Raw genomic sequence first — 1,153,433 nt, forward strand, 5'->3', positions numbered from 1 at the left:
AAGCACCTAGAGTGCTAACATTCTGCATTTATGGCAAATGTGTTACACATTTGAATGCCTTCTTGATGGAATCAAAGTAAAAAACTGAAAGTATTTCCTACTGAGGAGACTGTGGTAAATAAGGAAATTAGGAAACTTCATAACAATATCACCCAGATGTAGCCCAAGTATAGCCCAATGACAGAATGTCCCAGAGTGTTCTATAGAACAACTAGAGCGCTAACAGTCTTACTTATGACAAAAGTATGGAACACCTGAAGCCAACTTGATTGGAATAAAGTGGCAACACTTAAAATATTTAATTTGCAAAGGAACAAAATGAGGGGCTTCATTTTGCCATAGAAATCATGATTAGTGCTGCAGAAAGAAACATTAGGGCACATTTTGACTTCTCAAATCCTCTTCTATTTCAGAAAAAATTCTAACATGCAGACTGGAACATGCACTTTGAATACCAGCAGCAGACTTCCCTAGCTTTACTACAGTGATCTAATGAGCAACTAGAGTGCTAAGATTCAGAATTTATGGCAAATCTGTGACACATGTGAATGCCCTCTTGATGGAACCAAAGTAAACAAGCATTGCGAATGCAAAAGGTCTCGCCCTCGTTTAAGTTAAAGCAATTCTGTTTGTACTTAGGTGGCTTTTTAGCTTTGCTTTTATTAGTGTTTTTCAAACTTTCATGTACATAACATGCATATGTATGCATATATGTATATGTATATGTATGCATGCATTTATATTTGTATTTATAAAGATATGCAGATTATATATATGTATGTATATATATTCACTGAAAAAATCATAGATTTCAGCCATGTTATAGTTAAAAATTAGCATTTAAAAAATCTTAGAAAATCAATGAAAAAACATAGGTTTCAGCCATGTTATAGTTCAAAATTAGCATTTAAAAAACCTTTGAAATTCACTGAAAAAACCATAGGTTTCACACATGTTATAGTTAGGAATTAGCATTTAAAAAACCTTAAATATTCACTGAAAAAACCATAGGTTTCACACGTTATAGTAAGCTGGACATTTCACTCAGACAAAACCATTGAAATTCCCCCGTTTTAGATCATTCAGCTAACTATAACTGGAGCACCCGCAATGCACTGCTGATGACGTCACATATTACATCACTCATGACATGGTCAGTGACATCACTCATGACATCACTGATGACATCTCAAATGACGTCACTGATGACATCATCCAGTGAATGTGTGTCTTTCTGAAAAAATAACATTGTTTATATATGTATATATATATATGTATATCTAAAAGTCGAAGGAAGAATAAATGGGTAAATAAGTGTCTAAATTTTTTTTATTTGTAAAATTGATTTTATAACTGATTTATTAAGTATATCTTAGTGAATACATGTATTAGCGAGTAATGTTTAAATATGTAAATATCTGTATCAGTGTCTTGATTTGTGTATAAGTGGCTACATGGGTTTGTGAGTAGCTACATGAGTGTCTATATGGGCATTAGTTGTTTTTTTGAGTATCAGAATACGTGCCTGTATGGTTTGATGGGGGTATTACTTAGTGCATAAATGCATGAATGACTGACTCACTGTTTGTATGTGTTTTGAAGACAGCATGTGTGCAGTACTGTATGGGTGGATGAGTGTGTGTATGGGTGTGTTAGTGAGTGAATGACTGCCACAATAGTGTCTTTATGAGTAAGTACATATGTTTTAAACAAGTATATGTGAGTATTGATGTATATAAGTAAGGACATATGACAGTGACAGATTAGTGAGAGTGACTGTATTAGAGAGTGAGTAGTAGAGAGCGAGTAGTACAGCACAGTAGATTAGTAGAGAGTGAGTAGTAGAGAGTGAGTAGTAGAGAGTGAATAGTAGAGAGTGAGTAGTAGAGAGAGAGTAGTAGAGAGTGAGTAGTAGAGTAGTAAAGAGTGAGTGGTAAAGAGTAGTAGGGAGTAGTAGAGTGAGTAGTAGAGAGTACTAGAGAGTGAGTAGTAGAGAGTGAGTAGTAGAGAGTAATGGATAGTGCAGTAGAGAGTAGTAGCGAGTGAGTAGTAGCAGAGAGTGTGTATTAGAGAGTAGAAGGGAAGTAGAGAGTGAGTAGTAGTGAGTGAGTAGTATAGAGTAGTAAAGTAGTAGAGAGTGAGTAGTAGAGAGTAGTAGAGAGTGAGTAATAGAGAGAGAGTAGTAGAGAGTAGTCATTCAGTGTCAGTCAGTTTCAGTCAGTCAGTGACAGTCAGTCAGTGTCAATGTCAGTCAGTCAATGTCAGTCAGTCAGTCAGTGTCAATCAATCAGTGTCAGTCAGTGTCAGTCAATCAATGTCAGTCAGTGTCAGTCAGTGTAAGTCAATCATTGTCCATCAATGTCAGTCAGTCGGTCAGTGTCAGTCAATCAGTTTCAGTCAGTGTCAGTCAGTCAGTGCCATTCAATCAGTGTCAGTCAGTGTCAGTCAGTCAGTGTCAGCCAATCAATATCAGTCAGTGTCAATCAGTCAGTGTCAGTCAGTCAGTGTCAGTCAGTCAGTGTCAGCTAGAGAAGCTCTGCTGACCTGGTTCTAAAGCAGCTCTGCTGACCTGTTTCTCTACCTCTAAAGCAGCTCTGCTGACCTGGTTTCTCTGGCTTTTGAGCAGCAGTGCTGACCTGGTTCTCTCTCTCTAAATCAGCTCTGCTGACCTGGATCACTGTCTCTATAGCAGCTCTGCTGACCTGGTTCTCTGGCTCTAAGGCAGAGTGAGTAGTAGAGTGAGTAGTAGAGAGTAGTGGATAGTGAGTAGTAGAGAGTGAGTTTTAGAGAGTGAGTAGTAGAGAGTGAGTAGTACGGCATAGTAGATAAGTAGAGAGTGAGTAGCCCAGCTCCTGCTCTCGCTCTGGCTTGCTGGTGAGACTGCAGATTTGGATGTGAATCATTTTATGCAAAGAACCTCGCGCTGTTGTATATTTATTTAGCCTGACTTGCGCTGTGCATTAATTAATTATTTTGACTCGCGCTGAGAATTCATTAATTATTTCGAGTCGCGCTGGGATTTAATTATTTAATTATTCATCTAAAGTTGCGCTGGGATTTATTTAATTAATTTAACCTAACGCTGGAAACTGATCTGTGCCCCCGGTGCCGTGGTGCTTCTGCTGCCCCTGCCTTAGTCTCCCTTTGACCCTCCATCTTGTTTACTCGCTCCCTAGCCCGCCCCTCCCCCCTGCTACCGCCTCCCAGCTGCTGCCCCTCCCACCCACGAACAGAGGGCTCCCTACCTCCTCTGACGCGCTGTGACTACCTGGACCTGATCCAGCACGGTCGCTTCCTGACCCCAGCTCCTGCTCTCGCTCTGGCTTGCTGGTGAGACTGCAGATTTGGATGTGAATCATTTTATGCAAAGAACCTCGCGCTGTTGTATATTTATTTAGCCTGACTTGCGCTGTGCATTAATTAATTATTTCGACTCGCGCTGAGAATTCATTAATTATTTCGAGTCGCGCTGGGATTTAATTATTTAATTATTCATCTACAGTTGCGCTGGGATTTATTTAATTAATTTAACCTAACGCTGGAAACTGATCTGTGCCCCCGGTGCCGTGGTGCTTCTGCTGCCCCTGCCTTAGTCTCCCTTTGACCCTCCATCTTGTTTACTCACTCCCTAGCCCGCCCCTCCCCCCTGCTACCGCCTCCCAGCTGCTGCCCCTCCCACGCTCCGCCCCCTTCCACCATCCATTTATGGCCAATGCCCCCACGCGCAGCGTCCACGCGCTACGGCCTCGCCGAAGGTGCGCCAAAGGTAAGCCCGTCTACGCCCGTCCGCGCCTGGACCGCGCCCAGCGCCAGACCCCCTGTCCCTCGCGTTCCCCAGCCCCCCCGCATTACCTATGATGCCGCCTCCCTCCTAGCCCTTGACCCCGGTCGCGCCCCCTCCTGCGTCCAAGCCGCTCCTGGACACACCCATGGACCTTTCTCCTGCTACTCCTGCAGATTCAGCGGCACCGACAACATCTCCGCCACGACCACACCACAGAATCCCGATCCCAACCACCTACAATGCATCCTTCTCAACACTCGATCGGTGCACAGGCACGCCATTGACCTATGGAACCTACTAGACACCTTCTCTCCAGACGTCGCCTTCCTTACGGAAACATGGATGAATGCCTCCTCAGCACCAGACATTACCATTGCCATCCCTGAAGACTACAAAATCACCCGCAAAGACCGTACCAGCCACACAGGAGGAGGAATCGCTATCGTCCATAAGAAATCAATCCGCATCTCAACCAGCTCTGACGCCAACCTCGCCAACTCCGAACACCTTCACTTCCAGATCCACATCGACCCCAACACCACACTCAGAGGCACCCTCCTCTACAGACCACCAGGACCCCGCGCAAAATTCAGTGAAGACATTGCGGACTTCGTCACTCCACACGCACTCCCCTCCAAAGACTACATCCTTCTGGGAGACCTCAACTTTCACCTTGAAAAGATCAACGACCGCAACACCACCACCCTCTTGGACAACGTCGCCAACCTAGGACTTAAACAACTAGTCACTTCCCCCACCCACATCGCAGGTCACACACTAGACCCCATCTTCACATCCAGCAATCATGTCTCCTTCAGCCACACTACGGATCTCCTATGGACTGACCACAGCTGCGTTCACTTCACCTACAACAAGCCGAAACCCATCAACCACTCTCAACCTATCCTGCAAAGAAACTGGAAGAAAATCACCACGGACCAAATCTCCGCATCGCTCCTTCGAAACTCCCCAGCCCTCCCTTCTAACGCCAACGAAGCCGCCGCCAACCTCACCCTATGGTTATCCAACACCGCCGACACCTTAGCTCCACTGAAAAAACGTCAAAGCAAACCTGGTAGCAAGAAGGCCTCATGGTTCAACGACGATCTCAAGAAGTCCAAGAAACTCTGCCGCTCCCTCGAAAAGGCCTGGAAAAAAGACCCAACCACCAGCACCAAGGACGCCTTCAAAAGCGCCACCCGCACTCACCACCAACTGATCCGAAAAGCCAAGAAAACAGCATTCAAGGATCGACTTGACAACAACGCCCACAACAGCAAGGAACTTTTCAACATCGTCAAGGAATTTTCCAATCCCTCAGCCAACTCCAACGACATCACCCCCTCTCAAACCCTCTGCGACTCCCTAGCCTCTTTTTTCCACAACAAGATTGCAGACATCCACAACAGCTTTGACAACCAACCCGGAAACCAACCCACCCCACCATCTGCCAACCCTCTTCCCCCCGCGAACACCCTTAACGCTTGGAACCCAATCTCCACTGAGGACACCATCCGCCTGATGAACTCCATCCACTCAGGATCCCCCACAGACCCATGCCCTCACCACATCTTCAACAAAGAAGACTCCGTCATAGCACCGCACCTCCGAGACGTCATCAACTGCTCCTTCAACTCCGCTACCTTCCCTGAAGACTGGAAACACGCTGAACTCACCGCCCTTCTGAAAAAACCAACAGCGGACCCCACCGAACTCAAAAATTACCGCCCCATCTCGCTTCTTCCATTCCCGGCCAAAGTCACCGAGAAAGCCGTCAACAACCAGCTCGCCGCCTTCCTCGAAACCAACAAATCCCTCGACCCCTCACAATCTGGCTTCCGAGCAAAACACAGCACTGAGACCGCCCTCATCGCAGCAACAGACGACATTCGAACTCTACTGGACAATGGAGACACAGTCGCCCTCATCCTCCTCGACCTCTCGGCAGCATTCGATACAGTCTGCCACAACACCCTTCTACAACGCCTCAATAACATCGGAATTCAAGGAAAAGCACTTAAATGGATCACCTTGTTCCTCACCGGAAGAACCCAGAGAGTCCGCCTTCCTCCATTCAAGTCCGAGGCCTCTGAAGTCATTTGCGGCGTACCCCAAGGATCCTCACTCAGTCCCACCCTCTTCAACGTATACATGAGCCCCCTCGCAGCCATCGCACGCCAACACAACCTCAACATCATCTCTTACGAGGAAGACACCCAACTGATCCTTTCTCTCACCAATGACCCCAGCACCGCCAAAATTGACCTACACGAAGGAATGAAAGAAGTTGCTGAATGGATGAAACAAAGCCGTCTGAAACTGAACTCAGACAAAACAGAAGTCCTCATCTTAGGTACATCCCCCTCTGCATGGGACGACTCTTGGTGGCCGGAAGCCCTTGGAAAAGCACCCATCCCGACAGACCACGCACGGAACCTTGGCGTCATCCTGGACTCCTCACTCTCAATGAACAGACAAGTCAGCGCCGTATCCTCTTCCTGCTTCAACATTCTTCGCATGCTCAAAAAAACATTTCGCTGGATCCCCTCCGAAACAAGGAAAACAGTCACCCACGCTCTGGTCACGAGCCGACTGGACTACGGAAACACCCTCTACGCAGGCACCACCGCTAAACTCCAGAAGAAACTCCAACGAATCCAAAACGCCTCAGCCAGGCTCATATTAGACATCCCACGCAACGAACACATCTCTGGTCACCTTAAAGACCTCCACTGGCTACCCGTCAATAAGAGGATCACTTTCCGTCTGCTTACCCACGCACACAAATCACTCTACGACATCGGACCAGATTGCCTCAACTCTCGACTGTCCTTCTACACCCCCTCCCGCCAACTACGTTCTTCCGGCCAAGCCCTCGCCACGGTACCTCGCATTAACAAGGCCACCATGGGAGGCAGATCCTTTTCATACCTGGCTGCTAAGACATGGAACACACTCCCCGCTTACCTTCGCCTCACCCAGAACCACCTAGCGTTCAGAAAGCAGCTTAAAACGTGGATATTTGACAAATAATCCACCTCCCCTCCTAAGCGCCTTGAAACCCTCTGGGTATGTAGTGCGCTATACAAATTTTATGACTTGACTTGACTAGAGAGTGAGTAGTAGAGAGTGAATAGTAGAGAGTGAGTAGTAGTGAGAGTAGTCGAGAGTGAGTAGTAGAGAGTAGTAGAGTTAGTAGTAGAGATTGAGTAGTAGAGAGAGAGTAGTAGAGAATGAATAGTAGAGTAGTAGAGAGTGAGTGGTAAAGAGTAGTAGAGAGTAGTAGAGTGAGTAGTAGAGAGTACTAGAGAGTGAGTAGTAGAGAGTGAGTAGTAGAGAGTAGTAGTAGAGAGTAGTAGAGAGTGAGCAGTAGAGAGTGAATAGTAGAGAGTAGAAGCAAGTGAGTAGTAGCGAGTGAGTAGTAACAAGTATTAGTAGAGAGTATGTAGTAGAGAGTAGTAGGGAAGTAGAGAGTGAGTAGTAGTGAGTAAGTAGTAGAGAGTAGTAGAGTAGTAGAGAGTGGGCAGTAGAGAGTAGTAGAGAGTAGTCAGTCAGTGTCAGTCAGTTTCAGTCAGTCAGTGTCAGTCAGTCAGTGTCAGTGTCAGTCAGTCAGTCAGTGTCAATCAATCAGTGTCAGTCAATCAGTGTTAGTCAGTGTCAGTCAATGAGTGTCCGTCAGTGTCAGTCAGTCAGTGTCAGTCAATCAGTTTCAGTCAATGTCAGTCAGTCAGTGTCATACAATCAGTGTCAGTCAGTGTCAGTCAGTCAGTGTCAGTCAATCAATGTCAATCAGTCAGTCAGTGTCAGTCAGACAGTGTCAGTCAGTCAGTGTCAGCTAGAGAAGCTCTTCTGACCTGGTTCTCTGGCTCTAAAGCAGCTCTGCTGACACTGTTCTCTCACTCTAAAGCAGCTCTGCTGACCTGGTTTCTCTGGCACTACAGCAGGTCTGCTGGCCTGGTTCTTTCCCTTTAAAGCAGCTCTGCTGACCTGGTTCTCTCACTCTAAAGCAGTTCTACTGACCTGGTTCTCTGGCTTTAGAGTAGCTCTGCTGACCTGGTTCTATGGCTCTAAAGCAGCTCTGCTGGCCTGGTTCTCTGGCTCTAGATTAGCTCTGCTGACCTGGTTCTCTGGCTCTAAAGCAACTCTGCTGACCTGGTTCACTCTGCTGAAATATGAGCACTTATACACTTATCCTGCCGTCAACTACTAGCACTCTAGGAACCCAGTACCTGTCTATGCACTTGCAGAATGACTCAGGCATTGAGACATCAGTGTTACATTCAAATGTGCACAATATATGCAGTCCCTTAACTCCTTGCAGACTACTGAATCAGTCCTGCAAAAGTCCAGGTAATAGTCATGCTTGTCTTTAATCACACTGTGAGTCTGTGAGTAGTAGAGAGTAGTAGAGAGTGAGTAGTAGAGAGTGAGTAGTAGAGAGAGTAGCAGAGAGTGAGTAGTAGAGAGAGTAGTAGAGAGTGAGTAGTAGAGGGTGAGTAGTGGAGAGTAGTAGAGAGTAGTAAAGTGAGTAGTATAGAGTGAGTAGTGGATAGTAGTAGAGAGTGAGTAGTAGAGAGTGAGTAGTAGAGAGAGTATCAGAGAGTGAGTAGTACAGAGAGTAGTAGAGAGTGAGTAGTAGAGGGTGAGTAGTGGAGAGTGTGTAGTAGAGAGTAGAAGAGAGCCAGTAGTAGAGAATGAGTAGTAGAGAGTGAGTAGTATAGAGTAGTAGAGAGTGAGTAGTATAGAGTACAAGAGTGAGTAGTAGAGAGTAGTAGAGAGTGAGTAGTAGAGAGAGAGTAGGAGAGAGTGAGTAGTAGGGAGAGAGAAGAGAGTGAGTAGTATAGAGTAGAGAGTGAGTAGTAGAGAGTAGTAGAGTGAGTAGTAGAGAGGGAGTAGTAGAGAGTAGTAGAGAGTGAGTAGTAGAGTGATTAGTAGAGAGTAGTACAGAGTGAGTTGTAGAGTGCAAGTAATAAAGCATGAGTAGTAGAGAGCGAGTAGTAGAGTGTAACATAGAGTGAGTAGTAGAGAGAGTAGCAGAGAGTCAGTAGTAGAGAGAGTAGTAGAGAGTAGTAGAGTAGTAGACAGTGAGTAGTAGAGTGAGTAGTAGAGAGTAAATGAGTGAGTAGTAGAGAGTGAGTAGGGGAGAGTGTGTAGGAGAGAGTAGAAGAGAGGGAGTAGTAAAGAGGGAGTAGTAGAGAGTGAGTAGTAGAGATTGAGTAGTAGAGAGAGAGTAGGAGAGAGTGAGTAGTAGAGAGTAGAAGAGTGAGTAGTAGAGAGTGAGTAGTAGAGTAGTAGAGAGTGGGTAGTAGAGAGAGTAGTAGAGAGTAGTAGATTAGTAGAGAGATAGTAGAGAGTGAGTAGTATAGAGAGATAGTAGTAGAGAGTGAGTAGTAGAGTGAGTAGTAGAGAGTGAGTAGTAGAGAGTAGTAGAGAGTTAGTAGTAGAGTGAGTAGTAGAGAGTAGTAGGGAGTGAGTAGTAGACAGCAAGTAGTAGAAAGTGTGTAGTAGAGAGTGAGTAGTAGAGTGTAATATAGAGTGAGTAGTAGAGAGAGTAGCAGAGAGTGAAAAGTAGAGAGAGTAGTAGAGAGTAGTAGAGTAGTAGACAGTGAGTAGTAGAGTGAGTAGTAGAGAATTGTAGAGAGTGAGTAGTAGAGAGCAAGTAATGGAGAGTGTGTAGTAGAGAGTAGAAGAGAGCGAGTAGTAGAGAGTGAGTAGTAGAGAGTGAGTAGTAGAGAGTAGTAGAGCATGAGTTTTAAAGAGAGAGTAGTAGAAAGTGAGTAGTATAGAGTAGATGAGTGAGTAGTAGAGAGTGAGTAGTAGAGAGAGTAGTACAGAGTAGTAGAGAGTGAGTAGTAGAGTAGTAGAGAATAAGTAGTAGAGTAGTAGAGAGTGAGTAGTAGAGTAGTAGAGAGTAAAGGGTAGAGAGTAGTAGAGAGTAGCAGAGTGTGTAGTAGAGTAGTAGAGAGTGAGTAGTAGAGACAGTAGTAGAAAAGTTGAGAGTGAGTATTAGAGAGTGAGTATTAGAGAGTGAGTATTAGAGAGTGAGTAGTAAAGACAGAGTAGTACAGCATAGTAGATTAGTAGAGAGTGAGTAGTTGAGAGTGAGTAGTAGAGAGTGAATTGTAGAGAGTGAGTAGTAGAGAGAGAGTAGTAGAGAGTTAGTAGAGAGTAGTAAAGTGAGTAGTAGAGAGTGAGTAGTAGAGAGAGAGAGTAGTAGAGAGTGAGTAGTAGAGTTGTAGAGAGTGAGTGGTAAAGAGTAGTAGAGTGAGCACTAGAGAGTACTAGAGAGTGAGTAACAGAGGGTAGTAGTAGAGAGTAGTAGAGAGTGAGCAGTAGAGAGTGAGTAGTAGAGAGTAGTAGCGAGTGAGTAGTAGCGAGTGAGTAGTAGCGAGTAGTAGTAATGAGTGTGTAGTAGAGAGTAATAGGGAAATAGAGAGTGAGTAGTAGTGAGTGAGTAGTATAGAAGTAGAGAGTGAGTAGTAGAGAGTAGTAGAGAGTGAGTAATAGAGAGAGAGCAGTAGAGAGAGAGTAGTAGAGAATAGTAGAGAGTGAGTAGTCAGTCAGTGTCAGTCAGTCAGTGTCAGTCAGTCATTGTCAGTCAGTCAGTTAGTGCCAATCAATCAGTGTCAGTCAGTGTCAGTCAACCAGTGTCAGTCAGTGTCAGTAAATGTAAATGTAGATGTAAATGTAAATGTAGTATACTTGTAAAGAACTGAAGAAAGCACTAGCACTGGGATGTGCTAGTGTCACAAAGGGCACTGATTTCAAGCGTGCTGGATACACCAGCAAATTTTAGTCAATAAAGTTTTCCAAAAAAACTTGAAGTTGTTTTTCACTGAAGTATTTTATTCATACTTATGAAGACATATTCAAGGAAGTATTCAGTGGTTATACTGTGTATTCATTTCCTTTTACAACAATCCATATGTTCCAATGCATTTCGGCCCACTGGCCTTCATCTGGGAAATCTATGAAACAAGGAGTGGTATCTGTCACTAATAATACTTCAAAACAAACAATGTAAAACACTAAATCTTATTCACACATTGTCTGGCATCAGTGAATATTATACATGTTTTGTTAAAATAAAGAATTAAATAAAGAATTAAAGAAACAGCCTTTACATTTATGCGTGTGAAAACTAGCAATCTGATAATTGAACCGTTTACCCTCATATGCTGTCCGATGTATAATGCAGCTATGTAACAATGCTAGTACATTTCGCTGTCAGTGAGCTTCACGTAGCGCATTAGCAAGCAAGCGTTCTTTGGTGTTTTTTAGGCATACTCGTGTATCGAGAGATGAGTGGATTCGCGCTGCCTCGAAGAGGTTACTACCGTTTAAGCGTAACTCCTTCATGCCGGATGTACTAGGAATCGGGTTCTGTCAGCATGACAGTTTAGCTAACGTAGCGCGTTAATAAGCAAGCGTTCTTTAGCGTGTTGGGAAATACTCGTGGTTCGGGGGTTATGCGGATTCAAGCTGCTTCAAAGAGGACACAAATTGTAAAGGGTAGCTCCTTCTTACCGGATATGCTAGGAATCGGGTTCTATCGGCGTTGTGAAGCGGGACGCTCTCAACGCAGTGCAGGTTGGCGTGTGACGCGTGTGGGCTGTGCTGCAATCTTTTAAAGGCGTGCGTACATAAATTAAAGGGCCAGAGTGTGAAAATGTTTCGTGGTGAAGATTGTTGTTACAATGTATCGTACCATGGTAACAGTGTGTCATTATATACAACTAGCGGAATGATGTGTAACAGAATCATAAATAGCAACTAAATTCAGTTCTTTCATTTATACCCTGGGGGCGCAGAGTTTGTAAATGGAATATCCAATGGTTTTCACGTTTCAGTAAAGTCTTTCTGTTATCTCTTTCTTCATTTTTTTCCACAATCTCCAATATGCATGCTCTGATCTGATTGATCTGATGGTTTTGTTCAATGAAGTGGTTAGCAACCGCTGATTTGGGTACCTTTGTTCTTATATTACTTTTGTGTTCAGTCAATCTTGTTTTAAGTTTACGTTCTGTTTGTCCCACGTAGGCTTTGCCACATGGGCATTTTAACATGTAAATGATGTTTTTTGTGTCGCAGGTACCGTTAACCTGTAGTTTGATTTTGTTACCCCGCATGGGGTGGGTGATGGTGTTACCCTCCATGATATTGTTGCAGTTGCTGCAGTTTCTGCATGGGGTAGTACCTTGGAAAGTTGTTTGTGGTTTTATGGGTGCAGGTTTCTTTATAATTTCACCTAGGTTCCTGGCTCTAGTGAATGCGAACGTGGGTTCATCCTGAAAAATGTTGTTAAAGTCCAGTTCAGTTTTGAGCATGCACCAATGTCTTTTGATGATTTTCTTAAATTGAGGGGTAATAGTGGAATATTTACTCACACATGTGATTTTGGTTGTTTTTTGACTTTTTTGGGAGGAAAGTAGCGTTTGCCTGTTCTTTGCTGTGGCTCTTTTGTGGGCATCTTGTAGTACCTCATTAGGGTATCCTCGTTTCTTAAATTTATCAATCATGATTAGTGCTTGTGTCTTGGATTCCTTCGGGTCTGAGACAATCCTTTGTACACAAAGTAATTGTGAATATGGCAAGTGTTGTTTGAGAGGGGTAGGGTGGAAACTTTGGTAGGCAAGCAGATTGTTTCGATCAGTTGTCTTAGTGTATAGGGTAGTTTCAAACTTATCACCTGTTTTGAGGATGGTTACGTCCAGGTAGTTAATTTGGTTCTCGTGTACTACATGGGTGAATTGTATCCTTTGGTCAATCAGGTTTAGTTGTTGGATGTTGTTGATCAGTAGGTCTTCGGTGTCTTTCCACAAGATGAAAATATGGTCTATATATCGCAGATATAGACGTAACCCTTGTTGCCACTGAGCATTTTGTAGTATGTATTTATTTTCATACTGGTGCATGAAAATATTCGCATATGCTGGGGCTGCTGGATTTCCCATGGCGGTGGCAGACTTTTGTAGAAACCATTTATCTTCCCACTTGAAGAAACTGTGCATCAATGTAAAATTGAGTAGTTCCAGTAGGAATATTTTCATATTTTCGTCATATTCCATCTGAAGTAGAGCTGTTTCTACGGCCTCTATCCCTAGTGTATGGGGTATAGAGGTGTACAATGCTTGTACATCAATTGTACACATGAGTATCTTTTCATTAGGGTCCAGTTTCACATTGTCCAATTTATTTAAAAAATCTGTAGTATCTTTCACGAAAGAGTTCATATTGATGACATAAGGTTGAAGGTATTTGTCAATTAGTTTGCCAATGGGTTCCTGGATGCTACCACAAGTTGATACTATAGGGCGACAAGGTGGTTGTAAGGGGTCCTTGTGAATTTTAGGTGTTAAATAAAACTTGGGTGTTTTAGGGTGATCCATAGTGAGGTATTGTTTCATCTTGTCATCCACGCATCCTTTGTTGATGCCCTCTGTAATTATGGTTTGTAGTACCATTTGTATTTCCTTGGTAGGGTTTGTGTTAAGTTCCATGTAGGTATTTTCATCCCGGAGGTGAATTTGAGCTTGTGAAATGTAGTAATCTTTATTCATGATGACCAGAGCACCACCCTTGTCCGCTCTCTGACAAATGATATTAGGGTTGGCTGCTATGTTGTTAAGAATTGCTAGTTCTTTCTGGGTGAGGTTTTTACATTTGGTTTTTTTGCGGTAGTTGATCTTACCTAAGTCTTGTTTAACCAATTGTTCAAACAAATCCAAAGTCTTGTGGCTAATGGGGGCCATGTAGGTGCTGGTAGTGGTGAGACCTTTAAGGGAATCTTCCTTACTCTGCTGTTGATCCTGTTGTTCACCTACAATGTTAGCGAAAAAATGACGCAATCTAAGTTTTCTCATCAGTTTGTAGAAACTTATGTTGACTTCTAAGTGGTTGGTGTGAGCCGTGGGTACAAATGATGTGCCTTTTTGGAGGGTTTTCATTTGTAATTTGTTAAGAGGAATATCAGAGATATTAATGACTAGGTTGTCTTGGTTTTCTTCTTGTCTTTCTTGGACATCATGTGTCTGGTTTGTGGAGGGTCTTTCTCCTTCACTTGTTCTGGGCTTTCGTCTTGACCTCCTCGGTCGTCCCCTTCGTTGGGGCCTTCTCCTAAAAAAGGCTGAGCTGAAGTGCTTGCTGTGGCTGTAGATGTTAATCTAGTGGGTCTTTTTCCAGAAGCATCAGACGTGCCGTCTGTGTCAGAGGAAGAGGTGTCAGTTTGTTGTGTATATGGACGGTTTTGTCTTTTTCTAGCATATACCTCTGCCCAGTTGTATACTTCGTTTAATTTATAGTCGATGGTATCGCGACGATATTTACGTAGTTTTCTTTCATTGACCTCCTCTGTGTGTTTTGCCAATTGAATCTTAGTTTCCTCTAGTATTTTATTGAGTTCCTCGGTTGTCATCATTTTACCTAACTCTTCTCACCCTCAGCTGTGCACGGCTATCATCTAAATCAGTATACTTGTAAAGAGAGAGTAGTAGAGAATAGTAGAGAGTGAGTAGTCAGTCAGTGTCAGTCAGTCAGTGTCAGTCAGTCATTGTCAGTCAGTCAGTTAGTGCCAATCAATCAGTGTCAGTCAGTGTCAGTCAACCAGTGTCAGTCAGTGTCAGTAAATGTAAATGTAGATGTAAATGTAAATGTAGTATACTTGTAAAGCGCACAGCTGCCCCAGCAATGGGGCGTTCCGGCGCTGTATAACACTGTGGAACCCTTCCTGGCTCTCCCTGTGAGATGCCCCTCCTGGGCACCCCCAATGTAAGGCCAGGCATCCCAGTGGTGTTGGGGCCGTTGTGGTGATTAAGCAAGCTATTGCCAAGAGTTGCAGCGTGGGACCCATGATTAGAGTAGGCGCCGAGGCGAGAATTTTCGAGTCCGCGGACATTGAGCCCAAGACCCTGCCGCGTCGGGACTTGAACCCTGGTCCCGGGCCTGATCTCTGCTTCAGAGTCTGCCGCTCTAACCAGTGAACCACACTTCTCCACGCCAGTCAGTGTCAGTCAATCATTGTCCGTCAGTGTCAGTCAGTCAGTCAGTGTCATTCAATCAGTTTCAGTCAGTGTCAGTCAGTCAGTGTCATTCAATCAGTGTCAGTCAGTGTCAGTCAGTCAGTGTCAGTCAATCAGTGTCAATCAGTGTCAATCAGTCAGTGTCAGTCAGTCAGTGTCAGTCAGTCAGTGTCACCTAGAGAAGCTCTGCTGACCTGGTTCTCTGGCTCTAAAGCAGCTCTGCTGACCTGGTTGTCTCCCTCTAAAGCAGCTCTGCTGACATGGTTTCTCTGGCACTACAGCAGGTGTGCTGACCTAGTTCTTTCCCTTTAACCCTTTCGATGCTCATGACGAGCTGAGCTCGTCATGATGCACAGTTGAGCTGTGCTGATGACGAGCTGAGCTCGTCATAAATAAAGTAATAAAGCAATTTCCAGCACAGGGGGGGGGGGGGGGGAACGCCTAGCAGCCAAGGTGTTAAAGTAGTTCTGCTGACCTGGCTCTCTCACTCTAAATCATTTCTACTGACCTGGTTTCTCTGGCTCTACAGCAGCTCTGCTGACCTGGTTCACTGGCTCTGGAGCAGCTCTGCTGACCTGGTTCTATGACTCTAAAGCAGCTCTGCTGTCCTGGTTCTCTGGCTCTAGAGTAGCTCTGCTGACCTGTTTCTCTGGCTCTAAAACAGCTCTGCTGACCTGGTTCTCCCCCCTCTAAATAAGCTCTGCTTACCTGGTTCTCTGCATCTAGAGCAGCTCTGCTGACCTAGTTCTATGGATCTAAAGCAGCTCTGCTGACCTGGTTCTCTGGCTCTAGAGCAGCTCTGCTGAACTGGTTCTTTGGTTTTAAAGCAGCTCTGCTGATGTGGTTCTCTACCTCTAAAGCAGCTCTGCTGACCTGATTTCTCTGGCTTTAGAGCAGCAGTGCTGACCTGGTTCTCTCACTCAGGTACGCATTTGCCCACTGGACCAGAGAGGGGCAGTTCAGGACAGGGGAGCTCCTCTAATTGCAACGCCAGTGTCACACCTTTCGCTAGCAAAATTTGCTACCCCGACTGGGTAATCGATAATTTCCCTAAACACCTCGATTCTTCTGACAGAGTGCTCCGCCAGCACCTCTGCTCACGATCTCCTTTAGCATGCGTTGGGTCAGTGACAGTTCAGCTACTCGGACAAGTTGGACAATTTCTCTAACTAAACCTACCTTAGTTGTACCACTTTCAGGACAATTTATCACCCCTAAATGTTGCAAATCTATGTGTTCCCTTTCAGTGATTGGTCAGAAAGATGAGGAGAGGTCATCACACCATACTAAGATGAGGCAATTTCATTATTGGTTTCAGTTGATTCCGGTTACCGCCCACAATTCATTTTCCCATGCACTTTTATTCCACCCAGCAATATTGGCATACAAATAGATATACACTGTATTTGTTTTTAGTCTTCTTGCTTCCTCTTTAGAGGTCAGTTGAGCAGGTTCCCAGGAACATCGTGGGTAAGAAGGGTGTTGGCAGCCATTCAATGACAATGACTGATGACTTTCAGGGATTCATTGCGCAGGAGCAGCTTTTCAATATGGAGTTTTCGTCTCATTTAAGGCCCAAGGTACCAGCTAGTAACAAAGTCGAAGAAAGACACATTAGAATACAAAAATAAATGAATGGACTGTATACCACCTATCTCTACTCTAATCCCATTACTTTATTTTAACTTTTGCATTAATAGTTAAGCACAACAAACAAGCTTAGTACAAGCAGCAGCATAAGCATTAGCAGGTGAGATTTAAAGTGGCCATTTCTGGCACCAGTGCGCAGAAGCGAGTAGTTACCACTAAAAGCAGAAGTACGTTACACCACGTAGATGTGGCGGACGCATGCGTAGTACAGTTCCCGCGTTTTCGGCGGCCATATTAAAACACTTTGGTTAATGTTAGAAAAAGCACATAGACATGCTTCCCCTGGATACTAGTAATGTTGTGTAATGCATATATTAGTAAACAAAACATGTTGATTAATTAATTACAGGTTATTTCGAGAGTGTTGAATCCATGCAAGTTTCTGTACGTGTGAAACCTCGTTCCATCAGGGGATCCCCCTTCCCAATACAATGTTGAAAACAAATTGCAGGTATGGTGCCTTTCACAATTTACAACACATTTTTCATTATAGAACCTCGTCCACTCTTTAAATGGATGGATTGAAGACAAGGTTGCATTGATTGATTAATGAATTAATAGTTGGATAGGTGAGGAGTGATTGGATGAATTAGCTCAAGAAAGGATGATAATGAATAAACTTTTTTAGCCACGCAGAGCAAAATAGTCTCAATGCACTGACCAAGGGTGGGTGCCCTGGTTTTCATTCTAGTTTCTTTCTTAAAATATCACCCTCCCTAAATGCTACTATCACCAATTCTTGTGAAAGATGCATTGTCCAGATGTATTTAACGCATCGCACTAACTTGGCAATTCAAGGAAATACACATGAAGTATTAGTAATTGATCTAAAACAGGAGAGAGAAAGAAATAACTATGCAGTGGCTGAGCTGCACAATGTGAACCAAGGGAGCCTTGCACCAATCTCGACTTCCGCTTGACCACATTGTGTGATACTAGGCGATTACTTTTTTCACAGTACCTATTTTTCTTTCATCATCACATGAGAGCACATTAAAATACATCAGTTCGGATATGCAGTGCACAAAAATAAAAAACTATAATGGTACTCCATTTAGAGTAACACCTAGGCCAAAAACAGGGGGCAAAAGGAAACTGACGTTTCTCTTTGTTCCTGAAAGCATCGACATGTTGGGGCATAAATGACTCAATACTCATGATAAGAATCATTTCTACCATTTGTCATACAATGCACTAGTATCATTTAATACATTAAACTGAAGTGTGTTTCCATGGGCACATGACAATGAAATACACTGTGTTGTGATATTGATCAGTGTTTATCGCATATGAACTAGACTCTAGACTGATTATAGAGAGATTCTAGTGACATATTAAAGAGGATTGGGCTGGAATCAAGACTAGACTGCCTTGGTATTTGGCAGCCTGACCTTCAATACTGGGGCTTGGGGTTTCTGATCAAAACATTGGGCCCCAAATCTTAAGGCCCAATTACGGGTCTTACTGCCAGACCGCAGCGGCAACTGAGGTTCCGTGACGATTTGAACCCGTGTTTTCAATATTGTCGGAAATACATAATATTGGTATCAGCGAACCGCAAATGATCCATTTAGCATATCCTGGTGTTTTCGCTACGCTACGAGCAAGAGTACTCCTGTAACCAACACATTTCTGATCTACCCATGGCATCCATCTTAGATCATGTCAGCCATTTTGTGTTTCTTGCCCTCACATACGCAATAACCTCTGATCACTTCATTTCAATTAAGGACACGTAGCCTTAGCCGGAGATTCACCTCTCTAGTGACACGTGCACCTTAGACCAGATCACGCTGTAGCTGCATGACTCGACAAAGGCTGCCTCCTCTGCCCGAGGCCAGCCCTGCTGAACTGGTTCTCGTGTCCGTTGGCCTGATCACGATTAGGCGGCCGAAGCTGGTAGCCTTGCCCATTTACAACCCACAAACATCTCTTATCCTGCTTTTCTATCTTTTGCACCTGGCTCTGCTCCTTTCCTTCTGGGCCTTTATTAGGGGGAGGTAACGAAATTTACGATGAGGCGGTCCGGGTCCTGAATGAAAAGTTGACATGAGATTATGATGGAAAAGTGGGAACCTCTCATTCGTAATGTTGTGTCATCAGATATTGTCGACGATTCCTGTGCAACGCCAAATATTTATTGTTTAGGACACAAAGGTTTGGGAATGTACTAACATGTGAAGAATTTGCCCGAAGCCCAATTTTCAGTATATAAGGAGCAACCCTCTTTGTACAAATCGAACAGGCTCCTAGATACTGCCCATGCGTAGTTTCTGTGACTTCTGTGTCCCTGCAGTAATAAACCTTTGGTCTTTGACGCCACCATCGAGAAGCCCGTGTTTCTGTTTATTTGTGCACCAAGACAGGTGGAACTCCGGGGTCTTCGGGTGTTGTTCCCGGTCCAAAAGCCTGAAGAGTTCGAGAAGCTTCGTGTGAAGATTCCTGAGGGAGGCGCCCCACTTCATCAATCCCGGCATATCGCAAAAGTGGCCCGAAGTTCTCTTCCACGAGGGTTCCCGTTCAGGACGGCTGCAGTGGGCCGTTGCCTTGACCGTCGCCCTGTCTTGGACCCGAGGTGCAGTCCTTAGTACGGCGAAACGTGACAGGTTTCTCCTTGGTGACGTCTTCAGTGCCTCAGTTAAGTATTTAGTGGTTGCTAGTTGGTTACTTCGTGAGGGTTGTTAAAATCCTTTTTGGTTCTTGGTTTGGTTTGGTTTCGTAAGATTATCACTGGTTGTTCTGGTCACGATAATCTAATTGGTTTAGTTTGGGTATCGATACATCAGTTCGTTCTTGGTAGGCCTAAGTTCTTGGTTCAGGTGCACATATCTGTTTCGTGTTTTGTTTGTTCTGTGTTCCGGATTGCAAAATGGTAAGTCGGAGAAATTGTATGTTGTCTTGTTTTGGTTGCAACAGTGATTCATGATTGGAGGACTCATGTCTGGTTCCTCCGATTGGGACTCCCTTATATGATCTGTACTGTAAGCATGGTGTGGGTCCTATATCTTATAATGAGGTATGGGTCCGCTATACGGAAAAGGATGGTGTCCTTAGTTGGCCACTACATGGTAGTTTTGAACCCGAAATCCTCGATAATTTAGAAGCGAAATTGTTTAGGAAGAAAGCCCGGCCGGCAATGTTTGATTCTTTCCGTTACTGGTGAAAAGAATCTAAACAGAGAGAAATTAAAAGGTTGAAGAAAGAACAGAAAGAGCAAGAAGAGTTGACTTTAGAACAAGCGGCTAAACAGCTGCAAGTTAACGAGTCTGAGAAGGCCATAGAGGTGGCCATTAGAGAGCATAATTTAGCGATTGACAAGTGCTATCCTGCCTTGCCATCGAAAACAGCTAAGATACTGGAGGACCCCGAAAACGATCCTCTGTTGTCCTATTTGTTACGGTCACCTCCACCGTATGCACAAGGTGCTACGGCTCCACCTGTACCGAATGTTCAATTGCCGGTTGCTGGACAACCTGGTATTCCTGCTCCTGCCCCTCAGAATCAAGCTCCTGTACCTCCTGTGGTCAATGTGAATGTTCCTACGGCACCTCCTCTACCTGGGTTGCCGACTTCTATACCTGTACCTGTATCGCTTACACCTACTGTTCCACAAGCTATCTTCCTCGATACTCCTACTGTTCCGCTATCTATTCCAACTGCTACTGTGTTCTCTGCATCTGCCAGTATGTTGACTCCGCTTTCTGTTCGTCGAAGAATCACTGATTCTGTCTCTAGCATCCTGTCTCCTCTCTATAAAACTTTAATTAAGACTCCTATTTCTGACTCTGTACAAAGACGTAGTCAGCTTCCGAGTACTGAGGAACGGGGAATATTAGATTCCACGGCTCTCAGATGGATATCGAAGAGTAGGAGATATAGCACGAGAGATGTACTAGATACATTTATGCAGTGGAATGAACCAACGCAACGATATGTCTTTGACGAGATGTGCTCTCTTTTACGTGATGAGTTAGAAGAAGATGACTCTGAATCTAATTTAGAAGACTTAATTAAAGTTCAGAAAGAGTTTGCTGCAGGAATGATAGTAGGTCAAAATATAAAAGAAGCAATGGAACTGATTTTAAGTTATAGAAATGATCCATCACTTCGTTCACCGAGAGACTTAGAGAAAGGTAGTACGAAGCAGACTCGCCAATATCCAATGAGGGAGGTTCCTCCAATTTGGCGCGAAGCTGTGCAAGCTGATGTACCGAATGGTATTCTTGCTGCTCCGGCCCAATTCCAAAGAGTGTGGATACACATTCCGTGGAAGCGAGCTGAAGTGTTAGCAGTGAAGCAGGCCTTGCCAGATCCGCGTAAGAATCCTGCTGGGTACTATAAGGAACTAGCGCAAACAGTTGAGGCTTGTGTAATGAACTTAGCGGACATCGACATGTTATTTGGGAATGTAGTTCCACAACCAATTTGGGCTAAAATTCGTAAAGAGAATCATCCAGTTGCCCTAGGTGGTGATTGGGCAGCTATCATTGCAGCGGATGGTCAGCAAATAGGTGGTTCCAAACCCGAACCTCTAATTGCTAATCTTCCAGGTAGGATAATCGACTTAATGAAGACTCTGATGCCCGCATTGCGCGTTAATTGGGACAAGTTGTCCGCATGCAGGCAGAAGAAAGACGAAAGTGTCTCCGACCTTTTCACGAGGTTCGAAGAGACTTTTGTAGATCATAGTGGTCAGGATATGAGCACAGAAGGAGGACAGAGACTGTTTGTCGATAAATTCGTACATAATTTGTTACCTGAGTTATGCAATAAATTAAAAGATTCTGAGAGTGCGTGGGCTGTCTCTACAACTGCGCAAATACTTGCAACTGCACAGTATTATGAAAATAGGGATAAAGAGGAGAAAGAGAAATCAGATAAGAAAACGAAAGACTTAAAGACTAAAGTTCTCTTGCAACAGGCATATCCGCCTCGCATGAATCAGACTAATACGCAACAAGGGTCATATCAAAGGACAGATTATAGTTCACCGAGACCTCAATATCAGTGGAACCAGTGTGCGTACTGTAAGAAAGAGGGTCACTACAAGAATGAGTGTCCAGTCTTAGCGCAAAATAACGCAGCAGCAGCTCAGAGAGGTCGTGGTGGTTTTGTGCAGAATTCTAGAGGTCGAGGACGAGGTGCTATGCCTCCACAGACGAATGATCGCCCTTCCAATCACTTTGATCAACGAAATGGACAGTCTGCCCAGCAAAATAGATCTCAACAGTATCTTGTTGAAGACTATTGTGAAGTGGATGAGGGATTTCAGCAAAATGGGTACTAGGACAGCCATGGACAGAGAGAGGGAGTAGTATCAGTTCCAGTGGATCAGAGTGGGCCTTATGTCGCAGTAGCAACATCAGGTGTAGTCGAACCGTTTCTGTTGGATACTGGTGCAGCAAAAAGTTCTATCATTCATGCGAAACTCCCTGGCGCACCTTTGTCCGGCTCAACAAATGTTTCTGTAGGTTTTTCAGGCGCCCCTGTTTACAACCCCATATCTGGTCCTTTGTCTATTTCTGTTGGACCGTGTCAATTGAAAGCACCCCTGATTTTGACGACAGGTTGTAATGAAAATCTGCTTGGTTTAGACTTGTTAAAACGCCTATATGCGACATTGTACTGTTCTCCGGAAGGAGTACAGCTTACATTGGGCAAAAGAATCACCTCTCCGATGTACTTGTCAATAGATGCACTCCCGCCAGAGCTGCGTTCACTCCCTGATACTGTTTGGGCGACTGGTCCTAACGATGTAGGCCTTTTGGAAATAGCACCATATGTAGTCACTTTGAAAGCAAATGTAAAATTTCCACGAATTCCTCAATACAAAATATCTAGTGAAGGTGAACGAGCACTTTTATTGATTGTACAAGATTTGATTAAGAAAGGTGTGGTTGAAGAAACTAGAGGAAATGTCTGTAACAGTCCTGTATTACCGATTTTGAAACGAACTGATCCTACAAAGCCTCCAGTGTATAGGTTTGTCATTGACCTCTGAGAAGTTAATAAGATTGTGGTTCCGCAGTTTCCTGTAGTTCCAGACATTACTGCCTTGTTAACATTGATTCCTGCTACAGCCACATGGTTTTCAGTCATCGACTTGAAAAATGCCTTTTTCAGCATTCCGATAGCCGAAGAAAGCAGAGATATTTTCGGCTTCTGTCTAGGAGGTCGAAGCTTCAGGTTTAAACGCGCTCCACAAGGCTATTGTGAGAGCCCATCCATTTACAGTCAGGCATTAAAAAGTCAGTTAGATTCTTTTGTACTTCCTCAAGGTTCGGCTCTAGTGCAGTATGTAGACGATCTTCTAGTGGCTGCCGATGACAAGGAAACTTGCAAAGCAGCTACGATTTCGTTATTGCATCATTTGTCCAATTTGAATCATAAGGTATCACCTTCGAAAATGCAATACTGCTGCCAAGAAGTGACCTACCTAGGTCATCTCTTGTCAAAGGAGGGAAGGAAGTTGACCCCAGAGAGAATAAAAGCAATTACGCAGATGAGTGTTCCTCGCACGCAGAGAGAAGTGCGTGCCTTTATAGGTATCACCTCTTACTGTAGGCAGTGGATCCCAAATTTTTCTCTTTTAGCAAAACCATTGGTAGCTTTGACTGGGAAAAATGTTCCGAGTCCGGTGCCATGGTCTGATGAATGTCAGGAGAGTTTTTCTGAGTTACGAAAAGCATTGTGTTCAGCTCCTGTATTGGGTACACCTGATTACAGCAAGCCATTCACGCTCTATGTTCACGAGAGAGAAGGTTGCGCGTTGAGTGTTCTGACACAGAAATTTGGTGATAAACAACGCCCTTGTGCGTATTTTTCATCAACATTAGATCCGGTAGCCAGAGCGTTACCTAGTTGTTTGAGAGCTACAGCGGCAGCTGCGGCTTCCATTCGACAATCTGCTGGTTTGGTGATGAACAACATGCTAGTGGTCATGGTTCCTCATGCAGTGGATACACTCATGAACCGAACCAAGACGCAACACCTTACCAGTGCGTGATTATCTGGCTACGAGCTGACACTGCTAGCAAGTCATATTCAGATTAAAAGATGCAATGTATTGAATCCAGCAACATTGTTGCCGACTAATCAAGAGTCGAGTGATTCCGAGCCCCATGATTGCTGTTTTAGAACCGAGGAAGAGACAAAAGGACGAATTGATTTAAAAGACACTCCGTTGTCAGATCCAGATGGCACGTTGTATGTTGATGGGTCATGCTTTAAATTGGAGAATGGTGATGTGACTGCTGCCTATGCGGTAACGACTCTAAGAACGATTGTGGAGACTGCAAGAGTGAGTCAGAATTCTGCCCAAGCTGCAGAATTGATAGCTCTAACAAGAGCATGTGTTTTAGCTAAGGGAAAGAGAGTGAATGTGTTTACAGATAGTTAGTACGCGTTTGGTGTGGCCCATAGTTTTGGCCGTTTGTGGAAAGAAAGAGGTTTCATTACGTCCCATGGGACTAAGATTCAACATGGTCAGCTAGTTAACGACCTGTTGGAATCTCTAACCTTGCCGACTGAAGTTGCGATTGTAAAGTGCAGTGCTCATAAAGCAATCACGGATGATGTTGGTCGTGGGAATGCTTTTGCTGATGAGACCGCTAAACAAACAGCTAGAGATATGATGAGTAGAATGTATGTTGCTACGTCTGCAAGATGGATTGCCGAGTCTGGAATGTGTGAGGATACAGTGGAAAGTGTGAAAGAGATTCAGAAAGAGGCAACTGAGGAGGAAAAACGTGCATGGAAAGAAAGTTCGGGCAAGTTGGATTCGAGTGGGTGTTGGATTGATTTGTCAGAACAACAGCGTTGGATGTTGCCTGATGCGTATGTACTTGCAGTGGTGACAATGGCGCATGGAGTAGCGCATATAAGTTCTAAAGGAATCTGTAAGATGTTGGCTCCGGTCTGGAAGAATGATGGGATCAGTAAATGTGCAGAGAGAGTGGTGAAAAATTGTATGGTATGCCTGATGCATAATCCTGGCAAGGGAACCCCAACTCCTGCTGGTCACTTCGCTCCTCCTTCTTGCCCCTTTGAAGTGATTCAGCTAGATTTCATACACATGGATCGCTGTAATAATTTAAAATACGTCCTGGTGGTAGTCTGTGCATTTTCTAGATGGATCGAAGTATATCCACTAAAGGACAATACTGCCCTATCAACTGCCAAAATTCTTCTCAAAGAATATTTCCCTAGGTATGGAATGCCACGGATTATATGGTCAGATAACGGAAGTGAGTTTATAGGGAAAGTTATGCAGAGTGTGTGTGCCGGTTTGGGCATTAAACAGAAATTTCATAGTGCAAACCATCCCCAGTCTGCTGGTTTAGTTGAGGGTTACAATGGCACCCTCAAATTAAAACTAGCTAAAATACAGGCATCCACGGGTTTATCCTGGCCAGACGCACTACCCTTGGCTTTGTTATCAACGAGAGCAACTGTACATTCTAGAGTAGGGCTTAGTCCCTACGAAATTGTTTTTGGCCGTCCGGCAAATGTGTGGGGTGTGCCTAGGCCAAAGGAGTTTTGTTCTCTAGAATATCCTATGTTGATCGATTACCTTCACGACTTGACTGCTAAATTGAGTCTTATTCACCAACAGGTTTTCGATGCATTGCCAAAGCCTCCGGAGAGTCCAGGGCATCAGCTGAAACCCGGCGACCACGTTGTGGTCAGAAACTTCGCGAGGACGAAGAACCTTCAACCAAGATTCGTTGGCCCCTTCCAAGTGTTGCTTGCGATAAGAACCGCTGTTCGTGTAGCTGGTCGCAAGCACTGGGTACATGCGTCCCATGTCAAACGTGTGCCTCTACCACTTCCTTACGACGACTGGGTGAAGAAGGGAATTGGTGCCTCCGAATTTGAACAAACGCCAAAGTTCATCCCTTTCAGCGATGCCGAATTGATTACCGACACTCTGAACTCTGACTCTCCTCCTGAAAAGACTCCTCTGAACTCTGAACATTTGTCCTCTGCATCAGAAAAAACTCTGTCATCTGCGAACCTGAACACTGCAACAGCTACTGGTGATACGTTATTTGCCGATCAAACAGTTCCTGCAAAACAAAGATACAACCTACGACCTCGTAATATGGACAAATAAAGCAGGCAACTGCCTATTGTGATATTTTTAAATTTTGAACTTTTGCCTTCAGCCAGGAAGTTTGCTATTGTTTTATTGTTTTTAAAATTGCCTTGCCGTCTGGGTAGCCGTAGGGTCGTGGCTGTGTGCATAGTTGAATCTGCGGGGGTCTGACACAAGGTCGATCTTTCTGTTGGTTCTGAGAACTCCCAGGGCTGATAGAGGCATTTTCATCTACGTACACATCATCAGTGGTCGCGAGTGGATTGTAGAAGATGGAGCTTCCTGCGCTGCAACGAGAAAATGTGATTTATGTTCGCAGAAACAGACTTTACAGAATTCTTCACAGCAAATGCTTTTTGATACAATGTGCCATTACATTTTTGATTGTTTTGATAACGTTGGTGGGTGGAATCGTCTTTGGTATGGGTTTGATTTTTGTACCAGTAACTACAGTACCTCCCCTTGATCCTGCTACTTCTACTGTTTCTTCCATACACTCTTTTCACTCGTTTCCTGAACATGAGCAAGCTCGACGCTCTGAATTCATCAATAACACTTTTGTACAGCTCTTGCACCAACACCAACTGGTAGTTAACACTACAGACTGCTGGGTGTGTGGCTTGATACCCCACACTATGGATAAAGGCATTCCCTATCTGGTTTTGCCTTTTAGCTATAATGGATCATTTCAGGCCCTTCAAACCATCTTTGCTTATGCCCTTGAAACCTATCCTCCACGTCCACCACGTTCCACTAAATATAACTCTGCCAACAAAGCCTTAGTCCAGGGAATTATTGACATGATCAAGGACGTCAATAATACTCCATCTTACCCTAGAGACGAATTACGAGTATATTTGAGTTGGAATTCTTCAGAGTATCGCCTTAGTTTGGGAGAAAGCAAGCGTAAAAGCTCAACTCCAATCTGGGTCGTACCTCACCGAGGTCAAGTCTGTTGCAAGGTAATGGGAGAAATCCGAGAGCTCAGCTAGGGAGGAGTGAATGCGTAGAGACTTACGTGTTTCCGTCTAACTCTTCCCCTGCTTTTCTTACTGCTAGGGGTACTTACTTCATCTGTCGAGACAGAGCGTATACATGGTTGCCTGCCGACTATTCAGGATCATGTTATATTGCTCGATTATTGCCTCCAACATACACTGCATCATCTGACTACCACAAGACCAGAGTAGCAAGAGGTGTCTTCAGCAAGGAAGATACCGCTGGTCAGGAAGCTGGAGACTTCTTCAAAGGTTTCCTTCCGTTCTGGGGGCCTATGGCCAATAGTAGAAACATACGTCAGCTAACACGGGTAGTTGAATCTACTATTACCGAAACTGCTGGTGCCCTTAGCAATTTGACAGCTGAGCTTCAGGCGGATAGACTCATGACGTTGCAGAACCGTATGGTTCTAGACGTAATACTTGCAGATCGAGGTGGGGTATGCAGAATGATCCAATCGAGCTGCTGTGTCTTTATTCCCAATAATGCTCCAACAGTCTATGAGGCGATCTCTAAGCTACACAAGATTTCCGACTCTATACACGTAGACAAGGGAAACTGGTCCTTCATGGAGTGGTTTTGGACTCTGATCTCAGCGTGGGGATGGAAGGTTCTGATGGTCATTGGTGTCATCTTAGTATTCCTATTCTCATGCTGCCTGATTATCCAGTGTGGTCCTGCTTTGTGTAGTCTCTGTGCTGCAACCTGTTTTAGAAAACCACCTGCGTTTGGAGAAAAGGCACGAGAAAGGATGATGATACAACAACATGTCACTGACCTGATGAGCATAGAAGTAGACTCTGACATAGACTGAGTAATTGCCTATGTAAGGGCAAAAGGAGGGTCTGAGGTTCCGTGACGATTTGAACCCGTGTTTTCAATATTGTCGGAAATACATAATATTGGTATCGGCGAACCGCAAATGATCCATTTAGCATATAGGCAAGTACTAAATGTGAATATCAGAAAATGCATATGTATGTTTTGTAATGTATATGTAGGTTATGGTACTGTCAGGTAAAATACAATGAGAAAGTAACTGTCAACATACACCACATACGAGAAGTGACAGAGAAGCCTACCTTCAGTTCTGGCAACAGCGGGGTTTTATGTTCTGCAGGCAGCAGCACAGGAAGGACTCGGCTACAGGAACCTGGACAATAGCGTCGGACACATATTCTAAGGTGGGACCCTCGAAAAAAGGTGAGTGATTTCCTCTTTTACTACCTTTCCGCTGAGTCGCGCATGGCAGTGTTCCCACCATGAAAAGCTCAGCTGAAAGGCTGCTAGTAATCTGGATGGGTGAAGCTTGGGAGGACGCCTTCAAAGACCCGCCTCTGGCTCTCCTGCCATCGATGCAGCCCAGCAACGGTCCTGTAGCCGAGTCCCCACCAGGATCATATTTACCAAGGCAACGGACAAGCAATGAACATTATCATGCCCTTAATCTTTTACACATGAAGAACTGCCCACCAGTAAAACACCAGTGTCAGGTAGGACCAGTCCAGGCTTGGCTTTACTATATCATTTCCAGCGGTTGAATGTGATACTTTAACAGTTATCATGAGTCTAAAGTAAGTCTGTTCACCCCTTACGCCTGATAGTTCCCCATCTGAGCACAAAACCTGTCCCTCACAACATTTTGCAAGTAGAGAATCTTTGTATGTCGTACCACAGTTTTCCACACCTGCAGATTACATATAATTTAGGATGCATCCGTTGCTGGTAAGAGACAAATGAGAAAAAACGCAATGTCTAAATAATTGAAGAGGTTACAATAATCCCTTCTGTTTAATTGCTGACTTTTTTTTAATAATGTTAGCTGCTAAATATGTATTGCTTCACTTTCGAGGTACCCCTATGACATGAATTGCCAGAAAAAATATACAACTTTTATGACAGTGATTAATATTTGTGCTACAAAAAAGGAATTATGCACTCAAGAATGCACTACATCTACTCCTCTTCAATAGTCATATTCCTTTTCGATTATCATCTGTTTTTAAATTATTTTGAAAGGCCTGATTCAGAGGCAAAGATTAAAGTTATTGCTTTTGCGGACAAAATGTAGAATGAGTTGCTTACTGTGTTTTAAAATGTCAGTGGCATGTACAAATAGCACACTGCACTGGGTAAAGGTATGCATCCCAAATATTAGAACAATGGTAGAAGTAATCCAAACAGTTTTTTATCTGGTACAGTGTTTGATGCATTGAATGGGCCGACTCACGAAACTTTTTTCTGCCTTCCTTGCGAAAATAGCCTTTTTCACACTTTTACCAGTATTTACTCACACAGTGGACGAGAATGCATCTTCGTTTGTGAAAACCCTTAAACTTGCACATCTGTGTTATTCATAAACTATGTCCCCGATCCATTACTAAGATAGAAGAGTCTGGTGATGTACTTCTGATAAGAACAGGAGTAAACCTATTGTCAGAATGGAAGGTGGAAGGAACCCCCAGCCCCCTCAAAAAAAAATCCACCCTGAAACATCCACCCACTACTGACATGCTTCCCACTCAGTGATTAGCTAACCCCTCACACAAAAACGTTGTGTTAGTAAATTCTTTTTGGAGTCTAAAACCAAGTTTTAAACATTCTAAAAGTGGTTTTAAACAGGCTACTTGTGCATGTAAGCTAAACATACAAACTGAAATGTGATGTTGCACTCTAGTATTAGTGCATCATGTCACTTCCGGCAGAGGCTGGCAGAAATAGTGTGACGTGTACAGGTACGCGTTTGCAAGGCGGGCTGAGACAAAGTATGTGCAGGCTCTCCATCTCTATAATAAGGGAGTCAAAAATCACCTTGTCTCCGGTGGTTAATTATGGACACTAACAGATCCTACAACTGGCAAAGAGTCTGACGCATCCCTGCGTACAGCCAGCAACGCACCGAGAACCTGTGACTGACACCGCGCAGGCAGAGCTTCCAGAACGCAGTTGCAGCCCCGCTCGCCACCACCTAGGTCAGTGAGAGAGGGAGAGCAGCGGCAATGCTGCACACAGTGTGAGTTTTTATGCAACGACTCCTCCGATGCGCTGCACCACGTTTGAGGACATTAACCTCGGAGAATTGATCAAGACTATAGTCGTGGACAAATTCCCGCTACCAAGAATAAACGAACTGCTGGGCCAGACCAAGGGAATCAAATGGTTTTCTATGATAGACCTCAAAGTGGCGTATCATCAAATATTGCTTCACCCATCCTGAAGGAAGCTGACCTCTTTCATCACCCCATTCGGCTGCTACAGATTTCGACGTATGCCATTTGGCCTAGCGTCCACCGTTGCCGTATTAAAAAAACTGATGCATAGATTGTTCAAGGATCTCAGCGGTGTCTTCCCCAGGACGACCTACTCGTCATTGGGAAGACCAAAGTGGAGCACGGCGACAAACTGAGAACAGTGCTACGGAAATTGGCAGCGAATGGTCTCACAGTGGAACTGGAGAAGTGCAGATTTGGCCTCCACACAGTCACATAGTTAGGGCACGAGATCAGTGACAAAGGGATCTGTCCCAAGAACGTGAACATTGACACCATCCTGTCTGCACCCACGCCACATAACAAGGATGAGGTCCGCTCCTTTCTAGGGTTAGCTGAATTTTATAGCAAGTTTGTCAGGAACTTCGCGACGAAAATAGTGCCAACTATTGAAGGAGAAAAACAGTTCAGTCGAACGTCAGAGTCTGATATGGAATTCAAGAGCATCAAGATAGACATTTGCTGTGCCATTCCCCTGCACGGCTTTGACAACTTAGCTCCCAGCATCTTGACAACTGATGCCAGCGACAAAGGCTTAGGGGTGGTCCTGTCCCAACATTCCTCGGCTGGCACAGAAACCACCATAGGTTTTGGCTCTTGTTCCCTCGACCCTAATGAGAAGAAATTTGGTGTTATCGAAAAAAAGAAATGCTGGTGTCAATCTGGGCCATAGAAAAATGTTGGCAATACCTGATGGGTTCCCGTTTCACACTAAGGACGGACCATAAACCATTGATCAAGGTTCTCATGTCCAGGGGAAACACCACGGCTACTCCATACATCCCCAAGATGACACTCAGACTCTTGGATTTTGTCTATGACGTAGAATACCTGCCAGGACATAAGAACAAAGTGGCACATTACCTTAGCCATTCTGCTGCCTGGGAGGAGGCACAACTCCACAGCGAGTGGGATGAATACATTGTGGCCTTCATGACCGACCAAGAGGACTTCATCAGCGCTCAGGATTGGGAGTCAGCCTACGACAAGGACCCAGTGCTATCACATGTGAAAATGTGTGTTACACGTCGATGGCCCGAAAATAAGCACATGAGAGACGATCTCCGGAAGTATTGGGAGGTCCGTGATGAACTGTCCATCAGCGATGACACCATCTTTTTGTTAAGAGGAGACAAAGTATTTCCCCTACGTCAGTTAGTGGACCGCACTCTCAGCGTAACGCACAAAGGACACCTGGGGATCGTGAAATTGATTGGTTCTGCGTTCGTGGGGGATACCCAAATAAGTGTTTGTCCTGGTTGACAGATACTCCAAGTGGCCAGAGGTAGAAGTCTGTGAGACGGTGGACACAGATGCGGTTATTTCCTTTCTCACAAACGCGTTCTTAAAGGAAGGCATTCCGAGAGTGATTACATGCAATAATGTTTCCCAGTTTCACTTTGGAGAAGTAGTCGGCCTTCCTCAGGAGGAACGGGATCACGAAACACATGCCAGTGTATCACCCCGCAGGAATTGTATTTGCGGAACGATTCAACAGAGTAATAATGGGTTCCGTTAGAGCGACCATAAGTGCAGCCAAGAACTTGGAAAAGGAAATCAAGAACAAGGTGTGGGCATATCGCAGAACACCCACCCTCACAGGATATAGCCCGTTCAAAATCCTCAGAGGAAGGGAACCGTTCACCAGAGACAACCACGTTTGGATGAATCTGCAACTACAAAGCAAATGCTCACCAGCGGTGGTCAGAAACAACTTGGAGAAGGCACAGAAGACTTAAAAAGCCAACTGTGATAGGATGCATCGAATACAAGAATTCTCCTTAGCAACGGGAGATTGGGTCCGAGTGAAACTGGGCAACCTGGTGAAGAAAGGCGACAGCAAGTTCAGCAAGCCTCTCCAAATCAGAGAACTGTACTCAAGCTCTGCCTTACTGAGCGATGGAAAAGTGTGTTCACAAAGCAGAATGGCCAAATGAAGCAAAGTCATCAGATAGAACAAGGACAACACAGCCACTTGCCCTGGATATAGTGGAGGGGAATCAGACACACTTAGGAATTGCACAATGAGGGGAACAGGGGGTGATGCAGGTACCATGACAGAAAGGAACAATTCTGATTCCACACAGCACATTCCACCTCAGGCAACTAATGACACGGGCAACCCAGACATCACACAAGGGGCTACCTCCTCACATGACAAGAGCTCAGCCGGGAACACAAAAGAAAGAAATTCCAACTCTGGTGAAAAACAAGAAACACAGGTCCCTCTCATGCTCACACTGGTAGGACAGTGGAGTGACCTTGGAAATACAGCGAGTATGATATGTAATTCTCCTCTTCTCACTGTTTCCTCCTCATCTTCGCTGTCACTCATCTCTCTTTTCCCCCTCACCGCATCACCTGCTCTCCGCCCTGCTTTCAGCCTGGTGTATAAACAGCCACTTGTTGTTCTCAGGTGACCCGAAAGGATTACGCATCCAGCACTAAGATGCTTTGTTCTGTTAATGTGTGTATTGCTGTTAAGGGGGAGATGTGTGGCGTCGCACTCCAGTGTTTGTGCATCACATCACTTCCAGTGGAGGCTGGCGGAAATAGTGTGAAGTGTACAGGGACGCGTTTGCAAGGTGGGCTGAGACAACGTATGTGCCGGCTCTCTATAGTAAAGGAGTCATAAATCACCTTGTCTCCGGTGGTTCATTACGGGTGCAAATAGATCCTACATGAAACATAAGATAGCTGATTCCACCATTAAAGGAGCAGAAGGAATTTCCTTGAACTTTGACCTCATAGGTATCACAACATTTTTATTTGAAATGTTTTCACCTTTATAAAATGAGAGTAAGTTGTGACTAAACAGTCAGGGGCAAATTCACAAAACACAGTTGAAATCTACAGTGTGTTGCAGTTTTGCATGTGATCAAAGATCGTGAAACAGCCGAAAGCGTGGACTTTTATCAACTTTAGAAAGTGAAGGTAAAGAGGTTTCATCAGCAGGACAAATATCATCATTGTAATAATATAAATAAATGTGCTTTACTACCAAAATAATGTCTTAAGTGAGAATCAGGGATCTTAGGTATAGGATTAAAATGTTTTTTCAAACTCTGAGGCATAATTACAAGCCGTTTCTCCACTGCAACATCACTTCTCTCGACATTTTGGTGGAGATAGGGGCTTTGCCTTATTCACAAGGTAATGTTAAGCCACTTAACATGGCTTACCGCCGCCTTGTGAATAAGGCACCTTTTCACGCTATACTTAGCAGGAAAGGGCAGGCAATGGGTGTTGTGATGGGCGTTCCACTGCAAAACCCACTGATTTTGACACTGCCCCATATTTACAAGGATGGCTTAAATATGGGGCAGTGGCAAAATTATGACCAGGGAAAACCTGGTCTTACCCTGGGGCAAAGAGGAGAAGTGTTAAAATTCTCATTGGTGTTGCTGTTTCCATGTGTGCTGCACAAGGCAGCACATTAAGAAACAGCAAAACGCCATTGATTGTTTATGTGCAGGAAGGGACACTTTCCTGCACATAAACAAATAATATAAAAAATTATGTTTTGCAATTCCTATGGGTGCTGCATTAGGCGGCACACATGGAAGTATCAACATGTAATTACAGATTGTTAATGTACAGGAAGGGACACCTTCCTGCACATAAACAATCATTCCCTTCAACGCAGGCACCCTTGCACTATGGTGCAAGGGTGCTTGCATTGGCACAAAGGTGCTAAATTAGCGCCAACGTGGGGGGAATTGCAAGGCTGCACCATATTCTTGTAAATACAGTGCAGTCCTGCGTTTCAGAACTGGCGAAGCACAGTGTTAAGCCAAGGAGGCTAAAGCTGTGCTTTAATTTTTAATTTAATTTTAATTTTAATTTCTTATATCGCGCTGGACTCAATCCCGTAAGGGTATCTCCGCACTTTGCCAGCCAGAACATTAACAGAGTCAATAAGATAGATTAATGGGACTGAGATGCTTCCTGGAAGAGGAGAGTTTTTAATGCCTTTCTAAAGGACAGATGGTTGGTGGTCATTCTCACATCTGTTGGAAGTTTATTCCATAAAGCAGGGCCAACTGAGAATGCTCGGTCTCCCTGTCTGGATTTCGTTGTTGCAGGGGGTTTTAGAAGAGCATGGTTACTTGAGCGGAGTGAACGGCTGTGTTGATACAGCTCAAGTGATTGAGAAAGGGATTTAGGACTATCCCCATATAAGCATTTGTGGACCGTACAGCATATCTTGAAACTGATGCGCTGCCGTATAGGGAGCCAATGCAGCTCATCCAACAAGGGCACTTCCTTGTATATATGCCCCTCTGTGTCAGTTTCTTTTCTCCCAGTGCTAATATTTTGTCATTAGATCACAGATCTCTTGCAGGCTGACACATCTGCCACCTTTTTTAATTCAATCCGTCCCAGTTCCATGAATTGCTGTATGTGCCAGGGTGAATGATTTTAACTGAGGTTCAGATGTATTTCACACAACTCAATGCAGCACGGCAATGTGCTGAATTGCATTGCATGGAAACGAGAGAGCCAAAATGTGCCATATCTATTAAGACATAGTGAGGAAAAAGCAGTCCAGAGTACAACCGATGCCCAGGCTGCTGGCGAAAGACGCCTCTTAGTTCCCATTCTGAATAGTTACCAAATAAAGAGACGGGCGCTGGAAGCAGGAACACAAGAACAGAGTTTTATTTTTCATGAGGAGAGCCTGTCATTTCGGACACGAAACACAGTGTCTTTCAGGAGGTGCTCTAACAAGTTCTCTGAGACATCGCCTTTTATACATCACAAACATTCCTTATTACAATAATGACATTGTGAAGCAAGGAAAAGACATCCCCGACCCCTCCCCGCTCTGGCGCAATCCAACACGTGGCTACAGTAGAGGTCCTCACCCCATACAATGGGAGGGGGCTATCACCCAGCTGAGTGTTCCGCTGATTCCTTTGGAATGTGTGCGCCTGATTGATTCTCGGAGCGGTGGGGGGGTCATGATCAATAGTAGCTCTTTTGAAGAGGGGCGAGTGCATACAGTGGTGGGCAACAAACTGTATCCTCAGGCGAAGGAGATGACCAGTGGTCCGTGCGGACAATCGGGCTCAGTGGAGGGGTCATCAAGGGAGGGGTATTCATGGGAAGAAGGGAGGTGATGGTCAGGCACGGGGTGTGATTCCCAGGGACAGAGTCGCACAGAGAGAGAGGTCTTATGACCCGTACATGAGAGAGCAGGGACAGTCAGGTACAGCTGGGGGGGGTTATGTCAGCTGAGGCGAAGGGTGCTTCTTCAAGAGGAAATGGGAGGGGGGTGCGTGGGTCAAGCAGGAGGGTTACTTTTCAGAGCAGGGTCACGCAGAGGGAGAGGGTTTTATGGTCTATGCATGTGGGAGTGGGGGGGTGTTCAAATGCGCGCAGGAGGGAAGCCGGGGATTCCAATGAGCGGGCAAAAAGGTCATGGTGCCTAAAATGGCTGTCATGTACATATGGGCGCGGGCTTTTACTGGCGGAATGATGCGGTCAACGTTTCACGGTATTCATGGTGCCTACAGGGAGAGGGATGGAAGAAGGCAAATGAACGCCGCTTATGTACATTAATATTGCTAATTTCCACAGTCGCCGCTTTTAACATAAGTGAGTTCATTTCCTAACTAATGGGCGTACATATAATACATGTGTGGTCGATGAGATAGCATTTGTCAAATACCAGCGAATTGCTTATAACCATGGCACAATCAATGCGGTTGGTGGAATGCAGCACATATGAATTCACAGTTGCTGGGTTACTTATACAAGCCTAGAGTTTAGCATACTACACAGTACAAATGTTCCGACTTTCTCTTCGGTGGCATCAATGTACAGCCTTCAAAAGTGACCGAAAAACATTTTGAAAGCAATACAAAGTGGTTGAGGGCGGAATTCAGTTCGACACAAGTAATTTAGTCAAATTGATGGGTGTCTTCGTCACAGTGTCTTTTTAGCGGTGAGCCATCACTGGTAGGCTCTAGTCCGTTTTCTTTCGTTGGCGCTGTTGAGCACCGGCGGTGGAGCTATAGGTCCAGCTCGGATCTAACCTTACGCGTTGCAGGGTGCGGTCAGTCCTCTGCTGTTAGACCACAGTCCTGTTCCCTAACCAATTCTTTAAAGGCGCCTTATGCTCGGCACCTGTATTTCCTTTTTCCTTCTGTGGCAAACCCCATTTCCATCTGAATGCTGTTCTTCTTGTCTGAGTCAAAAAGTCATGTGGAAAAGAGGAGGTGTTGGATAGTCGAGGGAAGAGAGGGCGGAGTGGGGTCAGGTCTTTTCTTGGACACATCAAGGGACCAAGGGAGCAGAGGAAAACGAGCAGGCAGGCCCATCAATCGGGCCCAGAAAGGGGGCGAAGACTTCAGGCACACGTGGGTTAGCAGACAGAGGGCTTCAGGGCAGCCCTTCAACCTTTCATTTTCCACGTTTGAGATTGCTGTCTCGTCCCGAATCTTGTTGCTCTGCAGCTCCACCTGTGTCTCAAGATCTGCAGCCAGGCTGTACGTCACGTCCGACCCTTCTCCTCCGATGATCGTATATCTTGGAATGGGTACAAAACAAGTTTTAGAGAACTGGCAGGAGAAGACATTTATGCATTTGAATTCCGCCCTCAATCCTACGCACTTGGGGGTTTACGTTCATCGGTCACAGTCAAAACCCTACCACCATGAAGTATATATGTCGGCATTCCTACTGTGTCTGTGCCAAGTCTATTTATCGTTCATTCCGGCTAACCCTTTCAAAAACAGGGCAGGGGTGCTATCATCGAGAGAGGGGGAGGGAAAAACAGGCTTTCATCGAGGAGCGACAGTTAATCAAGGTCATCAGTTATACTTTGAGGACAGCTGATATGAAGCAGGGGTCAGGGAGAGGCGGGGACGCTTTGGACATTCGCGCTTGAGTGCAGAGGGGTGGGGCAATCTGGGCATTGGGGATCAATCTGGACATTGGGGCTCGTATCTCTAACGAACTGGAAAATAGGATGCCATTGACATATAGTCCCCCTATAAAAAGGGCCAGATTAGGGGACATCAGCCGTCTTACCTGTCCCTTCCTCTTTAGCCAATTCAAGTTTCTTTCATTTTGCAGAAAGGAGAGGTAGTAATATGGCGAGTTACAATCATTTTAGTTTCTGTCAATTTTGCTGAACACCTTCGCGTTCAATAAGTATCCAATTGGGCTGGTGCCGGCAGGGCACAATTCTACCACAAAAGGGAAGAGGCAATGGGGGAGGGGGCTCTTATAGAGAGTGAAAGTCGTCCGCATTCTAAACGAGCCATTCGGTACACGTATGACATGTAGAAAGGTAGAGAGAGAGAGAGAGAGATAGAGAGGGAGAGAGAAAGAGAGAGAGACGTGTACGGTAACAGGTCATTTAGTGCGCTCACAACACAGAACGGCAGGGGTCAGGTAACACGGAAACGCAAACAGAGGGAAGACATAAACCCATACATTACATACACACAAACTCAGACAAGGGAAGACAGTACGTGTGTTACATACAAATAATTCACGACAAAATATAGAACAGTTATTGGCCAAAAGATCTCTTTCTGCATGCTGCGCATCTTTAGTATCCTATTTATCTACGTTCTGAGCTCTTTTTACCTTTTTTTCTCCTTTTCCTCTCGTTTGCCATCTTTGCGAGTGTTCTCGGTTACTAATACTTACACCTCGGTCAGTTGGTCCGGAATTAACCTGGCCGGGTTACTGCTCACGGTGGGATCTTTAAATCATTTTTCCTTTTCTCCCTTTTGGCGAAAAGGTTCTCCAGGCTGAGGCAACGGAGGGCATTAATCGGGAGAACAGTCGGACAGCTTAGCTATATCTATAAGGGTGCGAGAAGGAGGTGGTACATTAACAACATTCCTAGTCTTCCAGACGGGCGGTGCTTAGGTACCCCTTACCCCGGAACTTTCCTTGTCCTTTCCCTATCTAGTTAAACGTCATAGTTGTATTATCTGGCGTGCTGGTTCGAGTCATAGTCTGTCATATCGTACTAACCCGTCGAGTATCTACGTCAGTCCATCCTCTCAATCACTAGGTTCTGAGGGAGGAACAGTCATGTCTAAGTAAGGGGGGGTGCTACATCTTACAAAGCTCATCATGTATAAGCACTATGCTCAAATTCCCTACTTCCCCTTCCGTCGGTCGTTCGGTCATCACTCCCCCAAACTTCAGCCGATGTTCCGACGTGACCTGCAGATGGGAGGAGAAAGAAGGGGGGGGGGGGCAACATTCAAAACACATCAGCGCGCACAAATCCGAAAATGTTTTTACTTACCACATACTCGACCTATCTCCACACGGTGCATTCTCTACCATCTCGGTGTTTAAGCCCAGAGGGACTAGTAGTGTTAGAAACATAATCATTGGTGTTCTGCCTATCCGCATGAATCACTCGAGCGTGGTCTTTTAGATCATGTGCGAGGGTGGTGGTCAGGTGGCGTTTCTTCAGTATTGCTTAAGGGCATCTAAAACGTTTTTCCTGCTGCCTGTGGCATACAATGTAACGGCTTAAGTATTGGGCTTTTTAAACCTTCAACCTTAATAAAGCTGCTTACCTTTCGCTTATATCGGAGACAGTAGTAACACATTCGAAACTCATTAATGCAATCGCTACAGTTGTACTTGCCTTTTCAAAAACCTTTAATAAAAAATATTGGCGCACAAATACGAGCCTACAACCCAGTGGGCCGGCCACAGAGCAGACTGGAGCCGGGCGTGAGGGGAACAAAGTCGGTGGCCATTTATTTCATAATATAAAGTGCGGCAAGTGCAATAACATCGTATCGAAATTCATTGGGAGTAAGCGTCATAAATGTCGAAAAGTCAAAATTTCAATAACCATGGTGCGCTAAAACTTAATATCAATTCATTGTCCGAATGCTCAATTAGTACCTATTTCATATCAATTCATTGCTTCAACACATAATTGGTACCCACCTTATACCAGTTCATTGTCCCAACACATAATCAATATCCATCTTATATCACTTCCTTTTCTGAACACATTATCAATATCCATCTTATCCACTTTTATTGTCCACAAAATACATACGTATCTCAGAACATCAAGGCTTGAGCAATCAGGGTACAACAAAGAGCTGAAAGTTTCATTTGTATCGGCGCCATTTTGGGCGAGGTCAGGCAGGCCCCAGTACAGTCAGATTGTCTACACTGACTCGTAGTTGGACCAGAACCTCTTTTGGCAGTTCAAAGAGTTTTTCGCAATAGGGTAACAGACTGGCAATATGAACCATCAGTCAAAAGTGGGGAGGGAGGCAACAATCTCTCCTACCGGGTCACTCTGGTGTTCCACCGGAACTGAACAAATCTGTATTTTTGCAGGATTTTAGTAATTTCAAAACTGAGGCTGGCGCCGGCTGGAGTGTGCCGACGTCTCGTGGTTTCCATCGGGGGACGGGGGCGGGGGCGCCCGTGGAGGGGTCGCCCCCCCCCGGCTCTTCTAGAATCTTCAAGGTCGCGGAGAAGAGTACAGGACGTGCACCAGTCCTGGGCCAAAAGCCGTTTTTCGATTGGGATCCTGTTGATCGAAGCGTTGGGGTGTCGCTGGAAGCCTCCACCTGGGGAGGTGGGGGGGCTCGTTCGCGCCGCATCCCCCTTCCAGCGACCCCACGCCGTTTCTCGGCTCCAGCACTTTGGGATGGCCGTACCAGGCAATGAAGAGAGGGGGGGGGTCGGAGGCAGCAAGACATCCCCCCCGCGGCCTGCAGGGCACCGTTTTCTCTGGACTTTTCGTAGTGGCCAGACCAGGCGATGCGAGGGGGAGGGGGGTCGGTGGCATTGTGCAAGACATCCCCCCCCCTCCGTTGTCAGGGCCATCATAAAAGAAAGAAGTAGTGCCGCCGTGTGCAACCCTCCAGTGTTGTCGAAGCAGGGCGCTGCCTGTCAACCCTCCAGTGTGGTCGCAGAAGGGCGCTGCCTGTCAACCCTCCAGTGTTGTCGCAGAAGGGCGCTGCTGACCTCGGCTCCGGTTTTGTTTTTCTGATGGCCGGAGCAGGCGATAGAGAGAGGGGGGGGGGTCAGTGGCAAAGGCAAGACATCCCCCCCGTGGCCCGCAGGGCAGCCAAAACAAGAGAAAGGGGAGACCATTACAACTTTCGGGCCGTCCGCCCCACAGCCTCCCCTTCCGATGGTGGCCAGCCGGGCCCTGCTCTGCACGTGTTGAGGCCTCGCCTTCCGGATGGGCGTAACCGCGGACCTGTTGCACTTCGGGAGCTTCCGGAATGGGGGTAGGTATCTGCTGATTTGTATCTATTTCATGTTACCGTTATTTGTGCATGGCGGGCGGTAGGACAGACATGCTTTGGATACCGAGGGGGCGGCGGGGCCTAGCTACCTCGTGGCTGTCTTGGCGTCAAGCTTGGCTTTTTTTGCCATTTTATATTTCTTATTACGGACTATTTCTAATGTTTCTTATTTTTAGTGCAGTCGGAAACTCATCAGTGGGCTACTGACTTAGCTCGACTTCTTTTTCCTTCCTTTTCTAGTGTGTGTTTCATGCTAAAGTTTCTGTTAACAGGATTCGGTGATCACTTCATATTTTATGTGTCCTTTTATCAGGGATACCCTCCAGTTGAGCCGGATGATCTACCTCCAATAAATGGTCCGGGTGGAACTAGATTATCAATCAGTGGGGAGTGGGTAGGCATGACGGATTACAACGGGGACAAAAGTCTGCATTACCTACCCTTTACTACTTGCAAAGACTAGACAGAATATCTTTATTCCACGTTATTTGCAAACAGAAAATACCTCAAACAAACTATTCCTTGAACAATAAATGTCCAGTCAATCAATCAATCAGTGGGGAAAAAAACAGGCATGACGGATTACAACGGGGACAAAAGTCTGCATTACCTACCCTTCTCTATCTGCAAAGAGAGACGAACGTTCCTATTCGCCGCTGTTTGCAAACAGAGAATGTCTCGTCTCAAGAAGAGAACCAATATTTCAAGTAGCAACCAAAGCTAAATGAACCAATAAGCGAACAATATCAGTATTTAAGTACCGATTCCAATACAATCAATCAATCAGATGGGTAAAGCCATCCTACCAATCAGGCGTGAAGAACGCCCTACTTAATCTTAACCGGACCGGACCATGTGGATAGTTCTTCGTCTTCCCTTTCCAGCGCCCGATCGTTCTCTACTCCATGCAGCATTCCTGTGGGCTTCCAGCCAGGACAATAGGTCACTCGAGAGAGGTCCGTTCAGAATCGGTGAAGTTCATTCAATCGGCAGCCGGACGAGGGCCCTCTCAAGGCAGGTATACTCCAATTTTTTAGATGTTCACCCCATCGTCTGGACCTCTCTTACTGGACCCTATGTCACTGGTGGCCCCCGCGTTGGGACGCCAATTGAGGAAAAAGCAGTCCAGAGTACAACCGATGCCCAGGCTGCTGGCGCAAGACGCCTCTTAGTTCCCATTCTGAATAGTTACCAAATAAAGAGACGGGCGCTGGAAGCAGGAACACAAGAACAGAGTTTTTTTTCTCATGAGGAGAGGCTGTCATTTCGGACACGAAACACAGTGTCTTTCGGGAGGTGCTCTAACAAGTTCTCTGAGACATCGCCTTTTATACATCACAAACATTCCTTATTACAATAATGACATTGTGAAGCAAGGAAAAGACATCCCCGACCCCTCCCCGCTCTGGCGCAATCCAACACGTGGCTACAGTAGAGGTCCTCACCCCATACAATGGGAGGGGGCTATCACCCAGCTGAGTGTTCCGCTGATTCCTTTGGAATGTGTGCGCCTGATCGATTCTCGGAGGGGTGGGGAGGTCATGATCAATAGTAGCTCTTTTGAAGAGGGGCGAGTGCATACAGTGGTGGGCAACAAACTGTATCCTCAGGCGAAGGAGATGACCAGTGGTCCGTGCGGACAATCGGGCTCAGTGGAGGGGTCATCAAGGGAGGGGTATTCATGGGAAGAAGGGAGGTGATGGTCAGGCACGGGGTGTGATTCCCAGGGACAGAGTCGCACAGAGAGAGAGGTCTTATGACCCGTACATGAGAGAGCGGGGACAGTCAGGTACAGCTGGGGGGGTTATGTCAGCTGAGGCGAAGGATGCTTCTTCAAGAGGAAATGGGAGGGGGGTGCGTGGGTCAAGCAGGAGGGTTACTTTTCAGAGCAGGGTCGCGCAGAGGGAGAGGGTTTTATAGTCTATGCATGTGGGAGTGGGGGGGGTGTTCAAATTCGCGCAGGAGGGAAGCCGGGGATTCCAATGAGCGGGCAAAAAGGCCATGGTGCCTAAAATGGCTGTCATGTACATATGGGCGCGGGCTTTTACTGGCGGAATGATGCGGTCAACGTTTCACGGTATTCATGGTGCCTACAGGGAGGGGGATGGAAGAAGGCAAATGAACGCCACTTATGTACATTAATATTGCTAATTTCCACAATAGCACACTTCTGCTCTTGCCTGGCACTGGCGCACTGTGTGCTGCCTAGCACCAACAAAGGCAACTTTGCACCATGTTGCAAGGAAGCCTTTGTTAGGGGAAGGACTATTTTTGTGCAGGAAGGGATGCCTTCCTGCACAAAACAATCCTTAGAAGCATATTCTTCTTTGTATATGTTCTGCAGAATGCAGGACACATAGAAAGAGGAAGAAAAGAGGGTAAATGAAGATATTTCTCCTTGTTACACCTCTGTACGATAGGTGCACTATTGTGGCATAGACCCAGGTTTTCAAGTGTTTGTAAATTTGAGTTTTAAACAAAATACATGGGTGGATGTAAGGGAAAGCCCATGCTCCACCCATGTAACGCCTACCGCTTTCATTACTTTGTATTTACTAACCCACACAAATTGACTTTGCATGTCTAAGAAAATACCGAAATGGATTTTGAATCGAGACTGTCCGACAAAAGTGACACAACTCCAACGCAAAATTTTAGTAAATCTATGCCTGGATTCTTTCAGTTACAGAAAGCCTGCATCAATCTTTTCTCTCAATAGTTATATAGTCGTGGCGGAATGTACTTTATCACTGCTTAATTTGGGAAAGAATAACTGCCAGGACCCAAAGTTTTCTTCAGAAGATCACAGCATACACTGTGGAAAGTTGGGTACCAAATACCAAGGCTGAAAAGTCTTGGTTCAACCTCATGCCTCTTAAATCCACCACCAGACACCTCCTGCATCTTTATCTCACTCTTGCAGGCTCTTTTTCATCCCTGTGTTCGCCCATTGTTATTGTTTTTTTGTCTTTCTCTTCATCCTTCGTTCGACCTTTTGTACTTTTTTTTCTTGCTCTCAATCAAAATCTTTTGAGTAAAAATAAAGGCCAGTCTCTAAAAATGGGTGCTGTTGTGCTCTACTTGCAACAACTGTAACCTTTGCTGCTGTGACTGCAAGACCGGCAGTTTCAGAATAGTAGCCTTAGATGCTCTCACATACACATCATTGTAATCGTTTATCTTGGAGCTCACAATGGCACTATCAGTGGTAGCTCTATATTACAGCATCTTACCATTTGAAGATGGTTGCTTTTGGATGAAATTACCAGGTTGATTTGAAAAATCCTGTGGAGACAAAAATATTAAACGATTTTATAGTAGAGTTTCACTAATATATTTTGTTTACAAATAAGTCAATGTTCATCATGAACATTTACGTATGAATGAATGTTAAGCATATAAGTAGAATCAAATTCATAAAGAGATTCCAGTTACAGCTTATACATCACAGTTTCTAAAGTGGAAACCTGCAAACTATCCAAGACAGGTGGGAACTGCTTCAAAAGAAGGAGAAAATCAATTAGATGAAATCCCTAACTACTTTTTGTACATTAAAATGGTACACAGACAAAATATCGAGTTTTAAATTTCGATATTCAATTATATCGAAGTTTAAATATCGATGGGACATAATATAGAAGGTAAGTAATATCGACAGTCTTAATATCGATATTAGTATGATATTAGTAACATCGAAGTTTTAAATATCGATGTCAATAATATCGAAATAAATAATTTCGATGTTACTAATATCAATTTTTAAATAAATTTTGTGTATATTATATTGTATTTACTATGTTTTATTATTTATTTTTAATGTAATTTAATTAAATATTGTCTTTTAGTACTGTAGCGGGTTGTGGGTTTATAGGGGTATAGGGTGGGAAGTAATTTAATTATGTTAAATTAATTATTAATTAGTAGGAATTATTAATTAATTAATTGAGAATTAATTTTTAATTAATTTTAATTAATTGATTAATTGATAAATATGTTCTGTAGCGGGTTATGGGTTTATAGGGGAATAGGGTGGGAAGTAATTTAATAATAATTAATTAATTATTATATGTTTGTACATATTTTTAATTAATAATTAATTGGTAGTTAATTAATAATAATTAGTTAATTTATTAATATAATTTTGTACATATTTTTATTAATAATTAGTTGGTAATTAATTAATATTAATTAGTTAATTACATTAATTAGAGTAATTTTCTTTATATATCATTTTTTGTTATTCTTAATTAATTAATTGGGAAAAAATAATATTAATTATTACATTAAATTAATTACAGCTAATGTGCTAATATATTTACTTTATTGTTATTGTTAATTAATAATTAATTGGTAATTAAATAATATTAATTAATTTTGGGTAAAGGAGTATTTTTAGGGTTCAGGGTCAGTTTTGGGTTTTTGAGTAAAGGGGTATTTTTAGGGTTCAGGGTCAGTTTTGGGTTTTTAGGGTAAAGGGGTATTTTTAGGGTTCAGGGTCAGTTTTCAGTTCTTGGGTAAAGGGGTATTTTTAGGGTTCAGGGTCAGTTTTCAGTTTTTGGGTAAAGGGGTATTTTTAGGGTTCAGGGTCAGTTTTCAGTTCTTGGGTAAAGGGGTATTTTTTGGGTTCAGGGTCAGTTTTCAGTTCTTGGGTAAAGGGGTATTTTTTGGGTTCAGGGTCAGTTTTCAGTTTTTGGGTAAAGGGGTATTTTTAGGGTTCAGGGTCAGTTTTGGGTTTTTGGGGTACAGGGATATTTTTAGGGTTCAGGGTCAGTTTTGGGTTTTTGGGGTACAGGCGTACAGGGTAAAAATAAAATAAATGTAAATTAAATCAATTAAATGAAATAAAAAAAAAACATTAAATTATTAAGTGTTTAATTTATTTTAAATGTATATGTATTAGTTTAAATTTTTTAATTATGTTTTAATATTTTTATTTAATATTTGTAAAATTATATGTATTTTAAAATTATTTTTACATTATTATTAATACATTTAAAAAAACGATATTTTTAATTTCGATATTTTTGTACTACGATATTAATTTTTCGATATTTTTGTACTTACCTTTATGAAGATATGACTCCGATATTTTTGATTTCAATATTTTTGTGCCGATATTTTTGTATGTAGAAATTATGTCTGTCGATATTATGTCAGACATTCCATTAAAATAGCCTGTGTAACGTTGCAATTTTGAATAAATAAATTCTCACCTTCGGTTGATTCGTAATAGTATCACTCCCTTATTCATGTCAAAATAATATCAGAATTACACTGAAATGCAATGAAGAACGTTCATTGGAATCACAATTTTCTTTTACATATTGAACAAAATGTGGTTCATACATTCTCGCATTAGACAGTATTTCCATCCTCTGTTAAATCAATGCCTCTGCTGTTGTCCGTACTTGGACACATGATGCAATCTTCCCGCACACAAGTGATATAATGTGAGGCTTTTGTATGCGCACATGTTCAAAGTTTGCAATGTTATTTGGTATGTTGTTTTATTTTATTTTCTAAAGCGCATATACGTGAAAGCTTTTTTGTCCTGGAGAAACACACACCAGGACTCAATGCAAGGGAGTTTATTTGTAGAAAATGTGGAGGCGTGGTTGGAAGCCGCGCAAGTTGGCCACAGCTCCATAGAGCTCTGTGCGGCTTCAGCGCTTCCCACACGAGAGGTGAGGTTCAGGCCTGACTTCTTTGACTCCACAGATAGCTCTACATGTGATGTCGATACATGGTGGCTACCAGACTATGCCTGCATTTTGCCATGTCAGGCGGCAGGGAGATTGCTATCTCGTGAAGAACTTACAAATGTTATGAGGCAGCCATTTTACTGCTGAGCACTTGTCCTGAGGTAAATTGTTTTACCACGCATCAAGTATTCAGTATGCTTTATTGCTCTCAGGCTTTCCACTTCCAGCTCTATAAGGCACATGCTTCATTTCCATATGTTAAGGGAAGCATTATTTGCAAAAACAATACTTCATATGTTCCTTCTATTTTATTTTATTTTTCTTTGTGTTTCATTCCTGGCTTAAGGTCTATTTCCAGCAACATTCATTTTAAGTGAAACAGCAATTGTTTTTTTGTATCTGGCATTGCAACTATTGTGCTGGCTCCTTCATTCAACATACATTTAATAGATTTTTCAGTGTTACTCCTGCCTCATTTTTTTTTCTTTTTCCTGCTTCATCAGGGGAGTACGCATAAGCTTCGGAGCAGCATCCAGTCATCTTCTTCTAAGTCTGCAATTTCCCATCGTGTTTTTCAAACCCATTCAACAAAACCCTTTCTGCCACCTGCTGTCAACAATAGAAAGCACCTTGGAATTTTTAAAAGACAGCTCCTCTTCCTCCTATGTTGCCGGAACTATTGTTAAAAAAATTGTCCAACACCACTTCAGCGAAATGGTCAAAAAAGACCTTGACTCCCCCTCAAAATCACCTACACATCTGACCTTGGATGACGTCATGGAGAAACTACAAGCCTTGAAACCTTTTATGATGCATTTCAATGCTTCATTACAATGTACTGAGGAGAAATGGTCCTTGCACGAACAACATATCTCAACTTTGGAACAAAGAGTTAGCAACCTTGAAGACTCTTCTCCTGTCAACTCTCAAATCTCCACAGACATAGCACAACTTAAAAGATTTACAAAAAATATGGAACAGCACAGGCGAAATAACCTTTGCCTTTTTGGGATTCCAGAGGGCTCAGGAGCTCTAACATGAATGCCTTCCTGCAAATCGCGATACCTTCAATTCTATGTTTGCCTTCTGCTTCTCTCTCTATTCAGCTTGCACACTGCCTAGGACTACGGACTTCAACTGGCCCTCGCTCTGGGCCCAGAAGCATTATTATTCTTTTTCTTCAAATCATTGATCTGATACAGATATTATCTGAGGATAAAAATTGGGACCCTCTTTAATGATTTGGTCATAAACTGTTTTTTACATAAGACTTTTCGCCAGCTACAGCAGCTCATTGGAAACAATTTTTGTATCTGTGGCCACAATTCAAATCCTTAAATATTAGATATGGACTACTCCATTTAGGCTCTTTAAAATCACATTCAAGTATAAATCCTACTTCGTTCCAGAAACCTGCAGACCTACAAACTTTCATTAACTTACATAAAACTGAAGCAATGGGCCTAGGGGCTTCACCAATGACTTGATGAAGCCCTGACTGGTTGAATGTGGCTCTAATATAAATGTTTCTATCTAAGTTTAAACGTTTATAGGTATTTGTTGTACATAAAGGAAGTCCATGAGTAAGGAATATATTCAAGTTGCTTTATTCAATATAAGTTACAGGTCCAGATGTTAAGATAGTAATAAAGGACCCCACCAGGAGTGACCTCCCTGTCACTCAGCCTGCCTGCACCAACTGCCAGTAAATTACAGGCAAAGCCCCCAACATTATATGATGTCATCAGGTATTCTCACAGTGACATCATGTGAGCCACAGGGAGACAAAGATCACATATAACATATCTCCTTTCTTTAGGGAAGTAACAAAAGATAAATAAGAGAAAGCAACACCAACATCAAAGAACGGAAGCCAACGTCAAAGTAGAGCATGCCCAGTCAAAACATAACTTCCATATGACTAAAGAAAGTAATAACATACATACTCAAATCATTTGAACATATGCAAATAAATGACACATACACCATCCCCATTCCTCATGAAGGGAGGCAAAAAATGAAATAAGGGTAACGCATTCTCATAATGGGATTGCAAAAAAAAAAAGAAATTAGCGTTACACATGTGTAACATAAGTAAACCTGACCTCTTAGGCTCCCTTATGCAGCATAGATCCAATCAACAACAAAGATAACAGGAGCCGCAGAGTTGACAGCAAACCGGCACAGAAGAACAACAAACAGACAAAATCATAACAAGAAGGAAGAAACATGCGTAAAGAAATTATACGCTCACCCCACAAGAATATCAAGAGATACACTCACCCTACAAGAATACCAAGGGATACACTCACCCTTCAAAATAGCAAGGGATACACTCACCCTTCTAGAATACCATGGGATACACTCACCCTTCAAAATACCAAGGGATACACTCACCCTTCTAGAATACCAAGGGATACACTCACCCTTAATACTTAAATAATGCAAAGGAACTGGGACACACTCACTAGTGCACATTACAGGATTTACCTTACCCAAATACTTTAATAATGCAAATGAACTAGGACACACATAAGTGCACATTACAAGATTTACCTCACCCAAATATTTAAATAATCAACAATAAAGTGGGAAACACACTCACACGAGTGAGCCACAGGGAGACAAAGATCACATATAACAGTATTGAAGTGTCATGTATTGAGTGCATTGCCATATATCCACGTATGCAATTTTCAAAGGTCATTGTCCTCCACTTCGTTTCTGACAGTATTTTCTTTCTTTCTTTTTTTTCGTTTCCACTGTCTTGATATGCCTTTTGTTATCATTGGTACAGCAGCTGTACATTAATTCTTATTGTGATGCAACTTAGAACGGTTACATGAAATGTCAAGGGGCTTAAAAACCCCATAAATTTCAGCGTACTCCATCTGACCTAGCTCAATTGCATTGTAACACAGCTCTGTTGCAAGCAACATATCTTAATGATTTGGCGCCTGCTAAGCTCAAGAAACAATGGGTTGGAGACATTTCATTTTCTCCTTCTACCACAAACAAAAATAAGTTATTCTTCTTTGCCATAAATCTCTTAAACTCACTACACTCTCACAATTTCAAGCAACAGAGGGTTGGTGGGTACTCAACACCCTCACAATTGATAACACTACTATCACTATCATAAATCTGATTGGCCCAACCCATCCAGATTAAAACTTTTGGTGGAACCTATCACTCATTATCTCTGAGCATGACTCAGATAATTTAATACAGGGAGTTGGTTGTAATCAGATCTTGACCTTCTTTTTAGACAGACATTCCAATTCAAGATTTGTTCTCCATGCCTCCAATAAAGCCTTCAAAAACCGAATTTCGCAGCACTCTCTCTCAGATTCCTGAAGGCAATTCAATCCTAACCTTTTGGAATATTTCTTTGAATCACCCACTCACCACTCTCAATTTAGACTTGATTACACGTTTCTTAGTAAGGCTGTATTTCAACACATGGTTAACTAAGAAATTGGCTCTATCCAGATATCAGGACATGCACCAGTGAAAACTGACTTAGACATCCTTGCTAATAAACTTAAGACGTCCTGGCATCAGATAACTATTTCATTACTTCATTTACTGCTTTCATTGAGGAGCAGTTCCAAATTAACGAGACTCACCAAGTAATAATAATAATAATAAAGGACATTTATAAAGCCCCTGGTTACGCGCACCGGCGTGTCCCCTCGCTATGGTAAGTGGTGGTGGCAGGGTTACCCCAACCGTTAGTGGTCACTTCTTACCGGGTGTACAGATATGTTTTGAGTTTCTTCCTGAATCTGGGCTCAGAGAGCTACAGGCGCAGTTCCTTTGGCAGAGCATTCCAGCTCTTGGCAGCCAAGTACCTGAAGGACCCACCCCCCATACGCACTTTTTTTACTTTGGGGACCTTCAGTAGCCCTGAGCCAGAAGATCGCAGGGAGCGCGCAGGCTCATATCGTGTAACCAGGTCCTGTAGCGGTGCAGGTGCCTTCCCGCACAAAATGCGGTGGCATGTGCAAAGGGCCTTAAAGTCAACCCTGCTTTTTACTGGAAGCCAGTGGAGTGCTTGGATAGCTGTCTTTGAGGGCGATCTCTTCGGAAGCCTCAAGACCAGATGGGCCGCTGCGTTTTGCAGCACTTGAAGACGGCTGATGAGTACTGTTTCATTCTGTCTGGGATGCTTTTTAGGCTGCTACAAGGAGATTCATTATTGGTTATGCTCATTCGAAAAGGAATTCTGCCGAACTATTCTCGCAATCCCTTAGCATGATTAAACACTCATAAAGCTAGCTTACAGCACTTTGTGGCTTTGGATACAACCAAGTTTGAATTTCATAAATATACAACTGAGCTAGCCTGTGGTACGCTTCTCAAAGACAGTGCTAGTTACTACAGAGGTAACAACACAGAGGGATCTCTTTAAGCTCAATTTTTAAAACACAGAAAGGAAAAAACTGCCTTAAAACATAACGGACCCAACTTGCTGCTACTATCAGTGGCATCGGGACCCTGACGTGACGCTTCCCCGTGCCGGGACATTTGCCTGCAATCACTCTGCCCTGTTGCCGTTCCCCCCCGCAGCCGGAGCCGCAGGTCATCAGGCGCAGCCGCAGAGCGGGGGGAACAGAGCACCACAACATCCAGTAGCCTTCACTCACTCCACGCCCCTAAACACACCCGGAGGTGCTTAAAAGAGGCGTGTCATCATTTGGCGAGCAGGCTGCCTTAAAACATAACGGACCCTACCTTGCTGTTGCTGCTATTAGTGGCATCGGGACCCTGACCTGACGCTTCCCTGTGCCGGGACATTTGCCTGCAATCACTCTGCCCTGTTGCCGTTCCTTCCCCGCTGCCAGCACCGCAGGTCATCAGGCGCAGCCGCAGAGTGGGGGGAACAGAGCACCACAACATCCAGGAGCCTTCACTCACTCCACACCCCTAAACACGCCCGGAGGCGCTTAAAAGAGGTGTGTCATCTCCCGCCTCGCGGGACGTGCGCGGGCGGCGCCCGGCTCAGCAGAGGGCGGGCCATCTGTGGCCATCCGGGGCTGGCCAAGGCTGGGCTGGGCCATACCCTTGGCACCGTCAAAACAACCCTGTATCGTGACTCTAAAGGTACTCTATTACATTTCAATATTTACCATCGCCTGAATTACGGGGAAAAACACTCCTGTTCAAACAAGATCTAGTTCCAGACTTAAAAAGAGTGCTACAACCCCATTGCCTAGTCTGACCACGATAGATAGGATGCTGCAGAAGACAATTGGGGTGGTTGTCACTGCCATTGAAAGCCCTCTAAATATGTGTTAGCAGCAATTACAAACTAATACTACTCTGGCACAGGCAAACAATTCAATTTCAATACTTGTGGATTCATACATAGATCTCCCTAGGGTTGAGAATAATCCCAACCTCTCATCTACACAAAATACTTCTTTGGGGTTACACTATATTGATAGTAGCCTCTCACAAAGACCAATTCTGCAGTTCGAAGATCTAAGTGCAGAGTCCCCCCTTTTATTGGACACCTCTTTGTCGGGGCTTGTGCTCCAGGCTGATCTCCAAAATGTACCGGTGGGACCAACGGTGTCATTTAATAGCGAGGGCCCCCGCCTGTCAGGTACTGCTGAACAAACAAGGGTACAGGAGACCCTCCTAAATGATGATACTGTTGTGCCCAAACCGGTTAGCAGACAAGCTCAAAATCGAGCGATTACTAGAGGTACCACAAAAAGAAAAAGGATTGGAAATATACAGAAAGGGAGGCAACCAAAAGTATCGAAAATGGTGGATCCTGCTATTTTCGAACCAGGTTTACAAGTAGATAGTATGTTAGTAAGGCCTGATGCTATCCAAAGGGGACCCACTCATAACGCTAGAGATAATTATGTAGGGAAGCCCTCTTTTGCTCCTATAGAGGAAGTTGAAGTGTCAATGGTACAGATAGAAAAGGTTGTTAAATCATTGATCCTCCCTCTCCTTGAAAGGATAAAACTGGTAAATAATAGACAGGAGAAACTTGAACAGCTAACCCTAGATGATTTCACCTTGTTACAAAATCTGGTAAAACTTGAAGTTAGAGGGCGAATGGAGAATATGGGACCTCCTCCAAGGGAACCTACTACAGACACCACAGGATTTATAGTGGGTGCAACCACTAGTAAATCTATAGAGGTAGGAATCCCAAAGGGCCCTAGCACTAATAAACAGGCAAATAAGCAGACTAAAAAGTCCCCTGAAAAGACTGCACAGCACACCACAGCCACTATAGGTAGCGATGCATCCAAAAATGCTGCGTGCCCAAAAGGTACTGGAAATATAAAAGAAAACAACGACAGCAGTATAAGAGCTACCTTGGCCATGGTTGATCTACCACCCGAATCATTACCATATGTCATCGTACTCACGGGTGTCCCTGAATTAAAAAATGGGAAAACAGAATCTAACCAAGAATTAAAAAATAAGGTGACATTCTGGTTGAATAATAACAGGCCGATCCCCAGACATTTGAATGGTGAGGTACTGTTCGTGAGAAGAGTCAACTGGATAGGTAGAAGATCGAAAGACATTCAGGGAGATGCAATCATTGTTAACTTTAGAGAGAGTAAAGTAGTGAACCTAATCTGTAAGGAATACCATTATATGGACAGGGGCTCAAATTGTATAAAAGACCTTACTTGTTTCTATAGCCCAAGGGCCATGCAACTATATGGGAGCCAGCAAATCGCCACCCACAAAGATATGTTAGATGGCTTTACTACCTTTTCCTGGGTGCCTACAAATAACCGATTTGCACCACTTTACATGAAGTTTATTGACCGGGAGATATACACGAAACAGGGAAAAGTATAATAACAACAGATTATACCTATGAAAATAACTACAGGTGCAACACAAGGGAAGCAGCTATTCGAGTTAAATATCCCGTCCCAACGAACCAGGGCGGAAACCCAAAATTGTTAAACCCAAAAACCAAAGAGAATATAAGTGTGGCTAACAAATTAACAGCTACATTCATTAAGGACAAGGTCAAGGTGACAATAATTTCTTGGAACATTGCTGACATAGGGAAAAATATGCCTGATCCTGCATGGCATGACTACATCAACAGGGGGGATTTTATTATTTTCCAAGAAACATGGGGAGTAGAAAATTATTTTAAAGTAGGGTATAGATCATTCTATACTCCGGCCAGTAATCTGAATAAAGGTAGACCCTATGGTGGCCTGATAATCTGGGCGAGAATAACATTAGGTATTGATGTCAAACAGATAGACTTCAACAGCCCCGATATCTTGGCTATAAAATTCCAGGATGCAAAAGGGAGGGTGGTCTGTATTATTAATATCTGTAACAGATCCCAATCGCCCAACAAAGAATCGGAAACAATAGCCCAGTTAGATAAGTTTATTTCTAGCCTAGACAACAAAATCATGCTGATCATTGGAGGAGGCTCCAATAGGAAGTTTGAGCCAGTTGTGGGGCTAGAAGAAATTTATGGGGAGGAAGATAGTGCTAACAATATTCCCCACATTGATGCAAGTGATACTGTCGCTTGCTCTAAAGGGGCTCTGCAACTACTAAAATTAACAATGGAATATGGTTTGCGTGCCTGTAATGAGCGGTTTTTGTCAGATTGTCCAAGTAACCCTACTTTTAAAAGAGGCCGTTGTGCCAGCCATTTAGACTAAATATTGGTCTCTATGTGCCTAAGGCCAATGCTTCTGGTTTTGAAGGTGGATAATCGTATAGAAAGTGACCACCTCCTCTTAACTTTGATTATCTGTAGCACGCTACTTGCCCCCCTAACGGAGCTGAATCCTTGTGGAGGCACTCGATCTGAGAACCCTTTAGAGTCCAATAATCGCAGGTCCCTAAAATGGCCTGCTGTTATGAGTAACACGAGTACCATTAAGAAAATGTATGATTCTTATGTAACTTTAATGTCTCCATTAGTTGATAACAATGTAGAGGGCATTTCCCTAGCAGAGGTGCATGAGAACTTGCTGCCACAACTTAGAGAGATTCTCTCAAAAGGGACCAAGCGAACCCAGAAAAAAACGTATTTGAAGGAAGGCCGCTGGTACAGCAGAGCCTGCCACCATGCCAAATCTGAATTAATACAAGCTGTAAAAGAGAACCAGAATAATATCATTAGAGACAAAAGGATGCAGTACAGAAAAACACTTGACCTTGCAAAAAAGGAATGGGATGGAAGAGTCTGGTCGCACTTGCTTTCAGCATGTAAATTGAGTGACCAATCCTCCTTCTGGAAGTTGATTGCGAGTGGTACCAAAGATGGTAATCCATCGAGGGACAGGTTCCATGAAGAAAGTGTCTGGGTCAAGCACTTCTCATCCCTGTACTCATGCGGCGGGGATGAATACGATGAGTGGACACATGGGAATATAGAACTAGACCTGTGTATCACACGGTAACTAGTCAAAATATTGAGTTTTTAATTTCGACCAGACATAATATTGAGTCAAAAATATAGAATAGACATAATATCAACTAGACATAATATACACTACAAAAATATCGACTAGAAAAAATTAATATCGACTAGAATACCAAAAATTTCGATTCAAAAATATAGAATGGACATAATATCGACAAGACATAATATAGACAACAAAAATATCGAATTTAAGGTAAGTTAATATTAATATAACATTTTTGAGTAATATAATTCTGTAGCGGGTTGTAGGTTTATAGGGGAATAGGGTGGGAAGTAACTTAATTATAATTAATTAAATGTGTTATTTTATTTATTGGTATTTATTTAGAATTAATTGTTACATTATTATTAATAGTTAATTAATTAAAAAATAATTGCTAATTAATTTTAATTGATTAATTGATAAATATTTTATTTTTAGTAATTTATTTGTTGTAGCGGGTTGTGGGTTCATAGTGGAATAGGGTGGGAAGTAATTTATTTATAATTAACTAAATATGTTATTTTATTTATTGGTATTTATTTACAATTAATTGATAAATTATTAATAATTGGTAATTAATTAAACTATAATTTCAAATTAATTATAATTGATTAATTGATAAATGTTTAGTTTTTAGTAATGTATTGTTTGCAGTGGGTTGTGGGTTTATAGGGGAATATGGTGGGCAGTAATTTAATTATAATAAATTAAATATGTTATTTTAGTTATTGGTATTTATTTAGAATTATACCTTAATTCATACAAAAATGTCCAATTAATCAAAATATAATTGTTAATTAATTTTAATTGATTAATTGATGAATATGTTAATGTTATTAATTTTTTTCTGTAGCGGGTTGTGGGTTTATAGGGGAATAGGGTGGGAAGTAATTTTATTATAATTAATTAAATATGTAATTTAATTTGTGGGTATTTATTTAGACTTAATTGATAATTAATAATTGATCAGCAATTAATTTAAAAATAATTGGTAATTAAATTTAATTGAATACTTGATAAATATGTTAATTTTAGTAATTTATTTTCTGCAGCGGGTTGTGGGTTTATAGGGGAATAGGGTGGTAAGTAATTTAATTATAATTAATTAAATATGTTATTTTAATTATTGGTATTTATTTAGAATTAATTGTAAATTAATTATTATTATTATTATTATCATTATTATTATTATTTATTATAGTGGGTTGTGTCTTTTTAGGGGACTAGCTTGTGAAGTAATTTAATTGTAAGTAATTACATTTTTTAATAAAAAATGTATTGAGTTAATTTTTCAAAATACTTATAAATTGTGAAATATTTTATTATTAATAGGTAAATAATTAGTATTAGTAGGCAATTTTTAATATTAAAAATTTTTTATTTGTATTTTGAATTGATTATTTAATATATTTAACACAATTGTAAAATATTTTAATTAATTAGTAATTGGTGTTACTATTTATATTATTTATATTTAAATAAGAAGTATTTACTTGCACTACTATTGCACTCACTGTAGCTGGAATAGTAAATGTTACCCCTACGCTATCCAACGCTTTCCCTACTGTTGCACTCACTGTAGTTGGAATAGTAATTTTTACCCCTACACTATCCAACACTTTCCCTACTGTTGCACTCACTGGTGTTAGAATAGTAATTTTTACCCCTACGCTATCCAACGCTTTCCTTTTTTTTGCACTCACTGGAGTGGTAATGGTAATTTTTACCCCTACGCTATCCAATGTTTTCCCTACTGTTGCACTCTCTGGAGTTGGAATAGTAATTTAAACCCTACGCTATCCAATGTTTTACCTACTGTTGCACTCGCTGGAGTGGGAATAGTAATTTTTACCCCTACGCTATCCAATGTTTTCCCTACTGTTGCACTCTCTGGAGTTGGAATAGTAATTTTTATTTCTACGCTATCCAGCGCTTACCCTACTGTTACACTCACTGGAGTTTGAATAGTAATTTAAACCCCTACGCTATCCAACGTTTTCCCGACTGTTGCACTCTTCGGAGTATGAATAGTAAATTTTACCCCTACGCTATCCAACGCTTTCCCTACTGTTGCACTCTCTGGAGTGGGAATATAATTTCACCCCTACGCTATCCAATGCTTTCCCTACAGTTGCAGTCTCTGGAGTGGGAATAGTAATTTTTACCCCTACGCTATCCAACGCTTTCCCTACTGTTGCACTCACTGTAGTTGGAATAGTAATTTTTACCCCTACACTATCCAACACTTTCCCTACTGTTGCACTCACTGGAGTGGGATTAGTACATTTTTACCCCTACGCTGTCCAATGCTTTCCCTACTGTTGCACTCTCTAGAGTTGTTACAGTAAATGTAACCCTTTCGCTATCCTACGGTAAAAATATTGTATATGTTTTGTAAATAATATGTATATATATTGATTGGCGAATTAAATTATGCAGTAAGGCTATGGAAATGCACCTTATACCGTTGTACATAAATGAATTTGAATTGAATACGTTGGGCACTTGCCCTCAATTATGTATTATCAAAATCTTTATTATTGCCGCTTTTTGTATTAAGTTTTGCGGCATTAGGAAATTTATTTGAATGCACATATCACTTTAAGCGCAATGACGCTCCTACTTTTTGGTGTATATAAGACCCTTGTTTGTTTCAACTAACGTCATGTGATCAAGCCTCGTTTGGGAGGTGAAACGCGTTATGGCGGATGGCTGGTGTGATTAATAAATAAATCACCGAGAAATTGGCACAAATTCTGGGCTCACTCTCGTTATTCTTTGGACAAACCGTGGAGAAAGAATGGCGTTTTCCGAATATATATATATATATATATATATATATATATATATATATATATATATATATATATATATATATATATATATATATATATATATATATGTATATATATATATATATATATATATATATATATATATATATATATATATATATATATACATATATATATATATATATATATATGTGTATTTAAAATACATATATTTTTTTAGTTACATTAATTATTTCTCAATTTTACATTTATTTAAGTATTTTAAATATGTTTAAATTAATTTAATTTAATATTATATTACTTTTCATTTACTTTTAAGACATTTAAAAAAAATCGATAATTTGCCAGTCTATATTTTTTACACTCGATATTTTGGAGTTGATATTTTTGTACTTACCTGTTTGATGATAGGAAGTCGATATTTTTCCAGTCGATATCTTTGCTTCTATATTTTGTCCTCTCGATATTTTGACTGTCGATGTTGTGTCAGTGATCCGTATCACACCCTTAACATTCAGTTTGTCTGAAACTATACTAGCCATCAATGCAGTCAAACAGGGTAAAGCTCCAGGCCCAGACAGAATACCTGGCGATCTCTGGAAACACGAAAACCTTTTGTGGGCTCCGTATATTAATTTACTTAGCAATGACATCTTAAGAGGGGCCCCCATTCCGGAGACGTGGCGGAGTGCCGAAATCGTAACCATCTTCAAGAAGGGAGATAGACTCAACCCATCCCATTACAGACCAATTAGTCTGATAGATGTACTCCAAAAGATGTTTGCTTGTCAACTTTTGGATAAACTAAATATTTGGATCGAGGATAACTCTATTTTAACAAAATATCAGGCGGGGTTTAGAGTTAAAATTAGTACAGTGGATCATGTTTTTAGATTTTTATGCTTAGTACGGAAATACATTAACATAAGGAACTCGCACTTATATGTAGCTTTTGTGGACCTCAGGGGCCGCCTTTGGTTTGGTCCCGAGAGGGAAATTATGAAAATCATTAAGAGACACAGGAATCCCCGGGGACATATTACAACAATTAGTCAGGCTGCATGAGAGGAACCACGCAAAAGTGAGGTAGGGACCTAATGAAGAGCTGACGGAAAGAATTGACATAAAGAGAGGGGTAAGGCAAGGCTGCGTTATGGCGCCAACCCTCTTCTCTCTTTACGTTAATGACATCCCAGACACCCTCTTGGGCTGCAAGCATGACTCTCTCAAGTTGTGTGGTCAAGCCGTTCCGGCACTACTATTTGCGGATGATACGATTTTGATCTCCCAGACACCCAAAGGACTACAGAACTTCTTTTACAAATGTTGCTCATACTGTTTGGACAAAAGCCTTGAAATTAATTCCTCTAAAACTAATATTATGTTCATCAGTCCACATAAGGGTTTTAACAAAGGTTTTAGTATAAATAGTGAGAACATTGAACAGGTCCAAAATGTTAAATATTTGGGTATTAGTCTCGATTCTAAAATGAATTGGAAATTGCAAATAGAAAAATCGAGGATAACGTTAATACAAAACCAAGCTCCTATAATAAGGAGGCATAAAAACAGCTTCTTTAAGTCAGTATCACCAGCAATTGAATTATATAAGTACAAAGTTCAATCGGCCACCTTGTACGTGGCAGAACTGTGGGGCCATGTAGTCAGAGACTCGTTTTTAGTGCAGGAAAACAGCTTTTCTAGACAAAATTTAACTGTGCCATGTTGTACACCTTTAATTCCATTATTTGGGGATTTAAATATACGACGCTCTGATGATCACGCTTCCCTACGCCCGCTGCTTTATTGGGTTCGTCTGTGGTCCACTGACGAGTTAGTGGACTATAGAGCAGCGCTAAAGGAAATCATATAGATAAAGAATATTACTAGAGTGAGCTGGTTATTGCACATTGAAAAATGTTTTTTAAAACTAGGCCTATATAGTTTTTGGACTGATCCAGATTCACTTACCTATTGTTCAAAAAAGTTACTGAAGATACGGTACTTGGAATATATTCACAGTCGCCCCCTTCAAAACTCAAAAATCGGGAAATTGACACTTAAATTCTTTGATGTTAAAACCGAATGTAAATTTGATTGTTTTATGGACGAAATGTTACCTTTAATGGCAAAGTCACTGTATCTGAAGTACCGTTATGGCATTTTACAATTAAAAATTAGTACTTCAAAGTGGGCGTGTAGTATAGATCATATGAGTAGATGTGATTCTGATCTTTGTGAACTATGTATAATGGGCGTCAAGGAGGACGAGGCACATGTCTTATTTATATGCCCTGCAAACCTGCAAGCAAAGAGGAAGTGGATTAAGCCTATTTGCCTTCTTCTGGGCTTGCGGAAAATCAAAGAAGGGGAAAGAGTATTTAAAGGGGACACCTCACAGACCATACTATTTAGTCTGAGTCGGTTCCTTTTTGCAGTGGCAATGGTTAGCAAGATAAGGCCTAAAAATGTAGTAGTACTAATAGGATCTGTACCAAATCACAGTGCTAAACAAAATGTATTGGTACTGCAGTTACTTTTATAAACTCAAGTCCTAATTGTCCCTTGTAAAATGGTTCTAGACCTTTTTAGACCCAAACTTTTACTAACTGTACTTTATAATGTCATCTCTTGGTATCCGCCAAAACACTTTTTTCTTAAAAATATTCATTGTATTAATTTATTTTTTAATTATGCATTACCTCAATGGATGGATTTATACTGTAAGAATTCTTAATTCTCCCAGAAATCAGGTCCTTTTATTAGTTAACTCCTTTATATATACAAATGTCTAAGTATGTATGTATGTCCTAAACAGATTCTCTTCGGAATACCAGCATATGATGTATATGATGATGTTTTAATATTGTATTGTACTCTTTTATGGTTACTTAACTGAAATAAAGAATTAGTGAATGAATGAATGAACTTTAAAGTCCATTACTGACAACAATGGCGTAAAGCGTTCCAGAGATGAAAATATTTCAACATGTTTTGTCTCTCATTGTAAGGATCTATACACTCTAGAACACATACCATCAGGAGACTTCCTCAATAGTTATTTCTCCAACCTTAAACCCAGAAAACTACCACTGGTTAATCTATCATGATTGGACCAACTGCTTCAACTCGCAGAACATATTACGGACTTACAGTAACTCCACAAGGGCACAGCACCAAGTCCAGATGGCTTCATTGTTGAATTTTATCTTTATTCTGCTAAGCTCCTCTTCCCCAGACTTTTTAAGCTACCTAATTATTTCACAACTTGAAACTCTGCCTCAGGCTCCTTTGCAAAAGCCATTATATGCCTAATTCCTAAAACAGATAGGGACCTAACCCAATGTAAAAACTACAGACCGATTTCCTTAATCAACGCAAACTGTAAAATATTTACCTAAGTGTTAGCTTTACGCCTGCTTGCTTATATGTCCAATCTGACAGACATACACCAATCTGGATTTTTTCCCAACAGAAATGATGCAGGTAACTCTTGTACCTTTCTAAACATCATTACCAAAGCTACTAATAAGATTAAGGTTCCCTTGAAAGCCTCCTCATTGGATGCAGAAAAGACCTTCAATAGGGTTAATTGGTATTTCTTAATAAAGGCCTTAGAAGGGCATGGTCTTGGCCCTAATTTCCATCATCTTATATCCATACTTTACTCCTCATCACGTTGCTCTATATAACAAATGGCATTTGGTCTTCTTACGCTTCTCTTAAAAGGGGTACTCTCCAGGGTTGCCTAATATCTCTCCTTCTGTTCGTCTTAGCTCTCGAACCTGTCCTTTATCAATTAAGTATTTTCTGATGAATTTACAGGTTTTGAAATTAACAACACGCACATTAAATTCACAGCTTATGCTGATTATATTCTTTTATTAATGTCAAATGCAGAACGCTCTCTTCCTGCTTTTTTCATGAACTCTGTTTATATTCTGCGGTATCAGGCTATAAGCTCAATGTAGGTAAAAGTTCTACCACTTAATACACACTCTACTGGCTCGGTCATTGGGTGGAGTTAATGTTCTTGACTGTTTAAACAACAACAGGGCTTTGGCATTAAGCAATTATACTCTACATGTTTGCACTGACTAATGTTTCTCACAAGTGTTGTTCCTCTATGGAGAAAAAAGAATTCTCTTCATTGTCTCATACAGACATTATTTTTATGTACAAACGCCCACACTTTTTGTTACCTAATACAGTCTCTCATGCTTGTCCTATACTGAAACCATATGTTACCTCGCACCTCACCCCCATTACCTACTTTTTCAACAGTCCTATCTGGCATAACAATTTACTTAAGAAACATGGTAGCACTTTATGTTGGAAGGTTTGGATGAACAAAGGTATGCTTCTCATTTCTCAATTATATCACTCGGACTCCCTCATCCTTTTCTCTACTTTTTCATCAACATACAATCTCCGCCCTCGTATGCTACTTCAGTTTCATGTAATTTCCACTTTGGGTCAAGGCGCTCTTAAACAGTTTACATCCCCTGTTACCCCATATCCTATATCCTTTCCCCACCCGATTGCAACTTCCACCCATCCTAAAGCAGCATGTATATAGAAACTTCTGGTTCAACTTACTGAGACAATGTGGGAATTGGATCGCAGTGTTGTATGGCCAACCTCTTTATGGGATATGATTTCGAATAAGATACATTACACTGATGTGCAGCCAGTCTCGCTCAGACCTTGTATGTTTTTTACAATAGACTTTTTTAAGCTCAAACTCATACAACATGACATTTGCTGGTGATGCCATACTGAACAGGGCACTGTTTTTTTCAAGTTTTTTTCCTGCTAAACTCTGCCCATGTTATGGTACTTAATATGCTGTCACATTGGAGCTATCGTCCAAATTTCCCTGCTTCTTTTATATGATTTACTGGTTTTGAGTGGTTTGCACGAAATCAGGAGTTCACACAGATTGCTTGGGAAACTGGTAGATCTCTTACTTTCTATACATTCTATAGTGATTTTTGTTATTACATCTAATTTGAAATCTTCAGACAACCCTTGACCCTACCAGGTAGGTTGCTCCCCCTCCGCATAGCACCGCCTGTGTCTCCCTGCCTCAGCTGCCGCTGCTGAGGACGTTCGAGGCCCTCCACCACCCGCAGGCTACCACCTGCGCCTCATCCCTGGTGGCCTGTGGTAGGCTGCAGGTAGGTTTGTTCATCCTCTGCTTTATTGCTTTTATTGAATTGCCTGTATTTTCATTGCTGTGTCTGTGACTGCTGTTGTCTGTCTTCCCCCGCTGCCTGTACGTGGTCCGTGCCCCCTTTTCTTCCCTCTGTTCCCATCGCTGTCCCTCTGCTCTCTCTGCCCGGCCTTTCCTTCTGTACCCCTCGCTGCCCCCGTGTCCCTGCCCGGTTTTCTCTTCTGTTCCCCTCGCTGCCCCTGTGCCTCTCTGCCTATTCTGCCTTCTGTTCTTAGCTGCCCCTGTATTTCTATATTCTGTATTTAGCCTCTGTGTCACTAGTTTTTCTGGTATTTCTGTGCCCTTTATGCCTTCTGTGCCACTCGTTTTTCCCTCGTTTTTGTGCCGCTTTTGCCTTCTCTTCCACTCATTTTTTGTGCCCTTCTGCCCTCTGTTCCACTCGTTTTTTTGTGCCCTTCTGCCCTCTGTGCCACTCGTTTTTCCCTAATTTTTTGTGCCCTTCTGCTTTCTGTTCCACTCGCTTTCTGTGCCCTTGTGCCCTCTGTTCCACTCGCTTATTTGTGCCCTTCTGCCCTCTGTGCCACTCGTTTTTCCCTAGTTTTTGGTGCCCTTCTGCCTTCTGTTCCACTCATTTTCGGTGCCCCTCTGCCCTCTGTTCCACTCATTTTTCCCTTGTTTTTGTTCCCCTTTTGCCTTCTGTTCCACTCGTTTTTTGTGCCTTTCTTCTTTCTGTGCCACTCGTTTCCCTCGTTTTTTCTGGCCTTTTACCTTCTGTTCCACTAGTTTTTGTGCCCTTCTGCCCTCTGTTCCACTTGTTTTTTTGTGCCCTTCTGCCCTCAGTTCCACTCGTTGTTCCCTCGTTTTTGTGCCCCTTTTTCCTTCTGTTCCACTTGTTTTTTTGTGCCCCTATGCCCTCTTGTCACTCGTTATTCCCTCATTTCTGTGCCGCAATTTCATTCTGTTACCTTTGTTGTCCCTCACCGCCCTAGCCACTGCGTCCCCTGCAGCCCCGCCCCCCTGCCTGCCCACTGCGCATTCGCTGCCAATGCCTCCCGCCTCTCAGCTGCTCCTCCCTCCCACCTCCCCATATATGCCGGCTGCTGCACAGCCGCGCAGTGGGCGCGCCGCTGGCACGCCAAAGGCATGCCTAAGGTGAGCTCGTCTGCGCCTGGCCCGCGCCCAGTGCCAGAACCCCTGGTCCCCGAGCGACGCCAGCACTCTGCATGCTCTCAACTCCGGATGGAGCATAACCTGCTTGAAGGCGGCGCCAAATTGCACACACGGCCCCTTCACCTGCCGGAACTGCAGCTACACCAGCCTCAGAGACGACGAACCACCCACCAAAAAGACCCCAACCACCTCCGATGCATACTGCTGAACACCCGTTCCACATGCAAGCATGCCGTCAAGCTCTGAGACCTGCTCGACACAACATCCCCGGACGTCGCCTTCCTTTAACGACTCCTTCGCATCCAATATCGCCATAGCCATCCCAGACGGCTACAAAATCACCTGCAGGGACCACACCAACGGAGTCGGAGGAGGAATCGCCATCGTCCACAAGAACAGCATCAGGGTCTCGACTAGCACCGACGGCGCGCTCAGCACCCCCGAACACATGCATTTTTAGATCCACACAGACCCTAACTCCACCCTCAGAGGAATACTCGTCTCCCAACCCCCCCGGACCCCTCTCCCAGTTCAGGGACTCCATCGCCAACTTGATCAGCACGCACGCCCTGACCTCCACCAACTACATCCTCCTCGGAGACCTGAGAACCACAACGACAACAGCTTCACAAACCTGATCGGCAACCTTGCCAACCTCGGACTGAAGCAACTCGTCACAACACCCACCCACTCCACCGGCCAAACCTCGACCCCGTCTTCTCCTCAAGCCTGCACGTCTCCGTCAGCCACATCACCAAACTCCTCTGGAACAACCACAGATGCATCCACTCCACATTCCAGAAAACCCACCACACACCACCGCATCCAACAGATCCCCCGCCGCTGCTGGAGCAAAATCACCGAAGACCAACTACACGCAAACCTTGCTCTCAGCCCACCCACGGAACCTGACGACGCTACCCACAGCCTCAGATGCTGGATCGAGGACTGTACTCACACCCTCGCCCTGCTGAAGAAACCCTCCCACAGAGACACCAGCAAGAGGGCCAGCTGGTTCACCCCAGAACTCCTAGCCTTCAAGCAAGCCTGTCGGAAACTAGAAAAGAAATGGCACAGTGAACAAACTCCGGACAGCCATGCAGCACACAAGGACGCCATCCGCAACCACCACCACCTCATTAGGGCGGCAAAGAGGACCTCCTTCAAAGCCCGCCTCGACAACAACACACACAATAGCAAGGAGCTCTTTAACATCGTGAAGGAACTTTCCAACCCCAGCTCCAACGCCAACAACATCCCGCTGCCAGAAGCCCTGTGCGACTCCCTCGCCACCTTCTTCCACCGCAAGATAGCAGACATCCACAACAGCTTCAACACCCAGACAGCCCCAACAGACAGCAATAAAACAGACTCTCCACACACCATCCACCACGGCCCCATGCTAGCCTGGGCCAGCGTGAGCATCGATGATACCATCAAAACCATGCGCACAATCCATTCCGGCTCTCTGTTAGACCCATTCCCGCACCATGTCTTCAACAGAGCTCCATCGCACCCCACCTGCGCAAGGTCATCAATCTCTCCCTCGAGACCGCGACCTGCCCAGAAGTCTGGAAACATGCCGAGATCAACGCCCTACTCAAAAAACCTAAGGCAGACCCAAGAGACCTCAAGAACCTCCCGTCCATCTCTCTGCTCCGCTTCCTGGCCAAGGTAATGAGGGAAAACCATCAACAGACACCTAACCCGATACCTTGAAGAAAACAGAATCCTGGACCCTTCCCAATGAGGGTTCCGCAGCAACCACAGCACCGAGACTGCCCTCATTGCCGCTACCGACCCTACTAGACAACGGAGAGACTGAAGCACTCATCCTCCTAGACGTCTCTGCTGCCTTCGACACCGTCTGCCACCGCACACTATGCGCACGCCTCCACACCGCAGGGATCCAAGACAAGAATCTAGATTGGACCACCTCCTTCCTCTCCGGCAGAACCCAGAGTGTCCGCCTCCCCCACTCCGTTCCAAGTCTCCGAGATCATCTGCGGTGTACCCGAGGGATCCTCCCTCAGCCCGACACTGTTCATTTACATGGCCCAGCTCGCAGCCCGACAGCACAACCTTAACATAATCTCCTATGCCGACGACACTCAGTTGATCCTCTCCCTCACCAAGGACCTCATCACCACCAAAGCAAACCTCCATGAAGGAATGAAGGCCGTCGCCGACTGAATGAAGACCAGCCGTCTGAAGCTAAACTCAGACAAGACAGAGGTCCTCATCCTTGGCTCCAACCCTTCAGCCTGGGATGACTTCTGTTGGCTGACGGCATAGGGGGCAGCCCGACACCCACCGACCACGCACGCAACCTGGGAATCATCCTCGACTCAATGCTCTCAATGACCAAGCAAGCCAAAGCCGTCTCCTCCTCCTGCTTCAACACCCTCCGCATGCTCCGCAATATCTACAGATGGATCCCGACAGATACAAGAAAGACAGTCACATAGGCCCTCGTCAGCAGCAGACTTGAATACGGAAACGCCCTTTACGCGGGAGGCCCGACCAAGCTCATCAAACGACTACAACGCATCCAAAACGCCTCGGTATGACTGATCCTCGATGTACCACACCACAGCCAAATCACCCCCCACCTGAGAAACCTGCACTGGCTCCCCGTCAACAAGAGGATATCCTTAAAGCTTCTCACCCACGCACACAAGGCACTCCACAAGACCGGCTCAGCCTACCTAAACAGATGGCTCTCCTTCTACATCCCCAACCGCCAGCTACGTTCCGCCGACCTCTCACTCACCACCGTCCCGCCCATCCGAAGAATAACCACCGGTGGGAGATCCTTCTCGCACCTCGCCGCCAAGACATGGAACACCCTCCCACTGAGCCTACGACAGACCCAAGACCTGCTGACCTTCAGGAGGATAATCAAGACCTGGCTGTTCGATCAGTAGCGCACCCACAACCCCAGTGCCTTGAGACCCTCGCAGGTATGTAGTGAGCTTTTACAAATGATTGATTGATTGAGAAAATATTACTCTTCTTAGGTGGTGGTATTCAGTCTGTTATCATCATAGAATTCACAGTTAAAAACCTGATTTGATGAAATTCTCCTTCAAGCATCATCAGTTATGGATGCCACTCAGTAATTATCTGTCATGCAATGCAAAAGAAATAGATTTTTCCTCTCCCTCTTAACACTATACAGTACTACCTGCTGAGCTTATTGTGGTATATGTTTATTTTTTTCTCATGTATACTGAAAATCTTTATTTTCACCTTCCTTTTCTTTTAATCTTCAACTATTTTCTCATTTTTTCTATATTTTTCGCAATTGCAAACTCATGAATTCACCTTTCATGGCCATCCCTGTTCAACTCCTCTTTTTCCAAATGTGAATACAAATATGATATTACTTAATTTTACGGTGTTACAATTTCACATCTTTTCATATGCAATAAACTAATGTATTTTGTTTTTTTGCTCAATAAAATGTCTTTAAAACATTTTTTTTGTTTAAGAAGACAGCGGATTGCTTTTCTCTTAAAATGGAATCTATTTGGTAGTGCTACAGAATTGGGACAGATTCGGTATTGCGACAGAAAAAGAACAGTCCACAAAGGTGATTCATGAATTTGTTCTAGGCGAACATGAATAAAAAGAGACTATGGGATCGTAGACTACGTGCAGGCAGTGGAAAATGAATTTAGTTGCGAAGAAAGTGGGTTGTTTCTCACATAACGTTTCATGTAAAATTGTTAGAGCTTTTAAGTCAATCTGACACTTAATTGGCAACCAGTTTTGTGATCTGAGCTTGAGGGAGATGTGCTTTCTTTGGCGCTTCTGTCACCACGCAGGCAGCTGTGTTTTGAATGATCTGAAAAAAAGTAGGACTTTGTCTGCAGAATTGACATAGTGCAGCCTCGACTGGATAAGAGAATGTATAATGAGGAAATCATTTAAGAATAAGAAACTGTGCTAAGCTAGTTTGAGTCGCGTAGTATGCTTCCAGCGGTATCATCCAATAGACACTGACGTTCTGTGACGAGGACCTCAGCAAAATCTCAAGTATGAAGGGGTTAACTGCAGGAAGTTGTTGGACGTTCACCGGTACACAATATAATGGGTTCTGCCAGGGGACTAAAATCTTGATTTACTGGGTTTTGGGCTTTAACACCAGAAAGGCCACATTAAAGCTGGTTGTCTTAGGCACACATTATAGAGGCATGTCACATCCTGATAAAGTCATTGAGTAATGGTGAGCATGTACAAATTTAAAAAAAACAGAAAGGCGAAAGTTTTTAACTTTGAAGGACAGGACAGCTTGCGATTTTTCCATTGGAGAAAAAAGGTGGCAGTACCACAATGACTGAGAGCTCCCCTAGATGAAGGATTTCATCCACCTCATGGCTGCCTGCACCTGTAAATCAGCTGCTTCCAGGGAGCTACCTATGATGTCATGACTGATGCCATCGAAGGCAGCAGACAGCTCTGGGAGAATGAGATTTCCGACTTCACCTCCATCGATACTTGGACATCAAGTGGCAACAGATTCCCAAGCAGCATGCTCTGCATGGAATGAAAAAGCCCATTTCTTTAAAGTTCTAGATCTGTGACTTTACTAGTTGTGTAGCAGCATTCCCATCGAACTAGGTTGAAAGCTTTGTCAGATGAGACTGAGAGATGCCTTATTCAGTAGTGATTTGATCATTGCTGCTTTCAAAACATCTGGATAGGTCTGATGTGCTAAAGAGCTGCTAAAGAGAGTGAGCAAAATTTACTTTCTGAATGAAAGTAGTGTGTTTACGAGTTAAGTCAGACATATGAGATTCAGAAATGCTGATGGTATTTAACACCGACAATACCTGCACCAACACCCACTGACCACACACGCAACCTGGGGTTCATCCTAGACTCATCGCTATCAATGACCCAGCAAGTCAACGTGTTTCCTCCTCGTGCTTCAACACACTCTGCATGCTCCGCAAGATCTACAGATGGATCCCCACTGGAACCAGAAGGACGTTCACCCAGGCACTTGTCAGCCGCAGACTGGACTATGGCAACACCCTCTACATGGGAACCCCGGCCAAACTCCACAAATGTCTACAACGCATACAGAACACCTCTTCACGCCTCAAACTCGACATCCTCTGCTACAGCCACGTCACAGCACATGTGAGAGACCTGAAGTGACTTCCCGTCAACAAGAGGTTCACCTTCAAGCTCCTCACCCATGCTCACAAGGCACTCCACAAAACCAGACCAGCATACCTCAACAAACGACTCACCTGCTCCACCCCAAACCACCAGCTCCACTCCGTGGACCTTGCCACGATTCCACGCATCCACAGAATGACTGCCGGCTGCAGATCATTCTCCCACCTCACCGCCAAGACATGGAACAACCTCCCTGTCCACCGGTTTGAGACCCAGGACCTGCTGACCTTCAGAAGACATCACAAGACCTGGCTATTCGAGCAGTAGCAGCACCCCCAGCGCCTTGAGACCTTCACGGGTGATTAGTGCGCTCTATAAAAGTGTGGAGAATTGTGGCTCAATGGTTAGAGTGGCAGACCCTGATGCAGAGGTCTAGCCCGGGACCAGGGTTCAATTCCCTGCCTCGGCAGGTCTTGGGCTCAAAAATTCCACGGACCTGATAATTCTTGCCTCGGTGCCTATTCCAATCATGGAGTGCAACTCTGGGCAATAGCTTGCTTAATCTCCACAACGGCCCTCACAACACTAAGGATGCCTGGCCTCCACCTTGGGGGTGCCCAGGACTGGACGCCTCACAGGGAAAGCCAGGATGGGTTCCACAGTGGTATTCGTACAAGTGCCTTGAGACCCTTGTGGGTGAGTAATGCACTATACAAGTATCAATTTACAATTTTATACATGATTGATTGATTGATTGACTGTTGTGTGCAAGGGGCGCAAACAAGTCTTGGAATGCACCTGGTGGGATCGAGTGACTGAAGTTTGCAAAGAAAGCTGATGTGAGAAATCTGGAAACAAAAGACGGCGTCCCAGATTTGGGGAACTGTATCTGCGATTAAGCCGGCAATTGCCCTCAGTTTTTGACAATATGAAATAGCTCTTTTGATAAATAATGAACATTTCTAATTTAAGCAGAATGGAAAGCAGTTTCAGGTACGTTAATTTTAGAAACAGAGGCAATAGAGTAATAATTAATCTCACATGAACTGACATAACTGTTCTCCATCATGTCTCTCCTTGGCGAACCGCCAGTTTAAGACTTTTGAGTCTGGTGTAAACCAAGAGTTGTGTCTTACTGTGGGCTTGGGAGCTTCCATTCTTGTACCACCAGAGCATTATTTAAGATCTCAGTAAGCATCAAGCTGAATTGCTCTAACAGCAATTGGGAATCTTATTCAGTCAGGGGAAGAAGAGGCTGAGTCCAGCCAGAGCTTAACCTTGACAGGATCAGATCCAATTTAATCTCTTAGATAATATTGTGGGTCCCTGCCTAAATGGATGATGATGTAATCTTATCTGGAACAGGACTCCAAAGTTGTTTCTCCAGAACAGTGGAGGGGGCTTTTCTACAGAAATCAGATCACAGACAGAGAACAATAGATCAAGTAAATGTCCTGCTAAATGAGCGGGTTCATTATTCATTTGTTTCATGCTCAGGAAGATTGTCTTATATTAGGGTGACAACCGTCCATAAATTTCACAGACCGTCCGTAATTTGGATCTCACGTCCATTGTCCATGATGATCCCTTTTACGGATGCCTTTTGTCTGTAATTTTGGGCATTGAGGAACTGCACTGTTACCCTGGATGACGCCTCAGCTCCCTGATGAGGCCACCTCGCACTGTTCCTGGGAGCATAAGAGCAGCCGCACCCCGACCATTGTCTTTCTGGATGCAGCTGATTTCGACATATAGAATGAAAATGGGCCAGTCTGGGCTCTTCAAAGCATGTGGTGGGCCTCTTCCAGCCTTGGCTAGGGCATTCTGTCAGATGGAAGAAATGTGCAAAAACAAACACCTATGCTGCTACGTGAGAATCCAGTTCATTCAAAGAAGGTGGTGAAACAAGTTAAAAAGAAGGGGCTAGGGTTCTTTCAGTCTCATCATTTTAGAACTGGTGCATTTTCAATTTTGTATTCAATGACGCCATGTTTGCTGCATTTTTATTGTATGTAACTAACAACCACTGACAAAGTCAATAGTTCTGGCTTGTTGTCAGGGCTTTAAATGAGATGAAAAAACTGGGGGGATCGCTCAAAGGTGCGTGGCCAATGTAATTTAGGTCGTGGCTTAAAAACACCTTAGCTAAAAATCTGTGCTTAGCATAGTGTGCCGCCAAACTTGTATTTTGATGTTTCTGTCACTGCATCCAGATATATGATACAACAAGTAACATCATGCCTACAAGAAGTCAGGATTTTTGCCTTTGTCAATGATTGTTAGTTGCATAAAATAAATAAGCAGCAACTATGGCTTGTTATATATAATATTGAAACATTTCCACTTAAGGCCCTAGTGACACCACAACAATGTTGCTGCTCCTGAGTTTCAAAATGAAATTGCCCTCTTTAACCCCTTCGATGCGGATGACAAAGCCAGCTCGTCGTGGATGTTACCTGCGCTGCGCCCATGACGAGCTGGCTTTGTCATGTAACCCGCGATTTTTAAATTTCAGCGTGCAGCGGGAAAACCCGCTAGCGCGCATGCGGTTAAAGGATTTCCCTTCCCCTACAATGCTCACCTAGCATGACGTCATGCCGTCACTTTGCCACTATTGTGAAGTGAGCAGTGTGAGCACAAGCACATCCATATGCCAGCTGTGACTGCAGCCCGGAAAAAAAACGGAGCACCTGTTCCAGGGCATAGAGACCTTTTTTGAGGCACCCTGTAAAAAACTGATGGTGCTTAGCACAAGTAAGACCCGGCCCTCTTAAAGTCCTGCTTGTTGTAGGTGTAATGTTATTTGTTGTGTTATATATCTGGATACAATGACCAAAGAGGCAAAATACCAGCCCAGCAGCACACTATGCTAAGCACATATTTTTAGCTTAGATGTTTTATGCCACACACTTAATTACCTCAAACACCCCCTTTGGAGAGCACTCCCCATTTTCTGCATCCCACTTGAAGCCCTGGAAACAAGCAACACCATGTAACAGTCACCTCATGGCCTGGCACTGTGCATCATGCATTACTTATGACTATCACTTTTGCAGATTGCCTTTGTGCAGGGGCCTAGTGAAACCAACCTCCACCCCACCTCTTGCTTTAGGAACTACAGCAAGGTTGTAAATCTTGTAGGGGCCTCTTCTGTCTGAAACTCTGTAGACAAAGGCTAATCTCATAAATAATATGAAAAGGTGGACGAGTGAATAAGTGAAGGAATGCGTGGATGGCTGGATGGATTAGTGAAAGGGTGAATGGGTGGATAATGAGAGAAAGGATGGATGAGAGAAAAGGTAAATTGATGTATGGGTGGAGGGGTAGATGGATGGGTAAATGGGTGGATGGATGAGTGAAAGGATGGATGGATGAGTGAAATGAGTGGATTGATAGGCAATAGGCAAGTGACTGGGTGGATGGATAAGTGAAATGAGTGGATTGGTGAATTGAAAAGTGAAAGGGTGAATGGATGGACAGATGAGTGAAACGGTGGATGTAAGGATGGATGAGTGAGTGAAAGTGAAGGTAGAGGGACAAAAGTATTGATAGATGAGTGAAGGAGTAAAACGGTGGATGGATGAGAGAAAGCATGGATGAATGTGTGAAAGGGTGGATGAGTGATAGGGTCAATGGATGGATTAATGAGTGAATGAGTAGATGGATGGGTGGATGGATGGAAGGAAGGATGACTAAGTGAAAGGGCCAATGGAGAGAGAGTAAGGGAGGATGGATGGATGACTGACAAGGTGAATGGCTGGAAGGATAAGTGACTGGGTGGATGGATGTGTGAGTGAAAGGATGGCTGGATTGGTGAAAGGTTAAATGTCTGGCTGGATGAGTGGAAGAGTGGATGGATGAGTGTACTGATGGATAAGTTGAAAGGGTGGATGTATGGATGAATGAAATGATGGATGGAAGTATACATAATGGATATGTTTGCAAATAGAATAATATGTTTGGATATGGATGGTCTACTTTTATACTATTGTGCGCCCTCCTCTGATGTGTCTATAAAACGTACCTTTTGTCCCGAAGTTTTGCCCTGAATTTTGACCTCCTGTCCTCAATTTTTGTCCTGAATTTTGACCCTTTGTCCCGAATTTTTACACTCATCATCCTGAATCTGCACCCATGCCAGCTAGTCACCCTATCTTATATGAACCTGAGAAAGGAGCTCATTGATTTCACTAACCATAGATTTAGGTTTGAAAGGAGGATCAAATTCTCTCTGTCAACGGGCAGAGCAACATGTTCTTCTGGAAGTGCTACAAGTTTGTCTATATGTATTCCATATTTGTTTTCCTAAGGGCACAGGAAGAGAGCTATTGAAGGGAAATAGAGTGACATGATTAGTCTGCTGTGAGAGGTGCAATAATGTCCAGGTTCAATTTAACAATAGTGAAGATCATGGAATGTAAGAATGTAAATGTTTGTATTCTACTATAGGGCTCATCTGGGATAGAGAGATAGAGTGTTAAGGGGTAGGCAGCATGGCAGGTTTGGATGGTAGGCATGGTCGCAGACCTTTGGTGAGCCAGCTGTACACTCTCTTCATGTGCCCATTGCAAAGGCATGGAGCCCATGTACTTGAATTGGGTCCAGCAGACCTGTACATTGCCATGAAGAATGCCTTGATGTGAGGGAGGATCCCATAAGCCATTCAGGAATTGTTTGCCTACAATTTCTATGTTAGCCTTTTTCGGCTTTGGCATCTGAGTTCATGTAGTCAAAACCAAAAACATTCGCAGACAAAGGCTTAGGATCAGCCTCCTTCTGTCATTCTTTTGCTTAAATTAGCTTCAACCATTGTTTTCAGAAAGTCTCATTCATATTGTGGCAATCGCGGGTTGCATGACTTGCGGGTGGGGTGGCAGAGGGTCGTGCTAGGAGGGGATCGCATAGGGGGGGGAGTCATGTTGGGGGTTTAATTCAAAATAAAAATAAATAAAAAGTTAACTTACGTTCACCGGCCCAGTGCCGCGTCGTCGGTCCCACGTCGTCTTCTCTGGACAAGGAAGCAGGCAGCCTCCCTCCCCTCCCCTGAGCCAATCATAACGCTGCAATGGCAGCTTTGTGATTGGTCAGGATGGCCCTCAGCCAGGCATCTATGGGGAGGCCATTTTCCCCATATAGGATGCATGCAGCCTAAATGGAGAAAAGGCAGAGTGCACAAGACTGGTTTGGTTGGCCCCAGAGGGCCGACGAAACAGTCAACACCCTCAGCAGAGGAAAAGCCACTCCTCCCCTGCCCTAGAGCAGGACCACCCACCTGCTCACCCCCAACCAAACACTGGGTAAGACTGAAGACTTATTTCAATCTCAATGTAAATTATTGACTATAGGTGTGTTAGTTCACCTGCCCAAAGATTGCTTCTTATTGCAGTGCAACATTAACGGTGAAGCAAACCATCAATGCACTACAAAGAAAACACACTTGTGGTCTTCAAAGTATTTCACAGTACAACTGATGTTGCACCGATCGTGATTTTACAGCTTCATTTTTTTCCCTCAAATTTGGTGCAACAATACTGTTTACTTTACAATAGAGATGATGTTGTACCTAAAAGTTCTTTGCAAGGGTGGGCGGAGTTGCATAAAAATTCGGGGGAATTCCATGGAGTTCAGCTCCACCTTACCGGGAAAGTCCATCAAACAAACCCCTGCATGCTACTTTCAGCCCGTGTTTGATTGCGGCCCGGCCAGCGATGCATGAAGCATGAAGCTGCCCTGTTCCTTTCCTTGGGTCTTTCACTAACTTCCGGTGTGACTGTCCTGAGGAGGAGCACCTTGCGGTTTAACAATCCAGAGACTTTCCCTCCTGTTTGAGGTTTCTCAACCAACTCGTGCTCTGGGAGTCTGTGAAGCCACTGCTGGGTTATCAAAGACCTCTTGGTGATACTGGCAGTCTTGTAGATAGCTCTACCCTCGATGGGAAGCCAGCGGAGGGTGTATTTGGTTCAACAAATCCCTCTATGAAGAAAGGAAGCAGCTAAGATTCCTGGAGAAACAATGGAGGCAAGCGCCCTCCACCGATAATTTGGCCACGCTTCGTTCAGCAAGATCCAAGTACCACAAGCGCATCTTCTTTGGGAAAGCGTCGCACTTCAGAACCCTCCTTGACTCAGCCAAAAAAGCTATTTGATCTCATCAAGATTCCCAACTGCTCTCCCCCAACCTCCAAGTTGGAGGATTCTACAAAGAAAGCAGCGGATTTCGCTATATTCTTTGACGAAAAAGTGAAATCCCTTGTGGATCAGGTCTCTCATCCTACCCCTCCAGAGGAGAGCAAATCCTTAGCCATTTGGTAGAACTTTGACCCCATCTCTGAAGATGCCCTTCTCAATTTCATTCTCGAAACAAAGCCCTCCAACCATTCTCTGGACCCCATCCTCAGTGCTATTGCCATTGACTTCTATACCCATTCTCTTTCCTATTGGACCACTCTGGTCAACCTCTCCCTCTGTCAAGGCTCCCTTCCTGTCTCCTTCAAAACTGGGCAGGTCACCCCTCTGCTTAAAAAATCCACTGCTGATGCGAATGACCTCAACAACTTCCGCCCCATCACTAACCTACTCTTTCTTGCGAAGATCACAGAAAGATGTGTAGCAAAACAACTCTCTCGTCATATCAAGGACAATGATCTTCTTGACAATTGTCAGTTCGGCTTCATCTTAAACTGCAGCACTGAAACAGCCCTACTGCAAGTGGTTGGTGACTCGCTGAGGATACTCGATTCTGGGGGGGTCCTGTCTTCTAATTCTCCTTGACCTTTCTGCAGCCTTTGACACTGTCAATAACAACACTCTCCTCAACACTCAGCAACAGAGAATGGGCATGGAGGGCCCTGTGCTTAAATGGTTTGCTTCCTTCCACTCCGATAGATCCTAAATTATCAAAATAGCTAACAGTCTTTCATCTCCTTTGGCGGTAGGTCAAGGTGTTCCTCAAGGATCTATACTTGCACCCACATTGTTCAATCTCTATTTAGAAACACTGGGAAATCTCCCAAGTAAATCCGGGATCCACTATCATCTCTATAGAGATGACACTCAAATCTACCTCAAGGTTGCCTCCACTCACAATCTCGCCATCCTAAGCTCTACTCTCGGCTCCATTTAAAACTGGATGTCAACTCATCAACTGATTCTGAATCCCTCGAAAAACTGAATTCCTCCTCCTCTCCTCATCACTTTGTCCTCCCCGGGTTAAATCATGGATGGATCAGATGAGTCTACTTAACAATAAACCCATCATTGTGGACAGCGCAAAATCCTTTAGTGTCATACTCGACAAAAAACTCAATCTTATCTCCCACATCAATTTCATTGCAAAGTCTGCTCGATACCAACTGCTCCTTCTTTGGGGAATTTGTCGCTTTTTCCCGGAGCAAGACCTTAAAACCCTGGTGCAAGCCCTGGTCCTCTCCAGACTGGACTACTGCAATTCTCTTCTTACTGGCCTCCCCAAATCCCACCTGTCCCCCCTTAAATTTGTTCTCCAGTCAGCAGCTTGTTTCATTTATGGAGCCAAAAGAAGCGACCAAATCACACAGACGTTATCCACCCTCTGCTGGCTTCCCATCGAGGATAGAGCTAGCTACAAGACAGCCTGCATCACCCACAACGCCTTGCACTCCTCCTCTCCTTGCTACCTGGCGAATAAACTGAAACTCTCTGGAGGCTCTAGACCACCTCGTAACGCAGAAAATGTACTGCTTGAACCTCCCACTTTCAAGAAGGAAAGATCGATTGCCTAATCCTTTTCAGGCAACGCAGTCAGAATCTGGAACTCACTTCTGCCTCAGCTCCGGACCACCACCTCCTCCCAGGCCTTTTAAACGGACCTCAAAGTTCTCCTCCTCCAAAGACACCTCCACATTTAATTCACACCCTCTCTATTATCTGAAGGAAGACCTCCCATTATTGAAAATTCTATTCTCCATGACAATGGAAGTGCCTTCCCAGTGTGTTCTTGTGATTGGAGTGTTTGCAATTTATTGCAGTATTATCCTTGTACCTGTGTTTGGTATTTTTTTGTAACATGCACGCGCCACTTTCTCTTGTAACACACTGTTAGCTACCTCTCACATTTTGTTTGCTTTAGATACTTGCCTCCATTGCCTCCGTAACGTTTGTTCTTGTGCTTGAGTGTCTGTCATATATTGCAGTATTATACCTCTAATTGTACTTTGTTTTCTTTTGAAACCTGCACACATGTCAATTTTACCTCCTGTATTGCACCGTTTGCTCACAATTGTCACTTTTGCCTCATGTAACCTAATGTTCGCTTTTGTAATTTGCTCACTTGTAATTTTCTCCTCATGTATCATTACTGTTTCTATTGTGAAGCGCTCTGACTCCTTCCGGTAAAGTCTGCGCTATATAAAAACGCATAAATAAAATAAAATAAATTAAATAGGTGTTGCTAAGGGGGTCTTTATAACTCGAGGTCGAGGAGCTAGGAGATTACAAAAACGTCACCAGAACTATGATTACCTTTTCTACACTTCCTACAATAGTGTACAATCATACATATAGTAATGCACCAAAATATATTCAAAAGTATCTGTTGGCATACAGGTGCCGACCACAGTGCGATTGAAATGCAGGCAGTAAAACGTATTTTAAGCAAAACAAAGTGAATGTAAATGAATTCATTGCCCATTTGTCAGTGCTCGTGCCTCCCTATGTGAGGCTCTCACACGCACCCAGCCTCTGCTCTCTAGAGCCCGACCCCTCACATGCAGACTGTTCTCTAACCCCATGTCTACTAGCAGTCTCTTCTGACCACTTACCTCCAATCTATCTATCCTGCGCCTGTCTCTGCTGCCTCAGGTGTCTTCACCGTAACATCTCGCTATCTCTGCTGATTGGTGCATCGGGCCTTGGCTACCTTCCTCTCACTGCTGACAGCCTTGGCCTGTTCTAAACTTTTTCTAACTCACACTCAGTGATGTCATCATCACGTATGGAGAAAATTACAAAAAACAATTTGATGGACAGAATGTAGATCAATGTCTTACATTCACCCCAGTACAAGGATCTGGGCCCAAATCCATCGTTTTTTGCACTCCACACCACCCTGGGTTAGATAATGGCTTTTTGCAAATCAGCTCTGACCCTGCGCCCCATGGGAACAGTCCAGTCCGAACTACACAGCCATATCTTTCCCAGATCGGAATCAAGCATCCGAGGACCGGACCGGTTTCGAGGTAACACCTCTCATCAGCCCGGCTACCTTGACTCCAGTGGTTTGGAGGCTCTGGGACCAACGTCTAAGCTACCCCAGTACACTCAGGGAGAAAATTACAAAAAACAATTTGATGGACAGAATGTAGATCAATGTCTTACATTCACCCCAGTACAAGGATCTGGGCCCAAATCCATCGTTTTTTGCACTCCACACCACCCTGGGTTAGATAATGGCTTTATGCAAATCAGCTCTGACCCTGCGCCCCATGGGAACAGTCCAGTCCGAACTACACAGCCATATCTTTCCCAGATCGGAATCAAGCATCCGAGGACCGGACCGGTTTCGAGGTAACACCTCTCATCAGCCCGGCTAGCTTGACTCCAGTGGTGTGGAGGCTCTGGGACCCACGTCTGAGCTACCCCAGTACACTCAGGGAGAAAATTACTAAAAACAATTTCATGGACAGAATGTAGATCAATGTCTTACATTCACCCCAGTACAAGGATCTGGGCCCAAATCCATCGTTTTTTGCACTCCACACCACCCTGGGTTAGATAATGGCTTTATGCAAATCAGCTCTGACCCTGCGCCCCATGGGAACAGTCCAGTCCGAACTACGCAGCCATATCTTTCCCAGATCGGAATCAAGCATCCGAGGACCGGAACGGTTTCGAGGTAACACCTCTCATCAGCCCGGCTAGCTTGACTCCAGTGGGGTGGAGGCTCTGGGACCCACGTCTGAGCTACCCCAGTACACTCAGGGAGAAAATTACAAAAAACAATTTGATGGACGGAATGTAGATCAATGTCTTACATTCACCCCAGTACAAGGATCTGGGCCCAAATCCATCGTTTTTGCACTCCATACTACCCTGGGTTAGATAATGGCTTTATGCAAATCAGCTCTGACCCTGCGCCCCATGGGAACAGTCCAGTCCGAACTACACAGCCATATCTTTCCCAGATCGGAATCAAGCATCCGAGGACCGGACCGGTTTCGAGGTAACACCTCTCATCAGCCCGGCTAGCTTGACTCCAGTGGTGTGGAGGCTCTGGGACCCACGTCTGAGCTACCCCAGTACACTCAGGGAGAAAATTACAAAAAACAATTTGATGGACAGAATGTAGATCAATGTCTTACATTCACCCCAGTACAAGGATCTGGGCCCAAATCCATCGTTTTTTGCACTCCACACCACCCTGGGTTAGATAATGGCTTTATGCAAATCAGCTCTGACCCTGCGCCCCATGGGAACAGTCCAGTCCGAACTACACAGCCATATCTTTCCCAGATCGGAATCAAGCATCCGAGGACCGGACCGGTTTCGAGGTAACACCTCTCATCATCCCGGCTAGCTTGACTCCAGTGGTGTGGAGGCTCTGGGACCCACGTCTGAGCTACCCCAGTACACTCAGGGAGAAAATTACAAAAAACAATTTGATGGACAGAATGTAGATCAATGTCTTACATTCACCCCAGTACAAGGATCTGGGCCCAAATCCATCGTTTTTTGCACTCCACACCACCCTGGGTTAGATAATGGCTTTATGCAAATCAGCTCTGACCCTGCGCCCCATGGGAAGAGTCCAGTCCGAACTACACAGCCATATCTTTCCCAGATCGGAATCAAGCATCCGAGGACCGGACCGGTTTCGAGGTAACACCTCTCATCAGCCCGGCTAGCTTGACTCCAGTGGTGTGGAGGCTCTGGGACCCACGTCTGAGCTACCCCAGTACACTCAGGGAGAAAATTACAAAAAACAATTTGATGGACAGAATGTAGATCAATGTCTTACATTCACCCCAGTACAAGGATCTGGGCCCAAATCCATCGTTTTTTGCACTCCACACCACCCTGGGTTAGATAATGGCTTTATGCAAATCAGCTCTGACCCTGCGCCCCATGGGAACAGTCCAGTCCGAACTACACAGCCATATCTTTCCCAGATCGGAATCAAGCATCCGAGGACCGGACCGGTTTCGAGGTAACACCTCTCATCATCCCGGCTAGCTTGACTCCAGTGGTGTGGAGGCTCTGGGACCCACGTCTGAGCTACGCCAGTACACTCAGGGAGAAAATTACAAAAAACAATTTGATGGACAGAATGTACATCAATGTCTTACATTCACCCCAGTACAAGGATCTGGGCCCAAATCCATTGTTTTTTGCACTCCACACCACCCTGGGTTAGATAATGGCTTTATGCAAATCAGCTCTGACCCTGCGCCCCATGGGAAGAGTCCAGTCCGAACTACACAGCCATATCTTTCCCAGATCGGAATCAAGCATCCGAGGACCGGACCGGTTTCGAGGTAACACCTCTCATCAGCCCGGCTAGCTTGACTCCAGTGGTGTGGAGGCTCTGGGACCCACGTCTGAGCTACCCCAGTACACTCAGGGAGAAAATTACAAAAAACACATTCTGTCCATCACCTGTTTTGTTTGCAAATTCCGCCCTATGTGCGCTGGGGATGCTCAGACGTGGGTCCCAGGCACTCCACACCACTGGAGTCAAGCTAGCCGGGCTGATGAGAGGTGTTACCTCGAAACCGGTCCGGTCCTCGGATGCTTGATTCTGTTCTGGGAAGGACATGGCTTTTGTAGTTCGGACTGGACTGTTCCCATGGGGTACAGGGTCAGAGCTGATTTGCATATCGCCATTGTCTAACCCAGGGTGGTGTGGAGTGCAAAAAAACGATGGATTTGGGCCCAGATCCTTGGACTGGGGTGAATGTGTGACATTGATCCACATTCTGTCCATCACCTGTTTTGTTTGCAAATTCCGCCCTATGTGCGCTGGGGATGCTCAGACGTGGGTCCCAGGCACGCCACACCACTGGAGTCAAGCTAGCCGGGCTGATGAGAGGTGTTACCTCGAAACCGGTCCGGTCCTCGGATGCTTGATTCTGTTCTGGGAAGGACATGGCTTTTGTAGTTCGGACTGGACTGTTCCCATGGGGTACAGGGTCAGAGCTGATTTGCATATCGCCATTGTCTAACCCAGGGTGGTGTGGAGTGCAAAATAACGATGGATTTGGGCCCAGATCCTTGGACTGGGGTGAATGTGTGACATTGATCCACATTCTGTCCATCACCTGTTTTGTTTGCAAAATCCGCCCTATGTGCGCTGGGGATGCTCAGACGTGGGTCCCAGGCACTCCACACCACTGGAGTCAAGCTAGCCGGGCTGATGAGAGGTGTTACCTCGAAACCGGTCCGGTCCTCGGATGCTTGATTCTGTTCTGGGAAGGACATGGCTTTTGTAGTTCGGACTGGACTGTTCCCATGGGGTACAGGGTCAGAGCTGATTTGCATATCGCCATTGTCTAACCCAGGGTGGTGTGGAGTGCAAAAAAACGATGGATTTGGGCCCAGATCCTTGGACTGGGGTGAATGTGTGACATTGATCCACATTCTGTCCATCACCTGTTTTGTTTGCAAATTCCGCCCTATGTGCGCTGGGGATGCTCAGACGTGGGTCCCAGGCACTCCACACCACTGGAGTCAAGCTAGCCGGGCTGATGAGAGGTGTTACCTCGAAACCGGTCCGGTCCTCGGATGCTTGATTCTGTTCTGGGAAGGACATGGCTTTTGTAGTTCGGACTGGACTGTTCCCATGGGGTACAGGGTCAGAGCTGATTTGCATATCGCCATTGTCTAACCCAGGGTGGTGTGGAGTGCAAAAAAACGATGGATTTGGGCCCAGATCCTTGGACTGGGGTGAATGTGTGACATTGATCCACATTCTGTCCATCACCTGTTTTGTTTGCAAATTCCGTCCTATGTGCGCTGGGGATGCTCAGACGTGGGTCCCAGGCACTCCACACCACTGGAGTCAAGCTAGCCGGGCTGATGAGAGGTGTTACCTCGAAACCGGTCCGGTCCTCGGATGCTTGATTCTGTTCTGGGAAGGACATGGCTTTTGTAGTTTGGACTGGACTGTTCCCATGGGGTACAGGGTCAGAGCTGATTTGCATATCGCCATTGTCTAACCCAGGGTGGTGTGGAGTGCAAAAAAACGATGGATTTGGGCCCAGATCCTTGGACTGGGGTGAATTTGTGACATTGATCCACATTCTGTCCATCACCTGTTTTGTTTGCAAAATCCGCCCTATGTGCGCTGGGGATGCTCAGACGTGGGTCCCAGGCACTCCACACCACTGGAGTCAAGCTAGCCGGGCTGATGAGAGGTGTTACCTCGAAACCGGTCCGGTCCTCGGATGCTTGATTCTGTTCTGGGAAGGACATGGCTTTTGTAGTTCGGACTGGACTGTTCCCATGGGGTACAGGGTCAGAGCTGATTTGCATATCGCCATTGTCTAACCCAGGGTGGTGTGGAGTGCAAAAAAACGATGGATTTGGGCCCAGATCCTTGGACTGGGGTGAATGTGTGACATTGATCCACATTCTGTCCATCACCTGTTTTGTTTGCAAATTCCGCCCTATGTGCGCTGGGGATGCTCAGTCGTGGGTCCCAGGCACTCCACACCACTGAAGTCAAGCTAGCCGGGCTGATGAGAGGTGTTACCTCGAAACCGATCCGGTCCTCGGATGCTTGATTCTGTTCTGGGAAGGACATGGCTTTTGTAGTTCGGACTGGACTGTTCCCATGGGGTACAGGGTCAGAGCTGATTTGCATATCACCATTGTCTAACCCAGGGTGGTGTGGAGTGCAAAAAAACGATGGATTTGGGCCCAGATCCTTGGACTGGGGTGAATGTGTGACATTGATCCACATTCTGTCCATCACCTGTTTTGTTTGCAAATTCCGCCCTATGTGCGCTGGGGATGCTCAGACGTGGGTCCCAGGCACTCCACACCACTGGAGTCAAGCTAGCCGGGCTGATGAGAGGTGTTACCTCGAAACCGGTCCGGTCCTCGGATGCTTGATTCTGTTCGGGGAAGGACATGGCTTTTGTAGTTCGGACTGGACTGTTCCCATGGGGTACAGGGTCAGAGCTGATTTGCATATCGCCATTGTCTAACCCAGGGTGGTGTGGAGTGCAAAAAAACGATGGATTTGGGCCCAGATCCTTGGACTGGGGTGAATGTGTGACATTGATCCACATTCTGTCCATCACCTGTTTTGTTTGCAAATTCCGCCCTATGTGCGCTGGGGATGCTCAGATGTGGGTCCCAGGCACTCCACACCACTGGAGTCAAGCTAGCCGGGCTGATGAGAGGTGTTACCTCGAAACCGGTCCGGTCCTCGGATGGTTGATTCTGTTCTGGGAAGGACATGGCTTTTGTAGTTCGGACTGGACTGTTCCCATGGGGTACAGGGTCAGAGCTGATTTGCATATCGCCATTGTCTAACCCAGGGTGGTGTGGAGTGCAAAAAAACGATGGATTTGGGCCCAGATCCTTGGACTGGGGTGAATGTGTGACATTGATCCACATTCTGTCCATCACCTGTTTTGTTTGCAAATTCCGCCCTATGTGCGCTGGGGATGCTCAGACGTGGGTCCCAGGCACTCCACACCACTGGAGTCAAGCTAGCCGGGCTGATGAGAGGTGTTACCTCGAAACCGGTCCGGTCCTCGGATGCTTGATTCTGTTCTGGGAAGGACATGGCTTTTGTAGTTCGGACTGGACTGTTTCCATGGGGTACAGGGTCAGAGCTGATTTACATATCGCCATTGTCTAACCCAGGGTGGTGTGGAGTGCAAAAAAACGATGGATTTGGGCCCAGATCCTTGGACTGGGGTGAATGTGTGACATTGATCCACATTCTGTCCATCACCTGTTTTGTTTGCAAATTCCGCCCTATGTGCGCTGGGGATGCTCAGACGTGGGTCCCAGGCACTCCACACCACTGGAGTCAAGCTAGCCGGGCTGATGAGAGGTGTTACCTCGAAACCGGTCCGGTCCTCGGATGCTTGATTCTGTTCTGGGAAGGACATGGCTTTTGTAGTTCGGACTGGACTGTTCCCATGCGGTACAGGGTCAGAGCTGATTTGCATATCGCCATTGTCTAACCCAGGGTGGTGTGGAGTGCAAAAAAACGATGGATTTAGGCCCAGATCCTTGGATTGGGGTGAATGTGTGACATTGATCCACATTCTGTCCATCACCTGTTTTGTTTGCAAATTCCGCCCTATGTGCGCTGGGGATGCTCAGACGTGGGTCCCAGGCACTCCACACCACTGGAGTCAAGCTAGCCGGGCTGATGAGAGGTGTTACCTCGAAACCGGTCCGGTCCTCGGATGCTTGATTCTGTTCTGGGAAGGACATGGCTTTTGTAGTTTGGACTGGACTGTTCCCATGGGGTACAGGGTCAGAGCTGATTTGCATATCGCCATTGTCTAACCCAGGGTGGTGTGGAGTGCAAAAAAACAATGGATTTGGGCCCAGATCCTTGGACTGGGGTGAATGTGTGACATTGATCCACATTCTGTCCATCACCTGTTTTGTTTGCAAATTCCGCCCTATGTGCGCTGGGGATGCTCAGACGTGGGTCCCAGGCACTCCACACCACTGGAGTCAAGCTAGCCGGGCTGATGAGAGGTGTTACCTCGAAACCGGTCCGGTCCTCGGATGCTTGATTCTGTTCTGGGAAGGACATGGCTTTTGTAGTTCGGACTGGACTGTTCCCATGGGGTACAGGGTCAGAGCTGATTTGCATATCGCCATTGTCTAACCCAGGGTGGTGTGGAGTGCAAAAAAACGATGGATTTGGGCCCAGATCCTTGGACTGGGGTGAATGTGTGACATTGATCCACATTCTGTCCATCACCTGTTTTGTTTGCAAATTCCGCCCTATGTGCGCTGGGGATGCTCAGACGTGGGTCCCAGGCACTCCACACCACTGGAGTCAAGCTAGCCGGGCTGATGAGAGGTGTTACCTCGAAACCGATCCGGTCCTCGGATGCTTTATTCTGTTCTGGGAAGGACATGGCTTTTGTAGTTCGGACTGGACTGTTCCCATGGGGTACAGGGTCAGAGCTGATTTGCATATCACCATTGTCTAACCCAGGGTGGTGTGGAGTGCAAAAAAACAATGGATTTGGGCCCAGATCCTTGGACTGGGGTGAATGTGTGACATTGATCCACATTCTGTCCATCACCTGTTTTGTTTGCAAATTCCGCCCTATGTGCGCTGGGGATGCTCAGACGTGGGTCCCAGGCACTCCACACCACTGGAGTCAAGCTAGCCGGGCTGATGAGAGGTGTTACCTCGAAACCGGTCCGGTCCTCGGATGCTTGATTCTGTTCTGGGAAGGACATGGCTTTTGTAGTTCGGACTGGACTGTTCCCATGGGGTACAGGGTCAGAGCTGATTTGCATATCGCCATTGTCTAACCCAGGGTGGTGTGGAGTGCAAAAAAACGATGGATTTGGGCCCAGATCCTTGGACTGGGGTGAATGTGTGACATTGATCCACATTCTGTCCATCACCTGTTTTGTTTGCAAATTCCGCCCTATGTGCGCTGGGGATGCTCAGACGTGGGTCCCAGGCACTCCACACCACTGGAGTCAAGCTAGCCGGGCTGATGAGAGATGTTACCTCGAAACCGGTCCGGTCCTCGGATGCTTGATTCTGTTCTGGGAAGGACATGGCTTTTGTAGTTTGGACTGGACTGTTCCCATGGGGTACAGGGTCAGAGCTGATATGCATATCGCCATTGTCTAACCCAGGGTGGTGTGGAGTGCAAAAAAACAATGGATTTGGGCCCAGATCCTTGGACTGGGGTGAATGTGTGACATTGATCCACATTCTGTCCATCACCTGTTTTGTTTGCAAATTCCGCCCTATGTGCGCTGGGGATGCTCAGACGTGGGTCCCAGGCACTCCACACCACTGGAGTCAAGCTAGCCGGGCTGATGAGAGGTGTTACCTCGAAACCGGTCCGGTCCTCGGATGCTTGATTCTGTTCTGGGAAGGACATGGCTTTTGTAGTTCGGACTGGACTGTTCCCATGGGGTACAGGGTCAGAGCTGATTTGCATATCGCCATTGTCTAACCCAGGGTGGTGTGGAGTGCAAATAAACGATGGATTTGGGCCCAGATCCTTGGACTGGGGTGAATGTGTGACATTGATCCACATTCTGTCCATCACCTGTTTTGTTTGCAAATTCCGCCCTATGTGCGCTGGGGATGCTCAGACGTGGGTCCCAGGCACTCCACACCACTGGAGTCAAGCTAGCCGGGCTGATGAGAGGTGTTACCTCGAAACCGATCCGGTCCTCGGATGCTTGATTCTGTTCTGGGAAGGACATGGCTTTTGTAGTTCGGACTGGACTGTTCCCATGGGGTACAGGGTCAGAGCTGATTTGCATATCACCATTGTCTAACCCAGGGTGGTGTGGAGTGCAAAAAAACGATGGATTTGGGCCCAGATCCTTGGACTGGGGTGAATGTGTGACATTGATCCACATTCTGTCCATCACCTGTTTTGTTTGCAAATTCCGCCCTATGTGCGCTGGGGATGCTCAGACATGGGTCCCAGGCACTCCACACCACTGGAGTCAAGCTAGCCGGGCTGATGAGAGGTGTTACCTCGAAACCGGTCCGGTCCTCGGATGCTTGATTCTGTTCTGGGAAGGACATGGCTTTTGTAGTTCGGACTGGACTGTTCCCATGGGGTACAGGGTCAGAGCTGATTTGCATATCGCCATTGTCTAACCCAGGGTGGTGTGGAGTGCAAAAAAACTATGGATTTGGGCCCAGATCCTTGGACTGGGGTGAATGTGTGACATTGATCCACATTCTGTCCATCACCTGTTTTGTTTGCAAATTCCGCCCTATGTGCGCTGGGGATGCTCAGATGTGGGTCCCAGGCACTCCACACCACTGGAGTCAAGCTAGCCGGGCTGATGAGAGGTGTTACCTCGAAACCGGTCCGGTCCTCGGATGGTTGATTCTGTTCTGGGAAGGACATGGCTTTTGTAGTTCGGACTGGACTGTTCCCATGGGGTACAGGGTCAGAGCTGATTTGCATATCGCCATTGTCTAACTCAGGGTGGTGTGGAGTGCAAAAAAACTATGGATTTGGGCCCAGATCCTTGGTCTGGGGTGAATGTGTGACATTGATCCACATTCTGTCCATCACCTGTTTTGTTTGCAAATTCCGCCCTATGTGCGCTGGGGATGCTCAGACGTGGGTCCCAGGCACTCCACACCACTGGAGTCAAGCTAGCCGGGCTGATGAGAGGTGTTACCTCGAAACCGGTCCGGTCCTCGGATGCTTGATTCTGTTCTGGGAAGGACATGGCTTTTGTAGTTCGGACTGGACTGTTCCCATGGGGTACAGGGTCAGAGCTGATTTGCATATCGCCATTGTCTAACCCAGGGTGGTGTGGAGTGCAAAAAAACGATGGATTTGGGCCCAGATCCTTGGACTGGGGTGAATGTGTGACATTGATCCACATTCTGTCCATCACCTGTTTTGTTTGCAAATTCCGCCCTATGTGCGCTGGGGATGCTCAGACGTGGGTCCCAGGCACTCCACACCACTGGAGTCAAGCTAGCCGGGCTGATGAGAGGTGTTACCTCGAAACCGGTCCGGTCCTCGGATGCTTGATTCTGTTCTGGGAAGGACATGGCTTTTGTAGTTCGGACTGGACTGTTCCCATGGGGTACAGGGTCAGAGCTGATTTGCATATCGCCATTGTCTAACCCAGGGTGGTGTGGAGTGCAAAAAAACGATGGATTTGGGCCCAGATCCTTGGACTGGGGTGAATGTTCGACATTGATCCACATTCTGTCCATCACCTGTTTTGTTTGCAAATTCCGCCCTATGTGCGCTGGGGATGCTCAGACGTGGGTCCCAGGCACTCCACACCACTGGAGTCAAGCTAGCCGGGCTGATGAGAGGTGTTACCTCGAAACCGATTTACAAAAGGGGGTGGTGATGAACAGAGTGTCTGAATTGAGCAGACCACTCTTACCCAGTCCAAAGATCAGGGCTTGATCCATCACCGTTATTTATCTCACTGCCCCATCCCAGCTCAGAACCTGGCTATATGCAAATCAGTCTGTCCCTGGCCCAGTGCATCATGGGAACAGGGCAGACTAAACTACCAAGCCAATTCTTTACCAGAAAGGAGACAAGCTACCGGGGACCGGTTTCTGGCATTTCAGCCTCTTCGGCCCGGCTTGCTTGAATCCTGATGGAGCAGTGAGAAAGGGACTCATGTCTGAGTATACCCTGCCACACCTATAGTGGCCAAAATCGATTTACAAAAGGGGGTGGTGATGAACAGAGTGTCTGAATTGAGCAGACCACTCTTACCCAGTCCAAAGATCAGGGCTTGATCCATCACCGTTATTTATCTCACTGCCCCATCCCAGCTCAGAACCTGGCTATATGCAAATCAGTCTGTCCCTGGCCCAGTGCATCATGGGAACAGGGCAGACTAAACTACCAAGCCAATTCTTTACCAGAAAGGAGACAAGCTACCGGGGACCGGTTTCTGGCATTTCAGCCTCTTCGGCCCGGCTTGCTTGAATCCTGATGGAGCAGTGAGAAAGGGACTCATGTCTGAGTATACCCTGCCACACCTATAGTGGCCAAAATCGATTTACAAAAGGGGGTGGTGATGAACAGAGTGTCTGAATTGAGCAGACCACTCTTACCCAGTCCAAAGATCAGGGCTTGATCCATCACCGTTATTTATCTCACTGCCCCATCCCAGCTCAGAACCTGGCTATATGCAAATCAGTCTGTCCCTGGCCCAGTGCATCATGGGAACAGGGCAGACTAAACTACCAAGCCAATTCTTTACCAGAAAGGAGACAAGCTACCGGGGCTGATGAGAGGTGTTACCTCGAAACCGGTCCGGTCCTCGGATGCTTGATTCTGTTCTGGGAAGGACATGGCTTTTGTAGTTCGAACTGGACTGTTCCCATGGGGTACAGGGTCAGAGCTGATTTGCATATCGCCATTGTCTAACCCAGGGTGGTGTGGAGTGCAAAAAAACGATGGATTTGGGCCCAGATCCTTGGACTGGGGTGAATGTGTGACATTGATCCACATTCTGTCCATCACCTGTTTTGTTTGCAAATTCCGCCCTATGTGCGCTGGGGATGCTCAGACGTGGGTCCCAGGCACTCCACACCACTGGAGTCAAGCTAGCCGGGCTGATGAGAGGTGTTACCTCGAAACCGGTCCGGTCCTCGGATGCTTGATTCTGTTCTGGGAAGGACATGGCTTTTGTAGTTCGGACTGGACTGTTCCCATGGGGTACAGGGTCAGAGCTGATTTGCATATCGCCATTGTCTAACCCAGGGTGGTGTGGAGTGCAAAAAAACGATGGATTTGGGCCCAGATCCTTGGACTGGGGTGGATGTGTGACATTGATCCACATTCTGTCCATCACTTGTTTTGTTTGCAAATTCCGTCCTATGTGCGCTGGGGATGCTCAGACGTGGGTCCCAGGCACTCCACAACACTGGAGTCAAGCTAGCCGGACTGATGAGAGGTGTTACCTCGAAGCCGGTCCGGTCCTCGGATGCTTGATTCTGTTCTGGGAAGGACATGGCTTTTGTAGTTCGGACTGGACTGTTCCCATGGGGTACAGGGTCAGAGCTGATTTGCATATCGCCATTGTCTAACCCAGGGTGGTGTGGAGTGCAAAAAAACTATGGATTTGGGCCCAGATCCTTGGACTGGGGTGAATGTGTGACATTGATCCACATTCTGTCCATCACCTGTTTTGTTTGCAAATTCCGCCCTATGTGCGCTGGGGATGCTCAGATGTGGGTCCCAGGCACTCCACACCACTGGAGTCAAGCTAGCCGGGCTGATGAGAGGTGTTACCTCGAAACCGGTCCGGTCCTCGGATGGTTGATTCTGTTCTGGGAAGGACATGGCTTTTGTAGTTCGGACTGGACTGTTCCCATGGGGTACAGGGTCAGAGCTGATTTGCATATCGCCATTGTCTAACTCAGGGTGGTGTGGAGTGCAAAAAAACTATGGATTTGGGCCCAGATCCTTGGTCTGGGGTGAATGTGTGACATTGATCCACATTCTGTCCATCACCTGTTTTGTTTGCAAATTCCGCCCTATGTGCGCTGGGGATGCTCAGACGTGGGTCCCAGGCACTCCACACCACTGGAGTCAAGCTAGCCGGGCTGATGAGAGGTGTTACCTCGAAACCGGTCCGGTCCTCGGATGCTTGATTCTGTTCTGGGAAGGACATGGCTTTTGTAGTTCGGACTGGACTGTTCCCATGGGGTACAGGGTCAGAGCTGATTTGCATATCGCCATTGTCTAACCCAGGGTGGTGTGGAGTGCAAAAAAACGATGGATTTGGGCCCAGATCCTTGGACTGGGGTGAATGTGTGACATTGATCCACATTCTGTCCATCACCTGTTTTGTTTGCAAATTCCGCCCTATGTGCGCTGGGGATGCTCAGACGTGGGTCCCAGGCACTCCACACCACTGGAGTCAAGCTAGCCGGGCTGATGAGAGGTGTTACCTCGAAACCGGTCCGGTCCTCGGATGCTTGATTCTGTTCTGGGAAGGACATGGCTTTTGTAGTTCGGACTGGACTGTTCCCATGGGGTACAGGGTCAGAGCTGATTTGCATATCGCCATTGTCTAACCCAGGGTGGTGTGGAGTGCAAAAAAACGATGGATTTGGGCCCAGATCCTTGGACTGGGGTGAATGTTCGACATTGATCCACATTCTGTCCATCACCTGTTTTGTTTGCAAATTCCGCCCTATGTGCGCTGGGGATGCTCAGACGTGGGTCCCAGGCACTCCACACCACTGGAGTCAAGCTAGCCGGGCTGATGAGAGGTGTTACCTCGAAACCGGTCCGGTCCTCGGATGCTTGATTCTGTTCTGGGAAGGACATGGCTTTTGTAGTTCGGACTGGACTGTTCCCATGGGGTACAGGGTCAGAGCTGATTTGCATATCGCCATTGTCTAACCCAGGGTGGTGTGGAGTGCAAAAAAACGATGGATTTGGGCCCAGATCCTTGGACTGGGGTGAATGTGTGACATTGATCCACATTCTGTCCATCATCTGTTTTGTTTGCAAATTCCGCCCTATGTGCGCTGGGGATGCTCAGACGTAGGTCCCAGGCACTCCACACCACTGGAGTCAAGCTAGCCGGGCTGATGAGAGGTGTTACCTCGAAATCGGACCGGTCCTCGGATGCTTGATTCTGTTCTGGGAAGGACATGGCTTTTGTAGTTCGGACTGGACTGTTCCCATGGGGTACAGGGTCAGAGCTGATTTGCATATCACCATTGTCTAACCCAGGGTGGTGTGGAGTGCAAAAAAACAATGGATTTGGGCCCAGATCCTTGGACTGGGGTGAATGTGTGACATTGATCCACATTCTGTCCATCACCTGTTTTGTTTGCAAATTCCGCCCTATGTGCGCTGGGGATGCTCAGACGTGGGTCCCAGGCACTCCACACCACTGGAGTCAAGCTAGCCGGGCTGATGAGAGGTGTTACCTCGAAACCGGTCCGGTCCTCGGATGCTTGATTCTGTTCTGGGAAGGACATGGCTTTTGTAGTTCGGACTGGACTGTTCCCATGGGGTACAGGGTCAGAGCTGATTTGCATATCGCCATTGTCTAACCCAGGGTGGTGTGGAGTGCAAAAAAACGATGGATTTGGGCCCAGATCCTTGGACTGGGGTGAATGTGTGACATTGATCCACATTCTGTCCATCACCTGTTTTGTTTGCAAATTCCGCCCTATGTGCGCTGGGGATGCTCAGACGTGGGTCCCAGGCACTCCACACCACTGGAGTCAAGCTAGCCGGGCTGATGAGAGATGTTACCTCGAAACCGGTCCGGTCCTCGGATGCTTGATTCTGTTCTGGGAAGGACATGGCTTTTGTAGTTTGGACTGGACTGTTCCCATGGGGTACAGGGTCAGAGCTGATATGCATATCGCCATTGTCTAACCCAGGGTGGTGTGGAGTGCAAAAAAACAATGGATTTGGGCCCAGATCCTTGGACTGGGGTGAATGTGTGACATTGATCCACATTCTGTCCATCACCTGTTTTGTTTGCAAATTCCGCCCTATGTGCGCTGGGGATGCTCAGACGTGGGTCCCAGGCACTCCACACCACTGGAGTCAAGCTAGCCGGGCTGATGAGAGGTGTTACCTCGAAACCGGTCCGGTCCTCGGATGCTTGATTCTGTTCTGGGAAGGACATGGCTTTTGTAGTTCGGACTGGACTGTTCCCATGGGGTACAGGGTCAGAGCTGATTTGCATATCGCCATTGTCTAACCCAGGGTGGTGTGGAGTGCAAATAAACGATGGATTTGGGCCCAGATCCTTGGACTGGGGTGAATGTGTGACATTGATCCACATTCTGTCCATCACCTGTTTTGTTTGCAAATTCCGCCCTATGTGCGCTGGGGATGCTCAGACGTGGGTCCCAGGCACTCCACACCACTGGAGTCAAGCTAGCCGGGCTGATGAGAGGTGTTACCTCGAAACCGATCCGGTCCTCGGATGCTTGATTCTGTTCTGGGAAGGACATGGCTTTTGTAGTTCGGACTGGACTGTTCCCATGGGGTACAGGGTCAGAGCTGATTTGCATATCACCATTGTCTAACCCAGGGTGGTGTGGAGTGCAAAAAAACGATGGATTTGGGCCCAGATCCTTGGACTGGGGTGAATGTGTGACATTGATCCACATTCTGTCCATCACCTGTTTTGTTTGCAAATTCCGCCCTATGTGCGCTGGGGATGCTCAGACGTGGGTCCCAGGCACTCCACACCACTGGAGTCAAGCTAGCCGGGCTGATGAGAGGTGTTACCTCGAAACCGGTCCGGTCCTCGGATGCTTGATTCTGTTCTGGGAAGGACATGGCTTTTGTAGTTCGGACTGGACTGTTCCCATGGGGTACAGGGTCAGAGCTGATTTGCATATCGCCATTGTCTAACCCAGGGTGGTGTGGAGTGCAAAAAAACTATGGATTTGGGCCCAGATCCTTGGACTGGGGTGAATGTGTGACATTGATCCACATTCTGTCCATCACCTGTTTTGTTTGCAAATTCCGCCCTATGTGCGCTGGGGATGCTCAGATGTGGGTCCCAGGCACTCCACACCACTGGAGTCAAGCTAGCCGGGCTGATGAGAGGTGTTACCTCGAAACCGGTCCGGTCCTCGGATGGTTGATTCTGTTCTGGGAAGGACATGGCTTTTGTAGTTCGGACTGGACTGTTCCCATGGGGTACAGGGTCAGAGCTGATTTGCATATCGCCATTGTCTAACTCAGGGTGGTGTGGAGTGCAAAAAAACTATGGATTTGGGCCCAGATCCTTGGTCTGGGGTGAATGTGTGACATTGATCCACATTCTGTCCATCACCTGTTTTGTTTGCAAATTCCGCCCTATGTGCGCTGGGGATGCTCAGACGTGGGTCCCAGGCACTCCACACCACTGGAGTCAAGCTAGCCGGGCTGATGAGAGGTGTTACCTCGAAACCGGTCCGGTCCTCGGATGCTTGATTCTGTTCTGGGAAGGACATGGCTTTTGTAGTTCGGACTGGACTGTTCCCATGGGGTACAGGGTCAGAGCTGATTTGCATATCGCCATTGTCTAACCCAGGGTGGTGTGGAGTGCAAAAAAACGATGGATTTGGGCCCAGATCCTTGGACTGGGGTGAATGTGTGACATTGATCCACATTCTGTCCATCACCTGTTTTGTTTGCAAATTCCGCCCTATGTGCGCTGGGGATGCTCAGACGTGGGTCCCAGGCACTCCACACCACTGGAGTCAAGCTAGCCGGGCTGATGAGAGGTGTTACCTCGAAACCGGTCCGGTCCTCGGATGCTTGATTCTGTTCTGGGAAGGACATGGCTTTTGTAGTTCGGACTGGACTGTTCCCATGGGGTACAGGGTCAGAGCTGATTTGCATATCGCCATTGTCTAACCCAGGGTGGTGTGGAGTGCAAAAAAACGATGGATTTGGGCCCAGATCCTTGGACTGGGGTGAATGTTCGACATTGATCCACATTCTGTCCATCACCTGTTTTGTTTGCAAATTCCGCCCTATGTGCGCTGGGGATGCTCAGACGTGGGTCCCAGGCACTCCACACCACTGGAGTCAAGCTAGCCGGGCTGATGAGAGGTGTTACCTCGAAACCGATTTACAAAAGGGGGTGGTGATGAACAGAGTGTCTGAATTGAGCAGACCACTCTTACCCAGTCCAAAGATCAGGGCTTGATCCATCACCGTTATTTATCTCACTGCCCCATCCCAGCTCAGAACCTGGCTATATGCAAATCAGTCTGTCCCTGGCCCAGTGCATCATGGGAACAGGGCAGACTAAACTACCAAGCCAATTCTTTACCAGAAAGGAGACAAGCTACCGGGGACCGGTTTCTGGCATTTCAGCCTCTTCGGCCCGGCTTGCTTGAATCCTGATGGAGCAGTGAGAAAGGGACTCATGTCTGAGTATACCCTGCCACACCTATAGTGGCCAAAATCGATTTACAAAAGGGGGTGGTGATGAACAGAGTGTCTGAATTGAGCAGACCACTCTTACCCAGTCCAAAGATCAGGGCTTGATCCATCACCGTTATTTATCTCACTGCCCCATCCCAGCTCAGAACCTGGCTATATGCAAATCAGTCTGTCCCTGGCCCAGTGCATCATGGGAACAGGGCAGACTAAACTACCAAGCCAATTCTTTACCAGAAAGGAGACAAGCTACCGGGGACCGGTTTCTGGCATTTCAGCCTCTTCGGCCCGGCTTGCTTGAATCCTGATGGAGCAGTGAGAAAGGGACTCATGTCTGAGTATACCCTGCCACACCTATAGTGGCCAAAATCGATTTACAAAAGGGGGTGGTGATGAACAGAGTGTCTGAATTGAGCAGACCACTCTTACCCAGTCCAAAGATCAGGGCTTGATCCATCACCGTTATTTATCTCACTGCCCCATCCCAGCTCAGAACCTGGCTATATGCAAATCAGTCTGTCCCTGGCCCAGTGCATCATGGGAACAGGGCAGACTAAACTACCAAGCCAATTCTTTACCAGAAAGGAGACAAGCTACCGGGGACCGATTTCTGGCATTTCAGCCTCTTCGGCCCGGCTTGCTTGAATCCTGATGGAGCAGTGAGAAAGGGACTCATGTCTGAGTATACCCTGCCACACCTATAGTGGCCAAAATCGATTTACAAAAGGGGGTGGTGATGAACAGAGTGTCTGAATTGAGCAGACCACTCTTACCCAGTCCAAAGATCAGGGCTTGATCCATCACCGTTATTTATCTCACTGCCCCATCCCAGCTCAGAACCTGGCTATATGCAAATCAGTCTGTCCCTGGCCCAGTGCATCATGGGAACAGGGCAGACTAAACTACCAAGCCAATTCTTTACCAGAAAGGAGACAAGCTACCGGGGACCGGTTTCTGGCATTTCAGCCTCTTCGGCCCGGCTTGCTTGAATCCTGATGGAGCAGTGAGAAAGGGACTCATGTCTGAGTATACCCTGCCACACCTATAGTGGCCAAAATCGATTTACAAAAGGGGGTGGTGATGAACAGAGTGTCTGAATTGAGCAGACCACTCTTACCCAGTCCAAAGATCAGGGCTTGATCCATCACCGTTATTTATCTCACTGCCCCATCCCAGCTCAGAACCTGGCTATATGCAAATCAGTCTGTCCCTGGCCCAGTGCATCATGGGAACAGGGCAGACTAAACTACCAAGCCAATTCTTTACCAGAAAGGAGACAAGCTACCGGGGACCGGTTTCTGGCATTTCAGCCTCTTCGGCCCGGCTTGCTTGAATCCTGATGGAGCAGTGAGAAAGGGACTCATGTCTGAGTATACCCTGCCACACCTATAGTGGCCAAAATCGATTTACAAAAGGGGGTGGTGATGAACAGAGTGTCTGAATTGAGCAGACCACTCTTACCCAGTCCAAAGATCAGGGCTTGATCCATCACCGTTATTTATCTCACTGCCCCATCCCAGCTCAGAACCTGGCTATATGCAAATCAGTCTGTCCCTGGCCCAGTGCATCATGGGAACAGGGCAGACTAAACTACCAAGCCAATTCTTTACCAGAAAGGAGACAAGCTACCGGGGACCGGTTTCTGGCATTTCAGCCTCTTCGGCCCGGCTTGCTTGAATCCTGATGGAGCAGTGAGAAAGGGACTCATGTCTGAGTATACCCTGCCACACCTATAGTGGCCAAAATCGATTTACAAAAGGGGGTGGTGATGAACAGAGTGTCTGAATTGAGCAGACCACTCTTACCCAGTCCAAAGATCAGGGCTTGATCCATCACCGTTATTTATCTCACTGCCCCATCCCAGCTCAGAACCTGGCTATATGCAAATCAGTCTGTCCCTGGCCCAGTGCATCATGGGAACAGGGCAGACTAAACTACCAAGCCAATTCTTTACCAGAAAGGAGACAAGCTACCGGGGACCGGTTTCTGGCATTTCAGCCTCTTCGGCCCGGCTTGCTTGAATCCTGATGGAGCAGTGAGAAAGGGACTCATGTCTGAGTATACCCTGCCACACCTATAGTGGCCAAAATCGATTTACAAAAGGGGGTGGTGATGAACAGAGTGTCTGAATTGAGCAGACCACTCTTACCCAATCCAAAGATCAGGGCTTGATCCATCACCGTTATTTATCTCACTGCCCCATCCCAGCTCAGAACCTGGCTATATGCAAATCAGTCTGTCCCTGGCCCAGTGCATCATGGGAACAGGGCAGACTAAACTACCAAGCCAATTCTTTACCAGAAAGGAGACAAGCTACCGGGGACCGGTTTCTGGCATTTCAGCCTCTTCGGCCCGGCTTGCTTGAATCCTGATGGAGCAGTGAGAAAGGGACTCATGTCTGAGTATACCCTGCCACACCTATAGTGGCCAAAATCGATTTACAAAAGGGGGTGGTGATGAACAGAGTGTCTGAATTGAGCAGACCACTCTTACCCAGTCCAAAGATCAGGGCTTGATCCATCACCGTTATTTATCTCACTGCCCCATCCCAGCTCAGAACCTGGCTATATGCAAATCAGTCTGTCCCTGGCCCAGTGCATCATGGGAACAGGGCAGACTAAACTACCAAGCCAATTCTTTACCAGAAAGGAGACAAGCTACCGGGGGCCGGTTTCTGGCATTTCAGCCTCTTCGGCCCGGCTTGCTTGAATCCTGATGGAGCAGTGAGAAAGGGACTCATGTCTGAGTATACCCTGCCACACCTATAGTGGCCAAAATCGATTTACAAAAGGGGGTGGTGATGAACAGAGTGTCTGAATTGAGCAGACCACTCTTACCCAGTCCAAAGATCAGGGCTTGATCCATCACCGTTATTTATCTCACTGCCCCATCCCAGCTCAGAACCTGGCTATATGCAAATCAGTCTGTCCCTGGCACAGTGCATCATGGGAACAGGGCAGACTAAACTACCAAGCCAATTCTTTACCAGAAAGGAGACAAGCTACCGGGGACCGGTTTCTGGCATTTCAGCCTCTTCGGCCCGGCTTGCTTGAATCCTGATGGAGCAGTGAGAAAGGGACTCATGTCTGAGTATACCCTGCCACACCTATAGTGGCCAAAATCGATTTACAAAAGGGGGTGGTGATGAACAGAGTGTCTGAATTGAGCAGACCACTCTTACCCAGTCCAAAGATCAGGGCTTGATCCATCACCGTTATTTATCTCACTGCCCCATCCCAGCTCAGAACCTGGCTATATGCAAATCAGTCTGTCCCTGGCCCAGTGCATCATGGGAACAGGGCAGACTAAACTACCAAGCCAATTCTTTACCAGAAAGGAGACAAGCTACCGGGGACCGGTTTCTGGCATTTCAGCCTCTTCGGCCCGGCTTGCTTGAATCCTGATGGAGCAGTGAGAAAGGGACTCATGTCTGAGTATACCCTGCCACACCTATAGTGGCCAAAATCGATTTACAAAAGGGGGTGGTGATGAACAGAGTGTCTGAATTGAGCAGACCACTCTTACCCAGTCCAAAGATCAGGGCTTGATCCATCACCGTTATTTATCTCACTGCCCCATCCCAGCTCAGAACCTGGCTATATGCAAATCAGTCTGTCCCTGGCCCAGTGCATCATGGGAACAGGGCAGACTAAACTACCAAGCCAATTCTTTACCAGAAAGGAGACAAGCTACCGGGGACCGGTTTCTGGCATTTCAGCCTCTTCGGCCCGGCTTGCTTGAATCCTGATGGAGCAGTGAGAAAGGGACTCATGTCTGAGTATACCCTGCCACACCTATAGTGGCCAAAATCGATTTACAAAAGGGGGTGGTGATGAACAGAGTGTCTGAATTGAGCAGACCACTCTTACCCAGTCCAAAGATCAGGGCTTGATCCATCACCGTTATTTATCTCACTGCCCCATCCCAGCTCAGAACCTGGCTATATGCAAATCAGTCTGTCCCTGGCCCAGTGCATCATGGGAACAGGGCAGACTAAACTACCAAGCCAATTCTTTACCAGAAAGGAGACAAGCTACCGGGGACCGGTTTCTGGCATTTCAGCCTCTTCGGCCCGGCTTGCTTGAATCCTGATGGAGCAGTGAGAAAGGGACTCATGTCTGAGTATACCCTGCCACACCTATAGTGGCCAAAATCGATTTACAAAAGGGGGTGGTGATGAACAGAGTGTCTGAATTGAGCAGACCACTCTTACCCAGTCCAAAGATCAGGGCTTGATCCATCACCGTTATTTATCTCACTGCCCCATCCCAGCTCAGAACCTGGCTATATGCAAATCAGTCTGTCCCTGGCCCAGTGCATCATGGGAACAGGGCAGACTAAACTACCAAGCCAATTCTTTACCAGAAAGGAGACAAGCTACCGGGGACCGGTTTCTGGCATTTCAGCCTCTTCGGCCCGGCTTGCTTGAATCCTGATGGAGCAGTGAGAAAGGGACTCATGTCTGAGTATACCCTGCCACACCTATAGTGGCCAAAATCGATTTACAAAAGGGGGTGGTGATGAACAGAGTGTCTGAATTGAGCAGACCACTCTTACCCAATCCAAAGATCAGGGCTTGATCCATCACCGTTATTTATCTCACTGCCCCATCCCAGCTCAGAACCTGGCTATATGCAAATCAGTCTGTCCCTGGCCCAGTGCATCATGGGAACAGGGCAGACTAAACTACCAAGCCAATTCTTTACCAGAAAGGAGACAAGCTACCGGGGACCGGTTTCTGGCATTTCAGCCTCTTCGGCCCGGCTTGCTTGAATCCTGATGGAGCAGTGAGAAAGGGACTCATGTCTGAGTATACCCTGCCACACCTATAGTGGCCAAAATCGATTTACAAAAGGGGGTGGTGATGAACAGAGTGTCTGAATTGAGCAGACCACTCTTACCCAGTCCAAAGATCAGGGCTTGATCCATCACCGTTATTTATCTCACTGCCCCATCCCAGCTCAGAACCTGGCTATATGCAAATCAGTCTGTCCCTGGCCCAGTGCATCATGGGAACAGGGCAGACTAAACTACCAAGCCAATTCTTTACCAGAAAGGAGACAAGCTACCGGGGGCCGGTTTCTGGCATTTCAGCCTCTTCGGCCCGGCTTGCTTGAATCCTGATGGAGCAGTGAGAAAGGGACTCATGTCTGAGTATACCCTGCCACACCTATAGTGGCCAAAATCGATTTACAAAAGGGGGTGGTGATGAACAGAGTGTCTGAATTGAGCAGACCACTCTTACCCAGTCCAAAGATCAGGGCTTGATCCATCACCGTTATTTATCTCACTGCCCCATCCCAGCTCAGAACCTGGCTATATGCAAATCAGTCTGTCCCTGGCACAGTGCATCATGGGAACAGGGCAGACTAAACTACCAAGCCAATTCTTTACCAGAAAGGAGACAAGCTACCGGGGACCGGTTTCTGGCATTTCAGCCTCTTCGGCCCGGCTTGCTTGAATCCTGATGGAGCAGTGAGAAAGGGACTCATGTCTGAGTATACCCTGCCACACCTATAGTGGCCAAAATCGATTTACAAAAGGGGGTGGTGATGAACAGAGTGTCTGAATTGAGCAGACCACTCTTACCCAGTCCAAAGATCAGGGCTTGATCCATCACCGTTATTTATCTCACTGCCCCATCCCAGCTCAGAACCTGGCTATATGCAAATCAGTCTGTCCCTGGCCCAGTGCATCATGGGAACAGGGCAGACTAAACTACCAAGCCAATTCTTTACCAGAAAGGAGACAAGCTACCGGGGACCGGTTTCTGGCATTTCAGCCTCTTCGGCCCGGCTTGCTTGAATCCTGATGGAGCAGTGAGAAAGGGACTCATGTCTGAGTATACCCTGCCACACCTATAGTGGCCAAAATCGATTTACAAAAGGGGGTGGTGATGAACAGAGTGTCTGAATTGAGCAGACCACTCTTACCCAGTCCAAAGATCAGGGCTTGATCCATCACCGTTATTTATCTCACTGCCCCATCCCAGCTCAGAACCTGGCTATATGCAAATCAGTCTGTCCCTGGCCCAGTGCATCATGGGAACAGGGCAGACTAAACTACCAAGCCAATTCTTTACCAGAAAGGAGACAAGCTACCGGGGACCGGTTTCTGGCATTTCAGCCTCTTCGGCCCGGCTTGCTTGAATCCTGATGGAGCAGTGAGAAAGGGACTCATGTCTGAGTATACCCTGCCACACCTATAGTGGCCAAAATCGATTTACAAAAGGGGGTGGTGATGAACAGAGTGTCTGAATTGAGCAGACCACTCTTACCCAGTCCAAAGATCAGGGCTTGATCCATCACCGTTATTTATCTCACTGCCCCATCCCAGCTCAGAACCTGGCTATATGCAAATCAGTCTGTCCCTGGCCCAGTGCATCATGGGAACAGGGCAGACTAAACTACCAAGCCAATTCTTTACCAGAAAGGAGACAAGCTACCGGGGACCGGTTTCTGGCATTTCAGCCTCTTCGGCCCGGCTTGCTTGAATCCTGATGGAGCAGTGAGAAAGGGACTCATGTCTGAGTATACCCTGCCACACCTATAGTGGCCAAAATCGATTTACAAAAGGGGGTGGTGATGAACAGAGTGTCTGAATTGAGCAGACCACTCTTACCCAGTCCAAAGATCAGGGCTTGATCCATCACCGTTATTTATCTCACTGCCCCATCCCAGCTCAGAACCTGGCTATATGCAAATCAGTCTGTCCCTGGCCCAGTGCATCATGGGAACAGGGCAGACTAAACTACCAAGCCAATTCTTTACCAGAAAGGAGACAAGCTACCGGGGACCGGTTTCTGGCATTTCAGCCTCTTCGGCCCGGCTTGCTTGAATCCTGATGGAGCAGTGAGAAAGGGACTCATGTCTGAGTATACCCTGCCACACCTATAGTGGCCAAAATTGATTTACAAAAGGGGGTGGTGATGAACAGAGTGTCTGAATTGAGCAGACCACTCTTACCCAGTCCAAAGATCAGGGCTTGATCCATCACCGTTATTTATCTCACTGCCCCATCCCAGCTCAGAACCTGGCTATATGCAAATCAGTCTGTCCCTGGCCCAGTGCATCATGGGAACAGGGCAGACTAAACTACCAAGCCAATTCTTTACCAGAAAGGAGACAAGCTACCGGGGCTGATGAGAGGTGTTACCTCGAAACCGGTCCGGTCCTCGGATGCTTGATTCTGTTCTGGGAAGGACATGGCTTTTGTAGTTCGGACTGGACTGTTCCCATGGGGTACAGGGTCAGAGCTGATTTGCATATCGCCATTGTCTAACCCAGGGTGGTGTGGAGTGCAAAAAAACGATGGATTTGGGCCCAGATCCTTGGACTGGGGTGAATGTGTGACATTGATCCACATTCTGTCCATCACCTGTTTTGTTTGCAAATTCCGCCCTATGTGCGCTGGGGATGCTCAGACGTGGGTCCCAGGCACTCCACACCACTGGAGTCAAGCTAGCCGGGCTGATGAGAGGTGTTACCTCGAAACCGGTCCGGTCCTCGGATGCTTGATTCTGTTCTGGGAAGGACATGGCTTTTGTAGTTCGGACTGGACTGTTCCCATGGGGTACAGGGTCAGAGCTGATTTGCATATCGCCATTGTCTAACCCAGGGTGGTGTGGAGTGCAAAAAAACGATGGATTTGGGCCCAGATCCTTGGACTGGGGTGGATGTGTGACATTGATCCACATTCTGTCCATCACTTGTTTTGTTTGCAAATTCCGTCCTATGTGCGCTGGGGATGCTCAGACGTGGGTCCCAGGCACTCCACACCACTGGAGTCAAGCTAGCCGGACTGATGAGAGGTGTTACCTCGAAGCCGGTCCGGTCCTCGGATGCTTGATTCTGTTCTGGGAAGGACATGGCTTTTGTAGTTCGGACTGGACTGTTCCCATGGGGTACAGGGTCAGAGCTGATTTGCATATCGCCATTGTCTAACCCAGGGTGGTGTGGAGTGCAAAAAAACGATGGATTTGGGCCCAGATCCTTGGACTGGGGTGAATGTGTGACATTGATCCACATTCTGTCCATCACCTGTTTTGTTTGCAAATTCCGCCCTATGTGCGCTGGGGATGCTCAGATGTGGGTCCCAGGCACTCCACACCACTGGAGTCAAGCTAGCCGGGCTGATGAGAGGTGTTACCTCGAAACCGGTCCGGTCCTCGGATGGTTGATTCTGTTCTGGGAAGGACATGGCTTTTGTAGTTCGGACTGGACTGTTCCCATGGGGTACAGGGTCAGAGCTGATTTGCATATCGCCATTGTCTAACTCAGGGTGGTGTGGAGTGCAAAAAAACTATGGATTTGGGCCCAGATCCTTGGTCTGGGGTGAATGTGTGACATTGATCCACATTCTGTCCATCACCTGTTTTGTTTGCAAATTCCGCCCTATGTGCGCTGGGGATGCTCAGACGTGGGTCCCAGGCACTCCACACCACTGGAGTCAAGCTAGCCGGGCTGATGAGAGGTGTTACCTCGAAACCGGTCCGGTCCTCGGATGCTTGATTCTGTTCTGGGAAGGACATGGCTTTTGTAGTTCGGACTGGACTGTTCCCATGGGGTACAGGGTCAGAGCTGATTTGCATATCGCCATTGTCTAACCCAGGGTGGTGTGGAGTGCAAAAAAACGATGGATTTGGGCCCAGATCCTTGGACTGGGGTGAATGTGTGACATTGATCCACATTCTGTCCATCACTTGTTTTGTTTGCAAATTCCGCCCTATGTGCGCTGGGGATGCTCAGACGTGGGTCCCAGGCACTCCACACCACTGGAGTCAAGCTAGCCGGACTGATGAGAGGTGTTACCTCGAAACCGGTCCGGTCCTCGGATGCTTGATTCTGTTCTGGGAAGGACATGGCTTTTGTAGTTCGGACTGGACTGTTCCCATGGGGTACAGGGTCAGAGCTGATTTGCATATCGCCATTGTCTAACCCAGGGTGGTGTGGAGTGCAAAAAAACGATGGATTTGGGCCCAGAACCTTGGACTGGGGTGAATGTGTGACATTGATCCACATTCTGTCCATCACCTGTTTTGTTTGCAAATTCCGCCCTATGTGCGCTGGGGATGCTCAGACGTGGGTCCCAGGCACTCCACACCACTGGAGTCAAGCTAGCCGGGCTGATGAGAGGTGTTACCTCGAAACCGGTCCGGTCCTCGGATGCTTGATTCTGTTCTGGGAAGGACATGGCTTTTGTAGTTCGGACTGGACTGTTCCCATGGGGTACAGGGTCAGAGCTGATTTGCATATCGCCATTGTCTAACCCAGGGTGGTGTGGAGTGCAAAAAAACGATGGATTTGGGCCCAGATCCTTGGACTGGGGTGAATGTGTGACATTGATCCACATTCTGTCCATCACTTGTTTTGTTTGCAAATTCCGCCCTATGTGCGCTGGGGATGCTCAGACGTGGGTCCCAGGCACTCCACACCACTGGAGTCAAGCTAGCCGGGCTGATGAGAGGTGTTACCTCGAAACCGGTCCGGTCCTCGGATGCTTGATTCTGTTCTGGGAAGGACATGGCTTTTGTAGTTCGGACTGGACTGTTCCCATGGGGTACAGGGTCAGAGCTGATTTGCATATCGCCATTGTCTAACCCAGGGTGGTGTGGAGTGCAAAAAAACGATGGATTTGGGCCCAGAACCTTGGACTGGGGTGAATGTGTGACATTGATCCACATTCTGTCCATCACCTGTTTTGTTTGCAAATTCCGCCCTATGTGCGCTGGGGATGCTCAGACGTGGGTCCCAGGCACTCCACACCACTGGAGTCAAGCTAGCCGGGCTGATGAGAGGTGTTACCTCGAAACCGGTCCGGTCCTCGGATGCTTGATTCTGTTCTGGGAAGGACATGGCTTTTGTAGTTCGGACTGGACTGTTCCCATGGGGTACAGGGTCAGAGCTGATTTGCATATCGCCATTGTCTAACCCAGGGTGGTGTGGAGTGCAAAAAAACGATGGATTTGGGCCCAGATCCTTGGACTGGGGTGAATGTGTGACATTGATCCACATTCTGTCCATCACCTGTTTTGTTTGCAAATTCCGCCCTATGTGCGCTGGGGATGCTCAGACGTGGGTCCCAGGCACTCCACACCACTGGAGTCAAGCTAGCCGGGCTGATGAGAGGTGTTACCTCGAAACCGGTCCGGTCCTCGGATGCTTGATTCTGTTCTGGGAAGGACATGGCTTTTGTAGTTCGGACTGGACTGTTTCCATGGGGTACAGGGTCAGAGCTGATTTGCATATCGCCATTGTCTAACCCAGGGTGGTGTGGAGTGCAAAAAAACGATGGATTTGGGCCCAGATCCTTGGACTGGGGTGAATGTGTGACATTGATCCACATTCTGTCCATCACCTGTTTGGTTTGCAAATTCCGCCCTATGTGCGCTGGGGATGCTCAGACGTGGGTCCCAGGCACTCCACACCACTGGAGTCAAGCTATCCGGGCAGATGAGAGGTGTTACCTCGAAACCGGTCCGGTCCTCTGATGCTTGATTCTGTTCTGGGAAGGACATGGCTTTTGTAGTTCGGACTGGACTGTTCCCATGGGGTACAGGGTCAGAGCTGATTTGCATATCGCCATTGTCTAACCCAGGGTGGTGTGGAGTGCAAAAAAACGATGGATTTGGGCCCAGATCCTTGGACTGGGGTGAATGTTCGACATTGATCCACATTCTGTCCATCACCTGTTTTGTTTGCAAATTCCGCCCTATGTGCGCTGGGGATGCTCAGACGTGGGTCCCAGGCACTCCACACCACTGGAGTCAAGCTAGCCGGGCTGATGAGAGGTGTTACCTCGAAACCGGTCCGGTTCTCGGATGCTTGATTCTGTTCTGGGAAGGACATGGCTTTTGTAGTTCGGACTGGACTGTTCCCATGGGGTACAGGGTCAGAGCTGATTTGCATATCGCCATTGTCTAACCCAGGGTGGTGTGGAGTGAAAAAAAACAATGGATTTGGGCCCAGATCCTTGGACTGGGGTGAATGTGTGACATTGATCCACATTCTGTCCATCACTTGTTTTGTTTGCAAATTCCGCCCTATGTGCGCTGGGGATGCTCAGACGTGGGTACCAGGCACTCCACACCACTGGAGTCAAGCTAGCCGGACTGATGAGAGGTGTTACCTCGAAACCGGTCCGGTCCTCGGATGCTTGATTCTGTTCTGGGAAGGACATGGCTTTTGTAGTTCGGACTGGACTGTTCCCATGGGGTACAGGGTCAGAGCTGATTTGCATATCGCCATTGTCTAACCCAGGGTGGTGTGGAGTGCAAAAAAACGATGGATTTGGGCCCAGATCCTTGGACTGGGGTGAATGTGTGACATTGATCCACATTCTGTCCATCACCTGTTTTGTTTGCAAATTCCGCCCTATGTGCGCTGGGGATGCTCAGACGTGGGTCCCAGGCACTCCACACCACTGGAGTCAAGCTAGCCGGGCTGATGAGAGGTGTTACCTCGAAACCGGTCCGGTCCTCGGATGCTTGATTCTGTTCTGGGAAGGACATGGCTTTTGTAGTTCGGACTGGACTGTTCCCATGGGGTACAGGGTCAGAGCTGATTTGCATATCGCCATTGTCTAACCCAGGGTGGTGTGGAGTGCAAAAAAACGATGGATTTGGGCCCAGATCCTTGGACTGGGGTGAATGTGTGACATTGATCCACATTCTGTCCATCACCTGTTTTGTTTGCAAATTCCGCCCTATGTGCGCTGGGGATGCTCAGACGTGGGTCCCAGGCACTCCACACCACTGGAGTCAAGCTAGCCGGGCTGATGAGAGGTGTTACCTCGAAACCGGTCCGGTCCTCGGATGCTTGATTCTGTTCTGGGAAGGACATGGCTTTTGTAGTTCGGACTGGACTATTCCCATGGGGTACAGGGTCAGAGCTGATTTGCATATCGCCATTGTCTAACCCAGGGTGGTGTGGAGTGCAAAAAAACGATGGATTTGGGCCCAGATCCTTGGACTGGGGTGAATGTGTGACATTGATCCACATTCTGTCCATCACCTGTTTTGTTTGCAAATTCCGCCCTATGTGCGCTGGGGATGCTCAGACGTGGGTCCCAGGCACACCACACCACTGGAGTCAAGTTAGCCGGGCTGATGAGAGGTGTTACCTCGAAACCGGTCCGGTCCTCGGATGCTTGATTCTGTTCTGGGAAGGACATGGCTTTTGTAGTTCGGACTGGACTGTTCCCATGGGGTACAGGGTCAGAGCTGATTTGCATATCGCCATTGTCTAACCCAGGGTGGTGTGGAGTGCAAAAAAACGATGGATTTGGGCCCAGATCCTTGGACTGTGGTGAATGTGTGACATTGATCCACATTCTGTCCATCACCTGTTTTGTTTGCAAATTCCGCCCTATGTGCGCTGGGGATGCTCAGACGTGGGTCCCAGGCACTCCACACCACTGGAGTCAAGCTAGCTGGGCTGATGAGAGGTGTTACCTCGAAACTGGTCCGGTCCTCGGATGCTTGATTCTGTTCTGGGAAGGACATGGCTTTTGTAGTTCGGAATGGACTGTTCCCATGGGGTACAGGGTCAGAGCTGATTTGCATATCGCCATTGTCTAACCCAGGGTGGTGTGGAGTGCAAACAAACAATGGATTTGGGCCCAGATCCTTGGACTGGGGTGAATGTGTGACATTGATCCACATTCTGTCCATCATCTGTTTTGTTTGCAAATTCCGCCCTATGTGCGCTGGGGATGCTCAGACGTAGGTCCCAGGCACTCCACACCACTGGAGTCAAGCTAGCCGGGCTGATGAGAGGTGTTACCTCGAAATCGGACCGGTCCTCGGATGCTTGATTCTGTTCTGGGAAGGACATGGCTTTTGTAGTTCGGACTGGACTGTTCCCATGGGGTACAGGGTCAGAGCTGATTTGCATATCGCCATTGTCTAACCCAGGGTGGTGTGGAGTGCAAAAAAACGATGGATTTGGGCCCAGATCCTCGGACTGGGGTGAATGTGTGACATTGATCCAAATTCTGTCCATCACCTGTTTTGTTTGCAAATTCCGCCCTATGTGCGCTGGGGATGCTCAGACGTGGGTCCCAGGCACTCCACACCACTGGAGTCAAGCTAGCCGGGCTGATGAGAGGTGTTACCTCGAAACCGGTCCGGTCCTCGGATGCTTGATTCTGTTCTGGGAAGGACATGGCTTTTGTAGTTCGGACTGGACTGTTTCCATGGGGTACAGGGTCAGAGCTGATTTGCATATCGCCATTGTCTAACCCAGGGTGGTGTGGAGTGCAAAAAAACAATGGATTTGGGCCCAGATCCTTGGACTGGGGTGAATGTGTGACATTGATCCACATTCTTTCCATCACCTGTTTTATTTGCAAATTCCGCCCTATGTGCGCTGGGGATGCTCAGACGTGGGTCCCAGGCACTCCACACCACTGGAGTCAAGCTAGCCGGGCTGATGAGAGGTGTTACCTCGAAACCGGTCGGGTCCTCGGATGCTTGATTCTGTTCTGGGAAGGACATGGCTTTTGTAGTTCGGACTGGACTGTTCGGATGGGGTACAGGGTCAGAGCTGATTTGCATATCGCCATTGTCTATCCCAGGGTGGTGTGGAGTGCAAAAAAACGATGGATTTGGGCCCAGATCCTTGGACTGGGGTGAATGTGTGACATTGATCCACATTCTGTCCATCACCTGTTTTGTTTGCAAATTCCGCCCTATGTGCGCTGGGGATGCTCAGACGTGGGTCCCAGGCACTCCAAACCACTGGAGTCAAGCTAGCCGGGCTGATGAGAGGTGTTACCTCGAAACCGGTCCGGTCCTCGGATGCTTGATTCTGTTCTGGGAAGGACATGGCTTTTGTAGTTCGGACTGGACTGTTCCCATGGGGTACAGGGTCAGAGCTGATTTGCATATCGCCATTGTCTAACCCAGGGTGGTGTGGAGTGCAAAAAAACGATGGATTTAGGCCCAGATCCTTGGACTGGGGTGAATGTGTGACATTGATCCACATTCTGTCCATCACCTGTTTTGTTTGCAAATTCCGCCCTATGTGCGCTGGGGATGCTCAGACGTGGGTCCCAGGCACTCCACACCACTGGAGTCAAGCTAGCCGGGCTGATGAGAGGTGTTACCTCGAAACCGGTCCGGTCCTCGGATGCTTGATTCTGTTCTGGGAAGGACATGGCTTTTGTAGTTCGGACTGGACTGTTCCCATGGGGTACAGGGTCAGAGCTGATTTGCATATCGCCATTGTCTAACGCAGGGTGGTGTGGAGTGCAAAAAAACGATGGATTTGGGCCCAGATCCTTGGACTGGGGTGAATGTGTGGCATTGATCCACATTCTGTCCATCTCCTGTTTTGTTTGCAAATTCCGCCCTATGTTCGCTGGGGATGCTCAGACGTGGGTCCCAGGCACTCCACACCACTGGAGTCAAGCTAGCCGGGCTGATGAGAGGTGTTACTTCGAAACCGGTCCGGTCCTCGGATGCTTGATTCTGTTCTGGGAAGGACATGGCTTTTGTAGTTCGGACTGGACTGTTCCCATGGGGTAAAGGGTCAAGGCTGATTTGCATATCGCCATTGTCTAACCCAGGGTGGTGTGGAGTGCAAAAAAACGATGGATTTGGGCCCAGATCCTTGGACTGGGGTGAATGTGTGACATTGATCCACATTCTGTCCATCACCTGTTTTGTTTGCAAATTCCGCCCTATGTGCGCTGGGGATGCTCAGACGTGGGTCCCAGGCACTCCACACCACTGGAGTCAAGCTAGCCGGGCTGATGAGAGGTGTTACCTCGAAACCGGTACGGTCCTCGGATGCTTGATTCTGTTCTGGGAAGGACATGGCTTTTGTAGTTCGGACTGGACTGTTCCCATGGGGTACAGGGTCAGAGCTGATTTGCATATCGCCATTGTCTAACCCAGGGTGGTGTGGAGTGCAAAAAAATGATGGATTTGGGCCCAGATCCTCGGACTGGGGTGAATGTTCGACATTGATCCACATTCTGTCCATCACCTGTTTTGTTTGCAAATTCCGCCCTATGTGCGCTGGGGATGCTCAGACGTGGGTCCCAGGCACTCCACACCACTGGCGTCAAGCTAGCCGGGCTGATGAGAGGTGTTACCTCGAAACCGGTCCGGTCCTCGGATGCTTGATTCTGTTCTGGGAAGGACATGGCTTTTGTAGTTCGGACTGGACTGTTCCCATGGGGTACAGGGTCAGAGCTGATTTGCATATCGCCATTGTCTAACCCAGGGTGGTGTGGAGTGCAAAAAAACGATGGATTTGGGCCCAGATCCTTGGACTGGGGTGAATGTGTGACATTGATCCACATTCTGTCCATCACCTGTTTTGTTTGCAAATTCCGCCCTATGTGCGCTGGGGATGCTCAGACGTGGGTCCCAGGCACTACACACCACTGGAGTCAAGCTAGCCGGGCTGATGAGAGGTGTTACCTCGAAACCGGTCCGGTCCTCGGATGCTTGATTCTGTTCTGGGAAGGACATGGCTTTTGTAGTTCGGACTGGACTGTTCCCATGGGGTAAAGGGTCAGAGCTGATTTGCATATCGCCATTGTCTAACCCAGGGTGGTGTGGAGTGCAAAAAAACGATGGATTTGGGCCCAGATCCTTGGACTGGGGTGAATGTGTGACATTGATCCACATTCTGTCCATCACCTGTTTTGTTTGCAAATTCCGCCCTATGTGCGCTGGGGATGCTCAGACGTGGGTCCCAGGCACTCCACACCACTGGAGTCAAGCTAGCCGGGCTGATGAGAGGTGTTACCTCGAAACCGGTACGGTCCTCGGATGCTTGATTCTGTTCTGGGAAGGACATGGCTTTTGTAGTTCGGACTGGACTGTTCCCATGGGGTACAGGGTCAGAGCTGATTTGCATATCGCCATTGTCTAACCCAGGGTGGTGTGGAGTGCAAAAAAACGATGGATTTGGGCCCAGATCCTCGGACTGGGGTGAATGTTCGACATTGATCCACATTCTGTCCATCACCTGTTTTGTTTGCAAATTCCGCCCTATGTGCCCTGGGGATGCTCAGACGTGGGTCCCAGGCACTCCACACCACTGGCGTCAAGCTAGCCGGGCTGATGAGAGGTGTTACCTCGAAACCGGTCCGGTCCTCGGATGCTTGATTCTGTTCTGGGAAGGACATGGCTTTTGTAGTTCGGACTGGACTGTTCCCATGGGGTACAGGGTCAGAGCTGATTTGCATATCGCCATTGTCTAACCCAGGGTGGTGTGGAGTGCAAAAAAACGATGGATTTGGGCCCAGATCCTTGGACTGGGGTGAATGTGTGACATTGATCCACATTCTGTCCATCACCTGTTTTGTTTGCAAATTCCGCCCTATGTGCGCTGGGGATGCTCAGACGTGGGTCCCAGGCACTCCACACCACTGGAGTCAAGCTAGCCGGGCTGATGAGAGGTGTTACCTCGAAACCGGTCCGGTCCTCGGATGCTTGATTCTGTTCTGGGAAGGACATGGCTTTTGTAGTTTGGACTGGACTGTTCCCATGGGGTACAGGGTCAGAGCTGATTTGCATATCGCCATTGTCTAACACAGGGTGGTGTGGAGTGCAAAAAAACGATGGATTTGGGCCCAGATCCTTGGACTGGGGTGAATGTGTGACATTGATCCACATTCTGTCCATCACCTGTTTTGTTTGCAAATTCCGCCCTATGTGCGCTGGGGATGCTCAGACGTGGGTCCCAGGCACTCCACACCACTGGAGTCAAGCTAGCCGGGCTGATGAGAGGTGTTACCTCGAAACCGGTCCGGTCCCCGGATGCTTGATTCTGTTCTGGGAAGGACATGGCTTTTGTAGTTCGGACTGGACTGTTCCCATGGGGTACAGGGTCAGAGCTGATTTGCATATCGCCATTGTCTAACCCAGGGTGGTGTGGAGTGCAAAAAAACGATGGATTTGGGCCCAGATCCTTGGACTGGGGTGAATGTGTGACATTGATCCACATTCTGTCCATCACCTGTTTTGTTTGCAAATTCCGCCCTATGTGCGCTGGGGATGCTCAGACGTGGGTCCCAGGCACTCCACACCACTGGAGTCAAGCTAGCCGGGCTGATGAGAGGTGTTACCTCGAAACCGGTCCGGTCCTCGGATGCTTGATTCTGTTCTGGGAAGGACATGGCTTTTGTAGTTCGGACTGGACTGTTCCCATGGGGTACAGGGTCAGAGCTGATTTGCATATCGCCATTGTCTAACCCTGGGTGGTGTGGAGTGCAAAAAAACGATGGATTTGGGCCCAGATCCTTGGACTGGGGTGAATGTGTGACATTGATCCACATTCTGTCCATCACCTGTTTTGTTTGCAAATTCCGCCCTATGTGCGCTGGGGATGCTCAGACGTGGGTCCCAGGCACTCCACACCACTGGAGTCAAGCTAGCCGGGCTGATGAGAGGTGTTACTTCGAAACCGGTCCGGTCCTCGGATGCTTGATTCTGTTCTGGGAAGGACATGGCTTTTGTAGTTCGGACTGGACTGTTCCCATGGGGTAAAGGGTCAGAGCTGATTTGCATATCGCCATTGTCTAACCCAGGGTGGTGTGGAGTGCAAAAAAACGATGGATTTGGGCCCAGATCCTTGGACTGGGGTGAATGTGTGACATTGATCCACATTCTGTCCATCACCTGTTTTGTTTGCAAATTCCGCCCTATGTGCGCTGGGGATGCTCAGACGTGGGTCCCAGGCACTCCACACCACTGGAGTCAAGCTAGCCGGGCTGATGAGAGGTGTTACCTCGAAACCGGTCCGGTCCTCGGATGCTTGATTCTGTTCTGGGAAGGACATGGCTTTTGCAGTTCGGACTGGACTGTTCCCATGGGGTACAGGGTCAGAGCTGATTTGCATATCGCCATTGTCTAACCCAGGGTGGTGTGGAGTGCAAAAAAACGATGGATTTGGGCCCAGAACCTAGGACTGGGGTGAATGTGTGACATTGATCCACATTCTTTTTTTTTTTTTTAAACCTTTATTTGGAGACAAGCAAGGAAAAGAGAAGTGCATTCATGGAACATACAGTCGTAAATGGCTAGTACAATACAGCGAAGCAATCAATGAGTCCAGAAGTCAGGGTAACATATTGATCAGTACAGGCAATAATGGATGAAGTTATACATCATTCAGAAATGGACGGCACAGGTTACACAATAAACGGATGAGACGTTACAGCACGGGCAGGCTCTGTCAATGCAAACTCCAAATAGGTCCCCTTGTCTGTTCGCCAACTGAAAGCAGACAGGCGTTGGATCTCCACTGTCACCACATGAGTGACACAGAAGGGAGTACAGCCCCCTCAACCACGCAGGAAAAGGATACAGTCCACCCCCCACCCAATGCCTGAGGACCAGCAAATGCAGTATCATATCACAGCCATTATGCAGGTGTTAACCAACCCCAACACGGTCCTCATGTTCAGAGTCAAAGTCCTGCACAGCACTAGTGAGAAGGTACACCTGTAGCGGACTCCAAAAGTCCTTGGGCCTACACCTCACGGGCATCAGTTCAGAGTAGACATTATATTGGTCCTGACAGTATATGAGATCACTCAGCCAATCCTTAAAGCGCGGTACCCTGCCACGACCCCAACAACAGGCCACCCTGCGCTTGGCCAACAGCAAGGCCACGTCAGCAAATCTACGGTGGGGGGCAGGCACGGCCCTAGAATAACCCAGCAACATTACTAAGGGGTCAAACGCCACTCCATCCTCCGTCATAACCTGCAGGGCCGCATGGACTTGAGTCCAGTATTCCAGAACCCCCGCACAACCCCAAGCCAAATGCAAAAAGTCGGCACCCTCTGCTCGGCACCTAGCGCATTTGTCATCCTCCGCTAAATGAAACCGAAGTTTCCTCGCCGGGGTGTAATAATACCTCTGGACAAATTTGTAATGTATGATTTTCAGGCGGCAACTAGAAGAAACATTGGCAGTAAGCCCACAACAGTACTTCCATTGCTCGTCAGTAATAGGGACGCCCAGCTCAACAACCCACTGCTCGGGCACCCGACTGGACGGGACAGAGCGCTGTCGGCGAATAGCTCCGTACAACTTCGAAACTAGGTGACGACCATCTGAAACCAGCAGCACGTGGAGAGGGAGGGTTACCTCCGGCTCCGAAGGAAAATCCGGTAGCAAGGCGCACATGCCCTGCCTCAAACAAACATAATAAAACAGCTCCAAAGGGGAGCAGGCAGCAGTTCCAAAAAAATGAGCCTGGGCACGAAAGGCACCTTCATGAAACACGTCACCCCACGTAAGAACACCTAGCCGCTTACACAACCGTTGAAACCCCGTTTCCAGCAACAGAGTCAAATCAGGATGATAGGATAGAGGTAGTGCCGGCGAATAGAGAAAGGAAACGCCCAACAACCGCGCCACCCTTTTCCAGGCATCCACCGTGCAAGTCACCGTCGTTTGATGCGTGTCTACATCTGACACATTGCCCAATACCATCCCCTCCAGTGGGAGCGGATGGGCAACCCAATGTTCAGCCGCAACCTGGGGCATAAACGGCGTTGGGCGCATCCAATGGTAAGCGTAATGCGTTTGAGCGCTAAGATAGTAAAGTTCAAATTCAGGGACATCAAATCCTCCATCAGTGTAGGGCAGCGTAAGGGTAGCCCAGGCCACCCGCGGCTGTTTGGCCCCCCAAAACAATCGAATGAGCTCAGAACGAAGCCTGCGAAAAAAGTAAGCCCCAGGGTGATACGGAAGGTTTTGAAATAGGTACAGAAACCGGGGCAGGACAACCATCTTGATAAGGGACGCCCGACCGGCCATGGAAAGAGGCAAGGACATCCATCTAGTGACGTCATCTGCCAGTTTAGTAATCGCTACACCATAATTAAGCCTGACCGTTTCCTCCCTGTCCAATGACACAACAATGCCGAGGTACCGCAGCTCCGAATCGCACCACTCCAAAGGGTAGTCAAGAGGAAATCTACTCACAGCCGCAGTAAGCGGGAAGAGTTGGGATTTCCGCCAGTTATGTGGATACCGGAGACACCCCCGAAAGCGATCAACTCTCGCAAGAGCGCATTAAGGTTGTTCTGAGGATCCTTTACATAGAGCGTGACATCGTCCGCATACAAAGAGATCCCGACCTGGCGCTGAAGACAATTGAAGGCGCTCTGCTGGTGTAACTGGCGAATTCTGCAGGCCAAAGGCTCAATAGCAATGGCAAACAGGAGGGGCGAGAGGGGACATCCCTGACGAGTCCCCCTAGTAAGAGGGAACGGGGGGGATAGCACCCCATTCACCACCACCCTCGCCATCGGATCAGTATATAAGAGCTTGACCCATGAAATAAAGATCCGAGGAAATCCCATCCGGCATAGTACATCAATAAGGTAGCCCCATTCAACGGAGTGAAACGCCTTAGTGGCATCAAGGAAGATGGCGGCTACCGGGATATCAGGAGCAATGGTCGAAATAAGGGAAAACAAATTACGAAGATTGTGGGCAGTAGCACGACCAGGCACAAACCCCGACTGATCGGGCAAAACAATAACAGGCATGAGCTCAGAAAGTCTCATCGCAAGGACCTTCGCGAGTATTTTGACATCGCAATTAAGCAATGAGAGGGGCCTATAGGAACCCACATCCAGGGGATCCTTACCCGGTTTGAGCAGCGATGTAATAGCGACCTCCCGCATGGAGCACGGCAGACGTCCCTCCTCCAGGGATTCCTCAAAAACCTCGCGGAGAACGGGGGCCATAATGTCCACATAACACTTATAGAATTCAGCAGGAAGGCCATCCAGACCAGTGGCCTTCCCATTATTCAGAGACATGATGGCATTCCTGACCTCCTCCATCTCTAGAGGTCTACCCAAGAACGCCCGATGATCGTCCGACAACCAACAGAGCGCCAACTCATCCAGGAAACCGCCATAACGTGTCTCCCAAGACTGCTGTGTCGTGTACAGTTGGGTGTAATGGTCAATGAAAGTACGTTGAATCTCCGCAGTGTCCCGACAGCGAGTGCCATCTGGCAAAACCAATTCCAGCACGTCCGAACGATGCCTTTGATGTCTAGTAAGTGCAGCAAGGACCTTACCGGGCCTCTCCCCCTCACAGTACCTCCTCGCCGTCCAGTATTTCCCCCTATGTTTAGCTTCCCTGGCAGCTTCCTCCTCATACTCGGAGAGCTTGGAGCGGAACTGGCTAAACAGATCGGGATCAGAGTCAGCCTGCATCCTGCGTTCCAAGTTACGCAAATCTCCCTCCAAGCCCTCGAGAGTTCGAACAATCAATTTAAGCATTCCACAACTTTTGGAGATAGTGATTCCTCGGATCGTAACCTTGAATGCCTCCCATATGACCTCGACACTGTCAACAGAGCCCTTGTTTCTAGGGAAGAACGCCTCCACCTCCTCGCCAAGCTCCGCCCTGAACACAGGGTCAAGCAAGGCAGTTGGAAAAAGGCGCCAAGGTGGACGCGGCCTGTGCAGCCCGGGAACAGATAGCACAACTTTCACCGGGCAGTGATCCGAATACGTACGAGCAAGATGCACCACCTCCCGCAGACCAGCCACCAGCCCCCTGGAGAGAAAGACATAGTCCAGCCTCGCCCATGAGCGCGCATGTGCAGTGTAATGAGTGCCCTCCCTAGTGGCAGGGTGAGAATACCTCCAGCTGTCGATCAGCCCAGCCTCCTCCACAACCCCACGCAAAACATCTCTAAACCGGTCCTGTCCTCGGATGCTTGATTCTGTTCTGGGAAGGACATGGCTTTTGTAGTTCGGACTGGACTGTTCCCATGGGGTACAGGGTCAGAGCTGATTTGCATATCGCCATTGTCTAACCCAGGGTGGTGTGGAGTGCAAAAAAACAATGGATTTGGGCCCAGATCCTTGGACTGGGGTGAATGTGTGACATTGATCCACATTCTGTCCATCACCTGTTTTGTTTGCGATCATCACGTATGGAGCAGGTAAGTTTGAGTAGGGGGACGTGGTGTTAATGAGGGAGTGAACCGAAGAATCCTAGGCTGGTGGCCTCATGTTATGTGGGCTGGTGCAGGTTAACTCTGCAGCGCGGAGTTTTACTCTTTACCGAACTCTGCGTTCCAAGTGAAGCACAGAGTCTAAAGAACTTTACAAGCTCCACCAGCTGAGCTGAGCATAGTTTAGTGCCTGCACTTAGGGGCAGATTTACAAGTCCCTTGCTCCACTTTTGCGTCACTTTTTCCATGTTAAAAGTGACCTAAAAGTGGAGCAATGGGCTTGTAAATCAGCTCCTTAGTGCGTTTGCACCTGAAAGGGATTTTTCATATAAATGTGATTTGCTCAAAAATGTTTTCAACACTTTTACTAATGTTGCCTAAAGGATGGCTTTGCACATCAGAATGCTGTCAAATGACTCATGTCAAACTGCTGCCTAACTTTTGTATTTAATATGACATAAGATTGCCTGACACAATGTTGTATCAAGATAAGTATTTGTAGGGAAATAAAGATTTACTATTCTTAACTCCACATCTCTTTACCTTGTTGATATATTGTGGACTAATATCATGGATGTGATAATTTAGTAGGGCGATATTAAAACCACTTTTCTATAGAATAACTTTATAACGTATTACTCTTTCTGTATTGAGTGATAGTGTTCCCAAATGTGATGGAATCCTCTTAACAAACTTTGCTCCAAGAGAGATTTTGCACCTTGTTGTGTTTGTGCACCTAAATATGAGCCTTACTACCAAATTTGTTCTGGACATAAACATGTCTGTGTACTCATGTTGCTTGACCATTGGTGATTTTGCATCAGATATGATTTCACATCTAAATGATTTTTTACAGCCACATGTGTTTCCACACTCCTGATTTTGAACCAAGTGTTGTTTTGAACCTAAATGTGATTTTGCATCTTAAAGTGAACCTGCATTGAAATTTGGCTGACCATTGGTGATTTTGCATCAGATATGATTTCACAACTAAATGATTTTTTACAGCCACATGTGTTTCCACACTCCTGATTTTGAACCAAGTGTTGTTTTGAACCTAAATGTGATTTTGCATCTTAAAGTGAACCTGCATTGAAATTTGGCTGACCATTGGTGATTTTGCATCAGATATGATTTCACATCTAAATGATTTTTTACAGCCACATGTGTTTCCACACTCCTGATTTTGAACCAAGTGTTATTTTGAACCTAAATGTGATTTTGCATCTTAAAGTGAACCTGCATTGAAATTTGGCTCAGCTTACAGTGATTTATGCTGCTGAAATATTTACACACTAATGGTGATGTGGCCCAAATGCTGATGTTGCCCTCAATGTGCTGCCAACCAAAGGTGATGTCATACTGATGCACTTTAAAGTGACATCTTAATACAATTATTTGTTTCTCTATTGAATGGTTTTGCTTTTAAACATGAGGGCTTGACATTGCTGTCTTAGCTAAAAGATCAATTTTCTCTAAATATGTTTTTTTCTTCTAAATGTGTTGTGCAACTAAAGTGCTGCCACGCTCCTGATTATTTTGCAACGAGAATGATGTTTCAATTAAATGTGATTGTGAAAGCAATGCAGTAGCAAAAAATGCCGCACTGAGCTGTGTGATAGGAAGGGAGCAGGAGAGCGCCATGTCTACACTATGGTGCAAAAGTGATAGTGTCGCGCTAGGCAGCAACATTCTGTGCTGGTGCTAGAGAGAGAAGTGAAGAAAGCCATAGCTCTGTAGATATGGTGCTAACCTGCGCTCTTCTACTCTTTCAAAACAGCTAAGCATCTGTGGCTGCTGTGCTATGTTGTGTGGACATTCTGTAAATCTGGCTCTTCTTCCTTTAACTCCTTCTATCAAGTTGCTGCAAAACATGGCCTACGACTGTTAGCAGATAGGTTTGTGCATCAAAAAGCATAGGTGGTTGCATGGGACCGCCCATGTAATGCCCCATTGAGACTCTGTAACGCAAAGCACAGCTTCACACTGCTTTGTATTACTTTAAAGCAACTTTCCAGTGCAAAACTAATTTTGTGCTGAAAAATAAATCACATAAAAACCATAATGTTTTAGATCTAATTATCGAACAACACAGGAATTTACATAGCTTGACACTTTTTAACACAGTAATATTATTAATAAGGTTTGACACTTTTACTGCAAATACCAAGGAAGAGCATGCATAAAAAAATTAAGAAAATGAACCAACTAAAATACATGCGAAATTGTTACTTGTTCTTTTATCTTGAATTATAAAACATTTTCAAAAGAGGTTCACATTCGAGGTTTACTCATACACATTGGTTTAACCAATTTTGCATATTGAGTGAATTATATTAAGAAAAAAAGGCAGGTTTTTATACATCTGTTGACTACAAAAAGTAATATTCACATTCTCATATATACATTCTCCTATTAATTTCATGACACACGTAATGATTCTTGACCCATTTTTTTAATGCCTAAAATCAAATTTCATTCTTTTCATAACCAAGAAAAGCTCACAATTAGCTTTTTAACTAAACCGTGCAATGCTCAGACGTCTAAAGTATCATTTTCTAAAGCTTGTCTGGACAAAATAGCAAAATTTCGCTTCAATAGGACCTTATCTCATAAAACAGTAAGAGTCTATAATTTTAACATCCAACAGTTTTATCTTTTGCCAACACATCTGTCAATACTAAAAATGTAATTCGCTATGAAGAACCATCATAAATACTTTATGTTTTATGTTGAAGACAAAGGATTCCTTCCTTAACATTCCACATATCAAATTTATCATCATTTTGTGAAAGGCAACATATTTTTGTCTTCTTGATCTTTTCTACTCTTGAAAGGGAATACATATTTTTTGTAAATTAATGTTTTATGATGAATATAGTCCTAACCGTGAATTAATGATGTTTCACTTATAACAATGTAATCATAATATTTACAAATGTGCTTATCAAGGTAGTTTAGTTGTGCCACATTTATGTAGAGATAGCATTTCAATATGATGGATGCAGTTTCTAGTGTTAAACTCATCTTCCTCCTGCTCATTCACCTCCTAATCAATGTCCTCTGTTAGACTTGACAGTCTTAGGGTGGTCTTCGCCCAAACGTTTTGCCTGCTTGCCTCCCATTTTGCTGATCTAATGTTTGTTAGCTTTACTACTTCTAGCACTTTACCACTGCTAACCAGTGCTAATGTGCATATGCTCCCTCCCTAAACATGTTTTGATTGAATAATCCACAATTAGCAGATTTAATCTACCTATAAGACAGTAGGAAAGTGTACTACATGTGCCCAGGGCCTGTAAATTAAATGCTACTAGGGGGTCTACAGCACTGATTGCGGCACCCACTTAGGCAGCCCTTCAAAACATGTCTCAGTCCTGCCACTGCAGAGCCTGTGTGTGCAGGTTACACTGCCATTCAAATTGGTATTTAAAACCTCTTGCCAAACCTTAGAATCCCTTTTTATTACATTTAAGTTACCCCAAGGCAGGCTCTAGGTAGCCCAAAGGGCAGGGTGCTGAGTAATTGAAAACGTATGACAATGACGTTTAAGCTTTACATGTCCTGGTAGTGAAAAACTCCTAACTTCATTTTTCATACAGTGAGGCCTTACCCTCCAATTGATTAACATTGGAGATTTCTTGCTATAACTAATAAGCTGTAATTCCTAATTGGAGAGAGGAAGATGTGTCATGTTTAATACCTATGGAATTGTAATGATAAATCCTCTTTAATCATAAAGTCAAATTTATCATTAACATTTTAAAAAATGCCACATTTAGAAAGGTAGACACAATTCACAGACAACCTGTGTTATGGGAAGCACTATTCACTATCTCACTCCACGTGATAATTTATTCTTCCTTCTTCATATATCAATAATCATATCTCAACATGTAAAATGTGTCACAAAACAATTTCATGCGAAGTTTTTATCAGCAGTCTTACAAATCAGATTGCTGATGTACCCATCATGCAAAATATACAGAGCAAAATGTAAATGAAATATGAATAACTCTCATCAAACCGATGGGTGTATTTCTGTCCTTCAAAATTGTTTTTATTCTTCTTAAATATCAGAAGAAGTGTAAATCAAAATTCTTCAATCAACTTTCCATCTTTACACAAGTGAAGTCATATCCCAATGCATTTCGGTATGCACCTTCGTCAGGGGAATGCACTACAAATAACAAAGAATTCATCAAATTATACCCCCAGAGTACATTACTATTTACATTCACAATTGTATTTGATTAGAGTGATAAGCAGAAACCAAAGAATCTTCGTTATATAAACCACAATCTGTGCGTGATTGCACCTCATGCTCGCAAAAGTTCATCAAATACTCTCCATTAACCTTATAATCCAAATTAAACTAAAAATAAAAATAAAATAAACCTCCATGTGACCTCCACCTTTAGCCAGGTGCCTACATGCAAACCCACATCATTAAAATGTGCCTAATCTCCCTCATATCAAGAGTTATCAAACTCATGTCCGCTTACCTTCATAAACCACAATAGAAGCAGCTTTAAACAAGATTCGTGATCTCCTATTCTGTAACCACAAGTGAAACAAACACTAAACTTCCTGTTGTATTAAAAACCTTGTTGCAACAGTATATATCTCTCAACGTGACTTCACTTACTTATTTTTATGTCCTGGTTCCCCTTTACGTGAAACCTCTATCACGTTGTTACTGATCTGTGAAACGAGGGAGGAAACTCTCTTCCCCACGAAGTTCCTTTATACCTTGTAGATCTATCTGTAAGACGAAAGAGGAAACCCCCTCAGTCTTCTAGTACTAGAAAATGCCAACTCTTATACTATGCAGCAACAATTCTTTCTTACCTTACTCGCGCTTGCTAAATGATTTCCCTCTCGCGTCTCGCTCTCTTGCTCTATCGTTCTATCGCTACACCGGCTCGTATCGATGAGCAGACAAGCAGGTATTTGACCACAGAATATCCCAGCAGACCACATATATATATATATATGTTGCCTAAGATGCATAAAGATCCAAAAGACCCACCATTCCGACCCATTGTGGCGGGATGTGGGTCGTTGCATGAACCATTAGGTAGATATTTAGATCACTTTTTGCAACCCATGGTACAACAATGGTCGACTTTTGTACAAGATACCACAGACTGTCTAAGGAAATTACAAAATGTGCCAATTAATGAGAATGAGGAATTATGGTTGTGCACGGTTGATGTTTCAGCCCTGTACACCTCGATCCCACATATGGAAGGTCTTGAAGCAGCAGAGTGGATGTTATTGAAACATGATTATGAGGAGAGTCATAATATTTTTCTGCTTGAACTTCTACAATTTTGTTTGTATCATGGTTATTTTCAATGGCAGGACTGTTTTTTCCTACAAAAGACGGGTACCTCTATGGGATTCACTGGGGCACCTACCTACGCTAATATGTTCATGTCCAGATTTGAAGACCAACACATATTACAAAAAGAAATATGGAAAACACACTTGGCGTTATACATGAGGTATATCGATGATATACTAATGGTGTGGAGAGGGCCAGAAGAAATGTTACGTAAACAACTGCATGAGTTGAATAATTGTCACGCCTCAATCAAATTCACATACACTATGAGTACAGCACAAATAAACTACCTTGACATTTTGATTGTTAAAGACAGGAATACACTAGTGACAAGTGTCTTTAAAAAGGAAACAGACAGAAATAATGCCTTACATTTTGATAGTTTTCATGCAGACTCTTTAAAAAGACATCTGCCATTGTCACAGTTCATCAGGGCAAGGAGAATATGTTCAGATGAAGCCAAAGGGTTTGAGACTATGGAGAGAATGCGAAAAGATTACAAGGTGAGGGGGTACCCGGACACAGTGCTAGACGAAGCAGAGAACAGAGCAAAAGTCATGCCCAGACAATCTTTGTTGGAAAAGAGAGTAAGGAGCGAAAACAGGAGGGAGGTTTTTGTACTGAAATTTTCTACAGCCGCATCGGCTATAAAAAAATGTATAAAGAAAAGATGGGAGATTATTGAGCAGGAACCTGACTTCCAACAGGTATTTGTGGGAAAACCTCTATTTGCTCATTCAAGATCAAGAAACATTAAGGAGATATTGAAAGGTCGGAGACACGAGAACATAGATTTGGGCAAGAAAGGGATGATGAAGTGCCAAAATTGTGGTCACTGTGGTAACGTATTAGTGGGTAATTCATTTGCCCATCCCCAGACAGGTAAACACATAACCTTAAGACACACATCAGACTGTAATTCAAGTTTCCTAATTTATGCAATAAAATGTCCTTGCGGACTTGTATATGTTGGACGCACTACAAGAAAGGTAAAGGTTCGCATGACCGAACACAAAAGTATGATTCGAACTAAGAACATGAAATCTTGTTTGGCTGTACACTGGCATGAAAGAGGGCATACAATACCTCAACTGAAATTCACTGTGCTAGAAAGATTGGTGGAAAGATCACATGTTGATACAACTAGATTACTAGCGCAAAGGGAAACTTACTGGATAAAGTCCCTCAGGACACTGACCCCCTATGGTCTTAATGATAAGATTGAAATGATGTGCTTCCTATAAGAGACTGGTCAAATTGATACTACTGGTATTGTATTGTAATGTTTTTAGCATGTAAGTGCTGTGATATCCATGCTCCCAAAATCTCATGAAATAATCTTGTAATTTACATTAGTTAGAATTCATTGCATTTTATTTCCAACACTTTATGTATATATCACATTTATTAGGATAAATGAGTTATTATTTCCCCCTTTTTTTAATTGGGCAAGCTTGATTAATGTGAACTATATGGCACATTCGGTGAGTTATCGGTACATTTGCGCCCGCCATTTTAGATAGGGACGCACGGGATAGAGGTCCGTTTTCGTTGTCGTTGAACAACTGCTGACGTCAGACGCCTTATACCGGCATCGTGTACACGAGCCGGTGTAGCGATAGAACGATAGAGCAAGAGAGCGAGACGCGAGAGGGAAATCATTTAGCAAGCGCGAGTAAGGTAAGAAAGAATTGTTGCTGCATAGTATAAGAGTTGGCATTTTCTAGTACTAGAAGACTGAGGGGGTTTCCTCTTTCGTCTTACAGATAGATCTACAAGGTATAAAGGAACTTCGTGGGGAAGAGAGTTTCCTCCCTCGTTTCACAGATCAGTAACAACGTGATAGAGGTTTCACGTAAAGGGGAACCAGGACATAAAAATAAGTAAGTGAAGTCACGTTGAGAGATATATACTGTTGCAACAAGGTTTTTAATACAACAGGAAGTTTAGTGTTTGTTTCACTTGTGGTTACAGAATAGGAGATCACGAATCTTGTTTAAAGCTGCTTCTATTGTGGTTTATGAAGGTAAGCGGACATGAGTTTGATAACTCTTGATATGAGGGAGATTAGGCACATTTTAATGATGTGGGTTTGCATGTAGGCACCTGGCTAAAGGTGGAGGTCACATGGAGGTTTATTTTATTTTTATTTTTAGTTTAATTTGGATTATAAGGTTAATGGAGAGTATTTGATGAACTTTTGCGAGCATGAGGTGCAATCACGCACAGATTGTGGTTTATATAACGAAGATTCTTTGGTTTCTGCTTATCACTCTAATCAAATACAATTGTGAATGTAAATAGTAATGTACTCTGGGGGTATAATTTGATGAATTCTTTGTTATTTGTAGTGCATTCCCCTGACGAAGGTGCATACCGAAATGCATTGGGATATGACTTCACTTGTGTAAAGATGGAAAGTTGATTGAAGAATTTTGATTTACACTTCTTCTGATATTTAAGAAGAATAAAAACAATTTTGAAGGACAGAAATACACCCATCGGTTTGATGAGAGTTATTCATATTTCATTTACATTTTGCTCTGTATATTTTGCATGATGGGTACATCAGCAATCTGATTTGTAAGACTGCTGATAAAAACTTCGCATGAAATTGTTTTGTGACACATTTTACATGTTGAGATATGATTATTGATATATGAAGAAGGAAGAATAAATTATCACGTGGAGTGAGATAGTGAATAGTGCTTCCCATAACACAGGTTGTCTGTGAATTGTGTCTATTTTGTACGAACTTGACTGGGGCTAGTCAAGATATGGGTAAGCACCAGTTGTAAATATTGTAAAGAAGGGACAAAAATTTGTTTAAGTAAGGAGTGCATATTACGCATCATTGTTTACATTTAGAAAGGTGCCATTTTTCTGCTGGTAACTCTGCATGTCTGCAGTCTGTCTCCAATACACATGTCATGTGGGTGACAGCTGGAAATTGTGCATTCCCTCTAGACAACCACACACAAATGGAGCTTAGGTGTGACTTGATATGCCATCCAAATCTTGATGGGCCATTCTGGGCAGGATGGGATGGAGAAGCTGCGCAGAGCCTTGTACTTACACAGGAGTGTCTTGTTCTCACACAAAAGACTGATTCACCCCCAGTAGTGAGTCTGGAGCCAGGGCAAGAAGCAGGACCTCTGTGAACTTCAAAGCCCATCTTTGAACTTCCCCGCTTCAAAAGAACCACTGGCTATAAGAAACTGGGCTTCGTATCGTACCCCTTCAGTACTCTTCAAAACTAGTGGATAATCTGCCAGGAAGAAGGACTGCTGTGCTGCTGAAGGACTGACACTTTACTGGGCTGCTGCTCTGGAAGAACTGCTTTCTTGTTGTGCTGACCTGCTGCCTGTTTCCCTCCTTGCCTGGGTGAGAAGTACTGGGCCTACTTCACTTGAACCCAGAACCAAATTCACTCAAAGGCCTTGCTGAATTGCCTCCTGTTCTGAAGTCTCAAGGACATCAAAGAATCCCAACTCACCTGCCTCAACACTGGAACTCTGCCATCTGTGAGTCTGCTCTGCCAAGTGGTGCCAGTTCAGTCCTGGGCCCTTAAAAGTGATTTAAAGTGCTGCTCCAGCAGAATGCTTACAATATTTGTCGATGCAGCAGCTCGGAACCGGCGCATCTCTTCATCTGCGAATACATTGTTTTCGTTGCGAGGATCAACTCCAATGCATCGCCGACTGATTGGGGCAGCAACACCATTCCCAAAGCATCTTCGACTTAATGCAGCTCAGATCTGATGCATCGCTTTCATTCTATGGATAGATGACGATGCATCGCCTCCTCTGCATCTCGCATCTCATCTTCGACGATGACGCATTGCAGCCTCTGCACCTTGCATCTTGTGTTCAATGATGACACATCAAAGGTACTTTCAGCAGGCCAAGGCTGGTCCCTGTATCCAACCAGTGCTCCATCGTGTTAGGGTCGGAACCTTTGGATTTGACCCTGTCTAGTATGACCCGACAGCCTTGGTTAATGATTTATGATTTAAAGCACTACCGGGCACATGCATCACAGTCTGAATTTGCAATTCCTTATTTGCGAATTTTAAGGAATCGCAAATAAGGAATTGCAATTTGCTATGAATCAATTTTTTCGCAATTTTTTAAAATCGCAATTTTTACCGAATCGCAAGATTTTTGCGAATTCTTATATGCGAATTCGCAGTTTGGGAATTCGCAAATTGCGAGAAAGCACACATGATGAATATAATTAAGTTAACAGCCTGGAAGCCAGTAGAGTAATTACAGACAGCTGCTCCTTCGTTTCAGTTGGAGGTTTGGCAGGTGGTGTTTGGAGCTTTGCCTGGAGGAGGTGCTACAGTCTGGGTGTGGAGAAATGGCTCAAGAAAATGCAGTTGAAGAGTGGCAAGCCAGGAAAAGAAAAATTAAATTCAGTGACCAGGAGCTGGAAATTCATATTGAGGGGGTCACTGAGAGGCAGGAACAACTTTCTGGCAAACAATCTTTGAAGGTTCCTGAAGCAGTGAAAAGGAATCTCTGGCTTGCTATCCAAGCAAAGGTGAATGCTGTGGGTGTTGCACATCGTGACATAAGCAACTTACAAAAACGCTGGTATGACCTGCGCAGTCGTGCTAAAGAGAAGATTGCAACAAGGATTAAAACAGCAAAAAGAACTGGTGGTGGCCCCCCCAGGGATAGGCCCAATACCGCCCTGGAAGACATGGTGGAAGGCACACTTTTAACTGAGGCTGTTGTTGGAGTGATTGACATTGATACGTCAGAGCTTCCTACCCCTTCTGAAGGTAAGATTATTTTTTTTTCATTCTTAAATGTGCACTAAGAGTACATGTGGGCTATCAAAGTTGTTGAACATGCTGAAATATCATTTCAGTATTGTACTAGTTCATTTTCGTTTTTTAAATCTGGTTATTTACAGTTGTAAGTCAGAAAGTAGTGCATCATGGGAGATGTAGTTTACTCATATGAAAAGTAGTAAATACCAAAGCTAGTGACTTTAAATTAATGGTAGTCATTACAGAGACCAAAGTACACAGGCAACATGTGATTTTATTTAAACAAAACCTTTTTGTAGAGACATTTTACAACAGTGCAAATTTTAAAGTAACATACTGTTTGCACTTTCTTACTCATAGAAAGACTTCAAGAAATTATAGAACATGACTTGAGAGATTACAACAATCAAGATGATCAACACTCAGAAGAGGCAAATGTTGCTACAACATCAACATCCCTTTTTCTAAGAAGGCAAAAACACAGAGTGCGCCAACTGCAGCACTCTTATTCAGATGTAGATCAAAATCAAAATGTCTCTGAAATGCAGACTGTTCAAACTGCAGCAACCACTAACACAAGGCAGAGTAGGCGAAGGAGACTTCAGCACTTTTATAGGGCTGGTCACAACCATTAGATGTTGGCAGAGCTGCAGAGGGTAGCAGCACCGGCAGTGTTGTGAAAGATAAAATCCTCAAAGTTCATCGCCTACAAGGCAAAGACATTAGAATTATTAAGGGAAAACTTGGACATATCAGTAAAGAGATTGGTGCCATGCACAACAGTAAAAAAAAATTGCAAATGTCATTGAGAAAGGGCATAAAACAACCTCAGAAAAGCTAGACCGTATTGCAACTTCTTTGGAGACATTGTGCACAGTGGTACAGACCCAGCAAGTGAGAAGTGGTGAAAGGCACCTTAGAGCAATGACCTGCATGCAGGGTCATACCAGGGGAATGTATCGCCTGTCCAACTGTACTGCGCAACTCTGCAAGCAGACAGTTTCCATGCAATTTGATATGAAGCAAATTTGTACAGAGATTGCCAGGGGGATGGGAACACTACATGATGCTGTTGATAAAATACATAGTAATGCTGCACCTCATATGCAGACAGAAAAGGAGGGAGGTGAATTTGGCAGTAGTGTCAGTGGCATACTTGACCATGGCTTACCTGGGGCACGGCGTAGCAACAGGAAACAAAATAATTCCTGCAACATGACCATGGGCAATTTCATTAATACGGGGAAGGTGACCCCTGTGCCCTCGCAGGCGGTCGCTCCCTCCACGCTGCTCTGCCGCTCGCCTGCCTGCTGACTTAGCTGCTGCCTGGCCGCTCCCTGTTTGCTGCAGACCTCCGCTCACCTCCTCTACGCTGCTGCCCTCCGCATCTCCTCAGGCTCGCCTTCTGCCCGCAGCCTGCCGCCTCTGCCCCCGCTCCTCACCGGCCCCGCTGCCCCGGTCACCTCCGTGCTTCCCGCCCTTTCCCGCCGCCGCTGACCCATAGCTCCGCCTCCCCTCCTCTCCCATTGGTCCTCCCGCCTCCCGGCTGACCCTCCCTCCCGGCACCTACTTATGACGCCCCCTCAGCGACCGCGCAGCGGACGTGCGCAGCGGGAGCGCCGACTGAGCGCCGAAGGTGCGCCAAAGGTAAGCCCGTCCGCGCCTGGACCGCGCCCAGTGCCAGGACCCCTGGCCCCCGCCGTCACCAGCCCACCCGCCGGACCTACGACGCCACCGAACTCAACGCCCTCAACGCCGGCCGACTCCCGGGCTGCTACCAAGCCAACCCGAGACGCACTCACAGACCCTTCTGCTGCAACGCCTGCAAGTTCACCTGCATCCGGACCTGCACCACTCCAGCAGTGATCAAGACCTCGACGAGCAACAGCAGCAACCACCTGAAGTGCATCCTGCTCAACACCCGCTCCGTCCACAGACACGCCGTCAAGCTCTGGAACCTGCTCGACACAACGTCACCAGACGTCGCCTTCCTCACGGAAACCTGGATGAACGCCTCTTCAGCGCCCGACATAGCCATCACCATCCCAGACGGCTACAAGATCATCCGAAGGGACCGCATCAACCACACCGGAGGAGGCATCGCCATCGTCCACAGGAACACCATCCGCATCACGACCAACACCGACGACACCCTCGCAACCGCCGAGCACCTGCACTTTCAGATCCACATCGACCCCAAGACCAACCTCAGAGGCACCCTCATCTACAGACCCCCGGGACAACGCACACAATTCAGCGAAGACATCGCCGACTTCATCAGCCCGCACGCCCTCTGCTCCGCTGACTACATCCTCCTCGGCGACCTCAACTTCCACGTGGAGAACAACAACGACCGCAACACCACCACCTTGCTGGACAACCTCGCCAACCTGGGACTCAAGAAGCTGGTGACCACCCCCACCCACTACGCCGGACACACACTCGACCCCGTCTTCTCATCCAGCAAGGACATCGCCTTCAGCCACGCCACCGGACTCCACTGGACGGACCACAGCTGCGTCCACTTCAGCTTCGCAAGGACCACGATCCACCACCACCAGCAACAGGCTGCACGCAGGAGCTGGAACAAGATCACAGCTGACCAGCTCGCGCCCTCCCTGAGCATGAACCCTCCCACCAGCACAACGAACCCTAGCCAGGCGGCCACCAACCTCACGAAGTGGATCAGCGACTGCGCAGACGAGCTCGCCCCCCTGAGGATCCCGCCCAGCAGACCCGGTAGCAAGAAAGCCCCATGGTTCAGCGACGAACTCAAGAGCTCCAAGAAGAACTGCCGAGCCCTCGAGAGAACCTGGTGCAGAGACCCAACACCAGACAACATGACTGCCCTCAAGCTCGCCACCCGAAAACACCACCAACTCATCCGCGCCACCAAGAAAACTGCATTCAAGGAACGACTGGACAACAACGCACACAACAACAAAGAACTCTTCAACATCGTCAAAGAGCTCTCCAACCCCAACGCCGGAAACAATGACATCACCCCTTCGCAAGACCTCTGCAACTCCCTCGCCTCCTACTTCCACAACAAGATCGCGGACATACACAACAGCTTCAGCACTCAACCAACGAACACCACGACCGAACCACCGCCCCCCACCGCCACCCTCCGCGCCTGGACTCCGATCAGCACCGAAGACACCGTCCGCACGATGAACTCCATCCACTCCGGATCTCCGACCGACCCCTGCCCTCACCACGTCATCAACAAGGCCGACGCTGTCATCGCACCCCACCTGCGGGACATCATCAACACCTCCTTCGACACCGCTACCTTCCCGGAGAGCTGGAAGCACGCCGAACTCAGCGCTCTACTCAAGAAGCCATCGGCTGACCCCACCAACCTCAAAAACTACAGCCCCATCTCGCTGCTCCCGTTTCCTGCAAAAGTCATCGAGAAGACCGTCAACAAGCAGCTGGCCGCCTTCCTCGAGACGAACGGATCCCTCGACCCCTCGCAGTCTGGCTTCCGGGCCAACCACAGCACCGAGACCGCCCTGATCGCAGTCACCGATGACATCCGAGCGCTGCTCGACAACGGAGAAACAGCGGCCCTCATCCTCCTCGACCTCTCTGCGGCCTTCGACACTGTCTGCCATCGTACCCTAGTACAACGCCTCAGCAACGTCGGAGTCCAGGAGAAGGCACTGGAGTGGATCATCTCCTTCCTCGCCGGAAGGACACAGAGAGTCCGCCTCCCTCCGTTCAGATCTGAAGCCACCGAAGTCATCTGCGGCGTCCCTCAAGGCTCCTCGCTCAGTCCAACCCTCTTCAACATCTACATGAGCCCCCTCGCAGACATCGCACGCCAGCACAACCTCAACATCATCTCCTACGCCGACGACACCCAGCTGATCCTCTCCCTTACCAACGACCCCGCCACCGCCAGAGCCAACCTTCACGAAGGGATGAAAGAGGTAGCCGAATGGATGAAGAACAGCCGCCTGAAACTGAACTCAGATAAGACGGAAGTCCTCATCCTGGGATCCTCACCCGCCGCTTGGGATGACTCCTTGTGGCCCCCCGCCCTAGGCAGCGCACCCAAACCAACAGACCACGCATGCAACCTGGGCTTCATCCTGGACTCCCTCTCCATGACCCGACAAGTCAACACCGTCTCCTCGTCGTGCTTCAACATCCTGCGCATGCTACGTAAGATCTTCCGGTGGATCCCCACTGAGACCAGGAAGACGGTCACCCAGGCCCTCGTCACCAGCCGCCTGGACTACGGCAACACCCTCTACGCCGGAACCACCGCCAAACTCCAGAAGAGACTCCAGCGGATCCAGAACGCCTCAGCACGACTCATCCTGGACATCCCCCGTCGCAGCCACATCTCCGGACACCTGAGAGACCTGCACTGGCTCCTGGTCAACAAGAGAATCACCTTCCGTCTCCTCACCCACGCACACAAAGCCCTACACAGCCAAGGCCCAGGATACCTCAACAGCCGCCTCAACTTCTACGCTCCCAAACGCCAGCTTCGATCGACCAGCCACGCCCTCGCCGCCGTCCCCCGCATACGAAGAGCCACCACAGGGGGACGGTCCTTCTCCTACCTCGCCGCCAAGACATGGAACACCCTCCCCACCCACCTCCGCCTGACCCAGGACCACCTCGCCTTCAGGAAGCAACTCAAGACCTGGTTGTTCGAGCAGTAGCAGATCCCACTTCCCCAGCGCCTTGAGACCCTCTGGGTAAGTAGTGCGCTATACAAATGCGATGATTGATTGATTGATTGAAGGCATTAGGTGTGCGTGGGCGTAAGAAATAGTATGTTTTCTGTAATGTTACATTTTTGTTACATTTTTGGCTAAATCATTTCATTATCATTAAATGTATTGCTAACATGAATGCAAAAACATTTACAAGTATATCAAAAAACATTTAAATTGCATGATTTCAATGCATTTAAGTTTACTTAATGAAATAAATAATTTCCAGTCAAGCAGCATGTGTAATTCCTACCTTTTTCAGAAATAATGTTGTGTTATCTCTGCCCTTCTCCTTCTTCCCTCTGCTGCTTCTGGTCCATGCATTCTTGGTTAGGGTTGTTGAGGCTGATTGTCATTTTGAGGTAGTACATCTTCTTCATCCTGTTCTATGCCTCTCTCAGTTGCTAAGTTGTGCAATATTGCTCATGCAGCTACTATTTTGAACAACTTTCAGGACAATGTTGCAATGCTCCACCAGTCTTATGAAGTATGTAAAAACGGGATTTCATCACACCAAAGGTTCTCTCTATCACATTGCGGGTTGTTATGTGAGCATGGTTATACTGCTGCTCTTTCCTGGTTGTTGGATTGAGATATGGTGTTAATATATAAGACCTCACTGCATAGGCACTATCACCTAGAAGAAATGATAATGACAGATAAAATGCATAAATGACATGTGTTTACATTAAAGTAGGATGTCTTTTGAATTAAAAATGTAAGTTTACCTAGCAAATATCCATCTCCAAATTCACCAGCAAGCAGTCGTGCATGGATGGCACTGTGTCTAAAAATGTAGGAGTCATGGGCACTTCCAGGGTAACTTGCCACTAAGTCTGTGATGATAGTTTTAGCATTACAAATTGCTTGAATGTTAAGGGAATGGAAGCATTTCCTGTTGCGAAAAATGTATTCATTTTCAGAGTGTGGGCAAATGGGAACATGTGTGCAATCTACACAGCCAATGACATGTGGGAGATGAGCCATGTTATAGAAATCTAACTTGGTTTTCAACAAATCCTGCTGTGTACTAGGAAACTTAATGTGATGCCTTATTCTTTGTAACATGGCATTTAGAAAGGCATTACAAAATCTGGAAAGTGAACTCTGGGAGACACCACCAGCAACAGTTATTATACCCTGAAATGACCCAGAAGCAAGGAGGTGCAGTGAACACAATACCTGAACATGGGTTGGTATAGCTTGTGTCCTGCGTGTTTACCTCTGCAATATTGGGTCCAATTCTTCAATTAAATCTAAAATTAAGTCAGCATTGAGCCTATATCTATCATGGATTTCTGCTTCAGTCTGCCCTAGTAAGGTAATGGGCACTCTGAATATTCTCTCCTGTATCAACCTTCTCCTCCATCCTGCTGCTGCTCTCAACCTCTGCCTGCGTGCCAAAAAGTAGAGTGATGCCATTCTGAAAAAGATTTGGATGCTTTCTGAGGCCCCTTATATGCAGTCCTGATGAATGTCACCTGTTGTGAACAAAGTTAGGAAAATTACCACCAGGTTTGACTTCTTCTAATTTTAAGAATTCCAATTTGCGATTTCTTAAAAAATCGCAATTTGCGAATTTTCATGCATAGCATTTTTTCGCAAAAATATGCGAATCGCAACTTTAGCGAAATATTTAAGGAATCGCAAATGCTATTGCGATTCATAAAATTGCGAAAGTGCACTTCTCAATTGATGCATCCCAAATCAATGAATTGCATTCGCAAACGGACGAATTTTGTGATTCGCACCGTTTGCGAATGCAATTCAGTTTGATGCATGTGGGCATAGATTTCAAAAGATTCATAACTCCGTTCTACCAATTGGTTGTTTATCACTTTCATCTTGTTTTAATCATTACATTAAATTCTATTGTCCTAACCAGGTGCAATATCTTTTTGTGTGGTGCTTTCAGTGTTTTATTGTTTAAAGTGTTGCACACATACTTTACACATTGCCTCTTAAGTTCAGCCTGACTGCTCTGTGCCAAGCTACCAGGGAGTGATCACAGGCTAATTGAGGATGTGTTTGATACTTACTATGACTATTATTGTGGTTCCTGCTTGAACAGGGTGCATACCTCTGCCAACAAGAAACCCAATTTCTAACATTGGTGATCAGTATTGAGGATAGGAATTGTGTTTGTGAAGTGCCATACAGCGACTTGGTGTACACATATGTTTCACATCTAAAAATCATTACAAGTTTTTAATTCTTCCTTATTTTTTTAATTTGGCTTTTGCCCCTTTTCCAAATTTAAGTGCCCTAAAACTCTTTTTTGCACTATGGATGCCTGCACTTTTGATAACTTCAGCAGTCCTGAGCTGATAAAACTTTGCACTCAGAAGGAATTGGGAGAAGACAATAAGGCTACGAAACTGTGTCTGCAGGTAGCCCTCAAGGCTTTTGAGGAGGTGCAAAGATGGCAGGCAGTCTCAGAGGAGGTTGAGATAGTGGACAATGAGGAGAAAGGAACACTATCAGATATGGAGGACGAGAACTCAGACCAGGGCCATGTCCTCCCAGGAGAGCCCAACTTGACCCCAGCAGAGGACATTGAGGCCCCTGATGCTCAGTATGTAGTTGGACTGTGTTGTCAGAGGCCTGTCCACACGGGAGCTGGAGGACAGGAGGGAGGAGAGGAAGATCAAGTTGGAGCTAGCCAAATTAAAACTAGTAGAGAAAAGAATAGCACATGAGCTTAAATTTACGGAGGTGGACATCCAACCCTTACAGGTGGAGTCTACCAGCAATGGTGGTGACATACCTGCAGTGTCCCATGGAGAAGGAAGTGTCTCATAATAAGAATGTTGCACAATTATGTGGTGGCAGACTATTGGCAAAGTGACAAATGGGTCTCAGTTTATGAAGAGGCTCTAAGGGTGCACTGGGTTCCTGAGTAGTACAGGGGGGAAACTTGTAGATGTACAGGCCCATGATGGAGAGGGACATTTGCCTTACAGTGTAGGATATTTCTTTTTGGAGTCATCAGCATTGACCAACATTCTTAGGGGCTTGTGTTGCATTATGCATTATAATATTTATTCATATACAAATACATAAATATACTGTTTTGGTTAATGCTTTGTTTCATAAGTATTCTTGTTATGCTTTGAGTATGTTGTTACTGTTGCTTGGGACTGTTTAGAATGTGGAATATTTCCACTGCCATGCGTTGAGTCAAGACATGTGATGCTGTGCTGCTCATTAAAGAAATTTCAACAAGAACCCACAGATTATGAATTTAAATTATGAGTCTATCCCTTCTTTTTGGTTATGGAGATATCAAAACTGTGCAAGTAAGAAGAGTCTACGTGGTGTGAAAATTATGTGTGCAGCGATCACGTAATTTGACATTATAGCGGTGACGTTTGCTGTTGATGTCACATGAGGTTGTCGGCACTTACATATGCTGCAGTCTTTTCTGCATTTGCTGCGTTCCAGTGTGCGCTCTCACCAGCAACGTTGTCAGCATCTATGGACCGGGAGCACTTTCGTGAGAGGACTCGCCTGTGAATCCTGACATGCGACGCCCCTTTGGTATTTGTTTCAGGAACATTTTGCAATTTGCTATCAAATCCTTTTCTCATACTTCGATACAAGGTTCATTCCAATTGGCTGTCTCTGCAAATTTATTGGAGCATTGAGGTGACTTCCTGAACTCATCGATTTAGATACTTTAGTAAAGAAGGTGATAATTTAATGTGTGAGTAGCAGTTTACAACAAAGGGAGAATGCAAAGAGGTTCAGAACTTTCAACAGTAGTGACAAAACAATGTCCAAACAGTGAGCACACAAGAAGATGTTCAGATCCCAGATGTTGGTTTCTTAACAGGATTTTTCTTTATTGAGTTTTTTTTATTCAAAGGACCATAACCGATGCGTTTCATCTCACACCAAGACTTTTTCAGGGCTTATTTAAGTCAAAGAAAAAATGTATTCAGAGATGTTGAATGTTCTAGCAAATTGTCATAGTTTCCATATTGAGTTGAATTTTATACAGTATAAACTGTATAAAAGCCTTCTCAACAAGGAAACTATGACAAGTTGTTGGAACATTCAACATCTCTGAATACATTTTTTCTGTGACTTAAATAAGCCCTGAAGAAGTCTTGGTTTGAGACGAAACATGTTTCCATGTTGAGAAGGACCAACATGGGGGTGGTGTGCAAGAGGTTGGAGGATCATGCATTAACATTGAAGAAAGCTAAATGTAAGTTATTTCGCACCTCTGTTAAATATTTGGGTCACACTTTGTCTGGTAGAGGAGTAATTCCTAAAAAATATGTGGTGGATGACATAGTGAAGGCTTCGATACCAGACACCAAAGAAAATTTACTATCATTTGCAGGAATGTGTGAATATTATAGTAAATTCATTAAGAACTTTTCAACAAAGATGGAGCCTTTACATGCTTTGACAAGAAAAGGTGTTAAAATATTAATGGTCTGATAAGCACCAATGTACATTTCAATAAGTAAAAAATTATATTTTGTAGGTTTCTACCCTTAAAAACTTTTATATGAGTAAAACGTGCATATTTACTGTGGATGCCAGCATATATTGTTTAGGAGAAGTGTTTTGTTCCACAGGTGTGGAAAAGAGGAATGGAATGCGGCATTTGCATCTAGAACGTTGAGTGAAGCTGAAGGAAGGTATGTTGTTATAGAGAAAGAACTATTGGGTCATTGAACACTTTCACATTTATGTGTGTGGAGGCATGTTTTACTAAGAACATATCACAAGCCTCTTGTTCATATTTTGTCACCTGGGTTGGTGGAAATGCCACTGCCCGCATTGCTAGGTTAATATCCAGGCTGCAAGAATATAGCTTTAAAGTGGAACATGTACCAGGGAAGAGGAATGTCTTTCCAAGTTGCCATGTAGTGATGATGAGAAGCGAGTGAAACAAGAAGAAGATATGATTGCCACCATTAAGGATGTTGTGGAAAAGGATTTTGAGGGCATTGATGAAAAAGCGTGGACAAAGATGAACAAGGAGGATGAATTGTGGAAAAAAATTTGTCGACAGAAATATTACCTTTTTGGAAGGTTGCAGATAGATTAGAGCTAGAAAGGGAATTATTGTTTAAGATTGGTAAATGTATCCCCCCCCGGTGGGGATGCAAGATGTTATTATTTAGTTGCCACATAGGCAGCATTTGGGAATATACTCCAAGAAACGGCTGGTTAGGTCTTGTTTTTTGAGGCCGGGTTTAGACAGAATGGTGGATCATGTTGTTAGAGAATGTGAGGATTGTGTGAATAGTAATAGAGGTCTTAGAGGTGTTCCAGTACCTTTGAAGCCAGTAGAGTGGCCAGAGATTCCTTGGCAGAAAGTCGCCATGGATATTTCGGGACCTTTTCATTCTTTGCCGCAAGAATAAAAGTTTGCCCTTGTTGTTATTGATTACCATGCGAAATGGCCAGAAGTCAAATGTGTCACTCATATTACTACCCATGTAGTTACTGAATTTCTCAAGGAGATATTCACCAGAGAGGGGTATCCCGAAGTGGTGATCATGGACAATGGAGTCCAATTCAAGTCTAAAGAAATGGAGGAATTTCTTGAGCATTGTAGCATTTGCCATATTACCATTGCGTTATGTGAACCTCAAGGGAATGGTTAGGTGGAAAGAATCAACCATGTTCCGAAGGAATGGATTACAGGAGCACACAAGTGTGGAGGTGAATAGAAGAATTAGTTAAGGGAAAATATTTGGTGTATCGTACTATGCCCCACACGGTCAAAGAGATGAGTCCATTCAGATTGCTCAAAGGGAGAAATCCAACCACAAAATTGTGTCTGCAGTGGTTCAAGAAGAAGTGGGAAAAGAAATGTGAATGTGTGAATGTAGAACACGTTGGCAGAATGGTAGGAAATAAGCAGAATAAAATTAAGGATTGTAGGATAACAAATGGAAAGTTAAAAGGCCCAATTTTCATATTGGTGATTGGGTCAAGATTCGCTTGCCAGCTATCATATCAAAAAGTATGCTTAGATTCAGCAAAGCTCTCAAAATTGTAAAGGTGAATTAACAGTGTGGTCACACTGGGTGGTAAAGTATGGAATGTCAGACGTGTGGCAAGATGCAAAGACATTGAAGTTGGAAAATTGGTTGAAGATTGTGGTCATGATGTGGAAGAAGAACATGGGAGTGGATATTATGGGTTGGACTGTAGAATGGTAACTGTACCATGTGAGTCAGTGGCATCTAGAGTTGAAGAGACCTGCAGAATGGGATGTGCAACTTGCAAGTCTACAGATATCACAGTTTGTTTGCTGTTTTAGCAAGAGGGAGATGTGTTGCATTCTGCACTGTTTTATGTATTCATATAAATATACATATAGATAATGTTTTGGTTCATGTTTCGTTTCATAAGCAGTCTTGGTATGCTTTGAATGTGTGATTACTGTTGCTAGGGACTGTTTAGAAGGAGAAATGTTCTTAGATGATAGTTCTGCTGCAATGCTTTGAGTCAAGACATGCAATGCTGTGCTGCTCATTAATGACATATGCTTTTTAGATCTTGAGTCTAAAGAGTGAATTTAACTCCTTACTGCTAGGCCTCCCCCCCCCCACATACTAAGCTTTTTTTGGCCAATTGGGGTAGTTCAGGCTTAGGCCCCTGTAACGTTTTGACCACAAAAGGTATCCACACCACATTTGCATCCTTTTCTTCTAACATCATGGGAATTTTAAAGGTACCCAAGATTTGTGGATTCCCCAGGAGGGGACCCAGAAATTAGCCAAAATACAGAATTCATTTTTTTGTTGAAAAATGGGAAAAAGGGCTACAGATAAAAGCGCCTGTTTTTTCCCTGCAAATGCTATCAACAAAGGGGTTGTGGTCCTGAAATCACCATCTTCCCAGCTTTGAGGGACTAGCAGACATTTGTCAGAAAACCAACATTTGGTACACAGTTTTGCCATTTTACTGGGACACACCTATTTTTGCTATTTCTGTTGTGCTTTCAACTTCCTTCCAGATAATGGTAAAAATGGGCATGATGGATCCTGGAAAGCTACACATTTTTTAAAAGGAGACACCATTTTGAATTTAGCAACGGGTCATTTGTGTAGATCCTTCAAGGTTTTCTTATAGAAACTAACAGTTGAAAATAGGAAAAATTAAAAATGAGCTAAAAAACTAGCCATTTATGCCACCGTTTTCACCTGTAACTTCTACTAAGTATGTCAGATGTTGATCTGCTGGATCCTTCTGGTTGTGGGGGTATACTGGACCTGTAGGTTTACCAAGAACCCGAGGAACCCAGAGCCAAAACCTAAACAGCATCTTCAATGGTTTTTAGGTCTCGGCTAGCGTAGGCTGCGCTTGCGCAGTCTCGCTCACGAGATTTTATGTCTCTAGTAGTGGGGCTTGAACCCGGCCCTCTTCTCTATTGGCTGCCCTCCTAAACGGCGGCCAGCCATTGGAGAAGAGGTCGCTTTGACGTTGTGTTTTCACTGTAAGTCCGGTTCTTTTTGGATTGAGGAACATGTTTTTTTTCGTTTCTTTCTTCCTCTAGAAAAACACGCCCCCCAGTCTGAAAAGGACGGGGCTTACAGCCAAAACACAACGTCATGGCGAGTGCTTGCTCCATTCTTCCCGCAGCCCCGTCCCTTAGAGAGCGTCCCTAGCAACCAGACATGCCCAGATGCACTGGAGGGATTTGGCGCGCGGAGGTGACATCATCAACACCCAGCTAATACCGCCCCAAAACGTATTTGAGTGCACCGGCAGTAGGATCTGGGACGCCGGCATTCACCACAAGTACATTCTTCAACTCGCGGATCATTCATGGCACTGACCGAACTGCGGCGACGGCCATCGAGCCTTCCCCGCCCAATTTTCTCCCCATTCGGAATAATAACTGTTTAAGGATCTGCTCCATGCCGCCCACGGGTCCTGCACACGGCACAAAACGAAGCCGTGCAAGTCCTGTTTTGAAGTAACTAACGGGCAACCAACCACTTAGCCCAAGGCGGTCATAACCCAGGCAAAACTTTTTACTTAAGTCCTGAAGATGATCCCCTTTATTAATTGAGCGAGGGATCGAAACGTCGACACCCATGAGTGGCCATACATGAAAATAATTTGTATTTGAACTTGTATGTACTACTCCAGGCGATACTGTCGAAACTTTTGATTCACAACAGTACCCTGCCTGCTCTTTACCTTTGCCTGAAACACCCCTTTCACTCTTTTCTACTTCTCCTTTCCTCCCGGTACGGCACAGGAGTGTGTCTTACTGCAAAGTACTACTGTTGTAGAAATGTATTGTAATTAATTATCTATTATCTGTTGTTAAATAAATTCCTTGGCCGGCTGGACAAGGAAGGTAAGTATATAGCAGCCTATTGTGTTCTATATAATAATCACTCCATTTTCACAAAAGCTAAGAACCTTTGTCCTCTAAAACGTAACTGACACCCATGGTTCATAGCTACCCGCGGGGTCCCCCTTGTTTCCTAAAAATCGGCTGATTCACCATCAGCACAGCCCCCTTCTCCCCGCGGTGCTCGTCTGTACGACTCCGGGGAGCAGCATAAGCTTGCAGTGGCAGTCGGCGTAGGTCCGCTCATGCTACCGCCAGGGTCTCGTGCCACCACTGCCGGGGGGCCCGGGCTGAGAGTCACATTGTGTGCGTTCTCCCCCCAGCGCAACAGGTACACCATGAAGTCTCTAAAGCCTGGGCTAGTCGGGGCTTCAGCCGGCCGCTTGGGCTTGATGGGTGAGGTGGCGGCTGCGCTCCGGATGACAGACACCAAGACCCACTTAGGGGAATCGTGGCAGAATACGACCGGTTGTTGGAGAGGAGTGGGTGGCAACTCAGCCATCATTCTCCGGTGTGGGCATGCAGGACCCCGTGTGCTGTGCTTGTAAGGCGGACAGCGGTCGATCCGCCGTGAAGTGCGAAGTCAAAATGATTGTCCTTTTACCTGCGACTCTAGGGCGATCGAATGCCCCAGTTTTCCATCAAGCGCTTCCCTTGTGCTTTGCCCTTAGGTCCTCTGCTGTGTGCTGACAGGTGGCTGGTGGCTGCGGGCGAGCCAGGCGGTCATAGGCAGCTCTGACAGGTCAAGCGGGCTGGCAGCACCGAGCTCCCTTCACCCTTACGTTTTCCCACGCTACATTTCGCGCCCGGCAAGAACGAATCACCTTTGGCGTTAAGTCACGGGCTTGGCCTGTCAAGTGACTGACAACAGCCGTAAGCCAATCCGCGTGGGTATGGATGGTGTGGGCGTGTCTAGAAGCGAGTTGTCTTGCGGTACATGTGTGAGGAGGCCGGGTTGTGCGCCCTGGATCTGAAGGGGGCTGGCCGCTGCTGGTGTTCAAAAGTAAAAACCACAGTTGATGGACAGAATGCAGAACAATGCCATACATTCACCCCAGTACAGAGATCTGGGCCTAAATCCATCTTCTTTTTGCACTCCACACCACCCCAGTTCAGACAAGGCCATATGCAAATCAGTCTGACCCTGTGCCTCATGGGAACAGTCCAGCCCGAACTGCCAAGCCATGCCTTCCCTGGACCGGATACAAGCTTCCGAGGACCGGTTTCTGGCATTTCAGCCGTCTTCAGCCCGGCTTGCTTGAATCCAGTGGTGTGGAGAGCATGGGGCTCACGTCTGAGCATACAAAGTATGTTCAAAAGTAGGCAGGCCGGGATGGGTTATGCTGTGTATAGTGGAGCGTCGGGAGGGCAGACACAAGAGAGGTGGTCGCATGCTAGTGACCATCGACGGGGGCGTGAGAAGTAGTGGAGTTTCTGAGAAGGGCAGTTTATCTCAAGAATAGGTTTCCCATGCGCCCTGTCATAAACGTCTTTTTTCTTCTTCCGGTAACATGTGACGTTATATGAAAGATCACTGCTGAAAAAATCTTAAAAACTTCAGTCGGCCACAAAACAGAAAAACTAGAACCTTCTTGCTGAAGTTAAAATGAAAGAGGCTCAATTATTACTTAGGATAATATTTATTATAGTGTGAAACATCTCACGCGGGCTAGGTTTCCTACGTTGGCTCAGCTCTTAGGATTTTTTAATGTGTTGTTTGAAAAAACTTTTAGATTGCGATGTTTGGTGTTTTTATTTTGTAAACAAGATTGTTCAATTCACTTAGAAAATGTGCCCTACCGGCAGAAAGTGCAGGGGGGTGTAGGGGCGCTTCAGTACCTGCTATAGGGTCCGGGGCTCCCTGTAGCGCTGCGATGGGCATCGACAGCTACGCTAGCGGCTCCTCTCCATGCATAGAGGCCAGCAGCAGGGAGTGCGGGTCTCGGGTACGACTGAACTCGCAGCCCATGAGCATCGGGAGACTTGTGGGGCACCGCCTGTCCCCCCTCTTGGCACATGCCCTGGGTCTCCCTGCTTCGCGCCGAGGACAGAGTCTTTTTGTCCGGAGTCCGGAGCTCATAGGTCGGCCACACAAAGTATGTCAGGGAGGTGGGGACAGGAGGGGAAAGCTCCCCTCAGATGCCCACCCCCCTATGTCCTAAATATGATTCGCAGAAATATCGTCCCATTGGGTGTAGCTGTTCATTATTAACTCTGTTGGGGAGATATTTGTGTAAACGATCTTTAGGACACTAGGCACCAGGACACCCTCTGGGATGAGTTGCGCTTTACAAATACACATAAGATAACACAAGAATGCCGGACGACATTCTGCCAACAATAACCTGGTACCATGCACCTCTTGTTAGTGTGAGGTGTTGCTGTTGCTTGCATGGCATGGGCGTCAATTAAAGCTGAAGGCTGGAAAAGGGGGCATATAACGAGTGGACTGGCATAAGGCCCTGTCAGTACATGGGCAATAATTACAGATGCAGGTGGAGAGGCGAGAGCTAAAATAAAATGTGCGGTGCTCCTCACCCTGTGCAGGAGGGTACTTCGTTGTGCGTCATGGGGCAGCTGGGGTGAAGGGAGCCACGGCAGTAAGACAAAAGTGGATATCGAAGTGTCCTTCTGTATGTCTGAAGGCGCTACAGCCCTCTAACTACGAAAGTATCACTCAGCATTTATAAACATTTGTTTTCAGGCCCTTCCCGGCATAGACCAATGGAGAGAAAGATAGCTCACCTTGTGTTACTTGACCATGGAAAGCCAACTGAAACAGTTAAAGAAGAATGCTTACTTTACAATCTTTTTCTCAAAACACGAGTGTGGTTTCATGGCTGCTAACTTGCAAGGGAAGAAATGCTAAAGTCAGTAAGCCAGCTCCACGGAGTCGAGCACTTACTTACGACTCCGTAATTTTAAGTGCAAGGACTGGAACCACTGCGCGTGGACTCGGTTTATCATCTTTTTTATGACCTATATAGTAAGGGCACTGAGTTGAGTAAAAGAAGCATCTATGATCCTGACAGTTCACTTTGCAATGTGTTGTCTAAAGTGGCCGACACTGTAAGTGCCCCTGTGTCAGCAGTAGGTTCTGAGAGGTTTATGGCCTTTACTCTCTAGCAACATTCATGGCATCTTGTGGGGAAATACCTTTAGGGCATGTACTGTTTTACAACTTCCTTGTGTCTCTGAAGGAGTTCTCAACCCCCCTCACCCTCACACACTCTCATACACCCTCACCCTCACACACCCTCACACACCCTCAGCCTCACACACCCTTTTACCCTCACCCTCACACCCCCTTACCCTCTCATCCTCACTAACCCGCTCACCCTCACTCACCCTCTCACCCTCACTCACCTGCTCACCCTCACTCACACTCTCAACCTCACCCAAACACCATCACCCACCCTCACACTCATACACCCTCACACCCCGCTCTGTGTGTGTGTGGTGCTGTGTGTTAGTGTGTGTGGCTCTGTGTGTGTGTTTGTGTGTGTGGCTCTGTGTGTGTGGCTTTGTGTATGTGTGTGGCTCTGTGTGTGTGGCTCTGTGCGTGTGTGTGGCTCTATGTCTGCGTGGATCTGTGTGTGTGTGTGTGTGGCTATGTGTGTGTGGGGCTCTGTGTGTGGGGCTCTGTGTGTGTGGGGCTCTGTGTGTGTGGGGCTCTGTGTGTGTGTGTGGCTCTGTGTGTGTGGCTCTGTGTGTATATGGCTCTGTGTCTGTGTGTGGGGCTCTGTGTGTGTGTGGTGCTCTGTGTGTGTGTGGGGCTCTGTGTGTGTGGGGGGCTGTGTGTGTGTGTGGGGCTCTGTGTGTGTGGGGGGCTCTGTGTGTGTGTGGGGCTCTGTGTGTGCTTCCCAAGATGGCCACGGAGCCCAGGGCCAAAAACCCTAGGTGACCCCCCTTGCAAAACCAGGTTGATTTGTGATAGGTAATTGTGATGTCTCCTCAATACATTTTGGGCTCTTGCCTGTCGCAGGTACTTGACCCACCCACATGCGTGAGATACCATTTTTACTAGGAGACCTGGGGGAACCCTGGGTGTTAGGAAATGTGTGGATCTGTGCAGATTCCAGAGCTTTCTCACACAGAAAATATAAGTAAAATTTTATTTTTCAGCTAAATTTTAGGTTTGCAGGGGATTCTGGGTATGAAAACGTTGGGAGGTCCACCCTAAGGTCCCTCTGCAAACACTATCTGAAAATGCAGATGTTGCTAGAGTTTTATGACTTGGATGTCCTAGTGGTGACGGAGACTTTGACTCATCCGGACTTTGATCTAGAATTGGGCTTAGCCTGCCCTCAGGGCTATAAAGCCTTTCATAAGCCACGTCCCTGTGGTAGAGGTGGAGGGGTTAGGGTTTTCTTTAAGGAGGTCTGGAACTTCTCACCCGTGGATATCGACATGGTCGAAGGGGTCGAGCTACTCAGCTTTGCTCTAAATGACCTTGGGCACCAGGTGCTGACATGTATTTTCTGCTACAGGCCACAGGTAGTGACCAGCCTGCTTCAACAGAAAAATCTGATTGATGTGTTCAGTAATGTGGCTCTCTCACATGCCAGACTCCTTATACTAGGGTATTATAATCTTTGGGCTAATGGGAGTATGGGCCCAGGGTATAATAATCTCCTACAATCATGTTTAGATTTGTACCCTAGTCAATGGGTGTAGAGCCTGCACACACAGGGGTACATAACTTGGACATGATATTCACCAAGGAAAACTCACTGGAACTTGTGGAGGTGTCTCCGGTTGGCTGATTGATATTAAACGAAATGATACTGCTGGGAAGGAGACAAGATGCTTCCTTAGCAGGGACTGGAAAGGTCTGCTCAGGAAAGCCAGCTCTTTCCCAGTATTCCATCTTGAAGGCTTGTTTGATCCAGGGGAACAGGTGGAGGATAACTATGCCGCGTTTTGTTCACACATTAATGAGCATCTTGATCAGATCCCCCCTCAAAAAATGATAAAAAGAGATGGTAAACTCTCAGCGCCTTGGTATAATACTGCTTTAAAAAATGTAAAACTTGGCTGTAGACAAGCAGAGCGGAAAGGGAGGAAGGGGTATTCTGGCATAGACAAATATATTTGGAAAGAGAACATTTCTAGCTACAAGAAAAGTACTGTCTCTACCAAAGCTGAGTACTTTGCAGATGTCATTTTGGAGGCCCCCAATAGCTCCAATAGTGTTTTTAAGGTATTGAACGAAATTGCCAACCTGGCTTGTAATAAAAATAAGGTTCCCCCTGCGCTGGAACTTTGTGACAGTCTGGCTGCCTTCTTTGATAATAAAATTTATAAAATTATTGAAGGGCAAGAGGAGAACAGCATGGTTGGTAAGACCATTGACCCCTTACAGGATAGGCAGGAGGACTTGAGAGTGATGAGGGAGACCTCGGCTCAGATGCCTCATTTGGATCATTTTGATATTCCTTGCATTGAGGTGTTTGAGCGAATTGAGCTTGGGGTTTCTTCTGGCTCACCTTTAGACCCTTTTCCACACAGGGTCTGGAAAGCATTAGGTGCCGAACTGTTTCCCCCTCTTAGACAGCTGTGTAATCAATCTTTGCACAGTGGGGTGGTTCCCTCCTGCTGGAAGCAAGCATTTGTCTCCCCCTTATTGAAGAAGCCCTCGCTGCACCCAGCCTGTCTTAAAAACTACAGGCCTATTTCACTTCTTCCATATCCAGTGAAGATCATTGAGCGCCTTGTAAGCAGGGCACTCTCTCACTTTCTGGAGGCAAACAGTCTACTGGATGATGTTCAGTTTGGATTTCGCCCGGGGCATGGAACAGAGACTGCCCTGCTGACTGTGTTGGATGATCTTTGTTTGTGTGCAGACAAGGGTCAACATGCCATCTTGATCCTATTAGACCTGTCTGCCGCATTTGACAAGGTCAATCACAAGGTCCTTCTGGAATGGTTGGAAGGAGTTGGGGTAGTCGGTCAGGCACTGAAATGGTTCCATTCTTATCTATCTGATAGATGTCAGGCTGTGGCTCTTTTCCCTTTTCAGGCTAAGTTTACCAAGATCCACCATGGTGTGTCGCAGGGCTCTGCAATAAGCCCCATTCTTTTTAACGGATATATATGCGTCCCCTGGTGGATATTATTAAATTGTATGGCATAGGCGCAGTAAACTATGCAGATGACACTTATTTGATCTTATCACTGGAGGGAGAAGTGTCATCCCCATTGGATGATTTCGATGTCTGCATGCAGAACGTGGTCCAGTGGTTAAGAAACAACTCTCTGCAATTTAATGCAGATAAAACTGAAATTTTCTGCACTAAGGGTGGGAGAGTACCTTATTCCTTCCGGCCTAAGTCAGTTCGCAATCTGGGAGTCTCATTTAATGAGAAGCTGACCTTGGAGACACATGGTAATAAAACCGTGGTGAACTGTTTTTCCCTCATCAGGGTCCTGATAAAAATTCTCCCTCTGCTCCCTGCTCAAACATGCTCCTTGGCAGTTAGGAGCGTGATTTGGAGCAGGTTAGGTTACTGTTATTCTTTATTGTTAGAGTCTCCCAAGTTTTTACCTGAGAGACTGCAGAGAATTCAGAATATGGCAGCCAACCTGGCTTTGACACGTCCCCATCATTCATCCTCTTCTCAGGTCCCTTCGGAGCTGCACTGGCTCCCCATAGTGCAGAGGATTCATTTTAAATCCCTCTGCGTTGTGTTTAAAGCACTGCATGGATTGGGTCCCTTACCGCTGCAGAGTAAATTCTGCTGGTATGCCCCCCGCTTTCAGTGTTGCTGCTGCAAGTTTTTGGAATAAGCTACCCCTGGAGCTGGGACAGATGAAAGATATTTTGCCTTTTCGTAAACAAATAAAAACTTGGCTGTTTCCTAGAACTTAACCTCTAGCTGTTTCAGGTCAAAGTTGTCTATTGTTGTTTTTCCCTCTTTAGCACCAGGATGCCCGATGGGTTGCAGTGCGCTCTAAAAATATCTTTTATATTGCATCACATTACGCTAGCCATACCTCGCTGGACTTCCCCAGATGTCTAGTTTTCAGAAATGTGTGGCTTTGGTAGGTTTTACAAGATGGCCACCGATCCCGGGGCCGAAACCCAGTTGACCCTCCTTGCAAATCCAGCTTGTTTTGTGATAGGTAATTTTGATGTCTCCTTAATACATTTTTGTCCCTTGCCTGATGCGGGTACTTGACCCACCCATGCGAGTGAGTTAACATTTTTATCAGCAGAGCTGGGGGAACACTGGGTGGTAGGAAATTTGTGTCAGCCCAGTGATTCAACATCTTTTCAACACAGGATTTTTGCAATTTTTTTTATTTTTTTCAGCTAAATTTGAGGTTTTCAGGGGATTCTGTGCAGGAAAACGTTGGGGGGCACAAAACAAGCCATCCCTCACTGCACTCCCCCGAGTGACTAGTTCTCATAACTGTGTGGGTTTGGTAGGTTTCCCATGATGGCCACCAAGCCCGCGAACTAAAACTCATGTGACCTCCCTTGCAAAACCAGGTCGTTTTCGGATACATAGGGGGCATCTGTGTTTTTGGTCCCGGGGTTGGCGGCCATCTAGGAAACCTACCATACCCACACACTTCTGAAAACTAGTGAGGTACCTTTTTTCTCGGAAGACTTTGGGGAATGTGGGGTGGGTGGAAGTTTGTCGATCCATGCAGATTCCAGAACTTTCCATCACAGAAATGTGAGGAAAATGTGTTTTTTTGGGACAACGTTTGAGGTTTGCAAGTGATTCGGGGCAAGAGAACGAGGTGAGAGCGACACAAGGCACCCCATCCTTGAATCCCCTGGGTGTCTAGTTTTAAAAATGTATAGGTCTGCTAGGTTTCCCTCGGTGCCGGCAGAGCTATGGTTCAAAATTTACAGCTAGGCACTTTTCCAAGGAAGGGTCAGTTTTCACTGTAAAAATGTGGTGTGTCCACGTTGTGTTTGGATTTATTTCCTGTAGCGGGCTCTATGCCTACCCACACAATTGAGGTATCACTTTTATCAAAAGTCTAGGGAATGCAGTGTGGGATGAATTTTGTGGACCCACGCAGATGCCAGATCTTTCCATCACAGAAATATGAGGATTTTTTTTTTTTTTTACAAAGTTTGAGGGTTTGCAAGGGATTCTGGGTAACAGAACCCCATCTTGCAATTCCCTGAGTGTATAATTTTTTTAAATGTATAGGTTTGCTAGGTTTCCCTCAATGCCGGCACAGCTATTGTTCAAAATCTACAGCTAGGCACTTTGCAAAAAAATGGTCAGTTTTCACTGTAAAAGTGTGGTGTGTCCACATTGCGGTTTGGGCCATTTCCTGACGCGGGCACTAGGCCTACCCACACAAGTGAGGTATCATTTTTATTGGAAGACTTTGGGGAATGTGGGGTGGCTGAAAGTTTGTGGATTTGCACACATTCTAGAGCTTTCCATCAAGAAATGAGAGGAAGATTTGTTGTTTTTTTACAAAGTATGAGGTTTGCAAGGGATTCTGGGTAACAGAACTAAGTGAGAGCCACACAAATAACCAAATCCTAGATTCCCCTGGGTGTCTAGTTTTAAGATATGTATAGGTTTGCTATGTTTCCATGGGTGCAAGCTGCACTAAGACCCAAAATCCACAGGTAGTCACATTCCCCAAAAAAGTCTGTACCTAGTGGGCTTTGTGCCGCTTTGGGGAGGGAGGAAATTTGGGGCTATTGCCCGATATGCCCCGAAGTGGGACAGAAAGACGGTGGCTATTATGTTGGGTGGGTGGGGACATTGGGATGCTCATTCTGGGCTGGGGAACCCAACCCCTACGTATAAAAAAGTGAGCATAATCACTGGTGCCTCGTGGGCTCTCTGTCTCCAGCCCTGAATTTCGAAAACAATTGTGGGCTTTCTACCACCCCAAGGGGGCAGATAAGGGGCTATTGCCCCCATCTGCCAGGGGTAGGCAGAAATACTGTAGAATATTTTTGAGGGTGGGGGCATTGGCATGCCCCACCCCTACGTAGAAACAAAAAACAAAGCCCTGGTGCCTAGTGGGCTTTCTGCCCCCGGTGGCAGATGAGGGGCTATCACCCCTATCTGCCTCCTGAGGGGACAGAAAGAATGTGGCATTTTTGGGAGCGAAGAGGCAGCCCCCACCCCAAACTTTGAAAATATATAAATCCCTGGTGCCTAGGGGCTTTCTGCCCCCTGGGGGCCAGATAAGGGGCTATTGCCGCATCTGCCTCCAGGAGGGTGGAAATATCATAGCATTTGTTTGGGGGTGGGGGCATTGGAATGCCAATTCTATGCAGCCCCCACCCCGAACTTAGGAGAAAAAAATCCCTGGTGCCTTGTGGGCTTTCTGTCCCCCGGGAGCAGCTCGGGGTTTACTGCCCCATCTGCCTCCTGGGGGGGGGGCAGAAAGACTGTGGCATTTTTTTTGGAGGAGGCGGCATTCGCATGCCTATTCTGGGCAGCCCCACCCCAAAGTTAGGAGAAAAAAACTGGTGCCCAGTGGGCTTTGCCCCCCCAGGGAGGTGGAGATAAGGGGCTATTGCCCCATCTGCCTTCCAGGGGGCAGAAAGAATGTAGCATTTGTTTTTGTGTGGGGGCGTTGGCATGCCCATTCTGGGCATCCCCCACCCCTATGTATATATAACAAAGAATCCCTGGGGCCTAGTGGGCTTTCTGCCCCTCTGGATGGCAGATAAGGGGTTATTGCCCCATCTGCCTCGGGCAGAAATTCGTATGTCTTCTTAGGGGGTAGGGTGTGGGCATTGGCCAGTCCATTCTTGGCAGCCCCCACTCCTTGCCTATCAAAAAAATTCTGGCATCTGGGGGGGGGCTTTCTGCACTCCCCCGGGCATATTGGGGGCTACTGCCCCCATCTAACCCCGAAGGGGGGTCAGAAAGTTTCTCTGGCAAAATCTTATGGGGGGAGTAAAGGCCCTTGCTCAAGGGGCCGCTACCACCTCCATGGCAGATAGTGGGTGGATCCCTGCTTGGAGATCGCCATCCTAGGGTACCAGTGGAAATGAGAACATTCTCTCCTTTCCAATGATACCTCTCCTATGTTTATCAGTGCTAGGGGGGCTGAGATAGCCCCACAAGCACGAAACTTTGAAACTGAAACGAATTTTAAGTTTTGTTTACATTGTAATGACGACAGCATGCCATACTTCCCCTACCAGCTTCAAAGATTCTGATTCAATCCGTCATTCTATCTAAGCTAGAATATAGCAACGTGTTATATTTCGGTATTGATAAGGCTTTGATTCGATGACTACAGCTTGTCCAGAATTTGGCCCCAGACTCCTGTTTCGGCTGCCAAAACAAGCTAACTAATAAATGCACTAGAGGTAGGAGACCCAACACTCCAATGAAGGTCATACTTATCAATAAATTTGGGTTGGCCCCTGAGAGATATAGGCAGAAGTTCAGGGACAGCCGCAAACTCCCTAGAGAGATCTGGGTCGGTTTCTTGTACTACCCCAGCAAGTCACTTAAGGGCTAGGTAAGGGGCAGAAAGGTAGATGATTTTATTGGGCTGTACAACCTCATTCTTAGGGAACACATTTGATATTTGTTTTTCAGTGCTGTGCCAACACCTAGTTGATAGCAAGCTGTCTACAGCAGAGTGTCCAAGAAGGCATCTGGGGGGACTCCCTAAAGGGTGGTCAGGTTTCCCACCAAAAGAAGGAGGGGAGGGGATAAAAAAGAGTTCACTGAAGGCCCCCAAAACAGTTCTCAGGGAAAGGGTCCCATTCCCTATGGGCACCAGAAAAAGAGCTTCCCTAATAAGAATCAGAACAAGACTCCTAAGTGCTATAAGTGCTATGGGGATGGGAATTACAAGGGGGTTCCATACTGTCATAAAAAAGGCACAAACTTCAACTGGAGATAGGACACCAGGGTTGTCAGGTATAGTGCTTGTTAAGGAGTTTGTTCCAGTTAGTGATTTTGGTTACTCTGCTGTCCCTGGGTGACATGGAGATGATGTCTAAAGCCCATATGCCGCTCAATATTGCAAGGTGTATTCAGTGGGTCACCATTAATGGGCAAAGTGGTGTGGCTCTGTGAGACACAGGAGACAGCATGACTAAGGTAAGGGGTCGTGAGTTTACAATGGGGTATACCCTAAGAACTCGCTGACCTGGGTCAGTTAACATAGGTACGTGTATGGAGGTCAGGGTCTATAGATTCTAGTCACGAATTAATCATGGAAAGAATTTTTCACACTGTTTAGCAAAAATTACCAACATGTAGTACACAGAAACATTTATTTCAGCATTATTCTGATAATGTGATTCACAACTATAAAAATAGAAACCACAAGCATTGAAAAGAAAAACCAATTACTTCATTGGATTTAACTGAGGACTGAAAGGCATAGGTCTCAAAATACTTTCTCATATACCAACGCTCTTGTGGAGACAGTTCTTAGAAATTCGCTACATGTTACATATTTACATATGCGCTCGGTGACAAAGAAAGGGAGACAGTTAGGTGGGATAGGTGTGGTTGGGTATAGGTGAGGACTGGGTAAAGGGTGTTGTGACTTGATTACAATCACAGTGATTAGAATTGCAACCTTTACAGACTAATTAAGTTCATTAGTTCCGTTATGTTCTTTAACATAGGATCTGTATTATTCAATGGGTTGCCTCCTATGTTAAGAAAGTTAGATGCAATCCGGTCTACGTTTCGACCCCTGGATTAAGGGTTGATTGATGCCTCAAGCTGGGGTCTTCTTCAGGACATGGAGGTACAGGAGCGCCTAAAGATAACATAATTATAGTGAGGACTGTGTCAAAACTGTAGTTTAAGGAAGTACTGTGTTACTACCGTTGGCCTATATCGCAAAGTGGGCTTCTTACTTATTATAGGGCCGTCCAGTGGCCTATTTGGGTCGGACCATCACTGGTTCCATAGTGGTATGTAGAAGCCTAAAAGAGTTTAAATTGAAGGTGTAAGTACTGAATAACTCCTGGTTAATTACTGAGCATAAGCGCTCTGAGAGATAGCAGAGGGGGGCACTTACTGGGACTTCCGTGGTTTTCCACTCGGATCTTATAAAGAAATCCGATCTTGGTACATCCGGAAATATTAGGTCAATCTGAAGGGTAAAGAGAAAAATTGTGTTGGATTTAGTACATGGACAGGTAGTCTAATATTAAAAGACAAAGACATGCATAGGCAGTCCAAGTCGGTTCATTCTGACATCTTAATGTAAGTTTCAGATGTCATTATATTGTTGAAAATGCATATTCTAGTTATTCCACGTCAATCACAATAGAGTTGAGTCATAGCGTGTCAAATAACTAAGTTAATTTAGAGAGACATCGTCTGGTGGATTGGTGATGTCATTTTGTTTAAAAGGCTGTTCCAGATTATACCCCATGTCGGAACGAGTCATGGCGAGTCAAATACCTTGTAAACTAGTATTCAATACGTGTCCTCAGGACTGAATCAGGTACGATGCTAGCTTCAGCGCTGCCCGGTCGCGAATGAACCGCGAGGTGCAGGCGCTGAATACTTGCTGGGGGCTCGCCGAGGTCCACCAATCGGGTGGCGGCGTGCACCTCAGCTGTAGGGAATGTCTCAAAAGTACGGAGAAGGAACGTACTAAGGGATCGTCATGATTTCGGAGCACCCTCGAGGATTGAAAGCATGATTAAGCACATTATTACTGAAAGGAGGAAACAATTTCAAAAGTTTAACGCGTGCAGAGGCGGTATTTTCAAGATGACTACTCAAAAAGATTGAACACCCATTTGAGGTCTAAATACACTCGTGGCATATTTACAAGTTTTACTCTCTTTATGCGTGTAGCAGTCATGGAAAAAAACCAATTATACACAGTATTTAACGCGTGTAAAAGCGTTATTGTAAGGATGGCTACTAACCAAAGGTGAAGTACCAGTTTGAAGTCCAAATAACCAAACACGCGGCATATTAATACATACTAAGCTCTGTGTGCGTCTAGCCGTCATATATCATGGAATAGTAGAAAGAATCATAAAACACATACAATGGCCTTTACAGAGGGATATTCTTACATAAGTGCTGGATAGTTGTATTGTCAGCTGGGCACCAATAAAGTATGTTAATGTTACAACCACATTCGGCCATTAAGTATACGCAATATAACAGTGTGCATATAGTTCGCACTTAGAGTTAAGGTCATTGGATTAATCCCAATTAATCAGTGCCATTTGGGAAAACGTTACATCTATTTCATTTAGTCCGTTTTGTACGGAATCAAATCGCTGCATCCATTTACACTCACGTGTATTCAAAACCGAGTCTAAATCCCCGCCCCTGGCTCCCATTGTGATTTTTTCAATGACCACCCATTTGAGGGATTCTGGTGTGTGATTCTTGGCTAGGAAGTGTTCCACTAGAGGCGCTCCCGGGGTTTGGCATCTTATTCTGCTACAGTGTTGTAGTATTCTGTTTTTTGGTTTCTGTTTCGTTTGGCCAATGTAGATAAGGCCACATGGGCACAGAATAGCATATATCACACAGTTGGTATTGCAGTTCGTCAATGATTTTAAATCAATGGTGATGTTATTATGTGTGAAAGTCTTGGTTTCTATGCATAGTGCACAGGCCTTACAGTTAGCGCATTTATAATTCCCAATGATATCAGGGAGATTCCACATTGTTTGTATAGTTGGTGCTGGTGGGGTATCTAACATAGATCGAACCACCACATCTCGGATACTTTTTGCTTTTTTGAAAGCATGCATGGGAAGTTCTGGGACTTCAATCTCATCTGATATAATACTCCAGTGGTTATTGATTATCTTACGGATCTGATTGCTCTTGCTGCAGAAGGTTGTGACACAGATCATTCTGTTGGATGGGTCTTGACGATTTCTTGGTACAAGCAGTGTTTCCCTATCGTTAAACCAAGCTCTTTTGCGCGCTCTTTTGACCAGTCTCCTGGGATATCCTCTTTCCAGCAATCTGCTGATAAGTACGTCTGATTCAGCAAAATAATCATCTTTCATAGTGCAGTTCCTCCGAATGCGGAGGAACTGCCCAAACGGCAGGTTGTCTCTAAGGGCCCTGGTGTGGTGGCTCGTGTATCTTAGTAGAGTGTTCCTTTCGCTGGGTTTCCGGTATAAGGTGGTGATTAACGCACCCTCTCGTTCTTTGATGGTGATATCTAAAAAGTCAATCGATTCCTTACTGTACTTTGAAGTGAATTTGATGTCTTCCGATTGGGTATTGAGCCATTGAGTGAAAGCATCAAGGTCTTGGTCCCGTCCCGTCCAAATCATAAAGATATCGTCTATATATCTGTAGTACTCTGATATACTGTTGACAAATGGATTGTTCGATGACAAGATGTTATGCTGTTCAAAGTCACTCATGTACAGGTAAGGGGTCAGCTTGTGGTCATAGAATAGATGTTACCCATTACATTTCACTAGGCTGTAGTACCTGGCAACCATCAGGTCACTGTCCAGTGGCCCTTGTTCCATTTGAATGGCGAATTCTCAGGGCATATGACTTTTGCAGTAAACTCTGCCATTCCTGTGGATTGTTTGTTATGGAATGACCTTGAGCACACTTCCTAGAAGGAAGCAGAGCTCAGGTCACACCTGGAAATGTTAGAATTGCCGGAGTGGATTTGTGCAACCACCAGATCCATGGCTGCCCAGGAAAGGATTCGGGACAGTCTGGAGCCTAGGACAATGGCCTAGACGTCTGGTAAAAGAGGGAAGGACAAGGGGCATGGAAACCAGCTACTGAATGTCTCTGAGCTGATGTGGATTGGGCACTAGAGGAGGTTGACCTAGAGCCCACTAAGGAGGACATTGCCTCCCATGGTAACCTACCTGACCATGCTGGGTGGAAAGTAGAGGGGGGCACACCAGACAGGAGTTCTACAAGGCACTTAGAAAGAGCCAAACCCTGGAGGGGATGAGGCAACAGACCGAAGCCCAGGCAGCTGGTGATGCCTCCGGTAATCCCAGTGTTTACTCAGTGCTTAATTTATAAAAAGAAATAAGTGTTGGGGCCTTCGTCAGGAGACCATCGTAGTTTGTATCACACATTGCTACTGTACTTACACAACTAGTAACCATCAGACTGCTGCAAGTGTGACAATTAAAACTGTTGAAGGCCGCCAAACTTTAAGAATGGCTTGGGTATTAGGTGTTTTAAATGTATATTGAATTAGCAAACAACTGTTTTTCTGCTCATGTTTAAATTACACAAACAGCATCACCGTGTGGCAGCTGTCATAAGTGCAGCTACCGGCAAGTAAGTCTGGATTATTACTGTTGCTGTAAAATCTAATTAAAGATTTCTGACTACTTCAGAAATGGGTTAAATAACAATCTTGCTTTTGATTTGTCCAATATGTGCTAACTATAGTGAGATCATGCTGAATCTGCAGTTTTTCTCATCGTTTATCCATACGATGTGCATAAAAACCCCTGGTTTTGGTGGTGAGTCATGAGACTTTCAATTTTCTTATGAGCGCTCTGTGTTATTATCGATTATGTTTTTGTTCCCTAGAGATGCTGGCAGAAATCCTTATGAGTCTGACCTTTAAACTGTACATTTTACTGCTTATTTGGGCTCTTATATTGGTTTTTGACTATGTACTCTGTATCTGAGCTTGATGGCATCTACTGTATTTTGCATTTTTCTGCACCGTCTTTTCAAGATTTTTGTCATGAAACTCTTTAACTTTTTATCGATCTAGAGCTCAGGTCCAAATCGCTATTTATTTTATTCTGCTAATTTATTGTGCCTGATGTTGTGGAGGGTGGTGACTCTTATCACAAGATAAAGGGAGCTAGCTGGAGCCCCAAAAAAATGTTGGGGTGTTCACATTATTGGAGTTTAGTTTATTGCTGGTGTTTATGTTTATGTATAGTTTAGAGTAAAACGCTCAATCGGTCCTCAATCATAATGGTACAGGGAAAATAAAGTAAATTAAAGAGGAAGTTTTGACTATTTTTCAAAGGGTAATGGGTTGTGCTGTACCAAGATTATCCAATGCTCTCCCAGGGTTGTATATTGTAAAATGAGAGGCAGTTTAGTCTGACAGAGCTCCAGAGTGGCCATAATATGACCAAAATTTCAAAAACCAAAATAATAGAGAGGTGCATGCATTTAGGTAAGTATAGATTTACTATTCTTAACTGTACATTTATATATCTTGAAGATATAGATTGTCAAAGGAGGAGCTGGGGGCATGGCCGAAAGTGCATCATGGCAAAATTTATTTTTAACTCTGCTCCCATCTGCAGCTCGCTTATTCTGGCTCTATCCCACCTCAATGATTCTCTTTTCTTAATATTTGGAGGGTGTGCTTGCCAGGAAACACAACTGGACTGAGGGCAATCAAGTAAGAGCAGATTTGAGGGTGTAGGTGGCTCTGGGAGTAGTGCAGTCTGTGGGCGCTCAGATCCGTCTTGTGGGCCTCTGAAGTCCATGCCCTGAATGCAGCATGATCCAGAGGCTTTGTGGGCCACGGTTGGGTGCCTGGTGACCCTTGGTGGAACTGTTTTGGCCCCCTTACCCACATTATGGGGAAAGGATTTCCTGTGTAGGCCCTTACAGACTCATTGCCATAGGCCGAGAATTGTCCAGATCCTCAATGGAGGGAGTAGTGCCCCAATCACCTGATTTCACTGAAGGACAGCTCATGGGGCCTTCTAGCATTAAAGGAAAGTTACTATCACAGTTTTCTTTAAGTAGTGTCAGCGGGAGACAACTTTCCTGTATGTTTAGTAGGGTCTGGAGGGGGTTGGTGACCATGGGGGAACTAACCTTCGAGGGCAAGGGAGAAAGGGTCCTGGCTCCTGGTGACCTTCGGGGACCGACTGGAAGACTTCTGCCTCCAACAGCCTTTCTCTGACTGTTGAGACAGTGGTCAAAGAAAAACAGCAGATATAGAGCTGTGCAGTGAGTTCTGACCGCCGTATGGATAATGATGTGCATTTCCGACGAGCCAACCGAGGAGGTCCGACCGGCTTCCTTGACTCATTGGAAACAAAGGATTTGGGGTGCATTTTCACCCAAATCAGCTTCTCCCTGACAGTCTCTGGTGTGGATCCCTTTCTCCAGGGCACCCCTACACCGTGGCAGCTGAGCATCAAAGACTATGACCCTTTAGGTGCTGGAATGAAGGTAAGTCTGTAGGTGGTATGTATCCCTCATTGAGTGGACTCTGAGAAGACTGCCACACTCCAGCAATGGGGTACATGCCGCACAAAGCATATCCCCACATATGCCATGCAGTGTGTACATATCAAATAATTCCTGTGCGTTTGTATGCCCTTGTAGCAACATATTTGGGGCTATGTTCACCTCCGTACATGAGAACGCCGTAGTGGCAGTGGTTGCATCGTTAAACGACAGGTGAAATGTTCACATCTTAGGCGATTGGAATCAGATTGCGGCTGTGGTGATTGGACAGTCGTTTCGATTGGAATCGTAGGGGAGACCTTCTTGCACAATAACAATTCCAAGAGGTATTTTCTTCTCTCTATGTGGAAAGAGGAATAGATATTGAGAAATAAAATATTTCTCCTTTTTATGCCTGGTCTGGATAGGCGTACGTTTTTGGCTCTTCCCCAGGTTTATGTGATTAAGTAACCCTGGGGCAGCGTCAAAACCCATGGCTTTTGCATGTGAAAACCCACCGCAGTGCCCATGGAATGCCTCCCTGGCCCAGAGTAAGACAACAAAGCTACTTGTGCTGCTTTGCCTCACTTCATATATATAAGGCCATACAAAGCATTGCAAAGTGTCTTTGCATGGCTTAATAGATAAGGCTAAGAGGTTTGGAAAAAATCAACTCACAGCTGCTCGTTTCTAGAAAATGCACCTATCTTTCTGAATGTTCCTGCATTCCCACATTATATTACCAACTTCAGTCCCCACAAACCATAAGGCACTTAAAGCAAACTTACTGTAGAGGCGCCTGCGCATTGTTGGCTGGCTATCCTTTTATCTTCTTTGCATCTGCTGACTTACTAAATTAAGCTAATATTAATTAAACAATTCTGTAAAATACTTTCAAATTCTACAGTTGTTGATGAATGTGTCCTCTTCTCCTTTGTTTTTTTGTTTCTTTGAACTGCTCCATAAATATAAGAATCTCCAATGTCCCTTAGGACCTGACTGACGCTTTTACAAATCATCCCTAAAGTAAATATATGAACTGCTTGCATAGAACCATATTTTAAAAATATATAATACGAACGCATGTGAGAATAATGGTGACAATCTTCTACGAATATATCTGGAAGTTTCTCCATTTTATGCTGACTTTAAATGAAGTATTTTTGGACCGTGAATAACAGTGTTTCCATTTGGAGCTGTCAGAGGCAGCAGATGAGTAAAAGTCTGTTCATGCCACAGCCACTTCAGGAAGATTCCATCTTAAGTGTCTAGCCAGATGGTCAATTAGGACCATATGTTGTGGAGAGAGAAAGAAAGCCTCAGGATTAGGATGTCGGCCCATCCAGAAGGGGGTCTGAGCTCTTCTCTTCTCAAAACTATGTGCAAACGTCGTGGGTAATCCACTGCTCACTGTTTTTTGTTCTGCTTTTTGGAAACCTTAGGAATTAGATGTTTCATTTTGTCACGTAGTGGGGTGGTATATGTGTGAGGGAAAGTCATTATTATATGAAACGATCCATTCAAGGGCAGATATCGGGACTGGTCCAGAAGCTGAACTCGAAGAAGTTAACATAACGTATTTTTTAAGTATTCTTTATTTAACAAAGAGATATACAAATGCATAACAACATATTTATATAGTGTTTGATGTTAACTATCTCTTATGAAACTGTCATATACTTGCCGGTCATTTATTATTGAAGCTGATCTGATGATGTTTACTTCACTAATACCTACATATACAAATAAAAGAATGACTATTAACCTATGGGCTTTGGATGCAAATCACTATGTACAGCGAATTGTAGACAGTGATTTGCTCTCAAACCCTGTGCCTCCCCGAGGGAGGTGTAGCCTGGAGAAATGTTTCATTCCTCCTGTTTTTTTTTCCTTCTTTGCATGAGTGCAGTATGGTACATCACACTACAAAGTGGGAAACACCTTAAAGCATCGTTTTTGTAATGGAAGTTACCAGTTCTTGCATAAAACTATCTATGCTTGACACAAAGCAGACACCCTTGCACTATGGCACGAGGTGCCTGAGTTGAAGCACAACAGTCAAAGGGGCACCAGGCAGGGAAAGAGGGGAGCATTCTCACATCTTAGTAGATAAGATGCTATTCTGTTCTCTCTCGGTCTCACAACTAAGCGCAGCAACTTTACTTACACAGCTGCTTTCGGTGAATTGTACTTAAATCTGGGCAGTAACGTTTATCTATTGGCTTTGATACATCTTTCAGTTTAAAACAGGATAAAATATCATAACATTATTATGATAAATATTGACACAATCTAGCAACATTTTTAGAAAGTAAGTTACTAGTGAACTGCAAAATATAATTGCATTATTGAAGCAATATGCACTACAGCATATAAAAACACAACACACTTCTGACAAAAGTGCTGTACATATACCTCATGGACCCGCACGTTCGACGACTTCCAGCAGGCAAACTGTTAAATGTAAGTTTACTGAATTCAGAATATGCACAGGTACAAGGACACAATGACGAGAGAGAATTAAGGAAGAGGGATAAAAAAACGCAAGTTTAAACTACTTGTTTAGCTGAGGTGAACAACTTTATTGTAATCTGTTATACATCTTGCAGAGTGCTCTAGAAATTCAATTTTGGGGAGTCTTCTCTCACGGTTAGGTAGAACATGAGGTTGACCTGCATGCTCTGTCATTTCGTTTTAAAGTAAAGATAACTAACCATAGCTGATAATTGTGATTCCAAAATAATAGTTCGAACATCTTTAATAACTATTTTCAAATGGGATTATATCCTTTTTTCCATAAAGCAATACCTTTTTAACATTGTTATGTTTAAATCATTTGAATGCATACATAAAAATGTGTCCTTGCAGCAAAATGAAAAAGAAACTCTTCATTAAATAATTTCAATGCCTAACGGAATTTTCTTACACATGTGAGCCCTCCTCTTCCCTATTTTTCCCAGCCCAGCCTGCCTTCTCAGCTGCCCATTGTTAGTGTCCTGATGCCATAGTCTCCCAGTATAACTCATGGCACACAGCTCGGGGCAACGTGAGCTCATGATTCTGAATGACATAATTAGGCACTGACTGCCTCCTGGCTGTCCCCTCTTTCAAACGCTGCAGAATCGGAGGTCGGAGATTTGCACATTTGGCCCCCAAATTCTGGAACTTTCTTCCACCCTCGCTTAAAACCTCCAATTCGCTCATCCAATTTCGCAGATCTTTGAAAACATGGCTCTTCCCACATTCTGACTAATCTCCCCTGCCCCACTCAGCACCAGATCAGCGCCAGGAAACCCACGGTGACAGAGCGCTCTATAAGCTCACCTTAACATAACATAACATAACATAACATGGGATCTAAGGCCCTAATTCTTGCCCATTTATTCTTACATTGTTAAAGATAGCTTCCAATGCTTTGAGTTCATTGGAGAGGTACAATGTGCACACTGATTCTCCTTTAAAATGCCTAACAGTTCAATGAATCAAGCATACCCCAGTGCATTACTGATCAACGGCCTGGTTAAGAGTTTGGTGTTTAACTGCCGTCCCGCCACGGCGGCGGGACCAAGCACTCCGACGAGCAGCCGTGCTCCCCGGCCACTATTTTAGGAGATTCTCGCTGGGATGCCGGTTGGAAGGCGGTGGATTCAAGTCAGATTCCTATGCTGCCAACATTGCTGAGTGCTGGGCACAACCCAGACCATAATCCCAGCTGGTCGGGGTGTGTCTGTGTCTTTATTTTTTAGCAGTTTGTTGTAGCACTAACCCGACCCTAAGGTATTGTAACATTTTCTATGTTCATCACTGAAAAGACATTAGGGCACAATCACTCTCAGATCAAAATTTGGCCAATTTAGCTGCCTTTCCGCTGACTCTCGCATGGCGGGGTCCTTGCCATCAAAAGTCAGCGGAAAGGCAAGGCATAAACAAGGCATCTCTATAGGCCACCTCTGACTCTGCCACCGTGGTAGCAGACATGTTGGCGGTGGCAGAGGTCTTGAGGGGTCTCCCTGCCGTGCTTATAATCCAGTGGTCGGACCACCAGGAAATCAGCGGGTCAGACTGCTAAAAAGCATTAGCAGTTCCTAAACCTCCAAACTCGTAATCAGTCCCCGAGTTACCAACCTTGACAGTGCTGGAAATATTTATTGCTCTTAGCATACGTCGTGGCCAATTTATGAGGGGAACTTTTTCCATTTTTGTCCGTTCTGGCTTTGCTCTTCTAACAGTTTAATGACAGTAGAGATTATGCGAATGCATCAAGACCTTGAAAAAGTGCATTGCTAATATCTACCTTCAGGAATTAGCATACCAAGAGGATGAGAATGGATTTGTCTCACCCCAGAACAAGAATAAGACACACTGAGCACTCTTCAGAGGCCCACTGCTGCTAAGGATGAGATGCTGATGTCAAATAACTTAGACAATTGCACAATATTCTTACTGTGTTTTTCTCTTTTTACAGTGACAGCTGTTTGGCCATGGTTAGTCTATTGCATAAATAACCTGGACGATTCGCTGTGTGTGTTGACCCTGATTCATGAAGACAGCCCTTGCTCCTTTTCCTCTTTTTCTTTTGTTCCTCTTTTTCTTTTATTTATTTCTATTTATTGCAATATTCTTTTAATTATTTCCTTTAATTTAGACATTTTCTACTGTTATTCTTGATTTGTATTGTCAGTGCTAAAAGCATATGGGAGCTCATGGTGCCCAGGTTGTACAGTACAACCAGAAAATGGCAATTTTCCACAGAATTGGTAGTGAGTGATAAAGGCTGAAAGAAGAGGGAACGATATGGTAAGAACCGAAGACAGTGTTTAGACAACAGTCTGGATGAATCTTAAGTGAAAAATCATTGCAGCAACACTTCAGAATGTACAGGGTAAAATAAATGGAACACAGAAGGTATGCTTTAAGTAAATATTAACTTTCAGCAAGCAGGTAAAGCATGCCTTCAAGAAACAAGAATTGCCAGTAAGAACGGGAAAACAATTAATCATATAAGTTATTCTGTTTTCTTTGCAACAACCAAGGTACTTTCCATTGAAGATACTACAATATCCCCACCATGATTAGCCATCACTCAAAATGTTGGCAGTGGAGGTCCCTGGGTGTTCGCAAGTCTTTCTTATCATTGAAGCATCTCAATGGTCCTAATGTATGCCAATCCCTGGGAAACAAAGAACTGACAATTGGTTTTCCCATCCCTTGATAAAAGTCAGGAACAGAAATTGAGCACTTAGGGGCAGATTTACAAGCCCCTTGTGCCTCTTTTACGCTGCAGTTGCATCACTTTTGTGATGCAGCGGCGGCGCAAAAAATGCGCCATGCGGCGGGGTATTTACAACGTGACGCATCTGGGAGATGCGTCACGTTGTAAAGCCCTGCACCAGAAGGAGGCGTTCCTACGCAGGCGGGGGCGTTCTGGCGCTGGAACGCCCCCTAAAAGTGGCTGAGTGAAATCTACAAGATTTCACTCAGTCACTTTTGAGCCCATGCTGCGTCAAAATCCTGCGCCTGCTAGAAACAGGCATAAGGATTGACGCAGCCTTGCAAAAATAGGCCCCCCAGGGAACTGCTGGGGCTGCGTTACGCTTGCGACGCAACTCCAGCAATGCGCCGCCTTTACGGCACAGATGCGTCACGCTTTTGTGCTGTTTTTGCCCCATGGTGCAGCGCATCCCTGGTGGCGGAGGCATGGTGCACAATAACTGCGCATCCCTGCTGATATGCAGGGATTCCCAGTTATTGTAAATTTGCCCCTTAATTCTTAAGGCAGCAATGCTAACTGAAGATCACATAAAAGAATGTGACATTTTGAACGCGATCCACTGGAAATCCAGATAGCTCAGATTTGTGGTCATTTAAGTATCTCAGAGAGAGTGGACCAGTTTTCAAATATTGTCTGATTTATAGTTTCCCATCAGCTTCCCGAGGCAAACAACAATCAGATACTTTGTATATTTTAACCAGATCATGCAGCTATTTAAATTCTGTATACGTTTTGAGAAGGCATTATTATTATAAGTATTGACTTCAGCTTGTGTTGTTGCAAAATTTTCGATGTAAGACATTGATACAAAAGGAGATAAATATATTTTATTCAGACCAAGTGAGTTCCCATACGCCATTAGGTCAGGCACATTCTGAAGCCCAGCTTGCCTGGACCGACTACTAATTAACGCCTGTAAAAAAAAAATCAGTCCCAAGCTGAAAAGAAAATACTTCTAACATGTACCAACCTCTAGGTGGTTGCACTGCACTGGCAATACCGACACCCTGATGAAAGAAACGCTACATGCACATTCCAGGCGAGTTTACCGCACCTGTACAGAAGCTGGTAATCAAGAATGTTAATGCAGCAAGGTATAAAGTCCATGAATTGTACCGCATAATAGGGCCTGTACTTTTAGCTGTCAGCTGATACAATTCATCAGCCTGCAGAATGTGCAAGATGGTCTTTTCTTTTCCGTCTCTCATGTTGTGGGGGTAGTTTCGGTTTTTAAAGGCTACTATGCCCGTTCTTGTGCATCTCATTTTGATCAGTCACCATCCCATGGGAGGTGAGATTTCAAAAGAAATGACGTGCCCAAGCGTTTCCTGGGGTGTCGGGATTACTTACCGAGAGCTCCTGGAATAAATGTACTTCACTATTAATGGTAAAGTCACATTACCTGCCAATACACCAGAAGAGATAAATTAAAACTGAGCCGGGTCTTGCTTCCCGTACTGGTTGGTGTGGTCAACAATACTGAGCAAAGGGCTTGCGTTCATCTCTCATGAAAACTAATCAAGCGCATAGTTTTGTATAGCAGCATAAAAAGCCATTTGATCAAAAGTCAATTTTTTACATTCACTTTAACTCGTACAAAAATAAAAAAAACAGGTGCAAAGAGCCTAATTATATTGGCAATTGCCCAGCAACTAGAATACATTTTTGTTACAAGCACATCAATTAAACGTTTCAAAGTAACTTGTGCAAAGTTGTAAATGTCCTTCTCATTGACTGTTATCCCAGCTGCATCTTTCATCGTGCTAAAACCACAAATCTAAGTGCAGCAATATCATTTAGTTTTTGGAAGCACTCTATGCTCCCGCGCAACCCTAGTGGGCCCAGGACATCTCAGAGGTCTATTACATTAAGAAATATTTGGCTCAGGCACGTTTTGATAGTATGGGCCGGGATAGGCATTGTATTTGCAGTCAAAACTAATGTATACATTCCGTAAGCCGTATTATTACAACTGCTTACTAATCAACTTATTTTTGGGCAACACTATGATTTTGTACAGATTTTGCTGTGAAATGTGTTTTTTATTGAGTATTTTTTTTTATATCTGCACTGTTCGTATGGCCGGGATGCCCGCCACCCCCTCCCAACACCCATTCCCCATGGGAGGAGACAGACACACGTTTGAGCTTTTGGAAGGCGGGGGGGAGTTACCCCCCGGCCGTATTTATTAAAATATGAAACAAAATGTAAAACTTTAAATTAAAACGTTTCATAAATTATGTACAATATTTCTTTCATTACATTTTGATGAAGACATGTTCTTTGGCTAACCTTAACAGATCTCGAATACAAAGGTTTCCTAGCCGAGTCTAGCATCCTGAAAATGCATGACATTCTAAAATAAAATTGTACATCCTAGCATTAAGAGCCAACGGCAAGGTCTTAACCGGTGTCAGATCCCTACTACCAAATTCCTGCCATCATGGTGTGAGTGGCGCATGCGCAGAGGACTTTACCCTCGTTGCCAACTGTAACTTCCCTTGTCGTGGGGGCCCCCCTTCACTCGACGCCATCTTAAAGGTCGTCCGAGTTCCCGTGTGAGGCATCTGTAAGAAGGACATATTTACAACAAGGGGTGGTGAGGGACAGAGTCTCTGAATTAAGCAGAAAGCTCTCACCCAGTCAAGAGATCAGGGCTAGATCCAACACCGTTTTTTAGCTCACTGCACCATCCCAGTTTCAGAACCTGGCTGTATGCAAATTAGTCTGTTCCTGTCCCAGTGCATGATGGGAACAGGGCAAACCAAACTACAAAAGCCAATTCTTACACTGGGAAGGAAACAAGCTCCCGGGGACCGGTTTCTGGCATTACAGCCGTCTTCGGCCCGGTTTGCTTGAATCCTGATGGTGCAATGAGCAAGGGTCTCACATCTGAGAATACCCTTCCACGCTTAGGGTGGACAAAAATATTTACAACAAGGGGTGGTGAGGGACAGATTCTCTGAACTAAGCAGAAAGCTCTCACCCAGTCAAGAGATTAGGGCTAGATCCAACACCGTTTTTTAGCTCACTGCACCATCCCAGTTTCAGAACCTGGCTGTATGCAAATTAGTCTGTTCCTGTCCCAGTGCATGATGGGAACAGGGCAAACCAAACTACAAAAGCCAATTCTTACACTGGGAAGGAAACAAGCTCCCGGGGACCGGTTTCTGGCATTACAGCCGTCTTCGGCCCGGTTTGCTTGAATCCTGATGGTGCAATGAGCAAGGGTCTCACATCTGAGAATACCCTTCCACGCTTAAGGTGGACAAAAATATTTACAACAAGGGGTGGTGAGGGACAGAGTCTCTGAATTAAGCAGAAAGCTCTCACCCAGTCAAGAGATCAGGGCTAGATCCAACACCGTTTTTTAGCTCACTGCACCATCCCAGTTTCAGAACCTGGCTGTATGCAAATTAGTCTGTTCCTGTCCCAGTGCATGATGGGAACAGGGCAAACCAAACTACAAAAGCCATTTCTTACACTGGGAAGGAAACAAGCTCCCGGGGACCGGTTTCTGGCATTACAGCCGTCTTCGGCCCGGTTTGCTTGAATCCTGATGGTGCAATGAGCAATGGTCTCACATCTGAGAATACCCTTCCACGCTTAGGGTGGACAAAAATATTTACAACAAGGGGTGGTGAGGGACAGAGTCTCTGAATTAAGCAGAAAGCTCTCACCCAGTCAAGAGATCAGGGCTAGATCCAACACCGTTTTTTAGCTCACTGCACCATCCCAGTTTCAGAACCTGGCTGTATGCAAATTAGTCTGTTCCTGTCCCAGTGCATGATGGGAACAGGGCAAACCAAACTACAAAAGCCAATTCTTACACTGGGAAGGAAACAAGCTCCCGGGGACCGGTTTCTGGCATTACAGCCGTCTTCGGCCCGGTTTGCTTGAATCCTGATGGTGCAATGAGCAAGGGTCTCACATCTGAGAATACCCTTCCACGCTTAGGGTGGACAAAAATATTTACAACAAGGGGTGGTGAGGGACAGAGTCTCTGAATTAAGCAGAAAGCTCTCACCCAGTCAAGAGATCAGGGCTAGATCCAACACCGTTTTTTAGCTCACTGCACCATCCCAGTTTCAGAACCTGGCTGTATGCAAATTAGTCTGTTCCTGTCCCAGTGCATGATGGTAACAGGGCAAACCAAACTACAAAAGCCAATTCTTACACTGGGAAGGAAACAAGCTCCCGGGGACCGGTTTCTGGCATTACAGCCGTCTTCGGCCCGGTTTGCTTGAATCCTGATGGTGCAATGAGCAAGGGTCTCACATCTGAGAATACCCTTCCACGCTTAGGGTGGACAAAAATATTTACAACAAGGGGTGGTGATGGACAGAGTCTCTGAATTAAGCAGAAAGCTCTCACCCAGTCAAGAGATCAGGGCTAGATCCAACACCGTTTTTTAGCTCACTGCACCATCCCAGTTTCAGAACCTGGCTGTATGCAAATTAGTCTGTTCCTGTCCCAGTGCATGATGGGAACAGGGCAAACCAAACTACAAAAGCCAATTCTTACACTGGGAAGGAAACAAGCTCCCGGGGACTGGTTTCTGGTATTACAGCCGTCTTCGGCCCGGTTTGCTTGAATCCTGATGGTGCAATGAGCAAGGGTCTCACATCTGAGAATACCCTTCCACGCTTAGGGTGGACAAAAATATTTACAACAAGGGGTGGTGAGGGACAGAGTCTCTGAATTAAGCAGAAAGCTCTCACCCAGTCAAGAGATCAGGGCTAGATCCAACACCGTTTTTTAGCTCACTGCACCATCCCAGTTTCAGAACCTGGCTGTATGCAAATTAGTCTGTTCCTGTCCCAGTGCATGATGGTAACAGGGCAAACCAAACTACAAAAGCCAATTCTTACACTGGGAAGGAAACAAGCTCCCGGGGACCGGTTTCTGGCATTACAGCCGTCTTCGACCCGGTTTGCTTGAATCCTGATGGTGCAATGAGCAAGGGTCTCACATCTGAGAATACCCTTCCACGCTTAGGGTGGACAAAAATATTTACAACAAGGGGTGGTGAGGGACAGAGTCTCTGAATTAAGCAGAAAGCTCTCACCCAGTCAAGAGATCAGGGCTAGATCCAACACCGTTTTTTAGCTCACTGCACCATCCCAGTTTCAGAACCTGGCTGTATGCAAATTAGTCTGTTCCTGTCCCAGTGCATGATGGGAACAGGGCAAACCAAACTACAAAAGCCAATTCTTACACTGGGAAGGAAACAAGCTCCCGGGGACCGGTTTCTGGCATTACAGCCGTCTTCGGCCCGGTTTGCTTGAATCCTGATGGTGCAATGAGCAAGGGTCTCACATCTGAGAATACACTTCCACGCTTAGGGTGCACAAAAATATTTACAACAAGGGGTGGTGAGGGACAGAGTCTCTGAATTAAGCAGAAAGCTCTCACCCAGTCAAGAGATCAGGGCTAGATCCAACACCGTTTTTTAGCTCACTGCACCATCCCAGTTTCAGAACCTGGCTGTATGCAAATTAGTCTGTTCCTGTCCCAGTGCATGATGGGAACAGGGCAAACCAAACTACAAAAGCCAATTCTTACACTGGGAAGGAAACAAGCTCCCGGGGACCGGTTTCTGGCATTACAGCCGTCTTCGGCCCGGTTTGCTTGAATCCTGATGGTGCAATGAGCAAGGGTCTCACATCTGAGAATACCCTTCCACGCTTAGGGTGGACAAAAATATTTACAACAAGGGGTGGTGAGGGACAGAGTCTCTGAATTAAGCAGAAAGCTCTCACCCAGTCAAGAGATCAGGGCTAGATCCAACACCGTTTTTTAGCTCACTGCACCATCCCAGTTTCAGAACCTGGCTGTATGCAAATTAGTCTGTTCCTGTCCCAGTGCATGATGGTAACAGGGCAAACCAAACTACAAAAGCCAATTCTTACACTGGGAAGGAAACAAGCTCCCGGGGACCGGTTTCTGGCATTACAGCCGTCTTCGGCCCGGTTTGCTTGAATCCTGATGGTGCAATGAGCAAGGGTCTCACATCTGAGAATACCCTTCCACGCTTAGGGTGGACAAAAATATTTACAACAAGGGGTGGTGAGGGACAGAGTCTCTGAATTAAGCAGAAAGCTCTCACCCAGTCAAGAGATCAGGGCTAGATCCAACACCGTTTTTTAGCTCACTGCACCATCCCAGTTTCAGAACCTGGCTGTATGCAAATTAGTCTGTTCCTGTCCCAGTGCATGATGGGAACAGGGCAAACCAAACTACAAAAGCCAATTCTTACACTGGGAAGGAAACAAGCTCCCGGGGACCGGTTTCTGGCATTACAGCCGTCTTCGGCCCGGTTTGCTTGAATCCTGATGGTGCAATGAGCAAGGGTCTCACATCTGAGAATACCCTTCCACGCTTAGGGTGGACAAAAATATTTACAACAAGGGGTGGTGAGGGACAGAGTCTCTGAATTAAGCAGAAAGCTCTCACCCAGTCAAGAGATCAGGGCTAGATCCAACACCGTTTTTTAGCTCACTGCACCATCCCAGTTTCAGAACCTGGCTGTATGCAAATTAGTCTGTTCCTGTCCCAGTGCATGATGGGAACAGGGCAAACCAAACTACAAAAGCCAATTCTTACACTGGGAAGGAAACAAGCTCCCGGGGACCGGTTTCTGGCATTACAGCCGTCTTCGGCCCGGTTTGCTTGAATCCTGATGGTGCAATGAGCAAGGGTCTCACATCTGAGAATACCCTTCCACGCTTAGGGTGGACAAAAATATTTACAACAAGGGGTGGTGAGGGACAGAGTCTCTGAATTAAGCAGAAAGCTCTCACCCAGTCAAGAGATCAGGGCTAGATCCAACACCGTTTTTTAGCTCACTGCACCATCCCAGTTTCAGAACCTGGCTGTATGCACATTAGTCTGTTCCTGTCCCAGTGCATGATGGGAACAGGGCAAACCAAACTACAAAAGCCAATTCTTTCACTGGGAAGGAAACAAGCTCCCGGGGACCGGTTTCTGGCAATACAGCCGTCTTCGGCCCGGTTTGCTTGAATCCTGATGGTGCAATGAGCAAGGGTCTCACATCTGAGAATACCCTTCCACGCTTAGGGTGGACAAAAATATTTACAACAAGGGGTGGTGAGGGACAGAGTCTCTGAATTAAGCAGAAAGCTCTCACCCAGTCAAGAGATCAGGGCTAGATCCAACACCGTTTTTTAGCTCACTGCACCATCCCAGTTTCAGAACCTGGCTGTATGCAAATTAGTCTGTTCCTGTCCCAGTGCATGATGGGAACAGGGCAAACCAAACTACAAAAGCCAATTCTTACACTGGGAAGGAAACAAGCTCCCGGGGACCGGTTTCTGGCATTACAGCCGTCTTCGGCCCGGTTTGCTTGAATCCTGATGATGCAATGAGCAAGGGTCTCACATCTGAGAATACCCTTCCACGCTTAGGGTGGACAAAAATATTTACAACAAGGGGTGGTGAGGGACAGAGTCTCTGAATTAAGCAGAAAGCTCTCACCCAGTCAAGAGATCAGGGCTAGATCCAACACCGTTTTTTAGCTCACTGCACCATCCCAGTTTCAGAACCTGGCTGTATGCAAATTAGTCTGTTCCTGTCCCAGTGCATGATGGGAACAGGGCAAACCAAACTACAAAAGCCAATTCTTACACTGGGAAGGAAACAAGCTCCCGGGGACCGGTTTCTGGCATTACAGCCGTCTTCGGCCCGGTTTGCTTGAATCCTGATGGTGCAATGAGCAAGGGTCTCACATCTGAGAATACCCTTCCACGCTTAGGGTGGACAAAAATATTTACAACAAGGGGTGGTGAGGGACAGAGTCTCTGAATTAAGCAGAAAGCTCTCACCCAGTCAAGAGATCAGGGCTAGATCCAACACCGTTTTTTAGCTCACTGCACCATCCCAGTTTCAGAACCTGGCTGTATGCAAATTAGTCTGTTCCTGTCCCAGTGCATGATGGGAACAGGGCAAACCAAACTACAAAAGCCAATTCTTACACTGGGAAGGAAACAAGCTCCCGGGGACCGGTTTCTGGCATTACAGCCGTCTTCGGCCCGGTTTGCTTGAATCCTGATGGTGCAATGAGCAAGGGTCTCACATCTGAGAATACCCTTCCACGCTTAGGGTGGACAAAAATATTTACAACAAGGGGTGGTGAGGGACAGAGTCTCTGAATTAAGCAGAAAGCTCTCACCCAGTCAAGAGATCAGGGCTAGATCCAACACCGTTTTTTAGCTCACTGCACCATCCCAGTTTCAGAACCTGGCTGTATGCACATTAGTCTGTTCCTGTCCCAGTGCATGATGGGAACAGGGCAAACCAAACTACAAAACCAATTCTTACACTGGGAAGGAAACAAGCTCCCGGGGACCGGTTTCTGGCATTACAGCCGTCTTCGGCCCGGTTTGCTTGAATCCTGATGGTGCAATGAGCAAGGGTCTCACATCTGAGAATACCCTTCCACGCTTAGGGTGGACAAAAATATTTACAACAAGGGGTGGTGAGGGACAGAGTCTCTGAATTAAGCAGAAAGCTCTCACCCAGTCAAGAGATCAGGGCTAGATCCAACACCGTTTTTTAGCTCACTGCACCATCCCAGTTTCAGAACCTGGCTGTATGCACATTAGTCTGTTCCTGTCCCAGTGCATGATGGGAACAGGGCAAACCAAACTACAAAAGCCAATTCTTACACTGGGAAGGAAACAAGCTCCCGGGGACCGGTTTCTGGCATTACAGCCGTCTTCGGCCCGGTTTGCTTGAATCCTGATGGTGCAATGAGCAAGGGTCTCACATCTGAGAATACCCTTGCACGCTTAGGGTGGACAAAAATATTTACAACAAGGGGTGGTGAGGGACAGAGTCTCTGAATTAAGCAGAAAGCTCTCACCCAGTCAAGAGATCAGGGCTAGATCCAACACCGTTTTTTAGCTCACTGCACCATCCCAGTTTCAGAACCTGGCTGTATGCAAATTAGTCTGTTCCTGTCCCAGTGCATGATGGGAACAGGGCAAACCAAACTACAAAAGCCAATTCTTACACTGGGAAGGAAACAAGCTCCCGGGGACCGGTTTCTGGCATTACAGCCGTCTTCGGCCCGGTTTGCTTGAATCCTGATGGTGCAATGAGCAAGGGTCTCACATCTGAGAATACCCTTCCACGCTTAGGGAGGACAAAAATATTTACAACAAGGGGTGGTGAGGGACAGAGTCTCTGAATTAAGCAGAAAGCTCTCACCCAGTCAAGAGATCAGGGCTAGATCCAACACCGTTTTTTAGCTCACTGCACCATCCCAGTTTCAGAACCTGGCTGTATGCAAATTAGTCTGTTCCTGTCCCAGTGCATGATGGGAACAGGGCAAACCAAACTACAAAAGCCAATTCTTACACTGGGAAGGAAACAAGCTCCCGGGGACCGGTTTCTGGCATTACAGCCGTCTTCGGCCCGGTTTGCTTGAATCCTGATGGTGCAATGAGCAAGGGTCTCACATCTGAGAATACCCTTCCACGCTTAGGGTGGACAAAAATATTTACAACAAGGGGTGGTGAGGGACAGAGTCTCTGAATTAAGCAGAAAGCTGTCACCCAGTCAGGAGATCAGGGCTAGACCCAACACCGTTTTTTAGCTCACTGCACCATCCCAGTTTCAGAACCTGGCTGTATGCAAATTAGTCTGTTCCTGTCCCAGTGCATGATGGGAACAGGGCAAACCAAACTACAAAAGCCAATTCTTACACTGGGAAGGAAACAAGCTCCCGGGGACCGGTTTCTGGCATTACAGCCGTCTTCGGCCCAGTTTGCTTGAATCTTGATGGTGCAATGAGCAAGGGTCTCACATCTGAGAATACCCTTCCACGCTTAGGGTGGACAAAAATATTTACAACAAGGGGTGGTGAGGGACAGAGTCTCTGAATTAGGCAGAAAGCTCTCACCCAGTCAAGAGATCAGGGCTAGATCCAACATGATTCCCATGATGCACTGGGTCAGGGACAGACTGATTTGCATATAGCCAGGTTCTTAGCTGGGATGGGGCAGTGAGATAAATAACCGTGATGGATCAAGCCCTGATCTTTGGACTGGGTAAGAGTGGTCTGTTTAACTCAGACACTCTGTTCATCACCACCCCCTTTTTGTAAATCTGTAAGAAGGACAGCGTGGACTCCCCCCTTCCCCACACTCTCTTCCGCCGGAGCGGATATCCGGCCCCTGGGAAATTCATAGGAGGGGCATATAGCCGTCTCCCCCCTGGGAGGGGCCTATGGCCGTCTCCCCCTAGGCAACCCATCCGTAGTGGGTGCCGCCTCCCTGTGGGAGGGGCCAATGGCCGCCTCCCCCCGGGCGCTCCCATCCATACTGGGTGGCGCCCCCCCTAGGGACCTTGAAATCACTGCTCACCGATCATGACCTTACCGCCCGACCAAAATAAATACGACAGTTGTTTACCTACTAAGGAAAGAAAAAACGCCTAATCTGCCACAGCTTGATGATTCATCAACCTTCTCATTTCTACAAAGGAAAAGTCCTAAAGCACAAGACAATTTATTATTTGATACACTCCTTCACTTCTCTACAAGGGAAAAAAGGCCTACACACATCTATTCAATCAAAGGCATACATCAATGCTGTAAAAATTGTGACCGTATCTCTTTAATACATTCGAATATCACCAAAAATTACTTTATTCAAACAAACATTGCAAAAAGGGGCTTGTGGGTGGGTCAAAATTGCTGCTTGTTCCGTCGAGGGCTCACGAGCAACGGGTGGTGCAGCCTTCCGAGCACTGGAACAAGAGGACGCTTCATTGGATTCCCGCTCTATTTATCCGTCTGCGGAAGGGCGGGGGCCCTCCTCGGGTACGCCCACCTGGGCGCGGTCTTCCGGGCGGGTGTCTAGGACAACCCCTTCTGGGCAGGAAGGGCGTGCTCCGGCTATGCCGCTTTGGGCATACCAGCCGAACCACGCCCCCTGCCCAAAATGGTTTCCCGGGGGGATCGGGGCACCCATCCATACGTTCGGGGGGACCGAGTGGTCTTCCCCCTCCATATGGCCGGGATGCCCGCCACCCCCTCCCAACACCCATTCCCCATGGGAGGAGACAGACACAAGTTTGAGCTTTTGGAAGGCGGGGGGGAGTTACCCCCCCGGACGTATTTATTAAAATATGAAACAAAATTTAAAACTTTAAATTAAAACGTTTCATAAATTATGTACAATTTTTCTTTCATAAAATTTTGATGAAGACATGTTCTTTGGCTAACCTTAACAGATCTCTAATACAAAGGTTTCCTAGCCGAGTCTAGCATCCTGAAAATGCATGACATTCTAAAATAAAATTGTACATCCTAGCATTAAGGGCCAACGGCAAGGTCTTAACCGGTGTCAGATCCCTACTACCAAATTCCCGCCATCACGGTGTGAGTGGCGCATGCGCAGAGGACTTTACCCTCGTTGCCAACTGTAACTTCCCTTGTCGTGGGGGCCCCCCTTCACTCGACGCCATCTTAAAGGTCGTCCGAGTTCCTGTGTGAGGTATCTGTAAGAAGGACAGCGTGGACTCCCCCCCTTCCCCACACTCTCTTCCGCCGGAGCGGATATCCCTCCCCCGGGAAATTCGTAGGAGGGGCATATAGCCGTCTCCTCCCTGGGAGGGGCCTATGGCCCTCTCCCCCTAGGCGACCCATCCGTAGTGGGTGCCGCCTCCCTGTGGGAGGGGCCAATGGCCGCCTCCCCTCGGGCGCTCCCATCCATACTGGGTGGCGCCCCCCCTAGGGACCTTGAAATCACTGCTCACCGATCATGACCTTACCCCCACAGGCCGGATAGTTGACCGACTATCCGTCCCCCCCCTCACCTCCTAAAGGTCATGCCTCCTCAATCCCCTTAGCCATGCTATGAAGCCTCCTATGAGTAAATCATTCCCCGCCCTGGACAGGTGAACCCCATCATTTAAGTAATAGTGAACACCCCGAATACACCCATGGGGAATGCTTTGCAAATGTGCGGAACAAAACAATTTCCCAATTTTATTGTTGACCCTTTTTACCGAGTGGTTCAATGCTGTTACAGAGAAACCCCCCTGCCAAACTCTCCTGGGGATCATGTGGGACCAGGCAATTGTGCACCCCGGGAGCCTCCTAGCCAACCAGCTGACTGCCGACAATATGTGTTCCACTAACACCTGTCTTCCCAGTCTTACCAAGTCATTGCCCCCCAAGTGCACTATGATTACAGATGGCGGTGACCTTTGCCGCCCTAAGAGACCCTCCACAAATGATTGCAATTGGTCAAAACAGAGGCCTCCCTTTCCATGGAAGGTCACTCTGAACCCGTATTCCCCAGATGCGTGAGTCGCGTCACCTGCCATGAATACTTCCCCGGCGCGCCTCACGTATGAGTGGCCCACGACCCATACCACTTGCTCTCCAGTCGGTGATCCTTGACCGCTGGTCCTTTGGTGATGGGTTGATTCCAAATTCCGCCCCGCGTCACAGGCTTGGCTTGCCAAACTGTAATTCAAACAAGACAACAAGCGTGAGTGCATTTCATCAGTCTTTTACAACATGTGCAGTCGCACATACCTCTTGAAACAGTTCGAGGACCAACGGCCTAACTGTTTCACTTCTTCCGCACCCAGACCCCGAGCCGTAGCCTCAGTAGCGCCCCCTATTCTAAATTAGTGAGTCCCAAAATCGCACAGGTTCATGCCCGCCGCAGCAATTGTAAGTGCCAGCACCCTCTGAAACTGAAATTTCGTCAACGGGGTGCCATCCTTGTGTCTAAGCAGGCTCCCTCCCCATGTTGCCGGCCTCTGAGCCAGGTAGTCCTCTAAATACCTTATCGGGCAACTGGGGCTCCCTCGGGCACGCTGCACAATAACACTACTCCCCAGAGCTTCCTGGTCTGTCTTGGACCTGGCTATCGAGATTAGCATCGAATCACCCCGTATTTGAACGTGATCCCTGCATAGGCCTCCCTCCATATCCTTCTTGTTCCTCGCCGCAAGTTCACTTACCCGCATGGCCCCATGGAATGTCAATGCGAAAGCCGCTCGGAACAGAACTACCTCGGAAGGGGAGGAGCATGTCTCATCAAGTTTTGCTAGTAGCAGAGACAATCTCTCTAAACCAATCGGGTGCCTTGTATCTTGTCTGCAACCCTCCAGGCGTTGCCAACCGCGGAGCGCCTTCCTGACTAAGAAGGAACCCGTCGGGTCCCGTATGCCATGGAGCTGTGCCATGAATGATATGGCCGCCCTATGTCTGTTGGCAGTTGCGGCTGATCGGCCTTCTTTATGAAGCGCCACTAAGAACCCCAGGAAGGATTACTCCTGCCCCCAGCTATGTCTCCCTGCCGGCCCTAAAAAGGCGCAGTATGAACGAAACGCTCCCTCATAGGCTTTCCTCGTCCTGGGCGCTAAGCTGGCTGCCACGAGGTCCTGTAATCCGGGGCACCGATCAGCCATAGTGCTTCGGGGTACGGTGCCGCCACTAGGTCCGCTGTAGGTAGATAGCCCCTGAAAGCCTGCATGTGTGAACAAGAGAGTGCATCAGCTGCATTATTCAGTACACCCGGCACATGTTTTGCCCTGAACTGTACATTCAATCTCATGCAACGTAATACAATCTCTTTCAACAGCCTCAAGATCCACTTGCAGCGTGCTGCCTGCTGATTAATGCACTCGACCACTGTCATGTTGTCAGACCAAAACACTACTGAGCAGTCCCTAAAATCTTGTGGCCATGCCAACAGAGCCACCCAAATGGGAAATAGCTCCAAGAACCCAATGTTACCTGTTAGGCCACTGGAGTGCCACCACGTCGGCCACAATTGCGCCGACCATCGGTTACCAAAGATTGCGCCAAATCCCACGCTCCCAGCTGAGTCGGTCCATAAACCCAGTTCATCAGACGATGCTGGGGGTTTGTTCCACGCCACCCGACCGTTGAAGTCCGCCAGAAATGCCAACCAAATGCGCATATCCTGGCGAACCTCTGCCGACAGTCTCGTGCGGTGGTGTCCCTCCTTAAGGCCGGCCATAGCCTGTGCAATGGAACGTGAGAAGGGGCGAGCCATCGGTATTACTCTTAATGCAAAGTTAAGCTGGCCCACTGTTTGTTGTAACTGGTGGAGGGTCACCTTCTCTTTACCCAGGCATTGTATTAAGGAAGCCCTGAACTTGGCCACCTTCTCCATTGGCAGACGGAAGCATCCCTCCACAGAATCGAGCTCAATTCCCAGAAACTTCAGTGAAGCAGATGGCCCCACTGTCTTACCTGGTGCCAATGGGACCCCAAACTCCTGCATGAGAATGCAGAAGTCCTGCAGTGCTTGTGCACATTTCGTAGTGCCTGCCGGCCCTAAGAACAGGAAGTCGTCTAAATAGTGCATCACCTGCCTATGCCCTGTGGCCTCGGTGAACGACCATTCCAAAAAACAGCTGAACATTTCAAAATAAGCACAAGAAATCGAGCAGCCCATGGGCATGCATTTGTCCATGTAATACTTCCCTTGAAACGTAAATCTCAGCAAGCGCTGGTCCCGCGGGTGTACCATGATAGAGCATGATAGATCGGGCAACACTTCAGGTTTACGTTCCCCATTACTGCTGTAAATAAAGAAAAGGCCTTCACCCAGTTCGCTATGGTCTCGTCGACCCTAAATTCCGCCATCTTGGCCCGCCATACGCTGGGGTGACATAAATCTTTCTGGGTCTTTGCGTACTCTATCTCACGATGATCGGTCAACAGTGAAAACATATTGATATATTTGTCCCCCCATATCATTTCCTTCGTGGCCGCCGGGATGTGCTGGGCCAACCTCTCCCGCCTCGAAGGCACTGAACTCCACCCCACCATTGGTAATGGGTTCTTACCGGGTTCAACCGCCGTGTCCACTGCCTTTTCACGACCATCTGCCGACACTACCGGTGTCACCTGTGGGGGAATATAAGGTACATTCGCCGTCCCGGCTTCCCTTGACTGCCGTAACTGCTCAATTATTATTCTGGCTTCTTCGGCCGGATCCCCCGCAGCCGCTGCCCCCCTGTTTTCTTCTTTAGCCAGGGTAACACTGCCGCTAACTGAAGGGCCAGTTCTGGGGGCATCTGATCATCCTTAACCGGGGTTATCACAATGGGGATTGGTAAACCCACATCCAGACCTGGTACCGGGGAGTCCACCGGTGCTACTGGGCCAGCTGGGGGCACCTACGGGACTGGGCCCTCTTCAGAACCCGCCCTCTTCTTACTACGCTTCCCCCTACCCTCTGGGCGACATCAAGCAAGGCCGGTCCTATCACTTTCTTAGGCCGCCCCGCGAGGTTGTTCTGGGCTGCTATATGTTTCTTAACCTCTGCCAAGCCCCGACCGATCGAATCCACTTTACCCAGTTTTCGGTCCATTACCGCCATTCGGTTCACCAGGGTGCGTAGCAACTTCTCCATCTCGGAGCTCTTTCCCGCTTTTTTGCCAGACATGCCTTCGGTTACTCCGTCCGACTTGATCGACAAGGTCCTAGATCCTTCACACGCCTGACACTGAAAAAGCAACAACAAAGATTACAAGTTCTCAAAATTGCTGCTTGTTCCGTCGAGGGCTCACGAGCAACGGGTGGTGCAGCCTTCCGAGCACTGGAACAAGAGGACGCTTCATTGGATTCCCACTCTATTTATCCATCTGCGGGAGGGCGGGGGCCCTCCTCGGGTACGCCCACCTGGGCGCGGTCTTCCGGGCGGGTGTTTAGGACAACCCCTTCTGGGCGGGAAGGGCGTGCTCCGGCTACGCCGCTTTGGGCATACCAGCCGAACCACGCCACCCGCCCAAAATGGTTTCCCGGGGGGATCAGGGCATCTATCCATACGTTCGGGGGGACCGAGTGGTCTTCCCTTTCCATTATTCCTGCTGCCTACAAATATTAGACACATATTGAAGGGAGACAGCTATGTAGGGTACATCATACCTGGCAGCTATAGTGTCTCTTTTCCAGTCATCCAGATTACCATCTAGTTATTGGAGAAATCTGTATATGCCTGTGTCGGTGACTTCTCACACATGGTAAGAATGTAGATCGGAAATTGCAACCCACTATGATTGGCTACAGTCGCATGCATGGTAGCCTGCTGGGGTCAGCAGCCCACCATATCTGTGATTACTTCAAAATAAGAAAATCATTTTTTTCCATTACTTGAAAACATGATGCTTTTTTTGAAGAAAATAAAATTTGCAAACCTTTTTTAGCAGTAGACAGTGGACCCATGGATCATTGCCTACTGCTAAAATGTTTTGTAAATATTCAAAAAAGGGAAGGCTCTATTGGGGAGCACTTCTGTTTCAAAATGACTTACCATCCCCTTGGAGGAGGTGGTAAAATACTAATGTTTTGCGACTGGATTTTGGTTGCAAAACATCAATACAAACCTTAGTGAATAGGTATGTGGAAAGAATGCCCTTAACACACCCCTTCCAAATTCTTATTAAATATGTATTTTCAGGCCCAAATTGTGATTCAGTAACATATTAGCGAATTAGAATGTGGGTTTTGTAAATCAAGAACTGCCGTTTTATGAATCGGAGACTTGCTAACCTGAAATTGCTTTGTGCATGAGGGCCCATTTTCCAAAATGAGTAACAGACAGTAAATACAATGAAATAAAACTTCTGTGGCTTTTTTCATAAATGTGGCATTTGCCAGGCAAATATATGGACCCTGTCTGATAACATACCTGGAGGGTTTAACCCCAGCCCTGCTCTGATTTGCGACCTTGATCTGTCTCTGGGGAGGGGACTTTAATGGAGTGCCCAATGCAGACATGAGCCAATCAACCTCCCACTCCCTTAGGGGACTCATATGTAATTGCAGCCTCAAGATCATGAAACAATGGGCCATAAATTCTCACGTAGTCGAGGCAAGGCATGCAAACTACCCTCAGACTAGAGACTTCTCCTTCTACTCTAGACTACATGCCCTGCATGATTGAATTGGACTGTTATATTGTGACGCTGAAGCAGGTTAGAGGGTGATGGATGAGAAATATGTAGGGTGAGAATAAACAACGTTGAAGTAGGGTCCTAGGGCTAGATTAACGACCCAACAGACACATGCCCAGTTAACACTTATACAAACGAAAGAAGTATCTGAGGGTCAGAGTGAAACTACAATCCTATTGTGAAAACATCAATTGGTGTACCGACGGGAAGGTAGGAGCCGGGTGATGTTATTTGACCAAGTGGTGCGCAATGCAATAACAAATTTTGGGTTTCCGGCCGGGAACCCGAGCGAATGCGTACATACAATCTGCAAGGGTGAAATGTGTGCTCGTTTAATGAAATCAAAATCGAGCACGTAGTTTACTACAGTTGAGCTCCGACTGGGTAATCATACATATGCGCTATAACGATTTTCATGTCCCGCGTACCGTAATTTTATGAAGCTGAATGCGGATATGAATATACAAGAAATTATGAGTCGCTGATTGAGAAATATGTGTTTGGTGATTATACTTCACTGAGTAGTTCAAAAAGTCGATGCCTATCTGTACTTTTTACTAAAAAGCGTCGCCATGACATATCTCTACAGTTGAACCAACAATATTAGAGGCTAATTATGAGCCAATTGATATCCTTTTGTTCACTCTAATACGCCTTAAGTGAACAAAATATTGATGCAAAACTGAGTCTGTGAAAGATGTGTGGCCTAATGGTGTGAGTTTAAGTGTCTTGTTTTGTGTTTTTTACTAGAGCGGTGCTCCTCATACCTGAGCAGCAGCCAGGTGGGGTGATGCTATTCCTCCTACTAATTAGGTAAGGTGGCTAAAAAAACGTAGTTTTGAGAAAATGGTGATATCGTGACCATTTCGATATAACCAAATATCCAAAATGTATGGCTAAACAAAATGTGTATGCCTTTCTACGACCCTACTGTGTTCTCATTTGTTTTTGGGTGTGTTTATTTTCCCTTCACTAACTACTGGGGAGAAGATTGAACGAATTTGAGAAAAATATGCAGGTGATATTTTTCCTTTTCTTGCACAGTAGTCATTAACATCTAGGTCCTGAGGAAAGCAGTGACATATTTAGAGTCACAAATGCTGAAACATGTTGACCCTACTGACCGGCAGATATTATGTTAAATCTGCTTGTTTTGTCACTTTTTAATATTAGGAGTATTGAGGGAACCCAATAAAATTTTCTCTAATCCACTCAATAATTACCTAATTTTAATATTGCACCTTTTTCACAAATTTATTTTTGGCTGTGTAATTCAGCTACCCACAACAAATAATTCTCTGGTCCTCTTAGTACAACTTTGGATTCCTCTGAAGTTGTTTTTCTATCAATACGACACTGATAGACATACTGCACCCTCTCCTGGGTAAGGAGAGCCCAAATGATGTAGGGCGGTACCGGGCGGGAGCTGATGGGCACTTTTTTCAAATTTGAGAATTTGAGTGCAGCATGACACATAGTCACATTAAATTGTTTATCTCATAGCACACCAAATGATGTTTTCACAATAGGATTGTAGTTTCACTCTGACCCTCGGATACTTCTTTCGTTTGTATAAAAATATGTAGGGTGCCCATTGTCGGACCATTATCCACTGACATTCTCTCTCTGTTCGGGTCCGCTGAGCTCATGAATACCTATATGACGCCACACCGTGGAGGCGCTAAGATATCCTGGCTTCTAGGGCACAGTTTGAGATCACATAGATTACTATTTTACTGAGAAAGATGGTACCAATCTGTCCCCAAATTAGAATGGGACACTCTTAAAGTGGTTATAAGAGATTTGTGCCTCAAAAACACATACAGGGTATACAAGGTATTGGTGAGAGAATTGGGAGGCGTGGAAGACAGTATTAGAGACCTTGAACTAGAGGTGGCTCATAACTAAGGGCTCACATAAAAGTTGCATTATTGTAGGAGGGAACACAGGGAGAACCTGGACAAATTAGGTTATAATGGTCACAGGAAATGTATGGCCTGCCAACATGGAAAATTGACAAGGAGGGACGATTGATAGTCTTCAGAGAAGGGTGTGTCCTAGTCTTCAGAGCAGGGTGTGTCACCATAGGCGCCATATGTACGAAATGGGGACATTGATTGCACCCAAGAGAGCATCAAAGCCACAATTATGGAGTACTATAGTGCTCTGTTTACTGCCCCAGAGGTGAATGGGGAATCACTAGTGAGAGGCCACCTAGATGAGATCACATTGGCTCACCTTACTCAAATACGAGGGCTTCATTTGGAAGAGCCAATTTCGCCTGAGGAAATCAATTTGGTGTTAAAACAAATCACTATGGGTGAGACACCAGGCAATAATGACTTGCCCACTGAATATTACCCTGTCTATGTCTCAAGTCTGGGTCTGTATCTATTATCGGTGCTAGAGGTGGCCAAAACTAAAGGCTTACTACCAACTGTCATTAGAGAGGGCTCACTGGCTGTCCTTTGCAAAGTGGGTCGGGCCCCTTAGAGGTCAGATTATTCCGTCCTTTGTCCTTGATCAACCCGACTGCAATGTACTGGGGAATACCAAATTAATTGATGCCCAGTATGTATTGGTGCAAAGTGATCAGGATGATTTTATACTGGCGTGCAACGCTTTCCTCAATCTATGGAGGCTATTCATTATCATGGAGTTTTCCAGAGCAGAAGGGAAGGATCACTGGGTAGCCTCTTTTGATATAGAAAATGATTTAGACACGTTAAGCTGGCCATTTCTGTTGGAGGTGTTACACAGAATGGGACTGGGCCCAGACCTACTATGAGTAACAACATATATACGGCAGCCCTACTGGGTTTGTCAGTCACACATCATGACTCAATCTTGCTTCACTATCTGAATGAATGCTAATAGTCATAGGCATACATTATATTGGCAAACATTCATTGCTCAATTAATTAATTAATTAATTGTGGGTTTATATAGCGCTAGGATAGACTCCCGGAGGAGTATCTCCGCGCTTCGACCGCTGCGAAACCCTTCCTGGCTTCCCTGAGAGATGGTCCCTTAATGGGTATCTCCAGGGTGAGACCAGGCATCCCCGGCGGTCTGGTGGGGCCGTTAGTGCAGATGAGGCAAGCTTATGCCCAGAGTTGCCGAGTGTGATCGCTGATCAGAGTGGGCACCGAGGCGAGAGAATTATCGAGTCCGCTGACCCTGGTCCAGAAACCTGCCGCGTCGGGAATCGAACCCTGGTCCCGGGCCGTCCTCTGCTCTCGGGTCTGCCGCCTCTAACCGGTGAGCCACACTACTGCACAGCCACACTACTCAATCACCATATTTTCAATAAAGCATATTGAATTCAAAATAGCATGCATGTGTGAGTCTTTCTTTACAAACTACAGGCCACAAATTGTAGCAATAGGACCAACCACAAGGGGTTACCATGGCCTGAGCCATAAGTCCTTTAGTTAATGAAAAACCTCTCATGGGTCCATGAATTCAATGCTCACTGAAAATTAGAGCAAAATCATAAGGCATTTCAGGGGCTGCTAAACTTTTTGCAGTCACCCACAACACTGATAACAAATATGGCCACCATGGGGCATTATGGAGAGCTCATCAGTTCTTGCTTGGTTAATATATGATGAGTGTCCCCCGGCGGAGGTAAAGTGGCTTTGAGATGATTTCTTTTTGTATTCTCTTCTTGGTTTATGAGTGCCCCAGTCCAGCCTTGAGAACCCACAAACTCCTCCTTTAGATGTGGGGGTTGGGAGGAGTCCAATGTCCCCGCAACTGAAGCCGGCTCTCTCCACACACCTTACTCTTGTGGGCCACTTAGGAGGAGCCTGTATTTTTTCTTCTTCTTTAGTGCAGGGAAGTAAGCCTTTCTTGTTCTTCTGCCCCCAACTGTAGCTTAGTAATTCCTCGACAGGCAGGGAATTGATTGGCAGGACCCACACACTCCAAAAACAAGGGTAAGGGGGGAAAATATGCCTGACCACATGACTCTGCTGTCTCAGGTGAATGGGGTACCCTGGGATTCCACATTGGGTTGGGCCAGGTGGATGTGATCCCTGGGGTGTTAAAGTGGCTCAGGGTGGGGACAGCACTTATGCCCCATTCCTAGGTAAAATTACAGCTGTGCCATCCCCCAGGACCTGGCCTACACTGGCAGCATTTTCAGACATCCAGCAATGCCCCGAGCTCTTCCTTTGTCTTTTATTCAAATATTTAAAATGGCATATCTCCGGCCCCAGTGGACACATTTTCTTTCTCAGCTTGTTTCACTCCTGCTGCCCAGGCCTAGCCACCAGCAGCATTTTCACCAGACCTTCTATCCAATTAAGAAGGTATTTTGCAGGGGGCTATGTCTCCTGGCTCCCTGTGCCAGCCTACATGTCTGCCTACCGACAGTTGTTCCTCTCTGACTATTTGGGACATTCTATGCAGCCCCTCCACAACCAGCCTGCAGGACACCAGGCTTGCCACTCCCTAGGCACCAGAGCCTCCTTGCCACTAGATGGAAACCTAAGGATGTGGTGGAGTCCAGATCCTTTCCCCGACTGGTCGTTACGAGGCATAGGGAGGGCAGCACAACTGTCCCTTGAGAGACCAATTCTAGTCCTCGGAGTCAGATGGAGTGAAAATGTTTAGTCCATTCTTGCAGGACATCAGATATCTTCTCCCTCCTGCTGGGCAAAAATTTGCGATCATCGCTTCCTGGGGCCAGGATCTTCTGAACTGTCTCTCTCTTGTGCAGCAGTGATTAAAAGGGGGGAACTGTTCTAGCGACTGTGCAGCCCTGGCCAATCCTAAGATGTCACATCCTCCCTCGATCTCTGTCCCAACCCTCCAGCTCAACCTTTTTCTGGTAAGGGCTCCTCTGAGGGACTTAGCTCCAACCATAGCTGTCACCACTTCCTGATCACTTCTCACCAAACCTTTAAAGGTGAGCCCCTCCTGTCATAGCTCCAGAGGTGTTGCAGTTCTTGAGGTTTAGGGTCCCTACTTTCTTCGAGTGCCTGGGATGTTCTACCTTAGGGGCAGTTTGACAAGCTAATTATCGGATGCAGATTTTCTCCCTACACATTTATTACCCAGAAACTGAGTAAATCACTGTTCAATAGACCTTTTGTTTGGGGAGGCCTTTGTTACCCCTCCTGGGTAACAGTGTAATTAATGGCTTAGTAGGAGTTTGACAAAAGATTGAAATGTGATTATGAACTGGGCCATAGAAATATGTCTAACTTTGATTTAACATAATATTTGCTGTAGTGTGTTGGGGACTGCACTGTGCATGTTTATCCACAGTTTAGAATCTTGTTGGACCCTGTAGGCCTGTGAAGAGTGAAACTGTACTTTAGAGCAGTGTTTGCCTATTTGTATAATGCTGTGAAAACACAACACATTCTCCATGAAGCACTATAGACCTACACTATAATTTCTAACTCATAATATAGGACCTATCCCTGGTTGGTACTAATCCTTGTGATGGAGCAAGGATTGGCATGTTTAGCGTCTTGCTTGTATCATGAACCTCAAATAATGTTAATAAAAGTAATAAACATGTTTCGTCTTACTAATTTTGCAAATTTTTTCATTATACGGGGTGTTAGAAACGGGATCCTGGCTGGCCAAGACTCGCGTCAAGGTCAGTCAGGGATCACCATTCCCAAGGTCAGGGCAAGGGAGTTACACGCCAAGATAACCCCTACTCGCCCTCTAGGTAACGTGGCGCGAGCAGCAAGGCTAAACTTGGAGGCGATGTAAGTTAAGTATTTGCGCACGCACCCCAGCAACAACACCCAAGGCCCACCACAAAGGAAACTCCACACAAGGTTATATAAAAAATAGCCTTTGTATTACACCAAAATACATTAGATAAAACACACACTTTACAATGTGCCAGAGGCACGGGCAGAATTTACAGGGGATATTTACAAGACAGGGCCACCTGGACCACTGTCAGGAATCAGCACTTTCAGAAGTAACACTTTTTAGAAATAGCACTTAGAATTATCACTGTAGCGCAAAAATAACATACAACCAGTCACTACTGGTACCAGGCGAGCACCACCTATGCAACCCTCACTATCTTAGGAGATTACACTAGGGAACCTGGGCTCTGCTAGCACCACCTGTACTAGCAAGGAAACAACCACCTACATATCACACTACCTGTAGGGGTGTAAGAACATAACACATGATGCAATGCATAACATTCATTCAGAGGTGTAAGGAGGGAAAACACATGACGCATAAACAATACATTCAGAGGTGCAGAGAAAGTACAATTGCGCCAAACTCACGTAAGTCACCACCTGTGACTGTCCCTAGGCCCTCTGGCCTTGTTGGGGCTAGGACGCCCTGTGTCCAATGTCAGGGGGCCTAAACGTTGCAGTTGCCCACAAAGTGCTGGGCAACTGTGTAGCAATTGATGGGGCAAAACACACGTGGGAGCCTCGCAGGCTCTGTGCCCTAGAGCAAAGATGTGCCCCCTAGAGCCTCGCTGGGCTCTTAACACAAATGTGGCGCTGTGGAGCCTCTCTGGGCTCTTAAACAACAATGGGGGGCTCAAGAGCCTCTCTGGGCTCTTCAAAACAACTTTGGCGCCTGGAGCCTCTCTCCGGGCCCTAAGAAATAAATGTGGCCCTCCAGAGCCTCACTGGGCTCTACACAAGTGTGCCGCCTTGGTGGAGTCTCCCACGGGGGACTCTGAGCGTGCAATTGCCCCCTTGAGCCTCGCAGGCTCTATGCCCAGCTGTCGCCTTTTGGAGCCTTCTGCAGGCTCGACACACCAAAGGGGAGGGGCGCGGGCACCAGCAATGTACCCCGACGGCCCCCCCTTTCCCAGTTGCTCACTCACCGGCTGTCGGTAGCTGCTGCGGCGGCTGTCGGCAGAGAGCTCCCGCTCCTCGGGACTCTCCTCACAGGCTGCAGCTGGAAGGCTCCCGCCTCTCCCACGAGACGGGCCAGAAGTCCGGGGCTCTCCTCTCACTCGGGAGCCTCGGCAGGACGTGCAGGCTGCTTCCTGCTTCTCCGCCTGGCCCCGTCACGCTGCAACTTGCCTGGCTTACTGCCTCGGGTGTCCGCCAATGGCAGCGCGGCCCCGAGCAGGGAGGCGGGCACTTCCGGGTCGCACTTGGCAGCGGCCCGGCAACGTTTTTAAACACCCCGGGCTGCAGCGGTGAGTCTCCCAGGCACGAAGTCGAGGTGGGCACTCGCTATAATGGGCACGAAAATAGCGGCACGGTCCCTGGCGAGGTGGGCACTCGCCAGGGTCTTCAAAAATCGGCAAATTAGACGGCAAATGCCGGGTGGGCACCGGCTCGGGACAATAAAGCGCCCTGAGGCGCTGGCAGGAAATCGAGCGCGCTCTCGGCGCTAGAGGGGTGACCACAGCGCTCCCAAGCGCTGCAAGCAAAATAAAGCGCTCTTAAGCGCTAAAAGGCAATCAAAAGCGCTCCCAGGCGCTAGGGGCCAACAAGCCCAGCAAAAGTCCTTTCAAGGGCAGGGGGCAAGGCTGGGCCCAGAGCCAGCACACTGGGTCTCCAGGCAGGGAGACACCCCAAGTGGCGGTCCTCTGGCCCAGCAGCAGCAACAGCAGCCCCCTCAGGATCCTGGAACAAGAACAAGTTCAGTGGGGACACAGCCCCATTTTTATACAGTGCATTCCTTTGTCCAAGGGTGCAGAGTGGGGGCGGAACCAGTCGCAGCTGGTTCTTGAGTACTCTGTTTACCTCAACCACCCTCTCTATTCACTGGCAGGGCTTGGGTCATTAGACGCACCACAGGGGGGCGGAGCCAGCATTGTGTGGGGAAAACCCAGCCCCTCCAGGACACAGGTACACTCCTCCCACACATCACTCATGCTAATCTCCCACTCACCACCGGGGCAGACCCATCCAGACTTCCTGGAGCCTGGCATGCCAGCCAGCTCCAGCCAATCACACGCCAGCACCCTCACAGCACACGTACAGCCATGTCTAGAAATGGCGCTCCCCTACTAGACACATACATGCTGCATACACCATCTCGCAGCATTCACTCTCACGAGTTCACACATACCAGACTCAAGCCTGTACACCCCACGCATCAGGAACTACCAGGGACACATACATTCCCCATGCATTCCTATGGACGGGCAGGCCTAGCTCAGCACATGCACTCAGAGTGCGCACGCACTTTCCACTGGGACACAGTGAAAGTGCGCAGAATCCCTAAAATCATCATTGCCAGGTCACCATTTCACGCAAAAAGTCTAGGGGTGAACCTGCCCTAAGGGCCAAAGTCCAACACAACCCCCCTCCAGCCAAAACGCAGGGTAGAACAATCACCACCGTGATGGACTTCCCTGCTTGGGGCGATAGAACACGGACGCGGGCCCGCAACTGCAGGGACACCCTCCTGTTCTATGCCACGGTGAACCCATGGGATTCCTTCTCAACACATTGTCTGGACCAACTGGGCTACCCCACTGGTACTCCCAAGCTGTCCGCGGCCAGGACCAGGCCCTGGGCCACCCAGGTGCCACCGGTCCTTGCCTATTCACAGAGTGGGGGGTAGTAACCCCTGGTACGTAGTAGCCATTCTCCACTCTTCCTGTCTGCAAGACAGGACTAGACTGCCACTGGTTCACCAGCCTTTGGTCTACAACCTCAGGCGGACCAGGAGTCTCAGGGAAGGCTCTCCTCCCCCTACCTCTTCTTCTAGGGTTCCTCCTCCTCCGGCGAGGGGTACACCTAGCACGCCATTCCAACCCAGGGTTTAACCCCTCAGGTTGCACCGGGGTCAGAGGTGGGCTCTCCCACCCTCTGCACCCCCTTCCAGAGGTCTGCCCTCTCCCAACTGGAGAAGTTCCTCTGGAAGAACCGGTCAGGACACTGGTTACAGTCGTCCTACCCTTCAGGTCAGGCTGAACCTGAACCTGGCCTCCCAACCTCCGGTCTAAAACCTTTGGCGGAATAATTGCCTGGCACTCCAGGACTTCTGGGGACTCACACGCAATCCCCCTGAGGCTGACACATGACCCATGTGTCGTGTGACTGTCTGCCTGGCGCAGATCTCCCGCCTCCTGTCCACCTGACAGTGCGCAAAGATCCCTCAGCACAGAAGTGGCGCCACCCGGGTCCCCCCAAGAAGATCTAGCCCAACTGGCTAGTCTCTGGTCCACTGGTGCATCCACTGGGAAACTCATCCCCCAATCACTCCTCACTTCGGACTTCTGTGCACTCCCTCCTGGAGTAGCACTGCCGGACACTGGAACCACTGGAGCTCTAGTTACAGATGCTCCAGGTTCCCTAGACACTAGGAGATCATCCTCAAATGGACTAACAGGACAGCCTAGGTCCCGAACCTGGTGTTCCCTTAAGAAACCATCCAAGTCCTGAGGCAGGGCTTTGGGCGTCTGGGGACCCTCGGTCTCCCCCTCACTCCTGCTCCACTGAGCCAGGCAGTGAGCCCCTACACCCTCCTCGCTATCCTGGGACCTAGCTGGACTACACTGAGCCTCCTCCACCACGCTGGGCTGGAGGATACCTGAACCACTACTTTTGGAGTCACTCCCTAATGACTCTAGAGAACCTCTAGCACTCTCCCAGCGGTCTGCTTCATCTGCAAGCTCACATGCGTCAGACAATCCACACCCCAACAGGTGTGTGCGCAACCCTGGAGAACAACAACTGAGCAACTGCTCTCTGAGAAACATATCAAACAATAGGTCCCAATCACATTTCGTGGGCTCCCGTACCCAATCACACAGGGCTCCACAACAGTCATCCTCAAAATCTACCCAAGACTGGTGAGACGGTTTCCTAAGGTTCCTAAACCTCAACCTATTCTCCTCCTCTGGGGAAACAGGAACCATACTCGGGGGACTGGGAGTGGGATTTCCTACACTGAAATCTATGTAGCTGCCACCACTGGACTCAACCCTCCCTGGAGAATCCAGACAAGCAACACTGCGCGCAGGGGATAGTCCACCCTCCAGAGCTACTTTGCCTCTGGTGGAGGCCCTCTCAGCCTCCTCCTGCGCTAAGACCCTCTCAGTCTCTAGCTGTTGCTTCTTAACCTCCAGCTGTTGCTTTCTAACACCCAGCTGTGCCATAGCCTGGGCATGCTCCAACCTGAGCTTTTCTAAAGCCAGCTGGTGCTCCCTTTCTCTCCTCCTATCTTCCAGCTCCTCTGGGGACAGGGAAAGGGATGAGGCGCTGCCTCCTACACTGGACCCAGCAAGGGACTCCCTATCTATGGGGTCCTCACTATCTGCTGGCATCCCTGTGCTATCATCTTCTTCCTCCTCTTCTGAATCTTCAGGGCTCCCCACAGACCCACCACCCTCCTGGTGTGAGGCCCGGGCCCTTTCCTCACTGCGCTCAAGATCCCATTGATCCTCTTGCCATTTGACCATGCATCTCCTAAGTGCATACCAGCCTGACTGATCCGCCCCTATGCCTCTCTCTTCACAGAACTTTCTCAGCTCCCACACACCGTATGTGGCTAGATCATTGAAATCAAAAACAAGCTCCATTCTGGCAGACGTTCTGGTGAAAAGATTACACAGGGAACCTAGGGGTCTGAGCTAACACAGGAGTACACAATTCACAAAGGTTCAGCAAGTTCCCTCTCCCAGAGAACTCACACTCACTTGCCTAGTGCCACACACCATTCATTCACACACAACCCCCCCCTCGGACTGGTAAGGCAGTTTCTACCACCCCTGATACCTCAACCTGACCACACGTGACACAGGTACCAAACTCTGGGCGCGGGGCAGGGGAACAAATGTACTGGACACAATTAAACAATGATACCTTCAGGAGAAGAAAATAATGGAACTTCAAAAACAATAATCCCCTAAAATGTGGTCATCTAAAATGAAGAGTTTTGTAATGTGGCCTGTCGCCACTGTGGTACAACGCAAACACAAATTCTCATCCTCACCGCTTGCCGCCAATGTTAGAAACGGGACCCTGGCTGGCCAAGACTCGCGTCGAGGTCAGTCAGGGATCACCACTCCTAAAGTCAGGGCAAGGGAGTTACACGCCAAGATAACCCCTACTCGCCCTCTAGGTAACGTGGCGCGAGCAGTCAAGGCTAAACTTGGAGGCGATGTAAGTTAAGTATTTGCGCACGCACCCCAGCAACAACACCCAAGGCCCACCACAAAGGAAACTCCACACAAGGTTATATAAAAAATAGCCTTTGTATTACACCAAAATACATTAGATAAAACACACACTTTACAATGTGCCAGGGGCACGGGCAGAATTTACAGGGGATATTGTACAAGACAGGGCCACCTGGACCACTGTCAGGAATCAGAAGTAGCACTTTCAAAAATAGCACTTAGAATGTAAAATCTTTAGCACCAACATAGCACACAATATAAAAATAGAGCGCACAACCAGTAATCACTGGTAACCAGGATCTCACTAGCACCACCTGCACTAGGGAGAAAACAACCACCTAAGTATCACAATACCTGTAGGGGTGTAAGAACATACACATGATGCAATGCATGACATTCATTCAGAGGTGTAAAGGCACATGACGCATAAACAATACATTCAGAGGTGCAGAGAAAGTACAATTGCGCCAAACTCACGTAAGTCACCACCTGTGACTGTCCCTAGGCCCTCTGGCCTTGTTGGGGCTAGGACGCCCTGTGTCCAATGTCAGGGGGCCTAAACGTTGCAGTTGCCCACAAAGTGCTGGGCAACTGTGTAGCAATTGATGGGGCAAAACACACGTGGGAGCCTCGCAGGCTCTGTGCCCTAGAGCAAAGATGTGCCCCCTAGAGCCTCGCTGGGCTCTTAACACAAATGTGGCGCTGTGGAGCCTCTCTGGGCTCTTAAACAACAATGGGGGGCTCAAGAGCCTCTCTGGGCTCTTCAAAACAACTTTGGCGCCTGGAGCCTCTCTCCGGGCCCTAAGAAATAAATGTGGCCCTCCAGAGCCTCACTGGGCTCTACACAAGTGTGCCGCCTTGGTGGAGTCTCCCACGGGGGACTCTGAGCGTGCAATTGCCCCCTTGAGCCTCGCAGGCTCTATGCCCAGCTGTCGCCTTTTGGAGCCTTCTGCAGGCTCGACACACCAAAGGGGAGGGGCGCGGGCACCAGCAATGTACCCCGACGGCCCCCCCTTTCCCAGTTGCTCACTCACCGGCTGTCGGTAGCTGCTGCGGCGGCTGTCGGCAGAGAGCTCCCGCTCCTCGGGACTCTCCTCACAGGCTGCAGCTGGAAGGCTCCCGCCTCTCCCACGAGACGGGCCAGAAGTCCGGGGCTCTCCTCTCACTCGGGAGCCTCGGCAGGACGTGCAGGCTGCTTCCTGCTTCTCCGCCTGGCCCCGTCACGCTGCAACTTGCCTGGCTTACTGCCTCGGGTGTCCGCCAATGGCAGCGCGGCCCCGAGCAGGGAGGCGGGCACTTCCGGGTCGCACTTGGCAGCGGCCCGGCAACGTTTTTAAACACCCCGGGCTGCAGCGGTGAGTCTCCCAGGCACGAAGTCGAGGTGGGCACTCGCTATAATGGGCACGAAAATAGCGGCACGGTCCCTGGCGAGGTGGGCACTCGCCAGGGTCTTCAAAAATCGGCAAATTAGACGGCAAATGCCGGGTGGGCACCGGCTCGGGACAATAAAGCGCCCTGAGGCGCTGGCAGGAAATCGAGCGCGCTCTCGGCGCTAGAGGGGTGACCACAGCGCTCCCAAGCGCTGCAAGCAAAATAAAGCGCTCTTAAGCGCTAAAAGGCAATCAAAAGCGCTCCCAGGCGCTAGGGGCCAACAAGCCCAGCAAAAGTCCTTTCAAGGGCAGGGGGCAAGGCTGGGCCCAGAGCCAGCACACTGGGTCTCCAGGCAGGGAGACACCCCAAGTGGCGGTCCTCTGGCCCAGCAGCAGCAACAGCAGCCCCCTCAGGATCCTGGAACAAGAACAAGTTCAGTGGGGACACAGCCCCATTTTTATACAGTGCATTCCTTTGTCCAAGGGTGCAGAGTGGGGGCGGAACCAGTCGCAGCTGGTTCTTGAGTACTCTGTTTACCTCAACCACCCTCTCTATTCACTGGCAGGGCTTGGGTCATTAGACGCACCACAGGGGGGCGGAGCCAGCATTGTGTGGGGAAAACCCAGCCCCTCCAGGACACAGGTACACTCCTCCCACACATCACTCATGCTAATCTCCCACTCACCACCGGGGCAGACCCATCCAGACTTCCTGGAGCCTGGCATGCCAGCCAGCTCCAGCCAATCACACGCCAGCACCCTCACAGCACACGTACAGCCATGTCTAGAAATGGCGCTCCCCTACTAGACACATACATGCTGCATACACCATCTCGCAGCATTCACTCTCACGAGTTCACACATACCAGACTCAAGCCTGTACACCCCACGCATCAGGAACTACCAGGGACACATACATTCCCCATGCATTCCTATGGACGGGCAGGCCTAGCTCAGCACATGCACTCAGAGTGCGCACGCACTTTCCACTGGGACACAGTGAAAGTGCGCAGAATCCCTAAAATCATCATTGCCAGGTCACCATTTCACGCAAAAAGTCTAGGGGTGAACCTGCCCTAAGGGCCAAAGTCCAACACGGGGTGTCCAAGAGACGCTTGCTTATGTGTTTATTAATCCTCATACGCTTGCACTACAAAATGGTTGCTGCTATGCAGGAATTTAAGACTGCGCATGCGTCGGTCATACCCATGTGACGTGACGTACTCGCAGTTCTGGTGGGAAAGTGTTTTCTCATGCGCAATACAGCTAACATGGCCGCTCTGTGTTCTCACATGCTTTAAGCTTGCATTGCCGCTTTCGCAAAGCTGTCTGTTCTGCATAACCAATAATGCTATCGTTATTATGAAGTAATGGGTGCTTCATGGTATACAGTGTAATCATTTATTACTGTGTTCTAAATTGTTTTCTCTTGCTTTTCATGTATCGTATCCTTTTGGGCCTGGGAGGTGCTTATTACTCTATGTTGGAAGTCCCTACTGCGCAGGTCTTGATGCGGAGAGAGAAAAACTCTGCAGCAGTGAAACCCAGCCAGCTGGCAGCCACAGCCAAGATGCTCCTGGGAACCTGACCTGTGACCTAGCTGAACGAAGCTGAACTGTACTAAACTTGCAACAAATGTATGAAAAATTTGTATTCACTATTGTTATACGAAAAAAATGTCATGAGAAGTTGGAAGTTAAGGGGTGGGTACGGAAATCGAATGTTAAGCCTGAGAAAGTCTAAATTTTAGGTGGTGTGATGACCTAACCTCCTCCTTTGTCCAATCAAAATTGGGGATCCTTACACTTGCAACATTAGGGGGTGGTACACTGACCCGTAAAACAGTATAACTAGTGTAGGTTTAGCTAGAGAATTTGTCCGACTTGTCCGAATAGCTGACCTGTCACTGACCCAACGCACTCTATAGGTGACTGATACAGAGAGCTGCGGAGCACTCTGTTGGGAGGTTCGAGAAACCCATTCCGGGGTTTTGGTAATTGAAAGTGCTGGCGAAGCACTTAGCTTGGAGGCTCGAGAACCCAATAGGGGTTACTGGCAGACTCCTTGCAGAGAGGGAGTAGCGCAGGCGTTGCAACCAAAGCTGCGGGTGTTGGTCGTACCCTTTGGTGAACCAGGTCCTGATCCAAATTCTGGAGTTATCCTGTCCTGACTGTCCATGAGCTGTTCCTGCTCGACTACTGGCACCTAAGTCCTTGAGTGTTCCTTCCTGTCTTTCCATTCAGACCCGTGACCAGGGTTGGTCTTCACTCTATCCTAGGTAAATATAAAGTCTGTGTGGGTGATTGCTTATCTATATTTGCATTTCTATTTCTTGAATATTGCAAAGCGCAATTGCATATGTTCCCTTTTTCCCTTGTCCCTTTATAAATGAGATTTTCATGCACTACTTGTCTATTAGCATGTTCCATTTTTTTATCTACCTTTAGTTAATGCTAAATCATTTCTATTTAGTATATGTTTCTTATCTTTCCCTCCCTCTAGGAGATAAGCTGAATTGAATAATATGTTCCAATTTTACCTATCCTTTAGTATTTGAGCTAAAATTCAATCTCGAATTGCAATAAGTTTCTTTAACTGCTCTAAAGACTCTTAAATATAGCATGTTCCCTTTCTTTACCCTCATATAATCAATGTTGTGAAAGATTGTTATCTGAAAATAGCATGATCCCTGTTCTTACCTTCCTTTTATTCAAAGGTTATTAAATGCTTAGCAAAATCTATCTCTTGCATAGTTATACGCATTCAATGATTTTGATGATAGATAGTCTTATAATTTTCTGCTCATGACATATGATGATGATGATGATTAGATAAAGTTTTGAACCTACCCAGAGTCTGTGGTTATTTCATATTTCTCAAATGTTTATAAATGTTCTTGACTACCTAATATTTTGACTCAACTCCCTGATCCTAGGTGATTAGGTTCCTAATATCTACATTGCTAGGTTATGGATATAGGAATCAAAAATAGTAGAATAATCTCAAGATATACTGATAGTAGAGCGTGAGTTACCCAAGGTGAATGTTAAGGTTATAGCAAATATTATGGGCCCAGGTGAGAATTTAGTAAAATTATACTAGCCGGGTGACCTGGGCGTTCTATAACTTGCACAGTCCTTAATGTGACAGGCTGCCTGTGTAAAGATCCCTGGATTCACACAATGGCAGTCTCACACATTCAGCCTGCACATGTGGGCATATGCGTGTGCTCACATGTTCCTATACTCCTAGACCAGTACCTCTTACCTTATCTGCACAGCAGTGGAATTATCTTAAAAGGTGGACACTAGAAATTAATACACTCAGTCCAATTACAGTTAGTTTACCAGGAATAAGACTCAGGAAGTCAGTTCTGCTCACAGTAAAAGCTAAAAAAATGGGCAGTCAATAGTGAAGAATCCCAGTGGACTGAATAGGCATAACACATTTTCTACACAAATTTAGGCTTGTTTGAGCCCCTCTTTTAACTTTGTTCCCCTGTTTATTGTACTAAGTGGATGCTGAATTTCATGCAGTTTTTTTCAACTGGTGCTCAGTTTAAAAAAGACAAACATGCATTAAACTTTCGAGATATCTTCAAGTTCAATCTTTTGGAGTCCACCAATCATCTTTTTTTGATGCAAAGTTTCTAGAAAACGTATTAGTATTCTTATATTCAGAATAACTCTTCCTTGTGCAGTTCCAAATTTCCGCATCTCCTATTTGGAATGCCCGTCCGACATCCTCAACTGTGGCTGCATGGGTATACTTAGCAAGAAATACTTTAGCGCCCCTAGTTTGGAAAAACCTTTTATTTAATTTCCAGTTTCCTTCTAGTTCAACCACACAAGATGCCAAAAATACTGCCTCTGAGGATCTTCTGTCGTTGCGGTCTGATCCTTCTCTCGAGCCAACAGCAGTCTACATTTGGGTGGCGTCTTGACTGCCATCAATGCCCGTCACCTCCAACCATTCTTCAGCGTCCGAGGGGCTCTCAAAAAAATGTGTCTTCCGCCTGTGTATCACCTTCAAGCGAGCAAGGAAAAGTAGTGCGTACTTCAGCTGGGGTTTCTGGAGTTTTTTCTTTACCTCCAGGTATGACGCTCACTGCTTCTGCACTATGGTCGTATAGTCTGGGTACAAGGACACTCGTTGGTTCTCATATTGGATGAGAGACTTCTCCCTGGCCCATTGTAAGAGGACATCTTTATCCCGGTAGTTTAGGATTCGAGCTATCAAAGGGCGTGGTGGGCAGCCTAGGTTGACCAGTTTGGACCCTGTGTGCATGTTCCATGCAGAAGTGCGCGGACAGACCCTCCATTGCGACCTGGTCGCGGAACCATTGTTACATGAAGTCTGCAGCTCGCGTCCCCTCGCATCTTTCCGGCAGGCCAATAACTCTAATGTTGTTGCGGCAATTACGCACTTCCGCATCCTACACCCTGCCCATTAGTGAGGCAACCTGTTGCTGTAGTTCCTGGATGGAGGTAGAGTTGCTCGCCACCGTTGGTGTGAGGTCCGTGACGGCAAGTCCCTGATCCCTAACCTTCTCCGCCAGCTTGGCATGGTCGGCCTTTAGAAGAGAGAAATTTGTGGTGAGGGACCACAGTTGCTGCTCCATCGCCGATCTAGATTCTCTGATCTCCTTGAGGATGATATCAAGTTTGTCCATTTGTGTGCTCCTGATGGGGCAGTCTCTACAGTCCCTGATCGGGCTCTGTCATCTCCAGCCCCACCAGCTGCTGGGGTTCATCTGGTTCTCCCTGCCCCTCAGTGGGTTTCGTGCCTCTCCGCACCATGTTGCCCCTAACCCAGGGTCACCTACTCCCGTAGCGAGGCAATAGCACGGTTTGCACACCTATGGAGAGGGTGCTCCCTCGCATAAAACATTGGCGGTCAGCTCCCCCAAGCATCCCCAGTCATATTGTTCAGAGGGGGAGAGTTGGTGTGTCTCATATGGGGCCGAGCAAGGGGTGGTGCGCCCGTCCAGTATATGCCGCTGCACATGGAGTCCCTCCGGTTGTTATGCAGGTTGTGAGCGTATCGTTCAGGCACAAAAATTAAGGTGGCTGTTGTCAGGCGTCGCCTTGTGGAAACCAGTCCCGAATTCACCTATGTTTAGTCTGCGCACAAAACAGCAGTGGCCTCCTGCTATGGCACTGCACCTGTCCCGCAGTGAAGGTGTTACTCCGCCCTCGTGGGGCACTGGCTCCTATGCATGCCTGGTTGTGCCTGTCCTCCTTCAGCCTCTCTTGATACCCTCATGTTCACTCCAGGGAGGGGCCGCCAGCCACATACATCCGTATTGGCCCGGTGCAGCATTCAACACAGTCTCACATCGCACGCTACCCACCAGGCTCCACAATGCAGGAATACAGGGGTCCGCCCTCAACTGGATTCAATCCTTCCTCTCCGGCAGAACGCAGAGGATCAAACTCCCTCCTTCCTCTTCGACCCCACTGACATCATCTGCAGAGTACCTCAGGGATCTTCACTAAGCTTGACGCTCTTCAATATCTACATGGCCCCCATTGCCGCCATCGTCAGACAACACGGGCTCAGCATCGTATCCTATGCCGACAACACTAAGCTCATCCTCTCCCTCACCGAAAACACAGAAATCACCAGATTCAGCTTCCAAGGAGGAATTAGAAACGTAGCCACCTGAATGAAGGGCATCTGCCTAAAGCTCAACCCTGAGAAGTCCGAAGTCCTCATCATCGGACCCTGCACCTCCACCTCCACCTGGGACAACACCAGGTGGCTCTCTGCCCTCGGGAGCCCACCCAACCCTACAGACCATGCTTGTTACCTCTGCATAAAGCTTGACTCCTCCCTCTCAATGAACCACCAAATCAACACCGTTGCATCCACCAGCATCAACTGCCTGCGCATCCTCCGCAAGACCTTCAAATGGATCCCACCCGGCTGCAGAAAGACCGTCACCCATGCTCTCATAACCAGAAGACGAGACTATGGCAAGGCCCTCTATGCCGGAATCAACAAAACTCTTCTACACAAACTCCAAACCATTCAGAACGCTACTGCCAGGCTCATCCTAGGGACTCCACGCCATGAACATATGACCCAACACCTCTGAAGCCTCCACTGGCTACCGTCGAGAAGATAATCACTTTCAAACTTGTCACCCATGCCAACAAATCCCTCAACATCGGACCCAAATACCTCAATGACCGAGTTTGTTTCCATGCACCCAAGAGGAACCTCCGCCCTGCTGACCTCGCCCTGGCAGAGGTCCCTGACATCCGCAGAAACCGAACCGGTGGGATAGTTTTTTTTCTACATAGCTGCCAAATCCTGAAATGAGCTCCCGGTCAAAATCAGACGCTCCCCAACCCTCCACACGTTCAGGAAGGACCTCAAGACCTGGCTCTTCGACTGACCCGGATCTGCTCCCCCACCAGCACCTTGAGACCCTCACAGGTGAGTAGCGCACTCTATAAAATTACTGATTGATTGATTTTTGACGCAGATCCTCACAATGCCCGACAAACCTGGATTGAAGGTACTTTGTTCAGTGGTCCTAATTGGGTCTCCCTGAAACTGTGATTTTCCCCTGTTGGGAGCGACCAGATATCCATAGTTCGTGCTTTATATCTTTTGGTACTGTTTTTACTAAAATGTTTAAAATTGAATATCTCTGGTTTTACTTAATGGATTTTTCTAGTTTTTATATTGTTTTCTTTATAAAAAAATATTTTACTACTTTTGTTGTGGGCTGCTTTTGTGGTGTGTTTTCACTGTCTTGCTGCATGAAGAGTTGCGCACATACTTTTCACATTGCCTCTGAGTTAAGCCTGACTGGTTAATTTAGGATTTGCTTGTGACTTAACCCTTAGGAGAATTGTGGTCGCTGCTTCAGTAGAGTTTCACTCCCCTCAACCAGTAAACCAATTTCAGGGGAAGCATAATTTATAATATAGTCGGAACCACGCATGCCTTCACAATGAAATAATCAAATATGATTTGTTGTTTCCACGTGTGGTAAAGGCATTTGTGTCATAATGTATGCTTTGTTAAAGGCATGCATGGTAATTCCATGTGTCGTTCCATTGTACATCCTCGTCACCTTTCCCTGTATATCCAGTTCATCGTAACAAAGTAAAATTCTCCATTTATTGTGTGCATGAATGTTTTTGGGAGAACACCCTCCTTGTGTGAATCAACTCTTGAATGTTTTCAGGCTACACTATGAACTTGATTTCTCTGTTGCTCCTTCTTTGTTGATATGATACCATATGTTATACTTTCCAATTTTTAGCTACTGCTCTGGTGGTTCATTCCATTTATTCGGAAAGAAATCTTTAAACAACAATAATGAGATCACATATTTATCTAACGAGTAGCTGACCAACAATGGTATAAACATCCCATTAAATGGCTTTCCTCCTAAAATAGATTACATATACAATGTCCCATCTGGTGCTTCTTGAATTACACAGCATCTTGTGTCTGTAACATGAGAATCCAGCTAGTTTATAAGCCAGTTCTGTAGTTTCAGTCAAGAATGATGTCAGTGATTTGCAGTTAAAAGGGAAAGACCACTTAGCCATGTATTAGGCAAATGAATACTTGTTTGTGTTTATACAAAAGGAATTTGTCTGCATATGTAGGTTATTAATTCCTAAGCCAAGATAAACTGTAGTTTGTTATCACATGTGGTGGAATTTAAATTCACATACAAATGAATGTTTTTTTGCATTGAAAGTTGGGTATACCCCAATCAATCTCGGGACTATCAAGAAAATTAGATGACAGATGCCAGTAAGTTCCTTATTTTTAGGTCTCACTTACATGCAGCTTTAGCTGTCTGTTGTTAACAGACCTATTCTGTATACTACTAACAATTAAAGTGACATTTTTGGGCCAGCTTCTTCCTTATCATTAATTGTTTTTCTTGTCAATCTTATATGTTGGTTTTTATTTGATGGCTTCCCTCCTCTTCTAGAGTTTGTCCCTCCCTGGAGCAATTATCTTCAAAATACTTTTGATTAGATGACCTGTATCATTCGCTTGCTTGCATTCAGTTAACTACTTTAATTGTTTGCTCTCGGTTCTCTTAGCTGGTGCCTGATGTTTCTTGTTCGCTAATATGTCTGAGCTTTTTCTGCTGCACTGCTTTAAGTGTGGATGTGAAGTAGGTTTCTGTTATTCAGTGCCCCCTTCCACAACAACCATTGCTTTCACTGGGATTTAAATGTAACTTGATTAATTGTCACTAGTACCATCATTTGGCTTATAAGGTTTCCTCCATCTTTATACGTGTAGTCTGGCTTGATCTTACTGATTGCACTTCCAGTGAAAAACACCTGTTTGCTGTTAGGTTTCATAAATTCATTTATCCATAAGGTTTTCTCTCACTATACCGTAGAGTGATCATCTATGACCTCCCTCATCTTCAGTGCCATTTCTTTTTTGGACTGCTGAAGATTTTATTTTGACATTATAGTTGCAGGTTTAATTACAGGTGGCATTGCTTTCTGCTGAACTAAGGGTGGGTGATACATTCCACTCTGCCGGCTGAGTTTTGCCCACATTTCATCAACTGCTGGCTGGCAGATTTTTTTATCATGCCAGGCTTGCCAACAGTAAGTTGGTGAGTGCAAGTGAGATTTGCTGTCCCCTAGTGCAAATTGTAGTCAGTAGAAAAGCACCTGGAGAGATTCCCTCAATGCTGCCAGATGGTTGTGACAGTTCGTGGTCAGAAAGCTGCTGTTCAAGTAGAAAATCTACTTTAGTGGCAGCATGATTAGCTAGAGAAGAGCCATCCGTTGGTGCTCCACGTGGTGCAGTTTGCAATGTTTTTTCAGGGTGGAATGAGCTTTCCATTCAAAGTGATCAGAGCAAGCAGCGCACTGTGTCCATTTCCACCCATTCCTGGAACTCTGTGGAAGCTCGTTGAGTTTTCATATAATACTTCTGAGTTCCACAGAGTAAAACTGCACACGTTCTGCCCACCTCTATTTTGAACTTGAGAAAATAATGTCTTTCGTGGTTGCAAAAATATATGGAATCTAATTTCATTCATTGATCATTGTCTAGTTCCCCTAATTTTTTATGACGAAAGCTTCCCCAATTTAATTGCAAACAATATGTAAGTTTGAAATTGCCTTTAGCTCCTCATATGAGCAAAGATGAGTGTCATGAGAAGATGTTAGCACAGTCTCAGAGGTTGTTTCGGTCTTCTCTGTGCTATCAATGTAGTAAGTAAACACCCCAGAACAAGCAAAAGAAATGCATCCTAGGCGTCATCTCTTTACCCACAGTCACTAAGTGTTGATCCATGTCCCCAAGTACTGCTACATGAGCAACGGTACCTAAGAGTGGCCCATATAGTTCAATTGTTTACCTGAAAGTCAAGCAGGATTTCAACTTTAGGACCTCCATTCAAGTACCAATATGGCTTGTAGTGATACAAATTGAGTATGTTTTTATGATTTATGTGGTGTACAAGTAGGCATGTCAATTTGTTGCGGAACCTAGAACTAATTGCAATACAATTTCTGTGAGTGGATTCTTATTGATATTTTTCCATAGAAAACGATGGTGAAAAGTCTACCACTCTATCATGACGCATTAATCCAATATGGTGGATTTTTCAAAATGGCTACCCATTATTTGAGATATAGGGTATAACTGTTTATATGCCCATGTGTGGTATCATATTATATGCTTTTAGGGACGGGAAAGTCAAAAATAACTTCAAGAATTGTTTCTGATAACCATAATATCAAATAATCGTTTTCTACAGAAAATGTTCATAAAGAATCCACTCACAGAAATTGTATTGCAATTAGTTGTAGGTTAGCCCATTTTTGAGCTAATTTGACAAGACTAAAGTGATATAGTTATCAGTCTCAGTGCAGTTCCTAATTGGTCAAGTTAGACTATTGGTTTAGAACATTTTGTGGTTCTGACTGTATACAGATCTATCTGTCTTTGATCAAATGCCAGGAACATTCAATATGCACAGAGAAGAACAAAATGCCAGTTCCCTTCAGACAATGCTTGCTGAAAGTGTCATTCTCATTTTTGAACAAAGCATGTTACTGTCATTTGATGTTGAAGCAGTCAACATTGAGATATGTTGTTTTGATATTATTGAAAGGATTCACAAGGCAAAAATGCAGCATTGAAAATGGTCCAATGCAGTCAGTCACAAATGCCCATAGGAGCACACTTATTGAAGCTTTGGCAAGTGGCATATACACTGACAAAGACAAATGTGCCAATTAGTTGATAATGTGACAGTCAACTTGTCTCTTTTGTCTCTTGCCCAGACCCTCCCCTTCACCTCCTCAACAGTTCCCTTTCTCAAGGCATAGTCCCCAACTCCTTGAAATCCGCGGTCATTGTGCCCATTCTGAAGAAACCTGGGGCAGATCCTTCTGTCCCGGCCAATTTCCGCCCCATTTCCCTTCTGCCATTTCTGGCTAAGGTGCTCAAGCGCCATGTCACCTGCGCTCTGAGCTCCTTTGTGGAGAAGCATGGAGCTCTTGCCCCCCGTCAAGCCGGTTTTCGCCCCGCACACTCCACGGAGTCCGTTGTTATGTCGGTTCTTGACACCCTCAGGGAGGGTATGGACTCCAATCAGTACCAGGCTCTTGTGCTCCTAGATCTCTCAGCCGCCTTCGATACGGTGGACCATAACATCTTACTTTCCCGTATCGCGGCGGCGGGGATCGGGGGGAGTGCCCTGGTCTGGTTATCCTCCTTCCTGAGCGACCGCACCCAGGCTGTCCGCCTGGGTGATTTCACAGCGGACATCCGAAAAGTTCAGTGCGGGGTCCCCCAAGGTTCCTCTCTTTCTCCCCTCTTGTTCAATCTGTATATTGCCCCTCTGATTTTCTCTCTTCAACAGATGGAGGTCACCGTATTTAATTATGTGGATGACCTCCAGCTGGTCTTTAATCTCTCCTCTCCTTCTGCTGTTCTTAATTTTCAAACTGTCATGCTTCATATCAGGGACTGGATGAACCACAACCACCTTAAACTCAACCCTGATAAAACCGAACTGGTGTTGACGGGTGGTTCATCCAGCCCCTGGTCCCCTCTTTTTTGGCCCCCCTCTCTTGGTTCTTCTCCTGTTCCCTCTTCCTCAGTTAAAACTTTAGGCATAAAACTTAACTCTCAACTCACCCTTCACTCCCAGGTTAGCTCTGTGGTATCTTCTTCCTTTCTTTCACTGCGTACTATACGCAGGGTGTCCCGCTTCTTCACTTTCTCTGCCCTCAAACTTATCATCCTGGCCATGGTGGTGTCCCGCCTGGACTATGGGAACGCCCTGTATGCCGGTATTCCTGCATACAGCCTGCGTCGCCTACAACAAATACAAAACCAGGCGGCCCGCCTAGCCTTCAATCTCCCTAAATTCCACCACTCTACCCCTCTCCTGAAATCACTTCATTGGCTCCCCGTGCGAGCTAGAATCCAATTCAAGCTCGCATCCATCACCTTCCTGGCCCGAACGGGTTCGGCGCCAGCCTTCATCTCCTCTGAGATTGTCTCTTACGTCCCTACCAGGGCTCTACGTTCCTCCTCCCAGTCCCTCCTTACCATCCCACGCTTCCGGAGAAAGAAGTGGGGTGGATCTAAATTTGCTATCCTTGCCCCTACCCTCTGGAATTCCCTTCCCCTCGAACTCCGCTCCATCCCCCTCTACTCACAATTCCGCAAATGCCTTAAAACCCATCTATTCACAAAATCCTTTGATTAAATGTTCCCTCTGACCTCCCTGCCTCCAACCTCAGTCCCCGTTAGCTATAGCGCCAAGAAGCCGCTGGTATACGTGCGCTTTACAAGAACTTTCAAACTCAAACTCAAACTCAAACTTAGAAAAGTAATATAAGGAGACACTGGGGGCATTACTTTCAATATAGCTGCCACTTTTAGCATTGTTTCCTGGATTAGTATTTGACAGTTGCTATGAGAACCACCAAAGACTAAGCAAGTGCAGTACCAAGCATAGCTGGTTCTTTTGGTCAGCACATGCAGCCAACCCTGATAATCCTGGCAGTTTTCAGTATTTGGTTAATGTAGATGAAGGGAGGAATGTAGTGTGCTGCATGTGCACAGTGTGCGAGGTGTGGTGACTGACTCTGAAATCTGGGGATCATGGTTCGATTAGCCCAGCACCATGTGACTCTGGGCAATAGCTTGCTTAATCTTCCCGATGCCCCCGAGCGCCTAGAGACCCTAACGGGTGATGGTTCGCGCTTTACAAATGTGGATTATTATTCTGACAGACGTGCAAGTTTTAGTCTTCTTCAAATAATGCAGCTACTGGCTGTGCAGGTTGTTACAGGAAGTGATTTAGGTCAATTTCTTTGGCCTTTAATATTGTCTTCTCCTGTACTCATGCGAATAAGTTCTCTGAGGTTAACCAAATTGTAACCAAATGCTGAAAATATTTGCCAAATGTTAGTTCTCTTTTGTGCAGTCAAGGAGCCAGTGACGCCGAAGTGGGGACAAACGGTTTGCCAGGGTTGCTTAGTTCTGTGTTTCTACAGCAGGAAACAGACCTTCTCTTTCCTTAAGCATAGAGCCCCAGTCTGATCAGGAGCTTCTGATAATTGTGGATTTCTTTATTGGATTTTAATTCTTAGTGGTATAGTTTTAGCCCCAGAATGTGTTACCCCTATTGTCCCATTGCAGTTTGCCATTCAGCTGGGCTATTTATCCCATGTGCCTTTGTAGTTGTAGCTGTTCCTAGATTTTGGTTCAGAGGCTACTCACATTTTGATTGTAGAATGCAGAACATTTTCTTTGGTGGGATACAACTTCAAGGTATCTAATTATAATTTCTGGATTAGCAAATTGACTATGAGCATTTGCTTCTGAGAAGCGGTTGTTACTCAAATAAAAATCACATTTGGCCATGGTGTGCTTCCCTCAATGTACCTGTATGAGGGATACAATGTATCGAGGTTATCAGATGTGAAATGGACACTTGTAACAAATCTCAACTTTTGGATAGATTTGTGGTATTCTCAAAAACACAATGTTTTAGTGGAAATAGCGGTATATATCTTTCCTCCGGCCCTACATTGTAGTTGTGGCAGTTATCATTGAATACCATAAGACGTGCTGGGTGCCTGCCTCATCCAGAGGCTCCTCTGGTTTCGATTTGCAGTGTCCAGAGATAGATTGAGGTGTGGGTTACAATTATAGGGACCCCAAAAAAAGAGAAAAGAAAAAATAAGGATTAAAAATTAGGTCAACACCCAGATTTTTATTGAAGGTGTGGAACCAATGATTAAAAATTGTGGTACTTTTATTAGACCGTGTAACTGGGTCTAAAAGTGTAGCTTCAAGAATGTGTCGACATGTTTCAGCCCCCTATGGCTCAACGGAGTCTACGGGGCTTTCGTCAGGACTAAACAGACAAACAAACATAGAGTAATTACTTACACATTTTGTGCAGTATACTTAGATGGCTAACTGGAAAAATTTTCAGTGGCCATTCCAACTCTTTTTAAATCTAAGAGACAAATAAAAAACAGTGCATTTAATGTCATCAAATCACGTTTACTTAAGGCACCAGAGTACGTATTAATCTCTAAATAGAGTATTAAAAGTAATTCTGTTGTGGAGTTATAGGAAGGAACAATGTGTGGCAATGAAGGACTGAGACGTAGAGAGAATAAACTTAATAGTTATTATGAATCCAGCTTTAACTAAGCGGGCGGTTAATACAAAAAGGAGGCATGTGGAAGTAGCTGTTATGACAATGCCCCAATGTGAGGAAGATTACTTCTAAAGAAGCATATGCTGGCCATTAGTATATATATAAAACTGGCAATTCAAAATAGCGCTGTTGTAGCAGAGCCGAGGTATTAATGTATCCCTAGAGTTATGGGAAACAGTGCACTAATAAGATGTCACTTCTCATTACACGGGGTCGTCATATTGATGGTAGGACAATACGAACAGTGTAGCAACAGTATGTAAAATAGAAGTGCTAATTTTTGATGCAGAGTAAATTAGAAAAACTTGGCAAGGATCTCAAGAAGTTCAGCCAAGAGAAAATGCATCCATACTCAAAAGAATCTTCCTCATCAAATTTTTCCAGTTAGCCATCTAAGTATACTGCACAAAATGTGTAAGTAATTACTCTATGTTTGTTTGTCTGTTTAGTCCTGACGAAAGCCCCGTAGACTCCGTTGAGCCATAGGGGGCTGAAACATGTCGACACATTCTTGAAGCTACACTTTTAGACCCAGTTACACGGTCTAATAAAAGTACCACAATTTTTAATCATTGGTTCCACACCTTCAATAAAAATCTGGGTGTTGACCTAATTTTTAATCCTTATTTTTTCTTTTCTCTTTTTTTGGGGTCCCTATAATTGTAACCCACACCTCAATCTATCTATGGACACTGCAAATCGAAACCAGAGGAGCCTCTGGATGAGGCAGGCACCCAGCACGTCTTATGGTATTCAATGATAACTGCCACAACTACAATGTAGGGGCGGAGGAAAGATATATACCGCTATTTCCACTAAAACATTGTGTTTTTGAGAATACCATAAATCTATCCAAAAGTTGAGATTTGTTACAAGTGTCCATTTCACATCTGATAACCTCCATACTTACCCAGGGGAAGCAAGTGGACACTTATTCCTCCTCCCTACCTTGATTTCTTATCATATTAAGCAGCGTGCAGCTGCGAGAGATTATTATAATCTAAAAAGAAGACATTGATCTTCAATCACAGCGGAGTAGGACAATGGAAGGCAACACTGGACTGAGTTTCGATGAGAATGACATAGAAGAAATACTATCAGCACAGCCACTTCTACAGAATTCAGAACTCACAGAAGCATTGGCCCAAACAGATAACTGGGATTCACTCTCAGAAAAGAAAAGGGAACAAATACGAACTGCCATCCATGGCATTATTATGACAGAATATTTGCGACACAAGACTGCACCAAGGGGTCTTTGGGTTAACAACGCACCAAGAATTTTCCTACATGACCTGGCATTTCGCAGAGATTGGTCTTCCATTTCATGGAAGTGCACCTTAGATTATCTTGTGCTGATCATCAAAACAGCTAAAAGACTGTCAGAAGCACTACTACAAGAAATTCAAATATTGGAAACTGAACTTAAAAAAGGCATCAACCCGCAAACACACAAGAAGAAATTAGAAGAACTAAATAAAGAGATGGATGAAACAAAGGAATTTTAGATGCAGAGTAAATTAGAAAAACTGGGCAAGGATCTCAAGAAGTTCAGCCAAGAGAAAATGCATCCATACTCAAAAGAAGAGTACAACACCAATGATGTAGGTTCAGATAACGAATCTCTAGGCAGAACATCTTCAAATAATTCAGTCAGCAGTTCTGAAGACTATAATCCCAAAAGAGGAAGGTTTTCTAATCGACACTATCGCCCCAGACGGGGAAATAGGTGGCAAAGACCATATTACCCCAATATGAATATACCCTTCTTCCCACCTTACATGCCACAATATGGCGGCTGGATGACACCATACAACTACGGAATGCAACAAATGCAACAAATGCCCCCAATGGAAAATCAGCTACCAATGGAACATCAAAACCAGCTACAACAACCACAGCCTTTTTTAGGCCGGGCCAGAACCAACAAAGAGGAAGAAAAAAGACTCTGGCATGGCAAGATCAACAAGGAAACATATTGACCCGGAGTATGGCAACAGCTCAACCGAGCACCAGCAAGAACAACAAACACTAATAGTTAACCTTGCCGAGATTGAACTGACAGACGACCAAACTAGAGTTCTTAACAAAGGCCTAGGGTTCGTTCCGACCCCTTCTTTTGATCCATTTAAACTTAAATGTGAATTAGCAGAATTCTGCCGTGTCCTAAAACTGAAAGCTTTCTTTGCAGGTACTCCACCACCACCTTCTGAAGGAGACACTAACTTAAAAAGGAAATCCACCTTCAACCCACCCTCTGGGAGTGTCCCGCCTGAAATTCTCACTTTCGAGCAAGCAATACTTAAAGGCATAGATGCCATGGAACAAAAGATGAAGACCCCCTTCCAAAATTTGAGCAACAACGAACGAAAAGCACTCAAAAGTTTGGAAGAAAACGAGGACATAGTGATCAAACCCGCAGATAAGGGGGGAGGTCTTGTTATCCTTAGCAAAGAAGGGTATAATCAACAATGTTTAACCCTCCTCTCAGATACAAAATTCTATACCAAGATTACAGAAGACCCCACTGAGAGACTCCACAATACCATCTCTATGATGGTGTTTGAAGCTGAAACCAATGGATGGATATCTGGAAAAGAGGCTGACTATCTTGTGGCAAAAGATGCAAAGACACCGTATTTTTATTCCCTTCCTAAAATACATAAGAACAAAAACCCTCCACCAGGAAGACCAATTGTGGCTGGTATAGGTTCCTTATTGGAACCTTTGTCAAAATTTGCCGACGAATATTTGAAGCCTCTAGTTCAAAAAACACCCACCTACTTAAAAGATACAAGAGACTTGCTTCTACAGATTTCTGATATTCAATTTGACCCGAGTTCCATGTTGATGGTGGGCCTTGACGTGGAAGCATTATATACAAGTCTCCCGCAAGACGACACTCTTCAGATGCTGGAAGATGTACTATTTCAAGAAAATTGGAGTTTCCAAACCCCTAGATAACAAATCTCTAGGCAGAACATCTTCAAATAATTCAGTCAGCAGTTCTGAAGACTATAATCCCAAAAGAGGAGGGTTTTCTAATCGACACTATCGCCCCAGACGGGGAAATAGGTGGCAAAGACCATATTACCCCAATATGAATATACCCTTCTTCCCACCTTACATGCCACAATATGGCGGCTGGATGACACCATACAACTACGGAATGCAACATATGCTACAAATGCCCCCAATGGAAAATCAGCAACCAATGGAGCATCAAAACCAGCTACAACAACCACAGCCTTTTTTAGGCCGGGGCCAGAACCAACAAAGAGGAAGAAAAAAGACTCTGGCATGGCAAGATCAACAAAGAAACATATTGACCAGGAGTATGGCAACAGCTCAACCGAGCACCAGCAAGAACAACAAACACTAATAGTTAACCTTGCCGAGATTGAATTGACAGACGACCAAACTAGAGTTCTTAACAAAGGCCTAGGGTTCGTTCCGACCCCCTCTTTTGATCCATTTAAACTTAAATGTGAATTAGCAGAATTCTGCCGTGTACTAAAACTGAAAGCTTTCTTTGCAGGTACTCCACCACCACCTTCTGAAGGAGACACTAACTTAAAAAGGAAATCCACCTTCAACGCACCCTCTGGGAGTGTCCCGCCTGAAATTCTCACTTTCGAGCAAGCAATAATTAAAGGCATAGATGCCATGGAACAAAAGATGAAGAACCCCTTCCAAAATTTGAGCAACAACAAACGAAAAGCACTCAAAAGTTTGGAAGAAAACAAGGACATAGTGATCAAACCCGCAGATAAGGGGGGAGGTCTTGTTATCCTTAGCAAAGAAGGGTATAATCAACAATGTTTAACCCTCCTCTCAGATACAAAATTCTATACCAAGATTACAGAAGACCCACTGAGAGACTCCACAATACCATCTCTATGATGGTGTTTGAAGCTGAAACCAATGGATGGATATCTGGAAAAGAGGCTGACAATCTTGTGGCAAAAGATGCAAAGACACCGTATTTTTATTCACTTCCTAAAATACATAAGAACAAAAACCCTCCACCAGGAAGACCAATTGTGGCTGGTATAGGTTCATTATTGGAACCTTTGTCAACATTTGCTGACGAATATTTGAAGCCTCTAGTTCAAAAAACACCCACCTACTTAAAAGATACAAGAGACTTGCTTCTACAGATTTCTGATATTCAATTTGACCCGAGTTCCATGTTGATGGTGGGCCTTGACGTGGAAGCATTATATACAAGTCTCCCGCAAGACGACACTCTTCAGATGCTGGAAGATGTACTATTTCAAGAAAATTGGAGTTTCCAAACCCCTAGACACTTCATCTTACAATGCTGCCAATTAGCGCTCAAAGAATTTATTTTTGAATATGATGGAGTGCTTTTTTTACAGAACCATGGCACTTCCATGGGCAGTGCGTTTGCCCCTTCGGTGGCGGGATTATATGTGAGTCAATTTGAGAATCAACATGTACTCAACAATTCCAACCCATACTCTTCCAGTATATTATACTGGAAGAGATATATAGATGATATTTTTCTCATATGGGACATTAAAAATGACCTCAAACTCTTCATCGAATGGCTAAATGAACGTGATCCGTGGCTGAAATTCACTTACACAGCAAATGACTCTACCATTGACTTTCTGGATCTAACGATTTTTGTGGAGAACAATACCCTTCAAACAAAAACGTACACCAAACCCACTGCAAAAACAGTTTACTTTCCTACAAGAGTTTTTACCCCAAACCTTTAAAAGACAACTTACCATACAGTCAATTCCTAAGAATCAAACGAAACTGTACAAAAAAAGAGGATTACAAAGAGCAGGCTCTGGCACTCAGTCAGAAACTTAAAGCACGTGACTACACCCAGACCACCATCCACAAATGTATGAAACGCGCCAACAACCAACCTAGAGCGTGTTTATTGCAGATTCATCCTAAGGAACCCCCGACAGATCTAGTCACTTGTGTAACAACCTTTGGTCCAGCTACCTACGAAATGCAGAAATTGGTAAATAAAAACTGGAAAGTCCTGATGACTGGCAAATTCAATTGGCCTAAACCCCGATATGCAAATAAAAGAACTAAAAATCTGCGGGATACTTTGGTACATACGCGACCAAAGAAAAAACAACAAGAGAATCCAACAAGAGACATCACGATGGCCCCAGTTACAGGTCACTATCCATGTGGAAACTGTGCAGCTTGCAAGTACACAACCCATTCAAAACAACTACAACTTTCAGAAAATTTCACATGGACTCAGCGTCAACACACGAACTGCAATTCTACCCACGTGATTTACATGGCAAATTGTCCGTGTAATACAACCTACATTGGGATGACATGCCGTAAAATTAAAACCCGTATTGGCGAACACAGAAGCAACATCAGGCTCAAAAAATCGACCACGAAACTCTGTGCCCATTTCATTGAAGCAGGACACACTTGTGATGACATACGCTGGACTGTGATCGAAATGCTCACAGACAAAACAAATAATGCTGAGAAAAAACTGTACCAAAAGGAACAGCGGTGGGTAAACCGCCTCAGCACTCATGTCTGGGGACTGAATGACAATATACCCTGGCACCATTTCGCCACATAAACACAGTCCACCAAGTGAACCTGTAATTTTAACCCTTGACTCAGAAGTCCGGCAATTTACGTTAGCACGGAGGAGTGCACTACCTTTCTCTCTCAAGGGCCATGTCTCAGATTGAGATGTGTCACTCTCCAATACTTAGATATTGTTAATTTTCATCCTACCTGGGTTAACATAAAAGCATATTATTAACAGCTATTCAGGTATCTTTTTTGTCCTGTTTCTAAACAAAACACATTTAAAATCGCCCTGGTCAATTTCAATATGTTATATCCAACCTAGCGCAGACACATTCGTGTTGATAAAGTTTTATCATTTCAATTGACTAGCGCCAAATGTTTTTTCAATTCAGCCACTTTTACTTTGCACAATATGATTTCCACAATAACATAACAATTATTATCTTTTGATACATACTGACGCATTAGTAAAATTTCTTCACAACATCATATACGAGCGTTTAGTGTTTCTTCGCTCTTCATTGCCACGTGTTCGCTTCAAATACGCTTCTCTAACTCTGACCCCACGTCCAGGGGCAGAGTCAGCACAAGAGGCGGAAGCTTTCCCCAATGCGGGTAATGGCGGCAGACGAGCGCTTTCCTTTTCCTTTTTCTTCCGAGAATCAACTGCGGTAAGGTGATTAGTATTTAATCTGTATCCCTATTACCCTTCACAGCTCTGAGGCGGTAACTTAGCCTGTACCCCTGACGGAGCCTCTTCTTATCCACAATATAGGTAAGAGCGCCAGCGCACTAGGCTACTCTTTTCTATTGAGCGCATTACAAGCAAAACGTTCGAGTTTCCACACACTTAAAAGGAACTAGCACTTCTATTTTACATACTGTTGCTACACTGTTCGTATTGTCCTACCATCAATATGAGGACCCCGTGTAATGAGAAGTGACATCTTATTAGTGCACTGTTTCCCATAACTCTAGGGATACATTAATACCTCGGCTCTGCTACAACAGCGGTATTTTGAATTGCCAGTTTTATATATATACTAATGGCCAGCATATGCTTCTTTAGAAGTAATCTTCCTCACATTGGGGCATTGTCATAACAGCTACCTCCACATGCCTCCTTTTTGTATTAACCGCCCGCTTAGTTAAAGCTGGATTCATAATAACTATTTAGTTTATTCTCTCTACGTCTCAGTCCTTCATTGCCACACATTGTTCCTTCCTATAACTCCACAACAGAATTACTTTTAATACTCTATTTAGAGATTAATACGTACTCTGGTGCCTTTAGTAAACATGATTTGATGACATTAAATGCACTGTTTTTTATTTGTCTCTTAGATTTAAAAAGAGTTGGAATGGCCACTGAAAATTTTTCCAGTTAGCCATCTAAGTATACTGCACAAAATGTGTAAGTAATTACTCTATGTTTGTTTGTCTGTTTAGTCCTGACGAAAGCCCCGTAGACTCCGTTGAGCCATAGGGGGCTGAAACATGTCAACACATTCTTGAAGCTACACTTTTAGACCCAGTTACACGGTCTAATAAAAGTACCACAATTTTTAATCATTGGTTCCACACCTTCAATAAAAATCTGGGTGTTGACCTAATTTTTAATCCTTATTTTTTCTTTTCTCTTTTTTTGGGGTCCCTATAATTGTAACCCACACCTCAATCTATCTCTGGACACTGCAAATCGAAACCAGAGGAGCCTCTGGATGAGGCAGGCACCCAGCACGTCTTATGGTATTCAATGATAACTGCCACAACTACAATGTAGGGGCGGAGGAAAGATATATACCGCTATTTCCACTAAAACATTGTGTTTTTGAGAATACCATAAATCTATCCAAAAGTTGAGATTTGTTACAAGTGTCCATTTCACATCTGATAACCTCCATACTTACCCAGGGGAAGCAAGTGGACACTTATTCCTCCTCCCTACCTTGATTTCTTATCAGGATACAATGTATCATCATGGTTTCAGATGCACTTGGTGGGTTGTCGTCTATCACTTGGGTGCAAAGTTGGAGTTTTGGACACTCCATCATGCACCTGCATTAACTGATAATTAGAATAGAATTCTGTGCACTGGATGGTAATCCATATCATTGTAATTTTTTCTATAGTTGATATCCAGTCTGTCCATCTATATATTTAGACATTGACAAATTTGTCTGAGTGTTTGTTTATTGCTCATTAACATATTTATGGCAATATAGTCCATTGAGTGTGTGATCCTTTCTTCAAATGCACATCCAAATGATTTTCCATCATCATCATCCTCAAAGCACAGACCATGTAAGTGGCATGGCAGTGCAGAGGCGCAGCTGGAGAAACGGATATGCTTTGTGTATATATATATATTCACTGAAAGACCCATAGGTTTCAGGGACATTATAGTTAATTGGACATTCCATTCGTATAAAACCAGAGAAATTTGGCTGTTATAGTTAGTAGAGATAACTATAACTTGCGCCCCCAGAATGCATTGCTGATGATGTCACATATTACATCACTCATTACATGCTCAGTGGCATCACTTATGACATCGCTGATAAGGTTTTTTAAATGCATTGTATTATATTGTATTGACACTTATAAAGCGCAATGTAACCCAATGGGCATCCCGGCACTGAGATACACATACATTGCCTACAGAATGTGCTGCAGAAAAAGTTGGACTATATTATAGATATGTATACTCTAGGAAATAGCCAGGTTTTTATTTTTTTGCTGGAACAGCATCAAGTCTTTTAACTGTCTCAGTTCAGTGGGAAGACCATTCCATAGGCGATCAGCTGCAAAGTCGAACGCTCTTACTCCCGTTTTTGCTCTTTTTATCCTCGGTATATCTACTAGGTTGGCGGATGAAGAACAGATGCTAAAAGTAGGAGCATACCTGTAAAAAGACGTTCCTGACACTGGAACCCTCTACTCGACAGTACCTGAGCTGTTATCCCTCTGTTATTCTAACCTGATCTATACTTGCTGGGGTCTGTGTGCACACTGGATCCCACCCACTGTCACAATGCAAGTACCAAAAGGGACCTAACAATTAAAAACATAAGCACAGGTGCACCACAAATCAATGTCAGGGAAGAACAATTATAATGTTCTTCCAAATTTACTTTTATTCTAAAATCAATAACTTTTAAAACAAGGTCATGAGCATCACTGTTCACAACGGCACAGCCGAAGCGTTTCATCCTTGAAGCGGACTTCTTCATGCTGTTAGATTCAAACACATAAATATACACATGAATACATAAGACTAGACATATATATGGCACATCACATACTGTACAGACATTTAGATACATTTTTTAAAAGGCTGTTCTTTCCAGACAGATTTCTACATTAATAAAACATTTATACAAAACAATCCAAAGTAAATAAACACAAAGACAAACCAACATTATTATACTTAATAACACTGTGATTTTCCAAACCTACAGAATGCTCCTATCAGTATAATACTTCAAAGTGACCAAAAACAACAAGTCCTCCTTGGCTCATACAAACAATCAATTATGAGCAAATAACGAAGGATTCCCAGAGGTAGAGAGAACATCAGAAGCAGGATGATTCAAGAAATAATACAAGCAGAGAGAGTCACAAGCCAACCGCCTGAAAACCTTGTGATTGAGGGATGCAAGAAAAGATTATATCAAACATATATGCCATGAAAGGCATGTTGGTACCATGGAATGAGCATGGTGTCCTGCCAACTGTTTGTTGATTGTATAATCAGTTCAACAGAACAACAACCTTTGTTCCCCCTTAAGAGGTGATAAAATGTCCAGCGTGCGGGCTCTTATTAAGTGCTCTGTAGCACACTCCCCAAACAAAATTATTATGCGGGATTATTATTAAGCACCACAGAGCTGGATTGCAGAGAGGTGGTCCAAGGTCATGCCCTTTTTTACATCACTCTGCAAACGTGCCTCCTGGCGCACTGCTGGTGGGGTGATGAGGTCGTTTTGTGTCTTGAGGACCTCAGTACACAAGTGGACTTTATCCTCCAAGCAGCAGTGCACCTGGACTCGTGTTTGCAGAGTGGTGTAAAAAGGGGCATGGCCTCTGACCATATCTCTGCAATTCAGCCCTGTGACGCTTACTGGAGGTACCTGGTGGGCTAGTTGTCCCCCAGGGACCCTAAGTATTCAAGGGGAATTAATTCCCCAAATTATAACGTGCCGGGGGGCGCATATGTAGAGCGGTGTGCACGGTGGGGGTGGGGCCTCCGGCGAGTTGCCGGTTAATTTCTTCTTTATTCTTTTCTTTTCTTTTATGGGAGGTGGGCTGCATCGCCCCCCCTTCCCTGGGCCACTTTTGGCACAGGGGAACCCAGCCACCAGGACCTGGTGTCACTGACCATGTCATGAATGATGTAATATGTGACATCATTAGCAGTGGATTGCGGGTGCGCGATATATAGTTAGTGGAACTAACTATATATGCGAATTTCAATGGTTTTGTGCGAGTAAAATAAGGTTTTGTAAATGCTAATCCCTAACTATATATGGTCTATAACCTATGGTTTTTTCAGTGAATTTTTAAGGTTTTGTAAATGCTAATTCCTAACTATATATGGTCTATAACCTATGGTTTTTTCAGTGAATTTCAATGTTTTTTTAATAGTAAATATCAAAAGCTGTAAAACGTATTTTTATTTTAATGCAAAAATATATTTTATATGTTTTAAATAAAAAAAATTATGCCTCTGCCAAACCCTGACCTCTTAATAGTGCACTGTGGTGGAAATGATTTGGGCACTATGACTGGGGTTGGTCTGGAAATGCTTTTAAAGAACACCTTTCTTCATTTGATGACACTTTTTCCCCAAACTGCCTTGGTATATTCCAATATATGTCAAAGACAGAAATGTAAGTGGTCCAACCAATTTTTTCCACAATTTGAGAAAGTACGGAAACATGTGAATACATCTGTTTCTGCTTACATGAGAGACTATGGAATGGGTTTAATATACAACAATAAGTTGCGTTACAACATTCAAGACATCTACAGAAGAGATGGTGTGTACTTCTCCGATGAAGGGAATAGAATATTCGTCCTTTATTTAAAAGTGTGCATTGGAACCTACTTGTAGGTACCTAAATTAGCCACAGAACCCAATAGCTCTTTTCAGAGCTACCCTACCTCTGATCATTCAAAACGTTTATCTATTTCTAACTTTTTTTTTTTCACCAAAGTACGCTCCCCGGTTCGCTTACCGGTGCGCGTACCGGGCGCTCCCCCGCGAAATTTTCAAAAATTTTATTTTTTTATTTTTGAATATATCAGCGTCTTAATCCCCCCTCAGAAAACCTAGAGGGCCACAAAGTGTCTACCATGCCCCCTTCTACCCATTCCAAACATTGTTTGTCCTCCATCCACTGTCTCAATTCTACCGATACACAAAATGGAGGACTCCCGTAACGCTGCCGGTTCGCGTACCGGGGAGCGCACCGGTAAGCGCTCGATAAAAAAAGGTGGGAAAGTAATTTACAGGAAAACCACTACAGACACTTTCATCAAATATAGAATAGGCCCTACTACATAGCAGTCCATACCATTTACCCAAATTTGATGGAATTCCATTGAGAAAATTATGCTGTAAGACTGACTAAATATCCTGAGGTAAATTACCTAACAAAAACCCTTATAAAGTGTTAGAATTGACAACCAATCAAAATACTACTTTCAATATCTTCTATTATTTCATGACATTTGATTGGTTATGTACCTGAATATATATAAAGAAAGAGAGAGAAACACAGCCATTGTGACTACTACTTCCTGAAGTACATATCAAGTGCATTTCAACTGAGAACTTAAACTTCTTTTTGAAAGGTAAGATGTTATTTAAAAAACTGAAGTATGTTCTGCATTTTAAGTTAATTAGGAAAACATTTTCTGATAGTTATATACTATCCCTCTGTAATACTTATAGAATAAGATAGACTTCTCTGTTTTAGTTATGGATGGAGTTAGGCTTGTCTTGTATAATTAAGAATTAACTTAGGCTTTATCACATACATTTTTTTATATTTCTACTTCGAGTCTGATACCATACACTGCCCAAAGATAAAATCACTGTTAAAAAAATCAAACTACCTGTCTGTACTTAAACCCAACAGTGCCCTATCTGTACTGATATATTTTTTAAAAATTCATTTTACAGCACAAAAATGGAAGGAGAGAAAAAAAATAACTTCGAAATTGTTGCAGAAAGCAATAAAGATACAGAAATTGACTCTGAATTCTTTGATGAATCACGGGACTTTGAACTTCTGCAATGTGTAGAATCAGTAGATTATCTAATTGAAAATGAGAAAAATTCTGACAATGAATTATTAGAAGTTCTTTTTAATTTTGAAACCGGAGCGCTGTTACAGATATATCTGTTTGTTGAAACGTTAATTTCTCAAAATCCACTGGAGCACATATATTGAGACATAGCAAAGGCACGTCGGGCAAATCATATCTACAATTTTGCCAAGTTTCGTGTAAATCCATTCAGCCGTTCGAGCTAAAAGTGATTCCAACCGCCCTATGGAAAAATGAATGGGAAAAACGTGTTTTGGGACTTCAGCCAATTCCGCCCACAAACGCCAAAGTTATTCGACATAGAATTTTCAGAAATCCCATAGGAAAAAAATCATAACTATATATACCTACTGGCGACCGCCAGTAGGTAATATATATATATATATTGGTTTTATGTCATATTATATATATTATATATATATAATATGACATAAAACCATTGAAATTCCCACGTTACAGTTAGTTGGACTCACTATAACTTGCGCGCCTGCAATGCACTGCTGATGACGTCATATATTACATCCAGTGAATGTGTGTCTTTCTGAAAAATAAATATGTTTTATTTATGTATATGCAAAGGTCGATGGAAGAATAAATGTTTAAATAAGTGTCTAAATGGATTTTTTTTTAATTGATTCGTGAACTGGCTTATTAAGTGTATCTTAGTGAATACATATATTAGCGAATAATGTTTAAATATTTAAATATATGTATCAGTGTTTCACTTTGTGTATAAGTGGCTGCATGGGTTGGTGAGTAGCTACTTGTGTGTGTATATGGGTTATTGGATGTATTTTTTAGTATCAGCATGAGTGTCTGTATGGTTTGGTGGGGGTATTACTTAGCTCATAGATGCATTAATGACTGACTCACTGTTTGTATGTGTTTTGAAGACAGCATATGTGCAGGACTGTATGGGTGGATGAGTGTGTATATGTGTGTGTTAGTGAGTGAATGACTGTCTCACTAGTGTCTTTATCAGTAACTACATATGTTTTAATCTAGTATATGTGAGTATTGATGTATATAAGTGAGTATATGTGAGAGTGAGAGATTGTAAGAGTTCCTGTTTAAATAAGTATGTGTTTCTATAAGTGATTGTTTAAGAGAGTAAGTATGTGTTAGTTTCCTTAGAAGTAAGTTGGTAGTGTGTGTATAGCTGTAAATGCAAATAAATGGATGTTCAATAGTTTATTTGCATGTGTGAGTATGTGTGTGAGAGGATGTATAGGTGTTTCACTATATATGATGAGTGAATAGATGCATGAGTGACTATATAGAACTGTTGGTGAATGAGTGGATGAGTATATAGATGGTGGAATTACTGAATTGGTTGTTGTAACTGGTATGGGTATCTTCATTTTTTTGAAAATGTTAGTTTCTATTTTTGAATGTGTGTTTCAAGGGTTACATTACACTGAAAGGAGGTCTGTCACTCTGTCACAAGGATGGTGTCATCAGTGATGTCATGAGTGATGTCACTGACCATGTCATGAGTGATGTTATATGTGACGGCATCAGCAATGCATTGCAGGCGCGCAAGTTATAGTGAGTCCAACTAACTATAACGTGGGAATTTCAATGGTTTTATGTCAGTAAAAATTCCAGCTAACTATAACTGGTGTCAAACCTATGGTTTTTTCAGTGAATTTAATAGGTTTTTTAAATGCTAATTCCTAACTATAATTGGTGTGAAACCTATGGTTTTTTCAGTGAATTTCATAGGTTTTGTAAATGCTAATTCCTAGCTATATATAGGGCCTGAAACCTATGTGTCTACTTTTAGAATGCTGTTGGAAATTCTCACACCAGAAACTGAAAACCAAAAACTCCTCAAAAATCTACCTCAGACACTGCAATCACAAAATGGCATCATTCCCTCTCATTCTTCACACTTATACCCGTCCCTAACCAATCAAATTTCTTCACACACAAATACTAAACCAAACTAACATTTTAATTGGTTATACAGATCAACACTTTCAAACTCACATAATCTTCAACCTACCCAAAAGGGGCAGGGTAGAGACCCCCTGACCCCATAGGTATTCTTAGGGGGGCCTAGGAGGACCCTGGAGGGCAAAAACACTAATATTTGTTTGTTGAAAATTTCGCTGATTAAGCTCAGGGTGCGCTTACACAGCTGTTTACAGGTACGCGTACCCTGAGTGCACCACGTGGAAAAACAGTGAAAAAAATTAGAGTAAAATAATAATTTAGAGTGCTTAGAGTTAGGGTAGCTCTGAAAAGAGCTGTCGTGTTATGTGGGTGATTTAAGTACCTACAAGTAGGTACCGATGCAGAGTCTAAAAATCAGGAGGAAGACTCTGTTCCCCTCATCTGAGAAATGTACACCATGTCTCCTATAGATACCTTGAATGCTGTAACGCAAGTTATTGTGGTATATGGAACCCATACCGTAGTCTCTCAGGAAAGCAGAAACAGATTTATTCACATGTTTCCTTGCTTTCTCAATCTGTGGACAAAATTGATTAGACCAGTTCCATTTTTGCCTTTGGCATATATTAGAATATACCAATGCAGTTTTTGGAAAAAGTGACATCAATTGCCCAAAGGTGTCCTTTAAAAGCATTTCCAGACCTACCCCAGTCAAAGTGCCCAGGTCATTGCCACCACAGTGCACAATTATGAGGTCAGGGTGTGGTAGATGCATAAAGGATTTTACCAATCCTCTCTGGTCAATCCACATAATATCCACATCTGGTAAATCAAGGTTGAGAATACCTCTGTTTGCTGCATACTTTTTACTCCAGTGAACATAGCTATGTCTGAAAAAAAAGTGGTTGAGATTCAGTGTACTTGAAAAGGAAGGATTGATTGGTGGTTTCTCAAAAAAATCATCACTGAAAATTAGGGTACATGCTTCTGTTTTTTGAAAGAAGTAATTCAAATGGTTGAGAAAAAGTCATTTAAAGAAACATTGTACAGGATAAGCTGGTGTATTGAGAGGTTAAACACCCTTGCTGGGTTGATTTGCAACATAGTATGATGAACTTTTCACCTGTGTGCTTAGTTAGGTGGGAGTTACCATGGTAACAGGCTGAATGAGCACTGGGAGGATGGGTGAATATTATGTGAGTTTGAAAGTGTTGAAATGTAGAACCAATTAAAATGTTAGTTTGGTTTTGAAATAGTGTGGGAAGAAGTTTGATTGGTTAAGTCCAGGGATATGTGTGAAGAATTACAGGAAATCTGGGCCATTTGCGGTTGCAGTGTCTGAGGTGCATTTCAGAGATTCTGCTTAAGAAAATCTGACACTGTTCTAAATCTTCAAAAGCCTTTTTAAAGGTGAGTAATGATTCATTTAATATAGAAAGAGTGCTGTATGCACTATGGGGAAGATTAAGAAGCATATTGGGCTTCTTTATTCTTGCATTGTGTGTCATGTTTTTTTCTAATGCTTGTAAAAAATGTAATGGTGCATATTGGAAATGTATTTTGGAAATGAGTGAAGTTTGTGCACTGTAATCTAGTGATCATTTAAATGGGCTGCGCTCTGTGTCTAAAACGATTTACTATGCTAAATGTTTTTGGTAAAATGTAAGGGTTTAACATTTTTGACAAGGATCACACTGAGTGTCTGTGTGAAATAAGGCATTATATTTTCACATTTTTCTATAATGTCACCTGTGTCTCCTCACAGTTTGCATCTCTTAGCTTATAGGGTACTGTTTCTTTTTGCATTGTGTCTCATGATAGTATGTAATGCTGGCAAAAAATGATTGGTGCATATTGGAAATGTATTTTGGAAATCAGGCAGGTTTCTGCCTTGTAATGTAGTGGTCATTTAAATGGGCTGTGCTCTGTGTCTAAAACAATTTACTATGATAAATGTTTTTTGGTAAAATGTAAGGGTTTAACATTTTTGACAAGGATCACACTGAGTGTCTGTGTGAAATAAGGAATTATATTTTCAAATGTTTCTATAATGTCACCTGTGTCTCCTCACAGTTAGCATCTCTTAGCTTATAGGGTACTGTTTCGTTTTGCATTGTGTCTTATGATAGAACATAATGCTGGCAAAAACATTATTAGTGCATATTGGAAATGTATTTTGGAAAGGAGTTGGGTTTCTGCCTTGTAATGTAGTCGTCATTTAAATGGGCTGTGCTCTGTGTCTAAAACGATTTACTGTGCTAAATGTTTCTTGGTAAAATGTATGTCTTTAACATTTTTGACAAGGATCACACTGAGTGTCTGTGTGAAATAAGGAATTATATTTTCACATTTTTCTATAATGTCACCTGTGTCTCTTCACAGTTTCTATAATGTCACCTGTGTCTCTTCACAGTTTGCATCTCTTAGCTTCTAGGGTACTGTTTTAATATTTAACATTTTTGACAAGGATCACACCGAGTGTCTGTGTGAAATAAGGAATTACATTTTCACATTTTTCCATTATGACACCTGTGTCTGCTCACAGTTTGCATATCTTAGCTAATAGGGTACTGTTTTAATGTTTAACATTTTTGACAAAGATCACACTGAGTGTCTGTGTGAAATAAGGAATTATATTTTCACATTTTTCTATAATGTCACCTGTGTGTCCTCACAGTTTGCATCTCTTAGCTTATAGGGTACTGTTTTAATGTTTAACATTTTTGACAAGGATCACACTGAGTGTCTGTGTGAAATAAGAAATTATATTTTCACATTTTTCTATAATGTCACCTGTGTCTCCTCACAGTTTGCATCTCTTAGCTTATAGGGTACTGTTTTAACGTTTAACATTTTTGACAAGGATCACACTGAGTGTCTGTGTGAAATGAGAAATTATATTTTCACCTTTTTCTATAATGTTACCTGTATCTCCTCACAGTTTGCATCTCTTAGCTTATAGGGTACTGTTTTAATGTTTAACATTTTTGACAAGGATCACACTGAGTGTCTGTGTGAAATAAGGAATTATATTTTCACCTTTTTCTATAATGTCAACTGTGTCTCCTCACAGAATGCATCTCTTAGCTTATAGGGTACTGTTTAATGTTTAACATTTTTGACAAGGATCACACCGAGTGTCTGTGTGAAATAAGGAATTATATTTTCACATTTTTCTATAATTTCACCTGTGTCTCCTCACAGTTTGCATCTCTTAGCTTATAGGGTACTGGTTTAATGTTTAACATTTTTGACAAGGATCACACTGAGGGGCCCATATGGATGACGGGCGGACTTTGTCCGCCCGTCATCCTACCGGTGATTGGGACCACCCACCATAAGGGCGGGGGTCCTGTGGGAGCTATTAGGATGTGCCCGCCACAGTGGCGGGCACATCCTGTAGTTGTAGCATTGTGGCGGGCGGTGCACTCTGCACCGCCCGCCACAATGCAAAAAATGCATTTTCACATTTGCATATGCAAAGCGGCAGGCACTGCGCGGTGCCTGCCGCTTTGTATATGCAAATGAAGCCCCCTGTGCACCCCCACCTCAGCCTTCAACATGGGGGCCCGCAGGGGCCCCCAATGGCAACGACCGCCTGCCTTTCCGTGGCGGGATCGCCGCCGCGGAAAGGCACCTATGGCCACACATGCAAATATGGCTGGTGGTGTCTGAAAGAAACACCGCCACCATATGAAACCTTTTCTGCACCGGCCGCAAGGCGACCGGGGCGGAAAAGTGGTGGGCGGTGTTTGCCAACGCTGCGGTCCCCCCCGCCATTGTAATGTGGCGGGGGGGAAAAGGGTGGCGGGCGGGCATTTCTATCGGGCGGATCGCCACCGCCACCATGGCGGTGGCGATCCGCCCGACATCATAATGGAGCCCTGAGTGTCTGTGTGAAATAAGGAATTATATTTTCACCTTTTTCTATAATGTCACCTGTGTCTCCTCACAGTTTGCATCTCTTAGCTTATAGGGTACTGTTTTAATGTTTAACATTTTTGACAAGGATCACACTGAGTGTCTGTGTGAAATAAGGAATTATATTTTCACATTTTTCTATAATGTCCCCTGTGTGTCCTCACAGTTTGCATCTCTCAGCTTATAGGGTACTGTTTTAATGTTTAACATTTTTGACAAGGATCACACTGAGTGTCTGTGTGAAATAAGGAATTATATTTTCACATTTAACTATAATGTCACCTGTGTCTCCTCACAGTTTGCATATCTTAGCTTATAGGGTACTATTATCATGTTTAACATTTTTGACAAGGATCACACTGACTGTCTGTGTGAAATAAGGAATTATATTTCACCTTTTTCAATAATGTCACCTATGTCTCCTCACAGTTTGCATCTCTTAGCTTATAGGGTACTGTTTTAATGTTTACCATTTTTGACAAGGATCACACTGAGTGTCTGTGTGAAATAAGGAATTATATTTTCACATTTTTCTATAATGTCACCTGTGTCTCCTCACAGTTTGCATCTCTTAGGTTAATGGGTACTGTTTTAATGTTTAACATTTTTGACAAGGATCACATTGAGTGTCTGTGCGAAATATGGAATTATATTTTCACATTTTTCTATAATGTCCCCTGTGTGTCCTTACAGTTTGCATCTATCAGCTTATAGGGTACTGTTTTAATGTTTAACATTTTTGACAAGGATCACACTGAGTGTCTGTGTGAAATAAGGAATTATATTTTCACATTTAACTATAATGTCACCTGTGTCTCCTCACAGTTTGCATCTCTTAGCTTATAGGGTACTGTTTCTTTTTGCATTGTGTCTCATGATAGTATGTAATGCTGGCATAAAATGATTGGTGCATATTGGAAATGTATTTTGGAAATCAGGCAGGTTTCTGCCTTGTAATGTAGTGGTCATTTAAATGGGCTGCGCTCTGTGTCTAAAACAATTTACTATGATAAATGTTTTTCTGTAAAATTTAAGGGTTTAACATTTTTGACAAGGATCACACTGAGTGTCTGTGTGAAATAAGGAATTATATTTTCAAATGTTTCTATAATGTCACCTGTGTCTCCTCACAGTTAGCATCTCTTAGCTTATAGGGTACTGTTTTGTTTTGCATTGTGTCTTATGATAGAATATAATGCTGGCAAAAACATTATTGGTGCATATTGGAAATGTATTTTGGAAATGAGTTGGGTTTATGCCTTGTAATGTAGTGGTCATTTAAATGGGATGTGCTCTGTGTCTAAAACGATTTACTATGCTAAATGTTTTTTGGTAAAATGTATGTCTTTAACATTTTTGACAAGGATCACACTGAGTGTCTGTGTGAAATAAGGAATTATATTTTCACATTTTTCTATAATGTCACCTGTGTCTCTTCACAGTTTGCATCTCTTAGCTTATAGGCTACTGTTTTAATGTTTAACATTTTTTACAAGGATCACACCGAGTGTCTGTGTGAAATAAGGACTTATATTTTCACATTTTTCTATTATGACACCTGTGTCTCCTCACAGTTTGCATCTCTTAGCTTATAGGGTACTGTTTTAATGATTAACATTTTGACAAGGATCACACTGAGTGTCTGTGTGAAATGAGGAATTATATTTTCACCTTTTTCTATAATGTCACCTGTATCTCCTCACAGTTTGCATCTCTTAGCTTATAGGGTACTGTTTTAATGTTTAACGTTTTTGACAAGGATCACACTGAGTGTCTGTGTGAAATAAGGAATTATATTTTCACCTTTTTCTATAATGTCAACTGTGTCTCCTCACAGTTTGCATCTCTTAGCTTATAGGGTACTGTTTTAATGTTTAACATTTTTGACAAGGATCACACCGAGTGTCTGTGTGAAATAAGGAATTAAATTTTCACATTTCTCTATAATGTCACCTGTGTCTCCTCACAGTTTGCATCTCTTCGCTTATAGGGTACTGTTTAACATTTTTGACAAGGAACACACTGAGTGTCTGTGTGAAATAAGGAATTATATTTTCACATTTTTCTATAATGTCACCTGTGTCTCCTCACAGTTTGCATCTCTCAGCTTATAGGGTACTGTTTTAATGTTTATCATTTTTGACAAGGATCACACTGAGTGTCTGTGTGAAATAAGGAATTATATTTTCACATTTAACTATAATGTCACCTGTGTCTCCTCACAGTTTGCATCTCTTAGCTTATAGGGTACTGTTTTCATGTTTAACATTTTTGACAAGGATCACCCTGAGTGTCTGTGTGAAATAAGGAATTATATTTCACCTTTTTCAATAATGTCACCTATGTCTCCTCACAGTTTGCATCTCTTAGCTTATAGGGTACTGTTTTAATGTTTAACATTTTTTACAAGGATCACACTGAGTGTCTGTGTGAAATAAGGAATTATATTTTCACATTTTTCTATAATGTCACCTGTGTCTCCTCACAGTTTGCATCTGTTAGCTTATAGGGTACTGTTTTAATGTTTAACATTTTTTACAAGGATCACACTGAGTGTCTGTGTGAAATAAGGAATTGTATTTTCACATTTTTCTATAATGTCACCTGTGTCTTCTCACAGTTTGCATCTCTTAGCTATCAGGCAGAGAGTGAGATGACACAGGCAGAGAGAGAGATGACACACACAGAGAGTCCGATGGTACACGGAAAGAGAGAGACAGCGCAGACAGAGAGTCAGATGACACACGCAAAGAGAGAGATGGCGCAGTGAGAGAGTGAGATGGCACACGGAAAGAGAGAGATAGCGCAGACAGAGAGTGAGATGACACACGCAAAGAGAGAGATACCGCAGGCAGAGAGTGAGATGACACAGGCAGAGATTGAGATGACACACACAAAGAGAGAGATGGGGCAGAAACAGAGCGAGATGACACACGCAAAGAGAGAGGTGGCGCAGGGAGAGAGTGAGATGGCACACGGAAAGAGAGAGAGAGAGCAGACAGAGACTGAGATGGCACACGGAAAGAGAGAGATAGCGCAGACAGAGAGTGAGATGACACAGACAGAGAGAGAGATGACACACGCAAAGAGAGAGATGACACCCAGAAAGATAGAGATGGCGCAGGCACACAGTGAGATGACACAGGCAGAGAGTGAGGTGACACAGGCAGAGAGAGAGATGACACATGCAAAGAGAGAGATGGGGCAGAAACAGAGCGAGATGACACACGCAAGGAGAGAGATGGCGCAAGGAGAGAGTGAGATGACACAGGCAGAGATTGAGATGATACACACAAACAGAGAGATGACACACACAAAGAGAGAGATGGGGCAGAAACAGAGTGAGATGACACACGTAAAGAGAGAGATGGTGCAGGGAGAGAGTGAGATGGCACACGGAAAGAGAGAGATAGTGCAGGCAGAGAGTGAGATGACACACGCAAGGAGAAAGATGGCGCAGGCAGAGAGTGAGATGACACACGCAAAGAGAGATGGCACAGGCAGAGAGAGAGATGACACACGCAAAGAGAGAGATGACACACACAAAGAGAGAGATGGTACAGGTAGAGAGTGAGATGACACACGCAAAGAGTGAGATGGTGGAGGCAGAGAGTGAGATTAATAATGGAAAGGGGCGACCACTCGGTCCCCCCTAACGTATGGTAGGGGGCCCGGATCCCCCCGGGAAACCATTTTGGGCGGGGGGCGTGTCACGGCTGGTATGCCCGAAGCGGCGTAGCCGGGGCGCGCCTTTTCCCGCCCAAGAAGGGTTGTCCTAGACACCTACACCGTTGGCCACGCCCCGTAGGCGTACCGGAGGAGGGTACACGCCCTCTCGAAGAGGAATAAAAAGAGCAGCAATCCGAAGAAGCATCCTCTTGTTCCTGTGCTTGGAAGCTGCACCCTCTCGTTGCACGTGAGCCCTCGACGGAACAAGGAGCAATTTTGAGAACTTGTAATTTTTGTCTTTCTCTTTCAGGACTTCGAGCCTAAGGGTCCAGGACCGTGTTGAGCAACGGGGATTGAATATCCATTAACAATGCCTGGCAAGAAGGCGGGAAAGAAGTCCGGGACTGATCAGATGCTTCGCATGCTGATAAAAGATATGGCGAGTATGAAGAAGCAGATGGCTGCGATGAACAAAACGGGTAAACCGAAGAAAGTTATAGGCCCGGCATTGCCGGGAGTTGTCTCCGTGGGGAGGGGGAAAAGGGTCAGGAATAAGACGGCGGGGGAGGAGGTCCCGGTTCCCGAGTTACCCCCGGCAAGCCCGGTCATTCCAGTCGAGGCTCCAGTACCGATCCCTGACGCGGGTCAACCGATTCCGGTTGTTGTTACGCCCGCCAGCGAGGAGGACATGCCTCCCGAATTAGCCGACCAGTTAGCCGCATGGCTTGGCAGAAAAACGGGGGGTGCTACGGCACCGGGAGACACGGCCGAAGAGGCCAAGTTAGTAATGCAGCAGTTGCGGCAGTCGCGAGATGCTGTGAAGGCGAATCTCCCTCTTCTCCCCCCACAGGTGACCTCGGAAGGACCGGCAGCTGGTGTCGAAAAAACAGCGGGAACAGCAATGGAGCCGGGTAAGCAAGCATTGCCAATGGCAAGCGAGGGGTCTTTGCCCTCAAGACGGGAAAAGGTGGTCCAGCATATACCGTTGGCCACGAAAGAATTGATATGGGCTGATAAGTACGTGAATATGTTTTCCCTGCTAACTGACCATCGGGAGATGGAGTATGTTAAGACACAGAAGGATTTGTGGCACCCGAGTGTATGGCGAGCAAAAATGGCGGGATTCAGGGTTGACGAGACAATCTCAAATTGGGCCAAGGCCTTTGCGATGTTTTCTGCAATTATTGGGGAACGTAAGCCCGAGGTTTTGACCGAATTGTCCTGCTATCAGGCACGAATAATGGATTTTTATGAAACGTATGAGGGCGATGAGTGGATGGGTTACGATATGAAGTTTCGTAAGGCCAAGGAGTACGATTCATCTCTGACGTAGGATTGTCTCGACTCGATCTCTTGGCAGAAGCAGCTCCTGCCGGGCGCGACGAAGTCGTCCTCGCTTGGCGGGAATAGGTCGGGGCCTTCCCGCCATCAGCCTGCGGTGCCCTTTCGAGCAGGCCCCGCTGGTGACCACCAACCAAGGAATGGTGGGAATGGGGGTAAGAAAAGGGTCTGTTGGAATTTTAACAGGGGCAAGTGCACAAGGCCACAAGGGACATGTAAGTTCAGACATGAGTGTGCAGGTTGCGGAAATTCGTCACACCCCGAGAGTTCGTGCAGAGCCAAGAATGGTGATACAGGGGGTAGAGGAGGGGCCAAACAGGTCTGAGGGGGTCCATTGTGTACCGCTACCCACCCCCGTAGATATCATGGCAATGATCCCCTGGCTAAACGAATACCCTGATCATGTCTCCGCTGAGGTGTTGAGGAACGGCTTCTTATATGGTTTCCACATCCCGGCGGGGGATTTTCGTGGGGAACCACTTTGTAGAAACCAACTGTCAGCTCAGCATAATGCAGCGGTGTTAGAGAGGAAGATTGCAAAGGAGGTTGCCCTTGGCCGGATTGCTGGCCCATATAGGCACCCGCCAGTGACTAATTTCATCTGTTCCCCGTTGGGAGTGTTTCCCAAAAAGGACCCGGGGGAATTTAGGCTGATCCATAACTTGTCATCTCCGAGGGGTCTTTCGGTGAACGATGCGATTGACCCGGGAGTTTGTTTGGTGCGGTACGCATCCTTCGATGATGCCGTCGCCATGTTGAATCGCCTGGGGCCCGGAGCGCTGATGGCGAAGTCGGATATCGAGTCAGCGTTCCGGCTGCTCCCGGTACACCCACTGGATCAGCGTCTGTTAGGTTTTGTGTTCCAAGGTCGTTACTACATGGATAGATGTATGCCAATGGGTTGCTCCATCTCTTGTGCTTATTTTGAGAAATTCAGTTGTTTTCTTCAATGGGCGTTCACCAAAGCCACTGGCCATGCTCAGGTTATGCATTACCTAGATGATTTTTTGTTCTTGGAGGCAGCCGGCGACACACAATGTGCACAGGCGTTACAGGGATTTTGCACTCTCATGCAGGGGTTCGGGGTGCCATTGGCACCAGGTAAGACGGTTGGGCCATCTACATCGCTCGAGTTTCTTGGAATTGAGCTCGATTCTGTGGAGGTATGTTTCCGTTTGCCAGTGGGGAAAGTAGCGAAGTTCAGGGCTTCCCTGGAACTGTGCATTAGCAAAGAGAAAGTTACTCTCCATCAGTTGCAACAAGCAGTGGGCCAGCTTAACTTTGCCCTAAGAGTGATACCAATGGCCCGCCCCTTTTCCCGCTCAATTGCACAAGCCATGGTTGGTCTCAAGGAAGGACACCATCGCACGAGACTGTCTGCAGAGGTTCGCCAGGACATGCGCATATGGTTGGCATTTCTGGCGGATTTCAACGGTCGAGTGGTGTGGAACGAGCCGCCAGCGTCCTCGGACGAGCTGGGTTTGTGGACCGACTCGGCTGGGAGCGTGGGATTTGGCGCCATCTTTGGTAATCGATGGTCGGCGCAAACATGGCCGACGTGGTGGCACACCAGCGGTCTCACAGGTAACATAGGGTTTCTCGAGTTGTTCCCCATTTTTGTGGCTCTGAAGGCATGGCCGGATCAGTTCCGAGATCGATCTGTGGTATGTTGGTCCGATAATATGACTGTAGTTGAATGCATAAATAATCAGGCAGCACGCTGCAAGTGGATATTGAGATTACTGAAGGAAATTGTACTACTTTGCATGAGACTGAATGTACAATTCAGGGCGAAGCATGTGCCAGGTGTACTGAACCAGGCGGCTGATGCACTCTCTCGTTCACACATGCAGGCTTTCAGGGGTTATCTACCTTCCGCGGACCTAGCGGCGGAACCATTTCCCGAAGCACTCTGGCTACTCGGTGCCCCGGATTACAAGACCTCGTGGCAGCAAGCCTAGCCCCTAGGACAAGGAAGGCATACGAAGGAGCGTTTTGTTCCTATTGTGCATTTTTGGGTCCGGCAGGAGGGGACAATTGGGGTCAGGAGGAATATGTCCTGAAGTTTCTAGTAGCACTGCACAGTGCAGGCCGATCAGCGGCAACGGCCAACAGGCACCGGGCCGCCATTTCATTCATGACGCAGGCGCATGGCATCAAGGACCCCACATCGTCCTTTTTGGTGAAAAAGGCCCTTCGTGGTTGGCAACGCCTTGAGGGTCATAGAGTAGACGAAAGGCGCCCGATTGGGTTAGAGAGGTTGTCCCTGCTGATGTCGATACTCCCCACAACATGTTCCTCCCAGTTCGAGGCAGTGCTGTTCCGGGCCGCTTTCGCATTAGCGTTCCATGGGGCTATGCGGGTGAGTGAGCTGGTTGCAAGAAATAAAAACGATGTGGAGGGGGGTCTGTGTCGGGATCACATTCTGATCAAGGGTGATTCAATGGTGGTCACAATAGCCAGGTCCAAGACCAACCAGGGTGCTATGGGAGACAGTATTGTTGTCCAGCGCATGCGAGGGTCCCCCATGTGCCCGGTGGAGTGCGTTGAGGAATATTTGGCGAGAAGGGTGGCTGCATGGGGGGGAAGCCTGCTGAGACAAATCGACGCCACCCCACTGACAAGGTTTCAGTTTCAGAGGGTGCTAACAATGGCAATCACAGCGGCGGGCTTGGACCCGGGTGATTTCGGGACCCATTCCTTTAGGATAGGGGCTGCTACAGAGGCTACAGCCAGGGGTCAGAGTGTGGAACAGGTGAAACAACTGGGACGATGGTCCTCGAACTGTTATAAAAGGTATGTGCGGTTGCACATGTTGTGAAGTCAATGTCATGCACTCACGCTTCTTGTCTTCTGTTTGGTTTACAGTTTCGCGAGCATGCTTTGCGGGGCGGACTGTGCAGTCGACCCGACACCTGGGGACCAGCGGTCAGAGATCACCGGCTGAGGAAAGAGTGGTGTGGGTCCTGAGCCACTCATACGTGATGTGGGCAGGTGACGTATTCAAAGCAGGTGACGTGACTCACGCAGCTGGGGAATACGGGTACAGGGTGACCTTCCACGGAAGGGGCGGGCTCTGTATTGACCAGTTTCAATGTTTTGTCGAGGAACTGTTAGGGCGGCGAGGTCACCGCCGTCTGTAATCATAGTACACCTGGGGGGCAATGACGTGGTGACACTCAGTCGGCGAGTACTACTCGAGCGAGTTCTATCTACTGTTAGCTGGCTGGCGAGAAGATTCCCGGGGTGCACGATAGCATGGTCCCACATGATTCCCAGGAAGGTGTGGCGGGGGGGCCTCTCTGTGTCAGCACTGAACCATTCGGTGAAGAAGGTCAATAACAAACTTGGTAGGTTGTTTCGCTCGGCGCAGTTGCACTGTATTCCGCATGGATGTATTCGGGGGGACCACATGTATCTCGAGGATGGGGTCCATTTGTCCCGGGAGGGGAATGTCTTACTCATAGGAGACTTCATAGCTTGGTTAAGGGGTTTGTAAAAGCATGACCTTTAGTAGGAGTTTGTGGGGGGGCCGGATAGCCGGTCAACTATCCGGCCTGTGGCGGTAAGGTCATGATCGGTGAGCAGTAATTTCAAGGTCCCTAGAGGGGGGGCGCCACCCATTATGGATGGGAGCGCCCGGGGGGAGGCGGCCATTGGCCCCTCACACGGGGAGGCGGCACCCACTAAGTATGGGGCCGCCTAAGGGAAGGCGGTCATAGGCCCCTTCCAGGGGAGGAGGCGGCTGGATGCCCCTCCTATGAATTTCCCGGGGCCCGGATATCCGCGACGGTGGATGTGATAAACAGTGTGGGGTGGGAGGGGGGTCCACGCTACCTTCTAGACACCTCACACGAGTCCTCGGACGACCATTAAGATGGCGTCGAGTTAAATAAGGGGCCCCTGCAAAGACAAGGGAAATTGGAGTTGGCACAGAGGTACAGTCCTCTGCGCGCCTGCCCTCACACCGTGAGGGGGGAGTTCTGGTAGTAGGGATCTGACACCGGTTGCGACCTTGCCGTTGGCCCGTAATGCTAGGATGTACAATTTTAATTTAGAAAGTATGCATTTGCAGGATGTTAGACTCGGCTAGGTAAACCTTTGTACTAGAGATTTGTTAAGGTTAGCCAATGAACGTGTCTTCATCATAATGTAATAAATAAAAATTGTACATGATATGAAACTGTTAATTTAATGTTTTAATTTTGTTTCATATTTTAATAAATACGGCCGGGAGGGTAACTCCCTCCCGCCTTCCAAAAGTTCAGAACTGCGTCCGTCTTCCCATCCTTGGGGATTGTGTTGGGAGTGGGTGACAGGCATCCCGGCCATATGGAAAGGGGCGACCACTCGGTCCCCCCGAACGTATGGTAGGGGCCCGGATCCCCCCGGGAAAGGATTTTGGGCGGGGGGCGTGTCACGGCTGGTATGCCCGAAGCGGCGTAGCCGGGGCTCGCCTTTTCCCGCCCAAGAAGGGTTGTCCTAGACACCTACACCGTTGGCCACGCCCCGTAGGCGTACCGGAGGAGGGTACACGCCCTCCCGAAGAGGAATACAAAGAGCAGCAATCCGAAGAAGCATCCTCTTGTTCCTGTGCTTGGAAGCTGCACCCTCTCGTTGCACGTGAGCCCTCGACGGAACAAGGAGCAATTTTGACCCGCCCACCAGCCCCTTATGGCAACATTAGTACGGCAATAAAATGATTTGCTTTGATAACATCTTTTCTCTCCTGGTTTAAGTGGTTAATAAAATGTCAATGTTGGTACTGCAATAAAGTGATTTGCTTCATAACATCTTCTTCCTTGGTTGAGCGGAGTATAACAGTCTAGTTTAATGATGTGATGAATGTATAAGTAATAGGATAAATATTGCAATGGACAGTTGATTTTCTCTTTAGTAGGTAAACAAACGTCGTATTTATTTTTGGTCGGGCGGTAAGGTCATGATCGGTGAGCAGTAATTTCAAGGTCCCTAGAGGGGGGCGCCACCCATTATGGATGGGAGCGCCCGGGGGGAGGCGGCCATTGGCCCCTCACACGGGGAGGCGGCACCCACTAAGTATGGGGTCGCCTAAGGGAAGGCGGTCATAGGCCCCTTCCAGGGGAGGAGGCGGCTGGATGCCCCTCCTACGAATTTCCCGGGGCCCGGATATCCTCGACGGCGGATGTGATAAACAGTGTGGGGTGGGAGGGGGGTCCACGCTACCTTCTAGACACCTCACACGAGTCCTCGGACGACCATTAAGATGGCGTCGAGTTAAATAGGGGGCCCCCGCAAAGACAAGGGAAATTGGAGTTGGCACAGAGGTACAGTCCTCTGCGCGCCCGCCCTCACACCGTGAGGGGGGAGTTCTGGTAGTAGGGATCTGACACCGGTTGCGACCTTGCCGTTGGCCCGTAATGCTAGGATGTACAATTTTAATTTAGAAAGTATGCATTTGCAGGATGTTAGACTCGGCTAGGTAAACCTTTGTACTAGAGATTTGTTAAGGTTAGCCAATGAACGTGTCTTCATCGTAATGTAATAAATGAAAATTGTACATGATATGAAACTGTTATTTTAATGTTTTAATTTTGTTTCATATTTTAATAAATACGGCCGGGAGGGTAACTCCCTCCCGCCTTCCAAAAGTTCAGAACTGCGTCCGTCTTCCCATCCTTGGGGATTGTGTTGGGAGGGGGTGACAGGCATCCCGGCCATATGAAACTGTATTGCACTGCCATAAACTGAGAAACAACACTTACTGCATGATTTCCAATTCTGGTAAGACACAGCTGCTGTGCTATCAACTTAGTTATGTTCTATACTAGTGTTTATATCATTTACTTATTGTCATTGCTATGTAGTATGTTAGTAGTGGTCTATAATATGTTATTTTTTCTTTACCACAGATTGTAATCATCTATAGAAAGATAAAAGAATATGCCAATGAAGGAAAGAAGAAGAAAAAGTTATAAACATGCTTTATTGTCCAAGAAACCACAATTAGAAGATTCATCCAAAACACAATCTTCAGTGAAAAAAAAGAATGCTCCTGGTAAGCAAACTAAGGACTTTTTAAGTAAATTAACGCAATGTAAAAAACATCTGGATATTGTTTCAAAGAAAAAAAACATCTGTAAATACAAAAAAAAGCAGAGCTCCACAAAAAATGTTAGACCTGTACAAGGAGATAATATTGTCTATAGTAATAGACGGAGAAATCCATTTATTGACATTCGTAGAGAAATGTTTTATAACAGAATTATTTTAAATGTATTTAAAAAATTTAAGAAATATAAAAAGAAAACTGTTATTTATAAGAAAAAGAAAAGTATAGTGAAGATTGTGGATCGGGCTTTTGAAGTGAAAAAAAATGTATATATTTTAGTAATCAATAGAATTCGTACACTAGATAACGTAATCAATGTTTTGAAATCTAAATGTAAGTGGAAAAAAGTAATTAATCGGACTAAATTTTTGTGATTTTTTCTGGAGAATGGAAGCATAGTTCAAGTTGTGAGCCATTTTGTAATGAAGAGAGTTACTTTCAGGATAATGATTTGGTGAATGCAGTTGACACCAGTGGTCGAGCATATGAGGTGAAGGACCATTGTCCGGTTGAAAAAGAAAAAATTGAGCATAGAAATGCAGAAGAGGTGTTAACTGATGAAGTTTTAGGGAGATGTCCTAAGGCTCCAGTGTATATTTGGAATTGTAGTATTATTTGTAGAGTGCGACAGGATTTCGTAATTTCTTATGTACATATACTAAGAAAAGTCACAAAAAAATGAAGATGTTGCAAGAGTTAGATCCTTGCAGAGTGAGAGAAAAACAGTTCTGCAGGGGTATTCACCAGTTGTCCTTCAAGAAAAGTATGTCAGAGTGTTTTTCACCATTTTAGGATGTTAGCAGTGCATCATAATAAAGTGAGGAAATTAGTAAGAAGGTTGTATTATGCAAAAAGTCCAGCACTTAAGCTAAAACAGTTAAACAGTGCACTTTTGCATGGCTCTGAGTTAGATGTGAAGAACATTTGGGAAGAAATTGAATTTTGTTATTTTGGTGTAAAGGAGGACAGTGCAGAAACTGATACAGTAATAGAAGGTAATGTGGAAGTGAATGTACAGATTTAAAGTACAGAAAAATTTGACCATGAAATTACAAAGTTTAAGGTCAATTCAAGTGAAAGGCCTAATTTGTCTTGTGTGTGTTGTCGGTAAACTCATTATAAGAATCAGACTAGGTTAGTTGATTTATATGTAAAAAGTGAAATGGAAAATAATAATGAGTGGAAGGATTTTGCAACTTATTTGTTGGCAGAAAATTGTTTTGATTTGGGTTCTGATCAACGTATTTGTAAATATTGTTATAATAAATTAAATGAAAACAGAAAGCCGGCTAGAGCTGTTCATAATAATCTGGAGTTGGTAGACATTCCTTCTGAATTGATGGATTTAAATACCTATGAGTCTATTCTGGTTCAATGTGTGCATCCTTTTCAGGCTATTGTTTGCATGGAGCCTAAGACAGGGAAATTGCCTCCTTCAGATTTACAGAGAGGATTAAAAGGAACAGTTGTTTATTTACCTCTAGATTTTAAGAAAAATATTGATACAATTGGTGTAGAAAAAGTCGAAGAGGAACCTCTGGTTATTCTAGTTAATGGTGTTCCGACACAGAGTAAGAAAATCTGGCAAGAATTAGTGGATGTTAGGAAAGTCAAAAAGGCAACGTTGTATTTGGTAAAAAACAATCACTACTACAAAAATGCATATGTTGGAGAAGAGGAAACTACTGTAGAAGAGGACAGTGATTTCTCAGCTGGTCAAATGGAAAAAGTTGATGTCTCTAGAAGTGAAGGTATGTATGAACATTATAGTGTCCATCCTTTGCATTCCAAAGAAGTAATGGGGACTGCTATTGACTTGTTTCAAATGAAAGAAGCAAAAGGAAGTCCCATTAGTGTATGGGAAGAAAGTTTGGAAGCTCGTTGTTTTCCTCAGTAATTTCCAACAGGTGGACGATATGATGACCAACCTGTTCATATTCCTGCATCTGAATACCGGACTTTAAGATTATATGCAGAAGTTCCAAGGTTTCGTCAATGCATTTCATATTTGTTTCATCTACTGTTTGAGAGTGACTTGTCTGGACTTTCTTATGCAGTGAACCATATACTGAAAAGTGGAGTATATCTGCAAAATGTTTCGGCAAGGGACTTGTTGGATAAAGTCAAACTGCAAGATAGTATTTTGGAATCTCACCTAATTAATCTCATGGCATGTCAGCGTGGTACTAACGAGTATTGGTACCATGGTCATGGGGAATTGAAATGTATGCTAAGAAACTTAGGAACTTCTACATGGTTCCTCACTCTTAGCTGTGCTGAGTATGCTTGGGAAGTCTTACTTCAATTTCTAAGAGAGGCAAATGCAAACATTGAAAATATAGAATACAAGACACCTGGAGAACTGTGCTCTTTGGATCCAGTTAATGTATGCAGGTATTTCAATCATAGATTTGAAGCTATGATGTCTTTTATCAGAAACAAAAATAATCCTCTGCTTGGAGAGGTTTTGGATTTCTTTTTGAGAAAGGAGTATCAAGCAAGAGGTGCTCCTCACATACATATGCTGCTATGGATCAAAGATGCACCCAAATTTGGAACAGATTTGGATGACACAGTGATGAGTTTCATTGCTCAGTGTTCTACATGTGCTGTTCCGAAAAGTACAGAAGAAAACAATTTAAGACATCAAGTTTTACGCTTTCAAACCCATCGTTGTGGAAAATATTGTTGTCGAAAGTTCAAATCCAAGGACAAGTTCTACACAAAATGTCATTTTGGATTTCCACAACCAGTAATATCTAAAGGAAGAGTGAACAATTTTATGTCTTCTCTGCGACATACTGTGACAAGAAAATCACCGAAAAATACATACAACTTAAAAAGAAATGAAGAGTCCAACTACATAAATAACTACAACCCAGTCATTTTGTCCATGTGGAATGCTAACATGGATATTCAATATGTTGCTGACAACTCTATTGCTGTGGCTCGATATGTGATGTCTTACATCACAAAATCAGAAAAGACGGAACTGAAGGAAATGTGGGAGGAAATTTCACATGAAAAGAGTCTAAGTAAGAAATTGTACAGTTACATTCTAAAGATGTTGTCGCATCGAGAAATTGAAGCATATGAATGTTCTGATATGCCAAATCTAGAACAATCATTTGGGTGAGTCTAGGTCTTGCTGCAACACGAAACCGAGTTTTGAAATCTGTACAAGAAATTGAGTATTTGGCGGAGAAAGAACCAAACAGTACAGATATTTTGAAGACAAACATGTTGGATACATACTATCCAAATTGAAGTAGTCATCTTGAGAACGTTTGTCTCTATGAAGTTCTGCAAAGCTATACTTTTAAGAGAAACATCAAAGAAGATATCAATAAAGGAGTATATGCTGTAATTGGATGTGAAGGATGTCTGGTGAAAGAAAGAAAAGGCCATTTGATTAATCATCGAAAATTGAGTTGCGAATCTCCTGACAAAAGGGAATTTTACTATTTAGCTCTTTTGCAACTCTTTAAGCCATGGCGTACAGAAAAGGAACTACTTGGAGATTTTCTCAGTTATGAAGATTCTTTCAATGCAACCAAGGATACCATAGAATGTCCTGTTTTTGCAAATTATCTGCAAATGTTGAATGAGGAAATGCAGCAAGAAGCTGCAATTGCTGCAGAGATTGCTAGAGACAGTTCTTAAGACAGTCAGAGTTCTGCTTCATTGAGTCAGGATCCACTAGGAGGACCAACTATCCAAAATGAAGCTGCCACTGCCATGGATGGAGTGGAAAGAGCCATGGAACAAGCTCAGGAGGATGTAGTTAACTTAGAAGATTTGGAAAAAGAACTAAACATTGAGCAGAAACAAATATATGACTAAGTCACAGAACAGATTGAGCAGGGTTTATGTCATGAGAAAAAAGGGTGCTCATGTACGTCATTTATGCCGGTCCGACTGTACGTGAGTGGAGAAGCATGGAACTGAAAAAAGTTTTCTGATTAAAGCAATTGCAACTTATCTACAGAAAACTGAGTCATCTATCTCTTTTGTTTTTACCGCTCCAACTGGGTTGGCAGCACATAACATTAAAGGGATTACTTTACATCATTAATTGATGCTGCCAGTAGAGCATGATAATAAATTACATTACTACAAGCTATTTGGAGAAGCTTGTTGTGAAGTTTTCAGAGTCCTGAAGAAAATTAAACTTCTTATCTTTGATGAGGTAAGCATGGTGTCAAATGTAATGCTTGTTTTTGTGCATGTAAGAATGCAAGAAATTCTTAAAACAGAGTATGATGTGTTATTTAGAGGAAAACACATCATTGTTTTTGGAGATCTACTGCAGGTAACTCCAGTGAAAGGACAGCCAGTGTTTAAAATGCTTACGCATGAAGATACCAGGAAGATACCAGGAAGTGCCTAGGAAGCATTGGAAATGTTAATATATGGTTAATGCGACAGGCAAAGGATGAAGATTATAAAAATATTCTGCAAGATGTAAGAATTGGAAAAGTCATTGAGAATGGCAAAGAAGCTTTACTGTCACGATTATTTTCAAATTTATTTCCAAACGAAAATATTCTCCCAGAGAGTATTTTTAAGAAAATTGCTGAAAACAAATCTTTGTTATGCTTGAAGCCAACTCTGCAAGAATGTTCAATCTTCAACAACAAAATGTTAAGGTTAGAAAATCAAGAGATTGTGAAACTGGAAGCTATTGATAAAATAGAGCATGAAGGAACAACTATTATTTTGTCAGAAAAGTTGAAATCAAAATTGGATTCTAAAACTGCTGGTTTGGAAAAGACTCTGTATGCATGTTTAAATTGTCGTATAATTTTACGACGGAATTTACATGTGGAAAGAGGTTTAGTAAATGGAGCAATGGGTCATGTTGTTGATTTTGTGAATTACCGAAATAGAGATGGAATTGAATTTTTTAAAATTAAATTTGATGGAATTGAAGAAGGACAATAATTCAGTCATAGTTCTGCTTGATTTTTACTTGTGAAAGGTTTATATGTCCGCCGAAAACAGTTTCCTGTTTCTTTGGCATATGCGCTGACTATACATAAATCTCAAGGTTTAAGTGTAAATAGTGCTTTGGTGAATATTGGAAGTTCGGTGCTCAAGGAGGGTATGGCATATGTTGCTTTTTCTCGAGTCAGAACTTTATCTGGATTGTACTTGATTGATTTTGATGAGACAAAGATTAGTGCAGATCTAAATCGTGTAAAAGAATATAATAGGTTAAGAAGAGATTATGATCCAAATTTACCTCAATATCCTCTATTTGAAAAGCGTGTGGTAGACAGAAAAAGAAGAAATGAGAAAAATTGTAGTGAAGTTGTAGCAAAAAGAAAAAAAGTAGATGAACCAGTAATTGTAAGCAGAAAGGAAAAGGATTCAGTTAAATATGTTGTTGGATTTCAGTTTAAAAACAGTTCTGGTGTCAACTACTATGCTAATGTATTGGTTAATGTTTGTTTTTTTCTCCAAACTTTACAAGAACAGATTGTTGAAAATCGGGATCAAAGATTTTGTTGTTTGTTGAATTCTGTGTTTGAGAAATGTAGCAGTGATAGAACAAAAATAGAAAGTGTTTCTGAAATTCGAAAAGTTTTAGACATATGTTCTGGTCTAAATCAATTTTCACAGAATATTCAGCAAGATTTTCAGGAATTTCTAATGTATATGCTTGTTGTATTGCAAGATGAAGGTATAGATGTAGAAAATCTTTTTGGCCTTTCTTATAAATGGCAGCATAACTGCAACAATTGTTCCTTTTCAAGTACTACTACAATAGACACTGAAAGATTTATATATTTGACTTTACCAGACTGCAAATCAGTGTCTTTTAATAATCTAGTTAGAGAAGCAAATCAAAACATGGTCTGTACTCAATGTAAATCTGCAATGCTATCAACATTATTTATACAACGATATGGACAGTATGTAATTTTAATGTTCCAACGATGTAGACCTGATGGAACTAAATTGACAACTTTAATTAAAAATGTTGTAGCTTCTCAATTATCAATTTCAGGAAAAACCTTTCTAACTTCAGCAATTATTTTCCATGATGGTCCTTCAACAACATCAGGACATTACACAGCTTATTTAAAATGTCAAAAAGGCTGGACTAATTGTAATGATACTCAATTGACTTTTAAACAACGTTTGCCTTCTGACTTACGAAATTCTTACCTAGTGTTTTTACAACCGAAATTTTAGGAAAGGTAATTGGCCTATGAAGATTGGAGCAGTTAATAAAGCTTAGTCTGCTGTTCAAAATTACTTTGTGAGTGAGAGTGATCAAGATAGGTATCATTGAGGTAGTGTAAGTGTATCACATAGTGAGTGATATCAGTATTATAGGAAATGTTGATCATTAGTGAGCCAGAGGTGAAAATATAACTATTGTTACTTGATCAAAAAGAAGTTGGAGCTTTTCTTTCAGAAAGTCGGGTAAATGGAAGTTTAAGAGTACTAATGAGTAATTTCCAAAGAAAAGGACTTTCCATATACTATTTGGCCTCGTGAAAAAGTAAGTGTATAAAAAATTAGTTAAGATATGTTTTTACATTATTTATTGAAACGTTGCATGGGTTTTTTAAACACAATCTTTTTGATTGTGTTTTTTTTCTCCCCGCTGTCATATGATGAGTAGTATTGAACTCACTGTTTTTAATGAAATTCAATATATTCTGAGAACAGCAAAAATAAACCATATAACATGTTGGACAAGTTATTTTGTATTTTGCATTGTGAAATATATATTATACTCCCCTTGTCTCAGCCTCACTCACCTTTTTCCACCCTCTATCACCCCTCTTTACTCCCCCTCACTGCCCTTCTCTCTCTCCTTCACCCAGTTCCCTTTCTCCACTTCCCTCACTACCCCTCATTCCCCATTCCTTCACTCCTCTTCCCCTCTCTCCCCTCTACCACTTTCCAGCTCTCAATTCGTCTGCTTCACTCCCCTTCTCCTTCTTTCCTTCCTTTGCTCCCTCAGTTATTCCCCTTCCCTCCCTCCCTCTCTCTTACCCTCACTCCCTCCATCCACTCACTTTGTCACTCCCCCTTCCCTCACACTTACTTCCTTTAACTCACCAACACTCATTTACCTTTCTATGCTCCTCACTTAGTCCCCTTCTCTCACTCCTTCCTTCAGTACCTCTATGTCCTCACTCCCTCACTCCCCTCGTCTTATGCTCACTCGCCTTTATCCACCCTCTATCACCCCTCTTTTGTCAACCTTACTGCCCTTCTCTTACCCTCCCTTCACCCCGTTCCCTTACTCCACTTCCCTCACTTATCTCATTCCTCATCCTTAACTCCCCTTCCCCTCACTCCTCCCGCACTCACCTTTTCCCAGTCCCTCTTCTTCACTCCCCTTCCCCTTCATTTGCTCCATTAGTAATTCCCCTTCCCTCACTCACCTTACTCCACTTTACTCACTCCTTCTCTCACTACCTCTGCCCTCTCACTTCCTTACTCCTCTTCCCTAACTCATTCTCTGTTACCCTCACTCACTCTGTCCCCTCACTCTCACACGCCCCTTTACTCACCCTCACTCACCTTCCATCCCTCATTGTCATGAATGCACCCTCACTCACTCCCCCTTCCCTCTCACTCACTCCCCTTTCCTTACTCCCCTTTCCTCATTTAGTTTTGATAACTAACATTCCTTTATTATATTACTCACCTTCAGTTCATTTCTCTCTCCCTCTTTTCCTCTCTGTTACTGAATCTATACGCCTCATTATCCTCTTAGTAATTTGCTCTCCCTCTATTTATTTTTCCCTCTCTATGTCCTTCACCATTACTTTATTTCCCTTTCTGTGTCCTTCACCCCTACTTTATCTCTTAGTACCTTTTTCTGACTTTAAATCTCCTGCCTTGTCTCTTGTATTTTGAAATATATGTGATAAAAATTATAACTTATTGTTTTTTTTCTCTTCCACAGATATTACATTTAGTAAAAATATGTAATTAAGTTTACATTACTTATAAGGTAAGTTTGACAAACAAAATGTTGTTTTTCATCGGTCTTTTACTTAACCTCACTACTGTTCTCTCACCCTCCTCACCCCTGTTCCCTTTCTCCGCTTCTGTCACTTATTCTCGTTCCCCATGTTTACTCCTCTTTCCCTCACTCCCCTCTCACACTCAACTTCTTTGAGTCCCCCTGCTTTACTTCCCTTCCCCTCCCCTCTCTTCCCTTCCTTCACTTCATCACTCATTCTCCTTCCCTCACTCACCTTACTCCACTTCACTCACTCCTTCTCTCACTCCCTCTGTCCTCTCACTTCCTCACTCCCCCTCCCTCACTCCCTCTCTCTTAGCCTCACTCTCTCCGTCTCCTCACTCTCTCACTCGTCTTCTGTCACGCTCACTTCCTATAACTCACTCACACTCCCTCACTTACCTTTCTTTGGTCCCTCTCTGAGTCCCCTTCTGTCACTCCTTCTTTCACTCCCTCTGTCCCCTCACTCCCTGACTCCCCTTGTCTTACCCTTACTTGCTTTTATCCACCCTCTTTCACTCCTCTTTACTCACGCTCACTGCCCTTCTGTCACCGTTCCTCACCCCTGTTCCCTTACTCTACTTCCCTCACTTATCCTCATTCCCCATGTTCACTCCTTTTCCTCTCACTCCACTCCCATACTCACCTTCTTTCAGTCCCCCTGTTTTACTTCCCTTCCCCTCTCTTCCCTTCATTCGCTCCCTCAGTAATTCCCCTTCTCTCTCACCTTACTCCACTTCACTCACTCCTTCCCTCATTCCCTCTGTCCTCTCACTTCCTCACTCCTCTTCCCTCATTCCTTCTGTCTCACCCTCACTCCCTCCATCCTCTCACTCTGTCACTCCCCCTTCACTCACACTCACTCACCTTGCATTCCTTACTGTCATCAACTCACCTTTACTCACTCCCTTTCTGTCATTTGTTCCATCAGTCACTTTCTCCCCTTCATTCAGTCATTTCATCCAAACAGTTATGCAGTACACATTCATTGAAAAAAAGAACAACACAATATGTAAGGAATATAGCTCTTTTTGGAGAATTGGAGGTAGTTCTAAAAAATTTGTTTTTACTTTTTCCGAACGTTTAAAAAAAAAAAAAATTTCAGAACAAAAACAAAACTAGGGAATGCAAAACTGCTCAATAGGAGCAAAAAAAGGGGAAAAATTAGGGCTGAGGGTCGCAGCTGTGTTCCTCCATCTTTCTAACAATCAGTTCAATGCTCTGCTCCCCATAACAGAGCAGTTGGTCACATTGCTTACATTTGAAATGTCATCAGTGATGTCATCAGTGATGTCACTGACCATGTTATGAATGATGTAATATGCAACATCATCAGCAGTGGATTGCGGGCGCGTGAGTTATAGTGAGTCCAACTAATTATAACATGGGAATTTCAATGGTTTTGTATAAGTAAAATGTTCAGCTAACTATAACTGGTGTGAAACCTATGGTTTTTTCAGTGAATTTCGAAGGTTTTTTAAATGCTAATTCCTAACTATAACGAGTGTCAAACCTATGGTTTTTTCAGTGAATATATATACATATATATAAAACATATTTAAACTTTACAGAAACACACAGTTACTGGATGATATCATCAGTGATGTCATCAGTAATGTCACTGACCATGTCATGAATGATGTAATATGTGATGTCATCAGCAGTGCATTGCGCGGGGGCGTGAGTTATAATTAGCGGAAATAACCATAACAATCGAATTTCTATGGTTTTGTACGAGTGAAATGTCCAATTAACTATAACGTCCCTGAAACCTATGGTTTTTCAGTGAATTTCTAGGGTTTTTAAATACTTATTTCTAACTATAACGTCCCTGAAACCTATGTTTTTTTCAGTGAATTTCAATTGTTTTTAAATGCAAAATTTTCAAAGTTCATATCTATAAAAACCTTTTTTCTGTACATTACAAGTTTTCTTTTAAAAGATATTTTGTACCTCTAATATCTTATTTTTTTCATTTTAATTTAAATATGTAATGTCCTATGTGTTTTAAAATATATGTATATATATATTTTTTTTAAATACTGGAGTCGCGTTCCCATCGTGTACCTATCACGGTGAGTGCACAAATTCAAGCCACCACATTGGTAGAGTAGAGAAGTAGCCGTGTTTGTTTTGCAACCACTGCGCAGTGCGTGGCCCCGCGTAATGTTATATAATATGGGATCGCAACATGTGCGCGATTAGTAAGCGAAGGGTGTGCGGTTCATGGCCCCATGTAGCATCATATACGTATGGGTTCATGTTATGTGCGTGTTTCGTATGTGACGTGTGCTCCGTGCTGGGACTCGTGTGACGTCATATACGTGCCGGGTCATGCGGGGTGCATGACTCCCATAAAAAATGTATGTTTTAAATCTATATATATATATATATATATATATATATATATATATATATTACCTACTGGCGGTCGCCAGTAGGTATATATAGTTAGGATTTTTTCCCTATGGCATTTTTGAAAATTCTGTGTCTAATAACTTTGGCGTTTGTGGACGGAATTGGCTGAAATTTTCAGGAAAATGGCACATTTTGTTTCTGAGCAGCTCCTGGAAATTTGGGGGGGGGTCGTCAAGGGGGGCCGAGAAAAAAGGGGGGTCCCAAAACGCGTTTTTCCCATGTTAATTTCCATAGGGCGGTTGGACTCACTTTTAGCCCGAACGGCTGAATGGATTTTCACGAAACTTGGCAAAATTGTAGGGACTGTTAGCCCGATGTGCCTTTGCTAGGTCTCAATATATGTGCTTCAGTGGATTTTGAGAAATTAACGTTTAAATCAAGATATATATCTGTAACAGCGCTCCGGGCAGCGATCCGGTTAGCGAACTTTTCGCGTATCGGAACTTTGCGAAGCGAAGCTGATTGGCTCTTCGGTGTCTGTCAACATTCTAAACAGTCCGGAGCGGCCGCCATCTTGTCTCTCGGTAGGATCGAGAGACAAGAGGAGGCCAAAACAAAGGGGGAAATTACCATAAGGGGGCATAGTAGATCCTCGTTGACCCCCTAAGTTTTATGTGGAGGTTTTAAAAGGGCCTAGGAGGGTCCAAAAAAAAAATATTTTTTTTTTTGCGGGGTAAGCGCCAAGTTCGCGAACCGGAAAGCGTTCTGGGCAGCGTACTTTAAGGATAAAAGAATGATAGACTTTTCTAATACTGTATGTTAATTATTTGTTGTTTTTGTTCGTTTTTTTTTTTTTATTTATTTATTTTGATTTAAAAAAAATGTATTTATTATTTTCATAGTTCATTAAAACTTCCAGCATTATATCATCTGGTATCTCGTCAAACATGGATGTTTCTGTCTCTTGTAAGGTTTGAATAAATTGTTCGTCAAAAGATTGATCCATAAAATCTTCATCCACATTTTCTTCAGTTACAATGTCTTCGGATGTAATCTCGAAGGAAACATTAGTTTTTTCTTGCTCCCCTTCCATTTTTTTGCTGTAAATTGCATAAAAAATATAATTATATTAGAAGAGTTAGGGCACTGTTGGGTTTAAGTTCAGACATGTAGTTCTGTTTTTTTAACAGTGAAGTTAAAGTAAGTAAATTCATAATTATAGCAGAGAAGTGTAAGTCAATCAATAAATGTAACAGAGGAGGTTATCTGTATCTATAACTATAGCAGGGGGACAGTAAATAATTATCAATAAACGTTTTTACAAATTAATTTAAAGTGCCACTTACAAATTATCAAATAACTTTACAGGGAGGTGAAAAGGCTCTTGAAATGTAGTTCAGGAAGTAGCAGTGAAAATGGCTGTGTTTCCTTCTCTTCCTTTATATATATTCAGGTATATAACCAATCAAATGTCAGGTAATAAAAATTGTAAATGAAAGTAAAGTTTTCATTGGTTGTCAATGCCAATATTTTAGATGTGTTTTGTGAAGTAATTTACCTCAGGGTATTTAGATAGGTCTACAGGCTAAATGGCTAAATGAAATTTCAATCAAATTTGTGAGAATGAAAGGGATTGTTATGTAGTATGAGCTAATCTATATTTGGTGAGAGTGTCTCTAGTCGTTTTTCTGCTAAATACTTTCCCACCTTTTTTTAGGACCGCTTTCTGGAAAGCGGCCCGGTTAGCGAACCTTAAGCGTCACGGGAGTCCACCATTTTGTGTTTCGGTCGCATTAAGATACAAGATGGAGGGCAAATAATGTTCAGAATGTGTAGAAGGGGGCACGGTAGACTTATCTTGACCCCCTAGGTTTTCTGAGGGTGGCTGAGGAGGCTTAAATGTGCGGAAAAAAAACATTTTTTTTAAAAATTCCGCGAGGTTAGCTTTCGGTTAGCGAACCGGGGAGCGTATTTTGTGGAAAATTAGTGAAAAAAGTTAGAAAAAAATAATAATTGTGAGTGATTAGATGAAGGGTAGCTCTGAGAAGAGCTTTTGGGTTTATGGTACATTTAGGTACTTATAAGTAGGTACCAATGCACATTCTTAAATTCAGAATGAAAATTCTGTTGCCCTCATCTGAGAAGTGAACTCCATCTCCTCTGTAGATATCTTGCATGTTGTAACGCAAGTTATTGTTGTACAGGGAGCCCATTCCATGGTCTCTCATGAAAGCTGAAACAGATTTGTTTACATGCTTCCTCGACTTCTCAATTTGTGGACAAAATTGGTTGGACCACCTCCATTTCTGTCTTTGGCATATATTGGAATATACCAAGGCAGTTTGAGGAAAAAGTGCCATTAATTGCTCAAAGGTGTCCTTTAAAAGCATTTCCAGACCTACCCCTGTCAAAGTGCCCAAATCATTACCTCCACAGTGCACTATTAACAGGTCAGGTTTTGGCAAATGCATAAAGGTTTTCACCAATGGTATCAATTGGTGACATTTTAATCCTCTTTGGCCCAACCACTTAATTTCCACATCTTGTAAATTGAGGTTGGGTAAATTTCTGCTCTCAGCATACCTTTGAGCCCAGTGGATGTAACTATGTCCAACAATCCAGACGTTAAACATGGTGGTAGAAGATTGTGCTGCAGTCAGATGAAGTGTGGTAATGAAAGGGCAGTTGAAACAGTAGGAGTTTGTAAAGAAAAAAAACTGTGGATTTCCAATGCTAATGATTCATTAGCAGTGATTGGTGCATTTCCATTTCTGAAAACAGAAAGTTAGGGTGCATGGATGTGTTCTTTGAAAGATGTAATTTGAATGGTCAAGGAAGAAACTTTTAATGAAAGATTGCACTGGATACGCAGGTGCACTGAGAGTTCAGAGTTCAATTGAAACATTGTTGTGTGAATTTGCAAACATGAGAGGTCTTCCAGGAGGTCGTTGCTATGGAAAAAAGGCAGAGAGGGCAGAGGGGGGAAGGGTTTTGATTTGAAAAAAGTGAGGGAAGAGTTATGATTGGCTAATATGAGAGATATGTGAAATGAATATCTGTATTTCTGTGCTTTCAATAGCTGCAGACTCTGGAGTGCATCCTTTTTCTTCTGCTGAAGACAATTTGGTGTATTTCTGAGACTGTTTTCAAAACTCAAAAAGTATTTGCTAAGGTGAGAAAAGATTTATTTATTTTAGATAGAGAATAGTATGAATTAAGGAGAAAATGATGAAGAAAGCTGTGTTTTTAAACTGTGGCTTTGTCTGTAGTGATATAGAAATAGATTTTGTTACTTTGAGAAATTGTAATTGCATATTCGGTGTAGCATTCTGGAATGCAGTTATACAAGTTATTGTTGTATATGAAGCCCATTCCATGGTCTCTTATGTAAGCTGAAACAGATATGTTGTTTATAAAAATAATTTTTGAAATCAATTACATTTCTGCATATGTACTGCTAGAGCTTCATAGGTTGTTTTGGGTCATATTTATAAGGCATTTGAGTGTCTTTGATGTTATTTTTCCTTTTTAAATTGAAAGCATTCCTCATGGGGCAAGTGTCTTGTAAATACGCTCCCACCTGCGCTTGGCAAATTTAGATTTTGATTATGGGAGTTACATAGCCATGTTAATAATGTCGAAAAAATGGTGCTAGGGCATTCCAGAAAACGCTTTCATGTGTCTCAAGGATATTTTCAGTTATTTCCTCTTGAATGCAGGTATACAATTGATTTATATGTTGTGTTTAAAAACGATTCTTTTCTATAATGTTATTTTTTCCTTTTTAAATCGAAAGCGTTCCTCATGGGGCCATGAGCAGTTCTTAGCCATGTTATCCAATGGGAGGTGGATAACATGGCTAAAAGCATATGCTGGATAATGCATGAATATCGCTGACTTTTCAGCAATATTGATGCATTGCGGCCGCTTCTTATCGCATTTGCGAGCAGTTCTTAGCCATGTTATCCAATGAGAGGTGGATAACATGGCTAAGAGCATTTGCTGGATAATGCATGAATATTGCTGACTTTTCAGCGATATTCATGCATTGCGGCCGTTTTTTATCGCATTTGCGATAAACCTTGCTAATAGCAAGGTTTATCTGCGATAAAAATCGCCGATGTGCGGCGATAATTTTTGTTTCTAAAGAAGTTATCGCTAGTGGTTGGTAATATACCCCCGCGTTTTTGGTTGCAGGATTCGGGAGGCGGGAGAGTAGCACTGAAATCAGTAGTCTGACGCCTGAATCGGGAGGGTTGGTATGTGTGGATTCTCTACAGCTGGGGCTAGGTGATAGCCTGGGACCGGCCTGGCATCTAAAATGGCTACTGTGCACGACAAAATTGTAGCATTGTAAAAAAGACAAGATGGCGCAGACAATGTTTATCAATAAGGATTCATTTATAACGAAATATTTTATCGCACTGACAAATTGGTTGTCAACACTTCTTGATTTCCTTCGAATCGAACGTTAACAGACGTGACGCAGCAAAGAAAAAAAAAAAGCTCACGCACAGCCGCTGGAACACATGTATCAACATATATGAGCCTTCTCAGCCACCCTCAGAAAATATAAGGGATTAGGATACATCTCCCGCACCCCCTTATACTTAGTAATTTGATTAAAACGAAGCACAAAATGGTCTCCCGCACCCCCTTATACCTATTCCCGTTTCGTTAGCAGTTTGCGGCCCAGTTCGGTGTTCGGAAAGCGCTTCTACCGTGAAAAGTATATTTTTTTTATTTTCCCCACGGGACCCTTTAAAAACCCCAACAACATTCCTAGGGGGTCAAGAGGGGTATACCTTGCCCCCTTTCATTAAATTCCCCCTTCGTTTTTCACCTCTTCTTCTCTCTCGATCCTACCGAGAGATAAGATGGCGGCCGCTCCGGTCTGTTTAGAATGTTGACAGACACCGGGGAGGCAATCAGCTTCGCATCGCAAAGTTCCGTTTCGCAGGTGGGAGCGTATTTATAAGAAACTTGCACCATGAAGAGCGCTTTCCATTTAAAAAGGAAAAATAACATTATAGACACTCATATGCCTTATAAATATGACCCAAAGCAACCTATAAAGCTCTAGCAGTACATATCCAGAAATGTAATTGATTTCAAAAAATCGTTTTTAAACACAGCACATAAATCAATTGTATACCTGCATTCAAGAGAAAATGACTGAAAATGTCCTTGTGATGCAGTGCTGGTGCAAAAGATTTTCTATGTTAAATAATAAGTAGGGCGTTAAGTTTTTGATGACTGTTATTCATTTACTGTTTGGTAATAGTGGTTAATAACATTTTTTATTATATTTTTCCACAGATTCAACTGCAGATCTTTTTTAAATTTGAAAAATGCCTACGAAAAATAGAATTAGAAAGGCTAGAAAACGTCAAAGACAGCAGGATGATGTTTTATTGCAGCAGTCCTCTTCCCCAAATACTTATCAAAACACCAAGAAAGCTCCGGGTAAGAGCACAAAATCATTCTTAAAAAATATTTTTTGTAAAAAAAGTATTTTTCGCCAAAATGTTTCAGTTCAGAAAAAGAAGAGTAATTTAAATGGAAAGGAAAGACCCATCGAAAATGTTATTGGTAGAGGAAGAGATAACTCTGTGCATGATAGTAGAAGGAAACAACAGTTTAGGGACATTCGAAAACGAATGTTCCGTAACAGGATAATAGTTAATTTATTAAGAAATATTAAAAAAGGCCAACAGAAAGCGGCATTTTATAAGAGGAAGAAAAATGTAGAGAAAATTATTGATCATGCTTTTGAAATTAAGCGAAAGTTGTTTATTTTGGTAATCAATAGAATTAGGAAACTAAGCAAGGTAATTTCTGATTTCAAAACAAACAGTAGATGGAAGAGAGTAGTAAATCGTACTAACTTTTGTGAAGTTTTTTCCGGAGAATGGATGCATAGTTCAAGTTCTGAGGCATTTTTTAATGAGGAGAGTTATTTTCAGGATAATGATTTGATGTTTGCAGTTGACACCAGTGGTCGAGCTTATGAAGTGAAGGATGGTTGTCCAGTTGAAAAAGAAAAACTTGTGACAACAGAGACAGAAGAGGTGCTAAGTGATGAGGTTTTAGGAAGACGTCCTAAGGGTCCTGTGTACATTTGGAAGTGTAGTTCTATTTGCAGTGTGCGACAGGTTTCCATCAATTTGCTTTGTGATTGTATACGGACATTTAATAAGAAAAGTTTGAAGCAGAAAATGAAGTTGTTGCAAGATTTAGATCCTTGCAGAGTGAGACAAATGACAGGTTTGCGTGGTCATTCACTGGCTTGTCTTTCCAGGAGAGTATGCCAGAGTGTTTTTCATTATTTCAGGATGCTAGCAGTGCATCATATTAAAGTGAGAAAATTAGTGAGAATGTTGTATTATGCTAAGAGTCCAGCAATTATGCTTAAACAATTATGTGCTGCTCTTTTGCATGGTTCTGAAATAGATGTGAAGAATATTTGTGAAGAAATTGAGTTTTGTTACTTTAGTAGTAAAGATGAGAATGTTCAAATTGACCCTGAAGTAGAGGGTAATGTTTAAGATAATGTACAGGTTTCCAGTACAGATAATTTTCAGAAGGAAATTGCCACTTTTCAGATGAAATCAAGTGAGAGGCCTAATTTCACTTGTGTATGTTGTCGACGCACTTATTATAAGAATCAGACTAAGGTAGTGGATTTATATACAAAAAGTGAAAGGGAAAATAATAGTGAATGGAAGGATTTTGCCACATACTTGATGGTAGAAAATTATTTTGATTTAGGATCGGATCAACGTGTGTGTACTTATTGTTGTAATAAATTAAACCAAAACCAGATGCCTGCTAGGGCAGTTCATAATAATCTGGAATTGGTTGAGATTCCTTCTGAATTGAAGGATTTAAATACTTATGAATGTATTTTGATTCAAAGTATCCATCCCTTTCAGGCTATTGTAAGAATGGAGCCAAAGACAGGGAAGTTGCCTCCAGCAGATTTACAGAGAGGATTAAAGGGAAGAGTTGTTTATTTGCCTCTAGATTTGAACAAAAACATTAACACAATTGGAATAGAAAAAGTGGAAGAGGAACCTCTGGTTATCTTAGTTAATGGGGTTCCGACAAAGAATAAGAAAATATGGCAAGATTTAGTGGATGTTAGGAAAGTCAAAAAGGCAACAGTGTATTTGAAGACAAATAATAAGTACTATAAGAATGTATATGTTGCAGAAGAGGAAGTAAGTGATGAAGAGGATAGCGATTTGTGTGCTGGCCAAATTGAGAAAGTAGAAGCCTCTAAAAGTGAAGAAATATATGAACATTATAGTGTTCATCCTTTGCATTCCAAGGAAGTCATGGGGAATGCTATTGAGTTGTTTCAAATGAAACAAGCTAAAGGGAGTCCCATTAGTGTTTGGGAGGAAAGTTTGGAAGCTCGGTGTTTCCCACAGCTATTTCCCACAGGTCGAGGAGGAAGATATGATGAGCGACCTCATCAAATTCCTGCGTCTGAATACCGGACTTTACGATTGTATGCAGACGATCCTAGGTTTCGTCAATGCATTCCCTATTTGTTTCATCTCCTGTTTGAAAGCGATCTGTCTAGACTGTCATATGCAGTGAACCACATCTTAAAAAGTGGTATACAGATGCGAAATATCTCGGCAAGGGACTTTATGCATAAAGTCAATGTCCAATACAGTATTTTGGATTCTCACTTAATTAATCTCATGGCGTGTCAGCGTGGTACTAATGAGTACTGGTACCGTCGTCATGGTGATTTAAAATGTATGCTGAGGAACTTAGGAACTCCGACATGGTTCCTCACTCTGAGCTGTGCCGAGTATGGCTGGGAATACTTACTTGAATTTCTACGAGAGGCAAATGGAAATATTGAAAACATTGAATTCAAGACACCTGGAGAACTGTGTTCTTTGGATCCTGTGAATGTATGCAGGTACTTCAATCATAGATTTGAAGCTATGATGTCTTTCATCACAAATAAGAAGAATCCACCTCTTGGAGAGGTGTTGGATTTCTTCTGGAGAAAGGAGTACCAAGCAAGAGGTGCTCCTCATATACATATGTTGTTGTGGATCAAGGATGCACCTAAATTTGGAACAGATCCGGATGACTTAGTGATGAATTTCATAGAACAGTATTCTACGTGTGCTGTTCCAAACGCAACGGAGAAGAAAAGCCTAAGAGAACAAGTTCTACGTTTCCAAAGCCATCGTTGTGGAAAGTACTGTCGTCGTAAATTCAGAAACAAGGACAAGTTCTACACCAAATGTCGTTTCAACTTCCCACGACCGGTGATTTCTAAAGGAAAAGTGAACAGTTTGATGTCTTCACTGCGACATAATGTGACGAGGAAATCACCCAAAAATACATACAATTTGAAAAGGAACGAAGAGTCCAAGTACATCAACGACTACAACCCAGTGATTTTGTCCATGTGGAATGCTAACATGGATATACAGTTTGTGGGTGACAACTGTATGGCTGTGGCTCGGTATGTGACATCTTACATCACCAAAAAAGAAAAGACAGAACTGAAGGATATGTGGGAGGACATTTCCCATGAAAAGAGCCTCAGCAAGAAGTTGTACAGTTTCAGTCTGAAGATGTTGTCGCATCGAGAAATCGGAGCTTACGAATGTTCAGATCGATTGTCTTCAGCAAGTCTCTATGCCAAATCCAGGAGTATTGTTTGGGCGAGTCTTGGTCTTGCTGCAACGCGAAATCGGGTTCTAAAACCTGTCCGGGAAATTGAATATTTGGCAGAAAAGGAACCAAACAGTACCGACATTTTGAAGACCAACATGTTGGATACATATTATCCAAATCGAAGCAGTCACCTTGAGAATGTTTGTCTATATGAGGTTCTCCAAAATTATATATTCAAGAGGAACATCAAAGAAGATATTGAGAAAGGAGTGTATGCTGTAATTGGAAGTGAGGGATGCCTGGTCAAGCAAAGAAAATGCCAATTAGTAAACCATCGAAAATTGAGTGGCGAATCTTCAGAAAAAAAGGAGTTTTTTTATTTAGCACTTTTGCAACTTTTCAAGCCTTGGCGTGCAGAAGAGGAACTGCTTGGAGATTTCCTCTGTTACGAAGACTCTTTTACTGCTGCTAAGGATAGCATAGAATGTCCTGCTTTTCCCAAATATCAAGAAATGCTAACTTTGGAAATTGAGCAGGAAGCAACGATTGCAGCCGAGATTGCCAGAGAAAGTTCTCAGGACAGTCAGAGTTCTGTTTCATTGAGTCAAGATCCACTTGGAGGACCTATTATCGAAAATGAAGCTGCCACTGCTATGAATGAAGTGGAAAGAGCCATGGCACATGCTCAGGAGGATTCAGTTAACTTAGAAGACTTGGAAAAACAACTCAACGTTGAGCAGAGGAAAATATATGATGAAGTTACCAAGCAAATTGAGCATGGATTAAGTCATGAGAAGAAAGAGTGCTCATGTACATCGTTGAAGCCTGTCCTACTGTATGTGAGTGGAGAAGCGGGACCTGGAAAAAGTTTCCTCATTAAAGCAATTTCATGCTATCTGCAGGAAAGGACTGAGTCATCGCTGTCTTGTGTTGTCACCGCTCCTACTGGACTTGCAGCACATAACATTAAAGGTATTACTTTGCATCGTCTACTGATGCTGCCGGTGGAGCATGACAACAAATTACAATATCACAAGTTATCTGGGGATGCTTGCTGTGAAGTTTCAAGAGTCTTGAGGAAAATGAAACTACTTATCATTGACGAAGTAAGCATGGTTTCCAATGTCATGCTTGCCTTTGTGCATTTGAGAATGCAAGAAGTACTTAAAACTGAATATGATGTGTTATTTGGTGGCAAACACATCATTGTTTTCGGAGATCTTCTGCAGCTGACACCAGTAAAAGGAGAACCTGTGTTCAAAATACTCACGCATGAAGATACCAGGAAGTGCCTAGGGAGCATTGGCAATGTCAATATATGGTTAAACTTCAATTATGCTGAACTGCATGAAAATATGCGTCAGGCAAAAGATGAAGATTACAAGAATATTCTACAAGATATTAGAATTGGAAAAGTGACCGAGCATGAAAAAGAAGCTTTGAATGCACGATTACTTTCAAATTTATATCCCGAACAAGAGATTGTGGCTGAGAATATTTTTCAGAAAATTACTGAGAAGAAATCCGGAATATGTTTGATGCCAACTCTTGCAGAATGTGCCATCTTCAACAACAAAATGTTGAATTTAGAAAAGCAAGAGATTGTTAAACTTGAAGCTATTGACAAAATAGAGCACATGGGATCAACAATTATTTTGTCAGAAAATTTGAAATCAAAATTGGATTCATTAGAGAAGACTATATCTAAAACAGCGGGTTTTGAAAAGACTTTGAATGTGTGTTTAAATTGCCGAATCATTTTGAGAAGAAATTTACATGTTGAAAGAGGTCTGGTAAATGGATCAATGGGTAATGTTGTTGATTTTGAGAAGTACAGAAATAGAGATGGAATAGAATTTTTAAAAATTAAATTTGATGGCATTGAGGAAGTACAGCTAATTGGTCGTTGTTCAGCTAGGTTTTTGCTTGTTAAAGACTTATATGTTCGCCGTAAACAGTTTTCTGTTTGCTTGGCATATGCGGTAACAATTCATAAATCGCAAGGTTTAAGTGTAGACAGTGCATTGGTGAATATTGGCAGTTCTGTGTTCAAGGAGGGTATGGCATATGTGGCATTGTCACGAGTTAGAACTTTATCAGGATTGTACTTGATTGACTGTGATGTCACAAACATTTGTGCGGATCTAGATTGTGTTAAGGAATACAATAGGTTAAGAAGAGAGTATGCGCCACATTTGCCTCAATATCCTTTGTTTGAGAAACGTGTGGTAGGCCGCAAACGTAGAAATATCTGTAATAGTAGGGAGGTTGTTGCAAAAAGACTAAAAGTCAATGAACCGAAAATTGTTAGCAGAAACAAAGTGGATTCTGTTGAAGATGTTGTCGGTTTTCAATTTGAAAACAGTTCTGGTGTCAACTGCTATGCAAATGTAGTGGTTAATGTTCGCTTTTCACTAGAGAGTTTAAAAGAACAGATTCTGTTGAATTCAGAACAAATTTTATGCTGTTTATTGAATTCTGTTTTCGAGAAATGTAGCACTGATCGAACAAAAGTAGAAAGTGTGTCTGAAGTTCGTTATCTGTTAGATGAATGTTCAGGGCAAACAGACTTCTCTGAAAATAATCAGCAAGATTGTCAGGAGTTTTTAATGTATATGCTTGATGTATTGCAAGATGAGGGTGTAGATGTAGATCACCTGTTTGGGCTTTCTTATCAATGGCAGCATGACTGCGAGAATTGTAGGGTATCAAGTACTACTAGTGTAGACTCAGAAAGATTTATATATTTAACTTTGCCAGACAGTAAATCAGTCTCCTTTAATAAGCTAGTAAATGCAGCGGATCACAACATGGAGTGTAGCCAATGTAAATCTGAAATGATGTCAACATTATTTATACGTAGATATGGACAGTATGTCATTTTAATGATTCAACGATGTAGGCCTGATGGATCAAAATTGTCAACTTTAATAAAAAAAATTGTGGCTTCTCAGCTTTCAATATCAGGAAGGACTTTTGTAACTGTAGCAATTATCTATCACGATGGTCCTTCAACAACATCAGGACATTATACAGCTTATTTAAAGTCTCGAAACGGCTGGTCATTCTGCAATGATTCCGTTGTAACTTTCAAAAAAAAATTGCCGTTTGACCTTAAAAATTCTTACCTGGTGTTTTTAAAACCAACATTTTAATGAAAGAATCTCGGGATTTCCTGTGAAGAATTGCAAAAGGTTCATGAAGTAGAGGGAATGTAAGTCTGCAATGCTGTCTAGATTATTGGTCCAAAACTTTTAATTATAATGTCAATTTAAAATCCAACTATATAAACCTGATGCAAGTAAGTCTGCTTCATAGTAAGCAGTATCAGTGTCATAGGAAAAGGAGAACATGAGTGACAAAGAAGGGTAAGATATTAGTAGTCCAGGATTGTGAAAATAATCTTAAATGTATTCTTTTTGAAAGTTGCGAAAATAGAAAATGTCGGGATTTGATTGGAAGAATTACAAGAGTAGCGAATCGCGGCAACATGATTTGGCCTAGTGGAAACATGTGATAGAATGAGAGAAGTCTTTTCTTCTATGTAACATATTTTTCGTATCGATGGAGGTTTTCTTTCAGAAAGTGGCGGGCTGAAAATATTTATAGCACAACAGAGTGAATGCTGTTCATAGGAGATCCTTCGACGTCATTGAAAGTAAGTTAATTTTAAGGAGTTTTGAAATCAGATTTCTTAGGTTGTATGGATTTTTTAAACACAGTCATTTTGATTGTGTTTTTTTTTCCCCGCTGTTACATGATGAATACGTTCAAGTCACTGATTTAAGTGAAATTTGATACATTCTGAGAACAGCAAAAATAAACCATATAACATGTATAATTAATGTTCTTCTGTTTGTACTTATGATATACATTTAGAAATGTGAGGTAGATATGGAGAAAGTGAGTCTTCTGTAAGTGTCAATTTTAATGCTTACAGTGCTGTATTTCCGGGTACTGTTTTTTTTAAAAAAAGGAATAGGCCTCACCTCAAAGAAAGCTCTTCAAAGCACACATCTTATTTGCATCCTGAAACTATCATTTAAAATATTAGAGACAATTTTATGATGGCTTTACATCTTTTTTGCGCTGCTATTGCATCACTATTGTGAGACATCAGCAGTGCAAAAGAAGTACCATGTTCCAAAATAGGTCTCAGTTCATCAGCATGAAGATACTGTTTATTTAAAATATATATTTTTAGGATTGTGTAGGGGACGTAGAGAAGCAGAGGCTTCTGTAAATGTCAAAATTGTTGAAAAAGTGTTTCTTCTTGAACCTTTTCCCTTTTCTTTTGTAATTTTTAAATACATGTAGTAATATTTTTGGAAATGTTTGTTTTCTCTTTTACAGATTGAAAGTATGAAAAAATATTTTAAAAAGGTAACAAGAATTATAAGGTAAATGTTTTCTACTCTTTTTACCCGCAATGCACTGCTGATGATGTCACTGACCATGTCATGAATGATGTAATAAGAGGACATGATTTACTTCATTGGTAGGCCTTCACATGCTTTATCTGCTCTGTATTCTTCAACAAGTGTAAAATTGATCTGTAACCCTGAGTAGGTCTCACCTTAAACAAACCTCACGAGACATCACACCTTATCGTCATCCTGAATTAATAAATAGATCTATTAAACACTATCTCTGATTTACTCTCTATAGCTGTCTTTCTTTTTACATTACTCTCTGTTTACTTCCCTTATACTAACTCTTCTTTTTTTTTAAAAAATATTTTTTTGGTTCGCTTCAAGTTCGCGAACCGGGCAGCGAACTTGAAGCGAACCAAAAGAAATAGAGCTTGTCAGAGTGCTAAACATTCTAGCAATTTTATTTGAAAGGGGAGGTAGTTCTGAAAAGAACTTTTTTTTAATGTTTTTGTTGTTTTATTTTTTTTTTATTTTCTGAACATTTTTTGTTTTTTTTGTATTTTTAGAACAGTTTTATGTTTTTTTTGTGTTTTTCATGGAGGGGAAACAACAAAAAAACAGGCATCGAAAAGGGCTCAACAGGAGCAAAGAAAAAATTACTGCTTGGGTGGGTTAGGGCAGTTATGGTTATCAAACACCAAGTTTATTAAGTTTACGCTCATGTTGCCACATGAGAGCATAGCACCACAATGTATGCACGTTAACTTCATGTGCTTGAAGTTTGGCTGTATGTTTGGCACAGTTTCCTGTGCCTCTCTTACAGTCAAATTTATATTAGAAGTTGATTTGGCCACAGGAGTTGTCGGGGGATTATCTTGCAGATCCCTTAACTCTGCCCGGCTGTAATTTAATGGATGCCACCTGACCATATGGCGATGCATAGTATAGTTGCCCATACTATACTTTTTCTCTGTGCCTCGAGATAATCTTTTTTTGCAAATTAGGCAGGTGGCATATTTGGCATTAACCTTCTTCTCCCCTCGAGGAATTGAGAAAAATTGCCAAATGAAACTTGTTTTCCTTCCGGAAACACGGGGCAACTCCTGAATAAAATCAGGTTCATCAGTGTCCTCTTCTTCTAAGTCGTCTTCTTCCTCCTCTCTGTTTGAGATGAATTGAGATGGTGGTCCTCTCTTGTCATGAGGAGGTTGAGGTGGTGGTGGGGGTCCACCAGCTGAAGCAAAGATAGAAGCCATTGCAATCAAAATTGGAAATGGTCTTTCTCTCACCAAGATGAAAGTCAGAGTGAGGAAAGAAGAAGGGGTTTACGTGATTTTGGAAAAGCAAAAGTTCGGAACCAATGAAAAGTGTTATTTTTAGGTCACATGACCTAGTCATACATCATTTGGAAACCAAAAGTGAAATGAACCAATGAAAACTTTGATAAACAAATCACATGACTTGTTCCGCTCACGTTACGCGGTGCGCGCCGCGTACCGCATCGTTTCCGGTTCGCGGACCCGAGCACTTTCGGGAGCGCTAAAGCGGCGCGTCATAAGACGCATTACGCGACAATGATACGTCGCGCTTCCGCGACGCGTCACAATTCCGCTAACGTAACGTTTACCGGTTCGCGTACTAGATCGCGGCATCAAGATGAGCTAACGGAAAGCTTCCCGGTTCGCTTACCGGAAGCAAAGAAAAAAATATTTCAATTAAAATTATCAATAAACATCTAAAATATATTTTGGGTTTTAAAGTAGAATACATTTTACAGCTACAGATGTTAGCTTTTAAAAAACCAATGAAATTCACAGAAAAAACCATAGGTTATAGTCCATATATAGTTAGGAATTTGCATTTACAAAACCTTGAAAATTCAATGAAAAAACCATTGGTTATAGAACATATATAGTTAGGAATTTGCATTTACAAAACCTTATTTTACTCGCATAAAACCATTGAAATTCCATATATAGTTAGATGCGCTAACTATATATCGCGGACCCGCAATCCACTGCTAATGATGTCACATATTACATCATTCATGACATGGTCAGTGACATCACTGATGACATCACTGATGACATCTCAAATGACATCACTGATGACATCACTGATGACATCACTGATGACAACACCCAGTGACTGTATGTTTCTGTAAAGTTAAAATATGTCTTACATATTGAAGAATGAGTGGATGTATAAGTGTCTGGATGAAGGATTTAGTAGGTGCATGACTGACTGTATGAGAGAATGATTAAATGTGTCTCACTGAGTGTATGGGTTAGTGATTAAAGTGTCTTAATTTGGCAATCATTATTTATGTTGTTCTGTAAACTGCTGCATGTTTAAATCAGTAGCTATATCAGTAACTATATGGGTTATTGAATGGTTGCCCAAGTATTTGTATGGGGGACTGAGTATGTGTGTGGGTGGCTGGGAGGTGTATAACTCTGTGCATAGATGTGTGAGCAGTTGATTCCCTAGGTGTATGGGTTCAAAAGTGCATGTAGAAACAGCTGTATGGACAGTTGACTGTGTGCATGAGTATATTGGTGAGTGAATGGATATCTCAGTGCTACATGTCAAAGTAAGTACATATGTAAAACACACTCCATGTGAGAGTTGACATATATAAATAACTGAACATAAGAGCCAGTGAATGTGTGAGTGGCTGTATGAATCATTGTGAACTTGTATCAAGGATTGTATAAGAGAGTAAATATGTGTTACTATATGTTTGAATAAGTAAGGTGTGTATAACTGTATAGTTGAGGAAATGGAGATGTGATTGATTCTTTGCATGACTGACTAGGTGTGTGAGTAACTCCATGGATGTGTGACAGTCTGTGAGTGCCTGTTTACACTGAGTGTATCTAAGGTTATATTAGAGTCTGAAGATGTATTATCACATAAATGATATCATCAGTGATGTAATCAGTAATGTCAAATGAGATGTCAGTGATGTCATCAGTGATGTCATTTGAGATGTCATCAGTGATGTCATCAGTGATGTCATTTGAGATGTCATCAGTGATGTCATCAGTGATGTCACTGACCATGTCATGAATGATGTAATATGTGACATCATTAGCAGTGGATTGCGGGTCCGCGATATATAGTTAGCGCATCTAACTATATATGGAATTTCAATGGTTTTATGCGAGTAAAATAAGGTTTTGTAAATGCAAATTCCTAACTATATATGTTCTATAACCAATGGTTTTTTCATTGAATTTTCAAGGTTTTGTAAATGCAAATTCCTAACTATATATGGACTATAACCTATGGTTTTTTCTGTGAATATATATATATATAACTTTAATGCACATACCAGGGCAAGAGATTATCTAAACTATTTATAAAAATAATATATTTGTACTTATAATAAAGTTATATTATTCTTAAATGTATTTTCAAAAAGTTGTGTTGGGTGTGCGCTGGTTGCGCGCTGGGTGTGCGACTCCTATGTGACTTTAAAAGAAATCACTTCATTCGTTGACAAGGTTTTTCATTTTAGAACTTGAAGGACCCCACCCTTTTTAGTCATTCTCTCTGCTGCATCACAGTAGAGACACCTGTTGTGTTTTTGGGAGCAACATTGTGATTTTTTTGGTGTATACTTGAAAACCTTCTACAATGGCTTCTTCAAATCCAACAATAAACCTTCCATCTGATGATGAAGATTTTCGACCACCTTAAAAAAAAAACAGTCTATTGTTTGGACATTTTTGACACTCCCTGAGGGTGAAAGAAAAATGTTTCTGTTGGAATGACAATATTTTCCAAATGATTAAAGTTTTGTCTGTTTGTTTTTTTGTTTTTCAAAAAACACCAAATAAATTCACAAAATTGTTTAAAACACACAAAAAAATAAAAAAACAAAAAAGAAGAAAAGACTGTTCTTTTCAGAACTACCTTATTTGGATAAAAAAAGAGAAATAACTGCATGCTAATATCTGGGTGATTGAGTACATGTGTAGCGTATGATTCATTCTAAGAGTGCATGGCTAGTGACAGGGAGATGGCTGCACAGCATGAGTAATACACAGGTTATTGGAGGTCTGCATGTGTTAATGCCCGGGTCATGTGTACTGAGTGGATGATTAGACAACTGCAAGGAGAGAGCATGGTGAATATATAGGTGCTTGGGTTTTGGCGGAGTGATTGGATTACTATATGGTGCTAGCTTTGTGATTGGAGGAGTGCACTGGGAGTAACAGTGTGATTGATGGACTGCATGGGTACTAACTGGGTAATTGGAGGAGTGAATCAGTAGTGTGTAGGTGGTTAGAGGAGAGTGCATGGAGAGTGCATGGTGAATTTATAAGTAATTGGGTTTTGGCAGAATGATTGGATTAGTACATGGGACTGGATGGGTAATTGGAGGAGTGATAGGTAATACCAGGGAGATTACTAAATTGTATAGGTAGCAGTCAAAGGATTGTAGAAGTGCATTAGTTAGTGTCTGTGTAATTGTATGAGTACATTGGTACTGCCTGGATGATTAGAGTACTACAAGGAGAATGCATGGTGAATTTATGAATGCTCGGGTATTGGCGGTGTGATTGGATTAGTACATAGTACTGTCTGGGTAATTGGAGGAGTGCATAGATAGTAAAAGAGAGATTACTAAACTGTATAGATAGCAATCAAAGGATTGTTGAAGAGCATGAGTTAGTGTATGGGTTATTTCATGAGTGATTTGGGTACTGAATGGATGATTAGAGTACTGCAAGGTGAGTGCATGGTGACTTTGTAAGTGCCTGGGTATTGGCAGAGTGATTGGATTAGTACATGGTACTGGCTGGGTGATTGGAGGAGTGCACGGGGATTGACAGTGTGATTGCTGGACATCATGGGTACTAGCTGGTTATTGGAGGAGTGAATCAGTAGTGTGTAGGTGGTTAGAGGACTGCATGGATAGTACACATGTGATTGTAGCATTACATGTGTTAGTGCCTGGATACTTAGAGTGCTGCAAGGAGAGTGCATGGTAAATTTATAAGTGATTGACTTTTGGTAGAGTGATTGGACAAGGACATAGGAGTGACTGGGTAATTGGAGGAGTGCATAGGTAGTAACAGGGAGATTTCTAAACTGTATAGGTAGCACTCAAAGGAATGTAAAAGTGCATGAGTTAGTGTCTGGGTAATCACTCAAAGGATTGTAGAAGTGCATGAGTTAGTGCCTGGGTAATTGCATGAGTACATGGGTACTAACTGGAAGATTAAAGTACTGCAAGGCGAATACATGGTGAATTTATAGTTGCTTGGGTATTGGCAGAGTGATTGGATTAGTACATGGTAGTGGCTGAGTGACTGGAGGAATGCATGGGGAATGACAGGGTGATTGCTGGACTGCGTGGATAATACCTAGGGAATTTAAGATTTGAATGAGCAGTGTTTAGGTGGTTAGAGAACTGTATGGATAGTGCAGAGGTGAATGTAGTAGTTCATGGATAGTGTTTGGGTTACTTAATCTTACCTTTACACTTAGATATGAAAGTCTTTGAAACAAAATGTTGCAGTTGTTTTTTTATAATTTAAATTTTACAAACTGTAGAATTTTGGTCTTTTTGGTCTGTAAAAGAAACAAAACAGCTATAACATGAACTATTATAGTTTAAACTACTACACAATATAATTTTACCATTCAATATTGCTCATCATGTAACAGAGGGCAAAAAAATATAATCAATAAGATTGTTAAAAAAAATCTGTGTCCAAAATATTTACAGCCATGTCAACTATGTGTTCACATTTCCTAAAATAAACATCCTCAATAACATTGCATATAATACAAATATCAAATATATGAAATTCTTCTTTCTAAGTCACATTACTAAATTCAATATCTATGAACAGAAACAATAATTGAATCAGCAATTCTTCATATCTTCCCTATAGCCTAAATGATGCTCTTTAAAACATTTGCAGTGAGAATATCCAAAATACACTTGATAATTCACATTGATATATTCCCACTAGGCAGAATGATATTCCTGAAATATGTTGTATTGAAATTATCCAAAATAATGTCATTAATTCATATTGACATCTTCCCAATAGGCTGAATAATATTCTCAGAACTTTGGCATTAAAAATATTAGGTATAAATTTGGTAATTCATTAGGCAACCGATATTTGAAAACCAAATGGGCATCATTACAATGTATCCATCCTTTATTGCACTTTAAATAGACAGTGTAGTGTCCAGATGTTGTAGAAGGTCCATCATGGAAAATAATTGCTACTGCTATGAAAAGTTCTTCCTGATATTGATAGTTGACTTGCTACAATTTTTTTAATTAAAGTGTCCAATGTTCTTCCATCTGCTCTACAACATTGTATCATTAAAATAATATATTGTCCGAATCATTCAAAAATTGAATGCAACAAAGAACAAAACCATTTTTCATGAATCTCCATCATTTGCTGTTGGAGATTTTCTAGAAAAAAAAATAACATTTACCACTACATTAGCATAGCAGTTGATACCCAAACTATTTTCTAACTGATATCTTACAATGTCTTCAACAGTGTCCTTTTTCTTTTTGTTTGGAATCTCAACATTGTCCTGATTTTTTCTTCTTTCCAACTTCACTACAGAGATTCTCATATCTTCGTTTTCGACCAACTATACGCTTTTCATATATAGGATATTCACCTAAATTCGGAGCATACAGTCTTCTTAACCGATTATACTCTCTTACTCAGTTTGCATCTGCACCAATCTTTCTGTCATCAAAATCAATCAAATACAACCCAGATAAAGTTCTGACACGGGACTATGCGACATATGCCATACCCTCTTTAAACACGGTATTTCCAATGTTTACCAAACACTTAAACCTTGAGATTTATGAATGGTCAAGCATATGCTAAAGAAAGAGGAAACGGTTTTCTACAAACATACAAATCTTTAACAAGCAAAAAACGAACAGACCTATGTCCAATCTGTTTTACTTCTTCAATCTGATCAAATGTAATCATTAAAATTTCTATTCCATCTCTATTTTGACAATTAACAAAATCAACAACTTTTCCCATTGCTCCATTTACTAAACCTTTTTCCACATCCAAATTACGCCATGAAATGACCCAACAGTTTTCACATACATATACATTTTTTTCTAAACCAGCAGTCTTAGATATAGATTTTACCAATTAATCCAATTTTGTTTTAAATTTTTCTGTCAAAATAAAAGTAATAGCTTCATGCTCTATTTTCTCAATGGCTTCCATTTTTATTATTTGTTATTTTTCCAGCCTTAAAAGTTCTTCATTGAATGTAGAACACTCTCACAGTGTTGGCATTAGGCAGATTATAGATTTATTTTCTCAGATTTTTTTGTATATTAATTCCGGAGCAACATCTTCATTTGGAAAGTAGTTTGTAAGTAGCCGACTTTGCAAAGCTTCTTTACTATGTTCTGTCGATACACAAATTTTAATATCTTGAAGAATACTTCCATAGTCTTCATCACTTGCCTGTCACATATTTTTAATAAGTTCTTTGTATTCAAAATATGACCAAATGTTCGAATTTCCAATACTTCCCAAACACTTTCTGGTGTCTTCATGCACAAGTGTTTTAAATACTGGCTGCCCTTTTACAGGAGTATGATGCAGTAGATCGCTAAAAACTATCACATGTTTTCCTCCAAATAAGGAATCGTATTCTGTTTTTAAAATGTGTTGCATTCTTAAATGCACAATGGAAAGAATTAAGTTTGAGACCATGCTCACCTCATCAATAATCAGAAGTTTAATTTTCTTTAGTACTCTTAAAACTTCATAACAAGCTTCTCCAGATAGCTTGTGATATTCCAATGTCTTTTCATGTTCATCAGGTAGCATTAGTAAGGGATGTAATGTAATTCTTTTAATGTTGTGTGCTGCTAACCCGGTTGGAGCGGTTACAACACTAAATAAATGTGATTCAGTGGTTTTCTGTAGATAACTGGTCAAAACTTTAATTAGGAAACTTTTTCCTGTACCAGCTTGACCACTGATATACATTCGGATAGGTTAAAATGATGTGCATGTGCATCTGTTGTCTCACTTGCTGATATATTTCTATCTGTTCAATATTTAGTTGTTCTTCCAAGTTTCCTAAGTCCATAACATCATGTTGAGCGTGATGCATTACTGTTTCCACTTCACTCATGGCGATTGCTGCTTCATTTTCAAGAATGTGTTGTCCTAGTGGATCTTGACTCAGCGGGGGAGAACTTTGACTGTCTTGAGAACTGTCTCTAGCAATCTCAGCTGCAATAGTAGCTTCATGGTCAATTTTTCATTCAACATTTTGAGATAATTTGGAAAAACTGTGCATTTAATGCACTCTTTACATGCATTAAAAGAATCTCCTTAGCACTGAAATTCTCCAAGTAATTCCAGTTCCGTACGCCAAAGGCTTGAAGAGTTGCATAAGTGCTTAATAGTAAAATTCTCTTTTATGAGGAGTATCGCAACTCAGTTTCCTATGATTAATCAGATTTCCTTTACTATGTTCCACCAAACATCCTTCTGAACCAATAACTGCATGTTTTTCTTCATTTATGTTCTCTGTAATATTTCTCTTAAAACTGTAATATTGCAGTAGTTCATAGAGACATATGTTTTCAAGTTGAGAATGCTATGTGAATAGTACGTATCCAACATTTTTGTTTTAACAATAGCTTTCCTTTCCGGTTCATGTAATGCTAAATATTTGATTTCTTGTATAGATTTAAGTACCCGATTTCGCGTTGCAGCAAGACCTAGACTAACCCAAATGATTCCTCTTGACTTTGAATCTAAACTTGCAGAGGAAAAGTGATCAGAACAATTGTAAGATCTAATCTCTCGAAGGGGCAGCATCTTCAAACTGAAGCTGTACAGTTTCTTACTAAGACTTTTCTTGTAGTGAATTTCTTCCTTCATTTCTTTCAACTGTCTTTTCAGATTTAGTTATGTATGACATTACATACCGATCAACAGCAATGGAATTATCTGCAACATACTGGATATCCATGTTAGCATTCCACATCAACAAAATAACTAGATTGTAATCATTAACATACTTTGATTCTTCACTTCTTTTTAAATTGTAAGTATTTTTAGGACAATTTATAGTAATGGTATGTCTCACTGCTGACATGAAACTATTCACTCTTCCTTTGGATATTACTGGACGTGGAAATCCAAAATGAGATTTGGTATAAAACGTTTCATTAAACTAGTATTTCCTTTGACAGTATTTGCCACATCCATGAGTTTGACACCGTAAAACTTGTTGCCTTAAGGTGTTTTCTTTTCTTGTTTTTGGTATAGCACATGTAACATAGTCTTCAATAAAAGATAAAACATTTTCATCCGAATCAGTTCCAAGTTTGAGTGCATCCTTGATCCATAAAAGAATATGTATATGAGGAGCACCTCTAGCTTGATACTCTTTTCTACAAAAGAAATCAATAAGTTCTCCAAGAAGAGGATTGTTTTCATCGCAGATAAAATACATCATAGCTTAACACCTATGATTAAAATATCTGCACACATTTACAGGATCCAAGAAACACAGTTCTCCAGGTGGCTTGAATTCAATGTTTTTAATATTTGAATTTCCTTCTCGAAGAAATTCAAGTAAATCGTCTTAGCGTAACAAACCACATAGGAGGTATTAAGTTCCTTAAAGATGCATTTAAGTTCTCCATGATGACGATACCAATACTCATTACTACCATGCTGAAACGCAATCAAATTAATCAATTGAGATTCTAAATGATCATCTCTCTCATGTACGTTGTCCATTAGTTCCTTTGCAGAAACATTTTGAAGATGAACTCATGTTTTTAATATGTGGTTGACTGCAAATGAAAGTCCAGACAAGTCACTTTCAAACAAAAGATTAAATGTATATGGGATACATTGTCAAAATCTTGGATTGTCTGAGTACAATCTTGATGTGATGCGGGAATCTGTATTGGTCGTTCATCATATTGTCCACCTTTTCCAGTGGGGAAGAGCTGTGGAAAACAACGAGCTTCCAAGTTTTTTTCCCCAAACACACATGGGAGTCCCCTTCGCTTTCTTCATTTGGAATAATTCAATAGTATTTCCCATCACTTATTTGGAATGTAAAGGATGTACACTATAGTGTTCATAAATGTCTTCACTTTTGCACATGTCCATTTTTTCAATTTGCCCACTTGACATTTTGCTATCATCTCCTAAAACTATTTATTCTTCTTCCACATACACATTTTGTAGTAATCATTGTTTTTTATGAGATATAAGGTTGCCTTTTGCATTTTGCTGACATCTACTAGTTCTTGCCATATTTTCTGACTCTTTGTAGGAACACCATTAACTAGAATAACTACTGGTTCAGTTTCCTCTTTCTCTACACCAATAGGTTCAATATTTTTCTATAAATCTAAAGATCAACATATAACTCTTCCTTTTAACCATCTTCATAAATCTGTGGGAGGCAACTTACCTGTTGTAGGCTCCATACGAACAATAGCCTGAAACGGGTGCACAGATTGAATCAGAATAGACTCAAAAGTGTTTAAATCTACCAGTTCTGGAGGAATGGCTACCAACTCTAGGTTATTATATACAGCTCTAACTGGCAATTTGTTGTCATCCAATGTGTATAACAATATTTACAATATACATTCATCAGTACTCAAATCAAAGTAATCTCCTACCAACAAATAAGTTGCAAATTCCTTCCGCTTTTCATTGTTTTATATATTCACTTTTTAAATACAGATCAACATTCCTAGTCTGATTTTTATAGTGAGTTCGTCAACAACAAATACAAACATTATTTGGTCTTTCACAACAAATTACCTTAAACTTTGTAATTTCTTCTTTAAACTTCTCAGTACTGCTATGTTCCACTTCTTTTTCAACACCTACTTCTATCAATGTCTCACTTTGTCTACACTCTTCTTCAGGACCAAAGTAATAAAACTCTATTTCATCACACATTTTAGTCACATCTGATACTGACCCATGCAAAAGTCCACTGTTTAAGTGACTTAAAATTATTGCAGGACTTTTTGCGCAATACAATTTTCAGATTAACTTCCGCATTTGAGAGTGATGTACTGCTAACATTCTGAAATTATGAAACTTTGACTTACATTTCTAGAAAGACAAGCCACACAATTACCTTGCAAACCAGTATTTTTTCTCACTTTGCAAGGATCTAGTCCTTGGAGCACCTTATTATTTTGTTTAACACTTTTGTTACTGTATGCTCATAAGAGAGTTAGTAAAATATCTTATGGTTGGGATACCCGTCACCCCCTCCCAACACACTCCCCAAGAATGGGAAGACGGAAACGGTTCTTGAACTTTTGGAAGGCGGGAGGGAGTTACCCTCCCGGCCGTATTTATTAAAATATGAAACAAAATTAAAACATTAAAATACCAGTTTCATATCATGTACAATTTCATTTACACATTACGATGTTTCTTGGCTAACCTTAACACATCTCTAATACAAAGGTTCTTAATCTTACCTTTACACTTAGATATGAAAGTCTTTGAAACAAAATGTTGCAGTTGTTTTTTTTATAATTTAAATTTTACAAACTGTAGAATTTTGGTCTGTAAAAGAAACAAAACAGCTATAACATGAACTATTATAGTTTAAACTACTACACAATATAATTTTACCATTCAATATTGCTCATCATGTAACAGAGGGCAAAAAAATATAATCAATAAGATTGTTAAAAAAAATCTGTGTCCAAAATATTTACAGCCATGTCAACTATGTGTTCACATTTCCTAAAATAAACATCCTCAATAACATTGCATATAATACAAATATCAAATATATGAAATTCTTCTTTCTAAGTCACATTACTAAATTCAATATCTATGAACAGAAACAATAATTGAATCAGCAATTCTTCATATCTTCCCTATAGCCTAAATGATGCTCTTTAAAACATTTGCAGTGAGAATATCCAAAATACACTTGATAATTCACATTGATATATTCCCACTAGGCGGAATGATATTCCTGAAATATGTTGTATTGAAATTATCCAAAATAATGTCATTAATTCATATTGACATCTTCCCAATAGGCTGAATAATATTCTCAGAACTTTGGCATTAAAAATATTAGGTATAAATTTGGTAATTCATTAGGCAACCGATATTTGAAAACCAAATGGGCATCATTACAATGTATCCATCCTTTATTGCACTTTAAATAGACAGTGTAGTGTCCAGATGTTGTAGAAGGTCCATCATGGAAAATAATTGCTACTGCTATGAAAAGTTCTTCCTGATATTGATAGTTGACTTGCTACAATTTTTTTAATTAAAGTGTCCAATGTTCTTCCATCTGCTCTACAACATTGTATCATTAAAATAATATATTGTCCGAATCATTCAAAAATTGAATGCAACAAAGAACAAAACCATTTTTCATGAATCTCCATCATTTGCTGTTGGAGATTTTCTAGAAAAAAAAATAACATTTACCACTACATTAGCATAGCAGTTGATACCCAAACTATTTTCTAACTGATATCTTACAATGTCTTCAACAGTGTCCTTTTTCTTTTTGTTTGGAATCTCAACATTGTCCTGATTTTTTCTTCTTTCCAACTTCACTACAGAGATTCTCATATCTTCGTTTTCGACCAACTATACGCTTTTCATATATAGGATATTCACCTAAATTCGGAGCATACAGTCTTCTTAACCGATTATACTCTCTTACTCAGTTTGCATCTGCACCAATCTTTCTGTCATCAAAATCAATCAAATACAACCCAGATAAAGTTCTGACACGGGACTATGCGACATATGCCATACCCTCTTTAAACACGGTATTTCCAATGTTTACCAAACACTTAAACCTTGAGATTTATGAATGGTCAAGCATATGCTAAAGAAAGAGGAAACGGTTTTCTACAAACATACAAATCTTTAACAAGCAAAAAACGAACAGACCTATGTCCAATCTGTTTTACTTCTTCAATCTGATCAAATGTAATCATTAAAATTTCTATTCCATCTCTATTTTGACAATTAACAAAATCAACAACTTTTCCCATTGCTCCATTTACTAAACCTTTTTCCACATCCAAATTACGCCATGAAATGACCCAACAGTTTTCACATACATATACATTTTTTTCTAAACCAGCAGTCTTAGATATAGATTTTACCAATTAATCCAATTTTGTTTTAAATTTTTCTGTCAAAATAAAAGTAATAGCTTCATGCTCTATTTTCTCAATGGCTTCCATTTTTATTATTTGTTATTTTTCCAGCCTTAAAAGTTCTTCATTGAATGTAGAACACTCTCACAGTGTTGGCATTAGGCAGATTATAGATTTATTTTCTCAGATTTTTTTGTATATTAATTCCGGAGCAACATCTTCATTTGGAAAGTAGTTTGTAAGTAGCCGACTTTGCAAAGCTTCTTTACTATGTTCTGTCGATACACAAATTTTAATATCTTGAAGAATACTTCCATAGTCTTCATCACTTGCCTGTCACATATTTTTAATAAGTTCTTTGTATTCAAAATATGACCAAATGTTCACATTTCCAATACTTCCCAAACACTTTCTGGTGTCTTCATGCACAAGTGTTTTAAATACTGGCTGCCCTTTTACAGGAGTATGATGCAGTAGATCGCTAAAAACTATCACATGTTTTCCTCCAAATAAGGAATCGTATTCTGTTTTTAAAATGTGTTGCATTCTTAAATGCACAATGGAAAGAATTAAGTTTGAGACCATGCTCACCTCATCAATAATCAGAAGTTTAATTTTCTTTAGTACTCTTGAAACTTCATAACAAGCTTCTCCAGATAGCTTGTGATATTCCAATGTCTTTTCATGTTCATCAGGTAGCATTAGTAAGGGATGTAATGTAATTCTTTTAATGTTGTGTGCTGCTAACCCGGTTGGAGCGGTTACAACACTAAATAAATGTGATTCAGTGGTTTTCTGTAGATAACTGGTCAAAACTTTAATTAGGAAACTTTTTCCTGTACCAGCTTGACCACTGATATACATTCGGATAGGTTAAAATGATGTGCATGTGCATCTGTTGTCTCACTTGCTGATATATTTCTATCTGTTCAATATTTAGTTGTTCTTCCAAGTTTCCTAAGTCCATAACATCATGTTGAGCGTGATGCATTACTGTTTCCACTTCACTCATGGCGATTGCTGCTTCATTTTCAAGAATGTGTTGTCCTAGTGGATCTTGACTCAGCGGGGGAGAACTTTGACTGTCTTGAGAACTGTCTCTAGCAATCTCAGCTGCAATAGTAGCTTCATGGTCAATTTTTCATTCAACATTTTGAGATAATTTGGAAAAACTGTGCATTTAATGCACTCTTTACATGCATTAAAAGAATCTCCTTAGCACTGAAAATCTCCAAGTAATTCCAGTTCCGTACGCCAAAGGCTTGAAGAGTTGCAGAAGTGCTTAATAGTAAAATTCTCTTTTATGAGGAGTATTGCAACTCAGTTTCCTATGATTAATCAGATTTCTTTTACTATGTTCCACCAAACATCCTTCTGAACCAATAACTGCATGTTTTTCTTCATTTATGTTCTCTGTAATATTTCTCTTAAAACTGTAATATTGCAGTAGTTCATAGAGACATATGTTTTCAAGTTGAGAACGCTATGTGAATAGTACGTATCCAACATTTTTGTTTTAACAATAGCTTTCCTTTCCGGTTCAGGTAATGCTAAATATTTGATTTCTTGTATAGATTTAACACCTTGGCTGCTAGGCGTTTTCCCCCTCCTGTGCTGGACATTGATATTTTACTTTATTCATGACGAGCTCAGCTCGTCATCAGCACAGCTCAACTGTGCATCATGACGAGCTGAGCTCGTCATCAGCATCGAAAGGGTTAAGTACCCGATTTCGCGTTGCAGCAAGACCTAGACTAACTCAAATGATTCCTCTTGACTTTGAATCTAAACTTGCAGAGGAAAAGCGATCAGAACAATTGTAAGATCTAATCTCTCGAAGGGGCAGCATCTTCAAACTGAAGCTGTACAGTTTCTTACTAAGACTTTTCTTGTAGTGAATTTCTTCCTTCATTTCTTTCAACTGTCTTTTCAGATTCAGTTATGTATGACATTACATACCGATCAACAGCAATGGAATTATCTGCAACATACTGGATATCCATGTTAGCATTCCACATGAATAAAATAACTAGATTGTAATCATTAACATACTTTGATTCTTCACTTCTTTTTAAATTGTAAGTATTTTTAGGACAATTTATAGTAATGGTATGTCTCACTGCTGACATGAAACTATTCACTCTTCCTTTGGATATTACTGGACGTGGAAATCCAAAATGAGATTTGGTATAAAACGTTTCATTAAACTAGTATTTCCTTTGACAGTATTTGCCACATCCATGAGTTTGACACCGTAAAACTTGTTGCCTTAAGGTGTTTTCTTTTCTTGTTTTTGGTATAGCACATGTAACATAGTCTTCAATAAAAGATAAAACATTTTCATCCGAATCAGTTCCAAGTTTGAGTGCATCCTTGATCCATAAAAGAATATGTATATGAGGAGCACCTCTAGCTTGATACTCTTTTCTACAAAAGAAATCAATAAGTTCTCCAAGAAGAGGATTGTTTTCATCGCAGATAAAATACATCATAGCTTAACACCTATGATTAAAATATCTGCACACATTTACAGGATCCAAGAAACACAGTTCTCCAGGTGGCTTGAATTCAATGTTTTTAATATTTGAATTTCCTTCTCGAAGAAATTCAAGTAAATCGTCTTAGCGTAACAAACCACATAGGAGGTATTAAGTTCCTTAAAGATGCATTTAAGTTCTCCATGATGACGATACCAATACTCATTACTACCATGCTGAAACTCAATCAAATTAATCAATTGAGATTCTAAATGATCATATCTCTCATGTACGTTGTCCATTAGTTCCTTTGCAGAAACATTTTGAAGATGAACTCATGTTTTTAATATGTGGTTGACTGCAAATGAAAGTCCAGACAAGTCACTTTCAAACAAAAGATTAAATGTATATGGGATACATTGTCAAAATCTTGGATTGTCTGAGTACAATCTTGATGTGATGCGAGAATCTGTATTGGTCGTTCATCATATTGTCCACCTTTTCCAGTGGGGAAGAGCTGTGGAAAACAACGAGCTTCCAAGTTTTTTTCCCCAAACACACATGGGAGTCCCCTTCGCTTTCTTCATTTGGAATAATTCAATAGTATTTCCCATCACTTATTTGGAATGTAAAGGATGTACACTATAGTGTTCATAAATGTCTTCACTTTTGCACATGTCCATTTTTTCAATTTGCCCACTTGACATTTTGCTATCATCTCCTAAAACTATTTATTCTTCTTCCACATACACATTTTGTAGTAATCATTGTTTTTTATGAGATATAAGGTTGCCTTTTGCATTTTGCTGACATCTACTAGTTCTTGCCATATTTTCTGACTCTTTGTAGGAACACCATTAACTAGAATAACTACTGGTTCAGTTTCCTCTTTCTCTACACCAATAGGTTCAATATTTTTCTATAAATCTAAAGATCAACATATAACTCTTCCTTTTAACCATCTTCATAAATCTGTGGGAGGCAACTTACCTGTTGTAGGCTCCATACGAACAATAGCCTGAAACGGGTGCACAGATTGAATCAGCATAGACTCAAAAGTGTTTAAATCTACCAGTTCTGGAGGAATGGCTACCAACTCTAGGTTATTATATACAGCTCTAACTGGCAATTTGTTGTCATCCAATGTGTATAACAATATTTACAAAATACATTCATCAGTACTCAAATCAAAGCAATCTCCTACCAACAAATAAGTTGCAAATTCCTTCCGCTTTTCATTGTTTTATATTTTCACTTTTTAAATACAGATCAACATTCCTAGTCTGATTTTTATAGTGAGTTCGTCAACAACAAATACAAACATTATTTGGTCTTTCTCAACAAATTACCTTAAACTTTGTAATTTCTTCTTTAAACTTCTCAGTACTGCTATGTTCCACTTCTTTTTCAACACCTACTTCTATCAATGTCTCACTTTGTCTACACTCTTCTTCAGGACCAAAGTAATAAAACTCTATTTCATCACACATTTTAGTCACATCTGATACTGACCCATGCAAAAGTCCACTGTTTAAGTGACTTAAAATTATTGCAGGACTTTTTGCGCAATACAATTTTCTGATTAACTTCCGCATTTGAGAGTGATGTACTGCTAACATTTTGAAATTATGAAACTTTGACTTACATTTCTAGAAAGACAAGCCACACAATTACCTTGCAAACCAGTATTTTTTCTCACTTTGCAAGGATCTAGTCCTTGGAGCACCTTATTATTTTGTTTAACACTTTTGTTACTGTATGCTCATAAGAGAGTTAGTAAAATATCATATGGTTGGGATACCCGTCACCCCCTCCCAACACACTCCCCAAGAATGGGAAGACGGAAACGGTTCTTGGACTTTTGGAAGGCGGGAGGGAGTTACCCTCCCGGCCGTATTTATTAAAATATGAAACAAAATTAAAACATTAAAATACCAGTTTCATATCATGTACAATTTCATTTACACATTACGATGTTTCTTGGCTAACCTTAACACATCTCTAATACAAAGGTTCTCCTAGCCGGTTCTAAAACATCCTGTAAATGCATTTCTCAAAAATTCAAATTGTACATCCTAACATTACGGGCCAACGGCAAGGTCGTAACCGGTGTCAGATCCCTAAACCAGAACTCCCCCCTCACTTGTGTGGGGCGGGCGCACAGAGGACTGTCCCTCTGTGCCAACTTCCAATTTCCCTTGTCTTAACGGGGGCCCCATATTTACTCGACGCCATCTTTAGTGGTAGTCCGAGGACTCGTGTGAGGTGTCTAGAAGGTAGCGTAGACCCCCCTCCCACCCCACACTGCTTACCACTTCTGCCGTCGCAGATGTCCTGGCACTGGGAAATTCCCAGGAGGGGCCCGTAGCCCCTCCTCCCCAGGGAGGGGCCTATGACAGCCTTCCCTTTCGGCGGCCCCATCCTTAGAGGGGACCGCCTCCCTGTTTGAGGGGCCAATGGCCGCCTCCCCCCGGGCGCTCCCATCCATAATGGGTGACGCCCCCACCTCTAGGGATCTTCCAATTACTGCTCACCGATCATGACCTTACCGCCCGACCAAAATAAATACGACATTTTTTTAAACTAAAGAGGATGGAAAAAGACAGTCATACTGAGCGATTCAAAGTATAAACTCCTACCAAGCTTTGACGACATACATGCTGAAAGAGCAACCACTTTATTTACATACCAAAAATTACCAACTTTATTCGAAAACAACCTAAAAAAGAAACAGTATTGTGTCACTCGACTTTATTCCAAAACAAATCGCTGTCATCAGGGGCTGGTGGGTGGGTCAAAATTGGCTCCTTGTTCCGTCTCGAGCTCACGTGCAACGGGGAGGTGCAGCTTCTGAGCACAGGAACAAGAGGATGCTTCCTTGGATTGTCGCTCCTCTTATCCTCCTTCGGGCGGGCGTGGACCCTCCTCCAATCCGCCTACAGGGCGTGGTCAACGGTGTAGGTGTCTAGGACAACCCCTCTTTGGGCGGGAAAAGGCGCGCCCCGGCTACGCCGCTTCGGGCATACCAGCCGAGACTCGCCTCCCGCCCCAAAATGGCTTCCCGGGGGGATCGGGGTACTCCACCATACGTTCGGGGGGACCGAGCGGTCGCCCCTTTCCATATGGTTGGGATACCCGTCACCCCCTCCCAACACACTCCCCAAGAATGGGAAGACGGAAATGGTTCTTGGACTTTTGGAAGGCGGGAGGGAGTTACCCTCCCGGCCGTATTTATTAAAATATGAAACAAAATTAAAACATTAAAATACCAGTTTCATATCATGTACAATTTCATTTACACATTACGATGTTTCTTGGCTAACCTTAACACATCTCTAATACAAAGGTTCTCCTAGCCGGTTCTAAAACATCCTGTAAATGCATTTCTCAAAAATTCAAATTGTACATCCTAACATTACGGGCCAACGGCAAGGTCGTAACCGGTGTCAGATCCCTAAACCAGAACTCCCCCCTCACTTGTGAGGGGCGGGCGCACAGAGGACTGTCCCTCTGTGCCAACTTCCAATTTCCCTTGTCTTAACGGGGGCCCCATATTTACTCGACGCCATCTTTAGTGGTCGTCCGAGGACTCGTGTGAGGTGTCTAGAAGGTAGCGTAGACCCCCCTCCCAACCCACACTGCTTACCACATCTGCAGTCGCAGATGTCCTGGCCCCGGGAAATTCCCAGGAGGGGCCCGTAGCCCCTCCTCCCCAGGGAGGGGCCTATGACCGCCTTCCCTTTCGGCGGCCCCATCCTTAGAGGGGACCGCCTCCCCGTTTGAGGGGCCAATGGCCGCCTCCCCCCGGGCGCTCCCATCCATAATGGGTGACGCCCCCACCTCTAGGGATCTTCCAATTACTGCTCACCGATCATGACCTTACCGCCACAGGCCGGATAGTTGACCGGCTGTCCGGACTCCCCTACAAAACTCCTACTTAAAGGTCATGGCTGCACAAAATCCTTAACCAAGCTACAAAGTCTCCTATGAGTAAAGCATTCCCCTCCCGGGACAAATGGACCCCATCCTCCAGATACATATGGTCCCCCCGAATACATCCATGAGGAATACAATGCAATGTACCTGTACGAAACAACCTACCAAGTTTGTTATTTACTTTCTTCACCGACTGATTTAAAGCTGACACAGAAATAGCCCCCCGCCACACCTTCCGCGGAATCATGTGTAACCATGCAATCGTGCACCCCGGAACCCTTCTCGCCAACCAACTTACTGTGGATAAGATTAATTTGAGAAGTACTCGTCGACCAGTGGTCACCAAATCATTGTCCCCAAGATGCACTATGATTACAGATGGCGGTGACCTTGTCCGCCCTAACAAACCCTCCATAAAATTTTGAAACTGGTCAATACAGAGCCTGCCCCTTCCGTAGAAGGTCACCCTGTACCCGTATTCCCCAGCCATGTGAATCATGTCACCTGCTTTGAATACGTCTGCGGCATGCCTCACGTATGAGTGGCCGACGACCCACACCACTCTTCCCTCAGCCGGTGATCTTTGACCGCTGGTCCCCAGGTGTCGGGTCAACTGCACAGTCCGCCCCGCAAAGCCTGCTCGCGAAACTGAAAACCAAACAGAAAACAAGAAGCGTGAGTGCATGACATTAGCTTCACAACATGTGCAACCGCACATACCTCTTATAACAATTCGAGGACCAACGCCCCAACTGTTTCACTTTATCCACACTCAACCCCCTGGCTGTAGCCTCTGTAGCAGCACCTATCCGGAATGAGTGGGTCCCAAAATCGCCCGGGTTCAAGCCCGCTGCCGCGATTGCCATTGTTAACACCCGCTGAAACTGAAACCTGGTCAGTGGGGTAGCGTCGGTATGTCTCAGCAAGCTCCCCCCCCATGATGCCACCCTTTGCGCTAAGTACTCCTCTACGCATTTCACTGGGCACATGTGGGACCCTAGCATGCGCTGAACAACCACACTGTCTCCGATCGCTCCCTGATCGGTTTTGGACTTGGCTATAGTGACTACCATCGTGTCACCTTTAATCTGGATGTGTTCTCGACACAGACCTCCCCCCGTATCCTGCTTGTTCCTTGCTACCAGTTCGCTTAGCCGCATAGCCCCATGGAACGCTAATGCAAAGGCGGCCCGGAACAGCACTGTCTCTGACTGAGATGAACAAGTCGCAGGGAGTACGGACATTAACTGGGACAACCTTGCTAGCCCTATGGGCGCCTCTTGTCCTCTCTACGACCCTCAAGGCGTTGCCACCCGCGCAACGCCTTCTTTACTAGAAAGGACGCTGTGGGGTCCTCAATGCCATGAGCCTGCGCCATGAACGCAATGGCGGCTCGGTGTCTATTGGCTGTTGCCACTGATCGGCCTACCTGATGCAATGATACTAGAAATTTCAGGACATACTCTTCCTGCCCCCAATGCTCCCCCCTAGCTGGACCCAAAAATGCCCAATAGGAACGGAACGCTCCTTCATATGCCTTCCTTGTCCTGGGGGCTAGACTCTCTCCCACGAGGTTTTGTAATCCGGGGCACCGAGAGACCAGAGAACTTCGGGAAATGGTGCCGCCACCAAGTCCGCAGAGGGCAGATGGCCCCGGAAGGCCTGCATGTGGGAACGAGAGAGTGCATCAGCCGCCTGGTTCAGTACCCCAGGCACATGTTTTGCTCTAAAGTGGACGTTTAATTTCATACATAGCAGGACAATTTGCAGCGTGCTGCCTGATTATTGACACATTCTACCACGGTCATATTATCCGACCAGAACACCACAGTGCGATCACGAAACCCCTCCGGCCATGTCTTCAAGGCCACTAGAATAGGGAACAGCTCAAGAAACCCAATGTTATCTGTGAGCCCACTCTCGTGCAACCATGCCGGCCATGTTTGTGCCGACCAATGATTACCAAAGATGGCGCCAAAGACCCACACTCCGTGGCGAGTCGGTCCACAAACCCAGCTCCTCGGAGGAAACCGCTGGTTTGTTCCACAGGACACGACCGTTGAAATCCGCCAGGAATGCCAACCATATGCGCATGTCCTGGCGAACCTCTGCTGAGAGTCTTGTGCGGTGATGCCCTTCCTTAAGGCCAACCATGGCTTGAGCAATAGAGCGAGAAAAGGGGCGAGCCATTGGTATCACTCTAAGGGCAAAATTAAGCTGACCCACTGCCTGCTGCAACTGATGCAATGTTACTTTCGTCTCGTCAATACATGTCTCGAGTGAGGCCATAAATTTCAATACCTTCTCCTTAGGCAAACGGAAGCACCCCTCTTCAGAATCGAGCTCAATTCCTAGAAACTCGAGTGAAGTAGACGGCCCCACTGTTTTGCCCGGTGCCAGTGGCACGCCAAATATTCTCATGAGATCACAAAATTTACTCAAAGCCTGCGCACATTCTGTGTCCCCAGCTGCCCCCAGAAACAGAAAATCATCAATGTAATGCATAACCTGCGTAAAGCCTGTGGCTCTGGTGAACGCCCATTGTAAAAAACTACTGAATTTTTCAAAATACGCACAAGAGATGGAGCAACCCATTGGCATACATTTATCCATGTAATAGCGTCCCTGGAACACAAAACCTACCAGACGCTGATCCTGTGGGTGTACCGGGAGCAACCGGAACGCTGACTCGATATCCGATTTTGCCATCAGCGCTCCTGGCCCCAGGCGATTCAACATGGCGACAGCCTCATCAAAGGAAGCATACCGCACCGAACAAACTCCCGGGTCAATCGCATCATTCACGGAAAGACCCTTAGGAGCGGACAAATTATGTATTAACCGAAACTCACCTGGGTCCTTCTTGGGGACTACTCCCAACGGTGAACAAACAAAATTATGAACAGGCGGGTTCGCATACGGACCCGCAACCCGACCTCGGGCCACCTCCTTTGCAATCTTTGCCTGTACTACAACCGCATTCTGTCGAACCGACAGTTGGTTTTCACACAGTGCTTCCCCCCGAAAATCCCCCGCCGGGATGCGGAAACCACATGAGAAACCGTCCCTCAACACCCCAGCGGAGACATGATCAGGGTATTCGTTCAGCCAGGGGATCATTGCCATGATGTCGATGGGAGTAGGTAGCAGCGCCCCTCGGCCGTCATTAGATCTGTTTGGCGCCGCCTCTGCCCCCTGTATCGCCATTCTTGGCTCTGCATGAACTCTCGGCGTGTGAAGACTGTCCGCACCCTACACACTCATGCCTGAACTTGCACGTCCCCTGTGGTCTAGTGCACTTGCCCCTGTTGAAGCTCCAACAGACCCCTTTCTTGCCAGAGTCCCCATTACTCTTTGTGTGCTGATCACTACCGGCGCCCGCTCGAAAGGGCACCGCCGGGGAATGGCGGGAAGGCTCTGCCCCATTCCCGCCAAACGAAGACGGCTTTGTCGGGTTTGACCTGACCTGTTTCTGCCAGGAAATGGAGTCGAAACAATCCCACGTCAGGGATGAGTCGTGCTCCTTGGCCTTACGAAATTTGTTATCATAACCCAACCATTGATCACCATCGTACGAATCATAAAACTCCATTATTCGTGTCTGGTAACAAACTCAGTCAATACCTCGGGCCTACATTCCCCCATGATTGCAGTGAACATCCCAAAAGCCCTGGCCCAATTAGCGATTGTCTCATCAACTCTGAAACCCGCCATCTTTGCTCGCCATACACTTGGATGCAACAATTCCTTCTGATTTTTAACGTGTTCTATTTCATAATGATCAGTCAATAGCGAAAATATGTTCACGTATTTATCCGCCCATATCATTTCCTTTGTGGCCAACGGTATATGTTGTACCACCTTTTCCCTTCTTGAGGGTACCGACCCCTCCCCAGCCATTGGCAACGGCTTCTTACCCGAACCAGTAGCTGAACTCGCTGCTGCCGCTGTTCCAATGCCTGAAGACGGTTGTTCCGCGGGAACCTGAGGGGGAACAAAAGGACAAGGTGCCTTCGCAGCATCTCGCGACTGTCGCAACTGCTTCATTATTAGTTTGGCCTCTTCGGCCGTATCCCCTGGAGCTATGGCACCCTCATTATTCTTGCCCAACCACGCCGCCAACTGGGCGGCCAACTCGGGTGGCATATCCCCCTCGTTCACAGGTGTAACTACGACAGGGATTGGCTGTCCTGCATCCGGAATCGGAACTGGGGCCTCTACTGGCCTGACCGGGCTCGCCGGAGGTGACTCGGGAACCGGAGCCTCACCCCCTGCCGCCCTGTTCCTGGCCCTTTTACCTCTCCCGGCAGGGACTACCCCCGGCAATGCTGGTCCGATGACTTTCTTAGGCCGGCCCGTACCGTTCATGGCCGCCATCTGCTTCTTCATGTTCGCCATGTCCTTCACCAGCATACGAAGCATTTGGTCGGTGCTAACCTTCTTTCCGACCCTTTTGCCCGGCATTTTCTTACGATAGTCGACCGAAAGATCCTGGAACCAAAGTTCGAAGCGCTAGAAGAGAAAACACAAGAATTACAAATTCTCAAAATTGGCTCCTTGTTCCGTCTCGAGCTCACGTGCAACGGGGAGGTGCAGCTTCTGAGCACAGGAACAAGAGGATGCTTCCTTGGATTGTCGCTCCTCTTATCCTCCTTCGGGCGGGCGTGGACCCTCCTTCAATCCGCCTACAGGGCGTGGTCAACGGTGTAGGTGTCTAGGACAACCCCTTTTTGGGCGGGAAAAGGCGCCCCGGCTACGCCGCTTCGGGCATACCAGCCGAGACTCGCCTCCCGCCCCAAAATGGCTTCCCGGGGGGATCGGGGTACTCCACCATACGTTCGGGGGGACCGAGCGGTCGCCCCTTTCCAATAGATTCCTGTTGTATACTACAAATACTTCTACAATCCCAAGTATACACTGGGGATTTCCTACATCTCCCTAGAACTTCATCAACTATTACTTCTTCGACGTTTCTAGGAACAATCTTTTCTTTTTCAATTGGACAACCATTCTTCACTTCATAAGCATGACCACTGGTTTCTACTGCATACACTAATGTATTGGTTTGAAAATATCTCTCTTCCTTAAAGAAAGGCTCTGAACTTGAACTGTGTTTCTATTCACCCCAAAGAATATTACAAACATTAGTTCTGGGAATTTCTCTCTTCTTTTTACGTTTGGCCTTCATAAAATGTATTGGTTTATCTAATCATCGAATTCTGTTTAAAATTAAAATTAATAATTTCCTTTTTAATTCAAAAGCTTTTTTAATATTAGTTTCAATGTATTTCTTCTTTTTATAAAATGCTGTTCTTTTTTTTATATTTCTTGGCATCTTTTAATAAATTAAATACTACTCTATTGTGAAACATTATTTTCCTTATTTCATCAAATTGATTCTTTCTCCTTTTACCATAGATTGTTTTTTGAAAACGTAATATCCCATTAATTTCTCCTTTTTTCTTTTTATTCTTCCATTGTTCTTGAGGTATTCTTTCTACTTTCCACATTGTGCAAACTGTTTCTAGCCTTTGAAAGTCTTTTAAGAAATAATTTTGTTCTCTTGCCGCAATACTTTTTCTTTTTTCCACATGTTGTTGTTCATCTAATTCCTGCTGTTGTCTTTTCTTTATATAATACTCTTTCTTTTGTTGTTTCCTCTTTACTATTTTTTTAGTCATCATAAGTCTTTTTTAATGATGGTGAAGAATATCTGTTAAAATATAAGAAAAATGATTAGTATAAATCCATAAAATATACAATTCTATTACTAAACAAACACTTTCTACATAAAAACCATTTAAACGCTTTGTTTTGAAATCGCAATGCATTTACTGCAGTACACTGGTACTAACTGGATAATTGTAAGAGTGAATGAGCAGTGTGTAGGTGGTTGCTGGACTGCAGGGATAGGGCACATGTGATTGCAGCACTGCATGTATTAGTGCCTAGGTCATTGCATGATTACATGGATAGCGATCGGATACTTACAGTGCTCCAAGGATAGTGTATGGTGAATTTATAAATTCTTGGATTGTGGGAGAGTGATTGGATAAGGACATGTGGCTGGCTGAGTAATTGGGGGAGTGCATAGGTAGTAACAGGGACATTACTAAACTGTATAGGTAGCAATCAAAGGATTGAAGAAGTGCATGAACTGGTACCTGGGTAATTGCATGAGTACATTGGTACTGACTGGAGGATTAGAGAACTGCAAGGAGAGTGAATGGTGAATTCATCATTGCTTATGTTTTGGTGAAGTGATTGGATTAATACATGGTACTGGTTTAGTGATTGGAGGAGTGCATTCAGAGTGACAGTGTGATTTCTGGACTGCATGGGTACTTCTTGGAAAATTGGAGGAGTGAATCAGTAGCGTGTAGGTGGTTATAGGACTTCATGGATAGTGCACATGTGATGGTAGCACTGCATGTATAAGTGCCTGAGTCATTGCATGAGTACATGGATAGTGACAGGATGACTAGATAAGCTGGAAGCTGGTAAAAGCAGCAGCCAATCATCCCGTTGGGGCAATAAACTGCTTTGTTGACGAGGTAGCTTGGGAGAAGTACCTGAAGGAGCTGTATGGCCCCCGAAGGGAATTAGTACTCGCAGAGCCCCAGCCATTGCAAGATCTAATGGAAGAACTAAAATCAGACTTCACAGAACAGAATGTAGAAAACACAATAATTATATTGAAATTAACATGAGCAGCAGGACCAGATAATCTCCCAGCAATAATACTAAAGACACAAATAAAGTGGTGGCGAGATTCTATTCCCAATTGTTCCAGGTAATATTAGCTGCTCGGAAAATCCCAAAGAATTGGAAGGGGGCAGTAATAAGGCCAATCTATTAAAAAGGCAGTATGAATGCACCACAAAATTACAGGTTGATGAATCTGCTAGACATAGGAGAAAACGTCTACTCAAAAATATTTTTGAATAGACTAAAAGATTGGGTGGAGGCGGGCTCAATTGTTCCCGTCGAACAGGGGGGCTTTAAAGAAGGGCACTGCACGGTCGATCACTGTTTTGCTTTGTAGGCAATAGCACGCAAGTAAACAGAACAAAACAGTAAGTTATGCTGCTGTTTTGTCGATTATCGAGCAGCGTTCGACTCAGTAGACCGGAACTACCTTTTGGAAACTCTTGCAAATAAAAATATTCCGGAAGGCTTGCTGGCTATAATAAAAGAGCTACATAGTGGAAACTGGGCACAAGTAATTAAAGATACAGAAGGGTCACTGACGCCAAAAATACCATTTGAAAATGGTCTTAGACAGGGCTGCGTATTGGCCCCTCTGTTATTTGCCATATTTTTACCAGATCTACCAGCATCCCTAGAGGTTAAAAGAAGTGCAAGCCCAAGAATGGATGGTAATAAAGTGTCCTGTCTACTGCACGCAGATGACTTGGTAATCCTAGACCGGACTGAATTGGGCCTCCAAAGAAAGCTAAATTCTTTTACACAATATTGTGAAAGGAAATTCTTAATTGTAAATTTGGAAAAGACCATAAATGTTATGTTCTGGAAAAAAAGATATTAAGTTTAATTGATTTTTAGGAGACCTGAAATTGAAAACAGTGAATGAATATCGCTACCTTGGGATGTGGTTTGATAGGTCTCTAAAGTGGCACGCATATCTAGAGGCTCAGAAAGCGAAAGCCTTTACATCGTTCTGTGGACTGAAATTATTTAACGGTGATTATGGAGATATGCCTCGCAGACCGCTGTTAAAGGCGTTCAGTGCAATGATACCCTCACAAGTACTATATGGAGCAGAAGTCCTTTATTTAAGCGGTTAAAGTGACTGGGACTTGGAGGAAGGGAAATGCCTGAAAACCCTATTGACTCTGCCATGTTCATCAATGATCCAAGCAATAAGAACCAAGATAGGAACAACAGCTTGGGGTGTTCAGTCACAAATAGCTTTAACTAGATTTTGGAAATGCTTGAACATAGAGAAATGTCAGAAGGTGTCCCAATGGTGCAGAAAAGAGCTCCAATCTAGCAACCTAAAATGGGCAAAAGTGATTAGGAAGAAAATCTTATTGGCCAGTGAGAATCTAAAGGTTGAAATTTGTCATGAATCCATACATGTTGAATGCTCTAAAAGTGACCTGAAGACTCATAGACAAGAAGTCTCTAAAAGTACAGACATGGAATATCTGGCTAAGAATTTTTTTTTTACAGTTTATGAGGGAGTCATGATCAAATGAAAATTGGTTTCCCTATCTGGATACTTTACCAAACTATTGGTACAGACAGGAGATCTTAAGATTGCGAATCTGTATAATTCCTTGGCTGGTAAATGAAGAATTAAAAACAAAAATGTTGGATCATGAAGGTTATTGTAAATGCATGTTGCGACCAAAAGGCAATATATTGCACATCTTGTTAGACTGTGCAACAATATTAGAGCAGCATAAATTTTACCTTTGACAAATACTTTTAAAATACGATATAAGGCTACTGGAACAGGCGTTAAACTTACTCACAGAAATGCCTACTATTGAGATCGCAATAGCATTAGGGAACTATATGAAGGTAATCCAAAGTTTCCTTAGATCATATGAGCCGTCATTTTTAGAGTTTTTATAAAGCTGTACTTTTAAAAGAAAACGAAAGTTAATATAAAATTTCCTCCTAAAGTAGATGAACTGTTTAGCTTTTAAATTTGGTTTTAATTTATATATAACTTTTATAAGAGCAATGCGCCCAATGAAGATTTGTCTCTATTGTTACTCCATTTTAACTAATTTTTTCTAATGTTAAGATTGTATAAATTGTGCTGTGGAATGTTTTAACTGTATTTGGTTTTACTATTCTTTAAAGACCAAGGTCAAAATAAACATTGCTCTGACTGACTGACTGACTGACTAGATAAGGACATGGAACTGGCTAAGTAATTGGAGTAGTGCATAGGTAGTAACAGGGAGATTAGTAAACTGTATATGCAGCACTCAAAGGATTGTAGAAGTGCATGAGTTAGTGCCTATGTAATTGCACGAGTACCTGGGTACTGACTGGATGATTAGAGTACCGCAAGGAGCGTGCATGGTGAATTTCTAACTGCTTGTGTTTTGGCGGAGTGATTGGATTAGTATATGGTAGTGGCTGGAGGATTGGAGGAGTACACAGGGAGTGACAGTGTGAGTACTGGACTGCATGGGTACTACCTGGCTAATTGGAGGAGTGAATAAATAGCTAGTTACAAGACTGCATGAATAGTGCACATATGATTGTAGCACTGCAGGTGTCAATGCCTGGGTCATTGCATGAGTACAAGGATAGCAACAGAATACTTACAGTTCTACAAGGAGAGTACATGGTGAATTTATCACTGCTTGGGTTGTGGCAGAGTGATTGGATCAGGACATGGGACTGGCTAATTAATTGGAGGAGTGCATTGGTAGTAACAGGTAGATTACTAAACAGTATAGGTAGCACTTAAAGGATTGTAGAAGTGCATGAGTTAGTGCCTGGGTAACTGCACGAGTACATGGGTCCTGACTAGATGATGAGAGTACTGCAAGGAGAGTGCATGGTAAATTTCGAACTGCTTGTGTTTTGGCAGGGTAATAGGATTCGTACATGGTAGTGGCTGGCAATTTTGAGGAGTGCACAGGGAGTGACAGTGTGATTGCTGAAAGGATTGTAGAAGTGCATGAGTTAGTGCCTGGGTAATTGTATGAGTACATGGGTACTGACTGGGTGATTTGATTACTGCAAGGAGAGTGCATTGTGAATTTATAAGTGCGTGTGTTTTGTCAGAGTAGTAGGATGAGTACATGGTACTGGCTAAGTGATTGGAGGAGTGCATTGAGAGTGACTGTGTGATTGTTGGACTGTATGGGTAGTCACTGGGTAATTGGAGGAGTGAATCAGTAGTTGGTTAGAGGACTGCATGGATAGTGCACATGTGATTGTAGCATTGCTTGTGTTAATGCCTGGGTCATTGCAAGAGTACAAGGATAGCGAAAGAATACTTAGAGTGCTGCAAAGAGAGTGTATGGTGATATTTATAAGTACTTACATTTTGGCAGCGTGATTGGATAAGGACATGGGACTGCTAGTAATTGGAGTAGAGCATAACAAGTAACAAGGAGATTACTAAACTGTATAGGTAACACTTAACGCATTATAGAAGGGCATGAGTTAGTGCCTGTGTAAATGCACGAGTACTGACTGGATCATTAGTGTAGTACAAGGAGAGTGCATGGGAATTCCTAACTGCTTGTGTTTTGATGGATTGATTGGATTAGTACATGGTAGTGACTGAGGGATTAAAGAGTGCACAGGGTGTGACAGTGTGATTGCTGTACTTAATGGATACTATCTGGGTAATTGGACGAGTGGATCAATAGTTGGTTACAGGACTGCATGGATAGTACACATGTGATTGTAGCACCTCATGTGTAAGTGCCTGGGTCATTGCGTGAGTACATGGATAGCAACAGGACACTTGGAGTGCTGTGAGGAGAGTGAATGGTGAATTTATAAGTGGTTCGGTTTTGGTAGAGTGATTGGATAAAGACTGGCACTGGCTGGGTGATTGGAAGAGTGCATACCTAATAACAGGGAGATTACTAAACTGTATAGGTAGCATGCAAGGATTGTAGAAGTGGATGAGTTAGTGATTCGATAATTGCATGAGTACATGGGTACTGTCTGCATGATTAGAGTGCTGCAAGAAGAGTGCATAGTGAATTTATAAGTGCTTGTATTTTGGCGGAGTCATTGAATTAGTATATGGTACTGGCTCCGTGATTGGAGGAGTGCAATGAGAGTGACAGTGTAATTGCTGGACTGCATGGGTACTACCTGGGTAATTGGAGGAGTGAATCAGTGGTATGTAGCTGGTTACAAGACTGCATGGATATGCTCATGTGATTGTAGCACTGCATATCTAAGTGTCTGAGTCATTGCATGAGTACATGGATAGCGACAGGATACTCAGAGTGCTGCAAGGACAGTGCATAGTGAATTTATAAATACTCAGATTTAGGCAGAGTGATTGGATAAGGACATGGAACTGGCTGGGTAATTGGAGGAGTGCATAGCTAGTAACAGGGAGATTACTAAACTGTATTGGTAGCACTTAAAGGATTGTAGAAGTGCATGAGTTAGTGCCTGGGTAATTGCATGAGTACATGGGTAGGGACTGGTTGATTAGAGTGCTGCAAGGAGAGTGCAAGATGAATTTATAGGTGCTTCTGTTTTGGCACAGATATTAGATAAGGACATGGCAGACTGATTAAAAGAATTCACAGGGAGTGACAGGAGGATTGCTGGACTGCACGTGTAGTGCTTTGGTTATTTTACCAGTGCCTTAGTTAGTGCATGAGTCATTGCATGAATGCATGGGTAGTGCTTGCATACTAAATGAGGGACTGCACAATATATAATCAGTAAATCATTTCTCGTGTGCTTATAAAATCACATATTCACTACCTTTGCACTCTTGTAATCAGTCAGGCACCTCTCAATAATTCGGTAAATATACATACAACTATATAAATACAATCTGAACACATACATGAGTCATTACATACTATTTAGTTAAATAGATAAGTACAACATACCGGAAAGAGTAATATGTGGTTGTTTACTTTTGAGCTACATCTTCACCATTAAGTTAGAATTAAGCGCCATCATTAAACTATACGTTTCCTCAGACTACAAAAAGAAGCATAATAAACACCTTATTTCACCATTCTACCTTAAAACATATGGCATCATTTAACTTTACCTTATGTACAAACTAATAACAGAAACTTAATTATAAACACCTTATATGATCATCTTTCAAACAGCACAGCTGTGCTGCATTTTACCAATCTGTCTATATTAATGCAGTATCATTAAACTATACCCCTGTAGAGAGAAGAAAAAATAAACATAATAAACTACACCTTATATGAACATCTTTCAAAAAACAGATTTGTGCTGCATCTTCAACCAAATATCAAAAAATATGAGGCATCTATACATTTGAACAGACTATACATTGGAACAGACTTAAAAATATACATATTACTGTACAGACAGTTTTTTTAATAAACTTCAAGTACAATGAAACTTATTCCAATATACATCTCTACATTTAAAACAAAACAGTTTTAGAATAATGTCAAAGCTTTTTTAAATAAACCTCAGAAACGTATAACTCACTTTGCAAATAAATCACCAGACTCTGCAAGGTGAAACCAGTAATGGCAAGGTTTTTCTCTGTTTTTCCATAGAAATACGCATAAGCAACAAATGACATTGCTTCCTAGAGATTTTCAAATTGTAAAACGCATTTCCATTGGTCATAGATAATAACCCGTTTCAACTAACTTCTTCACCCCTTCTGCTTAATGGCAGTTTCCATAGCAACAGGTCATGCAACATTCAACTTAACTGACAGGTTACAAGTTCACCATATTTTCAAGTTCACCACACAATGTTGCAAATGCAAACAGCAGATGTGGTTGTATTTGCAAACACATTAACCTTTCCTTTCTGCTGTACCTTTCAAACATTTTTTACTAACCAATAAGAGACTTGCTTTTTAAACAAAGTAAAATGCACCCTATTTTGAATGTACAATGTTCTTAAACAGCCAATCAAATCTCTACTTTCTTTAAAACAGAATCTTGTCCACCATTTTAGATATATCTTGTTCTACCAACTGGCTACCTCAGCTACATACATCTTTTCATTACCTTCAGTCATCACTTCAAGATGCTTTCAGTGTGGATTGTTGGGCACAGCTATATTTTCTGGTGCAAAAGGTATGCTGAACACAGAGGTATTGACAAAGACCTAGCTTTGCAAAATGTAGACATTAAATGGATTGGACATAGAGAATTAAAGTGGGATCAATTGATGCCTTTGGTTAAAACCTTTTTGCATCTCCAACTCCCTGACCTCATGATTGCGCACTCTGGTGGCAATGACTTAGGCACATTGAATGGGGTAGGTCTGGAATTGCTAATTGAGGACACCTTCGCAGAATTGATGTTGCTTTTCCCCCAAACTGCCTTTGTATACTCTAACATATGCCAAATACAGAAATGGAAGTGGTCCAATCAAATTTGTCCTCAGAATGAGAAAGCTAGAAAAAATGTCACTGAAGCTGTTTCTGTTTAGCTCAGAGACCATAGAATGGGCTCCATATATAACAACAATCTACATTTCTATATGGAGGGATCTACAGGAGTGATGGAGTGCACTTCACTGATGAAGGGAACAGAGTGCTTCTCAACAACCTAAAGCTCTGCATCCACACTTACATGTAGCTGCAAGAAACTCATAATATACACAAGGGCTATTTTTAGATCCACCCAATAACCCAGCATAGAACATAGTTTGATATAAAAAAATCGTAATTATTTTAGCTTGGAGTCACGCACCCAGTGTGACTTAGAGCCACGCACCCATCACGTTCACACTAAGGGCTGCTCTTAGCGTCATGCACCCCTCGAGTTCACACCAAAGGCTATGCTGGGAGCCACGTACCCCTCACGTTCACAACAGGGGGCCACACTGAGCACCGTACACTTTCATTCATTTACTGTTGCCCCGGGGACCCCATCCTCGGGGCATGCCCAAACATATATATATTTTTTTTTAACTGATGAGGGGGACTACCACCCCCCTCTGTGGCCATTTTGGGACACGGGGACCCCATCCCCGGGACCTGGACTCAGGGTTGGGGACTGTAGGGGGAGCCCCAAAGCCCCCATGCTCCAGCCAGCTCCCCGCCTCCTGCAGGAGCCGGCATTGCTTTTCCACACAGGGAGCTGCTGACATGCCCCTTGTGGAAAAGCAATCTGCTTTGGATTTTGGAAGCAAGGGCAGGAAACCTGCTCTCCCTTCCAAAATCCAAAGCAGTGTTTGCTATGACAGCTCCCTCCCTGCATTAGCAAACAGCAGTGTCCTGGGGTGGGCATCCCGGGACACTGGAGGACCTATACCTGGGGGGTGGTGGTCCCCAGGACCATCAAGAGCTCCAGGAGGAGGCTGTGTGGCGCTACTCCCAATGTGAGTGAGTCCCCTGTAAGGTGGTGGTCCCTGGGGCTTGGGGGGCCATAACGAGCCCCCGCATTTGCATTTTAGTGCCCCGGGGAGGTTGTGGTCCCCAGGACATGTGGGGGGGCTCGAGCCCTACCACACAGGTCTATTTTGTTTAAAAGCCCTGGGGATGGCGGTCCCTGGGGCAGTGGAGGGGCCATGTGCCCCGTGTGGATTTAAGAGAAGCCCCAAGGGGTGGGGGTTCATGGGGCTTGGGTGGACCTTGGAGGCCTCCCACACATTAAAACAAAGCCCCAGGGGTGGCAGTCCCCAGGGCTACGGGAGGGCTGTGACCCACTGCTCAATAAAAAAATATAAAGGGAAGGATTGCAGGCCCCTCTACTGAGGCCGATTGGGGCCCCGGGGACCCCACTCCCGAGGGCTAGCCTTTTTGCTTATGTAATTAGTGGAGAGGTGTGGCTTACTGATAAGAGGCGGCAGACCTGTAAGCAAAGAACGGCCCGGGACCAGGGTTCAATTCCCGATGGGGCAGGGTCGTGGACCAGTGGTCAACGGACTCGATAATTCTCGCCTCAGTGCCTACTCTAACCAGGGGGGACACTCGGTAACTCTGGGCATTAAGCTTTCCTCATCTCTACAACAGCCCCCACGGACGCCGGGGATGACTGGTTTCACCCTGGAGATACCCAGAAAGGGACCATCTCACAGGGAAAACCAGGACGGGTTCCCCAGCGGTCTGCAGCGCCAGGACACTCGGTTAGAGTAACAGTGCGCTGTACAAATACCCCACATTTACATTTACATTTAATGTTTTTAAAGGGGAGGGGAGCCCCATCCAACCAACCTGCCAATTAAAATGATAATATTTTTTGTATTAAGGGAGAGAGGTGAACGGTTACCCTACCAGGCCTTTTTTGGCCCCAGGAACCCTATCCCCCGGGGCTTGGTCATTAAAAAAAAAACATTTTCAGGGGGGAGGCCACATGCCCCCCCTCCCCTGGCCGATTGCGGCCCCAGGGACCTCATTCCCAGGGTCTTTGCCTCTTTTTTCAAAACGTAATTTTTTATTTCAGGGAAGGGGGGGCCAATTGGCTCCCTCCCAGGCCATTTTAGGTCCCGGGGTACCCATCCTCTGGGACATGGCCATCTTCGAAGGGACCAAAGGGAACCTGAAGGCCCCCATCGTCCCAGCTGGCTCCCGCCTCCGGTGGGGCCTGCATTGCTTTTTACCCCCATGGGAGCTGCTAACATGCAGCTCCCTGGGGGTAATAAGCAAAGTGTACTTGCTTTGAACAAGCGAGGGCAAAGTGTTTAAGCGAGTACACTATTTGCATCCCATAGCAATCTGCAATGTCCTGGGTGTCTGTACCCCCGGACATTACCGGAGCTGGCCCTGGGGGCTGGCGGTCAATCAATCACAGACATTTATAGAGCGCACTACTTACCCGGAGGGTCTGAAGGCGCTTGGGGGGGGGGGGTTTGCTGCTACTGCTCGAATAGCCAGGTCTTGAGCTTCTTCCTGAAGGAGAGGTGGTCTTGGGTCAGGCGCAGGTCGGTCGGGAGGGAGTTCCAGGTCTTGGCGGCCAGGTAGGAGAAGGACCTTCCTCCTGTTGTTGTTCTTCGGATGCGGGGGACGGCGGCGAGGGCGTGGCTGGCTGATCGGAGATGACGTTTGGAAGCGTAGAAGTTGATGCGGTTGTTGAGGTAGCTCGGGCCTTGATCGTGTAGGGCTTTGTGTGCGTGGGTGAGGAGACAGAAGGTGAATCTTTTGTTGACGGGGAGCCAATGCAGGTCTTTCAGATGTCCGGAGATGTGGCTGTGTCGTGGGATGTCGAGGATGAGTCTGGCTGAGGCGTTCTGGATCTGCTGGAGTCTCTTCTGGAGCTTGGCGGTGGTTCCGAGTTATAAACAACAGGGTAAGATTTGTTTCCATGAATTCCTTGGAGGAATTAGAGTTGTCATGTTCTGAGGTTGCAAACACTATCCGATACCTTGCCAGGTTTAGCGGTCCAGATGGCACACTGTAAGCTAGTCAGGGAACCAAGTCAACATATTCTATTGGTATGTATGGACTTAGTCCCACATAGTTTTGATGCGTATGCTGCGCAAACACACAGTCTTACTAAGAAATTAAGAGCCAAACGACACCACTAGTTTATCCAGGGAAGGCAAGTAGATATTAAAAAGAGTCTAGCACAGGAGAGAGCCCTGTGCATTACGCATTACAGTGGTTTTGGCAGAGGAAGTGTAGGAGGGCGAAAGACCATTTGGGATCTGCCCTCTAGATAGGACTTGAGCTAGGTTTAGGTCAAGCCTTGACACCCACACTTTTTTTTTAAACAGATTTTATTAATTTTTCTCATTTCCCACAAGTACAAATTGGACACCCACACTTCATAGCTTTTCCAGGAGAATGGAGTGGGAGACAGTATCAAAGACCACTGACAAATCAAGATGGACAACCATGGCAACTGTCCTATGATCAAGAATGTCCTTTAGGAATTCAGTGACCTCCTGGAGGGCAAATTCTGTGCTGTATCCTGCGCAAAAGTCTGACTGAGTGTCGTGAAGCAGATTCCTATGTTCCACAAAATGGGATCGTTGTCAGTTGACCAACTCCGCCAACATTTTGACAGCAACAGGCAGCAGATAAATAGGTCTGGAGTTTCCATGCACCTTGGGGTCGCCATTAGCTTTCCTCAGTAGGGGTAGAGGACTGCGTCCAACTCTGTGGCACTGTAACTGCCCCAAGAGAGGTGTTCATCAAATTATTAAAGATGGGATGGATCGTCGGCGCAGCAAGTTTAAGAATAGCTGCAGGGCATGGGCCAAGAGGTTGCCAGTAGAATAGAAGAGTCCTCTAGGGAAACAGGTTTGATATTGGTCAGCAACAGGCCTAGAGAATTATTCCTATGCATGATGGGGGGTGGGTTACTCTTGAGGGGAAGATCTGTAATAAATCACTTGAATTTTATAAAAAAAAGAATTAGAAAGTAGAAATATATCAGCGAATATTGCAGTTTGGATTGAAAAATGAAGTGTTCCAACAGTTTAGACTTGTAAAAAAAGAGGCCATGTTCCTCAAATTATAAAAAAAAGAATGTGGAATGTGTTAATACAAGTCCTAGTGTTTCTATTAACATTGCTGTACATATACTTAGCCCTATAAGAGTTTGAGTGGTTATGTTGCCGTTTCTGAAGTTAACTACTGTGCTCAGTGTTAGCAAAGGTGTCTCAAGAGGAATGTGTCACTTAATGAACTTTCAGTAAATCAGGTTTGATGGCATGTTATAGTTTATTAGTGAAAAAAAATCAATGAGTGAGGATGTGGAATTTTTTTCGGAGAAAGAAATACCATGCTAGTGGTACACTAGATATAAATATGTGATTGTAAGTGAAAAACTTCACAGAATACAGTAATGAATGACTGTTATGATGTATTGACTAGAATGTAACTCTACATTTTTGTGGGAGGAAAATGTGAAATTGAAGTTGTGAACAAATAAACTACCATGTGAGATAATATGTGGAGGAGATAAAGAAGTCTTGTGCACTTTTGAAAAAAGCAAGGAATAATTATTCTGCAGAAAGCGAGGAAAAAACTATTAAATGGAGAAATGATAATGTTTGTGTTGTATAAGGAGGCATTTTAAAAAACTCTATGCATGAGACACTTTGCTGAGACTTTTTTTGCTAGCTGGCCTAAAAAAAACTTCCATACCAAAGACTCTTTGCCAGGCTGAGATGGTGCAGTTACACCTGGCTGCTCATTGTAATGTGATGAACACACTATAAATGTGCAAAGTTGATTGTTACATAATTGTTGCTATAGTTTGTTAACCTCTTAAGTGCTTCGAACGTTCGGCGGCCGACGGCACCACTACCTCAGGAGTGCTGCCATCGGCCATTGAACGTTCGAACCTCATAGCTGCAATGGAACGTCCAGCACTGGAGCTGGACATTCCATAGCTGTTATGAGGTTAATGTAGATGGTATTTTAGTTTTGTAATATTGTTTTTGTAATAAAAAAGTTTAACATTTTCAGCACCTGCATACCCTCACAGGTGACAAGAAAGGCTGTACAAATCTACTGACTTCTTTGCTTAATAGTTGTTATAGATTTGAATATTATTACAGTATTGTAATGTTGACTAAAATTGGCAGTTCCATCTTCCAGGCAGGAGTGCGGTTCTTTTGCACATGTTACAAATATATTCAAGTGACTCTGGAAAGAAGTCCCAGCAGAAAAGTGTGTCCCTGTGCACACCCTACTACACCTCCTTGTCCCCAAAACAGAGCGGTCTGAAGGAGAGGTAAGTGTGTCCCCACATTCAACTATCCACACCAATCAACCAAGATGCAGTTCTCATCAAAGAGGATACTCCATTTCTGTACTCTATTAACCACAGCCAACCTTTCATACATAATAAATTATAATCTGGGGAGATGTCTCAGCTGACAGGGTAGTGTATTTGCATATCATAGTCTCTATAGTTGTTCTTAGCATAGAGGTAATTTCATGTCACACTTTACTTGTACATCAGTCATCCTGGGGAGTGCTGGAACCAGAGAGGTAAGCTCGTTTTTACAGCCTAATTTACACACCCATCATTCAAGACACAGGTCACAGGAGAATGGACAGTCTCCCCCACAATGTACTATGGAAGCTTATCACGCAAGAAGGATGTGACAGCTAAAATGGCACTTCCTCCACAGTCTGCTATGCAAGCATGGGAAGAGGTATGAGCAGAGAGATAAATGTTTCCTTAAAATCTACTCCATATACCTCTCAGCCTAGTACGATGTGTTAGTGGACAGCTCACTCCATTCCCTGACAGTACTACATATCGCTGTGTTTCTGTAGGGGAAGATGTAAGCACAGAGGCCATTTCTTTCCCACATCATACTTCACATCCATGTTGTCCTGGAGATAGGTGTTAGAGGAGAAGACGATGTTTCCTTACACATTAAAGTACATGTCTGGCATGATGGAGAATGCTGTCACTGGACATTGAAATCAATTTCCATAGCCTAATACATATGTTTGTTTTCCTGGGAGAGGACTCAGTGACAAGGCTAGTACTTGTTAGACTAACTATGGAATAGTAAGGTCTTACAAGTGAGGTATGTACATTTCCCACCTTACCATGCATACTGCTGAACCTGAGGGAAAGATGTGAGTGTCGAGCTGTGTCTCTTTACAGCCTACTCTACACACTGGTTACCTTCATGCTGTGTCTCACTGGAGAGGTTGGTCCCTCCCCATGGTGGATTATACACAGTTGTTAGGTTACAGAGAGGTATGAGTGGGATTCCAGTGTCTTCATACACCCTTATGTGAACTGTTGTTATAATGGACCAACAGAGGGTTACAGATACTTATCTCTAATAACCTACCATTAATCAGTAAAAAGCTATCTTTGGTAGGCATACATTCCCAACTATTGTGGTTATATATCAAGGAGGGTCTTGATTTGTATTTGGACGATGTCTATAACACTGTTTTCGATTCCACACATGGCAAGGTAGTCTATGCACATAAAAATGGTCTGAATGTTTTTCTACGCTCTATTCATGCTAGTTTTGTACTACTATGGGAAGGCGATTTTAATATCCAGTCCTGCCCTCGTCCAGCTAAATATGTATGTGGCTATACCAACTTGGATGGGCTCTAAATATTTCTGCCATAATGAGTATGGGTACACACTAAACTCAATTATTTTTATGTACAACTTACTGTTGCTGAAGTGCAAATGTGCTGTTATAGGGAACAAGTCCCATCCTTCACAGGTAGAAATATATCATCTGTTATTGACCATGTGCTGGTGTCTGCCTCTGCTAACCGTTTATGTGATACCACTATGGTTGTACAGTCGGCAATAATTCATCATGACCCAATCATGTTGCCTATTTTTCTGGGGCAAGAAATGTATAGCATTCCCCCAATAGAGCCTAATAGAATACTCCAAGAATTAGAAATCAGAAACGTTCCCGATATTAGTAGCTGTTTAAAGGACGTGGTGACTCCCAACATGACGCTGTCTTGTTTTAAACATATTACCTGTTCCATCAATACACGTTTGACACTGAATTTGACTTCCTCCTGAGTCAGGAACAGGGGATGATGGTTTGATCATTCATGCACACTGGCATTCCAGTGACTGAAAGTGGCTTTTCATCACTCTACCCAGGATAATACCTTAATTAAGCTTCTTCACCTCAAAAGCAGGCCCTTGCTGTAAGGAAGAAGATATTGCAGGAGAAGACATGGACTAGATGAACTCTAGCATAGGAATCTAAAGACCACAAGTTATTTTGGGATAGGGTCAATGCACCTTTCCTAAAATATGATACTATCTCTAGGCTTAACTCCTCTATCTCTTGTAAAGCGTGAATGGCACATTTCTCTGCAATCTTTATACAGAGCAGTGAGACTAGTGGTCCAGAAGCATGTGTAGTGAGGGGCAGATGTGGCTATCTCCCATTAGATATCACTTTGAATGAAGACACAGAGGCATTGCTTGCTAGCGCCAGTGTAAAGGTTTTGGGACCAGATGAGGTGCCCATTGATGCCTTTCAATCAGCTGAAGTATAATAGGGCCCCATCTTGACAAGGGTGTTCCATGCGGCCGCTGTTAGTACGATTCCAACTTCTTGGGATATCTTAGCAGACATGCCTATTTTTAAGCAGGGCAATAAATCAGACCCTAAAAACTATCATTCAATCTTACTTTTAGACTCTTCATTTAAAGTGATGAGTAGGATTTTACTTAGGAGATTGAAAAAGTGGGAGTAGGAATTTTCTTTTTTAAGTACAGCCCAGTATGACTTTAGAAAAGGCATAGGTACTATTTAACAGTATGTTAATCTAGACCTCTTGATCTTGAAGTACACCAGAGTTAACCAGAATCCTCATACCTCTGCTTTGCTGTTTTAAGCTGCTTCTTTGATCCCATTCTTCCAGAGAGCCCTCCTTGACTTTCTGTCTCTAGTCATAGCAGGAGGGAAAGTATGTGGCCCTCAAAGATGAAGGAGACCTATCTCAATAAAGAAGTGGTGTAGGGAGAGTCAAAGCCTTTTCAGATAGATGAAGGGGCTATTCATTTTGAATGTAGGCGTTCTGCAAATTTTGCACTAAAGCAAGGAGGAAGTGCTTCAAATGAGATGGGCATAGGGTGAAAATGCTTCAATCACAGGTTAGTGCATAGGATAAGAATAGCATTTCACTACCTCCGAACACTCCTAGACCTGGGAAGACTTGTCTTGAAAAAATACAACTGTATTGGGCAAAAAAAAGGCAGAAGGACTTATGAAACTTGCTGGTACCCAGGGAGGGGAACTACTCTGAAAGTTCAAGTGACTAAACTCCTATTCGCTTGTTGTAGGAGCACAAAAAGCAGACAGACTTATAACCTCAAAACGGCCCATCGGTCCAGGGAGGACTGGATCCGACAAATCACTGGTTCAAGTGATACTGTGTGTCTTGAAACGTTCCCAATGAAGTTGGGCACTGCAGAAAAGACCAGACATAACTTTCCCAGCACCTGGATAGAAGTGTAGTTTAGTCATTCTCTCCACCTCAACAGGACGGGACAAGTGCTGATTATAGCCCAGAGAGGTCACAGCTAAGACGGGCAAAACATAAAACTGGTTTGTCCCACTCTGAGCCTGTTTGCACACTGAAAAACGGTTCAGCAGGACAACTTGTTAAAATGTTTCTGGCCTTGTCAAGACCTAACCGGCTACAGATTCCAGCCTGGTCCCAGTTGAAGATTCTGAGAGCAAAAAAGTGACTAGATGGACCTGGGCAAGGCAACAAACCTATCCCATTAGTGAAGCAGCCTTGGTGGCTTAAAAAACCATATTTAGCTTTTAACACCACAACCAACAGTGTCTGCAGAGTCTCAATTGTGATATCTGCCTTTGGGGTGCCCTCACTGGCTTAAGCCTTGGACCTTACCCCACTAATGATTTGATCTTCAAAAAAGTGAATACGCCCGAGGTAAAGAATGTTGACCATGTTGGCCTACTTAGTGTACTTGTCATTTAAGGTGAGCTTGAAATTGCACTTTGGCCCCCATCGACAGCAAACCAATAATTTCTCAGCAGCACTTCACTTTCTCTAGACGCCTCTTGCTTTATACATGTAAAATGTCACGGCGCTGGTTTCAGTAATTCGATTTTAATCATGTTGGTGTGTTTTCCTTTGTTAAAATTGTCTCTGTTTTTCTAAATTCAAATTGTATTTGATTGTTTTCCAGACTTTGCCATGGGTGGAACTGTTGGAAATTAGCACACATTTCTCTGGGGAACTTTCTAATGCTCATGCCTTAGCTACCAGGGATTTAGCGGAGATTCGCTGGCACTTGCTTTGAGGCCAAGCCAGAGCATATTTATTAAATTGCTACGGGTAGCCCTTTCCACTAATCCACTATCGGATACTATTTATACATCTACAAACTGAAGGGCAACAGGTACCTTATCAATGATCATTTGCACAATATCTGAATCTGTTATTATTCCATAACATTTAGTTTTAAGTGTATGTACTTATTTCTTTGTCCTAAAAAGGCTTGTTTTTATTTTTGTCAAGGTTTATCTTAGGACTTTTATGATCCCGAAATTATTTAAATTGTAGATATCTTGCTGTATCTTTGTATAAATTATCAAAATCTGTTGCAGTACATACTAAATACTTTGTCATATACATTTCAAGATTCTCAGGGTTGCATAACCCTGAATATTAAATGAGAACATACATGTTTCATTCTTATTTACAACACTTATATTGCCCCTGTGGCCTTATGTGTTAAATTCTATATTTGCAGACAAACTATTTCTTCAATTAATTTTTTATATATATCTGATGGTAAAGAGACCAATTTTCATGATGGGCATACAAAGTGCTTTGTTTAAAAAATAAACAAGTATCGGTCCCCTCCACATTTTTCAAGAGGCTGCCAGTGCTGTGCATGTTACCACTGGTAGGTAATTCAGTATGTGGAGGCATGTGGGTGATTACAATTTCATTTTTAGAAATTATGGCTAGTTTGCAATACGTTAAACCCATAGCTGCCATATTTAATATTAGGGTAACAAGTGGGTCCATTGACATGTGCTACACCACCAGCCGGGTCTGGCAGCTCATTGGCTGCATTGGCGGAATGGATGAAGCTCAGCCACCTGAAACTGTACTCAGACAAAACGGAAGTCCTCATCCTCAGCCCATACATCTCCACCTGGGACGACTCTTGGTGGCCCCCGGCTCTGGGCACCCCCCCAAACCCACAGACCATGCACGCAACCTGGGCTTCATCCTTGACTCCTCCCTCACGATGACCAGGCAAGTCAACGCCGTTACATCCTCCTGCTTCAACACCCTCCGCATGCTCCGTAGGATTTTCTGCTGGATCCCCACTGGAACCAGGAAGACGGTCACCCAGGCCCTTGTCACCAGCCGCCTGGACTACAGGAACGCCCTCTACGCTGGGACCATGATCAAACTACAGAAAAGACTCCAGCGCATACAGAATGCATCTGCACGTCTCGTCCTGGACATCCCACGACACAGTCACATCTCCGCCCACCTGAAGGACCTGCACTGGCTCCCTGTCAGCAAGAGAATCACGTTCAGACTCCTCACCCACGCTCACAAAGCTCTCCATGACCTGGGGCCCCGAATACCTCAACAACCGCCTCACGTTCTACACGCCTACCCGCCAGCTCCGCTCCACCAGCCTCGCCCTTGCCACCGTCCCACGGATCCACAGAACCACCACCGGAGGAAGATCCTTCACCTACCTAGCGGCCAGGACTTGGAACATCCTCTCCACCCACCTACGACTAACCCAGGACCATCTTTCCTTCAGAAAGCACCTCAAGACCTGGCTGTTCGAGCAGTAACGCCCCCCCCCCCAGCACCTTGGGACCCTCACAGGTGAGTAGCGCTCTCTATAAATGTTCTGATTGATTTATTGATTGATTGATTGATTGGCTGGGTCTGGTGGCTCAGTGGACTAATGCATCCATTACTGGGGCCTCTGTTTGATATCATGGTCACAGGTTCGAATTCCGGCAGGTCCACTCAACCTTTCTTCCATCTGAGGTCGATAAAATGAGTACCATTGAGTTGGGTAACAATAAACATCTGTTACTCAGCACCAAGATGCCTCTGGGTGAACGTTTGCTTTACAAATACACATGTTATGTTATTTGCTTTTTATCGTAAAAACCCTCAGTACAATGGTAAAAGTAAAACTACAAGTTTAGCCACCAGGAACCTGATAAAGTTGTTATGCATGACACAGTGCCCTTGGTAGAAATGGTTGCCCATTCTTTCTCTGAGTTTTTCTTTTAACTGCTGCATCTGATGTACCTTCCTTGAGAGGCAGACTTTTTATGCTGCTGCTAGTACTTAATCTGCTTATGTAAACCATTTTACTGATGCTTCCTGTGTTGTACGTGTTTTCAGAAGGATCTCACAGCAGCTGCATTAGGAAAACTAATTCTGCTGTTAAATGTATTACAGGGAGCTTGAACAACAGCTGCCTGTATTAGGACTGCTCTGTAGCAGGAAAGGCTCCATTACTATTCCGCGTGCTGCTGCTGTGTTTTTTGGGGAGGATTGTGTTTCTGCCTCTCGCACTATACACATCTTGTGTGATGATGACTTACTCAGCTGCTTGCTACTGAAGCTATATTTACAATCTTATCTCCAGGCTGTTATTTGTTTATTTAATTTTACCACCACAACATCACCATCAACGTCTCCCTGGCAACCACACCTTTGATTCCTTTAAACTCAATGTGCAAAGAAGCTAGAGCCCCTGCCTAAAAGGTTCAGTTTCTGCACTACCAATTCTGGCAGCCCCATGCGCGATGTACCATAAAATCCAGGTTGCCATTCATTGAGGAAGCTGAACAAGACTGGAGCAAAACAGAGACTGAATTTTATGCGGCATGCATGATTGCCAGCTGCCTAACCTTTTGCAAGAAGTTTACAGCACCTCTTATAATTTGTGGCATCTGTTTGTGAACGCTAAAGAAACTTAAAAAGCGTAACAATGCTCTCTATCTCTGGATAAAGAGAGATATAGAAAACATTTATTTATATTCACTGAAACAACCAAAGTTTACAGGAATGTTATAGTTAGGCTGATAGTTCATTCATACAAAACCAGAGAAATTCAGCAGTTATAGTTAGCTGAGCTTACTATAACTTGCGCCTCTGCAATTGACTGCCTCTAATCTAAGCATGGGCGGAAAATCCGTTTCGCTCGCGGATTTTGCGGATTTTCGGTAAATTCGCAATCCGCGAGATTCGCGAATCTCCCGCAAAATCTGCAAATCCGCGAGCAGCGGATTTTATGGCTTGCTCGCACTGTTCGCGTGAGTTCGCGGCTTCCCAGTACAACTTCGCGCCCCGCGAATAAGCGCAAAATTGCAGAAATACGATTTTAGCAAAACTGAAACTACTTACCAGGTTCAAAAGTTCGGGCTCATCATTAGTAGCCATTTCCTGTAGTGCTTCCTGAGGGGCCCCTCCAGAGTTCAGTTGCCAGTTGCAACTATTATGTGACCCTGCTCTGAACCTCAGAATAGTTACACATATGCCACAAAGGTCCTGAATTACAGCTAAGGGAGACAAGCAGGAGCCAGGCTGGAAGTTCAAATCCATTAATCAGCCCCTAATTCATTATTGTCAGTTGGGGCAGGGCAGGTGTTGTAACTAATTTTGCAACAATGAAAGCACTTAGCAAGTGCAAAAGATCACTAATCAGGAAGCACTAAGGAAGCAGGTGCCAGCTAAAAAAATATTCTGTGACACATTAATCAGCCCCAAATTAATTCAGGTCACCTGAGGCAGGGAAGGTGTGCTTGCTTTGCCACAATAATGTACACTGACTGGACAACCAGAGGGTGCTGTGATGAAACAGAGGGTGGCATGGGTGGGCCAGAGGGTGGCATGAGTAGTCAGAGAGTGGCAGTGGTGACAGAGAGTGGCAGTGATGAAGAAGAGTGTCCCAAACAGGCTGGACACGTAGAAACAACAAGTTCGCGAAACTTGCGACCCGACAGGTAAGTTCGCGTTTTGCGAAATTGTACAAAACCCTCGCAAACTGGCAGAAACCCGCGCGAACACAAAAAAAAAAAATCCGGAATTTGCGAGAATTCGCGGATTTTGCGGATTGCGAGTTCGCAAATCCTCAAAATTCGCGAACGCGAGATTCGCAAAATTCGCCCATGCTTACTCTAATCACATATATTACATCACCCATAACATGGTCAGTGACATCACTGATAACATCTCAAATTACACCTTCCACAAAAACACTAACGCACCCATACACACCCCCATATAAACTTTCATACACTAACTCCAACTTACACACTACCATTCTCAAAGCCATTGCCACAAACATACCAGTACTTACACACCCACTCTCTGATTCATAGGTCCACACCCACCAAGTCACCGTTACAGCCACTTATACACCAACTAGCTCACTAATATGGCCACTGATATATTCACTCATAAACCCACTTGCACACTGTTGGTCACTCATAGAGCCACTCACACACCTGTTCACGCACCCAGAGAGTCACTCACACAGCCATTTACTCGCCTTTACAGTTGTACACACTCAATAACTTATTCATGCAGATACTACATATGCTCATTCTCCTATACAGTCATTGGCACAAGCACACACTCACCCATACAGCCACTATCATGATCCCTCACTCACACATACAGTCACTCATATAATCCAACTGTCGTGATTGTAAGCAGCGCAAGAACTAACGCGCGCCACTAACCTTATGCAAATGACCAGCAGAGACGATTGGACGAAAGTCCCCGCGACTTGTCCCAACACAACACCCAGCAGTGATGTACTAGCCACTTTCTGAGCGTGTATTGCGAGAAGCCGGGAGGTGGTAAGGTGTAGAAGATTTGAGGTTTGCTGCACTCTCTTCTGGGTCTGGTCTGAGTTATCCGCGAAATCTTGGTCGAGGAACGTACTGCAGCGTGGAGAGACAGAGAGCAGGAGTGAGTACCTCACCTGACTAATGTCAATCCCCCCTGCCCCTGGCTTACTACACTTACCAGAGGTAACACTGTAAGGTTCGTACAGCGTAATCGTGCAGTGCCTGAATCCGAGATAACCGGATACTTCGAGAGGAAAGTTATAATCACTTCCCTCAATAGAGTACTTTGGTTCCAGAGAGACTCTTCTAACCTCCGGCTCTGAAAGGTGTTTTTTGTTATGGGCGTTTATTGCCCGTCTCGTTTCGCCCTCAATAATTCTTGGGATCAAATAAGATGGCCAAAGTATCAAAGGAAAGTATACAAAATAAGGACTAATACTTTTCAAGTTGGGAAACTCTGGTGCGATAAAGAAACATAGGATGCGCACCGCGCGGTTTAGAATCAAGAAAGTAAAAGGTTTAGAAAGAAGAACGAGCCCGTTCTTCTTTAAGATACTTGCGACTTGCAGCAGGAAAACAGCTTCTCCTCTGACCATGCAGGCTCTTCGTCGGCGCTGGGCTTGAACACTCTGACCTCGCAGGCTCTTCATCGGCACTGGGCTTGAACACTCTGACCTTGCAGGCTCTTCGTCGGCGCTGGGCTTCTAGGTCATACATCCGGCGGGGACAACACCTTCCGCCATCACCAAAACTGCAAAAACAATTGTCAAGCAACTTCCTGTTGCAGGTGAGGAGCTTATATAGGCTCAGCCCGTTTACCTGCCTCCCAAAGCCGCATAGCCTTCTGGGACATGTAGTCTATCCAACGTCTCCTTCTTCTGGATGTGGCGGTGAGAGAGATCGCGACACCAACACTCACCTATGCTGCCTTTCACATATCAAGTTACTCACCCGGATGCACACCACAATGCTATGAAGCTGTCCCAGGACGTACCCACGGTCCCTTCACCTGCCACTCCTGCAAGTTTGCCTGCATCAAGACCCACACCAAATCCACTAACTCCAAACACAGCTCCGACTCTAACCACCTGAAGTGCATCCTGCTGAACACCCGCTCGGTCCACAGACACGCCACTGAGCTCTGGGACCTACTCGACATTGCTTCACCGGACATCGCCTTCCTTACAGAAACCTGGATGAACGCATCATCAACACCCGACATCACCATAGCCATCCCGGACGCTTATAAGATCATTCGAAAAGACCGCACCAACCAAACAGGAGGAGGCATCGCCATCGTCCATAAGAACACCATCAGAATCACGACCAGCTTTGACGATAACCTTACAACCGCCGAACACCTCCACTTCCAGATCCACACCGGCCCCAGGACCACACTTAGAGGCACCCTCATCTACAGGCCACCAGGAACCCGTAAACAATTCAGCGAAGACATCATTGACTTCATCAGCCCACATGCCCTCGCCTCCGTGAACTACATTCTACTGGGAGACCTCAACTCCCACCTGGAAAAGAAAAACGACAGCAACACCACCACCCTTCTGGACAACCTGGCCAATCTCGGACTCAAACAACTTCTTGACACCGCCACCCATGTAGCCGGACATACGCTCGACCCAATCTTCTCCTCCAGCAAACACATCTCCTTCGATCGCACCACAGCTCTCCATTGGACGGACCATAGTTGTGTTCACTTCAGCTACAAAACTACCTTGACCCAAAACCCCCCACAACCTATTCCGGTAAGAAACTGGAACAAAATCACCACCGACCAACTCCTCACATCGCTCAACCAAAACCCTCCCGCCCTCTCATCGGACCCAAACCAAGCTGCCACCAAATTCTAACAATGGATCGCTCACAGTGTTGAAGAATTAGCACCCTTGAAAAACCACCAAACCAAACAGGGTAGCAAAAAGGCCCCCTGGTTCAACAATGACCTTAAGAAATCCAAGAAACTATGCCGTACTCTCGAGAAAACATGGAGAAAAAACCCAGCCACTGACAACCTGACCTCCTTTAAGACAGCCACCCGCAAACACCACCAATTGATCAGATCCACCAAGAAATCAGCATTCAAGGATTGACTCAACAACAACGCCCATAACAGCAAGGAACTATTCAACATCGTCAAAGAATTTACCAACGCCACCGCAGCCTCAAACAACATTACTCCTTCCCAAGACCTCTGCGATTCGCTATCCTCCTTCTTCTACAACAAAATCGCCGACAAACATAATAGCTTTGAGAACATTTCCAAAGAACAGTCCACTCCACCCACCTCCGAACCTAAACCGCCCTCTAACAACCTTAGCGCCTGGAACCCAATCACCACTGAAGACACCATCCGCCTAATGAACTCCATCCATTCAGGTTCGCCAACCGACCCCTGTCCCCACCACATCTTCAACAAAGCAGACTCCATCATCGCACCCATTATCCGTGATGTCATCAACTGCTCCTTCAACTCCGCTACCTTCCCAGAAAGCTGGAAACACGCTGAACTCAGCGCCCTCCTGAAGAAACCCACAGCAGACCCCTCTGAACTTAAGAACTACCGCCCCATCTCCCTCCTTCCATTCCCTTCCAAAGTCATTGAGAAAGCCGTCAATAGCCATCTCGCCGCCTTCCTTGAATCCAACAACTCCCTCAACACCTCACAGTCCGGCTTTCGAGCCAAACACAGCACCGAAACCGCCCTAATTGCAGCGACAGACGACATCTGAACACTACTGGACAACGGAGAAACAGTTACCCTCATCCTACTCGACCTCTCCGCCGCCTTCGACACAGTCTGTCATAGCACCCTCATACAACGCCTCAGCAACATCGGCATACAAGGAAAAACCTTGGACTGGATCATCTCGTTCCTCGCCGGGAGAACCCAGAGAGTCCGACTTCCCCCATTCAAATCAGAGACAACCAAAGTCATCTGCAGAGTACCACAAGGATCATCACTCAGTCCCACCCTCTTCAACGTTTACATGAGCCCACTCGCATCCATCGCGCGACATCACAACCTCAACATCATCTCTTACGCTGACGACACCCAGCTGATCCTTTCCCTCACCAAAGACCCTAACACCGCCAAAACCGATCTTCACGAAGGCATGAAAGAAGTAGCCGAATGGATGAAAAACAGCCGCCTAAAACTTAACTCAGACAAAACGGAAGTCCTCATCCTAGGATCATCCCCCTCCGCCTGGGACGACTCATGGTGGCCATCGGCCCTGGGCACAGCACCCATTCCCACAGACCACGCACGTAACCTAGGCTTCATCCTAGACTCCTCCCTCTCGATGACCAGACAAGCCAACGCCGTCTCTTCCTCTTACTTCAACGTACTTCGTATGCTCAAACAAATCTTCCGTTGGATCCCCTCCGAGACAAGAAAGACTGTCACCCACGCACTGGTCACTAGCCGACTGGTCTATGGAAACACCCTCTACGCCGGAATCACAGCCAAATTACAGAAAAAACTCCAACGCATCCAAAACGCATCAGGCAGACTCATACTGGACATCCCTCGCCAAGATCACATTACTGGTCACCTGAAAGACCTCCACTGGCTTCCCGTCAACAAGAGAATAACGTTCCGTCTCCTCACCCACGCACACCAGGCCCTCTACAAACTAGGACCCGAATGCCTCAACACACGACTGTCCTTCTACACACCCACCCGCCAACTAAGATCCTCCAATCAAGCCCTCGCCGCAGTTCCGCGCATCCATAGATCCACCATGGGAGGAAGATCCTTCTCCTACTTGGCGGCCAAGACCTGGAATTCTCTCCCCACTCACCTCCGCCTTACACAGAACCACATTTCCTTCAGAAAGGAACTTAAAACCTGGCTATTCCATAAGTAATGCACCCCCTCCCCCAAGTGCCTTGAGACCCTCTGGGTGAGTAGTGCGCTATACAAATTCCTGAACTTGAACTTGAACTTGAACCCATTTACTATTGACACTTTTATTCACTCACCGACACACACATACACACACTCAGTCACCTATACAGACCCTCACTTACACACTCACTAACCCATACAGACACTCACTCACTCACTTACTCACTCATCCATGCAGTCAGTCATTCACCCTCTCACTCAACCACACAGGCACTCATACACTCATATAGGTACTCAGACACCCATTCTATCACCCATACAGCCACTCACATATTGTTGTATAGCCTTTTAGGACCCTAGTGTAATTTTCCCGATTTATTCCCCTAATATAGGTATACAATATAACTCACCAACCCACACAGTCACTTGGACATCTAGTCTCTCACCCACACATTCACTGAGACACCTTATCACTCACCTATGCAGTCAGTCATGCACCAACTCGATCATCGATACAGGCACTAATGCATGCGCTGTGCCATCACTAGACCTTGGTATATATATTTAACTCATACAAATTTAAGAAAGCACTCAAATTTCCTGTATGAAGTCATCACTGATGTCATTTGAGATGTCATCAGTGATGTCACTGACCATGTCATCAGTGATGTAATATGTGAGGTCTTTACTCTTATGCAGTGACTATAACTGCTGAATTTCTTTGTTTTGTACGAGTGAAATGTCAGCCTAACTATAACACCCCTGTAACCTTTGTTTTTTTCAGTGATTTTCCAAGGTTTTAAAAAGTTATATTTCCTAATTATAGTGTCCCTTTAATCTTTGTTCTTTTCATTGAATATATATAGGAGGATCGTGTCCATGCCTGTGGCGCTTGTGTATTAACAGCTGTGAACCGCACAGCAGGTGCAATTTCAACGAAAGCGCAACTTTGTTTCCTCAATGTTTAATGGTCTGCCCGGGCCACGAGATTGCACCGCTAAGTTACCCGAGTAGGTCTACAGCGTCTTGCGGAGCAGGTTGGTATAGTAGTACTGACAAGCGCGATTGTGGGGGACACTTCATGGTGCCTTTGTAAACTTTGTCTAAAAATATATTTGATGGCAGCGATCCGCGTGTGTAATAAAATGACTACCAGTCCCAGGAATCAATGCGAAATACCCACCTGAGTGTAATTAATCATTAAATATAAAGGAAATGTACTTGTGGTCTCTGTTTGCCATTCTTTGTTGAAACTGCCAAGCAAGACGGGCATGAAGCCTGAAATGTGTTGGCAGAATATTAAGGAGGATCGTGTCTATGCCAGAGGTGCTTGTGTGTTAACAGTTGTGAACCGCCCTGCTGGTGCGATCTCAACGAAAGGGCAACTTTGTTTCCTCAATGTTTAGTGGTCTGCTCCTGCCACGAAATTGCACCGCCACGTTACCCGAGTAGGTCTGCCGCTGCCTATAGGGGCAGCTTCTTGCGGAGCAGGTCGGTGCTGGAGTACTGACAAGTGCGACTGTGCGGAACACTTCATGGTGCCTTTGTGAAGTTTGTTAAAAAAACACACATTTGATGGCAGCAACCTACGTGGGTAGTAAAATGACTACCAGTCCCAGGAATCAATGCGAAATACTCCCCTGAGTGAAGTTAACCATTAAATATAAAGTGTAGTGTAGTTCCTATATTCCCAACAGGCTCTGCACATTGGAATAATATATCCTATAGATGTGACATAGGACTGAGGTCAGTATGTCTCTATCGAATACACCAAACTTAATTTTGAGTGCCAGTTAGCTCAGAGGTCACTAGAAACTTTCTTGAATACACAAGAAGGGATTAGTTTCTGACAACAGCATAAAAACAACAACTTTGTTTCTCTAGCACTGAAACAAATATCTTCAGAGTCTGGAAACAATAGATAACTATTATACTCAGTCAATCATGCATGCTTCATTTCTACAGAGTTGCAGAGAAATAGTGAGATGGGCGTTTTCAATAAAAGTATTTATTGAACAGTCTTCTTTCTCATGCAAGAGAGGTGAACTGCTACAATCGTTAGACAGAATGCAAAGTATAATGCGTACAGCGGGAATAGTATTATAAAATAATACTGTGATATCATTGTCTAGTGCTATGACATAAACAAATACATACATAAATAACACAGGCTAAAATACTCAACTGGTGCTTCTAAAATACGCCTACCCCAATATACCTAACCTCCGTCTAGTACGAGGGAATAAGTAAGTATGGTCTTTAGCATAGGTTTAGTTTTTGCCAAGAACTGCCAAAAGGTTTCTCTAAGTTCTAATCAGCTCCATACCTTAGAATGAAGGAGGTTGGTATCTCTGGCTCGGACTCGATTTCCCAACACCCCGCAAGGGGAGTCAGAAACACTGGAGCTGGATTCTCTGCAGAAGAGGACAGCTTCTTGTCAGTGCGTCAGCTGGAGAGTCGGCTTCCCCCAGCACTTGCTGTAGTGAGCTGCTTCGGCAAGTAGGTAGAACTGCACCGAACCACACCGTGCTCTGCTATAGCAAGTGAAGGTATATTTATACCTTTAAGGGCTTTAGGGATGCCAGCTTTGACGTAAAGTCGGGCATATGAACGTCATGGATGAATCCTTAAAGAATAGTTGCTCATGCATAATAATGAGTTTCTTGTAGAAATCAATATCCAGACTAGGGGAAGTCCCTTCTGCTTAAGAGTCTGGTTTTCCCAAAAATCGTTGTTGAAGGGATGGAAATTTCCATGCCTGTACTTGAGTAACATGGGCTATGCCTAAATAAGGGCTTGATTTCTATGCATATATAAGGGTAATGCAAATTGTACCTATATATTTGCATGAATTGGGAAAATTCATTTGGAATCTAAAACGCCATACAACACCCACGCCACATTCTTATGTATGAAAATACTAAGTTCTAAACACGGTAAACATATCTAAACATGATGTGTTACCCTCTTCCGTGCTCGTGATGGAACCACTCTGTCATGAGCCACGGACACGCTGTGCTGGTAACGGAGTGGTTCCGCCACAGCGCGGCCGCCCCGCCCACGCTGCAGGAATTCCGCGCCTGCACGGACGTTCTATTTAGCGGGCGGGCCGTGACGGACCCACTCCCTCACAAGCATGGCGGCGTTCAGGTAATGAAAAAGGTCTGTTGCAACAGACCTTTTTCATTACCTGGAAAAGACTTATCTGGTTTCACCATGGAATGAACTTTGGGTTTTGTTGAGTGTGTTTTTTCTTCTAATTTAGTTGACTCTGGTAATAACTTTGGGAATGCTGATAAATAGAAGATATGTCAACATGGGCACAGCAAGTAAGAACATCAACTTACTCCTCAAACCACACAAATCATCACATTGTGAACAAAGAGACTTGTCATCAGTGAACATCACAGCCGTTCCTATACCTGGAGGTGTAGCTTGGGACAGAACTGAATATGACATTTTTGGCCAGTCGGAGCTGTTGAAGATTCCACACTTATTCAAGATTTCATTAAGTGACTTTGTTTCATCTACTACCTTTTTCTGATGATTGGGACTTTGAGACTGTTTTTTACTGGTGTCGTTTCAGGTTCACTGGAATCCTCGGAAAACATATCAAAGTTAATGAAATAGTCAGAGGCAGTTCTGTCAGTGGTGGGGGTTGCTGCCGGATTTGTCAAAATCACTGGAACCACTTGATCACTTGTTACTTCGTTGCAGACAGGTGTTTCTTGACGAACTGTTATTTGGGTTTCAAGAGGTACAATTTCCATTGCTTTGTTGCATAGTCCTTCATTTCGCACTGCAGATTCCTCAAAAGTGATGAGTCTCTCAGTTTGAACCTCTTGGATAGTTGCCATATTAGGGAGTCTGCTACTTGGTCAGAGTCCACTTGGCCTACTGCTTAGTATGGGGATCATGGGTACACAGTCAAAATATCGAGTCAGAAATATCGAAGTACCAAAATATCGTGTCTATAATATCGAAGGTGCAGAATATCGAAGACAAGAATATCGTTGGACAGAATATCGACTCTAAGGTAAGTAATATCGAAATACTTAATATCGATGTAAGTAATATCTAAGTTAGTAATATCGATAGCATATATATCGATGTTACTAATTTCGATTACACTAATATCGATATTTGTATTATTTCTGTTGTTTTTTATTATGTATGTGTTATATATTTTACTTAAGTAATTACAATAAGTACTATTATATGTGTATTACATATATATATATATTAATACATTTATTTATAAGTTAATTATATGTTTTAGTACTGGAGCGGGTTGTGGGTTTATTGGGGAATAAGGTGGGAAGTAATTTATTATGTTAAATTGAATAATAATTAGTAGTAAATATTAATTAATTATAAATAATTGGTAATTAAAGTTAATTAATTAGTTAATCATTTTAAGTAATTAATTAATTGATAAATATGTTTTATAGAGGGTTGTGGGTTTATAGGGGAATAGGGTGGGAAGTAATTTAACTAAGTTAAATTGAGTAATAATTAGTAGTTAATATTAAATAATTATAAATACTTGGTAATTAAATTTAATTAATTGGTTAATCATTTTATTAAATTGATTAATTGATAAATATGTTTTATAGTGGGTTGTGGGTTTATAGGGGAATATGGTGGCAAGTTATTTAATTATGTATAAATAATTAAGCATTAGTAGGAAGTATAAAATATATTTAAATAATTGGTAATTATTTTTAATTAATTGGTAAATAATTTTAAATGATTGGTAAATAATTTTTATTAAATCATAAATAGATAAATGTGTTTTGTTGTGTGTAGTGGGTTTACAGGGGAATATGGTGGAAGTAATGTAAATGTAATGAAGTAATATTTTTTTTTTATTATTGTTTTGTAAATAATATAATAGTTAAATAATTAGGAATTGGTAATTAAATATTATAAAAAGCTATTTTTTAATATTTATTTTTGTTTAAATATATTTAGGTAATCATGTGTGTTACAATAATGTATATGTATTGTATATGGTTTACATTATTTAAATACTTTATATCATTATTTAAATAAAAAGATAGTATTTATAAGTATGTTTTTTTAACCCCTACGCTATCCAACGCTTTCCCTACTGTTGCACTCTCTGGTTTGGGAATAGTAATTTTTACTCCTACGCTATCCAACGCTTTCTTTACTGATGCACTCTCTGGAGTGGGAATAGTATTTTTTACTCCTACGCTATCCAACTCTTTCTATACTGTTGCACTCTCTGGAGTGGGAATAGTAATTTTTTTCTCTACCCTATCCAACGCTTTCTTTACTGTTGCATTCTCTGTAGTGGGAATAGTTATTTTTACCTTTACGCTATCCACTGCTTTCCCTACTGTTGCACTTTCTGGAGTGGGAATAGTAATTTTTACCCCTACGCTATCCAACGATTTCCCTACTGTTGCACTCTCTGGAGTGGGAATAGTAATTTATACTCCTATGCTATCCAACGCTTTCCCTACTGTTGCACTCTCTGGAGTTGGAATAGTAATTGTTACCCCTACGCTATCCAACGCTTTCCCTACTGTTGTACTCTCTGGAGTGGGAATAGTGATTTTTACCCCTATGCTATCCAACGCTTTCCCTACTGTTTGCGCTCTCTGGAGTGGGAATAGTAATTTTTACTCCTACGCTATCCAACGCTTTTCCTACTGATGCACTGTCTGGAGTGGGAATAGTAATTTTTACTTCTACGCTATCCAACGCTTTCCTACTGTTGCACTCTCTGGAGTGGGAATAGTAATTTTAACCTCTACCCTATCCAACGCTTTCCCTACTGTTGCACTCTCTGGAGTGGGAATAGTAATTTCTACTCCTACGCTATCCAATGCTTTCCTTACTGTTGCACTTTCTGGAGTGGGAATAGTAATTTTTACCCCTGCGCTATCCAATGCTTTCCCTACTGGTGCACTCTCTAGAGTGGGAATAGTAATTTTTACCCCTACGCTATCCATCGCTTTCCCTACTGTTGCACTCTCTGGAGTGGGAATAGTAAGTTTTACCCCTACGCTATCCAACGCTTTCCCTACTGTTGCACTCTCTGGAGTTGGAATAGTAATTGTTACCCCTACGCTATCCAACGCTTTCCCTACTGTTGTACTCTCTGGAGTGGGAATAGTAATTTTTACCCCTACGCTATCCAACGCTTTCCCCACTGTTGCACTCTCTGGAGTGCGAATAGTAATTTTTACTCCTACGCTATCCAACGCTTTCCCTACTCATGCACTCTCTGGAGTGGGAATAGTAATTTTTACTCCTACGCTATCGAATGCTTTTCCTACTGTTGCACTCTCTGGAGTGGGAATAAGAATTTTTACCCCTACGCTATCCAACGCTTTCCCTACTGTTGCACTCTCTGGAGTGGGAATAGTAAGTTTTACCCCTATGCTATCCAACGCTTTCTCTACTGTTGCACTCTCTGGAGTGGGAATAGTAATTTTTACTCCTACGCTATCCAATGCTTTCCCTACTGTTGCACTCTTTGGAGTTGGAATAGTAATTTTTACCCCTACGCTATCCAATGCTTTCCCTACTGTTGCACTCTCTGGAGTTGGAATAGTAATTTTTACCCTTATGCTATCCAATGCTTTCCGTACTTTTGCACTCTCTGGAGTGGGAATAGTAATTTTTACTCCTACGCTATCCAACGCTTTCCCTACTGTTGCACTCTCTGGAGTGGGAATAGTAATTTATATTGTTACGCTATCCAACGCTTTCCCTACTGTTGCATTATCTGGAGTGGGAATAGTAATTTTTACCTCTACGCTATCCAAAGCTTTCCCTATTGTTGTACTCTCTGGAGTGGGAATAGTAATTTTTACCCCTACGCTATCCAACATGTTATATAATTATTTGTAAAAATATTAAAAGTATATTTAATTTTTTATGTTTTGTACATTTTATTTATGGTATTGTTTTATGTTTGTAAATGTATTAGTAAATTATAATGTATTTTAATAAATTATAAGTTAGTAAAATAATTATTAGAACATATTGTTCAGAACATATATATTATATATTTACAGTATATATTTAATTAATATATTATTATTATATATGTATTATTTATTAAGTTTAAATATTATTAGATATTTATAACTATGTATATTATATTTATTAGTGTTATTTAATTTATTTTACAATTATATTTTAAAAGAAAAAAATCGATATTTTGAACATCGATATTTTTAACATCTATATTATTTTTTCGATATTTTTGTACTTACCATGTTGTAGATGGGATGTCGATATTCTTGCCCTCGATATTTTGGACTCGATATTTCTGTAGGTCGATATTTTGGTGGTCGAAATTTTGTCAGTGATCCGGGGATCATGATGTGGTTTGACCAGATCGATATACACAAGCCTGTTCTTCTTTTTACCAGCAAGGGATGGAAGTAATACTGTTCTTGATCCGTGGATTGCTAGGACAGGTACTGTTTGTCTGTAAGAAGGCCCAAGTTCGTTTTTGTCTGCTATCTTTTCTCTGACTAGATCCCCAAGCTTAGGAATCCGGACAGGCCTTGCTGGGACGGTTGTTTTTTTTTCAGTAGTGGTTGGCGTCAGGAACACATTGCATTGTTTCGTTCTTATTTAATTTAAGTCCTGTAAAACAGCCAAACGGTCTTTGATATCAAATGGTTTTTGGTCTACCACTGAAGTCTGACAATCGAGGTCTGCTACTAACATTCTGGTCCAAAAAAGGACTTCATTTGGAGTTATACCTCCTAGAGAACTTCTTGGCAGATAGTTAAGACTATGTTGGACACTTATTAGATGTTTGACCCACCCGTCACCCGAGCCTAATACCCTAACTGTTATAGATTGCTTTATGTCCCGTTTTTTTCTCTCCACAACCAAATTTCCCTCAGGATGGAATGGACTAGAGTACCGCAATACAAAGCCCAAACTGGCCATTGCCTCCTTGTAAGCTCGAGAGCTAAATGCAGGACCCTGGTCAGAATGTAGCGTGCCAACTGCGTATGTGCCGATAAAGACTCTCAAATCTTTTATAACAGTTCAAGCATCAGCCGAGCGCTGAGGCCACATTCAAATGAGCATGAATCCACTGCGACCATGATATATTTATAGTTACCATCCCTCGGCAAGGGACCACAGTGAGCCAGGTAAACGCAAGCTAATGGTTTATCGGAAATTAACAGGGGCGTCTGCACAGGACGTTTCTGGTCTGTTTCTTCATGTGTGGCCACCAGTATCTCTGTTTTAATAATGACACTGTGGCGGAAACACCTGCATGTGCAGAGCCAAGCCCTTCATGTGCTGCTAGGATTAGGCCTAATCTATGTTCCATGTTTGGAATTAACCTATCCCCCACTCCAGGGATTTGAGCGAACAGAACATTGTTTGCATCAGTTATATATGAGTATTTCAGTGGAAACCCCTTTAGGTATCGCTTTTCCACTGTCTTTGCTTGAAGCATTGACAGCTAGCATTATTTCGATGTCTATTTTCGTTTTTGAACGAGTGATTGCAGCTATGGAAGCCGTTTGCACAGCTGCCTTCGCGGCTTCATCAGCCAATGAATTCCCTTCAACGTGAACACCATCACGTTGATGACTCAGTGTATGTATCACATGGAAAGGGGCGACCACTCGGTCCCCCCGAACGTATGGTTGGGGGCCCGGATCCCCCCCGGGAAACCATTTTGGGCGGGGGGCGTGTCACGGCTGGTATGCCCGAAGCGGCGTAGGCGGGGCGCGCCTTTTCCCGCCCAAGAGGGGTTGTCCTAGACACCTACACCGTTGGCCACGCCCAGTAGGCGCACCGGAGGAGGGTACACGCCCTCCCGAAGAGGAATAAAGAGAGCAGGAATCCGTAGAAGCATCCTCTTGTTCTTGTGCTTGGAAGCTGCACCCACTCGTTGCACGTGAGCCCTCAACGGAACAAGGAGCAATTTTGAGAACTTGTAATTCTTGAGTTTCTCTTTCAGCGACTTCGAGCCTACGGATCCAGGACCGCGTTGAGCAACGGGGATCGAATATCCGATAACAATGCCTGGCAAGAAGGCGAGAAAGAAGTCCGGGACTGACCAGATGCTTCGCATGCTGATAAAAGATATGGCGAGCATGAAGAAGCAGATGGCAGCGATGAACAATACTGTTAAACCGAATGAAAGTTATAGGCCCGGCATTGCCGGGAGTTGTCCCCGCAGGGAGGGGTAAAAGGGTCAGGAATAGGATGGCAGGGGGGAGGTCCCGGTTCCCGAGTTACCCCCGGCAAGCCCGGTCATTCCAGTCGAGGCCCCAGTACCGATCCCGGACGCGGGCCAACCGATTCCGGTTGTTGTTACGCCCGCCAACGAGGAGGACATGCCTCCGGAATTAGCTACCCAGTTGGCCGCATGGCTTGGCAGAAAAACAGGGGGTGCCACGGCACCGGGAGACACGGCCGAAGAGGCCAAGTTACTAATACAGCAGTTGCGGCAGTCGCGAGATGCCGCGAAGGCGAATCTCCCTCTTGTCCCCCCACAGGTGACCTCGGAAGGACCGGCAGCTGGCGTCGAAAAAACAGCGGGAGCAGCAATGGAGCCATGAATTTTGCACTCTCATGAAGGAATTCGGGGTGCCATTGGCACCAGGTAAGACGGTTGGACCATCTACTTCACTCGAGTTTCTGGGAATTGAGCTCGATTCTGTGGAGGGATGTTTCCGTTTGCCAGTGGGGAAAGTAGCGAAATTCAGGGCTTCCCTGGAACTGTGCATTAGCAAAGAGAAAGTTACTCTCCATCAGTTACAACAAGCAGTGGGTCAGCTTAACTTTGCCCTAAGAGTGATACCAATGGCCCGCCCCTTTTCCCGCTCCATTGCACAAGCCATGGTTGGTCTCAAGGAAGGGCACCACCGCACGAGACTGTCGGCAGAGGTTCGCCAGGACATGCGCATATGGTTGGCGATTCTGGCGGACTTCAACGGTCGAGTGGTGTGGAACAAGCCGCCAGCGTCTTCGGACGAGCTGGGTTTGTGGACCGACTCTGCGGGGAGCGTGGGATTTGGCGCCATCTTTGGTAATCGATGGTCGGCACAGACATGGCCGACGTGGTGGCACACCAGCGGTCTCACAGGTAACATTGGGTTTCTCGAGTTGTTCCCCATTTTTGTGGCTCTGAAGGCATGGCAGGATGAGTTCAGAGATCGCTCTGTGGTGTTTTGGTCCGATAACATGACTGTGGTTGAATGTATAAATAATCAGGCAGCACGCTGCAAGTGGATATTAAGATTACTGAAAGAAATTGTACTACTTTGCATGAGACTGAATGTGCAATTCAGGGCGAAGCATGTGCCAGGTGTACTGAACCAGGCGGCTGATGCACTCTCTTGTTCACACATGCAGGCTTTCAGGGGTTATCTACCTTCCGCGGACCTAGCGGCGGCACCACTTCCCGAAGCACTCTGGCTACTCGGTGCCCCGGATTACAAGACCTCGTGGCAGCAAGCTTAGCCCCCAGGACAAGGAAGGCATACGAAGGAGCGTTTCGTTCCTATTGTGCATTTTTGGGTCCGGCAGGGGGGGGACAATTGGGGCCAGGAAGATTATGTCCTGAAGTTTCTAGTAGCACTGCACAGAGAAGGCCGATCAGCGGCAACGGCCAATAGGCACCGTGCCGCCATTACATTCATGGCGCAGGTGCATGGCATCAAGGACCCGACATCGTCCTTTTTGGTAAAGAAAGCCCTTCGTGGTGGCAACGCCTTGAGGGTCGTAGAGTAGACGAGAGGCGCCCGATTGGGTTAGACAGGTTGTCCCTGCTGATGTCGATACTCCCCACAACATGTTCCTCCCAGTTCGAGGCAGTGCTGTTCCGGGCCGCTTTCGCATTAGCGTTCCATGGGGCTATGCGGGTGAGCGAGCTGGTGACAAGAAATAAGAAAGATGTGGAGGGAGGTCTGTGGCGGGATCACATTCTGATTAAGGGTGATTCAATGATGGTCACAATAGCCAGGTCCAAGACTGACCAGAGTGCTATGGGAGACAGTATTGTTGTCCAGCGCATACGAGGGTCCCCCATGTGCCCGGTGAAGTGCATTGAGGAATATTTGGCGCGAAGGGCGGACACATGGGGGGGAAGCCTGCTGAGACACATCAACCTCACCCCACTGACGAGGTTTCAGTTTCAGAGGGTGCTAACAATGGCAATCGCAGCAGCGGGCTTGGACCCGGGCGATTTTGGGACCCATTCCTTTAGGATAGGGGCTGCTACAGAGGTTACAGCCAGGGGTCAGAGCGTTGAGAAGGTGAAACAACTGGGACGATGGTCCTCGAACTGTTATAAAAGGTATGTGCGGTTGCACATGTTGTGAAGTCAATGTCATGCACTCACGCTTCTTGTCTTCTGTTTGGTTTACAGTTTCGCGAGCATGCTATGCGGGGCGGACTGTGCAGTCGACCCGGCACCTGGGGACCAGTGGTCAGAGATCACCGGCTGAGGAGAGAGTGGTGTGGGTCGTGGGCCACTCATAAGTGAGGCGGGCCGGGGACGTATTCAAAGCAGGTGACGTGACTCACGCAGCTGGGGAATACGGGTACAGAGGGACCTTCCACGGAAGGGGCGGGCTCTGTATTGACCAGTTTCAAGGTTTTGTCGAGGAACTGTTAGGGCGGCAGAGGTCACCGCCATCTGTTGTCATAGTACATCTGGGGGGCAATGACTTGGTGACACTCGGTCGGCGAGTACTACTCGAGCGAGTTTTATCTACTGTTAGCTGGCTGGCGAGAAGGATCCCGGGGTGCACGATAGCATGGTCCCACATGATTCCCAGGAAGGTGTGGCTGGGAAGCCTCTCGGTGTCAGCACTGAACCATTCAGTGAAAAAGGTCAATAACAAACTTGGTAGGTTGTTTCGCTCGGCGCAGTTGCACTGTATTCCGCATGGATGTATTCGGGGGGATCACATGTATCTCGATGATGGGGTCCATTTGTCCCGGGAGGGAAATGTCTTACTCATAGGAGACTTCATAGCATGGCTAAGGGGTTTGTAAAAGCATGACCTTTAGTAGGAGTTTGTGGGGGGGCCGGATAGCCGGTCAACTATCCGGCCTGTGGCGGTAAGGTCATGATCGGTGAACAGTAATTTCAAGGTCCCTAGAGGGGGGGCGCCACCCACTATGGATGGGAGCGCCCGGGGGGGAGGCGGCCATTGGCCCCTCCCACGGGGAGGCGGCACCCACTAAGTATGGGTCGCCTAAGGGAAGACGGCCATAGGCCCCTTCCAGGGGAGGAGGCGGCTAGATGCCCCTCCTACGAATTTCCCGGGGCCCGGATATCCGTGACGGCGGATGTGATAGACAGTGTGGGGTGGGAGGGGGGTCCACGCTGCCTTCTTACAGACACCCCACACGGGTCCTCGGACGACCTTTAAGATGGCGTCGAGTTAAAATGGGGGCCCTCGCAAGACAAGGGAAATTGGAGTTGGCACAGAAGGTACAGTCCTCTGCGCGGCCGCCCTCACACTGTGAGTGGGAGAGTTCTGGTAGTAGGGATCTGACACCGGTTGGGACCTTGCCGTTGGCCCGTAATGCTAGGATGTACAATTTTAATTTAGAAAGTATGCATTTGCAGGATGTTAGACTCGGCTAGGAAAACCTTTGTACTAGAGAGTTGTTAAGGTTAGCCAAAGAACATGTCTTCATCAAAATGTAATAAATGAAAATTGTACATGATATGAAACTGTTATTTTAATGTTTTAATTTTGTTTCATATTTTAATAAATACGGCCGGGAGGGTAACTCCCTCCCGCCTTCCAAAAGTTCAGAACTGTGTCCGTCTTCCCCTCCTTGGGGATTGTGTTGGGAGGGGGTGACAGGCATCCCGGCCATATGGAAAGGGGCGACCACTCGGTCCCCCCGAACGTATGGTTGGGGGCCCGGATCCCCCCCGGGAAACCATTTTGGGCGGGGGGCGTGTCACGGCTGGTATGCCCGAAGCGGCGTAGCCGGGGCGCGCCTTTTCCCGCCCAAGAGGGGTTGTCCTAGACACCTACAGCGTTGGCCACGCCCAGTAGGCGTACCGGAGGAGGGTACACGCCATCCCGAAGAGGAATAAAGAGAGCAGCAATCTGTAGAAGCATCCTCTTGTTCTTGTGCTTGGAAGCTGCACCCACTCGTTGCACGTGAGCCCTCGACGGAACAAGGAGCAATTTTGACCCACCCACCAGCCCCTGATGGCAACATTAGTACTGCAATAAAGTGATTTGCTTTGATAACATCTTTTTTCCCTTTGTTTAGCGGTTAATAACATGGCAATGTTAGTACTACAATAAAGTGATTTGCTTGATAACATCTTCTTCCCTTGGGTTAGCGGATGATAACGGTCTAGTTTAATGATGTGATGAATGTCTAGTAGTATAGACAAATATTGCAATGTACAGTATAATTTTCTTCCTTAGTAGGTAAACAATTGTCGTATTTATTTTTTGGTCGGGCGGTAAGGTTATGATCGGTGAGCAGTAATTTCAAGGTCCCCAGAGGGGGGGCGCCACCCACTATGGATTGGAGTGCCCGGGGGGGAGGCGGCCATTGGCCCCTCCCACAGGGAGGCGGCACCCACTAAGTATGGGTCGCCTAAGGGAAGACGGCCATAGGCCCCTTCCAGAGGAGGAGGCGGCTAGATGCCCCTCCTACGAATTTCCCGAGGCCCGGATATCCGCGACGGCAGATGTGATAGACAGTGTGGGGTGGGAGGGGGGTCCACGCTGCCTTCTTACAGACACCCCACACGGGTCCTCGGACGACCTTTAAGATGGCGTCGAGTTAAAATGGGGGCCCCCGCAAGACAAGGGAAATTGGAGTTGGCACAGAAGATACAGTCCTCTGCGCGGCCGCCCTCACACCGTGAGGGGGAGAGTTCTGGTAGTAGGGATCTGACACCGGTTGCGACCTTGCCATTGGCCCGTAATGCTAGGATGTACAATTTTAATTTAGAAAGTATGCATTTGCAGGATGTTAGACTCGGCTAGGAAAACCTTTGTACTAGAGAGTTGTTAAGGTTAGCCAAAGAACAAGTCTTCATCAAAATGTAATAAATGAAAATTGTACATGATATGAAACTGTTATTTTAATGTTTTAATTTTGTTTCATATTTTAATAAATACGGCCGGGAGGGTAACTCCCTCCCGCCTTCCAAAAGTTCAGAACTGTGTCCGTCTTCCCATCCTTGGGGATTGTGTTGGGAGGGGGTGACAGGCATCCCGGCCATATGAGTGTTTTGTAGTCCTTGTCTAACTAAACTACTTGTTTCCAAAGCAGTTTATGCTTGATTGTGCCACCTTTTGCATCTTTGTAACCGTTTTAAAGCCAGTTTTGCAAGTATTCATTGTAAGATTGAACACAATAATATGAATCGCACACTATGAGTGTGGGGAATTCATGATCTGTATTTTCAAGTGCCATCTTGAATGCTTGTAGTTCAGCTCGCTTGAGCTGTACAATCTCTTAGGGATTGAGTTTTTGTGAGCATTGGTCGGAATTTGCCATCGTGCCAGCGACCTTTAACGATTGTGCTTGCCGCACCATAGGCTTGTTTACCCCCTGTAGCGGGTTGAGCTGGTCCGTCAGTATAAATTATACATTCATACTGCTCAAAGGCAGAATTTCAGTAGGCAGAGGACATTCTTGTTCATATTGTAGAAATGCTTGTGTTTTCAAATATGGGTCAAAAACGTATTCAACGTCTGTTGAAGCAAGAGAATTAACCCATTGTATCCATCTCGGATATAAAGCTTTAGCATTTGGAATGATCGATTTTGTTACTGCCTCCAAGGCAGGTACAGGTGTAACAACCATGATGCGCTTACTTGTGCGAGGGCTCTCTCTTTTGCTACTGCAGTTTGTACAGCTGTCAGAATTTTTTCTGTTGAAGTGAATTTCATTTCTGCTTATGTGTACAAGTGTGATATGTAAGCTATTGATTCTTTTTCACCTTCGTTAAAAGTTAAGTACGTTTATCCGCATTGTCCTGGAATGATTCGGATCACTAAGTTGCGTACGTTTACGCGTGTTTGCAAATGGTTAGTTGCTAACATGTCTGTTTGCAGTGAACGCAAAAGTTCTGCGTGTTTTTGTGTCCAATTTACGGTTTTAAAATCAGGTTTGATTAATTCGTAGAGAGGTTTAACCCTTTCTGCGTAGTTTAGTATGTAAGTTCTTCCAAAATTCAGGAAACCTAGAATCAACTGTAAGTTTTTCAGCGTTTTTGGAGGTTGGAGCAGCGCACATTTCTCTAGAAAGTTGGCTGCCAGGTTTTTGCCTTCACATGATATTTTGTATCCTAAGAACAGGATGTTTAAATGAGCAATTCTAGATTTTTTTTAATTAAATTAGTAACCCTCAGAGGCGAATCAAAGTATAATGGTATTCACCCTATTCAAGTGCCTATCCAAGTCATTGTCTGTCAGATAGATGTCATTCACATATTATAATGCTTCATCATCATAAGTTTGTAGTAATTCTGTTACTCTTGCTGAGACTAACCCAGGACTAATCTTTAATCCCTGTGGGAGATGACAGAAGTGACGGTGTGTCCCCATAATTGAGAAAGCGGTCAAATACCTACTTTCTGGTGCAATGTTTTGACAGAAGAAACCGTTAGAAATATCTAATGTGGTTTTGTACTTTTTACTTACAATGTTATTCATTAATGCTGTACTGTGTGTATTTTGCACTGCAAATGTCTTGCAACAAGAATTTAGATGACTAAACAAAAGACAGAAGCAATCAGCAGCTGACCAGGGTTTCGCACATCCACTTCGTCTGTTTCAAAATTATTAGGCGGTGCGGCTACTCTCACCATCCGCTGCCAAGGATGTATATCAGACCAATGGTTGTATAAGAGCAGAGAGGCGCACACAGTGAAGTCAATAATGTAAGAGAGTCCAAAAAGTAATTGTAGATCTTCAGTTCTTATTTATAAAAGTATTCTTTATTTTCATGTACAGCGGCACAGCCAACGCGTTTCATTCCCTATTCGTGCCTTGGGAATTTCATCAGGGCATGTATAGACAGTTAATCACGGTCGTACTTCTTCAAGAACAGTGTGTAAGACGGTCACGGTAGGTCACAATGTGTGCCTGCAAGCTGTTTTGTGCTTCTTTCCAAGTAGAGTGCTGATCCAAGTCCCCCCGGAGTTTCTGGTCACTGTCACTCATACAAGTCAAACGAAGAAGAATGTTCCGGACCCCTCGAGGGAAATCCGAAAGAAAGAAAGGGGGGGTTTTCTGACTGCCCGGTGAAGTATCCGGCTGCAGTGGAGTTTTGGGAAGCGAGTTAACGCAAACGGAGCCTTTGATAAGGCCTCCGGTTGTATTCCACGAGGAGGAGCGGAGGAAACCGGAGGCCTTATCAAAGGCTCCGTTTGCGTTAACTCGCTTCCCAAAACTCCACTGCAGCCGGATACTTCACCGGGCAGTCAGAAACCCCCCCCTTTCTTTCTTTCGGATTTCCCTCGAGGGGTCCGGAACATTCTTCTTCGTTTGACTTGTATGAGTGACAGTGACCAGAAACTCCGGGGGGACTTGGATCAGCACTCTACTTGGAAAGAAGCACAAAACAGCTTGCAGGCACACATTGTGACCTACCGTGACCGTCTTACACACTGTTCTTGAAGAAGTACGACCGTGATTAACTGTCTATACATGCCCTGATGAAATTCCCAAGGCACGAATAGGGAATGAAACGCGTTGGCTGTGCCGCTGTACATGAAAATAAAGAATACTTTTATAAATAAGAACTGAAGATCTACAATTACTTTTTGGACTCTCTTACATTATTGACTTCACTGTGTGCGCCTCTCTGCTCTTATACAACAAGAATTTAGATGTCTGTAATTCAATACTAGACGATATGTATTGTCTGGTTTGGAGACAGGAAACAAAGGATTGTTCATTGAGGAGGTGCATGTTTCAATCACCTGCTGGTATTCAAGTTGATCTAAGATCTCCTTGACCTGCTTTTTATCTTCTTGCTTAACTGGGAATAGCCTTTGCGCAGTTGGTTGATTTTTTAGTTGGATTTTATGGTGAAGCGAGTCCTCATCCCATCCTACATGATTTTTGTATAAAGCGGAGTCTGGGCACCTGCCCATTTCCTGGAATTCATATATTTTAAATTAATTGGGATGTGATTAGAGAAGGCTGGCATAATGATGTCTTCACCATGTGGGCAGTCGCTGACAAATGTTGGTGGCCAATCTTTTTCAGCTAGAAGAAAGTCATAACCCTTAGAGAGTCACTCCCATAAAAGTGCTCTTATCTTTTTTGGTATGTCTCCCTCCAATGCAGTGTTATTTCATATAACTTATGTGGAGGACTAACCCTGGCATCTGCAGTTTCAACTGAATGAATTCATTCAAATTCACTGACGCCAGATGATCCTTCGAGTTCTTGCGAGCTATGTGGACTTCTGATGCTCTGTCCAAGATTGTCTGAGCCCATTCTCCGTTCTTGAGTTGTGTCCTCAAGATCCTCAGCATGTCTGATTTTTTGACCTGCTACCTTCTTTTTGGTGATTTGAGGTTTCTTGCTTTTCTGAACGTATTGTTCGTCTTTGGACTTCACACGTTCTTCTGTGTTTTCTGATCGTCCTCTTCTTTCGGATTTCTGTGACGAAGTCTAAAAGGTACGAGAGGAACGTGTATCAGTATTTTGATATCTATCAGGTTTTCTCAAATTATCCCCATTCCTGAGGTTACAACTCCTTTCAGAGGGCTCCTTTCGATGAGACCTACCTCTGGATTGAGATGCTTCTCTTTCGAAGTTTGTTTGCTAGTTTCCCACTTCTTTTTAGAAGGAGTAGTAGTGTTTTTAATAAAGATCTTATCAGGACTTTCAGACAGTTGGACATTAACTGTATAATTCTACTAATCTTTGCATATTATTAAGTAATTCATAATCTGACATTGTTTCAATGTCAGGGTCAGGTGTGTAGCTGGCTAGAGCCGACCATGTTGCTCCTGGTCTACCTAGTGGACCGAGCCTGGTAATGTGATTGAAATGTTTTAGGGCGCCTTTAAACCAGAGCTCATGCTCCTGGTATGTGAGTGGAATTTCTATATCCTCAAAAGGAATATACTCATCCGGTGGTTCATCTTCTTTGTAGAAGTGAAACATCTGTGTTACTGGATTTGTTTCGGGGAAGATTATCGATAAATAGAATACCTCTGGCGATATTCATGTGCCTCTATCACAAAAAATATCCTACCAACTCTCGATGTTAGGCCATTTTTTATAAGTTTTATAGTGATGGCTTTCCTTAAATTCATAGGAATGCTTATGGCATCCTTTTCGGTTTCATTAAATCCTGTTGTGTTAAAAGCTGCTGGATCAGCTGCAGCTCCACTATTCTCGGTGTTGTTGTCTTTAATCGACATTGTTTAATGAAAATTGCAAAGCAAGTTTCAAGGAGACAAAGATAAGGTGCACAATATTTTGGAACACTGTATTCTTCAACGTTGAACAAACCAAAAACGAATACATAGGATTTTCGTCCTACTCAGCTATGGCGGACATTATACTTTTACCCACTCCAGACATCTATTGATGTATTTACGGGAAAAAAGGGATCTCTGAGAAAAGCACGACTGAGTTACTTTAGTATCTAGCTTTAAATCAGTGCCTTACCAAATGTTGGGCGCCATGTAGTGTAGTTCCTATATTCCCAATAGGATCTGCGCATTGGAATATTATATCCTATAGATGTGACATAGGACTGAGGTCAGTATGTCTCTAATAAATATACTAAACTTAATTGTGAGTACCAGCTAGCTCAAAGGTCACTAGAAACTTTCTCGAATACACAAGTAGAGATTATATTCTGACAACTTCATAAACATGACAACTTTGTTTCCCTAGGACTGGAACAAATATCTTCAGAGTTGTGGAAACAATAGATAACTATGTTACCTAGTCAATCATGCATGCTTCGTTTCTACAGAGTTGCAGAGAAATAGTGAGACGGGCGTTTTCAATAAAAGGATTTATTGAACAGTCTTCTTTCTCATGCAAGAGAGGTAAACTGCTACAATCGTTAGACAGAATGCAAAGTATAATGCGTACAGCGAGAATAGTATTATAAAATAATACTGTAATAGCTTTGTCTGGTGCTATGACATATAAAAATACATACATAAATGACACAGGCAAAAATACTCAACTGGTGCTTCTAAAATATGCCTACCCCAATGTACCTAACCTAGGTACGAGGGAAGAAGTAAGTATGGTCTTTAGCATAGGTTTAGTTTTTGCCAAGAACTGCCAAAGGTTTCTCTAGGTTCTAATTAGCTCCATACCTTAGAATGAAGGAGGTTGGTATCTCTGTCTCGGACTCAATTTCCCAACACCCGGGAAGGGGAGTCCGAAACACTGGAGCTGATTTCTAGGCAGGAGAGGTCAGCTTCTTGTCAGTGCATCAGAGCTGGAGAGCCAACTTCTTCCGGCTTTTGCTGTAACGAGTTGCGTCTGGGAGGTAGGTATTCGAACTGCACCAAACCACACTGTGCTTTGCTATAGCAAGTGAAGGTATAGATATACCTTGACCCTGACCACAGTTCAGCGACTCCATCGCCGACTACGTCAGCGCACACGCCCTCACCTCCACAGACTACTTCCACCTCGAGAACAACATTAACACCAACTCCACCACCATGATAGACAACCTATCCAACCTCGGACACAGACAACTCGTCACAACACCCGCCCACTCTGCCGGCCACACGCTTGACCCCATCTTCTCCGCAAGCCCCCAAGTCGTCTTCAACTACACCACTGAACTCCACGGGACCGACCATCACTGCATCTACTTCACCTTCAAGAAACCCACCACGCACCACCGCACCCAACAGATGCCTCGCCGCTGCTGGAGCAAAGTCACCGAAGACCAGCTAACCACCACCCTCGCCCAGAGTCCACCCGCCGACCCCGACATGGCTTCCTGCAACCTCACACAGTGGAGCCACGACTGCGCCAACACCCTCGCCCCGCTCAAGAAACCCTCCAACAGCCGTACCAGCAAGAAAGCCAGCTGGTTCACTGAAGACCTCCAGGCCTCCAAGCAAACCTGCCAAAAACTGAAGAAGAACTGGCTCCTTGAACAAACACCGGACAGCTACGCAGCCCACAAGAATGCAACCCGCAGACACCATCACCTCATTAAGCATGAGCGAATTTTGCGGATCTCGCGTTCGCGAATTTTGCGGATTTGCGGATTCGCAATCCGCAAAATCCGCGAATTCCCGCGAATTTGCGGATTTTTTTTTTTTTGTGTTCGCCCGTGTTTCTGCCAGTTCGCGAGGGTTTTGTACACTTTCGCAAATTGCGAACTTACCTGTCGGGTCGCAAGTTTCGCGAACTTGTTGTTTCTACGTGTCCAGCCTGTTTGGGACACTCTTCTTCATCACTGCCACTCTCTGTCACCACTGCCACTCTCTGACTACTCATGCCACCCTCTGGCCCACCCATGCCACCCTCTGTTTCATCACCACACCCTCTGGTTGTCCAGTGTACATTATTTTCGGCAAAGCAAAGCACACCTTCCCTGCCTCAAGTGACCTGAATTAATTTGGGGCTGATTAATGTGTCACAGAATATTTTTTTAGCTGGCACCTGCTTCCTTAGTGCGCCCTGATTAGTGATCTTTTGCACTTGCTAAGTGCTTTCATTGTTGCAAAATTAGTTACAACACCTGCCCTGCCCCAACTGACAATAATGAATTAGGGGCTGATTAATGGATTTTAACTTCCAGCCTGGCTCCTGCTTGTCTCCCTTAGCTGTAATTCAGGACCTTTGTGGCATATGTGTAACTATTCTGAGGTTCAGAGCAGGGTCACATAATAGTTTCAACTGGCAACTGAACTCTGGAGGGGCCCCTCAGGAAGCACTACAGGAAATGGCTACTAATGATGAGCCTGAACTTTTGAACCTGGTAAGTAGTTACTTTCAGTTTTGCTAAGATCGTATTTCTGCAATTTTGCACTTATTCGCGGGGCGCGAACTCACGCGAACTCACGCGAACAGTGCGAGCAGTGCGAGCAAAATCCGCTGCTCGCGGATTTGCGGATTTTGCGGGAGATTCGCAAATCTCGCGGATTGCGGATTTCCCGAAAATCCGCAAAATCCGCGAGCGGAACGGATTTTCCGCCCATGCCTACACCTCATCAGATTCGCCAAAAGGGTCTCCTTCAAAAACCACCTACACAACAACGCACACAACAGCAAAGAGCTCTTTAACATCGTGAAGGAACTCTCCATCCCTAGCTCCAACACCAACAATATCCCACACTCGCAAGACCTGTGCATCTCGCTGGTAACCTTCCTCCACCGCAAGATTGCAGACATCCATGACAGCTTCAACACCATGACTGCCCCGACAACGAGTGAGACCTCTGCCCCACACGACCACCATCCTCACCAACTGCCTCCTCATCTGGAACAACATCAACAATGACGATACCATCGATATCATGAACACCATCAACTCCAGATCTGCATCAGACCCATGACCGCACCATATCTTCAACAAAGCCAGCACAGCCATTGCACCCCATCTCCGGAAATTCATCAACATCTCCTTCAAGACAGCAACCTTCCTGGAGACCTTGATGCATGCCGATATCAACGCCTTACTCGAGAAACCCAAGGCGGACCCCAAGGACCTCAAGAACTTCGGGCCCATCTCGCTGCTCACCTTCCTGGTGAAGGTCATCGAGAAGACGGTCAACAAACAACTGAGCCGCTACCTCGAGGAAAACAGCATCCTGGACCCTTCCCAGTCCGGGTTCCGCAGCAAACACAGCACCGAAATTGCCCTCAACGCCCCCACTGATGACATTAGGACCCTGCTAAACAAGGGAGAAACAGCGGCCCTCATCCTCCTGGACCTGTCCGCCGCCTTCGACACGGTCTGCCACCGCACACTTCGAACATGCCTCCACGATGCCGGGATCCAAGAGCAGGCCCTGGACTGGACCACCTCCCTACTCTCCGGCAGAACACAGAACGTCTGCCTTCCCTCTTCTGCTCTGAAGCCACTGAGATCATCTGCGGTGTACCCCAAGGCTCATCCCTCAGCCCAACGCTGTTCAATATCTACATGGCACCACTAGCCCACATCGCCCGACTGTATGACCTCAACATCATCTCTTATGCCGACGACACCCAGTTGATCCTCTCCCTCACCAAAGAACCCCACAGTGCCAAAGCCAACCTCCATGAAGGAATGAAGGCCATCACCGAATGGATGAGGAACAGCCGACTGAAGCTGAACTCGGACAAGAGGGAGCTCCTCATCCTCGAATCCACCCCTTTGGCCTGGGATGACTCCTGGTGGCCGACTGTACTGGTAACAGCTCCAACACCCACCGATCACACACGCAACCTAGGGGTCATCCTTGACTCCACCCTTTCCATGACGAAGCAAGTCAACGCGTCTCTTCCTCCTGCTTCAACACCCTCCACATGCTTCATAGGATCTACAAGTGGATCCCCCCAAAACGAGAAGAACGGTCACCCAGGCCCTTGTCAGCAGCAGGTTGGACTATAGAAATGCCCTCTACACAGGAGCCTCGGCAGGGCCGGACTGGCATTGCCGGGCATAGGGCAATCCCCCGGTAGGCTGGATGGGGTGGGGGCCATTTTTTTGGCAGGGGGCCGGTTTTGTTTCTGGGTCCGATTTTTGGTCCGGCGCAGATTAGTCAGAAAAAAAATCCGAGCAGTAAGTTCAGGATTACACACTCTGACACTCACTCTCTGCATGCATCTCTCCTCGCTCTGTGCACAGGGAAAAAAAAGCACAACTCTATAATCTCGCTGAGTCTGGAATGGATTCTCTCTGCAATCTGCATAAAAAATGGCATGCGAGCACTGTGCACCATTTAATAGGGCGGGTGGGTCGCGCCCGGCGCGCAGATGTCTCTGCCACTGCATCTGCGCGGTCTCTTTAGGCAGCTGGTGTTGATCAGGCGCAATAAAAAGTGCCTGTGACCGGTGACTGAGGCCAGGTCGAGGAGAATTCCATACGTATGCCAGAGCAGAGACTGAGATGACTACACCTGGTGAGAGAGGCACCCCTTAATTTAATTATTTCTAGCCCCCTCAGGCACCCCATGATTGAAGTTTTTTCTAGCCCCTGCTGCCTGCCTGTCCCAGTCTCACTGACTGGCCTGCTGACGACTGCCGCCCGGCCCTGCCTGTCCGTGTCCGGACTCCGGCGTCCAGTCGTTTGCATTTTTGCCAATTGCAAGATTCTGGGACGGGATTAAACAAAAGGTATAGCCCCCACCCACCCCACCCCTGAGCCTCGTCTTTAGACTAACTATACGATCCCCTTTTCAGGCATCTTACCAATTGAGCACTGTCCACTTTAACAACTTGGGTACAAGTATCGCGTCCACTACCCCCCTTTCAAGCTTATTTACAGCCCTGTGTGTGACATTCGACATGGAAATAAGAGAAAGCTGTTCACATGTCATTTACAAACTCATTTCCCGGCCAAGCATGGTGTACTTTAATATCTATTGCCGCCTTAAGATTTCTGGGCTGTCTGAATTAACAAACAAATGATTACACCGACCTAATATGTTAATAATCAATTTAGCACTCTGCGTTTTAACATTCTTGAGAACAGGCACCTTGCCTTGTATGAAATTAGGACATGGGCGCCCACCAGATTTTTAACATGAACGCTTACTAGTTAGAGAAAGGTCATATGCTTATTGAGTCTGTTGTAGCTTAGCACTGTGCATTGTAACGGAAGGGCCTTGGCCTATACCTTTTTGTTTAATCCCCGGCCCGGTTATGCGCAGGCCAGGTGCAGCACACGAGCACCTGGCCCCTGAGTGTGGATTTATTGTGAGCAGGGCAGCCGGCCGGCTGAGCCTGTTGGTGACTGTGAGCAGGGGTCAGGCGGACGAGTCACGACCCGGCGGAGGCCGAGCCGGGTGCCTGAGCGAGGTGGTGGTGGCTGCCTGCGGCCTGCCTGGCTTGAGTAGTTGAGTCAAGTTGTTCAGGCCTGGTTGATTTGCGCTCCTGGTCTCAGCTCGGGTGGCGGCTGCGGTGCCTGCGGGCCTGGCTGACCCTGACTCTCGAGCCAAGACACACTGGTGAGTCCTCTCTGGGTACATCATGGAGTGATCTGGAATTCCTGTGGGTTACTATTAAAGAGATACAGACTCTGAATAGCAGTGCTACTTGAACACGCGTACATCAGATATACCAGGGATCGAATGGGCACGGTGAGGTTTGTTGCATACAGGTGATAATTGCAGGGTGATTGAGCCATGGAAGGGCACATAGACCGAAGCATTCCATTTCCCTGTAGAAGTATGTTCACCAGTGACTATACAAAGAGCGAATGGGAGTTGAAAATCTACTCTTTTCTCCACCTTGAATTCCATTTTCCATCATCCCTGCAATGTTGCATACATCCATTGAGCTGTCCATTCATGTTTCCATCTGTGGTATCGCTCTTTGTATTCCATCACACCACCCATGGGTGCCTGTATGTGGGCCTTTATTAGTGCTTTATGTGAGCGAAAGTGTATCTTTGTGTTTTCTATCTAAGGATGTTGTGTTGCCACTATATTTCGTTCTCCAGGGCTTTAAGTGGGATGAGAAAACTGGGGTCTCTCAAAGGGGCATAGCCAATGTAAATATTGGTGTGTCTTAAAAACACGTAAGTGAAAAAGTCTTTGCTTAGCATAGTGTGCTGCCCAACTTGTATTTTGCTGTATCTGTCATTGCATCCTTATATTTGATACAACAAGTAACATCATACCTACAAGTCAGGACTATTGGCTTTGTCAATAGTTGTTAGTTGCATAAGATAAATAAGCGGCAACTATGACTTGTATATAATATTAGAAAAGCTTCAATGTAAATGGTGACACCATGACAATGTTGCTGCTCCAAGTTTCAAAAAGAAGGAAAATCCAGAGAGAAAATGACTCTCTAAAGGATTGCCCTACAATGCTCACCTGGCATGCCTTAATGCCTTAACTTCTCCACTAGTGAGAAGTAAGCAGTGTGAGCAGAGCACATGGATGTGCTGCTGTTACTGCAGTCCGCCTGTGCCAGGGGACACAACAGAGCCCAATAGAGACCCGTTTCGAGGCCCCCTTAAATAACTGTGTGTAGGTCCATGTACTGTTTGTGGGAATAAGTACCCATACGTCATGAATGGAGGTCTTCTTGATTATCTGTTGGATTTTGTGTGTGGTTGAGCTCCTGTATGATTGCCTCTGCACATAGGTACTTTTCTGTTGTTTGGTCTTTGCTCACTGGTATACATTTGTACATGTATGCTTGTGTGTCCAGGTGCCTCTCTAACTGTGCTTGTTGGTCTGTGTGCAGTGGTATCTCTAGGCAGGTTTATCTACATGTGTGCATAAGGTACCTGAAGATGTGTTATTATCATCAACCCCCTCTCTGTTTGTTCAACTGTCAATCCATGTATGCTTTAATATTGTGTTTGTGATTAGATGCGCATTGTATTTTGTAATGTGTCTCCGTATGTGTATTTTTCTGTCAGTAACAAAGTACGTCTTTGTCTGTAGTGTGTGCACAGGTTCTGTCTGTTTGCTGATAAAATGCACAAATGCCTGTGTGCCCATTTATAAAGGTATGCCTGCTAAGCTGTGTATGATGTTGCGGCTATGTCTTTTAGCACTCAATAGAAGCTATTTTTTCAAGATGTGGAAAAGACAGTGGGAATAGACACACCATTCCTTTATCTACCTAAAATACTACTTCCTCTGCAGGGGGTCTAACAATTAAGCCAACTTCTCGGCGCCTATTGTGTATCCCGCCACGCCCCAATCCATCTATCTATTTGCCCATCCAACCATCCATGCATCTATACGTGCATTGTATATGAATGTATATTTTTAAGTTTAAGCTGACTGTTCACTGAAATCCTGAATCGATGTGCTCGGTGCTCGAGCACCTCATGTAATGTCTTAGATCGTTGCCCCTAAAACCCAGAATGTGTGACATTTTAGGTATGAAGACTTGTAGCCCTCCACTCAGTACTGCCTAAAACGTTGGTAATTGAAGTATTGACAAAATTGATTTTGCAACTCATCCTTAGAGGAAAACTGCCGGCAAAACGTGTTTCACGCTGGCATTTATCACAGAGCTTTTGCCAGGCTGTGAAAGAGCAATCACAAGACATTTGAAGGCATAAACCATTCTTTCTGCATAACAACCTTCACCATCACCCATTAGCGACTACCTTGTAATTGAAAATAGGGAAACCCCTCAGTTATATCACCAAATAGAAATGTGCAAATGATAAATTAACAGTGGAGTTATACAAGAGTGCAATGTGCACATTTTATCAGTAGTGATAGACCACACTTCGTTGTTCATAAACCAGGGGTGAGGTTGTTAGTGTGATGCTGTTGTAAGTAACTGGAGCGAAGGTTGGGGTCAGCAAGTCTGCTTAAAATATATTTTTCAGCACAAGCCCAAGTTGAAGCTGGCTCAGTTCGTGTTGTGACCTATATTTATTTTTACTGTCCGGATTTTCATTCCGGCTTTATTTCACAAGGAAGCTACTTACTAAGAAAGGAGTTTGCGCTGTTAAAATTCTACCCTTGGGAAGCGGCGTGGCTTCATGGCTTGTTGACAACAAGAGGTGGGGACATGGCTGGTTTTGCGGCTGGTTGACGATTCCTGTATTTGGCTAACGTGGGCAGCCCATCTAACCCCCTCAATTCCCCTAAAATACAACTTAACAACAAGCATTGGCATAGCCAATAGGTCTCTCTTTTGGGACCTTATAAGTATTTAGTTATGCAGCACAATGTCGAACAACATTAACTGTTGCGTGGCAAAACACTTACAAGGTCCCAAAGGCTATGTCAATGCTTGTTTTATATAGTGCTTCCTACCACACTTTTCTCTTTCTTAGTGTTTTCAGTAGCAGTTATTGCTTTTACCCCATTCGCTGTTATTAAGTTTACAAATCTTGGAATCATGGGACACTTAGTTAGTCTTCGTTGACTTACATGCGGGCATTGCCTGAATCAAAGTACAAGTGCTGAGAGGACCTGTGTGGACAGAGTGAGTCCCCTCACTAATTATTGGAAATGTAATTCTTTTTATAAGAAGCTGGAACTTGTGGTGTCCCCTTACTTGTACCCAATCTCTACAACTGTTATATTATAGCCAGGGCCAATGAAAATATACGTAGGGGAGGACCAACTTATGCAGTAGGTTGACTAAATTATGTAGCAGCAAAAAGCAAATAATGCTGCACATGTTGTTTCAGCATAAGCTTATTCATTTCGCTTTTTAACACATGTAAAAATGTTGTACCTTATCATTACCAGTTTAATACTCCAAATACAGAAATAAGGAACATAAAGGGGACCAGTCAAACTTTAGGAAGGACCCTCCACTGTGCTGCAATGCGTTTCTGCATTTGTAGGGCTGGATGTAGGTAAATCAGATTTACTGACTCTTAAATACCGACTCATACCGATTCGGTATTTAAGAGTCGGTAAAATGGAAGGAGGCAGATGTAGGTAAAAAATTACCAAATCTGTAAGAGTCGGTATTTACCGATTCTGTAAATACCGAATCTGTATTTCCCATTGATTCCTATGGGCCTTGAATACCGAATCCTGCAAGGGTGCAGGGGGTGTCACTTTGACACCCTCTAGCACCCCAATTCCGGACTTGTGTGCCATGTGACACACAGACATGCCCTAAGGGCATGTCTGTGTGTCACATTGCACAGGTGTGCATGCATAGATGTGCATGCACACTTGAATTCGGTATTTAACCACCCAATAGGATTGGGTGGTAAAATACCGATTTTTAAGGGCCTGTGGCACTCTTAGGAGTGCCACCTACATGTGGTTTTTCCAAATCAGTAAATATACTGATTCGGTATTTTACCGATTCGGTAACTTTACAGAATCTGTAAAATATAGGCCCCCTACATCCGGAAACCCTAATACCGGTCGGTAACGGCCGAATTCGGCCGTTACCGACCGGTATTAGGGCTCCTACATCTGGCCCTTAGTAACTTAGTTGTTCTTAAAATCTGCACTTGATGGGTCATTTGTGAAATGCAGCAAATCCATATTCCACGATTCCACAGTGTCTTTTAGGTCATAATCCACTATTTACTGTGCTTTGAAAGTTGATACAATTGAATATGTAATGAAAAATGTGCTGGAAAATTCACCATTTTGGTCTGTCGTTTTCCAAAATGTTCTTGGGGGGGGGGGACCCCCCAAACCCCCCTAGTGGGACTCGCTCGCTCACTACGTGCTGGACGGGGGCTGGTCTGGCAATATTTGCCAAGGTTGCTTTCAGTTTCCAGTCCGGCCCTGAGCCCCAGCCAAACTCCTGAGACGGCTGCAACATGTCCATAATGCCTCTGCACGCCTGACTCTCGACACCCCCCCCCAGCCACGCCACACCCCACCTGAGAGACCTGCACTGGCTCCCCGCCAACAAGAGGATAACCTTCAAGTTCCACACACACACAAGGCACTCCACATCACCGGACCAGCGTACCTCAACAGATGACTCAGTTTCTGATGGTGGCCTAACGAGCTGGGACACCCCCCTAAACCGGTCTCCGAACTTAAAAATCTTGGCGTGTGGCTGGACTCCAAACTAACCTTCTCGTGTCATACTAAGAAGGTGGCATCTACATGCTTCGGCATTCTTCGTGGTTTGAGGCCTATCCTCAAATTCTTTGATGCCTCCACTCGCCAGATGGTGATTCAAGCTAGCGTATCCTCAAGGCTTGACTACGCGAGTTCACTGTTTTTGGGTGCCAATCAGGCGGAGGTCCTGCGACTCCAACGGGTGCAGAACGCTGCTGCCAGGGCCCTGGTAGGCCTGCCAAGCTTCTGTTCAGCCCGCAGTACAATCTCTAAACTGCACTGGCTGCCTGTAATCAGACGCATAGAGTTTAAGACTCTGTGTTTCGCGTTTAAAATTCTTAAAACCGACACCCCTACCATCCTCCAGCACCTCCTGACCCTGTACACTGCTCCACGTAGCCTTCGCTCTGCAGGTCAAAATCTAGCACTTGTTCCACGCTTCCAAAAATGCAGACTAGGCGGCCGATCCTTCACTGTGTTGGCCTCCAAGCTCTGGAACGCGCTCCCTGTGCATATTCAATCTTTAGAAGATCTCATTGCTTTCAGGAAAGCTGTTAAAAAGTATCTTTTCCCCCTGCCTTATTAAAATTTCCCTACTTTGTCTATTTTTGTTAGTTATGTTACCTTCTCAGATATAGCGCCGGGACGCCCCTTCGCTGGGGCAGCTGTGCGCTCAAAAAATCAATTAACATAACATAACATAACATTCTACACCCTCACGCGCCAGCTCCGCTCCGCCGGCCTCCCCCTCGCCACAGTCCCCACGGATCCAAAGAGCGAACTCCAGTGGCAGATCGTTCTCCCACCTCGCCACCAAGACTTGGATCACCCTCCCCACCTACTTACGACAGAGTCAAGACCTGCTGACCTTCAGAAGACACCTCAAGACCTGGCTCTTCGAGCAGTAGCAGCCTTCCCCTCCCCCCAGCGATTTGAGACCCCCACGGGTGAGTAGTGCGCTTTACAAATGATATGATTGATTGATTGATATATATATATATTTATATTTGTATGTATTACCTACTGGCGATAGCCAGTAGGTATATATAGTTAGGATTTTTTCTCTATGGAACTTTTGAAAATTCTATGTCTAATAACTTTGGCGTTTGTCGACGGAATCGACTGAAATTTTCAGGAAAATGGCACATTTTGTTTCTGAGCAGCCCCTGAAAATTTGGGGGGTTCCGTCAAGGGGGGGCCGAGACAAAAGGGGGGTCCCAAAACGCGTTTTTCCCATTCATTTTTCCATAGGGCCTTTGGCCTCACTTTTAGCTCGAACGGCTGAATGGATTTGCACGAAATTTGGCAAAATTGTAGGGACTGTTAGCCCGATGTGCCTTTGCTGGGTCTCAATATATGTGCTCCAGTGGATTTTGAGAAATTACCATTTAAAAAAACAGATATATCTGTGACAGCGTACCGGATAGCGCACCAGTTCGCGTACTTTTCGAGTAACGGAGCTTTGCGAAGCGAAGCTGATTGGCTCTCCGGTGTCTGTCAACATTCTAAACAGTCCGGAGCAGCCGCCATCTTGTCTCTCGGTAGGATCGAGAGACAAGAGGAGGCCAAAACGAAGGGGGAAATGAAGGAAAGGGGGCAAGGTAGACCTCTTCTGACCCCCTAGGATTGATGAGGGGGATATTAAAGTGGCCCGCGGGGCAAAAAAAAAAAAAAAAAAATTGCGATTTTTCGCCGTAGAGGCGCAAATCGGTACGTGAACCGGGCAGCTAACCGGCAGCATAACGGGAGTCTGAGGAGAAGCTGATTGGCTGTCAACATTGTAAACAGTCTGGAGCGGCCGCCATCTTGTCTCTCGGTAGGATGGAGAGACAAGAGGTGGTGAAAAACGAAGGGGGAAATTAAGGAAAGGGGGCAAAGTAGACCCCTCCTGACCCCCTAGGATTGATGAGGGGGATATTAAAGTGGCCCGCGGGGCAAAAAATAAAAAAATAAATAATTGCGATTTTTCACCGTAGAGGCGCGTCCCGGTACGCGAACCGGGCAGCTAACTGGGCAGCTAACCGGCAGCGTAACGGGAGTTTGAGGAGAAGCTGATTGGCTGTCAACATTGTAAACAGTCCGGAGCGGCCGCCATCTTGTCTTTCGGTAGGATCGAGAGACAAGAGGTGGTGAAAAACGAAGGGGGAAATGAAGGAAAGGGGGCAAGGTAGACCCCTCCTGACCCCCTAGGATTGATGAGGGGGATATTAAAGTGCCCCGCGGGGCAAAAGAAAAAAAAAGAAAATTGCGATTTTTCGCTGTAGAGGCGCTTCCCGGTACGCCAACCGGGCAGCTAACCGGCAGCGTAACGGGAGTCCGACATCTTGTGTTTTTGGACCGTCCGGTTTGCGTACCGGGTAGCGTTCCGGTAAGCGTAACAAGGGGAAAACCAAGAGAAACAGTAAAATATAATTTAAAGGAATAGATTTCCACCAAACTTGGCAAAATTGTAGGGACTGTTTGTTTGATGTGCCTTTGCAAGGCCTCAAGATATGTGCATGTGTGGATTTTGTCTAATTAAGGTTAAAAAAATATATATATATCTGTAAGCGTGCTCTGGCGCGCTTACGTTACAGGTTTTGTTTGCGCTGCAGAGACGATACGTCACGTTTATGCGACGCGTCATGAGGCGTCTCACGTGGCTATGTGATACGTCACATAATAAAGAATATATTTTACAGCTATAGATATTAGCTTTTAAAAAACCAATGAAATTCACTGAAAAAACCATAGGTTATAGACCATATATAGTTAGGAATTTGCATTTACAAAACCATGAAAATTCACTGAAAAAAACCATTGGTTATAGACCATATATAGTTAGGGATTAGCATTTACAAAACCTTAATTTACTCGCACAAAACCATAGAAATTCGCATATATAGTTAGTTGCAATAACTATATATCGCGCACCCGCAATCCACTGCTGATGATGTCACATATTACATCATTCATGACATGGTCAGTGACATCACTGATGACATCACTGATGACATCTCAAATGACATCACTGATGACATCTCAAATGACATCACTGATGACATCACTGATGACATCTCAAATGACATCACCGATGAAATCACTGATAACATCTCATTTGACAATACTGATCACATCACTGATGATATCATTCATGTGATAATACGATTAACCTCTTCAGACTCTAATATAACCTTAGATACAATCAGTGTAAACAGACACTCACAGACTGTCACTCATCCATGGAGTTACTCACACACCTAGTCAGTCATGCAAAGAATCAATCACACCTCCATTTCCTCAACTATACAGTTATACACACCTTACTTAATCAAACATATACTAACACATATTTACTCTCTTATACAATCACTGATACAAGTTCACAATGATCCATACAGCCACTCACACATTCACTGGCTCTTATGCACAGTTATTTATATATGTCAAATCTTACATGTACTGTGTTTTACATATGTACTTACTTTGACATGTAGCACTGAGAAATCCAATCACTCACCAATACACTCATGCAGACAGTCAACCGCCCATACAGCTGTTTCCACATGCACTTTTGAACCCATACATCTACTGAATCAACTGCTCACACATCTATGCACAGAGTCACATACCTCCCAGCCACCCCCACCCCCACACTCACTCTCCCATACAAATATTTGGGCAACCAATCAATAACCCATATAGTTACTCATATAGCTACTGATCAACACATGCAGCAGTTTACAGAACTACAGAAATAATGATGCACAAATTAAGACAGTTTAGTCACTAACCCATGCACTCAGTGAGACACATTTAATCATTCTCTCATACAGTCAGTGATGCACCTACTAAATCCTTCATCCAAACACTTATACATCCACTCATTCTTCAATATGTAAGACATATTTTAACTTTACAGAAACATACAGTCACTGGATGTTGTCATCAGTGATGTCATCAGTGATGTCATTTGAGATGTCATCAGTGATGTCATTTGAGATGTCATCAGTGATGTCATCAGTGATGTCACTGACCATGTCATGAATGATGTAATATGTGACATCATCAGCAGTGGATTGCGGGTGCGCGATATATAGTTATTGCAACTAACTATATATGCGAATTTCTATGGTTTTGTGCGAGTAAATTAAGAAATTAAGGTTTTGTAAATGCTAATCCCTAACTATATATGGTCTATAACCAATGTTTTTTTCAGTGAATATATAAATATATATATATATATATATATATATATATATATATATATATATATATATATATATATATATATATATATATATATATATATATATATATATATTCACAGAAAAAACCATAGGTTATAGTCGATATATAGTTAGGAATTTGCATTTACAAAACCTTGAAAATTCAATGAAAAAACCATTGGTTTTAGGCCATATATAGTTAGGGATTTGCATTTAGAAAACCTTATTTTACTCGCATAAAACCATTGAAATTCCATATATAGTTAGATGCGCTAACTATATATCGCGCACCCGCAATCCACTGCTGATGATGTCACATATTACATCATTCATGACATGGTTAGTGACATCACTGATGACATCACTGATGACATCTCAAATGACATCACTGATAAAATCACTGATTACAACATCCAGTGACTGTATGTTTCTGTAAAGTTAAAATATGTTTTACATATTGAAGAATGAGTGGATATATAAGTGTCTGGATGAAGGATTTACTAGGTGCATGACTGACTGATTGAGTGAGTGATTAAATGTGTCTCACTGAGTGCATGGGTTAGTGACTAAACTGTTTTAATTTGTGCATCATTATATCTGTTGTTCTACAAACTGCTGCATATGTTGATCAGTAGCTATATGAGTAACTGTATGGGTTATTGATTGGTTGTCCAAGTATTTGTATGGGAAACTGAGTGTGTGTGTATGGGTGTCTGGGAGGTGTGTGACTCTGTACATAGATGTGTGAGTAGTTGATTCACTATATGTATGGATTCAAAAGTGCATGTAGAAACAGCTGTATGGGCGGTTGACTGTGCATGAGTGTATTAGTGAGTGAATGGATATCTCAGTGCTACATGTCAAAGTAAGTACATATGTAAAACACAGTACATGTGAGAGATGACATCTATAAATAACTGTGCATAAGAGCCAGTGAATGTGTGAGTGGCTGTATGGATCATTGTGAACATGTATCAGGGATTGTATAAGAGAGTAAAGTAAATATGTGTTAGTATATGTTTGAATAAGTAAGGTGTGTATAACTGTATAGTTGAGAAAATGGAGGTGTGATTGATTTTTGGCATAACTGACTAGGTGTGTGAGTAACTCCATGGATGAGTGACAGTCTGTGAATGTCTGTTTACACTGATTGTATCTAAGGTTATATTAGAGTCTGAAGAGGTTCATGGTATTATCACATGAATGATATCATCAGTGATGTGATCAGTCATGTCAAATGAGATGTTATCAGTGATTTTATCAGTGATGTCATTTGAGATGTCATCAGTGATGTCATCAGTGATGTCACTAACCATGTCATGAATGATGTAATATGTGACATCATCAGCAGTGGATTGCGGGTGCGCGATATATAGTTAGCGCATCTAACTATATATGGAATTTCAATGGTTTTATGCGAGTAAAATAAGGTTTTCTAAATGCAAATCCCTAACTATATATGGCCTAAAACCAATGGTTTTTTCATTGAATTTTCAAGGTTTTGTAAATGCAAATTCCTAACTATATATCGACTATAACCTATGGTTTTTTCTGTGAATTTCAATGGTTTTTTAATAGCAAATATCAAAAGCTGTCAAATGTCAAGTACGTGATAGGTAAAAACGTTTTCGTGTTTATGCACGCTGATGTGCTTTGAACGCTGCCCCCCCCACTCCCCTCTTTTCTCTTAGTAGTACTCTCTCTTTGCAGATAGTGAACGGTAGTTAACGCAGACCTTTACCCCTGTTGTAATCCGTCGTACCTGCTTGTCTCTCCATTTGATTGATTATTATCCAAGCATTTACTGTTTTAGAATTGGTTCTCTTTGGATCATTCTCTATTTACAAACAAGCACAAAGTCGCAATACTCTGTTTAGTCTTTGCAGATAGTGAAAAATCATGTAAAAAAATAAAAGTAATCGAGCAAAATCAGTAGACCACTAATTCGATCTCTTTTTGACCTCGGTAAAATACAAACATTAGGAACAACCCTTCATGAGAAATACGAAAATAGTGAAATGAACTGAGCTCCACACCATGAGGGCTGCAAGACAGCTCGACTCCGCCACCCACCCCGCCCAAAATAACGACAAACCCTATGCAAATATTATAAATATACACAACACACCAGCAAAGAAACAGGGTAAAACATTTTATTAAATAACTATTTACATAACTATTTTATACTTTTTATTGCCCGATCCGGCTAGCTCAATCGATCGAGCATGAAACTCATGCACTGATAGCAAGCGTTGAGAGTTTGTAGAACGATGGCTTCAGATTTTCCACATACGGTGTAGTGGCGCGAACTGGCACGGGGCGTTTGGATTCTACCCCTTCCCCAAATAAGATTTTCATACGTGAATGTTCGTTCATGCTTTTTGTCCCTGAGTTGCTTCCATGTCACTGCCTTACACAAATGGCATAAGTCCTGGTTGTTGAGTGCCATACTTCAGAGTTCTAAGCAGCTCTTGTAACACTGTTTAAACCTTATTTGCACCTGCTGCAGCTTCACTATTCAAAGTAAGTGGGGTCCATTTGTGGACCTGACTGCATTGGAAAACAATGTGATACGGTGCCTCCCTAAACCGCTTGACGGAGGCCCCCGAGGGGCGGTGAGATGGCGCGGACTGAGAGGGGGCGCTTGGCTCCTGCCCCCTCCCCAAGTCGTGTTGCCCTGGTGTGGCCTGAGATCGCCCCCGGCATAGGCGGCCGGCTCCCGGGGTCCGGCGGAATTTTTTCCCTTTTGATGACTCTTCCATTCTGGACCTTGTCCCACAATCCGTTTGACCTGAAGACACGCTGTCGTGGGGCGCCCCTTTACCGTTTTAGTTGCCATTCCGCCCGCTTTTGGTACTCTGTGCCTCTTCCGCCATTCAGCTGTTTACCGCCCGCTCTTGCGACTACAACGTCTCGCTCACCATGTAGTTGAGTTGCTCCCGCTCTTAAGATTTAACCGAACATTTTGGACTGCTGAAAGCGGTTGTATTCCGACCGCTGGTTGGTGGAGACATTTTGACTATATTCTGGACCTGCATTGTCGCGTAATGCGTCATATGACGCGACGCGTTAGCGCACCCGGAAGTGCTCCGGTGCGCAAGGCGCAGCTTCCCGGAAACGATCCAGAGCGCGCCGCGCAGCGCGTAACGTAAGCATAACAGGTCATGTGACTTGTTAATAAAACTTTTCATTGGTTCATTTTACTTTTCTTTTCCTAATGATGTAAGACTAGGTCATGTGACCTAAAAATAACACTTTTCATTGGATTAAAACATTTTTTTTCCCAAATGATGAAAGCCCCACCTTGTTTCTGGATGTTTCAGACTGAAGCTGGCGTCACCATGAGAGCACCATCATCTCGTAGCTCCGTCGTGGCCATTCCGCAAGCAATCATGGCAGCCGCTCCCCACCGGAAGCCTGCGGGAGTCGACGGCCCCCAAGACTTTTGTACAATCTTCAAGGCTGAGGGGACGCTTTAGAGAATGGAACCCAAGCCCTGGCAGACAAGCGTCCGAGTTCCAAGGTGTCCCAGGGCCATTTTACTGGACCAGGCCCAAATCCGAAGAGCCGGCCGCCATTTTAAGAGTCCTGTGGAAGCCGCCTATCGCTGCACCGCAAGAGTGGGAGCAACTCAACTACATGGTGAGCGAGACGCTGTAGCCGTAAGAGCGGGCGCTAAACAGCTGAATGGCGGAAAAGGCACAGTGTAGCAAAAGCGGGCGGAATGGCGACTGAAACGATAAAGGGGCGCCCCACTACAGCAGACGAGCCTCCGCCATGTGCTTCAAAACTGCATATGTATCTCGTGATATCAAGGTTGGGCAACCAGTACACAACAAGCAGTTACGAGTCCCATTTACACCGGCACCATTTTGGGCGCGGCCGGGCAGGTCCAGGATCTACTGAAACATAACAAATGAAGCTGACGTCTCTGAAGCAGTTGACAAACAGCAGAACATAGCAAATAAACATGAACTCTCTAAAGCTGTTAACTCACTGCAGGACAAAACAAGTAAACCTGAAACCTCTGGAATAATTGTCGCTCAAAAGAACAACACACAAAACTCTGTAGAGCCTTAAGAAAAAAAAACAGAAGGGCACTGTAGTTTCAGACACACTTAACACTAATGACTAAACAAAGATATCGTCTGTTTATGAAGCAGTTATCATCTTCACAGAATTGACAAAGAAGTGTGCAGACACCAATGCTATTAAGAAACACAAGGAAATCCTAACGCATCAGCATTCTCGGAAGAGGTTGACACAGATAACATCTTAAGGAACAAAGAAAGACCTGTTCACTCTTGACACCCCAGGTGCTGTGTATGTTGCACTATAGTGTTGCATCGAGAAAACGGACAACCCTATTGATGTGGATTTTTCATTATTGATTATTGTAAAGAAATGGCGACTCCCCCCTTTAGCAGATTAGCTAAATGTTTGCGTAATTTAGGTATAAAAGTTATATTATTGTTGTTGTTGTTGTTATCGTTATAGTTCTGGTTAATTTCAAAAAATGGTTAAATATATTTACAGTTTTTGTTGCGTTCGTTATATTTAAAAGTTAATAAAGTTTTAAAATCTAACTTTGTTGGAGTGCTATATATGTTTAAAAAATCGGGTGAATGGGGCCTTGAATTGGGTTATTGTCATGTGTGGGCTTTGCAAGTGTACTGCTACAAGATCGGACATTTCAAACTCAAATGCACGTTCTTTTTCTTACCTTTCCGAAGCATGGAGCGCAATAGCAGGCAGAGAAAGGGTGATGCACGTGTTGAACACTGCCTGGCCTGGCAAGTTGCTGGCAGTGCCCCCCCGCCCGCTCCTGAAAGAGGGCACACACACACCGCCGCCCCGAGTACTTCACAAATCTTTAAAAGACCATGCGCTTGTTCATGAGGCTTAAATGGTTTATCACCCCTTCTAGAACCCCTGCATCGACCCTCTGACGTTTCCTGGAAGAATTAGCACGTAACACAATACCAAGCCCTGTCAGCTGAAACCCCCGAGAAATCATGGGGCATATTATCAAGGGGGTTTATTTCCGCTTTTTTGGCTTTAAAAGCCAAAAAAAAAGAGATAAAATTATCTCCCTATTACCAAGCTGTCGCTAACACCAGTTAGTGACAGCTAAAAGGAGATAGCGACCATCTTGGGCCCCGCTTTGCATATCAGTGATATTTATCACTAATGACATGCAAAGTGGGCGTGCCAAGATTTTAGCGACTGAAAACAGTCCCTAACCATCGCTATCTCCTATTACCAACTTTTGGAGATATTCGCGCTAAGCGCGAATATCTCCAAAACCTAACACCTGCCCTGAGCAGTTTTTAGCCATGTTATCCAATGGGAAGTGGATAACATGGCTAAGAGCATTTGCTGGATAATGCATGAATATCGCTGACTTTTCAACGATATTCATGCATTGCGGCCGTTTTTTATCGCATTTGCGATAAACCTTGCTAATAGCAAGGTTTATGTGCGATAAAATTTGCCGATGTGCGGCGATAATTTTTGTCTCTAAACAAGTTAGAGACAAAAATTATCGCTAGTTGTTGGTAATATGCCCCCGGATTTTTCCTTGCAGGAATCGGGAAGCGAAAGACTAGCACTGAAATCAGTAGTCTCACGCCTGAATCGGGAGGGTTGGCATGTCTGGATACTCTACAGCTGGGGCCATAAACTACATCCGCAAGGCTAGGTGATAGCCTAGGTCCGGCCTGGACAATCGGACACAGAGGAAGAGGAGTGTCAGAGGGTGCGTTAGTGAATAGGGTTAAAGGGAGGTGTCGGGCGGGCACAGGGTGTGATTCTCAGAGAAGAGCAGCGCAGATGGGGGGAAGTATATGGCCCATGCATGAGAGAGAGAGCGGGGGTGACCAGTGCGTGGGGGAGATGCTTGCGAGGGTGGGGAGCCATGCTGAGGATCGGCGGCATGCAGAGAGTGGGCCTGGTCAAGACATCTAAAATGGCTGCCGTGCACGACAAAATTGTGGCATTGGACAAAAACGCAAGATGGCGCAGACAATGTTTATCAATAAGGATTCATTTATAACAAAATATTTACTCGCAGTGACAAAATGGTGGTCAACACTTCCTGATTTCCATCGAATCGAACGTTAACAAACGTCACGCAGCAAAAAAAAAAAAAAAAGCTCACGCACAGAGCAGTTTTTAGACATGTTATCCAATGGAAGGTGGATAACATGGCTAAGAGCATTTGCTGGATAATGCATGAATATCGCTGACTTTTCAGCGATATTCATGCATTGTGGCCGATGTGCGGCGATAATTTTTGTCTCTAAACAATTAAAACGAAGCACAAAATGGCGAATTCCCGTTTCGCTACCAGTTTGCGGCCCAGTTCGCGGCCCGTGAAGCGCTTCTACCGTGAAAAATCATTTTTTTTTTATTTTCCCCACGGGACCCTTTAATAACCCCAACAACATTCCTAGGGGGTCAAGAGGGGTATACCTTGCCCCCTTTCAATAAATTCCCCCTACGTTTTTCACCTCTTCTTCTCTCTCGATCCTACCGAGAGAGAAGATGGCGGCCGCTCCGGACTGTTTAGAATGTTGACAGACACCGGAGAGCCAATCAGCTTTCTGCGCGCAAAGTTCCGTTTCGCGAAAAGTAAGCGAACCGGACCGCAGCCCGGAGCGCTGTTACAGATATATATCTTGTTTTGAACGTTAATTTCTCAAAAACTACTGGAGCACATATCTTGAGACCTAGCAAAGGCACATCGGGCTAACAGTCCCTACAATTTTGCCAAGTTTCGTGCAAATCCATTCAGCCGTTCGAGCTAAAAGTGAGTCCAACCGCCCTATGGAAATTAACATGGGAAAAACGCGTTTTGGGACCCCCCTTTTTTCTCGGCCCCCCCTCGACGAAACCCCCCCAAATTTTCAAGGGCTGCTCAGAAACAAAATGTGCCATTTTCCTGAAAATTTCAGCCGATTCCGTCCACAAACGCCACAAACGCCAAAGTTATTAGACATAGAATTTTCAAAAATCCCATAGGGAATAAATTCTAACTATATATACCTACTGGCGAGACGCCAGTAGGTAATATATATATATATATTAGTTACTAACACGTTAATAGAATGTTTATGAATGTTCAGTTTATTTATTTTCATTGCTTGAAAATGAGAAAATGTGAAATGCGAATTGTAAATAGCGCGATTTCATCGTTACAAGATGGCGCTTTCATTTGACCTTTTGAACCTTTCTTTGTTTCAATGAATTTTGCCTTATCTATTGCTGCACTGCCGACGCCAGCTGACACTGACGAAGGCAAGTGCTGAAACGCGTCTGATCCTATTCTTTTTGCGCTAATAAACCGGACTTGGTTTATACCTGCTGCGAGTGCCGTCTTGTTGCTTTCTGCTGCCGGTCCCCGGTAGCAGAGTTGCGGAGCTCTAAATATATATATATATATAGACAATAACCTTTCAAGCATTGAGTGCTACATTAATTATGCAAAAGACGAACCAAGGAACTCTGGTTCAGAGGTGCAGCTAGACCGTTAATTGCCCATGGCGGTCCCTGCGTTTGCCACCCGCAGTGGCCGCATATGAGAGCAGTGGGGGGTGCTGGAGATTCCTGCTTTTTCCACCACGCAGCAGCTGCAGGTAAGAGAGGGAAGAGGCCACCTCCCCCCATTTGCTAAGCCACTGCTCTGGTTAGTTGCCAAGTTTAGGTGGAAAGCAGCTTATTTATCTGGAGCATCCTACAACACTAGCAACAATCTGAATCTGCTCACCTCAAATGTCTGTTTTTCTAGCAGAGTTTTTAACCATTAGGTTTAGCACCGTGCTACAGTAGTGAATTGAAAGACTTTCTTTATTATGCATGTTTACATCATTCATATAATTGTTATGACCTCCCTTTGTATTCTTATATAAAAAAGAGTGATACCCATTATCTCCGTTTCCATTTGGAAACTGATCATGGTGTATGTTGAACTGGCTCATAATAACTGTAATTGAATAATGTCTCTTAGAGAGTAAATAACCATTTAAAGTGACAGCAAAACGATGAATCAAGTGTACCAGTATTGCACTTTTGTAATGAGGTGGTTTAGAAGGTGGTGTCCTTCACCAAACTCTGCTGTCTGAAATGCACTACGATTTGTTCACAGTCAAATGAAACCAGCTGAATAATAAAAACAAAGAAAGAAAGATGCAAAAGTAACACTGCCTGGGTTTTTTCTTGTTTGAGATGGAAAAATGTGGTGAAATTGGCGGGCAAAAGACTTTCATCAAGTACATTAAACACATGTTCCATTTTGATCCAGTTGATTCCTTTCATTAGGCCTTAGATATATTGCAATGCGCTCCTATTTTACTCGAGCACAGGGAAATCTTGTCCCTCTGAATTGCAAGCTGCAAAACATTCGCAGATGTGTAACTGAAAGATGATCATCACTTGGAGAACTACAGAAATTGAATGATCAGAAATGAATTATGTCAATGAACGAATCATAAACAACCTAAACCAATCAAGAGCGTGACGAACACATTTATTTTATTTCCCTTGTGTGATAACATCCATCATTTTAATGGACCTCAGCTACTGGGGGGCTTCTTTATGAGAGCCCTGCATCACTTTTGCACCACGTAAAGTGGTACATGCATGACGCAGGACTGTCATAAAGATTTATGAAGCCACGCAAAGCCATCCTGCGTGACTTTGAGAGGCCTCATAAATCATGAGTAAGACGACTCACGCCAATCGTGCATTTCCTTACTCTGCACCCGGGAGGCGTTCATGGGCATCGAGGTGGGTTTTCCTACGAAACACCCATGGAATGTGCTGCCTTGCTCCGCTACCTTACGCCAAATTGTCATTATGAGGCCCAAAGTATATATTGCAGCTTCTTATTTTTCCCAAATGATCTTTCTCCCTTTAAAGCTGTTTTAATTAGAATTGTGCATGTTTATGTTCTCCTTTTATCTATTATATATACTATGCTATCTATGCTTTACAAAAAGAGCCAGGATACATGCTGGACCACACCACGCACTCGTTAAAATGAGGAATGTTTTATTTACACATGGTTCTCGCACAGCTGTCACTCACTCTTTGCAATCTGTCATGGAATTTAAAAAATTAGACCTGCTTCAACTTAGTCTTTTTCCGCTCATACGTTTTATACTTTTATAGGAAGGTAAATATATTGCTGGTTTGTGCAGAGTGAGTAGGTTAACGTTGAAATCTTCAATTGGCAGCATATCAGAGAAAGCTGTGAAGCATCCATCTCTACAAAAAACGTTCACAAGAGAATGCACTGACATAAGAGGCCAGTCTGGAGTTGAACATTGCCGATCTCCAAGAAAAAAAAACAGGCCTTGTTAACTCATCCAAATATTCCTGAAAATCTCTGCCATCTTTTGCTGCACGAAATTCGGGACCCACTGCAACAATCTGTGACGCCAAGTACTTCTCACTATAAGCCTCAGTACCTCGACGTTTTCATATTACTGATGTTGTAATGGAGCTTATGCCTGTCCTTTTTTGTTGCTCAGCTTGTGAGTTCAAGCAAAATCGCAAAGTATGCCATAACTGCACACAATTCAGCGAGGACATCGCCGACTTCGTCAGCCCGCACGCCCTCCCCTCCGCTGACTACATCCTCCTCGGGGACCTCAACTTCCACCTTGAGAAATACAACGACCGCAACACCACCACCCTACTGGACAACCTCGCCAACCTCGGACTCAAGCAACACTGTGACCACCCCCACCCACTACGCTGGACACACACTCAACCCCGTCTTCTCATCCAGCAAGGAAATCGCCTTCAGCCACGCCACCGGACTCCACTGGACGGACCACAGCTGCGTCCACTTCAGCTTCAAAAGGACCACGATCCACCACCAACAGCAACAGGTTGCACGCAGAAGCTGGAACAAGATCACAGCCGACCAGCTCGCGACCTCCCTGAGCAAGAACCCACCCACCAGCGCAACAAACCCCAGCCAAGCTGCCACCAACCTCACGAAGTGGATCAGCGACTGCGCAGACGACCTCGCCCCTCTGAGGACCCCACCTAGCAGACCCGGCAGCAAGAAAGCCCCATGGTTCACCGACGAACTCAAGAGCTCCAAGAAGAACTGCAGAGCCCTTGAGAAAGCCTGGCGCAGAGACCCTACCTCGGACAATATGACTGCCCTCAAGCTCACCACCCGAAAACACCACCAACTGATCCACACCACCAAGAAAACTGCATTCAAGGAACGACTGGACAACAACGCACACAACAGCAAGGAACTCTTCAACATCGGTAAAGAGCTCTCCAACCCCAACACCGGAAACAACAACATCACCCCTTCGCAAGACCTCTGCAACTCCCTCGCCTCCTACTTCCACAACAAGATCGCGGACATACACATTAGCTTCAGCACTCAACCGACGCACACCACGACCGAACCACCGCCCACCACCACCACCCTCTGCGCCTGGACCCCGATCAGCACCGAAGACACCGTCCGCACGATGAACTCCATCCACTCCGGATCTCCAACCGACCCTTGCCCTCACCACGTCTTCAACAAGGCCGACGCTGTCATCGCACCCATCCTGCGGGACATCATCAACACCTCCTTTGACACGCTACCTTCCCGGAGAGCTGGAAGCACGCCGAACTCAGCGCCCTACTAAAGAAGCCATCAGCCAACCCCACCGACCTCAAGAACTACCGACCCATCTCGCTGCTCCCGTTTCCCGCAAAAGTCATCGAGAAGACCGTCAACAAGCAGCTGGCCGCCTTCCTCGAGACGAACGGATCCCTCGACCTCTCGCAGTCTGGCTTCCGGGCCAACCACAGCACCGAGACCGTCCTGATCGCAGCAACCGATGACATTCGAGCCCTGCTCGACAATGGAGAAACAGTGGCCCTCATCCTCCTAGACCTCTCCGCGGCCTTCGACACTGTCTGCCTCCGTACCCTAGTACTTACAACAAGGGGTGGTGAGGGACAGAGTCTCTGAATTAAACAGAAAGCTCTCACCCAGTCAAGAGATCAGGGCTAGATCCAACACCGTTTTTTAGCTCACTGCACCATCCCAGTTTCAGAACCTGGCTGTATGCAAATTAGTCTGTTCCTGTCCCAGTGCATGATGGGAACAGGGCAATCCAAACTACAAAAGCCAATTCTTACACTGGGAAGGAAACAAGCTACCGGGGACCGGTTTCTAGTACAGCGCCTCAGCAACATCGGAGACCAGGAAAAGGCACTGGAGTGGATCATCTCCTTCCTCGCCGGAAGGACACAGAGAGTCCGCCTCCCCCGTTCAGATCAGAAGCCACCGAAGTCATCTGCGGCGTTCCTCAAGGCTCCTCGCTCAGCCCAACCCTCTTCAACATCTACATGAGTCCCCTCGCAGCCATCGCACGCCAGCACAACCTCAACATCATCTCCTATGCCAATGACACCCAGCTGATCCTCTCCCTCACCAATGGCCCCGACACCGCCAGAGCCAACCTACACCAAGGGATGAAAGAGGTAGCCGAATGGATAAAGAACAGCCGCCTGAAACTGAATGCGGACAAGACGGAAGTCCTCATCCTGGGATCCTCACCCTCCGCCTGGGATGACTCCTGGTGGCCCCCCGCCCTAGGCAGCGCACCCAAACCAACAGACCACGCACGCAACCTGGGCTTCATCCTGGACTCCTCCCTCTCCATGACCAGACAAGTCAACGCCGTCTCCTCGTCGTGCTTCAACATCCTACGCATGCTACGCAAGATCTTCCGGTGGATCCCCACCGAGACCAGAAAGACGGTCACCCAGGCCCTCGTCACCAGCCAACTGGACTACGGCAGCTCCCTCTATGCCGGAACCAACGCCAAACTCCGGAAGAGACTCCAGCGGATCCAGAACGCCTCAGCACGACTCATCCTGGACATCCCCCGTCGCAACCACATCTCCGGACACCTGAGAGACCTGCACTGGCTCCCGGTCAACAAGAGAATCACCTTCCATCTCCTCACCCACGCACACAAAGCCCTGCACAACCAAGGCCCAGGATACCTCAAAAGCCGCCTCAACTTCTACGCTCCCAAACGCCAGCTTCGATCGACCGGCCACGCCCTCGCCGCCGTCCCCCGCATCCGAAGAGCCACCACAGGGGGAAGATCCTTCTCCTACCTTGCCGCCAAGGCTTGGAACTCCCTCCCGACACACCTCCGCCTGACCCAGGACCACCTCGCCTTCAGGAGGCAGCTCAAGACCTGGCTGTTCGAGCAGTAGCGGACCCCCCCTCCCCTAGCGCCTTGAGACCCTCCGGGTGAGTAGTGCGCTATACAAATGCTTTGATTGATTGATTGATTGATTAATTGGTTGAAGAGACGCCATGGCTATAGTTGTCTGACAATCATGTTGTGCGAGATGGCCAAAAATATCAATTTATTTAATGCAGTCCTGATAGTGGTGACACACTTTTGAGACACACTGTCGCACATTTTGAGTTCCCAGAGCTCTGTGTTTTAACGACACATGATTTAGCCAGCGTTTTCCTTGAAAAACAATAAAATACTTTGAAATTAAAAAAACTGATGATACAAAAGAATGTATTTATATCCCAATTGCCAAGCTTGAGAGTGGTACAAAAGATGAAGCACATTTGTTTACTTGGCAGGAAATTTGCAGTATTAATGGCAATTTAGAATAACTCGGGCAAGATGCATTGGGCCAAGTTCAGCCAGAGGTATTATTCTTGGTACAAGGACATCCTAATCCGTTTTTTCTTTTCAGCTTATAAGAGAATGAGTGTAGAACATCCTGATTCGAGAACATTATGGTTAGCATTATCCCGATTTAGAGCCTATTATGAAATGCAACAGTCATGGACAGTTTGGCACTAATGAGATCTATAATAAAATTCGGGGAGCTCCAGCCAGCCTGAGTACTTTCGTCTGCATCCTTTCTTTTGCCCTGGTGAACTTCAGCGGACCTCTCACCTCAGCCTGCTGTCCTCTGGCCCGCCTCCCGCTGCCGCAACCGTACTCCTGTTAGCCGCGGCCGCCGAGTGGAGAGCGGGTCGGGGGGACCACAATCTCCAACAGCCACTGCGCCGGAAGCCGCGCATGGGGGATATTGTGCCAGGAGGAGCATAAATACAAGCGTCACCTCCCGTGTCGTGGGAGCGCGCAGGGTGCGCCGGGCTAAGCCCGGGCAAAGGGCGGGCCCTCTGTGGCCCTCAGAGTCCTGAGGAGACTGGACTGGGCCAGGGACCCTGATCTTCACTTCTACTACGGACACCAGATCTGTAAGCACACCTTTGCTTTCATTCAACTATCTGTAATTCTCCTTTTGGGACCCTCTCTACTGATCAGCCACTGCTCTACAGTGGACCCAGCTCGGGAGCTTTGTCTGACGTTTCTGTTGTTTCCTTTTTAAACTTTAGTAAAGAGAAATGTCTACTCGTGAAACTAGAAGCAAGGCTGCGGCGGGTGGTACAAAGTTGACGGGCACACTGGATGATTTTATCATACGTACCAATTCTTTAATTGATCAGGGAATTGTACTGATGGAAAGAAGGGTCTCTCAAGACCTCGCATTAGCCAAAAGATCATCCCTGGGCCATATTGCCTCTGCACGCACCCCCGACAACTCTTAAATAATATCCAAGCCTTTGAAGATCCAAGCTGAAGTGCACGATATCCCTAGTGCTCAACCAGTGCATCATGACCTGTCCTCCCTTGATCCCCAAGCTCCAGCCCCTTCGGAAACTATTCTGCTTGTCACATTAGTTGATACCCAAACTGAGGATAGCAATAGCCAAATGAGGGGGAGACGGGAGGGTGCAATTCCCAAATGTAAGCACACCAAGAACAACACCTCTTGAGCTAGAAAAGTAAATTTAGCTCAGGCAGGGAGCCTCAGTGATCAGGGCAAGACAGAGGTGATGAGGGAATTTGATGGGCAAAAGACAGGGACAGAAGAGGCCAGACCTGGAACTCTATCGCTACACCTGAGCATCATAGATGATACCATTCTAGATAATACCCTAGCTGACATCTTTGCTGACAGTGCCTCAGCTGATAGTACAGCTGATAGTACAGGAAGAAAAGAAGAAAGGGAAGATCCCCTAGTATGCACCTTGACGAAACTTATTAAAACCCTACTCACTCCCTTAGAAGTAAGGCTTCACAGTATAGAAAAACAGCTCCATGATTTGCAGAAGGATATTAGATCCCAGAATAGCAATCATGCTAAAAGAGCAAATCATGTAACTGTACCAGTCATCAAGCCCCGGTCATCGAATAAATGTCCAGCAGTAGCAAATAATATAATACCTAAGACGCCCGTGCTGAACACCCCTAACTTGGAAGGCAACAATGCACATGCCAAACCCCCTGTAGTAAATGAGCCCACCTATAAAAAATCAGTTGGCCCCAATACCCCCGCCCCAAACCTCGATATAGCCCAACAAGAAAAGACCCGGAAGCGTTGAAATATCAATCTTCCGCCAGATGCCTGACCCTTTGTGATCATTTTGACAGGGGTCCCGGAATTGGCTCCCTCAACCACAGAACCCTTTTGGGCACTTAAAAATAAGGTATCCCACTGGCTAAACAACAATCACCCTCTACCACCAAATATATTCAGTAACATCTTAATGGTCGAGAGAGTCCCTTGGGTGGCATACAATAGGAAAAGATCACAGGGGGATTGTGTAGTTGTAACCTTTGAAGACCCCCGGAAGGTGGAGCATATTTGCCTGGGGGTCCCTCGAAATAATGGAACTACGATCATGGCCAGACCTCTATCTTATTTTTATATGCCTTTAGAGCAACCAGACAATGGATGGAGTTGGACTAGGGATATCAACTATGTCAGGGGAGGAAGGAGGCGCGACGTGCAGAGGGACTTGAACCTCTATAGTTGGGGAGGGGAGGCTGATGATGGCTGGAACCTAATACAACGAAGAGGTGGGAGGACTAATCAAGGTGGTATCCAATGGAGTGGAGGACGGTTAGGCCCACAGCTTAGTTCATCCTTTATCCCCTACCACAACAGGTATAGCGAACTGGAAGCTGTTGACTGACTCCCGGCAGAGGTAGAGGTGTCTCAGGCTCCCCCTGTCTCATCCGTTTTACTTGACAGCATTGATAGAAGCCGATCTAGGTCACCAGAATGTCATGATAGTTCACTTCTAATTTTGCCTTCTTCAACATATGGGGATAATAATTTTAACGCTCACGGCTCCAATCACTCCATGTGCTTGATGACCGCTGAGGACCACACTGCCCTGATCGGAAATGGAAAATATGTACATAAGAATCCCATAGTACCTGAAAAACCTTGCAATACGTCTTCGACCGACGTTAGTGACAAAGACCCTGCCTTAATACACACTGATGGTCAAAATAGTTTCCTGAATATCATCTCATGGAATATAGCGGGTCTGGGGAAAAAAATATCACTTCCCGATTGGAATAATTTAATTGAAAAATATGACCTGTGCATTTTTCAAGAAACTTGGGGGCATATTACCAACAACTAGCGATAATTTTTGTCTCTAACTTGTTTAGAGACAAAAATTATCGCCGCACATCGGCGATTTTTATCGCAGATAAACCTTGCTATTAGCAAGGTTTATCGCAAATGCGATAAAAAACGGCCGCAATGCATGAATATCGCTGAAAAGTCAGCGATATTCATGCATTATCGAGCAAATGCTCTTAGCCATGTTATCCACCTCCCATTGGATAACATGGCTAAGAACTGCTCAGGGCAGGTGTTAGCTTTTGGAGATATTCGCGCTTAGCGTGAATATCTCCAAAAGTTGGTAATAGGAGATAGCGATGTTAGCGACTGTTTTCAGTCTCTAACATCTTGGCACGCCCACTTTGCATGTCATTAGTGATAAATATCACTGACATGCAAAGCGAGGCCCAAGATGGTCGCTATCTCCTATTAGCTGTCACTAACTGGTGTTAGCGACTGCTTGGTAATAGGGAGATCATTTTATCTCCGCTTTCTTGGCTTTTAAAGCCAAAAAAGCGGAGATAAACCCCCTCGATAATATGCCCCTAGGTGCCTTGAGCCAATGTATAAGTCTGGTTATTCCTCTTTCTATGTCCCAGTCATTTCCTCTGGACGGGGTCGCCCGTCTGGCGGCCTGCTAATATGGGTTAAAATCTCACTAAATTGCAAAATTACCCACCATCATTGTGCCTCATCAGACATGATGAGGTTAACGATTAGGGTTCCCCAGGCCACAGTGACTCTGGAGCTTTATAACATCTATGCCAGAGGCCTGCAAGGTGGGGCAAATCTCCGACCATCTCCTTGCTTGCCGATTTACTCCTGACCTGCCCCCCAGACTTTCTGCCCATAATTGCCGGCGATTTTAATTGTACTTTTGAACCGCTGGTGGTGGACGTTGTCGGCGGTTTCTCTGACAAGGACGCCAGATGGGGAATTCCGCAACTGACAACTGTGCCAATTAAAAAATGGACACCGGTCGTCATTCAAATGAATGCCCTGGTAATGGATGATGCCCTGGTAGCAGTGAACGGGCGTACCCCTTCAGATTTTGCGGGTGCCTGTACCTATAATAGGATCAGCTGCCCCAGCAGAATAGATTACATCTTGGTGGATAAGAGACTGTGGATAAATGTGGGTGACATGATTGTCATCCCAACTATCCACAGCGACCACAACCCCCTATCTCTTAGTCTGCGGAATTTCACAAGTGCAGGGAGCCCCTGTCCAGTAACAGACTGAGGCTGGCAACCAGAGAAATTGTACCCTCAAACTGCAAAAGATTCATTAAATGGCAAAATGTTGTCATTAATGAACAAAAGAATAGTGCTTTCGGGGAGATTGTAAGAGCACAGACGGAGAAGCTCTCTACAATCTGTAATAACGATTTAGGCTCTGCCCAGGCTGATGTGGTCTATGCGGAGACAATTAACAGGATGGCCGCTCTCTTTCTTGATCCTCGCGGGTCTAGCCAATCAAAGAGCAGGAAACCCACAGCCAAGTGGTACAACCAAGATTGTAGGGGGCTAAATCCAAATTGATATGTGCCATCCAAACCCGAGATACAGCCGAGGTTCGCTTAGCACGAGCTGGGTACAGGCGAGCACTACTGGTGGCAAAGAGGGCTTGGGATGACTCCCACTGGAGGAGCTGAAGCTGGCCAGCCAGTCCAAAAATGGCCAGCAATTCTGGGCCTTAGTAAGAAGAGCAAATGGTGGCAACACTGAACCAATACCCAATCATATTACTGATGGGGAATGGTTCGACCACTTTAGGAGGCTCTATGAAGGGTCAGGGCACCAGATATCAGTGAGCCATCTGTATATTGCACTCCACCCCTGGCTGCCACTGCGAGCCTCATTGATCCCCTAGGGCAAAGAGAGGTTGAGTTAGCCATTAATAAAATAGTTCAAGGGAAAGCACCAGGCCAGGATGGCATCCCTGGCGACTTGTTCTGTGCCAGCACCAAGCAGTGGGCTACGTTTTTCTAACTTTTGATTAACGCCCTTCTCCATGGGTCCCCAGTCCCTAGCTCATGGAAAGGGGCCGAGGTGATTCCAATATATACGAAGGGACAAAGGGGTGACCCTGCCAACTATCGTCCAATCAGCCTCATTGATGCTTGACAGAAGGTAGTTGGCAGGGTCCTCTTGGAAAGGATCCTCTCCTGGACGGAGGAGAATACCATCATCTCCCAATTCCAGGCAGGCTTTAGGGCATGTATAAACACTGTTGACCAGGCATTTAGGCTGATACTACTCCACTGGAAGACAGTATCCATTGGAAAGGGTGGTTTGTATTTGGCCTTTATTGACCTGAAAACCGCATTTGACCTGGTCCCCCGAGAGGGTCTGTGGGCGGTTTTGCAAGAGATGGGGTTCCCCTTGCCCATTCTGAACTTGTTGGCCCTCATGCACGACGGAACGTATGCATGCATTCAGTGGGGTGCGCAGGAGCAGAAAACTTCCAAAATCCAGGTAAACAGAGGTGTCCGTCAAGGATGCGTCCTGGCGCCAACCCTCTTCTCTTTGTTTGTAAACGGGGTTGTCTCCTTCCTATCGAATATCGATGCCGATGTCCCCAGTTTGGCCGATGTTAAAGTCCCTGCTCTGCTTTTTGTGGACGACACGTTACTGGTTTCTAAAACGCCTTTGGGGCTCCAAAAGCTTTTGGATCGGTTCTGTGTCTTCTGTAATTCTAGGGGCTTGGTCATTAATACTTCCAAAACCAAGCTCCTTTATTTTAACCCTAGTAGGAAAGCCAATCGCACGCTCATACTTAATGAGGAGCCACTAGAGTGTGTTAAAACGTTTGACTATCTAGGGATTAGAAAATCTGACGAACTGAACTGGAATTTCCATATTGAGAAAATGGCCCTAAATGATAAACGTGTCTTGGGTGTTATCGGTAGGGAGCACAGAGCCTCATCATCCAGACCCATAGCCACCGCACTGGAGATATATTCCGCAAAGGCTATAAACAGTGCTCTCTATGGAGCGGAGCTTTGGGGTTTCAATAATGTTGATTCCATTGTTATGGCCGAAAACAAGTTCTTTAGGGAGCTTCTGTCTTTACCCAGGGGCACCCCGAACAAACCCCTTCAATATGACCTTGGTCGCAGATCTATTAAAGATCTTGTCATCTTGCGACCGCTTCTCTATTGGGCTCGCCTGTGGCATACACCTGAGCTAGCTAGCTACGTAGACGGCCTTAGAGAAGTCATGAATATGCAGGGGTTGCATAAAATTGTATGGCTAACAAAGATTAAGAAGTTGTTAATGGCTATTGGTTTTAATGTTGCGTGGGAGTCCGGTGTATCGGTTTCTAAACTGGAGGTAAAGCAAGCCTATTGGTCGTGGGTTGACGCCCAAGAAGCCAGAGCTCCTAACTTGGGTAGACTCACAGACGAGTTTCATCTGCACAAGACAGTACACTCTCTTGAACCGTATATGGATTTCATTAGAAAACCCAAAGACAGGGCTCTATACATCCAGTTTAGATTGGGAACCTTACCGGTACGGGAACGTACTTTCAAGTGGAAATCCCCCAATCAAACACCTGCCACCTGCCCGTTTTGTAATGATGCACTTGAAACCATACCACACCTTTTCTTTGTGTGCAGCGCCTATAATAAACCAAGAACAAAATGGCTAAAACCTCTCTGCCAGCAACTCGAGACTAGGAGCCATGTCTCTGCCCTAAGAATCCTTCAGACAGATCCTAGCACCACACTGGTCTGCGGGGTCGCTAAATTTCTTAGCTGGGCATGGGTGATCAGATTTAAAGTCCTAAGATAACATTTTATATGTCTATTGTCTTTTTAAATTACGATCAAAGCTGTAAAATGGTTTAATGATTGTTTTATTTCTCTTTTTTATTTATTTATGAAGTGTTCTTAAAAAACATGTACTGTATTTTAAATGCTTTGTGCTTTTTAAGATATTTTTATATCGAAATAAAGCTTTGTTGTTGATAATCTTCAGTACTTTAATATCTCGTCCTTGAACCACTACTTAGCAGCTGTGGTACTTCCAGCTCCCCCAGATACCAAGTGATCCAAGCAAAAGACTTAGAATCTCTCTCCACCTCCTCCCTTGAGGCCCCTCCCTTATTAGAAGGTGACAGCATCGGGGGAAGACACAACCACCTGTCATGCACAAGTATAACAGGGATGGGAGCAGTGGTGGTGCAAAGGAGAAAGGAAGGGTTGTTATTACTGGAATGAAGAAGAGATATCAGAGTACTGAAGCTCGCCCATGCTGAATCCATTCTGCAAACACTTTCACACAAGTCATAACTTGCAAGTGTAAGCAAATAGTCCCAACACTAAGAAACACATTTAGCCAAATGGTATTCGTAACACCTTCTGGTAGAATCCCGTCACAATCTCGCCTTAGAGGCAGCTATATGCAGGTATAGACCTTCCATTCAAGTTCAACCCTCTCAACTTTCATATAAAGTTTTAAACAGTTCTGACTACTGGAAGGAAAGTATTGAGAGGGTCATGCTCATTCAAGGAAACAAAAATACCATCAAGTGCCACTGTGGTACTATTGTAAGACGAGGACAATTCCTTAGGCAAAGCCAACAAGACAGCCTGAAATGCCTCTGGATTCTGGCCAGCATCCTGGAGATTAATGGAAATGTGCACCGTTGAAGAACTGGCAATGGGTAAGTCAAAACCTCTTCTTCCAAGTCCTTTCCTCAAATAACCGATAGAGCAACAAGGAAAAAGTGTCTAAAACCTGATCATCAGTAGGTCCGTCTGTACCATCCCTGACTTCTTTCGAATCTGCGCAAAAACACTGGAGCCAAGAAAAAGTCTTGAGACAGAGGAAATAACCTGCTCAGATGGACATCCTGCAAACTGTCCTTAAACAAATGTGAAAGGAAGATTCTGCTCAATTCTTAAACAGGAAAGCTAGGGTGACCTTAGGAAACAAGCTTGTGCATATTTCTTGAGGAAGTCTTTCTGACAAAGTTATCAATGATCCAGGGTGGATTGTCTCTAATATATTCCTCAATCACACCTGCTGGGTTATTTTGTGATGACAACTGAAGATGTAAGGAGGAGAACAATTCCCTGGCATCACTTCACCTACTCCAGAAGAGAATCTCTCTGTGGTGCCAGTATTAATTCTGAGAGCACCTGAATTTGAGTAACCATAGAAGTGACAGTCCAGAGATCCCAGAGGCAAATAAGCCCATGGCAGATAGAGGAGCCTTGAAAAAAGAAACACAGATTCAGATGTTCTCAGGTTAGGCTGAGGGTAGAAAGTCACTAAGCCAACCAATCACCATATCTCCATGAATCTGCGCCCATTCTCTGTCAAGGACCAGGATTAAACTTTTCTTTTGCCAAATTAATCAAGGATAGTCCAGAACTACACAACATTGAACCCTAGATCAGACAGTCAAATGTGATTTGGAGTAACTGAATGGAAGGCTTACTTACCCAGTAGCCAACACAATGTTGTCATATGTCTTACCACCCTGGCTTCTGATGGATCATGGATGAGTCGATCGTTCAGGTAAACATGGAGAAGAATCCCTGAGGTGTGAAGAACAGAAAATACCTAGAACATTGTTGAACATACATTTGAGATGGCTTTTGGCCAGGTTACATCCTTACATTACAATTAGGCCCCAACAGAGAGAACTTCTGTAAGTGCTAATGGGAAAAGCATATTTGTGCCAACTTCACCAGACATAGGTACCTACTTGAATGGGCAGCCAGGTTAGACAAAGTATGACTCAAAATCACTGTACGTGGGCTATCCAGGTCACCTTTAGTGATAAGTGATGTCACTTTCTCTGTTCCTTTTTGTCTTGCCAATGCTTTACTAACCAACAGCCTGAAAGAGAGTACAATATAGAATTCCTGTAGCATAGTGCCTCAGGTTGTATTCTGGCCATCTTCTAAAATAGGTTCCAAGCTGTTTGCCAAGTACAAGAAAATGGCAGGGATCTCTGTTTTCCTAAGGCATGAGTTCTAGATGTGTCTTGTCATCCACATCCTAATCTGAGGAAGGTCATAATGAAAAAGGAAGGAACGACCAGATCAAAGGAAACCTCAAACAATGAAATTAAATAGACATCTACTACTAGAACTCTTCAAAGCCCCAGGTGACAACTGTTGATATCTTGTACCTGAGAGGCTAGTTCCTTGCTCCTGCCCCAGTCCATCATGAATGTCTTTAAAGCTAATGGGGTGGGAGTTGTGGGCTTCTACTATCTTCCTCCTGTGAGGTGGATGGAAAGGGTATTACACAGCAGCAGGGTTCCATTGCTCTGCGGATGCCAAGAACCCAGAGATCCATCTTTGTTTAGTTTTGCAGATCTTATCGACAGTAAAAAGGTTATATATTGCCTCATTGACCAGAGCACGGTTTGGCAAGAGGCTGCTTACACTGTTTTGCATTCTGTTCCATTCTTTTAGGACAGGTGTTTTGATGATGGAGCATCTTGTCCTACTAATATGCTAGTATTGTCAGGGGGTATTTAGAATTGGAATATAGAAAACCTTATAAGATATATTATAATATATTCTATCATGGCTGCAACTAGTTCCCCTATTAAAACCTTCCTGAGGCAATATGATTATAATTATCTTCTGGTTTGGTATTCATAATGCAACCTATAGAAAAACAATTTTCTATGCATAGCAGTGCTTGAAGATTCTGCTAATGACATGTTGTATGTCCTTTAGTATAACCGTCCCTTGGGTCCTTGTGATTTATTTGTGGTCTTGTTAGACCTGTCTATAGTTGTGTGTTTGTTTACAAAGCTTTTGGAGATACATTTTTTCTTCCCCTATGTATTGCCCTGGACGATTGTCTAACTATCCCATTTAACATCAATTTGTAGCCCTGCTTTCTTGGAATGTGTTTTGAAGTGTAGCATCTGCAGAAGGATGTCCTTATCATTCTTCTAGATTTCATTGAAGCCAGGTAAGGATGTCATTGAGCTCCATGTTTAACAGAGATTCCTTTGTGATTTCTGTTTGATTTCTCCCTATCTTTGAGCTTCACATGAGGAGTGGCGAGGCAAGGCTTCACAGTAAGAATTTTGTGCCCCTGGATCACTTATGATGGTGCACTAATAAGGAGAAGAAAAGTGGCCAGATGTATAGACTTCAAAATCCTCATACCACAAGCAGTACATTAATTATGCATCCAGGTGCTGCGGTCCCAGCCACCCAAATAACAATATGGGAAGAGCAACCTGATGAAATCGCCCGTACTAGAGGTATCCCTGGAACATTCACAGTGCCTTTATTCCTGATGCTTATGAAAACTGTGCCAACTGACTAGGTGGCACAAGTCCCCCTCAGTTGACTGCCATTGATATACCACTAAGGGAGCTGTTGCACACTGCTTTGGTGGCACCAAATTTCCTTGAGGTATCACCAAAAAAAACACATCAGGGAGGAAGGAGGAGGTTTTGAGGCTTGGCCACTAAGCTGAATAGCCATGAGATATTCAGCTTACAAAGAAGATGAATCCAAGCCATAGTGCTGCCACTACAGAGGAGAAAGTTCCTCAGGGTGCCTCACTATCAACATCAGCAACACTTCAAATTTGCTCACCTCAAATGTCTGCTTTTCTATCAAAGTCTTTAACCCCTTCGACGCTGATGATGAGCTCAGCTCGTCATGAAGTACACCTCTCGTACGCTCATGACGAGCTGAGCTCGTCATGAACCGCGGGATTTTCGAATCTTCAGCGCACAGCGGGAAAATGCGCAGCACAGATGGTGTTAAGCGTTGGATTAGCACAGTGCTATCCACGTCGCGATAGAAAGGGACCAAGCCTTTTACCATTTCTACAGCAAAGTCTTTAAGCATAGGGTTAGCACAGTGCAATCCTTGCCGGGCTATAAAATGGCCAAAGGCTTTCACTACTCCAGGCACGGTATTGCAGCTTTGGATTGGTAAAATACTATCCAAGCCAACCTGAATGAATAAAAGTAACCCCTGACACGTGTTTCGCTCTCATTAGAGCTCTTCAGAGAGGTGCAGTTTTGTCCAGACACAAGCGAGCACCCAGAATAAGTCAAACCAATTTCCTTTCAGCCTTAGAGTGACACATAAATTATGCAAAAAAGAAGCAGAGAACTCTGGGTAGTTCTCAAGTTTAGGTGGAAAGCAGCTCCAGATTAGAGCACTCTCAACACCAGTGACACTCTAAATTTGCTCACCTCAAAGGTCTGCTTTTCTATCAAAGTCTTTAAGCGTAGGATTAGCACAGTGCAATCCATGCTGAGATAGAAAGGTACAAAGTTTTTTACCAATTCTATAGAAAAGTCTTTGAGCATAGGATTAGCACAGTGCTGTCCTTGCTGAGCTGTAAAATGGCCAAAGACTTTTACCACTCCAGCCACAGTATTACAGATTTGGATTGTTAAAATACCATCCAAGTCAACCTGAAATGAATATAATCATTCCCTGATATCTGTTTCATTCTCATTAGAGCCCTTCAGAGAGGTATAGCTTCATCCCGATACAAGGGAGCACCCAGTATAAGTTAAAACAATTCCCTATCAGGCATAGAGTGATGCATAAATTATGCATAAAAAGAAGCAGAGAACTGGTGGTAGTTCTCAGGTTTAGGTGGAAAGCAGCTCCAGTTTAGAGCACTCTCAACACCAGTAACAATCTAAATTTGCTCATCTTAAATGTCAGCTTTCCTATCAAAGTCGTTAAGCATAGGATTAGCGCAGTGCTATCCACACCAAGCTAGAAAGGGTAAAGTCTTTTTCCATTCCTACAGCAAAGCCTTTAAGCATAGAATTAGCACAGTGCTATCCTTGCTGAGCTGTAAAATGGTCAAAGCCTTTTACCACTCTGGGCACAGTATTACTGCTTTGAATTGGTAAAATACCATCCAAGCCAACCTGACAGGAATAAAGCCAACCCCTGACATGTGTTTTGCTCTCATTACAGCTCTTTAGAGAGGTATAACTTTGTACAGACACAAGGGAGCACCCAGTATAAGTCAAAAGAATTCCCTTTCAGGCATAGAATGATGCATACATTATGCAAAAAAAGAAGCAGAGAACTCTGGGTAGTTCTCAAGTTTAGGTGGAAAGCAGCTCCAGTATAGACCACTCTCAATACCGGTGAAACTCAAAACTTGCTCACCTCCATTGTCTGCTTTTCTATCATAGGCCCTTATTTATGAGGCCTTGCGTCAGTTTTGCGCCGCCGGTGCGTCACTATTTGTGACGCACCAGCGGCGTAAAATATGCGCCTTGTTGCGCCATATTTAAAAAGTGACGCATCTAGGTAGATGCGTCACTTTTTAAACCCCTGCGCCACATTATACCTGCGTCAGGTATAATGTATGCAGAGGGGCGTTCCCCCGCAAAAAGCCTCGTAATAGTGACGCAGTGAAATCTATGAGATTTCACTGCTCACTTTTAGGATGCTGTTGCGTCAAAATCTTGCGCCTGCCTCACAGCAGGCGTAAGACTGACGCAGACCCTTTCACATGGGGCTTTCCCCATGTGAAAGGACGCATTGCTGGAGTTGCGTCACTTTTGTGACACACTCCAGCAATGCGTCACTTTTGCGCTTACAGATACGTCAGAAATACTGACGTATCTGTAAGTCCTTGCGACATGATGCGTCATACATTAAATATGACGCATCATTGGTGTCGCAAGGAGTGCGCAGTGAAAAGTGACGCATCACTGTTTTCACGCAGCGATGCGTCACTTTTCATAAATGAGGCCCATAGTCTTTAAGTGTAGGATTAGCACAGTGCTATCCACGACGAGATAGAAAGGAACAAAGTATTTTACCATTTCTAAAGCAAAGTCTTTAAGCCATTTGAGCTGAGCAAGTGTCACTGGTGTTGAGAGTGCTCTATACCGGAGATGCTTTCCACCTAAATGTATTTATATATATATATATATATATACACTGATTAAACCAAAGGTTACAGGAATGTTATAGTTACGAAACTGAATTAAAAAAAGATAGTTATTTACTGAAAAAAACAAAGGTTACAGAGACCTTATAGATACGGTCAGGTGTCACTCGTATAAAGCCAGAGAAATTCAGCTGGTATAGTTAGTGAGCTAACTGTAGCTCGCTCCTCCTAAATGTACTGCTTATGACCTCACATATTACATCATTCATGACATGGTCTGTGACATCACTGATGACCTTTCAAATGACATCACCGATGACATAATCCAGTAACTGTGGCTGTTTTTTAAAAGTTTAAGTGTTAAATTATATACCACAGTTTATTGGATGATTCAGTGGGTGTGTGACTAACTGTATAAGTTAGAGATTAGGTGTCTCAGTGAATGTATGGGTGAGTGACTGGTTGTTTGAATGTCTGTATCTGTCTGCCAATTGGTGTCTAAGTAGATGTATGTGGGTGTGTGAGTTTCTGTATGGGTGAGTGACTGGTTGTATGAGTACCTTTATGGGTGTCTGAGTGTCTGTCTGTATGGCTTAGTGAGTGCATGTTGATCGGGCTGTATGGATAAGTGAGTGTACATGGCTGTGTTAGTTAGTGAGTGAAAGCATCAGTGGTATATGGGTGAAAGGCAGTATGGGTGAGTGATGGGGTATATGAGTAACTGAATGGTTCAGTGAGTGAATATGAGAGTGGTTAAATGGGTGAGTGTGTGCAGGTGTTAGTGACTGTATAGGTGAGTGAGTACATGTTAGTATCTGTATGAGTAAGTGAGGGGTTGTGTGTATAACTGTATGGGTGAGTAAGTGGCTATGTGATTGATTGTATGAGTGACTGAGTAGGTGCGTGAGTAGCTCTATGGGTGACTTTGCTCAGTGTGTGAGTGGCTGTATGGTTGTATGAGTGGATATACTTTAAATAAAGAGCAGTAGAGGGCAAAAACGTGCCAGATCACCCTCCAATAAAAATCCACAGCATACCCCCTCTGTTAAAGTGTATGTGTGCTACAACGAAGAAATGTGTAGAGAAAAGAGAAAGTATCTCACGTGCGCACCACCAGAGGAGCTGCTGGTAGGTTCTTTCTTGTTATACCACAGTAATTTAGACAAGGTTGAATAAAGTAACATATATTGAGAATTAGGTATATTGACCGGAATGTTAGAGATATAAAAAGTATTATCGGTACCAGCATTATCTTTATAGTGTCAAGGTGACCCCACCAGGACAAAATTAGAGGATTCCATCGGGACGTAAGCGAGCTCAATGTCGTGTGTAATTCCTTAAAGTTACGCCAGACAGTTTCTTCAATAGGTGCAGTAAACCATGAAGCCAACCTGCAAGTGGAGGAGCGGTTGTTGCACTTAAGTGTGCATGTCGGTTTGGCCAACCGTCCTGGGCTGGTCAAACAGTCATGCTCACTTAACATGTTCACCACCTGGCTGTGTTGCACAGCCTGGGTGGAAAACATGTACAGGCTCACACTCCCTGCCTGAGTGGCGAACCAGGGCGCTCAGACGTATCACAACGCTGCTGTCCTGCTGGTGACAGCTGCGTCGTGATTGGCTTAGGGGAGTTTTGGAGCCTGGGTGCGTTGACAGAAGGGATGGAGGAGAGGCAACAGCCGGCAGCCAGGTAAGAGAAATGTTATTCTTTTTCTAAACCCCGCCCTACCTCACCTGTACCATTCCTTGGCAGCCACCACTGTGTGGTTTACACAATCAGAGTAGCAGTAGACACTGAGGCAGAGCCACACATAAAGTGCTATCCAATAACAATGTAAAATTAAGTGCAGGAGCCTAGAGACACAGCAATGCCGGGGTGAACAGTGCTTCAGTAACTTCAGGAAATTAGCCATTTCCTCATCACCTTGAGGCACTGTGTGGTCAATCACGCTGCAAGCTCAATTTGTGTGAAGAAATCGAGTCCTTGCGGTAATGTGGGAAAAGTCAGAAGAGAGTATAGCTCCAGGTGCGTTGCACTTGGCAGGCCTGTAGTATATGCATTTATATTTGCTTTAACGTGGCCTCTCGGTCTTTGTTTTCTTAAATTATCAGTTTGGTAATTAGGGCAGCTCTAGAGTAAATTGTAAGATGTTTTCTTATTACATTACCTGTTTAAAGTATGTGCTGATAAGGGGGAAAATGGCATTAGGTGATTTTTAAAATTTTTGTATTGCTTGAGCAATAAAATACCAATATATATTCACTGTAAAAAACATAGGTTTCAGGCAGGTTATAGTTAGAAATTAACTATAACGTGTGTGTTTCTGTAAAGTTTAAACACGTTTTATATAAATAGGGAAAGGCATATTGAAGAATGAGTGGGTGTTAAGTGTCTGGATGGATGATTTAGAAGGTGCGTGACTGACTCTATAAGTGAGGGATTAAACATAATCAATCAATCAATCAATCACAGCATTTATATAGCGCACTACTCGCCCAGAGGGTCTCAAGGCGCTAGGGGAGGGAGTCCGCTACTGCTCGAACAGCCAGGTCTTGAGTTGTTTCCTGAAGGTGAGGTGGTCCTGGGTCAGGCGGAGGTGGGTCGGGAGGGAGTTCCAAGTCTTGGCGGCCAGGTAGGAGAAAGACCTTCCTCCTGTGGTGGCTCTTCAGATGCGGGGGACGGCGGCGAGGGCGTGGCTGGTCGATTGAAGCTGGCGGGTGGGAGTGTAGAAGTTGAGGCGGTCGTTGAGGTATCTTGGGCCTTGGTTGTGTAGGGCTTTGTGTGCGTGGGTGAGGAGACGGAAGGTGATTCTCTTGTTGACCGGGAGCCAGTGCAGGTCTCTCAGGTGTCCGGAGATGTGGCTGTGTCGGGGGATGTCGAGGATGAGTCTTGCTGAGGCGTTCTGGATCCGCTGAAGTCTCTTCTGGTGTTTGGCAGTGGTTCCGGCATTGAGGGAGTTGCTGTAGTCCAGTCGGCTGGTGACGAGGGCCTGGATGACCGTCTTCCTGGTCTCGGTGGGGATCCACCGGAAGATCTTACGTAGCATGCGCAGGATGTTGAAGCACGACGAGGAGACGGCGTTGACTTGTCTGGTCATGGAGAGGGAGGAGTCCAGGATGAAGCCCAGGTTGCGTGTGTGGTCTGTTGGTTTGGGTGCGCTGCCCAGTGCGGGGGGCCACCAGGAGTCGTCCCAGGCGGAGGGCGAGGAGCCCAGGATGAGTACTTTCGTCTTGTCTGAGTTCAGTTTCAGGCGGCTGTTCTTCATCCACTCGGCTACTTCTTTCATCCCTTCGTGTAGGTTGACTCTGGCGGTGGCGGGGTCGTTGGTGAGGGAGAGGATCAGCTGGGTGTCGTCAGCGTAGGAGATTATGTTGAGGTTGTGCTAGCGTGCGATGGCCGCAAGGGGGCTCGTGTAGACATTGAAGAGGGTGGGGCTGAGCGAGGAGCCTTGAGGAACGCCGCAGATGACTTCGGTGGCTTCTGATCTGAACGGGGGAGGCGGACTCTCTGTGTTCTTCCGGCGAGGAAGGAGATGGTCCATTCCAGTGCCTTCTCCTGGATTCCGACGTTGCTGAGGCGCTGCACTAGGGTGCGGTGGCAGACAGTGTTGAATGCCGCAGAGAGGTCCAGGAGGATGAGGGCCGCTGTTTCCCCGTTGTCGAGCAGGGCTCGGATGCCGCCAGTGGCTGCGATGAGGGCGGTCTCGGTGCTGTGGTTGGCCCGGAAGCCAGACTGCGAGAGGTCGAGGGATCTGTTCGTCTCGAGGAAGGCGGCCAGCTGCTTGTTGACGGTCTTCTCGGTGACTTTGGCCGGAAAAGGGAGAAGCGAGATGGGGCGGTAGTTTTTGAGATCGGTGGGGACCGCTGATGGTTTTTTCAGTAGAGCGCTGAGTTTGGCGTGCTTCCAGCTCTCCGGGAAGGTAGCGGTGTCGAAGGAGATGTTGATGATGTCCCGCAGGTGGGGTGCGATGACAGCGTTGGCCTTGTTGAAGACGTGGTGAGGGCAGGGGTAGGTTGGAGATCCGGAGTGGATTAAGCATGGGCGAATTTCGCGAATCTGGCGTTCGCGAATTTTGCAAATTTGCGAACTCGCAATCCGCAAAATCCGCGAATTCTCGCGAATTTGCGGATTTTTTTTGTGTGTTCGCAAGGATTTCTGCCAGTTCGCAAGGATTTCTGCCAGTTCGCGAGGGTTTTGTGCCAGTTCGCAATTGCGAACTTACATGTCGGCTCGCAACGGTCACGATTATGTTGTTTCTACGTCTGGTTCATTATCACAGGTTCCCAGAACCCTCTGTTTCACCCCTGCCACCCTCTGTTTTACCCATGCCATCCTCTGGTGCATCAATGCCACCCTCTGGTTCATCATCACTGTAGATTATGGGGGGAAAAGCAAGCACATCTGCCTGCTTCAACTGACATGAATTAATTTGGGGTTGATTTATTAATGTCTCACTGTTTTAAAATTCCAGTCTGGCACCTGCTTCCTTATCTGTAATTTGCTTTCTGTTGCAGTGCATTTTTTTTTCCAGGACCTTTGTGGCCTACTTGTAGCTATTCTATGAGCCTGCTGTGAGGGTCAGAGCAGGGTCATATAATTGTTGCAACTAGCAACTGAACTCTGGAGGGGCCCTTGTCAGGAAGCACTACAGGGAATGGTTACTAATGATGAGTTTGAACTTTTGAACCTGCTGAATGCTATTTTTGTGTTCGCAAGGATTTCTGCCAGTTCGCAAGGATTTGTGCCAGTTCGCGAGGGTTTTGTACCAGTTCGCAATTGCGAACTTATATGTCGGCTCGCAACTGTCACGATTATGTTGTTTCTATGTCTGGTTCATCATCAAAGGTTCCCAGAACCCTCTGTTTCACCCCTGCCACCCTCTGTTTTACCCATGCCATCCTCTGGTGCATCAATGCCACCCTCTGGTTCATCATCACTGTAGATTATGGGGGGAAAAGCAAGCACACCTGCCTGCTTCAACTGACATGAATTAATTTGGGGTTGATTTATTAATGTGTCACTGTTTTAAAATTCCAGTCTGGCACCTGCTTCCTTATCTGTAATTTGCTTTCTGTTGCGGTGCAATTTTTTTTTCCAGGACCTTTGTGACCTACTTGTAGCTATTCTATGAGCCTGCTGTCAGGGTCAGAGCAGGGTCATATAATTGTTGCAACTAGCAACTGAATTCTGGAGGGGCCCTTGTCAGGAAGCACTACAGGGAATGGTTACTAATGATGCGTTTGAACTTTTGAACCTGCTGAATGCTTTTTTTGTGTTCGCAAGCATTTCTGCCAGTTCGCAAGGATTTCTGCCAGTTCGCGAGGGTTTTGTACCAGTTCGCAATTGCGAACTTACACCGCACGCAGCAAAAAATCCACTGCGTGCGAATTTACGGGAAATTCGCGGATCTCGCGGATTGCGCATTTACCGAAAATCCGCAAAATCCGCGAGCGTAACGGATTTTCCGCCCATGCTTAGAGTGGATGGAGTTCCTCATGCGGATGGTGTCTTCGTTGCTGATCGGGGTCCAGGCGTGGAGGGTGGTGGTGGGGGGCGTTGGTGCGGTCGTTGGGTGCGTCGGTTGTATGCTGAAGCTGTTGTGTATGTCTGCGATCTTGTTGTGGAAGTAGGAGGCGAGGGTGTTGCAGAGGTCTTGTGATGAGGTGATGTCGTTGTTTCCGGCGTTGGGGTTGGAGAGCTCTTTGACGATGTTGAAGAGTTCCTTGCTGTTGTGTGCGTTGTTGTCCAGTCGTTCCTTGAATGCTGTTTTCTTGGTGGTGTGGATCAGTTGGTGGTGTTTTCGGGTGGCGAGCTTGAGGGTGGCCATGTTGTCTGGTGTTGGGTCTCTGCGCCAGGCTCTCTCGAGGGCTCGGCAGTTCTTCTTGGAGCTCTTGAGTTCGTTGATGAACCATGGGGCCTTCTTGCTGCCGGGTCTGCTAGGCGGGGTCCTCATAGGGGCGAGGTCCTCTGCGCAGTTGTTGATCCACTTCGTGAGGTTGTTGGCGGCCTGGCTGGGGTTCGCTGAGCTGGCGGGGGGGTCCTGGCTCAAGGATGCGGCAAGCTGGTCGGCAATGATCTTGTCCCAGCTCCCTGCTGCTGGTGAATTCACCAATAATGCAATCATGACGGACCGCATCCCGCAAGTTGGATATCTGAATGCTTTCACAGTACCGAACGTTCATTCACAGCCTTTTTATCTACTTTTGCCACTAATAGAGCTTAATATCACCGGACACCATCGTCTACAACTCTTGTATTTTTATATTCACCCCGCTTAGGTCTCACTTACTAACTACGTTTGGAGCCTCACACCATGTTATTAATTCACAATGATTATGAAACACTGATGGGGCTAAGAGAAGAGGCCACACTAAGTACATGAAACAAGACCACACCGATATAGGAATTTTTTATGGTCATATATTGCACACATGCATCCTCATGCATTAAATGTAGACATGTATATGTTTATTTCCAGACACATGTTCCCTTTTTTTTTTTTTTTTTAGATTTTATTTGGCAATTCACAAATGCAGACAAAAAACAATACTTTTTAGTCACCGAAAACAAATTTACAAAAAGAGAACAAAAACTACGAAACACAAAATGGAGAAAAGAGAGAAAGAAGAAAAATAAAAAAAACGAGAAAGAGAGCAAGATATTATTTACATAGGTGATTTCATTCTGGCTAGCATTTCTAGTATTTGCTCCAATTCTCAATTGGTTTCCAAATCTTAATACCACGTGCTTGAGCCCTCAACCCTTTACAGGCAAATATCGCTTTCTCTTGGTTATACATACCCAACAGTCTTGATAACCATATCTGAAAGTTGGGGGGATCTGTGTCTTTCCACCGTGCTGTTAATATAATACGAAAGACTGCTGACCCCAAAAAAAGCAGTGCTTCTTCTTCATTGGTATGTGATAGTGTATTATCATATCCCAAGATAAACAAGGAGGGGGATTCAGCGATTGGATGACTAAACACTTCTTGCCAGAAATCCATTATCATTTTTTTCAATAATACTAATTTTCCACACTCGTATAACATATGAATCAAATGTGCCGGGCAATTTCCACATCTAGGACATTCTGAATTAGCTCTTTTCCCCCAAGCGAAAAGTTTAGCGGGGGTGAAATATAGATCATATATGGTCTTATACAACTGTGCTTTTAAATTAGAAGACATAAACAGTTTTGTTGACAAAACCAATATCTTATCAATATCGACATTGGGATTATTTAATTTCCTTGACCAACCCTGCTCCACCACATCGACGTCATCAGATTGGCTGTCTATTAGTACATCATAAATCGTACCAATCCTAGTTGATGATCTTAATAGACAGTCAAGTAGAGGAACATTCTCCAGTGTAATATCTGCACACCTTAAGCCCAATATCGTGTTAATCTGAATGTACTTAAATACACTATTGCTATGAATAGAAAATTTAGATTGTAACTGTTGGAATCTTTGTCCAACAGGAGGGGACAGGAAGTCACCGAGAGTCGTGACTCCACATGTTTCCCATTTCCTGGCAATTGTATCATATATAGCTGGTGGCAGTATGGTAGAGTGCCAAAGTGATGTATACTTATTGTATTTCGTAATATTCAGTTGTTTTCTAATTTTTTTCCAAATACCCCAAACGCTCAGTATAGTCTTAAATTTAACTTTTTTGTAGTATGAGGGCTCAAGCTGTTTTACTAAAAGGCCTCTTGCCTTATCCCCGATAACTAGTTCGAATATTGAGGGAATATAACTCTCACCTACTTCGTTTCTCAGCGATCTTATATAAAACAGTGGCTTCATCTGATATAGTAGAGCTGCAAGCATATAGTACCCTAAGTTAGGTATTGCGAGACCGCCTCTTATGACGGGGAGAGAAAGAAAACGGATAGATCTCCTTATCTTCCCGTATCCCCATATAAACTTACTCATCTGAGATTCGAGGATCTTAATGGTTTTGTCATCCACCAATAGCGGGATCGCACGGAACAAATAGAGAACCCTAGGTAGAGTGTTCATTTTAAGGAAGTTACTTCTTCCAATGATTGAGAGATGTATACCATCTATCCGCTTTAAATCTGTTGTTATTTTCTGTACTAGTGGATCATAGTTTATTTTAATAATCTCATCAATTTTAGAGGATATACGGACTCCCAGATATACCGCGCTATCTACTTTCCTAGGGTCTATAAATTGGGTATTTTGTGTACATATAACCATCGTTTTATCCGTATTTAAGGAATATCCCGAAACCTGACCAAAAGCATGAGTAATTCGTTCAATTTCCGTTATTGCCTCCTTGGGGTGTGATGTTACTACCGCCACGTCATCGGCATAGGCCAATACTTTAGTGTCGAATGGACCAAGAGTTATTGGTCGAATTGCCTCGGTGTTTAATAATTTTATAATGAGGGGATTTATATACAGTGCGAAGAGGATAGGGGAGCATGGGCACCCCTGCCTAGTCCCACGGGATATATCAAAAAGACTCGATTCCTGACCCATCGCCAAAACTCTGGCCCTAGGTGAGAAGTACATTGCTTTTAAAGATTTAATTAGACATGGTCCCATGTTATTATACTCTAGCACTGCCCACAAAAAAGCCCATGAAACCCGGTCAAAGGCCTTCTCGGCATCCAGGAGGACCACCGACATCCGGCCCCCCGTGACAGCCATGGCATCAAACAGGGCGATGACCCGTCTAGTATGGTCCGTAGTGTCCTTACCCGGAATGAAACCATGCTGCCACGGGGAGACCAGAGACTCGATCGTCCCCCTGAGCCGATTAGCCAGGATCTTAGAGTATAGCTTCGAGTCTGAATTGATCAGAGAGATCGGTCGATAGGATGATGGCAATTTGGGAGATTTATCTTTTTTTGGAAATACCACGATGTTCGTTTCCAACCATGATCTAGGAGGTTTACCACTAACTTGAACTCCAATAAATAGATCGAGGAGAATAGGAATTATAATACTATCCAAAATTTTATAGAGCTCAAGGGGAATTTTGTCGGGACCTGCTGCCTTGCCCGAGGCCAGTTCTGCTAAGGCTAGTCTTACTTCACTCAGGGTTATATCCCTTTCTAGGTCTTGTTTAGTAGCCATATCTAACCCTGAGATACTTCCTGATTCAACAGCCCATCCGGCCACTTCGTTTTGAATTGCTTTGAGGTCGAGAGAGTCCTCATTATTATACAGTTTCTTATAGAAATTCTTAAAAACTTCTAATATTGCTTCTGGTGTTGTATGTTCTTGTCCCTCAGACTCAATGCACACAATTGAATTAAGAGATTGTTTTTGTCGCGTACTGAGTGCTAGTTGCTTCCCTACCCTCTCTCCAGTTTCATAAATCTCATTGCGGTGGGATTGATACGTCTCAGCTGCCTTTTGAGTTAGTTTGCTATTTATCGCTGCCTTGAGGATCGTCATTTCTCTCAAAATTGAATCCCCCTCTCCATCCTTGCCACCCTGAGCAATTATAGCAGTATGCCTCTCTTCTTTCCTAGCTAAGTTTTGTAGTTGTATATCATTTAACATAGCAATTTCTCTTCTGTGCCTGGCGACGTAGCTAATTGTCTCCCCCCGTATCGATGCCTTAAAACAATCCCATACCGTATTTCTGGATGAGCTATATCTATTACAATCGAAAAATCCTTGAGCCCATACTTTAATATGATCAGTATATCCCCTATTAACAAGGAGTTTTCGATCGAATGTCCAGCTTGTCCGAGGTCTAGCCATATAATCTATATTTATATAGAGTACTAACGGATTATGATCCGCTATGAGTTTCGGTAATTTACAAATTCTTGCCTGGCTAGCCCTGTTACTAGACAACCAGATGTAATCTATTCGGACATATTTTTTATGAGGACACGAGAAATATGTGTATCCTGGATCTTGTGGCTGTTTCAGATCCCATATGTCGGATAGACCTAAACTTTCCTTTAATTGAAAAAGAGCGCTATAAACTTTAGGCTTACGGCCAGTATATTTGTCACGGGATTGATTATAAGCGCATTCCATTTTCGGCAGGGAGATATTGAAATCACCACAAAAAATAAGTGCTTGGGGCCACGATGACAACTCTGTCTCGAGATCAAAAAATACAGAAGGATCGTCCTCATTTGGGGCATAAATAGAGCATATTGTAATCCCCTGCTTAAGCTCAACTATAACCCATCTGCCCAGTGAGTCAGCAGCTACGCGTTTTGGTTCACCCAAAAAAGGTTTAGCCAATATAGCAACCCCTCTAGTCCTTGAGGTATGAGAGGTACATCCCAACAATTTGAATCCAGGGACCCTTAATACTCCCCTTTCATCCCAAGGAATATGAGTCTCTTGAAGACATACAATATCGAACGCATTCTGTGTAATTATCCCACACATTTGCTCTCTTTTTGTCCTATCATTGAGGCCAGCCACATTCCAGGAGCAAAGTTTTATCCTAGCCATATTATGTTTTGTTTTTTCCCCCATTCCTGATCCACTATATTGTCAAACAAAGCTTTATTTTCCCAGTTAGAAATACAAATTTTTTTTCTGATTCTGCTTCTGCTTCTACATTCATGATTGCTTTTTTTAGATTTTTTCCCCCAGCTGCTCCCCCGCCCATTCCCACCCTCTTGCCCTTCCCTCCCCCCCACCCTCCAAAAACAAAGGCAATTAGACTCCATTAGAGTCTGTGGTGATGTGCGTGCGTTGTCACTCTGGTGCTCCCAGTCCAACAGTTAATACTTATTCATAAGGTCCTAATCCCATAAGTGAAAAGTGACCAGAAAGAATTTGTAGAGGGTGGACTGGGCAAGATGGCGGCCGCCTGAGACCGCAGTGCAGGTCACTCAGTGCTCTCGGTCAACTCGAAGGAAATTTGACCCTAATGAGCGTAGAAAACTGAAGCAAATGAAGCGATCCTGAGCGAAAAATACCAAATACCGAATAGACCACAACCTAAAGACATTAAGGGAAGCTGAAGGTCTGTATTTGGTTTACGCTAAATCACAGTCGGGGAACACAAGATGCCCCACGCATAATGACTGCAGACACCCTCTACAAAGAACAGACCACGCACGTAAAGAGCCAAGTAAGGAACCAGCTCCCCATATTGGCTAAGGCACTTGGACTCGCTGTCATACAGTACTACTTCCAGCATATCAGTAACCACAGAAGCCTCTGCCTGACCCACCTGTGTTCCGCCGTGGGATCAGATGCAGACCCGCAGCCTGGTTTGACGCCGGAGCCTACGGAGCCGAGTGTGCCGGGTGACCGCGATTGCGGTGTTGGTATGGCGCCGAAGAGTGCAGCAGCGGCTGCTGCAAAGGCGAGAGCAGCGCGACTCGCTCAGCGCGAAAATATGGAGGCCTCGGTTAGGGGAGGTGGAGGCGGAGTGAGGAGTCCGGCAGCCGGGGGGGCCCTTGAGAAGACGCCTGGCAAGTCGGCTACTGGCGCCGCTCGGAAAGGCGGGCAGAATACTCCCTCTGTCGCCGACTTCCTCCGCAAACCCCCAGGGAAGCTCCTTCCGGGGCAAGCTGTGCAGAGTCAGTCAAGCGCAGAGCTCAGACCTCAGACGCCGGCAACAGAGACTGCTCTGTGTGAACCAGCTGGTGCCATGACAAACGAAAGGGCTCCACACAGACGAGCAGGGACAGAAGGAGGAATCACGCAGGACAAAACGGTGAGCGAGGACAATGTCAATATCAGTGTCAATGCTAATATGGGATGCAAGGGTAAAACGAGCAGCATGAATAAAAAAGCACTGGTAACTGCAAATGCCTTAAATAATACAGTTTCAAATGAACTGCCTGATTCTTTAATACAAACCAATTTGCTGACACCTGGATCTATAGTTACTGAGAGTGTGAATGACATCTCTAGGGGGGCAAATGCTGTATCAACTCAATCAGACTCACGCGTGATACCAGTGGATATGGATGTTGGGTTGGTCATACTTCCCGGGACTAATGTACAAACAGATAGTCAGCACAACGGAATAAGTATTGTCACTGAAACTCCTGCTGAACCTAGAACTTGCACTCTGGAGCCAATAAACCCAGTTCCAGCTATAGTTGAGCCTACGGACACCCAAACAAACTGGCAGACAAAATCTCAGGCTGCTCTTCATCTGGATCGTTTGGGGCATGAGGAACATGAGGAACATGAGGAACAAGGGGTGGCTCTCCCAGCAGAATCACACAGTCAGAGCGATATTGAAGCTGATGGTGAAGATGATACAGATAAGGACAGAGACTGGGAAATGGATAAGGAAAGAGATAAGGATAAGGATCCGAGTGATTTCTATTCCTTTTCAGATGAGCTTGGTTGGACATCAGGTTCAAATCTAGGTGACTCTAGTGATGATGAAACTAGCATTAAGGCTGTGAAAACTGCTCAAAAAATCTTACATAGACACAGAAGGAGCCAACAAGACACAGACGAATTAACATGGGACTACGCAACTACAAGTAGTATACCACCGCCAGCTGCGTTAGCGACCCAACAACCAGATTTTGGGACTCCAACTGCGACTGATAAATCCGCCCCTACAATTGAGACGGTGCTGCTAGCTATTGCGGCACATCGAGAAGAGACTTCTCAAGATGGGCGGAAGGCACAAGCGGAGCTACGAAAAGTTCAGGGAGTGGTCCGCAAACTATCAAGGAAAATTACTTCATTTAATGATCGTATGACTGAGGTAGAAGCAAGGGTGGTCGTTAATGAATCCGAGATCGCTGTAAATCGCGAACAGATTGACAACCATGAGAAGGGGCTTACTGATGTGATGTGGAAGCTCGAAGATATGGAAAACCGCTTACGCAGAAATAATCTGAGAGTCCTAGGTGTTCCAGAAGGAGCGGAGGGAGCGGACGCCCGCCCCTTTTTGGTCAAACTATTTCAGGACTCCCTACCAGAACTGTCAGCCTGGAATTGGGACCTAGAGATCCAGCGTGCACATCGCGTACCTCTCACCATGAGAAATGCCCCGAAACCCGGTGCATATCCGAGAGCTATACTCGTATACTTCGGGAATTTCATGCTGAGACAGGCAATATGGGAAAAAGCACGTCCAGAGTCAAAAAAAACTAGCGGGCAGATAACCTATTTTGTATGCCCTGACTTCTGTCACACCACAGTTGAGCGAAGGTGGCGCTTGCGCCAGCTCATAAAACCTTTTCAAGACAAGAAGCTCCAGGCATACCTAAATAATCCTGCTAGGCTGAAAGTGATTAATGGTACCCAGATTAAGTTTTTTACCTCAGAGGTTCAGGCAAAAGAGTATTTAGATAGCCTTCCATGAGGTGGAAAAGACGAGACTAAAACCTTTTATATTTGATTGCTCACGCTGCATTTTTGACACATGTTCCCTGAGCAAGGATTGATATAGCCGAAATGCATTGGATAAAGTTATCACATGTATTTGGATTATGAATTAACATAAGATAGGGTTGAATTTCAACTCGAATTATGAAAATCGAAAAATAAAACTATTTGATCTACAACAAATGGAATAGTTGAAAGACTGTTTTTTAACTATTTCAGTGAAACTTAAGATTGAACAATTGAACCCCATCCGGGGACACTGTAGTGACCTGGGGACGCTACCCAATCTGAGGGGAACGCTTCTTCAAGTGGGCTCAATTATGTAACATCGCTCTAGTGAAATACTTTTCCTAAGTCTAGAGGCACGGAAACAAACTATGCTAAAAGCGAATCCGTGAAACTGCAACAGACTTGTTTGTAAAGGATGATACAAAACGAGGCAATGCATAAATTCCCCATCATGTGGGGGTGGTGCTGGGGTAGTGTTTTAGGATTTAGGGTAGCGCAGTGGTGTTTGGGTAGTGTAGGGGGTTGTGCTGGGGTAGTGTTTTAGGGTTTAGCGTAGCGCAGTGGTATTAGGGTAGTGTAGGGGGGCATGTTGGGGTAGTGTTTAGGGTTTAGGGTAGTGCAGTGGTGTTTGTGTAGTGTAGGGGGTAGTGTTTTAGGGTTTAGGGTAGTGCAGTGGTGTTTGGGTAGTGTAGGGGTCGTGCTGGGGTAGCTGTAAGGTTTATGGTGGTGCAATGGTGTTTGTGTAGTGTAGGGGGTCGTGCTGGGATAGTGTTTTAGGGTTTACGGTAGTGCAGTGGTGTTTATGTAGTGTAGGGGGTCATGCTGGGGTAGTATTTTAGGGTGTAGGGTAGTGCAGCGGTGTTTGGTTAGTGTAGGGGGTCGTGCTGGGGGTAGTGTTTTAGGGTTTAGGGTTGTGTAGTGGTGTTTGTGTGGTGTAGGGATTGTGTTGGGGTAGTGTTTTAGGGTTTAGGGGAGTGTAGTGGTGTTTGTGTAGTGTAGGGGTTGTGTTGGGGTAGATTTAAGGTTTAGGGTAGTGCAGTGGTGTTTGTGTAGAGTACGGGTCGTGCTGGGGTAGATTTAGAGTTTAGGGTAGTGTAGTGGTGTTTGTGTAGTGTAGGGGGTCGTGCTGGGGTAGTGTTTTAGGGTAGTGCAATGGTGTTTGGGTAGTGTAGGGGGTCGTGCTGGGGCAGATTTAGGGTTTAGGGTAGTGCAATGGTGTTTGGGTAGTGTAGGGGGTCGTGGTGGGGTAGTCTTGTAGGATTTATGGTAGTGCAGTGGTTAATGGGTAGTGTAGGTGGTCATGCTGGAGGTAGATTTATGGTTTAGAGTAGTACAGGGGTGTTTGTGCACTGTAGGGGGTCGTGCTGGGAGTAGATTGAGTGTTAAGGGTAGTGCAATGGTGTTTGTGTAGTGTTGGGGGTCATGCTGGGATAGTGTTTCAGGGTGCTGCAGTGGTGTTTGGGTAATGTAGGGGGTCGTGCTGGGTTAGTGTTTTAGGGTTTAGGGTAGTGCAGTGGAGTTTATGTAGTGTAGGGGGTCGTGCTGGGGGTAGTGTTTTAGGATTTAGGGAAGTGCAGTGGTGTTTGTGTAATGTAGGGGTCATGCTGGGGGTTGTGTTTTAGGGTTCAGGGTAGTGCAATGGTGTTTGTGTAGTGTAGGGGGTCGTTCTGGGGTAGATTTAGGGTTTAGGGTAGTGCAGTGGTGTTTACGTAGTGTAGGGGGTCGTGCTTGGGGTAGATTTAGAGTTTAGGGTAGTACAGGGGTGTTTGTGTAGTGTAGGGTGTCGTGCTGGGCTAGTTTTTTAGGGTAGTGCAGCGGTTTTTGGGTAGTGTAGGGGGTCATGCGGGAGTAGATTTAAGGTTTAGGGAAGTGCAATGGTGTTTGGGTAGTATAGGGGGTCGTGCTGGGGTAGTGTTTTAGGGCATAGGGTAGTGCATTGGTTAATGGGTAGTGTAGGGGTTCATGCTGGGGGTAGTGTTTTAGGGTTTAGGGTAGTGCAGCGGTGTTTGTGTAGCGTAGGGGTAGTGTTTTAGGGTTTAGGGTAGTGCAGTGGTGTTTGTGTAGTGTGTGGGGTGGTGCTGGAGGTAGTGTTTTAGGGTTTAGGGTAGTGCAGTGGTGTTTGGGTAGTGTAGGGGGGCATGCAGTGGGTAGTTTTTTAGGGTTTAGGGAAGTGCAGTGGTGTTTGTGTAATGTAGGGGTCATGCTGGGGGTTGTGTTTTAGGGTTTAGGGTAGTGCAATGGTGTTTGTATAGTGTAGAGGGTCGTGCTGAGGGTAGATTTAGGGTTTAGGGTAGTGCAGCGGTGTTTGTGTAGTGTAGGGGTAGTGTTTTAGCGTTTAGGGTAGGGCAGTGGTGTTTGTGTAGTGTATGGGGTCATGCTGGAGGTAGTGTTTTAGGGTTTAGGGTAGTGCAGTGGTGTTTGGGTAGCGTAGGGGGTCATGCAGTGGGTAGTGTTTTAGGGTTTAGGGAAGTGCAGTGGTATTTGTGTAATGTAGGGGTCATGCTGGGGGTTGTGTTTTAGGGTTTAGGGTAGTGCAATGGTGTTTGTATAGTGTAGGGGGTCATGCTGGGGGTAGATTTATGGTTTAGGGTAGTGCAGTGGTGTTTGGGCAGTGTAGGGGGCCGAGCTGGGGGTAGATTTAGGGTTTAGGGTAGTGCAATGGTGTTTGGGCAGTGTAGGGGGTCGTGCTGGGGGTAGATTTAGGGTTTAGGGTAGTCCAATGGTGTTTGTGTAGTGTTTGCAGGTTCGTGGTTGGGATTAGTGCTTTAGGGTTTAGGTAGTTCAATGGTGTTTGTGTAGTGTAGGGGGTCGTGGTGGGGGTAGTGTTTTAGGGTTAAGTATAGTGCAGTGGTGTTTGTGTAGTGTAGAGGGTAGTGTTTTAGGGTAGTGCAGTGGTGTTTGGGTAGTGTAGTAGGCCGTGCTGGAGGTAGATTTAGGGTTTAGGGTAATGCAGTGGTGTTTGGGTAGTGTGGGGTTCATGCTGGGGTAGTGTTTTAGGGTTTGGGAAGCACAGTGGTGTTTGTGTACTATAGGGGTAGTGTTTTTTGTTTAGGGTAGTACAGTGGTGTTTGTGTAGTGTAGGGGTCGTTCTGGGGTAGTGTTTAAGTTTTAGGGTAGTACAGCAGTGTTTGTGTAGTGTAGGGGGTCGTGCTGGGGGTAGATTTAGGGTTTAGTGTAGTGCAGTTGTGTTTGTGTAATGTAGGAGGTCGTGCTGGGTAAGTGTTTTAGGGTTTAGGGTAGTCCAGTGGTTTTTGGGTAGTGTAGGGGTTGTGCTGGGGCAGATTTAGGTTTTAGGGTAGTGCAGTGGAGTTTGGGTAGTGTAGGGGTCGTGCTGGGGGTAGATTTAGGTTTTAGGGTAGTGCAGTGGTGTTTTTGTAGTGTTTGTGGGTTTGTGCTGGGGGTAGTATTTTAGGGTTTAGGGTAGTACAGTGGTGTTTGTGGTGTGTAGGGAGTCGTGCTGGGGATAGTGTTTTAGGGTTTAGAGTAGTGCAGTGGTAATTGTTTAGTGTAGGGGGTAGTGTTTTAGGGTTTAGGGTAGTGCAGTGGAGTTTGTTTAGTGTAGGGGTCGTGCTGTGGGTAGTGTTTTAGTGTTAAGGGTAGTGCAGTGGTGTTTGTGTAGTGTAGGGGTAGTGTTTTAGGGTTTAGTGTAGTGCAGTGGTGTTTGGGTAGTGTAGGGGGTCTTGCTGGGGGTAGATGTAGGGTTTAGGGTGGTGCAGTGGTGTTTGGGTAGTGTAGGGGGTTGTGCTGTGGTAGTGTATTAGGGTTTAGGGTAGTACAGATGTGTTTAGGTGGTGTAGGGGGTCATGCTTGGGTAGTGTTTCACTGTTTAGGGTAGCGCAGTGGTGTTTGGGTAGAATAGGGAGTGATGCTGCGGGTAGTGTTTTAGGGTTTATGGAAGTGCAGTGGTGTTTGTGTAGTGTAGGGGCTCGTGCTGGGGTTGGTGTTTTAGGGTTTAGGGTAGTGCATTGGTGTTTGAGTAGTGTAGGGGGCAGTGTTCACCAGGCAGTTAACGGGAACTCTACTGCTGGTAATGAAAGTGATTGTTCAGTCTGCATGTCAGAATTTTCAAATTAAATTGAAGAGGATTTGAGATCTCTCCTAAAACATGCCCTAATTTTTCTTTCTACAACACTAACCATAATTTCTATGACAAAATGAAACCCCTCATTTTGTTCCTTTTTTAAAATAAATGTTTTAAGTGTTACCAGTTTAGTCCAATCAAGATGGCTTCAGGTGTGCCATAATTTTGTCATAAGGTAGACTATTAGCGCTCTAGTTGTTCTTTAGAACACTCTGGGTAGCTGCAGTAGAACACAAAGGAATCAACTGCCAGGCTGCTTCTGTTGAAATATAACAGGAAGATATTTGAGATTTCACTTAAAACATGTCCTAATTTTTCTTTCCACAGCACTAACCATAATTTTTAGAACAAAATGAACCCTCTCATTTTATTCCTTTTCAAATTAAATGTTTCAAGTGTTATCAGTTTATTCCAATTAAGATGGCTTCAGGTGTGCCATACGTTTGTCATTAGCAAGGCAGTTAGCACTCTAGTTGTTCTTTAAAACACTCTGGGAATCTGTAGTAGAACACAAAGCAATCAACTGACAGGCTGCTCCTGTGGAAATATAACAGGAAGATATTTGAGATCTTACTTAAAACATGCACTAATTTTTTTTTCTACTGCACTAACTATAATTTCTATGACAAAATAAACCTCCTTATTTTGTTCCTTTTTTAAATTAAATGTTTAAAGTGTTACCAGTTTATTCCAATCAAGATGGCTTCAGGTGTGCCATAATGTTGTCAATAGTAAGGCAGTTAGTCCTCTAGTTGTTCTTTAAAAATCTCTGGGAAGCTGCAGTAGATGATCCGGGCCCCAGGGCAGAACCGAGTAGGTGTGAATGCGGCGAGCCTCCCAGCAGCAAGTGTGACTGAGAGTGAAAATGTGCCCTACCCTGTGAGCCCAGGAAGCGTTTTGCACCATGAAACAATAAACTCCACCTGATGATTAGCAGGAGTCCTATGGACGGGTATAACAGTGAGTTATTCTGAGGAGAGTAATAATATTTGATCTTCTCTTTTGTTATTTCCTAACGATGTGGGCAGGCCTTAGCGTGTCTGGACCCCCGTAGGATTTGTTCCTTTTTTTATAATCTGGTCCCGAAGAAAGCTGAGCTGACTATAGCACTTCCAGCAGAAACATGTTGACCAATTCACTTTTTAAGGCCCTGGATGAAAATTAAAAAAGTCCAGTGACCTCACAGTTTTTAATGTGAACAACTGGCCCCTAATAAAGTTTTTTGAGGCACAGTTGTGATCTTTTATCACACACCCTTACACTGATCACTTCCTACACACATACCAGCTCCGCTGCACTTGCAGGCGTGGTAGCACACAGGTGGTGATAGTCGGCCCCCCCTGTGACCGAACCCCATGATGAAGCATGTCACCTCTAGGGTGAGTGAGGGTTCTTTTAGAAAATAAATAATTTTCCATTCCCTCCCACATCATTTATGACCACTCACATGTAGGTAGATTTCACCTTTTGTTTAACTAGATATAGGTTTTCACCTGTGTCTGACTAGCGCTCTTTTGTTGTTAATAGAAGCTGCAGTAGAACACAAAGGAATCAATTGACAGTCTCTGCCCTTGTTGGATGTACATGTTTTACTGAGAATGTCAGACTTCATTATCACATGACTGAGAAGATAATGTGAATTTACTGAACATATTCTCTCATTTTAGCTTCTGGAGCACCTTCCTAACCTCTATAGGACAAACATGGGAAAATAGTTTTCTCTCAAACATGATTTATGATATCCCATTAGAAGGCTTTTTCACATGGTAAAATCACCTTAGAACACACCACAATTCCTAAAATGAGTATGGTTCCATCAACAAATGATTTATAATGTAACTAAAGTCTTAAAACCTTCTATTAACTACAATGCTTTTTAATTAGGTGCCAACATGTATATTGGTCCCAGGATCGCTGCCAAAACTTCTTGGATGAAGTGCTGACAGCCAATCAGATCTCACGATGAGATGTGTCATTGAGCTCCGCCCACATGTATATATGTACTTTTTCCTTTAATATCTAAGAAACTACTGAACAGATTTACACATTTTTGAGCAAAAGGCACGAGTGTGAACTAAGGACTACCTCTTTGCCAAATTTGGTGTAATTCCGTTCAGCAGTTCGGGCTGTAGCTGCGGCTAAAGGCATGGGGAAAACACGTTTTGGGACCCCCATTTTTTCTTGGCCCCTGCTTCAGGTATCATCCCGAGACTTACAGGATAGGAGCGGAGTTGACCTGACCATTAGGTGTGAACATTTTGCAAAGATTCGTCAACCAGCCCCAAAGTTATTTCAAATAGAATGTTGAGGATTTGCTATGGAAAATAGGTCCTAACTATAACTACCTAAAAAAAAAAAATATATATATATATATATATATATATATATATATATATATATATATATATATATATATATATATATATATATATATATATATATATATTATGTTCACTGAAAAATACATAGGTTTCAGGCCTTATATAGTTAGGAATTAGCATTTAAATAACCATTGAAATTGCTCCTATATAGTTATTTATTTATTTATTTATTTTTGAAGTTTTATATAGCGCGGACAAGATCTTTGCAGATATCAGAGCGCTTTACAGAGACAGGAGGTAGGGTAGACAAACTCTTGAAAACAATATAATATTCGGTACTGAGTGAGTTGCAAAGTAGGGTAGCAATCGCACAAGAGTATACACACTAATAACAATCAGTAAACAATAATATAGAAGCCGTGCAATGTCGAATCGAATAATATTATAGCACCCCAGAGGGTGGGTAAACACATTGTTGAGAACAGTATAGTAGTCAGTAATAAGTCAATTGCAAGTTAGTGGAGCACTCAAATCATAGTGTAAACCCTAATAAACAATCTGGAAACCAATAATATAGCATCCGTGCAATGATTTTGATCCAGTAGCAATCAAAAAAGAGTCTAACATAGATAAACATTCAGGTAGCCGATAATATAGGAGCCGTGTAATGTCATTGTTCCAGTAGCAATGGGGTTCAGGTGAACTTAGCCATAATGATGGCTTTTACCTCTTTCTTGAAGAGTACAGTGGAGGGGATAAGCCTAGTTTCTGGTAGGAGTGCATTCCAGATCCTGGGTGCCATTCCTGAGAAGGAGCGTTTGTATGTTTTTTCCTTCCGGAATCTACGAGGTTTCAGGAGGAGATTTTTTTGTGCTTCTGTTGGATCTTGAGCCTCCTGATATAGTCAGCTTGTGAGTGAGGTAGTTGGGTGACTTGTGGTGTACGGCCGAGTGTGTCATACAGGCAATTTTCAGCTGAACTCTGGCTTCAAAAGGCAGCCAGTTCAGGGCTTTTAAGTCAGGGGATATATGCGAGTGTTTTCTTGAACCAGTGATGAGTCTCGCGGCCGCGTTCAGGGAGGCTCTTAGGGGTGCCGTTGTTGTTAGGGGGAGCCCACTGAGAGCCACAATTCCGTAGTCTATGCGAGGAATGACTAGGGCTTGTACAACAGTTTGGAAGACCTTGGGTGGTAGGAAGGGTTTGAGTTTTCTCAGCGTGTTGATTTGGAAGTTGGCTCCCTTAGTTGCTTTGCTAATATGCTGCTGCATGTCGAGATTGGAGTCAAGTGTGATGCCAAGGGATTTCGCAGAGTCCACGATGGTGGGCTGGACATTGAGTGCAGTTAGATGATTGAGCCAGGTTTGGGTGATGGTGATGGCTTTTTTCTCAGGAGGTGAGATCAGAAGGAACTCAGTTTTCAGAGCATTTAGTTTGAGGTGATTATCGGCCAGCCATGCTTGGGTGTTTCTTAGTGTGGCATTCAAATGTTTGATGTCTTCAGGGGATTGTAGCTTGAGGTAGAGTTGAGTGTCATCGGCGTACATATGGAAGTGTACATTTGATGCTTGAAGCAAGGTAGTGAGTGGTTCCATGACGAGGTTGAACAATGTGGGGGATAGGGAGGAACCTTGAGGGACGCCTAGTGTTATGGGCACATGTGAGGACAATGCATTGTTGATCTTGAACTTCTGAGACCGGTTGTGCAGAAAGGATGTGAACCATTTGAGAACAGTCCCGTATATGCCCATTCTGGTATTTAACAGCTCCAGTAGATTCTCGTGTTTGACTGTATCAAATGCTGAGGAGAGATCAAGAAGGATGAGGAGGCAGGACTCATTGTGATCAAGGATTTGGAGGGCGTCATCAATTATGTGTGTCATAGCCGTTTCCGTGCTATGTTTTGCTCTGAATCCTGATTGAAGACAGTTGAGGAGGTCAAACTGATCAATGTGTTTTGTCAGTTGGAGTTGTACGCATTTTTCTAGCAATTTGGCCAGAGTGGGGATATTGGTGATAGGTCGGTAATTGTTTAGGTCAGCCGGGTCAGCTGTGGGTTTCTTGAGTATAGGCGTGACTTGCCCTATCTTGAGGGAGTCTGGGATGAGTCCTTGTTGAAGGAAACAGTTGATGATTTTAGTCCAGAGTGGGAGAAGCAGGGGGGTGAGGGCTTTAACAGCATTGGCAGGTAGGGGGTCTGTGAAGTGATTGGCGGGCTTCAAGGTGTCGAGCAGCTTGTGAATTGATTCTTCAGTAGAGGTGTCGAAGGACGTCCATGAAGCGTTATTTTTAGGTTGAGTGTTAGTTATGCATATGGAGCAGGAGTATCGACTTACATCCTTGAGGAGATCACTTCTTATCTTGTCGGTCTTTTGCTTGAAGAAAGCAGAAAAGTCTTTGCAACTTGGAATATCCTTTGCTGAGCTGTTAGGTTGTAGAGGTTGCGTCTTGGTTTGGGTTTTGACTAACTCGAACAGCTTTCTTGGTCGGTTTTTTGCTTGATCCAGCTGTTGACTAAAGAAGACTGATTTCGTCGTGCATTTGATTTTTCTGAAGTAGGCGTTTCTCTTACTCTTGAGCATTCTAAGGTGCAGTGCTGAGGGGTCAGATCTCCATGTGCGCTCTGCCATGCGCATAGCACGTCTGTCTTCATTGAGTCTACCATCATACCATGGGTTTGAGTTCTTGGTGGCGACTCTCTTCATTTGCAGGGCTGCGGCTTCATTGATTATTGTAGTCATAGTGTCTAGGTAGAGGTCGGTCAGAGAATGTACATCAGAGACGCCCGTCGGGGGAAGAAGGAGACTGCCTGTGTGGGCAGGCAAGGAGTTTGGATTAAGATTCTTCATGTCCCTCTTCGAGATCTTGGTTTTGGCAGGTTAAGCCGGGTTAAGTTTGACCTTTTCGTTGATGAAGAAGGTGATGATGTGGTGGTCTGACCAGTCACAGGGTTTGATTGCTTCCAGCTGGGTAGAGTCTTCTTTGGCGATGATAAGGTCAAGGATAGAGCCTTTTTCATGTGTTGGATGGTTGCAGATTTGGGTGAGGTCAAGCGCGTTGAGGAAAGTCTTAAGGCTATTCACCACAGCGTCTTTCTGGTCGTTCCAGTGGAGGTTGAAGTTTTCCAAGTAGATTTGAGTGATCTGTCGACCGGCGTTGGTGGATATCGTGTCCATGAGTTGTTGGGAGAAGGTGAGGTTGTCCCCGGATGGATGGTAGATGACATGAAGGGAGCATACCGGTTTGCCCTCGCTAGAAATATCGAGGCAGATGAGTTCACAGGAGGTGAAGGAGGGGGAGGGACCTTTAGTGACAACAAGGTTGCTCCTATAGATGCATGCGATTCCCCCGCTCGTCTTGCCATTTCTGTTGAGTCTAATAATGTGATAGTTGGGGGGACTAGTATGTCCATTATAGGTGTGGAGGCTTCAGTTAGCCACGTTTCAGTCAGAATGGCTAGATCGAGGTCCATTGATAAGATGAGATCCGCGATGCCGGAGGAGTGTCTCGGGCCGATCTGCAGTTGAGCAGGATACACTTTAGTCTGGGGGTGAGGAGAGTGGGTGAGTGTCCTAGGGAGAGGGGGACTTTTCTGAGATTACTGGGGACGGAGCTTCTATTGCTCAGTGTGGGGGGCCTGAGGGGATTTGTGAGAATCGTGGGTATGGGAAGGTGTGTGGTGGGTGGGAGTTTTGTGGGACCTGGGCCATATGATCGGAGTAGAGTGTATAAGTCTCGGTCAGAGAGGGGGTTTAGGGTGCGACGGGGCGGCCGGTGGCCTTGCGATCGGAGATAGAGGGCCAGCGCGGGGAGTGATGAGTGAAATGGTTTGAGGGGCGAGTGGTGTACTTGTTGGGCGCGGGAGTGGTGGGTAGGGGGTGTCTGGGGTGTGCGAAAAGAAGTTCTTTGATGATGTGAAGATCTTCTTTCACTTGCAGGAGGGTGGATATGATCATGTCCAGAGTTGGATTGGGGATGGTATTGGAAGTGAGAGCAGTGGGTGAGTGATGGAGTGGGGCAATGGGGTGAGCACTGGATCGATTGGGGCGGGATGTGCACGCGATGGTGCAGGGCTCTTCGGCCATAGTAGGTGGGGTGGCATTCGATGGATTCGAGAGTTTGTGAGAAAGGGGCGTGGATGAGGACGGGGGTAGGTCGGTAGCGTGGGTGATGGTGGAAGGCTGCGGAGGAGAGTTGAGGGATGAGTGTAGGCTGGAGAAGGAGGGAGTGACATGGTGGGGGCTAAGAATGGGGGGGATAGAGGCTAGGGGGTTAGGTTGAGGGAGGTGGTGTGTTCCATGAGTCTGGCCGGTAGAGTGGGGTAGTGGGGAGTGAGAGTGGGGGGGGAGAAAGGGTGAGAGTTGGTCATGTCGCGGGGCGTGGGAGATATGCTCCTGGCGGTGGAGGTGAGTTCTGCGAGACTCCTGTGAGGTGTGGGGTGGGGGGTAAGGAGGGTGGGGGTATAGGGGATGTGTGAAGGGGAGTGATATTCGCCAGTGCATGAGGGGTGTGGGGAATTGAGATCGAATGGGTGACTGATTACAGTGGGTTCTGCGACGATCGCAGGAGTCGTGAGGTGGGGGTAAGGAGGGTGGGGGTATGGGGAATGTGCGAAGGGGGGTGATCTTCGCCAGTGCATTGGGGGTTTTGGGAAGTATGTACTAAATATAGTTCGCGCCCCTGCAATCCACTGATGATGATGTCACATATTACATCATTCATGACATGGTCAGTGACATCACTGATGACATCTCAAATGACATCAATGATGACATCACTGATGACATCATCCAGTGAATGTGGTTTGCTTCGTTATTTAAATATGCATTGTATATATAGCAATTTGCATTGAAGTATGAGTGGATATATAAAAATAAATATTTGGATGGAGGACTTTAACAATTTATGGTGTCTCACTAAATATAGTGGATAGTGACTAAACTGTGTGAATATCTGTATCACTTTGTCAGTTGTTGTGTAAACTGGTTTTCCAGTTGGTTACTAGCTATGTGAAAGTCTATATTAGTTATTGATTAGTTAACTGAGTATTTGTATGGGAGAGTGAATGTGTGTGTGGTTCGGTGGTGGGTGTGTGACTGCCCAAAGATGTGTGAATAGTTGATTCAGTAGATAAACTAGAAAAATAAAAGGCAGTGTATGTGTCAATTGTTGTATATAAATAAGTATACATAAGACTCAATGATTGTGTGTGTCACTGTATGGATAACTGTATACTTGTAATAATTATGTTATTCTTCTCTAAATTTGACTTACTATCTAAATAAGTAGATGAAGTGGTGTTTGTATAAGTGTGTAGCTAAGTAAGTATGTAAGTATGATCCATTGTTTGCATAAGTGAGTAGGATAACTTCATATGTGAATAGGTTGTGTTTTGGTGTGTAATGTCGATATAGGTGTATAAATATTTTTGATAGTGTTCTATTGATCATTGACAGCATGTATGAGTGAATCTACAGGTAAGTGATTAGATGTGTGTATGCATCTAGGAATCAATGAGTGGGTTTTTAGATACTTGTATTGCTGTGTCAATGGATTTAAATATGATACTCTGTATTTTACAAAGAGTGATGAAAGACTTTACTAGTGTATGAAAAGGTGTATGTGATTGTCATGTGGATGATGTCATCAGTTATGTCATCATTGATGTCATTTGAGATGTCATCAGTGATGTCACTGACCATGTCATGAATGATGTAATATGTGACATCATCAGCAGTGGATTGCGGGTGCGCGAAATATAGTTAGTACAAATAACTATATAGGAGCAATTTCAATGGTTTTTTAAATGCTAATTCCTAACTATATAAGTCCTAAAACTTATGTTTTTTTCAGTGAATTTCAAAGGTTTTTTAAATGCTAACTCCTAGCTATATTTGACCTGAAGCCTATGGTTTTTTAAGTGAATTTGCAAGGTTTTTTAAATGCTAATTCCTAACTATATTTGACCTGAAACCTATGTTTTTTTAAGTAATTTGCAAGGTTTTTTAAATGCTAATTCTATTAGCGGATAACGTTTAAATATGTTAATATCCTTCTGGGACCACTTTTTAAATGCTAATTCCTAACTATGTCAGGCGTGAAACCTATAGTTTTTTTTCAATGAATTTCAAAGGTTTTCTAAATGCTAATTCTATCAGCGGATAATGTTTAAATATGTAAATATCCTTCTGGGACCACCTGAGCAGCCCTAGGGGGTCGGGGTGTTTCTACCCTGCCCCCTTTTTGCATTCTACACATTTGTTTTTCTGCTTCTTTTGTGCCTCGGCCTACCTAGCACAAGATGAATGCCAACACTTCCTGATTAGAAGTGTTGACAGCCAATGAGCATGCTGCTTTCCTGTGAAAGGCATGCTGATTGGCTGCCACTGTCTGTCAACACTCCAAACCAGGAAGTGTTGGCAGCCATCTTGTGACTCGGTAGAACCAAGGCACAAGAAAAAAGCAGTGAAACAAAGGTGCAAAACACGCAAAGGGGGCAGGGTAGAAGCACCCTGACCCCCTAGGCCTGCTCAAGGGGTCCCACAAGGACCCCCCAGGCCCCCCACATTTTTTTTGACATTTTTTTTAAATCGCGGGGTGTGCGCGCACCGTGCGCGGACCCAGCGATTTTTTAAAAAAAAATTGGGGGGGCCTGGGGGGTCCTTGTGGGACCCCCTGGGCAGGCCTAGGGGGTCAGGGTACTTCTACCCTGCCCCCTTTTTGAGTTCTACATGTTTGTTTTTCTGATTTCCTGTGCCTTAGTCTACCGAGGCACAAGATGGCTGCCAACAATTTCTGGTTTGGAGTGTTGACAGACATTGGCAGCCAATCGGCATGCAGCTCATGCACGCTAAGGTCCACGCACGTGCAAGGACAGTGCAAGGACAGTGCTCCATGTCCCGTCCATAGATATATAATTTGAGAAAAGTCAATTTTCTCAACAATTACTGGAGGGATTTCCACCAACTATACAAAAGGCACTTCTGCATGCCAGGCTCTACCATTTTGCCAAGTTTGCAGTAATTCCATTCAGCCGTTCGGGATGTAGCTGTGTCTAAAGGTCCTATGGAAAATTACATTGGGCTACATTTCACATTCAATTTTCTCAAGAACTACTTGAGGGATTTACACCAAACATACAAAATGCACTGCTCCATACCAGTCCCTACCATTTTGCCAAATCTGGTGTATTTCCGCTCAGCTGTTCGAGCTGTAGCCTTGTCAGAATGTCCCTATGGAAATTAACATGGGGAAAATATATATATATATATATATATATTTATATATATATATGTATGTATATATATATATATATATATATTTATATATATTTATATATATTTGTATGTATATATATGTATATATATATATATATATATATATATATATATATATATATATATATATATATGTATATATATATATATATATATATATATTCTAATATTATATTTTATTGTATTCCACCTTTTCCAACTCACTGCCCATCAGACCCTAAACTTTTTTCTTTGAGCAAAGTTTTTTCTATAATTAAACAAATGTTTTTTTCAGTGTTGATTAAATTAACCTTGCGTCACAAAACTAATTGTGCTACAGAATCTACCTACCTGTTTCTTCCACCAAAACAGAAACCTAGATAATTACACATAAGGAAACATTATAGTGACACTAGGGAACAATGAGAAAGGCATCTTCTTTTTTTTTAATTGTCATCATTAGCATTATTATTAAGAGTATTATTGTTGTTATTATTATTATTATTATTATTATTATTATTATTATTATTATTATTATTATCTGTATTATTGTTATTGTTATTTTTATTGGTAATATTTTGTTATTATTATTATCTTTATTACCAGGTATTTTTACCATCTTTAATATTTTATGAAATATTATATGTAAATAACGGAATGAACTAACACCGTAAAAGGATAAATAAGTGAGGAAGCAATAAAGAATTAATAGATCATTTGTAATTAAATATCATAAAGCAATATTCGGTGCCAAATCAAGCTTACAAGTAGCACATGATCCTAATGGATGTATTTTTATTTGAATTTGTTTTGTTTAGTGTGTGTTGTCTAGAAACAAAGCGGCACTTGTAAATGTCGGGATGTTTTTCTCTGTTTTATAGCTGGCTGCCATAGTAACGCCAATTGCTATGCATATTTAAGGTAATCGCATGTGGATGTTGATGTGTACCCTTGCCTATGAATTTCATCTTCTCAATAACAATGACCGCATTTTACTTCATCTAATTTTAGCACAGGATACAAGCATTTAAGCCAAGATTCTGGAACGTTAAATACCTTTTTCATAAAAATTGGATGCGCATTTCACGTGGTTTTTAGAGTTGATTTGCATCTGAGAAATAAACCAAACAAACGTTTTGTTTTGGAAAATGTTTCTTGCTGCTTTAGAAATATTGTTAGCGCTTATCAACTACAGATTAAAAGAAGCTGGGTCGGTAAATAGTTCCCTTCATTTTCACATAACAGTTTTGGAGTAAGTGGGCTCAAGTTAGGAAAAAAGTTAGGGAAAAAGTACTTTGCCAAAAAAACTAATCTTTCATGAAAAGGTTGGTAAGTGGTTACCTAGAATATGTTCTTACCTGGCTATCTTATAAACTTAAAAATTGGAACAGTAGGAAGTAGAGATGTATTTTTTTCAGATCTTCAATGTTTCCTTTTGTACCATTCTGACATAAGCTTATGGGAAATAAAGCAAAAGGTTGTTTTCATTTGGCCTTGTGTATCTGATACAACCATTTCCTGGTGCAGTGACTTGTACTTCTAGTATCCAGGAAACAAAAGGAAGTCCTTCTTTTTTATTTAGAGACACTGTCTCATGATCGCTGCGACGTAAACCACATACTCCAAACATGATGGTAGAGATGTAAGCCTGAGAAGCAGAATACATAATGAAAGTTATAATAGTTCATGGGTAGCTCTTTGTGTTTACATAAGCAAAAACATATGTTTTACGCCAATGTACGTACATTTTAGAAATGAACTACAAGCGAAGAACTACAAGGGAACATGACATATTTGTGCATACTAATCAAGGGTGTTCCATCGCATATTTTTATTTATGGCCGTACTGAGAAAATATACGATCCTAAAAGTACATGTTGCAATAATAACGATATATAGGTGCATGGATCTCAGATCTGATGTATGCTTTGGAAGTGTAAGTATTTTAAATATAATACCAGTAGAAATAGGAAAATAGCCACACCTGAAGCACATTATACACCTAATACCACAGACACAAACAAACATGCAAAACAGATTTCCATCCATGACTCATTGACAAAGTAGATGTCTGGGAGCTGGGGAGATGCACTGTGGGTTCATTAAAAAAGGGGCATCAAGAGAAGTATACGAGAATATAGTCGGGAAGCTATATAGGCCTCACCTCCATGGAGCCGAGCAGCCAGTGATCTGCATCATGAATACAGTGGTATTTGTATCACATGAACAACTGTATATTATTTGTGTAGTTAGGAGACAATGTATAAGATCATGTATATTAAGTGGGCATTGCACAAATATATTTTACACACATTACACTACACATGTTTAAGCACAAAGAGATTAATTGTTTTACCCAGAATCATATCATGTTTAGTCTAGCAGTGAGGCCGGGATTCGAACCTGGGTCCTTAGATTCCAAAGGCAGCATCTACAGCAGATGGGCGACATCTGCCCCACATAATGCCTAGCCTGTCTGATTTAGATACCTTAGTGACAAGACCACGGTAAACACATAAACACTGGTTTATTTTGCCTCCAAACATGAAGTTCACATTCTATCTCCTCACTACAGCTTTCAATAGTACTCAGAGTTTTTGTGTCTTACTTTTGAGCTCCAGTTTCAAAATATCAACCCATTCCTGCTGCCACCACTTCTGGGGATGGACTAATGTGCAATTAGCAATTCTCAGAAAATCAGATAGTGTTGTAGAGTCCAATAGATTAGTGTTTTTTCATTCGCAGACGTTTCAGGGTGTTCTTTAGACACTTGCCTGTGTATGTTTGTACCGTAACACCTTATCCGGCTAAGTTACTTAACAGTGTAGCTATCCGATACTGGAATTTATTGAGATCTCTCACATCTTCTAAAACTCAGAAGATAGATTGACATTCGACATGAACACGTGGTAATGTGACCTCATGGATGATGAGTTGAGGATGATGGCTGATTGTGCCAATGTTAGCGGCCTGATTTTGTTAGATCTCCTGGCAACGTTTGACACCATCAAATATCAGCTACTACGGGGGGCGTGGCTTGCACGCCGTGACAAGATGGCGGTTCGCGAGTAGCTCCGGGGCATATAAGGCTGTCGGGACGAATTAGGATCCCTGTTGACGGTGCCTGCTTCCTGAAAATCGGAATTTCAGCTGTCGGAATATGCCGTGAGCGGATTGCAACTTCTCTCTACTAGCGGAACTTGCAGGAACCTGCTCTTTTATTAATTAGTAGCTCCGCTCCTTGGATTTTGGGAGCGGCTGCCATTTTGTTTTGGTGGTGCTGCTCGCGTTTTCTCTTCACGGGTTTGTGACAAGCCACTGAAACTTGCATGTGAAGCTGGATTAAGGTGATTTTTTAATATGTTTCTCGATTTCCATGCTCCAGGATACATCAGTTTGTCTCACAGGCAATTTTATGAGACATTTTAGTCTTTATGTCGTCATGACTGATACTTTTTGCCTCTCCTCGATGTCTCCTCTAAGACTCTTGCCCAAGCATGATTAATGAGCTACCTTACTTGCTCCTTTCTTCAGTGGGAACAGCGCCAATTATTTTTTCAACGCTTTTTCAGCGCTCCTTCAGCATTTTAAATGGCTTTATTCTCCCTACTTGTTAATGACCGCCGTTTTGCGCTCTACTGCTATTGCTGTTGGCATATGGCCGGGATGCCCGCCACCCCCTCCCAACACCAATTCCCCAATGGGAGGAGACAGACACTGGTTTGAGCTTTTGGAAGGCGGGGGGGAGTTACCCCCCGGCCGTATTTATTAAAATATGAAACAAAATTTAAAACATTAAATTAAATGTTTCATGAATTATGTACAATTTTACTTTTGTTACATTTTGATGAAGACATGTTCCTTGGGCTAACCTTAACAGTTCTCTAATACAAAGGTTTCCTAGCCGAGTCTAGCATCCTGAAAATGTATACATTCTAAATTAAAATTGTACATCCTAGCATTAAGGGCCAACGGCAAGGTCTTAACCGGTGTCAGATCCCTACTACCAAACTCCCGCCCTCAGGGTGTGAGTGGCGCATGCGCAGAGGACTTTACCCTCGTTGCCAACTGTAACTTCCCTTGTCGTGGGGGCCCCCTCTCACTCAACGCCATCTTAAAGGTCGTCCGAGTCGCCGTGTGAGGTATCTGTAAGAAGGACAGCGTGGTCTCCCCCCCTTCCCCACACTCTCTTCCGCCGTCGCGGATATCCGGCCCCCGGGAAATTCGTAGGAGGGGCATCTAGCCGTCTCCCCCCTGGGAGGGGCCTATGGCCGTCTCCCCCTAGGCGACCCATCCGTAGTGGGTGCCGCCTACCCGTGGGAGGGGCCAATGGCCGCCTCCCCCCGGGTGCTCCCATCCATTCTGGGTGCGCCCCCCCCTAGGGACCTTGAAATTACTGCTCACCGATCATGACCTTACCGCCCGACCAAAAAATAAATACGACAGTTGGTTTACCTACTAAGGGGGGAAAATTCACCTAACGTGAAACAGCTTGATGATTCATCAACTTTTCATTTCTACAAAGGAAAAAAGGTCCTAAAGCACAAGACAATTACATTACTTGATACATTCCTTTACTTTTCTACAAAGGAAGAAAGGCCTATACACATTTATTCAATGCTGAAACAACTTTACTGCATCTCTTTAATACAATCTGATATCATCAACAAATCACTTTATTCAAAAACATTGCAATAGGGGCTGGTGGGTGGGTCAAAAATTGCCGCTTGTTCCGTCGAGGGCTCACGAGCGACGAGTGGTGCAGCCTTCAGAGCACTGGAACAAGAGGACGCTTCTTTGGATTCCCGCTCTTTTATCCGTCTGCGGGAGGGCGGGGACCCGCCTCAGGTACGCCCACGGGGCGCGGTCTTCCGAGTGGGTGTCTAGGACAACCCGTTCTGGGCGGGAAGGGCGTGCTCCGGCTATGCAGCTTTTAGCATACCAGCCGAACCACGCCCCCTGCCCAAAATCGTTTCCCGGGGGGTTCGGGGCACCCATCCATACGTTCGGGGGGACCGAGTGGTCTTCCCTTTCCATATGGCCGGGATGCCCGCCACCCTCTCCCGACACCAATTTCCCAATGGGAGGAGACAGACACTGGTTTGAGCTTTTGGAAGGCGGGGGGAGTTACCCCCCCGGCCGTATTTATTAAAATATGAACCAAAATTTAAAACATTAAATTAAACGTTTCATGAATTATGTACAATTTTATTTTTGTTACATTTTGATGAAGACATGTTACTTGGGCTAACCTTAACAGTTCTCTAATACAAAGGTTTCCTAGCCGAGTCTAGCATCCTGAAAATGTATACTTTCTAAATTAAAATTGTACATCCTAGCATTAAGGGCCAACGGCAAGGTCTTAACCGGTGTCAGATCCCTACTACCAAACTCCCGCCCTCACGGTGTGAGTGGCTCATGCGCAGAGGACTTTACCCTCGTTGCCAACTGTAACTTCCCTTATCATGGGGGCCCCCTCTCACTCGACGCCATCTTAAAGGTCGTCCGAGTCCCCTTGTGAGGTATCTGTAAGAAGGACAGCATGGACTCCCCCCCTTCCCCACACTTTCTCCCGCCGTCGCGGATATCCGGCCCCTGCAAAATTCGTAGGAGGGGCATCTAGCCGTCTCCCCCCTGGGAGGGGCCTATGGCCGTCTCCCCCTAGGCGACCCATCCGTAGTGGGTGACGCCTACCCGTGGGAGGGGCCAATGGCCGCTCCCCCCGGGCGCTCCCATCCATTCTGGGTGGCGCTCCCCCTAGGGACCTTGAAATTACTGCTCACCAATCATGACCTTACCGCCACAGGCCGGATAGTTGACCGACTATCCGGCCCCCCACACCTCCTAAAGGTCATGCCTCCTCAAACCCCTTAGCCATGCTATGAAGTCTCCTATGAGTAAATCATCTCCCCTCCCTGGACAGGTGAACCCCATCATTCAAATAAAAGTGATCACCCCGAATACACCCATGTGGAATGCTGTGCAGATGCGTGGAGCGAAACAGTTTCCCAATTTTATTGTTGACCCTCTTAACCGAGTTGTTCAACGCTGACACAGAGAAACCCCCCCGCCAAACTTTCCTGGGAATCATGTGTGACCAGGCAATTGTACACCCCGGGAGCCTCTTAGCCAACCAGCTGACTGCCGACAAAATGTGTTCCACTAACACTCGTCTTCCCAGTCTTACCAAGTCATTGCCCCCCATGTGTACTATGATTATAGATGGCGGTGACCTTTGCCGCCCTAGAAGACCCTCCACAAACGATTGAAATTGGTCAAAACAGAGGCCTCCCTTCCCATGGAAGGACACTCTAAACCCGTATTCCCCAGATGCGTGAGTCACGTCACCTGCCATGAATACTTCCCCGGCGCGCCTCACGTATGAGTGGCCCACAACCCATACCACTTGCTCTCCAGTCGGTGATCCTCGACCGCTGGTCCTCTGGTGATGGGTTGATCCCAGATTCCGCCCCGCGTCACAGGCTCGCAAAACTGTAATTCAAGCAAAAGACAACAAGCGTGAGTGCATTTCATCAGTTTTTTACAACATGTGCAGTCGCACATACCTCTTGAAACAGTTCGATGACCAACGGCCTAGCTGTTTCACTTCTTCCGCACCCAGACCCCGAGCCGTAGCCTCAGTAGCGGCCCCTATTCTGAAGGAGTGGGTCCCAAAATCGCACGGGTCCATGCCCGCCGCGGCGATTGTAAGTGCTTGCACCCTCTGAAACTGAAATCTCGTCAGCGGGGTGCCATCCTTGTACCTAAGCAGGCTCCATCCCCATGTCGCCGGCCTCTGTGCCAAGTATTCCTCTAAACACTTTATCGGACAAGTGGGGCACCCTCGAGCGCGCTGCACAACCACACTATCCCCCACAGCTTCCTGGTCTGTCTTGGACCTAGCTATCGAGATTAGCATCGAATCACCCGGTATTTGCACGTGATCCCTGCATAGGCCTCCCTCCATATCTTTCTTGTTCCTCACCACAAGTTCGTTTACCCGCATGGCCCCGTGAAATGCCAAGGCGAAAGCTGCCCGGAACAGAACTGCTTCGGAAGGGGAGGAGCATGTCTCCTCCAGCTTTGCTAAAAGCCGAGGCAATCTCTCTAAACCAATCGGGTGCCTCGTATCATGTTTGCGACCCTCCATGCGTTGCCAGCCGCGAAGCCCCTTTCTGACTAAAAAGGAACCCGTTGGGTCCCTTATACCGTGAAGCTGTGCCATGAATGATATGACCGCCCTATGTCTGTTGGCAGTTGCGGCTGATCGGCCTTCTCTGTGCAGCGCTACTAAGAACGCCAGGAAGGATTCCTCCTGCCCCCAGCTATGTCTCCCCGCCAGGCCTAAAAAGGCGCAGTAAGAACGAAACGCTCCCTCATAAGCCTTCCTCGTCCTGGGCGCTAAGCTGGCTGCCACGAGGTCTTGTAATCCGGGGCACCGATCAGCCACAGTGCTTCGGGGAACGGTGTCGCTACTAGGTCCGCTGTGGGTAGATAGCCCCTGAAAGCCTGCATGTGTGAACGAGAGAGTGCATCAGCTGCATTATTCAGTACACCCGGCACATGTTTTGCCCTGAACTGTCCATTCAATCTCATACAACGTAACACAATCTCTTTCAACAGTCTCAAGATCCACCTGCAGCGGGCAGCTTGCTGATTAATGCACTCGACCACTGTCATATTGTCGGACCAAAACACTACTGAGCGGTCCCTAAAATCGTCTGGCCATGCCAGCAGAGCCACCCAAATGGGGAACAGCTCCAAGAACCCAATGTTACCTGTTAGGCCACTGGAGTGCCACCACGTCGGCCATACTTGTGCCGACCATCGGTTGCCAAAGATGGCGCCAAATCCCTGGCTTCCGGCTGAATCGGTCCACAAACCCAGTTCATCCGATGAAGCTGGGGGCTTGTTCCAGACAACTCGACCGTTGAAGTCCGCCAGAAATGCCAACCAAATGCGCATATCCTGGCGAACCACTGCCAACAGTCTGTCATATGGATACTTCGTTACATATATTGCGTTAAGTTAGCATGAGTGTATTACATGTTTAAACAGCCGTTTTTCCTTCGGCTTCAGTTTTGCACACGACACCTACTTGTTGTTGTCGCTTTCACCCTAGAAGCGGTGAGGTGGTTTATTTGAGAATAATATGTTGTTTCTATGCTATCAGCTTTGCCTGGTACACTTGGTACAACTGTCTGCACACTGAGAGCTGAACAGTCTAAGATTAACCTAACACAAGGTTGCTGGAAGGCCTGATCCTAGCACCACATTAGACATAACACAAATAATGTTGATGCCAACATTTTGGGCTCTACGCGGGTTTAAGATAGAGTTACACGGAATGAACGAGGACACTTGGTGCTGCGCATGAAGAGAGCTGGTAGCTGTTGATGTGATCTACTCCTACTGACATTTAGAGGTATGGGTTCGCCCTGCTAAAGCCCGAATGAGACCTTCTTAGATATAAAATAATATGCTAAAATAGGGTGCGCGAAATATAGGTGATATAGATTTCTATAGATTTTGCATTATAACATGCTATCACCCTTTGCTTACTATGGATTAGTGACTATGCTGCTGACTCTGATTTTTATAATCTGCATTTTGGTATTATACAAGATACTGCGTTTGAGAACTTTACATTGAATAATAAATATTTCAAACTTGCACTTGTGTTCTTTGACTCTCAGTTTTGGTTTGAAATGATTATATAACGAAAGAGTGTTCATGTGTTCCACGATTCCTGAGGTATTCTAAAGTTCATGTTCTGGTTTGTCTAAGACATGGATCATTCCATAATGAGCCATGAGACACTGTAGCTAGCTAGGTAAGGGGATTTCTGACACTGAGATGAGTTTTGGATCATCCTAACTCACTGAGGTTCTAGATCTCTATGCACAGTTCTGTGGGAGAACGGAAACCCTGCTACATGGCGCCCGTACGTTGTTGGCCTTAATCATGACACTCGAGTAGTATATCATTCAAACCTTGACACCTTCATTCCCGTTTCCGGTAAACGGTGGTGTCGGAAAAACCTACCTATTTTTTAATAGGTCTTTTCAAGCTTGAATTCTTTTAAAAACGGTTTCTTTGAATTGCTACCCAGTTGTGCTACATAGTGTTCTTTGTCTTTTTTCTCTTCCTGTGCTACCATGGCCGTGGACATCCCGCAGCATAGCCGCGTCGCGGTTCGCGACCACTTGCGGGCATATACTGTCCCTGCGGAAGGCTTGGCTGTGGTTCTAGTGGTGAGTGCGGAACATGCGTACCCGTACGAATTGTTTTATTCCTGGGTGAAATTTCCGGCAGTGGACGCTAATTCGGGTGTCTTCCATTCATACACTGCCTCGGCTGTACCGGCGGCTTATGCTCCGTACAGGGCACTGGAAGTACCTATCGACGCTTGGCAGCACGGAGTTTGGTTTGGTGGCGCCCTACCCCATTCTTTAACGGCTCCGAGGTTAGGTCCTTTGTCCATTCCGGGCACAAATTGGCCCGCTTTGGGTGGATTTACTCCTCATCCTAATCGCGCCACTTGTAATGTGGGTGACCTGCGGCGTCTTCATGATGTCGCGGTTGGAGTGATTAGAGCGCTTGTTCATTACATTGGTCGTAATATTCATGGCGCAGCCCCCGCAGGTGCGCAGCTTCGGGCAGAACAGGCTGGTTTGAAAATCAGTCCTGTCTTGGTGAATTCCTTTATGGGCAGAAAGCCAGAGAATAAGGATGATTTTCCTTACTGGCTTGCCGAGAAATTCGACCAGCTGGAAGCTGTGTTTCCTAATACGACTCCGGGTGAAAAACACCGGATTCTTACGCTTAGTTTACCGAAAGATTTGGCCCCGGAACTTGCTGACTGTGAAACATGGGGTAAGACTTTTGCAGCGGTTTACTCGAGGTGCTTTGGCACCCCGTCAGTGTCGAACCTTTCTGCGGTCCTAAAACGTGTTCAGGATGATCACGGACCGGAGTCGGCGGTTGAATTGGGTATGCGTCTGAGCGGTTCGTTTGAGACAGTTTGCGGTCTTATCCTTGCGAATGTCAAGGGGGATGCAGTGAACTTTCAGGTGGCCAATGCTCTGGCGTTAATTCCCGAGGCCGAAAAACCCCGTCAGCTGGCAAGAATTATTGTGGCGGGTTATAAAACGGTTGGCCGCAATTCAAAGGGTATAAAGGCTTTTTCTGAAAAAGAGAAGAAGCAGCCCCAGGGGCAGTCTTCGGAAACGGGTGGACAACCCAAGTCCAAAAAACAAAATTGGCCTAAAAAACAGAATCAGGGTAAGCAACAACAACAGCAGACACAGGTTTCTAGTCCTATGCCTTCGCAGCCTGCGCAGTCGGATCGAGTTTATGATTTGCGCGATCGCGCGACGATTAAATCGCCTGAGAGATTTCAGGCTTCTGACCAACGCTGTCCTCGTTCCTTTCAGGACTCATCGGCTCCGTCAACCGGTGGTGGAGGGGGCGGCAGGGGCAGGGGTGGCCAGCAAGGACGTGGCCAGCCCCGCACGCGAAGTGAAGGGGATCAGCGGGACGACTCTACGCCAAAGAGACCGCAGTTTGCCAAGAAGAAAGTCGCAGCCTTAACGGCGCATCGATATGCCCCAGATAGTGAGAACGCGGCTTCGGAATCTGACGTGGGCTCTGACCTTGCTGGACAGCGCGGCGGAGATTACCATAGTGAGAGAGGCCCTCCGTCCACTGTTGAAGGTGACAGCGACTGAGACTTTTATTGTGATTGAAACAGCTGATACACATGTTGCTCCCCCTGAAAGACTTTTTGAAATTGTCCTGTTAATTGAAGGTGACATGCAGCGAACTGTAAAAGGGGTATTTTGGGAAAATCTTTCGGATACGTATGACATTTTGCTTTCAGAGGCTGACTGGCCCCCACCTTTTGTTCTCGCAGCTCCGCGAGGGGAGGAGGTAATCCTCCCCAGTTTCGCGCACACTGTATCGAGAGTGGAAGCGCTGCATTTTGCAGAAGAGTGGGCTCTGGCGCTTGCGCCGGCTGTGTACCGAAATCAGTGTGGCTGGGATAAATTGTCCCCTAGCCATGAGATTCCTTTGCGGTCACAGCCGCAGCCACAACCCCAGTATCCCATACGGCGTGAAGCTAAAGCTTCGGTCGCGGCTATCCTTGAGCAATTGGAATATCAAGGTGTAATTGAAACGTGTGTGTCACCAATGAATAATCCCCTTTTTACTGTTAACAAGCCGGACGGCTCATATCGTCTGGTTTTGGATTACAGGCATTTGAACTCGCATTGCCGTAACTGTGCAGTACAGAATACTCACGGCTCTGCCCTAGTGAATAGTCTTGAGCGTAAACGGTTTAAAACCACGCTTGACATTTCCAATGGTTTTTATGCACATAGATTAGATGGTCTAAGTTCCCAATGGACCAGTTTTACATGCGGCGGCGTACAAAAAATGTTTAAACGACTCCCAATGGGATATAAAAATAGTCCTGGAGTGTTTTCCGCCCGCATTGTCTCTCTTTTGGAGAGCTTCGATCCAGTTGCTTGTTCGTATGTGGATGACATTTATCTCACAGACGACGAACTTTGGGTGCATCTGTGTCGAGTAAACAGCATAATTTGTAACTTTGCAGACATGGGTTACAAGTTTAACTTTGCAAAATCACACATTGCGGAGTACACAGTGTTGTTTCTGGGTTATGAACTTAACCACGAAGGAAAGGGGTTGGCTCCTCATTTCCTGGAGAAATGCGCGCAGTTGCGCTCTCCGACAACGCTGAGAAAATTACAGTCTTTACTGGGTTTTTTGAATTTCGGTAGAACATACATTCCGGAATATGCCCAGCGTATCAAGCCTTTATATGCCTTGGTACAACCATCTTTTACCAAATCAAGCTGGCTGCCAGAGCATTCAGCCATTTTGCAGTCTTTACAGGCTGATATGCTCGCTTCTGACTACTTACAGACTCGTGATAACCAGACCAACCTGGTGATAAGAATTATCCCTGGGACGGTGGGTTTCACGTACCTGACTTTTAATGAAGGGGATACTGTACCTATTGCTTACAAGTCACACTTATATACTTCGGCTGAACTGCGTTTTTCCACTGTGGAGAAAGTTTTAACGGCTGTGCAGATGGCAATTCTTAAGGAACGTGCCCTGTCACAGGGAAAGCGCATGTTGGTTGTTACCCCGTGTCCTGCCTTGGAGGCGGTCACGAAAGCCAGTGTACCGAATTCTAAAGCTTTGCACCCTAGGTGGATTCAGTGGGCTACATCCTTGACATCCCAGGATGTCACGTTTATTTTCGACGCCGCTTTACGGTCGCAGGAGTATTTACAGTATGAATTTGTTCATCCGGCTCCTTTAGCGATGCGGCCGTTGGAGGATTTCCATTGTATCATTTACACTGATGGTTCGGCGCAGGTTGCGCATGGCTCTAAACATGCCTACGTTTCCGCTTGCGCCATTGTGGTCGGTGCCATGGTGAACGATGAGTTCAAGTCCAGTGTCGTGCACACGCAAACACTAGGGGACTGCACCGCGCAATTGGCAGAGCTTCGTGCTCTTATGCTCGCATTGGAGTACGCTGATCCTTGTGTGACGACTTTAATCGTAAGTGATTCTTACTACTGTGTCCAGTCTTACAATGAGAACTTGTTCTTTTGGATTCAGAATGATTTTCCTGATTCCAAAGGTAGCACAATAAAACATAAAATGATCTGGGTCCGGGTGGCGGAACTTAAAGAGAAACTGCCGCTCGTGTTTGTGATTCATACTCTCGGCCACCAGCGCGTGGGGGTCCACGCTGTTGGCAACTCGCTTGCTGATGAAGCAGCGAAGTCAGCGGTATCGAAATACTTGGTCGCGGCAGTCACAAGGTCCAAAAGCAAAATAGATGATGACAACTTGGCGGCTGTTGCTGCCACGGAGAAGGGAGGTAAATATCCTGCGGGGTTCCCTTCGAAGTACACATACCACTTAAGTCCAGATAAGGTTCCTTATGTGAAAATTCCTGAAGTTGGAGAGCGTCTAGTTCCCAACTCGGATCGCAGAGCTTCTCTGAATACAGCGGCTCATGAAGGTGTGGCGTCTGCGCATGCGGGCGTCTCAGCCACTGTATCTCAGCTACAACAGAGGTTCTGGTGGCGGGGACTGTACAAACAGACGCGTGATTATGTCCTTATGTGTGACATTTGTCAGCAGATCAAGCCTTCTACTGCTGCGCGTCCGCCTCAGACACAGTTGTACATCTCTAATAAACCACTTGGTTGTGTTTATTTGGATCACTGCGGTCCTTTTTCTTCTGATACTGCGTATAAATACATCTTAGTAGCAGTTGACTCATGCACACGCTTTGTGTGGGTATGGCCGCATCGAAGCGCTGATTCGCGAACTGTCATTAAGGATTTGCGTGTCTTTGTGGGAATCTTTGCTTGTGGTGCTTTCCATTCGGACCAGGGTCCGGCTTTCGCCTCTAAGGCGTATAAGGATGCTATGGTTTCATTGGGAGTACGGGTGAAGTTTTCAAGTCCCTACAGGCCTGAGGGCAATTCTGTAGTAGAAAGAATGAACCGCGACTTAAAGCAATCTTTGACAGCCCGAGTTATAGGCACTGGTAGAAACTGGCTGACCCACCTCTATGGCGTGCAGCGTGCGCTTAATAATCTCCCTAGAAGGTCTCTGGGTGGGCGGACCCCGTACGAAATGCTCTTTGGTATCAAGATGTACGTCCCTGACCTCGATGGTGCAGACTGCCAGGCCCAGGCCGCGGCCTTTGACGTAGATGAACATTGCAATGTTTTACAGGATCTACAAAAGACCAGAGACAGTCTTGCAAAGGAACACTTGCCCTCCACGTCGGATGATGCGTTGCAGATCCCGGTAGTTGGCTGGCTACCCCAAGTTGGAGAACTGGTTCGAGAGAAGATCGATAACAAGAAGGAGTTTGGTCCCTCATATCGTGCACCAGTTCGGGTTCTTGGAGTGAAGGGCACAAGAACAGTCATTTTACCACCACTTCCAGGTCGTAAAGAAAACAGATTTATTTCTATTGACAATGTCAAGACACACAGGGTGGCCGATTCTTCATAGCATGACACCGGCTGTATCCTGTCCTTCCATGGTGAGGCACTCTGTGCTGGCTATTACATCTGGTGCAGATCAGGAGGTGTCCCTCGAGATGCCTGCTATATCCGGTCCTTTATTAAATACTATTCCTGTTACTAACATTGATGAGCTGACCTATGCAGATCCTGCTGATTTATCTATGTCCGATTTACAAGCTCGTTTGGCTAACCAGTCCAGATTCTCTTTTGACTCTGATTCGGAACTTTCAAAGAAACCATCGACTATTGCAAAATATGCCACGTTGTTTAAAAAACATTTTCTAATTCCACCTTGGACATACATTTGGCTGATACTATTTTCATTTTATCTTTTTATGTCAATTGGGTTTGTGTTTTATTTTTTTCGCCTGATCGATGGCCATTATGTGAAAGAAAGAACAGGAATTCGGTACCTTAATGGAACATTGGCCCCTCTTTCCTCCTCACATTCAGCACACAGACTAAAGAGAGACTTACATTCAGTAGAGATTACTGCTTGGCCTGTCCTTGATGGGATTGTGTGGGATGCGGTTAGGTTTCAGATACATGGCCCCACAGAAGTTATTAATGTTCCTAATGTGCTTAGAGTAAACATGGGAGATGTGATTAAGCAAAATATTCGTTCTGATGAGTGGGATCTTCAGGCCGTAGAAGCATTGTTCTCTGATTTGAAATATTATGCGGCCTTTGATGCTGAGGATTTGTACTTGGATTCTGTTAATTATGGTGATTTGTTTTGCTATCAACATTATGGAAATCATTTCTTGCACAAAACGAGTTCTGGGAGGGTTCCGGTAAACTACACACAGTGGGAACATTGTCCTGCGCCTTTGCAAGGGAGCTCGAGCACATTTCTGGGAAAATACTTATATTTTACAGATTTTAATCAATCAAATCCTGAGTCGTTTTATTTTAAAGTGAAACAGAAATTCATGTCCAAAGTCAGACTTACCGATACAAAATTGCTGTATTCAAAGTCCTTTCTTGACAGGCTAGCTGTAGATGGCTATGAGTTATGGAAGGAAGCTATTGACCTTAAATCGGTTTGGGGTACCAAAGATTGGCAGGTACAAGGCACTGAGGCTTTGCATCGTGCATGTCTCATCCCGAATCACATGTTGTTTTTAAATTCTACTATTTCCCAGACAACATGTTTTGGATTGGCTACATCTAAAAAATTAAATGCACCAACCATCCCTGATTTGGAAGAATATTCAGGTTGGAATAATTTCACTACATTGTCCATAAGTGAGATGCGAAACCTATTGCACAATTCCTCCTTTAATATTTCCAGTTTTGATCCAGAGGGGTGGCTTTTATGGCAAAGAAGCTCTGATTCTTGCCAACGTCGTTTTTTGGGTTTGTCTGAAGGTTTTAAAGACATCAGGCCGGATCCCCGTTTTGAAACAGATCACACGGTTACTACTTATTCAGTAGGCAAATTGTGTCAGAACTGGTTACAACATTCCACTTTGGCTGCAGTAAAACTGCATCTGTCACGTTTGAATGAGAATATAGAACTGAATGATTTTATAAAAGGCCCGGCTAGGGGTAGATCTAAAAGCTTTCTTTATGCTGTATACAATGAAATTTGGAAATTTTCACAAGTTGAGGCAGCTAAACGCCTGAGGGCTATTGATCAAGCAAATTTGGAAAAAGTGCTTGCAGTGGTCGATAACAGTATTAACATGCTTTCTTCCAGGATTTACACATTGGATAATATCGTTTCTTCTGTTGTTGATATTGTACATGATGAAGTGTCCACGTTATACCATGGTCAAAATCAATTGCGTTCTGTAATGCAGTTTGCCTGGACCTTACAGACACTTAAGGCTGGTCGAGTTCCCTGGACCTCATTGAACGTTTCATCCCTTTTCGCCCCTTTTAATCTGACTGAAAAACAGCGCATGCTTTCAATGCGTGATGCTTCATTTTCTATGTTACATATTGAGAAGCTAGAATCCTTACCTTTCTCTGTTGCTGAAACCACTACTGCCACGTGGCTTATTCATGGATTAATTACATTACCATTTCCCTTATATAAATTTACTAAATGTATGCGGTATATTGCTATAGGACGATATGAACCACTAGGCAATGCATTCCTACATGAGGCATGGTCATTACCATACACATACAGATGTCTGAAGGATGGAAAAGAAGTGAATCCTAATGGTGAGGAATGCACACAGTCACCTGACCATTCATTAATATGCAGACACATTCAGTTACACGGTTCTTGTAATCAGGACCGCCCAAATTTAGCATGTGTTTTAAAAGGCACGCCAGTTCCAGCAGTGGTTCCCACATTTACATTATTGGCTAATGGTAGTTATTTGCTTTTAAACAACGAGTTATGTTGTGGGTTATTAATTGGTGTGGCTTATGTGGTAACTTTATCAGAGCGTGTGGTGTGTTGCAAGAATGTTCTATACCCACCCACGCATGGGTCTTCAGATGTCTCCATCTGGCCACGGATTCCAACCTTGGAAGCGAAGTTCAATGGTTTAAGCAGAATAAGGGCCCTTTTGTCTCAAAAACAAGTGACCCTGAGTTCGGCCCGGGAAACTTATGTCCTTCACATAGCTAACACCCGCACAGAGGTGCAGGCGCTTTTAAATACTGATTTGCCGTTTCATTTCTGTGAGCTGGTGCACCAGATTTTTAATGCTTCTTCCACGACTGGGCTTGCACATTTTTTTAAATTGGTAAGCAGTGGCCTCGTGACTACGTTTGAAAAAGTTTTTGGTATCATTCCCACGTTTTTCCACTCTATTTTTTCGAGTTTGTTTGGTGGACTACCTGTGTTGCTGGCTGTAGCGGCTGGCATTTTATTGGTGTTTTTCTTCATAAAACATGGATGCCCATCCTGCGCAAGAAGCCGTTCAACGCCTCCTGACACTGTGCCGTAATCGGATGCTCAATTACTATGGAACTTTGCCGCTTGCAGCATTAAGCACGGCCTATAGATAGTCATTTCGGTTCACCGACTTCACGTGTGTCCAACCTGTGTTTCACTGCCTGAGCTGCGAGTTCGATTGGGCCATTGATTTGTGCCTATGCTTAAGGACTGCTCCTGACGTCGATTTTGATCAGCTAATGCGTCCCGTGGTGGCTCACGAGCTGATTTGTTCTGGCGAAAGAGTTATGGCCTTGGCAGCGATGAATGGAATACTGGGCCAATGGGAGATCTCTGCAGCGGCAAATGCCTTTCTGACACACAGCGTTCTGGTGAACCCACCGAGTTGTCCTCTGACGTTACAGGAGGATCCGATGCTGGAGGAGCACGTATGTTCTTTCCCATTGCTGAATTGGATTGCTGAACTATTTTCGGATGATGGCAGTGATTTCATACTGGAGGCTGTTGCAACTTATTTTGCATATACTGTCCAATCGTGAGAGGCCTGGGAGGATTGTTTTGTTATGGAATATGACTTTCCCGTTGCTGGATTGGAGGAGTGAACTGTACTTAAATGATGGAGAGTTCAATCACGTGATGTCGCTGAAGATAACGTCGATATGGCACATGACTTTGAATATCGGATAAGTGCCTTTTTCTTTTCTCATACAGACATTTGAATTAATGAGCCCTGGTCCTACATTCTATGATTTTGAGACCTAGCGGATGACTTTTTTTGGTTCGAAAGTTTTATTTTTTAATTTTAGATTTGAGGCCACTGTAGGCATTCATACATATTCATTCATACATATTTTTTTAGCTTATTTTAGCTCAAAATTATTGAACTTTGCTTTCATTTTGTGTGTCTTGTTTATGATTGCCTTTTCCCTTATGTTTGACGGTGCTCGGATCAATGGGTGGGTGTCATATGGATACTTCGTTACATATATTGCGTTAAGTTAGCATGAGTGTATTACATGTTTAAACAGCCGTTTTTCCTTCGGCTTCAGTTTTGCACACGACACCTACTTGTTGTTGTCGCTTTCACCCTAGAAGCGGTGAGGTGGTTTATTTGAGAATAATATGTTGTTTCTATGCTATCAGCTTTGCCTGGTACACTTGGTACAACTGTCTGCACACTGAGAGCTGAACAGTCTAAGATTAACCTAACACAAGGTTGCTGGAAGGCCTGATCCTCGCACCACATTAGACATAACACAAATAATGTTGATGCCAACATTTTGGGCTCTACGCGGGTTTAAGATAGAGTTACACGGAATGAACGAGGACACTTGGTGCTGCGCATGAAGAGAGCTGGTAGCTGTTGATGTGATCTACTCCTACTGACATTTAGAGGTATGGGTTCGCCCTGCTAAAGCCCGAATGAGACCTTCTTAGATATAAAATAATATGCTAAAATAGGGTGCGCGAAATATAGGTGATATAGATTTCTATAGATTTTGCATTATAACATGCTATCACCCTTTGCTTACTATGGATTAGTGACTATGCTGCTGACTCTGATTTTTATAATCTGCATTTTGGTATTATACAAGATACTGCGTTTGAGAACTTTGCATTGAATAATAAATATTTCAAACTTGCACTTGTGTTCTTTGACTCTCAGTTTTGGTTTGAAATGATTATATAACGAAAGAGTGTTCATGTGTTCCACGATTCCTGAGGTATTCTAAAGTTCATGTTCTGGTTTGTCTAAGACATGGATCATTCCATAATGAGCCATGAGACACTGTAGCTAGCTAGGTAAGGGGATTTCTGACACTGAGATGAGTTTTGGATCATCCTAACTCACTGAGGTTCTAGATCTCTATGCACAGTTCTGTGGGAGAACGGAAACCCTGCTACAAGTCATGTGCGGTGGTGTCCCTCCTTGAGGCCGACCATAGCTTGTGCAATGGAGCGTGAGAATGGGCGAGCCATCGGTATTACTCTCAAGGCAAAGTTAAGCTGACCCACTGTTTGCTGTAACTGGTGCAGGGTCACCTTCTCTTTGCCCAGGCATTGTGTTAAGGATGCCCGGAACTTGGCCACCTTCTCCATTGGCAAACGGAAGCATCCCTCCACTGAATCGAGCTCAATTCCCAGAAACTCCAGTGAAGTAGATGGCCCCACCGTCTTACCTGGCGCCAATGGGACTCTAAACTCCTGCATGAGAATGCAGAAATCCTGCAGTGTCTGTGCACATTTCGCATTGCCTGCCGGCCCCAAGAACAGGAAGTCATCTAAATAATGCATCACTTCTTTATGTCCTGTGGCCTTAGTGAATGCCCATTCTAAAAAACAGCTGAACATCTCAAAATAAGCAAAAGAAATCGAGCAACCCATGGGCATGCATTTATCCATGTAATATTTCCCTTGGAACGTAAATCCTAGCAAGCGCTGGTCCCGCGGGTGTACCGGGAGCAGCCTGAATGCCGATTCGATGTCCGATTTCGCCATCAGAGCCCCAGGGCCCAGGTGATTCAGTAGGGTCACAGCATCGTCAAACGATGCATACCGGACTGAACAGACATCCGGATCAATGGCTTCATTCACCGAAGCGCCCCTCGGGGCCGACAGATTGTGAATGAGTCTATACACCCCTGGGTCTTTCTTCAGGACCACTCCCAGGGGTGAACACACGAAATCCGCCACCGGCGGGCATGGGAAGGGTCCTGCTACCCGCCCCAGGCTTACTTCTTTGGTAATTTTTCTGGCTGCCACTGCCGGGTTGTGTTGGACGGATAGCTGATTTTTACAAAAGGGGGTCCCCCGAAAATTCCCCGCCGGGATGTTGAAGCCATATAGGAAACCATTCCTCAAAATCCCGGCGGATACATGATCAGGGTATTCGCTCAACCAGGGAATCAAAGCCATGATGTCGACGGGTGAAGGGGATTGTTTTCCAAGCCTCACCTCACTCTTGCTTGGACCCCCCCTTTCCTCCCGCACCACCGTTCTTGGATCTACAGCTACTCTCCGGGTGTGAGGAGTTCCCACAGCCCGCACAAGCATGCCGGAACCTACACGTTCCCTGGGGTCTGTTACAGTTTCCTCTGTTGAAGCCCCAACAGACCCCGCGCTTGCCCCCATTTCCGCCGGTCTTGGGCTGTGATTCCCCACCGGCGCTTGCTCGAAAGGGCTGTGCTGGCCTTTGCTGAACTGTCCCAGGCCCGCTCCCGCCCGGCAAGGACGTACCTGCCGATCCAGGCAAGAGCTGCCTGTGCCACGATACCTTGTCGAGGCAGTCCCATGTCAAAGTTACATCAAACTCTTTAGACTTTCGGAATTGCATGTCATATCCTTTCCACTCATTCCCCCCGTACATGTTATGAAAATCCATGATCCTATTCTGGTAACAGGATAGCTCGGTCAACACTTCAGGCTTACGCTCCCCCATTACTGCTGTAAATATCGAGAAGGCCTTCACCCAGTTCGTTACGGTCTCGTGGACCCTAAATTCCACCATCTTGGACCGCCAGACGCTGGGGTGCCATAGATCTTTCTGGGTCTTTGCGTATTCCATCTCACGATGGTCGGTCAATAAAGAAAACATATTCACATACTTGTCCCCCCATATCATTTCTTTGGTGGCCGCTGGGATGTGCTGGGCCACCCTCTCACGCCGCGAAGGCACTGAACTTTCCCCCACCATTGTCAATGGGTTCTTACCAGGTTCAACCGCCGTGTGTGTTGTCTTTTCCCGGCCAACCGTGATTGCTCCTGGCGCCACCTGTGGGGAAATAGAAGGAACATTCGCCGTCCCGGCTTCTCTCGACTGCCGTAACTGCTCGATTATTAATCTAGCCTCCTCGGCAGGATCCCCCGCAGCCACTGCCCCCCTGCTTTCTTTTTAAGCCAGGGCAACACTGCCGCTAACTGAAGAGCCAGTTCCGGGGGCATCTGATCATCATTAACAGGGGTAATTACTACTGGGATTGGTAGACCTATATCTGGGCTTGGTACCGGGCTGTCCGCCGGTGTGATGGGGGTGGCTGGGGGCACCTCAGGAACCGGGCCCTTCCCGGAAACCGCCCTCCTCTTAATACGCTTCCCCCTACCCTCGGGACGACTCCCGGCAAGGCCGGGCCTATCACCTTCTTAGGACGGCCTGAGGGGTTGTTCTGGGCCGCTAACTGCTTTTTAACTTCGGCCAAACCTCGACCGATCGAATCAACTTTACCCAGTTTTCGGTCCATGATCGCCATTCGGTTCGACAAGGTGCGCAGTACCTTCTCCAGCTCGGAGCTCTTTCCCGCTTTTTTGCCGGCCATAGCTTTGTCTAATCCGCTCTAGTCGATCAACGAGGTCCCAGATCCTTCACACTCCTGATAACTCCAAGTGAAACAACGAGATTACAAGTTCTCAAAAATTGCCGCTTGTTCCGTCGAGGGCTCACGAGCGACGAGTGGTGCAGCCTTCAGAGCACTGGAACAAGAGGACGCTTCTTTGGATTCCCGCTCTTTTATCCGTCTGCTGGAGGGCGGGGACCCTCCTCAGGTACGCCCACGGAGCGCGGTCTTCCGGGTGGGTGTCTAGGACAACCCCTTCTGGGCGGGAAGGGCGTGCTCCAGCTACGCCGCTTTGGGCATACCAGCCGAACCACGCCCCCCCACCCAAAATGGTTTCCCGGGGGGATCGGGGCACCCATCCATACGTTCGGGGGGACCGAGTGGTCTTCCCTTTCCAGTATCTTCCTTTTACAGGTTACCTACTGTGTTTATTGTGTCTTTATATGCTACTATTGATTTTTCTGTCATTTTCTGGTCCTTTTGGGTCAGATTATATTCGCACAGGTTTTTTTTATGTGGTGACATTATTGGACTTTTCTTGTGGTCATATCTTATGGCTGATAATATGGATCCCCCTTCTAATGCTAAAGACTCTAAAGGTGCTCTGAAGAGGTCCAAACAAACGTCTCCTATCCTGGAGTCATCTCAGAAGGATACTGGTACCACATTGGACACCATTTTGTCACGTTTAAATGCTGTACATGACATTGCGCAATCTACCAAAACCAATACTGATTTACTACAAGTTGAGGTAGCGGCTATCAGAAATGATTTTAAATCATTATCTATTCATGTTACGAATGCGGAGACACGTATTAGTGGTGTGGAGGACACTGCGCAACAGCACTCAAAGTCTCTTCAGCAGATGGAGCGCTCAATGGCGGCGTTGCGGAGGGATCTCACGGAACAGGAGGATTGCAATCGTAGAAGCAATCTGCGGATTTTTGGTCTGCCTCAAGATGCGGAAAAAACAGCCTCCTCGATGACAGACTTTCTATACCAGTGGCTTCCATCTACTCTACAAATTTCATTTCAGAAGGACTTTGAAATTGAAAGGGCTCATCGTGTACCAACTTTTAGACCCAAGTCCTCATCGCATCCAAGGGCGGTAATTTTTAAACCGCTGCGTCATCACTACTCGGAGCAAATTTTGTCTCACATGAGGAAGATCAAGGTGGTGACCTGAGAAGGACATCGGATTGCTATATCGCAAGACTTTGCCAGAGATACTGTCATTCGAAGGAAACGTTTTCTTAACTTACGGAAACGTCTTTCAGATATGAATATCCCTTTTTCTTTTGCTGGCCCTTCGAAATTTCGTATCACCTTTAAGGGCCAGTCGAGAATCTTTGATGAACCTTCTGATCTCTCCTCCTTTCTAGATAATCAGTCTGAATCTCAGATGGACTCTTCTCCTACTCCTGGTCCTTTGGGCCCTTGATTTCTAGTTGTCCCTACGAAGTTTTATTTTTGTCTCTTTATGCTTAGCTTGTGTAATGGATTTCAGTTATACATGTTAGGTTTTTGCTCTTACTAATTATAAGATGGTGTTCCTAATTTTCTAGTTCACGTGTTGTTTGCCGCAGTGGGGGTTCATATCTTTCCTTTGTTTATTTGTGTCTCTTGGTTCTCTTTCCTTTGATATTTTATTTTATACATTTTGATTATTATTTCCGACTTTCAGATATGTTTCCTCCCTTTATATTTTTCTTTTTATATATGGATGTATCTTCCGTTGTTGTCCTCATACTTTAGGTTTTCTGTTATTGTATTTCATTGTTCATAGTAGGTACTTTATGTTTTGTTTGATAGCGATTTTCTGTATATCTGTTTATTCCCTTTTACTATTTGGGTTCCTGGTGGTTGCTTTGCTGTGGATGTTTTGTTTTTCTTTGGATGTTTCTTTTTAAGTGTACAATGCTTCTTCTTCTTTTCTATTCATTTGGTGTTCTGTTTTGCTCTATTTTTGTATTTTTTCTTCCCTTTCTTTGGTGTATACTTGTTCTGTTTTATATACATAATCTGTTTGTTTTTTCCCGTTTGTTTGTGTTTGATTATGCTGGTTGTGATGTTTATATGTATTCATATTCTATTAGATGTGTTCTTTTTTAAGTTGGTTCCTTATATATTAACATCTTTAACTTATTTCATCTCAATGATTATTGCTCTGTTTTATCATTTTCTTGCTTATTGATGCTCATTAATTGGTTTGTCTATTCTTGATATTGTAATGAATGATTTATAGGTGTTTTTTAGACCTAAGATATTTTTGTTTACGTTTTTATGCATTTTTTCTGCTCATACAATCAATTCTGAATATTTATTATGATTGTTTAGAATACAGTTCTTACTTATATACTGCATATATAGCTGTAGATTTTATTCTTTATTATGAACTATACTCGTTATTTCTTGTTAGTAATCATTCATGATGCTTTTATTATACTTTATATTGTGGTTTATTTTTCTTCTATCTAGCTGACTGATGGATTTTTGAGAGCTTCTTTTATCTGTTATAGCCTGTTTGATTAGCTTATGCTCTCTCTTCTAGTTCTCTCTTAAATATGAATTATAAGGCTCATTGGCTCCTATTTTTTTTAATCACTTTTTACACCTTTATCGGTAGTATTTCTAATATGAGATCGTTGGCTTCATTACTATGTATTTCCTGGTGGTCCCCTTGCTTGCCCCTCCATGTCCCCCCTGGTAAGAATTTGGTCCTTCATAGACCTCCCCTGGTGAGTCTCTTTCCTTTTGTCTTTCTCTTCCCTCTTTTGCTTTTCTCTTTCCTTTTCTTTTCTTCTACTCTTTCTTTTCCCTCTCTCTTTTGCTTTTCCTGGATCTTTTGTTGGTGCTCCTTTTTTGTGGTGTTTCTTGTGGTCCTTGGATGATTGCCTTGGTTTTTGCATTGCTTCTTCTATCATCATTGTTTTTCGGATTTCATTTTGATGTAGGATTATGTCTGGGTTGAATGTTGTCTCCCTTAAGGTTAGGGGGCTGAACCATCCGGTGAAGAGGGCTAAAATTCTGGATTATTGTAAATCTTTATCCTCAGACTTGGAACTTTTACAGGAAACAAAAGTATCTTACAAGGAGGCTCTGTTGTTGAGGAAAGAGTGGGTCTTTGATGTGGTGTGCTCTGATGCCCTGGGGAAAAAAAATGGTGTGATTACACTCATTTCTAAAACTTCTGGTCTCTCTGTGGTCTCTGCAAAGCACGATTCTGAGGGTCGTTGGCTGTTATCTAGACTTTCTAATGGTGTTGTTGATCTTCATGTCTTAAATATTTATGCTCCAAACAGTGATGATGCTTCATTTTGACGGGAGATCAGTAAAAAATTAGAACACACCTCATGAAGGAAATCTACTTGTGGGTGGTGATTTTAATTTACCGATAGACCCCTTGTTGGATAGGAATTCTGCTTTCCCCTTCCGCTCTTCCAGAGCTCATAAACAACTGTTAAATATGTGCTCCTCTGCTAATCTTCAAGATATTTGGCGTCTTCATAATCCTAAAGGCAGTGATTTTTCTTTCTACTCCTCTCCTCATTCTAGCTTTTCTCGTATTTATTATCTCTTGGTTCATTCGTCTCTTCTGCAATCCTCATCTTCTCCACATATCCATCCTATTCTTGTTTCAGAACATGCGTCTGTTTCCTTTTCTTTCTTAAATCTTGCTCCTAAAACACAACCTCGTTCTTCGAAACTGAATACAGAAATTTTACACGATGATTCTCTAGTTTTGCTCTGCATGACGAAATTGAAAATGTCTTTTCTGATAATGATGGCTCAGTTAGTTTGCCAATAGTTTTTTGGGGTGCATTTAAATGTACGCTAAGAGGGCAAATTATTAAAATAATGGCGAAAAGAAATGCTGGTATTAAGAAAGAACTTTCAGATTTATCTAATAGTATTAAACGACAAGAGCTTCTTTTTCGACATTCTAAAGATAAACAATTATTGCAAACCATTAAAAACTTAAAATATTCATATAATACTATCGTTACCAAGAGAGATCACATTGGGGTTCAGGCCCAGACATCTAAACGATTATTACTGAAAAACCGTGCTGGCAAAATTCTAGCAGCGACGTTAAAATTTCAGGAATGTAGCTTCAAGTCCTCTCAAATCTCTTCTATTAATGACAGGTCTGGTGTTAAAAATTTCAGACTAAGGAAATCCTTGAAGTTTTTCGTGACTTCTATAGTAATCTGTATACCCCCCCTAATCAATCGTCTTGTGAGAAATGCCAAGAATTTTTTAATACAATCCCTCTTCAGGCTGTCTCAGCGGAGGATGGTGAGAAATTGGGGGGCTCGATTACGTCTGAGGAAATTATGCATGCCATTAAGGCCACACGATCGGGTAAAGCTCCAGGTACGGACGGATTCCCCGTTATGTTTTATGAAACTTTTCTTCCTTCGGTGGTTCCTCACCTAAAGGCATTTTTTGATGCTTTTATTCGAGAAGGTTCGGTCTCGGGCACTGCGGACAAATGTTACTATGTGGTAACCCCAAAGGAAGGTAAAGATCACTCAGATCCTAAGAATTTTCACCCTATTTCTTTACTTAACATGGAAGCTAAGATTTTTGCCAAGATCCTCACTAAGAGGTTGGAATCTTATATCCCTACTCTGGTTCATCCATCGCAGACGGGCTTTGTCAAAGGTAGACTCGCCAGAGATAATATCCGTACCCTTTTGCCATATCTTGGTTACAGCCTAGCGGTCTACTCTTCCAGGAGCTGCGTTGGCCTTAGACGCCGAGAAGGCTTTTCATAAGGTCTCCTGGCAATTTCTACATGCTTTTCTTCACACACATAATCTTGGTGAATCTTTTGTCAACATGGTTATGTCTTTATATTCCCAGCCTAGAGCAAATATTAGAGTCAACGGGGCTACGTCTGAGTTTTTTAGTTTGTGTCAAGATACTCAACAAGGTTGTCCTTTGTCTCCACTTTTGTTTTAAATATCTACTGATCCGCTCCTTCGACCAATTGATCTCCACCCAGATATTAAGGGGTTTACTTTCGGATCGCATTGCATAAAGACAGCTGTTTATGCAGATAATGTTCTCATCTTTTCGGATGATATTGTGTCGGCCATTCCCGCTATTACAGAAACTATCACTCTTTTTTCTAGTGTCTCTGGATATACCCTTAACAGAGATAAGACAGAAATGTTCCCTCTAAATGCATATTGTTTCCCTGCACAGCTGGTTTTAAATGACAATCGAAATAACTTAAATATTTGGGGATTTGGTTTTGTAGCACTCTTCATGATACGGTGTCTTACAACGAGGCTCAAGCTTTAATTAAAGTACGTCATCTTTTGGATACCTGGTCCCCTAAGCATATTTCTTGGTGGGGTCGTCTTCAAACCTTAAAAATGATGATTACTCCTATTGTTTATTTTGTATTATCTATGCTTTCTGTAAAATTGTCTTCTTCCTTTTTTCATGAGATTGACTCCCTCATGTCTAAATTTCTCTGCAACGATAAGAGAGCTAGGATTGCGTATACATTTTTAAGGAAACCCTATGATATGGGTGGCTGTAATTTTCCTAACTGGGAGAAATACCAAGTCGCTTTTTTAACTTCTCAAGGTGCTCTATGGTTTTCCTCTGCCCCTGGACATACGCCTTCTTGGTTGTTGATTGAGCAGGATCTTTCTTTTCCCTTGCCAACCTCTTCCTTTTTAACTACGTCCTCTTTATCTATTCCGTTTTCCTGTACAATCATCTTAGACACCATTGCAGCGGTAAGATCCGTTGACAAGAAAGTGGCTTCCCCGATTCATAAATCGAGGTGGTCTTCATTGTGGCGTAATCCTAGAATTAAGCTCACTATTGATCCCACTTTGATAACTTACTGGGCTTCTAAGGGGATTGCGCTAGTTCGTCATATATATGACAGTAACAATGATCCGTTCCCCTTTTTTTCCTCTTAGCCCAACAATATTCTCTCACTAACTTAGACTTTTATACCTTTCTAAAAATGAAGGTTGCTCTTGCTAAATTACGTTTGGAGACCAATTCTCCTACTATTGCATTGTTTCATTTATGGCTTCGATCTGGGCATGTCGCTTCAAGAATTTATTTTTGTCTTCCACTCCCTCTAACTTACTTACTGTTATTCAACAAAAGTGGTTGCGTCATTTTGATCAGGAACTCATTGACCATATATTTCGGGAGACTTGGCAGTTGAATGGGAAGCTTTCGCTTCGCAATAAAATTGCCCCCTCTTTAATTCAATCTAAATTCTTCTCAATCAATCTTCTTCATTGGGCTCCTGTACGTTTACATTCTCTAAACCTAAAGGATGACGATCTTTGCTGGAGTTGTGATCTGACTGCTGGTGATTTTCCGCATATGTTCTATGAGTGTTCCCTTTTACAACCCTACTGGACTTTAATACATAAACATCTTATGTTAATCTTGCAATCCCAATTCCAGCTTTACTTTCCCATGAATTTGTTGGGCCCTTTGGCTTCCCGAGTGCCTTTACCGCTAGATACCTTAGAGTTACAATTGTTGGATCTTTTATTGACAGTAGTTGTTAAGGTGATTCTTATGGAATGGAAGTCTTTTTCTTCCACATCATACCATATTTGGTGGGCATGGGTCTCTTTTTAAAGAAGTGCACACACTTCGGTGGATGGGCTCATCTAACCCCTAATATCTCTAGTAATGTCTGGAGAGCTCTGGATTCATATATGGATTTGGCTTCGAAAGAGTTGGTCGATCAATATCCCTGTGTATTGTCTAGTTAAGTGTTGAATTGTTGTATACATGTAGCACCGCAGTAGATCCTTCTTTCCTCCCCTTTTCTTCTCTCTCCTTTCCTTCCCCCCTTCTTTTCTTTCTAATCTTCTTTCTCTCTTTCCTTGTTTCTTTTCTCTCTACACATTTTCCTTTTTCTTTATCATGGTGATACATTTGTTGGCCATTTTTGGTTCATTGACATAATTCTTCATATCTCCATATGATACTCTGTACTTTTTGAGATTCTAAATGATATATTGATCTTTTTGATTCTCATCAATTGTATCACTTTGTAATGTACTTACCTATTTATATGCTTTTTAAAATTCAATAAAATTATTGAACAAAAAAAAAAATATCAGCTACTACTCTGTTCCTAGATACCTGTTCTATCAGTGTCGGGGCCATATTAAGATGGTAAAACTGCATGTTGGTGACCAAATACAAATCAGTACAACTTGGTTCTTTACCAGGGGCGGCTCCTCCACTAAGACGGAGGGGCGTCACCTAACTGCCTTGAAGCAGTAAAAGAAAGGAAAAATTAAATTAATCTAACGTTATGTTATTATAATTTCATTTTGTCCTCCTGCTGTGGCAGCTTTGCGTGAGGGGGTGGAGCAGGTCTGCAGAGCAGAGGAGGAGTGGTAGAACCCTCCCAAGTGTGCAATCACTGTTTGGCCGGCCCTCTTGGGCATCCCAAAATAGTCATACGCACTTTCCATGTTCTCCATGCAGGCTGCATTACTGCCTGCATGAAGAATATGCCCAGGCCCCCTATCCCCGGTTGAGCGCCAAATCACGACACTCAGACCAATCACAACGCTGCATTGCTGCGTTGTGATTGGTCAGGGGAGTCTTGCTTTGCTTCCTGTTCCTGGAGTTCGATGCTGAAGCAAAGACACAGGACCCAGCAGCAAGGCAAGTGTTTATTGTATTTTTCAATTTTTACATTGTGACCTGCCTCGTCATGCCCCCCACCCGTGCCCGATTCTCCCCCCCTTGTGTCCCCTGCGCCCACCTCACCACCCACGAGTTGTGCTGGCCGCCACTGTTCTTTACACCTGAGTGTATCTGTGATATAGATGTACCTCAGGATGACACCTTTTTCCTCTACTTTTTGATCTTTATCTTTGACCTCATTTATTACGTCTTAATTAACTTCATCATATTTCAGCCAAGACTAGGATCATTATTATTTCAAATTCTCCCAGTATTTGGAAGGCCAAGCCTTAGCCTGATGCTTTAGTACCTCTCATTTTCCTGTTACTGTTTAGAAATGTAGGAAAGATTATTGATTCTGAGTTTTTATCTCTCAATTTCCTCATCTCTGTTGCAGGGATTCTTTCCTTTTCTGATCCCCCAACCAATTCCATCTAACTCCTTCTCAGCATCAAGGGAGAGGGCAAGGGCTTCATCCAATAGGTCCTTGGCCTCCCACAGGGTGTGCGCAAGGGTATGAAGATGGTTCCTGGAGGAGCAACTGGTTAAGGAACCCACTTAAGTGTGGTATATCAGGGAGAGGATCACATTTCAAAGGTGAGCCGGCAGTAAGTTAGCAAGGATTTTTATATTACCATTAAGTAAGGAGATAGGTCTATAGCTGATGAACAGGAGCAGGTCCTTTCCCTGTATGGGAAGGGCTGCTATCATCTCCCTAAAAGAGATGAATCCCAAAGAGCTTGTCTGCCTAGCCTCTTGATAGGCAGTCTAGAGAAATCAATGACATTCCCAACCGCCCATTTGCAAAATGCCATGGGAAAGTCCTACTCCTAGGGAGCCTTCTGGTAGGGAAGCTAGGAGATGGCTTGTGCTATCTCAGTCTTACTCATTTCCCCATCTCGTAGGGCACGTCCCTCCTAATGAGACTGGGAAGGTGCACACCCTCGCAGAAGTCCTAGCCTTCTACCAGATTCTTTACACTCGTCATCTCGAGTGTAAAGAATCTGGTAGAAGGCTGCAAAATCAGTAACTATGGGGCATATTACCTAGAAGTGCGTTAGAAAATGCACAACGCACATTCCCATATCGCCGGCTATCGCCGGATTTTTTCACTGTGATAGCGCGCAATTATCAATGCGCATCACGTAGGCGAAATGAAATCCGGCGATAGTTGGCGATATGGCACATTAGCGCATGAAAACAAACGTTGTTTTCATGCGCTAATGTGTGCATTGATAATATACGGGGGTGGAATCAGCGTTAGTATCCACACCCCCATGTTATCAATGCCCTAACACCTGGTCAGAGCAGGCGTTGGGAGACCTGCGATAAACGAGTTTATCGCAGGTCTGCCTCTCCCAACGCCTGCCTTGGTAATAAGGTGTTCCCACCTCCAACCACATTTTACATGTGGTTGGACGTGGGAACGAACACTTTGCATGTCATTAGCGATGTTTTTTTGCCGACATGCAAAGTGGGCCTGAGCCAGGCGTTAAATTGCCCTTGTGGATAAGGCTCTAGAAGTATCGCCGCTTTCTCTGCACAATTCGCCGAAAAAGTGGTAATACTTCCCCTTGCTAATATGCCCCTATGTCTTGCGGACAGGTGAGGCCTTCAGCGCCTGCAGAATGAATGGCAGGTATGGACAGAGTAGCATCCTGATGGGCCAGTTGAGCAGCTAAGAGGCAACCACCCTTTTCACTTTGCTCATAGTGGCCGGCTTTACGCCTCTGTAACCAGTATTAGGCTTTGGATGTGTATAACTCGTTTAGGTCCAAACAAGCCTTCTCTAGTTGCTGGCACATGGCAGGTTTGGGTTTTTCATAAATGTGCATGAGAGTTGTAATCTCACACTCCATATTCTCTGTGATGAGTTACTCTCTGTGCTTTCACCAAAGCTGCATCCTTCGTGAGCTGGCCACTGATAGCCATCTTCACTGCTGCCCACAGGATCCTGTGGGAGGATACTAGGCCCCTGTTGTGCATTAGGTATGTGGAAATGTGCACACGCATTTAGGTTTACCCTAGGGGAAGTCATAGTACTGTATATTTAGGCACCATAGCTTGTAACCCAGAGAGGCGAGGCCTAGATCCAAGGATAGCAAAACTGGTGCATGGTTGGAGAGCACAGCTTCCAATATCCGAGATTCCAGGGTAAGAGCTACCACCTGGTGGGAGACTAGGAAGTACTCCAGTCTGGGTTGGGTGCCATGGACTGACGAGAGGAAGGTTTACTCCCTGTCCGTCGCCCCAATCACAGTGAGGAGGCGATTGAGCTGAAGGAGATAAGGGCTCTTTGCACCTGTGTGGGCAAATAGCGAGCCTATGGATAGTGTCCGTTTCCCGTGATTCACCTTGGCAAAAACATACTGGGCGACCAGATTGGACCATGTCTTAATGACAGTGACAGGCGGCAAACTGGGAAGAAGAATCGAAACTCCGCATTTGCTGAATGACCCTTCCCCCATTTTTGGAGAGGCCGGTCAACTTCTATGTATCACTCTCCCCAACCAGTCCCAGTGCAGCTTTTCGGACGCTAGACTGGTGAGGTGTGACTCCTGTAGCAGAGCTACATCCATCTTTTTTGACTGCAGATATGACAACACCTTCTTGAGCTTTATGTAGTGCACTATCCCATTGACGTTCCACAGAATAAATTGCAGGGGGAGGCTGTAGGTGCAGATGCAGCCATTGGGGCAGGGATATGGTCTGGTGGCAACACGGGAAGCAAAGGCCTGAAGGGGGAAGCCAAAGAGTCGGAGTGTTGCCAGGGGGAGGGAGAGAACGAGGGAGGTAACAGAGAAAAGGGAGAAGGGGATGAGGGGAGAAGAAGGGGAGTGAGGGGTGCAAGAAAGGGTGAGGGATGGAGGTGGTTGGGAGGCTGGGCTAGGGCAAGGAGCGGATAACTAGCCAGCTCTGAGCTGAGTTCAGTCCTCAAGGGAGGGGTGTGTAAACCGTGGGTTTAGACTGACAATGCCAGCGAGCCGGGGGGAGCACGGGAAAGGCAGGGCAGAAAGTGGATTAAAGATAATCAAGGCACAGGTAGGGCAGCAGTGAAAGTCAAGGTGACCACAGTGTGGGGCATTCCCATGATGTCCAGTCAGCAGTCAATGGTGCATTCCAGGGGAATTAAAGCATGGAGGTCTGGTGGTGTCAATAGTGGCAGGGGAGAGGGGTGCCAGCAGGAGTATTCCAAGCACCGTGAAAAGTAATAGTAAGAGTAAAAGTGCCCCTAAGGGGACAAATAGGTGATGGTGTTACAAGTAGTGTCAAGCTGTTGGATCAGGGTATCCCAACCACCAGGTGCATAGCAGTTAGCTGCAGGCAAACAGTCCAAACAGGCCAAACATCTGGAACATCATAATACATCAAAATGCGTCAAAGAATATCAAAGCATGCAATTGGGTAGAATGGGGCAGGTTTCTGCGGTTGCACATCAAGCAAGACAATGCAACAGATAACAAACCATAGCATAGACACACAAAAACAATTGTACGGAAGCTGTGCAATTCATGCAAAATTAAGGATGCAACAAGGTATGCATCCATCTGACGCTGGTAGGTCATGGCCCCTGTTCACCACTGCCCTAGGCTTGGGGGACGATGAACTGCGAGGTCCACCGAGCATCTCAACCATTGTAGCGCACAGGCTTCATTCTTCAATATGTAAAACATATTTAAACTTTACAGAAACACACAGTCACTGGATGATGTCATCAGTGATGTCATTTGAGATGTCATCAGTGATGTCATCAGTGATGTCATCAGTGATGTCACTGACCAAGTCATGAATTATGTAATATGTGACATCATCAGCAGTGGATTGCGGGCGCGCCAGTTATAGTGAGTCCAACTAACTATAACTTGGGAATTTCAATGGTTTTGTATGAGAAAAATGTTCAGCTAACTATAACTGGTGTGAAACCATAGTGAATATATATATATATATATATATATATATATATATATATATATATATATATATAGTGAGCAAGGACGCATGTCCGAAACGCGTCTGATGACTGCCACCACCACTACCATTATATGAAATAAATAATTCTCAAAATCACAAGACTGGTTTGCGGTAATCATTTTGGGAGTCTGTGTACCTGTGCGCTGGCTGACGGCTGCAGCTGGCGACTCGTTGGAGTTTCATATATATATATATATATATATATATATATATATATATATATATGTTCTACTTGCAGTCGCAGTAGGTAGTTATAGTTAGGAACTAGTTTCCATCGAAAAAGCATTTTTAGACTTGACTATAACTTTTGTGTTGTTTTCGTCAATCTTAATGAACTTTCCCCAAAAAGTTTTTCCCAACAAAGTGTCAAGGTAGATTCTGGTTGTCATAGAAAGTTTGGGGGTGATCTGTACAGTGAGGACCAAGAATTTGGAGTGCACAAAAAGGGTACGTTTGTAATTTCTACTCCGATAGGAACCTTTAGCCACACCTACAGCCCAAACAAACTTACACCAAATTTGGCAGGGCGGTAGATGTTGATTCAGGGAAGTGCATTTTACCAATCTGGTGGTAATCTGTTCAGTAGTTTTTGAGAAATTGAAGCTGAAAATGATTTTGATATCTCTGGTATCAATATTTTGTGACTGTTTTGCAGCTCTGATCGGCTGAATTGACACTGAACAGAAAGCTGAGGCCACCATTTTATTGATCAGGAATGGTTCCTGGGCCTGAAAATTTCTGAATAAGCTAACATAAGGAGTCAGAGTAGCGGTACTCTGACCCCACGTTTGAGAAATGGGGTTGTTAGTGACACAAGTTCTGTGTCCAAAATGGATTTTTTAATCATGCGTTTTTTTGTGATGACGATGCGACTGCCACACAGCGGTATAGCGAATATTGATGAAAATATAAAAAATATATATTTGTGTACACTAGCCAGTGATTGTCACACACTTATGTACCTTCTTACCTATTCACTCAGACACTTATACATCCATTCACATCCCCACTCAAAACACTTATATATCCAGTCACATACCCACTCAGATGCTGGTGTACCCACTGTTATACCCATTCAGGTACCCCTGCACATACACACAGACTCACTTGGAGAGTGATGCACCCATGTACAGAACCACTCAGAGACTCATACACCCACTCACTGATAGACGGACCCATTCAGACACTTATGCACCAGCTCATAGATCCAGTCCCAGGTTCATGTACCCATTCATATACTCAGTCTTAGACTCATACACCCACTCACAGACCTATTCAGGCAATCATGCATGCTCTTAGAGACCTACTCAGATACTCACACACCCAGTCAATGACTCACTCAGACCTTCATACATCGACTCATCACAGACCCACTGAGAAACTGCTAATTCTACCCACATGCCCACTGAGACATTGATTGACTTAGTCACAGATCCAGTCTGACAATACCGTACTGACTCAGAAAAACACTGAGAGACTTATACTTCCACTTATACATTCACTGATGGAGAGATGCACTCAGAGACTTAGGCAGCCAGTGACACACTTACAGAAAGACTCATCAGTCTACACTGATATCCACTCATAAAATTATATACAGTGACAGACCCACTCAGAGACTTTTGCTTGCACTCCCATAACCTAGTGAATCAGTAATACAGACTGTTATGGAGATATTGAAATATTGATAACTGTTTTTATAGAGTTAATTAGATAGTGATTTATCTAGTGTGATGGTTAGAATTAGTAAGATAGTTATAATTGTTGAATGTGGTGGTGGCTATTGAATTCCTTTGCATTTTTGCGACGTATCCGCAGTGATCGTGATTACTAATGTCATTGCGATCTACGGAGTCACCACAAACACAGAAAACAGGTTTTAGAGATGGGTTTGATAGACACTGTTTAAAAAAACATGACTAGAGAATACTGTAAGAAACCCTAGTGTGTAAAATACTGTAATTTGTGTGGCTATATGTGTTTTAGAATTCATGGAAAAGGCCTGATCATCGCGGTTAACAACGTCATTGGGCATCCGAAATTACTGTAAAAATAGAAAATAGGTCTGAAAGTTGTTTTTTAAAGAAACTTAGGGGCCGATTATGATGGCGGTTGGACCGCCACCATAGAGTAGGAGGGACCGTCCGCAGGGGCTTCGGAGGCCCCTCCGTGCAGATTAGGATGTGACCGCCAGGGTGGCGGTCACATCCTCAATCTTTAACATTGCGACGGGTGCAGCATCAAGCTGCACCCGCCGCAATGTTAAGAAGCATGCACGGCATTTGCGGGCACAAAGCAGCAGGCGGTGCCCGGCGCTTTGTCCACGCAAATGCAGGGGGGTGAGGAAATATGAATTTTTATGATCAATTGTGTCCCCTATCTTAGACCCCAACGTCTCCATGTACGTGCTACAAGTACATGTATGTTCCCTCCACTTCCAGCTATGAAGACGCAAATACATTTGCGTCCAACGTTAACATGTCCTCTTTCAGATCCACCATGAATGGGTCAGATATTCCGCTCCTAAGTGTGCCTTGCCAACGTCTTTATATGGTGCACTTTCATGTATTTCTAGCTCTGGCGAGTTAGGCCCTGAATTCTGCCATCGAGCCTTTTCCTGCCTTCTGCCTCTGAATGCTCCAAGCCTGGCCCTGCATCTGTATCCATGACCTTTGTCTTACTCCCTGCGCGGCTAACGGTGCTTGGCTCGGCCTGTTGCCTGCCAAGACTGTATTCAGCCTTCAAGTTATCTGCTCCGCTCCTCGAAAAATACATTCCTGTCTAATAGTTTAGGTAAACATCCTTCCAGCTGCAGAGCAAAGGGCCCGGCCTCACTGTCTCCGTACAAGTAATTCATAGCTCCTGTTACCATGGTAGGCCCATGCCCCCTCGCATCTCATGCAGACACGTAGGCGCATATGCACGCACTAGCAGTCAGTATAGAATAGCCTCTGCCCGAGAGACCTTTCCTTCCAGATAATACAGTTCCTTAAACACAAGATATTAGATACGATTTGGGATTAGGTTGATCTGACACCCCAGACTTCTGTCTCCTCATGTAGGGCTAAATGTCAAGTCCCCTTCACCCTCCAGTTACACGTCAATCACACGTCATGCTGCTGCGCGCGCATCTCTGCCATATATTTCTGCTGACACTGCAGGATTCTATTATGGATCCACCCACCTGTGACATCCTCATAATGACGTTTCTAGTACATGCCCTCATGCACGCCTATTGTAACGCCTTTTTTATTACGTATGTGTACTCTTATCTCTCCTCTCAGCTGTTACGCCTCCTGCATATGCCTTAATGTAATGCATTGACTATATATATGATAACCTGTCAATAAAGTATTGTCTATCCCTTCCCGAACCTTCGTGGTGACGGAAGCCGATTGCCTGGTTCGAACCAATTCCTTTTTAAGGAATAAAACCCCATTTAAAACCTCAAATACCACGGATTCTGCCTCTTATTTTTTGACTGAGTTATTCCTATTGAACTTTACTGCATAAATTAAGTATAGGTAATTTAAATTTACCACATAATTGGCGCCCGAACAGGGACCCCTCCCCCACCCCACGCGCCGGAGGTGCGTTGCAGGCCCGGTCCCCTGCCACAGCCGGACGGACAACTACGCGTACCCGCAGGATTTCCTGTATCTCCCTCAGGCCAACGGAGGTGACTGAGGCTGAGATCAACACCCAGACGAGGCGGTGAGGAGTGCGGAGGATCCTGACCAGAGCCTAGCTGAGAGAGCAAGATCCGAGGTATACGGAGGCCCACCAGGTTCCGAAGTTCCGAAGTACCTACGTCACGAGTCGAGTCGAGTCCAGTCCGGTCCAGTCCAGTGTCGAGTTTCCGAGGCCTTCTGTTCCGTGCTTCCCGGTGAGTACCGTTGCTGGGGACGCATCTAGACGTGCGCATTAATTTGTGCCGGTCAAGACGGGTTTGGGTACACAGACCCGGTCTGCACCGTTTTAGCGGTGTATCTGTACTGTTTAGCAGTACATCTAGTATTATGCAGTTAGTTAGTTTTATTTTAATTATTATTGTTCGTTCTTAAATGTGTCAAATATGTTTTAATGTTGTGGTATGAATGATTGTTCGATCTGCATTATCGTGGTCATTATATTAATTGTGTTTAAATCCAAGTAAGTATCGAGTAGTAAGGTTCAAGATGCCGTTATTCTCTAAACTAAGACAGATACAAACTAGAAAAGGGGTTCTAGAGGAAGCTCTTCCTGTTCCACCTAGGGACACTCCAGGGTACTTTATGTACCACAAACATGGCCTAGATGCCGTATTATTCCTTGATTTATGGGTGGACTACACCAAGGATTTAGCAGAGAATCAGAGATGGCCCGCTGCTGGGACATGGGATGCAGATTGCATCATGAGAGTAGAAGAAGCATTATGGAAAAGAAAGCCAGACAGTCACAGAAAGATGCCATTGAATTATGGCGTAAAGAATCGCACAGACGTACAGAGAAAGCACTTAGAAAAGAAGAGAAAAGTAGAGAGGATTCAGACAAAGTCCGAGAAAACGTATTAGTTGGGGAAGGTATACGAGTAAAAGCAGAACAAGTAGACAGACAACAAAACACTCTTATGAATGGTATGTATCCTCTCCTGGCCGAGGGTTTACCTAAGGCCACCCCGGAAGTACCAAAAGATCTGCCACCTCCATTGCTCCCGACCAAAATGCACCACAAGACCGCAAAGGACATTTTCCTTTCTTCCTATCTAGACGATGCAGCCCCCGAATATGTTAATGTTCCACCGCCGCACACTCCACCAGCTGGCGGCGCTCGACCCCAAGATAATCCGCCCCCACCTCTGCAGCAACATACTCCTCCTCCCGCTCCACACCCGCCACCTGTTCCCCCACCTCTTCCTGCACCTATTCTCCCTGCACCTATTCTTCCTGGCTATAACCCACTAAACCCTTTTTTACCTGGCACCTCAGGAGGTGCAACAGGTTTCCAAACGCCACCACAAGCACATCGATTGACTTATAGGGATTTAGCACTACAACGTACACCCCAATCAGCGAATTACAACATACTCAATGAGCCTCTTACAGACTGTAGATACGATCCGGTACCCGGCAAACAGGATGACGACAGAATGATGCTATCATCAGTACGATTAAGACGAGTTACAAACCACTTAATGTTACTACCAGAGATGGTTGATCATCTAGACAAGATATACCACTTCATCCAAGCAGGAGAAGGTCCCGAAAGTATTGGCAACGCCATGGCATACCAGAAAGTTGATACTCAAAAGATGATATTACGTTTTTTCATAAACTGCCTAATAAGAAACCAAGATAGGCCTGGTGCAGACCCGGAAGAAATGAAAGCACTTAACAAATGGGGTCAGAATATAGCGGACGGAAAACATGATAAACAAAGTTGTATAGACAACATGTACCGAAGGATCAGAAAACTAGTAGAACAAATACATGAAAGAAGAAAGCCGGAACCAGAAATAGATTCAGACAAGATTGAATCCTCGGAGGAGGAGGAACTACCAGAAACGACAACAGGACAATTGCAATTACCGGCTAGAGAAATGATAGCTTATGTAGGTAAGGGAAGACCCTTTAATAATTCAATGCGTCCAGTACGTCCAGAAAGTAAGAGAATTTTTCAAGCAGCCATGTCAAATCCAAAGACCCCTGAACACTTATTTCAGGCCACTGATAAAATACTTCAAGAACGAATGGGGTACCATGTACTCGATTCTATGGACGAACAAGAATTAGCCAGATCAGCAGTACAGTGGGCTGACAGTTCTGCTAAATACAGTGATGACGCGCTAGCACACACGTTTTTAAATCTTTCACCAGACGAACAGCGTTTAGCTGGTATGTACATGATACAACACCTCCTTATAATGTATAAAAGCCAACACTCCGATCCTGGTCCCCTGCCTGATATATTGATAGAACTAATCATGAGGAAATGGAGAGGTCTAGGTACCGATCTGATTAAAATAATTCTAGAACATCGGCACAGATATAGTGCCTTCTTGTGTCCACAGCTTGATCCAGCTCCATCCATGGAAAGAAAAATATATTACATAGACAGACAGAATCCCTTACGAGAAGTGCACCCAGTTAAAAATGATGATAATACTTTTAGACGCGTGTTTGTGTACACACCCATAACTAAATTAGAACTATTGGAAATGAAAAAATTAGTGCCCAGTCATGACAAAGATCCAGCAGGTTTTCACCGTGAAATAAAGGACATGTTACTCATGGGTGATTATACCTATCCTGACATTATGAAAATATTAAAAGTATTATTGCCTGCCTGTATTTACGGGAAGCTCAAAGAAAAAGAATGGGAGGTGGGAGAGCAAAAGATTGATTGGGCTGCCTTAGAAAACGAAGAAAATACCCGAACTCCAGGCCTAGGGCTTGGGGACAAAGTTAAAGCATTACCAGGTTTGTTAGTGCAAGTATTGCCACGTTTATTAACTACGAAAAAGGAAGACTGGGGTGCAATCTCAGCCTGCAAACAGAAACCCGATGAAGACACTAGTGATTTTTATTCCAGATTCGAAAAATGTTTTGGTATTAATAGCGGCCTGAAAGCAAGTAGCGAATCGTATCCACATCTTTTTGTAACAAAATTAGTCGAGAATTCCCTGCCCCAGGTTAAGAACAGAGTACTAAAAGTCGAGAGCACTTGGCAAGCTAATACCCCTTCACAAATGTTACAAATGTTACAGTACCACCAGAATAGAATTAGAGAAGAACAAGAACACGAACAAAGACGTATGAAGGACACGAAAATGAAAATGTTAGTTGCTCAGTCAGTTCCAGCTGACAGTCATAAAAAGGGTGCGACACAGCCCAGTAATTCGACGGCTCCTGTTAAAGGGACATGCAACTATTGTAATCAGCCAGGTCATTATATAAACGATTGTGCAGTTCTGAAACACAATATCTCCACGGGTAAAACCAAAGAGAGACCGCGTCCGCCCAGACAAGATCAGGTCCAACAACAAGTACCCCAGAATGTACAGCCTATGCAAGCCTCACAACAGTCGGTACAGACCGTAGCAGTACCACAGCCACAGCCTATTGCCGCAACACAAAACACGACACAACAGATGTACCAGTATGCACAAAATGACTACCCCGATTATCAACGTTACACATGAAACAGCCTAGAGAGGGAGGTTGGCTTGCCTCTTATTGAGGTCGCTGTAGATCAAGAGGGTCCTTATGTACACAGTCAAGTATTAGGGAAAGACAGAAAGTTTTTAATCGATACAGGGGCAAGCAGAACAACTATAAGTCACGATGAGGTTCCAGGGGCACCCCTCTCAGGCTCACAGAATGTTTCCCTTGGATTTTCAGGAAAGCCTATTATTAACGAAGTATCACAACCTCTTCCCCTTGCAGTTGGTCCATTGACGCGGACTACAGATTTATTGCTTACAAAATCATGTCCAGAAAACCTGTTAGGTATAAAGACACTGAAAGCTCTAGGAGCTGTAATATGTTGTTCTCCGGAAGGAGTACGACTATTTTTGCGAGACTTTAAAGGTCACTATGTATTAAGAGACATGGATCACCGGTTACAGAATGTCCCTGCACATTTATGGGCACAAGGCCCCACTGATGTAGGTTGTATGCACATTACACCATATCGAGTCACACCCAAAGCAGGAGTGGTATTACCACGAATTCGACAATACAAGTTACCCCCAGATGCTGTAGTGGCTTTACTGCAAATCATTGACGAGCTCATTGCACAAGGAGTGGTCGTGGAAACCGACTCCAATGTATGTAATTCTCCTATCATTCCGATTCTTAAACGTACTGATCCAAAGGCAACACCAGTTTATCGATTAGTTATTGATCTGCGCGAATTAAATAAATGCATTGTGCCACAGTATCCCGTGGTTCCAGATATCTCTTCATTGTTGACAGCTATTGATTCAGAAGCAACGTTCTTTACTGTAATTGACCTCAAGAACGCCTTCTTTAGCGTCCCAATCGATCCGGAAAGCCAATTCCTTTTCGGATTCTGTTTAAATGGACGAAGCTTCAAATTTGCACGCGCACCTCAAGGATTCACAGAAAGCCCCAGCATCTATAGCCAAGCACTGAAAAGACAACTTGACAGTATTCACTTGCCTGATAACACTGCCCTGCTTCAGTATGTCGATGATCTGTTGATCACCGCCCGGAGCGAACCCGAATGTGAAAAAGCATCACTGACGGTTTTACATTTTCTGGCCGACAAGGGGCACAAGGTGTCCCCTTCGAAGCTGCAATTCTGTGTTCAGCAAGTTGTTTACCTAGGCCACTTGCTGTCCAAAGGGGGGAGACAGCTCACACCTGACCGCATCCAGTTAATTGTAAATATGTCACGACCCAAGACACAAAAGGAGGTGCGGGCCTTCATAGGCCTCACTTCATACTGCAGACAATGGATTCCCCAATATGCATTTCTAGCGAAGCCACTCATTCAGTTGACAACCCAGGAGGCAGTGTCTTCGACTGTCCTTCCTTGGACTCAGGAACATACACAAGCTTTTGAAGACTTAAAGAAAGCCTTATGTCAAGCACCAGTTCTAGCAACACCATGTTACAGTAAGCCTTTCACACTTTTTGTCACAGAACGCGAAGGTACTGCCTTGTCAGTACTCACTCAGGAACAAGCAGGTTCACACAAACCGTGTGCTTACTTTTCTAGCACATTAGATCCAGTAGCCCAGGCTCTGCCTGCATGCTTGAAATCAGTAGCAGCGACAGCTTTAGCAATCAGACAAAGTGATTCTATAGTGTTAGGACATCAATTGACAGTACAAGTTCCACACTCCGTGGAAGTTCTTTTAAACCGTACACAGACCCAGAACTTGACTATAGCACGATTGACAGGTTATGAATTGACATTGTTTCAGCCACACATAGAAATCAGACGCTGTAGCACATTAAATCCTGCCACACTTTTGCCATTAAGTGGAACAGACCCATTGGCACATGATTGTATTGAAGTCATTACTATTACGACGAAACCCAGACAAGACTTGACAGACATTCCATTACCAGATCCAGACTTGACACTTTATGTGGATGGTTCATGCATGAGAACAAGTACAGGAGAATTAGTGGCCGCCTACGCAGTCACGACAGACACCGAAGTTATTGAAACAAATTGTATCGACACCTTATCAGCTCAAGCAGCAGAGCTCATCGCTCTGACACAAGCCTGTATTCAAGCCAAAAATAAGAGAGTTAACATATACACAGATTCACGTTATGCATTCGGAGTCGTTCATGACTTCGGAGTTCTCTGGCGAGAGAGAGGTTATTTAACTTCTCACGGTGCCAACATTCAACACGGTCCCCTCATTCAAGCTCTGTTAGATGCAATACATCTGCCTACTGCGATATCTATCATGAAGTGTAAGGCACATACAAAGGTCACCGATGTCATCTCCCAGGGTAACGACCTGGCAGACCGAACAGCTAAGCAAACTGCCCAGAATCGAACTCATGCAACTGACTTGACAAAGACAATAGTTCCGACATCGACACATTGCATGACAGTCAGGAATCCCGCCCATGATGTAATTGACATACAGACACATGCTACACCAGATGAAATCAAGAAATGGACTGAACTAGGAGGGATCCAAACAGATCAGGGATGGATGACGAAGGGAAAATCTACATGGTTTCTCCCCGACTCTATGGTTCAAGTTATCATTAACACAGTACATAGTCCAGCACACCTAGGAGAAAAAGCTATGTTAGACAGTATTCAAAACATATGGTTCAATAAACACTTACGAGCAGCAGCCAAACAGAAAGTGCGTACTTGCATGATTTGTTGTCAGTTCAACCCAGGTAAAAGCATTCCTGTAGAGCAAGGTGGATTTCAACCTCCCGATCACCCTTTTGAAGTCCTCCAGATGGATTATATTCAGATGGAACGTTGTCGAGGATTCAAATATGTCCTCGTAGTTGTATGTGCACTTTCCCGATGGACAGAAGCATATCCAGTAGCAGATTACACTGCTCCGACCACTGCCAAGCAGCTGGTTCGCGAATTCTTCCCACGGTATGGTTTGCCCCGTATCGTGTACTCAGATAACGGTCAACCGTTCTCATCCGAGCTTGTGAAACACATTACGCTCCTGTTAGGCTATCAGTGGAAATTCCACTGTGTCCGGCATCCCGAGGCAGCAGGTCTCGTGGAGCGCCATAATCAGACTCTGAAAATTCGACTTTCTAAAATCTGCAGAGAGAAAGGCGTCGACTGGATAGTAGCTTTGCCAGTTGCGCTCTTCTACATGAGGATGATAGCGCATTCTCGAACAGGGCTATCCCCGTATGAGGTGGTCTTCGGTAGGCCACCAAATATGTGGGGGACGCCTATACCTCGTAAAATAACTGATGTTGACTGTAATATGCTGACAGATTACCTTGCCTCCTTGATGTCTGCACTACAATCTTGTCGTTCACAGGTAGCTGCAGCCTTTCCTGACAACATCGAGGTGAAGCCCCATGAAGTGGTCCCCGGAGATTATGTATTTGTGAGAAATTTCGACCGAAGAAGCCCGCTGGAGCCCCGCTGGCAAACACCGAAATTGGTGCTTCTGACGACGAGGACAGCCGTGAAGATTGAGGGCCGAAAAGGGTGGCTGCACTCGAGCCACATCAAGAAATTTCACGGACTGCCTTCCGATTTGAACTCTCAGCCCTGCCCTCCTCCAGAGACTGACTCAAAACTCCCTCTTGTTGAGAAAACCGCTTCCCAAGAGTATAAACTGAAACTACGGTCAAGCAAGTCAGACAGTTTAATTGTTTAAGTCCTCCCCTAGGTGAATCGGTTAAATTAGTTTCTGACATGTATCCCCTAGACCGAAATAGAGAGAGAGATAGACAGAAACAGCTCAAGAAACGTGCATATTGTAAATCACTTCGTAGTCACTGTATAGTGACACTATTGATTATGTTTTTTCTAAGTCTACTGATTATTGCTGCAAGTATATTATTGCACATCTACTACCCTCTTTTCAAGCATGTACATTCTGCTTTCAACGTCACTGCCGAACACTCTTTTAGCGAATTACCTCCGCATGAGTTGTCCTACAGACTTGCGCTGCGCAACAATACATTCATTAGTATGTTACATCACTCCCATCAGACCAACAACGCTACAAATTGTTGGATATGTAGCCGACTCCCTCCCTACCAGAAATACAAGGGAGTTCTGCCCCTCTTTCCGTATCCGTTCACACACAATGGTTCCTGTGGCGCATGGTTTAGTTTGATTAATTCTTTAGATTCAGATACCGTAGTTTACCAGGGCAACTGGGTATGGGGAAACCTGAACACAGTTCTGCATAAAGTATGTTTCCCTGACAAGGAGGGCTTACCAAAAAGGACAGGAACTGATCTAGAAAATGAAGTATATGGATTAGGTAACTTCACACTTAACCTCATGATTCTGAATGTTGAATCCGAAGCTGCACCAGTCTTGCCTGCTATGTCAGTATTACCAGTCAAAGGTGAATTATGTGTAAGGAAGAATGGTTCAGTACACTTGGGTCATAGTAAATGTACTACTGTGGTCGAATTCAGTGATCAAGGCAAGTCTACATTTAGAGCTTCCCGTCATTCCTACTTCATTTGTGGTCATACCGCATATATACACTTACCTCTAGATTGGGATGGTACCTGTTACATTGCATTCCTTCTGCCACCTGTTTTCCTAGCCCCTCCTGATTACCATAGGAACACCCATCTAGTAACTAATAGACTCCGGAGAGATCTCCCGATTGTCGACTACACTGAAACGGCATGGGAGCAATACACAGACTTCAATAAAGGTTTCTTTCCCTACTTAAGTGCTGTTTTTAATAGTAAACTGATACGCAAATTAACTAGAACCCTCGAGGCTGTAGTGAATGAAACTACTTCTGCCCTAGGCAACTTAACAGAGGAGCAGTCTGCTATGCGGATTGTTGTTCTTCAAAACCGTCTTGTCCTTGACGTCATCCTGGCCGATAGGGGCGGAGCCTGTAGAGTCATCGGATCGAGCTGCTGTGTTTTCATTCCAGAAAACGCGCCATCAGTATATAGAGCCATAACCCGTCTTCATAAGATTGCAAGTTTGATACACCAGAATCCAGGCACCTGGACTTGGTCCGGTTGGTTCTGGACCACGTTGACAGCCTGGGGATGGAAGGTCCTATCCTTCCTAGGTATTGCCCTTCTCATAGTATTCAGTTGCTGCCTATGCTTACAATGTGGGCCAGCGATATGTGGCTTGCGCGCTACATCATGTATTCCTCATTCGAGTTCTCATTCAAAACACCATAAGAAGAAAGAAGAGCAAATGATGTTACGTGAACAGATCGATAGATTCATGAGGATCGATATATCATGAAGGGTCCGTAGGGGACAAGGAGGGAATGAGGAAATATGAATTTTTATGATCAATTGTGTCCCCTATCTTAGACCCCAACGTCTCCATGTACGTGCTACAAGTACATGTATGTTCCCTCCACTTCCAGCTATGAAGACGCAAATACATTTGCGTCCAACGTTAACATGTCCTCTTTCAGATCCACCATGAATGGGTCAGATATTCCGCTCCTAAGTGTGCCTTGCCAACGTCTTTATATGGTGCACTTTCATGTATTTCTAGCTCTGGCGAGTTAGGCCCTGAATTCTGCCATCGAGCCTTTTCCTTCCTTCTGCCTCTGAATGCTCCAAGCCTGGCCCTGCATCTGTATCCATGACCTTTGTCTTACTCCCTGCGTGGCTAACGGTGCTTGGCTCGGCCTGTTGCCTGCCAAGACTGTATTCAGCCTTCAAGTTATCTGCTCCGCTCCTCGAAAAATACATTCCTGTCTAATAGTTTAGGTAAACATCCTTCCAGCTGCAGAGCAAAGGGCCCGGCCTCACTGTCTCCGTACAAGTAATTCATAGCTCCTGTTACCATGGTAGGCCCATGCCCCCTCGCATCTCATGCAGAAACGTAGGCGCATATGCACGCACTAGCAGTCAGTATAGAATAGCCTCTGCCCGAGAGACCTTTCCTTCCAGATAATACAGTTCCTTAAACACAAGACATTAGATACGATTTGGGATTAGGTTGATCTGACACCCCAGACTTCTGTCTCCTCATGTAGGGCTAAATGTCAAGTCCCCTTCACCCTCCAGTTACACGTCAATCACACGTCATGCTGCTGCGCGCGCATCTCTGCCATATATTTCTGCTGACACTGCAGGATTCTCTTATGGATCCACCCACCTGTGACATCCTCATAATGACGTTTCTAGTACATGCCCTCATGCACGCCTATTGTAACGCCTTTTTTATTACGTATGTGTACTCTTATCTCTCCTCTCAGCTGTTACGCCTCCTGCATATGCCTTAATGTAATGCATTGACTATATATATGATAACCTGTCAATAAAGTATTGTCTATCCCTTCCCGAACCTTCGTGGTGACGGAAGCCGATTGCCTGGTTCGAACCAATTCCTTTTTAAGGAATAAAACCCCATTTAAAACCTCAAATACCACGGATTCTGCCTCTTATTTTTTGACTGAGTTATTCCTATTGAACTTTACCGCATAAATTAAGTATAGGTAATTTAAATTTACCACAGGAGTACCATAGGTACCTCCCATGTGCACCCCCCCGTCACCAAGGGGGCCCGCAACGGGCCCCCGAAGGCAATCTTCGTATGCTTTTCCACAACGGAAAAGCCGCCATGGAAAAGCATATGTTTTCCGTTATCCGAATATGGCTAGCGGTGTCTGACAGACACCGCCAGCCATGTTAGAGCTTTTCCGCCGCGGTCGGAAGGCGAAGCAGAGGACGGATTTTGAGACCCACCGCCATCCTAATTTGGTGGTGGGTCTTCTGTTCCTCCACAGCGGTTTTCCCGCATCTCCGGGCCGGGGATGGCTTCCGCCGGCCCGAAGGATGCGGGAAAACCACGATCCTAATCAGGCCCTTAGTACAAACATATGTGTTTAACATGCTTTGAAAGAAGTATGTATGTAGTAATATGTGCATTGCAATGTTCAGAATGGATTTTTTACATATTATCTTTGGTTGTGTTAGTGGTCGTAGAATGCCTGCTTTTTATCCCATTTTCGGGTCTTGTCCGCAGGGAACGCGACATTATCGCAAAGATTGTAAACAATTCAAAAATAAAACCTTTAGAAAATATCTTCACAATATTGTAGGTACTAGGGTGGCCCTGACAAGGCCGTGTGTATATGTCTGCTACACATAAGACCGGATGCCGAGTATCAGGTTATTTAGAAACCCCCTGCTGCCTTCATCTGTAAAGTGCACTTCATCATTTCTATAAGTTCCATGCATGTCAAAATGTAGCCTCTTGTTATAGATACAGTCCATGCGATGGACTATGAAGAACGCAGAGACTGTTTTATTAACATGTTTCCTGGATTTGTCAATCTGTGAGCTGAATAGATTAGACTACTTCCATTTCTGTCTTTGGCATTTATTCGAGTGTGAGGGAAAAGCAACATCAGTTTTGCAAATGTTTTTTGCATTAGTATTCCTGGACCTACCCCAGTAAATGTGCCTAGTTCATTGCCATTACAGTGCAGAATCATGAGGAGAGGAGCTTGGGAATCCACAATGGATTTAACCAAATCCAGCAACTGATGATCCTTTAACCCTCTTTTGCCAACGAAGGAATCTTCACATTTGGCAAACCCAAGTCCCTGCCAATACCTCTCTTTTTAGCGGCCACTTTAGCCAAAAAATATCAATCCATACTCTAAGCATTTTGAAGTGAAGGAGCAATAATAGTCAGGTGAAGGCTGGACCTGAAAGAGGTATTTTCCAAAGGAAAAACAGTTAAAAAATAGGTATATTTAATTGGATGTTATCAGCCGGAAAGTGAATAAAATGAGTTAGTGTGTTGGATGCCTTAGGAAAAAGTCTTATTATTGGCTGTTTTTTTTTTAAGTAATGGAATACAGACATGGATATGCTTTTGAATCTTTGGAGTAAACCACACCTGTAGTATCTCATTTGGAAGTAGCATGTTCCTTTTTAGAATGTGCTGTGAACATGTGACCTACTGGTTCCACTGGGCGGTTAGGTACACTGAGCTAAGAGTGTATTGGGAGGGAAGAGTGTTAAAGAGGTAGAATATTTATGACAGAATTTAAGTAATGTCTAGCTTTTATGTCCAACTCAGGAGTATGTAATAAACTGTTGTGTAGAATGTAACTTAAAAAAATAAAAGGAAGATAGATATAGGTTTGAACTCCGCGATTAACGTACAACATATCGCAAAAAAGCACCGACAGGAACTTTGTTTTAAAAGAGAGGGAAAGGGTTAACAGATGCTAACCATTCAGTATTAGCGCTAGAGTAGTATAAAAATAACAGACATGATTTCATTTGCTGTCTTTCTCATGATGATAGAGTGGAAAGTTGAAGAGATTGACGGCCAAATGCATCAACCTATTTAGGAAGTGCAAACGGTGCGAATTGGTAAATTCGGCCGTTTGCGATTCCTAAATAGGTTTTTGGGATGCATCAAACATTTTTGGCAAAGTCGCTATTTTTAGCGAATTCCAAAAATGCGATTGCTTTTAAGGAATTGCAAATTTGCGATTCCTTAACAGCAATGCATGATTACTTTTAAAATTGCGAATTCGCAATTAGGGGGTGAAAATTACCGCGAGGGTGAACCTTGTGGTAATTTGCGAAAATGTATTGCATTTTAAAACACTGTCATGTTATAGACTCACATGTCCTTAGAACATGTGTGTGCGAAACATGCACTTCAAAATACATTTCAGGGGTGCAGGGGGGGTCCTTTGGACCCCCCTGCACCCATGGAATGCATTAACATTTTGCGAATCGCTAATTGAAATTCGCAAAATGTGAATGCCTTCCCATTGATTCCTATGGGCCTTTTGGCCCATAGGAATCAATGGGAATTGCGAAATCGCAAATTAGAATTCGCATAATATTTGCAATTCGGTAAAAATTGCGATTTTTACCGAATCGCAAATATTATGCGATTTAAATCATGCATCCCATTTTGCGATTCCTTATTTGCGATTCCCTAAAAATCGCAAATAAGGAATCGCAAAACCGTACTTTGATGCATGTGGCCGTTACTCTTTATATTTGCTTTCTAAGAGAGTGGTGTACCATTCTTGTGCTTAGTTTTTACAAATCTTAACAGTGTCAAAACTATCCAGAATGTGCTAAAAGAACAATATAAACTATAAGCTCAATTCACTGGTATGCATATAACGTTTGAATTATACAAAAAAATGCACTGGAAATGAAGATGTATGTGGGAGTTTGATTAAAAAGAGTATCACAGTGATTTATTTTATACAACTTGTTAAGTGTGCGATTACCCGAGGGAGTCTTGGCGCTGGGCAGAAGATCGACCAAGAGCTAGAGTTTTGAGTAAAAATAGCATGGATTATTGGTTAAATAGCCAGGTTTTTAGATATTTCCTGAAAAGAGTCAGTGTGGGGGAGCTCTTGAGTTGATTAGGAAGGGCATTCCATAGTTTAGCCGTAGTAATTGAGAAGGATCTGTCTCCCCATGTAGCTTTTCTAGTTTTAGCTATCTCCAGGAGATTGGTCTTAGCGGATCTAAGGGTGCGACTTGGTCTGTAAGGGCAGAGAGCGTGTTTTAAGAAGTTTGGACCCTTTTCATGTATGGATTTGAAGGCTATGCACAGAGCCTTAAATCTAATTCTCTGCCTCACAAGAAGCCAATGAAGTTTCGGATGACATTAGAAATGGATTTAAACTTAGGTGTTCAGGTGGCAAGTCTGGCGGCTGCATTTTGTACCAGGTGAAGTTTGTTTAACACTGGTTCCTGTGCATTAAGCATAAGGGCATTGCAATAGTCAACTCGAGACATAAGTAGAGTGGAAATCAAGGTATTTATAGTATTTACAGGGAGATAAGGTTGTAGTTTTGTAATCATTTTTAAGGTGAATAATGAAGCCGAAACAATGGAATTTGCTTGGTGTATGTAAGAAAGTTTGTTATCGAAAATCACTCCTAGATTCTTGACCTTGGTGACAGGGACAGGAGGGGTCCAAGTTCCTGGGGCCACCAAGTGGGGGACCAACTAGGAGTGAGCTTACCAAATTTCATGACTTCAGTTTTGTTTGAGTTGAGCTTTAAACAGTTTTTACTCATCCAATTACTGATGGCAGTCATTCCCCGTTGAAAGTTGTTGGCTACTCCGAGTCCGTTGTTATTGATAGCCAGGGCAAGCTGTGTATCGTCAGCGTAAGATGTGACAGCTAGGCGATGAGCTTTGATGATCCTCGCTAAGTCCGCTACATAAATGTTAAAAAGTGTTGGACTCAGCGAGGATCCCTGGGGGACACCACAGGGAAGAGAGAAGGAGCAGGAGGAGTAGCCACCCATGGAAACAGATTGTTCCGGATGAGCTAGGAAGGAGGAGAGAAGGGAGATGGCGTTCCTGGAAATTCCAGATTTTTTGACACAGTCGATCAGGATGGAATGATCGACCGTGTCAAAGGCTGCGGAAATATCGAGCATTATAAGCACCGCTGTTCCTCCTCTATCCAGGATCATTCTGATCTCATCAGACGCTTTTATTAATGCGTCTCCGTTCCATGACCCTTTCTAAATCCAAACTGCGAGTCGTCAAGACAGTTGTTGTTGTCAATGATTTCAGAGATCTGGCTATTCATAATTGTTTCTATGATTTTGGCAGGGAAAGGAAGACATGCTATTGGCCTGTAATTAGTTACCAAGGAGGGATCTAGTGTGGGTTTTTTAAGTAAGGGTTTAATTACTGTTCTTTTCCATATTGAAGGATAAGTACCTGAGATGAGCATGGCGTTGTAGATGTCACAAAGAGTTTGAGATATGATAACCGGAGCCAATTTAAGTATTGGCAGGGGACAGGGGTCATTGGGAGAGCCCGAGTTTGTGATCATCATAAGATTGTAAACCAATTCAGGTGAAACTTGGTCAAAAGAAAAAGTGGGTAGAGTGGTACGAATTGGATCAAGAGTAGTATGGAAAGAAGTGATGTTGTAGTTAAGGTTATTAAATTTAGAATAAATATCACAGACTTTATCTTGAAAATAAGTTGACGAGGCGTCGCGCATAGCTTGAGAGGCCTCCTTAGGGGTGGATTTGTCCTGACCCGTGAGATGCGAGACCACCTGGTAGAGTTGTTTGACAGAGTCTTGTGCTGACTCGATTTGCTTGTTGAAGAATATACTTTTCTGAGTAATAATCATGTGTTTGTATTTAGTAAATTTCTCTTTATAGCATATTTTTTCATGAGGGTCATATCTTTGACGCCATTTACGTTATTGTTGTCTGCAGCTTTGTTTTTCCAACCTAAGAGATTCACTAAACCAGGGGGCTGAATTAGATGTTCTGTTGGTAGATCTTTTTTAGTAGGAACAGTGGTATCAACTAAAGTTTGAAGACAGTTAGTGTATAGGGTGGCTGCCATTTCGGGATTAGAGGTATTAATATCCTGCAACGTTTGTAATTTGTTCTTAAAGTCTTCAGTGTTGATACGTTTCCATGATTTAAAGGTATTGGTATTAGAAGATTTGATGGAAAGGGGACTAGAAGGGGAAATGTCAAAGCATACTGCTAAATGATCAGTCCACGTAAGGGGCATTATTTTCTCTATAGAAAGGAAATTGAGATTGGAGAAGATTCCATCTAATGTGTGGCCTGCTAAGTGCGTAGAAGAACGGATGAATTGATTTAAACCCACTGCATCCATTTCGGTTAGGAGGGCAGTGGTTTAGGATCATCACTAAGCTCGAGGTGAAAATTGAAGTCACCTATAATGGTGAAGTTGTTTTCCCCCGCTACAGGCTCCAAAAGATGACTCAAGGAAGATAGGAATGCTGAGTGAGAACCAGGGGGGCGATAAAGCAAAACACCACGAAAGGAGCTAGAGTATGGGGTGAAAAATGTGAAGTTCAGAGCTTCACAAGTATTAATGGTTATAGGCTCCGATCGTAAGACAAAGGTATTGCAATAAATTATCGCTATGCCACCACCTTTTTTTAGGGGTCTGTCCTGTCTGATGTTTACAAAGCCCTCCGGCGTGGCCGTGGTGAAATCAGGATCAGAGGCCTGGTCACCCCAGGTTTCGGTCAGGAATAAAATATCCAAGTCCCAGTTTTCGATAAAGTCAGCTATTTCATACCTGTGTTTTTGAAGAGATCAAACATTAAGCAGTGCCACTTTAGTGATTTTAGCAGCCTTCTTATGTATTGAGTTGGTGGAACCCAGAGAGTAGGAGTTATCCAAAATTTTGAAGGGGCAGTGAGGACAAGTGTATGAGAAGTTATTTATTATACGCAAGTTCTTAGGAGTACAAGAGTTGAAAGTAGTGTTAAGCGACTTGAGATAGGCAGCTTTGTACCTGATTCTGTGGGATGTAGGGCATGGAATAAGAAGACCAGGCTGGGTGGCCCTAGGCCCGGGTTTGGCGAAGACGGGCACAGACGGAAGGCGAGCCTTCGTCGCGCCCGCTGCGCGTCCGGGGTAGGGTAGTCATTTTATGCAGGAGAGGGTGAGAGGGACGAGCAAGTAGTCTGCCCGCTCTCAGACTCACCCAAGGTGGCGTGAAAAAAGATCCGCTCCGAAGCAGCGCCTAATCGGCTGCTGTTGGTCACCAGATTAGGGAAGCAGGCATGCGTGCGAAAGTGGGAAGTAAGTGCCCAACATGAAAGTTTAAAATACAATTAAAAAGAAATTGCTAGTTTACATCGTTCCCGGCTTCCGCCTCAGGAACCTAGCCTCTATTGCCCAGATGCATCAAGCATTTTTGGAGTCGCAAACGGTGCGATTCCTTAAAATCGGCCGTTTGCGATTCCAAAAATGCTTTTTGAGATGCATCATTTGTTTTTGTAGAAAATCGCTAATTTTGCGATTTTCTAAAATGCGATTGCATTTAAGGAATCGCAATTTTGCGATTCCTTAAATGCAATGCATAATTTTAAAAAATTTGCGAATTTTCAAATTGCAAGTGCAAATAACCACGAGGTTGAACCTCGTGGTAATTTGCAAAATTGTTTAAAAATGCACAAAAATGCATTTTTTGAACTGTTAAGTTACAGACACACATGTCCTTAGGACATGTATGTATGTAACTTATAGGTAAAAGTGCATTTCATGGGTGCAGGGGGGGTCATTTCGACCCCCCTCTCCACCCTTGAAATGCTTTGTTGAATTGCGATTTCAAATTGGGAATTCGCAATTCCCATTCATTCCTATGGGCATTTCAGCCCATAGGAATGAATGGGAATTGCGAATTCGCAATTTGAAAATCGCATTTTTTATGTGATTCGGTAAAAATTGCGATTTTTACCAAATCGCAAAAAAAATGCGATAAAAATGATGCAAACCATTTTCAAATTCCTAATTTGCGATTCGGTAAATTTCGCAAATTAGGAATCGCAAAAAAGTAGTTTGATGCATCTGGGCATATATGTCTGTGCTTTAAGCACCTGTAACAACGCGACTTTTATACAGGTGAGGGTGGGAGGGCCGAGCAAGTAGTCTGCCCACCCTCAGACTCACCCAATGTGGCGTGAAAAAAGATCCGCTCCGAAGCAGCGCCTAATCGGCTGCTGTTGGTCACCAGATTAGGGATGCAGGCATGCGTGCGAAAGTGGGAAGTAAGTGCCCAACATGAAAGTTTAAAAAACAATTAAAAAGAAATCGCTAGTTTGCATCGTTCCCGGCTTCCACCTCAGGAACCTAGACTCTATCTGTCTGTGCTGCAAGCGCCTGTAACAACGCGGATTTAATGTGTGATGTGGAAAAAAATATCAGATGAGCTATATCTGGCAGATGGTATGTGTTTAAAATGTTAGTTGTTGAAAATTACCATGAGCAATGCCTTTAACAAAACACAGTTTTAAATGTCTAAGCATTATGTGAAGAATAGATACATGTATATAATTTGTATTCTGAGAGTTGTGGCAATTTTAGTCACATTATTGAGTACTGTAGCCATGAATAAAACATAAGAAAATGTGTTGTGCCTGTATATAAGTTATAAAGTAGTAATACTTGTTAGGTATGCATTAGGAAGTGTTTATCAATTTGATTTTTAACTTATATGACAGGTTTGCATATGTTTAGATGGTGATATATGGTTTTTCTGGTTGCAGACAGTTACATGTACGATGAGACTGTTGAGTTTGCTTAAAGATGCAGAGAACTATATATTTTTGATAGTATACATAAAAGATATACACTGAAGGTGTATATCTTTTATGAAATCTCATATATATTTAAATAGTGATCTATGTTCTTCAAGACTGTTGAAAATGTCATATATATAGTGAGGGTGGTGCATTTCTTTCAACAATCTCTGTTTAAATTGGGGAGGGGTAATGGCGCAGAATGTCTTTTGATAGTTGTATGCTATGTTCACTTGGCTTGTAACTTTTCTTTGAGAAATTCTGAATATATGTTTTAAAGACACGCAAAATATTTGTGAAATGATGTATGTATGCCATTAGGAAAAAGTTTTGTGTTTTCAAAAGGTGCAAATTGTTTTTTTTTCTGCTTTAGAAACTTACTAATTGATGCATGTGGATGCTGAGTAAGAGAGTAATGTATACTCTTAGAGAGCCATGCATGCAATTATATATCAAGGCACAGAGACCAGATGTACGTTGAGGTCACAAACAGGAAATCGGGCTGTTTGCAACTACAAAATAAGTCTTCCCCTCGTACAAACCCTATTTTGTGTGTTGGTAACCTACTACAGACTTGCAAAACAGGATTTGCAACTCGCTATTAAGCAGGGGCGTGCGAATGGTGTCCCTTCCTAATATCGACTCACACTTCAATGTAAGATTGTTTTGCGGCTGCAAAACGCTTGCAGTTTACCACCTACTTCAAGTAGGTGGAAGCCACTCAAAAACAGGAAGGGTTCCCCTGGGGACCCCTTACCCTTTGTGAATGTCTGCAAAAATATTTTCAGACTACACATGAAAAGACTGAAAATCGATATCTGCCACCCATTTTCATCTTCATTGTTATATAGAAGTCAATCATTGTGTTTTAATGATGATTTCCATATTTTAAGTAATATAAGAACTGGGCCTTTACAAAAATGATCATCAAGCAATCATTTATAAAGCGCACTACATACCCGCAAGGGTCTCAAGACGCTGTGGAGGGGGGCCACTACTGATCGAACAGCCAGGTCTTGAGTATCCTCCTGAAGGTCAGCAGGTCTTGGGTCTGCCGTAGGCTCAGTGGGAGGGTGTTCCATGTCTTGGCGGCGATGTGGGAGAAGGATCTCTCGCCGGTGGTTGTTCTTCGGATGCGCGGAACAGTGGTGAGTGAGAGGTCAGGGGAGCGTAGCTGGCAGTTGGGGATGTAGAAGGAGAGCCGTCTGTTGAGGTAGGCTGGGCCGGTCTTGTGAAATGCTTTGTGTGCATGGATGAGGAGCTTGATGGATATCCTCTTGTTGATAGGGAGCCAGTGCAGGTTTCTCAAGTGGGGTGATGTGTTAAGATTATTGTAAAAACTTAGGATCTCAGTCATTTTTGTTTTTGTGAACTGTATTTTGTTTCCTACCTTTACCTTATTTAATTACATAAATTTGAACAAGTAAAGTATACACCCACCTGTCTCTTCTTTCATATTTATTCTGTTTTAATTTCCTTCAATTGATTTTATGAATGAATATATCTGTGGCCACTGATTAGTGTGTTTATAAGATATTTGTGAAACATTTATGAGAATTCTATTTGAAGAAAAAGTCCCTTGTAGGCGTTATTACCTGTTATTTAGTCTTTACCCAAGCCTCCAAAGGTATATTGGGTCACCCAATTTCATCAATATCATGAAATGGAGAATGGCACTCCTATAGCGAAAGAGGTGATGTTACCTACAAATGTAGAACAAGTTATTGGATAACATATACAAGGAAGGCAGAGTCAGGCGCCTATATAAAAATGGGATTGTAGTAGTGTTTGTAGCATTCAACAGCAATTCATTGATATATAAGGGACATTTCTACATATCTATCCAAGCCAAAGTTTCAAACAGAAATAAGTACTTTACAGGGATTGGATCCGTGCAAGATTAGAAAGCATACAAATTTGCAGGGACACTCACTATGTAGTTTATCAAACAAAGTGTGCCAAAGCACTTTTCATAATTTCAGAATGTTAGTTGTACATCACTCAACATTGCAAACTTTAGTTAGGAGGCTGTACTATTTGAGATCCCCTGCTTTATGTGTAGAAGAAATTGATAGAGCACTTTTGTATGGTATTGTGGCAGATGTAGAAAAGGTTTGTGATGATGTGCAGTTTTGTTTCTTTAGTCCTCAGCAAGATTCTAGGGAGAATGAAGAGTTGTTAAGAGAGGAGTTGTAGAACAGGACACAGATATAATAGTTGATAGTTTTGAAGAAAACATTATAACATTTTACACAGTGTGGTATGTTTGTATATGTTGTCGACACACTCACTAGAAGAGTTAGACACAGACTGTTGACTGGTTTTTAAAAAGTGAAAAAGTAAATAATGATAACTGGAAAAAGTTAGCTGTAACGGTGTAGGTTTGTCTTTGGGGTCTGTTTGATGCTCAATAGGTCCACCTCTTGATAACCTTCATTGTGCTTGCCATAATAGAGCAGAATATTAAGGTGATCAAGCGAGGGTAAGGAAAGGGAGGGAACGACAGGGAAGGAGACCTGAAATATAAACAACATACTGTCAATAAATGTGGCCTTTTCTCCTTGTGCAAATAATTCCAGAACCATATCTTTTAGAGCTCAAAAGCATTTATGTTTGTTTTTTATTGACAAGGTTTCGGCTCAATCTTTTCCACTATCTTTTGGCTTAACCGCGTGGCTCCCACAAAAGTCAATGTCTAATGCCCTGTGGCTGCGACGGAAAGTCTCCTCAGGACATGATTCACTTTTTAATGTTCTGCAGTTTTTATGATCTTCCCATAAAATTATTTATTACCCCTATCCTGAAAAAGGCTGGTTTCAGGAGGGTTAGACCAGCTTTTATCTTTTTACAACTTCTGTCTAAGATACTGTTTTGTACACTCTTAATTTTTTAAGGGCAGCCCTAAGACTCAGGTCAAGTTGTGATTCATTTCTGCTCTGTAATCTATGCATTTTAATTATAAAACTGTGTAATTTGATGTATCACCAGTTGTTAACCTGTACTGGGGAATATGTTTTTATTCATGTTTGTTTGACTTTCATGGTTTTACCCATAATACTGAATAAAGTTTGTTGATGATGATGATGAATTCCGGAACTATAGGATGTACCTGTAAATAATAATAAAAGCCTTTGTGGTTAACAAATGTGAACGAGTCCATCTTCTGGTAAATAAGATGGCACATTGTTTATATAGTACCACTTACTTATCGGTAACGAGGGGTGTATGGCATGGAAGGAATACCTCATTCAACTGTAACAACAAAAAAGAGCAAGGTCTCTAATACATGTCCCTTAGGTGTTGCCCATGATCATTCTCATATCCCCTCATTCAAAGAATAGTTCGGAAGATATATTTCTGGGTACCCATCTAACACACATATGTGCCTTGCATCACAGGAAGTGAACCGTTTCTTAATAGGACTCACAATGCCCCCTGTTCAAATAACAACAATAAAATAATGAAGGTTATTCACCAACAAATTACCCCTTCTGGGCCTGCTGTGGCATCAGCCCGGTTTCGACAAATGCGATCTGATTGGATTATCAATGCTGGGGGATGTATGGGTGGGAGGCGCAGTCATTCCGTTTGGCGACCTGCAGCGCAAATTCGATTTGCATGAGAACGAAACTTTTCGCATCTTCAAGCTCGTAGTGCACTGTCTAAAGCGCTCTCCAGGGGCGAGGTCCTGCCGGTATCTTCTCCTTTGGAGGATAACCTCCTAGATGACTATCTTCTTGAACAGGCCATCTCTCTCACCTATTGTGAGCTTCAAAATAATGCGCCCGACCTGCTGATTAAAGTTCAGGCAAAATGGTGTTTAGATGTGGGTGATATTGATGAAGAGGACTGGAGGGCAGCCCTTGCCTTGTCCCGGGAGACTGCGATCCGGTCCCGATTTAAACTAGTCCAACTTAAACTGCTTCATAGGATCTATTATACGAAACCACCCTGGTAAGGTTATTCGTTTGTTCCAATGATTTCCCCCTGGTTCCAATGCATCTGCTGCGCTGCAACTATGTGCTGCTGCCATGGGTGTAGCATTAGCTGTGTATTTATTTGTAGAGGAACACTTTCACTTGTCCATGCAGCCAGTTAGATGTAACTAATGTCACAATAAATTAGAAGATAATAAAATGCACAACACATAGCTTTTACAAACCCATTTTGTAGGATAATAAAATGCCTGCTTATGTAGAAAAACTATGAAGGGCCTAAGAAAATTACATTCATGATTCTTTTTAGCATTGTGGATGACTCTTATGGCCTGCTCTCCAGCACTCACTACAAAACAACAATCCACGTAGTATGATGCCAGCAAGGAAAACTGTGGAGTCAAATCTGGAAGTTGAGATTGGACATCTGAAGGGACTCTCTGTCCCAGTGTTGTTGTGGCTGGTATTGAAGTTCAGGGTCCTTCAGCCTTCCTTTGCCTTCTTGCTGTTTTTACACTTATTGCTTTGGTATGTTTTTAGATGGTGAAGCATGTACGTAGTCCTGCAAAAATGTTTTTATTTGTACCTTAATTAACAATGTCTTGGTAGATATTGTGCATTGCTCAATTTGCTCATTATGAACTCCTCTTTAAGAATGTTCAAGATAGATAAATGGGCATGTTCTTTTTATTATTTTTGTTGAAAATTGTATTATCCAATGATATTGCTTTATTTCTCAGTGATGTGATGTTCTGATTTGTTTTTGAATTTTTTTTGTATGATTTTGTTCGTGGCAATTCTTAAAAACTGTGGAGCCATATCTGTTGCAGTAGTCTGCACTTTCAAAGGACCTTTCGGGTGGGAATTGTTGCTGGTGCCACTGATGTAGATGGTCCTCCAGCTTCCCTCTTCTTGATTGCCAGTTAGAGATGTTTTCAACGTTAAGTTTTAAGATGATAGAAGATGGAAGTCATCTGACATAATATTTTTTATTCGTCCCTCCAGAGTTAAGCTTGTGCATTGTGCTAGTTTTGAGGACGATTTTCATTCCAGTTAAGTTTGGGTAAGAATGGGTAGTTTATGGGTGTTATGTAGTTAGGTTCTATTCACGAATTCAAATGTTAAAAGTTATTTTTTGAAATAGCTTTTGATAAATGTGTTGTTAAAATAAAGTTAAACAATTATGTTACTAAACAGCTAGACTCAAACTTTGTGTAAAATATGTTTAAATATTTGTTGTACATTTTGTCATTTGTATTTGTGAGTACTGATATCATTGCGACCTTCGGTGTTACTGAGAAGAATGAAAATGCATTTTTGATGTAGGTATTTCGACAAATACATACAAAGGGGAAAGTTAAATTAGTGTCTTACTAAATAGCTGCACTGAAACTTTATGTAAAATATGTCTATATATGAGTTTTACACTTTGTCAAAAACACCCAATATTCAGAGTGTTTATTTGGCAATTGCACTCATAGAAGCACGCAGGCACTAGCTGTGCAATCATCGAGGACGTCCTTTCTCCACCACTCTGGAAATGCACCTTCTGGCACAGTACTAGTTGGGGATGAAGTTTTCTTGGCTATTGAGGATCGTTGGGGGCCAACTACGACCTCCAGCATGTCCCACACAGTGAGTTTACTAAGAGATCTGTGGAGGCAATGCCCTCTTTCTACACCACTCTGCAAATGTGTCTACTAGCACACTTCTGGTTGGGGAATGAGGTTATCTTGGTGCTAGAGACCTTGGGGACCAAGAAACCCTCCTGGTTCTTTCTGTAAATCCTACACTGTGGGATTCCTGAGAGCTGGTCAAAGGCACTGCCCTCTTTCCTCTCACTCTGCAAACATCATTGCTACTTTAAAAACCATAGAAATTCACTGAAAATCCAAATGTTACAGGGACGTTATAGTTAGGAATTAACAGTTAAAAACCTCAGAAATTCACAGAAAAAAACTAAAGGTTACAGGGCCCAAATAGTTAAGAAATAGATTTTTTAAAAACCTCAGAAATTCACTGTAAAAAACAAAGGTTACAGTGATGTTATGGTTAGGCTCTGATTTCCCATGCACAAAACCAGAGAATTTCAGCAGGTATAATAGCTGAACTGACTATAACTCGTGCCCCCACACTGCAACGCGTATGATCTCACATGTTACATCACTCATGACATGGTCAGTAATATCACTGATGACATCACTGATGACATCTCAAATGACATCATTCATGTCAGCGCTGATGACAGTCTTTGTGTAAATATATAGATATATAGATATATATACACATGCAAACATATATGTAATTTATAGGTAAATTACTATTTTTTAGTTATAAATGTAAATATTTTTAGATAGATATACTGACATATGTAATATTGACAGTCAGTACCACATAATGTTTTGTATGTGCTATTTTTGTTGTTCAAATTCTAAGTACCTAAGTCAATATTTAGGACCACAATATTTTTGTTTTGCAATATTTTTGACATCAATATTATGTTGCAGCTCACATTAGGTCTGAGACTGCCCTTCACAATAATTATGAATCGTGAAGCGTTCCGCCTGCCGCATCTAATATAAGGAATATATTTGAAAAAACTGAGTTTATATTTACAAAAACAAGTGCTTATTGTAAAACTACTTCCAATGTTGAGTCAATAAACCTTATGGACCTGGATCATGTTAATATTTCTAAGGAAGTGTGATGACATTGCCCTACTAAATAGCCATGAAAAGTACATTCGTTGTCATGAGCATTTCAAAGTTGACAGTAGGAGGAGTTGTAAACCACTGTAAATATTATCAAGTTTCAAAACATACTGCATGCTAATTAAAAAATGTAAAGGAGAAATCAACCATTCGAGTGTTTATGCAATTACTCTAGCAAAATGGAAACAGTTTTCTCTGGAAAGACAACCTGAAACTAAAAGTTAATCTAATTTCAGCCTTTCCCAAACTTGCATCTCACTTTGTCCCACCCTTTAAATGGTCAGAGATGTACTCCACTAGAAGACTGTAAGAACTCTCTTTCTTGGTAGTGAAGGGGAACAGATGACTCCAGGATTTGATGGGGTGTAAGTAAGGGATTCTCTTCAGGGAAATGTATTCTCCCATAAAGAAAAGAATGTCAATTTCCACAGTTGATCCTATTCCCCCTTTATGAAGTTCTCCTCTATGGATAATGGAGAAGTCACAGAGCATGTAAGAGCCCACTTCAAAAGCCACCTGATCCTACCAGGGGAACACCTGGAAACCTGCGCCTCATACAACTTTCCAGACATGCTAATGGGAATGTTGGGGAAAAGCAAGTAGGTGGAAAAGCGTTCAGGCAGAGATCTTCGCCCCTGCTCTTCTGACTTGTTTCATGATTTGGTCCCTAACTTTCAAGCTTTAGGAATTTCTACTTCATTATATAAAAAGGTCGGGCAGGACCTTTGACTTAAAAAGGTGAAGGCAGTCAACACAAAAGTTTTTTTTGTACCTAGGCAGCTTTTGACAAAGAGGATTCACTGTTGCTCTGGAGTAAGATGGGCTAATGGAGAATAGCCTATTAATGATAATTAATGATAGAGGTAATTTTTTTTAAACCTGGGCTCCAGGGAGGTATATCTGATAACTCACTCAGAAGAAGTATATCATTTTGAAATGACCCAGGCAATTTTTTTTGTTTCGAACCACCTTCTCTTCTTCCTATTCAAAGCAGAATTACTTTCTGTAAAAAACTGAGAGTCTGGTTGAAAGGGTAAGCATGTGAAACCCAATTTAAGCAGCAACTCCAGTCTCTCTCAGGACCTGCCTGTCTGTCAAGACCTGGCTTGACAGTTCAGGCTAGACTGTTCCCATGAGGCACAGGGTCAAGACTGATTTGCATATGGCTGGGTTCAACTGGAATGGCATGGTGAGCAAAAACAACGATGGATTTATGCCTGAATATCTGTATTGGGTTGAATGTATGACATTGTTCTGCATTCTGTCCATCAATTGTTCTTTTTGCGTTTGTCACCGGGAGTGGGATGGGTATGCCCAGACATGGATCCCCTGCTCTCCATGCCAATGGAGCCAAGCTATCCTTGCTGGAGAGGGGTGAAACCCGAAACCGGTCCTAGGATGCTTGTTTACAGGCCAAGAAGGACCTGGCCTAGCAGTTTGGGCTGGATTATTTCATGAGGCACAGGGTCAAGACTGATTTGCATATGGTTGGGTTCAAACTGGAATGGCATGGTGAGCAAAAAAACTATGGATTTAGGCCCAGATCTCTGTACTGGGGTGAATGTATGACGTTGTTCTGCATTCTGTCCATCAATTGTTCTTTTTGCGTTTGGCACCCTGAGTGGGACGGGTAGGCCCAGACGTGGGATGAGTATGCCCAGACGTGGATCCTGTGCTGTCCATGCCACTGGAGCCAAGCCATCCTTGCTGGTGAGGGGTGAAACCCCGAAACCGGTCTTAGGATGCTTGTTTCCAGCCCAGGGAGGGCCTGGAAGTTAGGGCTCAACTGTTCCCATGAGGCAAAGGTTCAAGACTGAATTGCATATGGCTGGGTTCAAACTGGAATGGCATGGTGAGCAAAAAAACAATGGATTTAAGCCCAGATCTCTGTTCTAGGGTGAATGTATGACATTGTTCTGCATTCTGTCCATCAATTATTCTTTTTGCATGTGTTACCCCGAGTGAGACAGGTATGCTCAGACGTGAGTCCTGTGCTCTCCATGCCACAGGAGTCAAGCTATCCTGGCCGATGAGGGCTGAAAGCCCGATACTGGTCCTAGAATGCATGTTTCCAGTCCAGGGAGGACCTGGCCTGGCAATTTCAGACTGGACTGTTCCCATTGGGTGCAGGGTCAAGACTGATTTGCATATGGCTGGGTTCAAACTGGAGTGGCATGGTGGGCAAAAATAAACAATGGCTTTAGGCCCAGATCTCCATACTGGGGTGAATGTATGGCATTGTTCTACATTCTGTCATCAATTGTTCTTTTTGCATATGTCACCCCGAGTGAGATGGGCATGCCCAGATGTGGGTCCCGTGCTCTCCATGCCACTGGAGTCAAGCTATCCTGGGTCATGAGGGGTGAAACTCTGAAACCGGTCATAGCATGCTTGTATCCAGTCCGGGGAGGACCTGGCCTAGCCCGTCGGGCTGGATTATTTCCATGAGGCACAGGGTCAAGACCGATTTGCATATGGCTGTGTTCAAACTGGAATGGCATTGTGAGCAAAAAATGATGGAATTAGGCCCAGATCTTTGTACTGGGGTGAATGTAACACATTGTTCTGAATTCTGTGAATTGATTGTTCCTTTTGCATTTGTCACCCCAAGTGGGATGGGTATGCTCAGACGTTAGTCCTGTGCTCTCCATGCCACTGGAGTCAAGCTATCATGGCTGATGAGGGCTTACAGACTGAAACTGGTTCTAGGATGCTTGTTTCCAGTCCAGTGAGGACCTGGCCTGGCAGTTCGGGCTAGACTGTTCCCATTGGGCGCAAGGTCAAGACTGATTAGCATATGGCTTGGTCCAAACTGGAATGGCATGGTGAGCAAAAAAACGATGGATTTAGGCCCAGATCTCTGTACTGGGGTGAATGTATGGCATTGTTCTGCATTCGGTCCATCAATTGATCTTTTTGCATTTGCCACCCGAGTGGGACGGGTATGCTCAGATGTGAGTCCTGTGCTCTCTGTGCCACTGGAGTCGAGCTATCCTAGCTGATGAGGGCTGAAAGCATGAAACCGGTCCAAGGATGCTTGTTTCCAGGTCAGTGAGGACCTGGCCGGGCAGTTAGGGCTGGACGGTTGCCATTGGGCACAGGGTCAAGACTGATTTGCACATGGCTGGGTTCAAACTAGAATGGCATGGTGAGCAAAAAAACTATGGATTTAGGCCGAGATCTCTGTACTGGGGTGAATGTATGACGTTGTTCTGCATTCTGTCCATCAATTGTTTTTTTTTCATTTGGCACCCTGAGTGGGACGGGTATGCCCAGACGTGGTTCCCATGCTCTACATGCCTCTGGAGCCAAGTTATCCTTGCTGGTGAGGGGGAAAACCCCAAAACCGGTCCTAGGATGCTTGTTTCCAGCCCAGGGAGGACCAGGCCTGGCAGTTAGGGCTCGACTGTTCCCATGAGGCAAAGGGTCAAGACTGAATTACATATGGCTGGGATCAAACTGGAATGGCATGGTGAGCAAAGAAAAAGATGGATTTAGGTCAAGATCTTTGTACTAGGGTGAATGTATGACATTGTTCTTCATTCTGTCCATCAGTTGTTCTTTTTGCTACTTTCCAAAAGTGGAATTTTCAAAATGTTTACTTAAAATCTGAGTGTAACATTAAATAGAATTCTTAATTATAATTATAATTCTCAGACATCAAACATGAAAGGCATACCTGTTCCCAATCAAACGTTAGCACTTATTGAAACTTAATAAGCCAACCCAATGCTACCCTATGTGAGAGGTAGGCCTCACAGTAGTGAAAAAGGAATTTAGGAGTTTTCCACTACCAGGACATGTAGACCTTAAAAGTACATTCCCAACCTTTTAATTACAATGCACCCTGACCTTTGGGTTACCTAGGACCTACCTTAGGTGTAGATTGTATTAAAAAGAGTTTTTAAGGCTTGGCAAGGAGGCTATTTTCCAAGTTGAATTACCAATCTGCATTCAGGCTGGAAGGGCAGACCCGGTACATGTTTTGCGGGGCTACTTAAGTGGGTGGCACAACATGTGTTGCAGGTCTACTAGTAGCATATAATTTACAGGCCTTGGGTATATATATATATATCTCACTCTACAAGAGACTCATCAATAAAATAAATATGCCAGTCAGATATAAGACACTTTTACTGTGTTTTAGGGCTGGAGCACAAGCACGTTAGCATTGGTTAGAAATAGCAAAGCTGCACGGAGTCCTAATGCCAACACAAAAACATTCTGCAGAAATAGGAGGGATGAAGCTAAAAAATGTGGGGATGACCCTCACAGTGGGCAAGATCCAACATTGTCCTTATGTTGGAAGCAAGAACAGTTTCCAGGAGCCGAGATATGGCAGGAGGTGTATGCCTTATGCACGAGGATGATGCTGTCATTATAGATGTTACAGCAGCAGAGCTGCAAAGACTGCTTAATATTTTTAGAGTAGGAATTTCTCAAAATACAACTGATAATAATATGGAGAAAACAAAACCAATGGGGCTAATTCATTGAAGCATTGATGAGTATGGGAAACGGTGCTACAGGTATATTATTTTACATACTCTTGCATGCCTCTGTGAATCTGCTCTGAAGAAACAACTCAATTGTGGTAAAAGTGAAAAGAGAGCCAAGTCCTAGCTGAAATGAAATAGAAAGTTATTGCACATTAACTTAAAACCATTTGCAGAATTACTTACATCAATGAAATTAAAAACAAAAACATGATTGCTTAAAATTCTTCACAGTGCATCTAATATTAAAAAAAAGAGTTTCACGTAAGATTCTAACCGATTTCCATTCTGAGTAAAATACTATTTATGTTAAATGGAAAAAGAGTTATATAAATAGCATTGCAACAGAATTTGATGTATCATTTTAAGAGTTGCCTTAAATAAATCAGCAGCAAATCTATATTCTGGGAGACGCCTTGCTGCAGTTCAGGACTCCTCCGGTGTTGCCTGGATCTTCTTCATCAGTAAGTCTGGTGCGCAGCTCCTCCATGTATCTCCCAAATCTAGCCAAGTCTATTGGTGCAAGAAAATAGAACTGATGCAGCTTCTTTCACTGTCCGAACTCCTTTATATAGCCACATTGGCCTTAGAAGCTACTGACGAGACTGTAGGTGTAGCAGGGATTCTGTTTTAAAATTGCAAATTCTACAGTTGATTTTAAGATCAAGGGATTTCCACCCGAGATTTAGTTCTTTGATTGGGAGGGGCACTAGTCTGGCCTACAGAATGTTTTTAGGGCATTCTTCCCCAATGCTTAGCTAAGATAAGGCTGAGTTTTATGCTCCATGAATGTTGTGATCAGTCCAGGTTGACCTCCTCACATTTCATAATGTGCTAAGTCAGTTTTTCATGACAGTTGATAGCATTGTTTGTTGATTGCCTTTTTGATTGCCGGGTAGACTATGTCCTCTTGACCCCAGCTCTGTATTGCCAGGTCCAGTGTTTCTACTGCTTTCTGCATACAGAGTTGCCATGGGTTGATTGTCCCTCCATAGAGCAGTTTTAGCATGCTCTTCAAGCTTCCAGCGGGAGCTTTAAGTACATGGTAGAAGCATTTTACCAGCATACCCAGGCATTCTTTGTTTTGGTGCGCCAGACCAGACTCCAGGCGGATCAGGCTATTACAAGTATAATTTGGTAGCTTGAATATGCCTTTATAATCCTGGCATTGTGCTTTTTCTAGCATAATGTCCATTTTGCCTGGAAATGCCTGCTGTGCGTGCCCCACAATTGACCTTATTTTGGATTGTAGTACCTTTTTAATTGGGAAGGTCGTTGGACTTTGCATTTTCTAATGTAATTTGCACAGAGCGTAAATTGTAGACTGTACTTTGGAGTTAATTTTATGTGAATGTAGAGTCGCTTTACCCGAGTCGCCTAGCCAGCACCCAAGGTAATTATAGGATTTTGAAGCAGAAATGATCTTTTCACCCACATGTCATTTAAGTAGTACTTTTTTTGCTCAGCTCCCGAAGATCATTACTTTGGTCTTATGAGAGTTTATTGTTAATTAATTTATCTTGTTTTAAGTATTCAAGGCACTTAGACCCCTTTGTACACCAATTTTAGTATAGTCCATCACCACTCGATAAGCTGCATACGGTAATACTTGAAATTTGTGAGCTCGGATTTGAGAGATTGCAAGGTTGGCATTATGAAGCATCTTGCCCAGATCTGCTGTATATAAGTTAAAAAGTGTAGGGGCAAGTACACATCCCTGTTTTGGGCCTCGATTTGTGTAGCACTTTTTTGTTGTAGTGTTGTCTACTAGCTTGACTTTAATCCAAGTGTTACTATACAGCAATACAATGGAGTTGAAGAGACCAGCTGGAATTTGCCAGTTGTGCAATTTGGTCCAAAGTTTGCAACAAGACACTCCATCGAAAGCTGCTGAATTGTCTACAAAGCAGGCGATGACTGTTTTTTAATTTTTGCCGTTTGCTTGCTGGCTTAGGTACGATATGGCCACGATGTTATCAGTTGTTGAGCAGCCTGTGCGAAACCCTGTTTGGTAGGGGAGAGGATTTCATTTTCTTTGATCCATTTGTTCAATTCTGTCAATAGGGTGCTTGCGTAGGCTTTCCCTTCGATGTCCAGGAAGGAACTTAATCTGTAGTTTTTTGGTTCTGTGTTGTTTCCTTTCTTAAATATTGGTTGTAGGAATGACCCATGCCATGAGTCTGGCACCTTAGCTTGTAGTCGGCATTCAGTGAATAGGTTGGATAGAAACCTACCCCAGTCTTCTCTAAACATTGCTCCGGGTAGACCATTGGGACCGGGTGCCCAGTCTTTTCTTATCTTTTTTCTTATTTTTTCAATGGCTAAGCTGTCTTGATCTTTACCCTCGCCTTCAGATGTAGGCACCACCTTGTTATTTGTACTCTCCGTAGGGCATTCGTCTGTACTTCCAGGATAAATGTGACCTTCCTTTTTTATATAGATTGTGGAGACATGTCTCAACCATGCATACGCATGGACAGAATTGAGCCGGTCCAGTTTATCGTTTTCCAAACAAGCTATATATTGCCAAAGTTGTAGGTGTTTATGGGGCTAAGTCTATTTGTCCTAATTTCAGATGAATGGTTCTTGAATATTTCAATCCTATTCCAACAGCCCGAATCTCAAAGGTAAATTAAAACTTGTGAGTAACTTTACTGTATATCGGTATTCATAAACCATGTGCAGAGTTTTACGACTCTGCAGTCCTTATAACTATGGCTGCTGAAGTCTCCACACCCAGAGACTCCACAGTCAGGATGTAGAACTCTGCACACATAAGTATAGGGAGTGTGGAGTTCTAAAGTTCCACATGTAGGTTGATAATTGCATTTTGTAGTATGTTTTGTAGGAATACAAAATATACCGCAAAGTGTAGCTTGAGAATCCGATCCTAAATCTTTTAGGCAAATTTACAAAAGCATTTATGTGTATGTAAATGAATAGGGGAATAGTATTACTTTACATACTTTTAAATGCCATTATGAACAGGCCTGAATGTATTTGGGCTGCATGCACTTTAGAAATAAAATATATTTAGACACTAAACCGTTACAAAGAATGCATTAGTATTTAATTTAATTTCACTGTGTGGTTTTCAGCAGATAAAGCTTGTTTCACTACATTTAAAATAAAGCTGTTAATGCAAAGTCCATGAACAGTTTGATATTGCTTTCCTCATTCAAAATTATGTAAACGCATTACATCCCACCGACACTGTTTGATTAATACAAGATGGGAAGCTGAGCAAAATAATTCATGCTGTCTGAACTTACGAACTGGCCAGACAAACAAGTGAAAAATGATTGTGATAATTTTCCACAGCAGTTGAAAAACCACTAAAAAAAAGCAGATATAACCCAACTTAAAATATTTCCATTGCGAAACCTGTTTCATTTTCTAAATGTTTTGTTTTGTCAACACTCATCAATTAAACTTTTATTTAGACAAATAGTCTAATATTAAAATGGGGATCTTTTCCAATCTGAACACCAGCGCCTACTCATTTTTTTGTTAACTCCTCGCTACTGGTGTTTGACTTGTTTCTCTTAGTATCAAATGGTATTTCTGTCTCCATGATTCAAAATATCAGTAAACCAAACTACAAAATTACTAATTTCTTTTAGGATGTCTTGAAAGTAGCCTACCGATTACAGTGCTTCCAAAATGGGCATTATCTCTTAGTCAGAATTACAGAACGTGAAAACAGTGCACCCTCAAACACGTTTACACGCCCTCAAACGTTTGGCAAATTATACGTGTATAGGCAAAATTAGAATATAATCACAAAAACACCTTCTATGCGAGAATTTATAAAAACCTGAGCCTCTGTCCCTTCATATAATTTCCATAACATGATTCTGATTTGTGTATGGAGCTACACCCTTCTAAGGCCATAAAAAAGAGCATCCCAGTGTACAAGATTGAATGCTTTTTCACTATCGACCATCATTATTAGTGCAGGTATTTAGTTATTGTTAGTGCATGAACTAAAAACCCAGCAATTTTTTACACTGATCGCCCCACCACATACGCTGTCTGGTCCTTGTGAATCAACTTCTGCGCGACTGGGATGGATCGATTTGCCCAAAATTTCATCAAAACGTATTATTCAACAGGCTAATCAGCCTGTATGAGTTGACATCTGTGGGATCCTTACCCTTCATGACAAAGCTGACTATAGAAGATTATTTAAAAGAAGATGGAACCTTGCCTCCTGCTTTCACAAAGTTAAAAAGTTCAACCAAGAATGGTATTAGTTCTTCTGAGAATCCTTTATAAAACTCATGTGGAAGTCCATCGTTGTCACTAGCCTTCCCACAGGGCATTGACGTAAGGTTGCATCCTAACTGTGATTCCAACTGCTATTCCTCTATCTGACTATTTAATATCTGCAGAAGCTTAGTACCATGTATATATTGACATATTGCCTAATTTGAAGCTGTATATTTGGGTGCATACAGCTTATAATAATGTTCTAAAAAATGTTTGCAATCTTATCCTTATTGGCAACCAAGGCCCCAGTCCCTGGTTCTTCCAATTCTGTAATTAATGCGGCCTCCTGCTTAACCAAGAAGATAATTTGTCCACCATCTGGCTTTCTTAATAAACGCACTGCTGAAACATCCATGAAATATTTATCTCCTTTAAAATAAAAAATATTATTAACTACTGCTTGACTTTAGTTAAGTGCTCCTCTACTAGCGAACGCTGTCCCGAACAGCTATTTCTTTGCATTAAAGCAGTATCAACTGCCTGTTGGAGTTCAGCTATGCGTGCCCCTGAGTTTTGAACTTCGAGACCATGAAAGCCCCTACATTGTAGCCTTAGAAGCCCACCAGACAGAGAAGAGTGCTGCAATGCCCTTATTCTCCTGAAAAACACGTTTATCCATGTTTTCATATTCTCCACCCATTGGGGGTTTGAAAGGTGGAGATGATCTATCTGCCACCTGGACTTCTCCTTCCTCTTGCCTCTATTTCAATTTTGATTTTAAACAATGAATGATCTGAGAATCGATTAGCCCCAATTTCTTAGTTAAGACAGTTAAGAGAACGAGAAATAAGAAAGAAATCAATACGAGAGGTGGACTGAAATCAAGGAGAATAGCAAATGAATTGTGACATTTCCCATTGGGCCCTGCACCAGGGATCGATTAATTGGTAATCCTGCTTCCTCAGAATCAATACTTTTTTAGTCGTAGGCTGCAATTGGTTTTTTTGTTAATTGGAAGTATCCCTTTCCAAATCTTGCATAAAGTTAAAATCCCCACCTAAAATAATCAAACCCACCACCCCTCTAACCAAATCATTAATTTTTATAATAGCTTTGGGTTCATCCTCTATGGGGCATAATAATTCACAAAATTAAAAATAAACATACAATTTACTCCAGATATAACCCAAATCCACCTGCCATGGGGTCTCTCAAGACTTGAGTGATCTCCCAATCAATACCTTGCCCAACATAAATGGCTACCCCTTATTGCCAGCCCTGCAGAGGCAAAATAAGCCTTAGAATAATATTTAGGGATTTAAAAGCTTTGGTGTATTTGTTTTTAAATGGGTTTCCTGAAGAAATAGAATTTGAGGAGAAAGAAAAGTTAGCCATATATTCAATCCACCATATTTCTGCTTATTGGACACTCCATTTACATTTACTGATACTATAAATATTTTAAGAGGCATCCCGCCTCAAGGGTAAAAACAGCAAGCAACATTCTATAGATTGAAGCTTCTTCATGAACATTTTTTTGTTTTTTTCTACTCTTTTTTCATTTTTACTGCTAAACGTGCTCGCTACCCCCTATGCATTCCCTCATTCTCCCTACCCCTTACCATCCCCCCATGTCCATCCCAACCCCTGGCAAGTGGGAAATTACCCTCCATACACCTTGCCTCCCCCCCCTGGTTTGCAACTAAACTGGGTGCCATGGAATTGCACCCTGTGTGGATTGTCCCACCCCACTCATCACATTATTAATCAAATACGTACTGGGAGAAAAATCCACCAGATTTATCATTCCTTATCTACTTTTCTGTTGTAATTCTTTATGACAGCTCCTGGGCTTCATTAAGATTTGCAAGCCTATGAAACTTCCCTTTCACCAAAAGCACATAATATGGATTGCTGAGCAATAGCAGCCAGAACACCCTTTGCCTTAAACAAATATAGAAGCTTGACAAATTCCTTACGACAGCGGGTAATTCATTAGTTGAAAATTGTTTCTTTTAGATGGTCTAGTAAGTATCTGTTCTTTTACCTAAAAATCTGTGAAATTGACTCAAATTGTGCGAGGCAACTTTAAATTTGGGTACGGATGCGTTGGTACCCTATGTGCTCTTGTAATTATACGATCTCCTGTAAACTCTGGCAGTACATTTATTTTAATAAATGTCTCGGCCCAATTAAGTAATTGAGAGCCTTCGGATCCTTCTGGAACTCCAACCATATGCAGGTTGAAGCATTGCGCATAATTTTCCAGCACCTCGAGTTTACTTTCTAGTATGGTTTCTTGTTTTCTTTACAAAGTAGCTTGCTGCTCTATCATGTTCATCTGATCTTCGGGCTGGGAAATCCGAGATTCTGCCTCTTGCCTTCTGGTGTAAAGCTACTGACTGCTTCTTCAATTTTTTATAGACAATGATGTCAGGATGCTATCTCTCTTGCTTGTGTTGCCTCAAACTGGCGTAAATCATCAACAATAAGTTTTAACATAGTTTTAATGTCACACTAGCTTGCCCGTCGCGCATTTCTGCAATCTCCGAAGAAAGGAAATTTAAGGTAACTTGTTATGATAACATTCAATTTACATTGTGTCATTTTTATTGAAACGTATTCATTTTAATATGGAAAACAGTTTAAAGTGTTGTTTTAATTCTGTTGATATATTCGAGTGCTTGTGGATACACAGTATTTTTTGTTTTTCCGTCTGTTGCATACACAAATAAATCAGAATGTTTTCCGACGCGTGAGCTGGATACATACAGTTGTCCATGTGAGAAGCACGGATTCTCCAAATCTAGTCCACACACTTGCAGCGATTGTCCTTGTGCTTTGTTGATGGTCATTGCAAAAGCGAGTCGCACTGGAAACTGTAAGTGGAGAAGTGTGGCTCAATGATTAGAGCGGCAGACCCTGATGCAGAGATCTAGCCCGGGACCAGGGTTCAATTCCCCACCTCGGCGGGTCTTGGGCTCAAAATTTCACGGACCTGATAATTCTCGCCTCAGTGCCTATTTCAATCATGGAGTCCCACTCTGCAACTCTGGTCAATAGCTTGCTTAATTTCCACAACGGCCCCCACAACGCTAAGGATGCCTGGCCTCCACCTTGGTGGTTCCCAGGAGTGGACGCCTCACAGGGATAGCCAGGATGGGTTCCACAGTGGTATTCGTACAAGCGCCTTGAGACCCTTGCGGGTGAGTAGTGCGCTATACAAGTATCAATTTTACTGTAAACTTTCAGTATTGGAAAGATTATGAGGGCCCTGGGGGGCCCGGGGGCCGATATTTAACAATTATTTTTTTGTTGTTGCCAGAAACCTTCGCAGGAGTGTATTCAACAACTTTTAACACATATTTTTTTTTGCCAGAAACCTTTGCGGGAGTGTACTCAACAACTTCCCAAACTTTCATGCCGTTCGGATGAATGGTGTAGTAATGCATAAAGGACAAACAGACAGACATACTTTCATTCTTATCTATATATAGATTTTGAGACATCCCCTCTTTCCTGCAACATTTCTAGCGCCTGTTTTTTTGATGATCGCTATAGTACTTGCTGAGCCTGTTCCTGCTGCCCCGCAACTGGAGCTTTGCTTGAGATGGAAGCCAAAGACCATGGCTGGTGGTCCAATAAAGCACCATTCTGCTTTATTAAAGATGGATTATCCCCTTTTTCTTTTTCTGGTAAATCCGAGGTAGAGTGAGATATTGGTCACTTCATGACAGTCCAGATTGCTCATCGATGGCTGGCCCTTGTCTGTTAAGATTGCTTTTGTTTTCATAACTAATGGATATTACTTAGAATTTCCTTGGGTCACACTGGTGGTGACTTCATTTGTGTCCTCTTGGTTCTACAGCTCGTCTTTGTTTTTTATTGTCCGGCTGCCTTGGGTAGAAATTTCCACATCTCCAGATCAAACGGTTTAAGCAGCAGACTCCCCCTCGGGTCATGCTTCTTCTTCCGGCCATCCTTGCAGAATACTTTCCATGACTGGACCCCCAGATCTAGCCTTTATTCCATGCTCCACCATATCCTCTTCTAAGCTCAGTGGACTTGAAATTGCGGCTGACCCTCAACTGGATTTTTGTGAGCGCTCAGCTGTTGCTGGAGCCGACACTGCCTTCATAGGAGTTGTTCGTGTTTTAGTTTTTAGGCCCACAGCAGTGTCAACATGGGCCATCATGTTAGAAATATTTAAGTGCTTCCCTAGGATATCAAACTGCCGTTCTGCTTTGTTTTATTATAATTCTTTTGCTTGGGCAAATGGTACTCGCTCAAGTCTAGTCTTCAGCTGGTCCTCAGCTTACTGCTCACTACAAATATCACAAGGAAGGGGGCATATCCAAAGTCCAAGCCAACAGCAATAAAAGAAGATTCCCTGCCCAAAAAAAGGGTGCAGGCCAGAAGTTATTATTCCTGACAAGGGGGAGGAACAGTCCCAATAATGCCAGATACAGGGTAATTGTTTACACACGAAACACCTTCCTGTCAGCAACGAATCGAGCTCTATGGTTCACTTTGTCTGCAATGCGTTACCCACATTCAGCACCCAGGAATAGGCAAGCCAATCCCGGTGGATGCACTAGCCACAAAATACTCCAGCGGGATCCCAACGGAGACACCCTGCCCAAAAGAACTAGTTCCCACTAAGGAGTAGCTACCACCCACTCTTGGGGTTATAGCACCTGTACATGTGTGTCTTGGTTTTGGCTCGATTGTGGCTCCTGCCCGAGAGGATTTGTTGCTGCTGCCTTGCAGCACCTCCTGGCCAACGGGCCACGCTCCCCCACATTAATACTCCTTGGGGGCCCCCACCTTCTCTGCGCTCTCCAGAAACAATGCTGGGTACGGGGGGATAGATGGTTCCATTTGCCAATTGGGCAATCCTTTGGTAGGCGACTGCTTTACTTCTGTTCTGTGGTCTCTGTCGAGAAAGCATGTTTTCCTTGCTTTCAATAGAGGGCAGTTCTCAATGCACAGAAATGCTGAATGGCTCATTTTTGGGGACCAAAGCTTCGATCGGCAACCATGCAAATCACGCCGGTGTCCATGAAGCGGAAACACTGTGTCCTAGGACAAGGGGATTTGGGGCAGTCCAATAGCGGAATATCATGCGGGCGTGTCTTCTGCCCACCAGCCCTCGGGATAGTTCATTTGATGACTCCAATCTACGATAGTTGATAGTATCAAATTAATTTCAATTAAATCCAAGATAGGACCATCAAACACTGAATGGTCTATGGGTTTTCCCCATCCAAACCAGTCCCATATCCATGCCTAGGTAAAAATTACCCGACAGGGATTCTAACCCCTATGATTATGTTGTCCTCCAGAGGCTACAACTCTGTTCAATATGCATTGTCTCCAACTCCTTAGTTTCTTGAAACCACAAACTCTGGGGGTAACATTGACAATAAATTACTGCTATTCCTCTTCATCCTTTCTGATAACATTATTAGCAGTGACATACGCGTTATGATCTCAAACAGCACAACATAACCAATATTGTTTCTGAAACAGTTTTTATTTGTCCTAGGTGCGACTTTCTGAAGACACTGGGAAGTTCCTTGTTCTGTTGGTACATTGGCAATGGCACCTAAACTTTGTGCTCTTTGCCAGCGCACCGCTGCCACAATACATCAATATTGCAGGTGTAGCACATGTGAAGAGTGAAGTAAGAACAATTGCATTTGTGCGGGGTGGAATTTAGCAGACATGAGACTGAGATACAATGATCATTGTCCAGTTGCGTAAAGAAACTTGAGGGAGCCCTGCTGCACAGTACATGTTGTCCCCCTCATCCCCACGGATCCAGTCCAGAGCTCTCAGGCTACGGGACTGCAACCCATGTACAGTGCTGGAGGGGTCCCCCTAGAGCTCTGACCCCCGTGCACCTCGAGGGCTGCGAAACGAATGTTACACCACTACCATCATGGTTTAACTTTAAAAGTGAAGGCGTTATTTAGTGTATGGAGAGCAGTCCACAAGACTAACAAGTAGGCGGAAGCCATCATTTCTGCCCTTGAGACATAAACCCCATGTCATATTTAAATATCACTGTCAAAATGGCAAGGGTCATTTTACTAAATATGCTTGCTGTAAGTGCTGGGAGAGCTCTTTCGGAAAACTTGAAAGACCAGCTGACCAACATGCAGGGCAGATTGTTTGCATTTTTTTTAGATTTTGCACAAAGAAACCCCCAAACCTGGTATTTATTACTGCAAAACAAAAAAAGCAATGGCCCTAATACACTAGGAGGTTCCTGTTTGGAACCACCAGGCTTTATCTAGTAGTACTGAACAGGAGAAACATGCATTGAAAATACTACCTTAAATAGGGTGGATGTTCTGATGTACATTATTCAACAGTCAATTCTTTGGTGGATAGGTAATCTGTCTAGGTTTCTACTAGAAGGGCTGGGGCTCATCTTACAGAAACCAGACACTTTGTCCAGCTCTAAATTTGGGTGGGTTAACCAAGAGTTTGAAAGGCAGAGCATCTGGGGCTAGATGTAGGTAATTTAAATTTACCGATTTGAAAATACAAAATTTAACCTATTCGGTATTTTCGACTCAGTAAATGCTATGTGGGTAAAAAATCGGTAAAAAAGACCGAATCGTTAAGATTCGCTATTTACTGAATCAGTATTTACCGATTCAGTAATTGCCATTCATTCCTATGGGCCCGGAGGCCCATAGGAATGAATGTCAATTACCGGATCGGTAAATACTGATTCGGTAAAATAGGGAAAGAGTCAAGGGTGGCAGGGTGTCAGTTTGACACCTTGTTGCACCCCTGAATAGTGCTGGTGTGCACATGTGGCATACATACATGCCCTTAAGGGCATGTGTGTCTGCCACATGGCTCTGGTGTAAATGCACACATTTGCATTTACAGAGGTATTCCTTATTTATTACCAACTAATAGTTGGTGGTAAATAACGAATCCTTAAGGCGCAGAAGCACTCTTCAAAGTGCTTCCTACATGTCATTCACCGATTCGGTAAATACCGAATCGGTAAATGATGATTCAGTAAATACCGAATTGGTAAATGATGATTCAGTAAATACCGAATCGGTAAATGATGATTTGGTAAATACCGAATCGGCAAATTTGCCACCTACATCAGAAAAGCCTATTACCAGTCGGTAACTGCCAATTTTGGCCGTTACCAACTGGTAATAGCCTTCCTACATGTGGCCCTTAGTCCTTTTTGGTAGATGCCAAGCCTCTGCCAAACTTTACATTAAGGCCAGAAATTCTCTCCCACACATATTTCCTTTTAGTTTAAAACAATTTTGTTGTATAGGGATACCAGTAATACAACAGTGCGTGAGATACAAAATATCTGGCCAGTATAGGTTGACTCAAATCGATTATTGTTAAATCTGTCAGTCTTCCCCTTGCTGATCTTGGTTATGCTGGCCTTAGGACTCTGCAAACATTACCACTACTAACCAGTGCTAAAGCGCACATGCTCACTCCTTAAAACATGGTAACTTACAGCCTGATTCATCATAGTGCCCTTTTGCGAGTTTGAAATAGCGAATCATAAGGAATCGCTATTCCAGACTCGCAAAACGGCATTCATGTAGGAATCGCAAAAACAAAAGCGATTCCTACATATTCCTTATTTGCGATTAGCAAATTGCTAATCGCAAATAAGGAATAACTCCCCATTCATCCTATGGGCCAAAAGGCCCATAGGAATGAATGGGGAGTATTCCTTATTTGCGATTAGCAATTTGCTAATCGCAAATAAGATTGCGATTTAAAGGGTGCCAGGGGTGTCCAAAGGACACCCTGTAGCACCCCTTAAAAGTAAATACGAACAGGTGTTGCGCACACACATGTCCAAAGGACATGTGTGTGTGCAACATGCAACTTAGAAAAATGCTTTTAAAAGCATTTTTCTAAGTTTTCGCTATTTACCACGAGGTTTGACCTCGCGGTAAATAGCGGGCCGAAATTGCGAGTTCGCAATTTTTAAATGGATGATGAATTGCATTTAAGGAATCTCAAATTGAGATTCCTTAAATGTAATTCATCGCAAAATAGCGAAATCGCTATTACCGATTTTTGCATTTGGGATGATGAATCCCAAATGCAAAAATAGAGCTCGCAAAGGGCCAGATTCTCAGAATCTGACCCTTTGCGAGCCCATTTCGGCTTGATGAATCAGGCTGATTGGCTTATACCTGATTAGCATATTTAATAAAATGGCACTACATGAGCATGCCTCAGGCCTGCCATTGCAGCTAGTGTGGGCAATTTTAAAACTGCAATTTGGACCTACGGAAATAAACCTCTTGCTAGGGCCAAATATTCATTTTTAATGCATATGTCACCCCTAGGTTAAGCCGTGAACAGCCCAGAGGGCAGGGTGCGGTGTATATAAAATGTTGGACATGTACTTTTAAGTTTTACATGTCCTGGTAGCAGCCGCAGCCGCTGCAGGTAAGAGCGGTAGGGCCAGGTGAGGGGTGATTTCGAGAGAGGACCAAGAGGGAAAATTAAATAAATACATAATTTTCACTTGCAGTCCACTCTTAAAATCCCCCCTCACCTGTCCCTACCGCCCCACTGCTCTTACCTGCAGCAGCCGCTGGTGTCTGGTAGTGAAACACTCCTAAATTCATTTTTCACTACTGTAAGGGCTGCCTATCTCATAGACTAACATTGGAGTTACCGTATTACATGTAATAAGCTGCGATTTCCAAATGGAAGCTGATGACCAGATCATGTTTGGCGTCTTTGGAATTGTAATGAGATATCCTAACTTCTGGTGAAGTCAGATTTGTAATTGCAATTATATAAATGCCACTTTTAGAAAGTTCTCTCCATGCCACTGGAGTCAAGCTATCCTGGCTGATGAGCGGTGAAACCAAAAACCGGTCCTAGGATTCTTTTTTACAGTCCAGGGATGACCTGGCCTGGAAATTCGGGCTGGACTGTTCCCATTGGGCCCAGGGTCAAGACTGCTTTGCATATGACTGGGTTCAAACTGGAATGGCATGGGGAGTAAAAAACAATGGATATCGACCTGGATTTCTGTACTGGGGTGAATGTATGACATTGTTCTTCATTCTGTCCATCAATTGTTCTTTTTGCAGTTGTCATTTTCCTGCTTATGCTATTTAGTGTCTGTAGTCTGTACTTGGGCCACATGACTGTGTGTAGCTAACAGTTGAGCTTTGTGCATTCCTCTTAGACACCATGCACAATGGGAACTTAGATGTGCCTGGGTGGGTCAGCACTGGCAGGATGGAAGGGAGGAGCTGGGCACTGCTCCACATACACTTGAATCAGCTTTGTCCTCCCTCCACTCAAAATCTTCATACTTCTGATAGAGCGCGCAGGTCACCCGTCTAGTCTTTTACCATACTCACCTGGGCCCATAATCAATAACACATAACTTAATTGAGTAACCTTCGCTCTACTACCAGTTATTTTCACTTACTAGGTTCTATACCATTAACTTACCAATTTTTGTCTCTGGTACCTGTAAACCCCCACACATTTATATTTACCTAAAATGGTGTGAAGACCAACCCTGGCCACAGGTCAGTTTAAGGACAGAACCCCGAAAGTTGCAGTTGCCCGTAGCTAGCAGGTGCAGATCAGAATCAGGACAAGTAAAGCCAAATTTGGATCAGGACAGGACCACCAAGGGTTAAGAACGGCACCCGCAGTTCAGTTGCAACGCCTGCACTTCTCCCTCTCTGCAGCTAACAGCCAGAACCCCGATTGGGTTATCGATTTCACCGTCAAAGTGCTTCGCCAGCACTTCAGCTTCCCGGAACCCCGATTGAGTTATCGAATCTTCTGACAGAGTGCGCCGCAGCCCTCTGCTCTTGGTCACCATTGAGTGCGTTGGGTCAGTGACAGGTCAGCTATTCTGACAAGTCGGACAAATTAACTAGCTAAGCCTACCCTAGTTTTACTATTTTCCAGGTCGGTGTACCACCCCCCCAATGTTGCAAGTGTAAGGATCCCCAATTTTAATTCGACAAAGAATGAGGAGAGATCATCACACCATACCAAAATGAAACTTTTTTGATGATATTAAAATTATCGTTCTCGCCCATCAAATTATTTTCCCACGTATGTTTTATTCCACCCGACAATAAAGGTCCTTTTAACAAATACATTGTTATAACATATTAACAAGTTCTCTTCCGTTTAAGTTCAAAAGTTCGCTTTCTCATGCACATCTTCCAGTGCGCTGTAGCTTGGCATTGCTTCAAGGTTGGATGACTCCAGTTCTCTTTAGAGTCAGACATGCGCAATGTGAGTTTTCAAGATGGAGTAATAGCACCTCTCGAGCCCAAAGATTACAATACATGAAAAGCAGAAAAGAAACAGTTTTAGAACACAGAATAAATGAATGCACTGTATACCACTTACCTCTACTCTATTCCCATTACTTTGTGTTTAACTATTGCGTTAGTGTTAAGCAGAACAAACAGCTTAGCCAAAGCAGTTGAGCAAGCTTCATGCATGCGGTTACACAGATTAGCCATTTTAGTTCTAGTACGCAGAAGCGAAAGTTTCCCCCCAAGCAAAAGATACGTCATGTCACGTGAGTATGACAGATGCATGCGCAGTAGGAAATCCCGCGTAGCAGCAGCCATTTTATTTGCAAGCGGATTAACATCAGTAAAAGCACATATGCAAGCTTCCCTTAGATGTCGTGTAATGAGATATTAATAAAACAAACATGTTGATTAGTATATTAACATTATGTTGAGAGTACTGAGTACAAGCAAGTCGCGTTACGTGTGAATCCTTTCTCCATCACTTCCTAGGTTTTATCTGCAGCCATGATATGGAAGGCAGGATGTCTGAGGACTTCAAAGGGAAACCTCTAGTCACTTCTCCCCCATTTCAAGTTCCCAACTGGTTATAAATAATGGACCTCAGACAGCACCACTTCAGGACACTTGTGGTCTCTGCCAGAAAGAATAACTGCAGAGCTGCTAAAGGACGGACAGTCTGCCATACTCCTGCCCTGCGTGGCTATTGCCTTACTGTGCTGCTGCCTTGCTGTGCTGATCTGCTGCTTGCTGCCCTTTCCCTATGTGAGAAGAATTGAACCTGCGCCTCTTGAACCTAGGACTCTCAGAGTTACTCCAAATGCTAGACTGCTGGCCTCCTGTTCTGAGCCACAGAGACATCTCAACGTCCTCTTAACCACCTGAGACAGCACCCAGATGCAGCTGGAGTAAGCCCCTAACCCCTAATGGAGTGGCCTCAGAGAGGCAACATTTAAGTTTTTGGGCTCTTCGCGACTGCAAATGGGCCAAGTGGTACTGAATCCACGACACTCTTACAACCTGGCAACATGAAGTTAAGTTCAGTTAGCCTGACTATTCACGCTACAGCATCGACTGCTCGCGTGGAGTGATATCGTGAAGCACCGGCCTGTCCATTCGCGACAACCACAGAATCCTTGTGCAATAAAGATGATTGACACTTTCTTGTTCCTCTTGGCTCCTTCCACTATCAATGGGACTCTTGGCACTGGACTGGGAAGGTAGATTTTCAGCTGAACTAACCTGGTCCCTGTATATGACTTGTGCTCCATCGTGGTTGGCCTGAACTTGTGACTTTCTTCCAGTCTCACACAACCAGAAACCTTTTAACATTCATAACTTCTGTTCTACTGGTGTGGGTTCCTTTTGTGGTGTGTTTTCACTGTGTTACTGTTTGAAGTGTTGCACAAATACTTTACACAGTGCCTCTGAGTTAAGCCTGTAACAAGGAACAAGCTCTCTTTTATATTTCATTAAATATATTGATTACCCCCACCCTTCCCTTTTTCCACTTTTTCCAACTAGTGCCCAGCTGGACCTCGTGTGAGTAGAGAACACCTCTTTCTCTTCTTCTCTACATGTTGTCTTGAGCCACATAAATACTGGTGAGCACCCCCCTAGCCTGACAGTTTTTCGCTCCTGTTTCAGGTATACCTCCAAGCCAATATCACTTGAGGTACTAGTTTCTGCAATTATTTATTTATTTTATTCCAGCAGATTCAGTCACATCCCTGTAATTTCATTCCAGGTGTCCCACATTGGTCGGTCCTTATGAGACCCCTCATCTGCCCTTGGGGGCGAAAGGACGTCGACACGCAAACCAAACAAACCACTTCCCAGCCTTTATTAATGTGTTACAAGGCTATTGTTACTTAGTATATGTGTAATTGTGGTCGTTATAAATTGAAATCCTATTGTATTTCACACACTGTCAATTTGCACTCCCTTCCTTGTTTAGGATTCTGCAACTTGGGCCACCGGGCATACTGCTTTTGCAACTGTATTCTAATATGTCAAAGTAAAAATCTCTGAAACTTCATCACTGTGTGGTCTTGCTTTTCACTCTGACATTCTGTTCCCACAAGGTATATGCCATTGAGTCTGTCTAGTATAATATTTTTTTCTACTTAGTCCACGGCAACCACAGTTCCTTGTTACATACCTAATACCCTGGTTCCGAGTGAATAGGGTGACCCTTGTCCTTCCTTGCACTCTGAGTTAAACCTGACAGCTCTGTGCAAACTACTGAAGGGTTAATCCCACATTATTTTAGAGTTTGCTTGTGACTTCACCCTGAGCAGAATTGTGGCTACTTGAGAAGGGTTTCACCTGCCCTCAACCAAAAACCCAAATTCTTATGATTGTACAATGAACAAAGTACCAACATTTAGCCTCCTGCAGGCCTGTAAAGTAATATGAACGGTAACAAATGTCACAACATACCTGTCAATATAGGACCAAGAAAGAGAAGGGTAAGCGTTGGTCTTATGCAGAATCCACACCCAAACAGTAAGGCCCAATATTGTTTTCAGCTGTGACAGCAATGTGTGGTGTGATACTAAATGGCGAGCTGAGAGAGAACAGCACAGTCCCTGTAAGAGGTTTGTGTATGGAAGAGGAAAATGTAAAATAAAAAGGCAAACACAGTGAACAAAGCTAATAAAAAAGCTCAGGAATTGAGACCAAGCAGCTTAAAACAGGTTCAGCTTTACCCTGAAGTTGGTCAATAACTCATTCGTAGGAGGTCGTTTTATACAATTTAGTTAACTACTGATCGTGGGTGGGTACATGAGGAGAACACAAATGGTGCAGAATGCAGAGTATAGCTGGGGCCAAAGCAGTAGCCAGCAGCTGCCGGTCAAACTTTGCAAGATCAGGGATGTCATATATCATACAGCATAACCAAAGTTCTCGGGAGCAGACGGGGTAGATCAAGAACAAGGTTAAGGTTAGTGCCTATATGGGCCCAGAGGCAGTCACACATGCGTTGTGTCACAGTCTGACTGTTCACACCTCCAGCATTGTCTGGTGGAGAAGGCCTGAGGGCACTAGTTTCTGAGGGGTCCTGTACTAGTTTTGCATTGCTTTGAAGAGAAACAATGTTATTCTTACCTTGTGTGCCCCTCTCTGAATAGACCCACAGTATCCTATGCCCAGTCACCATCAGTGTATAGTATTTTTAGAATATTTTGCCAGCACTTGTGAAGCAGAGACATTAAGGGGTGAGAGTGGAGGTGTCGGATCAATGGGTTGTAGAATCCCAACATTTTTTTTTTAATTTTTTTTTTCTCGGTATTTGTAGAGCGCGATTGCTGCCCGTGGGCGTCCAAGCGCTGAGCTGACCAGAAAGTGACGGAGGAGGTGCTATGGTACAGTGGGTTTGTCAAACAGCCATGTTTTTAAGTTTTTGCGGAATGAGAGAAGATTTGAGTTGGACCGGAGTGAGAGGGGAAGGTCGTTCCAGAGCCTGGCGGTATTCAGCGAGAACATTCTTCCCCCTGCTCTGGCTCGCTTTACTCTGGGAATGACGGCAAGGAAGGCCTCCTTTGATCGTAGGTTCCTGTTGGGATGATAGGGGGTGACAAGATTTCTGTTGATCGCTGGGCTTGTGTTCCAGAAGGTGCGGTGCGCCAGGCACAGTGCTTTGAAGGCTATCCTCTGCCTCACTGGCAACCAGTGGAGAATTTTTAGAGCAGGTTTAGCAGACTGAGTGCGCGGGATTTCTAGCAAGGAACGAGCTGCACAGTTTTGAACAACCTGCAGTTTTCGAAGTGTAAACTCAGGTGCCCCCATGTATAGGGCATTGTTCGAGTCAAGGCGAGACTGGATTCGCCCTTGGACCGCAACCTTTTTGGCTTCTAGTGGCAGCAGCGGAAGAACCTTCCTCAAGGTTCTTAGAAGGCCAAAGCATGTGGCAGATAGTTTTGTGGCCTGGGTGGAGAAGGAGAGTTTGCTGTCCAACCACACTCCCAGGCTCTTCACGCTTTCCTTTGGGGTGGGGGGGGGACCCAGTGCATTAGGCCACAGGGAGGTGAATGGGACTGGAGAAGGTGGGCCTAGGAGCATGAGCTCCGTCTTATCTCCATTTAATTTAAGGGAGGAGTTGGTCATCCAACCCTTTATGTCCTCTAGGCAGTGTAGCAGATCGGCAGGGGAGCACTTGCTGTTCTCGGTGGCCAGCGAGACCACCAGCTGGGTGTCGTCGGCGTATGACACGATTTTGATGCCATGCGGTTCGACGACACTTGCCAGCGGCCTCATGTAGACGTTAAACAGCACAGGGCTCAGGGAAGAACCCTGTGGTACTCCGCAGCTCAGGGGTTTGCTTGAGGAAACTGTTACACCGTCGAAGATCTGAAACGACCTCCCAGACAGAAAGGATTCCAGCCACCTTAAAGCGTCACCTGAAACTCCGATGTTATGGAGACGGTCCAGCAAGGTGGAGTAGCTGACCGTATCGAATGCGGCACTTAGATCAAGGAGGATCACTGCCACTGATCCTCCTTGGTCCAGAATCCTTCTAGTATCTTCGGTGACTGCTAATAAGGCGGTTTCTGTCCCGTGTTGTGGTCTAAAACCTGTCTGGGATATGTGTAACAGCGAGTGATCCTCCAGGAACTGCACCAGCTGTGCATTTATGTGCTTCTCTAGCACCTTGCTCGTCCAAGGAAGGAGTGAGATGGGACGGTAACTTGACAGGTCGTTTGGGTCTAGGCTAGGTTTCTTTAGCAGTGCCCGTACCATGGCCTGCTTCCAGGCTGTAGGGACAGAGCATGCAGAGATGGACGAGTTCAAGAGATCCAAGATTACATGACTCCTTTGTACATGACTAAAAGTGTCAAATGTTGTTATATGGATAAACCTGGAATATTTCACAGCCTGTGCCCTAGGTTAAAAGGGAGGCAATGTTAGATTTGAGAATAGTGCCATATGTGCAATTGAGATCTTTAAAACTCTTTTTTCAAAGAGGAAAAGAGTTTCAGCTCTCCGTCTTCAACAACGTCATGCAGGATCTGTATGCCCTTCAAACCCCATTCTCTCCACATCAGTGGGCAACCACCTTGGAAGGTTGCATTGTTCCACAGGGGAGCCTTAAGGTGTAGTCAGGCAGAAGTATACAGGATTTTGTGTAAGTGATTTCAGAACTTCACCACCAACAATTTGGAAGGTATTTTGTGACAGAGGGTATCCAGACCAGGTTAACTATGACAGTTCCTCTATTTGGGGAGGAACTGCTCTGATCTCAGGGACTTTAAAAAGGAATATACTCAACTTAGACAAACTTCAGAAAAGAGACTATCCTGTTAGAGTGATGAAGAAGGCACAGAAGAGAACATAAATTGTCGTAGGGATGCCCTATTGGAAAACAAAGAGAAATCAGACGTGACAAAAATGACCAGTGTCTCTACGTTAAGTACAACATCAAACTACAGCGGGAGACACATTATTATCAAACATTGGCGCAAACATTGCACATCTTGAACTCCAACAGCCTGAATCTTGAAAAACCATTGTTCTCCTTCAAGAGAATTGCGAACATGAGAGATCTGTTAGTACATACTAGATCCCGTCAGGAGACACTAGGCGAAACAATAAAAGACTCTGGGGCCTTCAACCAGAGACTGGCGACACTAGATGTGGCTCATGTGATGTCTGTAACCTTACCAAGGATAATAAATGCATTGATTTAGACTTGAAATATCCCTGGGTCCAAAATTAGTATACTAACTGTAACCCAGAAAATATCATTTATCTGATAAAATGCCCATGTGGATTACCTTACATAGGTATGACAACACAAAAAAGAAAAACACAGATCATGGAACATGGGAGCAACATCAGATGCCAGACAGCTGTGACAAAACTGAACACACTACTTGGAGCAAAAGTACACAGTGAATGACATCTATTGAACAGTGCCAGACAAACCAAATATCCCTAATACAGCGAAAAATAAAGAAGTGCCTGCTATTCAGAGAATATAAATAGATACATAGGGTCGGCAGTGATGATAAGGGCTTGAACAATAAGATCCTGTGGAATCTATTAAATAGACTACAGCAATTAATGAAATCACATACACGGACCGCTGAAAATATGACTTAAACAACAATAGTCGTATATTCGCTGAACCATAAGGACAGGGGTATACTCATCAGGTTTTGGAACGGAGGTGAATTTGAGCAGATCAGCAGAGTGACACCCACTTTGTAATCGATTTCCAACATTAATGGAAGCAATATACAAATGGCTTGTCAAAACCACATCATTTACACTCCAGTTTCTGCCTATTACCAGCGTAGGGAAGCCATGCAGCCGAGACTCTAATCCCACAATGAGAGCAGCAGCCATGTGCAGGAGATAAAGGCACTGGATACATGGAAATTGTAGTCCCCCCACACATATATTTTTGGACACGAGAGAAAATAAATCGAAGAGGAGACAAAGAATATAAAATAATATAAAAATAAAAATACAGAACTACCTTTCATTGGCAGAACTGGGGCTATTATCAGGTGATAAATCATTATATCTGATAAAGGTGTTTTCAGAATTGATATGAGGAATCGTATAAGGATATGTCTATTTAAACTCCCTTATGGTGCCGATGTTGTAGAAATCAAATCAATGAGTTATACATCTAATATGGCAGTGAAACAAGGACAGCAGCAGGGAAAACACCCTGAGGCAAACAGAGGCGTTCTGATCACGTGGGAAGGAGGGCATTGGCAAAGGGCCAGTACCTCCACAGCGTGCAAAGGGAACTGGTGAAGTGGCGGCCTCACCTTGATGAAGTAAGGAGATGGCCTGGTGTCTACCGATAGAGGGCAAAAGATGCTGAACACACGGGTTGAGGACAAGTGCGACTAAAATGTTGACTCGTTCACCAGAACAGCTTTACTCAAGGGCAATGACATCGCACTGCGAGGCTATAAGGACTATAGGCCAGACGTAGGTAAATTAGATTTACCGATTTTTAATTACCGAATTTAACTGATTCGGTAATTAAAAATCGGTAAATCTAAAGGGTGGATATGTAGGTATTTCCAGATGTGGAAATACCGAATCTGTAACAATCGGTATTTACTGATTCTGTAAATACAGAATCGGTATTTCCCATTGATTCCTATGGGCTTTGAAGCCCATAGGAATCAATGGGAAATACCGATTCTGTATTTACAGAATCGGTAAATACCGAATTTTGCAAGGGTGCAGGCGGTGTCACTTTGACACCCTTTGGCACCCCACAAATAGGCATGTGCGCCATGTGGCACACAGACATGCCCTAAGGGCATGTCTGTCTGTCACATGGCTAGGTGTGCATGCACACATGTGCATGCACACCTGAATTCGGTATTTTACCACACAATAGGATTGTGTGGTAAAATACCGATTTTGTAGGGCCTTTGGGACGCAGAAGAGTCCCACCTACATCTGAGATTTACCGAATCGGTAAAAATACCGATTCAGTATTTTACAGAATCGGTAAATTTACCGAATCGGTAAATTTACCGATTCTGTAAAATTGTGCCCCTACATGCCAATTCTTGAATACCGGTCGGTAACAGCCGAAAATACCGATTTTCGTCCGTTACCGACCGACCTACATCTGGCCCTATATTCTTTCTCCTATATAACTAGTATGTGACAACAGAGAAGCACCGTCGCTCACACTGCTTTTTGAGCAGTAACGACCCTGAAACCTGGTAAGCATTACTACCTGGATCTTTCACCATACTAATGACATATTCCATTTGTCACAGGTATTTTTTGGTTGTGGTCTCTCTTCTCATTTGAAATAAAAACAGATTGTTTCACATTGGACCACTGGTTAGCAGGGCCACCTAGGGATACGTTCGCTAGGGGAAAAAGTAGCCATATCCAGAATTGGGTAACATATATGGAAATAATATACAAGTGGGATGATTATGATTTGATTGAACATGTGTATATAGGTTTACTATAACACACAGAAAGTAATCTTTATCACATGTATAATTGGCTATGATTGTCATATTTCCATTTACAGGTATTACCACAGTGTGTATTACGACCCTAAGACCAGATTGGGTCTCTCTTCAAACAATTAAAGGAAGGAAGTAGATCAGGGGAATCAATGGGATCGTAGCTCCTGATGAAAGCCGTAAGACCTGTGTAAGGCTGGAGAAAATCAGCTGAAACATGTTGACAAACATACAGAGAGGAGCGGTGTGGGGCCATTATTACTCCCCGACACCACCATCCTTTGTCTATTTTAATCCTCACCAGGAAGCCCAGGAATAAAAGTGTAAACGGATATTCCTGATCCAGCTTACTCCCATTTACACACTGTTATTTTTTTCAGATCCCTATAACTTTTTGTTTGTATTGTCTCCCCCCTCCCCATTGCTCCATTACAGGCGCTGGTCTGCACGGATTGTCATGGCAATCCCCATGATGAAACATGCCATTAATTGTGGATGAGGTCAGTTTTAAAAAACAAAGGGCCATATTTATGAAGGCCTTGCGCCGCCGGTGCGTCACTTTTAACATGGGAAAAAGTGACGCACCGGTGGCGCAAGGCTTTCATAAATTAGGCCCAAAGTGTGTACCACGAACCATTTTAGACATTTGTTTCTTTGTACTCCTATTCCTCTTGTGTGTTGCCATGTCAGCTATGTGTCATGATGTGTTCTAGGTGCACCTAGAGTTCTATGCTGGGGGCTCCCAAGCCGCCACATTTTCGGTACATGTTCAATTTGGAAAAGGATAGGTGTGGCCTCCTATCACCTCATATGAAGTACTTTATACCTTTGTCTAAGTTTTGGGGGTCCAGGCCACTGTAAGTAGAATACCTAAGTACTTGAGCCACTGCAGTTTCCATTGAAACGCAAACTCATCTATGGTTGTGGAGTGCAACATGGGTAACACCCCACTGTCCATCATGCAGTGTTGCAGTCGGGACCCTCCCTCAGGTATGCCTGCAGTAGGCCCCCAATGCCCCAATTGATCTGTATCCCAATTTCATGGAGAAGGATGAGATGAGTGACATTAGTGCTGTTAGGGATTTATCCAGATTAGTAAGTGTAGGTAGGATGTCATCTGAATATAAAGGTATCTTGGCCATGCCTGTGGTGGAGGATATGCCTGTTATCTGGGGAAACTAGCAGATGACCACTGTCAGAAGTTCCATGTCTAGTCCCCCTGCAGACTTGAAAAGCAGCTGAAAGGAATCCTCCACAATTTACGTTGATGCTGTGGTTGGTGTAAGGTAGTGAACTTTTGAAGTGACATTTTCCACAATCTCAATCAATGTAAGACTCTGAAGTACCTCCATTCTCTGTGGTTGAACACCTTTTCAGAGTCGACAAAGAAGACAATTGAGGCCTGGAATGAGTCATTTGCAACCCATAAGAGGTGGGCTATAGTACATAGATGATTACAAGAGGATCTTCCTGAGACAAATTACACTTTTTTCATGAATTAGACTTGACAAAATCCATTTCAGTTGGGGGTAGCCAGAATGCGTGCTAGGATCTTGGTTTCGGTGTTTAGGAGGAAGAGCTGGTGGGTCTTCACTTAGTTTTGGTAGAACAGTGACCTACGCTGTGTTAGCCACAAGGGAGACACCCACTTTGTTCCGCCTTTTGATAAGGGATGTGAAGTAGCTCTACCACCTCATCCTTAACTTAGCAATAGATTGTGTCGGGGAGCCCATCCACTCCTCGCTCTTTTACATAATGGAGGTTAAAGATAGCCAAGGCCACTTCCTGCTTGGAGGGTCCTCCTGTAATCAATGATGGTGGAGAGTGTAAGATTATCAAAAAAGGTCACGTCATCATCATTGTGCATTTCAGAGATGTACTAGTTAAGTTTAGAATATTCCAAAGGTGTTGGAAATGCCTTGTAGATCTCATATGATGTGGACAGAGCTATCTTTGATAGCCGGGATGGGTGTTGTGACTACCTGTTTCCATGTTTGTGCCGCCAATAGTCTTCTTGCCTTCAGTCCATGTTCATTATGGTGGGCTATAAGTTTATAGACGATGAATTCCATCTTAGACGTATAGAGTGAGTTAAATTCCTTTTTGACTTTCTCCAGGTGCACATGGTCACCATCAACAGCCTCGCTGTGTATGCTCTGGTGTGTATTTTGTTGTCTTCTTCAAGGGTTAGTTGACAGTGCTTGCAGAGTTTTTTAGCAAGCACCACATCCCTCATCAGTGGCCCATGCAAAGTGGCTTTAGCCACGATCTATAGGGTCGAGGAGGATTCAACTGATCCTCTGTTGTCTGTCAGGTACATGGTCAAAACGAATTGTTGTCACTTTTGGTCCTGGGTTGTCTTATAATGAGACACATTGAAGCGCCACAGTTTTTGTAATGGGACCTGAAGGTTTCAATCAGTGCTTAGACGGATCGGGCGTGATCCGATAGAGAGCCCTTAAGAATGGTACAGTCGCGGATGGCCGGAGAGACTCGGTATGAGACAAAAAAGTAGTCTATGTGAGATTGTGTGCCGTGAATGACTAAAAAGAAGGAATATTTTCCTTATCTGTCTGGTGTGGCGCCAGGCATCAAGGAGGCCTTGGTAATCTCAAAGGTCATGCCGGAATGCCCTGTCACCTTCATTAGGCTCATCTATTGGGCCTGTGTGGTCTAGGATGACGTCCAGTTTCCATTTTTCAGTGCCTGCCTGGCACAATTTTGGAAGTGTTGAGTTTGGTTAGTGGCCTATCAATGTGAGAGAGAAATGCAAGTTTGGGCCCAGTGGAATGGTAACATGATCCCATGCAAAAAAATTTGGAGCCAATCATAAATGTTATGAGGGCATTTCGTGTATCCTCCTCTATCTATGTTTGTAAAACGGTGCCGGGTAAGGCCCTGTGTATAAAGATGGCTACATCACTTTTTCTGAATGTTAGTATATGTGGTTCGGTTGGAGGCATGGTGGGTGTCAGAGGATGTATTAACCTCCCCCACCCAATCAAAGTTTTTCCATCTCTTTGGGGGAAGAGTAGTCTCTTAAAGGAGCGCAATTTCTGCCCTTTGGGAAGCAAGATAGTCTAGTATCTTGTTGTGTTCTACATAGTGAGTCATCCTGTTTAAGTTCAGGGTAATAATCTGGAAGGGACAAGATGCCATTGCAATGGGTATGGCGATGTTAGGGTCGGAACTATGTAGGCCTATGTGGAAGTGATTGAGAGTCGAGTGGCCTCAGACCAGTGTTGTTATCATGTGAGGCTCAAACGAGGAGCAGAAGGTTCAACTGAGCACCAGGCTAGGGGAAAGAGCAGGATGAGAGGGGTTGGACTCCCCAATGAGAGGATAGCCACAGTGGGGTACTGACAAGGACCAAAAAGAAAGGACCGATGGCCACTGAAAAAAGGAGTTTACTTGGAGGGAGAGATGAGGTGAGCTAATGGATGGCCAGTGCAGAGGAGTACCATTAGATGAATTTGGTCATAGATGGTATGGGTACAAGGGTATATCTACGTAAATCACCAAGACTGGTCAGAAGTTTGTGCTTGTAAAAATCTGTGAAAGGTAGGGAAGAGGTGGGGAAGAGGGGCTACCTGATCCATTGGGGCTGGAGGGTGAGGCAAGTCTGCATCTAAAGCATTAACAGCTGAGGGATGTGGGGGCAAGTGGAGCCTTGAGAGAGGGCACATCACCCAGATCCTATGGGGTGAAACAAGAGATGGAGGGTATAGGGTCATTAGTGTCTATGTGGTGCAGAGTGGTTAGGACATAAGGGGGCATAAGGGGGAGGGCTCTCTGGTAAGGCCACAAGGGAGAAGAGACAGGTGAAACAGGGTAGCTGGGGTATGGGTGGGTACCTTCAGGAGGGTTTGGAATTGCCTATGTGAGCTAAACATAAGGCACATTTGAAACATTATAAACAGTGAGAACTCACCACATTAGCCAAGACTTTGTTAGTAACATTTGCAGTAGAGGGTAGAGCACTGATCATCAGTCCCAGATGTAACCTGTCCCTGTCTGTTGTCCCGCTATATGCGAGAGAGAGAAGGGCCAGGTGAAAGGCAGGGATAAGTATGAAGGAGAAGGGAGAGGTGGTAGAACGTTACATGGGATAATAGGGAGGGAATTCAGTGATAGAGGAAGGAAGCAGTAAAGGGGGGTTGAAGGGAGGCAGGCACAACAGGACCATAGTAGAGAAGGAGGGGAGTCAAGAAGCAGTATGAAGCAGTATTTAACAGCATAAACCAAACAAAACAAAACAAATCCTCTGCAATGTTGTAATGTTCATCTTGGTGAGAGTCAAGAAGCTCAAGTACCCAATGTTCAAGGGTCAGTCCCTGGGGGCAGAGTGGTGCCCATGGTTTAAAGGGGTGCAGGTTTAAGAGGTGATCTGGATTTTTCTCTGTCGATAGCATGGGTGAGTTCTTCCACCATCTTAATCATCATCTCCCTCTCCAAGTGATTCTGAAGTGTCCGGTGCTGTTGGCATCTGCGTTGTGAATGGTCTGGTTTTCTTGCAGCAGTAGCTTCTGACTCCTTGGTTTGAGGGAGATGCATGCCGGCATCACCAAGGGTATCCTAAAAATGTACCAGGTCCATAAGGTCATGAATATCCCAAAAAAGATCATCCATGGGCATCCACATGATGGCAGATTCCAGTAGACCATATTTAATGACCCATTTTTAAAAATTGGGGCAAAGAGCAAGAAAGATTATTCATTTGGCGTTAATATTTGGAGAGAAATCCACCACTATTTGAACTTGGTTGCCCTCAAAGTAATATGAGCCATGTTTGTAGGCCTCCAGTAGAATTTGGGGAGAGTGAACATAGTGCAGAATGCAGGCAATGACAGGATGGGGCCTATTCCCATCAGTGATGGGTGAATGTCTGGCTGAGATCATATGTGCTCTCTGGAAATCCAGAGGGAGGTGAAGGAGAGGCTAGTATTTTTAGGGCGGAGGTTGAGCAAGGACCCTTGTGCATCAGAGCACTATAAATTTTCTGGAATTCCATAGAAGCAAATGTTATTCCAGCAGGATCCATCCTCCATGTCAAACAATTTCTGCTGGATGTGCCAGACATCTTGGTGGATGGCCTCCAGGTCTTTTTGTTTCTCCTCCTTCAAGGTAAGGCACCCGTTGAGGGCTTTCACTCGTACTTGAAACAATAAATATCAGTTTTGATGTTCTTCACATCCTTTGTGAGATTTTAGTGTCCATTGTGGTAAGGCGTGTTGCAATGGAGGAGATTTTCTTGAGGAAGGTCTTGAGGGATGTGTTCAATGAAGTGTATGGCACTGTGGAGAGGGGGTATGGGCAGGTTTCCTGCTGCTGACTATCTTTTTGAAAAAGATCTGCCTGGAGGGCATACCATTTGCTATTGTGGGTTGGAGGCAGGTGGTCTGTGGCGTGTTGTGGATGCCAATGGAGCTGTAGATTGTGGGCAACAGGATTCATAGCCAAAGGAGGTGCAAGGGCTCAACAAGATGCCAGAGACCAGTAGAGTGAGGGAGGGTTGGTATGGCAAGCCAGCAGGCACTGTAAGATGACCGAATGGGTATGTTACCCAATAGGTGGGGAAAAAAAGGAGATATGGAATGTAGGAGGGCCCCCAAAAGCGCTGAAAAGCACTGAATAAGCCCCACTATAAACACCAATTGAGGCAATCTAGTTCAAAGTTTTCTACTGGGGTGGGAGCACAGCAGGGGTCTCACACTGCTCCTGAGCTGCCTGGAGGCTCAGAACAAAAGAGGTATTCAGGCCTGTTGATCCCTGGGTAAGCACCAGCAAGGCAGATGTGGAGAAAGGAGGGCTGTCAGCTGTAGTCCAATTGAGTGCAGTGGTTATGCCAGGGAATTCGGGTTTATGAACTGCTCAGGCAGAGATCAGTGTGGAGGGGGACTAGGGGCCCACCATGGCAACTCAACCCAAAAGGGGTAGAAATCTGGCATTGCAAGTGCTATGCGAATCAGAAAAGTAATTGGTAGTATTTGGTAGGATTGAGCTCTTTTCATAACTTTGCGGCCACCTAGCTCCTGCCGACTGTGTACTCAGTGCATGGGGTGCCTTCCACCTTTATGTGATGGGCTGGTGAATGTCAACCCGAGTCCCCAAGTAAAGAAATGTCTAAAGGGCACAACAGGGAATGTATTTGTGTGCTGCGAACACCGCTGGCCATATTGAGACTCTAATTATTCTACAGGTGATCCACAATGGTGGGCAGGAAAGGCCACTCGAGCAGCAAAAAATGTGGAGGGATGCCCCGGAGAAAGGCTCAGCGTGTGCTGCAGTGTGTGAGCTGCCATTCCCTAGCATTTCCTTGAAGCCAGGGTGGTGAATATGGAAAATTGGCATCCCTTTCTCCCTGGCCGGCTAGAGTTCATGTGGAAGCAGCCATCTTGGGTGGTGGCAAAATTCCCCCACAGAGACTCTTAATTTTTATGCTGTGTGATTTTAGAATGAGCAGCGTCTCTGTGAATGTCTTGTGTGCTAACACTTAGAAAGCATTTTAGGGCAGACTATTTTGATTTAGTGTGAATCTCTAGATTGGTGATTGTGACATGGCCCCTGGGGACATTGTCGTCTTCTCTAAGTTTTTTGCAATAATTTCCTTGGCTGTTTTCACATGAGAACTCATCGCTGAGTTCCCTCCCTGCAGGGTCCTGGGATTTTGACTGAAAATTGTGAGCAAGGCCGAACAACAATGCCCCTTGTTATTTTGTTCTGGCCAGGCCTTAGCCCTTAGACAAAACATGCCGATGCAGCTGTTGTATGGACAACGTACTTTGGTTTTATTGGAATACACAAATAGGTAGCACACACTTGGAGAGGGACCTTTCCAGGGAGAAGAGCGAGACAGCACCTATGATGTAGATCTACCATCTATAGGCAAAGGTATGGGGTCTGCTGACAAAGTCCAGAGATCTTCTAACCTATAATGTTACTGCTTCTTAGCTAGGGGAGGGAGATTAGGCTCTATTGTCTTTTCATGGTGACATCTCCCTTCATGATTTATGGACTAGCTGCTATGTTGACTGCATTTATACTTTGCATTTTCCTACTTGTTGTGGCACCCATACTGCATGTTAGAACACGTTAGTTAAAATAAATATTTTAAACTGTTTGGTGTCTCTGTCAGATCTTATTGTAGACAAGAACAAGAGTGCGAGCAAAAGAGTGCATTTTGTTACCGCGATTCCTGAGAGATCTGGGAGTGTTGTGTTCTGGGGTGTCTAATCACTTGTTTCTCTGTGACTGGGTAGGAGAGCAATTGAGACACTATTGCTAGTTGGTCCTGGGCTCATGGATACTAAGGTGGCAGGATGGCTCAGTCCCTACACACCAAGGTCCCATAATCCTGAGCATAGTTCTGTTTTTTGGGCCGAATCCCTGCAACTGGACCGATGTGAATGTTATACATGCAGTCATTCTTGAAAACATTGTAGGTCAGAATCACATACTAGATACTGTTTTTGTCTATCCCGTTTCACTTGCTAAGAAACGATTACATTTATGGTCTCCTGTCACACAATATCTGGATAATAGTGCGATCTGTTCATTTGGTCCCGCTCCATCGCAATAAGAAGGTCTTCAGCCTCCTCGATTTTCCCTTATTGGTATTAATGCTATTTTATCATGTCAATTGTAATTGCTCTACCAATTGTATATTCCTACTAAGCTATGTCCCTCAGCTTTTTTCATTTCTTGTTATTTACCATTTCCTCCTCTTATGTATAACTTATGAAAATTGAAACTGGTTCTTATGTCATATTTTTTTTGTATTATGTATTAATGTCTAAAGATTCCTTCGATAAACTTTTTTTTTAACTGGAAACATTATAGGTCCAACCAGAGGCTGCAGAATGTATATGATTGCCACAATAAATGCTGTAGCTGGTATTTGTTGTAAAAGCTATGTATGACTTTAGACGCAGAGAGCTGATGAGAGGCTAAAGACCTGGTAAAAGCTTGTAATTTCAGGTCATCCTTATTGTAAGAGGCCAAAGGCTCTGAAATTATTCACAGAATTTAGAAGAGTCAACTGATTACTTTAGTATACCAATCAATCAATCAATACATTTGTAGAGCGTGCTACTCACCCGTGTGGGTCTCAAGGCGCTGGGGGAGGGGGTGCTAATACTGCTCGAAAAGCCAGGTCTTCAGTAACCTCCTGAAGGTTAGTAGGTTTTCGGTCTGCCGTAGTAGGATGGGGAGGGTGTTCCAGGACTTGGCGGCAAGGTAGGAGAAAGATCTGCCGCCGGTGGTCGCTCTTCAGATGCGGGGGACGGTGGCGAGGGAGACGTTGGCGGAGCAGAGCTTGCGGTTGGGGGTGTAGAAGGAGAGTCGTCTGTCGAGTATGCTGCTCCTGTGTTGTGGAGTGCCTTGTGTGCGTGGGTGAGGAGCTTGAAGGAAATCCTCTTGTTCATGGGAAGCCAGTAGAGGTCTCTCAGGTGGGGTGTGATGTGGCTGTGGCTAGGGATGTCGAGGATCAGGCTTGCAGAGGCATTCTGTATGCGTTGCATTTGTTTCAGCAGTTTGGTCGGTGCTCCCGCTTAGAGGGCGGTTCCATAGTCCAGCCTGCTGCTGGCGAATGCCTGGGTGACCATTCTTCTTGTGTCAGTAGGGATCCACCTGTAGATCTTTCAGAGCATGCGGAGGGTGTTGAAACAGGAGGATGAGATGGTGTTGACTTGCTTGGTCATGGAGAGTGTTGAGTCGAGGTTGAATCCCAGGTTGCGTGCATTGTTGATGGGTGTCGGTGTGGCTTCCAGAGCAGTCGGCCACCAGGAGTCGTCACAGGCTGAGGGGGTGGATCAGAGGATGAGCACCTCCATTTTGTTTGAGTTTAGCTTCAGACAGCTGTTCTTCATCCATTCGGTGATGGGTTTCATTCCTTCGTGGAGGTTGGTTTTGGTGGTGAGGGAGAGGATCAGTTGTGCATCGTCGGCATAGGAGATGATGTTGAGGGCGTGCAGTCTGGCGACGTGGACGAGCGGGGCCATGTAGATTTTGAACAAAGTCAGACTGAGGGAAGATCCATGGGGTACGCCGCAGATGATCTTGGAGGCTTCGGATCAGAAAGGGGGGAGGCGGACGCTCTGGGTTCTGTCGGAGAGGAAGGAGGTGGTTCTGTCCAGCGCTTTGCCTTAGACTCCTGCTTCATGCAGTCGGGTGCGTAGTGTGTGGTGGCAGACAGTATCGATGGCGGCTGACAGGTCCAGGAGGATGAGGGCCACGGTCTCGCCATTATACAGCAGGGCCCTGATGTCATCAGTGTCGGCGATGAGGGCTGTTTCGGAGCTATAATTGCGGTGGAACCGGACTGGAATGGGTCCAGGATGTTATTCTCCTCGAGCTGTTGGTTGACGATTTTCTCGATGACCTTTGCCGGGAATGGAAGCAGGGAGATGGGCCAGAAGTTCTTGAGGTCCCTTGGGTCCGCCTTGGGTTTCTTAATTAGCAGGGCGTTGAGCTCGGCATGTTTGCAGCTCTCCGGGAAGAATGTGGTCTCAAAGGAGATGTTGATGATCTTGCGGAGATAAGGTGTGATGGTGGCGCTGGCCTTGTTGAAGATGTGGTGGGGGCACGGGTCTGAGGGGGAACCGGAGTGGATCGTGCTCGTGATTTTGATGGTGTCTTTGTCGTTGATGTTGGCCCAGGTGAGCAGGTGGTCGCTGTGGGTGGCGGCCGTGGGAGTCTGAGGTGACGTTGGGTTCCGTGGAGGTCTGGTTGTTGAAGCTGTTGTGGATGTCTGCAATCTTGCTGTAGAAGAAGGAGGCAAGGGAGTTGCACAGGTCTTGCTTTGGCGGGATGTCATTGGTGTTGGAGCTGGGGTTGGAGAGTTCCTTTACAATGTTGAAGAGCTCCTTGCTGTTGTGTGCGTTGTTGTCTAGGCAGTCCTTGAAGGAGGTATTTTTGGCAGATCTGATGAGGTGATGATGTTGGCACATGGTGTTTTTGTGGGCTATTTGGTTCTCTGGTGTCTGTTCGTGGCGGCGTTTCCTCTCCAGTTTTCTGCAGTTTTGTTTGGAGGTCTGGAGGTCCGTGGTGAATCATCCGGCATTCTTGTTGTTGCGTCTGTTGGAGAGATTCTTGACCGGTCTTCAGTGATTTTCCTCCAGCTGCGGTAGGGGATCTGTTGGGTGCGTGGTGCATGGTGGGGGTCCGGTATATAGTGCTGAGTTGTACTGAACAATCACAGGAGTGTAAGTGAATGATCAGAATCGCATTTTAGAGGCATATATCAAAAGTTTTACCCTTGCAGTGAATGGATGGCAGGACTTAGAAACTAAGAACGGTTTAATAGCGGATTCCTCCCAGGGTTACCTTACATTTTTCATGCTAATCCCTTCTGGAGTTCAGATGCCTCCACATGGGAAGAAAGGGGGGTATTGTGTTACATGTCACACCAATGCACTAATCCAACTAGAGTAGGGAGGGGACAGAAACGGCTGCGACCGCTGCAGTTAAGAGTGGTGGGGCCGGCTGCGGGGATTTCGATAGATGACCACATTGGAAAATTAAATAAATAATTTGTTTTCCCTTGTGTTCGTATCTCGAAATAGCCCCAGCTGGCCCCAACACTCCACTGCTCTTAGCTGAAGCAGCTACGGCCTGGAAAAAACCCTTTTTTTATACAACCCTCATCCACTCTAATAGTGGCATGTTTCCTCATCTGGTTCCTCCTGACTCCTAAAGGTTGGGGTGGGCTCAACGATATTCCAGAGAGCTCTTACGAAGTTTGTTAGTTGAGGTGATGTAACTTTAAAGATAAAATTACCTCACCCACTTCCATGGTATCCCTTTTTTAGTGGGGTGGGTTGGAAAGTTAAAAATAAAGACTAACTAGGATTATTAGGATGTGACCGTCTTATGACCCTAATTCACCAACATGTTTCAGCCCTATACTAATGGCCTAAGAAAGTCCTGGGCTTTTGTCAGAGTGGACTCATATTTATGTCACTTACCCAATGACATGCCTTTTTTGTGCAGCATCCAAACTACTCAAAGTATGCACGAAGTGTGTAATACCTGGCACTCATTGTTGTACCCTAAGCGCTGGAGATGAATGACCCCAAGGGGGTAAGAGTGGGCCGCCCTGTAGTCAGACTTGCTTGAAGGATCCCAACCCATTATGAGACCTTCTAGCCTTTGCTCTCCCGCTTTTTAGGTCTCGTCTAGGCAGCGCTTGCGCTGTTTTGTTGAGACATGCAGTATACACTATAGCGTGGAAGCTATGTGGAAGCTCTGCCCACTCTCTACCCATCATTTCCATTGGCTTGTGTCATAAATGCTGCCTTCCGATTGGTTGTAGGCTTGGTAGTCCCTCCTAATGATGGACATGTCTTCATTTGTGTCCTTTCACGACTACTGGCCCCTTTACTGCACAGACTGCCTTCTTCCCGTGCCTCCCCCCTCTCATGCAATCTCGCGCCCCTCCCCCTATTGCATTGCTAATGCTTGTTTTATTTGTCTCTCCCCACCCCATCTGAGATCTCCGTTAATTTATTTATGATCAATACAGCCCACTCCTAAGTATTTTGAGGTGAATGAGTTGATGTAAACGAGGAGCAATATGCATAAATCCTGTCCAGGATGTATATTAACAACCAAGTCACCGCAAACAATATATCTTGCCCCATGGAAAAACAAATGACATTTTCAGACTCCCAGATGAGCTTCCTCTTACCACACAGCAGCCATAAAAAGAAATTTCACATGAATGAATCCATCAAAAGAGATAATTTAGTGCCCTCTAGTGGGCGAAGGACGAAACACATGCACTAAATTAAAATTAATGTGAGGTCAACTGCAATATTATGTTTATCTATCAAACTGAAAGTGCGTGTGAGTATGAAGGTGTTTGGTGGTTTGATCAGAAAGTGCTGTTACAGGCAAAGAGTTTCAGCGTTTCAGGTTTGTGAGAGCAAGATAGCAGGGCATCAAATAAAATTAAAATTATACATGTACTACTACATGTGCTGGTAATGGAAAAAAATTACTAATGGCAGCTGCAAATGAAGGTGCTGTAGAAAAGAGGGTGGAGTCATGAGGGGTAAAAGTCTTGATGAACAGAGATCATGTGTGCAGGAAAAGATTTAAGGGACAACTAATTTCTGCTAGCACAAAGGTATTATTATGTATTTATTTTATTTATAAACACGATATTCAAGGAAATTGACCAAAAATATGACATTTTGTAAAACTGTCCTGGCTTCTTTAATTTGCCACTTTAAGTTAGTGTAGTAGATTAAGCATCTACTGTAGAGATCTACACTCATCTTGTAGGTCTTGGGTATAACACCTGCTAGAAAGCTCAGGCGGTTTATGCATTTTCTGGAGAGATCTACAAGCAATTTAAGATCAAAGGAAGATGTGATTAACAGCACAGTCCATTTAGATTTAGTAGGAGGATGTTCAGTTGCCTTCAGTTTAGTATGATTATTTGTAAGAAAGGGACATATGAATCAACTTAAATGTGTCAAAGATGATTGATTCCTGTACAAATAAAATAATGCTAGTGAAATATAAGTGTATCAATTGTTTCTTAAAAGCACATGCTAGCTTGCACCGTAGTAGAGACACATGGAAGTAGAATAATTCTCAGTTTCCTTTCATTATGAAGAGTGGAAGTTCTTTGTTCAGAAGACACACATTTTACATTAAGCTCTTTATTTTCTCCATAGAATGAAGCAGGGGGAGCCTAAGCACTGGTATGCTGATAATATAACAATATGACATCATACAGCAATATTCATACTAATCGACTTTGTCAAGTGTGACAGGAATTTCTTGGTAGAATCTGCATTTCTGCATTCTACATGCAAACCAGACCTGAGGTCTTCGTGCAGGGCTGGTCCCTTACCAGAGTTAGTAGAATGATCATGTGTGTTCACAAACAAAAACATAAAACAATTACCCCAAATCCCAGGGTCCGGTCATGTATTGAACATGTGCATGACTAAATAAATGCTGAAAGAGGAAACAGAAAGGATGGGAATTTGTCCATCCATATAGGATGGGGTTCATCACCTTAGGTTGTTGAGGAGAGTTATGCACACTACTTGCCTATATAGTAATGTTGATTGTTCTCTTGCCAAGGCGAGGATGGAATCACCTTTTTGGATACAGTTCATACGGTTGTACCACTTGATCAGATGTCATTGCCGTTCATTCTGGGCCTATGAGAAATTTTGCTAGAATGTTTGTAGGCCTGGGCAGAACTCTCAGAGTTTTTATCCGTGGAATTCTGCAGAGTTCCAAAATAATTCCATGAGATTCTAGGGAACATCGAAAGTGAATGCAGGAATGCTCGTCTGCATGTTCAAACTGCATTTTCAGTCTAGTAGCGCATTCCAGGCTGAAAAATCAGTGTGAACGGCACCATGTGGTCCACATGGGCACAGCATTTTCTTGTACTTGATTCTGTTCTGTTCTAAAATTCTAATATTATTACTTTTTTTCAAGCAAGTAGTGTAGTGTTGATGAACAAGAAAAGCATAATAATTTGAGCATTTTGTGTAGTTTTGGTAACTTTTGACTGGTCTCAGAAGAAGCTGAAAATGAAAGAAGTGCACAAAAGAACAATGTAAGTAATTATAGGGAATGTAAAAGCAAGGCAAGAATAAAGGCAGAATCATTCACCAGGCCCCAGAAAAAATACAAATCAAGTTTAGAAATTAGTTACAATATCCTCCCAGCTGCCACTTAAATCATCAATCACTCAATAAATCACTCATTAGGGAAACAGTTACCTTTTTCAAGTGTGGTGCACATTTGTCTATTGTATCTTTTTTGCCTTAGAAGTGATACACTCATGGCAGTCATATAATTAATGGCAATTATTGGCAGTTAAAATATATGTTAAATGACGTATACTTGTAAAGCGCACAGCTGCCCCAGCAAATGGGCGTCCCGGCGCTGTATACCGCTGGGGAACCCATCCTGGCTTTCCCTGTGAGATGGTCCCTCCTGGGCATCTCCAAGGTGAAGACAAGCATCCCCTGCGCTGATGGGGCCGTTAGTAGAGATTAAGCAAGCTATTGCCCAGAGTTGCTGAGTGGGACCCATGGTTGGAGTAGGCACCGAGGCGAGAATTATCGAGTCCGCTGACCATGGCCCAAGACTCTGCCGCGTCGTGAATCGTACCCTGGACCCGGACCGACCTCTGCTTCTGGGTCTGCCACCTCTAACCAGTGAGCCACACCACTCCAGCTAGGGAATTAAACAAATAATCTTAGGGATGGGAGGCATTGTCTTTATTTCCTTATTGTGTGCACACTGGTGTACCCAATACATGTGGCTAAATGGGTCAGCATAAGCCAGTCACTAAGGGCATGCTTCACAACTCTGGACAACATCTCCAGGTTGAAAATGCTCATTGTAAAGACTCCACCCTGAATACGGACACTCCCCCACAAAAGTTGGGCCTCTACCACGAGTCCAGAGGCCTTTTGTGAATCAGGCCCTAATTATATAAATGCTCTTCTATATATTTTCTATCTTAAAGCAGTTCAACGATACCTGCAAGTTCTGTCATGGGCTACTTAGTCAGGGAAGAAAACTTCATTATCAAACTCAGGGGGGTTGCCAAGAAATTCAGCAGCTAACACACTTGAATCTGACCAATTTTCCTCATCCTTCAACTGTGCTGTTCATGAACAATGTAATCTTGTGGTATGAAGTGTTTGTTCATTTTGATCATGCTAAATCTCTCCATGTCCTTATATGAGAGACTGGTCATTCTGAATGTGCCATCTGTTCCAGCTGTACTGAATACATGCTCAGAAGACACGCTGGCTTCTGGACAAGTAAGATACTTCCCAACCCGCCAAACTCTGGCCAATCATTAAACCGATAGGGTTGACCCAATAAGTCAAAGGACCTGGGTAACAGTTTGTATACAGAAACAAAGTGGTCCCTGACACAACTTGCAAACTCTCACTTAATGTAAATTTTGGTATTTAAGGTAAACAGAAAAAAAATGTGTAGAAGGAGATGCATTATTTTCAAGAAACAGTATTAATACAACAAACCCAACACAAACATTACAAAAGGCTAGTTATACTTGATCTCTTCTTGTATAATAGCACATTTATTTACACAATCATACGTTGCGTGCACCTCCGGACACACCCCCCAGCTTTGGAAACCTCGACAAGACGCTGTTAGAGTCTGCCGTCCTCTGAACCCCATTCAATTTGGTGGCCGTTTGAACAATTATCCAACTGACTAATATTTATTTATTTTCCACATTTGTTAAGCGCACTTTTACCAAAACGGTGTCCTGGCGCTGAATAATAATAATCCAGGACCCCTTCATCCATTGGGCCTCCCTTTCTTGGTCGGTTATGGGACTCCTTACGACTGCGTGTGAGTGAGTGACCCTTCAACTAAGCCAGGGGTACTCATAGTACGGCCCGCGGGCCAGTGGCGGCCCGGCAAGCCTTCCCTGGCGGCCCGCGGACCCCCGAGACACCATACCTGTGTTTCCCGAGTTTTTTTTTTAAAGTGTCTGCAGCAGCGAGAGAGACTCTTGCTGCTTTGTGGGGGCTGCCGGCCAGGCGTACCTAGGAATGGCCAGAGTAAAGCTGCAGGGGCCTAAGGAGAGGTGAAATACAAAGGCATCATTAACATGCAAATGGTCTTTTAATGACCTGTGAAGTGCTCGGGTGGCTGTGAGTGTGTGTGTGCCCCAGCTGGCGCACAGGCAGGGTGAGGTGACAGAGGGAGTGGGAGGGAAAGGGAGGGGGAGGGGGACGGAGAGGGAGAGAGAGAGAGTGAGAGGGAGTGAGTGAGTGAGAGGGAGGGAGGGAGGGAAGGAGTGAGAGGGAGTGAGTGAGAGTGAGAGGGAGTGAGGGAGAGGGAGTGAGGGAGAGGGAGTGAGTGAGAGGGAGTGAGTGAGAGGGAGTGAGTGACTGAGAGGGAGGGATGGAAGGAGTGAGAGGGAGGGAGTGAGTGAGAGTGAGAGGGAGTGAGGGAGAGGGAGTGAGTGAGAGGGAGTGAGTGAGAGGGAGTGAGTGACTGAGAGGGAGTGAGAGAGAATGAGTAAATGAGTGGGAGTGAGTGAGTGGGAGTGAGTGAGTGGGAGTGAGTGAGTGGGAGTGAGTGAGTGAGTGAGTGAGTGAGAGGGAGAGTGTGAGAGGGACTGAGTGAGGGGGAGAGAGGGAGTGAGTGAGGGAGAGGGAGTGAGGGAGGGAGGGAGAGGGAGGGAGTGAGGGAGAGGGAGTGAGTGAGGGAGAGGGAGTGAGTGGGAGTGAGTGAGTAAATGAGTTACGTGAGTGAGTGAGAGGGAGTGAGAGGGATGAAGTGAGTGAGTGAGTGAGAGAGAGTGAGAGGGAGGGAGTGAGAGGGAGGGAGGGAAGGAGTGAGTGAGAGGGAGGGAGTGAGTGAGTGAGTGAGTGGGAGTGAGTGAGAGGGAGTGAGTGAGAGGGAGTGAGTGAGAGGGAGTGAGTGAGAGGGAGTGAGTGACTGAGAGGGAGTGAGAGAGAATGAGTAAATGAGTGGGAGTGAGTGAGTGGGAATGAGTGAGTGAGTGGGAGTGAGTGAGTGGGAGTGAGTGAGTGGGAGGGAGAGTGTGAGAGGGAGTGAGCGAGGGAGAGAGAGGGAGTGAGGGAGGGAGTGGGAGTGAGTGAGGGAGAGGGAGTGAGAGAGGGAGTGAGTGAGGGAGAGGGAGTGAGTGAGGGAGAGGGAGTGAGTGAGGGAGTGAGAGGGAGTGAGTGAGAGTGAGAGGGAGTGAGTGAGAAGGAGTGAGTGAGAGAGAATGAGTAAATGAGTGGGAGTGAGTGAGTGAGAGGGATGGAGTGAGTGAGAGGGATGGAGTGAGTGAGAGGGAGTGAGTGAGAGAGAGGGATGGAGTGAGTGAGAGGGATGGAGTGAGTGAGAGGGATGGAGTGAGTGAGAGGGATGGAGTGAGTGAGAGGGATGGAGTGAGTGAGAGGGAGTGAGTGAGAGAGAGGGATGGAGTGAGTGAGAGGGATGGAGTGAGTGAGAGGGATGGAGTGAGTGAGAGGGATGGAGTGAGTGGGAGTGAGTGAGTGGGAGTGAGTGAGTGAGCGGGAGGGAGTGAGCGGGAGGGAGTGAGAGGGAGGGAGGGAGTGAGAGTGAGTGAGAGTGAGAGGGAGGGAGTGAATGAGAGGGAGTGAGTGAGAGGGAGGGAGTGAGCGAGTGAGAGAGAGGTAGGGAGTGAGAGTGAATGAGTGAGTGGGAGAGGGAGGGAGAGGGAGTGAGTGAGACGGAGAGGGAGTGAGACGGACAGGGAGGGAGAGGGAGTGAGATGGAGACAGAGAGGGAGGGAAAGGGAGGGAGTGAGAGGGAGGGAAAGGGAAGGAGACGGAGAGGGAGGGAAAGGAAGAGAAATGGAGGGAGAGGGAGGGAAAGGGAGTGAAAGGGGGTGAGACAGAGAGTGAGTGAGAGGGAGGGAAAGGGAGGGGGACGGAGAGGGAGTGAGATAGAGGGAGTGAGAGAGAGGGAGTAAGAGAGAGGGAGTGAGACAGTCGGAGTGAGACAGAGGAAGACAGGAGAGAGGGAGGGTGAGAGGGAGAGAGAGCTAGAGAGACGGAGGGAGACCGAGAGAGATGTGTGTATGCCGGGACGGCTCAGTGGACGAAGGCGTCCGCTGCAGGGACCTATGATCAACCTCATGGTCAGTTTTATGTTGTTGCTCTAGCCCCTCCCCCTCCCCCACTGACCCTGCCCCCCCACCGATGTGGCCCTCGGACACAAACCAAACTGTAAATTTGGCCCCCGAGAGAAAGTTTGTGAGTACCCATGAACTAAGCCATCTTTGGATAAAACGGGGAACGACACACCCGGACACTCTGAATTTTCAATATAATTGTGCTTCCTATTATCCATAGGTGGCCCGTCCAGTCGCATTGACGTGGCACTTACACGTTACCACTGGTACCCCGTCCCTTTCCTTGACCCCAGTCCTGAAGAAGACCCGCAGCAGAGGTTGCGAATTTCCCTTTTTTGCGCCACGGTCGAAACGTCGACCATCATGCCCCTATCATCCTGAGGCCTACACCATTAAATTGTCATTGTCCCTGTCCCTCCCCATACGTATGATCGAATTATATGGATATTAATGTATGGGTAGGCTCCTTTGGTTGTCCAACTGGAAAATTGTACTTTTAGTTGTACATAATTATCTTAACTTTGTCCTTTAATCTTCTTCTCTTTTCAATTCACTTGAGCACCCCCTGTTTTCTTACTGCAGGTTGCAGTTTTCCTTTTTCTCTATTTTATGAACATGTAAACAAATTTGCTATTATACAAGGAGAGATCAAGTATAACCGGCCTTCTGTAGTGTTTGTGTTGGGTTTGTTGTATTAATACTGTTTCTTGAAAATATTGCATCTCCTTCGACAAATATTTTTTTTTTGTTTACCTTAAATAACAAGATTTACATTAAGTGAGAGTTTGAAGTTGTGTCAGGGAACAATTTGTTTCTATATACAAACTCTGGCCAATGTCACATCTTCCCATACCAATGGTTTTTGATCCAGGTTGACCTCTTTTGAATCATCCAGATCATCATTGGTGCTGCCGCTGGCTTGACCTCTGTTGCCTGTGCTGCTGCACTCAACTTAAGCCCTGTCTCTTGAAACCAAGCCTCTGCAGAAGATGGGTCGGATTCTTCTGTTGGTGGTGTTGCCGGTGTTGCTAGTGTCACTGGTGATAATGGTGTGCTGTGGCACAACAGCACTGCCCTCTGTGGAGGTTAGAGGATGCATGCCACATCTTCTGCCTGAACCCTAAACTCTGGCCATTCTTTATCTAGGTTTCTTGCTTCATCAACAATCCAAGACTTGTAAAGTGGAAAATCTCCTATTGAACAAGGAATGAAAGTGGCAGTATTTATTTTGCACAGTGCAGGTAGTGATGTTATCACTAGACATGTATTTATGGGCTGAGCTCTTCATCAGTAGAGAGCAGAGAAAAGTCCTCTGGGTTGCTGAAATGCTTCCCAAGTCTTCACAGGTTACAGTACCAGTCCACATACACACAGGTGCATCTCGGGTGAGTGTGTCAACTTGTTGGGTCATGGGAGCCTTTTAAACACCAGGGGGGAGGGAGCACACTGCATCTCATCCCAGTACAGATCATCCCATTGCATTCTGCTAAATGCGGTACACTTACTTCAAAGTTGCTATAGGTTTTCACCAAAGTTAATGGAGGTAGTGCTGTTATCTCTAGACACCTGTTTCTTAGGTAAGCCCTTCATCAGTAGAGAGCAGAAGTAGCAGAGAGAAAAGTCATCTTGGGTTGCTGAAATGTTGCGCAAGTCTTCACATGTCACAGTGCTACTCCACAAGCACACAAGTCCATCCCAGGTGAGCTTTTCAGCTTGTTGGCTCAAGGGAGCTTTTTAAACACAATGGGGGTGGGAGCATACTTCATCTCATCTCAGAGCAGAGAATCCCATTGCATTCTGTTAAATGCAGTACACTTACTTCAAGTTTGCTGTAGGTTTTCACAAATGTTGGTGTAGGTAGTGCTGTTATCTCTAGACACTTATTTCTGGGTTTAGCCCTTTATCAGTAGAGAGCAGAAGTAGTAGAGAGCAGAGAAAAATCCATCTGGGTGTTCACAGGTCACAGTGCCTTTTAAGCCCAAAGAGGGAGGGAGCACACTGCATCTCACCCCAGGACAATTTGCCCCATTGCATTCTGGTAAATGCAGTACGCTTACTTTAAAGTTACTATAGTTTTTCACCAAAGTTGATACAGTTTGTGCTGGTATCTCTAGACCCATATCTTTGGGTTTAGCCCTTCATAAGTAGAGAGCAGACGTAGTAGAGAGCAGAGAATGAAAAGGGGTGAACTGTGCTTGGATGAGAGATAGTGTGATACCTCCCCCAAAGTATATCTACTCTTTGGAGGACACAATTTCTCTTTGTATCCTTTGATTAACAGCAAAGTGATGCATTAAGCTCTGATCCAAGTCATATGCTTCTCCGTTTACACAGGCACACCTTTGTGCCACCTTTTTCAACTGTGTCTGTAGCATATGCAACAAAAGTATTGTTTGGCTCATACTGTCCTCCTTGCTGACTTGCAGTGAGAAAACCTCAAAAGGAAGTAGCATTGTGTCAGGCACTTGACTACTCCTCTATTGCCATTCTTTTGACAGTTGCGTACCCTCCTCTTTGAACATCATAGTTGGTGATCAGTCTTTACTGCTCAAACTGATGTTGCAGCATCTATTAGTTTGAGTTCCAACATGTTAGCTTTAACCTGTTATGTTATGTTATATTTCATTTATACAGCGCACAGCTACTCGAAAGTGTCCCGGTGCTAGCTTCCAGAAAGGGCCAATAAGCACAAATCAACGACTAAAAAAGCAATGTTTTCAGTTTTTTTTAAAAAAGCAATGGGTCCTGGATACACCGAAGAGCCCCCACCAAGTTTTGGCGGTTGAATCTCTGGGTCTGTAACAGCCGCTGGGCAGACGAGCGCAGCTGTCGTCCTGGTGTGTAAAAGGCGAATCTCTTCTGCAAGTAAATGGGACCAAGCCCATAAAGGGCCCTATGTGCGATAGTCAGCATCTTGAATTTCAAACGAGATTCGACTGGAAGCCAATGCAAGGAACGCAAATAAAGGCACACACTGTGCTTTGATGCCAATCCAAAAAGAAGTCTGGTCGCCGAGTTTTGAACAACTTGCAATTTCTTAATAATTTCTTAATAAGAAAAACGCTGGCTGCATACCAATAGGGCATTGGCAGAGTCTAATCAGGACAAGATGAGAGCACGGACCACAGTTTCTCTGGCACTGCCTGGCAGAAGGGGAAGAAACTTTCTCAGGATTTTCAAGGTGCCGAAGATAGTGCCCGCCAGCTTCGTTATATGTGTGAAGAAATTCAAATTTTCACCTGAACTCTATTAGCATGCTGACTGATCCTCAACCACTTCTCTGCTTTAAAATAATAACTGAAATGACTGCAGATTCTGCAGCAGGTGACCAGTATGTTGCTAACAATGAGTTATTTTTTCAGAAAGCCCTGCACAATCAAGTTGATGCAATGTACCACACAGAATGCTGAAATATCTACTATCTTTCATGGGCTTGACTATATTACTGCCATTGCCTATGGCAACAAATCTAATGCTGAGACCTCTGTGTCAAATCCATTCCAACACCTTGCTGTTAAACTCATCCAAGATGTTTGCAGCTGCACAGGATTTTCTTGGCAAAGATCGTTATTGTTGCATGCCACCAAATGCCCTTTCTTCAATATGGGGACCTGCTGAGAGCTGTTGCCTAACCCCCACAAAAGAAGAGCCAGTGTGCAGTGACATGCAAGTAATCAGTTGCTTGACAACTGGTCCACATATCTGTCATCAGGTGGATAGTTTGAATAGCCATCTGCTGCATAGCTTGCCAACCAGTTGCAGCACATCATGATGGAGCGATGTACCAGCAACTCTTCTTTGGCAGGGAACCTTCCAATGCGGTCAAAGGGCTGACACAATTATTTTAAAAATCCCATTCCTTCCACAACAGAAAAGAGAAGAAGGCTCAGTGCTAACACTTTAGGTAGCCTCCCATTGTACAAATGTGCTGTTGGGGGGTTGCTTTCATAGGGCCACTCCTGCCTAAACATTCCTGTAGTAGTAGCATGTATTTTTACCTTTTGCTGTACCACTGACACAGGAGAATTACTGAGAGAACCAGGACGTGTTAGACTTAATGAGCATCTTGCGGAAATCACTGTATGCAGTGGTGTCTGTATCTGAGTCTTGTCCTATTTGGAGGTTGCTGATGCAGGCATGCTGGCACACTATAGGCGAGAGGCTGCTTTGACGCATCACGTCACGGTCTTTTTCCTCTTGACCACCTTCTTCTACCACTGTGAATTGAGGTGCTTCTCCTCTCTCATCATCATCACCACCAGCTATCTTTTTAAAATGCTCATCTCACTAGATTGTGTGATGTTTTTTCAGATGGGTAGTTTAGCCTCCAGTATCATTGTACATACCTGGCTTATCTTGATGAACGCTCATGTGGAATGTGGCACATACTGCAACTTTTTCAGAGTGTCACTGCCAATTTCAGAAGAGGTTGAATAAGAGGGGTCATCTGGTTTTCCTTCGAGCCACCATCCATGGTATCAATAGCTGACTCATTGTCATCATTGTCACTTTCCATAATTCTAAAGCTTTCAGGAACTGTCCTTTTTTCTCATCTTTCAAGGTGGGTCTCAGACTCAGCCGGGGTCTGATCCATGTCCAGATCATCAGAAGGGGCGCTTGGAAAAGATGGTGGAGCACCCTTTCTTTTTCTTGCTGTTGATTGTGAAGCTAATGGTTGAAGAGCAACATATTTCTCAGCAGTAAACTCAACCTCCTGTACTGGTCCTACTTCAGGATAAACAATTGCTGGCTGAGGCTCCTGTTGCCTACTTTCCATCGATGATTGGGTACTTTGCAGCTAAGACAAATCTAATTCAGACTCACTGCTTGTCACCATGACTGTACTGGCTGCATTGCTGAGAGACATGGACTTAGGCTCGGCCTTAGGTTGGGATGGTGCCATTGATGCAGGAGAGCTTTATATAGCTATTTGCTGGCCAGAGGAAGGTTCAGTAGGTACACCACATTTCCTGAAAAAGATGGATGGCAGCACACCACGGGCAGCAATCTTCTTCTTCTTCTCCTCACTAGTTACTTTCTTGACAGTAACGCCCTTCTTTGGGTCATCTTCAAGCTGTTTCTGAAGCTTAGGCAGTTGCCACGTAGCTACACAAGCGGAAGCTGAGGAGGGCTTCTATGGTGTCACTGCCAGCCTTCTGTCTGGCAGTACTGTTTCTCATGTCTCCTGTGCACCTAAAAGCAAACAAATACAAAACAAATTCAGTGAAACTTGGCATTTGCAGTTTGAATCTGCAGGCAAAAAAATGTAGTGAGGTCATCAAAAATAATTAATTGTGTATCTATTTCAAACCATGCATAAACGTAATATTTCAATACAATGCAGATTGAAAAGGTTCCTTTATGTGCTATTAAAGCGTATGACATGCCTATGACAGGCACAGTGTAAAATGAAATCACTCTTACAGAACCTATTGCTGTTGTGTGCCTATGGCCTACGAGACCCCTAGACATCTAGTGCAGGAGAAAATGGAAACATTCTTACAAGCGTACTGCTGGTATGCTCCTATGGCCTGAGAGACTCGACATCAATGGCAGACAGGGTATGCAGGGAAAATTGAATAATAGTTAAAAATGTTTTTGCTGGTGTGCACCTATGAACCACCTATGGCAGACAGGGTGTGCAGGGGAAATTGGAAGCACCCTTTAAAAAGTTATTGCTGATGAATGCTTAAGAGACACCTATGGCAGGCAAGGGATGCAGGGGAAAATAGAACAACTGTTAAAATAAATTATTGCTGGGGTACGCCTAGGGGGTAAGGAGTACAAGGAGAGAATGGAAAAAATACTTTAAAAACACTGTACTACAATCAATCTCAAGCACATTAAATTAGCATCAGGGAAAAAGAAAAAATGAACAGAAAAAAGGCATCAGCCTCTTCTATCAATGTCTCCAAAAATGGCTTTGAAAAGTGGAAGAAAAAGGTTTACACACTGACTACACAAAGTGGCCACTGGCCTCATGTTCAGAACAACAAGCAAGAAGGCATGCATAACAAAGAACATTTTGAAGGCCAATGGCAAAAGCACACTGGCTACACAAAATGGCTACTGTGCCACATGGCCACCAAGACCAAATGCATGTACAGCACAAGAACCCATGCAGGCCTATGGAAAAAGCAAAGCACGCTGGTTACACAAAATGACCACCCTGCCACTTGTACATGAAGTGTGACATCAGGAACAACAAAGAACTCATGCAGCCCTATGACAACAGCACAGTGATTACACAAAATGTTGCCTGGCCACATGTTCATGAAAACAAGCAAGAAGGTATGAAATGAAAATGAAATATAAATTATATTTATAGAGCGCTCTACTACCCAGAGGTGTCTAGGCGCTACAGCTCTTGGAAAGAGATCACAGCCTAAGCAGACAACTTAGAGATAAGAAAGGAACAGAAGTCTAACTGTTAAAAAGCCATGTTTTAAGAGCTTTGTGGAAAGAAGACAGTTCAGTTTTTATCCTAAGATCTGAGGGCATCAAATTCCAATGCTTAGCAGGACAGGTGATGAAGCTCCTGCCCCTCTGTTCCTGTTACATCTTTTACATTTGGGTATTACTAAACTTTGAGCTGACGATCTACAAGTTACTTGGGTCCCACCCATGAAGACGATGCAAAGGGCCTTGAAGTCTATATGTTTGTTATAGGGAAGCCAGTGGAGCTGAGAGAGGCCCTGGGCAACATATTTGAACTTAGGAATTTCTATCAGTAGTCGTGCTGCAGCATTCTGAAGAATTTGCAGTTTTGATAGGATTTTTTCTGCATGTTGCTAAACAAGGCATTGCATCAGTCGATTTTGGAAATAATCAGAGTGGAGACTACATTTTTCCATAGATCAAGTTGAAAGAATGGAAGAATTAGTGTGTGCAGCATGATAATAATGAAGTAATAGCATTGACATGTCCATCTAAAGAAAGATTGCTATCAAAGAGCACCGCTAAATGCTTGGCTTTGGAGACAGGGAGGGAGGAGTTCCAAAATCCTAGGCCACCATCTAGGAGACCAAAACGATGTATTCCTGCCAAAAAGTAGCACCTCAGTTTTACCAAATTTCTATTTGAGATAGTTATGGGATATCCAGTGCCCATCTGGAGCATGAAATTGTAGAATCTGGAAGTGGTGTTATCAGGGTTACTGGCCACTGACACCACTATTTGTGTGTTGTCTGAGTAGGACAACACTGCAAAGCCAAAAGATTGAATCAAATCAGCCAGGGTGGTCACATAAAGATTTAAGAGGGTAGGGCTCAATGAAGACAAAGACAACAAAGAACACATGGAGCCCTATTTATGTATTTATTTAATGCAATTTTATATAGCGCGAACATTACACGAAGGTGTCAGAGCACTTTACAAAAGAACAAGTTGCGTTACATAAGGACATGAGTTGCATAAGAGATACAAACAGAAAAAATTGCAAATGAACAAGTCGTAAAGTCACTCAAGGAAGAGATACAAACAGATAAACTCTAAAATCACATGAGAATGGTAGTGAGTACAAAGGTCTACTACATACACTAGTGGTTAGAGTTATATATATACAAATAGTAAATTCACTCAGGATTACATTTGAACAGTGATTAGACTTGGACAATGATATATTACATATTTACAGAGCAGGAAATTCTTGCTATTGCACGCTGCAGCATTGAGAACAAAGTAGGTCTTCGATACAGACAAAATGGTTACCTATGGCAAATGCAGAAAAAAACACACATACACACACACACACACACACAGAAAGCAATATGAAAATGCTTTTGAAACAACACATATACAGTAAAATGCATATTCTAGTTGTTTGGTTTGCCTTTGAAAAAAAGGTCAGTACAACGACATATATTTGGGATGGATATGAAATAATGTGCTGCATGTTTCAATTATCTCACCTTTTTGGCTGATTTAATAAGTACGCCAGTGGCAACCTGGCAATAAAGTGATTAGTATTGATGTGTGAGTGCTGGCAAGGGTCTGTCTAAATCATAGTGCTCTTTCATTCCAAAAGCAATGAATCATTCATTTTAGTACAGCCAAAACATTTCTTGGCTCTAACAGCGGGTCATTAATTATTCAGGAGTTTTGTAAGCAAAGCTGGATATTCCATCTCCCGTTCACCAAGAAGCAAAGCACCCTTTGCTGTCAAGAAAATGTCAGCGCAAATCTAAGTGTGAGTGACCTTTGAACTTCTAAATTGAGATTGCTATAAGTTGATCCTTCTTCATAGTTGTCAAAGATTACAATCTACCTAGCTTTGAAGCAGTGTAACATATTAAAACACACAAACATAGTCTTGGGTACAACAGAATCCTATCAATATCAAGGTGCAGTTATAATCTACTGTACATGATGTGTCTTTCAACTGCTGGATCGTGAACAGTTTGAGCTTCCTTTGTAAAACAAATTATGCACTAGGGCACAAGGTATTTCAAGTGAGGCCACTGCAGCTTGCAAAAACCTTTATCAATCAATCAATCAAACAGCATTTGTGAAGCGCAACACTGTCACCCTTAGTGGTATCTGGGTGCTGTGTCACATGACAGTGCACCAAATGTCAATGCCAGATATGTAATAATTATCACACTTCAAGAAATGTGACCATTTCGACGATTCCAACTCATCCAGCTCTGTAAGAGGAATGCCTGGGCACACATGAACTTGGCAGAAGCGGATTAGTGAGGGAAGGACCTCATCCTACTTACAAGTGACCGGGAGAGACAAGACTGTGCAGTGTGGACTTGTGCAATGACCACTCGGAGTTGAAACCAACTGCGACCATGCAGCACAAATAACCATCCCATTTGCACTGTGGGAGATTCAGCATTATGTCCATGTGGCTCTGAATAAACCATCAACACCACTGCCCCCTGCTGGCGGAAGGTGCCTGGCATTGAAAAAAGAAACGAGCCTCCTCAAACAACGTTACCTAACTCAGAGAATACATTGTCACTGGGCATGCTGCCAAGGAACATGGCAGTGGGCTGACACCGGTCGCGGGAGCTCCCGGGGCCTCATTTATGACTTTTTGCCGTAGGGAAGCGCAGCAGGCCTTCCTGCTGCGCTTCCCTACGGCAAAAGAAAAGGGCAGAAATGCGCCGTATCTATAAGATACGGCGCATTCCTGTCCTTTTCCCCTGCGCCGGCGCACAATGGGCTGCCTGCGCCAGCGCAGGCACTCTTGCACAATGGTGCAAGGGTGCCTGCGTTGCGGGGAAGATTATTTTTGTACAGGAAGGGAAACCTTTCTGTACAAAAATAATCACAAGAGGCTTTTCCTCTTTCTATGTGTGCTGCAGAATGCAGCACACATAGAAAAAGGAAATATGAGGAGAAATAAAGACATTTCTCCCTGTTGCGCCTCCCCTACGCCTCCCCTGGGGAGGTGTAAGCTTTTGGCACTGCTTCAGAGTTACGATTTCTCGTAAATCTGGGGCAGTGTCAAAAGGCCATGGATGTTGCTGGTAACGCCCCCAGCAACACCCATTGCACGCCCCTTTAACGCAGAACACTGCGTTAAAGGGACTGATATTTGTCAGGCAGTAGTACGCCACAAAAACTGGCGTACTGCTGCCTGATAAATACCAGGCAGGCTTCTGCGCCACGGAACTTCATGAAAAGTGAAGTTCCGATGGCGCAAGGGGCCTCATAAATGCCCCCGGTGCGGCGAGGCTAGAACACTGGCAGAACGCAGAAAGCGGTCGGAAATGGCATCACCCGCAGTGGCGCAGCAAAAGCCTTGCCAGGGTAAATAAGAAATGTGCTCGCATTGTAAAGAAAAAGCTTTTTCGTCCTGATTACTTTTTATTCTTTTTTCTACAACCCCGTTTACCTCTATACTCTTGTACCGCGCCTGGAGTTGTCAGCGTTTCTTTTCTCTTCTCTAAATCCCGGCATCACAGTGGCACTGCATGGGGCAAGAGGAGGCAGCGGTGTACGGCTGGTTCGGGGGACGCCGTACTAAGCTCAGGCGGAAGATTCAGACGGCGGTCGCCAGGATTGGACACAGGGTGACGAAAGGCAGAGCCAGCACAGTGCACCGCCAGATAGTCTTGCAGTGGGAGGAGTCTGCTATACGGGTCCTTTGTAATTTACCGTCAGATGCGGTGAGACAGACGTTTGGTGGGGGGAAAGCGTGGGGCCGATGAAAAGAAGCTTTGTCCTTACAGTCCCCCCGAGTTGGGTTTAGGAAATAAGGCAGCAAATCAGGCAGTGAATTCCAAATCTGCATACATACTGGAACAGCCTTGCGTGGGGGCCAGGCTGGGCTTAGTGACTTCTTGAGTGTTCAGCACATCAAAGGAGGGCAGCCCCCCACCCCAAAAATAGATATCAGCTGCGCTCGTACCTTGAGGTAAAAAATAGAGAAAAACTAGCAGTGGAGGAGGAAACCCTCGAGGGAGTGCTACCAACTACGCCAAGGAGAAAAAAACAATAAAATCTAGGGGACACTGAAAAGAGGAGGGAGGCCAGGGCAGTTCGTCCATCTGTTAAGACTACCCCCTCATTGAAATCCTGTTTCAAAATTATGGAACAGGCAGTTATCTCCAAGGGACAGATGTCAGGTCTCTATCAGAGTTCTCCCTTGCTACTACTGGAAAATCGATATGCTCCATTAAGGTCGGGCATTGGAGTTGGGAAAGAGGTCTGTCAGGATAGCCTTGCAGAAGTGCCTGGGGCCGGAACTACTCCGTCTACAATAGTTCAGTCCTCCCACATCATGGATTTGCCCCTTGATATGCAATCAATGCCATCTGTGCCTATTTCTGATAGCAACACAGTTCCGGCCAACTTAAATGTAGACACCTCTAATGGGGGGGGAGCAGGCGGGTCACAACTAGAGTCAATGCCTCTAAGCCTAAGGGGTGTTCTACTCTTAAAATGTGAGAACTCCGAGGCTAATCAGAAGGGGATACATGAGAAATGCGAGTTATTAGAAGGGAAAATGGATGACATTGCTCTACGAACTGGAATTCTTGAATGTGACGTCAACACCCTCTCGGACGTTATTCAAGAGAACACTACAGGTTTAGTGAATTTAAAAGCCCAAAATAAATATTTCCAGGAGGACTTGGAGAGGCTGGAGATGCCGGCAAGAAGAAACAATTTAAGAGTTACTAAAATACCCGAAGGTGTGGAGGGAGGAGACATTAAGGCATTTATATGCAAACTTTTAGGAGAAGGATTTCTGAAAGACAGATCAGACATAGACCTGGATAAATAGATTCAGAGAGTCCACAGACATCCCTTCAAGATGCGCTCCGACAGGAAATCCCCTAGAAGGATTTTAATCAATTTTCATATTTACGTAGTCAAGGAATTGGTTCTGGGGAGAGCTTTAAAAGAAAAGGCATTTCAATTTGAGCCAGTGTACTATCAAATCAGATCTGACCTTGGCAAGGAACAGCACAAAAGCAATAAGACCTTGGATCTAGAATGCCTGAGTTGAGAAGTCAGGACGCCCAGGTCCAAATTAAATTTCCAGCCTTATTGAAGGTCAGGTGGAACAACAGGATGCATAATTTTAGCTCCCAGGAGGAAGTAGACACTTCCCTGGCACAAATGAAGAAATAATTTAGAGCAATGGCATGATACTGGTATCTATATGGACACACTAATTACAAGGGAGGCATATTATGCTTTTCTTGCACTGGAGAAGCAAGGGGCTAGAAAAAAGGGGAAATAAGGGAATATAAATATTTCAGGAGTTACCCCCAAAAAAACATATATATATATATATATATATATATATATATATATATATATATATATATATATATATACATAAATAAATGTTAGTTAGTTAGTTAATATTTTGTATATTTTTGATATGCCCTACTATAATGAAATACGGAATGGGTAAGCTGTTGTTTTCTTTTTCTTTTTTTTTAGGGTAGGTGCCTCAGCCGCTAAGGGAGGGTCCCAAAAGGCGTTTTTTCATCGCCAAGGGTATGGTAGGAGGGTTCCTTATGGGTGGGAGAAAGGAAAGGGAGCACAGGGTGGAGGGAGCAAGAGGGAAAAATAAAAATTATCAAGGGGGTTTATCTCTGCTTTTTTGGCTTTAAAAGCCAAGAAAGCCGAGATAAAATTATCTCCCTATTACCTAGCTGTCGCTAACACCAGTTAGTGACAGCTAGTAGGAGATAGCGACCATCTTGGGCCCCACTTTGCCTGTCAGAGAAATTTATCACTAATGACATGCAAAGTGGATGTGCCAAGATGTTAGCGACTGGTAATGCGGGCATAAATGTTGTAAAATATGACACAGATCAGTCAGGGAGATAATTGGCAGCTACCTTGACAGTAAAGGGTATGCCGCTAGTTTGTGTAGCATACTATGGGCCAAATGATGACAACCCAGGAGCGCTCTTGAAATTAGAGGCCAGTTTGTTAAACACAACCGCACCAATACTAATAGGGGGAGATTTTAACCTAATATTGAATAAGGATCTAGATCGTACCTCTAAAGCTGACTATAATACCCCAACAAGAATGTCTGTGGCGCAAAAAAACATGATTAAAGATTCCAACCTTCTCGACATTTGGAGATGCAAGAATGGGAACACTAGGGATTTTACTTTTTATAGTAAGAAATATAAGCATCATTCAAGAATCGAATATTTTCTTGGGGATCAGGTGATGCTTTCTGAAATTGAGGCAATAACGCATATCCCTGCAATTCTATCAGACCATTCAGCCGTAGAGATGATTTTGGAGTTTAAGCAAAAAGAGCTCCAAAGAAGGTGGACTATTGATAGGACCATGCTATTGGATGAAGGGGTTATGTTGGAGTTGGGAGTAAAAACAGATGAGTACTGTACCCCTGTGGGGCTGTGTTTTGTGAGGGGAGAGCGTGCCCTTACCTCTACTGGAGCCACCAGAGGTCCTTCTGCTGTCCTGTCTCCCTCCCGCCGCCGCAACCACCAACGCGGCCGCCGAGCGGAGGGAGACTACTTTTCCCAGGTGCCCCAGGACCAGGAAGTGAAGGCGGAGCGCCCGGAGGCGCATTTAAAAATCACCGGCTGTGTCGGTGGATTGGGGTCTGTGTTTTGCGAGGGGAGAGCTTGCCCTTACCTCGACTGGAGCCACCAGAGGTCCTGCTGCTGTCCTGTCTCCCTCCCGCCGCCGCAACCACCAACGCGGCTGCCGAGCGGACGGAGACTACATTTCCCAGGTGCCCCAGGACCAGGAAGTGAAGGCGGAGCGCCCGGAGGCGCATTTAAAAATCACCGGCTGTGTCGGTGGAGCAGGGGCTGTGTTTTGCGAGGGGAGAGCTTGCCCTTACCTCGACTGGAGCCACCAGAGGTCCTGCTGCTGTCCTGTCTCCCTCCCGCCGCCGCAACCACCAATGCAGCCACCGAGCGGAGGGAGACTATGTTTCCCAGGTGCCCCAGGACCAGGAAGTGAAGGCGGAGCGCCCGGAGGCACATTTAAAAATCACCGGCTGTGCCTGCGTCGCGGGAGCCCGGGCAAAGGGTAGGCCCTCTGTGGCCCTCAGAGGCCTGAAGAGACTGGACTGGCCCAGAGTCCCTGGTCTTTTTTAACAGACCCCATATTATTATTTCATCAAGTGAGACTTTATTTATTCTTAATATTTGTATAAGTCGCGTTATTACCTAAATACGTACTGTTTATATTTTATTATAGGATGTCTGAATCTAAAAATGACAAACCTGCCACTGGCCACAGCACTATTGAAAATTACATGGTTAAAAAAGTTAACCAGATTAATAGTGAACGTCGGGCATCTCTAGGGAAGGGGAGCCCAGCACCGGTTCTGGTTGAGCCGCCCCCGTTAGCGGTGGACGCTGAGGGTGAGGCAAGAACCAATGGTACAGTTAGAGAAGATCTGATAACACCGATTGCGGTGAGGGCTGAGGTCCACCTAGATCATCATGACACATCAAGTGAGGAACTGGAGGAAGTTCCACTTGCCTTAAGGCCGGTGCGTACCTGTAGGAAAGCGCAGACAAAAAGGGGGGGGGAAACAGAACAAAAAAAGATCCGAGGTAGAACCCCCAATCAGTAATGCCCCACTGATCAACCCCTTTGTATTCACTGGAAATAAGGAAGGCAGCCCTAACTTAAACATTGAACAATTTGCTACTCTTATAAAAAACCTAGAGGCCAAATTAGAGGCTAAGTTAGAGGAGGCGATTAGACTATTGACCACTAAGATAGACACCCTGACCACGGAGGTGGCTAGGCTTGGCGGCCTGGTATCTTCTTATCAGGCTGCAGCCACCGGTATAACGGTCAATCCTGGGGAAGGAAGACAGGTAGTGGTAAAACTCAGTTGAACACCAGTAATACTGCAGTAGCACCTATCTCCAAAAGCTAACACCTGCCCTGAGCAGTTCTTAGCCATGTTATCCAAAGGGAGGTGGATAACTTGGCTAAGAACGTTAGCTCGGTAATGCATGAATATCGCTGACTTTTCAGCGATATTCATGCATTAGCGGCCGATTTTTATCGCATTTGCGATAGACCTTGGTAATACCAAGGTTTATTTGCGGTAAAAATCGCCGCAGGTCGGCAATAAATTTTTGTCTCTAACCAAGCAATAGCGATAATTATCGCTATTGCTTGGTAATATGCCCCATGGTCCTCATACAGGTTTTAAAACACTAGAGTTGCGAAGGATGAGTTCAGGGAACTGTGAAAATGAATAGGCCAAATAAAGTTAAGTTATTAACTTGGAACATTATCGGCCTGAGGGGTAGGATGAAGGTGTCCTGGATCATTGAATTTCTTAACAAAAGTGAGGCTAACATCTGTTTTTTATAAGAAACTCATCTAGAGGCCCAATAGTGTAAACTGGGTTTCAGCAAGGTCAGATGGATCCAAGAGGTGCTCTGTTCAGAGCAAAAGGGAAGTACTAGGGGAGTCCCCTTAGTTATTAGAGGTAATGCGGGCATAAATGTTGTAAAATATGACACAGATCAGTCAGGGAGATAATTGGCAGCTACCTTGACAGTAAAGGGTATGCCGCTAGTTTGTGTAGCATACTATGGGCCAAATGATGACAACCCAGGAGCGCTCTTGAAATTAGAGGCCAGTTTGTTAAACACAACCGCACCAATACTAATAGGGGGAGATTTTAACCTAATATTGAATAAGGATCTAGATCGTACCTCTAAAGCTGAATATAATACCCCAACAAGAATGTCTGTGGCGCTAAAAAACATGATTAAAGATTCCAACCTTCTCGACATTTGGAGATGCAAGAATGGAAACACTAGGGATTTTACTTTTTATAGTAAGAAATATAAGCATCATTCAAGAATCGAATATTTTCTTGGGGATCAGGTGATGCTTTCTGAAATTGAGGCAATAACGCATATCCCTGCAATTCTATCAGACCATTCAGCCGTAGAGATGATTTTGGAGTTTAAGCAAAAAGAGCTCCAAAGAAGGTGGACTATTGATAGGACCATGCTATTGGATGAAGGGGTTATGTTGGAGTTGGGAGTAAAAACAGATGAGTACTGTACCCCTGTGGGGCTGTGTTTTGTGAGGGGAGAGCGTGCCCTTACCTCTACTGGAGCCACCAGAGGTCCTTCTGCTGTCCTGTCTCCCTCCCGCCGCCGCAACCACCAACGCGGCCGCCGAGCGGAGGGACACTACTTTTCCCAGGTGCCCCAGGACCAGGAAGTGAAGGCGGAGCGCCCGGAGGCGCATTTAAAAATCACCGGCTGTGTCGGTGGAGTGGGGTCTGTGTTTTGCGAGGGGAGAGCTTGCCCTTACCTCGACTGGAGCCACCAGAGGTCCTGCTGCTGTCCTGTCTCCCTCCCGCCGCCGCAACCACCAACGCGGCTGCCGAGCGGACGGAGACTACATTTCCCAGGTGCCCCAGGACCAGGAAGTGAAGGCGGAGCGCCCGGAGGCGCATTTAAAAATCACAGGCTGTGTCGGTGGAGCAGGGGCTGTGTTTTGCGAGGGGAGAGCTTGCCCTTACCTCGACTGGAGCCACCAGAGGTCCTGCTGCTGTCCTGTCTCCCTCCCGCCGCCGCAACCACCAATGCAGCCACCGAGCGGAGGGAGACTATGTTTCCCAGGTGCCCCAGGACCAGGAAGTGAAGGCAGAGCGCCCGGAGGCACATTTAAAAATCACCGGCTGTGCCTGCGTCGCGGGAGCCCGGGCAAAGGGTAGGCCCTCTGTGGCCCTCAGAGGCCTGAAGAGACTGGACTGGCCCAGAGTCCCTGGTCTTTTTTAACAGACCCCATATTATTATTTCATCAAGTGAGACTTTATTTATTCTTAATATTTGTATAAGTCGCGTTATTACCTAAATACGTACTGTTTATATTTTATTATAGGATGTCTGAATCTAAAAATGACAAACCTGCCACTGGCCACAGCACTATTGAAAATTACATGGTTAAAAAAGTTAACCAGATTAATAGTGAACGTCGGGCATCTCTAGGGAAGGGGAGCCCAGCACCGGTTCTGGTTGAGCCGCCCCCGTTAGCGGTGGACGCTGAGGGTGAGGCAAGAACCAATGGTACAGTTAGAGAAGATCTGATAACACCGATTGCGGTGAGGGCTGAGGTCCACCTAGATCATCATGACACATCAAGTGAGGAACTGGAGGAAGTTCCACTTGCCTTAAGGCCGGTGCGTACCTGTAGGAAAGCGCAGACAAAAAGGGGGGGGGAACAGAACAAAAAAAGATCCGAGGTAGAACCCCCAATCAGTAATGCCCCACTGATCAACCCCTTTGTATTCACTGGAAATAAGGAAGGCAGCCCTTACTTAAACATTGAACAATTTGCTACTCTTATAAAAAACCTAGAGGCCAAATTAGAGGCTAAGTTAGAGGAGGCGATTAGACTATTGACCACTAAGATAGACACCCTGACCACGGAGGTGGCTAGGCTTGGCGGCCTGGTATCTTCTTATCAGGCTGCAGCCACCGGTATAAGGGTCAATCCTGGGGAAGGAAGACAGGTAGTGGTAAAACTCAGTTGAACACCAGTAATACTGCAGTAGCACCTATCACTGTGAGTAGGGCATCAACAACAGTAATTACACCAGCCACTACAACAACAGCTGACCTGCAGACGCAGCCCAATCCAGTCCCAAGGTATGGAGTAGATAATAGGCCCCATAGGAGCAGCCTCTATATTAATCTACCACCTGACTGTGCGCCGTTTGTGGTGGTCTTGACTAATGTCCCACCCTGCGGTACCCACCCTGCCTCACCCTATGGTGAATCGCACGCCTCACTTAAAAATAAAACAGTGTCATGGCTTAATAAAAACTGTGGCTTCCCAATTGCGTATCTAGACCAGATAATGGCAGTAAGGAGGGTAAACTGGGTGGGCCCGTCGAATAAAATAGGAAGTGGAGATTGCATTGTTGTGAACTTCAAATATTCCCAACATGTGGCCACTGTTCTCTTAAGAGCATCTTCACTGATATACAATGAGAGCAGTATATGTGTGTGCCCGTTGGGGTACTTCTATGCACATCTCTGCAATAACCCTCCTCAACAAAGGCTAACTAGGCCTGTGGTTGAAACCCAGACCCCGGTTATGGACACCCGCTTCTTATATAATATTGTTAACCCGAGTGGACCTGGAAATGCTCTCAATACACAGAATAAAATTAATTTCATGGGTCATCCTCAGCACGGGTTTAATGTTAATACACAGAATAGGTACAAGCTTTTATCTGGCCTGGAGTTGTGTGATTGACATGAGGTACCTGTTGGTTAGGGCACCATAATTCCAGATGAACTAGTACCCATTGTGAACTCACAGGACAAGATTTGTGGTAGTAATGTTGTCTCGTGGAACATTGCGGGGTTGGCTGCAAAAATGGCAGATGTAAACTGGGTCAATTATATTAAGCAATTTAAGGTTATCTGCCTACAAGAGACATGGCTGGTTGAGTGTGATCTCTTTTTAGAAGGGTACAAGGCCTTTTATGTACCTGCTATACCATCAATTAGATATCAAAAAACAACAAGGGCACCCAACGAGTCAGCATAGGACCTCGGGGAACATATTTTTTAAGCAACAGTGGTCCCATGCATTAATAGGTATAGGAAAAATAAATATAGACACACTGGAACTATATTGAGTATTGTGATTTGTCCAGCCAGACAGGGATCACTAATTTTTACTTATAAAAAGGATTCAACAAGGTATTACCTTACATTCAAAAGAGTGAGACACAAGCCTGTGCCCACACGTTTAAAAATTGGCAAAGTGAAAGAATAGAAAAGGCAGAAAGGAGAGAGTTTTTAGGCAAAGGGTGAAAGATTTCTGAGAATTAAGAAATGGCAGAAATTCAATTACACCATTATACGTATAGCACAATTGTTAAACATTTAAATGTATGGTGTCTTAACAAGTCGACGGCGTTTCGATCCCTTAACAACAATACACGGGATCATCATCAGGACAATCATTAAAGCCTAAAGAGTTTTTCACAATAGCCTAAGGAGAAGAAGGAAAATGTAGAATATCAGCAAGGGAGAGTATCACAGCAAACAGTTTATAGAGTGACATTAAGTGAATGTGATTTAAAATTCCATAAGGGAAATGATGAACTAACCGCATGCTTAAAGCTATCAGTGAATGTGAAGGTACGGCGAATGTCTATGAGTATATACACATCAACCATCACACGCAACACTGACGTGCACAAGTTGTCCCGAAATCGTACTCGAATTCGTAGTGTTGGTGAAGGAAGTGGACAGTGGACTAAAAGTGAACATAGAGGATTGATTTCCGACATTGTAAGTGCAGCTACTGACGTGCACAAGTTGTCCAGAAATCGCGCTCGAATTCGTAGTGTTGGTGAAGGAAGCGGACAGTGGACTAAAAGTGAACATAGAGGATTGATTTCCGACATTGTAAGTGCAGCTACTCGCAAAAAATTGCGTAAAAATGGCAGGGTCCAGACATAGCTCACTAGTGAAAGTTTAAGGACAAGTGAAGTATAACAAGGGTACCTGTAACACAGACTATAGCAATGCCAGAGGGCAAAACAAGTAGAGTTCCAAGATCGTGGAGGAGTCGTGCAGTAAGGTAGCTTACTGTCCAGAGGCATATGAATGGACATGCAAGGCTGGAGGGAAAGGGGGGAAGGTTAGCCCATTATCATGCAATTATATGAAGAATATGGTGAGAGAATCCAGCGTTTCTTACCCGTTGGATCAAGTCCACAAGGTTCACTAGGTAAAAGTTTGGGGGGTATGGGCAGGTTCTACGACGACCTGTTCCTAGTGTCACACAAGTAACACAAGGGATCAGGGTGATTGGCGCCAAGGTATGGAGTCTACGGCGTTCGTTATCCTGGGGTAAAGGGAAGGAATTAGCCGGGAGGAGAATTAGCTGTCACTATTAAGCGCGCAACCAGAAATAAGCCAAGCGCGAGGCTGTCAACAGTTATACAACTCACCGGTGAAAGGGGCTTTGTGAATCCAGAACCCGTATAGGGAAACAAAAATTGACGGCCCCGGGAATTGGGCGCGTGCACATATGCCTGCGGGGGAAGGGAGACAAGAGCTAAAGCGGTCAAGGGGGGGCAATCATAGGGGGATACGTCAAGTAACTTGGCGTGAGGCTGGCAGCAGTGCAACTCACCAGTGGGGAGGGCTTCGTAATTCCAATGCCCGTAATAGGGAACCTTAAATGAGACGCCAATAATAAGGCGCGTGTACACGAGCCTGCAGAGCAAAAAGAAACAAGAGCCAAAAGGTCAGGGGCACAATCATGTGGGGATAGGTCACGAGCGTGCCCCCGGGTTAACAAAAACTTACCAGAATGGATGGCTTCGTGTGAGGACCCTGGTGTGTGTCCAAGGTTTCCTCGGAAGCAGGAAGTTAACGTCGGTGGAAAGGGGTGATTGGTCAAAGGACCCAGCCTATCGAGCATAAAATAAATGAGGGACTAACGGCGGCCATCTTAGGCGAGTCTAAGTGAATGTGAGCATGCACAGACGAACTGCAGTAATGCAGAGTGACATAGACACAGATCCAATTAAAAACAGCAACTGTTCAGAGTAATGAATGACCACTTTATGGAAGAGTAGTCCAGTCCTCCTGTAAATTCAGCCCTGTAATGAGGCTATCAGTTCTTAATATCCACTTAAGTTCTTCTTTGTTAAGTAACCTGGATAGGTCACCTCCTCTGGATGGTACAGTAACTTGGCTGATCACAGTCCACTTTATGTGGTTTTCCGAGTGTCCTTTTTCTAAGAAATGTTCGACCAGTGGAGCGTTGGCAGTTTTACACCTGATTCGGCTCCGATGTTGGGATATCCTGAGTTTTATCTTTTGTTTTGTTTGTCCCACATAAATCATATTGCATGGGCACAGAATAGCATAAATCAGATTATAGCTGTTACAATTGGTGAATGTATTCAAAACATTTTTAACATCCTTAAAAACAAATTCTTTACTCTCAATACAGAAGTCGCACACCACACATGTGCCACACAGTGGCCTTTCAAGGGTGGAAGGGACCAGAGGTCATTTAAGGTCGTATTAGGCATTTTAGATGGAAGGGCTGCCCTAACCAGTTGGTCCTTCAGATTTTTATTGCGTTTAAAGGCAAATAGAGGTGTTTCCAGGGAGAGGTTTCCAGAATTAATGATGTGCCAGTTCTTTTTAATACTCTTCTTTATCTTGCTGGATACCGAAGAGAAAGTGGTGACACAAACCAGTTTATTGGATTCTTTTTTAGGTTTAGGTTCAAGTAGTGTCTCTCGGGGGCAATACCAGGCCCTTTTCATAGCATTCCTAACAAGACGTCTGGGATAACCTCTGATTTTGAGTTTATTGGCCAGAGTATTAGCCTAAAGAAAGTAGTCAGTTTTCTGGGAACAGTTTCTTCTTAGTCTTAAGAACTGTGAATAGGGAAGACTGTCTCTAAGGGCACGAGGGTGGCAGCTATCATAACTTAGTAGTGTATTCCTCTCAGTGGGTTTCCGAAACAAAGAGGTAAACAAAAGGCCATCTTTGTGTTGGATACACAGATCCAGAAATGGTAAACAGGTTTTACTGTGATCTATGCTGAAAGTAAGTCCATTGCAATTGCTGTTAAGCCAGAGAATGAAGGTAGGAAGGATTTCAACAGGGCCACCCCATATCATAAAAACGTCGTCAATGTAGCGTTTCCACTTGAGGACGCCCTGATGGAAAGGATTAGTGACTGGGAGTATGATGGTATTTTCTAGCCAATCCATGTAAAGAATGGCTACGGTGGGAGCAAAAATTGCTCCCATCGAAGTGCCCTTATTCTGTTGATAGTATTCCTCTTCAAACATGAAATAGTTACGGGTCAAGCAGATCTCCAAAAGTTGGACTATGAACAAAGTAGGTACAGGGTGTGGACAAGGACGTTTATTCAATATCTCTTCCATAACCAGTAAGGAGTCTCTTTGGGGAATGTTAGTGTAAAGTGACTCGACGTCTAATGTACACAGGGTTTCAGAATTAGGGTCAAAGGGATGATTTTCGACTAGATTTATCATATTCATGCAATCCCTAACATAGCAAGTTGTAATAGGTACAACATCCCTCAAAAAGAAATTCACATAGTGACCAAGAGGCTCCAACACAGAGTCGCACCCAGAGACAATTGGGCGGCCTGGTGGATCAATGAGGCATTTGTGGATTTTCGGTAGGGTGTAGATAACCAGTATCCGGGGATGACTGACATTGAGAAAACTGAATTCATGTTTAGAGATAAAACCAGTTTCTAAAGCCTCAGAGGTCACCTGTTTAATCAATGTTACCTGGCGGGAGAGCTCTGTTTTGTAGCTATCAATGTTTTGTAAAATAATGCCGCCCCTGTGTCCGCTGGTTTAATAATCAACTCATTTTTATCCCGTAGTGACTTGATCGCATTTTTCTCACCTAAAGTGATGTTATAGGGGATAAATATATGAGCTTGTGATAGGTTGACAGTCTCCTTGAGGATGACCTTTTCAAAGGTGATGATTTCCTTTGGGATCATATTGGCCGTAGGAGAGAAAGTGGAGGGAGGTCTGAAGGGTGTAGTTGTGATCTTAGCCGTTGCCTAAAAACTCTCTCCTTTCTGCCTTTTCTATTCTTTCACTTTGCCAATTTGTAAACGTGTGGGCACAGGCTTGTGTCTCACTCTTTTGAATGTAAGGTAATACCTTGTTGAATCCTATTTATAAGTAAAAATTAGTGATCCCTGTCTAGCTGGACAAATCACAATACTCAATATAGTTCCAGCGTGTCTATATTTATTTTTCCTATACCTATTAATGCATGGGACCACTGTTGCTTAAAAAAAAATACCATCAAGTAGAGGCAGACCAAAGGGAGGATTGGTGATTTTTGTTTCTATCCTTGTCACCTTTAAAATTCGCAGAATTGATGCATACCATTCTGGTATGATGGGCTTAGCTCTAATCGGAGAAAATTGTCGAGTCGGTTTGGTGATTTTTTATAATGCTACTAATGCTATTTCAGCACCTAATCTTATATCTGTTTTGTATGCTTTTGTTACTTCCTCTATGAAGGATTTCAGTCATAACCTCATGGTCATGGGTGATCTTAATGTGCACCCGTGTGGAGATCTATTGAAGAAATGCCTAGCAGAATTACGTTGTGAGCGCATGGATGGTTTACATCTGGAACATACACTGGATGGGGAACTCTGTAATGCTTTACTGGACAATCTGGACCTCTTATTGGCCATGACACTTAGGGATCCTTTAAAATGTTTTGAAACTCCTACTTTTAAGGGGCATGGGAGGGGCACCTTCATTGATCATATGGTATTATCACTGACAATGCTGCCTTTTCTGGATTCGTTTGATATTGTCCAAAGCGAATTCAGTGACCATAATCCTTTAATAATTCGCCTGAAGGGACCTTGGACTAACAAGGAAAAACAGATGTGTAGTTCAGGGAGGTTGGGTACAACAGACGGGAGGCGGCGACTTAAATGGTCAATGGTTACCCCAGATCTACTGTATAAAAATATTGTAGATACATGCACTGAGGATATTGTGAACTGCACTCGGGAGGGGGCAGAGCCACGGCGGGTACTTATTGCTTATCAAAATCTGTCGGAGAAGGTGTCTGACCTGATGTTGGTTCCAGTAAAGAGGAGTATGGAGAAATGTGGGCCAAGGTGGTCTAATCACGATTGTTCCAAAGCTGCTCGTAACCTTAGGTTAGCCCTGGCAGCTACCCTGAGAGGCCAGGAGAATGTCAAATTGTACCGTAAAGAATATAAGTCTGTTCTTAAATCCCATAAGGAGTTTTCAAGAGAAGAGGCCTGGAGCGAGATACTTGACCCCTCCACCTTAAAATGTAGCTCCAGATTCTGGGCAATAGTTAAAAAACCATTCTTGGTTGAAGAGCCGGGTGACGGTCTGGATTGCTGCATAACCAAGGAGGAGTGGGAATTGCACTTTTAACAACTGTATTTTTCAGTGGCCCCTGTAAAAGCTGAGTCAATCCCTGGCGTTAGGGGAGGCACTATCAAGTTTGATAGCAGTGAGGTTATGGAGGCCATTGAAGGACTTACTGCTAGAAAAGCCCCAGGACCTGATGGGATCCCTCCAGACTTGTATAAGTCTGACCCGAGTTTTTGGGCGACCATCCTGGCTGCCGTTTTTAATGCAGCTGCCAAAGTGGGCTGTCCCATGTCCTGGGGACTATCAACGATTGTTCCCGTGTTTAAAAAAGGAGACAAGGGTAGTCCCCATTGTTATCGGCCAATTTCATTAATTGAGTCTATGGTCAAAATTATGAGGAGAATTCTGCTGCAGAGAATAACATGCTGGTTGTCCGAGAATAACATCATGTCAAGCTCCCAGTATGGTTTCTGCGGTGGGCGCTCCACCATAACCCAGTGCCTTAACCTCTTTCTTGTACTGAGCAAATACACTGTTGTGCAGAAGGGAACTGTCCACCTCGCCTTCATGGATTTGTCATCAGCCTTCGACTGTGTTAACAGGGGAAGGCTGTGGCAGTCCATGAGGGAGAAAGGTGTGGACACAGGAATTGTTGATTTTTTGGTGGATATGCACAGTAATACCAGTGCTAACGTCAGGTATTCTGCAAATGGCGACACCACTGGCAACTTTGACATTAAGAAGGGAGTGTGTCAGGGTTGCATTCTTGCCCCATTCCTTTTTAACTTTTATATTAATGAGTTAAATGCTGTTTTACAGAAGGTACAGACAGACTGCCCTAGAGTTGGTAGGCGGGGTATTCCAGTTCTTTTATACGCAGATGATGCGGTTTTAATTTCTAGAACGGTGAAGGGACTCCAGGCGCTTTTAAATGCTTTTAACATCTTTATGACTGACAGAAACCTACTGGTCAACAATTCTAAATCATACATTATGCATGTTGGCCGTCAACCTAAAAAGAATTTAGTTTTTAAAATTGATGATGTTCCAATCCCCGTCACGCAAACATTCTCATATCTTGGTGTCTTATTTGATACCAAGCTTAGCTGGGGCCCTCATCTGGCTAAAAAGAAAGGGGAATTGGCGAGGGTTAATGCCTCTATTTTTAACTTTGCAACGAAATTGGGGTAGAAGCCAATTAACGCAATGATTAAACTCTATAATGCTAAATCGGTTGCAACAGCTGCATATTGCAGCAAACTATGGGGTTATGTAACTGGAGAACAGTTACAGGTTGCTGAAAACAATTTCCTAAAACGTCTTCTCTGTGTCCTTGCCAGTACACCTAACCTGGTAGTACACGAAGAACTGGGGACACAGTATCTATGTGATATCTTTGCTCTAAGGCCTCTGACTTGCTAGGTAAAACCGTGGATAAACCAAGATATGCCTCTTACCCATTTGATTGTAAGAGACCTTGTGTCTCAGGATAATTCAATGTGCATCCCCTGGTTAAAATGCTTGAAATCTGGCTTTTCCAGGCTGGGTCGTTTGAACTTGTTTGAAAACCCAAGCGGGATTGTAAAGGGGGATGTAGCAGCAATCAAACACGCATTTTATAAGGATAGGTTGGCCCAAAGAGAAAGTGAGGAGCTCATGAAACCAAGTATTAGGAAATATGTTATGTTAAAAACCTGTGACAGTATGGAGCCATATTTAACGGGTACTTTTACTTCTCATGAAAAATTCTTGTTGTTAAGGTTCAGATTCAATATTTTCCATCATCTTTTAATTAGACCAAAGTCAGACATTTTTTACAAGGTTGCATCTCCCTGTGACTGCGACAGGAAGTCTCCACAGGATATGCTGCATTTTATGTTTTTATGTAGGTTTTATGAATACCCTTGCAGACGTTATCTTGTTGCCCTCCTAAGAAAACTTACTTTTAATGAAATCAGACCAGCATTTATATATTTACCCCTTTTGTACAGTGACAGTGTTCTCCAGGTAATAGAATTCTTAAAACTAACTGTTAAACTGAGAAACTGTTTGGACAAGTGATGCTGTATTTCCCAATGACCGTCCAGCCTACTAATTGAAAGACATTTTTTGCGGTATCATACCCGGCACTATCTGCACTTTACTATCTACCCGGTTTACTTATCTGGCATTGGGACACGTGTACTATGACTTTCTTATGTGACTATGAATTATTGTAATACTATGAGCAATGTTTTTAATTGTATTGTATATATGTGTACTTTTATGGTGTGAAATATAACCGAAATAAAGTCTCTATTGAATTGAATTGAAGATGAGTACTTTAAGTTTAATGCCGGCACAGCTAACATCCAGATAGTCTGGGAGGCCTTTAAAGCTTCTATAAGAGGGTTATTTTCCTCGATAATGTTTAGTAAGAGGAAACTTATGAAAAAAGATGAAGCTGATATGATGAGGAAGATAAAAGAAAAGGAGTTGGATTTACAGGAGGCGTCTTTGGCGTCTCAGAGTTTGGTGTTGCGTTTGGAAAAAGAGCTGGAATGTTTACAGGCAGAGTATCAGGTTAATCTGGTTAAGAAAATTATCAATAGGTGGAAAGTCAGCAAGCTCCAGCATTTCTCATATGGCGAGAAATGTAGTTCTCTTTTAGCATGGAAGGCAAAGACAGATAGGGTAAGGAGTTTGATAAAGATCCTAACTCAAAGAAGGACAGGAGCATTGCTTTATGAGGATGGTGAAATTCGGGCGGAGGCAAGATCCTTTATGAATGATTTATATGAGGAAGATATTGAGTCAGTCCTGAGGGAGCCCAGGTATGGTTAAAGCAAATAACTCTTCCTCAGTTGTCAGAAGAACATAGGTTACTCTTGAAAGCTAGCATAACAGAGGAAGAGGTCAGAGTACAAAAATATAAAAGATGTAAAAGAAATGGCCAGGGTGAAAGCAGCTGGTCCAGATGGGCTTCCTATCGAGGTATACTTGGGGATGTTGGATAAGGTAGTGCCGGTTTAAAAAAATCTGTTTAATAAAATATATATGGAGGGGGAAGGCACCCCAAGCTCATGGGCAGAAGCGACAGAGACCCTGATCTTAAAACAAAACAGGGATCCTAAGAAGATCGAGTCTTATAGGCCAATATCCTTGTTAAACTCAGATCACAAGATTGTTGCAGGTATACTGGCAGCAAGGGTGGCTAAAGATATTAACACTATAGTTCATCCAGATCAGAGAGGGTTCATACCTGGGAGACAGTTAAATGAGCTTACCTTCCAGGTAATGGGTGCAATTGATGTAGCCGAAGTAAAAAAGCTCCCCTCTTACAATTGTGGCAATAGATGCGGCAAAGGTTTTTGACCAGGTAAACTGGGTATATCTTTGGCTGACATTTGAACGTTTTGGTTTCCCTAATAAATTTGTTCCAGCTGTGAAATCTCTTTAGTTTAACTGAAAAGCAAAAATTCTAGTGAACGGAGCACTGACAGACTGGTTCAATATTATAAGAGGCACTAGGCTGGGGTGCCCCTTGTCTCCGCTCTTGATCAACCTATACATCGAGCCCTTTGTGTGTTGGCTTAGGGCAGATCCAACTATTCACCTCTTTAAAATCACAGAGCTAGAGTTAAAACTTGCTCCTTATGCAGATGATCTGCTTCTGTTTACATCAAACCCGGCAGAAGCTATTCCCAGACTATTTGAGAAGTCAGAAATATTTGGTGGAGTTTCAGGATATAAAATCAATAAAGAAAAGACTGAAATGTGGAATGGAATCAAGCTAATGGTAGTCAGGGGGTTAAGAGCCAAATGAGGTATCTCAGTGTTCAATTAGCTCAGAAATTAGGAGATATCCCCAAAATCAACTGGAAGAAGGTCTCCAAAGAGGTGGTCAGTTTATTAACACGATGGAGTAACCTTCCTTTAAACATCTATTTCAGTTTTAACCTTGTGAAAATGATAATTGTGACGAAAATCACCTTCTTATATAATTCTATTCCACTACTATTTACGATGGAGGACATAGCTAAATGACAGGGTAAAATAGGCTCCTTCATCTGGACTACCAAAAGTCCCAGGATAGGCGTGGAAAAAGTTAAGGAGAGGCCTTTCTGTGGGTGGGTTAGTGCTACCTGATCTACTTACTTACTGTTACACTTTCCATTTCAAAATGTTTTGAATTTTTGCCAACAAAACAGATTCTTCATCTTTAGGGCTACTGTTTGAGGCAATGTTAAAGGATCTAGAGTACGGGCAGGAGTTTTTCCTTTATAAGTATGGAGATCCGAAGTTCTCTAAAAAAGTTAGACTAAAGATATTGAGGGCGGCATTAAAGACTTGGATGCAAATCAGGAGAAGAATGAAAATTTCGTATTATGCAGCGCAGGCTCCAGTCTGGGACTCTCCGGGTACTCCGGAATGCTTACAAGATCAACTCTGTCAACCGCTACAAAGGGGAGGCATAAGACTCTGGGGAGACCTGCAAGATGATTCGAAGTTAATAAGTTGGGAGATGTTAAGCAGTCTAACTTGAGGGATGCTGACCAGGTTTAAGTTTTACCAATTATCCTCCTGGTGGGCAACGCAGACTTGGAGCTAAGATGAAACAAACTGGACATTTTATCTCGTTTTTAGAACAAGCACATGGAAAAGGGAAGTTTCCTTTTGGTACTGGGCCCTTCTGGAAGTTGGTGATGATGTGGAACTTGAAGTCATAAGACTGTGGGGCAAAGAATTTAGAGGCAGAGAAAAGAAAGTATATAAAATATGGTCTGACTCTTTTTCTGTGTTGCAGGCAATAGTTAAACCAGCCACTCATAGGAGGAACCATCTTTACACGGCTTACAGAGCCTACCGGTCTCCCAAAAAATTATTCAAAGCCACGAGGAAGAAATATAGTTGCCCCAGGTGTAAGTGCTCTGCTGCAGATGACATCCATATGTTCATGGATCGCCCAAGAATCAAGCAGTATTAGATGGAGGTATTTGCTTTACTGGAAGCTGTGTTGCAGCAACAGATGGAAGTAAGTCCTAATATGATTTTTTTTTGGTTAACCAAATGATTATTCTATGAATACATCTGCCTCTAAATTCGTGTTCTATGTGGTAATTCTTGCTAGGAGCGAAATTTGTAAGGCATGGAAATCTGAAATCCCCCCGATTTTAGCGGATTGTTTAAAGAAAATTATTTATACCAGCAAACTAGATGTGGCTTGTGATCAATCAAGCGAAAGCAAGATTTGGGCAGCTCTGGTGGATTGGAGGAAAAAGTAAAGTTGGTTCTATGATTAAGCGGAGGTACCATTGACCCGTCCTCCTAAGTAACATCGGGCGCCCCACGAAATGTGAACAGAAGTGGGAAAAGGTAACGGTAACATCTTGGAGGGAAAGACCTCTTTTCCCTCCATATGCCTCACCCAAGGGTCGGTAATAGTTGGCATGGATTGAGCGGAGAAATTCCATCAAGAGCTTTTTCTTTAGCAATATGAGGACAAAAAAAAAAGTCACTGGGTATGCTGTTTGTGATTATGTATCCATGAAAGGAAGTGAGGTCTCCTCCCAATGTCTCTCTATGGTCTCTGAAGATGGCATGGTCCAGGTCTGTGCTCCTTATGGGGTTCTGCGTGGCCTCTCACTAAAAGATTCTTCCACACTACCTGCTGTCCTTTTTCTACTGATAGTGACACTGGTATTAGACGGAAAGATCAGATCTAAAAATGCAGACCTGTTTAATTTTCTCAGCAAGTAAGAATTCATTTTGTTGTATGTGTTGATAAATAAAAAACAATGACTTTCATCTTAACCACTTCAATTTTAAATCGATGTGCTTTTTTATGATAACTGACAGCACAATACTAGGCAGGAGGCCAAATGTGCTTATTCAGAATGTCATCTTTGAATAAAATAACGATTAGCAACCTGGCTTGCTCCCATTTGTTGTTGTAAGTGTTTTTTCTCCTGATGCGTGTTAGTTCAAGTGGTAGAATTAAGTGTGCTTCTCTCTAACCTTATTCCATGGTTGTCAGAAGTGTAGTTGGCACAGAGTATCTCATAATGCCTACTCACAAACATGCCTGTCTTTATATGAACTATATTCCAGGGGCCTTATTTATGAAGGACTTGTGCCGGCGGTGCGTCACTTTTAAAATGGGAAAAAGTGACGCACCGGTGGCGCAAACCCTTCATAAATAAGGCCCCAGGAGTCTCTTCCTCATCCACGCTCAGCGATCAGTTAAACCTCCAGGCAGCACCGAAGAGGTGAATGGTGTATGCATACAGCAGGAAGCATACTAGATGGAGAAATAGAGAGGGCGAAAATCCATTAGAGCGCAAAAGTGGTGTAGCAATATAATGAGTAAGAAAGTGATAGGGTGAGCGAGAGTTGTGGTGTAAAGAGAAAGGGAAAAAAGGATGCGAGAAGACGGAAGAAACTGACGGATGGTGAAGATGGAGTGCAAAGTGATAAGATAAGACAGAAGAGAACGAGGAGGTATATTGAAAGGGAAAGGTTAACAGAGGGCTAGCATCTGGGGGAAGGATGGAGTGACATTAAGAGTAACTATAAGAGTAAGACGTTGTTTGCCTCGCACTGAAATGTCCACAAATCATTATAGACCGATGTGAGTGAAAGTGTATGAAACAGTAAAGCACGGGGTGACTGACGAGAGAGAAGGAGAGAAATACTTAATAGAAGAAAGCATACAATTTGCTGGAGTATTAGAACGGTAGCAGGCAGGGAAATAAAACAACTGAGAGAAAGTGTATAGACTGATGTGATGGGATGACTCGGTTTATTTTTTCCAGTGCATATATAGGTGTACATTTGTTTTTTGTACAAAGTGAGGACCATGTGTAACTTTACCACTCTCCTGAGGAAAAGGAAAATGCAATCTCAAAGACAGACACTGACGTATAAAACATTTGCTAGCTTACAGTTAAAAGAACAAACGCGGCAATATTTGTTGTATTGATAAAGTGTTACGGGAACTAAGATTTTTAATTAGTTGAACGACACATTTATTTTTACCTTGTTTGATGTATATACACATGGTTTACTTTCTATTTGCTATTGAACTTCTACAAATATCCTATACAGTATAGGCAATGACAGAGTTGTTTTGATAAACATTGTGAGTTATATATACCCTCATGCAAAGTGTGTAGATTAATTTCCACACTTTTATGTGCACATCATGCTTATTATGTAATGTTCTGCTTTGCTATGCTACATTAAGTTACGCTCTCCTATGACATGTTGAGTTAGGTTATGTTATATCTCTGACTACAGAAAAGCACTTCTATGTCATACTAATGCCATATTGGATGGTTATTAATAAATATTTCTAGTAACTGTTTTGGAAATTGAAGACTTTCCTTCACAGCACTTTTCATTCTCAATGCTTGCACTATTGTGGTGTCTGGGAAGCAGGCATAGGAACCCTCCGAACCTCCATGCCAACAAACTGCACTAATTTCCTACGCCCAGATCTGCAAGGAAGTGCCGCAGCACGGCAATGCAAGCTCTTTGGCTGTGCCACGCTGCGGCACTTTCGAAGCTTAGGGATGTGACATATTTACAATAATATTTTGCATTCCTGTGCTCTCCCCTGTACAGGCGCACAAACTGCAGCCATAGGGGCAGATTAGGATTGCCGATTTCCCACATCCTCCGGGCCGGCAGAATCCACCGCCGGCCCGGAGGATGCGGGAAAACTGCTGAGGATGCTGGAAAGACCCACCGCCAAATTAGGATGGCTGGTGGGTCTTTGACCGCGGCGGAAAAGCATTAACATGGCTGGAGGTGTCTATCAGACACCGCCAGCCATATTATGATGGAGTACAAAGTATGCTTTTACACGGCGGCTTTTCCGCCGTGGAAAAGCATACGGACCTTCACTTCGGGGGCCCATTGCGGGCCCCCTGGGTGAAGGTGGTTGGGGGGTTCACATGGGGGATACCTATGGTACCCCCCTGCATTTGCGTGAACAAAGCGGCAGGCACCACACAGTGCCTGCCGCTTTGTGCACGCAAATGCTGTGCATGCATTTTTAACATTGCAGCGGGTGCAGCTTGAAGCTGCACCCGCCGCAGTGTTAACAATAGAGGATGTGACCGCCACCCTGGCGGTCACATCCTAATCTGCATGGAGGGACCTCCCCAGCCCCAGCGGACTGTCCCTCCTACTCTATGGTGGCGGGCGGACTCAGGTCCGTCCGCCATCATAATCGGCCCCATACTTCGGTGCAGGCACCCTTGCACCATGATGAAAGGATGCCTGTGACATGGGGAGATTGTTTTTGTGCAGGAAGGGGCATCTTCCTGCACTGGAGAAGTGAAATGGGCCTCCAGTCCGTCACAAAAAGTGACATACTGGTGGCACAGGAGGCTCGTAGATCTGCCCCCTAGTTTGAAGGCCACTCTTGAAACGTTTAACGCAGATTGGACTCACTGGGTGCATTTATGTGGTAATAGTACCGAAAAACATCTCTTAAACTCTTCGGATGGTCTGGGTTGTTCGACATTTGGTATTACAATAAAGTGCTTTCCAAACACAACTTACATGTAAGATATGTGTAAAACAAATGATTGTTCTTTGTATTATCAATTAGAGAAACGGTTGTATGTTTAAGTTTAAAATTTCTTATAGAGCGCACGTCTACCAGCGGTTTCTTGGCGCTATAGCTAACAAGGTCGAGGGCTAGAAGGCTGGAGGAGCTACTGGAGTATTATTCAAAGGACTTCGTAAACAGGAAGGTCTTGAGGTGTTTGCGGAATTGAGGGTACAGGGGGATGGAACGAAGTTCAAAGGGAAGGGAGTTCCAGAGGATCGGGGCAAGAGTGGCAAATTTTGAGCCTCCCCACTTCTTTCTCCGGTAGCGTGGGATGGTGAGGAGGGACTGGGAGGACGAGCGGAGTTCTCTGGTGGGGACGTAAGGAATGATCTCGGAAGAGACGAACGCTGGTGCCAGGCCAAGTCGGGCCAAGAAGGTGATGGAGGCAGGCTTGAATTGGACCCTGGCTCGCACAGGGAGCCAGTGTAAAGATTTCAGAAGAGGGGTAGAGTGGTGAAATTTTGGGAGTTTGAAGGCCAGGCGGGCCGCCTGGTTTTGTATCTGTTGAAGGCGCCGCAGGCTATATGCGGGGATGCCGGCATATAGGACGTTGCCGTAATCCAGGCGGGACACCACCATGGCCAGAATGATGAGCTTGAGGGCGGAGAAAGTGAAGAAACGGGACACCCTGCGTATAGTGCGCAATGAAAGGAAAGAAGAAGATACCACAGAGCTAACTTGGGAGTGAAGGGTGAGTTGAGAGTTGAGTTTTATGCCTAGGGTTTTGACAGAGGAAGAGGGTACAGGAGAGGGGCCAAGGGAGGAGGGCCAGAAAAGAGGAGACCAGGGGCTGGATGAACCATCCGTCAATACCAGCTCGGTCTTGTCGGGGTTAAGTTTGAGATGATTGTGGTTCATCCAGTCCCTGATATGGAGCATAACTGATTGAAAGTTTAGAACAGAGGAAGGGGAAGAGGATAGATTGAAAACAAGCTGGAGGTCATCCGCATAATTGAATACGGCGACCTCCATCCGTTGGAGAGAAAAGATAAGGGGGGCGACATATAAATTGAACAGAAGGGGGGAAAGGGAAGAGCCTTGGGGGACCCCGCACTGAACTTTCCGGACGTCCGCTGTGAAGTCACCCAGGCGGACGGCCTGGGTGCGGTCCCTCAGGAAGGAGGAGAGCCAGACCAGGGCGGTCCCCCCGATCCCCGCCGCCTTGACACGGGATAGCAAGATGGTGTGATCCACCATGTCAAAGGCGGCTGAGAGATCGAGGAGCACTAGGGCCTGGGGCTGATTGGTATCCATACCCTCCCTGAGGTTGTCTAGGACCGAGATGACAACGGACTCCGTAGAGTGTGCGGGGCGGAAGCCGGCCTGGCGGGGGGCAAGAGCTCCATGCATCTCCACAAAGGAGCTCAGAGCGCCGGTGACATGGCGCTCGAGCACCTTAGCCAAAAATGGCAAGAGGGAGATGGGGCGGAAATTGGCAGGGACAGAAGGGTCTGCCCCGGGTTTTTTCAGAATAGGCACAATAACCGCGGACTTCAAGGGGTTTGGGACTACGCCTTGAGCAAGAGAGCTGTTGAGGAGATGAAGGGGGGGGTCTGGGCAGGTAACAAAGATATGGCGGAGAATGTGGGCAGGACAGGGGTCAAGCGGAGAACCAGATTTAACCAGGGGAACTAAGGAGGTCAAAGATTCCCTAGTGATGGGGGGGAGGGTGGTGAGTTCACCCTTGGGAGGGGGGCATTGGGGGTCAACAAAGGAGGGAGAAGGGGGAGGGATGTTGGCCTTGATGGTAGCAATTTTGTGGATAAAATAATTGTTGAGGGAGTTGCAGATTTCTTCGGACGGGGCGGGCTTAAGGGTTGTTCTGTCCGAGAACGCCAGGTTGTGGACGATCGTGAATATCTCCTTAGACTGGTTTTCCGCGGCTAGGATTTTGGAGGAGAAATACGATGTTTTGGCCTCCAAGATGTCTTTTTTATACTGGGTAAGAATGGTGGTATACTCCAGTTTTAGAGTGGGGCAATAGTTTCTCCTCCATGCCCGCTCCGCGCGGCGTACTTTTAGTTTGGTGGCCTTAAGCTCTTCGTTGAACCACCGGTTGGCATCCTTCTCACGTTTGGAAGTGATGCGCTTGAGCGGGGCGACGGAGTCGCGGCCAAAGGAGAGCCACTGGTCAATGGCCTCAACCTGGGAGAGAGTGGAGAGGCCCTGCAGGGACGGGAGGGAGGAGGTGAGAAGGTAGGAGAGATTTTCCGGATTAACTCGGCCCCATGATCGAACCCAGGTGTTTTTGGGGTGGGGGGCTTGGCTGGGGGGTGGATAGGAAGGGAAAATGAAATCAGGTGATGGTCAGACCAAGTGCAGGGCGAGATGGAGAGAGATTCCACCGGGCAGTTCAGGGACCAGATCTGGTCAAGCGTATGACCTTTGACATGGGTGGGGGAGTGAACGTAGGATGTGAAGTTGAGGGATTGGAGGGTATCGGAGAATTCCTTAGAGGACGAACATTCAGCAGGGTCGAAGGGCCAGAAATTGAAGTCGCCAAGAAGCAGAATGGAGGAATTATTGACTGTGATAGTGGCCAAGACATCCAAGAAGTCAGGGAGAAACTGTATAGGGGTTTGAGTAGGACGGTAAGTGAGAAAGCAGGTCAGAGGGGGAGAAGTGGAAGTGGTGCGAATCACCAGATATTCAGTGGTCGCGATGTCAGGCAGAGATAGGATTTGAAAGGGAAGATCGGCATGTGCGATGACCGCCACGCCACCCCCAGCTCTGCCAGTAGGGCGATCGGCCCTAAGGGCATAGTAAGTAGCCGGCAAGGTGGATAATAGGGCGGGGAGGGAGTCATCGCAGAACCAGGTCTCCGTTAGGAAGAGAAGATCTGGGGCATGAAGATCCAGCAGGACCGAGAGTTCATGCGCATGGGCGACTGCAGACCGGGTGTTAAGATAAAACGCCGTGAGGGCTTTAGGGGTTGCAGGAGGAACGGTGCTGCAGGGCGGGGGTGTGGGCCCAACTGTAGGAGGGGGAATGTGAGAGGGAGTGGCAGGAGAGAGACCAAGAGAGAAGATGCGGGAACAAGTGGCGGCTGCGATGGGCCAGGGTCCCTGGAGGTTGTGAAGTTGGCCCGGGGTATAGGTGAAGAGCGGGGCAGAGTGACGCGCCCCTAGCCCTGGACAGTCGCGGACGGGCGCAGACGGGCTTGCCTTAGGCGCTCCGGCTGCGCTTCCTGTGAGTGCACATTTGTGTAACAGTAGGGGGTGTGGCCTGTAGGGGGCGTGGTCAGCGCGCACGCCTGTGCTGATGGCGGCCGCTCGAGAAATGCCACGCGCAAGCAGAGCCAAGATCGTCTGTGCGCTGAAGAAGATGTCAGGTAGTAGCGCTTTCCAACACAGGAAATGAGTAAGTGACACCACACAACATAACAATTTTAAAAGAAGTTTGTAAGTTTTTAAAAGCAATTAAGCAAAGTCCACGTACCACCAGCTCCCGGCTTTTCGCCTCAGGACTGGGAAAGCAATCTGCCAAGCGCTAGCGATTCAGCGCTTATATAGCGAGGATGGAAAGGGGGTGTGGCCTGTAGGGGGCGTGGCCTGTAGGGGGCGTTGTCAGCGCGCACGCCTGTGCTGATGGTGGCCTCTCGAGAAATGCCAAGCGCAAGCAGAGCCAAGATCGTCTGTGCGCTGAAGAAGATGTCAGGTAGTAGCGCTTTCCAACACAGGAAATGAGTAAGTGACACCACACAATATAACAATTTTAAAAGAAGTTTGTAAGTTTTTAAAAGCAATTAAGCAAAGTCCACGTACCACCAGCTCCCGGCTTTTCGCCTCAGGACTGGGAAAGCAATCTGCCAAGCGCTAGCGATTCAGCGCTTATATAGCGAGGATGGAAAGGGGGCGTGGCCTGTAGGGGACGTGGCCTGTAGGGGGCGTTGTCAGCGCGCACGCCTGTGCTGATGGCGGCCGCTCGAGAAATGCCAAGCGCAAGCAGAGCCAAGATCGTCTGTGCGCTGAAGAAGATGTCAGGTAGTAGCGCTTTCCAACACAGGAAATGAGTAAGTGACACCACACAATATAACAATTTTAAAAGAAGTTTGTAAGTTTTTAAAAGCAATTAAGCAAAGTCCACGTACCACCAGCTCCCGGCTTTTCGCCTCAGGACTGGGAAAACTGGGTTGTATTCGCTGTTCCCTCTGTTAGAGGTCGTGTCAACTCTGCTGTACTGATAATACAGTTAAAACGGCATCCAACTGCTGTTTAGCAGCCTGCTTCCGGTCCTACCGTTCTGATTGGGTGACTGCACTGGCCGCAGCTAAACAGGAGCATCATCGAGGCAAGAGTCACTGACGGAGTTAACAAGTATTTGCAAAGCAATAGGTCTCGCAGTTGTTAGAGTTTGAGCCATTGGCATTGTAAATGGCACTGCCTTTTATTTATGTGTTGGTTTTTAAAACGTAAATAAAAGGCATTGTCAATTACAATGCCAATAGGTTAAACGCTCGCAAATGCGAGACCTATTGCATTGCAAATGCTTTTTTATCTTGAAAGAGCAGCACAGTGCTCCTAATTACAGCAAAGGCACCACAGAACTAACTTGATGTACTAGAACGAATATGTGTATGTGCCTGAGGAGCGGTGAACCCCCCACTTAAGCAGCTTAAGTGTCGAGGACCGGCCACCGCCCCCCCCCCCCCCCCCCCCCCCCCGTGGCAGGAGATTTGGGTACCACTAAAACATTAGCTAGTTGTTTATCCCCTAACAGTGTTATTTATGAGCTTTCTGTCTGCAGCTCTGCAGACAAAAAGCTCATAAATAACACTGTTAAGGGATGCCATGACAGAGAGGCATGGGAGGTGGGCTAGCATGCACAGGGAAGGAAACATACATTCCAATTTTTTTTAAATTACAAGATAACAATGGGAAAACACAGAGGGGGTGAACAAATACAACAAGTAGTTTCTGTTGCCTTTGACTTCAGCATTTTTTTGTGCGCATTTGTTGGGGTTTACTTTTGTACTGGTTATTTTTCAGAGTATATTCTGGGGTGTACCCCCACTTCTGACACTTCTGTGCAACCATACGTGCCCCCGCAGACCCAAATACAGTGGCATTCGGGGTTAAACGTTTGCGTGCCATCCCTTAGCTCAGCGGGTTGGGTGAATGTTGCAGTGAGATGTCGGAATCACTGCGAGACTGACTGCATCTTCCAAGTGTCAACGTTAAAGGATTATTAATGATTTCTATTTACCTGCAGGCAACTTAGTTTGTTTTCAGGGTTTTTAATATCGGAAACACAAACTGATAAACCAATGACATTACACTGTAGAGGCACACTTTTAATGGAAATATATATTCAGCCTTTAAGGGCTATCGGTTGTAACTTAAGAAGATCTTTTTATTTCAAGCAAAAGAAGATTTCTCGAACTCCAAATAAAAGGTAAATATTGGTACTTCTGAGTGGCAACCACACAGTGGGACAGAGAGCGATGCATTGGGCTTGAAAGGTGCAGCTGCACCGGGCCCACACTGCCGGCCTCGAGTGCATCGATGGTGGTGCAGGTGCATTGACAGACTGGCTACCAGAGCGGCTGCTGTTTGTCACCACAGTGAGAGCCTCGTGATGCCTCGTGAAACACAGTGCGCCGAATGTGAGAATCCTGCAGTGTGCAGGTTTATTTCATGGTCTGGACGGGTCCACGCTTCCTGAATGGGGGTACCTTTATAATACAATACTGAGGTACTGATTCAGTCATAAATAATGACTTATCCTTACAACAAATCCCTTTATATTTAAGACTGCCAATGACTAATTGGGAGAGATCGTTAATATTTCGTATGGGAGCAGGGACTATAAAATTCTCACTCTGTTTTCTTCTGGGCCATAGTACGATGAACTCTGGAAGTATGCCTTGCCCTTGCGATGGAGTTAGTAGGCAAAATGATCTACATTTCTTTTTTAATTACAAATTTTATATGAAATACACCAAATGGTTTTTAGCCCCATATTTTAAAAAGCGCAGACCACTTTCCCTGAATCAATCCTATTCTATGCTCCTAAAATTAGAAAATGATTAATTGATTTTCCGTGCAAGTTCTTTTCTGAAAGTTATCTCTCATACACGTAAAATGATGGAATGCCCTTGAACTGTTTGTGTCTCACAGATCCCAAAGCACTTTGCACTTTAGTAACTGGTTTATACGGAATGTTTACATCTGTGTTGGTGTGCACTTTTCGTAGTACATAGCTTTTGGGATAATTCTTAATTTTTACAATTTTAATGTATTCTAAATGTGTTGCTTTTATGGATTTGCTGAAATCCGAATAAAGATTTTTTTAATTGAATTTGAAATTGACTAGCGAGGTCTGTTTTAACCCCCACCATATACTGCGCCCTCTGCTACGAAGCCTGTGTACACTGTTACCGAGGAGCTTTGCTGCGAAGCCTGTGTACACTGTTACCGAGGAGCCATCATAATTTGGTTGCAGAAGCAGAGGGTGTACATTCTAGTCCCGGCTCCCCTGTTGGCCAGGGTGTGTGATCCTGGGTCATCACCTTGTTCTTCTGTCCCTCGGCTCACTATGCTAAACGGTAAGGTTGTGAGAGGGACGGGCAAGGAACACTTGTACTAATCATGATTTTTATAAAAAGATGGCATTGCCACCGGGCTGTAGTAACGTAAGACACGGTCTAGTGTCTCAGTTCTTTCTGTAACTGCACACCTAACACCCACCCACCACCAGGCGTCACAGGTCATGTGACACTGGCCAATAAAGGGGCCGAGCGCTCGTGCTCTGGGCCCATTCACCCATCTGTTACCACTGTGTCGGTGTCTGCCTCATTGTGTGCTTGCTGCGTCATGAGGGCCTAGCGCCCCTCACCTCAGGATCACGACAATGGCGACGAGGCGGAGCTGTGCCCAGCGTGCCACAGCTAATTGAAACCATCGTGGGGGAAGAGGAGAGAGCAGTGAGGCGGCGTCGCGCCCCCCCCCCTTTCCCCCACAGGATCGGCGCTTGCCTTCCGTGAGGCCCGCGGGGCGTGAGCCAAGCCCCGGGCCGACAAGACCGAGGAGGTGACCGGGAGCCGACCACGCACCTCATGAGCACATCGTGAGCTGCTCCCCCTGCGTGGGATAAATAGAGGGCTGCGCGGATCCCACCTGCAGCGGCTAAAAACTGGGCCGCGACTGAGCCCCACCGTGAGGTGACCAACGCAGAGCCCACCCGCGTGGCAAGAGTGGCCCTGTGGCCGAAGGTAAGCCTACGCGCAGTGTGCCCTGAGTGCAAGAAGGCCAGCGGAGCCCGCCCGCCGCCTGCCTGAAGCGTCCCCTGTCCTCGCCGCGCAGCGTGTGTGGTGAAAGGCTGCGGCGGCGGCGTGAGTGAACTGAGGAGGCCACTGCGGAGCCTACCCGCGTGGTTGAAGAGGGCCGCCAAGCATAAAGGGGTGCCCCAGGGCGAAGCGTTTCGAGCGGAACCTACCCGCGGCCAGCCCGAGTTGTCCCCCGCCCCCGCCGCGTGTGTGCCTAGAAGCGGCGGGGCACAGAGACTAATGGCTGCGTGAGGAAGCGCGGCCGGACCCGCAACACCCGTCAACAACGAGGGGGAGGGAGCGGAGTAGCTAACCGCCTCCCGACCCCACTCGCGACGTGATCAAGACCAAGCGGAGCCCACCCGCGGCCTGCCGGTGACATCCCCACCGAAGAAAGACTCTGTAGCGCCAGCGGAGCCCACCCGCGGCCTGCCGACGGCACCCCCGAGTGGATAAGAACTGCAGAGCCAACGGAGCCTACCCGCGGCCTGCGACGTCCGTGACAGGGCTCCGCCGCGCAGCGTGTGGAATGTGAAGCTGCTGCGGCGGGAGACCGGAGCCTAATCAGCATTGAAAAGGCAGAGCCGGCGGAGCCTACCCGCGGCCTGCCTCAAGCACTCCCCGCCCAAGGAAGTGTGGCCGGAGCGACGCGCTCCCCGCCTGAGGAAGCATCAACCCCCCCCTCTCCCCCCCCCCGCGAGGACTGCCGAAGCTGCAGCGGACGGGGAGGGGAAAGAAGGAAGCGCATACACGCGGCCAGCGCCGCCGCCGGTCAGATGAGCCTCCACCTCGTGGGCCCCATAAACAAAAAAAAAAAAAACCAAAACAAAAATGAAGTGCCTGTGAGCGGCCGGCGCCGCCAACCATAAACTGTGCCACGCAGAAAGGAAAACTTTAAAGACTATTACCCTGTGCACAGCCACGGAGCAGCACCTCACCTCTCACACACAGCAAGCATGTGAGCATTGACCACATGATCCAGAATAACAGTGCCTTACTTGCATGCACGGGCACTCCTATGTGCCCCCACCCTGTGAGCAAACACAGATATGAAAATAAAAGAGACTCACCCAGCTCCCTGCTACCAGCAGCTCTAGCCCCCCTGTGCACCGAGAGAGCACAGACAATAGAGTGCTCAATCAGCGAAGAAGGTATCAAGCAAGGCAGGCTGCTGACACAGTGAACACTGCCACCCAGTGGCCAAAGTCAAAGCGCACCTACATCCACAAGAACCAAAACAAGCATTGCACAACGCAAGCTCAGTCAACAGCATCAAGGGGCATCAGACTGAGTAGCGCCCCCAAGGAAAGCATCTAAACTCCCGCAGCAAGCAAGCATCCAACCTCACGCAGCAAGTAACTGCGCAACAGCGCAAATGACATCCACCCACACCAGCAAGGAGTCGGCGGCTGCCACTTCCAACGCGACGTGGGAAAAAGGCATCAATGCCTCACAAAGCATCCAAGCCCTGACGTCTGGAGGAAACGACTGCCAAGCACCAGAAGAACGTCCGGGGAAACGACTGCCGCGATCAAAGGACGGAGAGAGCAGCGACGCCTGGTGGCCACAGGCGCTCACCGCAGCATCAACTACTCCCGCCAACGGTCCAAAGCATCAAGTACCTGACGACAGCCAAAGCAGCAAGTACCCAACGTCCTGCAACAGGCGTCCCAGAACCCTGAACAGTAAGTGCGCAAACAACGCGCCACGTGGCGACGCACAGCCACCGCAAGCAGAAAGAAGAATGCATGCAGCGCCATCGCGCAGAACAATCTTCGCGAACGATCGCCCATCAAGTGCCGACCCGCGACAGATCCATGGCGCCTCCCAGGGGCCGATCCGCAGGATGATCGCCCATCAAGTGCTGACCCACAACGGGTCCCCCAGGAACTGTTGTAGCGCAAAGTCCGACAGGACGACCGAAAGCAACCTGCCAGCATCGGCAGAGTGGACCGGCCAGAGGTCCAAGAAGTTCGAACACCAAGACACAGTCCACGATCAGCGACTAACGAACTTCGACAACCACAATTCAACATGTAACGTCTAAAGAGAGAGAGAAGATCGCAACGCTCGGTCCAGTCACAGACTGACGAGAGAAGACAGTGTCCGTGAACCAGGACAGGACCGGATGGAAGCGGGTGGAGTGCACGCTGCCTGGAGAAGTCTGGTTAGGAAGATGTAACAGCAAGGTGACCAGACCGCGTTGCGAAGTAGATGGAGAAAGGAGAAGAGGTCTGAGTGGCACGTTTGCCACCACTGAAGAGAAGAAAAGGAAAAGAGGTCAGAAGCACGACGACAGGACGACAAGAGAATGGAGGATAACCAAGAGGAGTGTGGACCAAAACACCATGACACTCAAAAGGGGAAACACCGAGGAGAACGTGAGAGGTGCACGACAGTCCACAAGCACGACCGGGACAAGTAACATCACTGGAAGGAAGCATCCACATGCGAACTCGACAGTCATCCATGGAAGGACAGAAGAGAGCACGCCAGTCTGTTGGCAACACCCACCTCTGGGATGGAACGGACGAAAGGGCCGCGGAAATCCAGGGGCAGAGGCCTCAGGGACACCGGTGGCAGCGGGTCCCACACGAGAGACGGACTGTGGAAGCTCACGCTGAAGATCCTGGAAGACCGAAGGTCGCACACGACTGAACCAGTGCCAACAACACCCTTTCAGGTGGAACTCGGACACGGAGAAGATGACCCGTAGCGACGACCTTCAACATGTTTGAAGAGGCAAGGCGGCATGCACACCGGTCCAGTGGAAACCTGGCAGAAAGGCCTCCGGGTCGTCCAGTGAGAGGGGACACCCACGAGAGAGGGGTATCCGTGAGAGGGATAACCTGCAGCTGAAAGTCCAGTCAGGAACAGACACCAGTTTCAACCAAGCACTTTGAACAGGACGGTCCAGCGAAAAGTAACACACTTGGGACTCAATGTATATTTATACTTCTGCACGTTCACAGGATGTGAAACAGAGCGAGAGAGACTGTAAAGCGCACTTACAAGCTGCAAGTCTGCCAAGGCAAAAGAAAAGACATTGCCAGCAATCAACTGAACCAGCAGTAAAGACCACCACGTGGGAATCGTCGTGTAAATCATAGGTTTTGTTTGAACTGTTATGTTTTCCCCGCAGGTTGAACTCTAGTTAGGGTAATTTGCTTAACTAAGGTTGGGAGGGATGTAGTAACGTAAGACACGGTCTAGTGTCTCAGTTCTTTCTGTAACTGCACACCTAACACCCACCCACCACCAGGCGTCACAGGTCATGTGACACTGGCCAATAAAGGGGCCGAGCGCTCGTGCTCTGGGCCCATTCACCCATCTGTTACCACTGTGTCGGTGTCTGCCTCATTGTGTGCTTGCTGCGTCATGAGGGCCTAGCGCCCCTCACCTCAGGATCACGACACGGGCCGCGTCCGTGTGGATGAAGCTGCCTGTGACGTTAATTCCACTTTTATTGTAGCTAAAGAGCCTCTACTTGTTTAATAAAGCCTGCAGCCAGCCTGTTTATCAGCGCCGCGCGCCTCGTGACAGCGCCTCGTGCCCCTCTGCAGACTCCCCCTGCATTCCAAAGTCAGTCACGTGAATGGTTCACGAGGCGCACGTCGCGATCCGACTCTTTCGTCCATGCTTTCTAATGCACAAGCTCACGCGTGCGACCTAATCCTATTGGAAAATGCTGTGCGTGGCCAGCTCTTATCTCCTCTCGTTGTCGGCTGAGCTGACAGCTTTTCGCAGCGAGCCCTAAAAAATGTAGTTCAGGTTCACCAACAATATCTTTAGGAACAGGATTCAAATGGTACATTTTAAAGAGCTTGATGTAATAGAATGTACATTGACTAGAATGCAGATCAGTAGAGAATTGTTTGGTGCTGAGCTGCTTTATCTTTGTGGACCCAAAGTTAATGACTATCGGTGTGCACTATCACGTGCCAATCAGAGGGCAATAACCAACTAAGTGCAATCAACAACAGCTTCTGGAATACTAGAGGAGTGGTCAGTCAGGCTTGCAATGACTTGTGTCTGGCATTGCAGACTTTTGTAAGTTATAAAACATGTTCTGCTCAATTCATTAGGAACAGAGCTGGAAAACAAATACAATTATCTAGCAGTTTTCAAATATCAAATAAAATTGTGTTTGCCAACCAACAACTAAAAATGAATATATGAAACTGAGCACTAGAGGTGGATACATACTGATGCATTTAGGGGGTCAAACAGTTGCCCCACAGATGAAGGGAGGTTTGTACGCAGATATGTGAGTATATAATGACGTATGCACCCTATAGATAACAACGGTCATTTGTGCGGGGTAATGCATAGGATCCTGAGTCTTATCTTGCATCCTGTCAGTAGCTTAAAAATTGTCTTGTAGAATTATCGTCGCACACATGCCCAAAGAGTGAATTTGCACCCCTGTAGTACTACACACAAATACTTGCAGGTGCATGGTCTCACACATGCACTAACGAGTAAACCTGCACCCTGCCTAGAGACATATCGTGACTTGTAGCGGTCTGGGAAGTTCATGACCCAGAGTCTGCGACTGCACCTCAGAGGTGGCTGCACAGAGAGACTTGCAGGAGTATAACTTTGCGCAGGTTGACTGAACATGAATTCTGGTGGGAGATACTCTTTCAGACTTTTATTAGACAGACATGGAAGTAGAACGAGAATCCTAGAGGAAGTTGCAGAACATTGTCTGGGTCTATTTACACATGTGTACAGGAGATGAGGTATGCTGTACGGGGAGGACAGTACAGCGGCTTGTTTTGGCTGTTCAGATATGTACACTAAAAGCTTAGGAAATACTTTAGGCATGGCTGCTAACAAAGCCTTTGTAGAATTGTTGTTTAGTATTACGTCATGGTTTGGAATCGCATGATTCTTTAGAATTAGGAATGAGCACAATTTCACGGTTCTTTGCTTAATACTGAGGGGTAGTTTTAACAAAGAAGATACCAACTGTTGCTCTGCTTCCAGCCTCGTTACTACAGCCTTGTGTGGGGTGGACCAGCCTAGTTACATGTGTTCATCAAAGTAAGATCTTGCATCCTAGTGGTGGCTGTTCAACACACTTCTGTCAGTCTGTCATGCTCCCAACTGCTTAGGTGGGCCACACTTAGTTGACCTCCTTAGGCCTAGATATAAATATATTTGTTGTATTTTGGAGAGAATTCATATTCCCAATAACAACGATGGCGACAAAATCAGGAAAAAGAAAGAAGTATTTTGGATATTTCCCCTGGGCACTTTTACCCATGGATTAAATAACGAACTGCCCTGGGAAAAATCCATCATATAAGGTCTCATCCCCGAGATACGACCCCCAGAATATGAGCCTAAATATGAGCCTAATGTTCATCTACAGCGATCTATAGCACAGCTCAAATAACAATAGATATATCCATTAAATATGCCACATATGTGGAAAATTCAATAATTCGCCAAAATATAAGTATGAATAGGATTCTGACGTTCACTAACAGTGATCTGTAATACAGACTACATAGCGATAGGCATATTGATCAGCTATGCTACACACATGGCACGTTTTAGTAAACTTACCATTCCTTTCCCCGCATGGACTACCATTGGCCCTATAAATATACAAGCCGCAAAGAGATGGGCCCCTTTAAAATGGGACAAAAAACTTTTCTCATTACAGATTATAATATATATATATATATAAATATCCCCGCATATTGTGTGTTTCCGTACGATATCATGAGTCTGGATACACATTTAAATACTATTCTGAACGAACACAAGCAGTTGCTGCATACCACATTAAGAGGTGGAGTCGTTCAAACCTGCATCCTATCTCCACATAATGGGGCAGATTTAGGAGGCCCTTGCGCCACGTTTACGCCGCTGTTGCGTCACGCAAGGCGGCGTAAACGTGGCGCATCCCTATGAACGTTTTACAACGTGACGCATCTAGGCAGATGCGTCACGTTGTAAAGCCCTGCGCCGCTTGTGGGCGTTCCGGCGCAGGGTGGGCGTTCCGGGGCAGGTGCGCCTCGCAAAAGTGGCTGAGTGAAATCTATGAGATTTCACTCAGTCACTTTTAAGCCAATGCTGCGTCAAAAGCCTGCGCCTGCTTGAAGCAGGCGTAGGTCTTGACACAGCATTGGTAAAATGGGGCACCCGCGAGCCTTGCTGGAGCTGCGTCGTGCTTGCGACGCAACTCCAGCCATGCGCCACATTTTCGGCACAGATGCGTCACGCATCTGTGCCGTTTTTGCACCATGGTGCGCCGCATTATAAATGCGGCGCACCATGGCTGGCGGGGCTGTGGCGCACTGTGGCGCATGTTAACTGGCGCATCCCTGGGGATGCGCCAGTTAACATAAATCTGCCCCAGGGTATATAAGCGAATCATTCACGCTGTTTCAGATCCGATCTTCATCACGAGAAACAGCCGTCACATCTTTGTGCTTTATGCACACGGCCTTAGAAAATGGTAAGAACGTTACTGCAAGCCCGTTTTCCCCTTTTTTTAAAATGTGTAGAGACTAGACGTATAGGTCAATGTAATAACTAAAAATTGTTTCGTCTCTGTACCCTCAGATACCTGACAATAGCCGCGTTTTTAACATCATCAATAATCCATAATTAACCAAAGCAGCTACACACGCAATATCAGGTAAAGGAGGAAACCGCTGTGTTCTTATTACCGTTGTGCTTTTTCAATCCAGCCGAATTTCATGTAGCTGACAATAGTGCGAACTTTAATAAAACATTTATCTTTGTCCACAGCATTTGAATGCGTTTGAAAGTCTTATCAAGCCATAAAATATCTTCCCTTCGGCTCAAGATATTCGAAGTGCGTTACGTTGTTTATCCCCGACACGGAACGTCAAATGATTCCAGGTACATGGAAGAAAAGATTTATGTAGGTTATTGCGGTTAGTCCCACATTACCAAAAGAGTCACGAATTAAAACAATGTATACCTTTCACTCTTTGCAGCCATTGAGCTTTCATCTTTTTTTTAAGCCGACGAGTGGCAACACTCGCTGACACGTTTCTTCGGCAGAGAGAGTAACAGCACAGCCGTCTTCAGGTACACTTCCCCAAACAGCGAGTCCAATTAACATAAAACGATAACGCATTGGAATTGAGACGAAGGGGCAGATTTATGTTAACTGGCGCATCCCCAGGGATGCGCCAGTTAACATGCGCCAAAGTGCGCCACTGCTCCGCCACCCATGGTGCGCCGCATTTATGATGCGGCGCACCATGGTGCAAGTTAGTGAAGATGCGTGACGCATCTCTCGGCGTACGGGCGGCGCATTGCAGGAGTCATGTCGCAAGTGCGACATGACTCCTGCAATGCACAGGAGCCACTTCTTCAATGCATGGTGCGTCACCCTTACGCCTGCTTCAAGCAAGCGTAAGGAATTGAAGCAGAAAGTGACTGAGTGAAATCTCATAGATTTCACTCAGCCACTTTTAGGAGGCGTTCCTGCGCAGGAACGCCCCCCCTGCGCAGGAACGCCTCCTCATGGCGCAGGGCTTTCCAATGTGACGCATCTCCTAGATGCGTCACGTTGTAAATAGAGCGCATTGTTTGCGCCGCCGTTGCGTCACATTAAGTGACGCAATTGCGGCGCAAGGAGGCGCAAGAGCCTCATAAATCTGCCCCGAAAGCTCTAGAAATGTACATGCCGGATTAAAATTATACAATTTCTTTTTCCGCATTGTGAAACATGAGCAATTGACCAAATACGTATGCATTAGGTAATTCATAGTATAAATATAGGAGACAAACTTAAACAAATGTATCTTTGAACCAAACGTCCAAAATTGATAAACAAAAGCTGATAATCATGTTCCCTAATTAATATTACAATCACATGTTTGGCTTTCTTGGTTTATTTCTCCTTGTAAATGTATATAGAAAAAGAAGCGTCACGCTGAGATCAGGATTGGACCCATTCCATATTTTACTTTTTTCCATTACTCTAATGAAGGCAATTCATGGTCAACATTAACCTTCGACTAGATGATACAGGTAACGGTTATAACATCGAACAAAATGAGCTAATTATTACCTTTCATTTCCCTTAGTATAGTATAGAACAATAGGCTACAACATATTAAATAGGTTAAAAGGGAACTGTTTATCAAACAAATAAAAGCATGCTCAATTTGTAGTTTTGAGCAACACCAGTTTTTCTCCTAAAATGTATGTACTATTCTCATCCCCTTCCTTTTCTGACCTTTGTCAATCTCTTCCTTTACCATTATGTCAACTCTCCCCATGACAAGATGGAAACATGTGTACTTTATTGTATCATATTTGGGTTATCAATCTTTAGAAAAAACATGTACAATGTTTTGTTGCAAAAGCGGTACATCATGTTACACTATCGAATTCCTGGCTTAAATGTTCAAGTAAAATGCTTTGAATAATGTATTGAATAATGTGCACTGTCTAGCATAAACAAAACAATCTGTATAAATATTATCTATCTATTTTTAGCCACAAGATGGTAGCATCCTGAGGAAGACACTTCCAACGTGTCGAAACGCGTAGACGGAACCCATCTTCCCTTCATATTATTGGGAATTTTTTACTCACAAAAACAATGTATATCCAGTGAATATTGATTGTAAAGATTTTTAATATATTTTATTTGTTTCTATGCCAATGAATATCTTCATGACATTTTATTCAAATTTATTAAATTTAATCCTTGAATGTTAATTCAGTGCTTTTTTGTTTATTATATATTTTTCCTTTTGTTTCTTGAACTTTGCCAGTATTTGTATATTGCCTGGGTTGTTATTTTGCTTCAATTTGTGGACCAGCCTAGTTACATGTGTTCATCAAAGTAAGATCTTGCATCCTAGTGGTGGCTGTAAAACACACTTCTGTCAGTCTAATGTCATGCTCCCAACTGCTTAGGTGGGCCACACTTAGTTGACCTCCTTAGGCCTAGATAGAAATATATTTGTTGTATTCATTTCAGAGAAAATGAGAATAGTCAGGTGTCTCTCATTCCACTATCTCATGAGTAATGCCCTCTTAAGTTCAGAGGGCCTCATTTATGGATTTTTGGAGCAGTGCACCAAAGTGAAAGGGTAGGAGTGCACCTTATTTAAGCAATATGCTACATTTCTTACCTTTTTTCCTGCGCTGGTGACATTTTGGCAGTCTACTGCCAATGTCTGCACCCTAGACACTCTTGCACTATGGTGCAAGGCTGCCTCCATTGCAGACAACATTGTTTTTGTGCATGAAGGGGCACATTCCTGCACAAAAACAATCCTATGAGGTGTTTTCCTCTTTCCATGTGAGCTACAGAATGCAGAACACATGGAAAGAGGAAAGAATGAAGATAAATAAACATATTCTCCTTGTTACAGCTCACCCCAGAAGGAATACAGATGTGACGCTTTTTCATGTGTATATCACTTTGTAAATCTGGGGGAGCGTCAAATTCCATAGGTGATGCATGGGAAAACCCATCTCAACTCCCATGGAACGACTCCCAGGCTCAGAGTAAGGAGACACCGGGCGTGGCTTACTCGCCGGATCAAGATGGTGGCGGATCGCTGAGCTCCGTCCAACCCACAGAGCGAAGTCCTTAAATACAGCCCTTAATAGCCGTGCAGGCTCTATCTAACATAGTCTCCTGTTCCCTGATTTCACGCATACCTGCAGGCTGAGGGGAACCAGCTGAGATGACTTCTTCATGCCCGGTGTTTTCCTGTGATGTGCGAGCAGCGGCTATTTTCTATGTGTGCCACTCATAATAATTATCTCCACAGCAGGTCACAACTTGCACGGTCTGGGTGAGACTCTCCTACTACCATGGCATACTCTTTGGACACTTTTTCAAATGTTCTCTACTAGTGTGGTAGCTTTTTAAAAAAAAAGAAATGAAAAGTTCTATCTTTTTCAGTAACCTCACAATGAAGAATCTTTTAATGGAGAATCTATAAATCTATGGATAAATATTTTCATGGGAGTTTTTCTTTTATTTCAGGTATGTCTTGCATGTAATTTTATGGATATTCAAGAATTATTCATTTTTGTGAGTGACTACTTCATGCATTGGTGCTGTATTTGACCTTCACTTCAAATTTCAAATATGTCCCTTCAACACTACATTGCTGTTTGGAAGCGAGGAACTGGATTATTAAATGACTCCTGTCAAGTTCCTTGTTACCTTGCTTCCCTGCATGCTTACAGGCCTGCGGGGATTATCCAACCAGATTCTTTCTTCATTACTAGTATAGTCTCTGGGCAGAATTCGCTCCGTTCAAAAACTCTCTCAATGGTCTGTACACTTCAGTAAAATGGCTACTGATTCTCATATTGCTGCCAAATCTTCCTCTTCTGGCACGAAACCTAAGAGAGCAAGGAATAACCCTCGGTATCCCATTCAATCATCTCACAACCCTGTTCTAGATACTACCTTAGATGAGATACATGCCCTCAAACATCTTATGAATGCTTCCAATGAGGAATTACAGCAAATTGAGGATTGTTGGATTGTTATGGAGGGCAAAATGCTCTTACCCATAAAACATCCTCCGCATTGAGAGTCGCCGCCTGCACTCCTCCATGAACCGCGACAGAAGGTAATCTTTAAAAATTCCGAGCAATAATGCTATGGCATACTTCGCCCAATTAAATATTTTTCTTAATAATGCCCTTCTGTGTTTCCTTCAGGCAAATGAGAGTTTTGTTCTCCATCTCCTCTCCAAAAATATGGTTCTTTTGCGTGCACTTCCCTTGCTGCTGCAGGGTATTACCCCTGCATTAGACACATGGGAGAGGTACTTTTATAATCCCCGCCATTTGGCTCGGATCCGCGGATAGCAACGGATGGCTCCCGCCTCGGAGTTTGCGGCCTTGTTCGCTTGTTGTCAGACGCAAGAGCGACGGGCCTGGCTCTGCGTCAAACTAATATTGAAATGTTGTCTGTTTAGGACCATAAAACGACGAGCGGATGAGCGGCACGAAGCACGATGAAGATGCCGGGGGACAGCACAGCCTACAAATATGAGCAACTAATGGGAGACCGAAGCGCTTCGTGAAAAGTGGGCCGCATCAGGGAGCTGTGCGAGAAGTCGAGGAAAGCACTCAGAAAACTGGAAATATGGACTCCGCGGCCGGGGTGAGGCGCTCAGTCAGTTAGATTCGGGAGTGTGAACCAGAGACTTCCCAACCATCACTGTCATTGCAATGGCAGTGAGAGATAGCTCCCTGGGCTAATGCGCTTTTCTGTCTATGTTTCTGCATATGTGTGACTTCAAAGTTGTATTCATTCTACTTGAGGTGTTAAAAACAGTGTGAGCCCAACTCGGAAGAACTGCGGAGCACCGAGGAGAAGATATTTGCATGTCCATAAAAGCATCTGAAACTTCAGAGGCAGTACATAGGCCAGACTTCTGCATGTAATATGTACTTCAAACAAGCCTACAAAAGAGAGAATGTGAAGAGAAGGGGCATTGGGAGGATTCGGTCTAATGGATAGAGCGCTCGATCTGGAAGCTGGGGAGCTTAGTTTGAGTCTCGGCCTCACTCAACATCCTGTGATTCTGGGCAAATCACGTAATGTCCCCTATCTTATAAAATTAATGTGACCTTTTGGAATGTAACTGGTGCTCATGTAAGCATTCTTACTCTTCGGGTTGCACCATGCAAAAATACACAGATCTATAAAACTATACACGGCTAATCACTTATGCAAGACCTATTGGCTATGCCAATGCTTGTTGAATTAGGGCCTCATTTAGACCTTGAAGGTTCTGCTGTCTTAAACGCTGTTATGCTTCCACTACCGCAGCTATGGCCAGCCTACTAAATGTATACTTTTCTGCCATTTCGGCCTTTTTTTTCAACCAAGCACCTCCTGCTTGTCTGGTGGGATCTGCTTTGGGAATAGTGATCAGAGGTGCGCATGTAATGCCCCAAAGTCGGCGCTGTAATTGAAAAATACAAAAAGAATGTTTCCCTCAAACTGGGTGTGTTCTCATTTATCTGGGAAACATTTGGGAACTTTTTCCTGTCTGAGACCCGAACAGTAAAAATACTGATGGGAATCGATGGGTCCGGTGGGCTCTTCTGTGCCATCCTACCCAATAATGACTTCTCGCATTCAAAATTAGATCAGGAGTGCAAGGGGTCAGTGGCGTCACTAGGGTTGGTGTCACCCAGTGCGGTGACTCGTGGTGTCACCCCCTCACGACTAGGGAGAGATGATGAGGGGCACTGTTGGAGGGTAGTGGTGAGAGAATCTGCGAAGGAAGTCCGTCATTGGGAGCACCAAAAAAGATTGTGGCACCATCAGCACTAAAGCTGGCCCTGGAATCACCTTAACCCTTTCTGATCTGGAGGAGTGATTGTGACCTTATTAGGAGGGGAATGCTTGCACTTCGACATCGCCCATTACAAGGCCTACACCCGTCTCACTCTTAGAGCCTGGGATAGGTGGGAAATCCCAGCACGCCCTGAGCGTCTATGACTGGTTCCACAGAGTCTTTGTCTGACAATGCGTCAGGTGTTACTTCATGTAGTCACTTTGAATCCCAGCTAGGCAGTGCTTGCACTATCTTGGCTGTAAAGTGCCTGCACTTCTGAAGACATCTTCTGCATCAATCATCCGGGTTTGGGTACTTGACACGTGTAGATCGTCCCTTTAGATGAGCTCGGGATAGTGAGGAGTACTCTGCGAACACCCTGGCAGCGGATTTTATGGCAAAAGGCAGAGCTGTGAACTCTATGTTCTTATATATCATGAGGCGTGACACCTTGAAACCCAGTCACACTAATATTATATACATGTATATTCTGGTCTGCAAGAAAAAAAAACAAGCCCCTGTAAACAAACTTTTTTTTTCTCCATGGGTGCAAATCTATTTTTACTGTTGAGGCACGCCTCGTGCTCACCACAGCGACTTGGGGAGATGTTCCTTTCACTTTACAACCGTGAACGTGGATTTACTTAAACCCCTACCAGGCGTAAATACCTATAATTTTCCTAGTCCCGAAGAGGATCAGAAAATGTTTGTGAATACCCACATTTAGGGATTCTCTGTGTGAGTAAATAAATACAGCTGTACCTGCGGGCCCAATCTTCCTGAGTTGTATAAGTGGCTTTGCACTCTGGAATGGCTTATTCGTATAAATGCTTTGTAAATTCGGCCCGGTGTGTTTCCATCCTTGACACACAACTCCTGTCCTAGATTTCCAATACTATGACTCCTATGGAAATGTAACGTCGGAGTAACGCGCGTGCTTTAAATGGGAGGTACTGTCCTGCAGTGCTCCTTATTTGAAAGAGCACCTGCACTTCTCAGCACTGCTGCAATACATAGAATGGGAGAGTGCCGGCACTTTCTGAACAGCAAACAGGTACTCTGAAGAGTCTAAAGCGTCATGCTGCACTACAATGATTTTTATGGTTGTTTCATCCGTTGTTTCCGAGTGCACTTTTCTTAACACGCATCCTCGCGTTTATGACCCTTTGGAGCGTTTGGTGGGTGGCTGCGTTTCTGTGAGTGGTCTCTATTCTCTAAAGAGGCTTGTTTCATTTAAACCTTCATGGTTGTTCTGCCCATAACTGCCAAGGTTTCATATTGCTATGTGTGACATTTTCAAAGTTTGAGTGTAATTATGAGTGACTTTTCTTCAACGATGAGTGACACTTTCATTTGATCAAAATCAAGCAATGAATACTACGGAAACTTATAAATAACAGAAATTACACCCATTTGAGCAACAAGAAACTCTAAGAAGAACATAAAACTGGTGCAAAGTGCCAGAAATGGAAGGGCACTTAGGTGTGAGTGTGGGAGGTGCTCTGCTTCCAAGTGCCTGGCATCACACTTCCCTCGACGACCTACAGCCCTCCGTGGGTTCTGGGGAACTCTGTCCACCCTATCATGACTCTCTATAACTGCCATATTTTCAGTTTGATTGTGTGGTATTTCCATGATTTCAGATTACTTGGGAGTGACATTCTACGGCCAAAGCATTGACACTTTGAGTGACCATTATATACTGTGCGCATTACAATCAATGCCTTGCATAGTTAAAGTGCTTTCTCAGTCGCAGAAGCAGGGGATGTCATAGCATTATAAATAGAGAAGTCACTATGCCCTGCTGGCTGCTGCGCCAAGCAGGATTAAATTATTTTCTCTCCTTAAAAACAGACAGGCATTTGCAGGAAGACTGAATTAACCAGTTGAGGTTTCACAATGTAAGAGTGTATTTGTGACTGATTACTTTAACTTGCATTCATCTTTCAATTATGGTGCGTGATTTAGATGTGTAAAGGTGAAACACTAACAAACATACATACAGAATAATGTCTTTTAACCACGCCTATGGACCACGCACTGACACTGCCCCCATTGTTGCTTGACTCACCTGTGCAATACCAGAAATTACTGACAGGGAAGGCTGAGTCAGTAGATAATCACGTTCTGCAATGCACTGAGAGGAATAGTGTGTGTTGAGACCTTGAGTGTCATGCTACACTGCAGGCTGTTTTCTAGCGTTGCTACAAGGCCCTAGTGAACTCACGGTAACTGCAGTGGCCGGTGCGCGCGTGAGATGATTTGTCGGCTGAACAGGCAGACTGGCCCCAAGTCAGTGTGCCGCCCTCACAAGGGATGTACAGTAACATATCCCACACGTGACTGGAGGCAGGAGGGCAGATGAGGCCTAACCGACCGAGTCCCTGTCCTCCACACACGGGGATGGTGGTGCTGGGGGCTGTTAGGGCGGGCTGTGGCTACAGGACTGGCGGAAGGCAATTAGCGAGCCCACTACTGGCTGCAATTATGTGCGTGCGGACATTTGATAAGTTGCGGCCGCCGCCTGCATGCGACCTCTGCCATAATTATAAATAATGTTGCCATAACTGTACCTGAAACACTGCAACTTCACAAGAAGGCCGGTGGGGTCTGGTCTATCGCGTCGGGAGGGATCACACAATGTGAGGCAGTCTATTTTGCGAGCGCGAGCTGCCATACCCATTGTTGCATAACTTAGTGCAGTCCATAGAGAGAGACTGTGAGGCGCCCGCACGCGCCGCAGGAGTCAGGAGCCGGACAGTAGTTCCAAAGTAAACTCCCCGCCTTCCGCAGGCGCAGCAGGACGTGACGTCACCCGGCGGCGCCAGGTATGGCTTTATGTCATTGGGGCTCCCCTGCCTGTGATGTTAGTAGCCTTTGCACACTACCGTGCGAGAGCGGAGAGACAAGCAGGGACATCATTTTCATACTTTGGAGCTGCCTAGCAGCTTTCTGTCATCTCACCACGAGGTGCACTTTCCACCATACGCGTCTTCGTGTAAATGCCCAGCATGAGTTCACATGTGCACATATGTGGTGTAATATTGCAGAGTCTCACGGCGGGTGTCACCCCATGAGGATGGTGTCACCCGGTGCGGTCCGCACCCCCGCACCCCTCTAGTGACGCCACTGCAAGGGGTGTGCAAATGAGAGACATGACAGCCATCATTTTTGACAGCAATTATCTGGCAACAGGGCTGAAGGTGAGTCTCAGAACGCTACTGTAAACGTCATTTACCTTTGTTGACAGGAATTTGGGAATTACAAAAATAGGCCTGTTGCTCGCAAATATTGCATTAAATTAGTTTTTTTTATATCTGAGCTACTTGATAAACAAGCATTTGCAATGCAATCGATTTCCCGTTTGGGACCTTATAAGTATTTAGAGATGCAGCACATTATCCTGGGTGCTACCACATCTACTGTTCTGTAGCATAGCACTGTAGAAGTACTTGCAGTTTTATAGCAGTCTGCCATTCCTGCCAGAACAGGGTGTGAAGGCCATAAACGTAAGCAGTAGTCCATTTGGATCTCCTGAAATCACAGGAAGCGCTTGTCTGTTTGCTGAAATGTTGTAGCCCATTTTAAGCACTGGAGGGAAGGAAAACCGTTCACATACTGGGCAGCAAACACTTGCGCATGTATGCACCCCTGTGTGATGAGAAAAGTGTCCCAGAATGGCAGAGGCCATCAGCTGTGGTCATCAGGTGCCATCATTTGTGAAAATGTACATCAGTATGTTCCACTGCTGCTCACACAGTGGGGTTGGCAACATACCCCCAAGAGCAACAAAACACCGAGAAGAAATGCAGGAGGGCATGTGAGCCTGCAGGGCAGGAAACAACAAGAGGCACTTTATGCATGTCCACGGGCAGTCAGACCTGGCTCTAGCAGCTGCAGTGCAGTGCTTCAAGTAAGAGAACCAAAAACGAGGTGCAGGCTGGGGACAGAGGGCCGTGGGAGGGGGATTTATGTAATGACATTCACTGAAAGAGCCCGCAGGCCAGGGCAGTGTGGGCAGCTGCCCAGGGCCTCACACTCTGCCTACCAGGATGGGCCCCCCCGCACAAGGGCAACACCCCACCAGTCCTCGTGTACCCCTGCCGATCAAAGTGAAAGAAATGCGTCTTTTTACAGTTGGGCTCATGGGAGCCCCCACACCCATCCTGGGACCTCCAAAGAATGGTGTGGGAAGGCCTAGGAGAAGGGGACATCTCTCCGGCAGCTGCCCATTCAGAAACTCTGCAGGACTCCCATTGTCTGCACTTTAGCCCACACAGGTTTAACTGTTAGCCCCCAAGCAATTCTCACACCTTCAGTCCATAATGGACTGTAAAAGAGGTGCTTGAGGGTGACTAAGAGAAGGAGCTGAGGCCAGGTGGAGCCTGCACTAAGCAGCTTCCCGGACCCCAGAAGGTGTCACTTAAGTCAATTTCAGGGGGTCATGCGCATTCTCTTTTGCCCAGGGCCCCGAAAATTTTAGAACCGGCCCTGCCGCAGGCAACGCCCTCACCATATGTTAGAGCTGTAGATACTCAGCTATATAGTTGAGAAATGTTTTTAAATCACTGTTGAAAACTTAGTGTGAATCGTGTCCTACCACGTATGAGGGTAGTTCACTAAGGTGTCTGTGAAGGTAAGCATTTTAAAAGACTGGTGGCAGCGCCGACGGAATAACCATTTGGGAGGATGTGAAAGCAGGGCATAAGAGAGGGCGGGGAGGGGGTGGAACAAACAGGGCAGGAGGTGTACTGACACCGTTTAAAAGAACACTGTGTCGAGATTGTATATATATATCTATATACATCTATATATATCTATATATATATATATATATATATATATATATATATATATATATATATATATATATATATATATATATATATATATATATATATATATATATATATATATATATATATTCTCCAACACCGCTCCCGGCTATTCCTCGTCTCTGATTACGGCGAGCCTGCGTGGGTGCCGGACACCCTATTGTACAAAACCAAGGTTCCCCCTCTAAGAAGAACGACACAGGCTGCCTTTGGATGCTTCAAGTGGATTTATTTAGGGCACAGAATCGGCAGCTCCCTACCGACGCGTTTCGCCACTAAGAGTGACCAAGCCTTAGTGGCGAAACGCGTCGGTAGGGAGCTGCCGATTCTGTGCCCTAAATAAATCCACTTGAAGCATCCAAAGGCAGCCTGTGTCGTTCTTCTTAGAGGGGGAACCTTGGATATATATATATATATATATATATATATATATATATATATATAGGTTTCTTTATCTTCAAAACCCCACCCCGAGTCTGTGTGTCTCATTTTCAATTTAAACCTCACCTACCCCCAACAGACACAGCTCCTACCATTGGCAATCCGATGTGGAAGTCAGGGAATGTTTGGGCTGCCAACAACGAGTGCAGTAGTGGATTAATCATGCAACTGAAGAACTGGAGAGTCCAAGGATAGTCAGGCGCTACCATGCATGAGCGCAGTCAAAGGGAGGAGACCAAACAAACCAGCCCATGGAACCCTAACAAGCAGGAGCACGGCAGTGTACTGATGCGTGAAGCTGATCTTACAGTGATAATGAATTCAGAATTGAGACCGTTCGTGGGAGTAAGAGTGCTTGTGGGCAGTTCACTAGACTACATGCCACAAAAGGGGAAATCCAGGTGCCCCCAGGGGTGGAGTATGAGGTAAAGGGGAAAGAGCCAGGGCAAAGGGGGAATTGAAAGGAACACATAAAGAACTACAGCCTAAGGAAACTGTAGTTGCCCGGTGCTCCTGAACTAAAAATGGAAGTGAAGTATCGGGAGTGCCACCAATAAGGAGTCAGGAAGATATGCTGACACTCAGATGTGCTAACATGGAGGTGTGGTGGACTTACACCCACCCCAGGCCTTCCTCTCATTGACTCACCTTCATTGGAGCAGGACCTTGGACCCTTGGCTTGACCCTGATATATCTTTGAAAAAGTATATTTGAGAATTAGTTCAGACATGTGGCTAGCAAACATACGCCGTAGCCTCCTATCTGTATATTTAAAATAGTGCATCTACGAACATAGCCATTATGCTATTTTGCAAAGACGAGGTAAGCTCCATTCCTTCACGGCAGTTGCCAGGTTGCCTCATCACCTGACTTCAGCTAGTGCAGAAAAAAGTATACATTGAAGAGTGGACTGTTCTGATACATTATCGCAAGGACATAATACCAAATTTTTGGACCAACAATTTAAATCCGGGAACGTAATCATTCATAAAAAGGTGCCCCCCTAAATCTTGTCAGTAGCATGCGTGAATAGCAGCTTTGCACCGTAATCTAATATTGCTAGATACCCTGCCCTTGGAGATCAAATGGTTCTCCAAGACTGATATTTTGCTTTTCTCATCCATCCATCGTTTACTCTCTAGAAAATGCAAGCAAATGCGCTTTAACTTCTTCCTAGAGACTATCGCTAAACCTTCCGGGGAGTCAAAAACTCTTTACATAACTAAACCAGAGAATCTTTGAAGCCCCCTCTAAGCTTAAACAATCCAGTATTATGTCCCTATTCAGGCCTGTCTCATGAGTTGACCACACTTTGTGCCACAATAAAATGGGATCAACTTTAATTAGGTCTGAGATGTAATGTATGCCTAGTTCTTGATGGCACACAAACGTAGAAGTGGAGTGAGGGACAGCTAATAAATAACAAATGAATTTATATTTGCAGAGCCTTATGATATTGGCTTCAGTTATCCCCCATAATCCTGCACCATATGTTGCCGTGGACACACATTTGGTTTAAAATATGTCCACTTGTACTGGGACTGGGCGACCCCCCAGTTTATTAGCAAAGTTTCGAACAGCCCCAATCGCTCTTGAAAATGTTAATTGTCCTGTCTGCACTGCCGAAGACCAGGTCCCCTTTTTGTTAAATTTGATTCCCAGGTATGAGAATGTCTCTGCCGTAGCAATTTTTGAACCTGAAAGAAAAATCTTGCATTTTATGATCTTCTTTGTAGTACAGCACATGGTGAAGGTCTTGCTTATGTTTATCTTTAGGCCTCTATCACTCATGTACTGTGAAAATTTAGTCATTGATCTTTGAAGGCCAACTTGTGTCCGAGCCATAATTACTGCATCATCTGCATATAAAAGTATGGGGACTGGGGTATTCCTAATTCTGGGATAGTCATGCTGATCTTCCATAAGGTGGGATGCTACACTATTTATATATAATTAAATAGGAAAGGTGCTAATATGCATCCCTGCCTTACCCCCTTTTTTATATCAAATTTAGAGGTGCATTCACCCTTATTTCCATACCGCACCCTAGCCCCAGCCCCCCTATATAATTCCGTTATAAAAACTAGCAGTTCTGGTTCAACTCCCAGTTGCAATAATACGGACCACAATTTCTTGTGGTTCAGACAATCAAAGGCCGAACTTAAATCTACAAAACATAAGAATACATTTTCTTTTTTAGCCATTGCGTACTTAGATATTATCAACGCTAAATTCAGGCCTTGCTCCGTAGTGCAGAGTCCTGCCCTAAACCCATATTGAAATTATGAGAAGATGCCTTGGTCTTCCATCCAGGTCTGCAGCCTACTAAGTATAACTCTCCCGGCAACCTTCATCAGTGAATCCAGTAAGAAAATTGGTCTATAACATTTTAGGTCACTGGGTCGCCTTTTTTAAAAATAGAAATCACTATGGCCTCTTGCCATGTGTGAAAAAACCCATGTTTGTTACAGCTGTTTAAGACATTGGTTAAAAGTGGGACCCATAATTCTATGTTGGATTTGTGTACATCTACTGGGACCCCATCCGCTCCTGGTGCTTTCCCAGCAGCACTATCTTTGATAGCCAATTGAACTTCTGTTAATGAAAATTCAACATTTAGAGGGAAGGTTTTTTGAGCCATATCCAGAGCTCCAAGTATTTGTTCAATGCTCTCGGTCTCATTTAGAACATCTGCCTTGTAAAGCTCGCTGAAATGTGTTTTCAGTAATTGCCACTTCTATTGTATTTGATTCTTTATCTACAAAGAAAAGGGCGTTTACGGCCTTCCAAAACCCGGTATTATCTTTGATCATACAGGCTTGATGTAACGCTTGCCAGGCTTCTTGCTTCAACTCTCTTTTACGTTTTTTTACTGCCTGTTGATAAGCAGTTCATGCAGATCTTACAACTGTTTGATTTTGTGGCACCCTTTTTAAGGATGACATTAGGGGCCAGATGTAGGTAGCCCTTTACCGATCGGAATCGGCCGAAAATACCGATTTTCGGCCGTTTCCGATCGGTAAAGGGCTATTGAGATGTAGGGGCACATTTTCGGTAATTTTACCGAATCGGTATCATTACCGAATCGGTAAATTTACCGATTCGGTAATATGTACCGAATCGGTAAAATAATTACCGATTCGGTAATATTTACCGATTCGGTAAAATTACCGAAAATGCAATGTAGGTAGGCAATGTACCTTGTGCACATGGCTTACAGAATCGGTATTTTACCATGGAATACAAATCCATGGTAAAATACCGATTCCGGTGTGCATGCACATGTGTGCATGCACACCTATGTCATGTGACAGGCAGACCTGCCCTTAGGGCAGGTATGCCTGCCACATGGCACCTGTGCCTGTTTAGGGGGTGCCAGGGGGTGTCAAAGTGACACCCCCTGCACCCTTGTGAAAATCGGTATTTACCGATTCGGTAAATACCGAATCGGTAAAGCCTATTGATTTCTATGGGCTTTGAAGCCCATAGGAATCAATAGGCTTTACCGATTCGGTATTTACCGAATCGGTAAATACCGAATTTTACCGATTCGGTAAAAGGGAACATCTGGATTCCCTACATACCAACCCCTCACATTTACCGAATCTTAATTACCGAATCGGTAAAATTCGGTAATTTTCGGTAATTAAGATTCGGTAAATGTTACTTACCTACATCTGGCCCTAGGTGTGCATGTGTTTTGCTGCACTCTGAGTTGAACCATCTTTCTTCATTAATCCTGTCATGTCTCTGTGGCCTTATTAGGAGATTTTGAATTTCCTCCGTAATTGTGAGGAAAGCCTCACTAACTTTAAAATTAGAGGGCATATTACCAAGCAATAGCGATAATTATCGCTATTGCTTGGTTAGCGGGAAAAATTTACCGCTGAGCTGCGGCGATTTTTACCGCAAATAAACCTTGGTATTACCAAGGTTTATCTCAAATGTGATAAAAATCGCCGCAATGCATGAATATCGCTGAAAAGTCAGCGATATTCATGCATTACCGAGCTAATGCTCTTAGCCATGTTATCCACCTCCCATTGGATAACATGGCTAAGAACTGCTCAGGGCAGGTGTTAGCTTTTGGAGATATTCACGCTTAGCGCGAATATCTCCAAAAGTTGGTAATAGGAGATAGCGATGTTAGCGACTGTTTTCAGTCGCTAACATCTTGGCACGCCCACTTTGCATGTCATTAGTGATAAATATCACTGACATGCAAAGTGGGGCCCAAGATGGTCGCTATCTCCTAAAAGCTGTCACTAACCGGTGTTAGCGACAACTAGGTAATAGGGAGATAATTTTATCTCCGCTTTCTTGGCTTTTAAAGCCAAAAAAGCGGAGATAAACCCCCTTGATAATATGCCCCTTGATTTTTACCCAGAGAGGCATATCTCAAATTCCCTCTGTTTGTTTTGAATGAGGTTTGCAAGGAAGGCCACTGGTTCTATTTTATTCAATTTCAAGGAATATCCATTCTTCTTTGCTAGGCTTAGTTTGTAACTGTATAAATTCTCAGTTAAATTATTTACTTTGTCCCTTGTCCCTGCAAAGAAAAGGGATAAACTACTTGGATAATGGTCACTCATGGCTATTTCACATATATTGTAATTGAGAATGCGACTAAAATGCTGCTTAGATAATAAGGCATAGTCTATTATAGATTGACATCCCCTCCCGATGAAAGTTGGCTTAAAAGGGACCGGTGGGGAACATAGTTCATTTATGAAGCCCAAATCTAATTGGAATATTATATCATTTAAATAGTTACCCAAAATGGGAAAAATGTGCACTAACATCCTCTCTGTCAGAGCCCAAACCGCAAATATTCAAGTGGCTATATGGACAAAGAAGAGAATTAAAGTCCCCCACCCATATGCCACAGCTGTCACCTGTCTGATTTTCTTCAATGCAACTCAAAGTTTGGGAAAGATCCTCTAGAATATTTCTAATCTCTGGTTTGAGGGATATTATTATAGAAATTTACCAGAACTATTTTTTGGTTTCTCCCGTCCGTCATCAACAATATCTGATAGTATTCAGACCTTGGTTCAAACTTTACTGTTATGCTACCTAAAAGATTTGATATATAGGTACAAAGGTCCCCCTTGTTTCTTCCCCTTATCATGTGAGTAGCTGGTGCATGGAAAGTACAGGAGCCGTTTATATGAAAGGCGTCTGTGGCCCAGGATTCCTGTAGACATATGATTGAGAATTCTTGGATGAAAGTTAGACAGTCAGTATCACCAATCCTGCCCGATAACCCCGCGATTTTCCCGGACATCAGTCTAATACTATCAGACATTTCTATGTTTTTGTCGATGGACCTGTTGGTTTTCTGCGAGGATATATCAACGGGGATACCTCCATTTTCTGTCTCTATAGTTTTACCCTCTACCACAGACACTTCCAGCTCATCCTCAATGCTAATAGCTTGGGTAATCCTATCAAAAACATGTTTTCCCAGGGTATTGTCAATATTTTTAGTTTCATCACACTTTTTACCCAAGTTATTTAGTGTGGCAATGTTTGTAGGCAGCCAGTCCACCATTTCAAGTGTACTGTATCTGTTATTAGTTGAGAAACCCATTACCTGTCCCGGATCCTCAAAAGCTATTTTGTTTGTGGGATATCTGATTCCTGTGCTCACCTCCAGGCAATTTCCCTGCAAAGGATATTTTGATCAGCCCATTTCTAGACTATAGAAATAGGTAAGATCAAATGGCTGTATCTTAGTATGTGTCATATAATGCCACTCATCACATATATATCGAGGAGCTTGCCCATCTCTGAAGTTTATAATATTGCAATCTCCTTGGATGTTTTTTCTGCTTCTCCCTACCCAGCTAACTCTCCGTACAAACAAAATCTTACTGTGGATGTGTGGGGGTAAGGGTCTATTAGTATTGAGCCAGGGCGTCATCTTGTTTTTCAGTTCTACAAAAAATTCTAAGTTACCTTTCCCTAATTCAGGGACTCCTGTCAGAACAACGACATAGGGGGTAGATTCTGGGGGAAACTATAGTTGGAAACAAACAGGCTTCTTCATCAGATGTACCACTACGATTTCCCCGCTTTGGTGTAACTTTCATTTTTCCCCCACCTACCAGTTGGCTCAAGTCCCCTTTTCCTGAAGTTTTTTCAACATTGTTCGTACACTGAACACTTTTCAACCTTTTTTGTAATAGAGCTGTTGTTGGATCACAGCCGGGGATTTGAGGTATTGGAGATAAGGCCTTTGTTTTTCTTGTCTCTTTTAATAGGGCGGATTTCTCATGAGTCACTGGTAGAGTTGTTGACTTAGACTTTTTATTTAACTCGAGATTCGATAAAGTCAACTGCTCAAGTTTTTTCAATCTCTCTTCCATGTGCTTTAATCCATCCGTGATGGGCCTTATAGAAGATGTTAGAATCTCACCTAGTTTTGCCCAAAAACTTTCCCCCGGAAGCGTAAAAGGGAAAACTGTCACGTTAGCAGGAGTAGAGTCTGATCCCACTAAATGTGTCCCAGCGATAGCTTGAGTAATAGAAATAGGGTCAATTTTATCAGCTAGTAAAGTCTTGTGTTGCCTGCCTTTTTTAGTAGCCCCTGCCCTCTTCTGTTTGGGTATTGCTCCTGGTGTAGTACCCATTGAAAGAATGACACCCCCTTTTTCAGCTAGTGTTTGTGCTTGAGTTGATTCTCAGTCAGGCAAGGTTATAGCTGGGTCTTTTATGTTTGACGACTCTGTTTTTATGGTTTTATTAGCCCTGATAGTAGTGAGATCATCAGCTATGTCGCTGATTAAGTCCATAGCAACTGAGTCATTGGTTGTATTGATATCTACACATCCCTCTGGACTGTTGGACAAGACGATATTACCCAGAGGGGACAGCTTATTGGATGATAGATCCAGAGAAAGGCGGCGTTCAGTTAAGTCAATTTCCTGGGCAGCTCTTATGATAAAGTTATCTAGGGTTCCAGTCACAGAGCCCCCACGTATAGCAGTATTCCCTCTTGCTGGGTGATCAGCCATGATAAGTTAGAATGAGCACGAAAAACAAATACAGTTTTGAATTAGTGCACTTACTGATTGTATTTGTCTGTCCCAGTTGTTAGAGAGGTGGCCCAGCCCAGCCTCTCAGGCCCCGAACGGGCTCAAACGGGCCCGCCCTTGGCCCAGGCTTAGCCCGGCGCTGCCTGCACGCGGCCTGCTACGCGGGGCCTCTTGTCACCTTTAAGCGCCTCCGGCCGCAGAATTGGCAGCAGCGGCTTCCGCCACAAAGGATCCCGGGAGTTGTAGTCTCCCTCCGCACAGCGGCCGCAAAGATGGTGTGCTACAGCGGCGGGAGGGAGGGAGAACAAGGCAACAAACAGAAGTCGGCAGGTCAGGAGGACCAAGGTAAAGCGTCTTTTCCCCGTAAAAAACAATATCCAGAGAGCACCCGCTCCACCGGGGCTCTCGTCACTTTTAAGCGCCTCCGGGGCAGAATTGGCAGCAGCGGCTTCCGCCACAAAGGATCCCGGGAGTTGTAGTCTCCCTCAGCACAGCGGCCGCAAAGATGGTGTACTGCGGCGGCGGGAGGGAGAACAAGGCAACCAGCAGAAGCCGGCAGGTCAGGAGGACCAAGGTAAAGCGTCTTCTCCCCGTAAAAAACAATGTCCAGAGAGCACCCACTCCACCGGGGCTCTTGTCACTTTTAAGCTCCTCCGGGCGCAGAAATAGCGGCAGCGGCTTCCGCAGCAAAGGATCCCCGGAGTTGTAGTCTCCCTCCGCACAGCAGCCGCAAAGATGGTGTGCTGCGGCAGCGGGAGTAGAACAAGGCAACCAGCAGAAGTCGGCAGGTCAGGAGGACCAAGGTAAAGCGTCTTCTCCCCGTAAATAACAATGTCCAGAGAGCTCCCGCTCCACCGGGGCTCTCGTCACTTTTAAGCGCCTCCGGGCGCAGAATTGGCTGCATCGGCTACCGCCGCAAAGGATCCCGGGAGTTGTAGTCTCCCTGCACACAGCAGCCACAAAGATGGTGTGCTGCGGCAGCGGGAAGGAGAACAAGGCAACCAGCAGAAGTCGGCAGGTCAGTAGGACCAAGGTAAAGCGTCTTCTCCCTGTAAAAAACAATGTCCAGAGAGCACTAACTCCTCCGGGGTTCTCGTCACTTTTAAGCACCTCCGGGTGCAGAATTGGTGGCAGCGGCTTCCGCCGCAAAGGATCCCGGGAGTTGTAGTCTTCCTCCCCACAGCGGCCGCAAAGATGGTGTGCTGCGGCGGCGGGAGGGATGAGGTTCCGTGACAATTATAAGTGGTGTTTTCGACTCGTTCGAATATGGACGAGTTTGGTATCTATGAACCGCAAATGACGAGTTTAGTGAGTGTACGTGTTTTCGTTACGCTGGTCTGAACCGTTTGTCTCATTCGTGGGTTTCTTCATCTGAACCCACGGGTTCCATTTTAGATACGGCATCCATTTTGTCTCTTGCCCTCAAGAAGCCAGTGAACGGACACTGTCCCCTTCGTGACCCTGGGATTCCCAATCTCTTGCGGAAGACACATGTTCCTTTGAGGGTGTCGTTATGACGAGGGGGATGATACTGCAAAGGCAGATGGCCCCGCTCGAGGCTCATCTTGCCGTGCCGGTCTATTGTTTCAGCCGTACATTAATTAGGCATGTCTCCTTTGATCCTGCAATCGTGTTTCCGATATCGCCCCCTACACTCTTTTCAATCTGTTGTCTATCTTTGTCTTCCCTTGCACCTGTTTCTGACTCTTCCTTAACTCGTTTACAGCCGGAATGGAATGTACTCAATGGTGGGATAATGTACTTTTACAGTTGGGAACGGACGATGCTACTGTAATTATGTTCCGGGACCCTGAATACATGAAAGCATCCCTTTTGAAGTTTACTGTGGGAACTGAGTTGTAACCTTTTGTTCGCCATGTTATGTTATGACAGAAATCTGTATAAAAAGAGCGGTCCACAGTTGCAATTTGAAGCAGTCTCCTAGAACCTACATGCGTTGTACTTCTTGTGACTTCTGTGTTCCCTGCAGTAAATAAACCTCGATCTTTGACGCCGAAGGAAGTGTCCCGTGTCTCTGTCATTTGTACGCCGGAACAGGTAACCCACGAAGGTTTCAGGTGTTGTCCCCTGGCACCGCTGGGCCTTAGAATAGCCCAGTCCTTCAGTTGGCGCCCAACGTTGGGCGACATCAGCGGTACCGGTCCAAAGCCCGACGATCGTGAGGAAATTCGTGTGAAATCTCCGAGGGAAGGTGCACCCCGCTTCATCGATCCTGTTGTCGAAACAAATGGCCCAAAGACTTTTCCCGCGAAGATACCCGCCTCCTGACGGCTGCGACGGACTGATGCCCTGACTGTCGACCTGTTTTGGCGCCTGGCGTAGTCCTTTGTACAGCGAGACGATAGACGGGCCTTCCTGGTGAAGCCATTGTTCTTTCAGTTAAGTATTTGTGGGTCTCTCCCAGAGTCCTTGGTTGTTGTTGGTGCTTGGTTGTTTGCATGGTTCCATTGCATTTGTGGTTCTTAGTATTTGGTTCTTAGTTGTTGGGTTTTATTTGACGATTGCAATTGCCAAAAACCGAGGGTTTTGCATTTTTGCGAGGACATCGTAATCCGATACCCCTTGACGTTTGTGAAACTCGGTTAGTGTGCATGATGCCTGGCCGTAGTACTTTGTTTAGTTGCTTTAAATATTGTGGTGCGGATTCCCGATTGGAGGACTCATGTCCGATACCTCCAGTTGGAACTCCGGTCTATGAGTTATATGGTCGACATGGAGTGGGTCCTATCGCATATAATGATTGCTGGGTCCGCTACACTAAAGATGACGGTGTCCTTAGTTGGCCACCTCATGGTAGTTTCAAAACAGCAATTTTGGATAATCTAGAAGCAAAATTGTTCAAAAAGAAGTCTAGGCCGGCCATGTTTGATTCCTTTCGGTTATGGTGTAAAGAGGCCAAGCAGAAAGAAATCAAACAGCTTAAAAGAAATAAGAGGGAAGGTATCGTTACGACGATGAGAAATGCAGAGCAGTTTCAGCGAGACAAAGAAGAGAAGGAAAAGGAAGTTTTTGATAGACTACAACGTATGGCGGTGGATAAGTGTTATCCCGTTTTACCGTCGAGTACTGATAAGAAGGGAGAGGAAGCAGTAGAGGACCCTTTGTTGTCCTACCTACTGAAATCGCCACCTCCATACGCACAGGATACTACAGCCCCTGTGGTTCCTCCTGTTCCTCAACCCGTTGTTCCGGCAGCTGCTGGTCAGCCTGTCGCTGGTCCTGTTCTTCCGAATCCTCTTGTTCCTATTCCTTTACCTGCTCCTGTTCCTACTGCTCCACTGCCTATACCTTCTCAGTCTACTGTTCCCGCTACTTCTGCTCTTTTGGCTACTCCTACTGCTCCTACTGCTCCTGTGTTTAGCCCTCATGTTGTTGCCCCTGTACTTCTCTCCTCTTCTCCGTCTGTTCGTAGTCGCATACCTAATGCGGTTGCTAATCTTTACTCTCCTTTTGGACCGATTCTTGGGTACGATGTTTCTGATGTCCCTCAAAGACGAAGTCAACTTCCTGGTGGTAGGGAACGTGATATGTTAATCACAATGGCACGTCATTGGATTAGGTATCCCACTAAACATACCCGCGCATAATTTTTGAGACATTTTCTCAATTCAATGAGCCTACACAGAGATTTGTGTTTGAGGAAATGTGTAAATGTTTACGAGAAGTAATGGATAATGATGAGGTAGACAAAGTGCCGCCCGACGTAACTGAACTCCAGCATCAGTTTTCGAGTGGTATGATTGTGGGTGGTAATGTTCGACGTGCCGTAGAACATCTTCTATCTTTTCGGCCTACTGTACTCCCTCGAGCACTGTTTAAGGACAAAACTGAGGAATGGATGGCTACACCTGGTCAGTATCCCATGCGAGAAGTTCCCCCAGTGTGGATGCCTGGTAATCCTGCTGCTAACCCTGCGATTTTGCCACACTTCCAGAGAGTTTGGATACACCTCCCATGGAAGCGATCGGAAGTTTTGCAGGTGAAACAATCTTTGCCTGACCCCCGCAAAAATCCAGCAGGATACTATAAGGAGTTATCCCAACTTGTGGATGCTACTATCATGAACCTTGCCGATATCGACATGTTATTCGGTAATGTAGTACCTCAACCAATTTGGGCGAAAATACGTCAAGAGAATCACGCAGCTGAGTTAGGCGGTGATTGGGCTGCACTTGTAGCGGCTGACGCGTTGCAGGTTGGTGGGGCTAAGCCTGAGAAGTTAATTACGCCTTTGCCCCAGAGAATCATTACACTTATGAAGACACTTATGCCAGCAATGAAGGTTAATTGGGATAAACTGTCTGCGTGCAAGCAAAAGAAGGACGAGAGTGGCTCCGATTTCTTTACGAGATTTGAGGAGGCATTCATCGATCATAGTGGTCAGGATATGAGCACCGAGGGAGGTCAGCGGTTGTTTGTTGATAAATTTGTATCGAATTTGTTGCCTGACCTTAGCAACAAATTAAAAAATTCTGAGAGTTCGTGGGCTGTTTCCACCTCTGCTCAGATATTAGCCACGGCTCAATATTACGAAAATAGGGAGAAGGAGGAAAATGATCGTGCAGATAAGAAAACAAAGGATCTCAAAACGAAGGTTTTGTTACAACAAGCGTATCCTCCACGCTCGAATCAGAATGACTCTCGGCAGCAGAATAGATCACAATCACAATTTTCTGGGTCGCAGTCGCGTAATGACTCTTCCACGCCGAGATCTATGCTCGGATATAATCAATGTGCGTACTGTAGAGGTGAGGGTCATTTGAAGTTTGACTGTCCGGTTTTGCGCAACCGAAATAGTGGTGGTTCGGCTCGAGGAGGTCGTAGTGGTCCTCAACAGGCTTCGCGTGGTAGAGGTCGTGGTGTTACTCAAAATCAAAATGAGCGTTCTAATAATTCATCAGATTCAAATAATTGCTTTGATCAGCGTGGTTCATCGTCAGGTAGATCTGCACAGTATCATGTGGACGACTGTTACGTCGAACATGATATTGATGACGGTAACTACTAGGACAGCCACAGACAAAGAGAGGGAGTAGTATCAGTTCTGGTTGATCAGAGAGGGCCTTACGTCGCAGTTCCATCATGCATTCGAAACTCCCTGGCGCACCTTTGTCTGGCTTAACGAATGTTTCCGTTGGATTCTCTGGCGCCCCCGTTAGCAATCCGGTTTCTTGCCCTTTGCCCCTCACAATTGGGCCTTGTGAGCTGAAAGCTCCTTTGATTTTGACTACTGGTTGTGGTGAGAATCTTTTGGGCTTGGATTTGCTGAAACGGTTATATGCGACCCTGTACTGTTCTCCTGCGGGAGTGGAGCTTACTTTGGGTCAGAGAGTGATCTCTCCTATGTATTTGTCAACAGATAAGCTCCCACCGGAATTGAGTTCCCTTCCTAAGTCTTTGTGGGCTACAGGTCCCAATGATGTGGGCCTGCTGGACATATCACCTTATGTTGTCCAATTGAAATCGAATGTGCGAATGCTACGTATTCCCCAGTATCGTATCTCTCTTGATGGTGAACGAGCATTGTTAGCGATCATCTATGACTTGATGGTTATCGAGGAAACTCGGGGAAACGTGTGTAATAGTCCTGTGTTACCTATTTTGAAACGCACTGATCCATCCAAGCCTCCTGTTTATCGTTTTGTTATTGATTTACGGGAGGTAAACAAAATTGTGATTCCACAATTTCCTGTGGTGCCTGACATTACGGCTTTACTGACTCTGATTCCAGCCTCTGCTTCTTGGTTCTCAGTGATTGATCTGAAGAATGCTTTCTTTAGCATTCCGATTGCTGAGGAAAGCAGAGATCTATTCGGCTTCTCATTAGGAGGTCGCAGCTTCAGGTTTAAACGCTCTCCTCAGGGCTACTGTGAGAGTCCATCGATATACAGCCAAGCCCTGAAGAGTCAACTTGATGCGTTTGTGTTACCGACTGGTGCGGCCTTGATCCAATATGTCGATGACTTGCTTGTGGCTGCTGATACAAAAGAGATCTGCAAAACTGCTACAGTATCGCTGTTACAGCATCTCTGTGACTTACATCACAAGGTGTCACCTTCTAAACTGCAATATTGTTGTCAAGAAGTAACCTATCTAGGCCATTTATTGTCAAAGGAGGGAAGAAGGTTGACCCCAGAGAGAATTGCAGCGATCGCTCGAATGACTGTGCCAACAACTCAGAGAGATGTGCGTGCCTTTCTAGGTATCACGTCATACTGCAGGCAATGGATTCCAAATTTTTCATTGCTAGCAAAGCCATTGGTAGCCCTCACGTGCAAGGATGTCCCGACTCCTTTGCCATGGAATTATGACCCTCTACTCCAAGTTACGTACTCTGATTTATTAAAGGCTTACAAACGGTCGATCATCTCGGCCAAATTATCTTATTTCTCTCAGAAGGTCTTGACCTCGGCATCCAAGACCAAAGAAATTTTTTCTATTGTAGCTGAGCTCTCCCTTCCTGATCGGGTCACCCCTCAGCCCCTTCCCACACAAGCACTGTGTAACTCTCTTAACACTTTTTTCTCCGACAACATTTCTGCGATTAAAAATAACATTCCCCCCACTACTCTGCCTCATGATTCTGTTCTCCCCCCCCCGAATCCCCACTTGTTCTCTAAATTTCCCCCTATCTCCCTGGACACTTTTCTCTCATTGCTTCAGACGGTGAGCTCCGGCTCGCCTAACGATTGCTGCCCCACGTCCATCTTAAGAGCTGCTTTCGCGGCTTGCCCCGGTCCCCCTCTTGATCTCTTAAATCAATCCCTTCTGTCAGGCTCTGTCCCTAATGCTTTTAAAAGCGCTGTGGTGGTTCCCATCTTAAAAAAACCGGGCCTTGACCCCTCCACGTTAGCCAACTACCGCCCCATCTCCCTCCTCCCTTACTTAGGAAAGGTCTTAGAGACCTATGTCACCCGCTGCCTCAGTGCCTTTATCGAGGAAACTCATTTCCTCGACGACCGACAGGCTGGGTTCAGACCCGCCCACTCCACTGAGGCAGTTGTGGTGGCAGTCATGGACACACTGAAACAGGGAGCTGACAGGAATCTGTCCCAGGCCCTTGTACTCTTAGACCTCTCAGCCGCTTTCGACACGGTCGACCATGGTATCTTGGTCGACCGTGTCAGAAATGCTGGCATTTCTGGCTCGGCCCTGTCATGGGTGGTATCTTTTCTTCATTCTCGTTTTCAATCTGTCTGGCTTTCTTCCTTTTCTGCCCCTCTATCCTCTCTTTCCTGTGGTGTTCCCCAGGGTTCTGCTTTATCCCCGCTTCTGTTCAATCTTTATATGCAGCCTCTTCTTGTCTCCCTTCGTCAGTTTTCACTTATTGCTTTTACCTATGCAGATGATCTGCAGCTTATTTTTCCTCTCAATTCTTCTCCCTCCTCCTGTTCTAATTTTCAAAATGCCATGCTCTTCATCTATGAGTGGATGAACCTTAGTCAACTTAAGCTCAACCCCAGTAAAACGGAGCTGGTGGTGACCGGTGGTTCTCCTACTCCCTGGTCTCCCAACTTCTGGCCTGTAGCTTTGGGTTCCCCTCCTTGTCCGGTGAACACAGTGAAGAGCTTGGGGGTCACTATTTCTAGTGACCTCTCAATGCGGCCTCACATTAACACTGTCACTTCGGCTTGTTTTTTCCACCTCCGCCGAATCGGGAAGATTCGCAGGTTTCTATCTCAAGAGGCCCTTATTCTTGTTATCTTGGCCCTCATCACCTCACGTCTAGATTATGCCAACTGTCTTTACGTGGGGGTCCCTGCCTGCCATCTTTCCCGACTTCAACTGGTCCAGAATCAGGCAGCCAGACTAATTTTTCGGCAACCCAAACATCAGCATGTCACCCCTTTGCTGAAAACTTTGCTGAAAACTTTACACTGGCTCCCAGTTGCACAGCGGTGTGTTTTTAAAATGGCCTGCATCATTTTCAAATCCCTGTTTTCATGCGCTCCTGCCTTTATTTCTTCCTGTTTACTTGCCTATGTCCCTTCCCGTCACCTCAGATCCTCGGCTCACAACCTTCTGACCACCCCTAGGTTTAACCGCAAGAAACATGGAGGAGCTTCCTTCTCCTTCCTTGCTCCGGCTACCTGGAATTCCCTCCCTCTTGCCATTCGTCTGTCTACCGACTATCGTTGCTTTCGAAACTCTTTAAAAACTCACCTGTTCCGTTTGGCGCATGGCTAGCTGCCCGGCCCCTGTGTGTTCTCCTCCCACCCGGTCTCGAGCGCCAAGAAACCAATTGGTGTATGTGCGCGGTACCAAATCTTTTTTAATAATAATAATAATAATAATGGACTGAAGAGTGTCAGAAAACTTTTTCTGAATTGCGTGATGCGTTGTGTTCGGCCCCTGTGTTAGGTACTCCTGACTACAGCAAGCCGTTTACATTATACGTTCACGAGAGAGAGGGTTGTGCGTTGAGTGTCTTGACGCAGCAATTTGGCGGTAAGCAGCGTCCATGTGCATATTTTTCCTCGACCTTGGACCCAGTAGCTAGAGCATTGCCGAGTTGTCTAAGAGCGACAGCGGCAGCTGCGGTGTCCATTCGACAATCTGCAGGATTCAGAATGAGGCCACCGAAACTGAAAAGACTAAGTGGAAAGAAAGCACAGGAAAGTTAGATGCGCACGGATGTTGGATTGATTTGTCGGAGAATCAGAGATGGATGTTGCCGGATGCATATGTGCTAGCCGTTGTGACTATGGCTCACGGCTTGTCACATATTAGCGCGAAAGGTATCTGCAAGTTGCTGTCCCCTGTATGGAAGAATGATGGTATCGCTAAGTGTGCTGAGAGAGTGGTTAAGAATTGTATGGTATGCATGATGTACAATCCTGGCAAGGGCACTCCTACTCCACCTGGCCATTTTGCTCCTCCTACATGTCCCTTTGAGGTTATCCAACTGGACTTCATCCATATGGAGAGATGCAATAATCTGAAGGACGTTTTAGTTGTGGTTTGCGCATTCTCCAGATGGATCGAAGCCTATCCTCTCAAAGATAATACCGCCCTGTCCACAGCGAAAGTCCCACTGAAGGAATACTTTCCTCGGTATGGAATGCCACGGATTGTATGGTCAGATAACGGAAGTGAGTTTGTGGGGAGTGTGATGTAGAGTGTGTGTAAGGGCCTTGGAATTCGACAAAAATTCCATAGTGCCAATCATCCCCAGTCAGCAGGTTTAGTTGAAGGGTACAATGGTACTCTGAAACTGAAACTTGCTAAGATCCAAGCTACGACTGGTTTGTCATGGCCTGATGCCTTGCCTCTGGCTCTCTTGTCGACCAGGGCGACTGTACACTCTCGAGTAGGGCTTAGCCCATATGAGATTGTGTTTGGCCGTCCTGCGAATGTTGGGGAGTCCCTAGGCCTAGGGCCTTCGATAGTCTTGAGTACCCAATGTTAATTGATTATCTTCATGATCTGACTGCTAAACTGAGGTTAATTCATCAACAGGTCTTTGAAGCACTGCCGGCACAGACAGAGGGTCCTGGACATCGGCTCCAACCGGGTGACTGGGTGGTTATCCGTAATTTTGTCAGGAAGCGCAATTTGGAGCCGAGATTCGTGGGCCCGTTTCAGGTCCTCCTTGCCACAAGAACTGCAGTTCGTTTGGAAGGCCGGAAAAATTGGGTGCACGCCACCCACACCAAAAAGGTGCCTATACCTTTACCGGCAGATTCGTGGGTGAGGACAGGAATCGCCGCAACGGAAACAGAAACTCCAGTAAAATTTGTGCCGTTCAGTGATGCTCAACTTGTAGGAGACACTTCATTGCAGTCAGATTCATTTGTTGAACCTTCATCATTGGAAAACTCAAGACTTGAACAATCATTTGATCGACAGGACTCTGTTCCGCAACCTGAACAATTGTTCGAAGAGCAGACTCCTCCTGGGAGAAGCAGATATTTTCTTCGTTCTCATAACAAAGACTAATAAAGCACTTTTTGCTTTTTTTCCCCTTTTTGAAATTCATATTGCCCCTTATTGTCATTTTGAACATTATGAACAATTGTAGCCTCTATTAATTTTTGAGTTCTTTTCCACGTGTGTTTTTCCACAGCTAGGAGATTTTGTATTACACTTGAATGCTTGATTAAAGAACCTTGCATCCGGGTTGACCGTAGGGCCATGCGGGTACTTCCTTCTGTTTAGCAGGTTCCTGACACTAGGTCGGTACTTTTGTCGATTCCTGGGAACTCCTGGGAATTGATAATCGCTACTCAGAACGAAGTGCGTCAAGAACGTTGCGGACGGTTTTTAGAGGATGGAATTCTCAAAGTTGTCGGAAGTGGAGAAGACTCTAGCTCAAAGATCGACACTACACAGGGTTGTACGAACAAAATGCTTTCTGTTTCAGGTGTTCCTGCTGTTCTTAACTGTTTCCATGCTACTGGTGGGTGGAGTGTATTTTGGACTACAGTCGTTACTGCCTTCTGCTTTACCTACTTCTTCTTCTGAACCAAAATCCACTCCCACTATTTCTCCACATTCCTTTCATCCTCTACCCCAACACGAACAGGTTAGACGTGCGGAATTCATGAATAACTCTTTTGTCCAGCTTCTTCATCAACATCAGTTAGTGATGAACACTACTAACTGTTGGGTGTGTGGGTTAATGCCACATACCATGGATTGGGGAATTCCGTATTTGGTCCTTCCTTATAGTTCCCAAGGGTCAGCTCGAGCATTCCAAACTATGTTTCGTAGCGCACTAGATTCCTACCCCCATCGAGAGCTCCGCGCTGCAGATCATGGTCCTGGCCCGTACCCCAAGCCTTTGGCAAGAGCGATTGCTGACTTAGATAGAGATATTTTTGACGCATCGCTTATCCCAGAGGAAGAGGTGCGAGCATACAGGGATCTGAGTGAGGCTGAGTATGGCATGTCAGTGGGTGATAGACAGCTTAAAAGTTCGTATCCAATCTGGATCGTACCCCATCTCGGTAATTTCTGCTTGAAAGGTCTTGGCCGAAGCCCTCAAGCTCAGCTTGGGAGGAGTGCTTGCACTGAAACGTATGTTTTACCGACGTCCTCTTCCCCTGTTCTTTTGACTGCCAAGGGTACATACTTTGTATGTTACGCCCGCGCATATACATGGTTGCCTCGTGACTTCTAAGGCACCTGTTATATTGCGAATCTGTTGCCACCAACTTTCACGGTTGGGTCGGACTATCACAAGACTAGAGTTGTGAGAAGTGTTATCAGCGAAGAAGACACTGCCGGTCAAGAAGCAGGAGACTTCTTTAAGGGTTTCTTGCCGTTTTGGGGACCTATGATCAATAGTAGGAACCTGAGACAGTTGACTCGTGTGGTGGAATCAACTGCTAATATAACTGCAAGTGCCCTTGGTAATCTGACAGCAGAGCTTCAGGCGGACAGGCTTATGATGTTACAAAATCGTATGGTTTTAGACGTTGTCCTTGCAGATAGAGGTGGTGTATGTAAGGTGATCCATTCGAGTTGCTGTATTTTCATCCCTGATAACGCTCCAACTGTCTATCAAGCCATCTCGAAGTTGCATAAGATCTCCGAGTCCATACACGTGGACGTAGGTGATTGGACGCTACTAGGATGGTTTTGGGGCCTGATGTCGACGTGGGGTTGGAAGATTCTGATGATCATTGGGGTTGTTGTAGCATTTCTGTTCACTTGTTGTCTTTGTGTGCAGTGTGGTCCTGCCTTATGTGGCCTCTGTGCTACGACGTGTATAAGACGGCCATCTGTTACCAAGGAAGCATTGATGGATAGAATGATGTTGCAGCAACATCTGAATGATCTAATGAATATCGAGATTGATTCTGATATCGACTAGTGCTTGCCTACATGAGGGCAAAAGGAGCGTCTGAGGTTCCGTGACAATTATAAGTGGTGTTTTCGACTCGTTCAAATATGGACGAGTTTGGTATCTATGAACCGCAAATGACGAGTTTAGGGGGTGTACGCATTTTCGTTACGCTGGTCTGAACCGTTTGTCTCATTCGTGGGTTTCTTCATCTGAACCCACGGGTTCCATTTTAGATACGGCATCCATTTTGTCTCTTGGCCTCAAGTAGCCAGTGAACGGACACTGTCCGCTTCGTGACCCTGGGATTCCCAAACTCTTGCGGAAGACACGTGTTCCTTTGAGTGTGTCTTTATGACGAGGGGGATGATACTGCAAAGGCAGATGGCCCCGCTCGAGGCTCATCTTGCCGTGCCGGTCTATTGTTTTAGCCGTACATTAATTAGGCATGTCTCCTTTGATCCTGCAATCGTGTTTCCGATATCGCCCCCCTACACTCTTTTCAATCTGTTGTCTATCTTTGTCTTCCCTTGCACCTGCTTCTGACTCTTCCTTAACTCGTTTACAGCCGGAATGGAATGTACTCAATGGTGGGATAATGTACTTTTACAGTTGGGAACTGACGATGCTACTGTAATTATGTTCCGGGACCCTGAATACATGAAAGCAGCCCTTTTGAAGTTTACTGTGGGAACTGAGTTGTAACCTTTTGTTCGCCATGTTATGACAGAAATCTGTATAAAAGGAGCGATCCACAGTTGCAATTTGAAGCAGTCTCCTAGAACCTACATGCGTTGTACTTCTTGTGACTTCTGTGTTCCCTGCAGTAAATAAACCTTGATCTTTGACGCCGAAGGAAGTGTCCCGTGTCTCTGTCATTTGTACGCCGGAACAGGTAACCCACGAAGGTTTCAGGTGTTGTCCCCTGGCACCGCTGGGCCTTAGAATAGCCCAGTCCTTCAGGGAGAACAAGGCAACCAGCAGAAGTTGGCAGGTCAGGAGGACCAAGGTAAAGCGCCTTCTCCCTGTAAAAAACAATGTCCAGAGAGCACCCCAGATTATGTGAATTGAGTTGCCTTTGCTGCATCAGTTGTCAGTTTCTGGGTGCATGCAGCTCGGTTTCGATCCGGCACAGATGAAGCATACAGATATTTGTTAGAAAAGCTCTCTGTTTCTGGAAGTGCCCAACTGTTTCATCACGCCCATGGTTAGGGTTCGTGCTTTGAGGCACTCTGGTGAATATTCTAACATTTTTCAGATCTTTGTTTTCACGTGGTAATGAAATCTATAAATATCAAGAAAACTTAAAAATACATGACTTTCCATGCCTCCTGACATCACAGAATGTTGTTTATTTGAGTTTTTTCTCCACACACAGTTTTTATAATAATGAAAATGACCAATGACACTTCAAATATGTGTAAATTGTATCCAATGAATATACTGATCATGTTATGATTCTCGAACTGGATGACACACTAACTTCCTTCGACAATTGTAAGAAACATGCATCCACTCTGAATCACAGATCACTGCAAGGTTATCAAGTGCCAACCATCTCAACTGGTCCCAGCCCACCACCTAGAAATGCTACCATCTCTCCTCCCCAGCAGCGACAAGCACCAGATGCTGAAACTCACCAGGCGGCCACCTGGAAGCTTCCACCCAGGACTCCAGGAGGCATAGGGAGAATGTTTGCCAGCTTGCGTTTAAGCCTCGAGGGTACCTCTGCGTACTATTCAACTGGGACCTTCGGTGGGCACCTCCACTAGCCCTGTTGTCCGTGCCAAAAACAGTGCCAGCCGCAGGAAGCTCAAGATAAGCATGATTGAGGAATACTGGGCCAATAATGTGCAGTAGTATAAGGGGGTTCTTGCAAATTTTATGAAACCCTCCTTGTTATCTTCTTCCTTGCTGAATAAATATAAATTTAATATAAAATGGAATAATCTTGAAACAAGGTCGAGTTGAGGCACGATGTGCTGGTGTGAGTAGAATTCAGAAAGTGAGTATGTGAATACATGGACGTGGGGGACACAGGCATAACGGTGAGGCAGGTACACTGGGGGTGAAGGCAAGGATCGAAGGCATACATGTGCACACCTGGTGACTGTGGGCATGTGATGGGGTCAGGAAGACACAAGCACCTGCACAGGATCATACAGGCATTTGGGGGCAGCCAGACACAGATGCTGAGCCTTGGAGAGAATGACATGAAAAATGGGGCCTTTTGATTTAGGACAAACATGCAGTAGTCCAGTGAGACACGAGCACTTGGGCTGGGAGACACAGTTACGAACACTCGGAATGTGAGACAAGATCATTGCCACTGGCGCTCTGAGACACGAACACGACCACACTGAGACAGGGTGACACGAACACAGGGACAGGGAGACACGACCGCTGGGACAGGGAGACACGCTCATGCACACTGGGACAGGGAGACACGCTCATGCACATTGGGACAGGGAGACATGAACAAGCACACTGGGACAGGGAGACACGTTCACACACACTGGGATAGGGAGACACGCTCCTGCACACTGGGACAAGGAGACACGCTCATGCACACTGGGACAAGGAGACACGCTCACGCACACTGGGAAAGGGAGACACAATCACGACCAATGGGACAGGGAGACACGCTCACTGCGACAGGGAGACACGCTCACGCACACTGGGCAAGGGAGACACAATCATGACCACTGGGACAGGGACGGTATAAAAGGGGGGTGGTGAAGGACGGAGCATCTGAATCAATCAAACACTCACACCCAGTCAAAAGATCTGGGTTTAATCCATCACCATTCTTTAGCCCACTCTGCCACCCCAGTTCATACATGGCTATATGCAAATCAGTCTGACCCTGTGCCTCATGGGAACAGTCCAGTCCGAACTGCCAAGCCATGTCTTCCCTGGACCGGAAACAAGCTTCCGAGGACCGGTTTCCGGCATTCCAGCCGTCTTCAGCCTTGCTTGCTTGAATCCAGTGGCTAAGTGAGCAAGGGACTCACGTCTGAGCATTCCCTGCCACACTTATGGCGGCCAAAAGCTGTACAAAAGGGGGTGGTGATGGACGGAGCATCTGAATCAATCAAACACTCACACCCAGTCAAAAGTTCGGGGTTTAATCCATCACCGTTCTTTAGCCCACTCTGCCACCCCAGTTCAGACATAGCTATATGCAAATCAGTCTGACCCTGTGCCTCATGGGAACAGTCCTGCCCAAACTGCCAAGCCATGTCTTCCCTGGACCGGAAACAAGCTTCCGAGGACTGGTTTCCGGCATTCCAGCCGTCTTCAGCCCGGCTTGCTTGAATCCAGTGGCAAAGTGAGCAAGAGACTCATGTCTGAGCATACCCTGCCACACTTATGGCGGCCAAAAACGGTACAAAAGGGGGTGGTGATGGACGGAGCATCTGAATCAATCAAACACTCACACCCAGTCAAAAGATCTTGGTTTAATCCATCACCGTTCTTTAGCCCACTCTGCCACCCCAGTTCTGACATGGCTATATGCAAATCAGTCTGACCCTGTGCCTCATGAGAACAGTCCAGTCCGAACTGCCAAGCCATGTCCACCCCAGTTCAGACCTGGCTATATGCAAATCAGTCTGACCCTGTGCCTCATGGGAACAGTCCAGCCCGATCTGCCAAGCCATGTCTTCCCTGGACCGGAAACAAGCTTCCGAGGACCGGTTTCCGGCATTCCAGCCGTCTTTATCCCGGCTTGCTTGAATCCAGTGGCAAAGTGAGCAAGGGACTCACGTCTGAGCATACCCTGCCACACTTATGGTTGCCAAAAGCGGTACAAAAGGGGGCGGTGATGGACGGAGCATCTGAATCAATCAAACACTCACACCCAGTCAAAAAATCTGGGTTTAATCCATCACCGTTCTTTAGCCCACTCTGCCACCCCAGTTCAGACATGGCTATATGCAAATCAGTCTGACCCTGTGCCTCATGGGAACAGTCCAGCCCGAACTGCCAAGCCATGTCTTCCCTGGACCGGAAACAAGCTTCAGAGGACCGGTTTCCGGCATTCCAGCCATCTTTATCCCGGCTTGCTTGAATCCAGTGGCAAAGTGAGCAAGGGACTCACGTCTGAGCATACCCTGCCACACTTATGGCGGCCAAAAGCGGTACAAAAGGGGGTGGTGATGGACGGAGCATCTGAATCAATCAAACACTCACACCCAGTCAAAAGATCTGGGTTTAATCCATCACCGTTCTTTAGCCCACTCTGCCACCCCATTTCAGACATGGCTATATGCAAATCAGTCTGACCCTGTGCCTCATGGGAACAGTCCAGCCCGAACTGCCAAGCCATGTCTTCCCTGGACCGGAAACAAGCTTCTGAGGATCGGTTTCCAGCATTCCAGCCGTCTTCAGCCCGGCTTGCTTGAATCCAGTGGCAAAGTGAGCAAGGGACTCACGTCTGAGCATACCCTGCCACACTTATGGCGGCCCAAAGCGGTACAAAAGGGGGTGGTGATGGACGGAGCATCTGAATCAATGTCCATTCAGACAGAGGGTGTATTGTTCATATACTGGGTATGTTCCTTAAACATATTTTTTTTTAAAGTGTCCGCGATTAAACACTGAAAAATAATAATGATGAACTTATGGAGTAGCCATTTGCTTGAGAATTATTTTAGCAGAAGTTTCTTGCAGATATATGATTATTTTAGACACAGTTTGAACACAAATAATGTAGAGATGTTTAAAAAAAAATCTTGACACATTATCTTACAATAAGAAATATACATGAACCCTGCTATTACAAACATTATATTTATGTAGGTATTTGATTATGACCTTGTGGCACTATATTTATTCAGCTAAGCAACTACTATGATGCTAAATAAAAAAAAACATAACGCAGAAAACGATAAAATATGAAGATAATATCTGTTTAAGTGTCCATACTAATCTATGTGATGCCATCCTGTATCTATAATCTATGGACTACATATTTGCAAATGCAATATTGATAGCGGAGTTAGGCATAATGATGGAGTTATCTGGGACCAATGAAAATTCATTTAACCAGTTCACGTTATTGCTCTGGCATTAGTACAATAATTATTTCATATTACTTTTCCCATGAAAGCAGAATGGCTGTCAGCATATCATAGAATGCATTGAAAGCCAAAGTCATCCCACATCGGTGAGCACTAGGGGACACCAGGGCCTTCCTTGTAACAAGCGAACGTGTACATATAAACACAAGGGCTATTTTGGCATTGAATAATATTTATTCTGTTCAACATTTGAAGGATAACATTCTGTGGATATGCCAGAATCTGAACCTGCGAGCTTGAGGTCAGATACAGTTCCCTGTCATGATGCTTACGTTGTGTGAGCCACCGTGACTGACTGTTAGACATATTGCTTATGTTGCTGTAAACCTCAGAATCAGAGATTTTGCCAGTTGGCAGATCTCAAAGGATAAAAATAATCTTCTCTTAGGGGGATGAATCTCAGTGGGTAGGTGTGCATGCAGTTAATGCTTATTCTTGAATGTAGCTGTGGGTAAAACTCTCAGGGGCATATTTATGAGAGCTTTGCGTCATGCTTACACCACAGAACGCGGGACACGCGTGATGCAAACCTCTAAGTCAGATTTATGAATTCACACAATGCCACTTTGCGTGGCCTTGAATAGCTTCAGAAATCTGGAGTAAGGCAACGATTTGTGCTGTGTCGCTTTAAATCTGCGCATGGGGGCGTTCCATGGGATATGCAGTGGGTGTTTCGCTCCACCTCGCATGGTTTTTCACACTGCCCCAGATTTACAAGGGCTTGTAAACCTGGGAATGTGCCAAAAAGATACGCCTCTCCAGAAGAAGCGTAAGAAGGAGAAATATCTTTATTTCTTCTTGTTTGTTCCTCTTTCTGTGTGTGCTGCATTCTTCTGCACACATGAGGAGAGGAAAGCGCCTCCCAGGATTGTTTTTGTGTGGGAAGGTGCCCCTTCCTGCTCAAAACCAATCTTGTCGACAACAAAATCACCTGTGCGCCATGGTGCAATCTTGCCTGTGCTGGAGCATATTGGGTAAATAAGGCGCATTCCTGCCTTTTCCCTGTGACACAGGGCAGCAGAGGAAAGTGACATGCTGCGCTGCCCTGACCCACAACTTTCATGAATATGGCCCTTAAATGCAATCAACACTAACATGGAGTGCAATAAATATAATGCAAAGACAGGGTTTTAACTTTCATACAAATTATATGACTTTAATAAACAGTATTATAAAAAAAGTCTTTCCAACCACTTAGGTTATGTTCATCAGAAGTAATGTAGACAAATCTGAACCTCCCATATGTAGGGATATTGTATGCGCATAAATATTACACAGACATTAGTACAGGTGCAGTGTCTGTTGTGCAGCATATGCTCAGAAAGTTCTATGGAGTCATTTCTAAAAGTCTTACAACCCCTGTTGCAAGATGTGCAGCTGCTTTTCTGTGCAACCACAGGGACTCAGACACACACAGTGAGAGTTCTCTTCTAAAGCAAGTCATGTGGCTATTATGGGGCAAGGTCTCAGCAGCGTCCTGGTTAATACTACACTCCCCTGACCATTATCCTCAATTAGCATTTGCCCACTGCAAGCGGCTGATAGTGTCCATATGGTTGCTTCCCTCCCCGATACCCTTAAAGGAGATGTTGGTACCATTCTGGAATCTCTGCTGGGACAGAAAATAGATTTGTCATCACAACTGTTTATACTTGGGGTGGGTAGCTCTCTACTCTCAGGGCAGACACAGGCATTGCATATATTGCTATGAAGGTATTTAGACTCTGTCTAGCCACCCATTAGCTTGATCCTGTCCCTCCAACCTATCAACAGTGGCTAAGTAGATTCTTGGTCGGTGTATAGACTGGAAATTGCAGTCTAAGCTAGAAGGGGGCGCATGGCAAAGGAAAAAGGGAAGGAAATTTGGGCTCCTTTAACCCCTTCCATGCGGCCGCGATTCCCCTGGTGTGCTGTAAACAACACGAACAGGGGCGAGCCGTGACGAACCCCAGCCGTCATCAGCACACGAGCACCATAGTGCATGACGGCTGGGGTTCGTCATCAGCATGGAAGGGGTTAAGAAGATGGTCTCGCAAGAGCAAAGAGGCGGGCAATATCTAAAATAGATATTGAAAATTGCCAGGGGTACTAGAAGGTTTAATGGGAGTGTCCTCCCTTTTGATATTAGGATAGACTTATATTTTTTCTACTTTTCCCCTTTTTTGTATCCTCACATTATAACTGTTTGTGTTGTATAAGGCTCGGCAATGATGATATAATTGTTTGCAATGAATTTGTTTTTCGATTTCATGGGTAATGTTCTTTTTATGTCAGTGGACAAACTGATTTCTTGCTGGAGCAGCAGGGGAGGGGTGTGGAGAGGGGTATAAACTTCCAAGCCATGGCAGTATTTATCCATATGTCTTTATTTTGTATTATATTTTTGAAAAGCAATATAATGAATTAAAAAAAATTCTTTATTGGCGATGTTTATGTTTGTACAAAATACAAACAGGTCTGATAGTCATCAAACAAGTATTTTGCATCAAAACCAAAATGTCAGCCAGCAAGAGGGAGGGGAGCGACTGTGGACAGGATACTCAAAGAGGCAACAGAACAGGCCATAGTCCGGTACTGTGGTGTAAGAACCCACACCTGATGGAGGGGGCCATGATTGTACAACAAACAGCAGAAAAAGGTTGGGGGGTGGTGACAACCGACCACTAGCCTGGGGAAGGGAAGGAAGGAGAAAGGACATGGGTCCAGAGTGGCAGGAGAAAGAGGAAGGATAATATATGTGGCTACCAGGGGGGGAACATTTTGGAGGGGCAACCGCCACAGGAGGACAGGACAAGGGCAAAGGACAAGGGGACATCACCCAGGTACTGGAGAAGCAAGGCAAGATACAACCAAGACATGTGGGGTTACTATGGGGAAGGGACCGCAAACACTTTCAGGGCAGATCAGGACCAACAACAGTGAGAAAGGGCCCCTATACCCCTTCAAACGCATTGAGATGCACATTGAGTTTTTATGTCACACATTTATGAGAAGCAATGTGATGAAAATCTACGTCCCATTCCCTGATGGTGGGGACTGCCGTCTGCTGCCTCTACCGGTGGAAGCAAATCTTCACGTAATCCGCCCTCATTAAAACAACTGAGGAGATCAGAGCGGTGACCGATGCGGGAGGAAGGGCTGCCCTGGTCCTGCTGGACCTCTCCGCGGCCTTCGACACGGTCCACCACGGGATCTTACTTGACCGGTTGATGGCCTGCAGAGTTCAAGGGAAGGCTCTTGACATTCTTAAAGCCCTCCTGTCCGGCAGAGTCCAGAGGGTGGCCTTAGGAGAAACCTTTCATCTTGCCCTGCGGAGTCCCTCAAGGCTCGTCTTTGAGCCCTACGTTATTCAACGTTTATGTTAGCTCATTGGCATCAGTAATTCGGGCATATGGTTTTGATCTTACATCACATGCTGACGACACCCAGATTGTGGTGTCGGTTTTACCAGGTAGGGAAGATGATGTAGCCAGGAACTTTCTCGAGTGTATGCTGGCGGACGGAAACTGGATGGCAGTTAGCTGCCTTAAATTAAACTCGGCGAAAACCGAAGTCATAGTGTTTGGCTCTAACACTAACTTCTGGAGCCCAAGATGGTGGCCAGACCAGATGAGAGAGGCCCCCACCCCAGTAGCTAAGGTGAAAAACCTGGGGGTGTTGATCGATGATCAACTTACCTTTCGTCCCCAGGTTAATGCACTAACTTCTTCGGTGGCCTACTTGCTCAAATCCATCCGTAAGATCCTGCCATTTATCCCTGGCAGTGATAGGAAAACGGTTGTTACAACGTTGGTCATGGCAAAGTTGGATTACTGCAATAGTCTATTTCTTGGTGCTCAACAGGGGTACTTAATAAACTGCAGGTACTTCTAAAGGTGGCGGCTAGGCTTATTTTGGGGATTCCTAAAGTTGTCCCTGTGCTTCAGGAGCTGGTCAAGTTGCACTGGCTTCCAATGCGAAAGAGAATTCTCTTGAAAGCTTTATGCCTAGTATTTAAATCCTTACAAGGCAAGGGGCCTTTATTCTTTCGGCGGTACTTTTACTGGTACCGTCCGATTAGAAATCTTAGATCAGCTGACATGGGGTTGATCAAGGTGCCTCGCATTAAGAGAGCGCGTTGGGGGAGGCAGAAGCTTTGTGCTGGGCGCAGCCAAAGCTTGGAATGCCTTGCCCCACGCCCTCAGAAAACTGACGGACCTTATGGCCTTTAGAAGAGCTTTAAAGACATGGTTGTTTACCATCTGATTTCCTAACCTGCCTCTATATGAGGAGTAATACTTAGCGCCACGACATCTCCGGGTAACAGAGCGCTGTATAAATGCCAAAAATAAATAAATAAAATTCATCGCAGCGAGTGCAGCGACAATCCACCGATGTTCATTAGAGGTGAGGTCCAGGAGGTCTGAGGTATCAGGAAGGAGTGCGAGGTGAGGGGGGAAAAAAAGGGATGGTAACGATGGAGCTGAGACCATATACTCGCCCAGTAGGCAGCACTAGATGGACAAATCCAGAGTTAATGAAACAAGTCACAGTGATCAGCGTTGCATCTCAAGCAAGGTTCATGAGGAAGCAACTTGGCTCGCCTGAGTTTCCACAGTGATCAATACCAATCATGCAGCACTTATGAAGTACAGGAATTTAAGCCGGGTTTCTGGGAGGAGCTGTCAATTCTCCACCAGGACAGAAGCCCACACCTCGGAATATATGTCTGGCCAAACACTGTATGCCAGGACAGCTGCGTTGCAGAGCCAGAATGCAGGAATTTTTGGAGTACTCCTTAAAGGTCTGAGACCAGAACCCGGTAATAGCCCAGAGTATGAAAGTATTGCAGAACAGGGAGGGTTGGAGGGCCAGCAGTCCTGGCCCAAGGTCCAGCCCCCAGCATTGTATCAACTGGTGAAATCACCAATAGTCCACAGTCTGAAGACCACATTTTGCATATAGGTCTTGGGTGCAACACCATCATGTAGCTGATCAATGAAAGTAGGTTCCACACACACCAGGGCTCCAAAGAGAATAGGGCATCCCCAATGCACACAGCAGAATTGTGCCACAACTAGGCTTTCACGTGCAATATTGGAGGCTAGTGTGCACTACTTCAGGCCGCTGCCGTCGACGTCAAGTCTGGATTAGAGGGCACCGTGCTGAGGGAGGGAACATGGTTGGGCAGTAGGGGCAGGGAAGGAACACCAAACAAGTAACACTTCAACTGTGTCCAGAGAGGAGCGTTCCAAGGGGGGGCCAAGTGTGACACCACCTAGGAAAGTTGGACCGCAAGATGATAAGATTTCATATGAGACAATCACAGTCCACGCGCCCAGAGGTGTGTTGCCCGGAGAGTAGGCAAAGGGTTGCTCTGTGCGCAAGCACAGATGTCCACATCAATGGAGGCAAGTAGTGGCCACAAAATAAGTAGGGGCAACATCCCAAACAGATATTTAAATTGAGGGGTGACAGTCATCTTAATGGTCTGCACCGTACCCCAAAGGTAAATATTCAGGAGAGACCACTTCTGGAAATCCCGCTTCGAGTGAGCCAGCAGCAGGCACCGATTATCCTCCACCATATGGGTGAGTCCCTTAACACCCAGATAAGTAAGGCCGGAGGAAACCCAACGAGAAGGGGAGTCACTAACGCAGGCTGTGGTTGTCAAATGGGATATAGGAAAGGCCTCGTTCTTAGACCAGATAATTTTATACCCTGTTAGCTGGTAAAAATAATCAATAAGCAACCTCGCAACAGCTATTGACATCCCAGGAATGGACAAAGCAAAAAAAATCATCAGCATACAGAAGGGCCTTGATACACCCACAGCGGTAGGGAGGCCAGTCACTTCTGGCAAACACCAGTTGCAATGAAAACTCTTATCTTAATGTAAATTCAGATTTTGAATTACAATTTTGAAAATGCCACCTTTGGAATGTTGGAATTTTCCCGTCGTAGCCATTTGGTGCCTACAGCCTGTGTCATATGACTGGATGTAGCTGACGGTTGATCTTTGTGTATTCCTCCTAAACAGTCACACACAATAGAGATCTTAGGTGTGCCAGAATCGGCCCTCAGTGGCATGATGAGCCCTCAATGGCATGATGGGAGGGTGATGCTGGGCACATCATTACTTACACTTGAATAGGCTGTGTCCTGCTTCCACACAAGTGCTTTCTGCCCCTGTATATAGTCTGGATCCGGGAACTTCCAGGGGAAACCTCTAGAAGCTTCTCCCACTTCAAAGGCAGAACTGGGTATAAACATTGGACCAGAGGCAACAACTCTTCTGTACACTTTGGGACATGTGAGTACTGTGCCATGAAAAAGGACTGTCGTGCTGATGTGCTGCTGAAAAAACGTGCACTCTGCTGGACTGCTGTGCTGAAGGACTGCTGCCATTCTGTGCTGACCTGCTGCCTGCTGCCCTCCTGTCTAGGTTAGTAGAACTGGACCTGCATCTGTTGAACACAGGACCACTGAGGTGAGTCCAAGGGCTAGTTGGCTAGCTTCCTGACCTAAGTCTCAGGGACAGAATGCTACTACAACCTTGACTCCAGCACATCGACTCTGTCAACTGTGCGTCTACCCTGCCAAGTAGTGTCACCTCAGTCCTGGACCATTGGAAGTAGAATTAAGGTGCTCTACCAGCCTCTGTGAATTCAGCAGAACCGATGCATCTTCTCTGCTTTGTGGCAAAACCTGGGCAGAACAGACGCATCGCTGCATGGATCATCTCTGTTTCAAACAGCAGCATCGCATCGGAACCTAACACCTCATCGAAACTACTGGTGTATGATGCATCCTCGTGCAGGCCCCCACGTCCATTGTTGACAGCAGCCGCAATTGTAAGGAAAAATCCAATCTTGACCTAAAGTCAGATTTTGAATTACAATTTTGAAAATGCCACCATTATCAAAGTGGCATTTTATTTTCTTGGCCATCTGGTGCCTGAATCCTGTCTCTGGGTCACATGACTAGGCGAAGCTGACAGTTGGGCTTTATGTATTCCTCCTAGAGAGCCACACAAAATAGACAGCTTAGATGTGCCTGGATGGGCCATCAATGGCACAATGGGAGGGCAGGGCACAACTCCACTTACACTTGAATAGGCTGTATCCTGCCTCCACACAAAGGACTGCATACTCCCTGTAGTTATTCTGGAGCCAGGACAGGGAAGGCAGGTTGCCTGGCGATTTCAAAGGAAGACCTCCAGAAGCTTCTCACTCTTCTAAGGCAGAACTGGGTATAAATATCTGACGTCAGGCACCAACTCTTCTGTACATTTCGGGATCAGCCGATACTCTCCCAGGAAGAAGGACTGCTGTGCTGCTGAAAAACAGCCACTCTGCTGGACTACTACTCTGAAAGCTGCTGCCCTGATGTGATGACCTGCTGCCCTCCTGCATGGATGAGAAGGACTGGACCTGCATCTATTGAACCCAGGACCACTAGAGTGACTCCTAAGGCTAGCCGGCTGGCCTCCTGACTTGAGCCTCAAGGACAGACTTCTTGAGTTCTGGCTCTTTAAATTACTCTGAGGGGACACTCACCTACACACCTGCTCAAGTGTCTGCACACCCTCACAGGCGATTAGTGCACTATACAAATAGACACAACAAATGAAGCTTCATTTCGCACTCGAGCGAAGTCAGGAGACGACATGGGAGACTGTACTCAGCTTATTTAAAGAAATCTACAAAGGATACGCAGAATAGATACAACAAGACGGCGGTACTGGAAAGTATGCAATGCCTATTTGGAACCCCAATGTGGGTTGGAAGTATCACCACATTTATAATCTCGACACGCAAAGGATATAGCCTTGATGAAGTCGCGGGATTATGCCCCAATAGCGACGAAATACGTGTTGGCTGTGGCTGACACTAAAAGAATAAAGGCCTGAAAAACAAGAACCATTAAGACTGTGTATACTTTGCTTTGAAAAACTTGTGTCTGATGTTTAAACAGGGAAACCATTGAAAGAGACATAACGTGTGCTTGGGAGTGAGGTTCATATTTCATAAGAGCAATGTTATCTAAATTCACCAACAAATGAGCGTTTTTAGATTCCTAACAGATTAACAGCCAGCCTATGCCTGAGGGGCATGTCCTTCAACAGTAAGAAGGCAAATATAGCAAAATAATAATTTAATGAGATGTCCTAATATCAGAGAGATCTTTTATCATGTTCATTCAAAATTTAAATGTAGAAAGTGTTTAGCCTTTCAATCATGAAGATAGGAAGAATCGAATTGAAATAATATGTACAAAATTGTTCAGTGTGTTGGCAGGAGCAGTGCAGAGGAATAATCTGAATCTTTGCATATATTCACTTGTTCTTCCAGAAAATAGGTTGACGCCAACAAGGTATATTCCTTGCCTATAAGTGTCAGAAACGAACTATGCACATATGTTTCCCTTGTTCGTGATTTAAACTTATATTGAATGATTGTGTCCGCATCGATATGATTTCAAAGGCCATGTTTCACTTCCCGTTTAGTATCTCGCAACACATGATCGCGTGATTGATTGTTTCAAGGACACATTCATATTTCTGTACCTTCCATTCTACGAAACACACTGCCAAACACTATGCAATTTGGAATTTTTGCTCATTGCTTGAACACAAAATTCCCAGACCAATTAATCTGTAACTGGACTTTTTTTTACATTGTACACAAAGCATAGTTTCTCGTTCAACACTACCTATGCGTTTTCAGTATTGTAAGAACGTTTCCAACAAAAAAGAAGGCACATTTTTTTACACAACGCTAGTTGCTGTTTCATTACGTTTAAATAATCAATCCAGGTTTTCTGTATTAGTTCTCTGTATGGTAAGCTTGAGATAGTTTTAGGATTCCAGCTGTGAAATTTCAGTTGAATGCTGTTCTCGATGCCAAGTATGCCCCAGAAAGTTTTTTTTCTAATGTTGTTTCAACTATACACAGTATTGTGCAGTTTAGGGAGGCGATTGTTAGGGAGTTAGTTAAAGAGAGCGATTTTGAGGGCTGACAAACCTGTATATGGAGAACAGAAAAATAAACAGCCTTGTGGGTTCCTGCTTGAATTCTGGGCAACTCTGTATCATTGAAGTGTGATGCCAAAGGTCCCGTTCACGGATGTTTATTCAAGCACGACCTCTTGTTAGAGAGCATTATACACTGCAACAACTAAACAAGGATACCCATAGTGACATAAAGAACATCATGCAAATTCCATCTGGAGCAGGCTGGGAATCCATTTTTACAGTACTATCATCAACATCTCTGCCTTTGACACAGATGTCATTTGTCCTTATCTTTCCAAGAACCAATGAAAATGTCAAGTCACTCAGACAATGGCATCAATAAGACACTTGGGGGCATATTTACAAGCCCCTATCGCCACCACAACGTCACTTTCAGTGACGTTGTGATGGCGATCAAGGCCTCGGCTTATTTACAAGGCACCCTTCCATGCTGTATTTAGCGTGAAAGGGGAGGGCAATGGGTGTTGCGGTGGGGGTTCCACCACAACACCCATTGATGTGACAGAGCCTCCTATTAACCAACGCAGCATAAATAGGAGGCAGTGCCAAAATTAAGGCCAGGGAAAACCTGGTCTTTAAAAGGTGAAGCGAGGAGAAATATTTTATTTCTTCTCATTTTTGCTGTTTGCTTGTGTGCTGCCTTGTGCATTGTGATTTTTTATGTGTAGGAAGGTCTCCCTTCTTGCACATAAACAATAATTTAAAAAAAAATGCTGTATTGCAACTTCTGGGTGTGCTGCATGAAGCAGCACATCTAAAAGTTACAAAACAGCATTTAAAGATTGTTCATGTGCAGGAAGGGCAACATTCATCCACATATATAACCTTCCCCTCAACACAGGCACCCTTCCACTATGGTGCAAGGGTGCCTGCATTGGCGCTAGGCAGCTAAAGTTAGCGCCAGCGCAGGGGGAAATGCAGGGCTGCACCATTTTCTAGTTAATATGGTGCAGCCCTGCGTTTCTCAAGTGACAAAGTGTTTCGTTAGCCTTCTTGGCTTAACAACAAGCTTTGCCACTTTATTGTAAATATGCCCCCTGATGAGAAATCCATCTGAGAATGCTTGTTTTAAAGTCAGACAAGAGCAATAGCCAAAACAGTGTATTCTGAATTAACTCATTTTCACCTTATTTGTTTATAAGAACCTTGTAGAGCTAAGCTAAGGTCTAGGTTCACCCAACAATAGTGAGTTTGCCCTTGTCTGCAAACTATATCACATGATACGCTATCAAAACCACTGCTTTATTCTACGGTGTCCCATGACCATAGTTACAATTTGGAGTTTATTTGGTCTCTGAGAAGAGTTGAAGTTCACTGTTCATCATTTTCAATAGGATTTGTGATACCCAATAGGGTGTTTAAAAATTATCAATGTAGAAAAGTGCCCCTTTTTAACTCGTCAACCCAATTTTTTGCCTGGAACTTGATGTAACTTTGACTGAAGTGCATGGGGTTCCTGCTAACCAGGTCCCCAGTGCCAATTTTATTTCCCAAAACAACATAACTGTGCAACAGTCCAAAATGGTCACGACCTTTAGGATTCCAGTACATCCCTGGTATTTTGTACCCCTCATGCCTAGGACATGGGTGCTAAAGAGGGTTCCTAAGGGCTGCATCATGTATTGTGCCCCCCTAAGGGTCCCACCACCACACTCATGCAGACTGTGATGCAAAAAGAAGCTACCAGGAAGCCAGGAATCTTTATCACATGGCCTGCGCAAAAGCAAGAGCTGCTTTCGTCTCAAAAACTATCGTGGAAGCCACTAATATGCCAAAAACCCTTTTTAATAAAGTGAAAGAACTGGCTGGTGCACACACTACATCTGCTACACCCCCATTAAATACTCAACAATGTCAGGCGTTAGCATGCTTTTTTACCGAAAAGATTGATAAAATCATCCTAGATATCAAGGCAAACAATACAGATCCATCCTCGCCCTCTGAATCAGTACCAACTTCCCCTTGTGACAACTTACTGAAATTCTGGCCTGCTCTCTCAGTAGACAAACTGAAATTAATTCTTAAGACCATAAAATCCGGCTCCCCCAGGGACCCCATCCCTATTAAAATCATCAAACAACTTGGGGATAACTCATTGGAGATCATTACAAATCTTCTGAACTTCTCCCTTGATCTTGCCACTGTCCCAGCTTTATGGAAACATGCCATGGTCACGCCCCTTCTGAAAAAACCGACTGCAAACCCGGAAATCCTCGCCAATTACAGACCCATATCCCTGCTCCCGGCATTTTCCAAATGTTTGGAGAGACACGTGCATTCTGCTCTAGCTACTTTTGCAGAAGAAAACTCTCTACTACATCCATCACAATCTGGTTTCAGGGCTTGCTTCTCTACAGAAACCGCCCTGCTTGGAGTTACTGAACACATCCGAAAGCTACTTGACCAAGGTCAGACGGTCGCGCTCGTGCTATTAGACCTGAGCGCGGCGTTCGACACCATTTCCCACGAAATACTTATCAAAGAATTGCACAAAAATGGTGTTCGAGGAACGGCACTGGACTGGATCAGGTCCTTCCTGACTAACCGAACCTTCCAGATTACATCTTCACTAGCTGCTTCGGATATCCTGCCTGCATCCCACCGAGTGCCCCAAGGGTCTATTCTTAGCCCTCTGTTCTTCAATTTATATCTCAAACCCCTGGCCGACCTTGTTGAACAATCGGGTCTCACTCTTATGAACTATGCCGACGACTCCCAAATCATTTTTTCCCTATCCGAATCCTGTCCCCACTCCCCTTCTTTACTTAAAGAAGGACTCCTAAACATCCTGAACTGGATGACAAAAAAACAGTTAAAACTAAACGGCGACAAGACGGAGATACTGGTCCTGGGAAAAGATCATGATCTGTGGAGTCCCGTACACTGGCCTGACCAGATGGGCGCTTTTCCTACTCCGGTGACCCACGCTCGAAATTTGGGCTTCATTCTGGACAATTCCTTATCCATGAACCAACAGGCCAGTAAAGTAACTGGCCTTTGCCTCACCATAGTGAAATGGCTGAGGAAGATCCTTTGGATGCTGCCTCTGTCCACGCAAAAGACCGTAGTCAACGCCCTCATTACATCAAGGCTTGACTACGGCAATATTCTGTATCTGGGCGCAAACAAATCTGTAGTCGGCCGACTGCAGATGGTGCAAAATGCAGCTGTTCGGCTACTATGCAATATTCCCAAAAACTCTGGAGTGTCGAACCATCTTCGGGAACTCCACTGGCTCAGGATTGAGAACAGAATCCGCTTTAAAGCCCTGAACTTTATGTTCAGAATTAAAGCAGGTACAGCACCAAAATATCTTCAAACCCTCGCCTACCTCTACACTCCCAAGCGAAATCTTCGCTCGCAGACGGCAGCCTTCTTCTGCGTACCGAGATTCAAACGGGCGAGAACAGGTGGCAGATCCTTTGCCCATCTGGGACCTTCCCTCTGGAACACGCTCCCTCCCTTCATCCGAAAGGAAGAAAATTACATCAGGTTCAGAAAGCTTGTTAAGACCTGGCTATTTGAACAATAATTACTCAATAGCCATTACCCCTCCTTTTCTGTCCTCAAACTAGCTGTGTCTAGGCGCCGGGAAACCCTTTTTGGGTAGCTGTTGCGCCCTACAAATTGAAAAAATAAATAAATAATAAATAATAGGCTGCGTATATTGGTGCAGACAAAAGTGAAAAGAATACATAGCACACACCCTTTGTGCCATGCTTGCTGGCATGCAAAAAACACAAAAATGCCTAGACCACTCTTTTTTTTATAAAACAAGAACAATTAATGAAGGTCAAGAATACTCTTTATTGAATTCTGACCAGGTACTTATATTTTATACCTTTGACTTCTTTTTTTGATTTCAAAGTTTTTTTACATATATATTCCTTAGCAAAGATAGGACAAACTGTACATATATTTACAATACTATACAAACCAATTTATAAACAAAACATATCACAATGTATCAACACAAACTCAAAAAAACCTCATCACAACAAAAAACACATTAAATTGATGTGTACCCAATCTCAATAAATGAGAGACAAAATCAAAAGGATGAAACGAAAGGCAAGAAGGAAGAAGAGCATAAGGAATGGAGTCAAATTAATGATACTCTTTCATGGTGTTAAAGCTAGCAAATAGTTATTGTGAATAAATTATTCCTTCAAATGTGCCTCCAAGTGTGCCTGTGCCTCCAAATATGCCGACACGTTTCGATTACAGGAACCAGTTCCTGGAATCTCATCAGGGCCTTTTTTCTTTTGTCAGATTTAGGCAGTGGACTGTGGAAGACTCTCTTGTTATGCTCGGAAATGTTTCTTTCTTTAATTCCCCAACGTATTAGCAGTGTAGGTGCGGGGGGCTTTGTATTCGTTGTTGGCAGATTCCTTTCTGATTCTTCGCGTTATATGTCGAGTTTACTCAACACATGTACACTTTCAAACACTCCATGTCGTGAAAGTACAGAGCTGATTATATAAAGTAATTTCTCCAGCGTTTTTCTGCCACACACGTTTGAGTACTATTTTACGAGTCACTCTGGATGTAGCACACGTCCTGGTCGATCTCAACAAAGATTGACCGGGAAAGAAACATTTCCAAGCATTATATTATATGTGAGGAAATATCTGCATGAGCAGACATGCCCATGTGCAGTCCAGTCCACTTGCTAGACAGTGCAAGTGACCAGGGAAGCCATCTTGAGTACATTTTCTTGGCACTGGTCTTGACAAGTTCCCCAGCTGAAACTTATGTTGTTTGGTATCAAACATCTCTTCTTAATAAATCTAAACTGATGCCAGTTATAGATGTACTAGCAGCCCATCCCGACCTAGTCCGGGAGCAATCAGGCTTCCCCGACCCCTGCCCGCCCCGACATTGTCCAGAAGCCCGGGCCCCCGCCCCGGCCCATGCCCTGCCTGCCCCGACCCCCGCCTGCCCCGACATTGTCCATGGGTCCCCTTACCTGAGCTGCCGCTCCTGTCCCGCGCTTCTCAGTTTACCGGTCCGCCGCTCCTCACTGCCGCTGGTCACCGCCTGTCCGCTGCTTGTCACCTCACCGCGCTGGTCACCGCTTGTCCGGCCTGTCCGCTGCTCCTCACATCACCGCTCCTCCCTGCGCCATGTCTGCCGCTCCTCGTCGCGCTCCTGGACGCCGCTCCTCCCCACGCTCCTGACGTGAGCACGCACGTCGCAGCCGGCGCTACTTCGGAGGGACTACTTTTTTTAATGTACATTTTTTAAATAACGTCTTTTTAAAAAATGTATATAGCCTATAACCATCTGCACACCCTGACGATTACAACGGTGTATCGGGTGTGTGGATTGGCGCTGTGGTTCCCGAGTTTACCCGCCTCAAAGCCTCAAAGTTCTTCCTTTATTATAGTAGTATAGATTATGATAAGCACCCAAAGCACCTTAAAGGTGCCCTCTGAAAACCCACCAACCTCTAGTGTGCTGGCTGACTGGTATACCACCACAGATTCATTTCTGACCCACTGCTGGTAGGAGCCCATGATCTCTGAGGTCAGAAACAATGCCTGTTCCCCCAGGCAGGGCAAATTTCACCCCTGGCAAAGGTCCATTTGGCACCAAGACAGGTGGGAAATTTAGCTAGTCAGGAGGCCTGTTCACTATCAGGCTAGTTACATCTCTAAGGTGGGCTACCTGAGGTGAACACGAAAAGTAGAATTGCACCATCTTGGTTTTTTGGTGAAATTAGATACACTAGGTCAGGGTTATGCCCACTCCATACAGGAAGTGGTCATATAGAGTGTGTAGGTACCCAGAAGTAAGCAGATTATTGGCTTCTGCCTTACACTCCCCTTAACGCCCCTAAATAGAATTATATTTAGGTGGCATCCCTGACACAAGGAACCTTTTTTTGAGGGACACAAAAAGAAGAGGACAAAGAAAGAGAGAACTGAGGACCAGCTGCATACATTTTGTTGCCAAATCTTCCTGTCTTCACCTGTCCAGACATTCACAATGATCCAATTTATCCTGCTGCACTGCATCTGCCAAGAACCCTACTGAGCTGGCAAATTGCCAGCTATCTCCCTTGCAGTAGAGGAGCTCATCCCCTGTAGCTTAGAGGTACCGGACAGCAAAGTCCAATCCAATTTTCCTGCTCCCCCTGGCTCCACCGATGTAGCAGCAGCCCAGGAAGAGGTTTCGGTGCTCCAAAAGGACAGATATATCTCCCCAGCAAATGAGAAGACACCAGGGCTAACCAGAGCCACCCAGCACCATTACCTGGGGTACCAGACCCCTTGCAGTAACCAAAGCCTGTTTCAATCAATCAATCAATCAATCAGTCATTTGTTAAGCGCACTACATACCCGCTAGGGTCTCAAGGCGCTGGGGGGGAGTGGGGGCAACTACTGTTCAAACAGCCAGGTCTTTAGTGTCCTCCTGAAGGTCAGCAGGTCTTGGGTTTGTCGTAGGCTCAGTGGGAGGGTGTTCCATGTCTTGGCGGCAAGGTGGGAGAAGGATCTCCCGCTGGTGGTTGTTCTTTGGATGCGCGGGGCGGGGGCAAGTGAGAGGTTGGCGGAGTGTACCTGGCGGTTGGGGGTGTAGAAGGAGAGCTGTCTGTTGAGGTAGGCTGGGCCGGTCTGGTGGAGTGCCTTGTATGCGTGGATGAGGAGCTTGAGGGATATCTTCTTGTTGACGGGGAGCCAGTGTAGGTTTCTCAGGTGGGGGGTGATGTGGCCTTGTCGTGGTACATCGAGGATCAGTCGTCTCGAGGCGTTTTGAGTGCGTTGTAGTCAAATAATGAGCTTGGTCGGGGCTCTCGCGTAGAGGGCGTTTCCATAGTCAAGTCTGCTGCTGATGAGGGCCTGGGTGACTGTCTTTCTTGTATCTGTTGGGATCCATCTGTAGATCTTGCAGAGCATGCGAAGGGGGTTGAAGCAGGAGGAGGAGACGGTGTTGACTTACTTAGTCATTGAGAGCGTTGAGTCGAGGATGATTCCCAGGTTGCGTGTGTGGTCGGTGGGGGCCAGGGCAGCCCCTAGTGCCATTGGCCACCAGGAGTCGTCCCAGGCTGACGGGTTGGAGCCGAGGATGAGGACCTCTGTCTTGTCCGATTTCAGCTTCAGACGGCTGATCTTCATCCAGTCGGCGACAGCCTTCATTACTTCATGGAGGTTGGCTTTGGCAGTGATGGGGTCCTTGGTGAGGGAGAGGATCAGTTGAGTGTAGTCGGCGTAGGAGATTATGTTGAGATCATGCTGTTGGGCGACGTGTGCAAGCAGGGCCATGTAAATGTTGAACAGTGTCGGGCTGAGCATCCTTGGGGTATGCCGCAGATGATCTCGGAGGCTTCGGAACGGAACGGGGGAGGCGGACGCTCTGGGTTCTGCTAGAGAGAAAGGAGGGGGTCCATTCCAGAGCCTTGTCACGGATCCCTGTGGCGTGGAGGCGTGTGCGTAGTGTGCAGTGGCAGACGTTGTCGAAGGAAACGGAGAGGTCTAGGAAGATGAGTGCTGCAGTCTCCCCGTTGTCTAGCAGGCTCCTGATGTCGTTGTTGGCGGTGATGAGGGCGGTCTCGATGCTGTGGTTGTTGCGGAACCCTCACTGGGAAGGGTCAGGAATTCTGTTCTCTTCGAGGTATCGGGTTAGCTGTCTGTTAACAATTTTCTCGGTGACCTTGGCCGGAAGGGGAGCAGATGGGTCGGAAGTTCTTGGGGTCTCTTGGGTCTGCCTTGGGTTTGAGTCCAATCTGGATTCCCAATGGCTCCTAGACTGAGCAGCTGCTGAGGGACATTAGCACTGCAGAGACTCACTTCTAGAGTGGCTCAGCGTGCTTATTTTCGTCCCCTCAACCAGCGAGATCGACAACCTTTAGTGCTTCTACCGCTCCAGCCCGGCTGACCTAACCACTCTGTACCCGAGCGCCCCAGCCTGGTGTTTCTGAGAACCAACTGTGCTGTCTTTCTCTCAGGGCCCTCATGAATCAAGCCCCTATTGGGAGCTTCTAGATTTGTCCTAAAGTCTCCCTCTGCAGCCTATTTCTAGGTAGCCCCCTCTCTTCTTTGGTGCAGCGTGCAAAGCTACCAACCCAACTAGCACCTATGTAGCGGATGCTCCACAGCAGGAAAAACTAACTGCTGGTGGTTCCTTAGACCTTGGCACCCTACCACCTTAAGGACCCCAAGAAACCTATTGCGAGCAAATGTATGCAGTATATGCCTTTTTTTCCAATAGGAAAGCATTGCTGCATAAAGACACATTTAAATGAACCTTTTACTTACCTGTATAAATCAATATCTCTCAAAGTACTTTCTTGATACCAAAGTTCTTGCCATTGAAATTTATATAAAAATATTTGCTACTTTTCTAAATTTGTCTCAGCTTTTTTCTTGAATGTTTATCTCATTTATTGACTTAAAGAAACCTGCCTGAATTAATATCCGCATAATACGTACTAAAAGTAAGTAGAAATAGAAAATTATTGTACACCCTACATAAAAACAAGGGGAACTGCTTTTGTGCATTCATGAAATAACATGAAATAATATGTGAAAGAGTTATATAGTAATAACATTGTGCTTTGAAAGAAACAAGAAGTATTGCATGACTAGGCCACATGTGCTTCAGTAATTGCATGTTGCATTTTGCTTTAAATAATAATTAATGACGCTTTTGCCACAAGCTATGATAGGAAATAAGCTAACAGTGAATAGTACAAGGTGGGTGGTAAATAGTGAGGGTTGCATTATCATATAATTAATAAATATTCATTTTTATTTACTTAGTGTGCTGGATGAAGCAGCCATCTTCCTAAAGTTGGCAAAAGTGGGAGGGGGAGTTTTGAGGAGTGAGTCTGTTCTGTCAGAGTCAAGACAAGACGTGCTGTGCACCGCAGATGACATGAGAAGGGTGAAGGCCAGAATGTCAAGCGAATGCCAAACGATGTGAACAGGCATGGGACCGGATATGAATTCTGCGGATGATGTTTATTGTAAATAGAAAATGTTAACATTGTATCATATGTAGTGAACGTTAGAACAAACTAAGACCCAAACCCTGGGAACCATTGTAGAACAATAAACTAGTTGAATTAAAGGTGAAGTGAAGCCAAGCCCACCAATCCCTTTGTGAGTTTATGAAAGTTTGCAACAATTGTGGGACGGCCATGTTAGTTTTAGGGTATCATTGGGGTACCTTTAGGGGGGTGGTTTAAGCTTAGCTGGTCGGAGAAAAGAGGGGAGATGCGTTGCTGTCCGTCGGTTTGCAGAGAGGCCTAGCTGTTCCTGTCCCTGTCTTTGCTCCCTGATTCTATTTCGGTGAACCCCCACCATTACTTAGGCCAGAGGGGTGGTTTTCAACAGATCCTATGGATTTGTATTTTCTCTGAACCGTACTTTGCATAATTTAATTTGCAAATGTATTTTGCCTCTGAAACTTTTGTCTCTTCACCTATCTACTCTGTCAATGATGTATTGATATGTATTATCTAGATGAACTATTGCCTCTTCATCTATACCCTCCGTTAGGTGTATTATATTTCGCATATTATTTTGCTCAAACGTTTGCCTCTTAATCTATCCACTCCTTCATTTGCATAAAGTCATTGCCTTTTGATGAGTTTGTATTCATTGGATGTGTAAATGTTTTCTCTCTCTTCGTGAGATTCATTGTTTGTATTGTGTGACCTAATGCAGTTGAGCATGAACTTTATATTTGAGATACGTTTCATTATTAACTTTACAGAGAGTCTGTGATTATTTAGCTGACTGAATAGTTAGTTAGATAGTATTATCTTTGCCATCAACTATTCAACTAATTGGTCCATTGACCAAGTGGAAGGAAAGTTGATGTATCAGAAATGTTTCTAAAGATGTCACAAAGAAACCTATAAGAAAAAGATTGAATGTACAATAAACTGACCCCAGCGCATCAGGGATTCTGGGAAATTGTGTATGGGTCATTGAAGTGATGATGATTGTTGGGTATTGATCCCTGATCAATTATTGTGTCACACTGGATCAGTTTCTTTGGTAGCAGAGGATGGTTTAATTATTGGTTAGCTTGGTAAGTATTATTGATTATCTATTCTTAACATGAAAAGTTGGTGTCCTGTTTTATGTTGTCTACAAGTACAGGTACGGAGATACCTATGGAAACCCTGGGAAATGGAATTAAGCCTGAAATAGGCAGAAGAAAAGTGTGATAAGGAAATTTATTTATTTTATTTATTTTTGCCATTTATTAAGCGCACGATTACCCATAGGCGTCTTGGCGCTAGATTGTTTCCTAGATCCTCCCGAGAGCTCACCAAGTGCTAACCGGTTATTGATCAAACAGCCACGTCTTCAGTCCCTTACAGAACTGTAACAAGGAAGGGCACATCCTAATGTGCTGGGGTAAAGAATTCCACAGCTTAGATGCAGCAACCGAAAAGCGACGGTCCCCCCAAGAGACTGTTTTTGATCGTGGGGTGGCTAATAAGTTTAGATCGGAGCTGTCTGGCTGGTTTATAAAATCTGAACTGGTCCTTAAAATACCGAGGTCCTGACTCGTTCAATGTTTTATATACGATGCACAAAGATTTAAATTTAATTCGGTTACAGATGGTCAGCCAGTGATATTTCCTGATGGTGTTTGCTATGGAAGTGAACTTGGGTGTCCCCGAGAGCAGACGTGCAGCTGCATTCTGGATAGTCTGAAGCTTGGTGATAACCCTTACCTGAGCATTTAAAAACAGTCCATTGCAGTAGTCTAGGGACGATAGCACTAGGGTGGTGACCAGGGTTTTGGCGACAGAATCCGGTAAAAATGGGAGAATTTTTCTGATCAGCTTTAGCTTGTGATGGGCTGTTGCCGCTACCTTGTTTGCATGAGCTAGAAAATTGAGGTCACCATCAAAGATTATACCCAGATTCCTAACCTTAGAGGCAGGCCTGGGGGGGTCACCCAGAGCTGCAGGCCACCAGGTTACTGACCAGTCAGGAGAAAGAGGTCCAAAAATAGGCACCTCCGTTTTTCCGGAGTTCAGCTTAAGGCAGTTCGCTGCCATCCATTCTCCAATTACTAGCATTCCACGTTGGAAGCGCTCTGCCACCTCTGGTCCATTGTTTTTGATGGCTAAAACCAGTTGAGTGTCATCGGCGTATGAGGTTATGCTCATCCCGTATGCTTTGATGACATTAGCATGGTCCGACACGTATATGTTAAATAGTGTCGGACTTAGGGATGAGCCTTGTGGAACCCCACACGGGAGCGACATCTCAACTGATTGATATGGGCCCAAGGTGACTGCCTGCGATCTGTCAGCCAAAAAGGATGCAATAAGATCCCTTGCAGTAAGGAGAATGGCTTTCTTTCCGACACGGTAGAGCAAGATCTTGTGGTCGACCGTCTCGAAAGCCGCTGACAAATCCAGCATTACTAACATTGCCGTTGCTCCCTGGTCTCGGATCGTCCTAATCTCATCGGCGGCTTTAATTAAGGCAGTTTCCGTGCCGTGGTATTTCCGAAAGCCGAATTGCGAATCATCCAGGAGAGAGTGTTTCTCTAGATGTTCGACTAGCTGGTGATTCATGGCCTTTTCTGTCACCTTGGCTAGGAATGGAAGGCTTGCAATGGGCCTATAGTTCTTTAAATCTGATTTATCGAGGGTTTCTTTCTTCAGCAGGGGCTTCACCAGCCTATTCTTTAAGGAATCCGGGTAGATTCCAGAGGCTAGTATCGAGTTGCAGACTGCAGTGATGACAGGGATGAGTATATCCATCACCGGAGAGAGTACTAAAAGAGGACATGGGTCTAATGACGATCCAGATTTGATGGTAGAGACCAGAGCCTTTATTTGATCTATAGTGAGTGGGTTAAAATTTGTCAAGGCGTTATCCATAGGGGGAGCCGATGGGGCTGATATTGTGGGCCGCGACGAAAAAGCCTGATAAGTATCATTCACTTTCGAAAAGAAGAATTTTGCCAAATCATCACAGAGAAGTTGGGAGGGATGTGGGGTAAGGTCAGGGGCATTGCCTGACAAGGATCTGGTAATGTCATACAGTTGCCTACTTGAATTTTTGGCTTTTTCTATTTGAGCTGAGAAAAAAGTTTTCTTTGCTTCAGTGATCATAGTTTTATAAACACTCAAAGACTCTTTATACTTTGCCTTGTCCTCAGTGTTATAATTTTTTCGCCACTGCCTTTTCCTATTTTTATTCTGCTGTTTTTGTCTCCTTAATTCCTCTGTGTACCATGGCGCGGTTGGGGTATTTCTGTTACTTGATAATGTCTTGGTTGGTACTAACATATTCGTGGCGTGGGCAATCACACTGCAGAAGTACTTTGTCTGTTGTAATAATACCTAAAAGCTATGGAGGGCTATAGGTGTTATATTAGGGACATTTTGTATGTAAGTAGAGTGAGTGAGATAGTGAAGGGTCCACTTTCAAAACTCTAGCCTTATCCCCAGAAGAGTAACAAGACCTATTTTCACACCAAAAAGTCCTCTTGTGAAACTCTGGCCTTACTCTAACATGCTCCAGGTCCTCCTGGAGCTTGTTAGAGAAGTGAGATAATGCTGGTCGGTAATATTACTTGCAGTGTAAGGAAATCTTATTGAAAACATGAAGATTATCTCTTTATTTAGTGGAGCAGACAAGGTAGCATTTTCTTGTGTTGTTACCAACTGATTTTGATGTAATAAAAATTCAGAAAAATATTGCCGTAATATTTTGCAAAAAGAGAGTCAGTAGAAGGAGTAATACTGACATCAGGAAAATCTGCGCTGGCATTGGTCAGACTGAGGGCGTGTATTGAACTGTGATCGGTTGGTTAGCGTGAGCCGCACTGGTATTGGTAGAGATAGTAGACACATAGAGAACCGTGATTGGACGGTTGGTGTGAGTCGCATTAGTATAGGACAAGAGTTGACCAATAGAATAAATAGAATTATGGAAAGGTTGTTGTTTATTTACGATAAGACCCATTTGCGGAACATATCAGAAAATGAAGTTGATGCAGAAAATAAAGAATTTCTTTAAAAAAGACAAACCAATTGTGACTAAAGAGGGAATTCCAATTCCACCTCCGAAAACACCTGCTTCTAATAGGATGTTAGAGCGAGGAAATCATACTTGTATGTGGCTACAAAATTGCATAGAGTATACAAAAGGTAATGCTGTTTTAGCTTTCCCACTGTAAGGTATGTTTAATGTCAGGATATTGCAGAATTATAGATACTGAATGAATTAATTTGTACCGAATCCTAGATTGAGGCAGTATGAAGCATTGGAAGAATGGGAAGTTGAGGCATTTGAAAGAGAAAAGTATAGAATATCTAACAGAGGTTACAGGAGTATGATGTTCAAATTTGAGACTAGGGAAGAAAAGCTGAAGATATGGAGGAGAGCTGTAGTAACGGAAGGATTGTACCCAGTATTAACAGTTGATGAGCAGACTGGAGGTAAAAGTAAAGAGAAAAAGAACAATATAGAGACTCCAAGTGTAGGAGGTAATATGAATGATTCTGATGACGATGAATTGATAGAGGTCATTATGAATAAAAGACCTCCGCCTTGTGAAGAGAATTTAGAGGTGGTGACTCCAAGTGCACCACAGATGGGAACACCTTTGACTCCAAAAGTTTCAGATATAGCGAAAGTCGTGAGGGGAAATGAAGCAAATCTGTTAAACAATGCCAGGTTGGAACAAGTCCAGAAGTTAAATCAGTTGAGTCTGAATGCAGAAGTATTGACGATACCGGTAATAATTGGTCCTGTAGTTCTGTTGTATGGAGAAAGACAGAAAGTATCCAAAGTGCATGCATTGGGTGTTCCAGGAAGTAGTATCAGGAGTGGTGCGAATGAAGGTGGACAGACAAATGCAATTAATACCTTGTTAGATCTTACGGTTTGTGAGTTAATACCAGAGACTCCTCAAAGAGGTATGCAATCAGTCACAAGGAGAATAGGGCCGAATGTGACTCTAGTAGCAGGGAGTTCAGTTTAGCAGGTCCTTCACCGGAAGAATTAAATAATTGGATAAAAGAAATGACTAAGCCAAAACTTCACCCACAGAGTATAAATGTGAGTGAGTTGAAAGTGGATTTGGAGGAGATGATAATTGGTAGCATAAATCCAGACAGATTAGGGACTTACCTAGATGAAGAATTATTGTTTTGTATTAGAGCATCATCTACTATGTGAAGAATTGCTGCTTCAGTACTGTGATTAGGTCTGAACCCTGATTGGTAGTCATTCAGCAGTTTCAATTGCGAAATGTGCTGGCTTAATTGTTGTTGAACACATTTTTCGATAAATTTGGAAAGCATGGGAATGTTTGTGACTGGACGAAAGTTGTTGAGGTCTGAGGGGTTCTTGGTAGGTTTATTTAAGATTGGAATGACTTGCCCTGCTTTTAGGCATTATGGGAATGAGTCTTTGTCCAAAAGGTGATGAGTAGATAGTTTATTGTAGGCCAGCATTTTGCTGGTAGAGGATCATTGAAAAGGTTGTTTGGTATTATGGTTGAAATTATTTTGGTAAAATCTGTGTTGTACTATAACTTGAATTCAGACCATAATGCATTGCTTTTGGGTGGTAGCAGAACTGGTTGAGGATGAAGCTTAGCTGTGGGTCTCTTTTGGATCAAGAAGATCTCCACTGCATTTTTTAGCTCCACCTCCAAGTATTTGGCTAAAGCTTTACAAAAGGAAGAGGCTTCTTCGCAACTGATGTTCGATTTTGGTGATTTTAGCGCTTATTTGGCTGTTTCTTGGATTGATCTTTTAGCAGTTCGAAGAGTTTCCTTGGTCTGTTTTTTGCATTATCCAGTTCTCTTCTGAAGAAGTCTTTTTTTATTTGAAAATACTTTTTATTTTAGGCATTTCTGGCTTGTCTCAGTTGTTTTAGATGGGCTGCGGAAGGGTGTTGTCTTCATTTTCATTCTGATCGCCTGTACGATCGTCTTTCCTTATTGAATGATTTGTTGAACCAAGGGTTCAATCAGGGATTGTTACCAGCCATCTTGGAAAAAACTTCTTTTAAAACTTTTTAAAAAAGCAAAGGGGGCAGGCTATGAATATTCTGCCCCTATCCCTGGGGCCCCAGTGGGAGCCTGCCTGTGCAAATTAGCACCTTTTTAAAAATATTTGCCACAAAATTGCAACAGAGCCACAAATCCACAGCACAATTTTTAGAAAACAAGAGAGGTCTCTTTTGCTTGTTTTTAATAAAGAACGGGGAGGGCCATGTCCCAGGAGCATGCAGAGTTTATAAATTAAATGGAGTGGGGCCCATGTGGCCCCCTCCAGGGGCAATTTTATTCCCCTGGGAACGTCACAGCCCAAAAAAGGAGGGAGGCAGCATAGACCCCCCGCACAGGCTTTTAGAAGCTCCTACCCGGTGTACAAAAACAATATGGAGGGGGTAGGCATGGACCCCCAGTCTTGGGAATGACAATTACTTTTATTCAAAGAGGGAAGGGGCCGCCTCCCTCCTGGGCAATATACTGCCCCAGGGACCACCATCTTCCCGGGGCTGGCCTGTGTAGAACAAAGGAATGGGGCTGTATGGACCCTCTCCTGGAGCTATATATGGCCTGGGACTGCCACTCTGAGGGATGGCTTCTCATATCTCCTGTAGTGCCCACCCTCAGGAGATAGATGTTTGCTTTTGCTTTGCGGGAGCTGACAAACTGCTCCTGCTTGCTGGTGTGCTGTCTCGTCCTGCTGCTGTGAGGCCTCCAAGAACCCCAGAGCACCTCCAGCCCTTTGACAAGTGTCAGAGAACTCCCTTGAAGTACAGTACCTACTCCCCTGCAATCCGCAGGTACCAAACCCACATAGTCTGGCTTACGGACTTGCCGCTCCCCAGCGTTGCCAACACAGCAACCAAACCAGAAGTGGTACATCAGCCCTGGAGGGTCCGATCTGTCCATCCATCAAGTGAAGGGACACCAGGACCTACTGGAGTCATGCCATTGCAATTCCTGAAGTTCAAGAGCACTTGCATCTGATACCAAGATGAAGAATCCATTCCGGACTGCAACTGCCCAGAAAGCATGCACTCATTGAAGGACATCGGAACCTTGGAGACCAGCTTTGTGAGTGACCCAGCTGACCGAAAATCATCCCTACAACCTGCTACCCCTGACCGTGAAGACCATCTTGGCTCATAGAGCCTTGCTGAACAACCCGCTCTGCACCCAGCCTGCCCGGCTGTGCTTCCATTGTCCTGAGGCCCTTGCAACCTGACCCCTCATTTAGGGTCCCCTGAAATTACCTGTAAGTTCCCCTTGGGTAGCCTGTTTTGAGGTAACCCCCTTCTAAGTAGCTTGGTGCCTACCAACAACCTTAGCACCCTGCTCCCAGCTGAATCGCAGTTGCTCCCTACAATCTGACCTTACCTTGCTACCCTCTTAAAACCCAACGATGAACTCCGCGAACTAACTGTATGATTTTCGATAAAAATAAAAAAAATCTCTATATTATATACTATATAGAGAGCCAGCTTCTTACAGTGAGTTAGTCTGTGAGTGGGTGCATAAGTCTCAGATTGAATCTGTGAATGGGAACATAAGTGTCTGAGTAGGTCTGTGAGTGAGTGTGTGAGTTTCTTAGTGGGCCTGTGAGAGTATGTGTGAGTCTCTCAGTGGTTTTGCTAAGTCTGCCCACTTATTCCGCCTCTTTCTGCTTGTTTCTGACTTTCATTCTGCCTCTTGCGGCTTGTTTCTAGCCTCTATTCTGCCTCTTCCTGCTCATTTCTGATCTCTATTCTGCCTTTTGATGCTTGATTCTGACCTTTATTTTGCTGATTTCTACTCATTGAAGATCTTTATTTTGCCTCTTTGTGCCTGTTTCACACCTTTATTTTGCCACTTGCTAGTTTCTGACCTGTATTTTGCATCTTTCTGCTTGTTTCTGACTTTTATCTGCCTCTTTCTGCTCTCTTATGACCTTTATTCTGCTTCTTTCTGCACACTGCTGACCTTTATTCTGCCTCTTCAGCTTCTTTCTTCGGGGGAGGTGGTGATCCCCGGGGTTTCCATGAGGCACCCAAAAAGGGTTTTCAGCACCTTAGAAGTGAGGCTTTCTGGGGCCCAGGGGGGTCGATGCAACCCCCATAAATTTGTAATTAGCCCCCGGGAGGTCTTGTTCCCTGGGGCTTAGATAGCCAATGGAGGATGGCAGTGTAATCCACCTCCTTCTAATCAATAAAACCCCGGGGAGGTGGTGGTCCCTGAGGCACAATGATCCTCCAAACGGGGGCCCGTGAGCCCAAATCTTTTCAAAAAATAACCCCAGGACCTGGCCTACCCACGGACTGTATCTTAAAAGGACGGGAGCCCACGCTTGTCTTTTAAAACATTTTTGCAACCATTGTGCTTTTGTAATTTTGGAACCCCATGACCAGAGCTCTCGGATTAGGGTACTCGTACCATGCCCCGTTTCATTTTTTTAAACTTTTTTTGTGGGACTCCACTGAAGCGAGTCCCAAGATGGCTGCCAACACTTCCTTGTTGAAGTGTTGGCAGCCAATCAGATTTCAGCACAGGGACCCCTGTGTAAACAAATTTAACTTTCTTTAATTACTCTGCAACTACTGAACAGATTTACACTAAATAACAAAAGCACTCTTTCCGAACAAAAAGGTAGGTTTTTGCCAAATTTGGTGTAATAATGTCCAGTGGTTCGGGTAAGTCAAAATTCCTGTATGTAAATGTATATAAATCTTACCTACTGGCGGCCACCAGTAGGTAGTTATAGTTAGGATCATGTTTCCATAGGAAAAGCATTTTTTACTTGCCTATATCTTTAGCACTAGTTGATGAATCTTCACATAACTTTCCAAGCAAAGTGTGTCAGTGATTCTAGTTGTGCATTGAAAGTTTCAGGGCAATATGTCAAGAGGGGGTCAAGAGAAGTGGGCGGGTCAAACAAGTGTTTTTCCCCTGTTAATTCCCATAAGGGCCTTGAACAGAACTATAGCCTGAACCACTGGGCGGAATTACATCAAATTTATCAGAAAGGTAGCTTTTGGATTACAGATTATGCTTTCAGTTATTTATTGTCAATCTATTCAGTAGTTTGCGAGAAATTAAAGGAAATCTAAGTTTCTATATCTACGACTGCAAAGCCTTAACAAATAATGACGAGCTCGTGCAGAGATCTGCCAACTCTTCAACCAGGAAGTGTCAGCAGCCAGCTTGAGACTCAGTTACAGCTGAGTCCCAAAAAAAAGAAAACGGGGCAGATTGCCAATACCCTAACCCTGTAACTTTGGTGCTGGGGTCCCAGAAGGTTCCAGCAGGGCAAAAAAGCATTTTTAATTCAAATTCACAGCAAATTTTACCAATATCAATTTGAATTTAAGAAAAAAAATCAAGCCTGATCTCCGTGCTTGCTTTTAATATTGCAAAGGTTGGGCCAGGTCCTGGGGGCATGCTAACTTAAATGAATAAGGAGGGGGCACATGGACCCCCTTCCTAGGGCTTATTTATACCCTGGAGACCACCACGTTCCTAGGGCTCATGGCAATGTAAATGTGGGGGGCTGCTTGGACTCCCAGGCCCCAGGGACCACCACCTCCCCTAGGGCAATAAATAAATAAATTAATAGGGGGTAGTGCAGCTCTCCTCTAAACCCAAGGGACCATCACTTCCCTTGAGCTACAATAAATATTAAAGAGGGAGTCTGCATGGACCCTCAGCCCCAGGGACCACCACCTACCTGGGGCCAAATCGTTTTTAAAGATGAAGGAGCCGGCCCATACACAAAAAAGGAGGTGGGCTGCGTGGCCCTCCATCTAGAGACAATTATGGCCCTGGAGACTGACACCCCCAGAGTCCGGCTCCTGCTTTGTCCTGGCTCGCTGACCCCAAGGACATAACGTTTTACTTTTGCTTGGAGGGAGACAGATTTTACTACATCGTCTGGAGGAGGCCGGTGTAGTTGGCTCAGCTCTAGAGTGGTTTAGATCGTTCCTCTCTGAGAGAACATTCCAGGTTACCGCCCACCTTTTCTATCTTGTGTCCAGTCTATCAGTCAGGGTGTACCAAAGAGGTCTGCTTTGAGTCCTGTACTATTCAATCAGTTTGTACAACCTTGGCTAGGGTCTCTCCATTGACTCTTACGTGGATGACATGCAGTTGGGGGTGGTTCTCTCCAACGACTCTACACGGGACACTCCCAAATTGAGGAGTGGTCTGGCGGCAGTCGCGGCGTGGATGACCACCAACTGTCTCCAGCTCAACGCCAATAAGTCTGAGGTGCTGCTAGTGGGGAGGGATACTGAGTTATGGAGTGAGCAATGGTGGCTGAATACCCTTGGGAGTGCACACACCCCTAAGTCAGTGGTAAAAAATCTAGCGGTGTGGTTGGATTCAGCCATCAGCTTTCAGGACCATACCAAGAAAGTAGCAGGCACATGCTTTGGCTTACTCCGGGGATTGAAACCCCTGCTGGGGTACTTTGACCCATCCACCTGACAAATGATTGTCCAAGCGGCTATCCTTTCTAGGCTGGACTATGCCAATTCACTCTACGTGTGGGAAATAAGGCAGAGGTCATGCGTCTGCAAAGGGTCCAAAATGCGGCAGCCGGCGCCCTGCTTGGACTCCCTAGAAGCTGCCCGACAACCGGTGCCATTCGACGATTAGGTTTTGTAGGTTTTTTATTAACTCTACAATTAATTAAAATCTTTACAGTAAAAGAGAAAGTACAAAGATTGATAATTCTAAAAAACTTCCTTTTTTATGTTTAAAAAAAAAGAGAGGTGTATACCTATGCTGATTAGGATAATGGTATACAAAGAGAAAACTATATGGGGAGAGAAGAATACAACTCCCACAGTCTTAGTCCCATTGGTTAGGCTATCCAAGCATTTGTATTGGTTCGGATAAGTCTTTACTTCGACGATTACATTGGCTGCCTATGGACAAGCAAATCGAATTCAAGGCCCTTTCCTTGGCCTTTAAAATTCTGAAGCACTCCTCCCCGGGTATTTTGGCCAATCTGTTAGTGCCTTATACACCCTTGCGTCGTTTGCGCTCCTTGGGGCAATGCCTGGTTATTGTCCCTTGGGTGAAACATACACATGCTGGTGGACAGTTATTTCGTAACCTAGCGGTCAAACTCTGGAATTCCCTCCTCTCCCAGATCCACTGTCTGGGCAACTATCTGATGTTTCGGAAGGATATCAAAACTTATCTCTTCCCCCGGCTTAGGCCTTAGCTTCTATGTCTTGCTGCTGTCAGCTCCGGGACGCCTCTTTGCTGAGGCAGCTGTTGCGCTATACAAGTTGGGTTACCATAACATAGCATAACATAACAGCTCCTGCGAAGCTAAAGCAAACAATCCACTTCGAGCAAGCGGGAGCTGTCAAAAATTCTCTTGCATGCTAGAAGCAAATGTTTTTAGCCCTTTCCCTGCCAGCAGACATGCAGCTTGGCAAAGAGATAAAAGTTTTGCTCTTGCCTGCAAGCAGCTGCTTTTTCTGCAGCTCCTTGCGTATAAGAGCAAAGCTGGCTCCCACAGGAAGCAGGGAGGTGGCTGGGACTGCAGGTGCCTAGAGGCCCAGCGGTCCCCAACATGTAGACTGGCTGCCCTGGGTGGGACCAGGGCACCGAGTGAGAAGTGGATGTGCCCCGGGGGATTGGGACCCAGGGCTGAAATTGCCACAGGAAGGGGGACTGCATGTCCTCCTCCCCCATTTATTTGTGGATGGGCCCCTGGGAATAGGGCCCCTGGGGCTGAAAGTGACCTGATGAGAGGGGCTACAAGGACCCCTCCCCCATAGGATAGGATAGGGTTCCTGGGGTCATTCTTGCCTTAATGCTCCTTTCACAGAAATTAAAACTCAATGGGAAGCACATACAAAAAACTATAGCAGGTGTCCCCGTTAAAGCTTTACTTCTGTAAAGGACAATAATTCTAACTCCAGGACTTGACGAAGGCACAAGTGTGTTTTCTCAGTATTTCCATATTAAAAATCCTTCGGGGAGATGACTGAATCATAGATTTTACTGAAGTGCAATATGTATGAGACTTTGATGAGTGGGTTCCCTGTTGTACTGTCCTGGTGAGAGCAGAGTCCATAGTTCTCCATTTAAATTGCTTGGAGTATGCACATGCGGAAAACACATGGATGCTTCCCTGTTTGGTCCCACCCAACTTAGGAGTATCCAAAGGTCTTCCTCCCTTCTGCCAGGATGATGAACAGCTTAAGAAGCGCTACCCCCAGCAGGTTTCCCTTTGATTTTATTAAGTAGTTCTTGATGCTTAGAAATGTGAGGATGCTTGCTTGTTGGAGCTATACCTCTATATGTTGTCTTCTCTATAGTAGGATTCATGTAATCCCATATTTCAGGATAAAGATGCACCAGTAACAATCACTTTGCCAAAACACACACAATTTCACTGGTAGCATTTCCTCACACTCCAATACTCAGCTGTGTTGTAGGATATGTAACAGACATTTCCCCAAGGAGGTAGCACTTAGCAATTAACCAGAAGAAAGAACTCCATTTGGGTAGATATTTTGTGGAAAACTCTGGTCTCTTGTTGAATAAAAGGTCAGGTGCAGTCACTCTGTGGTGAGTCACTAACACAGGTACTGATATACCCACACTAACACTTAGACATCCAATCACACACTCAGGCTCTCATGCACCCACTGACAGATTCCCTCACACACCCAATCACAGACACACTCAGACCCTCACTCAGACACTCATGCACAAACTCACAGATTCATACAGCCACTCACAGAGCCATTCATAGCTGGACTCACAAACTCACTCAGGTACTAGTGCGCCCATTCTCAGACCCACTCAGACACTCATGCACTGACTCACAGTCTGGCTCACACACTCATGGAGGCATATATAAACCCACTCAGATACTCCCATACCTACTCACAGACCCTCTGAGTCACCCATTCAGAAACTCATATACCCACTCAGATACTCAGTCAAACACTCACACACTCACCCACTCACACACACAGTGAGACACTTATGCAGTCACTCCCCAACCCATACAGACACTAACACACCGACTCACACGCCCATTGAGACACTTATCCACTCCCTGACACACCCACATAGATACTCATGCACTCACTCACACAAATAAACCAAATAAAAAAGTATGGAAACACAATGAAAAAATTAATATAACAGGGGTGTTATATTTAGGCTCAGATTCTACTTGTACTAAACCAGTAAAATTCACCAGGTTTAGTTAGCTGAGCTAACCATAACTTACTAACCTGCAATGCACTGCTTATGACTTCACATATCAAATCACTCATGACATGGTTAGTGATATCACTGATATATTATAGTAGATAATGGAAGCAAAAATAAATGTAGACCCAATCGGTACTATATTTTAGCCGTTCTTCAGCCAGCCAAGGGCAATTTAATATGCAAATAAAAGAAATAAATGAATCAAGTGAATTCATTTCAGTGGGACACAGCCTATATCCATGAACTCACATAACAGGGAAAAACAGAAAAGACTGAGGCAGCATGTGGTTGTCTGTATGAAGTAATCATAGTACAACAAACAACATTTGTAGAAAAGTCACCTTTACACATAATATATCATAAAAATAACAGTGTATAAGGTTGCCAGTTTGTCTACAGCGTTTCGATCCTTTACAGAAAGATATAGGATCATCATTAGGACACTATAGATATGATGCCTGAAAACAATTGCCTGTAATTGCTAGATAAGGAGGGGAATTTGAGGAAGGAAAAGGTGGGGGAAAGAAAGGAGAAATAATGGCAGACAGTAAACACAGGCTATAATCAGTTCAAATGCATGTTTAAAAGTCAACCAACACGTGGCATCTCAAATGACATCACTGATAACATCATCCAGTGAGTGTAAGTTTTTTCTAAGAGTTTGTGATTGTTAAACATATAAAATAAGTTACTACAAAAGGTAAATTATAGGCCAACAACTAATGAGTGGTACTATTTCTAGCATATATGTGTGAGTGCCTGTGTGATTGTGTATATCTGTGTCTGAGTGGGTGTTTGAGTAGCTAAATAGTTGTGTGAGTGGTATATGTGTGTATAGGTGGGTGTGTAGGTAACTGTGGGTGAGTGAGTGGCTGTTTGAGTGGCTGTATTGCTGAGTAAGTGGGTGTGTCAGTGGCTGTATGGGTAAGGGAGTGGCTGTGTGAGGGTCTTTATGGGTAGATGAGTAGGTGCATGAGTGACTGTATAGGTAAGTGAGTAAGTGTCTAAATAGTTGTATTTGTGAGTGACTGGATGTGTAAGTTGATGTATGGGTGAGTGAGTGGCTGTTTGAATGCGTGTTTGGTTAATTGAGTTGGTGTGCAAATGGCTGAATTGGAGAGTGTTTCTCTATGTGAATAGATGTATAGGTGAGTGAGCAGATATGGGAGGTTTTGTATAGGTGTATAAATGGGTATGTAAGTGCTTGTATGGGTGAGTGAGTGGCTGTGTTCGGAGGCTTTATAGGTAAATCATTGGGTGTGTGACTATTTGGATGGGTTAGTGTTGACAGTGTGAGTTGGTGTATAGGTGAGTGACTGACTATTTGAGTAGCTGTATGATATCACTGATGATATCAGTGACAGAACCACTTGCACCTACTCATACCCCACACAACCTCTCATACATCCATCTGACCTACCCATACAACCACTCACACATCTCCTTACTTTTCCACAGAGCCATTCACATACCCACTCATCCACACACACAGCCACTGACACAGTTACTCACTTACCCATACACTTACTCACACAGCTATACAGCTACTCCCACTTCCAGTTATTCACCGATGCACCTACTCTCACAACCAGTCACTCACCCATACAGCCTCTCAATAGAGCCACTCACACACCCACACAACTACTTACATACCCATTCATATATCCATACAAGCACTCATACATCAACTCACTCGTCTACATATCCACTCAAACAGTCCATCTCCAATACAGCCACTCACACACCCACTCAGTTACCCAAACACCCATTCAAATAGCCACTATCTCACCCGCACAGCCACTTACACACAAAAAGTTATTCACCCACACAGTCACCCACACAGCCACTCAGATACCCATACAGCTACTTGCATATCCACTTATTCACCTGTACAGTTACTCACACACCCACTTATTCATCCATATAAGCACTCACACAACCATTCACACACCCAGTCATTCACAAACCCACTCACACACGAATACAGTCACACAGCCACTCATATAAGATATGTTAGAAATAGTATCACTTATTAGTAGTATACAAACTATGCAAATGTAACTTTTGTAGTAGCTTAGCATATCTTAAACACTCATAAACGTTTTGAAAACACGTCCACTCAGATGATGTCATCATTGATGTCATTTGAGTAAGGGTGGGCGTAGTGCTCCGCTCCGTCCACTGAGTGTGCTTAGTGTTCCCTACTTTGCGATTCACAAAGTAGGCGTAGTAGGCAACACTACGAACACACCTTGACGAAGTTGCCTGCCACCCGCCTCCCTCCTGCCCATTTCTAAATGCCGAAAATAATTTAAAACATTGCAAAACTAATTAAAAACAACTTACCTGCGATGCGGCGCCCCGGGGCTCCCTCTTCCTGGTTTCTCGCAGACTTCTTCCTGACAAATGCGCATGCGCTGGCCCCCACGCATGCGCATTAGTCAGGAATCCTGAGTGTCCCTAGGGTCAAAGTAGCCCACTAGGTACCTCCAGTAAGCACCACAGATCTGCATTGCAGAGAGGTATAAAAAGGGGTAAGGCCTGGGCCACCTGTCTGAAACACAGCACAGTTGCGCTTACTGGAAGCACCTGGTGGCCTTGTTAGCCCCCAGGGGCCCTCAGGATTGAAGGGGAATTATTTCTCCAACTTAAAATGCACCACAGGGCGTGTTGTCACACGTATCCTTGGGCCACATCCCCTCCCTTCACCACTGTGTAAACACGCCCTGTGGCCGTTTTAACTTGGTAGATTAAGTCCCCTTGAATCCTGAGTGTCTCTTGGGTCCATCTAGAAAACTAGCCCACTAGGTACCTCCAGTAAGCGCCACAGAGCTGCTTTGCAGCGAGGTGTAAAAAGGGACACAGCCTGGGCCACCTCTCTGAAAGACAGCGGAGGGGTGCTTACTGGAAGCACCATTGTGGGCTAGTTGGCCCCCTGGGGCTCTCAGGATTGAAGTGGAGTTATTTCCCCAACTTAAAATGCTCCACAGGACATGTTTTCACACGTCACCTCAAGCCCCATCCCCTCCCTTCACCACTGTGTAAATATTCATGCAGTGAGCCAGGCCTTAGCACATGGACTGCTTCAAACGTCTATCCACTATGCATGCAGTCGTCTAACCACCTACACACTTGCCTTTCCAATGATATATGGGGTTTGGGCACTACTACGCTAGAGATCCCACTTTTAGAAAGTGGACCTTTTTCTGCCTACACTTAGATTGGGCACTGCAGACTCCCCCTCCCCTCTGAATAAAGATAGGTGCCTGGGTTGGGAGGTGGGAGTGGTGATTCACACCTTCTCCCCTGCGATGGGCTGTGATGGGCTGCCCGCTGTAGCCTTAACGGCCTGTATCTCGTCACTGTGACAGCCAGGTCATGGAAGGCAGGGAACCTACCAGAACTCATGGGACTCTTCCAGAAGCCCCTGCCCCCAGTCCCTTCCAGAGACTTCTACCACTTTCTAGCCCCTAGACTGAAAGAAATATAAGGGAGGGCCCTGGCCACACTTCTTTGTTTCACTGCTGGACTACGAGGAATCTCTGCGGGAGTGAGGACTGCTGCACCAGGAAGGATTGCCACTGGGGAGGAGGCTGACTGCTCCAAGGAACTGCTTCCCCACAGTCTGCTGAGCTGCCCTGCTGCCTGCTGATCCTGCCCTACTAGAGAGACCTAAAGAAACACCGCCAGAGTGTCTCCACCACACTCATTAGAAGTGCCTGGGGTCTACAACCTTTTAAAGAGTCTACAACCTTTTAAAGACTGCCTCTGTCAAGTTCATCAAGACCCCACATTCTTATATAGAAGTTGCCCCTGCAAGGGTTTTTTCGCTTTAAGACCTGTTTTGTGGGGAATTCATAAGGACAACAACGACCTGTTCTTATTCAATGCCCCTGCAGTGCTGTAATCCTGAAAGCCTCCCCGCTGCTGCCTGGGGGGTCCCTAAGACACTGTGACGGCTGTGGAAGGGAAGCGCTATGCCCCGCGATTCACCGCCGCTGCCCAGGACCCCAAGTGTGCTGAGAAGCGCTGTGGGAGGGAAAGCGCAGCATGCCCGTCATCACCACTGCTGGTGCGGGTGATTCATAATTTAAACTGGCCTCTGAGGTCACCGCCGCTGGCCTGTGTCCGGGGGGGAAAGCTGTGTGTGAAATTGGCCCCACCTTTGGCCGGGGACTTGAATCCCCGGCAAGGCGCCTTGATCAAGGAGCACGGAATCACCGGCGCAGGCGCCAGGTTGAAACTACTGGAGAACTCCCCCTTGACATAGAATTCACGCCGTCCTGGGACTGGGCGCCGGCATGAGGGCTGCCCCACGAGAGCGTCGCCTGGAGGGTTGCCTAGCAACTGGGATTCACTCAGCCGACTACGTTAGCTTGACGCCAGGAGCAGGAAGCTCCGTTCCCACTGAGGCCGGGCCGCAGGAAGAGAAGGGCTCTGGTTGGAGGTTTGCCGGCAGGGGATCTACACCTTCAGCGCGGCCTCGGGTAAATGCTCCCAGCCGCACGGTGACGGTAGCGAGGCTGGGAGTGAAGTGAGAACCGGCGGGAGGAGGGGGCTCCGAGAGACTGAGTGTGCATGCAATGGGTGCTACGTGCAGCAGGGGCATTTCGTCCTAAGGCAAACCTGGGGCTGTGAGAGACCAATAGTGGGAAGGCCGTAATTGCATAACCGGCCTGCCAGAGACATTACTGGCATGTAATTATTCACTGGCAATATGTGCACCATCACTCTGGGAGCATATGGGACGGCACTGGTAATTCCAAGATTACTGAGGGATCGGCGCTCATTCCACATCACTTAAGGAATTGTTTCAACCCGCATGTTAAGTATTGTTTTGCATAAGGGGACTGCCAGACCCTGGAGGTTTGTTACCCTCACAAAGAACCTCGGTTAGAAAGACACTGAAAATAAGGGCTCTTGGCTCACATGAACTCCCCGTGATCTGACGTGGCCTAGAAACTGGTTCCATGTTTATTGATTATTGATCTTACCTGGGAACTGGGTTTGTTTCTATTGATTATTGATCTGGCCTGAGAACTAGGTTCATTTTTATTGATTCTTGATCTTGCCTGGGAACTGGATCCACTTCTATTGATTATTGATCACGCCTAGAACCTGGAGCTATCTGATTATTGTTCTGCCTGAAACTTAGATAAAGATATTCTTATTTTTATAAGTCATTGGTGTAATGTCTTCTTGTGCGTGTTTTACTGTGTCACCGTTGTTGCGTGTTACACAAATACTTTACACATTGCCTCTGTAGTTAAGCCTTCCTGCTCTGTGCCAAGCTACTCTGTCAGAAGCGGTGGTGTCTACTTGGACTAGGGTACATACCCCGGCCAACAAGTGACCCCAGTTCTAACATCTGGACTTATACAATCAACAAAAAAAACAATATTTCAGTTTCAATATTTTAAAAAACATTTTTATTTCCATTTATATTAAAAATATATAATGTAATTTAAAAAATAAAATATGTAAAAATGAACAGTTAAAAAACTGTAGAAAATCAGTATAAAAAATACATATAACTATTATTAAATTTGAAAATGATCATTTAAAAAACCTTTGAAATTCATTGAAAAAACTATAGGTTTCAGACATGTTATAGTTAGGAATTATCATTTAAAAAGCTTAGAAACTCACTGTAAAAACCATAGGCTTCAGGGCTGTTATAAATTCACTCCTACAAAACCATTGAAATTCCTCCGTTATAGTTAGTTCTGCTATAACTCGCGCACCGCAATCCTCCACTGATGATGTCACATATTACATCATTCATGACAAGGTCTGTGACATCACTGATGAAATCACTGATGACATCTCAAATGACATCACTTATGACATCATCCACGTGACATTAAGCACACTATGTTATCTCCGTGCACTCTTTGTACATACGTGTCTTGCAATATAGAAATCTTGAAAGCTTGTGGTTGGCGCTATTCTTGTCGTACTGTGTCTCGCAGTGCCTTCAAGAACTCAGTAGTAGTGTGATATTGTGATCACTAAGAATGCGCACATTTTACATGAAAACATAGGGCTATATGTATCAAGCTAATTAGCATTAGCAAAGGCCGAAATTCTGCGAATTTCGGCCTTTGCGAATGCTAATTACTTAAATGGTATGTATCAAACATTTTTGCATCAAAATAAGGAATCGCAAAATTTGCTATTCCTTATTTTGCGATTGCACTTAATGAATCGCAAACTTTGCGATTCCTTAAATGCAATGTATCAAAGAAAAAAAATGCAAAAAATGCCATTAAGGAATTGCAAATTACCACCAACTTCTAGTTGGTGGTAAGTTGCGAATTCTTTTAATAATGCTTTTTTCCAAAAAACCAAAGGTGTCATATGACGCCCATACATGCCCATAGGGCATGTATGTGCGCCATATGCCCCCAAATGTCTTTTTCAGGGGTGCACCAGGGTGTTCTTGAGACACCCCTGACAAAATTCCTGATTTGCGATTAGCAAATTGCTAATCACAAATTGCCCCTTCATTACTATGGGCCTCAGGCCCATAGAAATGAATGGGTAATTTGCGATTAGCAATTTGCTATTCGCAAATTAGGAATGGTAAGGAATCGCTATAAAATAGCGGTTGTGTTCATACATACCATTTTGCATTTCCTAAATAGCGATTCCTTAAAATTCGCTATTTAGGAAATGCAAAATGGTTTGATGATACATATGGCCCAAAGTTTCTTCTCCTGTTTCTCTGTGTTAAGAAACGCAACACATAATCCAAGTTTTTCGTTTAATGCTTATTTTATTCTTTCTTGTTTTTCGCAAGAAGGTTTATTCATTGAAGTATAATCATTTCAAATCATATCCAATTTCATTGTGAATATCAGTAGGTTCACCATACCCAATGCATTTCGGGTCAAATACCCAGACCCTTCATCAGGGGTCTATAAATGGTAAACAAATACAGGACTTTAGCGATCAGGTTCATGTTAAATGCACATCATATCAAAAAGGACGTCATCGATCAAAAACATGCTTAAACGTGCTAAAATTAAAAAAGGCAAATTAACACAAGCAATAGCAGGATACTTGCCAATTATTCTTCTAATTCTTTGAGGACTTTTGAGAGTTCTTCTATGATCAACAAGATAAGATCGAGTAAACACTTGTTCAAAATTTGATACCATTGTTCGATAAACTTTTTATTATTCTTACATAGCATTGGTTTCAGGGCTATTCTTTGCCCCCTGGGAATTCTTTTGTTTTTATGATAATGTATTAACGTTGTGGCATGTTGCCTTTGATTGATTTCTTTTTACTGTTAAATTCCAATTGACAAATGATTTGCGCAGTTGTGGTAACATGAGGACTGAATGCTCTGGTCTCCAGTATAAGACCATATATTTCTTCCGCTGATTCTGTTGGAAATGCTAATGTTTCTGCTTGATTGGTGGTAATTTGGGTGATATCATCGAATTGCATTTTTGTGGTTGGTGCACAACGGAGATAGAGTAGACAAAAATAAAATTAAGCACAATATGTTATCTCCGTGCACTCTTTGTACATACGTGTGTTGCCATAAAGAAATCTTGAAAGCTTGTGGTTGGCGCTATTCTTGTCGCACTGTGTCTCGCAATGCCTTCAAGAACTCAGTAGTAGTGTGATATTGTGATCACTAAGAATGCGCACATTTTACATGAAAACAAAGTTTCTTCTCCTGTTTCTCTGTGTTAAGAAACGCAACACATGACATGTCCAGCCAAATATAACAGCCCAGAGACTTATGTTTTTTCAGTGAATACATATATATTTCTATATATATATATATTATGGCTCCTCCGCACCTTTTTGAAAACGGGACACTCGTAGGTGGGTGCCGCTAACACAGTGGTGCTCCTTGTCAATATGCCGCTCCAAACCGTCTCTCCCAGTCGGGAAGAAAAGTAGCACTCGCGGGATTCTTTGCAGCTCCGTTTTATCCCCCTTCATCGGGTGTGCGTTTGCACTTTTTTGTTAATAAAATAGTACGCTTAAGAATTTGGGCTCGAGTTGGCTTTCTTTGAAGAAGAAAAAGCTGGTGAGAGGATATATATATATATAGTTCGGACCTAGTTTCCATAAGAAAAGTGTTTTTTTTCCCAATAACTTTGGCACCGGATGACAAATCTTTGCGAAATTTTCAAAACTCGTGGGGCGCTCCAGTCAGCTCCTATCTTGAAAGTTTCGGGGTGATTAGGCAAGCAGGGGCCAAGAAAAATGGAGGTCCCAAAACGTGTTTTCTCAAATTTTTTTTCCATGCGAAACTTTAGACACAGCTGCTTAACAGAATTACACTAAATTTGCCGAAAAGGTGGCCCTTGGTTCAGAAAGAGACCTTTTTGTTAAATGGTGTAAATCCGTTTAGTAGTTGCTGAGAAAATAAATCAAAAAAATTAAAGTTTTCATATCTAGAGGTGCTGTGTTTCCACAGACCCTCCCGAACACGAGCTTTATTCTAATTGGCTGTCAACACTCCAAACACGAAGTTTTGGCAGCGATCTTGTGACTCGGTAGAACCAAGTCACAAGAAAACAGAAAAACAAAAGCAAAAAACAAGAAAAGGGAGCAGGGTAAAAACACCATGACCCAATAGGCCTGCTTAGGGGGTCCCACATGGACCCCCAGGGCCTAAAAAGCATATATTTATTTTAAAACGGTAAAAGTCACGGAGGATCCCCGGATCCTGCTAGAAAATAAAAAAAATTAAGCACAGGCCCGCACTTTGTTATTACTTAGCACCCGGGTGGAACAAGTCCTGGGTGCATACTATATTGTAATTGCAGGGGACTAGGGGTGCCCCTGCAGCTCCCAAGACCACCAACCCTGGTGCTTTCCTTAAATATTTGTGAGGGCACACGGTCCCCTGCAGCCCCGGGGACTACCACACCCCCTGGGCTTGTTTTTTTAAATGTGTGGGGGGCCTCTAAGGCCCCACAAGTCCTGGGGACCACCACCCCATGGGGATTTTCTTAAATATTTGCGGGGGCAAATTGGCCCCCCGCAGCCCCGGGGACCACCACCCCCAGGGCTTGTTTAAAAAAAAAGAACCTGTTTGGGGGGATCGAGCTCCCCCACTTGCCCCGGGGACCGCCATAAGTATGTAAATGTGGGGGTCCGTATCAGACCCCAGAGCCCCGGGGGACCACCACCTCCCCAGGGCTGTGCACACGTTGGGAGGGGGGCTGCACTGCCTCCCTCCTGGAGCCCTTGATGGCTCTGGGGACCGCCAACCCCCAGGGCCACCTCCTGCAGTGTCCCGGGGGGCCCACCCCCGGGACACTGCTGTTTGCAATGACAGGGTAGGATGTGTGCGGCTCCCGCCCTGTTATTGCAAACTGCTTTGCTTCATTGAAGTGAGAGTAGGGAAACATGCTCTCGCTTCAATGAAGCAAAGCAGAATTGCTTTTCCACAAGGAGAGCTGCATGTCAGCAGTGCCGGATCCTGCAGGACGCGGGGAGCCGGCGGGACTGTGGGGGCATTGGGGCTCCCCCACGGTCCCCAAAGGATAGGGCCAGGCCCGGGGGATCGGATCCCTGGGCCAATAGAGGCCTCAGGAGGAGGGCCACACAGCCCCCCTCCATAAAAAAGAAATATATATGTGGCCCTGCCCCGGATGATGGGGACCCCGGGCCAGAAATGGCCACAGGAGGGGGGCCCATGTGGCCCCCTTCCCGTTCATATCTATATTTCTTTTTAAAAGGGGTCAGGCCCTAGGGTCCCCAGGGTGCAAAAAAAGGAAAAAGAAGGGGGCCCCCCTTCTAAAAAAATGTAATTAAAAAACGACTCTCTGCAACACTCTGCAAATGCTTCCTGTGGTGCGTTATAAATTGGGAATTAATTCCCCTTCAATACTGGGAGCCCCTGGGGCCAACTAGCCCACCAGGTACCTCCAGTAAGTGCAACAGGGCTGCATTACAGAGAGGTGGCCCAGGCCATGCCCCTTTTTATACTTCTCTGCAGTGCAGCTCTGTGGCGCTTACTGGAGGTACCTAGTGGGCTAGTTGGACCCCAGGGACCCTCAGGATTCTAGGGGACTTAATCCCACTGCATACAATGTGCCAGGGGCATGTTTGCAGAGTGGTGGAGAAAGGGGGCATGGCTTATGTCTACCTTTCACCAATCCCACTACGTGGGGGTTACTGGAGGTAAAAGGTAGGCTAGTGGGCCCCTAAAGGACCACCAGCAGTAAAGGGAACTTCAATCCCCTTCCAAGTGCGTGCCAGGGAGTGCGTTTGTAGAGTGGTGGATAAAGTGGGCGTGGCCTTGTACGAGTACTTACCAATGCTGCTGTGTGGGGCTGACTGGAGGTAATACACCTCTTATTACCTCCAGTAAGTCCCACACAGTGGAATTGCTAAGATGTCTTCAGAGGCCATGGCCCCCTTTCTCTACCACTCTGCAAACGTTCCTCATGGCATACTATGGGATAGGGGATGAAGTCCATATTAGTCCTGATGGAGTTTGGGGGCCAAGAATCCCTGCTGGTACCTCCTGTACGTCCTACGCAGTGGAATTCTTGCCCATTGGTTGGACGCCCAGCACCCTTTCTCCACCACTCTGCAAATGTGACTACTAGTTAAAGAAGCATATTTCTATACCTCTGACTTAGAAGTAGTTTTAATCCCCTGCCCTATTATGTACAAGGCCTTACATACGAGGTCATGCTAATCACAGGGGTACCCCAATGCATAGTGTTCCCTAGTGCATGTAGGTCTTTTCACTGTATTCTAAGTGTCTTTTAGCATACCACTGGCTCTAGGCCTGGTTAGTCAGATTCAGTTACCACTAGTACCCATCTGAAAAAGTTGTGGGCACAGGGTGATTTTGCAACAAGGCCTCTTTCTGCTCCTCTGTTGGTTCTTTCTGCAAATCTCTTCTTCCTGCACTTTTCTTCGTCTTTCTGGACTTCTGTTGTGTCTTTCTGCATTTGTCTTGCTTCTTTCTGTGCTTATCTTCCTCTTTCTTCACATGTCCTACTTTTGTAGGCATAGTTAGAAATTAGCATTTGAAAAACCTTTCAAATGCACTGAAAAAATCATAGGTTTCAGGCATGTTGTAGTTAGAAATTATCATTTAAAAACTCCAACACTCACATATACTGCTTTAAAACATATGTAGTTACTCACACATGCACCACTGAGACATCCATTTAGTCACCAACACACCCATACAAACACTCTTCCACCCATAGAGGTGTTTCCATATGCACTCTTGAACCTATAAACCCAGTGAAACAACCACTTACATATCTATGCACAGTCACAGACCCTCCCACCCACCCACAAAGACACTCAGGCACCCATACAGACACTCAGACAACCAATAAATAACCCATATAAACACTCATGTAGCTACTCACCAGCTACAGCCCGAATGGCTGAACGGAATTACACCAAATTTGGCAAAGAGGTAGTCCTCCGTTCAGACTTGTGCCTTTTGCCTAAATAGTGTCAATCTGTTCAGTAGTTCCTGAGAAAATTACAGTTAAAATCATTTATATGTCTATGGGCGCGGTGGATCCGTGGATTGTGCGAGGATTGTCATCGTACTATAAGCGCACCCTTCTGATCACGCGCTGAATGCTAATTGGCTGTCAAGTGGGTGTCAACATTCAAAACCAGGAACTTTTGGCAGCCATTTTGTGCCTCGGTAGAAGCAAGTCTGAGGAAGTCAGTGAAATATGTGTACAAAACATAGAAAGGGGGCAGGGTAGAAATAATGTTACCCTCTAGACTTAGGGGGCCCCAGAAGGACCCCCAGGGCCCACAATGTTTTCTTTTTTTTTTAAGCCTGGCAGGTGCGTGTAGGGAGCGTAGACTCTGCCGTAAAAAAAACTAAATTAAATAAAATGGAGCTTCTTTTATAATTAGCCCTCGGGGGCCAAATCCCGGGGACAAAATTAATAAATTTAAAGGGGCCCCAGACAGCCCCGGTGACCTCCACACCCCCGGGCTACAAAATAAATTGTTGGGAGGGACTCAAAAGCCCCTCCCAGTATAATTTATGGGGGGATAAGGGCCCCTCAAGCCCCTGGGACCACCACCCCAGGGGCTTTCTGTATGGTGGTAGGGGGGTTGCATGGCACTCCTCCTGGAGTCCTTGAGGGTCCTCGGGACCTCTACCCCTCATGGCGGCTACTGCAGTGTCCTGGGGTGCCCACTCCCGGGATACTTGATTGCTATGAGAGGGCGGGAGTCTTTGGTGCACGACTTCTACGCATCGAGTGTACGACTCTAACGCGTTCAATGCACGACTCTAAGCAAAAAAAATATTTTTTTTCATATATACTTCAAGTTTATGTGTTTAGTTCTTAGGTGGCTCTAAAAAGAGCCCTTGTGTTTATTGAGAGATTTTGGTACCTACAAGTAAGTACCTATGCATAGTCTAAAGTTTATGAGTAAGACTCTGTTTCCCTCATCTATAAAATGTACACCATCTTTCCTATAGATACCATCCATATTGAAACGGAGATTGTTGTGGTAAATGGACCCCATTCTATAGTCTTGGAGAAAAGCAGAAACTGATTTGTTCAGATGTTTCCTAGCTTTCTCAATCTGTGGACAAAATTGATTGGACCAGTTCCATTTCTGCCTTTGGCATATGTTAGAATAGACAAAGGCATTTTTGGGGAAAAGTGACATCAATTCTCCAAAGGTATCCTTCAAAAACATTTCCAGACCTACCCCAGTCAAAGTGCCTAGGTCATTGTCAACACAGGGCACAATTTTGAGGTCAGGGTGTTGGAGATGCAAAAAGGATTTAACCAATGGCATCAATTGGTACCACTTTACCCTCTCTGTCCAATCCATTTAATGCCTACATTTGGTAAACCTAGGTCATTGTGAATTCCTTTGTTTTCTGCATACCCATGGCTCAAGAAAATATAGCTGTGCCCCACAATCCACGCTCTAAGCATCTTGAAGGGAGGTCTGAATGCAGTCAGATGGCTCTGTAAATGAAATGCCAGTTTGAAAACTAAATTTTTTCTAAAATGGTGGATAAGATGCAGTTTTGAAAAAAGAAAAGAAATCATTGGTTGTTTGACAACTTTCTACGCTGAGAAGTAGGGTGCTTGTTTCTATTTTTTAAATGGATGATTCTTATTGGTTAACAAAATCTGATTGAAAGTAACATTACATAGGATAAGCTGATAGGTTGAAAAGTCAAGCACACTTGCTGTTTTGATTAGCAACATTGTGTGATGAACATTTGACCTTTGTGCTCAGCTAAGTGTTCCATGAACTGTTTCTTTGGTAAGAGGCAGAAGGCAGATTGGGGGTAGTGTTCAAATTTATGTCAATTGGAAAGGGTTAAAATGTGTAACCAATAGCAATGTGTATTTCCTTTTGAATTAATGTGGAAAGCAATGTGATTTGATGTTCAGGTGTATATGTGTTCAAAATGGGAGGGAAAGTTTGCCATTCTTTGGTTCTGGTGAGAGGTGTACAGAAGAGATATTCTGTAAAAGAAAATCTGGTGTGTGACTGACATACTTCTTATTCTACAAAACGATTTGATGGTGAGTTATTAATTTGTGAGGGGATGTATGTGTTGCATTTTGATTTTAATCAGACTAATGTGTTTCTCCTGTTAAAGTGCAGGGAGTACATTTTTCTGTAGAATTTTATTGTGAGTGTGTGTGCATTTAGAAACTATTATGAGATAAGCATTTGTGTATATCATGTGTTTGCAGACAGATAACTATGCTATTTTCATGTTTTGGTAGAATTAGAAACCAGTCATTTTTTATGTATTTGCAAAATGAGTCAAGTGTCTTCACTAAAATGCAGTACTCATTCTAGACTATGAAATGTGTTTTGGTAAAATGCAAGGGATAGTGTTGTTTGCCTAGAATCATACAGTGAGTATTGTGTGCATTTTGGAATCGTTCTGATAGAAGCACTCTATACTATTGTTTAGTCGAATATTTTGTGTAATGTGTATAGTCATCTTAAGTGTTGTAGACTAGTAAATGTGTTTTGGTAAAATGTAAGGCATAGTGTTGCTTGTCTAGAATCACACAGTATGTCTGTGTGCATTTAGGAATCACTCTGAAAGAAGCATTGTGGTACTTCATTTATTTCCTGACATGTAATTGATTAAAAACGCAGTGTTTTCTCATTTTTGTAGAATTAGAAAATAGTCATTGGTTATGTGTTTTCAAAATGAGCTTATATTTTACAGTAAAATGCAGTTATGAAATATGTGGAAAGGATGCTTGATGTGTTTGCAGACAAATAAATACATGTACTGTTACAGTGAGACAGGCTTTAGGGTACGCAGTTTTTAAAACTCTTACGCACTATGCATGTAGTAGTCCTCCAGCTCATTTTTGATCTATCCTCTTCTCACCTCTCTGTCTCTAATTTTCAGTTCACCATGACATTTATCAGGGACTGGATGAACCACAACCATCTTAAATTGAACCCGGATAAAACCGAGTTGGTTCTCACCGGTGGTTCCTCCAGTCCCTGGAACTCTCTCTTCTGGCCCCCCACTCTTGGCCCCTCCCCCACTCCTTCAACCACGGTCAAAACACTGGGTGTTAAAATGAACAACCAGCTCACCCTCCATTCACAAATTAGCTCGGTAGTCTCCTCTTGTTTCCTCACCCTCCGAACCATCCGCACTGTCTCCCGTTTCTTTTCTCCTCAGGCACTTAAGTTGATCATGGCCGCACTGGTGATATCACGGCTGGACTATGCCAATGCCCTTTACAACGGCATCCCAGCATACAGCCTGCGGAGGCTTCAGATGGTCCAGAACCAGGCGGCCCGGTTGGTCTATGGTCTTCCACGCTATCATCACTCCACACCCCTCCTCAGGGAGCTTCACTGGCTCCCTGTTAAGGAACGTTCCCTGTTCAAGATCGGCTGCATGGTCTTCCAGGCTCGTCAAGGCACTGCCCCCACCTTCATTTCCTCGCTAATAAAAGATTACGTCCCCACCAGAGAGCTTCGTTCTTCCTCCAAGTCTCTCCTTCAAATCCCGCGTTTCAAACGGAAAAAGTGGGGTGGAACCACCTTTTCTACCTTAGCGCCCACCTTCTGGAATTCCCTCCCCGATCACCTTCGCTCTGCCACTCATTATCTCTCCTTCCGTAAAGACCTTAAAACGTTTCTTTTCAAACAGGCCTTCCCCATGTAACTTCCCTTCTCCTCTACGACAGGTTTTTATTTCTTTGACTCAGCTGCCTAACTCTCTACTAGCGCCAAGAAACCGTACGGTGCACGCTGCGCTCTATAAATGTTTTAAATTAAATTGGAAATTAGTCTAACCACCACCCAGCCAGCTCTGGTCCGCTCCTATCCTGAAAGTTTCACGGTGATTCGTGAAGTGGGGGCCGAGAAAAAAGGGGGCTCCCAAATGTGTTTTCCCCATGCAGTTTCCCATAGGAACTTTAGCCACAGCTACAGCCTGAACTGCTCAACAGAATGACACAAAATTTGGCAAAGAGGTAGCCCTCAGTTCAGACGTGCGCCTTTTGCTTAAATGGTGTCAATCTGTTTAGTAGTTCCTGAGAAAATGACGGTAAAATTCATTGATATATCAATGGGTGCGGTGAATCCGTGGAGTTTGCGAGGATTGTCATCATATCATAAGCGCACCCTTCTGATCACGCGCTGAATGCTAATTGGCTGTCAAGTGGTTGTCAACATTCGAAACCAGGAACTGTTAGCAGCCATTTTGTGCCTCGGTAGAAGCGAGGCTGTGGAAGTCAGTGGAATATGTGTGCAAAATGTAGAAAGGGGGTAGGGTAGAAATACTTTTACCCTCTAGACCTGCCTAAGGGGTCCCAGAAGGACCCCTAGGGCACACAATTTTTCTTTTTTTTTTAAAAAAAAAAGAACCGGCAGAGGCGTGTAGGGTGCACAGACTCTGCTGTAAAAAACATAAAATGGAGCTTTTTTTATAATTAGCCCCCGGGGGGTAACATGACAGGGGCAAAATTATTAAATTTTATGGGGGGCCCAGAGGGGCCCCTCAGCCCTGGGGATCGTCATTCCCCGGGGCAAAACCCAAAAATCACTGTACTACCCTAAAAGAGTACCTCAGTATGTACCTCAACACCACACAATCACCAGTGGAGTACCTTAAACTCTAAATCTACCCCCAGTACGACCCCCTACACTACATAGACACCACTGCACTATTCTAAACACTAAAACAGTACCCAAGCACAACCCTCTACACCACTCAAACATCATTGCACTACCCAAAACCTTATATCTACCCCAGCATGACACCCTACACTACTCAAACATGACTGCACAACCCTAAAACACTATCAGAGCATGGCCCCCGTCATTACAAAAACACCACTGCAGTACCCTAAACTGTAAAATACTACCCCTGCACGACCCCCTACACTACCCAAATACCATTGCTTTACCGTAAACCTTAAACTTACTCCAGTTCGACCCCTTACACTATGCACTACACTACATAAACGCCACTGCACAACCCTATACTCTAAATCTACCCTCAGCACAACCCCCTACACTACCAATTCACCACTGTACTACCCTAAACCCTAAAACAGTACTCCAGCACGACCCCTACACTACCCAAACACCATTGCAGTACTCTAAACCTTAAATCTATCCCAGCATGACACCCTACACTACTCAAACACTACTGCACTACTATAACACACTATTACAGCACAAACCCTACACTACACAAACACCACTGTACTACTCTAAACCCTACTGTAAACCCTAAAACCCTACCCTAGCATGACCCTCTACACAATCCAAATTCCATTGCACTACCCTAAATCTTAAACCTACCCCAGCACGACCCTTTACACTACCCAAACACCACTGTACTACCCTAAGATAGTAATTCAGCACGATCCCCTACACTACATAAACACCATTGCACAACCCTAAACCCTAAATCTACCCCCAGCATGACCCCCTATGCTACCCATTCACCACTGTACTACCCTAAACCTTAAAACACTACCCCAGCACAAGTGCTACACTACCCAAACAGCATTACAGTACTCTAAACCTTAAATCTATTCCAGCACGACCTAGTATACTACACAAACATCAGTGCACTAACCTAAACTCTAAATATACTCCTAGTACGACCCCCTACACTACATAAACAGTACTGTACTACCCTAAACACTAAAACACTAGTATTGTGATCATTTAGGTAATATGCATGTACTCATACAGTGCTTGAGGTTTAAGTGTTATGGAGTGCTTCAAAGTGCTCTGTACTATGTATGTACTGCTCTTACCACCATCCAAATTGTGCTTCAGGCCTACAATTTCTTAGTCAGAATGTATATGGAATGTGTTTGTATAGTAATAACAAAGTATAATTTTGAAGTTATTATTAAATATTTATTTATGATTATTTTTTACAGATACTGTGTATCATCATTAAAAAAAAGTTATCATGCAGGAGAAAGAAAGAAGAAAAAAGGTCAGAAGAAGGATACTTACTTGAAAAAACTCAACCTCAAGTATTGGAAGACCAACATAATGTGACTAAAAAGAGAAAAATGTCTGGTAAGACCACAAAGGACTTCATAAAAAGTATTACTAGATTCAGAAATAAAATGGAAATGTGCAAAGCAGTGAAAATGTTCCAAGTAACCATGGGCGAATTTTGCGAATCTCGCGTTCGCGAATTTTGCGGATTTGCGAACTCGCAATCCGCAAAATCCACGAATTCTTGCGAATTTGCGGATTTTTTTTTTTTTTGTGTTCGCAAGGATTTCTGCCAGTTCGCGAGGGTTTCGTACCAGTTCGCAATTGCGAACTTACATTTCGGCGCGCAACGGTCGCGATTATGTTGTTTCTACGTCTGGTTCATCATCACAGGTTCCCAGCACCTTCTGTTTCACCACTGCAACCCTCTGTTACATCAATGCCACCCTCTGGTTCATCATTACTGTAGATTATGGGGGGGAAAAGCAAGCACACCAGCCCTGCTTCAACTGAGATGAATTAATTTGGGGTTAGTTTATTAATGTGTCACTGTTTTAAAATTCCAGTCTGGCACCTGCTTCCTTATCTGTAATTTTGCTTTCTGTTGCAGTGCATTTTTTTTCCCCAGGACCTTTGTGGCCTACTTGTAGCTATTCTATGAGCCTGCTGTGAGGGTCAGAGCAGGGTCATACAATTGTTGCAACTAGCAACTGAATTCTGGAGGGGCCCCAGTCAGGAAGCACTACAGGGAATTGTTACTAATGATGAGTATTGAACTCTTGCCCCTGCCGAGTGCTTTCAGTTTTGAAAAACTTTGTTTTTCTGCAATTTCGCGGGGTTCACGGGGCGGGAACACGCGCGAGATCGGATTCGGAAGCCGCAAATTCGTGCGAATATGCAATTTGTTTTTTTTGCGGCGTGTTAGTGTGCAAGGTTTTGTGCGTTTTTGCGAGCCGCTCGTAGCGCAAGGCGCGAAGTTACCCTCGCGGTCGTTCAAGGGCGCAGCCATCTTGTTTGCCTGACGTATTTCCGTTTCCGGGCGCGAAGTGTAATCTTGCAAAGTCTGCGGCTTGCTAGTACAGTTTCGCGCGTGTTCTCAAGGAAAATCTCGCGCGAACTTACCCGCGCGGTCGTGAACGGGCGCGGCTATCTTGATTCTCATTCATTGCTATGGTTCTGGGCATGGTCTTTGTATCCTCTGTCAATCTCTGCCATCCTTTGCTTGTTTGAAGTTTTTTTTAATCTATTTTACTTATTATCTATCCCTCTATTTTTCTAGCCCTATATTTTTGTGTTTACTGCTACTTTTGGTTAATTTTAAACTACTTTTGTAAACTCTTTTCTTTTCTTCTCTTTCCTATTCTATTTTCTTTATTCCTTTCCGCCCAGACCATGGTGAAGGGAGCCGGGAAGCATCCCGAGAAGGGGAAGGGTCCCGCACCCCGTGTCCGGCTCCCGTGCGGGCGTTTGAGGGGGGAGCTAGTGATGCCACGGGAGATCTTTACCCCGGAGGAGGTGGGCCAACTCGTTTTTTATGTTCAGCGCCGCCTCCCCAGGACCATCATGGGAGGCGGCAAGATCAGTGCCGGGTACGGGGCCCGGGAGCGCCGGAAGCGGTGGGAGAAGGTGTGCCAGGCCATTTACCACCACTCTCGGGTCTGGCGCACCTACAACCAGGCCACCCACCGCTGGTCGGATGTCCTGACCCGTGAGCGAGATCTGCTCGACCTCCTTGGCCTTGAGTTCCCCGGGCTTGGTGAGTAGTAGTAGCTATTTCTTTACTACTATGTTTTCTCCTGCTGTGTTATTATATTGCAAATTTTTGTTTTTTACCAAGAGCAATAATGCTGCTCATTACATTGTAGGTAAATTATATTTCAAAATCTTCTGTGCATTTCAGGTACACTGCTCTCCTTCTTCTCAGTAGTGTTGCTACTATGCTTATTTGTTTTAGATTTTGTGTTCATTTCATTGGCCTGTGAAATTATGTATGAGTGTAGTTTAAAGAACTGCGTAATGCTACACACTAAGGTTCAGATTTTTAATTACCGGCGCATCCCTGCAAAGTAGCAGGGAAGCGCCAGTAATTGTGCGTCACGCCACCATCACCCATGGTGCGCCGTATTTACAATGCGGCGCACCATGGGCCCAAAACGTCACCAAAGCGTTACGCATCTGTGCCGTAAAGGCGGCGCATTGCTGGAGTTGCGTCGCAACGTTGGTGCAGCTCCATCAATGCTCTGGGGTGCCCTATCTCCCCAATGCTGCGTCAAGCCGTGCGTGTCCTTCAAGCAGGCGCAGGGTTTGAGTCACGCATCATTGTCCTCAAAGTGACTGATTGAAATCTTGTAGATTTCCCTCAGCCACTTTTAGGATGTGTTCCTGCGCAGGAACGCCCTCCCTTGCGCCGGAACGCCCCCTATTGGCGCAGGGCTTTACAACGTGATGCATCTCCCATATGTGTCACGTTGTTATATATACGCCGCACCATTGCGCCTCTTTTGTGCTGTCGCTGCGTCACAAAAGTCACGCAACAATGGAGCAAAAGAGCCGCAAGGGCCTTCTAAATCAGCCCCTACAGACTCAAGTCCAGTCCTTCCTTTGTACACATGGCGATAAGAAGAAATAGTGGTGGTGGATTAATAGTTTGAGTATTTTAATGACTGGTTAATGTAGTAGGAAACTTTAGTGTTGTCGCTGATCTTCAATCACGATGGACTTTGGCTGTCACTTTGCGTGCTGCGGACTGCTGCCTGCCAATCCTAGGCAAACCTTTTTAGTACTTTGTTTAGTGAGTTACATAGGGTAGTTTCCAATTCGACGGTCCGCAAATCAAGCAATACTAAAGTAATGACGTAGTCGACCACATGAGATTGGTCAATAATATATCCTGTGGAGTCGTTCCCTATTTGCTATTTCACAAAAATATTTTGTTACTTTGTTAGTTCTTTTGAAATGTTTGATTTGGTTGAGAAATATCATCCATGCTTTCTGTTTTTCTTTCTTTCATGTTGTACATCAGCTTCCCCCAGGGGCAAGAGGAGGTCACAGGAGGAGGAGGAGGAGGGTGCTGTTGACGATGCAGGCCAGGACCGGGCAGGCGAGGGCTCCTTTGCTGGCCCCAGTAAGTTTTAATTTTAATATAGAGTACTTATTTTTTCCTAGCGTTCCTCATTCGATTTTTTCTAAATCGTCTTTGATCTTCTTGAAGACAGGATCTAAATTCTTATCCTGCCTCGACTATGACTCCGTGTGGTATTACTAGATTATTCTTATTAGTCTGTCTGTGTAGCTAACTAAGATTGCACATTTGGCATTTCCATTGGACTCCCATTCTAGTCAGCAATAGCTCTATGCACTGAGTGCAGTCCTCTGGGATTGTCCATAATGTCTTTTCAAGTATTCTAAATGTTTATGCTTTGACCATTGCCAACAATAAAAAGGTGAATGACCACCAAGAAAGAATAAGATACTACTTTACTTTTGGTTTGGATAGGAGGACAATCCATTCTACTACTGTTGCAGGGACAAATCTGCACAAACAGAACTATGGACACTAAATAATGCATTGCTTAGCTTATCAATTATAATAGGTGCTGTTAGACTTTCCACATACCTCAGTGATAACAGACTTTGTAGTTGAACCCCCAATCTCCTTACTGACTAGATAGTGTGGCAGAGTCATTTAGCTCCCAAAGTCACCGATGGCAGAGGCACGGACTCATGCTTGCAAAAATTCGAAAACCTTTAGCTCATCCACTCTAGTCTGGAGGACCACAAACCACAGAGTCTATTTAAGTTTAAAAGCTTTATTAAAAGTAAACACATTTATTAAAATTAAGTTTGTCATAAAAGTGAACGTGTAACTGAAAATGGAAAAGTGCTTAGTGCTGACGATTAATTGGACACATTTCTTGTGGTCGAGCCGAGCTCTCACCTGGTTTGAACTTGATCCTGCTCGTGTTCTTAGAAGTCAAGCTTCTGTCTGTTAGGAGAAAAAGTGGTGCGTGTTAAAAAGTAAAAAGCAAACATTCATCAGTTGTGCCAAAAAGTGCAGCAAGACAACAGCCTTCCCTGGAAAAAGGGACATTTTTACTCTAGAGTACACAGTCATAAATTATTAAATTGTATACTGTTTTTTTCACATTTCTTTCTTCCTCCTAGACCAAATATTATATAGTAGTGAGTGGTGTATTCTAACATTATTAAATGTACTTTGTAGGTGGAACATCTGGAGACGGGGCCAGCACGGAGGTGGTGGTGGCATTGGACGAGGAGGACAACTCTGGGGAGGAGGCGGTGCAAGTGCCGGACAAGGACATGCCTGTGAGGGTTCACACGGTGGTGGCGGGCAGAGGCAAGCTATACATTCCTAGTCATTGAGATTGAAGACTGCAGAGTGTGCTTTCTGCACGGGTGTATTATAAAAAAACTAGGTAGTAGCCTCCTCTAAATGTACTTCGACTTAGCTGTGAAGTTTTTGGCGAGAAGAATCCCAATCAGATCTGAGGTGAACTTGATGGATGGGATGAACGAAAAGCGAAAGAAGGGTGTAAGTAAGTGTGGAAGCACGAGAAATGTAATGATGACTGGCAAAGAAGAATGATATGTGTTTGCTTGGTCCCCGAGGTGGCTGGGAAGGTAAGAAAATGGTATGGTGCATGGCTGGGTGAATGATGAAGCAAGGATGGGTGGAAGGAGAACAGCCTGGGTGGGTGAGACAGAAACTGTATGTGTGCATATACTTTGAATGGATGGATGCCTGGATCATTCATGGTACTATCTGACTCTTAGATAGCATATGTGTATCTAGAGAGAGTAGACGGTCACTGGATGAACTAAGTGTTACTTTGAAGAGCATGTAACACCGCACCAGCACGTCCGTTCCAGTGTAGGAAAGGCAAGGAAAAGAAGTTGTAACGTTCTCCAAATACTACCATGAATAGTAGCAGTAGTTTGTATTGCAACTGCAAGCACAGCATATATCCGGTTATTACGGTGGACACTCCCTACCTCTCTTAATAACTTTAGTTTAGTAGTAGTACGTCATTCATGTGTGGGGGTATCACTGTTCACTCAATAATAAGCAAAGCACCTAAAGTCATCCCATATGTCATCAAATACATCCCATGTGAAGTGATAGATAATCAGATAATTTAGCTTCTTCATTTTCCTTTTCTAATACTCATTTGCACTGTAGGGTGAAAGCTAAATTAATTAAGCAGTAGCCCTTTTAACAGAGTATTCTCAGTGCCACCCGTAATAGAAAAGTAAGAGCTTCACCACCTGCATGTACTGGACCGGTACAGTAACGCAAGTCTGTCTCACTCACCATGGTGTGCGTCTGTTTTTCTCGGGTGCAAGTTCACTGCGCTGGCATTATGCCGGCTTGCATAAGATAACGTACCAATTTTCCTAAACAAGAGAGAAGAAGAAGAATAAGAGTGGTGTACTGTCATAGTCGACTGTAATGGAAGTCCATAGTGCTCGTAGAATTTGTTCCTGAAACTCCCACTAATGTTAGAGCAAGGATGAAGAAGTCGGAGGTTACATAGATACTGTCCTCAATAGTTATGTACTGTGCTTTCAATTTGCTACTTGTACTGTGACAACTTTCTGCTCAATCATTTTGTGTTAATCTTAAGGAGCATTGGTTACAGACTATGTCTTTCTTTTTTCATGTAGTAGCTCCTTCCAAATCCAAGACACCATCAAGGAGGAAGGAGCTGGCTCGAATGGCCCGGCAACGGAGGCTGGATGCCACTGTCGCTGAATATCGGCGGCTGGTGGCCCTGGAGGAGGAGGAGACGCAGTCTGGTACAACAACAACGTCCACTGGGACAGCTGCATCCTCCTCCGTGCGGGCTGCCAGCCAGCGCAGTGCTCCAGCAGTACGGAGCCGGGCTACCAAAGCCAAACGCCACCGCCGAGCAGCAAAGAAAGCAGCTGCCCCTCACAGGATTTGCAAGGCACACCGGCGCCGCTTATCCCTCAGACTGTCCTACCTGGAGCAGGAGGTCCATAACTATAAGAACGTGGTGGAGGGCCTCCGCTTCGAACTTGCCACCCTCCGCAAGGAGCATGATGCCCTGGCTGCTAATTCCAACAGCACCCTGCCATAGTGTCCCTTGCCCCTTTTTTACGGACTTTTGGGGGGTGGGAATTGGGAGTTGGGATTTTTGGGGACTTTTGAAGGACAATCGTTGGGGTTAGGGAGGGTCTTGCGGGAGATTCTTTTGTTAGGGCTATAAAAATATACTTTTTGAAACTTTATCTGACCATACCTGTTTTTTACTGCTTTTGAGTCTGGTGGGTGGGGGTTTAACAGTAAGTTTGTTTTCCTGAATAGTCCTAGGACTTTAGTAGTACTACCGTCAATCCAATCTCTCGTCTCTCCTAATACTCCATTATACTACCTCCAACCAAACGCCTATCTTACCTGTAATTTCTGTTTGCAAGTAGGGCTAGGCCCAGGGCTGGCTCCACGGGAAACAGCGAATAAGGTTGGCAATCCTGGGCGGATAAAATTTTCTCATAGCGGTGGTACTACTGGTGTGACTCAGTGGCAGTTGCATGCCTATGAAAAAAAAGAAAATGAAATCTGGTTTGTCCTCCTGAGCAATACAACGGTACAATAGAGAATATAGCAGGTGACAGAAGTACACTAGAACAGTGCCACATTGTAGCCTAACAAATGTTAAAGTATAACTAATTCGGTTGAAGTTCTTTGACATTAGCCATGGGTCTTTGTCAAGCAGAGTAAGAATATATCCTCTGATTTCTTCACCAGCCTGTTGCTATCACCTTATCCTCCCCAGCAAGTGTGTGGATTTATTGCTGTAATTTAGTCACACATCAATGAAAACCACCACACAGCCCGGGGGAAGAGGGTTAGGGTTTGAAAAATGGATGGGTACGGGGGTTTTTGGGAAAGGTTTTGGGAGACAAGAAAAAATAGCACAGCATGGACAAACAATTGTGAACATAAACAAATGTTTGGGTACAAACCTATCCATCAATCTTTGAAAGTGCATGCACTACTGCATGCATGTCAGTGAAAAGTAAGTAGTACTTTCGACAACTGTGGAAGAAAGAATGCGACAGTACAGGGCGTGTGTGGAATTATTGATAACTATATTCAACATAAGGTCTCTGTTGCCAGATACCTGAGAGCCTTGCTGGTCACTATAAATCCATTCACAACACTCAATGGGGTTGGTCTGGAAGGTATAGTAGATAGAAAAGGAGAAATTGCTCTTTTTCTAGGTGTCCCCTCACTCACCAGGGTTGTCCCTTGGTGACATGCTTCATCATTGGGGCCATCCCAGTCCTCTACGGGCTACGGCGTGCTGCGACTTGCGAATTACATAGGAGCACTTACAATTGACTATGTGTGGTGCAGATGTGATAGTGGAGTGGACTAAGTGATGTGTTAAGGGATCAATTTAGAAGCAGAGAGAGATCCAAGAAATGTAGTCACAGTCAGATAAAAAGACAAAGGATACTGTATCTGTATGTTGTTGTAGTTGTCCTGTTGAATTTGGTAAGTAAGTCGCCTGCAGAAAAAAAATCCTCTTATTAGCGGCACTCCTCCATTGCAGCCGACGCTTCGTCCATCGATGTTGGTCACCAGAAGACACCCTGTAAAAAAAGCACAGCATGGACAAACAATTGAACATAAACAAATCTTTGGGTACAAACCTATCCATCAATCTTTGAAAGTGCATGCACTACTGCATGCATGTCAGTGAAAAGTAAGTAGTACTTTCGACAACTGTGGAAGAAAGAATGCGACAGTACAGGGCGTGTTTGGAATTATTGATAACTATATTCAATTTAAGGTCTCTGTTGCCAGATACCTGAGAGCCTTGCTGGTCACTATAAATCCATTCACAACACTCAATGGGGTTGGTCTGGAAGGTATAGTAGATAGAAAAGGAGAAATTGCTCTTTTTCTAGGTGTCCCCTCACTCACCAGGGTTGCCCCTTGGTGACATGCTTCATCATTGGGGCCATCCCAGTCCTCTACGGGCTGGGGCGTGCTGCGACTTGCGAATTACGTAGGAGCACTTACAAATGACTGTGGGTGGTGCAGATGTGATAGTGGAGTGGACTAAGTGATGTGTTAAGGGATCAATTTAGAAGCAGAGAGAGATCCAAGAAATGCAGTCACAGTCAGAGAAAAAGACAAAGGATACTGTATCTGTATGTTGTTGTAGTTGTCCTGTTGAATTTGGTAAGTAAGTTGCCTGCAGAAAAAAAATCCTCTTATTAGCGGCACTCCTCCATTGCAGCTGACGCTTCGTCCATCGATGTTGGTGACCAGAAGACACCCTGTCCACTGCCTACCTGATGCTGAATTGTGGCTCGCTAATGTGAAGCCTGACTCCATCCTTTTTTCCCTATTGCACAGACTGAAACCCGGCCTGTAATTATTCAACGAAAAACAGGAAGTGATATAATATTACAACAACACTGATAAATAAATATAAGGTATGTAGGCTGTGGAGTGCAAAAAGTCACACTTTGATTTTCCTAGTAGACAGTACAATATTTTTGAAAGTGCGTACTCTGTCAGAGTCACCTTTTGAAGGATAAATAAGTATGGGCAAATTAATGTAGCGGATCTTTCCCCTCAAGCTAGGTGTCCTGTAAACTGTGTTTTAGAACAAAATTAGATCTTCCCAGCAGTGCTCCCACCCAGACCCTTACTAAAGCCAGTCGCAAAAATGTAGAAGACCCCCAATCAAATCTCAAAAAACTAGGCCTAGCAGAAAACTGGTGACAAAACGTACTTTGAAAGTAAAAGTAGGCCCAAGTACCCCCTTACCCACCATGGATTGCATTCAAACCACTTGCAAGCAACCAAGCAAAAGTATCCATAGCCAGCATCGCTCCAAGACTCGAAACCCCCCCACCCAAACACATGCAATAGAAATACTGCTAACCCTAACGAACCCTAAGTTAAGAATAGTGGCAAAGGCTTTCTTTAACTATGCCAAATCCCCCCTTTCCCACCATGGATTTTCTTCAAATGACTTGCAACCAAAATTACACATTCTCACGAGTGCTCTAAGACCCCAGAACTCAGTTGCAAAAATTTAGAACACCCCGAAACACATGCAATCCTGTTGCTAGGGCTAACCCTAACGAACCCTAAGTTACAAAAAGTGCCAAAAGGCTTTTCCGCGAGGATTTTGTCCCAACCACTTCTACCCGGTATTAGACCTTCCCAGGAATGCCCCAAGACCTGCCAACCCACCCGCCAAGAAGCATAACACCCCCAAACAGGCCAAAAGCAAAATCTCATACTTGCAATATTTCTCGGCCTTCGGTCCAAACGCGCTGCGTAGCTAGGCCATAAGTCGGGGTTGCCACCACGGATTTCCTGAAAAGCAAATGCAATCAAGATTAGAGTGTCCCAGCAGTGCTCCCAGACCCCGAAACTCACCCACAAACACCAGGAAGCCCCCCTAAGAGCACCTCAAAGGCAAGCAAGTCAGCAAAAACACTAAAAAATTTGCGCCTTGGATTTGGTACAAACCACTTTTATCCGGTATTAGAGCTTCCCAACAATGGTCCCAGAGCCGTCAACTCACCTGCAAAGAGGTAGAACAACACCCCCACAAGTGCTGAGTCTTTCTTCATTGGGCGTAAACCAGCCCTCTGGTTTGATGGAAATAGGAGTCTGGAGGACGATAGAGGAGCATGTTCTTCTGAACTTGTGAACCTGAGGAATGCAGACTGCGGCAACTTCAAATCAATTAGCAAACCAGTGAAGACAGTTCTGCTGATGGGCTTGTTTTTGTGATTATCTGATTAAAGTTTGAAATATATTAACTGTGCACAACAAAGAAAGACAGACACACAGTAATAAAAGTGAATAAGGACGAAAAAGAAAGTTATTGATTTGTTGTCTCATTTTCAGGGCTCGGTATCACGGTCCAGGAATGAGAATAAGGCTTCGTCATCATACTCTGCGAATTCAGGCAGGGTGAGCTCAGTGTCACCTGACAGAGTAGAAATTCCCTCATCTATGTTGCTGGCCACCTCGTCTTCATCCGGCGCGCTTTCTCGTACTCTGAAATCTGGTGGTATGAGGTGCTGATTCATCTTGATCATTGTTAACCTCTCCACATTTTTGGGCGAGAGGCGGCTCCGTTTGGGAGTTACAATGCCACCAGCAGCACTGAAAACACGTTCAGAAGACACGCTTGCGAGTGGGCAAGACAAGTAGTTTTAAGCCAGGTTGGTGAGCTGTGGCCACAATTCTTTTTTCCCATGCCAATACGCCAATGGGTCAGAATTAACATAGACCTCTGTTGAGTCATTCAGATAGTCCTTCACCATCGACTCAAGGTCCTCATCCAAGGTTCCTCCACTTTGCTTAGCTGTTGCTGTGCCTCTGACCTTTTGAGAACCAAACCCACGCAGAGCTAGCCAATCCTCTTCAGCCTCCAATGTTTCTGTTGTGTGTGGTGCAGATGATCCGGTTGCCGGTGTCTTTAACGGCTGAGAGGTCACTTGTGCCACAGCCACAGGTGCAGAAGTGGATTGTTTTGACTGGGGATGGCCTGCTGATGTACTGCCATTTCCTTCAATTTTCAGCCGTTCTCTTTCAAACCTCTTGGCTGACAAGGCTAGCCAAGGTTTGTACTTTGGAACATGTTCATCATCAAAAGGAAAGAATGCTTGGCCTGCCAGCGCCTTTTTGTAGCGTGGGTCCAGAATAGTAGCACAAATGTAATGCTCTTCTGAGTGGATCATTTTAAGACGTTCATCACCTTGTAGGTGCTCTAATAATTTCTCAGCCAGAACAAAAGAGTCTTGGTTTTTTACATCTTTTTCGAACACAGAACACACCTCCTTCAGTTGGTGCTCCAGCATGTACAACAATGGGATAGCTTTTCCCAAATTACAGTCCTCCTTGCTGACTGCACGCGTGAAGAACTCAAAAGGACGAAGCATGCGTGTCAGGCTTTGAACTATGTTCCATTGCGCCGCACCCATCCTCAGGTCATCCTGAGCTGTACCCTCTGTTAAGAAATATTGATCGAGTACCGTATACTGCTCATACAAACGCTCAAGCATGTAGAAGGTTGAGTTCCAACGTGTTACCACCTCCTGGATGAGTGCTTTAACTGGCATTTGACGTTGATATAGCAGGCTCCTCAGCTGCTTCCGGGCCTTAAAAGAATGGCTGAAATGGTTGCACATTTTTCGGCAGGTGTCCAATACTCTGTACGCTGCACTGCCTTTATTACCCAAGAATTTTTGGACAACCAGGTTTATAGAGTGCGGCACTCTGAAATAGTTACCCAGCCTTATGGCCTTAACTATATTGGCGCCATTGTCCGTGGAAACATAACCAACCTGGCGTTTTTTTGGGGACAGCCAGTTAAGGACCTTTGTGTTAAAGACATCCAAAATGTTTTCTGCTGTGTGACGTTTCTCCAAACCAAACATGGCTAGTGTTGCATGTTTCCGAGCAGCTTTAAAAACAATGTCCGGGGCAACACCTGTGTTTAGCTTTGCTTTAGCCCCTGAAAAAGAGACCCAGTGTGCAGTGATGCACATGTAATCAGCGCCTGCGCCACTGGTCCACATGTCTGTTGTCAGATGTATAGTGTGAACAGCACTCTTCTGCAAAGCTGCCCCAATCACCTTCAGAACATCTTCATGTAGTGCTGGAACCGCAACTCGGGCAAAATAGAACTGGCTAGGAACCTTCCTTTTAGGGCAGAGCGCTGCCACTAATTCTAGAAAACCAACCCCTTCTACAAAAGAAAAAGGGAGAAGGTCCAGAGCTAGCATTTTAGCCATCTTAGTGTTATACAGACGCGTCAGTGGGTGGTTGCGTTCATATTGCGCTTCTGTAAACAACATCTTTTTAATGATGCCCTGGGCCAAGGATTTACGGGATGATGATGATATCTTCGACCCAGTTACGCTCGCTGATGAACTTTTCCGCATTGATGTCTCACTCTCTCCCACACTCTTAGTGTGCCTCACATGGGGTGTGCTGCTGACAGGGGTACTGGGTGTAAGTGAAGTGTTTGAATCGTCTTCTTCCTCCTCGTCATCATCAGATGAAAAATCAACGTTTTCATTACGTGCAATTCGGGCTTCCTTGAACGCCTCTAGCTGCGCAAACCATTGGACAGGGTGCGCTCTCCTAAGATGACCTCTCTGGCCTCCGGTACCATAGTTGGTACCAAACTTACCACGAGTAACTCGAAGCTTACACATGCTACAAATGGCTACGTTTTCCATTCTTGGGCAAACACTAAAGAAGTCCCAAACTGGAGACTTGAAATGTCTTTGGGGGCCGGAGGAGGCGGCAATACTGGTGGTGATGGTCCTGCTGCTAATGCCAGATGAAGTGGAGGATGTGGATTGCCGAACTTCAGTACGTTTTGCACTTTCACCACCACAAATTGAGGTCGAGGTGGATGGAGGCCCCTTCTTGCGAGGAAGAAATATGGAAGCGGTAGGTGTTGGTGTACTAGTTAACTCCAAATCTAATGATTGTTGTGTTTCCATTTCCATTGCCTCCTCATCGACATCATCATCACGCTCAGCAGCTTCTCGGGATAGGGTCAAAATGTCTCTTTGCTGCATGCCCGCTGGGGCTGCAGTGACCTTTATGATGACTGGCTCGTCGTCATCGTGAGAGGCTTCACCAGCAGCAGTATGCGTCACTTCTTGTTGTGCCTCATCACACTCCATAGCTATGAGTTTTTCGACGACCTTCCTTTTACGCTTAGGTATCTTTGTCAGATCATGGTGTGCCTCACTCTCAGGCTGCCGTGGTGGTACCCATTCGTCATCCAGATCATCAGAAGGCGGTGGGCTTGAAGAAGATGTAGACACCAACCTTGATCTTTTCCTTGCTAGGGATGTGGAAGACAATGAATAATCTTCAGGAGGAGTGGCTTCCAATGATACCTCGACTTGATTGTCGATTTCCTGATGTGCCCCTACTTCGGGAGGGACAACTATTGTGGGAACTTGTTGTGACCCTCCATGCACCTCTGCTTGCGCATCTCCTTGGGCTGCCTCTCCTTCCACATGTACTTGGGCTTGTACTACTTGCACATGTTGTTGTTGCGGCTGTGGTTGCTCAACACTTGTCAGATGAGTTACAACAACCTGTGTTGATTCAGGGCCATTGCTGCTACTTTCTTGCGATGAGCCAACATCACTGGTCGATGGTGATTGGAGAAGTACACTGACTGCCTCTGAAGCACTCAAGGGCTTTGACTTAAGTTGGCGTGGTGGTGGAGGCACTGAACCCAATGGAGCGGGGGTGCTGCTCCCAGCTTGGTCCCCAGCAGATCCTGCTGCTGCAGGCGTACTTTTTTTTTGCTCCCAAAAAACGTGGCGGTTGGCACACCAGCCTCCTTCTGCTCCTTACTAGCAACTTTCTTGCTAGAGGAACTACGGAGACCTTTTTTTGGGGCCATCTTCTTCAGAGCAGGTCAGACAGCAGGCCGCAGTTGCACGAATTGTGGAGTTGTCTGAGGCCAGACGTGACGTCGCGTGACGTTATGCTGCACACACACCGCTGCAGGACTTCTTCCTGGCACTGGTGGTTCTCTTGAGTCTTGTGCACCTAAAAACAATGGAAGACAGAGGAACATCAGTTCAGTTATACACCCCAAAAAAATCGAAAAAAACCCAGAAAAATCATCACAATCCCATTCCATCCATGCCCTCCATGATGTTTGAGTTCAAGACACCCCACAGAAAGACTAGGCCCATGCAAGACTCAATACCCCTGGTGAAAAGGCCACAAGTACAGCCCCAAAAAACGAAAATCACTGAAAAATCATCACAATCCCATTCCATCCATGCCCTCCATGATGTTTAAGTTCAAGACACCCCACAGAAAGACTAGGCCCATGCAAGACTCAATACCCCTGGTGAAAAGGCCACAAGTACAGCCCCAAAAAACGAAAATCACTGAAAAATCAGCACAATCCCATTCCATCCATGCCCTCCATGATGTTTAAGTTCAAGACACCCCACGGAAAGACTAGGCCCATGCAAGACTCAATACCCCTGGTGAAAAGGCCACAAGTACAGCCCCAAAAAACGAAAATCACTGAAAAATCAGCACAATCCCATTCCATCCATGCCCTCCATGATGTTTAAGTTCAAGACACCCCACAGAAAGACTAGGCCCATGCTAGACTCAAATACCCCTGGTGAAAAGGCCACAAGGACAGCCCCAAAAAACGAAAATCACTGAAAAATCAGAACAATCTCATTCCATCCATGCCCTCCATGATGTTTAAGTTCAAGACACCCCACAGAAAGACTAGGCCCATGCTAGACTCAAATACCCCTGGTGAAAAGGCCACAAGTACAGCCCCCAAAAACGAAAATCACTGAAAAATCAGCACAATCCCATTCCATCCATGCCCTCCATGATGTTTAAATTCAAGACAACCCACAGAAAGACTAGGCCCATGCAAGACTCTCTACCCCTGGGCATAAAGGTTGAAAAGTAGGCAAAATGGTTGCAGGCCTAACAACAATGCCTACATTCAAAATGGCCACTTGCCTCCCAGCACATGGCCAGGGCCTGTAGCAGCACTCAAAATGGCCCCCAGCCACATGGCCTGTCCCTCCCCATGAACACCCCCAAAAATCGAAAAACACTGTAAAATCAGCACAATCCCATTCCATCCATGCCCTCCATGATGTTTAAGTTCAAGATACCCGACAGAAAGACTAGGCCCATGCTAGACTCAAATACCCCTGGTGAAAAGGCCACAAGTACAGCCCCAAAAAACGAAAATCACTGAAAAATCAGCACAATCCCATTCCATCCATGCCCTCCATGATGTTTAAGTTCAAGACACCCCACAAAAAGACTAGGCCCATGCTAGACTCAAATACCCCTGGTGAAAAGGCCACAAGTACAGCCCCCAAAAATGAAAATCACTGAAAAATCAGCACAATCCCATTCCATCCATGCCCTCCATGATGTTTAAATTCAAGACAGCCCACAGAAAGACTAGGCCCATGCAAGACTCACTACCCCTGGGCATAAAGGTTGAAAAGTAGGCAAAATGGTTGCAGGCCTAACAACAATGCCTGCATTCAAAATGGCCACTTGCCTCCCAGCACATGGCCAGGGCCTGTAGCAGCACTCAAAATGGCCCCCAGCCACATGGCCTGTCCCTCCCCATGAACACCCCCAAAAATCGAAAAACACTGCAAAAACAGCACAATCCCATTCCATCCATGCCCTCCATGAATGATGTTTAAGTTCAAGACACCCCACAGAAAGACTAGGCCCATGCAAGACTCAATACCCCTGGTGATAAGGCCACAAGTACAGCCCCAAAAAACGAAAATCACTGAAAAATCAGCACAATCCCATTCCATCCATGCCCTCCATGATGTTTAAGTTCAAGACACCCCACAGAAAGACTAGGCCCATGCTAGACTCAAATACCCCTGGTGAAAAGGCCACAAGTACAGCCCCCAAAGACGAAAATCACTGAAAAATCAGCACAATCCCATTCCATCCATGCCCTACATGATGTTTAAATTCAAGACAACCCACAGAAAGACTAGGCCCATGCAAGACTCACTACCCCTGGGCATAAAAGTTGAAAAGTAGGCAAAATGGTTGCAGGCCTAACAACAATGCCTACATTCAAAATGGCCACTTGCCTCCCTGCACATGGCCAGGGCCTGTAGCAGCACCCAAAATGGCCCCCAGCCACATGGCCTGTCCCTACCCATGAACACCCCCAAAAATCAAAAATCACTGAAAAATCAGCACAATCCCATTCCATCCATGCCCTCCATGATGTTTAAGTTCAAGACACCCCACAAAAACACTAGGCCCATGCTAGACTCAATACCCCTGGTGAAAAGGCCACAAGTACAGCCCCAAAAACGAAAATCACTGAAAAATCAGCACAATCCCATTCCATCCATGCCCTCCATGATGTTTAAGTTCAAGACACCCCACAGAAAGACTCAGTCCACCCACCACTGAGTACCCCTGGGCAAAAGGCCCCGAAACAGCCCAAAAATCAAAAATTCCAAAATTGTAGTTGCAGCAACTGTAATGCCTTAAACAAACTTACTTGTAAAATTTCTAATCCAACAGTGATCCAAAGAAAGTCAAAAAGGCCTCAAATCCAAATATCCAGCAGCATCCACAAAAAGTAATCCTTCCAGCTCCAGATCCAAATGAAAAGTGACCAGGAGATGGACAAAGCACTGGGAGGAGCCTGCTGGACAGGAACAGGAAGTTGAAGACTGTGGGCCACTTCCTTCCTCCCACCCCCTCCCCCACTCCCCAAAATGGACTCCTCGCTAAAAAAGTGCAGGCAAATGTCAACCTAAGGAGTTATTCAGATAAAAATCATCATTTCAAGAAGGTGTATGCTGCTTGCTGGTGGATTTCTTGTGCAGAATTGCAAATTTTATATTTTCGCTTGTGCGAGATTGTTGCTGCTCGCTGCATCTCAAATCTCGCAATTGCGAAGTACCGCGAGACGTGATCTCGCCGTACTCGCGTTGACCAACTCTCGCTGTGCAAGTTGGCAAGCCACGATGACGTAATCGCGCTCGCCAAATTCCCGCAGGATCACACAGTAAGATCCAAAATGGCGCAGCACTCGCAAAATATCGAGAAAAACAACTCGGCAAACGATGATAAACGCCGCGCGCTGCAAAAATTGTATCACCAGCGCCGCGCGCTGCAAAATTGTATCAGCAAGAAAAAAAAAATCCGCTGCGTGCGAATTTGCGAATTTGCGGATTTTCCGCAAAATCCGCGAGCGTAACGGATTTTCCGCCCATACTTAGTTCCAAGCACAAAAAAAAGTGCAAAGAATAGGAAAGGAAAAAAAGACAATGTACATGCAAAGGATACAACTTATAGTAAAAGAAGAGAAAATCAATATAAACAGAGTAGTCCATAATTTGATGAAAAATACAAAGAAATATAGAAAGAGACCAGTATTTTATGAAAAGAAGAATAATGTCGTATCGTTTGTTGAAAAGGCTTTTGAAGTAAAGAGGAAACTATTTATTTTAGTATTAAACAGAATTCGATCACTAGATAAACCAATTCATTTAATGAAGGCCAAAAGTAAGAGGAAAAGAGTAATTAACAAAAGTAATTTTTGTGATATTTTCTTAGGGCAATGGAAACACAGTTCACGTTATGAGGCTTTTTTTTAATGAAGAGAGTTATTTACAGACCAATGATTTGTTGAATGCAGTTGACACCAGTGGTCGAGCATATGAGGTTAGAAATGGTTGTCCAATTGACAAAGAGCAAATGGTTTCTAGAAATGAGGAAGAAGTGATAGCTGATGAAGTTCTAGGCAAACATCCTAAAGCCCCAGTGTACACTTGGAATTGTAGTAATATTTGTAGTGTACAACAAGAATCTATTGATAAATTACTTAATGTTTTACAAGCATATTGTAAAAAAAGAGTTAAACAATAGATTAAGGTGTTGCAAGGACTACACCCTTGCAGAGTGAGAAAACCTACTGGTTTGCAAGGTCATTCTCTGGATTGTCTTTCTAGGAAAGTATGTCAAAGTGTTTTTCACCATTTCAGTATGTTGGCAGTATATCATACTCAAATGCGGAAGTTAGTGAGAAGATTGTATTACGCAAAAAGTCCAGCACTAAAGTTAAATGAGTTGAACAATGCTCTTTTGCGTGGGTCAGCATCAGTTGTGAAAAAAGTTTGTGATGATATTGAGTTTTGTTACTTTGGTCCTGAAGAAGAGAGTGAAGAAACTCAGGGCCCGATTCACAGAACTAACTTAAGACAAAATCCTAAACTTACTACCATTTTCGTATTCACAGAAGGCACTTACTCATTTTGGTATTCACAGAAGGCACTTACTCATTTTGGTATTCACCGAAGACACTTACTCATTTCGGTATTCACAAAAGTTAGGAGTCCTAACTTTAGGACTCCTAAATGCCTTCTGTGAATACCGAAAGTCTTAAAATTAGGATTTTTCTCAATTTAGTAGTAGTAAAGTTAGGACTCCTAACTTTAGGACTCCTAAATGCCTACGGTGAATACCGAAAGTCTTAAAATTAGGATTTTTCTTAGATTACATTATAGTATGCATCCATTTCATAAGAAGTGATGGGTAACACTATTGAGTTGTTCCAAATGAAAAAAGCAAAAGGAAGTCCCATGAGTGTATGGGAAGAGAGCTTGGAAGCTCCTTGTTTTCCACAGTTGTTTCCAACTAGAAAAGGAGGACGATATGATGAACGTCCTGTGCAGATTCCTGCATCTGAATATCAGACAACAAGATTATATGCAGAAGATCCAAGATTTCAACAATGTATCCCTTAGATATTTCATCTTTTGTTTGAAAGTCACTTGTCTGGACTTTCATTTGCAGTCAATCACATTTTAAAAGCTGGAATACATCTGCAAAATGTATCTGCAAAAGATGTTGTTATGGATAAAGTGCACCAGGGAGATGATCATCTAGAATCTCAGCTCATTAATCTGATAGCATGTCAGTGTGGGGCTAATGAATATTGGTACCATCATCATGGAGAATTGAAATGTATGCTACGGAACTTAGGGACTCCAACATGGTTCCTTACCCTAAGCTGTGCTGAGTATGTTTGGGATAATTTGCTAGAGTTTCTTTAAGAGGCAAATTCCAATATAAAAAATATTGAATACAAGACACCTGGAGAATTGTGTTCTTTAGATCCTGTAAATGTGTGCAGATATTTCAATCATAAATTTGAAGATATGATGTCTTTTATCTGCAATAAAAAAAATGCTCCTCTTGGAGAAGTTGTGGATATCTTTTGGAGAAAGGAGTATCAAGCAAGAGGTGCTCCTCATATACATGTGCTGTTATGGATTAAGGACGCCCCCAAATTTGGCACAGATACGGATGATACTGTTTTGAGTTTTATTGAACAATATGCAACATGTGCTGTACCTAGGCTTTCCTGTTTTCAGTTTCTATTTTTGGTAAATTCTGGTGGTGTTTTTCAGTGTTTTCCAGTGATTTCCATATCTCAAAAAAACTGTGCTTTTCAGTGTTTACTCATTTTCGCGCCATAAAAAACAACTGAAACAGTGTTTTGCCGGTGTTTATGAAACACTTTGTTTTTATGATTGCTTTTTCAATTTTTCCTCAAACTGTATACTTCTCTACATTTCAGAAGCTTAATAAAGTCAAGAAATACTTTCCATTGTCCTTTGATTCTGCAGCTCAGATTTAACAAGCATTTGCAAAGCAATAGGTCTCGCAATTATGTGAGTTTAAGCTATTGGCATTGTAAATGACAAAGCCTTTTATGTTTTGAAAACGAAAACAAAAATAAAAGGCATTATTTTCAATGTGAATAGCTCAAACTTGTGTAAATGCAAGACCTATTGCATAGTAAATGTTTGTTGAAAATGAAAGTGTGCATTGGTCACTCAACAAGTGTTTGTCAAATATACGTAGAGAACTTTTTAAAATGCTATTATAAAATTGCAATGTGGCCGAAAGGGCTCATGCAAGCAAAAAAATGGTGTTAAGAAAAAGACTTCCTCTAGCAAAAAAAAATAAGTATTTGGAGCTTTGTTGTTGCACTTGATTTTTTTCTGTCCAACAGTGATGTTAGCTTTTGCTCTTTTGACTGCTCTCCAAAAGGATTGTGTAGCAACTGCTGAAATGGAACAAGGAACTGTTAGATGCACCATGTGCTGGGCTGCGTGCGTTGTGGACTCCAGGAACATGTGGACGGCTTGGGAAGGGATCAGTATGCTGGGGAGGAAGAGGCAGTGTATTACCATATTTGTTTACAGTTAATGCAGAGTTGCATGGAGAACATGTAGATGTTTGTAGGATTATAAAGGGACTTTTGAACTGTGTATAATTCCTCATAGATTGTTAATTCTACAGCAATACAATGAAAGTGGCTGGATTTGCACAATTATCATGGAATTACCTTTGGCACCTGCTGCGCATTTGTATACCCTCATCAATCTATCACTTTTGTCTACCTCCACACACCTCTTCGCCCTTAGACTCGAAAGACGCGTTTTAGAGGGTGCGCACACTGAAATCATGGAGGATGGACTAATTTATGTAACGTGCGGAAGGTTACCAGATCAGGTGAGGTCAATGAAATTGATGGGCAGCATTTTGCTAGTTTGGATAGCGAAGATGAATCCAAGAAGGGGGATTCCCTCCAAAAGATGGTGGGTGTTGCTTAGTATTTTCTACGGTTCAGCATAGAGGTGTAATTCCCACAGAAATGATGCATCGCAGACTCTGAAAAGCTGCACAAGCACAACATAGAGAAACAAGCATTGGAAATGCAATAGGTCTCGCATTTGTTGGAGTTGGAGCTATTAGTATTATAAATCGCAATTTCTTTACGTATGTTATGGAGTGTATGTATGTGGTGTGCTGTGGAATTATGTGGGTTGGATTGGATGAGTTAGTTGTGTAATTGTGTGGAGTGGAACTGTGTGATGTGTAGTTGATTTGTGGATTGGAATTATGTGGATACTAATTATCTGGAATTGAATGTATTGTAATTATGTGGAGTGAGATTCTGTGTTTGAGTGCAATTATGTGGAATGGAATTTTGTGTTGTGGAGTGGTATGTAGTGGAGTTTAATGACGTGGTGTGCTGTTGATGGCTGCCTTCTATTGTACAAAGACGCCTATGAATAATATTTATAAAATTACATAATACATGATGTAAACAGCTAAACATTATTGCACTTAGTAAAGATATACCCTTCGCACCTTAATAAAACAAAGAACTCTTCCCACTGTAGTAGAACATTGCACAGAAGGCCTATTACTTAGCGAGTCACATAGCGCCACTGGAAAGGAAGTTCCCTGTATCAGTTCAGCACTTTAGAAACAATGCTTTGTAGCGTAAAGCCATACTCAGTACCAATGTACTGCACTTTGAGATCTTACATGTTATGTTATGTTATGTTAAAATATTTTATACCGCGCACGTTCACCGTAACAGTTTCATGGCGCTCATAAGAAAATGCGGAGGGCAAGGGCAGGGGTTTACTCGAATGCTAACTGGAAAAGAAACGTCTTCAATGTCCTACGGAAGCAGTCGTAGGTAGGGCAGTGACGGAAGGAGGGCGGGAGGGAGTTCTAAAGTTTGGGGGCCAGAAAAGAAAAGCAAAGACCACCATGTTTTTTACGTTTGATTTTTGGGATAAGCAGAAGGTTATGTGAGATGGAGCGAAGGTCTCTCGTGGGTGTATATCGCTTCAAACTAGAGGAAATGACGGCAGGCGCAAGGTCGGCGAGGGCTTTGAATATCGTACAGCCAAGTTTAAAGGTGCAACGTTTGGCCACCGGGAGCCAATGCAGGCTCCGCAATAGCGGCAAGACGTGCTGATGTTTAGGCTGATGGTATACTAAGCGAGCTGCCTGATTTTGCACTAGCTGCAGCCTGTGAAGGTGGTAAGCGGGAATTCCTGCGTACAGAGTGTTAGCAAAGTCAATTCTAGACATAACAAGAGCCATGATGACAAGGATAAGTGCATCTCTGGTGAGGAATCTACTGATTTTGCGTATCCTCCGCAGATGGAAAAAGCAGGATGATGTTACAGCACTAATCTGAGGGGTCATAGATAAATCACCAGAGATGACTACGCCAAGACTCTTCACAGAATTGACGGGGCGAGGAGGAATCCCAAGTGATAGGGGCCAAAAGCTGTCATTCCATGGGTTGGCAGACCAACCCACCAGCACAAGCTCAGTCTTGGTGGGGTTTAATTTGAGCTGGCTGTGAGACATCCATTCTGAAATGTCTAGCATGGTGGTTTGAAAACTAGTACGGGAGGAAAGGGAAGTGTCAATGGGGAATATTAGCTGCAAATCATCCGCATAGTTGAAAATTGTGGCAGAGGATTTGCGAAGGGAGACTATTAGGGGCTGCATATACAAATTAAAAAGCAAAGGGGATAGGGTGGAGCCCTGAGGGACTCCGCTGGAGATGGGAGAATAAGAAGCAGAAAAAGTAGACAAGTGTACGGCCTGGAATCGCTTGTCCAGGAAAGATCTGACCCAGTCGAGAGCTACGCCCTGGATGCCGGCATTGTTGACACGGTCGATCAGTATAGCATGATCGACCGTGTCAAAAGCCGCCGACAAGTCCAAGAGGACAAGGGCTTGAGAGATGTTATTATCGGCACCTTTTCTTAAAGTGTCCATGACAGCCACGATGACCGCCTCAGTGGAATGAAGTGGGCGGAAACCGGCCTGTTGGGAATCTAGAAAGGACAAGCTCTCGATAAAGGCACTCAGACAGCGCGTGACGTAGGTCTCCAAAATCTTTCCGAGATAGGGGAGAAGGGAGATGGGCCTGTAATTACTCAGGACCGTAGGGTCAGCGTTGGATTTTTTTAAGATTGGTATCACAACTGCCTGTTTAAAGGAGTCCGGAACCACTCCAGTAGACAGCGAGTTGTTGAGTAGTGCCAATGCAGGGTCAGGGCAGGCCAAGAAGATTTCTTTAAGGATCTGGGGAGGGCAACAGTCATTGGGAGAGCCGGAACTAACTTTGTGCAGTAACATGTGGAACTCAGTGATAGAAATGGGGGGAAGACATTCAAGTAATGGGGATTATTGGGGGGTAAGGGAAGAGGAGAAGAGGATGAGGGCAGGGGAATATTGTTTTTAATGGTGATAATTTTGTCCAGAAAATAAGTGTTTAATGAATCGCACAGAACCTGTGTGGGTTGGGGTTGAGGAGTAACACGGTCTGGGAGAGAGAGCTCATTCACTATGGAGAAGATGTCCTTTGCCTTAGAGGCAGACTCCATGATTTTGTGGGAGAAGTAAGTTGTCTTGGCCAAAAGGATGGAAGTTTTGTAGGCTTTTAAACGGTTCACAAATTCAAGTTTAAGTTGTGGATCGTAGTTGCGTCGCCAGCGTCGCTCGGCCTGGCGAAGAGCTAGTTTATCGAGTTTAAGTTGATCTGTGAACCACCGCTGGGCGTCATGAGGGCGCATGGTTTTTATGGTTTTCAGAGGGGCGACAGAGTTACATGCAGACAGCAGCCATTGTTCGAGAGTAGAAGCCTGACGAGTCACTGAAACAGAGGGCAAGGGTGCTGTAGATGCCAGTATGGAGTGGAGTTCCGTCAGATTGGCTCTCTTCCAATTCCGGGCTGAAACGTTGATCGTGGGGGTGGGACGACATGGGGTAGATAAGTTAAAGGAAAATGAAATGAAATAATGATCTGACCAGGAACAAGGAGTCACTGTGGGAGGCAAGATTTCGAGATTAGCCGTCCAAACTTGGTCTAGAATGTGACCTTTACAGTGAGTAGGTGTTCTAATAAATTGACGACAATTTATACTTGAAAGAAGGTCAGAGAATTCCTCCGATAAGCGACTTTCCCGGGGGTCAGAGGGCCAATAATTAAAATCACCAGTGATGATAACCTTAGCGTGGTTGATGATAAGTTGAGAAATAAGGTCACCAAACTGTTGGGGAAAGGAAGGCATGTGATCAGGGTGTCTATACACGAGGACACAGATGAAAGAAGACCTAATAGAGGTAAATTTAATAATGAGGCTTTCTGTTTTGGGGATCACAGCACAGGCCACGGTTGTAAAAGTATACTGTGCACAAATGATAGCTGCTACCCCACCTCCAGCCTGCCCAGCTGGGCGATTAGATTGCAGGATATAATAGCCTGTAGGAATGGCAGCGAGGATGTCGGGGTCTGAGTCGTCAGTCAGCCAAGTTTCGGATAAGAGTAGAATATCCACGGCTCTTTCATCTAATAGCTGAAATATTTCAAGCTGGTGTTTCACCATAGACCGGGTAATAAGATACAACACGGTCAAAGGGGAAGTCCCTATGTTGGCATAGAGCGATGAGATGGTACAGGCTCAGGGCATAGGGAGGGAGTCACAAGGACAGAAGAGTCCGAGGAGACCAAAATACCACAATCCTGGGCAGCCCTGGCTGCGCGAGGCAGTAGGGGCACAGCATGGCGGAGCGTTAAGAGGTCGGCAGAAGAATAGGATATGATTTGAGCATTATGAGTGGCCGCTGGGCGCGACCGGCCGCGGACGGGCGCAGATGGGCTTAACTTAGGCGCAACTTCGGCGCGAAGTCGGTGCTCCCGCTGCGCTCGTCCGCTGCGCTTCCGCCAGATCACCATTATATGCTAACCAGAGGTGAGCCACTAGACCGCTAACCTGCGATGTGGAGGGGCAGGGCGGTAGTGGTACCAGAAACCGGAAATGACGCTCGATAGGAGGGCCCTCCACATAAACGGCACAATGCCGGGGCCGAACGGGGCTAGGAGCGATAGATTAGCAGGTAAGAGAGCTCTAAAAGCTTTGCACAAATAACAGAGCAATTAATACATCACAATTCCAATTTCGAACATGCTATTAAAATCAGCTTAAAAATAGGTCAGCGAGACCAGCACACGCCCGCTGCCTCAATCGCCGCGTTTGTCCACCAGTTAGACGTGTTATAGGTGCCATCGCGCACTGTACTCTGATATGTCACATGAACAGCCAGTGCACTGCAGTCAGATGTTATAGGCAACACTGTGCAGATTGTTTTGCTTTTATGAATATCACATGCAGCAACAACCAGAGATAATGTGATTGCTGCCCTAGTTTTAGTTAATGTGACCCCCCTAATTTTAGTTAATGTGACCCCCTTCTTCTGTCCTACAATCTCAGGTAGTCCAGTGCAACCCTATGCTACGTACAAGTGCAGCAGGGGAGATGCGCCCAAATGTTAGTGCAGTTACTGCCTTTAAGTGCTGATTCACTAGAATGGCTGCCCTTCAGACATTCCCAGTACTGTCTGTATCAACACTACCCACTTGCTGGCGCCAGTAACACTGGCCTGTGTTTGAAGGACGGCATGCATTCCCTAAGAACGAATTCAGCAATTTTTGGGAGGGTGGGCCTGCCTGTTTGACCTCTGGGGCTACTCCTTGCTGTGGTAATAAGCGGTGTGCCCCCTGCCGTCCTTGGGGGGCTTTTATCTGGCTTCAAAATGATTCAGGTGAAATATGTTATTGTTTTCTCCTTGTGTTGTCCTTCAGTTCATAAATGATGTTGCATTAAACAAAGAGCAGAAACTGTAAAGGGAGACTAAAGCTGGGCTCTGCACGTATCGGCTTTTATTCTGGTAAAACATTTGAATAGATTAAAATAAAAGTGTGCTAGGGTCGCCTGGACATTTTAAACCCCTGCCGTGTAAGCAGCCTTTCACCAAAAAATGTGAAGGCCATCATTATGTCAAAGTCCTAGAAATTATGAATATCCTATTTTCTCTGGCAATCCTGCCAAACACTGAGCTATGGGTCTGGAACAATGGCAGGGAACTCTACTATGGCAGATACTAGGAAAACAACAAGCAAAAATTCAAAGGCTCCCTCACAGCCCCATAAAAGCGCAGCTGAGCTAAAGCTGGCACCGAACGAGAATAGCACTTTTTGGCTGGGGTTTTGATGAATCACAGGCTTGGCACTCGGCACGCAGCTGAAATAATCACAAGGCCAGTGATACTTTGACGCACAATCAGGCACTCTTCACACATATGCATAGTGTCTGACATTCTGTCACTGACACAATTAAACATAGACTTGTGTTGAGTGCCTGACACCACATGCACATTTGTCAAAGTGTCCACGTATAAGCAATCTGACTCACTTTTCAAATACAGGATGATAAATGCCAATCCAATCATACATGCATGCACCAAACAATCACACAAAAAGTGACAAGCACACTGAAAACATGGTACACTTGCACAATCTGACACTCACGCACAAGACTTCACCTACACAAATATCACACCCACACACACACACACACATCACATAATACACAAGCACGGGCTTGTACTTCTACAGGTGTATGACCCTCAATTACCATGGTGAGTAAACAGCAACGGAGCTGGGGAGAGTTCCAGACACTCGGCGGCTGTGACCTCCCCACTGGCTCTGGTCACCTCTAGGGGTGAAGGAGATGACTGGCACGGGCAGGAGGACAGAGTGACTCGATGATTCTTTGATACTGACAACAGTCCTGGGAGTAGAAAAGTACAATTCTTGCTACAGCTGCCAATCAATATCACATTAGTGAAGAAGAAAAAAGCTGTAGGCGGAGAGGGAGGAAGCTGCAGTGAGGGCCGGACAGCCTTAGCGCTGCCTCCTCGTAATTTTTGACACACAAACTCTGGGGAAGGCTTCTTCCCCATCTGATGAGAAGGGGGCAGAATATTCCCCAGCAGATCTGGTCCACTGCATGGCCGCTCCAGTAGCAGCACAAGGACCTCCTGGTCGACAAGACCCCTTGAAAGGAGGTGCAGCTTTGCCTCTGACACCATTAAAAAGTCTGCTCGCTCTTCACGCCCCCGGCTGATGGCTGCGAAAAGAGAAGTTGCTGTCTCTGTAGCTTCTTTGTCACACCCGGCCCGCACTGAATGAGGGTCAGTATTTTCAAACACAGCTGACTCCACTGCGAACACACAACTCCCATAATTTATTTGTTCTTTCTTATTTTTAAATTAACTTGTACCTTTCAATATACTCTTTCTTTTCTGGCTCCCGTTTTCTTTTCTCCATTTTGAAATGCTTCTAACTACACACTGTGTCTTTCTCCATGCCTCTCTCCAAGCCATGGGGAGACATTGTTCTGTGTCCGCACCTGTCCTAGTAGATAGTGCCTGCCTAAATGCTAGCAAAGAAAATATCTGTGGAATAACGCTATCCAATGGGATTTAACTGGTCACAATGCACGCATAATGTCAGGGCTACCAATTTTTGGTCGTGTTTTTTTTTTTTTTTTACTCTCATGAAGGAAAAAAAACACAAAGTCGTGGGATTATGGTGACATACAGCCTCGCCTGCAGCAGGGCTCGCTCCAGCGCACATGCACTTCTGAGCCGAACACTGTCTCTTTGAAGTGGCTGCAAATGTTACCTCTCCTTTCCAATTAAAAACACAGCAGGGCGGACCATCTGCTCGCAACGGCCTCCCCCGGCGTCACTCTCGGCTGATATTTTGTACAGCTACAGGCCACACGCAGAATCCTTGTGCTCACAGCCCTTTGCTACAGATTCCACAGTGAAGATATTTGTCTGATGAGTGATAACAAGTGTAAAGTGAAGTGTGAAAAGGTCACAGTCTTCCCAAACTGAAATGTTTCAAAACTTTCATTAGCATATATTTGCAATGCAAGTGAGCTTTATATGATGCTGATGGGGTTAAAACCGTTATATAACAATTGAAATCAGCGAAGGAAGAGGGTGTGGTCCTGACAAAGATCATGTATATTTACAGCTGCACCATCTTCCACCTCAGCAGCTGGCCACGCGTCTCCCAGGGATCTCTGAGATTGCCATGATTTTTTCAGGTGTTGATGTCACGAAATAACCAATCCCAGTCCTTCCAACGGTGTATTACAAAATGGGCGGCATCCCAACTAACTACAGAGGTCAAGTATTAATCTATGAAGGCAGGCAGCATCAGGTGATGCCCTGATTTTTTCTGAATTTATCCGGGACAGCATTCACTTTCTCCTCGCGTCTGTCCCACGCTCCGACCGCATGACTGTGTGACTGGGACTGCAGCAGCCCCCTGCTCTGTCCTGTAACTGTTCTCGAGGATGCCGGGCCCTCCCTGCGCTGTCAGGGAGCTCGCGGCTGCAGCGTCCCCCCTCGCCTGCCTTTCTCTGGCTGTCAGTGAGCACGGTATAGCTGAAATACTGCTATTCCCACCTTTTAGCCCCCCCCCCCCCCAACCCTCGGCTCCAGGAATCCTTGTCCTGCACTTTGGCATGCTCCCTAAATATTTTACAAAGATGATTGTGCGCTCCTGGAAACTGAGAGTGATTCTTTCCTTGAAGCAACAGGAGCATTTCTAACGTCACCGGCCAGGAGTGAGGGCGGTGGGTCTTCTGCACTGAGCCCCCCAAGCACATTGGGCTCTGCCTGCCCCCTTGCACCAAACTGAAGATGAGGGGCAGATGGGGTGGGCCCTTTGGGCATGGACCTGGGTACCCTGGCAAAGCAATCTGCTGATCCAGGGTGGATTATTTATTCTTAACCTCCTTGAAGTCCTGTATTAAAATAGAGAAAAATATATATTTAAAGCCTAAAGTCTGCCCTGGCTCACAATGCGGGTGGGGTCCATCCCAGTAGGACAGTTTGTTGTGTGGCACAGATCTAGACTTCCCTTGCAAGTGAAGTGTGCATCCGAGGCCTCTCACCTCCGCGCCCGCACTACCCATGTGGAATCCTAAGCCTTCTCCTGTAGTTCCCGGACTACCCTTGATTACAATGTGCGGTGCCTGCCCCCACCCCCCAAACCCGTCGCCCACTCCTCTATTAACAGAGTCGTTAAGTAAATGGTCTTTTGGAAGACCTGTGAAGTACTCAGCCGCTGCAGTAAAACAGCAGACCACAACAGCTCCTCTTCCCCCACGTGAGCCAGGCAGGCGGCCTGGTGTTACTCTGGCCCTTGGGCCATTCACACCTCAGCTTCCCATTTGTATAAGCAGTGTTTTCCCCTGACACCTCCGTGCCAGACGCCCCAGATAGGCCAATGGTTTCTATTACTTTGGCTCAATCATTTGGACAAGAGATGCAACAACAATGAAAATCAGTCAGACTCGGTTTAAACCGGGTCAGCTGATTTTTCATTCGGTAGTGTATTGTCCAGCGTAGTCGGTTTAAACCGAATTCCGGATGGCCTAGCTGTACCCAAAAGGACAGAAGAAAACAACTTAAGAGCACAAGTCTTACGATTCCAAAGCCACCGATGTGGAAAATACTGTTGACGAAAGTACAAATCTAAGGACAAGTTCTACACCAAACGACATTTTGCATTTCCACGTCCTCTAATATCCAAAGGAAGAGCGAACAGTTTTATGTCATCTTTGCAACATACTATCACAAGAAAGTCTCCAAAAAATACGTACAACTTAAGAAGAAATGAAGAGTCAAAATGCATAAATGAATACAACCCAGTTATTTTGTCCATGTGCAATGCTAATAGATATTCAGTATGTTGCGGACAATTCCAATGCTGTTGCTCGATATGTAACATCCTATATTACAAAATCAGAAAAGACGGAATTGAAAGAAATGTGGGGAAATATTTCTCATGAGAAGACTCTAAGTAAGAAATTACACAGTATTAGTTTGAAGATGTTATCCCATCGAGAGATCAGGGCATTTGAATGCTCAGATCGGTTATCATCTGCAAGTCTATACTCTAAATCTACAAGAATAATTTGGGTGAGTCTAGGCCTTGCATTAATGTGAAATCGAGTACTGAAATCTATACAAGAAATTGAATATTTAGCAGAAAAAGATCCAGAAAGTACAGATATTTTGAAAAGAAATATGTTGGACACATATTACCCAAACAGAAGTAATCATCTTGAGAACATGTGTCTTTATGAAGTGCTGCAAAACTACACTTTCAAACGGAATACTACAGAGAACATCAATGATGGAAAATATGGAGTCATTGGTTCCTAAGGATGTTTGGTGAAACAAACAAAAGGAAATTTGATTAATCACAGAAAGCTGAGTCGTGACACTGTTGATAAAAGGGAATTTTACTATTTAGCCAGTTTACAACTATTTAAACCATGGCGTTCAGAACTGGAATTACTTTGCGATTTCCAGAGCTATGAATATTCCTTTAATGCTTGTAAAGATAGCATACAATGCAGTGCTTTTGCAAATTATGTTAAAATGTTGAATGATGAAGTTGATCAAGAAGCTATAATTGCAGCTGAAAGATCCACTAGGACAACCAATGTTGAAAATGAAACAGCAATCGCCATGAATGAGGTGGAAACAACAATGCATCAAGCTCAAGAAGATATTATGGACTTATGAAACTTGGAAGAACAACTAAATGTTGAACAGAAACAAATATATGAAAAAGTGAGACAACAGATTGACCATGATTACCTCATGAAAAGAAATAGTGCTCCTGCACGTCATTTCAACCTATCCGTATATATATGTGAGTGGCAAGCTGGAACAGGAAAACGTTTTTTAATTAAAGTAATTACAAGTTATCTACAGAAACAACTGAGTCGCATTTGTCTTGTGTTGTCACTGCTCCAACTGGGTTGGCAGCACACAACATCAAAGGAATTACATTACATTGTTTACTAATGCTACCTGTGGAGCATGAAAACAAATTGGAATACCACAAGCTATCTGGAGAAGATTGTTGTGAAGTTTCAAGAGTCTTGAAGAAAATGAAACTTCTCATTATTGATGAGGTAAGCATGGTCTCAAACTTAATGCTTGCCTTTGTGCATTTAAGAATGCAGCAAATTCATAAAACAGTGTATGACTTGTTATTGGAGACCTACTGCAACTGACTCAAGTAAAAGGACAACCAGTATTTAAAACACTTGCGCATGAAGACACCAGAAAGTCTCTGGGTAGTGTTGGAACGCCAACATTTGGTCATATTTTGAATACAAAGAACTCATTACAAATATGCGACAGGCAAATGATGTTCATTATGGAACTATTCTCCAAGATATAAGCATTGAAGAACTCCCTGACATGGCAAACAAGCTTTGCAGAGTCGAATACTTTCCAATTTGTTTTCAAACGAAAACGTAGTTCCTGAGAAAATATACATGAAAATTGCAGAAAACAAATCTGTAATCTGCTTAATGCCAACACTGCCTGAGTGTTGTATATTCAATAAAGAACTTTTGAAACTGGAAAATGAAGAAATAATAAAAATGGAAGCCATCGATAAAGTAGAGCATGAAGGAATCACTATTATTTTGACAGAAAAATTGAAGACAAAATTGGATTCTTTAGAAAAATCAATATCTAAAACTGCTGGTTTAGAAAAGAATGTATATGCATGTAGAAACTGCCATATCAAGATTGAGTTCACTTTTGGTTTTTAGGTAGAACTCACATGGTTGGGATTTAGCCTTGTCTAAGGCTATTTGCAAAGCTTGTTGCTCGAACCCACGAGCCAGGAAGCGATAAAGGGGATCTGATTGGCACTGTTTCAGATCAGACTAAAGACTACAGATACGACATAGGCCAGGGTTTCCCAAACTGTGGTCCGCGGACCCCCAGGGGTCCTTGACACATTCCCAGGGGGTCCGCAGACAGCAGTTTTAAAAGCATTGCAAAGTTTCTTGTAAAATTAGCAGTTTTCAAGCAACAATAAAAGTGTCAAGATAACGCCATAATGTACCTGCTGGAGAGAGATGAGGTTTGTGTCCAGTGGCAGCTTTAACTTATCTAATGTAGCACAGAGGGTTAATATGCCTACTGCAAAGAACGTGTACCATGCATTTAGAAAGAAATGTATTTTATGTGCATAAGTCAGTGGGTTACTGCTTTTGTCAGTAACTTATTTTTCTTCCCAGATTGTCATACCCTGGTGCATAGGAAAGTCTTCATTTACTATTCATTAAAAGCTAAAAAAATTAAATAAGTAATGATAAATGTGTTGTAGACTGCGCCTTTGTTTCCCAAAACTTTTGGTAGAGAGCCTTCCAAAGCCAGGCTCACTCACTACACTTGGTATGCACCGTATGGGGACTGGTCTGAAAAAATTTCTAGGGCTGCTTTTGGTTTCCAGTCTGGCCCTGGCAGGAGCAGGAGCCTTGTACTGCAATATAAAGCCAGCCATTTAAAAGTTATTCACTGGGATGCAGCACCAATCTTCCGATTACATTATTTTGTTTTTTGCAAATTCTTTCAATGTAAAATATTAAGAGGGAAATGTACAACAGAAGTGGAGGAGCATGTCGTCAGCCTCCTTGGCTTAACTACACGCTCCGCCACTTCTGAAATGTGGGGCTGCACAATATTTACAAGAATATGGCGCAGCCCTGCATTTCCCCTTGTGCTGGCGCTACACTTAGTAGGGTAGCGCCCATGCAGGCACCCTTGCACCATAGTGCTGTTTTGTCACTTCTATGTGTTCTGATTAATGGAGCACACATAGAAGTAACAAAATGTAATTTTTTTAAAGATTGTTTATGTGCAGGAAGGGTTACCTTCCTGAACATAAACAATTCAAGGCGTTTTGCTTTTTCCATGTGTACTGCATAAGGCAGCACACATGGCAAAAGCAACATCGAGTAGAAATAAAGCATTTCTCCTCGTTTCGCCTAGTTAAGACCAGGTGTTTCCTGGTTTTAACTTTGGCGCAGCCTCCTATTTACGCTGCCTTTGTAAATAGGAGGCAGCGTCAAAATCAATGGGTGTTGCAGTAGAACGACCAACCCAACACCCACTGCCCACCTCTTTCACCCTAAGCATTGCATGAAAGGGGGCCTTATTTGCAAGGCAGTGTTAAGCCACTGTGTGTGGCTCTACGCTGCCTTGTAAATAAGGCGATGCCGCTATCACCACGGGAATATCACAAAAAGTGACGTTCCAATGGGGTATGGGGCTTGTAAATATGCCCCAAAAATCCTTAGTAATAAGAGTTTTTCTTTTGTGTGCTCATGTGTGTTTATTTTGTTGAATTACTGTTTTAATGTTTGAAATTTAAATCCTACAAATTGCTTGGGGGTCCTCGGCTTCCAGTGGTGACTCAATGGGGGTCCTCAGGAGTCAAACGTTTGGGAACCACTGACGTAGGTGAAGAAACTCGCCATGCGGTATACTGCGTATTAAGTGCTGGGGTGAGCGCTGGTGGCGTGTAATGTAGTGTTCTCTTCCTGTGTTAATTTGGAAATGTGGCAAGCGAGGGGCTGTATGCACGCAAAGGAAAGTGACAGAAAGGAACTAATACATCAATGGGGATGCCAACTAGACTCAGAGGCCAGAAATACCTTTGTTTCTAAGCATGAGCTGATGGATAAAAGTTGTTTTGCACCTGAGGTCGAATAATATCAAGGCCGATACTTTAAGAACAATAACCACTGTGCAACTAATTAGTGAGGCATTCATGAAGGAACATACAGTCCTCTGTTCATCATGCTAAACAAGCCAATTTGTAAAAGTTTAGGACATTTTAAAAGATCATAATTCTGCGCGCTGTTTGCACAATATTAGGAAACATTGGTAAAGGCATGCCTGCTGAAATGCATTTGTTTGATTTAAAGCACCAACTAAACACACCCCGTGAGTGCTCATTGACCTTTTTGAGCCCAATGTATTCCGTGGATTTCACCTTCACGTAAAGGCAGCACCCGCTGAAAGTTCGGCGCCCTGGGTGAAAGTTGGAGCAATGAATATTGAGAGACCCTGCCTGAACCAGCACAGGAAAATGCATGTCTGCGCTGCTGGCTGAGTTGTTTAACTCAAGGATGCCCAGTTATGCAAACCGGGCCCTGCAGGTATTAATTTGGAAATATGACAATCAAGGGGTTGTATGCACGCAAAAGAAAGTGACAGAAAGGAACTAATACATCAATGTGGATGCCAACTAGACTCGGAGGCCAGAAATACTTTTCTATTTAAGCATGAGCTGATGGATGAAAGTTGGATTGAACCTGAAGGTTAAAATCACAGTGAATAATATCAAGGCCGATACTTTAAGAACAATAAACACTGTGTCATCATGGCGACTAATTAGAAGGCATTCCCGAAGCAACATGCAGACTTTTGTCACTATTCATCATGCTAAACAAGCCAATTGGTAAAAGATTGGGACACTTTAAAAGATCAGCATTCTGAGCACTGTTTGCACTTCATTATTTCACCTTCACGTAAAGCCAGTACCCGCTGAGAGTTTGACGCCCAGGGTTAAAGTTGGAGCAATGATGTAGCGTAATGCTACATCCTTTCAATAAATGGAACTCCTCTATCCCGTTGTGCCACCTTGTCTACTTCCTGTGAGGAGGACAGTCTTTTGCATAAATATATATAAACAGGTTTCAAACACAGCGCTGCAATCTGACTACTTTGTGACCCACTCCATGATTACGGGGCGTTCCAGCCTCGAAACGCGTCGGAAAGGGTTTTAACTTATGAGGGAAGATGCGCAGGAAGCAAACAACAGCGAGGCAAACACAGGCTGCTTCAAGCCAGGGACAGCATCGAGTGCTCCTCTATAGCTCCAGGGCTTTGCTCAAACATTTTTCACACGGCTCCTGGCCGTGAGAGGTCGGCACCAGTTTCATCGAGATCACCCAAGATCAACATGAAAGCGGCGATGGATAGGAACTTCTCCTGTCAGCATCAGCATGCTGTCTCTAGGGAGCTACAAGTTTGCATGCCTGGACAATCCCGCCTACTCAAGGCAATAACGAAAATTAAAGTGCAATATTGTCACGAACAGTCAGAACCTACTTAAGGCAAACACTGAGCAGCGCTGGAAGGACTTCATTTTCCAGCATTCAATGCGTCCAGAGTGTGCCACGCCAATTGAGGGAGGATACATTCGACCTAATAAACAGGTTTCAAACACAGCGCTGCAATCTGACTACTTTGTGACCCACTTCATGATTACGGGGCGTTCCAGCCTCGAAACGCGTCGGAAAGGGTTTTAACTTATGAGGGAAGATGCGCAGGAAGCAAACAACAGCGAGGCAAACACAGGCTGCTTCAAGCCAGGGACAGCATCGAGTGCTCCTCTATAGCTCCAGGGCTTTGCTCAAACATTTTTCACACGGCTCCTGGCCGTGAGAGGTCGGCACCAGTTTCATCGAGATCACCCAAGATCAACATGAAAGCGGCGATGGATAGGAACTTCTCCTGTCAGCATCAGCATGCTGTCTCTAGGGAGCTACAAGTTTGCATGCCTGGACAATCCCGCCTACTCAAGGCAATAACGAAAATTAAAGTGCAATATTGTCACGAACAGTCAGAACCTACTTAAGGCAAACACTGAGCAGCGCTGGAAGGACTTCATTTTCCAGCATTCCATGCGTCCAGAGTGTGCCACGCCGGTTGAGGGAGGATACATTCGACCTAATAAACAGGTTTCAAACACAGCGCTGCAATCTGACTACTTTGTGACCCACTCCATGATTACGGGGCGTTCCAGCCTCGAAACGCGTCGGAAAGGGTTTTAACTTATGAGGGAAGATGCGCAGGAAGCAAACAACAGCGAGGCAAACACAGGCTGCTTCAAGCCAGGGACAGCATCGAGTGCTCCTCTATAGCTCCAGGGCTTTGCTCAAACATTTTTCACACGGCTCCTGGCCGTGAGAGGTCGGCACCAGTTTCATCGAGATCACCCAAGATCAACATGAAAGCGGCGATGGATAGGAACTTCTCCTGTCAGCATCAGCATGCTGTCTCTAGGGAGCTACAAGTTTGCATGCCTGGACAATCCCGCCTACTCAAGGCAATAACGAAAATTAAAGTGCAATATTGTCACGAACAGTCAGAACCTACTTAAGGCAAACACTGAGCAGCGCTGGAAGGACTTCATTTTCCAGCATTCCATGCGTCCAGAGTGTGCCACGCCCATTGAGGGAGGATACATTCGACCTAATAAACAGGTTTCAAACACAGCGCTGCAATCTGACTACTTTGTGACCCACTCCATGATTACGGGGCGTTCCAGCCTCGAAACGCGTCGGAAAGGGTTTTAACTTATGAGGGAAGATGCGCAGGAAGCAAACAACAGCGAGGCAAACACAGGCTGCTTCAAGCCAGGGACAGCATCGAGTGCTCCTCTATAGCTCCAGGGCTTTGCTCAAACATTTTTCACACGGCTCCTGGCCGTGAGAGGTCGGCACCAGTTTCATCGAGATCACCCAAGATCAACATGAAAGCCAGCAGAGTGGTCGCTCCCTTGCCTCCCTGGCGAACTGCGGTATCGTTGTGTGCTCTAACCCTAATTGACGACCTGCAGTGTGCCCTGCTTGCCGCTTTTGTTAAGATTTCATTGATAACGCGCCTGCTTGCCGCTTTGTTAGAATTTCATTGGTAACGCGCCTGCTTGCCGCTTTGTAAACATTTCACTTGTAAGGCGCCCGCTTCCGCTTTGTTAAAACTTCATTTGTAAGGCGCCTGCTTGCCGCTTTGTAACATTTCACTTGTAACGCGCATTTGTCATTGTTTAAAAGCATTTTCATTGCACCAGCGCATTTCGCCCCAAGCGCTCCGCTCCGCTGACCCCTCCGCTGCCATTTTAGCTGTTGTTGTCCTCCTTCGTGACCCGCCCCGCCTCCCAGCTGAGACGCCCTCGCCCCTCCCCCTCCACCATCCATATATGACAGGAGCTCCCGCGCGCAGCGTTTACGCGCAGCGACCGCGCCCAACCCGCGCCGAAGGTGCGCCAAAGGTAAGCCCGTCTACGCCCGTCCGCGCCTGGACCGCGCCCAGCGCCATACCCCCTGGCCCCCGTCCCTCCCAGCCCCCCCGCATTACCTACGATGCCGCCACCCTCCTAGCCCTCAACCCCGGCCGCGCTCCCAACTGCGTCCAAGCCGCCCCTGGACACACGCATGGACCTTTCTCCTGCTTCTCCTGTAAATTCAGCGGCACCCTCAACATCTCCGCTACGACCACACCACAGATTCCCGGCTCCAACCACCTACAATGCATCCTTCTCAACACCCGATCAGTCCACAGGCACGCCATTGACCTATGGAACCTACTAGACACCATGTCTCTGGACATCGCCTTCCTTACGGAAACATGGATGAACGCTTCCTCCGCACCAGACATCACCATTGCCATCCCCGAAGACTATAAGATCACTCGCAAAGACCGTACCAGCCACACGGGAGGAGGAATCGCTATCGTCCATAAGAAATCAATCCGCATCTCTACCAGCTCTGACGCCAACCTCGCCAACTCCGAACACCTTCACTTCCAGATCCACATCGACCCCAAGACCACACTCAGAGGCACCCTCCTCTACAGACCACCAGGACCCCGCGCTAAATTCAGTGAAGACATCACGGACTTCATCACCCCACACGCGCTCCCCTCCAAAGACTACATCCTTCTGGGAGACCTCAACTTTCACCTCGAAAAGATCAACGACCGCAACACCGCCATCCTCGTGGACAACCTCGCCAACCTCGGACTTAAACAACTGGTCACTTCCCCCACCCACATCGCAGGTCACACACTCGACCCCATCTTCACATCCAGCAACCATGTCTCCTTCAGCCACACCACTGACCTCCTCTGGACTGACCACAGCTGCGTTCACTTCACCTACAACAAACCAAAACCCAGCATCCACCTCCAACCTACCCTGCAAAGAAACTGGAACAAAATCACCACGAACCAAATCTCCGCATCGCTCCTTCAAAACACCCCAGCCCTCTCTTCTAACGCTAACGAAGCCGCAGCCAACCTCACCCTATGGTTATCCAACACCGCTGACACCTTAGCACCACTGAAAAAACGTCAAAACAAACCTGGCAGCAAGAAGGCCTCATGGTTCAACGAGGATCTCAAGAAGTCCAAGAAACTCTGCCGCTCCCTTGAAAAGGCCTGGAAAAAAGACCCAACCACCAACACCAAGGACGCCTTCAAAAACGCCACCCGCATTCACCACCAACTAATCCGAAAAGCCAAGAAAACAGCATTCAAGGACCGACTTGACAACAACGCTCACAACAGCAAGGAACTTTTCAACATCGTCAAGGAATTTTCCAATCCCTCGGCCAACTCCAACGACATCACCCCCTCTCAAAGCCTCTGCGACTCCCTAGCCTCATTTTTCCACAACAAGATTGCAGACATCCACAACAGCTTTGACAACCAACCCGGAAACCAACCCACCCTACCATTTGCTGATCATCTTCCCCCCGTGAACACCCTTAACGACTGGAACCCAATCTCCACTGAGGACACCATCCGCCTGATGAATTCCATCCACTCAGGATCCCCCACAGACCCATGTCCTCACCACATCTTCAACAAAGCAGACTCCGTCATAGCACCGCACCTCCGAGACGTCATCAACTGCTCATTCAACTCCGCCACCTTCCCAGAAGACTGGAACCACGCTGAACTCACCGCCCTTCTGAAAAAACCCACAGCGGACCCCACCGAACTCAAAAATTACCGCCCCATCTCGCTTCTTCCATTCCCGGCCAAAGTCATCGAGAAAGCTGTCAACAACCAGCTCGCCGCCTTCCTCGAAGCCAACAAATCCCTCGACCCCTCACAATCTGGCTTCCGAGCAAAACACAGCACTGAGACCGCCCTCATCGCAGCAACAGACGACATTCGAACTCTACTGGACAATGGAGACACAGTCGCCCTCATCCTCCTTGACCTCTCTGCAGCATTCGACACAGTCTGCCACAAAACCCTTTTACAACGCCTCAATAATATCGGAATCCAAGGAAAAGCACTTGAATGGATCACCTCGTTCCTCACCGGAAGAACCCAGAGAGTCCGCCTTCCACCATTCAAGTCTGAGGCCTCTGAAGTCATCTGCGGCGTACCACAAGGATCCTCACTCAGCCCCACCCTCTTCAACGTATACATGAGCCCCCTCGCGACCATCGCACGCCAACACAACCTCAACATCATCTCTTACGCGGATGACACTCAACTGATCCTTTCTCTCACCAATGACCCCAGCACCGCCAAAACTAACCTACACGAAGGAATGAAAGAAGTTGCCGAATGGATGAAACAAAGCCGTCTGAAACTGAACTCAGACAAAACAGAAGTCCTCATCTTAGGTACTTCCCCCTCTGCATGGGACGACTCCTGGTGGCCGGAAGCCCTCGGAAAAGCACCCATCCCGACAGACCACGCACGGAACCTAGGCGTCATCCTGGATTCTTCACTCTCAATGAACAGACAAGTCAGCGCCGTATCCTCTTCCTGCTTCAACATTCTTCGCATGCTCAGAAAAACATTTCGCTGGATCCCCACCGACACTAGGAAAACAGTCACCCACGCTCTGGTCACAAGCCGACTGGACTACGGAAACACCCTCTACGCAGGTACTACCGCAAAACTCCAGAAGAAACTCCAACGAATCCAAAACGCCTCAGCCAGACTCATATTAGACATCCCACGCAACGAACACATCTCTGGTCACCTTAAAGACCTCCACTGGCTACCCGTCAATAAGAGAATCACTTTCCGACTGCTTACCCACGCACACAAATCACTCTACGACATCGGTCCAGAATGCCTCAACTCACGACTGTCCTTCTACACCCCCTCCCGCCAACTACGTTCTTCCAGCCAAGCCTTCGCCACTGTACCCCGCATCAACAAGACCACCATGGGAGGCAGATCCTTCTCATACCTGGCTGCTAAAACATGGAACTCACTCCCCGCTTACCTTCGCCTCACCCAGAACCACCTAGCTTTCAGAAAGCAACTCAAAACGTGGATTTTTGACAAGTAATCCTCCTCCCCTACTAAGCGCCTTGAAACCCTCTGGGTATGTAGTGCGCTATACAAATTATATGACTTGACTTGACTTGATGGATAGGAACTTCTCCTGTCAGCATCAGCATGCTGTCTCTAGGGAGCTACAAGTTTGCATGCCTGGACAATCCCGCCTACTCAAGGCAATAATGAAAATTAAAGTGCAATATTGTCACGAACAGTCAGAACCTACTTAAGGCAAACACTGAGCAGCGCTGGAAGGACTTCATTTTCCAGCATTCCATGCGTCCAGAGTGTGCCACGCCCATTGAGGGAGGATACATTCGACCTAATAAACAGGTTTCAAACACAGCGCTGCAATCTGACTACTTTGTGACCCACTCCATGATTACGGGGCGTTCCAGCCTCGAAACGCGTCGGAAAGGGTTTTAACTTATGAGGGAAGATGCGCAGGAAGCAAACAACAGCGAGGCAAACACAGGCTGCCTCAAGCCAGGGACAGCATTGAGTGCTCCTCTATAGCTCCAGGGCTTTGCTCAAACATTTTTCACACGGCTCCTGGCCATGAGAGGTCGGCACCAGTTTCATCGAGATCACCCAAGATCAACATGAAAGCGGCGATGGATAGGAACTTCTCCTGTCAGCATCAGCATGCTGTCTCTAGGGAGCTACAAGTTTGCATGCCTGGACAATCCCGCCTACTCAAGGCAATAACGAAAATTAAAGTGCAATATTGTCACGAACAGTCAGAACCTACTTAAGGCAAACACTGAGCAGCGCTGGAAGGACTTCATTTTCCAGCATTCCATGCGTCCAGAGTGTGCCACGCCCATTGAGGGAGGATACATTCGACCTAATAAACAGGTTTCAAACACAGCGCTGCAATCTGACTACTTTGTGACCCACTCCATGATTACGGGGCGTTCCAGCCTCGAAACGCGTCGGAAAGGGTTTTAACTTATGAGGGAAGATGCGCAGGAAGCAAACAACAGCGAGGCAAACACAGGCTGCTTCAAGCCAGGGACAGCATCGAGTGCTCCTCTATAGCTCCAGGGCTTTGCTCAAACATTTTTCACATGGCTCCTGGCCGTGAGAGGTCGGCACCAGTTTCATCGAGATCACCCAAGATCAACATGAAAGCGGCGATGGATAGGAACTTCTCCTGTCAGCATCAGCATGCTGTCTCTAGGGAGCTACAAGTTTGCATGCCTGGACAATCCCGCCTACTCAAGGCAATAACGAAAATTAAAGTGCAATATTGTCACGAACAGTCAGAACCTACTTAAGGCAAACACTGAGCAGCGCTGGAAGGACTTCATTTTCCAGCATTCCATGCGTCCAGAGTGTGCCACGCCCATTGAGGGAGGATACATTCGACCTAATAAACAGGTTTCAAACACAGCGCTGCAATCTGACTACTTTGTGACCCACTCCATGATTACGGGGCGTTCCAGCCTCGAAACGCGTCGGAAAGGGTTTTAACTTATGAGGGAAGATGCGCAGGAAGCAAACAACAGCGAGGCAAACACAGGCTGCTTCAAGCCAGGGACAGCATCGAGTGCTCCTCTATAGCTCCAGGGCTTTGCTCAAACATATATATATATATATATATATATAAATACATATGTATATATGTATACTAATATAATAAAGAGAGAGCCCAAACCTTTGAGGCAGGTAATCTCAGGAACCACAGCACCAATCACAACACACAATACAGCATTGGAAAGGGCAGTTGCAGCAGAAGGACATAGGCTATGCTGACGCCCACCATATACATTTAAAAGGTAAAAGAACCGTGCCAGCAAAGTAGTCCCTTGTGGGCGTGTCTACGTTGTGCTGTGGTCGTGTGCTGGGGGCGTGACAAACGCTGGGGGAGTGTGGTATGTTCCGCCCTTCATGCCATGTCTCATATTGTATGCTAATCCCACGCTGCTTCCTTTAAATACCCCTGCACCCCATAATCATAACCCACCCTTACTACTTAAAATACCCGAACACCCTTAAACACCAACCCATCTTAACCCTATAAATATACCCTGTACCTCAAACCCCAAACCTACCCCTACACCCTAAAAATACCCCTGTACCCCAAAACCCAAACCTAGCCCTGAACCCTATAAATACCCCTGTACATCAAAACTCAAACCTACCCCTGAACCCTAAAAATATCCCTGTACCCCAAAACCCAAACCTAGCCCTGAACACTAAAAAGACCACTGTACCCCAAAACCCAAACCTACCCCTGAACCCTAAAATACCCCTGTACCCCAAAACCCAAACCTAGCCCTCAACCCTTAAAATACCCCTGTACCCCAAAACCCAAACCTATCCCTGAACACTAAAAACAACCCTGTACCCCAAAACCCAAACCTACCCCTGAACCCTGTACCCCAAACCCAAACCTAGCCCTGAACCCTAAAAATACCCCTGTACCCCAAAACCCAAACCTAGCCCTGAACCCTTAAAATACCCCTGTACCCCAAAACTTAAACCTACCCCTGAACCCTAAAAATACCCTATACCCCAAAACCAAAACCTAGCCCTGAACCCTAAAAATACCCATGTACCCCAAAACCCATACCTATCCCGAAACCCTAAAACTACCCCGTACCCCATAACCCAAAACTAGATCTGAACCCTTAAAATACCCAAAATACCCAAAACAATTACCTCAGTACCCTAAAACATATACCCCTATACCCATACTTACCTTATTCAAACATTTAAAAAAAACATGCTTTTACCATTCATGCATTTACAACGAATTTTGTTGTAAATGTATGCATGGTAAAAGCATATAAAATGTAATGCCATGCGTTATAATGGCATTGCGGAGTCATGGTACTTTCTTAATGAAAGTATGCGGAGTGATGGTATGCGGAAAGAAAATTGCGGAATAATGGGTGTTTACCCTCCCCCGGTAAGTACATTGGTGGCACGGGGGTCCACATCTCCAGCAGCATACTCATATTTTTTCACCACCCATTTGAAAAATGCACAGGTCTCTCTCATTGATGGCCAGCACCGACATACACTTTTAGACACACCTCCCACCACAAGTTCTAGAATTGCGAAATTTAGAGCTGGGGAGCTACGTTTGAATATCGGCATCAGCTCAACATCCTGTGATTCCAGGCAAATCGCTTTGCCTACCACAAATGAATGTGTTCTTCTGTAATGTAAATTGTGCTCATGCCATGTTGTAGAGTTCGTGCTATATAATATTGCAAGGAAAAATAAAGTAGGGAAACTCGAGTTCACACACTACTGAACGCGCACTCTTAAGTGCATCAGCAGTGCGCTGTGAATCGGAGCGATTCACAGGCCTGTCACAGATAAGAAATGCTATCAAAACGAAATCCTACAAAACAATATACTACTGGCCGGTAGCAATTCATACCCAGACAACGTCCGGGTATGAAGTCGCTCCTTCTGACTCCTCGGGCCCCGTGGGAAGTGGCGCACATGCCGGCGGAGCACGCCGGTAATCCACACCAAAAATCGAACAATGATGTGTGCTCTCAGTAATACGAGGGTCCACCAGGTTTCAAGTTCAAGGGTGTTTATTAATTCACGACATGTTTCGGCTTACTCAGAAGCCTTGTTCACGTAAATGAAGAGTGCTCAAAACAATTGATAAAGCAAGTGTACTGGGTGCGTGAATCAAGATGACCAATTAAAAAAAAATAAACGAGGGCTTCCACGCTTCATTAATTTTAAGCCCCCGGGTGGGCCAGGTCCCGTAGGTAATAAATGTACAGTAGGGGCCCACGGGTCCACCATTTCCCCGGGCCTCTCTTTTTCAAAATAAAATGAACTGTGTGTGTGGGATTTGAGACTCCCACATGTGCCGGGGACCACCCCCGGGGCAGTAACTGTGTAAATACAGGGGTCCATTAAGGACCCCGAGCCCCAGGGACCACCACCTCCCTGGGGCTTTGTAATTGAAGTGAGGGGGGCCACGCAGCCCCCTCCTGGAGCCTTCAATGTTCTTGGGGCCCGCCACCCCCCAGAGCTGGCTGCTTGGCTCCTACAGTGTCCCGGGATGCCCACCCCAGAGACACTGCTGTTTGCTATGGTAGGGCAGGAGCATGTCTACTGCCCTATCATAGCAAACTCTGTGTTGGATTTTGGATGAGTTTTGGGGAAAAGCAACATCAATTCTGAAAAGCTGTCCTTCATTAGCATTTCCAGACCTACCCCAGTCAATGTGCCTAGGTCATTGCCACCGCAGTGCACAATCATGAGGTCAGGGGGTTGGAGATACAAAACGGTTTTAACCAATGGCTTCAATTGGTGCCACTTTAATCCTCTCTGTCCAATCCATTTAATGTATACATTTTGCAAAGCTAGGTCTTTGTCAATCCTCTGCTGTCAGCATACTTTTTGCACCAGAAAACATAGCTGTGCCCAACAAACCACCCCACACTGAAAGCATCTTGAAGGGATCTCTGTAGGTAATCAAAATATGTCTGAGGCTGAGGTAGGCAGGTGGTAGAAAGAAATCTATCTAAAAGGGTGGACAAGATAATATTTTTAAGAAAGTAGAGATTTGATTGGCTGGTTAAGAACATTCTGCATTCAAATAAAGGGTGCATTTTACTTTGTTTAGAAGGCATGTTTTTTAATGGTTAGTAACAAATGTTGGAAAGGTACAGCAGAAAGGATAAGGGCATGCTTTGCAAAAGCAACTATACTTGCTGTGGTCGATTGCAACCTTCTGGGGTGAACTTTTGATCTGATATTTAAGTTAAATGTTGCATGAGCTGTTGCTATGGAAACTGTTTTAAGCAAAAGGGGTGAAGATGTCAGTTGAAAAGTGTTGTTATCTATGACCAATGGAAATTTGTTTTCAAACCACTGGGAAGTAATGCCATTTGTGGCTTATGAGTACATGTATGGAAAAATAGAGGGGCACTTTGCCAAAAAACTGGTTTGACTTTGGAAAGTGAAGTGTTTTATATTGCCTGTGTGTTAAAGAAAATCTTGTCTGAGTGTGTGAAATTTTTCAGTCAACAGATTTATTTCAAAGGTGAGTTATATATTTTTGAGGTTTATTTAAAATAGATTTGACATTTTTATGAAACTGTGTTGTTTGAATTAAATTATTAAATGTGCAGATGTATATTGGGATAATTTCTTTTGTATTTGAAGTTTGTTTAAAAAACAGTATGTACAGTAATATATACATTGTTAGTGTGTTGAAAGGTATAGTTGAATGATGCCTCTTATTTATTATTAATTGGTTAAATATGCACTAAGAATGTGTTTTTTTTCAAAAATGTTCATATAAGGTATAGTTTATTAGGCATGAATATTTCTTCTCTGTAAAAAGGTATAGTTTACAAATATTGCATTATTATAGATAGTTTGGTAAAATGAGGTGCGACTGTGCTGTTTGCAAGATGATCATATAAGGTGTTAATAATTACGAATCTGTTATTAGTTTGTACAGTTTGTGCGGTTTTAGGTGTTGTTTATTACTCTTCTTCATTAAGTCTGTTGAGAGGTACAGTTTGATGATGTTGCATATTTCTAGATTAAATGGACAGTATGTTGGTCTAAAGAAAACCAGTAAATTTTACTCTTTCTGGTATGTAGTAGTTATCTCCTTAAGAAGATAGTATGTCATGACTCATGTATTTGTTTAGATTGTATTTATAAAGTGATATAAATGTATATATTTACTGAATTAATGAGAGGTGCCTGACAGATTAGAGGAGTGCAAAGGTAGTTAACATGTGATTTTGTAAGTAAATGAGAAGTTATTTACTGGTTCTATATTGTCTAATCTCGTAGTTGGAATGTAAGTACTATCAATGCATTTGTGGAATAAGTTATACAGTAACTTATGTAGTGGTAAAATCGTCAATACAGTACATATGCAGTCCAGCAATTCCTCTATCACTTCCTGTGGGCTCTTTTAATCATTCTGCCATGTCCTTATTTATTCACTGTGCCAACCGCAAGCAGTCATAAATTCACCATTCTATTAACTACCAGCACTCTACCTATCCAGTCACTGTCCATGCATTTGTACAATGATTCAGGCATTAAGACACACAGTGCTACATGCAGTTCAGCAATCACACTGTCACCCTCTGTCCTCTCCTGCAATCATCCTGACAGAACCATGAGCTTATCTAATCACTGTGCTGAAATACAAGCACTTATAAACTCACCCTGCTGCCAACTACCAGTACTCTAACTATCCAGTCACTGTCCATGCACTTGTAGAATGACTCAGGCATTAAGACACACAGTGCTACCGTCAAATGTGCACACCTGTGTGGTCCCGGAACCCCCTGCAGTGTACTGATTTACTCATACAAAAATCCAGGTAGTAGCCATGCAGTTCAGCAATCACACTGTCACTCTCTGTCCACTTCTGCAATTATTCCGACAGAACCATGACCTTACATAATCACTGTGCCGAAACACAATCACTCATAAACTCACCTTGCTGTCAAATACCAGCACTCTAACTATCCAGTCGCTGTGTGCACTTGTACAATGACTCAGGCATTAAGAAACGCAGTGCTACAGTAAAATGTGAACAATTTATGCGGTCTCCTAACCCCCTGCAGACTACTGATTCACTCCTGGAATGACCCAGATAGTAGCCATGCTGTCCACCAATCACGCTGTCACTCTCTGACCACACCTGCAATCATCCTGACAGAACTATGTCCTTAGCTAATCACTGAGCCAAAACACAAGCACTTATAAACACACCCTGCTGTCAACTACCAGAACTCTAACTATCCAGTCAGTATCCATGCAGTTGTACAATGACTCAGGCATTAAGACACGCATTGCTACAGTCAAATGTGCACAATCTATGTAGAGCCCTAACCCCCAGTAGAATACTAATTCACCTCTGGAATAACCTAGGTAGCACCCATTTAGTGCTTCAATCACAGTGTCATTCTCTGTTCACTCCTGCAATCATCCTTACAGAAGCAAGTCCTTATCTAATCACTGTGCCGAAAAACAAACACTTATAAACTCACACTGTTGTCAACTACCAGCACTCTAACTATCCAGTCACAATCCATGCATTTGTAGAATGACTCAGACATTAAGACCTGCAGTGCTGCAGTCAAATATGCACAATCTATGGAGTCCCCTAACCCCCTGCAGACTACTGATTCACTCCTGCAATAACCCAGGTAGTAGCCATGCTGTCCACCAATCACACCGTCACTCTCTATCCACTCTTGCACTCATCTTGACAGAATCATGTTCTTATCTAATCACTGTGCCGAAATACAAGCAGTTATAAACTTAACCTGCTGTCAACTACCAGCTCTCTAACTATCCAGTCAGTATGCATGCACTTGTACAATGACTCAGGTATTAGGACCTGCAGTGCTACAGTCAAATGTGCACAATCTATGGAGTCCCCTCACCGCCTGCAGACTACTGATTCACTTCTAGAATAACCCAGGTAGTAGCCATGCAGTGTCCCAATAACACTGTCACTCTCTGTCCACTCCTGGAATCATCCTAACAGAACCATGTCCTTATCTAATCTCTGGTCCAAAGCACAAACACGTATAACCTATCCCTGCTGTCAACTACCAGCACTGTAACTATCCAGTCACTATCCATGCACTTGTACAATGACTCAGCCATTAAAACACACATTGCTACAGTCAAATGTGCACAATCTATGCAGTCCCCTAACCCCCTGCAGACTACTTATTCACTCCTGTAATAACCCAGGTAGTAGCCATGCAGTGCCCCAATCCCACTGTCACTCTCTGTCCACTGCTGCAAGCATCCTGAAAGAAGGATGTCCTTATTTAATCACTGGGGCAAAACACAATCACTTATAAACTCACCATGCTGTCAACTATCTATGTACTTGTATAATGACTGAGGTATTAAGATATGCAGTGCTACAATGAAATGTGCACTATCCATGCAGTTCTGTAACACCCTATACAGTGCTGATTCACTCGTCAAATTACCCAGGAAGTACCCATGAAGTGCAGTAATCACACTGACCCAGATGTAGGTAAACGTGAAATACCGATTCCTTAATACCGCATTTTAACGATTCGGTATTCAATCGGTATCTCCGATGTACATAAAGATTCGGTAAAAGTTACCGAATCCGTAATAATCGGTAATAAATAACAAACCAGAAGGTATTGGTAAAAAAAAAAAAAACGAAACCCCAATACCGATTCGTAAATACCAAATCCAATACCGAATCGGTAACTACCGAATCGATAATTTAAAAATTCAGAATTTGATGAATCAGCCAATCCTGTGCATCCCAATTACCTCCCAAACAGGAAGTGGCCACACCCAGGCAGCTGCACTGAACCTGGAGCTGACTGTGAGGGAGGTAGCTGAGCAGAGGAGCCAGGAGCAACACAGCCTCTCATTTTCACCAAAAAAAACAACACACCTTGGAATATGTCAAACCAGGAGAGAGAGAAGGAGGGAGCAGAAAGAAAAAGAAAGATTAAGTTTAGTGAAATGGAGCTGTAGGTCCTCATCGAAGACGTTTACGAGGACCATGAAAATCTTTTTGGCAAGCAGTCCCTCCATGTGCCAGAGTCTCAGAAGAGACAGATCTGGCTGGGAATCCAGAGCAAAATAAATGCCATTGGGGTCACCCGGCACTCCATTGAGGACATTAAGAAAAGGTGGTATGACCAGAGGAAGGCGGCGAAGTCAAGGATGGCGGAGAGGCAGAGGCAGGCCAGAAAAACGGATAGAGGGAGGAGCAGAGCACCTGCACCAACAGCATCTGGAACTCATGGTAGAGTCCACCCTCCAGCCGGAGAGTGTGAGTGGCATAGGAGACGCAGACAGCTCTGCCAGAGCTGCCAGAAAACAAGGTAAGATGCATGCCCAGCATACTGTGCTTCTCCCTACCCAACCCCAATCCCCAGAGAGGCATAGGGACTCCCACTCCAGTCCATGTTTTACACATACCCACAATGCAGCGTGGGAGATGTAGTCTCAGGAAACATATGTTCAGAATAGTCAGTCTAGCAAACCCAAAAGCATAAGACAGCAATTAGCAAGCATACGACAGTCAGTGTGATTGGCAGGCATAATGTTTAATGCAATGAAAATGATGCCAGATAAGTGAGTATATCTACATTCTGTCATTAAACCCAAACCTACCCCTGAACCCTGTACCCCAAACCTAGCCCTGAACCCTAAAAATACCCCTGTAACCCAAAACCCAAACCTAGCCCTGAACCCTTAAAATACCCCTGTACCCCAAAACTTAAACCTACCCCTGAACCCTAAAAATACCCTATACCCCAAAACCAAAACCTAGCCCTGAACCCTAAAAATACCCATGTACCCCAAAACCCATACCTATCCCGAAACCCTAAAACTACCCCGTACCCCATAACCCAAAACTAGATCTGAACCCTTAAAATACCCAAAAAACCCAAAACATTTACCTCAGTACCCTAAAACATATACCCCTATACCCATACTTACCTTATTCAAACATTTAAAAAAAACATGCTTTTACCATTCATGCATTTACAACGAATTTTGTTGTAAATGTATGCATGGTAAAAGCATATAAAATGTAATGCCATGCGTTATAATGGCATTGCGGAGTCATGGTACTTTCTTAATGAAAGTATGCGGAGTGATGGTATGCGGAAAGAAAATTGCGGAATAATGGGTGTTTACCCTCCCCCGGTAAGTACATTGGTGGCACGGGGGTCCACATCTCCAGCAGCATACTCATATTTTTTCACCACCCATTTGAAAAATGCACAGGTCTCTCTCATTGATGGCCAGCACCGACATACACTTTTAGACACACCTCCCACCACAAGTTCTAGAATTGCGAAATTTAGAGCTGGGGAGCTACGTTTGAATATCGGCATCAGCTCAACATCCTGTGATTCCAGGCAAATCGCTTTGCCTACCACAAATGAATGTGTTCTTCTGTAATGTAAATTGTGCTCATGCCATGTTGTCGAGTTCGTGCTATATAATATTGCAAGGAAAAATAAAGTAGGGAAACTCGAGTTCACACACTACTGAACGCGCACTCTTAAGTGCATCAGCAGTGCGCTGTGAATCGGAGCGATTCACAGGCCTGTCACAGATAAGAAATGCTATCAAAACGAAATCCTACAAAACAATATACTACTGGCCGGTAGCAATTCATACCCAGACAACGTCCGGGTATGAAGTCGCTCCTTCTGACTCCTCGGGCCCCGTGGGAAGTGGCGCACATGCCGGCGGAGCACGCCGGTAATCCACAGCAAAAATCGAACAATGATGTGTGCTCTCAGTAATACGAGGGTCCACCAGGTTTCAAGTTCAAGGGTGTTTATTAATTCACAACATGTTTCGGCTTACTCAGAAGCCTTGTTCACGTAAATGAAGAGTGCTCAAAACAACTGATAAAGCATTCAGCAAGTGTACTGGGTGCGTGAATCAAGATGACCAATTAAAAAAAAATAAACGAGGGCTTCCACACTTCATTAATTTTAAGCCCCCGGGTGGGCCAGGTCCCGTAGGTAATAAATGTACAGTAGGGGCCCACGGGTCCACCATTTCCCCGGGCCTCTCTTTTTCAAAATAAAATGAACTGTGTGTGTGGGATTTGAGACTCCCACATGTGCGGGGGACCACCCCCCGGGGCAGTAACTGTGTAAATACAGGGGTCCATTAAGGACCCCGAGCCCCAGGGACCACCACCTCCCTGGGGCTTTGTAATTGAAGTGAGGGGGGCCACGCAGCCCCCTCCTGGAGCCTTCAATGGTCTTGGGGCCCACCACCCCCCAGAGCTGGCTGCCTGGCTCCTACAGTGTCCTGGGATGCCCACCCCAGAGACACTGCTGTTTGCTATGGTAGGGCAGGAGCATGTCTACTGCCCTATCATAGCAAACTCTGTGTTGGATTTTGGATGAGTTTTGGGGAAAAGCAACATCAATTCTGAAAAGCTGTCCTTCATTAGCATTTCCAGACCTACCCCAGTCAATGTGCCTAGGTCATTGCCACCGCAGTGCACAATCATGAGGTCAGGGGGTTGGAGATACAAAACGGTTTTAACCAATGGCTTCAATTGGTGCCACTTTAATCCTCTCTGTCCAATCCATTTAATGTATACATTTTGCAAAGCTAGGTCTTTGTCAATCCTCTGCTGTCAGCATACTTTTTGCACCAGAAAACATAGCTGTGCCCAACAAACCACCCCACACTGAAAGCATCTTGAAGGGATCTCTGTAGGTAATCAAAATATGTCTGAGGCTGAGGTAGGCAGGTGGTAGAAAGAAATCTATCTAAAAGGGGGACAAGATAATATTTTTAAGAAAGTAGAGATTTGATTGGCTGGTTAAGAACATTCTGCATTCAAATAAAGGGTGCATTTTACTTTGTTTAGAAGGCATGTTTTTTAATGGTTAGTAACAAATGTTGGAAAGGTACAGCAGAAAGGATAAGGGCATGCTTTGCAAAAGCAACTATACTTGCTGTGGTCGATTGCAACCTTCTGGGGTGAACTTTTGATCTGATATTTAAGTTAAATGTTGCATGAGCTGTTGCTATGGAAACTGTTTTAAGCAAAAGGGGTGAAGATGTCAGTTGAAAAGTGTTGTTATCTATGACCAATGGAAATTTGTTTTCAAACCACTGGGAAGTAATGCCATTTGTGGCTTATGAGTACATGTATGGAAAAATAGAGGGGCACTTTGCCAAAAAACTGGTTTGACTTTGGAAAGTGAAGTGTTTTATATTGCCTGTGTGTTAAAGAAAATCTTGTCTGAGTGTGTGAAATTTTTCAGTCAACAGATTTATTTCAAAGGTGAGTTATATATTTTTGAGGTTTATTTAAAATAGATTTGACATTTTTATGAAACTGTGTTGTTTGAATTAAATTATTAAATGTGCAGATGTATATTGGGATAATTTCTTTTGTATTTGAAGTTTGTTTAAAAAACAGTATGTACAGTAATATATACATTGTTAGTGTGTTGAAAGGTATAGTTGAATGATGCCTCTTATTTATTATTAATTGGTTAAATATGCACTAAGAATGTGTTTTTTTTCAAAAATGTTCATATAAGGTATAGTTTATTAGGCATGATTATTTCTTCTCTGTAAAAAGGTATAGTTTACAAATATTGCATTATTATAGATAGTTTGGTAAAATGAGGTGCGACTGTGCTGTTTGCAAGATGATCATATAAGGTGTTAATAATTACGAATCTGTTATTAGTTTGTACAGTTTGTGCGGTTTTAGGTGTTGTTTATTACTCTTCTTCATTAAGTCTGTTGAGAGGTACAGTTTGATGATGTTGCATATTTCTAGATTAAATGGACAGTATGTTGGTCTAAAGAAAACCAGTAAATTTTACTCTTTCTGGTATGTAGTAGTTATCTCCTTAAGAAGATAGTATGTCATGACTCATGTATTTGTTTAGATTGTATTTATAAAGTGATATAAATGTATATATTTACTGAATTAATGAGAGGTGCCTGACAGATTAGAGGAGTGCAAAGGTAGTTAACATGTGATTTTGTAAGTAAATGAGAAGTTATTTACTGGTTCTATATTGTCTAATCTCGTAGTTGGAATGTAAGTACTATCAATGCATTTGTGGAATAAGTTATACAGTAACTTATGTAGTGGTAAAATCGTCAATACAGTACATATGCAGTCCAGCAATTCCTCTATCACTTCCTGTGGGCTCTTTTAATCATTCTGCCATGTCCTTATTTATTCACTGTGCCAACCGCAAGCAGTCATAAATTCACCATTCTATTAACTACCAGCACTCTAACTATCCAGTCACTGTCCATGCATTTGTACAATGATTCAGGCATTAAGACACACAGTGCTACATGCAGTTCAGCAATCACACTGTCACCCTCTGTCCTCTCCTGCAATCATCCTGACAGAACCATGAGCTTATCTAATCACTGTGCTGAAATACAAGCACTTATAAACTCACCCTGCTGCCAACTACCAGTACTCTAACTATTCAGTCACTGTCCATGCACTTGTAGAATGACTCAGGCATTAAGACACACAGAGCTACAGTCAAATGTGCACAACTGTGTGGTCCCGGAACCCCCTGCAGTGTACTGATTTACTCATACAAAAATCCAGGTAGTAGCCATGCAGTTCAGCAATCACACTGTCACTCTCTGTCCACTTCTGCAATTATTCCGACAGAACCATGACCTTACATAATCACTGTGCCGAAACACAATCACTCATAAACTCACCTTGCTGTCAAATACCAGCACTCTAACTATCCAGTCGCTGTGTGCACTTGTACAATGACTCAGGCATTAAGAAACGCAGTGCTACAGTAAAATGTGAACAATTTATGCGGTCTCCTAACCCCCTGCAGACTACTGATTCACTCCTGGAATGACCCAGATAGTAGCCATGCTGTCCACCAATCACGCTGTCACTCTCTGACCACACCTGCAATCATCCTGACAGAACTATGTCCTTAGCTAATCACTGAGCCAAAACACAAGCACTTATAAACACACCCTGCTGTCAACTACCAGAACTCTAACTATCCAGTCAGTATCCATGCACTTGTACAATGACTCAGGCATTAAGACACGCAGTGCTACAGTCAAATGTGCACAATCTATATAGAGCCCTAACCCCCAGTAGAATACTAATTCACCTCTGGAATAACCTAGGTAGCACCCATTTAGTGCTTCAATCACAGTGTAATTCTCTGTTCACTCCTGCAATCATCCTTACAGAAGCAAGTCCTTATCTAATCACTGTGCCGAAAAACAAACACTTATAAACTCACACTGTTGTCAACTACCAGCACTCTAACTATCCAGTCACAATCCATGCATTTGTAGAATGACTCAGACATTAAGACCTGCAGTGCTGCAGTCAAATATGCACAATCTATGGAGTCCCCTAACCCCCTGCAGACTACTGATTCACTCCTGCAATAACCCAGGTAGTAGCCATGCTGTCCACCAATCACACCGTCACTCTCTATCCACTCTTGCACTCATCTTGACAGAATCATGTTCTTATCTAATCACTGTGCCGAAATACAAGCAGTTATAAACTTAACCTGCTGTCAACTACCAGCTCTCTAACTATCCAGTCAGTATGCATGCACTTGTACAATGACTCAGGTATTAAGACCTGCAGTGCTACAGTCAAATGTGCACAATCTATGGAGTCCCCTCACCGCCTGCAGACTACTGATTCACTTCTAGAATAACCCAGGTAGTAGCCATGCAGTGTCCCAATAACACTGTCACTCTCTGTCCACTCCTGGAATCATCCTAACAGAACCATGTCCTTATCTAATCTCTGGTCCAAAGCACAAACACGTATAACCTATCCCTGCTGTCAACTACCAGCACTGTAACTATCCAGTCACTATCCATGCACTTGTACAATGACTCAGCCATTAAAACACACATTGCTACAGTCAAATGTGCACAATCTATGCAGTCCCCTAACCCCCTGCAGACTACTTATTCACTCCTGTAATAACCCAGGTAGTAGCCATGCAGTGCCCCAATCACACTGTCACTCTCTGTCCACTGCTGCAAGCATCCTGAAAGAAGGATGTCCTTATTTAATCACTGGGGCAAAACACAATCACTTATAAACTCACCATGCTGTCAACTATCTATGTACTTGTATAATGACTGAGGTATTAAGATATGCAGTGCTACAATGAAATGTGCACTATCCATGCAGTTCTGTAACACCCTATACAGTGCTGATTCACTCGTCAAATTACCCAGGAAGTACCCATGAAGTGCAGTAATCACACTGACCCAGATGTAGGTAAACGTGAAATACCGATTCCTTAATACCGCATTTTAACGATTCGGTATTAAGGAATCGGTATCTCCGATGTACATAAAGATTCGGTAAAAGTTACCGAATCCGTAATAATCGGTAATAAATAACAAACCAGAAGGTATTGGTAAAAAAAAAAAAAAACGAAACCCCAATACCGATTCGTAAATACCAAATCCAATACCGAATCGGTAACTACCGAATCGATAATTTAAAAATTCAGAATTTGATGAATCAGCCAATCCTGTGCATCCCAATTACCTCCCAAACAGGAAGTGGCCACACCCAGGCAGCTGCACTGAACCTGGAGCTGACTGTGAGGGAGGTAGCTGAGCAGAGGAGCCAGGAGCAACACAGCCTCTCATTTTCACCAAAAAAAACAACACACCTTGGAATATGGCAAACCAGGAGAGAGAGAAGGAGGGAGCAGAAAGAAAAAGAAAGATTAAGTTTAGTGAAATGGAGCTGTAGGTCCTCATCGAAGACGTTTACGAGGACCATGAAAAGCTTTTTGGCAAGCAGTCCTTCCATGTGCCAGAGTCTCAGAAGAGACAGATCTGGCTTGGAATCCAGAGCAAAATAAATGCCATTGGGGTCACCCAGCACTCCATTGAGGACATTAAGAAAAGGTGGTATGACCAGAGGAAGGCGGCGAAGTCAAGGATGGCGGAGAGGCAGAGGCAGGCCAGAAAAACGGATAGAGGGAGGAGCAGAGCACCTGCACCAACAGCATCTGGAACTCATGGTAGAGTCCACCCTCCAGCCGGAGAGTGTGAGTGGCATAGGAGACGCAGACAGCTCTGCCAGAGCTGCCAGAAAACAAGGTAAGATGCATGCCCAGAATACTGTGCTTCTCCCTACCCAACCCCAATCCCCAGAGAGGCATAGGGACTCCCACTCCAGTCCATGTTTTACACATACCCACAATGCAGCGTGGGAGATGTAGTCTCAGGAAACATATGTTCAGAATAGTCAGTCTAGCAAACCCAAAAGCATGAGACAGCAATTAGCAAGCATACGACAGTCAGTGTGATTGGCAGGCATAATGTTTAATGCAATGAAAATGATGCCAGATAAGTGAGTATATCTACATTCTGTCATTACAAGCGAGACATCTCGCAGTGCAGCAGAGGGGAGCAGGGGAAAGGCACCCAGCCCAGAGGGGAGACAACAGGAGGAGGAGCAGTCGCCTGCAGGCCACATAACCACCACACTACCACCAACAACTTCTCTACCCCCACCATCACCACAGCTCCAGACAACACCGCCATCACCTCCAACTCCATCCCCACTGCCACAATCAACACCACCACCACCACTACCTCAGTCAGGTAGGAGGAATTGTTGGTGGCGGCAGGCTGCCGGGACACCCGGCTCGGGCACCCACCTGCACATCGCTCGAGCGCGTACCCGCTCCCCCGCCCTACCGAATCTAGACTCGGTATCGCAAACACTGCATCACCAGCACCTGCTCACCAAAAAGAAGGAGAAGGAGAAGGAGACTGTCAGCTCGGTACATCGGATGAGCACCTGACCATTGACTATTTGCCATCAGTCACCCACCAATCATCCCCCCTGTATCCCTGCACCCCTGCGCCCCTTGACCTCGCCGGGCTGCGGGTCCTGTGATTCCTCTGCTCTTCGTGCCAGGGAGAGGAAGAGTCTTCACACCTGGACTCAGCTCTTGGTCACTGGGGGGGGTTGCGTGGGAGTTGCGTGACCTTGATCGAGCCAGGTGCCAGGTGCCAAGAGCAGGAGCCGGAGCAGGAGGGGGTGGTCATGCCACAGGGCAGGAGAGCGTGAGCGTGGCTGTCGATAGAGGCAGCTGCTAAGTAGGAGCCCGGGGAGTGACGGGAAGACAGCTCGACTAGGTCCGGCTGATCTGTGGTCCTCCCCGTGAGCACCGCTTGCCTTCACTGCACCCTCTCTGCGCAAATCAAAATCAAAATCAAAATCAAAATCTAACATCGGCCTACAGCCAGCAACCAGCGGCAACTACTCTCCAGCAGGTACTAATCCGCCACGGTCTGCTATAGCCAAAATTAGAGCACCAACTGGAAAAATAAAACAGAAAGCCCAAGCAAGAACCCTGCAAGAACCCTGCAACTGACCCCACTAGGAGGAGAAACCCTCGCCTTGACCAGTTTGTCTAACTAAAAAAAAACTACCACTGATCAGACACAACAAGGATACAACAGGGACACAACAAGCCAAAGGGAAGAGGAAAGGGAGAAAGCAGGCAAAAGCAAAACAATGAGATCAGGAAGAATTAGGCAGTTACCGAAACCAAAATCCAACTCTAAATCTACATCTAAATCTAAATCAAGGAAAAGGAAATTGGGGAAACTGGAGCCAGCATCTCCACTACATCCAAACAACTCGCAGGAAGACAGTGAAACTGCCTGCAGCCAAATAATAGAGAACACAACTCTCGCAGTAGTGGAAATGCCAATACCAATAGTAAACCAAAATTCAACCTCAATTCAATTAACAAACAAAAATGCTCGAGCCAAGTCCTCTGCCGCATCCCCCTGTCTACTTACAGCCCTTCAGCAATCACAGAGATTCACACAAACCACATTACCTTCTTCTTCAAAGTCAACACCAACGGCTTCTGACAACCTAGTAATCATTGATGGAATGCCAGCAAAGAAAAGGATATGTACCCACCAACCAAAGATTTATGCTGAGTTCTCGTTCCTTCATTCCGAGACAGGAAACATCAGAGGTCTCCACACACCGCTTTTACAAAGCGAATTCGACTGTAGCCTGACTAACAGCAACCAAATAGTCCAACCCCGACTATCCGAAGTCCTCCATTCACCCAGAATTGAGGCTGCCGCTGTCGTACCAACACCAGCATCACCAGTTTCTAGAAAAGCGGCAGCAGACACTCACCTAGCAGACCTAGATCCTACTAATTATAATACTTTGGAAATGGTGTCTACTAGAAAAATTTCCAGTAAAGAACAGAGTTTACCAAAGAAAGCTGAGCCCCTAGAGGCAGCAACTGATACTCATTCAATGGATCAGGGTGTGACTTATCCTAGGAAGAACAGCTCGTCCTCCATATGAAATCAAGACACATTAGTGGAAGTCAAGGTACTGACCCACAACGAGGAGCGAAGAGAAGACATATCTCCTTCTTCTTAACTACTTAGCAGCTCATTCAACTTAACGAAGGAAACTGTAGACCCACGACTAACACCATTTACAGTAATTGAAGAGCAAAGAATCGGAACTCAACCACTTCAACTCTCAAACACATCCTTGCCCCAAATCAAGACACTTCAACTAAACTTGTGTAACACTCCTTAACAAATAGCCCTAAATAACAAGTTAGCAACGCCAAATCCATCTCAGCGCTGTACTTTACTACCTTACAATGATTCTCAATCATCAAACAACTCCTTAAATAATGACATGTCTTCCATAGCAGCACTGGAGTGGGAAGAACTAGTTGCTACTTATAGCCTCAAACCATCGGAAGGGAAACCATCCTTCGATGCATCTCCTACGTCAGAGAGGAGTAGTAACCCAGGAAAGCCAGCTCCCGAGTTTATATGGCTAACAATCTTGAACACCCTGAAACACTCGGGTACAGCCTTGGAATATCAGTCCCATAAAATGGACCTGCAGCTTTCTGTTCTGCAGACAATGCCCGATTCCATCTCAGGAATCGACTGGAAAATCTCGGAACTAAATGGTCTCATAAGAAGGGGTCAAGACGCCGTTTCTGCTGCTCAAATAGTTCCACCACAATCACTATCCTTGAACCAATCTTGGATAAACTATCATTCCTACCATCTATGCTAGGGGACTTGATATTCAACCTAAAGTCAACAGTTCAACAAATCAGGATCCTGCAAACCTCGGATCTACTTCTAGAGCTCTCAGTGGCACCAACAGGCCTAACGACTGAGCAGCAGACTGAGCAGAGTTCAACAACCATTCTTCCCTCAGTTCAAACACCACCGTCCAGATTATCGGAAACAGAGTTAATGACCACTACTGCGATTATATACAAACCATCGTCAGCAAATAATCAGGCCTCTAGTAGGATCCGCAGGAAGAAAAAAAGGAAAGGAAGAAATCGATTACTAACAGATGCAAGACTAAACACAACTGAAATACAATCAAATTCTTCTCATCAACCAGCTACCTCCGGCAGGACACCAAATGATAACGAACAATCATCTCCCACGGGCAAGGTCTCTGAAAATACATCATCAGAGTCCCCACCACACTACGTAAAACTGATAGCCAGCATTACTAAGAAACTCGTACCAAAAAAAACAAAAAAACTCAAACAGAAACTCTTACAATTCAAACTAACCCAAACAGTACTTAACATTTACAATGCTGAATTAACACCAACTGAATGTGTTCCAATAACAGGGAGAGATGAAAACACCATGGCTACCAATGCGGAGCCAACTCAGCAATCGCTTCGTAAGTTGAGCAGCAAAACCCAGGAACCAAGGACAGACCGTGGTCAAAACGAGCAACCAAATGACTTGGATATGGTACACCCAAGTCACTCCCCTTAACCAATTCAACAGGGCTATGAGAGACCTCCAACTAACCCAACCACACCAGAGCATTTGAACAGCCCAACATCAATCTTATTCATCCCTGAATATACGTCTCGAGGGAGGGATGACACACTGAACAGGAGTACTATATTAAGACTCCTACGCTCAGTAACCAACCTAGCAACCATTAGCTCTACTGACCTTATGCAAATAGCGTTCCAGCCAAATACCGAGCCTCATCGTCCAGATATAACAAAAGCACCATGGCATTCACAAGACATAGCACACAAAATTATGGAAGAAGGAGCAATATTCCAGCAATGAGGGATTGAACTAAGCGACCACGCTATCCGACACCCCTTTTACCATCGACAAGACCCACGGCACAAAAAATCACTAATTCTACACTTAAGGGAGCAAGGAGCAGTTCGCCTAAGATGCTCCCACAAGAAAACAAATAGTCATCGACCTGGACAAAACCAAATTCAAGGTAGTTATTCTTCGCCAAAAACCATCCACAACTGGAAGTCAATATAACATACAATCACCACAATGACTGTCGATAATTGACAAAAAAGGGAAGAACTTAACACCCATTCAGGCAAGCTTAGGGAAATCAGAATCTGCTCCTGGAATATCAACGGCTTAGCCAGTAAAAGCAACGATCCCGAATTTCTTCAATACCTGAGTGCATTTGACCTTCTATTGCTCCAGGAAACTTGGGAAGAAAAAGAATTCGAGCTCCAAGGGTTTACTTCATGCTGCATTCCGGCAAACAAAAACGCCATCTTTGGGCGAAGATCAGGAGGCTTAATGTTCTTCGCCTCAATAACAACAATAGGTGAATTTGAGATAATGGATTTTCACATACCTCCCCTAAGCGCTATACAGGCGGTAAAGATCTTGCTCCGGTCAAAAAGCAGGTCCAGGGAGTCATTATAATTAACACATATATCCATCCCAAGCAGAAACAAAAAGCGGTGGCCTTGCAAAAGTGCTGGAAATAATATTGGAAGTAAGGGAGTCCGACTCATTCATCCTGGCCGGCGACTTTAATATGCACCTCATTAACGAAGACCAAGACATCGACCTTACTCAAGATCTGAATGCAGCATGGGGCGTACCAACACAAGGTCCAGCAAAAAATCAGAAATCAACGAAGCACTCAAAAAACTTACTACGACTTTTGGAGCAACTTAACTTAAGGGACTTAAATGGTCGCTACGTCGAGGGTTATCCACCAGTAGCCACCTTCCATACCAATAAACAATCTTCTCATCTCGATTACATGTTTATATCTCTAAACATGTTTTTCTGGGTAACAAACTTCAGAATAGGGACGAGCGACCTCAGTGACCACTTGCCTTTAGAGGCTAAATTAAGATCAAACTGTCAACTGAAAACAGCGCCATTTATAGGCCAGACACAGGAGTCAGCTCAAACTTAAAGAGGCTACGCTGCAATGCCGGCAATATTGACTCCATAAGCTGCAAAGCGAAAACCCTTTTCAACGAAATTGCCAGTTCCTCAACTGAGGTGTCGGATGTTTGGCAATACTTTATACATGCCATCAGAGAGAAAATGGAAAAAATTATGCCTAAAAACTCACGTCAAGGGAAGGGAAATTCAAACGAACCAACCCTAGAAATGAAAACACAAAAAGGACTAATAAACCAAAAACTGATACAACTGCGAAAGGATCAAACAAACCAGAGCCTACAAAGTGACCTACAGGTAGCAAAAAAACAGCTCAAGCGGTTGAAATGGGAAAATCAGAAACTAAGAAATGAAGACCAGTGGGTAAAACTTCTTTATGAAGGTAAACAGAAAAACAGCTCCAAGTTTTGGCAAATGGTCAAAAGATTACAGCACCCTGATCACCTAGGTCAAAACTCATACATTTCAGAGGAGGTATGGACAAAATACCTATTGACGCATTTCAACAATGATGACACTATAGAGGACGCCGTTACAAACAATCCTTGCACAAAAGCCAAAAGGTCGAAAACAAAAGGAAACTCGAACCACCACACGGGCATAGAAACCCAAGGAAAGTGTGTGCACGGAGCCATTAGCTAAAATGTGATAAATCTGATACGGATGAAGACCCCGCAAAGGCTATTGAGCTAATCCCAACGAACGAAATCTTGCCAATGAACGAAATCTTGCCAGTAGACATCAAACGAAAAATATCGAGGGGGCGACCCACTGGGGCTCGGGGGCCAAATGTCATACCACCGATACTGTGTAAATGGAGCGAATCGTTGGCACCAACATTTAATAATATAAGAAACACCCAGACTCTTCCAGAGTCTTGGCACGGGACAGTCATCAGCCCGATATACGAAGCACCCCAGCAGCTATCGGCTCATTGCCCTACTAGATGTGGAGGCAAAATACTTCGCTGGAGTAATCCTGGAGGAACTATCATCAAGGGCATCCAAAAACTCAATCATCCCAATTAACCAAACGGGCTTCTTCAAAGGCCAAGGGACCACAACCAACATCATGGCATTGTCCTTGCTGATGGGAGCAGCAAAAGAGATCAAGTCATCATTATACCTCTCGTTCATCGATTATACCGCGGCATTCGATCATGTGGACCGTAATAAACTCTGGCAGAAACTGAACAATTGGGGAATACCGAAACCCCTCCTAGATGTGCTAATAATGCTCCATTCAAATACCTGGATCAAAATTAAACTTGGGCCAGGTACGCACCTTTCGAACGCCATCAGGACAACAAAAGGGCTAAAACAGGGGTGCGTATTAACACCACTGCTATTCAACCTTTTTAGCCGACCTAGCTGGGGCCCTCGACAAAATGCCCTAATCATGCACTCAATTTTGGGAAAATCACCCTCTCCAATATCCTATTTGCGGATGACCTGGTGCTGATAAGTCGGACACCAACGGGCCTTCAGCACCTCTTGAACGTAACTCACAGTTTTTCAGTAAAAACTCCCTTCAAATAAATTTCAGCAAATCAAAGGTCATGGCAGTGAATTACAGGAAAAAAGGACTCTGTTGGCATCTGAATGGAGAACAACTTGATCGGGTGACCTCTTACAAGTACCTGGGAGTAATCCTGGACTCCAAAAACACATCTAGGGTACAACTTGACTCCTTACGAGGTAAGGCGACAACGATCGACCTGGCATTAAAACTTCTAAAGGCCAAACTCCCCGATCTCACCTTTAAACCTCTCCTACCTGGCATTAAAACTTCTAAAGGCCAAACTCCCCAATCTCACCTTTAAACCTCTCCTTGAAATTTTGCGTGCTAAACTACAGCCTACCCTTACATACGGCAGCGAATCGCTCCATGGGAAGGATGTCACATTATTGGATACAGTCATAGCTAACACATATAGGGCAATCTTCAACCTCCCAAAATACGTCTCTCCAGCTCAAATTCGACTAGAATTCGGCATCCTCAAACAAACCGGCGGAGCATGTGCGTAGCCAGATGGCACAAGATCCGCACTGCAGAGACGGGCTCCTTAAGCTCCAACGTATGGGAAGAGCTACTTCGCCAACGGAAATCCTTGCCCAGAGACTACCTTTTTGAATCACTCCAAGTTCTAGGCCTGACTGACATCTGGGTAACATCAATAGATCTATTGTCCCTTAAAAAAATTAAGCAGGACCTGGCAAACAGGGCGTACGCCTGGATAATGCTGGATGACTATGGACAAATACAACCGCAAGCTTACCTTAACATCGGTATGAAAAGGAAACTTAAAGAAAAGCTGCTAAAACTACGCCTAGGCGTAATCCCCATACTCCCCCATCTCCCACCCTGGGAAAGAAACAATTCATCACAGCAGTGTTGCCTGTGTAAAATCCCCAAGGAGGACATCGTTCATGTGATCTGCATCTGTCCTAGACTAAGGGACCTGAAGCACAACTTCTTAATACCTTCCTTTAAACTACACGCCGTTCGGACCTGCAGGCAGGGAGTCAAACGGTGTTTTAACACCAACAACACTAAATTGAACTGCCAGGTCGGGACGTTCTTTGATCTGACAAAGAAAAGACTAAACAGTGCTTGACGAACATTAAACCACTCCGAGGACAACCACGAACTGATCTCAACCAACTTCCTATTTTTAATCTAATTTGATTTGATATGCTTAAGTACAACTGCCTTTTAAATGTACATACTGGTGTTTTTATAATTTTGTAAAGGTTTTAACTAACCATGTACAAATAAACGTTACCTTACCTTACCTTGCTGCAGACCGAGAAGGTGGCCACCACGGCAGAGGAGGGGACAGTGAGGAGGCTACTAGCCGTAGTAGCATTACGCTCTCTCCCACCGAGAGCAGGAGCCACAGCTACGCCACAGCGTTGCCGAGGGACATACTGGCAGTTCAGACAGTGGGGCCAAGGAACGTGGCATTGCAGCAAGTGGGCGCAGGAAATAGAGCCAACTAGGATTTGGGACTCATGTGAAGGGTGATGTAACCCATGTCTGTATGGACACTGGTTTTGATATTGATGGTGTGCCTATTAAACACCATCACACAAATACAGTAACTGGCTATGTCTCTTTACTCAATAGTTGCAAGTTATCTCAGCCCGTCTGTGTCTCCTATCCGGTGCTGCTGCCACACCAGCTGCGCTGGGCTCTTGCTGTGGATTGTCCTCACCCTCGTCCTTAGAGTCAGTTAGTTCCACTGCTGTTCCTTTCTTTGTGGCAAGGTTATGTAGCATTGCACATGTTGCTATTATTTTGCAGCAGATGATGGGGCGATACTGACGTGCACCTTCACTTTTGTGGAGGCAATGGAACCTGATTTTTAGCAGTCCAAAGGTGCGCTCCACAACGTTGCGTGTGCTCTTATGTGCCACATATTTCTCCTCTCCCTTGTGGTGGATGGGTTAAGATATGGGGTTAGTAGGAAAGACCGGAGGGCATATGCGCTGTCACCTAAATGTAAAAGAAAGTGCCATTATATTGTGTCACCAATAGGTGAATCTAAGGGATACATCAGGGTGTGTCACATTGATTTACCTAGTAGGTATCCTTCCTTGAATTCACCAGCAGCCAGACGTGTATAAATCCCACTGTTCCTGAATATGTAGGAGTCATGGGTACTCCTTGGGAATTTAGCAACAATGTCAGTGATGATGAAGTTTGCATCACATATCACCTGCACGTTGATGGAGTGAGTGGATTTGCGATTGCGGTAAATGTATTCTGTAGCTGCTGGTGGGCAGATTGGTATGTGGGTCCCATCGATGCAGCCTATTACGTGTGGGAACTGTGCCTTTTGATAGAAATCCAGCTTGGTCTTCTGCAGCTCCACCTGTGTGCTGGGGAAGCTTATGTAATGATGCATTCTGTCCATCATGGCGTCCAGGAAGGTGTTGAAAAAACGGGTTAGGCAGCTCTCTGACACACCACCTGCTACGGCTATCACACCCTGGTAACTTCCTGATGCCAAGAGGTGCAGGCAACCGAGCACCTGTACATGGGTGGGTATTGCGTGTGCCCTTGGTGTCTGATGCTCACGATATGGCTCCAGGTCCCATATCAGATCAAGGATGGTGTGTGGGTGTAGCCTGTACCTGTCATGGATTTCTGGCTCAGTCAATTGGAACAGTGTGACACGCAGTCTGTACACACGCTCTTCCCGTCTCCAAAACCTCTCTCCTGCTGCTCTCAAATGTAGCCACCTTGCTATGACATAGAGGGCCGCCATTGTGTTCACACTGTTGCATTTTGGGGCTGTTTTTATGCACTGCACCTGGTTACCACCTGCTCCGGACCAGTGGTAACTAATGATTTGTTTATACCGATTTTGGCCAAATTCGGTATTACCGTATTTTGCTACATGGCAATTCCTATTTTTTACCGATTCGTTATTTACCGATTTAGTATTTTTTGTTTTTGGTGTTCATCGATCGGTACATAAGCAATCGGTAACTGTTTCCCTTGGATTTACTGATTCGTTATTACTGATAGCATTCGGTAATACATACATCGCACAGGGCTAAATACTGGTCGGTAAAGCCGAATTTTACCGAATTTCGGCTTTACCGACTGGTATTTAGCCACCTACATCTAGCCCACTGTCACTCGTCAAATTACCCAGGTAAATTACCCAGGTAGTACCCATGAAGTGCAGTAATCAAACTGTCACTCTGTGTGCAGTCTTCCAATTTTCCATCCAGTACCATGTCCTTATCTATTCACTGATCCAAAACCCAAGCATTTATAAATTCACCATTCTCTTTGGTTGCAGTACTCTAATCATCCAGTCAGTACCCATGTACTCATGCAATGACCCAGGTACTAATACATACAATATTACAATCATCTATCCAGTATTGACGCAGTGCTCTAAACAAGGAAACACTACTTATTCAGTCCTAAAATTATCCAGTTAGTACCTGTGTACTTCAGTAAATGGATTGTGATTTCAAAACAAAGCTTTTAAGTGGAATTTATGAGAACAGATCATGGGGTACCACAGTGATCTAAGTTGAGCTCCATATTCAGTGTATCTCTACGACCGCTACTGATCCCTGCTGTCAACTACCAGCACTCTAACTACCCAAGCTTTTACTGAACAAATCCAGATATGATTCAATTTCTAGCACCTTAAGAGAGCTACATTGGTTTCCAGTCAAAGAGAGTACAATTGTTAAGTCAATGGTCGTGGTCTGTAAGGCCATAAAAAGGGCAAGCCCACTATCATTACAAAGCATTTTAGATGCCACAGAGCTCAGAGGAATTTACGATCTGCCTCTTCTAATTTAGTTTGTGTCTCAAAATTCAGGATAATAAGGTCAGAAAGAACAACATTCTAGATAAATATGGCTTAGCTGTGAAATACACTTCCAGCTCCCCACTATGCTGGTTCAAGTCTTTCCTGTTTTAGGAAAAACCTAAAAACCTGGCTCCTTTCAAAATAGTTGGTAGGGCTATAACTGGGTTAGTCTGAGTATACTGATGCAGAAGAGAGACAATTGCACTGTTGGAACCGGCAAGGGTTAATTGCACCAAGATACCTGTCAGGTGAAAGTTTTCACTTTAACAAATGTCTGTTACTGTCTGTTACTCAGTTTAGTGACAAGGTGAGGCTGTTGATTTTTCCTAATCTAACAGCAAGCAGAGTAATTTATTTTTGTGGGAGAGTCAATGGTTTGCAAAACACTGGGCATTATAAGCTGGTGCATTTCTGTTGCATTGTATTTTTCTCCCTCAGTTCTCTTGTGGCAAACAGCAGGTACAGGAAGTGGAGCAGTGTGACGGCGTGCAGGTGAGATGGCATCCTGCAGAGCTTAGTGGCTGCAAAAGTCTCTGACACAAGAGCAGGAGTTGGCCCTCGAGGACTCCTACATCGTCTAGCTTTAATACCAGTGGTACCGCGGAGTGGGCAGTTTAACTTCAGTGAAGCAGCGGAGTGAATCAGCTACGGGTGCTCCCGATGCGAGAGCCTGCAGCCCTGCGAAGCCCGGCGACGGGTCCTACTGATACTTCGGCCAGCCCACCCAGCTAAATCTTATCGGTAAGAGCAGTGAGAGCAGCCAGAGCTGTGAATGTGGCTGCTGTAGTCGGCAGCCCCGTAGCGAGAGCCGGATGAGTTCCACAGAGGTGGATCAGCTAGAGCCGATGTGGCCTGTCCAAATGCCTGGAGTGCCCTGCTGACCAGCTGCTAATTTATTCTGCGCCAAAGGATAAAAAAAGGACTTAACACTTTGAAATGTCATTGTTAATTTATTGCCATTTAAAAAGAAAACACTAAAATTATCCACAAAACCATTGCTAGCCCCTATTACCGCCTGCAAAGTGGCCTAGCTCATGTGTCAGCTGGCCCTTAAGTTTTATGATGGACTTCCAACCTTTGATTGTGTGAGTAGATTGGTAGCTGGCTAGCTCCTACTAAACTGCTGCCTTACAACAGAAAGAAGAATACCCTGGAAACTCAGGGCTCTGGGAGGAACTGTACTCCAGTAGTGTTGCCTCATTTATCTAGTCATCCACTGAATCCACCTGCAGGTAGAGAGGGGCAGGCAAGGAGGGGCCAATGTTAGCAGCCCTAGTAGTAGAATGGGGCAAGTTAGCCCCACCAGATTAGGGACTTCTGGTGGTTAGGTTCAGAAGGCTTAGTGACCCCATACACAGAGCGAGCCAAGGCCATGGAAGTGGCCTAGGGCATGACCAGCAGCTCAGGCTGGGGAATACCTACTCCTTTCTCCCCTCACAACTTGGCCTATAAGAAATTAGGAACTCAAACAAGTCATATGAAAAGACTGGGCACAGAACTATCCACAAGAAAGAGTATCTGCAAAGCAGCCCACATTTGGGCCCAATCTGAAAAAATAGAAATACACTTTCCTAATATTTCAAATACAAGCTATACAAACGAGACACTTGAACAGACAAATATAATAGAACAATGCAATGAGGAAGAAATAGAATCCAAGAATACTAAGGGTAGTAATGTTATACAATATACCAAAGGATATGAAAGAAAACAGATAATTGAGTGCACAAAAGCAGCCAAGCACTAAGAGAACCAGGCAACATTGCCTCAAACAATGGAAGCGCTACCATTTTAAATACCGGATACAGACTTAATTTACCAGATATAAACTATAACTCTGGTCCCCACACTAGAGGTATCTAACACAATAAAGGAGTCACTTCAAATATTTAATACCACTCCAAACAACACCTCAGATTTGGTGGAAAATCTCTTGCATTCTCCAGAATTTCCACTGTTTAAACTTTGTAATTCTCCAATATGCATGATCCTATATCTAGCACACTCTTTACATTACAGAGGATTCTGGAGTCAATATTGGCCCTCTTAAAAAATTACATGGACAATTCTGACCAGATCATGGAAACACAAATGAGAATACTCCAATATCTAGTGGACCAGAAAAGAAAAAAGAAACTTGATCAAAATCTTCAAATCCCAATAGGAGATAAAGATAAAATGAAGGTAGAAAAGGAACAAGGCCTTAATGTACCATTATCTGGTGATCATTTAACAGCCAAGATACAAAAAGGGACTCAAACTGGCAGAACCAGCCTGAAAGAGGAGAAAAGTCAGAATGCTAAATCTATTCCTTTTGCAAATTATTTATGCACCCTCTAAGTGCAAATAACCCACATGACGTCCTCTCATTCTTCCCAATCTTCAGTCAGAGAAGATTGAAAGAGTCATCAAACCAATCTATAAATAAAGAAGAAACAACATCACCAAAAATCTCAGATAGAAAGAAGTCAGGGTCTACATCAAAGAGAAAGAAATATAGAAATAAAAGAACGAAGGGGAAAACTAACAAGAAAAGAGCAAAACAAACATTCCTTAAATGAAACCAAACCTTTCTGCAGCCACTCTCTCCCGAACAGGACGTCTTGGTAAACATACATACAATAGATGCACAAACCTCTATTTTTCCAGAATCTATACAAAATAAAGAACATCAACTACTGTTCGTCCAAAAAATATATAGGGAACAACTAAATTCCTTTGCACAAAATTTTACAACCATAAAATCCATAAAAGATTATCAGTTTACGACCAAATCAGAAGGGCAAATCCAATCAATCTCAGGAAATCCCAGAGGAAAGGGGATGCATATCCACTGTCTTACTCTGGAAATAACTGAATTATTCCCTCTTGCAAATGACCCATTGAACCGTGAAAAGATCTTAAACCTACTCCACAAGATCAATTCACTTCACTCTAACTAGATCAGAAATAAAATTAGTGGCTTTTCTGAAATAAATCTCAACCTACGATGGCAACAGTTGAGTTCATATAAAGGGATTCAATGTAGTAGGAGTTATTCAAAAAGAATATGCTTGGCAGCAAATAAAGCCAATAGAGAGCAACGAGAGCAAGAATCAACATCCTAACCAAATAGCTTTTGGTACCAAGGACTCATCAATGTTCCTGAAGAAAATGTACCTATTTTGTTAAAAATGGAGGCATAAATAAACTCCCTTTTAGCAAAAGTCAAAACATTGCATTGTGGAATATAGCCAGTAAAGATTTGCAAAAGATAGCATTAACCTGGAAGACACCTCTGCAATAGTGACCTCCAAAAACATAGGCTTTATAAAACTTTGACCAAAAAGACTACTTTGTATGTGATATCCTGGGGGAGGCCTTGAGAAGATGCCACACAAAAGATGGACTCACAATCCTATTAAGGGAAGAAATACAGTGAGTCTTGGAAGTAAAGAATATGCTTTTCACTAATGCCCAAAGCAGCAAGCTCAAGCATTGGAAAGAAAGCCTGGATGCCATTCAAGATCCGCAAATATTAAACGTTTACATCCCCCCAGGACCTGCATTTGACGCTGTAATGTTAAAAACATTTGAGAAAATAGAATCAATAATAAAAAGCTATCCTCCCTTAATTCTAACAGGAGATTTGAATGGGAAAATCTCAAATACACTCCAAGAAAAATGGGGATCAATGAACAAGAGGAAGCATGGTATATTCCAGCACCCTTTTTGCCATCAATGATAAAAACAGATAAATGCAGAAAAATACTTCTCACATCAGTGAATGCAAGGAATGGAGTCATTCTAAATGGGAGAGTTTCATGAGAAAAGGTATACTTAGCTACTTTATTTTTTGACTACATCATTTGGAGTCAGGAGTTATTCAGAAAACTCCAATCTCTAAACACTTAACCACATCGCTGCTGTGCATTTTCCCCTCCTGTGCTGGAAAATGCTTAAGTACATGATTCATGACGAGCTCAGCTCGTCATCAGCACAGCTCCACTGTGCCTCATGACGAGCTCAGCTCGTCATGAGCATGGAAAGGGTTAAGGGCCCATTAGGATGGCGGGCCGATTGCCCCCGCCAGGCTAATGGTAGCCACCGCCGGCCTGGCCGGGGCAATTCGCCCACCATTCGCACCTAAATTCCCCCCCCCGCCATATTAGGATGCCGGGGGGGGGACCGCGCCGGACGGAAAGACATTAACATAAGACATTAACAAAGCGGCAGGCACCACACAGTGCCTGCCGCTTTGTTAATATAAATGCAAATGTGCATTTTTAGCATTGTGGCGAGCGGTGCTGAGAGCACCGACCCCCACAATGTTAACAATGCAGGATGCTAATACCCCCCATGGGACCCCCGCTCTTATGGCGGGCGGTCCCGAATTCCGATAGGATGGCGGGCGGACTAAGTCCGCCTGTCATCCTTTGACTCAGAAGAAAGTGATCATGCAATCTTGTATTTGAAAATTGAAGTGTTAATCCAGCCTACTTTTCCATGGACCTTAATGGAGGTGGGTGGCAATGCAGAAAAAGAGTAGAAAAAAAGGGCGGTTAATTTGGAATTCCAACACTATTAACAAAATTACTTTTGCAATTATCTCCTCACAACTAGACCATTACAAAAACTCATCAGGTCCCATAACAAGATACGAAAATACAGTTTCTTCTGTCATGACTACCCTAGATAAGCAATAACTAATCGCAACAAATGCATTGTATTCCAATTTCAGCACTATTCAGGGATCAGACAGAAAGAAATCATAAAGTAAAAAAAAAGTACGCAAGCGGAAAAAAAAAAAACAAGACCTAAAGGACAAAACTAGGTTGACCTTTAAACAGCAGTAAAACAAAAAAATAGCGAGACACTCTGGAGTATAATTCATAAAGAAATTGAACAAGGAAATGCCTGCAAGCTTCTCCAGTATCATCACTTGAATGAGAAAAATATATATATGGTTTATACAAAGTAAATAGGAACTCTGAAAAACTGAGTAAATATATAGGGGCCGATTATGATCGCGGACGGACTTGCGTCCGTCCGCGATCATTGAGGAGGAGGGGACGTCCGCATAGGCTGCGGAGTCCCCTCCTGTGCGATTAGGATGTGACCGCCACCCTGGCGGTCACATCCTCTATTTTTAACATTGCAGCGGGTGCAGCTTCAAGCTGCACCCGCGGCAATGTTAAAAATGCACGCATTGCATTTGCATGCAGAAAGAGGCAGGCACCGCGCGGTGCCTGCCGCTTTCTGCATGCAAATGCAGAGGGGTACCATAGGTACCCCCCATGTGCACCCCCCACCCCCCCCCTTCACCTAGGGGGCCCGCAACGGGCCCCCTAGGTGAAGATCCGTATGCTTTTCCACGGCGGAAAACCCGCCGCGGAAAAGCACTTTTAAAAGCCCATCCTGATATGGCGGACGGTGTCTGAGAGACACCGTCACCATATCAGAGCTTTTCCGCCGCGGTTGTAAGCCGACCGCGGCGGAAATGCTGCGGACGGAAACCAGGACCCTCCAGCCATCCTAATGTGGTGGTGGGTCCTTGGTCAGTCCGCTGCGGTTTTTCCGCATCCTCGGGGCCGGCGGTGGCTTCCGCCGGCCCCGAGGATGCGGAAAAACCGCAATCATAATCGGCCCCTTAGATAGGAAGATAAAAATTAATCATCAAATTTCAACACCAACAGATGTTCAAATAACTCATTATATAAAGCCTGCAAGATCTTTTGCAGGAATGGGAACTGACAAAATTCCGATCTAATTTCTCCAAAGTACCCCAGAAGAGTGGAGCACATTAGTTGCCACAATACTACTATTGTTATGCTTCAGGAAAAGTTCCTAACTCATAGCGGGGTAGTATCATGATTCCTCTCCTAAAAAAAGGTTCTAAGTTAATTTGCAGTAACTATTGTCAAATCGCCTTGCTGGATGACTCCGAGAAGAACTTCACGGTCAGTGTTCCGGTACCAACAGAAATACTTTTCTAGAGGAGTGATCCCAATGACTCAATCTGGATTTCGGCCAAGACACTCTGTAACAGACAATATCGCAGAATTACAGACGATCAAAGGCAAATATGTAATGTTAAAATCACAGGTCGTGTATTCGTAGACTTCACAACTGCTGTAAACAGAGTAGACAGACCTACACTTTAGAGGAAGCTTCAAAAGTTAGGAATACCTGATAACATTTAAACGATAAAAGCAAGGTTGTCTTCTGTCCTCTCTTCTATTTTCCCTCTATATAAGCGATCTCCCAGATTTTCCTCCAAAAATAGCATCCAACATCCTCCATATTCTGATGTATGCCTATGACGTTATTATATGAGATCTTACACCAATCAGCCGACAACGAAATCTAAATGCATTAACTTGCTACACAGAATAAAACTTCTTTATGATAAATGTTGTTAAAACAAAAGTAGTACCTTTTAGATCAAAAATTGGAAACTTGGGGGTTAACCAATAGAGGTAGTTGAAGAATAAACCTATTTGGGAAAATCTTTTCGAAAACCTTGCAAAACTTTTCCCATTCCCAGCATAAAGTCCTAAAAGTAGATGCCTACATTGGCGCACTGAAGCAGTTTTATTTTTCCTCTGGGATAGACATTTTCACTCTTTATTAGAGGTTTACCCCATGAAAATACCTTCTTACTTTTATGGTGTAGGTGTTCAACATTAGCACATTTATGGCAAGTCACATCGCTTTCACCTAACATTAAGAGGGGTATGCATGTCAAAGCTTGTACACACAAAGTAGTTTGTACGGATCCTCTTGTCTGTACTATCCAGCTATTCCTTCACTGCTCAATGCATAGGTTATCCATGTGGCCTTTGTACTTTTTAGTCTGGTTTGACAGCACAGCTGACTGCTAGCGGTATTGTTACTATTTCATTTTTCAAAATATTTGAAGAGAGGGGCCAGTGGCTCCACACAAGGATTATTGCCCCCTCGCTTCATGTTAAAGGCTATTTGTTCTATCATTCTGCCACCCAGGAAGTGCTTCCATTGGAAACACCAAGGTCTACTTTTACATTTAAAGAATACATTGAATAATCATGCAGTTTGTCTCATTTATTATTTATCACCTATATGCATTTTTTACGGGAAGGCCTCCTATTTGCTATGTTTTTCCAGCATTGGCAAAGACGTCAGGGCGCAAACTGTGATGTGATAACAAGCATGTGTGCATGCAATTCATGAAAACAGTTGTGAATGACTGAGTTTACATGTGCTTGGGGCACTAGGTCCATACGGATTGGTTTTGCCGATGCTTGTTAGCAATCTCCCTAAATAAAGACTGTGTTTTTCAAGACTGTCCCACTGTTTGCAATAGAGAGATTTTTCAGTGGATTCTATCTTTCAGTCAAGAACAATAGTTTGCTGGCAGATAATTTCTGCTGGAAGAAAATGGGCTAATAAAAGCTTCTGATTTTCAGCCAAGAACAATAATTTGCTTTCTACTGTTAGAAAATGGGTTACTCAAGCTTGCACTCCAGAAATGGGATGCATTGGAACAATATATTTGTATTTTTAAAATATAAAGTGCAACGACCACCAAGCCAGGAGACCTTTCTGCTGATATAGAAAAATAGATAGGAAAATGCAATAGCCAACATTTTAGAAGTGGGACACCGTTATAGTGCTGGCGAAGGGAAACCACAGAAGGCTTCCCCTTACAAAGTGAAACAGACCTGAAATACAATGCTGGTGTATACTATTCTATGCATTCAGAATAGATACCCGTTTATGTTTTCTACTGAAACATCATTTCAACATAATTAGATAATCCAATAAAAAATGACTCTACTAAGCAAAAATCTTTCCTAAAAGAATCAGTACTTAATAATAGAGCAGTCAGAACCGCCATCCTAAGGTGGGGCGGTTCCTTTTCCACAACAGTGTAGGGTGGATGAAAGTCCGCCCGACATCGTAATAAGGCCCTTAGATCAGAATATTACACTTTGCCATTGATCCTTCTCTATAAATGGATAATATAAGAAACTGGTGTATGTAATTGCTAGACTTTATATACAACTATAGTTATGTCAACGCCACTATGTCCTCAGTGCCAGGTGCATGATGATATTTATTCAAACACTTTATTCCAGTGTATCTGGAAATTTGTAATTGATGGGGTAGTCTCTATAGGGGACAGAGACAAGGATTGCAATGGTCCCTTGCCTGTGGCTGGAAAATGAATGCCTGGCTCTGAAGGAAGGTCACATATTACCCAGTCATTAAATGAGATGCTTAACTTGCTTGGACATATTGATCCTCATACTGATGTAATCATAAGTATACCTTGCGGAGGAAGTGAAGTATGATAACTAGAACATGAATTGTTAAGGTATTTTAGGATGAAAAGCCCTCATCCACCCAGTAAATGGCATGTGTAATCTTTGTGCCCTTCCTTGCACCTGTCTTAATGATACTGATATCAGCTTCTACCTGTATAAGGGACCTCGTGAGGCATTCTTTATTTTAAAGTTTGCGTCAATCTAGGTGTCATGTCAAGAGAGTGTGGTTCCCGGATGAAGGGCTCTGGTGCATAGGGGGATGAGTGTGAATTAAAACTACCTATTGGTGGATAGTATGAACATATTGTGTCCATGATGGTACAAATAAGTGAGGTGGGGGCTGTCTATACCCACGAGGAGAGTTCAACATGTTTTGGCCAATCTAGCACCCTCATTTGTTGTTTGCTTTTATGAGCCATTTGGGGCACAGGACTAGAGTTGGGAACTTTACCAAATGTAGGTGCAGAAACCTTTTTATTGAGTTGAAGGACCAGGAAGAACTCATGTCGGGTTGTTGAGTCAGGGATTTGTAAGACTCCATGGTGAACCAGGAAGGCATAATGCATGTATGCTGTTACTAACATGTTTTTTTGAAAACCTGATAAGACGTTTAATGTATTTGTTCCCTCATTGGCAGCCATTGGAAGAAAGTGGGGTGTTGAAATGTGTTCTTATGCTGACGACACCCAGCTGATGGTCACCATTGATGAGAAAGATGATCCTAAAACTCGACTACTAAAATGCCTGACTGAGCTGACCAATTGGATGCAAGAGCACTGTCTGAGATTAAATGCAGACAAGTCAGAAATCCTCCTGTTTGGCAAAAATCCCCAGCTCTGGGACAACAGCTGGTGGCCAAGTAACCTGGGCTTTCCCCCAAATCCTACCATAAAAGTGAAAAACTTGAGTGTGGTATTGGACAGTGCTCTGTCCATGAAATCACATGTCTCCACTGTCTGTGGCAGAGGCTTTGCATTATTGAAAATGCTCAGACGAGTCTTCCCCTGGATTCCGACTGAGTGTAGGAAGACCCTGGTCCAGTCGCTGCTGATGAGCAGACTGGACTACGGCAACTCTCTGTTTGTTGGAATGGCAGACTATCTTTTCTCTAAACTGCAGATAGTGCAAAATGCCGCGGCAAAGGCTGTATGCAATAGGAAGAGATATGATTCGGCCAAAAGTTGCATGCGAGAACTACATTGGCTCCCAATGCGACAAAGAGCCAACTTCAAATTACTGTGTATCACACACAAGGTACTTTACAATACAGGCCCTACCATTCTACACAATAAAGTCAAATTCCATAGACCATCGAGGAACCTTCGATCCAGACCTTCAGGAAGAGCAAACACTACCCACGTGAAGACTGTCAGGATGGGAGAGCGGGCTTTCTCTCATCTAGCTGCAACCAAGTGGAATGAACTACCTCCCAATCTCAAACTGACAGAATGTCTCTTATCATTTAGGAAACAATTAAAGACACTACTCTTCCCTAAACCAGAATAATCAGTAATCAATGCGGTCACCGTACCCCTCAGCACCAAACCTCAGCGCCGTGATATCCTACCTAGGATGATTGTTAGCGCTTTATAAATAAATTAAATACAAATACAAATACGTTGGTAAATTCCACAGACCCTTATTTTGTAGATTAACTAAAGACAAGTGTAGGTAATCCCGATGAGAGCACTGACATAGATTGTTTGACAGTTCGCTCCATAATTTGTGGTCCATGGAGTTCTCTTTGGCAGGTGGTTGTATGACTTTACAACGCATTCCGTTGAAACACATGCCTTTACCACGCATGCGTTACAGCGCGAATGCCATCACCACGCATGTCCTTTAACACGAAAATTTCTTTTATACGCATACTTTTACAACAATTTTCATTGTAAAAGTACGCATGTAAATGGCATTGTCATTTTAAAGTATTTTCACCCTAAAAATCTACCTATTTCATTTACCTTTCCGCTACACCACCGGCCCATTCCTCCTTACCTCTCCTCTCCTTCATTTTCCATGGTGATATTGTCCGTCATTAAGAGGAAGCGGAAGTGTTTTTCCGTTTCCTCTTCTGACGCTGATTGCCTTCACATTTTTTTCTTTCATGAACTGATGCGTTTTTTATTTTAAACACACAGTTTTTTTTTGTGGGGGGGGGAGTCCCCCCTAAGCCCCACTTTTTTTTTAAACTTTAGCACACATGCCTTTACTACGTATTTCGTAGTAAAGGTTTGCGTGGTAAAGGCTTTTCGTTGTAACCACACATGCATTGTAATGCATGCGTGGTTATGGTGTGCGTGGAAACGGCCGCGTTGTAGGGGGCGTTTCCCGCTCTGAGTCTGTGGCAGAGTTTGACAAAGGTACCTAGTTGTGCATACTTTTGTTATACAAGCCCAATTTCCAACCGAATTTGAGCGGGAGAGACAATTCAAGGGAGCCTAAAAGCTGCATGCACAGGTTGAGATGCAGTAGCTCCAACCAGATTGTTTTACTGCCATATGCAATTGTTGGCAGACATTTTGCTTCGATGACCTTCATTAGTGGCAGAAACAAAGAGTTCTGTAAATTTTTCAATAGATTTACAGTGATTTATAATTTGACGGACGGGTACTCCATCACATATGTGATTGATAACCGAGTCTACTTCATTTACATGTGCGATATGATATAACACATTTGTAATAAGGCGAGCAGGACAACCATCACATTTATGATGGAATAACCATTCTGCCAAACTCCAAAACAGGCCCAGATTAACAATAGGTTTCTCTTTCAATGGGAATATTCTGATTTTCCCAGCAGCGGAACAAAGTGACCTGGTAGTGCCTCTCGATGTTATCTAAATCAGTTAATATAATCAAAGCCCTTTTATTTTAATAATCATTCTTTCATTTGAAATATAACACTGAATACTTTGATTGTTTGCCTGTAGATAATATAATAATCTTATAAAATGTATTATTTACTCATTCAGGTTGTTTGAAGTGTGTTAAAGGGTTGTACCATCTAAACCCTAAAAAAGTCTTGCACCATGTTTTCTATGGAAGGGCAAATCCCACAATATTCTAACTCAGAACCATAACTTGACCCTTAAGTGTAATGCACATCACAATGCTCACTATGCAATATTTGATGGGTAATGGCGCCCGTCTTACGAAATGGCTGACCTATGGGTAACAAAGTGAGAAGTTGTTCTCCCTGCAGCCTACTCGTATCAAATGGGAGGGGGATGTGGGCCGTCAATTTACGGACGGAGAATGGAATAGGATTCTGGGGTTCCCAAGAAAGGTATTGCGGAACACTAGGTTCAAGTTCATCCAACTTATGCTACTACACAGGGCATACCTGACCCCACGCAGGTTGATGGCCATGTTCCCAGGAGTTAATGACGAATGCCCGATGTGCCGGGCATCCCAGGCTGGCATCCTACACATGATATGGACCTGCCCGAGGCTAGGACACTATTGGACATCAGTCCATAAGATCCTTGCTACGGTGGCCCGACATGCCCATATGACTCCCTTGAGTACTGTATCCTATGGTTGGGGCCCTGTGACAACAAACGCAACCCCTCTTCGCATTTCGCTAATCTAGCCCTTCTCCTGGCCAAGAGAACGGTGACCAAATGCTGGAAATCCTCCAGACCCCCGTATCCTTTGGACTGGCATGCTGAAGTAGTCCGTTGGGGTAAGGCGGAAGGAGCAGAATTACACTGTGAGGAATACAGGGGGTTGAGGCAGACGCCCATTTCGTTGGAATGGCATGCACTACTGGAGGAATTTACTGCAATAGATGCTTCTGAACACTGAGCACCACACTTTGACTCCTATAACCGACATCTGTGACTGAGTACTCCATGGTCCCCCCACTGCACCACATGCACATGGGTTTGGCATACACCCGACAATTACTAATTAACAGCGGATGACTATTGCTACCACACTATGGGCACCTGCAACAGTTAGGCATATACGCCTCAAAAAGCAAATCACTGGAATCTGAGCACAGGGGTAATAGTGGGTGGGTTATTGTTTTTTTTGTCGTTCTTTTTTGCTGGCTTTTTTTGTTTTGTTTTTGTTTTATTGTTGATGACCCTGTTTTCAGGGCATGTTTTTTAATGAAGATTATTGGATTGTATAATAATTATTATGTTTTAGTATATGACTTGAATACAACTCTGGACACACCTAAACACGGATTCTGTACTTCGCATCATAGCGATGTCCTGCACAAGTGTTGCATTTGCATGTGATTTATACAAAAGGCAAGCTGTCATGTACTGCGACTACGCTGTGTATATTCCAGTTAATATACGCCATAAGAAACAGATTATAAGCACGATGCGATCTACCATTGCTTTGTTTTTTGCAGAATAAATACCAATAAAAACATGTTAAAAAAAGTGCAATGCACATATTGTTCTTAAGAGGGACCTTTTTATACATATTTCAGAAGTTATATGTTTCTTGGCTTTTCTATTACTAGGTCATTGCCAGGAGGCACCACATGTTCTGGCCAAAGATATGGGTGCATTGGTTGTACCAGAAATGTTTCGGTTTGAGAAAGAGAGTTACAAGAGGTTAATCACTAACCGGTCAAGTTATATAAACCATTGGAGTATTCTACATATTAACACATTGAATATCTAGGAAAGGGGAACTCACATATTGGGCATCCTTTAGAAAACATAGAGTGACTTTTACGTACATATCAGACAATTTGCTGCTGAGTATGGGAATAAATCAATAACCTACACCGAACAGCGATCCATATTGGCCTTTAGCTAGTGAACCCATGTTTAGGTGCCTCCAGAGATCTTAATTCTGTATCATTGGGTATTACCGTGACTTTGGGGGAGTTCACAATAGAAGGACTTCAATGGAAATGTGCTGTACGTAGGCATTGTGTTAATGCCTTCTGATAATTTTCTATCAGCCTTCGAACAGCTTTTATGAACAGCGTGCAACACCCCAACATCAGAGGAAGATTTTCCTGGGGGTTTGAACATGGACAAATGTATTTTCTGTACCTGCTTTCCCTTTTTCTTTCCTCTGGTTAAAAAAGGAGACTTAACGTCTCTGAGATAATCACAACGAAATATTTATTGAGAGTGGCTGCTTTTCTTTTATTTCCACATATTTTACATGTAGAGGCCACCTGTGCACCAATGGGTTCCCACACCCGAGTGCCCTCCAAATTGGATGGTATAGCAGTAGAAATTTAGACAAAATAAGATGGTACTGTAGTTTCATGGGTCAATCACTACAAAATACTTGTTAGAATGACCAAATAATAGTTACACATCCTGGGTCTTTTTGCTAATAAATGACAAATAATCATTGGAATGTCATGAAAATGTGACAGATGTGGTGACTGCATGTTTGAGGCTTTAGTGAAGATGTTTTTTTCTCCACTGTGCAGGCAGTACTTGGGGTGTGGGATCACAGCCCCCAGTTCCATCAGGGAGTATTCAAGCATGGAGGCGCATTCTTAATAAATACTCTTGCTCAAGTTGTGGTCCTTAGCGCCTAGTTACCGGACAAATTAACTTATCAATATAATGCCTGTATAGGGAAATCTGTGCCTGACTACAGCACGAGGACAAACAGCAGATTAGGTAGTAATGTTAATCCCTATTGATACGTTATTGGGAGGAAATTCAAATATATGTTGGTTTCCATTCTCCAGACAAGGGCTCACAGTCTCAAACTGACGAGGATGAACCACACAGTAATTCGTACATATTTCCCTTTTGCACATACTTTTGTGTTATAATATTGCCACTTGGTCAGTGATGCATAGTTACGATGGAAACATGGAATTATGAGGGCCTCATGAGAAATGACGCATTGCTGCGTGAGAGTAGTGATGCGTCACTTCTCAGTACACACTCCTTGCGACATACCTGATGCGTCATATTTAATGTATGACGCATCATGTCGCAAGGAGTTACAGATACATCAGTATTTCTGACGTATCTGTAAGCGCAAAAGTGACGCATTGGTGGAGTGTGTCACAAAAGTGACGCAACTCCAGCAATGCGTCCTTTCACATGGGTAAGCCCCATGTGAAAGGACCGACGTCAGTCTTACGACTGCTGTGAGGCAGGTGCAAGATTTTGACGCAACGGCATCCTAGAAGTGACGCAGTGAAATCTCATAGATTTCAATGCGTCACTTCTACGAGGCTTTTTGCAGGGGAATGCCCCCCCCTGCATACATTATACCAGACGCAGGTATAATGTAGCGCAGGGGTTTACAAAGCTACGCATCTGCTTAGATGCATCACTTTGTAAATAGTGTGCAAAAGGAGGCATGTTTTACGCCGCCGATGCGTTACAAAAAGTGACGCATCAGAAGCGCAAAACTGACAGAAGGCCTCATAAATGAGGCCCTGAGTGCCTAGCAGGCTTCCACATAACATGGAAAAGGAAAATCAAAACGTTTCCTCTTCCACTCTAACTCAAGGGTTTCAAGAGGGAGATTCCAGAAAAAAAGTACGAAATAAGTATAAAAACAAGTAAAGGGAAAATGGAAAAAAAATCAAAATACGTTAAAATATAAAGCTCTTTAAGATTCATGTGACAGTAAACAGATCAAATTAGGCTCTGCTGTTCATCCAAACCAGAACTATCAACCGCAAGACAGCGGCGTTCTTTTTTGTCTGCCAGCTTAGCAAACTTCAAGTATTTAATTTTTCAAACATTTGAAAACATATTTTTTCCTAGTCATTGATGTCTTCATCACTAGCGGTGTGTGTTTTCATTAGAACCTTTGAGCTAAGTCCATATTGAAAACCATGACTACTTTTTCGAATCTAGACCGTTTTGATCATCCGCCATGCATTTAAAATTATCCTTGACATATAAACACATTTCGAAGTGATCCCATAATGTTTTTTTCCCTACTCATACAGCAAGCACTCTTTGAGCTTTAGCTCTAAGCACTCTTTGACTGTCAAACTATGTGTTGGTTTGCTCCAGGGGTTGTATAGCCGTTTTGACAGGTTCCCATTTCAAGCAAAATGTTCTCAGATGAAAAGATTTAAGCCAAAATGGTGAAGTAGAAAATATGCTGGTGGGAATATAGGGTTACTACTGAATACATGGGCACGTGCTAAGAGGATAACAAATTATAGGCTACTTAAAAAACGTATTTTTCTGCTGTGAGGGAGGTCATTTATTTGTCACGTTGTGCATGAATGCTCTTAATTGCATTTCCACTCTTCCATACAGGGCATGGAGAATTTGCAGCGGTCGGGTGATGTGGGGCTTTGCTCACATGTGTGCCACTGCCTGTTCAGCTTTGCCTGTATTTCGTAGTTACATATTGGAACAACGCAATAACTGCCTTTTATTTCTTTGTCTCGTGGCATAATATCCCTCCCACACCACCAGTGGAGAAGATAAAATGGTGGAACAGACGGGAGAGGCAGACACCTCTCCAGTCACAGAAAACCAAGACGTGTTTGGCCAGTTGACAACTGGATCTGTGTGTGTGTATGATGGCAAGCTGAAGGGGTTTCTAAGAACCAACTGAGGTGTTTGAAGTCTAGATGCTGGACCTGATGTGTTTGGAGGTAATGCCATCATAGGGTAGTCAAAATACTATTTTGGGATCAGGGGTGGCTGCCAACTTCCGAGAGCAGTGGGGTGGGCAAATGGGTGGGTGCATGCACGTGCAATTACATTAACTGAATTGCAGACATGCATTACATTATTCTTTTAAAGTTAAAATGTTTAACGTTAAACTGGTAATGTAATGCATGTCATGATTCAGTGCACATTAGCACATAATCACAAAATACATAAAAAAAGTGAATAAAATAGTCACTTACCTTGCTGCACATCCTCGCTCCGGTCCTGGTGTTCTTCTCTCCTCCAGCATGGGCCCCAGTCACTTATCCTGACCAATCCTCGTGCTGCTCTAATTCTATTAACCAGCATGAGAGAAGCACCAGGATTGGATGGAGTGGGCTATCTCATTTCTTCTGAGGGCACTGGAGGCTTGTGGTTGCTATCAACCCAGCTGGGTTGGAGGGATTTAAAGAGCGCATGTGTGGCTGGCCATCTCAAGACAACCGGCCCAAGTGACTTGCACGTGTTAAACTTAAGTGTCAGCCTATCACTCCTACCAGCTGCAGTATTGACCCTAATTGTCCTGGTACTCAGCTCAGGACGTGGGTTAGTGAAAAGTAAAATGGTAATAAATTACCTTTATTACCGTTTTATTTTTAATCTCTGGGACATTTTCTGGGGGCAATTTGATTAGTGGGGAGACCCTCTTCCACCCTTATAGTGGAGCTGCTCCTGCTTTAGATGACTGAAGATTGGCTGAGGTCTCATCAGGGTGTATTAGAGACATCTGAAGGCACAGCAATGGTCTCTGACATGCACAGCAAGGGTTTCTGAGTGTCAACCAGGTGTGTTTGAGCACCAGCTGAGGGTGGGGCAGGCTACGCGACCTTGACTGAAGAATTGAGATGGCCTGCTTGAGATGTCTACATCAGGGACTATGGGCCCGATGTAGGTCGGTCGGTAACGGCCGAAAATCGGTATTTTCGGCCGTTACCGATCGGTAAATAGGTGATTGGCATGTAGGGGGCTTTATTTTACCGAATCGGTAAAATTACGGATTCGGTAAAATAAAAAATCGGTACATTTACCGAATGTGAGCCACCCAGATGTAGGTGGGACTCTTCAGAGTCCCAAAGGCCTTACCGAATCGGTATTTTACCATCAAATCCAATTTGATGGTAAAATACCGATTCCGGTGGGCATGCACATGTGTGCATGCACACCTATGCCATGTGACAGGCAGACCTGCCCTTAGGGCATGTATGCCTGCCACATGGCACCCGAGCCTGTTTTGGGGGTGCCAGAGGGTGTCAAAGTGACACCCCCTGCACCCTTGTGAAATTCGGTATTTACCGATTCGGAAAATACCGAATCGGTAATGCCCATTCATTCCTATGGGCTTCAAAGCCCATAGGAATGAATGGGCTTTACCGATTCGGTATTTACCGAATCGGTAAATACCGAAATCATCCGATTCGGTATTCCAGCACATCTGGAATACCTACATGTCGACCGCATAGATTTACTGCTTTTTAATTACTGAATCGGTAAAATTCGGTAATTTAAAATCGGTAAATCTATTTTACCTACATCTAGCCCTATGTGAGCAGACCTGGCTTATTTAAATTCCTGTTAATTATGTCTAAAGGTAGGCTGAAAGACAGCTGGGTCAGTTATGTGTCAAAAGGGTGTGCTTGAAGTCAATATGGGGGCTTGCTGGGTCCCTCTCAATGTTATTCAGAGGTTTATCAAAGTAAGCTGGGGTCGTCTGTAGAGAGAGCTTTGCTGTGTAGGGGCTGCCTGAGGTTTCCTAATTCCCTGATGGGAGTTTCCCTAGGGAGACAGAGAGTTTCTGAGGAGCATCTGATTGTGTCTAATGCCTAGCATGGGTTTTAAAAGTAAACAGGGGGCTGGCTTAAGTATTCAGCACTCAAATGGGATTGTCCAAAGGCAGTCTCAGCCTTATATTCTACTACGAGAGCATACTAAGGATCTCTGAAAGTTGATCTACAGTGATGAGGATAGACCAGTAGTATTTGCAGCCTTGCAAATCATGATGTATGTTGGGCAGGGTGATGCATTTCAGTGCTTGTCCCCACATCACTGCACTGAAATGTACTAGTCAATTAAAATAGCTTCTCTGTAATATGCCTGGTGCTTTGCATAAATAATGCTTGCAGTGGTAGTTAACAGCCAGTACAAGCTCCTGTCTGGTGTATCTGCCTGCAGAGTTACTGAGGTACCCAGGTAGTCGCAGAGCCCAGTGATAAAGAGAGATGAGAATGCTATGGATACAACACAGCTTGTCTATGTGGCTTACTAGGCCTGTGTAAGCCTCATGCTAGCCTGTCTACTGTGATTGGGCCACAACGCATTTAGGAAGTTGTCCATGGCCTAAAAAAATGTAGGAAACTTGAGCCTGCCCTTCAGTTTTCTCCTTTCATGAGGAAATGCAAAAAGGAAGGCATGCATGTGCTCCTTCCGCAATATGACGTAATCTTAACCTCTACCTCTCTTTTGAAGATATCCTTTGCACTTGTCTGAGCCTATACAGACAGGAGTAAATGTTAAACCAGTGCATGCAGTATATGTTCTACATGAAGGAGAACATTATCTATAGGCAAGAAGTTTTAAGCTATTGCACCAGCAGCTGGGCTTCCTGCAGGAAGCTCTTCACTGTATGCAAGAACATCTGTCAAAAAACAGGAGACAATGGAAGTCATGCGAATAATTTTCCTTGTGGGAGAAGAAACAGAGTTTGAAATCTGGCCAGCCCTTCCTTTTGAAAATATATTTGCAGAGAACTGGTATAATACATTTTGCAGATCTAAGGAATTGAAAGGATCCAAGAAGGCAGCTCTGCTGAGAATGTTCTGCTGTCCCCTTAACCTCTCAGCAGAGTGACGAGGAAAACAATATTACCAACAGAGAGATCAGGGACAATAGGAAAGGGAAAGCAGAAATAAGGGTGGGAGAAAACCAAGACACAACTCCCTCAGGTAGAAATAATTGTGAGGCAAGAGGATTAGGTGAACCGATTGAGGAGAAGAGGGGAGCAACAGTTAGGAAATATATTACAATTAGAAGGTAAGTTAATACAGCAGTGGGCTGTAAAGAAAAGGCTTGCTTGTTTCTTTAACTGGTGGAGTGGTGACAAGTCTTTGACGGACTGACTCCCAGACAAAGCCCCTTGAATGCCAGAACAAACAAAGGTAACAATTAAGAAGGAAGCACCTTGAAAGGAGCAACAACGGCACATAGAACATAAGAAAGGGCAGGGAAAACCCAAATAATAAACCTTGGGAACCAACATGGGAGGTAAGCAATAGAGATCTGGAAATGACTGCTAACTTCGGCCTAATCTGTCAGTTAGACTGGTGTCATAAATACAAGGTCAGTACTGACTTGCAGAAAGTGGGACTCTCTAGGGTGGCACTAATGATGACATGAAATGGGTGGAATGCTACCCAGAGAAATGCCAGTAGTTTGAACTATTTGCAGCATTTCTCCGCTCACCTTCGACCAGAATTAAACTAGCTTTTCGTTAAAAAGGCCAGTACTGACTGAATTGTTTGTTATGAAGATGGCTTGGCTGCTCACCTGCATTGTGATGACAAGGGGCTGCTGCACAGGCAGTTAATGTCACTGAGAGTACAAACTCCCTGTTGTACAAGTAACTTGTCTATATCCTTAACAATGGTAGTCCTTAGATTGTGTTATGATGAGAATCTAATTTGTAAAGGAGTAAAACAATGATTTCCAAGTTTGAAAAGGATGGGGAGCACATTCAATTATTTCATACAAAGTGATGTCAATGCCAGCCCTGCATGTGTGTGTGTTTGTTGGTGTGTATGACGCCTTTGACTATACCTGGCTATTTATGCCTTCTAGGAGTTACAGTTAACTATTTCCCATGAGGCAAATTGACTATTAATCTAAACAAGATAATTCCCTTTCAGTTCATTGCATTACATTTTTTTGAGCCAGCTGCATGCTGGGTTATATCTTCTTTAGGAATGCATAGACAATTTCACTCCTAAAGGTATCCTGAATATATAAAGGATCATTCACTACGTGTGTTGGGTGGCTGTGGGTATCCCCCACTGACCAAGGGAGTATATAAATGTGAGGTGAATGCATTTTCCTGGAAGGAAAAAACATCCCCACGATGCACTCCACCAATGTTTATGGGTATATACATCCAAATGATTAATTAATTAGACAGTCCTTAAATTAATTCAGTTCAAAGGGGTCACCTCAACTTCATCAATTTAAATCTTCATTTATTGAAATAATTTCTTCAAATCCCATTTAGTGTTTAGCAGTCACACTATGTAGGTCAAACTTCATATGTCTCAATCATCCAAATGCATTTCAGGACTGGCCCTCATCAGGGGAATACATCCCATCAAGTAAATAACACGAATGAATTATAAGAAATAAATACTTCAACCACATATGATGAACATGAACAGTGAACTATTAGGATGACAAAGTGAAGTGGTTGATGAATGGTGAAAAAAGATCATCTAAACACTTAAAATGTGAAAGTAAAGTAAAGAATCATGCTACACTAAGAACGGTGAGATTAACCCAAAAGCTGGGTGTCAACTTACAGTCATATGGTAACATCAAAATAAACGTCATAAAATAAACAAGTCTAACAAATGAAAACTAATTGCCGAAGCTATGCATCAAAACACTAGTGAAAACTGCAAAAAACCAAGGTCTGGTGAGTTTGAGAAATAACCTAAAAATCTGGGGTGAAGTAAAATGAGAAAAACGCAGAACAGCTATACAAGAAAGTGAGGTGCCCAGCTCTAGCCAAAGGTGCAATGCATACATGCGCTGAATGTCAGAGTGAATGAAACTAGGTCTGGCAGGTTCGGACACAATTATAATATAACACTTTCTTCCTGAGTTTGACGAGCAGGATATACGCTGACACGTGAGGAAATATTGGTCAGTGGCTTGGCCTTACTGTTGGGAGCCCAAACCCAGTGGTGTTATTTGTTTTTATTACCAAAACAGAGCAGAAGTATACGGTTGTGTGCATAGAAAGAGGATGTACCCATGAAAAGGTGACTCAGCAGAAATCTATCAAGGTGCCACATTGGAGAAAAGTACGCTGTACTGTATAAAAGAGAAAAGCCTAAAAGTAAAAGGGAAAATTACAAGTATAAGTACACAAGCACAATTGTAATAATGAATAATATTTATGTTGTAGGCAAATGCAAAATGCAGGAACCAATAAACTTGGTCAGAAAGTCATACATATGAAATAAGAAGTCATTGTAAATAACAACTCAAACTCAGGTGTTCGTTAAGACCCTTTGTGCTGATGGTGTCAAGTCTGTTTATCCAAAATATTTCTCTCTAGAGCAAATGTTTCTTATTGTCCATACCCTCTCTAATAGGTATGGTCTCTAATACAAGATATCGAAGTTGATTGACATTGGGCTTATAGGTGTTAGAATGGGGAGCAATGGTGGACTGTTCATTCTTGGTATGAATGTTACTTTTATGCTCAATCAGTCCAGTTTTCATTTTCATTTCTGTTTTGCCCAGCCATCCCACATTGAAAGATACCTTTTCAGAGTTGCAAATAGCTGATGTATGTAATTTGATTTGCATACCTTGAACTGGGTGTCTGGTCATGGTACCTTTTACAATATTGTAATTACTACCACAGTTCAGAAATGGAGTTGTTCCTACATGAGTTTGTTCATCACTTGGTTCATCTAATTTATCTAAAAGGTCATTAAAATCCTTAGTCCTTTGGTATGCAAAAGGGGTGGTCAATTCAAAATGCCCTGAGATTTGACATTTCCTCGTACCACATCAAGGGTAGGGTGTGTATTGTTGTTGGTCAGAAAAATGTAATAACATTTTTGACTCATTTGAGGTGATTATTTAACCTTTTCATGCATGCGGCCTCTTTCTTTGCATACGGCCATCTATTGCTACTCTGTTTTGGTAATGCCGTCTAACCTACATGCCAGATTAAATACGCTTTCACCAATCCCAAGGAATGTGCCGTTTGTCTGACCTGCTTGTGTGATTAGTGTGTTTTTGTTGTTTTATCACATTTTGCGTTTGATATTTAGTATCAGTCACAACATCACGTGACAGCGTATCTCGTGAATGTCTAACTCAAAAAGGTTATATTATAATTTTGCCCTACTTGGTAGACCTGGGTTTGTTCACTGTGCCATTCAGCGCATTTATGCATGGTACCTATAGCTAGAGCTGTGCACCTCACTTTCTTGTATGGATGTACCCACATTTTTCTCACTTTATTCTCCACTCATCAGACCTTGCTTTGTTTGCACCATTTTCACCAGTGGTTTTAATGCATGTCAGCACTGTGAAACCCTCTCAGCAATTCTTTTTCACTGGTTAGATACGTTTATTTTATGACCTTTGTTTCGATGTTTAACGATTGGGTAAGACTCACCGTTCTTCTTGTAGCATGGCACTTTACTTTACTTTTAAATTTTGAGAGGTCTGATGATCTTCTTTCACCTTAATAGACCACTTTACTTGGGAATTCGATTAGTGCACTGTTCTTGTTCATTTTAGGTGGTTGCAGTATCCATTTCTGATTTCATGTTAAATACTTTCTAAGAAGTATTCCCGTGATGAATGGCCAGTCCTGAAATGCTTGGGATGATTGAGACATGCCAAGTTTGACTTACATAATGTAACTACTTAATGCTATATGGGATTTTTTTGTTTATATTTTTATTAAAGTCCAGACAAAAAAAACAATACAATAAACCCATTACAGCCAATACAATGAACCACAAAGAATACCTTTAGACAAAACAAAAACATTCTGCAATCTCCAAAATAATACAAAAAGCAATATGAAGTCAGAAACAAATGGGAAAAAAACAAAAAAGAAAAATATTTAACTACAAAAATACATAGAATAATCCTGCCTCACAATCTCAGTCAACTTAAGAAGCCCATATTTTCACACATTTTCTAAGACCCCCACACGTAATGCATAAGAACGTTCACTTTTCCTGACTGCTTTCATTTTGTTTCCAGAACGGACTGTATTGCGCCACCATTGCAATATAAGTGATCTGGCTACAGCCATTGCAATATATAAAAATGTGACCATACAGTGAGAAAGACAAAGATCAGGATCGTAGCCAATTACATTTACCAAATCGCTAACTGCTATTTGGGTGCCACACTCGACTTCCAAATAACAGAAGATATCCTTCCAAAACTTCTGGATCATAGGACATTGTATGTGACCAGCTGGCAAAGGGAAAATTAACGCAACAAAGGCAATGTGATGAATGATTGGAATACATTTTTGATAAAGATGCAGGGGTTCGATACAGTTGCCAATTGCTAAAAAATAGCATCCTACGCCAGTTCGAACCTCAAAGCGTGTTCAAATTGAGATTATTGATAAATATCCACTAATTAGCTGAAATGTCTAAATCTTTGCAATCCTTCCTTTTTTAATAGCCTTCTGCCCAAGATCTGGGGGCCCTAGTTACGGCTAGGCGCTTTTTCCATGCCCCTAGTTTCCGCATGAATGGATCTTCTAGAAGTTCTTTAATTAGCTGATGTTGTTTGCTGATCTGAGAAACATCTAACTCAGTGAGGAATTTAAGAAGGATATTATATGACCCAAAAAGAATAAAGTAAGTGGCTATAAACTGTGTCATTTCGAACATGGTCGACCATTTTCGGTTCCTCAGGAAATCTAGACCCTTACAAAATCCTAATGATACCCATTTTAAAGTAAGCTCTGAGGATTGTGCGATCCCTGCTAATGGTAGGATATCAGTTAATAAAGTGATTGAATTAATTACCGGGATAGAATATTTTTTATAAAGTGCCCGACATTTTTTGAAGAACCATTTAAGGCACTTTTGGCGAACCCGCTTCGGGGTTCGAAATATAAACAGTGGTGAATGAATTTGGCTTTTCTTACACATTAAATCCATAAAGCAATTGATAAACAAGTGTTACTGAGGTTGAGATTTGAATCTAGACAGATACTGAGCAAAATAAGCATAATAATAATCCCTGAGGTTCGGGAGGGCCAAGCCTCCTTGGTCCTGTTCTTCATACAAAGTGCTGAGTGCGATACGTGGTGGTTTTTGTGCCCAAAAAAAGATGTAAACATAGACTCAACTTGAGAGAAAAAAGCGCTTGACAGACATCAAGGATTGGTTGAAAACAAGAAATTAAACAGAGGGAGGACAGACATTTTAATCAAGGCGACTCAACCTAAAATGGGTAGCGGCAAAGAGTTCCAGCGTGCAAACAAAGCCTGGATTTTCCGCAAGAGAGGCAGAAAATTTAGTTCATATAGATCGGAAACTCTTTCAGAAAAAAATACTCCCAAATATCTTTTAGGAAGGGTATTGGGGCAAGCAAGGATATCGGGGTGCAGATCCAAACCTGCACCACCGCATTGTAACATTTCGGTCTTCTTTTTATTAATGCGATACCCCCCAGGCGCCTCAAAGTCTTCAAAAACCTGAAAAGCATTGGCCTGAACCTCTATTTCTGGCTTGATGATATGCATAATGTCATCGGCGTATTATTTCAATTTCGCCATGGAAGGTATAGGGGAACGGATATCAAAGCAATTTCTTATAGCTATCGCCAGTTGTTTGATAAAAAAAAACTAGCAATACTGGTGACAAAGGGCACCCTTGCCTTGTGCCTCACTTTACTTTGACCCGTCCAACCGCAGAGTTATTAATAATTGCATTAGCTTCCGCCTTATCAAACAAATTACGAATCAGGGCTGTGATCTTGGAGGAGATACCAAAGTAATCTAGAATTTTAAACAAAGTTTCCCAAACAACAAAGTCAAAAGCCTTTTCGGCTTCTAGCAAGAGAACCAATGCAGGAATTCCTTGAGTCTCAAAATAGTATAATGCCTCCGACAGATAATGAGTATCAGATGCTAGTTGCCTCTCTGCAATATAACCGTTCTGTTCCGGATGTATCAATTGTGCCGCATAACGATTGAATCGAAGTGACAACAATTTAGTAACAATTTTATAGTCAGAATTTAGCAACGTTATCGGCCGGTAGGAGTTCAGATCCGCGCTGTTCTTGCCTTTTTTTAAAAGCTGACTATATTACCTTTTCTAAAAGACTCTGGGATTTCCCCCCCTTCAAGCATAGAATTCGCCAAACGAAGAAAAATGTCCGCTACTGAACTAAAGAGGACTTTAAAGAATTCAGGCGGAAACCCATCCGGGCCGCAGGCCTTCCCGTTTGGTAGATTTTTAATAACATCCTCCAGCGCTTCCATCGTGAAGGGGCTTGCCATAGATAATTTGTCACCATACAAAAGTTTTGGGGGGCTGTTGTTCAGTAGAAATTCGTTTAACAAGGTCATATCCATGGTCTGATGTTGACCGTAGATGGTCTCATAATGCCGTAGCATTATTTCACCCATTTTAGCTAGTTCGTTTATACGTAAGGCAGTTGAGGGGCATGTCAATGTCTTAATCTGATTTGAGGTAGCTTGTTCCCTGGCCTGCCAAGCTAAAAACATACCAGTAAAATTGCTTTCCTCGTAGGCTTTTTGGCGATATTGCTGAAATGAGGCATCACTCTTAGTATATTAATTAGCACTAAGTGCACGCTTAGCCTGGTCCTGCTGCCGCTGATTAGAAAAAGAGGGGTGGCTTATAAAAGCAGAGTAAGACATTTGGATCTTCTGCTCCAGGATTCTCTTATCTGCCTTAACTCTTTTAACCTTTTCAGCATCTTTGCCAATAATTAACGACCCAAACAAAGGCCTTGAGTGTCTCCCATACCACACTCAAAGGGGCAGACGCAATATTTTGTGAAACAAACTCTTTTATCTCAATCCCCATAAAGATGCTATATGGGATTTGAAGAAATTATTTCAATAAATGAAGATTTAAATTGATGAAAGTATGGTGATCACTTTGAACTGAATTATTTGAAGGATTACCCAAGAATACGGGTGCATCTGGATATACATACCCATGAACAATGGTGGAGTGCATAGTGTAGATGCTTTTGCCTACCAGGAAAATGCTTTCAAGTTATTACAGTTTCTTTAGCACGTCATCTTATCCTGACTTATCAGCATTACTTATAATTAATGTCTTTCTAGCTGCATCTGGCATTGTGCCCTTTGTATTGAAGCCCTTCACTTTGAGTCTACCATATCAATGGGCATGTGCCCCTGGCAGACACTTTTAAGTAGATCATTTCAATAAAATGTGATCAATCTGGGTCAGGAAGTTTTCAAGGTAATCACAAGTTATTGGCCACAATTCTTTCAACAGAGTCTTTCTTTTATGAGGTTCTGGGACCACAGTATTGCGAACCCTGAAACCGGAGATCAAGTTTGCTTTTTTTAAACTTGAATCCCAGAATTTGAGGTAAAACCGTCCAAAGCTGTTAACAGAGGAACATCGGGCTAAACATTATATAGTTAGCAACACACCAAGTTGCACTCTTTGAATTAGTGTCCGAGTAGTGCCTTGTTTTCCCATAAGAAAAAGTGCCTAAAAAAGAAGATAATTAAATACTACCTAAACAATAAAAAATATGAATAAAATGTCTAATAGAAAAACTATTGGACAATCCCTAAGGAACTTCACAATTACAGGAAATGCATTGTAAAAGAAAGTCGCAGTGCCCAACTGCCCTAACTTCAGGCTAACACTAGACTAAAATCTATAGGCCTGAGGCAGCTATGACTGGTTTTTTGCCTGAATTATAGAATCACAGTTTCCATAGAGATGCCTGTATCGAACCATACACAGACTTGGAATTCATAGAAATTCAAGCTGCCCTGGTGCCTTATGGGACACTCCTTCACACTGAGGTCTTTATTGTTTTAAGTGGCACGGCTATCGCATTGCTCTTCTCCTTTTACTGTGTTCTTTATTTTAGCAGTTGGTGTGTTCACCTTTGCGGGGCTCAATGTGGGTTTTCCTGCCTTTGTGGGGCACCATGCAAAGACTAATTTGCCCAAACAGTGGTGCTCACAAACTATGTGGTCACCAGGCTCTTCCACTACCAGACAACAGTCCTTGAGTTCAGGCCTTTGGAATTATAAGTTCCTCTCTTCTCACTAGTGGGAGTGTCAAAAGGAGAGATGTGCCTGCAGTTCTGTATGTGTTTGTGGAAAGCCCCCACCTCACCACCTCCCAGGGCCACACCTTCCAGGCTCGATTTGTCCCCTGGAGTAGAAACTAGTTTAGTTAGTCCCTATGGGTCACAGAGGCCATTTCAGGGTACCCACAATTCCAATTGGGGATGGCTTTACATTAGTATGTATGCATTCCCACCCCAGGCCACACAAGGCCCTGTCGGCTCCCCAGAGGAGGATCAGTGACCCGCTAGGGATTCCCTCATCATTTTTGATTCCCTCAACTCTTATGGACCCAGAAGAGAACTGGACAAGTGGTGTAGACTTATACAAAAAGCTCAGACTCAGTTGGGCCCAATTACATACAGATTTCTTTATTTGGTGCCTCATAGTGCTCTCCAACCACCAGGTGTGAGATCTTGGGGGGCTCATGGCTACTCAATATATACCTGGATGTTAACTGGTTGATTTTCATACATGTTGTTTTTCCTCCTTCTGTCTAAGCTGGATTTAAGGGACCAGACTTACTTTCCTGTCCTGCCTAGATGGCGCCTGACCTACGTTCTATTAGTTAGGAGCACTCAAGGTCCTCACAGCAGACTGCTCTCCTGCCTTCACTCCAGATACACCTAGTCCTTCAGCCATTATGTAGTGTCAGTGATTCCAACAGGAACCTGCAGTATCCAGTCAAGGGGCACCCACAAACAAGTTCATAGAAGCCCAAAGAGGTCCACTTCCTTCAGGGTTTTCAGCACTTTAACCCCCTAATTGTCCTGAGTTCGAGTCTCAGGGAGCTAGAGCAACTGGCCCTGGAGATAAAGTCCACAAACTTTCTGGCAATACAAGTGGTGTGAATTTGCCACACTCCACAAAAGCGTTCATCGGCCATCCTTGTAGGTCTTCCTCTCGTGAACTTTCTTTCAATCCTTATACTTTATGCAGGATTTACAAATAGATATGAAGAGTTCCAGCTCATGTGAGCCATCTACCCAACTCAATTATGCCACATCAGCTATCTACACTTAAATGATACTTCTAGAGATACCCCAACTGGCTACCCAAGTCCTTGCACAGAAGAAAATATACTATTCCAGACTTTTGCTATCAGAAGCTAAAGAATGGGTCTTAAGTGCCAAGAATGCAAAACAGTGGGGTAGCTATAGCTTTTGCAGCCCAGTGTGGTCCCTGAGTTTGGTGCCCAGTGACAGCCAGTGCAGGTAAGAGTGCTGGAGGAGTCCACATGTGACTAATAAAATGTTTTAAAAAGATAACTTACGTTGCGCTTGCTGGCGCCGTCAAAAAAGTTCAACCCAGGGCACACCGTCCCCCAAGCTATGCCACTGATGCAAAAAGTGGGTGGCTAAAACTCAGGACTTGTTGGACGTGATGCACATTACATAAGTCTATTTGGTACCTATCATGCTCACATTATCTTCTGCAGAATAAATTCTACAACACGTTTGTTTTTCATTCACTGACTCTGATTGGATACCAGAGCCTTTAGTAGGGGTTATGCTGATGGAACTGAGGTCAGTTTACAGAGATTCCCTTCTGTCTTGCATAGGGGTGTCACATAATATTACATTGTACTTTATTGGCTGTCAATGACATGGTTTAACAGTGGGTGATGCAAGAATAACTCTGCCACAATGTTCTCCCTTCTCTCTTGTGTCTACCACCAGGGAGCCTACTTGAACGACTTTCCAGTGTTTAATAGAGTTCTGTATCTTCCACTGTTTGCATATACTGATTAAAGCCTTTCAAACTTCATTCTGAAATTACCATCCATTACAGATCCATGCAGGTTTTTGTGGAAGCCAGTCTGCTCTTGCTAAAAACTCCTATATCTAGAAATCGCTGCTTACTGCTTCATCTCCACCCCAACAGGCCAAGGATGGGTGGATGAATTCCTTACACCGGTGGTTGTCAGGTGCTAGCCTCCTCACACTTGAGGCATGTGACCACAGTGAGCTCTTCAGTACAAGTTGATCTTTCTAGCAGTGTTCTTGTTTGACTGGTTCCTTAATTCCTCAGTTTCTGAACGTAGTTAATTCTTGTTTCCTAAAGGTTATTGATTCCTGAGCTGCAGCTACATTCCTTTTTCTTGAACTAGTGCTACCTGCAGTGCTGCTGTGCTTCCTGATTCCTAGGCCAGCACAATATAAGTGCATTCTTGATCCACGTACTTACCCTCTTTTTGTAGTTACATTTTTCCCACTCCCTGTGTTTCTTTTCATTCACTTTTATGACATCACCATATGTATCAGTTTCACCGACCCTGCATGTATGTCCTTTATATCGGTATATGCAGCCATTATCTGTAACAGTAATTATGATTCAGGAACCTACTGAGTTTAACCATATATATATAGATAGATGTACAGTTACATAGATATATAGGTGTAGATATATAGATATATATATATATATATATAGATAGATAGATAGATAGATAGATAGATAGATAGATAGATAGATAGATAGATAGATAGATAGATAGATAGATAGATAGATAGATAGATAGAAATACACTAACATACAACAAGTAAAACATTACGCCACACACTGACGCATTTCAACACAAAGTACTACTCACATGCTACCTTGAATTGCCCGTATTATCAAGCTCATTATCACCGTTTTATCGGCAGTTTCCTGCCAATAAAACAGCGATAATTTTAACACTGGTCCTTGATATTATGCACCTAAGTTTACTGGTCAAAAAAAAGAGCAATGGGCCATATTTTCAACAAAAGGCGATACGTTATTGCGCTTTTATTGGCAGGAAATTGCTGATAAAGCAGCGATAATGGGCTTGATAATGTGACATTGTGAATAACCATAGCAGCCCAGGTTAACATCAGAACCTGGGCTGCTATGAGAATTTACAAGGGCCTATTACCAAGCCCATTATCGCCGCTTTATCAGCAGTTTCCTGCCGATAAAAGTGGCTATAATGCATCGCCTTTTGTTCATTAATATGCCCCTTCATTTCTAATATAGTATGTAAAACTTTTCTTTTTTTTGTGTAGCAGTTGTACTCTCTATGCATGCGCAGCCTCGTTTCGAAGTCCACGTTTTTTTCTTTAAGTTCAACAAGCAAACCTTTCTTTATTTCAGGTAGTAAATTTGTCGCTTTCTTTTCCCGGGTTGTGTGCGTCATCCGCTGCTGTACTTTTGTAATTTATTAATAATCATATTTTTTCTATATTTATTTGAAAGGTAGTGTTGAGGCACTAAACGTTGATTACGTACTCCGTCCACTGCCATTTAAGTAGTTTTTCACCGTTATTTTTATTATATCTGTTACTTAGAACTCAGTAGTTCTCTCTCTCTCTCCCCTTACACGTCGCGGGGAACGCCACCTTTCTAGGGCAGTAATATGTAAAATGACCTTCCAGCTCCGTGTACTTGCATTGTCTGGGGTTTTTTATTAATGTTGGGAGGGTGGGCTTGATAATACATCCTTGTTAATTCCCATAGAAGGCTATGTTGTGGTGTTCACATGGGCTTCTATGGGAATAACAAGGCCGTATTATCAAGCTGATTATCGCCATTTTATCGGCAGTTTCCTGCCAATAAAACGGGGATAATTTTAACAACGGTCCTTGATAATACGCACCTAAGTTTGCTGGTCAAATAAAAAAGCAATGGGCCATATTATCAACAAAAGGCGTTACATTATCGCCGCTTTTATCGTCAGGAAACTGCAGATAAAGCGGCGATAATGGGCTTGATAATGTGCCCTTGTGAATAACCATAGCAGCCCAGGTTAACATCAGAACCTGGGCTGCTATAGGAATTTACAAGGGCCTATTATCAAGCCCATTATCGCTGCTTTATCAGCAGTTTCCTGCCGATAAAAGCGGCTATAATGTATCGTCTTTTGTTGATAATATGCCCCTTCATTTCTATTATAGTATGTGAAATACCTGTTGTTTTTGCTTTAAATTCGCCGTTTCTGCAGCACCCTCGCTACTCAGCAGATTGCTTGCTGACGTGGGCAAGGTTTCCTAGCTGCCACAACGTGATTGGCCTGTCGCCAGGACACGCCCACTAGCGTAGCCATGCCCCCTTCGACACAAAACGCGCGCTGATCACAAGCGCAGCATTTCTTAGCTCATGCTCTTGAGGCACAGCCGGGAGCAGGGAATAACAACTCTTTTAATCTGCACTGAAATACCTGTTGTTGTTGTTTTAAATTCGCCATTTCTGCAGCACCCTCGCTACTCAGCAGATTGCTTGCTGACGTGGGCAAGGTTTCCTAGCTGCCACGACGTGATTGGCCTGTCGCCAGGACACGCCCACTAGCGTAGCCACGCCCCCTTTGACATGAAACGCGCGCTGATCACAAGCGCAGCGTTTCTTAGCTCAAAGCTCTTCAGGCACAGCCGGGAGCAGAGAATAACAGCTCTTTTAATCTGCACTGAAATACCTGTTGTTGTTGTTTTAAATTCGCCGTTTCTGCAGCACCCTCGCTACTCAGCAGATTGCTTGCTGACGTGGGCAAGGTTTCCTAGCTGCCACGACGTGATTGGCCTGTCGCCAGGACACGCCCACTAGCGTAGCCACGCCCCCTTCGACATGAAACGCGCGCTGATCACAAGCGCAGCGTTTCTTAGCTCAAAGCTCTTGAGGCACAGCCGGGAGCAGGGACAAACAGCTCTTTTAATCTGCACTGAAATACCTGTTGTTGTTGCTTTAAATTCGCCGTTTCTGCAGCACCCTCGCTACTCAGCAGATTGCTTGCTGACGTGGGCAAGGTTTCCTAGCTGCCCCGACGTGATTGGCCTGTCGCCAGGACACGCCCACTAGAGTAGCCACGCCCCCTTCGACACAAAACGCGCGCTGATCACAAGCGCAGCGTTTCTTAGCTCAAAGCTCTTGAGGCACAGCCGGGAGCAGGGACAAACAGCTCTTTTAATCTGCACTGAAATACCTGTTGTTGTTGCTTTAAATTCGCCGTTTCTGCAGCACCCTCGCTACTCAGCAGATTGCTTGCTGATGTGGGCAAGGTTTCCTAGCTGCCACGACGTGATTGGCCTGTCGCCAGGACACGCCCACTAGCGTAGCCACGACCCCCTTCGAACCCCTCCCCCTTCTGCTACAAAGCATGTTCCCCCACCGGAAGCGCAGTGGACGAGCGCAGCGGGCGCTACGAATGCGCGCCGAAGGCTCGCTTAAGGCAAGCTCGTTTGCGCTCGTCCGCGCCGAGGCCGGGCCTAGGGCACCCCCCCCTACCCGCTGCACACCAGCACATGATGTGCTCAGATATAGCAGGGAAACACTCATGCTACTGAATACACAGGCAGATAAAATTGAATGCCCACGCCTACTCCCTCACGCAGTACACCAGGAAGACAAAGCTTGCTCTCACTGCCAAGCTCGGATTCGTCACATTAATCCCCTCCCCCCCAAATCAATCCTGATGCCGTATCCAAGCCCTGACAACACCATGACCCATTCCCCATCAGCCCAAGTAGGAGCTAAACGCAGCACCAAAGGGAAATTAATCAACAGACTTTTAAATGTCCGCTCCCTTCCGAAACACTTTACTGAAATACAGCTACTGATTGAGACTAATAAACTCGACATCTTGTTCCTAACCAAGACATGGATGGCTGAAGGAACAGAATCAGAGCTAGGCATTGCATGTCCAGACGGGTTCAAGATCATTCAGAAACCCAGACCCTCAGGTCGAGGAGGAGGCCTGGGGATCATTTTTAGGGAACAACTTAACATCACTACCCTGGACATTGACACCATCTCCTGTGTAGAAATCCTCGGGATTTCCATAAAATATGATTCTGAACACTGCCTCACGGCCCTTGTATGTTACAGGTCTCCGGGGCATTTCAAAGCCTCACAACAGCAGGAATTAATCACGGTTATAAATAATATGTCAATCTCCCACAACAGGCTGCTGATACTGGGCGATTTCAACATATGGGACAATGAACAACTACGTGCAGCTTTGCACAATATTACTCAATCCTGCCACAATCTAGGGCTGAAACAGTGGATAAACACCTCCACACATATACTGGGAAACACTCTAGATCTTATCTTTGCGGCAGAAGACCTACTGACCCTAGACACTATCCTTCCAGTAGTTTGGTCAGATCACTACCTCATCAGGTTCAAATCCCACATCCCGTCCAACACAGGAGCTACGATTTCGCAAGTCAAAACTTTCGTAGGTCGAGACTGGAAGAACTTGTTGAAGAGGAAAGAGGAGGGAAAGCTCGACCTACGCCAGGTTGGGGCCTCGTTCAAATTAGAGAATGATGTCACCGCAAACTATCTTTCCTTTCTCCAAGAAACCACAAAAAAACTCGACGCCGTCATCCCGCTGAAAACAATCACAAAAAGGGGAAAACCCTCCGCCCCCTGGTACACGGAGAAACTAAGAGAACTAAAAAATACCTGCAAAAAGGCGGAGAAGCTCTGGAGAAAAAACTATTCAGACCAGGAGAAAGTACGATGGAGGCTTACTATCTCACAATACAAGAAGGAAATAATCACAGCCAAATCCAACTATTTTGCTGAGGTTATCCTCAAAAGCTCTAATAAATCCCGGGATACATTTAGGCTCATCAAAGAGCTTTCCCACCCCGCCTGTGCTAATAGCCAAATCAACCCTCACAAGAACTCTGCAACGACCTAGCAGTGTTCTTCCAAGATAAAATCAGCACAATTGTAGAGGGATGAATAGTAATCCTATCTCCCCACTGCTAGACAACAGCATCCCAACAAATAAAGACGGAAAGGCGGATCCTGATACGTACCCCCTCTCAAATGCCACCCTGGAAAACTTTATGATTCCTTCGGAACAGGAATTCATCACAACAGCCCTCCATACGTCCTCAGGCTCTCCTCTAGTCCCTCTTCCCCATAGAATAGCCAAGAAATTCGAGGATGACGTTTTACCAGCCCTGCACCACCTATGTAATCAATCTCTGCACACAGACTCCGTTCCCAAAGACTGGACACTAGCGATCGTCACCCCGCTATTAAAAAAACCTAATCTGGACCCAAACTGCCAAAAGAACTACCGACCCATATCCGTATTACCATATCCTATAAAAATCATAGAGAGATGGGTCAGTAGAGCTCTAGCCCTCTTCCTAGAAACCAACAACATCTTGTAAGAGGAGCAGTTTGGCTTCAGACCAGTTCATGGAACGGAGTCAGCCCTGCTGACAGTTATGGATGACCTGCGAATGAGGGCGGACAGGGGAGAATCAGCAACTCTGATTCTGCTTGACCTGTCCGCCGCATTCGATACGGTGAACCACAGCATCCTGATTGAAAGATTAAGGAACATCGGAGTCAGAGGGGTCGCGCTCGACTGGTTCCGCTCCTACCTGACGGACAGGTGGCAGGCAGTATCTATCCCTCCCTACCAATCTGTGTTCACGAAAGTCCCGCACGGAGTCCCACAGGGGTCTGCCATCAGCCCCATACTCTTTAATATTTACATGCAACCCCTGATGCGGATCATCAAAAATGATAAACCAAGAGCGGTACCAATATTGCCACGTTACTTATGTGCTGGATCCCGGGTGATCACTCGAATAACTGAATTAGGCAGTAATTCTCAATGAACCATATTTCAAACTGAATCAGTTTTGTTTTATTTTTTAACTTAAATGCATGTATCAATTCAATGTGCAATTTTTTGTTACGCGTTTCGATAACCCCTGGTTGTGGGGAAATCTCATCAGGACCGTATGCCTGCGAATGGAGAACGAGATTGGGTCAGGTGGGGGGACAAAACCAACTTCCTCACAACGCTACAGTGGGAATAGAGAAAACTAATCATACCTCTCAGTAGCTGGCTTTGCTTTTGTGGTTGTCACTGTGGGCAAAAAATGAGGTGGATTTAAGCCTCTAAAGTGAAAACGCCAGAGGGGCAATCATTCAATCTTAGCAAAAACATTCACTCGTGTCTACTTACATCGTATTACGCCTACTGCGGCTGTTTATTGAACTGGGAGAAAATTCAGGTGGAAGCAGGTAGCTGAGGGGTAAGAGGGAATAGTTTTAGAATTTGGGGGGAACAACTTGATTCCATTGTCGTAATCGTTTGAACAAGGCGACTTACTGTTAATTGCTTAGCGCAGGGAGTTCACGGGTGTCTCAGTCTGTATTGAGCGAATCAATAACGTGCTCCGGTCTCCTGTAAGTGTAAGGGAGCTGGTGTCAGGTATCCAGATTGGTTGTGAAGATCGCCTCACTTGCGATGTTTCTCTGACATGTACAAGCGTTTACCTGTTAGCGTCGTGTCCGCTGTCTAACTCGGGGGGTCTGCGCTCTTCGATCTCTGTTCGTTAGTCCAGTGACCGGCACCTTCCAGTCGGTAAACTTGCTCTCGCGTTCGGTTGTTTTAACTCACTTCCTGATTACCCGGGGATTATGGGGATTGTAGTTTTTTCGCCCGTTGTCATGGAGACGGGCCGCGTTTTGAATTTGAGTGTATGGGGCCGTGGTTCACGGTCTCTGTGGGAAACAGCAGTCTGAATCTCGGTCTCTTCATTATCATCAACATTTTACAGGCGGTAAAGCTCGGAGAGTTCATTAAGGCCGTTTATTGCAGAGTTGAATTTGACTATCAGCATTGCTTCAGTGTGTGACAATTTCTCTTCCATGTCACCACCTCTGGTTGATGATAATGAAGAGACCGAGATTCAGACTGCTGTTTCCCACAGAGACCGTGAACCACGGCCCCATACACTCAAATTCAAAACGCGGCCCGTCTCCATGACAACGGGCGAAAAAACTACAATCCCCATAATCCCCGGGTAATCAGGAAGTGAGTTAAAACAACCGAACGCGAGAGCAAGTTTACCGACTGGAAGGTGCCGGTCACTGGACTAACGAACAGAGATCGAAGAGCGCAGACCCCCCGAGTTAGACAGCGGACACAACGCTAACAGGTAAACGCTTGTACATGTCAGAGAAACATCGCAAGTGAGGCGATCTTCACAACCAATCTGGATACCTGACACCAGCTCCCTTACACTTACAGGAGACCGGAGCACGTTATTGATTCGCTCAATACAGACTGAGACACCCGTGAACTCCCTGCGCTAAGCAATTAACAGTAAGTCGCCTTGTTCAAACGATTACGACAATGGAATCAAGTTGTTCCCCCCAAATTCTAAAACTATTCCCTCTTACCCCTCAGCTACCCGCTTCCACCTGAATTTTCTCCCAGTTCAATAAACAGCCGCAGTAGGCGTAATACGATGTAAGTAGACACGAGTGAATGTTTTTGCTAAGATTGAATGATTGCCCCTCTGGCGTTTTCACTTTAGAGGCTTAAATCCACCTCATTTTTTGCCCACAGTGACAACCACAAAAGCAAAGCCAGCTACTGAGAGGTATGATTAGTTTTCTCTATCCCCACTGTAGCGTTGTGAGGAAGTTGGTTTTGTCCCCCCACCTGACCCAATCGCGTTCTCCATTCGCAGGCATACGGTCCTGATGAGATTTCCCCACAACCAGGGGTTATCGAAACGCGTAACAAAAAATTGCACATTGAATTGATACATGCATTTAAGTTAAAAAATAAAACAAAACTGATTCAGTTTGAAATATGGTTCATTGAGAATTACTGCTTAATTCAGTTATTCGAGTGATCACCCGGGATCCAGCACATAAGTAACGTGGCAATATTGGTACCGCTCTTGGTTTATCATTGTTCTGGTGAGGCTTGTCCTTATTGCCAGTTAGCCCAGACCCTGTATATGGTGCGGATCATCAAAAGCCATGGCAACAGCGTGACAAACTATGCAGACGACACCCAGCTGATAATCTCGCTGGATGGAACTCGAGCAAGCTCAATGGAAACTTTCCACACCTGTATGCTGGACATGTCTCTCTGGCTCAGTCAAAACTCACTAAAATTCAACAGTGAGAAAACTGAAATACTACATTGCACAGTAGGAAAAATCCCCAAAAGTCTACCGCCAGATTTCTGGCCTCAATCGCTAGGGGACTCGCCCACCCCAGTGAGCTCTGTAAAAAACCTTGGAGTCACTATCAATAAAAAAACTAAGCCTAGAGACCAACGTCAACAAGCAGGTAAGCTGCTGTTTCGCCTTATTAAGAGGACTCCGAAGACTGCTACCTCTCCTGCCCCCACAGACCAGAGCGGACATAGTCAGGAGCACTATCCTCAGCCACCTGTACTACTGCAATGCTCTCCTGCTGGAATCCCCTGCCTATCTCATCTTCAGACTCCAGAGTGTCCAGGCAGCTGCAGCCAAACTGGCACTCTCCCGTGAACGTAGATCTTCCACCACTCTTGCCCTGGCTGACCTACATTGGCTGCCCATACACCAAAGGATCTGCTTCAAATCCCTATGTATTGTTTTCAGGGCAGTTCATGGGCTAGCCCCTCGACCACTCCAGTACAAATTTAAGTGGTATGAGCCCAGCCGGTCTCTTCGATCCTCATCCTTGATCTTCATCAGTATCCCCAGGACCAAGAAAGCCACCTGTGGTGGACGAGCTTTCGGCATTGCTGCAGCCCACTTATGGAATAAACTCCCCTTGGACATCAGAAAAACTAATGATCTCCTGACCTTTCGGAAAAAGGTGAAAACTTGGCTTTTCCCAAAAAATCCTCCTAAAACCCTTCTAAAAAATTAAATCTACCCGGTTCAGTATCTCGCTCATGCTCCTGTCCCCACAAAGCTTTAGCTATGTACCTAAGCGCCAGGATGCCCGTAGGGTTACAGAGTGCTCTACTAAGCATGGGCAAATTTTGCGAATCTCGCGTTCGCGAATTTTGCGGATTTGCGAACTCGCAATCCGCAAAATCCGTGAATTCTCGCGAATCTGCGAATTTTTTTTTTTTTGTGTTCGCGCGGGTTTCTGCCAGTTCGCGAGGGTTTTGTACAATGTCGCAAATTGCGAACTTACCTGTCGGGTCGCAAGTTTCGCGAACTTGTTGTTTCTACGTGTCCAGCCTGTTTGGGACACTCTTCTTCATCACTGCCACTCTCTGTCACCACTGCCACTCCCTGACTACTCATGCCACCCTCTGGCCCACCCATGCCACCCTCTGTTTCATCACAGCGCCCTCTGGTTGTCCAGTCAGTGTACATTATTATGGCAACGCAAGCACACCTTCTCTGCCTCAAGTGACCTGAATTAATTTGGGGCTGATTAATGTGTCACAGAATATTTTTTTAGCTGGCACCTGCTTCCTTAGTGCTTCCTGATTAGTGATCTTTTGCACTTGCTAAGTGCTTTCATTGTTGCAAAATTAGTTACAACACCTGCCCTGCCCCAACTGACAATAATGAATTAGGGGCTGATTAATGGATTTGAACTTCCAGCCTGGCTCCTGCTTGTCTCCCTTAGCTGTAATTCAGGACCTTTGTGGCATATGTGTAACTATTCTGAGGTTCAGAGCAGGGTCACATAATAGTTGCAACTGGCAACTGAACTCTGGAGGGGCCCCTCAGGAAGCTCTACAGGAAATGGCTACTAATGATGAGCCTGAACTTTTGAACCTGGTAAGTAGTTTCAGTTTTGCTAAGATCGTATTTCTGCAATTTTGCACTTATTCGCGGGGCGCGAACTCACGCGAACAGTGCGAACAGTGCGAGCAAAATCCGCTGCTCGCGGATTTGCGGATTTTGCAGGAGATTCGCAAATCTCGCGGATTGCGAATTTACCTAAAATCCGCAAAATCCGCGAGCGAAACGGATTTTCCGCCCATGCTTATGCTCTACAAATGCTATAAATAAATAAATAAATAAAACTTTCCTTTTTTTTGTGTAGCAGTTGTATTCCTACGCACGCGCAGCCTCGTTTCGAAGTCCACATTTTTTTCTTTTTCTTCAAGTTCAACAAGCAAACCTTTCTATATTTCAGGTAGTAAATTTGTCGCTTTCTTTTTCCGGGTCGTGTGTGTCATCGGCTGCTGTACTTTTGTAATACATTAAAATTCATATTTTTTATATATTTATTTGAAAGGTAGTGTTGAGGCACCAAACGTTGATTACGTGCTCCGTCCACCGCCATTTTAGTTGTTTTTCATTGTTATTTTTATTATATCTGTTACTACGAACTCAGTAGTTCTCTCTCTCTCTCCCTGTACACGTCTCATGGAACGCCACCTTTCTAGGGCAGTAATATGTAAAATGACATTCCAGCTCCAGGTACTCACATTGTCTGGGGTTTTTTATTAATGTTGGGAGGGTGGGCTTGATAATACGTCCTTGTTAATTCCCATAGAAGCGCATATTCTGGTGTTAACATGGGCTTCTATGGGAAATAACAAGGCCGTATTATCAAGATCATTATCGCTGTTTTATCAGCAGTTTCCTGCCAATAAAGCGGCGATAATTTTAACACCGGTCCTTGATAATATGCACCTAAGTTTACTGGTCAAAAAAAAGAGCAATGGGCCATATTATCAACAAAAGGCGTTACATTATCGCCGCTTTTATCGGCAAGAAAGTGCCGATATAGGGGCGATAATGGGCTTGATAATATGCCCTTATGAATAACCATAGCAGCCCAGGTTAACATCAGAACCTGGGCTGCTATGGGAATTTACAAGGACCTATTATTAAGCCCTTTATCGCCGCTTTATCAGCAGTTTCCTGCCGATAAAAGAGGCAATAAAGTATCGCCTTTTGTTGATAATATGCCCCTTCATTTCTAATATAGTATGTAAAACTTTCCTTTTTTTTATGTAGCAGTTGTACTCTCTACTTTATTACAGGCAGTAAATTTGTCGCTTTCTTTTCCCGGGTCCTGTATGTCATCTGCTGCTGTACTTTTATAATATATTAAAAATCATATTTTTTCTATATTTATTTGAAAGGTAGTGTCGAGGCACCAAACGTTGATTACGTACTCCGTCCACCACCATTTTAGTCATTTTTCATCGTTATTTTTATTATATCTGTTACTTAGAATTCAGTAGTTTTCAATCCTAGTCTTGAATATCTTACTATAGTATTTCAACATTATTTTTATTGTGGACCATCATACCCCTCTCCCACAAAATAAAAGAAGTATGTAGTTTTTTTAATTAACTTTTATTAAATCAATAAATGTAAACGTAACTGAATTATAACTATATTAGAAGCAACTAGAAAAGTAACTTTTACACCAAACATTATTATAAACAAATTGTTAAATGGATTCCAAAAGATGTCCGATTGGCAATCTGCAAAACAAAAAAGAAAATTAGAGTTTAGAAATATGTACATGTGAGTAAATGAGCAGTTTTACATGTGCATTGTGCCTCGTACATTTCAGTTCTGTTATACTGCCGCATTCAAGTGGTGTCTATATGGAAGTGGCTACTGCGTTACTGACGCCCGTTATGCCGACTTATTTCTAATGCATTGCTATGAAGGCTTTGTAGATCTAGGCCTCTGTGCTTACCATTGTATAAACCTTGTGGCTAAACATTTCAGGCAGTTGAATTCACAACTTGTTTTGAACAATTCTTCTACACGTCCAAGCAGACAGCAGTGAGGTTTAAGAGAGAAAGAGAAATGACGTCACAGAGAGTGGGAGAGAGCAAGAGAGAGAAAACAACATTAAAACTGTGTCGCAGAGTCTGGAGTTTAGATTTTCTCTTGAAAAGTCAGACGTAGATTTACAAGCTCCTTGCGTCACTTTACCCATGTTAAAAGTGACTCAAAAGTGGCGTAATAAGGTTGTGGATCTGTTTGTCAGACTGTTGTAACCTATTTGTTGTCACTTCTTGGAGGTAATTATAGATTTTACAGAGAAGCTGCTGTACACTACGCACTCCGGGCCATAATATCAAGCCTGGGTGACAAAATTATCGCCACTTTATTGGCAGGAAAGTGCCATTAAAGTGGTGATAATGGGTTTGATAATATGCTCTATGGAATTCCAATCGAAGCTCATGTTAGATGCCTTTCACTTCTACACTCAACAAACTCGTAACCAGAGTACAAAATTTAATATATAAAACACCCTACCACAACTAGTTTTTCAAACGCATTGTACAATAAAATGCGTCACAAAATAGGTCACATACATGATGACTCTATAACATCACATAGAAAAAAGAAGGCCACTCTTACGCTACCAGGAAAACACAACAAAAGTACAAGGCCCAAACTCCCATTGTAGTGATTTCTTAGTTGCAGGTCTAGTTGTCATATCGACACACACACTCCCTCATGGCTGGTATACACCCACACCACACTCATTCAGCGCATCACTCACTACACATGTGACCCTATCTATAAAAAAGACGGAGCGCATGTGTTGTACGCCATTTTATAGTTGTTCCCAAAGCACCGAGCAAAGGGCCCACTACCACATGAGTGGCCTCTTTGGTCACTGAGTTACTGGTGCCCGAAGCACTGAGCGGGTGAAGAACCTGCGGTGATGATGATGATGGGAGCACGAGTATGTCGTGAGCCATAGAGGTATCAAGACTCGGCAACACGTATGAGACATCTTTGTTGAAGATCGCGACTACATCATGAAGAAACTCATTTCCACAAAAGGTGAGCAGTGACACTTGAGTACCCATGAGAAGGAGTCAAAGGGTTGTAGCTGACTGCATACAAAAATGCGACTTAATATTTTAGACGAACGCACTCCTATATAATGTATTAATTTACATATTTAATTTTTTTTCCAATAGCTGTAACGTTTTTATAATCGCTGAAATGTCCTGAATATATACACACAACTCAGTTTACGATGACTAATCAAAATGTCCTTTTGTTTCCTTCAGCAAACATCCTTCATAAGCAACCACGGCCTACCGAGCAACAGCAATGGAATAGTCTGCAACGTATTGAATATGTTTTGACGTATAGAAGCAGAGTTCAAGTTGAGTGGTGAACTCCGGTGGCTGCACTGTTTATACAAGGTAAGCACAGCAGCCTACATATACAATGCCATCATAGCAATGCATTAGAAATAAATCAGCATATTTACAATGCTGTTATGCCACTTTTGTGTCAGTAAAGCAGTAGGCACTTCAATATAGACAGCACTTGAACGCGGCACTACAACAAGTAAAATGTTACAGGTACACTGCACTCGTAAAACTATAGTGTTGCCTTTATTTGTGAAAGGAGATAGGGCCATGTTATCAGTCCTTGGCGACAAAATTATCGCCACTTTGTAGAAGTATATATATTTTTTTCTATTTTGTATTCTATCATAATTGTGATGACTTTTCTGCTTTAGAGTGCAGTACTATATTATTTTATAAAATGTATAACAAACTGTTGAAATCATATTTGAAATTAGAATGTAAGCATGTAAGCTGCTCTCTGTGAGGAATAGCAATGCTGGCTCCCGCAGGAAGTGGGGACTGGGAGCCGGCCGGGATTGTGGAGGCCTTGCGGCTGTTCCCACGGTCCGCAACGTTAAATTTGAGCCCCGGGGGATGGGCTCATCGGGAATCCACACTGTAAGCATCTTGAAGAGAGGTCTGGATGCACTATTAAGGTCTCTGTAAATGAAGTGGCAGTTTGAAAAGTGAGATTTTTTCTAAAATGGTGGACAACATGCAGTTTTGAAAAAAGAAAAGGATTTATTAGTTGTTCGAGAACATTCTGCACTAAGCTACGATGAATGGATCTGTGTCTTAAAAGGCTGATTCCTATTGGTTAAGAATAAGTGTTAGCAAAAAACTTTACATAAAATAAGCTGGTATATTCTCAAGTGAAGCATACTTGCTGTTTTAATTTGCAACAATGTATGATGAACTTTTCACCTGTGTGCTGAGTTAGGTGTTCCCTGAAGTGTTTCTATGGTAACTGGCAGATTGTGTAATGGAGGAAGGGTTGAAAGTTTTGTCAGTTGGAAAGGGTACAAAAGTTCAAGCAATATAAATGTGTTTCGTTTTGAATTTAATGTGGGAATAAATGTGATTTTTTATTTATTTGTATATGTGTTTAGATCGAGTGTGTAGTTTGATCTGAAAAGTTTGCTATTTGCCATAGGACTTCCTGATCCCGTGGGACTGCTTAGGGGGATTTACAATGATGTCCAAGTTCAACATTTTTGATGGCCTTTGTTGAGCCTTTGATGGCCCTGGGGAGCACCGTCTTCGAGGGTCGGCTCTTGTAGTGTTAAGGGTGCCTATTCATGGGAGTCTGCTGCTTGCTATGGTTGGGTAAGAGTTCTCTTTGAAGTAGGAAAGCAGATTGTTTTTTGTCTGAGAGAGCAGCAGGCCCAGCTCCAGGAATTTTTATTTGGGTGGGCCAAGGGCGCATTCGGGTGGGCCACTGCGGGCCCAATTTGTTGCTTCTGGAGGTAGCCTACAAGCCCTAGATTACAACATATGAACTTGCAAACAGGCAGCATGAGACAACGGATTGCTTCTGTGTGTCCCCAGAGCATGTGGAGAGTTATTTGAAAGTAAGATCAATGTCTGGACCTAACTGCAAACCCTCAAATTACAGCTGGCCAGCAGTAATAGCAATGGCTGGACCTAACTGCAAACCCTCGAATTCCAGCTCCCTGGCTTCAACACAAGTACTTGAATACGAAGCGTATTATGAAGCATCCAAGATTAAAGAAGTCCCTATTACTACACGAAAGTCTTGACACCATTGCACTAGAAAGGCTGGCAATTTACTCAATGCAATTTGCCCAACACTTATTACTCTGCACAAATGTAACTTTATACATTTTATTTTCTTGTCATTTTTTTGCAAAGTACTTTCATAGATAAAAATTCTTGAAAAACAGTAACACCTTTGAAAACTCCCTTACAAATTCATCCATGCATAGGTTTGCCGTGAGCTCTTACTCATGTGCTAAAATAGTCAAATTCTGTTTCCAATCACGACTCATTATGCGTCGGAAAGGTGTGAGGACGCGGGATAGGTTTGAAAAGGAGCTCTCACAGGCTGCCGCTGAAACCCCTATATCCAGCGCAGATACATACATTTCATGAAGTGCTGGGAAAGCTTCAGCATAATCACATACCAGTTGACAAATGGTGGCAACATCTGCACCATCTGGGACTTTCTTTTGTAAGATTGGTTTTGAAACAGTTAGTTCTGCTGCAAGAGTCACTTAAGGTTTGAGCCAGATGCCTGGTTCAGCTCAAGGTCCTAGTTGATCCTCGTGCTCCAAAACAAGCCTAGCTTTCATTTTGCTTCTGCCTGCTGCCCAGGCTGTAATGTCATATGCAAAGTATGAAAAGTAAAGCATTAATCTGTAATGCAAAACAGGAGATTGAGACACCTATCTATTGACTGAATTGCACAATGTGAAACTACAAAACCTGGGATCAATCCTGGCTTCCATGCTTGACCCAATTGTGTGATCCAAGCCAAATCTTTATTTCCAAGAGCCTCCTTTATTCATCATCACATAAGAGTGCACCTTCAAATACATGTGTTCTAGCTGTGCACCATAGAAAACACCTTTTCTGTTTAATGTAGTCTACTATAGTAATGCTTCTTCTGCACTAAGAATCTAAGCCACAAGTAGGTCAAACATAGCAGCTGGCCTTTTAGTTCAGATTTGATTAATACAGAAATGGCACTGGAGGCAAGAATCCTAGTTGATGTGCACCGAGTGAACTGTGAGTGAGGTTTAACAAGTGAGTATTTAAAAGTTCAAAAACAGTAGGGCAATAATCAGCCTGGAGGCAGTTTTCAAGACGGCAAAGCAGGAGTACTACAAGTCACCATTTAAATGTAATGTAAAGGACTTTAGTGATTATTAATGCAGAAATAGCAGGGCTGCAAATCAGGACTAAGGTGCATTGTAAAAGCTCAAGAATCCAGAAGTGCAGGATCTCTATTTTCGTAGTACTTATTTGCCCCAGAGAAGTGTAGTACTCTCTATTGAGAGTAACTATTTGCTCCTGAGAACATGCAGTAATCTCTTTCCGGGGAATCTATTTGCTCCTTAGAAGTGCTGGTACTCTCTATGCAGAGAACCTATTTCCCCCAGAGAAGTGACGTTACCCCTCTGGAAAATCTCTTCTACATTTAAGAAAGGACTTTTTTAATACTGAAGAGATTTCACAGGCAGTATGCTGTATAATTTACAGTGCAAACTTTCAGTACTCAGCTTGTTGCCAGGGTCTTTGAACCAAGCCAAACAGATTGCTCAACTGCCTCGGCTCTTCCTGTTAAATTGTTGTCCCACCCACCCCTAGAGATGGGCCCATATATCTAGCAAGGCCTACTTCAGGGCCCTTCTTTATCTCCCCTTAGTCTTACAATGCCCAGTAAAATGCATTATTTTGCAAATCTTTCTAATCGTTAACACTCTCAAAAAGTGTTTTGTTCCCCATGTAAGGTCCCTTTGATGGGAAGAGGAGGTTTCTGGGGTGGGAGTATCAGGCAAGTAACACTACTCAGCCTCCCTCATTGCCAGCCTTCAGAGAGAATCTCTCTACATTAATACATCCACCTGACCCACACTCTGCAGCACACTCCCTTCAAGGCCTGATTATCAATTTTCTACCATCCCTCTACCGTGCACCTTATCTCACAGCTAACCTTGGTCCCCAGCCCCATATCAGCCACCACCCGGCTTCATGTTCCTTATTCCCACTAAATAAACATTAGTAAAATCACCTTCAGACTCAAAACCATGAATATAACAGTAAATATAATTAGCACACATTTTAAAAATATGTTACACTGTGACCCTAATGACCCAACTGCTTATTAAATAAGCAAACACAGAAAGGCCATTACAGGGTCTATTTTAGCGCTGGTGCAAAAGTATTTATTGGCGTCCAACCACTGACCTCTTTCTCGGTAGACACCTTTACTACCACTCTGCAACAGTGCACTTCATCTCTCCAAAGCCCCTCCCCATGATCTCCTCCTCTGACATCCTCAAAAATACCCTCCACCAGCGCCCCTCATTGCTCCATAGCCCCTTCCCCCATTGACCTCCTCCCCTGATTCCCTCACTGCCACACTCCTCTTCAGACTTCCTCCCTTACACCATCCACCAGTGCCCCTCATACCTCCATAGCCCCTTCCCCCATTGACCTCCTCCTCTGAGTTCCTAACTGTTACCCTCTACCAGTGCCCCTCATTGCTCCAAAGCACCTCCCCTTATGACCTCCTCTGCAGATTCCCTCATTGCCACCCCCTCCCAGACTCCCCGACTACCACCAGTGCCCCTCATCACTTCAAAACCCCATGACCTTCACCTCATGACCTCCTCCTCGAGCTTCCTCCCTACAACCCTCCACCAGTGCCCCTCATTGCTCCAAAGCCCCTCCCCCCTCATCGCTCCATAGACCCTCCCCCATGACCTCCTCCTCAGAGTCCCACCCTCCTCCTCAGAGTCCCTCCCTACCACCCTCCACCAGTGCCTGTCATCACTCCAAAGCCCCTCCCCCATTACCTCCTCCTCAGATTCCCTCACAAACAACCTCCACCAGTGCCCCTCATCTCTCCGTATCTCCACCCCCCCAGGACCTCCTCCTCAGATTACCTCATTGCCGCCCTCCACCAGTGCCCCTCATCTCTCCAAAGCCCCACCCCCATGATGTCTCCCTCTGATTCCCTAATTGCCACCCTCCAACAGTGCCCATCATCTCTCCGTAGCCCCTCTCTCATATGCATTTTATTTGTTGTATAGCGCTACTCATAGTGTAGGGTGTCACAGTACTGTACATCACACACACTATGCAGGGACAATGATTCATAAAAATATGCAAATCAGCCTATAGGGAATGTCACATGAGGATTACCAGGTGTAGGAATCACATGTCATCCCTGCTGCTGGGGAATATGTTTTAAGAGTGTTGGGTCTGGAGAAGCACACACACAGGATTTAAAGCATACCCCAGATGTTGGCTTTACTGATTAGAATGTATATCTGGCCAAACTCTTTTTTGCAACATTAGAATAATAAAAAAGACTGGGAAAATTCGAACTAAGTAGCAATACAAAAACAAACAAAAAAAATCTAATTATACCATTCTGGTTTGAATGCAGGTCTTTGATGACAATCCATAGGTCACTGTCCTATTTTAGGATTGTAACTTCTGAACTGCAAATATTCAAAGGATCTCTGTGACAAAGGCAGTAACCCACTGAGCTATCCAGGTTAACTGCAGTTCCTCTGCATTTAAAAACTACAAGCAGACAAAAGATTGCTCACCAGCAGTATATTAATCCCCAGAGTTATCTGGACATTTAGTTGCTGTGCATCCTTGGCAGAACAAGTCATAAATGATAATGATACGATTTAAGCAAACGATTTAAATGAAGTATACGTGGCACACAAAGATTGTGTCTTGCTCAGTGGTTTAAAAACACAACAATAGCCACACAGTCTCTTATCTGCTAATTATGAACTCTGCACAGCCCGATCTGATAAGCAGCTCAATGATTCAGTAAGGTCAGGAAAATGAATCCGCAAAAACAAACTCCTCTTCACCAGCTGAAAAGAATGTAGTATCCACACAGCAGGACGGTACACAAATCCAGTGCCAACGAAAGGATTTGTCCCTTTCGCCATGCCCCAATTGTACCTGCACGAGTGGGCTGAGACAAAGCCCACCTTTCCAATAGGAGATCCGTGATTGGGAGTGCGAGCCCAGGCCCAATCACACAACTTCTAAATAATGAAGAAAAATAACGTTCAGAGAATGTTTTAAATTGCAGTGGCCATTTTCTGCTGGCCTTGCTAACGTCACTGCCAGGGCCCAGGTTTATGTTTGGGTGGGCCAGGCCGATGTTTGGGTGGACCTGACCCACCCGTCCCACCCGCTAGAACCGGGCCTGGAGAGCAATATGTAAGGTAGTTTCTCTGACCAAAAGCAATTCTGGCTCCCAAATGATGCAGGGAGGCGGCAGGTACCGTGGTGAATTTGGGGCTCTACCCACGGTCTTAAACGTTATATTTGAGACTTGGTGGATGGGGTGTCCGGTGATTGTAAAAAATGAGTGATGTATGCTATTTATTTTTTTACGGTATATTTATTGTGCGCGTACAGTGTGAATTTTGAAAGTTGTTCCATAAGCGTACGTAAGCAAGAAAAATTAATTAAAAATAAATCTTTTACAGATATTTATCAAGTTTATGTGTGTATATCTTTGTTGCTTGTAATGAGACGTTTTTGCTTTATTGGTACTTATAAGTAAGTGCTTATCCATAGTCTAAATTTGTTGAGGAGCAATGTTTTATACAGCCCTGATTTTTTGACCTCCGTTGACAGTTGACTTTTGCATGATCTGTTGGGGGTAGGGTGGAAAGTTAAATCAATAGAAATGTGTGTTTTGTTTTGAATTAATGTGTGCAGGATTTTAATTGGTTATTTATATGTATGTATGTATGTGTAAAATGAGAGGGGAAAATGTTCCATTTTACGGTTCTGTTGCAAACACGGAACTAGAGAGATTCTGTACAAGAATATCCACTGTGTCAGTGGCATTCTTCATAATCTACAAATCAATTTGAAAGGTGAGTTGATAAGTTGTATGGGAGTGTGTGCGGTGCATCTTTGTACATTAAGGAATTATGGAGTATATCAAGACAGGCAATATTATTATTGCCGCTTTATGGGTAGAAAACTGTTGATAAAGTGGAGATAATGTTATCGCCTGTCTTGATAATATGACCCTATATTCGTCCGTTGTTAAACGTTTTATAGTAGTAAATATGATTTGCTATAATGCATGCTGTTATGTTTTTTTGTTTAATATTAGTTTGTGCGTCTCTGTACATTAACTGCCGGTAAAGCGGTGATAATGGTCTTGATAATATGTCCTTGTGAATTGCCGTAGAAGCCCAGGTTAACACTAGAACCTGGACTGCTATTTCCTGCCGAAAAAAAGCGTTGATAATGTATCGCCCTTTACTGATAATATGGCACTGACAGGCATATTATCAAGGACCAGTGTTAAAATTATCGACGTTTTATGGGCAGGAAACTGCCGATAAATCGGCGAAAATGTTCTTGATAATACGCCCTTGTTAATTCCCATAGAAGCCCATATTCTGGTGTTAACATGGGCTTCCATGGGAATTAACAAGGGCGTATTATCAAGCCCAGACACGGCCCGTGGAGGGAGTTGTGGTGGGGCAGGCGGGGTGGGGAAGGGACAGGGTGGGGGTGATAAACAACGGACTCTGGATGATTGTAGGTAAGTAAACAATTAAATTAATAAAACGAATTTCGGGCCATATTATCAACAACATAAGGCGATCCATTATCGCCGGTTTTATCGACAGGAAACAGATAAAGCGGCGATAATGGCCTTGAATAATATGTCCTTGTGAATTCCCATAGCAGCCCAGGCTAACACCAGAACCTGGGCTGCTATGGGAATTTACAAGGGCCTATTATCAAGCCCATTATCGCCGCTTTATCAGCAGTTTCCTGCCGATAAAACCGGCGATAATGTATCGTCTTATGTTGTTGATAATATGCCCCTTCGTTCCGTGTACTACATCGCATTTTGCGATGCAGGGTGCGCTACGAAATTCGGGGCATATTATCAAGGACCGGTGTTAAAATTATCGCTGCTTTATCGTATTCGTAGCGTATGCTGAGAATGATTAGCAGTAGAAACTATGGTGCAATCGCTCTCTCATTGTCAAATCAGAGCAAAGGGCGCGCTATGAGAATAGTTAGAAGTGATCTCTTATTGGTGTTCCGATTCAGCTGTGTGGCTTATTGTGCGATGTTAGCAGGCATTGCTTACATGATTACGGTAACTGAGCGTGTGGTTTGCGATATAAAAGTTGTGTTTACTCCTCAATATGGGAAGCTGGATGTTTCCATCTGGCCATCGATTCCGACCTTGAAAGAAGAGTCAACCAAATGAGCCGTATAAGAGCGCTATTGTCTCAAAAAGAGGTCGCTCTTACTTCTGCTAGAGAAACATTTGTCCTTCATGTAGCAAACACCTGCACAGAAGTGTATGCTTTATTAAATACAGACGTGGCCCGGAATTTTAGGGAGTTAATTTAGACTATCTTTAATGTGTCCTCGAGTAGGGGGTTAGCTTACTTTTTTAAAGTTATAAGCATTGGCCTTGTGACTTCTGTAGAAACTATACTTGGTGTCTTGTCGGTGTTTTTTCATTCTATTTTTTCCAGCATCTTTGGTGAATTGTGCTTAATGCTCACATTAGTTGCCGGTGTGCTTGTATTATTTTGTTTACTTAAATATGGATGCACATCTTGCAGCAGACGACAATATTTCTTGGTTGTTGCTGGTCCGCAACCGAATGCTTAGTTACTATGGAGCGCTGTTCTTGCAACGTTGAGTGCATCTTATGGATTATCGTTTCGATTCTCCTTTTTCACATGCGTTCAACCTGTGTTCCATTGCCTGAGATGTGATTTCGACTGGGCCCTGGATTCGTGTCTCTGCAGTACGGTGTCTCCCAATGCGGATTATGACCAGCTGATGAGCCCCTTAGTGGTTCATGACTTTCTCTGTTCTGGCGGCGGGATTATGGCCTTAGCAGTGACACATGGATTAATGGGACGTTGGAATGTTTTTGCAGCAGCGCATGACTTCTTGGCATGCAGGTACATTGAAGATGACCCAAGTTTTCCTCCGATGGTGATAGAGGCTCCGGTCATTGAGAAACATGTACGTTCATTCCCACTATTGAATTGGATGGCTGAAATGTTTGTAAATGAGAACAATGACTTACTGTTTGAGGCTGTTGCTACATACTGTGCTTATACGCTGGTGGAATAAGACTGTTTGATTTTTCTACCTATTCTTTTTATCAAAGATCGAATAATAAAGGCTTGGAGTCTGTGTTCGTAATTTGCCCATGTCTATATTATGTGCTTTGGTCAAGGAAATGTGTCGTGGGCAGAGCCTTGCACTCACACTGTGTTAAGTTAGCATGGGGTTATTAGAAGCTTAAACACCATTTTTGTTTTCCTGCTCTGGTTTGTACGCAACACGCACTTGCAATATGGTTTAGAGAAGGCTGAGTATTTTGCTTCATATGAGAATAATTTGATATACTACATTTGTAGACTGTCTCGCTACTTTAGTGTGTATAGTGAGAGCATGAAACATCAAGGTCATGTTGAATACTGTGTGTGTTATTCGGAATGATGTTCGCACGTTCGAGCCATAAGAGATATGCAGCTGTGGCATCTCTTATACTTGTGTGTTTATTAATGAAGTGTGCAGGCATGATTACATACAGTTTGAGAACATTCGTATCTTGACAGTTTGTGTAGAACTCAATGAGATCCACTACTGCTGAGTAACAGAGGTATGGGTCTGCCTATGTAGTCGTATGTGATCTTCTGTAGTTATAAACTAACCTGCTAAGTAGGGAGGGTGAAATTTAGGTATATTTTAAATCTGTTTGCCTTTTGCATTATAGGATGCTTTCTCCCTTTGAATTTTATGGAATAGTAACAATTCTGACAACTTTGTTTCTGATAATATGTTTGCTTGTATTATGTAAGGTACTGGGCATGAGATTATGGTGTTAGAAATAAACATTTCAAAGTTGCTGTTGTGTTTATTAAGTGCTTGTTTTGGACTTGTGTAAGAATGCAACGAAAGAGTGCTCTTGTTATCTACCTTACCTGAGGTAACCTAAGTCGCATGTTGTGGGTTGACTAATAATTTGTGTTTTTGGTATAGGAGGAAGAACCAATGAGTCACTGATTGCTAGTCTGTTTGGCGGTTTGGGTACTAAGGTAGGGTTTGGAACACCGTAATTCACTGAGGTCGTAAGTCTTTATGCACAGTTGTGTGCAGGAGCAGAATCACTGCAACAGTAGTTACAACAAAAAGGCTCGATAAAGGGCCTTGAGTTTGAATCAAAATATGAAATAGAAGAATAATTGATAAGTGCAGCCAAGAAAGGGAGCAAGTATGCAAATTTCATAGTGCCTTCGGCCGGGGTAGTTGTTATAATAAAAAGCGTTGATAAAGGGTTGTAGTTTGAATTTGAATTAAAGAAGAATGATTGATAACCCCAGCCAAGAAAGGGAGCAAGTAGGTGTGTGTATGTGTGGATGATGTGTTGATTGAGCAGAAGATGAAGAAGTTGAAAAATAAGAAAGGCTGCAGACATGAAAAATTTGTACTTCTTTGTAAGGGAAGTGCCTGTTTAGTTTTCCTGTGTATATATATATATATATATATATATATATATATATATATATATATATATATATATATATATATATATATATATATATATATTCACAGAAAAAACCATAGGTTATAGTCCATATATAGTTAGGAATTTGCATTTACAAAACCTTGAAAATTCAATGAAAAAACCATTGGTTTTAGGCCATATATAGTTAGGGATTTGCATTTAGAAAACCTTATTTTACTCGCATAAAACCATTGAAATTCCACATATAGTTATAAGCGCTAACTATATATCGCGCACCCGCAATCCACTGCTGATGATGTCACATATTACATCATTCATGACATGGTTAGTGACATCACTGATGACATCACTGATGACATCTCAAATGACATCACTGATGACATCACTGATTACAACATCCAGTGACTGTATGTTTCTGTAAAGTTAAAATATGTTTTACATATTGAAGAATGAGTGGATATATAAGTGTCTGGATGAAGGATTTACTAGGTGCATGACTGACTGATTGAGTGAGTGATTAAATGTGTCTCACTGAGTGCATGGGTTAGTGACTAAACTGTTTTAATTTGTGCATCATTATATCTGTTGTTCTACAAACTGCTGCATATGTTGATCAGTAGCTATATGAGTAACTGTATGGGTTATTGATTGGTTGTCCAAGTATTTGTATGGGAAACTGAGTGTGTGTGTATGGGTGGCTGGGAGGTGTGTGACTCTGTACATAGATGTGTGAGTAGTTGATTCACTATATGTATAGATTCAAAAGTGCATGTAGAAACAGCTGTATGGGCGGTTGACTGTGCATGAGTGTATTAGTGAGTGAATGGATATCTCAGTGCTACATGTCAAATTAAGTACATATGTAAAACACAGTACATGTGAGAGTTGACATCTATAAATAACTGTGCATAAGAGCCAGTGAATGTGTGAGTGGCTGTATGGATCATTGTGAACATGTATCAGAGATTGTATAAGAGAGTAAAGTAAATATGTGTTAGTATATGTTTGAATAAGTAAGGTGTGTATAACTGTATAGTTGAGAAAATGGAGGTGTGATTGATTTTTGGCATAACTGACTAGGTGTGTGAGTAACTCCATGGATGAGTGACTGTCTGTTTACACTGATTGTATCTAAGGTTATATTAGAGTCTGAAGAGGTTCATGGTATTATCACATGAATGATATCATCAGTGATGTGATCAGTCATGTCAAATGAGATGTTATCAGTGATGTCATCAGTGATGTCATTTGAGATGTCATCAGTGATGTCATCAGTGATGTCACTAACCATGTCATGAATGATGTAATATGTGACATCATCAGCAGTGGATTGCGGGTGCGCGATATATAGTTAGCGCTTATAACTATATATGGAATTTCAATGGTTTTATGCGAGTAAAATAAGGTTTTCTAAATGCAAATCCCTAACTATATATGGCCTAAAACCAATGGTTTTTTCATTGAATTTTCAAGGTTTTGTAAATGCAAATTCCTAACTATATATGGACTATAACCTATGGTTTTTTCTGTGAATTTCAATGGTTTTTTAATAGCAAATATCAAAAGCTGTCAAATGTCAAGTACGTGATAGGTAAAAACGTTTTCGTGTTTATGCACGCTGATGTGCTTTGAACGCTGCCCCCCCCCCCCACTCCCCTCTTTTCTCTTAGTAGTACTCTCTCTTTGCAGATAGTGAACGGTAGTTAACGCAGACCTTTACCCCTGTTGTAATCCGTCGTACCTGCTTGTCTCTCCATTTGATTGATTATTATTCAAGCATTTACTGTTTTACAATTGGTTCTCTTTGGATCATTCTCTATTTACAAACAAGCACAAAGTCGCAATACTCTGTTTAGTCTTTGCAGATAGTGAAAAATCGTGTAAAAAAATAAAAGTAATCGAGCAAAATCAGTAGACCACTAATTCGATCTCTTTTTGACCTCGGTAAAATAGAAACATTAGGAACAACCCTTCATGAGAAATACGAAAATAGTGAAATGAACTGAGCTCCACACCATGAGGGCTGCAAGACAGCTCGACTCCGCCACCCACACCGCCCAAAATAACGACAAACCCTATGCAAATATTATAAATATACACAACACACCAGCAAAGAAACAGAGTAAAACATTTTATTAAATAACTATTTACATAACTATTTTATACTTTTTATTGCCCGATCCGGCTAGCTCAATCGATCGAGCATGAAACTCATGCACTGATAACAAGCGTTGAGAGTTTGTAGAACGATGGCTTCAGATTTTCCACATACGGTGTAGTAGCGCGAACTGGCAGGGGGCGTTTGGATTCTACCCCTTCCCCAAATAAGATTTTCATACGTGAATGTTCGTTCATGCTTTTTGTCCCTGAGTTGCTTCCATGTCACTGCCTTACACAAATGGCATAAGTCCTGGTTGTTGAGTGCTATACTTCAGAGTTCTAAGCAGCTCTTGTAACACTGTTTAAACCTTATTTGCACCTGCTGCAGCTTCACTATTCAAAGTAAGTGGGGTCCATTTGTGGACCTGACTGCATTGGAAAACAATGTGATACGGTGCCTCCCTAAACCGCTTGACGGAGGCCCCCGAGGGGCGGTGAGATGGCGCGGACTGAGAGGGGGCGCTTGGCTCCTGCCCCCTCCCCAAGTCGTGTTGCCCTGGTGAGGCCTGAGATCGCCCCCGGCATAGGCGGCCGGCTCCCGGGGTCCGGCGGAATTTTTTCCCTTTTGAAGAATCTTCCATTCTGGACCTTGTCCCACAATCCGTTTGACCTGAAGACACGCTGTCGTGGGGCGCCCCTTTACCGTTTTAGTTGCCATTCCGCCCGCTTTTGGTACTCTGTGCCTCTTCCGCCATTCAGCTGTTTACCGCCCGCTCTTGCGACTACAACGTCTCGCTCACCATGTAGTTGAGTTGCTCCCGCTCTTAAGATTTAACCAAACTTTTTGGACTGCTGAAAGCGGTTGTATTCCGACCGCTGGTTGGTGGAGACATTTTGACTATATTCTGGACCTGCATTGTCGCGTAATGCGTCATATGACGCGACGCGTTAGCGCACCCGGAAGTGCTCCGGTGCGCAAGGCGCAGCTTCCCGGAAACGATCCAGAGCGCGCCGCGCAGCGCGTAACGTAAGCATAACAGGTCATGTGACTTGTTAATAAAACTTTTCATTGGTTCATTTTACTTTTCTTTTCCTAATTATGTAAGACTAGGTCATGTGACCTAAAAATAACACTTTTCATTGGATTAAAACATTTTTTTTCCCAAACGATGAAAGCCCCACCTTGTTTCTGGATGTTTCAGACTGAAGCTGGCGTCACCATGAGAGCACCACCATCTCGTAGCTCCGTCGTGGCCATTCTGCAAGCAATCATGGCAGCCGCTCCCCACCGGAAGCCTGCGGGAGTCGACGGCCCCCAAGACTTTTGTACAATCTTCAAGGCTGAGGGGACGCTTTCGAGAATGGAACCCAAGCCCTGGCAGACAAGCGTCCGAGTTCCAAGGTGTCCCAGGGCCATTTTACTGGACCAGGCCCAAATCCGAAGAGCCGACCGCCATTTTAAGAGTCCTGTGGAAGCCGCCTATCGCTGCACCGCAAGAGTGGGAGCAACTCAACTACATGGTGAGCGAGACGCTGTAGCCGTAAGAGCGGGCGCTAAACAGCTGAATGGCGGAAAAGGCACAGTGTAGCAAAAGCGGGCGGAATGGCGACTGAAACGATAAAGGGGCGCCCCACTACAGCAGACAAGCCTCCGCCGTGTGCTTCAAAACTGCATATGTATCTCGTGATATCAAGGTTGGGCAACCAGTACACAACAAGCAGTTACGAGTCCCATTTACACCGGCGCCATTTTGGGCGCGGCCGGGCAGGTCCAGGATCTACTGAAACATAACAAATGAGGCTGACGTCTCTGAAGCAGTTGACGAACAGCAGGACATAGCAAATAAACATGAACTCTCTAAAGCTGTTAACTCACTGCAGGACAAAACAAGTGAACCTGAAACCTCTGGAATAATTGTCGCTCAAAAGAACAACACACAAAACTCTGTAGAGCCTGAAGAAAAAAAAACAGAAGGGCACTGTAGTTTCAGACACACTTAACACTAATGACTAAACAAAGATATCGTCTGTTTATGAAGCAGTTATCATCTTGACAGAATTGACAAAGAAGTGTACAGACACCAATGCTATTAAGAAACACAAGGAAATCCTAACGCATCAGCATTCTCGGAAGAGGTTGACACAGATAACATCTTAAGGAACAAAGAAAGACCTGTTCACTCTTGACACCCCAGGTGCTGTGTATGTTGCACTATAGTGCTGCATCGAGAAAACGGACAACCCTATTGATGTGGATTTTTCATTATTGATTATTGTAAAGAAATGGCGACTCCCCCCTTTAGCAGATTAGCTAAATGTTTGCGTAATTTAGGCATAAAAGTTATAATATTGTTGTTGTTGTTGTTATCGTTATAGTTCTGGTTAATTTCAAAAAATGGTTAAATATATTTACAGTTTTTGTTGCGTTCGTTATATTTAAATGTTAATAAAGTTTTAAAATCTAACTTTGTTGGAGTGCTATATATGTTTAAAAAATCGGGTGAATGGGGCCTTGAATCGGGTTATTGTCATGTGTGGGCTTTGCAAGTGTACTGCTACAAGATCGGACATTTCAAACTCAAATGCACGTTCTTTTTCTTACCTTTCCGAAGCATGGAGCGCAATAGCAGGCAGAGAAAGGGTGATGCACGTGTTGAACACTGCCTGGCCTGGCAAGTTGCTGGCAGTGCCCCCCCGCCCGCTCCTGAAAGAGGGCACACACACACCGCCGCCCCGAGTACTTCACAAATCTTTAAAAGACCATGCGCTTGTTCATGAGGCTTAAATGGTTTATCACCCCTTCTAGAACCCCTGCATCGACCCTCTGACGTTTCCTGGAAGAATTAGCACGTAACACAATACCAAGCCCTGTCAGCTGAAACCCCCGAGAAATCATGGGGCATATTATCAAGGGGGTTTATTTCCGCTTTTTTGGCTTTAAAAGCCAAAAAAAAAAGAGATAAAATTATCTCCCTATTACCAAGCTGTCGCTAACACCAGTTAGTGACAGCTAAAAGGAGATAGCGACCATCTTGGGCCCCGCTTTGCATATCAGTGATATTTATCACTAATGACATGCAAAGTAGGCGTGCCAAGATTTTAGCGACTGGAAACAGTCCCTAACCATCGCTATCTCCTATTACCAACTTTTGGAGATATTCGCGCTAAGCGCGAATATCTCGAAAACCTAACACCTGCCCTGAGCAGTTTTAGCCATGTTATCCAATGGGAAGTGGATAACATGGCTAAAAGCATTTGCTGGATAATGCATGAATATCGCTGACTTTTCAACGATATTCATGCATTGCGGCCGTTTTTTATCGCATTTGCGATAAACCTTGCTAATAGCAAGGTTTATGTGCGATGAAATTCGCCGAAGTGCGGCGATAATTTTTGTCTCTAAACAAGTTAGAGACAAAAATTACCGCTAGTTGTTGGTAATATGCCCCCGGGTTTTTCCTTGCAGGAATCGGGAAGCGAAAGACTAGCACTGAAATCAGTAGTCTCACGCCTGAATCGGGAGGGTTGGCATGTCTGGATACTCTACAGCTGGGGCCATAAACTACATCCGCAGGGCTAGGTGATAGCCTAGGTCCGGCCTGGACAATCGGACACAGAGGAAGAGGAGTGTCAGAGGGTGCGGTAGTGAATAGGGTGAAAGGGAGGTGTCGGGCAGGCACAGGGTGTGATTCTCAGAGAAGAGCAGCGCAGATGGGGGGAAGTATATGTCCCATGCATGAGAGAGAGAGCGGGGGTGACCAGTGCGTGGGGGAGATGCTTGCGAGGGTGGGGAGCCATGCTGAGGATCGGCGGCGTGCAGAGAGTGGCCCTGGTCAAGGCATCTAAAATGGCTGCCGTGCACGACAAAATTGTGGCATTGGACAAAAACGCAAGATGGCGCAGACAATGTTTATCAATAAGGATTCATTTATAACAAAATATTTACTCGCAGTGACAAAATGGTGGTCAACACTTCCTGATTTCCATCGAATCGAACGTTAACAAACGTCACGCAGCAAAAAAAAAAAAAAAAAGCTCACGCACAGAGCAGTTTTTAGCCATGTTATCCAATGGAAGGTGGATAACATGGCTAAGAGCATTTGCTGGATAATGCATGACTATCGCTGACTTTTCAGCGATATTCATGCATTGTGGCCGATGTGCGGCGATAATTTTTGTCTCTAAACAATTAAAACGAAGCACAAAATGGCGAATTCCCGTTTCGCTACCAGTTTGCAGCCCAGTTCGCGGCCCGTGAAGCGCTTCTACCGTGAAAAATCATTTTTTTTTTATTTTCCCCACGGGACCCTTTAATAACTCCAACAACATTCCTAGGGGGTCAAGAGGGGTATACCTTGCCCCCTTTCAATAAATTCCCCCTTCGTTTTTCACCTCTTCTTCTCTCTCGATCCTACCGAGAGATAAGATGGCGGCCGCTCCGGACTGTTTAGAATGTTGACAGACACCGGAGAGCCAATCAGCTTTCTGCGCACAAAGTTCCGTTTCGCGAAAAGTAAGCGGACCGGATCGCTGCCCGGAGCGCTGTTACAGATATATATCTTGTTTTGAACGTTAATTTCTCAAAAACTACTGGAGCACATATATTGAGACCTAGCAAAGGCACATCGGGCTAACAGTCCCTACAATTTTGCCAAGTTTCGTGCAAATCCATTCAGCCGTTCGAGCTAAAAGTGAGTCCAACCGCCCTATGGAAAAATGAATAGGAAAAACGCGTTTTGGGACCCCCCTTTTTTCTCAGCCCCCCCTTGATGAAACCCCACCAAATTTTCAGGGGCTGCTCAGAAACAAAATGTGCCATTTTCCTGAAAATTTCAGCCGATTCCGTCCTCAAACGCCAAAGTTATTAGACATAGAATTTTCAAAAATCCCATAGGGAATTAATCCTAACTATATATACCTACTGGCGACCGCCAGTAGGTAATATATATATATATATATATATATATATATATATACATATATATATATATATATATATATATATATATATATATATATATATATATATATATATATATATATATATACATATATATATATATTGACTGAAAAAAACGTAGGTTTCACATACTTTATAGTTAAGAATTAGCATTTAAAAAACCTTAGAAATTCACTAAAAAAACATAGGTTTCATACATGTTATAGTTAGGAATTAGCATTTAAAAAACCTTGTAATTTTACTGAAAAAAACAGAGGTTTCACACATGTTATAGTTAGCTGGACATTTGACTCATACAAAACCATTGAAATTCCCCCGTTATAGTTAGTTCAGCTAACTATAACTCGCGCGTCCGCAATGCACTGCTAATGACGTCACATATTACATCACTCATGACATGGTCAGTGACATCACTCATGACATCACTGATGACATCTCAAATGACAACACTGATGACATCCTTGTGGAAGAGTGACAGTGTTTTTTTCAGTAAATTTGCAAGGTTTTTTAAATGCTAATTCCTAACTATAACGTGTGAAACCTAAGTTTTTTTAAGTGAATATGTATATATATATATATATATATATCAAACACCAGGATTGCCTCCAAACAAAGACACCACACACGGAGGGTTTCCGGCACACAACACCGCAGGTAGCAAAGCTTGAAAAGAGAAGCATCTTTCTCCATCGCCATACGCGTTTCGAGCCTGACGCTCTTGATCACTGGCTGGCTTGCAAACAAGAGGCGAATTGATAAGAACATGTGATTTATTTTGTAACAAGCTCCACCCCAGTGGGCGTCGACTGTGGCATTCTGGTCAATGTAGTCAGCAATATGCCACCAAGCTTGTAAAAGTTCATTCACCAAGTGGATTCGCCGCCTCCATGCAAAGAAAATGTCATTCCCCATCGGGTGAGAAGTTCTGCCATCTCTGATGCAAGCATGCAGGTACGTCCCTGCAGTGTAGGCCCCCTCCGTTCGTACGAGTGCTCACGTCTCCAGGCACTCAGGACCCGCTTTAAGAAGCAGTGGGGCGTCTTCAGCGGCCGGGCAGACCGCAATATATACCGTACACATGTTCTTATCAATTCGCCTCTTGTTTGCAAGCCAGCCAGTGATCAAGAGCGTCAGGCTCGAAACGCGTATGGCGATGGAGAAAGATGCTTCTCTTTTCAAGCTTTGCTACCTGCGGTGTTGTGTGCCGGAAACCCTCCGTGTGTGGTGTCTTTGTTTGGAGGCAATCCTGGTGTTTGATATATATATATATATATATATATATATATTTATTTATTTGCGAGTTTATATAGCGCTGGAATAGACTCCAACAGGAGTATCTCTGCGCTTTTGGGCCAGTTCGCATACACATGGAAGAGGGTAATACTGTGGTTTAGATCTCATTTTTAAATAGTGCCGTTTTTAGGAGTTTCCTGAATTCTAGGTGTGTAGTGCAGAGTCTAAGGGTCAGTGGAAGCCGGTTCCACAAAGTGGGTCCTACTACGGATAGCCCTTTACCTCTGTGTCTAGCATTTTTAATACGGGGTACTACTAGTAGATGGCTTGTGCTAGATCTAAGTGATCTGGAGGGGGTGTATGAGGTGAATTTATGTTTCAGGTAGACAAGGCCTTGTCCATTTATGCTTTTATGAATGATACATCATATTTTACATTTAACTCTCTGTCGTATCGAGAGCCAGTGAAGCTGGTTTAAAAGAGGTTTGGATGCTGTTCTAGGAGGGGCATTAAGGACAAGTTGAGCCGCCGTATTCTGGACTACCTGGAGTCTGGCCAACACTCCCTCGTTGGCAGATATAAGCAGGCCATTACAGTAGTGAATACGGCTCAGAACAAGGGCCTGTACTAGTGTCTTCCTGAAGGTGTCTGGCAATAAAGGGAACATTTTTCGCAGCATGCTGATGACATGGAAACATGAGCCTGCAACAAAGTTACTGTGTTGTCTTAGTGACAGATCCTGATCAAGGCGGATCCCCAGGTTTTTCACGACCTGTTTAGGTTCTGGGACCATGCCAAGATCGGAAGGCCACCAGTCCGGGGTCCACAGAAGTTTGGCCTCACCAAATAGCATAACTTCGGTTTTGCTAACGTTGCATTGTAGATAGTTGGTGGACATCCACTGTGCCACGGCCTTCATGCCAGCAGAGAAGGAGTTCTTTAGCTCAGCGGTGAGAGTTTCAAAGGGGAAGAGGAGTTGCATGTCATCCACGTATGACACGGGGATGAAGCCATATTTTCGCATCACTCTTGCCAGGGGTGCCACATAGATGTTAAAAAGTGTTGGGCTCAGGCAAGAGCCCTGTGGCACCCCTTTGGAAATCTCTACCTCCGCTGATCTATGTGCACCCATGGTGACAGTCTGGGTGCGATCTGTTAGAAAGCTCCTTAACCAGTCAAGGGCTTTGTTTTTAACTCCTACGTTCGACAACCGTTCAATAAGGATGTTATGTGACACGGTGCTGCCGACAGATCTAATAACACTAGAATCACAGAGTACCCTTTGTCCTGAAACATGTGTAGGTCATCAGTAACAGACAGAAGGGTAGACTCTGTGCTGTGTTTCAGCCTAAAACCAGATTGGGAGTAGTCTAGGCCGCCAGTAGTTTCAACATAGTTGGAGAGATGTTGGTTTACATATTTTTCTGTGAGCTTACCCAAGAAAGGAAGCAGGGAGATGGGTCTGAGGTTTGCTAATTCAGTCCCAGGAGTGGCTGTGTTTTTCCTGATAGGTCTGACTAGCGCCTGTTTCCATTGTCTTGGGACAGAGCCTGTACTGAGTGACAGATTGATAAGTTTTTTCATCGTAGGACCTAGGGCCTCCAACAGGGAGGGCATAAGTCTAGCTGGAATTGTATCGTCAGGGCTTCCACTTTTAATTTGCACAGTGAGTGCTGACAGCTCCTTGGGGGTAATGGGGGGAAGATATCTAGAATATTAGAATTAAGATTGCATTCTGTTTCGCATAAGGTAGTACCTGTATCACTGGTCATAAGGTTATTGGATAATTAGTCAGACGGGGGGATCCCTGGGATCTACTGGTTGAACAATAAATGTTGGCCTTTCCTGTTTTGAGAGGAAAGAGGTCACAAAGTGCAGAGGGTATTTGAACAATTATAAGAATAGTTTTCCACAAAGAAAATAGGATCGTTAACAATCTATATTTATTATAAAAAAAAATTTCAATCAATCACATAATAAAAACAAAGCAAGTTCATACAATTTTCACAAAACAGTTTAAAATCCAAGTGAAAGGTACCTTGGAGGAATAAAAATCAACAGTGTTACACATACATGATATTACGGTACGCGGAAAGTGAAGACATAACTATAACATATGTAAAAAAATATACAGCAAAATACATGTAATTACAACAAACCCCTTAGTGAATATGTGGCTCACCAGATATCTTAGCCACTCAATTAAACAAGATCCAAAGAGCCTGGCCTAGTTCAATTACTGTAACGCTTTAGTGGAAGAATGAGATACCCATCTAAAGTTTTACCCGGCCCTAACTGGATTCTTTTGAACAAAGAAACGCACTGTTAATGATTCCCAATAGGTGCTTTCTGTCAGTTGCTAAGTGAGATGTTCTCCATTTTTTCTCTAGCTTCCTAGCTGTTTGTTTTAATATCCTAAGATTATCAGAGAACCATATTTCCTGTTTATTGGCTGGTCGAGGTCTGAATTTGTTTATAGGGGCTATAGTGTCTATGGCGGTCTTTGAGGCTTTTTCAAATTTATTTAGAGCATTATCTATATTTTCCGACGTAGTAAAAGATGGTTCAATAAATTTGTCTAAGAAAGTAGTTTCGTTGACTTTATTCCATTGTCGTCGTTCGTTAGGAAGAGAAATCGGGCCATGAGGAGTCGGTTTTGGGCAGGGGGTGTAGAACTCAATGATAAAATGGTCAGTCCAGCTGACTTGAGTAGGAGGGGAGCAGGTGACTGAAGGGAAATTCACTAATATTAGGTCTAGGGTATGTCCGGCCTGATGTGTTGTGCCCAGGTTGCGTTGTGTTAGCCCAAGTAGAGCGAGATCATTAAGGATAGATTGTGCTTCTCTACATTCTTTTAGTTCGCTGTGAATGTTGAAATCTCCAACTAGTAGAAAATCTCTGTCATTACAGACGTAGGGTGCGAGATTCTCAAGTAAAATATTAGAGAAGTTGGTGCTGAGTCCAGGTGGACGATACACTAAAGCACCCATTCTGGTTAGTTTGGGGGAGAGGGCAATTTTAAAAATAAGTAGTTCAATGTCAGGCGTGCTCAGTTCTGCTACTGTGGTACAGATAGTTTCCTGTTTATGAATAATCGCAATCCCCCCTCCAGGCGGTCTAGTCGAATTATTTTATAGCCAGTAGGAATTGCCAATGCGATAGCGGGGGGTCGAGTAAGGTTTAAGCCAGGTTTCGGTGAAGAAGCACAAATCTGGTTCGGTGGAGGAAATAGGATCCCAGATTTCGGAAGTATGTTTGGGTAATGATCTTATATTACAGAGAATATTTTTCTTACCAATAGGACTAGGGGTGTTAATATTTTTGTCCCTAACTCTAGGGAGGGAAGTAGATGCAGTAGTGTTTTTCTCAGCACCGGTTACCTGGCGTTGAGTGGAAAACTGGGCTCTGCAATGAATGCATGCAAACGGACCCTCCAGCGAGGTATTTTCATGTTTGCCACAAGCTTGTATTGGACTTACATGTAGATCTCGAAGCGTCTGCGTAGAGTAAGTTATCCTGGGGGAGGCGTGTTTGTGCGGCTTATACCTGGTATCCCCCATGGCCCCTGGCCCCGTCCAGTCGCGGACGGGCGCAGACGGGCAGGTCTTTGGCTTGTCTTAGGCGCCGACTATGGCGCCACGCTGCGCGCAACCGCTGCGCGCTAGATCCGACGAGGGGCTAAATAGCTCTCACAAGTGAACATATATATATATCTGGAGGAAGCTTACCTCCAGCTCAATGACCCGAACTGCTATAGACATTGTGACATCAATGCACTTAAGAAGGCACAATCAGACTTCCACTCTCTCCTGATGGGATGGCGATCCAGCGGACTTATTAGCATGGATGAGTTAAAGTGTCTAAAGAATGACCATCCTGTAACCCCCGTGCTGTACCTGATCCCGAAGGTGCACAAGGATGCGACCAAGCTGCCAGGTAGACCCATCATATCGGCGTGCAGGGGTTTGCTGGAAAAAGCCACCATGTATATAGACTTGTTCCTCCAAGAGCATGTTTTATCACTTGACTCATATATTTAAGATTCAAGTGACTTGATGAGGAAACTGGATAATTTTGAGTGGAACAATGACTTTTGGTTGATTACCTTAGATGTGTCATCTTTATACACAAGTATAGGTCATGCAGATGGGTTAAGAGCTGTCGAGTTCTTTTTGGGTAGGTGACCCATAGAATTAGTCGAGCATAACAAAATGTTGCTGGCCATGATTAGTTTCTGTTTGGACCATAATTACTTCATGTTCCTAAATCGATACTACCAACAAGTCAGGGGTGTTGCCATGGGGGCCTGTTTTTCTCCCAGTTACGCCTGTCTCCACATGGGGTACTGGGAGAGACAGGTCCTCAAGGGCATTCACCATGATATCTGTACCCGTCATATCATCCGATGGTACAGATATATCGACGATATTCTGATGGTTTGGCATGGAACATATGAAGAAGCGGTTAATTTCATTGAGGTTTTGAATTCTAACTCATTCAACCTGTCTTTCACGTCTCACATCAGCCAGCAGGTAGCACATTTTCTTGATGTTACATTGGAGGTCAGTCAAGGTAGGCTAGAAACCAAGCTTTATAGGAAGCCTACAGCGGGCAATACCATTTTGCATGCGGGAAGTCATCACCCCCCACACTTGATTAGAAGCATCCCCTATGGGGAGATGCTTAGAATTCGTAGGGTGTGTAGTACGGACTCCCACTGCATGGCTGCGCAGGCAGCCAGTAAACATAGGTTCCTTGCCCGGGGTTACAGTGAGCAGCTGATTGATACAGCTATTAGAAAAGCCAACGCCCTGTCCCGCAAAGAAGCACTGACCCACAAGAAAGCACAGCAAAACATCATTGCCAGCACTGAGCAACCTGTCAGACTCATTTGGACCTACAGTAGTCAGCACGGGGCACTCAGGAAGATTGTTAACCAATACTGGAACCTGATCAAACTGGATCCAGTCATTGGCGAACACATGCCTAATAGACCAGCTATTACTTACAGGAAGGCGTTCTCGTTACAGGACGCACTAGTCAAATCTAGTCCTGAGGTAATACCCCCAAGAAATTGGCTAGCTGCCAGTCGGGGGTTTAGGAAGTGTTCTAGCTGCAAAGCTTGCTCCCAGGGACTCAATAAGACCGAGTTCCTTACAGCGTTCTCTGCAGTGCCTCGTAAGATCAATAAGCAACTCACGTGCAAGTCAGAGTATGGGGTGTATGTGCTGGAGTGCCCCTGTGGCCTGCAATATATTCTTAGTACCAAATTGCAGGTCCACAAAAGGGTGCTCCAGCATATTAGGGCAATGAATACCAATGACGCCACTTACCCTGTCGCACGACATTTTAAGGAGTTCCATGATAACAACAGCAGTCTCCTTAAATACTATGCTATTGACTCGGTGGGCCCTTTGAGGAGAGGTGGTAACCGGGATGGGATCTTAAGGGCACTTGAGACCAGATACATCCTGGAGATGGACAGCAAAAGCCTGAATGGCCTTAATTCAACGGAGGATTTTTACACTTGTTTGTAAGAAACATAACATCTGAGGTCCTTCCGCTGCACTATCACCACTGTTTCTCATAATTAGTGTTGGCAAAATGGACAAATGCTACCTGCTCTAACCTTTATTGTGGTCCTGTGTTGATCAGATATGACTATGCAAGATAAGAGACACCAGGTTATAAGATCAACGTCGTTAAAAATGGTCGCCACATACCTCAGAAGTTTTATATAACTGTTGTCAAGCTTAGTACCTTAGAAAAAATTCTGTTTTTAATTGCACTTGTTCTATTTAGCACTTTCAACAGCGATGGTTTTTGGTTTGATTTTTTGTAAACATCTAATAGTGGGTTAGGTAGGGGATTGGTCAAAATGTATGCATGTTAGTGCCCTTCATATCCGATAATCATACTACTACATAACAATTAATTATCTAGATGGTAGTAGTTTGGAGAAGTTATACTGTATATAGGTGTAAATATATGAAATTTTGTGTATATATTTTATAGACTGTGGGACCTATAGGTAATTTGTGCATTAGTTTCTGCAACATTGCAGGCATTTATGCCGGCAGCTTTCAGATCTGTTCTCTCAATGTACTTTGACTCTGCTTGAGGGTTTCTTTTTGCACATGTTGTAAATATATGAAATTTGCTATTTAGTTGGTTTATACCTTGTGTGCCCATGAATTAGTCACATTAACTCCCTTGAATTATCGGATATCATAAATGTATTTAAACAGATATCAAAGTGAAGGGCAACTTTGTAAATATGATCGGTTTCCCCGCCTTTGCAATCGCAAGCAAATCAGTATTCAACATGGTTAAACACTCCCACTGTTTTAAATGTATGTATGTATATGTATAAAAGATTTTATTACGCGCTCTGCTACTACAGAGTATCCTGGCGCGATATGTGAACTAGAACAGAGCCGAACCAAGGAAGAAGGGAAGCAACTAGATACTGAGATTAAAAAGGTGAGTTTTTAACCCCTTCTTAAATTCTGCCAGTGTGGCTGACGCACGCAAAGAGAGCGGCAGGGCATTCCAGGATCGAGCTGCTTGGACAGAAATAGATTGACCACCCAATCTCACATATCTGATTTTAGGCGTAAACATCAGAAGGAGATTAGCTGATCGGAGTGCACGGCGAGGGGAATAAAACGTGAACCTCTTGTGCAAATATTGTGGTCCGTGTTGATGCAGGGCACGGAAGGCCAGGACCAGAGATTTGAACACAATACGATGGGCCACTGGAAGCCAATGGAGCTTTCGGAGATGAGCAGAAGCGCTAGTTCTTCTCGGGAGATGGAATAAAAGTCGGACCGCCGCATTCTGAATAATCTGCATACGGTTGATGAGATATTTAGGAAGACCGCTAAAGAGGGCATTGGAATAATCCAGCCTTGATAGAATCAGAGCACGCAGCACCGTCTCTTTTGCTTCCCTATGGAGCAGTGGAAGGAACCTTTTTAGTGACTTGAGGGTCGCAAAACAGGTCGCCGTAAGTTTTTTTAGATGTACTTCAAACTTAAGATCCTGTCCGAACCAGACCCCCAAGTTTTTGGCCGGGCCTCCAAGAGAGCTGGGACAAGCAAAATCAGGCGGCCAAATGAGATCCTTAAAATTGGCCGGAAAGTTGCCATAAAACAACAGCTCTGTCTTGTCCTCGTTGCATTTAAGTTGGGCTGACAGGAGCCACCGAAAGACATTGGATAGACAGGAGCAGACGACACTAGCATCTAGGCAATTCTTAGGCCAGGTAAACAACAGCTGAGTGTCGTCGGCGTACGCCATTATTTTGGCTCCCCACTGCTCAGCCAGATAGATCAGCGGGGTCATATAAACGTTAAACAACAGGGGGCTTAACGTCGACCCCTGGGGGACCCCTGTGCTGAGCTTCTTGGGAGACGAGGCGTAAGGAGGCATCCAAACTTGCTGCGTCCGTTCCGACAGAAACGAGGACAGCCAAGCCAGAACCGCGCCTGACAGTCCCACCTCTGCCAACCGATTCAGCAGCAGAGCGTGGGGAACCGTATCGAAGGCGGCAGATAAGTCCAGCAAAACCAGGACCGATCTGCCGCCTCCGTCCAGACACTCCCTGATGGCCTCCGAAACTTCCACCAGAGCCGTCTCGGTGCTGAAAGCCGCCCTGAAACCCGATTGAGCCGGGTGCAGGGCCTGAGAGGACTCAATAAAATTATTCAGCTGCCTATAGACAACCTTTTCACAGACCTTCGCCAGTGCCGGGAGCAGCGATATCGGACGATAGCTGGACGTGGCTAGAGGGTCCAGGCCAGGCTTCTTAAGGAGGGGAAGCAATTTCGCCTGTTTCCAGCAAGGTGGCACAGAGGCAGAGGACAGAGACAAATTGACCACCTGAGTGGCCTCCTGATATACCAAGCTCGCAGCTCCCCCCAGAACCCTGGCGGGGCAAGGGTCAGAGGGTGAACCCGACTTTAGTGACTCCAAGATGGCCAGCACGTCCGCTTGCACAGCTGGCTCAAAGGTGGTAAATTGGCTAGTAGGTTGCTTCCCCCCAGAACAAGCGAAGGGTGACAAGGGCCGAAGAAGCCCACTGGAATTTTGGAGCTCCTCTTGAATTTTGATGATTTTATTATCAAAAAAGCAGGCCAGTTAAATGTAACCAATCAAATGTTACCGTCGTTGTTGCATGGCCAGGCCAGTTAAATGTAACCAATCAAATGTTACCGTCGTTGTTGCATGAGCACTTTAAATTTCTTGCAACTCTCTCAGTGCGTCATGTGACCAAGGCCTCTGTGTAGGCCGAAACGTTAATGCTGGCGTGGTGTGCTGAGGAATAAAGAAACTCACCTGCACTCTGGGTCTTCCGTGTTCTTTCTGTCAGATGGTCAAGGATTTAAGTCTGTCGCAGCAAGGCGCAAGTGCAGAAATATATATATATATATATATATATATATATATATATTCACTGAAAAAAACATAGGTTTCGCACCAGTTATAGTCACTGAAAAAACCATAGGTTTCACACCAGTTATAGTTAGCTGGACATTTTACTCATTCAAAACCATTGAAATTCCCCCGTTATAGTTAGTTGTACTCACTATAACTCGCGCGCCCGCAATCCACTGCTGATGATGTCACATAGCACATCATTCATGACATGGTCAGTGACATCACTGATGACATCACTGATGACATCTCAAATGACATCACTGATGACATCACTGATGACATCATCCATGTGACAATCAAATACACCTCATCACACACTAGTATAATCTTTCATCACTCACTGTAACATAGAAAGTGCTATATTTGAAAACATTGACACACCAATAGAAATTTCTAAACACCCACTCAGTTTTTCATAGAACTATACACACATCTAATTACTTACCTATAGATTCAGTGTTATATGCAGTGAATAATCAACAGAACACTATCAAATATTCTTATAGGCCTATTTCAACATTACACACCAGCACACATTGTATTCACTTACAAAGACATGCTTCCGACTTATGTAAACAATTGATTATAATTACATTTACTCACCTACACACTTATACAAACACCACTTCATCTATTATTATAGATAGTAACTCACACATAGGGCTCCATTACGATGTCGGGCGATCCGCCTGACAGAAATGCCCGCCCGCCACCCTTTTCCCCCCGCCACATTACAATGGCGGGGGGGACCACAACGGAGAGAAACACCGCCCGCCACTTTTCCGCCCCGGTCGCCTTGCGGCCGGGGCAGAAAAGGAATAATATGGTGGCGGTGTCTAATAGACACCGCCAGACATATTAAGATGAGTGGTGTGCAGTGACTTTCCGCGGCAGCAATGCCGCCACGGAAAGGCATGCGGTCTTCCCTCTGGGGGCCCCCTGCGGGCCCCCAGAGTGAAGTACAGGTGGGGTGCACGTGGGGGGTACCTGTGGTACCCCCCTTCATTGTCATTTGCAAAGCGGCAGGCACCGCGCGGTGCCTGCCGCTTTGCATATGACAATGTTAAAGTGCATTTTCAGCATTGTGGCGGGTGGTGCAGAGAGCACCGCCCGCCACAATGCTGAAAATACAGGATGTGCCCGCCACTGTGGCGAGCACATCCTAATGGCACCCCCGGGACCCCCGCCCTTATGGCGGGCGGTCCCGATTTACGATGGGATGACGGGCAGGCAAAGTCCGCCCGTCATCCTAATGGAGCCCTTAGTGTGTTATACAATCACTATTTCAAGTATACAGTTATCCATATAGTGACTCATACAATCACTAAGTCTTAGGCACACTTAATTAGATATAACTGTCACATACACTGCCTTTTTTTCCAAGTTTAATGGAGATGTACCATTGAGAGAAATATTTCATCACCACCACACCCATAAACATATACACTCACTGAAACAACTGTTATAACATGTAGTCTTAACCTCCCATGTAAGCTGCCGCGCCTGGATAGCCCATTTTACTGGGATTTTTTATTCTGATATTAATTTAGATGGGCCAATTTTAACCACAGATGCAGTGTCTAGTACAAAATGGGAAAAAATGCAGTTAATTGTGACCCTATCCGAAGTTACTGAATCGATAGGAAATAGCAAAGGTGGCAAAGCCCCGGGTCCAGATGGGGTGCCCATGGATTTTTATAAACATGAAATACGCCTATGGGCACCAATATTGACACAATATTTTAATGCTGCCATAGAAGATAGGCTCCCGCTAACATGGGGCCAATCTATTATTGTACCCCTCTATAAGAAAGGCCCTAGATCAGAGGCACGTAATTACCACCCCATCTCACTCCTGGACTCATCAATTAAAATCCTTAGTCGAGTCCTTCTAGAAAGGTTCGAAGCCTGGGTCGAGGAAAAAAACATCTTATCCCCAGTGCAGTATGGGTTCAGAAAGAGGATAGGAACAATGGAGCAGTGTGTGAACCTGGAACATATAATCAGCAAATACACAAAAGCCAAAGGGGGCAATCTATTCCTGTGTTTTGCTGATTTAAGTTCGGCATTTGATCTGGTGAAACACTCACTCCTATGGCCGGTTTTGTTAGAAATGGGTGCCCCGATTGAAATTATCCACCTCCTGGACAGACTGTATGAAAAAATGTTCTGCAAAGTCAGATTTGGATCTGCCGGAGAATGTACACCTTTATTTAAAATTAATAGAGGCATTCGACAAGGATGCGTTCTTGCCCCACTTTTATTTTCTTTATTTATAAATCAGATAGATCAAATTTTAAGAACCGTCCAAGCAGATGCCCCTATTATAAATGGTAACTCCATTCCAATTCTCTTATACGCGAACGACGCAGTCCTTCTCTCCCGGACCCAAAATGGCCTGCAAAGCTTAATTAATAAGTGTCATACTTTCATTAGAGTAGAAAGCTGATAATTAATAAAGGAACAACTGTCGTGATGTCTTGTGGCAGGAAGACAAGAAAGAGAAGGACATTTATTTAGATGGGGAGAAACTGGAATCTGTAAAGAAATTCTGTTACCTGGGCATTACATTCTCAGGAGATGGGAGGTGGGCTAATGAACAAGAGAGTGTACGTTTTAAAATGGTAAGGAATACTAGTGGTGTTTTTTGATTCGCAGTAAAATTAGGGGGGTGTAGAATTCAAGAGATGGTGTTTATATACAATTCTAGGTGCATATCATCAGCCCTGTACGGGGCAGGGATTTGGGGATATCCTACACAGAGTGCCAACCAACTACAGCAAGAGGATAATGCCTTCCTGAAACGATTGCTCTGTGCCCCAACTGCGGCTTCAAATGAACTAATACATAGGGAAGTGGGACTAGATCATGTTAAGGACTTAATAGACCTGCGCCCTTTAGCCCTATGGCGATCAATCTGGTCCAAAGAAGAAACTAAATTTACTCAGGATGTGATTAAAGATTGTTTAAAACTTGACCACCGTTTAAAAATATCCAGTTCTGGTACAAGACACTTTTTGAATGTGATATTTTTGGAGAACCTATAATGGGGACAAGCTTATCAAAAAAGGAGCTTAAAGTCACTTTCCTGAAACACACTAACAGTACCAGAATGATCAAATATGCAAAACAAAGCACGTTTAACTCCTATTTAGAATACAATGTTAATGAAGGTTTTCAACTGTACCTACTGTAGTTACCAAAAATTCCCATCGCTTTGTACTATCCCGTTTACGCCCAGGAATCGCGCACCATCTACTGGCATTTCCATTAACTAAGAAACCTGGAACATGTCTATGCCCCTACGATGGTATCTCCAAGCAGAGTAGCTGCCATTTTATGTAGTTTTGTCAATTTTATACATTTTATAGAAAATCCTATTTGAAGCCCATCTTTTTTAAATACAATACGCGCAATACTAAGGCAGCGAAGCAATTGATGTTTAATTTAGAGAGCCCAGATATATGTTTTTATGTGGCTACATATATTTTAAAATGTATTTCTGCACGAAAATCAATCATTGTATGAATTTAACAAATGGCCCTGATCTTGAAGCACTTTAGTTTTGCTAGTTTGCACATGTATAATTAGTTGAATGTACCAATATGCACTTTATTCTTGCTAGTTTGCACATGTATAATTAGTTGATTGTACCAATATGCACTTTCACATTGCTAGTTTGCACATGTATAACTAATTGAATGTACTATATATGCACTTTAACATTGCTCAAGTCAAGTCAAGTCAAAACCACTTTATTCGATTAATTAAAATCATAAAAGTATGCTATACATTTACAAATTCATTAAAAATTATCTTTTAAAAATCTGTTATACAAAGTAAAAACGCGATTCAAAATCATTTAAAATGCATAGACAGTTTTTTTCTGCATTTAGGTAATTGAATTAGGATGCAATGTCTGTATGTTAAGAGGATTCTGATTCTTGTGCAGCTTTCTGTCTAACCCTCTTAATTCTGACAGATGCGGCTAAAAAACTAGCGACACAAAACATAGTTAACGGGGATTCTAACAGTTGTAAAAACAATAAAGCTGGTTTACACTGAATAAAATTCATCTCTTTCGGCAATGGAATAATAAACTTTTTCCTGGCATCTTGGTACAAAGGACAAAAGATCATAAAGTGCATAGTGTCTTGCTCGGAAAAATCATCACATTTGCACGGAGCAGCGTCTTCAGGTCTACTCCAACCCTCAGATCCCAGAGAACTGTGTGTATTTGGTTAAATCGAAATTTGGTCAATAGCCATCTATGAAAAGAATTTGTCACTATGGTCAAATATGGTGACATTGCTAATGACATAGTAACCAAAACATGGCCCCTAACCGATGGCTTATACAGTTATACTCCTTCCCGCTCTGCCTCCCTTAACTTAATAAAGTTAATTTTCACCCACTCTAGGTCAGCCTTACACAGAGATTCTGGGTTGAAAAAATCTCCGGTCACCCCATGTACATGGCTAACGTTTTTATGTAAGACAACCACTTTATTTTGTACATGTTGTCAAGCATAATACAGTCCTTTAAGATCTTATGATTTAGGGAGAGGTTCGGATTTAACCAAATTTTGATCCAAAGCAGTAATGGGGCTATTTGAATTATGTCCGCTATATAACCAATCCCCAGTTCAAGGTGGACAGCGTGGGTAGCTGTAGTTTGAGGAAGGCCTAAAAGGGACCGTAGGAATTTGTTTTCTTCTGTTTGGATAGGGTCGGGTTTGATGAATCCCCATATTGCTGCCCTGTACCTTGCGATAGAAATAGTCTTGGCTTTGTAAATAGTTAGGATTGCCTCATAGGGTTTCCCCCCAACCTTTATCAAAGCCTAACACTGCAGCTGAAGAATTTCTTACCGAATTTACCTTTATTGAGAGCTGGGGGGACCATGAGCCCTTATCATCAAAAACTACTCCCAAGTAGGTAAATACCATCACTCTGGTGATTTCTTCACCGCCACAGTAAAAGGTCTTAATTTAATTTTTTGAAACACCCAGTGACATAACATGCGATTTGCCATTGTTTACCACCAGATAATATATATATGCACTTCAACATTGCTAATTTGCACATGTGCTGGAAAATGAGTTTTTATTTGGTATTCGATATTACAGAGCGGATGTATTTCAATGATGTACATGTATTTTTCTGAATTGTTGCTCTATGGTTATATTTATATACCGAATAAAGCACTTTCAAATTGAATTGAAATAGTCTTAACCTCATATACCTACTGAATAAACTATTCACACATTTTTTGGCAATCACACCCCCCCCACCAAACCACATAGACATTAATTTATCCATACAAATACTCAGTTAAGAAACTAATAACAAATATAGTCTTTAACATAGCAATTAAGACAAAGCAATAAAGACTTTCACACAGTTTAGTAACTACACATTATATATAGTGAGACTGTACAAATTTGCCAAGGAAACAATCAATGACACTGTTACTAAATCCACCATCCACACATTTATATTTATTTATCCACTCATTCTTCAATACAAAGTAGTGTATTTATAATACATATTTAAATATCAAAGCAAACCACATTCTCTGGATGATGTCATCAGTGATATCACTGACCATGTCATGAATGATGTAATATGTGACATCATCAGCAGGGAATTGCGGGCGCGCGAGTTATAGTGAGTACAACTAACTATAACGGGGGAATATCAATGGTTTTGTATGAATAAAATGTCCAGCTAACTATAACTGGTGGGAAACCTATAGTTTTTTCAGTGAATTTCAAAGGTTTTTTAAATGCTAATTCCTAACTATAACAAGTGTGAAACCTATGGGGCCCTATTTACGAGCCCCTTGCGCCTCCGGAACAAGACTGAGTGATATTTATCAGCCAGGACTAAGCCACTTTTTGAGGTGTAATCCTGCCCCATAAATATCAGTCCCTTTAACGCAGTGTCCTGCGTTAAAGGGGCGTGCAATGGGTGTTGCTGGGGGCGTTCCCAGCAGCATCCATGGACTTGAGTAATTTATAGCATCCTCAAAGTCAGTCTTTCAAAAATTCCAAAGTATAGGACATGATAATCCACATCAAAATGTTTCTTAAGAAAAGTCATAAACCGTGTCCGTGGGTCATATCTGCCCAAACGCCGATATTCCGAACGATTGAAAATGACATTTGGATTGATGTCATCAGTGATGTCATTTGAGATGTCATCAGTGATGTCACTGACCATGTCATGAATGATCTAATATGTGACATCATCAGCAGTGCATTGCGGGTGCACGAAATATAGTTAGTACAACTAACTATATAGGAGCAATTTCAAAGCTAATTCCTAACTATATAAGGACTGAAACCTATGGTTTTTTCAATGAATTTCAAAGGTTTTTTAAATGCTAATTCCTAACTATATGAGGCCTGAAACCTATGGTTTTATAAGTGAATTTGCAAGGTTTTAAATGCTAATTCCTAACTATATAAGGCCTGAAACCTATGGTTTTTTTAAGTGAATTTGCAAGGTTTTTTAAATGCTAATTCCTAACTATATCAGGCGTGAAACCTATATCTTTCTTCAAAAAATGTCAAAGGTTTTGTAAATGCAAATTCTATTAACGAATAACGTTTTTATATGTTAATATCCTTCTGGTACCACCTGAGCAGCCATCTTGTTTCTCAGTAGAACTGAGGCACAAGAGAGCACAAAACAGGAGTGGAAAACGCGAAAAGGGGCAGGGTAGAGACCCCCTGACCCCCTAGCCCTTCTCAGGTTGTCCCAGGCAAAACACCAGAAGGAGCAAAAGCAAGCATTTTAATGGAATACGAAATTATTGCAAAGGGACGCCAGGAAGCAGCGAGTCCTCAAGCAATAAGAGGTTAAGGTCGCGGCGGCAGAGGAGGCAAGCAGGTTGGAAAGCCGTGCAAAAACATTCAAAGCCTAATGGGAATGACAACAAGAGGCAAATCTGCATTAAAATGAAGAACAAACTTACGGTACTGAATCTCTCTGATATTATTTTAACAAAAGAACAAGAGGATGTACTTTTGTTAGGTTTCACTTTTTGCCCCACTAAAAGTTTTAATTATACAGAAAGCCGTATTGATTTGTTTTTGTTTACAGGAAATTTGAAATTGCAAAAATGGTATGCGAACACAGTGAAACAGTCTAAGGATGTAATTGACGAGGAACCTAGTATTTCCATAGGGGATATTGAAACTTTGCACGCCATGAGACATTTGAGTACTGAAGAGTGGGTCGATGACCCGTTAGTAACTTTGGCTCAAGAAGGAATTCTGTGTATTAACCCTAGTAATACTGGTTTTAAACCAAAATCTAAATTTTTACCACAGTTGCAGAATGATGCAATTGAGGTCTTTGAAAGAGGGGTTATGAATGAATTCAAAAACCTTTCTAGAAAGAAATGTAATTTTGTTAGTAATCTAACGGAAACAAGAGACTGCTTTAAAAGAGTTACAGTAAAATAGAACAATTGTAATCAAAGAAGCAGACAAGGGGGGAAATGTAGTGGTGTGGCCCCTTAAGATGTACCTACAAGAAGGAAAAAATCAGCTCAGTGAGACTGAAAGTTACAGTATAAGTGACCTGGTAATCTATGAGAAATGCAATGCAGAATATGGGAAACAATTGGACCAATGTAAATTTGAAAAATTGCTTTCTAAAGAAGAACACAAATTTCTTGATTGCAAACACCCAAAATGGGCATCATTGTACTTATTGCCTAAAGTGCAGAAGAACAAAGAAACACCCCCAGGACGCCCAACTGTGTCTGCAGTAGGCAGTATGTTCGAAAATACGTTGAAATACATTGACTATTTTCTGAGAGGGTACATCTAGTCATTACCATCCTATATGCAGGACACGAGGCACTTTTTGAGATTGATAAAAAAAACAGTCTGGGACAACGACATGATACTTATGACATTAGACATCAGTAGTCTGTATACATGCATACCGCATAATCTTGGTCTAGAAGCATGTGCCCATTACTTAAAAGACCGGCTAGTAGGTTTTTTGAAACACACAGAGATGCTACTTATCATGATATCTCAGTGTTTAAAAAACGACTTTTTCATTTTTGACCACAGGATGTACTGTCAGGCCCGGGGGACCGCAATGGGAACCTGCTTCGCCCCCAGTTACGCTGGTCTTTACCTTGGCTGGTGGGAGGAGCAGGTGGCCAAAAACATCAGTGCCTTTTCCCAACAAGTGGTCCTCTGGGCCCGGTACATCGATATTTTCTGCATTTGGAGGGGTGACTGTTCGACAGCAGAAAACTGTGTGAAAGAACTTAATAACAACAGTCTAAATCTCTTGTTTACCAGTACCATAAATAAAGAATGCATTGAGTTTCTTGACATAGTGGTAAGAGTTAAAGATGAACATCTAGAGAGTGAATTATTCAGAAAAAGTACAGCAGGAAACAACATTTTAAGTGCTGTCAGCTGTCACCCAAGAAACCTGATCAATAGTATCCCGTACGGGGAACTATTGAGAGCCAAAAGAAATTGTAGCTCAAATTCAACTTTCCTAAAGGAGGTTGCAGTAATGCAGGAAAGATTCAGAGAGCGGGGATACTCGCAGAAAACAGTGAAAGCAGCATACACAAAAGTGAATAAAATCAACAGGGATGATCTGCTTGTTGAGAAGGTGATAGTTGAGGAAAGTGAGCCCATAAGATTCATCACTATCTTCAACAATCAGGCTAAAGAGGTCAGAAAATGTTTGAGTAAGTTTTGGCATGTGCTAGGTACGGATACAACCTTAAAGAAATGTATTGATGAGTATCCTGGCATTACCTACAGAAGATGTCCAGCTTTGAAGGACATATTATGCAAAAGCAGTCTACCAAGTGATAAAAAGAAAACATCTATCCAAGGTTTCTTCAAATGCTTTTCTTGCAAAGCGTGCAAATCAAGCAGCAATTGTAAACAGATAAAACTTTTGTGAAACCAAAAACCATTTGTCATCTTAAAACACTAAGGGCCAGATGTAGGTGTCAAAATACCGGTCGAAATCGGCCGAAAATACCGATTTTCATCCGTTTCCGACCGGTATTTTGACATTGGTATGTAGGGGCACTGAAAACATACAGATTCTGTAATTTTATTGAATCGGTAATTTTACCAAATCATTAAAATTACCGATTCTGTAAAATTACAGAATCTGTATTTTCCTATGTAGGTAGCACTTCTAACAGTGCTACAGGGCCTTTAGAATTTGTTATTTACCATGTAATACAATTGCATGGTAAATAACAAATTCTGTGTACATGCACATCTGTGCATGTACACCTGTGCCATGTGGCACATAGATATGCCCTAAGGGCATGTATGTGTGCCACATGGCGCACAAGCCAGTTACAGGGGTGCAACAGGGTGTCAAAGTGACACCCTGTCCCCCTTTGCAATTCAGTGTTTTTACCGATTCGGTAAATACCGAATTGGTATTTGCTATTGAATCCTATGGGCTTCAAGGCCCATAGGATTCAATAGCAAATACCGATTCGGTATTTACCGAATCGGTAAATACCGAATCTTACCGATTCGGTAAAAAATACCGAATTATTACCCACATCAGATTTACCGATTCTAAAATACTGAATCGGTAAAATTCTGTATTTTAGAATCGGTAAATCTAAATTACCTACATCTAGCCATTAAGTTGTAAATCAGAATTTTGTGTTTATGCCTTGATATGCCCTTGCAAATTAGTGTACATTGGAAGCACCATCAAACCAGTGAAGCTACGTGTACTAGAGCACATGCGAGCCATCACAAATAATGATAAACAGTATCCGATCGCTCGCCATTTCCAGAAACATCATAAGGGAAATGCGAATCTTCTACAATACTGTGCTCTAGATATGATCCCAGAGTCTGAAAGAGGGAGAAATAGAGAACAAGAACTGCGTAGACTGGAATCAAGATTAATCATAAAGTATGAAACTATACAGACAGGAGGGATTAATAAAGATGAAGAATTAGCAGTCCACCTAGGCTGATAATTGCACTGTGAATGGTGTATAGAACCTTATGAAGAGAAAAATTATGCCGTTGTGTTGCTTCTGATAGTATGTTATTACATGTTTTTAATAGGTAATGTACCTTTTTATTGATACGCACATTTATTCACTTGTAGGAGACGGAGCACTTTGCCCTTCATGAAGAATTCCTGAGGTGTGTAAAGGAACGCTGAAGGAAATTATTGGTTTCAGCCCACATGGGCAGAATTGTATAGAATGTATTATGTAAACAAACTTTTTTGAAAACAGTTAATATTGCCACAAAACCACGCCCGGACAATAACTCTTGAACGCCCACTTGGGTGAGACACATGGAGGACTGAAATCTAAAATAAGATTGTCCATTTAATATAAGGAATAAAAGTTTTGAGATTTTGAACTAGTTTAAATCTCGAATTAAGAGACTCCACAAATTGGAGTAAGATTACAAATTTGCAATTTCCCTTTGTTTATCAAGCATGAAACTTGTGTTTTACAATTTAATTTAAGAGTGTGGTGGCAACAACTGGTTAAACTACAAACTGTTCCAACATGGCAATTATGAAATGGCAGAATGGGCGGAATGTACTCCGTAGTCCTCCTTCTACTATAATGCACTATATCACGAAACATGCCGTAATGACAGCTGACCCGTGACCAAGGAACCGGCTGGTTTCGAAACGCGTCAGGTGTTGTTTTGCCACTGTTTTTGAGAAAATAAATTGCTTCCCTACAAATTGGGGCTGAGCGTTTTTCCTTTGAAACTCTATGGATACTGTGCTGTGCTGATATATATATATATCCAAATCCAAAGCGCTCCTATTGAGACTACGGACCCGTGAAGGGCGGTGCATGTACCAGGAGAGCACCGGGTAAACCAATCTAAAATCCGTCTGTAGTACGTGATAATAATACACTCTCAGGCCCCCATGAAGTAAGTGAATCAGGAAGGAAACAATCATCTCACTATTAAGTACACAAATCCCTTCACATAAAACATTTCACATAGACAGAGGACTGTGCACTACACAGTCACACCCGAGCTCAGGAAACTGTGGCAGCCATTTTGGAACTGGTTTCCATATATTCATGACCTGCGTCAACCTGTGTTGTTCGCAGTACAATACTAATGCCAAACTGATACCTTAAAGCATTGAAGCATGAGTGCCATTCTGTAACAAATAATGGTATGTACATACAATACTGGTCGTATTACTATCCTCAACATTGTTGCATCAATGCAGTAGTATTGCATGAACTAACAAAATAAAACCATCTCCTACCATATTGGCATGCGAATCTACCGACGTCAATTGTTCATGTATCGCATGTATAATGTACACTTGGACAGTTGTCTACCCTTTGTGCTTGGTCTTGCGCATAGTGCGGCGTTAATGTATGTGAAGGGTGATGTGACCTAAATAACCTCATCCAGTGAATAACACGTGTTCTAGCTATTTCCCATACCTCTAAGTTTGATCCCAAAAGTGGATTGTTCTACGTACAGCCTAAGTGCCAATTATACGTAAAAATGTAGTATTGTAACTGCTGCAGCCTCTTCCTCCATGTAGAAAGCAAAGACGGCAGTGTTGACAATAACTTTGAAAAATGTATTTCGCGAGAAATCACTAATTGAGTTATCCTGATGTATTTCAGGTCTATACACATGAAACATTTCACCCTTTGACTCATGGGTCTTTTCTTTCATACTCTCATTTGCCTTGCTTCTTCAGAATTCGGCCTTAAAGGAATTATAATAGCTAAAACCAACCATACTAACAATAATATTCCTGTACATATTAACCACATTCTACACCATTTTCTAAAAATGGTACATTTTGATCTTGTTATATCATTAGTAGCCATTTTTTTAAAATCTCTTTTTGCACTTAAAGTGTTCTTACCACCAAAAATGTTAACAATTCTTTTTCCTTCACCTTTTCTCTTTTTCAGTTTCCCAGTTTAGGTGATTCTTTTTCTCTCTTTTGAGTTACAGTTCACTCCCTTTCTTTTCCTTCACTTTTGACAACTCAAATTTTCTTGACTGCTATTCACTTCACTTATTGGAGGCAAAAATCATATATGTCCATTTAGGTTACTTGTATTTCTGATTTGTTCTTCTCACTCTTTTTGGCCTTTGCACAATTTCTATCTTTTTACCCAACAAATCTTTTTGACTGGTTATTTCATTTACTTGATCCTTTTGGATTTTTGCTTTATTAACCAGTTTGAATTTCAGATCATCAGTTTCTTTAGGCCAATTATCTCCTTTATGTGGTCGCTTTGTTTCCGGTCCGATAGTGTTACGATCCACTCTCCAAGTTCTTTTTCTTGAGCTTCTTCTCAATTGAGTTTTATCTTCACTGTCATCAGTCTCAGTTTTAGACTTCTCATTATTTTCATTTATGGTGAACTTTATAATGTCTGTTTCTTTCACTGAGTCTCTTTTCTCTTTTTGGTCAGTTCTTTAACTCTGTTAGGAACTTCTCCATAGCTGGTACTTGGAAGCTCAACCTCATTGTGAGTTATTTCCCTTTCACCAGTTTCGAGATTCTGGTTCCTGCTTTCAGAGCTTTCAGGCTGTCCTTCAGTGTTTTCCTGACTACCAGTTGTAAATTCACTTTGTTCAGTGTCCTTACTGGTATCAGTTCCTACAAAATCTCGACTTTCAGGTCGATCTTCAGAATTTAGTACTTCAACAACTTCACTTTCTCCTCCTGACGCAGAACTGGTATCCAATATTTCCAGATGTCGACAAACAGGTCGAGCTTTAGTATCTGGATCTTTTTCTTGTTCACCTTCAGAATCAGAATCAGTGGTGCTTTCTACTTCGTCCTGTGGATTTTCAGGTTCAGGCACATGGATGGTGTGACGTGCGTGCACCCATCTCTTTACTCCAGCACATTTAACGGCAGTTATGCTAACCAGAATGACTTGTCTGGGCTTCTGCCAATGAGAGACTAGCCGTTTTTTTCTCCTGTGTACCTTTATCCGAACCCAATCTCCAGGTACTAGATCAAAAGCTGGATGTTTTTCTTTCGAGTTTGCCTCACTTCCCACCTGATGGAACACGGAAGTTACCCTGTCAGACAGGTTTTTGCAGTAATCCAGTATGATATCATCATTTACAGTCAATAGTTTATCAACTGGCACAAATGCTTGTCTCATCACTCTTCCCATCAGAATCACATGTGACTTAATTCTGTCTTTTTATCAGGTTTTTATTAGGGTCATCAGAACAAGTGGCAAAGCATCAGGCCATTTCAGTCCAGTGGCCAAACACATTTTTGCAATTCTGTTTTTTATGGTTCCATTTACTTGCTCAACTACCCCAGAAGCCTGTGGTCTGTAAGCACAATGCAATTTCTGACGAATTGCCAGTGCTTTACAAATCATCTGCATTAAGTCGTTGTGAAAATGTGTTCTGGGATCTGTCTCAATAGTTACTGGGAAACCAAAGCACGGAGTAGTTTCTCTGAACAACAGTTTTGCAACAGTCACTCCAATATTACTCCTGGTAGGGAAAGCCTCCACCGACCGAGAAAATAGGCAAATGATCACAAGTACATATGGAAGTCGATTACAGGGTGGCAACTCAATGAAGTCTAATTGCATTCTTGTGAATGGACCTCCCTCCTGTCCTATATTTCCCAAACTCACAACTGTTTGTCTTCTCGGATTCAACTGTTGACAAACAAGACATCACTGACAAAGTCTATCAGCGATCATCCTGAACTTAATATTATACCATGTCTGTCTGAACATCCTTATCATGGCATCCCTCCCGATATGGGCTTGACCATGGTCCATTCGGGCCATATTTGAAATCATGTTATCATGCATTACTGGTCTTTCATCTTTGTAAACCCAAATGTCATCCTTTTCTCTTTGTCTACATCCTGATTTTAACCAGATGTCTTTCTCTTCCTCACTTGCTTCTTCCTGCATTTGTCTCACTTCCTCCCAAGTCTCAACTACTGTGGTTAGCATTAAAGGACTTGAAACATGTTAATCTTTTCTGTCCCGATTTATAGATGCAAGATTTTTGGCACAATACTTAGCAATTGAGTCAACAAAATGGTTACCTCTGGTGACAAAATCATCTCATTTCTTGTGAGCTGCACATTTTACAACAGCAATTTTCTCTGGTAATTGGATTGCATCAATCAACATTTTCACAAATTCAGCATTTCTGATGGGGGATCCTGCTGAAGTTAAATAACGTCTTTGGGACCACAGTTGACCATAATCATGGACAACACCAAAACCATACTGACTGTCAGTTACTATGGTGACTCTTATCTCTTTTCCTAGTTCACATGCTCGAATCAAAGCAATCAATTCTGCTATTTGAGCAGAACAAATTCCTTTCAGACAAGATGCTTCCAGAACATCTGCCACTGTGCATACAGCATATGCAGCACTTAGAGCACCCTCATACATAAACCATCTACAAACATTACATATTCAGATTCAGGCAATGGCTTTTTTTTTAATGTCAGGTCTCGGTTTGGTATAGTATTCAAGAACATCCAAACATTTATGATCAACTCCATTTTTCACCTCAACATCCATGACATCAGGTAACAATGTAGATGGATTTACATTCACACATCCTGAAATTGTCACATTATCTGCACCTAGAATTACCTTCTCATATTTTGTCATCCTGTTATTAGTAAGGAACGGTATCTTTGTCCTTGTAAGGTGAATCTCCATTGAATTGGGTACATATACCCTTAAAGGATATCCCATGACTATACCTTCACTTTGTTCCAAACTCACACTTGTAGCAGCTACTGCTTTCAGGCATCCGTGTAATGCTTTTGCAACTGGGTCCAAAACAGCTGAGAAATATGCAATTGGCGTTCTCAGTTTTCCATGTCTTTGAATTAGAACTGATAATGCACATCCTTCTTGTTCACTGCAATATAGTTCAAACTCTTTCTCATAATCAGGCATTCCTATTGCTGGTGCTTCACAAAGACTGGTTTTTAGTCACTCAAAAGCCTCCATTTCAGTTTTATTCAGCACTATGAGATCTTTTACATCTGGCATGTCAGCCTCTGCAGTGGTTGTGCTATCAGTAAAAATCCACTGATCCATTGTCGACAGTAACCTACCATTCCTAAGAACATTCTCACTTGTCTCCGAGTTTTAGGAGGTTGATTGCTTGTATCATTCTCTCTATAGTGACTTGTCTGATTCCTTTAGCAATTTTGTGACCTAAATATTGTACTTCTTTCTGACAGAACTGTAACTTTGATGGAGACACCTTATGTCCTCCGTCTGCCAAATGGTTCAGTAATGCAATAATATCTGAAACACATGCATCCTTGGTTCTTGATGCCACTAGCAGGTCATCAATGTATTGAACCAATACTGATTTTCCAGGCATGTCTAAACTTTCCAATGATTTCTTTAACAGCTGAATAAAGATGTAGGGACTCTCAGTCTAACCCTGAGGAATTCAACACCATGCCAAAATACCATCTCCAAAACAGAAAGCAAATATTGGATGGCTATCTGGGTGTAATGGGACTGTAAAGAACGCATTGCATAGATCAATGACTGTATACCATTCTGCATCATGTGGAATTTGGCACAGGATCACTGCTGGGTTTGGGACAATTGGACAACATGGGACAACAATTTTATTAACTTTTCTCAAATCCTGCACTATCCTAAATGTTCCTTTAGGCTTTTTCAATCCCATTACAGGTGAATTGCATGGACTGCTTACTATTTCTCTCGGGATTCCCTGTTCAATCATCTTGTTTATCACTGGAGTTATTCCTTCGATTGTTTCTGCTGTCATTTTGTACTGGGGTATGTTTGGGTAACTCGCTCCTTCTTTTACAGAAACTTTCACAGGATCTACACCTTTCATTAGTCCAATATCTTCTCCTGTGAAATCCCACACCTGTTCTTTGACTGACTCTTTCAAATCACCAGGTTTCTTTTCTCTGTCAATTACAGGAAACATACTATTTCATTCTGAATCTATCATTGAGATAGTCATTTTATACAGACTATCTTGATCTGTCTATTTGCTACACCTACAACTTGGATACTATCTCCAGACAGAGGAAGATTTTGAACTTCTACTGATCTGACAGTGGAACAGGTAGCACCTGTGTCCACTAGGAAAGTCACATTTACATCATTCACCTTTCCATTCACAAAAGGGCCAGATTGATCTACCTCTAGAGTTGCGCCAAGTATGCACTCTTCTCCCTCTCTTAGGCACCGTCAGAAGCTGTCATCTGACTCACTCCCATCTTCCTTCAACCAGTACTGCGAACTCACATTCACTCTAAGTGATCTTGTTACCTGTCCTCCGAAGGATCCTGTCTCTGCACTGTATTTCTGTAGGTTTACACTCTGTGGAAGTGGTGGTAGTGGCACCTGACTCTGTTGGGTAACTACCTGTTGCTGTGGTGATGGCTGTTGAATTACCTCATTCTGCACCTTCGTATTCAATTATGTATTTTCAGGATCAACTCTTGGTAGAAACTTACACTATTTCTTCCAATGCCCTAACCTGCTGCAATTGTGACAAGAAAACTTTTTCTTGGCCTCATCCAAATTCCCATTATTTTTTGTTTTATTGAAATTTCCCTTCATTCTTACCTGACCTCCTTCTGGACTTTTATTTTCTAATTCAGCTACTTGATGTTCAGCCACTTTCACCAGCGCCCACATTGCTTTCTCTTTAAGCTTTCTTTGCTTAACCTCAATCTCATCACTGCAACATTTAGCATGCCTCAAAACCTCATCTACAGAGCATGACTGCCATCCCATCAAATTATGCCAGATCATGTCTCCTATCTCTGGTCTTAATCCAGAAACAAAGTGATACACAAAATGACTCATTTCTTTTTCACTTAACTCTTCATATCCATTGCATTGCTTAAACACTACCAACAATCTCTCATAAAATGAATGTACTAATTCTTTAGGTTCCTCTAATGTCCTGTCAATCTTTACCCAATCTGTCTCTTTTGGTGGGATTTTATTCTTCAAAAATACTATTACTTGTTCATACTTCCCCATTACCTCAGGTCCAGGAGCACCTGTTCAAGGATCTCAATGATCTATATCATAAACAATCCATCTAGATCTTCCCATAATACCTTTGAAACCTTTACAAATCGATCCGCGTGTCTGTACCATTCCACTGGTTTTTCTCGTAACCTGGGGAAATCATTTGTGAATGACAATATATCCTGTCTGGTCCAATGAACATGCACATACCCTCCTCCCGGTATCTCTCTCACAGGGAATTCATTTGCTGCAGGCTCCTTTTCTCCAACTGGAAATGCTATTGATGTTTTATCATTGTTCTCTTCCCTTTTCCTTGTCCATTTAGTCTTCCACCGGTCTACATCACCCCATTTTCTCAGCAACACAATCAATTCTTTTATCTGGGTTAATCTTTCAGCATTATTCATGTTGTCAATATCCTTTTCAGTAAAATCTACTCTGTAAGACGTTTGTAAGAATTTATTCTTTGCAAAATCTATATTGAGTTCACTTGCCAACCCTTCTAGTCGATCATGCAGATTTTTAGCTCTCCATGTAATGCTTTTACACATGAACATTAATTCATCATCTTGGTATGCTTTTTGTCAGGGCCTGCTCCACAGGATCCGATCGATGAACAAAGGGGTCCACCTCCTGATGTTACCAACACCCTGAAATGATACACAGGGGGTTCGAACCATCAGGCGAGGGATAAATAATGAAAAGAGACCGGGGAAGGGTAGGGGTCAGCAGGGACAAGGGATCTGAAACGATAGAGCATAAGTTTTATAATACCAATCAATGATAAGGCTACTCTCTATAATTCTCTCTAAACTTCTGAATACCTTGAGAGGCTGTACACATTCCTTCTGCAAGCATATAAGAATACCAGTCCAGCTTCCTGAAAGGAAACACAATGGTTATCACAACAATTAGCATACTGGTTTAAGATCTAGAAAATGTAAACCCTTTGTGGATACACACCATATCATGTGGAGATGAACCTTTGTAATTGACCCCCCCCCCGAACTAGTGACTTGTTCCTCTAAATCAGTCTTTGAGTACTTCACAAGTCTTTTGTCTGGAAAAACCTTAAAAGAGTTTGTAGAATAATTCTACTCTTTGTCACTCGATCAAGCAAAGTTCTATCCCTTAAAATACTTAGAATTTCCTTTAAACATGGAGAGGCAAAACGTTGGTGTACACTTTTGCAGATAAACGTCTATAAACAATATAACGGCAACGTGTGGTTGCGACCGCCACTACGCTCCGCTATTTGTGTAGAATCTGACAATGAATACTCTAGCCGGTAGTAGGTAGTTAACTCACCACTCTACTCCGGACATTGCAGGACGAGATCAATCATTTAGAACAAAAGGCTTTCAGCGGTAACCAGCAGCAGCCGCCGCGTAGCTCCGTGAAACAGGAAACCCAGCGCAGCCGGGTTTGAAATTGACACGCACCCGCAGATGCGTTTCTCAAAGAAGAACGATGACTTCAAAAACTATAATGCAGGAAGGCGCACGAGACAAGGGCTCCCAGCGGCGATCCAAACTACAGTACCTTAACACAGCGAAGAACCTGTTTAGCGCGCTCTCTTCTCAGAGCGGCAGCAGCTCGACGATAGCCGGTCTTCACCCAGCAACAAGGAAAACACTAAGAATGGAATCAAAATTACGTGCAACTCGTTTCCTGCAAACACCACCCATATACTTCCCCCTGCAAGGTTCATGGGAGATGTAGTTCCTGACGATTAGGTAGGCGCGGTGATGCAGGAACCTGACAGTATGCCCTCCCACCTAGCGCCTCCTAGGCCCAGGCTTGGCAGGACACCTCCGATGAAATAATCTGACAGCAACAGGAGCATGTACATTGGCGGAAGGCTCCCAAGAATCGTCCTCAGCCGAGTATCCCTTCCAGGCCACCAAGTACCACAACGCGCCTCTCCGACGTTTAGAGTCTTTTATACAACGTACCACATACTCCAGACCATCATCGCACAGCACCGGAGGAGGTGCCCTCCGTCGAGCAACCAAAGCCGGCTTCAACAAACTGCAGTGAAATACTGGGTGGATTCGAAGAGAGGCTGGGAGTTTCAGTTTATATGCCACAGGGTTAACCTGTTTCAGAACAACATACGGACCAATGTATTTAGGGTGGAACACCGAACGGAGTTTAAACCTGACGTTTTTGGTGGACAACCACACCCTGTCCCCCACCTGGTAAACAGGTCCCACACCTCGATGCTTATCGGCCCATTTTTTGTAAACCTGCTTGGCTTGAACCAGATGTCTGGACACTTTCTTTTGGACTGCATGTAAACGACGGACCGAATCCAACACCGTAGGCTGATTACCCATTTCCCCAGGAATGTTGATAGGCAATGCCCGGGCATCGAATCCATAGTTGGCGTAGAAGGGGGACACCCCCAATGAACTATGCCACGCATTATTATAGGCAAATTCAGCTAGCCACAACAGGGACACCCAGGAATCATGAGCCTCAGCAGCATAGCAACGTAGATATTTCTTCAGAGTCTGATTAAGCCGTTCAGTCTGACCATCCGTATGAGGATGGAAACTGGTTGACAAAGAGGCTTTGATCTTTAATGCTAAACACCATGACTTCCAAAAGCTTGCAATGAATTGAGGACCTCTGTCTGAAATGATGACTTCAGGGATTCCATGGAAACGGAAAACATTAGACTAAAGCAGCTGTGCTGTTTGTCCAGCCGTGGGGAGGTTCCTGCATGGTATAAAATGTCCCATTTTCGTAAGGCTGTCTACTACCACCAGCACAGCTGTATGTCCATGATCAGAAGGCAGCCCTGTGATAAAATCCATACTGATACTCTGCCATGGTTTCTTTGGTGTGGGTAATGGCATAAGTTTCCCCTTGCTCTGACACTGCAATGTCTTTGCACGTGCACACACCTCACACTGACCCACCCAAAGAGTTACGTCTCTGGACAAGGTATCCCACCAGAACTGTCTCTGAACCAAGAGCACTGATTTCTTTATGCCTTGATGACCAGACATTGGTGAAGAGTGACACCACTCGAAAGCCTTTTTCCTGCTTTCCATAGTAGGCAAGAATAACTTGTTCGCTACGAAAGGCAGACCACGGACGAGGAACCGTCTGGTGTCTTTACTACTCCACAACCTTCAGGCCGCCTCGGTCTTTTGTCCTTTGATTTTCTCTAGAAATACATCCGCATTGAGTACACAGATCACTTTACTAGGTTCAATGATGGCATCCATTGGAGGATCATCCTTTACCTCCAAGGTATCACCCAAGCGTGACAGCGTATCCGCCTTTCTGTTTTCAGCACCTGGACGGAAAGTTATCAGAAAATTGTATTCCGCAAAAAACAGCATCCACCGCATCTGCCTCTGTGACAAATGTCTAGCTGTTCTCATATATTGCAGATTACGGTGGTCTGAGAACACAGTCACAGGATATAGGGCCCCCCAAAGATATTGTCGCCATTCCTGGAAGGCCTTTTTTATTACAAGTAGTTCTTTTTCTGCAATAGTGTAGTTTCTCTCTGCTTGACTCAACTTTTTGGATAGGTACGCCACCGGATGGAGTTGTCCTGTTTGTACATGTCTCTGGGACAAAATAGCCCCTACTGCCTCGTCCGAGGCATCTGCCTCCACAACATATGGTAACTCAGGTTGCGGATGTGCTAATATGGGAGCGGTAACAAACGCACTCTTGAGATGAGTAAACGCAACCTCCGCTTCCTGCGACCAACAATACACCACCCCTTTTCTCAAAAGACGAGAAAGAGATGCAGCTATGCGTGAAAAGCCATCTATAAATCTCCTATAATAGTTCGCAAAACCCAGGAAACATTGGACTTCTTTCACTGTTTTCGGTGTGGGCCAGGACTGTACTGCTTGCACCTTTCTTTCAGCCATCTGCAACCCATCAGGACATAGCATGACCCCCAGGAACTCCACAGTAGTCACACCAAACTCGCATTTACTAAGCTTACAAAACAATTTGTTCTCTCTCAGTCTTTGTAAAACCTGTGTCACATGGTCGTGGTGAATCCCAACATCACAAGAATAAATCAGGATGTCGTCAATGTAGACAACCACACTGATGTCTACCAGATCCCTCAAAACATCATTCAGGAAGTACTGGAAGGCGGCCGGGGCGTTACACAGTCCAAAAGGCATAACGGTATATTCAAACAATCCGTAACATGTTTTAAAGGCCGTCTTCCATTCATCGCCCTCCCTCATTCTCACAAGGTGATATGCCCCCCGAAGATCTAACTTTGTATAAATGCAGGCCTTCCGTACTTTATCCAGTAGCACCGGAATAAGGGGGAGGGGGTACCTGTTACGGACAGTGTTTTTATTCAGCATTCTGTAATCAACACAAGCCCTCAATTCCCCATTAGCCTTCGCTATGAAAAATAAAGGAGAGGCTGCAGGGGACTTGGAAGGGCGGATAAAGCCTATCGCTTGATAATGTGTTAGGTACTCCTTGAGGTGCTTGGTCTCAGGCACAGATAATGCATACACACGACAAGTGGGCATCAGGGCTCCTTCAATCATATCAATACAACAATCGTATACACGATGAGGGGGTAGTTCATTCGCCAGCTGATCGCTAAATACATCCGCAAATGATTGGTATGCACACGGTAATGTTACCTCCTTTTCTGCAGCAGTAGCCACCTGAAAAGGAGTAGACAGCTCTCTCGCCTGAGTAACTGGATGTACCGACATGTGTTCCTGACATTCAGGTGAAGGAAACCTCAGCCTTTTCTCCTTCCAATCCATATCAGGGTTATGATACGAAAGCCAGGGCATACCTAAAATCACCTCGTATTGCGGAGCCTCAATTATGTTTATGATTAACTTGTCCCGATGTTCCCCTTCTGGCACTTCTACAACCAACAACACCTCATCTGTCTGTTCGGTGATCATTCCAGATTTTAAGGGTTTCCCATCTACCGCCCACACCTCTTCCGGGTGTAGTCTGGGTATGCGTTTCAGATTCAGAGAAGTTACCAAACCGCTGTCTATGAAATTGCCAGTGGCCCCAGAGTCAATCATCACCAACACTTGATGGACCACTAGCTGACTTTCCAGACACATGGACAAAACGATGTGGGATACAGAATCTTGTAGAACCTCACAAACCAAAGAAGGAAGCTTTAAGGGAGCCTGATCATTCCTTTCCTCGTTATCTTTGCTGAATGACTCAGTGCTAGACACCGCCAATCTTTTCTTAACCCAACTCCCTGTACTTTTTGGCTTAGAAGGACATTCCCTCACGTAATGGCCTTTCCTCCCGCAATACATACACAACCCCTGGGTTCTACGGGTTTCCTTCTCTTCTCTGGTTAAGGGTGCCCTCACAGCTCCTATCTCCATGGGTTCATGGCCTTCACCTACTGCTGACGGCCCCTTCTTACTAGAGTACTCAGTCCAATGAGGTCCTCTGTCCCATTTTCTCCTGTCCCCCGATCTCTCTGACATCCTACCATCAAGCCGTAAGGAAAGATTGATCATTCCAGCACATGTAGTAGGTTGGGGGTCTATTTGTGCTATGACATCTTTCATCCCATCACGCAGCCCTTGATAATAAATGGACATCTGTTTCTCTTCAGGCCAGGAGGACTCCGCCACTAATCTGTTGAAGGACGTTAAATAGGTAATCAATTCATTACGTCCCTGTCTTAACTCCATCAATTCCCTATCAGCCCTGAATGTAGTGGCCCGTCTATCAAACACCCTCTCAAACTCGGTTCTGAAGGCCCCCCAATCTGAAAGAATAGCATCATCCCTCCTTACAAGTGGGACAGCCCAACTTGCTGCATCACCAATCATATACGAGATTGCAAATGCTACTCGTGAATGGTGGTTGGGAAAAGACGCAGGTTTGCAAGAAAAATGCATCATGATCTGTGTAAGAAATATCTGTGTCTTAGACGAATCCCCCGAGTACCGCTCAGGACTTGCCAACGGGATAGGAGGAGGTACCGTTACTTGGATACGGGGATTAAGTGTAGCAGCATCAAAGGGGTTGCCAGCTAACCTATCCACTCTTTCCCTTAAGGCTGTAGCTTCTACTCTAGAGGCTGCCAACTCCTGTTGAACTAACACCAGCGCTTGTAACACTTCCTCAAGGGTAGCCATGTTTGTTCACCAATCGTATCAGGTGGAGCATATATCGTGGGCACGTAATTCTGTCAGGGCCTGCTACACAGGATCCGATCGATGAACAAAGGGGTCCACCTCCTGATGTTACCAACACCCTGAAATGATACACAGGGGGTTCGAACCATCAGGCGAGGGATAAATAATGAAAAGAGACCGGGGAAGGGTAGGGGTCAGCAGGGACAAGGGATCTGAAACGATAGAGCATAAGTTTTATAATACCAATCAATGATAAGGCTACTCTCTATAATTCTCTCTAAACTTCTGAATACCTTGAGAGGCTGTACACATTCCTTCTTCAAGCATATAAGAATACCAGTCCAGCTTCCTGAAAGGAAACACAATGGTTATCACAACAATTAGCACACTGGTTTAAGATCTAGAAAATGTAAACCCTTTGTGGATACACACCATATCATGTGGAGATGAACCTTTGTAATTGACCCCCCCCCCCCCCGAACTAGTGACTTGTTCCTCTAAATCAGTCTTTGAGTACTTCACAAGTCTTTTGTCTGGAAAAACCTTAAAAGAGTTTGTAGAATAATTCTACTCTTTGTCACTCGATCAAACAAAGTTCTGTCCCTTAAAATACTTAGAATTTCCTTTAAACATGGAGAGGCAAAACGTTGGTGTACACTTTTGCAGATAAACGTCTATAAACAATATAACGGCAACGTGTGGTTGCGACCGCCACTACGCTCCGCTATTTGTGTAGAATCTGACAATGAATACTCTAGCCGGTAGTAGGTAGTTAACTCACCACTCTACTCCGGACATTGCAGGACGAGATCAATCATTTAGAACAAAAGGCTTTCAGCGGTAACCAGCAGCAGCCGCCGCGTAGCTCCGTGAAACAGGAAACCCAGCGCAGCCGGGTTTGAAATTGACACGCACCCGCTGATGCGTTTCTCAAAGAAGAACGATGACTTCAAAAACTATAATGCAGGAAAGCGCACGAGACAAGGGCTCCCAGCGGCGATCCAAACTACAGTACCTTAACACAGCGAAGAACCTGTTTAGCGCGCTCTCTTCTCAGAGCGGCAGCAGCTCGACGATAGCCGGTCTTCACCCAGCAACAAGGAAAACACTAAGAACGGACTCAAAATTACGTGCAACTCGTTTCCTGCAAACACCACCCTTATACTTCCCCCTGCAAGGTTCATGGGAGATGTAGTTCCTGACGATTAGGTAGGCGCGGTGATGCAGGAACCTGACACTTTTAATCTATCTGTTCCAATTGTTCCAATTATCAATTCTTCCATGTCGATATTCAATCTAACCACATCTAACACTTTGGGCTCTTGGTCTTTTACTTTTAATGTTTTAAGCCAATCACTTAATTCCTGTTCTGTTGGTCCTACAGGTGTTTGTGACAAATTGATTTCCTCTATACTTCTCTCGGGTGTTCTGATTCCGCATCCGTTGGAAACTTATATGGGAGACTTTGATTAAAGGTCAAGTCAGGCGGTGTCATTTGACTAGCATGCCTAATCTCGGACAAATCTGGATAAACCTTTTCTCTTACTTTTTGCAAACTTGGATTCAAAGGGATAGTTAACGATGGTTATTTTATTTCCTGGTTTTCGAACACTGGAATCACTGGACCTATTGTTACGGGGACAGTTACAGATTCTATATATTTTTAGAGTTCCTGTATCTTTTCAGTCAATTTATTAGTAGACCGCACATATTCATAAGTACTTGGGTGTTCTTCAAATCTCTTCTCTGCTCTATCAATGCTACCCCTAATTTCATGATTTTGTCTGGGAGTACCAGTAAGTCTGGTTTCCATTAATCGGGCATTAGAATCATATCTCATTTCCTCTCTCTCAGTATTGTCTCTAATTTCAGAAAATCATCTTGCGTAAAATCGGGTCTCCATTGGCGGAGCATTTGGAGTTACAGTTACGAAACTTGGCTGATATGGAGGGGGTCTTCTATTTAATATCTCCTCCAGTACCACATCCTCTGTCTCACAATCCTCATAACTCTTCCTTTCTGACGACACATTATTTCTTTTCTCCGTACATTTCCGTCCTACTATTTCATCAACTGTCCTCACCGCATAGATTCCATCACACATATCAGCGTTTCTCCATGTCTGCATTCTACTCTCATGAGTCATTCCCCATGAACCTCGCAATCGGCCTCTAGGTCCTCTGAATTCTTCAAACCTTTCTCTCTCCAATTCATGCGTCTCATCTTCGCACTCAGCTAATGTCTCAAATTGAGTTGGTCTAGGTCTCGGTTCAAGCTTAGTCATCTTTTCTCTCTGATTTCGTAAAACAGCAGCACTAAAAGAAGCTACTTCTGGAAATGCTAATACACGATCGTTCTTAGTATATCTAGCCCAATTTTCTAACCATATACACGTATGGTAGCCATATTTGGTCATCATCTACGATGCAGGCATTTTAGGCGGAGGAAGCAATTTTCCCTATCTTGTCACTATTTCCTTATCCTTTTTGAACACATTCTTTAATTTCTTAAACCATGTAGGTTTTTCTTTTTCTTCTCTATGATAAAACTCAATTTTTCTCACGGTTTTCTGACTTTCAAACAATCGCTCACCCTTCCGCAAACTGTTTCGCTGCACCAACCTATCACAGCGCGGTTCACACGAACGCACCAATCAGAACAAGATACATTTCAATCACTCTCAACCAATGCTTGCACAGCCTTTGCTAGCGCAACAATCAGAGCTCACTTTGTTCTAGTCACGCGTAAGCATGGGCGAATTTTGCGTATTGGCAATTTGCGAATTCGCGGATTTGCGAATTGGCAATCCGCAAAATTTGCGAATTCGCGCAAATTTGAGTATTTTTTTATTTTTGCTTGTTCGCAGGTGTTCGCGAGGCGCTTTGCGTGTCCGCGGGTGTTCGTGAGGCGCTTTACAATTTCGCGGGGTTTTTTTTGCCTGCTTAATCACTGCCACCCTATCGTTTTTTATGCCCATCTGCCCTCTGTACCACTCATTTCTGTGCCCTTCTGCCCTCTGCCCCACTCATTTTTTGTCCCCTTCTGCCCTCTGTCCCACTTTTGTGCCCTTCTGCTCTCAGCCCCACTTAGAATGGCACCGGCAAGCTGCCAGCGCCATTCTAAAATAGCTAGAAATAGCTTCAACAGGAAGCACTAATAGATAAAGTAAAGCAGGCGCTCCAGTTGAAGGTCAAATTAAGTTACACAATCATTAATCACCTCAAGTTTGGGGTGATTAATGATTGTGTAACTGAATTTGAGCAGCACCTGCTTTACTTTATCTATTAGAGCTTCTTGTTGAAGCTGACTTTTGTAACTATTTTAGAATGGCTCTGACAGCTTGCCGGCGCCATTCTAAAAGAGTTACAAAAGTCAGCTTGAACTTTTGACCCAATCTGTTCCGTTCGTGGATTTTGCGGAAAATTCGCAAATCTCGCGGATTGCGAATTTTCCGAAAATCTGCGAAATCCGCGAGCGGAATGGATTTTCCGCCCATGCTTAGTCACGCGGACCAATCACAGCGCGACCTTTCTTACGCCAGCCCTGCTCCGGTTTCTGCAGCTTCGGCTGACCCCTCCTTTACAAAATTTATCGGCACACTGTATTTACACCTTTATACAACTAAAATCGGTTAGTAACCACATAAAACATCTCCATTCGTCTGTTTTACTAAATCCAAAGTGATAGTTTCCTCAAACTTACAAGTATTCTGCATTTCTGGTAGACAGCTCTTACCTCTTCTCTACCACAGAATTTTAGTTTTGCCGATAAAGTAGCACATCCCTCTACCTTACCCTTCTCTCAAGCTTAGGTGAAAACTCTTTTACTCTCTCAGTGATAAGTTTTAGTTCAGAATACACATTGATTCCTGTGCTTAAGCCAAAGATTTTATAGGTTGCCTTCGCTATACATTCACCACTTTTACACATAAATGTCCCTAACTTGTAACATACGACGATGTCACCACTTTGAAACAGACTATGTGATGTGTGACTTACATGCCACATGTGTGCGACTTACATGCCACACGTTCTTCTTCCTAGGCAGAGTAACCAGCTTCCTACGACACGCTTCTTCTCGTTGAGTCGCACTTCCATCTCCTTGCGACATGCAGTTCCTCAGAAGGCCCAAAACAGCAGCAGGCACTTCCAAAGAACTCGGGAGCTGGGGGTTAAAGTCTGTTGACCCTGAGACTTCAGCATGAGGCAAGCTCTTTTCCAAGCCCTTGGAGATTTTTCACAATTTGAAAGCAAAGTACACAAAGTTCCTTTCTTTGGCAATAGGGCAGCCACTGCATGCCAATCCCCCAAGCAGCACTTCAGCTTGGGAATAGTCTCTCCTCAGTTTCTTTAGGTTCCTCTCTTCAGTAAAGGTTTCTTCTTGTAGTCCAAAGTGATCTAATTTCATAGGATCAGGGTCCCAATACTTATACCCCAAAATCCTTTGTTCTCTGAGGGGAGAGGGGCCTTTGCCCAGTCGAAACCAGTTCTGAAGAACTCTGTCTACCAGACTTCTCCTTTCCTTTCACAGTGCAGGGCAGGCACATCAGACGCCCCACGGAAGCTGGAGCCAGCATTGTGGAAGGCAAGTACAGTCCTGGAGCACTTTGTTTACAGGACTCCTTCTCTTCTTTCAGTGTGCAGGGCAGAGACATCAGCCGCTCCCCACAGGGTGTAGCCAGCATTGTGGAAGGCAGGCACAGCCCTATTCAAGGTTCAGGTGCAACTCCTCCCTGCCATCTAGATGCAGATCTCTCTATTCACCACTGGGCGATTCAGCCTGTCTCCTGGAATTCCCCAGCCCTGTCACTCACAAAACCAGACATAGAATACACAACCTAGCAGAGGCAGGTTTGAATTGTTAGACAAGCAAATACCTACTTTCTAAAAGTTGTATTTGCAAACACAGAATATTAAAACCAACTTCACTAAAAGATGTATTTTATAATTCTGAGTCCAGGCATACTAAACTCGAATTTCTACCATATTCTCTGAGACAGTTAGGATTATAAAATGTAATAACTCTAACAGCCCATTCTGGCCTATGCAGAACAGGTAGCCTTACAATGGTGAAATACGAAAATGGCTGTAATTCACTATTAGGAAATGCCACACACATCAGGGCTTGTCCTACCTTATACTTACAATGCACCCTGCCCATGGGCCTACCATAGGGGTGACTGATATGAAGAAAAGGGAAGGTTTAGGGACTGGCAAGTGGGTGCACTTGCCCAGTCAGCATGACAGTACCAGACTGCACGCAAGCTCTGCAATGGCAGACCGTAGACACATTTTACAAGGCTGCTTCTGTCCGTGGCACAACCAGTGCTGCAGGACCACTAGCAACATTTGGATTTACATGCCCAGAGCACACTCAGTGCACTGTACTAGGGTCTGACAAGTAAACCAAATAGCCAAACATGGAACCACAGATTAATACATCAATTTACAATAGGGAGCACTTGCACTGTGGCAAAGAATGGCAGTGGCACAGTGCCCAAAGCATCTAATACCAGCAAAAATACATGAGGCAACAGTAAAAATGGAAGGGAGACCCACGCCAATGGTGCCAGGTCTAACAATAACAAATACTTTATGGTATCATCAATGTCTCAAAAAACTATCCTGATTCATGTGTATCATGTGATATCATTGGAACCCCCCTGAGAACTCCCAGGTTCCTTCTGCTGATGTCATTCTAATTCAAATGTTTTTCCTTGAGTGGTTTGTCTCTCTGACAAACAATGATAGGTTCCCCACCCCCAGAGAAGTGAAATGAACCTCCGATCAAACTAACAAAAGATCATGGATGGTACACCGGTCTCTCAGTGCGTCAGCCCTCTTCTGTGCCAGCCCGACCCTCGCGCTTCATCTCTGGGACGTGTCGTCCTCGTATCACTGTCATTATCCAGCTCAGGAATCCTCCTGGTTACATCGGACGGTCCATATAAAAGTCTCCTGTATTTGTCCAAATCCAAAGTGCTCCTATCGAGACTACGGACCCGTGGAGGGTGGTGCATGTACCAGAAGAGCACCGGGTAAATCAATCCAAAATCATCCGTCTGTAGTACATGATAAGAATACACTCTCAGGCTCCAATGAAGTAAGTAAATCAGGAAGTTTATTTCCACGCTACTCAATTTGGCGATGAAGCCATGTTCACACAATGGAAGGAAAAAATCATGTCACCATTAAGTACACAAATCCCTTTGCGTAAAACATTTGACATAGACAGAGGACTCTGCACTACTCAGTCACACCCGAGCTTGGGAAACTGTGGCAGCCATTTTGGAACTGGTTTCCATATATTCATGACCTGCGGCAAACTGTGTTGTTCGCAGTACAATACTAATGCCATACTGTTCATTAAAACATTGAAGCATGAGCACCATTCTGTAACAAATAAGGATATATACATACAATACTGGTCGTATTACTGTCCTCAACATTGTTGCATCAATGCGGTAGCGTTGTAAGAACGGACAAAATAAAGCCATCTCGTAGCATATTGGCATGCAAATCTACCGACGTCAATTGTTCATGTATCGCATGTATATTGTGCACTTGGGCAGTTGTCTACCCTTTGTGGCTGGTCTTGCGCAATGTGCCGCGTTCATCTTTGTGAAGGGTGATGTGACCTAAATACCCTCATCCAGTGAATTACACGTGTTCTAGCTATTTCCCATACCGCTAAGTTTGATCCCAAATGTGGATTGTTCTTTGTACAGCCTAAGTGCCAATTATACATAAATACGTAGATGGTTTTATTTTGTCCGTTCTTGCAACACTACTACATTGATGCAACAATGTTGAGGACAGTACTACAACCAGTATTGTATGTATATACCCTTATTTGTTACAGAATGGTAAATTTGGCAAAGAGGTAGTCTTCAGTTCAGATTCGTGCCTTTTGCTTATATAGTGTAAATTTGTTCAGTAGTTCCTGAGAAAATGACATTTAAAAGTACATATTTATCTATGGCCGCACAGGATCCGCGCATCCTGAACGCACCCTTAGCGCACCGACCCGATCACACGCTGAATGCTGATTGGCTGTCAAGTGGTTGTCAACATTCGAAACCAGGAAGTGTTGGCAGCCATTTTTTGCCTCGGTAGATGCGATGGACTAGAAATTAGTATAATAAGTATTCAAAATGTATGAAGGGGGCATCTTATAAATATTTTCACCCTCTAGACCTGCTTAGGGGTTCTAGAAGGACCCCTAGGGCCCCACCAATTTTTTTATTTTTTTTAAATACGGCAAAGTACGCGCAGGGTGTGCGGATCCTGCCGTAAAAAAATATATGTATAACGGAGTTCTTTTATAATTAGCTGGGACTCCCCACTTCTGCACCGGTGCTTATGGTCATTCAACATATCTTTTACCCTGTGTAGAACCCCCACAGGATTCTAACAGGCTGATGCAAATAACTTATGATAGCTCCATCGCAGCCCGCTACTAATGCCACAAATCCCTCAATACTCTCCTTACATACTCATGAGCACCATCACCTCCTTCTATGACATTGTTGGGAGGGTGAGAATGGATGAGTGGGAGAATGCTGGTGTGGGCACATTAGGGATCCTATTTTAGGATGGGGCAGTCATACCCTTTCATTGGCTGCAGGAGGAATCTGAGCTCCCGCAGGGTATTTTGGAGCTCATGGTCTTTTAATATCAGAAGTAGGCTGGCTGTTGTATGTTGTAAACATAGAGTCTGTTTAGCATCCTCTGATTCATGATCTGGAATTCGTGGGTAGAGGTCCCCTTAACTAGGGTACTCTTAGCTGATAGAAGAGCTAGAGGATGGCTGATGACTCCACAGAGTACAAGATAGAACCCAAAGGCATATCTTAATGCTAAGTGAAGAGGGTTGGTTTTTTTTTAATAAGGAAGAAAAAAGTGCAGTGCTGAGTGATCAAAAGAGTGTGTTTAAAAATGACTAAAGAAACTCCATATCAATTTTATTCCAAGAGTCCCATTGTCATGGTTAAAAAGCAGTATGCTAACATTAGAGATTATCCAATGTTAAGCAGTGAAAATAGGTCGACATGTGTTTGCCCTCGCAAGGATCTAATAGCATCGGGCCCACACTCAGCAAAAAAGTGGAGGGTAAAGGCAAAAGGTTTTAGGGTGACCCTGCAGAGAGGGCCAGATCCAACACCTATTGAAACAGAATATTAGAGAAATATAAATATAAATCTACAGAAAATCTCCTAAGAAAGGAGAGTAAGAGGCTGGGTTTTCCAGATCTCTGGAGCAAGCCTGAGGTAGCATGTATGAAGGTGTCCTGTGCTGACTTATTATTATTATTATTTATTTTTATAGAGAGCATAGTCACCCCGAGGTATCCCAACGCTAAAAGATCCTATCTCTTCAGGTCAGTGGGACAAGGAAGGAAGGGGGGAGGGGAGGGGGGGGGGAAGGGGGAACAGAAGATCAGGGTTATGGGCAGATATGATTCATTTGGGAAAAAGGTGGGTTTTGAGCCGCTTCCTGAAGCGAAGATATTGTGGTTCAAGTCTCAGGTCGCGGGGGAGTGAGTTCCAGAGACGTGCGGTGTGGACTGAGAAACGTCCACACCGCACAAACAAACAACTGGAGGATGTTGTCACCAACTCTGCGCTGGGATCCCTAACCCTTGAATTTTTAAGACATAAAGATGAGAACAAATTTGAGCCCTTCTTGGACGAGATTATTCCTAGCCAAGCAAGGAAACTCTGTGTCCAATTTAGGCACGGAACACTACCCCTCAGGGATTTTTCACATAAATGGACTGATAACAAACCATTGGAATGCCCAGCGTGTGGGGCAAATGAGGAGTCTGTGCCCCATGTCCTTTTTTTCTGTCCATCCTATAAAAATCTTAGACAGCGGTGGCTTACCCAATTATGCAGAAATTTGGTGCTAAATCAGTACCATCAGGCACTCAGGATCCTAAAATATGATACCTCCTAATCAGTTGTATTTTCTGTTTCTCGCTATTTATATGCCATGTGGCGGAGATGCTGGTCATTTACTTAGAACCAATTGTGTGGTCAATTACCTGTTTAACTTTGTTGGCCGCGTGATATCTATGTCCTGATTTTACTTCATTTTTAACCTGTACATATTTTTATACACCGTTTTAGCCCACTTTTATCTTTTTAACCTGTGAGAAATGTAATTTGTGTATCTTTTGCAACTAATGGATGTATTCATATTTGTCATGATGCTTTTAAATGAGTGTATTGGGTATTTTGCATCTTTCATGGTCTATGACCGAAATAAAGATTATTTGACTTGCCTTGATAAATCTACAAAATATAGATACAGGCTAATCCACACTAAAAGGCTGAACACTACGAAATTTAAATTAACTAGTACATAACTTAATCCATCAACTAATAATCTAAATAAATACTAACAACAACGATAAATAATAGAAATGTGAAAGCTAGGTGTGTTTGCATCTGCATTCATATTTATATATATTTTTTAATCCTAAACATTTTTATCAACAAATCCTAAAATAAATCTTTCTCCAATCGAAATCTGCAAAAGAAACATCAGCTGTCTACTGCTGAAATCCTACAGACATCCATAAATTTGAACCCAAAGGCACAAACCTCCTAAATATTCCTGAAATATTTTGAGCTACTTGATTGCCACTCGAATCTCTGGGATAGTTGAACCTTCCCATCATACAGCTAATATCCTGTTCAGATTTACAGAATCTCCTTGATTTCACGAAAGATCAGGAAAAACTCACAAATTGAACATTTTGGAAAAATCAGAACTATGCAACATATGAAACCACTGCAGATGTGTTTACTTTTATACGCAAATAACAGGTGCAGCAAAGCAGCATACATCTAAAAGTAAAAGTCCAAGGCGAATTGAGCAATTACCAGTGGGAATCAAACCCACAACAACCTATTGCCCCAGTTATTCCTCATTATTTAGTGGACCCTCAGAATGCAAATCACAATGGGCTGCATTTTCCTTGTTCCTTGAGTTACTGGTGTCCAATGAAATAATAGCACATTTTCCAGATCATTTGTAATCAAGACCTTAAAAGTAAATGCTTCTTTTTTTTCTTTAAAAATAAAATCCTTTTATTAAACAATATCGACATATCAAGCAATTTTTAGATACATTTGGGAGACAGTATATATATCCAGCAGAGGTTCAATACACAGTATAGGATATTTAACACTTAAGGGGTGTAAGGTGCTCGTCATCAGTCAGCGGTGTCGGCGGGGTGCAGATGTCTCCCCAATATGAATTCTTTGGCCCCCAGACCCCATTCCATTCCTGGGACATCCTCTGGCTATACAAACTGACTTTTCTCAGAACATACACCAATCTAGATCTTCCCTCCACTTATATATCTTAGGTAGTTGCTGGGCCCCCCAGTTCTGCGCTATATTCCTTTTTGCTATCATTACTGCTAACGTTGCCAATTGCTTAGAGTATGATGTGAGGTCTCTCGGTTCCCAAATGTTTAGTAGGCATCTTTGCGCCTCCGGGCGTAGATCAATCGTTAGGACCTCACTTAGTGTGCGGTGTATGGCAGTGCAATAAATTTGTAGGTGCTCACACTCCCACAGGATATGGATAAAGGTGCCCTCTCTCCCACATCGATGTCTGCACTCCCAACTCTCGGCTCTGCCCATGTGCACTAACCTGGGGCCAGTTACATATACCCTATGAATAATTTTGAGTTGTACCAATCATAATTGTGCTTGAATCGCTACCTCCCTTGGGGAGGAGATTGCATCTTGCCAGTCTTTCTCATCTAACTCAAGGCCATCCCTTACCCATTTATCTGTGAGCGAATGAAGAGGGTCCTCCATGTTGTTAATTAACTTTTTATAGATCAGTGAGATGCCCTTTTCGGGCAAATGGCTGTCTGGTATTCTGTCTTCCAATGGGGAAGCAGGAGGGAGGACTGGGTTCGAAGTTCGAAGTGATATCTATAACGTTCTGTGTCTGAAAGGCTGTATTGTTTTCGGAGCGTTGTGAATGGGATGATTTCATCTTTGACCCAGAGATCTTTGATCTGGGAAATTCCAAGTAGGTCCCATATCCATTTATCGAAGCCCTTGGTTTGCCTCAAATTCCCGAGTTTCTGGGAGTTCCACAGAGGAGTTGCCAGGGTAAGTCTGCCGTCCCACCCCAGATATTTATTTACTACATGCCAGATGTGGACTGCGTGCGCGGTTGGTCTGGTTAAGTGATGTTTGCCAGGTTTTATAATAGAGTGCTCGGCTATAATCCCCCCCTGGGAGAAGCCATCTGTCCCTGGTGTAGCCCAGATTGCCATGGCTGCCAAAGGTTCTTTGGTTGATAGCAGTCAATTGAGCTGCCCAATAATACTTTTTTGATGTCTGGGAAGCTGATGCCTCCGTCATACCAATTCAGGGTAAGTTTGGTTAACGCGATTCGGGGTTTACCACCCCATAAAAGGCCCCTCTGAAGACTCTCTATTTCCTTAAAATATGATGCAGGGACTGGATCCATCGAGTTATGTAGGGCATAAAGGAAGCGGGGTAGGGCCATCATTTTAAAAATGGTAGCCCTACCCAACAGCAAGAGGGGTAAGAATTTCCAGTTCCCTATGTCCTTTTTCAACCTTTGTATAGGCGGCAGGAGGTTGCGGTCAAAACAGATCAATGGATTAAGCGAAATAAAGATGCCCAAGTATCGAAAGCGATCAGACGCTATCTGAAGTGGACAGTTCCTCGGAAGGATAGGAGACTTCCCCTGAAGGACATACAGGACAGATTTTGTCCAATTTATAGTGAAGCCGGAATATCTGCCAAACACTGCTAGGATATCGAATAAACCTATTACGGAGGCCCTCAGGGAAGTCAGGTACAACAGGATATCATCCGCATATAGGGATATCTTATCCTCCCAATTCACTGACCAACGCATCCCGTGGATCACCTGATCTCTACGAATCTACGCCGCCAGGGGTTCCAGGGCCAACGCAATTAACAGCGGGGACAAAGGACACCCCTGTTGTATGCCCCTGCGCAACTAAAATGTTGTTGATGTGCGATTGTTCACAACTACTTGAGCCATTGGTTTTGAGCACTGGATGCCATGGTGGCATCCAGTGACACCAGCACCGCCAGTTCCTGGATAGTTGCCACCCTGCCCAACACTATGTGCACTCTTCGCAGGTTTAAGGCTGTGTTATGGTGCATTAAGCCTGATTTATCTGGATGCACCAAACTGTCTATCACTTTTAACAACCGGATTGCCAATAACTTTGCAAGGATCTTGGGCTCTGTGTTAAGTAAGGATATTCGTCTATATGAGGCACAACTGGTTTTGGGGTTCCCCCCTTGTGGATGACTAATATGTTAGCTATCCTTTGGTCCATGGGGAGTACTCTCTTCTCCCTACTGTCCTTAAACATCAATCGGAGATATGGGGCTACTTTGTCTGGTCTGAGCTTATAGAGCTCGATTGGCAGGCCATTGGGGCCTGAAGCTTTTCCAGAATGAATTGCTCGTATAGCCTGGGCTACTCTTTCATTCGAGAGTCGGACTTACGATATGCCCTATATTCATCTGACAGTGTGGGAAGTGAGATATCGCAGATCAAAGAGCAATTCTCTTCAATTGAGTATTTCCCCTCCGTCCCATATATTGTTTGGTAGTAATCGGCAAAACGGCTATTTTCTGTGGTTCAGAGACTAGGCCAACGCCCTCTACTTGAAGCTCAAGCACAAGGCGGCTAGTCCACTCCTTCTTATCTAACCATGCAATTAGTTTCCCTCCCTATTCTCCATGTTCGTATATTCTAGTTTGAGTTGCTCTTCCCTGGGCCTTAGCTCTGTCAGTTGCTATGGCTTTGAACTCATCTTGGTTGAGCTGCAAGAGGTGCAACTTCTCGGGGGTTACTGTCACTTCTAACTCACTCTCCAGTCTAAGTACCTCATCCTCCGCCCGTACTAACTCTATCCGTTTTTCTTTTTTCTTGCCCGCCATCAATGATAGGGCTTGCCCCTGAACCACCGATTTGTATGCTTCCCACAGCGTTTGGGTAGACTCCACCATACCCTCATTTTCATGGAAGTAGTGATCTGTGTCTTGGATTAGTTTCTTGCGGGTAGCTGGGTCTCGAAGGTACTGTGGGTTAATGGGGGTGATTCTTCCCAACCTCCTCCGGCCCAGAACAATATGCGCCCAGATCGGCGAGTGACCGGAAATACCTCTACTTAAGTGTCGTATTTCTCGAATGTCTAGTGCTAGAGTGGCTGGAACTAGTACATTGTCAATACGCGAGAGGATGTGATGGGCACTCGATAAGAAGGTGTATTCAGCCCTGCCCGGATTGTGTGCCCTCCATTCATCCACCAATCCCATAGCTTTGAGGAAGTCAGGTAGCCATTGTTGTGCGAGCCTGATGTCCCGTGGGGGGTGTCAATCCAACACACCAAATACCACTACATTAAAGTCTCCTCCTAACAGATGTAGCCCCTCTGGAAAGACAATAGGATTGTACCCAGGTCTTTAAAAGTGTCACTCTGGATGCTAGGAGGAATATACACCGAGACAAATGTGTCAGCTCTACCCTTCCAGAGACCCAAAAATTCCTATATATCTGCCCCTATTATCCGACCATGTGGACTGAGTGTGAAGGGAAGCAAGTTTTTTGTTACTATACCCACTCCCGGCGACCCAGTCGCAAAACCTGCATGTGCTACTAGCTTATACATATTCCCTTATTCATAGCATTACACATGTTCCCAACTAAGTGTTTTTCCTGTAGGAGAATGACATATGGGGCTTGTCTCTTGATGTATTGAAGGACCATGCTGCTTTAATTTTATGTCGATACCCATTGATGTTCCAGCTGAGGATCTTAATCCCTGTATCCCACTGTGTACCGTTATGAACTTGTGTAGTGACCCTGCTACTGTTCTGTGTTATGTTTTGATGCTGTCGATGAAGCAATTACCTCATAAAATTTAGCATTTTCAAACTTTAAGAACCATTCCCAACTACCCCCCCCCCCCTGCACCCCTGCCCTCCGGGCTTCAAACTGCCCATGATACAACTTGCAGAGTGCCTGTCACCCACACACGTTCACTAAAAGTAGTAAAGTGGGGTTTGTGGTGTCTCCCCCCTCCCTATCACTGACATTGCTACAATAGATGCCCTCAAGTGGAGGTCAGCAATTAACATGGATTAAGAAAGCTTTAAGCAATTTGTAGTGCCCCTATGCAGGCCCCATGGCTCCACTAGTATCCAACAAATGCACCAACCAACATCATTGTCAATTGAGTCCGTTGGCCCATGACCACCCCAGCTACGTACATTACCCCTAGGAAGATAAAACTCGCTCAGCTGCTCTCCATCCACCAGCTTCGGCTGCCACTGCCGTGTGTTCAAAGAACCAGGCCCTACGGTCAGCCTCCACATGCAGTCTGGCTGGAAAGAGCATGGCATACTTTTATCCTTTGTCTTTGAGCGTTTTCTTTATCCCGAGGAAGGAGCATCTTTGTCCCTGGACCATCTGGATAAAGTCCGGTAAGAACGTTATTTCTGCGTAGTCATTTTGGAGTGGAGGTCCCTTTCTGGCATGTTGGAGTATCACAACTCAATCTCTGAAATTTAGGACTCTGGCCAGGATAGGACGCAGAGGGGCTCCCGGTTTCGGACAACCTCCAGGGACTCTATGAGCTCTTTCAATGACGATGAATTTCCCAAGACCCTTGGGTTGCAGGTGCTTGAGGATGAGGTCTTCCACAAAGAGATCAGTGGCTTGTCCCTCAGATTTTTCTGGGACCCCTGGAATACGGACATTATTGCGCCATAGTCTCCCTTCGTAGTCATCCAGTTTAGTCTGCAGTTCTTTGATGTCCATTTGCAGCTGGAAAGTGTCCTCCACCAGACTCGCCGTTGTGAGCTCAACCTGCTTAACTCTCTCACTATTTGTGTTATGGTCCACCCTGAACAAATTAACTTCCACCGTAATTGCCTCCATCTTGTGTGGCTCAGGGACGTCTTAATCCCCGCGATTGCTTCCAGTACGTCTTTGAGTGTAGGTTCCCGATCCGTCTCAGACTGTGTTCCACCACTTTTGCCTGTGGGTGAATGCTCAGGCAGCAAAGTTTAGGGGAGAGTGTAGTGGTCCAGTCTATTCTGCTGCACTGATTTTCTGCCCCTCAGTGATGCTATAATATCACGTTTTCCTATCTTAGTAATGTCAGTAAGGAGAGGTGATTGCCGGGTCAGCAAGCAGAGGTCACTCTAGGTAGTGGGGGCTGCACCCTCACCCCGCTTGAAGTCAGAGGTAGTCTTGCAAGGTTGGATTTGCAATACGGGGAGAGCGATGTTAGTATCTGCAGCTGGGACCTGATTTAGTGCGTAGTTATACATATTTCTCTGTGGGTAGCTGATTCTAGCACTCACTGGGGCCAATTATGTAGCAGCGGCACAGTACGGTGTTCTTCAATAAAGTCAGTAACTGCAGCCCCTGCAGCCCCTCTCCAATATTGATACCCTGCGAAGCAAGACAGGTCAATACTTCTTTTAGGTATGTCACCCACGTACTTTTGTGGTGCTGTGTAGTCTGGGGATATGCAATTATGAAGTCCTTTCGCTGACTACAGTGGGTTCATTGGCTCAAGGCCAGGCAGAATAGGGCGTTTGGTCCTGTTGCGGGAGTTTGTTTTATCAGCTGTCGGATAAATGCAGGCTTTCTAGCGCTACCTCCAGGACCACGCTCGGCCCTATTTCCTCTGCTCTGGCCTTACCGGGTTCAAGGCATTCCCCCGCCAACTCTGTCTATGAGTTGGGGGGACCTCAAAATCGGGCCCCTACTTGGCTCGGCGTCTGTTCTGGCACTGTGGGCCGGATCCATTCCGACAGAATGCCCTCAGGCCGATCAGAGTTGAGAGCCACCGCCACATACCTCGGGTGCTCTGTATTGCGGCAAATCTTCATCTCCGCCCTCTCACTGGGCCCTGGCCCCCTCTGTCTCAGTGAGCCGCTTAGTTGAAGCGTTTGCGGTCGGGGTGGGACACCCCCAGCAGATGTTGTTCCAGGGCTGGGGGTGACCTCTGACGGCCTCCCGTCTCTAGGTCGGGCTGCTGATTATACATGGGTGCTGCAAAGGTCCGAGGCGCGGGGCCCTGTGGGCTCACAGTCGGCTCTCCCCTCCACGCAAGTCCCCGGTGTCCTCTCTTCATGTAGGCCTCGGTCAGTCTCGCCCTCGGTTCTGGATCAGCGGTGCTTCTACAGGGTCTGCTGCATCGGGTTCGGATCACTGAAGCATTCCGATGAACAAATTCCTTTTCAGGCAAATGGATAATTGTGGCGGATAGGCAAGGGAGAAGGGAAGTTATGGATCTTCGCTAAGCTATGGCCATCGCGCTTCGCGGTTCAGCCACGCCCCAAGTAAATGCTTCTTGTTCTTTTCCATCTCGACCAGCTCCTCAGATATGTCAGTGCAAGGTTAAAGTGGCATCTTTACAAATACAATCTCTGCAATGGTGCATGTTGAAATGAAGGGATGGACTAATAAAGCGAGGGCAATTAGTAAAATTGTAGTCAACTGAGGAATTTAGTGAAAAATGTTGTTATGCTTCAAGTTGAATCACTTTACTTTTTCAATAATCTACAAATGAAGAAAACGTTGTTATTTTAGGATAGTTATCATCACACTACTGTTGTCATCTTAGTAGTGGGAGGAGACTTAAAAAGGGATTGGTGCTTTGGTAAAATTCTAATTGAGAGTCTACCTGGTTTTAAATTTCTGTATTTTCAGAAGTAAAGAGTTACTAGTTCTTTGAACAATAGGAACATTTTAATCTTCCAAACTAGTCAGTCAACTGGATAGGCAGATTTGGGAAGGCATAGATGAACTGTGGGTAACATACCTAATCTACAACATCAAAGTAGACTGGCTGTAGAAGGCACTTTGGTATTGTGTTGTGAAAGAAATCTGCACTCATGCTGATCATGAAGTCTTAAATTTGGATTATCATTAATAAAAATAGTCCATGAATTTTTTCACAAGGGTATGCCCTTGTACTTTGTAAGAAGACTTGCTAAATCACACATGGACAGAACACAAATACATATGTTTTCTGAAAAAGGGCTCCAATTGATATCAAGTCACAAAACTGAAATGGAAGATATAGGAGAAACTAGGTGAAGGGTGTTGGGAGTTAATGGTTCCTTGCACATGACGGACATGCAGCCCTGTAGTGAATACCTCAGTGGATAATGTTCTTTGAATCCCATGGTGCTGATTTTAATTATCAGTGGTGAACACAGCTGATGCATGTGCACCATGAAACTGAATGATTGCAATCCTATTGCACTAAGAGGGGTACCCAAAGTAGTACCCTAATATTGGTGAAAGGCAACTATCTTTGCCAGGAGTTAAGTAGCATGAGCGTTGTGGTGGCAGCATACAGTGTAGTGATCAGTAGGTGTGAAGAAGCAAGAATCTGATCACATAACACAGAAACCTAGCAAAGTTGAATTAACAGCACCATAAAAATGTGCTTGTATTCAGAAAAACAGAGAAATAGAGAACTTTCAATGCAAAAAGATTATTATGCTTACTACCATACTACTATTAAAATACTTCAGTCGGTTCAGAACTGCGCAGCTAGGCTGCTACTCGAGGTACAGAGACACTGCTCTGCGAAGGCTGCAGTGCGCTCCCTCCATTGGCTGCCGGTGCAGGAGAGGATCCGATTTAAGGCTATGTGTATGGCTCACAAGTCAACAACGAACAATGGCCCAACTATCCTTCGCCCTCTGTTTTGCCATTATTAATCTTCCAGAGTCCTTAGGTCTAACCATCTTAATCTTCTGACCGTCCCGGGGGCTAAGAGGTCACGAATGGGGGGCCGTCTGTTCTCTCTTCATGCAGCCAAATGCTGGAACCTACTTCCCGAGAACATACGGCTCGAACCCAACCATCTCGTTTTTAGGAAACGACTGAAGACTCTCCTGTTTCGCTGAGTTGTGGTTCATGCCTGGGTCTAAAAGCGCTGGGATGCCTTCGGGTAGCCATGCGCTCTACCAAGTTGGTAATCATTCATTGTAATCATTCATTCATACTAGAGTGCCTTAGTAGATTACCTATGAACAATTATGATTTTAAATGATTTTACTGACAAAACAAAAATGGCAATTTAAAGATGTGAAAGCATTTCTATTGCTTTCATTGTAATGCATAAAGAAGAAGAAAGTAGCGCAAAACTTAGGTGTTAAAAGCAACATTGATGATATTTACAGTAGTGAATCTAGATATTATTAGGATCATAAATATGTGAAAACTATTTCAGTGAAATGAATTTTAAGAATAATTCACATGTTTGAATGTTAAAATTTGTGGAAGTATGCCATACTGAACTTTAGTTATTTCTATGAAAAAATACACTACAAACATTACCATTATTTCTCTAGATGAAAAGCTTGATTTATTTCATTATGTTTGAATCAAATGATGAGATTATTCCACTGAAAAAGAAATGTTGTAATTGACTTTTCATATGTTGCTTTATCTGTTCTGCATGTGCAACATTTCCCACAACTAAGTCCATTCTTCTAGTGTTTACTATGGAGTGAATTGGTGTGAACCTAACCCCTTCACTGAGACCATGGAATGCAACAATGTAGTTTTCATTCTGTTGACTAACCTGTGAGGACAGACAGGATGGTTGTTTCTCATGACCAACATGGGGAACCATACTGGAGTATTTAAATATGTACCTGACGATAGGATAAGCAACCACCATTATGGTGTGATGACTGATGTCACAAGGAGCATCATAAAGACTATAGAGAAGGAGACCCCAAAGGAGAGGTATCGCACGCATGCTCTATGTACCCTTTTGCAGAGATACACATGCTTTTTCTATGATTAAGAACCACCCTCTCGGCTCTTACCTTTGGAGTACCTTTGCTGATGCTGCTGCTCTTTGCAGATTGATTGGAATCCTTCTTTGCCGACAGCCTGCTTTTCTATACCCATGCTTTTTGCCCCTTTGCCAATGATTTTGCCTTATGAACTCTTTGCACTGTCTAGCGAACAACCAGATTTTGCTGCATTTCTCTTTTGCCCATGGATTTACCTTAGTGAACTTTAACTTGCTTTCTTTGTCCCTTGCATATAATTCCTTTGAATGATTGTTAAAACCATCCTCTTGCCTTTCAATGGTGGTAGGAATATGTTACTTGTAACCATCTTCTATTGGATTAGAATGTTTTGACTACATGTGTGGTTTCATACTACATGGTGTAATATTCTTGACTGAAATGCCTACAATTTTACTTATATGCATTGATTTTGGGTCACTAATACAATTACCAAATTATCCAAAATTGTCTGAATTTGTTATTGGGTCTAAATGTTCTTTCTTTAAAACTGTGCTATTTGAACATTTACTCTCAATGCATAATAGGGAGCCTCAGAGATAGTTTTCAGAACAAGTTCTGCTATCTTTCATTCTGTGTTGTGACTGCAGAACTTCTCGTGAGTATAATCCTGGCTAGACTGAACTTTTTCCAGAGGTCGGGTCTTCTCATTGCAATACTTTATTTCTATAGCATGGTCCTGAGACTGGTGTATGTGACCCTTATCTCAAATATGTGAGTTAGCTACCATTTAATAGTCCTCAATGGGTGGCCAGCGATTTTTGGACATCCTATGTTCCATCTCTCGGTAAGGTGGAGAAAGTTGAACCAGAGAACCATCACCTCTGTGGTAAAGTGTAGTGATGCGAGTTCTCTGATCATAAAAGTGCCCAGTATAGTTAGAGTAGTGAGTAAAGTAGTAATAGGTTCTAAAATGCTTCTGCTGGATCATGAGTACACAGACCTGTTTTAACTGTGTCACTGGAAAGACAGCTACCTGCTCACTTATGTAAAGTTCCGCTGCTGTGTGCTTAGCTCACCCTTGGTCTCCATCATGTTTGTATGTAGTGCTGTGCCGCGCTTGTGCAATTGCATGAGTATGCTGTATGTATGTTCGCATGTGAATGGTACAATACATGGAAGACTCTGGGTTCCATTTTGGGAAACCCAGGATTGACTAGAGGAGCATGTGGAGGGAGAGGAATGTCCCCAGGCATATTGGTGGATTGCTTCTTTCCTGAAAGCTGGATGGGACGTACACTGAGAAATGAGAGCCAGGACCTTCAATACACTTCACAGGGTGCTCTTTGATTCAGGGAGAGGTCACTAGAACGGGGCTTGGACACATATCATGGAGGAGATGGAGCTGATGAGACCATTATTAAGAGTGGGTATGGGGCACTGGTGTGACCTTTAGATGGATGTATCACTGTGGCTGAAATCCAGGTCTAAACCTCAAGTCACACCCATTGCCTTTTGTTTGAGCTATCAGATTTGGAGTCACTTTTGCTGTGTCAGATTGCTTTCTACAGAAAGGGTAGGGCAGATGAGTGGGCACTTCAAAAGCAAGCAGATCTCCATCTCAAACTTCAAAAGCTCTGACCCTAAATCACATTTTCTCAGGAAACCAACCATACAAAGGGGAGGTTTAGGCCCCCACAATTGTCAACTGTCAAAAAGCTAGACAGCCTGTATGTCAAGGAGGAGAAACTCTTCAAGATCTCTGCCTGGGACCAGGACTGGGGGCTAATGTCTGTCAGTCTCCAAGGTGGGTGAGGGGATATCACCCAGGAAAATCAAAGACCACATGTCTGTGGAGTCTAGAACAGAAGTGCCTTCTTTCTTGCCAAAACCAGTGGGCCCTATAAGAATGAGGAGAATCCTTTGAGGGATCGCAGTCCAGTGATGTTCCTCATGAATGATTCACTTAGGATGGTGTGAGAAGTTGGGACCTGCTCTCATTGAGTCATCGACTGTGTGCACATTCAAGTCAACAATCCTGAAAGCCAGAGGGGGCTGCTATGGAGTTAACCTCGGTTGCACAGATCAGGCCGTCACCCATGTGCAGAGGAAAGTCGGCACCTGCATGTGCCAGAGGGTTTTCCATGAAAACTGCAAAACCCTCATGCCAATCAGACCACAACACATATGCAGAGTGAAGTCCGAGACTATGTAAGCCAGAGGGTATCTTTGTGATGCAGAAGTTACTGCCATGCTTATACAGATGTCACCTGTGTGTGGAGTAAGATCAGTGACCCCATATGCCTGAGGGTCCCACCATCAAGAATAAGGAACGTTGCCTGGTTCCGCCATCATTGAGAGGAGAGGACGCTTTGTTGACCTGCACATGCCCAAGCCCTGACTGAGGATCAGAACCAGAGCAATCACTCACCCCAGATGTGAGAATGATCACAGGAACTTACTATTCAGTCAACAACTGCTGCATCCCTCTACAATGTTTGAGAGTGAAATGCTCCCAGGGACTCCACAAGCACAAGTCTTGCAGAAGCAAGTACGAAATATCGCATGTACGAAAGGCCCCAAGGGAATTTGTTCTGTCACATAGCGCTTCAGACACTGGAACACTTTTGACTTTGGAAGAGTTAGACTCGGCCTCCTGAGACTCAGACTACTAGTGGTGCGTAACCTGAATGTTCCCTATAGTGACTGTGGAATAAAAACTAACGCTAATGAGAAAGAAATGGGACTCATGGACCTGCCTATTGAGCAAAAGAACCCTAATCTCATGAGACTGTGTGTATTATTTGTGTATGTCTTATTTTACTTTCTGTTGGTTTATAAATACTCCTTTTTTCTTAATAGCTAGTATCTAACTGGACAATCATTTCCTGCTGTGATTGAAAGCGTTTTGAGTTGTAAGCCTGTGTCCACTAACTAACCCCCCCACCCCCCTCCCCCAAGAGGCCTTGGACTGCTCTACTCATGCTGCTACTTAGAGTCAGGTGCTGAAGGGGTACTTGGACCAGTTGTTCAGGGTCCAAAATATGTTGGGCCCAGGACAGCAGTAGTAAAAGGTCTCAACCCCCATTGTTGGTCCCAGTAGCTCCTTCTTGCCCTGTGTTTATAACAAAGGTAAATGCATTTGGAACATTGTGTTGAATGAGCAATTACAGATGAAAAAAATATTTTTGTTTTTCTGTTGCTTGGAATTCATTTTTCATGAACCTCTCTGAAAAAGGAGAGTTTGTTTCACCCTGGAATACATTTACGTGTGCTATGCAGTATTTGAAAGTTATGACAAATTGCTGAGAATTCACACAAGTTACAGATTTGTGTTATTACTAACATTTACATTGCCCTGAGAACTTCACCAGACGCATTTGTGATCGCTGAATAGATTATGATTTTGGAAAACGGGACCTGGATGTCCAATATGAATGTCGCATTTTCTGCCCTCTCATAGTAACAGTGGATGAAATCATGTTTGCAAATTCCCCTTGAAGCACTTTGCTGGAGCTCTTCAGACACCAATAATCCTCTCTCAGTAACTCATCTTTATTTATTGGATAAATGTGAGGTATCTTTTGTTGCAAGTCCTGTAGATATATTGGTCTGATGGATGGATATGTTTTTTCCACTTAAGTTAATGTTGGCTGGCTTGTGTTATTGGACTTTAAATAAGGCATTTTGGGGCGCATTATGATGTCAGGCAGAAAGCCATCCGACAGCGGAGGCTTTCCACCGACATCAGAGGGTTCCACCTTATTCCGATACTGGTGGTCAGAGGGAAACCCACAGGGGAATTACACTCCACTTCCAATGCGCTCCAGGAGCCCGTCAGGGCAGCAGTCAGGGTTGTAATCCTCAAATGACAGCTGATCCAGCCTCAGCTCTGCCATCAGGATTAACATTTTGCTTTCGCCCTGTCCTTTTGTGGCGGTCTTCTGGCCTATAAAAGGCAGGTGGAAAGTGACTTTTGGGGCCCCTAGCAGGGCCCCGTCCCCTTGGCCCTCCGCTATGGGACCTGGGAGGAGCCTGTGGGACCCCGAAAACATCTATGCACCATGCAGCAGGCACCATATGGTGCCTGGCACAAGTTACATGGATGTTTGAAAACATAAATGTTTCTATTGCAGCTTGAGCTGCAGCCCTTTTCCGGCCACAGCACAAGCTGCAATAAAAAATGGATGTTTCCTACCGCCCATAGTGCTGCATCCTAATTCGGTGAGGGAAACTGCTGACTAATAGTCAGGCAGATCCTATCCCGCTATGATGTCGGTCGGATATCGTAATAGGTCCTTTTGAGGGTTTTGTTCCTTTGATGGTTAACCTCTATTTTAAAAGTACATGTCTGTATGAAGTTGAAATGTATATAGGCTGATCCAGTGCTCTTTCGCATATTTAAGACAGAGGTTAATTAATTAGTTATTTTACTGGGAATATGTGGATCATTTTTTTTATCTGCTAGAGTACCAGTAAAGAAAGAGCATATTAGGATATACCCAATAGGTCTACCTCGGGAATATTCCAAGTATACTTTCTGAACTAGGATTACTCAAAGGAGTGTCTATGCATGTGATAAAGTCACTTAGGATGTAAAATTACCATTTAAGTATGATGTCATAGGAGATGATGTAAAATGTCATTACCTAATATATCCCTCTTGCTATATAATCATTTGGGGCCCTTCATGTAGTGTCTTTGATGCTCTTATGCTTGAAGAGTATTACTTCAAAAGTGTTCCACTATAATATCACACCTAGAATGTGGTGCTACCATAATATCTTAGGGAAAACATTGAGGACTAAAATATTGACAAGGTAAGAATTTATAGTACTAGATTGAGAACCAAACAATTAATTAATATATTTAATTGGGAATATTTCTAGATGGATACCATGTACAGTGGAACTGCTTGCATTGTTGGAGATACATATAATGTATGCCATGTTATGAATCTCAAATGCTTGATAATTCACTTTTGAGCTCAGATTTTTGCTTTTATGAAGAATTAGTTCCATTATATAGTGATTGCTGCTACACCAGGTAATATTTGCTATAAAATGAACGTATTGATTTTGAGGTTTATTAAAAATATCCTTGCGCCGCCAATACTCCCCTTTATGTAATGCACCAGCGCTGCAGTGTGCTGCCCCATATTCACAAGTACATGTAAAGCAACCCTGCGTGGCTTTTCATTTCCTTGTAAACATGGCGCCTTTTCACACAGCACTTTGAGTGAAAGGGACATTCCATGGGTGTTTGTTTGACATGGGATCCTTGGCATTGGTTTCCCCTGTATTCGTGCCATTGCATCCTGTGTTTTTACTGTGTGTTGGGCTTTGTTTTTGCTGGACTTGTTGCTTTGGGCACTTTCCCACTGCTGTTCAGTGCCAAAGCTGACTGCTTCCTCTGTAAATTGTTACCATGGATTAGGGTTTCCATAATTGGCTTATTTGGTTTACTCTTAAGACCCAAGTTCAGTGCTTTGTGTGCGCCCAGGGCCTTTAAACCAAATGCTGCTAGTGGGTTTGCAGCACTGTTTGTGCCACCCACACAAGCAGCCTTGCATAAGGGTGACATGCTTGCCATTGCAGTGTCTGTGTGCACTCTAGTACTGCCATGTCAACAGGCCCTAACCTTCCCTTTTCTTACATGTGAGTCACCCCTAAGGTAGACCCAAGGTACCCCTGTGGGCAGGGTGCAGTGTATGTAAACGCTAGGACATGCCGTGATGTGTGTGGCATGGCCTGATAGTGAAACACTGCCTATTTAATTTTTTACTATTGAAAGGGTATCTTTCCCACAGGTTAGAATGAAGAGTTTACTTATAACCTCTTATAAGTGTAACTGCCCAAGGGAACAAGATGGGAAAGTGGAGTTTGGTATGCCTGAATTCAGAAGAAAGAGTAAGGCTGATTTTTAAATGCTGGGTTTGAAAAACACACTTTTAGAAAGTGGATAATTCCTTGCTGAGATATCCAGTGTGTCATCTGCTAGGTTTGTGTATTGACTGTCTGGCTTTGGACTGACAGTGGTTGGGAATGTGCATTCTGTTCAGACAACCCACTGGGAGGTATAGTGTGTCAGGGCTGGGCTGAATAGACCTGGGCTCCATTCATAGTAGGGTGGGAGATTTCTTTCACACCTGATTGGGCCTGGTATATCTTGGACAATGCTGTCACCACCACCTGCCAGGAAGCTGGGCCAGAGAGGACAGAACTGGTTTTGCTGAGCACAGCTACTCTCTGTCACCAGAGAACGAAGGACTTTGTGCTATGAAAAAACGGGCCGACCCCTGGCTATTAGATCACTTTTGGAACTCAAGAGGAACCTCTGCCAAGGAGAAGAGCTTGGAGAAGCTGGAGGAAAAGTACTGCCCCTTTGCTGTGTGCTGTCTTGAGTTGGCCTGCAGCAGCTGTTTCTGCCAAGGAGATAAACTGTGTTTGTGTATCCTGCTTCACAAAGTATCTCCAAGGGCTTGAGTTAGAGCTTGTCCCCAGTTGACGAAATCTCAGGAACAGCGAAGACTTCACCATCCTTCTGGGCACAGTCTATGGAACCGCTGGTTTCAGTTGCCACAGAGGAAAAGAGCAGCCGACTCTGTCACCAAGTCTGTTGCTGATTCAGTTTCATGAAGGCACTGCAGCATTTCACATTGCATCCCTGGTCTCACAGACGCTGCTGGGCAACCATCACCAAGCTGCTCCTTGCACCATGTCCTGTGGGCATTGCACTCCACACTGCCTCGCTTCACTCTGCCTGGACCTCACCAACACCATCACTGCCCGCCCAAATATCGACCGGCTCCGTCATCTGCACCATGACCTGGCAGCACTACATCGAGCACCACCTCACTCTGCATCGTTGCCTTGGTCTCTTCGACACCGTTGGACGCCATCACCGAGCTGCTGCCTGCACTGCAATGTGAGGGCCCTATGCACTGCACCGCTTAAACTTCACCCACAGCTGTGACAGTTGCCCCCAACCGACTCATACTAATGGGATTGGCCACAGCAAAAAAGGTACTTTCTACGAGTCTGTCGATGCTACAACTGACCCATACCAACATGGTCGGCTAGATCTGTAAGACTCTGTCATTTTCAGCATTGCGGTAGCCCCGTACAGACTTACTGACTCAGAAGAACTGTGTTTTTCAGCTATGCTGCAATATAAAGCTTATCTTGTAAAGTACCTTTTTCAAGTATTGTATGTGGGATGTTTGCTGCTTTTGGTCTTGTTTTGTTTAGATAAAGATGTGCTAATTTTTATAAACTGGTGTGGTGGTCATTTGTAGTGTTTTCACTGTGTTACTGTCAGCATGCAAAAGTGCTTTACACATTGCCTCTGAGATAAGCCTATCTGCTCATGCCAGATCTACACAGGGGGTGATCAGGAGTTATTTCAGAAGTGAACCCCCCCTTATCCTGACTAGGAAGAAGGGTCCCTTCTTAGACAAAGGTGCAAACCATTGCAAACTAGAGACCCCAATTCTTAACACTGGTGGTCAGCGGTGAGGATCCGGACTTACATTTGGGCCTTACATACAGTAATTGGTGTACACTACTTGCACAGTGCAGACCATTACGCAACTACATACTACTGGTGAACGTTTTCCTTTTTGAGATTTCTTCAACTTAATAACTGCCAACTTTCTCATCATGACCAAGTCAGGATCTATTGCATCTATTGACATTGAATTTGAAGAAGATAGAGTGGTAACCTACATTGTATCTCAACTAAAAGCCATCTGCAAAAAATTTAAAATCTCTGTAAGAGGCCTCACCAGAAAGGAGGAATACCAAAAAGTGTGGAGGGTCTGCTTGGAATCCAGAAATGCAGTTGGTAGGATGGGGAGCCTATGTTGAAGGCAGAGAATTTGGATGGGCAGCAGGAGGGGCTGTTAAATCTGCCAAAAGGAAAGTTACCTACCAGGGAGGGCAGCAGTGTGTCTGCAGGTGGTCTGTCTCCAGACGAGCTGTAAGACAGAGAGAGAATCAGAGTGCATACAATGGAGCTCCCAAAGCTGAGGTTGGGCAAGGAGGATAAGGAATTGGAGTGGGAAAGGCAGAAGTTGGCTCTGGAGGGAAAGAGGATGCTCTTAGAGCATGAAAGAGGGTTAAGGGAGCTGGACATAAAAGCCAAGAGTGGGGAGTCCAGTTCCAATGTTGGCAGCTTGTCATCAATGCGTGGAGAAGGAAGAGTGTACATCCCCAAGAAGGTAATCAAAGATTACGGAAAGAGTGAGGGCATTGCGCAATGGTCCAGGGGGTATGTGGTCCCACACAATCACTCACAGAGACATAGGAGGGGATTGTGGAGCTGCTTTGTGGCAGAAGGGGGGCTAGCCTTACCAGATAAGGAGAGAATGCGTTATGTTCCTATAAAGGAAGTCATAATAAAGAGATATGGCTTAACCCCAGAACTGTACAGGAAGAAGTTTAGGACCTGTAAGAAGCTTGAGTCAAGCTCTTGGTTGGAGTATATGTCCTATTTTTGCAGAGCACTGGATGGTTGGGTGAAGGGTAGGCAGGTAAATTATTTTCAGGGGCTCTATGATTTGATGGCAGTTGTTTTCTCGAGCTTCACCGGCATTTGATTAGCAGTAAGCAGACTGAACCAGCAGAAGAGTGGGGAGTACAAGGGTAAACAGAAGGAGTTCCAAAAAGGGGCACAAAGTAATTCCCAAGGGAACCAAAGGAAAGGTTCCCAAAGCCCCCCCCCTCCCCCCCCCCCCCAGTGGTAAGAAACCATGGGCCTCTGCGGGCAAACCTGCAGACAATGGTCCCCGCAAGTGTTATGCTCGTGATCCATTGTGTCCCTTCATAGGGGATCCTAAGTGTCCCATAACCACCACTGACTCACTTGTGCATCGCTCCGAGGGATCACTGGTGTAGTCCTAGGGGATCGGTTGGTTTCCCAGGAGTAGTGGGTACCAGCAGAATTGACCTTGAGATGGACCCAAGGACTCACCTGCCCACTAACACTAGGAAATACGGGCAGTGGGTGACCATCTATGGCCATAGGGTGCAGGCTCTGAGAGACACTAGAGCCAGTGTGACAGCTGTCAGTTTTAGGCTAGTGTCTGAAGAGCAGGTGGTCCCCAACGTACATTACTCAGTATTCGCTGCTGACAACCCAGAGTGTCTCTGCAAATTGGCACAGGTTCCCTTTGAATGGAGAGGTTCAGGTACCTTGAAAGTAGTTGTGAGGCCAGCCATGCCTGTTGACTGTCTGCTAAAGAATGATCTGGAGAATTCCCCTTAGGATAAGGTGGAACCCAGGTCTCATTTGGAGATGTTAGGACTACCTGAGTGAGCGTGTGTGACCACTCGGTCTATGGCAGCAGATAAGGGCAATCAAGAGGACCTGGAGCCCGGAAGAATGACCCAGGTGCTAGCCAAAAAAAGAGGAAGCAGGGAGCACTGGAAACCAGCTGCCGAAGTTCCCACTATCCAGGAGGAGGGAGAAATCGAGGGGGATACAAAAAGGCAGAAAAGTGCAAAGAAAGTGCTGAAACAGAGATAAAAGAGGGAGAAAAACGAGTGTTAAAAGACGAGTGAAAAACGGAGAGGAAATAGGAGCGAGGGAGAGGAGAAAGAGGTCCACTGGACCACTAGGGATGAGGCACAGGTGAACCTGCAGGTGGAGGAGGGCCTTGTACCACAACAACATTCGAGAGTCCAGGGGCAGGCCTCATTTATTGGTGGAGCTGCGAGGGTCGGAAAGCAATTTTACCTACAATGGGCTGATCCATTGGCAGCACAAAGGGGGCACCTCCTGAGAGGAATTCTGCGAGGACCAGCAGGAATCCCCCTCTCCTATTGGTTTGCGGTAGCAGGCTGCAAACCAGGCAACAGGTGATCAGTCTTGGTCACACTGGATTTACTGGGAGAATGTTCTGCTTATAGTTAGCATAAATAAGGTTGCTGAGCCTCGGTCAGCCCAAGTGATAGTGGTATCCCAGTGCTTCTGAGCCTTCCTACGTGGTTTGGCTCATGATGTGCCTCTAGCAGAACATTTAGGGCAGGAGAAGACTTTTGAGAAGCTTGTCACCCACTTTCGCTAGCCCCAAATGTGCAAGGATTCTGACACTCACTAGAGCACTTGCCAGAATTTCCCGGCAAATGGCAAGAGTGAGAGTAAATGCAAGGCTCCTCTTCAATCTTTCCCTGTCATCAGCACCCCCTTTGAGAGGGCGGGCATCCACATTATGAGGCCTCTGGACCCCAAGACAGCTATGGGCAATAGGTTCATCCTGGTCTTGGATGCCCATGACACCCAGTATCCCAAGGCCATCCCTCTCCAGACTGCGATGGCCCCCGTGGTGGGTTGGGTTTTGATAGAGATCTTCTCCTGTGTGCGATTCACCAGAGAGGTGGTGTCTGACAGGGGGAGCAGCGTCATATGCAGGTATATAAAGTCCCTGTGGCAGGAGTGGGGGGTTACCTATAGGTTCACTGCTCCTTATCACCCCCAAGGTAATGGGCTGGTTGGGAGATTCAACTGGACCCTGAAAGGCATGATTCTTGGTGAACCCATGACGCTTAAGTGGAACGTGCTCTTACCATGCTTGTTGTTTGCTTACAGGGAAGTACCACAGAGTTCCTTAGGATTCAGTCCCTTTGAACTCCTGTATGGGCATCCTGTAAGAGGACCTTTGAGAGTGGTCAAAGAAGGCTGGAAGAAAGCTCCCAGTAAAACTTTCCAGGATGTATATAGCTACATGCTTACCTTCAGGAACCGGGACTAAGCATTTCAGACAACTCACCCAGGTGAATCTGGAAGCCACTCTGATCGCGTTTCAGCCTGCTCAGAAAGTGTGGGGCATGGCACCAGCGGAGCCTTGAGCACTCCAGGACAAGTGGACAGTGCCTTTTAAGGTGGTGGAGCAAATAGTAAAGGTACTTATCTGTTGGACTTGCCGTCTCCCAGGAATCTTTGTGGGTCTACATGTGAACTACCTCAAACCCCACTTGGAGAGGTCGGAGGTGGGCAGGCTCCTAGCAACAGATGATGGAATGGAAGAGTAGACTAAGCCTCTCCCTGACCTTCTGTCTGCTAGTGAAGTACCGAAAATAAATAATACCATATAGAGCTATACTTACTGATAGACCCCAATACCAATTACCAATAACCAGTTAGTTGTCAGTAAAGAAGGTTCAATAATTTATTATACAAAGACTCTGTCAGACTCTGTCAGAGCAGCCTCTCGCGACCTACCCCTTGAGGTCCGCCGAGAAGACTGCTGGCACATTATCAAGAGATCGCATATATACTGTTACATTTCGAAGCTGTTACCTAAGAAGGAAAAATACAAGTTGGTACAGGTTGCTGGAAAGGAAGAACCATATATGGCACACAAAGCAGCTTCAGTTCGGCTCAGCTCATTATAGCAAGGTCGAGGTGGGTGACTCCCTTCTGCCTATCATTCAGGAGGGCTCGCACAGCGCCTCCTGGAATGTGCTTATCCGGCCTACCCCCACCTATAACCTTGACAGGCCTAACATGCAGTAGCAGCAGTTTGTTACAGCTGTTATGCTATTTCTTGAAAGAGCAAACCTTACTGACTAAGGCATGATGGGTTTTGCTAGTGCTACAGTCAGGCTAGGCCACAAAATGGCGCTGGTCCGGTTAAATTATAATACCCGTCAGAATATAGAAACTTGTATAGTGTGAGTAGCAACCACTAAATTCTGAATTATGTGATACCTATTGGTGCATTGGTGCTTATACTGAACTAAATAGATACATTACGCTAACCTCTAAACGTGACCGTGTGTTTATGACTTACTCATAAGGCCTAATTTAAACTTCAGTACCTCAAACCCTCCTTTTAGCGTGATGTAGCTAATTAACCAGGGACTAATCCTGAAAAACCTCTTCATCAATGGCCATCAGTTCATGAATCTCCTGTTGGAGCGTCCGAGTTTTGGGAGAGATGGGAGAGGGGACCATCAGAGTTGTAAGTTTAGTGGCACAATAAGAGCAACAGGCAGGACCACATTGCATACACAGACAGCAAGTGAATAGGATGCCTGCAGCCCCGGCCACTATCATTAATAGTTTCCATCCCCATGCTGAAAATAGTCCCCAGAACCAACCAGAGAGTGACCAGGACCTATTGTCTGCATGTATTTCTGAAGCTAATCAGTGTAACTTCTGGATTGCCAAATGAACTGTGGGGGCGGAGTCTGGGATATAAACACAGAAGGAGCTGCCGATCACGCGGCATGCTCCTCCTCAATCAGCCAAGATAACGTCCAAAACCATTCGATTTTGAAGCGAGGCAAGTCTTGTGGCCTGAAGTTCTTCTGTCATATTTGTCATAATATCCGTAGTAATGTTAATGACTCTCTCCACCACCCTGGACAATCGTCTAACTTCTCTACTTGTGAATATAGGACCCCAGATTAGAAATAATCCCTTGGCAACATCGTAAAACTGTTGCAATGAAGTATCAGTCTGATCAACTTCAGACATCTCAAGTTGCCTCCTCCTTCTACTAGGAACTGTACCAGAATCATATAATTGGTGAGTCTTGCGATAGTTTGAAGGCGCTATATACACTGGGGGGTACAAGAAAGACAAATAACATCGACCTGCCCATCCTCGAGGCAACCAAGTACAGGCATTTTCCCCACAAACAAAATAAACATTTGGAGGGGTCAATAACGGAGGGCTGCTGAAAATCTTCATTCTGTAGGTATAGTTACATAGACTATTCCCGACCTGCACTGTTCCATACCCTGTACACAGAATGCAGAGGAAGTATTCAAAATGGGTACTGGCATAATTCGATCGCTAGTAGCATTTCTGGTAATCAACTGCTGAAAATACTGGGTATGATTGAAGTTAGTGAAATCCAAAAGTTCATTTTGCAACCAAGTACTGTTTTTATGAGTAGTGTATAGAAGCATACAGGCATTTGGATCTAAAGATCCCTCCCCATCATTTCCTGCTGGATCAAAACCTTGGTGTGTCTGTAGAATCATGCTACAGTCCTTCTCCGTGTACTGTTTAAGATTTTCCACATAATGAGTTACATGGCCAATAGTATCTGGAACCATGCCTCACAACTACCTAAATATGATAAGGGTAAGTAGAGGAACAAGCCATGTTTATGCATGACTGATGGCAAAAGGTCACAAACCCAACAGTCTGTAACATTAGTGGTACTATGCATTTGATGAAGCATTTCTACAAATACATTTTTAGCATATGTCTGACGATGTCTTTCCTGATGGGGAGCTAACGAAAACAACAAATGTTCTGGAGGGGTAACATCTTTAAATGATCTCGGTCTAGGCACCCCCCACACATTAGCAGGCAGTCCAAAAACCACCTCATAGGGCGATAGGCCAGAACGTGAATGAGGGGTAACTCGTAACAACATTAGAGCCAAGGGTATGGTGTCAGGCCATTTTAGGCTAGTACTCTCTTGGATTTTTGCCATTTTTAGTTTCAAGATTCCATTATATTTCTCAGCCAATCCTGCTGACTGGGGATGTCAAGCTGCGTGGAATTTCTGTCTTATTTGCAGTCCATTACAGATATGCTTTACAAGGTGTCCCCCGTTGTCCGACCAAATCAAACAGGGCAACCCAAATCTAGGGAAAAACTCTTTGAGAAGAGCTTTTGCTGTTGCCCAGGCAGTGTTTTCTTTAGTCGGTAGGCCTCAACCCATTTGCTGAAGGCACAGACCACCACTAGGACGTATTTCAGGTTGTTGATGCGTTCCATATGGATATGATCCATCTGGATCACTTCAAAAGGCAAAGTCGGGGATGCAAAGTTCCCACTCAGAACAGTTTCCCCTTTTCCCGGGTTGTGTTGCAAACAGACCATACAATATTGGACTAAATGGACAGTCGTCTTCTGAATATTGGGGTTATTCCATACTGGGTCCAATAAGGCACAAATGCCTTTTGCCCCTATATGAGCTGGGCCATGAGCCATAGTTACAACGGCCTGTACCAGAGCATTGGGCAATAACCATCGTTGTTTTTCAGTCAAATCAAACCAACAGTTCTTTTCATCAAACCTTCCTACTTCCTGCTCCCATCGAGCCAATTCAACCAGGGTAGCTTCTTTCTGTATTTCTTGCAAACTTTCTATGGTGTTATTGAACAAATTAGATTCTTCCACCCACCTTGCAGAGGAAGTTACGAACATAGAGGTGAGTGTGGACTGGGTTGTTTGTTTAGCGATTTGGTCAGCAAAGACATTCCCTTCCCCAACATCATCCACTACTGTCTTATGTGCACTGCATTTTATTATTGCTACTCTTTTGGGTAATGTAAGAGCAGTGAGCAATCGCAACACTAAGGGACCATTCTGTATTTTCTGACCATGAGAGGTAAGGAAACCTCTTTCTTTCCACAGCCGCCCGAAACTATGGGCCACGCCAAAGGCATATTGGCTGTCAGTATAGAAGTTAACCTCCAACCACTCCCTCAATTCGCAAGCTCGTAATAATGCCACTAGCTCAGCAGCCTGGGCTGATCGATAGGGCACTCGGGAAGTCTCAACTACTGTTTTTAGCGTTGTGACTGCATATGCAGCTGTTGTTGTATCACCTGCTAACTTGAAACAAGAACCATCCATATACAACTCCCCTTGGGAGTCAGATAGAGGAATGTCTGGGAGGTCAATTCTCCCCTTCGTATCTTCTTCTGTCCGAAATATACAATCATGCACATCGTATTTAGTTTCAACTGAAGGGAGAGGTAGTAATATGGCAGGATTCAAAGTAGCACATAGTTTAATCATGATATGCGGGGCAAACAGAGTTAATTCATAACCAGTAAGGCGTGCACTCGTAAGATGCTGTGGTTTCGTTTTATTTAACAAGGCATCCACAGCATGAGGCACCATCACCGTTAAGTTAGAATTTAGAATGATCCCCTCCGACTGTCGGATGGCCACCGCAACAGCAACAGTGGCTCTCAGACAGCTAGGAAGTGCTCTGGCAACATTATCGATTGTGGCCGAAAAATAAGCACAAGGTCTTTGCTTACCACCAAATCCTCGTGTTAACACTGAAAGCGAGCAACCGTTGACCTCATGCACATAAAGTACAAAAGGTTTACGGTAATCAGGGGTACCCAAGATGGGTGCAGAACAAAGAGTAGATTTTAGAGAGTCAAAAGGGTGTTGACATTCATCGGTCCACGGAAGAGGTTCATGCACATCTTTAGTGATAAAATATAACAAAGGTTTAGCAAGAAGGGAAAAGTTAGGAATCCATTGGCGACAGTAGGAGGTAATGCCAAGAAAAGCATGAACATCATGCTGGGTACAAGGCACAGACATGTTAGAGATAGAGATAGTAGTAATACGTTCAGGAGTCAAACGCCTCCCCGCTTTCGACAGTAGATGACCTAAGTAGGTCACCTCCTGTCGACAATATTGGAATTTAGCCAGGGACACCTTATTACCCTTCGCTGCCAGGTGGTGCAATATTTTCACAGTGGCGTCATTCCAACCCTATTCAGTGTCCGATGCCACTAACAAGTCATCCACATATTGTAGGAGTACATTACCCGTAGGCAAAATTCAATTGTCTAGAACAGCTTTAAGAGCCTGACAATAGATGCTAGGACTTTCGGCGTAGCCATGAGGAGCTCGACAAAATCTGAAACTGCGGCCAGATAACGAGAAGCCGACTATCTGGATGGATTGGAATGTTAAAGAAAGCATTCTTCAGATCAATGACCGAAAAATACTTTGTGGTTGGGGGAATCATGGTAAGTATGGAAGTTATATCAGACACCACTGGATACAGGAGCTCCACAATTTTATTAACCTCTCGTAAGTCGATCACAAAACGATATGTATCGATGTTTTCTGAATTCCCAGTGTCAAGAGCTTTTTTCAAAATCAGAAGAATAGGGCTGTTACAAACATTATCAGCTGTTTCCTCTACTACACCTTTATCGATCAAATCCTGTATAATGGAAAGTAAAGCTTGTTCGCCAGCCGGCGAAATCTTATATTGAGGTATCCGTGGTAACTATACACCAGGTTTCAATGTTACATGAACAGGAGGGATGTCTAACCTACCAACATCCGCATCCGTTACCAAATGTACCAACTGCAACACCAGGATCCTTATAAACAACCACAAAATCCAATCTAAATCACTATATACCGCTATAGAAGCCGATTTTCTTATGGCTCTGATCAATGCGCGATCAGTATGCAAGCATAGACAGGAAATAGCGGTCCTCATTATAGACAATACTTTAGATGTTTTATTCGTTACTGAGACATGGCTGGATGATGCATCCGATCCAGACCTGGTTATTGCTGTGCCACAAGGTTATAAAATTTACCGACAGGACAGGAAATGAAAACGAGGGGGGGACTGGCAATTATTGCCAGAGATAGATTTCCAATCAAAATAACATCCATCTCAGCACAACATGCGAGGCGTTTCAGTTTAGCATTCTGTTCACTGCCCTCTATAGTTTTAAGGGACTGCTTCTATACCGACCCCCTGGAACCAGGACGCCCTTTATAAATAACCTCAGTATAATAATGGAATCGCTAATTATGGAGGAATCTTTCACAGTCCTGGGGGATATGAACTTTCATTTGGATCTGAAGGAGGACAAGGATACTCAGGCCCTTATTATGGATCTGGACATGTTGGGACTTAAACAAAAGATCACGTCCCCGACCCACCAAGCTGGACACATTCTCGATGGCATCTTCTCTAATGTGGAGGGCCTACAAATACTTAACATCCTGCCAATGCCCTGGACGGATCATTATGTGATATTTAGTAAGCTGAAACTTACCGAAACCTCAAAGATAAAGCCCACTACACCGAAGCCAACCACTTTCAAAATTTGGAAAAACATAAACCACACTGAATTAATCACTTTATTGGACAGTACTTGTCCACTGCTTTCCTCCGACCCAATCATTGCCACTCAACAATTTCACGACTGGCTAAGATATGCCACTAACACCTTAGTACCAATAAAAAAAGTTTCTACAAATAGAACTACCCCTTCTGCCCCATGGTACACTGAGGAGCTTAGGAGACAAAAACAGCTTAACAGAAGCAGGGAAAGGAAGTGGCGTAGAAATTACGACCCGTACGAGAAGGCGAAATATAAAGAGTCACTCTCAGTATATAAAGTGATGATTATGGAAGCAAAGAAAACTTTTTTCTCAGAAAAAATCGACAAAGCCAAAAACTCAAGTAGGTAATTGTACGACATCACAAGAACATTGTCAGGTAACGCATCTGATCTCACCCCGCTTGCTTCTCAATCCTTTTGTGATGATCTGGCTAAACTCTTTTTTTCCAAAGTCAACGATATCTATCAGGCTTTTTCTTCAAACCCTTTAAACTCACCCTCCTTCAATCCGGCACCTGACAAAGATTTCGCGAATTTTAAACTGCTGACCACAGACCTAACTAAAAAAATAGTATCTACTATTAAGACCGGATCAATACTGGATCCGTGCCCTTTCTCAGTTCTTCCACCTGTGATGGACACACTCATCCCGGCTATCACCTCAGTCTGTACCTCTATACTAGGATCTGGAATCTTTCCCGATTCCTTAAAGAACACGATCATGAAGCCTCTGCTGAAGAAAGCTAGCTTGGACAAGACAGATCCAAAGAACTACAGACCGATTGCAAGCCTACCTTTCCTAGCCAAAGTGATTGAAAAGGCCATGAACCAACAGTTGGTCGAGTTCCTGGAGACACACCACCTACTGGACGAATCACAATTTGGCTTTCGAAGACACCATGGCACCGAAACTGCCTTAATTAAGGCTGCGGACGATATCAGGACTATTCGAAATCAAGGTGGGACAGCAGTCCTGGTCTTGCTGGACCTGTCGGTGGCCTTTGACACGGTCGACCATAAGACCCTTGTCGACCGTGTCGAAAAGATGGGCATCCATCATTCAGCGAGCAACCTGATTGCATCCTTCCTAGCCGACAGATCACAGGCAGTCACTCTTGGCCCCTATCAATCCATCAATCTGTCATTACCATGTGGGGTTCCTCAAGGCTCATCCCTAAGTCCGACACTATTCAACATCTATGTGTCGGACATTGCTAATGTCATCAAAACATATGGGATGAGCGTAACCTCCTACGCTGACAATACCCAACTGGTTTTGGCTATTAAAGACAATGGACCAGAGGTGGCTGAACGATTTCGGCACGGAATGCTCATAATCAGCGAGTGGATGGCATCTAATTGTCTTAAGCTAAATTCCGATAAGACGGAGGTGCTAATTTTCGGACCCCTTAGACCTGATTGGTCGTCAACCTGGTGGCCATCAGCCATGGGTGAGCCACCCAGGCCAGCACCTAAGGTTAGGAGCCTGGGAGTAACATTCGATGTGGACCTAAATTTTATGGCACATGCGAATAAGGTAGCGGCAACAGCCCATCATGAATTAAAATTGATTAGGAAAATTCTTTCATTTCTTCCTGACACTGCAGCAAAAACACTGATCAGTTCCCTGGTTTTAACATCCCTTGATTACTGCAATGGGCTATTTCTAAATGCCCAAACCAGGATAATAAACAAGCTTCAGTCACTGCAGAATGCAGCAGCACAGCTTCTCTCAGGAACACCTAAATTCTCCCCAATTTCTGACACCATCAAGAAATATCATTGGCTAACGATCCGCAACCGAATAAAATTTAAATCTTTATGCATAGTGTACAAAGCATTGCATGACCAGGCTCCCCACTTTTTTAAGGAACAGTTGACACCGTATAAACCAACCAGACTGCTCCGATCGACCACGTTGAACCATCTAGTGGTCTCTCGATCCAAGACAGTATCTTGGGGAGATCGTCGCTTTCTGGTTGCGGCATCAAAGCTATGGAATACCTTGCCATTCTGCATCAAGACGTCTCCTTCACTTATACAGTTTCGTAAACTACTAAAAACCTGGTTATTTGATCAGTAATCTAAGACAGTTTCTATGAGCAATGAGGGAAATAATGGAATCACCTAGCGCCGAGACGCCCACGGGTATTCGCCGCGCTTAATAAATTACAAAAATAAATAAATAAATAAATAAATCCCCCGTAGCCCACAGTGTAGAGGGAACAGTGGCAAATTCAGGTGGAAGGAGTTCGCTTTTAGCAAAGTACTGTTTCATATCTTGATTGGGGGAATGTATTGTCATATATACACCGTCCAGAGAGCAGAGGATTGTTGCATTCAATTTCTTCAACATATCCAGACCCAATATATTTTCGCCACAGTGCGAGGTCAACAGGAAGGGAGAGTCAACAGTAACTGGACCGATAGTGAATGGGGCTTACCACCGGAACCAATGATCAAGAGCTGATCATTGCTCCTGTGTCAATCAAAATATTTTCAGAAGTCCCCATCGATTTCCCCTTCACATAGGGTCCTTGTTGATTTACGGGTATAGACACTTGGCCCCCACTCTGTCCTTGGCTGTCCTATGTATAAGCATACCCATCTTGTTCCCTAAACTCGTTGTCCTCGTTAAAGTTCCGCCTACCTTGCGGATTGTCAAAATGATTTTGCTCAGAATGTCCTTGCGCCACTTCTTCTCTTCGCACATCACTTTGGTCTGGGCCACCTCGATCACGTCCCCGCACTCGGACAGCTCCGTTCTGTGCTAACAACAATGGACACTGGGCTCTCCAATTTCCTTCCTGTTTACAGTACGCACATTGATTTATCCCCAAAGACGGGACTGGGCCTCCACCCCTTCCGGTCCCCACCCCTCTGGACACGGGCCCTTGGCCGCCTCTTCCTCCTCCTCATCCTCAGACGACTTGCTGCAATAACACCAGAGTCTTGAGGTCCTTGGCTTTCTTTTCTATTTTGTCCTTACTCTCAATTCCCGATGCTCATAGTACTGGGCCATACTTTATATAACAGAAGGGGTGGATGTAGTCCAAGTGCTCTCGGCGGCTTGTAGCCGGGTAGAGACTTCTGGTAACAAGTTGGTCACAAAACAATTTACAAATAACCGGATCCCACCCTCCGTAGCAGGGTCCTGTTCGCTAAAATCAATGCATGTGCCTTCAAATCTGGTGAAGAAATCGGAAACACTTTCGTCTTTCAGGCTGTCAATTTGTCCCAATCAACCTTGCGAGGGTGAGTCAAGGAATGCATGTAAGCAATATTTTTGGCTGGGATGGTAGTAATTTCAGGTTCGGCTTGTCCCCTGGTTTGCGGTCCTTATCCCATTCTTTCAACTGTTCCCATGTTCCTACTAATTCTGCAACATGATCAGTGTCAAGTACCTGTTGCCATATATCCACAGGGACCAACAGCCCGAAAAACAATTCAAAATCGGCTAAAGTCATTACTGCTGAAGCCGCAGCTTCCGTCAATTCCTTATAGTAGGCTGTGGGATTCTTACTGGGATCGGCGAGCTGTGACTTTAGGGCCAGAACTTCACTTCTCTTCCATGGAGTGTATACCCATTGCTCCTGGAACCAAGCCTCTACTCTGTTTCTCGTTACTACATCCTGATCATTACGTAGTTTGGGTACTTCGGGATGAAAAATGGGATGCACTTCCCTCATGGGATGTTGAGAATCCCAATTGGGGCATTAAAAAAACATCCTACTTCGGTATTTTACCAATGTCTCTACATTACTGTACACTTCCTCTGGGCTTAGATCAAACTTATGAGTTCGGTCGAGAATGTCATACAATATCTGAGGAGCCAACCCATCTCGGAAACATTGCTCCCAAATTTCAATAAGGTAAGGAGACATTTGATATAATGCATGCTGTTGCATGACGGGTTCAAAATCCCTTATGGTACTCCATAAGTCAGTAACAGTGTATACATTGTTCTGCATCCATTTAACTGCCTGTTCTGCTATTGCTTCTTTTTCGCTATATCCAACTGCTGCCCTAGTGAATAGCCGCCTAGTGTTTATTCCACTTGTGTTCCCAAACGGAGTCTGTTCCCTTACTTCAGGTGTCGCACCAGCCGACTGAGAAGTCCATACAGGACTTGGGGATGCTAAAATTACACGAGAACTGCCTTTGGGTTGCTGTATATTGGGAATTAGGATAGTCGTATCTCTTAGAGAGGTAGGTGTGGCACTCGAAATACCGGCAGTGGCTAAAGATAAGGTTACAACGGGGGCCTGTGCTAGGGGAGCAGTGGGCACCTCAAGGGGAACAGCAGGATACACGCGCTGCAGCGCATATGGTGGGGGAGGTCGAACATCCAACAAATCCTCTATTTCATCTTCAGCTTCATTTCAAGTAACATAATTTTTGTCCATCGGCAATCTGAACTGTCTATTCAAACAATCAATATTCTGTTCAGTCTGATTTTTATTATAAGCAACAGCTTTCTGGGTAACAGTCTGTCCTGCTTTTATCTTGACTAATTTCTCTGCTCTGATGCGCCTGCGCTTTGCTTCTTTCTGCCATATATTTAGGGTGTCAAACATGGCTTGTCTGCTTCGCTTAGAAAACAGACGATCTTGTAAATATTGAATCTTTTTCTCATCAAAAGACCCTATCAACGGCCATTGCAGTTCTATATTGTCCTTTGTATATTTGTGCCACAAGGTATAAAACAGGAGGGGGTAATCCCATGCTTGCAATACATATCATGACTAGGGCTCTCTTCTGGAGAGGCCGGCTGACTCTCATCCAATTGTGTGCCTTTCCAACAAATACAGCCAAAACATAGCTTACTGAAGCACAGCATTTTTTTCTTTTCTTTTTAGAGTCTAATTTTTCTTTCTGAAAGGAAACGAACGTTAATTACAACACTCTCATACACATGGCCATGTCCAAGCAACTATTCACATACAATGAACATACAACAATCTTCTGACAACATAAAAGACGAGAAACTGTTCAAATTGACATGTCTTTACCAAACAAAAGGCAGAGCCCGTCAACTCATGTTCATGGAGAACTTGTGTATTTTCCAATTCTTAACAAAAAGAAACCCAAAGTCAAGTAGTCATATCCCCAGACTACCTAGAGATAGCCACACAGGTTTTCAAACCACAGACCGACCTACGGACCATCCAACAGCCTTCCTGGTTCACCACCTGGACTATTCTGGCTTAGCCTGCTGTTTAAGCGCCGCTTCAGATCTGCGCAAGGGCTACCCAATCTTAACTGCCAGCATTTCCGAGAGCAGTCCGGCCGGGTGCGGACCATCATCACAAGTCACACCTAGGCGTCTGGTTCATATCTCTATTACTCACCAAGATTGCTCAAAACAGGAGCGTCTGCCCGTGCTGTCTCAGTACAGCCCCGTCAGACCTCCACCAAGTTCTCCGTGGTCTCAAACCACCAAATACCGATAACCAAAATCAAAGTGTACCCAACACAAAACAAGACGAAATATCTCACCTGGTGCACTCAGGTTCGATTGCAAGTTTCTCCACTGCCAACTCCTGAAGACCAACATGGTCTGCTTCTGGGTTACACCCGTGGGACTCCGGCGTGGGGCCACTAGCAGCTGAGACTCTCTGATCGGGAGAGCGGAGTAACTCCCAAACTTCGGTCAGTCCACCCCCTCGACCAAGATCACCTTTTCTAATGTACCGCTCTTTTCCGATTCCGAGGGCCGACCCCGGAGGGGAGTCCCGGCGGAGTGGCCAACTGAAGTACCAAAAATAAATAATACCATATAGAGCTATAGTTACTGATAGCCCCCAATACCAATTACCAATAACCAGTCGGTTGGCAGTGAAGAAGGTTCAATCATTTATTATTCAAAGACTCTGTCAGAGGAGCCTCTCGCAACCTAACCCCTCTAGGTCCACCGAGAAAACTGCTGGCACATTATCAAGAGTTCGCATATATACTTTTACATTTCGAAACTGTTACCTGAGAAGGAAAAATACAAGTTGGTACAGGTTGCTGGAAAGGAAGAACCGCATATGGCACACAAAGCAGCTTCAGTTTGGCTCAGCTCATTATAGCAAGGTCGAGGAGGGTGACTCCCTTCTGCCTATCGTTCCAGAGGGCTCGCACAGCGCCTCCTGGAATGTGCTTATCCGGCCTACCCCCACCTATAACCTTGACAGGCCTAACATGCAGTAGCAGCAGTTTGTTACAGCTGTTATGCTATTTCTTGAAAGAGCAAACCTTACTGACTAAGGCATGATGGGTTTTGCTAGTGCTACAGTCAGGCTAGGCCACAAAATGGCGCTGGTCCGGTTAAATTATAATACCCGTCAGAATATAGAAACTTATATAGTGTGAGTAGTAACCACTAAATTCTGAAATATGTGATACCTATTGGTGCATTGGTGCTTATACTGAACTAAATAGATACATTACGCTAACTTCTAAACGTGACTGTGTGTTTGCAACTTACTCATAAAGCCTAATTTAAACTTCAGTTCCTCACTAAAGAGCACAATGGGTCAGTGGACAGTGTAAAACTCTCCCCCTCCCTGACTCGTGCACAACAGAGTGACTGCCGCCAACTGTTGGGACGGTTTGCTGCTCTGTCCTCTATGACCCCTGGTGTCACTCAATGGTGTGTCCATGATGTGGACACTAGGGACAGTCCTCCTGTAAATTACAAAATGTACAGGGGGCTGACAGGGTCAAAGATAGCATCAAGGAGGATGTCTCCAAGATGTTGGCTCTAGGGGTGATTGAGCCCTCTAACAGCCCTTGGTCCAGCCCAGTGGTCTTGATCCCAAAGGTTGCCGCACCCAGTGCCACACCAGAACTCCAGTTCTGTGTGGTCTACCAAGGGCTCAATTCAGTCACCAGGGCTGGCACGCACCTCACCCTCAGAGCTGATGAGCTAAAAGATCAGTTGAGAGCTGCCAAATACCTCAGTACTTTTGACTTTACTGAATGTCTGAGCACTGGCAGATTGCCTTAACTGAGGTGGCAAAGGACAGGTCTGCATTTTCAACACCAGAGACTCATTACCAGTTTTGGTTGATTCCCTTTGGGTTGAAGAATGCCCCTGCCACTTTTCAGGGGTTGGTCCATCAAGTGTTGGCCGGGCTGGAGGATTTCAGTGCTACCTACATGGATGACATTGAAGGGTTCAGCTCCACTTGGGAGTAACACCTGTGCCACCTCAAGGAAGTGTTGGAGGCTCTGTAAAGGGCAGACCTCGCGATCAAGGCCAGAAAGAAAAGGTCAGGCAAGAATTGGTGGTGTACATGGGACACCAGGTAGAGCGCATCTGGGTGGAAGCCTCTAAAACCAAAGATTGATACCATTCTGGCTTGGGTACCCCCCAGTATCCAGACAGGGGTGTGAGCCTTTCTGGGTCTCACTGGGTATTACAGGTTTGTCAAGGGATAAGGCACCATTGTTCCACCCTTGACTGATCTGGCGTCCAGGAATCAGCCCCGGAAGGTGAACTGGATGGATGCCTGTCAGAAAGCCGTTGATTCCCTGAAGACTGCCATGTGCACGTTGCCCATGCTCAAGGCTCTCAAATTCTTGCAGGAATTTGTGGTTCAGAAAGATGCTTCAGAGCATGGTGTGGGAGCTGTGCTCTCACAACTAAATGAGGAGGGGCTAGACCGACCAGTAGCCTTTATTAGTAGGAAGTTACTTCCCCGGGAAAAGAGGTGGAGTGTGATTGAGCATGGGTCTTTGCTGTGGTCTGGGTGCTGAAGAAGCTGAGACCCTTTTAGTTTGGGACTCACTTCTGGGTTCAGACCGACTACAGGCCCCTCAGATATTTGATGCAGATGAGGGGTGAGAACTCGAAGTTGCTGAGGTGGTCCAGTTCCCTACAGGGCATGGACTTTACGTTGGAACACTGCCCTGGCTCAGAACACGCCAATGCTGATGGTGTGTCCAAATTTTTCTGCCTTAGTGAAGACAACTCTCAAGAGGGTGGGTAGATCTCCCCACATTTCAGCTGGAGGGGACATGTGTTAGACATGGCATACTTGGTGTGGATTTCCCCTGTATTTTTGCCTTTGCCTCCTGTGTTTTTACTTTGTGTTGGACTTAGTTTTTGCTGGTCTTGATGCTTTGGTCACTTTGCCACTGCTGTTCCGTGCCAAAGTGCAAGTGCTCCCTGTGTAAATTGTTGTTGTGGATTAGTATTTCCATAATTGGCTTCTTTGGTTTACTGTTAAGTCCCTACTAGAGTGCCCTGTGTGTGCCCAGAGCCTGTAATCCAAACCCTGCTAGTGGGTTTGCAGCACTGATTGTGCCACCCACACAAGCAGTCTTGCAAAAGGGCCTCAGGCCTGCCATTGCAGTGGCGTATTTGTGCAGTCTTGTACTGCCATGTCAACCTGGCAAGTGCACCGCCTTGCCAGGCCCTAAACGTCCCTTTTCCTACATGTGAGTCATCCCTACGGTAAGACCAAGGTTCTCCTATGGGCAGGCTATAGTGTATGTGTATGGTAGGACATGCCCTGATGTGTGTGGCATGTCCTGAGAGTGAAATAATTCCAATTTCGTTTTTCACTATTGAAAGGTTATCTGTCCCGTGGGATAGAATAGGAAGTTTACTTATAACCTCTTATAAGTATGACAGCCCATAGGGACAAGATGGGAAAGTTGAGTTTGGTATACCTGAACTCAGAATATAAAGATGCCTCTTTTCCTCTTTTAGTAAGGGTGATTTTTTATATGCTGGGTTTGAAGACACCACTTTTAGAAAGTGCATATTCTCTTGCTTAGACATCTAGTATGGCTCTGCTAGGTTTTGAGGGTGGGCGTAAAATCCGTTTTGCGGGCGAATTTGCGGATTTTCCGCGATTTCGCAATCCGCGAATCTCGCGAAATCGCGGTAAAATCTGCGAATCAGCAGGGACGAATTTTCTGCCAAGCAAGGGTTACAGCAGCAGGTGCAAAAGTTGAACCTAATTTCTTTGTGACCTTTTACAAAAGGGTTACAAACAAATTAACTTCAACTTGGACACCTGCTGCTAATTGCTACCTGGCGCCTCGTTGCCTACTTGCAACTATTCTCTGACCCTGCTCTGACCCTTGAAGCAGGGTCAGAGAATAGTTACAAGTAGGCAACGAGGCACCTGTCCAAGGAATTAAACCTCACCAGGAAGCACTCACAGATATAAAAAACAGGAAGAAGGGAGAGGATGGCAAATACACCCATTTTGAGTTGTCAGGAGGGGTTAAACTAAAAGAGACCTTTACAGCACAATTTTCATATCATCAACATCAACATCAACCAGTTCCTTCATCTGTACCGTGACCTGGCAGTATTGCATCGAACACCGCCTCACTCCGTATCGTAGCTTCAGCCTCGCCAACGCCATTGGATGACTGTCACAGAGCCGCTGCCTGCCCTGCATCGTTAGGGCCCCATGCACTGCACCGCTCCCACTTCACGCAACTCTTACCAACGAGATTGGCTGCAACTAGAAAGGTACTGCCTATGAGTCTTTTGACACTACAGCTAAACCGTACTGATGCGGTCAGCAGGGATTGTTAGACTCTGTCGTTTTCAGCGTCGCAGTAGCCCCAAACGGAGCTACTGACTCGGAAGAACTGTGTTTTTCAGCTATGTCTGCAATTTAAAGATTATCTTGCAAAGTACCTCTTTTTCAGTATTGTATGTGGGATTTTTTATCTTTTTTGGTCTTGTTTGGTTTAGCTAAAGATTTGCTATTTTTCTGAAACTAGTGTGGTGTCCATTTGTAATGTTTTCACTGTGTGCATGCAGAAATTCTTTACACACTGCCTCTGAGATTTGTCGGTCTGCTCGTGCCAAGCTACCAAGGGGGTGAACAGGGGTTATTTTTAGAACTGTATCCCCTTTATCCTGACTAAGAAAAAGAGTCCCTACTTGGACAAAGGCACAAACCATTGCCAACTAGAGACCCCCATTTTTAACAGTGCTGCTGTGGGTGTTCTCATGCAACACTCATGGAGCCTGACACATTCCAAGATTTACAAGAAATTGTAAACCTGGGAATGCGTCAGAATGCACTGTCTCTCCAAGGGTGTTATAAGGAGGAGCCATGAGGAGAAATGTTTTCATTTTTCCTAGTTTTTTCCACTTACTAAATGTGCTTCATTATGCAGCACACATAGAAAGAGGAAATCAACTCTTGTGGTTGTTGTGCAAAAAACAATTTTTCCGCAATGCAGGCACCCATGCACCATTGGGCAAAGGTACATGCGTTGGCGCATGGCAGCCATTTGTGAGCCTGTGTAGTGTGGAGCACAGGGATCCATTATATCATTGTATATATGAACTGTGCTTTGAAAGTGACTCAGTGCTGCACAGCAAAATGGCTTGTGGCACCTGCTGAGTCACTCTTTCGTAATAAGGTCCATAGTTTATTGTTGCCTTGTTCTATCTTGTATCGTGTTATAGTTTTTCTATACTTAAGTTTACAATAAAAATGCAGTAAGACTTGCTAATCTATGAGCTTTATTTATTTATAACATTATTTTGAACACTGCAGTATGAAAGTTAGAATATCTAAATTTTAGTGGTATCAGTATATCACTCTTAGCAATAAGTCTGGCTTTAGCTCTGGTGACACTCGGTGCGACAATCATTTTTGGGGCCCCCAAACCCCATGACCACCTCCTCCGATTCTCTCACTACTACCAGGCAAAAGTGCCCCTTATCTCTTCAGGCATAAGTTATTGCTAAATATAGCACTACTCCCCCCTCCCTCCCCCCCTCCAAGTCAGCGCCCCTCCACAGGTCAGCTCCCAGTGTGGCTGCACCGGTTGCACAGCCCTAAAGCAGTCCATGCTTACCAACGTTTCTTTCAGTTAGGCCCATTGTCTGTATAAATCAGATGCATCTGTATGATTCTCATGTCTAGTTATTAAAGATATTCACAAGATTCATGCAGTTTAATGTATTACCAGGAAAACAAGGACAGTCTCAGCTTGAAGATGAAATATTTCCATTGTGTATGCCTTTCACAAGATGCCGTTCAGAAATGGTGACAGCTAATAAAGAAATATTTAGCTTTTAAAACCCGTCAAGCTCTCCAATCTCACAGGAGTCGTTCAGGATAAGTACTTTTTAAAATCTCTAGTGCCCAGAATTATGCTTCTGAGAACACATTAAAATATTTATGGTCATTCCTTGATTCATAAAAATAAGACTGTCACAAATAACAGCGCCTTTCTCACCACTGCCTATGGTTCATAAAAAGGAGAAATTCCAACTCCTCGCTGGGTCAAGAATGGTATGACTACTCCTACTTTCCTTTCGAAAGACATTGCACCACATTAAAATGTTCAATTTAATGGATAGTTGCAAATCTTCTCATGATGATAGTTGTGCTGAGACAATGTCTAAAGTATATGCTCCACACACATAGGTAAACGTCTATTGAACTGTTAACTGTTTCCAAGAACGACTATTATAAATACATGATCATATGACATACAAATCTGAAACAATTCATTTTAAGGATATACTGTGCTTCATTTTTGCCGGTGGGTGCAAGTGTTGGCCACCAAAATTCATTTTTCGGGACCCATGACGTTGATTTTTGGGTGAAAGGCAGGAGAGAGGAAGAGAAAGATTTATAAACAGTGACAAATAGAGAAAGGTGGTATGAAAATATATCTGTAAGAATGGGATAGAAAGATAAAAAGAGTGTGGAGGTGGGTGAAAGATTGCAGGAAGTGGATTTAAGCCTTGGTAGTGTCGATGTTCAGCCATCACGGCATTCAGCAGTGCTGGCAGCGCACCCCTAAGAACAACGTTGAGCCCCGCTGCCTATTTGTAAGTACCAAGGCTACAAATTAATGACTTCTATTTCCTACTCTCCTTATATATTCTCCAACACTGAGTTACTGGCCTACTTTCTACTTCTACTGTAGTGTCTTCCTCCAACTTTGGCTGTTTCACTCTACAGTGAATACTGCAAAAATAATTTACAAAGGGATGGCTGAGATTACGGAAGAAGGCATGAATCTTCCTCTTTGTTACTCTTTTTCATCCCCTTTAAAGTTCTATTTTCACACACATGTGCCTTTTGAAATTCCAGACCTGATTTTACATTTCTAAATGGGAATTAAACCCTCAACAATACCTAAAAGGGCAGTCATGCCTCTATGAATAATATAACCTAACAGCAGACTGCGGGATGAAGACGTGCAGTGAGGAGGAGGACTAGTCACAGGTAAGTGTGTTTCATTTTATATTTTACCAACCACCTATTTGCTCACCACACCACTCCAGAAAGATGTCAGCCGCCACTACTGACAGCCCTCGTTCTTCACTGCTGGCCTAAGCGGACAGCCATGAGTTGCCCCCCTCTCCCAACCCTTCGGGACCCGTTCTCAGGCTTCATCCACGTGACTAAGGAGCACCCCGGAGTATCTCATTCTCCCATACACCCCCTGCCAGTACGCCACAGAATATGAGGTTAATTTCGGTACGATCCATCGAGCCCCCTTCATGCCAGGAATGGTGATCGCCTTAATTAATGGATCCTTGTTACACGACCTTAAGTGCGAGGGGACCCTTGTAATGTGGCTCGGTTTCTCAATGTATGTTAAAAATTGTTTACAAAAAAATCGTGTTGGTATGGCAACATGTAGCTTTGGGGTTTTGGTGTAAGAGTCACGTCAGCTTTCGGAATTACTGCGTGTGTAACTATCTACTCCAACATGTTCTTTGTTATGACTGTCACCTTATGCTCTTTGAGTTATGAACTTTGAGACCCCATGAACATAGGAATAATAAACAACCTTTGAGTGTTAGGTTGTAAAAATGTTTTGAGATAATTTATAAAGTTGTGTATGGTTTAACTTGATCATTTACAGTACATGTTTGCTTAAAAATGATTACTGGTGTAGATGGAGAACTTTTTTGCACCCCTTTGGAAAGGTTTCGGAATCAGATTTTTAAGTGTTCGGTTTCAAAAGCTGTGAATAGCTCTGCGGTCCGTGATGATAGGTAATAACCAGCGTGAAAACATTCTTATTCCCTGGGTGCTCGGCATTGAAGCCCAGGCTGCTGGAGCTTTTGGAGACTTCCCGTAACTAGAAGTTAGACCTCCCACTGCTCCTCAATTAGTATCACTAACTATTAATCATTCTTAGTGCAGCCCTTCTGCAGAGCGCTGTATTATGTAAGCTAAAACAGTCCGGTACAAGGCCTTTCGACTGTATTGTACTAATCCATTTCACACCCACCTAGAAAGAAGTGAATATTACGTGCATCCAAAAGTGTAATTACCTTAGCGTGTAGGTGAAGCTGCCAAATATGAGTGTTTTATTTATGGTGAATTTTAAAAATATCGATTCATTATTTTGAGTTACACTAGCATTTCCTACAACAAAATAATAACAGACAAGTCTACATTCTCCATGTTCTTTCAATACATGCCCTGTCCAATGGTTACAATTACAAACCTCTTGCTCCTTGTGAGAAAATCACTAAAGTATGGCACCAGCTAACTTTAATTTGGGAATACCAATATGGCGTCATTCTGAAATAGTGTTGACTTTTATGGATGTATTGTTGGAGGGTACTTTGCAAGCGGGTTTGCTTATCGGCTATTACCGGGGCACAGGTAAGTTTCAACCGGACCTGGTACCTTGGTAAGTGAATGCATATTTCTATTGAGAATCAAAAGGTGCTAGTTGTAGCAGCGCGTCACAGCTGGGTACTTGTGTAGCAACATTTCCAGAAAAAGTGAAAAAGGAAAATAAAACACTCAGGCTGTAGCACTAGGACCAGCTAGCTAACTTTCCATCCTTTCCTGGCATAGGCAATTAAACCCCAAAGAATGTACTTCCTTCAAAAAATCCTGTGCTTGCTGTGGGTTCAATCCAAATTTTTACAGCCAAGCTAGAAGGAAAGAATTGTTTCTTGTTCTCTGTGATGTATACATTTTCCAAACCCAGTAAAAGGTTGCAGCTGCATATTCGCTTTTTTAATGTGCTTGAAGGTTAAAGAGAATGTAATGTACAAAATCAAAACATGTGAAGAAAGTTAATGGGACTTTAAATTTGTATATCTATATACTTGGAATATGTGTATGTGGAGGTGGAGGTGGAGGGACCATCCGCAGGGGGCAGCGGCGGTCCCTCCATACCAATTAGGATGTGACTGCCACCCTGGCGGTCCCATCCCGTATCTTTAACCTTGCGGCGGTGCTGCTTGAAGCAGCACCCGCCGCAAGCTTAAAAATGCATGCATTGCATTTACATGCACAAAGCGGCAGGCACTGCGCGATGCCATAGGTACCCCCCATGTGCACCCCCCACCCCCGACACCCTGGGGGCCCGCAACGGGCCCCCAAACACAAAAGACCACATGCTTTTCCACGGCGGAAAAGCCGCCATGGAAAAGCATGTTTCAGGCTGCATCCTAATATGGCTGGCGGTGTCTTGCAGACACCGCCACCATATTTGTCTGCATACACCGCGGATCAGCTGCAGACAGACTTGCCGTCCGCCGCTGATCCCACGCCATCCTAATGTGGTGGTGGGTGTTTCAAATGTCCACGGCGGTGAATCTGCATCCTCCAGGTCAGCGGTGGCTTCCGCCGGCCCGGAGGATGCAGATTCACCGCCATACTAATCAGCCCCTAATTCGAATTCCTACCATGATGCCTAAATCAGTTAGGATTATATAATGTTCTAATCTAACTTCCCATTCTGGCCTATAGAGAACAGGTAGCCTTGCAATTGTGAAACATGAAAATGGCTGTAATTCACTATTAGGACATGCCACACACACCGGGGCATGCACTACCTTATACTTACAATGCACCCTGCCCTTTGGCCTACCATAGGGGTGTCTGATATGAAGCAAAGGGAAGGTTTAGGGACTGGCAAGTGGGTGCATTGGCCAAGTCGACATGGCAGTCACAGACTGCACACAAGCCTTACAATGGCAAGCCAGAGACACACTTTACAAGCTGCTGCTGTGGGTGGCACAACCAGTGCTGCAAGCCCACCAGCAGCATTTGATTTACAAGCCCTGGGCACACATGGTGCGCTGTACTAGGGTCTGACAAGTAAATCAAATAACCCAATCATGGAATCACTAATGAATACATACATTTAACATAGGAATCTCTTGCACAGTGGCACTGAATAGCAGTGGCACAGTGCCCAAAAGCATATAACCAGCAAAAACATATAAAAAACAGAGGAAGCAATCAGTAAAAATGGAAGGGAGACTCACACCAATGATGCCAGGTCTAACAAAAACCATAGAAATTCAGCAGTTATAGTCACCTGAGCGAGCTATAACGTACACGCCCGCAATGCACTGCTTATGACCTTGCATATTACATCACGCATGACATGGTCAGGAACATCACTGATTACATCTCAAATGCCATAATTGATTATATCACTGGTGACATCATCTAGTGAGTGTAAGTATTTTTAAAAGAGTTTATGGTTGTTAAACATATATACTAACCTAGTGTAAAAGTTACATTAGTATACTAGGTGCACTACTACTGAGTGATACTACTTCTACCATATATTATGTGAGTGGCTGTTTAACTGTATGCATCCTTGTGTTTATAGGTGTGTAAGTTTCAATATGGGTGTATAAGTGGGTGTGTGAGTAGCTGTGTGGTTGAGTAGTTTCCTGTGTGAGAAGCTGTATTGGTGAGTAGGTGGGTGTCTCAGTGGCTGTATGGGTGAGTGGGAGGTAGTGTGAGTGCTGGTATGGGTATGTAAGTGGGTGTGCAGGCACTGTATAGATGAGTGAGTGGATGTCGGAATGGCTGTATGAGTGAGTTGCTGGGTGTGTAAGTGACTGTATGGGTGAGTGTTGGAAACAAGGCACTGTCTGCGAGTCCTGCACACATATGTCTACATTTGTCCTTCACTGGGAACCAAACACCCCATTGTAGTGCTTGACTCAGAGGGTAGCATTGCAGAGCAGTCTAAGCCTGACTCAAGGGAGGGGTTGTGGGCTAGTAATCGCCATTTACCAGCACGCAGAAATAACACTCAATTATTGATTGTCCAGTCTGTCGTGTGCTTCATAAAAGGAAGAGTACATTTATTAAACACACACACACTACTCAATACTACAATAATACAACAATTTACAAATATACATAAGCTGTTGGAATTACCTTGTGACATTGCATACCATTCCCACCCCTCCCACAGGGGGGGTATGGTCTAGTACCATTCCCATGGATGCACATCATCTTGCCCCCAATGCAGTAGGTTGTCCATAACCAGGAGTGAGGTCCTTGCTTACTGCCACCATCCGAGTGGCGACTCACCCCCTTCATCTCAGCAAATATTCAAAATGGGCACACCTGCGATGGTGACACATAACTCGGACTGAGCATCTCAAACTGACCAGATCATACAGTATACATCTTTACATCTTAGGGGCTAACAGTCTAGGTTGTTCTTCCCCTAACGCACCAGCAAGAATACATGTTTAAGCATCACTTAAAATGACAGTACTTATCATAGCTAATAACTGTTATAATGCTTTGCAATAAAAGCCCCTAAAAGGCATCACAGTTATATTCAAAGGATTAAGCATATACAGCCAGACACCCTAGCAGTAATTTCTAGCAACATAACCACACTTGACTTATGACTTCACATTACACATGTGAATTTCAGTCCCTCATAAGAAATCCTCAGCTCAGCCTTTCATACCTTTGCGCAGACCCTAACAAACCCTCCGCTGAAGAACAAAAAGTTCCAGCTGCAGCATACTATTGAACCAAAGCTGAGCCCTTGAGGGGTTGCTTTTTTCAAGTCCCCCAGAGACTTGGCGAGGGACTGGCCATCTTCATGCTGGGGGAGTCTGCATTGCTCCTGCAGTTCCCTCTGCACCTATGCACATTACCAGTGGTGGCCTCCTCCTCCTGGAGCCACCACACGCCGAGATAACCAGGTTTCTTGCAGGCTTCCACCTGCCTCGTTAGGCATTATGGGGCATGTTTGCTGATTTATCATGCATGACATAGCAGTGAAGAGAGTTGCGCCTCCATTGTTGGTGGACCCACGCTGCTTCTGCTCCTTTTCGGGGGCCTGGTCCCACCCGGACCCCTTTCTGCAAGTGAGTCCTCTTCTGCAGCTCTGGGTGCCCACCACTGGCCACTCCTGCGGCCTTGCTACTCGTGGTCCCCGTCTCACCCAGGAACCCTGCCCTGCAGGCTAGCTGGAGAGCCACTCGGGGAGCCCACCCCTGGCAGCTCCCGCCGGCTCCCCAACAGGCCAGCACCCTTGCATGCTGCTGCTGGAGCTGGCACCTCGGTTCTGGTCTGCCCGGTCCGGCCGGTAGACCCGAAGACTACCCCCGGTCCGGACGGACCTCAGAGGACTGCAGCGGCACTCCCCCGTTCTGTTCCTTCATGCCGGGGCCTGGAGTAAGGGTCCTGGGCCCCAGTTCAATCTTTGTGGGAGCACAACGGCACTCCCCAGCTGGTCTTCAGGGCTTTGGGGCCCGGAGATGGGGTCCTGGGCCCCAGTCCGATCATTCACAGGGAGCACGATGGTGCTCCCCGACTTCCGCTCTCTTGGGGGCCCAGAGTTGTGGGTCCTTGGCCCCTTCCTCCTTTCCCAGGGGGGAGCGACGGTGCTCCCTGCCTCCATTTTCACCAGGGGCCAGGGCGGGCTCCTGGCACCCTGATTGGCCAGTTTCACGGGGAGCGCGACTGCGCTCCCGACTTAACTTTTTGTGGGGCAGCCCCCGGGACCTTACCCACCGCGGGGGCTCAGTCAAGACTGGCGGCGGAGCCCGACGCACTTTGTTGTCGGTCCGGCACGAGGTCAAATGTCGCCTACTTTCTGGGGGGCATATCTCAGCCCCCAGGTGACCAATTGTCACCAACCTGGCCTCTTCTTGCTCATGGTGGTCCGCCTCTGCCACTGGGAGCACTTTCCTTTGCCCTCCTGTTCTCCAAGAGAGTGAAGTCATAAGGGAACTATCTTCTCTGGCTCCCTGCGCCAGCCTTTTATTTGGCTATCCTCCTGGGCCTCTCTTCTCCTTGCACAGAGGCCCAGGCTTCTGCTCACTGGTCCTGGACTCCCCTTTGGCACAATTCAGGGTCCTGGGACAGTCTGGGGTTTCTTCCTTCCAACTGCCCATGGTGCCAGGCTCCAGCACCAGTCTTCCTCAGCAGACCACACCCCAGAGAGAGCTCCTCTTCCTGTGGAAGACCTTTTGAAAGAATTTTGGAGGGGGCTGCTAGGAAGGCTCTGCTGCCTTATCCTGCAGCGACACATCACCTCTGGGCCCCTGCTCCCTCCTTCCTGCCCAGGCCTCTGGAATAGGTCAAAATGGCATCGTCCAGGCTTCTCATGCCAGATGTTCCCTGGAAAGCCCCTTTCCCCCTTGCTGCCTCCTCTCCATAGCAGCTTGGTGTCTGGCATCAGGTGACAGCTGCTGATGGATGACCGGCAGCTCCTCTCACCTTCTCTCCCTCTTGGAGAGGAGACCTTCACCCTTGGAATGCTACAGCTTGGGGAGGAAGGTCATTAACCCAGCCTGGCAGAGTCACTCCCAGCCAGGCTCTGGTTATGAGCTGAGTCAGAGGAATATGACATTTCTGGATGACCCATAAGCAGGACAGCTATGGCTTTGAACTCAGCAGAATACTTCTTCTCATCTAAGTTGCAGTGTACTTTGGTGCTTGTCTGGAATTTGTAGGCCCTAGGGAAGTGAAACTACCCCTTGTGATCCCCAGCTTCATAGGAGAATAATGGAGTGTTCCTTCAGTGAAAACAGTAAAGCACACTGACTTTCCCTTACATGTTTCGTCCCATTGTATAGCCTATACCGTGTAATCACCCAGCTCTGCATAATTCCTGCCAAACCATTCTATCTGTATCTGCTCCTGGGCTGCGCATGCCAGGAATCTCCCCCACACAGCCCCTACCCAGGTGCACACGCATGTACTTACGTGTCTGCATGTAACCAGCCCAGTGCCCTTTACTCCAGCTGCAGCGCAGCGGCCTACTCTCACCAGGGGGACACCGGTAAAATCCACATACAGGCCCTTTCATCTTGAGTTCACTGTGGGTGAGGCTTTCCCACAGTAAAACCTCAACAATTAGGTTTTCAAAAAGTGAACGATCTGGGCGGCTCAGATGATCGGAACCCTCTTCTAACAGTGAGTGAGTGTCTGTTTTAGTGGGTGTTTGGGTGAGTGAGTTGGTGTGTGAGTGGCTATGTTAGGGAGTGAGTGTCTGTGTGAATGGCTGTATGGGTGTGTTAGCTGATGTGTGAGTGCTTGTTTGAATGTGTGAATGGGTATGTAAGTGGTTGCGTGGGTGTGTGAGTGAGAGTATGAGAGAGTGCTTGTATGGGTGAGTAAGTGGCAGTGGTGAGAGGCTGTATTGATGAGTGAATCAGTGACTGTAAAGGTAAATACATGGGTGTGTGAGTAGCTATATGGGTGAGTGTGTGGCTATGTGAGTGGCTGTACAAGTGAATGGCTGGTTGTATGAGTGGCTGTGAGTGGTTATATGGGTGTGTGAGTGGGTGTATAAGAGTGTGTATGCGGTATGAGTGGGTATGCGAGTGATTCTGTGGATGATGTCATCAGTGATGTCACTGACCATGCCATGAGTGATGTAATTTGTGAGGTCATAAGCAGTGCATTGCAGGGGCATAAGCTATAGTTAGCTCAGGTAACTATAACTGCTGAATTTCTATTGTTTTGTATGAGTGAAATCTGAAACTAACTATACCGTCCCTGTAACCTTTGTTTTTTTTAGTGAATTGAAAGGTTTTTTAAAATGTTATTTCCTAAATTCAATGTCACTGTAACCTTTGTTTTTTTAAGATAATTTCTATGGTTTTGTAACTAGTAGTCACATTCCCGGAGTGCTGGAGAAAAGGGACAGGCCTCCAACCAGCACCCACCAAGGTCCTCAGCATCCAAGACACTTCATTCCCCAACCAGTATTGTGCTAGGCAGTGTATTTGCAGAGTGCTGGAGAATGGAGTCAGGGGCTCTGACCAGCTCTCAACAATTGCACTGCATGGGGCTTACTGGAGGTAACAGGAGGGGTTCTTTGCCCCTAAAGACCCTCAGCTTCCAAGGGACTTTATCCCCCAACCCGTAGCGCACCAGCTGGACCATTTGCAGTGTGGTGGAGGCAGGGGGAAGTCCTCCAGTGACCTTTCACATATCCCATTGTGTGGGACTTAATGAGGGTAACAGGAGGAGTTGTTGGCCCCCTAAGATCCTCACCAGCCAAGGGGACTTCATCCCCGACTAGTAGTGAGCCACGAGGCACGTTTGCAGAGTTTGGAGAAAGGAGAAAGGGCGCATAGTGTTCGACGACCTCTCAACAATTCTGTTGTGTGGGACTTACTGGACGTAACAGGAGGGGTTGCTACCCCCAAGGACCCTCAGCATCCAAGGGGACAATAATCCCCAACCAGTAGTGCACCAGGAGGTGCGTTTGCAGAGTGGTGGAGCAAGAGGGTGGGGCCTCTGAGAACTTCCTCGGGCAGGCCAATAAAAAAATTATTATCTTTTATTAATGGAGGGGGATGTGTGGCCCTCCTTCTCAGGTGGATTATGGCCCCAGGAACCCCGTTCCCAGGGGCTGATTTTTTTTGGTAATAGGGGAGGTGGCTCACCTCCCTCTGCCAGTGTTGTCCCTGGGAACCCCATCACCCAGGCCCAGCCTTTTATTTTAAATATGCAATATTGGGGAAGGAGGCCTCGCAGTCCCCGTCTCCTGGCTGATTTCAGCCCCTTTGACCGTATACCCTAGGGCCCTTCCTTTTCCAAATGGTGGAGAGGGGCCATTCAGCCCCCTCCATGGGCTGATTTTTGCCCTGGGGCCCACTTACCCCGGGACCTAGCCATGTCTGCTGGGTGCTCCCAGGCAACCCAATCTCCACTGGGACAGCGGTGGAGCCTAACGGTTCTTGTGGTCCCTGACGGCTCCCTGCGTCCTGCTGAATCTGGCATTGCTTTCCAATATAAGGAGCTGCTAAACATGCAGCTCCCTGTGTCTGAAAGCAATTCTGCTCTGCTTCCAGCAAGCAAGAGCATTTCTGAGCTCTCGCTTGCTGGAAACAGAGTGTTTGCAGTGACTTGGTGGGAGCAGTAAAGCATAGCAGCAGGTTGCCCTGGGGGATGGCGGTCCCAGGGCCATTTATGGCTCCAGCAGGGGGGTGCCTGGCCCCTCTCCTTTCTTCTTGTAGGGCCTGCCGAGGGAGGTGGCAGTCCCTGGTGCCAATAACGTCCCTCCTCCGATTTTTACAAAAATTAGTTGGCCCTGAGGATGTGGTGGTCATTAGGGCTGTGGGGGTCCCTTAGGCTCCCCATTACAAATAAAGTAGCCCCAGGAGGTGGTGGACCCTAGGGCACAGGGTGTCCACAAGTCCCAATAATTTTTTTAAATGTGGCCCCAGGGCGGTGGGGGTCCTACAGTATCCCCTATTTACCAATGATTAAGCCCTGGCAAGGTGGTGGCCCCTGGTGGCATTAATAAGCCCCAGCCCAGGAAGAGGAGGCCTGTGTATCCCACCTTCTTTATCTTCAAAATGCCCTCGGGACCTGGCCCAATGGGGGGCGATTACTAAAGCACATCATATAATTGTATATATAGGGATGCAGAGGATCCACAACCCCTCCTGATCTCATGTTGTGATCTGATTGGCTGCCAACACTTCAAACCAGGAGGTGTTAGCAGCCATCTTGAGACTTGGCTTTAGCCAAGTCCCACAAAAAAGGTAGAAAATGAGAAGGGAACAGGGTAGGAACACCCTGACCCCTTGGCCTCTTGAGGGCATTCCACAGGGCAAAACACATTTTTTTTGTTTCATTTTCTATGGGGGGAGCTGCAGATCCAACTGTGGAAAAATCTGTCATACTTAATGAAATCTGTGGGATAGGAGACATACATAAAACACACAAAATTAGGTAATTCTTGGCATAATGGTCACTCATGGCATTGCTGAGGAAATTCTTAGAATTTAGAATTTAGAGACACCCAAGGCAAACTCCTGGTGCTAGCATATTGAATTAGTTTCTTGGCATAAAGGAGGACAACCATGGCAAATAAGAGTGAGCAAACATGTCAAATTACTGGTCCCAACATAGTAGAGGTAAATTTTTACATAAGGATCATCTGTGATATATGGATGAAACTAAAAACAAAATTCTGGGAATGGCACATGTATGTAATTTCTGTCATAAGAGCTCCCCATGGTATATGGGCTCAATCAATCAATCAATCAATTAATCATAGCATTTGTAAAGCGCACTACATACCCGTTAAGGTCTCAAGGCGCTAGAGGGGGAACTCTGCTGCTGTTCGAAGAGCCAGGTCTTGAGGAGTCTCCTGAAGGTTAGGAGGTCTTCAGTCTGCCGTAGGCGGCAAGGTGGGAGAATGATCTGCCACCGGCGGTCACTCTTCGGATGCGGGGGACAGTGGCGAGGATGCGGTCTGCAGAGAGGAGCTGGCCAGACGGGGTGTACAGGCTGAGTCGACTGTTGAGGTACGCTGGTCCGGTGTCGTGGAGTGCCTTGTGAGGAGCTTAAAGGTTATCCTCTTGTTGATGGGGCGCCAGTGCAAGTCTCTCAGGTGGGGTGTGATGTGGCTGCGGTGCGGGATGTCGAGGATCAGGCGTGGTGAGGCGTTCTGGATACGTTGGAGACGTTTCAGGAGTTTGGCCGGGGCTCCTGCCTAGAGTGCATTGCCATAGTCCAGTCTACTGCTGACGAGGTACTGGGTGACCGTCCTTATAGTTGTGTTGGGGAATCACTTGAAGATCCTGCGAAGCATGCGGAGGGTGTTGAAGCAGGAGGAGGAGACGGCATTGATCTGCTTCGTCATGGAGAGTGTGGAGTCGAGGATGACCCCCAGGTTTCGTGCATAGTCAGTGAGTGTAGGGGGTGCTCCTAGTGCCGTTGACCACCAGGAGTCAATGCAGGCTAAGGGGGTGGAACCGAGGATGAGGACCTCCGTCTTGTCCAAGTTCAGCTTCAAACGGTTGTTCCTCATCCAGTCGGCGACGGCCTACATTCCTTCATGGAGGTTGGTTTTGGCAGTGTGGGGGTCCTTGGTGAGCGAGAGGATCAGCTGGGTGTCATCAGAGTAGGAGATGATGTTTAGGCTGTGCCGTCGGGCGACGTGGGCGAGCCGTGCCATGTATACGTTGAACAATGTTGGGCTTAGGGATGATCCTTGGGGTACGCCGCAGATGATCTCGGTGGCTTTGGAGCGGAAGGGGGGAGGCAGACGCTCTGGGTTCTCCCAGAGAAGAAGGAGGTAGTCCAGTCCAGGGCCTTCTCTTGGATTCCGGCGTCGTGGAGGCGTGCTTTTAGTGTGCGGTGGCAGACTGTGTCGAAAGCGGCTGACAGGTCCAGGAGGATGAGGGTCGCGGTTTCTCCATTGTCGAGCAGGATACTAATGTCATCAGTGACGGCGATGAGGGCAGTTTCGGTGCTGTGGTTGCTACGGAACCTGGACTGGGACAGGTCTAGGATGTTGTTCTCTTCGAGGAAGCTGGTCAGCTGTTTGTTGACGGCCTTTTCGATGACCTTCGCTGTGAACGGGAGCAGGGAGAACGGTCAGAAGTTCTTTAGGTCCTTGGGGTCTGCCTTGGGTTTCTTGAGTAAGGCGTTGATCTCAGCGTGCCTCCAGCTCTCCGGGAAGGTCGCTGTCTTGAAGGAGATGTTGATGGTTTTCCGGAGGTGGGGTGCAATGGTGCTGCTGGCTTTGTTGAAGATGTGGTATTGGCAGGGGTCTTCTGGGGATCTGGAGTGGACTGTGTTCATGATCTTGATGGTGTCGTTGTCGTTGACGTTGGTCCAGGCGAGCAGGCGGTTGGTGTGGGTGGTGGTCGTGGGAGAGGAGATGCCGGCGATTGCCGGGTGGTCACGGCGTTGAAGCTGTTGTGGATGTCTGCGATCATGTTATTGAAGAAGGTGGCCAGTGATTCGCACAGGTCTTGTGACGGTGGTATGTTGTTGGTGTTGAAACCCTTGACAAAATTTTGATCCTGGCACAGGGAGGTATAGGGGCACTAGTAGCACATTTTGAAAAACTGTGGCCAATCCCTGAGAATATTAGGTTTTATTGAAATGGCACAATATGAGAGGAATTGCATATGTAATGAGTGTCCTTTCAAAGTCACGGCTTTGAGACAAATGAATGTGAAAAGCACCATCTAAAATATATATTTTTGTTGTGGTGTTATTTTAATCACCCAGTTAATATGGAACTTAAGTGACGTCAATTATTGTGATGCCATCTGGGTTAAGGCCATCACTTACTCAAAAGACTCAAGGTCAAATGACGTACTATGTCACTTCCTTTGGTGTCAATAAGATAATGACTTTCGCTATCACTGGCATTTTGGTAAATCGACATCCAAAGTATATTCTTCAGCCATATGCCCTCATTTTGCAACCAAATTGTAACAATTACTGTAAAACACTTTTTTCACTTTACAATTGTCTATTTAAAAGATGGACCTGAATAAGTATAATGTCTAAACACGATAAAGGACTGAGCTCTGCACCTTTTCACTTCCATGTCAGCAGGTTCTATCACTATTTGCACCAGTGATTAATCCGCATAAATAAGTAAAATGACTAGTGCATGGCTCTTTGCCTCCTTTTGTTATGCGCCCTTTGTAAAAGCTCTGTATTACCGGGGCATTCAGAAAAGAAGGAGACACTATTGAATGTTGTTGCATCTGTGAACAATGAATTGCATAGCTTGTTTTGGGGAATGTCATAGGGCCAGATGCATCAAAGGGTTTTGCCCATTCTGTGTCTAAGGGAAATGGTGTTCATGCATATGGCCATAATAGTTACTAGCCATGAATGGAATCGCATTAAACTTGGAAAAATCAAGAGCAAATATTTCCCTTCAGAAATAAGTGGTTGCTTTTCAAATACCTTTCACAGCAGCACCGGGGATAAATTGTTACTGTCCATCTCTAAAAACAATTGCAGGGGCGTGGCCAAGATGTCCTTGGAGTGAAGCGTGCCTATCCCTCTTCCGCCGCCCAGATCATCATTTACTGCTCTTATCGGAGTCTGTGGGAATGCTGCCACATTTAAACTCCATGACTGCCTGGTAATAAGAGGGAGAAACAGTCTTTACAACGGCATTTTTACAAAACAGTGCCTTTACCATGCATTTAGTGTGGAAAAAGGTAGGGCCGAATGACCTTTTTCAGAGTTGCCCGGCGTTAACCGCCTCTATACCCACTCAAGTTACCAAACAAAGAGGCAGGCGCTGGAGACTGGAAGGCAGGAAACAGAAGTTTTATTCCGACGGAGCAGAACACATCAAAATCAGACAACAGGGTATCTTCTCGAGGTGCTCTAACCGCATCTCTGAGGCCTGGCTTCTTATACACAGGTTTATGATCTTTATTGCATGTTGCACATTCTTGCAATGCTTTAAGGTATGAAAGAACATCCTCGGAATCCCCGCTTCAGGCCCGTTCCCACACACATTTACAGTGGAAGTCCCCACCCCGGTCACAACAGGTGATGATTGTCGCACAGCTGGACATTCCGCCGATTCACGGAATGTATGAGGTTGATCGGATCTCATGGGGTGGGGGCTTTGATCAACTCGTGGATCCTTTGATGGGAGAGGCTTCCTACTATATAGGGGGCAATAAACGGTATCCGCTGGGCCAGGTGGCGGCCTGGGAACGAGTAAGACAAACGGGCACAGAGGAAAGGGGGTTTTATCAAAGGACCCGGGATCATGAAAGGAATGAAGGGAGGTGTCGCGCTGGGAACAGGATGGGGTTCCGAGGCAGAGCTGTGCTGAAGAGGGGTTTACGGCCCAAGGTATGCGAGAGCGGGGGCTGTCAGCGCGCGGGGGATGCTTACGAGGTCAGGAGTGAGAGAAAGACGCGCTGGCTGTCGGCGATGGGCAGAGAGGCCATGGTATTAAAAAAATGGCTGCCGCTTACCCGCACGAATGGGCTCGAAAAGGGGGCAAGATGGCGCCGATAATGTTGACACTGCAGTCTAGGTTTTAACAGTCCTCCCTTTTCAACATATCTAGCCAGCTTGTCTACTCAATGTCAATCTGCATTAAATTCCTAACCTCGGTATCATATAATGCTCCCATGCGTTCCTTTCCAAAGTCCACGGTCTTAGGGCAAATACAATTCGCACATAATGAACACAGAGGCGGCAGGCATTGAATTCCTAAGCATAATCCACATATTACAACTACAGGAATCAAGATAATGGTAAACAGTCTCCAGCCCCAGTTCTTAACAGTACTCCAGAACCATCCACCAAGCGACCATTCTTCCTGCTCCTGGTGAACTTCTGAGGAGAGTCTGTGGAGATGTTCGATGGCCTTGTACACTGAGGGTGAATTGTCCGGTATATATGTACAGCAGCTGGACCCAATAATGCGGCATGCTCCACCACGATCCGCTAGAACCACATCTAGAACAAGGCGGTTCTGGAGAGCCACCAGGCAGACCGCTTGAAGCTCGGCTGTGTTGTTTGCAAGGATACCAGCTGTGATGTTCATTGTTGTCTCGACTGCCTGAGTCAGATGTCGGATGGCACGGCTGTTTGCCATCGGGCCCCAGAGTGGAACAAGTCCCTTCATAGCATCGAGGAACTGTGCTCCTGTTGAGTCGGCTTGTTCAATGTCCTTGGCTCGTTTTTGTCTATGGTGATTCGCTGGAGCCGCATAGGTCGGAGGAAGGATGAAGGAGATAAAACAAGTGCCCCCCCAGCCTTTTGGGAGCCAGGTGTAAGCCTTTGTGCCGCAAACAAAGTACATGTTTGGAGAGGATACAAAGGAAGGTGGATCGGTAGAGTCCAAAGTTCTGGTGAAGCGGTAAGCGCTGCGGCCTAGCAGCTGTGTCCCGAGCCCTTCTATGCACATATGGCCTGTGACGTTGATGACAGATAGAGCCACAGTCAGAGTGGCAGCTGTTCGTTTCCGTAGGTAGGAGAAGGTGGGTCTGGTTGGATTGTTGAACACCTGCATTTCAATTCGTTCTTTAGCAGGGATGTCAATGTGGATAGAGTCGTTGGAGGTCTGAGGGCAGAAATATGTCTTTGTTTTGTTTCGCCAGACCTCATGAAAGAAATGCGTCATGGTTTTGCTGGAGGTGGCATTGTCCTTATAGCTCTCTTGCAAGAGGATCAGCCAAGCAAGGCAGGAGCCGTGAATTGAGAAGGGTGAAGGGATGAAAGGTATCGAATGTCCAGTGGCGTGGGGTAGCAACCCACAGATCCAGCAGTTGGTGGCATTGGTGGCAAGATTGTGCTGGTGCAGCAGCTGCACAAAGGAGTTGTTCCAAAACTCCTTTCGCCTTTCTCTGAGTTGAGGAGAGAGCGAGATCAAATAATGTTCTTTCATGGTAGTAGGCTGCGCAGTGGTTAGGAATGTTTCATGAGCAGGTGCATTTTCTTCCACAATCCAGAGAGTGGTCATGAGGAGAAAGCAGAAAAGGATTGTGATGAAAAGGGCAATTGTCTTTGAACTGTGGATTCTGTCTGTCTTTGGGTTTCTGTAGCGGATTTTCGGATGTCCGGTTGCTTCCATCATCTTCTTATCGGGCGCTTCCATCACCTTCTTATCGGGCGCTTCCATTATCTTCTTATCGGGTGCTTCCATCACCTTCTTATCGGGTGCTTCCATCACCTTCAAGGGAGCTCGGTAGCGGGCAGAACCAAAGACCTCGTCTGGCTTTCTCTCCTGACAGCCCTTGTTGTGTTAGGCCACCGATCTGAGAATTATGACTTAGTCAATGGTCTGCTTAGCCGAAACTCCCTCCTTTCGACGCAGGTTATACCCTTCTTTGGATGGCACGGTAGGGTCAGGAATCTTTGCAAGTTCAAGTGTTTCTGTGTCTGGGTAGCAATTCAGCGATGGTCGGTCTTTGTTCAGGAGCTCTTCCTGGGTGGTCACGTCTTCGGTTGTCATCAGAGTCGGGGGAATCCTCTTACAATGGTGCGCATGCACCCAGGTCCGCTTTCCTTCCACTCGAAGAGCTGTTCGGGTGGCCAGTAGGACTTGCCAGGGGCCCGTCCACCGGGGTTCCAGACTCTTGGCGCGCTGGAAATTCTTGATTAGGATATAATCCCCGGGTTGCAGGTTGTGTCCGGGACCCCTGGAAGCGTCAGGGATGGCATGCAGCACCTGTTGGTGAATGACAGACAGAGTTTCAGTCAATTTATGCAAGTAATCAGACATTAGGACGTCCGGGACGTCATGAATGGAGGTCGGTTTTGGTGCAGACCAGACGCTCGTGGGTCGGCCGAAAACAACCTCGTAAGGTGTCAAGTGGTGTTTGGTGGGGGTGGAACGCATCGATAGCAATGCCAGTGGGAGAGCGTCTGGCCATTTCAGTCCCATGGTAGCCACTATCTTGGCTAGCTTTAGTTTTAGTGTGGCAATTTGTCGCTCAACAAGTCCAGCAGACTGGGGGTGGAAGACTGCGTGGAACTTCTGTTTGATACCCAGCCCCTTTAAGATGAGCTGGATGACTTCGGCTACGAAGTGGGGGCCATTGTCGCTCCATAAAATTCAACAAAGGCCGTAGCGAGGGAAGAACTCTTTTAACAGTACTTTTGCAGTGGCCATAGCAGTGTTATCACGGGTTGGGTATGCTTCCACCCATTTGCTAAATGCGCACACCACGACAAGTTCGTATTTCAGGCCTTGGCATCTGTCTAGTTGGATGTAGTCCATCTGCAGGACTTCAAACGGGTGATTGGGAACCCCAAACCCTCCCCGGGGTACCACAGTCCCTTTCCCGGGGTTATGCTGCAGGCATATCAAGCATTGTTGGACCAGACGTTTGGCGGAGTCTGTGATTTTGTCGTTGTGCCAAACTCTGGAGACAAGTTCAATCATGATGGCTGATCCTATGTGAGCAGGGGAGTGTGCCATAGTCAGTATGGGAATCAGGTATGAGTCAGGTAGCAACCATTTGTTCATGTCCTTTGTCCGCCAGCAGCCTTCATCGTCTTTCAATCCCACCCGTGCCCATTCAGTCAGTTCGTGTTGTGTGCTAGCCATTTGAATGTCCCTAATAGTGTCCCTAGCGTCGGTCCATTTCTCTGCTTGTGGCCTGGTCACGTACATGCGTGTCGTCGTCCTATTTTCAGCGGTGGTTCGAGCAGTGGCATCGGCTAGTGCATTTCCCTGCCCAATAATGTCTGTCACTTTCTTGTGTGCCTGGCATTTGATAACCGCAAGTCTTTTGGGGAGAAGGACAGCTTCGATCAGGGCGGAGACTAAATCTCCATGTAAGATAGGGGTGCCGTGCGAGGTCAAGAATCCCCTCTCCTTCCAAAGGAGCCCAAAATGGTGAACCACCCCGAAGGCATACTGGCTGTCGGTGTAAATGTTCGCTGTGGTTCCTGCTGCTAGGATGCACGCTCGTGTCAGGGCAATCAGTTCTGCTGCCTGTGCAGATCGTTGCATGATGCGGGCTGTCTCGATTACCGTTCGGGCCGTGGTGACTGCATAGGCAGCTGAAGTGGTGCCATCGGGTAGTTTGATGCAAAAGCCGTCCACCCACAGCTCTCCGTCAGGGTCAGGAAAAGCCGTGTCTCTGAGGTCAACCCTACTTCTAGTCTGTTCGTCCGTGAGGGTCACACAGTCGTGTACAGGGGGTACATTGGGATCGTTCTCTGGCAGGGGTAACAAAGTTGCCGGGTTCAGTGTGGTGCATCTTTTCAGGGTGATGTGAGGTGCGAGCAGAGTCAGTTCGTATCCAGTCAGTCGTGCACTCGTCAGGTGTTGCGTCTTGGTTTGGTTCAGGAGGGTGTCAACTGCATGGGGTACTAATACCGTGAGGGAATTCGAGAGCACGATCCCTTCACTCTGTCGGATAGAGATAGCAGCAGCAGCTACAGCTCGAAGGCAGGCAGGCAAGGCTCTGGCTACGGGGTCAAGAGTGGCAGAGAAGTAAGCGCATGGTCGTTGCTTTGGGCCAATGGATTGGGTCAAGACAGATAAAGCACACCCCTCCCTTTCGTGAGTGTAGAGGGAGAAGGGCTTTGTGTAATCGGGGGTACCTAGGACAGGGGCTGAACAAAGGGCATCTCGTAGCTCTATGAAGGAGGATTGGCATTCAGGGGTCCAGGGGAGGGGAAAAGGGATATTTTTAGCTAGCAGAGATAGCAGCGGTTTCACAATGAGGCTGAAGTTTGGCAACCACTGCCGACAGAAGGAGGTGAGGCCTAGTAGAGAGCGGACCTGTTTCTGAGTCTTTGGGACAGGGGTTTCAAGAATGGTTTGGATCCGGTCGGGGGTAAGTTTCCTTCCGTCTTTGGACAGAAGGTGGCCTAAGTAAGTGACCTGGGGTTGGCAGAATTGCAACTTCTTTTTGGAGACCTTGTGGCCATTTTCCGCAAGGAAGTGCAGGAGTTGAATAGTGGCGATGACTGCTAGTGGAGTGGTGTCGGCCGCCAAAAGGATGTCATCGACGTATTGTATCAACACCACTCCATCGGGTAACTGGACTTCATCCAGTTGTCTCTTGAGGGCCTGGCTGTAGATGCTGGGGCTTTCTGTGTAGCCTTGGGGTGCTCGGCAGAACCTATATGAGCGGGCTTTTAGGGTGAAGCCGAAGAGATATCGGCCGTCTGGGTGGATTGGGATAGAGAAAAATGCGTTTTTGAGGTCAATGACAGTGAAGGTGGTGGCAGTAGAAGGAATCAAAGTCAGGATAGTGGTGATGTCTGAGACCACGGGGTACTGGGGTACGACCACTTTGTTGATCTCTCGAAGGTCAATGATGAAGCGGTATGCTTTCTCATCCCCCTCTCCTTGTTTCTTGATGATGGGTAAGATAGGGCTGTTGCAAACGTTGCTAACCACTTCCTCTACCACTCCTGCGTCTATCAGTGACTGAATAATCTTTACCAATGCCTTCTTGCCCTCGGGCGATATCCGATATTGTGGAAGTTTTGGGAGTATTGCGTCCGGTCGAACAGTAATGTGCACTGGGTCAATCATCATGCGTCCTACGTCCGAATCTGTCTTGGCCCACAGATACGGAGGCAGAGTGTCAAGCAGGGACGTGTCAGCGTTATTGATAGAAAACATGCGTCGGGAAGGGCAATGTCTGAGCAGAACGGGGTTGTCATACAGGAAAACTCAAACTCCGTCTTGGGAACATCTAATAGTCGCTCGGAAGTGCTTCAGTAAGTCAAGTCCCATAATGGCGTCAGGAGTATTGGCGGAAAGCAAAAACGTTGTGTCAGTGGTATTGTTCTCTAAGTCGAAGGGGATCGGAGTGGACAAAGAATTAGTGGAGGGCGTTCCATCGAAACCTATCGATGTCACAAGTGAGCCAGACAAGGGTGCCCTTGGAATCAGTCGTTTAGATAACGCACTACGTGTTGCGCCAGTGTCTACCAGAAATGGAGACTTTGTACCCAGGACCTTAGCAGTGACATAAGGACCTTGCTGGTCAACATAGAGCTCGACTGGATCCCTCCCTTGCCCTTGGCAGCCCTATGCGAAGTTGTGGGCATCGTCGCAGTCAGACTGTTGGTACTGATTCTGTCTGGGTCGGTCAAATGTATTTGGTCTGTTTGATTTATCGTTAGTCGTGTCATTTGCGGGCCCTCGTTGCTGTCCTCTATTTCTCGGTCCACCCGCTATGTCCTTGGGGTCCCTATTTCTGTTCATTTCCAACAGAACCGGGCACTGGGATTTCCAATGGCCGAATCCTGTACAGAAGGCACACTAGTCCTCGCTAATGTCTGTACGTCCAATGCGGGGTGTCGAGGTGCGGTCTTTAGGAGGTGCGGTCCTAGGGACATTTGTCTGGTAGTTTCCTTTGTATTGCTCTCGTCCTATAGTCACCCCTTGCAATTGTGCAATCATCACCCTCTCTTTTAAGTCTTTCTTCTTTTTCTCTGTTGCTCTATCGTTTTCATTTTTCTGGTGTTCGTAATATTGGGCCATCTGAAGGATAGCCGCAGGTTTGGAGGCCGCCCAACTACTCTCGCTGGCCTGCAGTTTCTGGGAGACCTCCGGTGACAAACCCTTAACATAATTCTGGACAAACAGATGGTGTCCGGTTGCAGTGGTCATGTCCTGGCCGCTGTAATCGGAGAACACCGTTTCAAACCGGGAGAAGTAGTCCGATACATCCTCCTGGGGTTTCTGACGACAAGCTGTTACTATCGACCAGTCCACTTTCTTTTCTGGAATCAGGGTTTTCAATTTCTGTACAATTTTATCTGGGAGGTCTAAAATGGGTTTCAAAGGCTTCTGTCCAGGTTCTCGCTGTCTATCTAAGCCATCGAGTTGTGACCAGGTATGTCCAAACAGCTCAAGGTGGTCGACTTTTCGGATTTGCTTCCACACATCAGCTGGTAGACATAAACCGAAAAACAAGTCGATGTCAGCCAGGGTCATAATCGTTGAACCTAGGGCTGTACCTAATTCAGTATAGAAGGCAGTGGGGTTTTTACGTAAATCAGGCAGAGATTTCCGGAACGTCAGAATATCTTGCCGATCCCATGGCTGGTAGACCCAGTTGTACACTACCCTCCCTCTTGCATCTTGGTGGTTGACGTCATCGTGAGTTCCTTGACCTCGTGGAGGAACCCAGTAAGGGGCAGCCTCTCTTATCGGCATCATGGCGCTAGCTCGCTCAGTTTGTGGTTCGGGCGCTACGGGTGTCGTGGGTTTAGCTTCCGATTCCTGTTCAGTGAGGTGGCGGAAAACCTCAAGCGTACGCGTAAGGAGGTCCGTCACGTCACACTCGCCCTCATCCCCGATATCGACCTTCCTATACAGAGTCGTTAGGCTCTCGGGACCTTTGTCTCGATATCGGTCCTCGTACGCATTCAAGACATGATAACACAGTCGTACGGCAAAATGTCGTCTGTGGCTCCCTGTATACGTGTTGAACATATCCGTGATGTGCTCTTCACTTTCCTTTCTTTCTACCAATGTCCTCACTATCTTGTCAATCCCTGCTCGCTCATCCTTGCCTAATCTGTTTGTTCTTGCGGAATCAGCCTTTCGGGTCTCAGGGTCATCTAACACTGTCGCTTGTGCTGTATCTAATACAAGGGGTTCGGCCGGCACAGAGGCCATGGGGGCCGAAGCTCTGGTACTTCTCTCGTCTGTGCTTGGGGGTGGTGGGTGCTGTGCTAAGGGTTGGGAAGGGGCATATGGAGGGGGCATGTAGATGATCGGAGGACCTAACAAAAGATCATCGTTGGCTTGCTGTTTCAAGGGCAATTCAGGATAGAGCGTAGAGGGCGTTCTAACCGGACACTGGCTTGATGTTTCTACCTCTAGTTTCTGTTTGGCTTCCTCTCTTTCCTTAATCTCTTCTTCTAATTTCTAAGCAGCTAGGTGGGCTGCCTTTCGCAGCTCTTTTCCCAACCTACTCTCATTTCTCTTTTTACGCTGTTCGGTTTCTTTGGGCCACATGCCGAGACTATCAAGCATAGTGGGCGTTGTCTTGTGTTTCCCAAGGGCTGTTTCTAGTGCACTTATTTTATCCTCGTCGAAGGATCCTATCAGTGGCCACTGGTTTTCTCGATCCTTTTTCGTATATTTATGCCACAGCTTGCTATAAGCTATAGCGATCAATCCATGCTTCATGAACATGTCCTTATTAGGGGTGCCTTCCAGTGGAGCCGGATGGTTCATCTCTAATAAGCGGTCCGGGCTAAACAGGCTACCAATCAGTGGGGAGAAGATAGGCATGATGGATTACAACGGGGACAAGAGTCTGCACTACCTATCTTATCACTGCGTGCAAAGACTAGACAGAATATTTCTATTCTTCGTTGTTTGCAGGCGGTGAATACCTCAAAAGAACCAATATCGAACAGTCAATGTTCGGTCAATCAAACAATCAATGGGGAGAATAAGTAGGCACGACGGGTTACAACGGGGACAAAAGTCTGCGTTACCTACCCTTTCGCTACCTGCAAAGAGAGAACCTGTTCTTCCCTGTTTGCAGACAGAGAATCTCCAGAAAACAATCTGCGAACAACAGTTCGGGCCAAACAATCAATCAGTGGGGGAGGAAGATAGGCACGACGGATTACAACAGGGACAAAAGTCTGCGTTACCTATCCTTCACTGCTTTGCAAAGAGAGAGCCTGTTGTTTCTCCGTTTGCAGACAGTGAATCTCCAAACAAACCAACAAAAGAGTAATACTAGTATTATCCAAATCAAACAATCATTTCGCAATTTGTCGCGCTTACACGACCTTACCCGGACCGCATGGACAGTTTCTTGTCTTCCGAATCCAGCGCCCGATCGTCCTCTATTCTTCGTGATCTTCGCGGCACTCCTGATGGTTCCCAGTCAGGACCGTAGATCACTCGAGAGAGGTCTGTTCGGAACCAGTGAAGTTCGGATGATCGGCTGTCAGACGAGGGTCTATCGGACTGGAGCTCTCCCGATCGTTGCAGTCGTTCACTCTGTCGTCAGGACCTCTCCCACTGGATCCACGAATCGCTGATGGGCCCCACGTTTGGGACGCCAATTGTGGAAAAAGGTAGGGCCGAATGACCTTTTTCAGAGTTGCCCGGCGTTAACCGCCTCTATAACCACTCAAGTTACCAAACAAAGAGGCAGGCGCTGGAGACTGGAAGGCAGGAAACAGAAGTTTTATTCCGACGGAGCAGAACACATCAAAATCAGACAACAGGGTATCTTCTCGAGGTGCTCTAACCGCATCTCTGAGGCCTGGCTTCTTATACACAGGTTTATGATCTTTATTGCATGTTGCACATTCTTGCAATGCTTTAAGGTATGAAAGAACATCCTCGGAATCCCCGCTTCAGGCCCCGTTCCCACACACATTTACAGTTGAAGTCCCCACCCCGGTCACAACAGGTGATGATTGTCGCGCAGCTGGACATTCCGCCGATTCACGGAATGTATGAGGTTGATCGGATCTCATGGGGTGGGGAATTTGATCAACTCGTGGATCCTTTGATGGGAGAGGCTTCCTACTATATAGGGGGCAATAAACGGTATAGGCTGGGCCAGGTGGCGGCCTGGGAACGAGTAAGACAAACGGGCACAGAGGAAAGGGGGTTTTATCAAAGGACCCGGGATCATGAAAGGAATGAAGGGAGGTGTCGCGCTGGGAACAGGATGGGGTTCCGAGGCAGAGCTGTGCTGAAGAGGGGTTTACGGCCCAAGGCATGCGAGAGCGGGGGCTGTCAGCGCGCAGGGGATGCTTACGAGGTCAGGAGTGAGAGAAAGACGCGCTGGCTGTCGGCGATGGGCAGAGAGGTCATTGTATTAAAAAATGGCTGCCGCTTACGCCCACGAATGGTCTCGAAAAGGGGGCAAGATGGCGCCGATATTGTTGACACTGCAGTCTAGGTTTTAACATTAGTACCTTGCAAGACTTTACTACACATAGACGTTTACCACGCCATGCCTTCACCGTGCATTTAAGGTAAGTTTGGAGGGAATCTCCCCCCAAAAAGAGAAACATTAAATGATATATATATATATATATATATTACCTACTGGCGGTCGCCAGTAGGTATATATAGTTAGGATTTTTTCTCTATGGGATTTTTGAAAATTCTATGTCTAATAACTTTGGCGTTTGTGGACGGAATTGGCTGAAATTTTCAGGAAAATGGAACATTTTGTTTCTGAGCAGCCCCTGACAATTTGGGGGGGTTTCATCAAGGGGGGGCCGAGAAAAAAGGGGGGTCCCAAAACACGTTTTTCCCATGTTAATTTCCATAGGGCGGTTGGCCTCACTTTTAGCTCGAACGGCTGAATGGATTTGCACGAAACTTGGCAAAATTGTAGGGACTGTTAGCCCGATGTGCCTTTGCTAGGTCTCAATATATGTGCTCCAGTGGATTTTGAGTAATTTAGGTTCAAAAAAAGATATATATCTGGGCGGAGCCTAACCACACATCTGATCTGATTGGCTGTCAGCACTTCATCCAAGAAGTGTTGGCAGCCATCTTGGGACCAATATACATGATAGCACCTCATTAAAAAGCATTGTAGTTAATAGAGGGTTTTAGGACTTTAGTTACATTATAAATCATTTGTTGATGGTACCATACTCGTTTTAGGAATTGTGGTGGGTTCTAAGGTGATTTTACCATGTGAAAAAACCTTCTGCTGAGATATCATGAATATTGTTTGAAAGAAAACTAATATCTCATGATTTTCCCACAGTGGTTTGGAAGGGGATCTATAAGCTAAACTGAAAGCATATTTTCTGTAAATTCACATTATCTTTCTCAGTCATGTGAAAATGAAGTCTGACATTCTCAGTAAAACATGTACATCCAACAAGGACAGAGACTGTCAGTTGATTCCTTTGTGTGCTACTGCAGCCTCCTAGAGTGTTCTAAAGAACAACTAGAGCGCTAGCAGTCCTACTTATTACAAAGGTATGGCACACCTGAAGCCATCTTGATTGGAATAAAGTGGTAACTCTTAAAACATTTAATTTAAAAAGAAACAACATGAGGGGGTATATTTTGCCATAGAAAGTATGATTAGTGCTGCAGAATGAAAAATTAGGGCACATTTTGAGTGACTTCTCAAATCCTTTTCTATTTCATTAAAACATTCTGACATGCAGTCTCCCAAAATGGCCACCAGAGACAAAAGAGCCCAAATGTAGCCCAAATATCACCCAGATGTAGCCCAAGTATAGCCCAATGACAGAATGTCCCAGAGTGTTCTAAAGAACAACTAGAGCGCTAACAGTCCTACTTATTACAAAGGTATGGCACACCTGAAGCCATCTTGATTGGAATAAAGTGGTAACTCTTAAAACATTTAATTTAAAAAGAAACAACATGAGGGGGTATATTTTGCCATAGAAAGTATGATTAGTGCTGCAGAATGAAAAATTAGGGCACATTTTGAGTGACTTCTCAAATCCTTTTCTATTTCATTAAAACATTCTGACATGCAGTCTCCCAAAATGGCCACCAGAGACAAAAGAGCCCAAATGTAGCCCAAATATCACCCAGATGTAGCCCAAGTATAGCCCAATGACAGAATGTCCCAGAGTGTTCTAAAGAACAACTAGAGCGCTAACAGTCCTACTTATTACAAAGGTATGGCACACCTGAAGCCATCTTGATTGGAATAAAGTGGTAACTCTTAAAACATTTAATTTAAAAAGGAACAAAATGAGGGGGTATATTTTGCCATATGAATTATGATTAGTGCTGCAGAAAGAAAAATTAGGGCACATTTTGAGTGACTTCTCAAACCCTCTTCAATTTCATTAAAAAATTCTGACATACAGTCTCCCAAGATGGCCACCAGAGACAAAAGAGCATAAATGTAGCCCAAATATCACCCAGATGTACCCCAAGTATAGCCCAATGACAGAATGTCCCAGAGTGTTCTAAAGAACAACTAGAGCGCTAACAGTCTTACTTATGACAAAAGTATGGCACAACAGAAGCCATCTTGATTGGAATGAAGTGGTAAGTCTGAAAACACTCAATTTAAAAAGGAACAACATGAGGGGGTTAATTTAGCCATAGAAAGTATGATTAGTGCTTCAGAAAGAAAAATTAGGGATCATTTTGAGTGACTTCTCAAATCCTCTTCTATTTCGTTAAAAAAATTCTGACATGCAGACTGAAACATGCACTTTGAATACCACCAGCAGACGTCCCTGGTGAGCAGTAGCTTTACTACAGTGATCTAATGTGCAACTAGAGTGCTAACATTCAGAATTTATGGCAAATGTGTGACACATCTGAATGCCTTCTTGATGGAACCAAAGTAAACAAGCATTGAAAATGCAATAGATCTCGCCCTCGTTTAAGTTAAAGCCATTCTGTTTGTAATGAGGTGGCTTTTTAGCTTTGCTTTTATTAGTGTTTTTTCAACTTTCATGTAAATAACATGCATCTGTATGCATATAAGTATATGTATGCATGCATTTATGTTTGTATTTATATAGATATACAGATGATATATGTTTATATATGTATGTATATATATATATTCACTGAAAAAACCATAGGTTATAGACCATATATAGTTAGGAATTAGCATTTACAAAACCTTGAAAATTCACTGAAAAAACCATAGGTTATAGACCATATATAGTTAGGAATTAGCATTTACAAAACCTTGAAAATTCACTGAAAAAACCATAGGTTATAGACCATATATAGTTAGGAATTCGCATTTACAAAACCTTATTTTACTCACACAAAACCATTGAAATTCCATATATAGTTAGTTGCACTAACTATATATCGCGCACCCGCAATCCACTGCTGATGATGTCACATATTACATCATTCATGACATGGTCAGTGACATCACTGATGACATCACTGATGACATCTCAAATGACATCACTGATGACATCACTGATGACAACATCCAGTGACTGTATGTTTCCGTAAAGTTAAAATATGTCTTACATATTGAAGAATGAGTGGATGTATAAGTGTCTGGATGAAGGATTTAGTAGGTGCATGACTGACTGTATGAGTGAGTGATTAAATGTGTCTCACTGAGTGCATGGGTTAGTGACTAAACTGTCTTAATTTGTGCATCATTATGTCTGTTGTTCTGTAAACTGTTGCATGTGTTGATAAGTAGCTATATGAGTAACTATATGGGTTATTGATTGGTTGCCCAAGTATTTGTATGGGAGACTGAGTGTGTGTGTGGGTGGCAGGGAGTGTATGACTCTGTGCATAGATGTGTGAGCAGTTGATTCACTAGATGTATGGTTTCAAAAGTGCATGTGGAAACAGCTGTATGGGCGGTTGACTGTGTGCATGAGTGTATTGGTGAGTGAATGGATATCTCAGTGCTACATGTCAAAGTAAGTACATATGTAAAACACAGTACATGTGAGAGTTGACATATATAAATAACTGTGCATAAGAGCCAGTGAATGTGTGAGTGGCTGTATGGATCATTGTGAACTTGTATCAGGGATTGTATAAGAGAGTAAATATGTGTTAGTATATGTTTGAATAAGTAAAGTTTGTATAACTGTATAGTTGAGGAAATGGAGGTGTGATTGATTCTTTGCATGACTGACTAGGTGTGTGAGTAACTCCATGGATGAGTGACAGTCTGTGAGTGTCTGTTTACACTGATTGTATCTAAGGTTATATTAGAGTCTGAAGAGGTTCATCGTATTATCACATGAATGATATCATCAGTGATGTGATCAGTAATGTCAAATGAGATGTCATCAGTGATGTCATCAGTGATGTCATTTGAGATGTCATCAGTGATGTCATTTGAGATGTCATCAGTGATGTCATCAGTGATGTCACTGACCATGTCATGAATGATGTAATATGTGACATCATCAGCAGTGGATTGCGGGTGCGCGATATATAGTTAGTGCAACTAACTATATATGGAATTTCAATGGTTTTGTGTGAGTAAAATAAGGTTTTGTAAATGCGAATTCCTAACTATATATGGTCTATAACCTATGGTTTTTTCAGTGAATTTTCAAGGTTTTGTAAATGCTAATTCCTAACTATATATGGTCTATAACCTATGGTTTTTTCAGTGAATATATATATATATATATATATTCGCTGAAAAAACCATAGGTTATAGACCATATATAGTTAGGAATTCGCATTTACAAAACCTTATTTTACTCACACAAAACCATTGAAATTCCATATATAGTTAGTTGCACTAACTATATATCGCGCACCCGCAATCCACTGCTGATGATGTCACATATTACATCATTCATGACATGGTCAGTGACATCACTGATGACATCACTGATGACATCTCAAATGACATCACTGATGACATCTCAAATGACATCACTGATGACATCACTGATGACATCTCATTTGACATTACTGATCACATCACTGATGATATCATTCATGTGATAATACGATGAACCTCTTCAGACTCTAATATAACCTTAGATACAATCAGTGTAAACAGACACTCACAGACTGTCACTCATCCATGGAGTTACTCACACACCTAGTCAGTCATGCAAAGAATCAATCACACCTCCATTTCCTCAACTATACAGTTATACAAACTTTACTTATTCAAACATATACTAACACATATTTACTCTCTTATACAATCCCTGATACAAGTTCACAATGATCCATACAGCCACTCACACATTCACTGGCTCTTATGCACAGTTATTTATAAATGTCAACTCTCACATGTACTGTGTTTTACATATGTACTTACTTTGACATGTAGCACTGAGATATCCATTCACTCACCAATACACTCATGCACACAGTCAACCGCCCATACAGCTGTTTCCACATGCACTTTTGAAACCATACATCTAGTGAATCAACTGCTCACACATCTATGCACAGAGTCATACACCTCCCAGCCACCCACACACACACTCAGTCTCCCATACAAATACTTGGGCAACCAATCAATAACCCATATAGTTACTCATATAGCTACTTATCAACACATGCAACAGTTTACAGAACAACAGACATAATGATGCACAAATTAAGACAGTTTAGTCACTAACCCATGCACTCAGTGAGACACATTTAATCACTCACTCATACAGTCAGTCATGCACCTACTAAATCCTTCATCCAGACACTTATACATCCACTCATTCTTCAATATGTAAGACATATTTTAACTTTACGGAAACATACAGTCACTGGATGTGGTCATCAGTGATGTCATCAGTGATGTCATTTGAGATGTCATCAGTGATGTCATCAGTGATGTCACTGACCATGTCATGAATGATGTAATATGTGACATCATCAGCAGTGGATTGCGGGTGCGCGATATATAGTTAGTGCAACTAACTATATATGGAATTTCAATGGTTTTGTGTGAGTAAAATAAGGTTTTGTAAATGCGAATTCCTAACTATATATGGTCTATAACCTATGGTTTTTTCAGTGAATTTTCAAGGTTTTGTAAATGCTAATTCCTAACTATATATGGTCTATAACCTATGGTTTTTTCAGTGAATTTTCAAGGTTTTGTAAATGCTAATTCCTAACTATATATGGTCTATAACCTATGGTTTTTTCAGTGAATATATATATATACATACATATATAAACATATATAATCTGTATATCTATATAAATACAAACATAAATGCATGCATACATATACTTATATGCATACAGATGCATGTTATTTACATGAAAGTTGAAAAAACACTAATAAAAGCAAAGCTAAAAAGCCACCTCATTACAAACAGAATGGCTTTAACTTAAACGAGGGCGAGATCTATTGCATTTTCAATGCTTGTTTACTTTGGTTCCATCAAGAAGGCATTCAGATGTGTCACACATTTGCCATAAATTCTGAATGTTAGCACTCTAGTTGCACATTAGATCACTGTAGTAAAGCTACTGCTCACCAGGGACGTCTGCTGGTGGTATTCAAAGTGCATGTTTCAGTCTGCATGTCAGAATTTTTTTAACGAAATAGAAGAGGATTTGAGAAGTCACTCAAAATGATCCCTAATTTTTCTTTCTGAAGCACTAATCATACTTTCTATGGCTAAATTAACCCCCTCATGTTGTTCCTTTTTAAATTGAGTGTTTTCAGACTTACCACTTCATTCCAATCAAGATGGCTTCTGTTGTGCCATACTTTTGTCATAAGTAAGACTGTTAGCGCTCTAGTTGTTCTTTAGAACACTCTGGGACATTCTGTCATTGGGCTATACTTGGGGTACATCTGGGTGATATTTGGGCTACATTTAGGCTCTTTTGTCTCTGGTGGCCATCTTGGGAGACTGTATGTCAGAATTTCTTAATGAAATTGAAGAGGGTTTGAGAAGTCACTCAAAATGTGCCCTAATTTTTCTTTCTGCAGCACTAATCATAATTCATATGGCAAAATATACCCCCTCATTTTGTTCCTTTTTAAATTAAATGTTTTAAGAGTTACCACTTTATTCCAATCAAGATGGCTTCAGGTGTGCCATACCTTTGTAATAAGTAGGACTGTTAGCGCTCTAGTTGTTCTTTAGAACACTCTGGGACATTCTGTCATTGGGCTATACTTGGGCTACATCTGGGTGATATTTGGGCTACATTTGGGCTCTTTTGTCTCTGGTGGCCATTTTGGGAGACTGCATGTCAGAATGTTTTAATGAAATAGAAAAGGATTTGAGAAGTCACTCAAAATGTGCCCTAATTTTTCATTCTGCAGCACTAATCATACTTTCTATGGCAAAATATACCCCCTCATGTTGTTTCTTTTTAAATTAAATGTTTTAAGAGTTACCACTTTATTCCAATCAAGATGGCTTCAGGTGTGCCATACCTTTGTAATAAGTAGGACTGTTAGCGCTCTAGTTGTTCTTTAGAACACTCTGGGACATTCTGTCATTGGGCTATACTTGGGCTACATCTGGGTGATATTTGGGCTACATTTGGGCTCTTTTGTCTCTGGTGGCCATTTTGGGAGACTGCATGTCAGAATGTTTTAATGAAATAGAAAAGGATTTGAGAAGTCACTCAAAATGTGCCCTAATTTTTCATTCTGCAGCACTAATCATACTTTCTATGGCAAAATATACCCCCTCATGTTGTTTCTTTTTAAATTAAATGTTTTAAGAGTTACCACTTTATTCCAATCAAGATGGCTTCAGGTGTGCCATACCTTTGTAATAAGTAGGACTGCTAGCGCTCTAGTTGTTCTTTAGAACACTCTAGGAGGCTGCAGTAGCACACAAAGGAATCAACTGACAGTCTCTGTCCTTGTTGGATGTACATGTTTTACTGAGAATGTCAGACTTCATTTTCACATGACTGAGAAAGATAATGTGAATTTACAGAAAATATGCTTTCAGTTTAGCTTATAGATCCCCTTCCAAACCACTGTGGGAAAATCATGAGATATTAGTTTTCTTTCAAACAATATTCATGATATCTCAGCAGAAGGTTTTTTCACATGGTAAAATCACCTTAGAACCCACCACAATTCCTAAAACGAGTATGGTACCATCAACAAATGATTTATAATGTAACTAAAGTCCTAAAACCCTCTATTAACTACAATGCTTTTTAATGAGGTGCTATCATGTATATTGGTCCCAAGATGGCTGCCAACACTTCTTGGATGAAGTGCTGACAGCCAATCAGATCAGATGTGTGGTTAGGCTCCGCCCAGATATATATCTTTTTTTGAACCTAAATTACTCAAAATCCACTGGAGCACATATATTGAGACCTAGCAAAGGCACATCGGGCTAACAGTCCCTACAATTTTGCCAAGTTTCGTGCAAATCCATTCAGCCGTTCGAGCTAAAAGTGAGGCCAACCGCCCTATGGAAATTAACATGGGAAAAACGTGTTTTGGGACCCCCCTTTTTTCTCGGCCCCCCCTTGATGAAACCCCCCCAAATTGTCAGGGGCTGCTCAGAAACAAAATGTTCCATTTTCCTGAAAATTTCAGCCAATTCCGTCCACAAACGCCAAAGTTATTAGACATAGAATTTTCAAAAATCCCATAGAGAAAAAATCCTAACTATATATACCTACTGGCGACCGCCAGTAGGTAATATATATATATATATATATATATATATATATATATATATATATATATATATATATATATATATATAAAGAAACATCCAACTCCAATGAAGAAGAGGCATGTACTCGAGGTAGGCAGGAATATGGCTCATTTATTGCATTTCAGGTCTCCCTCAACCCCGCATTAGATGAGATACGCGTTTCGGCTGCACAGCAACCTTTATCAATCTGATTGGCGACATCAACAATCAGAGTTAAATACCCCTTCCCCCCATTTGAAAATGGATAGGCACAGAAGACAGACTATGTAGTTATAATCAAATGCTAATTACTGCTATTTGACCATTACAGCTTAAACAGAAAATGTCACTGGCAAAACATTCTAATTGCCTACTAACTAAAATGCTGAATGCAACATGATTATACCTAAGAATAAAAGCATCATGCATTATTCCACATAGTTACAATAAGCATTTAAACATAGTGTGCCTGCTGATATATGCCCCGAAAAGATACAATGTTATCTTTCCTGCTCTCGATAAAAATGACTAGCCAGGGTATTTGGGTATTTAACATAGTGGCGCCAACTCTCTGTAAAAATATAAAATGCCCTTTCGTTTTGCATTAGATCAAAACATGATTTAAAATATGCTTGAATCGCATGAGGTCGTGCTGCATAAATTATGAACAATTCTGTGTCAGGACATCTCAAATTTCAAATGGAAAAAAACATTCTGGTAACAATATCGAACATGATTTAGATTGTCACTTGCAAATATATACGATACTACCAACTGATTCTTTATTCATGTCTAGAGTTGCTAATGGTTCTTTTGTGTACTGTAGCCTAGGCTTAGGCTACATGACTGTTCATTAAACATCAAGCAGTTTTAGAATGAGAAAAAGATTCTATAAAAAATTATAACATAAAAAAGTAAAAAAAGCCAAAAAAAGTTGATTCACACTTTTCTCACTTTCTCATTTAATGCCAATTCATGTTTGTCAACAATGGGTGCATATTACAACATAGTTAAATGAGAGGGGAGGCTGCGATATCCTTGGACATCAACGAAAGAGGATATCTCCTCTCCTCTCTATTTACTTAGTATACAGATTTACTGTGGACATGTGCAATATTTTTATTTGAGTCAGGATGCTGCGATCTCAGGAACCAATTAATGCATTTATGTTTTTAAATATATGGATTACCTGAGGTCTCATCTAGTGTATATGGTGTATAACAAATGTAAATATATTAACTACTAATGTGTATATATATATGGATTTTTATACTTTTGTATTTTGATTTTAACATTGTGATGATGATGAATGTAATTGTTATTTATTGTAAATCCTATTTGGCTTACATAACACTAGTTGCACTTTATCTGACTCTTTTGCACATTATCTAACTTGCACTGATTCTAAATCGTCCAAGGGATTATCCCGTGATGAGAACTCATGGAATGTACAAGATTTTTAGCACTTTGCATTTGCACTTTACATAAGGGATTATCCCGTGATTTAAGCAACAGTTAACTTCAAAATGTTTTCTGTATCTATTGATCAAAGCACCGTACATGTGACCACATTCAGCCAATGGTTTGACAGCTTGTATGGCATTTGCACTTTAAATATTGCCTCCTCCCTCGCATGCGTCATGTGACCAAGGCCTCTGTGAAGGCCGAAACGTTATGCTGAGGTGTGCCGTTTTCTTAATTGAATAAACACACTGCTCACCTGCACTTGGGTCTCCTCTCTTCTTCTGCGCCGATGGTATCCGGGACCGGGCTCCGGGCGAGAGAAAGCAGGGATTGTTGCATCTCTAGAAACCGGCAGAGTGCTTCGCTGGTGTTTTGGATAACCCCTTCTCTTACAAGTGGCGGAGGGGAAGGAAGCCGAGACCTCTGGTGACCCGGAAGTCGTATGTCTTCTCCCGTCAGGGAGTAATTGCTCCAGCCCCCGACTACTGTGAACGCCGACTGAAACACGGACCTGACGAGGAGTACGGAGGGCGGTCTGCTCTCTTAAGACACCTGAAGTTTGGAAACTGTGTTCGTGCCGTGCAACAAGACAACGCCAGTAAGAGGAGTTTGTGCCTGGCTGCTCTCGGCGTGCATTGTTTTTACCGTTGAGTGGTGGTGAGAACGCATTGTGCGTTGGAAATAGCAAGGAAACGGCATGTCAGCAGACGCAATAAGAGCGAGGGAACTGGCGGCGCTAAATGCATTTGATGATTCCCTGGCGGGGGGGTCATCTGGGCCGGCAACACAAAATGTACCTGTTAATGAGCTTGGCAGTATTCGTGAAAAATTTAAAAAGCTGGAAAAACTCATGAAACGAGAACTTTCAAAGTGGTGGGAGCACCGCTCCCTGAGCCGGTACCTGGAGGTGAATAGAATACCTCGGGGACTACGGGTGATGCTAGCCCCCAGCTACGAGGACCCGGACCCGGAGATGCTCAGGGAGTGGGCAGAATGCAACCTTGAGTCTTCACGCAGGCTGGTACAGATACTAGTCCGCTATGCAGAAAGTGATCGCCTGAAAACTCAAACTAAAATACAGGAACTTAACTTGGAGATTGAGTCATCTTATGGGGAACTCACTACAGAATGTACAAAGCTACGTGGTGAGATGATGGCAAGGCTTCAAAAAGAAGAGGAAGCAATTAGCAAAAGAAAAGCGTTTAAATTTCAAAGAGATAAGGCGGACTATGCTGAGGGGCGCATTTTTACTTCGCTAAAAAATATGAGGCCATCAAAGCTACAAGGAGACTCAAGGCTGTGTCAGCTTCAGGCTGCTCTACCCAAAGACAAGGGTCAGGGGCAGCGCAGCGAGATGAATCTTCAGAGTCCAATTTAAGTTCCTGCATTAACAGCGACTCAGACTCCAATACATCACAATCGGAGGCACAATTGGGGTTTACCAGACTCACACCAGCAGAAGAACTCGAATGTCTCCGGAAGGACAGGCGCGAAACCTTGCGCCCGAGAATCCAGGGATCAGCAGGAACAAAATCCGCAACGCCAAGCGATACCAATGCCGAAAGGCCAATTCAAGAAGAAAAAAATCAGCAGAAAAAGAAAAAGAGCACCAAGAAATGGAACAGGAAGTGAGCGGGCAATCGGGAAAATCTGATACTGCCCCCTCAGTTATTAACCTTACAGACATGGTGTTGTCCCAGTCCGAACTCCGCATCCTATCGATGGGCTTAACATACTGTCCTCCCTGTGATTTTAATTATGTGGACACGAGGATAGATCTGTATAAATTTGTCCGCAAGATAAAGTTGCAGAAACACTTTTCAGGAGGTAGGACACGCAACAACCCGCCGAGGGCAGAATCAACTGACCAGGAGCTCCAAGCACGTGATGCCCCATGCTTGGAGGCTATGGAGTCGCTCGGACTGGAACAATCAATATCACAAGAAGCCTCATTTCAGGCCGTAAGTAAGGTGGGGGGCTTAACATCATTCAAACCACGCTCTACATACACTCCTGTGATGTTATATGACAACATTGACATCTTCCATGAGGCAACTGTGAAAGAGATCAAGATGCTACACTCGAAACTGCTCAATTCAAAACGTAGGAAATATACACAGAATGATCAATACTTGAAACTCATCAAAAAGATCCAACAAAATGAAAATGTCATTGTCCGACAATCTGATAAGGGGGGCAACATAGTGTTATGGCCGCGCACACTATATTTGGAAGAAGCCCTCTCGCAACTAAACAATTCAGACTGTTATAGACATAGTGACATTACCCTGGTCAAGAAAGCCCAGGCAGATTTCTATTCATTACTGATGAGTAGGAGATCTTTTGGATTATTAAGCGTGGATGAGCTCAAGTACTTAAAAAATGACAACCCTATCATGCCGGTCCTATACCTAATTCCAAAGGTCCATAAAAACCCGGCTAACCCCCCGGGAAGGCCAATCATTGCAGCGTGTGGGGGTCTGCTTGAAAAGACAACTGTTTATGTAGACTCATTCCTGCAAGAGTTTGTACAAAGTTTACCATCCTTTGTTCAGGACTCCAATGATTTTGTGCGCAAAATCAAGAACATTAAGTGGGATCCTGATCTTTGGCTAGTTATGTTAGACTTTACGTCTTTGTACACTAGTATTAATCATCTAGATGGCCTACGTGCTACGGAATTTTTCTTGGGACAGAGACCAATTTTAATGGCAGACCATAATCGCATGTTGTTGTCTATGATTTCATTCTGTTTACATCATAATTTCTTTATGTTTAACAACAGATATTACCAGCAAGTCAGAGGTTTTGCCATGGGGGCCTGTTTCTCTCCCAGTTATGCCTGCCTCCATATGGGCTATTGGGAGAGACAGGTCCTCTATGGTGAGCACTCTGACGTTGCCATGCGATCCATTGTATGCTGGTATCGTTTCATAGACGATGTGTTCCTAGTGTGGAGGGGCACTCGTCAGGAGGCTGAGCAGTTTATCGAGACTTTGAATTGCAATTATTACAACTTGCAGTTCACTTCTGAAATCAGTAAGGAACAGGTACATTTCCTAGACATGACAGTATCAGCTGGTCAGGGAAAACTGGAAACCAAGCTATACAGGAAGCTCACGGCAGGCAACACAATACTCCATGCCAGCAGTCACGACCCCTCCCATCTCATACGTAGCATCCCCTATGGGGAGATGTGGCGTATCAAACGGTTGAGTAGCATTGAAGCTCAATGCCATCTAGCTCAACAGGCCAGTAGGACCAGATTCCTGGCAAGGGGGTATAATCCTGGTTTGATTGACAGAGCTATTGCTAAGGCCAATGCGTTGTCATGAAGCATAACCTTACAACGTAAGTTCGCTACCAAGTCAACTACCTCCCAAGATCAGACAGTCAGGCTGATCTGGGCCTACAACAGGCAGCATAGGGTGCTTAGTAAAATCATTTCCAGACACTGGGGTTTAATCAAATGTGACCCTATCATAGGTGAAAAAATGCCAGCTACACCATCTATCACCTATAGAAAAGCGTACTCGATGCAGGATGCGTTGGTCAAATCTAGCCCGGAGGTTTTGCTCAGCAGGAACTGGCTGGATAAGAGCAAAGGCTTCAGGAAGTGCTCTTCTTGTAAAGCGTGCCAACATGGGCTCAACAAAACTGAATACGCAGTCCCATTTTCCCCCAGTGTACGCAAGATCAAGAAACAGCTGACTTGTAAAAGTGAATTTGTGGTTTATGTGCTGGAGTGTCCGTGTGCCCTGCGGTATGTGGGTAGTACCAAGCTGCAGGTGCACAAGAGGATACTCCAGCACATAAGGGCCATCAATACCAGCGATCCGGCATATCCGGTGGCCCGCCATTTCAAGGAGCACCACAACAATGATAGCACCCTTTTACGCTACTATGCAATAGACAGTGTGGGCCCTTTGAGAAGAGGAGAAGATAGGGAGGGAGCCCTCAGGAGGTTGGAAACCAGATATATACTGGAAATGGATAGCAGAGCCCTGGGGGGGTTGAACTCAACTGAGGATTTTTACACCTGTCTCTGATCTATCAAAAAGATCGGACTCTTGGTCTGGATCCCCTATCCCTAAACCTATTAACCAGAGAAAACAGTACAAGACCTGTCTATACCTTAGTAGGCTGACCCATTTCTTGTGCTTAGTTGGTTTGAAGTATAATAGGACATATTAGGACGATACTACCAACTGATTATTTATTCTTGTCTAGAGTTGCTAATGGTTCTTTTGTGTACTGTAGCCTAGGCTTAGGCTACATGACTGTTCATTAAACATCAAGCAGTTTTAGAATGAGAAAAAGATTCTATAAAAAATTATAACATAAAAAAGTAAAAAAAGCCAAAAAAAGTTGATTCACACTTTTCTCACTTTCTCATTTAATGCCAATTCATGTTTGTCAACAATGGGTGCATATTACAACATAGTTAAATGAGAGGGGAGGCTGCGATATCCTTGGACATCAACGAAAGAGGATATCTCCTCTCCTCTCTATTTACCTAGTATACAGATTTACTGTGGACATGTGCAATATTTATATTTGAGTCAGGATGTTGCGATCTCAGGAACCAATTAATGCATTTATGCTTTTAAATATATGGATTACCTGAGGTCTCATTTAGTGTATATGGTGTATAACAAATGTAAATATATTAACTACTAATGTGTATATATATATATGGATTTTTATACTTTTGTATTTGGATTTTAACATTGTGATGATGATGAATATAATTGTTATTTATTGTAAATCCTATTTGGCTTACATAACACTATTTGCACTTTATCTGACTCTTTTGCACATTATCTAACTTGCACTGATTCTAAATCGTCCAAGGGATTATCCCGTGATGAGAACTCATGGAATGTACAAGATTATTAGCACTTTGCATTTGCACTTTACATAAGGGATTATCCCGTGATTTAAGCAACAGTTAACTTCAAAATGTTTTCTGTATCTATTGATCAAAGCACCGTACATGTGACCACATTCAGCCAATGGTTTGACAGCTTGTATGGCATTTGCACTTTAAATATTGCCTCCTCCCTCGCATGCGTCATGTGACCAAGGCCTCTGTGAAGGCCGAAACGTTATGCTGAGGTGTGCCGTTTTCTTAATTGAATAAACACACTGCTCACCTGCACTTGGGTCTCCTCTCTTCTTCTGCGCCGATGGTATCCGGGACCGGGCTCCGGGCGAGAGAAAGCAGGGATTGTTGCATCTCTAGAAACCAGCAGAGTGCTTCGCTGGTGTTTTGGATGACCCCTTCTCTTACAAGTGGCGGAGCGGAAGGAAGCCGAGACCTCTGGTGACCCGGAAGTCATATGTCTTCTCCCGTTAGGGAGTAATTGCTCCAGCCCCCGGCTACTGTGAACGCCGACTGAAACACGGACCTGACGAGGAGTAAGGAGGGCGGTCTGCTCTCTTAAGACACCTGAAGTTGGGAAATTGTGTTCGTGCCGTGCAACAAGACAACGCCGGTAAGAGGAGTTTGTGCCTGGCTGCTCGGCGGCGTGCATTGTCTTTACCGTTGAGTGGTGGTGAGAACGCATTGTGCGTTTGAAATAGCAAGGAAACGGCATGTCAGCAGACGCAATAAGAGCGAGGGAACTGGCGGCGCTAAATGCATTTGATGATTCCCTGGCGGGGGGGTCATCTGGGCCGGCAACACAAAATGTACCTGTTAATGAGCTTGGCAGTATTCGGGAAAATTTAAAAAGCTGGAAAAACTCATGAAACGAGAACTTTCAAAGTGGTGGGAGCACCGCTCCCTGAGCCGGTACCTGGAGGTGAATAGAATACCTCGGGGACTACGGGTGATGCTAGCCCCCAGCTACGAGGACCCGGACCCGGAGATGCTCAGGGAGTGGGCAGAATGCAACCTTGAGTCTTCACGCAGGCTGGTACAGATACTAGTCCGCTATGCAGAAAGTGATCGCCTGAAAACTCAAACTAAAATGGAGGAACTTAACTTGGAGATTGAGTCATCTTATGGGGAACTCACTACAGAATGTACAAAGCTACGTGGTGAGATGATGGCAAGGCTTCAAAAAGAAGAGGAAGCAATTAGCAAAAGAAAAGCGTTTAAATTTCAAAGAGATAAGGCGGACTATGCTGAGGGGCGCATTTTTACTTTTGCTAAAAAATATGAGGCCATCAAAGCTATAAGGAGACTCAAGGCTGTGTCAGCTTCAGGCCGCTCTACCCAAAGACAAGGGTCAGGGGCAGCGCAGCGAGATGAATCTTCAGAGTCCAATTTAAGTTCCTGCATTAACAGCGACTCAGACTCCAATACATCACAATCGGAGGCACAATTGGGGTTTACCAGACTCACACCAGCGGAAGAACTCGAATGTCTCCGGAAGGACAGGCGCGAAACCTTGCGCCCGAGAATCCAGGGATCAGCAGGAACAAAATCCGCAATGCCAAGCGATACCAATGCCGAAAGGCCAATTCAAGAAGAAAAAAATCAGCAGAAAAAGAAAAAGAGCACCAAGAAATGGAACAGGAAGTGAGCGGGCAATCGGGAAAATCTGATACTGCCCCCTCAGTTATTAACCTTACAGACATGGTGTTGTCCCAGTCCGAACTCCGCATCCTATTGATGGGCTTAACATACTGTCCTCCCTGTGATTTTAATTATGTGGACATGAGGATAGATCTGTATAAATTTGTCCGCAAGATAAAGTTGCAGAAACACTTTTCAGGAGGTAGGACACGCAACAACCCGCCGAGGGCAGAATCAACTGACCAGGAGCTCCAAGCACGTGATGCCCCATGCTTGGAGGCTATGGAGTTGCTCGGACTGGAACAATCAATATCACAAGAAGCCTCAATTCAGGCCGTAAGTAAGGTGGGGGGCTTAACATCATTCAAACCACGCTCTACATACACTCCTCTGATGTTATATGGCAACATTGACATCTTCCATGAGGCAGCTGTGAAAGAGATCAAGATGCTACACTCGAAACTGCTCAATTCAAAACGTAGGAAATATACACAGAATGATCAATACTTGAAACTCATCAAAAAGATCCAACAAAATGAAAATGTCATTGTCCGACAATCTGATAAGGGGGGCAACATAGTGTTATGGCCGCGCACACTATATTTGGAAGAAGCCCTCTCGCAACTAAACAATTCAGACTGTTATAGACATAGTGACATTACCCTGGTCAAGAAAGCCCAGGCAGATTTCTATTCATTACTGATGGGGTGGAGATCTTTTGGATTATTAAGCGTGGATGAGCTCAAGTACTTAAAAAATGACAACCCTATCATTCCGGTCCTATACCTAATTCCAAAGGTCCATAAAAACCCGGCTAACCCTCCGGGAAGGCCAATCATTGCAGCGTGTGGGGGTCTGCTTGAAAAGACGACTGTTTATGTAGACTCATTCCTGCAAGAGTTTGTACAAAGTTTACCATCCTTTGTTCAGGACTCCAATGATTTTGTGCGCAAAATCGAGGACATTAAGTGGGATCCTGATCTTTGGCTAATTACGTTAGACGTTACGTCTTTATACACTAGTATTAATCATCAAGATGGCCTACGTGCTACGGAATTTTTCTTGGGACAGAGACCAATTTTAATGGCAGACCATAATCGCATGTTGTTGTCTATGATTTCATTCTGTTTACATCATAATTTCTTTATGTTTAACAACAGATATTACCAGCAAGTCAGAGGTGTTGCCATGGGGGTCTGTTTCTCTCCCAGTTATGCCTGCCTCCATATGGGCTATTGGGAGAGACAGGTCCTCTATGGTGAGCACTCTGACGTTGCCATGCGATCCATTGTATGCTGGTATCGTTTCATAGACGATGTGTTCCTAGTGTGGAGGGGCACTCGTCAGGAGGCTGAGCAGTTTATCGAGACTTTGAACTGCAATGATTACAACTTGCAGTTCACTTCTGAAATCAGTAAGGAACAGGTACATTTCCTAGACATGACAGTATCAGCTGGTCAGGGAAAACTGGAAACCAAGTTATACAGGAAGCTCACGGCAGGCAACACAATACTCCATGCCAGCAGTCACCACCCCTCCCATCTCATACGTAGCATCCCCTATGGGGAGATGTTGTGTATCAAACAGTTGAGTAGCACTGAAGCTCAATGCCATCTAGCTCAACAGGCCAGTAGGACCAGATTCCTGGCAAGGGGGTATAATCCTGGTTTGATTGACAGACCTATTGCTAAGGCTAATGCGTTGTCACGAAGCATAACCTTACAACGTAAGGTCGCTACCAAGTCAACTACCTCCCAAGATCAGACAGTCAGGCTGATCTGGGCCTACAACAGGCAGCATAGGGTGCTTAGTAAAATCATTTCCAGACACTGGGGTTTAATCAAATGTGACCCTATCATAGGTGAAAAAATGCCAGCTACACCATCTATCACCTATAGAAAAGCGTACTCGATGCAGCATGCGTTGGTCAAATCTAGCCCGGAGGTTTTGCTCAGCAGGAACTGGCTGGATAAGAGCAAAGGCTTCAGGAAGTGCTCTTCTTGTAAAGCGTGCCAACATGGGCTCAACAAAACTGAATACACAGTCCCATTTTCCCCCAGTGTACGCAAGATCAAGAAACAGCTGACTTGTAAAAGTGAATTTGTGGTTTATGTGCTGGAGTGTCCGTGTGCCCTGCGGTATGTGGGTAGTACCAAGCTGCAGGTGCACAAGAGGATACTCCAGCACATAATGGCCATCAATACCAGCGATCCGGCATATCCGGTGGCCCGCCATTTCAAGGAGCACCACAACAATGATAGCACCCTTTTACGCTACTATGCAATAGACAGTGTGGGCCCTTTGAGAAGAGGAGGAGATAGGGAGGGAGCCCTCAGGAGGTTGGAAACCAGATATATACTGGAAATGGATAGCAGAGCCCCGGGGGTTTGAACTCAACTGAGGATTTTTACACCTGTCTCTGATCTATCAAAAAGATCGGACTCTTGGTCTGGATCCCCTATCCCTAAACCTATTAACCAGAGAAAACAGTACAAGACCTGTCTATACCTTAGTAGGCTGACCCATTTCTTGTGCTTGGTTGATTTGAAGTATAATAGGACATATTAGGACGATACTACCAACTGATTCTTTATTCATGTCTAGAGTTGCTAATGGTTCTTTTGTGTACTGTAGCCTAGGCTTAGGCTACATGACTGTTCATTAAACATCAATCAGTTTTAGAATGAGAAAAAGATTCTATAAAAAATTATAACATAAAAAAGTAAAAAAAGCCAAAAAAAGTTGATTCACACTTTTCTCACTTTCTCATTTAACCCCTTAAGTGCTGCTGACGGCCGATGGTCGTCAGCAGCGCTACCTCCCCAGTGCTGCGCACGACCATTGGACGTCCATTCAGCACTGGTTCCAATGGACAGCGCAGCACTGGGGAGGGATGTTTACACGCAGCTAAGGTGTTAATGCCAATTCATGTTTGTCAACAATGGGTGCATATTACAACATAGTTAAATGAGAGGGGAGGCTGCGATATCCTTGGACATCAACGAAAGAGGATATCTCCTCTCCTCTCTATTTACTTAGTATACAGATTTGCTGTGGACATGTGCAATATTTATATTTGAGTCAGGATGTTGCGATCTCAGGAACCAATTAATGCATTTATGCTTTTAAATATATGGATTACCTGAGGTCTCATCTAGTGTATATGGTGTATAACAAATGTAAATATATTAACTACTAATGTGTATATATATATGGATTTTTATACTTTTGTATTTGGATTTTAACATTGTGATGATGATGAATATAATTGTTATTTATTGTAAATCCTATTTGGCTTACATAACACTATTTGCACTTTATCTGACTCTTTTGCACATTATCTAACTTGCACTGATTCTAAATCGTCCAAGGGATTATATTTATTTATTGTAAATGAAATATTATTGGGATTTATTGTAAATCCTGTTTGGCTTACATAACACTATTTGCACTTTATCTGACTCTTTTGCACAATATCTAACTTGCACAACTTGGCGAAAAGCACAAACAATGATGATATGTGGTAGGCCCACTTGGGCTTAATATACATTGATAACAAAGGCTCGCACCTATCCATAACTCCTATGAGCTTGGAAACGTCAGAGCGGGTGATTAGCAGAAACGAATAAGGCCTCATCCGCGCGCATTGTCATGAGACGGGAGGTTCGATTCCCACCCCCGCGAACTTTTTTGAACTGAATCTTGTTAATGTTTTGCACAGAAACACGCAGTAATTTCATTTTTATTTTAATTTCAGTTACTGTAACGGTGAAACAATCATGTAATTATGTAGTTGTTGACTAATGCTGATGCTTGCTACAGATCTTTAAGTGTACTCACAGCTCCAGATATTCCTTCGATGATGTAGTCTGATGTCTATGTTTATACCCCACTGGTCACATGATGAACATTTAAAAATGCACTGTTTATTTCGCACAAACACTCGTGAACAAGGGAACTTGTTTCCCGAAACGCGTCGAGTGCGTTCTTGAAAATAAATACACTTTAAGACGGAATTGTGGCCTGGATATCGTTCTTATTTGAAAGGGAGAACGTGTGTCGATGGAATATATATATATATATATATATATATATATATATATATATATATATATAGATATATATATAGATATATATATATATATATCTATATATATATCTATATATATATATATATATATATATATATATATATATATATATATATTCCATTCATTCAAAGAACTTTATTTCAGTTAGTTTTAACCATCAAAGCACATAAAAATACATAAGCAATTTTAAAACAATTCATTGGTAATTATATATGCTAAAATGCATTGTCTAAAATTCAGAGGTGAGAAGAGGGGAGAAGACAATAAGTTAAGACTATAAAACTTTAAATTATTTTCAAAAGTTTAAAAAATTAAGATAGCGTTTGGTGATCCACTTAATTTTCGAGTCTCTACAAATGTATACATGTGTGCCATCTTTAAGTAAGCAGTTTCCTTCTAATAGTCCACATAGAAAACAAAAACTTGGTTACAGCAAACATCGCTGGATTTGTATCAGACTTCAAAATCCTGAAGAAGGCTAGATAATTCCTAATGCCCAGGTTATTGCACAGCTGTATTATCCACTTTCTCCGTATGAGTGAATAGGCTGGACAAAAGAGGGTGACATGGAGAATTGTTTCGTCTTCTGTTGTACAACCAGGGCATAGGTGTACAGGACCCCCCGTCCACCTATCAGTCATAGAATAGAGGGGCAGTGTTCCAAATCTTAACTGTAAGTACAGCTTTTTTTCCAGAGTAGGTTGGATTACGTCTATTACTTATTCAAAGCTGTAGAGTGACTTATGATTCAGGAAGACGCCAGTCAGGCTCGTAGGTGTAACTGAGCAGAATGTCTTCCTGAGATTAAAGTCCTTTATAGTGTTGGACAGTATTTTCTTAGAAATAGCTGAACAGGACTCCGCAGGCTTTGACCAAATGTTTTTGTGTCCGATCAGAGCGAAGGACTGACTTACAAAACGCAGCCATGGAATCCTACCTGCTCCTGGGGAAGCCAGCACCACCTTTAATTCCTCCTTGTAGCTTTCCAGCTTAGGGGTGCTCCACAGCCTCCTCCAATAAAGTAGTGGGCGTGAGGCAATGGCATCAGCGATAGGGCTAATATTCAAATCCGGCCTAAGTGGAACAAGTGGGGTATTTCTGGGCAAAGTTAAGATTCGCCTAATCAAATTATTTTCTGTAGTGGTTAACTCGGTAGAAGGGACGTGTCCCCAAAGTTCCGCCCCATAAAGGGAAGATGACCTTGCTTGAACTTTAAAAATTTCGAGTGGGGCACTAACAATTTTATAAGCACAATTTTTTGGGACTTTTAAGATACCCCCAGTTGTCTGAATTAATTTTAAGTTGGCCTTGGTCATTTGTGCGCCCCAGCCCATTCTATGGTTTAGGGTTAAGCCTAAATAGTCAAAGGTTGGGACTCTCTCTAGTGGTCTACCCTCCATCATAGGATGGGGACAGTTAGTGGTATTGGCGTTAAATACCATATACTTAGTCTTATCAATGTTGACTACCAGGTTTCTTTGGTTACAAAATTTAGTGAACTGATTAAAAACCCTCTGCATACCCATGGGGGATTCTGAAAGCAGCAAGGTATCGTCCGCAAACATTAATGCGGGAAATCTCAGAGAGGCCAATTTCGGGGAATCAATATCCTTAATGGATAGTAGATCTTCTATAAGCCCGTTGAGAAAGAGGGAAAAGAGGGTTGGGGCAAGTACACAGCCCTGCCTGACCCCCTTCTCAACCGGAAAGGGCCCAGTTAGTTGACCGTACTTTCCGAAACGTACTCTGGCAAAAGTGCCATTGTGGAGGAGTTTTAATTGGTAGCATAGGTATGGTGGTACCCCCATGGATAGTAGAATAGACCAAAGTTGGTTTCGATCCACCAAATCGAATTCTGACTTTAAGTCCACGAACATTAAGTATAAGCTTCCCCAGTCCAGAACAACGTGCTTCCAGTAAAGAACCTGAAGCCGAAATAGTTGGTCAGTTGTGGACATTTTGGCCCTAAACCCTGCCTGGAGGGGGGTCAAAATATTGTTATCATTGACCCAGTCCAGTAAGCGTTGTAAGAGTAGCCTTGCATAGATTTTCTGACTTACATTGATAAGGCTAATTGGCCTATTATTTGATGGTTCGAGCGAAGAACCCTTCTTGTAAATGGGTATTATCTTCGCCCCCAACCAAGTGCCTGGGAGAGGTAGGCCATGCAAGATTGCATTGTATAGTAGTAATAGATAAGGGGCCCAAACTACCGGTTCCTCCTTAAAGAGGTTGCCTGGAATCCTATCTAACCCAGGCGCTTTGTTGGGTTGCAGGCTATGCACTGCGGTATGGGCCTCATCCAAAGTAAAAGGCGGTGTAGACCAATTAGGATCCATGACCAGCAGGGTTGAAGGGGCTGCACTTTTTAAAATTGGGGGGATAGAGTAGAGCTCTTTAAAATGCAGAGACCAGGACTCTTCGGGAATATTAGGATCAATCGAGGTCCTGCCTTCTGGTTTCCCCGTATGGACGAGATTCCAAAAGGACTGTGTATCTTTAGCCTCGAGTGCAGATCTGATGGCGAGCCATCGTTCTTCTTCCCACTCTGTTTTTGCATTAAAAATCATTAGCTTGTATGCGCGCCTGGCTTCAGACACTGCGACCGGCGTACCTTGTCTCAGTGCCCTAAGCAGTGCGTGCTTCAAGTCTCTACAACCCTTATTAAACCAGGGGTGTTTGGTAGTCTGAATCTTAGGTTTATTAGGCGCTATTTTATAAAAGGAGTTCGCCAATAGTGCAGTAAGTTCCTCGTGTAATTCTGATAGGAGCCTTTGCGCACTGTTTCCAGATGGGAGAGCCATAATAGAATGTGCCCTTTCTAGCAGAGGTATTAAGCTCAGATACAATTTGCCCATATCTTCAGTAGACTTCTTCAAGTTAGCCCATTGGATTTTCCTCCCACCTTGGATTATTCTAAGGTCGCTGTTTTCATAGGTTTCATTACCCACGGTGGTCAGATTAAAATTCATCTCAATTGACAGGGGGCTGTGGTCACTTTCCATACGGCTAAGAATATGGAAGTTGCGGATCTTAGACCAAAGGGGCGTGCTAATCATGAAGTAATCTATTACAGAAGTGCGCCCCATTCCACTATAGGTTGATTGCCCTGGGCTATCCCCCTGGAGTCGCCCGTTACATGCTCTTATAGAAAAAGAATAGGATCATGGAAGTTAACTGGAGTACCAGGGCTGACCATTGTTACAGGATATATGTTCGGGTAAGGGATTGACCATATTTCATCCTCTTCTGTTGAGATCCGAGGAACTCCAGTGAGTGGTTCATAATGGCAATTGAAGTCACCACCGATCATCAATGCGACATCTCCCGGAAGGGAGTGAAGAACAGTGGTCAAAGAGTCTAAAGTCTGGGAGGTGCCTCCCGGTCCTGCTGGCCTCGAGTAGATAATAATGAGTGCCAGTTTAGGTGTTTCGATATGTAAGAGTAGAATACATATCAGATCGGGGCTATTGGTGTCTATTCTTTTCAAGGTGAACCCAAAGTGAGCACCTACCCAAATACACAGTCCCCCGATGGTCTGCCTCTGGGTCCCTTCGTAGCTGGTTCCATATAAGTGACATAACCCAGTCTATGTATGGGATTAAGAGCCCATGTTTCCTGGAATAAACATATCCGGTGAAGGTCTACAAAGGCACACCAATCAGGAATATCTAGATTGGCGGCAAGACCTGCTACGTTCCAGGATTACATTTTTAAGGTTGTATTTTGATTCGATTTTTTAGATGGCGGGTTGCCACAGTTAACCAGGATATTCGAGCCACCAGGTACCTTCATAGATCCATGTTGTACTGGAGCGGATTGTAAGAGTGGACTTTGGGCAGATGGTGCAGTGGTATGTAAAGTAGTACAGGCTATTGATGGAGTTACCACAGTTCCTCTCACCGAAGCTTCCCTATCAAAGGGGAGTACTTCGCTAGATGGTGACAGATCAATAAGGCCTTCTACTCCCTTCTGTCCTGCTCTCCCATGAACTGCTGGAGATAGCTGGCTAATGGCTTGGCTTGACCTCCTTTCTAAGTCCGCCCCATTTCCTAAGTCTATACTATTCTGGACTGGGCTTTGGGATACATACCGTCAGTCACAGTTCCCCAGTCCTGACAGGGCATCAAATCTATTGAACAACATGATGTTCCCCAGAGGGCATGGCTTCTGCGCTTCTCCCAATGGGAATGTTTCTCTTGGAATAGGATGCCGGGGACTATAAAAATAGGACAGGGGCAGTGTGAGAATTCCGGGCAACAAATCATTTTGGGGCCAGTTGCAGATAAATTCAACACACCTCCAGTCTCTAAAATTGATTATAACACAGTCCCCCACCATAGATTTAGGGCTCCTCCCAATCCAATTACCTCTCCTGGCAAACAACATTCCTGCTCGTATATGTGTTGGCAATGCTCGTTTCTCATTGAGCCAGAAGGTGCACTTATTTTTAAGATCTGTGTATGTCTCCCTTTTCCCCTGGGCCAATGGGGGGACCCCTGCCAAAACTACCACATAGGGCGCTGATTCAGGTGGAAGGTTAATAGTAGGTAGGGTAACAACACTATGGACTTGGGACGTCACAGGCAATTTTTGTTGAGACACTGCTGGTCTACTAGCGGCTACTTGGTCTGGTCTATCCCTTAGAGCTGTGTTTTCACCCCCTGGCAAATTAGAAATCTGAGTAATGTCATTGGACTAGGTGGGGGCTTTTTGAATAGAGGCAGTGCAACTGTTTATTACTACAACATCATTGGAATCAGCTGACGTTTGTCCTGTGATTTTTGTCTGCATACGAGTTGGATCACTATTCCTCTTTCCCGCCTGCTTCTGGACTGATGCGAGTGAAAGTTCGAGACAAACCAGTCTATTCTCGATTGAGTCCAGTCGTGCGGAAATTGGGTTACATAGTTTTTTAACAATGCTTTCCAGTTTCTTCCAAAACGAAGGGCCCAGGTCAGGTTGTACATCTCCCCCCACGGTAGAATTGTGCCTGCTATGTCCCTCTGTAGGATTTTGTGTTAGATGTGTGGAACTGGGAGGGGGTCTAGCAGCTAAATCTTCATTGGGCACATCCGTTTTGACAGTTTTCGCTTTTTTCCTCCTGCGAGTGTTTGTGCCCCAGTTCGCTTTCTTTTGGCTGTTACTCCCACATCCCGCTGGGCGAGACCTGTTTTTGGGTGTGAGGCCGAGCGAGTTTTGATATTAGGAGAGGGGATTCTCTTTGCAGCATTGTGAGCGTCCGTCCCATTGGGGGAGTTCAAACTTGTTTCGAAGGTGACAGCTGGCTGTAACAGGGGGCTTCTCTCCACAACTCCCGAGGGAGGCAGTGTGTCGTGGGACTCAACCAGATGATAGATTGGTGATCTGACCCTCGCTAGGCTTCCCAATGAAGATCTCTTATCAAATGGGGTTTCCAAGGATAGTCTCTGCTCAGTGAGTTCCATATCCTTGGCAAGTGCTGATGTTACCCTGACCAGAAAATTGTCCAGGGTACCCATTAGTGACCCTCTGGTAGACTTCCTAACATTCACTCCTTCGGGTAGTGCGGTTGACATGTTAACTATATGAAACCTGTCTCTTATACTCCTCTGTGACGGGATTCATGCACAGACAAACAGTAGAGGATTACACTAACCTTTTTTACGCTGTAGCTGATGTAAGGGGGGTCGCCCGTCCCTTCCTTGACTGGTCTTGAACGGGCTAAAACGGGCCCACCCTTGGCCCGGGCTTCGCCCGGCGCGTCCCGCGTGCGTCCCAGGAAGCGGGGATGTGCGCTTCTTAATGCGCCTCCTGTCGCTGGTGGTGTGTCACAGGTGCGCGCCGCCGCTGAGGATGCCGGGAGATGGAGTCCCGGGGCGGCGGCGCGATTCTTTGCGGCGTCTGGTGGCGGTGAGCAACTCCACGGGGCAAGTGTGGCAAGGCGCGGTGTCCCACTGCTGGCGGTAGGGCTCTCCTTTTCCTTTTTGCGATGCACCCCCGCTCCGCCGGGATGTGCACTTCTTAATGCGCCTCCTGGCGCTGGTGGTGTGTCACAGGTGCGCGCCGTTGCTGAGGATGCCGGGAGATGGAATCCTGGGGCGGCGGCGCGATTGTTTGCGGCATCTGGTGGCGGTGAGCAACTCCACGGGGCAAGTGTGGCGAGGCGCGGTGTCCCACTGCTGGTGATAGGGCTCTCCTTTTCCTTTTTGCGAGGCTCCCCCTCGGCAAATTACTCCTTCTGGACCCGAGCGACCCAAGAAAGGTGGCGTGTACGCTGGCGGAGTTAACCGGAAATCCAATGATTCAGTCAAATGATAAAATCTCACACGCTCTCAGGACAAAAAAGGACGTCGTCTCCAAATCCAAAAAATGCTGTTTAGTTCACAACGTGTTTCGCCATAACGATGGCTTGATCACGTGAAATAATACTTGCATCTCATTGGCTACATATTGTGAATGAGGTTATAGACATAAACAAAAGACTTTAGCATTAGCAAGTGCATTAACAGTAATGAACACATATTGAACAGTAAACAAAAAGTATTCAGTTATACTGCATGTCACAATTGTTATTAACAGCCCTTGACATACAATTACGTCATAAGCGGGACATCCAAATACACAAAAAATAATACCCTATAAATGTTATCACGTTAAAGTTTCACCGCCCAGCTCGGTCAAACAATTGGGCACAGTGTATCAGTATACTACTGCAGTCACAATAGCCCTTCAATACTTGTATGCAGCACATTGGAGTTCGGCAACCCTTGTATTGCGGAAGCGCATAATAACGGACTCGCCCACTCACGATCTATGCAAATGCCTAACCGCGTGACGGTATAACGTCATGCAATTCTGCATGACATTACTAATCTTGCCTACGCATGACGTGTACGTCCCTTTATCCTGTGCCACAAACTGTGCTTAATGTGATTTAACTCACAAAAGTATCACTGAATATGACTTCACCTCTACTGTGGCATGAAGGGTGATATATTATTGGCAAGTGCCCAACTCAGTCACTGATTGTCACGTACATGGCATAAAGTTTATGACAATTACCCTCCACAATAAGCCTCAAGGTGCAAGACCGTTCTAGTGCCCTTGTAGAAAGGAGACAGAGAAAGGGAGAAATCCTGTGGAGGTGAAGTGTAGGTGAAATGGGCCCCTTCTCGACCTCCTGAAAAATAAACAAAATAACAAAACATGATTAAAATACTTATAAAAAGTTCACTTGAACAACATTAAATAACATTATTCAAGTACCATATACACATAATGTGTACAGCAGCACAGAACTGAAATTATCAAGGGAATGGAGGATACAGAAGAACATATAAAATGCATTATTCCATAAAAACTATACATTTAATCCTTCAAATGTACGGCCAATTCCTCGTCCTGGTTTAACCCCCCAGGGGCCTTTGTCTGGAAGTCTATGATTAATCTAGACTCCCTCTGTCGCAACTTGAGAACTCTGTTTCCCCCCCTGGGGTTTTTTGTCACCTGTTCAAGGACAATGAAACTGAGATCTTTAATGCTTAGGTAATGTTGTTCTCTGAAATATCGAGCCACTGGATATCTAGGATCAAAATTCATAATTGCTCTAGTATGCTCTAATATCCGTTTCTTTGCCATGCATGTGGTACTGCCAATATACCATTTGTTGCATGTACAAACAATGGCATACACAACAAATGTGGAACTGCATGTGAGAAAAGATACAATCCTTTTGTTAATCTCATTATACATGAACTCTTTACACGTTTTGCTATTGGCGCAGGCCTTACAATGCCCACACGGGAAGAAACCATCATGTCCAACATGTCCCTGATGCTCTTACCGGGATGGTATGTGATGATCGGTCTTTCTGAAAAACTCTTACCTATAACATTGTCAGTTTTCAAAACCCCCCAGTTTTTGGTGATGACTTTCTTGATGGCTTGGGCGTCTGAACTATAGGAAAGTATAAGTCTTGTGGTATAATTTTCCTTTTCATTGTCAGTACTCTTATCTGTGATGGTATCAGTTCTCTCTATTGCATTAGCTCTTTCTTTCGCCTTTTTCAGTACCCAATTAGGGTAGCCCCTTTCTCTGAATCTGTCAAGAATGGTTATACTTTTTTCAGAGTATGCCTGGCTTGTGTTGCAGTTCCTCTTAGCCCTCAGCAGTTCCCCAAATGGAACACTCCATTTGAGATTATTGGGATGAATGCTGAGGGCATGTAGGATGCTGTTTCCGGTGGTAGCTTTGCGAAAAAGTGAGGTATGAACCTTGTTGTTCTTTATCTCAAGTATCACATCAAAATACTCACTATAGGTTTTGATTTTCATACCACTAATAACAATGTTCCTATCGTTGTGATTGAGTTTATTGATAAAAATATCTGCCTCATCAACTGTGCCCTTCCACACAATAAAGAGGTAATCGATGTAGCGAAGCCACATCGATACCTTCATGAACTCTTGTTGTAGTGAGGGTTCCATCCGGATATCTTTCTCCCATCTACCTAAGAACAGATTCGCAAAACTCTGTGAAAAGCAAGAGCCCATAGTTGAGCCACTGACCTGTCGGAAAAGTTCCCCATTGAACAGGAAAATATTGTTCTGTAACCAATATTTTATCATGTCCAATATCATTTGGGTATGTTCTCGAAATCTTATATGTCTGTCCTTCAGGAATTCTTCGCATGCTTCTAGGCCCTGAACATGATCAATAATGGTGTACAGACTCTGTACGTCCAAAGTAATAAGTACAGAATCTGTATCCCACTTGATATTCTCTATCTTCTTCAAAAAATCTTTAGTATCCCTAACATAACTCTCCAAGTTTACCACAAAGTCTCTGAGAAAATCATCAATGTATTTAGACACCTTCTCTGAAACACTGCCCTGTGAAGAAACTATAGGTCTCCCTGGAGGTCTAGTGGCATTCTTGTGTACCTTAGGTAACAGATAGAGGACAGGAAGAGCCGGATAGTCACATTTCAGGTAATTGAATTTTTCCCATGTCAGTAGACCCTTCTCTTTCCATTCAAAACGGTTCAGTTTTCTTTCCTTCCGTGCTTTTATGTTCTTTTCATGTTTTGTTAAATTCTCCCATATTGACTTCAATTTTTTATCCAGACTTTAAGTGTCCATGCTCTTTTTGATATCGTCCATGAGGTCATTATTCTCCTTTATGATTTCATCCCGGTCTATCCAAGCATATTTTATGAGGATTTGAAGCATCCTTCGTGAGCTATTTGTTGAATTTACCGACCACTCCTCTAGCATCAGAGGATTTGGTTTCTCATAGGTCGGTTTCGTGAAAATCCTCAGCCCTCTTGGTACCATGTTCTGTTCCACATAGTGCTGTAGCGATGTCGCCTCCCACCATTTGGTGATTTCTATTTTCTTAAGTTTTTCATATTGTTTCAATTTTAATTCAAGTGGCTCTGCTTTTGTTTTTTCCACACTTTCCTTAGTTATGTTAATGGGATTACTCCTTCTCACAAACATCGTTTTTGCCGCTTTCATGCGTTCTTCATCTTCCTCCATATTTTCCCTTACAACACAAATAGCGTTTCTCCAAGGCAAACTATGTATTAGTTCCCCCAGTCAATGCCGGGTTCCTTCTGCCAGTGTTAGCTAATGTGAGCAGGAAAAAAATCACAATCCTTAAGTATGGATGTTCCAGCAGTTCCGTATTGTCTTGAACTGCCTCTATGGGGTGTATGACCAATTCTAGTTCCCAGGATAATTTCCACGGTATGCGTACAGTCTCCCACTGCCCCGGAACGCTAGAGTAACAACGCACAACCCCCTAAGGACGGAAAGACCCGGCTCCCGCTTACCTTCGCTGGGACTACCGCGGTTGTGTCACCTCCCTTCCTGATCCGTATGCAATGTCCACAGGCCGGTCTATACAGCGAGGTCCTCAATAACAATCCACACGGCAAATGACTCCTTCGCCGGCGGAGTTAACCGGCAATCCAATGATTCAGTCAAATGATACAATCTCACATGCTCTCAGGACAAAAAAGGACGTAGTCGCCAAATCCAAAAAGTGTTGTTTAGTTCACAACGAGTTTCGCCGCGTATGAGGAAGCGTAATAGGTTCAAGGCCTTGTGTGCAACATTTCCTATGGTACACCCCAATAAGAACACTCCGATCCTCAGATGCCAAAATGGTTATTACGCCCCGTATGAAAAAAGCTAACTGGGGCAGCAGAAGTTTCATCGCTATTTCAGCCAAAACCTGGAATTCTCTCCCTTCACACTTAAGACACATGTCCAACTTAATGGCATTTAGGAACGCCTTAAAAACATGTCTCTTTACCAACTAGGCGCATTCTTAATTTATCCCCAGCTCCTTCATGAAGTATCTCCCCCCCAGAGCCAGGACACCCTCGGGTAGCAGCAGCGCTTTATGAATGCAACTAACATTAACATTAACATTAATATTAACAAGTGCCCTGAGCCCAAAATGGAGTTCTTGGGCATAGGGGTGATGGTCCCCCTACACTGGCGGGCCTGTCTACTGTTCTGCCTCTTGATGAAAGAATTACACCAGCAACCACTAGAGCCGATTGAGGATTCCGCTTTGCCCCTCCTTGGCTGGCTCCAGCTTGTTACTTAGGGCGCAGTGAGTACAAGGATCGGTTTGGGTGTGCAGTGAACCTAGGGCTGCGTTCATGTGCGGCAGTCCCGGTGATTCCTAGAGGGTGAATTAGTCACTCACTCATGCACCAGACTGCTTATTGGTGGTGAGAATGATCTCCCGGTGCCACTTTCCCTTTGCAGTGTTCACCTGCGGGGACACTTGATGCTGAAGGTGCCTGCTGGGATGTGACACAAGTGGGGCACTGCTACGGTAAAGCCATAGACCCACAACCTATATCCACCAAAATGTTGTCATGGCAGCAACAAAAGGCAAACACGAGCATGACATGCTCACCTGCTCTACCCCAGCTGCCTCCAAGTATCCTTCACTGAGCTTCCAACGACCCCAGCAGGTGGACTCTGAAGGGGATCCCGCCCAGGATCACACACTGGTGGCCTAGGCCTTTTTGGCATCCTTGTTCAGGTCCCTCAAGGCCGACATTCAGGACTTTAAGAAGGACCTCTCTCAAGAGCTGCATGATGTGAAGTAGGCAGTGGGTGAGCAAGTTTCCTCCCTTGAGGACATACAATGAATGGGTAGGGGCAAGGAGGTTGAGAAGCTAAGGCAAGGGGTTATCCACCTGCATGAACGACAAGATGAGCTCTGTGCCCAGGTGAAGGACCTGGAGAACAATGTCCGCCTCGAGGAATACCAGTGGACTCCAAGGGCTTGATATATAGAGCTACGTCCAGGGGCTGCTTCGCTCTGTCCTGAGTTGGGCTGAGGACACTGCACTGCGACTTGTCAGGATTAGGCATGGGCGGAAAATCCGTTCCGCTCGCGGATTTTGCGGATTTTCGGGAAATCCGCAATCCGCGAGATTCGCGAATCTCCCGCAAAATCCGCAAATCCGCGAGCAGCGGATTTTGCTCGCACTGCTCGCACTGTTCGCGTGAGTTCGCGCCCCGCGAATAAGTGCAAAATTGCAGAAATACGATCTTAGCAAAACTGAAAGTAACTACTTACCAGGTTCAAAAGTTCAGGCTCATCATTAGTAGCCATTTCCTGTAGTGCTTCCTGAGGGGCCCCTCCAGAGTTCAGTTGCCAGTTGAAACTATTATGTGACCCTGCTCTGAACCTCAGAATAGTTACACATATGCCACAAAGGTCCTGAATTACAGCTAAGGGAGACAAGCAGGAGCCAGGCTGGAAGTTAAAATCCATTAATCAGCCCCTAATTCATTATTGTCAGTTGGGGCAGGGCAGGTGTTGTAACTAATTTTGCAACAATGAAAGCACTTAGCAAGTGCAAAAGATCACTAATCAGGGCGCACTAAGGAAGCAGGTGCCAGCTAAAAAAATATTCTGTGACACATTAATCAGCCCCAAATTAATTCAGGTCACTTGAGGCAGGGAAGGTGTGCTTTGCTTTGCCGAAAATAATGTACACTGGACAACCAGAGGGTGTGGTGATGAAACAGAGGGTGGCATGGGTGGGCCAGAGGGTGGCATGAGTAGTCAGAGAGTGGCAGTGGTGACAGAGAGTGGCAGTGATGAAGAAGAGTGTCCCAAACAGGCTGGACACGTAGAAACAACAAGTTCGCGAAACTTGCGACCCGACAGGTAAGTTCGCAATTTGCGAAAGTGTACAAAACCCTCGCGAACTGGCAGAAACACAGGCGAACACAAAAAAAAAAATCCGCAAATTCGCGGGAATTCGCGGATTTTGCGGATTGCGAATCCGCAAATCCGCAAAATTCGCGAACGCGAGATCCGCAAAATTCGCTCATGCTTAGTCAGGATGCATCAGATTGTCCGCTCTGGTGGCACCAAAGCAAAGCCACCGGAAATCATGGCATGTGTACAGGATTTCCAGACCAAAGAAGATATCATGAAAAAAGCCACGGCCTCACAACCTATCTACTCCATCCTGCATACAAAAGGGATCTTCCAGAACATCCTAGTGCTCACCCTCCTGCACCACAGAGACTTTAAGCTGATCACTGAGTTTCTACACTCCAAAGTGGTGTACTATGAATGGGGTCATTCCTTCAGACTGGTGTTTCAACCCAAAATGCTGGGGAGGCATGCCGCATTTTTGATCTACCTGGGGACTCTCCTGCACACTCAATGGCAGGGTCACCTCAGGCCCTCCTCCACCTGCATTGCTTTAGCAAAAGGCTATCAAACAAAACAAACACTGTCGTACAGGCCCAAACTAGCGCATTTAGGATTGTCAAGAGGTAAAGGATTAACTGTCATCTGGAACTTGTATGACTTTCGCATCACCATCAACATCTCCTGCTCTGTGTGACTTTGGCATGCACATTCCCCTGGGACAACTCTTTTCTGGCTTTGTCTAAGGCGGCGGAGGTCTGGCTAAACACCTACACATAGAGAACACCGCACTCTACCTCCCTGACTGGACTATGCCCATCTTACAGTTGTCCATTATTAATGGACTTGCTAATTTCACAGTTTTGTTTCTAATGTTGTTGGGGGTCTGTTATTCCTCACGCCTTCACACATAATAGTTTGAACACATCTTCAAACGTGCTTAGGGTCCCAGCTGTCCTCCTCAGGTTCGTCTTTACGTTTACGTTTACCTGCCTCAATGTCCTAGCCCTTAATACCCCAACTAAGCAGTTCTCTTTCCTGTCTCTCCTGAAATGGTTTGCCTCCTTCAGGAGACAAATCTCCTCCCAAGGATGAAGGTAGGATGAAATCTGGCTGCCACCAATGCCAGTTTTTGTCCTCAGGTCCTGAGAAAAAGGGTGCATTGGTGATCCTTCTCTCTGGGTCTTTTAGGGGATAGAGCCTGCCTAATGTAGCAGATATCATAGGGCAGCTGGTTGCCTACCGGATACAAGTAAGTCGCATCCACATCACGAATGCTTCTCTGTAAGCACCAAATGACCACCAGGAGAAATCCATTGTGGGAGCCCTCACATCAGTACCGCACTCCCCTGATGCTGCCATCTTGGTAGGGTGTCGAGCTGATCCTTGTCATGGATACAGAATTACACCGATCTGGTTATATTTTGGACAATCTGCTACCTGTTTGCCTCAGGGACTCCAACGGCTGGGTAACTGTGGTCTAGGTGACCTGTGGTGACTCTCCAACCCTAATACCCAGGATTACACATATTATTCTGCAGCTCATAAAACACATGCCAACATTGGCAACTATCTGGCCTCCCCTGTGATACAGGCTTTTATCCAGGTTGTCCACATCTCTCTCATGTCTCATGTCCTTTTCTGACCATGTTCTGTTCTTGTTAGTTATTAGAGTGTACCAAAGCTTAATTCGGCATCCTCACTGGAGACTTTGAGATAGCCTCCTCCAGTCCGAGTCCACTGTAACTGTGTATTCAAAGGGAAATGTATTGCTATTTTGGTAGCTGGTTACCGTTGCATGAAATAGAAGCGACTGGGTTTGTAGTAGAAGGTCCTAGAACTGGAAGTAATACACTGATGCATAGGAACCCATAGGGAGTGGCGGGAAATAGAAAAGGCACACCTCCGCCTCAAGCACCTGGAACTTGATGGCGGAATACACAATATCACATCTAAAGCGTACATTTTACCTAACTAAGTGGGCCTTTATCCTGCCTCGCCTGGAACTGTTAGCAGCACATCTGCCTCCTTCCGTTACTTAGGGAGTAATCACCGTGGCCAGATGCTCAACCACAAATGTGGGGATAACACCAAACACAACTTCCACCTCATGGACAAGATTCACCGGTCCAAGAGGGAGGCTCTCCTCCTTTCAATCGACACTGAAAAGGCTTTTTGAAAGAGTACACCTACCCTATCTCTTTGAGACCCTGAAACAATTCGTCTTCATAGATAGATTTTGACATTGGGTCTGGAGTGTCGGTTTCTCCCCACAGGCGTTGATGAGAGTTAATGGGATGTCATCGCAAGTCTTTTCCATTCAGAGGTGCATGCATCAGGGGTGTCCACTCTCCCCTCTGCTGTTTGACTTATACATGGAGCCCCAAGCCCAAAGGATGAGGGGTGATCCTGCCAGTGTGGGAATTCCCTTTGGAGGAGACCACCATACTATCAGCCTGTATGCTGATGATGTTATTCTCGCCCTCGTTAACTCAATGCCGTCCATCCCCGCCCTAGTGTCAGAGCTTCATTCCTTTGGGGGAAGTCTCCAGGTTTGCGATTAAAAAACAGAAGTCCCAAATACTAAACCTATTGCGTGCTCCTCCACACAAAGCCTATCTCTACTCTGTGATCCCTTTTGAGTGTGCGGGAGAGTACGTACGTTACCTCTACATTAAATTGTTCCACTCAGTTGCTAAGTCTGTGGCACTCAATTATGCTGCCCTCACCTCGCAGGTCCTGTCAGACTTTACTAACTGGGGTTGATTGAAACTGTGCTGGCTACGAAGGATATTGTCTGTCAAAATGAAGGCTCTCCCCTAGATCCTCAACATCTTCCAGGCCTTGTTGCTGGCATTCACCAAAGCCCCCTTCGGACCGTGCAGTTTTAGATCAATACATTCAACTGGGACGAGAAAAAAAACACAGCTCCATTGGCAGTTACTTTATGGCTCGACCTGGGAGTGGGAGGTTAGCTGTACCCATGGTTGCACAATACATCCAAGCCTATCAACTTGAATTTCTGGTGGAGTGGAGTGACCATGCCTCTGAGAAACACTGGTGGTTTATGGGCCAGGCCGTGGAGGGTTCCCATATATGAAAAGAGCTGTGGCTATCTTGCAAACAGAGTGTGGGGTCTCTATAAATCCCCGCCGACCGCTCCACCATCACAGATTGGAACCCCATGGAGATCCAGGCCAGTCTTTCTCCTTTCCCTCTCCTATGACTCATATCTTAGCTAATGCTGACTTTTTGTCAGGCATGTACGAGGGGTTTCGGTGATGGTGGGGGGGGGGGCAGCTGAAAGCATATCGGTTGTATGTTCAACACCCAGAAAATAATCCTGTTTGACCACCCAAAACCCCTTCTCTTTAGGAGTAAGTACTCCCCATTTTCCATCCACTCCACCGTATCTGCTTTGTGCAGTCAAGTGCTTGTGTGCCTTCCTCTTCTTGAGGCCTGCTCTCAAAAGTTTCTACCCCCTACACATAGACTTGTGTCCAAATGTCAAAATGTTCTGACATCAATTCATATGCACACTCCTCATCACTGTGCCTAAATCTATTTACAGTACTAAAAGTCAGCCATAACTTATGCATCCAATAAGATCCAATTCTGGAACACTCTCAATGACATATACATCTCACTTTACTGACAAATACAATACAGCAAACCAGATCTTCATTGACATATGCATGATCGAATTGCACATTAGTAATACAAAACATGGCTTCACCCTACTCCTATTAAACAATGAGTTACCACCATGAGAAAATACTTTAAGCCACTCTCAATAACTGATCGTCTCACAGAATTTCAATTTTCGTTGTGTAAGCAAGGGGTATTGAAGATATGGGAGGCATGTATATTGCATTGCTTTGTGGTATGTGACTCCTCCAGATATGCTGTCACAACAATGGCTGTTTTCTCCATTCAAAATGTTCTGTAATATAAAGACTGGCATGAACAGATCTGGAAAACAGCCAATGAATTCTAATGACAGGATGGTGGTACAATTGAAAAACATGTGAAACATTTGTATTTAATTATTCAAGCCCTATGCTCACACACCGTCATGTTTATAAATGTCAGTACTAAAGGGGTGATGGCTTACCTCCAATCCTGAGTTTTTCATCTTATATTAATTTCAAATAAGCATTGTTTTTTTCACAAAAAAGGACAGGACTGGAAACAACATCCATAAAGGCATGATGTGCTGTTTGCATGGAAGATATAACTCACCCAATATGTCCTCGTTGTTCCTTCCCCCTTCAAGCCGAACTAGGAGGTATATTTACAAGCCCCTATCTCCGCTGCAGCATCACTTTTTTTGACTCTCTAATACCGTAGGTGGCACTAGGCCACTTAGGGCCAAATTATACAGGGAGCTGCTTTTCTCTGGCAGTGGCGCAGTGGTCAGGACCGCAGTAATATGGTGGTGGTGCCGCTGCAGCACTGCCATTCATAATATGAGTCTCACGACCAACAGTGGTGTCGTGGAGGTCTTCCCTCCATGAAAAGGCTGCGGTCATGAAACAAAGGAGGCCCTACAGGAGCCCTGGTGCCCATGTGCAATGGGATGCGTGCAGGGGGGCACAACATGCGCCCAACTGTGTGAATGAACAGCAGTTCCTGCACGGCATGGACTTTACAGTTCATGTCGTGCAGGAACTTTTTTGGGCGTTCCTATTGCAGTGCCCGTTTTCAGAGGCACCACCGTGGAACCACCAAAAACAGCCTGCCAGACACATGGAAACTCATAATCTGATGGGCGGTGCAACCACAGGTTTGGCGGTGTAGGAGCAGGCCGCTGGTGTGGTGGTCCTCTCCCACATCACCAAACTCATAATCAGGCCCTTTGCGTGGCTTAACGCCACCTTGTAAATATTCCTCTTTCCGCCACAGTCCTCTGCGGCAAAGGGGCATTCAATGGGTGTTTGCTGTGGGCATTTTAACCCAACACCCATTGCTAATTGACATTGCCCCAGATTTACAAGGGTGAGGCAGTGCCAAAAACTAAGGCCATGGAATACCAGTCATTAGAATGGACATACGAAGTAAAATTCGTAATTCAGCCTCGTTTTTTGCTCTTATCAGATTGCAAATATTGATTGTTTATGTGCATGAAGTTGTCCCTTTCTGCACACAAATAATCATCCCTGCAGTGCAGGCACCCTTGCAACATGGCAGCAGGGTGCATGCGCTGAGGCTGGGAAGCTTGTTTGTGCCAGCGCTATGGGAAACACAAGGGTGCACCACATTCTTGTAAATACGGCATTTTTTTGTAAATATGCCCCAAAGTGTCTGTAAAAGTGTGGGCTCTTACCTTAAGCATAGATGAACTCTATGCTTGATGGCACCATAATATCATGGATTCATGCCTGCGACCATGTAGTTTAAATCTAATTTTCTAGTTTTGAGTGGTAAATTAAGCTTATTATGTCAGTTGGGAATATATTATCTACATAATGCATTATGGTACCTCTCGTTTCAATCAACAGCAATTGCATACAATTGTAAACATCAAGAGAAAGTATGCAGATGCCTGGTTCCCTATTCTCGAATACTAGCTATATGAATGAAGCCAATTCACGTCCGCTGTTTTTTTGTAAACGTTTCTTATCCTATATGATGTGGTATGCTAAACTAGATCCTCCAACATGGATCATACTGGCTTAAGTGTTCTTACTCACATACACAAAGACAGAGGCTCAATACCAAACAGGTATTACACACAGTCAGCATGCACATGGAAAGTCACTGGAAAGTTTTGGTTTTCATATAACTCAAAGACGTTTACATGATATGGGTCTGTACATCTCACTCATTGATTGGCACAGAAAAATCTTGTCCAGACTGCACATCTACCAATCTATAATAGCAAGAGTACCTAGAAGTGTGTCCAAAGTTACTAAATAATTGGTCATACAAATGTAAGCAAACCCACATGGGGAGGGCTTATACAAGTATATTTCAAGGACGTTCACATATATGTCAGTGCAAAAGATAGCTGAAATATGTTTCACGCCTGTTTAAGCAAGGCATATAACAACTTGGATTGTCTCAGTGCGCTGCAGAAATTGTTAGTAAATTTGTGCACCGATGATTTTAAACTGAATTTAAGGATTTAAATGTAATTAAATAGTTAAAATAAATAAACACATGTTCATCATTTGAGATATGAAGTACTTAAAACAACACAGACAAGGATGAGCAAAAGGTGTGATAAAAATGCTTGTTACAGAAAATTTTAATTTCCACATTTACCAGCATGAGGCGGCACAGACTATGGTAGAAATTTTGCAGAGAAGGAGCTTCTAAGAATTATCTCAAGTTTAAAAGCTGGTCAGTCAGTCAACGATTTTTGCCAAGGAATCCTTGTAAGCACTAAAAGAAAAATATCCTCATGTCACATCCTAATAAAAACAGAGAGCCCCATTATTCATAAGCCTAGAACTACAAACACCACCAGCTGTACATCTGGCTCCCTATTTATGACCATTTGGGTTGCATAAAATACTGCAGTGTCTGCAGAGGATCAATCTAGTGGAATTTTTCAGGATCTGATGTCTCTCATAAACGAACTTTTTTTCCTATTAGTTTTTAACAGCATGTCCATTACAGTACAGCAAGCGTTTGGAAGCATATAGGTGTATGTTCAAAGTGCAAAGCCTGTTAAAACAGCTCCTTATGCTCTTTGTAAAATGCTGTGCATATGGGAAAAAGACACCGAAGCTAGTGTGGGGTGCTGTGTGTGCAATGTCTGGTTTTTGGTTTAGCCAGGCGATTTCCTTTTGTCCTGATGTGGCTCTGTGACACATACCCTAAACCTACTGCAAATCGGAAGCCTTGGCTGTATCTTAATATGGGAGAAATATTGTCTGAACTGAAAATGTTTCAAGTCACTGAAAAAAAGGGTGAGGTAAAAAAAAGTGCGTTTCTCGTGTTAATTCCCGTAGGAATTGTGAACATGAAAACATTCCGAACTGCTGGGCGGAATTACATTGAATTTGGCAGAAAACTTGCTTTTGTTCCAGAAAAAGTGCTTTTTAGGTTTTGTCTGCACAGCGTTTGTGTGGTGCTTATGAAATCTCTTGTATTTAATGAATCTTAAAAGGGGGCTCTTATCAGTTCCTGTAACCGAATTACTGTGTTAATTCGCTTTTGTGTGGTGCTTTATTTTTTGTTAACTTCCCCTGGCTGCACACATTTACAATCAGAGCCGGACTGGGAACCAGAACCGGCCCTGGCAAAGTGCTCGGCCGGCCCCCCTCCGGAAGGAGAGGGGAGGGGGGAGAGGTGCGACCGCGCTCTGTAACAGGGCCGGTTTTCGGCCGTTTTTGTTACAGGGCCGTTTTTGCAGCATAACGGCCCTGTAACAAAAACGGCCCCAGGGGCCCAAAACCGGCCCCCAACCATGCGGCCCACCGGGGAATTTCCCGGTGCCCTCAACGGCCAGTCCGGGCCTGTTTACAATAGTTCAACTACAACTGTTCACACTGTTTATGCCCCATTTACTGTCAGGATAAGATCTCTTCCTACAGAAAAGGCAGACAGCTTCTAACAGTATTCTGGCATGCTCGCTTTTTTTAACTTAGTTGTAGAAGAGGTTTTGACCTTAGAACATTTGTAGCGTTTACTATTTAGGCTTAAGTACCTTTCTGTGCACTTTGTAGGCATTATCGGATTGATTTTTTCAACTTAATATATGTGGTCATTATGATCAAATTCTAAATGTTGTAATAAACATTGAACATTCAAAATAAAGTTAATATACAAGAGCTGTGCTATATTTGACTACTAAACAGGCAGTCACAATTGCAGTTACCTTGCAGACAACAGGATCATCATTTGAATGGGGCAGCAGGTACAGTAGCACCAGGCCCAAAAGTTGTCAGAACTCCTCTAAACATATACTATTGCTATATTTGAATACTAAACAGGCAGTCACAATTGCAGTTTCCTTGCAGTTAAAAGGGACCTGATTTGAATGGTGCAGCAGGTGCATTGGCACCAGGGCCAAAGGCTCTAGGGACCTCACTAAACCCAGAGTATTGCTAAATTTTAAACTAAACAGGCAGTCACAAGTGCAGTTACCTTGCAGATAACAGGGTCATAATTTCAATGGTGCAGACAGTGCAGTGACACTAGGAGCAAAAGCTCTAGGCATCACACTAAACACCTAAAATTGCTATATTTTACTACTAACAGGCAGTCATAAGTGCAGTTATCGTGCAAACAACAGGGTCCTAATTTGAATGTTGCAGCAGGCGCAGTGGCACAGAGCCCAAAAAGTTATCAGAACTCCTGTAAAAACCTAATGTTGCTATATTTTACAACTAAACAGACAGTTACAAGTGCAGTATTCTATGAAACGTTAGAGTCAAGGTTTCAGTAGTGCAGCAGGTGTAATGGCAACGGAGACAAATGTTCCAGGCACTCCACTAAACACCGAATATTGCTATATTTTACAACTAAACAGGCAGTCACAAGTGCATTTATCTTTCAGGCACTAGGTTCATGATTTGAATGGTGGAGCAGGTGCAGTGACACCGGGCCCAAAGGTTGTCAGAACTCCTCCAACCACCCCAAAATTTTATATTTTACGACTAAATTAGCAGTCACAAGTCAAGTTACCTTGCAGGCACTGGAGAATGATTCAATGGTGCAGCAGGTGCAGTGTCACCAGGCCCCAAAGATCTAGGAACCCCTCTAAACACCAAATATTATATTATTTTACTATTAAACTCGATACCACTAGTCACTACACAATATATTACCTTTTTGTACATAAACAAGTCATAACACTTTAACAGACCTTCTGTAACTTAAATTGTACAACTACTCATCAAGCTACAACTTACAAGAGAAAACAGCTTAATAAAGTCACAGGCAAAACCTAATGCATTTTCCAATGTTTGCTGTTAATTTGGTGTAAATGCATTCAGTAGTTTTAGACTTATTAAAAGATGTCCAAATTTGTATATTTAGGGACGCATATCCTCTGAGGTCTGACAGTACCCGTGCAAACATATCTGATTGGTGGCCACCACAACCATGAAGTACTGGCAGCCATCTTGGGTCTTGACTTTAGCCGAGTCCCCCTAAAAAGCTTTAAAACAAAAGACAAGGGGGCAGGATATGAATACCCTGACCCCTTTGCCCTGGTCCAGGGATCCCACCGGGAACCTGCCAGGGCAAAAAGGCGCTTTCTTTTGACATTTTATCCACAAAATCACAACCGGATTAATGGAGGTGACGGCATCATTGATCTATTGGAGCAGAATCTGATCAGGGTCGACTGTGAAGAGGGTTTTAAATGTTATTATCTCCTGGTCAAAGCAGGGTCCATGATTCTCCCTTTTAATGACAAAAATTATGCAAATGCCCAAAATTATCTCAAAGCTCGCCCTGTTTTCCTTACTAGTATGCAAAGGTTTTACAGCCTTTTCCCTCTTTGATGGACAGTTTAACAAAAGGCCTTTGAGCATGTTTCAAGCACATTTTGGTGATGTGTTATTGATGCAGAGGAATACAGGGGCATCTCCACCAAACAAAGAAGCTCTTAATTCATTCAGTTAAGGGGAAGTACCCCTGTTTGGTCGAGATTCACCTCTCGGTAGTCTTTTTGTCTTCTTTTGACGAGGATTCATGTTTTCACAGATCTGTAGATGAAGACTCTACAGTACCAGTCACATTGCCAAAATTAAATGCATACCTCGTGGTCCTTTATGCAGCTGTCGTGTAGCATATGCATGAGGCATTTACTCCGTGAGATAGCACTTCCTAATTATCAAAATGAAAGTACTCCAGTTGGGTAGACATATTCGTCAAAACTGGGGACTCTTCTTGAAAATAATGAGGTTTAATTCTGGTCTTGGTGCTGATTTCACAAAAATTAAATCTCAGTGGAAAGCACTTAGAAATATAAACATAGCAGGGTCCCCAATTGAAGATCCACTTTAGTAAAGCACAAATGATCCTAACTTCTTGGACTTGGCAACGTCCAAGCAATTGTGTTTCATCTCCTATTCCACATTGAAAAATGATATGGAATCCTTAATACAGGTGGATTCATTGTTGGTCTATTGGAGCACAATCTTACATAAAGTGACTGTAATGAGTGGTTTCTTTCCTGTTGTCTCCCGGTGAGAGAAGAGTCTGTTGTTCTCCCTTTTAAATGCCCACGTATGAAAATGCCCAACATCTATGGCATCACTCACAAACACACTCTTAGTCATACACAGGCACTCAAACACCCACTCACAGACCCCCAAAGGCTTCACAGACCCAATCACAGATCCATGCAGGCACTCACACACATGCAGGCACTCAGACAGGCACTCACAGACACACACCGGCACTGACACACCCAATCACATTCTCAAACAGGTACTCACACACCCACTCACAGACCAACACAGACACACACACCCAATCACACACTCACACTGGCACTCTCAGATCCAATCACAGACACACACAGCCACTCATATACCTACCCTCAAAGGTCACATGCTACAGTCAGAATGAAAAATGTAAACAAACTTAGAAATTCACTGACAAAACAAAGATTACAGGGAAGTTGGAGTTAGGAAATAGAATTTTAAAAAGTTTAGACATTCACTGAAAAAATGGTTTTAGTGACATTACAGCTGGGCCCAGATTATACTCGTACAAAACCATTGAAATTCAGCTGTTATAGTTACCCGAGCTAACTATAACTTGCACCCATGCAATGCACTTCTTATGGCCTCACTTATTACATTATTCTTGATATAGTCAATGTCATCAGTGATGTCCGCAGTGATGTACTGACCATGTCATGAGTGATGAAATATGTGAGGTCATAAGCAGTGCATTGCAGGGGTGTAAGTTATAGTTAGTTCAGATAGCCAAAACTGCTGAATTTGACCTGTTTTGTATGAATGAAATGTGAGCCTAACTATAATGTCCCTGTAACCCTTGTTTTTTTCAGTGAATTTTTATGGTGTTTTTCAATTCTATTTCCTAACCATGATGGCCCCATAACCTTAGGTTTATTAAGTGAATTTCTAAGGTTTTTCAAATTCTACAAATCTAGGTTCAAAGGTGAGTGAGAAGGGCCGTCTGAGCCCTGGTCTTGCAAACACTCAGTCCAGCAATAAAATCGATATGTAATCAGGGGCATCTTAGTGAATCATTCATCGGGTATTTATTGGGCCACAATCGTGTTGGTGGGACATGCTGGGCCGGTTCAACCTGCGATAGGCAAACAGGGACTAGCAAGTGGCCTCATCATTCTTGGCCTTTGGTCTTCAAGGAGTCAGAGTAGATGGATGTCCCCCAGATGACACCAAGCAGCTTCCACAGGCATGGGGGCCCAGTGACAGCAGTCACTCTCCTGCCTCAGGAGCGTCTGCCCCAACCTGTAGCAGCCCCAGCAGCAGGTCCTAGCGCAGCATCAATGCACAGTAGCAACCAAAGGCCCCCGGCACTGCATCACCAGTGATGCCCCAGAACTAGCAACGCGGGTCCCATGGGGGAGTCTACCCTAAGCAGATTGCACCTTAGCTACACCGAGGCGAGAGCACACGGGTACGTCCATCACAACCGGCCTGGCAGGATTTTTCCAGCTCAACTGCCGGTAGGGACAGCACATAGGGCTGTCAGCCGAGCTGAGTGACCGCACGACTCCAGGATCACCTGGCTAAGCTGGGGTTCCCCTCTGTATGTCTGGCCTAGGCCCCGGTGTGTAGCACAGGCCGCGCTCAAGATGAGGTACAGCTGTCCCTCAGGCGATGGGGAGCTGCAGCAGTGCAGCCGCCATCTTGTCTGAGGATTGGCTCTCGGTTTCATTCAGAGGCATGATTTGGGGGCACCCCCTACAGGTCCAACAAGTGTAGAGGGGGTGTCCTGTGCCTCCCCCTCCTGAGACAATCGGCATAGGTGGGTAGGCTGCTGCTGTCAGGCAGGATGTTGAAGGTTGTAACTCGAGTATTGAGAGCTTCCTCAGAGCTCGATCACCATCTTGGCCACCTTAACAACTTTCTTTTTAGTATAATGTAATGGTCTGTGGACTAACATGAATAAAAGTAAGAAGGATTATGCCATTTGTGGTATCAGTGATGTCATGAATGTTGTTATATATTATGTCCTAAAGTGATGTAATATGTGCAATCATAAGCAGTACATGATGTGGGTGCAAGTTATAGTTAGTTACTAAACTATAACTGGCAAATTTCATTGTTTTCTTTTTCAGATTTTAAACTTTCATTTTTCAAAATCTAGCTATAATGACATTTTAACCTTCCTTTTGTCTGCAAATTCCAGAGATGTTTGCCCATATTCAATGTTGTGCATGTGCCCTACCTCCTCAGGGAACTTGTGCCCAACCTCCTTCGGCTGCCAGCTGCAGGGGCTTCCAACCACCCACTGTTGCCCAACCCACTACTGTGCACAGCCATAGCAATGTGAGGTTGTAAGTTGGTCCTGTGTCCAACCCCCTGCATGCTGATAATTTCCACTGTCCATGGCCCACAGCCTACACAACAACGGTTGACCACATGGTCTGGTATATGTAATTTTTATTTCAGTTTTTTTGTACCTCAGTTTCAGTACTGGTACCGCAGTGCCAAAGGGGATGTCGCTCTGGGTACCATGGTAGAGGGTGCTGAAAACAGGGCTTTGCCAACCTGAAACTATTTTGTTTTAGTTAATTTAAGGGAAGGTCCATCTGGGACCCCTCCACGTGGCCTTGGGGCCCTCCCTGCCTCCCTATGCAGCATCATGTGGCCTCGAAGTTACTTGACCTTATAAACAAGCAACTAAGTGACTTGCAATATCCTTTGAATTATAATATCTCATCCTACTTCAGCCAGAGTGGCAAAGAATCTAGGATTTAAGTAATACAATCAATTTTCCTTCCAACCGCAGGTGTACCAGTTGTTTCGTGTTTAAAGTTTCTTCAGGCCCTTATAAAGTTCCTTTATCTTTTACCACTGCATTCTATGATGATGGTGGTCCATGCATTAATTACATCTCGATTGGACTATACCACACTTTCTATCTTGGTCTTTCAGCTGGATTAGCTAGACGGCTGAAAGTGGTTCAGAACGCCACAGCTCATCTAATTTTTCAGCTGCCATGGCCTGCTTCTGAATCTGTTCATCTAAGGTCTCCTATTAGATCACTTATTTTTCTGTGGACCACCGGCGCTAGCGTACCATTTCTGTGATTTAAATATGTGCATGGTATCTGGTGGTACTGCCTGCGACATGGGTGTGGTGAGACTTGGGGCCAGTACCATGGGGCATAATATGCACTTTAGCCTAGGGACTCTGTAAAGATCTCAGAGGAAGCTACTTTGTAGGGGAGGCTGTTTTGCTGTGGAGAGTTCTGTGGAGTGAAGGGGTTATTACTACTGTACATGCGATAAGGGTGAGAAGGAAAACACCTTACTTTGCCCTCCTCCAAGACAAGATAAATAGACAAAAGAAAGTAAGGTGAATATAAGTCGAAAATAAAGTTGAGCCAGGAGTACCTTCACTTTGTAAAAACTGCCCTCACCCACAAAAAGTTTGAGCATGCTTCATCATAAGCCTGCTGCAAAATGCCTCAGGGCAGACCAGCGGTAGAGGCGGAGCAATAGGGAGGGGTAGACAATACACACAAATAAGAAAGGAAAATAAAAGGATTCTAAATAGGCGCAAACGAAGAGTGTTAAAACATGCTAAGGGATATCGTCATAACAATGTTATTCCTGGATTCCCTAGTCAGGATTAACAAAAGGTGAGAGACACCCCCGGATGGTGGTGGTGTGAGTGAGTTATGCACTCTCCATCCCTCCGTTCTGCATAGAGGTCATTGTTATGTGCAACTGTAGTGTAGTTCCTATTTTCCCTATAGGCCCTGCGCATTGGAATAACATAAACAGCAGTGTAGACGTAGAAGTGCGGTCTTCCAGGTCTCTACTGACTATGTTAGACTTAATTGGGTTTGCACCAACTAGCTCAGAGGTCACTGGAAACTTTCTTGACTGAATAGGAAGTGATCAGCTTCCCTGGCTCAGACAAGAAGGGATTCAGTTTTCCAACAACCGCATAAACATGACAACTTTGCTCCTTAGAATAAGAGTCAATCTCTAGAGTCGTGTGAAACAATAGACAGCTATTTCACTCAGTCAGTTGTGCAAGAATTACTTTCACCAGTATGCAGAGAATAGAGAGACGGCCGTTTTCAATAAAAGGTATTATTTATTGAACAGTCTTTCTTCTCATGCAAGAGAAATGAATTGCCACAATTGCAAGACTTGTTATTATAAAAAGTGCGTACAGTAAAAGGAGTATTGCGAAATAATACTGTAAAAGCATTGATATGGTTTCTTAGCCATACAATAGTTAAAATGAGTAAAATATATACATTCATATATACATTTAGCTAACGTCCTCAACTGGTGCTTCTAACTACGCCTACCCCAGTGTACCTGACCTAAGCCTAATACTTGGGAGGGAGTAATTGAGTAGCAATTTAAGTTAAGTTGGTTTTGCCAAGGGTTTGCTTCAAGAATTCTCTCTACGGGTTTAGTCAACACTGTACCTCTGGAATAGAATGTTGGAGGTCTGGTATCTCCCCTCAGGACTCGATATCCCAGTTACCCGCAAGGGTAGGCTGTAAACGCCGGAGGAGGAGGGGCAGCATCCGTGGGCTTCTCGTATCAGCTGGGCTCTGAAAGGGACAGCTGTTCTTCTCCTGTATTCACCACCACCACCGCTGTGTTTGCTTAAGGCGACGTTGGTATTATTTATACCTGGAAGGTGCCTTGTTTGACCTACGTTTTTGGACATAAGACGTCAATAAAGATGTCACTAAGAACTGGTCGTTCTTACAGTGCTCATTAGAGTTCTATTACTAATAAAAACAAAGCAAGCGGGGCTTTCCCAGGTTGCTGGGGGTTTTATCTGTCGAAAGAACTTGGTGTGTGTCTAGGAATCTAAGATAGTGGCTTCTGCTGTGTCATATACTGTAATGAGCTGCAGAGACGAGTTTCTGAAATATGGCTCTGATCGCTTATGCCATTATAGGGGTATGGATTGATTATAGCCATATAGGGGCATAAGGTCACCATATTGATCGGGGTCCTAGATAGAACACAGCACCCACTCCACAAATTTATGTCCATCAAATTACTAAAAACAAAAGCAATTAGATGTGCGTGTAATACTTCCCACCCCAAAATACATTTTGCATTTGAAATGGCGTATTTGAAATACATGAAAATATAGGTACTGTACGACTTTAAGCATAGAAATCATTCAAAAATTATAGCATATGTAATCAGTTGAACGATTTTGCGAAATAATTTACACATGAAATGTCTCTTAATACAGAAAAGAAGGACGAGACTATTTCATCACATATAAATGCATTTGCTGTAAAATGTGCTAGAGGCTGAGGTAAAGATATTTTGTCTCTAGATTTACTAAAAATAGAAGTTCTGTTCTTTATGAATAGTTCTACTTTAAGCAAAGGTATTCGTGCCAGGAAAAAAGGTAAATATTTTGAAAAGTGTTCAATTAAAAAAAAAAAAATCATGGTGAATGGGGGAATAGAGTTCCAAACGCTTTTCAGTAGTTCTTGCTGATCAAAACTGAAGGCCAAATTCAGAGTTCATGGGAACGCTGTGCGCCGGAATGCTTTTCCAAAAAATCATTGTTGTTGTTCAGGGGAGAACATCATATCAGACAGGCTCTTAAAGAATAGGTCTACATATTCAAGTGACAGTTCGACCAAGTTCGATAATGCTGTAACTTGGCAGGTGTGAGAATGATTGCTATCATCGATGTTTGAATCAGCAATGCTCACAGAAGGTCGTACCTGGGTGATGTTGCTTTCATGTATCGCTCCACTGCCACCACCTAGTCGTAGCACAGGAGTCTCAACGAATGCCGTCATCAGGATTGGTAGCTGCTGGGGACAACACGATGCATGAGCCGTTACAGGACTTAGCAAAGTATCGATAGCCATTGGTACTGCTGATGGGAGTGCAAGACAGGTGTCTAACACGCATTCTTCACCGCATAGCATACATCGAAGCACAGGTAAGATGCAGGTCTGCCATATAGGTCTGAATGAAAAAAAAACAGGTCATGTTCAGATCTCTCAGCCTGGCCAATCCAAGGACTCTAGTTATGCGGTCCCGGTAGCGTACTGCTAGGATCGTTTCTTCCATCCTTGCCGGAGTCATGTCTGTGTTAGAAAGTTGCTTAAAGAAAGGCTCTATCTGCGTTGCAGGTGTGACATGTTGGTGGCATGAAAGGTTGTTTGAAGTTCCTTCACAGGCCCCGTGTAAATTAATACCCTGGCACAAAAGTATACCGCTTAGTGAATGTTTGCAATTTTCACCACTAAGAAATACATTTTTGTTGCTGTCACTATAGCATGTGTGTGTATATGGTAATTTCCATGTTGACTTAATGTACCCTTTACCCAATCGTTCATACTGGCCAGTCGGTATATACTCAAGGCCATTTTTTAATTGGAAAGTTGTTATCGGAATTGTGATAATCCCGTGTATTATCCATTCAATGACAGGTCTTTCTGACATTGTCAATGGTAATCTCTCAAGTTTTTCGATGCTCAGGATTGTATAGTCTGCTCCTTTCTGTGCCAAGCTGATTTGTTTATCAGTAAGGTTAAAGATGGAAAACAATGACGTTGTGTTGATTAAACGCCATGGCACATAGCCTGAACGAAGATTTTGCAGCGTCCAGCCTAACTGTACAATAGAACGCAATTGCGACTGGCCATGCTGTAACATTAGCAAGTCTTTATCTATTATATTGATGGCAGATGATACAATACTGTCCAGTGAATATATTCTGGAGGACAAAGTCATTAACCCATTGTCCACAACAGATAGTGATTTTTCCAAATTAATACGATCAATTTCTCGTATTTTTTCAGCTGTTTCAATTTGAGTTATTTTCCAAGCCTCGTTGTATGCCGCATATATGCTGGCCGCTATGAAGCGTTTTTGACGCTGTTTGCGTGGTCCCATAATGAAATCACGCAAGTCAGCACCATCTTTAAGTAAAGATAAGTGTTGCTTTATTTCTGCCAGTGTGGATGATTCTAGCCATTCAAGGCACAGTTTCCCTACACTGTATGTTGTTACTATCCCTGTATGTTGTCTCTGGGAGTGTCTAGGGTCTGGTCTGGTCATTTTTAACCCCTGTGTTTTGTTCAGGAATCTATCTTGACAGTTATTCGTGTCAGTAGGCCAGAATAACCACTTTTTCCAATCAGGATGTGTTCTGTTTAGATGTAAAATTTTAGATACGTCTATTTCAACTTCTGTTGTTGCATTGTCAGGTATTGGCTTTGGAATAGACGGTTTGTTAAGCTCTTTAATCTTAGCTAGGCCAAGACAGGTTGTTTGGTGAATTGTGCCATTTAAGAACATTATTTGTTCTGGGATCATGCAGGCTCGAAATAATGCTTCTAGGCCTTGTACCTGCCAATCTTTTGTACCCCAGATGGTTTTTGTTTCAATGTTGTTTTTCCAGAAATCAAATCCAAATGTCATCATTTTTTCATAAAATGCTTCTGAATATATCAATTTAGTATTTGTGAGCATTGTCTTCAACCCTGTTTTATCCAACAGTTTATAATAATATGTTTCTGCATCACTTGTGTTAAACCCTGAGAAGTACTGGAATTTCTCATAGAATGTTTTCGAACTACTTTTAGGTGGAGTAGCACAATGTTCCCATTGGTTATATTTAAAAACATTTCTAGGTTGTGCAGATTTATGTAAGTAGTGGTCTGCGTAATGTGAAAAGCAGTACATCTGTTCATAATTAGACGAACCTTGTAAATAATCATGTTCTGTAAATTTTGATGAAAACACTAAATCCGACATCATATTATTTATACTTTCAAAATATCAATCATCAGAGAATGTACTCGGTTTTACAAAGTCACTTAATGAAACCTTGAACTGGTGTGGATATTTCAAGATCTCGACCGGGCCATATACTTCATAGTCAGTCTTATCCCACCCTACCCCGCCGGGTATTGGAATGGCTGTGACATTTACTGATGATAGTCCTCTTTTCTTGACGTGAGATGATTTGTGTGGTTTCAGGACTAAGTTGATGTTCTGACTTGCTGTGTCCATTGAACTGTATTTTCCCTCAATGAATTTTCCCAAACAAAGTATCATGATGACCCAAAGCAGGAGGAAAAATACACCTAGCCCAAACCAAAATTCTAACCATGGAGAGATTAGATAGGTTTCTTTGAGTTGATGAAAGAGTTCTGTTGCCTTTTCTTTAAAAGTCTTTGTTTCAGGCGTCACTTCAGGGTCGTTTTGATCTTCAGAAAAGGTATCGAAGTTGATGAAGTAGCCAGAGGCAGTTCTGTCAATTGTTGGAATTGTTTTCTCCATTTGTCTTTCATTAGCACATTCTGATGCCACATCATTGTAGACTGGTGTTTCATGACGAACTGTTTCAATCTGTGTTTCAAGATGCACGAGTTCCATGGAATTATTGCATAGTCCCTCTCTGTGCACTGCAGGTTTATCAAATGTGATTAGTCTTTCAGTTTGGACTTCTTGGATTGTTGCAAATTTGGGTATTCTGTTATTTCTTGGGAGTCCACTTGGCCTACTGTTGATTATAGGCCACATGTTGTGGTTTTACCAGGTCGATTGATACAACTCGGTTCTCCTTTTTACCAGCAAGAGGCGGTAGTACTACTGATCTTGTTCCGTTGATTGCCAAGACAGGTACTGCTTTTCTGTAAGAAGGCCCACATTCCTTCTTCACCGCTATTTTCTCTCTGACTAGATCCCCAATCTTTGGAATCCAGACAGGTCTTGCTGGGACAGGTGGTGTGTCTTCAGTGGTAGTTGGCTGTTGCTTTATTTTTATTTTGCTTAAGGATTTTCTTGTTTCATTCAAGTCCTGTAAAACAGCCAAACGATCTTTAATTTCAAAGTATTTATTCTTATCTTTTACCACTGAAGCCTGACTATCAAGATCCTGAATATGCATTCTAGTTCCGAACAATAGTTTGTACGGGCTGAAACCTTTTAGAGAATTTCTTGGCAAATTATTTAGACTAAGTTGGACACTTATTAAATGTTTGACCCACCCATCACCCGAACCTAATACCTTCGCCGTTAAAGATTGCTTTATGTCTCGGTTTTTTCTTTCCACTACACTGTTCCCCTCAGGGTGTGATGGACAAGAGAATCGCAACCCAACTCCCATACTGGCCATGGCCTCCTTATAAGCTCGAGAGCTGAAAGCAGGACCCTGGTCAGAATGGAACATGGCAATTGCGTATGTGCCGATAAAGACTTTGCAGATCTTTTATTACAGTGTTGGCGTCAGCCGAGCCCTGGGGCCACATTTTCTAAGTGAATGTAGTCTTAAACAATTAATAGGACGCTGGATTGCATATAGACAGCATTAACCCTGCCTATAAATGGTAACTGGGCAACAGACTGGACCGGTTCATTACTGCGATCTCTGTCACAGTCGGGACAGTTCTTTACATATTTATAGTGGTGCAGGCTCATCTCCGGCCACCAGTACTCTGATTGTAATTCAGTCAGAGATTCCTTCATCTGTTTGTGCCTTGGATCTTCACCCATGTGTGCGTCTGCTATTAATAACTTTGTCCGGTTCGTGTTTGGAATTACCCTATCCCCCACTCCAGGGATTCGAGCAAAAGGAACCGAGTTTGCATCAATTACGTATGCATAATTGAGTGGATAGTTCACAAGTAGTGCTGCACAGTCGCTTTTTAAGGACGTTTTTACTGCCAGCATGGTTTGCCCGTCTATGTATTTTTCTGAACGCTTTTTTGTGGCTACGGAAGCCGGTTAAGTTGCTTCCGCTGTGGCTGTAATAGCCAATGAATTCCCTGCAACGTGAACGCCATCACGTTGATGACTCAGAGTGTGTATCACATGAGTCTTTTGTAGTTCTTTCTGTAAGAGAACTATCTGTTTCCAAAGCATTTTATGCTTGATTGTGGCACCTGTGTCATCTTTGTAATTATTTTGAACCCAGCTCTGTAAATCATTATTGTAAGAATTGACGCAAAAATGCGAATCGCACACGATTAGTGTCGGGAATTCACGTTATGCATTTTCAAGCGCCATCTTTAAAGATCTAATTTCAGCTCGCTGAGCCGAACATTTTCTCAATGATTCAGTTTTTGTTATTTTCGGTCTGAATTTACCGCAGAGCCAGCGACCTTTAACAATCGCACAGGCTGCATCGTAGGATTTATTTTCTACGTTGTAGTGCTGTACAAATCTGTCTGTGTAGATTATACAGGAGTATTGTTGTAGAGGAAGAATTTCGATTGGCAGAGGATATTGGCAGAGGCAGATTCTTTGCCTGCCACCAACAGGAAATGCTATGTGTGAATGGACAACATTAATGCTGTATTGTCAGCTGTTTTAGAGTTATTTTACTCGTTTTTCTTGTGATTTTAAAATTGTACTTTTTCACTCTGTGTTTGCAGACAGCATACCCCTAGGCCACCTGCACACATTTTCGCCACCATTTGAGGCTTTTAGCTGCCGTTTTTGAGCTAAATTGGGGTTAGGGAAATCTTCCCACGGCGGCCATCTTGAGTGTGCCCAGAGTGTTGTGAGCGCTCTAGTGGTACATATAAAAGGAGCCCTGTGACAGTGCTCACGAGATTCTTTGCCTGCCACCAACAGGAAATGCTATGTGTGAATGGAGAACATTAATGCTGTATTGTCAGCTGTTTTAGAGTTATTTTACTCGTTTTTCTTGTGATTTTAAAATTGTACTTTTTCACTCTGTGTTTGCAGACAGCATACCCCTAGGCCACCTGCACACATTTTCGCCACCATTTGAGGCTTTTAGCTGCCGTTTTTGAGCTAAATTGGGGATAGGGAAATCTTCCCACGGCGGCCATCTTGAGTGTGCCCAGAGTGGTGTGAGCGCTCTAGTGGTACATATAAAAGGATACGGTCACCCTATCGCGCTAGCGGTCGTGTTTGCGGAAGAGCCGTCCCTAGCGCCGGAGTCTCGCCTGAGTCAGCCCGTCTGCGCTCGTCCGCGCTCCGACGGGCTCTGGGCTCTGGCAAGTACTCTATACATCATCTGTGAGTACGTTGTTTCTGATCTACTGTATTGCATTATGGTTCTTTCCTATTCTGCTGTGGAATTACATTCATGGCGCCGCTTTGCTAGCAAGACCTGCTCTGTATGTACATTGCCCTTCCCCAAATACAAATGTCACCAATGCGGTTTCGCTCTCGGAATACCAGTGAGCTGCAGATCGCTTAAGCGCTATGTCAGACGCAGCAGGCCTGTTAAGTCCAATACTGTCTCTTCACATTCCTCTTTACATTTTTGGAGTATTAATTGTAGATCTCTCCCACAACACAAATATAGCATCTGTGACTTCATCACTGATGAACAACTGGATGCTGTGTTTCTTACAGAAACCTGGTTGCATGACAGCTCTGGCCCCGATATTGCCGCTGCAATTCCCCCTAATTACGTCATCGTAAGAAAGGACAGAGTTCTAGGCAAAGGGCGGGGGGGATAGCCATGATCTTCAAATCTAAGTACACCTGTAAATTTGAAGACATTCCTTTCAAAGGTTGCGAGGCAGCCCTTTTTAGGCTAACTATTAACCCTCAGTTCACAATGACAGGTCTATTAATCTATCGCCCTCCTGGGAATGCTAATCCCTGGGTTTCCTCTTTGCCAGATTTCCTGGCCCCCTTGCTGCTTAGAGCAGCCAACTTTTCGATTCTAGGGGACCTAAATATCCATCTCGAAGATTCCAACAGTACGTCCACTAAACAGCTTATTTCTACTCTCGAGGTTTTTAACATTCAACTCTTGAACTCTGCCCCTACACATCTTGCTGGTCACTTATTAGATCCCATCCTGTCAAATCTACAGTTGGACTGCTCTCAGAAAGCACGCCCAATAGAATGGTCTGACCACTTTGCTGTTCCTTTTTCATTGGATATTACCAGGACAGCATTACAGATCGGAAAGGAAATAGATAAACGGACACTTGGGGGAAAATTAACATGCCAGAACTTAATAAACAATTATTAAGGACACTTCCTAACACCGACCTATCTATCTCTGCACTAAATTGTGCAGTTGGTCAGTGGTTAAATAATGCTGTTGATTCCACGCGTCCCTTGAAATATAAGAAAACTATGCCTCATCATCCACCTGCACCTTGGTTTTCCGACAAGCTTAAGTGCCTTCGCACTCAATGTAAGATTTTAGAAAGGAAATGGAGGCGCAATTATTCTCCTACACGCAAAGTAGCTTACAGAGAAGCTCTGAAGGGCTATCATAACAGCTGCAAAACAGCCAGAGCAGACTATACTAAAAAAATAGTTTCAGATGCACAAAACTGCCCTAAGGTGCTCTTTTCAGTTGTAAAAAAACTGACAGGAGCGGACTCTATTCCTACGCCTCCCGCGCTTGACAAGGTTCAATGCCAATCCTTAGCTGACTTTTTTGTTAAAAACGTCGACTTGATCTATGATCTTTTTACCCCGCCACCGATGGTAACACCTTTTGCATCTGACGCTGTGCAGTCATCTGCTAATGTTGACAACGTTGCCAAACTCTCTGTATGGCAGCCATTAGACAATTGTTCCTTTTCTTCTTGTCTAAATAGTGTGCGCTCTGGCTCTCCGTGCGATGCACTTCCGGCTAAAATACTCAAACAATTAGATCCCTCCACCCATCAGATTTTTGTTAAATTGTTAAACGCCTCACTTACTGAGGCATATGTACCCCAGCCATGGAAACACGCTATGGTAGTGCCCTTGTTAAAAAAGTCTGGTGCTGATATCTCGAATCTTGCCAACTTTCGTCCAATATCCCTGCTACCCATCTTCTCTAAAGTGTTAGAGAGACACATTAATACCCAGCTCACTGAACTGGTGGAAAGTTCTGGTTTCTTACATTCCTCCCAGTCGGGTTTTCGGTCCTGCCACTCGACCGAGACAGCCCTTCTTAGGGTGACAGAGAGTCTCCCACACGGTGTCGACCAGGGTGAAACTATGGCGCTCATCCTGTTGGATTTGAGCGCAGCTTTCGACACCGTGTCACATTCCATCCTTCTTGACTCTCTGCGGTCACTCGGCGTGACTGGTAGGGCCTTAGCCTGGGTGGCCTCCTTTCTTGGCGAGCGAACCTTTCAAGTTTTCTCCCCTAAGGCGGCATCAGCGCTCTGTTCCTCAGCACGGGGTGTCCCCCAGGGGTCCATACTTAGCCCCCTATTATTCAATCTTTATGTAAAACCCTTGGCTAACATCGTAGAGCAGGCGGGGCTGACCCTGTTCTCTTACGCTGATGACACCCAGATCGTCTTCTCCCTATCAGGGCGAGACGAGAATAACCCCTCTGCACTAAAGTCGGGCCTCATTCTTGTGGCGGACTGGATGCAGAGGAACTGTCTCAAACTGAATGGGGAGAAGACAGAGGTGGTCATTCTGGGGAAAAATAAGAACCTCTGGGGCCCTCAGCATTGGCCAAATGAGATGGGTGCACTTCCTGTACCCACACTTGCTGTACGTAACTTGGGCGTTCAAATTGACGACAAGTTAACAATGAAGCAGCAGGCCACTAAGGTCGCAGCAACCTGTTTTTCTACTCTCAGGTGGCTACAAAAGATCTTATGGATGCTTCCCATTCCTTCCCGTAGAACGGTTGTCCAAGCATTGATAACATCTCGCCTGGACTATGGCAACATACTATATTTGGGTGCTGATGTAGCCACTGTTAAAGTATTGCAGGTTGTACAAAATGCAGCCGCGCGACTCTTGAAGAATGTCCCTAGAAGAACTTCTGCATTATCTGACTTGCATGATCTTCATTGGTTGAAGATCTCCAGCCGCATAAAGTTTAAGGCATTATGCTACATGTTTAGGATCAAGCGAGGCATTGCACCTACTTACTTACAAAAACTGGTGCAACTTTACAGGACCAAACGTACCTTACGATCCTCGGAAATTGGCAATTTCTCTATACCAAGATTTAAGCTGGCAAGGATGGGGGGACGTTCCTTCTCCTATCTTGGTCCCAAATATTGGAATGCCCTGCCCACTGCCCTTAAATTAGAGACCAGTCTTCTTCGTTTTCGCAGAGCACTGAAAATGCTGTTGTTCACATAAGTAGTTGGTTCCTGTATGCTGGCTATCTGATATCTTCTTCTCCAGTCTGCCCCTAGCGCCGGGAAACCCACTGTGGGTAGCTGTGCGCGGTAAAAGTTTAAATAAATAAAAATAAATAAATAAATATTCTTTTTCATAAGTTAATTCATTCAGTTTTTTCATGTGCGGGGCAAAATAGTATTTCACGTCTTCCGCAGCAAGAGAATCTTCCCACTGTATCCATTTCGGATCCAGTGACACTGTAGGCAGGTTTACTGGGCTGAATAGTGCCTCGAAGGCGGATTCTGCTGTGAGGACATTGATCCTTTTGCCATGTGCTAGTTCTCGTTCTTTCGCTATAGCAGTTTGCACTGCCTTCACAGTATTCTCTGTGAGACTGAATGTTTTTTCTGCTTGTGTGTACAAATGGGATTTGTAAGCTATTGGTACCGATTCTTCCTCATTAGAGGTCAGGTACGTGAATCCGCATCTTCCTGGGATGACTCAGATTACAAGAATTCATGTATTGTCACGTGTGTCTAATTGTGTTTTTGCTAACATCTCTGTTTGCAGTGATCTCAAAATTTCTGTGTGTTTTTGAGTCCAGTTCAGTGGTTTAAAATCAGGTTTAATTAGTTCGTAGAGAGGTTTAACCCTCTTCGCATAATTTAGAATGTAAGTTCTTCCGAAATTCAGGAAGCCTAGAATTGATTGTAAGTTCTTCAGCGTTTTTGGTGCTTGGAGTACAGCGCACTTCTCTAAGAAGTTTTCCGCTAGGCTTTTTCCTTCACTTGATAATTCGTATCCTAAAAATAAGACTGTCAGATGGGCAATTCGAGACTTTTTAAAGTTGAATTTGTAACCCTCTGCAGCGAACCCAAGTATTATGGTGTTCACCCTTTTCAAGTGAGTCTCCAAGTCGTCGTCTGTGAGATAGATGTCATCGACATAAGATACTGCCTCATCATCATATATTTGCAGTAACTCTGTTACTCTGGCTGAGAATATTCCTGGGCTGTTCTTGAATCCCTGTGGGAGCCTACAGACATTTTTCTGTGACCCCATTATTGAGAAAGCGGTCAAGTACCTGCTTTCTGGTGCAATATTTTGACAAAAGAATCCATTAGATATGTCTAATGTTGTTTTATATTTTTTGCGAACTATGTTATTCATTAGTGCAGCACTATGCGAATTTTGTACTGCCAATGTTTTGCAACATGAGTTTAGGTGTCTGTAGTCTAAAACTAGACGATATGAATCGTCCGGTTTGGAGACAGGAAACAAAGGATTGTTCATTTGAGAGGTGCATGTTTCAATCACCCCCTGGTATTCAAGCTGATCTAAAATCTCCCTGACCTGTTTTTTAGCTTCTTGCTTAATTGGATACTGCCTTTGTGCAGTCGATTGACTTTATAACTGGATTTTGTGAGGAGGAGAGTCCTCATCCCATCCTACATGATTTGTATATAATGCTGGTGACTGGGCTACTGCCCATTTCCTCGCATGTATATATTTAGTGTGAATCGGAATGTGATTCGAGAAGGCAGGCATAATCATTTCTTCGCCACGAGGGCACTCCCTGACAAACTCCGGGGGCCAATCCTTTTCAGCTAGCAGGATGTCATAGCGTTTTGAGAGTTTATCCCAAAATAGACCCCTTATTTTCCTAGTCTTATCTCCCTCTATAAGCAGTGGTGTTATTTCGTATATCTTATGAGGTTCGCTAACTCTGGTGTCGGCAGTTTCTACTTGAATGTATTCATTCGTGCCCACTGTCTCCAGATGACTCATCAGGATCTTGCGAGCTATGGTGATTTCTGCTGCACTGCCTAGCATTGTCTGTGCCCACTCCCCGTTTTTCAGCTGTGTCCTCAGTATTCTCAGCATGTTCCATTACTCTAATATTGGCTACCTTCTTTCTTGGAAAATGTGATTTTTTTACTTTGAGCAGGTTCCTTGTCTTTGGACTTGGTGTGCTCTCCTGGGTCTGACCGTCCTCTTCTTTCCGATTACTGCGAAAAAGATCGAGAGGGACGTGTATCAATACTTTGATATCTATCAGGCTTCTTCAAGTTATCCCTATTTCTAAGGTTATATCTTTTCTCAGAGGGCTCCCTCTGGGGAGACTGGTGTTCTTGAGTCGGAGTTCTTTCCCTCCGCCGAGGAGACCTTCCTCTGGACTGGAAAACTTTTTCCTTGGGAGTGGATTGTTTATTTCCATCCCAGTTCTTTTTAGGAGTGTTTGAAATATTTTTAATAAATAATTTTTCAGGATTTTCGAGTAGTTGGGGTTTTACTGGTTTCCCACCCAAACTATCTCTACCTAATTCTTCATAAAATTTTTCTATAATTCTGGCAAGCTCAATTGGTTGATCTGTTATATCTGTTTCCTTCAATTTCTGGCGGATCGCCACAGATGCTGCTTCTCCTTTTATATTGGCTAGTAATATAGCCGAGACCTGCTTGAAGTCTTTCAGTAATTTCATACCAAGAGTTAAAGCAGGTTCTGGACCTTATTCATTCTGAATCTGTTTTAGCACATCTGGTATTACCGCCATTGACGGAACACCGTGTGTTTTTGTGTAAATGGAAGCAAAGACTGTACCCCAAGTGTCACAGTCCTCCACGTGTGGTGCGACCCCCATTGGAAGGCAGATGGTCAGAATTCTGTGTTTCTCAATAGGGGTAGTATTCGGAAATATTGCCTCTATTTGAGTAATTTTCTGCGCTAACCAGAAGGGAATTTGTTCCCGTTTTATGGGTGTTTTACCAAGACATGATTGTATGTTCTGTGGTGTAATTTTATTTCTGTTCCCCTGATGAGGGGTCAGCTGTGGAACATTAACAGCTGTTTGGACTGTTGCAGTTCGCATTACATATTGGACTAATTGTCTATGTATTTTAATTAAGGTTTTTAGCTGTGCTAAAATTTCTTCTTTAGACATTTTATCAATGTCCGGATGTGGTGTGTAGCTGGCTAGAACCGGCCATGTTGCTCCTGGTCTACCTAGTGGACCGAGCCTGGTAACATGATCATTGTGTTTTAGGGCGCCTTTAAACCAGAGCAGATGCTCTTGGTATTTTAATGGGATCTCAATCTCATCGAAAGGAGCGTATTCATCCGGTGGATCCTCTATTTTGTAATAGTGGAACTTGCGTGTTGCAGCGTTTGCCGCTGGAAATTTTTTCCATGAATAGAATGCCTCTGTCTGCCGGTATTCATGTGCCTCTATCATGAAGACGACTGTGCCACCTTGTGTGGTCAGTCCATTTTCTATAAGTTTTAACGTTATAGTTTTTCTTATGTTGACCGAGGTGATTATTGCACCCGGTTCATTAACACCGGCGTCCCGTTGATTCGCATCTACTGCGGCTTCAGCGGTCCCATTGTCTAGTACTGACATTGTATAAATGAAAGTTTTTCAGAGCAGGTCTCCAAGGAGACAAAGATGAGGTGCACAATATTTTGGAACACTGTATCCTTCAACGTTGAATGAACCAGAGCTTTACATAGGAATCTCTTCCTACTAAGTTCGGGCGGATTTTAACCTTTCACCCACTCCAGACGTCTATTGGAGTATTTACGGTAGAAAGGGTCTGTGTGAAAAAGCACGACTGAGTTACTCTAACAACTTGCGTTAGTTTTATCGCCTTACCAAACGTTGGGCGCCATGTAGTGTAGTTCCTATTTTCCCTATAGGCCCTGCGCATTGGAATAACATAAACAGCAGTGTAGACGTGGAAGTGCGGTCTTCCAGGTCTCTACTGACTATGTTAGACTTAATTGGGTTTGTACCAACTAGCTCAGAGGTCACTGGAAACTTTCTTGACTGAATAGGAAGTGATCAGCTTCCCTGGCCAGGAGGGATTCAGTTTTCCAACAACCGCATAAACATGATAACTTTGCTCCTTAAAATAAGAGTCAATCTCTAGAGTTGTGTGAAACAATAGACAGCTATTTCAATCAGTCAGTTGTGCAAGAATTACTTTCACCAGTATGCAGAAAATAGAGAGACAGGCGTTTTCAATAATAGGTATTATTTATTGAACAGCCTTTCTTCTCATGCAAGAGAAATTAATTGCCACAATTGCAAGACTTGTTATTATAAAAAGTGCGTACAGTAAAAGGAGTATTGCGAAATAATACTGTAAAAGCATTGATATGGTTTCTCAGCCATACAATAGTTAAAATGAGTAAAATATATACATTCATATATACATTTAGCTAACGTCCTCAACTGGTGCTTCTAACTACCCCTACCCCAGTGTACCTGAACTAAGCCTAATACTTGGGAGGGAGTAGTTGAGTAGCAATTTAAGTTAAGTTGGTTTTGCCAAGGGTTTGCTTCAAGAATTCTCTCTAAGTGTTTAGTCAACACTGTACCTCTGGAATAGAATGTTGGAGGTCTGGTATCTCCCCTCAGGACTCGATATCCCAGTTACCCGCAAGGGTAGGCGGGAAACGCCGGAGCTGGATTTTCTCGGCAGGAGAAAAGACAGCGTCTTTCTCAGCGCGTCAAGGAGGAGGAGGGGCAGCGTCCGTGGGCTTCTCGCATCTGCTGGGCTCTGCTCCTGTATTCACCACCACCACCGCTGTGTTTGCTTAAAGCAACATTGGTATTATTTATACCTGGAAGGTGCCTTGTTTGACGTACGTTTTTGGACATAAGACGTCAATAAAGATGTCACTAAGAACTGGTCGTTCTTACAGTGCTCATTAGAGTTCTATTACTAATAAAAACAAAGCAAGCGGGGCTTTCCCAGGTTGCTGGGGGTTTTATCTGTCCAAAGAACTCGGTGTGTAATCTAGGAATCTAAGATAGTGGCTTCTGCTGTGTCATATACTGTAATGAGCTGCAGAGACGAGTTTCTGAAATATGGCTATGATCGTTTATGCCATTATAGGTGTATGGATTGATTATAGCCGTATAGGGGCATAAGGTCACTATATTGATCGGGGTCCTAGATAGAACACAACACAACTAGTCAATGGAAAAGTACGACCATCTGTAGAGAACGTGGGCAGGGGTCTGCAAAAATGACATCTCATTCTCTCGCTCCTTAGACTTGCTTCATAAAGATGCATCAGAAAGATGTTGCAGATTAACAGATCTCTAAAAATGCAAACATTGTCAAGGTATTGTGTTTACTTGTGGGTGAAACATTCCGGCATAACCCACCGGATCAGGCTGCAGAAGAAGTTCTAACCAGCGAGAATTTACTAGTGTTTTGCAAACATTTTTTTCCCCGTGTGGGATTCTGCTGTATTTGCAACGTTCGAGGACAGTTCACAAATAAGGCAATTAGGAAACAAAATATATGTTTATTTACACTCGTATGCAGATCTGTCGAAGCATGGCGAGCACTCCATTTCAGTCTGCTACGTGTGTCTAGTCGAACTGATGCTGGCTCTGACTCTGAGTCCATGTGCTTTGTTGTCTGGAAACTCCACAGCCCCTCCTGCCCTCAGCAGCAGCCTATCATGATGCACGCAGCTCTACACAGCTGCTCCACTCACTGTCCCTCTTGAACTCTTGCACTGGTGGCTGCTTTTGTTACCTGCTGCTTCTGGGTGGCCTGTGCTGCCGTACTCTAAACTCCTGCTGGTTTGACAGCCCCTTCTTGCTTTCAGCTCTATACTAACTCCGAGTTGATGTTAGCGCTGACTCCATGTGCTCCGTTGCCTGGAGACTCCCCAGCCCCTCCTGCCATCAGCAGCCACCTATCACGGTGTCCCATTTAGGACTGACACCCCCAGCAAAGAGATTTGCCACGCCCACCGCGCTGCATTTATGACCCCGACCGGATCACTCACAGTGTGTGTAAATAACATTTAGAAAAAGAAAGAAAAAACACCATGATCCACAACAAGGTAGAGCAGAAGGGGCCGGGGAGTTTGTCAAGACCGACAGTGAGAGAGAAGCAGGGACTTTACACCAGGGAGAGCATGAAGAGGAAAGGGAGGGACTATAGGCAATGGGACAACGGGCGAATAAGAAGCATTTATTACAATGCAATAGGACTCGCATTTGCGCAAGACCTATTGCATTAGAAACAGGAGTGCGGGCATGCGAGAAGGCACAAACAGGAGTGTGGTGGGGGACCAGAAGTCATGCACTGCGGGAGGGGGGCCAGTAGCCATGGAAGGATACTAATGATGACATGGCCGTCGTGAGGAGGGACTAACAGGCCTGAAACCAATCGGAAGGCAGCATTTAGGACCTAAATCAATTAAAAAGATGGACAGAGAGTGGGCGGAGAGTTGGCGGAGCTTCCACGAAGCTTCCACGCTATAATTAATACTTTATACCTCGCAAAGCGAACAATACATGCGCTGCAACGCTAGGCGCGAGGACAGTGCCGGGTAGCTCAGGTTTTGGGCTACATGGCACTGTCCTCGCACCCCCCCCCCGTATCTTGATGACAGATTTTAGTTTTACCGCCCAACTAGAGCTCTCTGGTGTCTATCTGGTGCCTTGGCAGTGGTGCCAAGTGCCAGGCGAGTGAGAAAGGGTGGCTGCTTCTCTTACCTGGATAAAAAGGCTTGGAACCAGCGTACAGCGGATCTTTGCACTCCCAAGTCAGAATCTTTATTTCGCAACAAGCTGGTTGTCCACCACGCCCTAAATAAACGTCACGTCTGGTTTTGCTGTTATTCTACAAACACTCAATGCCAGGACACTCCTAGGAAAAGCTGTGCATTTTACAAAGAAACATTCTTCATTCATTCATTAAGACCATTGGTACTTTATCCCAAATACATGCACTTACTTAAAAAAAAACATGATTGGTGGAAGCGGAAATGTGGTTGTTTCGAATTTACAACTAGTAAGGACGTTGCCATTACATTTGTCTTACTTTTTTGCCTATCAACTTAGAGGTGGTTGCTATAAAAGTAAAGTGTATAATGCAAAGTAAAGTTAATCTATTTGATCGATCATGAAAGTTGATGAGGATTAACTGGAGTGAAATGCATTGATCCTTCAACTTTGATTGCGAAAGTGTACGTCATTTAATTAACAAAAAGTGGCAAAGAAGAGACGGAGAAGAATTAAATCCTGTCAGAGTGATATTAATTTTCCACTGACATAAATGTGAATAGGCTGTCAGATTTCTTTTTTATAGTAAATATGTAAAAGTGGATTTGTAGTCATCTGGTTGGTACCGGATTCCATTTCAGGAGACATAATTGTCTTTCTAACGTTAAAATCACATGTGCCATCTTCATAGTATTTCTTTTATACATTATATCGCTTGCTTGACCTAGCCAACGATGGCAATATTAGGCATAATTCAGCTCTATTTATAGACGTTAACTTATGCGTATGGAAATACAATTAAAAGATATGTGTACGTCTTTCTAATTTGTTTTGAATTATTTTTTAGAAATATATGCTACAATGCCTATTTTTCTGAATCTGTTATGGAGTATAATGTAAAGACAGGCACCGTTATGGGTCGCATGTTTTTTCTTTGTAGTGAAGTTGAATGCTAAAATACTCGGATTTTTTTTAGTAATCAGCATTGTGCTAGTGCTACATTATTTTTTTGAATACGTTGAATAGGTTAAAGAGTTCTTATTTTATTTACTGTGCATCTGTTATATACATAGCCATGCTTAAATACATCTTGAAATGTTCAAAGGCTAATATTCTTCTGAAAATAACCATTTAGGTGCCAGAAGGGAATATTTAACTCTAGCCTCTCAAAATGCACGAAGAATTTGGAGTTCATTGTAAGACGGGAAATGTCCTTAAACGATAATACATGGTCCACAAAAAGAATCCAATTATTGTTTCCTTTTCACAATTGAGCATTTGGAATTAAAGATGTGTAATTTGTTTCTAATTGGTTTCGCGTTTTAACTCTCACCAACAAAAATAAGACTCGGGTATGAGAAATTTCCCCAGAGAAAGACATAGAATTTATAAGGCAGTCCATATTTTACTTTGATTCTTTGATATGTCAAAAGGCTCCTCCAATCATTAATAAACTGAATCAATGGACAAAGGTTAACTAAACTACTTGCTTTCAATCGCTTCCAACTGGCTCCATTTCACTAACTGCTTTTGTAAATAATTTCGTGTTTGCATAGCTCTCTATGCCGCTTTTCAGCCATTCAAAAGTTTTGATTTGAACAATGTAAACTACATTAGGGGCAGGCAGTCCAAGGAAGCAGGACTGGATCAAAAACTCTACAATGCTGTGAAACCCCTTTGCTTGTCAGTGATTTGGAGTTGTATGATAGAAACACTAATGGTTTTACCACGCTTGCCTCTACCACCCAGCCCAACTACGAATGTGTCTTAACCAAGCATTCCTTTACCATGAAATTTCCACGCATAACTACGAATTCCGTTATCACGAAATTTGGTGGTATACGCATGAATGGTAAAGGGGTATGTGTGGCTAAGGTCGCCTCTACCCCACCTCCACCCTGACCACCCCACCACCCCTGCCCCTGTGCTGTCCCTTAAACTACCCCAATCCATTCCACTGCCCTAAAGCCTACCCGACCCCAACACTAAAAACTAGCCCTCCTACCCCTCCCACTGCCCTTAGGCCTAAAACCCTACACTAGCCCGACCTCTCAGCCCCCTGCCACCCCTTAAACCACCCCAACCCCTTCTATTGCCCTAAAACCTACCCTGCCCCCACTCTAAAAATTAACCCAACTACCCATTCTCCTCCCACAGCTCTAAGGCCTAAAACCCTGCCCACTAACTTGCACTACCCCACCCCCTGCGCTGTCCCTTAAACTACCCTAACCCCTTTCACTGCCCTAAAACCTACCCGCCCCAGCCCTAAAAACGACCCCAACTACCCATTCCCCTCCTACTGCCCTAAGGTCTAAGACCCAACAGTACACCTCCCCCGCGCTGTCCCTTAAACAACTCCAAACCCTTCCACTACCCTAAAACCTACCCCAACCTGCCCTAAAAACAAACCCAACTACCCAGTCCTCTCTCTCTGCCCTACGGCCTAAAACCCTGCACCCTGACTTACACTACCCTGACCCTCCCGCCCCGCCCTGCGCTGTCCCTTAAACTACTCCAACCCCCTCCACAACCCTGAAATCCACCACAATCCTCCACGCCCTAAAAATTACCCCAACTACCCATTTCCCTCCCACTGCCCTAAGGCTTTAAACCCTACACTACCCTGCCCCCACCCTGTGTTGTCCCTTTAACTACCCCAACCCCTTCCACTACGCTAAAACCTACCACGATCCCTACCCTAAAAACCAACCCAACTACCCCTTCCCCTGCCACTGACTTAAGTCCTAAAACCCTGCACATTAACTTGCACTACCCCAACCCCCACCACCTTGCTCTGTCCATTAAACTTCCCCAACCCCTTCCCTAAAACCTACCTGACCCCTCCCAGCCATGCAAAAATAAAACCCAGCTCACTTATCTGACTGGAGTGTCTTTCTCCTTCAGTCCTCCAGCAGCTAGACCATGCACTGCCTTAACCATGCATATGTGTGGTTATGGCATACGCGTGGTTAAGGTAAGTGTGGTAGAGCGTGCATAGTCTGAACACTTGTGTTTCAGACTGCGGTGTTTCTAATGTTTCCCGTGATCTAGAAATGCCCTCAAGTGGTATTTTTTGAGATGGAAAAGTCCTTGTCAGGCGAAGAGAAAGCATCTCCCTTTTCTATGGATGTGTAGATGTCCTGTCTTTTGTGTATGAACAGCCAATGCTGTGAGAAATTTGTTGCAGTGGGATGGTGAATTGATGATAGAGGTTTTATCTGCTATAACCTTAAAGACAGTGGACAATATGTGGGTGTGTAATTGTCTTCTGAATCACAGTATACCTTCACATTTTAGAATCTACTGAGGCAGGGAAGTTCTAGATGGTACAATAAATTAAGATTGGCTTTAGAAGTGCAGGACATAGGCCTGAAAGTTGCTTTCTGAGACAATAAAACCTTAATCAGGTTTTACATAGATATGAATTTGAAGGAATGAGAATAACTTTTGTCCTACTCACAATGACTTGTACTGCAACCTTTCTTTCATCTGAAACCAGTGAAGTTCTCAATATAGGTGTGACGTGGCCAGTGCAGAATAATCCAAACATGGAGTGGTTCTGTGGATTTGAGGTTTCTGGAATATTCTCATGAACATATATTTTGCATTAGTTGACACAGAAATACAATATTATTTTTACTAGCATCTAAACAACGATTTTTTGGATCTCATTTTTATTTTGTATTGGTTCAGCTTGAAATTCAAGATGCATGTTATCCTTTCCCGGTTCTTTATCCCTTGACCTCTCGGCTTTTAAAAAACACAAATCTTCATATTCTCATGAAAACTTTAATGCAAACTAAACTCGTGACACACCCGGTCAGGAGGAACATCTTCCTTACTACTCATGGTCAACTGAAAGTATCCAAGGAATTTGGAGTAGGAAATCTAAAGGATCTGGGGGCATATTATCAAGGGGGTTTATCTCCGCTTTTTTGGCTTTAAAAGCCAAGAAAGTGGAGATAAAATTATCTCCCTATTACCTAGCTGTCGCTAACACCAGTTAGCCACTGCTAGTAGGAGATAGCGACCATCTTGGGCCCCGCTTTGCATGTCAGTGATATTTATCACTAATGACATGCAAAGTGGGCGTGCCAAGATGTTAGCGAGTGGAAACAATACCAGGTAATACCAAGGTTTATCTGCAATATAAAACCGCCGCAGGGCGGCGATACATTTTTGTCTCTAACCAAGCAATAGCGATAATTATCGCTATTGCTTGGTAATTTGCCCCTAGTTATAGTGCTCACATTTCAGTTAAGGAATAGACATAATTAGTAGACAAACTTCCACTAAAGAAAGAAAAGAGACAATCAGTCTTTAAATCTCTTTCGAAATTTTGTTAGCAAAGCACAAGGTCAAATCCCGAAGAAAATCAGCATTTACGCATCATATTTCCACCAGCCTGCTGATTTCTTCCCCGTGTGTATGCTTGTTTAAACTACATAAAGCTGGGACATGACTGGCAGAGAAAATACAATGGAACAGACTGCAGTTTAGTTTATTTGTGTATGCTTTTTTGCTCTTCATCGCTCCTTTTCACTAAAAACCACCATGTTATCCTCAAAGTAGAGAAATCCCAACCAAACCTGATACAGATGAAAACTCAATCGACCCTTAATCTGGACCATTTACCAACATCCGTTTAGTTTCAAGAGCCTCCCATTGGCGACACTCTGGTCATCTTTCTTTCACTGTGAAACTTCCAGCCTCATTTATCTCTAAGTTACAATCAATATCTGGTTACTTAACTAAGTTAATCGCCTCTGCATCTTAGGTTAATATTTTATGGCAAATATTTACAAGTATCCTGTCCTAACCACTTCCTAATGAAACTTTGATTATTGCAGTTATCACGATGGAAAGTTTATTTGCCTATGCATGTTTTAGTTTTGACATTTCTTTAAATAATAAGCATTAAGAAAGAAAACTATTAGGCCAGATCATGTAATAATGGCAAATTATATTGCAGATACTTTCGACAGTGGGCCAGTATTTTCAGTGGATATGTGGAAAAGCCCAAGTGTGCGCATGCCAACCTTGTGAGCAAAAAAGTTATAAAACATTTTATCATTAAAGCAAAAATACATACAGGGCACATTTTCTAAACAGAAAAGTCACAAAAGAGCAAATTGGTGTCCTCATGTCAGTAAATACATAAAAAAACACACAATCACGCTAAATTACAAGCTATGCACCAACAGCCACATGCATCAACGATATTTGCATTCGCAAACGGTGCGAATCGCTAAAATCGGCCGTTTGCGAATGCAAAATCATGTTTTTGGATGCGTCATTTTTTTAGTAATTTCGCAATTTTGCGAATCGCAAATACGTTTTGCGAATTCCTAAAATATTCGCAATTCTTAAGGAATCGTATTTTGAAGGTGCAAAACTGCATGCTTCAAAAATCGCAATTTGCGATTCCTTAAGAAATCGCAAATTGCATTTCTTATATTTAGAAGCCCTCTGACCAGGTGGTAATTTTTGGCACATTTTGAAAATCAGGTGAAACTCATTTGTACTGTATAAAAGGTGTGTGATAATGCACTTTAGACCTTTCCACAATGGCTGCTGTGATAGCATTTGCACGTCGGAGGAGGTTACGAGCTGCTGCAAGGGGATGAAGGATGATCAATGAGAGGATTTTTAGAGAGCGCATTACTTTATTTGGGCAGACTGAGGCAGAAATTTATGACAAATACAGGCTCAATGGGGATTCAATTTTAGAGCTAATAGCAGATTTGGACCCTTTTCTCCAAAGACACACCCTTAGAACCCAAGCCATTCCCACTCATGTCCAAGTGCTGTGTTCCCTTCACCTTCTTGCCTCAGGGTCTTTTCAGGGTGTCATTGCTATTGCTGGTGGAGTGTCGCGGGAATGCCCTATCTAGATTTTTCAGTAATTTTTTTAATGCCATGCTACATAGGATTAGACATTACATCTCTTTTCCCAATACACAACATGAAATATTGCAAACTAAGTTAGACTTCCACAACATTGCTTACTTCCCTCATGTAATTGGCTTTATAGATGGCACACATATCCCCATATGCCCACCCTCAGAAAATGAGTATATATTTCGCAACAGGAAATGCTACCATTCCATGAACATACAAGCAGTGTGCAATGCAAAAACAATATTCACAGATATAGTCGCTAGTTACCCTGGTAGTGCCCATGACTCTTATATTTTCAGACATAGTGCCATCCATAGGCAACTGCTAGCTGGAGAGTTTCATGATGGTTATTTGCTTGGTAAGTAACATTACATTTTTATAAATCAGAAGCAAAACATGGTACTATAGGGTCATACTCATGCCTTTTCTTTCCATTTCCTTAAACCCAAAGGTGACAGTGCATATGGAGTGAGATCATTCATACTTACATCATTTCTAAATCCAGCTACCCACAAAGAGCAGCAGTATAACCATGCCCATATTGCCACTCGTAATGTCATAGAGAGGGCTTTTGGTGTCATGAAATCCAGATTTCGAATTCTGCATAAAACAGGAGGAGCATTGCAATATAGGCCAGATGTATGTTGTAAAATTGTTGCAACTTGTGCCATGCTTCACAATGTAGCCACCAAGAGAGGCCTGGAACTTGATATAGAGGAGAATTTACCCAACAGTGACAATCAACCCCAGCAACCTGTAGCAAGAGCACATGGACCAGACGCAGCAGAGGGGAGGAGGAGGAGAGCGTAGATCACTCAACATTACTTTTGACAGAGGTATGACGCAGCAAATGTTTATAGTGTGCTAGCATGTTTTGTTTATTAAGCTCATAAACACAAGTGTACTTTGAAAAATTAAGACATAATTTGTTTCTGCACAAACTAAATTATAAAGCATTACTTGTGAAAATGTCAAAAAATACTTTACTTCTCAATAACTAATTCAATGAACTTGAGAGGTCAGACATTTCATTTTTTTCTACCATGCACCCCTAAAGCCTTAGCTGATGTAGTAGCTGTGCCAATGTCTTCACCAACTGCTGATTCACATTTTCTTTTGCTACGGCATTCCCCAACTTTATTGCTACTTCCATCAGCAACATTACTTGCAGTTACGTCAATTACAGACCCTTCCTTGCACAATGTTTTTGCAGTACCATTTTGCATCTCATTTGCAATGGTTTCAAGTGCATTCATCCCTCTGGAGATGTCCCCACAGCACTGTGAGACATCCTTCTGCATGTCCAGGATTGATTTTATGAGCTGGGCATTGGTGCGGCACATCATATTCATTGACCTACAAGAAGCCTGATTACTCAACATTGACCTAATACATCTTTGTGTATTTGCAATTTGCTGACTCTGCATTGTGCTGCACATAGCTTCCATGGCATGTGCCATCCTGTCCAGTTTGTCTGATGACACAGATTGGGCTTTTTCAAATACTTTAGACATGTGAGTGAGAGTACTGCTAATTGCACTGATGTCCTTAGTGACCTGATTAAATTTACCCTTTATCACCCTTAGGTCTTTGCCCTGCAGACGCTCAACTTTGAGCAGCTTCAGTTCAACTGCACTGGCACTTGTGTCTCCATCTGTGGCTGTACTGCGCATTGAAGGGCGTGCCCTCCGCCTCACAAATGGCTGGATCCTCTGTCGCCTGCCTACTTGACTTGGTCCTGGAGCTGGGGTTTCTTTTTTTTTTTTTTTTTTTCTTTTTATTTTTGTTTTACTTTTCCTTCATTACAACATATTGTTATGAGCATTACATATATGACAATTTTATACATTGGTTTATAATATAAAGCTTTAGACACCAACATTAATTAGTAAGATCAAAGCCACTTATATACTACATCTACCTAAAGAAAACTTACGTATAGGAAAATTCATCTAACATAATCAATCAATCACAAAAAATATCACAGGAAGATAAAGAAGGTGGACGCCGAAGACATTGATAGTAACGATAGCTTCAACATTCTCCTTCCCCCTCCCCTAGTTGCTCCTTCTTTGCCTCTCTTTCCAATTACATATTGGCTCCCAAATTCTTCTCCCCAGTCTTCTTCCATTTCTCCCCTTTCGAGCGTACATTTTTTCCTCTATATTATATGCATACAGAGTGTTTGCTAGCCAACATTGCAAGCTTGGAGGGGTTTTTTCCAGCCAGGCCCTTGCTATTGTGAGCCTATAGACCGCCATTATTAGAAACATAAACTCAACATAATGAACCTGCTCCTCGTTATTCACCCCTAACATGATCCACGTCGGCGTAAGGGATACCTCAATACCCAGTGAATTTGCCAGAAATCCCTCAATTCCACTAATCAATGATCGCAGCTTAGGGCATGTTGCAAAAATATGTACGCTATCTGCTTCCAGCTCGTTACATCTGGGGCAGTTGATACCCTGATTCCCCCCCCATTTTGCAATCTTTGCAGGCGTAAAATACAGGAAGTACAATGTTTTATAGTGCTGCGATTGCAGCGGGGCAGCGCAGATTATCTTAGAGCCCAGATTTAGAGAATCATAAAACAAGCTACCATCAATTCCCAATTTATCCTCCCATTTCTTACTAAATTTATCTAAATCATCATGCTTCTCTTCCACCAATGCTGCATAAAAAGTTTTAATGGAGCAATCCCCCATCAATTTAATTTTCTCCATAATCCCTATTTTATTAAAGCCCGCTGGACCTCCGACTTTGTTGTTAAGAAAGCTTCTGACCTGCAGATATTTAAAAAATCCCCTGTTATCTAGGCCGTATGTATCTCTCAACTCTGAGAATTGCTTCAAACCATCCTGTGAAAGTAAATCACCAATTTGCATGACCCCCCTTGTAGCCCAATCTGCCATGACTTGATCAGCAAAAATTTCCTTAGGCAGTGAACTATTATTAAATAATTGGACATACCTATTATATCTTCCCATCTTTACTTTCTTTAAAAATGCGTTCCAAACCGTCACTGCCGCCCTTATGGTTTTAAATTTAGTCCGTTTGAAATAGCTATAGTCAATGCATTTTAAAAAGCAATTCTCAGCATTTACCCCTAGCGCGACAGCATAAACCTCTGTCGACATCTGCTGCAACCTTACATCTTCAGAATTTCCGCCAATAAGGCCTTGAATGTATTGGAGCACCGTAGCCATGTAATATAAACGAAAATCTGGTGCCCCCCACCCTCCTTTTTCTCTAGGAAGCGTCATATACCTATAGGCCCTCCTGGTTTTACCTTGGGCCCAAATAAATCTGTTGCATATTGCCTCTATAGTGTTAAACCAACTGGCTTCAATCAATAGGGGTACAGCCCTGAACACATACAAAAATTTCGGTAAAATCATCATTTTGATTATATTTGTACATCCAACTAGCGAAAGGTGTAAATTATTCATTCTTTCCAAGTCATTTTTTGTTTGAGCAATCAAGGGATCCATATTTTTTTCCACAATTCTATTCACTTCCGCTGTCATTTGTACCCCTAAATATGTTGCTATGTTCGTTACTCTATCATCGTTGCAAATAGCCCATTGATTTTTAACTATCTGTGTTTTTGTAGTATTCAAGCTGTAACCTGAGAACTGACCAAACCTCTTAGCTTCTTCTTCAATTACCCTAATGGCATCTGAGGGTTCTGGAGTTAGGATAGCAACGTCATCCGCATAGGCTAACGTTTTAATCCTACGGCCATTTAATACTAATGGTACTATCTCTTGATTGAATTCCAGTTTCCTTATATAAGGGTCCAAGTATAAAGCAAAAAGCAGAGGAGAAGAGGGACAACCCTGCCTTGTACCCCTTTGAATGCTAACTGCATCCGAGTGACCTCTGTTGACTCTTATCCTGGCTGTCGGATTAATATATAGTGTCTGTAAAGCCTTTATAAATCCTGGACCTATGCCATGCCACCTCAAAGCCTCCCAAAGATATCTCCATGAGACCCTGTCAAAGGCTTTTTCGGCATCGAGAAACACCGCTGCCATTGGATCTTCCAAGGTATCTGCAACGTCAAATGCCGTAATTGCTAATCTCGTATGATGGGTTGTTCCCTTACCAGGGATAAACCCATGCTGAGAGGGGATGACTAGAGATTCAATTTTCCTGGACAGTCTTTTTGCTAACATCTTGGAAAACACCTTGACATCGGCATTCATTAACGTGATAGGTCTGTAAGCGCCCGGGGCATCCGCCGGCTTTCCTTTCTTCGGGATAACAATGATGTCTGCACCTCCCCAAGACTGCGGAACCGACTCACCTACTTGCGCTAACAGCATCGTGCTAAACATATCTGGTAACAGAGAGGATTGAAAGGTTTTATAAAATTCAACTGGGATCTGGTCCGGACCAGCGGCCTTCCCCGATGGCAGCTCTCTCAGGGCGTCAGTTAATTCCTCCACATTGAATTTCTCTTCCAACTCTTTCCTATCTGCCTCATCTAATTTTGTCGACTCTATCTCCCTTAAGTATGCCCTTATGTCGTCTTCTCCTCCATCTCCTTCTAGTTGGTATAATACCATATAAAACTGCCTAAAGGCCTCTCTAATCTGTTCTGGACCCTTAACTTTAACTCCTTGTTCATTTTTAATCTCTTTAATATCTGCAACTCCACCTCTTTGTCTAGCTCTTACCGCAAGTATATGACCAACTCTCTCACTGAGTTCATAAGCCTTCTCTTTATTAGCCATGTACTTCTCAACTGTTTTTTTTGCCAACCCGTCCATAGCTTCCGCTCTAAGTGCAACTAGTCTCAGTAAAATCTGTTCAAGTGGTAAATGCATATTTATAGCAGTCATAAGCTCCTCTTCTACCTCTCTTATTAGTTCATTGTCTCTCACCATTTTTTCCCTCTCCCTTTTCTGTGCAGCAATACCATAACTCAGGGTCATTCCTCTTATCCCAGCTTTACAAGCATCCCACTCCATCCCTGGTGTTGAGGTGCCTCTGTTAATTTCCCAGTATTCCTTAATCCATTCCGACATTTTTTCCCTATATGTTTGGTCCTGGAGCAGCATTCTATCAAATGTCCATTGTGGCGGCTCTTTATTTCTCTTTTGCCCCATATTTACACTAAGCACTAGTGGGCTGTGGTCAGAAATAATCCTGGGTTCTCTTTCTATCTTTACCCCATCTATTACGTCACGTGTGATCAAAAAATAATCCAGCCTGACTAAGATCTGATGGGGAGCTGAAAAAAAAGTACTCCCATCTAGATTCGGGTGACACTTTATCCATGGATCCTCTAAGGAATTATTTCTTACCAAATCTGCCAGAGCCCTGTAGGTTCTCTTTTTCCTCCCTACGTATTTCCTATTGGAGTCTAGAAAACTACTATCTGCATCATGCAGATTCAAATCTCCACATAAAATAATAGGCTCCGGCCATTGTGCAAGTTCTACATCCAAAAATTGAAAAAGATCAGGATCATCACCAGTGGATCCATACACTGAGACAAGGGTAAATGTTTCTCCCCGAAATGTTAATTCTGCTATCACCCATCTTCCCCATTGATCTTCCAGCTTTCTCTTGACTAGTGTATCCTGCCTTTTGCCCAGGATTACCACCCCTCGTGTCTTAGTATTCAAATTGGTTTTTGCTAATACATTAAAACCCAATTGATCTAATAAGTAAGCCTTAGTACCCTCGATATGAGTTTCCTGGAGACACACCAGGTCTGGCTTTAATGATTTTAGCAAAGCAGCAGCTTTTAATCTCTTATTCAACTCATTGAGACCACATATATTTAGTGAAACTATTCTACAGGTCATTATGTTTCAAAGGTTTTCCTAGTCCAGATTTCCATTTGCCCCAGCAAGCATTGAAGAATATCCTTAACATTTCCCCCACATTTTCCTCCTTAAGTGTGTTTATATATTTTAGTTCATGCATCTTTTGGTGTATTTTGCGAACCATCCTACTATTTATTCCATTACCGTATTTGTGCTCAAAACCAACCTGTTTGTCTCCCCCCCTTGCCACCCACCCCTCTCCCCCCCTTGCCCCCCGCCCCTTGGGACCCCCCCCTCCCTTACTACAGGCAAATAGGCCAATCCTGGCCTATGTGTAGCCTCCTGTAGTCTGCAGAGTCGCTACTCTCTCCCATCCTGATTCCTTACTATCAAAGCTTATCTACTGCTGCTTGCGGGGACTCGTGGGAGACCTTGGTGGGGTTCTTGATCTGTTTTTACTCTCCATACCACTACCACCTTCTGATATTTCTGCAAGGTATTCTGCTGCTTTTACTTCTGAAGTAAACATTCTGGTATAGCCTTTCCTAATCACTTTCAGCCTTGACGGAAACAAAAGGTATGCTTCTGCCCCTTGCTTTTGGAAGGGCCCTATCAGCTGCCTTAGCCTCCACCTCCTTTCCACTGTGACGTGGCAGAAGTCCGGCCTGGAGAAAAAAGTGTTCCCATCGGCTATCTTCTTTGCATCCGGCCTGGCTTTATCTATTATTTCCTGCCTCGCTAGGAAGTTGCCTAAAAACACCAACATAGCTCTTGGGAACCCCTTTTCACCCCCTCCCCTATCCTTCTTGAAAAGTGGGTACCTATGTGCTCTCTGCACTTCCACATCCCAATGCCATTTTGACTCGGGAAAGGCCTCTTGCAAGATCTTAATCACATATCCCCTGGGGTCTTGTCCCTCCTTTCCCTCCTCAAGGCCCAGCAGTCTCACATTGTTTCTCCTTTGGCGGTTCTCAAAACTTTCCAGCTTCCATTGGAGATCTTCAACCACCTTCACTTGCTCTTTTTGGAAAGATTGCCAGTCTGTCACTTCATCTTCAACCCTACTTGTCCTCTCCTCGACTTGCGAAACTCTTCCTTCAACCTCCTCCTGTTTTCTGCTTACTTTCCTTAATGACGCCTGAAGTTTTTTAGTGTCCCTTTTTGCCCTTCTGCTCTCAGTCCTTGCCTCCTTCTGCATTTGTTTTAACGTTCCAAACAGCATTTCAAGTGTTACACTCTGCGTGTTCCGTCCCCCTTCTTCTTTTGCTCCATCCTGCTCGCTTTCATTGTAAGTCTCTGAAGTAGCGGCATAATCCCACGACAGTTTCTTCGCCATACTACTCCTTGATCCTCTACCACTTCTTCTTTTGCCCCTACCAAGACTTTTTTTCTTTTTCGTTGCCGGATCATTAGGGCCCTTACTAGTATCTGAGTCAAAAGTGTGCTCAGTGCTTTCCTCGTTCTCAGATTCCACTGACTCCTGCTCACTGGTAGTAGCACTAGCACTTACACTTGATGTATCTGTCTCCTCATATACTGAAAAAAACTCAGGGGAGCCTCCTCTTGCACTTCTGTCCATATTATTCGTATTCCTGCCATCGACTTTAATCCTAGAAAGCCCTCTCTGTTCCGTTAAGCTCTGGGTGCTTCCCCAGCTTGGACCTGCATCCTGTTTAGAACTACTGCGTGATTCTAGCTCCACAGCCATCAGAGCGTCAAGCATCAGTTTATTATTTTGAGCCTCTATCATATTTGACACTGTATCGTCAGCGCCGCTGATCTTACCCGACTCCTTGCTCGCTTTTTCGCCTCCTGCCGCTTCTACAGCTTCTGTGCTTGTCTCTGCATTGAACTCTGCCCGTAGACTGCCGGCTTCTGTAACCCTCTCTGGTTGCCCAGCAACCAAGCCGTCTCTGACGCTTGCGTCCTCGCGGAGTGCCGAGCCTGCTCCTGCGGCTGCTTCCGCATTCTCCTCCGGTGCTGCTCCATGGACGCCGTTGACTGAAGCCGACAGCACCGCCTCGACCGGCGGTTTCTCCTGACAAGGATCAGCTTCTTGGATCTCGATCCGTGGTACCGCTAAGGAGACTCTCGGCGTGAAAGACTCAGGTAGAGTCGCTTGCCGCTTCTGGTCTTTCATAAAGGCTGATTGTCCTGTTTGCGCTCGCTGCGCTTTCGCTTCCAATGCCATCTCCCTCGCCGATTTTGTCACTCCCGAGCGGGTCTCCGGGCCAGCCTCTGATTTCTTTTCCAATTTCTCATTTTTCTTTGCTGCTATGTTTTTGGAGGACCGAGTGGGGTTTTCTGCAGCTTTCTTCGGGATCGCTCCTTCTCTCGCTGCTACTGTGGCTGAGGCTTTAATCAGTCCTACATTAGGCTTTTCTCTATCTGCCTTAACTCTGTGAGACATGCTGGCAGCGAACTTCACAGAGCTTAGCGCCCTCTTCCAACGGATCAGCCACTTCAATACCTTCTTTGGCACTGAGTTGAATGCGTCTATTGCAGTATGCTGAAGCTGGTTAACCAAATCCCACATCCCGGTTCAGCAGTACTACAGCATCTTTTGGATGGGAGAGAGTGAGAGTGCGACTATGTTTATAGTGTGCTAGCATGTTTTGTTTATTAAGCTCATAAACACAAGTGTACTTTGAAAAATTAAGACATAATTTGTTTCTGCACAAACTAAATTATAAAGCATTACTTGTGAAAATGTCAAAAAATACTTTACTTCTCAATAACTAATTCAATGAACTTGAGAGGTCAGACATTTCATTTTTTTCTACCATGCACCCCTAAAGCCTTAGCTGATGTAGTAGCTGTGCCAATGTCTTCACCAACTGCTGATTCACATTTTCTTTTGCTACGGCATTCCCCAACTTTATTGCTACTTCCATCAGCAACATTACTTGCAGTTACGTCAATTACAGACCCTTCCTTGCACAATGTTTTTGCAGTACCATTTTGCATCTCATTTGCAATGGTTTCAAGTGCATTCATCCCTCTGGAGATGTCCCCACAGCACTGTGAGACATCCTTCTGCATGTCCAGGATTGATTTTATGAGCTGGGCATTGGTGCGGCACATCATATTCATTGACCTACAAGAAGCCTGATTACTCAACATTGACCTAATACATCTTTGTGTATTTGCAATTTGCTGACTCTGCATTGTGCTGCACATAGCTTCCATGGCATGTGCCATCCTGTCCAGTTTGTCTGATGACACAGATTGGGCTTTTTCAAATACTTTAGACATGTGAGTGAGAGTACTGCTAATTGCACTGATGTCCTTAGTGACCTGATTAAATTTACCCTTTATCACCCTTAGGTCTTTGCCCTGCAGACGCTCAACTTTGAGCAGCTTCAGTTCAACTGCACTGGCACTTGTGTCTCCATCTGTGGCTGTACTGCGCATTGAAGGGCGTGCCCTCCGCCTCACAAATGGCTGGATCCTCTGTCGCCTGCCTACTTGACTTGGTCCTGGAGCTGGGGTTTCTGACAAGTTCTGAACTTCAACTGTGACATTAGTATCCTCATCAGTATCTGACTGTTCTATATGACGCACTCAGTGCTGTGAAGTTGTAGGCTGCACTGTGGGTGAAGTTGATCCTGAATCCATGCCTGCAGAGTTCAGTAGATTCTCAGTAAATGACTCAGCGTAGTCAATGAAATCAGTCTCCACTTCTGCATCTAAGATTTAAAAGAGTTTAATTTTTTTTTAGATTTCTAAAGTGTACCACATGTGTTGTCATTTAAATTAAAACCCTTTCAGAAACATACTCTTGTGTGAAGCCTAATTATTTTCCAACATTAAATCATGTCTGGGTAATGTTTTTTAAGTTTCTAACAAAGCATTTTGATCAGCTTACTGTGAATGAAACTACAAGTCCCATGATGCACTGCTTTTCCCACTGAAAAAACTCATTAAATTACCAGACTTCCTGACATAAGCACAAGTGCAGCACAGTATAAGACACCAGGACATCTGTGCCACACTAACAATAACTACACATAAAAAAATGGAAATTTCTTACCTTGAGATGGTCCTGTTTGATCTGAAGTATCAATATTAATTACACCAATGACTGCTTCTGTTGGAAGGGTCCCTTCAACAAGGTCCTCCAGAGGGGTGTTTGGCCTGCCCCTGGGAGTCCCTCCGCCGTCTGCAGACTTGGTGCGTGTCGCAATTTTCTCCTTGGCCCTACTACCCAGGTCATACCATCTCTTTTGAAGGTTGTTGATGTCCCTGTGTGCTACATCAACTGCATTCACCTCGGGAATGTATTCCAAGCCACATTTTCCTTTTTACCCCTTTAGGCACCTTTAGGGAAAGTTTTCCAAAAAGCTGATCATTGTGTGCTGTCACTTCTTCTATCAGAATCTCCAGCTCCTGATCGCTAAATATTACTTTCTTTTCCTGCCATGTGGCTCCTCAGAAAGATTTTCTGCCATTTCAAAATCCACAATACACACAGATAGCCTCTTACTGCTCCAGCAGGCTGAATTCCAACTGACAAATGCCTCTCCAGCAGTTCAAACTGGGCCTCAGGTGGGTCTAATTGCTTTCAGTGCTTGCAGGCTGTGAATTGAATGAGATGCATCATGTGTGTGAAATCGCAAATTGCGAATTCGCAATCTGCGAATTCGCAATTAAGAATTCGCATTTTTCCTGTGATTCGGTAAAAATTGCGATTTTTACCGAATCGCAAAAAAAACATGCAAATTTTTTGATGCATAGCTTTTTGCGATTCTGTATTTGCGATTCCCTATTTTTTGCAAATACCGATTCGCAAAACCTAACATTGATGCAAGTGGGGGTTAGTCACTTCTTCAACCTAACAAAAATACTACTTGAGCCACATCACGAAACCACAGTGAGATCACAAATGCCACAATTTAACCAGCAGGAAATACCATGGCCTTGATAGACAAACCACCCAAGCAATACCAAATTATTTAAACGTCATGAAAGTCAATAACTGTGGGTTGACCCCAAGTCTACTGTATGTGTACTCCTTCTAAATATCCCGAATTAAGGTATTTTGCAACATGCGGTCTCCCAGGTAGCTAAAGCTGCGTACACCATGAACTAAAATGTATACATGCTTTAAAATATAATTATAATATTTTGTTTGTTCATCTGCGCCAGCATTCTCGGTGTCAGCACGTGGCACATGGGGCCAGGTCCCAGGAAAGCCATGCAACAAATCCCTTCAATAGAAGGTAAGACATGTACCTATGCTTTGCAGGTGGATGTGTATTTCAGAGCAAAAGCAAATCCATACATTAGGGTTAACATTATTTGATGCAACTTATGCCAAGCAGAGTCGAGTCAGAGGAGTAACTGTAGCAAACAGCCAGGCATATAATGAGCCTGTACTCTGTTCCATGTTACTCCTCACCTCTGTCACTAGAGCACTTTGTATCAATCGGCAAATCACCACCAGCACTACTCATAACTGGATTATGTTGTTGGACAAGCATTTTGTATATCGATAAAATATAGAATTATAGATTGGTATCGTGAACTACAGAGATGTTTGAGTGATCTGAATGACAACAAATTGACAACAAGAACAACGCTTTATCAAGTTGTCTGGGATGTCACTCAGAACCCTGAGGTGAATAGCATCTCTGTAATTCAACTTTACCCATCCATAATTTTATGTTATGTATGGCCCTAAAATCATCTGTCATTGCTTTCAAATGCTACACAGGAGCAGATGAGTAATGACAGAACCATACATAATATGACCTCTTCGGCCATGGGTTTACTGGGGGAGAAAGATGGGTATATTGAATCAGGGTTCAATGTGTTCACCAATACTACAGCCCCAAACCTATCATCTGATATCTCACATCCATCTAACTTAATACCCACCATACAATCTAGTAACAGGGGGGGTGGAAACCGCTCCAGAAAATGGTTTAGGGGCTCAGGAAGGTGGAGGAAGCGAGATAGTAAACACATCTGGGGAGTCTGCTCAGCTTATCCCGTGCACGCCTATGGAGGAGGGAGATGGTTCACTTGGTAGGACCACTAGGCACACTGTAGGTACCAACTGCATGCCTGGGTTAGACAACCAACTAATCCCTGCCCATGGGGTCAATTGACATGTTCCATCTGTACCCAATCATAGGCAGGGTAATAGTTCATTTAACTAGGCCATAGGGTAATAAATCTCCCCCTGCTGCTGCGCCACTGGTAGTAGTTTTGGGGAATGTACCTATATTGCAGGAAGGCCAGGAGGAATCCACGCAATAGCTAATGGCAAAAACTATCAATTGAAAGAAGCGGGGGTTTGGGGATGGGACATCTGTAAAGAACTTATAATGGCTAGACGCACCTCATGGGTTGGCTACTCGTTGAAGAATACAGGGGAGATTGTGTGGTGGCCAAGTTTAACACTGCGCGTGTACTTATGCTTTTACTTGACTGTCTGGGAAATAGGAATGAAGGATTTTGTTCTGCTAAAATCTCTGTGCTCCCTCTGGGGTTCTTTTATAGTTCTTATTACAATTCCCTACTAGGAGTGAGGGTTAATAATGACAATAGTAGTAACCACTATGGAGCTATGGCATATCCGCCTGGTCTTAATTTAGAAAATAGATTTGCTCCATTTTCTGGTTTAGATGGATGTGATTGACTGTCTCATGTTGTCACATGTATGAATGAAGAGATCCCTAATTCTTTTGACATCCTCCACCAGTTGGACTCCCATTTTAACCCAATAAACCCTATGGGGGACCAAGGCATTGAGAATATGTCTATACATGGACGAAGGATGTGCCTGGCCAAGAGGCCATTTAATATATTATCCTGGAATATTGCGGGGGCTGCTTACGAATACCAGATCTGAGGACTGGTCTAACTTTATCAAGACATGTGACACAGTTGCGTTCCATGAGACCTGGGCTATGGACACGATCCATCGGCCAGGCTTCTTGGCATTTGGTAAGCCGGCAACTCCTAGCAGTAAAGGATGTCCATCTGGTGGGTTATTGTTATGGGTGAGACAACAAGCTGGTCTTCAGGTTAGTGATTGATAAGCCAGACAATTCAGGCTATTAGAATAACTTCTATCCATGAGTCTAGGTGTATATTTATAAACATCTATGCCAGAGGGGAGGCAGGTGGAAAGGCCTCCCCGATCATTGCTAGCTTGTATTCTTTTCTGAAAACCCTAAAGGGGTCCTCCAATAAGATCATAGCGGGGGACTTTAATTGCACGTTTGAGCCTCTTGGCTATGAGGATGGGAATCTAACCAGTGATGAAGATGCGGTTTGGGGCGTCCCGTCTTTTTCTCTTGCCCCAGTTAAGAAATGGACTGAAGCTGTGCTTCAGCTTAAAAGTCTTACAATGGAGCGTGGGCTCCGTGCAGTAAACAGTAGATCAAAATCAGATACAGAAGGCAATTTTACCTTCAGTAATGGGGCAAGGATAAGTAGAATTGATTATTTTCTCATTAATTTAGAACTATGGCACAGGTTGGGGACATGGAGGTTGTAAAAAGGCCAGAGAGTGACCATGAACATCTTTTTCTGACACATGATGTGATCTGTACCGGAGACACAATACCATCAGATGTGATTATGTCCAATGACTTGCGCAGGCTAAAATGGGTGCAGGTTGCCACGGATGAGGCCACTGTAACCCAAATCAAGTTAACGCTAGCAGATTCCTTGGTAGTCCTTTCCCAATTAGATTATAATGAGGATACTTTAATAGCCATTACAGTACATCATGAGGCTCTGTTTTACAGCTTGGATCCTATCTGGCAAAACCCTCGAGCGCGAACCAATAGGGGCACAGGGCATAAAGCAGCTAAATGGTATGATGGGACTTGCAGGAAGGCTTACAGGGCTCTGTCCAACGCAATCAGGGCTGGCTCTGTCCAGAAGGTAAGGACTAGGAGGTCGGAATATAAGACTATCCAACAACTGGAAAAAAGGCACATGATGAGAACAGATGGAAGGATCTGCTAGTAGCATGCAACTGTAAAAACCGGTGTAGTTTCTGGCACTTAATTAAGTGGGGAGGTGACAACGTGGGCCCAGTCCCTGTTAATAATGTTTTACCAGAAGCTTGGGTCACATATTTTCAGTCCCAATTCTCCTCTCACATACACTACTCAGATTAGTTTAAGTTTAGTGCCTCAGAGGAGATATTATCATTTACCCTGCTAGAAATAGAATGTGCACTTGATGGGGTGGCTGCAGGTAAAGCCCCGGGGCCGGATGGCATTCTGGCAGACATATTTAAATCTGACAGGGAGAATTGGCTGAAATACATTTTCATCCTTGCCAATGGTGTGGCTAGAGGTGCTCCCATCCCAGTATCATGGCATGGGGTGGAGATCATCCCCCTATAAAAAAGGTGACTGAGCCTCCCCATCCAACTCCCGGCCCATCAGTCTAATTGATACTATGCAAAAGTTGGTGGCCAGATTAGTGCTGGGCAGGGGAAACAGGTGGGTTGTTGATAACGAGAAACTATCCACCTATCAAGCAGGATTTCGCTCCCATGTCAGCACTATAGACCAAGTCTTTAGATTTATTATGTTATATTGGAACACAGTGATCTTAGCCGGGGGCACCCTTTATGCAGCATTTATAGATCTTAAGTCTGCATTTGACTTAGTGCCCAGTAAAAAACTCTGGGACACTTAATAAAGCTAGGATGCCCACAGAGATCCTTTCATTCATCATTAAATTACATGACTCTACTTATGCCCGAGTAAGGTGGGGACAACAAGGGGAGACAACAGCACATTTTTTGGTTAACCTGGGAGTGCGGCAGGGGTGTGTCCTAGCCGCTACCCTCTTCTCGCTGTTTATCAATAATGTGGTATCTTACCACTCTGATTATCCTACGGACCCTCCGACTCTTGCTGGTTCGAGGGTTCCGCTATTGATATTTGCGGACGATACTTTAATATTGTTAAAAACTCAAGTTGGTCTGCAAAGAGCTCTCAACCGATTTATTTTGTTCTTCGTTGACCATGAACTTCTAGTTATTGTCGCCAAGACAAAATTTATGGTTTTGCACAAAAGTAAATCAGTGAAGCAAGAGTAGTAATGAATAATGTCCCTCTCAAACAAACTGATTCTTTTACCGATCTTGGGGTCAGCTTGGGCAAGAGGATGAATTGGGAGCCACAGATGGATTTGGTGGTGGTAAAGCACAGCCAACTAGCGGGGTCTCTCCTGAAAGAACACCACCTATCCTTAACCAAACCAGTTGCTCCAGCCATGGGTATTTAACAAGGAAGGTTAGAGCCTCAATAATCTATGGAGCAGAACTCTGGTGGTTCGAAAATGTATCTTCTTTAGTCCAAGCTCAGAACAAGTTCCTGAGGCCATTGACTGGTCTCCTGATGTCAACACCTTTAAGGCCATTATTGATGGACCTTGGGTGTATTTAATTTGAAGAAGAAGTGGGTTTTAGACCCCTTGCCTATTGGTGACGGCTTTGGACCACCCCAGAGTTAGCAGATTATGTGCAGGCACTTAATAAAATTAGAGAGGCTGATGAATCCAATAAGATCACATGGTCACACAAGATTAAGATGGCTCTCTTAAGTATGGGCCTAGCCCACTTATGGTGGGACCCAGAAGGGAACTTGTTTCCCTCAAAAGCGTACTATAAAGTCTTATACAGGGAGATGATCTGGCAGAAATCCTTTTCCCAGGTGAACGGAGATTCCTTAACAGGCCTCTTTCTGTGCCATAAAATTGAGCATAGTATGGAAGCATATTGGGACATCATAACCAGTTCTGGAGACAGAAAGCTCTACCACTAATTTAGAGTGGGAAGCCTCCCTATAAAAACGTTTACCAAAAACTGGGGTTCTGTTCAAGACTCACTTTGTCACTCCTGTCTATGTGGGGAAGAGACTCTGTCGCATATCCTTTTCATCTGCCCTGCATGCAAGGCACCTCGCAAAAAATGGCTCAAGCCAGTTTAAGCCACAATGGAAACAAGATCATCCCAAATGGTTCTGCATATTATACAATCTGATACCAGCGAAGTCGTAGTGGTGGCTATGGCAAAATCTTGGAGCTGGACATGGGCCATAAGAAGGATCAGGATGCAGGGTACCATGTAACCATGTAGTTATGCATTCATGTAATTACCGTAAACTGTATTTTCCATCTTATAACAGGGGTGCTGAGTTTGGTGTTCCTGTACTTTCTAATATAAATAGGTTAATATGTCCTTTTTCCATGTGAATTCCGAGTTGCATTTAACTGTGGATCTATTTATTAGTCTCAATCCTATTTACCCTTGATGATAGAAATTGTTGTATGTATTGTGATAAGATTTGAAAATGGATTTTACTGATTTTATCATTTATATTTTATATGTTTTATCAGCCAATTTGGTTTTTCTTAAATGTCTTTCTGTACATGTGTCTTTTATGATTGTTTATAATCGAATAAAGACTGATTGACTCGTAATACGACCTCTACTTCCTAACCCAAATTTGCAACAAAAACCATACATGCCATCCTTAATAAACCCATACTACCTTTCCTGACACCCCTTCCTCTACTGGAGCTGTGCATTCTGCTTTCAGTCAAAGCAGACAAACAGCACAAGTACGACAGGCTTCAGAGAGCCCTGTTAGCCTGGCTTTGAAAGGCCTTCTGACAGAGCAGCCATGGGTAACCAGTTTTGTTATAAAATGTTGCTATGGCATAACAGTGTGCTACCAGATTTAGAATATAGTAGGGAGAGTAGAGGCTTCCAAATGTTGAAATATTTCCTTGATTTTCATTCATATATCCAATGCATTTCGAGCATAACATGCTCTTCATCAGGGAGTATTTTCTGTGAATTGAAATTAAACACTTAATGATACAAGACTAAATAATCCTAACAGTCATCTATGAAATTTCTAAGTTATCACAATGTGGTGTTTGTCAAAAAGCTGAGTGAGAGAATAAAGGAACTTTCATTAAGTGTGGTGAAGTGAAAATGAAATTGAATTAAAGTGAAACTGATCGTGGTGCGCACAGATTATGTGCATGAAAACGTGCTCATGCAAATGAATATTCACGAGGTACGTCCTTATAGGCTGTTTCTTTCATTAAATGTCCCTGAAAAGATCACAACGCCATTAAGGGTTAAAGAAGCATCCTGTATTGGACGCAATAGGCTGTACTTATCTCGTTTCCCCAAAATGCTAACGCGATGTCAATCACTAATGTGAATGAATATCCGACTTTTGAAGTTAGACACCAGTATTATACTAAGACGCTACGAACGATGTAAAGAAAAATTCGGTATGGCGCTGATCAAAACGTGCTTTGAGATCCCACTTACTTGTTGACCAATTTCAGTGGTCAGAGAGCTGAGGAGCTTCGTCGCGAACGGTGTGAAGAGGCTGTGTTTACTCTTCAAGTAATACTCTATTGTTTGTGTAGCGTTAGCGTGATCACGTGATGTGAGATCATAAACAGCGACAAATGGACTATGTTTATGTGGTCCGGGTGGCGGACATCTTATGATGTATGAAGTTTAACCTGAATCAGCATCTGCTATGTAATGTCATGCGTTGTAAAGGCATGCGTTGTAATGGATCCTGCGTTGTAAAAGTAGCGTTGTAATGATAGTGCGTTGTAAAAGCTGCGTTGTAACGGTTGTATACCGTTTAAAAGCATTCCTGGGGGCCAGGACAGCTTTTAAACATTAAATTGTGCCCAAACTCAACTTTGGGGGTAGGGACCCTTAAAAATGAAAAACCTACCATGTTTTTGCATATTAGGGACCCCCAGGATCACCCCTAGGTATCCCAGGGGTGGGATGACAGTTATTTATAAGGAGCGCCCTTATAAAATGAGTTTTTATATGACTGGGTAAAGTGAAATTTTACATTTCATTCCCCACATTGTATTAAAAAGCTGCTCAATTCGAATTTGATGCTAGAAGAATTGGGTAAGGATGATCTGCAATATTTCTGCAGATTCAGAACCCCTGAAGTCTCCCCTAGTTGCACAGGGGGTGGGGGCCCTGTAGAAATTAGGGAACTACTTATTAAATATGGTTTTATAAGCCCTGGCTCTTGAAAAGTGGCCCAGGTAATTTTCCCCATTGCAAACCCCATGGCCCATAGGTTAACATGGTAGGAAGGGATTGATTATTAAATATTGATAGGAGAGGACTAGCCGGACCATTCAAAGGCTTCCCAGAATGTTGAATTTCTCCTAAAGTGTACATACAATAAGTTATGAGACTTTCTTGTTTGTAAGTCCAAATTCAGCCTTTCAGTGGTCCGCCCTGATTAGTCAGAGTTAAGTGGATTAGCCATGTTCCTGGGAGGGCAGTGTGCTGTTCTATAAGAATGCCAGGCTAGGAGGTGGCGACATAAAGTATGCTCTACAAAGGCAGAGGGGAGGCCTGGGTTTCAGTCCACTATGACAGTCTTGACCCAGAGTCAGGGCTAGGCTTAAGGAAGGTTTGTGCAGATGGTAGGGGGAGAGTCCATGGAAATAAGACATCCCAGGGGGTGTGTTTAGCCAGCTCTTACCTCCATGCTGGAAAATCAGCCATTATGGATTTGGAAGAATGATGCACTCTGAGACAAACTAATGCCACACTCCACAGGATGTGGTCATAACTATGAGGAGTTGCCTTGCTCTCATTAGTCAGCAGTGACCTGGTTCTTGACCCAGAGAATTTTGAATACGTATCTGAGAGGGGCAGAGCCCTCCAGATCTGCTGCTTGAAACTGAATGAAGCAATAAGTGCCCTGCTGATGAATTTGCTGTGCAAGGAACTCTAAGGCCTGACCTCTGGAGACTGCACCAAGTGAAACTGCGCCCCTGTGGATTGCCTTGCTGCCAAAGGACTCAAGGGTGGAACTCCCTGCAAGCTACCGGTTAACAGAGCTCAACAGGACAGCCCCACAAAGAATTCAAAGCCTAGAGTATCAGTGGATTTGTAAAGGTTTTGTTCAAGTGGATTTTGGAATTGAAGTTTCACACTTTCAAGGACCCTCTTGGAGATTCCAGAACCTTGGATTGTGTGTTGGATACTTTGGGACCCGCAAGCAGAACGCCAGGAAGGTTTTCCAACCGTACCCCACTTGCTGAAGAAGGCGGCCCACTACAGTGGTGAGAATTCTTCAGAACAATTTATAAAGGTATGTCCATGACAGAGAAAACGAAATGACTTAAGGGGCACTGTTGGTTTCTAAGCACTAGAACAAGACTAATCCTTAAAAAATCATATCTCTGGTTCCCTACAGTGGAATATTTTCGCTTTAGTTTCATTTAAAAGATAAAAATATTACCTATTTTTATAAATTGGTGTTGGATTTTTATTTTTGTGTTGTGTCTTATTTATTTACTGAAATGGTGTTTTTTCAAATGCTTTACATACCTGTCTTTGAATTTGAGCCTGTCTGCTCGCAGCCACGTTACCAGGGGTTGAGCGAAGGAATACTTTTCTAAGACCTATGCTGAGTCCTATCATGTGTAAGTGGCCTTATTGCCAGTGGCAGACCTACATTTGCCCATACCAATAAACCACTTTCCAACATTTAGTGTTCAGCGGTGTGGAAGAGGGTTTGTGTTTAAAAAGTGAATATTTTAAGATTATAAAAATCCTCTAAATTGCCTTAGAACAAAACTTTTGAGTTTGATTTTTCCATTGTTTTGATTTTTCCAAATTGTTCTAAGTCTATTGTGCGTAGTTTTGTGTGACCCAAAACTAGGGAACCATGGAGCTGGGCCTGGCTAATAAACTGTCCCAGTTTAAGATGGCGGATCTTAGGGAACAGTGTAGGCTTAGGGGGATGCGTCCTGCCAAGAAGATGAGGAAGGCAGGGTTGCTTGAGTCCCTAAAGGCCTGGGCCAGGGCAGCGGATGAGAACCCAAGGGGGTGGGAAGATGTTCCCCCAAACCTTACCCGAGACGGGGGTGAGGATGATACCTTTCCCATTGTGACTAGTGTTAGCCAGGTGAATCAAGGTGGTGGTGGGAGTAGGGAAGGGTCCCTTACTCAGGTACCACTACTGTCCCTTGCAGAGAGTCAGCTTCAGGCTCAATTAGAGTTGATAGCCTTGGAGAAGGAGACATTCGAATTGGCTAAGAGAAAATGGGAAAGGGAGGAGGAGAAAGGGATGGTGGCAGCGAAAGTGAAGGAGATGCTGAGATGTCCAGGGGTGGTAGATTTGAACCTAAACTTCACAAAGGCATAATATCCAAGTAAACTGAGGGGGATGACATTGACAAGTGGCTAGCAGATTTTGAGAGGGCCCTTAAAATTAGTAGGGTCCACTCTAGATATTGGGGTGCACTCTTGTAGGAGTTGGTTTCAGTAGCTGGGAGGGATAGGCTCTTGACCCTGAAGAGAGAGGATGCAGAATCATACCAGCAGATGAAGACATGCTTAGTCAAGAGATTTGGTCTGACTCCAGAACAGTACAGGATGAAGTTAAGAGGCACCCAGAAATTGAGTTCAAAGTCTTGGGTAGACTTTGTGGACGTTTCTGTAAAGGCACTGGAAGGCTGGATTGTTGGTAACAAAGTTGACACATATGAGGGATTGTATAATTTGTTTTTGAAAGAACACATTTTGACTCATTGTGCAGAAGAGAAGTTATGCCAATATCGAGTGGACTCTAAGCTGACAGAACCCAGAGAGCTGGGGGAATCAGCTGATGAGTGGGTGAGAACCCAGGTTTCCATTCAGCACCAGGGGGGTGACCAGAAGAAAGGAGGACAGGTCCCTCCCCAGGGGAAAGCCCAGGGAAATGGAGGTCAAAATCCTAAGGAGTCCTCCAAAGACCCACAAAAACCTGCACAAGGAGGGGGGGGGGGGCGAGCCAACCCAAATTCAAAGGGAGGGGTTTTCAGGGAAAACCTGGTAGATTTTTGATCCCTCCAAGGTGCTTAAGTGCTTTGACTGTAACCAGATAGGGCATACGCAGGGAGATGCTGTCTGCACCAAGAAGCTCCCCCCTAAGGGGCCATCCATAGGGATAGCCAGTGTCAGTGTAGGGGTGGAGGGTGGTGTACAGAACAGGCAGGTGGTGGAAGCAACCTTAATGTCCCTGGTTGGGGTGAGTATTGCCACCCTTGCTGCCTTAATTCCAAACATGGACAAGTACAGGCAGAGGCCTAAAGTGAATGGTACTGAGGTTGAGGCTATCAGAGACACTGGGGCTAGTGTAACTATGGTCCTGGATGAAGTGGTGCCACCAGAGAGGTTGTTACCTGGTGAGTTTCACCAGGTGACATATGCAGACAGCACTATCAAACTCCATCCCATGGCTGTGGTGGATTTGGAATGAGGAGGTGTGACAGGCCCTATGAAGGTAGCTGTGTCAAATGTGCTCCCAGTCCAGTGTTTACTGGGCAATGATCTTGAAGCCTCTGCGTGGTCAGAAGTGGAGAGAGGGCTCCATATGAAAATATTGGAACTCCCTGAGTGGGTATGTGCTGTGACTAGGTCACAGACTAGCCAGAAGGGAGGGGCTGGACACGTGGACCCTGGACCAAAGGGCCAAGCATCCAAGGACAAGGGCACTGGGCCTGATGAGCCAGCCCGGGGTGCAGGAAGAATCTAACCCTGATGGGGAGGATCTGGCCTCTGAGGGAGGGATTCCATCCCTGCCAGAGCTGTCAGATTTGGCGGAACTGACAGGAGCAGGTGGACTCTCCAGAGAGGAGTTCAGTCAGGGAAAGCGTGACTGTCCCATCCTTGAGAGCTTGAGGCGGATTGCTTCTAAGCAAGAGGAGGGGAATGACAGTGGGTTTTACAAACTCTACTGGGAAGATGGACTGCTTTATACTCTTTATACTGAGGCCAGAAACCTCAAGGAGGGGGCCACCAGGAGATTGGTGGTGACCCAGAAGTAAAGAGAGTTCATCCTGACTTTGGGTCATGATATCCCCTTGGCAGGACATTTGGGACAGACAAAGACATGGAACCTGTTGGTGAACCATTTCTACTGGCCCAATATGTCTGAAAAGGTAAAGGAGTTTTGCAGCTCCTATGTCACCTGTCAGGTCAGTGGCAACAAGGCCGGGGGCAAGACAAAGGCTCCCCTAATACCACTGCCAGTTGTTGGGGTTACTTTTGAAAGGGTGGGGATGGACATTGTTGGTCCCCTGGACCCACCTACTGCATCAGGGAATAGGTATATCTTAGTGGTAGTTGACCATGCCACTAGATACCCTGAAGCCATACCTCTAAGAACCATTGATGCACCTGCAGTGACTAGAGCACTGCTTGGTGCGTTCACCAGAGTGGGTTTTCCAAAAGAGGTGATGTCAGATAGGGGCACAAACTTCCTGTCCAGCTATCTGACTGCTATGTGGGATGCGTGTGGGGTCAACTACAAGTTCACCACCACTATCACCCACAAGGAAACGGTCATGTTGAGAGATTCAACAAAACCCTAAAGGGCATGATAAATGGGTTGTCAGAAAAATTCAGGAGGAGATGGGATGTTCTCCTCCGAGGCTTACTGTTTGCCTACAGGGAGGTGCCACAGAAAGGGGTTGGTTTCAGTCCTTTTGAGTTGGTGTTAGGACACCCTGTGAGGGGGCCATTGAGCCTGCTAAGAGAGTCTTTAGAGAAGCCTCTTAAAGAAGCTAAGGACAATGTGCTTGATTATGTGCTAGGCCTGAGATCTAGAATGGCGGAGTACATGTACAAGGTAAACAAGAAACTGGAGGCCAGCCAGGAGCTAATGAAGCACTGGTATGGTCAAAAGGCTACTATGCCTGAGTATACCCCAGGACAGTTGGTGTGGGTGTTGGAGCCTGTGGCTCCCAGGGCCCTCCATGACAAGTGGAGTGGGCCCTATCCAATCTTAGAAAAGAAGGGTGAGGTTACCTATTTGGTTGACCTTGGCACCCCAGGAACCCTCACAGGGTACTACATGTGAATAGATTGAAACCACACCATGACAGGGCAGACATGACCTACTGGTCACTGATGAGGGTGTGGAGGAGGAAACTGAGCCTGTGCCTGACCTCCTCTCCACTAATGTGCAAGATGGGTCAGTGGAGGGAGCTGTAGTCTAACCCAAATTGACAGACCAGCAGCACAGAGACTGTAAGCAGGTACTGGAGCAGTTTGCTTGCCGGTTCTCTTTGACCCCAGGCGTCACTGAGTGGTGTGTGCACCACATTGACACTGGTGACAGCCTACCTGTCAAAAATAAACTGTACAGGTCGTCTGACCTTGCTAGGATGCTGGAGCTGGGGGTAATTGAATCGTCTGAGAGTCCATGGGCCAGTCCAGTGGTACTGGTACCTAAACCTAATCCTCAGTGGGGACCACAGGAGTTAAGGTTCTGTGTGGACTACAGAGGTTTGAATGCAGTCACAAAGATGGACGCTCACCCTATACCTAGAGCTGATGAGCTCTTTGATAGGTTAGGGGCTGCTAAGTACCTGAGTACTTTTGATTTGACTTCAGGTTACTGGAAGATTACCCTCACTGATGGAGCAAAGGAGAGGTCAGCATTCTCCATACCAGAGGGACATTATCAGTTCAAGGTAATGCCCTTTGGATTAAAGAATGCACCTGCCACCTTCCAAAGGTTGGTGAACAGTGTCTTGTCTGGGTTGGAACAGTTCAGTGCAGCTTACCTGGATGATATAGCGGTATACAGTTCTACCTGGGGGGATCACTTAAACCACCTAAGGGAAGTGCTTCAGGCCATGCAGCAGGCAGGCCTGACTATTAAGGCAAGCAAGTGCCGAATAGGGCAGAGTTCTGTGGTGTACCTGGGCCACCTGGTATGTGGGGGCCATGTACAGCCTCTGCAAGCTAAAATCCAAACTATTTTGGATTGGACCGCTCCTGTTACCCAGACTCAGGTCAGGGCATTCATTGGACTGACAGGGTACTATAGAAGGTTTGTTCAAAATTATTTGACCATTTTGGGGCCCCTAACAGAACTGACTTCTAAAAAGAGGACCAAAAAGGTGATTTGGACCCCAGAGTCCCAGAAGGCTTTTGACACTCTGAAAGCTGCTATGTGTTAGGCACCAGTGTTACTGGCCCCTGCTTACACAAAATAATTTGTAGTTCAGACTGATGCTTCAGAGCAAGGGATTGGAGCACTTTTGTCACAGCTAGGTGAAGGGGGCCTTGCCAGTTGCCTTTATTAGCAGGAGGCGTCTTCCCAGAGAGCAGAGCTGGAGTTCCATTGAGAGAGAGGCTTTTGCTGTGGTGTGGTCACTGAAAAAGTTGAGACCATATTTGTTTGGGACTCACGTTCATGTTCAAACTGACCACAGGCCTCTCAGGTGACTCATGCAGATGAGAGGGGAGAATCACGAGCTGTTAAGATGGTCCATTTTCCTACAGGGAATGAACTTTACAGTGGAACACAGACCTTGGATTGCCCATGCCAATGCAGATGGACTTTCCAGGTTTTTCCACTTAGTCGATGAGGACTACCAGGGTGTAGGTTAGTAACCCATCACCTTTCATTGGGGGGGGGGCTCTGTTGCAAAGTCATCCTGTGCCCTGGGCACCCCCTAACTTATTGCTGACTGGAACTGGTGTGAACTGACCCTGACTGACCCTGGGATCTGTTTAACCAGGCCCAGGGTCCGTGCCAAGCTAAAAGGAACTCATTAGAATATGTTAAGACACCCAACATATACTAGGGTACACTATGGTATGGTGGGGTACCCCCTGTAATTGGCATGACCTACCACATAAGCCCCTAGTATGTAATAGGGCAGGGGATTGAAACGTCCTAGAAGTCTCCAGTATCCTGGGGCATGGCAGTTTAGAGGCCAGCAGATTTTTTGCACTAGCATGTGTGCAGTGCTGAAGCCTGAGGTCAGTTTAAAAGCATCCCTGGGGTCCAGGACAGCGTTTAAACATTACATTGTGCCCAAACTCGACTTTGGGGGTAGTGGCCCTCAGAAATGAAAGACCTACCATGTTTTTGCATATTAGGGCCCTCCAGGGTCACCCTAGGTATCCCAGGGGTGGGACAACAGTTATCTATAAGTAGCACACTTATAAAATGAGTTTTTATATGCCTGGGTAAAGTGAAATTTTACATTTCACTTCCCACATTGTATTAAAAAGCTGATCAAATTCGACTTTGTTGCTAGAAGAATTGGGTAAGGATGATCTGCAATATTTCTGCAGAATGAGAACCCCTGAAGTCTCCCCTAGTTGCACAGGGGGTGGGGGTCCTGTAGAAATGAGGGAAATACTTATTAAATATGTTTTTATAAGCCCTGGTTCTTGAAAAGTGGCCCAGGTCATTTTCTCCATTGCAAACCCCATGGACCCATAGGTTAACATGGTAGGAAGTAATTGATTAATAAATATTGATAGGAGAGGACTAGCCGGACCATTCAAAGACTTCCCAGAATGGTAATAGTAAATCCAACAATATTATATTGTTGAATTTCTCCTAAAGTGTACATACAATAAGTTATGAGACTTTCTTGTTTGCAAGTCCAAATTCAGCCTTTCAGTGGTCTGCCCTGATTGGTCAGAGTTAAGTGGTTTAGCCAGGTTGCTGGGAGGGCAGTGTGCTGTTCTATAGGAATGCCAGGCCAGGAGGTGGCGTCGTAAACTATGTTCTTCAAAGGCAGAGGTGAGGCCTGGGTTTCAGTCCACTATGACAGTCTTGACCCAGAGTCAGGGCTAAGCAAGATGTGCCCCGCTGATGATTTTGCTGTGCAAGGAACTCTAAGGCCTAACCTCTGGAGACTGCACCAAGTGAAACTGCAGGCCTGTGGATTACCTTGCTGCCAAAGGACTCAAGAGTGGATCCTCCTGCAAGCTACAGGTTAACAGAGCTCACCTGGACAGCCCCACAAAGAATTCAAAGCCTGGAGTACCAGTAAATTTGTAAGGGTTTTGTTCAAGTGGATTGCGGAATTGAAGTTTCACACTTTCAAGGACCCTCTTGGAGATTCCAGAACCTTGGATTGTGTGTTGGATACTTTGGGACCTGCAAGCAGAACGCCAGGAAGGTGTTCTAACTGGACCCCACTTGCTGAAGAAGGTGGCCCACTACAGTGGTGAGAATTCTTCAGAACAATTTATAAAGGTGTGTCCATGATAGAGAAATTGAAATGACTTAAGGGGCACTGTTGGTTTCTAAGCACTAGAAAGTGACTAATCCTCAAAAATTCATATCTCTGAATGTAAACGTAAATGTAGTATACTTGTAAAGCACACAGCTGCCCATTACCGGGGCGTCCCGGCGCTGTATAACGCTGTGTAACCCCTCCTGGCTCTCCGTGTGAGATGCCCCTTCCTGGGCACCCCCAAGGTAAAGCCAGGCATCCCAGTGTTGTCGGGGCTGTTGTGGAGATTAAACAAGCTATTGCCCAGAGTTGCAGCATGGGACCCATGATTAGAGTAGGCGCCAAGGTGAGAATTATCGAGTCCGCAGACATTGAGCCCAAGACCCTGCTGCATCGGGAATTGAACCTTGGTCCCAGGCCTAATCTCTGCGTCATGGTCTGCCGTTTCTAACCAGTGAGCCACACTCTCCACTGGTTCCCTACAGTGGATTATTTTAGTTTTGGTGCATTTTAAAGATAAAAATATTACCTATTTTTATAAATTGGTGTTGGATTTTTATTTTTGTGTTGTGTGTTAATTATTTACTGAAATGGTGTTTTAAATGCTTTACATGCCTTCTTTGAATTTAAGCCTGTCTGTTCGCAGCTACGTTACCAAGGGTTGAGCAAAGGAATACTTTTATAAGACCTATGCTGAGTCCTATCATGTGTTAGTGGCCTTATTGCTAGTGGCAGACCTACATTTGCCCCTACCAATGTCCCACTTTCCAACAGTAACTAAACTATGTGAATGTGAGCATCACTCTCCCTGTTGTTGTATAACATGCTACATTAGTTGGTCACTAACTACGTGATTGTGTATATTAGTAATTGATTAGTTAGGTGAGTATTTTTATGGGACACTGAGTTTGTGTATGTGGTTGGATGGGTTGTGTGTAACTCTATGGATAGATGTGTGAACGGTTGATTGACTAAGTGTATATGTTTAAGAGTGCATGTGGAAACAGTTGTTTGGGTGACTGAGTGTATTTATTTGTGTGTTGGTGACCAAATACATATTTTAGTTGTACATCTTCAATAAAGTAAAAAAATAAAAAGCATTGTATGTGAGACTTGGTGTATATAAATAAGTATATGTAAGAGTCAGTGATTGTGAGAGTAACTATATGAATGAGTGCATAATTGTAATGGGGATTTTTTAACATATTAACTATGAGTTACTGTGTGTTTGAGTAAATGAGGTGTTGTGTGTATAATTGTGTAAGTCATTAAATGTAAGAGTGAATAATTTTTTTATGAGTGAGTACTATAACCTGCTTGAAACCTATGGCTTTTTTGTGAATTTCAAAGGTTTTTTAAATGATAATTCCTAACTATAACCTGCCTTAAACCTATGGTTTTTTCATTGAATTTCAAAGGTTTTTTAAATGACAATTCCTAATCATAATGTTGAGCAACTCCCCATATTTTCAACAAGAAACCAAATCTGCAATGCTACCTAAAAAAACAAGCAATAGTTTCACTTACCACTAACAAATTAACATCAACATTTAACTAGTGTAAGGCCGTCAACTAGGTACTGCGTGAATTACATCCAACTCATACCAATATTTAAAGAGCAATAAGTGATAGAGGTACTATTTATTCACTTCTGACACCCAATACAATCACAATACCCAGTGTCAGCACCACTAAAACCCCCCCTCCGCACGCCTCTCCCTCTACTTCCTCTGAGGCATCGCAAAACAGGACAACGGACCTTCCCAAGATAATATATCCCCTCGACAGCACACTAGCTCAATGTTCAGAGATGTGGTAACCAACTATGTATAAGGGAAGGAACTCGCACATCAACAATAATTTACACAATGCCAAGACTACCGGTGAAATGCTATACACAACTCACTATGGAAACTAAAAACTTTTCCATGTGTAGAGATACCATTGATACGTGTGTACTGCATAGTGGACGCACCCATATTATCTCAGACTCTAAGGAATATCTCGGTCATGTTGCTGTGTTGTCTCCCCCCTTGAAGCAGAAGTGGAGTGGGCTGATCCAACATACGCAACTCTAGCGTAAGAGTATAAATAATTAGCCTACGCCTTGGGCATCATTTACTTTTGCAAAGGGAAAAGACTCTACCACAGCAAAGACCCTCACCCTGCCACGTGGCTGCCGCCATGACCATGTGCCTCCTCGATACAGGCCAATTGCAAACTCAGCGCAACAGCACCGCAGACTTATGTCTGCATCGACTACTGCCTTCAATCTACACTGCGGACAGCAGGGTTCCCAACTTGAATTCAATCTTGCATCTGCACTACAGACAATAGGGAATTCACCCTTGATTTACTTAATGCAGAGACAATTACACTGTATGTGTTCAGCTTTTGTTAAAATAAGAGACAAAAACCATTCGTCCATATCTGTGCTCAGTACTGCCTTCGATCAACAGTGAGGACAGCAGGGTTGACAACTTCAATTCAGCTTTGAATCTATATTATGGACAGCAGGAAATTTAGCCTTGATTTATTTAAGGTAGAGATAATTGTACTTTATGTCCTTAGATTTTGTTAAAGGATATGACAAAAAGAATTTCTTGATGTTTGAGAAGACTACTGCTTTCGATCTATATTGTGAGGGCTCACGATTCAGGTGGAATGGCGATTTTACATGACGCATTCCAGTAGGCAATCGACATTGTACCAGTGCGACCCGCCCGAACCACGAATCTTCACAAGGTACATACACGCTGAGTTCTTCAGGTACCACTAACTCACTGCATCACAAGTCATCTAGTAGTAAAGAGAGTTCATCCTGACTTTGGGTCATGATATCCCCTTGGCAGGACATTTGGGACGGACAAAGACATGGAACCTGTTGGTGAACCATTTCTACTGGCCCGATATGTCTGAAAAGGTAAATGAGTTTTGCAGCTCCTGTGTCACCTGTCAGGTCAGTGGCAAGGCAGGGGGCAAGTCAAAGGCTCCCCTAATGCCACTGCCAGTGGTTGGGGTTACTATTGAAAGGGTGGGGATAGACATTGTTGGTCCCCTGGACCCACCTACTGCATCAGGGAATAGGTATATCTTAGTGGTAGTTGACCATGCCACTAGATACCCTGAAGCCATACCTCTTAGAACCATTGATGCATCTACAGTGACTAGAGCACTGCTTGGTGCGTTCACCAGAGTGGGTTTTCCAAAAGTGGTGGTGTCAGATAGGGGCACAAACTTCCTGTCCAGCTATCTGACTGCTATGTGGGATGCGTGTGGGGTCAGCTACAGGGTCACCACCCCTATCACCCACAAGGAAATGGTCTTGTTGAGAGATTCAACAAAACCCTAAAGGGCATGATAAATGGGTTGTCAGAGAAACTCAGGAGGAGATGGGATGTTCTCCTCCGATGCTTACTGTTTGCCTACAGGGAGGTGCCACAGAAAGGGGTTGGTTTCCGTCCTTTTGAGTTGGTGTTAGGACACCCTGTGAGGGGGCCATTGAGCCTGCTAAGAGAGTCTTTAGAGAAGCCTCTTAAAGAAGCTAAGGACAATGTGCTTGATTATGTGCTAGGCCTGAGATCTAGAATGGCGGAGTACATGTACAAGGCAAACAGGAAACTGGAGGCCAGCCAGGAGCTAATGAAGCACTGGTATGGTCAAAAGGCTACTATGCCTGAGTATACCCCAGGACAGTTGGTGTGAGTGTTGGAGCCTGTGGCTCCCAGGGCCCTCCATGACAAGTGGAGTGGGCCCTATCCAATCTTAGAAAAGAAGGGTGAGGTTACCTATTTGGTTGACCTTGGCACCCCAGGAACCCTCACAGGGTACTACATGTGAATAGATTGAAACCACACCATGACAGGGCAGACATGACCTACTGGTCACTGATGAGGGTGTGGAGGAGGAAACTGAGCCTGTGCCTGACCTCCTCTCCACTAATGTGCAAGATGGGTCAGTGGAGGGAGCTGTAGTCTAACCCAAATTGACAGACCAGCAGCACAGAGACTGTAAGCAGGTACTGGAGCAGTTTGCTTGCCGGTTCTCTTTGACCCCAGGCGTCACTGAGTGGTGTGTGCACCACATTGACACTGGTGACAGCCTACCTGTCAAAAATAAACTGTACAGGTCGTCTGACCTTGCTAAGATGCTGGAGCTGGGGGTAATTGAATCGTCTGAGAGTCCATGGGCCAGTCCAGTGGTACTGGTACCTAAACCTAATCCTCAGTGGGGACCACAGGAGTTAAGGTTCTGTGTGGACTACAGAGGTTTGAATGCAGTCACAAAGATGGACGCTCACCCTATACCTAGAGCTGATGAGCTCTTTGATAGGTTAGGGGCTGCTAAGTACCTGAGTACTTTTGATTTGACTTCAGGTTACTGGAAGATTACCCTCACTGATGGAGCAAAGGAGAGGTCAGCATTCTCCATACCAGAGGGACATTATCAGTTCAAGGTAATGCCCTTTGGATTAAAGAATGCACCTGCCACCTTCCAAAGGTTGGTGAACAGTGTCTTGTCTGGGTTGGAACAGTTCAGTGCAGCTTACCTGGATGATATAGCGGTATACAGTTCTACCTGGGGGGATCACTTAAACCACCTAAGGGAAGTGCTTCAGGCCATGCAGCAGGCAGGCCTGACTATTAAGGCAAGCAAGTGCCAAATAGGGCAGAGTTCTGTGGTGTACCTGGGCCACCTGGTATGTGGGGGCCATGTACAGCCTCTGCAAGCTAAAATCCAAACTATTTTGGATTGGACCGCTCCTGTTACCCAGACTCAGGTCAGGGCATTCATTGGACTGACAGGGTACTATAGAAGGTTTGTTCAAAATTATTTGACCATTTTGGGGCCCCTAACAGAACTGACTTCTAAAAAGAGGACCAAAAAGGTGATTTGGACCCCAGAGTCCCAGAAGGCTTTTGACACTCTGAAAGCTGCTATGTGTTAGGCACCAGTGTTACTGGCCCCTGCTTACACAAAATAATTTGTAGTTCAGACTGATGCTTCAGAGCAAGGGATTGGAGCACTTTTGTCACAGCTAGGTGAAGGGGGCCTTGCCAGTTGCCTTTATTAGCAGGAGGCGTCTTCCCAGAGAGCAGAGCTGGAGTTCCATTGAGAGAGAGGCTTTTGCTGTGGTGTGGTCACTGAAAAAGTTGAGACCATATTTGTTTGGGACTCACGTTCATGTTCAAACTGACCACAGGCCTCTCAGGTGACTCATGCAGATGAGAGGGGAGAATCACAAGCTGTTAAGATGGTCCATTTTCCTACAGGGAATGAACTTTACAGTGGAACACAGACCTTGGATTGCCCATGCCAATGCAGATGGACTTTCCAGGTTTTTCCACTTAGTCGATGAGGACTACCAGGGTGTAGGTTAGTAACCCATCACCTTTCATTGGGGGGGGGCTCTGTTGCAAAGTCATCCTGTGCCCTGGGCACCCCCTAACTTATTGCTGACTGGAACTGGTGTGAACTGACCCTGACTGACCCTGGGATCTGTTTAACCAGGCCCAGGGTCCGTGCCAAGCTAAAAGGAACTCATTAGAATATGTTAAGACACCCAACATATACTAGGGTACACTATGGTATGGTGGGGTACCCCCTGTAATTGGCATGACCTACCACATAAGCCCCTAGTATGTAATAGGGCAGGGGATTGAAACGTCCTAGCTTTATACTCTTTATACTGAGGCCAGAAACCTCAAGGAGGGGGCCACCAGGAGATTGGTGGTGACCCAGAAGTAAAGAGAGTTCATCCTGACTTTGGGTCATGATATCCCCTTGGCAGGACATTTGGGACAGACAAAGACATGGAACCTGTTGGTGAACCATTTCTACTGGCCCAATATGTCTGAAAAGGTAAAGGAGTTTTGCAGCTCCTATGTCACCTGTCAGGTCAGTGGCAACAAGGCCGGGGGCAAGACAAAGGCTCCCCTAATACCACTGCCAGTTGTTGGGGTTACTTTTGAAAGGGTGGGGATGGACATTGTTGGTCCCCTGGACCCACCTACTGCATCAGGGAATAGGTATATCTTAGTGGTAGTTGACCATGCCACTAGATACCCTGAAGCCATACCTCTAAGAACCATTGATGCACCTGCAGTGACTAGAGCACTGCTTGGTGCGTTCACCAGAGTGGGTTTTCCAAAAGAGGTGATGTCAGATAGGGGCACAAACTTCCTGTCCAGCTATCTGACTGCTATGTGGGATGCGTGTGGGGTCAACTACAAGTTCACCACCACTATCACCCACAAGGAAACGGTCATGTTGAGAGATTCAACAAAACCCTAAAGGGCATGATAAATGGGTTGTCAGAAAAATTCAGGAGGAGATGGGATGTTCTCCTCTGAGGCTTACTGTTTGCCTACAGGGAGGTGCCACAGAAAGGGGTTGGTTTCAGTCCTTTTGAGTTGGTGTTAGGACACCCTGTGAGGGGGCCATTGAGCCTGCTAAGAGAGTCTTTAGAGAAGCCTCTTAAAGAAGCTAAGGACAATGTGCTTGATTATGTGCTAGGCCTGAGATCTAGAATGGCGGAGTACATGTACAAGGTAAACAAGAAACTGGAGGCCAGCCAGGAGCTAATGAAGCACTGGTATGGTCAAAAGGCTACTATGCCTGAGTATACCCCAGGACAGTTGGTGTGGGTGTTGGAGCCTGTGGCTCCCAGGGCCCTCCATGACAAGTGGAGTGGGCCCTATCCAATCTTAGAAAAGAAGGGTGGGGTTACCTATTTGGTTGACGTTGGCACCCCAGGAACCCTCACAGGGTACTACATGTGAATAGATTGAAACCACACCATGACAGGGCAGACAAGACCTACTGGTCACTGATGAGGGTGTGGAGGAGGAAACTGAGCCTGTGCCTGACCTCCTCTCCACTAATGTACAAGATGGGTCAGTGGAGGGAGCTGATCTCTCTCCCAAATTGACAGACCAGCAGCACAGAGACTGTAGGCAGGTGCTGGAGCAGTTTGCTTGCCTGTTCTCTTTGACCCCAGGCATCACTGAGTGGTGTGTGCACCACATTGACACTGGTGACAGCCTACCTGTCAAAAATAAACTGTACAGGTCGTCTGACCATGTCAGAGCCAGCATTAAAGCTGAGGTTGCTAAGATGCTGGAGCTGGGGGTAATTGAATCATCTGAGAGTCCATGAGCCAGTCCAGTGATACTGGTACCTAAACCTAATCATCAGGGGGGACCCAAGGAGTTAAGGTTCTCTGTGGACTACAGAGGTTTGAATGCAGTCACAAAGACGGACGCTCACCCTATACCTAGAGCTGATGAGCTCTTTGATAGTTAGGGGCTGCTAAGTACCTGAGTACTTTTGATTTGACTTCAGGTTACTGGCAGATTGCCCTCACAGATGGAGGAAAGGAGAGGTCAGCATTCTCCACACCAGAGGGACATTATCAGTTCAAGGTAATGCCCTTTGGATTAATGAATGTACCTGCCACCTTCCAAAGGTTGGTGAACAGTGTCTTGTCTGGGTTGGAACAGTTCAGTGCAGCTTACCTGGATGATATAGCGGTAAACAGTTCTACCTGGGGGGATCACTTGAACCACCTAAGGGAAGTGCTTCAGGCCATGCAGCAGGCAGGCCTGACTATTAAGGCAAGCAAGTACCAAATAGGGCAGAGTTCTGTGGTGTACCTGGGCCACCTGGTATGTGGGGGCCGTGTACAGCCTCTCCAAGCTAAAATCCAAACTATTTTGGATTGGACTGCTCCTGTTACCCAGACTCAGGTCAGGGCATTCATTGGACTGACAGGGTACTATAGAAGGTTTGTTCAAAATTATTTGACCATTGTGGGGCCCCTAACAGAACTGACTTCTAAAAAGAGTCCCAAAAAGGTGATTTGCACCCCAGAGTCTCAGAAGGCTTTTGACACTCTGAAAGCTGCTATGTGTTAGGCACCAGTGTTACTGGCCCCTGACTACACAAAATAATTTGTAGTTCAGACTGATGCTTCAGAGCAAGGGATTGGAGCACTTTTGTCACAGCTAGTTGAAGGGGGCCTTGCCAGTCTCCTTTATTAGTAGGAGGCATCTTCCCAGAGAGCAGAGCTGGAGTGCCTTTGAGAGAGAGGCTTTTGCTGTGGTGTGGTCACTGAAAAAGTTGAGACCATATTTGTTTGGGACTCACGTTCGTGTTCAAACTGACCGCAGGCCTCTCAGGTGACTCATGCAGATGAGAGGGGAGAATCACAAGCTGTTAAGGTGGTCCATTTTCCTACTGGGAATGAACTTTACAGTGAAACACAGACCTTGGATTGCCCATGCCAATGCAGATGGACTTTCCAGGTTTTTCCACTTAGCCGATGAGGACTACCAGGGTGTAGGTTAGTAACCCATCACCTTTCGTTTAGGGGGGGCTATGTTGCAAAGTCATCCTGTGCCCTGGGCACCCCCTAACTTATTGCTGACAGGAACTGGTGTTAACTGACCCTGACTGACCCTGAACTCTGTTTAACCAGGCCCAGGGCCAGTGCCAAGCTAAAAGGAACTCATTAGAATAAGTTAAGACACCCAACATATATTAGGGTACACTATGGTATGGTGGGTACCCCCTGTAATTGGCATGAACTACCGCATAAGCCCCTAGTATGTAATAGGGCAGGGGATTGAAACTACCTAGAAGTCTCCAGTATCCTGGGGCATGGCAGTTTAGAGGCCAGCAGATTTTTTGCACTAGCATGTGTGCAGTGCTGAAGCCTGAGGTCAGTTTAAAAGCATCCCTGGGGTCCAGGACAGCGTTTAAACATTACATTGTGCCCAAACTCGACTTTGGGGGTAGGGGCCCTCAGAAATGAAAGACCTACCATGTTTTTTCATATTAGGGCCCTCAAGGGTCACCCCTAGGTATTCCAGGGGTAGGAGGACAGTTATCTATAAGGAGCACCCTTATAAAATGAGTTTTATATGCCTGGGTAAAGTGAAATTTTACATTTTACTTCCCACATTGTATTAAAAAGCTGATCAAATTCGACTTTGATGCTAGAAGAATTGGGTAAGGATGATCTGCAATATTTCTGCAGATTTAGAACCCCTGAAGTCTCCCCTAGTTGCACAGGGGTCCTGTAGAAATGAGGGAAATACTTATTAAATATGTTTTTATAAGCCCTGGTTCTTGAAAAGTGGCCCAGGTCATTTTCCCCATTGCAAACCCCATGGACCCATAGGTTAACATGGTAGGAAGTAATTGATTAAAAAATATTGATAGGAGAGAACTTAACTGGACCATTCAAAGACTTCCCAGAATGGTAGTAGTAAATCCAACAATATTATATTGTTGAATTTCTCCTAAAGTGTACATACAATAAGTTATGAGACTTTCTTGTTTGTAAGTCCAAATTCAGCCTTTCAGTGGTCTGCCCTGATTGGTCAGAGTTAAGTGGATTAGCCAGGTTGCTGGGAGGGCAGTGTGCTGTTCTATAGGAATGCCAGGCCAGGACGTGGCGTCGTAAACTATGTTCTTCAAAAGGCAGAGGGGAGGCCTGGATTTCAGTCCACTATGACAATCTTGACCCAGAGTCAGGGCTAAGCAAGAAGTGCCCTGCTGATGATTTTGCTGTGCAAGGAACTCTAAGGCCTGACCTCTGGAGACTGCACCAAGTGAAACTGCAGGCCTGTGGATTACCTTGCTGCCAAAGGACTCAAGAGTGGATCCTCCTGCAAGCAACAGGTTAACAGAGCTCACCTGGACAGCCCCACAAAGAATTCAAAGCCTGGAGTACCAGTGAATTTGTAAGGGTTTTGTTCAAGTGGATTGCGGAATTGCAGTTTCACACTTTCAAGGACCCTCTTGGAGATTCCAGAACCTTGGATTGTGTGTTGGATACTTTGGGACCTGCAAGCAGAACGCCAGGAAGGTGTTCTAACTGGACCCCGCTTGCTGAAGAAGGCGGCCCACCACAGTGGTGAGAATTCTTCAGAACAATTTTTAAAGGTGTGTCCCTGATAGAGAAATTGAAATGACTTAAGGGGCACTGTTGGTTTCTAAGCACTAGAAAGTGACTAATCCTTAAAAATTCATATCTCTGAATGTAAACGTAGTATACTTGTAAAGCGCACAGCTGTCCATCACCGGGGCGTCCCGGCGCTGTATAACGCTGCGTAACCCTTCCTGGCTCTCCCTGTGAGATGCCCTTTCCTGGGCACCCCCAAGGTAAAGCCAGGCATCCCAGTGTTGTCGGGGATGTTGTGGAGATTAAGCAGGCTATTGCCCAGAGTTGCAGAGTGGGACCCATGATTAGAGTAGGCGCCAAGGTGAGAATTATCGAGTCCGCAGACATTGAGCCCAAGACTCTGCCGCGTCGGGAATTGAACCTTGTTCCCAGGCCTAATCTCTGCTTCATGGTCTGCCGCTTCTAACCAGTGAGCCACACTTCTCCACTGGTTCCCTACAGTGGATTATTTTCATTTTGGTGTCATTTAAAAGATAAAAATATTACCTATTATTATAAGTTGGTGTTGGTTTTTTAATTTTGTGTTGTGTCTTAATTATTTACTGAAATGGTGTTTTTAAATGCTTTACATACCCGTCTTTGTATTTAAGCCTGTCTGCTCGCAGCCACGTTACCAAGGGTTGAGCAAAGGAATACTTTTCTAAGACCTATGCTGAGTCCTATCATGTGTTAGTGGCCTTATTGCCAGTGGCAGACCTACATTTGCCCCTACCAATAACCCACTTTCCAACAGTAACTAAACTATGTGAATGTGAGCATCACTGTCTCTGTTGTTGTATAACATGCTGCATTAGTTGGTCACTAACTACCTGATTGTGTATATTAGTAATTGATTAGTTAGGTGAGTATTTTTATGGGACACTGAGTTTGTGTATGTGGTTGGATGGGTTGTGTGTAACTCTATGGATAGATGTGTGAATGGTTGATTGACTAAGTGTATATGTTTAAGAGTGCATGTGGAAACAGTTGTTTGGGTGACTGAGTGTGTTTATTTGTGTGTTGGTGACCGAATACATATTTCAGTTGTACATCTTCAACAAAGTAAAAAAATAAAAAGCATTGTATGTGAGACTTGGTGTATATAAATAAGTATATGTAAGAGTCAGTGATTGTGAGAGTAACTATATGAATGAGTGCATAATTGTAATGGGGATTTTTTAAGATATTAACAATGAGTTACTGTGTGTTTGAGTAAATGAGGTGTTGTGTGTATAATTGTGTAAGTCAGTAAATGTAAGAGTGATTATTTTTTTATGAGTGAGTACTATAACCTGCTTGAAACCTATCTTTTTTGTGAATTTCAAAGGTTTTTTAAATGATAATTCCTAACTATAACCTGCCTGAAACCTATGGTTTTTCATTGAATTTTAAAGGTTTTTTAAATGACAATTCCTAATTATAATGTTGAGCAACTCCCCATATTTTCAACAAGAAACCAAATCTGCAATGCTACCTAAAAAAACAAGCAATAGTTTCACTTACCACTAACAAATTAACATCAACATTTAACTAGTGTAAGGCCGTCAACTATGTACTGCGTGAATTACATCCAACTCATACCAATATTTAAAGAGCAATAAGTGATAGAGGTACTATTTATACACTTTTGACACCCAATACAATCACAATACCCAGCGTCACCACCACTACAACCCCCCCTCCGCACGCCTCTCCCTCTACTTCCTCTGAGGCATCGCAAAACAGGACAACGGACCTTCCCAAGATAATATCCCCTCAACAGCACACTAGCTCAATGTTCAGAGATGTGGTAACCAACTATGTATAAGGGAAGAAACTCGCACATCAACAATAATTTACACAATACCAAGACTACCGGTGAAATGCTATACACAACTCACTATGGAAACTAAAACTTTTCCATGTGTAGATATACCATTGATACGTGTGTACTGCATAGTGGACACAACCATATTATCTCAGACTCTGAGGAATATCTCGGTCATGTTGCTGTGTTGTCTCCCCCCTTGAAGCAGAAGTGGTGTGGGATGATCCAACGTACGCAACTCTAGCGTAAGAGTATAAATAATTAGCCTACGCCTTGGGCATCATTCACTTTTGCAAAGAGAAAAGACTCTACCACAGCAAAGGTCCTCACCCTGCCACGTGGCTGCCGCCATGACCATGTGCCTCCTCGATACAGGCCGATTGCGAACTCAGCGCAACAGCACCGCAGACTTATGTCTGTATCGACTACTGCCTTCGATCTACATTGCGGACAGCAGGGTTCCCAACTTGAATTCAACCTTGCATCTGCACTACAGACAATAGGGAATTCACCCTTGATTTACTTAATGCAGAGACAATTACACTGTATGTGTTCAGCTTTTGTTAAAAAAAGAGACAAAAACCATTTGTCCATATCTGTGCTTAGTACTGCCTTCGATCAACAGTCAGGACAGCAGGGTTCACAACTTCAATTCAGCTTTGAATCTATACTATGGACAGCATGAAATTTAGCCTTGATTTATTTAAGGTAGAGATAATAATACTTTATGTCCTTAGATTTTGTTAAAGGATATGACAAAAAGAATTTCTTGATGTTTGTGATGACTACTGCTTTCGATCTATATTGTGAGGGCTCACGATTCAGGTGGAATGGTGATTTTACATGACGTATTCCAGTAGGCAAGAGACATTGTACCAGTGCGACCCGCCCAAACCACGAATCTTCACAAGGTACACACACACTGAGTTCTTCAGGTACCACTAACTCACTGCATCACAAGTCATTTCCCCGTGGCCTTATTAAGACAGAATTCACTAGGCAAAAAAAATTGCTCCCAGTTCAGCTGGCCCACACCACGCATCATCACTGGCTGCGTAGACGCTGAGAGCCACACATACCACTAACTCTATACAGCTCAAGTCAATGCCACATGGCTGTGGGCCCTTCCTGACGTCTGCCTCCGGTCTATACTGCGAACAGTAGGGCTCACAATTCAAGATTAGTACTGATGCAAACTGTGTAAGAGACTATCGGTTAAGGAAACCAAATGATCCCAATCTGCAACATCGCCACCAAACATACGTTCCCATTTTGAGAAAGTTAGAGTGCACTGTGTGAGGTGCAATCATTTAATTTCTTATGGGGAGCAATCAGTAGATCTACTTTGCAGAACAATTGATGACCATCAATGGTAGTTTGTTTTTTTCCTCTCAAAGTACATGCAATCCAGTATGCAATATTCAATGCTTTGAGTGCAACCCGTTCTGACCACGCATCATCGCAGGGTGAGCACACGCCAAATACCAGATGTGCCACTAACTCAGTACACCATAAATAATCGCCCGAGGCTTTATTAAGGGAAAATTCAGTAGTCAAAAAACAGTACCCCCAGTGCAGCGTGTCAGGACCATGCATCATCGCAGGTTACGTTCACGCTCAGTCCCAAAGGTACTACTAACTCAGTGCACCATAAATCATCGCCAGGTGGCCGTATTCAGGCAGAATTCAACTGACTATTTATTCATTATTTGCAGAGTGCAGTACCAAACTTAATAAAATGTCTATCAAACACTATACAATATCCCTTTATTAGCCTTCCTTCTAAAACTTCTTTTATATCAGTTCTAGGTTTAGTTGAAAAACAAAATTCACGTTGCAAGTGCATAGGCACACTCAATGGCAGTCTACACAGTGGACAGCACAGGTCACAACTTCCTCTCCTTTCTCCTTCAAATTACTGTAACATTGTTTTAAGTGTACTGTTCATTACTATGCTTTTGTATCTGATGTAACTTGTAACGCAACGATCCTAAATGTACACTGCTCTGCTACCCTCTTAGGTCAAGTTTGCGCTATATAAAACTTTATAAATAAATAAAAATGAAAATAAAATACATGTTTCATTTTTTATTTCAATTGTGATTACAGATTATGCAGTCCAGTAGGCAAAACGCTGACTACCAGACGTACCAGTAACTGAGTGCACCATAAATAATTGCCACGTGGCCTTATTAAGGCAAAATTCAGTAGCCAAAAGACATTCTTAGCAGTGCAGTCTGCCTGAACCACACATCATCGCAGGTTCCACAGAAACTGAACCTACCTTAGTGCACCACAATTCATGAACCCTTTACGTTAGAATATTCTGTGTATTATTTCACATGTAGTGCTCTTATCTTTGTACAGCAGAAGTCATAAACCATTTATGAATGAATATCTATGTATGATCTAATCTAATTCTAATTGCGGGTTTCTAACGCGCTAGAATCGACTCCCGAAGGAGTATCTCTGCGCAATAGACCGCTGGGGAACCGGTCCTGGCTTTCCCTGTGAGATGGTCCCTACTGGGTATCTCTAAGGTGAAACCAGGCATCCCCGGCGTATGTGGGGGGCCGTTGTGGAGATAAGGCAAGCTAATGCCCAGAGTTGCCGAGTGTGATCCCTGGTTAGAGTAGGCACCGAGGTGAGAATTATCGAGTCCGCTGACCCTGGTCCACGACCCTGCCGCGTCGGGAATTGAACCCTGGTCCCGGGCCGTCCTCTGCTCCCGGGTCTGTTATTCTACTTGTTACCAACAGCAAATTAATAATATGGAATCGAGCACACGTGCCCATACACACTTCAACTATCTATGTGTCTGTGTATTTATTATGTTTTTAAAATGCTGCTCCTATGCCCTACCACATTATATTGTGATATAAACAGCGTATACAACCATCTTACCTCTGACAGTAAGTGTGGGCTATTCTTCCTTTTTTTTTTTACCATATTTATATAGTGCAAAATCAACCAAAAACGATATCAGCAATTTACATGAGCACCGTATTTACAGTACATTTTCAGGCATGCGTAAATTACGTCATTACTCTACAACAGGGGTCTTCAAACTGTGGGGCCCGACCCCCAGGGGGGACGTGGAGTGATAGAAAGTGGGTCCCACATTCCAGGTCACACTTCTGTCTATTATTATTATTTCCAAAAAGGTGTCCTGGGGCTAATAACCATCTGCCGGCTGAATGGCAAATAAGAAACACACAGAAGGGGAAGGAGAACCAGTCAAATGGGTTAACCTACAGGGTATAAGGGCCAGGTGTTTTTAGCTTCCTAAAGGATAATAGATTAATGGAGGAGCGAAGCAAAGGTAGGTGAAAGTTCCATAATTGTGCATCCCGCACCAAAACAGTGAGGCCGACTATTCATGTTTTTTTGAATTAGGGAACAACAATAAAGATTGTCACAGGCCGAGAGGAGCCTATGGGTATGCCCAGTGCGGAGAGATGAGAGGGTGAGAGTAGATGGGATGAGAGAGGACAGCATGGGAGTGAGAGAAATAGATTTAAGAGGTCAGGGATGAGGAGAAATGTGAAGTGCTGAAGAAGTGCAGAAACGCAAGAGGATAAGTGACTGTGCGCAAAAGGTGAGGGCACAGAGGAGGGATACTGTTAAATGGTGAGAGAAGATAGCTGAGTGATGATCTGTGACATAAAAAGATAATTTGGTGCGATGTGGGTGAGGGACAACAGGGTTGAGGGAAAGGAGGGAGTACTGAGGTGGGTGCTAAGGTAATAGGGGAGAGGGACATTGGTTCAAGAAGGTGTGGAAGAACAAAGACGAGATGTGAAAGATGAATGGTGGACTGGAGAGGTGTAAGATACAAATAAACAGAAATTTGTAGGAAGAGACTTGAGGTGCTGAGGGGGGAGAGAGGTGATGTGTCCAGAGAGGCCGTGAGATAAATTCGAGAGAGGAGGCAGTGAACAGACAGAATGGCAAGAGGTGATTAAAAATGAAGTGAAAGGTTGAACGGGGAGAGTTCAGAAGTTGTAAAAAGGGGTGAAAGAAAATGGCTTGCAAAGTGAGAGAGGGATCAAGGGTTGGAAAAGGAGAGAGGGATGGAAGGGAGGGCATGAGAGGAAAGTGGCATGGGCAAACTGCTTAAGTCTGCATACGGCTGCCCGGGTTTTTACGGGGCCCTTGCTGCTCCCGGCCTGTGCCAGGTGAGCTTCTAATGTGGCAACACTTATTCCTGTGGAGTGGAAGGCCCTTCACAAAGGTTGACTAGACATATTTCTGTTGTTTATTGATGTATTTTCATTATAAACTGGTACTGATGAGATGAAATCTTTCCTCAGTGTTACTGTGTGTGAAAAATGTCAAAATAATGAAGCAATACTGTCCCAAAATATGCGGCATCACATAGCATTATTTATTTTTTCTTACCATACAATTTAGTCGAGCCTACAGCATAATTTGGTCCTCACCTGCCTCATAATTCTAGTAGCTCTGCCTATAGGTTTAGAATTGTTTGTCAGGAGGGGGTCCTTACGCCTGAAATTTGTGACTGGGGGGATCTCGGCATCCACAAGTTTGAAGACCTCTGCTCTACAATAATAGGATGAGGACGCAACTCCGAGCCTCGAACACTGATTTCCAGCACCAAGTTCAACAGTATATCTTAATGATCACATACGTATATATATTATCTGCCTTTCATGTGCCAAAAACTGCAACTTAAACCTTTCACAGCCCTGTATTACTACTGCTACAACACTCCACTAAATGTACAACAAACATTCATAATCGCAGAAATGCGTCATGTCCACCATCTTCTATGTATGCAACTATGAATGAATATAGAGTCAGTGATACCTCGTACCTTCCATGTTGGCCATGTTGTGGAACTTTATAGATATAATGACACATTTGCATTTAAGACCCGGGTGACGTCAGCACTACAAGTCGGACACCTGAATCACTTGATTTCCCATATAGCTCACGACGGAACCACGCCCATAGCTCCAGCATCATGGTTCAGAGCCTCGCACAGCCCACTCCGCTTGCGCTTCCAGGAAAAAACAAAAACGCAACATTGGCCAGATTTCCATTGTACTGATTTCTTAGTTCAAGGTCTAGTTTTCAGAACGGCACACACACACTCCCTCATGCCTGGTATACACCCTCACCACACCCATCCAGCACATGCATCACTACACACATGACCCTACCAATAAAAAAGATGGGGCGCACGTGCTCTACGCCATTTTACAGTTGCTCCCATCACAAGCGCTGTGATGGCCCGTCCTTGTGGTTCAGACGCCTCATGTAGGCCCAAACCACGGACCAATCCCTTCCCTTGTGCAGATTTTCAGAAACATTTATTTGGCTGTTGTGTGCTTAACTGTAGCTTCCTGAGCCTAATGTTGATTGGCTTGCTTTTTTATATGTGACCTTATGATACCCTCACCATGTACAAAGCCACTTTGTAACACTCTTTATTTTACAATGATTTTCTAAAAACAAGTTGTGGTAGGGTGTTTTTAACTTATACTGTCTACTTTGCTTACCAGTTTGTTGACTGTGAAGGTGTTTAGAAATATTTTTCTAATTTCTATTCTATCATAATTGTGCCGACTTTTCTCCTTTAGCGTGGAGTACTGAGTCAGTTAATTTAATGTATAATTCTTCAAATCATCCTTGAAAGAAAAATGCACAAGTTTTCCAAATGTTTTTATTGAGTCTTTTTAAATCATCACATGGGTGAGTTGCAAAATCTTTTTTTCATTCATTTATTATGCGTTGGACCACATATTTTAAATTTTATCATATGTACTCATTCCTTATGTTTATATTATATAAGTGTTGCCCCGTCATCTTTATTTAAATGATTGGGCTTTTTTTACTTTCAGATAAAGTAGAATAGAAGTGCTAAGACAAACACTCCCTCATTACTTCATCTTTCCTTTTTTATGTACGTCTCATTTCATTATTACAATTAACATTCATATTTAAAAATAGAAGCATTATTAATTAACATTTGAAGGCACAATTAAATTATTTCTTTCATAAAAGGTGCTTGCGAAGATAATTCTTCAGTTCTTTTCGAGTGAAAATTGGTAAAAGCACTACTCAATAAAAATACTTTTAACTCATTTTCACTCTAGACGATAAAGAATATTCTCCTTTATTCCAAAGTATTTCCTTTTTGCGTTGATAGTGTATTTATTGTAAATCTTTCAATCATCATAATATACTTGCATTCTTAAAATAATATTATTTATTATTCTTTCAAATCCTCTGTTGAATGTCATCCAGCTCCACTTGAGGGATCATAAATTCCCTCTGTGGAAATGAAAGATAAACTCAAGATGATACCATCGCTTCGAATCATTATACTGCACGAAGTAATTCCTTAATTCACCAATATTTCTTGTAATGGTTCTTTCTTCAACTCGTTATTATATTCCATTTAAACTTAAACATACTGCATTCTATATTCATTTAAATATTTTTGCTTTCTTTTTAAAAATATCCAACATATACCATTTAACATAATGTACCTTTCTTCGATATTATTTCCTTACTCCGTCTTAATTCATCCAACTCCCCTGGACGGGACATAATGTTTTATGTATTTTTAAATATACATTAACAATATGTTCCCTCTGAAGAAATGAAAGATATTCTCAAGATGCTTCCGCAGCCCTGTATCATTACCTTCCTCTTAGTTTCTTCACCCGTATTGATTCTCTGAAACGAAACTAATCATCCCACGGGTGTGGTTTATGTACTTTTTGGTTAGTTAACACTCTATGGGATCAATTTATTGCTCCTGCCTCTTTTAACTCACATTTTTCAGTTGACAGGTGCTCTCATTTCCACTGTTTTAGTACGTCATGTGTTTATGTAAATATGCCTCTTTCCATACCTTTTAACTTTTGAATAATTTCCAAAATGCTTTATTTAAACACGTTTTTCTTATAAAAGCATTTCTATAGGCTACTCTCTTTTTTTAATATGAGTATTTACATTCATTCCCCTTTTTTTCTAACTTATTATTCTATTAACTGGCTTTTTTTCTAATTTTTTTTAATACTCTTTACCACCCTAAACCCCTATTTTCACTGCATCCTGTGCCGGAGATACTCTCTATTAATCTTCGAGTATTCTAATTCATACCCTAATATTAATTTGTATAATTCAATTAATCCGTGTTTTCTTACATTTATTTATCTAATATTTATAATCTTTCTTTATAGTTCTTATCTTAATTTTAATACACTACCCCACCCAAAACCCCTATTTTCCCTGCATTCCGTGCAAGAGATACTCTCATTTAATTATCGAGTAATTTTAATTTATACCCGAGTATTGTTTAACTAATTCCCCTAATGCGTTAATAAACTAAATTCTATGTTATAAAATAATAACTATGTATTATTTTTTAAAGCAAGTACTTATTTTCATTGAAAAAACAAAATTGTGTTGTAGTGGCATGTTGTAATTGAATAAGCGTAGTAATGGGATGCGTTGTAATAACATGCGTTGTAGTGGAATATACGATGTAAAAGTTTTGTAGTAATAGCATTACGATGCGTGGTCCGGACAGACCACACTGGGGGTAATCTTTTTTGACTACTGAATTTTTCCTTAATAAATAAAATCCAAACTAGATTGCTCTTCCACATGCATGTTAGCAGCTCCCCATGTGGAAAAGCAATGCCGGCTCCCGAAGTACGCGGGGAGCCGGTGGGACCGTGGGGGAGTTGGGGCTTTCCCCACGGTCCCCAACGTTTTTTATAAGCCCAAGGGGATGGGGTTCCCTAGGATATTAGAAATTACTGATAGGGGCTGTTTTTTATGGTAAAATTAGGAGTCGCACACCCAGCGCGGCGCTCCATGCAACCCCCTGGTTTGCACGTGTTGGATGCACAACTCATAATCTGTAGGGTGCGCGACTCCAGCACGTTTGGTGCACAACTTCTACGCATTTGGGAGCCGGCATTGCTTTTCCACATGGGGAGCTGCTAACATGCAGCTCCCCATGTGGAAAAGCAATCTGGTTTGGATTTTGAAAGAGAGAACAGATTTTCCTGCTCTCTCTTTCAAAATCCAAACCAAGTTTGCTATGGGAGGGCGGGAGCCACAAGATCCCCACCCTCTCATAGCAAACAGCAGTGTCCCGGGGTAGGTACCTTCGGACACCTCAGGAGCCGGCCCTGGGGGATGCCGGTCCCCAGGGCCCTCAAGGGCTCCAGGAGGGGCCGAGCCGCCCCCTCCCAACATACAGAAAGCCCTGAGGGTGGTGGTCCCCGGGGCTTAGGGGGGGTTGTTGAGGCCCCACCACCACTAATTTTGTAGGGGGGCCCTTGGAGCCCCCCCAAACCATTTATTTTATAGCCTCGGGACTAGGGGGTCCCTCTGGGCCCCACATAAAATTTTAAAATTTGCCCCGGGATTCGGCCCCCAGGGGGCTAATTATAAAAGAAGCCTCTTTGGGAAACACCTGCCGTTTTTTTTTATAAAAAATAAATAAATAAAATGTTGAGCCCTGGGGTCCCCTTTCTATGTATTGCACACTTGTTCCACTAACTTCTTCAGCCTTGATTCTACCAAGGCACAAAATGGCTGCCAACAGTTGCTGGTTTTGAATGTTGACAACCACTTGACAACCAATTAGCATTCAGCGCGTGATTGGAAGGGTGCGCCCATGGTGCGCCCACGGTGCACTCAGAGTCCGCGGATCCACCGCCCCATAGATATATAAATACTCTTAACTGTAATTTTATCAGGAGCTTTTGAACATATTGACACCATTTAACACCTTAGCTGCGTGTAAACATTTCTCCACAGTGCTGCGCTGTCCATTAGAACTAGTGCTGAATGGACGTTCAATGGTCGTGCGCAGTACTGGGGAGGTAGCGCTGCTGACGACCATTGGTCGTCAGCAGCACTTAAGGGGTTAAGAAAAAGGTACAAGTCTGAACTGAGGACTACATCTCTGCCAAATGTGGCATAATTTGGTTCAGTAGTTCGGGCAGTAGCTGTGGCCAAAGGTCCTATGGGAAATTGCATGGGGAAAACATGTTTTGGGACCCCCCTTTTTCTCAGCCCCCGCTTGACAAATTACCCCCAAACTTTCAGGAAAGGAGCGGAATGGAACTGGCCATCAGTTTTGAAAATTTCGCAAAGATTCATCAACCAGCGCCAAAGTTATTCCAAATAGAATGTTGTGGATTTCCTATGGAAAATAAGTCTTAATTATAACTACCTACTGGCGACCGCCATATCGTACAATATGACAATAATGTATCCTGCAAGGCTTTCTGTCAAGGAAATCCACCCTTACAGGCCAATGGAGTAGATCCTCTAACAACTTGGTTAAATCTCTCAGTCTGATGATTTATTTGGTATAATAATTGGCAGGTTTTTTTTTGCTTTCCACCACACCTTGATAAATAGTCTTCAAAAACATTACTGGCAAACTGGGGTCCATTGTCAGAGATCAACTCTTCTGGTAACTCTTTTCTGCAAAAAACATCCTCCACAATTTGATGATGGACTCTGTAGTTATTCTCTCAGTCATCTTAACTTTCAGCCATTTTGAAAAGTAATCAACTAAGACAATGGCAAAAGCCTCTCCCTTCAGAACTACACAAACTAGACTCAAAATATACATGCTCAACTTCTCCATGGGCTTGGAGAAATTTGGGACAGAATTTAGTAACACACAGTTTAACTGATGTGTCACTGTTGTCACACAATAACACATTCTCACCAAATCCTCAATAATGCCATTAATACCAGGCCACCAGTAAAATTCATGAATGTGCCTCTTAGTGGCTGACAACCCAATTATCCTTCAAGTCCCATATGGAAAATGTCCTTCCTTAAACCTAATGGCCACATAACCTTATCACACCCATACAAACAAAACCCATTAAAAATGAACTCTTTTCTCACTTTAAAAAATACATCTGTTTCTCCACTAATTTTCCACTCTTCTGGCTAACATTTTTCCATGTAGTCACATACCAATTCAATTCAACTTCCTTCCTTAGTTGACTTTACCGGACTTCTTTAGAAATCACACCCAGATCTACACATGAGTGATTTCAGCCATTGTTGTCCACTGTATGCCACTTCACAATCATCCACTCATTCGTTTTCAACAGACTTACCAGATAAAGGTAATTGTGACAAAAAATCAGCATGAACATTCAATCTTCCAGGTTCACATTCAATTCTAAATTGATATGATTACAAATGTGTAGCCAATCGTACCAGTCTAGCTATCGAACACTTGCCCCCTCCGGGAGAAAGAACAAATACAAATGGCTTGTGACCAGTCTTCTCTATGACAAACCGCTTTCCCCATAGAAACTGTGTGAAATGATCTGCCGCCCAGGATCATGCCAATAGCTCTTTTTCTATCACCACATTTCTTTTCCGAATCTCTCAATGCTTTGGAGGCTTATGGCACCACATATACCTTAGATATCTCTGTAAAAGAGTTGCCCCTAAACCATAATTACCAGCATCCACAGCAACTGTAAACTCTTTCCTAATTCAAATGATTTAAGAAAGAGCATTGACCTGTTCTTTTTTGAGACCCACTAAAGAATTGTTATGTTCAACAACCCACAAACATTCATTGTTCTTTCCTGACATTTTTTGTAAAAGGCTCAACTTTGGAAGCGTAGATGTCAATAAATTTAGAGTAGAACTCGATCAGACCCAAAGGGGACAGGGACATCTTCTCCAGCCTTAATATTATCTTGCTTTGGTTTAAAACCATTTTTGTGATACAGTGACCAAGACAGTCTACTTCCTCACACTTCAATCTCTATTTATATTCCTTCAAAGTTAAATCTTCTGGCCCAAACATCAAAGAGCCCTCCTTAGATGAAATAAATGTTCCTCCTCATCCCAACCTTACACAAAAATGTTGTGTTGGAACAATTTGGCTCCAGTGATACCCTTCAATGTCTCATTCATTAATAGCTGGAAAATAAACGCTGCACCAGACAATCTGAAAGGCATTCTACAGAACTGAAACATTTCTTCCGGTGTGAGGAATGCGGTCAGATGTTAAGACTCTTCTTGTAACTCAATCTGGTGGTATACACAGCAAGATCTAATGTGGAAAAAACTGTTGATTCTGACAGTGTAGAGACTAGTGCATGTAAATTGGGCAATGGATGCCTATCAATCCATATTTCATTATTGAGACTTCTAAGATCCACATATAAATGGAGATCTCTCAAATTCTTCAGAGCTAAAACCACAGGTGAAATCCATTGCGAGAAACTGTGTGTCTGTTGCAGTACCCCACACCCACACACACATTTTGCCTGATTTTTTTAATGCAACTTTGACTGAGGTTTACTGGGTCCCTGCTTACTGGGTTCCCAGTGCCAGTTTTCTTTCCCTAAAAATAATCAACAATTAGCACCACTTCACCTGCCTTTGTTAAGTCCTTAGTAAATGGTAACCTTGGTACCTAGGGTATTAGAACTGAAAACGGCACACTGGGGCTGCAGCACAAATTGTGCCACCACAGGGACCCCTCATCAAGCTCATGCACTCTGCCACTGTAGGATGTGTGTCTTGGTGCAGAGAAAACCGAAGAGTCTACATCACAGACAGCCCTGTGTGCCATGCCCTCAAACACTGCATGATACAGGTAGGTCAGCCCTACTGCAGGCCTTACAGCCCTAAGGCAGGGTGCTCGACATCCCATGTGTGGACATATCTGCATGAGCAGATATGATCCCACAATATTCTAGCCATAATAGCATATTGTAAGTGCACAGGGAAACCACAAAGGATACATGGGCTGAATTCCTGTCATTATGAGATTCCCAGCTCCATGATGGCTTCACTCTTCCCTAAGATGTATAATAAATCCTCACTGAAGTGTGTGATTTATTACTAATTGAACACAAAAGACCTTTTAGAGGGTCCCCTGAAACCTACAAAGAACTTGTGTGATCTTTGTCTAGTCATAGCCAGCAGTTTGCCACTGCCAGACATGTTTCTAAACTCATGGGTTGAGAGCATGCACTCTCAGGAGCCAGACACAAAGCCTGCTTCAGGCGAAGGTGTTTCAGACCTCCTCCAGGCCGCAATGGCCTTCCAGAGCGGGAAGCTTCAAAGGCACTGTTGCCTTTGAAGTTCAGCCCAGGCTTCCCTAGCTAGTGGGGGATGACAATCCCCTGTCCTGCTCCACATTTGGTGGGAGGACAGGTGAGATAAATAGTTAGATGAGGAGGAGTTTCCACATTCAAACTGCACCCCACCCCACAAGGTGTGGCAGGCAATGTGAACGCCTCTCCTGAAAATTCACCGTCTTGAGATGGTGGAGAAATAATCTATCAGAGCCAGGGTAGGAAGTGGTCACTTAGAGGGTGTAAGTACCCTACATGTAGGTAGCTCATTGGCTTCTACCTGTCTCGTCCTTTAAAGCCCCTAAATTCTTAGCATTTGGGTGGAATCTCTAGACCTTGAATGGATATTCGAAGGACAAGACAAAGAAAAGGACAAAGAGGACTTGCTGCCCGGGAACTAAAGCCTTGCTGCAGGAGAAATTGACCCCAAACCCTGCCTGCTGCCTCTGGGACTCGACGGTCGTGGTGTGCCATGTTGTCCTGAACCTGTGTAGACTCCAAGATCCCCAGAGCCCCTCCAGACTTTGAGAACTCACCAAGAACCTCCCTTTGAGTGAAGGTATCAATCCTGTTCACATCGCAGGCACTGATCCCACTGAGTCTGGTTTGTCAATGTGCTGCTCCCTGATGACTTTGACACAGCACCTGCACCAAAAAGGGTATAACAGCTCTGGAGGGTCAGATATGTCACCCCATGTTTTTTTTCAGGGCGTGGCATGATTTTATTGAGACTTATTTTTACCCATAATTTTATGCAAGTATAACAGAACATAGCAGTTAAAAAAGAAATAGGCCATCAGAAGAGAAATAGTTTAGAACCAATCAAAAGAGTTTAACAAAAAATTTCAGAAGATACATTCACTCCTTGTATTAGATTACTAGAAAAAGAACAAAAGTATATAGCAGGCGTAACATAGTAAAATTAACAAAAGAGACAAAATTGAGCGTGCATCATTCCAATAATAAATTAGTCCAGCACCCCTTGAATCCATTGCGTTACCGGAGCCCAGATCTTCATACCTAAGATTCTTTTTTCCGACCCTTTTTTCTATATATATAGCAGTTTCAATATTATATGTGGCTAAAAGACGGGCTCTCCATGTTTCGAAAGATGGGGGGTCTGAGCTAATCCAGTCTTGCGTGATACATGCCCAAATTAATGCCATGAGAATATTTACTAAACATTTTTTCTCTTCTGATAAAGTATCCGAGTTTACTCCTATCAAAACTAATTCTTCTGTCAAAATAACAGTCGAGCCAAACAAAACTGCCAAATAATTTTGAATTGATGACAAAAATTTTGATAAATGTGGACAATGAAAAAACATATGTTGTGCGTCTGCTGCATATTCGCCATACCTACTACTGGAGGTACCCACGGTTGTCCCCCATTTCGAGATCTTAGAAGGCATGTAATATAGGTCAAATAAAGCCATATAATGTTGAGAGCGTGATCTACCAGTAATCAAAATTCTATTTGCTAAAGCAATTGATTCCTCAATATAAATTGTGTCCTTTGCAAACTTTCAGCCCATTTATTTTGAATTATTTCAATATCATCTGGACAAGAGGAAAGTATCAATTTATAATAATGTCCAATCGTTTTTTTAGTAAACATACTATCAATAATCGAGATTCTCCGTAAATGAAGCTGCATTTGAGTATCAAGAGAGTTGAAAAAGCTATGAATCTGTAGATACTTGAAGAAATAATTTTCTGGTACATTAAACTTATCTTGCAGTTCCCTAAAGGAGATCAAATGATCATTTTGCCATAGATCACCCACATACTGAATTCCGCAATTGCGCCACCTATTCATAACTGAGTCTTGAAATATTGATGGGAGGGTACCAGATGTTAAAAGAGGTGTATACAACGAAATCTTGAGAATACCTAATTGGCGCTTTATTATTCTCCAAACTGCATAAGCTGCTTGCACGGTCTTGAATTCGTTTTTTTTAAAATAGCTAGGCTCTACGATCCTGATCAGACATCCCCGACACTCTTTCCCCAATGCGAATTCGTACATTGATGGAGAGTGGCTCAATGGTATTCGTGCCTTTTCACCAATTACCAGTGGAGAAATAAACTGTATAACCGATGCCAAATAATAATTAAAAAAATGCGTTACACCCCACCATCCCCTATCCTTTGGCGAGATCATTCTTTATAAGCTCTTCTCTGGCGTTTGTAGCCCCACAAAAACCTAGATGACATCCTCTCCAATTGTTTGAAGCAGCTAGAAGGGAATTTGAGAGGAATAGCCCGGAACATATTTAAAAACTTGGGGAGTATCAGCATTTTAAGGACATTCGCTCTACCCACTAAAGATAGATGAAGATGATCTATTCGCTCAGGCGATGAGTTTGCTTTCTTTAACACAGTATTTAAATTTAATTCAGGAATGGCCGAAACCGGAGTTGTGATTTTAATGCCCAAGTATGTAGTTTCTGACACAGTTTTGATTTGGGTCGGCGGGTTCTGTCCGATGTATAATATTTGCGTCTTTGAAATATTCAGCTTATAGCCAGAAAAAGACCCGAAATAAGACGATAGGTCTTCGATGTTTGGCAATACCTTCTAAATATCTGTTGTCACCACTACGATATCATCAGTGTAGGCAAGGGCTCTGTAGTTCATAGGTGAGACTTGCACCGGTTTTATATCCTCTGTCTGATTCAGTTTGTTAAAAAAAATATCAATATAAAGTGCAAACAGCAGAGGCGAGCATGGGCAGCCCTGTCTGGTGCCACAGAAGATTGAAAAAGGGATAGAATTCTGCCCTGCTAGTGTAATGGATGAGTTTGGAGAGTCATACAGAGCTTTTATAGCTGAGATCATCTGAGGGCCAAATCCTTTCAGATTCAGCATATCCCATAAGAATGGCCAGGCTACCCTGTCGAATGCCTTTTCGGCATCCAACAGGGTAATTCCAAGAGTCGTATTAGTGTCTCATGAGCCCAATCCATTAAGGCTATAAGATGTCATATATGGTCCGTAGTGTCCCTATTAGGTATGAAACCATGTTAAAAAGGTGAGACAATTGTTGAAATTGTGCCAGAGAGTCGGTTAGCTAAAATCTTTGAGAATATTTTACTATCCGCATTGATTAGAGATATAGGCCTATAGGAGGCAGGCGATAGAGGCGACTTATCCTTTTTCAGAAAGGCCATGATAATTGATTGCCGCCATGATTCTGGTGCAACACCTTTCTGTGCATCTTGAATAATGAGAAGCAGATCGTTCTTTAGTAAATGGCGAAATATTCAAAAAAATTCCAGAGGAATGCCATCTGGTCCCATTGCTCTTCCCATTGCAAGAGACAGAATAGCGGTTTCCACCTCTTCCCAGATAATATCTGCATCCAGAATTTCAGCCTGAGTTGAAGTTATTCTAGAGATGGTCTCACTTCTGCAAAAATTCAAAACATCCTCCGAGGAATAAGTTGTAACTTCCTCATTATACAATTTAATGTAGTATTGTCGAAAAACCTCTACTACTTCTTCTGGTTTTTCAAAAATGTGTCCATTGTCATCTTGTATTCTATTAATGCCATTAGAAGTTTCTTTTTGCCTGATTTTATTGGCTAAAATACGGCGTGAATTCTCACCAACCTCATACACTTGAGAGCGGAAAGCTGGTATCTGCTGTGCTAATGTTTTTGCAAAAATGTCATACTATCTGGATTTATGAATTGCCAGATTTGTTTTAATTGATTCAGTATCTTGCTTAAGCTTAATGGCTGTTACTAATCCGGCTTCACACTCCTGCAATTTCATATAATAAGTAGCTAGTACTTTCCGAGCTTCCCTTTGATTTCTAATTGAATATAACAGAGTCTCTCCGCGGATGATGGCTTTAAAAGCTTCCCAGACTACTTGATTAGAAGCCGAGCCTCGATTAAATTCAAAAAACCATTTTATTCACTTCCCCATATATTCAATGTATAATGGATCTGCCAGCAGTTTACACTCGAACGTCCATGCATTACCCTTGGATGAGAGATTCGAGGGTACGTTAATTTCGATCATTATCAGATTATGATCGGAGATAATCTTTGGAAATATCTCATATCTTAAGTCCCTGCATAGCCGGGAGGAAGTAAAAAAATAATCTAGGCAAACACATTTCTGATGCGGGGCAGAAAAAAAAGTATATCCTGGAGCAGTAGTACGTTTGGCGAACCCAATGTCCACCAAACCAAATTCCTTTACTAGGCCTTGTACGGCTTTAAAAATCTTCTTTTTTTTCTCCCCATGAGGCAAATCATTCCTTATATCAAAATTGGCCTCAATGTGGGTGTTAAAATCTCCGCATACTACAAAGGGGTCTGGCCAAGCCGCCAGCTCCAAACTAAGAAAATGCAGTATGTCAGGATCATCCGAGTTAGGGCCATAAATCGAACAAATAGTCCAAGAGGTTCCTGCCATAAGAATTTCACATATTATCCATCTGCCATAGTCATCAGTTTTAACACGCTTTCAGCTACCCACTCCTCTTTTCATCAAAATTGCTACTCCCCTTGTAGTAGTACCTTGACGGGTACATCCCACCATTTGCATCCCCAGGTCGTTAAAACATCATCTGTCATTCCACATTACATGCGTTTCCTGTAAGCACAATATATCAACCTTCATATCATGAAGTATCTGTGATGCTATACCTCTTTTCTTTCTATTATTCAGACCACAAATATTCCATGAGCATATCCTTACTTTACCCATCTTAATATCTTAAAGAGATTAATGCATGATAGATCGGGAAATGCAGCTTTCTCACCATTGTCCATTAAAGTCTTCATACGAGCCAAAAAAAACAGAGCAAATCGACAAAAATATTCATTCGACATGTTACACCATTTGCTTAACTCAATACAGCCAGCTCTGTTCTTACGTGCCCCACCACCCTTCCACCCTCTCCTTCTACCAGTGCCCCACCTCCCCCCAACCAAACCCACCCCGAAACCAACCCATAGAGGGCACAGAGGCTGAAAAGCCCCTGTATGTGATGGAATGAGAGACATAGTGCGTCTCGTTGATCCCTGTTCGCCTCCCATCACTATAGAATTTTACCCTACGCAAATTATAAGAGCAAGAGAAAAAAAAAAGGAAAAAACCTTGAAGCCAAACAGCAAATCTAAGCTTTAAGATCAATAATATCGATTCAGAGTTTTCTACTAGAAACAGAAATTATAAAACATTTCTTAAATTGCAATCAAGAGTTCTTTTGCTGCTCTCTCAGTGGTCAAAAAATAAATTTTCTCTTTATGAATTATCTTCAATTTTGACGGGTTAGCTAGAAATGCTTGCGCTCCTTTAGCTTGGAAAGAGGGTATAATTTGACGAACTTGCCAGCGTTGTTGAACAGTAGCATGGCAATAGTCTGGAAGGAAGAAAAATTCCACACCCTTCGCCTTTCTCTTTCTGTCAGGCCTAGCCAAGTCATACAATTCTTCACGAGCAAGGAAGTTATTTAGACAGATTAATATAGCTCTTGGTTTTATATTTGCTGCTCCCTTTACATTTTTCTGCTGAAAAGGAAACAGGTGAGCTCTTTGTAGTTCCGTATCCCACTGGGTTAATTAGCTGAAAAGCTTCTGTAAAGAGCTGTACAATATACTGCCTGATGTTGGAGCCTTCACTTCCTTCTGGTATGCCCAAATCGCGTAAATTGTTCAGCCTGGACCGATTTTCTAAGTCCACAAGCTTCCAGTTTACATCCTCACGCAGTGACTCTAAGGAAGAAATCCGAGTTTTATGTTGATTTACTTCATCTTCAATCACAGAAATTCTTCCTTCTGTCTCTCCTACTCTGGCTGCTATTTCAGTGTAGGTTTTAACTACTCTCCGTACGCTGTTTTGGAGCCTTCGAACCGCTCCCAGTGTCCGTAAGTTCTCAGCTTTAGTCTCTTCGGGATGTTGGAGCATGACTTGATAGATAGTACTTAGCGTAATTTCCGGAGGTTGGTACTTATCCCCCAGACTTACTTCACTTTGAGCAGAGAGAGCTCATACAGGGGAGCCTTGTATAGTTATAGTGCTTCCGTCTGTCTGTAGATGAGTGGGGCTAGCACCAATCGCTAAAGCCTTTACATTTTTTCGCACTGTGTCTTCTACTATACCCCACTCCATTCTCCTACAATCACTCTCGTCATCTTCATTTCCTCCTTCCTCTAGATGGGTTGAGCTGGATAAGCTAGCTTCACTCAGTTCATCTCTCCATTCCCCCTCCAGGCTTTCTGAGTCCAGAGCATTGGATAAGTCTGACATCGAATAAAAGTTCCCTGCTGAGTCAATCGAGTCAGTATCTTTGATAGTGTCTTTGGCCATCCCGGGGGTATCTAAATTTAAATTTAAATTCAGAGCAGAGCTAGGGTGGTGCGAAACAGCTTCCTGTGTTACATTATTAGTAGAAGTATGTCCTCCCAAACGCTGCTCCGGATGAAGCGCCACCATTACCACTTCAGTATCATCCTGAACAATCATCGGTTCCTTCTCCCTTGGCTTAGCCAGTATGTCAATGCTCTTTATACCATTAATATTCGGCCCCTGCAAAAGCTCCTGCAAAGGAATCATATCAACAGTGGAGCAATGTTCAGTATTTGTAGGATTGATATTCTTTTTTTTGTTAAACATACCTGGTATCTTTGGGACGGCTCCAGTCCTACATGTCCCAGAATTCTCTACGGGAGCTACAAGGGGAGATGTTGGAATGTTCCCGGGATTAGTCTGTTCTGCTGCAGGAACGATAGTTGGCGTCCCGCTAGTATTTTGTAATGCTGTTCTGTCCGCGGATCCTTCCATTGCCGCCGTGGTTGCTTGAGTCTTAGGTTTTAATCCCTTTGCCTGAGAGGTTGCATTTGGGTTTTTGTGAGCCATCGCCGAGCTATGTGTCTGAGCCCAGCTCTTTCGCCCGGTCAGCCCTCATTTCTGCGGCGGCACCTTCTGATCGCTCGATTGGTCCGAGAGCAGGTGCACAAACCGGTCTACCCTGCCGATAACAGCAGGGGAACGCCAGCCAACAAACAGCAAACGCCGACAGTACCAATGTAAGTCAAACAGCATTTCAGCATTCCAGCCCATAGAGTCATAAAATCACTGCATTCTTCCTTAATCCAGGCAGCAAGAATGTAATATGTAAGGGAAGCGAGATAAACTTTCCCCGTCAAACGATGATAAAGTGATGGGAAGCAGAACACCAGCGAGGAGCGGAATGGCTACTCACTCGGATGCGGTTGCATCTGCCATCCTGCCCCCAAATGAAAAGTGTTAATGAAAGACCGCACAAAGATATATTGGGCCATTTTCTCAAGGATTTATCCCCGAGTTACCTGCACTTTATCGCAGCCAAAGTGGCGATAAATGTATCACCCCATTCACAAGTTGGTGCTAACAGCCAATCTCACCAGTTTACCTGCGATAGCAACCGCAAAAAACATCGCTACAGATGACCCCGGAAACTATCGCTAATGAGATGCAGAGTAGGCATTCCTGTGCAAAAAGCCGCAATAACACCACTCCGCAACATTCTCTACGACCAGCCAGATCAGCAATAAGAACTCAAAACAGGTGATTATGCTTGTTAGCAGGAGGAAATTAACACCTGCTCTGATCTGGTGTAAAGTCGGATGACAGTGTGAAACAGGGAAGGGAGCCTAGCCCAGAACCACACCAGAAGATCAACAGATGGCATGGAGCTACTGATCATGCAGCTCGGAGCACCAACAGGGCCACAAAACCCACCGCCACCACTCTCAGGATTCCCCCCGTTGCCACAATAATGATCATCACACATTCACCTTTGAATTACCAAATGAAAATGTTTTCAATCAATCAATCACTGCATATGTATAGCGCACTACTCACCCGGAGGGTCTCAAGGCGCTTGGGGGGTCCGCTACTGCTCGAACAGCCAGGTCTTGGGTTGCTTCCTGAAGGAGAGGTGGTCTTGGGTCAGGCGGAGGTGGATGGGGAGGGAGTTTCACGTCTTGGCAGCCAGGTAGGAGAAGGATCTTCCTCCCGTTGTGCCTCTTCGGATGCGGGGAACGGTGGCGAGGGTGTGGCTGGTCGATCGTAGTTGGCGGGTGGGAGTGTAGAAGGTCAGGCGGTCATTGAGTTATCTGGGGCCTTAGTTGTAGAGAGCTTTTTGTGCATGGGTGAGGAGTCGGAACGTGATTCTCTTGCTGACGGGGAGCCAGTGCAGGTCTCTCCGGTGTCCGGAGATGTGGCTGTGTCGTGGGATGTCCAGGATGAGTTGTGCTGAGGCGTTCTGAATGCAGCGGAGTCTTTTCTGAAGTTTGGCTGTGGTTCCGGCGTAGAGGGAGTTGCCGTAGTCCAGTCGGCTGGTGACGAGGGCCTGGGTGACCGTCTTCCTGGTTTCGGTAGGGATCCACCGGAAGATCTTACGTAGCATGGTAGGATGTTGAAGCATGACGAGGAGACGGCGTTGACTTGTCTGGTCATCGAGAGGGAGGAGTCCAGGATGAAGCCCAGGTTGGGTGCGTGGTCCGTTGGTTTGGGTGCGCGCCCAGGGCGGGGGACCACCTGGAGTCATCCCAGGCGGAGGGTGATGATCCCAGGATGAGGACTTACGTCTTATCTGAGTTCAGTTTTAGGCGGCTGTTCATCATCCACTCGGCTATGTCTTTCATCCCTTTGTGTAGGTTGGTCCTGGCGGTGGCGGGGTCGTTGGTGAGGGAGAGGATCAGCTGGGTGTCGTTGGCGTAGGAGATGATGTTGAGGTTGTGTTGGCGTGGGAAGGCTGCGAGGGCGCTCATGTAGATGTTGAACAGCGTGGGGCTGAGCGATGATCCTTGTGGTACGCCGCAGATGACTTTGGTGGCCTCGGATCTGAACGGGGGGAGGCGGACTTTCTGTGTTCTTCCGGCGAGGAAGGAGATGATCCACTCCAGTGCCTTCTCCTGAATTCCGATGTTGTTGAGGCGCTGCACTAGGGTGCGGTTCAGAATAGGGGTGGTGATGAACAGAGTGTCTGAATTAAGCAGACCACTCTTACCCAGTCAAGAGATCAGGGCTTGATCCATCACCGTTATTTAGCTCACTGCATCACCCCAGCTCAGAACCTGGCTATATGCAAATTAGTCTGACCCAGTGCCTCATGGGAACAGGGCAGACCAAACTACCAAGCCAATTCTTCACCTGAAACGAGACAAGCTTCCGGGGACCGGTTTCTGGAATTTCAGCCTTCGTCTGCCCGGCTTGCTTGAATCCTGGTGGTGCAGTGAGCAAGGGACTCATGTCTGAGTATACCCTGCCACACTTGTGGTGGCCAAAAACGATTCAGAAAAGGGGGTGCTGATGAACAGAGTGTCTGAATTAAGCAGACCACTCTTACCCAGTCAAGAGATCAGGGCTTGATCCATCACCGTTATTTAGCTCACTGCATCACCCCAGCTCAGAACCTGGCTATATGCAAATTAGTCTGACCCAGTGCCTCATGGGAACAGGGCAGACCAAACTACCAAGCCAATTCTTCACCGGAAAGGAGACAAGCTTCCGGGGACCGGTTTCTGGAATTTCAGCCGTCGTCCGCCCGGCTTGCTTGAATCCTGATGGTGCAGTGAGCAAGGGACTCATGTCTGAGTATACCCTGCCACACTTGTGGTGGCCAAAAACGATTCAGAAAAGGGGTTGCTGATGAACAGAGTGTCTGAATTAAGCAGACCACTCTTACCCAGTCAAGAGATCAGGGCTTGATCCATCGCCGTTATTTAGCTCACTGCATCACCCTAGCTCAGAACCTGGCTATATGAAAATTAGTCTGACCCAGTGCCTCATGGGAACAGGGCAGACCAAACTACCAAGCCAATTCTTCACCGGAAAGGAGACAAGCTTCCGGGGACCGGATTCTGGCATATCAGCCGTCGTCGGCCCGGCTTGCTTGAATCCTGGTGGTGCAGTGAGCAAGGGACTCATGTCTGAGTATACCCTGCCACACTTGTGGTGGCCAAAAACGATTCAGAAAAGGGGGTGGTGATGAACAGAGTGTCTGAATTAAGCAGACCACTCTTACCCAGTCAAGAGATCAGGGCTTGATCCATCACCGTTATTTAGCTCACTGCATCACCCCAGCTCAGAACCTGGCTATATGCAAATTAGTCTGACCCAGTGCCTCATGGGAACAGGGCAGACCAAACTACCAACCAATTCTTCACCGGAAAGGAGACAAGCTTCCGGGGACCGGCTTCTGGCATTTCAGCCGTCGTCGGCCCGGCTTGCTTGAATCCTGGTGGTGCAGTGAGCAAGGGACTCATGTCTGAGTATATCCTGCCACACTTGTGGTGGCCAAAAACGATTCAGAAAAGGGGGTGGTGATGAACAGAGTGTCTGAATTAAGCAGACTACTCTTACCCAGTCAAGAGATCAGGGTTTGATCCATCACCGTTATTTAGCTCACTGCATCAGCCCAGCTCAGAACCTGGCTATATGCAAATTAGTCTGACCCAGTGCCTCATGGGAACAGGGCAGACCAAACTACCAAGCCAATTCTTCACCGGAAAGGAGACAAGCTTCCGGGGACCGGTTTTTGGCATTTCAGCCGTCGTCGGCCCGGCTTGCTTGAATCCTGGTGGTGCAGTGAGCAAGGGACTCATGTCTGAGTATACCATGCCACACTTGTGGTGGCCAAAAACGATTCAGAAAAGTGGGTGGTGATGAACAGAGTGTCTGAATTAAGCAGACCACTCTTACCCAGTCAAGAGATCAGGGCTTGATCCATCAGGGTGCGGTGGCAGACCGTGTCAAATGCTGCGGAGAGGTCCAGGAGGATGAGGGCCGCTGTTTCTCCGTTGTCGAGCAGGGCTCAGATATCGTTGGTGGCTGCGATGAGGGCGGTCTCGGTGCTGCGGTTGGCCCGGAAGCCGGACTGTGAGTGGTCGAGGGATCCATTCGTCTAGAGGAAGGCGGCCGGCTGTTTGTTGGCGGTCTTCTCGATGACTTTGGCAGTAAAAGGAAGGAGCGAGATGGCGCGGTAGTTTTTGAGGTCGGTGGGGTCTGCTGATGGTTTCTTCAGTAGGGCGCTGAGTTCGGCGTCCTTCCAGCTTTCTGGGAAGGTGGCGGTGTCGATGGAGGCATTGATGATGTCCCGGAGATGGGGTGCGATGACGGAGTCAGCCTTGTTGAAGACGTGGTAAGGGCAGGGGTCGGTTGGTGATCCGGAGTGGATAGAGTTCATCGTGAGGATGGTGTCTTCGGTGTTGACCGGGGTCCAGGCGCAGAGGGTGGTGGTGGGGGGCGTTGGTACGGTCATAGGGTGCGTCGGCAGTGTGCTGAAGCTGTTGTGTATATCTGCGATCTTGCTGTGGAAGAACGAGGCGAGCGAGTTGCAGAGGTCTTGTGAGGGGCTGATGTTGTTGTTTCCGGCGCTAGGGTTCGAGAGCTCTTTGACCATTTTGAAGAGTTCCTTGCTGTTGTGGGGGTTGTTGTCTAGTCGTTCCTTGAATGCGGTTTTCTTGGTGGTGTGGATCAGCTGGTGGTGTTTTCGGGTGGCGTGCTTGAGGGTGGTCATGTTGTCTGTAGTCGGGTCTCTGCGCCAGGCTTTTTCGAGGGCCCGGCAGTTCTTCTTGGAGCTCTTGAGTTTGTCGGTGAACCAGGATGCTTTCTTGCTGCTGGGTCTGATGGGGGGGTCTTCAGTGGGGCGAGGTCATCTGCGCAGTTGGTGATCCACCTTGTGAGGTTGTTGGCGGCTTGGTTGGGGTTCACTGAGCTGGCGGGAGGGTTCTGGCTCAGGGATGTGGTGAGCTGGTCGGTGGTGATCTTGTTCCAGCTTCTGCGGTGAACCTGTTGCGGGTGGTGGTGAGTGGTGGTCCTTCTGAAGCTGAAGTGGACGCAGCTGTGGTCTGTCCAGTGGAGTCCGGTGGTGTGGCTGAAGGAGATGTCCTTGCTGGAGGAGAAGATGGGGTCAAGCGTGTGGCCGGCGTAGTGGGTGGGGGTGGTCACCAGTTGCTTGAGTCCGAGGTTGGCGAGGTTGTCCAGAAGGGTGGTGGTGTTACTGTCGTTGTTGTTCTCTAGGTGGAAGTTGAGGTCTCCTAGGAGGATGTAGTCAGTGGAGTGGAGGGCGTGCGACCTGATGAAGTCGGCGATGTCTTCGCTGAATTGTGTGTGAGGTCCCAGGGTCTGTAGATGAGGGTGCCTCTGAGGGTGGTCTTGGGGACGGTGTGTATCTGGAAGTGCAGGTATTCAGCGGTTGTGAGGGTGTCGTCGGAGTTGGTCGTGATGTGGATGGTGTTCTTGTGGACGATGGCGATGCCTACTCCGGTCTGGTTGACGTGGTCCCTCCAGGTGATCTTGTATCCGTCTGGGATGGCGATGGCGATGTCGGGCGCTGAGGAGGCGTTCATCCATGTTTCTGTGAGGAAGGCGATGTCTGGGGATGTGGAGTCGAGGAGGTTCCAGAATTCCATGGCTTGTCTGTGGACGGAGCGGGTATTAAGCAGGATGCACTTCAGGTGGTTGCTGCTGGTGCTCGGCTTGGCGGGTGCGGTGCAGGTCCAGTTGCAGGAGAACTTGCAGGATTGGCAGGTGAAGGGTCCGTGGGTGCGTCCTGGGGTGGCTTGGTGGCAGCTCGGGATCCGGCCGGTGTTGAGTGCATTGAGGGTGGCTGCGTCGTAGGTCCGGCGGGTGGGCTGGCTTCTGCGGGGGCCAGGGGTTCTGGCGCTGGGCGCGTTCCAGGTGCGGACGGGCGCAGGCGGGCTTACCTTTGGAGCGCATTCGGCGCACAATCGGCGCGCCCGCTGCGCGTCAACGCTGCGCGTCAACGCTGCGCGTACACATGCACTCTGCCATAAATGGAGAGTGGGGGGGTCGGGCGAGGAAGGAGCAGCTGGGAGGCGGGAGCGGAATGGCGAGTGGGGGGGGAGCGGTGCAGTGATGCTGGAGGGGGTGGGGCCACGGGGGAGCAACAGCAGGGCACGGGGTGGGGCAGGGAAACAACTGGGCACACAGAGGCAGCAAGTCAGGCAGGACTGGCCAAACAGGGGAGCGACGATACCAAAAATGCTACTAAACAAATGGGCAAAAAAACGAATGCAGGCACAAAAAAAACGAATGAGGCACAGATAAGGGCAGTCAGGGGCAAAGCGAATGCAGGCACAAAGAAAAAGAACGAGGCACAGATAAGGGCAGTCAAGGGTAAAATGAATGCAGGCACAAAGAAAACGAACGAGGCACAGATAAGGGCAGTCAAGGGCAGGGGGCCAAAGCAAACAGGGGCAATACTTCGCTGGCGGCGGCGGCAGGAGGGGCCGGGCACACTCGGGGTGGGCCACGCGGCTGGAGGAGCGACCGGGTCCGACCATGTCAGGTCTAGTCACAGCTCCCAGCCCAGTGAGCCATGCCTTAAGTACCTTAGTGGGAGGGAGGAGCAGCTGGGAGGCGGGAGCAGGGTGGCGAGTGGGGGGGAGTGGTGCGGTGATGCTGGAGGGGGTGGGGTCGCGGGGGAGCAGCGGCAGGGAGCGGGGGAGGCAGAGAAGCAACTGGGCACACAGAGGCAGCAAGACACGCAGGACTGGCCAAACAGGGGAGCGACGATACCAAAAACGCTACTTAACAAATGGGTGAAAAAACGAATGCAGACACAAAAAAAACGAATGAGGCACAGATAAGGGCAGTCAGGGGCAAAACGAATGCAGGCACAAAGAAAACGAACAAGGCACAGATAAGGGCAGGCAAGGACAAAACGAATGCAGGCACAAAGAAAAAAAACGAGGCACAGATAAGGGCAGTCAAGGGCAGGGGGCCAAAGCAAACAGGGGCAATACTTCGCTGGCAGCGGCGGCGGCAGGAGGGGACGGGCACACTCGGGGTGGGCCACGCGGTGGGAGGAGTGACCGGGTCTGACCAGGTCAGGTCACAGGTATTCAAATAAACTCAGAATATAAATGAAGGAAACATGGCAGCTCTCCTCGGGGCAATCTGTAGGTCACAGCCTGCAAGACAAAAAATCCAGATAAGAAGGTGTGTTATGCGCTCACCAAAGGACAGAGAGTGAGTGAAGAAGAGAGAGAGATACAGAGAGAGAGAATAAGACGGAAAGAGAGGGAGAGAAAGAGAAAGACGGAAAGACAGGGAGGGAGAGAGAAACACAGAAAGAGAGAGCGAGAGAGAGAGAAAGACGGAAAGAGAGGGAGTGAGAGATAAAGATGGAAAGAGAGGGGAGAAAGACACAGAGAAAAGAAGAGAGGGACAGGGAGAGAGAGTGCCGACACTGTACACCCTGGCCTCACTGCTCACCTTATGCCACAGGTGTGTCTCCAACCACGTACCGGTATGTAGTGCAGTTCACCAGGTCCCACATCTGAAACAGAGTCCTGATACACGAATGACAGAGAACATACAATTGCACACGCCATCATCGCCTGTCCGCCCCTGCGCACCTAGGCAGCTGCACCCCAGCCCCTCCCGCCACCCAGTGGGGCATGCCTGCCCCTGCGCACCCAGGCAGCTGCACCCAGCCCCTTTTGTCACCCAGCGGTGCATGCCTGCCCCTGCACACCCAGGCAGCTGCACCCCAGCCCCTCCCACCGCCCAGCGGTGCATGCCCACCCATGTGCAACCAGGCCTCATTGCTCACCTTCCGCCACCGGCATGTTGCAAAGAGGGCTCACCACTTGCTGATGCAAGCCCCAAGCCCCAAGCCCACGAACATGGCACCCTCCACATCATGCAGCTCCGCTCTGCTGGCCACCAGATCTCACGTTTGATTCTGGGTCTTGATTTTGCTATGGCAGAGGACATACCAGTGCACATAGCATCATCGCAGGCTGCACACCCGCTCAGCCCTTGAGGGGCCACTAACTCTGTGACCGGTGAGGCAACACCACATGTTGTCTGCCCTCAAACCACACAAACCAAATCAGTCCAACTCTCAGATACCTTCACGTGGCACTTGAATAGACACACTAACTGCAACAGCAACAAGTGCATCTACATGCTGACCTGCCCCTGTGGTCTGAAGTACATTGGAATGACGACACGCACAGTAAAGGTACGCGTTATGGAACACAACAGCAATATCCGATGCCATAAGACTCATACTCGCCTGTATGAACACTGCAAGCAACAAGGTCATGCTGCTGAGGACATTCAGTGGGTTGTATTGGAGTGGCATCCCTCATCAAACCAACAGGCCCTCTACAGAATTGACCAGAGATGGGTGCACCGCCTACATCTAGATACTGAGGGACTAAATGATTCAGTCCCCTGGAACATACTAACTAGATGAACTTGAGCCAGGATTACATAATTCACCACTTTTGTTGTCGACTATCCCTATATATGTTGTTGACTATCATCATGCTAGGTGCACCCTCGCGTTATGTACCCTACACACTGATAGTACATACCGACATGTTCGCACCCCAACAGGGCAGATACAGTGTGCAAAATTGCCCTACCCTGTACCCCTACATTGCAGCTTTGACACACTGAGAGGAATGCTTACTACTCCACAGCTCCACTTCATCCTCTTGTTTCATGGTTCCTCTCATATAGCATTGCAAACTACACCATGAGTTGCTGACCTCCCTCCTAGCCTGATGCTGTACCTAGAGATGAACACGCCACTTCCCCCATATATCACCTCTACCACTGGGGGGCCTGACATACCTCTACGTCCCCTACAGTACCTCTGCCCTTATGACAATAACGTCTGTTATGATCCTATTAGCGATCATCATGTTTGAATCTCCCTACCATTTTGCAACTGGTCTGAATCTTTGACATTTTTGAATTTTTTGATTCCTGTACGGCCGCCGACAGGGACAGGAAAACACAAGCACGTGCACTCTAGATGGCCCCTCACCCCACTCTAGAATGGCGCATCATCTGGAAAGCGCGGATATCTACATGACACCACCTGTGCCAGCTCAATATGTCTACACGACATCCATTCTATGTCCATTCCACCCATCCACAAACTTTTCTTACGACCATGGTCACTGATCCTGTCATTGCCACGGACCGCACGCCCGGCTATAAAGATATTACCATAAACCATATTCATTCTAAATGCTCTTGAACCCCACTCCAAGATGGCGCTTGTGCTGATACCATGACGCATAGACGTCGTCATCCCCACGCACCGGGACCTCGAACCTGTTTAGACATGCCGCTTAGCAACCACAAACTGGACACGTCCCCAGACTATGGTAATGAGCTCGGACATATAATGGCGCTGGAAACAACTTTACACCGCCAGCTGCTCTACGTGCCGAGCCACGTCGGTGTGTAGGATTAGGTGCAGAGGTAACCTCCTCGCGCCTCTAAGGTAAGGGGGTCGACGGGCTGGACACTACCTTCGGATATCATTTGGGCTCAGTGGGTCTTCGGACGACGTCCGCTGTTTCCTGTTTTCCTGCCACCCGGGGGCAGTAGGGAACTGCCCTCTACCGAGTTGTTAGCGTGGATGCGTGGCCGGTGAGACACTCGGGTCCCTGGCCGCTGCGATGACTACCCTCATGGGCTGCTGTATGCTGTCAACCCGTAACCATACACCACCCAGTCCAGGATATTGTTGTGGGGGTGAGTTAGTCACGTTGGGCTTCTCACTTTGGGGGCACCGCGGTCAGCACATGAGGGTGCGCTGTGGTGGCTGTGGCAGCCCGGGTTCTGCTTTCTGGGTTAGTATCAAAGAGGGGGAATAAAGGTGGACAATTTTTAGTGGGGTCCAATGTACTTGTCCTATGAAGTAGTAAGCAAAGTAATTTGTACAGAGTTCCCCAGAGGGAGCCGACTGATTGGCTCAAACTAAACTATCTCTCATTATGTATGACAGGGGAAGTGCATGATGTGAACCCTTTGCGGAATTAAAGGATACCTCACACAGGTTACCGGTTGGACAACTACTGTCATCCCATCCGATGACCGTCCAGCGTCATCATTGGTTTCCTGCTCCTGCGACAGGCTGGCGGTGCAATGCCCGTCGGGCAGCACGGAGGGCTGCACTTTGGCGGAGTTCTTTTATTCCTTGCCAGTGGGTGTGTGAGTGTGAGGGGCATAAAAAAGTGCAATAGTGAGCGTGAGTGTAGTCTTAAAAAAAGTCAGTAAAGTCCAGTAAACAAAATTTTAATAGCATGGCTCACTGCTTTATTAAAAAGGAAATTAAGGGGTCTTGAGGAGTGATGGGTAAGGTAATCAATCCTCATTCAACCCTTAGTGTGAGTGTGGTCGACATGTTTCTTGCCTCTAAGGCAATTCATCAGGACCAGTAGTGCTCATATAATTGCTTACGATCCCTCAATAATGAGAGGAATCGAATATACGACCTGAATGGTGTCGTAGAATGACCCTTTTCTTTATGGACCTCCCGGGAACCGCTATTCCCGTGTGTAGATTCCACAGGCTGACATGGTGGGGCCAGCAACAAGTGTGGAGCACCTCATCAGTTGCTGGCAGCAGGCCTCTAGGCACCTACCCCACCCACGTCACGTCGATAGCAGGACAGCCGGTGCACTCGTGAAGCTCCAAACGGTTCATATGGGAGCGAGTTGCGCGGGCGCCATGGGGGCGTGTCCGTTGGTTGGGTTTTAGGCCCCTCACACTCACACACCCACTGGCAAGGAATAAAAGAACTCCACCAAAGTGCAGCCCTCCGTGCTGCCCGACGGGCATTGCACCGCCAGCCTGTCGCAGGAGCAGGAAACCAATGATGACGCTGGACGGTCATCGGATGGGATGACAGTAGTTGTCCAACCGGTAACCTGTGTGAGGTATCCTTTAATTCCGCAAAGGGTTCACATCATGCACTTCCCCTGTCATACATAATGAGAGATAGGTTAGTTTGAGCCAATCAGTCGGCTCCCTCTGGGGAACTCTGTACAAATTACTTTGCTTACTACTTCTGCTTTCTGGGTTCCCATTTATGCTGCAGCTTGACTTGAGTGGTATGTTCCCACTGGCGCCGACGGATGGTAGGCGACACCACAGTGGGACTAGCCATTGGTTCCAATTGCAGCACTGAACGATCTGACCATGAGGAAAGACCATTGCTCCCCACAAAATTACTTCCTTCATTAACCTAGAATCCCCTTTCCCTCATTTATCTTTTACAGATAATTATCTTATAGCGCAGGTCCCACGAGAACAGTCTGTGGGGACCATCAGCTGCCATTGAGGGTAAGTCCAAAGAAGCTGACCATTTATTTCTTTAGTTCTCCTTCCCAAGAAATCAGTCTTCGGCACCATTTTCCTCACAGTACCAACCAATATATTCGACCACACTGCTGAGTCAGCATATGTTTGTTGGTAACCTAACACGGTAAATTGTACCTAATTTAAACCTACTTCAGATGTTAGTATTCTTCCACCTCTTTCCACTCAGTCGTTTATCACACATCCCGGGTGGACGTTAATTAGCGCTCCACACTAGGGATCTAGGATCTTATGGAAATTCTGTGGAGAACATTCATTATTATGTGTTTTTCTTTTTTCCTATAGGGCGAATTGCAACACAGGAACTCTTCCTGTTCCAGTCTCTGACCCTTCAGGTTGTATCCACTACACTCCTCAGCCCATACTGGGCTCACTTTTAGTTTATGAGCACAATCTAGGTCCTGACGAATTGCCGTGATGGCATGAAACATGTTGACCTGATCACAGACGAGGGTTGAACGGGTCCACCTCCCATAGCTTGGTTGAGTCCCTATACCCCTCTTATTTTAACAAGGTAGTGAGCTACATGAATAAATTGACCAGAGTAGACTACACTAACCTTTTTTTAACACACATCACCTCACGCTCACTACTTAATCACTTGGGCCCCTCACACTCACTCGATCAACGGCCAGGAACAAAAGATCTCCACCAAAGTGTAGCACTACGTGCTACCCGTCAGCCATTGCAGCGCCGGCTTGACAATGGAGCAGGAAACCGATGATGACACGAGACAACTAGCTGGCGATATGACAGCAGCCGTTAAACCAGCCTGTTGTCTGAGGCATCCCTAGTTCCGACAAGGGATACTTTTCCCTGACTTTTGCATATATCCACACTTGGAGAGAGGAAGAAAAACCACCCCTCTATACTAACACTACTCCCTAGGGGAACTTTGTGCATCTTTTTGGATAGAGGTAGCCGAGCACTGCCCGCTGGCTCAGGCCTACACTGCAGACTAAGCATGGGCAAATTTTGCAAATTTGCGATCCGCGAATTTGCGGATTTGCGAATTTGCGATCCGCAAAATTCGCGAAGTTGCGGATTTTTTTGTTTTTTTGCGTGTTCGCGGGGTTTTGTGCGTGTTCGCGGGGTTTTTTGCGTGTTCGCGGGGATTTTTGCGTCTTCGCGAGCCGCTTGCATAGCAAAGTTACCCATGCAGTCGTTTATGGGAGAGGGAGAGAGAGATAGATAGATAGATAGATAGATAGATAGATAGATAGATAGATAGATAGATAGATAGAGAGAGAGAAAGAGAGGGAAAGAGAGAGGGAGAGAGAGAACGAGAGAAAGAAAGAGAGGCCGGATCTCTGAAGGGCCAGATTCCTGAGTTGCCCCTACAGAACATACAGCTTTTTATTTTTAGGAAAATGCATATGAAAATTGTGCTGTAAAGGTCTCTTTTAGTTTAACCCCTCCTGACAACTCAAAATGGGTGTATTTGCCATCCTCTCCCTTCTTCCTGTTTTTTATATCTGTAAGTGCTTCCTGATGAGGTTTAATTCCTTGGACAGGTGCCTCGTTGCCTACTTGTAACTATTCTCTGACCCTGCTTCAAGGGTCAGAGCAGGGTCAGAGAATAGTTGCAAGTAGGCAACGAGGCGCCAGGAAGCAATTAGCAGCAGGAGTCCAAGTTGAAGTTAATTTGTTTGTAACCCTTTTGTAAAAGGTTACAAAGAAATTAGGTTCAACTTTTGCACCTGCTGCTGTAACCCTTGCTTGGCTGAAAATTCGTCCCCGCTGATTCGCGGATTTTACCGCGATTTCGCGAGATTCGCGGATCGCAAAATCGCAGAAAATCCGCAAATTCGCCCGTGAAATGGATTTTACGCCCACCCTTACTGCAGACACTTAAGGTGTCCCTACCTCAGTGCACCGAAAGTCACCGTCCTGTGGCGGAGTGCCTGTGCCAGCCACAATGTATCCGGTGCCACCAAGTCTGTGCCCCGCAAGCCATGGACCCTCTATGATTGAGTATCGTGGTGCAGACAACAGCATGTCACCTCCATCCCTGGGAAATGTGATGTTGCAGGGCCCTAGTCCCTCATGCCTACATTTACACCACACGGATACACCCAGATGGAGAGTGGAAATGGTATCAAGCATGTGCGCCCCGCCCTTTTTATTGGCAGTGTCACATGTGCTGTGACGCATGTACTGGATGGGTGTGGTGTGGGTATATACCAGCCGGGAGGGAGTGGCTGTGGCATGCTGACAACTAGAACTGTGATCTGCAGATCACTACAGGGAAGACCTGGCACATGTAGCGTTGCCCCCCCCCCCCGGGAGAGTGAGCCGAGTGGGCTAGCCTGGCGTATGCTAGCCCAGCATAAGGGTTTGAACAATGACCCCGGAGCTCTGGGCGTGGTTGTGTACTGGGCTGAACAAGGAAGTAACTATTGCGCGTGTCCCTGTTGTTGTATCGGCGCAACTCAGACCGCAATTGGCAATGTGTCTCCCTGTAACCCAAGTACAACTTCATGAGCAACGTGGACGTAAGGGGGAATCAATGAGTCTACATGCATCCATACTTCCACACTGGAAAGATCATAAACATGGCACATCTGTGTGATTATGAATGTTTAACGCACATTTATTGGAGTGTTGCAGCTGGAGCAGTACAGAGCCATGAAAGCCCCACTTTACAATTTTGGCCCATGGAGGGCCAGCCAGAGTCTTTCAGGGAATTACAAGTCCAAAGGAAGAGGAAGAGTTCAGTCCGCAGTCTGATTGCTGTGTCATTGGCGATCAAACTGAATATGTCAGTCCATGTTGAAGTCCAAGGTGAGTGTCGCAGGGTGTATCGGGGGACAGAGGAAGGTGATGATGCACAGGGCAGAACCAAGCAGAAACAGGCACTGTGGTGGAGATGCATGCTACTGTGTCCTTCTCACCACTATAGAAGATTCATTTGCATCTTTGTTCTCTGCTGTTTCAGGTGCCTCACGTGTGGGTGGTGGTGTTTTGTCTCCAGCACTGGGTGGCAGTGAAACATCAGTGGCCGGAGGTGGAATGTCTGCCGGACTGTGTGGAACTGACACTTCAGGGGGTGGAGATGTGGATGTAGTGGTAGCAGTGGTATGCATCAGCGCCAGGCCTTGTGACAGCAATGCCATGAGGATGTTCCTGAGGTCATTGAGAAACCCAGCTACCTCTCGCTGGTGTGCAGCCACGGCAGATGCTCTTTTGGCCTTTGTCCGCTCCATGGCCTCCATTGACCTCCGCATTTGTCCAGACTCCCGGGTTACATCTACAGAAATACTCTGATTAGACAGTTGTTCTAGTCTCAGAGTCAGGGCTCCAGCGATGTCAGCCATGGTCCATTGGAGAGCATGGAGCTTACTGTGGGTGTCCCTTAGGGACCGCGAGTGGTCCCTGATGGGACTTAGACACCCACGTATGGCATCTAGTTTGGCTGCCATGCGGTCAAAGCCCACCTGCACCTGTTCAACCAGATTCTCCTAGCACCCCAACACACAGCGTTGGAAGGCCATGGCTCCTTCGTGGGTGTCCCGGGAGGCAGCTATGGTGGTGGGTGCTGCCTGCTGTGTGGTCTGTGCAGGGGCTGGGGTCTCCTCATAGCCGTTGGGATGCCCTGCTCCTGAAGGTGGGGTGCGGAGGCTCTCCACAAGCTGTTGGAGGACGTCGGAGTCGAAGCTGTGGTGGTCCTCTACATCATCAGAGAAGAGAGGTTTGGGCTACTCTGCAGGGGGTGTTGATTGACCCTCTGCAATGTGAAGGGGAGATAATGTTTAACAATGTGTTCACATGTATGTTGTCGCATTATACATGTTTCGATACAGACTGCATGACTGTGTACATTTTGGCTGTTTTGGATGTGCTGTCTATTTGATGGGGGACAGTGGACATTTCGACAACATAACGGATATATGTTTATACATGCACATTATCATCTAGCATTTCCCTGCAAGGCCAAATGTGATTGGCCACTTTCTACACACAAGTGGCACCAGTTGTGTCCTGTGTTCTGTTGTGGATGTGTTGTGGTTTGTACCACATTGTTGTCAATGTTGATGTGCTCTGCGTGTTATGGGTGTGTGTGCTGCATTTCAGGGGAGTCACCCCTGCAGCTCTTAATTTGCTGCCCCTTATCCCTTTCGTGTGGTGTGCCTTTGACTTCTGTGCTTATACATTGCTGAGATTTGCATATGTGTGTGCATTGGTCTCTTGGTGGGAGTTGGGGGCTGGGGCATGGTTTGTCCGCGGATGTGCTCTACTTAATTGTACATGTGTGCCATTGTGCCCATCTCCCCCAATCAGCCCAGTCCCTGGTCGTTACTCACCCTGGTGCTGTTGTGTCCCATCATGTTGAGCAGTGTCCGGTTCCCCAATACCTGCCACCCTCTCCCCAATGATGACTGTGGACACCATTTCCTCCATCTCGTCCAGGTCCTCCTGTGGCGCAGGACTCCCAATTCTAGTCTGCATTGCTGGCTTCCGGTTGTTGGCGAGTTTCAACTTGGTTTTGAGCTTGACATCATTCCAGCGCCTCTTGACCTCTTACATTGTCCTCTTCAGCACTCCGACTGCATTCACCTTGTCCAAGTGGACTGCCATAGTTATTTTTTTTGCCAATGACACAGTGGAGGTGACGAACAGTTTTTGATAGTGTTCTACCACCTTCGTTATCAGGATCCTGTTTTCCTGCGGACTGAACCGCTTCTTCCTATTCTTCTTCTCCTTGCCCTTCCCTGACCCTGAGGTCCCTTGCTGGTCCTCTGGGGGGCTTGTGGGGTTCTGGTTGTCCTGTGTGAATTGCAGACCTGTCACTTGTTTTCGCAGATTTTTGTATTGCGATTGGCCTCACCGCAACATTTTTTGCATTCGTGTTTCACTTTTTGCGGCATCGCGTTGAATTTATCGCTGCCATTTGACGAGTATTGATGAGCCTATCGCATTGTACCGCCGTGTTGTGAATACTACATTAACACAGCATTATTTTCCTGTGATACACTGCGATAACATGGAGTTGCGTTAAGCTAATTTTGCGGTAATAATCACACGTTCTAGAGAATATCCCCCATTGAGCATTAAATACGGCAAGCCTTAGGTAACTATTGTGTTTCACTTTAAGCTAAGAAGTATGAATAAAAATATATGGGCCCGATTCACAGAACTAAATTAAGACAAAATGCTACACTTACTACCATTAAAACATTTTGGTATTCACAGAAGGCACATACTCATTTTCTTATTCACAGAAGTCACTTACTCATCAATGAAGTGCCTTCTGTGAATACCAAAATGAGTAAGTGCCTTCTTTCAATACCAAAATGGTGGTAAGTTTAGGATTTTGTCTTAAGTTAGTTCTGTGAATTGGGCCCTATGTTTCCAATAATACATTTAATTTCCTAGAAAGTCCATGGAAGTTTTAAGTCCATCATAAACGTCCAGCAATTATTGACATATAAAACAATGACAACATCCTGTCTCAGCTCCTCCTCTTTTTTTGCAGTTCTGGTACAAATAATTCCCATTTTCACTTCTCTCTTGGTGACTGGACTGTGTAACATTGGTGGCTGCTTTAACAAACAATATTCTGCAAAACTATGGCCTGGTTCTGGGCCAGAGGATTTTCTGTGCCCCATTTTGTGGCCCTGCCAAGTACCATAATATGCAGCTTTCCTGGCATCAGTTCAGTAAGTTACTTACCAATGGTAATGCTCTTTTGGTGAATACCCTACCTGCAGATTCCTCACCTTGCAAATCTCCCCAGGCACCACATTGGATGCAGAAATTATTACAATACCTCCTGCATGCAAACAGCTGGTGCCATCGTCCTCCTCATCAACAGCGGACTTGGGAGCATAGATCTGCATATAGGAACCCTCTTGTTCCCCTCGCCCCTGCATGCTGACACAGTTTCTCCTATTTTTAGGTCGAGCATTCGAGACCTCTTGTATATACTTTAGTATATACTTATATGTGTATGTACTTTTTGGGTTATGGAGATCAGCCCTAGGACTTGTCTGCTTTTGCTTAGGGACTTTTTTTTCTATTCAACTGCCTCTATTTAACTCTCTTGATAGAAAACTACCAGCAGAGGTCAGTAAAATACCAGAACCACTTTATCATTCTCCAGATTCCAGTCCATAGAAATTGTCTTCCATGAGCACCTGTAGACAATAACATTTTTTTCAAATTTTGTATTTTCAGTGATATGATCCCCGAAGGCCCTTATTTTATATTAAAAACAGAGCTTTGGATTATACCATTTCCTGCTGAAAGGCAATATTTCTCTCCATGTGTTCCCATGCCTGGCGTGCCATGCAGTTTGGTGCTTACTTTACCTCCTTGTTAAAGAACAGTAGATGTTTCAGCACCCAGGTTAATCGGCTGCATAGCTAAATACATATAAGGAAGTCCCAAAGGCGAGACAGATTGCTTTGCAAATGCTTGTTTCCTCCAGCAGTCACAAGACTTCTCAACCACAGGACATCCTTTAAAATTTCAAAAACAAAAAACTACTGCCACGTCTGTAATAACTAGTAAACATTTTCTTTTTGTGAGTAGCAATTTTTTTCTCCTTATCATTCTTAATAACATTGACACCTGCACTGACACATGTGCTACCCTCAGGTTTTTTCCAATCTCTACTACCATTTCAACTAGATCCTCTAATCTCTTGCAGAAACTTTTCAGATTTTTCAATACTCTTGGTTATAGTAACAACGGCACTCAATGTCATGTCAGTTTCCACCCAAGCCTTTCTTTCACCTTCTTACTGTTAGTTCTCATCATCACCTGGTCTCTCAAAAACTTGGTCATAAGTTATGATCTCAAACTCACACGACGATGCTACTCCTCTATGCTTTCTTCTTAATTTTGCAATCTTAAATAAAAGTTGAACTTTCTATTACAGAGTTAACCTTTTTACCATATCTATTGGTCAGTTTTTTTTTTAATAACATAGTCAACAACATTTACATTTCCTGGATTTTTCACAGGTGTCAAAGTTTTTAATTATTTGAGACTCACTCCACCCAATGCATGTTTCACTAAGGCTAATTTTCTTTGAGGAGTACACTCCTCCCATTCTAAAACCTCCATATAGGCTAAAACCATTGGATACCAGAGTTCCCATTCCATAGCTGGATCACCTTTGTTTTGTAAAAACGAAGGAAATGGAGCAAACCTAAAAATATCTGGATTTTCACTGTATATGGCTAAAGAACAACAAAAAAGGTAGCAAGCAAAACTATGGATGTATGAACGACAAAAACATCCACTCGCTAGTAATTAATCTTTGTGAGCACTGACTTGTACATATAAAAAGCAAAACTTAAAGATTGCACAACGAAACAACAATAGCGAGCCCCACATAATCTTGTATGCAGAGTACAACTGTTACAAATTGGTGAGTGTATCACAGACTGTTAAAAATTGTGAATATATCACCATAGGTATAATCTTTTTCGCAATAGCCTTTAAAGAAAAATTGATTAACGGTCACCGCGCACATGCTCTTGAAGGCATTAAAATGGTGATCATATCACCATAGATATGCGTGTGTATGGGCCAGCTTTTCAAATGGTGAATGCATCACCGCATATTCACTCTTAAATGCGTCTTTGAATGTGGCCATACTCAAAATGGTGAACGCATCACTGTGCGCTCATAAACAGTTTGGACCTAATCTAAGATGGCCACTGCTGTTTCATGCATTGCTGCCTGCATCACCCTCCCCAACGTCATGCACTCAAGACTGTACGAGGTCTTGCCAGTTAATGAATCAACTACATCAAGTGCTCAGGAATGAGCACACAAGTAACTGCTCATAAGTCAATTCCCCCTCACGGCTTTGAGTTACTGCCTGTAAATTCAAATACTGTATGAAAGCTGAAGTTAATATAGCCAACCAGCGGCCCTTAGAGTGACGCTGCGCAAAACCCTGGTGATACCTCATTCTGGTGAATTCCACTCATAAGCTCTGAAAATCACAGCTAGATATCCTGGCTGCTGATAGTCCCAGTCATCAGCAATATGTAGAAACGAAGTACTCCAATATGATGGTTTCAAAGTAAGTTTATTTCCACACAAAAAGAGCAGCAAAAGATCACAGCCACCAACAGAAAGGTCTATTTCTGTCTAACCACCTTTCTTGGAACCACCAGAACCTTCTACCCCACGGCATTCCACCTACACCATTCCACCCACATCCTACCTCTCCCAGTTGCCAAGATGCAATAAATAACATTATCTGTACTCTATCTGCAACTACTCTATACTTCAAAGCACTAATACTAAACAAATGCAACTATCAACTTCAACATTTGCTAACTCTGGGAAAGTGGATTATTAGCTTCTGTGGATAGTAGTCCCCCACATGTAATAATGTTAGGTCCGGTAAATTCTTCAACCAAAACTCAACCCCCTGGTACCTATGGCTTAACTTAAAACAAATATATAATGCATGCACAAGCACCAAACAGTAAAAAAGTAAAAAAACACAATGTAATAAAAATTCCACTCCATTTTAATAAGAATAGAGAATATTTAAATGAACAAAATGATACCAAATTGACAAACATCTAATAAGAGGAACTGGGGATATACATTTTTAAATTTTGATTTACATTTTAGTATCAAAAAAGCACAAAGTGCCTGCCGCCGATCACTGGTCGTAGTAAACTGGGACAACAAGATGGTTTAAGGCTGACCGCGATGAAGATTAGTCAGCTAAGAGGCCCCTGTAGATCCCGATCTAAGGACTAAGGAATTTTTCTGGAGAAAAGGTGGTCAGCAACAAGTCATTGAACAGGCAAGCTGCAAACTAGATTCAAGTCGAGTTGAATGATGGCAGGTTTCTGACCTGGTCATCGAGGAAGGCATGAAAACTCCAAACGGGTGAAGTCCAGCATCCATGCCCAGGAAGGTTTTGATGTCGATCGGCTTTGACTCTGCATTACTCTTATGCCCAGATGCATCAACCATTTTTGGAATCGCAAACGGTGCGATTCCTTAAAATCGGCCGTTTGCGACTCCAAAAATGCTTGTTGATATGCATCATTAGATTTTGTCCAAAATCGCTAATTTTGCGAATTTCTAAAATGCGATTGCATTTAAGGAATCGCAATTTTGCGATTCCTTAAATGCAATGCATCATTGTTTAAAAATGTGCGAATTTCAAAATAGCAAGTGCAAATTACCACGAGTTTGAACCTCGTGGTAATTTGCAAAAATGTTTAATAATGCACAAAAATGCATTTTTTAAACTGCTAAGTTACAGACACACATGTCCTTAGGACATGTGTGTATGTAACTTATAGCTAAAAGTGCATTTCATGGGTGCAGGGGGGGGTCCTTTGGACCCCCCTCTCCACCCTTGAAATGCTTTGTTGAATTGCGATTTGGAAATTGCGAATTCGCAATTCCCATTCATTCCTATGGGCATTTCAGCCCATAGGAATGAATGGGAATTGCGAATTCGCAATTTCCAAATCGCATTTTTTTTGCGATTCGGTAAAAATTGCGATTTTTACCGAATTGCAAAAAAAATGCGAAAATAATGATGCATACCATTTTGCGAATCCTAATTTGCGATTCGGTAATTTTCGCAAATTAGGATTCGCAAAAAAGAAGTTTGATGCATCTGGGCATATGTGAAGCCTCTACGTTCAGACTTAGAAACTTTTGCGAAAGTCAGATTTCCCTCAGCAAGGCAGACCACCAAGTTGGGTCTGACTGGTGATTCAACAGCAGTCCCAGTCTCCGCAAGTTATTCAGAGGAAAAGTTGCCAAAAATGCTTTTGCATTAAAAACAAGGTGATGAATGTAATGCTTGAATTAATCTCAGCCACTGGCAGCCATTCGGTTCTCATGCTAATCCCTTGTTTTCTGCCCACCATACCACCTCTGTTTAGCCCTAACCAACTACAAATCATTCCTGACTATGCTTCAATTGGAACAGCCAAGCCTGAACTGCCAGACCAGTTCCTCCCTGACCCTTCAGACAAGCAACCCAGAACCGTTTTCACCCTTAATAGGGCTCATAAGCCAGGTATAGCTTGGTTGCAGTGGCACAGTTAGTTCAAGATCCACAAATGAGCATACACATTACAATTAGAGCAACAAAAAAGGTGATGGATGGAATGCCTGAATTCATTCTTGAATTTAATACCAGCCACTAGCAATTACTCGGGCCACATCTCAATCCATTGTTTTTCACCTACTATGTCATCAATGTTACCCTCCTGGATATATAGCGAATATACAGTCTACTAAATAGCAAAGAAAACAAGGCAAATGATCTGTGAGCTTCATTTTCCTCAGTAGCAAGAGAGCCAGAGGAGATCATGCCATCCGGTAAGGAGAATCAATGGGCAAAATATAACCTTCTTTCTCCCCCAAACATCAGTCACTGAACTTATTGGAAATACAGACTCTTGCACCAATATCTGAACAATATATGAGTGAGGGGCTTCTAACTTCAAATGATGATGACGTATGGCTTCCTTTAGCAGGCATTGGCAAAGTCAATAGGTTTCGCCTATGCAAAATATATTGGGTTTGCAATTTTTTTTACGTATGGTACAGCAACAAATAAACATCTTATTGGGTAAAAGATGTTCTAATGTAAATTGCTGACAACTAAGAAATAAAACGTGAAAAAACATTGAAAGTACACATAAAACTTCTTTAAAAAATCAAAATTGCCAAATAGCACAACTTATTGTCTTTGTTAATGTTTTTTAAAGATGGCTTAACGTAAATAAATACAAACCATTATATGCATTTCCAGTGCTCACTTTGTGTGGGGCCCTAAACACAAGGATATTTTATAAATAGTAACTTTTCAGGCTGGAAAAAAAGGAGTAGTTTTGCTGCATTATCTGGTGTAGAGGTACTGATGGGACCAGACAGTAACTGCTCCAGGAGCACATGTTTGTTCTCTGCCTCAAACAACTCATTTTAAGGTTATGTCAACTGCAGCACCCTTCTCTCTCTCTGATTTGCCATTTTTAAGTGGTTTTAGTCCTTCATTATCATGTGGCAGGAGATGTTTTTTACACCCCTTTAGCTCCCTTTCTTGCCCTCCCTTCACCTTCTGACCCCTGCTGGCAGACATCAACATAAGAAACCATCATCTGCTTGAGGCACCTAATCTTTCAGTGATTTAGGTACGCTGGGGAGGTCCAGGATGATTGCGTTCAAAGGCCAATCCCTGCTCATCCAGGTACTGACCAGTGAACGCACAAGGGACCACCTGCTGCTCATTTAATTCAGAGCCATCAGCCTGGGTGCTGCATTTTTTCTGGCCACACCCAGGGCGCTATCTTAGCAAAAGCCAACTCCGTGTGCATTTACAGTGTAGCAACAAAACTCCACCCTTCTTACTCTAAGTCCCTTTACTGTTTTTCAGAATGCATTACATTTGTGCCCTTGTTGGCTACACTACTGCTAGGGGAGAAGCTGGAGATGGCACTGTTAGTTGGGTGGCAGAGTAGGTTTAGCGTTCGGTCTGCTGTATCGTAGCCATGAAGGGGTACCTCTGCAGGTGTTCGGCTTGGCCAGCAGGGGCAGAGCTGCAGGTTAGTAATTAAGAAAGAGTTTGTTTGTACCCTCTGCACAGAGCGCATCAACATTTACTATCCCTATGACATTTGAACTCTCCCACCAGTATGCCTCCTGCCCTCTTTAATAAAACTGCTTTCTACTTTGAGGATGAGGTAAATGACAGTGCATGAAAACTGTAATTAGCGCTCAGCTATTAGTTTCCATCAGAAGCACGTCTCTACCTGTGCTGTGTGAAGGTGGGGAACGAGTAATTTAAAGGGGAAAATGTACCACAAAAAGCTTGCAGCTGCAGTGAGTGGAAAGAGACTGGGCACTGGAAACAGTACTTGGTCCAGTCTTCATGTCACAACGAGGAAGGTGAGAAGGAAGCGTTGACCAGCAAGGAGCCACAGGGGAGCCAGCCAATGGTAAGTAGAGCAACATGGAGCCCTATGCAACCCAATAAATTGTAAGTCATGTGAGTAGGAGCCACTTGGTAGCCAGCCAATGGTAAGTAAAGGTAAGTGATGGTTTGGCCCCTTTTAAGGTTTATTGTTTAATACAAGAGATGTCGGAAAGCAAAGCGCAAGCGCTGTGCAGGCAAAACTTAAAATGTCAAATATTGTCAGACAGCCTGCGCCAACTGGAAATTGAAAGTGGTACTCCACAGAGATTGAAGTGATGGCTGTTGCACTACTAGCCCTGGACTTCCCCAATGATTTATGACCAAGAAAATACAGCTGATTAACCTGTCACATGTCAGCAAACACATGTTGCCAGCCCGCCAGCACCTGCCTCTAAGACGATGATTGGCAAACATAGACATCATAGAAGCCTGCGTACCGCATCAAACTAAACACACAAAACAATGTACCTACAAAGCATCAGATCAATTATTTAGAAACATGGCTTTGCAGCACTGAAGAAAAATCAAAAGGAGCTGAAAACATAACCACAGGTATGCGCAAATGGTTAAAAACTCGATTTAGCAAACTCCATGACAAGTAAGAATCCGTAAGTGACTCCGCATGTCTTTTTTCGCCATTCAGGTCTAAAGTAAAGATTTACAACCGCAGGTAGGATTTTTAATCCCACATGAGACCACCAACCAGTATGGTTCAGTAAACCCAATATAAGGAATCATGAGCCAATATTATCTATATGCGTTTTTTATTACAGCACATACGCCGATCAACCTCAGAAAAGTATCGGTAAGACTTCAAAAAATGAATGGTTATATTTACCTTCTGGCACAGAAGCAGGAACATATAAATTAATTTTGACATGTATTTATTACAGATCTCACAGACTGAGTCAGTACACTTACAAGGTATGATTAAATTGACTGATCACTCGAACAACATGAGCACCCATGAGCGTACATGATAAACATTATGTTTTTTTTTTTTTTTTATAGTGATAGCCCCTGAGGAAGGCACTGACAGTGCCGAAATGCATCGGGCATGCGATCAAGATTTGTTATGCATTGAAAATGTGGTTGTGATTTACTTATAGGAAATGTGATCATCAAGTTGAATACATTGTGTGATTATAATGAAAAATGTTCGTTGAATAACATGTGATATAAAACATGAATTATACTGAGAAATGAACAAAGAAATAAATTAATGAAAAGCATTTGATTAATTACTGATTACGTTGCAAAAAAGCAGAAGGTGTGGAATATCACTAAATGAACAGTGCGTGACTGGACTGACACTTTTGTTCGCCTAAACACATAAGATTTAAAGGATTGACGTCCCTTACCAGTCACAGCACCAGTAGAATAGTAGAATAAACATAAGGATATCTGGAGTGCTCCCCGCGAACCCCTCAATAACCCCAGCAAACACATGTTGCCAGCCCGCCAGCACCTGCCTCTAAGACGATGATTGGCAAACATAGACATCATAGAAGCCTGCGTACCGCATCAAACTAAACACACAAAACAATGTACCTACAAAGCATCAGATCAATTATTTAGAAACATGGCTTTGAAGCACTGAAGAAAAATCAAAAGGAGCTGAAAAGTGGGAACACAAAAATAACAAAAAGTGGTAGGGTATTTTATATTTTTTCTGAGAAAGACTTAATCTCGAACTGATGCATTAGAACTGTGCGAATTTGTCATTACCTTCATGGAGTCAGGTGAGAAAACACTAATTTGTGTGGTTATTTCCATTTCTCTTGGGATAGTCAAATTTAATTTCTGTATATCACAGTATTTCCACTGTTCGTATTACAGTCTTTGTGTTATTTGTATTTTGTTATTCCCGCCCACCTGCACCGAGGGGCTAAATAAAGTTGCCTTATCTGTTAGTTTACTCTCTATACTGATTTCGGAATTAAATGAGTGTTATTCATTTTTAACATGCAAGAAAGTTAAAGATCTGCATCGCCTTTGTGGCCTAGGTAGCAAACATTTTGTGAAGCCTACATGTTAATGATGAAACTAGCTGTAAATACCTAAATATAAATAGCGGAAGCTGATAACACAGCAACAATACAAATAGCTGCACGTTTCTAGAAAATTGGTTCTTTATTTACGTTTCCTATCTCAAAGAGCTGCAAATCCCTGAAATAGAGCTCTTGCCTTCACTAAAGTACTACATACTATCCGAATGTATGGAAACGGTGAGTTCACTTCGATTTAACTAAAACCAGATGGCATTTGTTTGACAAAACCTAAGGCAATCATTCATTTGCCTATAAACTGTTAGCAATGCAAATTACTATCACCTCCAAGAATTTATTCTGCTTTGCAAGCTCTATACCTGTCAAGTGCATAGCACCATCTGAGTTTAATTTGTGCAACAAAGTTATAGGTGAACTCAGCAAACCACATTTCTTCCTTTAAAACCGAGTGATCTCATTCTTTTTTGCGGTAGTTAACTTCCTGCAGCGAATTCTTTTTTCAAGTGTTTTTTTACATTGTTGCTGCAAGTTTTTATCCAGAGACAGAAATCATTAGTGTATCGAATGTTGATACCAGATAGCAGTGAGTCATTTTCTTTTAACCTCATGCTAAATTAACACCTGATGTGATTTCCTAGTACACTTGTATGTTACACTGTTTGATCGACAAGAATTTCTGCTGTATTTTATTGACTTTTTTAACAAACTTTAACCCCCCCCTCCCACACACACACACACACACACACTCCCCCAGCACCTTGAGACCATTTCAGGTGAGTAGCTGCGCTATAGAAAATCCATGATTGATTGAACCTGAGTGATATGAATATTAAATTGGGATCCAACGAAAGAGCTTAGATGCTTTTTGCTGGAATGGTCCGGATTCAACATTGATTTTCGACCTCGGCTCCGATTACGAACCACGTGGTAAGATTGTTATGGGATAATTCCAAAATCGGCATGAGTTTGGAGAGCTCTTCTCAAGTGCAAGTTGGAAAGCCAATCTCAATATTTAATGCATTCGATAAACGTCGCACATGGTTAATATCAATATTGGTATTTATCATTGCCGACAAAGCTTCCCAGTTTCCGAGGCCATGATGCCTCATATGTGCTCAAACCAGATTTGGTCTTTGTACTTTGAGACTTGTAGTCCTGTTTTAAAATGGAATAAACAAGACAAGGGTAGCACACCTGGCGTTGACCTGGGAAACGTGACAGGGCTGTCTACAATGTCGATATTTATCCCATGAAATATTTATGGTAAACTGTATTTATTTACTTTATGTGTACCCCATGCGATGAAACATTGCAGACATTGAAGACTGGTAATTAAAAGCCAGCAGGCCTTCTCAAGAGCAATGGATAATATCCCTGAAAAAAATATTCCACCGCCAAAAAGCAGATTTTAAATTAGACCAAGCAATAGAAAAAGACACAAATCAAGTAGTGCAAAATAACAATTGCAGTTTACTGTACTGCTAATCCTCCTCCCAGTCACAAATCAAAACTGACACGACCGCTAATAGATGAGTGTGGCAAGCTGCGGGGGTCTGTAAGGAGATTAAATTCCTACCAAATGTTTTCATTGACTAGAATCCAGCGTATTTTCTCTCAGTTTCCTGCTTCAACTGGTGCAGTTATTGAGCCTTTGAGCCTGGAACAGGACAGAATATCTTATTATGTTATGAAGGAGATAAACGCTGCTTGTTGGCAGCAGGGCCGGCTCTAGGGCAATGCCACTGGTGCAGCCTCACCAGGCGCTGACCAAAGGGAACCGCCGTGTTTACTTTAGAAATACTATTTGTGTAAAAAGTATCTGTGTGCACTTTTTAGGCAACAATAAAAATGCGAAGATAACTCTGGGGATTAATGTTCTTGCTGGTGAGAGATCAGAGTTGTCTAATGGCAGTTTCCACTCCTGATAAAGTAGCGAAAGGGTCAAGATGCGCCACGCAAATCACCCAGTTATATTTTGTGTGCATCGCTCAGTAGGCTTCTCCTTTTGTCACGGAGATCCTTTTGTTACCTGCAGTTCATAAGTATAGGACAGTGAACTGTGAACTGTCTTCAAAGAGCTGCATGCAAATGCAAAGTATAGGTTTGAAGGTTGTTTTTTTCCCAGTCTTTCACTATACAAATGTTGCTAAAAATGGTTTTGTTGGGGTAGAAATACATTCTTATTCGTAAAGCCAACCACTATTGTATGTTTTAAATCCTGAGTTTGTGTTTCTCACTACAAACACTCTTAATATATACTTCATACTACTATCTGTGACACGTAAATCATACATCTTGTAATCCTCATTGTTTGCGTAGCATTTCCTATAGACTGGTGTACATATGTATGATTGATGGGCTCTGAATACAGTGTAAGTTATATGAAGTGGTCTGACACCCCACACTTGTATGAGCAGTGCTATAAAACACATGAAATACATGTGAGAGAGGGGCTTTGGAGAGTTGAGGGGCACTTGCGGAGTGTGGTAGTGAGGGAATTTGTTAGGAATGTCGCCCCCAGCACTAAAGCCGGTCCAGGTCTGCAGCCATGTTGGAAGAAGCACAATAATCTTCTTAACTTCAGTTTTCAGATTGTATTAATTCCTGTGGACCTACTGACTTTGCCATATCCTATGGAGGTAATCTGAAAGATATTTCTGGGAATGCAACTTTTTACTTTCGCATTTTTGGGCTCTAGGTACACTCACCAAATTCCAGCTTGTTTAAAGAAGGATTTCAGTTTTTATAGTACCATGACCTGTGCATGTATATAGAATGAGAATGCAAAGTCAAGCTAGGTAGGTGAAGGAAACCACAGTAATACATAATAAGTCCAGCCATAACTGTTAGCTGTATATTAAAATGCTTTCTCCATTCTCAGCCTCCAGGACTCTGCTTTTCTCCTACTATTTCCTGAATTATGTTTCTCTTCACATTCCCATTTTCTCCTTTCGTTCTTCCTTTTCTAAATTATTATTGGTGAAGTGGATCTGGGGTACAAGACACACCTGCAGTGAAAATCAGGTGTCATATTTGATTGATTTAAAGGACCATTGCGACCCAAGTGAAAGCATCCATACTTAGGTGATACAAAGCACACAGGTAGTCATATTGAACCCTCACTCAAACACACTCTAGCACATCACTCTGGATGCACAAATTCATTCAGCACCCCATGATCCCTGCAGTGGTAAGGTGCACCCTACACCAGGACACAGATGACTAGGCTGCCCTGCATGAAATGCAAAAGTCAGTGTTGGGATTGAACGACACTTTTCCAGAGTCTCCAGAGTGTGCTTTCGTGCCTCATATTGATCACCTAGCAAGTGACTTTAAATTTGCCATTGTTTTTTTTTACTTTTACCTCAGTGAACACGACGATCATGAATGTCCATTAAGAATCTACATGTTTGCATGAAGTGTGAGCATTGACCATGGCTCTCAGGTCGAAAAGGCATGCAAAGTTCACCCCTCTTTTACAGATTGGTTTCTCCCCTCTCAATCCAGACTGTGGGAGTGGCAACAGTGTTAACATATAGTCAATCATCGGTGTCCTTTGGGAGGGTTGCCTACTAGCTCCAGCCAGGTAAAGTTTGTGCACTCTCAACTATCTGGGTTCTTTTGGCCTTTATCGTGTGTATTTTGGGTGTGCTCACTGTTGAATACTTTTTCTCTGATAGGACCAACACACATCTTCCCAGTGATGATTATCTCCTTTGACTGAGCCCTTTTATGCCATCTCGGAGCATAAAGGTGTGCTGGCATCTTGACCAGCAATGTCTCTCCTACAGCTAGCCCAGTGGCTACTGAACTTAGGGAAACTTGATGAATTGTGTCTAGACAGCAGACACCAAAAACTGGTTGGCAGGCACTACCAGAACATTGTTGTCTCCAGATTAGTGTGCACCTGTGTTCCTGAAGGTGGTGAAACAGTGGGTGCACTAGGAACATTTAATTTCAGAACAATTGCTAAAGCAAAAGAACTACAATACACATATTGGTACTATTGTTCTACCATTGAAAAGCAACCATGTGCAACCCTGTCTGTAGATTCAAGTGCTAACTGTTTTCAGAGTACCTAGTGGGTGGGCACTAAAATACAGTTTTTGGTCAAAACTGGTACCCAGAAGGTATTAGAGGCTTAGGGGTTTCACTGTTTATCTCAGTTTTATGTATAGGTTTTAGTTCCTGTGCATTAAAGTCCTCGTCAAAGTAATGCACTGACTGGACATTGTCCATATTAGCAGAAATTAATAAGTAGATGCTATTCTTAGTGCTGACCCCCCGCCCTCCTTACCTCCTTGGGTGAGCCTTAGACTGCTCGGTTTGGCTATTCCTGCAAGAGGCAAGTGTGAATTGCAATATGGAAGTACATGGTTATCCAGTTTAGGGTCCAGTCGTACTGCGTCCCAAATATAATTGATGCAGCTTGAGCCCAGTAACCACCAACCACCCTGGGTTCCAGGAATTGAGTCGCCATACAGGGAAAAGGAAAGATGTAAAGGAGTTTTTATGCAAAAGACAATGCAGCTCACATATGAAACGCAGACCATTGATTCACACATTGATGTTCTGAATTACCTCCTTGTACACATGGCTACTTTGGAGACATGTCACCCGTGGAGGACTCACAGGGGAGATGGCTTCTTGGTGAGTACATAAATGTGAAACAGCCATTACAACACATGCATTACAACACATGCATTTACCTTGCATGCCATTACAATAAAAATGACTTGCTGTAGGGGGTATAAGGTGTTGGATTTAACTCCAACACCTTCCCTACTGATGCACAGACAGGAGTTGGAATGGTAAATTATACTATTCCAAGTTCCAGCGCACCCCGACAGCAAGTCACGGTAAAACATTACGTTTTAACGGCATGCAGGGTAAAAGAATGTGTTGTAACGTCATACAACCGTATATAACTACCTCCCTCTTTTTTTGTGTCAAATGCCTATTGTGTTGTACTGTTAGATGTGTAAGGGCAAAAGAACATATTATTAATATTATTATTATAATTTAAAGCACACCATTTGCTCCAGGAGGAGTTTCTTGGTGCTATCAGCATACTGGATAGTAACTGGTGCATGAGATCTAAAGCTGATAGGTAAATACTTTTTATCTAGTAGAGAGCCAAGTCTTCTTGAATTTTACTACGTATGTTTCGGCAAACGGTTTTTTTCAAAGCTTGTTCCATGCTTGTGCTGCCTGGATTCAGAAGGGTCCCTTTTTCTTCTCCCGACTTGGTGGACCTTGAACTAGAGGTGTTCAATTAGATCTCAAGGTTGAGAAGTGGCATATTTGGAGACTTCTTTCATTAACGATTTGGGACCAGTACCATAAAATATCTCATGTTATGTGCAATAAAGGCTGATTTAAAAAAAAAGATAACTTTATTCATTGGTAGCCAGTGGCATTGGTGAATGTGGGCAGAGACAAGATAAGCCCAGGCCTGCTCACGGCATTCTAGATTTTCTGAAGAGGCTGTATACTAATCTCTGGTAAGCCCACGCATGCAGACTTTCCATAAATAATGCAGGACTAAACAAATGCATTTACAACCATTATTCAATCTGAAAAAGGCAAGAATAAAAAAAGAGGCACAGCATCCACACATAGTGACAGAAATGTATTGTCACTATAGAAAGATGATTTTCAATTGTTAGGCCATCATCCAGGATTGTTCTTAATTTTCGCACTAGTTTTGCTATTTTTGGGCATATTACCCACATATTGAACCAAACCACATGGATTATTCCTATAGATTTACCTTACTCTAGGCGAAGGGAAGTTCAATTTGGAAACATTTAGTTTCAAACAACTAGGGCTCATCCAGGCAAGAACCACTTCTAATGTAGCGGGCAGGGAAGTTTTGGTGTTGATTGGATTATCCTGGAGATTAACAATCAATTGTGTGTCATCAGCATAAAGATATGTGACTAAGTTAAGCTTATTAAGAAAACAATGCAAAGTTTGCAGATATAAATTAAAAAGAATGGAAAGGAGTGGTCCCTCGAAACACTCTAACATGAAAGCCTCAGGGTAGATAAAAGGAATCAAATTTACACCTGTCAAGTTCTATTTGTGAAGAAAGATGTTGGTCACTGGAATACTGTGCCAGAGACCTCAAATATGGTTGTGTCATTTTCCAATAAAGTGTGGTGGCAAATTGTATCAAAGGTTGCAAAGATTTCCAGTTGTCCCATAGCTTCTGGATCTCCACCAATGACTATCATTTGTTTTTTTGTTTTTTTAACCATATTTCATTTGCATTTAATCTTTATTATCACATACATTACTTTATGATGAATACGCCTGCAGCATGTATGAGAATTGGGTCCATGACCATTCGTAGAAACGTACAATCCAACTCCTGCAAAACAGAAAATAGAACATAGAAACAGTACCCCCTCTCCCCTCCCTCTCCTGAGTTGTAAGGAAACAAGTACTGCAGAGGGGCAGCTTGTTGACAGCTGCTCGTACATGTGGGTTTTCGCAGTCGTGTGTAGTGGAGACCAGGGTTGTGTGCGCAAAATCTGACGTCCTCCTAGATCAATGCCTAGAGCGGCGTCAACCAATGGCTATCATTTGTAGGTCATAAATTACTTTAGTGCATACAGGGTAAGTTCTTAACCTAAGTCTAACAGTTGCCTATGCATTTTTCAACCAAGTAGTATTTTCAGCAATGCTTAGAAGTTACTACCTTTTCCAGTAATTTGGCATCCTAAGGCCACAATCAAAAAGGCTGAAGATTGGAGAGAATAGCACAAGTGCATTGACCACCCAACCGGTTATCCTGCACACTGTGCTCTGTCTAGCATTTGAGGAATGTGCCACAATCCATTTGTGGTATTATCCTCATGGCTTTATTCCATCAATCACTGTGACCGTGGGACAGTATGTGCATCATAGTCATGACAGAGCGATGTGTATCCGCTTGTATCGTCTACTTCAAAAACTACCATACACAATTGCTATCTACACATTACAAGCTGCAACATCTATACATGAGCATGCAAATCCTTACTTAGTATCACTCACACTCATCAGTATGTTACAGTATGTATGTATGAGAATCTTTGAAGCTGAGCTCATTACCCCTTCGTGGAAACCTGGTCCTGGGCTGGGGCAATTGTAGAATGAAACCCACATTTAGATTTGCAACACCATCAAGGATTCTTTCTTACTGTTGAGGAGTAAGGTCAGTTGTTTGCACCTCAGTTAGAAAAACATGCCAATTTATAGTATAGTTGGCACATTGTATTTGTGCTTCTTTTTAGCATGTTACTCAACATGGTATGAGGCAACATATACCTACACAAAAGAGGATGCACATGTGGTACATGTTGGACAATTATGGTTGGCAATGCCAGTGTTTTAATTACATGTGAACTTAAACCCCACTCAAGACATGGGAATTTCGAATACCTGCAAGAATGATTGGCATGAAACATAGGTGAACATGACAAATCAAACTATTCTTTTGATGGAATCTCCACACCAGGATCAGAGAGTAGTGCTGACATTTTAGATCTCCTTTAGGTCTTGACAGCCATCTGTGAGTAGTGGGAGGAGGATGAGAGGGATTAACGGAGGAGGGAGTGATGCTATTCCTAGTAGCATAGAGGTTGATTTCGGACTCTGTCATATCCTGACTCTCGAAGAGTTTGAATAGGTTATCCAAGGCTGGGTGTACGGGCCACTGACCATCAACCATCTGGTGGCTGAGGGTCAGGCTGAAGGAGGTAAGCCTTTTGAGCGCATGGATGTGAGGCCTCTCCAGGTACTATTGTTCCTGCATTAGACTGTGTTGTCTGGGCCTTCAGTTAGAGGAAATCTAATTGCCATAGAAAATCTGAAGGTTCTACAAAATAAAATGGCGGAATCCCTTGTTTGGGAGGAGGGTCACTAGTAAAAAGGATTAGTATTAGAAGATAATTGTATGAGAGATAATCTATATTTTTCCAGGGGCACCCCAAAAAATTAAAACAAGAGGAGGAAGACATGATTGCCTTCCTAAGAAAATATTTGCCAACTAAAAGTTGATGTCCTCATCTGGAGTTTCAAATAGTGCATAGAATATGTGCCAGGCAGAATAATGGGGCATTAAAACAGAGACTAATATTTGCCTGCCTACTGGGACATTAATAGACCAGTTAAATCCAGGATGTCCCCAAAAGGCATGGTCCTTTTCAATATTTCATTTCATTTTTCAAACTTTATTTCGACCATTTGGTCATAAAAGATACACATACATTAAAATCGCAAAAATTCTGTCACATTTGATAAAACATCAGTGCGTGATTTAAAAATCCTCTTCAAACATTATTAACAATGTTAAAAATAGAGCAATCTACAGACTACCCAGCATTTTTTAAAAGACGATTACGCGTATGCCATACATTTGTAAAAAATTTGGCAAGCGCGAAAACGATTGGGCCGGAAACATCACATTTTAAAATCCTGTACATAGGTATATATTCCCTGCCACCCAAGTTCTTAATCAAAGGCAGCAGCCAGTACTTTCTGGCTGCCTTATATGCTGGGCAGAAAAAGATCACATGTAAGTCATTTTCCTCTTTGTCAGCGCAAAGGGGGCAATACTTAGTGGAAGGGACTTGCGACCAGGTGCTAGAAAAGGAGCGCAAAGGCAATGTACCGTATCTCCACTGGAGAAATAACTTTCTAGTGAGTACGGGATATATGGGATCAAAAGCCTTTTCAAGTGCATAGAGATCCTTATTTTGCAGGAATTTAGAAGAAAGGGACCCCTCTGTCTGGGTAGCTAAAGCCCTTACCCTTTTGTGTTCATGATACAGATTCGCCAGAAATCTCTTAGAGATTCTAGGTGCTGTATCTGCTGGTTTAGTCCACAGTTCGGGGAGCCCCAGATCTGTGCAGGTTGACTGGATATTTTGGACCCAGGGGATACTGAGCGCCTTGGGGTGTTTTAATAGTTCGACCAGTTCCGCCCTATAGTCGGCGAGATCGTCGCTGCTCCAAAGCCTGCGCCAGAAGGCAATGGGTCTTAGACTTATCTCGTCGGCGAGAGGCCGTAGCCCTAGATCAAGCCTCAAAGGGAGAAGTGGGGTGCTAGAAGGAAGTGCGGTAATTTGTCTTATGAATCTGTTTTCCGTGGATGACAGATTCCGACATGGGGTATGGCCCCACAGTTCAGCCCCATACAGGATCGCCCCCCTGGCCTGTGCTTTATATATCTGAATTAGGGCCCCCAATGGGCGATAGGTCGAACCGGTCATCATCCGGGAGATACCCCCGGTAATTTGTACTAGTTTAAGGTTAGCCCTGGTTTGATGGGTCCCCCAGGTCATATTTTCGTTGAGTGTCACGCCGAGATATTCAAACGTGGCTACTCTTTCCAGCCGTGCTGCTCCCAGCAGGGGATTCGGGCGCTGTTTGGGGCTTGGATTCAATACCATATATTTGGTTTTTGTGGCATTGATTTCCAGTCCTCTGTCCTGACAGAAGGCCACAAAGGCATCAAGTATCCTTTGGATGCCCATGGGAGTTTTAGATACCAACAGTGTGTCGTCCGCAAACATTATTGCGGGCACACTGTTGCCATTTAGTTTGGGGGCATCTGTGTAGTCGGTGGCGTTCAGATGAGCGATTACCCCGTTGACAAAGAGGCAAAACAGGGTCGGCGCCAGCACACAGCCCTGTCTTACCCCTCTGCCCACGGGGAATCTGTCAGTCAGCTCCCCCGACCTCCCACACCTCACCTGGGCATAATTGTTATGGTGCAGCCTCTGCAAGGTCAATAAGATGTCTGGTGGTACGCCCATCCCTGCCAGAATGACCCAGAGTTTTCCCCTGGGCACGAGGTCGAAGGCGGCTCGTAGGTCCACGAAAATCGTGTACAAACTGCCACCCTCGAACCTCACTGTCTTCCAGTACACCAGGTTCAATCTAAAGACCTGGTCCACAGTCGATACCCCTTTCCTAAAGCCTGCCTGGTATGGACTGAGGGCGCCTGCCTCCTCGATCCATTCCTGAAGCCTATTCAGGAGAACCCTGCCGAACAACTTCTGCGCTACATCTATCAGGCTGATTGGTCTGTAGTTGGCTGGGAGGAGGGGGGATCCCTTTTTGAAAATCGGGACCACCTCAGCCCCCAGCCAAGTACTAGGGATTTCCATCCCACCGAGGATACCATTAAAAAGAGCAGCGAGGTAGGGCGCCCAGACGGTGGGCTCCTGCTTGTACAGGTCTCCCGGTAGCCCATCCAGCCCAGGGGCCTTCCCCGAAGCCAGGCCTGAAATGGCAGCAGTGACCTCACTCAGTGTTATTTGGTCCACCTGAGAGCCCTGCCTTTCTGGTTCAATTGACACAGGAAGTTCTCCGGACTCAGCGCTGTATAAGGACTAATATGAAAACAAATAAATAAATGTCTCTCCCGATATTTTAGCTAAACCAATCAATAGAAAAGAAAGTGTTGTCTCTTATGTGGCACTTAAAGAAATGGGACATCACATTCGATCTATTGGAACTAACACACATGGCTTTAATCCAAGAGGGTAAAATAACTGAATATGAAGAAATTGAAAAAGTAGAACATTTGCTGGATTTACTGGAAAATCAACCATAGACACTGCAAAGATCAATGCAAACCGGAAGAACCCATAACAAGAGGAAGGACCACACATGTCTGGAATGTTGAGGCAAGAACATAACACACCGTGATGGACTGTTGAGAATAAACATAGGATAGCAGACAAAGGCCAAGAGACAATTCGAGATCTACCTTTAAGAACTGATATGTAAAATACTTTGTAGGCTCCAGGAGCTCGACAAAGAAAGATGCATAATGGTTAGGAGAGTGATAGAAGAAAGCAAGCACATGGCCTTTGTGGAGACATTGATGTGCATGCACTGATCTGAGTACAAATATCCCCTGCGATCCTAGTTTCAGTCAGAGCGCTCCTCCTCTTATGGATTTGTGGCACTACTGGACCATTAGGTGTACTAGAGCATTGTGCTACTCGATCCCGATATCGGGTTTTCTTCTTTTTGTGACTGTGACTGCAGCTGAGACTAGTGACTTATTATGAGTCCTGGTTTGCCCTAATCTAATCCAAGTCTATTTAGTGTGCCCTTTCTGTTGAATCAGTGCGTTCTGGTAAATGTGTGGAAAATATAGCAACAAGTAACGTGGAAAATATAGCAACAAGTAACGTAACGTTTGCTCTTGCAACATGCTGACTTGTAATTAAATAAATTAGCTGTGAGATTGCTGTGACAGCTGGGTAGTTCCTGGGATTTCCCGAAATGCAATGCAAGAAAACCGGCAGAGTGTTTTGAAAAGTACTTTCGACTGGTGTAAACTACGTGTCATGTCAAATAATTGGGCAAATGTGAAACACAAATAGTGCCAGTGAAAATCCTTGCAATCCCCAAACACAAAAAGACACCCTTGTCGTCTCAGATGCAACAAAAGCATAAGCATAACACGAGCTACCTATTCAGGCACCACTTCCAACAGTATTCCCACATTAGATTCGGTTTTAGAATAACTTCCTTCATTCTGATATATCGATACACATTATTAAAGTATGGCGCCGGTATTCGCATTATATTTTTTTTGAGTGATCTTCCGCCAGTCCTCTCTCGAGGTCGGTAAATCTTGCATATACTGATACTGAAAACGGACTCCTCTCCCAAGCATCGCTATGGCGAGGAGGAGACTGTTCGGTGGAGCGTAGAGAACGCGCGGGTAGGAAAACAGAACCACATTACTCGTTTTCATTTCCACAAACAATGCACAGTATGTAGCATTGAGCACGCTTTTTTGTTTTATCCGCAGTTCTTCAATAGAAGAGATCCTCATAATCATTGTGCGGCTAGACATAATTTCCCGCTCCAGCAGGTAAGTTCAGACATTTAACGTCCCCTTCCTTCCGATGTTCATAAACTATGGGGTAGCCTATGAATCATTTGGCAACTCTTTCCTTTTATTTTTAGCTATCGTTTGGACTGAGTTCCAATTAGCCGACTCTTTCGTCTACCTCACGTCATACGCAGGTCAGTTACACACTGCAATTAGCCTTGTCACGTTTTTTCGTTTCTTATGCTGTCTCAAAATTGGGTTTCATGAACCTGAATAGGCTGTACTTTCTTTTCCAGGTTGCCATTGCAATCAATTAATCACCTGTGCATACAGGTAAGATCAAATTCTCCGGTATTAAACTGGTTGCCAAAATAAATTTCATGCTTTTATTCGGTCCACAAAAACGGCATTTTTGTGTCTTTACATGTAGATCCCAGTAACGAACAGTGGCATTTGGCGTATCCTAGCACTTTCAATACCCTACAATTTGGTAAGAATATGTCTATTCCCCCCTCCCCCACCCCCCCTTTTCTCTGTTAGAGTAATTGAACACACCCATAAGTTGACCTCTACACATAATAACATCATGACAAAGGGCAGGCATCGAATATAATTTGTTTCCTTTTACTTTTCTGTTTCAACAGAACCCCCGACGAAGGAACACACAGTTCCGAAATGCTTTGGGTTATGTATTGAAGTGTATTGTAACATTTTCTTTGTACTATTGACTCTCATCCTTGAGACAACAGTGTTTATAATTTGTATGAAAAGGAAAACTGAATTTGTTGAAAAAGAATTGTTTATTATTGATGAAAATAAATACTGGAATACCTCTTTAAAGTTGCTGCATGTCAGAGTCCTAGCTGCTCTTAGGAGCTAGGCCACTTTCAGATATTGTATGTATGTTAGCAGACATCAATCTGACATTGCACACATATCACTCTATTGAACAAATTTTGATTACCGAGTGGGATTTTCACACACATTCATTGATACTGGTAACCTTCACCAAATATTGCTCCATTACCTGAACAAACTTTAAATGATATGGCCTACACTAGAGGTTTCAACATTTCTGCCCCTTTTCTATTTGACATTGCGCGCTCAAAGAACAATGCCTGTATTCCCTGTAAATCAGGTGGTCTCAGGGAATAAGGGGTCAGATAGGCATTTGCTCTCCCTAGAGCCATAAGTGACGTCTTAATATAGGCATCCATTGATTTCTAGATGCATTGCCCAGTGCCAATCAATCAGAGGGGATAAATGGATTTAACTTGAGATCCTGTCTGGACCAGAATTTTACCCAACAAAGTAGAGGTTTGAGGGCCACTAGACCAGCAAGGAATCTTACTCCAAGCTAAGCTTGTACATACCACACCAGAGTACATTGCAGAACCTGTACAAATCGACTGAGCAATGTATTTTCTACTGTTTGGATTAAGTCAGTCTTCATACAACCCCAAACCTCACTACCATAGCAGACCTGCAAAACGGCACTTAGCTGCATCAATTTTAAGTAAAACTTGTGGAGACCGAGAACCCAGCCTTTGAGCGAAGCAGGCCTGGGCCCCAGTCAATTTAATAAGCTCCGCTCTTTTCTTCTCCAGCAGGGTATACCAGATATTCTTACCACAGTTGGATCACAGTAAATCCCCGGATAGCGGATCATCATATCTTTTTGGCACCATACACTTCTGGAGTACGTGTCAGCTGTCGGTCACAGCCACAGGATGCTGCATTATTTCTTCTCGGTACAGCACATCTAAAGCAAGAGACTTAGGAAGACAAGCTTCAGTCATGCTAACGTTGGCTGCTGCAGTGGTTCATGATGGCTATAATGCCAATCACCTATGGTCTGGGGATGGAGGCAAGACACATCTTAAGATCTGATGAGAGAAACCATAGAAGTGCACTGCAGCTGCAGTAGATTGACTACAGCTCCTTGCAGAACCTGCCACACTACTGGCACGAGTTGCCAATTCCTTCAGTGGGTCAGTTTTCTGTTCTGCACAGCTCCTTGGTTAGGCAGCTGCAGCTGGGCTTCTTCCCCTGGGAACATGCTCCCTACTGGAATACATCTATCACCTCCCTCACAATAGGTCAGTCGAACTATTTTACCAAGACAGATCCAAAACTTCTTTCAGTAGATAGTTTTACATTTCTTCAGATTGTAGCCCCTCTTAGCTGGGAAGCTGGCTGTCAAGGACACCGGCACTGAATTTCAGAGGTTTCCCCAACTCCCGCACACTCTTGCCTACACTGGTCATTGAGAAGTCCTAGAAAATCAACTGGTAATTTAAGCTCCTTTCTCAAGCATGGTTTGTGTATTCCAGATGAAATGTTCTGGAACTGATTCAGAGCAATCCCTTCATTTTGTATAACCCTCTTCAAGAGCAGACATCGTCAATGTCAACATGTGATGACAGTTGCTGGTGGCAATAGGAGTCTCCCTTTGGAGAACCCCACAGCATCATCACAAAGCGGAGAGAAGCCTTCACACCTGACACTAATCAGCCTTTATGGAGCAGCTCATCAGGGGGATAAATGTAGTCAAGCCATGACAAAGACTAAACCTGCATTTCAGGAGAGACCACTGTTTCCAGATTCCCCACATCCTCCATCGACTCTAATGAAAGTACACAAGGAAGGCTCAAAAAGCAGGACAAAGCTAAAAGTCACTTTTGCCTATCTAGAGGGAGCCCTTTCTCAATTTTCCCTCACTTCAGTACCTTGTTCGAAGCAAAAGTCTAAGGTATGCTCGCAATACACAATGCTACCTTTAACCTCCATCTTGTAAGTATGCATACAGTGGCATGCAGGGCGAAGTCCTTTGACTAATAGTCATAGAGAGTACACTAACCCTGGGCAAAGCACTACGCTACGCGAGCAAAATTTGCAAAGTTTCCGCTACTTTGCACTACGCGAATTGCACGTAGCACAGTGCAAACATGCATTGAATAGCATAGTGCAGCTGTGATATTTTGCTTGCTCGCAGTCCTCCACGTCAAGTTGGTGACCCCGAGCAAGCAAAATGACATCCCGGCGATACTTTTTCCTCGTTTGCGATCAGCAACATCAAGTTGCAGATCGCGAGCGTGGAAACTAAACCTACCGGCAAGATTCTCAATGCAGGGAGGTCAGGTTTCTCATTGCGAGTGGTCGTGTATACTCGCGACCGCTCGCAATGAGAAACTAGCAGTTCGCGTTGAGAAAGCTGCCGCTCGAGTAAAAATCTACTCGAGAGGAAGAAAACTACAGCTCGCACTGCGCAAGTTGCCGTTTTCAATGATTGCACAGTGCTGGATGCTTGTCCGCACTGTGCAATAATTGAAAACGGCATCTTGCACAGTGCGAACAGACTACTACGCAGTTTGCGTAGTGCTACGTGTAGCTCGCGTAGTGCGAAGTGCACTTTGCGTAGCTACACGTATCGCTACTTTGCGAACTACGCTCAGGGTTAGTACACACTCCATGGGCACATACTTTCATCTACCTAAACCACATGCATGCACTATCCAGAGACACAGCAAGTAGCAAGGGACTCGGCCACATAAGACTTAGGTGGAACTTGAGTGAAGCAAGGATGGTAGGCCACTTGCCCAAGCTAGAGATCTGGGGAAAAGGTATTTCTCTGCATGTATGATTAAAAACACACGCTGTTCTGCGACTGCCAAACTCATGTCAGCCGACAAGGGGAGAGTAGTCCATCTTAATAGGGAAGCCACGCATTGAGCGCCCCCCACCCTCCTAGACCACGGACCCAGTTCTGGGACTCGTACCAATTGCACTAAGAGGTCCTCAGCATGCACAAATGAAGGTTGCATGTCATGTGGCCAGTAAAATAAAAACAGAAGAGAGTTGCAAGGTAAATGAGGGCAGAATCATCCAGGGGACATTCCAGTCCAGGCAGAAAGGGTCTGCAGTTCTTAATTATATTCCAAATGATTGTTTTGATTTACTTTTTTCGCTGCTTGAGCCTAACACCGAATAGATAAAACTGCACATGTTGAGCACAGGCAGTATATTATGAATCATATATTCAAAGGCTCTGCGGAACAAACAATCTCTGTTCAAGGCAGCGATTATCTTTGCATGGTCGTGCATCTTTTCCTTTGAAGGGTACACTTGAAAATTTAGAGATCGTTTTGCTTACAGTAATTGTAAAAGATCAACAGCATAAACAAATGTAAGAAGTAAGTGGTACACATTGCTCAAACATATATGTTCCTCTAGTCAATCCCACAGAACTCCCTTTGATGGAACAGCTGTCTCTTGTGGTTGATCTGTTAACTGACGAAGTTTTACATTCTCAGGTTCGGCCAGTGTGTAGTCCTTCATCAACAAACTGACAGATCTGATGCCAGAAAACGTGTTTGTTCATTTTTATAAAATAGGCGAGCTTAAGTGTAGAACACGGTACTAGAGGTGCACTCACAAACCAGGTTTTCAGGCTGCGTGAGACATGGTTGTCGAGCAATCTGCTTAATCAAATCTACTTATCTGTATGGCAAGATCAAATGGATCCAGTGCAGTGAAATGTTATTTTTAGCTGGGCACCTTTGTTCAAAAAATGCAAACGTTTTCACCAAAACCAAGAAAAACTTCGTGCGTTCTATGAACTTTAAAAAATCTGAGTGTATGAATCAATAAATGAACTTCATGCAATTGCAATAGAAAAGGCTGTGACTATATATCTGGGTGGCTGTAACTATGGAGGCGAATAATCGTAACTTGTTTCCTCAATCATTCATACAAACTGAACACAAGTGGGAGTTAAAATGCTATGATCAAGTCTCCAGATGCAGTCAATTGTCCATTTACAAATAGTAAAGTAGTCAATAGTCACCAGCAATATATAAACAAAATTGAATTCCTCTGCATGTTACGTCCTCATAAGTAGTCCCACATCTGTAATTTACCTAGCACTTTCAGCACTTCCCAGTAGCAGCAGTTATGTATAAAGTTTGGTTCAATCAAAGCAACAACATAATATAACACGAGCGAATAGTATCTAATAACAAAATTATCAAACGATTTTTTCCCAAAAATGTAAACAGAAAAATTAACAAGCTAACATCGAACATCTGTATTGGGACATATATCTTAACACATTTTAAAAGCTAATATCGATCATAAAGTCGCCCCATATCATAATTGTATCCCTCCATTGAACACCCGTTCAATTTTCATCGCACAAAATAAACGGGTACAGAACACATTGCATATATAGGGTCACTATTGTAGACTGTGTCGTGCTTTGGCGATTCCCTCAATTTATACAACCTTTTTTCGGGACTGTGGGTTCTTTATTCCACTTATTTATAGCATAACGCAGTTTAAAAATTGAATGAAACGGATTTATATACAATAATGTGGAAAGTGCCCTGCTGGACTGGGATCTGAGCTAGGACTCCACTAGCGCCCTCCACCTCCCGACTAGTGCTGATCCGGCTTTGAGAGCCTTCGAGAACCTGAAAGGGACTCGAGTTTAGATGGGGATGAGCTAACAAAATAATGTCAGCTGAGCCTAGGGTCTGGCTTGGCTCTTGGAGCCCGTGCACTTGGCGGCCCGGGCCTTAAAATGTTTACCCTCTAAATCATGCAACAAATATTAGCAAGCATATTATAAAGACGTGTCAAAATTAAAAAAAAGTGTATTTCTTTAACATGTGGAAGCTTTGGCATTAATATGTTACATTATAGCACTTCATTGAGACGCTTATTATTAAAAGTGATAGTTTTTGTACATGAATTTAGAACAGTTCCTGCCCTGGACCCCACCATGGCTAAAGTGCCATTAGTGAACTAAGAGGCAAATCAGATGCAATGTTAAACCACTATGGGGCATATGTAGGTAATGCACATTCTTAAATAGTGATTTGTAAGGAATCGCTATTTGAGAATTGCAAGATGGGATGTAGGTAGAAATTCACCATTTTTTTGCGAATCACAAAAATTCCTTAATTGCGATTAGCAAATTGCGAATCACAATTAAGGACTTGCTGTCCCATTCATTCCTATGGGCCAAGAGGCCCCTAGGAATGAATGGGGATACATTCTCAAATTGCGATTTTCTATGAGAAAATCGCAATTTGAGAATCGCAATTTCAAGGTTGCCAGGGTGTCCAAAGGACACCTGTTGCACCCCTGGAATGTGCCTGTAAATACAGGTGGCACACATACATGCCCTAAGTGCATGTCTGTGCGCCACATGGCACTTTGAAAAAAAAAAAACGTTTTGAAAGGAAATCGCAAAATACCATCTTATTGGAGTCGGTGGTATTTTGCGATTCCTTAAGCCCAAATCGCTATTTCTAAGGCACCCCTACATAGCATTTAAGGAATCGCAAAATTGCAATTCTTTAAATGCTTGAGCAAAATCAGGAATCACAATTTTTGCGATTCCTTATTTTGTGATGTGGCACCTACATACCAAATTGCCGTTTGCGATTCGCAAACGCCAGAATTCTGCGAATTCCGGCGTTTGCGAATCACAAACGCCTACCTACATATGCCCCTATCTGCCTTGGTTCTTAAAGACAGAGCAGCATTGTAGTCTATTAAATGAAACAATACGTCTTTGTACAGCTGGTATTCTGAATTCATGTATTTGAAGGTGCTTTCATATGCCGTTATGAAGAAAAATGAAGATTGGTAAAATACAATATTTACCTTAGATTATAACATTTTGTTAAATTGGGAAGCTGTGATGAATTAAGTTTTTCTGATTTGTGATTTTACTTTGGCCAAATTAGCCACTAAATGGGCTTCATCTCTTCTTTTTTCCTTAAATTAAAATGATTTATTTTTAACTCTGTGTGCATGAGAATAGAACGACAGTGGCAAGCAGAAGCCACAAGAAAGCTCTTCTCATTATGGATTTGAGATTCCAACAGGACCTTCAGCTGAGCCAGAGCCAGGCTTCATAACCGAGCCTAGTTCAGTAGCGGCTGGCATTGTTCATGGGTTGGGGGAGGCGGGTGTGAGGGGCCACGGGGGGATTCGGGAGTGTGTCACGGGGATCGCAGGGAAATTAACAAAAAAAATTAAATTAAACGTACCTTTCCGCCTGGTCCCTCTTCTTCTCGGCTCCTGCTCTCCTGCCTCCGACAGGAACAGGAAGCAGGCAACCAGGCTCCCTCCCTTAAGTCAATCAAATTGCTGCCGCTCAGCTACGGGCTCATGGGGTGACTATGTTCTCCTTGCAGGCAGCAATGCAATTTGCATGGAGAAGGGTAGAGTGCGCATGGCTTGTTTGGGTGGCCCGAGAGGGCCGGCAAAACAGTTGTTGTGCACTCAGGAGTGGACAAACCACTCCTTCCCTAACCTGCCCAAAGAGCAGAGCAGCCCCACCCACCCAATGCGCAAAGTGAACATAGAATGGTAATGCTAATAACTTTTAGTTGTTACCATTTTAGGTTTTGGCTTTCTCGCACTGTGAAAAAGCAGTGTGGTGACGCTTCTCCGCCCTAGTTAGAAATTTTAGTGCTTATTTTTGGACCTACCTGCTTGCACCTCCATGGTTTGATGCTTACTTTAATGACTGTTTCTCAAACAGCTTTTTCCTGCCCAGCACTGTTGGTCACACAAATTTGCACTCAGTTGATTCTCTTCGATTAATGACCAAACAGACAAAAGTCTCGCCCCTGAATCGTTCTCGTTTTGCTTCACGTTTGAAGTTTTTCACTGAGAAGTTTAAACTAACAATTTGCACTTGCTCTACGACTATTGAATCCTTTTTGTGGATTTGGCGTTAGGTTTAGAATTCTCACTTCACACTGATATCATTGTAATGCAGTTTCTGTTTCTGTCCGCCACAAAATTTGATGGTCCAAGATTCCTGCTATTGTTACAGCTTCTTTCTTGACCTTGTCAGCTTAAATTCAATGCTAGATGATCACCTTAAAAGAGGGAAACCTCACAGAGATCTTAACGTAGCGATATACTAAAATCTTCAACACTTTCCAAACTAGATCTTCTAGAACAGTTAGCAGTGGCAATAGCCTGCACCAGGGTAACTCCAGCTCTGATCCTCCGACTGCAGGTCAAAGCTCAGGCGAGATGCTGTGTCAGGGCCTGGAGTTGGTCTTGTCGTAGGACTGATCCTCTTTCTCTAACCAAAGATCATAACACATTCAGACAGTTTCTGGACATTCCATCACCTTACATCCCCATGGGCCATCACTCCCAGCCTTTTTCTTCAGAAAAAAGCAGTAGGAGAACTCAGATTGCTATATCTCTTTTTATTGTATTTTCTCTAGACTTTAACAGAAGAATAACAGAAACAATGTGTTACCTGTCTTTCAGGGCTAGAAACCCTCATACATTAAGAATGTGGAAGAGAAGAACTTAGTGTACTGAAAATTATTTGTTAGGGATTCGGTCATTACTCATTATTATATAATGCCTATCATATCAGGATGAAAAAGCCATGAAAAACGCTTCCATCTTATTAACAAGTAGGAGTGTGAAATGAAGAAGTTTGGGCTAGCTCCTTTATTGCTTCCATTCCATTCCAGGGATTCTAATCTTGTCTTTAGCCATAAATAGGGCTAATGCCTTCATATTACGTAAATATAGGTAACGTAAATACATTACATAAATGGAAATATATTTGAGCAAAACATTGTTGTAATGTCCAAATTTCATGTTTGTAACCATAACATTCAAGTCCATGATCTCTGTTTGTAATCATGCTGCAGCAGGACTACCTCAACTTTCGACAAGCATTGGTAATGCATCGGTTTCACCTATGTAAAAATTAAAGAGCTGTTTTCATCAATCATCGCCCGGGAGAAGGAAGAGCTCCCTGACAGATAACAAGGGGGGGAGTGGCCAGAGCTGATGACTCAAGAGCTGTGGATCCTGGTTCAAGTATTGGCGGCGCAAGGAAACATCCTGTGATTCCATGCAAATCACTTAATCTCTCTGGGTGATACATTGTTATATCTCTATGCTGCAAGAGTAAAAGGCAAAACGTTTTGAAAATATAGTTCCACCAAAGCGGATGTTAACAGTATTTCGGCTGCAAGAAACTGATAAGAGAAGCAGACGAGGAACAAGCATTGGTGAATGCAGGAAAACGAGCTAGAGCCAATAGAAATGGGGAAAAGGTAAGTGGCACACACAGGAACCAATGAGAAGCCAGGAAAGAGAGAAGGCAGGATGTAAGTTCCTTTTAAGTTTATATTATAAAAATAGATTTCCAAGCACAGCTTAAGCGCCGTGCAGGATAAACCTAAAACAGAATTTGTAAAGTTTTGTGATAAATGATGAAGATTGCTGGATAAGAAGGCTCTAAAATAAATAAGAAAAACAGATTTGCGCACTGCTGCTTTTAATTTTCCATAATTACAACTATAGCTGACTGAAACACCAAAGGAAAAACATCAGAACCCACCAGTAGTACAGCTATGGATAGGTGGTCAATGTTACCATTAAATGAACTGTACCACGGAAAGGTGCACATATGACGTGAATATATGAAGAACGTTTGTGCTTGACTTGCTGGCAACATTTACAGCACAAAGATATTCTCAGACTAGGCAGGGGAACTCTGAAAACATACTAAATGCACAGGAAATGAGCAAAGTATGTTAGCAACCCAAATATATTCTGTATACATGTGCAAAAGAAATACTGGATGCACGTAAAAGAAATAAAGAAAAACAGCAGCTATTTCCAATTGTGAAGAAAGGTATAAAAGTGTCTGCTTACACATCCTCCATAGCTATGTTCACATGCATGTATTTGTAGCAACTTTTTATGATAACATAACTTCCCATAAGAGGGCAGCTTCCAAGGCAAAAATTGCGACCATCGGTTTGGTCACAGACTGCTCCTTCAATGCCATTATAATCAAGGTTTGAACATTCTCTCTGCCTCAGTTTCAGTGAAACTGGAATTTAGTGAGGTATGTGACAAATAGGGTAGGATTTTACGAGCGGAAGTACATAGACATGTGTTAAGTAGACTACAAAGCACTTTGCACAGTTTGTAATTCACAACATCACATGCTTTGTAATGTATTCCTTGGCAGTTCATTTGCAAGACGGAAAAGTTTTACTGGCTCATAAAATAATTTTTGTGAATCCTTCCAGCTCCCAAAGAAGCGAAGGCTTAAAAACTGGGGTCATCATGCACTTTTAGATTCACAATGAAACATATAATTGGCTGGTGACCACAAATGCGGTTGCAAGACATTGAAGAGTTATTTACATCCCCCACGTTGGTGATGTTCCTGATTTGCAAATGGTAAGCTGTTCCTGTCGACCTTGGGATAGCTTTCCCTTTGGAAATCATATCAGGCAGCCTTGGGTGAAGCAGGGAGTAGCCCAGAAGATTCTTGCCTGGTTCACCGGTGTGTTCAAAAAAAGAAAACAATGTTTATATTAATCAGTATTCATACCTTTAAATTATATACGCTGTTATATAACAAAATGTTTCATTTAATTAAGGAATGGCATGGAAAGAAAGCAACACTAATTGGGTACCAAAAAGGTCAGGAAGTGTTTCTGCGGAAGCCCATTTGTCCCTATACTTTGGAGGATACATTGTGTGGGCCATACAATGTAGTGCAGAAACTGTCCAATGTAAACTACGTAATGGATACAGGTGCCAAGCAGGGTGTTGCGTGTCAGCCAGCTGAAGTTCTACCTCTGGGGAGATTACACAGTGAATATTATGGACGTGGCAAAGAAACTTGAGAAAAAACAATGAGCCTCTTCCTGATTTGTGGCATCTGACTTGAGACCTGTTCATGCATAAGAATGAGGTGAGGTTGCTTTCCCAGACCGTGGAAGTGTATTGCTGCCTTTTGTATTGCTGACTTTCGTTAGACTGGAGGAGGAGAACCCAGACACTGAAATGTGCATAGAGGAGACGGACTTCCCCTTAAATATTCAACTAGAACCATTCTGATGCCCGGGGCTGCTGACTAGTCTATCTAAAAATGCCATTTGATGGGTTCCAGGGTGGTGATTTGTGGGACTTTTAGAAGGTGATCAGGCATTTGTTTCTTCCTAGTTGGTCACTGCTCACACCTCTTTGTGACTTTGCTGTGGGTGTTCTAGCCTGGAGATGTGAGCAGCATCCCTCAGGATAAAGGCTGAGGCTGGAAGACAGCCTGAGAAGGACACACGAAAAGAGAACCTACCCAAACTCTGATAGGTAAGACAGAAAATACACATTCCCTGTGTGCCACCACTGCATAAGAGTGGAAGCTGGTACCCGACTTGTTGTGTTAGTTCCAGGTTTTCTCTGACCAAGAAGCAGGTGCTCCAAAGAGTACCAAGAAGAGTACTGTAAACTGGAACTGGTGTATGCCTGACAGCCAGCTTCCCAAATGTGAGGGCACACCACCATGTGTCTGAGCTGCATAAAGAACTACCTGTCTTGTCCTGAAAGCCTAAGAAGTAATTCATGAGAAAGAGAGAAGGAGACAGCTAGTCCTGCTGGAGGAGCTGACCATTGGTGTGGACAGAAGCAGTTGCCCCTTGTGAGGTGGCCTATTTACCAGAGACCCATGTGACTGCCATGCTCTACTCTGGAAGCCACCCCTGTAGTGTTTACAGAAGCTGCTTCTGTAGTTCTTAAAAAGCATGGCTGAGTGGTCTTTGCTGTTGTCCCTATCAGTGCAGCTGTGGCATTTGCCAATTCTGCCTGATCGGTCTAACTGATATAATCTGGCCTTGACATTCCCTGTGGCACCCAGTGTGTGCCCTCAAGTGAGGTAAGAACATTTGTGGCACTATCCACCCTGTATTTGAGCAATCCCTGTCACCCCAGAAGAAGTCTGCAGCCTTTAGCACCCACCCTGCAGTACTCCACAAATCAGCCAGAGTGGTTACCTTGGCACTGATCCAAGGTGTGCAGAATGGACTAAGTTGCTCCAAAGTATGCAGCTGCTGCCTTGAGGAACTCTGTGCCACACCACTGCCTGACTGCAAGGGTGCTAGTGACGTATGCATCCGATTTGACTTGACAGCTATTCCCCAAAGTGCCTCCAAAATGTTGGTGGCGCAACTGCTGCCCTGCTTCTGGAAAAGAGTACTCTGACATCTTATTTATTTATTTATTTAAAGAGTTTTATATAGCGCTGGCTAGACCCAGAGGTATCAGAGCGCTTTACATCCCTTCAAAGCCCCAGTGCTACTTAAATTGAGATTCACTAGAGTGGAAGAATAAGTCCTGCTGAGACCGCAATGCACATCTATTGCTGATCTGAACAGTTCTGCCATTTGACTCGACCATGGCCCACCATATCTCCAGTGTGCCAGATTGTAAGTGGAGCAACTAACAACCAAGGGCCTTGACTCACCTCAGTAAGGCAGAGTCTATATAATCAACAAACCACAACAAGTGCCAGTACTGGGACCAAATAAACTGAATAACTTAAACCACAGACTAGAAACATAAATGTATAGTCCTGTAATGGATTGAATCCGTCAAATTTAATTTTTATTTTTAAATTTTCAAGAAAGACAGACACAATGCAAGACATTATTTAAATATGTGCGACAGCAACATTGAATGTAACAAAAGCAGATGTAGACATACAAATGACAGTGCAATAAAATTCAATATGAACACCCTTCTACACATTCGTTACCTGACTCAAAACCTGATACACTTCCCAATTGCATACACACACACACAAACAGACTTAAATATCAGTGGTGCAAAAAAAATATATAGAATATAGAAAATGGGACCTGCGTGGTAAATAAGAACAATCTTATCATTTTTACCAGCATGGGATATGTGGCAGACCTGGAAATGATTTACAATATCAGCCTGCCTATACAAATTTAATTATGATTTTGTGGAGGAAATTTAGAAAATACAACTAGATTATAACGCAGGCCACAACAAAAGAGGTCGACGCGTTTCAAACCGGATCCTTTGTCCGGTTCTCATCAGGACCAGAAGGAAACCTGAAAGAGGATACAAGGAAAATCCGTATAATCACAGACAAATTCAAAGTATCAAAAAAGTCAGCGCCAGGCCACACCTAGAAACCCCCTACCTTATTCCACATAATCGCTTCAGTCAAATCAAAAGAGACGTGAGTTTCTGTGAAACAACAAAAACAACATAAGGTTAGTGACTACACCTATGTACGTTCTCGTTTAGTCTCTGCTTAGATCCTCGAAGCGGGCCAGCCCCCTGGATGTAAGATTACCTCAATAGAATCGGAAGTGTGTGGAAGAAGAAATCACATTCAGCAGTGGTTTGGGCTGTTGGCGAAACCAACCATCAAGGGCTGTCTGGGACTCGTAGTTCTGTAAAAAGGAAAGGCAGTACGATTTAACTCCGGGTTAAAGCAGAGCGTGACCGGGCTGTGTTAAACGGTTCAGAGGTTCAAACGGGCTGGGACCTTACTTGAGACTAGGAAGACGCATCCGGAGTCACTGAAGAGATTGCGTGGAGAGTCTCTTCTCCTGGCGTAAGTGTGCAATCAGACGCGGGCGGCGTGTGGCTGATTCTCGCGATTTCTAAAAACGAATGGAACACGATATCAATCTCTATCTAAAGTTCCACAGAAGGGTTATACTGCTGTAAGCAGAATGCGTAAGTTTACCTTAGATCGAGTATTGAAGTCTCTCTATGGACCGCTGTACAGTCAGTCGGGGCGTCCGTGTCACCGCGGAGCTCCGGTGTGGATGCCGGAAGTGCAGGGTCCACTTAAGATTGGAAGACGGCTGTCAGGTCGTAGCCTGGCTTACTGCGAACGTCACTCAGCCAAACTGCCTTAAAGTGCCCGCAACACTACGGTGTCTAAATGAGTCGGAATTCTTGGATATGTGGTGAAAAGGTGGATACGCGGGGCCCGAATAGAACCATTCTCATAATTGAGCGGGCCCCGGATGTATTTAGAAAACCCTCCCTATCTCAGAAAGTTCATTCAAACCACTTGTCACTGTGTTGAATTTCATGATCAAATGAGCCTCATGCTGACTCAATCTTGCTTCAATATCACCACCTCTGGCATCGGTCTCTACCTTGGCCAAAAAAGTCCATTTGAAATCCACTTCTGTGTGCCCTTTACTCATCCAGTGGTTGACCAGCGGTGCATTGGCCACATTTCTCCGTACCCTGGATTTGTGTTGAGTTATCCGTTGTCTGATTTCTTGTGTAGTTTTTCCTACATATAGTTTGGGACAGAAGCATAGAATTCCATAAACAACGTTCTTTGTTTTACAGTTGGTAAACTTTGAGAGCTTCCAGAAAATACCCGCATGCGAAAACACATCTCCTTCTATTGTTTGGTCACAGCAGGAACAGGTGCCACATCTGTGATGTCCTTGGACTGGTTGTAGACCCAGTAGACTTCGTAGAGTTACTTCCTCTTTTTTGGGTAATGCTGCACGAGTCACAAAATTGGCAATGCTTTTCTCTTTCTTATAAGCAAAGAAGGGTGGTTTTTGTGAACTGATGTCAAGATTTTTGATCAGATGCCAATTTTGATGAATGATCCTTTTTAGTTGATTTGCATTTGGGCAAAATGTTGTCACACAAACGATTCTCTCTAGTGGTTGCTTAGCTCTTTTTTCCAACAAGGCTTCACGAGGTGTCCACCATGCTCGACGTAATGCATGTTTCAACAGTTTCTTCGGGTAACCCCGGTCCAGCAGGCGTTCTAGTAGATTTTGAACATTTTAACAGTGCTGTTTTCACCCAACACCATGCAGGCGGCAGTGACTGCATTAATTCTATCCCGCCTAGATTATGGCAATGCAGTTTACATTGGCCTCCCTGGTACACTCCTGAGGAAACTCCAAGTGGTCAGGAATGACACAGCAAGGTTGATATTTAAACTACGTCGTAGGGCACATGCTACCCCCTGTTGCGTCAACTACATTGGCTGCCTATCAAACAAAGGGTAAGCTTTAAGGGCTTGTGCATTGCACACAAATCCCTGTTTGGTGAAGCACCCAAATATATCAAAGACCGTCTGAAGCCCTACAAACCGGGCCGCCATCTTCGCTCATCACAGGCTACCCTCCTTGCCTGCCCTCGCTTCAACAGGGTGACATTTTGAGGCCGGGCCTTCTCCGTCTCTGTTCCCCAGATGTGGAATAAGCTACTGGATGGTTTGCGCTAGGAAGTTAGATTGCTCCCATTTCGGAGGAGACTCAAGACAATGCTGTTCACAGAGGCATTTGACCAGGCCTATACAGATCTATGCTAAGCTCAGTGGCGCAACGGAATTCGGACTGTCTGACCTACAATGCAGCGCTTAGAGACCTTTGGTGATTAGCGCTTTATAAATGCAATTTAACATTTAACATTTATTCACCACTGGGCTGACTCACCCTGTCTCGTGGAATCCCGCTACCCCTGTCACTCAAACTCCAGAAAAGGAATACACAACCTAGCAGAGGCAGGCTTGGATAGTTAGACAAGAAAATAGCTATTTTCTAAAAGTGGTATTTTCAAACACAGAATGTTAAAACCAACTTCACTAAAAGATGTATTTTATCATTCTGAGTCCAGGCATACTAAACTCGAATTTCTACCTAGTTCCTTGAGTCAGGTAGGGTTATAAAATGTAACAATCTAACTGCCCATTCTGGCCTATGGGAATAGGTAGCCTTGCAATAGTGAAAAACGAAAATGGCTGTAATTCACTATTTGGACATGCCACACACATCAGGGCTTGTCCTACCTTATACTTACAATGCACTCTGCCCTTGGGCCTACCATAGGGGTGTCTGATGTGAAGAAAATGGAAGGTTTAAGGACTGGCAAGTGTGTGCACTTTCCCAGTTAACATGGCAGTACCAGACTGCACACAGGATCTGCAATGGAAGACCTGAGACACACTTTTTACAGGCTGCTTCTGTGGGTGGCACAATCAGTGCTGACAGCTCACCAGCAGTATTTGGTTTACCAGCCCTGGGCACACTCAGTGCACTGTACTAGGGTCTGACAAGTAAACCAAACCAGCCAATCAAGGAATCACTAATCCATACATCAATTTACAATAGGGAGTGCATATGCACTTTAGCACTGATCAGCAGTGGTAAAGTGCCCAGAGTCATAAACCAGCCAACAACAGGTCAGAAAAAAACCGGAGGAAGGCAAAAAGTTCAGGTATGACCCTGCAGAAAGGGTCAAGTCCAACAGTAGGGAATCACCGCCCCTTACACTGCTTCTCAGTTGAAAATCGTTTGTTTGTTTTCAGACCTACTACAATTGTAAACACATGTTTTAAAATTAAAAGTTAATCAAGTGGTACTTAAAAAAAATAGTAATAGAGAGAGAGCCATACTTGAGCCAAACAGAAAAGCACAGCGCCTGTGAGATGGAAGGGGCTGCTGGCGGCAGGCGCCATTGTCGAGTGTGCGGTGTTGTCAATTTAAATGAAAAAAGCAATTTTTGGGTGCTGAGTACACAACAGAAAGGCTCGAGTGCGCTATAATAAAGTTAAAAAATGTAGTGAAAGCAAAATAAAAGCCAGACCGAAGAAGAGCAGTCAGGCGGGTGATCTGCGGGTGAAACCTTGACCTCTGCGCCAAGGCCAGCACCCACCCCAGCAGCTCCGCCTTCTGATCACCGTACCAACACAGCACAGAGGCCTTCGTCTGAGCAGGGTTTGAGCCATCAGCAGCAGCCAGCAGCGCCTCGGGTTGCCTGTGTGCCATCTGTCATCTCCCACTCCCGCGCTCTCTGGCCATTCCCTCTGCTGCCCCTGCTGAACTGTTTTTTGCCTTCTGCTTAATTTAAATTAATTTCTTCTTCCCCTTGCTACTGTTTATTTATTCCCTTCGCTTCTGCCTGTGTTTTCCCGATGCTACTGACCCTGCAGCCCGCCCCTACTCAGCTCCGCTCCTGCCTCCCGACATCTGCTCCCACCCCCTCCCCCTACTTATGGCAACTGCTGTGCCTGGACCTAAGGGAAGCCCATCTGCGCCCGTCTGCGCCTGGACCGTGCCCAGCGCCAGACCCTCTAGCCCCAGCGAGCTGCTACTACTCGAACACCCTCCATGCACTCAACACCGGCTGACCCTCCACCTGCTTCCAGGCCACCCCGAAGCTCACCCATGGCATGCCAAAACTGCAGCTACACCAGCCAGCACACACCGGCATGCCCTTCCCATCCCAACAAAGCAGGCCACAACAGTCTCAGATGCATACTACTCAACACCCGCTCAGTCCACAAGCATGCCGTCGAACGTTGGGACCTATTCGATTCATCCTCCCCGGACGTCGCGTTCCTGAAGGAGACCTGGATGAAAGCCTCCTCAGCGTCCTATATAGCCATAGCCATCCCAGACGGCTACATGATAACCCACAGGGACCAAAACAACAAACCAAGAGGAGGAATCGCCATCGTCCACGTAATTTCATCCAACACCGAAGACTCCCTCAGCATGGCCGAACACCTATACTTCCAGATCCACATCGATCATAAAAACACCCTCAGAGGAAACCCTGTCTACAGACCCCTGGGACCCCGACCACAGTTCAGCAACTCCATTGCAGACCTTGCCTCCACAGACTACATCCTCCTCGGAGACCTGAATTTCCCCCTTGAGAACACCAATGACAGCAACTCCACAACCCTGATAGACAACCTAGCCAACCTGGCACTCAAACAGCTTGTGTCAACACCCACCCACTCCGCCGGACACACGCTCCACCCCATCTTCTCCGCCAGCAACCACATCACCTTCAACCACACCACGAACTCCACTGGACCGACCACTACTGCATCCTCTTCTCCTTCGAGAAACACTCTGCACACATCCAACCACAACAAATCCCACACCGCAGCTGGAACAAAGCCACTGAAGACCAGCCCCCCACCACCCTCGCCAGAGATTCTCCATCCGAGCCCTCTGACACCAACGCAGCAGCCCACAACTTCAGACAATGGACCGACAACTGCGCCAACACCCTCGCCCCTATCAGGAAACCCTCTAACAGGTGCACTGACATGAGAGCCATCTGGTTCAACGCCGACCTCCAGACTTCCAAACTAACCTGCCGAAGAAGTGAAAAGCAGTTGCACCAAGACCAGACACCAGACAACCACGCAGCCATCAAGAACGCCAGACGCAAGCACCACCAACTTATCCGATCCACCAAAAGGACCTCCTTCAAGGAATGCATAAACAACAATGCACACAACAGCAAAGAGCTCTTCAGCATTGTGAAAGAACTCGCCTCCCCCAGCTCCAGCACATATGACTTCCCACCGTTGCAAGAACTCTGCGACTCCCTGATCACCTTCTACCAACCATAAGATAGCTTTGACATCCAGACACCGACGACAGACACTGACACCCCGACTCAACACCCAGCAAACACACCAACCTCCTGCCCTCTTGGAACCATGTCAACAACGAAGACACCATAAAAATCATGAACACCATCCACTCCGGCTCTCCTTCCGACCCCTGTCCCTACCACATCTTCAACAAAGCAAGCTCTATCATCGCACCCCAACTCCAAAAGATCATCAACAGCTCCTTCGAGTCAGCCACCTTTCCGGAGAGCTGGAAACACCCTGAGATCAACACCCTTCTCAAGAAACCTAAGGCAGACCCAAAGGACCTCAAAAACTTTCGACCCATCTCCCTGCTCCCGTTCCCGGTGAAAGACATTGAGAAGACCACCAACAGACAACTAACCCACTTCCTGGAGGAGAACAACATCCTGAACCCCTCCCAACCCAGCTTCCGCCGTAATCACAGCACCAAAACCTCCCTCATCACCACCACCGACGACATCAGGACCCTGCTGGACAATGGCAATACTGCAGCCCTCATTCTCCTGGACCTCCCTGCAGCCTTCAACACCGTCTGCCACAACACCCTACACACACGCCTCCACGACGCAGGGATCTGTGACAAAACCCTGAACTGGATCACCTCCTTCCTTACTGACAGAACCCAGAGAGTCTGTCTCGCCCCATTCAGACCCGAAGCCACCACAATCACCTGCGGCGCACCCCAAGGATCATCCCTCAGCCCGACCCTTTTTAACATCTACTTGGCACCGCTCGCCCACGTCGCCCGACTGCACGACCTAAACATCATCTCTTATGCAGACGACACCCAGCTGATCCTCTCCCTCACCAAGGACCCGGCCATCGCCAAATCCAACCTTCACGAGGAAATGAAGGCCGTTTCAGAGTGGATGAAGACCAGCCATCTGAAACTGAACTCTGACAAGACGGAGGTCCTCATTCTCGGCTCCACCCCCTACGCATGGGACAACTCCTGGTGGCCGGCCACTTTGGGAGCTGCCCTGACACCCATCAACCACGCACGCAACCTGGGTTTCATCCTGGACTCAATGCTCTCCATGACCCAGCAAGTCAACGCTGTCTCCTCCTCCTGCTTCAACATCCTCCACATGCTTCACAAGATCTACAGATGGATCCCCACCGAAACCAGAAGGACGGTCACCCAAGCCCTCGTCAGCAGCAGGCTGGACTACGGCACCACTCTCTGCGCGGCAACCACGGCCAAACTCCAGAAAAGATTCTAACGCATAGAAAACGGCTCTGAACGCCTCATCCTCGGAATCCCTCACTGCAGCCACATCACTGCCCACCTGAGAGACCTACACTGGCTCTCGGTCAACAAGGGAATCACCTTCAAGCTCCTCACCCATGCCCACAAATCACTCCATAGCACAGGACCAGCATACCTCAACGAACGACTCACCTTTTACACCCCAAACCGCCAGCTTCGCTTCGCTGACCTCGCCCTGACCACCATCCCACGCATCCACCGAACAACCAGCGGCTGCAGATCTTTCTCCCACCTCGCTGCCAAGACATGGAACACCCTCTCCATCCACCTCCGACAGGCCCAAGACGTGTTGACCTTCAGGAGACTTCCTAAGACCTGGCTGGTCGATCCATAGCTGCTTCATCCCCCCCCCCCCTGGCGCCTTGGGACCCTCATGGGTGAGTTACACGCTCTATAAATGTTTTGATTGATTGCGGGGGAGGAGGAGGGAGTGGAACCACGCTTCACCTGGCCTGTATTGCAAACATTAAAGTAACTCCTTCTGCATGAAAGACGTTGTATGAGCCCAGCAAAGCAAATGTCATTGTGGTAAAAGGCATAGCTTTGAGATAGCCATCTGTATTGCGCATGTGTTCTGGACGGGTCAGGCAAAATAGAGTGTGAATTCAATTCACCCAGCCAATCCCAGGAGAAAACAAGCAATAGGAATCATATTTACGCGAGACCTATTGCATTGTAAACAAAAGTGTGGGCATCCAAGAAGGCATGAACGGGAGTGGGGGTGGTGGGCAGAGAAGTCATGGACTGCGGGAGGGAAAGGGGGGAGGCAGGGGAACAAAAGAGTTTTTAAAGTGAAGGGGCCGATAGCCATGGAAGGAGAAAAATTACGACATGGCCATCGGGAGGAGGGACTAACAAGCCAAAAACGAATCAGAATGCAGCATTTATGATTTAAGGCAACGAAAAAGATGTGTGGAAAGTGGACGGAGGTTCCCCCGCTATAGTGTAAACTGCATGCCTCACTAGACGAGACCTAAAAATTAGGCTGAAATCAAGAAGGTATAAGGCCTTGTTATGCTTTCACCAGCGGATATATACCTGCAAAAACTGGAGGGCTTCTACAATCGTATGCCTAAGGTGGAAAATCAAAGCTGAGAACTGGGGGGGCATATTATCAAGGGGGTTTATCTCCGCTTTTTTGGCTTTAAAAGCCAAGAAAGCGGAGATAAAATTATCTCCCTATTACCAAGCTGTCGCTAACACCAGTTAGTGACAGCTAATAGGAGATAGTGACCATCTTGGGCCCCGCTTTGCATGTCAGTGATATTTATCACTAATGACATGCAAAGTGGGCGTGCCAAGATGTTAGCTACTGGAAACAGTCCCTAACATCGCTATCTCCTATTACCAACTTTTGGAGATATTCGCGCTAAGCGCAAATATCTCCAAAAGCTAACACCTGCCCTGAGCAGTTCTTAGCCATGTTATCCAATGGGAGGTGGATAACATGGCTAAGAGCATTTGCTCGATAATGCATGAATATCGCTGACTTTTCAGCGATATTCATGCATTGCGGCCGTTTTTTATCGCATTTGCGATAAACCTTGCGATAAACTCCGATGTGCGGCGATAATTTTTGTCTCTAAACAAGTTAGATACAAAAATTATCGCTAGTTGTTGGTAATATGCCCCTGGGTTCTTCCTCCTGTAAACCCTTAAAAAATAGCTCTCTTCATCTGGTCTAGCCAAGCAAAGGTCTTTGTGCTATCAGGTGCATCTATCGCAGCTCCATATTAGTTAAGGCAAATGTAAAGTGCCTGCTGAATGTAATGTGCATGCAGTATGGTCAAACGACGCATTAAATATTCCGCCTAAGCAAAACAAATGTGGCATGTTAAGTTCACCACAGCAAACTTTAATTCGGTTCTAAAAAAAAATGAACGTAAATAAGCAGAATTGAAGAATAAAAAGTTTGTGTTTCTAATGGAGAGTCAGTGGAAGAGGTAAATATTTCTGATTTTGATATCAAACTTACTAGTCTGTAGTCCGCCAAGTATGCTTTCGTCTTTTCCAATAAGTGATAACTCTCATGAAATGAAACAAATTTAGCCTGCTTCAAGGCTAGATATTTCAACTGCAAAAATTGAAAGCTATGCTTTCCAGAGACCGAAGAGCTGCAAATGATTAATTGACAGATCTAAATATTATTTCCAAGGATTATCATACAGCTGGTGGTCTTTATTCATTTCTTGCAATAATAGGTGCTTTGAGGTGACAGCTTTAGCTGACTTTAACTGTAGGCAGAAAAATAAAAAAACACTTCATAGATTCTAGTTTACTTATACAATTTGAATTTAAGGCTCACCTGAACCTGCACATTACTGCTCCAGAGCCTAAGGAAAATTCTATATGTCCAACACTGCAGAACGTCAAGGAAGAGATACACTTTGCTATAGAAAGCTGCAATGCCAACATTTTGCCATTATAATCTGGACATTAGAACCTAACAAAGGCACATCAATTTCATGCTCAGCAAAGGAAAAGATACATGTAAAGTTAAGGATTTCTTTTTATGGCAATGCAGTTCTGTTTTGCTCCTCCTCTTTTACCAAACCCGATGCCTAAATATTTATATATTGACAGACATTCTAATTTAATGTTGTTTGACAACTGCAATCATTTTCCTGCTATATATTTTTAATGTGGTAAGCTTTTGGCTTTACAGTAATTTTCCAAGTTTGCTAAGGCTATTTGTAAGTAGACGGTGGTCTAGTCCTAAATTCGTGTGTTGTCAGTGTATAAAAGAAGGTGAAGAGCCTGATCTCCAAGTTTCACGGGGAAGAATTACATGCTTAAAGGATTGTTCCAAGGTCAGCTATGAAGAGCTTGATCACCAAAGAGCAAATAAGCATACTTATTTTAACCCTTTTTTAGTTTTCATCATCTCTGCCATAACTGTAGAGGGGCTCTGTTAGGCCCGACACCCATGAGTGTTAGCCCCCCAAACATTTTGCTTTCACCCCTCCTCTTGGTTGAATTCGTTTTTATTGGCTTTAGGACTCTCTTCACTTTGCCATTGTTAACCAGTGCTACAGTGATTGTGCTCTCTCCCTAAATGATAGTAAAATTCACCTACACCTAATTGGCACGTTTAATTCCCTTCTAAGTCCCCAGTAGATGGTACTACCTGTCCCCATGGCCTGTACGTTAAACACTACTAGTGGGACAACAGCTCTCTTTTTAAAGTAGCTCTTTAAATCATTTCCCAGGCCTGCCACTGCAGCCTGTAGGGCAGTTCTAAAATGCCATTTCGATATTGAAAAATAAATGTTTTTCCAGGCCCAAACTTTACTTTTTAACACTAGCAAGTCAGTGGACAGGCTGGACCATCCTAGGGGAATGTCTAGGGATAGCAGTTTTTCCAAGCATTGATCACAATTCAAAGGCTCTTGCCTGTAACACTCACAAAAGAACCTAACACCAGACCTACCCTTGCTTTTCTTGCCCTAAATAGTGAGGATCCAAATGCAGGAAGGGCAGGGGTACTGAAGAGGACTCGTTTGGAAGGTACAAGGGTTTTTTACCACACACAAAGGCTGGTACTGGGGAAAAAAAGTGACCCCCTCAGACCCCAAGTCAGCTAACTCCTGGACCTGAGGATGATTCAGAAGAAGAACTGCCCTGTTGCCCTGCTATGAGAAGGACTGCCCGCTGCCCTGCTGCCTGAGGAAAGAAGACTGTAACTGCTCCCTTAAACCCAGGACTACCTGAGTGACTCCAAGGACTACTGGGACACAACTGGCTCCAGAGTCCCTGCACCTGCCCAGCTGAACAGCGGAAAGTAGAAATCTTCAGCAGGCTTGGTATTAGGCTTGATGATGGCCAGCATCCCATTATCGACCTCTTCAGCCTAAAAACCCCTCTTTCCCAGTTTTGGGGTTTTCCCACCCTCATTCATAGCTTCACCAAGACTTCATTCAGAGGCTCCCCATTGACAACAGCCATCTATTTGGCAACAGCCTGCTGCCTGGCCCACCGATAGCTCTACCTTCCTGCAAGTACTTTTCAAGACATTTTCTAAGTTTGCTCTCTATTGTGGTCAGCCTTAACACAGGATTTTGGCTCAGTCTCATGCGACCGGATATCCGTGGTTGGCGCTTTGTTCTTTTAAGTACTCATTTTCACTGAAATCTTTAAAAATTCATAACTCTGGTTCTGCTAATTGGATTTTGTTCATTTTGTGTCATTTTATTTATTAACATTTACTCTGTCTTCCTGAATTGAATTGGGATTTTTCTTGTATTATGGTTTCAATTTATGCTTATGCATAAATATTTTGCACATTACCTCTAAGGTAAGCCTGCTTGTATTCCAAGCTACCAGAGAGCTAACCGCAGGTTAATTTAGTGACTTGTTTTTGTTCACCCTGACAAGGACTGTTGTTATTATTTGTGTCGGGCTTCCACCCTCTCAACTAATAACCCTGGGGCATATTAGCAAGAACCTCTTTAAAATATTGACGTTTTAGCAGCAGGAAACTGCTGCTAAAATGGCGATAATGGGCTTGCTAATAAATGTTATAGAATTCCAATAGAAGCCCAGGTTAGATGTCCTGCACATCTAACCTGGGCTTCTATTGGTATTCTATAACGCATATTAGCAAGCCCATTATCGCCGTTTTAGCAGCAGTTTCCTGCTGCTAAAACAGCGATAATTTAAACCCCTTCGCTACTCATGACGAGCTCAGCTCGTCATGCAGTACACTGGTCGTGTGCTCATGACGAGCTGAGCTCGTCATGATACATGGACTATAACAATTTCCAGCACAGGAGGGGAATTGCCTTAGCAGTCATGTGGTTAACGAGGTTCTTGTTAATATGCCCCTCAGTTTCTTACTACCAATTTCTCACAGGCTCAGGTTTACTCCAACTATTCCATTCCACACTACCCAGTCTGGTAAAAAGGAATGAGCAAGTGGTCAACCACAAAGCTGGAGTCATCTTTTTTCATAAATCACATCTTTAAAATGTGTTTTGGCTTGCTCAACAATCAAAATACTTGATGTTCTCTATGTTCTCAATGTCCTTGAAGAGGTTTAAAACATACAGTTGTGAATCAGTCAAACGACCTTAGGGCCATTGCTAAGGTTTCCTTTAATGGCGTTCAAAGGAAAGATATAATGCTGATCAACGACTGTTCAGAACTCCAATTCCAAAATGATGTCACTTCTTTAAAAATTGCAAGACAATGAATTATAGCAAATTAAACTTTGTGCTCACCTCATTCTACTCTTCCTCCTCCTGTCAGTAGGCTATTTGTACTCGTTTGCACTCGTTTCCAAAGAGTCACCTCAATAATAGCACTAAAAATAGTTGGCCGAAACAAACAGATAATTTCTATTTCCTTGGTTAGTTATAGTTATTGTTTAGGTACATATATTCCTATAAAATATTAATTTCAGTGCCTTTTTTTGTTCATGAGTCATGTGTCCAAATGTGTTTCTCTGATCGTCTTATACAGAATATGAACAGCGCTTATTTCCATATTTTCCTCATTGCTATATGTTAATTTTAACAGCCACGTTTTGTATTTTGCTTTCGATTTGAAGACTAGAGAGTATTAGAAGACTAAAGGATATTTAGAACAACATTGACGAGGGTCACAAAAGCTACAAATCTAGAAGCTTCTGGGATGTAGCAATTATAACTCCTGTCAAACTTAACTCACTTTCAACTTTAGAGAATGACCCCTGCACCCGCTATGCTGCTCAGGACAGCGACCCCCCATACTGCAGGGCATGCGGGGCTATTGTTACACCACTGTCACCAATACAGCTGTTATAAGTAATACTGGATGGTGGAGGGAAAGTTTGGGCTTAGTCTGCCAGCAGGGTATCATAGGTGGTGGTCCATTCATTACAGGGTCCCTGCCATCAGTAGGCCGGGGAAGTTTGCCCAATTTAGGTGGGTTTCCTGATGCAGACTCCTGTCATGATATACAACATCGGGCCCACTCATCGTTCAGTTTTGACAAAAGTGCATCCACTGCTTCTTCTCGTTTCCGTTTTGAAACATAAGACAACGCGACAATGCAGTATTTCAAAAGCAGATGTAACTACAAAGAGCACATTTTGATATTACATTTTTATTAGTAGACAATAGCAATCTTAAGATGCATTGCGTAGCTCCATACACACTTTGACCCCAATTCCAACACAGTCTCTGTCTCTCTCTCAGTCAGTCAGTCTCTCTCTCTAAGTCAGTCAGTCTATCTCTCTCTGTCATTCAGTCTCTCTCAGTCAGTCAGTCTCTCTCAGTCAGTCAGTCTGTCAGTCTGTCAGTCTGTCTCTCTCGGTCAGTCTGTCAGTCAGTCGGTCTCTCTCTCTCTGTCAGTCTCTCTCTGTGTCTCTTTCTGTCAGTTTGGCAGTAAGTCAGTCTCTCTCTCAGTCAGTCAGTCTCTCTCGCTTAGTCAGTCAGTCTATCTCTCTCTGTCATTCAGTCTCTCTCAGTCAGTCAGTCTCTCAGTCAGTCTCTCTCTTTCTGTAAGTCAGTCTCTCCCTTTCTGTCAGTCAGTCTCTCACAGTCTCTCTCTGTCAGTTTCTCTCAGTCAGTCAGTCTCTCTCTCAATCAGCCTGTCTCTCTCTCTCAGTCAGTCTCTCTCTCTGTCAGTCAGTCTTTCTTTGTCAGAGTCTCACTCTCTCTGTCTGTCTCTCTGTGTCAGTCAGTCTCTCTCTGTCAGACAGTCTCTCTCTCAGTCAGTCTCTCTCTCAATCAGTCTCTCCAAGTCAGTCAGTCTCTCTCTCTTAGTCAGTCTCTCTCTTAGACAGTCTCTCTCTCTGTCAGTCCCTCTCAGTCAGTCATTCTCTCTCTCTCTCAGTCAGTGACTCTCTCTGTCAGTCTCTCTCTGTCAGTAAGTCTCTCTCTGTGAGTCTCTCTCTCTGTCAGTCTCTCTGTGTCAGTCAGTCTCTCTCTCTGTTGGTCAGTCTCTCTTTCTCTATCAGTCTCTCAGTCTCTCTCTCTCTGTCAGTCAGTCTCTCTCTGTCAGTCAGTCTCTATCTCAGTCAGTCTCTCTCTCTCTCAATCAGTCTCTCTCAGTCAGTCAGTCTCTCTCTCTTAGTCAGTCTCTCTCTTAGTCAGTCTCTCTCTATGTCAGTCCCTCTCTCTGTCAGTCTCTCTCTCAGTCTCTCTCTGTCGGTCAGTCAGTCCCTCTCTCTGTCAGTCTCTCTCTCCCAGCCTCTCTCTCTCAGTGTCTCTCTCTCTCAGTCACGCAGTCTTCCAGACAGTCTCTCTCTCCCTCTGTCAGTCTCTCTCAGTCAGTCATTCTCTCTCTCTCGCAGTCAGTCAGTCTCTCTCTCTCAGTCAGTGACTCTCTGTCAGTCTCTCTCTCTGTCAGTCAGTCTCTCTCTGTGAGTCTCTCTCTCTCAGTCAGTCTCTCTCTCTGTCGGTCAGTCTCTCTTTCTTTGTCAGTCTCTTAGTCTCTCTCTGTCAGTCTCTGTCAGTCTCTGTCAGTCAGTCTCTCTCTCTCTGTCAGTCTCTCTCTCTCTCGCAGTCAGTCTCTCTCTCTCTCTCCCAGTCAGTCTCTCTCTCTCCCAGTCAGTGAGTCTCTCTCAGTCAGTCATTCTCTCTCTACCTCAGTCAGTCAGTCTGTGTCAGTCAGTCAGCCTCTCTCAGTCAGCCAGTCTCTCTCACTGTCAGTCTCTCTCTCATTCAGTCTCTCTCTCAGTCAGTCTCTCTCAGCCAGTCAGTCTTTCTTGCAGTCAATCAGTCTATCTCTCTCAGTCAGTCAGTCTCTGCCTCTCTCTCTCAGTCTCTCTGTCAGTCAGTCTCTCTCTCTGTCAGTCAGTATCTCTCTAGCTCAGTCAGTCAGTCTCTGTCAGTCAGTCAGTCACTTTCTCAGTCAGCCAGTCTCTCTCTATCTCAGTCAGTTTCTCAGCCAGTCAGTCTCTCGCTCAGTCAGTATTCAGTCTCTGAGTCAGCCAGTCAGTCTCTACTCTCTCTCCACTCTCTCTCGCTACACTCTCTCCACTCTCTCTCCACTCTCTCTCTAATCTCTCTCTCTACTCTCTCTCCACTGTCTCTCTCTCCACTCTCTCTCCACTCTCTCTCTCTCCACTCTCTCTCCACTCCCTCCCTCCACTCTCTCTACTCTTTCTCCACTCTCTCTCTACTGTCTCTCTCTCCACTCTCTCTCTACTCTCTCCCTCTCCAATCTCTCTCTCTCTCTCCACTCTCTCTCCACGGTCTCCCTCCACTCTCACTCTCCACTGTCTCTCTCCACTCTCTCTCTCTCCACTCTCTCTCCACTCTATCTCTCTCCACTCTCTCTCCACTCTCTCCCTCCACTTTCTCTACTCTTTCTCCACTCGTCTCTCTCTCCACTCTCTCTCTACTCTCTCGCTCTCCACTCTCTCTCCACCCTCTCTCCACTGTCTCCCACCACTCTCTCTCTCCACTGTCTCTCTCCACTCTCTCACCACTCTCTCTCTCTCACTCTCTCCCACTCTCTCTCACAGTGTGCGTTCCATGGGCATCCGCAGAAATGTTTCCAGGGGGGGCACATTTTTAACTTCATCACCATCCCCTTTGCACCCTTCTCCCCTCTGCCTTGCACCCTTCTCACCCTCCCCCTTGCACCCTTCTCCCCTCCCCTTGCACCCTTCTTCCCTCCCCCTTGCACCCTACTCCACCTCCGCCTTGCACCCTTTTCTACCTTGCACTATTCTCCCCTGTGCCTTGCACCATTCTCCTCTCTGCCTTGCACCCTTCTCCCCTCTGCCTTGCACCTTTCTCCCCCTCCCCATTGCACCGTCCTCTCCTCTGCCATGTACCCTTCTCCCCCTCCCCGTTGCACCATTCTCCCCTCCGCCTTGCACCCTTCTCCCCCTCCCCGTTGCACCATTCTCCCTGCTGCCTTGCATCCTTCTCCTCTCCACCTTGCACCCTTCTCCTCTCTGCCTTGCACCCTTCTCCCCTCAACCTTGCACCCTTCTCCCCTCCACCTTGCACCCTTCTCTACCTTGCACCCTTCTCCTCTCTGCCTTGCACCCTTCTCCTGCTGCCTTGCACCCTTCTCTCTACCTTGCACCCTTCTCCCCTCTCCCCTCTGCCTTGCATCCCTCTCCCCTCTGCCTTGCACCCTTCTCTTCTCTGCCTCTGCATTGCACCCTTCTCTACCTTGCACCCTTCTCCTCTCTGCCTTGCACCCTTCTCCTCTATGCCTTGCACCCTTCTTCCCTCTGCCTTGCACCCTTCTCCCCTCTGCCTTGCACCCTTCTCCCCTCTGCCTTGCACCCTACTCCACCTCCGCCTTGGCACCATTTTCTACCTTGCACTATTCTCCCCTCTGCCTTGCACCCTTCTTCCCTCTGCCTTGCACCCTTCTCCCCTCTGCTTTGCACCCTTCTCCCCTCTGCCTTGTACCCTTCTCATCTCTGCCTTGCACCCTTCTCCCCTCTGCCTTGCACCCTTCTCCCCTCTGCCTTCCACCCTTCTCCCCCTCCCCATTGCACCCTTCTCCCCTCCTCATTGCACCCTTCTCTCCTCTGCCTTGCACCGTTCTCCCCCTCCCCATTGCACCATTCTCTCCTCTGCCTTGTACCCTTCTCCCCCTCCCCGTTGCACCATTCTCCCCTCCGCCTTGCACCCTTCTCCCCCTCCCCGTTGCACCATTCTCCCCGCTGCCTTGCATCCTTCTCCTCTCCACCTTGCACCCTTCTCCTCTCTGCCTTGCACCCTTCTCCCCTCAACCTCGCACCCTTCTCCCCTCCGCCTTGCACCCTTCTCTACCTTGCACCCTTCTCCTCTCTGCCTTGCACCCTTCTCCCCGCTGCCTTGCACCCTTCTCTCTACCTTGCACCCTTCTCCCCTCTGCCTTGCACCCCTCTCCCCTCTGCCTTCCACCCTTCTCTTCTCTGCCTTGCACCCTCCTCCCCTCTGCCTTGCACCCTTCTCTACCTTGCACCCTTCTCCTCTCTGCCTTGCACCCTTCTTCCCTCTGCCTTGTACCCTTCTCCCCTCTGCCTTGCACCCTTCTCCCCTCTGCCTTGCACCCTACTCCACCTCCGCCTTGCACCCTTTTCTACCGTGCACCATTCTCCCCTCTGCCTTGCACCCTTCTTCCCTCTGCCTTGCATCCTTCTCCTCTCCACCTTGCACCCTTCTCCTCTCTGCCTTGCACCCTTCTCCCCTCAACCTTGCACCCTTCTCCCCTTCGCCTTGCACCCTTCTCTACCTTGCACCCTTCTCCTCTCTGCCTTGCACCCTTCTCCCCGCTGCCTTGCACCCTTCTCTCTACCTTGCACCCTTCTCCCCTCTGCCTTGCACCCCTCTCCCCTCTGCCTTCCACCCTTCTCTTCTCTGCCTTGCACCCTCCTCCCCTCTGCCTTGCACCCTTCTCTACCTTGCACCCTTCTCCTCTCTGCCTTGCACCCTTCTCCTCTCTGCCTTGCACCCTTCTTCCATCTGCCTTGCACCCTTCTCCCCTCTGCCTTGCACCCTTCTCCCCTCTGCCTTGCACCCTACTCCACCTCCGCCTTGCACCCTTTTCTACTGTGCACCATTCTCCCCTCTGCCTTGCACCCTTCTTCCCTCTGCCTTGCACCCTTCTCCCCTCTGCCTTGTACCCTTCTCCTCTCTGCCTTGCACCCTTCTCTTCTCTGCCTTGCACCCTTCTCCCCTCTGCCTTGCACCCTTCTCCCCTCTGCCTTCCACCCTTCTCCCCTCCCCGTTGCACCTTTCTCCCCTCTGCCTTGCACCCTTCTCCCCTCCGCCTTGCACCCTTCTCTACCTTGCACCCTTCTCCTCTCTGCCTTGCGCCCTTCTCCCTTCTGCCTTGCACCCTTCTCTCCCTCCGCCTTGTCCACTTCTCAACCTTGCACCCTTCTCCCCTCTGCCTTGCACCCTTCTCCCCTCCACCTTGCACCCTTCTCCTCTCTGCCTTGCACCCTTCTCCCCTCTGCCTTGCACCCTTCTCCCCTCTGCCTTGCACCCTTCTCCCCGCCGCCTTGCACCCTTCTCCTCTCTGCGTCGCACTCTTCCCCTCTCTACCTTGCAACCTTCTCCTCTCTGCCTTGCATACTTCTCGGCCACCCCCTTGCACCCTTCCCGCCCAATGGAGAGGGCTGCCACCTGGAACAATGGTACCATTTCAAAAGCATGATGGACTAGGGCCGGCCCTGACTGGTCCCACACCAGATGCACTGGTGATCCAGGGAGAAGAAGTGCCCCCTTTTGCCCCCCCTGCGGACGTTCATGGTGCGTTCTAACAAGAGTGCTTACCTGGGGCACCATTTTGCTGCCTCATCCCTTCTCATATGAGCATTGCCCTGGAGAATGCTGTCTCTGGGGCCCCCACCCCATCCTTGTCCTTGTCTCTTCTCAGAGGAGCAGAGCCCTGTGGGGAATGCTGTCTCTGGGGCCCCCACCCCATCGTTGTCCTTGTCTCTTCTTAGAGGAGCAGAGCCCTGTGGGCAATGCTGTCTCTGGGGCCCTCCCCCCACCCCATCCTTGTCTCTTCTTAGAGGAGCAGAGTCCTGTGGGGAAGGCTGTCTCTGGGGCTGGCCCCCCACCCCTTCCTTATCCTTGTCTCTTCTTAGAGGAGCAGAGCCCTGCGGGGAAGGCTGTCTCTGGGGCCGGCCCCCCACCCCATCCTTGTCCTTGTCTCTTCTTAGAGGAGCAGAGCCCTGTGGGGAATGCTGTCTCTGGGGCCCCCTCCCCACCCCATTCTTGTCTCTTCTTAGAGGAGCAGAGCCCTGTGGGGAATGCTGTCTCTGAGGCCCGCCCCCACCCCATCCTTGTCCTTGTCTCTTCTTAGAGGAGCAGAGCCCTGTGGGGAATGCTGTCCCTTGCCCCCCCCCCTTTTTCCAGCCGGGCTCTCACTAAAGAGAAACAATGTCAGATGATACTTTGTTTCTCTTCAGTCAGCGAGAGAGGCTCAGAGCAAGCTGCAGACAGCTGGCACCTGCTTTAGAGGGAGAGAGGCTTGCTTTAGCGCAAGCCTCTCTCACAGCTCTCTACCAAAGAGCTGAGGGGGCCCCTTCATTTACTGAAGAGAGTGGGGCCCCCCGCACCGCGGGGGCTGCGGGGGCATTTGTTACGCCCCTGTATATCAGGCTTGGTGGGTGTGGGCCGCAAATAGCATTTCCAATTGAGCAATGCGTGTGGAGGTAGTAACTCCCTCTTCCTTGAGCAAGGGAAATCTGGCAAATAAACCCACACTAGTCCTTGAGAAAGGAGGAATGTTTCCTGCCTTTGGGCAATGCTTTGGTAAAGTACGCCCCAGCCCATAGGCAAGTGGAGTGGGTAGAAATATGCCCATTGCCAGGGCTGGCGTTATAGCTGTTGGCACCCGGTGCGACAATAATTCCACCCCCCCCCCCCAGCCATGACCACCTCCTCAGATTCCCTCATGACCACTGGGCAAAAGTTCCCCTCATCTCTTAATAACCCTTCTCTCACATACATTTAATTTCTTTTAAAGCACTGGTAAAGGCTGATTTTACTAATAAGAATGCACATCTACCCAAACAATCACTTTTCAGCAACATTAGGAATAGATAATAAAAGACTGGTTGAAAAACAAAATGTCCTAACCTATTGTATGCAGTTTGCATACAGCTCTTTGATGACAATTCGTAACAGTCACTGTTCTATATTAGGGTTGTATCTTATGAACTGCGGTAACAAAAGGATCTCTGTGACAAAAGCAGTAATTCACTCAGCTATCCACATAAAATACAGATATGTGATCTGTACAGTATGTGTTATTTGCAGCAGGCATATTAACCCTCTGTTCTACTTATGGCGATTCAAAACTGCCCGTAGAGAAAACTCTGAACTCTCTCTCTAGCAGGAACTTTAACCACACGAGTTATCTTGACATTTTTAATGCTGCCTGAAAACTGGTTGCACAAGGAACTCTGCTGAAGATGTTTTTAAACTGTAAGTTATTACTAAACACAACACAACCTCTGAGGCCAGCGTCCTCCTCCCCGGGTCACCGCCCAGTGTGGCCGCACCAGTCACACTGCCCTAAAGCCAGCCCTGCTCATACCCACCTTTGAGAAGTCAGATGACAAAAAATACTCTGGGTCTCATTTATGGGCACCTTTACGCTGCTGGGACGTCACTTTGTGACGGTATGTTGGCGCAATGTTCCCCGGCATATTTACAAGGCCACATAATACCACTTTACGTGTCTTTTCATGGCCTTGTAAATATGTGCCCCTTTTACGCAGAACACTGTATGAAAGGGGCGTTGCATGAGTGTGACTCTGGGTGTTCCCATGCAACACCCATGGAATCTGAAGCATTCCCAGATTTATAAGAAATGGTAAACCTGGGAATGTGTCAGAATCTAATGCCACCACAGAGGGAGGTGTAAAGAGGAAAACATTTTCATTTCTCCTCGTTTTGTCATCATTTTTCTATGTGTGCTGAATTCTGCAGCATGCATAGAAAGAGGAAATCACCTGAATTGATTGAGTTTGTGCAGGAAGGTGTCCCTTCCAGCACAAAATCAATCAGGTAAGCAATGCAGGCACCTTTGCACCATGTGCAAGGAGGCCTGCATTTGCGCCTGTTAGCCCATTGTGTGCCAGTGCAGGGGAAAAGGACAGGAATACAGTGTATCTGCGTGGTAGTGAGAAATGTCCTCCACTAGCATGTCATGATGGTAGGGAGGTAGAGGTAAAGCCCCTTCATTTGGGTAAGGCAGAGGGAGGTGATAGCATCCCCCTGCCATGAAACAAGGCGGGGGAATATAACCTCACCCACGCTTATGCAAGACAGAGATGAGAATACAATCCTGGCAGGTGGGCAAGATATCGGCATGAAGAAATCTTCTACCCGGCCCTTTGGCATGGCAGGGGAGTAATGTGCCCAAACTATCCTTAGACAAAATGGGTGTGAAGCTAACCTAATGTTAGGCCATGCGGCCAAACCTGCTGCATAAAACAAAAGACTGTGCTGCATTCTTTTTTTACACAGGATCTGGATGCAATACAGCATTAAAAAGTGATTAACAATCTATAGTAGGGTAAGTTATAACTACCTTTATTCAGAAGAAATTCCAAAATATGTAAAGAAGTACATAATCGTTCTGACGCGAAATCCAAACTCAACTAGAACTCCCAATTTACCTAGGCAGCTGCTTTTTAAAAGCTCTGGTTTGCTTTAATGTTTCTAATGTCTATTACATGATGAATTTTGGTGAACTTAAATTTCAGGCTATAAATACTTGGGGGCTCATTCATGAGCCCTTGCAACACTTTTGCGCTGCTGGTGCATCACTTTTTGTGGCGCACCGGAGGCGTAAAAAATGCACCATGTTGCGCCTTATTTACAAAGTGATACTTCTAGGCAGATGCATCACTTTATAAACCGCTGCGCTACATTATACCTACTTCAAGTATAATGTATGCTGGGTAGGCGTTCCTCCGCATCCAAGCCTCAGAGAAGTGGCGCAATGAAATCTACTGCTTCAATATCTTATGCTTGCCTCACAGCAGACAAGACTGACGCAGGCACTTTCACATGGTGCTAGCCCCATGTGAAAGGGCACATTGTTGGAGTTGTGTCTGTTTGCGTCTGACTTATCTGTCATTCCTTGCGACATGATGTAACATACAGTAAATATAACGCATCCATCATGCCGCAAGGAGGGCGGACTTAGAAGTGATGAATCTCTGTTTTCATACAGTGATGTGTTACTTCTCATAAATAAGGAACTTGGGGCCAGAAGAAGGTCGGCAAATGCCGGTCGGTAACGGCTGATTTCGGCCGTTACCGACTGGTATTTGCAAATGGAGATGTAGGGGCCTTCAAATATACAGAATCTGTAAATTTACCGATTCGGGAAATTTACCGATTCTGTAAAATACCGAATCAGTAAATATACCGAATCGGTAAATCCAGATGTAGGTGGCACTGAAAACAGTGCCACAGGGCATTACCGCTTCGTTATTTACCATGTAATTCTATTGCATGGTAAATAACGAATACCTGTGTACATGCACATCTGTGCATGTACACCTGTGCCTTAGGGCATGTATGTGTGCCACATGGCACACAAGCCTAAATCAGGGATGCAACAGGGTGTCAAATTGACACCCTGTCACCCTTGCAAAATCCGTAATTTTACTGAATCGGTATTTACCGATTCAGCTGTAAATACCGATTCAGTAATTACTGAATCATACAGATTCGGTAAAAATTATCGAATTTTTACCTACATCTGATTTACTGAATCTAGAATACCGAATCGGTAAAATTCGGTATTCTAGAGTCGGTAAATCAGATTTACCTACATCTGGGCCTTGGAGCGCTTGCTTGTCATTCATATTTGCACAGGAATGAATGGTTGTTATGTTTAGGATTTACAACATGTGCGTTAAGATTATGAAGTTGATGTATGAATTTTTATACATCTTTTACTAACTGCGGGAAGATATTTATTGATTATTATCAAATGAATGCATATGAATACTTCACAGTCTTTCCATGCATATCGTTGGCCATCCTTCTATTGACCTACTGTGCCATATTTCTCTAGGATTCAAGCATTGGTCTATTCTGACTCTCAGTAATGTAGCACAATGCAAACATATACTATCCAGCATTCTGAAAACTCAGGAAAGAAAACAACTCTGTATTAAGCAGAGAATAGTTGGGTGGAAATATGTGACTTATAACTCACAAAAAAGACAGTGAATTTAGAAATTGTGAAAGAATAAGTATTTCAATAAAATGGAAATAGAATTGGCTAACAGTAAGCTGCACATCGAAAAAGTGTGTGAATATAAGCACTTTTATAACACATAACAGCTGTACCAAGGTGGCTCGCAGCCTTTTTCTGGGTGAAACAATTAAAGTGGGATTAATGGGTAATATGAGACCTGCTACTAATTTACAGTTTTAAAAAATGAATTAAAACAAGGGCTGGAGAAAAAAGACATTCACGGACTCCTGAGGCTCACCTGCTGTCTTCGCCTCCCCCGACTGCTTTGCTGCCTGCTTCCACGTCCCGAGCCCTCCCGCCGCCGCATCAGCAAAACCTGCGGCCGCTGTTGGAGGGACTCGGTTACCCAGGGGGCAGTGCACCGGCGCTCCACTTGCGCGTCACCATTCTGCGCCTGGAGGCGCTACAAAGATGCTGCTCGTCCGCAACGCGGGACGCGAGCGGGACGCCCGGACGAAGCCCAGACCAAGGGCGGGCCCGTCTAAGCCCGTCCAAGCCCATCCAGGAGCGGACCGGCCCACCCCCCCTAACAGCTGCTGCATTTGTAGTAAGGATTTCTACCTATAAGCTGTAAGCTCTCCACTAACATTTGACTGTGTTTTTTGTCCCATTGCAAACGTTGGTCTCCTGAAGTTAACACCGGACTACTGCCTCTAGAGGCATTCATAGTAGGATCACAAGCTTGCACAAGCTTGCACTAACTGGCATGTCGAGCAAGGGATCCACCAACCTATCAACCCCGCTTGGGAGAGCAAATGTGATAGGGCCACTTGATGCCTATCTAACAAAGAGGGTTGCAGCCATAGAGCATGAGATCTCCCTAGTTGAAAAGCGTCTATCATTCGGTTCGCAAAAAAGCAAGCTGTCCTCAAAAGAAACCAGTATTGCATTATCACTTTCACCTACACAAACTGCGCAGATAGACAAAACAGTAGACATAGATGTTCCGCTTATATTTCAAGAATACTTGTCTGAACACATCATAGCGAATAGCCCTTCCCCCAGTATGGTCCCCCTAGAACTTTCTTCAGTCCTCTCCTCAGAAGAATCCTCTTTAATGCAATTGCCGCTACCAACTCCTAAAGGCAATACAGATAAATTAATAACAGGTAATCCGCCCACAACAGTTCACTTAAAGAGGAAAAGGGGACCGCCCTTGAAGGGGAGAACCTCGAAATCTCCTAGACTTTCTAGTAAATCCTTCCCACGAAAGTCTCTATCGAACAATTCCAGGAAAAACCAGCAAAGTGCCGAGAACTCAAAAATCCTAATTCCCCCCGTACAAGTAGATGGCGTATTTCCATGCACCGTGGAAAACATAGAGCACCTTATGAAATCACAAATTTTGGCTCTACTAGAGAGGGTGAAAAAACTAGGTAATGATTTGTCCAATTTAACAGAACTAACAAATGAAAATACCAAACTTTTGAAAGATCTGGCATCTCACATAAAACCTGGATGAAAGCCTCCTCAGCGTCCTATATAGCCATAGCCATCCCAGACGGCTACATGATAACCCACAGGGACCAAAACAACAAACCAAGAGGAGGAATCGCCATCGTCCACGTAATTTCATCCAACACCGAAGACTCCCTCAGCATGGCCGAACACCTATACTTCCAGATCCACATCGATCATAAAAACACCCTCAGAGGAAACCCTGTCTACAGACCCCTGGGACCCCGACCACAGTTCAGCAACTCCATTGCAGACCTTGCCTCCACAGACTACATCCTCCTCGGAGACCTGAATTTCCCCCTTGAGAACACCAATGACAGCAACTCCACAACCCTGATAGACAACCTAGCCAACCTGGCACTCAAACAGCTTGTGTCAACACCCACCCACTCCGCCGGACACACGCTCCACCCCATCTTCTCCGCCAGCAACCACATCACCTTCAACCACACCACGAACTCCACTGGACCGACCACTACTGCATCCTCTTCTCCTTCGAGAAACACTCTGCACACATCCAACCACAACAAATCCCACACCGCAGCTGGAACAAAGCCACTGAAGACCAGCCCCCCACCACCCTCGCCAGAGATTCTCCATCCGAGCCCTCTGACACCAACGCAGCAGCCCACAACTTCAGACAATGGACCGACAACTGCGCCAACACCCTCGCCCCTATCAGGAAACCCTCTAACAGGTGCACTGACATGAGAGCCATCTGGTTCAACGCCGACCTCCAGACTTCCAAACTAACCTGCCGAAGAAGTGAAAAGCAGTTGCACCAAGACCAGACACCAGACAACCACGCAGCCATCAAGAACGCCAGACGCAAGCACCACCAACTTATCCGATCCACCAAAAGGACCTCCTTCAAGGAATGCATAAACAACAATGCACACAACAGCAAAGAGCTCTTCAGCATTGTGAAAGAACTCGCCTCCCCCAGCTCCAGCACATATGACTTCCCACCGTTGCAAGAACTCTGCGACTCCCTGATCACCTTCTACCAACCATAAGATAGCTTTGACATCCAGACACCGACGACAGACACTGACACCCCGACTCAACACCCAGCAAACACACCAACCTCCTGCCCTCTTGGAACCATGTCAACAACGAAGACACCATAAAAATCATGAACACCATCCACTCCGGCTCTCCTTCCGACCCCTGTCCCTACCACATCTTCAACAAAGCAAGCTCTATCATCGCACCCCAACTCCAAAAGATCATCAACAGCTCCTTCGAGTCAGCCACCTTTCCGGAGAGCTGGAAACACCCTGAGATCAACACCCTTCTCAAGAAACCTAAGGCAGACCCAAAGGACCTCAAAAACTTTCGACCCATCTCCCTGCTCCCGTTCCCGGTGAAAGACATTGAGAAGACCACCAACAGACAACTAACCCACTTCCTGGAGGAGAACAACATCCTGAACCCCTCCCAACCCAGCTTCCGCCGTAATCACAGCACCAAAACCTCCCTCATCACCACCACCGACGACATCAGGACCCTGCTGGACAATGGCAATACTGCAGCCCTCATTCTCCTGGACCTCCCTGCAGCCTTCAACACCGTCTGCCACAACACCCTACACACACGCCTCCACGACGCAGGGATCTGTGACAAAACCCTGAACTGGATCACCTCCTTCCTTACTGACAGAACCCAGAGAGTCTGTCTCGCCCCATTCAGACCCGAAGCCACCACAATCACCTGCGGCGCACCCCAAGGATCATCCCTCAGCCCGACCCTTTTTAACATCTACTTGGCACCGCTCGCCCACGTCGCCCGACTGCACGACCTAAACATCATCTCTTATGCAGACGACACCCAGCTGATCCTCTCCCTCACCAAGGACCCGGCCATCGCCAAATCCAACCTTCACGAGGAAATGAAGGCCGTTTCAGAGTGGATGAAGACCAGCCATCTGAAACTGAACTCTGACAAGACGGAGGTCCTCATTCTCGGCTCCACCCCCTACGCATGGGACAACTCCTGGTGGCCGGCCACTTTGGGAGCTGCCCTGACACCCATCAACCACGCACGCAACCTGGGTTTCATCCTGGACTCAATGCTCTCCATGACCCAGCAAGTCAACGCTGTCTCCTCCTCCTGCTTCAACATCCTCCACATGCTTCACAAGATCTACAGATGGATCCCCACCGAAACCAGAAGGACGGTCACCCAAGCCCTCGTCAGCAGCAGGCTGGACTACGGCACCACTCTCTGCGCGGCAACCACGGCCAAACTCCAGAAAAGATTCTAACGCATAGAAAACGGCTCTGAACGCCTCATCCTCGGAATCCCTCACTGCAGCCACATCACTGCCCACCTGAGAGACCTACACTGGCTCTCGGTCAACAAGGGAATCACCTTCAAGCTCCTCACCCATGCCCACAAATCACTCCATAGCACAGGACCAGCATACCTCAACGAACGACTCACCTTTTACACCCCAAACCGCCAGCTTCGCTTCGCTGACCTCGCCCTGACCACCATCCCACGCATCCACCGAACAACCAGCGGCTGCAGATCTTTCTCCCACCTCGCTGCCAAGACATGGAACACCCTCTCCATCCACCTCCGACAGGCCCAAGACGTGTTGACCTTCAGGAGACTTCCTAAGACCTGGCTGGTCGATCCATAGCTGCTTCATCCCCCCCCCCCCTGGCGCCTTGGGACCCTCATGGGTGAGTTACACGCTCTATAAATGTTTTGATTGATTGCGGGGGAGGAGGAGGGAGTGGAACCACGCTTCACCTGGCCTGTATTGCAAACATTAAAGTAACTCCTTCTGCATGAAAGACGTTGTATGAGCCCAGCAAAGCAAATGTCATTGTGGTAAAAGGCATAGCTTTGAGATAGCCATCTGTATTGCGCATGTGTTCTGGACGGGTCAGGCAAAATAGAGTGTGAATTCAATTCACCCAGCCAATCCCAGGAGAAAACAAGCAATAGGAATCATATTTACGCGAGACCTATTGCATTGTAAACAAAAGTGTGGGCATCCAAGAAGGCATGAACGGGAGTGGGGGTGGTGGGCAGAGAAGTCATGGACTGCGGGAGGGAAAGGGGGGAGGCAGGGGAACAAAAGAGTTTTTAAAGTGAAGGGGCCGATAGCCATGGAAGGAGAAAAATTACGACATGGCCATCGGGAGGAGGGACTAACAAGCCAAAAACGAATCAGAATGCAGCATTTATGATTTAAGGCAACGAAAAAGATGTGTGGAAAGTGGACGGAGGTTCCCCCGCTATAGTGTAAACTGCATGCCTCACTAGACGAGACCTAAAAATTAGGCTGAAATCAAGAAGGTATAAGGCCTTGTTATGCTTTCACCAGCGGATATATACCTGCAAAAACTGGAGGGCTTCTACAATCGTATGCCTAAGGTGGAAAATCAAAGCTGAGAACTGGGGGGGCATATTATCAAGGGGGTTTATCTCCGCTTTTTTGGCTTTAAAAGCCAAGAAAGCGGAGATAAAATTATCTCCCTATTACCAAGCTGTCGCTAACACCAGTTAGTGACAGCTAATAGGAGATAGTGACCATCTTGGGCCCCGCTTTGCATGTCAGTGATATTTATCACTAATGACATGCAAAGTGGGCGTGCCAAGATGTTAGCTACTGGAAACAGTCCCTAACATCGCTATCTCCTATTACCAACTTTTGGAGATATTCGCGCTAAGCGCAAATATCTCCAAAAGCTAACACCTGCCCTGAGCAGTTCTTAGCCATGTTATCCAATGGGAGGTGGATAACATGGCTAAGAGCATTTGCTCGATAATGCATGAATATCGCTGACTTTTCAGCGATATTCATGCATTGCGGCCGTTTTTTATCGCATTTGCGATAAACCTTGCGATAAACTCCGATGTGCGGCGATAATTTTTGTCTCTAAACAAGTTAGATACAAAAATTATCGCTAGTTGTTGGTAATATGCCCCTGGGTTCTTCCTCCTGTAAACCCTTAAAAAATAGCTCTCTTCATCTGGTCTAGCCAAGCAAAGGTCTTTGTGCTATCAGGTGCATCTATCGCAGCTCCATATTAGTTAAGGCAAATGTAAAGTGCCTGCTGAATGTAATGTGCATGCAGTATGGTCAAACGACGCATTAAATATTCCGCCTAAGCAAAACAAATGTGGCATGTTAAGTTCACCACAGCAAACTTTAATTCGGTTCTAAAAAAAAATGAACGTAAATAAGCAGAATTGAAGAATAAAAAGTTTGTGTTTCTAATGGAGAGTCAGTGGAAGAGGTAAATATTTCTGATTTTGATATCAAACTTACTAGTCTGTAGTCCGCCAAGTATGCTTTCGTCTTTTCCAATAAGTGATAACTCTCATGAAATGAAACAAATTTAGCCTGCTTCAAGGCTAGATATTTCAACTGCAAAAATTGAAAGCTATGCTTTCCAGAGACCGAAGAGCTGCAAATGATTAATTGACAGATCTAAATATTATTTCCAAGGATTATCATACAGCTGGTGGTCTTTATTCATTTCTTGCAATAATAGGTGCTTTGAGGTGACAGCTTTAGCTGACTTTAACTGTAGGCAGAAAAATAAAAAAACACTTCATAGATTCTAGTTTACTTATACAATTTGAATTTAAGGCTCACCTGAACCTGCACATTACTGCTCCAGAGCCTAAGGAAAATTCTATATGTCCAACACTGCAGAACGTCAAGGAAGAGATACACTTTGCTATAGAAAGCTGCAATGCCAACATTTTGCCATTATAATCTGGACATTAGAACCTAACAAAGGCACATCAATTTCATGCTCAGCAAAGGAAAAGATACATGTAAAGTTAAGGATTTCTTTTTATGGCAATGCAGTTCTGTTTTGCTCCTCCTCTTTTACCAAACCCGATGCCTAAATATTTATATATTGACAGACATTCTAATTTAATGTTGTTTGACAACTGCAATCATTTTCCTGCTATATATTTTTAATGTGGTAAGCTTTTGGCTTTACAGTAATTTTCCAAGTTTGCTAAGGCTATTTGTAAGTAGACGGTGGTCTAGTCCTAAATTCGTGTGTTGTCAGTGTATAAAAGAAGGTGAAGAGCCTGATCTCCAAGTTTCACGGGGAAGAATTACATGCTTAAAGGATTGTTCCAAGGTCAGCTATGAAGAGCTTGATCACCAAAGAGCAAATAAGCATACTTATTTTAACCCTTTTTTAGTTTTCATCATCTCTGCCATAACTGTAGAGGGGCTCTGTTAGGCCCGACACCCATGAGTGTTAGCCCCCCAAACATTTTGCTTTCACCCCTCCTCTTGGTTGAATTCGTTTTTATTGGCTTTAGGACTCTCTTCACTTTGCCATTGTTAACCAGTGCTACAGTGATTGTGCTCTCTCCCTAAATGATAGTAAAATTCACCTACACCTAATTGGCACGTTTAATTCCCTTCTAAGTCCCCAGTAGATGGTACTACCTGTCCCCATGGCCTGTACGTTAAACACTACTAGTGGGACAACAGCTCTCTTTTTAAAGTAGCTCTTTAAATCATTTCCCAGGCCTGCCACTGCAGCCTGTAGGGCAGTTCTAAAATGCCATTTCGATATTGAAAAATAAATGTTTTTCCAGGCCCAAACTTTACTTTTTAACACTAGCAAGTCAGTGGACAGGCTGGACCATCCTAGGGGAATGTCTAGGGATAGCAGTTTTTCCAAGCATTGATCACAATTCAAAGGCTCTTGCCTGTAACACTCACAAAAGAACCTAACACCAGACCTACCCTTGCTTTTCTTGCCCTAAATAGTGAGGATCCAAATGCAGGAAGGGCAGGGGTACTGAAGAGGACTCGTTTGGAAGGTACAAGGGTTTTTTACCACACACAAAGGCTGGTACTGGGGAAAAAAAGTGACCCCCTCAGACCCCAAGTCAGCTAACTCCTGGACCTGAGGATGATTCAGAAGAAGAACTGCCCTGTTGCCCTGCTATGAGAAGGACTGCCCGCTGCCCTGCTGCCTGAGGAAAGAAGACTGTAACTGCTCCCTTAAACCCAGGACTACCTGAGTGACTCCAAGGACTACTGGGACACAACTGGCTCCAGAGTCCCTGCACCTGCCCAGCTGAACAGCGGAAAGTAGAAATCTTCAGCAGGCTTGGTATTAGGCTTGATGATGGCCAGCATCCCATTATCGACCTCTTCAGCCTAAAAACCCCTCTTTCCCAGTTTTGGGGTTTTCCCACCCTCATTCATAGCTTCACCAAGACTTCATTCAGAGGCTCCCCATTGACAACAGCCATCTATTTGGCAACAGCCTGCTGCCTGGCCCACCGATAGCTCTACCTTCCTGCAAGTACTTTTCAAGACATTTTCTAAGTTTGCTCTCTATTGTGGTCAGCCTTAACACAGGATTTTGGCTCAGTCTCATGCGACCGGATATCCGTGGTTGGCGCTTTGTTCTTTTAAGTACTCATTTTCACTGAAATCTTTAAAAATTCATAACTCTGGTTCTGCTAATTGGATTTTGTTCATTTTGTGTCATTTTATTTATTAACATTTACTCTGTCTTCCTGAATTGAATTGGGATTTTTCTTGTATTATGGTTTCAATTTATGCTTATGCATAAATATTTTGCACATTACCTCTAAGGTAAGCCTGCTTGTATTCCAAGCTACCAGAGAGCTAACCGCAGGTTAATTTAGTGACTTGTTTTTGTTCACCCTGACAAGGACTGTTGTTATTATTTGTGTCGGGCTTCCACCCTCTCAACTAATAACCCTGGGGCATATTAGCAAGAACCTCTTTAAAATATTGACGTTTTAGCAGCAGGAAACTGCTGCTAAAATGGCGATAATGGGCTTGCTAATAAATGTTATAGAATTCCAATAGAAGCCCAGGTTAGATGTCCTGCACATCTAACCTGGGCTTCTATTGGTATTCTATAACGCATATTAGCAAGCCCATTATCGCCGTTTTAGCAGCAGTTTCCTGCTGCTAAAACAGCGATAATTTAAACCCCTTCGCTACTCATGACGAGCTCAGCTCGTCATGCAGTACACTGGTCGTGTGCTCATGACGAGCTGAGCTCGTCATGATACATGGACTATAACAATTTCCAGCACAGGAGGGGAATTGCCTTAGCAGTCATGTGGTTAACGAGGTTCTTGTTAATATGCCCCTCAGTTTCTTACTACCAATTTCTCACAGGCTCAGGTTTACTCCAACTATTCCATTCCACACTACCCAGTCTGGTAAAAAGGAATGAGCAAGTGGTCAACCACAAAGCTGGAGTCATCTTTTTTCATAAATCACATCTTTAAAATGTGTTTTGGCTTGCTCAACAATCAAAATACTTGATGTTCTCTATGTTCTCAATGTCCTTGAAGAGGTTTAAAACATACAGTTGTGAATCAGTCAAACGACCTTAGGGCCATTGCTAAGGTTTCCTTTAATGGCGTTCAAAGGAAAGATATAATGCTGATCAACGACTGTTCAGAACTCCAATTCCAAAATGATGTCACTTCTTTAAAAATTGCAAGACAATGAATTATAGCAAATTAAACTTTGTGCTCACCTCATTCTACTCTTCCTCCTCCTGTCAGTAGGCTATTTGTACTCGTTTGCACTCGTTTCCAAAGAGTCACCTCAATAATAGCACTAAAAATAGTTGGCCGAAACAAACAGATAATTTCTATTTCCTTGGTTAGTTATAGTTATTGTTTAGGTACATATATTCCTATAAAATATTAATTTCAGTGCCTTTTTTTGTTCATGAGTCATGTGTCCAAATGTGTTTCTCTGATCGTCTTATACAGAATATGAACAGCGCTTATTTCCATATTTTCCTCATTGCTATATGTTAATTTTAACAGCCACGTTTTGTATTTTGCTTTCGATTTGAAGACTAGAGAGTATTAGAAGACTAAAGGATATTTAGAACAACATTGACGAGGGTCACAAAAGCTACAAATCTAGAAGCTTCTGGGATGTAGCAATTATAACTCCTGTCAAACTTAACTCACTTTCAACTTTAGAGAATGACCCCTGCACCCGCTATGCTGCTCAGGACAGCGACCCCCCATACTGCAGGGCATGCGGGGCTATTGTTACACCACTGTCACCAATACAGCTGTTATAAGTAATACTGGATGGTGGAGGGAAAGTTTGGGCTTAGTCTGCCAGCAGGGTATCATAGGTGGTGGTCCATTCATTACAGGGTCCCTGCCATCAGTAGGCCGGGGAAGTTTGCCCAATTTAGGTGGGTTTCCTGATGCAGACTCCTGTCATGATATACAACATCGGGCCCACTCATCGTTCAGTTTTGACAAAAGTGCATCCACTGCTTCTTCTCGTTTCCGTTTTGAAACATAAGACAACGCGACAATGCAGTATTTCAAAAGCAGATGTAACTACAAAGAGCACATTTTGATATTACATTTTTATTAGTAGACAATAGCAATCTTAAGATGCATTGCGTAGCTCCATACACACTTTGACCCCAATTCCAACACAGTCTCTGTCTCTCTCTCAGTCAGTCAGTCTCTCTCTCTAAGTCAGTCAGTCTATCTCTCTCTGTCATTCAGTCTCTCTCAGTCAGTCAGTCTCTCTCAGTCAGTCAGTCTGTCAGTCTGTCAGTCTGTCTCTCTCGGTCAGTCTGTCAGTCAGTCGGTCTCTCTCTCTCTGTCAGTCTCTCTCTGTGTCTCTTTCTGTCAGTTTGGCAGTAAGTCAGTCTCTCTCTCAGTCAGTCAGTCTCTCTCGCTTAGTCAGTCAGTCTATCTCTCTCTGTCATTCAGTCTCTCTCAGTCAGTCAGTCTCTCAGTCAGTCTCTCTCTTTCTGTAAGTCAGTCTCTCCCTTTCTGTCAGTCAGTCTCTCACAGTCTCTCTCTGTCAGTTTCTCTCAGTCAGTCAGTCTCTCTCTCAATCAGCCTGTCTCTCTCTCTCAGTCAGTCTCTCTCTCTGTCAGTCAGTCTTTCTTTGTCAGAGTCTCACTCTCTCTGTCTGTCTCTCTGTGTCAGTCAGTCTCTCTCTGTCAGACAGTCTCTCTCTCAGTCAGTCTCTCTCTCAATCAGTCTCTCCAAGTCAGTCAGTCTCTCTCTCTTAGTCAGTCTCTCTCTTAGACAGTCTCTCTCTCTGTCAGTCCCTCTCAGTCAGTCATTCTCTCTCTCTCTCAGTCAGTGACTCTCTCTGTCAGTCTCTCTCTGTCAGTAAGTCTCTCTCTGTGAGTCTCTCTCTCTGTCAGTCTCTCTGTGTCAGTCAGTCTCTCTCTCTGTTGGTCAGTCTCTCTTTCTCTATCAGTCTCTCAGTCTCTCTCTCTCTGTCAGTCAGTCTCTCTCTGTCAGTCAGTCTCTATCTCAGTCAGTCTCTCTCTCTCTCAATCAGTCTCTCTCAGTCAGTCAGTCTCTCTCTCTTAGTCAGTCTCTCTCTTAGTCAGTCTCTCTCTATGTCAGTCCCTCTCTCTGTCAGTCTCTCTCTCAGTCTCTCTCTGTCGGTCAGTCAGTCCCTCTCTCTGTCAGTCTCTCTCTCCCAGCCTCTCTCTCTCAGTGTCTCTCTCTCTCAGTCACGCAGTCTTCCAGACAGTCTCTCTCTCCCTCTGTCAGTCTCTCTCAGTCAGTCATTCTCTCTCTCTCGCAGTCAGTCAGTCTCTCTCTCTCAGTCAGTGACTCTCTGTCAGTCTCTCTCTCTGTCAGTCAGTCTCTCTCTGTGAGTCTCTCTCTCTCAGTCAGTCTCTCTCTCTGTCGGTCAGTCTCTCTTTCTTTGTCAGTCTCTTAGTCTCTCTCTGTCAGTCTCTGTCAGTCTCTGTCAGTCAGTCTCTCTCTCTCTGTCAGTCTCTCTCTCTCTCGCAGTCAGTCTCTCTCTCTCTCTCCCAGTCAGTCTCTCTCTCTCCCAGTCAGTGAGTCTCTCTCAGTCAGTCATTCTCTCTCTACCTCAGTCAGTCAGTCTGTGTCAGTCAGTCAGCCTCTCTCAGTCAGCCAGTCTCTCTCACTGTCAGTCTCTCTCTCATTCAGTCTCTCTCTCAGTCAGTCTCTCTCAGCCAGTCAGTCTTTCTTGCAGTCAATCAGTCTATCTCTCTCAGTCAGTCAGTCTCTGCCTCTCTCTCTCAGTCTCTCTGTCAGTCAGTCTCTCTCTCTGTCAGTCAGTATCTCTCTAGCTCAGTCAGTCAGTCTCTGTCAGTCAGTCAGTCACTTTCTCAGTCAGCCAGTCTCTCTCTATCTCAGTCAGTTTCTCAGCCAGTCAGTCTCTCGCTCAGTCAGTATTCAGTCTCTGAGTCAGCCAGTCAGTCTCTACTCTCTCTCCACTCTCTCTCGCTACACTCTCTCCACTCTCTCTCCACTCTCTCTCTAATCTCTCTCTCTACTCTCTCTCCACTGTCTCTCTCTCCACTCTCTCTCCACTCTCTCTCTCTCCACTCTCTCTCCACTCCCTCCCTCCACTCTCTCTACTCTTTCTCCACTCTCTCTCTACTGTCTCTCTCTCCACTCTCTCTCTACTCTCTCCCTCTCCAATCTCTCTCTCTCTCTCCACTCTCTCTCCACGGTCTCCCTCCACTCTCACTCTCCACTGTCTCTCTCCACTCTCTCTCTCTCCACTCTCTCTCCACTCTATCTCTCTCCACTCTCTCTCCACTCTCTCCCTCCACTTTCTCTACTCTTTCTCCACTCGTCTCTCTCTCCACTCTCTCTCTACTCTCTCGCTCTCCACTCTCTCTCCACCCTCTCTCCACTGTCTCCCACCACTCTCTCTCTCCACTGTCTCTCTCCACTCTCTCACCACTCTCTCTCTCTCACTCTCTCCCACTCTCTCTCACAGTGTGCGTTCCATGGGCATCCGCAGAAATGTTTCCAGGGGGGGCACATTTTTAACTTCATCACCATCCCCTTTGCACCCTTCTCCCCTCTGCCTTGCACCCTTCTCACCCTCCCCCTTGCACCCTTCTCCCCTCCCCTTGCACCCTTCTTCCCTCCCCCTTGCACCCTACTCCACCTCCGCCTTGCACCCTTTTCTACCTTGCACTATTCTCCCCTGTGCCTTGCACCATTCTCCTCTCTGCCTTGCACCCTTCTCCCCTCTGCCTTGCACCTTTCTCCCCCTCCCCATTGCACCGTCCTCTCCTCTGCCATGTACCCTTCTCCCCCTCCCCGTTGCACCATTCTCCCCTCCGCCTTGCACCCTTCTCCCCCTCCCCGTTGCACCATTCTCCCTGCTGCCTTGCATCCTTCTCCTCTCCACCTTGCACCCTTCTCCTCTCTGCCTTGCACCCTTCTCCCCTCAACCTTGCACCCTTCTCCCCTCCACCTTGCACCCTTCTCTACCTTGCACCCTTCTCCTCTCTGCCTTGCACCCTTCTCCTGCTGCCTTGCACCCTTCTCTCTACCTTGCACCCTTCTCCCCTCTCCCCTCTGCCTTGCATCCCTCTCCCCTCTGCCTTGCACCCTTCTCTTCTCTGCCTCTGCATTGCACCCTTCTCTACCTTGCACCCTTCTCCTCTCTGCCTTGCACCCTTCTCCTCTATGCCTTGCACCCTTCTTCCCTCTGCCTTGCACCCTTCTCCCCTCTGCCTTGCACCCTTCTCCCCTCTGCCTTGCACCCTACTCCACCTCCGCCTTGGCACCATTTTCTACCTTGCACTATTCTCCCCTCTGCCTTGCACCCTTCTTCCCTCTGCCTTGCACCCTTCTCCCCTCTGCTTTGCACCCTTCTCCCCTCTGCCTTGTACCCTTCTCATCTCTGCCTTGCACCCTTCTCCCCTCTGCCTTGCACCCTTCTCCCCTCTGCCTTCCACCCTTCTCCCCCTCCCCATTGCACCCTTCTCCCCTCCTCATTGCACCCTTCTCTCCTCTGCCTTGCACCGTTCTCCCCCTCCCCATTGCACCATTCTCTCCTCTGCCTTGTACCCTTCTCCCCCTCCCCGTTGCACCATTCTCCCCTCCGCCTTGCACCCTTCTCCCCCTCCCCGTTGCACCATTCTCCCCGCTGCCTTGCATCCTTCTCCTCTCCACCTTGCACCCTTCTCCTCTCTGCCTTGCACCCTTCTCCCCTCAACCTCGCACCCTTCTCCCCTCCGCCTTGCACCCTTCTCTACCTTGCACCCTTCTCCTCTCTGCCTTGCACCCTTCTCCCCGCTGCCTTGCACCCTTCTCTCTACCTTGCACCCTTCTCCCCTCTGCCTTGCACCCCTCTCCCCTCTGCCTTCCACCCTTCTCTTCTCTGCCTTGCACCCTCCTCCCCTCTGCCTTGCACCCTTCTCTACCTTGCACCCTTCTCCTCTCTGCCTTGCACCCTTCTTCCCTCTGCCTTGTACCCTTCTCCCCTCTGCCTTGCACCCTTCTCCCCTCTGCCTTGCACCCTACTCCACCTCCGCCTTGCACCCTTTTCTACCGTGCACCATTCTCCCCTCTGCCTTGCACCCTTCTTCCCTCTGCCTTGCATCCTTCTCCTCTCCACCTTGCACCCTTCTCCTCTCTGCCTTGCACCCTTCTCCCCTCAACCTTGCACCCTTCTCCCCTTCGCCTTGCACCCTTCTCTACCTTGCACCCTTCTCCTCTCTGCCTTGCACCCTTCTCCCCGCTGCCTTGCACCCTTCTCTCTACCTTGCACCCTTCTCCCCTCTGCCTTGCACCCCTCTCCCCTCTGCCTTCCACCCTTCTCTTCTCTGCCTTGCACCCTCCTCCCCTCTGCCTTGCACCCTTCTCTACCTTGCACCCTTCTCCTCTCTGCCTTGCACCCTTCTCCTCTCTGCCTTGCACCCTTCTTCCATCTGCCTTGCACCCTTCTCCCCTCTGCCTTGCACCCTTCTCCCCTCTGCCTTGCACCCTACTCCACCTCCGCCTTGCACCCTTTTCTACTGTGCACCATTCTCCCCTCTGCCTTGCACCCTTCTTCCCTCTGCCTTGCACCCTTCTCCCCTCTGCCTTGTACCCTTCTCCTCTCTGCCTTGCACCCTTCTCTTCTCTGCCTTGCACCCTTCTCCCCTCTGCCTTGCACCCTTCTCCCCTCTGCCTTCCACCCTTCTCCCCTCCCCGTTGCACCTTTCTCCCCTCTGCCTTGCACCCTTCTCCCCTCCGCCTTGCACCCTTCTCTACCTTGCACCCTTCTCCTCTCTGCCTTGCGCCCTTCTCCCTTCTGCCTTGCACCCTTCTCTCCCTCCGCCTTGTCCACTTCTCAACCTTGCACCCTTCTCCCCTCTGCCTTGCACCCTTCTCCCCTCCACCTTGCACCCTTCTCCTCTCTGCCTTGCACCCTTCTCCCCTCTGCCTTGCACCCTTCTCCCCTCTGCCTTGCACCCTTCTCCCCGCCGCCTTGCACCCTTCTCCTCTCTGCGTCGCACTCTTCCCCTCTCTACCTTGCAACCTTCTCCTCTCTGCCTTGCATACTTCTCGGCCACCCCCTTGCACCCTTCCCGCCCAATGGAGAGGGCTGCCACCTGGAACAATGGTACCATTTCAAAAGCATGATGGACTAGGGCCGGCCCTGACTGGTCCCACACCAGATGCACTGGTGATCCAGGGAGAAGAAGTGCCCCCTTTTGCCCCCCCTGCGGACGTTCATGGTGCGTTCTAACAAGAGTGCTTACCTGGGGCACCATTTTGCTGCCTCATCCCTTCTCATATGAGCATTGCCCTGGAGAATGCTGTCTCTGGGGCCCCCACCCCATCCTTGTCCTTGTCTCTTCTCAGAGGAGCAGAGCCCTGTGGGGAATGCTGTCTCTGGGGCCCCCACCCCATCGTTGTCCTTGTCTCTTCTTAGAGGAGCAGAGCCCTGTGGGCAATGCTGTCTCTGGGGCCCTCCCCCCACCCCATCCTTGTCTCTTCTTAGAGGAGCAGAGTCCTGTGGGGAAGGCTGTCTCTGGGGCTGGCCCCCCACCCCTTCCTTATCCTTGTCTCTTCTTAGAGGAGCAGAGCCCTGCGGGGAAGGCTGTCTCTGGGGCCGGCCCCCCACCCCATCCTTGTCCTTGTCTCTTCTTAGAGGAGCAGAGCCCTGTGGGGAATGCTGTCTCTGGGGCCCCCTCCCCACCCCATTCTTGTCTCTTCTTAGAGGAGCAGAGCCCTGTGGGGAATGCTGTCTCTGAGGCCCGCCCCCACCCCATCCTTGTCCTTGTCTCTTCTTAGAGGAGCAGAGCCCTGTGGGGAATGCTGTCCCTTGCCCCCCCCCCTTTTTCCAGCCGGGCTCTCACTAAAGAGAAACAATGTCAGATGATACTTTGTTTCTCTTCAGTCAGCGAGAGAGGCTCAGAGCAAGCTGCAGACAGCTGGCACCTGCTTTAGAGGGAGAGAGGCTTGCTTTAGCGCAAGCCTCTCTCACAGCTCTCTACCAAAGAGCTGAGGGGGCCCCTTCATTTACTGAAGAGAGTGGGGCCCCCCGCACCGCGGGGGCTGCGGGGGCATTTGTTACGCCCCTGTATATCAGGCTTGGTGGGTGTGGGCCGCAAATAGCATTTCCAATTGAGCAATGCGTGTGGAGGTAGTAACTCCCTCTTCCTTGAGCAAGGGAAATCTGGCAAATAAACCCACACTAGTCCTTGAGAAAGGAGGAATGTTTCCTGCCTTTGGGCAATGCTTTGGTAAAGTACGCCCCAGCCCATAGGCAAGTGGAGTGGGTAGAAATATGCCCATTGCCAGGGCTGGCGTTATAGCTGTTGGCACCCGGTGCGACAATAATTCCACCCCCCCCCCCCAGCCATGACCACCTCCTCAGATTCCCTCATGACCACTGGGCAAAAGTTCCCCTCATCTCTTAATAACCCTTCTCTCACATACATTTAATTTCTTTTAAAGCACTGGTAAAGGCTGATTTTACTAATAAGAATGCACATCTACCCAAACAATCACTTTTCAGCAACATTAGGAATAGATAATAAAAGACTGGTTGAAAAACAAAATGTCCTAACCTATTGTATGCAGTTTGCATACAGCTCTTTGATGACAATTCGTAACAGTCACTGTTCTATATTAGGGTTGTATCTTATGAACTGCGGTAACAAAAGGATCTCTGTGACAAAAGCAGTAATTCACTCAGCTATCCACATAAAATACAGATATGTGATCTGTACAGTATGTGTTATTTGCAGCAGGCATATTAACCCTCTGTTCTACTTATGGCGATTCAAAACTGCCCGTAGAGAAAACTCTGAACTCTCTCTCTAGCAGGAACTTTAACCACACGAGTTATCTTGACATTTTTAATGCTGCCTGAAAACTGGTTGCACAAGGAACTCTGCTGAAGATGTTTTTAAACTGTAAGTTATTACTAAACACAACACAACCTCTGAGGCCAGCGTCCTCCTCCCCGGGTCACCGCCCAGTGTGGCCGCACCAGTCACACTGCCCTAAAGCCAGCCCTGCTCATACCCACCTTTGAGAAGTCAGATGACAAAAAATACTCTGGGTCTCATTTATGGGCACCTTTACGCTGCTGGGACGTCACTTTGTGACGGTATGTTGGCGCAATGTTCCCCGGCATATTTACAAGGCCACATAATACCACTTTACGTGTCTTTTCATGGCCTTGTAAATATGTGCCCCTTTTACGCAGAACACTGTATGAAAGGGGCGTTGCATGAGTGTGACTCTGGGTGTTCCCATGCAACACCCATGGAATCTGAAGCATTCCCAGATTTATAAGAAATGGTAAACCTGGGAATGTGTCAGAATCTAATGCCACCACAGAGGGAGGTGTAAAGAGGAAAACATTTTCATTTCTCCTCGTTTTGTCATCATTTTTCTATGTGTGCTGAATTCTGCAGCATGCATAGAAAGAGGAAATCACCTGAATTGATTGAGTTTGTGCAGGAAGGTGTCCCTTCCAGCACAAAATCAATCAGGTAAGCAATGCAGGCACCTTTGCACCATGTGCAAGGAGGCCTGCATTTGCGCCTGTTAGCCCATTGTGTGCCAGTGCAGGGGAAAAGGACAGGAATACAGTGTATCTGCGTGGTAGTGAGAAATGTCCTCCACTAGCATGTCATGATGGTAGGGAGGTAGAGGTAAAGCCCCTTCATTTGGGTAAGGCAGAGGGAGGTGATAGCATCCCCCTGCCATGAAACAAGGCGGGGGAATATAACCTCACCCACGCTTATGCAAGACAGAGATGAGAATACAATCCTGGCAGGTGGGCAAGATATCGGCATGAAGAAATCTTCTACCCGGCCCTTTGGCATGGCAGGGGAGTAATGTGCCCAAACTATCCTTAGACAAAATGGGTGTGAAGCTAACCTAATGTTAGGCCATGCGGCCAAACCTGCTGCATAAAACAAAAGACTGTGCTGCATTCTTTTTTTACACAGGATCTGGATGCAATACAGCATTAAAAAGTGATTAACAATCTATAGTAGGGTAAGTTATAACTACCTTTATTCAGAAGAAATTCCAAAATATGTAAAGAAGTACATAATCGTTCTGACGCGAAATCCAAACTCAACTAGAACTCCCAATTTACCTAGGCAGCTGCTTTTTAAAAGCTCTGGTTTGCTTTAATGTTTCTAATGTCTATTACATGATGAATTTTGGTGAACTTAAATTTCAGGCTATAAATACTTGGGGGCTCATTCATGAGCCCTTGCAACACTTTTGCGCTGCTGGTGCATCACTTTTTGTGGCGCACCGGAGGCGTAAAAAATGCACCATGTTGCGCCTTATTTACAAAGTGATACTTCTAGGCAGATGCATCACTTTATAAACCGCTGCGCTACATTATACCTACTTCAAGTATAATGTATGCTGGGTAGGCGTTCCTCCGCATCCAAGCCTCAGAGAAGTGGCGCAATGAAATCTACTGCTTCAATATCTTATGCTTGCCTCACAGCAGACAAGACTGACGCAGGCACTTTCACATGGTGCTAGCCCCATGTGAAAGGGCACATTGTTGGAGTTGTGTCTGTTTGCGTCTGACTTATCTGTCATTCCTTGCGACATGATGTAACATACAGTAAATATAACGCATCCATCATGCCGCAAGGAGGGCGGACTTAGAAGTGATGAATCTCTGTTTTCATACAGTGATGTGTTACTTCTCATAAATAAGGAACTTGGGGCCAGAAGAAGGTCGGCAAATGCCGGTCGGTAACGGCTGATTTCGGCCGTTACCGACTGGTATTTGCAAATGGAGATGTAGGGGCCTTCAAATATACAGAATCTGTAAATTTACCGATTCGGGAAATTTACCGATTCTGTAAAATACCGAATCAGTAAATATACCGAATCGGTAAATCCAGATGTAGGTGGCACTGAAAACAGTGCCACAGGGCATTACCGCTTCGTTATTTACCATGTAATTCTATTGCATGGTAAATAACGAATACCTGTGTACATGCACATCTGTGCATGTACACCTGTGCCTTAGGGCATGTATGTGTGCCACATGGCACACAAGCCTAAATCAGGGATGCAACAGGGTGTCAAATTGACACCCTGTCACCCTTGCAAAATCCGTAATTTTACTGAATCGGTATTTACCGATTCAGCTGTAAATACCGATTCAGTAATTACTGAATCATACAGATTCGGTAAAAATTATCGAATTTTTACCTACATCTGATTTACTGAATCTAGAATACCGAATCGGTAAAATTCGGTATTCTAGAGTCGGTAAATCAGATTTACCTACATCTGGGCCTTGGAGCGCTTGCTTGTCATTCATATTTGCACAGGAATGAATGGTTGTTATGTTTAGGATTTACAACATGTGCGTTAAGATTATGAAGTTGATGTATGAATTTTTATACATCTTTTACTAACTGCGGGAAGATATTTATTGATTATTATCAAATGAATGCATATGAATACTTCACAGTCTTTCCATGCATATCGTTGGCCATCCTTCTATTGACCTACTGTGCCATATTTCTCTAGGATTCAAGCATTGGTCTATTCTGACTCTCAGTAATGTAGCACAATGCAAACATATACTATCCAGCATTCTGAAAACTCAGGAAAGAAAACAACTCTGTATTAAGCAGAGAATAGTTGGGTGGAAATATGTGACTTATAACTCACAAAAAAGACAGTGAATTTAGAAATTGTGAAAGAATAAGTATTTCAATAAAATGGAAATAGAATTGGCTAACAGTAAGCTGCACATCGAAAAAGTGTGTGAATATAAGCACTTTTATAACACATAACAGCTGTACCAAGGTGGCTCGCAGCCTTTTTCTGGGTGAAACAATTAAAGTGGGATTAATGGGTAATATGAGACCTGCTACTAATTTACAGTTTTAAAAAATGAATTAAAACAAGGGCTGGAGAAAAAAGACATTCACGGACTCCTGAGGCTCACCTGCTGTCTTCGCCTCCCCCGACTGCTTTGCTGCCTGCTTCCACGTCCCGAGCCCTCCCGCCGCCGCATCAGCAAAACCTGCGGCCGCTGTTGGAGGGACTCGGTTACCCAGGGGGCAGTGCACCGGCGCTCCACTTGCGCGTCACCATTCTGCGCCTGGAGGCGCTACAAAGATGCTGCTCGTCCGCAACGCGGGACGCGAGCGGGACGCCCGGACGAAGCCCAGACCAAGGGCGGGCCCGTCTAAGCCCGTCCAAGCCCATCCAGGAGCGGACCGGCCCACCCCCCCTAACAGCTGCTGCATTTGTAGTAAGGATTTCTACCTATAAGCTGTAAGCTCTCCACTAACATTTGACTGTGTTTTTTGTCCCATTGCAAACGTTGGTCTCCTGAAGTTAACACCGGACTACTGCCTCTAGAGGCATTCATAGTAGGATCACAAGCTTGCACTAACTGGCATGTCGAGCAAGGGATCCACCAACCTATCAACCCCGCTTGGGAGAGCAAATGTGATAGGGCCACTTGATGCCTATCTAACAAAGAGGGTTGCAGCCATAGAGCATGAGATCTCCCTAGTTGAAAAGCGTCTATCATTCGGTTCGCAAAAAAGCAAGCTGTCCTCAAAAGAAACCAGTATTGCATTATCACTTTCACCTACACAAACTGCGCAGATAGACAAAACAGTAGACATAGATGTTCCGCTTATATTTCAAGAATACTTGTCTGAACACATCATAGCGAATAGCCCTTCCCCCAGTATGGTCCCCCTAGAACTTTCTTCAGTCCTCTCCTCAGAAGAATCCTCTTTAATGCAATTGCCGCTACCAACTCCTAAAGGCAATACAGATAAATTAATAACAGGTAATCCGCCCACAACAGTTCACTTAAAGAGGAAAAGGGGACCGCCCTTGAAGGGGAGAACCTCGAAATCTCCTAGACTTTCTAGTAAATCCTTCCCACGAAAGTCTCTATCGAACAATTCCAGGAAAAACCAGCAAAGTGCCGAGAACTCAAAAATCCTAATTCCCCCCGTACAAGTAGATGGCGTATTTCCATGCACCGTGGAAAACATAGAGCACCTTATGAAATCACAAATTTTGGCTCTACTAGAGAGGGTGAAAAAACTAGGTAATGATTTGTCCAATTTAACAGAACTAACAAATGAAAATACCAAACTTTTGAAAGATCTGGCATCTCACATAAAACCTGATCGCACTAAACAACCCGCGACTATAGAAGCCCAGAATCTCCACACCATGGCTCCATCGACACGCACTCACAAGGTACACTCGGCGTCACATCTTAATGCAAAAGAAAATCTTCCCACTAAGAGGACTAAGGAAGCTGTTCCATCCAAACAAGCCAGGACCGACCTACCAAAATCAGTACCAGAGGCCAAAATCTCCATTCCCATAGGGGCCGGGGGGTCGAATACAACTGGGGAAAAAGATAAGAACACCCTCAACATTGCCCACAAAAACATTCCGCCTCAAAGACCTGAACCAACAAGAGATCTGAATAATGCTAGACGCCCTCAGAGAAAAAATCACAATACTCAGCACCACATAAATCTACCACCTGATTCGGCTCCCTTTGTAATCATACTTACAGGTGTTCCTGAGCTCCTAGAAGGTAGACGGGAAGGCTACTTTGATCTAAAAAACAAGGTAACCCATTGGCTTAGAAATAATAGACCACTGCCGCCCCACCTTAACGGAGAGATAACGAACATAAGGAGACTAGGCTGGGTAGGACAAAGGCCCAAAGACATATCAGGGGATGTGATTGCCATCAATTTCAGGGACCACAGGGTGGTTACTCATATTGCTGACTGGTACGACACTCACGGAGCAAATGGTATCACCACAAGGGACTTGAGTTATTTCTATCCCCAGTCATTAGTAGCACCACCGTATGATGGAAACCCTTTTAACAACCCTCCTGAATGCCCCCACGTTCCCTCTTTACTGAACATGAATGTAGGGCCTAGGAGACCTCTGTGGCAATACCCGAGGGACAACTCAAGATTGAGACCGCCCAACAGATATCCCAGCGTTTGGGGGGGGCACATGGATTTTGCTCCGCGCCCTTCGTACGTACCACAATGGCAAATCCCTTTAGTTAATAGATATGATGTCCTGTCAGGCCTAGCAGACCTGGACTGACAGGCAAGGCACTTTGAGCAGGAGGAGCTACTCTCACCAATTAAGACATTCCCAATAATCCATTATAATAAACAAGTAGAACAGTCAGTAATGAATAACAGTGTTACCCTCGGGTCATTGGGAATCATGATAGAGATACCTGGAGTGTCAGTGTCACAATTAGCTTGGGATCATAAGGAGACTATTGACTTAGATCAAGACCCCCAATTGTCATTTCCAGAAGAATTTCACCCGACTTCCCCTCTTAAACAGAACTCGCAGCATACCCCTCCCTCACCCATCGCAAATACTAGTGGGAACCTCGGACCCACTTGCGATGGACTTGGTAATCACCCACACACATTGCTCTCTTGGAATGTAGCGGGCTTGGCAAGTAAAATTGTTCTTAACACGTGGTTGGACGCCATTCGAAAGCATAGCATTCTTTGCTTACAAGAGACCGGCTCTGAATGAGTGAATGAACTCCGATTTATAGAGCGCACATAGCTGCCCTGAGGCGTCCAAGCGCTAAGCATACCATCTGAGGTTTGGGTTCAAAGAGGCAGGTTCAGCTTCATCATTGAGTAGTGAATAGGAGCGTTTTCAGCTGTTTGCGAAAGGAGAGAATATTAGGATTAGATCTAAGATGCTGGGGCAGAGCGTTCCATCTCTTAGCTACATTGTGGGAGAAAGAGCGGCCTCCTGACCTTGATTTCTTTATTGGCGGCACAATGGCTAGATTTGCAGAGGTGGAGCGCAACTGTCTTGTGGGGAGGTAAGGTGTAATGAGAGGGAGATTAATTGCCGGGCCTGTAGACCAGAAGGTCTGGTGGGCAATACAGAGTGATTTAAAGTTTACTCTTTCCTTTATAGGGAGCCAGTGCAGTGTCTTCAATCCAGGTTTTGCTGATGATCTGCGGGGGAGTTGTAAGAGCGTTCTGGCTGCGCAATTCTGTATTAATTGCAGTTTGCGCAGGGTGAAATCAGGGGCTCCAAGATACAAAGCATTTCCGTAGTCCAGTCGCGATTGAATCAGGCCCAGAACCACGGTTTTTCTTGCTTCAAAGGGGAGAAGAGGCAAGATCTTCCTGATAACTCTCAGGATGCCGAAGCAGGTGGCTGAAAGCTTTGTTGCCTGTTGATCGAACGACAGGGATCTGTCAAGCCAAACACCCAAGCTCTTGATGGCGTTTTTGGGAACAGGGGCGGGTCCCAAGCTGGGAGGCCAGAGAGTGTCTATGGTAGATGGTACGGTATGACCCAAGAGCATGAGCTCAGTCTTGTCTCCATTAAGTTTGAGACAAGACTTGGTCATCCAGCTCTTGACCATCTCCATGCAGCCAGCGAGATCTACATTGGCTGAGGGTCTGCCTGTGCCAGGGAGACCACCAGCTGGGTATCGTCCGCATAGGTAACGATCTTAAAACCAAATGGGCGGACGATCTCAGCCAGTGGCCTCATGTAGACGTTAAATAACGTCGGGCTTAACGATGATCTCTGCGGGACTCCACACCTCAGAGACTTGCTGGAGGAGGTGACATTCCCTTCATACACCTGGAAGGATCTTTCACTCAGGTAGGACCTGAACCACTCCAGGGCTTTGTCAGATATTCCGGTGTCCAGGAGGCGCTGCAGGAGGATGCCGTGGTTCACGGTATCAAATGCCGCGCTCAGATCGAGGAGGATGATTGCCACCGATCCTCCCCGATCTAAGATTCTCCTGGACTCCTCTGTGACTGCCAGCAAAGCCGTCTCGGTCCCATGCTTGGGACGGAAGCCAGTCTGGGAGGGATCGAGCAGATGGTGTTGCTCGAGAAAAGTTGTTAATATGCTGTTTATGTGTTTCTCCAAGATTTTGGCTGCCCAAGGCAACAAGGAGATCGGGCGGAAGTTGTTAAGGTTCTTGGTATCAAGGTTGGGTTTTTTAACCAGAGCCCTTACCATGGCCTGCTTCCACATTCCTGGTACTGTGCTGGTAGAGATCGAGGTATTGAGTACTCTAAGCAGTGTGGGAAGAATGGTTTGAGTGGCAGAGACCAGGACGTGTGGGGGTGCTGGGTCTCTGGGGGAACCCGACTTCACTTGGTGCATGAGGGAGGTGAGGAGATCTACCTGTGTCTCGGGGAATTCCGCCAGCACCGGAGGGTGGTTGGATGTATGTTCTAGAGGGGGACATGGCGCTGCTTTAGTCGGAGCGGTCTGTTCTGTGAATGGAAAGGAGGAGTAAATAAGATTGATTTTCTGGGAAAAGAAGTTGGCCAGATCTTCGCAACGTAGCTGAGGATTCTCAGTTATAGGAGGGGGTGTGGGGAGGGTGGTGAGGCTTTTTACTATTTTGTAGATCTCTTTCGAGCTGGAGCTGGCCTCTGCGATCTGGTTTGAGTAGTATAGAGATTGCGCACTTTTTATGTCTTTTTTGTATGACCTGATGGCGTCTCTATAGATAGTTTTGTCTGCTTCCGCATATTCCAGACGCCATTTGCGTTCCAGTCTCTTGCAAAAGCGCTTTTTCTCCCATAGCTCAGAGGAGTACCAGGGAGCTGAGATTCTGGATCTTTTAAAGACTGTTTTCTTTGGGGGGAACGTGGTGTTGAGAGAGTTCTGTATCCATTCATTGAAGGATTCATTGGCCTGTGAGGTGGTCTGACCGATTAGGGGAATCGTATTTTGCAGTTCCAGGGTCCACTGGGCCAGTGGTATTTTAGACCAGTTTCGGGTTTCTTGGACAGTAGGTGTAGAGGGTGTAGATTTTTCAGTTGTCCAGAGCAACGGGACTAAGGCATGGTCTGTCCAAGGAAGCGTTATAGGGGGACAGGCCTTTAAATGTGGGCAGTTGCTGAAAACAGGATCCAGCAAGTGGCCTTTCGCGTGCGTAGGAGATGAGACCAGCTGGAGCAGCTGCAGAGCGGATAGGTCCCCGCTTAGTTTGTTGGCAATGGAGTTGTTGGGGTCATCGAAGTGTATATTGAGATCACCCAATAACGTGAAGTTGGAGGGCGATAGGGCCAAATCGGCGACTAACGGGGGAAGAGAATCGTAGAACTGTTTAGGGGTGCCTGGTGGGCGGTATATAAGTGCTCCGGAGAAACTTATATTAGGGGAAAATTCCTGGGTGAACGACATACTTTCGCACTCCGGAAAAGGGTTGGGGGTGCAGCGACAGGTATAACAGTCTCTGAAGATTATGGCTAAACCACCCCATCTTTCACCTTCCCGGTCCTGTCTTATGATTTGGTATTCCTGCCCCAGGATTTGAACCAACTCAGGATCGGAGTGAGGGGTTAGCCATGTCTCCGTTAAAAAGAGAGCGTCTGGTTTTTGTTCGTCAATTAACAAAGAAAGCTCTGTGCAGTGCCTTGAAAGAGACCTGCAATTCAACAAAAACAGTCTGAGCGTTTGTTGATTAGACGTGTGGGGTTTAGGCTTGAGGTGGGTCTTGCAATCATTGCATTGAGGGGGTAGGTCGAGTGGGCCGTATTTATGAGCACAGGTCAGAGTTACCTGGGAGTTGAAGGTGCGGAGTTCCTCGGAGGTGTAATGCCGAGTTTGCGTGACGGGAAATGAAGGGGTTGTGGCCCCTGGTCCCGGCCCGTCGCGGACGGGCGCAGACGGGCTTGCCTTAGGAGCGCCTTCGGCGCGCAAACGGCGCGCCTGCTGCGCTCGTCCGCTGCGCTTGCGTGGAAAGCACATTTGGGGAGAGAGAAAGTGGGCGTGGCCGGACGTGTGGGCGTGGCCTCGCGTTCGAAGCAATGGCGGCCCTGGGAACTTGCCCCCGGTGCAGCGCTCGATCCGCTGACAGTGGGAAGCCTGGGAAGGTGCTCAAGACAGAGGAGAGCTCTGTTTAAGGTGCAGGTGATTTTAAAAGTTGCTAAACACAAAATACTACAGTTTTAAAAAACGAGTGAACAAGCCTCCGGCTTCCGCCTCAGAGGTAAACAATCCTAATGAAAGCGCTATCAATCAGCGCTTCTTATAGGTCTAGAAAGTGGGCGTGGCCTGACGTGTGGGCGTGGCCTCGCGTTCGAAGCGATGGCGGCCCTGGGAACTTGCCCCCGGTGCAGCGCTCGATCCGCTGACAGTGGGAAGCCTGGGAAGGTGCTCAAGACAGAGGAGAGCTCTGTTTAAGGTGCAGGTGATTTTAAAAGTTGCTAAACACAAAATACTACAGTTTTAAAAAACGAGTGAACAAGCCTCCGGCTTCCGCCTCAGAGGTAAACAATCCTAATGAAAGCGCTATCAATCAGCGCTTCTTATAGGTCTAGAAAGTGGGCGTGGCCTGGCGTGTGGGCGTGGCCTCGCGTTCGAAGCGATGGCGGCCCTGGGAACTTGCCCCCGGTGCAGCGCTCGATCCGCTGACAGTGGGAAGCCTGGGAAGGTGCTCAAGACAGAGGAGAGCTCTGTTTAAGGTGCAGGTGATTTTAAAAGTTGCTAAACACAAAATACTACAGTTTTAAAAAACGAGTGAACAAGCCTCCGGCTTCCGCCACAGAGGTAAACAATCCTAATGAAAGCGCTATCAATCAGCGCTTCTTATGGGTCTAGAAAGTGGGCGTGGCCTGACGTGTGGGCGTGGCCTCGCGTTCGAAGCGATGGCGGCCCTGGGAACTTGCCCCCGGTGCAGCGCTCGATCCGCTGACAGTGGGAAGCCTGGGAAGGTGCTCAAGACAGAGGAGAGCTCTGTTTAAGGTGCAGGTGATTTTAAAAGTTGCTAAACACAAAATACTACAGTTTTAAAAAACGAGTGAACAAGCCTCCGGCTTCTGCCTCAGAGGTAAACAATCCTAATGAAAGCGCTATCAATCAGTGCTTCTTATAGGTCTAGAAAGTGGGCGTGGCCTGACGTGTGGGCGTGGCCTCGCGTTCGAAGCGATGGCGGCCCTGGGAACTTGCCCCCGGTGCAGCGCTCGATCCGCTGACAGTGGGAAGCCTAGGAAGTTGCTCAAGACAGAGGAGAGCTCTGTTTAAGGTGCAGGTGATTTTAAAAGTTGCTAAACACAAAATACTACAGTTTTAAAAAACGAGTGAACAAGCCTCCGGCTTCTGCCTCAGAGGTAAACAATCCTAATGAAAGCGCTATCAATCAGCGCTTCTTATAGGTCTAGAAAGTGGGCGTGGCCTGACGTGTGGGCGTGGCCTCGCGTTCGAAGCGATGGCGGCCCTGGGAACTTGCCCCCGGTGCAGCGCTCGATCCGCTGACAGTGGGAAGCCTGGGAAGGTGCTCAAGACAGAGGAGAGCTCTGTTTAAGGTGCAGGTGATTTTAAAAGTTGCTAAACACAAAATACTACAGTTTTAAAAAACGAGTGAACAAGCCTCCGGCTTCCGCCTCAGAGGTAAACAATCCTAATGAAAGCGCTATCAATCAGCGCTTCTTATAGGTCTAGAAAGTGGGCGTGGCCTGACGTGTGGGCGTGGCCTCGCGTTCGAAGCGATGGCGGCCCTGGGAACTTGCCCCCGGTGCAGCGCTCGATCCGCTGACAGTGGGAAGCCTGGGAAGGTGCTCAAGACAGAGGAGAGCTCTGTTTAAGGTGCAGGTGATTTTAAAAGTTGCTAAACACAAAATACTACAGTTTTAAAAAACGAGTGAACAAGCCTCCGGCTTCTGCCTCAGAGGTAAACAATCCTAATGAAAGCGCTATCAATCAGCGCTTCTTATAGGTCTAGAAAGTGGGCGTGGCCTGACGTGTGGGCGTGGCCTCGCGTTCGAAGCGATGGCGGCCATGGGAACTTGCCCCCGGTGCAGCGCTCGATCCGCTGACAGTGGGAAGCCTGGGAAGGTGCTCAAGACAGAGGAGAGCTCTGTTTAAGGTGCAGGTGATTTTAAAAGTTGCTAAACACAAAATACTACAGTTTTAAAAAACGAGTGAACCAGCCTCCGGCTTCCGCCTCAGAGGTAAACAATCCTAATGAAAGCGCTATCAATCAGTGCTTCTTATAGGTCTAGAAAGTGGGCGTGGCCTGACGTGTGGGCGTGGCCTCGCGTTCGAAGCGATGGCGGCCCTGGGAACTTGCCCCCGGTGCAGCGCTCGATCCGCTGACAGTGGGAAGCCTGGGAAGGTGCTCAAGACAGAGGAGAGCTCTGTTTAAGGTGCAGGTGATTTTAAAAGTTGCTAAACACAAAATACTACAGTTTTAAAAAACGAGTGAACAAGCCTCTGGCTTCTGCCTCAGAGGTAAACAATCCTAATGAAAGCGCTATCAATCAGCGCTTCTTATAGGTCTAGAAAGTGGGCGTGGCCTGACGTGTGGGCGTGGCCTCGCGTTCGAAGCGATGGCGGCCCTGGGAACTTGCCCCCGGTGCAGCGCTCGATCCGCTGACAGTGGGAAGCCTGGGAAGGTGCTCAAGACAGAGGAGAGCTCTGTTTAAGGTGCAGGTGATTTTAAAAGTTGCTAAACACAAAATACTACAGTTTTAAAAAACGAGTGAACAAGCCTCCGGCTTCTGCCTCAGAGGTAAACAATCCTAATGAAAGCGCTATCAATCAGCGCTTCTTATAGGTCTAGAAAGTGGGCGTGGCCTGACGTGTGGGCGTGGCCTCGCGTTCGAAGCGATTGCGGCCCTGGGAACTTGCCCCCGGTGCAGCGCTCGATCCGCTGACAGTGGGAAGCCTGGGAAGGTGCTCAAGACAGAGGAGAGCTCTGTTTAAGGTGCAGGTGATTTTAAAAGTTGCTAAACACAAAATACTACAGTTTTAAAAAACGAGTGAACAAGCCTCCGGCTTCCGCCTCAGAGGTAAACAATCTATATCATTGGTTATCAAACTTTCCACTCCCCAGCCACCCCTTCGACGCAGGGTCGTAATAAGGGGGGTCTTTGTATTTATGTATCAACAACGGGGGATGTCAAAGTGCACAAGTTTCAGTCAAATCTGTATTACCAAATCCTAACCTTTAAATGGGGCTCTTTGCATAATATCATCTTAGTGAATTTTTATAATAACATACCGAGCACCGAGATGGAGCCCATTATGGCAAAAATCCTGAGTTCCATTAATAAGTTAGGTGAAGAAGTTATAGGGGAAAAATTGATTATTTGGGTGGGGTATTTTAACTGTACCACCTGCCCGAATCATGAACTAGGTTTGTGCGGCCTGGCAGATTATGGGGAGGATGGTCCCACACACTTCATCAATACCAAGATGGGGAGCCTCCTTAACGACATCGTCTTTCACTTTGACCTGTCATTTATTAACCAGGTATGTTTACCACCTGTCCCTTTCGAGCCAACCTTTAATGGCCGTGGCTGTAATTCTACGATAGATTTTGCCCTAATTTCCCCTATTACACCTGGGCTTATAACCCACTGGGAAACGGGGAAAGTCCCGCTGAGTGACCATTACCCGCTAATCTTTAACGTAAATGTGTTGGGGCTACAAAGTAAAAAACCTACTACCTGTGTTTACCCGCCCCAAATTAACCTCACCAAAGAAAACGGCTATGTTGTTAAATGGGAAAAGATTCAACCCCTAGGCTTTCTCCAAAATCTAGTTTCATCGTGTGCAGCCGACATCTCAGCATGCCTCGAAGAAAATAATAACCCAAAGGAGGTAATGGCTGCCTTTTCCAATATTCAACACAACATTAAAAACCTTTTGGTCCGAGCACCCAAAGGGAATACCAAGAAATCTCCAGGGTGGTTCGATAGCAAATGAACTGCCGCTCTGAAAGAGCTAAAAAGGGCCCTGTGCCTAACACCTAAAAACTTAGATCTCATTCGCCAGACTAGGAGATTATATAAAACAGCAATTAAAGATAGGAAAGCAAAACTGAAAAGTGAGGCTTGGGAGTCTTTAATTGAGGCATCCAGACAGAGAAATAGCTCTGCCTTCTGGAAGGTGGTTAAATCTTCGTATAAATCGAATAATAACAACGAGAATACCATGGATGTAGCCATAGATGGTGACACTTGGGTAAACCATTTCAAATTACTGTACAACCCCCCCCCCCCACCCCCCGGTGTAAGCTTATCCACTCAAGGGGTATGTCCCCGACCATCTCCACCAAGGGCATCCCTTAATAATCCTGGTGTCCTTTCTCACCCTAGCCCATTTCCCATAGACATAATGTTTACCTATCAGGAAGTATACGATGCCATCAGGGAAAGCGCATCTGGTAAAGCGCCCGGACCGGATTGCACTCCGGTGGACGTCTACAAATCAGAACTTGATTTTTGGGCCCCTTTGCTTACCAACATTTTAAACAAAGGAAATCAGTGCGGGTTCATCTCTACCTGGCCAGACGCCATTGTCGTGCCCATTTTCAAAAAAGGTAACAGAGATGATCCAACCTGTTACAGGCCAATATCCCTGCTAGACAGTCAGATGAAGGTGGCTGGAAGGATAATTTTAAAAAGAATTCAACTTTGGGAGGAAAACCAACAAGTGGTATCAAACCTCCAATATGGGTTTAGAAAGGGAATAGGGACGACAGAACAATGCCTAAATTTGTCCCTTCTTATTTCTAAAGACATTCAGGTCAAACACGGAACACTTTTTATTACTTTCATTGATCTTAGTTCCGCATTTGATTGCGTTGATCATGGCTTCCTTTGGACTACACTGCAGGACATTGGTATTGACGACCGTATAATCACCTTTATTAAAGAACTCTATAAAGATGCGGGGCCAGAGTGAGGTACGGTCAACAGGGGGAATGTTCAGACAAATTTCCCATTTCTAGAGGGGTCAGACAAGGTTGCATATTGGCACCATTGTTATTTACTTTATATATTAATTCTATTGGCCAGCACCTGTCAACCTTCCCCAATGATTATCCTACTGTTAATGGTTCTCCGGTGCCTATCTTACTATATGCCGATGACGCGGCTCTAATGTCCAGGACTAGAATTGTCTTACAGCGTGCTGTAGATAAGTTCACAAGTTACATGAGGGATAGAGATTTAAAAATCAACATCTCAAAAACGTATACTATGCCCTGTGCACCAAAGACTAATAGGGCCCCTTGCACCATATTCCTGGATAATCAAAGAATAGCAACAACAGACAGATTCTGTTACCTGGGAATTTTGTTTGACAGGCGGGGCCGCTGACAGGCCGCCATAGCAGCCCGGAAATTGGCCTATAGTCGAACCCTAGGTGCCTTGCGTTCCTTCTCTGACAAAATTGGGGGCAAACCAGTTAAGGAATTAATCTAGGTTTATAGAGCGAAGTGTGTATCCACAGCTACTTATGGAGCAGGGTTATGGGGTATTGAGAAAGATCATTCCCTACAGAGCTGTGAAAACCAATTCATTTGCCATTTATTAGGAATTCCAAAAACTACTTCTACATACATGTCACATATAGAGGTAGGAGTTACCTATATTAGCGACACTATTAAGATGTCCCCCATCCTGCTTTGGCACAAGGTATGGGCCACACAGGAAGCCACCCTTAACAGAGATCTTATTAAAGACTGCTTAGCACTTGACGGGGTAGGAAACATCAAATGGTTATCCTATGTAAGAACTCTATTTATTGAACTAGGTCATCCTGAGTTCTTCGATAACCCTAGCACCCTTGAAGGGGTACCCAGATCAGCACTGAAAAAGATGATGACCATCCATTTAGATACCATCAGATGGAACAGTGAAAAATCGTAAAGTACAGTGCTCAGTTACCAGGAAATTACTCCGAAGGAGGGACTTCAACCTTACCTAGCCCTGGTACAGATCCCCTACCCCAGAATGTTGCTGTCTCGCTTACGTTTGGGGTCCTTTTTTCGAATGGTCACATTCCCTACTTGCAACGATTGGTCTACTACCAAACTGAAATGTCCTTGTGACAGCTCCTCACTCCAATCAAACATCCACATTATGTTTTTCTGCAAGTTTTACACGAGCCCCAGGAAACAATTTTTAATTCCTTTCCTTAGGCGCTGGGGGATTTGCAAATGCAGATCTGCATACATGAAAATGTTACAACTAGATGATAACCACGTAGTTTACGCTGTTTCATGCTTTTTAAAATCTGTTGTAAACTGGAGAAAATCTATGTATTAAGCCATTCTTTTCTACCCGGGATTGATGATGGTTTTTTTTTTCAATGAAATGCTCGTTTTTAGTTGTTTTTAGTTGTTTTTTTAAAGAATCTTTACGAAAAAGATCTTTTAATGATCGAACAAGCCATCTTTGCACTGTATTGATTGATACTAGGATACGTCAAATGTTTTTTAATGTATATATGGATGTGTAAATGCTTTTATGATTTTAATCTAAAATCGAATAAAGCTTGTTTTGATTTGATTTGAATTAAAACAAAACACTATCTAACATACATGCCATTACTCTTCAGATGGAACATACAAACATGACCTAAAGATACATCTTTGAAAACATTTATTAACAGCGAGTCAGTAAAGATGAAGACATTTTTTGAGGAAATTATTGTTTCTAAGAAAAATTCAGAAGGATGAAGTCAGATGGATAATGGAATAGAATTAGTGTCGATTTAAAAAGCAATAGTTGGTTGGCATGCACGAAATCAACCTTCTATAAATGCTTTCGTTTCTCAGAATATTTTATCAAAAATGTTCCTATTTAGGGTAATCTCCTCCAAACTGAAATATACAATATTGGGACGAGGGAACATTGTTTATTGGGAAAAAAACAATGTACTAACAACCACAACCAATTTCCGCAGAAACCTTGTGACAAAAGGTTCAACTAAAGTATGGCACAGCAGATTGAAAGGTTTTAGTAAGAAAATAAATTCAAGGATAAAGTAGGTTTTGTCAGTGGGTAGATTGACCCCAATTGTTTGGACGATTACAACATGGATACTTCTGCCAGTAAGAATGCTCCCAGTCTGATACTCAGTTCGTGCACAGAAAATTAATTAGCATGATGATCAGTGGCGCATATAGTAGAGAAGCCCAAGACCCAGAGCTGGAAAGCACACTCTGTTTCGGCTGCTGAGCTATGCACTACATCCCTGCTACCTTTTGTCTGAGACATAGACGATTTACAATTGGGCAAGATCACCATAGGCAGATTGGCAATAATTCCAGGCTTGCCCCTCAGATCCCAGGTGCCAACTTCTTGCTCCGCTCGAACTTCTCTTGTCTCTCAATTTTGCAGGCCTGAAGACACCACAAAGTGATCTTTACAAGATCCAAAGCAATTGCTATGTCAATGAACATAGGGGCATATTATCAAGGGGGTTTATCTCCGCTTTTTTGGCTTTAAAAGCCAAGAAAGCGGAGATAAAATTATCTCCCTATTACCAAGCTGTCGCTAACACCAGTTAGCGACAGCTAGTAGGAGATAGCGACCAACTTGGGCCCCACTTTGCATGTCAGTGATATTTATCACTAATGAGATGCAAAGTGGGCGTGCCAAGATGTTAGAGACTGAAAACAGTCTCTAACATCGCTATCTCCTATTACCAACTTTTGGAGATATTCGCGCTAAGCGGGAATATCTCCAAAAGCTAACACCTGCCCTGAGCAGTTCTTAGCCATGTTATCCAATGGGAGGTGGATAACATGGCTAAGAGCATTTGCTCGATAATGCATGAATATCGCTGACTTTTCAGCGATATTCATGCATTTCGGCCGTTTTTTATCGCATTTGCGATAAACCTTGTTAATAGCAAGGTTTATCTGCGATAAAAATCGCCGATGTGCGGCGATAATTTTTGTCTCTAAACAAGTTAGAGACAAAAATTATCGCTAGTTGTTGGTAATATGCCCCATAGTTTTTAAGCTGTACTTTTCACTTTGCCAGCATCCATGCAAAACTCATATTGGAAGGCAGAAAAAAGACTGGCATGTTAAAAGGTGCAGAGTGTTATTGGTAAAAAGGTAAGGTTTGAACGATTACGGTAAAATAGACACTGCTAGAAAAAGAGATTAAAAGAAACTGCATGGAAGAAACGGACTAGGTAAGGACTTCAGAAGAGGCGAGGAAGAAGAAAACATCATGAAGAAAAAGAAGTTGGAGTTGAAACTTTGGAGGAGGGCGCAAAGTCCTCCACTGTACCCGCTGCACATGCTTGTAAACTAATCATAAACTATCACCAAAAGCAGCACTAAATGGCTCATGCACATTTTTCTTCGACCTGCACTTTCTTATTCATGGCACTTTATTAAGTAATACTCTGCAGATTAGCTGTAAGATATGTACATGCTAAATTGAAGTGCTCTGAAAACATAAAGAAAACAACATATGTTAATTTACTGTCAATTTCGCCAAGGGTGATATGATCACAATATTTCACGCATCCCTTTCTGATGAAAAGGGTGCTATGCATCAACACGTCTGTAAAGAACTATCACACTAGAAATATGGTGATAAAGTGAGTTCTTTATTAAGCACCAATACTGGCTCCTACAACAAGCGGAGCCTGCAAAGGTTTCCCGTCAGTCGGGTGATCAGCTGTCAACTGTCAGTTCTGACAGTTCACAGCTGGTGACCTCACTACGGTACGGTGTCCACGCAGGGACACAGCTGGGCGATCAGGCGTACGGTGTCCCATAAGGGAACACTACATTAAGTCACAACACATCTCCCTTCTTATGGAAAGGAATGGAAAGGAAAAACAGAACTTCCAAATGGAGTAACAAAGAGTCTATTCGCAGACATAATCTTTTAGTTTGGTTGGTGGTCCTAACAACCTCCCTGCTTGACTCCTGCTGATGGGCTGAGGTGTGTCGTCTGCAGGTGTTGGTGGTAACATTCGCCTGACCCTCACTGCGCTGGAGGCATTTGGTGATGTACAACCTGGCATTGAAGCGTGCCGCAGATCGTTGCTCCCAATCACATTAGGTCGTGCTTGACACTCCTGGTCAGACTCATCGTCAGATAAAAATGGTTGAGTAAAGTTTCTTTTCAGTCCGTCGCATGAGTTCTTAGCAATGCCAGTTGGTAAAAGGTATGTATCTTGCATGGTGTCTTCTTGGCTTGGTTGCGGGCTGACTGTAAGCAGACAATACAGAGAAGTGCCATACCTTCCTGTCACTCAAGAGCGCAGAGTTACAATACACTTCACGCACAGTCAGGGGAGATGTGAATCTTTCTTGCCCCTTTCCAATGTGTCCACTTTTCTTTACTTTGACTACATCTCCCGCCTTGAGTTCAACCAGCTTACAACCGTGCTAGTTGTCATAGGCCGTCTTACTCTTGAGCTGTGCGTGTGTGAGTCTTTGCATGACCTGTTGAGCAGACCAATGCACTCTTCTTGCCGCTTGGGCCCAACCCACATTGTCCTTTGAAAGTGGAGTTCTGCCTCGCATTAACTCAAATGGGCTGTGGCTCGTAGTTTCGCATGGAGAAATTCTGTATGCCCACACTGTCTTGAGCATTTCTGTTTTCCAGTTGAGTTTGTTGCTTTTAGCTATTTGCAATATTCCCTTCAAAACTCGGTTGAATCTCTCCACTGCTCCGTTACCAGCAGGATGATATACTGAGGTAGTCTTGTGTTCAATACCCTGTTTGTTCACATAGGCCTTAAATATTTCAGAAGTGAATTGTGCGCCATTGTCGCTTAGAATCTGCTTTGAAAGTCCTTCACGGGCGAAAGTTTCGTCCATGAACTTTACAACATTCAGGGCATCTGGTTTGTTAACAATTCTTATCTCTGGCCATTTAGAGTAGTGATCGATTATTACTATTACGTACCATTGATCTAGCTCTTCAGGTATTGGCCCCATAATGTCGATGCCGATCCTTTCCCATGGCATAGATGGACAAGGTATTGGGTGCAAAGGTGGTCTGAATGTCACTTGTGATTTGTCTGAGTCCATGCACATTTTGCATTCTCTTACTGTTCTTTCTACTGCAAGACTGACACCTGGCCACCAATACAAGTTTTTGATTCTGTTCTTTGTTTTAGCGATACCTAAATGCCCTTTATGACATAACTCAAGTATCTTCTTCCTTATGCTTGTAGGTGGAACAATTCTTCCATTCCTTAACAGGAATGCATTTTCCAAAGATAATTCATTTTTTATTTCCCAGAAGTTTTTCAATGGTTCTGTTAGTTTGTTCTTGTTTGACCATCCTTCAGTTATGTTCTGTATTACCTTACAAATTACTTTGTCTCTACTTTGCTCCAACAGCCATTCCTCTCTTGTGATTCCACTGGACTTCTCTAATACATTTGCAATACATGTTTCTTCCACTTCCTTGCTGTCAATGTCACTTTTATTTCCTACGGGCATTCTGCTTAGAAAATCAGCCACAACATTTTTTACACCGGGAACGTAGTGGACTTTGTATATGTAATCAAATAAGCGTACAGATAGTCTGGCTAATCTTGGTGAAGCCGTGTTTAAACCCTTTGTGGTGAGAACTTTGGTTAATGGTTTGTGGTCTGTACACAAGTTAACCATTTTTTCCCAGACATATTGTCTGAAGTGTTCAAGGGCCCACACGCATGCCAGTGCTTCACGCTTAATGACTGAAAACTTTTCTTCTGCTTGAGAGAGTGAGCGCGATGCAAAGGCTATGGTGTACTCTGCACCATTAGTGTCCCTCTGTGTGAGTACGGCTCCTAGACCCTTGTTGCTCGCGTCTGTAGTGACATCGTTTTGTAAGGAGGGGTCATATCCTTGAAGTGGCAAAGCCGTACACATGTCGTCTTTTAGATTCTGAAACGCTTCCTCACATTCTTGAGACCATTCGAATCTGTTCATTTGTTTCAATTGTTGCCGAAGAGTATAGGTTGTCAGTGAGAAATTTTTGATAAATTTTGAATAAAATTCTACGAGGCCCAAAAAGGATCTTAATTCATCTTTGTTCGATGGTATTGGCGAATCCTTTATTGCCTGTATTAATTCTTTTTTTGGACTGATTCCTTCTCCTGTTATAAGATGCCCAAGATAATTGACTGAGTTGCTTGCAAACTTGCATTTAGAATATTCTGCTGTCAATCCTTTCTTGTTCAGAATTTCCAGGACCTGTTCCACCCTGCCATCATGCTCTTCCTTCGATTTTCCCATAATTAAGATGTCATCTTGGAAGAGTAGTATTCCTGGACCTCCTTTGAAGAGGTTATTCATGAGTCTCTGAAACATTGCGGCCGCAGATGCTAAACCGAAAGGTACTCGAGTGAATCTGAAACATCCAAAAGGGGTAACAAATGTCGTCAGTGTCTTACTTTCGCGATGCAGGGGTACCTGGTGATAGGCGGATTTTAAATTGATTGTGGAAAACCACTTCACGCCCTTGGTGGTAGTCAACATCTCATTTATTTTGGGCAATGGATATTGCTCCACTATAATGTTTTGATTCAAATCGCGCAAGTCAACACAGAGCCTTAACTTGCCATTTGGTCGTTTCACGATAACCAAGGGAGCAACCCATTCAGATGCTTCCACCTTTTCAATTATTCCATCTTTCATCAGTTTGTCGAGCTGGGCCTTTACTTCATCCTTAATGGCAAATGGAATATTCCTTGCCTTGTGCACAATGGGAGTGGTGATTTCCTTAAGTTTGATTTAGTGCTGGTACCCCTTCAAAGCTCCCACATCTCCACTGAAAACCTTGGGATACTTCTTGAGTAAGGATGTTGCATAGTCATAGTTATCTGCCAAACTTAATACTGGCTCACTCTTGCTTGGATCGAGGATAATTCCCAGGTTACCCTGGTCCATCCAACCTAGGACTGATGGTCCGACCTTCGATACATATAGTTTACCGACTGCCTTTCTGCCTTTATATATGAAGTCTAGCGACCTGTATCCGCGCACTTCAATTTGCTCACTTGTAAATGATCTGATGATTATATCAGGTTTATTAAGTTCTTCTCCAACCTGTGGTTGGAATTTTTCTTTCCAGACGTTCTCATTTACTATTGTATAAGGCGAGCCAGAGTCTGTCACCATGTTTATCTCCACGCCTCCTATCGTCATACAACATCTGGGTTTCTTTGTCTTGGTTTTCATTTCTGTTCCACTACCATCATGTGTTTCACTGACGATTTCATCATTGATGTTTAGTATGAACATGTTCATGTCCTCATCATCAGATGCACTTTGAACGTCTTCTCCTGCGCATTCAACCATTCTCACACGTTGCGGCTTCCTTCTATTGCACGCTTTGGTGAAGTGACCTTTAAGTCCACAATGAGTGCATTTTACTTCGCGTGCAGGACACTTTGGATCATTGGCCATGTGAGATGTGCTCAAACACCTGTAACAATGTCCCCAGTTTTTAGTTTCGCTACCTTTATATGTTGGTTTGTAGTTTTTGTTCCATTTCTGCTTATTACTTGTCCTTTTGTCAGTAATTCTGCTTATTGTATCACTTTTCTTGTCCTTGTTTTCTGATAGTACAGCCTTTGCACATCTTCCCGTGAGTTCTGCCTTGCGCGCAATGTCTATAATGTTCTGCAGTGGGTATTTCCCCTTGGCCCACAAGTTGTCTTGTATGTTGGTATTCGAGCCCTCCATAACAATCTGATCTCTAATAAGCTCATCGTGAAGTGCACCAAAACGTCAATTAATGGCCAGGTTCTTAAGTGCAGAAACGTAATCATCGATTGGTTCTTCCTCACCCTGCATTCTGTGGAAGAATTTGTAGCGATCTACACCGACACATACTGTCGGTTTGTAAAATGTGTTGAGATCGTCAATGGCATTAGTAAACACGTCCCCTTCATTTTCAGCCCTGATCTTTTTATTTATTGCGTTGTACACTTTAATCCCTCCAGCACCTAAACAATGCATGAGCATTTTGTACTTTTTTTCAGGCTTAACCTCATCACCTTCTTCCAATGTTGCAATATAGTTTAGGAAATAATCCCTCCATTCTTCCCACTTAAGTGCTGGTTCTCCTCCTGCACGTAGGAAGGTCTCTGGTGGTGACAAGTTCCATATGCAACCCGATGCCATCTTATTTTGAAATTGTTTTGGAAGGTGTAACTGTTGTAAATAATGGAGACTGTATCAGGCCCTGAATTGATAAATTTGTTAGCTATAGCTTGAATGTGTAATTTTAGATAATTGGACAGCACCCTTCCAAACTTATACACTGTTGCAGAACAATTACTAGAAACATGTAAATAAACAACATTAATGGTTTTCCAGCTTATCCAGATAAAACACACAAAATTAGTGACTAGGATTTTCTTTCTTTTATTCAGTTTTTTATACTTTATTTTCTTTTTTGGATAGTTGCAGATAGCCGACGCGTTTCGTCCGTTGCCGGACTTCTTCAGGGCTTGAAACAAAACTGTATGGTATCTAATTTCACATCCGTCCTTGTCGGGCTTTCATGGAGTTTCTTTTATTGTTTGATAAATTGTAATCAAGGTCACAGGTTCTAGTCACAGTCGGAACCAGAAGACCACAACTTGATGCTCCTGCATGTTCCAGCCCCTTGACTTTTCTGTGGGCCTTTCTTTGCTTCTCCGACAACGACTATCAAAAAAAGAAAATAAAGAATAAAAAACTGAATAAAAGAAAGAAAATCCTAGTCACTAATTTTGTGTGTCTTATCTGGATAAGCTGGGAAAACCATTAATGTTGTTTATTTACATGTTTCTAGTAATTGTTCTGCAACAGTGTATAACTTTGGAAGGGTGCTGTCCAATTATCTAAAATTAGTCTTCGTGGGTGGTAGGCTACCTATCTCCCTTAAGACCCGTGTGGGAATCGCGTGTCTGGGCATAGCACCTTCTTTTTTCGACTCAATACATGGTACTTCAATAGTGGTGCAGTTTTTTCCTTAATTCCCAGTTCTCTTGTCTAATAGCTTGAATGTGTGACAACTGAAACAGTTAAACAGGTAGACGTGGGCCGTTTTATAAACGTACTATTTTTTAAATAAGTAACAGAACTCACACTTGCTGCACAATCCCTTGCCTTGTAACAAATGTTTGGTTACCGCTTAAACACGTTTAAATTGAGATGTTTTTGTCATGTGGGCTATTATATTGCCTAATGTACATTCCGCCAGCTGACCCCAGTTCACACCGGTACTCGAGCTGTCTTCGTGCCCCTTGTTGATTTTGCGGTGTCTTTATTTTGAGTAGAGCTGCATCAAAACCTGAGATTTTTTACTGACACTAGGTGGCGCTCACGTCGTGCAGTTGTACTGGTATGGTGGATCCTAACTCAGCTGCTGCTTCCTCGTAGATCAAAATGGCCACTGCGTCATTCAGCTGAGAGCGTGATGACGTGGTGAGGTCGATTTCACTCAGCTGCAAGGCGGTTGACAGTTGGATTTACAGTTAAGCCTCGAAGAGTTTCTTGTGGACAAAAACTCGAGCGACGTTTTGCCCTTCAGTTTTAAACAGTTCCTTTGCTTTGTTAGTTTTCTGACCTTTGTGAAGCACTGTTCTATCTCCGGTTACATTCATTTGCCGAATAGCCGAAGTTTCAAAAGTCTATTTATCCGACCTTTGCGGTGGTTTCATTATTTTCCGTGTTTACTCTATCATTAATTTGTAGTGCCGAGTCTTCACTGGAAATGCTGGCGGACGGTCACCTTGTCAATTTATTCTCGATTCCCGTGGGTTCAGTGTTGGCGCCTCGTCGCCACTTTGTAAAGAACTATCACACTAGAAATATGGTGTTAAAGTGAGTTCTTTATTAAGCGCCAACACTGGCTCCTACAACAAGCGGAGCCTGCAAAGGTTTCCCGTCAGTCGGGTGATCAGCTGTCAACTGTCAGTTCTGACAGTTCACAGCTGGTGACCTCACTATGGTACGGTGTCCACGCAGGGACACAGCTGGGGGATCAGGCGTACGGTGTCCCATAAGGGAACACTACATTAAGTCACAACAACATCATCCTTTACTCTTAAATATAATCAACTTGGGGACGTGGCTTGGTGCCCAACGAGCAAGGCGGCATCTACGTGAGGCTCCTGAATCTGGTCGTGAGAAAATGCGCCACAAGAACTGCTCGCAGGAAGACGACCAGGAAGATGCCTCCGTGAACTGCTGCTCATCACCAGGAGACCTTGAACGCATCTCTATGTGACATTAAGGAGGTCTTTTTGGACGATATATATCGCGCCACAAAGCCGTTTTCATCGCGGCCGCCATTTTAAGTATGCGGATTGCGTTATAGAAGCTTCTTTCCCTCTGTACGAGCCGAGCAGGTGAATTTCTCTGTTAGCGCCCACATGTATTGCATTACATACTCCTCCTTCCCTACTTGTTACTCACAACCAGGAGACTTTGATTGCCTCTTTCAAGGATAGTAGGAAGTATTTTTTTATTTACTGATAAATGCCCTGTCACAGAGCCGTTTTCACAGTGGCTGCCATTTTATGGGTGCAGACTGCATCATAGACGCTTCTCTCCCTCCTGAAAAGGCAAACAGGCAATTTTCTTGGTAAATGCCACATGAACTGAATTATAAACTCCTCCATACCTTTTTTCAAACATTGTCCTTTTGCAATAATGCGCCCTATTATTACTTCAGTCACACAAAGACTATGGGTTGTTAAGAAGGCAGCCGCCATTTTGAGGAGCATTTTTTGCTACTAAAATATAGCTTGCCTAACTTTTGGAACGGGTCATATTTCTTATACGGTCTCTTTATTTACACAGGCGTCATTTACTAGTTACTTCTCCTGCATGGATTAATTATTCATTCTGCTGGTCAAACTGAATTCTCGCAATAGGAGCATTGAAAGCTGTATGTGCCAGTGAGGCGGAATAAAATACAAGGATCCCTGCATACTCACACATTCAACTTGTTTAAAGAGCGATACATAACAAACTTGTCCTTTTGCTTGCTAACTTCTTCTTAAGGTGTCTCTTCTTACGTAATACTTCACTGCTCTTACTGAATAAATTGATGGGTAGGACAAAAGACTCACTCTTTACCACAACTAAACCAAAGCGCTCTTTCATTAAGAACTCAAAGCTCTTCTCAGAACTCTCTAAACTGGAATATTCTGGTCTGTTGCCACCAGAAGATCAAAGCATAATAATGGATCCCGCGCCAGCAGTTTCAGGGAAGTCAAATGTAAAGCGTTTGAAAAAGGATCCCCCATCGCCACCCAAACCATCTTCTCCAGTCTCAATAGAGTTATTACTACAAGAGATAAGAGCTTTCAGACCCTTTGTTGAAGAAACAAATTCCAAATTACAAGTCCTCATTTGGATACACAACTCACTACAGTGAAGAAAACTGTGTCATCTTTCACTGATACCACCAAAAGTATTACGTTCATGCAATCACAAGTTTCATCACTCCAGAAGCAGATTGAAGACTTTCAAAACCGTAATAGGATGAACAATATACGCATTTATGGCCCGGTGGAGGGGGCAGAAGGTATGGATCCCATTGGTTTCTTCAAGTCCTTTCTCCCTAAGGTCCTTCACCTACCAGACGCCACTGAGTTGAATATTCAAAGTTCCCACCAGCTAGGTTGAGCTTCTGCTACTGGGGCATTTTCACAGCGGCCATGAGGAGTCATCCTTTATTTCTTTGAATATACTGATCTACTGAAAGTTCTGTCAGCCGCCAAAGCTATCAAGTGGATCTTCTGGTCTGGTTCAACATTGTTCTTCACACAGGATTACTCAAGGGCTACAGCTGCCGGACGTAAAGCTTTCCTCAACATGAGACCCGATTTATGCTCCATGGGTGCTAGATATGGCCTTTACCATCCGTGTCTATTTAAAGTTACTTATAACAATAGAACAACTTCTTATGAAGATCCACTAGATCTTCAAAGTTTCATTAATACACACAAGACTGATCCTATGGACTCTTCAAGACCTTCCTCTTCACATATCACATGATTTCCTTGACTTTCTCATCTGTTTTCTTGTTGCTCCTTTAAGTGCAGGGAAGTGCTAATACTTTTAAGGTTTTTCCCTAACTTACTATTAATAGTTTTACAATTGAGTACTGGTCTTGTTGGTTTTGGCTCAAATCAGTTGTTTTTCAAATCTTCATTCATCATTCATTACTGAGATTAGTGCTAACTATGTTATCCTTTGTTTTTTTTAGCTGTGTCCTGGCGTGATTCTTCCCCGTGTTATTCCAGTTTTATCTAAATGGTTTTGTCTGCTCTATGTGGTTCCACCAACCCCCACATCCATGATCCCTTTATGTAAGTATATTATGTGTTTTGTCTTTTGTTATTTGTTTTGTTCTGTTTATCCTCGCATATGTATGTACAGGTGTCTTTATTAATATTACTCTTTCGCTCACTCTTTTGACTGCAACCCTATTTATTTCATCATATTTAAGTTTTGCTTTCTTTCTATCCCTTCAATAACTTTATATTTCACAATTCCTTTCTTTTAAAGCTTTGATGGAGTTCTTTTTCCTTCTTCATTCACCTATTTCTCTTACTTATTCTCTTTTTCATGGTGCCTATACCTTCTTTTCTTCTTTCATCATCCCTACGTCCTTACTTTGTTCCACTTCTTCATATTTATTCTTTTCTATTTCTCGATCTCTGTATTTCATGCACCTTTTTATGGTTCCCAAAGTTCTAATTTACTGGAGCTCTTTCTCTGGTATTTGTCCTTTGCTATTTCTCCTTTCCTTTGGCTCAGGTTTCAATTGCACGTTTTTTTCTATTTTATCGATTTCTATGCTCCTCTTTTTTACCTCACTGAATTGGACTAATATTTCATATTGTTATCTCTATTTTTCTTTAGCATTTTATGTCACTTGAGTTAGTTTCATGGAACATTAGGGGATTTAATTCCCCTATAAAAAGACAGAGGGTTTTGACTCACCTGGCCAAGTTAAACGCTGATATTGTCCTTTTACAGGAAACTCACCTCACTGATACTGAATCTTTGTCTTTAAAAAGAAGATGGGTGGGTGAGGTTTATTTTTCTCCAGGGGATGGTAAACTAAATGGTGTTGTGTTGTTGTGTCGCAAATCTCTTCCAATTACGTTATTGTCACAGAAGTCAGATGCTGCTGGGAGATGGCTTATTGTTAAATTATCACTTAAAGGTGTCCCAGTTTTTCTTCCGAATTTTTATGCACCTACTAGCTGACCGGTGTGAGGAGATCTCCTCCTTTTTCATTAATAAGATTAAGCTTATTGAAGAGGGATTTGCCTTGAATGCCGCTGCAACTCCTTCAGTGGAGGAGAAGCCCGGCTCTCTCCCGACCAATTGCCTTGCCAAATTTACTATGGCCGATCAATCGGACATTCTTACTCTACTAAAATCTCTCAAATCGGGCTCCCCCGCGGACCCTTGCCCGGCAAGAGTTTTGGCTGGAGTAGCAGACTGTGTAGTGACAGAAGTTACAGCTATGATCAACTGGTCACTGCAATCTGCAATGGAACCTAGGCAATGGAAACAAGTGAAACTTCTGCCCCTCCTAAAGAAGCCTTCAGCAGACCCCCTTGTCGCAGCAAACTACCGTCCCATCTCTTTGCTCCCGGCATTGGCCAAAGTCTGCGAAAAGGTGATCTTCAGGCAACTGAACACCTTTGTTGAGGAGTCCGGGGTACTTCACCCAGCCCAGTCGGGCTTTAGGGCCTCCTTCAGCACAGAGACAGCCCTGGTAGAGGTGGTGGAAGCCATTAGGGAGTGTACGGACAAGGGTGGCAGAGCGGCGCTGATTTTATTGGACCTCTCTGCCGCCTTTGATACAGTTCCACATCAACTCCTCCTGGCTCGCCTTACTGACATCGGCCTCACGGGGACCGTCTGGTCATGGCTGGAGTCCTTTCTGGACTCACGGTACCAGCAAGATTGAATGCCCCCCCACTCCTCCTCGGCCAGGTTATTTTATTTATTTATTTAGCTGTTTTATAACGCGTTCTGTTACTCCAGAGTATCCTGGCGCAAAAAGTAAAAAACAAACAGATGGACAGAAGGAAACAAGAGAAAATAAACAGAAGTCTAATAAGCAGATCTAAAAAGATGAGTCCTTCTTAAAAGGTACAAAATTCTGGATCAATCTCAAGGATAAAGGCAGAGTGTTCCAGGCCGAAGCCGCAAGAACGGCAATTGACTGGCCTCCAAGGCGCACTCGCCGAAAGCGGGGAACATTCAGAAAATTGCAACCAGCTGAACGCAAAGAACGAGTGGGAGTGTATCGGCTGAATCTTTTCCTCAAATAAAAAGGCCCAAGATCATTGACTGCTTTAAATGCTAGTGTTAGGATTTTAAAAGTAATCCTTTGAGTCACCGGCAGCCAATGTAGCTCCTTCAAATGGATTTGCACACTCTCTCTACTGGGCACATTGCACAGAAGTCTTGCCGTCGCATTTTGAATAATTTGTAGTCTGGCGACTAGGAATGCTGGAGTTCCGCTCAGAAGAGAGTTGGCATAATCGAGCCGTGATAGAATTAATGCCCTCGCAACCGACTCTCTTGCTGAAGATGGAAGATATGGAAAAAACTTCCGCATAGCTTTGAGAGATCCAAAGCAAACCCCTGTAAGTTTTTTATGTGTGCCTCAAATCTCAGATCCTCCCCAAACCATACTCCCAGGTTTTTTGCCGGGATGGTGACTGAACTTGGCTGGGGAAAATCAGGAGGCCACAAAAGATCTCTAAATTTGGGCGGAAATTGGCCGTACAGCAAAATCTCTGTTTTGTCTTAATTACATTTTAGCTGTGCCACTGCTAACCAGTTAAACACCGCAGAAAGACAAGAACGAATGACCTCAGTATTAAGTGTTGTATCTGGCCATGTAAACAAAAGTTGCGTATCATCGGCATACGCTATGATTTTGGCCCCCATTTGTTCGGCCAAAACTATCAGTGGGGTAAGGTATACATTAAAAAGCAATGGGCTCAATGTAGACCCCTGAGGTACCCCGGTAGTAAGAGGCTTGTCCGAGGAAGAAAAAGGTGGGATCCATACTTGCTGGGACTTATCGGACAAAAAAGATTTTACCCATTCCAGTGCTGAGCCTAGCACACCAATCTCAGCCAATCGAGTCAGGAGAAGTGAGTGCGGGACAGTATCGAACGCGGCAGAGAGGTCCAATAAAATTAGTGCCGCTCTGCCGCCACTGTCCAAACACTCCCTAATCGCCTCTGTGATCTCCACCAAGGCTGACTCTGTGCTGTGCGCTGCACGGAAGCCAGACTGAGCAGGGTGGAGAGCTTTTGATGACTCCACAAAGGTATTCAACTGACTAAAGGCAAGTTTCTCTCCAATTTTTGCCATGGCTGGTAGCAGAGAAATGGGTCTGTAATTGCCCGGTATAGCAGGATCAGCACCCGTTTTCTTCAACAAGGGAAGCAGCTTAGCCTGTTTCCATTCCGCAGGAACCTTGGAAGTTTCAAAGGATAGACCCATTATTTGAGAGACCTCCAATGCCACTGATTCCGCCACTGCAGCCAACACCCAGTCCGGGCATATATCACCAGGGGCACCGGATCTCAAAGATTTAATTGCAGACAAGGTGTCTTCCACTGAGGGGGGTGTAAATCTCTCCATAGTATGAGTAGGCAGTATTATGAATCTAACATTTTCAACAGTCCTACTCGCATCACTGACCGTTCTAAGACTTTGCTGTATTGTAGCAATTTTTGTTAGAAAAAAAGAGGAAAGATTCTCACACCATTCAGTAGAGGGTTTCACCGATGTTTGTTCAGCACACGGGGAGAGAAAGCTCTTAACAATTGAAAAAATTTCCCGACTGTTATTATTAGCTCTCTCAATTCTTCTGGCGAAATATTCAGATTTAGCCCGCTTAATACTAGCATAGTACTCCCGCTGTGCTGAACGGAAGGCTACCTTAGCTTGTGGACAATAATCTGCCCGCCATACTCGCTCCAATTTCTTACAGGCAAGCTTAAGACTGCGTAATTGGGGTGAGTACCAGGGTTGTGAAGGGGTCATCCTATCTCTACCTGATTTCATCCCTTTCGATGAGACGGATATCCCTGCTCTCAGCCAGTCATCAAAAACCTGAAGTGCAGAATCCAATTCCCCTCCCAAGATCGGTCTATCTTGATCAAGCGAGGTAATAAAATTACCTACATTGATCTTCGGGGGGAACGTATTCCTGCAGGGCTTGGGAGTGTCTTTCATGGCTGACCAAGTAAATCTAATCAACCGATGATCTGTCCAAGTTAAAATTTGAGGGAGATCTACCTTCAAAGGAAAGTTAGAACATATGACATCTAGAGTGAGCCCACCTATATGTGTAGGGGAGGAGACCCATTGGGTTAGTTCAGACTGGGGTCCCACAGGGCTCCACATTGAGCCCACTTCTTTTTAACATCTATATGACCCCGCTGATCTACCTGGCCGAGAAGCTGGGTGCGAAAATAATGGCTTATGCCGACGACACCCAGCTCCTGTTCACCTGGGGTAACTCACAATTAGAAACAACTGCAGCACAAAAGTGCTTGGCGGCCGTATTCACCTGGTTGGCACAGGCCGAGCTTAAATGCAACGAGGGAAAATCGGAGATTATACTCTATGGCCACTTTCCTAACCAATTTACTGAGCTGATTTGGCCCCCCGATTTTCCCCATCCCCTCTCTGAGGGGGGCCCGGCCAAGAATCTGGGCATCTGGTTCAATGAAGATTTGAGGTTCTCAGAGCAGATAAAAGACTGACGGGTGCCTGGTTTGGGACCCTTAAATCCCTGGGCAGATTCTTTCCCTTATTGCCCCAATCGGCCAAAGAAACGGTCGCCAGAGCCCTTATATTGTCCCGTCTGGACTACGCCAACGCTCTCTATCTGGGCTCCCCCTCCTATTTGCTAAACAGGCTGCAGCTCATCCAAAATGCGGACTTCTGCTGGGCATTCCCAGACGCATCAGCATAAGATCTCAACTGGCCTCACTTCATTGGCTGCCGGTGGCCCAAAGAGTTCAATTCAAGGCTCTGGTTCTCACTCATTCAGCACTACACAATACTGGCCCAGTCTATCTTAGGGAAAGAGTGATGTTCCACATGCCTAGCAGACACCTCAGGTCTGCCTCCCAACGCCTGCTGGTAACACCGCGCTTTAGGCACACCAGATTGGGCGGCCAATCATTCTCAGTCAAAGCAGCTACCCTCTGGAATGCCCTCCCGTTCAATCTCAGGGGCACCAGAGACCTTAGCTGCTTCAAAAAGCTTCTGAAAACTCACCTCTTCAACCAAGCTTACTAAAAATTGCTTCTGTATGTGATCTCTTTGTGGTTTTCACGCCAGGATACTCAAGAGTAGTTGTGAGCGTAATAAATACCCATATAACATAACATAACATAACAGATGCTTCCTTCTGGCCTGTTTTAGTCAAGCAAATCTCTAACTGCATTGGTGAAAATGTTATATTGGCAGGAGACTGTAACCAGGTTTTTGACCTCTTTATAGACAGAAATTCTAAAGTGCCTTTTGTCCACAACTAATCACACACATCTTTCACTCACAACATTACTCAACACAAACTGCTTGATGCGTGGCACCTTTGTAACCAGACCACCAGAGAATACTATTTTTATTCCCCAGTTCATCATACTCAATCAAGGATTGATTACATCTATGTCTCCTATAACATTTCACAGTCCCTCACACATGAAGAAATCGGTCCTATTCTCCTATCAGACCATGCACCCATTTCAATTGACTTTGATTTATTGCCCAGAAACAATGCTCCTAGTAGATGGCGTTTCAACAACACACTTCTCTTAGATCCAAAGTTTACCGCATCCTTTACCTCCTTCTTTAATTACTAATTTGAGAGAAATCACACATAGTCCATACCACTCTTGTCTATTTGGGATGCTTTCAAAGCCTCAACAAGAGATTTTATTATCAACTATGTTGCAAAGAAATGAAAAATCGTACGTAAGACTTCCATGGACCTCTTCCAACACACCACTCACTCGGAGGAATGTTTAAAGACACTTATTAGTGCTAAGATGCAATTTAATAAGCAGTCAACAGAAGATGCCTCACTTTACTTAATAAAATCCAGTGCAAAATTCTATGGTGGTAAAAACAAAGCAGCAAAAACTTTAGCCAATTACTTAAAGATTCTCCACAACAAATTAACTATTGACTCTGTCTTTGATGAACATTCAGTCTTTAAAGACACCGACATTTTTAATGAATTCTCTCTTTTACGAATCTTTATATTCATCAGAAACCCAACCTATGGATCATTCATTCATTATCGCAATTCTTCTCAAGCATCCAAAGGCCCCAGCAGACCTTTCCAGATCTATCTCCCTTAGAATCAGATCTTACCCAAAATGAACTGCTAAAAGCCCTCCAAAACCTTAAGAAAGATATAGCACCTGGCCCGGATGGTTTCACTGCCAAATTTTATATCCATTTCTCTAAAATTGTAATCCTCAAATTACATTCACTTATAAACATTTTTTGTTCCTCAAATCGTTCCTCTGGTTCTTTTTCGGAAGCCCATATATGTCTTATCCCCAAAGAAGGCAAAGATTCGAAGTACTGTAAAAATGACAGGCCTATTTCATTGGTCAATATTGACTACAAAATGTTCTCTAAAGCTTTAGACATACATCTAGATTCTCATCTACCAAAATTGTTGGGAAAAGAACAATCTGGCTTTGTCAAGGGACATGTCATCACAAACAATACACAACTTTTTTTTGATGTTTTATACAAATCTTCACATCTTAATCATTCTCTGACAGCATTTGCGTTAGATGCCGAAAAGTCATTTTCATAGAGTTGAGTGGAAATATCTTTTCTACACTCTTAAATTGTTTGGATTTGGCCCCAACTTTATAAGTTTGTTATCCTTTCTCTACTCTAATCCCTGTGCCGTAGTTTGCGCTAATGGCTTAATTTCCCCATTTTTTAACTTGGGCGGGGGTGTGCGTCAAGGTTGTCCTCTTTCTCCCTTCCCATTGAATCTGGCCCTAGAACCATTCTAGTCCAAATTACGTCAAAACCCAAACATATATGGTTTTTGAACTTCAAAAGTTCATATTAAACTTGCAGCCTATGCTGATGTATGTAGCATTATGTATGGATAGATGTATTCCAAAGATTTCAGAATTTACCTCTAAATGGCACCCCCTTTACTTGTCCTGGTGAGGTCGATTAGACACCATAAAGATGATGTTATCGCCCATTGGTCTATACACTATATCGAACATCCCGGTTCCAATCACAACTAAATTATTTAAGAAAGTCAACTCCATTTTGTCTAACTTCTTGTGGTGTAAAAAGAAGCCTCGAATGTCTATCCTAAAATGAACTCGCCCTAAATCAGAAGGTGAAGTTAACTTAATGGATTTCCAGGCTTATCAGAAAGCTTTCTTATTACGTCAGGCTTCTTAGTGGTTGCTTGAGTCTACTGATGATTGTCCTCTCTGGACTTTAATAGAACGTATTTTTTTTATCCCTTTACTCATTTTGTAAATATTTTTCTTTTCACGTAAACCACAATCTATATCAACTTCCATAAAAAAACATACTTCCAAATTACTTGATTTGCCTTCTCACTCCACTCACGTTACTAAAGACTCCTTTCTAAAATCAACAATTTGGCATAAAAAGAATGTATTGTTCCATAATAAACCTTTCTATTGGATGACCTGGAGAGATAAAGGTTTAGCATGGATTCATCAGCTATTTTCAGAGTCAGAATTTTTGCCCTTTACTACACTTAAGCAGGTATTCAATCTACCGGCTTTCTTTATTCATAAATACAACATACTAAAAAAAACTGTGTTGGATTCTTACTCCCACTTACTTACTATACACAATGCCTCTACAATCCCAGAACCCTCCTCACAACTTCATACCTTATTAATAACCGTAACTAGAGCCTCTTCTATCTATACCCATCTGCAAGGCGTTGATATTGACAGACAGAAAACAAAAATTGAAGAGGCCTGGGAACGAGACTTTTCTACATGCAGGTCATTATCACTCTGGAAAGGCATATAGACCAAAATACGTAAATCCTCCAGGGCTGCAAATACTACGCAGATACTATTCTTTGTTTATAACAGACTTTTATTCACGCCAGCTACATTAAGCAAAAGATTTTCAACAATTACGGATACATGTTGGACTTGTTCGACCCCCAATGCTGACCTGTTTCATTTGTTATTTACATGTTCACAATTACTAGAGGAAAGTATGGTTTCAAATTAACTTAATTTTTGACACTACATTTTCTTTTTCTTTAACTCATATTTTTCTAGGCAGTCTTTCTTCAATTTGGGATAATGTTTCACTCAATGTTAATATTATTGATTTACTAAAAGCGATTGCATTCCAACAAATTACCATTAATTGGAAAGACTTTACGAAAATCTCCTATAAGGCTTGGTAGTTTACTGTTTGTCATAACCATAGGTTGGATACTGCCTTTGTATATCCCCTTCATATGGCTACGAAACAAGCTGACCTGTGGTCGCCTGTTACAACATATATTGATGTTAACGCCAAACGATGCTCTGTACTAAAACTTTCTCAACAGGAAGTTCTTAAACCACCTTGACTTCCCTAATAGTTCCATAAGTTTCCTATGTGTACTTAAAGGCATTTATGTTTCACTTATTCTGCTTTTTTCTGTTTTCAATTCTGTATTGATAGTCCAATTTTTCATACTTTTTAATGTAGAAAGCTTGAAAAGTACTAGTGCAAGTTTAACATTGTATACTTTGAATTGACACCTTGCATTTCTTTCAATAAAACTCTTTGAACTTAAAAATATATAATCAACTTGTGAACCTGGCTCCCTAATATTTCTCTAGCAAACCATCCCTTTGAATTTCCAAACTCACTTTATTCTGTGGCACTGTCAAGCAGTGAAGACAGTAAAGGTAAGGTCATTTAGGTTTCCTTCTTAATTGCCTGAGAAAAGAGTGCCCCTCTAAGTAGCCATGGTGCCACTGTGCACCTAATAATACACAATAAATTTGTCTGGCCTAGTCAATCAGGATTTAGAAAGTAGGAGTGTGTTTTTATAAAGGTGCCACAGGATGTGTGCAGCCCAACTGGACAAACTGGACCATCTATTATGGCACAAGAGGAATAAAATGAGTCCAACTTCACCTCATAGACATAACCTGGAGGATTCCATAAGTCATTTACAGGTGAATCATCTCTTGGCTCTATCAAGAACAGCAGAAAGTTAAAAAAAAAGTCAAGAACAAATTGACATGGACAAAACCCTATTTAGAATATGAAGATCCAATTGCAGAAATAAAGCATGCCTGGCAAAAAATAAACACTTATACTACATTAAAACCATAACCATACCTTCACAATAGCGTTCAAGAACTACTAAAAAGTACATTCATATTGAACAGGTTTGGCATTCACTCCACTTTATCAAGCTCTCTACCTTGGCAGCAAATCAATGGTGAAGAAAGTTGCAGGCTCTCTGGGGCAGCAGAAGTTACTTCTGCATGTCTTATGAATTTGCATAGCACTCCTAAAAGAACGGCGTAAGATGCGTTTTCCATTGTTTAATTAGCTTTCTCTCCAGACTTGCAGGCAAGCCATCGTGGAGTTGCTGAATCCTACAAACCTAATATTGAACTACAATTTTACAAAATGTTATGCTCATCCATAGCATAAAAGTAGGCCTTGTGCATGGCATTTCAGCACACTCATATAATTGAATTTTAGCCTAAGTGGACCTTTTAACTTCTAATTTAAATATTGGACAATCACAGGAACTGATTTAATGCAAATTTATACTGTCTTTTAATAATATGTATTTCTTTAATCAAGCCTTGTTCGGCTGGTGATGGTCTTCATTGATTCTGCATGTTTTGTCGGGGGCAAGATGGCCGCTGAGGGTTTGCAGTAAGCAGTCGCATCCTACTCCTCCTCCTCCCCCTCTCAACTCATAGATGTGCAGAGTGTGACCCCCTAGGAGATGAAAGTGGGCGCCTGGTCATTTGTTCGGGAAGGCAGTAATGCTGGTTGCTGGGCAGGCATACTGAGACTCACCGGGGACTTTATCCAGAGCTTACTAACCCGAGAAGAAGAGACTGAAGTGCCATGGGTCTGGGATAACGGTGCAATTCCGGCGAATACTGCAGGAACTGACGCCCCACAATCAAGCATACACCAGGGCAGCCTCAGTGAGTGGGGGGCTAGTGGGGCTACTTCACCAGACCGATTCTTTTCAGTAAATGAAGATTCTCAATCTGTGGATAGTGTGGATAGCGTGGATAGTGTGGAGAACTGTTCAGGGGAATCCACGGATCCAGAAAGCAGCACCTCAGCTCAAGGAAGCACTAAAAAAAAAAAGTCTAGGAGGCGTCATGCACACACAGATAGCCCCACAGACCCCACAAAGAAATTAGATTGGGACGATTCAGCTACATCTCAAACTTACATGGAACAGGATGGCAGCACTCTCCTGCCTGGTGCGCAAGCCTCTCCTCACCAAATGCCCCAGCCTGTCTCTTTAGAGTTATTATTTAGTACTTTTGAAAACCATGCAGAGTGAGGCGAGAGTTGAGAGTCGGAGGGCAAGGGAAGAGTCAAGGAAAATGCAGAATACTTTGAGAAAGATGAACAAGCGGTTTGACGAGGTAGATGAGAGGGTTACCCAAGTCGAGGAAAGGACAGGGAAGCTGGAGCATGACCTTAATAATCTCAGGACTCTCAAACAGGATCAGCAGAAAGTGGCAGATGATGTTCAATGGAAGCTCGAGGATTACGAAAATCTCCAGCGGCGGAATAACATTAGACTGCTGGGAGTGGCGGAGGGTTTGGAAGGGGACGACATTAGACTCTTTGTTGTGAACCTACTAAAGGGGGCCTTTCCGGAGCTTGCGACATGGCAATGGGAGATAGAAATTCAGAGGGCGCATCGTTTCTCATTTGTAGCAAGGAGAGGTCAGGCAGGGTCTCAAGAGGGTAGACCAAGAGCTATCTTGATTTATGTTGGTAACTTTTTGCTGAGACAGTTAATTTTGGAAAAAGCCAAGCCATAGTCAAAGCGCTCGTTCAGTAACATAACTTTTTTTGCCAGACCCGACTTCTGCCACGTTACTGTTGAGCACAGATGGAGGCTCAGACAGCTGATTGCTCCTACACAGGCCCTGGGGTCTGAAGCTTTTTTACTGTACCCTGCGAAACTGAAAGTGGTCACTAAAAGGGTGGTGAAAATGTTTTTTTTTGGAGATTAAGGCCAAGGAGTATATGGTGGATGTATTGGGGTTTAAGGGAGGGTGAGGCGTAGGGGGTTAGTCAGGGGTAATTTCTTCACTATCCTGGGTGGGTATACACTACCTTCAATAGATTTTGAATTTAGTTTGAGAGGGGGAGCGGGAGGCGACTACTGCACTTCCTAGCGTCCACACATAGGCCATGGGTGGCCTATTTGCCTCTAGGGGGGGGGACAGAAAGAGGGGGTTAGAGGAGGGGGGTACGGTGGAGTGGAGAAAATGAGCACACACAGCACACATGGGAGCATTATGAATTTAGTATTGAGTATACTGAGAAACTGGATGGAAAGCTGGATCAACCTTTTGCAGTTTTTTAATGCATTGCAGGATTGCTTCTCTTAACGTGTGTGGGCTTAATGATGCACAAAAAAGGATCCGAGTCACAGCATTTCTGAAGATAATGAAACCAGATCTGGTGTGTTTGCAGGAGACACATGTGGAGAGAGGGAAGGGCTATTTACTTGAACAGCTAGGGTTCTCTATGTTAGCCCATACCAAAGAAGGGGTTAGGACAAGAGGGGTTGCCATTTTGGGCCGAGACAGGGAATGTAGAATGGGGAGAAAGCTTGAGGATCAATGGGGGAGGTGGGTGATTGTCGAAGTAGTTTTCAAGGGGGAAAAATTCACATTGATTTCTATCTATGGCTCCACAGGGGACGACCCAGATATATTTGAATTTCTTGATTTAGAAATGGCTAATTGGTCCGAGCAGATTATATGTTGTGGAGATTTTAATATTAATAGTCCCTCGGATATTGAGATTCAGAAGAGACAGGGCTATAGTGGGAGGAAAAAAAGTTCACATAGAGCCCTAGTGGATATGGCGCAGCATAATACTTTAATAGACCTATGGGCAAATTTGTGCCCACAGACTGACGGTACGACCTATTTCTCGGCCCCTCATAAGACAAAGGTAAGGCTAGACTACTTTTTGATATCCCATTCCTTACTTAGCAGATCTCAAATAAAGAAATTCCCCTGAGTAGTCTCAGATCACAACCCTCTGGTGTTGACAGTTGAATTAGGAGGAGCAGCCGTTAATCCATATTGCTGGACATTCGAGAGGGCCCTTCTTAAAGATAAGGGGTATATAAGTCACATGAACAAATGGATCAAAGATTTTCTGAGGATCAATAGGAGGAGCACATCATCGGGCATTGCCTGGGATGCCTTTAAAGCAGGGGTCCGTGCGGAAACACTTAGCTATTCCCTGCATAGACAGATGGATGAAAAACTGAAGGTGGAGGAATTGATCCAAACATTAAGGGAAGCAGAGGAAGTACTGGCATTGCTGATTCAAGCGGGCAGCCCTTTGGAACAGCATTTATTGAAAATGATGGTATTAAAGGGTGCCAGGGTGCTGCTGACTGGAGGAGGATGACCCCAGGGAACACACAGACGTAGTGGCAGTTAAAGAAACTGTGAATAGAACAGATCCAATGGTAGCATCACCCTCCCGAACTACCTCTCCCTCAATTGTAAGTGCTAGTGGGATGGTAGCTTCTATGGACACTCCGCTAGATCATTGTTCTTTCCAAGCACCCCCTGTGAGGGCCACAGGCAGTAGTGTTCTTGCGTCCAGTGACACACCAGCTGTGACGGACCTAGTTTTCAAGGTTTTCAGCTGAAATGTCGCAGGGATCGCAAGAAAGCTGGCTCTCCCCGATTGGAATGCCTGGGTTGATGAGCACTCCTTATGCATCTACCAAGAGACCTGGAGCTTGGAGCCGGTACACAGGGTGGGATTTTCCTCCTACTCTGTTCCTGCGCTAACCTCGGAAACAGGGAGGGGACGCCCCTCGAGCGGTCTACTCATATGGGTAGCAGCCTCCTTAGACTGCAGAATAGAGGAGCTACAGACAGGTTGTCCGGATATCCAAAATATTATCTTAAGAGACCAAAGGGGAAGATTAGTCCTAAATGTCTATAATGTTTACGCCAGAGGGACTAAGGGTGGGAGGAAGTCGCCTGTACTATCTCTCCTTGAGACCCTCCTGAACAAAACTTCACACAAGTCATGCACAATGGTCGCGGGTGACATGAACTGTACGTTCGAGCCCTTGGGCTCGGACGTTGCCCTTGACCAGGATGAGGAGGACATTAGGATAGGGATCCCTGTACTAGAGATCCCACCCATTAGGAGGTGGACAGAAGTGGTGCTACAGCTATACTCCCTGAGCCTTGAACTAAATCTAAGGGCAGTCAATGGAAGGACAATCTCGGACAGGGGGGGTGCCCATACCTATATTAGACCAGGACACACCTCTAGGATAGACTACATCCTATTAGATGTATATCACTGGAACCATGTGAGGGACATGGTTGTGGTACCGACGATTGAAAGTGACCACAACCCACTTTCCTTAACCATGGACCAGTGGTGGTGCCCTGTAAAAAAGGGTCTTAATAACCCCGTATTAGCTCCCCCCGATGAGTCTGTAGTCTCACTCTGTGGAAGACGCATAAAATGGGCTAAACTGGCCCTCTCTGAGGAAAGGGTCGGAGAAATCTCAACCCTCTTAAACCAAGCAGTGACAACCCTGGGGTCCCCCTTAGAAGGGGTGGGCAGGGTGAGTGGACTTTTTGTCTCCCTAGTAGAGGCCTTGACAAATGTGTTTATCATCCCTTCCAGTAAGTCAGGAAACAAGCGAAGTAAAAAGCTAGGTGATGGCTGGTACACTCAAACATGTAGGGTACTCAAAACAAGGCTTGTCGAGGCAGTGAAGCACAAATCCCACAGCGACATACAGGAAGCTAGGAAGGCCTACAATAGATCCCTTAAAACCGCCAGGATGGAGTGGGAAGAGAAATTTTGGGAAGACCTACTCCATGCCAGCAAAAGTAGGGATTCAAGGGCCTTTTGGAACCTTGTAGGCTCCCGGAATAGGCCTGAGGCAGCTATGAGACCCTGTAATATCCCCCCGCAAAGATGGGTAAAACACTTTGGGGCTTTATACCTCCCGGCAGATGGGGAACTAAATGTTAGGGTGAACTCCCCACTAGTATCCGAACCTCATGCCTATGATCTCTTTACTTCTTTAGAGATCGAAAAAGTAATAGGATGGGTAGCCCCCCGCAAGGCAGCTGGTCCAGACGGCCTTCCGGGGAATCTTATGCGGGTATACCCAGTGGAGTGGGGAAGGGTTATTGCAGCTCTCCTTAACGACATCATGATGGGAGGGCCAGTGCCCGATTCCTGGAAGGGGGCGGTAGTGGTCCCGATCTATAAAAAAGGATGTAGAGAAATCCCGGGGAACTACCGCCCAATAAGCCTGATAGACTCCACCCAAAAGATAGCAGGTAAGGCTATACTTGGAAGGATTCTTCATTGGGTGGAGGAGAAAAAAATACTATCAGACTTTCAGGCAGGTTTTCGGGCAGGAATGGGGACAATAGAGCAGGTGTTCAGGTTGGCACTTCTGGGGTGGAACTTGGTGGAGCTAGGCAAGGGCAGTCTATATCTGGCATTTATAGACCTGAGGACTGCCTTTGACCTAGTCCCCCGGGAGGAGTTATGGAGGGTGCTTTATGAGCTAGGATTGCCTCCCTACATCTTGTCCCTCCTCATTAGCCTCCACGCCCATACCTTTGCTCAGGTCCGCTGGGGTAAAAACGGAGAGCTAACAGAGAAAATACCAGTGTCTAGGGGTGTGAGGCAGGGATGCGTTTTGGCGCCCACCCTTTTCTCGCTATATGTGAATGGGGTGGTGGAACATCTCCAACAAGACCCAGCCGACGCCCCCTGTCTCGGAGGAGTGCGGATCCCCACCCTGCTTTTTGCGGACGACACGCTCTTGATCTCCAAGACTCTGCAAGGCCTCCAGAAACTGCTAACCAGTTTCCAGGACTTCTGTGCTGCAAAGGGTCTGGTAATCAACGTGGACAAAACTAAGTACCTAGTCCTAAATCCTCCAAGGAAACTGGGCCGCCCTCCTATTCTTAACTCTGTTGCCTTGGAGAAAGTATCCGAATTTGACTATCTCGGAATTCGGATTACGGATAGCATGATCTGGTCACCTCACATTGCTAAGATGTTCCTTAACCACAAGAGAGTAGGAGGAGCCCTCCTGAGGGAATTCCGGGCATCACCCAGGAGGTTGCTTACTCCAGTAATTGATATCTACAAGGCAAAGGTAGTAACATCAGCCTTGTATGGGGCCGAACTGTGGGGACATTGCTGTCTGGATGCCCTGGCAACAGCGGAGAGTAAGCTCCTAAAATCCATAATCGCCATCCCTCTGAGCACCCCAACAGTATGTGGAACAGGAGCCCGCATTACTATCGATGCCCAGGCTGCTGGCGCAAGTCGCCTCTTAGTTCCCATTCTGAATAATTACCAAAATAAAGAGACGGGCGCTGGAAGCAGGGATCAAGAACAGAGTTTAATTCTCATGAGGAGAGCCAGTCATGTCAGACACGAACAAGGTGCCATCGGGAGGTGCTCCAACAAGTGAGCTGAGACTCTTGGTTTTATACCTTATAGAACACTCGATAACACAATCAGGGCTGTATGACGCAAGAGAAGAACATCCCTATAATCCTCGTGGTGATCCTACCCCACATGTGTTCATAATGGGGACCCTTGACCTGCTGATAAGAGGGGAGGGCAATCACGCAGCTGAGTGTTCCGTCAACTGTTTAGGATGTGTACGCCTGATCATAGCCCAGGGGGTGGGGTGGCTAGGATCAATAGTGGCATACAATAAGGGCAGTAAATGGTATCCCCTGACTCAGGCGATGGCCTCGGACATGTGTGGTCAGCTGGACTCGGGGGAAGGGGTCATCAAAGGAGTGGTATTCATGCCACGTGGACAATCGAGCGCGGAGGGAAGGCTCGTCAACAGAGGGGCATTCATGGAAGGAAAGGAGGTGTTGGTCAGGCGCGGCCGTGACTCCCGAGGACAGGGTCTTGCAGAGGAGGAAGGTTTTATGACTTGTCCATGTGAGGGAGAAGGAGGGGGTCAGGGTGCGCGCAGGGTCAGAGTCGCACAGAGAGAGAGAGAGAGGTCTTATGACCCGTACATGAGAGAACAGGGGCCGTCAGATACAGCTGGGGGGCTACGTCAGCTGAGGCGAAGGATGCTTCTTCAAGAGGGAAATGGGGGGGGGGTGCCTGGGTCAAGCAGGAGGGTTGCCTTTCATAGCAGGGTCGCGCAGAGTGCTGGGTTTCATGGTCTATGCATGTGAGAGTGGGAGGGGGGTGCTCAAATGCGCGCAGGAGGGAAGCCAGTGATTCTAATGAGTGGGCAAGAGGCCAAGGTGCCTAAAATGGCTGTCAGGTACATATGGGCACGGGCTTCTACTGGCGGAGTGATACGGTCAATATTTCAGGGTATACGTGGTGTCTACAGGGAGGGGGACGGGAGAGGGCAAATGAACGCCGCTTAGGTACATTAATTTTGCTAATTTCCACAGTCGCCGCTTTTAACATAAGCGAGTTCATTTTCCTATTCTTCCTAGTTGATGGGCGTACATATAAACAACAAAGTTCATTTTCCTATCCTTCCTAGTTAAGGGGCGTACATATAAACATGTGGTTGATGAAATAGCATTTGTCAATACTAACATATTACATAAAAATCATGAACAGTTGAAGTGATGGGCAGAATGCAGCACATAGGAAATTGCATTTGTCGAGTTCCTATCATTTCAAAAGCACTACATAGCAGAAATGTTTCTGACTTAAAAATGTGACCAATGAACATTTTGACCAAGCAGTTGAGGGCGGAATCAGTTCTATATACAGAGTCTCTTCGTCACAGTGTCTTTTATCAGTGAGCCATCACTGGTAGGCTCTAGTCCGTGTCCTTTCGTTGGCGCTGTTGAGCACCGGCGGTGGAGCTATAGGTCCAGCTCGGTTCTATCCATACGCGTTGCAGGGTGCGGTCAGTCCTCTGCTGTTAGACCACAGTCCTGTTCCCTAAACAATCCGTTTAACGGCGCCTTATGCTCGGCACCTATATTTCCGTGGCAACACCCTATTCCCACCTGAATGCCTTTCTTCCTTTTGGCGTAAGGTCACATGGAAAAGAGGGTGTGGGTTGTTAAAACAGTCGATAGGAGAGAGAGCGGAGTTGGGTCAGAGTTCCTGGGACACACAAAAGGGACCAAGGGAGCAAAGGATAACAAGCAGGCAGGCCCATCAATCGGGCCCAAAGAAGGGGGACGGAGACTCCAAGTACACATGGGTTAGCAGACGGAGGGCTTCAGGGCAGCCCGTCAAGTTTCATTTTCCACGTTTGAAATTGCTGTCTCGTCCCGCATCTTGTTGCGCTGCAGCTCCACCTTTGGTCGAGGTCACGTGCGTCTCAAGATCTGCAGCTAGGCTGTGTGTCACGTCCGACCCTTCTCCTCCGGTGATCGTATATCTTTGAAATAGGTACAAAACAAGCTTTTAGAGAACTGGCAGACGAAGACATTTATGCATGTGAGTTCCTCCCTTAATCCAACGCACTTGGGAGATACGCTCATCGGTCACAGTCAGAGGTCTATTACCAAGCAGTGCATATGCCGGCATTCCTACTGAGTTCATGCCAAGTTTATTCATCGTCCTATTTATAACTCAAGTGAGGATAAATAAGATTCCCATCAACTGTGCATTTCATCATATTCAACATTTCGGAACATTTCCCTTCAAGGCTGGCTAACCTTTCAAAACAGGGCGGGGGTGCCATCATCGAGAGTCAGGTAAAACAGGGGTTTCTCGAGGGACGACAGTTACTCATGGTCATCATGTTTATATCCGGGACAGCAGCTGGGGTCTATCAAATGGGGCGGGGATGCTTCGGGCGCTCGCACTTGGGTGCAAAAGGGGGGGGTGGGGCAATCTGGGCATTGGGGGTCAATCTAGACGTTGGTGTTCGTCTCTGATGAACAGAACAATAAGGTGCCATTGACATACAGTTCCCCTATAAATGGCCAGATTGGGGGACCTTAGTCGTCTTACCTGTCCTTTCCTTCTCAGCCAATTCAAGTTCATTCATTTTACAGAAAGGAGAGGCAGTAATATGGCGAGATTCAATCATTTTAGTTTCGGTCAATTTCGCTGAACGCCTTCGCGTTCAATATGTATCAAATCAGACTGGTGCCGGTGGGGCACAATTTTACCAATAAGAGGGAGAGAAAATAGAGAGACTCTCATAGAGAGTGAGAGTCGTCCGCAATCTAAACGAGCCATTCGGTACACGTATGACATGTAGAGAGAGAGGGATAAGGGGGTAGAGAGAGAGAGAGAGAGAGAGAGAGAAAGAGAGAGAGAGAGAGAGAGAGAGAGAGAGAGACGTGTACGAAAATAGGTCATTTAGTGCGCTTACAACACAGAACAGCAAAGGTCAGGTAACACGCAGATACGGACAGAGGGAAGACATAAATCCGTACATTACACACACACAAACTCAGACAAGGAAGACGGCACATGTATTACACATATATAAGACCTTCACGACAAGACAGAAACAACAGGTGGCCAACAAAATTCGTATTATATCCTACGTATTTTTACTATCCTATTTATCTATGTGCTTAGCTCTTTCTACCCTTCCCTCCTTTTCACTCTCGCCAGTTATCTCTGCAAGCGTTCTCAATTGCCAATACTTACACCTCGGTTGGTCGATCAGAAATTAACCTGGTCGTGCTATTTACCCATGGTTGGATCTTAATCCATTTTCAGTCCCTTCCTCTGGTGGGAAGTTCTCCAGGCTGAGGCAACAGCAAGTATTGATCGGGAGAACAGTCGGGCAACTCGGCTATATCTATAAGAGTGTGAAAAAGGGGGCAGTGCATTTTGAACATCAGCAATATTTCTAACTACCTAGACGGGTGGTGCCGTGGCAACCCTTACCCGTATATTTTTCTTTGTCCTTTCCCTACTTAGTCAAACGTCCAGTCATATTATTTAACACGTCATTTCTAGTCAATTTTCCGTCATTCAGTACCTGTCCAGTTCCTATGTCAGTCCATCCTCTCAGTCGCTATGTTCTAAGGAGGAACAGTCATGTTAAGCCTACATCCTTTAAAAACCCTTCGTTATAACGACTAAACACATATTCCCTTTTTCCCTTTTTCGTCGGTGGTCCAACCGTCGCTCTTCCATACTTCAGTTGACGTTCTGACGTGACCTGCAGAAGGGAGGAAGAAGAAGGGGTGGGGGACAGCATTCAAAGTGCATCAGCATGCAGTAGTCCGAAAATGCTTTTACTTACCACTTACTTGACCTATCTCCACGTACCGCCTTTCTTTATCATCTCGGCGCTTAAGCCCAGAGGGACTAGTGGTGTCAGATAGATAATCATTGGTGATCTGCGTATCTACATGAGCTACTTGGTCGTAACCCCTTTTCGTCGGGTGCAAAGGCGGCGGTCAGGTGGCATTTCCGTGGTGTCGTTTTAAGGGTGTCCAAAACACTTTTCTAGCTGCCTGTGACACGCAATGTAGCTGCTAAATATCTGATCCCTTTTGATTCTACATCTTTCATCATACTTATTCTTCGCTCACAGTAGTAAGACATCCAAAACGCATTAATGCAACTGCTACAACCATGCTTTCTATTTCAAAATACTTTTAATAAAAAGTGTTGATGTACAAATACAGGCCTGCAACTCGGTGGGCCGGCTACAAAGCAGATTGAAACTGTACATAAGAAGAACGAAATAGGTGGCAGTTTATTGCATAAAGTGCAGTAGTGTAATAAAATCGCGTTAAACTTCCCTACAGAGCAAGCATGATGCACGTCAGTAATTCATCTTTAATAAATTCAAAAATTCATTATCCAAGTTCATTTGTTACCTAAATTGCACCAATTCATTTTCCACATTATAATCAGTACCCACTCTAAGTCAGTTCATTGTCCAAGCACATACTTAATAACCTTCATATCTAATTTCATTATCCAAAAACTGCGCATATATCTCGGGACAAAAGGCTGCGCAATCAGGGTGCAACAAAGTTTATTCAAAACGTTTCATTTTGTGTCGGCGCCATTTTTGGGTGCGGTCAGGCGAGTTCCAGCACAGTCAAAATGTCTCCAATGATTCGTGGTTGGACCGGGGCCTTCCGCTGGAAGTTCAAAAAGTTTTGAATCATGTGGGAACAGTCTAACGATAGTCAAAGAGTGGGGAGGGCGGCAACAATTTTCCTACCGGGTCATTCTGGTGTTCCTCCGGAACTGAACAAGTCTGTGCCGTGGCTGCACCTTAGCCATTTCCAAACTGAAGCTGGCGCTGGCAGGAGTGCGTCGATGTCGCGGTTCCCAGTGAGGGGGACGGGGGCGCCCATGCGGAGGGATCGGGGTGGCCCCCGGCTCTTATAGAATCTTCAAGGTTGAGGAGAAGGACAGACATGGGGCGTGTGCCCGTCCAGGGCAGAAGACCGCTTTTTGATGTTGGCCCTCTTTAAGTAAGAGCATTGGGGTGTCGCTGGAAGCCTCCACCTGGAGGGAGGTGGGGGAGGCTCGTTCGCGTCACCTCCCCCTTCCAGCGACCCCGCGCCGTTCCTCGGCTCCGTCGTTTCGATATTGGCCGTGCCAGCCATTGAAGATGGGGGGGGGGTCGGTGGCTGCGGCAAGACATCCCCCCCTTTTCCCGCTGACATGTGGCGGGACTACCTGGAACTGTCCAGGAATTTGACATGTGGCGGGACTACTTGCAAGCGCCGCCATTCTCGCTTTTGGCTTCGGCCTTCTTCGTGGGTCGGACCAGGCGGGAGACAGAAGGGGGGGGGGGGTGGTCGGTGGCTGAGGCAAGACAGCCCCCCCCCCGTGGCCCGCAGGGCAGCAGGAGAGAAGGAGAGGACTCTGCCATTCTTTGGACCGCCTGCCCAACATCATCTCCTTCTGACCATGGCCAGGCGGGCCCCTCGTGCCTCGAGGCCTCGCCTTCCGGATGGGCGTAACCGCGGACCTGTTGCACTTCGGGAGCTTCCGGAATGGGGGAAGGTACCTATTGAATTGTTTCTATCTTATGTGACCGTTATTTGGGCGTGGCGGGAAATGAGGCAGACATGTTTGGAGCAGGAGTAGGCAATGGAGCCTAGCTACCTCGTGGCTGCCTTGGTGTCAAGCTTGTCTTCCCTCGCCATTTTTATGTTTCTTATTGCAAGTTATTTCTAACATTTCTTATTTTATTTTTAGCGAAGTTGATAACTCATCAGTGGCCTACTGATTTCGCTCAATTCTTTTTCTTGTATTTTTATGCCATAACCTATTTATAAGCTATAGCGACTAGTCCACACTTAATGAACATGTCCTTATTAGGTGTACCCTCCAGTGGGGCTGGATGGCTCATCTCTAATAAGCGGTCCGGGCTAAACAGGCTACCAACCAGTGGGGAGAAGATAGGCATGACGGATTACAACGGGGACAAAGGTCTGCATTACCTATCTTATCACAGCGGGCAAAGACTAGGCAGAATATTTCTATTCATTCTCCGTTGTTTGGCGGCGGTGAATACCTCAAAAGAACCAATACCGAACAATCGGCCAATCAAACAATTCAGTGGGGAGAATAAGTGGGCACGAAAAGTTATCGCTACCCACTCTTTCTCTACCTGCAAAGAGAGACCTTGTTCTTCCCTGTTTGCAGACAAAGAATCTCCAGATAATAATCCACGAACGACAGTTCGGGAAACAGTGGGGGAGGAAGACAGGTACGACGGATTACAATGGGGACAAAAGTCTGCGTTACCTATCCTTCACTGCTTGCAAAGAGAGGGAGCCTGTTGTTTTCCCCGTTTGCAGACGGTGAATCTCCAGAGGTTTCAACAAAGCGTAATACTAGTATTATCCAAAACAATCATTTCACAACAATTTGTCGCATTTACGCGACCTTACCCGGACCGGACCGTGTGGGCAGTTCTTCGCCTTCCTCCTTCCAGCGCCCGATCGTTCTCTTACTCCATGATTTTACCGCAGCAGTCCTGTGGGATTCCAGTCAGGACAGTAGGTCACTCAAGAGAGGTCCGTTCAGAATAGGTGAAGTTCATTCAATCGGCAGCCGGACAAGGGCCCTCTCAAGGCAGGTATACTCCGATCATTTAGATGTTCACCTCATCGTCTGGATCTCTCTTACTGGACCTTATGTCACTGATGGACCCCGCGTTGGGACGCCAATTGTGGAACAGGAGCCCGCATTACTATCGATGCCCAGGCTGCTGGCGCAAGTCGCCTCTTAGTTCCCATTCTGAATAATTACCAAAATAAAGAGACGGGCGCTGGAAGCAGGGATCAAGAACAGAGTTTAATTCTCATGAGGAGAGCCAGTCATGTCAGACACGAACAAGGTGCCATCGGGAGGTGCTCCAACAAGTGAGCTGAGACTCTTGGTTTTATACCTTATAGAACACTCGATAACACAATCAGGGCTGTATGACGCAAGAGAAGAACATCCCTATAATCCTCGTGGTGATCCTACCCCACATGTGTTCATAATGGGGACCCTTGACCTGCTGATAAGAGGGGAGGGCAATCACGCAGCTGAGTGTTCCGTCAACTGTTTAGGATGTGTACGCCTGATCATAGCCCAGGGGGTGGGGTGGCTAGGATCAATAGTGGCATACAATAAGGGCAGTAAATGGTATCCCCTGACTCAGGCGATGGCCTCGGACATGTGTGGTCAGCTGGACTCGGGGGAAGGGGTCATCAAAGGAGTGGTATTCATGCCACGTGGACAATCGAGCGCGGAGGGAAGGCTCGTCAACAGAGGGGCATTCATGGAAGGAAAGGAGGTGTTGGTCAGGCGCGGCCGTGACTCCCGAGGACAGGGTCTTGCAGAGGAGGAAGGTTTTATGACTTGTCCATGTGAGGGAGAAGGAGGGGGTCAGGGTGCGCGCAGGGTCAGAGTCGCACAGAGAGAGAGAGAGAGGTCTTATGACCCGTACATGAGAGAACAGGGGCCGTCAGATACAGCTGGGGGGCTACGTCAGCTGAGGCGAAGGATGCTTCTTCAAGAGGGAAATGGGGGGGGGGTGCCTGGGTCAAGCAGGAGGGTTGCCTTTCATAGCAGGGTCGCGCAGAGTGCTGGGTTTCATGGTCTATGCATGTGAGAGTGGGAGGGGGGTGCTCAAATGCGCGCAGGAGGGAAGCCAGTGATTCTAATGAGTGGGCAAGAGGCCAAGGTGCCTAAAATGGCTGTCAGGTACATATGGGCACGGGCTTCTACTGGCGGAGTGATACGGTCAATATTTCAGGGTATACGTGGTGTCTACAGGGAGGGGGACGGGAGAGGGCAAATGAACGCCGCTTAGGTACATTAATTTTGCTAATTTCCACAAGTACCGGTACTGTTGGATACAGGCTGCAAAAGCATTAAAGATCAAGCCCAGCTTCGCCCTCTCCTGCTATGGACACAAATCTGGAGGGGTGAAGAGCTAAAATCGTATGCTGATGGGTTGGCAGAGATAATGAGCTTGGGTGGTTGGGCAAAGATAAGATGGTTAAGAGACACTAAAAAACTTTTGGAGAAAATCGGACTGGGGGACTGTTGGTCATCACGATCAGCTCCACCAAAAGAGGTCGTGAAGAGTCTGTACTGGAATTGGGTTGCGGAACAACTAGTTACAAACCCGGACCATTGCAAGTCCACGGCTGCCTTTTTATTAGTAAAAGACGTTGTAGTTTTTGAGCCTTATCTGGACCTAATTAGTCTTCCATTTGACCGAGCACTGTATTTTAAATTTAGAGTGGGTTCGGTTCCACTTGGGGCCCTGGTATCAAACTGGAAATCAGGTGCTCACACATCCCCTTATTGTGCATGTTGTCCCAATAGGATAGAGTCCATCACGCACATCCTATTCGAATGCCCGGACTATGTAAACCCTAAGAACTTTTGGCGTAAACCCCTCTGCCGGAATATGGGTACACGTAGTTACCTAGTAGCCCTGCGTATCCTAATGACGGATACTTCTCCTCCTATTGTATGTGGTATAGCCAAATTTTTAAAACAGTTTTGGTTGATTCGTTGCAAGAGACTGTCAGTAGTGGTTTAATTCCTTTTTAGCTAATTTATTCTGGGCACTTCATGTCCTTTTATTTTTTTTAATGTGCATTTAATATTGCCTTCTTAAATGATGTTTTGTAGATTTATAAATGGCTGTATTGTGTGTACGCTTATAAGATATCTTGCATATCGAATAAAAGCTTATCAATCGGTATTAAAGGCAGATGGAATAGAGGGCATAGCTAGTAAAACTGCGGCTAAATATTTGGCTAAAAAAGAGGAAGTGTTTGAAATGAGTGAAAGGGTGGGCCATATTCTGGAGGTTAGGACAAGACAGAAAATAGCTGCAGGGGATATTAAGTGTATAAAAGATAAGCAAGGAGGTATGATTGTTGATCCTATGGGTGTTAGGGAGGTCTTCAGGGAGTTTTATTCAGACTTGTATGATATAGAGCAGGGAGTAGAAAGTATAGACATCAAGGATTACCTTAAACAAGTTATTACAGATGGTCTCCCCACGGAGGAGAAGGAAAGACTTGATTTGCCTATTATCCTGGATGAAGTGTGTGAGGCGTTGGCAGAACTCCCCTCAGCAAAAGCCGCAGGCCCAGACCAGATTCCATTGGAGTTTTACAAAACGTTTCAGGAAGCCCTGTTGGCAGATTTATTAGATACATTCCTTCAGGCACAACAAGGGCTTTCAATCCAAGCATCCTGGGGAGGCGCAGAAGTCATTGTGCTATTAAAAAAGGGCAAGTCACCTATAGCCCCGGGGTCATACAGGCCTATCACTCTAATGAATTCAGACGCTAAACTTTTTTCTAAAATTCTTGCAAAAAGATTGGCTAAGGTAATAGAGGGGTTGGTTAGCTCAGAGCAGCATGGATTTATTCCAGGGAAGGGTACCACCGAGCATACTAGACAGGTTGTTACCATGTTCGATGCCACCGAGATCTCAGGAGACCCTATTGCTGCTCTATTTTTGGATGCTGAGAAGGCGTTTGATAGGGTCTCCTGGGATTATCGATGGGAGGTGATGAGATGGTTTGGCTTGGGGGAAGGTTATATTAGAGCGGTTCAAGCGCTATATACAGCCCCTATGGCCAAAATTAGGATTAACAGGGGACTCACTACGGAAGTACAGATATGAAGAGGTACACAGCAAGGGTGTCCTTCATCTCCCCTTCTGTTTGCAAACTATTTGCATCAATCAATCAATCAATCAGTGACACTTATAAAGCGCGCTACATACCCGTAGGGTCTCAAGGCGCTGGGGGGGGGGGGTGGGGGGGGGGGGGGGTGCCGCTACTGCTCGAACAGCGGCATCCCTTCTTGCGCAAATTGTCCGGCAACCCCAATATCCCAGCCTTAACCACAACAGGTGCGCAAAGTAAGATGTTAGCATACGCTGACGATGTCGCGATAATAACTCCTAATCCTTCCTTGGCAATAATAGAAATAGAGTCCGAGGCACATAGGTTTGGGAAAATTTCGGGATATAAGCTTAATAGCAACAAGACACAAATTGTGAAGAATTCCCAGGCTGTATGCAATGACCCACGGGTGGTTAGCGCAGCAGTATACCTGGGTGTTGAGATTACAGCAGATTTAGACACGGTTGTGGAGCGCAATCTGGCACCATTAATGAATAAAGTAAGCCTGGATCTGGTTAGGATGAATAATCTTCGGTTGTCTCTGGTTGGCCGTACAAATGTTATTAAAATGCTGGTACTCCCTAAGTTTTTATATTTTTTTAGGGCAATCCCCTTATCTTTTGAAGCGCACTGGTTCAACAAACTAGAATCAATTTTGAACAAATTCATTTGGGGGCATGGGAAGACTAGGCGGGCGTATAGGTTCATGACATTATCCAGGGTGAAGGGTGGATGGGGGGCCCCAAACTTTAGGCTTTACTATTGGGCGGCATTGCTGCAGTTTATGCAGGGCCTAATTGGAGGCGGAGGCGCTGATCCCAAAATTACGACATTATCTCCTAGGATTTATGAATCTATCTTGGGAGCAAGTACTGAGAATGCCTTTTTGAGTTGTACTGATTCCTCATATTTTAAGAGGACACGATTCAAAACTATCAGGGCAGCCTATAATGTATGGTCAGCATTTGCAAAGAAAGTTAGTCTGGGGAGGTTTAACAGATACGTTAGATTGTATAGGAATCGTTCCTTGCCGCCATTGATCTTCGCGGATACTACTATGGCAGACTGGGCTAGGAAGGGGATAGTCAAGATAGGAGATTTGTTGGGACCGGATGGGGGGATTATGCCGTTTTCATCTTTAGAGGCAAAGTTCCATATCAACAGGAGGAGTTTTTACAAGTACCTTCAGGTGAGGCGCTTCCTCAGCAACAAAATAGGTGGGGCGGCTGGATCTGGCAAAAACAACATTTTAGAAGCAATAGAGAGAGGGGGGATTGTTCCATCCATAGTTTTTATGCTGCCTTGACAGAAACTAAACCAGATGATCTTGGGAAGCAAGCTACCAATTGGACTACGAAGCTGGATACAGATGTAAGCTTCTTTCAATCCTCTTTGAAATTAGGGTATTCAGTGCTATGCTCCGCCCCTCTCCAATCTCAACACTACAAAACGCTCTACGCACTTTATTATGCCCCGGCACGAATTGCTCAGTGGGGAGGGACTGCTGGGATTAAATGCCCCCGATGTAATGAACTGGCAGCAGACAGCATTCATATATTTGCCACTTGCCGTCAGCTTCAGCTGCTGCTTAAAGGGATTGAAGGTTTCTTAGTAATGACCTTAGGGATTAAGTCTATCCTAAATCCTCATTTGATCTTGTTGGGGGTTAGTGGGGATTCTGACAATGAGTATGAAGAATTTGTGTTTATTGCCATGGCAGTTCTCAGATTGATTATAGCCAGGGCCTGGCTGGATACAATTCCTCCTGGTATGCAACAATGGCTGGCCACTATGCTGGCAGTATATAATTTAGAGAAAGGTATTTATGAAAGAAAGGGTAGGAGAGTGAGGAGGTTGGGGAGAAAAATTTGGGAACCGATCCAGTGTTGGAAAAATGGTTTGCGGGAAAGTTAAATTTCGATGTAAATTTGTTGCTCCCTTTTTACTCTTTATTGTTTCCCACTCCTAGGCTGTTGCATAATATGTAGTATAATGGTACTATTGCTTAGTTTGATGCAATCTTTCGAATGCAAAGTGATATAGTCATTTTTTTCTTTTATTTACTTATTTTCTTTACTCTCAGGCTCCTTTTTGTGTGGTTCGTTTGTTTTATTGTGCAAACCTTTTTTTTGGATTAATTTGTTAAAAGCAGGATGTCAATTCTCCTTTGTTGTGCTGTGTGTACGCTCCCAAAAAAGGTCTTAATAAAAGATTCTGCATGTTTTATTGCAATATAACCTGAAACTTGATTGAGATGAACTCATGATCCAGTAAGCACGTGTTTGAAACAGCTCCACTGGCAGCCTGTTGAAGCAAGGATTCTGTTAAAATCTCTTTGCATTGCACATCAGGCTATAAAGAATAAAGTGTAGTGTAGTTCCTATATTCCCAATACACTCTGTACATTGGAATAATATATCCTATAGATTAGACGTAGGACTGAGGTAGACTAGGTCTCTATCGAATATACTAAACTTAATAGTGAGTGCCAGCTAGTTCAGAGGTCACTAGAAACTTTCTCGAATTCACAAGAAGGGATTAGTTTCTGACAATCGCATAAACATGACAACTTTGTTTCCCAAGAATAAGAAATTTCTCTCTCAGAGTCATAAAAACTATAGATAAGTATTTCACTCAGTCAATCGTGCATGCTTCGTTTCAACAGAGTTGTGGAGAAATAGATGGGCGTTTTCAATAAAAAGGTTTATTGAACAGTCTTCTTTCTCATACAAGAGAAGTGAACTGCTACAATCGTTAAGCAGACTGCAAAGTACAATGCATAAAGCGAAAATAGTATTATAAAATATTACTGTAAAAGCATTGTATGTTTTCATTGCCATATAAAAATACATACACAAATAACATTGACTAAAAATACTCAACTGGTGCTTCTAAATACGCCTACCCCAATGTATATAACCTAAGTCTAGTACACAGGAATAAGTAAGTATTGTGTATTGTAGGTTTGGTTGTTTTTTGCCAAGAAACTACCCAAGATTTCTCTAGGTTCTAATCAGCTCCATACCTTATTTAGAATGAAGGAGGTCTGGTGTCTCAGTCTCGGGTCTCGATTTCCCAACACCCCGCAAGGGGAGCTTGGAAACACTGGAGCTGGATTCTCGGCGAGAGAAGGGCAGCCTCTTGATCAGTGCATCAGGTGGAGAGTCGGCTTCCTTTGGCACTTGCTGTAGCAAGCTGCGTCAGGCAAGTATATAGTCGAACTGCTTCGAGCCACCATAGTTTGACATTGCAAGTGAGGGTATATTTATACCTTGAAGGTGTTTAGCAGTGCCATAGTTTGATGTAAAGTCGGGCATATGTATGCCAGGAAAGAACCCCTAGATATAGTTGTTCTCTGCAAAGTACATGAGTTCTTGGACAATTCAATATTCAAGCAAGGGTAAGTTCCCTAACTGCTTAAGCCGATTTTCCAATAAATCGTTGTGACGTTTGGTACTGGTGGAAGTAGCCATGCCTGTATTTGGGTCGCATGGACTAAGTGATTCGTTTCTGACAATCGCATAAACATGACAACTTTGTTTCCCAAGAATAAGAAATATCTCTCACAGTCATAAAAACAATAGATAAGTATTTCACTCAGTCAATCGTGCATGCTCAGTTTAAACAGAGTTGTAGAGAAATAGACGGGTGTTTTCAATAAAAAGGTTTATTGAACAGTCTTCTTTCTCATACATGAGAAGTGAACTGCTACAATCGTTATGCAGACTGCAAAGTATAATGCATACAGCGAGAATAGTATTATAAAATAATACTGTAAAAGCATTGTATGGTTTCTAAGCCATATAAAAATACATATATATATAACATTGACTACAAATACTCAACTGGTGCTTCTAAATACGCCTACCCCAATGTATATAACTGAAGTCTAGTACGCGGGAATAAGTAAGTATTGTGTAGTATAGATTTGGCTGTTTTTTGCCAAGAATCTACCCAAGATTTCTCTAGGTTCTAATCAGCCCTATACCTTATTTAGAATGAAGGAGGTCTGGTATCTCAGTCTCGGGTCTCGATTTACCAACACCCCGCAAGGTGAGCTTGGAAACACTGGAGCTGGATTCTTGGCGAGAGAAGGGCAGCCTCTTGATCAATGTGTCAGCTGGAGAGTCGGCTTCCTTTGGCACTTGCTGTAGCGAGCTGCGTCAGGCAAGTATATAGTCGAACTGCTTCGAACCACCGTAGTTTGACATAGCAAGTGAGGGTATATTTATACCTTGAAGGTGTTTAGGAATACCATATTTTGACGTAAAGTCGGACATATGAACGTCAGAAAAGAACCTCTATATATAGTTGTTCTTTGCAAAGTACATGTGTTCTTGGACAAATCAATATTCAAGCAAGGGGAAGTTCCCTAACTGCTTAAGCCGATTTTCCAAGAAATCGTTGTGACGTTTGGTACGGGTGGAAGTAGCCATGCGTGTTTTTGGGTTGCATGGACTATGCCTAAATAAGTGATTGGATTCTATGCCTATCAATCAATCAATCAATCAATCAGTCATTTGTTAAGCGCACTACATACCCATGAGGGTCTCGAGGCACAGGGGGGAAGGTGGGTGCCGCTACTGATCGAACAGCCAGGTCTTTAGTGTCCTCCTGAAGGTCAGCAGGTCTTGGGTCTGTCGTAGGCTCAGTGGGAAGGTGTTCCATGTCTTGGCGGCGAGGTAGGAGATTGATCTCCCGCCGGTGGTTGTTCTTCGGATGCGCGGGACAGTGGTGAGTGGGAGGTCGGCGGAGCGTAGCTGGCAGTTGGGGGTGTAGAAGGAGAGCCGTCTGTTGAGGTAGGCTGGGCCAGTCTTGTGGAGTGCCTTGTGTGCGTGGATGAGGAGCTTGATTGATATCCTCTTGTTGACGGGGAGCCAGTGCAGGTTTCTCAGGTGGGGGGTGATGTGGCCGCGTCGTGGTACATCGAGGATTAGTCGTGCCGAGGCGTTTTGGATGCATTGTAGTTGATTGATGAGCTTGGTCGGGGCTCCCCCGTAGAGGGCGTTTTCGTAGTAAAGTCTGCTGCTGACGACGGCCTGGGTGACTGTCTTTCGTGTATCTGTCGGGATCCATCTGTAGATCTTGCGGAGCATGCGGAGGGTGTTGAAGCAGTAGGAGGAGACGGTGTTGACTTGCTTGGTCATTGAGAGCGTTGAGTCAAGGATGATTCCCAGGTTGCGTGCATGGTCGGTGGGTGTCGGGCTGCCCCCAGTGCTGTTGGCCACCAGGAGTTGTCCCAGGCTGACTGGTTGGAGCTGAGGATGAAGACCTCTGTCTTGTCTGAGTTCAGCTTCAGACGGCTGATCTTCATCCAGTCGGCGACGGCCTTCATTCCTTCATGGAGGTTGGCTTTGGCAGTAATGATGTCCTTGGTGAGGGAAGGGATCAGTTGAGTGTCGTCGGCGTAGGAGATTATGTTGAGGTCGTGCTGTAGGGCGATGTGTGCAAGCGGGCCATGTAAATGTTGAACAGTGTCGGGCTAAGGGAGGATCCTTGTGGTACGCCGGAGATGATCTCGGAGGCTTCGGAACGGAACGGGGGAAGGCGGATATGCCTATATAAGGGCAATGTGAATTGTACCCATATAGGGGCATGAATCGGGAAAATTCACTCGGCGTTCTAAATGCCACATAACGCCCAATCCACTTTCTTATGTGTGACATTACTAAGTTCTAAACACATTGAAACATATCTAAACATGATGTGTAAAAAACCCACCCAAAAGACATAAAAAATGCATTGGTACTGGTTGTGCATAAAAAGCATTTGTGCCATATGCATTAAAAGCAATGTTTCATTCAAAGCATATAGTTTGTTTTTTTGAAAATGCTATCCAAATGAATCACCAAAATATATTTATGAAATGGCTCTTAATTTACAGAAGAAAAAAAAATGAGACCATTCTATGTCAGATTATAAAAACTGTTTGAATGTGGACAAGGTCAAATATTGTCTCTTGGAAGTTATCTCAAAGAATTTTAGTTCTCTATGAATAGTTCTACTATGAGCAGATTACTTTGTGCCCAAAAAATAAAAATACAAATTTGGAAAAACAAAAGTTTGTTCAAAATAGAGCTCAAAAGTTAGTAACTTTGTTTTGAAAAATAAAGGTTTGAATACAGAGTCTCTCAGAACACTGGGTGACAAATCAAAAGTCAGTGTTATGGTTTGGAGAAAACATCAAATCTTCTAAGTCTAAAAAGAATGTGTCTACTGTTGAAGGTGAAAGTTGGGTTACCTCGCCTCGAAGATTAATTTCACAAAGATGCAAAGCATCGCCGTCGGCGTTGGTCGAGTAAGAAATGTTCAAATTTGATACCTGTGTGCCGCTTTCCTCTCGTACCTCACCGTCAGCATTTTGCGTCTGTGAGATCTCAATGAATGCTGTCATCAGAATTTGTAGCCGCTGGGGACAACACTGCGCATGGGCCTTTACCGGGTACAGCAAAGCATCAACATCCGTTGGCGTGACTGATGGGAGTGTCAGACAGATGTCTAGCATGCATTCTTCTCCACATAGCAGGCATCGCGGAACCGGTAAGATGCAATCTTGCCAGATTGGTCTGAATGACATAAACCATGTGGTATTTAATTCTCTACGAGTTAATCCCAAAATTTGGACAATGCGCTCACGACACTTCATCGTCAGTAGAGTATTTTCCACGGTGATCTGGGTGTCCTCTGTGGATTGGCTTGCCATATCGGAGCAGAAGGAGCAAAAATAGAATCCATGCTGCGAGTCACAAAACGAGAGGCAATCCGCCAAACACAGAAGGCACGAAGATTGGAAATTGCCCTAGGACTGCTTCAAAAGGTGCTAACAGTCCCGAAAAAATTGTCTTAAATACATGTAAATACCATTCGTATCAGACATGTTTAAGATATGACCTAACACTTCTGAGAAATGTACAGGGCAGTTTGCAGTTAATAGGGTGCGTATCTCTTCAGAAGTTCTTTTGACTTGCAGATCATAGGTCTCTTTGACCGAGATCAGTGGCACAGTTTTCTGTAAAAGAATGGCTTTCATTCTGATCAAAGTATCAATTTGAATAGAAGAGATGTTCAGTGAAGGCCATAACGGCGACTCCAGGTCTATCTTCGTTTTTGGAAATAATACTTGCATGCCACAAGTGACCCTGGCTGACACAGTTACGAGATAGGTTAAAGCTGGCAACATGCCAAAGCAGCTGTGATCATTCAACATAATGTAGCTTCCATTAGAAAGCTGCCTAAAAATTGGATCAATCACTGCAGCTGGTGAACCTTGCAGGTGGCAGGATAAATTGTTAGAGGAACCAATGCAGGCCCTGTGTAAGTTTATACCCTGACATAGGAGAGAACCGCTTAGTGCGTTTTCACAATTATTGCCACTAAGAAACATTTCTCTTCCCCACTCCAACATCTGTGTGTATAAGGTAATTCCCAGGATGTCTTGATGTATTCTTTACCCAACCTTTCAAATAGGCCTACTGGTATATGTTTTAAGCAATACCGAAAATGGAAAATTGTAACAGGCAGAGTCATTGTACTGTGTATTATCCATTCAATTGCTGGTTTTTCAGCTACTGTAAATGGCAATCTTTCTGTTTTTCAATGCTCAGCACCGTATAGTCGGCTCCCCTCTGTGCCAGTTTGATCTGTTCATCAGGGAGATTGGATTCTGAAAACAGTGACGTAGTGTTGATTAAACTCCAAGGCACATAGCCTGAACAAAGGTTTTGTAACGTCCAGCCTAATAGCATTATAGAACGTAATTGCGATTGACCATGTTGCAACATGACCAAGTCCTGTTCCATTATGTCTATGGCAGAGGATACTATGCTGTCCAAAGAATATATCCTGGATGACAGAGTTGTTAACCCATTGTGAACTACAGCGATACATTTCTCTAAATTAATATGATCAATTTCTCGTATTTGTTCTGCAGTCTCTGCTTGCGAAATCTTCCATGCTTCATTATACATGGCATAGATACCTGCGTATATAAAACGTTTATGACGCAGTTTAATAGGTCCTTGTAAGAAGTCCCTCAGATCAGCGCCATCTTTAAGTAAAGATAAGTGTTGTTTTACTTCCTTTAGTGTAGCCTTGTGTAGCCACTCAAGGCACAATTTCCCTACACTGTATGTTGTTTCTATTCCTGGATGCTGAACATATCTTGGATCTGGCCTAGTGAATGTGAACCCTTATTCAGGAATCTATCTTGACAGTTATTTGTGTCTGTAGGCCAGATTAACAATTTTTTCCAATCAGTATCTGTTCTGTTCTGAAGCAAAATAGTATATAGTCGACCTCCCCCTTTGAAGTGTTACTGTTATCAGTCGTAGGTGTAGGTATGGACGGGTTGTTTAAATCTTATATCTTGGCTAACCCAAGACAAGATGTCTGCTGAACAGTGTCATTCAAAAACATTATTTGCTCTGGGATGATGCAGGCTCTAAATAAAGCTTAGAAACTCTGCACCTGCCAGGCCTTTGTGCCCAGACGGTTTTTGTCTCAATGGTGTCTTTCCAAAAGTCAAAGCCTAATGTAGACAGCTGAGCATTAAAGGCCGCAGAATAAATTTGCTTTGTATTTGTCAACATATTTTCATTCCTGTCTTATTAACATTTTTAAAGTAAAATGATTCTGGATTAGAAACATTAAAACCTGAAAAGTACAGAAATTTGCCATAAAATGTTTTTGAGCTACCCTATGGTGGAGTTGGACAATGTTCCCATTGGTTATATTTCAATACAATTCTAGGATTTGCAGATTTGTGCAAGAAATGATGACCATAGTTATCATAACAATACATTTGTTCATAATCTGATGAACCTTCTAAGTAGTCATGATTTGTAAACTTTGCAGACATTTCTAAGTCTGACATCATATTATTAACAGTCTCGAAGTCCCAATTATCAGAAAAGGTACTAGATGAAACAAACTCATTCAGGGAAATCTAGAACTGGTGTGGAATCTTCAACAGCTCCGCTGGACCAAGAATGTCATATCCTGTTCTGTCCCAAGCTATACCACCAGGTATGGGAACGGCTGTGATGTGCACTGATGACAAGTCACTTTGTTCACGATGAGTTGATTTGTGTGGCCTGAGGAGTAAGTTGATGTTCCTACTTGCTGTGTCATTTTTAACATATCTTCCATTTATCAGCATTCCCAAAGTAAATACAAGAGTCAACCAAAGTAGAAGAAAAAGTACACAATCCAAAGTCCAATCCAAGGTGAAACCAGATAACAGGCATATGCATCAAAGTAAATACTGTGAGCAAAGGGGCAGATTCTCAGAATCTGCCCCTTTGCTCCCGGTATTTTTGCATTTGGGATGCATCATCCCAAATGCAAAAATCGCAATTTAAGGAATCTCTAAATTGAGATTCCTTAAATTGCGATTGCATTTAAGGAATCCCAAATTGAGATTCCTTAAATGCAATGCATGAAAGTTAAAAGAATAGCGAATTCGCTTATAGGAGTAGAAAATTACCATGAAGTTGAACTTCATAGTAATTTGCTATAAAACTTTGAAAAAAAGCACTTTAGTGCATTTTTCAAAGTTTCAAGTTGGGCACGTGTGTGTGCAACATATGTGCAGAGATCAATTTCAGGGGTGCAACAGGGTGTCATTTTGACACCCTTGCACCCTTGAAATTGCATGAGCAATTTGCGAGTACCTACTGATACTCGTAAATTGCTCATGCAATCTCTAATTAATTCCTATGGGCCTGTAGGCCCATAGGAATGAATGGGACAGCATTCCTTAATTGCGACTAGAAATTTGTGAGTAGCAATTAAGGAATGTTTAGGAATCACTATTTTAATAGCGATTCCTATATGCATAGGCTTTTGCTATTCCTAAATAGCGATTCCTTAAAAATCGCTATTTAGGAATAGCAAAAGGCTACGTTGATGCATCTGCCAGTAAGTCTTTTCCAGTTGATAAAAAAGTTATGTTGCTTGTTCTTTGAAAGTTCTTTTAGCTGGCGTCATTTCAGGTTCGCTGGGATCCTCGGAAAACGTATTAAAGTTAATGAAATAGCCAATTGTAGGGATTGCTTCAAGATTCAATGTAATCGCTGGAACTACTTGATCACTTGTTACATTTGTATAGTCAGATGCTATTTCATTGTAGACACGCGTTTCTTGATGAACTGTTATTTGGGTGTCAAGAGGTACAAGTTCCATGGCTTTGTTGCATAGTCCTTCTTTTCATACTGAAGAATCTTCAAAGGAGATGAGTCTCTCAGTTTGAACCTTTTGGAAAGTAGCCTGCTACATCTTTGGAGTCCACTTGACCTACTGCTTATGATCGGCCACATGATGTGGTTTTACCAGGTCGATGGACACAAACCTGTTCTCCTTTTTACCAGCAAGGGGCGGCAGTAATACTGTTCTTGATCCGTGGATGGCTAGGACATGTACTGGCTGTCTGTAGGATGGCCCAAATTCCTTCTTGTCTGCGATCTTTTCTCTGACTAGATCCCCAATCTTTGGAATCCAGACATGTCTTGCTGGGACGGATGGTTTTTCTTCAGTGGTTGTTGGCTTCAGGGGTAAGTTACTTTCTCTGGAACTTGTTTCATTTAAGTCCTGCAAAACAGTCATACGATCTTTGATATCAAAGGGTTTTAGCTCTACCACTGAAGTGTGACAATCGAGGTCCGGCACAATCATTCTAGTACCAAAAAGGATTTCATATGAAGTGATATACCCTAGAGAACTTCTTGGCAGATTCTTAAGATTACGTTGGACACTTATTAGATGTTTGGCCCACCCATCACCCTAGCCTAATACCCTAGCTGTTATAGATTGCTTTATGTCCCGGTTTCTTCTCTCCACTACTCAATTTCCCCCATAATGGAATGGACTAGAGTACCGCAATGCAATGTCCATATTGGCCATGGCCTCCTTGTAAGCTCGAGAGCTAAACGCAGAAGCCTGGTCAGAATGTAGCATGCCGACTGCGTATGTGCTGATAAAGACTCGCAAATCTTTTATAACAGTTCGAGTGTCAGCCGAACGCTGAGGCCACATCCAAATGAATCTTGAACACGAATCCACTGCGACCATGATATATTTATAGTTACCATCCCTCTGTAAGGGACCGCAGTGATCCAGGTAAACGCAAGCTAATGGTTTGTCTGAAATTAACTGGGGCGTCTGTGCAGGATGTTTCACTGTAGAGACTTTCATCTTTTGGCAGATTTCACATTCAAAAACATAGATTCTGGTGTGCTTCCTCATTCACCAGTATCTCTGTTTTAATAACAATACTGTTGCGGAAACACCTGCGCGTGCAGAAGCGAGCCCTTCATGTGCTGCTAAGATTAGTCCTAATCTATGTTCCATGTTTGGAATTACTCTATCCCCCACTCCAGGGATTCAAGCAAACAGAACATTATTTGCATCAGTTATTGTTAGACCTGACATCATTGGCTTGAGTCTCTCCTCCATTTTTTATGTTTGCCTCCACTGTTTTAAGATGTTTTGCTGGTATATGCTTTGGGCGCTGTGCCACTGCTGATCAGTGCCACAGCGCAAGTGCTCCCTATGTTAAATTGATGTATCGATTGTATTCCATGTTTGGCTTATTTGGTTTACTGTCAATCCCTAGTCTAGTGCACCAGGAGTGCCGGGGCTTATAAATACAAATGCCGCTCGTGGGCTTGCAGCACGTGTTGTGCCATCCACAAGAGCGGCCTCGTGAAAGAATGTCTACGGGTCGGTCATTGCGAGACCTACGTGCAGCCTAGTGCTGTCACGCGGGCTGCGCAAGTATACCTAATTGCCAGCCCCTCAAACCTTCCCTTAACTTCATGTTAGTCACCCCTATGGTAGGCCCACGGGCAGGGTGCGTTGTAAGTATAAGGTAGGACACGCCTGACTAAGTTGGCATGTCCTAATAGTGAACTACGGCCATCTTCGTTCTTCACTATTGCGAGGTAACCTGCTCTCCGTTGGTTAGAATGGGCCGCCGGGATTATTAATGCTATGATCCTAGCTGGCTCGGGGAGCATGGTGCAACTCTGGGTTTGAAAATAGCACTTTTAGAAAGTATATATTTTCTTGTCTAACCATTTTTGGTTTCTGCCGGTCTTGCGTGTGTGTGACAGGAGCTGGGTGGCAACACAGGTCTGGATGAGTCAGTGTGGGATGAGTGGGACATTTGCGTTGAGACTAGGGGGAGAGTAGTTGCTGATAGCCTGCCCTGCCTGATACAATGCTGGCTCCACCTCCTGCCAAGCGGCTGATGGCTCTGTGCCTGCCATGGACGATCCTAGCCCCACCTCCTGCCAGGAGGCCGATAGCTCTGCTCCTGCCAGTGACCATGCTGGCCCCACCTACTGCGGGGCATCTGAGGACCCAGCCCTGCTCAGTGAATAGGCCAGGTGCTTCTGCCTGGCTCCACCCACAATGGACCCAGGATGTTGGGAAATTCCCCTGTATGGACAAAGGGATCAAAGCCAAAAAGGGGTATAAGAGAAGGACCCCTGAACCAAGAAATCAGATCACTTCTGACAAGGAACCCTGTAATCAAGGACAAGAGGCCTGCTGATCTAAGGACTTGCCTACCCCTTCTGCCAGTGTGCTGTTTGCTGGGGGGAATCCTGCAGTGCTTCTTTATTTTTGCTGAGGAACCAGGAGAGAGGAACTGTGTGTGTACTCTCACGCTTGCTAAGAAAATCTCCAAGGACTGGAAGAGTGCCAGTCTCCTGCTGAAGTCACAGGGCTAAAGGACTTCATCCGCTTAAAGTGCTATTTGCTGGAACCTGTGAATCCAGCATCTCTGAAAGAGCCAGCAATCTCGACGCCGACGGACGTCGCCGAATCCAGCTCGACACCGTGAGTGACGGCTCAAGTGTCCCGCTTCCTCGACGCCGGCCACCGGGCCCGATCGACGCCAGCAGCAACGCCAGTGAGTAGCGAGTTCGGCTCCAGCTCCAGAGGACCTCGTGTCTGCACCGCTGCTGATCGCGTCGCCCTCGTGCCCTCTCGACGCCGTGAGCGCTGCTCACACTGTGCAACGTCATCATCGCCATCGACGACTACTGAGGCCTGATCGACACCGAAGACGCGACGCCAGATTGCTCGACGCCGCTGATCATCGTGTGCTCATTTTCCAAGGTACTGTGTTGTTGGGGGTCCTAGTGACTCCGGGCTCGACGTAGCGCTCCTCGCGGTCAACGCCGAACCTTTGGATTAACTTTGCCTCGACGTCGTGTAGCTCCCGTGTGGGTTACATTGTTGCTAAGAACTGTGTTTCCAGGATGAAGAGTTGCTTTTTATACTAAAGACTTTGTGCTAAAGAAGAAACTACCTTTGAACTATTATTTTCCTTTCCCAGAGTATTTATTAAGATTGTGTATATTTTTGTCGTTATCTGGTCTTGTGCTAAGCCTTATATAAAAATCCATTTGTAGTGTATTCACTTTATTACTGTATGTGATCATAAATGCTTAACGCACAGCCTCCGAGATAAGCCTATCTGCTCTGCCAAGCTACCAAGGGGGTGAGCAGGGGTTATCAAAGGGTGTGATCCCCTTGCCCTGACTAGAAAAGGTGTGTCCCTATTTGTCAGAAGTGTATACCTCTGCCAACTAGAGACAGCCGGTTCTAACAGTTATGTATGTGTATTTGAGTGGAAAGCGTTTTGGTAATGGTGTACCACTGTCTTGGCTTGAAGCAGTGACAGCCTGCATTATTTCGCTGTCTATTTTCATTTTGAACGAGTGATTGCAAAAACGGAAGCCGTTTGCACAGCTGCCTTCGCGGCTTCATCGGCCAATGAATTCCCTGCAACGTGAACGCCATCACGTTGATGACTCAGTGTATGTATCACGTGAGCCTTTTGTAGTTCTTATCGTAACTGAACTACTTGTTCCCAAAGCAACTTAGGCTTGATTGTGCCACCTTTTGCATCTTTGAAACCGTTTTCTATCCAGTTCTGCAAGTATTCATTGTAAGATTGAACGCAATAATATGAATCGCACACTATGAGTATGGGGAATTTGCAAACAGTATTTTCAAGCGCCATCTTGAATGCTTGTAGTTTATGCTAGGTCTCTTAGTTGTACAATCTCCTAGAGATTGTGTTTTAGTGACTATTGTTCGGAATTTGCCATCGCGCCAGCGACCTTTAACGATTGCCATGCAACACTATAAGCTTGTTTAACCCCAATAGCGTGCTGTGCTGATCCATCAGTATAAATGATACATTCATACTGCTCTAGAGGCAGAATCTCAGTAGGCAGAGGACATTCATGTTAATATTGTAGAAATTCTTATGTTTTCAAAATAAGGGTCAAAAACATATTCAACGTCGGTTGCAGCAAGAGAATTACCCCGTTTTATCCATCTCGGATGTAAAGCTTTAGCATTCGGAATGCTCACTTTCGTCAGTGCCTCTAAGGCAGGTACAGGAGTAATGACCATTATGCGCTTACCCTGTGCCAGCTCTCTCTCTTTTGCTATTGCAGTCTGTACCGCTGTCAGAATTCTTTCTGTTGAAGTGAATTTCATTTCTGCTTGTGTATACAAATGTGATTTGTAAGCTATTGGTACTTTTTCTCCTTCATTAAAGGTCAAGTACGTGAATCCGCATCTTCCTGGAATGATTCAGATCACTAAGTTGCGTACGTTTACGCGTGTTTGCAAATGTTTTGTTGCTAACATGTCCGTTTGGACTGAACGCAAAATTTCTGTGTGTTTTGAGTCCAATTAACTGTTTTAAAATCAGGTTTGCTTAATTCGTAGAGAGGTTTAACCCTTTTGGCGTAATTTAAAATGTATGTTCTTCTGAAATTTAGGAAACTTAGAATTGACTGTACGTTTTTCAGCATTTTTGGAGGTTGGAGCAGCGCACATTTTTCTAAAAACGTTTGCTGCCAGGCTTTTGCCTTTACTTGATAACTCATATCCTAGGGAAAGGACGTTGAGGTGGGCAATTCGTGATTTCTTAAAATTGAATTTGTACCCTTCAGAGGCGAAGCCCAATATTATGGTGTTCACCCTATTCAAGTGCCTATCCAAATCATCATCTGTAAGATAGATGTCATCGACATATGATGATGCCTCGTCATCTTACATTTGTAGTAACTCTGTTACTCTGGCTGAAAATAACCTTGGATTATTCTTGAATCCCTGTGGGAGACGACAGAATTGACGCTGTGTCCCCATAATTGAGAAAGCGGTCAAATACCTACTTTCTGGTGCAGTGTTTTGACAGAAGAAACCGTTAGAAATATCTAATGTGGTTTTATATTTTTTACGCACAATGCTATTCATTAGTGCAGCAATCTGTGTATTTTGTACTGCAAAAGTTTTGCAACAAGAGTTTAGATGTCTGTAATCCAAAACTAGACGATATGTATTTTCTGGTTTGGAGACAGGAAACAAAGGATTGTTCATTGATGAGGTGCATGTTTCAATCACCCCTTGGTATTCAAGTTGATCTAATATCTCCCTGACTTAATTTTTAGCTTCTAGCTTAACTGGGTACTGCCTTTGTGCAGTTGGTTGATTTTTTAACTGGATTTTATGTTGAGGAGAATCCTCATCCCATCCTACATGATTTTTATATAACGCAGGAGCCTGGGCTACTGCCCATTTCCTGGCATAGGTATATTTTTTATGAATTGGAATATGTTTGGAGAAAGCTGGCATAATGATGTCTTCGCCATGTAAGCACTCCCTGAAAAATTCAGGTGGACATTCTTGTTCAGCTAGAAGAATGCCATAACCCTGAGAGAGCTTCTCCCAAAAGAGTGCTCTTATTTTTCTAGTTATGTCCCCCTCCAACCGGAGTGTTACTTCATATACCTTATGTGGGACACTAACCCTGGAATCTGCAGTTTCAACTTGGATGTCCTCATTCAAGTCCATTGTCTCCAGATGATCCTTCAAGTTCTTGCGAGCTATGGTGACTTCTGATGCGTTGTCCAACATCGTTTGAGCCCATTCCCCGTTCTTGAGTTGTGTCCTCAAGATCCTCGGCATGTCTGATTTTTAGACCTGCTACATTCTTTTTGGTGAATCAAGTTTTCTTATTTTTTGGAACGTGTTGATCATCTTTGAACTTCACGCATTCTTCCATTTGTTCTGATCCTCATCTTTTGGATGTCTGTGATTAATTCTGAAAGGTACGAGAAGAACGTGTATCAGTATCTTGATATCTAGCAGGTTTTCTCAAATTATCCCTATTCCTGAGGTTATACCTCCTTTCAGAGGCTTCCTTTTGAGGAGACTTACCTTGGGATTGAGAGCGCTTCTCTTTAGAAGTTTGTTTAGCATTCTCCCACTTCTTTTTGGGAGGAGTAGGAGTGTTTTTAATGAAGACCTTTAACTGTGTAATTCTACTAATCTTTGTATATTACTTAGTAATTCATCGTCTGACATTGCTTCAATGTCAGGGTCAGGTCAGTAATTGGCTAAAGCTAGCCATGTTGCTCCTGGTCTACCTAGTGGACAGGGCCTGGTAATGTGATGTGTATGTTTTAGGGCGCCTTTAAACCAGAGCGCATGCTCTTGGTATGTTAGTGGAATTTCAACATCCTCGAAAGGAATGTATTCCTCTGGAGCTTCATCTTCTTTGTAGAAGTGAAAGACTTTTGTTCTTGGATTTGCTTCAGGGAAGACTATCCATGAGTAGAACACCAACCTCTGATGATATTCATGTGCCTCAATCACAAACACTACCCTACAACCTCTTGCTGAGAGGCCATTTCTTATAAGTTTCATAGTGATGGCTTTCCTTAAAGTTTCTGGAATGATTATAGCATCCGCGTTGGTCTCTTGGAGACCTGTAAAGTTTAAAGCTTATACGGTATTGCTGCCTGTAGCTTCACCGTTCTCGGTGTCGCTATCTGGCATTTTTCTTTAATGAAAGTTTGCAGAGCAAGTTTCAAGGAAACAAAGATAAGGTGCACAATATTCTGGAACACTGTATCCTTCATTGTTGAACAAACCAAAAACGAATACATAGGATTTTTGTTCTACTCAGCTATGGCGGATATTTTATCCCATTACCCACTCCAGACGTCTAGTGGAGTTTTTACTGAAAAAGGGGTCTCTGAGAAAAGCACCACTGAGTTACTTTAGTATCTAGCATTAAATTAGTGCCTTACCAAACGCTGGGCACCATGTACTGTAGTTCCTATATTCCCAATAGGCTCTGTGCATTGGAATAATATACCCTATAGATTAGACTTAGGGCTGAGGTCGACTAGGTCTCTATCGAATATACTAAACTTAATAGTGAGTGCCTTCTAGCTCAGAGGTCACTAGAAACTCTCTCGAATTCACAAGAAAAGATTAGTTTCTGACAACCGCATAAACATGATAACTTTGTTTCCCAAGAATAAGAAATATATCTCTCAGAGTCATAGAAACAATAGATAAGTATTACACTCAGTCAATCGCGCATGCTTTGTTTCAACAGAGTTGTAGAAAAATAGAGAGACAGGCGTTTTCAATAAACAGGTTTATTGAACAGTCTTCTTTCTCATACAAGAGAAGTGAACTGCTACAATCGTTAAGCAGACTACAAAGTACAATGCGTACATCGAAAATAGTATTATAAAACAATACTGTAAAAGCATTGTATGTTTTCATTGCCATATAAAAATACATACACAAATAACATCGACTAAAAATACTCAACTGGTGCTTCTAAATACGCCTACCCCAATGTACCTAACCTAAGTCTAGTACGCAGGAAGAAGTAAGTATTGTGTAGCATAGGTTTGGTTGTTTTTTGCCAAGAATCTACCCAAGATTTCTCGAGGTTCTAATCAGCTCCATACCTTAGTTAGAATGAAGGAGGTCTGGTATCTCAGTCTCTGGACTAGATTTCCCAACACCACCCAAGGGGAGCTTGGAAACACTGGAGCTGGATTCATAGCGAGAGAAGGGCAGCCTCTTGATCAGTGCGTCAGCTGGAGAGTAGGCTTCCTTCGGCACGTGCTGTAGCGAGCTGCTTCGGGCAAGCAGATAGTCGAACTGCTCCGAACCACCTTAGTTTGCCATAGCAAGTGAGGGTATATTTATACCTTGAAGGTGTTTAGGAATGCCATAGTTTGACATAATGTCAGTAAAGAACCCCTAGGGAATCGTTGTTCTTTGCAAAGTACATGAGTTCTTGGACAAATCATAATTCAAGCAAGTGGAAGTTCCCTAACTGCTTAAACCGATTTTCCAAGAATCAGTGTGACTTTTGGTACAGGTGGAAGTAGCCATGCCTGTATTTGGGTCGCATGGACTATGCCTAAATAAGGGGTTGATTTCTATGCTCATATAAGGGCAATGTGAATTGTACCCATGTAGGGGCACTCTCCCTATGCTGCAGCCAGACTTCTAAGATTGTCTCAATTACACCTCCTCAGCACTACTAGAATTAAAAGAGTGAGATGGAGTGGAAGATCATTTGCACACCTGGTACCGTAGTTATGAAATGGTCTGCCACTCGGAATTAGACTACTAGAAAACAAACTCACTTTTAGAATGAAACGTAAGACCTGGTTGTTCCCCCAGTAACATGTATCAAGTATAGTCACCCAGTACAGCACTCTTCAGCGAGGGGAAGCCCTTGGGTAGCCATGTGCTCTACAAATCCTAAACATAAATGCTAAACATAAACAGGATGGAAATTAATGTGTCAACTGATAAGACCAGCACTAAACCATCCCTGACATTAACAAAAAGAAAGGAGATGAGCCTGGTCATCCACAAAAGATCCAAAAAGAATTCAAATGCTAGGAGCAAAATTCATGGACATAAGGCAATAAACAGGCAATAAAGATGACAAAAATGAGGAAGTAAATGTTTTGCAATGCACCTTGCGCTCATTATTGCTTCCTTTATAAATGATTCAAACAGGAACTTGCATCATAAAGATCTGAGCGCCATTTTGATAGTGCGACTTGATCTAAGGCCAATCCCTGGGTTCCCCCTAACCTCCGAGAGGAACCTGAAAGTGACAGCATCAGTCCATCATCAGAAATAATGGAATAGGGAAGAGAGAGAATCACTGGTCTGAGCCTGGGGGACGGTATGCGGAAAACCTGACCCAGACAGAACATGTATGGGAAGATATGAACATATGTTGGTATGACAATCAAGTATTTATTGTATGGTTGCAATAAAACACTTAAGTAATAATTCACCTGCTTCCTCATTATTGCTATGCCCTGACAATCTTGAGGAAGTTCAGGAATCAACGTTGATGCCTTAGGAGGAAGACAAGAGTCAGAAAACATGCACTGTAATTGTGGGAAAAGCAACAAGCAGGCTTGATCCCTAAAGTAACCTGAAAGAGAGAAAATACCAAGGTGATGGGAGTGCAAGGCCCAGGTTCGAACTACAGCAAAAAGCAAAAAGTCAATACAATCATGAGAAAATGGAATTATAATATTGTATTCTGTGAATGCTCTTGATGACTGCAAGTGATGCCACAAAGAGAAAGTATAAAACATTGTGTTAGTTCACACACACTTTTAGTCTATACCCTCCCAGATGAGAAGCCCAGTATACCACATTCTAAAGAAACATTTCTACGTACAAAAATCCCTTTGTTCTGCTTGATGTTATGTATGTATGACCGTGACCAAGCCTTAGTGGCGAAACGCGTCGGTAGGCAGCTACCTGATTTTGTGCCTTTAATAAAAGAACACTGAAGCATCCAGAAGTAGCCTGCGTATTTCTTCTTGGAGGAAGAAGTTTGTCTCATATAATTAAGGTGTCTGGCACCCACGCAGGCTCGCCGTAACTTCAGAGACCAGGAACAGCCGGGAATGGTGGGGTGTTTATATATATATATATCACTGAAAAAACCATAGGTTATAGACCATATATAGTTAGGAATTCGCATTTACAAAACCTTATTTTACTCACACAAAACCATTGAAATTCCATATATAGTTAGTTGCACTAACTATATATCGCGCACCCGCAATCCACTGCTGATGATGATGTCACATATTACATCATTCATGACATGGTCAGTGACATCACTGATGACATCACTGATGACATCTCAAATGACATCACTGATTACATCTCAAATGACATCACTGATGACATCACTGATGACATCTCATTTGACATTACTGATCACATCACTGATGATATCATTCATGTGATAATACGATGAACCTCTTCAGACTCTAATATAACCTTAGATACAATCAGTGTAAACAGACACTCACGGACTGTCACTCATCCATGGAGTTACTCACACACCTAGTCAGTCATGCAAAGAATCAATCACACCTCCATTTCCTCAACTATACAGTTATGCAAACTTTACTTATTCAAACATATACTAACACATATTTACTCTCTTATACAATCCCTGATACAAGTTCACAATGATCCATACAGCCACTCACACATTCACTGGCTCTTATGCACAGTTATTTATATATGTCAACTCTCACATGTACTGTGTTTTACATATGTACTTACTTTGACATGTATATGTTTTGCACCGTTCGGTTTTGGATGAAAAGATAAACAAAACTTAATATGTTTATCAAGGCGATTATTTACGCCGTTTTATTCATCAATTTTGTTGAGAAAAACTTTGCATGTACAGGGAAATCCCACTGTCATTTACGTAATAGCCAACAAAGTCGTGATGGCTAATCTTTAACAACACAAAACATGAATTTACAGACATAAACAATATGAAAGCATATAGCTGGTGAGAAAAAATTAGCAATAAAGTGAAAATGTATCAAAAAAGGGAGGGAAAGATGTCAAGGTATTTTTTCAATAACATCAATAAACGCAATTAAGCAAACATATTTCCATCAAAAAGCAATTATTGCCCAAGAAGCAGCCTTTCAATGAATCTGCATGAAAACAAATAACCTCTCGGAAACAATGTTTTTTAGGCTATAGATTCCTAAGTATTTTGTTCGTATTTCCAAACTTAGGACGTAATCCTGTTCGCCTACGCGTTTCGAGTTTGCAGGGTTTCTTCACAAACTCTCTTCAGGGCCAAATGAATTCTTTCCCCTGTTCCTTAAACCTATTAGTGAAAACACAAACAATTGTGGACACTCATTATAAGTTGCTCGCCTGAGCCCACTCATACCTTCTCATATGTACAACTTTTAAAATGAAACGTACCTCAGGGGACTTGAGGTAAGTTCAGTTCATCCAGAGTGCTAAAACGGGATTTGTCGAGTCTGTGCGCTTTCTAAATGACACAAGGTGTTGTGTCAGGGGCTGCTATGTTTGAAAATGTTATCCAGCTCTACGTAAAGGAAAAAATGGCCAATTGTTTCCTACCTGGATATATGACCGGGAGGGAATCAGGTGGACGCTGCAATTTTATTTTTGGAGGTGGGCATGTAGCCGTCGTTTCCAAATCATCTTTGTTCAGGGAGGGTCCTGGAGTGGGCCGGTTCCCCTTTAGTATTCCTATGAATGTATCTGCAGAAAAAAAGGGGGGGAGCAACGAGAGCCAAATGTTTAGAAACGCACTCGCTAGCTAGTCCATGGGTTGCGCGGCTTGTGGGGAGCCGGGCGCTTGCATCAGATAGAATCCATGAGTCTCAGGGGAGCGCGCGCTTTGATGCTTTGCCGGTTTATTCATTTCTGGACAGCGTGGTGGCATTTAAAAGTTATACACCGCGCGGGGCAATGGTTAGTTAGTTAATGGATAAATCGCAGCCTGATTCCCCCGTTTTGCAGTCAAGTGACAGCACGTACCTGCTGGTGTGTCAGCGTGTTCCACTTCCTCATTCCATCAAGTGGAGTGAATGGCATACAGTACCAACAGTCTCTCTGAGAGGCTCACTGTTATATGACCAATCACAGATGGGCTATTTTGAAAACCAACAGTGGTGCATTGTGGGACCTGTAGTCAAATTGGATGTAAGTCAATTTCAAAGTCTGGAAATTTCACTAATTGAATTGAGGCCCGTATTGATGGTATCAAAGCGGAGTATCATATACGCCTCTTTGCGCAAAAGTGCCTGCTCTACATTAGGCGATCTATGTTGTGGATCTATTCGAGCCAGGACCGTCCATTTGAAATCTGTTTCTCTGTGGCTTGCAGCTAGATAATGCTCCACCATTGGGGCATTCTGCACTTTTTTCTTTAGTCTCGAGCGGTGCTGTGTTATCCTGACATTTACCTGTTGGCATGTTTTGCCTATGTACAATTTATTGCACGCACACAGAATCCCGTAGATGACATTTTTACTCTTACAGTTTGTATGCAAACTGTGTCTCCATTTGATGCCATTATGGCAAAATTCATCTCCTTCTACAACATTATTGCAGGCCACACAAATACCACATTTATGGTGGCCTGTAATGGGTTTGAGGTTCCATTTGGATATGAGGTCACTCTTTGGTTTTTGTATGTAGCTGTCAGCTCTAATGATCTGTTGGCCGACGCTCGGATTTTTCCTCATTGCAAAAATCAGCTTTTGTAAAGGGAATTCCATTCCCTCCAGCAAGTGCCAATTGCGCAAAATGATTTGGCGAAATTTGTTAGTGTGAGCCCCATAGGTAGTCACACAGACCAGTTTCTCCAATTCCTTCTTGTTCTTTGTTTTCAGCAAATCTTCTCTGGGAGTGAAGCGTGCTCTTTTTTTGGAGTGCTTCATCCAAACCCGAACGGTGCAAAACATATTGAAGTGCGGGTTCGTTTCTTTTTTACATAGTATTTGGGCCCTTACCCCACTTCTGTCCGCATGGGCCAAACTCCTTTTTGCTAGACACTTACTTTGACATGTAGCACTGAGATATCCATTCACTCACCAATACACTCATGCACACAGTCAACCGCCCATACAGCTGTTTCCACATGCACTTTTGAAACCATACATCTAGTGAATCAACTGCTCACACATCTATGCACAGAGTCATACACCTCCCAGCCACCCACACACACACTCAGTCTCCCATACAAATACTTGGGCAACCAATCAATAACCCATATAGTTACTCATATAGCTACTTATCAACACATGCAACAGTTTACAGAACAACAGACATAATGATGCACAAATTAAGACAGTTTAGTCACTAACCCATGCACTCAGTGAGACACATTTAATCACTCACTCATACAGTCAGTCATGCACCTACTAAATCCTTCATCCAGACACTTATACATCCACTCATTCTTCAATATGTAAGACATATTTTAACTTTACAGAAACATACAGTCACTGGATGTTGTCATCAGTGATGTCATCAGTGATGTCATTTGAGATGTCATCAGTGATGTCATCAGTGATGTCACTGACCATGTCATGAATGATGTAATATGTGACATCATCAGCAGTGGATTGCGGGTGCGCGATATATAGTTAGTGCAACTAACTATATATGGAATTTCAATGGTTTTGTGTGAGTAAAATAAGGTTTTGTAAATGCGAATTCCTAACTATATATGGTCTATAACCTATGGTTTTTTCAGTGAATTTTCAAGGTTTTGTAAATGCTAATTCCTAACTATATATGGTCTATAACCTATGGTTTTTTCAGTGAATTTTCAAGGTTTTGTAAATGCTAATTCCTAACTATATATGGTCTATAACCTATGGTTTTTTCAGTGAATATATATATATACATACATATATAAACATATATCATCTGTATATCTATATAAATACAAACATAAATGCATGCATACATATACTTATATGCATACAGATGCATGTTATTTACATGAAAGTTGAAAAAACACTAATAAAAGCAAAGCTAAAAAGCCACCTCATTACAAACAGAATGGCTTTAACTTAAACGAGGGCGAGATCTATTGCATTTTCAATGCTTGTTTACTTTGGTTCCATCAAGAAGGCATTCAGATGTGTCACACATTTGCCATAAATTCTGAATGTTAGCACTCTAGTTGCATATTAGATCACTGTAGTAAAGCTACTGCTCACCAGGGACGTCTGCTGCTGGTATTCAAAGTGCATGTTTCAGTCTGCATGTCAGAATTTTTTTAATGAAATAGAAGAGGATTTGAGAAGTCACTCAAAATGATCCCTAATTTTTATTTCTGAAGCACTAATCATACTTTCTATGGCAAAATTAACCCCCTCATGTTGTTCCTTTTTAAATTGAGTGTTTTCATACTTACCACTTCATTCCAATCAAGATGGCTTCTGGTGTGCCATACTTTTGTCATAAGTAAGACTGTTAGCGCTCTAGTTGTTCTTTAGAACACTCTGGGACATTCTGTCATTGGGCTATACTTGGGGTACATCTGGGTGATATTTGGGCTACATTTAGGCTCTTTTGTCTCTGGTGGCCATCTTGGGAGACTGTATGTCAGAATTTTTTAATGAAATTGAAGAGGGTTTGAGAAGTCACTCAAAATGTGCCCTAATTTTTCTTTCTGCAGCACTAATCATAATTCATATGGCAAAATATACCCCCTCATTTTGTTCCTTTTTAAATTAAATGTTTTAAGAGTTACCACTTTATTCCAATCAAGATGGCTTCAGGTGTGCCATACCTTTGTAATAAGTAGGACTGTTAGCGCTCTAGTTGTTCTTTAGAACACTCTGGGACATTCTGTCATTGGGCTATACTTGGGCTACATCTGGGTGATATTTGGGCTACATTTGGGCTCTTTTGTCTCTGGTGGCCATTTTGGGAGACTGCATGTCAGAATTTTTTAATGAAATAGAAGAGGATTTGAAAAGTCACTCAAAATGTGCCCTAATTTTTCTTTCTGCAGCACTAATAATACCTTCTATTGCATAATATACCCCCTCATTTTGTTCCTTTTTAAATTAAATGTTTTAAGAGTTACCACTTTATTCCCATCACGATGGCTCCAGGTGTGCTATACCTTTGTAATAAGTAGGACTGTTAGCGCTCTAGTTGTTCTTTAGAACACTCTGGGACATTCTGTCATTGGGCTCTACTTGGGCTACATCTGGGTGATATTTGGGCTACATTTGGGCTCTTTTGTCTCTGGTGGCCATTTTGGGAGACTGCATGTCAGAATGTTTTAATGAAATAGAAAAGGATTTGAGAAGTCACTCAAAATGTGCCCTAATTTTTCATTCTGCAGCACTAATCATACTTTCTATGGCAAAATATACCCCCTCATGTAGTTTCTTTTTAAATTAAATGTTTTAAGAGTTACCACTTTATTCCAAACAAGATGGCTTCAGGTGTGCCATACCTTTGTAATAAGTAGGACTGTTAGCGCTCTAGTTGTTCTTTAGAACACTCTGGGACATTCTGTCATTGGGCTATACTTGGGCTACTTCTGGGTGATATTTGGGCTACATTTGGGCTCTTTTGTCTCTGGTGGCCATTTTGGGAGACTGCATGTCAGAATGTTTTAATGAAATAGAAAAGGATTTGAGAAGTCACTCAAAATGTGCCCTAATTTTTCATTCTGCAGCACTAATCATACTTTCTATGGCAAAATATACCCCCTCATGTTGTTTCCTTTTTAAATTAAATGTTTTAAGAGTTACCACTTTATTCCAATCAAGATGGCTTCAGGTGTGCCATACCTTTGTAATAAGTAGGACTGTTAGCGCTCTAGTTGTTCTTTAGAACACTCTGGGACATTCTGTCATTGGGCTATACTTGGGCTACATCTGGGTGATATTTGGGCTACATTTGGGCTCTTTTGTCTCTGGTGGCCATTTTGGGAGACTGCATGTCAGAATTTTTTAATGAAATAGAAGAGGATTTGAAAAGTCACTCAAAATGTGCCCTAATTTTTCTTTCTGCAGCACTAATAATACCTTCTATTGCATAATATACCCCCTCATTTTGTTCCTTTTTAAATTAAATGTTTTAAGAGTTACCACTTTATTCCCATCACGATGGCTCCAGGTGTGCTATACCTTTGTAATAAGTAGGACTGTTAGCGCTCTAGTTGTTCTTTAGAACACTCTGGGACATTCTGTCATTGGGCTCTACTTGGGCTACATCTGGGTGATATTTGGGCTACATTTGGGCTCTTTTGTCTCTGGTGGCCATTTTGGGAGACTGCATGTCAGAATGTTTTAATGAAATAGAAAAGGATTTGAGAAGTCACTCAAAATGTGCCCTAATTTTTCATTCTGCAGCACTAATCATACTTTCTATGGCAAAATATACCCCCTCATGTAGTTTCTTTTTAAATTAAATGTTTTAAGAGTTACCACTTTATTCCAAACAAGATGGCTTCAGGTGTGCCATACCTTTGTAATAAGTAGGACTGTTAGCGCTCTAGTTGTTCTTTAGAACACTCTGGGACATTCTGTCATTGGGCTATACTTGGGCTACTTCTGGGTGATATTTGGGCTACATTTGGGCTCTTTTGTCTCTGGTGGCCATTTTGGGAGACTGCATGTCAGAATGTTTTAATGAAATAGAAAAGGATTTGAGAAGTCACTCAAAATGTGCCCTAATTTTTCATTCTGCAGCACTAATCATACTTTCTATGGCAAAATATACCCCCTCATGTTGTTTCCTTTTTAAATTAAATGTTTTAAGAGTTACCACTTTATTCCAATCAAGATGGCTTCAGGTGTGCCATACCTTTGTAATAAGTAGGACTGTTAGCGCTCTAGTTGTTCTTTAGAACACTCTAGGAGGCTGCAGTAGAACACAAAGGAATCAACTGACAGTCTCTGTCCTTGTTGGATGTACATGTTTTACTGAGAATGTCAGACTTCATTTTCACATGACTGATAAAGATAATGTGAATTTACAGAAAATATGCTTTCAGTTTAGCTTATAGATCCCCTTCCAAACCACTGTGGGAAAATCATGAGGTATTAGTTTTCTTTCAAACAATATTCATGATATCACAGCAGAAGGTTTTTTCACATGGTAAAATCACCTTAGAAGCCACCACAATTCCTAAAACGAGTATGGTACCATCAACAAATGATTTATAATGTAACTAAAGTCCTAAAATTCTCTATTAACTACAATGCTTTTTAATGAGGTGCTATCATGTATATTGGTCCCAAGATGGCTGCCAACACTTCTTGGATGAAGTGCTGACAGCCAATCAGATCAGATGTGTGGTTAGGCTCCGCCCAGATATATATCTTTTTTTGAACCTAAATTACTCAAAATCCACTGGAGCACATATATTGAGACCTAGCAAAGGCACATCGGGCTAACAGTCCCTACAATTTTGCCAAGTTTCGTGCAAATCCATTCAGCCGTTCGAGCTAAAAGTGAGGCCAACCGCCCTATGGAAATTAACATGGGAAAAACGCGTTTTGGGACCCCCCTTTTTTCTCAGCCCCCCCTTGATGAAACCCCCCCAAATTGTCAGGGGCTGCTCAGAAACAAAATGTTCAATTTTCCTGAAAATTTCAGCCAATTCCGTCCACAAACGCCAAAGTTATAAGACATAGAATTTTCAAAAATCCCATAGAGAAAAAATCCTAACTATATATACCTACTGTCGACCGCCAGTAGGTAATATATATATATATAATATATATATATATATATATATATATATATGCACAAAAACTCCCTTCCCACGAAAAGAAGAGACAGATTCCCAGGAGGACCAGGTAGGAGACGCCTCTTTATTGGTAACCTTGCGAATGCATTTCGGCAGCATAGCTGCCTTCCTCAGCGCCCAAAGCGTTCCGTAGATGAAGCACCACGCTGTATGTCAGTTCCTCTCAGATATGCTTGTTAGAGCACGTCAGCTCCGCCCTTCTGCTGAAGTCCTCGCACCTGTGAGTAGTTCCAAGTGTGGCGCGGAACTACAAGTCCCAGAATGCAGCAGGAAAGATGTTAGGGACCAAGGTGCAGGGGAATGACTGGAATGTACAAAGTCATTGCGGGCTGATAGGGGAAAAGCGCAATGTCTTAGGAAACTGAATGTCCGTCTTGCTCTGGAGTTTCCAACTAGTAAGTGCCTCCTCCGGTCCCCCTTGACCACCGCAACCACATCGACCTGAGAGTCCGTAAAGCAGGGGACGAGCCACAGTGAGCCCTACCCGGCATGGGATTAATAACCCCAAAACTGCTCACACTCCTCCTTGGCTTCAATGGCGGGTTCCCAGCCTGTCCAGCAAACGCTGGCAACATACACGAACTGCAGGAGTCCAAAGTCCCAGTGAGGCTGGTTTCCCCTATACATACATACATACATACATACATACATATATATATATATATATATATATATATATATATATATACATACATACATACATACATATATATATATACATACATACATACATACATACATACATACATACATACATACATACATACATATATATATATATATATATATATATGTGTGTGTGTGTGTGTGTGTGTGTGTGTGTATGTGGGAATTCTATAGCACAAACTTAGCACAAAGTCAATAAGTGATAACACAGATAGCTGGTTTGTGGACTTTTATGCATTGTGATGTATGATTTAAAGAGGTGCATTTAAACTCTTTCCTAAACTGGAACAACGTTGGGGTGGCCCGGATAGATATGAAGATGTTGTTGCAGATCCTGGATGCATAGATGGAAAAGACCTGCTGCCTTGTTTTTTTCTTTTATACACTTCTTAGCTTGCCCACTGAGTCATATCTGCAAATTTGTCATATGAAGGGGCGCTTTCAAGTGAATGAACCTGCGCCACTGATGAAGAGAGCTTGGCCTCTTGAAACGCGTTTGGCAGCCTTTGAAGAAACACCGATGCCAGAAGCCTGCTTGCAAACTGTGTGAATAAAGGAGATTTGAATCCATTTCGTGTGTGGCTTCCTCTGAATGGGAACCTGCGTTTTGTTGGATTAAGAGACGGCCTTCCCGGTCGTGGAGAAGAAGCCTGCTGTTTACAGACCAAGTGCTGTTCCCATGGGGGGCAGCAAGGACACGAATGCTCCGGGGCCCTGCAGGGGTGGCCCCTGTGACACTCCTTCACCAGCTGAGAAGCGGGGCCGGCTGAAGGCAGAGATGTTTCCTCCCATCCACTGTGATGCTAATTATGTTCGAATCAAGTGAAAATGCTCCACTGAATTTTAACAGGACTTCAGATCCCACAACGCCACTGAGAACTTACACGCCAGGTGGGCGGGGACTGTACATATGAAGGGGCGCTTTCAAGTGAATGAACCTGCGCCACTGATGAAGAGAGCTTGGCCTCTTGAAACGCGTTTGGCAGCCTTTGAAGAAACACCGATGCCAGAAGCCTGCTTGCAAACTGTGTGAATAAAGGAGATTTGAATCCATTTCGTGTGTGGCTTCCTCTGAATGGGAACCTGCGTTTTGTTGGATACATACATATATATATATACATACATACATACATACATACATACATACATATATATATATATATATATATATATATATATATATTACCTACTGGCGGTCGCCAGTAGGTATATATAGTTAGGATTTTTTCCCTATGGGATTTCTGAAAATTCTATGTCTAATAACTTTGGCGTTTGTGGACGGAATCGGCTGAAATTTTCTGGAAAATGGCACATTTTGTTTCTGAGCAGCCCCTGAAAATTTGGGGGGTGTTCGGCAAGGGGGGGCTGAGATAAAAGGGGGGTCTCAAAACACGTTTTCCCCATGTTAATTTCCATAGGGCGGTTGGACTCACTTTTAGCTCGAACGGCTGAATGGATTTACACGAAACTTGGCAAAATTGTAGGGACTGTTAGCCCGATGTGCCTTTGCTAGATCTCAATATATGTGCTCCAGTGGATTTTGAGAAATTAACGTTCAAAAAAAGATATATATCTGGGCGGAGCCTAACCACACATCTGATCTGATTGGCTGTCAGCACTTCATCCAAGAAGTGTTGGCAGCCATCTTGGGACCAATATACATGATAGCACCTCATTAAAAAGCATTGTAGTTAATAGAGGGTTTTAGGAATTTAGTTACATTATAAATCATTTGTTGATGGTACCATACTCGTTTTAGGAATTGTGGTGGGTTCTAAGGTGATTTTACCATGTGAAAAAACCTTCTGCTGTGATATCATGAATATTGTTTGAAAGAAAACTAATATCTCATGATTTTCCCACAGTGGTTTGGAAGGGGATCTATAAGCTAAACTGAAAGCATATTTTCTGTAAATTCACATTATCTTTCTCAGTCATGTGAAAATGAAGTCTGACATTCTCAGTAAAACATGTACATCCAACAAGGACAGAGACTGTCAGTTGATTCCTTTGAGTTCTACTGCAGCCTCCTAGAGTGTTCTAAAGAACAACTAGAGCGCTAACAGTCCTACTTATTACAAAGGTATGGCACACCTGAAGCCATCTTGATTGGAATAAAGTGGTAACTCTTAAAACATTTAATTTAAAAAGAAACAACATGAGGGGGTATATTTTGCCATAGAAAGTATGATTAGTGCTGCAGAATGAAAAATTAGGGCACATTTTGAGTGACTTCTCAAATCCTTTTCTATTTCATTAAAACATTCTGACATGCAGTCTCCCAAAATGGCCACCAGAGACAAAAGAGCCCAAATGTAGCCCAAATATCACCCAGATGTAGCCCAAGTATAGCCCAATGACAGAATGTCCCAGAGTGTTCTAAAGAACAACTAAAGCGCTAACAGTCCTACTTATTACAAAGGTATGACACACCTGAAGCCATCTTGATTGGAATAAAGTGGTAACTCTTAAAACATTTAATTTAAAAAGAAACAACATGAGGGGGTATATTTTGCCATAGAAAGTATGATTAGTGCTGCAGAATGAAAAATTAGGGCACATTTTGAGTGACTTCTCAAATCCTTTTCTATTTCATTAAAACATTCTGACATGCAGTCTCCCAAAATGGCCACCAGAGACAAAAGACCCCAAATGTAGCCCAAATATCACCCAGATGTAGCCCAAGTATAGCCCAATGACAGAATGTCCCAGAGTGTTCTAAAGAACAACTAGAGCGCTAACAGTCCTACTTATTACAAAGGTATAGCACACCTGGAGCCATCGTGATGGGAATAAAGTGGTAACTCTTAAAACATTTAATTTAAAAAGGAACAAAATGAGGGGGTATATTATGCAATAGAAGGTATTATTAGTGCTGCAGAAAGAAAAATTAGGGCACATTTTGAGTGACTTTTCAAATCCTCTTCTATTTCATTAAAAAATTCTGACATGCAGTCTCCCAAAATGGCCACCAGAGACAAAAGAGCCCAAATGTAGCCCAAATATCACCCAGATGTAGCCCAAGTATAGCCCAATGACAGAATGTCCCAGAGTGTTCTAAAGAACAACTAGAGCGCTAACAGTCCTACTTATTACAAAGGTATGGCACACCTGAAGCCATCTTGATTGGAATAAAGTGGTAACTCTTAAAACATTTAATTTAAAAAGGAACAAAATGAGGGGGTATATTTTGACATATGAATTATGACTAGTGCTGCAGAAAGAAAAATTAGGGCACATTTTGAGTGACTTCTCAAACCCTCTTCAATTTCATTAAAACAATTCTGACATGCAGACTGAAACATGCACTTTGAATACCAGCAGCAGACGTCCCTGGTGA

This window comes from Lissotriton vulgaris, chromosome 6 (assembly GCF_964263255.1).
Source record: "Lissotriton vulgaris chromosome 6, aLisVul1.2, whole genome shotgun sequence".
Classification (NCBI taxonomy): Eukaryota; Metazoa; Chordata; class Amphibia; order Caudata; family Salamandridae; genus Lissotriton; species Lissotriton vulgaris.